Source organism: Oenanthe melanoleuca, chromosome 7 (assembly GCF_029582105.1).
Source record: "Oenanthe melanoleuca isolate GR-GAL-2019-014 chromosome 7, OMel1.0, whole genome shotgun sequence".
In the NCBI taxonomy this organism is placed as follows: domain Eukaryota; kingdom Metazoa; phylum Chordata; class Aves; order Passeriformes; family Muscicapidae; genus Oenanthe; species Oenanthe melanoleuca.
In genome coordinates this window covers 31,822,392-32,975,824 of record NC_079341.1, presented here as the reverse complement: position 1 = coordinate 32,975,824, position 1,153,433 = coordinate 31,822,392, and the positions used below count along the sequence as shown (strand labels likewise).

The following is a 1,153,433-nucleotide window of genomic DNA, read 5'->3' as shown; positions in this document are numbered from 1 at the left end:
TAATTATGTTATACTGAGCTTTAACAATCCACAAGCCATTCAGAAAAAAGCCCAAAATGAATGCAGTTAATAAAGTGACATTAAGTGCTTTAATAATAATTTTTGGTCAGGGCAGATGTGTTATAAATAAATTCAAATGCTGTATTAACCTTAAATTAAAAAACAGAAAAATCGCAGTCAGCAAGAAAATTGGATATCTTACCAAACTTTGCTGTGCAACTTCTGAATTCCCTGAGAGGATTTTACTGGAAGTGATACTTAACCTTTAGATGTCGTGATCTTGGAATGGCCAGGTGTACACTTCTACAGCCAGGCCAATTATCTCCAATTAAGCAATAAATGTGCAAGGCTTGTTCGGTGCCAGTAGAAATTGCCCAGATTTATACCACACCTTCAGAAATACACTAAGAGTTAAAAAACAGAATCACCTTCCAGTAAGATCTTAATGAAACACACCTTGATGTAACTTCACTATTTAATACCTTTCACTTAGATTTCTTTTTCTTTTTTTTTTTTTTTTTTTTTTCTTTTTTTTTAGGTTTTACAGTAGCTTTCAAGAATAAAACTGCTTGGCTGTCCTAATTGGAAATAGGAAGCATATTGCTCTAGTGCCTTACAGGGGTGTCTTAACTACCCACCATAGATATTTCTTCTAGACATTGACCATATACAAGATGAACACGTTGAGTGTGTTCATTGTAAAACACCAAATTTATTGGTGCAGTTCATTTTTATTTTTTTTTAATTTACTCTAAAAGATTACAATCATCTACCCTGCAGGAAAAACAGTAATATATCTGCAACTCAGCTTATTCACCTGGTACTTTGGGGGTTGTTATTGAAGAGGAAGAAGAAATAGATCTACTAGAGACACATGCTGGGAGTTTTCTAAAGATGCAGTAAAAAATGTTTTTTTAATTTTCTTCAGATGTAAAATATTCTGCTGAGGTGATTTTAGTGATCAAAAGTCATTAATTGCAGAGGTATAAATAGGGGCTATATGGGCTACCCTGGTGTTATCAGGACACAAAAGAAAACATCCAACAGGTGAAAGAAAAATGAGATAAAGTGCTCTCAGTGATTTTAATTGGGTGTTTATGGGCCACTTGTATCACACTCTGCTTTACAACACAATCCCAGAGTGCACAGAACTTTTGAGATTCCCAGAAATGTTGTTGTGCTTTCCCTGGCCCAAAAAGAAGATCAGAGAATTTTTAGTGTGTAGTGAGAGAAAGCAATACAGGAGAAATAAACCACAAATGATTTGACAAAATGCTGCATGGCATTTACTACCATCTGATGTGCCTTTTAAGACCACTTATTCTCTCATTCCTCCAACCTGTGTTTCCAAAAGTGAGTCTTGCAAAGAGCAAGTGAAATCAAAGATTACAGTAACTATGTCTTTTCCTTACTAACTGGTAAGATAAATCACTTTTTATATTACTTTTTGTCCACAGACACTTTTATTTTCATTTCTTTACAAAATTGAAGGTCCAGGTCAGTCCTTCTTTATATAATATCACCACTAAACCACTGATCCATAAAAATCAGGCAAAACCATGATGCAGAGCACAACCCACAGCTCCAGCTCATCTCTGGGATTCATACAGAGCCACACTCAGAGAGAATAACTCAGATTTCTATAATCACAGGGGCAATGCAACAGGTTGAGTCCCAGCAACCATAATCTGAGAACTATGGTCTGCTAAACTTGCAGAAGACAAGGTTAAAAAATCCAAAATATTTAATGCTACTCCTGCATATGGGTCCTCTGTTGGCACTTGAAGTGTTTTCTGTGCTTTATATTGCTCTCTGTGTTTGAAATTAAGTGCACATTGACTGACACCAAGAAATCTGGGTTTAACCAGACTCAAAACAGGCAGAAAACATTCCCAGGCTCCAGCCAGCTGGGCAAGGGATAACACAGATTGCTGGATTGAGCCCCCAGCCACGTTTCTCTGCCCTCCATCTTACTAACACAAGGGAACTCACTGGCTTAGCATTAACAAAAAAAAAACAAAAAAACAACTGCACCAGCTGCCAGGCAACCTCAGAGGAAATACCTCATTATTTACTGCAATGAGGAATTCTTTATTTTACCCTTAAATACTTTCAAGCATTTTAGGATTAATTTGTTAAAATTTGTTAAATAAAGCTGCAAAGTTTTTTTCTTGTTCTATATTTACAACATTTTTTCTGTTACATATTTAAAAACCCTATGCTGCCTATATTTTGGTGCAAGTTTCCAAATGTAGTAATCCATAGATGCCATTATGGCCATCCCACAGAATGAGGTTTTAACATGACCTTTAAAAAGCCTCTTTGTTAATTCGATTCTCCAGTTCTCCCCAGTTTGGATGGTGAGCATGAGGAACTCACCCTCTTCTCAGAGGAAACTCTGCAGGGTTTCAAAAGCAGCTACTGAACAGCTCTAATAACCACACTCCTCTCAGAGTCACTGAATCCTTCCAGTAAATGTCTTTGCCTGGTGCTTTAGAGATAAAAAGGGTTTCACTAAAAATCTCAGCCTCCTCCTCCCTGTTACCTTCTCTGGCTGTGAATTTAAAACTTCATTCATTGCTGAGGTCAGTCTGTGATGGAAACATGTGCCTTCACTTCTGCATGAAGAGAATGGAGGTGCTTACTTTGGCATATTTTAAAATCAATCCCAAGAACTACAAAGGAATCCATTTCTCAGGTTTGGTCTTCTTTGGCTCTACCCAAATGAATTTCCCAGTATTTTTTTTTTCTTTAACTTTATAAACATAATAAACATGCATTTAAATCAGAGCCTTCTGTGTAATCTAAGTGATCCAACTCAGGACAGAGAGAAGGAGCTGTGCTGTTATGGGGCCTTTTTCTCATAGGTGTTTTTTCCTCATGGTAATTTATTTTATAATGCAGTGCTTTTATTGCTGTGGCCCTCATAATTACAATAAAATTTCCTCTTAATAACAAAAAAGATAACATAAATAAGTATTTTTGACATTCTTGTTAAACCCCAATAATAATGTCCCCATTCCATTGGGAATTACTTAGAGGCTTGCAATGGCAACTTTTCTCTTAAAAAGATTAGAATTTCTGTACAGTGTGTGTTAGGCAGAGCATGTTATCTTCGTACCTAGCCAGCACATATAACACAGCCTGCAGCTGAATCACATCTACAAGCCACAGTGACAGCACTACTCCATCAGAGTCAGGGGGATTTACAGGGCTGGAGGGTGAAGTCCCACACACTTCTGCTCCCTTACTTAAACCAGCAATAACAGAGTTCCCATTCCAAGATGAGCTGTTGTGAGGAATTCTGCAACAACTCCAATATTAATATTATCCCCATATCCATCTAAGCTTATCCATCTAAACCTCGTGTTGTCCTGAGGAAGGTTTAGGTTGGATTTTAGGAACAATTTCTTCACCAAAAGAGTTGCCAATCCCTGGCACAGCTGGCCAGGGCAGTGCTGGAGTCCCCATCCCTAGAGGGTTTAAAAGCTGTGTGGGTGTGGCACTTGGGGACACGGGTCAGTGGTGGCCTTGGCAGTGCTGGGAATGGTTGGACTTGATGATCTTAAGGGTCTTTTCCAGCCTAAAAGAATCTGTGATCATCTGGATCTCACTCAAACAGTGAGAAGAGCAGCTGGCTCCCAGCAGCTTTGCTGGGCTTACAATTCTTCCAGAAAACATGTTGAAAAAGATAAAAAAACCATGGCAACTTTACCTGATTTGGTTTTCTTCCCAGAGCAGAACCTGAGCATCCACAGAGGAGCTGTAGCTCTCAGCATCACGTTGCTACCTCCTTCCCAAGACTGAGCATGTCCTGAACAGGTGGAACACAGAAGGAGAAAGCTGAAAAATGAACAAAAGTGCACTTCTAAAGGAGTTTATCATCACCACTTGAGATGTCAGAATTAAGAAAAAGTGTCGAATTTGAAATTTAAACACTCTGCTGCTGCCTTATAGCTATACCTAAGTGAGCTAGTAAAGAACAGATGTGCAAAGGACAAAAATAAAATTGCAGACAATAACACACTTAGCATTTCTTAATTCTGAAGTGTTTACCTTCTCAATTAAAATACTGCTTAGCCAATAAAGTTATTTTCTATCTAATATATGCTTTATGAATATATATGGAGCTGTGGTATGAAAATCAATGTAAACAACTCAAAAATACTTTGATTTGTTTCTGTTATTAAATGAAGCCAGTGGATCTTTTAATCTCTATGTGCATAGCTATTCATCTCGCTTTTATGATCCCCCTTGCTTATTTTTTATTTATTTGTCCTGCTTTGATCATGCTAAAGACTGATCCCAAATCAGGGAGATCCTCCTTGAAAAGTGTCTGTACTGACTCTGTTTTTGAAAATATTAACATTATTCAGGATTTGACTTTTTTGCACATACTCAAAGCAGTGAAGCCAGGAGTATTTTCAGCATTCCTAGAATTAATTTTTATTTGTGATGAATATCAATTTCTTTCTCAAAATGAGATTTCTTTTAGAATGCCTCCCATTTTAACATTTTTATAGGAATTTGCCACTGATAAGATTTATAAATTTCAAGGACATTTCAAACTTGTCAGCAGGAAGCCACCACTATTATGTCACTCAAAATTTATGACAACACAGCTCTGATATTACTGACAGGTGTCTGAGGAACCTGTTATCTGTTACATCTAGTGGTCTGTAGCTGACACTTTTCTGATTTTATGTCCTAGGACTTGACTTTACAATAATTTAAAACTATTTCTCTCCTCAATGGCTTTGAAATAAAGCCATTTGAGATAAAGCCCTTTGTTACACAAGCCAGACAATTTTTACACTGTGGCAGCCAATCCCATGTTTTTCTCTTGCAAGGGTTTTTCTCACAGCAGGAACAGAACACCTATTTAATATCATCCAAGGTAAAACTCACAAATTTTTTTTATGTTCAATTTACCAAGAAATGCACTGAGGTCCTAAACATTTAAAGTGAATTACCCCACGTGTCTCTGTGTCTTGCTGAACAGTTTGCCAATTCAAAGGAATGTCAGGAAAAAGCAACATTAAACTAACAGCGTGTGCATTGATTTTCTGAAAGATTAGGTATTGCAAAATTGCAAGGAGAAAAAAACAGACTTCAGAAATTTGCTTGACATAAGGGAATAAGCAGTGGAGATTCATTAATCAAAGTCTATAAGGGCTTTATTAATAACCTTGCCTGATGAGTTTTAAAGGAAAACAATGATATTTTGAAGCATTTAGAACATTTAGGATACCTGCAGGAATTGCCTTTGCTAGAAACTGTCTTCTGCTGGAGCTAAAGCTCCAGTAATAAGATGAAAATTGCTGATATCAGTTTGAGAAAAATATAAGAGTAATTTGGGCAGAGATAAGTTTGCAAGAATGCAGAGTAAATAAAACCATCTGGAGTTTTCCTGGTGACACAGCTTCCCTTTTCTAGTGATACAACAGCACCTCAGAGTACTGGACCAGGTTATGATGTTAAAATGAAAAAAAAAAAAAAAAAAAAAAAAAAAAAAAGGGAGAGCTGAAGTTCATCTTGTTTGCTTCCATCTGGTTTCAGTAGATGGGGTGCAAATAATTATTTAGATTTTTTTCTTGTTGAACCTATAAATTTTTGTAATTAGGCAGTGAAATGCTGGCAGTCAAGCCTGCCTCTTTCATCTGAGCTAATCTGGAGAGTGAACCCAGTGTTTGGGGAAGAATGTCAGATTTTGGGGTTAAAGATTGATTCTAGTCTAATTCTTAAATGTAACAAAATGTTGCTTTGAAACCATCAGGAAGAAAGGTCATTCTAAGCTATAAAAGGATTCAGGGAGAAATTATTCCAGAGACAAACATATAACATTGGTAATTAGGTTATTAAACAATTAACAAAACTTTCTAAAGGGGTAGGCTTATCCTGAACTTCAGTGCATATTATATAAAGTTATTTTTGTGTTAAATAGATAAATATATAAATGAACACGGACTTTCATGACCGTTCAACCAAAAAGAAAATGTATGCTTTTCCAGTCTAAATAATGCTTATTTGTATGGTCCTATTCCTTTTAAATTTTCCTTTAAATGTTCCTCTTCCTCTGCAAGATTATTCTCCACAGCATTTGCTGAGGACCTCCACAAAGCATATTGTTTAAAAATAAACAAATATCCTCTACTTCAGTGCATTAGTCCTGCTGAATTTGTGATGTTATTAGTATATGACTATTTTTTTTCTTGAAAGACCTTGGTGTAGAACTGTTAAATTATCTTTACTGTACTCACCTCCTCAGCAGTACTCAGTGAGAGCAATCAGACCATATTTTCCACTCATGCCTATGTAAATCACAAATAAATCATTTTCAGCCAGCAGGCATGACCCAGTGAGAACAGGCTCCCAGCTGTTAAGCATGGGCTTAGTCAGGAAAGATTTGTTGGATTCTGTGGTTCACTCTAAATGCAAGTAAAGAGCAGATTTATCTCTGCTCCTGGTTTACAGGACATGCCTGGAATTTGGGGTTTTGTAACAGGCTTGATCACCCTGTTCTTCCCTGGATGCATACAGTGAGCTAATTACTGTGAATAGGAGTTGTGATCCCAATCGAGCTCTGACTCAGACCTCGATTCTCCCTGAGCATCCCTCTCTTTATCCTTACCACACACAACAGCAGCAATTCACTGACAAACTTCGGGGCCAGGGGGAGAAGCAGTGCATCCCCATTCTACTGTTCTTTTGGACTCATTTCCTCGGGATTTAAGACGAAATTCCCAACCCTGAGCACCTCCAAATCCTTTCTTCCACTGCAGTTATCCTGCCATCTGCCTCAGAGCTGTCTTTTCCAGCTTGTCCCAGGAACTGGCAGAGTTCAGAAGAGGCAGCATCAAAAACCACTTTGCTTTTCTTGATGCTTTATTTATCCTATATTTGTTGGAACCCTGGAAAATGAGAATTTTGGACTTTCTGTGCTGACAGGCACTGACCCCTAGAAGGGCACTGCTTTTTACCTGAGGCCGTGGAGAAGGATTCCAAAATTAAATGATAAAACTAAGATCACAGGTGTGTAGTTTAAATAAAAGTGTATAATATCACATGGTGGAAAGCTTGGAATTTGAAGTTTTAAAATATAACAATATATGAAAGACAAGATGAAAGTTTTAGGGTGGAAGTTTTATCTTTTTTCACCTTCTTCATGGGTCTAGGTGATCTTTTATAATTAGATTAAAAATCTGCATTGCGAGTCATGGGTAGTTGGTTATTAGGTTAGAAGAAAAAAATAATTTAGGTGTCTGTTCTTAATTGGACAATTGGCCCTTAAAAGGCCTTTTAGAGAGAAAGATATGTGTCAATTTTTAACTTGTTAGCTAAAAGTACTGTAAAACTCACTGAAACATAAATAAAAATTAATAAACATCTGAGTACGAGCAAAAAACACCTTATCTTGAGCATTTAATCCCCACTCTGGAAGAAAAAAAACAAAAAAAAACAAAACCAAAAGTCAAAAAACACACTATATATATATATATAAGTTATTCTGAATATAACATTTTCTACTTCTGAGAAGAGACATGGGTGAGGCATGAGTTTGTAAATTGTCCCCACACAGTGACAGATGGATGTACATCCAACCGCGTACAGCTCGAGTGTGTGCAAACATCAAAATCTAATTTCATTTCTCCTCTATCAAATAAGACAGAGTATGCTGTATTCTTTGAGTAATCAGTGTTATCTACTCAGGCACTGATATTTCTGATCTCCTAAACTTTGTTAGCTCAGCCCTGGGAAGATCTTTCTCCGTGATTAGAGAGTGGGGATAATGTGGTCAAAAGAAAAGAATGGCTGTATCAGTGCATGTACACAACTACCTCTGTCTAAGCATTGATACTGGGAAAACAGATCCTTCCTGGTGGGCATCCTGAAATCTGGGGTGAAGGCAGTGCTAATAAAACAACATTGAATTAGAGGGAACAGATCCTGCTTTCCCAGCTCTAAATTTACCAAAATTTATCTAAAATTTCTCAGTACAAAAAGAGAAGCAATATCAAATCCCACTTGTGAAAGAAAAGATTCTCCCCAAAACTTGCTGAATCTCTGATTAATAAAGTTCTAGATTTAATTAAACTAAAGCATTTTTTTTTTTCTTTAGTATCTGACTTTCTAGGGAATAAAACACAATAGCTTGTGTTTTTTTCAAAAAAACATAACTTCCTAAGCTTGCATTTCCATTTAATAAAGCAGATGCATTAGGGGACCAAACCCTTATTCAATCTAGGCATTTAAATTACTTAATGGAATGTAAAAGAGAATCAAAACTTCAAACTGATGGCAATGATGCCTGCTGCACAGCCTAGCCCTGGATGTCCCACCTGACTTCAGGGCTCAGTTCTCTGTGTTTTCATGTTTTACACTCCACATCACCCAGGCTGTCTCTCTGTGCTGACTTTTGGACCCCACAGATCACCTTAAGGCGCAGTCAGGGCTTGGCTCTTGCTTCCACCACCATCAGCCTTTCACTTTTAGCCTGGCTCAGCTTAAAACCCAATTAATTAGGGCTTAGTATCTGCCTTTCTAAACAGGTATCTGTGTGTTTTTTATTATTAAAGAGTTATATTTTCCAGTAAAAAATAGCAACTTTCTGAATCCTTCTTTATATGACTAATTCTATTTTTAAACAGATGTAGCAGCAGCAAGAACAGTAAGAGTTCAGCGTTTCTTGACTCCTGGAATCAGGAACCATTGAAGCAAGTAAACTCAAAACAGCTGTGGTAATTGGCTGAAATTGCCACTTTTAATGACACAAATTATACCAGAGTGATGTTTAATGAAAGCTACAATTCCCAGCTTCTATATGCAAAATTTAAAACATTCTCCTAAATTGTGTTGACCTCTCTTGTTTAATACCCTGCTAATCATTGAAAATTGGAAACAAATGCTTCAATTAAGAGACAATTAATTGACAATTAATTCAACAATAAGCAGATGGCCAGAAAGAGCATCCTGCTATTAAATGAATCAAATGAGAGAGGGAGCATTTGACCTTTCTCAAGTTAAGATACCCTCCTCAAAAAAACCGTGTTTCCCAAAAAAAAAGAAAGCGTGTAGATTTTTTTGTCTTATACTCTGCAGAGCTGTAACTTTGAAAAATGAAAATAAAAAAGCTTATTTACATCAGTATTTTGGTCTAGGGGATAGGAATTGTGAATTAGGAGGGAAATAAGGAGCAATAGCATGCACAAGTGCAAGAGGATTTACAATAGCTCTTGCACCCTAAGGCCTAATAGAAGAAAATAAAGCCGCCATTATCATCAAAACTGCAGATGATCTCATAAAGGGCTTGTCTACACGGGGAGGTCAGCACAGAACAAGCTCTGTTATGAATTTTAAGTGCAGTTGCAGCTGTTCCTGGCTCCCCGTGCAGGAGCGGCGCTGCTGTTCCGCGGGTACCGCGGGAGAGGCGCGGGGAGCGCAAAACCAAAACCCAAAAGTGCAGAGGGGCACCCCGAGAGAGCACCAAGCACAGCTCTGGCAGGGCTTTCTGCAGGGTGGGAAGGTGGCTGAAGAAGCTGCTCTGCAGGTGGGGTGGGGCAGTTCAGCACCCCGTGAGGGAAAGGCTCTTGGCATTCACCTCTCTACTCTTTCCCTTAGAGCATCCCCTTGCGGATCACCTTAATGGGTTTTTGTTCTAATTGTGTCTAGGTTCATATCACAGGATCACAGAATGGGTTGGGCTGGAAGGGATCTTAGAGCTCATCTCATCCCACCATGGCAGCAACAGCTTCCACTATCCCATGTTTCTCCAAGCCCCATGCTGGGACACTCCCAGGGATGCAGGGGCAGCCACAGCTGCTCTGGGCACCCTGTGCCAGGGCCTGCCCACCCCCACAGGGAACAATTCCTTCCCAAAATCCCATCCAGCCCTGCCCTCTGGCAGTGGAAGCCATTCTGTGTCCTGTCCCTCTATCCCTTGTCCCCAGCCCCTCTCCAGCTCTCCTGGAACCTCTTTAGGCCCTGGAAGAGGATCTAAAATCTTCCTGGAGCCTTCTCAAGGCTGGACAACCCCAACTCTCACTTTGCAGGGCTGTATGAGGACAAGGCTTGAGTTCCATACCCAAACTCCTTTGGCAAGTCAGGGTTTCACTCTACATACCTCAAAAACTCAAAGCCAAATTCTCAGTGGCACAGGGGATATTTTCAGATAAATTCAGAAAATGGTCCTTTTCCAGCTCCTTTGAGAAAATGTGTAAAATTCTAATTTAGCTCAGAGAACCACTGTATGTGTAAATAAAAATTTATGCTAAAGTTGTAATGCAATGCATTAAACAGAAAAGCCACTTGTTCCATGCAGAAATAATTGTCTATGGATCACTAAGAAATTAATTTTGTTAGTAAAAAATTAGTTATTGTGCCTCAAAAAAGTTACAAAATTAAATTTATAAAAGAAAAAAAAAAAAAAAAAAAAAAAAGAAAAGGAAAAGAAAATAGATTTAACCAGGGAAAAAAGTTCCTTTTAAAGAACTTGAGCTACAGATAAACCAAAGCTTCTGTTCTCCAAATTTTTATTTAACCTATAGTTAAAAAAATAACATAACTAATGATTGAAACTCATAAATAAATAATACCTACCCTCCCTCACATGGTGCTGCAGGCACTCTGACTGTGTTTCACTTGGTGCTGTATTTTATGCAGCCTGACTAGGGTTTCATTGGTAATTTATACTGCATAAACCTTGACATCTGGGTGGCAGGAGCAGCAAGCTGAGCTTTCTGGGGCTTTGGCATAGGTAAAGCAGGCAGGTTAATCATTGCTTTTACCTGCAGCTCTCTGGGTTCTGTTAATATTCATCAGGTGCTCCTGCCTTTTATTTCTGTGGATGTCTCTTAATCCCACCATGAGAACAACCTAATCCAAAAGTTGGAGCAGCAAGGCCATTAAGCAAATTCATGAATACTTTCCTCATAATACTCATCTTTCCTCTGTCAACATAACAGGGATGTTTTTTTCCTTTAATATTAATAACACATTTGTACTTGAAAAAGTGAGGTTTTTTTAAGAATTCCAGAAGTTAAACGACCAAATAAAAGTCACTGTGGAAAATCAGTTCTGTGACTTGTGCTTGGTGTGCCCTGGGAAGGACTTCCTGAACTGCTGAGATTCTGGGTAAAAAATTGCATGCTTTAGACAAGAAATGTGCAGACAGAAATAATTAAACTTGCTTTCTCCAGGTAATTCATGGGAAGTGGAAGACACCAATGGAACTGGAAATACACTCTACAGTTGTTTCAGGAAACAAGACAGAAAGAGGAGAGGAAAAACAATAATTTTAATGATGATAAAATCAGAGTCCTTAAATATTTTGTTATCTGAGAAGGAACCAGAGAGAAATGTGATGACACTGAGAGGAGTGGCAGAGCCTGAGAACTGAGAGCCAGAAACAATCAGAGAGTTTAGCAGCAGCAATGTTCTTTTAGTTAGGTTAAACTTCCCAGCCAGACCTCTCAAATCTTAAATATTAATGATTTCACCACCACATGTCTTTGATTCCTCTTCAGTTTGCTCCTGCTCCTGCTTTGTACATGAGGCTGTGAACTCATAAAGGACATGAGACTCTGAAATAATAATGATATATTCTAAATAAATGTATGATGTTCAGAGCAATAAAGGATTTTTTTTCTTATATACAGACTTTCTATACTCAAATAGTGACTTTTTTTTTAAATTTAAGTCACCTTCTTAGTTGTTTTCACATTCAGGAAGAGAGTTCTTGTTACTGATTGTTGGATTATCTTGACTTCTGCAAGGATTTAGTTCAACTTCCTGAGTTAGGGAACTCTAAAAACCACTATAAAATTACAGCACTGGTTTAAGTTTCCTTTAGTTAAACTTTAAACAGTCCCCCAGCAGTTTTGTGCCTGTCTCCTCCCTTGGAATACCTCAATCCATTCCCAGTTGTCATGCTCAGAGTGCTGGGTCTGCACATATTATCAGATGCCAGAGAGGTGGCAAAAGAAATTTAAAAAACAAAACAAAAACCAAAAAACATAAGCAAAAAAAATAGGGAAGTAGATACTGATTATGGTTTAAGAAAATTCATACAGAAATATGTGTCAAGTTTTTCTTCACAGATCATTGGTATTTTAAAATATTTCAGATTGTCTTCTGATATCAAAAATGCAGAAATATTTTCAAATTTGTAATTTTAATATTAATAACATTTGTTTTAAGCTTGAAATAAGGAAACTGAAGTATTTTAACCTTTTTCATTTTCATCTTTCTAGTTCATAATGCCTTAAGCTTTATACTGTATCAAATGATTTTATAAAAGTGAAAAGCAAATAAAACAAAACAAAAAACCTCCAAACAAATTTATTAAAAAATATGGAAGTAAAATGTTTAGGTTAATATAAAATAAATGTTCTTGGAAAACTTGTTATTTTTAATTGCATGCCAAACAGAGATTAGAAAAAGCATAGTTCATCTAGAAAGAACAACTTCCACTGACAGTCAAACTGTATAATGTGAATTTTAGTAAACATTGTTTATCCAAAATAAATAATCTCATTTTCTGAAGATCATGAAAAGAACTTTTGTTCTGAGTGCTATAATTTTGTCTACTATTGCTATGATTAAACATCCTTTGATTTTCTGAAAATTATTTGCAAATTGTTTAATTCCTGTAGTACAGAAGATAACTAGAAAGAAGGAGGGGGTTATTAGCTCCACACTGGAATTTCTAAATGTCTGGAAAAACAGCTGTCATAAACATTAATATAGCTTTTATTTTAAATAATCTTTGTTAAATTAATATTAGAATAAACAATCAGAAGGTACCTGAAAAAAAAAAACCTTTATCAATGTTTTAACAGTTTTAACAAGAACATCTGTGTAATTCTATTCCTTAGCCTTTGAATCCAGGCTCAATCTTATTCTCTAATGACACCAAAATTTAGGGTTGGACTAACACAATCCCCATCCCTCTGTGGCAATGATAATGTGAAAAAATTGGTGAAGGCTCAACACTGCACTGAGATCCAATAGCCAGACACGCTTCTAGATATTAGATATTATTAGATATCTATGCTGAAAAATTCAAATGTGGTTGATTTCCTTTGTCACTGAAGACATTTGAAATAATAAAATGCATACATAAGAGTATATTTACTATTTAATCATTAAGAAATCCAGAGGCAACTTGTTCCCCTACAATCATGGGAATTCCAAGAGACAGATGTGGGACCAGATACCTAAATGCCTAAATGAACCCATGTTCAGTAAGGGGTTGTGTTCAGTTTTGCAAATAAATAAATTAAAAAAAAAAAAAAAAAAAAAAAAAAAAAGAGGCAAAAAGAAACAAATTAACAGTTCTTTTAGTCTTTTGCCCTCATTTTTCTTTGTTGCTACTGGAACACAGGCTTAACTGGGGTTTTTTTGTAGCCCTTTATCAAGTCTTGGCAGCTTATCTGCAGCTCCAAGGCAGGATACAGGTTAGCAGGGTATTAGCTCTGTGTCGTCTTCACTTGAGACCAAAAAAGCATTCAGTCAGCTCATGAAAGATATAGTAGACCTGGCAGTTTATTATAAATCCTGTGCACTCATCAGTGGTCCCAGCCAGTAGGTGCACCCCTGCAGCTCAATTCAGGGATGCACAGAGGATAATGCTCCCTTTAGATCCAACCCTGCTCTTTGCTAATCTCCTGTCAGCCAAATTCTCCTTGCTCTTCTCCATTTTGCTCCGTGTTTCATTTTGGAAATCCTTAATTAGCCACCGAGGCAGGTTAAAAAAAAAAAGTGACACAACTGATGAGTCAGCATTTCAGTTAACAATTGCCAAAGTTTTTGGGGTTTTTTTTTAAGTCCCAAACTCAAGAAGTGTCTGGCTCTGCAGCTCACTTTCTGGGGCTTTGAAATGCAAATCAGTAAGTCCAGTAGACTGAAACTCAATCTGAATTACTCAGAAGTGTCAGAACAACAAAGGCTATGAAAGTGCAGTGCCCTATTTAACAAACCTTTGTAAAGAGATCATGGTGGAGAAAGAGTGGAGTTTGTCACCTGGAAGTCTTTAAAAAGTTGTCTGCCTAATCATCAACTGCCAGACCTTTCTGAGCAAGGTTTAGATAACACAGATATAAAAGTTCATCCAGTCCTCCAAAGACTGTTTTAACAATTTGATATAATGTGGTTTAAGAGTGGTAGTGCAAAGGGTAAAGAGTCAAGGGCCAAATCCTCAAAACCAGCTTTATTCAGCCATGATTTCTGCAGCTCACACTGTGCCTCAGTGATGGACATGAAGTGTTCTTGGTCCCAGTTTCCACCTCTGCAAGAAGAGATGAGGATATGTATGAGACCCTTGTCTGGATGCTTCCCTGACAGACTGCTTCCTCCCATACAATAATCAGCAGGCGTTAATTCACCATAACTGTTTGTTCCTGTAAAATTTTGGAGAAGCACAGTCCTTCAAAGCCCACACCAGAAATATCCCACGCAGTCATTAACTGTGTGATTCACAAATTTAATTGCTCTACAAAAATATCCATGTGGACAGTCATTTCCAGATATGTGACATCTGATTTCCTCCTTTTCCAGAGCATTAATTTAAATATACCCATGAAATCCCCTCATTTGCCATGTGGTTGCCTTGTTCCCTCACAGATATGGGACTACCTCCTGTTTTCCCAGCTGCTTCTGCTCATTTTCCCTCTCCAGGTCTCACACTCAGCACAGTGTCCTAAACCATCCTGCAAGTTGTCAGCTACATCATTCTACAAATAAAACACCTGATGGGAGAGACCCCTTTCCTTATGTGAAGAGAATAAAGAGGCAGAAAAGATGCACTGGGAACTGCTTCAAATTTACTCAGTATCATGCCAGTAAATTTAGAAAGTAAAATAGTCTGGACTGTGCTGGGAGGGCTTTTCAGAGCAGACACCAAGGTTCATCTCAAGGAGAGTGCTTTTGCTGGAAAGGTCTGCTGGCTACCTAACACACGGAATACTTCTGGAGAGTCAGGATGTTCAACGTGGTGGCCACTGCCACTGGGGCTTCAAAGATGCTTGGCAGAGCTCTGGATGACAGCCAGATCCTGCCCATCCTCCTGCTCTGCCTGGACATGGAGGGGTTTGCCTTGCCAACAGAGCCAGTTTGTATTTCCATGTGGATTCACTCCAGAGAATGGGTGCAATCACAAGACCTGCAGCAGCTCCTTGCAGAGCAGAGTTGATGCTCCCACCAGGCTTTTCTACCTTGCAACCCATAGATCAGTGAAGGCTGCTGAGTTTCTCAGCTAATTATACCCATTTGGGGTCCCTAAACACCAGAGTTTCCGACTAACACAGCCAGGAACCCATTTTCAGATGAAGAGAGAACTCTCTGCTTTATGTGAGGTGAAGCCTTAGGTCAGTTTTGCTGCTACAAAACACAGATGAGCTCAGCAAAGGTCTTTTAAGCAAACAGACCTTCTCAGAACGAATTTCAACCACCAGTGGAGAGTTTGTGCCATCATTCTTTCTAACCAGTCAGCACCTGTGAGCTCAGCCATTTTGTCTCCCCAGTAAGTTACTTCAGATCAGCGCTGTCAAAAATAAAAATAACATCTTTATTTCAACCCATTGCCATTCCTCCAATGGGTACAGAGCTGGAGCATCCTGCTGGAATAGCAGACAGAAATTCATTCCCTTGTTTGAGCCCAAGCACCTGGCACCACCTCACTTGCCTGAGATGGTTATTTGGCAATTTATAAACAGAGCTCTGAGACTAATGCCTGTGTGCTCTATGGCTGCCTGTTTACCCCCAGCTTCTGTTTGGCATCTCCCATCTATTTAAAGGGAAGAAAAAAAAAAAACCAAACAACAGCAAAACAAAACAAATTATAGGAATAATGAAAGACTGTGCCATGAGATACCTGCCCAGAACAGAGTGATTAATTCAAATTAGCATAGGGACTTTAGTGGGCCACGGGGACACAATGATTTATGTGAAATATACTTCATGCTAGAATAACAAAGGAGACTTACTTCCATATATTACAGCAATGAGAGAGGAAAAAAAAAAAAAAAAAAGTGAGTGCAATTTTTCCATGGAGGTTAAGCTAAAGACACATCTATATCAATCCTTATTGCCCATAGTTTCAACCTAAAATTCACCCTCAGCACTTCCTAAATCTTCCCAGTGCCCATCCCTGCAGACACAAGCCAGCCTCCCCTCTCCCCAGCAGGTTTCACGTGGCTCTGTCACACCTTCTCAAAGGGAACTAAAACAAGTGTGGGGAAAGTGCAAACAAACAGAAGCTGCCACATACATGTTCTGGAAGAGCTATTCCTGTGTGGGAAGTGCTACTGTGTGATAAAGGACTTTTATATCTGTGTGAGTGTAATGCCCTGGGACTGTGCCAGCAGTGCCAAAGATGGAGATTTTCACAGCCATGGTTAATCTGACTATGAAAGGGCATATATATATATTGGGCAGGCCAAAATTAGATTTTAATTTACATTAACACTGTTCATTCTCACACTGGAAGTTGTACTTGCTCAGGAGACCTTAGTGTGTTACACAGGGGTACTGTGACCTAAGGTCTAAGCCTGCTTAATATCCACAAGATGAACAAATATTCCATGAAAACTTTTGCCTGCCTTGTATCTCAGAAAATAAAAAAAAAAAATCTCAGAAAAACTCTGATTTGAAGTACCATGTGCAATTTGGTTTTTTTACCCATGCATTTTTAATGAATGTGAAAATGACCAGTCTAAAACCTAGAAATTTATATTAATAAGGATCAATCAGTAAATAAAAGCATCCAAATGCAATGTTGTCCCCTACAGCCAGAGACAATACCTTGTATTTGCTTTAGCACAGTGCAGTCACTGAACTGATAAATAAATAATAGCCAGACCCAAGACTACTGTCATTGTGATGTGCCAAAGAAAACAACACACTACATTTACCAGGAACAAAAGCAAAAACAATACCTGGCATAATATGGTTTGCAAAATAAAATTTAACTATCCTCTGAAGTAATTAGCAAGTACATGAAGCTCGTAAACAGAGGAAAAGGGACATCTCCTGCTCTGCATCTCAGACTGTCAGCCACGGATCAGGAGTGAGAACCTGCCTGACAGTGACAAGGCACAGCAGAAAGCGTGGCACAGCTCGGCTGGCAGGATTTCATCAAACCACAGCTCCTTCAGAAGGGCAAATTAGCTGTTCTTGTTCTTCCTCCTGCCCCTCCTAAAATATGCTGTCTGCGTCCAAATAGAGACATCGGGACACGAGACAGCTGGGCTGTCAGGGATGCTGCTAACCCAGATCTGTCAAGGTGAACATGTGAGAGACTTCGGTTTTCCAAAGGCTGGGTGGAGGAGGAAAAGTCTGCGCTGGCCGTGCTAAGCTGCTGCCGCCAGGGACTCAGGAAGCTTTCAGCAGGCGTCTGAATACACAACTTACTCAACTTTCTGTGCCCTGTGAGGGTGCTGCCCACAGTACCCACATGGAGGGGCTGCTGGTAAGGCAAGACTTGGGATAAAAATCATGGCTTGCTTTGTAGAGCCAGGATTGTCCCACACCCAACAGGTTTTCTTTAGCTGAGACTCAGGTACCCACACCCCCACTGCGAGGAAAGGATTACACTCTCTGAACAGAAAAGGAGCATTTGCTCTGTTTTTAATTTTTTCTGTAGCAGAAAATCCTTTAAGGCTCTGTCCTACAGCTGTTGGCACCCTTTGGGGTGAAATGTTAAAATCCTGTCTGTTCCATTTAAGAGCTGGGGGCACTTTGGTTTTAAGCTGGAGTTCATCACAACCTTCCTGGCTTCTCCCAGAGATAAACTAAATGTTAACACTATTCTCTAAAGGTTGTCATTGAAGTTCAATTTTTGCACATTTTCCTACAATTCATGCACAAACAGAATCACCACAGAACAGAGAAAAGTTTTGTTGCAATAAGACTTAGAGAGCATCCGGTGAAGAAAAGGCTACACTGGTAAGTGATGTCCTGACACACACTCAGCAGATACCTTTTCCAGAGGAATCTGGTCAATATTAGGATGAGTTAAGAGAATACTTAGAGAAAGCAATAGGTGTTTTCAAAATGATTGGGCCACTAGCAGCAGATAATTGAATACCTGTGGTTAAGGAGTGCCATTGAGTTCAATAGGAGCTGCCCATACATCTGAAGCCAACACAGGCTTTTGACAGACACTGGATAAGCTGATGGGGAAGCACAACATTTCTGAACAACAGGGGAAAAAAAAGCTTTAGGTTACAGTGAAAATTGGAGGGGAAAGCAAAAAAAAAAAATAAACCACAAAGTGTAGTTAAAATATTTTTAGCATTGCCAAAATTTTTCCAAAACAATGAAAAGCTTGAGTGGAAATCTGTGATTCACTCTTTCTGCTGCTTTGTAAATAGAGTCTCCCTTCCATCAGGTCTGGTTTGGGGAAAAACAAAGTACTGAAACGTCCCACCAGCTGTAGTCCTTCATCTTCTACCATTTGTGATGAGGAAAAGTTGTATGTATATTTATATGTACTCACTCATAGAGAGTTTGGATTCAAATTTGGTGTTGTTCAAATTTGGTTCCTGTCCAAAGAACAAGAAAACTGCTCCTACATCAAGATACTCCTGCTTGCTCAAGAGCTTTGACATCCTCCAGACCAATAAATGAGGTTTGTCAAGGGTTTTATACAATTTAATAGTCTCATAGGAAAATGACAGAATTCCCATGCCAACCTAGATAAATGGATGTTTTTAGAGTACACACCTGTGGCACACAGTGACAGACACAGGAGGATCCCATTTCAGCTCTTTGCAAATCCAGCAAATGTTACAGGTGCTGTTTTGCTGCCTTGACATCTTCTGGCCTGTGAGCAACCTCCAGATCCAGTCTTCATGGCACCTGAAGGCAGCAATTATCCAGCCAGCTGTAAGGAAGCAGCACAGTGATGCATCACAGGCACCACAGGACTTAGATGAGCTTCTCATTGGCTTATAGGAAAGCATCAGTCTGGTGGGGACATGTTTGTGCTTGTGGGGTCAGGGCAATGGATAAAGTCAAAAAGAAGATTTGACAGACTTCCTTCATGCTGTGAGCCTTGACTTCCCCTGATAAGGAGGTCCCAGATCTGACCTGAACCATTTGGCTCTTTCTTTTTGACCTGACACCCTATCTGTTACCTTATCTGAAACCTCTTTTTACATTGCTAAATACACATCTTTTCATCCTAGCTCTTCTTTGGCTTCAGCTGCCATATATTTGATTATCTCCCTGCTTAACTGAAAAAGTAATTCCAAAAATTCCTGTTGCTTTTGCTTTGGCATTAATTATGTCCTGTTTTCATCTTTAATTTGGATTCTGGCTGTACATTTGCAAAGATGATTTGCTGGGAATGCACACAGCATCATTTGTCAGCAGCTGCCCTCCAAAACTGCCTCCTGAAGAAGCTCCTGTGCTTTTTCAGCTTCAGGGACTGCACAGAACCTACAACACTTTCTCCTAATTAAAAGTTTAATAGTTGTATTAATATTTAATATTTATTTATTGTATTTATTGTATTTAATATTGTATTAAGCTTTTGAAACAGGTTTTTTTTTTATTCAGCCTCAATATTATATTCCTGTACATTTTGTCAGTCCGCAAAGGTATTTCTTTGCTGCTTCCCAATACTTCTCCTGTATTTCTATAAATCTGTTGATTACAGTTATAAAATACAGATTAGCTCTCAATTTTCCTGAAGACAGTGTTAGGACTTAATCTATAACACTCTTCCCAATCCATTTAAAAAAGACAGAAGTGAGGATTTCAGAGACATAAAACATACTGATGTCTGTGTTATGGGATGCTTCACAGACATTTTCCCAAAATAAAAATGATTAATTTAATCAAACCTTGGATTTTGAATCTCCAGTCACTGATAGATGGATGTTCCCCTGATATAAAATGACATTATTCCATTGACATTGATACAGGAAAAACAAAGGCTTTCTATCTCCTAGCTTTTGCACTTGATTGTACTTTTGATTGTGCTTGACCCATTTTGTTTTAAATAATTACTTTTGAGAGATAAAATAATCATAGATTCACTCTGATTTTCAGTTAATTTTTCTGATGCATCAGAAACCTGACTTTTTTTTGCCAATCCTGCAGGTTATGCATGTGGGACAGAAGAAGGGGACAAACTACCCCAGTAATCTTAAAAACAAATATTTTGAGGCAATTCCAGAACAATATATTGTTTTCACAAAGGCAGTTCACAGTCACAGTTTTGTTTACAGATTATTCCTTTGTAATAGCTTAATATTTTTCTGGTACTGAAAATGGAAGATGTTATATTTATCACCTGAGAGATGTTGAATATAAAACTGTACCCTGCATTATTCAGCTTTGTGTGAGGTCTACTAGCACCAAAAATTCTCTTTAGCCTGAAAAATATCTGTGGAAGGCTCCATTTGTATCAGGAATTAAACAGAGAATGAGGAACATGACCACTTGAAAATAATTTGTGTCTATCCTCCAGTCTCTACTTAGTCTTAGTCTTTTCCTAAGAAATAATTAGGTATTGTGAAAAATGCTCACAGAAGTTCTGCACACTGAAAGGAAGAGAAAAAAAATAAATCACAGACTTTTATCCTTGCAGCTGACAAGGAAGAAATGACTGTGAGCCAGTAAGTTTTGCAGATTTGGGAATACTTTGTGCAAGGGTAATGGGGCCAGTGATGCTGCTGATCCTTTTGGGAGCAGTGACCTTTGCAAAGAGCAGCAGCACCCACAAACACTAATTTAGAAAGACAGAGGAGGGATGCACAGAGTCCATAAGCACCTGGAATCAGTTGTTTAGAAAGTAGCCCATAAATATGAAAACCCAGCTCACGCAGCACTGGCAGCTCTCTGGCAGCAATGTCACCAGGAGCTGTGCCCTTCCACTACAGAGAACAGCTATTTTTTTTAAATATATATTTATATACTTATTTTTTCCCCAGCCCACCAGAATTTGTGCTTGTGCTCTGCGAATCCATCAGCCATCTCTGAAGGCATAACAATAGCTGGTCAAGGACAGAGCACACAATGTCTTTTCACAAGGGGCAAAGGCAATCAAGAGATTTCACACATATTTGTGCTGCCTGAGAAACATCCTTAATGTGTGGGGACACAGACAAGGGTAAGAGCAAGAAAGATAAATTATCTTGCTCCTAGCTACAGTCAGCCTGTGGATAGAAGCAGATTGACACAGTTGAGTACAAGCACCACGAGCCAGAGACTGTAAATACCTGTTAGAGTGCAAGCTGAGCTGAGCAAGGAAAAATATCTGTCTCCTTCCTCCTAACCCTTCTGCTCATCTTTATCTGTCTCTCCTGGTAATTTTATCACCCTTCTCAGAGAGCAGAGAGGGGATGGAAAGGGTAAGTGGCATTTCTAACCCCAGTGCTGGATATTAAGGGTGAGGTATTTAAATCTGCAAGATAGATTTAAGAGTCATCAGCCTTCAGAGACAAGCTCTTAGATTAGCAGCTCTAAAACTCTTCGGGAATTACAGCTAAAACAACCCCTACAAAGCCTCCCAGTAATCCCATTTTTGCACATTTGCAAAAATGGATTGAGGAGGCTGAGAAACATTCAGCCCTCAGAAACCCTGTAGCTTAAGTGGCTACTGCTGCAGACTTTGGCTAATTACACCGCCAGGTGTGGATCCTACAGAAAGATTCAGGCCTGAAAAGAAAACCACGAGAAAATTATGAAAATTTCTTTGAAATATTCCTATTTGCTCTCCCTCTAAGTCCTTCTGTTTCTGCATATGTTGTGAAACTGCTTCTGCTTGGTGATGGCTGAGGCTTGTACAGAGAATGCGACACACTGGGACAACATCTCACTTGCTGGATTCATGTCTGGCACTGCACCATCACTCCTGAGCAGATTGAGATAGCAGGGATTGACCAGACACAGCCAAGAAAATAAGGGACAACCTCCAGGTTTCCTGGTGTCCTTAGCACTCAAGGGTAGCATAAGCCTGTATTTTGGATCTGCCTTAGGACAAAGCTCACCGTGCTGCTTTCATAGGATAGTCCCAGCAGATCACCCCTTTATAGAGAGCACAGGGAGCTTTGGGATTGCCTTGTGGAAACCCAGAACTAGCAAAAGGTCACTAAGAAGTTGATAGTGCTGCTGTGCCCAGGAGCTGGCTTTCCAAATCATTCAAACTATAGAATGGGGTTCTCTTTTTACTCCGTTCCAAAATGTGTGTGAAGGTTTCCCTTCATGGAAATGAGGTCAAGGGCCAGAGAGCAGCTGAGCATCTAAACCTTGTCCTGTCATTTACAGGAAACAAGTAGGGCATGGCAGCCTGGAAATATTTCCATTAATTTATAGATTTACTAGAAGTATGCTCAGCTATGGCTATACCTAACCTAATGAGGGCCTGCATTTGGGAGCATCCACAAGCAGATATGGGCCACAGCTCACTGCAAACATGTGTAATGGACAGGAAAAGTGGGAGTCTTGCTGGTCACTTTTTCTGCTGACATTCCTGCACTGGAAAAGATGTGGGAGAGCTCTTTGTACTGATATCCTGGAATCCATGAGCAGCACGGTGATCATCTGGACACATGGCCATATGGCAGGTCATGTGTGCCAGGAAAAGCTCCCAAGAGAGGAGTTTCCACCTTCAGAATATGACTGCTAATCACTGTTCTCCAGATTGCAACAGGCAAGACACAGAGCACCCCTTCAGACTCACAGAGAGGTTCCTAAAAGAACTAACATGTTCTGTACATAGGAAATTCAGTGCAGTATTGAAATATGAATAAAATAGAATACATTGGAATAATATTATCAATGTATCTTGAAATGCAGCAGTAATACAGTTAGATGGTATCAAATTGAATGTTCTTGTTTTGTTTCACTTCAATGTTTGAATTTTGTTTTCTTACTTTGATTTGGAACTCATTTCAAATACAAAGAATTTACCACAAAACAGGAAAAAAAAGTTGCTCATCAGTCAAAGGCAAACACTTTGCATTTGCAGTGCACATGGAAACACAGCTCCTCACACAGTGTGAATCCCTGATCAAAAGAGAAATGTTGTTTTTTTAAAATCAAATATTAGTGATTACTGTAAGGATCACTGCAAACACCAGCTCCATGAGTGCTGGAGGAGCCCACTGAACTCAGGATCTAAGCAGCCATGCTAATAACCCTAAATTAGACTAGAGTTTACTGAATATTAAGATTGCTGAATATTAAACAAGAAACTTTTAAATTCCAACACAGCTGATCATCCTCTAGATGAGCCAGTGAATAAAATCTTCCCTGAAGTGCTCAAATTCATGTACTGTTGAATCACATTTTTCATCTCTGATTGAAGAGCAGAATGACTCTGTGTTTTCTTAGTTTTTATCTCCATGGAGAGCTAAAGACAGCTCCTGTCATCTTGTATGCCAGGTCTGTCACTCTTGGGACATCTTGCAGTGGGAGCCTAAGAGTATTCAATTTTTAAGCAAAGACTTCTCAAATGCAAGATACAAGCTGTGAAAAAAAAAAAAATCTTACCAAAAGAGGAAATAAGAAATTAATTGCTCAAGTTGAAAGTCAGAGGAAAAGGCACTGCTGTTTAATTTTCAGAGAGAAAGAAAACAGAAGAAAAATCACAGCCAAATGCAACATTTCATCATTAAAACCACAATTAAATCAAAACATCAGAAATAATGTCTGCTTGCTGTAATTAAAACTCAAGGCACAGGAGTGAGTGCCTTCGAGGCAGCTCTCACTGCCTGCTAGAACCCATATGTTTGCTTAGGTACCAGGTTGAGAGCTGCTTAAGAAATGCTGACAGACATACTCAGTTGATACATTAGTGGACTAAGTGTAGAACAGCAGCAAAACCATTTTACTTGTGAAAACAGATAAGTTACTAACATTTTTTGTTAATATATATACACTCTTTTCATTATTACAGTGAAGAGTGGCCTGGAGTTGAGGATCATAAATAAAATAAAAGGGAAACTGTGCTGTACCTGAAAATTCATGATCCCACCCTTCCTCTTCTTTTCTTGCTCTCTCTAAGAGCCCAAACATTCACCTTAAGTCTTTGAGTGAACAACTGCATCAAGTGGGTCTAACTGCACAAAAACAGGAGCCCTCAGGAAATTCCCCAGTCCCCAATGACCTGGATCAGCTCAGCTGGAGAAAGATCCTCAGACATCTTTTGTTTGGGTGATGTCCCAAAATACCTGTGCATGACCCAAACCCCACACAGAACGAGGTTGGTGGCACTGAGTGAGCCCATATGCAAAAGTATTAGACCAGTGAGAACTTAATTTTTTGTGCTGGAGGAAGTGTGTCAAAACCAATGCCTTTACTATTAAAAATTGTCTCAAGCAGTATATGTCACTAAAACTTTAATTTGCAGCTCACTCTTTTAAGGTGCTGAACTGTATGGCTTTAATCCCCAGAGGCATTAGTGCAGGTACTTAAAGTTTGCACGTGTGTGGTCTTATTGATGTAAGCACTTGGTTAAAAGGGGCCAGATTACAAAGCTTCTTTGAGGATCGAGCCCTGAGCAGTGAAAAGAAACAGTTCAGACCAGAGACATCAGAATGGGCTAGAGCCCACATGGGCTATTTGCATTTGGAATGAAAGGGTTTTAAGAGTTTAATCACTTTTGAAAAGCATTGTGCAGAGATGTTCCCCAGTCATTCTGAAGAACTAAGTCCTCCTAAATTCTAATTCTTGCCCTTCTGCTTATTCACAAAATAGCTTTAAGGAATATCTTGCCATGCCTCAGCTTTTCCACCCCTACAATACATACCTCAAAGGGCCATTGTGCCTGTCATTAAATAATGCTGGTAAAGCACTCTGAATATCTGGACTGGTATATTTATTCCATGATAAATTAGCACTGCAGCATTAGTACCGTATAAAGTTTGATATAAATCCATGAGCTACACCACTGGTTGCAATTCTTTAAACACTATCTGCAACATAAAGATATTAAGTGAAAGAAATAGTTGACTACTTTAGAACATGGTTCTCTAAAACCTTTATTCTTACAGCTATGTTATATTCAAATGTCAGGATATATCCAAACCCCTATTTTTATTTTAAGCTTGCCTGATTTATTGATGGCTGTGCTTAATTTTTAAAACATTTTCTTCTTTAGAAATTAGTCCTCTGTCAACCTCTCTAATGTACACAATCTAGAGTCACAGCATTCATCTTAAGCAGCTTAGCATTAATGTTTAATTCTGCAGTCTTTACCCTGGCTGTGCAGAACAGTTTGATAGTTCATGTCTTTTGCAATCAGTAGTTAACATATATTGCTGTATTCTCCACTGTATTAATGGTAAGTTGCTGTTCTATCACAATCTATTTTTCCTGGTTTTTCCTCCTTAATTTCTACTGGTTTAAGACACTTGATTTTTCATTAATAGGTAGTTTTGAAAGCCAGCATCTGAAATGCTGAAGGACACAGGATCTCTGGCCCCCCTTTGAATGCTGGAGTTCTCCCAGATGTTTTTTAATAAGATGGCATTTTTGAATCTGGGCAGCTGTGGGCATGACTTGCTTATTTGCTTCTGTGGGTCATGGAATGGTTAGGGTTAGGAGGGACCTTAAAACCAGTTCCAACCCCCTGCCATGGGCAGGGACACCTTACACTAGACCTTCTTGCTCCAAACCCATCCAATCTGGCCTTGGGCTGTCCTTGGTCACCCAGGGCTTTAGCAACACCAGTCCCTAGTGCTGTGAATAACACCTGTCCCACAGAGCAGACCTTCACACAAGGATTGTCCTTGTTTCACCAAGCAGAAACAAAGCATTAAGCCTCTCTCACACTCCATGTAGGACAGAATAAACCATGGGGTGCCTTATGCACTGATAAATCCCTAGGGGAATTTAGGCTGGCTTAAGTGCACTGCTTTCCTTCATTTTTCATATTTCTGCCTACAAGTGTACATGTTAAACACCTACACTTCTTATACACCCCGGGGTTTGCTATTTGCTAGAATCCACACTCAAGCATCCCACTTTCCACACAAGAGACTGAAGTCTGCTACTCTGAATTACGTGGAGATTGGGTAGGCAAGTGTATGCTTAACATTATCCATGCTTATCTTCTATTAAACCTAATAGGACTTGGTACTTGTTTAATGGTAATTATACCCTTATGTGGTTTATGGATTGGGGCCTGCATTACTTATTTGATTACAATTAGGCCTCTGATTGCATGTTCACTGAGCTGAGACCATTCAGCAATGAGCCTGAGTGCTTGTCTACTCCCCACCTGTCCTCCTTTGGAGTTACAGAAGTCACTCCACTGGCAGTGCTGAGAGGTTTCTTTTAGCCTCGTGGTAATGGTGGATTAAAAAATAAAAATCCCATTACTCCTTTTCTCAGTGCCTTGTGACAGTGAACAGATAGAGCTGTCTCAATGAGAGGGTGAGCAAACCACCCTCAAAACATGAACCTTTTACATCGTTGGTACATGAATATACACATGCATTACTCCCATCCACAGAAACTATAAACAAGATGAACTCTTCTAACCTCAGTCAAAACTGTCAAACTGAAAACCAGAGAGGAAATGCTCTGGGGAAAAGGAAGAGGTAGAGCAACCTTCACCAGAGCCATAAAATCTCACACCTCCTACTGTGAAAAGCAAAAACTCAAGGGAAGAAAGTCCTGTCCTGCTAAACACTAACAGACTTAGAGCTCAGTGTGCCTGCAGCAATTTAACAGTGCCCTTGCAGAGTCAAAACCCGCCGTCAGCTGGAAACAATATTAATTACAGTAGTACAAAACGACACACTTAATATTCATTTTGTGCAGGGTAATGCTTACAAAGTTTGTAAAATAGTTAATTTCCTCATGCAAAGTGTCTTCTCTAGACAGACACATTAAAAAAAAAAAACAACAAACTGATATACTCATCAGAATGGTCTTGTGGTTAAGGTAACAGACTGGGAGTCATTACCAAGGTCTGTGTCCTTTTTGTGTCTTATCTTTGAGAGACAGATTGTGAACCAGTTATTCTCATTGATGAGTAGCACTTGCTCTGGTTGCCCCATACAAAACAAAGATACATCTCATGCAGGCACTCATCCATCACTGCAAAAAAGACATTCTCAATGTAACCTTTAGGTTGAAAGAGATGTTCAGGGAAGTCACTATCCCCTCCTGCATTTAGCACAAAGGTCTCCCTGCAGCTGGCATGTCAAAGGATCTGTAATATAAGTAAAGACAGCCTCAACAGTAGCCAGAAAATATCTTTCTAGAATACTTAAGTAAAGGCTATTGCTGGCAAAACATTAAGATATTTTCCACTGCTAAATCATTGTTATCCACATCCTTACATCTCAATGATCTTTGAGGTCTTTTCCAACCTAACTGTTCTATGATTTTGTTTGAGGCTCAAGGACAAACTTGAGGCTAAAGTAAGTATGAAAGAAAAGGAATAGTTAAATACTGATTCATACACAAAAGCTTAGTTTGTTTTTTTTTCCATACATGACAATCATTCAAACTATCAATCATCTGGAGACAAAGAATCAGCAGGCAATCTAATTCAAGGAATTAGATTGTAATGCCTGATGTAGATCTACCAGTTAATTTAAATAATGAGTCACCTGGTAGGCAATCAAATCTAGGTCAGGACATTTAGCAGGCTGAAAATAATGAGTCTAACAGCAACAGAGCTAACAAAACAATCCAGATAATAATGACAGCGCAGAATGACAGTCCTAACGTAATCAGACAGTGTGCACAAACTGTAAATAGACAGAGTAAAGAGAATGAACTTGTGTAGGAAGGCAAAACATATTCTCCAATGAAACTATTATAGAAGAATTATGTTTGGTTAAAAGGAAGCATAGTGACAATCACAGTGAGGACATGCAATATTTATGTGCTCTGACTGCATCTAAGATATCAGTGAAAGCCTTCTTTCCCAGCTTTTTTGTTTGTTTTGCTTTGTATGAAAAGCAAACACTGTAAAATTTGATTGTTGTTGGATTTAGGAAGTAAGGCAGAAACCCCCCCATTTTTCCTACTGTCTTTTCCTGACTTTTCCTTTAAATAATTTTTGATCTTGATTTTAGAAATTGCTTCTCGGTTCAAGAAAATAGGACCAGGGGAGGAGGAAAGTAAATGTTCCAAAGCAGCTCCCCCTGCAGTGCCCTCTGTCCCAGTGTCCACACAGATCAGGATGTTGGAGACACAGCTATCACAGGTGGCAGGGCCAGGGAATTTCACACCAGCATCTTCCACAAGCCCCTCACTTATGGATCCCTGCACCTTGAGCTCCCTGAGCAGCCCAGGGGCTGTCACAACGCACAGGCACTTGTGCTCCTGAGCAGCCCGAGCAGAAGATTTCTTTGAGTGGCAAACACTAGATGTCAGCAGCCCTCCTTGCTCTCCAGAGGGTGCTGCCCATTTAAGAAGAGCTTGTAGCTTATCCATCTGCTCCTCTCTGGATGCACAGTTCCCAAATTATGAGATTTTTATCTCCACAGTGTCCTGACTGCATCCAGCTGCCAGAAAGTGTTTTTTGTGTTTGATTTCATCCTTGTTCATTCACACCAGCAGAGGGTAATGTGTTCTGTTGGTGTATCAGGGAGTTGGGGTCTGAAAATTCTCTTTTGTACAAGCCACAGTGCAAAGCACGTCACTGACTCTGCCTGAGAAGTCACACTCTCTTTCCCCAATGCTCTGCTCCAGAAATTTAAGAATTATAGAATTATTAAGATTAGAAAAGTCCTCTAAAAGCCTGCTAAGATTATCAAGTCCCCATTAACCCAGCACTACCAAGCCCACCTCTAACCCACATCCCCAAGCGCCTCCTAATGAACCTCTTTTAAATCCCTCTAGGGATAGTGATGCCCCAAGCACTGCCCTGGACAGCCTGTTCCAAAGCCTGACCAATGTTTTACTTTGGAGAGGGTTTTGTGGCTTTTTTGGGTTCTTTTTATATTAAGACTAGCTCTGTGTTACCAATGACACTACCAAGTTTTTCAGACAAAATGTGGAATGGCGACAGATTTACCTATTGAGATGAATTTTATAATCCATTACTCATATGATGCTCCAGGCAACTGGAGCTCTGCTGGCTTGTCACTAATGCTGGGCTGTTGGGTTTATTCAGCTTAAACTAATCAGGGAGCATATAGGAGATGACTATCAAATAAATATCCTTCAACTTCAGCATCTCATTATGCCTTCAAACCTGGCATCTCATTATGTCTTAAAATGAATGATGGCACTACTTACCATAACTCCAGGTAGCTAGCTAATGTTGAACAGCCAATTTTTTCCCCTTTGTGAGCTGATTATTTAGTTTATAATTACAATTTCAGTTTTAAAAGCACATTGAGCTCCATTGACAGATTTTAAAAAGTGTAGGGCTTTGTAGCTCAGCTTTATGTTTTCCAAGCATGTCATGGACTCCTTCAAGAGAATCTGTGGGAGCTCCTGTGATTCCTTACATCATGCTTTTTTTTTTCCTTTGAAAAGTCTAAAGGGAAATGATCAGACTTTATTCTTACCTACATCAGTGAGAATTATCTCTGCCTATGAACTGGACCTACTGTGGTGCTAAGGCAGTATCTGGTAGCTACTTAAAAAAACTTCATCAGGTTTCAAAAATGTAAAATGGATGAAGAGTCTAAACTGTGGTTTATTGAGATGCAAAAGTTTTATCTTCTTAGTTATTTCTTTTAGAACTTCTGAGCTCTGCTGCAACCCAAGTGGTGAGAGGAAGAAGAGATTGCAGATAAGTCCATCTTCCATATTTTGTTGTACTGCATTTAGACTTTTCACATTATTCAAGGTGTAATGTCTGTTTTGATGTTCTTATCACTTAATTTTTTATGTTAATCTGATTTATATATTCTCAAAGTTAACAAGAACTTCCTAATACATCAGACAAGTGGTGTTCAATGCACAAAGAAGGTTGTGGAGTGTTTTGAGGTTCAGTTCAATAAAGGGAGCCTTGTAAATGAGAAATAATGACAAAAAAACTAGCCTGAAGATTTTTGAATACACAAGAAAGCACTAACATGTACAGGCAAGATGGAAATCACAACCTTATCCCTAATTCACATATTTAATTTGTATCACTTGTTTCACAAATTTTGGAGCCTGTCATGTCTGGAAACTCTTCCACAACTGGAGAGTAGCACATTTAAGTTGTGAATACTAAAAACATTTGGCTGGCAGGGCCTGCTAAAGCACTAATCCCTGAAATAGTAATTTTCCTTTTTTTAAGCATACTTTACAGTTTTTTAGATGACTGAAACAGTAATGCCATATGTAATTCTCTTTCTAGCCAAGCCTGCTTAAAATGCTCGCTCAGAAGTAATAAGGGCAATATTTTTTCTAATCAGGTCCCCTTGGAATGAAATCATGGAAAACCTGTTCTTGCCAGCTCATGCTGATTACCTGTGTGTCTCATTACTCTAAACCCTATCTGACAGCCACACAGTCATAACTGTCTTTCAACAAGAGCTACCACTGAGTCTTTTAAAATAATTTTATTTCAATTTTAGCTAGTTCTAGCTTAAACAGCACATTTAATTGCCTAATAAGCAGTTCATAAGAAGAACATAATTTCAAAGTAAAATGTTGGACCTACCCGATCTTTGACAGTGACAGAAATTAGAGAAGCCTTTTAAGTCCTCCAGTGCAAGTTATTCTGCAACAGAGGAATCAGCAGCCTGGAAAGTCATTAGAATACTGATTGAACTTTCAAAGTATGCACAGAATTAAAAAATAATAATAAAAATTACTGTAAATATTAAGCAATTACTGAATGCAGAAGGTAGAATATTTTAACTGCTTCAGGAGCAGTAGTAAGCTCCAAAGTAATAAGAATCCCAACAGTTAGGTTTGTCTATAGGGAAACTTCCCACACCACTGGAAACTGCTGCTATCTCATTACACATAAAATATCTGAATAAATGTACAATGTGCAGGGGCTAACTTCTCCCATCAAACAATGACGACAGAACTCAATCCACGTGTTTTTCCTTTTAGCCTCATTATCTGTGCCTAATGAACAGTTTCAGAATGCTGGAGTCCCAGAGATGATGGACTGCACCAGGTTGTATCAAACACCTGAGATTTACAGGGAAATTCCCTGAGGATTTAGAGCAGGTGGACTTCAGCCACCAGTGCTGGAATATCTCACCTCCACTTCTGTGTCCCTGGGTTGGTGCATATGGGATGGATCCTCTTGGTCATTTGTCCAGCAGGGAAAACCCAGGCTGCAAGAGAAAACAGGCAGGAGGACCAGAGTCCTTCAACGTGGAGCTGGGACAAACGTGGAAAATCTGGAGTTCATCACATCCAAACAAGGCATGGCCACAGACCTCAACTCCTAATTCACCAGGTGAGCAAGTCCTTCACCTTCTGGATTTTTGTCATGTTGAGTCTTCAAATAATTAAATTCCAAAGCCTAAGGCAGTGATAATGGCTAAGAAACTGCCCCTCATATGTCCATTTTGAATGGCAGAGCTGTTGACTTCTCTAGATTATGTGTTTTCCTGCCAGTGTGAACATTTCTAGGATGCATCAAAACTTCTGGCAAGTTCCTGAGGAATGAAAAGTGGCTGACAGACACAGTAAACTACCAACATGGACATTTATTTAACATCCAGGAATGTTTTCTGTATCTGAAAGACAAAAAAGCCAGTAACTACAGAAAATACCCTATAGAAAGACAATAAAGTAAACTAAGATTTATAATGGAAATGTTATCTATTGAAAAAAATATTCAGTTCATGAGGTCAAATGTACTGTAATTAATCTGTTCATTGTTTTGAACTACTTTTTCTGATTTTATGAGAACATTACAAATTGGATGACCAAGAAGAAAAAATTCTAAAATTTCTATGCTCTGCCTTTTATCTGAATTAAATGAGAGACTTCTGATCTCATTTTAAATGAAATACTGTGTTATTAAGTTGCTGCAAATTTTTCATAATATCACTTTTAGGAAAAAAAAAAAAGTTAAGAAACTCTAGCTATGAAGAACAAAGTGAAATAAAATTGCATAACAATATCTAGGAAATATTAGTAAATACAAGAAGTACTGCTGAAGAAAAATCAATTTTCTTTGCTCATGAGCTCAAAATAGAATTGCCTTGTTTTACTCCCAGAAAATGAGGAAATAATTTTGTCTAAGAACACTGAAAAACTGATAAACTAAAAGTGTAAACTATAAAGTCATAAATCAAATACAAAACAAATTTCAGAAATGATCAAACAGTAACCCATTTTCTGCTATGGATTTCTCTATATCTCTGCCTGTGAAATACCATTTTAACCTGCCTTTTCCTTTTTTTGAAAGTATGGTATATTCAGCTCCTCAACAAAATTCTTATTAGTGAAAGCATTAATCATTGGTTAATTGTAATTACTTAGCCTGTGGAAAATTTGGGAATGGAATTAGACTGTGACTACAAGTCAAATAGAGTTTGCCTTTCCTATTGATTTAAACATTTTTGAGACAGATGTCCAATATGGTTTGCTTGGCATTTTCTTTTTTTTTTTTATTTTTTTTTTTTTTTTTGTTTTGTTTTTTTTATGCTTGGTCAATGTGCTGAATAATAATTGAACTCACTCTCTACACAAATTTTTGTATCCCATAGAAGTTACCTTGTAATCATCAATTTTCCTAATGGTAGAGGACAGCACATATATTGCTTTTCCAATAAACTTACACAAAAGTAGAAACCAAGATATTTTTGAGCTTCTATGCCTTTTGTTGTACAACTGAATGTTCCCGACAATACTAAAAATAATTTAAAGCCTGCACTACGTACTTTGATACCTTCTTTAAAGACATTTAAACTTTTTCCGTGTCACAATGCTCTTTCCTTTATTTATGCTTGGAAGGGCAGAGCCTCAACAGGTTTTTAGTGTTGGGATGGGGCATTGCCTGCAGCTGACACTGGAATTTCTTCGGTCAATCAGGAATGTGAACGAGAAGATCAAGGGCTTAATTTTTCCGTCATTTGAGTTACTGTCTTTTTTCCCTTTCCCTTCTTTTTTTTTTCTTCTTAATATCACCTTTAATGTTGATGACTTTAGCTGTTAAGAAAATATTAATTTTTTTTGCTGTGTTTTTTTTTTTTTTTTTTTAAACTGGATGAAGATCCTTTCAGAACTAATCATCCCCTTCTCTCTGTCCTTCCATGGATATCACAGAGCCCATCTACAACACAGAGCTCCCAAAACTTCCTCTTACCTCAGGTACATCACCTGCAAAGCACGAGCCCTTGAACACCCAAACTGGATTTATGTCATGCAAGGCATTGGGTTTTAACTGAGTTACATCAGTGCTTCACCTCTGGCTGTGCCTCAGCCTGCAAGAGCAGAGACATCACAGCCTTAGCCACAGACACAACAGTGCCAGGAGCCTGGGGGTGCAGGGGGAAGGGGTGGGAGCTGAGAGCTGGAGATGATGTCTGGGAAGGGCTTTCATGGTGCCTTTCTTGCTTATCCACCTGCCTGTATCACAAAACCGTGGGAAATGCTTATCACCCTCAGCACTTCTGTTGAACCAGATGAAATCAGCTCTAAAAGTCCATCCACTTGGAAAAACAGAAGGAATAATTGCAGAATAGCTGCTCCTGTGAAAAGTACCTGCCCTATTTGAGAGCCTGAGATTGGTGATGCAGGTGTACATTTGCTGAGTGTATCATGCTTTGATCTGGAAGAATGATACTCACTTTCCAGGGAAACTGGTATTCCAAAACAAAGATGATGACAAAATGACTTTTAAACTGAACAGAAAACTCAGATGAACTACTGCTAGTAAGTGAGAAGTTTGAGATGTTTGTGCTTCCCTTTTCTTTTTTCTTTTTCTTTTTTTTTTTTAATATTTTTATGCATGTATAAAAGAAGGAGGGAGAGAAATCAAACTGAGGAAAAGAAAAGCTAGAATAGAAGGATTAAATTACTATCAAAAGATTTTTTGCTGTCATGGTAAAATCTTGCTGAAAAATACAATTTTTTTAAACTCTGAATGACAGCACAGAGAACCTTCCCTGAAAAATCATAATCTCATAATCTAACAATATTTATTTTATAGCAGGTAAGTATTTAATGAGCATTTAAAATTACTACATTTTTTTTTTCATGGGTGTTTGAACCAGCCATGCATTACCACTTCCAGTACTGGATTATTTCACTTTTCTAAAGTCTATTTTTCTAAACTTAAGTATGAATAATAACAGCCTTATTTTCTTGTCCATTCAGATTCCAAATATAAAGTTAATGACATTTTATTATGACATTACTTATTCACGCAGTGTGAATCTCTTGTGAAATACTTGCTTTTAAAAGAATGTCTGAGAATATTCCCAAATGGGAGGGGGGGGAAAAGCATATTTATTTAGAACAATTTGAGCTGTATCATTTTAAATTCAATGCCAAAATGCTGCTGCTTCCACAGTTCCCACCATGACCTCCCATAACATGAGTCATCAGAGATAACTATGTCTATTATTATGCAGCAAAAAGGTAGGAGGTTTTGCTTTTTCAAACACTTTTAGCTAATTTTCCCCCCATTTCCAGTGCAGGCTAAGGTAATAATTTATTGCTTGGCAGAAAATTACAAGACTTCCACAGTGACTCATCTGTGCTGGTTGGGTTTTACATGAAAGCAGCTGTATAGCACAAGTTTTTCCCATTTTTAACCTGATTTATTCTTAGGTTGAAGATTTGGCTGCTTTTTTGAATAACAAGATGGGTAACAAAGTGAAGAGATTTTGACATTACAAGTTTTAGGCTCTTCAGCTCAGAGCTGCTGCGGGAAGAGGAGGCAGAGAAACCTGAGCAACTTCCTGAGCTCACCTCCATCCCAGCTCCTCTGTGCAGGCCACCTTGCATTCCTTACACCAAAAGAACAGCAATTGCAACACCACAGACTGCATGCTTTTCCTTCTGTTTCATCTCTATTTTTAAATGGAGGTGATACAGTAAAGCCCATTAACGAGTTCTGATACTCACAGAATTCTCCAATCCATAAGGAAGTCTTGGATGCAGTCACAGACCAGATTCCATCAAGCTTTGTAGGTCATTATATGGGAAGAAGGATTCCTGTAATGAACATCACATCAATAAATAAAAACATGTTGTCTTTCTGAGAATTCTTTCCTAGAAAGAAGCACAGTAATAATGAGTATATTCTTACTTACAGAATTCACAAACTAAAGCAATGATTCAAAGCAAAAACTTCAGAAAAGGATGGATGCAGAGTATCAGAAGTCAAGACTTGGAATATAATTATAAAGGACAATATCACAAAAACATTGCATTGGTGTCTCTACATTTGATCATGACATAATTAATCCAGCCCAAATCCTTTTGTAAAAGAAATTCACTAGTAAGATAAGTTTAATGAGTTTCAAATTGATGTTATACTTTGCATTCCCTCTAAATCTAAATATCGGTAATAATTTCCCCACCAAAATATTTTCTTCTATTATAATTTCAATTACTACAGGATATGCAAGCCAAGATATGCCTTAGTGAAAGAAAAGGAACATTGGATAATCATTAACCTTAGGCCATATTTTAATCTTCTTTTCTAAGGGTTTCCCTTTCTGTACACTTTATTCATTTTGCATTTCCTGCTTACAACAAACAAATCCAGCAAACATTATTTTCAGCGTTCCTTTGCAGGCGAACAACAGCCTGGGTTTCCTGATGTGTTGTGGAGGACAAACCAAGGAGGCAGATTCCACAAAAATAAATGGTTGATGCCCAAGTTTGTGATGTATTTCTTTAAACATAGTGGAAATATCCTTAAAAGCTGCAAGGACACATAATAAAGTGTCCCAAGAGGAGGCTAACTCATGCTCTGACCTTTTATACCAGTTTGGTTATAGTAGGTATTCAATTACCCAATTAAAAGAAAAAATGAGGGAGAGAGAAGAAAATGGGTATAAATTCATAGCAATATTATCTTGATGCCTCTGGTTCTTGAACAGATTTATACCTTATTCAGAGGCTACAGTGAGGCCTCAAAAGCAAAAAATCCAGGTGTCACAATATTTCTGCGAAAATATTCTGAATGGAATTGAACTTTTTTGATCAACAACTCTTTTTATGAAACTGCCACATTTTTCCTGTTATATAATACCTGGATTTTCCTGCCCACTTCTTACTTTTTTTTTTACTTCTGTCTTTTTAAACCTGGAAATATGTCCTGATTTGAAAGGAGGAGGAGATTCCTTACATCAAAGAGTAAACAGCACATTTCTATCTCAGTAAATGAGGTCATTTTGCTATTTCTCCACTCTGCTTTATACTTTCTTTCCCTGGACACTGAACTCTGAAACTAAATTATCCTTTCTTCCTTTTCTGAGGAACTGAAGAGAAAAAAATTTTGTGTACATCATAATTTGAAACAACCACAGGGGTTTCAATTTTGTAGCCCATAGGAAAATGCAGCATTTTCTTTTAGTTGAAAGAATTAATTCTTCTTTTTCTAGCATTGCAATGTGTTATTTAATTGCATTGTACATTCAATTTCTTAGCTGGGTGAAAGTTGCAAAGCCTTATAAATTTTTTTTAAAAAAAATTCTTTTTTCATATGATACCCTAAGGAATATTTTCGTACGAAGAACAATATTTAAAAAAAAATATCTACTTATTTTTGGTTTATTTGATCACTGTATGTTTGGGTAGATCAGTGGAAGACATTCATTGCTCTTATTTAAAACTGGAGATGTTCTTCAGTTTTCAGATTCCAAGCTCCTTTCTCCTTGGCATCACAGATGCCAGACTGAGTTCTGTTGTGGTGTCAATGGTACCAAACTCATGTCTATAAATTCATCAATGTCCTCAGTCATGAACTGATGAATAACAAAGAGTTTTTAAGGATTTCTTATCCAACAAGAATCTGATTCAAGACTGATGCTGATCCACATTGAGGGAGATTCTTTCCTTGAGTAAGAATTACTTGTGCCACTAAAAAAAGTTGGAAGGGGTGGCAGTAATATTTGTTACCATGGTACAATTACTTTCATAACTGAGAAAACATTGTTCAGTTTTATTTTCAAAAGAAATTATTGTCTTTTTTCCAAAATTCCATCATTAATCTTTGTAAAGAATGGCTGAAGACTGAATAGAATTATGGTTCCCTTCTGTCAGGAAGAGAAAGATTAGAATTACAATAGTCTTCTGTCAGGAAGAGAAAGATTAGATTACACTTCATATTTTATGTGAAGAAAATTGTGGCTACTTTGGCCATAAATATAGCCTCTAAGAAGAAAAAATACTGAATTTGGATTGCCAGTGCAATGCTATTATGCCAGAGTAATATAATATCCCCACAGATATGATAGGTGCTTTCAGAAAAGTCCAGCTATGTAACATGATACACTACACTGCAGATGAAACCTTCTCCTAATATATAACCTGCATAACAATTTCAGTCTAATAAACGGTGGGTGGATTTCTTGTTATTGATTTTACCATCCCAGGCAGTTGGAGGTCATCATACATTTACACAGGAAATACTACAAATCCCAGTGGTCATAAGTTTGTTACCTCAGCCTATTTTCTGGTTTTTTTTTATTTCATATAGTTGGTACAGCAGTAAACACGGAGAATAATAATCCTTACTGCTTAACAATTTCTTTTATTGTCCCTTATATTATATACAGTCTTTTGGTGGGAAAGCCCTTAAGAGAAACAAAATCAATAGGACACTATGAAACTGTAATAGGAGTCTACAAAAATCACTCTAAGAACCATCAGATATAATAGAAAGCAATTATAACCCCGTGGGGCTTTTATTTCTAGGGAAAAAAAAGACTAATAATTATAAAAAAGGTAAAAAGCTTGTTTGCTTTTACTTAGTAGGTTGTGTTATATTCTAACAGGGGCTGAGGGAGGGAAGGTGCCTCTGTCATTCTGAACATAAATACACAGGAAAAGCTCAGCCCTCAGAGGAGGACTTGCTTCCCAAAGGACTCATAAAAAACTCTTCCAGTGTGTCCATCATGCTCCAAAAGGGAAAATTATATAAAATGGGAGATACTGGAATGTGGAGGAGTTTCTCCAAGTAGCTTGAGATCACTAAGTGTTAAATTTCCAAAGCAATTCCTGAGATACTGAGCTGCATCAGGGCTGTTCAGAGAATAATAAGGTGAAACAGCTCCTTCATCCAGCCACCAGTGCTTCTCTACTTATCTCCTGGAAGGGGATCCCAGAGGAAAGTGCTTTAGGTATTTGCACAACTCTTTTTGCAGGTCTTTGGTATCAGCCCACACACTCTATCGCAGTTTGAGAGCTTTATCTCTGCAGGGTTCCTTTCTGATATGGCCTATCCTGATGAGCTGATGATTCACAAAAGATCTAACACCAAGAGCACCACAAAGTTATTCTCATTTAATTTCTAGTCAACGATATTCTTAAAACCTTTCCAGAAGTTTGAGAGGTGATGAAAGTGTCGGTCCTGATCCAAACTTACCTACAGTCAGTAAGAACTTAGACTTTGACTTATTTAATCCTGATTTAGTTAGATAATAAAGCCAGTGCTGAATTTTAAGTGTTCAAATAGTTCTATATTATGCATACAAATCCCTTTCCAGATTAGGCTAAATGTTAATCAGTAAAACACCAACAGAACTTCCCCAATAAGCTTCCTTTTCACAACTAATAATGAGGAGACTAGGAATTACTACTTCAAAGTTACATTCAAAGATAAGTGAAAGCTTCAGTGATTTGCTGGGCTGGACACTGGAATATTCCCTGTCAATTATTGTTCTTCTGAAACCACAGCCTCTTCCTCACATGGTTTAATTTGTGGTATCTCATGGAGGTGTTTTGAATCACTATCTAAATACCTAAATGACTTCTAAATGTCTTTCCTGTACAGCCTGCTTGGGCTCTAGCTTTGGAGAGCTAAAATATCTAAGTTAAATGCTGGGAGAACATGAAATACGTGGTCAGCAATGTATTCATGGTGAACAAATGAGATGAAAATGGTGAAACCTGTGGTGAAGAAATTATTTGTCAAACTCCATACCCTTCCACATCACTGCAATTTATTGAACTGGATGGAATTAAGACCTATGTTCTCTACGTATTTAAATCTACATTAATCTTCAAATAACTTTTGTACCTGTGCAGTGATAGTGGAAAGAATTTTTTTTTTTTTTTTGGAAATGTAAGTTTATTTTGCTAAATATCCAAACCAACCCAGACCAAGGGCTGAACTGACTCATAGCAGTTGCAACACCAAGAACATGAATGTTCTCTTTTCCCTCACATCCCAGCCACAGGAGCACCACTCAGCCCATATATTCATCAGAGTGTTTTAGTGTACCTTTTAAATTGTCATCATTCTCCCTGCTCCATTAATAGAACTATCTGCATGAAAGAAAGAACAAATTGTCTTCTAACTGGTCTATTACAAGGTACATTAATGAGGATAGGGGAACTTTATTAGTGCTTTAATGGTGCACCTGTTCACTTCACATTGTCTTGGGTGTTATTGTTATAACAGGCAGCCTGACAGGCATCAAAGTGCTGCCAGGTACAACAAACAATGCATTAGAAAGCAACTTTTATGCTTGTACAGTTCTTCTTCCTTGTAAAACAAGTATTTTCCAAGCAACATTTACCACCAGTCATTTGATGGCCACTGATATTTGACCATCTTAAATGCAGTTGCCAAGCCAGGCGCTTCAAGTTTCACATGACTTTATCCTTAAAAAATGACTTTTTTTTTTTTTTTACAAAAAAAAAAACCAGTTAAAAAATAAATTCTGAGAAGCAGAGCATTAACTTAATGTTTTATCACATTAACTAAACTATATCCTGTAAAAAAACTGTACTATAAAACACTGCATTAAAGTTAATGCAAGACTGAATATTATACATGGGCATATTCAGTGCAATTTAGATCTTCACTAGGACTAAGCTTCCATGGATACCCTTGAGAAATTGGCTTGACTAAACAGAGGGAAATTAAACCTTGTATTAAGGAGGAAAATGACCTTCCAGCACATGGGTCATACATAAGTTTTTTGTCTTCTTCTTCTTCTTTTTTTTTTTTTTTTTTTTTTTTTTTTTTAAGGCTGGCCATCATCATCGAGTATTGGAAATGAAAAGACAAATTAAAATGCCTTATTTCCTTGTTACAGTTGTTATCCACAGATCAGCAAAGGGTAAGGGCCACCATGGGATGGGCTGGGTGTAAAAGTCATGTACAGAATATAAAAATTTATTAATTTCATAGTGATTTCTCACGCTGTCCTAAAGCACCATCATGGTGTCTTTTTGTTTAAAACATTTTTAGTAATTTCCTGACAAGATCAGAAAACTGTTTGTGCTTCAAAAAATATTGCAGAGAAGGCAAATATTATAAACCCACAATATTTACTTTGCAAATATAAAGATAAATTTGTTGTTGCTCAAATGACTCAGTTCTGTAAATGTATTACTATAAATGTATATCTAAATTATACATATAAATATATGCTATATATTGGATAAGGTTGCAGTTCTTCCATAAACAATCCAAAATAATAAAATAAAGTAAAAAAAATAAAGTCAAAATCTGAACATAAACTGATACTAAAGAGAAATACTTTAAAGAGATGAGAGAGAAGCAACAGTCTGATATTCACATTTCATATTTGTGAAATTTATATGATTAAAAGCAACAATGACTTTTCAATGACTAAAATTCCTTTTTTCACTACCAAAGTAAGCTGAATAATTTTGTTTGGGTTTTTTTTCTTTTTGTTGCTGTTGGGAGAGCACATGTTTATTTTCTGTTTGTTTGTTTATTTGTTTGGGGGTTTTTATCATAAATCACCACATAAAATTGTAAATGCTGTGTCCTTGTCTTCCTTTCTTGAAGAAACACAGAAAGACTCTTCTATTGAAAAGTAAGGTGAAAAATCTTTTGAGAGATTATGTTTACTCTTTTCTCTGTTTTAAAACAAATAATTGTAAGTGGGGGAGCGGGAATATCTGGAATCACCTTGTTTCAGTGGCCAGTGAGGTTGTGATAAATATTTACAAGTGTGCATGGAACAGGTATCTTTAACATGACCTAATTTCACTCCATATTCATAAACCTGTTCGTTCATAATCATTTATCAACTCATGTGGGTTTTTTATACAAAGTAGTTTGTCAGAAAGGTTTGAAGAAAGCTTAATCTGGTAAAAGGCTTTAAACATCTCAGAAGTACAATGAGGTTGAAGTTAGCATTAATGTTTATATGCATGAAAATCTTTATTGTCTGAGCGTTTTATACTGCTTTTTCTTCCAAGTTGATAACGTAGGCTGACGTACCATGATGCATTTTTTATTAAGTGCTTGATTATTCAGTTTGATTTCCTGGAGGCTTTGTGTCTAATTTACAGAGGAGGGAGGGGATCAGCTTCAACTTTGTGCAGAAAAGTGGAAATAACACATCTTATGGAGACCTGTTATGGTGTGACATGATTATATGGGGCCAATCTTCATGAGGCTGTAGAAATAATCTCAGTTCCTGAAAAGTGCCAGTGTGGCAGAGCATATCAGATTATGAAGAATATATAAAAATGAATGCAAACTTTATGCAAAATCCTCAAAATTTATGAAGTAGGGAAGAAGACACAATGCCACCAGACTTAACTTTCATTTTGATGTTGACTTTGCAACATCTGTATTGCAAAGAATAATAATATCTCCTAGCTACAATTATGTAATTTTCATTCCAGAGTTCGGCACAATTGTAGAGACATTTTCCAGTCTAGACAGAGGACTATTAACTACTCCAATTTTACCACAGGTGAAAGTGACCCAAACTAAGTATTGTCTAATTTTTTTTTAACCCACCTTCTCAAGTTTATAAAGAGATAATTTCATTTAAATGCTGGATCACATATTTTGCACTCCACTAGAATGTACATCTTGGTAGGCTGAATATAATTCACATATTGCTTAATATCATATAAATATTTATATGCAAAAAATATTAGGATGGAGTGCATGGCTGCCAGTGAAATATTCCTGCAGAAGTTATGAGAAAGATTTTTTGCAAGAAAACAGCAGTATCAAACCTTGGAGTCCTTTGACTAAATCTTGACAAATTATCAGTAGTCATGAAATTCATTATCAGGAATGCAGAGAAATCTTCCACTCAGTTTATTTTGTATTGTTCACAGCTTGGGTGAAACTCAGCTTACTAACTTTGTGTTTGAGGAGATTCAGGTACCTGCAGTGTAATTTCTCCTTTTCATTACAATTTTTTATAACATATATGCTTGTTTCATGGGTATATTTCTATTGGTGTTAGAGGTGATTGTACATTTCAAGTATACAATTAAGAAAAAAATTAATGTGATATGAAAGCAAACATATGTACTGTGATAGAAAGCCTTTATAGGATTCTGAGTTGGAGAAGCTTGCATGGAAAGTGGCCAAAAATGGAGGCAAATTACATCAACATAGATTTATCTCTGTGCTTAGTTCAATGCTTTGTAATTCTGATACAAATACACAGTTTATTTTAAACCACAAAGCACAGCAAACATGATCAGATAGAAAGATTCAACCAATTTCTTTCAGTTATTAGGCCTCTGACATTCATAAATCACCAGAAAGGCTGACCAGATATTCTGAAGCCCATCCAATTCATCATAGAACCAATAGGTTACACTTTCTAAACTTGCTTGTTCATTCTGATCATTATAATAATTTGAAATGCCAAAATAAATCATAGAATACCCGGGTGAAAGAGAACTCAAGGATCATGTGGTCCAACGTTTCTTGGCAAAGACACATCCTAAACATGGATCAGCATCCTGTCCAGACAACTTTTAAAAGTGTCCAGCACTGGTGAATCCACCACTTCCCTGTGGAGACTATTCCAATATTTATATTTGTTTCACTAAGACAGTATTTCCATAAAAAGCATTGTTTAATTTCTTTTCCCCTCAGGTTTAGGAAGCCATCTGTGCATGGTGTTAAACATGTACTCACTTTACTCTGAGTTTAAGCATTTAAATAATGCACTTAAATGTCTTCTGCCTCAATATCAGCAATTTTTAGAGAAGGGCATTGATTGCAGCTGGCCCTGCTGTCACCTGCAGCTCCTGACCCCAACCCACCTGCTCCAGCCACATCCACCATCACCAGGGTCGTGCTCCCCCTTGCACTGCAAAAATGTGCACAGCCCATCAAAAATGCATTTTATTACCTTAAGCATCTTTCAATTACAGGCTGAGTCTAAGGTACACTTGTAAAACCAAAGCTGTATTTTGCAGAAAAGAAAAATATTTGGAAAACAAAAATTAAATGTGATGTCAATCAAACAAACAAAATTTGTTCCTTTCATGAAACCTGCAGGTTTGTTGTGTTTCACAAAAATTTCACATAAACAAAGCCCATTCCCCAGGTTTAATGAGGGGCATGTGCTTCCAGCTATACAGCAGAATAAAGGGAGCCCCAAGTATTTTTTGTCTTAATTACACAGCTGTTTAGAGAATATATGGCATTTATAGAGATGTTTCTTGTCAAAAGTTAGAAGTGGTGCCTCTTGGCAGGCCAGCACACTCAGATGACATGTCAACCTACACTCATCTAAACACTGCCAGAAACAGCAGAGGAAAAGGGGAAACTTTGCTGTTTACCAAAGAGTAAAGTTAATTTAAACGATATTCCTGATTCTCCCTGCTGCCTGTTCTCCTTTCTGAACTCCACAATTATTATTTTTATGTTTGCACCGTTCCTCTGGGATTCACAGAGCTAAATGCTCCCCATAAGATTCCTCAGAGAATTTTCTCATCTCAAGTGCTAAGGAAAAGGTCTGTCCCACGAGTTTGCCACTGAATTGGTGATGGGCCTCATTTTGGTGCACCCCTTTCTCTGCTTCCCCTGACTGAGCTCTTGAGTCAACAAAGTCACCATCATCTCTTTGCATTAAAGACTCCTCCAAGTTTTTTTCCACATTTGACAATCACTCTTGTCATTAAAATTTTATGGATGAACGCTCCACATGCATCCAGTAACGTTTTCAAGAGCCCTATTGCCTTCCACTATTAATTAAAAGATTGGAGGGAGACTGACTAAGTCTTTGAAGTAGGAACTATAAGAAACCACATCTAAAAGAGTTTTAAATTGTTGTAACAAGTATAAAATATAGATATAATTTATATATTGCATAAAAAATACATAAATATAAAAGAACTTATTGCTCTAAGGGTGACAAGGTAGAGGTTGCCCAGGGAAGCTGTGGTTGCCTCTGGATCCCTGGAAGTGTCCAAGGCCAGGCTAGACAGGGTTTGGAGGAGCCTGGCATAGTGGAAGGTGTCCCTGACTATGGCAGGGAGTGGAATGGGATGATTTTTAGGTTCCTTTCCAACCCAAAACATTCTATGATTGTATGTAAAGCTAAGTAATATAAACTATTATGACCATTATAATCACTATAATATATATAAATTATAAAAATTATATAAATTCTAAATTGTTAGTATATTATATATATATAAATTATCTATATATAAAGTATGTGTTTAAGTCTACAACACAGTACCACCCAGGGCTATCAGTCAAGAACCTGATTTCCATGGTGTTAGGCATATATTAATACAAAATCAAAGCATAATTTTCCTATGCAGAACTTTCAAGGTGGTTGAAATAAATGACTGGAGTATCTTTCAATAGCAATTAAACATTTTTCTGTGTAATGATTTTATGCAAGGAGTGTGATCATGGAGAACACACCAAGAAATGAGAGTCAACATGGGAGTGAAACAAATACTTTGGCTGTCCAGGTGCCCATTCCTCTCTAAAGCCTGGTCCAGGAAATCAGGGAGTGTTTGAAAGACAGTGCCACTTACTGAGTAAAGAGACAGTCCAAATACCTTAATCTCAGAGGATTACAATCAGTACAAATGGAAACAAACTTTCCAGCTCCTTTCCAAATTAAACAATTAACTCTAATATTCACATCCTCAAAGACATTCCACTTGAGCTGGCATGTCTAATTTATAATCGATGATTAACAGAAGATGCAACTAATTTGTCTTTGTTATTTGATTTTGCCCCAGTCAAATTTACTCAGTAAAATGGATTGAAACAATGTTCTAAAGGCTGGTAAGCACTGAATTAGATATCTGGTATGTGGCTTTGCTGTAGACCAGCATTAAATAGATGTATTACAGGACAATATCTTTTGCCTTGAGTAGTTTTAACAAATTAATTTTGAGCTGTGAGCTTAATAAAGTCTGTTAAGTAGGCCCAACATCTTAGTAAAGTTAAACAGAAACTGAATATTTAATTATTTTAATTGTCTGATAAATTTGAAATTGAGAAAGTAACAGCCCTGCAAACCTTAAAAATATTTTTCCAACCCTGTGTGTAATTAAGCATTACTTTTATGATTTTACTGCATTCAAGAGGTCACAAAGTCAAGCCCAGCCACCCCTGATTGAATGAGAATTGCACATTAGATCAAGAAAAATAGTTTTCCAGAGGTTAAGGTACCAGTTCAGGGAAGCCAAGACACGTTTGCAGGAATATTTAGAACGGTGATTAGGCAGCAGAAGAACTAACAAAGACGGGCAGCCTTAATAATGATAAAATACATATTGGTGAAGTTGGCTGTGGTTGTTCTTATAGTAAAGGACTGAAAGTTTAGTAGTGTATGTATGAAGACTATGTATGTATGTATGTATGTATGACTGTATCACGGTCATATTCTACACTAAAGACAGAGATGTGAACATTTAAAGATGAGAGAGCTGTCCCAGAACTCGCTGCTGGATCCAGCATGGCTCTGTGTACCCTCTCAGGTCTCCCAGCTCCCAGTCAATTCCCTGTTCTTTTCTTTTTTCTTTTCTTTTTTTTTTTTTTTTTTTTTGGGGGGGGGTTGGGGGGGAGGTTAACAGGTTTTTGGCACAAACTTACCTAATATACATGAGCAAATCTCACATACACAGAAATCATTGCTTGCACTCAGCTTAAGCTGGCAGTGCCGCTGTCAGGACCACATCCTGCAACCATCCCCCAGCCTTGGGCATGTAGTTTGTGACACTTGTCCCCAAGGGTCTGCTGAACAGCAAAATTCCAGCACTGTCCCAAAGCACTGGAGTGCTGGGAATGCAGAAACATAAGGAGCTAGCAGTAAAGCTATAACTAAACCTGCAGAGAGCAGTATCTGATTATCCAGCTCCAGCTCAAGTATAAAGATTTTGAGCAATTCAATTTCTGAGCAGCACCACTGAAGTCAATAGTAAATGAGACCATGACATTTCCTAGAAAGTTCTTAAAAAAAAAAAGAAAAAAAGAAAAAAGAAGGCTTAACAAAGACCATGAATGAACAGAAAAGTGACCTACGTCACAGCCTGCTGATATTTTCTTGCAATATTTTTCCCAAATTATTTGAACTGAAATCATCTACAGTTTATGGGCATGCAATGGAACAGGCCTCTTAGACAAACATACCCTGAATTTTCTACCTTTTAATTTTATATAATAATCCAATAAGAACACTGATTCAACTGCAGTTATTAGGTCTAATCTCTTCAAGTAATTATTTTACTAAGAAAAAAATAGAAGCATTTCTGAAAGTGCTCTCTCCAAAGGATGATTTTACACTGGACATGGGACAGAAACTAATCAGCCACAGCAAAATAAGGAGGGAAAAAAAGCAGCTACAGTCACTATGCTGAGAAGTCATCCCTGTTAAAATCAATACTGTGATTAATGTTAAAACACAGGAGTTGAGAATCCATCATGCAATATTTTTCCTGTCTGTGCTGTTATTTTTATAGCTGAACTTTGCTATGCTGAGCTGCTGCACATCTGAATAATTGCTGGAAAGGATCTCCAACCCTTTCTGGGGAAACAAAGGCGACTGAGGTTTGTACTTATAGGGGAAAAAAGAGGTTTAGAAAGGAAAACAAAGTGAAAGCAAATCTTTGTTATTTATATTAACTGCAGAACACGAACTAAACCACACAACCTGGCATGCAATTCCTGCTGAAATTGCTGCAAAATCTTTCAGGGTTTCCCGAGGTGAAGCTCCTCACTCTCTCCTGCAGACAGCCCCACTCTGGTGACCCTGGACCTCTCTGGTTAAGGGCTGGTGGTCACAGCATTTCCTCCCCTTGCCTTGTGCTGTTCTTTTCTGAATTCATTTCCCACTGCAACAAGAGCCATGTCCTCAATTTCCATCCCCTGAAAAGCAAACACCGCAAAGCAACCATGACGCATTGACAGATAATTTTAAAAGACAGGATCAAGTTCATATAATTAAAATGTAGCTGTTCAGAACATTCAGGCTTTCAATGTTGGGGTTTTTTTTATTTTTCTTTTTTTTTTTTTTTTTTTTTTAATTTAAAGTCTTTGATTGCTGCAATGAAGAATGACCTTGATACATAATAAATATATTGGATGTCTGGTAGTTTAACATAAAGTTGTAATGTGGGGTAGGCTGATTTACAGAAAGGGATGAAATTGTTTTTTCTTAGATTCTCGAATTAAAATCACAAGTCTTGCATCTTCTAGTAGAGGTTGTTTCTGCCCATGGCAGAGAATTGGAACTACATGATTTTTAAAATTCCTTCCAATCCAACCCGTTCTATGGTTCTATGAGCTGAAAAATTTGATTGGTGACACAGCAACATTCACTGTATGGAAACACGACTGAACACATTGTTCCAGAGCACAAATAACCTTTTCTACTCATAAAGCTACAGAAAATAATCATTCATTCCAGCTACTCCCCATCCCCACCCACCTGCAGAGCCTTAGCACGGCCTGGGATGCTTTCACAGCACTGTGCTGGGAGCACACTGGTGAGTACCAGCAACTCCATAAAGAGGGGAAACCATCCCTGGAATATCTCAGTTACAGAGATACAGCAAACTTCTGAGTGCCATACAGGTAAAGTAGTCACGCTAAAGGAACTAACAAGGAGTAACCTCCCTTAGCTATGGATAAAAAAAAAAACCAGCAGAGGTCTCTTCTAAAAAACCATGCACAAGAAAAGAAGAAAAACAACTCAATCTCCTATTTCTGCTTGGTTGGGCTCTCTATTGGTTTATAAATAGACCCCAGAGAAGTGGCAGTCTAATGTGCTGTGCCCTTAGTTTTGTCCCTCTTTCACAGGAATAGCCCATAATATTACTGTTTTCTAAACAATTGAGGTGATTTGCATTTACCTTAAAACTGATATGGGCTGAACATGTTTTTAAATCCCTTTTTGTCTCACTACACTTACATTTAAAAACTGCTGAAGAGTTGTCAGTGGATATTTTACAAATTTGCTGAAGACTATTATTTAACCCTGCTAATTATAACAATAAATGATTTAGCATTAATTATAAAGTCATATGGTAGAGAAGTACACATATTTTATACCTAGCAGATTATACCTAGCATATTTTATTAGGCAGCTATACTGGGTTCTGGTTTTCATCATCTCACACAGGTTTATGCATCAAAGATTTTAGTTTGACGCTTGCTTTTTTCCTTTCTGTTTTATAATATTACTGATGTATTATTTAACCATGGAAGATTTTGAACACATATGTTGATAAACAGACAGGGAGCTTTGTTTTCCATAGGAACACTGCTTTTTATCTTTTCTTCATCAAATTGTCAAGACTGCATACTTAATCACAGCTGGATGCTGGGCCTCATCTTGAAGACCATAAAGTCAACGAGAGTTTTGCAACTGATTTTTATTGGAATGGGACCAAGCAGGGTATTGGTAATGTGCAACTTATAAATGCCATTTGCACACATATCAATTTTATTAACTCACTTAGTATGGAATTTTCAGAATCTAATAGTTTGGCAGGCATTACTTTAGATTTATAGTGCTCCAGGATGACACCATTAAGCCACATTCACACCTCTGAAAATTGCTATAGCAACGGACTAGGACCAGTTCTTCCTCCACACTGGTGGGTGAGAATTATCTCAACAACTGAGGCTCCTGCTGCCTTGTTTCAGGGGACGTTGCTTCAGGAAAAGGTGCCTATGTGAGATGTATCCACCAACAAAAACGCACACAAATAAATATAGATGCAAACAGCACGAGCAGATGGTCACAAACTGGTCGACCAGAGATGATATGGGAAGGCATGGAATGTGTGGGACTGTCTAAGCAGACTGCTAGAATGGATTTTTCTTTGGGAAGATGTGCTTTCTGAATAGGGGGAATAGGAACAGGCTGGCCAGAGGAGGGGAGACATCAGCATTCCTGAAAGTGCTCCAAAGGCAGAAGTGGCACTTGAGGACAAGGTTTAGTCTTGAACTTGGTGCTGGGTCAATGACTGGACTCAGCAATTCTAGAGGTCTTTTCCAATGTCAATGATTCAGATTCCAACCTATGAATCCTTCATGTTCTACAGACCTGATGAAAACAGACAAAATCTGGGAAGGAGGTTCGAGCACTCCTTAAAGTATCAGTAATTCCTATTAAAGAAACGGGAGGCAACAGACCAGCCTGGCTCTCAGTGCTGCCTCCAAAACTCTGCACAAGCCACATCTGGCCTTGCCAGAGCCCTTCTGCCATGGCAGGGGAAATATCCACCCCTCATCCCTGAGAGGTTCCTGAGGGAGAAACAAACAGAAGGGCTGAACAGACAAGGGAAGATGAAGTAAAGCTTCACTTGCAGTCAAGGGCACTGCTAGAGAGAAACCTCAGGCCTGAAACTTCCACTCACCTCCATGGAGGAGCAGGGATAATCCAGGGAGAGACTGACTTGAGCCACTGTTTTCTGAGAAATGAGAAAAAGGAGAAGAAATGAGGATTTTCCCTTTGTCTGAGAGAACAGATCACGAAAGAAAATCTGGAAGAAAGGCAACCTCCTGTTGCTATTTCCTCCACTTAGAGGATTGCCTTTATCCTGACTGTAAAACCATCTTAAAACATCCAATATTAAAGGTCCACTGCTTTTTGTAAGGATACTTTTAACTATTTCTTCATACTTTTAACTAATCTCTACATTTCTATTTGCCCAGGGGAACAAATACATCTCTGAATCCAATGGCCTGACAATTACTGTACTTCTAAGTGGAATTTCAGAATTACAGGTCCATTTCCTCTGCAATTGCAACACATGGTAGAGCCTGAGTCACTTTTTTGGCAATGATATCAATCCTGACTAATGTTGAATCATGCTGGCAATGCTAATTCATAATTTTCAAGCAGAAAAAGCTACAAAGCAACACTTTCTCCAAATTATGACCTAAGATCAATTTGTCTACAAAACAAAAATTAAACTCATTATATTCTTCCAAGTTTGAGATATTCTCTAATGAGTTACCTAATTCTGAATTATTACCTCCTAAAGCATTTCTGAGCAATTTCTTGGGGTAAGATTATAGAGGTACAGTTAGTTAGCAAATAAGCTTTTGAAATAAAGAGATTTAAAAGCAAGAGGAGTGATCTCAGTGGCTGGAGGTAGAGTGCAACCATCATGAAAATCTCTTTGCTTTTTGTTCTTCAGGAGATGGAAAAAAGGCTTCCCTTTTCCATGATAGGTTGGAAGGCAAAATCTGATATCTTCAAATGGGTGGCCTGTCTTCTCTGTTTTCTAACCACTGAGAAACAGATTCTTTCTCTCTGCAGTAACTTTAATTAAGACAATAATCCAAAGAGATTCCAAATCCAGAGAGAGGAAACTCTTGTCCTCCAAGGCACACCAAGACAAGTGCTGACAGGGGCATAAATCCCATCGCCTTAAATCAGCTGTGCTGGATCAGGCCCAAAGCTTTTGTGATTCATTGTGCTTAAAGGTTTTAAATAAAATGTCAAACCATTGCCATGGCCACTGCCATCAGCTGTGTCACCATCCTGGCTCCAGTGTATTCTCTGGCTTGTCACTGCATCATGAGCATGGGGTGATACCAGCAAACTCTTATTGAAGGGGGCTTGAAAAGGGAGAAGTGAAAACTTATTTCAAAATTTGCAAGAGAAATAGTATTGTCCTTGCAAAATATCTGCTGCATCGAGCCTCAGGTGCAGCTGTCTCATCACTACTTCACTGCATCTTTGCTTGTGCCTGCACAAAACCCAAGTTCTCCTCTAAGCACTTATGTGTTGATGCACTGCTGTGCTCCAATGGATGAATTTTGAAAATGTGGTTTAGCTCACCAGGTATGGAATTTAGTCTTTCCTTTTCTTGCTAAACTGAGCACGTCCTTAAAGTGAATACAGTCTTACATGCACTTAGACATTCCTGCAGAACATGTTACATATTGATAAGACAATATAATGTGTTCATATTTGTTGACAGATCACTAGTGAGGAAGAATTAAAATAACTAAAAGTCCCATCATTAGGAAAAGCAGGAAAAAAATCCCCAACTAATAGTGAGGTCTAAAGACAGGAAAACTACTTTTAAGGTTTTAAAACAACTAAAAGAGTCAATGAGCAAAAATAGGTGTCTACTAACAATTTTTCTGTGAAAATAAACTTTAAATGTTTGGGATTTGAGGCAATACTCTCCATGGCAGTGGTAAATAGCACACATTCCTTCCAACACACTGCAGCTCCTGTCAGCTCAGTTCTGCCTATCCATGTTTAACTCCCTTTGTCCTTCCTATGGATCAATGTCTGGAGTTACTCTAGAATAAAAAAACTGGAATGTGTCTCTGCCCATGGCAAGGGGATTGGAACTAGATGATCTTTAAGGTCCCTTCCAACCTAAAAAACATTCTATAAATATGTGCCAGCTGCATAAACTGCATATCATGATCTGAGAAAATTCTGCCAGTGCTTTTTCTCTTTTACCATTTTCCTCTCAGATAGGTTGTTCAGATATGCTTTCCCAAACTTCCCCACTATTTCAGCTAGTCTCTTAAATCTCTGTTTCCTGCAGACTGATCTCTGACAAAGCTCTTTTCTCCAACAAAGCCATTCCAAGGATTACTAAACTGCAAATCACTATTGGAAGTATTTCATACTTAAATCTCAAAGTGAGCTAACATGATTTATCTTTAAAAATAAAATTTAAAAAACCAAAAACAAAACAAATAAAGCTCAAACCAAAACCACATTAAAAAAAATAAAAAATAACCCCACACAAAAAAAAACCTCATCATTCTTTGGATTGACACAGAATAGAGTCAGGAAAAAAAAAAAGATTCATTTGGAGCAAATTCATTGGAGCAAAGGGAAATGTCAATGCAGGTTACAAACACCAGATATTTGTGCTTGTGTTTTCCCAGGCTGGATTATTGTTGTTATTAAGTGCATATCTAAACCTAAGTCCCCACTCTTTAATGTGTAGACAGACTTGTAAAAGCAAGTATTGATAAATGTTGCTGTCTTTATAAAGACCTCCATAAAAACACAAACCAATGAGTGTAACACTGATTTTTATTTTCTGTTTTTCTTAAATGGGTATCAGTGGGTTTTCTCTCTCAAAAGCAGATTGCTTATTCAAAGGAAGGCTGGATAAATGCTACACAGGCTCGCTTTAAAGTAAGAACAAATCTTCTGCTTCCTTTTAATCTATCTGTAAACTGTGAAGTCTGCCATCAAATAGCTCCATATTAGTTGTGGGTGTTAAAATCTGTCAATCATGCAAGATAATTTAAATCCGTAGGTTTCTTAGACAGTGATTTTCTCCCAGATATCAAGTTATCTCCTTCTTAAAAAGGATACAATAACTTGAAACATCTGTAAGAAAAAAACACATGAAGATCGTGAAGCTTGTGGGTTTGTTCCCATGTATAATTTGGCGTTATTCTTAAATTTTCACATAAATTCTCTTTTATAGGAGTTATCTTCATTTATGGTGATTAAAACTTCAGGACTACAAATTTTCTAGTACAGAGGGAAAAAAAAAAAAGAGAAGAAACTAAGCCATTCTGTAATCAATTGTCTTCAACATGTGGGGTATAATCTCTTTTAATGGCAAAAAATTTCCCTGCTAGGTGAGACCTTTTGATCCATTGAATCCAGCTGGGAGAGCCTGCATGACTTCCTGTGGTTCACAGCCTTCTCCAGCATCCACATTTCTTGGATTAGGGACATTATTGCAGACATCTCTGCCTATTTCCTTCCATCAGTGTATTTTTATGGACTCACTATCCATGGATTTTTCTAACCCTTTTTGATAGGCTGATGCTGTCTGTCTCCACGACCTCCAGAGACAGCCAGTTCCACACCTCACTTGCACAGTGATAAAAAAGTACTTTTCTTTTGTAGGTTTTGAAGATTTTTTTTCTCTTTCTAATGAGTTTCAGAACCAAGAGCAGCTTTGGTCTCTCCCAAGCCCAGAGCTCCAGGAGCACAGGGTGATGCACTTCTCTCTTTCCTGGGGTTTTCCAGCACACAACTGTGCCCATGAAAGTCACTGTCCTGTGTGAGGGTACAGACTGTTCCAGTCCTTTCAGCTCTACCAGATCACAGCTTACTGAGTCCATACATCTTCCTTTTCTGTGAGTCTCTCCATTTACTTTCAGTCCTGCAAGGACATCCATGGCACTGATGCAACCTCTATGTGCAGCAGGGAATCCATGGGGGGTGTGGATCAGAAGTTGGCTTTGTTGGAGACCCTTTAGCAGGAAGCATCACAAAACCAAAGGAAAAAAAAAAATATATATTCAAAGCAGTAGTTCCCAGGAAACACCAATGTTGTGGCATGATGTGTCAATAAATTTAATTTAACCATTAAAATTAATCTAAAGATGACCTCTGCAAAAGTAGGATATGAAGATAAGCCTCTAAGAACAGTCATTTAGATTAAATACCCTTCTCTTGCAGTTTTCTAATAACACACAACAAGTCCCACTGACTAGTACACATAAACAACTAAAGAATGAAATGGACTAAGAGGAACAAAAAAAAAAACAAAAAAAAAACCAAAAAAAAAAAAAAAAAAAAAACAAAAAAAAAAAACCAGGCAGTATTTCTTTAGCTTGGTTTTGTGAACTAATTCCTAAAGGTTTAGGTGTTTTTCTGAAGTGGAATTTAGATAGATGCCACTTGGAGGCACTCTTATACTATTCTTACTTGAAGTTTCTTAGAAGCTCTTCATGCAAGGAAAAAGTAATTTTTTTTAAAATTTATTTTTTCTTCTAATAATCATCTGGAAATGGGTAATTAACAATGGTTTGGGTAGTTAAACTTTGACATTACTTGTATTTATTACCTTGTAATTTTGTCAGAGGTAAATAGTCCCCTATACTCTCAGTAAAACTGACTTAATTCCCTTATGCAATGGGTGATAAGCTGTGTCTGTGATGCAATGCTGGCTCAAAGAAGTGGCTAGAAAGGATTACAAACTGCCAATTTACACAGATTATTCACTTTAAAACTGTGTGGGGTTTTATCATTTCACATTCGAAATTAAGCACCCAATTTATCATTATATCCCTTATATATTAAATTATATAAAATTATCTTTGAGAAGCAGATAAAAATATTTCTGTTGTATAGGCACATATAATCTCCCAATTTTGATTGCATTTTAGATATGGAACTTGGGAATATATTTCAGAGTATTTGGAGCATTGTAAAATTCTTCTCAGTCTAAGCAGGGGTGACATTTTGCAAAGCACTGTAGGAGTATTTTTAAATTCATATGTAATGTGTTCATTAATTTACAGTAGCTCACCAACCAAAAAATTAATCACACTAAAAGAAAGTTTGGCCACTGCTTGCAAAGCAACACCTTGCACACCTGGGAAAACCTACAAGAGGGAGAAAAGGACATGGAACACAGTGTTTCCCTCAGTAAAGGATGCATAACAAGGGAACTGGACTACTAACATGGAAAAATCAAACCATGATTCCAAAAGTCAGAGGTTAAATCCTTTCACCCTAACCCTGGGATGTGCACCCACTCTCCTGTAGCATCCCATACCTCTGCAGGGGCTCAGCCAAACACCATTTGTAAGGGGATGCTGCAGGATCCAGTGTCCTGGTCATTCTGCTGAGGATGAGCAGCACAGGCTCTGTGCTGAGCTGCTACTGTAAATCCCACCAGCACAGCCTCATGGCATCAAGCAAACAGCAATTTTACAAGTTCCTTCATTCCAAATGACCATTTCACACAGCTCAACTGTGCAGCTCAAAATCCATCTGAACAGAGATGTACCTCACTCATCTTTCCAAAGAAATTCTTGCATATGCTCTAGATAAATATTAGGAATTCCTCAGAGTGAAGGAGATTAGTAAAAACTACACTTGAGCAGAGCATAAGTCTAAATAGTGAGTGGTGAGGGATAATACCTGCCTGGGGAGCCATCAGGACAAAGTGTGCTTACAGAGAATGATGGCTCTCAGCAAAGTCAGAAAGAAGTGGAAACCAATGAATTGGGAGCATAGGAGAGAGATAAAGCCAGGGAAGTCCAGTGCCATGAGAAGGGGAAAGGCAAATGGATATTAGCCCTTTGGAAATCATCTGTCTCTGCTGGCATCCTGCTTTTTGAGTTCTAAGTTTCTTTTGCAGCATGCACTGACCATGCTTTTCTGCCAGCCTGGTTCTTTCCTGACAGGGAAGCAGCCACAGAGCAGCAGTGCCAGATCCCACATCCCAACTCCAACAGGAGGAAAAGCCAAAGTCCCATCCCTTCCCAAGACCCAGCACCCACCAGACATGCTTTCCAAGTAGTGAGATACCCACAGGGGATTCATCTTCAATGAATATGTCCAGCCTCTACTTGAAATTACGGTCTCTTTTCTGTGACTTTTTATAGTCACTCTCTAATAAAGACAACTAAGCTGAGCATGTACAGCATATGGAAGTAATAGTGACTGTGAAAAAGCAATGGAGAGAGCAAAAATTTCTCAACATCCTGTAGCAGGAGCTTCAAAGCTTATCCCACACTTCATAGCTTGTTTGTTTTGAATCTGCCACCTCCTCCTCATCCCTCTATCTCACATCACTTGAAATATTTTTTCTTTTATTTTGCCCTTTTCCCCCTTCCCTTTTCATTTGCTTACATTTTTGCTTTTTCATTCTACCCCTAACCATTTCCCTGTCCTTCTCCTCTGCATTTTTTTCCTCTCCAGTTTCTACAGCTCTCCCTCTCATTTCAGGCACGTATTATTGGCATAAAAATATTGTCTGCAAAGTTAAGGAGGAATTGGAAAGCCACATCCCCTAAGAGAAAAGATTTCTTACAAGTCTTACTCTATCTAGACAATCTTCTGGCACTGTTCACAATTCAGGACTGTACTGAGTAAACACCTAAACACTTTTTTCAGTGAAGTAGGTGATTTACCACATCTTTCCTTTCTCTTTGGCTGCTAAAGATTTTTCACACAACAGAAAGACTTAAATAGAATTTGACCTAAGCCAAGCACTTATATAGAAGTCAAATTTCCTGAGAACAAAGTGATGGAGTAAGAACAAAGGATGTGGTGATTGATTTAATGAACATACTTGTCTGTGAGATGTTACCCCATCACTGTCAGTTCAGTTAAACTTGGCTTGCTGAACAGCCCTCCATTAAGGATAGAGGGGGCATCAGACTTGGCATTAAGAACTCATAAATATCCCTTATTGGCCTGGCTGCTGTTTCATGGAAGCTCAGTAGGCACTCCATGACTTCATGGTCAAAGGATGCAGACCCTGCAGAGGAGAGGTCAGCTCCAAGTGCTCAACCTCCCCACTTAAAGGTGATACCAGAGCACAGGAAAGGCTTCTCTTCAAGTTAAAAGTTTCCTTTGAGCCAATACTTCATCCACCCTCAGGTCACCAAATGATTTATGCTTGTGATTTTACAAGGCAAACTGGTCTCTGATGCTAATTTGACAAGCCAACTGGTGAATCCTTAAAACACTTTCCTGTTAAAGTGACTAGACAGAGTTGAAACTGTGCATTAGGGCGTCAGTCACAGAAACCATCTGTTCTAACAGGGTTTTTTGTTCTTTCCAAATTCAAGCTTTCTGAATGAGATGCTGACTGTTTTATAAAATACTGACAAGAATCAGTATACAAGAAATTACCTATTCAGCATCTCTAAGAGATGGTAATTGACAGTAGTCACTTAAGAAATAAAGATGTTTTGAATGATTAACATTAGGGAGGATGAGTTATAGAGTTTCTTTGTTAACTCTGTATTAAATTAACCTTCCTAGCACTTACAGTTTGAGAATTGCTTTGCAAAACACTACACATGAGCCTTAAGTGCAAGGAATTGTTTCCCATGGCTAGTCACAACAGCCATAAAATAAATCTGGAGTCTGGATGAGCTTTGCTGCCTTTCTTCAAGACAACATCCTCAGGTAATTTTATTTTTAGCCACAAATGACTCACTATCACCTCCATCTTTTCATTTATCACTCTAATCTTTCAAAACTAAGGAAAAGTGACTCAGAGAAAGCCTTTTCCCCCATGATAGCAGTCAATGAGAGAGGAAGATTGCTCACCTCCAACCTCATAGGTTTGCAGGACCCAAGTGGATTGAGCCCCAGACAAGTGAGTCAGACCCAGGGTTGACCTTCTAGAACAGTAAATCTGACCCAAGATCTGCTTAAGCCCCTTTCCTACCTAAATTACCCTGCAACCCTCAGATCCCAAAATAGCCAACTTGTTTCTCTGATTGACAATTCATAGACATCAGGCTGATCCTGCCTTTTCTTGGATACACCAAAGCTCCCTGACCCTCCACAAGTTTAAGGCAGTAATTTTATTGATTTATTTCTCACCAAACTTCAACTCTGATCTCTGTTTTTTCCCCTTTAGCAGAATTGGCACTGAATTACCACACCAGGGTTTTCTGGTGTGGTAAAAAATTTACTTTCTTAGAATTTCTTCTTTTCAGACACTCTAAAGATAGTTTGGATCAATAGCAGATTATCAAGCAGAGAAATACCAGTATTTTGATCACAGTTATTTTGAAATTTCACACCCCTCAGCCATGGCATTGCTACCCCAAACCTCTCACAGCAAACTGCAACCAGACTCTTTTTAGCTGAAGGTTGAGGAGACACAATTTACACAGATAAAACCACATAATACCGAGAACACAAGCAGAAGTTCTTAATTTAATATCAGACTCCTCTTAACATACAATGAGATTTGTCTTTACTCTATTGTGGAAGTAGTAGTTACCAACTTTCCTTTCCTTATAATGTATTTCCCATACCAGAAAATGAATTCTTCTCCCTCTCTTCTTTATATTCATAGAAATTACATGATGTTCTATTTCTTTTTCCTTGGTGAAGCACCTGAGGCCACTTTTATCAAATCACAGAATGGGTTGGGTTGGAAAGGACCATAAAGATCATCTTGTTCCCTGCCCTGCTGTGGCCAGGGACACCTTCCACTATCCCAGGTTGTTCCAAGCCTTGTCCAACCTGACCTTGGACACTTCCAGGGGCAGCCACAGCTTCTCTGGAAAACCTGTGCCAGGGCCTCACCACCATCACAGGGAAAAATCTCTTCCCAATATCCCATCTAGCCCATGCCCTGTCAGTGTGAATGCATTTCCCCTTGTCCTGTCACTCCATGCCCATCTCCAAAGCTCCTCTCCAGCTCTCTTGGAGCCCTATTAAGAATTTGAAGGGGCTCTGAGGTCTCCCCAGAGCCTTCTCCAGGCTGAGCACCCCAACTCTCACAGCCTGGCTTCAGACCAAGGGCTTCAGCCCTCTGGGTATCTTTGTGACCTCCTCTGGACCTTCTCCAGCAGCTCCACAGCTTCTTGTCCTGGGGGCCCAGAGCTGGATGCAATACTCTGAGTGGGGGGTCTGACTTCTGAGAAGTATCAGTCTATTAACATCTTCCCTGTATGTGTTGAAATGCAAAAGAAGAAAATGGGCGAGTGAACATGACACTTTTCTATATTGAAAAAGAATGGCATTACAAATATCTATTCTATTACAGCAGAGCATTCCTTTCTCAGCAGGCAGTGAAGCTGAGGATGCTCTAGGTGCTCTCTGCAAGGCTGCTCAACAGACTGCAGGGATAGAACAGACCTTCGCTCTGTGAAATCCTGCTGACAGCTCCGAGCTGAATGCTGCAGTGCCTTGTCCCCTTAAGATAACACAATTGCTTGGATGCACAGCATCTTATGCAGTTTATGAGGCAGTGATCAATCTCTGATTGACAATTCTAATTAGAAGCTCTCTTATGTGCAACATTATGGCATTTTATAGCAACTTTCTCCTGGATATTAAACCTTCACAACCATCTTACATGAAATAAAGTACTTTATAGATCATTTGATACCAAATGCTATCAATTCTGTTTGTTTATACTGAAAGGCTTTGTTGGTATTATAATATGCTGGTTTTGATATAAAAATTCATATCTTTAATACCCAATAATATCTTTTAAGGCCTCAGCTTTTCTTCTCTGAAGAGCTCTTGGCATTTGAGGCTGACACAGTAGGAGATCTACTGAGTCTTATTATTGCTACTTCTAAAATTCTGTGTATTCCAGGTATAAGGTTTTGTACATTTAGAGATGAGATTCTTTTTCCCCCTCCAACGGCGGTGATTCATAATGGAACACAGAAATCATAAGAAAAAAATGACATCTGTTTAAAAATATGGCTCTCTGTTACAGCCACAATGACATATCACATTTTGCTTGGTTGAAAACAGCTAGAAAATGGTGCTCATTTGAGATGTGGTATGAAATGTCTAAACAGATTTGTCATGGAATAACAACATTCCCCCCTAAACCCACCCCAAACTAGGCAATAATTACACAGCAGGGTCGTTCCTGAGCATCCCCATTAGAATCTGTAACTAACAGACCAAAGTCTATCAGAAATACAGGAAATAAGCTTGGGTTTGACTCACCGAGTTCCTCACCTGTACTAAATATGAGTTTGTTTCAGGGTATTTTTTTCCCTCCCTGATATTTCTTTTGGAAAACTAGGCTTTCCATCATACAGAAGGTGATAAATTACTGAGAAAAACACAGTATCTTTTCTTGTCATGTGTGTGGCTTGTACCAGAGATCTGTTTTCCCTGGTGTTCTTGGAGGGAGAGACAGTATATAAAATAAAGTTTTTCTCCTCCCTCCCCAGAAATCCCTAAACAGTAATTTGAGCTTAAATTACTACTTTAAATTAACCACCCAACACTTCGAAAACTAAATTTAAAGATGAGGAATCAGCAAAAATTCAGTAACAACACCAAAAGAAAAAAAAAAAGAAAAAAGAAAGATTGTAAAGTATAGATAAGGAGGTTGATGATATATACACTTGAAATACCAGATATCAGCAGACAGAATGCAAAGCACAGCAGGGCAGTTACAACTCAGTGTGATTCATCTTTTAAATGATAAGGCTTCTCTAATTTTATGAAGTATTTGTCATATCAAATGCTTCCCAGTCCCATGAAAAATTTCTTTGATTTCCATCCCTTAGGATTTTGATGTACAGTACAGTGCTGCCTTCGTATCAGGATTAATGCTGGAATTATAAATAAACCACTCAATATTTAGGGCTATTGATGGTGCTAAGTGACACCCTGAAAGTTGAATTTCCACACTGAACAGTAACTTTACAGTATGGCACAAACCAGGAGCTGTACAGGGACAATCTCCTATATTTTATTCAGAAGGGAAAGGCCTGAAGATCCATTGATTTCAAACTTATTTTGCAAGTTTTCATTTAAATATTATAAATCCTCTCAGTAAATTGAGAAAATACATTTTTTTCCTTTTGGAAATTAGTCAGGAGGCAATTTATATGCATATATCTAATACATAGGCACACAGACATATAAAAATGTGATTTGAGGGGAGAGATTGTATTGCATTAATAAAAGCAAAGATAAAAATTCAAATAGAAACTTCAGCACAACCAGTCCCTTCCAGTTACACTGACTGTGCAGGAGTTCAGCCTCCCAGGCTGCCCTTTGGCTTTTCCTGCCAGGTGATCCTCCTGCTCCCTGCTCAGGGATTTCAGCTGCCAGCCCCAGTCGCTGTTGGCACAGCCAGGTGCTCTCCTCATCCTCTGCTAACGAGGCATTTCTTCTGCTCCACTGAAAAACTTTGTCTTTTGCTATTTTGGCAGGCTTCATTCCCTCCTACCTACGCCTTCTCACCCTCATCCCTCTCCTCTCCTGCCAAAACACACCTTTCCTGAGCCACTTTTTTTCCATTTCATTTCCATACCTCTCATATAAAGCGATTCCTGTGTGAATCATTCAAATACCCTTGGTCCCCAGCATCAGGGAGAGCTTCTGCTACATGCTCAGTGTTCTTATGTTTTATCTTTAAATTGAGTTCTGCCATGACACAAAACAATTTGTGTTGAATGTTTTCACTCAACCTGTCAAAGAATGGGGGACCTTGTTCAAATTTAAACAGGACTTTCCCTGCTACACATCAAAAACTCACAAAACTACCCAAATTTTCTTCATATGTTAAATAGCAACAATCAGAAGTGACAAAGAATGTTAATACCCAGCACCACATGTACTTGAGGGAGGCATCAGCCTCCCCCACCCTGAAATCATTGTTAAATTTGGCATCACTGACACGGCCACAGACAAGGATAAATCTTCCCTCTCATCCGCATTCAGGCGCCGTTTAGAGCGGCACTGCCTGTTCTTCACTGCTGCTTTTCTCTGCTGAGTTTGGGCAGAGAGAGGTATAAAATATGCAACACAGACCCCTGGTGCAAACTGAGGGATGTGTGGTTACTGCTGCTTTGATGGAAGGAAAATATGTTCCTCTCATCTATTCTCCTTGGGCTGCAAGGCAGGAAAAGGGAAGTCCATGGTTCTCCTCTGGAAAGGAGAGTGCTGTTAGTCCAAGTAACTGTGTCCAGTAATAATAAAAGCCATTAAAAACAGTTCTACTTGTTAATTAAAATTGAAATCTGCCATTCCCTAAGGAGCAGAAATACTTCCACAATTTTAAGGTGTTTAACTTATGGAGTTAAGTTTGTTTTAATGGTATAACACACCTCAAATTTCACTCAGTGATCAAATTTACTAAATAGCTATTGGAAAGCCTTGAGTGTATTTTAAATAACACCCATGCTTTTTTTTTCCACTATCTTTAGACCTATAGTCAATGTTTAGTAATGTTGCACGTAAGGAACACTCATGCTGAGGAATTTACTTTATTCTACTATTTATATATATATAGAGAGAGAGAGAGAGAGAGACACAAAAAACAGATCAACTTTTTTTGTATATCCTAATATTTCTCAAGTTCTGATATTAATATTTTTTTAATATTTGGTTCACATGAAAATCCAAAATTAAGACAGTTACACATAAAGGGCAGTAAAACATAAAACATTAATTTTTCATTTTAACATTAATTTTATCTCAGATACTTTATGTCATGTCATAAAATTTAAAGTTATTAAATTTTAAATTAAAGGCTTCACTTATATTGAATTTTAGCACTTGTCTTATTTAGAATAGACCTTCAGTACAGGAGATGTAATTTAAGATGACCTGTAAAATGTATAGACAAAGCATCTTCTGCTATGTGTCCTATATCAGGTTGATTTTACTAACATGCCCTCAAAAATCAGCTTGCCCTTGACAAGGAAATGATTTCAAAATGCTCTTTTATTTTTGTCATTGTATACAAATGAAACAGGTTAACAGAAAATTCAATTGCCCAAGATTACCTAGGAACTCAGAGGTAAAGATCCAGATTGAATATGCATCTTCCAGCTCTTCAAACACCAATACCTTCCCAAGAGATCTTATCCTGTATCGTATCAGTTAAAAAAATCCCAGAAGATAAATAGCAGGCATGTCAGACAGCATGCTGCCTGCTGTTTTCCCTAGTTAGAAATGCAAACAAGAATTGACCTGTGCCACTTGTGATCTCAAACCAGTTATCAGAGTGCATCTCCTTCAGCAGCCAGGCCAAGGGAACTCGAGTCAATGACCGTGGATAAAAGCTTTTCCGATAAACCCTCAATCCATTAAATCAAATGGCGACTTTAAATTGATGAAGATTATAATAAATTATTTCTTAATCCTGATGTATCAATCTATCATAGGTGGTGGCACAACACAGTGAGCTGCAGCACTAAAAGCTTTATGAAAGTCATCTCCTCTTCCCTCAGCGCTGGGAGAGGAGTTAGAGCAGAGGACAGAGGAGGGACAGGTCACAACTCCTGTGCAAGGGGGAAGGAAGGGCCTGATGTTGGCACCTCCTGTGAAAAGCGACTCTGACAAAGGCTCTCGTTATCACACAGAGGCTGACAGTACCACAGACAGGACAAACCTATCCCAGTTACTTTGAGGAGCATAGGAACAGGATACTTCCTCAGTTTGGGGAATGTTTACAGTTGTTATCCTATTGTTATTACCAAGACTGAGAAGCAGAAACTCTTTAGTCTGCTGCTGGCATGCTGGTAATTCTGAACTCTGCTCACTTATGTTTATCATGCTAATTCAGGGAATGGCAAGAACAAACTCTCTTTGGAGCACGGCTCACAGCTATTCCTTAAATAATGAAAAATTGAAATAGTTTCTTTCAAAGCTCATGGAATTCATAAAAAGAGGAAGTAGCAACTCTAAGGAACATTTATTCATTTATTTTTAAGCCAAACTATTCTAATCCAAGCAATACAATGAAAATATTCGGATGTGGTTTGCACCCAGATCCAAACCTGGCTGTTCCATTACTATTTTACATTTCTGTCTGATGTATTTCCCAAGGGTACTTAACTCCACCATCAGCTGGTGAAGTGAAGGGCTGGTTTTGATCCATTGTACTGGATCCTCATTATCCAAGGCTGTTTCTCCACTAACACAAAGAAAAGAGGGACAATGACTCCAAGGAAGTGCCTGAAGTGGGACAGCAGGGGAGCCTACACCTATGGCCATGTCCAAGTATTCCAGGCTGTGCAACCTTCCCCTTGCTGCCTTTGTTTGGAAATTCCAGGGTGTGCTGGCCAGGATGGTGATTTCTCCCCACACCTGTTGACTTTCACTATCGTGGGAGCTTCCCAATAATTTACATTTCTCTAAGCACACAGGGCTTGGCATCAGGACAACGACAGTATTACAAACACATATTCCTTTCACACTGAACGTTAAGAGATTGAAAAGACCAGATGAGTTTCTCTATAGCTCCTGGAGAGTTTAGTCCAGTAAACACTCAAAGACCTTTATTTTATAGCCTTTGCTTCACAGGTCAGGTGAGCTCTTTATCTACCCATCTTGTACACTGTGAGCTGCAACATTTGAGAGCTCTAAACCCAAAAATGAACCAAAAAATGTTTGACTTCGAGTTGCATTTTACTTCAGACATCTTCTATGCACCACTGCACACACACAGAAGGCAAATCTGATGGGAATACTGCATGAAAGGGTATTGTCATCAGGTTTTGAGACCAGTATTGAAGACTCAAGACTTAAGAAAAAAAAACTTAAAATTTTGAAGTCTTCCTTGTAGTTAGTAATTTTTATTTACACAGCCAGACAAGCAACTCATCACACTTTACATTTCTTCTAGAAATAAATCTTGCAACATCTGTGTGAGATAGAAACCTAAATACAGTAATTTTACAGATGAGGAAACTTAAGCACATAGAAAAGTGCATGACTAAGAAATTGACATTTACTTTCAATGTCTAAAATGAACTCTCAGGCATCTAAATGATGTATTAAGTATTCACATTCAGAAATGTGAAAATGAGCATTTTGCTCCAATAAAAAAAAAAAAGAGCTACCAGGTATAAAAATACATATACCCCTAAAAATAACCTAGTTCACATCTTAGGTTGATTAAAAAACTTTAACTTCTATGTGGTAGCTTTTCAAGCAGCAACCGCAGGGAAAAGCAGAGGTCTAAATATTAATAAAAGGATTTCTGCCACTGGAACTACTATTATTATAAAGACAAGCAATTATTTTTGGCTTAAAAGAGTGTGGTTGAGATGTTTATTTATCACCTTGGTAAATGAAAAAATAAAAAATTAAATTCACAAATAGAAGCACAGTAGGACAGTTAGCAACTGCTATTGCCAACAGCTGGTCCATCTCATAATGAAAAATACAGATCTCATAGCTACTAAAGAAAATTTTTGTAATTTTCTGTAGCAGATCACTCTTAAATAATTTTCTTAGATATGAGGCATCTTTATGTTTTCCCTAACTGTGAAACCAGGGCATGCATTTAATTTTGATTTCTTTGTGACTTCACAGCTTGGTCATGCCACCTTCACCCACCTGCCACTTCCCAAACCTCTTTTCTTCTCCTTGAGCACGGGAGATGGCCCAGACAATGCAGCAATCATTCAAATCACATCTCCAGCACACACGCTGGATCTGCTATGGCTCGCACTGCTTCTATCTCTTGCAATAAATTTTAATCAGATGCTTTGTACCCTGTTGTATTCTTGTCTGAAGCCATCCCAAGTGCTGTTGTTGCTAAGGAAACCACTTCCCGTTATCCTCACACTCATCTCCATTGCCTCCTTCCCTCCCTTTCCCTCTCCCCATGTTTTCCTGGCTCCAAGGGGCAACCCTGGCACCACTGTGCCATTTACCCCCTCATGCCTTGGGGTGCAAACTCACTTGAAGCATACAAGAAATCCCTGCAACCACAACTGGTGCCATTTAAAGTATGACCATCCCTGCCCAGGCCATTATTTAATTAGTCCCTGCACAGCAGGGAACAAGCCAATCCCAATGGCTGCAGCAGTGAGGAGAAGCTCTAACCTGCTGTGAAAGAAGGCAAAAATTCAGCTCTGGGCTCTTCTTGCAGGAGACGAAAGAAGAAATACATGGAATGGAATATATGGGCTGGATAAGCAAGTGTTTGGGTATTTCTCCAAAGGAATGAAGTTGCAGACCCCTTCACTCTCCTCTGCCGAGCCCTCCACCATAAGAATCCCACTACAGGAAAAGTTGTTTACCCCTTTCAGAGAAATCAAGTCCCCTGAGCCATTTGACTGCAGAATTGATTTCTGACCCTTTGCTTCCTTCCAGGCTCCTGATGTTTAAATCATCAGGAAGGATGCTTGTGTTTAGTGTTTTATCTTCTCAAAGCTGAGAGAAGCACATGCAGAGCATGGTTCCATTACCACAAGCACAAGGGAAAAATAAGAAAAGGGGAAATTTTGCTTTTGCCATGACCATCCTGCATGCCCAGAAGCAGAAGGTAAAACTAAGCCAGGCTGTTAACTCAAAGAGGCACAGGGGAAGTACAGTAAGGAAACAAAGACCAACAACCATTAGAGTGCTTTCTTCTACAGGAATGGATAAAACAGCGTTTAAACAATACTTCAAGTTTTATTTGGTAGGGTTTTTTTTAGGGAAAAGGAAATTCATTCAACATACAAAATTCCCTAGTGGAAAGGCCCCTTTAACTATATATTGTGGCTGACTTTTGACACATTTGCCATTTTTCTATACTCATTACTCCCCACCTTGGTTTTGCTTTTTACCACACTCAGCGTTGTATGGGGGGGGAGGGGGGGTGGTGTGGAAGAGCCAAAAGGCAAAATTCAGAGCTAAAGAGCAAACAACTTCTAATATTATAGAGTTTTCTCTGTGTTTTTGCTTTCCCCAACTAAGCTTCCCTGCCATTAGTATTGAGTGTAAGGAACCTGCTGGGTCTGTTGCGGTTGTCCTATTGACTTTCTCTGGATGAATAAGTTCCTGTCAAGAGCAGCACTAAATATCCACTTTAGAAAAGCACTTTTAGCCATAAAGAGCACATTTTCCCTTCCTTTCTAGAGTCAGAGCCAGTGCTGCAAAGCACAATGAAAATGCAGTCTTTGGAGACAGATATAATTATAAGTAAATACTTCACAGGCATTAATTAGCAATACTTTTTCACCTGTGGTTTGTATAGGGAGTCAAACATCCCTCAGCAGAATTTGCTGCTGTTCCTATACTTGCTACCCATACTTCACAAGTAATAATTACACCAAACCCTTGTACTGCACCAAGCTTCAGATGCTTGAATAACACAAATCTAAAGCCTTAGTTGTGGATTTATTTTTTAATTTTTGTTTTAGTCAAAAGCAGCTAAGATACTGATCCTGAATCAGCTGCACGGCAGCTTCTCAATACTTTCTTGTGATCAGGGATAGACACCCCTGCCAAAAAAAAAAAAAAAAAAAAAAAAAATCACAAAATTCCAGAAGGCTTATTTAGGATTTCAGCTAATTATCTGAAAAAAAAAAAAATCTTTGAGAGGAGCGAAGCAATCACTCATCTGCATTCAGCATTAGTGCCATAAGATGAAGGTTAAAGAAAAATCTGTACAGAAACAGGAAAGCAGAAGAGACAAAAATAAAGGCCAATGTATTGGTCTACAGCCTTGCAGAACTGCAGAGCAAATGCTCAGTGAGGAACACAAGCCACGGGTCTGTGTTTGCCAGCAAAGAGAACAGCCAGTTTCTTTGGGCTGTGCATGTCCAAAGGCTATGCAGTTTTTAATCAAAGGCTACTGCTCTCACCCACTTAGACAAATACATTACTGATATTATAAAGGGCCTTAAAGAATTCCTTAAACTATTTTTCATACAATATATTTCAGAATTCTTAACTCACTTGGCAGAGTTCTGCCCATTCCTTTAGGCAGAAAGCATTAAAGGAGTTGCTCCCTTTCTTTGTTGGGGTGATGTTCAGAGCTAAGGTTCTTATGCTGAATACAGAATGGAAGTCCCACAGAGAAGCTCATGCATATATTGCTAAATTATTACAGAAGTTTTATTCTGGAGAATAAATATGAGAATACATGTTATAGAAAGTTCAGAGGCAGGTGGGAGGGCAACATCAACATATTCATCTGCAAACGAAGATAAATGTTAGAAAGATTGGATTTGTTTTGCATAAGCCTTGGAACATGTGCCACCAGCGTGGCCCTGGAGCAGCTTTGGGAAATGCTGGCTGTGAACACAGACTGGTGGAAACACAGCACAGCCACTTATGGCTGTGACTCAGCATCATGAGTGTCTCCTGACACACAGTCTGCTGCCACCGTGTACTCATCCAAGGGCTCCTTCAATCAAGTGGCAGAACCTGCATTTTCATTCCCAAACACCTCCAGATTTGCTTATGAGGGCCTAGATCACCTCGTCCCTTAGCTGGGCAGAGCAGAACATCCACATAACCACCCTCAGATTTCCATCTGAGATGCAGTCCTCTGTTTGAACATATGAATATGCAGTCAGGAGCTGTCAAAAAAATCATGCAGCTATTCACTGGAACAAACAAGAGAGGAGAAATGTCTTAATATCAGAGCTGGCTTGACATTTCCCAGCATAACCAGATCTGGCTGTGGTCTGCAAGAAATCAATTCACAGAGAAGCCACAAATATCAGCTAATGCCTTGGTTCATAAACTTTTATCCATGCTGGTATGAAAGTCCTATTAAAGTAAATAGGGCGAGAGCCTCAGGCTCAGGCTGAGGGGCCCAGAGCAGGTAAAAAGTCAAGCAGGCTCTCTGAGAGCTCCCTAGGGAAGAGACCAGGGATATCACTTGGAAAACAACCCTAATTTTTTTTCCTTCATACACATTGCCCCCATTTTACCTATCCTGGACAGCCTGAGCTAAAGAGATTGCTTAGTGCCTTAGTTTTGGTAAAGGTCATATAAATATTGATCACTACTGGAAAAGTTCCAAAAACCTTTTAAATGGATGCATTTTGTTTGTGGCTAATTAATTTTTATTCCCATATTTTGAAATGAAAATTCCCAATTTCACCTACTTGACAAATGATTTTGTGTATTGTGAATAAGAAGCTTTTACTTGACTGGGTAAATCACTGGAAGATTTTTAAGGACTGCAGTTCAGTCCTTTAGATCTGTTATTTTTGACAAGAGGGAAGAAAGGTTAGAGTAGTGTACAGCATAAATAATTTTCAACTAATGACCTAAGACTTCAGGGTCAGGTCTTTCAGGGGTTTATTACTAATCTCTTGGCTTCAACTGACTTGTGGTTTCATTTGTGGGAATTTTTTTAAAAGAAAATAAGGAGGTCTTTCTCTTTTTAGAAAAACATTCTTAGTTTTAGCTATTTTCTCAGGTTTTCACAGATTAAGGTCTTGATTGTGGCTTTCCTGAATGCATGGCATGTTTCTGATGAAGAGAAGGGCTTGAGAGCTATTTAATTTGGTGACAGGATTTAACACTAATTTGGTCTACATGGGTATTAGTCTTAGTAATACCTGTGTATTATTACAATGGAAATAGAGACAGCCAAGAGGACAAATATTTAGTGAAGACATACACTGAATAGAGCAGTGCTTGCAATAATTAGTATTTCAGAAACCCATGAAAGTAAATTGGCAGTGGAGAGGCAGAACTGCAACTTGGATTTCCAGGTTTCTTCTCTAGAACTAAACAAGCACAAGGATGGGATTAATTCCTTCAGTACAGGTTATGGTCTCAGTGACTGCTTAAATTTCACATGACCATAACAGCTGTAAAACAAATAGGAAAAGAAAGAGAAGAGAAGAGAAGAGAAGAGAAGAGAAGAGAAGAGAAGAGAAGAGAAGAGAAGAGAAGAGAAGAGAAGAGAAGAGAAGAGAAGAGAAGAGAAGAGAAGAGAAGAGAAGAGAAGAGAAGAGAAGAGAAGAGAAGAGAAGAGAAGAGAAGAGAAGGAAAAGGAAGAGTACTTTTCTCATCTGGCTGGGAAAAAAAAAAATTAAAATCAGGACCCATTGGAATTTTCTCCACAGAATCATAGGGTTGGGTTGGAAGAGACCTTAAAAAACCATCTAGGTTTTAATTTAATCAGTAAGTTGGTCTCAATATCCAGAGAGTTCTTTACCAATAGTACAAACATGAACTGCAGAACCTTACAGCAGGTGCTAAAAGTGCAACATCTAAACACAAAGACAATATTTATGTATACCAATCAAAATCTTACACTTTAAAAGATAAAGCCCATTGAAGGTCTGATATTCTATCAGGTGCCCTTCACTCATGAACATGTAAAAGCAACTCCCATTTAGGTGAAAAGCAGGAATAATTGCTTTAAGTATGTAGTGGAAGAATTTTTTTTTATTTTTTTTAATATGCAGAGAAGTTAAGATATCTCAATTTGGAAGTTGTTCCCTGCAAGTTTTGGGAACCACAGACTTCTGTGATGGCTGAAATGGCCATGTGGTTTGCTAACCTGACCTTGGGGTCTTCTTTCTCTCAGGTAGAAGGAGGTAGCTGAACAAAACCCTTCCACTCTGGAGACAGACTTTGGAGCTGATTAGTCAGCCACACACTTAAGTCTATTAATACATAGCACTATTGCCATGGTAGCAGGTTAAAGTTAGAAGTAACTAGATTTGAATAATTTAAATATGCTAAAAATACCAACTTCTGGGCTTAAGTGGTTCTATTTGTCACCTATAATGACAATTGCCACCTATGCTAGAAAGTCTCCTTGGAAAACTTAGTCTCAGCATGTGCAGAATTTTCTCATCTATGTGATCATGCTCCAAAATCTGTCATAGTTCCACCTGTAGTGAATACACTCAGCTTAATTTCCATCATAAACCAATAATTGGAAGAAGGTTGAATCCCATTAGTTTGATCTGGTATGGCCCAGGCAATTTGGCCTCCAGATGAATCCAAGTAAAACTTCACAAGTTTCCTTTTTCCCATTTGCTTATATCTACAGAGACCACAGGAAAAAAACTGTAATAAATTTAGAATTTTAGAAGGAGTTTTGCAGTGCACATGTATATTAAAACCTACAAAAGATGCAAAGAATAGTAAACCATATTGCCCCTATATTACCATCTAAAAATATTGACCATGCTTGGGAAAAAAACCACAAATCAAAACCAACCAACAAACCAATCCAGAACACAACAAACCAAATCATAAAAATTAACACTGGGTTTTAGAAAAGTGGCAAAACAAAGTTTTCTCCCTACATCAGTTTACCAAAGTGCAACCCAAATGTAAGGCAAAATTTGTTCCAAGAATTTCTGACTTGGTGCTCCAGACTCACTAAATTAATGCAGTGTCAATTCCAATCAATCCAACCCACTCACCTAAGTAAAATCCTGCAGGTGCATTACTGTTTCCAGGTCTGACTGTTTGACAGCGATGGGAAAGATACAGAGCTCACAGTTAACCAAAAAAATTCAAAAACACTTTCTGTCTGTATTTAGCACAGGCCCCATACTTCAAATCTTAGTTTGTGGTGTTCATTTCTTAATTAAAAATCTAACAGGGAACATTAAACATGTTCCTATTTCATCTTTCAATATATAAATTGTAAATACAGTACTACTACTGGTAGCAGCCTACTGTAGGATGTGGCTGGATGCCACGCAGGTGCAAGGAAGAAAGATAATTTTAGCATCAAGAGATTACAACTACAAATTTACAGATCAGTAACCCAGCTGGGTATCTGATCAAATAGACACTGGATTAAAGATTTTGACCAAAAAGAAAAATGTAGAATATAGGAGAATATATGGTTTAATAGAATTTGGGAATGGACAAGCTTTTTCACTTTCTAGGGATATTAAAAAAAAAAAAACAAAAAAAAAAGCCAAAAAAAAAACAAAACAAAACAAAACAAAAAAAAAACCAAAAGAAACCCAACAACACATTATTTCTTATTTCTATGCCAAGCCTATAGAAATGAAAACTTTTTTTTTTTTTTTGCAATGTTCCCCCTTGCCCCATCCATCTGGACCAACTCTTTGCTACTGGTGACACTGTGAGGCCCTGGATCCACAAGGGTCTGATCATCCACATCTGGCTGCAGCTGTGTCCATGTGTCCATCCCAGACCCTCCAGGGCAGAGCAGCCCTGTTTTGGTGGGATATCAGGAAGGACTGACCAGCCCACGAGGAAGTGGCTCTGCCAAGCTGCCCACAGTGCAGATGTGGGTGGGAGGCAGCAGAGCTGGGGCCCTGGCAGGTACAGACCCTGCCTGGGCAAGCATCGAGTTTTCCTAAAATGCTGTTACCACCCACAGGAACAGGAGGCTAATTGGGCAACAGGGCTGCAGCAAGGAGCTTCCAGGAGGGATTTTAAAGATAAAGAAGAGCCAGCTAAGCTTGCAGAACAAGCCAATACTGATAGCTGTGTGAAATGCAGATCCAGAGAGCCAGAAATGTTTTAAACTTGAGCTGTTGTTGTGACTGGATTTCCAGCACTGCTTCATTTGCTGCCCCCATTAGATTGCCACTCTGAGTTTCTGTGTTGGGTTATGCTGTGCTGGGCTAGCCTTCTCCTGGGATCATTACAAATATCTCAATTTAGTTTTTCAATAAAAATAGGAAAGTTGCAATTTAGCAGCACAGCTGCACTTATTGAAATAGCTCTGTCTGTGCTGGTGAGGGTTGTGAGGTGGAGAAGAAAGGGGAGAGGAACAGCTGCAGCACAGAGGAGCTGGTTGGGGACAGACACAAAAAAGGCAGGGAAGGACAAGGAGGCTTCACATCAGGAGAAGCACCCAAAAGAAGTTGAGGTGATGCACATCAGCACAAGCTTTATTTCACTCTGTTCCTATTTCAGATTTTACTGAATTAAGAAATCCTGTTTGAATCAGAGCCAAGGCTGAGAGTTCACTACCCTGTTCCAGCCTTTGACCCTTTGTGGTCCTCTGTAAATATATTTTATAATTACACATAACCAACAGCCTGAGTATTTTACAAAACAAACAATACAAAGACATCTCCTTACTGCACAGAGCAATCAAAGTGAGCATCACACTGAAGAGGCATCACCCATGCTGGACTCATGGGACAGCCTTTCATTCTCTGTGTATGCTGACCCACCTGCCACTCATGTTTCTCATACAGTTTAATTCTCTAAAATGATGATTTTTTTTTTAATATATCAATGTGCAAGTATGACCAAGATGTAGATGATCTTGCCCTTCAGAACAGATTTTGAAGGTCACCATTAGAAGTCTCAGCTTCCACAGTTTGAATTGGCACACCTAGGACTTCTGGCTTTAGTTTTGCTCTCAGTCAGGAAAATAAAGGAAGGAGAATAAGAATTGTTAGCTAAAAAACCTGAAGGAAGAAGATGTAAAGATTCACAGAAAAATTATGTTCATAATTCCAAAGGAACAGAAAAAAGAAAATCAACATTAAAAGGAAATGTCAGCAAACACAGAGAAATTGCTAAGACAGTCTATGGAATCAAAACAAAACAAAAGAAAAGCCCCCCTAAAATTCAGGACAGCTGTTGTTAATGGACATCTTATTAAGGGCACAATATCAAATAGTCCTGATGAAGGAAAAATGGAAGAAATAGAGAATCAGGGCCTCTTTAACAACCCAGAAAATCAGAAAGAAATTGTATTTAAACTGCAGTTGTGCTGAAAGTGTATATATAATTAAGGACAAGTGCAAATGAATAGTACAAGTATGTAGGCATAGAATTGAAAAGACAGAGGCACAAAGCAAGTTATGACCAGCTATTAATGTAAATGAAAGCAGAAAAACAGTTCCAGAAATGCAACATCCATAACAGAAGATAAAGAGCCAACAAGTTCCCTTACTTTAGTTATAATAATGTAAAATTCAGGAAAATTCAAGTAGCCAAAACCTACCTTTCTTCAGTTTTCACTAAGAGTAATTACAGCCAGATACTAAAACAATTAATTTTACCTGGGAGCTAAAAGCATAGGGCAGGAATATGAAAAGGAAAGGTTGAAGAATATTTAAGTTAGACACATTCGAGTTCTAAAGACAAATGAAATGCACTGTAAAGTGTACTCAAGGAATTAACTTGAGCCATCTAAGAACCATTAGCAATCATCTTTGAGAATTCAGAGGGCAGGGAAGTCCTGGGGGACTGGGGAAGGGCAGAGAGAGCTCCAGCTCTGCAAAGAGAAGACAGAAAGAAGGTCCAAGGATTTAAAGATCAGACAACCTTGCTTTTGTATTTGAGAGTGTATTAGAACTGTGCTTAAAATGAGGAGACAAAAATGTGAATATTTAGTGTGTGAATGTCTCGAGAGCAGATCAACAAAAGGAGGCATTCCTGACCCTGATGAGCACGTGGGAAGCTGCAGATGCAGTCTGGTAAGGCTATTGATAGCAAGATCAACTCTCATAAGTTTCATAAGTGAACTCAAAGGAAGGCCTAGAGAAGTTCTTGTGAAGTACATAGACAGTTGGTTTAAAAACAGCACTCAAAGCTTTTACCTTTGACCAGCACTAAAATGGAAATATGCAGCCAGGGAAGGCCTGTCTGGGATTTTGTTCTGCATTCTTGTGCTGGCTTTGGCTGGGGTAGGGTTGATTCTCTCGTATGGAGCTGCTGGGAACAGTGCTCATGGGCTGCTATTGCTGAGCAGTGACTGCACAGAGCCAGGGACATTTCTGCTCCTCACCCCACCAGCAAGGAGGCTGCAAGTGCACCAGAGGCTGGGAAGGGACACAGCTGGGACAGCAAACCCCAGTGGACCCGAGGAACATCCTGGAACATTTGGCATCACGCTCAGCATGTAACCTGGGGCAAAAAGAGGGAACTGGGGCCATTCTGTTTTCCAGAGGATGGCTGAACACCTGCCTGCCCACAAGGAGAGGTGGAGGAATTCCTTGATTTGCTTTGCTTGCATGAACAGCTTTTGCTTTACCTATTAAACTTTTATCTCAACCCACAAGGTTCTCACTTCTCCAGTTCTCTGCCCATCCCACTGTGGGGAAAGTGAGTGGCTGTGCAGGGCTTAGCTGGCAGCTGGGGCTAAGCCACAACAGTTCTTTAGCAAGAGATGCATGTTTTGACAAATGCAGCTGTTTGTGTGCTCCCAAAGTAGCAAACAGATAATAGAGTAGCATTTTGCTAGAGGACTGGGAGCAGTTATTTTAAGTTGGAGACATTTCTGGAAAGGTTGTCTTCCACGAAATGCTGTATGTAGTTACTGTACTCAGCAAGTCTAAGGTTACCTCCTGCTTCTGAAAGGAATCCTGCAGCAGAGCCAGGCACTCCAGTGACAGTGTTGAAGACAGATATAAGGAGATGAGGATTTATCAGCTGAGATAAGGGGCTTTGGCTTCCTCATTAGTTACAGTCACTGTGGTTGAGCAACTGCATTGCCTCCTCCTCCTCCACACCAGGGGGGACAAAGCAAGCTACAAATTGCTGGGAGCACTGCATTTATCATCAGCTCCAATTCACTCCCAAGCTAAGCACCAGCAATGCAGTTGTATTTATAACTCGTTCGGGGGGAAAAGAAATAAAAATATTAATAGCCATAACAAAGAAACAGCCTTTTTGATGCAGTTTAATCAAACCCTATTTCTAACTTTGGGAATACAAGAAGCTTAGAGTCTCCACCATCAGAGAACATTACTCATGCAGGAATATTTTTCTTGAGAACAAGCCAAGCATAAGGACCAGGCAGACCAGGTAGGGGGTGCTAATATAGCAATATTGCCCTTGGTACTCAAAGCACATCTTGCTCAAGACTATGGAATCAGAAAATACTTTACCCTTTTTGTTAGGTTTCCTTCACAGTCTCCTGCAGAAACAGGTAAAGGACAACTTTCCCTCATGAAATCAAAATACCTCTTCAAGGTGCTGCCTCAAAACCTTAAACACGTTTGAAAGTCACAACAAGTAACAAAAGACCAATGAGTCACAGCAACAGAATACAGCAGAGGAAAGAAACTCTACAACTTTATTTTCTTAGAGGAAAAATAACTCTGAGATTGGCTCTTTTGTAAAAGGAAAAAAAAAAAAACACTGATGAACCTTAAAGGGCCTTGTATTAGATATTGTAGAATAATAGAAGGATAAAGGGTTGGAAAGGACCTTAAAGCTCTTTCAGTCCCATCCCCTGCCATGGCAGGGACACCTTCCTCTATCCCAGGAGCAACCCGGCCTTGGACACTCGCAGGGATGGGGCAGCCACAGCTTCTCTGGACAATCTGTGACAGGGCCTCCCACAGGAAAGAAAACTTCTTCCTGACATCAAATCTAAATGTCCCCTCTTATAATTTGTATCACTTCTCCTTGTCCTGTCACTACAGTTACAGATGTGTTTTTCCTTGCATGTCTAGCATCAAAAACAAACTGTACACCTCTTCCCCCTTCCAAGGGGGTCACAGATATTTTTATGCATATGTGGCTTGACCCAGAAGAATGTTAACTCAAGAAATACCTTGACAGCAGAACTGAAGATAAAACTAAGGACAATACAGAAAATTTAAATTGTTGATATGATAGTTGCATATTCATCAGACCAAAGAGTTGCTGAGGTTTCCATATTGAGCTAAATTGGATTCACACAGAGGGACATGAGCAGTATGAAAAGAGTTCTTCCTCACCAAAGCTCTTCCACTCTAAGCCTGAGGATGAGGAGTGAAGAAGCAGCAGCACAACCAACCATCAAAAAAAAAAAAAAAAAAAAAAAAAAAAAGTTAAGATTAAGGCTATTGCTTTTCTCCCTGCATATATCTCAGGAAGCCAGCATAGGTATATGCACATGATACTTAGAAAGAAAACAGCAAGGAGGAAAATGGGCTTGTGTTTCTTTCCTTCTCTGAAAGCATTTTCTGAAAATTCTTTTTGTGTTGAATTAAGATTAGCCTTCCTAAGTCTGCCTGAATAACAAGGATGTTTAGCAGGAATGCTCTTGTCCTAAGGAGATTGGCAGGTTGAGAGGTTACACTTGAGCAAAATGTATTTTCTACAAACTCATTAAACCTTTGACATTGCTGAAAAATCATTAAGTTATTACCCAAAATGCTCTATTTTTGTCATCAGTGTTACTCCCTGCACCAACTATTCGGTCACTACACAGTAGTTCAGATTTAACTGAGACCAAACTTCTGATGTAAGACAGGAGCAGAGTTCTCCCCAAGTCCTGCACAAATATTGCAACCCTAACACAAAGCATCAAGCCAGGTCACCATTCCTTTTTGTCCAAGTAATAAAGTGCTTCAAAGCCATGTCCCCCAGGCATTGTATACACAGACACACATGCACAGATCCCACTGTGTACTGAGACTTCAAACTGCAACACAGCATTAAATGGTACATTTTTCCTTCAAAGTCCATTTATAATTCCCACCAACACTTAGGGGAGCTGTGCAAACCCATTAAGAAAGAGATTAATATACTTCCCTCCCGAGCACAGCCTTAAATTACAAACCAAGAGCAGCTACAGAGGTCTGACACCTAAAAGTAAACCTTGAAAATCTATATTTCTTGCAGAGATGCATCTTCTCCTCTCACTCCAGTAGTGCTACAGTACAGTGTGCTCTGCTAACCTCTGCTGCCACCATGGTGCAGATACACTTTTTGTGGTCAAAGCTGAGAAGTGCTAATGATATTTAAAATCCATTTCCAGACCAGCCCTATCTGCATCTGTTTACTTGACTGAAAAAAAAAAAAAAAAAAAAAAAAAAAATCTGTCTGCAATACTCACTTATTTTTCTATAGAAAAGTCATGTTGACACATATTCAAGGGCCAGAGTTTTTCAGCAGGTTTCCCAGACTGTTTTGGTATTCATTTCCAAAGTGTTTTCCTGCTTTCTTTTACAAAAAACAGTCATAACAAAACATACTTTAGAAAACAGGAAAATAAAAGTCAGCTGATTATGCCCCTCATCCCCCTGCCCCAGAGGCAGACAGGAGCTCTCACTTTTCATAGATAAAAAGCTGCTCTTGAAAGCACTTTTTGGGGGCCTTTCTCACCTCCAAGACTACAGATCTCTCACCAAGGCCAGGTTTGTTTCTTCAAATAAACCTTTACAGTCCAGTGATGCCAAACTCCTGCTGAAGCACAAGTGTGGGCACTCAATGGGATTGGCAATTTGGTTCTCACAGGTGAGATGGGAACACACACCCATTATTTGATAAAGATGTCCAGAATTACATGGAGTTTACATATGTGAGAAATTTACTTATATATTAAAAAAACCCAGCTCCTCATTTGCCTTTAAGGATGCAATGAACTAAATTCTATCAGTGGTCTCCTGCATAATTTACTTGCACTGACTAGAACAAGTGTAAATTGGAGCAAAATAATAATTAATTGCAATTTGCCTTACTTAAGGAAAACATTACTTCCTGGACTAGGTGTAGAGAAACCCCAGCTGTTTTCCACCTGTTATTTACCCACTGACTGATCTGTCCACATTGTTTTGCCTCTGTACTTTATTTCTGTACTGGTAAAAAGAGGATAGTAATTTCTGATTTGAGTATTGCCAGATCAATTTGCCTTAAAGACAGATGAACACACATATCTTATGAGAATTTTCAAAATGCTAAAGACAATCTCCTATTCCTCATCAGTGAAGGTTCCCACTGTACCACTGCTATCTGGAGTAACAGCTAACCTCTAAAATTCCCAACACACAGCAACTCTTAATTTTCAACACTTCACTGTCATTTACAGACAACTTGTGCAATTGTTCCACCACACAAAGCATGTTTTCCTGCAGGTAGATGATGATATAATACACACTAGTGGTGATGGAACTCTTGCAGAGATCAGAGAGGTTTATGTCAGTCAAGTGACCCCAGGGAGCTCTTTGTTGCCCGGCTGCCATGAGAATGGCTCGTGGCTGTGGCTGTCCTTTTGAAAAATAGATTCTTCAGATTCATCTGAGATGCCTGGACAGGAGTGCCCAGAAATCCTTCACTTATTCTCCACTGTACACAAATCAACCCCTCAGTACATGCTCGCTGCCACTGAGCAGTGTCCAACCTCCTGCTTGCCTGCTTCTAAATTGATTTTTGCCTCTTGGAAAATTTAAAAGTCTCAACAGTACAGAATTTATGGCACAGTTGCACCACAATGCATTGGACAAGCTGCCCACGATGCACCACACATCTGAGCACTTGCTTCTGGTGAGTCTGCCTTGCTTTTGCCACCAATGGATGCAGCTGTGCTGGTTTGGTGATGCTTTTCTATTTCATCCTAAACTAGCCCAATGTACTCCCTTGCTAAAGGAAGAGGTGCTATCGCAGGTGACTGGACACAGCAAGCTGAATGTAGACCAGTGTTCTTTTCCACTGGGGGGAAAAAAAAAAAAAAAATAAAAAAATCTTCAAATACAGAAAAGTTGTGCTGGGGTTTCAAGTTCTCATCAGAATTCAACACCACTCCAACACCTCTAGGGTGAACAAACACCATACAGGAAAGAGCCTTGGTGAAGAAAGAAGCAAAGCAAGGTGTTTTAAACACTGTACTTGATTCACCTTCCCTTCCTCCTCAGACATCCTTGCTTTCCCCCTCAGCCCCCACTCATCCTGACAGGTCCCTGCCCTGCAGCTCCTCTGGAGCAGGTTAAGCCACATCTGCCCACAGCTGTGTGTGTCAGAGCCCACAAGGCTCACGCTGTATTTGCTGCCTCACAGCATCACAAATGGCTTTTTTAGGGGGCAGTGGCAAAGGGTGAAGCTTGCTGGAGCCTCAGGAGGAACAAAGCTTTCTGAAACAGTTCCTAGTAACAGCAGCAGACTGAAAATCAGTCTATTTGTTGTTCTGTTTGGGTTGTTGAACCTCCAGAGTCCATGCATAACATCAGAAGAGAACAGGACACAGCTTTTCTGTCAACTGTCAGTTCAACTTTTAGACATCCCTGATGGTTTAAGGCTGCACTTTGCTCTAAACCCTCAATCCATGGTAATGGGCTAAGCAGGTGATTCCTCTAATAGAAAATTGATTACACAGCAAAGTTCAGTGCAGAACTGAAACAGTATGGGTATTAAATGGCTCTTTGGCAAGAAAAAATGATTAGTCATTGCAAATTCTAAGTTCTGATTTCACGTAAAAGGTCAATATTAAAAAAAAAAAAAAAAAACTAATTAGTTCCAGCTTGAAATACTTGTTTTGACAGACATGTTAGAAGGCTTGGGGGATCAGGGATGCACAGAAGATTAAGCCTGGTGTCAGCTACAAAGCACTTAATGGCTGAAAAAAAAGAGTTTAGTTCACCCACCTTATGCCTCATCTGGCCACTTCCACCAATGAAATGGAAAACAATTGCCATGTAAGAAGAGAAAAAGTCTACATCTACAGAGAATTTGCTTTGTCCACCTGTAATCCAGCAGAGCCAGTGTTGCCCACTTAATATCAAGTAATTCATAAGGTGCTCTAGGGGAGCTCAAAGACAAAGTAGACTAATTGAGAAGGCATAGAGAAAGCAAAACACCAGAGGAAATAAAAATAAGAACAAATATGGCTGGATATAATCTGTAAAATGAACAAGACTGAATATCTGTCAAGTCTTTATTAAGCCTAAATACAACAACTATCCCAATGTGCAAACAGCACAGAGGGCAGTAACAAATATTTCTCATCTTAATGTTATTTAATATAGATTCGTACTGGCCAACGCAGAGAGGACAGTCAAGATCATGATGGGCACATTTCAACACTTTCTTTTTAAAGAGGCCATGAAATAATAAAAAAGTGCATACAAGCACTTTCACAGTCTGGAAGACAAAAGGAAATAAGCAACAAAGTTAAGGAAACTTGCTCACCCAGAATTTTAGCATGTTGTTGTTTCAGGGTTCTTTATTTATTTGTTTTTAACACAGGTAGCAGAAACCAACAATGTCATGCAAAATACAATCAGTCTGGCAGCAGTTTGGCACATTAATTGTACTTAATATTGTCATTAAATTCATTATCTCAGTGGAAGACAGACAAGCAACTGCAACCACTAGAATGTTGCAGAAATAGAAATCTATTTTCCACTAAGGAACATAAGAAAAGGGAAACAAAAGAAATCCTGCAAACGAAACACTGCTAAAGAGAAAAAAATCTCTAAAATTCTTTTCATTCAAATGGAAAGAAGAAAAAAAAGGAAACAAGACTTGGACATACATGCTGATCATGGCAGGAAAATGAGCAAAATAGGTAGATTTGTGTACAAGTGCTGAAGAATGAGCAACACCACCCTTGGGAGAGAGCAGATAGAGACCTCATTTTGCTTTGAGAAGATCTGGTATGGCCAACAATGGAAATTGTTTGCATTTAAGGGCAATTTCCATCTGAATCAATGTACACAAAGAAGTATCATCATTTCTGAGGACCAACAAGTTTGAGTGGTACTGAAATGAAGCTCAAATTAGTGTAAATTGGTTAATGGTTTGGTAAGTGCTTGAGATGGTGTTCATTGTTATCAAACTTGGGTGGAAGAAGAGCAAACCAAACTCCTTTATCTGGGGGAATTTAGGAGCAAGTGTAAGCCAGGTAAGTGTAAGGAAGGCTGGTAAAACATCTTTTCCAAACCTCCAAAGACCAAAATTCAGTTGAGGGGTTTTTTGGCGTTTTGTTTTGGGTTCGTTTTGGTTTTTTTTTCCTTGAAATGGGAGTCTGAAATTCAAGGTGTCATGAACTCTGCTCCTTATATAAAAAATAAAAAAAATAAAAAAAAAAACCAAAAAAACAAAACCAACCAACAAAAAGCAACCAAAACAAAAGCTTGAAACGGGGTCTAAAAGAACAAGGATCCCTTGTCCACCACAACACAACTTCCAGACTTGGTGATTCAGAGAGGAATAGACACCACACCTTTCCACAGGCAAAGGACTGCCGAGATGGTTGTTTGTGCAGCTTCAGAGACCCTTCCTCAGCTGTCAGAGCAGAGGGAAGTGCCCTGATGAGAAATCTCTTTTGTTCATGGGCTTTTCCTGCCACACCCATGTAAGCCATGCAGCTCCTGGAATGCTGGCTCTGGGTACAGAACCTGAACACTTTCCATGTTCATGTTTTACCTGAGCTCACTGAATTGTGACTAATGACTCCAACACAACTCTGCAGATCTTAAGCTCTGAACAAAATGAGAAAATCCTCACTTTACTCGCCCAGCCAATATATTTCAGGCTCATGCATAATCAGTGTTCTACCTGGCTCTTGCCCAGGAGCCCTCTCAGAAAAGCTATACATTTCCCAAATCTCCTCCATAACCACCAGTTAAAAAAGGGAAGTTTCAAACTGAGAAATAGTCAGTGTAGGTTTTTATGATTTTTTTTTTTTAAAGCATATTTACCTCCTATCATTAAACAGATAATATCTTGCTAAAAATAGGCTCAAATTACGGCCAACACTGCTCTTAAGTTTTCAGGAATCTGGCAAAAGTCAAGGGGAGAAACACTTGGCAAAAAGAGAAAAGGTAAAAAGTCATTTTTACATTTTCCCTTCATGTGGGGTAGGGGGCAAGTGTTACAGACCTCCTGCATTGGAATCAAAACTCAGTTCTCTCTTACAGACCTCAGAGCCACAAGGGATTAGAGAGAGTCACTCACATCACAGATTTTAATACTGATTTTCCACTGAAGCCTCAAGAGGCTGTCAAAAAACTGTTTATTTTTTTGTACTACTCAAATTTAAGACTCGTCATCCACCCCACAATATTGGGACCTAAAGAGTGCCTAAAGAAACAAGACCCATCAATTCTGAACTTTAACATAACTATAATTTTTACCAAGCAATAAATAAGAATATCAAAATTAGCTTGCTACTACCTAGAACTTCCTGAGACAAATATCTGCTGCAACTCAATCCCATGAGGAGCTTGGGCACCTCACTTTGGAAATTCTTCTGGGGTTTTCCTTCAGGTCTTGCCCTGTGATATTCAACATCAACACAGCTCACAATGGGAAAAAATTCAGCCCTTGGTGGTATTTCACACGTGTAGGTTGCTGTGTCCTGTCAGAGGTTAGGAGGCACAGACATTCCCTGTGGCTAAGTACTTGTAATTAAAAACAGCGCTGAAGAAGCTAATTAAAAAAAAAAAGTTTTGATGATAGCTGTGTAATACTTAATAACCTTTGTAGTGGAACAGCTGTGCAGAAAAATCTAAATTTGTGCATGCTTTTAGGAGTGTTATATCAATACTGTGCTGATATGACTGCAGGCACTAAGGAGCAGGAGAGAAGCATTAACTTGGGAGGCTTTTTGGGCTATTCAGAACAAGAAGTCACCTTTTCTGCCCCCAAGGGTACCTTTTTCTGCATCACTGCCTTCCTTCTGCACAGGGACTATTTTAAATTTGTATATAATTTTATGGTAAACTCGGGTTTGGGCATTCTGGGTGCAAAAGTTGCATACAAACATATCCAGGCAAAAATCTGATTACCATCCCCTGGTGAGAAGCCTTCCTTTCATTGCAGAAGTGGTTTTGGCTGCATAGATATATCTATCTATATATGCAGACAAAACCACTTCTGTCATGACCATATATATTTATACACACAGATATACACACTTTCTCCCCTTTGCTCTATATGAGACCTCAAATGAATGTTAGGAATATTTGGATTCCACTCTGGTGTCAGCTCTGATAAATCTGATCTAGTGGAAGGTGTCCCTGCCCAGGACAGAATGGTCAGAAAAAGACTTTCTTTAAGGTCCCTTCCAACCCAGGCCACTCTGTGATTCCATGAATGAAGAGGCAGAAGGGGTCACACCACTACAGAGAGGGACCATTTTTTAACTAGCTCCCATTTCCCAGATTCAGACATTTCCTCTTGTACCAAATCCTCAACCCCCACCAGTTCCTGGGACTCTACATCTCACTGAACTCGAGAAAAAAAAATAACTTTCTCCATGCCTCAACAGCACAATCAGTTTTCACAAACCACAGAAGTCACAAAGAGATCACTGTAAGGGACAGATTCCAAACAAATATTTCAACTTCTTACTCATACAGAAGAACAGGGACAAAGAAAAATCAATAGCAATATGCTTACTAATATGTGCCTTAGCCACAGGCTGCAGCATGGGATGCAATATACATAAGGTAAACATCTTCAATGCAACACAGTTCAATAAAATGATAGATATTCCAAAAATAAAGTGTCCCCAAAGAAACAGAAAACATAATATCTGTCAAAAAAAAAGAGAAAATCCATGTAGGCTCAGCAGTGAGTATACAATAATATATGCCTTCAAGGTTAGCTTTGGAATAAAAAAGCCTTTTGGGAAAGGAAAAAAAAAGTTTCTTCTATTGCAGAAAGGCCAGGCAGCTCAGGGATGCTCAGTGGATAGTGCAGACATGGGGATGCACTGCAGCAGGGCTGGGGCAGCTCCAGAACCTCCCCCGAACCGTGGGGAGGTGATGGGAGACCCGAACGGAGCCTCGGGGGCTGCCGAGCTCCCAAATCGGAGCAATTGCTGCTTTCCGACAGAGCAGGGTCTGCCACGAGTAAACAACAGCAGCACAAAGCCAAATTAGCCCTTGAGAAAGCACAGTTTCCATTCCCAACAACTTTCAAAGGGCTTTGTTCCTCCTGCACTTCTCACCTCTCGTCACTGTCACCTTGGGACTCATTTCACAGGACAGTGCCAAGGTTTCACCCAATTGCTGCATGGAAAAGAAACAAATCCATCCTCACTGGCTGCTTGACCATCATCTGATTTTTAAAGCAATCCCCCGACACATGTGATTTGTAGGGGAGGATGTGAGTTTGACAACCACATCCCTCAATATTGCACATAAATTAAAAATAAATCATGGACTTCTCAAACAAAATCTTGAAACATTTAGTCTTTTCTGATGCAACAGCTAAGTCCTTTTCAAGTATCTTCCTACCTAACACTGATCTTCATTATTCCAGCCAACTGGCAAAAACCAGAAACTGGGAGGATGATGAATTAAGAAGCACTGGAGTTTCTGGTTGTTTAGTTTTTGTTTATGAAACACTGAACTTTAGTTAAATGCAAGTGCTGAGGGCAATTGGTCTAACTGCTCCTTTTTTTCATCTTGCCAGGTTATTTGCTTTAATCCTGTCAGCACAGTGACTTCCAGAACCTCATTATACCTTGTAGAACCAAGTTAAAAACTAAAAGAACTTGGCCAAGGTTTCTTGAACACTGTCTTAAGGCATAAAAAAAAATAAAAAATAAATAAAGCCAACTCTTCATATGACTATTTTGCAAGAAAAGTATTCTTCATGGCTGCAAGGCTTTTATTGAAAAATAATGTCTTTTTGGACAGCAAAAGTTTCTTGAACCTTGAATGACTGAGCACCATTTTTCAATATGTTAATTTAACTGGTTAAAGGTTTGCCTGACTGACACTAATTGATGGTCCCTCCTGAGGCTTAATTGACACGAGCTTGTCTCTATAAGCCTGCACTGTTAATCAGCTCCTTACCCACTCTGGAAAATGTTTGTAGCTGAAGAAGTGTCAGTGGGGGTTGCAGACAGACACCATTGATTCTAAGTGAGGGTGCATTTCAGCACTCTAGCTGTGCTATTTCATTAAATTGATATTTTCCTAATTCCTTTCTAAAGGAGAAAGATCCTTGTCCCATATTAATTTACTGCTGGATTTATTTTTAGTGTTGTTTGGCAAGCATGTCATTTAGATGTGAAGCATTTCCTTTGGTCTTCTGCAGTAGGCTTAGATAGCTAGATGTTAAATACTGGCTGAAAACATCTCGAATTGGCCATGATATCAAATCATCCACAAAGTCATCCTTTGCTACAGCCATAATACTCCTGTAGTGATATTGTATTTAGAAAATACAAGGGGGGGAAAAAATTGTTTTTTTAGTGATAGGACCAATATCCTTTCTTCCTTCTCAGAGCCAGCACTGAATATTTTCTGAAGTCTCTCTCAAATATTAAATTACATCAGTATTGCATTTCCCCAACACCTCTGTCCCTTGCTATGAGATATTCACATTTTGATTTAGAAAGTCCTTTTAAAAAACAGTTTTCCATTCAAAATTGGCCTATAGCCACAGCTCCCTCTCCTATCCCTGCTTCCAGAGCTATTCCAAATTCCTCATTTTTACCACATCTTTCACTTGCATTGGTTTTCCAATTTTTAAGAAATCCTGAGTACACACAACGTAAGTTATTACCTATTAATAATGGTACAACTATTGTAAACACTGAAGATAGATGAGAATTCAGATATTCAGATTTCTCATCTTTCATGCACAAAAAAATTACTTTGCAGCATTCTCAGTAGAAATAGGGAGAATACCAAGGTACTTTGCTGATCATAGTGTTTGCTCACTAAAAATAGCAGACAAATAGTTAAAAGAAGTTTTAAAGAATAAAAAAAGTGATTTACAAAATATGACCCATTATTTTCCTGTCCGTTGCAGGTGGCAGGTGTGCCTGGCAGAAATGGGAACTGCAGAGTAACAGCATGGTAAGTGGCTTACACCAAGGCAGAGAGGCTACTCTACATGTTAAAAGGATTCTGAAAAAAGTTTTGTTCTCAAAAGACGTTTGGGATAAAGCAAGACAGCCTAGTATTTCCTGAAAATAATTTGGGACAAATATATACTGCAATTTCATCTCATAGTGTGCTTAGTCACCAGCTATAGACAAGCAGTTATAAATAACTTAAAATTAAAGTTCTGCAAAACTAACCCACAGGATATTTTGGGTATGTGACTTTTCCTCTTGCCCTAAGGCCATGCTCCCAGCTCCAGGGCCCCAGGTACAGCACAACCCCCTGAAGCCCCCAAAGCATTCCTGCTCCACTGATCTACAGCCACAGTGCTGCTGTGAAGACATTTCACCACCCCACCATGCTCACTCCACAACACTCGCTTCCATCACCTGGATTTTCCAAACAAGCACATCTATAGCACATTTCACTCCTGTGAAAAGAGTAAAAGTAATTCACTATTCCCCTTCCAAACTCATCATAATTCACCTGCCATGAAGCACCTTGGAATAGTAACTAGGTTTTGGAGGGGGGTTGCACTGTGCTTAAATAATTCTTGCTGTAAGGTCGTAGAAGGTGTAGACAAGTTGATAATAATGGTAATATTTGGTAGGTTCACAAAAATACTGAACTACCTCCAATTTTATGACAGCTACCTGAGTGGGAAGCACACAGCAGTAAACATGACTAAATCCATTTTTATAGACATGTATATAAATTATTGGGATAAACTCATCAAAAGCACAGCAGGTTAACTGGTACACCAAGGGGAAAAAAAATTATGATGTCCTAAAAACAGCAATACAAGCACGGCCTTTAAATTGTTAAATTATTTGGATAGGGAAAATTATGTACATAAAGATAAGCATAGGATGCATCCTGAATAATTTATTTCAGTTCAAGTTCTTTTTTCCTAAGAAGTCAAAGCTTGTGGGTTGCTTTGAATTTACAAGTCATAATGGGCTGACCCAATTTATACCAGCACATTGCAAGCCTCCAGAACCATTTTTCACATTGTTCATTTAGCATCTCTTTCTTTGAGGGCTGGATTGTTTAGCTGGCCATAAGTCAAAAGGTACAAAAAACTTGCTAACAGCATATGGTAAAGTTACACCAAGGGACAGAAAGGTTGAAAAGACTTTAAGACAGGCTTGTGAAAACTTCAAATCATAAACCATTCCACAATGCATAAATCATACAATTGTTCAGATAGCAGCCCTCAGTGCATGATGGTTTGCATTTTTTGGGCAAGCAGCTATCAAAGCTATTTCATATTTCTTCAGTTCTGTTTGCCTGCTTCATGCTCTGCCCAGTGTTGTTTTCCTCTCCTCTAGCCTGAAATGCAATATATAAAATACACAGATATTGTTTGCTGTTACATCAACTCAATTTTGAGCGTTGAACAACAAAATGCAGAGAAATAAAGCAAATTTCAGACAGAATAGGGAGAGAGTCTCATGTTTCATCCCCAAGTTATAGTTACAGAGTGAAAGCTGCCATTTCAAGGTTCAATCCCAAGTTATCTATGCAATTGCTGACAATTCCCCAATATATTTTACTAATACAACAATAATTCTTCCTCATAAGCATTCTTCATTCTTACTCTAATCCATGAGATGCTGAAAGCCAAGCCAGCCAACACACACTGTATTTTACAGAAATTAAATATGTTTATAGACTCCAGAACAAGCATGTTTCAGGCAGCCCAGGAGATGACAAGTCCAGCCCTAAAGTTGCACCCTGACTGTATTACCTGAGCCAGAACAGACATAAAAATCATTTCATCCAAAAGCTTTGCAGGAAGCAGAAATGCCTGCATCAGCTGAGAAAGTTGCAACTGAAAACAAAGCTTTACATTCAACCCTGAAAAATTCCTCAAAATGCTTTTTCTAACCAGATTACAAAAATTATTTATGGCTGTGGAGGAATGGCTGTGTGGCAAGTTTGACTGGAAAGAGTTCAGGAATTGAAGGTTTTCTGAAGCCCCTTAGAGCTCCACCATCTTCGTGATGCTGTTGAGTGTAGATGGTTACACACCAGGCACTGCAAAGCCCTTCTTCCACTTTCAGCTGTGGTACCAGCTCCTGAAGTATCCTCACACCAAGGCGGATCCCTTATGAATCCCATAGCCTCAAGTATTTTTCTTATTTAATATCAAAATACCTGAACACTCCAAAATACATTTGTTTCTATCTCAATGAGGCTGGGCTAAATGAAGCCACAATTCAAAGTCAAAAAAAAAAAAACATCAAAAGTTTAGAATTATTTAAATGAGAAATTCAACCAGGCTTATTTAATATACTCAGTCCAATGCAAGCATAAAACCTCTTTTCTTTTCTGAATTGAGCAGCCAAACTTTAGACTCTTATTTAACCTAAAGTAGGCAGGAGCCAAGGTTTAATCCATATCCTCAGGATTACTTTAAAAGGCACAAATTTTGGGCTGAGGGGGTATCACCCTCAGCCAGACTTGCCATTTGCTTGGGGATTCATTCCTATCTTCTCTCTCCTACTCCTGGACTGGTTTATGGGAAGCTGCTTTGGTCTCCCCACCAGGCACCTTTCAATGGTGGCAGCTTGACTGAGGCAGCCCCTTCCTCATCACTTCAATGACTTTATAAAAGCTCCCCTGACTAATGGCAGGCTCAGCAGTTCCCTGACTTATCAGATTTTATTTTTCTCTATACCCTTCCCATGGGCAGCTCCACACAACATTAACTTCTTCTCTCTTCCTTCTGCATGACCAGCTAACTCCATCCTGTCCCTTACATGACCACCTAACCCTGTCTGCCCCTTCCTCCTCACAGCACAACCAGCAGAACCCAACTGACCCATGGCCAGCTAGCCCACTCTATTATAACACCCATCCTCATTGAACAGGCAAGGCTGTTTCCACTCTTTGGGAATTAGTACAGCTTTAATTCATCAGGGCAGATTGCCTTCAGCACTATCCTTACAATACATCCTCCCACACTTATTGGGAAAGTTATTTTTCCTTCAAAGCTTCACCTATTTGAAAATATAGATTTTGCTTTGGGAGTTCATTTTTTATATTCAAATGGAAGGAAAACCAGAAATCCATTGAGCCAGAAAAGGCTCCCTCACTTGTTAAAGCCATGCACAAACCTAAGTGCTGAATGGCTCCAATCAGCCACAGAAAATTTTGACATGCAAACAGAAAATCATAGTTTAGAAATCTATACATTTTAAACCCATTTATGTAGTTAATGATCCTTGATTAATGACTTTGGGGGGAAATGGATGGTGCATAATACTTGCCTCGGACATAACAAAATCAAAGAATTTAAATGCTGAAAGAGAGCTGGCATGTGTAATAAAGTTCATGGTGGCAAAATAAAAGGAGTTTTGACAGAACTGCAGTGTTTGCTAATTTGCATGCCATGAACTACACTAGCAAGCTCTGGGGATCTTTTTATGCTAATGGGATCTGGAGTAGACCAAAATGGAATTCCAAATAAACATATATATGTATGGGTCATAATCCAGTAACTGTAGTAAACACATCCTGAATAAAATTACAGAGAACAACAAGAAATCCTTGAGCAAACTCTGCAGTGTTGTTTGGATATTTTATACAAACCAAAAAACCTTTTGTGCATTTGTATATTCATGCCATAGAGGTGCCATGCAGCAGTGCAGCCTTCAAGCAGGTACAAAGTTATCCTTGTGATATAGAATGGATTTATGTAGGAAAGTGAGCCCCTTTCCAAATACCCAAGTGATCAAAACCAGAACAATTGGTGGCTCAGATTTCAAACAAGCCATTTCACCAAAGAGCTCTAACATGAAGTATTTGCATTATCAATTCAAGGGGAGTGGGTACATTTCCAGTGGCTAACAGCCAGTTATTGTGAGCTGATACACACTGCTTTTCTAGACACACGAGTTTCTGCTAGAAAAGTTTATCAACTGGCTAGTCTAATTAATTTACTTTTTCTGCTCTGCAACTGTTGCAGTACAGAATTAAGAAGCTTGCAAACAGACTCATTCCAAGTCAGCGTTTTCTTGACCATAGAAAGTTGGTCTGACTATCAGAACTTTCCCAAGTCAAACACTTAATGCTCATATCCAAGTTACTGGTCACACATCCAGGCTTGGTTCACTGAGCACACCAGTGACGTGCAATTGTAGCCTTGCAGGGGCATTTCAAGCCTGCCTTGACATAATCAATAAACCATTCTCCCCAAAGAACAAGTAGAGTATTGGAAGTAAACATCTGTGTCGCCAGGTCAGGCCCACGCTTGCTTTTCCAATTGCAGTGCTGCACACTTTTGTACAAGGACTTACTGCCCCTGAAGTTATGCTAAAGAGAGGCAAATAAACCCTTACCCAGCAGCTCATGTTACCAGCATGAGCTTTGCTGATGCTTTGATTAGTCAGAGGCCAATTACAAAGTCAAGGAATGGATTTCTCATTGTGGTTTCACATGTTGTCCCCATATCTCTTCTGCCAATTCACCCTTATTTTATTTTCTTAGTCAAACCAGGCAATGCCATTCCTGCTGTACTGTTTGACCCTTCAGAGTTATCACCCATCTTCTTGTGGCTATTTTTAGAAAAATCTTTGGGAGGATTTGAGTGTTACTGTGTAGGAACTCTCATATGTTTTGCCACTCATCCTCCCATTTACACACAAGAAATGTGCAATACTTCAACAAATATTGAATAATTTCTGGTTCAAAATAACTCCCATAAATTTAAAAACCCATGGAGAAACTAGAGCTGACACTAAGGGTTCAGGACCAAGCTCTTCACTGTGAAATGCTGTGGGACAAGAGAATATCACTGCTAAACACTGCTTTCAAAGTGTCTCACCACACTTTTATATTGCAGCTTTTAAAATATAAGGACTAACTCTAAACCACATATAATATATTTGCCTTTTTCTTACACTTTTAAAAGTGACAGCTGCAATCAATTCTCTTTTCTGATGACATTAGGAGTTGTTCATATTAAACATTCCCAAGGAAGACTTATCCTTTATGGATTTTTTTTAAGAAAGAGGCAAATCTAAGAGAAGGCAGGAAGCCTGAGAACTAGCCCAAATGCACTAACGAAAGAAACAAAATAGACCAAGAAGTTAAATTCTATCTCAGAGTTGCATTTGTTTTCAGCAAGTGTAGCTTATGAATCTTTGAAGTTTTGACCAATGTGGATAATTATAGTAAGAAGAAGTAGAAGCTTGGATATTGAAAAATAATTCATTTCTGTGCATTCCATTTCATGGCTGTGCATGCTTGTCCAGTCCTTCCCAGCAGATACAGTCTGTGCTTTCCTGATCCTGGATTGTTACACATCCAGCCAGCAAGACAGACAAGACAAATAAGTCAAAAACCAATCCCACAAAAGCCAGGTAATATTTCTTTGTATCAGTGACCCAAGCTAGCCTAGAGCAGGTATAAGGAAAGAAAATGGAAAAGGGATGGAGTGGGAGGGCAGTGAATTCCTGACCCTTTTAGGGGATGCATAGACTGAGGTTAACCCCATCTCCCCAAGAAACCACATCTTGGTAAAAATGGGGAAAACCATTGTGCAAGATGGGCATGAACAGAGACATTTTTTGTTGTCAGCCCACTGAAAACAAAGAGGAGGGAATCAAAGAACCACCTCTTGCAACCTGCAAGTTGCTATAATGATATTTTGAAACCAACACTGAATAATTCCTATTTTGACATTATTTCCTATTGACCTTATATCAGCAACTGTTCCTGTCATCACATTAGCAGGAACCTCACTCATTAAAACATCACCCCTTCTGTGCATTCCTGAAAAAAAAATCCCAAATTAACATGATGCTCAAAATTCCTTGGATTTAGAATTCCTTTATCTAAAAGAGAGTATGCACAGCCTTTTAATATATGCTTTAAAAGAAGAACCCTAAAGAAATAGAGAAAGTACCTCACAAAACTCGCCAGGCTCACCACTGCCACGGGAGGAGAACTTGGATGTTCTGTTTAAGCCTGGAATTGATTCCTTCTAACAACAAGAAGTGTTCACACCTGGGAAAAATACTTAGCTCTTGTATCAAGTTGCTGTTGTGCATCTCCAACAATGTGCTGTGTGCACAGTGCCTCCAATAAATATAATAAAAAGAAGTAATGCACTGTCGTACTGTGCTATGACCTCATAAACACAGCAAGTGGGGTCAAAAGCACAAGAACCTTAGAAATGGGGAAAGAAATGCAAGCAGATGGAAGAGAAGCAGCTGTAAGCATGTCAAGGTAAAGAAAAAAATTAGAGAAAAAAATGCAATGTGAATTATAAAAAACAAAAAACCTCAAGGTGCTGCTCTTAGGGAATCTTAGGCTATGTGAAGAAAGGTAGAATTTTAGTGCCTCTTGTTATCTTCTCCAAGATGCCCCATAGCTGGCAAGATATTGAGGAGCCAGAAGAGCTGGATTAAATTAATTTAATTCTAATCTTAAGTAGTCAGTGCAATGATGCTACTAGAGAGACACGCAACCTCTCTTAATCAAAGCTGGAGAAGTTAATCTCAACACTGGAGGAGATGACACACACTCTTCTTGAGTCTAACCAGTCTATTTTCCCATTTATTTAGATTATTCTGTATTTATGTGTGCATTTAGGTGAGATTTCCACGGTACTAAGCCATAAATGCAGGAGGAAAGAGTTTCTGCCTGTTCATAGACAGCGTACCAGGTGTCAGGGTTGCAATTCAGCTGTCAATGGCCAACACTGAATTGTGATAATAGAGGCAGAATTGCATAAAGGAAGTTCTCCTCACTCTTGAATTAGATTGTTTCACCTTTGTCTTATTCAAGGTTTTCTCTTTTATAAAAAGGAAAAGAAAGCCGCAGTTCTGACTCCTCTGGCAAGTGATAAGGAAAATATGAACATGTTAGACTGGGAAAAAGCGGCTTGTAACTCTGGCTCTGTCCCAAAAATCTGGATGATCTGGAGCAGCCTCTGTTCCCCCTTGGGCTTCTAGTGAGCTGACTTCCCTCACACATATCCCAGAACCAGCAGCCATTCTGCAACTATAAATAAAGTATACAAGAAGACTCCAATCTGCCAATAGAGTGTTTGGCAATGACAGTTACCCCTCATTATATTTAAAACAACAGCAAAAAATAATGCAAGAATAAGATCCCAGGATGAGCCCAAAAAATAGAGGCAACTAACCTAAAAAGACACTAAACCTCTGAATACCATTTTTAACTTCATAGCATAAAGTTCTGTACTTTAGACTAATTTTTTTAAAAAGCAATGAGGCATTGGTTCTGCCAGTAAGAGCCACAATAAAAGGCAGCTTTCTGAAAAATAGGAAAAGCTTATAATATATATTTTTTTAAATAGTGTGTCCTTGGAAAACATCATTTGGTAATTATGCTTCTGCTGTTGCATATTTTCTGTGTTGCTCAGGCTCCTTTGTCTGAGCCAGGTGTCTACATGAAGGGAACAGATCCTCAAAAGCAGTTCATATCTCACAGCTTCACTTGATGAAGGCATTAGCATCTCTGAAGAAAATCTCCCCTGTCTCATGGTTTTTATCATAATTTATTTTCATCGTTGCATTTATAAAGAAAATAATGCAAATAATTGATGCAGACAAGTTACCAACACCTGCAGAAGGACCTGCCAGTATGACCAGGAAGGTTGTACTGGTCCTGGAGAGTCTCCATTTCTTCTTCCCCCTGCTCTAGCTGACAAGAAGCAGGCAGAGAGCTTGGAAAAAGTCCTGTGCCAAATGCTCTAAGATGCAGCAAGTCTTTCTGAGGGAGGGACCTATAACCAGGTGGACTAGCAAAAAAAAAAAAAAAAAAAAAAAGAAAAGAAAACTAGAAATATTCACATTTCAGTTGGCAAGTTCTTGTCCGTACACTAAGAAATAATTTTGGAGCTCCTTAAAGGATAAAAATGCCTTTTTTAAGGATTAATTTGGAATTTCAAAGGGCTCTTAAAGGGTTTAAGCATTCGTCCAGCACCACAGGGAAAGCAATAATTAGCTTTTCTCAGCCAACCTGTACTTTTGAGCACTGGAGGATAATGAAGTATTTTCCATATCCCTACCTCCTCAAAGTTTATCCTCATCCCTGTGAGCCAGGCTCAGCCAGCCAGGCTGCAGGTGTCTGTAGACTTTGCTAATATTAAGAGAGGTATAGGCACTCCTTTGGGAGGAACTAACTGTGAGATATACAGATGAACTAAGTAATTCTTAACCTTATTCTTTGTGGAACAACTCATTCATTTAAACTGCCCTTATTATGTTAATCCACCTAAAGCAAGTTCCATAACAAACAAGCAGCTATAACCATTTTCTCTCCTAAATAAAAACAAAACAGAATATGTAGGTGTATACATTCCGAAAGCTTTTTTTTTTTTTTTTTTTTTTTTTTTTTTTTTTTAAAGCATCTTTACTGGCAACATCAGGATCAGTGGGAGGCAACACAGAGCAGCAGTGAGACAGTATCTGCAGAGGTTTGCTTTGGTGAATTCATTATTGCTTGGCAAACTGAGCACTTTCCTCAGGAAATATTTTGTCCTTTGGAGTTTTTGATTTAAGCATACTCCGTTGATGCAGCTTTTTCCTAAGTGTCTCTTTCTTAAAAGCGCCTCTGGCAAAAAGCAGAGGATAAAGGCACAGCAGAGCCAAGTAACCCAGGATGCACTTACAGCCTGTGTGCCCCCTCTTATACCCCCAGGAGGCAAGGGGGGCATGAAAGTGAACACAACCTTGGCTGTATTGTCCTTGGGCAATCACAGTTTGGAGGGGGGCAAAACCCACCAGGGGATCTGCACTGCCAATTTTCCTCAGCTAAGACCAAAACTGTGCAGTTTTTCCAGGTGAGCCCAACCCTCCCCAATCCACACCTACCTCATACCAGGCTTGCCACAATCACCCCTCCCTCTCCTTCACTTTTAACTGCTTTGCTGCCATCAGAGATGTAATTCCTGCCACTTGTCCTGCAGGGCAGCCTGTCCCTCCCTCATCTCCAAAGATTAATAAATGCTGTGGCACAGCAGGATGGAGTCTGTATCACTGCCTGCACACTGAGTATGGGCTGGAAAAATGAGGCAGACCAGGTAAAAGCCCTAAATATTTTCTATAATAAATATCAAGTAATGGACAGAATCTTAGATCTCCTCTAAGAATAAACCTCATGGGGAAAGAATACAACTGTGTGATGCAAGCTATGGAAATCCATCTAGGTGAAAGACATGAATTTTGTACCTAGGACATTTTTGGTGCCAGGGTAGGTATGCAGACTCCAGCACCTTGTAAGGGGATGAGACTTAGCTACCAGAGAGCAATAATAACTGGATTATCTGGATAGCTGGATTTATCCCAGCAGCCACATTGTGCTGTCCATCCAACACACTGAGGGAATTCATCCAGACCATGTAGCTCCCTGCTGCTTAACAGTGCAACATGTGAGTTGGTGTAGTTTCAGAACCAGCATCTACACAGTGAGGGAAACCTCAGTGCTGCAATGAATTGGAGCTTCTAACAGCAAAGGTCCTCAGCTCCCTGCTCATCCAGGGTAATTTTAAAGTCAGTTTCCTGTGAGAGCTGTCAGTTTCCTGAAGGTCACAGTCACAGGGAGTCTCCACTCCTGGTCACTGCCACAGTGACAGGAACACAAACCTCTGCACAAGGGCTGGGTACCCCCTTTCAGCTTCTGGACACCTGACTCTGCAGAGCAGAACTGCATAGTTTAGGTTTGACAAAAAGCAAAGGCAAGAGCAGAAAGGAAAAGAGTTTATGTGGTTAAGCTGAGTGTGAACACCAGAGAGGTTGGACCTAAATGTCAATATAACCTATTTCCTTTCAAGGATGTATTTCTTGCCCACTGAATGATCAGTTAATCCTCCTTTTATTCTCCTCCCTTCAGTAAAACTCCCAAGTTATTGCAGGTGTTATCCAGGGACACAATATTCACAGTTCCATTTGCTTATGTTTTACTGCTCCCATTAAAATTTGTACAAAGTTTAGAGACTGAACTTGAATTGTGCCCTTACTGGAAGCAGTCTGAATCCCTCAGTTCTTCACTTTCATGCTACAAAATGAAGATTATCCCCAGAATTCTCTGAATGAGAAATGAATCCCTTATATCATTTCTTTTCCTTTTTTTTTTCCTGTCTTATTTTTCTTTCTCTGTGTCCCCAGCCTTGCTTTTTATATACCTTTCAAACCTCAGCATATGCATATACCTCATTTTGGGCCCATCTTGACTTGCTAATATCACATGCAATCCATGCCTTCCATCTCACCAAAGTGAATGCAGTAAAAGAGCAGAATGCTGTTTTTCTGAGATGCCATGTAACACAAGATATGCAAACTGTCTCTGATTGAAAAGATTATTTTTTCCTGTCAAATACATATGCTTTATGTACACTGCTTGTTAGAACAATGTTCAACAAACATTCAATTTTTAAAGGCTAGAATATGCCGAAAATGGTTTTGCATGCAAAATCTTCATGTATAAGAAGAAAAATTGGAGTGCTACACAGTGCATTCTGTTATCAGGACTGAACATGGGTTGCAGGAAGGTTCCAAGGGGAAGTGAGCAGTGGAGACTGCCAAGTTTGTCTGTAGAATTTTTGGTTTGTCCTTTTTTTATAATGATCTGTGTGGTGGGGAGGGAGGGAAGATCCACGGCAGCAGTGGCAGCCCCAGTGCCAGCGCTAAGAGGAGGGAGGAGCCGGTGCCGGGAGGCAGCGGCTCTGTGCAGGCTCTGTGATGTCCATAGGATTTAGGCAATCTGTTCCTGCAGATGCCAGTTTCATGCATGATTTACCTGGCTGGATGCAGCTCCCGCACCAGCGCTGCCAGCTCTCTTGGAAAGCCGCGGTGCCCGCAGCCCCCGCGCTGCCAGGGCTGCTCAGAGCGTCCCTCAGCCCTCTGCTGGCCCAGAAAAGGGAGGAGAAGGCCTCCAGGATTCTGGTCTGCTTTGTTTTAGTTGGTTTTTTGTGTGGTTTTTTTTTAATCTTTTTTTTTTGTTGTTTGTTTGTTTGTTTGTTTGTTTGTTTGTTTGTTTTGTTTCTTCCCCCAAGCTTTTCTGTATAGCTCTGAATATTTTCAGGCTTTTTTTTCCTCCAGATGGGCTTCTATCAAAGATTACAAGTAAACCAAGAAAAAACACATATGAAAAAAGATTTTTTTGAGCCAGACAGTGGGACAGAACATACTCTTGTCATGCCTCCATGAAGCATTAGCTATTAAAGATGTAATATTTCCACCATATCTCAGCTGCACTATAACAACTGACTCCAGGTGAATGTACCAGCTGACCTTCCATAAGCATTTTCAATACCCTTCAAAATATCACATTATTTACCAGTTGTGGTAAAGTGTTCTTTAGTACACAGTACAAAGCAATCACAGTGGCTTTGGAGATTTTAAAGGTTTCCTAAGGAGCCACAAGTGTCTGTAAGATGCCCTTGGGGCTTCTGTTTTGCACTGTGATTGTGCAGTGTTTTATTTCTGTCATAAAGTGCATACAAAGGGAAAAAGAAAGAAGTAATCTCCTACAGCTGGAAACCAAATTACAAGACTCTCTTATTATAAGGAGAGATTTTCCCCAAAGTGACACAGTGGGACATTAGCTTTGAATTTGATCCTACCTAAATGAACAGGAAAAAAATTCCGTTGACTTTAGTGGTAGAGGATCAAACTCCAAAGGAGCTATTTAAAATATTATGTAGATGATGTATGAGTGTGGTTTCATAGATGTTCATTAAGAGTCCTTTTATCCCCTCCTCCCTCTGAAAATGTTGAAATATTAAGAAGTTCTGTGATTACAGCATGTGCTGATATGCCAATGGTATCTCGAAGAACAGCATTTCTGTTGGGGTACTAACTCAGATGAGCTTTATATTAACAGGAGCTCACAAATAAGGTTTTGTTCTCTCTGCTCCTGGCAATTGTCAGGGCACACTGAAGCATTATTAACATTCCTGCAATCAGCAAATAAAACACCACACCTCAGTGCCGACTGTGAGTCGGTGCCTTCAGGATACAGCATTATCCCAAATTTCAGTTCCAAACAGTTTCCTTCTAATCTACCTTTTAGCACTACTTCCAGAAAAGAAGGAATTAATATAGTGAGAAAGCAGAGTTCCTGAGAAGGACTTTCTGGAATCTTGAATTCTCTTTGAAGAAAGAAAAAAAGTAATGGTACCTGTACCCCCATTACATTGGCATGACTCACATTTCAGAGATTCAGCTTTTATGGCTGATTTTACAGAAGTCAGTATTTCCTACTTTGCTACTCCATGAATGCCACATGAAAAATCTGGACCTGAGCTCAAATGCATAGGAAATTGAAATTTTTCAATTATTAAGGATGAAAATGAGTATAGTTTAAATTAATTCAATTATAAAATGTTTTTAATCCACCTGAATTTACCTTTCCTAGTTGCATTAAACTGAAGTTGCTGCCAGTCACCTGACTCAGGGTCATATTCAGAAGTATATTTGAAGGAAGGAATTATATATAACTTGTGAGGTCACATCTTCCAGTCTCATTCCAGATAACCCAATGTCCTGACAGGACTTGAGTTTGTCCTGACACTTCTTTAGGAGTAGGATAGTTGATAAACTGGAGAACCAGCTCCTTGGAATATTTTGGAAAGTCACAACTGTTTCATCGTAAGGCCTGATCCAGAAAGTGCTTGTGTTCATCTTCCTATTCACTACAACAGACTTTAGAAAATGTTTAATAGGAGTCAGAAAGTGATATGAAAGAAATCATACACTGGATGGCTAACTGTTAAAAGAAGAAATAAGATAAAATTGAGCTAATGGCTTGTCTTGAAAGACTCCTATGGGATAGGATGATCCTTAAATAAGAACTGTTAAGAATAGGTCTTCTAATTTTGTGGTAGTTGCTCAAGCTTTGCTCTTTCCACAGAAAGAACTTTTAGTTTACAAGGTAGGGTGTAACATTGCAATATAGGATAAACCAGCCAGCTTCAGGACAACCACTGATGAAGCTAAATAAACTTTCAAAGGTAAAGCAAAGAAAAAAAAAAGGCCTTTTAAAAGTAGTCTCCTGGATATTCAAAGAAGATAATGATTTTGTAATTCAGTTTCTTAACAAAATCCTTTCTAATACTCACATTCCTCTAAGCTCTGAAGTGCTGCTTTCACACAGGCAGGCAAGTCCAGTCTGCCCTAACTTGAGCTGATCCCTTCCAAATCGTTTTACTGAAAACGTCAGTTCTCTAACAAAAGGAGCTGCAGTGACTGCTTGACTCCTGGCAGTGACTTTATCACTCCCCTCCCTTTTGTGGCTCCTCTATGCAGCTGTGAGCTCGTCACTGCCAGTCTGGTGCTGGGATCTTGGGTTTTTCACTCTCCTACTTAGCAGAGTTTTGGCTCAGTGCTTTGAATCACTGCTTCTGGGATCTTGAGTTATTTTAAAAAGTAACTAAGAGCTGTGGCTGGGCACAAGTTAATGGCTGTGATGCCTTGCTGCTCCCAGGTGGGTGGTCTGGTCTCTGCCTTTCCCATCCCTGTGATCCCTCATTCCTCCTACCAGCTCTGCTCCCTCTAGGCTACTCTGTGAGCTTGCTCTGTATCACCTTGCAGAAACAACTCTTTTGCTGGGTGCTTTTTTTTTACCACCATGTGTAATTGGATTTGAATTGTAGAATTAACTCATGGAGGCGTCTGCAGGGCAGCAGAGCTGGTGTAAAATTCACAGATGGAGAATGTAACCAGGAGAAGAGGATAGGATGGGAAGATCAGGGTCTTCCCTTTCCAGCAGCAATAAGCTCTTCAGTCAGCTCACCACCACAGGCATCTAATGGGTACTGCAATAACTTTCAGTTTGCTCCTTTCTAAAGCTGTGGTTTTTTTAGGGTTGGAAACAACCTGACCAACAGAGCAGCCTAAAATTGATGTGCTTAGTGTGAAGCTGCCAAGAGGGCAGCACAGCACATCCCCAGCAGAGCCACTTGGAGCTGCCTTCTGCCAGGGCTCCCTATTTGGTGTCATTAATGTCACACACTCCTCTGCAGGCACCTCAGCTGGATTCCTTGAGGAGTGCAGCAAAAGCTCATATGATTATTATTATTTTTGTTAAAACCACAGACCGAGGCTAGAATGACACATCTTCCTACCGAGAGATGCAGTCACAGCTCTTCCCCAAAATGCAGAGAGCACATTCCACTCCTGGTGGTGTTCCATCATTTTAATCACCTGCATGGCAGCAGATAGCCTGGCCTCCACTTGGCTGTTACAGCTCTGCGTCCTGTGTTAATCTGGAACATGAATCTCTGCTCCAGGGGGATGATTAGACAGTTTACACAAAACTCCCCAGCATAAATAGCTGCTCTTTGAGGCAAGGACTGCATTCCAAGGTCCTTTGCTCCTTAGCATCCCAACCACAAGCCTACAAAAGCTTTTTTCATGTTTTTTTATCCTTCTCACAATGCATTTTGAATACTTGATGCTGAGTGAGACAGCTTGAGAAAGCAAGAGGTGCCTTCAACCTGCACAGTCTGTGTGCTGTTGGCTGGTTTGTGCTGCACAAATGGCAGCTCCAGGTTTCACCAAGCAAAGTTGGGAATTCAGAATGTTGCTTTCACCTTGGCATGTGGTCCCCATAAGCTATGAAGAGAAGGGATGTAATACCACCTTCTCTGAAAGCAAACAGGGAATGTGGCTGTATTTTCATTCTAGATTAAGCTCACTTTTCCAGGGCTGGTAAAATGTGGTCACAATGGGCACAAAGGACATTACAGCTCAACTGAGATTAAAGAATCCTAGAATCATTCAGGTTGGAAGAGACTTCTAAGATCATCAAGTGACTTCTGCAGCCAGTGCTGGTGCAAAAGGAGAAAAGGAAAAGGTTGTAAAGTCACACTGTCACATGTTCACAGGCAGATATCTTGCCGAAATGTCTGCAGCAATTTCTAGAAAGCTCTTGCATTAAGGCTACTGCATTCAGATGCTTTATTAACAACTCCAGCTTTGATTGCTTGATGTTTTCTGCTTAGTGTTTAAATCCATAAATCACTGTTTAAGCTCTTAGAAATGAAGTGATCTTTAAGGAATTAAGAGTATATTACTGTCAGTAATATCTGATCCTTTGAGATTGGAAGAGTGTCTTTCTTACACCACATAACATCTCTTTAACTATCTCTGTGGAGATTGTGGAGAAGGAACTGATTTTTTTTTTTATGCAGATACTAGACTCAGAATTCCAGAAGCCCAAACTGGGAATATTATGTTTACAAGAAGACTGATAGCCTGAAATCCAAACAGTTTCTACTGAGATACTTTTTTTTTCAAAAACACAAACAGCATCAGTAGAAGTTAGCTGAACTGGATTGCTGATTTTACCCAGAAACAATCAAAAATCCTGGGATTGTATATATTTAGAAGTAGGAAGAGTAATCAATCAGTCAATAAGATTGGCCTGGACTAGGCAATAGGTTAACCCTTCTGAAAAAGCATTATTTCAATTTTAGAGTTGACTTCTTATTAGAGCAGACCAGGCTTCATTTCCAAACAAAAATTCAGGTCTAAATTAGATACCGTATCACCTAAGTAAAAAATAAATAAATAAATTTAGCCTGAGAAAATAATTTAAAACTCAGAATCCAAACTAAGAAACTAAGAGTTTAGACAGCTAAAGGCTGTGAGAGTAATCTAGAAGACTTTCACATTGTGGGGCCATTACTAGCAACTAGCTATTAGGAAATGCTAAACACATAACTGTGTTGGAAGCCTCAGTTCTCTCTGGAGATTAAATGCCAGGCTGAATCAGGTTGGAAAAAAGGCATTCCCATTCCCTCCAGGCTCCCCAGTCTGCAGTATATTCCCAAAGGCTTAAACCACAAGTTCAAAAAATTTAGCTCTGCAGAAGTTCCAGCTTCACTGGCAAAGCCAAGCAAAAGCCCCATGACTGAACTCCCTGCTCTGGGTGAGCAGACAGAACGTGTATTCTTCACCTCAGAAAGCATCACAGAGAGACAGAACTTGCACAGCTCTGGGGCCACAGGATGCAGGAGGTCAGGAGTCAGACAGCAACAAGGGGGGATATAGAACAAGCCATAGCTGAGAGTCTGACCATCAAGGAGCAGGAAACCTGTGGTCAAGTCCATGTTTGCTTCATTCTACAAGGAAAAAGGAGTATGTGAGGGATTTTGATCTATAAATTATATAAAACTATGGAGTTTGGGGGTTTTCCTGCTTTTTTTTCCTTTTACTTTAGGATGTCATATTTCACTATCCTGCACTAAACTGTGTCTCTTGAAAGGAAAGAGTTTCAATACTCAGCTGTGCAGCATTGAAAATTTGTCACAAAACTGAAGGTTTGGCTGGAATCTTGTTTTCAGTTCAATTTCAGAAAGGCTCAATATCAGGTATTCATAACAATTTTATTTGTTTCCTGTTGAGTGACAGGCTAGGGATAAAAACACCTTTGAAGAACTGGGATTTTTATTGGATATGAGTGCAGGTCATTTTTTTCCTTGAGTTTCTTAGGCAACACCCCAAATTCACACCATTTTAAGGCAAGTTTCTGGTGAATAAAATTGTGAGAGAATAGCTACATAAAATTGTTAGAGAACAACTATTTTTCAGGTAATTTTTGTTATCAGTGACAGAGATTTTTCCAGCAGAAATGTACTTCTACTGTGTGCTGAAATTCTTGTGACAGCTCTTGGAGCTGCACAAGTCACAGCCAGTGATTTCAGTGCACTGAGCATGGATGGTAAAGCACCAGACCCTCATTAGGAAAGAACATTTTAAAATTAATTATCTAATGCTGTGAAATGTAAAAACTAATGGAAATGTAGTTAAATTTTCCATATGTCCTATCAAATCAATCTTTTATCTTGTTAGGCAAGTTAAAAAGCACCTGTCTGATAGGGTGAATTACTTCTCCAGGACCAGTTCTTCTGGCTTTTTGGAATTGGCATTGGATTTTTTTATGCAATGTGTTGCTTGATTTGATTTCTGGCATGATGACTTGGTAGATTTTCAGCTGCTCAAGAAGTAGAAAGATGATGGATTTGGTCTTTCTGAGAAAATCTTCCTCAATAAAGCAAACTGGAGATTCCATGTAATTCCAGACAGAATGAATGAACACCACACAGATAAGTAAAGAAAAAAACTTAGAATAATTATTCAGTGTCATTTAAGTCTTGTGTTACATTTCATTGGGAAATAAAACATTTGACTGAGAATGTATTAACATCACCAGACAGCTTCATGCCCAGACCAGGGTGGAAATAGTCAGAAAATTTTCAATTAGACTGAAGCTTTAAGCTTATCCCACATGTATAAAAGGTTTCTAAGAGAAGAAATATTTCCCTTTCATCTTTGCTATTGGCACAGAAGCTCTTTGGATAAATGCATGAGCTCAAAAGTTGCCCAGTTACCTACTAAAGTATTAAATCAAGGCTGAAGAGGTTGGAATGTTCATCACATGTCCATAGGGACATTGAAAATTCTGTACAAAAATTACAAATATAATAAAGCAGGGGGTCATTTAAATGCTGGCTTTGTCCATTAGGATGTGCAATGTAGAACAGCAAGTTTTAATTCCATATGCCATTTTTTTTCAGCAGGAAGATTGCTGCAGCTTGTTATGCTTCATTATGTATTTACCAAAATCAGCAAACAATCCAGAACTGCATAGCTAATGAGGATCACAAGTGTGAAACGGTACTGGAGGAGGCAGAAGAAAGAATTGCAAGTTTAAAAGTCTTTGTGGGAAGAAGTGGCTCTCTAAAGTTTGCCTGCAGTCATAAAATCATGGAATAGTGTGGGTTGGAAGACACCTTAAAGAACATCTCGTTCCAACCCCCTGCCATGGGCAGGGAAGCCTTCCACTAGACCAGGCTGCTCCAAGCCCTGTCCAACCTGGCCTTGAGCACTTCCAGGGATGGGGCATCCTGATCTTTGTTCGTGCAGACACAGCAGCCATCTCAGCTGCTCATTAGCAGGGTAATTGCTTGAGTAATTATGACAGAGTTGCTCAGATCGTTAGCCTGTTCTGCTAAATAAATTTGCACCTCTATAGTTGCAGCTCTTGTGAGGCTGAGAGGTTGTGAGAGTGGCACCTCAGTGCTTCCTTTCATCTTCAGTGAACTTCTAGAAGGTGCAAAAAAATGTACTGAAAACAAGGAATGAGTAGATAAGAGAAGGACTTTTAGAAGGAGCCATGTCTTCCCTTCAGCGGAAGTGATCTGAGATCTCCGTGTTGTTTTCCTCCAGCAATGCAAGTGCTGCTCCCCACCTATCCCTTTAACTAATGAAATTTCTCCCATTTTGCATTTTCAGATGTTTCACAGATAATTTTATACATCAGTGTGTCACTCTTTGAAAAACAAGATTTAGATACATTGTCCATGGAAAATACTTTCCAAACAAATACCAAAAAGGACAGGCAAGAAGTAATAAAGACCAGTAGGCTGAATTTTTCTCTGAACTGATCTTTGATCTATGCTGAATAAAACTTTAGTCAAAACCAAATGCCAAATTCATTTCTTCCTTCCTCATCTGTGCAACTGGAATATCAGTCTGCAGCTAATGGTGGCCATCTTTTCTTCTAGACTCTTAGGAAATCCTCCAAAGTAAATATTGATAATGTTTGAATAGTAACGATCTGTAAAAGCAGATGGAAAATATTCCTGGCTTAGGTGACATTGGTCCTTAGTGGCACAAGCAAGTGTTCTCCATCACCCAGGACAGGCTGCAGCATCAGACACCCCCATGTCAGGGGCTGAGGTCACTTCTGGAGTATCCTGTCTCCCTCTGCACTGCCCTGATACAGTGTGGGATTCTCCACGTATCCTGGAACAGATGGGTACCTGCTCCTTTGGACTTCTCAGAACCATGAAGATCTTGAGACCTACACATGCACCCTATAGTTAAAAATCTGTGCAGGGGATATTTATTCACCTTAAGGAAAACAGTATATTAATGTACTTTAAAAAAGATAAAGCACAGTCTCCCCTAAGAAGCCACAATTAATTTGTAGAGATTCTGATACAACTGATTATTGCATTACTGTCTGATTATTGAATTGAAAAAGTGCAGCTGTTGCTCTCCAATTTCTGTGCAATAAAAGCTCCTTAATTTTCAAGATATCCAGAGGAATTTCCCCAACTGTCTTCATTTTCAATGTATCCTGATCCTGCAATGCGATGTTGAGTGTAAGATGTGAGGAAGATGCTTTTTCTCTCATCTGCGATACTTTCTGAATTCTCTAGGACTGCTGTATCTCATCTTGCATAACACAGCAGATGGGAGAGAGAACAGAGTGGGGCAGAATCCAGTAACATCCTTTGGATGGTTGGACTGGCAGATTGCAGGAAACTGTGTTGATGGTACCTGCCAAGTCACCAATCAGTCTGAATCAATTAATTGTCAAACTGGCACACAACTCCTAGCAGGAAGCTCAGTGTCTCGTTCGGGTTGGTTTTCTTTGCATTTTTATTTTTATCTATCTCATGTCACCTTTTTTTTTTTTTTTTTTTTTTTGTTGGTTTGTTTGTTTTAATGCTTTTGAAGGTTCATCTTTTTGTTTATTGACATCTTGAGTGTCCATGCTTCTTGTAACACTGTAGATAATGCATCAAAGGCAGCACTGCCTGTTTTTGCTGGTGTTTAAATTTTCTTGATAACAAATTGCTTTCAGGAAGTGAAAATATTATTCAAGGGAAGATATGTTTAAAATATCAGAAGTTAAAGCATCACTAACAATACTGGAAAAGATTCTTTATTTCTTCATTAGCAACATCCTCTAGCCACTTAAAAGTTCTGGTTTCTATTTTTGTATGTGCCTTTCTCCAGCAGTAATATTGCTGTTGGTTTCCCATAAATGACCTTGTTTATGTCTTCATATTTATTCATAGCACCAAGCTATGACATAGTATACAAATGTAATATACACATTACTAACAGCATTTAAATTAAATATGGGCTGTAGCAGAGGCAGCTCTTCCCTGGGATAGTGAGGTCCATCCCCACTATCTTTATTCCTGTTGGTAAAATTTTTCTCAGCTCTATATCTCCTAGGGCAGGGAACCTGTCAGCCCCAGAACTGCCCCATGCAGCCCTTGTGTGCATCCACACCACCCAGGAAGAATTGCAGCTGCTCTTTTTCTATATTTTATTTTATTCTGGATTGGTTTTGGAGCAGATTTAGCTCTGCCTCACCTCCCTACCTGCCTGTAAGGTACAAGCCTCCAGCTTCAGCATGCAGCAACATTTCTCAGCACAGTGGATGCACCTCATGTCTTCATATCCACTGGCACAAAACCAGGGGGGACTGATAAAAGCTGTGGTGGTATGGGCAGTAGACACCTGCCTGTCTGCACCAGCACTCCCAAACTACCATGTCCCCACTGTTTTTGGGTAAACCATAGTGCTCTTCATAAGTGTGTTGGGAGCTGCAATGTGCACTCTATGCAAAGAGCTGCTCTTCAATGGACTCACTCAGCAAAAAAAGTTAATTTTCCATAGAAGTAACTTTCTGTTTTTTGTGGCTGTGGGGAAGACACAAAATACCTGTGGGAGTGGGCCCTGGCCTGTGGGAAGCAGGTTCCCTCCCAGCCCTGCTGCCATTGACAGTCTCAAGACATCTGTCATGGTGCAGGGGAAGGTGGTCTGAGCTCAGCGGAGGCACAGACAGAATGAGATGAGCTTGTACTACATGGAAAAGAGTTGCAAATGTTTCAGAAAGCAAATCAGTGTTAAATACTGCAGCCTGTTCAGGGCTCAGAGAATCTGCTTGCCTGAGATGGGTTTGACACTGGGTGGAGAGGACCAGAGGAAGCCCTCAAGTGGTGATGGGCTCTGGGTCCTGCCAGGCACACATCAGCACTGTCAATGCCAGATCTTCACTAGGATTGGACCTGGTGTCTCCACTTCTCTCGGTTGTGTGGACACACAAAGTGGATTTTGTGTCATTGAAGGAAGACAAGTTTGGAAGTCTCAGCATCCAATGGCAGTGATGAGCAGGGCATCTCCTCATATAAATTTAACCCATAATAAACTCCTGAATCAGCTGCATGGGTTCAGCCCAGGCCCTGTATGAGGTGACCACAGGGGCTGTAACCAGGCAGCAGAAGCCCTGCTATATGATTTCTGAGCGAGGATCTTGTGTAGATGGTCTGCCATATCTATGATCTCAGCCTTCTCCTAGCCCACAAAACGTCACTCTTGCTCTTGTCAGAATGGTATACACTGGGGCAATACTCACCCTGGATCTTGGAAGCCCAAGCATGGGGGAGATCAACTGGCCAAACCCCAAGAACAAGGGAGGAAATGATTTTAAGAATCACAGATCCTCTGAAGACCAAAGCAAAATGTGTAAATGTGTGTCTGCTGTGGAGGTGAAACAATTTTCTGCACACAATCAAAGAATTTGAGAGCAAAACTTTTCCCAGCCACGTGCCCTCATATAGAATTGCATATGCAATTTTTAACAGGCTTTAATCTAGCCTTCTTGGTTTCTTTGGATGCTTGCCACTCTCTTTCAATATCAGTGCATTATTGTATAATAAGTTAAATCTCTTAAAAAGTTGCTTTATGTGGCTGAGTTTGAACTGCTGAACAAAGGATTTTTCCAGTTATGAACTTGGTGGATGGTGACTCTTTCTCTACAGTTGTCCAATTAATTTTGTTCCTAAATGTGAATAAAAACCAACTTGTATCAGATAGTTCCTGTTACACTTCAATGTGATTTTGATTACATTATATTACAGAAGTAGCAATGGCCTCCCCTCAAGTCTAGGTGAGAAGCTAATTGGTTTCAAAATGTTTTAAATATGCTGTAGCTATAGTTGTCAATTATTTTTTTGGAACAATAATAATTTCTCAGATTGAACTCTGCTTTGTTAAAGGGCTTTAAAAGCTAAAATAATGAAATAACTGCCATTATTTTTCTTGTTTTTCTCTGCTTTCGCATTTAGAATCCTTGGGATCCTGACCCCCACAGCCTGTTAATTTTGATCAGCTTTCACTCTGAATTGAAAGTGTGTTCTCTCCTCTTTTTTTAAATTAGTATTGTGTTAATGCATTTTACATTGCTTAAAAGTTACTTCAGGAGCTGGTTCTGAAGGAGACGTGGCAATATCATTTAATAAGCTCTCTATTCATGCTTGCTTTTAATATCTTTTTACTGATTTGATCAATAATTTCAAAGTAGCATTGCACCATCTTTGTAAGCATCTCTCATCAAACCAATTACAAATTCTTTTTAATAGATATCCAAGGGTAATGTGTCATTACAAAGATTTTACTATGGAAATGCAGTAGTGCTGAATATACACAGAATTGCCTCAAAATTTCAGCTGAGACTTACACAAAATTATCATCCACTTCCCAAAAGGAGAAATAGTTCTTCAAACATTGCCTTAGGTGTGTGTTTGTCACAGCACCGTTTTCAGAACTCACATCTGGCTACTCCCAGCTACAGAAGTCTTTTACCATTTTTTGGGTAATATATTGTCACAGAACATTTATCACTTTTGATACATAATTATCTGTAAAACAGGGATTAGGATTTTGTTGGGTAAGGCCCAGCCATATGTGAAATCAGAAGAAGGGTCATTATCTTTAATGCCTTTTTATCTCTTTGGATGCTACAACAATTACTGCCTGGAAAGAGGGAGGATGAGGAGTGAGAATGGGCACTCCAAGGTGTTCAAGGCATCTGTTTGCCTGAAACAGCATGCAAGAGAAAAAGAAACACTGAGAAATTCAACCAAAAACTAGAAGGCAATCCTCCTAAAGGGCACAGAAAATGGAGGCTGGGCTGGTGAGGGATGGGATGCTGGTGGAGCAGAGTGATTGGATTTCTTGATGGAAGAAATGGTATTTCTTCACCTGCACATGGCCAGAGGCATTTTTCCAGGGTTTTTTCCGGGTTTTTTTTAGTTTTAGCACTCTGTCTTAATGGTGATTCAGGGTTTAACCAATGGAAATGAAGAGATTTTACTGAAAGCCCAAGGGAGATAGATTTAGTTTTGAGTGTTTTTGCATGAACATCCAATATATATTTTAGGTGTTTTATGAATATAGGATTCACCTTGACAGATCAGATTAGTCCAGCACAAGATCTGTCTGACAACAGTGGCCAATACTGATGTCTGATACTGTCAAACACTTCTTGGCTGTGTCTACAACAACTGCTCACCCTGACCCTGGGCAACCAGATAACTTCTCTCCTGATGTGCAGGGATTTATAATGCTCATATATATTTTCATTCTCCCAGTGTAACTGCAGCTATTTTACTGGGGTATTTTTCTTTTATTTTCAAATGTAATTTCTCATAATGTGAATCTTACTGACCTTCCCTATGATGAGCTTTTAGGCTGAGCTGCTGTCTCTGCAGCTCCACGTGTTTACCTAGATGGATTCATTGAAAATTATTCTTATAAAGCTAAACATGCTGCTCTGCAAATCCAGAGCACAGACATCAGCTCCTGCTCCTGCTCCCATTAACACAGGGCATTGCTGCTGGTGCTGTACGTGGGAAGAAGAGGAGATCCTGAGGGTGTGGATTTTAACAGCTCTGGGCAGGGTGTGATGAAGTCATGATCAAAGCCGTGGAGTGTGAGGTGTGCAAGCGAGAGCTGTGTGTCTGCTGCCGCCTCCCCGGCTGCCACACGGCGGGCACAGGTGAGGAGAGCGTTGGCAGTAGCTCCAAATATCCTCCAAAAATATCCTGCTCCTCTTCCCACTGACCTGCTGGATAAAGCACACTAAAGGATCCAGGGCCCCCCTGCTCTGCCCACAGAAGAAAACTTCCTGGAGCACATGGAGGGGAAAGGGAACTTGGTTTTCTTGTTCTCTGGTGACTTTATCCATGTGGATCTGCTCCTGCAGAGTGCCATGAAGCCAGGATAAGTGTTAGGAAGCTGAATTAGTTTATTGCTGGAGGTCCCTTCCAACTGAAAATAATCTTTCTATTCTCCATTCCATTCCATTCCATTCCATTCCATTCCATTCCATTCCATTCCATTCCATTCCATTCCATTCCATTCCACAAACACCTCCAAAAGAATGATCTGACAGAAAGCACCTGCACACATATGGTGTGCTGCACTTGGGGGCTGGGAGGAAGCTGGGAGAGCTTATTTTCTGTTTGGTCAAAAATGTACTTAATGATGCCAGACATCAGGCTGCAAGCCCCCAGAAAACAATTCTTTCTGCACATTGAGAGTATGAGCTGCTGTAGCAGGTTCTGCTTGCTCATTCTGTGAATGTGCCCCTGCCCTGACGAGGACAGACCGCCTACTGAGAAGTGCAAGTAATTCTCTTTCCACACTGATTCATTTTTTGGCTCCTTCACTAAGATTAATTCCTCCCTTTGTATTTAACAGCATCTCCAACTAGCAAAACAAAACCAGCTTTATGAATAGCAGCAAATAGTCTCCAGCCAGGTTGCCAGGTACTGTGGTGGCTTTGCAGGAGAGACATCTGTTTGATGGCAACTTGACCAAGACCGACAGCAGAGCAGAGTCATAGTCCCATGTGCCAACATCAAGCTGGTGCTGCCAGCCACGGACTAAAGGAGAAGTTGAGATTTTTTCAGTTCTGTTACCACTGGTCTGAAATTTCCTGTGTCTAAAAATTATTCTTTATTTGGCACTTGGCGTAACAAATGTCCCAGAATGCGGTATAAAGCTTTAAGAGCAAAATAGCCTACTCTTGCCACAAGCCCATGTACACGCTTTTCTCTAAGGTATTCTACCAAAATATTTGGGAAAAATTTCAGTCCTTGTAATACAGCCTGAGAAAAATATAAATTTTTCTGAATTAAAAAAAAAAAACCAAACAAACAAAAAAATCCCAACTAATTATTCCTGAAACTGGAAGTGTTAATCTCTTGCATCAGAACATACACCCACCTTTAAGTCCAAACCCACAATGGATGTATTCCTCACATAAGGAAGGGTTGAATTCACATGAGAAATGCTATTTTTGTAAGACTTTGGCTTTTGATGGCAGGATCTGAGATCTAATCTCTTCAATTTGAGGCTGAGCAGCTATGGAGCATATGCTGTGAAATGCAGAACAGAGTTTCTGACCCTCCATTCCAGCATTTCACAGACTCCTGCTCCCCAGCATCCTTCCCTGAGCCCTTGGGTCCCAGTTTGTGCACAAAGAGCCAGCTTTTCCCTCCTTTCCATGCCAGCCCAATCTCATCTCTCTTCTAAATATGGGCTTGGCAGTGTTTTAAGCACTTGGTTGAAGTCTGTGTGTGTTTTAACCAGAATGCTTTTTCTCCGCAGTCCCCTTGCAGGAACATGCCAGACTGATTTGAAAGTGTCTGATACAGGAATCACTTATTTGCCCTTCCACACTGGAACTGGAATGCTCAGGAAAGGCACATTTTCACTGGGATAACCAGAGCTGAGCCAATACAGCTAAAGTGATGCAACCTCCTGGTGCATGCACTGCTTTTCTCCAGTTTGCTGCATCACTCCTTGCCATCACAGCTCAAACTCTGCTTTGGTCACCTTTAGCACCTCTCATCCCCTCTCCAGGGTGGACAGGGCCCATCAATCTCTGTTATAATCTCCACAAGTCTCTTTAAAGAAATTAAATTCACAGTCCAAACTTGAGCTTTCAGCATGCCTTGAAGCTGGCTGAGCATCTCCTCCCATCCTCCTTGTGTAGTGTGCCTGTGTTTGTCCTTGTTGTACGAGTGGTTCCTGGCCAGACATGACTGTCAGCTCTGCTGGAGACACTGTCTAAATATTTTTCACTTGTACAGCAGTGCACTCACTGGAGGAAATGCTGCTGCACACCAGCCTTTGCTGGGTTAAAAAGAAAAGCAAGTTTTCTCATCTCTGGAGCAGCTCAATCTGTAGTGTGGTGCATGATTTAGCAGCATTTGTGATGTTTCCCTGATTAATTCTCAGAAAGGTTTCTCAGCAACAGGCAAAGGGAGACCAAGAGCTCTTTGCCACAGAAGAAACTTCTTTGTGTTGTCGTGTGGTGTCAAGTGTTAGGATTTTTACTTTCTCATTTGTAAGTGTGCACAGAGGTCTCTGGCATGAAGTCACTTCTCTGTATATACACTCCCAACATAAGTAACTGGGTTAGGGAAGCTTCTGTGGCATGACAGAAGTGAGGGAAATAAGTAATTTCTTAAAATGCTAGAAACTGGATTTGAAAATCAGTGATCGCTTGGTTAAAATATTTCTCAAAGGATGTCAGGTTCAATTTTTGCCATTTATAGGACATATTCTGTAACCTTCTAGATAAATCTCAAAGGAAAAGAATGAGAGAAGCAAGGCAAGATTTTAATTTCTATATTACTGGACACAGAACAGTTGTATTTACAATTAAGTTCCACTGTTACAGAAACTGCCTGTAAATATGTGTTTGAGCTCCTGCCTGATATGACCAGAAAAGTTGATATTAGAATGTGACCCTTACACATTTTTAATGTGAAACTTAAATAAGACAAAATAGAATAAATGCACGATTTCCATTATTCCCTCCTACCTTTCAGCCCATAAAAACCTATTCCTTTAAAAATTAGGCACAGTGCCTACAAAGAAAAAAGTGTCATTAGCAAAAAAGCCTCCTGCTTCCACTGAAACACAAAGTATCAGTAGAACTCAACTGTGATTAGAATTAAAATTGTACCAGAAGACTGCAGCATTTGTGCATCCTTCTGGAAAAATAAAGGTGGACCCTCCATGGCAGCTTTGTCTTTGCTCTCAAGGAAACTTCCCAGTGGGAGTGCTGGGAGGAAAAAGCTGCTATTTTCCTACGGGTAATAAATCAGCTAGTTAATCCAAGGAAAATTCAGCTGGATAATTGTAAGCTGTTAAATCCTTAATTAAAGGACAGTACAAAGGTATCTCAGCAGACACACACACACAAGGTATTTGTCCTCTCCTCAGTTCTAATAAAATTGTTGTTTAGACGGATTTATGAATTGACTTCAGGATTAGATGCTTCCCTTAGATGTGTCTTCCTGATCTGGGAATAAAATTAACACTACAGCAGAATACAGATTCCAAAGTGAAAAAGAAGTTCAAGTACTAAAAAACTGAGAAACAAGGATAAGTGCTTAGTTGAGGGCTACGACACTTTAGGAAGTAAAATCTAAGAAAATAAATTTGTTTTCTTATGAATTATAATGGGGAAGTAGGACTTTGTATGTAACTACTCCCAGTTTTAGAGTGAGTATTCCATGGGTGTGGATTATCACTGGGGTAAAGGTTTGCAAGACTGAGGTCCCAGCATACTTTCCCAGGTCACTGCCTTTAAATCAAATCTTGGAAGTTAAACATTGAATTTCTGGGGTTTCTGAGGAACCCAGGGTGAGTATTTGCAGAAGTCAAAAGGAGGGTTGGGCAGATGGGCCAAGAGGCAGATTTTGGTTCTCATGCCAGGAAGAGGGAGGAGATAGTGAGGACTGCAATCCCTGCTGCTCCATCCTGTACCCAGAGCTCAGCAATTCACCCAGCTCAGCTCATCCTCTGCTGTTCTTCCTCCTCGGGGGCTGCCCTCAAAATACAAACCCTCAGCTCCCTCACTTCCACTCCTCAGCTCTCCATCCTCCATGCCTGCAAGCAGGCAGCTCTCTGTGCTGAGGAACAGCTTGACAATTTAAAGAAGTACATAGGCGCATCCATCATGAATATGAAAGTATGTTTAATTTTACTGTCTTCAGGAAGCCAGCAGCCCAAGATTCCAGCTGCTGAAAATATGTCAGCAGTGGCTGCAACTGCAGGGTCCTGAGAGGGAATCGTAGAAGCCACGTGGATTTATACATCTGCTGCTCCCCTGCTGCTAAGTTGGGTCTCCATCTCTTATTGCATCCCACCCATATTAATTTGATTTTTACTCAAATTTTGTGCAGTACAAAACAAAGCCCACATTACAACAGTAGCAGTCCCACTTCTCTCACACAAAGGTATTTTAGAAGGTAAAGGGTATGGTCTCCATGTCCTTTCACCAGATGGCATCAATCAAAGCACCTTCTAACTCTAAATGTTAATATTTTATAAGACTGAGAGAACATTCACTTATTTTATTCCCCTTCCCACAAACATACACTTGCAAGAATGTTTTCTAACTTATCCTAATTCATATCTCTTATTTCATAATTACCATTTTACTATACTTTCTGCCCCTGCCATAGCTTAGTTGTGTTTTTTTGAAATTTAATCAAATAATAATTAAATTCTGAGAGTAACACCTCTGGTTATCACTCCATAATTAAAGTTTACTTTTTTCTTCAGTAATACTTGAAAGGAAAAAGCAATTGCTTGATAGAATGCATGCATATAATTTGTATGTGAGTTTGATGACTGAAGTGACTTTGGCAGGGAATTCAGAGGAAATAAAATTCATGTGTTCAGATACTGGACTTTGGAATTTTTCTTTTTTTGTTTGAATTGGTTATCTGATTTCAAGAAGACCCAACTACATGCCAAATGAAACCCAGGGGGCTTGTAAGCTTTCTGTCTTAAACATTGCTTTTGCTGAGCATGGTAGGTGCTACAAATTGTTCTCCTTACCTTCCCTCACAGGCAGACTAAATTCTTTCCAAGATGTGTTCAAGGAAGACCCATCAATATTTCCTTAATGGAGTGCTCTTTTTTCCCTGAAATCCTAAGAAAAAATCCAAATCTCACTTTGCTGGAGAAGAGTGAGATACAGTTAAAGCACTATTAATGCAGAGAAAGCTGTGCCCCAGCTACCATTCTGTTCAGACAACAATTTTTCTTTGCTCCAGTCCAGGGTTACTTGGCATCTGAGATTTATAAAGGAAAAAAATAACCCGACACCATAACCCTTTCAATATTTCAGAGTTTACATTGACAAAATTGTTCTTAATATTTTATTGGACTATCTCCTTGCTAGACAGCTTGAGGATATTTTCATCAAAATAAATAATGGTCAAGAAGATCTAAAATAATAGCTTTTCATTCTAGGGTTATTTACAGTCCCATGATTAAGTCATGAAATTGCAGAATAGGGAAAGAGGTGATTATAACATTGTCAGTGTCCAGCAAAGTGTCTGACAGGACCTAGCTGGGCCCCTGCATCCCCAGCTGTGACAGATGTGGCAGCAAAGAGAGAAAATACAGTTTGAGTCTATCGGCAATGGAAAACAAGAGTTTAAATGTGCTGTCAGAGATGAACAGCGAAAATCATTCTGGTGCTGGGGAAAGTGATGAAAGTTTCCCCAAAGCTGAACTCGGAGCAAGGCAGAGGGAACAGTAAATAATCAGTGCATGTGTTACAGGCAGGGTGATGTGTTTGTTCTTGGTTATGTGCAATAGTTCTGCAAGCAAAATGGGCTGTTAGGTATTGCACATCAGCGTTCCTTACCTTATTAGATTACAAGGTTTTACAGCGCTCTCTCAGAACCTGATAACAGTCCTGACTCCCTCTCCTTACACAAACCTTGACAACCATACAACATTTTACATTTAATTACTTGAGTTGAAACTGTTCCTTGTACAAAGGTTGTTTTCAAATTAATTAATCTGCTTCCACCATATGTCACAATTCTCTTTTGTATCCTTCATGATCTTTCAGACACGAACAAAACTCATCCAAGATCCATATGTCTCTATATTTGCTGTTGTTATGCACTTGTACCTGATTTTTTTAAAAAAACCTTTCATTGAAAAGCTACTTTTAAAACTAATAAATAGCTTTTCACAATGTCACCTAGTCATAATATACTTTTTTTTTTTTGTTATTGTTATGTAAGAACTGTTATCACCAGCATGAACACTAATCTCATTCATATAACAACTACCTAAGGAAGCTACAGGGCATTTGGACGTTTTAATGCAATCCAAGGGCTGGAATAACTTAAGCCCATGGATAAACAGCAGGAACTCTGCAGGTCACTGTCTAGTTGTCCATAACAACAATATTCAGGAGAAGTTAACACCTAATCTAATTAGTTTCCTTGGGGGGAAAAAATATGAAAAAGGGAGAGCAGTATCTCTCTGTGTATATAATGTATATTTTTTAATCCTGTAATTAGCATTGCAGTGCCTTATCCTGGTAGCATGAGATAGTCAAAGTTGTCAGCTTTCCTATCCAAATTAGAACTCTTAGTCTCTCCTTATTCAAACTATCTCAACATAATTATAATAATAATATTTTATTATTAAAAAAAAAAAAGCCAGGAATCTCATAGCTGTCTTGCGTCCTCACGCAGTGAGTTTGAAGACAAAAATGAGCACCTTGTTATTTTCCAGTGGTTCTGAGATAAACCTCTGGCATCCCCACATTTCTCAGTACAAAACAACAGGAAAAGTCCTCTGGGTCTGGGAAATCTCTGGATCTCTTGATCAAGGAAGGGCTGCTGTGACCCAGGAAAAGGAGAGTTCTTTAACAACTGCTGCTCCCACCTGAAACAGATTCAGCCATTCCCATTCTGGGAAGGTTTAGAGGTCACTGGATTAGCCAGATTTTTCACTAATACAGCCACAAGCATTCTCCCCAGCTCTTTGCAATCATGGGTTTTGTTGTCAGAAAGCAGAAAGAAACTGGATTGTTTTTTCCTACCTAGATTTGCTTCTCCTTAGGAGAAAGGGAAAGGAAAAGAAAGTATCTGTTGCCTGAATATTGCCCTCTGAACTGCAGTCTTAAGGACATTTTTCATTGTTTAAACTTTGAAAAATGGAAAAAAATAGAGACTAGTAACATCAAAGGTTGACTCAGCTGAGTATCATCATTTTGTGACAAAAAAAAGTCAAGAAATCTTAAACAATTTGCCGATCTTGTGCCTTCTGTGTCATCCATTTCCTTTATTTTTAGATGAGTTCTTTAATGCAAAGCTGTATATTGCTGGACCTAGATTTTTTAATGTACTGGTGAATGATGGGAGTCAGCTGAAGCTTGAAAGACTCTTGTTATGATAATATTTTTGGGCATCAATACATGAGGTCTGAATATTTGTGAATCTGGCATAGTCTTTTTCAGGTCTTGGCCAAACGGTAGAGCTCCATCTTCAGAGGATGCACTAGAGCACAGGAAGAGCAGACTTTGTACTAACAGTAACACATCAGCTCATAAATTCAATTACATTGTTAGGATTCCACTGAGAATATTATTAATTTTGTAGATTACAACAACAGTAAGTGCTAGTCCCACAGTAAGTACTGCATAAAAAGGAAAAAAATTATAGCAAATTTCTACTCCAAGGCTACAAGGTGGGATTTTTCTTTTTTTTTTCTTTTTTTCCCTCTCTCCTTTTATTATTTTTCCCATATTAAAGAGAGATAACAAAAAGTCCATGGTTTTCACTTCAGATTTCACCGTGTAATTCTGAGTACACCTTAAACCATGAAGGATAAGGCATGGAATACCAAGAATTCTCCATGCTGCAGTAAAAAGGAGACAGTGCCAGCATAGTTTTTTTCACAGCTCTTCACAAACAACAGCATAGACAGAGGAAGATGGAGAAATGAGAGGACGATGGTTCATTACTGGCAGGAGCTCCAAATCTGGGAAGCCTGGCACGTGACTCAAAATGTGACAGTTGAAATATATGAAATTTCAGAGTATTAGAAACATTATTCTGGATGTCTTATTGAAACACACTACACAATCATCTGCCACAAAAGTGGAGTGATTCAATTTTAAGGCAATTTAAAAATCAAATTGAGGACATACCTCATTTGAAGTGAGTGAGACTTGGCAGGTCCTTTACAGACGAGAAGAGTTAAGTCCTGCTGCTGCCTGTAAAGTTCTGGATCACAGAGGCAGGAACCACAGAAGGGGGAAAAAATCCTTTACAGCTTCTATGACTGAGGGGAGAAGTGTGCCCCTGAAAACCAGAAGAGAGATCAGATCATTTGTATGCGGGTTTTTATCTCCAGGTCAGTGGGTTTCTGAACAATACAGGTTTGTTTATGTAGGAAAAAAAATCTTAAAAGCAGAGAGCAGAAAAAAAGATAACAAACACAAAGGAGTATTTTCTCAAAGAAGTCAACAAAAAATAAGATTTCGTTATTAAAGAAGAAGCATTAGCAAAGTTCAGCAAAGAGCCAATGAACAACAGGGGAAAAACAAAAGCACAACAAATTTTGAGGGTAATCCCAAGAAATGGGCCAAATAATTTTAAACGTAGGTGTGATTGAATGGGTTTGTAACTCAGATTGCTAATGGGACTGAGACAAATAATTTGCTATAGAGAAAAAAAAAAGTAAGTTTTGCAAAAATACCTGGTGATCAAATCTATGAATTTATTCAAGTAACTAAACATGTACAAAAGGATAAAAGTGGATTTTTAAAAGCATGTGGATATTTCCACATACTCTTGGCCTCAATTCAAATTTTTGAAATGACCTAGGGTCAGACCTGAGAAGTTATTCAACAGCCTAAAATATATACACAAATACTAATGGGACCTACATAACTGCTTAACTAATTCAGTTACTTGACTTCTGTTAAAAATTTCAATTAATACATTCCACTGGGCTTTGGAAAGGAATTGGAAATGCTTAGAATTTATTCATTAAGAGCTCATCTTCATAATCTGGTGAGTAAGAAAAACAATGTTAAATGCTCTTTGCATATATCTGTTGATCATCTAAATCCGAGCAGTCTGAAGTTATTTTTGCACTCTAGACTATTCACTGCGACTTTATCAAACATGCCAAGGCAATTTCATCATTATTTCTCCTGACATAAAATTTGAGTTTTATCTTCAGATGTATCAATATGATTTGGCTCCATCTGCGCTTGCTAAGTAAAATTAATTGGAATCACATTTACCACGATCAAACTAAAATTAAATGAGATTGTTATACTGGAGACATGCTTTTTTTTTCTGCTTTAGGTAGAATTAAAACAGGGATTTTTCCTGCTCTTTCCTTTATGTGATATTTTTTTCTCTTAAACTCTTAAATCCAAAGAAATATACAGAATTCAGCAAAAAACATGCTTTTTTTTTTTCTTTCTTTTCTCTATTACTGGTTAGAAACACCGTGCACCATTTTCATTTTAAAACTCTAATAGAAGAATTATAGACTTTTCTATTTTTTGCAAAGGATACCATTTTGCAAATACACAGGGAAAATGATTAATAAAAAATTGAGCACAGCACTGATTGAACATTAGTGTATGTGCTCAGCCACTAAGCCGGTCTGGGTGAGATGTGCTTTGTACTCAGGGCATTGTGTGCATTCATAATGAGATAATCAGTTTAAAACTATCCAAGAACTTCTGAACTGCAGATTAACTTCCCTCATCCTCTGCAGAAAGGGAGAGCGATTGCCATCCGCTTGCTGCCAACAATCCAGGGGAGGAATTCTTTGCCCTTTCTTCTCTATATACATAGAAATGGCAAGGAAAGTTTAATTTATTTCTTGGTGGAGTACGTGAGGCTGTTTTAATCAAATGAGTTTTGAGGGACAATAAAAATCATCTCATCCCAATCCCCTGTCATGGGACACTTTCCACTATCCCAGGCTGCTCCAAGCCCCATCCAGCCTGGCCTTGGACACTTCCAGGGATCCAGGGGCAGCCACAGCTTCTCTGGGCAACCTGTGGCAGTGCCTCACTGCCCTAACAGGGAAGAATTTCTTCTTAATACCTAATTCCCTGCTCTCTCTTTGCCCCTTGTCCTGTCCCTCCATCCCTTGTCCCAAGTCCCTCTCCATCTCTCCCAGAGCCCCTTTAGACCCTGGAAAGGGCTCTAAGGAATCCCAGGAGCCTTTTCTTCTCCAGGCTGGAATGCCCGAGCTCTCCCATCCTGTCTCCAGATCAGAGGGGCTGCCACCCTCAGAACATCTCCATGGATCCCTCTGGATTCACTCCAACAGGTCCATGCCCTTCTGATTTCAAGGGCCTCAGAGCTGGAGAGTGCTCCTGTGTTACATGTAATTATTTGTTTTGTGCCCACTGACAAGACAGGAAGAGGAATACAAATTAACAAAACCTTAAAATTATGTCAACAATTAATCTGCATATAATTTCTGGTTAGCGTGCTGCTATCTAGCCCCTGATATCCTACATCATACACCACTCCTGCTGGCCCTCTCTACCCTTGGAGTATAGGTCCATCTCCATTCTTCCTCCTTCCAAGCAATCTTTTTTTGCCTGGACCCTTAAGACAGGAGATAACAGTATTATTTTCCACTTTGATTTTTAGAAGGCATTCAATTTCTGAAATACTTTCAATTAGTAGAACATGGTAAATTATGTCTAAGGCATCTCTTATTTCTGAAAAGAACACAAGCTTCCATCACTAACTTGTCAATGCTGTACGCTCGATCTGAACACACTTCTCGGAAGCATCACCTTTCTATTTGTTGTCAGGAACCACATATCTGTGACAAACATTTCAAAATGAGTGATAAGGTTAAAAATGTCTTCTCTGAGTTTGTGTACAAACATTCTGCACATTCTCAAGCCTCCCTCTGCCCAACTGGCTCTCTGTAGTCATGTTTTTCATTCTTACACTGGGCTGTGCCTTTAAACATTGCAACACTATGAGAAAACCCTAAATCACAGCACACGGTGAGTGCTGACTTAGTAACCAACAAAACGAGAGCTTTACTGCACCACACAAAAGATCCATGTTTCCTCACATTTAACAAACTGCTGAAAGACCTGCAATTTAGATAGCAGGAACTAAGAAGTTCTGTGCTCTAAGTAGGCAAGAGATAAAGGGCTATGAGGCAAAGGAAGGGAAAAGATATAGAGCATCACTGTAAGACCAGTTTTTGATACTATCAATCCCATTTAGCCATCTTCTTTTAGCTAAAATGTTTGTTTACACTGTCCTGGGGTTTTATTCCAAATGTCAAAGAGACAGGAATGATATGAAAAACATAGATTAGAAAGCAATTGCTCAAGTGCAGTGTCCTCTGAGGCAGAGAGGAGAGTTTCTTTATGAAGCCTTGGACAGAGGGAACACGATACTGCTTTCATTCCCCACATTTCAAGCCAGGTGACTACAACAGCACTGCTAAAACCCAGGATCTCTCTACTCTACTTGTGTTAAGCAGCAATTGCTGTCTATACTCTGTGAACAGTGCCAATTCCTGGAGTTCCCCTCAATGGAGGAAAGGGAAAATTCCTTCTGCCTTGGCAAACCATGACAAGGAGACACCCTTGACCTTCAGACTCATGGAAGTGGGTGACCTCACTCCCAGGGTGTCCAGAGCTGCTGCTCCTTGGAGCAGACTGGCAAGGTCTAAATGGTAGAATTCTCGGTTTGCAATCCCATAGGTTGCACATGACTCCTGTGGCCAAGCAGGGATCATGGGAAGAAACCAGGATGCAGACAACATAGACCCTGTTTGGAACAGTGCAAATAAGCATTTTTATAAATCAAAAGCTTCTAAAAATTAGTGGGATTTTTTTGAGAAAGCATTAAAAATGGTACTTTACATAGGCATGTGCCATATTTTAAATTTATATAAAACCAGCAGCCAATTCTTTACTGTCTCTGTACCCAATTTTGCAGCAAACTTGCCAGCATAGCCCCACTTACTTAAGAAAAACAAACAACACTGATTTCTTTTCTTTTAGAGGTGCTGCCTGGAAAATTTTGTTACAAATAGCTTTCACTGAACTTTAAAAAGAAGTTATGTCATATATTGCAGGAGGACTCAGCATCTTCAATCCTTATTCCCTGCAGGAAATGATTTAAATAACCAAAGATGTTGCAATTATTTGGAGAGTTTAGCCAAGGCATTTCCATACAACCATTGGCACAGGGTTTTATGGTATTCTAGGCAGTACCTGAGCTCACTGTGGGCACATCCACACAGTTCAAGAAATAACCTAAGCTCCAAAAAAGGTCACAGGAACAGGCAAGCACACAGGCAGGGTGAGCAACCATGGGAATCCCAGTGCTTCTCAGTGGGTGAGAATCATAGAATCATTAAGGCTGGGAAACACCTCATCATGTCAAACCATCAATATAAGCAAACAATTTCTAAATTATAACTTGTGGTCTCTGGACTGGATTATCAGGAGGAGGATAATGCAGCTGCTTTTTATGTTCTTGCATGAGGCATTATTGGCAGTTCTGAGAGTTGTCTGGATTTGGGATGTGCCCTGAACCCCTCACACTGCTGGCCACAGTGCAGTGATTGACTGGGTAAAGGATATGAATCTAGCTCAGTGCAAAGGTGAGCACAGCAGTTTAAACCAGGCTTCAGCAGTCTTTTAAACCAAACTAGAGTGAATGAGGTCATACAACTTTACAGTCATACTAGCTACAGCCAAAGAGAACTTTAAAAAGCTGTCCTTGACCCCTCTTAGCTTTTAGTAATTCTTATCTCCTTGTTTCTTTATGACTCTGTCATTCAATCCACTATCCAAGCTGCCTCTTGCTCAGGAACAGCTCAGGCCAATTCCCTGGGTTTAGGGGAAAAATATGATGCTTAAAGAACATAGAAAGTCTGAGGGTTGGACCTGGGGCCTTGGCAGCAAGGGAGGAACAGGACCTTGAAAGAGTGGTGGCACAGCTAGATGTGACTGCAGCTTCCTCCTCCACGTGGGTGAGCTCTGAGCCTGAGTCAGGGTTGAAAAATGCCAACTGTTTGGTCAAAGACAGACAGGGGAGCTCCTGGAGAGGAGAAACAGCTGTGAAGATTCTGGTGGTGTTGTGAAAATTATCAACAGCTCTTGGTAATGACTGCAAGAATTAGATTGACATTTGCCCTTCTAACTTTGGTCTGTCCACTCATTTTTATATAAATTAAGCATCATGCAATCATCTTAAATATCTACAAGATTGTGGGTTCATCTGAAATAGAAATAATAATATTTTGCATATATTCTGTCCCAAATTTAGATTTGCATTTTTAGATTTGGAGTGTGCTCCTGTCAGTGGTGAGGTTGGTGCTCCCTGTTTTGCTGGTCACCTCCCATACCTGTATAGAATCCACCATCTTGGTGGATTATATAAAGGCATGTATCTACCTGTGCTGGACTCTACTCATTTAGAGTGCATTAATGATATGTAATTAAAAAAAAAAAAAAAAAAAAAAAAAAAAAAAAAATCCAACATAATTCTACCTCCACACAATATCTCAAATGTATCCAGTTTGATCTGGTCTTAGCTTGTGCTGTCTTGGGTCGAAGAGAGAAGATTAGGTCCAGGAATAACAGGGGAGTAGGGCTGGTATGGTGCTCATATTCCTCCTGCTTTGGCCTAAGCAGCAGCACAGGACAAATTAGAGTAAAACTTGATGCTCCCATTGCACCCTCACAATGAAATGTTCAAGAAACCAGAGTGGGATCAGTGAAGGCAACACTGAGATATCCTTTTTTAATCCTCTCCAACTTTCTAATCCTGAATGGGGGAATTTGCAGAATCAGCCCAAGAGACACAACCCAGTGTGTGGGTATAATTTTAAAAGTAGCAGCACAATTAAAATTATAACAGAGGCAGAAGGATAACCAGTTTTCAAAGGTGATTTGAGAAAGCACCAAGGTGAAATGGTAACTTTACTAAAGCTGGGTTTTGCCTAAAAATTTAACATATCCCCAGGTGTCCTAATTTTTTTATTTAATAGGAGCTCTAAAGGTAAAAATCAATTAGATCATTGTAATTGTGTGATACTTTCAAAAAAACTGCAATAAAGATGTCTCCTAGAAACATAATACTTTCTTTTTAGAGCATAATATTTATTTGATAGCTCAGAGCACCATTTCAGCCTTTCTTTTTACATGAAATAATATGTATGCAGCAGAATGATACAGAACAGTGTGATAAAAAACATTTCCCAAAGTTCAATTGCTCATAATGGCTTATATTGCCTATGCATATGTGTCTGCACAGGGGAAGGTTTATTTCAGGGGAGAAAAAAAAAAAAAAAAAAAAAAAAAAAAAAAGTGGAAATTTACAGTATTTGTTATACTTATCAGACTTGAACACCTTTAAACGATTTCCCATGAAAGATGTTTCTATGTGACCAAAAGCTGTTAATAGCAGTTTTTTCGCTGGAGACCTCCAGCTATCTTTCTATAAAAGACTGAGGCTGTAAAGCCCTTGTATCTGTGTCTGTTACAGACCAGGGAAACGCAGCTGCAGCGCTGCAGAAGGAGGAGCTGTGCTCGTGGGGCTGATTTCCTTCAGAAGGGCGATGCTGTGCACCTTGTCTGCCTGTGTTTCCACAACAATCCACTATTGCTTAATAACAATCCATAATGTTCTAAAAATAATAAGCCTAGGTGGTCTGGAAAGCTAGGAAATAGAAAGGCTGTCACATTTTCTCCAGAGGGAATTGATACATTTTGTTGTGCTCTATTCCCCAAAGGGCACAGCAGATGTACAGGTACTAGGCTAGAAATTGTTATAATTACAAAACCTGTATTCAGTTCCTCAGAGAGCTTTGAAATTTCAACATACAGTAGAAACTGAAGCTTTGAAGAGGGAAAAAAAAATCCATATGCCCAAAGAACAATAGAGAACAGGATGATTTCCTGAATTATTTACTGCAGCAAGTCGATCATTAAGAAATACAACACAACAAACAAAACTTACAAGAAGCACTGTAAATCTAAAGTACATCAAAACCAAAATTTCTGGCTCACAAAGGGTTTTTTAATACATATATACAACTTCTGTTTTGCACTTTCTGCAGAGTGGTTATATAAGAATCTATACAGACCAATATCACTCTTCTTCTCACCCATCTCCGTTGCCTGTGAATTGCAGCTATTTGTTTTCTGTGAGAGGAAAAGCCTTTATTGCTGCTAACATAGGAAAATGAATTGAATTCTTTATATTCCTATGCAGCTGAAAAACAAAGCTTACTGTCTTACTCTATATTTGGAAAGGGTCAATCATTGCTGGTGACAATAGAGTAGAAAAGGTTTTCAGGTCCTTGCTTATTTCATTGAATCATAGAATCATGAAATGGTTTGATTTGGCTGTGGCTTTAACACTCATCTAATCCAACCTCCTTCCCATGGGCAGGCACACCTTCCACTATCCACCCTGTGCCAGGGCCTCCCCTCCCTCACAAGGAAGAATTTCTTCATACTATCCAGTGTAACCCAGCCCAGTTTCAGTGTGAATCCATTCCAGTCCTGTCATTCAGGCCCTTTTCCAAAGCCCCTCTCCAGCTCCTCTGTAGCCCCTTGTAAGAACCCACAATAGTTGTTCTGTTTGGTCCCACAAACCCATGGGTAAATCCTCTGGTTTCTTGGGCACCTCCAAAACTTACTGACATCAGTATGAGACTCACAGGCCTTCATCAGTACTTCATTTTCCTTCTAAATCAAGTCATATAATTTATGGATATCTTCTGGAGATGAGAACATTTTATGTAGATCTGTTCCAATTATTTGACAATCTGCATTGTTCAAACTTCATCCCTTGGTTGTATCACTGGAAATTCATATGAAAATTGAAATGCACTGTAAGATGGTTTCAAATTTCTCCTGGGAATTTGGCAAAAGAGAGTTTCCTTGGGTTTAGCATTTTAACTCCCTGCTGTATTTACCTGAGGCCAGTTTGCTGCAGGGGAGTGCAGAAATCTCACAGGCAAACAGGGAGAAACTTCAAGTGTCTGGTGCCTGGAGCATTTGGTGACTGGCATAGCACCAAATTATTAATCCTGTAATAGCAGCTTTAAATCAGACCCTGTGATGTCTGTCCTTCTTTAAATTGCTGATCCCTTTCTGCTAGTCACTGTTATTTAAACTCTCACCTTTAGGAGACTGAGCTTAGGTAGGAAGAGTGAAGCAGGGGAAAGAAGAGAGAGCAGAGGGAGGAGGATGAGGAGGAGAAGTAAGGATGAGGGCAGAAGACTCAAGATAAATGTTCAGAACAATTATCCAAGCCCAGGCAGCCACCACAGTGAGGTGACATGACCTCCAGAACAGGAACCTCCAAACAGGCCAAAGCAGGAACTGTGATATTCCCATTTTTCATTCTGATTTCTAAACTGTTTTCAAATCACGTGTTGTGTGCTACTCTTAGTGTGGGTTACAAATAACAGCATAATCCAAATTGTTACTAAAATTATTTGATAAACAATCTGTTATATCAGGAAAGCTTCAATCTCATTGAAAATATGAAAGTTATTATACAATGCATTTTTGACAGGCTCACTGGAGCCCACTCTGATAAATCTACAGGGAAATCACTCTTCATGGCATTCTTACATATACAATAAATTGTGCTAGCATGGCTCTTAAGGAGAAGCATTTGAAAGAAAAGTATTTGAGGGTTAAAAAAACCCCACCAAACACAAGCAAACAACTGAAAAATAACACTCAGAGAATATCCTGGCACTTACATTTCTCACAATTAAGCTCCAAGCAAGGGATTTCTCTCTACTTTGAAGGAAACTTCTGTAGCAACTTTTGCAAAGCCATGAGAGGATGTACTAGAATTGCAACACACTGTATTTCATCTGGTATAGCTCCTCAATCTCTTCAATAATTTCTGGTGCCACAAAATGACTTCATGTAGCATAGCAACAGTTTCAGCAACTGTGCAGATTTAGAATCATCAAAAACATTGTAGTTTGGTCCAAATTGCATATCTCCCTTCCATGTTCTATGCCTTGCATAATGTGTAGGTGTAGCATTTGTAAATAGCTGTCTGTAGTCCCATGGTACAAAAAAAAAAAAAAAATCTGCTGCTGTGCTGGAGATCCCTACAAAGCATCTGAGATGTCCTGGAAAGGAAAAAAATTCTGATGTAGGGGCAAAATATCCTTTTCCTTCTGAGCATTTAATAGCAATACATTAATGGCCAAAATAACCAGATAGGGATAAACAAAGTGAAATTTATAAAATGAAGAAAAATCTCTGGCTTGTAGAATGTGTGCTTTCCTATACAATGTGCTGTGCCTCTAAAGGCCTTTCAAACAGTGTACAAGTTTGTATTTCCAACAGGGCATGGACACACTGATTAAGTTCAGAGAACTGTGTGAGCCTGGCACGTGATGGTTCACAGGCAGGAGCTTCTACACAGAGCACAATTTCCTCACATCAAACAAACACTGCAATAGGATTTTAAGCATACTTGTAAGGTTACATATTTAAATAAGGAAAAGTGTAGGATTATCTTGCTAAGGGTTTGGTGTTTTCTCTTTATCTGTTTGAGAAAGGATGATGTAATGATCTATCTTTAATTTGTGGAGTGGTGTAACTGAGCTCAGTGTCACGTGATGGTCAATGAGGGGAGCCAAGTGCTGTAGTTACAATTCAGTGCATATAAACACTTACCTGTGTCTGAGTGTGTGTAAAATATATGTGAGCAAATACACTTGAACATGGAAATTCTACCCTGAAAGGAAACTTCTTTCTCACCACCTCTCTCTCTAATGCAAGTAAGTTCCAAAATTACATCTGCAGGGAGTTTTCCTTCGTAGCCGAATCTCCCCAGTCAGAGCAGGGGGAAGGAGCAGCTACACAGTGGGATGGGCCCCTCAGTGGGATGATGCATTAAATGTCTCCTGATCACACTGAGATGAAATCAAGATTTCTAGAGCACAAATGAAGACCATGCTGGTCTGAAAACACTGAAGAATGTTATTAAAAACCAAAAACCCCTCCTGTAGTTCAGTTGACTGAAATTTCCAATGAAGACATTCATCACAGAATAGCCAACATGTCTAAGTAGGTGGCACTGAGATGCCACCAGGCTCTGCTCCCACCCCAGAGATGGAACAGTTCTTGGCTCTGTCCTGAGCTGAGATGCATCTCATAACCCTGCACTTGGAATTGAGCTGATGGACACTTTTCAGTGGGTAGCAAAAGCAGAAGGAGCTGTGCACAGCCCAAACCAGCCCCTGACAATGAACATGGATCACTACCTTGTTGTTTTTGCAGTTTCCCTCTCTTCCTGGAGCAGATGTGGAAGACATAGGTCTCACACTTCAGCAGCCTTTGAGATGTCCAGAACATGAACTGATGGTAACCAGGCGAGCAATAATCTCATTCTGAATATGCAGTTTCTGGAAAGATCTAATTTTCCCTTTCAGACAGTGCATCCTAAAAAATAATGGTGAAGTGGAACATGGATGTGAACGTTACAAGAGTTGCAACCTAAAAATTTACTGGTGGCGCCTGACTTCATCTTTAGCAAACAGCACATAGGAAGAGTAGGAGAAAGTGCAATCTAAAAATCCAATTTAAAAACAAATATATGTTCTTTCTCTTAATTAAGTCCATTAGTTCTTGCAATTAATCTAATTGTAACTGGGATTTCATGCAAATAGTTGCTGGCATTATTAGCACAGATAGTAACGCTTGCCACAGCTGGAGGTCATGAGAACTTAAGGGCATTTTCCAGCCTCTTCCCTGAGCACCACTTTGGCAAGGAATAATTATGCAGAGTGAAAGCTGATGGATTGTTCTGATATCAGTGAAGCCTTCATGTCTTTTCACCAGATGTAAAGTGTAATCAGAATTTTTCAGAAGTACTTCTGAATGTCATTTTTACAGTTTTATTGGCAGCTTTTTAGAATCCATTTCCTGCCATACATGGAGGCACAAAGAGGTAGAATTGTAAAAACGCTGCACTTCTTTTCCTCTTTTTTTTTTTTTTTTTTTTCAGCAGAGGGAAGATAGCTACAAGAAAGAGAAGACAAAATTGGTATCAGATGTGCAACACTGTGGGAACTTTAGTTGCCCTGTAATCTGGCTGTGGGTTTTTTTCCATGGCCTGGTAGTGCCAGGCTGCCTATTATCTCAACTTTTGTAATTAGAATGTCTTTAGTCAGAAGTGCCCATGTATTGCTATGTTCACTGACTGAAAATTTCACATCATCAGCCTCCCCTGCCAAACACCTCGTGCACGCTGCGCTCAGCACCTGGAACCTGTGGTTTACAGCAGCTCCCTATCCTGCAGAAGGAAATATTTGGATTGCAGTTGGGGCTTGCAGTGTCAAAGCAGAGCTGATGGCGGCGTGTGGGGAAGTGCAGCTGTGCCAATGGCAGCAGCACACGGAGCAGGGGAAGAACTCAGCAGAAGGTTGCCCAGTCGTGTTTGTGGACAAGCCATCCACCTGGCCAAACCTTGAGGAAGCCTGTGGCCAGTCACCAACCAACAATCATTACTGGACCTTTAATTAAAGTGCATCACTTCTGATTACTGATATTGCACAGTTAATTTGTTGTTGGTAGATCAGCTGTAGGGACTGCTGTTGAGGGTGACATTTGGGAGTCTACAGTGCCAGATCATAAAAAGATTGGCAGCACACAGCAATATTGAGAATCTTACACCTGTAAAGCTGTCAAATCATAGATAATGTATGTCCTCATTGTCTTGCAAAACAGATAAAGAGGAAGGTTTATCAACAAGAAAGGATTTTGCCTGCTTGACTCCTCCAAATTGAAAAGAAAGATCTATATTGGCAAGATCTTTATCAACTGAAGGCTGTTTTCTGAAATCAGCAAGGGCATTTTTGCTTCTCAGGCTTCCTCTGACTGCTACACTGGGAGAATGAGCTCAGTCTTGGCTTTTCTGTTTTGCTCCTTAGTGTGCATTTGCACATCATGAAATGGGCCCTTTCCTTTCAGACTGTACACAGGGGACAACTGGGTATTGTTTCAGATCTGAATGCACTGTGAGGGGACAAAACTCAAAGCTCCTACTATTCTCAGTGTGGTAGAGTAAGGTATAATGGACCCACATTTCTAAAACATCAAGGCAGACAGCATTGCCCAGAGGACAAAAATTGCAGGTAGATGATATGACACATCATGATGACAAACCACCAAAGGCACCTCTGGAAAACTTTTGGGTGAAATAAGGCCAGGAATGTTTTATGTGTTTTTTGCTTTGATGATGTAAGCTCCAAGGATGTATTAGAAACTATGGTTTTTGTTAATGGGGTGGTAAGTGTGAGATGGTGATTGTGGGACGACAATTGTGGGTGCTGTTCCTCCAGAAGGTCTTTCACACAAAACCAAAAATTTGTCAAATCATCCTATGAATAACCCCAAGAGCAGTGGACCGAACACACAGACATATTTGTTGAGTTGGAATTGTCCAAAGAGTTTGCCTTTGGTGCAGTTAATTAGCCCAGTAAGAGCTTGCAATGTAAGAGATGAAATGATGCTCTGCAATTTTTGCTCAATGATCTGCACAATGTGGTTGCATTGGGAAATTATGCTTGAGCTTGGAAACAAATCAGTCTAACCCAGCTGTCTGCCTGTGCACACACTGCAAACTCCACAAGCTCTTTGTCATGACTACTCACTTCTGAGTCTGCTAAACTGCCCTTCCCATTCCTTCTCTCATTTTAAGATGGACCTGTCTTTCCCTGAACCTTCCTTTTTACCTTGTTTGGCTTTGCTCACAGTCTTGGCAGCCCTGCAGTGATAAAGGTGCTAACAAAGATACAGAATTTCAATGCCAATGTATCAGAAAAAAATACACTTAATTGTTATTCAAATATTAGCAGCCACATCAACAGCACTGCTTTTATGACAAAGTAGAATGGGACTCCTAAATCTGCTTTCAGATTAAATTTAGCTGGTGAGGTATTTTCCACTGTGCTTAGCCTTGGTTCCAGACTTCTGTCTTGATGTTTATGGCTGATGGGTAAATGGAGAATGAGAGATTGAACAGGAAAAGTGAATAATTTGGCATAAATTCCTGCAAATTGTAGAGAACCTGGGAGATTCCCTGGGGCAAAAAGCATAAGACAGGGGGTTTGTACCAGCTGACAATCAAGATAGGCAATGCTGTTACCAGCACTGTAAGAAGTTTTATTTCTATTCTCGTAATTTCAAGTAGGTCTTAAGTAGAAGGCAATATCTGTCATGTTTGCTGTCTACACAGCTGTGAATTTCATCAAGTCCAATGCAGTTCTTACGCATATAAGCAAGGAGCTTCCAAACCAGCAAAGTAAAAGCTGAGTTCTATTCAGAAATACAGCAAAAACAACTTCTGCAGGTATCACCTATCTCCAACTCTGCTTCTCTTGCTTTGTGTGATACAGAGCACCATGACCTTCTCCCACACACCCAAAAGAAAAGATATTTTGCTTTCATGAAATCTTTCAACTTTTCTTTGACATCCCCAAGGCATCTAAATAACAGAGTCAAGTCATCCAACCTTGAAGTCAACTTAGCCAGCCTTGAATTTTCCAGACTCACACACCAATATGAAAAGAAATACTGGCTCAAAGTCAATAGGTTTATGCATGCACTCAGGAAGATTTAAGTCAGTGTCGAACACAAGTACTTGATTTCAGGTTTAGCTGAGTACAATCAAAACTCTTGTCAGATAAAAGTCTTTAATTAGATTTATTTTTTCCCCATGCTATTTCTATGGTAACATTTATATTATCCATGAGAGCTGGTAATATCATTCTCCTTGCAGCATATTTACACTCCAACAAGCTCCTGTGTCAGTAAATGCACCCAGACAGAGCACATCAGTTGCCACCATCCCACTGCCAAGAGCCAAAACAAAAGAAAAAGGGCAAAGCTGCTTGTATATTTTTTTTCCAATAAACTGAAGAAAGAGTCAATCATGAGAGCAAATGATTGCCTCTCTATGAGAGACAGGAAGATTGCAGCTGCAGAATGTAAAAGAATTTCATTGACCTGTTGTTGGTTTGAAAAGATAAAGGGCTTTCTCTAGAAGTGCTTTAAAAATACACACACACAAGAATTTATATGATTAGAGCTGTGATCTCTTCATGTGACCAGGGACAGGTTGTACTTGTCTCAGAGCTGGCCAAGGAGTTTCTGAATGTCTGGGGAAAGAAGAGTAAGCCCTGTTAATTAAAGCTGGGACTGGGAGAGACGAATCAGTAAGAAATAAAGCAAGAGAGGTAATCAATGAGGAAGGAGGATTTTTGCTGGTAGGCCGCAATTAGACTTCGAGGAAAAGGACACAGAGCAATTGATCATCCTGTAGCTCCCTGGCTATCCAGAAATATTTTGCTCTATTCACTCTGAGGGCCCAAATGTGGTAAATGTGGCAATCCTGCAGTCAAAGTTTTGAAACAGAAAGAAGCTGGCACAGATAACTGTATTGAAGGGAAAAAAAAAAAAGGATCAAACATTGAAAACACTGACATGTATTGACAGTCACAGCATCTTTCTATCAGATATTGGGAAAGAGAAAAAACTGAATAATGAACAGAGATAGATGTTGAATTTTCTAGTATGATCTTAACTAACAAAGAATTGTGTGAAAATGTTTCTCCTGAGCAAGAGTGGTAGGATCAGGAAGACTTTTTGATGAAAATAAAAGAATAAATGGAGAAGTAAAACAAGAACAGGTGTTGCAAATATGATTTTCTTTTCTGCAGAAATCCTGAGGCAGCCTGTAGCTGATGTGATTGCCAGCCTTTGAGGCTTTTGTGGGTGGAGAACCATTGAAATGGCATGGACCACTTTGAAAGTCTAGTTGGAATGGTTTTGGATCCAAACCTTATCATATGATGGAAGTTCACATGTTAATACTGAAGTCTATTCTGGCTTCTCCAGGAGGCCAGGACATCATTGTGATAATGTCAAATTCCTATTAGATGGGGTGGTCTCAAAAACTCATAGCTAAATATCAGCTCAGTTGTTTATTAAAAACTAAGCCAAGCCCTACATTTTTGTAGAAAAAATTTTCAACTTCCATCAGCCCAGAATGTCTGCTGGATTATTCTTCACATAGGATCTAGATTTAAAATTTTTGTTTTCTTGTGTTTTGTTGTTTTTTTTTTTTTTTTTAATTGTTCAACATCAAATGACAAGTGACCCCAAAAGATAAACCACTGGGGCCACAGACCAGACTAGGGAAGGATATTACAGGACATAAATGGAAAGAAGAAGCTGTAAATTTCTAACACACTGACTTCCTTCCTTACCTTCACCACTGGGGCCCCTGGGATATATTGCTGCCATTGAGGAAGTCACCTCTGAAACTGAAACCCAGAAAGGGCAAGTGCTGTGTTCTCCTTGCAAGTTGTTTTCACAGAGGTATTTATTTGTTTTCCGTTCTAGCAGGACTGCCACAGCATCTCATTCTGTTTTTCTTCTCTTTGAAATTAATGTTGCGAGCAAATGAAAAAAGTCACACCTAAAATATTTCTCCATCTGTAAAAATGGGAATAATAACATCTCCTTCACAGGGGTGTTGTACATCTCAATTAAGGTTTGGCACTGTCTGAGGCATCTCCTCTCTCTCCCTGTGGCTTTCTCAGCCCTCAGCTCCCTCCCCATGTGTTTGCACAGGATCTTCAGCAACTTCTCAGAGCCTTGATTTTGTTTAAAGCTGGTAGCCTAAAGCTCCTGTCTATCCTCCAGATTTCTAATCTATAATCCTGTACATCCCGAGTTTTACTCTGATACAGACTTCAGAAGAAGCCATTAAAATATCAAATGTGTTGGATGATTATTTAAAGGCTTCTTGTAGTGATATGCTCTAAAATTAAAACTAGAAAAGAGTTGTCAATGACACTTGAGGACAGATTTCAGTCTGGATTTCAGACTGGCAGGATTCATGGTTGGACTTGATGATCTTAGAGGTCTTTTCCAGCCTAAATAATTCTGTGATTCTAATCATTTTGCAGCCTTTTGGTTTTGCTAAGTAAAATCCCAGGGCTGTCCCAGGGAGACGATGTTCACACTGTGCTCCTGCAGCTGAAGGACCCACAGAGAACCAATGCCCTATGTCCTGCGGTCTCTGCATACTGAATTCAGAACCTGGACACTCTCCCTGCAACTTTAAGGAAATTATTTGAAACAGATTTATTTTCCTTTTTCTTCTACTTCCTTCGAGTTGATGTGAATTTGGATAATTTTTTTTTGCAGGTTGCATTCTTCCTTTCCAACATGAAATGCGACATCTGTTGACAGCTGGGTGATATTTTCTTGACAGGAATGGGTTTTTTTGGGGGGAAGAGAAATCAAGTTTGGTGACATGAAACACTTAACAAATTTACTTTGCTTTCTCTGAGGATTTTGTGCTGAACAAATTTCATAAAAGCATTAGATTTGTGTTGACTTTACAACACTAAAATAATATCATGGCATCTTAGTGAGCATTACTGTTGTGTAATGGAAGTGCATGTGGGCAAAAGATCTTTAATAACAAAATGCTTTAAAGACACTAAACCTGGATTTAAAAAAAAAAACAAAAAAAAACCACACACACAGAGAAAAAAAAAAAAAAAAAAAACAAAAACAAAAAAAAAAAAAACACCAAAAACACCGAAACCTGTCTCTTACACCATTCTTCTCAAGGGAGAATATTTTCCTAATAGCATTTTAATGCTGGAATATTGTCCACCATTGCAGACTGCAGTGAATTGCAGTTCAGATTGAAGACAATAGCTTGTCTTTAGAAATTCCCTGTTTGTGTTTTGTGCCCCCCACTGGAAGTGGCACCCAGTGCACGAGGGTAGAGTCAGAAGTTTCCTATTTTTAGACATCTTTCTTACCAAGACATGCTGTCTCTGCCATCCTGCATTGAATCACAGCCCCAGGAAGAAACAGAGATGCTTTGGTGTGAAATGAGACTAAGGAAGAGAACCCCTTCCTATTCAACCCCTATCTCTAAAGAGTTCTTGGTACCAAGATTTTGCCTGTGGCAATGGTTTACTTTTGAGGTCACCTTTCTACAAAATGTACTTTCAACAACTCTGTGCTGTTTTCCAAATATTTGGAATATGTTTGCAGCAGTTCAGGAGAGTAGGGACTGTAAGGAAGCAAATGAGACACCCACACATCTTTGAACATCACAGTTTAGATATCCTTTTTCCTACCCAGTTGCATATTTACATGCACTTTAAATGGAATATATTTTTCACTGAACTGCAGTATTTTTCAAAATTAGGTGTTAGGTCCAGTTACACATGTCAGTGTGAGCAATATGAGTGGTAGTGGCATAAGGGCACTTCCCACCAGCCCACCTGTCCCTTCCAGAGGGTCCCAGTGCTGCTGAGCCCCAGCTGTATCTCTTCTCCCACCCTCCTGCCAGCACTCCCAAATTGCTGCTTCCAGCACCTCTTTGCTATGGCGGTTCCTTCCCCCCTAAAAATGTGAGCACCTTGCTGAATGTCAGACCAACCCTGACAACTTGAAAACCCTCAACAAAAAGATGATGATTACAGACTCATTAGGCTAACCTGTAGTGAAAGTGCTGTGACCAAATGTTCAGTACTTAGGGTGCCATAAATTTTCCTAAATGGGAAAGAAGTGTTTTAAGTAGGCTTGCACTTATTCTAGGTCAGGGTCATTAGGGAAGGATTCTCTCCTGCTGTAACTCATGTGGCAGAAACAGAGGTTGTATATTTTGAGGTCGCTTCATTTTTACTTTTAAAAGATGGTCTCAAGCCAAAAAGCCTGGATATGAACTAAGCTTTGAATCCAGGTTTAGTGCTAACGAAGTTGCCTATAACAGCCAAGGGCAGTGGAACATAGGAAACATTCCTTTCAGGTCTGAATTTCAAACTTCCATCTGAAAGATCTGTATCCCTGATTCTTGGTTCACTAAAGACACACAGTATCTATACACAGGAGAACAATTTTGGTTTGCACCGCTTTGCTATGTGGGGAGCATACATGGTTTTATGTTAATATTTTGGTCCTTGTTTTCAAGGTCACGATAGATGGGATTCTGAACAACCAACTTCTGGTCTAGTGGAAGATGTCCTTCCTCATGACAGAGGGTTTGAAATGACATGATCTTTAAGGTCCCTTCCAAACCATGCCATTCTATGATTCTATTATTCATAAAGAGAGAGAAGCATAGTGTTTTCACAGCAACAATTAATATTAAACATGCTGCTTATATAATCGATGGTGATAAGGACTATGTAAACAAAGCCCGGGGTTTATGTTTCTTGGAGACATTTGTGTTTTTCATCCAAAATTGATTATTTGTTTTGCCCTGACTTTACTGCACCACATTAAACTCACTGGCACTGAACCCACTGCCCTGTGCCTTCGTGGGGGTGAACAGTACAACCTCCATGAAGGAAAGAGCAGCCTGGAGAGGGGAACAGTGTTATTGATGTCTGTCCTGTAGTAAGAGAAAATGATGCCCTCTGCACCTTCCACTGGGTCCTCCAGAACTGCTGGACATCACTCAGATATTTCCCTGTAGGAACATCCAAATGGAAATCTTGGTCTCCTACAAGAAACTATAGGTAATAAAAAACAGATTAATCTTTGGAAACTATTCTGTTATGATTAATAGTGGAAATAGTGAAAATATTTTTTTATAATAGTCCATGGGGTTTCTAAGATCGGCCCAAATGTACCTGAGTGTTAGCTTTGGACAATTTTTTCTGTGTACTGTAGCTTTTTGTCAGCTGTATCAGGAGTTACTGTTCAGCTCTGGTCACCAGAGGGATAGGCAAAACAAGCTGAACAATAATAGAGATATTTGTGCAATTTCAACCACTCTTGCCTTTGCTTCTTGAGTGACAAGTGGCAGGAAGCCAACTTTTCCGTGAGTATTTGGAAAGAAGGAATGAGCTCATTGAACTCCTGTTCAAAGCATGCCCAGGGGTGAGGGAATGGAACAATTCACCACTGCTGGAAGGATGAGAGGGGACACATCTCCTCCCTGAATACAGCATGGAGCTGACACTGGGAATGAGGAAGAGCTGCTGAACTTAATCAGTACAAGAGGAAAACAAACAGAATAAATGTTCATTAATAAAGGGAGCTGAAATTCGGAAGGGTTTAACTATTACAGGAACAAAGTTATGGAAACATGTTTAGATTTAAGCCCAAATATCAGCAGAATCTTATTCCTAGAGCTGTCTCTGCTGTATTATTCTGACTTCTTTCATTTCTTTCTTTAAAATGAAAAAAATGACTCATAGAAATGCTCTATTGACATGGTGTCAGTCCCACGAGCTTGCCACGTTCTGCTGAGAAATAACTACAGCTCCACACTTATCCACCTCAATGTTACTCTTAGATTTGCACATTTGCTCTCCTTTTTTTTCCCCCTTTATTTATGTTTCTGCTGCAATATCTTTAAAAGATTAAACAAATTGCTATTCAAAAGGAAACACTACAATTCTATTTATACTCAAAGGCTCTTCACCGAAACTCAATCTACAATGCAGTTTCTAAAAGTGAAATAATTTGCTTTTTTGGGGGGTAAAATATGTTAATATGGAAAGGCTTTTGAAGGAGAAGGAACTCGAAAGACTCTCTAACGCTCTATTATTACTTAGTCCATAAAAAGGGTACCACAGCAGCATACCTTGCTGACTGTGCATATGACTATCTATTCTATTTTTTTTTTTTTTTTCACTTTAGGACATATAAGGAAAAATGAATTACACTATCAGTCATTTCACAAAATGGTTCTGGGGAAAGATTAAGCTTCACCCGTACATTTCTCAAAGCACAGCAATTTGTGTATGTACATGAAGCAAAATACACCTCTACAATGGTGTCATTATATAGAATTGTTTTCCACTAAATAAATATTCACAAATGGGCAATTTTGCACATTTGATGTTTTGCTTTTTTTTTTGCTTGAAGGATTATTTTAGTTACTCTTCTTCATACACAGTGAAATATCACTTGACTGAAGGACCTGAGAGCTCCTGCAGGTATTTCAGCTGGGAATATTGATAAGGAGTCCAGTGTCTTGCTGGGAATTCTGGATCTGTTTCAGTGAGCACACAAGTGAAAACAGCATCTGCCACCCCAATGGGTGCTGTTGAATTCCTTAGGGCTGTGCCCCTCTACCTGCTGGGTGTCTCTGGGTCTACAGGAACACAAGGGGGATGAACCACAGGGATGGGTAGCAGTCTCAGCCCTCACAGATAATGCCATGATATTCCCTTCTGCCTGGGTTAACACAATATCTCTTACAGACTTTAATCACTGGGGATTTCTTTTTTAAAGAACAAATACAAAATTATAATACAAATAATAAAAAAAAAAAAAAAAAAATTGGACTCACATACATGCACAGATATCTGCTGATATTAATCAGACAAGATACTGCATATGCTCTGAGCCACGGAAATTTCTTACTCTCCAAAGGCAGTTACAGAAGTTGTGATCATTATTAAAGGAAAAGAAAGAAAGAAAAAAAACAAAAAACAAGCAAACATGAACCTGAAACTGTCAAAGCTTCAGAAAGAGGTTTCTGAAGATTTCTGGAGGTCTCTGGGAGGCAATGGGAAGCACAGCTTCTGCAGGGTGCTTCTCAGAGGAATCACCCAGCACTGTGCCAGGCTCATGTGGCAGTGAGTGGTACCCAGGTACAGAAACAAGCATTCCATGGAATTGCAGCTGTTGATCTGCTTTCAAACAAAGGCTGCAAACATGTGCTTAGGAATCTTTTCCACAGTCTTCTCAGAAGGTTTTGGCACAACACAGCCCTGGATGGATCCTCTCTAGACACATTTAGTAGCCAAGGCTGAAAGAAGGCAGAGCTTTGCTCTACAGCCAATACCCCCCATGCCACATTTTGGGCCTCAGTGTGGGGCAGGGGAGGCATAAAATAAACCAAGGAAAAAATCACCCCTTTTCAATCATTATTTTGTTTTGAGCAAACTGCACACTGCCAGAAATGAAAGCATGAGGAACATCTGTGTTTTCTCAGTTTTCTAGAACTGTTATTCTTTGAGTGCTGTCTGATGCATATCCCCATGTTTTTTGTTGATTTTTTTTTTTAAGAGTTTGCACCCTTTTAATTAAAAGATATTTATTCTATCATTTTCAAACACTGCTTACTTTTTCTGTCCTTGTAAGATTATTGAAATTCACAGGACAAAAGCAGTAACCATAAGATTTTTAAGGTGACTAGATAAACAAAACCACAAAAAGAACCTGTAACAAGGTATTACAACAGGGAGAAATATCAGACAGGTGTATCATCCCCGAGAAGTCAGTGAAAGCAGTGGAGTGACAGGACAAATTAGGTTCTATAAATTAAAATGTAGAGAAACTCTTACTAAGCATCTTGAATGTCTCATGAAATAAGAGGTCACTGAAAGATTGTTCTTGCTTGTCTCGATAGGATCCTGCCAAACACGAACACCTGCCTTGTGCTGGTGGGATGATATATCTATTCGTCCATTACAACTTCTACACTTTTGTTTTGCATCTCTGTCAAACATTGAGCACAACATCTTTACTCATTGCCTTATAAATCTGCTGCAGTAACCTACAAGTCATGAAATTGTCAACATGTATTTATGGAACAGGTCTATTTTATCAGAACTGTTTTCTTTCTCATTGTTCAGTGGCTGTAGACTGATACCTATTGAAATTCAGAAACATTTTCTGTAAATATATGTTTATCTTGCTGTTATTTAAATATATGAGACTGTACTGTATGTGTGGCTCCTGATACTTACATGCAAATTTCTTTTAAAAAGATGACTAAGCCAATTTAAACTGAAAGTAAAGGAAACAGTTCTTTGCCGAGACTTGCATGCCAAATTTCAGCCAGAAAGGATTTTAATACAGAACTCTTAGACTCACGAACCCTCAGAAACAGTATTTATAATGGAAATTTTGACAGCACCTTCAGTACAGAAGTGAAAATAACACCACCATAATGAAAAAGAAATCATGATAAACAGAATATATTATAAAGTAGGGACTAACAAATTCATAGCCTTTAGTTTTGTCAGCAAGCTGACAACAAGCGGTGAAATATAAAACAAGTCTTAGCTTTTAAATGAGAACAGTCTGAACAACAAAAGGGCTTCTGTAAAATAGATTAAGAAAATATAATGCCACCCTTACTGTATAAAGTACTATTTTGATTAGGAACCTTAATTCACAAATTAACACTAAGAGCACTTAGAATGGAAGAGGTGAAAAATGTGGCTTTCTGTCATTTTGGTAGCCTGTGTTCTTCAAAAAGATACTCTTATTACATTTTCCAGGCAGGTTTGCTAATGCCTTTTGTTTAAATATTCATACATGGGCTTTTGAGCCTGATTCCTGTGAAGAGAGACAGAGCCTGAGAGTCCCTGCTGAAGAAGCTTTGAGATGTGATCCATGACACAAAGGGGGGACACACACAAGGGGATGTCCTGTCCTCCCTCCTGTGGCATCCCAGTGCCTGCTCACCTGAGCACTTATCCATGTGGGAATGTTGTTAGAGGCAAATGGACATATAGTGAACAAGCCAGGAAAGGGATATGAATGCTTTTATGAGCCTGAGCTAGGCCTGTAGCTTTGTCCTTGAAGCCACCTTGAAAGAGAGAAGAAGAAGAGCTGGGGCCTAACAAGAAAATAAGGGATGAGAAAAGAAGAACTGAAGATGATACGTGAGTGCCAAGACACTCTGAAGACAATGAAAAGTAGAAAAGTCTGTATGTTTGCCTTGTGCAAGAAGTCTTCTGCCAATGAATAGTTGAGTGATCACTTGTAGGGGTAGAGAAACTGTATATTAGGGATAGAAGAGAACAATAAAGTGGGACTTGCTTGATTCGTATTGAAACATGCAGTGTCCAGTTCTTTATCTTCTCATATCCACTCACATATGTGCCCACAGACTGCTCAGGAGCCTGGCCTCTGCTAAACTTTCCAAACCAAATACTGGGAAGTATATTCCTATATTTTTTAACCACATCTCTGTATTATGACAGAAGAGGGGTTCCAGTGGTGCAGTGTTGTGGGGTTGGGGATAGAGATCTTCCCTTGTCCAGTGATACACCAAAATATCATCTCCATGTGAAGGCAAGGTGGAAAAACTCACATAGAAATAAATGTGGCTTTTTTATAAATTTTTATTGGTGTGAACACAACTATTAGCTTGCATAGTGAGCCTGCCTGCATAATAAAATGTTAAACATGGGATCAGGCATTTTTGCATTGATGGAAAAACCTGTATGCACTGGAAACACACACCTTCAATAGAACCTGGGTTTTGTAAAAATGTGGAATGTAGAAGATATAATCTAGGCACTGCTTTGTCCCCACATTTTATTTGCCTAATGTAATGCAGTATTTAAAAAATAAAGTATAAGACAAAAATTTCAGACCAAAGATGCCCTCCCTCTCCACTGGCAGTTGGGGGTTGCAACTGGGTGATCTTTTAGGTCCCTTCCAACCCAAGCCATTTTATCCTGGGTAAAACAGATACTCCTGAGTTTGCAGCATATTTCATTTTCCTTTCAAGACAAATATCAAGGTTAAACCACTAGGAATATGCATTGCTTCCTCTTGGACCCAGAACCTCACTACAAGGCATTGCCATTTGTGGGCTAACATAAGCTGAGTTCTTCAAAGTGAAGAAATTGATGACCTCCTATATAATTTTGTAAACACAAAGTGAGAAATGTTATTGTTTTTTGTTTTTTTTTTAACTTTACTTCACTCTTCACTTCAACACTATCTCCTATATCAGTTTATATAATACCTCTCTCTTACATGTTGGCTATATACTTAGTAATCAGAGAAGCCATCTTTAGCTTCTCTATTAATTTGCTCCTGGGTAGTGTCCTCTTCACCCTCCCAGCTGTGTCCATCAGGTCATCTGAATTTCATGCATGATCCATGTTATGTGGAATATCTCCACACCTGTCCCTCACCCTGTAAGTCCTTGTAACCTTGGCAAGGTGTTCTAGCACTTCAAAGTGCTGCATCATCTGTCCTATCCATGGATTTAAATTAAACCATCTGCATTACTATTCTTGGCCAAGACATGACAGCACCGAGGATGAGGCCTGAGGGCAGCGATGCTGGGCCAAGGTCACCTCCAGACTCCTGGGGACTACAGCTGGTCAGGGGACAGCCAGAGCCCCTGTCCCTCAGGTTCAGCCCCTCTGACTTGTGGTGCCTCTTCCCATCACACTGGGACCAGCTTGGGCAAAGCAGTAACCTCTGCAGAGATCTTATAACAAACAAGGTGATAAACAGCAAAAACTGGGCTTTTAAACATCACTCTATGTGCTAACCCACTCAGAAGCTGACAAATGCAACTTCCATTCATTAGGGTGTGCCTGGGGAACAACAGGCTCTTCTCCTTTTGGCTGCTGATGATTTCCTTTGGCATTAACCACATTATCCACACATTATGTTCCATATCTAATTTTCTATTAACTCATAACACTTTCTGGCCTCAGATGACCTAACTTGAATTCACTCTTCACTTGAGTGAAGATTTGAGTGAACATTTCTTGTCTGGAGCACTGTGGGAGACACCATCAGGTAATCAGTTTCTAGCTCTTCTGATAAAATCTTGCAGATATTTCCCACTCAGAATGTCTAGTATGCATACATTTTATAAATATCCAAACAGCTAGAAACTAACCCAAACTTTTTTTTCATCATGAATTTCAGCTTGTGCAGCCCTCTTCTATTTGGCTTTATGAGTACATGCCTGTCTTGAGCAGAATACAGTTCTTAATCTCCTGTCTTGCTCATCTTACTCCTCCTGCTTTCTCTGCTGTGTCAAACATAAACTTCTTGTTTCCTCCTCCAAAGCCAAGTCGTATCCCCATCTCCGACCAGATCATACCGCTGAACTCCATTTTTAAAGGATTCATTTTTCAAGTTGGCACTTTGATGCTTTCTCCCATACTATCACTCCCTCTTTGCAGGAGCTTCCCATAAACATGAGAAAAAATAACTACTCCTCCTCCAGAATGTCCCTCAAACCTCTCTTTTCATGAAGTGACTGTTTTTCATTGGCTATGCCATGCTGAGATGTACTACACACCGTGTTAATCAATATTACCTCATTGCTTTCTCATATTCACCATTCTTTTTTATTTATTTCTACATTCTTGCCTGTCTTACTTTGAGATTAGAAAATCATCTTTATGTCCTGCATGTTCACCTTATTTAGATAGCTGCCCACCCCTATGATGAGGTCTCATAGGCAATATAGTGACACTAAAAATAAAGAATTATAGGCTTATAAATACGTCTGTGAATCGGAAGCACTCTCCTAAAGGGAGCAGAGTGGAAATTTACTGGTGAACATTAAATCTCAACTGTTCTCTGATTTTAAAAAGATGGTACACCCAGACTCGGATGGAGATGTACTGGTGAGCAGCATGTGGTTTTTCATTAAGTATAGAGATACACTTTGAGTTATAGCCATGACTTGACTCATGTTTTATAGGAGAAAAGCATAGACCCTCGATAGGATTCATCCCTAGGTAAATATTCCTGTCTCTGTGAGCCCAACATTTCTCCCAAAAAGGGGTCATACTTTAATGCTTATTTCTGGAAGCAGACAAGGAAGTGAATTCCCAAAATGCTTTTCTTCCCTTTTCTTCAGGACAAATGTTTCCTTGTTGAATACTACATATAATGTAGCATACATACTTGAATATGGAAGAGTAGGTAATACAAGGCTCACCACTTTTACCAGTCACTGTCTGCAACCATTAAGATGAAAAATCATAGCTGTTTTCCATATTACACTGTTCTGTATAATAACTACTACAGGATAGGCATGGCAGAAGACACAGGATGCATCACTGTAATACATTTTAGAGACAAAACTTTACACTGTGTTATTAACTAAAATGCCTCGGTTAAATTGGTGATGATACCACCTCCTTGTTATCTTAAGGACAAAAAAGTGGTAAGCTCAGATATTTTTTAATACTTCCTTACATGTAGAGTTGATGGAATGCCAAAGAAAATCATGCAAACAAAATCTTTTTCAGTCAGTCCTGGAGGCCTGCCAGGGACCAGATAATTTTTACAAAACCATGATGGGTTGGATGAAGGAATGGGAACAAGGTACTGCTTCCAGGCTTTGTAAAATGGCTGTAGACAGTCTGTCCCTCTTTTAAATGTCCTTTTTTTTTTTTTTTCTTTCAGACTGAAAACACAACGTAATATTTTTTGCCTAGTTCATTGGAAAAGTCTTGAGAAAAAGAATTAGAAATCCTATGTTTGCTGTAATACTGCTATGTTATTGAGCCATAATATTATGGCACAAAAAATACACCACTTAAGAATCTGATTTTTAAGAGCTGCCAGGATTTTTAACCTCATCTCAAAATGCATGAGCCACCTCTTAAATGTATTGCCTTAGTACATTGCAAATCTATTCATTTAGCAGTTGTATCAGACATATTTCTTTGTCAGCCACCCATTTAAGACGGGATCATCTTAAAAGGCACTGACATAAATTGTTGCACAAAAGATCGATCAGTTTAAAAGGTTTTTCCTTTTAACAGATCAGATATCTATTATATCTCACCATTTGGAGTATGGAATTTCCATTGAATATTTTCAGTGTTTAATCACTTCTTTAAACACATATTCATCTTAAGATATTTCCCCCAGATCCCATGATCACGGCTTACTGAAATGAGTTTTATGCTCATGTGTTGTATCAAATAGATGTGACCAAATGGCTGAGACATTCTGCCTAAGAAATCAGTTTAATTAGCTGGGAGATGCCTTTGGTGCAAAGGTAGGGGTTATTCAGCTAAGGCAAGGAAAAGCAGGTTTACAGGGGAGGTCACAAATTATCAGGATTTTGCTAATTATTCCTGAGCATACAGGTGAGCATTACACACCTCTAGAAGTCATGGCAGGGCAGTTGGTGGGATCTCATCCTCCCATGTTAATCACTGAAACTATTCCTACAGATGTGCAAAGGAGTGCACATGGACTGTTGCTCTTTACTGTTCTGAAAATCACACTTTTTGACAGATGTGTAATTGCTATTGTTTCTTGAAATTAGTTCATAAGATGCTAAAAACAGCGGTCTGGTAAATAACTTTAATTGAATTCTAAGGGCAAAATTCTGCCAATCATTAGTCCCATTGGGTAACACCATTCTCTACAGTTATTCCATTGATACTGTTGAGGTTTGTATCGGGGCCACAGAAATAAATGACAGAGGAGAGCTTAATGTGAGCACTGAAACATGGCACCAGTGTTTCCTTCTTTTCCTCTCCTTCTCTTCCATCTTGCTCAGGCTGAGGGACTCCATCCCTTATCCCAGATCATCAGTGCTTATTCTGTAGGGATATCAGAGGTTGGATGTGCTGCTGCTGAGCATCCATGACACGCATTTTGTTTCCTTCCTCTCTGGGACAGCCTGGAGACCAGAGCAAGTTCTCATATTCAGTGGCCACAATCCATTTCTCCTCTGGAAGATGAGCATCCAATTCCCAAATAACCATCCAGCTTTAATGTCACATGCATATTAGAAATAGTGGATAACAGAAGCATAAAGTTCAGAAATATACTTCGTTTATACTGTTTCTTCTGTATGAATTTCAACTATTTATTTTTTCTCCTTGACCTGATAAAAGAATTATTTGACAGCTCCACAAATGGGAGACTTACTGAGAATTAAACAAACTAACTGCAGTAGAACTATGATCTCATCAGCCTCCCACACATTTACTTTTGTGTTATACTCATTTATATTGCATGCCTAATTAGTCAGGGGACACGACAATTACAAAATTAAACTACCAATAGATTTTCTTGTGTTCTTAAAGCTTTGAAAAAAAGAAACAGAATCAAAAAGAAAGGATTATGACTCAGAAACTTGCTGGAAATTTTATAACCACAGTCCTTCCTATTTAGAAGTCATACGGTTATCTTTTCAATTCCACCAATGAATTTTTAGCCTAAGTCTCACAGCAAACCTAGATTTACACTGCTTCTGAGGGATTTTTTTATTATTATTTATAGGTTTTTTTCTCACAGAAGCCATATATAGAAATCTAAAAAATCATTTCCATCTTTATTCCCTTTTTTTTAGTGTGCTTCCATAATCTGAACAGGAACAAGAAGATGTCACATTTTAGATGAGTTAGACAGATTCATAGAGTTTTGAAGGCAAGAATATCTCCATATGAATGGAATTTCAAACCCAAACTCAGACATTATGCTGTAATTCCCTCTGAAGATTCGCATACCACACATTTAACAACAACCTGAGCTGACTCCATGTTTCTAAAACTAGACAATTTTTAGTAATCCAGTAGCTATTTACAGAGGAACTGTGCACTCTGCATACAATGTTCTCATTCCCCTGAACCTCTTTTCTCTGCTAGGACTATGCTCTTCTTCAAGCTCCTTGTTGACTGATACAAATTCCTTTTTAACATTTTTTGATTGCATTTGACACAAATGTCTGCTGGGAACAAAAGCTGTGTGACTCAATGAAGATTCACTTTCTAAAGCCACCAACCTCCCAATTGACAGAAGGGACACTTGTGCTAAAATTATTATTTTCTTCATCCTTGAAGATTCCTCTTTATATTTCTGACCTTTTTCAGTTTGTGTGCATACAATTGTGCATGTACCAAATCCATCTGGAGAGTAGGAAGGAAAGGGACTCTCTTCATGCTTTTGTTGTGTTTTCTGGACTCTCAGCACAGCCCTCCAGATGATGTCCTTCATAGGAGATTTCTTTAGCAATCAATGAGCTATATTATATTTTGTTCTTCTCACAGACAGGACAGCACTAACTTGTAACTACAAGAGGAGTAGAAGTCCTCCCAGCTCAGAACTTTCTCAGAGGCTCCTGGACCCCCTAGGCAGGCGGGAAGTGAGGTATCATGGAAAATCCTGTCCAGGGGCTCCATAACTCCAGAAAATCTCTATGTCAGAAGTCACAGAGAGCAAATACATTTGTTCTGCATAGGTCAGACAGTCTGTGCACTAAAACAGATAGAAAATAGCCATTTTTGTCTGCTCTGTGTCCAGTGAGAGTGGATGAATTGGCAACCAGCCCATTCACAAAACTATCTGTTTTTCATACCTTCAGTAGACATATTTTCCCTCTCCTTGTACATTCCCTGCTTCCTCCTGCTGGATTTTAACAGAATTGTAGAAGCCTCTATTTCAGCTGTGTTCCAAGTGGCTCTTGGGAGGCATTGGTGAGGAAAGTCTGTTGTTTCCGGGCCTTGTTGTGTTTCCATGAATTCCTGAGGTAGGTGCATACTTTGTGAGCTCAGGGTGACTGTTCTGTTATCTGGAGAACTGTAGGTGTTGTCAATAATCTCAACTCAGACTGTCCCATTGCCACATCATGAATAGACTCTTCTCTTCTGCACTTACTCCGGGCCAACACATGTTCAAATAACCAATTTATGTTACTCCTGTTGGATTTTCCTGGGGAGCCTCAATTTTCTCACTAGTCTCAAAACGTTCTTACTACACATCACTACAACTTGGCCACATTTCTTCCCATTGCTTCTGGGATTATATTGTTTCTAACTATCCAGTACAACTGCAATTTGAAAAAAAAATAAGTACAAGCAATGCCTCCTTTCAAACTTTTTTCCTACACTGCACTTATTACATTGTTTTTGTCAGCCCTTGCATATATTTTTCTTTCATATGACTTTATGGAATATACATACTTGACATGAGATCTATCAGTGTGTTGGCTCTTCAGCAAACATTCTGGTCATATGCACAGAAAACAACTTGCTGAAATATTTTCCAAACATTCTCCTTCTGGTTTTGTATTGAGTACCACTCACAAAAAAATTAGAAAGAAGTGAAAGCAATCTATCAGGAAAATGGAACAAATGCAGTTGAAGGAAAAAGATCTGTGTTTAGGGACATTTGTATCAGACTACTGAGGCTTTAGTTATGTGCCCAGGCAGAGTACATGCCCTAATAAAGCAGATAAAGCAGTGGGATTTTGAATTAGTTCCTTCAGGTTACAATTTTTATTGGCAGGTGCAATGAGTTATGTGGCACTTGTTATGTATTAATGATGAACAGCACTTTCATGTACATAAACAAGGTGATTTTGAAAACAGATGTATAACACACATTGTGAATTTAGAATATAGCATGAAAGTTTCATCTAACAATGCCAAACCTATGCTGTAGGACACTTTAAAAAAACTCCCAAAACATTAGTAGGATGTGCTATAGCCCCTCTGTGAAGAAGTCAAAAGCAGGTAACAGTTCCTAATCGCAGAGAAGAATCTTTTGAATAATCAAAGGAGATTTGTGCCTACTTAGTATTTCAGAATTGTTCTAACTTGGGGAAAGTGCTAAGAATCCCTCAGGAAAAGCTGGCATACTGTAATGCAAAGGCAGGATAAAGATTAATACGTGTTTTCAAATATATATAAGAACAACTGCTGGTAGAATAAGAATTCAAACATTTCCTGTATTATGCTTGAAGGCATTCAAGCTGCCAGCCAACAGGTATAATGAGAAACGTCCCATTTTGCTGTTATATTGTTGTGCTGTATAGGATTTTTCTCTGAAGCATTTGGTATGGGTTATTGTCAAAATCCTACTTTGAGCATCGCTCCAGCTTAACATGAGAATTTTTGTGCTCCTGAAACTGGGACATTCTAATTATTGTTCAACAATACAGCACTGTGCTACCAAACCCACTTTAATCTATAATAATAATAGAAAAGAATCATAAGCCAAAAGACTGTTTACAAGTTGACACAAATGACCCAATCTTTGCGAAGAGCCATGGTGGAAAAAGTGTGGAAAATGTACTTCACAGAAGCATCCTTGGCAGAAGACAGGAATCCAGTGAAAAGGTTTAAAACATTTCAACGAAAGCCTGAATTGGATGACAGAGCGGCAAGAAGTTTATCTTGTACCAAAAGAGGGAACAAAAAAGATCTCAGAAAAATGCAGTACATATCTGCTCTGTTACCAAACAGACTTTAAAATAGCAATCAGAATAAACAGACAAATGGCAAGAAAATGCCTAAACACAACAAACTAACCTCTGCAGGATTCTTCACGGCTTTATTCCCTCATATATGATTTGTGATTTGAATGTATATCAATATTTTCCTAGCAGTTGTACAGGTCCATTAGCCAGATGCCATTCTTCATAACAAAACCATTATAAATATATGGCCTCAAAGTGCTTTTGGCCTGAGTCCAGCAGAACCCATCTTTCAGCAAGCCATTTCAATATAGGGAAAAGAGAACGAAAGAAGGAAAATCTCTATTCAAGCATGTCATACCTCCAAATCTAATAATGAGTAGTGGGACAGATCAGGCAGGCTTCTGTATTATCCAAAAGTTACAAGTTAAACCTAGGAGAGTCTATTTAATGAAGTCTGAGTTCAGCACAATAGGAAACCCTTATATTGCCCTCAATGCTGCTTCATTGACAGCATTTCGTTTCCTTTATGGAAAGAGAAGTGAGGTTTGAAATTCCACACTCAGAGAGGAAATGCCCTGCAATATTACAAACTGGAAGAAGACAAATAGAAATAACTATTTTATAAAGTTTCCTTGATAATATTCTTTTCATTATTTTATCAAAGTAAGAGAAGTGAGAACAGCTGTTGTCATGTCACCCTGAAGTAAATTGTGCTTACCAGTGCTTAAAGAAAAGCCAACATGGGTCACTAACACTTTGTCTCTGAAAATAGATCTTTCTTAGCAAAGTAAAGAATGTGGAAACCCTCTGCTACTTTAAAAGATGTCTGACAACCAGACCCCAGCTAGGAAAAATATTAATTTTCAAATTTAAGCCATCAGATGTTAACATTCTAGCATAAGCAGAGTGGCATTCTGATTGTGAACTTATTAAAGTAAAGCATATTTTTATGGGCTTTGTTCAGTTGTTTGGGTTTTCTTCTTACCAAACAAGGTACAATATGAAATCAAGCCATTCCAGTAATGTTAATAGGATCATGAATAATTGGCTGATCAACAGCTAGGATTTTCCCCATGCTGGGGGTGTCAGATGCAGTTTGGATTAAGGCAGAGAAGAGATGCAAAGGCACTTGGCAGTACATATTCACCCTGTAATACAAGGATAAACATATGCAAATAAGCAATTAAATATATGAGAAGATTAAAAATCATGTACCCCTACCCTCAGTGCCACAAAAATAAGCCTTACAAAAATTTATAACTTCAGAGAAACGTCTCACCCTTCAAATAGCTTGGAAACTCCCTAAATAATTTCTATTTCTCTAACCCCTATGTTACCTCTCCCTCCCCTCAGGAAAGCTGAAAAAAAATACCTATGCACATAAAAAAATAAAACAAACCACAAAACTGAATAGAACAGATGAAAAAAAAATATTGAGGGATTGAAATTTATCTTATACAGTTAGAGCCAAGCACAAACTCCATGATTCAGCACAGCAACAAAAGGGAGGCATCAGGGAGGGCTTAGCTAGCTCCAGGCAAGGCAAAGGCACTTCAGCCAGAGAAATGAAAGACCCCACAAAATCAATCATGGAAAGGGAACAAATATGTGAGCCTGTGGTAAAAGAGACTTTGCCTATATATGTGTCACAAAACCCAAGGAATAAACAAATTGTGTCTAAACACTGCAAAAGCTCTTGGTTTTGCGGAAGTCCTGAAGCAATTTGTGGTTGCAAAAATGTGTGGAGAGCAGGGGAGATGCAGGGCCAAGTCACTTCTGCTGCCGGGTCATATGCATGAGGCTTTGAGTCTGTCAAATGATGCATCAGTGTGTCAGGTCACTGTTAGGTCTGAGCTTAATGTGATCTAAGCTTAACCTGATCTCCTGAAGTCCCTTCTCTGGCCCAAGCACTCTGGTACTTGCCTTTATGCAATGCAGACCTGTCCTTTTCAAAGCTGCCCTCCAGCAAACCCAAAAAAGCAGCAAATATTGAAAAATGGTATGCTAGCATAGAACCTCCCAACTCCTGAGCACTAAATCCATACCCCTGCTGAGAGAAAAGGGTCAAGGTTTCAGGTAAGGGCCTATTTTAAGTGTCTGAACCATCAGGTTTGGGTTATCACAGCAAGGCACTAATGCATTTGGCAGTGAGGAAAATGATAGGTATTCATTTCAGTTCATGATTTTTCAATTTTTAATTTGGTTTTAAAGATTTCTCATCAGCTGCATATTTCCTAATTTTTCCACTGTCTGAACCTGTCAGACAGCTCTGAACCAAAGCCAGACCACATACACTGCCTCAAATTAATGAAAAAGGTAAAATGAGAAAATTCTATCTGCACTAAACGAAATAACAAAGCTCTGTTGCAAGTATGCCAAGCACATGAACAGAACTCAGACAAGGTGAAGCCATTCCTAACAGTTCTGAGAACCACTTATTTTACAAAAGAGTACAACTTTCAAAAAAAAAAAACATTTCTAACTTAGTAAGAAAATAAAACATAATGCTTTGAGGCCCTTGTCTCCTGCTCTATTGTGACATTAGGGACATGGGAAAATTGTATTAGTGACTGTAAGTTCAGGCATGGTGACTCAGCCATGCTGCATCAATTGAGTGAGCCTTTAGGCCAGCTCAAGATAAGGCTTAGTTCAAGAGAGGTTTATGTTTTCCTTTAGAAACTTGTGAGAACACGATACTTGGATTGAGACACTCATCTCAAGAAACAGCTCTCGCTTTTAAAATCTGCAGGAGTTATTTGGGTAGTGTGTACTCTTGGGTCCTTCATATTTAATGGCCATAATGCCTCCATTGTGTGGTTGTCATTAAATATAACACTGCCCTCCAACCTTTGGATTACCACTAGAAACTGCCATGAACAATTTATATGCCAATCGTGATTCCCAGAAAAATCTCAGACAGAAGCTTCTCCTTTTAAAATGCTCAAATGTGTTTTGTACCTAAAGAAAAAAGAAATATATTTTTGAAGTACTTACCATCGATTACAAACACCTGTGGCAAAATTAAGTAGTGGAAGACTCTTTTATATCCAGAAACTTTAAAGAATTACCAAAAGTTGAAATCTGTCAGATATTTTAAGTAGATTTGTAACAGAATACTGTATCTCTGGCTTTAGCATCTCATATGTACAAAGCTAAACTGACAGATTTAAAGCTATTTATGCTGGAAAATCCCACAGTGCAGTTATCAGACTCCAGGAATAATATGCATAAATGAAAGAAGACTTATGATCTGGAGAGAATTAAAGAAACAAGATCTTCAGTGTTGGTGTGTTATTAGCAAATGTGGGTCCTGTGCACCTTTCCAGACCAGAGCCTAAAAGCATGAGGTGGTACAAGTGCCTTTTGAAATCAGATAAGGGTATTCTATTTTTCACTATTGTGCATGAACCATTTGCTTCATGCAGGATTTTGACAGTGGGAAGTGTTATGCATTATTTTAAATAATTAGCCTTATTTCTAAGCCCTTAAAACTGCTTTTGTACTGCTTGCAAAGGGTTTTGTCTTGTTTTTAGTCTTTCTCCTCCCACCCATCTACCAAACAGCTTTTAATCCATTTATTCTAAAGAATAATATAGCAATATCTTCCTCTGTTTATGTGACTAAGAGTGGCTCTCCTAAGCATTTTGAGTTCTTGTAGAGGCTGCACATCATATTCAACACCAGGAGAACTGAGATGGACACTGATGCATGTACATTAAATATTGTGCTCTGCTTGCAGGATCCCTTTCAAATTAGGGGACCATGAGATGGTCCCCACGGGCCCATGCTTTGAGACAGGATTGCATATGGGCACGAGAATAAAGTAGTTAGAAGAGCCAAAATGCCACTGTGCTCTGCATATTTTATGTGCTTTAATTGTATTATATTGATTTGAGTCCATTATAGCCTGGTTTGTTACTCTAATAAATTACATTGTTCTTTGAAACAATGATGGCTTAAGATTGAAATATTATATTAAAACTTATATCTGACTGGCAGGCTTCAAATGTGTTATTTACCACTGGCTATGGAGAAAGTAATCTTTGAAAGGCTTTCACTCTTTAAATAAAACCTCTAAGTCAGAATTTACAAGTTTATAAATGGTCCTCAAGTTTTGGTTAAGAGTGGGAGGAGAACAGCAAAGAGAACAGGCATTTTTGAGGTTTGAGATTTGTAAACAGGACATGTAAGCAAAAGAAAAGAAATAACTTTTTATTTAGATCTGAGGAACAGAAGAGTTTTAGCTTTTAAACTCCAAATAAAGCTTTATTACGATGCCTTTCTGTTTATATTTTAAGTTGAGGCTTTTGAAGATTTAATTAGTGAAAGAAAAACAACTTTCCAAGAATGTATCTGTATTAAGCATTTAATGTTTAATTGATTGTATGCTTTATGTGACAATTCCTATGATATCTGAAGCTGAAAGAGTTCAGCATATAAAGATGAATGATTTTTATGACAGGGCTTGAATTTTTTTATAAGCACAACAAGAGAGAGCAGTTTTCAAAGTAAATACCAAGCCAAGACTGAGAAAGTAGGTTTTCTTTTTTAAAAAAGAAACCTGCTAGACACCATACATTTCACATATCTTATGTGTTTTTCTGGAAGTAAAAAGGTTTTTTTTAGCTGAAGTAAAAGGGAAATGGGGATTGTTGGAATAGAGAACTATAAACAGGAGCTCAGAGTAGATTAAAAAAAGAAATTTCCTGATAACATACACATTTAAAAGATAAAGGTGAGTTATCATCTTGAGATGAATACCTTATTTTTTAAACCCTATGAGAGTTGTCTTTGATGAGCAGCAGCACAGTCACTGCAGGTAGGTGCATTTTGACAGGCAAAGAGTTGTACTGCACTAATTCACTCTGTCAGAAATTCCCACCATAGTACAGAGGTGATTTTGTGGGATTTCGCTCCTGGGGTGCAGCAAGTCTGGTGGTGGGACCTTGCAGAAGTAGGTGTTCAGTGGCAGAAGAGCAAGCTGCCACTGAATAAGGAAATTTTGCTTTTACAGCCCAGACAAACTACTGAACATTGTCCTCAGATATGCAGGATTTTAAACTTCATGTAAATTTACTCATAAAAAGATGAACCTCATTTAAAATACCCATAGACATCTTTTAAAAACACCATGAAGAGATGTAAGCAACAGAAATGGAATTTTGGCAGTTGATCAAACCTGGCTATATTTTGGTGCTTATTATTTATATGTATAGTAGCTACTTTTTTTGATTACTTCTTTTGCCTTCTGGTGAGCCTGACAGCAGGTGTAAAAGCAACTCTACATGGATTACTTGCCCCAACTTTGGAGTGAAGCAGGACTGAGGCTGAGGAACTCCCTGTGCCATGCAGACAGGAGGAGCTGTAGTCCCTCCCAGCCCCTCTCCCCATCGAGGTTTCAGACAGCCCAGGACTGTGTCACTGCTGGAGTTACCACTGGGACTGACATTACAGAATTGGCCATTCATCATCTTTGACACCGGGGCTATTTCAGAAAGTACTGCTTTGGCACATTCAGGAATAATCATATCAAAGTTGGGGCTGCGTTTTGCTTCAGAGGGAGGTCATGCAGACAATAATAATGCATCACAGGTTTTTTTTCTCTATTGCAATGCTACCTATGCCTTATATATGTCTCCTGGTACTCCTCTGAAACCTTCCAGGGTCGGGTGTCAGGGCTGTTTGCTTTCAGAGACAGCCTGCAAGCAGAGGGCAGGCAAAAAACTGAGAGAAAAATGGGGAGCAATGCAAAAGAAAACGAGAACTAAAAAAAAGGTCATGTGGAAAAAGTAGGATTATTATACAAAACTATGTGTTTTAACATATTCAAAAGAATTCACAAGAAAAGTCAATGTTGACTTGTAAAAACCTTAAACTTTTAGATCAATATGCACACTGCCATTATGCATTCAAAACAACATATTATGTTTCATTTATAAAGGCACATGTCACAGTCACAGGGATAGACACTACAAAATGGTCTGATTTACACAAAGTAGAACATACATACAGCAAATTATAAATATAAACCTGAATGCTTTCCATGCAATCAGAAGGCCTGTCTGTACACCTTTCACACTAATAGCAAAATTATTCTTCCAGTAGGCATAAGATTGGCTCATAATGGCCTAATCCCACTGATGTTCCTTACCTTGGCATAGTCTGACGTCAGCCTTATGAATAATTCCACTGGTGTCAGGAAAGATGCAGCTGTTAAAATGCTAAGCCAGGCTTGATCATTACATTAGCCTGAAAACAGTGACTTAAAAATGTGAGTTCTCAGAACTGACGTCTGATGTTAAACCTTTCAGATCAATTTTCTCAATATCATCTTCACCAAAACTTAAAATTAGCTTTTTTTTTTTTCTCCTCTTCAATTCGCATTCTTTTCCCTCTTGATAAACTCAGTTTCCATCAGCAACCATAACTCAAAAAAGAGGTTTAAGGGGAATACCAACTGAGACAAGAGTTGCAATAACAGGCAAGAATCAGCAACATGGAGCTTTCACGAGATCTCTTTATCAAGTGTTGGCATAAGAAGATACAAAACTCTTCAGTGCCACACAAATGACAATATTTTATTTTTTCTTATTAGTGCAAAGTCAACTTGGAGCTCAAGAAACCTTACCTATCTAGTTACTTTACATCCTGATCACTAAGAACATGCACTTGACAAGCAAACCAGCAGAATCCAGATGGTTTCAGCCCTTGCTTTCAGTGTGCATCATAAACACCAAAAACCACAGTTAATTACATCTACTGCTGCCTGCTTCAGATGATATAAATATATATATATATATATATATATATATATATATATATATATATATATATATATGCTCCTTAAGAAAAACATTAGGATTTTGACCTACTGGCAGTTTACACTGAAAATGAAGGATCAAACAGATCTCTCAACATTCAAATACCAGTTTTCCTCACACTAAGGTAACAGCAGCATAAAAAGTGCAGGGTATTATTTATTCTTTTACTGTCCTTATAATGATGATGAAAACAGGACATTAAATAGTTCCAGGAAAAAAAGACCTGAGAAATATTCTTATGCATTCTATTTTTACTGGAGATTAGGCATTGAACATTTCATCATCACTGTCCTTGGTTTCTTATAAGCAAAGCATTCCTTTGAGTTGAACTGCCAGCAAAAACCAACAACTGCCCTCACTGTCACTGCTTTCAGATTTTGTCAAGGAGTTTTTCACCCTACAGACAGTGTTATGGTTTAATATTGTAACCACAACCAAAATAGTTCTTTTTCTGACATACAAAGCTTCCCTGGAAAACACAGAGTGGCAGCTGATAATGAGGATAATTCAATGTTATAGGCACTAACAGTGCTACAAAGGTGCAGGTGTTACTCACAGAGCCAAGCAGAACTGGACAGGGAGAAAAGGCTGAGGGTGAAGATGGAAAACCCCTCCTCCAAAAAGCATGTTCGTCCAGGACCCTAAGGAAAAAAAAAAAAAAAAGGAAAAGGAGAATAATTTATGTTTAATGAAATCACCACCAAAATTCCACATATAGATACTATGACAATTTGAGATCTCAGTGAAACTGAGCATGATTTAATTTCCCAATTAGAAAAAAATGTAGGAATCATGACTCTGCTTGAAAAAAATCACGAAGTTTGACACTGTGGAGTTAAAACCAACAAAACAATGTCTGTAGTACATCTCAGTCATTAACTAAAATCCAGTCTCATCCTCAAAAAAGCATTTTTTCCCAGTTTCTTGTGTCAGAAAACAATCTCCTTCCTTTGTTTCCTGGCTCCACTTCTTCCATCTATCAAAGGTGGGCCAGAACCTGAATTTCATGACACTTTTAGAAGTCTATGTTGCTTTCACAAAATGAAAGGATTTTAATTGTTTATTATTTGTTTGCTGGGGCTTTTTTTCCCCATTTTTACCATTTCAGTCCTAAATTATCCTCAAATGAAAGAGAGATGAAATTCAAACTTGTTCTCATGTTACAAGATTTAAGATTTTACTCCTAGGTGTCGACTGTGGGATCACAGCTGATGTGTGGCCACCTGAAATTACTTTACACATTAAATGTTCAGTGATGGTATTTGGCAGGGATTAGATTTCCAGTTGAAGTTACACATTTCAGAGCTTGCTAGAACGACATAAACCAAAATCTAACTAAATTGATTCAGGTATTATGTAAAAATCCTCCAAAATACTAAAGCCCTCCTAGAGTACTAAAAAATGTACTATGTAAATTTTCCTCTAAAGCAAGGGAGATAATATCTTTTCTCTGTCTTTACTTACAAGAACAACCCAAAGCAACGTTCAGGTTTTCACTTTTGAAAATAAGCTCATATCTTGAATGGAAACTCTGAGGAAAATGTTAATTAGCACTTAAGAAGACAAGGAGTCTTTTTACATATATACTCTTTCTTCCCAGTAGCTATTAAGAAAGGCAAAGGAAAGCTTTTGGAACATAAAGGATGCAAGCCCCATCACTTTCACTACAAGTTTCCTTGGAACAAAAATGAAAGCTTTATGTTTGATGAGCACCCAAAGCTTCAATTTCTATGTGGCGTAATTTAAGTCTCATGTCAAACAACCAAAGAAGAAGAATTTTGGCGTAAGATCCTCTAGTAATTTACTGCAACACTTGTAACTTACTCAAGAGGTACCTGATAGGGAACCAGTGACTTTGCTGAAGCTGGAAGAAATTAGTACATCTATTTAACAGTAATGAGAGAGCTTCATTTGGATGAAATGCTAACACTTTGGTCAAGCATTGCTGTATACAAGATGGAATTTTAGAGACAGGTTCACTGCCTCACACATTTCCCCAGATTTACCATAAAACACTTAAAAAAATTGCATATATAGCCTGGAATTACACTGTTTTATCCATGATATTACACTCACAAAAACTAGAATATAATTTGTCATTTCTTGCCCTTACACTAATTGAACTGACACAGCTCTATTAAAATGAGTCAAATCTAATAACAGCTTTTCAATGGATGGGAAAGATATCTGCTTGTTTTTCTTAAAAGACAAGAAGGGGGAAAAAGATATTTTTGGGTTGGCTAAGCATCTATTCCCAACACATAATAAGGTTGTTATCAACCAGAAAAGCCTATTAAGTTAGAAAATGAATACTGAAAGCTTTCTAATTAAACACTTTCCACTTACATGATACTGAAAAAATAGAGTGGGAGATGCTGGTCCTGATACTGTATTAGTCATTGTATCACTCATATCATGATGTTGTAATCAGCTCTTGGGATGAATAGCCCAGGTGCTCAAGCTGTGCTGCAATTTGTAATTGGAAACATCTTTGGATATAATAGTTGTCTCATGAGTTGTTTTCTCCTCTCGTCATATTTTTTTTAATGTGATGTGACTTATAATTGAGTTTTCTATTAACTGTCATGCAATTGTGGTTTTTTTAAAACTTTAAGTCTGCTCCTGCCAAGCTGCTCTGTGCAGGTTCATCCTGGGCTGGAGTGGGATGTGTTCATGGACATGGGGCAGCACAAGTCCTGTCCCTCAGAGACAGCAGACAGGATTAGGGCTGAAAGATTTCCTTCTTTGAGGGAGGATTATCATTTCAATATCTGCCCACAAGGATCCCCACTATGAGGGGGATATTCTGATATTAGTATTAAATTATTCTAAAGGGACAAAGCTAAACCAACAGCAGCACTCTCCTTCTTCAGACAGATACCTCCTGTCACTTCTCAGCAAAATGTTACATAGCAGACAACTCAATAAGGTCTCTCTACTGGCAATATTCCAACGTGCTACAGATAAGTCTAACTTTTGCCACATCTTCAAATAAGTTCATAGTTCTATAAATCTCGTTGGTTAAAAGTGTAGTAATGACTGTTGTTAGGAGATTTCCAAGAAAGGGGGAGAATTTGGTAGATTTGGTAGCCAGCCTTGAGAAATACAAATTAAATTTGCTCTGAGTGGAAGTTAAAAATCAATCATCTCAGCTATATTAAAACCAGTGGTATATTACAGATTACAAGCAGAAGCCCATAGTACTCAAATTTATATAATTTATTTCTTTCATATTTTAATTAGGTATTTCAGATCTGCCACATACTGTTCATGGGCTTTACCAAGACACAGCACAAGTCTATACAACCAATAATCTTGAAACATAGAAATCATAATTATCTTTAATGTTCTCAAGCAGAAACTGTTCCTAGTATATATTCTTCTATGTAATCTGGTCAAAATATTTTAAATTATGCAATAAGTGCATAGCAGTAATGGTATGGACTTGAGAGCTGTGGATGCAGTACTTTCACAGAGGTGAAGTAGATTAAAAAGTTGGATATAAATATATTTGTTCCTCTATCAAATATATGAAGGACAGATAATTTTAAAGGGCTTAATGCTGTGTACAGGAACATCCCCGCTAGGGGAGCACATGGCAGCTTGTGCATAGCAGATTAAACCTCCTGCAGCATTGGCCCCAAGGAAAGTGTGGTTTAGAGAATTTCCATTTATTAAGATTTCTCCAATTTCCCTTCTGGGTATGATAATTTTTTTCTGTTGTAGGAACTGCCTGCACTCAGTGGATGTTTGTTCTCTTGGCTTTCCCCAGTGGCCAGTGGTAATTCCCCAAGTACACATAACAAGGATGAACAGAAACTGGGGCTCTTTTTCTGACACAAGGAGTGGAACTGCCTTTTGTAATTTTGGATTATGATGATTACTGAAAATATTTTGAAATTTTAGTCACTGGTTTGCTGTTGACCCAGAAGGAGCAGCATATCTCTGGCAGTGCTGCTGTTTGTGTCACCAGCCTTCCTTGGCTGATCTGCTGCAGGGTGATATGTAAAAATTCAGGCCAGGTTTTAATTGCACTCTCCTTTGGAGGAGATGATTGTGGCTGTTGAATCCAAGCCCCATGGCTTCCTCTCCTGGTTTTGCTGGCCTGGCTCCTTTGCTGCCCTCCCATCCCTGTCTGGTTACACATGGAGATATAGCAAATATCACCTTATGCTGTACAGTGGCAGAGGCTGCCCAAAAAATTATCTTTGCAAGCCAAACCATTTCTGTGAGGCAATGTAGCTAATTCTTGTGCTAAATTCTACCATCATCACACACAAGGTCACTCTCTTCACTCCTGTGAATCGACCACCAAGATGGGAACTAAAACATGTCAGGGTGGCCCAAAATTTTAGATTTAAATTGCAAATGTGCAAGGAAAGTGCCAGCTCAGTTCCTTAATTGTTGGTAAAATATACAGAAACCTAAAATGCTTCCCTCAGATGCAAATTCTGCAGTGTTTGACTGTGCAGAAGCTTCCTTCCCTGGGAGTTTGGGAACTCAGTTAACGATGCAACCACGTGGTCATTTATTCTAATTAATGTGAATACATTTGCATTTGCAGATCTAGCAGCTTTTGCAAGCCAAGAAACAGCCCACAGTGGTTTTACAGGGTGCACACAGATGTGCTGGTGCAGCACAGGACACACTGGTCAGTGCAGAACGTGGCAGATAACCAGTGCTGGAGACCCCAGACTGTGCTCAGTAGAAGTTTTCCAACATCTTTGACCCATGAGAGGCTGGACTTGCTGTGCAACAGTAGTGGAAACCTTTTATTCCAACAGAGACAGTTATCCATAACTTGGCTAAATTGTTCACATTAAAAAAAAAACAAATTAAAAATAAAGTACAGATGAGCCTCCTTGGACCTGCATAAATTAGAGCTGGCCCATTCCTCTGTGCTTTGTTCCCAATTGCTGTTACTTTCTTCTACAGGAAAGATTTATTTTGGAAGTCACAAATTCTTAGTCAAACATGTTTAACTATTTAGCAACAGATTCACCCACCTACATAAAACCCTGCAACTGCTGAAGTTGTTCAAGGGACACTGTCAATTTCAAAACTGAATGTATGTTTAAAAATGCATTACCTTCTGTTGTTAGGAATGATCCCTAAGGTTGGATACTGGAAAGACATTAGAGAGAAAATATTTCCTTGAGATATTTTGAGTATCACCTTTTTCACGGTTTTTCTCCCTAATTTGCCCAGGCCAATGACATGCACTGATGTCCCCATGGGAACTTGGGCTGCAGTGTAACTTCTCCAGCTCTAAATTGTTTTTGTTTTTGTATTTGTTTTTTTAACCTAAGTGACTGCCTGTCCAGGTGATGCTCTTTTGTAGTTTAAATAAAGAATAAACTATAAAGCAAACTTCTCACAGCATCAGCCTAACCCCTCATGGGACACCACAGACTTTGAATTCTGCCCTTCATCAACAACTCAACATCTACTAATTCTTACCAAAAATTAATTCTTATAAGGACTGACCAGTACTGGAAGAGGAGATTTCAGTGGTTTCACAGACAGAGAAAAGATGAAGAAAGAAATGTAGGAGTAAATGAAGAAATAAGAAGATTTAAGGACACATGAGATAAAGCAAAGGGAGACTAATACCATGAAGCAGCAAGGGAGAAGTTTTGTGGAAAAAAGAATAAAAAGCTGCTGTTAAAGACAGTATTATATTTAATATTCAGAGTGAGGCTTAGTTTGAAGTGGCAGAAGGTAGCAATGATTTTTATGGTATTTCCATGCTTTTAAGTGTTTGATTTTGCTAACTTAACTTTCTCTTAGTGTATTTTTAATGTAATATAGAGATTTGGGATGTTTTATTTTTTGTGAATGTAATGCATAATTCTGACTGACTCAACCTTTAATTCGATTTCCTCTTCATAGTTCAGATTAGAGGACTTAAATAGAGCAGCATGATGTAAGTGAACTTCCTCTCCTTTAGCTGCAAAGCCATGGGAGATTTTGCCTAAGTTAGCTTTCACACAACTTTATCTCTGTTGGAATAAATGGAAAGAAGAGGTAAGAAATGATGAGAGGACAGTGGCAGGCAGTCAAGGAGCACCTCACACCACCAGTGCCTTCGGCTTCCCTGGCAGCACAGAGAGGAGCAGCCCCTGGAGAAGCCAAAAGAAACTCCTGGGAGGAACTCACCCATTGGCTCATCTCCCTATTTTTGCATACTGATGTGTGCTAAAGGGCACACGTGCTTCTCTAGACAGCACAAATTTGCTGCCTTGAGGAGCAGAACTGGCTCCCAATCCATTTTAGATGCTGTGTAAATTACCTACATAAAGCCCTGTTGTCAAGCAAACCAATGTGTCTCAGCAGTTGCATTTTTGGAATCATTGTGCTCCTATGCTGTAAAAAAGGGTAGGATGTGTATTCAGAAAAAAAAAAAGAGGAAAAGGGAGCCTTTGGTTAGTTTTTTTCCTTTCTAGGATGTTCTAAATGCCAGCAGGGTGAGGGAGGTGATTCTGTGGATGTGGAGCTGTTGGAAGGAGTCCAGAGTGGGCCATAAAGATACTCTGAAGGCTGGTGCCCCTCTGCTCCAGAGCCAGGCTGGGAGATCTGGGGCTGCTCAGCCTGGAGAAGAGAAGGCTCGGGAGGTCTTAGAGCCCCTTCAAATAGAAGGTGTAGAAGGACTTTGGACAAGAGCATGAAGTGGACATAGGGGAATGGCTTCAATCTGAGCAAGGGTGGGGTTAGATGGGATACTGGGAAGAAATTCTTGACTGTGAGGGTAATAAGACATTGGAACTGTTTGCCCAGAGAAGCTGTGGCTGCCTCACTCTGGAAGTGTTCAAGGCCAGGGCTTGGAGCAACCTGGGACAGTGGAAGGTGTCCCTGCCCATGGCAGAGGATTGAAATGGGATGATCTTTAAGGTCCCTTGCAACTCAAACTATTCTGTGATTCTCTGATTTGTCTTATTATAGTTTTATATTATTTGGCATTATACATTGTAGTGGTGAAGACGCACGTCCTCTTCCACCTCCTAAAGTTAACTAAAGAATATATGAGTAAACTAATATTGACTGGGTAGACAGAAGGATTAATGCTTTTTAGGGACACAAGGGAAAGGAGTAGACAGACATAATAATGTAAATGTGCTAAAGCTCCATTCACAATCACAATTCATTAACATTATATATCAGTAAAACTGCCTGAATAAATGCAAATATTTAGTTCTCAGAGAAAATACAAATACTTTCTCTGTAAATAACTGCAGAATAGTGTTATCAGCCACCTGATATTTCTCTTCAGGATCAGTGCAAGGGACACTCATTCAGATTTCACCATTGCTGTGCACAAGACAGGAGGATTTTTATCAATATCATGATGCTTTTCTAAAAGACCTGGTTTTAAAGGTGAATTATGCATACTGGAAATTCAGGGAAAAGGAAGGCTGAGTGTCTGTGGGAGTGAATGACTTTTTCTCAAATTCCAGCATAAGCAAGAATAATAATGAATCTTCTGAATAAAGAAAAGGAGTTCTGCATTAGCTGACACTCATTTTTCCAAAAGATATAACTGCCTTACTTAATGCCTGATCTAAAGCCCTGGGAAATTTTTCTCACTTCATTGTACTCCCATCTTCTCTATGGAAGACATACTTGGTCAAACAGTTAACAATTAATTAACTAAATTAAGTACTTTGGCCCCAACTTCTTTCCAGTAAAACTTGAGTAATAATAATGATATCAGTGTGTGACATATGTGCAATGAAGTCAGCATTTGACATAATACTTCTGAAGAAACTTTATCATTAATGATGATAAAGCTTAGAGAAAATGCTTAAAAATTGCATCCTCTTACTTAGCAGATCTGATCCTGATGATCTCAGGGAGGCTGTCAGAGATACACTTGACTCCAAAACATATGTGCCTCATATAGAGCTGCAGAAAGGCAGTAAATAAATAAAAGGTCTTAATATCATTTTTTCATGATATATTTTCCTAGTGACTTTAGTGGGAATGAGACAAGTTTATGGGGATGGGAAGGCAACAGACTTGTTAATCCTTAAATATGGTAGAATTTTAGTGCAAAGGGAAAACAGAATCAAACAGAAAAAAATCCACAGAAATCTCCCAGCACAACTGGAGTGACAGCCTTTTCAGATCAAAGAGAGAGAAAGGGATGGAGAAAAGTATTTCTTGTGCTTTCATAATATGAATGAGGAATATTCTAAATGGTCCAGAGGGATTTGGAAACTATCTGTTGCTTTTGTTTTTGCCATTTGCTCTATAGGTAAGATTTGTTTATTTAAAAATTAAAATAGATTATGTGAATTTGAACATTTTCCCCAATTATGACTTTATGATGTTCACTGCTTTATTGGTGAAAAAAAGCTGAACCTGCTCTGGAGGTTTGCTTAAGAGCCATTACTGTGCAGTAATTTACAGCTACTCAGAACCATGCATTGAGCTCCTAATTGATTGCTAATGTTGATGCGCTTGATTGGATGTCAAGTTATGTGTAAAATTTATTGAAAATAATTCTGTTTCTTTCCTCTCTCTATCACCACAGAAAGTAAATTGAAATAGATATGCAACGTAGCTACATCTATTTCCTCAGGCCTGAATTTTACAGAACCTCCCACCAGCTAAGACCTTCTCAGACTGTACAATCAGGATATCCTTAAACCCCTTACTAAAAATAAGCAAAGCAGAATATTCCCATGCCCTTTCCCCCAATACCATTTTGCACAAAGACATAAAAAACATTGCTAGCACCCAGAGCCAGAGCTACTACTCCCACATTTCAAATGAGCAGCTTTAACCTCACGAGCTTTGATATCAGCTGGAACATTAACCATGATACTTCTTTCTCTGCAGGCTGCTCAAAGTCCCCATGGTCTTTTAAATGGGGAGTTACAGGTGCTGAATTGCCCTTGAGGGATAAAAGAGTGACAGGTCTGAACTCTGCCATCCACTCAGGAGGCAGGAGATGGCACCCCAGGGAAAAGAGCAACCTGGAGAACAGCAGCACTGCAGATGGCACCGTGTGCTGCTCTCAATGGGATGTGGTAGGATTTTTGTGCTCTGGGTTTGCCTGTACTTCAGGCCAAAAGGATCAGCTGAGTAAAAAGTTTTTCTAACCCTAAAGGAAACTGCAGCTATTTATATATATACATATATACACACACACACACACAGAGAGACATACATATATATATATATATATATATATATATATAAAGAGACTCAGCAGTTGGAAAGTTAGATCAGGATCAAAACATCAAAACATCAAATGTTTACTTGTTCTCTAATTGGTAGGGGGAAAAAAGAAGCTGTTTACAAACATTTTAGAACATATTTGTTTCAAGCATTTGGAACATTGAAATAGCACTACTACCCCTCTTATGAAAGGAGTAGTTAGAAAAGGCTGGAATTTGTGATCCCTTGCATGCATGGCTGAAAAAGGGAAGCAGAGCTGGGGGAGGGTCTGGAGCACAAGTCTGAAGAGTCTAGGGTGGCCCAGCCTGGTGTAAAGGAGGCTCAGGGGGACTCTCTTGCTCCATAACATTTTCTGGAAGCAGGGTGCAGCCAGGTGGGGATCGGTCTTCTCTCCCAAGTCACAAGCAACAGGACAAGAAGAAATGGCTCCGTGTTGCACCAGTGGAGACTTAGACTGGATACTGAGAAAATCTCTTCACTGAAAGGGTTGTCCAGCCCTGGCATGGCTGCCCAGGGCAGGGGCAGAGTCACTGTCACCAGAGGGATTTTAAAGGTCGTGTAGATGTGGCGCTTGGGGACATGGTTTGTGGTGCCCTTAGCAGTGCTGAGGGAAATGGTTGGACTTAATGGTCTTAAAGATCCTTTCCAAACTACTTTATTCTGTGATTCTGTTCTATCAGAAATATAGACGATTGGAGAGGACAAAGGAGGGACCCAATACTTTTGGCAAAGTTGATGCAGAAACATCAACAACACTGCTGGCATTCAAAACCTTAGAAGCACTTCTGTGTTTGTCTGTTCATGGCACAGAGCACTTTTTAATCTAGAAGGTGGCAGAGATACAGGAAAAAGTACAGTGTCTATACAATCCTTTTCCTCTCCTCTCCAAAGATGAACTAGGTAGAAGAGAGCAAGTCATATAAAAAACAAGGGGACAAGATCAGATTTGATCCAAGTGCTTTATAAAGTGTCTCATTTTGGAGGGATGTGGGATGATCTAACCAATATTTTTGTTTCAAAGGTTAACTGAAAAAATTAGTTTTCGAAAGCATTAATATCACCAAGCAAGCAGCAAAACATCTCTTAAAGTCTGTAACGCAAAGATATTAATATTTCTTCCGTGAACATCTTTTTAATGCCCCTCCTGAGACAGCAGCAGGATTGGAGCACATGTTCCCCTATTTCACAGTAATTTTACACTTTTGTCTGCTCCCCCCATGCCACAAATGCTGCACAGATCCCTCCACAGCAGTGCAACGTGACAGGAACTCCACAGGGTAAAGGCTGAAGAGCTTTTGTAACACCAAGCTGCTCCCCAGGAGATCTCTCAAAGAAAAAGCCAGACTATCCTGCAGAGCCCGGTTCCAGGCTTTGCATGAGTTAAGATGTGTTTAATTTAAAGGATAAGTAATTAAGAGCTGTATCAAAGAAGAGAGAAACTTTAGGGAAGTAAAGGTTATGTTTAAAATGGATTCCTTAAAAAAAACCTACAATATTTAATAGGGATATTTTGAAGGAAGCATTTCCCCAGTTATTGTTGCTGTGTTTTGCTGTCTAAACATCCTACTCTCTACTGTCATCATGCTCATTTTTCAGCTGTCAGAGCCAGAGACATGCAAAGAGTGAAACAGCAGCATGTCCAAATTAGCTTATATAATCATGAATAGAGCAGAGTAAATAATTTAATAGGAACTATGTATCTGGAAAACCTATCTCTGTGTTTTTCCTATTCAGAATAGACTTGAAAGAAGCTCAGAATTTACACAAATTTATTCACATTCTGGTTTACTATGGAGAATTTCCAGCTTGCAGTCTCATCTTGGATCCCTCTTCATTAGCTTTTAGTGATTTGTGTTTGAGGGAGAGGCTGTGACAGCACTCAGTGCTGCTGCCTGGGAACTAGGGCAGCAGGATCACATCCGGCAGGGGTTTGGCCTCAACTCTTCTGTTGATCTGAAAGATGATGAGAATGTGACAGTCTTTTCCTGAAGCCCAGAGGAAGCTCCTTCCCCTGCAGAAGTAGGGAAATCATGGGAAAGTGATTGTCTATGGTTCACATTCTTGGGTACCACCTAGTGGCACCAACTTGGTTAAGGAGGGATGTGACCGATTCCCAGAGCCAGGGTTTGATTACCAGGATCTTGACATGAAGTTTGTATCCTTAATAACTGATCTATCAGAGCACATCGAATGTAACCAAAAATAACTGCAGGAACCTCCTGATAAGAAATAGGGCACATACTCACTGTTATCATGCAGCAATATTTATCTCAGTGGAATCACAATAATCTACTTTCCAAATTTTGTTGTAGTGGTTGCTGGATAATTTTAAGCCTTTTTCCTTCAACTGCAACAACTTTAATAGAAGCTGAGTAACTTTAAGAGAGTTTGTACCAGACTGCTACCATAGGCATGTTGTTACCCCCATGGAGAATCTCTCTCAGCTAAAGAGGAGCAGCACACCAGACTCCTCCTGTGGTTTGATGATTTGATCCACCAGCAGCATAAACTATTTGCAGACAGTGCAAAATGCCTTTGTTTTATAGATTCTTTCCCGGTGTCCTGAATGAAATGCATATCACTAACCTATTAAGTACAAATCGCTTAAAGATGTAAATTTTTTATGACTTGCTAAATGTTAATGTATGACTTGTAAAATGTTAAAGTAGTAAATAGCATCTTTGAGCTCATACACACTAAATTTCATTCTCTAGCCCTGAGCATTTAAGTAACAGTCACAGGGTATTTGTCAGAGAGATTTCCATTATCCTCATTTACTTTAATTTATCGTTGTTAAAAAAAAAAAAAAAAAAAAAAAAAAAAAAGAAAGAAAGAAAGAAAGAAAGAAAGAAAGAAAAGAAAGATAATTAAGAGTTAATGTCAGTAGAACAGAAAAATAGGTCTTTGCCAAAGGACAATGGTCTCCTACTAATAGGAGACTGTTAAGACATTCCCTAAGAATAAATGTTATGAAATATGAAACACATGATACAATACCACAATATGTAATTACAGCTATTTTATGTCAGCTGTTCTGAATGACTCCAGAAGACATTATCAAAATCTGATTAATGTTTCCACATTCGATACTTCTTGATTTATTGATGTAATAACCAGCTGAGAAGGTCTCCTCACAAAACCAATTTATTTAAAGTTTGCCATAGAAGCTCCTATATACCCTGCCACCCATCTGCTAGAATATTTTCTATATTTAGAATAATATACACATAAAAATGAAAGCCACCAAGTGGAATTTGTTCTGGCTGGAAATATCAGAGGCTGATATGGTTATTTGTTGAGAAGGGAGCAAGCTAATTTCCAGAGAATATTGATGAATGGTCTCCAGATACACAGCAAAGAGCTAAATTCAGAGGTGTGAAATTAATGTGACTGCACCTGTGAAAACTAGCCATGAATTTGTTCCAAAATGATATATTATGAATATGTGAAGATAGCAAAGATACCAAGGGCCTTGGAAGAAATGCTGTAGTAAATAATGAAGGTCCTAGCATTAAAAAAACAACCAACAAACAAACAAACAAACAAGAAAATACAGGTGATCTTTATGCCCCCTTTACTTAGCTATTTCCAAGTTATCTAGGTATTAGCACCAAATTTTGATTCAGTTATTAATGGAATATATTAATTTTCAGGGGCTATTTAGGAATTGGTTCTTGCTGTCAGTAGAGCTTCTCCCTTCAGGTCACAAGAGAGTAGATATGCTAAATATTTCCATCTTGTAGAATAAAGAGCATTCTGTCTCAGTTTTTAATAACGTTTTGAGATCTATTCGAAGCGTGATTCATTTAAATAAAAATCAATAGGCTTAGCTGCTTCTTTTGAATCATTTAAGACAACATCTTTCTATTGGCTCTTCATCAGGGGCCAAATTCTGACCTGATTTATGCTCTAATTTACACTGCAACCCATTGCCTTTAGAGGATCTGCACATTGTGTAAATTAGCACAGATTTGACTCCAGGGATCTTCGGTAAGTGGCATAAATTAAGAACAGGGAAAATCTGCTCTCTTTTAAAACCCCATAAAGGTCAATACAAAATTGAGAACAAGATACAGCCCCAAGTCTCTTAGTTAAAATGTATTAAAAGGTTCCACGGAGCAGTTTTATCCTCCCTGCCGCAATCTGCCCTCATTCTCCTGTCCCGCAGTGCCTCATTCACATCCACCACGCTGGGACACTGAGAGCAAGATGAGTCAGATTTTGCCCCCCAGAGGATCATATTTTGCACACTGTGTTGACTTCTAACTTGGCTGATAGCACCTGGCATAGGCTTAAGGCAAAGGTGGCTGTGGCTGGAACAATCTTTCTAATCGGCCGCGATCCCACAAGCTGCAACTTCCGTCCGAGGGGAGGATTTATGCAATTGCTAATCTGGGCATTTCATTACAAGTATTAATATTTGAGGACATCTGAGACTTATTCTGGAAGACAACTGCATAAAAAATTTAGCAGTACCAAGGAGCATTATTTCTTCCAGTTTTCTTTTCTTTTTTTTTTTTTTTTTTTTTTTCTTTTTTTTTTCTTTCTTATTTATTTTTTCTTTTTTTAAGGAGCAAGAGCACCTTCTCTCCCCTGTACCAGTCAACGTGGAGGGACAGGGATATTTGTGGCCAGTGTGGAATGTTGAGCTCTCTCTGGGTAATCAATCACTTCCCCTTGGTCACTAGGATAGTCAGGGCAGGTTGCCCGCTGCCATTTGTGCTGACAGGGGCATTTTGGCAGAAGCAGGAGGGACACTAAAGAAGGTGAGATGTCCTTTAGCACTGCACAGCACACGACCTGAATGGAGAGATTGCTTGCAATTATTTAAGGTTTTCTTAACAAGTATCAGCTCTCTTTGCCTGGTAAGACCATGGGTCTCATTCATAAGGATCCCCAACACTCAAAGCAATGCTCAACCATAGCAGATCCACAAATTTTATAAGGAAAAATGTATAAAAGAAACACTCTTCAGGTGTGATGCACAATAATTACACACATTTTGATTCACCATCTTAGACTAAGTTTATATGTCCTGTGAATAAAAGTCCTACTAGAAAATTTCACATGAAGCCACAGATTGTGCATTAGTTTCTTGTAGGACAATTGATATTTTCACCTTTTCTTTCTGGAAGCAGTGACTGCAGTGTCATGAGATCCCATCCCTGGAATTAATGGGATGCAGGAAATATTTTGACCAGTATAATCTACGATTCATCTAAAACAAGAAGTAGGGGGCCAGACATCAAAACTGAAATTAAAATTCAATTTACTCTCAGGCTGCAGAGAACAAGGCTTTCTGATGTGTGAACAAGCACAGCAAATAGCCCCGATGGACTGGGCTCTGTGATGTGTTGTGGGCAGAGTTAATCATCGTGGGGTGAGGGGGTTTGTGCAATCCATGGATTCAGAGAGTAATGAATTCTTTTAGGTTTTCTAAGAAGAAATTTTTTTGCAATGTTGAGAAAAGCACAGGGTTTATTACTCACTCATGGTAAGTGATGTAAATTAATGCAAATATTTTGTGTGGGCCACAGCAGAGAGATTTTTACCTTTAAAGAATAAGATAAATTCCCTTTTAATGCCAGACATGAAGCTAAGTTCAAGCACCCATAGCACTCTGAATATTGACAAGTTCACAAATGCAAAACGCCACAATGGGCCATGTAGTTCCCAATTGTATCTCTGGTGTTCTCCAAGGAATAATTTTCAAGCAGAATTGAGAGGTTTTGTCCCTTTCTGAGTCATGCTTAACACTCCACCATGCCTGGCTTTGCAGGAATTGGCCTTCAAATATTATTTCCGTGGGTGCAGCGATCCACTGTAGCTATTGTTTCTAGCATTTGATGCATTAATTGGTTCCTCTGCAAACAGAAGTCAACAGCAAGATTTAGGAACATCTCGTTGCAATACCTGAGCAGTGGATCCATGGAGATTCCATATTCCATCTACTCATGCATTCGTAACGAGCATTGTCATTGCAGGGAGCAGCCAAACAATGAACCCTGATTAACCTCTGCTTGTGAAGTGCTATGATTATTTTGGCATTTACCATGGAAATGCTTCTGAAATTTTACAGATTTGAATAATTCTATTGATATTTTCCTGGGCTTTTTGATTAGTGAGAATTGAATTATCTGAACATTATAAAGTCATGAATATACAAGAGATGAGGAAATGTGACAATACCTTCCTCATTAAAATCGGCTTTAAGGCACAGGACGTAGGGAATTAAAAAGCCAATGCAGCTAAACTATTTATAACTACCTGATACTCTTCCAATCACTTTATCTAACATTAGGCTATTTTGAAAGAGACATAAAATAAAACCCTCGGCACACTTAAATTCAGTTACTTCAAAAGCATCAAGATATCAATTATACTCTGATATTTTTAAGGAATAAAAAATGAGTGATGGATAAATGAATTAATTCAAGTCTAGCTTTTCAACTACACTATACTCATTTGGTTTCAATTTCCCAAGTTTTCCATCTGGGTTCATTTTCTGAGGTGAAATTCGTTTTCATTTTACTGGGCTTTATCAGAGTGGATTTTAGAGGTCTCTAACTTAGATAAATTAGACATGTATAAAAATTGGCCAGAGGATGAATGGGACAGGTGTTGGGGCTCACATGTTTAAAAGTCTGACAGTGATTTTTACCTATACTTACTTGAAATTAAGGCAAGAACTAATTTTTTTGCTTTTGGCTTGGATGACTGTGAATTTCTAGAGCTTATTCCTCATTAATGTCTTTAAAAAGTAAAAAAAAAAAAAAAAAAAAAAAAAAAAGAAAACAGACAAACAAACAGTGACCCCAGTTTTATGTAGGATATCATTCAAACAAGTTAGGAGATTAATTTTAGGAGTAGTAATTTTGGCAACACATTTCATTTAATTAAGGAAAATTCAGATTTGTCATTAACACTTATAATCTATTCATACAAAATCAAGGTCCTTTTAGCCTCATGAGGTCAAACAAATGTCAGATATTTGAGATGGAGGGATCAGCCCTTCCTAAGACAAAACACACAAAAAAAGGATATTAAATATATCAGCTGGGAAGAACGAAAAGTAAAGAACATTGCTACAAAGCCAACACAAAAATCAAATTTTATAGATTAGATAGTTAAGAAACAGCAACTCCCAACTGTCTTAAAGTTCCCTATTTAATAGAATGTCAACCTGTACACATAAATGTATTGAATTAATAATTAAATTTTATACAGTAATTCTCAAATTAATATATGACATAGGGAAAAACATAAAAGGTGAAGAAAATATTTGAAAAAGTAACAAAAAAGGGAAGACAAAACAGTGAAATATTTGCAGTAGGCTGACAACTTTTAATTTAAAAACCCAAACAAATGAAACAAACAAACAAGCAAACAAACAAACAAAACTTGGTTTTGACTTTAGGCAAATCCTCAGCAAAACCAACTTCAGAAAAGGTCAAGAAAAAATAATCATGAGGCTTAGTTTAAGAACACTACACAGGAGATAATTAGAAAGAATAAGACATCTTTTAAAAAAAACAAATCCAAATAATGGAAATAATAGAAAACAGTATGAGTTCTGCCAATTCAAATGTGACAGCATGGTCAGGAAGACCTGGGCAATGCAATTGCTTTCTGCAAGGAGCAGGGAAAGGATTTCACAGTGCTGAGTAATAGCAATAAAACAGCTAAAGAAACTATAGGTGCAGAAGTGGTGTGGGAAGTCACTACTCACTCAGAGTCAGGAAAGCCAACAAATTCCAGGATGTGTTAGGGAAGGCACAGAAAGTGAAAAAGCAAAGTCATGCAGTGCTGTGTCACCTCACAAACTCACAATACTCACATCTTGAACAAATACTGGAAAGGCATCTTCGAGTGGAAAAGTTTGGAGAAGATGACTGGAGGTTTAATAAATGGGATGGCTTCTGTGTGAAGATCAACAAAACCTGTCTGGTCAAAAATGCAGTTTATTCTGTTCCCCTGCTCGTGGCAAAGGCTCACAGCAGGTGGCCAGTGTCATTTGAAGTGCTGGCACTGTTAGTCAATAACTAGCTGTTTGTGTCATGCCAAACCATTGATAACATAGAAATCAGAAGTGATGCAAGTGAATTTGAATAGTTTATACCATAGTTTGAGCAGAATTTAGTCAATTTGTCAGATCTATAATCTAAAGAGACTCACATAATCCGTGCTTTGAATTTAGGGTTTTTTCACATCTGCATCTCACTACTATGCATAAGATGCAGGTTTCCAACTTCTCTGCCTTGGCCATTTTGAGATAAGATTGCCACAAGGTCTCCCCATGAAAATGCTCCTTCCATCTCCTGGGCAGGAGTTGGAATTAAAGAAGGCAAATGTTCTCCTGAGTGCTATGAGACTTGTACAGATTTTTCTAATGGCTTCTGACTTGGATCTGGAATGGAATTTTTTCATCTATTAATTCCCAATTGCCTTGATTTGCCTGTAGGAAATGCTGCAGTTCCTCCTGAGAGGATCTCCTATAGGACAGAACCCCTTCAAGAGCCATTTCCAGTGCTCATATTCATACCAGGACTTCCTAATAATTTCTATGTTTAAGAACATTTAATGTACCCAAATATTATTCTTCATGGGTAACAGAGAGCAGGTCTAACACAGATCCCCTTGATGGGTTTGTATTCACCAAATTAATGCTGATATCAGAGAGATATTTCAGCAGTTTCATTCCACACTTATTCTGCAAACCAGGATGATTGTGCCTAATGCAAATTAAATTGCAGATTACCCTGCAGAGAAGGTAAACAGCTAATGGAATGAACATTTCATTTAACATCATCTATTCTAGAAGTTTTTAAAGCTAACCTGTAACCCATCCTTAGATTACACAACCCCAAATTCCTGTCACACATTGGTGAGAGCTCCATTCATCCCACGTGTGACCTTTATACCCAATACTGGTACACTGAGTTTTCATGAGAGAAAAAGTATTTTAATCTACCAGATATTGTATTTGTAAAAGAAAAAAGAAAAAAAAAAAAAGAGTAAACCCATTGTTTTCTGACTAACATTAAGTAATCAAACAAGAAACTGAGATGATACATTTCAGTCAGAGGGGAATGTTTTGCAAGCCACAAGTTCTCCATTATAATAGTTTTTATACGGCTTCACTTTAATTTTGTTTCCAAAAGCAATAAAACAGAAATATTTTACACCACAGCCAGAAAATTGATTAATTAAGTGTTGATCATTGTCCAAGGGTACTTCAGAATTTCTAAACTCCTGCATATTAAATAGGAATTTTATTTTTATTTTAAATAAAAATCCCAATAAAGAGATCAACAGTTAACCTGCTAATGATTTACATATTGCTATGTGCTATTATTTCTGCTACAATTATCCATTATGTTCTTCCATTTGCTCATACTTAAAAGTCAGACTTGGAATATTTTGGTCCTTTTTTGCATTGATTGCTCTTTTTGCTCACCTTAAGTAAACTACTGTATAGCTGAAAATGAGAATCTGAATATAATAGCATATTGCAAGCAATTTACTGCTTGTACTGCTCGTTTCAACTCTTTTTTTTTTTTTTCATTTTCATTTTTTTTTGACAGGAATGCAATTTGCATTTTCTTATTAATACTGATAAGAAGCCGGACATTACAGTTATTGGAAACACAAGTCAATTTGGTTTGCCCTTCAAACAAAATACTCTTTTGTTACGAGACTTGGCAGCTCTGCAGTGCAAGATTGATAGGTCTGAATGCTGAGTTCTTTGTAACTGAAAGGTTACCAGCAAAGACTATTTATACTAAGGCTGAGAGTGAATCTGATGTTACCTGCAGGTAAAAATTTAAAAAAACATTAAAAAAAAAATTATACTGGTAAATTTTAATTCTAGGTCCCTCTGAAACAAATGTGAATTTTAACCAGTGCATTCAGTGTACAAGAGAGAGTCATTGCAAAGGAGCTCTTGGAGCGATGCTGCAGCAGAAAGTACAAGTGCACCTTCTGCAAGAACAGCACACAAATTCTTTTTAAGGGAAGGGGATTTTTATATGCAATCCAGCTCATAGGGGGTTTATAGCCAAGGTCACATAATTTTATAGACAATAAAACCAGTGCCAAGCAGATAATAGGCTGCTGTGCTTAGAATATTTGTTTTTCATAAAAAATGCAAGCCTAGAGCCTCCTTGTCTCTTGTTAGGAAAATGGATATTTTATTTTTTAAATTTTGATAGAAAAATGTTTTTTTCCCCCTGTTTTTGTAGCTGTTGTTATTGTTTGTTCTGTTTTGTTGGGTTTTTTGGTTGTTATTTTTTTTTATTTTTTTCCATAGGAAGTCTTTCTTCTCAATCCCCATCTAAGGACATAACTTTACTCAGAAGCAATAGTGACTTAGGTTTCTTAGTGCTTTTGTTCTTCTTTGTAATTGAAAGCTTCAAAAATCATATTTTTATGTCTAAAAAAAGGTTGGGAGGGGAGGGGGAAGAATGAAAGGCAGCGCAAAAGAGAATGAGAAAGAAAATGGAGCAGACCATAAAACTACTTTTTCTTTTGTTGTCGTTATTATTAATTCTTCTACCTGAAACTTAAGTCCCAAAAGTACTGGAAGAAATATTCAGCTCTGAATAAATGTCTGTCCCTTTCAAAAGAATCCTCTGCTACCACCTTATCACTGTGAATAAAGGAAAGTACCCATTTTTCATTGTTTGTTGAGGGTTTTTTCTGCATTCAAGCAGGAATAATACAAACAGTGGTCCAAGCCCATTCCCTGTGATAAAACAGTGGGTTTGGCTGCTGAGTTTTTAGGATTTGTGTTTTGCAAGACTGCATGGATGAGGATTTTCGTCTCAGTAAAGGACCCAAGTGTGGCAAGTGAACAGCTCGGGCTTTGCACTCACAGCTTACAAGCAGGTCATTTATCAGAGTTCAGCCTGGGCTGTGCCTCAGCACGTGGCCAATGCCTTTATTGATAAAGATATTCCTTTTATTTAGAGACATGCCCCTGGCAATGGACAAAAAGAAGAGATGCTGCACAGTCCTTTGGTGCTTAAAATAGAGTTTGCTTCTAACTTTGTAGAAACACATCAGGGCTTGGGGATCATATGACACCAAGTTGATTTATACAAACTCCCTCCACTGTTTGTCTTTGTAGGTTGTACTAGACTTCAAGGACAGTTTTCATGTTGGAATGACAGAATGGCAGGATTCAAGTAAACAGAACAGTCAGGGTTTTTTATTTTCTTCTGTTTAATATAATTGCTAGGTTTTTTTCTTGGAGTGACCCTGAAAGTCATCTCAGTGGTAATGAAATTGAGCTGCATAAAAAAAGCTGTCTGATTTGAAAAAAAAATTAAGGTCCCAGTTTTTCTTAGGTAAGGAGCCCTTCACAGACCAACAATTTGTTTTTAAATTGACCATCTCCAACAGAATAGATGCCTCTATTACAAAAAGCACTACAGTTTCCTTGATGAATGGGTATAGAAGAGAGAAATATGTTGTGATCTGCCATGTTTAGTTAACTTAATATCTGTTTTCTAACTTCACCACTCCTGCTTATCCTCCCAGCCAGCCAGCTCAGGTGTGCTCCTATTCCCTCTGTCCATGAACCTTATAGGAGGGATTAGGAGGATTCCATTTGAGCACACTGTACGTACAACACCTAAAAGGAAAATTAATTGTTTTTTATGTACATAATTATAGAATCATAGAATGGTTTGGGTTGGGAGGGACCTTAAATACCATCTCGTTCCATGGGCAGGGGCACCTTCCACTCTCCAAGCCCTATCAAGCCTGGGCTTGGACACGTCCAGGGATGGGGCAGCCACAGCTCTGGGCAACCTGTGCCAGGCCCTCATCACCCTCACAGGCAAGAATTTCCTCCTGACGTCTAATCTGATCTCTCCTCTTTTAGTTTAAAACCATTCCCCCTTGTTGTCCCATCACCATCTGCCGGTGTAAAGGTCACTCAGCAATGCTGGCTGCATGGGAGCGAGAAAACACACTGAGCTCAATCCAGGTGATTATTGAGTGTCCATGGAGTAATGGACAATAATGGAGAGAGTTCAGGGTACCAAGCAAGGCAAGGGGAGCTAGGATGGTGATTCCTGTTTCCCTGGAGGTGTGGGCACTCTCAGCTCCTACTCCAGCAAGTTTGCTGCACAATCATTGACGTTGCTTTAATTGGTGCATTCCTTGGCCACCTTAAAGCATTAAAGCATTTTCATATGGATAAATCTGTCTTCTCTGCAATAGCAGATATTTCCCAGCATTCATATAATACATCCTATTAGATCTTTTAGGATATTAATTGGGTAGGCTACTCTTTCCGTCCAATTTCTCTGACTTTGGGAAGAAGAACTACGCCCTCCCCTCAGCTTTGCCACTGTACTCTCTTTACAACACTTCTGAACTTTTCCTGATCTATTCTGTTATTCTCATGTCTGAAATGTTAACCAGGAAGTCTGATGCTTTTCAAACCAAAGTCAAAGGATGCCTTGCTGACACCATAAAAATTGGACATAAATTAATTGGGCCAATTATTTCTAGGTATTTTTTGCCTTGACTCTCTCCCAGTATTAAATTTTCATTTTAATTGAAAGAAGATGAGTTTAAGTAACACAGCCTGTTTGCTTTTGGGTTACTTCTTCAATCTCTGACAGTAGTTGCTACATGTGCCACCAGTTACTTCTGTGTTAAGTTATATCCAGTAATGATTTTTTTCCCAGTATCAATCAGAACTGCAAAGCAGAATGGATAGCTAGACGTAGGAGTCAAGATTTTGATTGACAGTGAAGAGCAAACAATATTTCCAGCTTAATAAATGTCAGTGAGCTATTGATAAGTAAGATAAACTGTAATAATCTCTGGAGCAGATCATTGTACAAGAATAGTAAAAAAAAAAAAAAAAAAAAAAACAAAAAAACAAAACAAAACAAAACAAAACAAAAAAAAAAAAATTCTAAAAGTTTAATTTAGGTGGAAGAACTTAAACCAACTATTTGAAATCTTTTGAGCATTTCTGCAAAATGTGGTTCACAATTCCATATGAACAGATGTTATGGAAAATGCAAAAGTAAAGAGCTTGTTTTCATTTATTCTGTAGATGTAATGAAAGGACCCGAAAGAAACACTGCAACATAAAGGAAGAAATTGTTAGTTTTGTATTCCTTAATTAATGTTCACTTCTCATACACACAATATTAAAAGAGTAAATTTAATCACCACACATGATAAGTCTAATATTATATCTGGTCTAAATATAAGGTCAATGAAGTACTTAATAGGAATCACTAAGGATCATTTCCAGGAGTTAGACAGAAACCATATAAAAGGAACCATGCACAGAAAACTGCATGAAACAGATTCCAAACTGTGTGTGGAAACCCACTTTCTGTTTCTTTGGTGCAGTTGACCAGGTTTGAAGGGGAATATATTTGGGATCTCTGGACATTCATTTCCATGGTGCATATATTGTATGTCTCCAAAACCTGTTGAGTATTGTCATCTATATAACTTTTCTTTCCTTTTGGGGCTGGGCAGATGGGAAACATAAAACATCGATTTCTTGTGCCTAGCAGTCATCATGTCATCCTCACATTAATCAGGGGTAAGCCCAGCCCTAGAAGATTACACATTTTGTAGCCCATCCTTATATTTTCAGTCTCTAGAGATCTTCTCAGAGAGCATGGCAAACTAGAAGTCAATATCTGGACTTAGGGAGACCTAGATGAATAAACAGGTTTTCTCTCTCTTTTCTAAAACCTGTCATGCTGCTCCTTGACTTCCTTCAATAATCCAGCACAAGGAAAATGAACCAGTTCAAAATTTTAAGGTGATTCTAAATCTTGAACTTCTGTGTGATTTTCTAAATTTATTTAGTAAACCCTAGATTTAAGTAGTGGATTCACACCTTATTCTCAAGCTGAGAAACTGCTTATATTTTCCCCCAACTTGCATAACTGGTTGCAGACAGGAAAGCTCTGGAGAACATTCTGTGCCTGTGAGGAGGTAAGACGTAAGGTGAGTCTGACTGACAATGATTTTTTGATGTAGAGCAACTTAGAATGATGTTTTGAGGATAAGAATATATTATTTATTTGGTGACAGAATATTTTTGCTCAGTGTAAAAGGATATTATGATTTATCTGCCTGCTCAATGTCTAGTGGACAAAAATCTATACGGAAGCAATGTAAATTAGTCTTCTAGTGGCACATTATTATTTTGGTAGCTTCAGGATTGGGATGCATCTAGATCAAGGCTTTAAAAAAACCTTTTGTTGAGGTTTTTTGTTTGCTTGTAGTTTTTTTAGGTATTTTGTCAAATGTTTTGTTTTCTATAAGAATGTCAATACTCAGGAAAGAAATTTTTCAGGGAGACACAAAATACAGATATTTAAGAAGGAGAAGACCTTCTGAATCATGCATATCCTTCTAAAAACTCAGTAACTGTACTTGATTTTGACCCACATAAGAATAATAAGATATAGGGTCACATCAGAGGTTTCTCTGCAGTCTAAAATGGTTACTTTGGTCCAGGCCTTGTTTGTGCTTAGTCCTTTCAATATCTGTATGATGTGAGAGTGCATTAAAGTCTATGTCTAAAAACAAGCTACAAAAGCGAAGATTTTTTGCTCTGCTGAGTGCTCACTGATTTCTAGTGCCTCCATTTTGGGGAGGAAGGGATGTGCACTCATCAGAGGCATCTAAAACTTGTTCAGAGATGTCAAAATTACTATAATCAGCCTCCACTCATAATCAGCTTCAGTGAGTAAGTATTCAGCTAATCTAAAAATTGATCTCAAGAGTGTCTCCAGCCGCATGTTCAAGTGGGACCCGGAATGAGGAAGCGCCCTTGGGACTCTGGGTTCACTGCTCGGCCAGGGAGGCTCCAGCACCACGGGGAATCAACCAACTCTGCTGCATCCTCACCCTCCAGCAAACCCTCTCCCTCAACTGAGGTCAATTTACTGCTGAGATCTGCACCTGATCACCACTGCAGGCTGATGCAGAGACAGCCTCTAAGTGTGTGTGCATGGATCTCGGGGGCTGTGTTTATAACCAGGTTCTGTGCTCAGCACCAGGTCTGTGGCCCATTCCTTTTACTCAGTGAGAGCAGGATGAACTACATGGTCCTTCCCTATAGCCAAATCATGAGATCATGGTAGTCTGACAAGTGCCTGATATATTTTCCCCCCACTTTTGGAAATGTTACAGTTTTAATGTGCATTTTTTCACTAATGAAACTACCATATTTTGCCTCCTGTCTACTCACTGTCATCAGCTTAGCTCAAAATAAAATAAAGGAATCTAACAATTAGGATTCAGTGTCTGGGAACGACGTTGCCTTGACTGAGAGCTCTGGAAATGGCATTGTCATTTTACAACAAAGAATAGCAACAATTTGCTCAGTGACACTGAAAGGCCACCCACGCTCTTTTACCTCTCACAACATTGATTTGATGGGATCCATCTCAAAGGGAGAGAGAAAGTAATTTTAGCAATGAAATTCTTGCCTTTTCCCTTTTCTGCAAGGCTGGCCACCGGTGATTATAGGGTGTAAACACTTCTCTATCATCACACAGGCTGTGAACATCAGCAGTGAGCACAGAGGATCACCTGAGATGGGGTAATAACAACCTCTCAGCAACAGAGATGACCAGATTGAAGCAAGACCTCAAGTGAATTGCACCTATACAGGATGGAATATGGATATCCATTCTGGGCTGACATTAATTTACATTATGGAAAAAGAAAAAGAAAATAAAAATTTAAAAAAAGAGGAAAGAAAGGAAAGGAAAGGAAAGGAAAGGAAAGGAAAGGAAAGGAAAGGAAAGGAAAGGAAAGGAAAGGAAAGGAAAGGAAAGGAAAGGAAAGGAAAGGAAAGGAAAGGAAAGGAAAGGAAAGGAAAGGAAAGGAAAGGAAAGGAAAGGAAAGGAAAGGAAAGGAAAGGAAAGGAAAGGAAAGGAAAGGAAAGGAAAGGAAAGGAAAGGAAAGGAAAGGAAAGGAAAGGAAAGGAAAGGAAAGGAAAGGAAAGGAAAGGAAAGGAAAGGAAAGAGTGTTGGACTGACCAGTTTCACCTTTCTCCTTGTCATTTAAGATAAAATTACCTAAAGCCTTTTTCTTAGCCATAAATTTGTCAGATTTCTTACATTTTAGGTTTTAGCCCTGTACAAGTAGAAAGAAGAGGACATCTGTTACAAGATTAAATTCTTCTCATCCTGTTACCTATCCCCTCAACTATTTTCTGCCTGCCCAGTTTCCTCACAAGTGTCTCATATTTGCACTTTTCCTCTTACATACTGAATGACAACCCTGCATTGATCTGGCAATAAAAAAAAACTCCTAATTTAAATCCCCTTCAGGCTTTTCCTCTGTTGTGACAACTTTGGGAAATCATCCAAAAGAATGGAAAATTATTTGGATGAGGAGAGGCATGAAAAAGTGTATCTTTGAAGAGAACAAATGTATGTAAGTCACATGTTCCTCCTATTTTCCAGCCTTACAGAACTGCCTCCTTTTCAGAAGCCTTTCTAGAAGGTCTCTGGCCCCATTCTTTGGGGGTAAAAAGGAAGAAATAGGGAAAAGTAGCCGTGCCCTGACTACCATCAGTCCAAAAGGGCAAGCCAAAAGGGACGCCCAGCCCAAGAGCCCTGAGCAAGGTCAGCACCACTACTGACAGCACCACATCATGTGGGGAGTGAAATGAGATGTGGGGCATTGCCTGGACCAAATTAATCACTTCACAGATGCCTTCAATGCCATTATTCATCACTTTGGGGTTAGCTCACATTTTTAACAACTTCCAAGTAATTGCCAAAGTTATCTGAGGATGAAGGTTCAGGTAAATAACTTGGTGCACATGGATTACTGGTGGGGGTGGAAAGCTTCTCCTTTCCTGGAGTCTTTCACCATATGGAGCTCTGAAAATTAAAGATTTTTGTTGTCTGTGTACTGTGCTGTAAGTTATTTGGGTTCCACTGAAAACAAACCAAGAAAACCAGGTGAGATTTTCTCTTCCTCCTCCTTCATTCTCCATCCCAGGAGATGATGGATGCATAGTCTCCCTATTGGAAATATTTCAGTTCCATTGATCATAACACGTTTCTTTTGCTTTGTTGCATGTTGTTGTTCTTAACTAGACCAGTAACTGCTAATATATTTTTCTTATATTGCTTTTTACCACAGTGACTCAAGGAAGATGGATTCTAGAGGAGTTATTTTAAATCTGACTTTAGAGGACATTGGATAGGATCCTGAGTTTCAAACACCTTGTTATGCCATCACAGAAACACATTTTGGTACTCGCTGTTTGAAGATACCATAAATAGCATAAATGATCTTTTATTCATAATTTACTGTTGCAGCTGATACACTTGGATTTGACTCTGCTTTTTCTTCATGGATAAGTGCATCCTTTAAATGGTTTTGAACCCTTTTTAAGTATGAATTTCCCATACAATGTATTGGGACAACTGGTTAATTAAATCTGATTTCTTTTTTTTCACTTTTCCAAATTTTGCTTTAATGTGTACAGTAGCCTGAGAATTATGTTTATTTTCCAGTGCTAAAGAGACCAAAACTGATACAGCTATTCACAAAATCAGCTACCAAAAGGTGGTGTTCCACGTTTATCTTGTATTTCCTCAGATAATTCTGGGTATTCACTGGAAACCATGTCCCGAGCTAAATTGCAGACTATAACTGCAACCAAAATGATGTAGAATTATGTAAGTATAGAATTACAGAATGGTTTGATTAGAAAAGTCTTGAAGCTCATCCCATCCAACCCCCTGCCATGGGCAGGGACACCTTCCACTACCCCAGGTTGCTCCAAGCCCTGCTCAACCTGGCCTTGGACACTTCTAGGGATGGAGCAGCCAAAGCTTCTCTTGACAACACATGGACTGATTCTAAGTTATTGTGACAATTGTTATCCTTGAAAGTTATGGAAATTTTGGAAAATTATGAGTCATGAAAGGAGCTACAAACACAAGTAAGACGATTCATTTGATCAATCCCAATTTCAGTGCTATTGACTGTATATTCCTGAGGAACAAGGAAATCCATATATCAGGAGTTGTCATCTCCAAAACCCACCAAATTGAATTAGTGTTAATTCACATTTCATTATAAAATTATTTTTATCAATCATGTCAGGGCTCTATGTAACAAAGCCTTCAGTGTACAACGGAGAAATACTGCCAGGAAATTAAATCACTGAAAACTTACAAAATACATTATCTAGATTAAACCTATGATTCTGCAGATATTTAAATTCAGCATTAAATTGACCCACAATATTCCAGAAGGGGAAAAATTGCAGTATGATCATAGAAGTACCCAGACTAGTCTCTTTTGTGTCATCTCCCTCTCTTTGAAGGTAAGAGGTTTGAGGGATGACAGTAGATATATATTTCCAATGTCTTCCTCAGCATCTTTCAAAAGCAGACATTAATAATAATAATAATAATAATTATTATTATTATTATTATTCTCAATGCTTATGCATTTTTAATAAGAATTATATATAATTAAATCCTGATGACCTTTAGGGTTTTTTTCTCAGTTCATAACCAGAAAAACGCCCATTCACAGCACTGCCCAAGATCCAGCAGCTGCAACTTCCTGCCTTTGACACACAGATCCATAAAGACCAATGATAATTCCAGTTTTAAAAGAGTTTCCAGCTTGTTATATATATAGCACTGGCTCAAAGCTCCCAGTTTCACCTAAAATTAGCTCTCAAACCTTTCTGAAATTTGGAAAAATACGACATTACACACCTTAATTGTCTGTGAGTGTGTCAGCAATGAGTCACCTTACCCTGGTAAAAGCGGGGGAGGCACAAGCAGTCCCGTCTCCTGTTGGCCCCCTCCTCCATGAAAACGGAGCTCGGTGGGATTTCTAAGAGTTAGTGAGGTGAGTGCTGAACTCTGGCTGCGCACCAGCCTGAGCTCTTACCAGGGAGAGAGCAAGACTCTCTCCACACCCCTCTTTTATTTGTGTGGTCACTTGCGCAAATTCATTGTGCAGTTGTGCACTGAATCCTCTTTGTTACAATGTTTTGTGCTGGAAAACAAGATGTGGGAATGCTTTAGCGGATACTGGCACCTTCATGCAACCACTCTCACAGGGGGTTTCATGAGCTGCCTCAACCTTGCAAAGACAAGCATGGGGCAATCCAGCTACCCCAAACGTGCTGTAGAGAGGGATGATACAGAGAAGGATGCTGCAAGGGTATTTGCAGATAACCATGTTCTGTTTTCTCAAATATAACTAAATATTCTCTTGCTCAAAATGTCTTGAAAGTTACTCATTCACAGTAGCTTTGTTTGCACAATCCCTTTCTCTCAAAGCTCTCCTCCATGCACACACACACAGTGTTTTTTGCTGAGCCCTCCCTCCCCGGGTAAAAAGCATTAGAGCCACCACTGCTGGGCACACAATCAAACCAGGCTGAGTTAGAGCAGTTGAACAGATTATACTTATTAACCAAGTGACTGCAGCTGACTTGTACACAGGTTGGCCTTTTTTTATTTTTTTTTATTTTTTTTACAATGAGAAGCACAACACTTTAGCTTAAACCTCTGTGGAGGTGATTTAAGTAAGGTCCACTGCTTTATGATTTGGGTTTTGAAAGTGCCTTTCTGTGGTCTCAGTCAAATAACTTAATTTTACCCCATGATGTTTCATACGCTTTCCTCTTAAAAAGGTGAGAACACTTGTTTGATATGAAGGACCATAAAATAATAAAAAATGTTTTTGTTAACTGTTTATTTGAAGTGCTGAAAGGAGATCAATATGTTGATTTGTATGAGCAGGTACTGATTTGTATGAGCAGATATTTTAGAATGCAAGCAAAGTGTTAATTTTTTTTTCCTAACTCATTAATACCCACAGAACACTGGAAAAAAAAAAAAAAAAAAAAAAAGTCCTACAATTCACTGAATATAGGAGTATACAAGGCCTGAAATTCCCTTCAGTTAATTCAGGCAATTACTGCCAAAAATTTTTTTTAAAAGGCTTGAAAGCTTCATCATGATGGAGTCACTGCAGTTACCAGCCAGGACAACCTGAAAACTATTCAATAATGGTAGTTCGCATCCAATTTGAAAAGCAGCCCAAGACAGGAAGCAATTTTCTCATGCCATAAAACACTTTCAGATTACAAAAGTCCCATTCTGGGGTGAGGGAGAACCAAGAGGTTTCAGAAATTTTCACCATAAAGCAAAATTATAAAAACTCACTGTTGGAGGCATTCAAACAAGGTGTGAGCGAGCCAAGCTTGGCTCTTCCCCTGTCTGGTTTAGGGTTTTCAGGCTCCTGGAGATCAGTGCCTGCCAGCCTATTGCATATTGCTCTGCTGATCTGCTGGATGGGGCTGCTATTCACAGGTAAATAAGCAGTTTTTGTAGCAATAGATTTGTAAGGGTAAGGAAAGGAAGCTGAAGAGGTAGTTGATTCAAAACAATGGCATGATCCTGTTTCCAGGCGGGGCCATGACACTCAGAAATCTTTATCACTGTGGTTCCTCTTGGTATAAATACTATTTTGGAAAAGGAGTCTTAGAGATCTTAATGATCCTATGGATCCTATGTATCCCCAGTGGGGATACATGCTCATATATTTGAGGAAGGTTGTGTTCAGGTAGTTTGCATCAGACAAAAACAGATGTAGTTTTCCCTTTATATTACTGGTTAGAATTTTAACCCCCAGTTTGTATAACATTTTAGACAAAAGTTTTCTCAAAACTGTTACTTTCCCACAAAACAATTTGCTTTGTTACAGTCAGAATTTTCTAATTAAACATTCTGCTGGAAAAAAAAAAATCCCATCTGAATATACTGTAATTTTTTTTTTCCACCAGTAAAGTTGTTCATGGAAGCTGTTGCTAGCTGGAGTCAAGTTTAGAAGACCATTGTCAATATGTAAAATAAACCATTTAAGCATAAAGTCTGCTACACACTGAGGTCATGGTGGACTGACTTGACTTATATTTGCAGCAGAGAGGCAACAAACTATTATTTTTCCCACCTTCTGCTCCGTCAACCATCTCAGGTCCTATTGATTCCAACAGAGATTCACTTGCTTTAAGGTTTGATTTGCAAGTTACACATTTTGCATTTGACCTATTACCAAGATACATTTTTACCCATTTTCTCTATTTCTGTCCATGTATTTTAATCTAAACAAAGGTTTACAAAGGAATAGAACATCTAATTATATATATCTACACATTTTAAAAAATCCTTCTTATTCAAAGCTAAATCAGAAAATAAGCAATTTAAAACTATTCATAAAGACATTTTCTTTAATCATATTGATTTTTTCTATATCATGATCAGAAATAGAATTAAAATCAGTATCCTTGCATTCATAACTTAGGAGCATCTTTACAGAATGGGCTAGGCTTATAAATTTTGCCTCCCTGACTTAGGAAGCTATTCAGTTTGAATGTGGACAAGATCTAAAACTTATGTGATGGAAAATAATATAATAATTAAGTTATTATTTAAAAAAAAGGAGTGATCCAGGTGAAACTGAATCATCTCAGTTGAAGATTTTGCTCAAAATGTCCTTCTGGCTGTGAGGCACCCTGGGCATGTTGGGGTTGACCTCCTCTGCCACCTACAGCTTCTCCTGCACACATCAAGCTGATCAGAACTCAGAAATCAGTCTTTTTTCCTTCAGTCTCTTGAGGAATTTGATCTAATAGCTGTTCAGAGATCACAGCCAAAAAACATGTGAAGAATACAGATGAAGTGACTTTATTTTTAAAACTTGGCCCTCAAGAGAATGATTGGTGGCAGTGCTCATGTGTTGTATATGCTATTTCTTACAGTGTTTGCCCAAGAAATGGAGAACATATATTTGAAATCACCTTCTGCCAGGGAAGGTGCAAGCCCACATTCCCAGCCCCAGAGTGCAGTTCCTTAAGCAGTGCACTGCAAGCTGCTGGTGGGTTTCTGATCTCAGGACCAGAGGAGTTTTCCAAAGACAATTAAATCTAGCAGCAGAGAGTTTAATTGCTTCCAGCAGGGAAGGGAGCTGCACTCCAGGCTGCTGTGTCTGTACAAATGATCAAACAGTTGGCAGCTTCACAGGCACTGGGCCTGCTGCTGGCCCTTTCTAAAACAAACCCCTGTCAGCATGTGAAGGGATGGTCAGAGGTTCCTCTCCAGGCTAAGGGGCACAGATGAACCATTCCCCCACCTCAGCCTCCACTTGGCCAGCAGACAGCTAAGCCTGGATTTGGCAGGATGGGAAAGACTTCTCCATTCTCAGCATTGACACCACACACCACACTGCCCTTAGCAGCTCCTTTCCTGAATAGCCTCACAGAGACTTTCCCGGTGGTGTGTTCACCATCCCACTTGTTTTGTGCAAAACAAGTAGCCCTCAATAAACTGCATTTGTTGAAACACTTCTGAGGGGCTTTTTTTCCCCTTAGTTATTTAAATAGTACATTACTATAGCAACTAGTGCCACACTATCTTTAATGTATTAAACTTCATTACACCATATGAAGCAGGAGAATATTATTATTTTACTTTACAAAGGTGGGAGCGAGATATAGATACTAAATGGGTGTTTACACAGAAAAGCTAAATTAGAATTTCAGCAAAGAAGATGCATCCTAGTTAACTATTTTAGCAGCCGCTGGTAGCAACAGGAGCAAAGACAACCTACTGTGAACTGGTACCTGGGAGCCCAAATCTTCCAGCTCCCACTGAAACCTGCTCCCCTGCCAGGGGTTCACATGTTGAACTCATGTTTGTGCACGTTTTACAGCCCCATGTTATTTTGCCTCAGTGATGATGGGTAGGAGTTTTCTTTCATGAATCATAACACAATATTTTGATCCTTTTCTGCCACAGGAACCCAGTCCTGGAGAAAGCTGCAGCATCATCCAGCACAGAGCCACAGCCCCAGCACCACCTCCATCCCACTGCCGGGTCAATCCTGCATCACCAAGGGTTCTCTGTGTTGTGCCCCACACAGAACCACATGATTTAGGATGTGTCACTTCTCAAATCACCATTATTTAACCAAGAAAGCACATGAATTAATAGCACTTTATTAGCATTGCTGGCACATCACTCCTCCAAAGCAGAGCTGTGAGCGAGGTCACTCCCTCATGCAAAAGAAAGGTGTTGTATTATTCCAATACTTGTTTTGATCTTTAATTTATCTGCTTCACGCAAAAAAAAAAATTAAAAAAAAAAAAAAATCAGTGACAGATATGTTGATTCACAATGTCTGTTAATGGTAGTACTCTGAGGTTTATCAAAGAAAGACAAGTTTGAAAAGCAAGCTATATTTTGAAACAGAAAGGAAAATCAGAAGTCAGATATGAGTGTATTTTCTTTTTTAAAACCCTTCATGAAAATTATCATTGAGCTTTAACAGAGCTGTTGCTTCAATTAGAATTTCCTTTTTTATTTTTTTTAATTCTTCAATTAAGAAGTTAGAAGAAGTAAGTTTAGATTTAGATTTAATTTTACCAATAAGTCAATAATTATAAAACACTGCAAATGATGAGGGTATTAACATGAAGTTTAACCTCTCATACAGGTAGCTAATATACAGGGGCCTGAGACACAGTCTACAGAAGTCACCTGAAGTCACATTAGGGAGAAGACTCCCTAGTGGCTTTGAGAAGCTTCAAACAAAACTATTGGATAGAATATTGCAAAGCCTGACTGTGCCCTGCACTAGAATTTGCATGGCAAACTGTTCGCTCTGAAATCCTCCTCTGGAGTCTCAGGCTGTCCTTTCCAAATGTTCTGCTGCTAGTCATGATGGTTACACAGAAGAGCTTGAAAACCTTAGCTGAAGGTAAGACACTGCAAGAACATATCCCTGAGTTTTCAATGTCTGAAATAGTGTTTGTGAGAAGCAGGAATGCAGCACTCATCTGAGAGGCTTATTAAATCCCAGACCCTGGAGTAAGAGCTGGCAGAGAATTCAATGTGTGGGGACCTAAAGAAACAGTGGATTCCAAATCAATATGCAACACAATTGTTACTGGAACTGAATGCTGTTCTCTTTTTCCATTCAGACTCCCCCTTTGGCCATATCCCTGTTATCATGAGACTAAACAGCAGAGATTTCATTCATTTCACTGCTCCAGTAACTAATCTATCAACTGAACTATTTCTACGTACAAGATCAAAAGTGGTGTTGAAGAGTAGGTACTTGTTACCAGGTTTAAGGAAAAATAAAAATATTCTAATTTGCTGAAGCAAATCCAGTATTGGAAAGGAAAAAATAAAACAAACCAAGAAGTAATGAGGGAAAGTCAATGCTGATAGTGGGAAAAGCCTGAGGATGTGCCTTGCATTGCAGCACATCATCACACACCATCAGGGATGCATTCTCTGTCTGAGGATACCGGCATGTGCTTCCCAGAGAGAATAATCCTCCTTTCCCAGGCAGCGAAACCTCTGCTGATAGCAAGGATATGGGATGGAGGAAATTGCTGTGAGAAATGCAGGGGAGTGCTCCCACAGCCCAGCTGGAAGGGGAAACACATAAACCCCTTGTATGGCTTCTCCTCAGGGAACAGCTCAGCACTGGAGAGGGGTTTTGCAAAAAGAACTGAATGATCTTCTGAGGCCAGGGAATAATTTTCTAAGATGTCTGGGGCACTAGAAAGGAGGCCTTGGAGAACAAGCCCAAGGGGTGGCAAAAGTTGTTTCAGCTTTCTTTTTGTCAATTCAAAGAGTATCACCTGTGGGGGTCTTATTGCTGTGTTCAGGGATTTTTTTGAGTTTTTAACAGGATTTTTTAAAAAATTAACAGTTTTCAATTTTTAACACATACAGAATCACAGAATCATCAAGCTTTGAAGAGGATTTCAAGGTCATCTTGTCCCATAATCAGCCTAGCTCAAAGATAAATACCCCTAAACCATATTCCCAAGTGCCACATCCGGACACCTCTGGAACATTGCCATAGACAGCAACTCCACCACCTTCCTGAACAACTTATTCCAAGGCCTGAACACTCTTTCTGTGAAATTTTTATTTGTAATATCTAATCTGAACCTCCTCTGGCACATCTTTAGGCTATTTGCTCTCATTCTTTTCCTTTAGATAATGCAGAGGGGGGACCCACCTCCTCCTCAGTACAACCTCCTGGGAATCTGTAGAGAGGAATGAGGTGCCCTGCAAAGAAGTTGTCTTGAAAATATAAATGGAGTCAAAAAGCCCAGCAATCTGATTGCCAGGTTTGGCTGGAACTGGCTGTTGGTACTGTGGCACAGACCCTAAGGAGCCACCATCCTCCCTAATTCTTTATTCACCTTATGATACAACCCAGCAAAGGCCAAGTGCTGACACTCCTCTCCCACTCCTTCTCTTTCTCTGCTCTGCTCCAGCCCTTTGAAATAGTCCATTTATCTCTGAGCACTGCCTGGATACTCCTTGTCCACTCTATCCACCTTTTGTTGCTTCATATGGAGTGGTATGAACTCTCTCAGTCACTGACTTGAAATCCCCACTTTGGGGGATGATGTGAAAAGCATTTATTTTAAAATTAAGAAAGAGCATGGAATTTTTTTATTATTTTTTTTTAAATCATCAAGGCTATGAAAAAGAGCAAGGAAATACATGATGGGTGCTGAAGGTGTCCACTTTAGATGGATTATCAAATCCATTTTCAAATATTTCAAGGCACATTTTATAACAGGCATTTGACTATTAAAATAATAATAAAAGTAAAAATAATGGATTTTTAAAAAAAATTAAATCACATTCTCTCTTCAGTCTATAACAATATTCCAGTTAATGACTTGATCTATTATATAGTTCTGTTATATGCTAATAAAGTTAATATACTTCCCATTTCAAATGTGCTTTACCAGATTATTGTATCAATTACTCTTATTAAAGCCTTCTGATGGTGCTGGTGGGTGGAATGTACAAATCCCAGGAATATTATTATGCCTCCCTAACCCTTTAAAATATGGCCCATGTGAATGCTGTGTTTTGGGCATTGTTAGACCAATGTGTTGCTGTTGTGTATTAGCAAACTCTTTTGCAAGAACACTGTCAAAAGAAAATAATGCCATGGTTAGCTGTACATTGAGCAAAATAATGGATCTGAAAGAAATTTCAATGTGGTAAATAATCTTCTGTCTGCTGTAATTAAGGATGTGGTTGAGAAGAGGAAGATTACTTATCTGCTAGCATGAAGAAAAAGAGCGTGAATGAAAATAAATTACTTGCAGTCCTCTCCAGGGAAGGGGACTGCCCCTGGGTGCTCCCTCTGAGAGATTTATGTGCTCCTAAAGATATTCCTGCATCTGCCCTGTGCACGAGTGGCAGGAGGATGGAGGGGAGCCTGAACCCCACAGCTGCCATTGCTCCTGCTCCCTCTATGTCAGGAAAATGCCATGCCAACTTCATTGTGGCACCAGAGACTCAACACCTCAGAGCACATCAGCAAATTATTCTCCACTCAGATGTGGGGAATACTGACATTATATTTCTGAGGCTGGTGTACCCCAGTGTCTGCATCACATCTCATCACATTGACCTACCACAACCAACAGCTTGGGAAGACTGGGAAACCTCTAAATGATCCAAGTTCTCTTTAACTACAACATGCACAGTCCTCCTCCCTGCCCTGCCTTTTGGAATTGTTTGTAGGATGCTCACAGCACACATTATGTTTGACAGCAAAACCAACAAGTAGATGGAAAACTCTTTCATCTGGGCATGATTTCACATGGGATTACTTGCAAGGAATAAAGTGTGATACATTTTAAAGAGTAGTGAATGATCCATCAATCCACTTGGGAGCCAGAGTCTGGATCAGTGCAGTGCCCAGACCTCACTCACTCAAACACGGCATCTCACCTCCTCTTTATTTATGGTTTTCCTCTTATCTGCAGAGACAACACCCATGGTGACATCCAGTGAGAAACAGGGCTAGAAGAAAAGGCTAGGAGGAAATATTTTTTGGAACAGAAGACTTGAATTTTATGAAATATGAAATTGTTTGCATTCACATGGGCTGAGGGACTCTCTGCAATGTTGCTAATTAGGCTGGAAGCAGAAAAAGTCAAAATCAGTTTATTTTATTTTTTTGGGAGATATAATGTCACGGTCATTGCATGGTCAAAGCACAGGAGTTTTCTTCTCTCAAGCACTTGCAAGAAAGACACAAGAGCACCTCACATGGAACAGCAAGAGGGTATTTTCCTTTTTCCACTATGTGACTGGCTAATTCCATGAAGAGTGAGCATTTTAGGAAGTTTTCACTCTACGTTTGTCAGCCATGCTCTTGCTATCCATAAAAACCCTTACTCTTCTCTTTAGAATCCCAGCAGTCACTAATATCAAGTTCCAGAGTCAATAGTGGGAGAAGAAGGCGGGAGAGATTTATAATTTTACATTTTCTTATATGTTTGAAAGGAAAGAGTTTTCAGTTTTATTGAATGTTTTATCCCTCTTACACTAAGAAAGTTGATATGCTCTCAGAGTTTACCTCCTGGTAAGTAATATACAGCACTTAGGATTTTATTTACTGATTCATTTTTTATCATTTCTGCACAAGTTAAACCATTATTACTGCCTGTAACATAAAACCAAAATTATCTCAAGGTCTCTCCTTTTTTTTCTTTACAGTTTGCATTTTTGCTCAGTATATCCCTTTATTAGTGTTACACATTCTAAGAAATAAGCAAAATTGAAGACATAATTGCAGGTGAGACCATAACATTGAGATGATTTGCAGATACTGTAACCTCTCCAGGAGTAAAAAATGCAGTAGAAAAATAGTCGAGCATTTTGTTTGCCTTTCATTCTTCTATTATGGGCAGGGATAGTATTAAATATTCCACTACACAACTCCAGATGTCTGCAAGAATGAATTAAAGTAGATATGTGTACTTTTACCAGCAACTATAATGCTTTTAAGAGGTATTTCTGGTTAAAAGGTGCAGGCTGGGTGGTTCTTTTTGTTCTTTTGCAATTGTAGCATCATTTAGGCTAATAAGCACCCTGACTCTCTCAGACCTTAGGAGAGGAAATACTGGCTCATAATCATTCTGAGAGCTCCTGGAGCAATGCAGAGGCCAAGCTGTGTTAGCCTGCACTGGTAGGATATTGCTGATGGGAGAACCTGGAGAAAGGCAGTAATTTGAATGGATGGGAGTTCACATGGAGGCTTCCACTGAATCTATTTCATCCAGCAAATCCAGGAGTGCAAACCATAAGTTGTGACTCCATGAGCCAGTTTGGGAAACAAAAATCCTGTTTAATAGCAAAGGATAAATTTCAGCTCAGTTTTCTAAACATTGCCTTTTCCCTTCCTCCTTCTGGGTTTCCAGATGTCCTGCAGAGTGCCCCCTCATTTCTTTCTGGAAGAGCAGTGCAGCACTAACAAAATCAAAATACAAGTCTCACTTCTGTATCCCACTTCTCACATTCCTTGGGCCAAGCTGGTCCAAATTTGGATTTCATTTCTTATTTAAGGCTGTGCTTGTGTGTTTTGCTGCAAAGCACTGGCTGCCTGGGGACCATGAGCTGTACATTTTTATATATGTCTATATCTATACATTATCGATCTATCTATCTATCTATCTATCTATCTATCTATCTATCTATCTATCTAGTGTCATGTTGTCTGATCCTGAAAAAACTGCACAAATAGCCCAGAAAGTTTCACAGGAATGTGACTTCTTAATGTACAGGAAACACCAAACTGGAGGTGATGGCTGATATTTTTTCTTCTCAGCCTAATTTCCAATTTTGTTTACTTTCTTGATATGTCCACTGACATCTGAGGAGGAGAGATTGCTGACTGAAAATATATCTCCCTTTGGCATCCCTGTAATTTGTGCTGACCATATGAATATCTAGGTGGTTAATACAGCAAGGGAAGGTTTTATTTTTTCAACGTAGGGAAAAAAGCTTTATCTGTGTGGTGCTGGATGAGAATATGGGATCTCCTTGAACAACTCAGTTAAGAAAGAAGTTGGAGTTCAAATGAAAAATACCTATTTCCAGTTGCTCTGGTTTAGATCTGAAATTTTTTCATTGAAGTAAGTGAAATTATTTTTGTGTTACCTTGGGCTAAATGCTCAGAATTCAGTCACACTGTGCCATTATGCATTTTTCCCCTACTGAAAAGGCAGGATAACACAACTTACTTTGTGATGGTGAAGAAGGAGGCATTAACACTGCATTTGAAGTGGAAGTTTTAGCTCATGTGTCACACAATTTCCAGGACAGTATCACATATGAGCACTGCAGCCTGCCTACCTCAGGCAGTAATTACTTTCCTGGCTGGCAGTAGTTTGCTTGGGGTGTATTTAATTTAAAAGAAGGTATTTTCCATATAAATGTGGAAATGTATAGTAGGTATACACACATATGTGTGTGTGTGTATGTTGTGGCAATGAGGGAAAGCAGATAGAAATACACACATTTGTGGATCCTTCTAGTAAGGCCAAGAATGAGGATTAAGACAAGAAAACTCTTAAAAAATCCCAAATCTCAACTCTCAAAATCATCGACTTTCAGTGTGTGAATTAGTCAACCTGAAGTCAACCCAATTACTCTCTCTACAGTGTTGATTCTAATTCTTTCTGGATATTTATATTAATTTCCTTGAGCTTCCCTCAGGCTAATTTCTGAGTTTTTAAGTTAATTTTTAAGTTTGAGCTTATTTGTTTTGGAAACTTCAGAATATTTGTAGTTTTCATATAGAAGCTATCATGGATTAATGGGCTTAGCCCACAGCTCTCTATTTCACACTAAATGAAGGGAAAATAAAAATCCATTAACCACTGATTTTATAATAACTCCTAAATTATGTGAATTATATTTTGGAGTAAAAATAGAAAGGCTTTTAAATTCAAAACTAAGGAAACCATCTCTGTGTATTCATAATGGCCCAAATCATATTATTGTCTTGGGTTTGTGTTTTTAGTACTGCTAAAATTTTTTAAGAAAAAATATGTAAAATAACTCAGTGTTCCATTTCAAATTCTGGTGAGTTTTGTAGGAGATCACTGGTTATCATTAATAAATTTGATGTAAATCTAAATGTCCATTGCATTATGGATTAAATTAGATATGCCTTACAAGATATTTATTAACTTATCTAGTAAGATTATTCTTATCTGGAGTTTATTTTAAAATCATTATAAACAGAAGGAGAGGTAAAAGAAAATATCCTGAAATTTCTGCTTAACAAACAGGATGAACAAGAGAGTAAAGGGGAGCAAGAGAAGGATGGAGCTGATTAAAACTCCCTATTGTCCTAACAGTCAACTTTGGAAAAGTTCAAAGAAACATCAAATCTTTCCCATGAGTGCTTTAAAGAGAAAGGGAATAGAGATGATCACTTTATAACTGTGAGCATATTCACTTGTGGTTCTGTTACTCCAGCAAGACACCCACAGCTCCCCACCATGCCAAGCTCAGCAGCTCAGGAGCATCAGCAGACTGACAAGGCAAACTAACAACATTCTATGTAGGGAGCTAAATTTGATACTGCTCAGTAGAATCTTATACTTCTAGAAGACTAAAGATGCATCTTCTCCAAATCACCAGTACCAAACCTATTTTCTTTATTACCACATACTCATTCTGTCTTGGAAAGTACTAAAAATATGTGCAATGATTATGGGTCCTTTTTCCCTACTTCTATATTTAACACTGTTAAAAGCAATAATATCTTATAGTTTTGGTCCAGCCCTGAAATTCAGACTTACAGAAATTTAGTGTTGCTATGAATGGACAACATCTGTAAGGCCCATAGTAGCAAGACCTTGAAAAAATTTTAAAATAAGTCAATAAAATTGAATCCATGCTAATGATTAATTTGCTAACATTTTCAGGTTCTTGTAATGAGCAGAAGACAGAGGTGTAAGTGGAATCATGACTGGATATCACTGGCACAATATTATCTCATTTCTTTAAACAAATTTGAACTACATGAATCAACATGAGATTGGATCAGAAATGGGATGGAAGGAGCAGCAGAGGCAATCTTCCTGCAGCATGATCTCTTGCAATACATTTCTGCTGGCAACTTTAGGGTGAGCTCTTTTTGTGACGATGCACACAGTTTAATCTCTCACCTTGAAGTTAATTTTATCCTGCAGTAGGCAGAACAGCCATTATGTAGGAGCAGGATGAATTTCAGAGAAGTTGGTTTCACATGCAAACACACGAGACCTGGGAGTGCTCAAGTGCTGCTACAGTGCCAAGGCCTGTCTGCCTGAGATGGTGAGGGAGGATGGCTCAGGAGCAGGTCTGTGGAAATGCAAACACACCTCACCAAACAGCTACAAGTCACCTCAGTCTAGATTTAAAATATGGTCAGGAACAGTAGAACACAAAGATGTAGGAATTAGAAACTTGGACTAAAAGTTGAATACCTCAGAAATATGAAACACTCTAAGGAGATGTGAACTCCTCTACTCTTGTGCCTCAGGCTGCCAGGCTGGAGGGACACCTTGCAATTCTCCCATTTCTACTTGCCAGAGGACAAGAAGTGGGGAGGAACAGGATTTTCTGGGTTTAAAATGCAGGGCTCTTGGTTGGTAGAAAGGAGCTCTGGTTCCATGTGTTGCTCTCTTTATACTATAAATAGTTATAGATACATGGAGATAATTCTGATTAACAGAGCATTATCAGGCAGAAGGACACAACCATTACGGGGAAGGAAAAAAAATCCAACAGCATTTGGAGATGTCTGAGAAGCTTGTTTTCCTCACAAAGAGATGGGTGCTGTAAGGTAAATCTATTACTTCTGCACGAATGGCATCACTGATACATGAGAATATTCTGCAGCACAGAACAAATAAAAGTCTCAGGAATTGTGGTTTGGACTAACAGTGATTTTTTTTTCCCCTCTCCTCCTTCTCAATAACTTCTTTGTAGGAACAGGGAACCTTTAGGGGAGAAGTGATATAAGGCACCAAAGTTGCCATTTTTCTGCAAGTAATCTACTTTTACCAATATACTCCTGAATCATTATGTTTAGATTGACCACAACCCAGTTTTAGCCCTAGTCATTCTTGGTTTATCAGGTCCAAAGAAACCTACCAAGCAGGTTTGGACATATATCCTGATGCCCCCCAACACTGGGGTGTGGATTAAAATATTTTTTACAGGATTGACTCTTTGGCTTGAGCCATCCTGTTGTGAATGGGATGTTCTTGGCATTCCTGAATTCAAGCCAGTACTAAAATTTAGGTGCTTCTTGACTGATGTTCCCCACCCATAGCCTTTAGGGAGTTTGTTGCTCTTCCTGGTACAGGACTGGTGTAATGCTGGGCTGCTGCCAAGCTGAGGGCACTATTAAAACTGCATTTCAAGGTTTACACTTAGAGTGCTCTTTTATATAACTTTAGATTTTTGGCTGAAATGTTGTAACGCGAGAGAAATGTCTAAAAATAATACTTCATAATTGCAACATATAAATCTTACATAACGCCTCCATTCAGCTGAGACAGGTTCATTTGCAATGGGAAACCAAAGCCCTTGGTGCTGCTGGCTAGAACAGATTCAGATGGAGGTGGGGGGGGAAGAGAGCAAATCTTGTTCTTTCATGTGTTCATTTTTACTGTCAGGATTCACATCTCTTCCTAGCGGCATCTCAAGACCTGAGGAAGAGGGCAACCATGGCATAATAGAGAATACAAGAATTTACACAAGTTTATGCCAGACAAGACTGGGTAAGGTAGAAGCAAACCTTTTAGGGCTGCAAAATCTTTTTCTCCTAGGCTTGAGCAAGCATTGGGCTAAAGGAGGAGGAGAGACAGGCTGGGGCAGCAACAGGGAAGTACAAGTATAAGAACTAAGGTGAAGAGGCTGACAGAACCAGGCAGGATCCTTCCACAGCAGCAGAGGATCAACAGAAATCGTGTGTATCTGAGCAATAAACCACCAGTGCAAAACATTTAACAAGAATCAGGATTTCCTTTTCTCATCTTCATGTTCATAACTTATATTAATTTCACTGAAATTTAAAATATGGTTGAAAGGAAGCATAAGCTAACGAATAATCATTAGTGCCAAATTAAGTAGGTTTTGTCTGTAAGTAAATCAAAAATGAATCAGTTTATCTCTGATTATAAAAGGAATTTCAAAACACAGCTCTACTTTAAATATCTTTAGACTTGAAGCAGAAACACTTTCCCTGCAATTTGGGTAAGTTTGAGATCAATTTTTGCCCTTTTAGGATGACTTTTTTTCATCCTTAATTCTTTAGTTTGGTAAGTAAAAAGCATATAATTGTCATAGCTATGCTATATCTTTGCAATTTAAGGGCCAGAACATGCAAATTCTATCTTGAAATTATTGAACATTTTAATCTTCTCATCTAAGGCCTTCGGTGTATGATTGTACAGGTGTGCCCTGGCTTCTTAACAAAATGCAAATCCCTCTCAGTAAGCAAATAATTATTCAAAGAAGTAAAACTTAAAATTAAAACAATCTTTTTACCACCATTATTAGGTGGGATAGGTAAGAATATTAGGAGAGAACAAGGTACCTACATATCACATTATAAGGTATTCTCATATTCCTGTGTTGAGCATGTGGTGAATAAGGGCTTTTGATATATTTCTCCAGACACGCTCAAGGAAAAATTGTTGTCTTCATCAGCAGAGGCAAAAGGAATTTCTCTCTCTCTCTTCTTTGCCCAGATCTCATATTTCTGTGGTTGCTATAGAAAGCTATTACTGGAACTCATATCTAGTAAGTTTTCCTCTCCATCACCAAATAAGTCCCTAATACCCAGTATTCCAAGCTGTTTGTTTTAGATATTGTTCTCCATGATCTCCTTTTTCTCCTTCTTTTTTCTTTTTTTTTTACCTGTAAAAGGGTCGAGGTTTTATTTTCTCTCCAGATACCTTCTAACTTCAGTTTCTGAATTTAATAAAATTTCTCCATTGTCAAGCAACAGCCACCAAGACACAAAACAAACCACTCTTACTTGTTTCACTTTTGCTCTGTTGTGAAGCTGAGCAGCTCATGGTTCCTGCTACAGCTGACAAGGAGCAGTTTTGGTGGTCTGACATTTTCAGGTGGACTGATTTCTGCAGGGTGGCAAGTCTTTGCCTTTTCGTTTCAGAGTAGCTGGGGCTCTGCCAGCCTCTGCTGGGTCATTGGGAGCCAGGATGGGAACAAAAATGGGAAATGGGGTGTGAACAGGAAGAGTTTTATTTAAAACAAACAAACAAACAAACAAACAAAACCAGGAAAAAAAAAATCCACAAACACACACACACAAAACCAAACCAAATCAAACAAACAAAAAACCCACCACCCTCCCACCTCCAAAAAAAAAAAAAAAAAAAAAAAAAACAAAAACAAAAAACAAAACAAAGGACAGAACTAAAGGTTTTTTCCATTTTCAGAAAAAAATAGCTCAGCAGCAACCTTGCTTCTGAAAAGCAGATGTAACGTGAGTGACAGAAAAGGCTGAACTCTAAAGTCTCGAGAGTGACTCTTGCAAAACATTCAGGACCCCTTTGTACGGGTGACTGGTGAGGGTGAAGTTTTGCTCAGGGCAGCAGAGCCCCTCCAAGGCTGATGGTGTGAAAGGATTACTCAGAAAAGCTTCTTCTCTGTCAGTGTCAGGTACGTGCCTCAGACAATGCAGAACTTGATGATGCATCATTTATGTTATTGTCCTATGAGGCTTATGAATTCCACAATGTAAAAAGCTCTGTATGACACACATCTACTTTTCTTTTCCACTCCTTTTAGTGAAATTCAGGAAGAAAGATGTACTAAAAGCAGAAATGTTAGCTGAATTACACCCCATCACAAGAGTTTTGTATATCAAACAAAAGAGATTCATACATTCCAATTATGCACAGTGAAATGCAATAGTAAACTCAAAGACTTTTATTATCTTAATGCTTAAATGTTAAGCTAGATATAAAAAGGATGCATAAATAAATGATAAATTGTTGAGTACTTTGAAAGCTAATTTGAAATTTGTGTACTGTGCTGCCGACAGCGAGTGTCCTGAATTGGCCCAAGAGATGCAACTTAATGTAGAAGCACCAGGAGAGAGAGGAGATTCACCTGATAGGGAGATGGGGGTTGGAGTGGGGTTTCAAAGCATCAAAGTGATTCTGTCCACAGGGTAAAAAAAAAGCCATTACACAATCTGTTACAACATGTGTTTGAGATTTCTAACACAGGAACAGTGAGGGAGAAAAAATATCTCAAAATTGGGCCGTTAAATCTGGCCTGGACTTGACAAATGCGCACACAAAAAAGTGGCCTTTATCTTTCCGTGTTGAGTATTTCAGTGTAGCATAAAATTATGTTTAGATGGTTTCCCACTCCCTGCCTCTATTTCTACCAAACACTGCACTTGCATGGTTGCGTGCTCACTTCTCACCATATGCACACTGATTCCCCAGCACATTTTAAGGTGCCCCAAATTGATACAGCAAGTGGCAGAGCATGGCTTTTATGGTCTGGCTTCAGAATTATAGCCATTCCTCATGCATTGTGTGTTCCCCCACTTCAAAAAGGGAGCTCCTACCCTGACTCAGTTTTTTTCTTTGGGTTGCCATCATGTCTTCTTCAGTCCATCCAGGTCCCTTGCACGGGTGCTGGCCTTTATGGGCTCCTGGCAGAATCCTCTCCCTACCACACAGTAGAAGAAGTTTTGTCTTCCATAGCTGGGGGCAGTGCAGGCAGGACACAGCCAGCCCTTCCTTCCATAGCCTGTGGGCAGATAAGGTGATACTGAGGGTTAACACACTGAGGAATGGGATGTGAAAATGGCATCTGAATATCTGGTTGCATTACAACCCTCTGCTGTTTGATTAAAAACGAGTTAGTAATCTCCCTTGGGAACCCCCCTCACCTCCAAGGATATTGCAGTGCTCTGGAAGTCTACAAAAATATTGGCTTGTGATGCACTTCTGGGGATATAGATATTTGGGGAAGTAGGAAAAGCTTTTGTGCATTGCATGGAAAAGCTAGAGGAACAAACTGTCACAGCAGTTTCACAGAGCCACACAGGCACTGAAATCAGCTGCTCTTTGGAAAAGCTTGGACAAATGGGAAATATTTGATCCAGGAAAGCACGCTTTTAACTAGCTCTTCTCCTGAAGGAATTGGTAAATTGGGGCAATGAAAGGCAATGCCTGACAATTTTAGCAGAAAGCCAGCATGCAGTGAAAGAGCAGGACCTTGCCCCAATGGCACTGCCCTTTCCATATTCCCCCTTGAATGACCTCATCGCTGGCAGTCCAGCTCCATCTGTGCTCCAGCCTTAGCAGGGTGGGTGTTTCCTATTAGCGCTCTCCAAAATTAGGAAGGCAATTTTACTTCTGCCTTGAATTGCCATAATTAAGATGCTTTTTGCATCTGATGCCTTTCTGCGTGCTGAACACGGATCACATGGCCTGGACTGTTCTCCTGCTCCTTCTCTTGCCATCCACCAACCATCTCTGCTGCTGCTGGCTGCCTTCTGCACTGTGTAGGGAAGAGCAGCATGTGCTCCATACCCAGGAGCAGCTCCCCCAAACTGGGGGTGGATGGGTGGCCAGCACAGGATGACAGACAGACAGAAGTCTGAGTGGGACCTAAGGGTGGGGAGAGCAATGCCTGCCAAAACTCTGAGATCTGGGTGTGCTCCTGGTGGGCTTGGTTGCTGGTCTAGATCTGCTGTCCCAGCTTCCTGCCTGCTCCATGTGCTCGCTCCCCCAGGGAATAAACGAGTTGGAGCTGTATTTTTAGGAAACTCAGATGAGTTCCCAACCTGGAGGTTTCACCTTGTGCTGCCTGACTCCTTGGAGAGGAGTACACACTCCTCTCTGAGTTGGAAATAAGGAATGTTGGTCCCAGGAAGTGGGAACATGGTGCTGAATGCCAGGACTGACATCCCACAGCCCTGGGAAGGAGGCCAGTATGTCTTTCGAATGTGAATTTCAGTCTCTGGGGCGCCAGGATCGTGTTCAATAGATCTCATTCTCCATGCACCAGACCAGATCGTGCACTCTGAACATATCGCTCAAGTTGCTGACAACAGGGCTCAGCCAGCTGAACCTGCGTGATCCAACCCTGCCTGGTGTGGAAAGCCTGAGCTCAGGCAGCAGGCTGGGCTTTAATGGGAGGAAATCTCATATTTATTCATGATTTAATTAAGAGAGACCAAGCTTTTCAGCCTGTTTTGAATATACATGAAAACAAATATATAGATAAGGCTATAGTTCCTTTTATCAGCCCTGTGCTTCTGAACAAAACAGCAATTTCAAATATTCTGGATAGTGAGATTTAATCCATCACTGGGGCCTGACCCTGCTTTTCCCATACAGGGATTTAGTGTGATGCTACAGATTTGAATCCTGAACACCAAACAAAAGACACATGAAAAGCAAAAATCTCTCACAGAATTTTTCTCCAGCCTTGTTTGAACACAAACCTCCCTGTGCTTTGGGTTTTATTCATTAAAATAAAGCACACAGAATAACTCTCACCTACTATTATTAATCATAAGGATTTGCTCAGGAAAACAAATATACTTGGGCTTTCAGAACAAATCAATTTGGAGAAAGAGAATATTTTGTCTGCCATGACAGCCCAGAAGAAGGCAAAAACAAACATCTCTGCTGCTGCTGCTGGTTTACAGCTGACTCTGCGATGGACTGCTGGTGATGTGTGATGCTATTTTTAAACAGCAATTGTTTAATCACTTCTGTTCCCATGGGCTAAGACTAAAAATGATGCCTCCAGAGCACTTTGTCTACAAGCAGGTAGAAATAATTTGATCACATCCTTTATGGTTGCAGAGGAGATGGAGCTTTATAAAGAATCAGCAACACATTTCACAAAGAATCTAAATATTGAGCAGGAGTGAGAGTGTGTTGATCATGATATCTAAGTGGCATAATGTCACCAAGTGATATGCTATGAAACATATCATCCTCTCCAACAGAAAAGGGAAGAGCTTTGCTTAAAGCTGTGTATTCTTTCTGTTTTGTTTTTTTTTTCTTTTTTTTTATGCAGAGTTAACTCTTGAGGCTCACATCCCCACCTTCCATGAAAGGCATGGATTATGCTGAAGGACACTGGTAATTGTCTGAAAGCATTTTGAGTGCGGATGTTTCTGGTGTTGTTTATTGGACTTGCTGTTGGCTTGTTGTACTTGACAGCTCCATTGTGAACTTCTCCCAAGGAAAGCAAAACTAAACAGTAATGGACTTGCCTGGAAGAGGGCATGACAATGTCTAATGTCAACACGATTTCAGCCCTAGCCTCCTCACAATTCTGCACAAAGACTGACTGTACCTCTACACCTGGATTTTTCCAGCATGCCTGCACCTTGTAATGCAGAAACAATTCGTATTATAAATATTGAAGCAGTCTTCCTGCAGAAAAACATTCATTTCAGCAAACTGGAGATATTCCCTCGGTCAGACCTTGGCATAACTCTGTATAAATCAGAAAATTATGCGAATGAGAAACTTGACCTAATAGACAGAGCAAACACTTAAACCTCCAGCACAGAGAGTAATAGCCCAGCTTCACAGATGTCAATGGGAATTTTACTATTGACTTCCATAGGGCCAGCATCTCACCCATATCTGCATAGATGATTAATAGCTCCCCTGCCTTTCAATATCCTCCCTGGCTAACAATAAATTATCTCTGCCAGTGATTACTTTTAAGATGTAGCTCATAAAAATCCTTGTGAAAACCAAATAGTTTTGCCTTTGGGACAGACTATATTAAAGTAAGTGTTAGATATTTTTGAAATCTTCCCCAGATGGATTGCCATAGGGCACTACAAGATCTTCCTGCCTTCATTTCAAATAATTCCAGCCACTTGTCCTGCTACAGCATTATCCTTGTAATTTTTTTTTTTCAGAAAGAAGGAATTAAGTTTTCTATCAAAGTATATTTAGTATGAGAGCTTGTTAAATTATTTTGTCTTCTTCCTAGTTTATGTGCTTGCAGAGATACTTTTGTTTACCTTGAGAAAAGACATAAATATCATCCCTTGTGCCTGGGTTTTTTTGCTTGTTTGCTTTGAGATTTTTTGCAGAAACTTTTACCCTTTAAATATAGTGTTCAGAACAATTTAATGGTGGGAATCTCCTAGTTTATTTTCACTATCTGAAAGTATTGGTCAAGTACCAGCTTTGGAGTGTATTCTGCTGCAAAGAAAAATACAGAAAAGAGGTAAATAAGGCCTGATTTTAAAAGCTGCAGGACATCTTCATTCAATAATCCTCCTATGGACCAATGGCTATTTAACACCTCTTTCCATCAGATAATTAATTCCTATTCTTGCCTCTCTCTCTCTCTTTTTATTCCTGTTGGTTTTGTTTTGTTGATTTGAATAAGATTTTAAGATTAGCTGGAGAATGTTTCCCTCAGGACCAGAAATCTTAACTGGCCCACCTGCCAGTGACTTTCTCTTCTGCTCATTTCTCGGGTTTCCCTTTCTGTTTTTCTTGCTCCCTGTATCATTTCCTCACTCTTCAAACCCCTGCATTCTCATTCAGAGGAAGGGCACCAGTTTACTGGTTTACACAAAGCTTCTGCATGTATTAGGACAAAGTGTAAACCCTAATGTAAGAGATGCCTTCTTGGCTTTCATGTGATGCTGCAGAAATATCCTTGGGGACTCCTGGAGTGACTTCCACTTTCCCCACTGAGAAAATTATAATAATTTACTGCTACCCTTTGTTTCAAATCATGTAGCTATTTATCCATTAAGGAATTTCCTCTCTCATCCTCCTGCAATTTTCCTTTCAGACTTATATGACAGAATCCTTGAAAGCCCTTTTAAAAGAAACAGGCAGATGCTGAACTGTGTCCCTCTTGCATGGAAAAGAGGAGATGAGCCCCATTTTTCTACATGTTCAAAGAACTGTATATTGCCATCAAGAGAGGAGGTCTGGAGAGGAGCAGGTCCATGTTCATATCCTCATGATTAGAGCTGAAAGTGGAGCTTCAGTCCCCCAGGCCAGGTCCCTCACACCCACATATATTCACATGTGTTTTGACATCATCTGCTCTCTTTTGCTGCTGTGCCTCTTTTGAACAAAAATGTTGAAGCCCTTGAAGTTTTTTTGCACATGTAACTGTCATTGAATATTACCTAATATCCAGTGCCCTTTCATTTCTGCATGGGTGCACAGCTTGCTCTGCTTCTCCTTTAGATGAGCAAGTAGCAAAGAGCCATGAAAGAGCTGCTCAAGTTCTTGAAGTGAGTTCCCACCTTAACCAGGATCACCAAAACACAGAGTTGGTTCAACATAAAGGTCTCCTGTCTCTCTATTCTTCCCCTTTCCTCCCATCAGCACTATCTGTACCTTCTTTCCAGGTAAAGAAGTGTCAGAATTTGTCCTGCTCAGAGGAGGGGGATACCTACCCTTTAGAAAACACAGAGAGAGGGGAAAGGGAGCAATTAACTGTTTTGAATGAGAATAATACTTTTCAAGAGGAGTCCTTTCAAAAGCTCAATCACTGGCTGTAAAACTATTATCAATCAAGATCTGTCTAGCAACTTGTTTAAGGAAACTTCTTCCAGACCTATTCAGTGTGCACTGCAGAGTCTGGGAGGAGAAACAGACTGTTGAGTGTCCCACTGCATCAGCCATTACATAGGAGCTAAAGTCTCTCCTGTGAGAGAAGGGTAACAGCAAATGAACTGGACTTCACACCCAGGAGAGCCAAAGTCATTCAATGGGAGCAGTTACTCTGCCATTTTAGGTCAGGGATTGAATTAAATGTACAGAGCCACGTTATTTTGATTTGTGCCCTTGCATGGGCAGCAGATCAACTTGCTTCTGTTACAAGGAAGAGATAAATAAAGATGAATGTGATCTTTGTTTAGAAGTTGAATTTGTATTTTCCCTCTGCATCGTTTGCTGTAGTTTCTCATTTTCAGCTTTCCCTCTCCTCCATGTAGCAATTTCTGCGTTTCATTGTTATTCCATCTACAAACATGAGAGTAAATGCTGTGATTCCCTAGCAGCATTAGCCAAATAAGCCTGGGGAAATTAACCCCTCAGAGGGTTTATGTTCCATTCTGAAGCACCTTCTAGCACATTATTCAATGACTGCACCCACTGATTTTTTTTCTATATCCCAGTTAATTTTTTTTTCTCTCAATAGTTTTCTTTGCCTCTTCTTTCACTTCTCTTTTTCATGCTCCTTAAGTGCATTTGTGCAGATGTGAGATGCTCCAAAGGAGGGTGGGTATGTGTCAAGGAAGTGTCTTACCCTGCCAAGGGCATAAGTGTAAAGTTGCTTTAGCTACAAAGCATGAGATTTACTTTAACATCGAGCACAGATAAAAGGACAACATATTTTAATGTCAGTTATAAAAAGAGTGAATATTTACATAAGTTTAAATGTCCTACTTTTAAGTTATTCATCATAATTATCTTGTTTTAATTTTCTAATAGAATTAATGAATTTATATAAATTATCTTAAGAACAATTTAATTTCAAGTTACAGCAGGCTTTTACAGTTTTTGTTCCCATAAAATTTTGAATTCATTGTTAATTCTGTTGGAAAAGCAACTACTATGCTTCTTGAAATATGCTGTATCTAGTTGTTGGTTTTTTTTTTTCAATTTGAATGGCCACATTGAAATAATTTATATTTAGAATTATCTGAAGCCCTAACCATACTAAACACAGACTATTAAAAAAATAAAATACTATGTAAATAGTGACTGGCTCTATAGTTACGTAAACCACAATAATGTTCATTTGTGATCTATAATTTTGCTGAGGCAGACTACTTTGATTTCAAGATTTTAGGTTCCTTTTCCCCCAAAATTGAAAGATTTTTGGGTTTGAGCCTAGTTTAAAGCGATGATTTGAGCAGTAGCCTATGGGGGGCACTCAAGGACTGCAAACAGATCCCTCTCCTCCCAAACTTCTCAGATCGTCTGCACCGGGACGGGGCAGACCCTGGGGCACATTTTCACATTGCCTTTTATAAAAAGAACAAAAGTGAGGAAAATAAACTAAACAATTTTTTTTGGTCACAGCCTTACTATTCCCCGATGAAAAACAAAATGATATTAAAAGATGCATTTAAATGACATTCAGAGCCTGATTATGCTAAAAGTGTAAGAACATCATGCAGACTGTGGAGCTTGTCTGCATTTTAAAATTCTAAACAAGGTACCTTGTACATGATGTTTCAATAGTAGAGACAATTATTATTCGCCTACAGAGTTTTTGGGATTGTTTTAAGCTTTAATGACATTTGCATGCTCTGTTCTTGGCTTTATGGAGTGAAACAGTTATTTATTCAAATTGCTTCAGATTTTTTGGAATGGGTTTTTTTTTTTATTTTTTTTGCCATGAAGGAAAATTTTGCCTACTGTTGTAGTGGTGGCTGTTTGCCACAGCAGTCATTTGGACCACCACCATAAAGCCGTTATCGGATGGCAAAAATCTTGTACCAGATGTTCTTTTATTTGATGTGCTTTATGATTAATTAGATTTAGCCCAAAACCAGAATGAAAACCCTGCTATGGCACCTGGCTGCCATTGCACAATCATTTGCTTTGTAGTCGGGGGGGAGGCTCGTTTAGCCTTTGAAACACTGTGGTGCAGACTCATAAGTTTTCATTCTGATATGTTTTGGAGGAAGAGCGTGAAAAGTGAATATAATAGCTGTCAGCAGGTTAATTTTCCAAACATCTCAAACTGATAAATACTACTAATTTCTCCTAGAGGGAAAGTTAAAGGAAGTTTGGATAGCAAACAGTTACGCACAGAAGCTCTCGTGCCTGGCCAGACGGTGCTGATGCTGCTGCAGCAGGCGTGGGGCAGAGCCTGGGATGATGCACCACCAGCCACAGGGCTAAACTTCATCCAAATAGTAAAATTCCACTTCTCTGTAGAAAAATATTGTGCCAGAAGGAAAGCACTTGTACAGGTTTCTTCAGTAATGCGAGTGTCTAACGTTTATCAAGAAGGTAAAATGCTCTGAGTTTCTAAGGCTGCTGAGCCGAGTATTGTGCAGGTATGTTTGGAGTGAAAAGGGAGGGCTCTTCCCTTAGGAAAATCACCTGAAATACGAATGTGTAGCACCATCACTGTTTTGCTTCAAGCTGGGATAATTTTGGCATGAAGAACTGATGTACAACAGAGAGTGGCAACTGTAATTTTTTAATAATAAATACATTTACTATAGCTGATTTTATTGCATAAGGAGAAATGGTTTCTGTATTTCCAGGGCATGCAAAACAACCACGAACTCCCCAGGTTTGTCAAGAGAGGCACCCCTACTTCTGTGGTATATCATCTTTTCTTCTTACGCTGCACAATTGGGAATACACGATGGATATTTGTCAAATAGCATTCATTTACAACACAAGTATCTCCAATTTCAGCCAGGTGTAAGTCTTAAAAAAAAAAAACCCAAAACCCTAGTTTTTGAGAAATTCCTTCTGTACTTCTGCCAAATGGCAAATATATGACCCTTGAAAGCAGTAAGATGTGGAATATAATAGGAGATTGTGGAAATGGATAATGACTTCTGTCAATGACATTATGCAATATGCATTATTATTATTTTAATCATTTATCGTCACTGAGAAAGGTCCTACATGGCTATTCCTGATGCTGTATTTAGGAAAATAAAAGAGGTAGATAAAGCTGTACACTTTACAACACTTGCACTATGAAATGGAAAATTTCATTAAAAAGTTGCATTGAGATCTAATTAAAAATGGAAAAAAAAAAAAAAAAGAAAAAAAGATGAATTCACTCCTTTGGCAATTTTTATGTGTTTTTTTGAATAGGTGTTGTGTGAATACCATAAACAATGGAGTTAATCCTAAATTTCTAATGGTAGGACAGGTTGTCTCTGCTACCACTTGGTCCTACTGGAGAGGCACTTAGTTGTCCAAATCTCAACATTTTCAGTAACTGGACCTTCAGTACTAAAGATATGGAACAAATACATGATTAAGCCCATCCTCATGGGTATTTGGGAGATGAACTTTAGTTGTCCACCATCTCAGAAAATCACATTATATTAAACAAAGGTAATTTTATTGTGTTGCTCAAAAGCTATGGAGTATATTTATTTTGGGATTAACTGGTGAAGGACGTACTTTGAACTGGCTAATATGCCACATGGTCTGGTCACAAATTTTACCATGGGAGCTTGAAACAGATGGAACCAGATATTTTTCTCTTTTTTTTCTACTTTTCATACTTTTTCTGAGCACTGACTGTGAGCATTTTTTTTTTTGACAAGGAGTTTCTACTCCACTAATTGGAAATAAATTTCATCTCTCCCTACACGTGGGTGCAGCACCTCTGAGTAAACCAGGAGGGTGGGTAAGGAAGTTGTCCTGTTTTATATAAACATCATAATTTATTGGGTAATAGAATGATTTAGAAATTTCTTTTGAAAGAAATGCTTTTTTGTGTGCATGTCTCAAAATTGTCCTTTAAACAGACTTCGAAAGGTGATGAGTTCTTTTCTGTTCTAATAACTTTTATGAGGCTATTTTTACGAGAAGCAAACCTTGCAATCAGCATTAAGATTTCCCATTTATGCCTTCGCTAAAGCATGTCCAGTTAACTGCAAAATGTCACTTGTCCTGAGCAGATGTCTGGGTACCACAAGCTGGTGTTGAGCTGCCCTTTAGCAGAGTTGCATCAGTTCATTGCATTTCCCCGGTGTGGGCCAGCACCACTTCTCAAGCACTTTGCAAGAAAAAAAATATAAAAATCAGAATTTCTTTTTAATGGCTGGAAGACGGAGTTTAGTGCAGATCAAGGTCATGGTTTACAGGTTTAGGACTTTGTGTTTTGCTTTGTGCCCCATTTATTGTTGCAGTTCTGAGGCAGGGTCTTCACACTGATCCATTTTTATGTGGGTTTTAATACCTCCCGATTCCTGTATTAAAGGCACGCCAAATCATCTGGAATGCCAGGCAGCAATTTCCATCCGTGACACTTGGTATGCAAATATCCACATTACAGCTCACACATGGAGAACTTTTCCTGCAGCTGTTGGAGATGCACATTCAGAAACTCTTTAATAATGAAACCAACGTTGCACTGCAGTAATGAAAAATTCCTTCAGGGATGTTTTCTTCAGCAGGGACAGCGTGTAATGCAACCCCCTGAATTCAGAGAGGGTGGGTTTTTTTGTTCTGTTTTTAATCTTTGGTCTTTCTTCTCGATCCTCTCAAATACTTTCTCCCTTCTTTCTGCTCCTGTGTCAGCTGCTGCCTGGCAACTTTTCTCTGTGTGGTGGGACAGGGCAGGGCACCCGACCGCCTTTGGACTGGCTGCCAGCACCATCCCCTAGCAACCAGGCCAGGCACTGTGATGCTCTGCAAAGGGCTGCACAGCAGCCAGCAACCCTTGTCCCCACTGCCCCTGCCACATCAGGCACTGGGGGAGTCACTGGTGCCACCATCCCTGCCTACACACCCAGCCACTAGAAGGCTGTGGCTGGTACACAATAAACAAGAGCACAACCCGAGTTTCAGAGATGCCGTCCAGCCGGTTTTGTAGTGGCTAATGTCAGGATTACCTTTTGGTGATAATTAATATTCCTGTGTTGTATTATACCAGCAAGTATGAATGATTGGTTCTACTTTGTTTAATTTATCTCAATAAGAGATTTCATAATATTCTATAGCTTGATGAATTAATTTATTTAACTTGTCAGTGTTAATAACTCTGATTATGAGGAAGAAGTTATAAAGTACCATAGGTGTGAACAGATCTCCAACAGCAGTTTTAACTTTGAATTTACTTCTGACAAGTACTTCAGTCCAGTCTCCTATGCAATTAACTTCCTTTTTTTGGCTGTAGCAAGGCAAAGAGATTCCCTCGATTCCTTTCTGTAGCTCTCCACTGTATCTGCTCTCTGGGTAACTCCCCAGTGTTCCTGGTTTTGTTTTTTCAAGTGGGACTGAGTGAAGACTTCAATAAATATTTGACAAGCCAGTCTGGCTCCTGAGCTGTGTACCTGCCACTGGTCCTGCGTGTCTCGACATTCAGAAATCTGAACACAGCTGTGTGCATTCAAACAGCATCAGGGAGGCTGGAAATGCAGAAACTGCTTCCAGCTAAAACCGCCATTCCCTTTCTCAAGTCTGAGACTAAAAAGCCTGTCATATAGCAGCTGATGGCTTGAAGCATCTGAATTATAATACATGTTTAGAAACTGCCTTGGATTATGGTCATTTCAGCAAACATTTTTTTTGTTTATTCATAGAATGTAGACATTAAAACTTTTGTACAGTTCCTAGTGCAGCTTTTCTTTGGGTGTGGAAAGGAGCGATCAATGTGGCAGTTACTTCTATGTATTTTTACTGCACTGTTGAGGTCATCCCATTCCATCATATAGAGATGTACCATCCTTCCATCACTTCATAGCAGTTGATGTTTAATGGAAACGAAGCTGAGGGGAATGATTTTTCAAAGGTCAACTTTTATTTGTTTAACAGCCTGTGTTTTAAAAACCAGACTCCTATGAGAATTCTCACCTCATGGTGTTATCTTAAAGCAAGTTACATTTTTAGGCAATTTAAAAAATAATTACTTACGATTAATTGCATTTTTAATCGTAATTCTCACTGCATACTCCATATCGACAAATTATGTCCTGTAAACAAGGAGGCCATTGACTTTTATTTTAAATATAATTTAAATATTTTAATAAGCTTATATGCATATGTGATCAGCAGTATTGAATGCAAGATCAATCAGTTCTTCAAAGTCTCTCATAAATGCTAATGTTTAAAATGGGCACTAAATGGCACCGTGTCATTAAAGGAAATTATTCACAGAGAGTAGTGAGGACTGTTGTTAAATAAGTATGGAATAAGAATGAAAAGGAGCAAATTAGATGGTTGAAAAGCAGGATTTTAGCTGAGGTGTTTTTGTGAGAAGGCACGAAAGGGCAGCACGCCAATTAACAGACTGTTTGGGGGAAAAGCATGACCACTTGCAACTCTGCAGACCTTGAAAGTTTTGCAGAAGATGCGAGAAGACTTCGTAAGATGAAAGAAGACAATTCTGCAAAGACAGTTCCACACCCTGAGAATGCTGGGACAGCGCGTTCGCTGTGAATATGTGTGTCTTTATCATTTATACCATGTGACAGTCCTGGCACAGGGGAAATGTCACTGATCGAAAAGAGAAAATCCTTAAAACTTGGAATTGCCTTGTTTTCCTTCACATGTTTTACTCACTTTGCTCCAGCGTCTATATATTTTCGTATTAAAAACGCAAAAGGTTGCTCAAATAAAGCCACAATTAACGCCGAAGAACCGTATAGGTGGTTTGGGGGGTTTGAGGCAGGACGCAGAGCCATCTCTTCTATAAACCCGGTGCAATGATGTTCTAGTGTGACATTCAGCATGACTTCATTTTGGTTATAAAAGCAAGCGATTTCCAAGACCACGGACACTGCCAGATTTTTTCATCTTTATTCAGACCTGTTTCTGTATTCGGAAAGGTTTTCTACTCTGGGATTCATAATTCTGCTCAGTTATGGCTGTATAAACACTAATTGACTGTAGGTGAATTACACGGGCTTTAAAGGCAATAGATGAATGCAAAATTTGATCCAGCTGGATTTTCCCCTTTGGCTGTAAATTTTTTGCTGTCAACAAGCAAACCTGCAACCTTCTGTTGAGTCCTGACAGCCCCTGACCTCAGAGGCGACTCTGCAACCCAGACTGGGCTCTTCAGTTCTCGGGCAACTGAACTTCCCCCAGTTCAACAGAACTAATGGAATATTTGACACACTACATTGTGTACTTTTCTGTCCTTCAGCATTGCTGGGTCTCTCTGGTCCTGGAAGCCTCTTGGCGGTAGTGCTTCATATAAAAGGTATTTAGGTCCTGTGCTGTGGATATAAACGTGAAGGTGAAAGAGCTGAGGCTTTACCCTTGGAATGTGAAGGTCTCAGCCATCAATATTAGCACCTGTCTGTCTTTGGAGAAAATTAATATCTGAGGATGATGTAGAAGCTTTATCACCTTTCACCTATTAAAGGGTCTGGGTTTTTTTGTTTTTGGTTTTTTTTTTTTTTTGTTTTTTTTTTTTTTTGTTTTGTTTTTTTGTTTTTTTTTTTTAAAGGAAAGAAAACAAATGTGTGAAGATGTGATAAAGTGTAGTTTCGGTATGGGACCATTTCAAAGCAATACTCCAATGTACAGTCGCATAAAGTCTAAACAGGCAGTATCGACTGTGAACTGAGACTTACATCAGGACAACACTTAGAAACAATTGAGCGGTCATTGGAGATGATCACCTACTTTCATTGCCAGTGAATTACCTAAAAACAAAGCCCTGTTCAAGGACCGGTTGGCCGAGGCTTGGAGCCACCCAATCTACTGGAAGGTGTCCCTGCCCATGGCGGAGGGTTGGAACTGGATGGGTTTTGGTGTTTACCACAAATCAACCTGCGATTCTGCAGAGCATCATTAACCGAAGCCAAATTTACCTGGGCAGCTTTGGACGACAACTTCGCGCTCACAGCCTGAGGCCGCGCGTCTCTTTCCCTCAGCATCGCCATCACCGCAGCTTCCCACGGCAAAAGGGCTTGTGGCGTTTCCATTTCTTTTTTATTTTTTTAATTTTATATATATATTTCTTTTTCTTTTTGCTAACTCACTCCTCCTCACTCGCCTTTGCGAATTAGGAAAAAAAAAAAAAAAAGCCTAAACAAGCCCTCAGATTTGAGAGAAATCCGCGTTCCCACGTCGGGCGGGAGGGGCAGCATCCCTTGAGGCGGCTTCGCGCCTCCGGCGCGCGCGTGCAGCGGGCGGCGCGCGGCCGTGGCTGGGCGGGGGGGCGGCGCGCGGAGCTCGCGCGGAGCCCTCGCGGAGCCGTGAGGGGCCGCGCGCGAGGCGGCGCGCGGGGCGGCGCGGAGCCGTGAGGGGCGGCGCGGGGCGGTGCGCGGGGCGGTGCGGGGCGGAGCGCGGCTCTGCCGGCCGCCGGCGCCCCGCGCTGCCCGCTCGCTGCGTGCGGCGAGCCCAGCCGCGCTCCGCGCTCCGCAAAGTGCCGGCGGTGCCGCCGCTCCTCTTCCCGCACCGGCTCTGCCGCTCCGCACCCGCGGCCGACAGGCTCGGCTCCTGCCTCTTCTCCCGCACGCCCGCCGCGATGTCCGCGCTCCTCCTGGCGCTGGCGACGCTCTGGGGATTACCGCCCGTCGCCGAGGCGCTGGCAGCGGCAGCCCGCGGAGGTAAGGCGCGTACGTGGCGCGGTGCGGAGCCGCGGAACTTCCCGCCGCTTCTGCTCGGGAAGTTTTGCTCCCTTGCGCCTTGCGCGGACGGGCGCGGCCGCGGAGCGCACCCATCACCGCGCTCCCCTCACTGCGCTCCATCACCGCGCTCCCGCACGCCCTGATTGCGGGCGCGCCGCGCTGGGCTGGGGGCGATCCTTGGTGAGGGCAAGGAGCGGGATGATGTCCCCCGTGGTCCCGGTGGCCTCACCGGGCACGAAGCACGGGGTGCGATCCGCCACGGCGGGGGACAAGAGCCCCTGCTGCCAGCGCACCCCCGGTCCCAGCCGCGGCTCCCCGAGCCAGCCCCGCGGCCGGCGGAGATGTGCCGCAGGAACGGCGAGCGCCCTGCGCTTCCCACAGCCTTCCAAAAGTTCCCTTCTCAATGTCCCCGAGTTGCCACTCGCTCCGAGCCTGAACTTGGATTTGGGCACCGGGGCTCGGGGTCCCGCAGCCGCGGGGTGGGCGATCGCGGAACTTCCGACTCTGTTCTGCTCAGAGAAGCCCCTGATCCGAGAGGGTTGCGGTTCCCCCGCCGGAGCGGGGCTCGGGGTTTCGTGTCGCTTATTGCACAGTCACCAGAGCGCTCTCATTTTCCTGCGAGATGTTTGAATTGGGTATTTTCTAAGTATAGCCCAAGTCCGCCTTCTGTGCGGCTCAGGTGTGGGAACGGCGGTGTGCTGCTCTGACTCAGGTTTTCTTACAGCTGTAGAAAACCCTGCTCACCATAAATTGTCTGTCGGCTTGTTGTAGCCCTTCAGCTCCCAAACTGCGTGTTCTCATGAATGAGGTGCCCTGGGTGGTGGTGTACGCAGTCTGCGAGGGTTTAGTTAGATTTCAGTAGAAATGTAACTCTCTAAAGCCTTGGATTCTCACTGTTAGACATCCACCTCCTCTCCATCACGTACACATTACCAACTAAATTGTTTACTAACTGCTTCCAACTCGTTTGGGTGAGTGCGGATGCCTCTGCACAGTCGGTCTGGGGTATAGATTTCTGCTTCAGTCGAACTACCAAACCTCTCCCGTCCCTTTCCCACGTAGCTATCAGAATTGCATAGGTGATTCATGCTGCGAAAATGAGAAATAACTACCTATCAATGAAAAAAGTATTGCTGCAGCATCACAAACTTGCATGTTTAAAACACTGCATCACAAGGTGCAGGGATATTGGGAGGAAATGAGATAGTATTCCATAGAACGGCACTTGAGCAGCCTGAGAAGAAAGGTTCTCGTGAAATCTTTTCAGTTTTATGAAGGGTACATATGCTTTTGCTTTGGTTCACAGAGATTCGTGGTTGTTGTAATGCTTGTGTGATGGAAAATATTTCAAGAACTTTCCATGGTATTCACAGAACGGTCAGATTAGATTTCAGCAACTGTAGCTTGCATCTGATTTTATGAATAAAAATCAAAGTTACAAACATTTTGTGGAATTGTTTTGGAAACTGATTTGTTGCTCTGTATTCCTTCATAGTGGTAAGCAAATGCCAATTATGCATGAATATTAATGTCTGGTGCTAGATTTTGTTTAATCTTACCTTTTTTCTTTTCTTTTCTTTTTTTTTTTTTTTTTTCATAGTTACCTTCCTCTGATTTGGTGTTTCCCTAAAAAAAAAAAAAAAAAGAAAAAAAAAAAAAAGTGCAGTCAGCTTATATTAAAATCAATCCTATTTTAAAAGGCAGCATCCTTGTAAATCATACCAGCCCCAAAAGTGGGATAAATCAAATTTACTTAGAATCAACTAACTCATCATATCATTATGTCATGTCTTATCAAAACTGAGCACTGCACAAATTATGACTTAAAAGGCATTTTGTTTCACAAAAAATGTCAAGTGGTCTCAACCTAAAAGGGATTCAGGATGAGGCATCCAGAAAGGGAATTGCATTTGCACATCAGATAAACTTTATGATACAGTGCAAAAATTATTGACCATACCAAGTTGATTTTCCTTTACAGAAGGAAATTCTGAGTCACTGAAGCATGCTAAGCTTAATGTATGTGAAAGGCACTGAAATTTGGAATGCACTGAGGCTCGCCATAGGTAATAAGAGAATTGGGAAAATGTCATGGGTTGTGTTAATAGCAGTGTTGTGGTAGCCATGGTAATATAAAATATCAGTGAGGTGCTGTAGGGAGAGGTAACACTTTCTCTTAGATCAATGGGCAAGATCAGGAGGAGAAAAAGTGTTGGGGGGAACCTCACCAAAGTTTGAATTATCTAAGCCCTTTTCTCTGGGTTTGAAATACAATTAAATTATTTCAGTCTTATCAGGTCTGTTCTCAGCCAGGTTACAGCTCCTCTAAGTTCATGTATATAAAAAAATTGTGAAGAGAAAATGATATGGACAGGGGGAGCTGGAAATGAGATGAAAAAGGGAAGTGAGCAGAAGGGAATCTAGCCAGGAGAGCGTGGTAGGATAATGGCTAAGTCCTGCTGCAGCTGAGGTTGTGCCACTGAAGTCACGAAGAGGTGTTTTGCTTTCCCTCTCCAGTCAGTTCTTCCTGAGGAAATGGACGGGACCCAGATTCTTTGCAACACTTGCAATTCCTTCACAGTATAGCTGCCACAAATCAATTTCAGGAGCCTGAGAAAAGCCTTGCAAACAGTTTGGGGAGCTTAGAAGGCAACATTTGTTACCTGCTCTTCCTACAGACACTCAAGGGAACTTCACAGGTCCCATCGGTACTCTGTGGTTCTGGTGGGCGTTTCCTTCCCACAGCTCTTCCCAGCCTTGGAGCTTCGCCCTGCTCCCTACCTAGGCTCCTAGACCCTTTTTGTCGTCCTTGACTTTTGTGTCTGGTGCTGTGAACATGATTTCATGGATCCACTGCACTAATTGGAGTGATTACCTAGAGGTGATCCTAATTGCAGAGATGCTCCGGATAATGGGAGCTTGACTGTATGGCGTCGGTGTTGTCAGTGAGATGTGTATCCACACCAGTATTAATGAGTTGCATTGCTCGTTATTAATCGACTTGCTGTCTGTGCTGAGGCTTGTTTTTGTTGGGTTTTGGTGGCACGTCACTGCTGTCAGCAGTACTGAGCTACTGCCTTCTCCCACTCTTTCATGTGTGGTTTTAGTGTTTTGGAGCACTCAGGCAGGTGCTGGCATGGTGAAAAAGCTTCTCAGCAAAGTCTTGCAGACAAGAGATGCTCCTGCATAGGGAGGCTTTATATGGGATGGGAAAATGTTGTCACATAACTTAAAACTCAAGTTCATGAGAGATGGCATATCACACGATTTTTTGTTTTGTTTTTTGCTATTTGAAAGCTTTTTTTTTTTTTTTAGAAGGAATGACAAATCTTCATTAATTTTATTCCTTTCTGCAGTCACAAAAGCACTTCCAAAACTTCTGTCTTCATCCCACTTAGTAGGGAATTTATTGTTCTTGCAGTGTCCTTTGACCGTATTTAAGTGCAATCTCGAAGCAAATTACTTTGAAATGGAATTTTCAGGCTTAAGGTTAGGCTGGTGGGAGTTTGGATTACTCACCCCTGTGGCAGAGACACAAACCAGGTGAGATAAATTTGTCTCCTTGGGAGGATTGCTGATGGCCTTCATTCCCTGGTAAGGTGCCACAGCAGGTGATTCTGAGTGCACTGGGAGCCTTCACAATACAACTTTGTCGTTATTAGCAGTTTAATGCTGGAAACTGGGTGTACCAGCACTGCTGTACTTCACCAGACTGAGCTCCAGCTTGGCCATCTGTTGGAAAGTGTTCTTGAAAAAACCTAAAAAAGCTGTTTCTGTGCTGCACTACAGAGGTGTATGTTCCCATAATTAACTTTGTTATGTTTTGAACATAGATAATAAATATTGTTCTTATGTGCAAAAGAGATACTTCGAAGGTCACAATGACTTTGCTGTTTGTTTATTTACCCTAAAAAAACTGTTACTTAAGAACATGTCTGTCATTAAAGAGGCAAAATTACAGAGGAGGGTGAAAATATATCAAGGAATTTGGGACAGTTCTTTTTAAGATGTGTGATAAGGGTTAATTAAAGTCAGAAATTGTGGGAGATATCCACAAGCACAGTTTAAGTGGCTGGCTGGTTTTGGAGGCACTCAGTGATGTCTGTCTGCCCTCAGCTGAGTGTATGAGTGCACACACAAACCCCTGGCACTCCTGGAGCCTGGGCAGGCTCTGTGTGTGGGTTTCTCTGAACTAATTTCCACATTCTCTCTTACCTGGGTTGTTCTTTTAAGTTCTGTGGTTTCTGAGAGCTGTAGTTTAGTAAAAAGAAAGTGGTAGAAACACACAAACTATTTAAAGGCTAAGCTCCATTTCAAAGTTCAAAACTAGGTGTTTGATGTGAAAAGACTATGTGTAAACTTGTTCTGCAGCAAGTCTTTTACTAATTTATCACAGCAGTTCTGCTGGAGCTGTGGCAGGTTGAAGGAGCTGTCCTCCAAAGGCTTGGAGAGAAGCTCTCACTTCGCACAGTGCTTCCTTTGAAGAGCTGCGTGACGGCTGCTATGTAAATCCGAGCATATGCCATACCTTTGAGGTTCATATGGACCCCAGTCCTTCTGCATTTAAAGTGGTAAAACTTACATTGAGTTTAGGCTGCAGGTTGGAAATGAGTGTTCCTCCAGCACCTTCTTCCAGGTCCTTTACTGGTTATTTGCAGTTGAAGAAATTTGCTTTCTCCGTTTTGCATTGGCTCCAAGGACTTACGTAAATGTAACTCGTGAATTTAGAATTATGGCTTTCTCTAGGAAGGCTGGCAATTTAGATAATAGAACATTGTTTTTGTTACAGTAGCATATTTGGAATCCCAGTGTGTTGTTGCTTTTATTCCTAGTTTTTATGTATTAATCTGTCGCTTAATAGTCTTATTCTTCAAATGCAATTAAAAAAAATTTGCTTAGAGAACTCATTTTAATTGCACTTCCTCAAAACATTCTTAATGACGAACAGTGAAGATGAAAATAGCAGAACTTGGCTACTTCTAAGCGAGTCAGACTATTGAGTCTGTATTTAATGTCAGTTTGGGCTAAGTGTAGACATTGCAGAACTAGGTCTTAAATTTGTAAGTGCAATTAGGAACTAATTGGGTTTCTTTAAAAATATAATTACTCAAATAATGACTTTGCACCTTCTGTCCAACCCACTAGTTTGTTTTTTAATTGAACAAGTTGAATTTTTTTTTCCCCCTTTAAATTATCGAAGAGATGAAAATATTTGTAAACTTATCCCAGCTAGCTAGCCAGTTGTTGACCATAACAGGACAAATTCCCAAGATGTACCAAAACATAGCGCTACAAGTGATTACAAATCTTCATTTTTAAGCAGCTGGTTAAGTGAGATAACCAGGACTTGTTGCTGTAGAACCAGCTGCCCAGCCCAGCCATGGTCCTACTGGCAGGATTCCTTTGGTGAGATGCTCCGGAGCCTCTGCAGGAGGGAAGGGCATTTTCCCATGGGTGCAGGGCTGTGTGAGAGCAGGATTGGACCTTAGTAATGGAATTCCAATAAAACTCAGTCAGTGCCTTTTAATTAGATTTAATGGGAACTGGGAAGGATCATTAGAGATAAACACATGCTTTTGCCAGTAATACGTTCACTGTGTTATTAATCTGATTTAATTTGCAAGATCCACATAGCTGGAGTAAGATTTTTCTCTGTACCTGGGAAGTGTTATATGAGCCCATTATATTTTGTTGTTGTATATGTCATTGTTTCCCAAGCAGTATGTAAATACAGAATTGGGGTTGGGCTCCGTGTGTAGTGGTTATGAACCCTGGCAGTCTGAGGCTAGGGCTGTATGCTGGAGAGAAGGCTGTTTGTCTCTTCAGAAACCGCATTTTTATTGACCATTTTGCCATAAATTGCAATGGTGTATTAATAACAAAACACTGCAATATGCAGAGTGTGCTGCTAAGTAATAGGGCTTTTTAGAGATGATGTAATGCCAGTCTGGAAGTGAGGTACGCCTGGAGATTTTTATTTCCATGCAGTTGGAAATACAGCCTAATTCTCTGAGGCGGAAAAACAGATTACAGCATTACGAGTTCTAGATATGGTACGTTGCATCCTGAAATGCGCTTCCCAACCCGCCCAGTGCTCCTAAACACCTCTCCTGCTGCTTCCTGCTGAGTGATGAGGCCTTCCAGAGGAGCCAGACAGCTGAAACTCAGCTTCACTTCAGAAACAAGGATGTACCTATTTCCTTTTCTTGGAAATACCCGTGTACTTTGGGCTATCTATTGCCTGGTTGTCTGTAGGACATCCCTTGGTAACTTTTGGGCATGGCACTCTTGAATGACTTAGACTTCAAGTACAGTAGAATAAGTGCTAGAAGCTAAAATCTAAGCTGTCAAAATAATATCTATAATTCCTCAAAGTTTTCACTACTGTAGAGCTCTGGTTTTAACAGCTTTTTCATAAGAGTCGCTCTTGTTTTTCCTCGAATGAGCAGAGAGGATGAAAAGGTGCAGTTTTGTTTTTTTCAGTGGTATTTTGGGGCGGGCATGGGCCATATGTAAGCAAGACAATTGTGATGCAATGCTCTGAAAATTCACTGTTTTTATGTGAGGTGCTCTGTCTAGAAGATTGCTCTGTGAACCATGCTCCCACAAAAATTCCCATGTGGCTTTCTTAGAAAGCTTTGTAATTTTAATTTACCTGACTGGAAACTGACAAAAATATCTCGTCAGTGATGCTTTTCTAAGGTACAATTTTGATATTGTCAAATAGTTTGTGCTGCTGTTTATAATGTTATCAGAAGCTGCAATATGGTGTCGAACAATTGGGTCTCCACACCTCTTAACATGCAGGAAAGTATTTTTCCCCAAGCAAAGTTCTTCTGAATAATTCTAAGGCCCTGGAAGTACCAAAAAACAACACCATTTTTGATACGTCCCTCTTATTGTGTAATTTTTTTTGTAGAAATGCTGTAGCATTGCGTAGTCATAAAAATACAAGTTTGAAAAAGTTACACTAATGCCAGAAGATCATGAAAAATCACAGCAATTTTCTACATGATAGGTAGATGTCCACAAAACACCTGCCTCTTTTTGCTTGCAAATATAGTGAAGATAAAAGAAGAGAGAGCAAAGTAAGTTCATTGCTGGTTGGATGCTCTTTTGCATATGCAAACACACTCTGATTTACCCAAAGTATATTGGTATTTGTGTAAAGCTGTGCGCTTAGGAAATCAAAGTGTGTCATTTGCCAATGAGACGTTTTCTTCTCTGGAGCAAAACATTTTTTATGTTTTGTAAACAAATAGATTTCAGATCTTCATCAAGACCACTGAAGTCAATGGATTCTTTGTTTTGTCCTTGATGTAATAGAATCAAGTTGCATGTAAGTGTAAAGGAACTTTGAACAATTTTATTAAAATTTCACTGGAAATTCTTACTTAGAGGACCTCAAATTATGTTATCTGTATTGTCATATGACTTTTATGCAAGAAATACCTATTTCTTGAACTATTTCTATTTCAATATTTGGTTCACTTTTCTTGAGTTTCTTAAACTGAATCCATGTTTATATTTCTCTTATTTAATTTTATATTATGTGCATCAAATTCTCATTTCAGAATTTGTAATAATCCTCTACAAGAGGAGTTACTGCATAGTTTTTTTTCTTAATAAAGTTACTTTGATTTTTTTTTTTAATGTAAAAACATCTTTTTTTTTTTGCAAGGAGACTGCTTTCCTGTGAGGTCAGAAAACCAGAGAAAATTCCAGACAGTTCAATATGCTAAGATGTGTATGGCCTGCTACTTGCAAGTCATTAGGTTGTTTAAACCTAGTTTTTTGCTATTCTGAAGAATCTGCTGGTCTTCTAAATGATGCACTACCCTTTTCTTCATGAAACATGTGTGCTGGCTTTGGGGGATGTAGGGAGGATTATAAAGGTGGCACCTTCTCACTCAACGCATCATTTCCCTATGAATCTTTGCAGATTTATCCAAGGATGTGCACACTTGACCTTCTTTTGGAGCCTGTAGTAAAGCAGCTGTTTTTCTAGCAGTATTTAGTAAAGTATAATGAGGGGCATGTCAAGCCTGTGTGTTCTCCAGTGCTGATAGTCATATATCTCCTGGAGGGAAACTGGCCTGCCTTCCAAATTCATCAGAAGCACTTGGTTTAAAATTGGTTTATTTTGTGTAACTATTGAAGTTGTTTTTTTCTGAGGGATGTTTGCAGGCAGTGGGAGTTTAAGAGTGCAAGGAGTGGAGGAAGGCTGCAAAATGGAATTTGTTCCCCTTGGGCCCACGTCCTAAGCCAAGTGTTTTTATTTTTATATTTAGATTTCAGAAAGAATGGTGAGCAGCAAATGGTTTCTTCATCTTAAAGTAAGGAGTCTTAGGCAAAACTCTTGGGGCTGCTACATTAAATCCTGTGCAAGGGAGATGAAGCAGGTCAGATTATTAAAGTGTGAAAACTTAAGCGCTATCCCAGGCCTACAGCTTGTGGGTTGAATTGCTAGTATGCCTTTGGTAGAAACAAAACTGTTCTGTGTTGGAGCAAAAATAAGTTTTGAGGCTCACCTGAGCAGGTGACGATGTAGGGCTGCTGTAAACCACTTCTGGCACATATATCCATGTGAGAATATATTGCACATATATCCATATGTATATAAAGCCTTGGCCGTAGAGGAGGAGCCATGAAAAGTGCTGTGCCAAGTACAGCAAAGCCAGGAGCACTGGGCTTTTTTCAGCAGTTAGAATCTGATGCCCTGACCCCAATGGCCCATTATCACATTTCTTCAAACTGGAGCAAGCTATTCAGGTCAGTGTGTGTGTACAGACCCATCTGAATGAATTCCTCAGCTTGCACTTGCTGTGTTACATTTCTTTCTCTGGGTTTCCAGTGGCTGTGAGTTGAACAGAGTTGACAGTACACAATATTACCTATTTACTCTGTAGATTATACTCCTCTGGAGAATTGGTGTCAGCTAATCTGCTACTTCTGCATTTTCAGAGGCCTGTGAACTGCACCTCCAGTAGTATTGCAGAAGAGTGTCAGATCTAAATTTCTATAATTTCCTTATTTACCTTGGATTTCTGGGCCTGTGTGTCCAGGTCTCCAGCCTTTGACACTTATTTTGTCCTGTGAATAGTTTGCTTTCTGTGCAGAAATTCTCTCTGTCAGTATCCAATTTTGGCCACTCTTAAGGCGGTAAGAAGTTTGAAGCAGATGGTTGTCAACAGATGATGACAAAATTCTGAAATACGGCTCTGATACAAACTGTGAGGCTGAGTATTTAAAGCACATTCAAGTGTATAAAGCCTGCTTGTGTTTCTAATGCTATTGCTACCTTTGCTGTGGAATATTCTCAGAACAATTCATAAGTTCCATACTTTTGTCTGAAAACAGCCTAACTCCCCGCACCAATTAGTGGTGTTCAGTAATGAGTATATGAACCATGTTATGATTTTATGTCAGTTAGAATTGTTAAATGCTCCTTGATGAAACCATGCTGATTTACGTTAATTGGTGGCCTGTCTTCCCACGGTGGCATCACACTGTGTCAGAAGTGCCTCACAAAAAGTTGTAACATAACTAAACTCTCAGTGATTGCCCATGATTGCCATTCTGCAGTTGACTGCTGCTCTGAAGACTTACCAGCAAAAGACTTCAAAATTCAGGAGAATTTAATATGTGGCTGTGAGCCTTAGGAGCATAACTAAAAACGTTTGATAAAACAAATGCTGAGACTTGGTAGGAGTGGCACAACTCAGATCCTTCCACTGCACGTCCTTGCTAATCCAGCAGCTCAAAGTAATTTAGGTGCATTAAAGACTGTTTATGTGTCTATGAAAAACATGATGCAAATATGCAAATTCAAGAGCACGTCTTCCACAAGTTTATATATCTTAATGAAAAATGTCAGAGCGTAATATATCAACAGTCTGCTTCACCCCACAGTAGCCAGTTTTTTCTAAAGATAGCACAGTATGTCCTTGGTGTGGTACTAGGAGTAAATTAACAGAGCAGAGTGCTTGTTCTTGAAGTCAGCTGATGATTCTTCTGCTGATTTTTTTTTTTTTTTTTTTTTTTTTTTGGTCTGCTGAAGGTGGTCATCTTGAACTGCTTACCATTGCCTAGTTTTCCATGCACATGAGTAATTGCCCCTCACTAATTAAAAAAAAAAAAAAAAAAAAAAAGAAAGAAAATCTTAATTTCATTTCAATTGGTATCCATTTTCTGTTGAGTGGAAAAATTGCCCCACGTGAGTGGAAATCTTGGATTGTCTATCATGGGACATTTGAGAAGCATAAGCTGACCATGGGCTTTGTGCTCATGGGCCAGCGGAGTGGTGACTCCTACTGGTTTGCATATGATTTCACTTCATGAATTCTGGTTTCATCTTCAGTAGGATATCCCTCTCTTTTTTCCTTTTTTTTCATACCTATCAAATTTACAAAATCTCACGTCTGGGAAATTCCCTTATAGCTTCAGGAGCCCAGGTGCTGCAGAGCTCATTGGAGAGTCACAGCTGTTGATGGTACAGGTGCCCGTCAAATGCTGCGCTTGCATTTGGGGTTTGCCACCACAGGACTACAAAGAACAAAACTGGAAGTGAATGGTGGAGGGTTACTTGTTAAATTACAGCATTATTTTATTTGATGGGAAGCTAAAAAGGCCATGTCCAGTACCAAAAATCCCTAACAGTCTTCACAATGCTTCTAAACCTAAAAGAGCTTATGCTTCTGAATACATGAAGAGTTAAGCAGCAGCATTTAGTATGTGCAGGCATTGTCTTTGATAAACCATGGGGAAATCAGCATCTCTTCTTTCCTGAAAGTACAGGAGGCTTCTTGAAGTACTTGCTTTGGGAATGAGTGTATTAGTAAAGAGTTCATGGATGATCCAGATCTAATTTTTATAGAAATGAATGGTAACCCACTGTGGGACTTCAAGTCTGCGCGGGTGTATTTTACATTCACCTGCCTTATTCGAGACTTAAAGATTTTTTTTCCTCACTGATAAATAACTGAAGGTTAAAAGTAACTCATCCCAATAGAAAACACTCTCGCTGTAAGGAGGGGTAAAATGAAGTCAGTGGTAGTGCAGGGATGTTTCAATAACACTTAGTAATCCCCCCCATACTTCAGTAATAAAATGGCATGGGCTGCAGTCAGCTTTCCTGTCAGCACCTTTCTATTGACACCTTTCTGTCAGAAAAGATGAAGTGAAGAGTAAAACCTAACTCTGTTTTCTCTTATACGAAATGTATTCTGCAAAGCTTTGGTGAAATACAAAGCGTGTGGACTTTGCAGATAGTGTTTGCATTTGGGACTTGTGGGAAAATTTATGTGAACTTTGTGCTGTGGGAATGGTTGCCCTTTAAAGCAATTGGTTATATTTAATGTAAGTACATAGCTCAAAACTGTATTTGATAGAGTGCCCCATGTTTTAGAGCTCTTTTGTTTTTAGGGGCAGGAGTGCGTAATTATTGGTATAAACTGAGTTTTTTCAATTTGGCCAATTTGGGTGACAGACTTACCATTTTTTTGCCCTGAGAAGTCTGTTAGTGTTTAAAGCCAACAGATAAACCCAAAACCCTGTCAAAGTAAGCCAGTGTACTTTGCAGTTGTTGGCTGAAACGGTCTAATAACATAGTCCAAAAGCTCATTAATATTGATTTTCTTAATTCTCTCAATAACCTGAACATTTGTTCTAATTACAAGAGGAATAAAAAGCAGACTAACAGATGTCAAAGATGTCAAAGTCTGTTGGACCACAAAACATCCAAAAGGATATCCTTCAGAAGGAGTAAGTGGGAAGTATGAGTATGAATTTCATTAGCCAGTAACAATATGCATACCCGTACTTGGGGCAGAAATTCCTCTCAAAACATCTCCTTCCTGCTGACTTCTGGGGCTTGTACACTTGCCAAGGTCACAACTCCTGCGTCCCTTTGCAGTCTTATCTACACCAGAGGCTGGGGAAAGTTTTGGAAAAACTGGTAAATTATGTTTATTTTGAAAGGAAAATACCTGAGCAGTTGGGATAGGTAAAGCACCTCTGAAAGGAGTGGGGCTGGGCTCCTACTCCTGTGGTGGAGGTGGAGAAGGGTTGCTCATGGTGTGGTCTTCTGGTTCTTCATGTGAATGATGCAGGCATCAAGAATAGAATTAGTTCTTGGAGCAGTTTTAAGTGTGAGCTATGTGTTTTTCTTGAGAAAAAAAAAAAAAAAGGCATTTGTATTTTTCTGGGTATGTTATAGAATGGTGAAAAAAAAAAAATCTCTCTTTTGTCCTTAGTAACCTTTTGACTGCCAGAGAATCTGATCTGAGACATGCCTTCTGTGCTGGTGGTGCTGCTGATACTGGTCCAGGAGCGAGGGGTCATGGATGGAGCTCTGACCCTGGCCCACCTGGGCTGTACCCTTGCTCTTTGCCAGGGGAGGGTGCTCCCTCCTCAGACCATACTCTCTGTTAGAGCCAGATGACCACATTCAGTTTGTATGGGCCTTGAACCCGACAAAAAGGGAGACAGAGAAACCTGTGCATAGCTTGGGTATAGCAAAACAGTCCTCAACGCTGAGGTTGTTCTTCCTCCCACTCTCTCATCAGGTGGGTGCTGATAAAGCTCAAGATCCCTCTTGAATTTCAGTGGAAACTTCTTTTTGGAGAAGACTGGCTAGTAATAGTCTAAGGAGGAGAAATGGTGTCCCAGGAAATGCAACAGTGTTGCTGGAATAGGAAAATCCAAAGGATTTTCTTCCCTGAGTGTTGTGCTTCCTACACAGGAAGAAAGGAAAGGCATCATCAATCTCCCTCTTATTAAACTGGAACAGCTAATATATTCTGCTAAAATGTGTTCATCATGCTGTTTAAAACAGCCAGGTTAGAAATCTACTGACAATAAATGAAGATTTATTGGTTTTCATGTCATTGGGGCACCTAAGACAGGTTTGGAATACTAACTGAAATTTGTAAAAGGGGAAAAAACTGTTCTGGTGCCATTTAATTAACTATCTGGCCAATATTTCTCCCTTTTTATTGTAAAATCTGTAAGTTGCAACTGGCTGCAAACGTACTCTTGTGCAAGTCTGCCAACAGTTAACAAATAAACACATTAATACAGAAAGTCTTGTACAGATCCATGTGTACTGGATAAAACCATACCTTGAACTGCAGAGATGGCTTATTTTAACAAACTGGCAAACCAGAAGATAATAATTGTATTTTGTGTATCTCCTGGTAAGTGTGGCTGTGCAGGATAACTGAAATCAGTGCAAATAGGAGCAGTATTTTCTTTTTAACTGAAGTCATATCAGGAGCCTGATGTAAATAACTTGTTTTATGCAAGTCCCAGATACTTTTATTGCTTAGTCTTTGTATTATTGTTGTTATTCTATGCAATAACACTGTAAGCTGTGATCCAAATACAGAGCTGCAAGTCTTAAAATTTCTACCGAAATTTGAATCAAGTTTAAGAATATAACCTTATAAAATTTAATGAGGTTAAAAAAAAATATTTTTTTGAGAGTTGATTTATGCAAACATTCATGTAATTTGTCCAAGTAATCTTGACTGAGAGACAGCACTATGGATCATGACTTCAGACACTTTCTGGGACCCACAGAAGTTAAAACTGGGAGTTCGTGTGCTTTGCTGGTTGCTGTTCCTCTCCCAGCTTCCCATGGGAGGAGTGCTGCCCTGCAGGCTGCATCTCCCTGACCTTTGAGGAGATGGTTCCTGCTGCTTGGGGAGCTGCAAGTATGAAGGGAAAATTGTGATTTTTTTGTCATTCAAGGTCAAAGCACTGACACCAAATGACTGGTTTGTGTTTTAGCTTAAAATGCTGCAGACAGCACATTATGGGCAAGGATAGCTCACCTTCACTGGGAGATCTACCAAAGGGAGAAATATCTGAGCCTGCCTTGTGATGCATAAAATGCTGTAGCAAGCAACTGTTTTGGGGAGATGGAGACCAAGTTTGGAAGTGTTCAAAAGAACTAAAAGAAATCCAAAGCTATCGAATTAACTTTATTCTCCCTCTTGCAGCTGCTGGAGCTATTGCAGTCCCTCTGGTCAGGCTTCCAGCAGGAGCTCTCGGGTTGAAAGGTTAACGACTCATTTACTAAGCAGTGCCATTTTCTTTCATTTTTCGTCTGCAATTATCTCTACTCCTCTAAAAACTGAAAGGTCCTTCCAAAACACATTGTACTGATACATTATTGCTGTCAATTAGTTATTAAATCGTAGATCTTTAAAAGTGAAATCCAAATACGCATGAATTTATTCGGCTGCTGCACAGCCACTCCATTACAGAAGTGATGAGTATCATATCCAGGCAGCTCTGGATATTGGTAGATGTTTCTTTCTAAGGATCATAATGTTCATTTGAATTGTCATTTCTGGGGCATTCTGGGGGAAAGATGGATGCTGAAGGAAGCACCTTGAGGATGGTGCAGTAGAAGAGCAGAGCAGATCCTGCTGTGGGATTGTCTGTGGGGTGCGAATTGCTGGGGTAAGAGCTCAGTGTGAGAGCTGGTGACAATTAGAGTGAGCAGTTGAGGTGGTGATGCCTTCTGTGTAGGGGTGGTAAGATAAGAAAAAAGCCACATCCTGAGCCATGGTTAGAGGGATGGTGGCAAGGAGAGAGGAATTGCCAATAATTTGTAAATCAGTCTTAAAGACTGAAATAGTGGTGTGGTGGTTTCAGGGAACAGAAGATGATGAGAGCAAAAGTCAGATTTTTTCCAAAGCTGTTTGATATGGTATTCATGTTCATTTATAAATTCCTTAAATTAGCAGTTTCACTTTTCAACTGTCTACTATACTTTGATTCTTAACTGAATTAAGTTGCATTATAAATGACATCTTTCCACAGTTGGAATACAGGTTAACACTCCCAAGAGGGGTGCTTTAATGAGGTTGTTGCTATGACAGCTCAGCTTCAGGCAGCACATGTGCCACTTCCAAATACCCTTTCTCCCCTAAAAACATTGCAGCAACTTCTGTGAGGGCATTTCAGAACTTCCCTTTCAGTGTAATTTATGGCCAACACTTTGTATTTCTCTTCTTCCAATAATGCAATAATTTGTTTGTTTCTGCTTTTATTTCTGCAATGTTAATAGCAGTGCATGACTTGACAAGTTAAAGAAACAAGGAGGTGTTGGTTCTTTGGCAATTTCAAAGGATGCTCTGAGGACGAGTCAAAACATTTACAGAAAGAACAGGTGCAAACACTACAGTGTTTACAGTGGAAATGTATGGGATCTGTGCTTCTGAAATTCACATCCAAGAACTTCACAATGGATAGAAATTGTTTATTGCATACTCGGACACCTGGTAGGAATACAGCCTTGTAGGGCTCTAGGGATTTGCAGAGAAGCTGGCTGTGGTCTCTGGCCAGGCTGTGTAATGGCTCCCAGTACCTCAAAGATGTTAAATCATGCAGTTGTATTTTTCAGAAAGACTCTGAAGCTGTATTTGCTTTGCAACTACGATCTGCTAGATTCATGAGACTGCCTGGGAAGGCAAGAAAAGTCTTTCCTCTCAGGAACGAATTCACCCTATCCCTACCTTTCTACACGGGCTCTGCTCTTGTCCAGTGCCAACATTTGCACAGTTAAATGTGGGTAAGGTAGTTCCAAGCCCAAGGCTTTGAACCTCTGTGTGATCCAGGCAAAGACTGAGACTAGTATTTTTGGGGGGGAAGAAAAAAAAAGAAAAAACAAACAAAAAAACAACAACAACAAAAACCCCAAAAAACAACAGAAATCATAACCACAGTTTGACAAAGTTATTCCATGAAGATGTTGGAACAGCCTTTAGGACAGATGGGGTCAGAGTAAGCACTCTGTATTGTGAGTATTGCTCTCTTGTTGCTTGCCCATGAAATGACAAAATGTCATGTTTAAACTTAAGTGAGCAGCTCTAAAATGCGTTTCTGCTGCCTCAGTGTTTTCTAGTTGCTTTGTAGACACAAGAGACTTTATTGTTGAGTCTCCTCTTCCTTCCAAGCCCTGAATGTGAGTTTTTAGATGTATGACTTTGATATACAGAAAGGAGTGATAGTCAAATCTGACATGACCTATATAAATATTGCCTTAAACACTGGCCTGGATGAAAAGGTTTTTTTCCCTTTCCAAATGTATTCAGTTTTCTTGTTTGCTTAGCTGTGGATTGTTGCAGTTGCTTCTCATTGGATGTGTGTCTCTACCCACCAGTGCTCTGCCACCTCTGTACCTATCAGAAATAAATTTCTTTGTCACTACTCATGTCAGTGAAGTTAAACCCAGGGAGATGCTCAGCAACTATATAACTAGAAAGCTTTGCATTTTGAAGTTATTTGGCTTAATTTTTTTTTTTTTTTTTTTTTTTTTTTTTTTTTTTTTTTTTTTTGGTTTTGTTTTGTTTGCTACTGCTTTAGAAACTGTGCACTATAATTCTCTGGATTCATTTCTTTTGAGTGTTTTATTGAAAGCTAAAACACCTTGAGACTAAAGAGAAAAGGCTGGCTTTATAAATCAATGCTTCATTGTATGTATTATGCTATTTACTACTCATCCAAGTATAGTAAATTTTTACAAATACAAAATCATTCAGCTGTATCCAGATTAGTTTAAAAGGTGCTGATGAGAACAGTTAAGTTTTTTGCAGGTTCTGATAATACTGTTTGCCATAATTGTGCTTATCCCAGTTCCTTTCTGTGACCACGCTGAAAGTGCAATTTATCTGTAATTTTAATGACTAGTAAATAGGTCCAAATATTCCACACATTATGCTCTTTTTCGTATTCTATATTTGACTTACTTGGCCATTACTGCCACTTATTCTCAGATCATAATGTTGCCTTCTCTGGTAAGAAGGTGAGATGGAGATTAGCAGGTTTTACCCTTGCAGACAAGCACATCAGAAAAAGCAAACCCAGCACTCAGGGTGCCTTGACAAAAGGAGACCAGATGCAGAGTGAAAAGCACATGGTGCAGATTCTGGCTTCTCCCTGCAAAGATTGCTACAAGAACAGAAAGCACGCTGTGATTTATTCTCCTGGCAAAAACCCGCAAATGGAACAAAGAGTACAGAAATCTCAATATGTTGTTGCTAATACAATTTACATTTTAGAACAGTATGTCCTCCTTCACCACCATGCTCTGTTTGAGCATAGCTAAGTTCAACTAGTATATAGTTTGAACTGCAGTCAGAACTTCCACTAAATGACCATCTAAAGCTTAATGGTAATTATATAGCTTCTAAAAAAAATTCTCCATGTGTTATATTTGTTCAGTAGTTATCTCCATGTATAATAATATCAAATTATTCTGCTGTCTCTCAAAGACATAAATCGTATCATTTTTACACAGACCAGAAAATGACTTGCACTTAATGACATGTTTATCTGTGTATATATGGTGGATTTTAAATTGAACAGTTCCAGATGTAATTTTCCTAATATTTGTTAATCCATCTTTAATTAAAATGTTAATTGCTAATCCAGATATCACACACAGAAAAATCAGCCTACAGTAAACTGTGCCTTATTTGCACAAGGACAAAACCCATGCATTTACATGTCAGTCTGCTCCTCTGAGTTGTGGAGTCGTCACCTTTCGTGTGTGATCACCAACTAAAAACATATTGTTGAGTTATTGTACTCATTGTTTACCTCTAGATATGGCTGTGGGTGAGAGGGGCATGGAGTTAATTTAGTGCTGGTTAAAAATTCCCAAAGTAGGGTCTGAAGTACTCTTTGGGATTTTTTTTATGCCCAGAATGGGTTCTGCCAGTGCTGCTGTGGCTGAAGTTGCCTCTGACAGTTCCTGGGATAGAAAACACTGCTGAAATCGTGTTCTGTGTAGCCAAGAACAAAACTCCCTCTGTGTCCGAGCCCTGTATTCCAGAAGTCAGGCCCAGTCCATCCTGTTTTCCAGCCAAGGGTTAGAGAAGGTAAAGTTAGCTAGATGGAAGTTGTACTTGTTATGCAGAAAAAGTGCATTTAGGTAAACTTGTTTTGGGGGGCTGGAGTGAGGAAGACTCACTATTTCTCACTAGGATCCAGTCTGTCTGCAGCTCAGTTTATTGGTATTTTTATTTGTAATACTCCATACAGAGAGTTCCAGCACTTCACATTTAACAAGAAATAATCCTGTGATTGCCTGTGCAAAGCTGCATGTGTAGCTGCAGCCAGCAAGTCTTTTGTTTATGTATGTGAATTAAAATACCTTGTTAACAGAAGGTAATTACAATCTCAGCATCTGAAAAAACTGTTGTTCTTGTAAAAATTAGGAAATACAAGTTGTTTCGAATTTTTGCCATGTATATGTATTTTTCATCTGTCATTAATGACATTGTTAGGGACAATCCAGTTTAAACACATTTCATGTGACTTTTTCAGAGTTGTCGTGTCCAAATTGCAAACTCTTTAAATCACACAAGAATTTTCAGGCAAAGCCATATAATTAATGAGGAAAATAAAGACTTGCCTATAGTGTGCCACCTGTTGATTTTTATTTAATCAGAAACTAATTTTCAAAAGTCTGTCTCACTTATACAAAATGTATACTAACATTAAGCTTTAAAAACAGTATTTTTTAAAGTCTGAGAAGAAAAACATTTTGCCAAATATATCTAAGATATTAATTATCGCTAAATTTTATTTCACAAAAATCACATCTCTTGATTCCAGAAGCCTTATCATTCTGTTCCTATTTGGGGTTTGTCTGAATACTACTGGAAAGGCTTGAGCTTTTGGGTTTCGGATGTGCTTTCTTCATATTTTTTAACCTGTTCATTTTTCTTCAAAGGATGTCACCTCTTCACCTTTCTTTTAATCTTTCCTCCCTTTCATTCCCCTTATTCCAGTGTTCTTTGCAGCTTGTGAAAGTCACTTAATCTCTGTTTGAAACTGCACCTGATTTGCTCCGGCAGCACGGCTTCTCTTAGCAAGTTCATCCACATGGATAAAGAGGAGGATGCCTTTGACATTTCTGCTGTACCAGGAGGATGCAGCTGCGCCTTGTCCAAGAGCTACAAACAAGAGGTTATTTTAGGAATGCTATGGATTTGTGTGTATCACTCTGCCTTGGTTTGCAGTCAATCTGTCTTTGAGATGTGTTGGAATATCTGCTATCAGTGCATGAATAATACTGCTATTTATAACTTGTTTGCAGGCAAGAGAGGCCTCTCCTGGCCCTGGCCAACAGGAGAGGCAGTCTGCCTGCATGGAAATTGCATTTGTTTCGGTTCCTTGCTAAAAACAGTCCAAGCTCCGCCGCTCCTCAAGGTGAGGTGGTGTTTGTGAGCTGTTCCTTGGCCAGGCAGAGCCCTCTCCAGAGCAGCCTGTGCCCAGGTGAGCCCAAAGCCAGGCTCCTGGGGGAGCTCTCATCTCTCCTATGCCAAGTCCTTAAACCATCTTAGCTGCAAGCCTGAGAACAAACACGGTGAAAGCATGCCATCCTTCCACCTGGCATCCTTATTCCTGCAACCTGCTTGGAAATGGATTTTCATCCCCATGGTCTCCTTATGTCTGGTCTGCTGAGCACAGGCAGGGTATTGGGGCTCTACATTGAGCTCACTTGTGCCTCACTTGTATTATTTCCTTTTGTTCTTAGCTAGACACAGCAGATCAAGAATTGCTTCCTCTTCCCCTTGTGTGGTAAGCCAGGACTAACAAAAACTAAAGACAAATTGCTACTACAGCTTTTGCCTATTAGAGAAAGGGGTAAGGGAAAAGATTCAGGATTGGCAGCTAATAGATACACAAAGCTCATCTTCACAAGATATTCCTGAGGTCATTATTCAGTGAATAATCTTATAAATTAGATAAATTACAATTGCATTCTCAAGTATAATACATTTTTCACTTAATTTGACTTTGCAAGCTGCTTTTTCTTGAAACTGCAAAATTGAATTCCTTCCTAACTCATCCTAAGGAGGATCAGTTAGCAAAGGAGTGTGAAATGTACATTGGGTATATGTTGAATTGGGGGTTATCTGATGTAGGGAAAATGATGGTTTCAGGAAGAGACCATGCAGATAAATAAAAATTTGTTCTTCAGATGAGATCAAGACACCTACTCTGTGAGTGTGAGGAACTGCCAGACTTCAAATGTCACCTCTTAACTGATGATGAAGAGGGGTCCAAAGACGAACAGACTGGAAAACTGTTTGAGTAGGTTTAAAAAACAAAAAAAACAAAACAAAACAAAAAAACCAAAAAAACCCAAAACAACAACAACAACAACAAAACAGGTTTCTCTTAGCATGATAACGGGGAAGAGTGGGAAGTCTGATTCAACTTGTTGAGGGTAAAGTGACCAGAAGAGCCCTGAAGTCTTGAATCAAAAAAAATATTAGGGTGAGATAGGTAGTTTTAGGGAAAAAAGGATGAATAGAATGTGGGAGATGACCTTAATTTCTTTATAGTATTTTCTTTTTCCTTCCTTGTTCTGCATTAGCAGCTTTGTTCTGTACAGCTCCTGCATTTATCCTGGAATAACCATCTCTGGAACTTCAGCCTTTTTACTAAAATGCATTTTGAAAAAAGGTCTGAGTGGAAGTTTAGCAACCCTTCTCTACCACTAAATATTGTTCAATAAGGTGATAACTATATTCCTTGGCCCAAATCCATGTACATGATTCTGCACAGATGCAGACAAAACCTGCTGGAAGACACGGAGGGCATCTACCAGGTGAAATTTGTCCTTGATTTCTTTTACCTCTTCATGCTCCTACTTTCTCTGCCCTTTTTATGCTTTTGGTGCAGCAGAAGTCTCTGAGGTGGTTTAGGTGTGTCCTGTGTGAGCCTTATCTTCATATCTTCTTGACAGATGTTTTAGAGCAGCTCTGAAAAGGATCCCTTTCTAACACAGCACCCATGATTTTACGGTGGAAAGCTCCGTGTTCACAAACCCCCATTCCTTATTTGCTGCTTTCAGTTGCTCCTGGACCAGTCTGCCTTTTGACTGAGTTGATGAACCTCTTCCATCCCACGCTGTTCTTTGTGTTTAGCTGTTTATTTCCCACTATACTCTTTAAAATCCTAATAGCTTTATCTTTAGTGTGCTATGCTTGGCATCAGCAACTTAGAATTTCCTTGCCAACTAAGCACAATCTTTTTGTTCAGTCAACACCTTAAGACGTAAAAACTGTGAGTGTAGTAAATCATATGGGGAGAAAAAAAAGTCTTCATTTGAAAATACATCTTATAACAGTGTTTGTATTTCTTCAGTGGTATAGCAATAACTTCTAAGTGCTTTACCACTGTGGTGATTTCTAGTTCACTTTCAAAAATGCAGCTTATTGAAAGTGTCACTATTAATAGCTTTCTGGTGGTACAATAAAGGATAATTCAATAGGATATCCCAGTGAAGCAGGGTACTGTGTTTACATTGGGTTCCTGCCCAGCAGCTGCTTATGCTGAAGTTCTGCACATAACTCAGGAATTAATCAAGGTGTAACCATGGGGACAATGCCAGTGTAGTTACCCAATGTGGCCTATAAAGACAAATTATATCATTTATCTGCAGTTTGGTGTGATCATGGGTAATAAGCTACTGATTTCTTGACCACGTTGGCCATATGGTAATGCTGTTGTTTCTGATGCTACCCAGAAGAGGTAAGGAAAATGTAAAAATATATATATATATATTTACGAAAATAGACCTCCATTTTTATTAAATGTCTATCCATAAAGTGTGAAATTAGATTCCAAATATATATACACACAGCAGCTTAAGTGCATGTTTCTGGGTGCAAATTACATGATCACTTGTGCATGTTTTCTGAGACAAAAGTGCTGGGAAAAACAACTGGTCAGTATTAGTGAGAATGAAGTAATTTAATTGGATTTTTCATTTTTATTTTTAGCTTGCAAGATAATTGCCTCATTATGGGTGGTAGATTCTGATTTTATTTTATCAGTGTTAATCAGAACTACATGCAGTTCCCAGAAAGATGTAACCGCTCACAAAAGCCCTTTGGATGCTCAGAAATGGCTATTTAAAATGGAATAGTTCAAATATATAAAGATGGGATTTCTAGCAAAACAGCCAAGTTGGGGAAGGCGGGGGGGTTGGAGGGGCAAGAATAATTTTGTTTTGTTAAATTAATGGTACTATTTCAGTTAGCTTGGGCCTCCATTAAGAGCTCATCAAGACACCCATGGGAATATATGAATTAGTTTGTTTTAATTGGATTATTTAATTTGATTGTTCAAATTGCTTTTCTGTTTTTATTTGCAATTCTATTTTTAGCTGAAAACATTTTCAGATTTGGATTTGCATGTGTGCTTGTTGTGTATGCTCACTACTTTGATTCTCTTCCAAAGATCTTTTCTTTTTCCTCAGAAAAAAAATCGTGAAAATTAATATGTTGGCAAAATTCAGCCATGAGTTCAGAGGGAGTTGTGAATAATGGATCTTTCTCTTCCACTGCAATGGCAGTACAACATTATCCAGATTTTATTAAAAGTGTTGCATTTTTAATTACATCCCAGAAATAAACAAATCAAATGCCGGAAACTTTTAGACCCTGACCTGCCAGTATTCCATGAGTGGACAGATGGGGCCTGATCTGATGGGAACAGAGTTCTGCACTGCTTCAACTGGAGTGATACACATGGAGCTGGATCTGGGTTTTCGTGCCAAGAAAAAAACAAGTTAGCTTTGAACCAGGGCTTGTGAAAAGATAAACATGCAGGGGCTGACACGGGCAAAGATTCTGCCTGTGCGTTATTTGAGCGTTACAGCACGAGGTGCTGTAATTCTTGACATTGTCTGTGTCAGTCTATAAAACTAATTTATCAGATGGGCCTGATAATTGCCTGAACGTGATTCTGGCAGAGCAGGCAGGGGTTGGTTTGTGCAGCCTAAGGGAATCCTCCTGAACCATCCACTCCAAGTCAATGGCAGCTTTGTCATCGACTGAAAGATTAAAGGGTTCAATAAGGTGAATTGACATAAATCAAAGTGATTTAACTCTGATTTAAACCAACAAGCAGAAAACTTTGATTTAAATAATTGATTTTAATCTAATTGTGAATTTATAGTGTTAGTGGTTTTCTCAGAGGCAAATTACTTGACTGGTGTATCAGGGTAAATGCACTGATTTGTGACCAAAGAGAAATTTAGCAGATACTTTTTATGGCCTAGCAGTGACACACTTCTCTCTTCCCAGTTATATGTGTCTTTTCCACATGAGATCTGTATTCAGCCTTAACTCTTCATCAATTTTCAGCTCCTGTTTGAAAAGTGAATGGGTGAGATTTAATTCAGTGACTATTAATTCTCAAGATGTATTAATTTTCATCTATATTTATTTAAAAACTGGTTTCATGCATTTTAGTCACCATTTGGAGTGGATTTTTGTGAACACTAGAGGGAGTACACATTGTTTCAGGAAGTTTAATTCAAACCAGGATGATCTAATCAGCTACTCTAGAGCTAGATCTGATGTTATAACTGGTGTTAGTAGTCAAGTTTTTATATCTCGGGTAATTTATGAGGAGAACACAAAAAATATAAAGGTCAGGTTTTTCAAAAAACCCTCTAAAAAGAAAAATAAAATATTTCTTATGTTTTCTATGATGCGGAAGTGGCACCTTGTGTCCTCCAGCATAGTTTAAAATACAAATCAGGCAGAAAAGTGGCTAGGCAGTATAGACAGGCTTCAGGCTGATTTCAGTCAGCACTGCTGGATGTGAGAGGGAAGTACCAAAATCATCTGCCTGCTCTGCTTGTTGAGGTGTTGTTTCCCACTGGGCTCGGTGTTTTCCTTGCCCCATCACAGGAAATCCCACAGCATGCCATCCAGGCAATAGAGATAAGAATTGGAGGACTGTTTTTAATGAAATTTCTAAAATCCACAGGTAAATAAAAAGAGAAGTTAACAACAAAAATGTAGTAGTATGACACTCTCTGCACCATCCTGCTTTCAGTATTATTAAGAATGTGTGTTGTCTGGTTAAATTGAGATTGTAGCAATCTAAAATATCATTTGGGCAGGGACATGGAGTTGTTGACAGTGCATTAAATGGTTTAAGATGAATGGCGCTAGAGTCATGATACAGAAAATAGAACTATTCCAAGTTTTTGGAAACATAGTAAGGTTTGTAACACTAGTAGATTTCTGTGTGTCTGTCTGTATTTTCCCCCTCTTTAGCCTTTTAACCAGTTTTAAGTCAGTTTCAATGACTCCAGGTTGGTTTCAGTAGTGTTACATACATTTCAGGGGAAATGTATTGGTTATAATAAGAATAGTTTGTCTCAGATGTAATTTTATTGGCTTGTGTTAAAATGCATTGATTTTTTGGCTGAAATATTTGGGCTTCGGGGTAGATACATTTGTTCTGGTTAGGAGTGCACTGGAGTCAGTAAAGCTCTTGTGTTCCAGCAAATACATTTTTATTTAAAACTGAATGTAACATTTGAAAAGATTAAGTGGGCATTAATTGGTCAGGTGCTGTATTTTCAAACCTGCCATTAGTTCTAACATGAAATGTTATGACACTTGAAAGATCCCTCTCTGGTCATCATATTTTTAATGTATATAATTGTAAATCTTCTTTGTAACATTGTGTTCACATTACTAAAATATAAGAAATAATATTTTCTCTCCACATGTTGAAATCCAAGGAAAAGGCTGTCAGAGAGGAAATGTTCAGTTGTCTTTTGGGGAGTTCCTCTTCCTCATTTTCTCCTCCTCCTTTTAATTCTGCTCTAGTCATCTCCCATTGCACAATTTGGTCTTACTCCCTTCTTTTTGACTAGTCACTAGCTCAGAGATTTGACAGGATTGAAGGATCTGTGGAAATTATGGATGTGATAATTCTGGATGAGCTTTGGCTGAGCTTGCTGTCCGTGTCAGCAGATGGAGCTCTGATGGACCTCGGCTCCATTGCCAGCACTGAAATTGTCTCACTGGCTGGGCAGGGCTTCATGCCTGGCACTCTGCTCCTGGGTTCATAAATTAAATATGTTATTTGTGTTCTTTGTGTTGTTGTTTGCCCCACTGGGCGTGAGCAGCTCTACCACAGATGGAGCAAGCAGACTGTGGTGCAAATGGCTTATAAAGCCAATATTTCTGTAATCAGCTGTACCTGTGAGGTGGCTGTAAACTGCTGTGCTCTCTGCTGTTTGATCACATTGGGGAGGGAGGAGAAGCCTCCTTCTTGTTCCCTTCCTCCTGCCAAATATCCTTCCCCCTGATCAGTCTGTGCCCTGAGCTTGAGGACAATGACATGAGACTCAAAGTCTGCTTAAGATGTGCAATATTAGGCCAACCACAGCATTTGTGCCTTATATTAAAGTGGAATACCTAGATAAGATGTGCAACATTTACCTGTTCTAGAAACGTTATCTAACATGTGTATATCGGTCTTATGAACTTGAATATTTTTTTCCACATTGCTGTTAAACTGCCCCAAAATCTCATGCAGAATTCCAATTCTATTTATTCTACATTTGATTCATATAAGTCTAAGAATATTTTTTTGATTCTAGTTACATACAGAAGTCCTATCAACTCTAATGGTTGTTACTTGCAGTTAAAGAAAGCCAAATAGACTTTTATGTGTTTTAAATCCTACTAGTATGGCTGTAAAAAAATTAATGACTTAAAAAACCAAAAGCAATCCTGCCACATTTAATATTCTGCAACTGCAGTCAACTTATTATATGCATTAATCAATTTGTCATAAATGAACCCCTGTCTTATATACAAGCAAATAAAACAGCCATGCAACAACATATTTTATTCATAAACCAATATGCAGCAAAGCAAATGGACATAGATTTAATGTCTCACTTTTTAAATAAAATATGTTTACATCAATCTGCTTGTTATACAAATTTATGTAGCCTATATGAATCAATATGCAATATGTATAAACTACTCTTCAATCTGGCATGTGTGGTACTTCATAATTACCTCAATTAAATGAAAAATTCCTAGTTTTAAGAAGTCCTAGGAGCAACTCAGATTTTAATTAAAAGTTTTACCTTGGTTTTAAAAAGGTCATATTAGCCAAGGGGAGATAATGTCCTTTTATAGAAGCACATCTTACTTCTGTTGCTAATTGATGTTATTTGCTGAAGAATAATTTATGCTGCTGTTAAGGCAAGAAAGAAGAAAAAAGAATCAGTAGCGTTGTTACAATTTTTTGAGAATTGTTTTTTCAGTGCTAAAATATTCATGCTTCATCCAGTAGATAAAATGTTTTAAAAAGAAGTGCATAGCAATATTCTTAATTGGTGGAAAAATGTAATATTTTACTAATGAAGGAAAAGTGTCTGCCAGGATGTATTTACTGGCAAGACAGCAGCATGTGCTGTGGTCCACTGGGAAATTATGTGTTAAAGCATGTACCTGTCCTACGGCTTTCAACCCAGTCCTGACATATCTTTTCATTTTGATTGGGAAAAAGAACTGTGATGTTCACCATGGAATGTTTGCTTACCACTGAATCACTCTGAATGTGTGATTACAGAAAAAAAACTTCTAGGTACCTTTAAATACCTGGAGATTAAAATGAAAATATGAAATAAAATGAACAGAACAATGTAACTGTTCAAAGAGAATGTGTAAAGCAAGATCTGAGTGTTATTCAAAAATCAAAATAGGCAGGCTTTAAATCTAACAAATATTTCTGAGGAGATGTTCCCTCTGGTGCAAAATACTCTCTTTAGAAGACTGAAATACAAAGGGATTCATGATGGGAGGTGAATCAAACCAAGGGGAAGACAAACAATAGATTGACAGAAGCAATCAAAGAAACAGTATAAGCAAAATAAGAAAAGCAAGGGGAGTATTTTGACATCTTGATCTTTAAGAAACCTCTTCCCAGCAATCCTAAACCCTTGAAGTTGAAGGCAAGAGCTGATCCTGCTGATACACATCTGCTGAAGCCCCATCATTTCTGTCAAGGACAAAAGGAGACCCTTTTAAGATGTCATTTTTCCTTTGCCATATTCATGGCAGTGGGATGCCCAGGCTGAGGACTGAGTATTTCAGTAGAATTTAAGAAAGTCGTGTGGGGCAAAAGTTATTTGCTCCATCACTGCTTCATTATGAATAACCTGTGTGTTTAAGCCACTTCTTTATCCTACAATGATATGAGGAAAATAATTTAGAGTTGTAGACTAGAATCATAGAATATCCTTTGTTGGAAGGGACCTTAAGAATCATCAAAGCCTGACTCTTCTTGGTATATCATGGGACTGCTCCAAAAACCACAGCACATGTCTGAGAGCATTGTCCAAATGCTCCTTGAGCTCTGGCAGCCTTGGAGCCATGACCGTCTTTGTAACCCTCCTTGGGAAACTCTCTAATGCCTTAATTTCTTTATTGTGTTTGTGGTGCCTAACTGCCCCCAGGACTCGAGGTGTCATTGTTGATCTTTGTGGAGCTGCTGTTTGCCAGCCTTCTAATTTGTCCAGGCCTCTCTGCAGAGTCCCCTTACTAGGCACTGAAGTGAGACTGAAGGGCCTGTAGCTTCCAGGGTCATCCTTCTTGAAAACTGGGACAACGTTTACCAGCTCAAGTGGGACTTCTCCAAATTCCCAAGACTGGTCAAAAATCATTGAGAGAGGCCTTGTGTTGATCAGCAGGCTCTTTTTGTGTTCTCAGCTGAATCCCATCAGGTCTCATAGACTTTCAGGGTACCAGTTGGAGCAGCAGATCCCGTACAAGTTCATGGTTGACTGGTAGTTGACCATTCCCACAGCCAATGTTATTTCTACACTGCCTTTTGCTATCAATGCAGTTAAATAATTTCACTGTTCCGCAGAGTTCTGGCCAACTTCAACTATAATTGAGCTCTGGCCATACCAATTTTCTCCCTGTGGTGGCGAGCAGCATCTCTGTATTCCTCCCACGTTACCTCACCTTGCGTCCACTGGTTCTACCCTTCCTCTTTTTTGCCTTAGCTCCAGAAGGTCATGCCTGGTCAGCCAAGCCATCTGAAGGATTTAAATCGTGCCTTGTCTGCTTGTCTTCTGACTGGAATTGCCTGTGCTGATGGGAGGTGTTGCTAGAAAGCAACTAACACTGATAGGGTCCTTTACTCATTCCCTGAGAAGCCAGAAATCTGCTCTCCTTATGCCCAGGTTTCATTTGTGCTTTCCCTCCTGTCACCAGGTTCTGAACTTGATTCTTTTGTGACTGCTGTGGCCACAATGGTCACCCATCACCACTTCACTCATGAGACCCTCTCTGCTGACATGCAGCAAATCGAGGACAGCATCATTCATGGCTGGTTCCCTTGCTTTCATGTACCTGAGGTTAATCCTTACCCCGAGACACCCTCAGCCATTCCACTGCCAACTGCCAGCTCCACACATTCCAGCCCCTCTGTTACATACAGCTCCACCCTCTGCCTCCATACTTAAGGAAGAAATTGGGTGGCTGCCTGGCTGCTATTTTCACAAAACTGTAATCACAAGGATGGAGCACAACATTGACAGATGCACACGTAACTTAGCTGAATTTTCAAAAGATAAATTCTCTAAAAAAGGGCTGAGACACCTTTTGTTAAGGCAGTTACAATTTAAGAGACAGATTTACAAACACTTGCTGTTGGCTTGCTCTGAGAATCAAGGATCCTGCTGAGCATTAAGAATTATTGAAAATCAATAAATTCTTAGTGTGCAGAAGGTCAGATGTGTTTCTAAAATACAGAGATGTACAATTAAATTATTACAGTGCATATGTGCCTTGTTTAAAAGATCTCTTTATGACAGATTGTTATTCCCCTCAATCTATCAAGTAGTTAATTTTAAATCCTAAGGAAACACATATCCATATGTATGTTACTCTGGAAAGTTGTTATGTTGCTTTGGGCATATCAACACATATTTTTAATGTTGTTTGCACTTCTGCTTTCCTGTCAAAGGGATTTCAGAGCCATTGTTATCTTTTATGCTATTTGCAAAGTTACCCCTCTGCTGTTCTACAGTACATGAAGTTTTACATTTCAACTTTTTTCTTCTTCTCTTTTCTCCCCCAAAACATCACACTTCTCTGTCTTCTCTGTCTTTACACCCTAAGCCATCTGACTTCCTACAAGTAAGCTGGATCACTTGATCTGGAGCATGAATTTTTAGAAATCTGCTCCAAGGCTTAGCATATAAATTCATGCATAGGTATTAGAATAAGTGATTAGATTAAACATCAATATTGCAAAGTTCTCTGCACTTCCTTCAAAGTCAGATAGGAATTGTGCATTATTTGGATTTGTGGGGTGGGGTGGATGGGTTCTGGTTTTAAAAACCTTGGTCCAGGTTCTTACTATTTCCAGGCCAGCAGGCTTAGGCTGTCTGTCTGTTGTTCTGTCTCAAAAGGTACCTGCAGTGTCAGATGATTATTTGGTGTTTGACGGCAAGATTCCAATGTTTTGTGGAGCCAACTGCGGGCACTGTGGCCTAGAAATCTTGCAGAGTCTGTTCTTACTTTATGTTGGCAGTAATAACAGCCACTCTACCACTGCTTGTCAACACTCCTCAAATTATCTTAAAAGTTCTGAATCATCACTGTAGTAATTAGTAAAAAGCTCGTTAAAAAAATAAAGAAATAATTGAACTAAGGGCTTTCCCACTGTGCCTCAAAGATAGAAGAATGGAGATGGTTTGTTTCAAAGCATTGTCACTATGACGATAGCTAACCTGAGCCTGGTCTCATAAAAAACAAAGAAAGATAAACCCCCAATACACCAACAAAAGGCAATAAGACTGTTAATCAATCTCCCAATATGCAATGTATATGTTAAAATGGAATATGAAGTTCAGTGGTTTGAATGCTGCCCCTGGGTACTGAGGAGCTGGATAGAGAGGAATAGTGTGTCCACCTGTGTTTGAGAGGAGACTTTCTCTGGTTTTGGCGACATTAGGAAGTGGTCATGACTTGCAGCAAGGGAAACTCCAACTAGAAAAAAAAAATTACACTATGAGAAAATATTCAGTGGTGCCTGTAGGAGCTGGGATATTTCCATTCTTAGCAATGTCCAGCAGTAAGCCTTTCCTGCTCCAGGGAAAACAGATTTAACCCTGAATTTAATTCTGCTTTGAGCAAGATATTTGGACCAGGACCTTTGAAGGTCTGTCCCTAGTGTTTGGGAAAACGGGAGGGTCCAAGTAGTAACATAGTCTTGGAAGATTTTTGAATCACGTTTCCTGTTACGTATTTAAAAAATAAAAGGTACATTAGTCAGCCACTGCAAAATGCAAGAGCTATGAAAGAAGCCTTTAAAACTTGCTCAAAAATAGTGGGCCCCTTGAAGAAACAGTCCTAGAATTGAGGCCAGATACACACACATATATATAGTTACCCTAAATCATGGTCTATTTGAAAAAGATTTGTGAAAGCTATGGTGTATGAGCAAGCCATTATTGTTGCATAGCACAAAATATCAAAAGTTCAAAAAGGAGCCACAATGTAAATTTGCAAAGGGAATTTTCAGAATACAAAAGGCTTTTCTTTAGAAAAGCTGTTTTGCCTGTGAAAGTGTTTCTAACCAGTGCAGTTATTGCTACAAGACACACAGGGTAGCTCCTAATACAGTGATGGCATCGTAATGTCGGCCTCAGAGTGGGTTTTCAATGCAACTCAACTTTTGGGTGGCAAAGCTGGTTAAGGTGGATAATGATGAGTGGCTTGACAAGGTGAAGAAAGACAGTTTTTTCTTTGCAGAGTGTCGTTGATCCTTGTAGGAAATTTTACAAAAGCCACTGAGCCTTGCCAACACAAAAACAACTGGAAAAGAATAAAAATACTGGCAGAAAAATTTCAGCTTCAGCTATGTAGTTTCAACCTGGGCTTGTCAGAAGTGGTGTTGACCCTCAGGCACAGGAAGCCTTGAATTTCACTTGTCAATACTTGGAATGTGATGCAGAGTACATGTTGTACTTGGATCTGTATTAAAGGCTGTATAGCAATGTTTATCCTGTTGCACTTGGACAGCAAAAATTAAAGGGTGTCTCCAACTTTCTCATTGGACCAGAGGTAGTTATTAACTTGAGGGTTAATGTGGGGGGGAAATTAAGATGAAAAATTGGAGAATAAAAGCAAATAGTTCCTAAAAAGTGCTTGGCACGGTCAACAAATAAGATACCCATAAGCTGATGGGTGGCAATTCTGTTTAGTTGCAGGGACTGCTTAAGAACCACAGTGTTTTAGAGAAGGAAATGCTTCTCTGGGATGGGACAGGAATGTGGGAAAATGCCTGTAAATTATATCATTCCTTCCAGAGAAAGAATGGTAATGAGAGGGGCAAATTTTAATAAGTTTCTCTGAAAAGCTGTAGAGGTTAAGAAATATCAGCTTTATGTTCTTCTAGAATAGTCTGCATGTAGTCTATTGTATTTATAGGCTGGAATAACAGCAACCTTGTTTTGACTTCTTGCTCTTTAAGTTAAAAAGGTGGAAACTCATAACTAATGTCTAATTACAGAATTTATCTGTTTCAAAGTGTTTGTTTCCTTGTTTAGGCATGCCTATCTAATCTATTACTATAGTAGTAATTGAAAAATGACAAAATAATTAATGAACATTTCTTGGTAATCCTAATATCAGAAGTACTTCTCCAATCAAAAATAATGGTGTAAAATTGTGTTATTTAATGAGTGATGGGCTCCTTGCACCCATTTAGGACCTGTAAGGTCCTATACACAGGTTTTATTTTCTTTTGGGCAGTATGGAATTTCAGAAGAATGCCACTTATCATTAAGTTGGTATGCTCATCTAGAAGAATAAACAACTTCAGTTTTTAAGTTTTTGACAGCACCTGTGGGTCAGTTCCTGGATTTTGCTATTTCTTCAGTCTTCTCAGGCTACACTGTTACGAATTCCTGCACATATGAAAAAGCTACGTGAAGCATAACGTGTCTACAGACTTTTCTGTAAATGTAATAAGGAAAATCAGACAAGATGAGTACATCAGAGGGAAAAATCCTGGCTGAGCAGTCAGCTTGCAATAAAAATAAGAGAAGTAAAGGCTGTGTAAATTAATGGCTGAAGCAGCATGTCCATTTTGAAGGTGCAGGGGAGAAGTGAGAGGACAAGACTGACTCAGGCAAGATTTTATAAATGCCAACTTTAGGCATTCAGTTTGTTCTCAGATTTAGACAAACACTAGTCCCAACCAAACCACCATGCATTCCATATTCATGAATGAAAAGCCATTTTTTTTATTGTCTTCAAGGAAATCGTTCCCAGAACTGAGATAAGCTTCTGAAGTTGAAAATTTTTCATGAACAGGTGAGTTTTGAGAACTGGTAAAACAATAGAGAAATGAATAAATATCAACCCAAAGCATAACCAAAGTGGTTTCCATAGGAACACAGATGTGTAACTCCTGTGCATGACAGATTTAGCAATTTGATTGCATATTTGTTTTGACCCTACAATTGAAAAAGGCCATTTTTGAACTCTGGTATTTGAGGATCCTAATAAGAGTGTTGTGCTAATGGCTCCTGAAATATCCCTAAACTCCTGTGTTAATGTTCATAGCTGTAAATGGCTCACAAAGAATCAGAAGCAGAAATTGTTAGGTGATATGTTCCAGGTTAGCCCCGGCAAAGTGCTTTGCTGGTGATTAGGATAAAGAAAATGTCCATAGAATGTCCTTTAATGTGTGCCCCAGAGATTTTGGAAGCCAAAGCTGAGGTGACATTGAGCAGTGACCTTTATCCAGTAAATGCTGTGTTTCCATAGGTTGCCATGAGGGTCAATGTTCTCTAATGCTCCTTGTGTGCTACACTCGAAGGCTCTGCAGCTTCTCCTGCTGCTGACTCTCCTCACGTTGCCAAACTGAACATTAAAACCAACAAACCAAAGTCTCTCAAGACAAAAGCTACATTTCATAGAACCTTAGAATTCTTTGGGTTGGAAGAGAACTTAAAGACACTTTAGTTCCAGGCCTCTGCTGTGGATGGGGACACCTTCCACTCTCACAGTTGCTCCAAACCCCTTCCAGCATGGCCTTGGACACTTCCAGTGATGGGGCAGCCACAGCTCTGTAGAGGTATGTAACTCCTGAAAGACTTTTAGAAATAATTGATTACAGATAACTTTTTGATTAATGTGAAACCTTCCAGTGTCCAATAACTTGTTCCAGCTGAGATTTGTAGCCTAATGAGTTGAGTCTGCATGAAACTTTCTAATCTGCATAAAGGTCGACCAGTCAATAATTTCAGCCTCTGCTGATTTAACATGTTGAAATGTTCACAAAGATGAAAAAGCTTCTTTGCTAACTCAAGTGGCCTTGGTTTTTTTTTTCTTTTTTTTCTTTTTTTTTTCTTTTTTTCTTTTTTCTTCTCAGATTCAAAGTCACAACCTGAGCAGTGGCCCCTGTGTTGTGGCACTGTGCCTCAGCAGGTGCCAGTGGCACTTAACTGCCTCGGAGACAGCGTGTCATGACTTATGTCTCTTGTTTCTGCTGTAGTTATAAGGAGTATCTAAATTGGAACATAAATTGTCTCTGGTTAATTATTTCATTAAATGGGCAATGTGGACTGCTAAGCATTATTATTCCCATTTTACAATTGAAGAAATGCATTTAGAGATGTCTCAGTGATGCGGACGTGAATATTTAGTTGCATATCTGCTCTCTCATGAGTATCATAAATAAGCCCAAAATCTGGCATGTTTCAACTGTTGGAGTCATTGAAAAGAGACTGATAATGAAGATAAATTTGTGCATATGCTGTACTTGTTCTGAATGTACAATCGCTGCTCATTTCCGCAAGAATCAAAGGCGAGCTCTGAACTCTGGCTACTGAATACTCCAGGATAATTTGAAAGCCCAAAAAAATGAGTCCCAGAATGGGATTTAGTGATACCATTGATCTCATTGTTGTTGCAAGCTCAGGTGCTCTAGCAGAGATGTCCATATTTAGACACCCTTTTTCATCTGGCATGTGATTTTTCTGGAGATAAGCATACACATTACAATCTGGTGGTATTTTTCAAAGATTTGTCTTAAAAAAAAAAAAAAAGTTTCTTTTGTTGCCAATCACTTGTTTTTGCGAGATGTATGTTATCTTTCAGAACTGTGGGAATGTAGGACTAGGTGTTTGTAAGCATTTCCTTACATTCCCAGACATTTTTTGTATATTGATATATGGGTTTCAGCACTTACTCAGTTAATCAGAGATGTCTGAATGGAGCATCAACAATACTGAGCTCTGAGGTGTGTCTGTGGCTGCTCTAGGAGTATTGAGTTGAGAAACAAAGAAATGGATTTCACCAATTTAACTTTCACAGTAGGACTTACTAAAATACTTAATTTTAGCTCCTCAAATCACCTTGCAGTGGAAAACCAGAATGTAAATTAGTGGTGCAAATTGAGACTGGTGTCAGTACTTTTTTTTTTTTCCTCTGATATGCAGTGTTTTTCCAGATGCATATTTGCTTTTAGGCCTGCCAAGCTCAGCCAGCGTGTTCCAGCTGAAATACCTGTGTGAGGTGTGCTTTCCTTGTCTGGTGAGAAGTGAACACACAGGGTCACTCAGATCAAAATGAATGTTTAAGCATAACATGATGGTACTAGTCATGCACTGGATGATGATGTTATTAGAATATTTCAGGAATACACAAATGCTCCAGATCTGTAATTAGGTGATGAGGATTTCTTCCTCACGGGGTCTCCCACCAGAGCTGGGGCACTTGGGGGACCTTGCAGGTACATGTAAACCTTGTCAGTTTGTGGAGAGCTGAGCTCCTTGGCCAGATGTATTTGTGAGATCCTGCAGGGAGCTGAGGAAATCTATGTTTCAAATGCCCTGTGCCCTGCAGAGAGAGCTTTCATCTAGCCACTTGCTGCAGATCTTGGAGAAAACGCTGAACTTTTAAGTGCTCACTGGTGTGTGGCTCATCCAGCCCAAGGGAAATAATTGGGAAGTGTTTATAAAATACAGTCTTGCCATCAGCATTCAGAGGGGAATGGGAGAAAATGGGATCCTGTGGTGTGGCAACTGTACTCAGAATTGTAATAAAACAGCTAAAGAAAGAAGATTTGTGTGATGTGTCATAACTAGAAAGAAGATCAGAAGCTGCCACATCTGCAGGCTTGTTGTGGAGTGAATGAAAAATATTTTTATTTCTTATTTCATTATCATTATGCCAGTTCTTTAAAAGCATTCCTGAAGAAGTGTGAGTGGCTCAGTGCTAGGAAGAATTACATTTTTTCTGCAGGCTACTTTGTATGAATACAGGATTTTTTTCCTATTATGGGAATGTTTATTGTTTTACCATCAAAACAGACACACCATGTGTACATCTGCCTATCAGCATATGAATGACAAAATTGCATATAGAAATGTGATGATCATATTAAACAGAGGGGGGTCACATTTGGGTACAAAATCTGTCAGTGCTTTGTGACCAGAATAAGAGATTTGCTTTAATCTAAATTGAAGTTCTGATTTAACTGTATTTCCAGGCCCTGAATAAGGATGCAAACTCTGTCTTAGTCTGGAAAGCAGGAGCAGAGGGTGCAGAATTTGCTCTGTGCTGTTTTGGGGGTGAAGTGTTAAGCTGGGGTAGAACAAATCTCATATATTCTTAAAATTCCAGAGAGTGAATTCCACTCCTTCCTCCAATTCCCTGTGTGTAAATTAAGGGTATCTCAAGGAAGCAAACTGAGTGCTTCTTTCCCTGATAGCTTCAGAGTTCACAGCTTCTATAAACTTGTTCATGTAGTCACTACTCTTCAGATTCCTGAAATAGAAATGATCACGGGCTGGTGCCCTCAGACCAGCTCTGTTCCCCATGAGCAGAGGACTGGTTATGTTAATCACCATGGAAAGGATGCATTTCATGAGAGAGCAGAAAAACATTTTTTCTCGCCAATTTTAGACAGCCTTTCAAGAAAGCAGCCTTTTTTCAAGTGCCTTCATTGGTCATCTCAGACATTGTTCAGTATGGGATGGACCCAAGAAGGGTTGCTGGGTGATGCCAAGAGTGGCTGCCCTCTCTGAATATCCAGGAGACTTCTGCATCTGCAGTGTGCAGATCTCCACTCTGCCAGCCACAGTCTGTGCTGGAGAGGCACAATTTCTAAGGCAAAGTAAACCAAACTCAGGAAAAACAGTTGCACAGCTTTGTCCTTTCACCCTTGCATTTAGCTTTTAACCTAAATAAGAAAGCTCTGATTTTTCCTTTGTGGGGGAATGGTGGGGTTTTATTCTTCAGACGTTTGCTTCATCCTACAGCATGCTTGACTATAAAAACATCTCAACATCCTAATGTTCTCCCATCTATGTAGTTTAGAGGCTGGTGTGGTTAAACCCCATTGCCAAACCAACAGTGGCTTAAGGCAAAACAAATTAGATGGGAAAAGCAGATTTCTAAACAGTATTTTTTAAAACCCTCATGCATTTGGAAGAGTTTTATAAACGGATCAAAATGGTCTTTCCAAGGAAGCTGATGCCTCTGTCACCCATGGGACATTGGGCAGGGAAAGGGGTCATGGCTGGCTCAAATGACATGAAACATCTTTGAATTTGCCAGGGCCACAGAGACCCTTTTGCTTTTTCCTCTGACCTGTATTTGCTTCTTCCTCTGACCTGTATTTGCTTCACTGTCAAGCTTTGTGTGAATAATGTTTGAAAGTATTGACATCTAAAGAGTAAGAGCAGTGATGTATGAAAGGCAGCATTTTACAAACACCAGATGATACATCTTAGTGTTTAATCATAGACTCAAAATCACACACCCAATTGTGTTTATGTTTTTTTCCCCCCTCTTTGCATACAATTATGATAAATCAGAATTTCTTCAAGGTATTGTATGGAATTCTGTCAAAGGGGGTAAAGGGGATTGTTTTGTGACTCCATCAAAGTGTTTAAAAAAAACATAAACTTGGCTTTCATGATATTATCAATTGAATGCTTATTTTGGAGCTGTTGCCATCATCCAAGTTGTTCTTTGAAGAGGAAATCAGAAGGTCAAGATTTCACAGACTGTTCTCTCCACAGACCTCTTCTGTGTATATGGGTTTTTGCTTCAAAGAAAGATGGCTGGAGTTTGAAAACAGTTTAGAACATAGCAACAGTGAGTGATCTCAGGGGGGAAGGTTTTTCAAGGCCCAGAAGGGCACAGAGCTGTACCCCTTAGGAAGGTCCATTAACTCAGTGAGAAGGACTCTGCTCAGGTAACCTGCTGCCCTGGGGAGATGCCTGGCTAGGTACTTTATGTAGATTTTTAATGTCATGGCCAAAATGATGCTTTTGAAGTTAATGGCACTCTGCTTTGAGCATATTTGAAATTACAAGCAATAGGATCACTGTAAACCTTTGCCTGTGTGATATAAAAATCTTTTTCAAAGAGAGCTAAAAAAAACCCCAATAACTCTTTCCTCTGACACCTTTTACAGGTGCAATGTTGAGGTCCTGTTCTTCATCCAGCTCCACATTGAGTTAAAAAGAATCTATTTGGAGTGTTTCCTTATATTTTATTCTTAATTTTATAAATTATTTCTTCTTTTTAGAATGGCTTTTAGACCATTTATGCTTCTGTTACTCTATCAATCTTGGTGAATGTAGTGGCAAAATTTTTTTTTATATTAATAGTATTGCATTAAGTTGGCCTAGAATAAATCAGTGCCAAATTATTTACTGCCCTCTTATGCAAAGTACTGCATGTTCCCAGGGGCTTGGTTTGTCCATGTCTAAAAAAAACTTGGATCTTCTGCTACACTATTAACTGATACTTGTCTTTAAAGTGTGCTCTTTTTGTCTCAGTTGCAATGCTGTTCCTTTTGCAGTACAAAAGGAAGATGAGCTTTTTCCTATAGTCCCTTCCCATAACCCTGGAATGTAAAACTCACTGCCAGCTGAGGTACAAAGCTGCTGGCACCGAATAGAAAGGACACAAAAGATTGACCAGAATTCAAACTACCACAAAAATAATAAAGTAATCTCCTATCAGCAGCATCTCAGAAGTACAGTTTTGTTTGAACAATGAAAACTAGCATTTCAATTACATAATGGATCTGAACAGAACCACAGAGCATAAGAGGAAAATTCAGAGCACTTAGGTCAGCTGAGCTCCTCTGAGATTTTCTTGGCTAAAAGGAAAGGCAGTGGCAGATGAATGCATTCAAATACTGTAAAAATAATACTGCTCTTTCATATTTACTGCCTGTCACTGGAAGATTTCCAAGAATATTTCTTTAAATAATAGTTAAGCATTGCAACTACTTTTAATATCCCTTTAAGGGATTTTGATTTCATTTTGTCCTTTTTTGTAAGTGCTAGAAAAATGTGGCAGATTTTTCTTTTTGTTTATTTTTCCTTATTTATTCCTGGTTAGAAATAAGGAGAATGGTAAATCTGGGAATAAAGTCAAGGTGTTGTCAGTCATTCTGGCATGAGAAAACAGGATAAATTAATTTTCTTTTCTTTCAAGTTCAAACACTGCTAATGTCACAGGCTGCCTGATCTAATATTTATCTTGTCATTTCCCAAAAAGACTGTTTCTTTTCCTGGTAGGTGAGTGCTTGCTGTGGACTGCTCTTCTGCCCTTTCCATTTTGGGAGTGGTCCTGCATTTCGCAGAAGCCCAGATCTCCCAAAGAGAAGTTGGACTAAATTTTCACCTGAGTATAAATCAATAAGTTTGAAAAATGGCCATAATCTGGCTACCTGGTACCTTTTAAAATCATTAAACTATATATTAGGCAAAAGGAAATAAGAGCAAAATGAATTAGAAGTGAGGAAACTAGGTGGTTTTTTCACCTCTGATTTTTAAGGGGTGAATTTAATGGAGGATCAATAGAGCTGGCAAGGGTCAGCTTTACTTTAGCAAGGTAATATATGCAGTTCTCAGCATCGTATTCTACTGCATCTCAGCCATGACCATCAATACTCTGTGACTCCTGTAGTGCATCACTTAGAAGCAAAGAATGCCAATCTGCTGTCTTGTGCACTGATCTATGAGCAAATCTATAATAATGGAATTTAGTCATCGAAGGATGTTGTATGAACATTAATTAACCTTTAAAAATAAGTATGAGAAAAGTAATACGGTTCCTGCTTCAGAGCTTGTGGTAACTAAAATACAGGAAGATGAGCTTGGCTGGGTTTTCAAAAATTGCAAGGGTTCATTTGGAGTACAAGTAAGGGCAGGTGCTCAAATCTTGGGGTGCAACTTTGTGTGTAAGACATCTTAGAAAATCAAGACATCCATGTTCCTGAACTGTGGGTGGGCACAGAATCAGCAGGTGGCTGTCCTGGGTGTGGTGCAGGAGGGAGCTCAGCACGTGTGTGTTCGTGAGGTGATGGGTTTTATGGGAGGTTTTCTGTTAACGAGAGAGATTCTAGGCCATTTAGTACATATGTTAACCGAGTATGGATTTGTGCTGATGTCATGTGCCAAAACATGGTGGTACAAATCCCATAAGAGCAGCTTTGTGTGCCCCATGACAACGTGGTTTTTGCAGCTGAGTGTGTGGGAATGACTCTGTGTGTACCAGCATCTCTTCTGGAGCCATGTGAACTCTTCCCTTTTTCCCTAGCATATAAAATAACACGTCCTTGTGACATATTATTGGCTATTTCATTAGAGTTAATTTCTTCTCTTGTTTATTTTATTGCACTGACTTATGAAATATACAATACCATGCTTGTCATTGCCTTAGGATTTTTTCTCTATAAATATTATCTTTTTGATGATTCCGAGAATTCTGAAGAAAAAGAAATATTGATTTCTTTATGTCAAAAGGCTCTTCTGTAGCTCATAAATATTCTTTTTGTCAGGATTTAATAATTTGTTGTTCAAGCCAATGCTTAAGTAGGATAGATTTACGTTATTATAAAATTTCTTTGGTATTTAGATGATCAAATGTTCAAGGGAGTTAAAAAGACAGGGTGTCAGGAGCAACAAATGATCGCATGTACTATGGTTTACTTGCAACCTTGGGTTCAAAGCACGTGATTTTGAGGAAGAGTTCATTGGGAAGATGTTAAAATGCATTTAGGGAAGGAGGTACTTTTGCATAGCCACCTTAGGGGTGATACTGAAACTCTGCTCATCAGAGTCAGCAGCTGTTGAATCAAAATGTTTGCAGGATGGTTTTCCACACTTGTCCTGGACAACATCTGGAAATATGAATACTAGAATTGATTTTCAGATTTTGATTAAACCTGAAAGCCCCAGTCCAGCATGTTTAAAAAGCAATCCCAAATTTTCTGGGCTCAGCCAGGTGCCAGCTGTGCACCCACGGGGCAGGGAGAGGCTTTCCACGGGATTGAGCAGGAGTCTCCACAGGCCAGGGCATCCCTTCTTTTTACTAAAGGTAAGAGGAATTGGATTGTAAAGTAGTTCATGTATCAGCAAAACCACAGTGATTGTAGTTAGAGTTGATGAAAAATGAGACAAGGCACTCTCTTTTACTAAGTGTGTTAAAAGCCAGTTGGGGACTGAGGAGATAAAGACGGCTGGTTCAGTCTTAATCTTTTGGGCTGTTTTTGCCTGTTAAGCACTTGATAAACTGGGAATAAATGAATATTACAGCTCAGATAAAGGAAAAGGAAAATCCTAAAAGCTGGGTGTATTGCCTGCCTTTACTGGCCTACTTATTCTTATGTTTTTTTAAAACAGGTGATCTTGTGGGCATTTTTCCTTATGGGTGTTATCCCTATATGTCAGCTGAATTTTGTTGCTGGCTTTCTAACAATGAGGAATGCAATTTAGAAATAAATCAGCTCCTAATTTAATTACATGGGCTTTGTTTTTAATTGCATGCTTCTACTAATCGAACAGCAAATCATGTAAAATTGAGGATGGAGAAATTAATTCGGTTTTGGTGAGTTGTTATATTACAAAATCATGCTTTATCCAAAAACTCAGTTGGGAAGGCAAACTAAAATGCAGATATTTTGTTAAATATTTATTGATGTTTTTTATTTTAGCAGCAACTCAAGGTTTGACTTGCTGTCTGACGAAATTCAGAGGGTTATATTTCTTTTTGCAGCAAAGTTTCAGACCAGTGAGCCTCCTGGCAGGGTGATCAGAGCTGAGTTTCAGTGATGGCTGTACAGATTGCCATATTATATTGTATATAATTAGCATTTGTTGTTCAGAGTTCTTCTTGGTTATACCAGTGAGAAACCACAAGTACTCTCCTGAGATCAATGCATTTTCTCTGCTATTTGCACTGTTGATATCACAGTTTAGCTCATTGTGTGTTTGTATAATATGTTATACACAACTGTGAATGCATATTTGATTATAATAGAAATGTGATTAAATTTCAGCTTTGTTCACTTCACCTGCTTTTGCTCACTGTATCTGCTGAGATTTATTCTGGCATTCAAAACTCTTCAACTGATTCATGTGGCTGCCAGAAAAATCAAAACAGCAAACAACAAACAAATAAAAACCCTTCTGCCAAGACCTTGATTCCTTTTCTTCCTGCAAACACAGGTTTCATCTCTGCCACTGTGGCAAATTTATACATTGGGTATTTCCATTCCCTGCAGCAACCAAAACAGAGGCTTGCAGCCAAACCACAAGAAATGGAGAGGTTGTCAAATACAAACTTTAAAATAGAGATAGTAGTTATAATTTCCTGTGTTTGTGGCTTGTTTTCCAAGAGGAAAATTGAAAATTATCTTGGTAATTTGAGCAAGATTGTAGTCCGTGGAAGAAGGCTAGAGTGTCTCATGGACGTGCTCTGGGCTGTCCAGCCTCAATCTCTGCTTTTCCATCAGAGCACTTCTGCAGTCCCACGCACCAGGAGCTCTGAAGTGATGCATCAGCCTCTGCCAGCATCCCTGTCCTGCTCTCTGCATGAGAGCCAAGCTCTTGGGGTAAATCAGCCCTCTGCTTTAATGCCTGTCACCCTAAGCCCAAGTGCTCCTGCTGTAATTTTTCCTTTAGTATTGCATTCACTTTCTTGGTGTAAGCCTGTGTATAAATACAGCTCAGCTCCTCTCCCTGTTTTAAACAAAAAAACCCAAGGTATTAATTCTGAAAAAAAAAAAGGGCAGATACAGCCACAGAACTTGCCTCTTCATATGAATTAGCATGACATAGTTCTCCTTTTCTGTGGGAAACAATGTGCCACTACTGGATCAATAAAAATTGATTTTTGAATAGGGAGTAGAAGCAAACAATTGCATAAAGGGGGAAATAATCTTATGCTGAAAGCAATTGGGTAATACACATTTTACCAGGAACCGATGAGTGCATAGAGATGAAAAATAAAGCAGGACATTTATGACCTGGGGGGAAAAAAAAAAGAAGTTAAATGAGGTTTTAATTCTGATTTGTGATATTTTTATGACTGATATAGAACAAAGTATCTAATTTTATTCTAAGCCGGGTGGTTCAGGGTTTGGTTTTTTTTTTGTTTTGTTTTTTGTTTTTTTTTCATCTTTTCTGGCTTATTTCTGTTCAGTTGTGAGAGAAGTGTGCTAAATAGACCCAGAAGGGCTTTCAAAGGATAGATTGCTATTGCTTTCACTTGTACAAAAAGGTTAATTACGGAGGTTGGGAAAATGTTGCTGCTTTAATGATAAGGGACTGCTGTACAGAAATGACTGACTGAGCTAGTTTTCAGGGTCATCTTAATTTAAAATAAATGACAAAACATCAGGCTCCTTGATCATTCTAAGCATTAAAAATGAAAGGTCCGACATGCATGAGAAATACCTAATGATCAGAAAATCTGAGATAGGTAAGAGGAGGAGCTCAACCAAAAAATAATTCATTAGAATTTCTATGTAACACAATCTTTCTAGAAATTAATTTTTTAAAAATGGAGGGAACCAAAGTTATAGTTTTTTTGCCTGAGTTTACAGACTGTTAAATAAAACAGAATTTGTAATAAATTAAACTGTAATTTAAACTTCTACTTTTTATGCTTCTCTTCATGGATCCTCTTCTACTATTCCAGTCAATTAGCCACTGCAGAATTTCAAAGGAGAACAGAACTTGGATTTTATTGTTGACATACTAAACTTGATGTATTATCCCCATTTTTGCTTTAGTATTGGTGCTGTAATACATGTTTTCACATAGAAAATATGTATTTCTCCCATTTTTGCTCTAAAGACTGAAAAAGTGAAAGATCTATTCAAGGTTTGTGCCACACTTCTTTGCTAGGAATATGAAGACCTGTAAAGGACATTGTTTACTAGAAAATACAAGAAAGACTCTACCTGTCAAATTAAGAGCATCATCCTTGAAAAGTGCTAAGAGCAATGGGGGGTGAACCTTAGTAGATACCAGAAATTCACATTCTGCCCAAATTAAGTGTTCTTAAATGAATGCCTTGAGTCCAGTGAAAATGGCTGCAGGCCAGTGTACCGGTGAGAAATTCTGCAATAAGCAGATGTCTTCTGGGATCAACATCCAGGTGCCCTTGAGGGTCTCCTCTGTGAGCAGAGGTTGTTGGGATCCCAGGGTGTTCTGGGCTGGGAGTGCTTGGTGCTCTGCTGCCAAGCCAGTCCTGGAAAAATTTCACAGCAATGGGGATGCAATTTATTTATTAATACCTTCTGTATCCACTACCTTATGGAACTGGACTACTGTCATTATTTTAGGTCATCTGCAAGACTCAGGATTATGTTTGAGCATCAAGCCCAAGCTACAGAGAGTTGGAGTTTTCACGTTCCCCCTTTTATTTTTTGGAGTTGCAGGAATTTACTTTTATTTTTGAAGACAGACTTTTGTGTCTTACTCCACCTTAATGATTGGCTTGGAATAAAAAGAATCCTCCTACTGCCTACTGTTGGAACAGAATATCTGTGGGAAGTGCCCAAACAACACTCATCAGCATTCCCAAGATTCTCCATTTGGTTTTAATTCCTCAAAATCCAATACTCCAGTATTTTAAAAATTTATAATCCTAGCCTGTTGCTGTTGCAGTCAATGAAAAAGTATGGTCAAGTAATGAAGAACTGCTAATACGGTAGAAATTAGTAAAGATAGATATTTGGAAGTTATTGCATTAATTTAAAATCCATAAAATTAATGAGTTTTGTATAAAAGTTACTATCTCAAGATGCTTAGAATGAAAACAGTTATTAGAAACATTATTAATATTAAAATGAAGAAACACTTTGCTTTTTCTCCTCATTTTTTTGTGCTTGCCTTTTGCAATTTTGAAATATGTTGGTCTTACAAATTGTGACAGTGCAGGAACAATAGTGGTGGCAGTTCAGTGGTGATGAAATACAGGATTGCAGCCAAGTGCAAACTTATGTGAATTATTAATATTCACATATTTTGTTTTTTGTTTGTTCATTTATTGCTTCTTAAGTGGGAAAGGTGTGATTTTCCCAGTGTTTGAGGGCAGGACTGGCCCTCACTTGGGCTCTGCCTGTGGTAGATTTAGTTCAGATTAGCAGTACTTGCTCTCTGGTATCACAGTATTGCCCAGTGGCTGCACAGAGTGAACTTGAAACTCTAAACAGATATCAGGAGGCTGTAGCTATTCCTTATGTATATGTATATATATATATATATATGTATATATCTATGTGTGTGTGTGTGTGTGCATGTGTATATTTATATACATATATATATATATATATATATATATATTTGTGAGCTGCTGAGCTTCTGTGGCTTGTCTTCTGTCTTGTTGGTAAGAGTTACACAGCTGACTCCCAAAATTGCATACAACATTGGCTATCATATCTTACAACAAAGAGCAAAACTGTTGCTTGTTCCAGGGAGTCATTACTGAGATCTTGGCAGAGACAAAACATTGGAGTTAAAGAAAGTACTGCAGGGGAAGTGATGTGGGAAAGCTACTCATGGATGCTGAGGCTCGAAGTGATGAGAGCTGGAGCTGCAGGAAGGGATTGGTTGGGGGATAGAGAAGGCCGCTGCAAACGGAGAATGGTGACATTGCAAATGTAGACTGGTAGCTGGAGGTAAGCCAAAGAACTGGAGGAGAACAGCATTCAGCAGGAAAACACTGTGCTCAGCAAAGAGGTTAGTAGCTTGGAATTTTGTGGTTTGTCCAAGAGAGTCTTGGAAGCTTAGAGAATAGAAAATTCGAATTATGGTTATTGAGAGTCTGGAAAATTATGGGGATGAAAAAGACTGAAAGGAAAGGTTGGGAAGAAAAGTGTTTTAGTGTGACTGTGATTGCAGTGAGTTAGTTGATCAAGCCAAGGCTTTGGTGAAGACTCCCCAGTCCTGGAGGTTTGCCTGGAGGAGTAAATGCAGAGTATCTCTGTGCTCTAGAGATCTCATGGACATTAAACACCCTTGGGTAGACAATGTTTAACTTAATTAATATTTTTTTTTCGTGTGTAGTGTACTTAAAAGTAGTGTCTTATTGAAATACCTTCCCCAACAAACCTAAAATATAAACAGTTGTATTTGTTTATTCTGAAACGTGTAGCTTTGTTAGGACAAATAGCTCCATTTGCTTTTGTTTCACATGAATACAGGAAACAATTATTTTCATTTGCTGTGGTTATTCCTTACTAGCATTTGTTAAAGTTTTCAGCATAAGCAGCATATATAGATTTAAGAGTTAACCAGGACTTAAGTGTAATTCCTTTTGAGCATTTAGCTATTAACTTCATGCAAGTAAGGCCATTAAGTTGCTTATTTAATGACTTATTTGTTTATATGGAAAATCATTTAGCACAGCTCCTGGGGCTTCCTTACCTTTTCTCTTCAAAGATTCTCCCCAGGAGTGGTACTGGCACAGCAAGCTTTTGGCATCCACGAAGTGCCTCAGTTCACAGGGGGTTCCTGAGGTGCAGGAACCTGCCAAGTCAGTGCACCAGAGCAGGGGAGGACCTGGGGACTGAGACTTCAGAGCCTTTAAACTTCTCTTACAGCCAACATGAAGAAATACCAGCCTTGGGTATTGATGGGGAAGATAATGTTAATGGAAAGGAAAGCATCATTGCTTTATTTGAATAATTAGTGGCTCCAAAAGGCTTAGTTCTAGCCTGTGCTATTATGAGCACTTGCAACTTTTTTTTTCTATTTTTTCCTCCTTTTGTTAAGAAGTGTATGTTCTCTTGGACATGAATGCGTGCTGGGGAGGAGTGTGCTGGAATATCTCTGTGTTCATGGGGGTGGAGGGAGAGGTGCTGGGCTCATCTCTCTCATTTGCTGCCAGCTCAGCTGTTTCTGGGCCCTGGTGGCCGCAGGCCTGGTCTCCTCAGAGCAGGAGAGCCCAGTGCCTCCAAGCTGTGTGCTGAGCCTTTCTGTCCCTGCTGTGAAGCAGCTCTACATCCTCTCAGGAGTCTCTCTTGAAGTCTCCAGCATGTTTGGCTCAGATTTGCCCAGATTCACAAAGTGGTCTCTATGTGCTTGCCACACTGAGATAAATCAAGTTTTTTCCATGGAAAGTCATTTTTACTCCCATATATCTGCCTTCAGATGCTTTTTAACAGGAAGTCTTTTAGTTTAAGAAAGCACAAAGCAAAAAGCTGTTGGGCAGTGAACCCCACACATTTCTCCTGGCACTCAGATACAGAATGGACACCAGCACGAACCAAGATCTCTTTGGAGTTGGAGCTGTTGGCAAAAAACATGCTTGCAGTTACCAAATTCCAAACCAAAAACAAATGGCATTGACAGCACAAGGGAGACACGTGCTGTTAATAGCATTATTTTGAATCAATATGTGATGGAGTGACATTGAGGTTGGGTGAATAAAACCTAGCCTTCTTGACCACATCACTCTTGTTTTCAATAGACATTTAAGAATACTTGATTTTTGATTCCAGATTTCCCTAAGCACTCACTGTAAATAAGTAGTGAAACTGTACATAAAGCAACAATAATCAATATTCTAAATTCCTTTTATTTTTAATCTTAATATTGGGGATCTTCCTAAAGAGCAGCAGATATTTTGACAGTTCTATTTAGCTTAAGAATCTAAATATGCGATTTTTTAATCATAGAAATGAAAAGGGAGTGCTTTTTTTAAGGTTGCAACTATTGAAATAGTTTCCTTTACACGGCTTCTAAGAAGAAGGAAACTGAGAAATAAGGAATATTTAAACCTAGTTGGAAGAACCACTCCTCCAAGTAAATACTGATTAATTAAAATAATTATGCCTAATTTTGAAACTCACAATTCAGAAAGGCAAAGAGATGATTATTGTTCATAGGAAGCCATGAGTTGTTTCCCAGTTTATTAACCCGTGCTGCTCAGCAGAGGAAAGGCAGAGCAAACACCAGATCCCCACTGGAGAGAGGCTGATCATTGTGTTGGGTGTTGATGGAGTGAAACAGTGACATTCAGCAAACAGGTTTTAAGGCTTGTGTGGCAGATATGAAATGCAGAGTAAATATTCCTAGTGGACTGTAAAACTCTTTGCCATCATCGTCTCCAATTGCCTCCGTCAATCACAGCCCCTCTGGACTGGCCTTGTGCTGCACAGCCTCATTGACTTTTATTGTGGGACGTATTTCATCCTCTGCATGCTGTCTGTGCATGCTGCTTGTTCTGCAGAGCAGGGGAAGATGTTTGGTGGAGATGGGATCAGGACAGTCCCTTGCTCTGGGCTGAGGAGGAAATGGACTTTTTACAAGACGGTGTAGCAATGGAACAAGGGAGAATAGATTCAAAGTGACAGTATAATAAGCTCAGATATTTGGAAAAGTTCTCTGCTGTGAGGATGCTGAGGGCCTGGCACAAGCTTCTCAGAGAAGCTCTGACTGCCACAATAGTGGAAGTATTCAAGGCCAGGTTGGATAGAACTCTGAGCAGCCTGGTCTAGGGGAAGGCGTCCCTACCCATGGCAGAGCAGTGGAGCTAGATGGTCTTTGAAGTCCCTTCCAACCCAAACCATTCTGTGATTTTTATGTTTCTGTGATTCCATGATCTAGTTTAGAGGACATCATTGCCCTGAAATTAAATTAATTAATTATATTTTTCCAATACTTTGCACATACTTTCAGGTGCTATAACTGTGCCCAGGGTGTCAATAATGTAATTCTCTCAATTTTCACCTCTACAGCTCCATGAGAGCCTGACATGCAACAGGCAGCCAGACTGAGACTTAATTCTGTAGTCTGCTCCTGATGGGAATACATACATAGTATCCATTAAAATGAAGGGATTTCAGCACAGGAGCAGTGGTCTGTTTGGACACAGCTGGAAAAACTGGAGATTAAATATATTATTTCAGAACAGCAGCTGTGAAGCTGGTGACTCACTGCAAAAACTGCTGACAGGATCCTGCTCTGCATGTATTTTTAACATATGCTGTAATAAATGTATAAAATACAGTTAAAAATAAAGAGAATTAAATCCCCATTAGGAAAAAAAAAAAAAGAAAAAAAAAAAGATGCTGTAGTTATGGAACAGAGAGTTTCTTCAGGAAAAAGTCAAGCTCTTAAAAGTACCAGAAAATAAATAAATTACATCGCTAATTCTTGTTCATGCTGTGGGGATCATTGATTTGGAAATGTCTGAAAAAATGTGGAATTTTGGATGTGCTTTTGAGGGAGAGATTGGAATAAGTGGTGAGAATGACAGTGGATTGATCATTTTGAATATGAGATCAAGGGAAATTAGAGTAAATGAATATCATTTGGGGGAAGCCCTATTTTAAGTATTCTTTAGGAAGATAAAGCGTACTTTTTTTCCATCCTTTGTGGAGTTGAGAGAGGTTATTCTCATAAATGAACATGTTTCACGATGAAAATACCCAATTCTGTGTTACCAGCCTCTATGCCAAACAGAAGATAGCCCTGCAAGGCCTACAGGCAAGAGGATCATACATTTCCACTTTGTTGACACTGAATGGTGTTACATGTAACATCTTGGGTGCAGTTGGTCAAGAAAAGTAGAAGACTGTGTATAATTAAAACCCATAAATCACAGTGGTTGGATCTTTTTGGGTGCCTCAGCTGGTTGGATGTCATCCCTGGTGAGCAGTAACTGAGGAATGGCATTCCCACTAGGGCAAATTAAAACAAAGGAGGATTTTCTAAGTGCTTCCAGTTAATTAATATAGCACAAATTTAGGAAAAAAAAACAAACAAAAAACAGCAACAACAAAAATCTAACCAGTAAAAAGTGCAGCAATTGTAGATACATGTTTTAATGCATTCTTGGATCCTTTGTCTCCTGGTCAGCATTTCTTTGAAATGCTATAAAATGGGTGAGATGGGAAGTGTAACTGGAATAAGGATGGCTGTGAACTTCTCCTGATGCTAAAGCTCTTGATCCCCACTCACACCTACACACTGACATTAAATAAAAGCACTTGCAATTAAACCACAAATCCAGGTGCCTGCTGCCTCTCGGAAAAGAGAGAGAGTGATGTTATATTTTCAAAATATCTGTAAACTCTAATATGACACATCTCGCAGCAGGTAGAAAGACTTGCTACTTTAGTTGTGGGAGGAAAATCTTTCTTATATTAGCTCTCTTACCTTTCAGATGCTTTTAGAAAGGCTGAAATGTATAGCTGAAAGGAAAAATATTCTGCCTGAAGCTACAGAAATAAAAAGAACTTAGGCCTTTTTCATCTTGCTACAATTAGAATACAACCATAAACCATGTAGCTCAAAAATTGTTTATGAACTCACAGGTCTGAACTGAATAACCATCCTTAAATTTTAAAAATTAAAATCCCTTTGGGAAGTAGTGACCTCGCAGAGCTTAAATTGCTTATAAAATTCTGAAGGCTGAATTAGTTAGAAAAAGTGATGAACTAGAGAAAAAAAATTAAGTTAAAAGAACAGTACAAGCTGTTCTTCCCCGTCTGTCCAAAGGGCTGGAAGAAAAGCCTGACTTCTGGCTGAACTGTCTGGTGTTTGCTGTTTGCTCCAGCTTGCTTCTTATGGTGTGTATGATCAGACCTGGCAGCTTTAGCAAACGACCCAAACGGGCTCAACTCAGAGTCATGAACAATCTAGATCCCTGCTGCCAGCAGGATGGACTGGCACGTGCTGGGGGGAAAAGTGGAATGTCAAACAGTGCTATCCTACAGAAGCATTCCTTGCAAACCATAGGTGGAACCCAGGTTACAGAGGGGGATCCATCCTGTTGGGCACTGGAGAGGTGCTTGTGTTGGGACTCATTGGGCATGAGGCATTTTCTGTGCAGAATTCCCATGTAGGTAAAAGGGGGGATGCTGAATGCCAACACTGCATACTGGGCTCTCCCAGCAGAGCTGAGGTGATGTTAAACACCTGCTCTCCCTGTGCTGCAGGCCCTACACTGTCAGCAGTAATGGGGCTGTTGTCTTATCTCGGCTGGGGGTGGGCAGCTGCACTGAGAAAGGTCTCGCTCTGCTCTTTCTTCTCTACTTTTGTGTCAAAGGTGATGCTCCTGAGGAGGTTTTTGGTGGCAGCAGCAAAGTTCCCTGTGGCCTCTGGTTGTCAAATGTTACAGAGGCTTTATTAAATAGTAAATAAGAGATGCTGTGGAAGAAAAGCCCTAAGAGAGAGATCTTGGCCAAAACAGTGCTGCAGAATGGTCTGCAAAACAACAGGCGAGTGAAAACACCAGCAGAAGCAAAGACGCCCATATTGGCCATTATGGGGCACCTGGGGGCTTCTACAGCAGCCTGAACTTCCTGCCAGTTAATTTTTATGTTGTTTTGAAGCTGTATCATCTTCATTACTATTGTGAAAATGACATTAATTTAAAAAACCGTCAGTGGGAGCTGGTAATTATCATGCAGGGATGGTAGTACACAGAATTCATTGTAGGCCAAAATACTTTAGTCTATTCTGTATGTACAGGATGGAGATCAAATATGGCACACACTGATAAAGAGCTTCTCAAAGCTCACAGTGTCTTTTAAACAGAACTTTGAAGCTGGAGTTTTGAAATTTCATTATTTAATGTTTAACTATTTAAAAAAGTACTCTATAAGAATAGGTAGCATTGACATCAACTTTTCAAAGAAATACAAAATTATTTGGGTTGGAAAGGGCCTTAAAGATCCACTGCCATGGGTGGGGCCACCTTCCTCTAGATCAGCTTGCTCCAAGCCCTGTTCACCCTGGCCTTGGACACTTCCAGGGAAGGGAACTCACACTCTAGGGATTTGTTTTCATTCAGGTACAAACCACAAGTTGCCAAATTAAGACTTCAAATCTGAAATTAACAGAATTGTTGTGTCAGCGGTGCAAAAAATAACAGTCAAATTCTTGTAAGAATGAGCTTTACTGCAAATAGGGAATAATTTGCTCTGTAGAAAAGCCCAAGATTTTTCTACTAGTTAAAAACTTGTTTTATCAGGGATCTGATAAATGGCTGAGCTGTGTTGGCTACAATTAGGTCTGTTGATTTCCTGCTCTTCATTATGGGTAGTGTGTACTGCCTGTATTGCTACTATAATACTTTAAGTTCAGATTTGTACCTAAAACAGAGCAGAAAACAGTAGTAAAACTCTGATATAACCAGCACAAAATCTCAATAATGTACAAAATGTCACTTAGGAAACTCTTTGATGTTAGTGGAAACAGCGTATTAGCTCTGTTTGTCTGTTTGTTCCATTTGCATTTCTGTGCTCTTTGCTTCCAGAGGAAATCTTTTTCCATTTAATTAGCCACAAAAGCTGATACATGCTTGTTAACAGGCTTAATTTGCAACGCTGTGCCAAAGGTTCTTTGCAAGCCTTTGTCTGCAGTGTGGGAAGAGAGGACATTTCATGTTGTTCCTACCAAGCCTATAGCAGGAATGGCTATTGCTGCTTTCGTGGCACTGTTTCCACTACAGCTGCTGTTGGATTGAATGTTTTTTGCTCTTAATCAAATGTTTAAAAAGCCTCTGTCTCACTTGCCTTCTACACCTGCAGAGGTGTGGGTAACAACACCAATTCTAGGTGCTGCTAAACATGTGACTTTCAAGTCTTAAAACTTCAGTCTGGTGCATACTAGATGTTTATATAATTTAGTGTTATCAAAATTTGGGGTACAACCTTATGAAAACCAGTGTTGTCAATATTTTCTAAAATTTTAAGTACACTGAAGATTATGGTCATCTATTGCCTTTATTCATTTTTAAAACCATGTTCAAAATAAGAGTGAAATGTCATAAGATTAATTTCTGTAGTGCACAAATATAATAGAAATGTTCTAATTTGCAGGTAATTTGCCTACTTCCCCGCGTGTATGAACTTTCTATACTAAATCATACCATATTTGCAGTGTGATTTTTCATGCAAAGCAACTTTTTGAAAGTCTACATGCCCCATTAAAAGGTTCTTCCTCCCTTTTTTTTATATAGGTAGGTTGTTTACCAGTGTTTTGCAAGCTATGGGAGGAAAAAAATAATTCCATCCATCAAGAAGGATTAGGGAAGGTAAAGAATAACAATGAGGAAAAAAAAAAATATTATGTTCTCCTTTAGAAAGGAATTTAGGATCTAAACTGTATCCTGAACTCCAGTCAGGTTGTTGACCCTGAGAACCCCCAAAATAATTGACTAATGTATCAGTATGTTAATATCCATGGGCAAATTCCATATTGCAATAAATTCACAGTATTTCAGCCTCAGAAAGCTGCCCCATGTAATCCAAAAATTCCCCCTAATGAAAGATTAACTCTTAAAGAAAACAAAAATCTCTGCTCTCCCAGGCTCGATGTCCAGGAGTGGTTATTCCTGATGCCAAGCACCCTTTTCCAAACACATTTCTTATTTTAAATTAATCATCCTACAAAACCAACAGCAGTGTAATCCCAAAGAGTCATCCAAATCATCCAGATTTCCAAGTCCTGACAAAATTCAGCTGGGAATTTACTCACTTCGTGTGTTTTATGATAGCAGAAGGTGACTGAACTGTCAGAATAAAAATGTTTAACAGCAATAATTTGATTGCAAGGAAATGGAGATGGAACTGAGACAGAAGCAATTGCTTTCTGACAGTGTCTCCCAGATTTCCTTGAGGACCAGCAAAAGAGTTGCTGTCTGCTGGGAGCCTGGGAATCCCTCAGCATCACCCCTCCAGCCTGCGACAGGAACTGCTCAGGGAAGGGAATAATTCTGCACATTTACACAACAGGGTGAATATTTATTGTAATTTTGTCTTCCAGCAAAAATTACTGACTTGCTGATCAGTCTGGGAGTTTTCCTGGAACTCCTGTGTAATTGCCACACTAAAGGTTTGCAAAACAGCCCCTTCCAAGTTTAAGAGCCCAAGCCCCCTCCGTACAGCACCTGTATGTAGAATTGGTGTGCGCATATAAATTAACATTAACACCTTTCTATATTGTGTAATCCCTGGCATTTTCAGCACAGGAGATATATGAGCTACTTAGACTATATTGTATAAGTTTGGAAGCAATTTAACTCTTTAATTACACCTTTTATGTAGTAGCAAGTTACTAAATTACACGTACATAATTCACATATTGAGCAGTATATTGCCCTCGTGCCCTCTGCTTTTTAATTCCCATCCTAAAAGCAACATCTGCATGTAATTTCCTTATAGGCATATTTTCCATGATTTGTTGCAAAATAAAATTTGACTCTTATTTTATCCTTTTAGTTGGTTGCCACATTTTCACACTCTTAAAGCAGTGATTTCATAGTGATCTACCCTACCTATGTTCCTACTGAAATTCCCTGCATTTGGTGCAAACTTCTGCAAGACAGGGGGCCTGGATTTTCAGATCTTTACACTATCAGGTAAAGGTTTGTGGTTTAGAGCACAATGTGTGTTTGTAGTACAGTTTGAATGGGGAAGAACTTACCCTTCACACTGAATGCTCTGGACAACTTTAAAGGAGAAAAACTACCAAGGCTAAGAAATCCAAACAACTGTTTTATTAACTATTGTATTTCAAGGTACTGTTGAAAGCTACTTCAAAAGCAGTTTTAATGGATACTTGCTCAGTTGGGCTGTGTGGATTTATCCTATGGTGAGACACTCTTTCAGAGGGAAATTTTGTAAAGTTTCTTCTGTGAAGCAATGCTGAAACATCCCAATTGATAATTTTTTTAAAAACAGATTTTAGTTCTTAATCAGAAATTATACTTGCCAAGTGGTTTATTTTGTGTTTACAAGGCTTGATTTAAAAGAAATTATTTGGAGCTTTTTTTTTTTTTTTTTTTTTTTTTTTAAGGGTATTTGTGTATGCTCATTTTGCAGATTTAGGGCTTGTTCATAATTGGGGAAAAAAACCCAATTCAAATACCGATTTTATGCAGGGTATTAGTTCTGTACTTCATATCTGATTTGAATTACACTATGCTGAGTCCAGAGTACTCTCTACCCCCTCAATCATGCAAGTTAATAAAACAGTTTGAGACTTATATATTTGTAACATTTTACTGAATGTGCTATATATGTTAACTGTATTTTTTTAGTCAAGAAGAGGAAAACTCATTGGTCATGTTGGACTTTCATCTAGACTCATTGTAGCCTTGAGACTAAATTTCTACTTAATTGAAAAAGCAAAAGTATAAGAAATTGCACATATAAAAACATTTCAGAACCTTCCTATACTTGAAGGGAGAATCAGTTGTCTGCTTTATTGGGCAATACGGGCAATACAGGCAATACAGGGTTTTCCCTCCTACCATCCCTCTGTCACAAATTAAAAATGATTTATACATGGAACTACGCATGATGAGTCATTAACAGTGGCAATGCACCCAGTTCTGTATAACATGCACACACAATACATATAAACCACATAAATCAGAATGCATTCACAAGCAAACAAATGCACAGTTACAGTCCTGTGTGCACAAGGACACACCAAATGCTCTCCATCTGCAAAGGAATGACCTTCTGCACTACCAAATGAATTGAAAATCCTTTCTAGCTGCTACCAGTGTGCAGATCATATTCTTAGCACACCCATAAACATCCTAGTTACTGCCAATTTGAGGAATTTAGCTCAGTACTTATTTCTCTCTCACTGTTATGAGGGAAAAGAAACCCTTCTTATTAGAAGGACAAGATGTACTACTGTATTGTGTCCTGACAAATGACCTTTCCCAGGCTTTAACAGCTCCAGGAAGAATAACCTTGAAAGTAAGTTGGTGTTTACAGTTGGTGTTTGAATGGGGAAGCACTGCACCTTTCTGCTTGCCTCTTTGGGTGGGTGGGTTAAAATTACCTTTTGACATGCCCACCCTCTACGTTCCTCTTCTGCTGAGGGGCAGCATGAAATGTGCTGCTTTTGTTTTACTAAACTCTTCAGTTTTGTAAAAACAGACACTGAGTGTCTTGCTGAAGCAGATCCAAGCAGGATTGCTCATTGTGACATTGTGTTGCTGCTTGAAGGGGGAAAGGGCACTATTGCAACTTTTCATGGAGGAAGGACAGAATCTAGCCTTCCTTATTCATTAGGCCCTTTCAGGCTGTGACCGTTCTGTCACAGCTGAGGTGACAGGAGGCCATCCTTCACCGTGATGAACATGTCAGCCTATTCTCTTCTCTGCTGTCACCCCGTCATTATGCATATGGCAGAGACAAGAAAAAAAAGAAAGAAGCAGAAAAGACGCAATTTGATTGAAACATGGATTTGTGCAGGCATAAGGATCATGGCTCAACAGGTGGGAGCCCTACGTTTGAAATAGGGATGGAAGCAGGAATCAGACATCCCTGGAGTTTGCCCAGCTGCCTTGTATGAGTCATGTTGGGTGCGAGGGGTTCTGTTCCTGAGCTTTCCTGCATGGAACGTGTGCTGCTGATGCCATTCATGATTTAGTCACAGTTAGAACAACTTCTTTTAGCAAGACTGCATCTCTGACTTGCAGTGTTTGTATTAACAGGTTAGAGCTCCTGTGCCTCACCTACACAAATTAAAGGAGGGATATCTAGAAGGATATCTATTCAGTAGCTCGTTGCCTGTGTGCACCTTTGGAAAGCAAAGCTGTGAGTCAGTAAGGGTCAGAGGAAGAGAAAAGTTGGTCTCAAAGGAGAAGGCTGTGCTGGAGATCAATGTAGGGCTTGCAGCTGGACCTTGAGTAAATGGATAAATAGTAAGAAACTTTTATATAATGCACAGATAGTGTAAATTTTATTTTCCATGAAAATTAGACAAAGCAGCTACACAAATACCTGATATTAAAATCCCTGTAGTGGTTAAAAATCTGTATTAGTCTTACAATTCACTGTGTACTGCTTTGATTTATGGAGCTCTGGGACTGTACAGCTGTCTGGAGAGAGCAGAAACCTCCTGTGCAGATTTCACAGCTGCCTGGTGTTGGGAGAAGTGACATTGAAAGCCATCATATTTGAAGTCTGGTTTAGAAGGGAGTTTTGTTGCTGGAAGATGATACATGGACTATACTGTCATTAAGTTATTTGAAAACATGATGATAATGTGACAGAAAAAATAAATGTGAAAATGTTGACCTGTGTAGAAAATCAACTCTTGAAGGGAAGTAAATCAAGTGTTATTCTTGTGATGACCACAGTGACAATGTGATATAAGAAGAGAAAATGATATCTAGGGGAGGGGTAGAGGAAAGGAAGAACTGGAATGATTTTAGGAAATGTTTGTAATTCTGACTTTCTGCTTTTATGTTAGACTGACTGGGGAAAAACAAAACCAAATCCAAACTCCTAACTCCTGCAATTCTCATATTACATTTAGTCTTTTTAAGATTCAGTAGTGATAAAAAGCTTGCTGGACAAGCCAAAGACTACATGAGAATTAAAAAAAGAAAAGTGATTCAGTGGCCTGGCCTAAACTTTCATTTGCTCTACTTATTGCCATTTAGTGGAGACTAATTTAAGTGTTACTTACTTCAGAGGTGCTGGTGTGATCTACAGCTAGGAGAGAAATGTGAACTCCAGTATCAGCCCTCTGTACAGAACTTTTTGTTGTGGCCCTGAAAAAAACCTGCACTCAGTACTTTTCAAACTTACATAATGTGTCTCAGTCCCAATTGCTCTATCTATCTATTAACCTACATATGTCCATACTGAGGAAAAGAGTGCAGATCTGCCACTTGCTATTTCTGTGTGCCCTTGAAACTTCAAATAAATCAGACAGAATAAGACCACTGATTTCCACTAGCACCACACAGAGCTGGGTTTCACAGGAAAGTAGTGGGGCTCTCATTGCAGTCACTCAGTGTAGCTGCAGTGTGTTTACAAAAGGGTTTTTTATTATTTTCAGATTAAAATGTAGCATTGGTGATAATGCACTCCCTTGTAACCACACTCTAGGCAATAACACATCTTTTGAAGTGTGATCAATGCTGTATGCAAAGCTTCTTTTCTTTAGAAATAGAAATGCTGAATATTCTCTATGGCATGCTTTTAAAATCTGCCCTCCACTGTTACTAGGCTTTAATAAGAGCAAACATCACACAAAAAAATAAAAGGTCATTTATGACAAGAATGTAAATATATGGTAAATCCATAGCAAAAATATGCCTTGGAGTTAGGGCAGTTCATTCCAGTCTAGCTTTTGTAAAGGTAGAGTAGCTTAAAAGATTTATTTATCAACAAATATTATTCTTCATGAATTTCATACGATGATGAAGTTTTTCTCCCTTTTTTTTTTTTTTTTTTTTTTTTTTTTTTTTTTTTTTTTTTCTTTTTTTTGTCTGCTGAAGCAGACACTGTCTGTGGCTTTTTTAAGCTGATCCTGTGAAATCCCAGCATAGGGAGAGCTGGCCTATACAGATACTGAGTTTTTTGGGGTGGTTGAACTTTTTAAATATTTAAACTTATTTTTTTCAGGAGCACTTCACTCAGTGAGGCAAAATGAGGCAAACATTTTTTTTGGGGGGGAAGAAAAGTAGAACGGAAGAACTGGGATAAGTTAAAGTGATGCTTAGAGGCTTTGCTAGCAGAGCTGCACCACTGTAATTGCTGCTGACAGGACTGGGCACTGTAAAGCTGCTCCAGCATGGGAATGAGGGCCCAGGAGCCTTACACAGCTTCCCTGAAAGCCCCAAAAACCAGCATAAAGGGCCTCTCTGCTGGTCTCAGGTACCCCAGGGATTAATTACGTGGACTGACAATTAGCAGAACAAAAATAGATTGAGCTGCACTATTTCAGCTTCCAGAATTTCTGGCATTACCTTAGAATAGTGCAATCCTGGAATGGTTTGGGTTGGAAGGGCCCTTAAAGCTCATCTTGTTTCAAGCCCTGCAATAGACAGGGACACCTTCCCCCTGACCTGATTGCTCAGAGCTCCATCCACTGAGGCACCTCAAAGGCCTGGAAATAGATATGAGTTTGAGCTGAACAAGAGGTGGAACTAAAAAACGCATAAATCAAAAGCAAGAAAATGCTTGGCTGGCCAAGGATTTATTTGGTGCTGGATTTCTGTCGTTTTCTATCTGCCTCAGCAGAGAACTTTGTTTTCTCTGTGCATGTTAATAAAAACCTGCAGGGGGACTAATAAGATGCAGGGAATGTTTGGGGACACAAAGGTACTGTTACACTTTTAATTAATTTTTATAGCAATTACCGTTTTTCTGCTTTTTTGGTTTTATTCCAATACCTGGGGTTTTTTTTGGGAGCACTTACACCCAGGTCTCATTTTTTACTTTTCTACCATTCTCTTTAAGTTATAGAGGTGTTTATTTAAGGACAAGTGAGAGGTGCTGGGAGAGGCAGGCATCATGATTGAACTGTGGGCTCCAAACTGAAAAGACTTTTAAAGTTGGGTGTTATTAAGAGCACATTTAATCAGGGAAAGTGACAAACAATTTGTTGTAAGACACATAAATACTAGTGGGAAACTAATTTCAGTGGCATAAAAAACAATCAACACTTGCATATAAAGTAAATGGAAAACAAGTGCCCTTGCACATTATTGCTCCTGCTGTGTATCACAGTTATTTACAACAATTACTTTGTGCTCTTGACCAAACCAGCCCTTTTTATCACCCACAGAGTAACTTAGGGGCAGAAAACACTCAGAAAATGCAAAACCAGCCGCAGGATTTTCCTCTTCTTCCTTTTCAGTTGGTCGTATTTAATAATCATAAACTTCCTTGTTGCTTAAGAGCCTGACCTTCTCTGTTAGCAAAGCTCGCACCTAGAAATCCTGCAAAGTTTCAATTTCTAAATGTCACAAAATATCAAATGGATGCAGAAGATAAGAAGCAAGTCAATAAATGTTTGTATTCTTCTTTTGATGCTCTTTTGTATTTCATTTTCTACAGGGAAAAAAAAAATTACCCCAAGTTTAATTTCTTCTCCAAATAGAAGAAAGAGAGCAGGGCCTGGGGTAGCAGTCAGTTAAAATATTGATTACAGTGCATACTGAAAATAAATAAATAAACTCCAAATGCCTGCAAACTATTTAGGAAAAAGCATACTGTTTCCTATGGTGGGAAGAAGTATAATTAAAAAGCTATCAACAGTCTGGGGTTGTCAAAAATACTTTGTCACCTGAAGCACATTCCTTGTAATTATCTTTTGGGCTTTAAGCTAGATCACCATTAACCTCCAAAGAAGAAGGGTTACTATGCTTTCTGGTGTGAAAAATTGTATCATCATGTAAATTAAACCCTGTTAGGTAGTCAAATTGGATTTGGGGAACGATTGAGTATTAAACCTAGTCATGTATATTATCAAATGACACAAAGCATGAAATACTAAGAGGGAAGGAAACAGAAAATTATTTTTTCCTTCCTTAAAAATGGAAGCATTCTTGTAAAAAACCTTTTTTTTTTTTTTTTTTTTTTTTTTTTTTGGTGGAGATAAAAACAAGGAGCTACAATAATATGTGTATATATATATATATATATATATACATTTTGATTACTTTTTAAAAAAGTTTTTATTTTCCAAAGCATAGGAAATGAGACAAGCCAGTGCTAGCTGATATTAATGTAACAGTCCTTGGATCACACATATCTATTACTCAAGATCTCATACCCTTACACATAATTACCAGTCTTGATATTCAATGCCTCCTTCTACCCAAATGAATTGAGTTCACCAAATCTCCTGTTGATACATTTGCAGCTGTAGTGGCTGCATGGAGGGAAACTCTCTCTCTCTGCCTGCGACTATCTGCTTGGTAATAGTAATATGAAACATAGGAAAAAAACAGCCAATTGCTGAAAAAATAATAATGTCATATAGAACATAAAATGCATTGTTTAGGAACAAGGAAATAAAAAAACAAAACAAAACAAAAAAAGCAAAACAACCAGAAAACAAAACAAAACAACAAAAAGAAAAACTCAGGTTTTCTTTTTACTCTATTTTACTCTGTTTTGTTTTCACTGCTTACAGCATAGACAATATATGCCTGAGGAATTTGTGGTTTGAATCCAAGGAGAAGAAATACCTTTTAATCATAGCCTTCTTTCTTCTAGCTATTCTAGCAGTGTATACAAGATGCAGTACCTCAGTGACCAGCATAAAAGAAAGGGTGATTTCACTCGGATTACAGTGCTAGAGGTGAACTTGCAAAGACACCGAGTCTGTTCCTGCAGGTGTTTGAGACAGGGCAACTTAAAGTGCATCATTAAAATTTCAGATTTCAGAATTGCTTGTGGTGGCAAAGTCGTTCCATGTCCTATCCTCTGTGGGATATCTGCTTGCTGAAATGCCATCAGCTCTTGCAGAAATTGTAAGTTCATACCAAATGTCTCTGTTTCCTAAATCCAAATGGGGTGATGGGGGCTCAGGGTGCCCCCCAGATCCCTGGCTCCATGTGGGGAGCTTCCGTGCCCAGCTCTGTGCCCAACAATGTGTTCAAGGAAAAGAAAGAAAGAGGACAACAAAAACGCACAACCTGCGCAAAGAACTGGCAGAGAGAAGTAGGCTGAACTTCTTTCAATGGTGAGGGATAAGTGGATAATGTATTTTTGTTGGGAACAGGAGGAGTGAAACTCAGACCTTTGCAAATTGCTAACACCCTGTTCCATCATTAAGAAGCACACGCTTCTTTGTAGTTGCTAAATATAAAAATAATTTGCCGGCAATCTCCAAAGCTGCGAGTCTGCGAGTTTAAATTTACTTTTTTTTTTTATTATTTTGAAGAGAACTTTTTTTTTTTTTTTTTTTTTTTTTTTTACATTTTTCTGCCAAATTACTGCATGTTGACAATGGTCTGTATGCAGCATTTACAGCCTTTTCGCTCTCAACTCGTGGAAAGTGGATAATTGAAGTGGTGTGCACAACAAAGGAGAACATCCGTTGGTTCCGTATAAACCTTTTAAAAGCCTCAGAATGAAAAGTAAGGCAGGCTAATATGAATTGCAAAAGGACACAATTAATTTGTACATGAAAGAAGATTTTTAGTGTGCCATTAGCCTCTGTAAAAGCCAAAAAATAAAAAGGCAATCATGGATAACCTTGCCAAAAGTATGACGAACAGCTTGTCATGAGGAAGTTTCGGTTTTAAGCAAATGCATAATGTTTTATTAAAATTACTTTGTTAACTCTAACTTGCTTCCAATGCAACAATGTTTAAAAAATGTTATTGAAAGACATATCATCATTTCAGAGTAGTAATGAGAAGCAGCAGCGTCCACTGACGCAAGTGGAAGTGTTGTTGCTATTTGGAAGAGTTTTGAATTTTCAGCACAGCAGTTCTCATTTCCACTGTGTCCTTGTGCCTTCCCATATAACTTATTAATGGAAGTATCAATTAAAAAAAAGCCATGTGGAAGTTTGGAACCTCTGTTCTATGTCCCATATCTTTAGGAAGTTAATTTTTCCCATTTTATCTTTTTTTTTTTTTTGAAAGAAAGTCTCTTCTCATTTTCCCCCTTTTCTTCTCCCTAAGTTAGTTCATCTTTTTCAGCATATATTATCTGCATATTATATAGCATATAGTCTATTTTTAGAAAAAAAAATGTAAATTCCAAGAATTTATTAAGTGGTTTTATTTCTAGCTATAGCTAGCCAAGGTCATAAACTGCTCTTGAAGATTCCTGCTAACAATGAAAGTTAAATTACGCTACAGGTATTAAAAGGACAAGATTGGGCGACTGATAAATTATTTTCTGCATACCATGAAAAGAAAATGAGTCATGGGATTTCAGCAGCCTGATTTAATCAATAACTCTGTAATTCCTAATCAATCATAGCTTACTTTTATCCATCATTACAAGAGTGCAATAATTGTTAGTCCTCTATGAGAGAATCTGACAGCAATAAATAATTTATAGAATAATATAGGCACTCTTATGAAACAACAAGGAGCTGGTGTCTTGTCAATGATGGTGAGAAACCATAATTTATGTTAATAACACTTAAAATATTGCAACAGCCTGAAGAGACCCCTGAATCTTTCATTAGTAATGGGGACTACAAACTGTATCTGCTAGAAATAAGGTGGAAGATACTTGCTGGAAAAAAATGCATTTTTCAAATACTATGTCGTTTACAATGTTTAGTATGTATTTATTTGGAAAAAAAATCATTATGTCAATTTATGGAGGAATAAACTGCAGTATGAGTGAATTTTATAAGCCTTCCTTGTGTGCCCACTACAGAGGAGTCTTATCGATTATCAGTCTGATTTTTTTCATCAGCACTGCTCATTTGTAACTCCATTCATATTCATTTGGTAGCAGGAGAAGGGACAGTTTCTCAGTGCCTGTGGCAATCGAGATAATTTATCTGCAGGCAGAAATCTCCTCTCAGAGTCACAGTGCTCCAGTGGCAGCAGCTCAATAACTGCTCTGCAAAGTCCTGGCTCGTCTCTGTCCTGGGTCCTCCCTGCCATGTAGTCACCCTCATCCTCTTCACATCCAAAGGTTTTGATTCTCTTTTTGATATCTGCTGGATTATACAAATGGGGTTTTCAAAAAGTCCAGCTGGATCTCTTCGAGTGGGGAAGTTTATGATCACCACTGGCATATTCTGCTCTACACATACATATATTTGGATTAGCCATATGAATTATGTTCTGGGTTTTCCCCTTTCTCTTCTTCTTCTTTGATGCTGTAGATTGGTTGAAATCAGTACTGATGAGACACTTGCAGTCAGCACATGCTGTGTAGCAGAGAATCTGTTTTCCACCATTATGTCCAGGTATTTCTTCTTCCTCTGTGATTCTTCTTTGCCAGTTCTGACAAATTTCTCCACTCCGCTGTGCTTTATTTCTCTCATTTTTCCTTCCTCCTCTGGATGGATGCTGCCTTCCTCAGCCTCTCATATTTTCTCCAGTTGTGACCTGCTCAAGGCTGTGCTTGGCCTTGGGCAGTATTTCTTTTATCCTGCCCTTCTCTGTGGTCTGTTCCCATTGCAGCTGTGGCAAAGCTTTGTGGTAAATCCCATTTTCTGCCACTTTTCCAGCTGTGGAAAATACTCCTCTTGATGAGCCAGTATTTGCAATTAATGACAATTATATCCCTGTTTAGGATTCCCCCTGCAGGTTTGCACTCTCTAACCCCAGGGTGGGATTGAACACAGGCACAAAGCTCTACAACCTGATCTAATAGAAAGTCAGCCCTGGGAGGGGCAGGGGAATCGACCTCCTGAGGTCCTTACAACCTAAATTATTGTCTGGTTCCAAATACAGCCTTCTTCCCAAGGTATTCTTTAAAGAGCTGTGTAAGACTCCCTAAGGATGTAAGAAGCATCTCCTTTCCCATCTGGATTTCTGCATTTCATTTTGCCTCCCAAAGAATCCACACTTAAAAGCACAGTCGGGGTATTAGGCTTCTTTCCAAAAGAGCTAAAGGAATATCAAGCTCCAATTAGTCTAAAACTTCTTGGTTTTTTTTTTCTGCTTTATGTTCTGAGATAGAGAAATTAATGACTGCTCCCATGTAGAAAAAAGGGAATTAAATACAAAATAGTAATAATAATGATAATGATAATGATAATGATAATAATAATAATAATAATAATAATAACATTGGATTTTACTTGAATGATCCTTTCCGGGCCTATAAAATTTTCTTGGCTTATTTATTTAGAAAAATTGCAAAAGTAGGTGAAGGATTGCACTCTAAAGTTTTGAGAGGAAATGTGGAAAGGCAAAGAGTCAGACTCACCCCATCATGATTTGATCAGATTCGAGGAACTTACACCAGGGATTAATTTGGCCCAGGAAGCTGGTAATCATGTACCACAGATGTTACAGTATTTGAAGGCAATGGTCCATTATAGAAGAAGGAACAATATTATGCCCCAAAGGACCTATCAAGTGAAGGAGATGTTGAGAGGCTTTTTACACAAACATTGATTCAGTACTGGTTGCAAGATCCAAATGTGCCCAAGAAAATGAAAGACTTTTCTGGATCTTTACATTGGTGTCTGTTTTAGAGCTACCAGAGGACATTTTAATATCATCCCCTAACTGACTGTATAGAAATGACCAATTCAATATGTAAATAGTACTTCTACTTCTTTGCCAGTATTCTTAAAAATATTAAAAGAATGTCCTCCTACATAGCTCAAAATCTTGAAATATTTTTGTTTTAACAAAAATGGTTAAGTTCTTAAAATCTTCAAATATCTATTTTTAAGTAAATGACTGTTAAAATCTATGCACATTTATGTATTTTGAAAACCAATCACATAATTTATCATTGGAGGCCAGAGGTCAGAGACATATTAGAAATAGAACAATTTTGGTTTGTACTCTGTGATTAAATATCAGAAGCATTAATCAGCCTCAGCGTTGCAGTCATAATATTAGAATAAAAATGACAGTTACTCTTGTAAAAGGCTAATGAGGTTGCATGTGTATAAAGCTCTTCTGTAATTTCAAATTGAATACAGACCTGCATAGACAGATTCATTCCACCTACTCAAAAAAGAGGAGACATCCCAAACCTTTCTTTTTCCCCAAAGTAAGCACCGAGTCCTTTGTTATAATCCAGATGAACTCTGAATCACTGGTGGCTCCCTCCCAGCAAACCAGCTGGTTAAAGGAGGCAGCTTTGTGGCTGTGGTCTTTTGGGTTTCCTTCACTGGGCAAATTATAAGGGACAAAGATGATCAACCTCAAAACAAGCTTTTGTTTTCTCACTACTTCTTTGACTGACACTAGAAAGAACTTTCTGACCAGCTCGAACATTTGGTGAAGCCCATTTAACTTCTCCTGGTGACTGCATAAACAAGGTGTTTTATATCCTGACAAAATATCATATTCGCTTTCTCCTTTCTTAGCAATTTGAGTTTTTTCCCCTGGTTGGTTTGTTTTTTCAGCAGTGCTCCTGAAAGGTCACGTGAGTCTCAAATTCTGCAGGTCTTGGCAGCAGCTGTGGACTTCTCTGCTGCTGCTGGTTTTCTATGCATGTGTTTTGTTTAGATTAAAAGGCAAACTACATTCATTCAAGGCTTAGGCAGTTTAGCATAATTAATTGCACAATACAAATAATTTAATTAAGTTTAAACATTGCTAAATTAAAGTCCTCAGAAAGCACATTTGCTGTTTTCGTTGTGCCAGACATACTCTCTCTGTCTTCACTGGAGATTATTTTTTCAGCATACTCAGCACAAGGAAGTGGCAGAGGATATGAACAGCCCCCAAAACGCCAAATCCTGGTGTGAGGGCCCCTTGCACATGTGAGAAGGGGATCAAGTGCTCTTCCTGTAAGTGATCCCCTACAGTGTTAGATAGATATAATTTTAAAGAGGTTGAAGTTATTCATGTCACTCTCTGCCCCTTCAGTGCTTTCGTGGACAGGTTGTCCTTTGCCCCAAATAACCGTGTATATTGTATTGTGTTGTGTTTGACACATCTGTCCTACAGAAAATGGATTGAACCTGTCTGTCAGCCCCATGTGCTCTCCAGACAATTATGATTTCTTCATTACTCTTCCCATGATTGTATGTCTTTTAGTGACTTAAAAATAAAGTCTTCATCAAGTCGGCAATCCCTCGAGGGTCATGGGTCTCCCAACACCCCAACCATTTAATCTAATTTATTATGCAGATAGAAATGAAGTGCTGCTCTCACTGCTGCACTGGGGAGAGGGATAAAAGTGCTGTGAGGTCTCAGAGACCCAACCTCCACCCAGAGGGACCATGGCATGTCCTCTGAGAGGTTTGTCCTTAAAACTGCTCATTCCTTTCTGCTCAGTGACTGTTTTCACCTCCATAATGCAGTCGCTGCTAGTTATGCCTAGCACTGCATATTTCTGCCTTTCTGCTATTCAAGAAAAAGGTTAAGAACTAAAATATCTGCCAGCTAAGGTATTTTCAACTGTTTTTCTAAGATAGAGTCCAGCTGACACATTTTGTATTGACAGCTGGCTAAACGTTCACAGAAATGACATCTGCCCATTAAAAATATCCCTCTTACTTTTCCTTATCCCTGGGGATTTCAAGGCTGCAAATCATTTTCATGAAAGACATAACCTTAGATCAAGTTATGTAAAAATACATCACTTCCATCAAGTGAAATAATCACAGTGTGATGCAGGAATATTAAACAACTGCTTTCCCACGTGGCGTGCACAGGAATTTTTGGAGTTTTCCTCTCATTGCCTCTGATTGTTATTTCATATTGTGACACCTATAATTGTATATAGCTATCTAGACTTTAAAATCCTGACAAGGCTGCTCTGGGTTCTACTGCATACATAAATCCATTACAGCAGACGAGATAGATTTTAAATTGATGGTACCACACCAAGCACTGAAATAAAAGCAGTAGCTGCACTTATCCTTGTAGACTAATAGCTGCAAATGATTTTATGAATCATTAGTTCAGATCCTATAGTCCTACCCGTTTGAAACCATTTCTAGATTAATGCCTTTTTGTCTGTGATATGATATTAATAGGCAACTGAAAAGCATGCAGTTTCTAGCAGTGTGTCACAGCAACATTTTAGTGATGGAAGGCAGTTTGTAGTATTGGAATAACTGGTGGATTGCTGGGATTTGGATAACTGGCAGTTTTTTCAGGAGACTGTCTCCTGAGAGCTAGTGTCCAGAGAGAAAATATGAATTCTGAGCATAGATTGCCTGCTGCTGAGTAGTTCTGTGTGGATGATAACTGTTCTGCTCTCTGAGACCCCACCTGCTGTGCTGTGTCCAGCTCTGGGGCTGTCAGTATAAGAAGGACGTGGAGCTGCTGGAGTGAATGCAGAGGAGGCCATGGAGATGCTCCAAGGGCTGGAGCCCCTCTGCTCTGAAGCCTGGCTGGGAGAGCTGGAGGTGCTCATCTAGAGAAGAGAGGGCTCCAGGGAGATCTCGGAGCTCCTTGCAGGGCCTAAAGGGGCTCCAGGAGAGCTGGAGTGAGACTTAAGACGATGCCAAGGAGTGAGAGGATAAGAGGGAATGGATTTAAAATGACAGACATTAGATTTAGTTCCCTGTGAGGGTGATGAGGCCCTGGCACAGGGTTCCCAGAGAAGCTGTGGCTGTCCCTGGATCCCTGGAAGTGTCCAAGGCCAGGTTGGACGGGGCTTGGAGAAGCCTGGGATAGTGGAAGGTGTCCCACGGCAGGCGTGTTAGAACGAGATGATCTGAAAGGTCCCTCCCAGCTCACACCAGTTGTGATTCTGTCATTCTATGCACAGGGCTCTCTGTAAGCTTAATAATCATACAAAAACTTCAAATATGGCTCTGTAAGAGTAATTTATAATTATGTAGAAGGAGAAAAACTATTTAGGTGGTTATTTTAAAGTAAATGAGTCTCAACCACCCCCTTTCAGCTTATTAGGTATTTAATATTAATAAAACTAAAAAGATACAATAAAATAGTGTGAAAAAATAAAACCTGGTGTGTCTTTTCCTATTCAGGCAGGTAGAATAACACTCGTATTTTCCACCTTCCTATTGTCCTTCCTAGGGAATTTGGGGTCTCTGCTCTCCACTAAGTGCACAAATCCAGGGGAATGAAACTCTTCCCTGTGCATATTTAGACAGTGATGGTATGATGTCACGTCTTAACATGATGGCAGGAAAAAATCTATGGAACTGTTGTTACTTAATTAGCTCTCTTTATCGTGCTGCTGGATCCAGGAGGATCAGAGGTTAGTAATAACAATGTGATATAAGGACCTGCAATGCTAGAAGGCTGGTACTTGAAAGGGATGTGCTTTCTGTAATGATAAGGTCTTGGAAAATGTTGCAGTTTTAATGTTGTTACTGCTGCATTTAGTTTGCTTCTCTTTCTACAGTGGAGTAGTAAATGACATTGGATTTATTTTCTTTTGTGTCCCACATGAGAGACTGACATCCATTTACACCTCATTTGAAACAAAAGTTAAAACACAACCTTTTTTTTTTTCTCCTTCTACTCTATTCTGAATTTCTCAGCTACAGTACTAAAAATAATAGAAGTCTGTTATTTACCAGTTATCTGTAAATAAAACTTGCAGGCATGCCTACATTTTAAACTCACTATATATTAATAGGTGCAAAGGTCAGATTCTGCTATTGACGTGCTAGCACTTTTTAGGTGGATGGACAATTTTATATTTAGATCCTGCCATGAGACTCATTCCTCAGTGTCTGAGCTGCAGTCCTTGAGCACACATGGGCTGACATTGACGCCTGCCAGACGTGCCGTGCAGGGTACGGGAGAGTTATCTCCATCATTATGTGCCTCTGTGCTCCTTAAATAAACTGGAGGAATGAAAGGGGGGAGATAGCAAGAACGAGGCTTCCAGAGGATGGCTGTGCAAACCTAGGAAGATGGATGGGTGTTACACCCAGCACACACTCGTGTAGGAGGCTCCTTCAGCCCAATGTGAGCCACAATCCTGATGGAGGAGACAACGGCACAAAGTCAATGTCACTCTCCCTGAGTTTCTCTTATTCTTGGCTTTTTTTTCTCCCCCCCCCCTCCATTCAGGTTTAATTATGGAGGGATCTTGTGCCATATAAATTGGAGTAACCCATCAATTTCAGCCCTGGTGCCAAAATTTCCACCAGCTGAGGAAGAGTCCTCAAGCCCTATTGGATGTTCGTGGGGAGTATCACGCACCTGAGTCAGCCTCCTCTGTCTGGCTGCCCTAATCAATTCCTGAACGCTGTGCTCACACATATCATGGTATTCATCAATTCCCCTCTCCAAATAAGAAAAAAAAAATTCCAGGAAGGTTTTTCTGTCGTTCCTGATGTTCATAATGTAGTGAGATTGATGGATTGCACTAAAATCCTTGCTGTGGCAATGGCTCATTTTGAAACACACTGGAAAACAGGTTTAGTGCAGGGGTATGCAAGAATATTTAAAGATGTTGTGGTGAAACATGCTGGCTTTGGAAGGGATGAGGGAATATTAGGAAAAAACATATGTTTGAACAAATGTGTAAATCATGAGATCAAAACCTTTACTGAGCTTGCAAAAAATTTTTTTAAAAAGCAGCTTTGCATATGCATCCTTTTTAATTCAATTTTTGTACTTTATAAGAAAAATTGTACTGTACTGTGGAAGTCTTTGGAAAAACCTTAGTTGTGTCTGGCACAGGAAAGCCTTTACAGGAGGTAGTTAAAGAGCTTGTCAGTAAATTTAAAACATGGAGTTGCTTAGAGTGAATATCCTATATGCAAACATTTTTGTAGAAGAAAAGTTAGCTTTCATATATAATTTGTATCCAAAAATTAGAGAGGAACAAAGCACAGGATCAGAGTAAATGAGCTCTCAGATCATAAAATTTGTTGTTGGCAAATATAGCATTGGCCACTATCATTTAGATCCATATATTAATTAATGTGTGTGAAAAATGTGTATGTAACCATAAAAAAAAATAACAAACCAAAAAACCTGTATTTGTTCCACACATGGCCAATACAAAACTGTCCATTCTGCTTTTATTTATCACTTAAATGGGGAAAATTTCTTACACAGTAGAGGAAAATACGTCTTTGCAAAGATAGAAAGTAGGCTTACTAAATCCCAGGAAACATGACTTCCAAAACTAACCTGCCACTTTCATGCCAGAAACATCATTTCACCTTGAAAACTATTTCTTGATCTTGAGCATTTGATACTCACAGCAGCTGTCTTGCGTGGTCAAGAAAAGCAGACTCTCAGGGCCTTCCTTGTAAAGGGTCACACAATGCTTTCAAGTCTGTTTTAGACAAATCTGAACAATCACAACAAATCAAACTTCTGAATCCTCTACTGAAAACTTTAATTTCTGCCTCCAAGATCCTCTCTGCTCTTACTTTTTTTTTTTCCCAGAGATATATCAAGCTTCCTTTCAAATCAGTTTGCCTATATCACCTTCTTTAAGAAGTCTGCAAATTGTCAGAAATCTCCTAAATTCCAGTCTAAATTTATTCATGAACAATTTATAGCCCCTCAGTCTTGTACAAGTATCAGCCTTCAAACTTAAATAATTCTTCTCCCTCCCTGCTGTTTACTTCCAAATGTACCTATAAAGAATAATTGCATCCCCTCTCAGACTTCATTTTCTAAGGCTAAACAGACCAAGCTCTTTTTAATTTCCTCTTCTTTAATCATCCTACCAGGACTTTCCTGTACTTTTGCAAACGGAGGTACATGGAATGGTTCATGTTGCATCTTGCTAATACGTTCGGTGGCAGTCTAGTCTCTGCATAAAACTTACCTTCAGGAATTATCTGTTACTAAATTTTGCAAATAAGAGGAAGTACTCACAAGTTAATTTAAAAAAAAAAACAAAACTGATTTCTTTTTGGAGTCTTTAATACCCATTTGATGGCAGTGCCTGTTACTGTTTGCTTGGGTTGGACTCCAGCCTTTGCATTCAAACAAGAAAAAGCTTCTCAGAACCCCAAGTTCTCTAATTAGCTTTATTGCTCTCTGTTCCAAAAAGAGGCATCTTCATCGTAAGGATGCAATTTTTAGGTTGAATGATGACTGGTCTAAAGCCATCCTAAGCAGGCTTAGAGTTGCTATAAACAAGAAAACTGCTGTCCTCCTTAATTTCATCAGCTGTTGCACAGAACAAGTTCTTCAGCTTGTGATAAGGTGCATAAACTTACAGTTTCACCTCCCTGTTGCTCATTTTGCATCTTATGATCCTTTTGACGCCTCACCTGGTTCATCAAATTCATTTAAATATAATTTTTCACTACTTGGGTTATTGGACAGCATTCACTGTAATCCTGCTTTTGCCCTCTGGGATTTTTGCCCAGTGCAAGAAAATGTTGTTTATATTGTTCCAGATTTCATAAATATTTGTGAATGAGTACTAAAATCTCAGATGTCAAGTGCAGTGCAAAAAAAGGCACTGATGAATCTCCTTCCCTGCCCTCATTTGGTGGTGATGAGGTGACCTGCTAGGCAGCTGGATGGCCCTTCAGTGATCTTATCATTTTCTGTCAGCTCCTGAAAGAGCACATGGATAAGAGGCGAGTCTGTCTGGCAGCAGCGAGGACTCTGCTGCAGGTCTGCCTGCCGTGACCTGCCCAACCCCTCCGTCACTGCAGCTGCACATTTGGTAAATTACAGTTATCTGGGCCCTGGCAGGGGTGAGGGACCTTGGTTATTAAGAATTAGGAAGAGCAGAGAAATAGTGCAGGCAGGCAGTGGGAGAGCTCAGATGATAACTCATGGTCTCTTCACCTGGACCCCAGTGCTCTTTGTGCTGAGGTCAAGCTTATCGTGGCGAGTGGCTCTCGGAGCAAATACAGGGCATTTTATCAGTTTCTGCAGGAGCACATTGCAGGGGTGCCAAATTCATGATACTGCCCCAAGACACAAGGCAGGTCTTTATATAAAACTGTTTTCAGACTCCCAGTGCTGTGATTTAACCTCTGGCTGTGCATCTGCCCAGGGCCCCGTTCTGGCTGAGAGGAGGGCTGGGAGGAGTGACCTCTGGGATGAACAGAGGGTGTTGGACCCTCCTCTGAGGCAGGTCACTCTCGGTGGCAGGGAGATGCCATGGACTGCCTGCTCTTGTGTGCTGAGCTAGAGGACACCTGGGAGCTGGGGACAACCACAAGGTCACCAATGAGCTAGTGATAGTTGATGGCTGAGTACAGGCACAGAATTACTGAGATTCTTCTTCTTTTTCTCTGTTTGAGATGGGCTCAAGGGGAAGCTCTCCTTTGTGTTCACACCCTCAGAGATAGAAAAGGTGCATTGATTTGTATTTGTGTTCACCTGTGTTTTCAAAAGCTGAATGCTGCTTTGCCAGAAATCATCTACTCAGCATTTCAGACTGAGCTAATACATGCCAATTAATATCAGTACAGTTCTTACCAGTGAGAGGCCACAGGAAACTTTCCTGACCTATCAGCTGCAGGGAGAAGAGGCATTTTCAACATAAAGCCAGGGTTCCTTCTACCTGGTTTGGATGCTACCATTATACCACCCTGCCACCCCTGTCCTCTCTGCTGTGCCCAGAGTCAGTGGAAGGATGCTCACTACTTTTCAGCAGGCATCAGTTTTTGTCTTAAATGGTCTGAAAGCAGCCACTTGACTGTAATTTGTTTGTAGGATGTGTTACGAAGAAATTGGAACCACTCTTGATTAGGAAATTTCTCCCTTATTCAAAATTCATTAGCTGAATAGAAGATACAAGTGAAGGTGCTTTCTATAGCAGTGGATTTCTGTTTTGATAAAGTTAATCATACAGTACATGCCTCAAAAATCCCCGAACCAGACATTTAAGAAGTGAGATTTTTTTGATACAGGAAAATCAAACTAGCTGGGGAATGGACAATTTGGTGAAATCACACCTGGAAAAAGCTAGTGGATATTTAAGACTGGAAATAATATTTCCTCTGCCATCACTTGAGTATCAAGAAAGCAGTTCTGCTTTTGGGATGTGCCTTGTGCTTTTAATATTATGCTGCTGAAAAGGTTGTGGATGCCTGTGGGTACCAGTATGGGTTTTCTGCTTCTCATCAAACTGCACTTCTTTTTCCAGGGTTTGTGAGGAGTTACCATTACAGGAATACCTTCTTTTCCAAAACATGCAGAAAACTTGGAATTTGAAGGCATTTGATGCCATCCCATTTGCTATAAACGCAGATTAGATGTTTTGGAGCATGCAGGGTAATAGGTGCTGGTTGAGGAAAGACAGTTACAGATCTCCCTCTAAACATATATCTGAAGATGAGATATGTCAGAGATGGAAATCAACATGATTCACTTGTTGGGTGGTTCTGTTTTCTCTTGTATCCATCACGTTTTGATGTGTGCAGGATAAAAGAATGGCTATTATAGGTAAAGATGATGTCATTTATTTAAGCACCAGTAAAATATGGATTTCCCCACCTCCGGATCATAACTTCAGTCCCTGGAATCACCTCCCCAGAGATGCATGTGGATGACTGTGTGCTTTATACATCTGAAGGCTGCCTTGTGGAACTACAATTGGAAAAAATTCTACAGAAAAGCATCTGTGCTCTAAGAGCCAAAGCCTTCAGGCTGAAAGCAGCCCCTGGAATACTTTTTTGAAAGCCCATATTGACAGACTGAGTTCTAAGCATGGTTACACTGATTATATGGCACTGTATTCTCCTCTGGACTAAAATACACCGCTATTAGATGGATTTTTGGTCAGGAGCTATGTGAGCCTCAAAGAATGACAACCAATATACTACAGCAGTTAGGCTTTCTTTTCTATTATTAGTGGCAACTTTCTCCTGAATATTGAAAGAATGGTGTATTTTCCACTGAAAAACTCCTTCATAAAAGACATCAGATAGCAGGGGCTGGTGTTCCTGGAAGAAACATTGACAACAGAGGGAAACAGGGTCATGAAATACTTACTATTCATCTCTAAGGGGTTCTCTTACTCCCCACGTGCTATCATTGTCTCCCTTTTGCCACCTCCTATGTATTTAGTTATATATCATTGCCCTTAAGTCTTACTCAGTTTTTCTTAAAGCAATTCTCATCTTTTACCTTAGGTGCTCTGTAGACCTGTGGCCACAATTAGAGATTCACACTCATGTTCTTTCCTCTTACTTGCCTCTGGCAGGGTATTTGCAACATCTTGAATAACAAATGTGCATTTGCATGCTGTAGATGCTGACTGTGGCAGTGATCATCATCATTTTGCTGTCGTGGTGTGCAGCTTTTAACCTTTTGTTATACCCATCTGTTGTCTGTGCCTCACCTTATGCTATGGTTGTGAAATGGTTGTTGTGGGGATCATCTGCCTGGGATGGCTGTTTGTGCAGCACTTCTAGCCTGCTCCAGTCCTAATCCCAAACCAGAGCAGTTAATTGTTGCTGCAGTGCAAATTCCTTGGCAAGGTCAGGCCAGATGTTATGAAAATTAAAGCCAACTTTTGTCTGTCTCCCTCGATGCCAGTGCCCTTCATTGACAGGGAGAAATGCTGTTTATGCGCCCTTAGCTGGAAAAAGTTCTTCCCTGTGAGGGTGGTGAGGCCCTGGCACAGGTCACCCAGAGAAGCTGTGGCTGCCCCATCCCTGGAAGTGCTCAAGGTCAGGCTGGATGGGGCTTGGAGCAACCTGGCATAGTGGAAGGTGTCCCTGCAATGGGACATGGATCGGAACTAGATGATCTTTAAGGCCACTTTCAACCCAAACTGTTCTGTGACTCTTCCTGTCTTCAGCATTACAGCTCTGTGGGCTTTTAGCAATTTCTCTCTTATTTAGATTATTCCTGTAGTTTATTTATGATGCTCTATGGTGTGGGATGATGTCTCCAAGCCAGGGAGCACAGCTGAGGTGTAGACCATGTTTTCCACATGGTTCAGAAGAATCCTGAGGTCCTTGTCCTTCAACATGGAGATGCCATGGACAGGCAGAGTTGTGGTCATGGATAATCCTCATGCCAGTGATCATAAGTAAAGGATTTCTTTCCCTTTGTGCACCTGTGAGTGCATAGCAACTGTTTTCCCCTGGGTTTTGAAGCATCCTTTGCAGGCTACCATAATTGAAAAGGTTAGGTGGAGTGGCTGGTGAATTTAAAACTGGAGCATTGTCTCTTGTAATTTCTTTATGCTTGTAAATGAGCTTTCATCTCCTTCTGTTCATATTAGGGAGGTAAAACAGTAGTGGAAGTTGAGATACACAGAAAGGCTTTGAGAAAAATCAGTCTTCTATGAAATAGAATATCAGCTTTGAGGAAAAAAATGACCCACTAATAAATTACATTCCAAAATGTGTCTTCACACAATGCACAAAGTCTGATTTACATAAAAACATGTCTGAGAGCTCTTAAGTTCTTGTTCTGCCACAAGTCAAGACCTCTTTCGGAAGGACAAACAAGATGTGTCCCCACTTGCAATCTTTTGTAGAAAACTTATGGTCTTCCAGTGTCCTCTGTTCCAATGGAATTGGAATTTCTTGAGCTTAGACTGTTGGTGGCCCAGTGCAGAGGAAGCTTGGGAATATTGGAGTTTTGGACTGCTGTACACTTCCCTCCAGTATTGTAGAAAATACCGTGTACCTTTGGACATATGTGGACACTGACAGGGACCACACACACAGGTTTGAGCCTTTAGAGAAAAGAACAATATTTTTTTTTCCTGGAGGAATATCACAGACAGAGCAGTAATTAATGATGCCAGCTAATGCCAATCATGATTAGGGTCTGTAGGAGAACACCCACTGTGGGATGGATCACACTTCTCTGTGCCTGGGAGATTCTGCTGCCTCACACTTGCTGTATTCTCACTCAGGGTCTGCCTGTGGTGATAGCCCTGTGCCAGGACTATGCACACAGGTGAGCTCTGGGGGAGCTCATCAGGACAGCAGATTTTTGGGAAAGTGCTGGTTCTGAGGATCTGCAAGCAGTGCTGCTGAAGGGCAGCCCCGCACTTGGCAGGATGGGTGTGGGGAAAGGTCATCATGTCCCAATTTCAGAGGGGCTCATGGGCTCTGTGTTGAGCAGGATTTCTCCCCATGGACTCTGCTACGTGTAAATGGCACCAATTCCCTCAAATCTCTGCTCCTGGCTAGGTTTCCATCAAGTCTGTATTTGTTGATTAGGCTCTTTCACTGGAAAAGAGCAGTTGCAGAAATGCTGTGAACCCATAAGGTGTGTTAGTTATGGAACGATAAAGAAAGCAACAAAAAGAAATTACTTCTTTTATTTTTCTTCATGATTGTGCTTTCTGAGAGTTAAAGTGCTTTCAGAAAGAGCTGGGAAATTCGGATGAAACATGAAATGAATTAGTATTCAGCATTAGTATGTGTGATTTCCTAATCCTTCCTTAGCCTAACATCTCCCCAAAACAGCCTTATAAGAAAAGCAGACCAGGAAGAAAAGGAGCATATAGCAGCAGCTTACAGATTTTTCTCAAAGGTTAATTAATTGCAATTAATTGTGAAGTGCTGCAGCATTTAACAGTAGGAAGAAAAAAAAAAAAAAAAAGGAAAATCTCATATGGGACAATCCTGGGCTTGCAGATGTGTTTTTTTCCTCCTCTCTTAGTAGGTTCAGTTTGCAAACTTAACTCAGACATTTCACAAATATGATTTCAGTTGAGAATTAATTTAGAGTGGTGTAGTGGAAAGAACATTATTAAAGTAGGGACCAGCAGTCCTGTACAGGATGAAGTGAGCAAGACCGTACCAATGCACTTCACAAATAGAGGCTGACTTTAAATGAGATTAGCCTCTGATTTTGGGTCTTTTCTATTTAGATTAAAATAGATATTGAATCAGTAGTAATAATAATGGAAGGCGCTTTTTATTTCCTTCAGTTGCTCTTGAAGAAACTGCTCAGAGATAGACCTGTCTGGATCAGCTGGTTTCTCAGACGGGTCTGTGTTGTGGGGTACAGGAACCGAGCTGAGACAGTCCCTGGGAGGGACTGGGAGCCCTTCTTCCATGTCCTTCTCTCTCCAGTTCAATGCTCTGAAGAGCCAGTTATTTATCAGCATTGAAGTAGTGCTAAGAAGCACCAAACTAAAATGTTGTGGGCAAATGTTAGAAGTGAGTTTCCAGCCCAGACTGCTCACCAGTGTATGAGGTGGGGGAAGGAGTCGATTGAAGATTGATTTCTTTACAGCCAAAGTCAGTGAGAGTTAAAAACAGTCCCAGAACCCTCTCCCTTTGTGCTGGTGTGCTGTTCCCTCTCTCATCTCTCTCTGCCTCTTGCCTACCACGATCTCAGTGTCTGAGCTGGTGGTGCTGAGAGTGCTCACCTGGCATCCGGGCTCTGTGACACCCCAGGGATACTGCAGAGCCTGTGGAGGGCAGACTCTGCCACTGATGAAGTTGAAGGAATTCAGGGCACAGCCTCCCCCCTTCCCATGGCCCAAAACAAGTCTCACCGTGCAGGAGAATTCATTTCACTTGCTTTCTCATCTGCTGAAGTAATAGGGTCAGATCAGTGGGGAAAGCAGAAATTACTTTCAAGTTTCCTGACTCCCTGAGAAGGCTGCTCTCTGTATATGATGTGGTTACAGCTCCCAGACTGATGTGTTTATTTTACAGCCACAGCTCTGAGTGCACAAAGCAGGGTTACACAACAGCAACAACAACAAAAGTTTACACAAGGAGTTACTCAGCTAGTAAATCTTCAGCTAAAATAACAGGGTGCAGGTACATGGAGATATGTGAGACATGGCTGGTCATGTTTGTTTAGAACAGACTCATTCTGTCATCATAAAGGTTCCCGTGAGCCTTCTCAAAGTCTTATTTTAAAATTTATTATGCTATTTAGCATATACAGGGTTACAAAAATCAGCACCACAGCCAGATGGCTGGGGAATTGTACCATCCTGTTGCTCTCTTCCCTACTGCCAATAAATTTGGTGGCCAAGGCAGGGCACCAGATGCAAGATGCTGCCAATTGGGCCAGCTGTGGGAATGGGAGCCTGGATCTCCTCTGATCACTTCCAGTCCCTGAGGAGAGCCTGTATGCCTTGGCCAGGCAGCCCCTGCCCTATACAAAGTTACTGCTGCAAGAGGGAGAGCAAAATGTGTGGGATCAGAGGAATGGGCACCTTATCCACCTGTTAGAGAGAAGAATTATTGCCAGTGCTGTGAGGTTGTTACAAAATTAATAAGATAAAGAAGAAAAGTCATATTCAATTAAGTAATGCCCTTTTCCTCTTCTAGACAATGTGACACTGAGGCTATGCTTCAGAGTTTATAGATTTGTATAGAAATTGGTGCTAATAGTTCAATTTTGTGTAATTATCATGCTAGTAATGTTGAAAATGAAGAATCTAGGTAGAGGGAGAAGGAGACAATACTGCTATAAATACTTAATATCCAGAGGAGGCAGATGGGGTAAAATTATATTTAGAGATTAAAGATAAAGCAAAGAACTGCTGCAATCTAATTCCAGCTCTGACCCAGAGTTTCTGTCCATCATGAGATGTCACTAAAGCTCACTGGGTCTGGGATATATTTTTTTTCTTAAATCTTTTACATGAAGATAATACCTTGCTATCTCACTGGGGCTTTGTGACAATTCATGTCTGTATAATGCTTTGAAGCAGAGCTTGTAAAGTGCTAAGTATTATTAAGATGAGATGAGGAGAATCTCTTATCTCAAACATCAAGTTCTTCAGGGATGGGGTAGGAGGCAGTGATCTATTATCCCTAATACTCCTCTACAGACTAGGTTTGATCAGCCTTAGTGTGATTCAACAAAACCCTGTTCAATGTGGACAAATGGACATCTCTATTATAAGTGATGAAATGGAAACCTGGATAAAGGCAGAAATCACCCGACACAGTCTTTGATCATAATCTACCTGCGCCTCAAAGGAGAGCATAATAATACAAACATATTTGCAGAGGTAATCCAAAAATAACTCTTCCTGTTGTTCTGCCTGCATAGAGCCATCAGGAATGTGCTCAGGCTGTTGTTGTTGTTGTTGTTGTCAGCTTTGCACGGTGTTGCTGTGCCAGTTCAGGGGCTGCCAAATCGCTCACGACGGGCACCAAATCCCAGTGACACAATGGTGCCTGTTTGTAAAATTTGCAGAGCACCTCAGCATCATCTTTTGGAAAGGTAGTGAAGAATTAGGATGAACTTTGTCACTTGATAGACACTGCTAGATCATCACTGGGATGATTTAAATAAAGTAAATAAGCCCATGTTTATGGGCAAAAGATTATTGCAGACAAAAACATGGCACAGAATCAGCTGTGGAGTCAGAAAGTAGCAGGGTGGATGCAGGTACGTTTCAAGCAGTTACACAGATTTTCATCAAGTCTTTGAGGAAGAGCTGCACAGAGTAATTTTGCATGTAAAAATGCTCTTATGTGTCAATAACTCTGTTCTGAAGCAGCACAGAGACTCTCTGTAACATTCAGAGGCTCTGCTCTTTCAGCAATTTGAGCTTTCTGGACATAATTTCAAGGTCACACATCAGCGTCACCCCTGTTGTCAGTCCAGTAATCAGCATTTCACTCACTCCTCCTCACTCTTTGTGCCTGACACTCTATTCTGCATCCCTGTGCACAGAGCCAGACTTTGCAGCCTGGGTGCCTTTTACGTGGTGGTTCAAAAAATAAGTAAGACTTTGAATCCTTCTGCTTTGCAAATCTTTGAGTGTTTTGCTTTCCTTTAGGAAAGAGCTTCCTTTGAATAAACAACTGGGGAATAAATGCCGATTTCTAAACTAGCTGTTATTCATCTGTTTTCCTTGTGGATCTGCAGCACTTTTCTCTGAGACCTGAGACCTGATAATATTGACACAAAAAATAATGACTGACCATTGCTACAGTGCCATTTGTTTTATCTGTTGAAATCTATGCCTTCATTATTTAATGACAATAAATGGATGAAATCTAATATTTCCATTTGCAAGGTGACCTATAAATTGTACCATAAATTCTTATAATAAATAACTGTGTACTTCAAAGTAGAAATGTGCCGATTAGAACAGAGTTTTTGGAGTATTTGTACCCCTCCCCCCAAGAACATATTTCAACCAAATTTCATTAATAATTAATCATGACACATTGATTCTAGGAGGTTAACAAGAACATAGCAAATATAAGACTCCAAGAATTACAACCTTAGGGTGAAAGTGGCATGAAATGTTGACATCTTTTGCTACTTTTATCTATTCTAGACACTCTTTGGGATGGGAATGAATAATGGACAGGTATTTTGGCTTCTCTGATTTTCTTTCCAAGACATTTTTAATGTCACTAATGATGGTGTCACGTAAGTGAAACTGTACTCTCTATATAGGAATATGTATATGTATATGTATATGTATATGTATATGTATATGTATATGTATATGTATATGTAAAATACATATGGGAAATAATAGTAGAGGCATCTTTATTTAAGTTTTTACCTTTAAAGGTTTCATCTACTCTCTTCAGTACCATCCATCTCTCTGAGATGTCAGGTTTGTATGTCCTACCATCACAGTATTCCAGGACTGTCCTAATTACATGTGTCAGGTCTTTCCATGCAGCCCCTCCACACTCACTCAGTAACTCTTTCAGCATCCTAGGATGCTCCTTGTTACTGATGCATCCTTGTTACTGACTGTCTTTTCAATATGAACCTTGGAGATTTCAACATGCTAGAAGGTAAAATTGTGGGCTATAGAAGCTCTTAAAAGTCAGATTTTGCCGACCACACACTTGTCAAAGGCAAGTTTTTAAGGCTAATGAAGGAAGAGTAATGGGATCTCAAACCTCACAGTGCTTTATATTAATTGCTTGCAAATGCTGACTGCTGGCAACTATTCCACACTCAAAGTATAATGGACTAGAGAGGCCAAACTTGTATTCCTGCAATGTAGCAGTTTTTTTATAAGGCAGTCAAAATAATTGCAGAAGACATGGAAATGTTTGCATCCACTCAGTGATATTTGGGAAGTCTGCAGAACAGCCTTGTACATAACCTCGTGTGTTGCATACACTTAAATTTGGTCTTACTGCTTTTTCAGGTGAACTCTGAAGAGATGCAAGATACAGAAAAAGTAGGTTCAGTGTTCCAGCCCTTCTGCTGTTGGCTCTGAGAGTAATTTGTCTCAATTTGCCAGCGTAGTCATAGATGATATTCACACAAAATACATTAGTTCAAAAACCAGAGCAGACGAATGGAGTTAAAATTCTAGACTTTACTTACTCACAATATATTGTCTGTCTCTTTCAGGAGAAAAAAAATGAAGATATATTAAAGACAGGGAAGCAGTGCTTATCTGGTCTGATAGATTAAAAACCACTGGGAGATGAGGCAGGGAAAGGCATGCCAAGCACAGGGAGTCTGAGAGCAACAGTTTGGCTTCATTTGACTCCTTTTTGTAAGAGAGTTTCCAAGTTTTCAATTGGCTTCATTTGGCTGAAGTGGTTTATCTTGCTTTGTACATCTCGGCCTACTTTTAGCCTTTCTTTCTCTTTCCTTTTACCCTGAAACTCATGTTCTCCTATAAGCAAAGTGAATATGGAGAAAGGGAAAGGCTGGCACTTAAGAATGTGACTCTTGTGTCTGACTTTTTCCCAGCTCAAATCGTTTTAGCATTTTGTTTGCAGGATTTTTGCATATGAAGTCACAGGAGTTTTTAAAAGCTGCTAATGGAAGTTAAAACAAAACCAACAACCAATAACACTTGGGGGAATATCCTGTTTATGAAACCTTTTCAGCATTTCCCTTTATTCACCAGGAATTGTTAGGACATTGCACATGTGTGTGTTCCAAAAAGCTGGTATTTACCAGCCCAGTGCTGTGGGTATGATAATGAAGGAGCAAATGTAGCTTCTAATAAAAAGAATTGGGGGAAAATACTGTGAAAAGTGTGGTTTTAAGAAACAAAATTCCATTTTCCTGTACTGGTTGTTAGTGGTGGATAATAAAAGAGGAATTCATCATTACACTACATCACATTAAAGTCTTCCTTCTCCTTTAGGTGTTAGCTCCCTGTAACTGGGTGGGATGGTTACAAAAATGTCTTGCTGTGTTTTGGGTTCCAGCAGGGGGAGGTGAAGCCACCACTGCGAGCAGTTGAGGGATTAACTTCGGTGTCCCCAGCAGAGCTCAGGGAAAGTTTCCAGTTTGAGAGGTGACTTGTTTGGCTGATCCCCCTTTGACAAATATCCTCAGCTGCCAGGTTGCTCTGGGGAAGGAGAGTGTTTAATAACACTGCACCAGGATTTTGAGAAGATGTAGAGGCTCGCTGGCTGCTCGTGCAGCACTGGTCTTGGCAGGCTGTTTCCCACAAATATCACTCTGCTGGCACTGAGAGGTGTCCATGTTAATCAGCTCATCTTTATTTTTATGAACAAATCCTGATATCGCTGCAGGCTCAAGATTCAAGGCAAGGTTTCAATCAAAACAAAGACAACAGTCATTTTTGTGGCCAGTCCACACCCTGTACTGTGACAGAGGAGCTGTCTCTGTCTGCGTGTCTCTGTGGCATGGAGCATTCATAAAAGACCTTAAAAGCATCCTGCAGACCAAGCCTGAACTGTGGCTCCTGGCCAAAAGAACTGGCCAAAAGATGGATCGAGACACTCCTGTCCTTGTCACTGTGCCCTGTGTGCCCAGACCATCACCCTAAAACAAGCTGGGTTGGCCTCAGGCTTATGTGAAATGTAAATGTCCTCATAAATAACAGAAGCCGATTGCAATAATTCTTTTCTAAAAAACAGTGGAGATTTGTTTTCTCTCCAAAAACACTTGCAGGGTTTCTTAGAAGTTGCTAGAAAATATACATAAGGTTATTTCTGCTTATACTATTCTGTACAGAAGCTCATACACAAATTAGCTTTGGAAAGATCTGAGCATACCTAGAATGTTTTGTTGTTTTACCTAAAATCTGTACATGAAACCAAGAGTAAATGTTCCTGCCTTTTTGCATTTAGACAGAAACTAGGTAGGTTTTCACATTAGGCAACAAAAATTATTATCCTAGCAGAGTGATTGAGATAAGCTCATTCAACCTAACTAAAATGTTGTCATTTTCAATAACTTTTCTTATTCTGCATGAAGAAAATCATGTTGAAGTCTCAAAAAATTAAACGAAATTACAGTTGCATAATGAAGCTGAGCTCTTTATGGCTGGTAATAGAGGAGCAAGAATTTAGAGTTTAGTAAATTCATAGTGGTTCGGAAATGTTATGACAGAAAGAGGGCAATGCAGAGACAATAACAGAAGAACTTTCCATCCTATGACTTTATGCTGCTTATGAACAGATTGCAAGTTCTGGCACAATCTGCAGCAGAAAACATATCTATTTTTCATTTTGCAATTATCTGAAAGATCAGAGGCTCCTGTTTTTTGCAGATTTTTGCTGGGGGAATTTGGCTAAATTGCTCAGAAGCTGATCCCTTGAGTGTTTTTCTAAATCGCGTGCGTATAAACACATCCAGTGGTGACAGCCCCTTGCTCAGAGAGCAGCCTCACCCAGATTCACCGTGACAGGAGGACCTTTCCCACCAAGAAGGACCAGCAAAATGTAGTTCAGAGCATTTCCACGGCTCACCCCAAATTCCTACACAAGTCCTGGACCCCTCTCTGCCTCTGGCATCAAATTCAGCTTCCTCCGAAATGTGCTGCAGCCTAATCCAGCTGCACACTAAAACACTGTGCTGTGAGACTTATGCAATCATTCCATCCCTTCTGGCTCAAAATTGGGCTGGAAGGCAGAAATACAGAAAATAATGAACAACAGGATACATGTACATTTGATTCTGGCAGAGTCGTGGGCTGTCAGGGTACAATTCCCTGTGTTCCTGTATTTGTTTCAATTTGCTTATGCATAATCTTGTCAAAGTGATTTTTTTTCCCTTCTCTAAGGCTGTTGCATGAATGGGAGCTTCAAAGTGGAGCTCACAGAAAGTCAAACACGACTCGGTGTGTTCCATCTGGAAGCAGCAGCTCTAACAAACACAAAGGGAAAATGGAAACAAATGAAAACATCCTTCAGAGACGATGTTTCTTCTGCATCAGGATCGCTGCCTATGTGATGCAAAGGATGATTTCAGAGAGCAGAGAGAGCTTTGATACTGAACATACACAGGCTACGTGAGTTTCACACTGCAAGTGCAAAGGGAGCCATGTACTTGGATTGTTCTGTGGGGGGTTTTTAATAAATTAGGGATTCATTATACTAATAAGTAAAGCAGATGCATGGGAAAAGGTGGTCTGTAATGAATGCAGAAGGCTCTGCTGTACATAACTTAGCAGAGCATTTGAAATGCTCTTTGACTTTCCCTTTGTGGATGCTCAGCTGCTTAATGTCAGGTTTTTTTATACTCACAAAACAAAGCGAGCTCTTCTGTAGTGCCTCTTGCCTTGTAGTTTCAGAGACTTGCAGCATGACAGGAGGTTTCGTATTCCTTACTTTTGTCTTGGCGCCTTCTTAGAGCACTTTTCTTTACAGAATCACAGAATTCTCACAGAATTCTCACAACTTGGGAACTTCTCTGATTTCCATCAAGTACCACCAGTCCCCTTTGTGTCTGCTGAGTGGGCACCAGCCACTTCATCCATCTCCATCCTTTTTCCTACAAGTTTTACAAAGCAGTTCCCAAATCCTCCCTCCCAAGCAGAGAGAGCAGGAGGTTGCCGTGAGCCTGAAAAGCACAGATGGTTTAATTCCTAACATCTCAAGGATTTTTATAATATAATTGGGGCTAATAGCAGAAAAGATAATTAACCTTTCATCCTTGAAAGACTTTCCCTATATAACTGCAAAAGATAAAGTTCAGAACAAATAGGAAGAGGAATTCTACTTCACATCTTTCAGACTAGAAAATGTGCCTATATTTCATGTATGAAATTGTGCTGAACAACTGTGTCTTTTCCTGGGCTCAGGCCTCTAGATGGGGTCAGGTTGTGGGAAAAATGTGGGGTTTTTCTTTTTCCATTTGTAAACATTTGTAAGTATCCTCTAGTAGGAAGGCAGTATCATCTTCATCTCCATATCACCTATTCCCAGACTGAAATACTGAGCTATTCAGCATTGTTAATAAGGCATTTCTCTTTTACTTCTTTCTTTGTGCAGGTTCAAGCAGTATTTACTGCTTCTGTAAACCAAGGTACTCAAACCTCTGCTGGGTTTTCTGCAGAGCATAAAACAATATCTGGAACAAAATTCTTCAGCATTACCTGCCCAAAAGCCTGGAAACAAGTCAGCCCTAGGGCTGACATGACAATATCTCTGTGTTCCTCCACCTGGAAGTTTCTCTGTGTCTCTTTCTTGACTGATCCCAAGGATTGTTTTTCAGGCTATTTTTTGGCCCATGTCAGCTGGCAGCTTCCTAAGAAGCAGGAGAGGCCTTGAGGGAGCAAAGCCTGAGCTCCAAGCAGGCAGGTAACCAGAATTAGAAAAATAAGAGACAATGGCATGGATGGTATTCCACATCCAAAGCATTCAGTTTGTATCTGACAATCTTTTTTTTTAAATCCCCCTGTCGCAAACCAAACATCTTTTGTCCTGGCACACGGGACCTGCAGAGCCCTTGCACTCCTGCTCTGAACATGGCTGGAATTTCTCTCTGTTGCCCATCAAATGTAAGGGATGACCAAACATGAGAGAGAAAAGTGGCAACAAATGCCACGTATGATAAGGTATTTGAGAAATAGATCCCTTGTGGGCAGGAGGCAGTACAGCCCTGTAGATGCAGATGAGAGCTGGTACTAGAGCCAAGCCCAGCTCAGAGCTTGTGACTTGGGAAAAAGTTTTGTCTAATGGGGGAAAAAAGCTGAAGCAATCAGCACTGCAAAGTGCTGACTGGAAGAATAAACATTAAAGAGATAAAGCAGACCAGAAGGCAAAAGCAATCAGATTTGTAAAAGAGAGCGGATTCTGATTTTATCTTATGGAAATAAATGCAATAAAAGCTTTCTAACTTGAGTTGCATAAAGTTGCAAAATTTTTATGCAATAGGAGAAAAATTGATGCCAGTGATTCCTTTAATATTTTATGGAAATGCTTCAACAAATAAATTGAAGTGGATTTTTATTTGCAAACAGAAGGTAAATGGGACAACTGAAGCTTATTTTTCTAAATATTTTTTTTCCTATTAGATGTCTTTACCCTATGGTTGAGTAGCTTTTGCAAACAGTTTTTAGATACAATTTAAACATCATGGGCCAAGCCATCCCTGATCGTCCAGGACTGAATGTGTCGGGGGATAGAAATGCTTGCTGTTGTTTCACCACAGAGCTGCACTGAGCTCCTGAGCATGGACCATCAATCAGACCTGATGGCCAGCACTCAGATCCTGTCTTGGTGTCACTAATTCAAACTGAAGTAGGATAAAAGTGACAGGGAAGCTGCAGCACATACAGGCATATATGGCTTTTCCTTTGAAAAGCAAGGGAGCCAGCACAATGCATTAAGGCAGTCATCTCCATTTATCTGATAGCAGGGGAAAAAATTAACCCAACTAAAAATAGTCAGGGCATTTTGCCCTATGATCTCTTTTCATCCTATGGATCAATATGCCCTGAGCTTGCATCCCATACATAAACAGCTTTCATGGCTGAGATGACCTTGCTATGCAATAGATGGATCTTTAATCAACAGACCGTGGTACAGTAGTGTGAGTAGAGTAGAAGGTAACAGAGTTTATAAATAACTGAATTCAATTAAATTCAAACTAAGATAAATCAGTAAATGTTTCTCCAAAACCTCAAGACTTAATGATCGAGGAGGCATTTTAGTGCATGGGGGAACTTTGTTGATAGTAGCAGCATTTCACCAAAAAATTGAGATTGTTCCGCCACTATTTGGGAGCTGGACTCTATAATCCTTGTGGTTACCTTCCAACTCAAATTATTCTGTGGTTCTGTAACTGCTGAAGGACAGAAGCAGGACTTAAAAAAAGCACCTTCCTTTCTGAATTTACCACTGACCGGTGGAAGGTGGAGGGGCAGGAGGAGTACACAGCACACAGGGATTGTGATGCAATAAGAAATTAAGGCTGGCTGTGAAGCGAGTCCTCGCAATAAATGCCTTTGTTATTTTAACGTGCAAGGAAGGTGTGGCAGTTTTTATCCCTAAAATTATGAATAACTGGGAACATGTCTTTCTTTTTGGAAATCAATCTCTTTATGGTTCTTTCATCAGTAAAGTCCTGGCCATGGTGTCCCAGATGAGTCAACAGAGGAACACTGAGACTGCCCTGTATCACACTGAGGCTGCACCAAGATGTGCTGCAGGAATGGTCCCAGCATCTGCAGTGGCACTGATGCTTCAGCATTCATCCCTGAGCTGAATTTCTGTGGTTTCCATGCTGCTAGAGAGTCACAAACTCCTTGTGATTCTCAAAGCATGACCCAGCCTGCCTGGGGAAAGGCACTGATCATTAACTCAGGCCATCAGGATGGCCAAGTTCAGCCCAGTCTGACAGGTGTTCTGTCACACTTGCTTAATTTAATTTCTGCCCTAATATAAACTTTTATTAAAACTTCTATTTACAATTTTCATATTAGTTTTAAGTACAGTTCAAGGAAAAAGATGTAAAGAATTAGAATTAGGTTCAATCTGTGGTGTTCTGATTTGATTTCTGCCAACAGGAGAGTTGCAAAGGAGAAGAAACATCCGTGGAAGCACGGAATGCAAATTGCTCAGCACGCACAGAGTCCTGACACAAGCTGGGTGTTAATTTATTTAAAGCTCATGATATTGTAATGAATTCAGGGTTTGCTTGGCTTTGAGGGAGTAACTGCATATATCAGGTAGCAGTTGGATATCACATTCAACTGCTGATTCTGGCCTCTGCTATTGTGGATGAAGCCCACGCTGCTTCCTCCTTCACCCTTTGAAAGCAGCAGCAGAGCTCCTCAGGAGTGGGATCAAATCCTTATAGAACTGTGCCCTGGAAGGAAGGAAGGAAAAAAGGAAAGAAGGAAGGAAGTCCATTTTGTGGGTGAAACAGCATCCCTTCACTGTTGGGCACATTGTGTCTGTGTGATCAGGTGAATCACAAACTCAGAGGAGGAGAGGCTGAGCCATTTAAATTTTATAGCCACATAAATTATAGATGGAAATCACTTCTGGAGTAGGGCAAATTACAATTGCCATGTTCAGACCATTCGTATGGCAGCTGATGGTTAAGTTTTGTGAGATGGTGATCACTGGTAATAGTCACCAGTAATAATTTTATTTAAATTTCCACAGTGCCCAGAGACTTCAATTGAGCTCAGAGCCACTGTTGAAGTCTTTCCACAAACACCTGACAAGAGACCTTCATAAGTGTTTTAGAGCAGGAGATAAGAATTGTTATTATTCTCATTTCAGAGATTTAGCGAGATCGAGCAATTTGGGAAATGGCTCCTGGGAAGTCTGAGGCAGAGCATTGCACTGCTGTTAGTAAGCAATGAGGAAATCCAGTTGACACTTTGTTGACTGCATTTGAACTGTTCTGCCATTTTAAGTCGTGCCTTTTTCACCTTTGCTATTTAGAAATATTCAGTGTTACAGTTCAATTAAAAAAAAACCAAAAAAACCAAACTTCTGTGTAAGTCCCTTGACAATTTATTTCCCATGTTTGCAAAGTTCCATAATTATTATAATGACTGCTGAAAGACAATCTCCTCTTACTTCATATGCTTGTTCTATGGTTTGTTACTGTTTGTTTTCTGGTTTTTTAAAACCCCTAGTGTTATTTTAGAGTTCAGTACATGAATTTTGAAGTTTTCAACCCCAAGTCCATATAAGCAGAACAAGAGAATAATAAATATAACATTAAATTATGCATGGCATAATAGTGCACTAACCACTTTCATGTTCACCAAGTAAAGTAGAGGGGAAAAATTGGTGTCTAAACAAGGGCAGCATTTTTTCCATTGTGGAGGTCACTGGAACACGTTGTTCTCATTAGATACACAGCAACCTCAGGAAGGAGTAGAATCCTAGATAAGCACAAGCAAATCTCTAATGGATAGTCTGGGAATGTGTCAGCTGATTTGTAAAACGTAAATGTTTTATGAGTAATAGGGTTTTAAAGCTGATTTTGATTAATGAAATGCAATCTACTTATTCCTTCAGCAGTCAGCCTACAAACATCTAACCAACTAATTAGTCTGTTTAGGTAAAATATTAAGTCTGTCTTTTGTTTAAAAATAGGGAAAAGGAAAACAGACCTTCTCTGGAAGGTATATGCAGTAAGGACAAAACCTTCATTGGTGTGAATAACCTGATTACAAAAGAACAGTAATTATATACAGCTTTGCCAGGCTTTGTAGTTCTAAATATAAAGACAATTTCAATCTCAGAAGTTAAATTATTAAATGGAAGAAGTGGGGGCAAAAAAAAATGATATCTTTATATTTTGGAGGCTTTTGCAGACCAAGGCAGGATGGTTTTGTGAAATCAGGCAAAGTCATGAATTTTACAGCCAGTTTAGTGATCACTGAGGTAGACAAGGTCAGAAGGTCTAAGGAGTCCTTTCTTGTTTATGGGTTTAATTTGCATCCATGCCCTTAGTGCTCTGTTACAAGTGTTGCACACTATGACATTTGTGAATTGGATTCCTGTGGTGGTGCACTGGAGAAGATGCTTCCAACTAGAACTTGCTGAAATCCTTTGGCACAGAGGCTTCCTGTGCAAGACCACTGGTTTTGATTGCTTATTATATTCATGATGGGAAGCATTAAAATGGATTTGGCAGATTTTTTTTTTGTTCCAATTTTACCATTCTGCCTAGTTCTCACTTTTTCTTGGCTGTCCCATTAAAACAAGTAGGGTAATTCCAAACATATTCCCCTCACAGGCATCAGTCACAAGACTGAAAACAGCAGGTGATTAACACCAGTGCCTGAATAAAACACACCTACCCTCGGGTTATAATATTTACAAACCCCAATTAATAAATGAACAATCTGAAGGGGAGAGGTAATGCCACACCTTCATCCTGTAGCCATGTCCCCCAAATCTGGGAACTGGAGAGCACTTCAAAAGCCAGCAATATGATATCTTAGCTGGGTTAAGAGAAGGGAGAGCAGAAACAGTTGGAGAAGGTAAATGGAGGCTCATCGCATTCCCAAGAACTCTTTAGTTCTCTGAAATAGTGCACTGTTGTTTGGGTTGTTCCAATACAATCCATGATGGTGTCATCTGAACCAGAGCTTGGAATAGGGCCTGATATTGGGAAGGTCAGACACATGCATAGGGTCATTCCTCAACACTCAAACAGTGTTGGAGCTGCCAAAACACTGCAGAGAGCTTGTATTTCATCCCATACATGTTTGGCCACTGATAAGTTGCAATTCTGCAACTTCACTGAACTGTGGGTAATTTTCTGCCTGACAGCTCCTCTGCTGCAGAAGGAAGGCTCAGTCCTTCCTCGGTGCTAGAGGCTGGCTTTTTCTGTTGAGAATTTTCCATGATTCCATTTCACATCATCTCAAAAATAATCAGATCTTTTTTAACAGAATATGTATTTTCTTTGTCAGTATTTTTTTCAGATATATTTCAGATCTGTCTCTTTCCTCTCTCCTCCTATTTCCCATTAATTCTCACAATAACATGCATTGATTGTTCTCTTCTGGTAGTGCCAAGATCACCATGGCAGTACATCAACTATTTCCCTTAGGAAAGGCATTACTTCTTCCAGGAAGAGAAGAAAATAGAAAAAAAATATATATTTCCATTATATTTCTAAAACAATCTAAATTATCTGCTTCACTACATGTGTAGACAGTACAGTGCAGAAAAGTCAAACCTGTTTTCTCTTGTTTCAGAGATTTTCCATTATTGCACATCTTGATCATTTCTTGAAGTGAGGAAACTTCTGCAAGAAAACATCATACAGAATCACTCTATTTCTCCGTTTTGTGTGATCAGAAAGATTTGGTACATAAATGCCATTTCATTCTGAAACTGTACTAATCCACATATTATTAATTTAAGTGTTTCCTCAATCCTGCTTAGGCTGACTTTGGTAAAAGATCCTCTGGCTGTTACTGAACATGCTTTTTCTCCTAATATTTTCATGATTATCCCATTCTCTCTCTTTTGGATAAGAATTAGGATTTATTCTTCAACTACTCTGGAACCTTCTCACCCTTTCAAATATCCCAGGGGGATCTTTCATAATTCTGTTACTGTTGCTCCACAGCTCTAGCTGTGAAAGCTCAGGCAAAGCTGCTTAGCAAATAAGTGAGCTCACTTAAGGGAAAAAAAAAAAACAAACCACAGAAAAAACAGCATAAAATTGTTGGATTCATCAGGCTTTTATCTTTGACACATCAGTGCCACATGTCATTTTTCTAGGGTCTCCAGTTCCTTGCCTTCCCTGCAGTGTCTGCATCAGCAAAAATGGGTTGTCAACCAAGAATTGACAGAAGCCATGGATCTTGCCCTTTGCTTTCGATGCATTTGTGAAGTCTTTTAGTAGGGTTTTGTTATGTTTCTTGAGAGATGCTTTTAGCACTTACCCTGTTTAATACCCTCTGAGCATTCAAAAGACAGCAGCTTTACATCAGCAGAGGTTTATAACAATTGCAAACAGTGAAATGCTGCCATCTTTCCACAGGGGAGTGGCAAGTCCTTGGACCAGGACAATGCCTAGGAGTCATTATGGGAATGGATGTGGGAAAGCTGCTGGTTTCATTCTGAGCTTTCTGGCATAATGATATTACAAAGCCTCTGACCACTGCCCCAACAACTTACAGTGCTTTGGCACTTGTATGTTCAAACAGAGCAAGTGATGCTGCCCAGGAAAGCAGTGTCTTCCTGTGTAGATACCGAAATATGTGAATCCCAGGAATATTCACGGAAACACAGAACAATCAAGGTCTGTATGAAAACTGAATCCCAGTCAGTGCACATTGGTTGGTGGAGATCCCATCTGAAACATGGGGATGAAAGAGCCTCCACTGTGAGGCCACAGTTAGTTCATGTTGCTGCTTCATCACTAAAATTGCTGAACACATTCATCACTGGGACACATTTATTTTAAATAATGGACAAATGCTTTTTGCTGCGGCACCGTTAGCCCATTTTCAAAAGTCAAAATGGTTGTACATTCTGTTAATGTGTTACTGGAATAAAATCATGCTGCACATTTAGGGCTGGATTATGTGGAGAGCAGCCAATACTTGTAGCATTGATTACGAGGTCTATGCCTAAGTAGTTCCCTTCCTGATTTATGAGCCAGGCATTATCATTCACTGAGTGACAGAGTAAGCTACTAGATTTGTTAATTGGACAATAAACCACACTTTCATTCTCCTCTTCCAGTGTTTTTCATTAAAAAGAGATATATCTAACATTTAATGAAATGATTAAATAAATTAATGGATACAGAAGTGTTGAATATAAACCCTTTGCTTGTTTCAAGAGTAGTGTATGGTGTATTTATTAATTAGTCTGGCAAAATGTAATTAAAAGGCTATAAACTCCATGAGGAAATTAACCAGCCTTGTAATAAATACCAATTTATAGGTACAGTAGGTCAGCTGGTATTAAGTAAAGAGGTAACCTGCATAGAAGCTCATTTTTAGCAGGGAGACAATATGTTATCATAATGAAAAATAAGTTATCATCATGAAAAATACAGCTGACCTTGCAGATTCAAAGAGTAGATTGCAATGTTTTCACAAGTTCATGTAGTTTTTTATCTCCTAGCAACTGTATGTCATTTACATATTTTACCACACTGAACATCTTAAAGAGATTTTCTGATGGCTGGTGTCAGAAAAGAGTCATTGTAGTGTAGTTCCTGGAAGACTGTTGTTTTTCATAACTGTGCTTAATGTCTTTATGGGAGGCTCTGAAGTGACATAAAAGGTTTCAGTGTAGAAATTTGATATTACAAGCACTTTCAGATTGTTTTTTGTGGTGTTTACAAAAACACTGGGGTCTGAGTTCAAGAACTGGCACATCTACTGCTGACATCAGTCTGAGAGACACCAATATAAAGTACACACATTTACATAAATATGAAGTATATTTATGGTTACAAAGACACTTTCTATACTGAGGAAAGGGTACAGATTTTCTTCATTAAGATTTTTCTTTGTTAGTTCTGCTCATTATTCTCTGATGGCTGCTTCAGTTAGTACATGAGGTTCCCAGCAATGGCAAGGAAAGGAGCCTGGGGTGCACTGACACATCTAGTAATGTATCTGCATAGAGGGTCAGACATGAATTCAGCTGAACATTTTTATTTGTATAGAAAATCTTCTGTTCTTGTACCACAGAAGGTGGGGTAGTAGGTGGGGAAATCTCAGAAACCAGGACAGACCCCAGGAAAATATTGGATGTAGAAGTAGGACCAAAATATTTGAGGAGGAATGAGAGTTTGTTGTTATATCATTGATCCAGTCTTCCCTTTGCTGTAGGTGGGAAGCAGAATGACTCCTTAAAGGATCTGAGCTGCTGTGGTGAAGCAAGGGCAGGACAGAACTTCTCTCACTGTAGCACATGGAAAACCAGTTGAGTTCACTTAAGCCTCATCAGCTGAGCCCATGAAATCACAAGCACTCTGCTCACTTTGAGATAAATCTTACACAAGCGGCACTTGATGGCTGAAACTCAACTCTGCTCACAAAGAGAAATGCTAAGGAATTTGAAAGCAGATCTTGTGTTCCCAGAAGTTTTTCTGGTGACTGAGAGCTGTAATCCCGGGCAAAGGGACCAGGAAAGTGAAGTAGCAAATCTTATGTCAGACTGACATCGTGTGAGAGAGCCAAGGAAACAACTCAGGGTTCAGCATCACGGAGCAAAACAAAGACATTGAAATGCTGAGCTCTGGCTTTTCTCTCACTGGAAAGCTGGGCTGTCCTGCTTTAATTAACCCAGGCTGATCCAGGCTAACCTTCTTAGGTGCTCTTTAATCTAACATGGAGCCCACAGTGTGAGCATGGCACCTGTTCTGCTATTAGGAGTTCAGCTGTGGTTGCTATAAATCACTCTTTGGCCCCACCAATTTTCTATCAATGTAATTGATTGTGTGGTGCTCGTTTCTCTCTCCCAGCAATTCTGTGTAATCAATTATAGCACCCTAGTCACAGCAGTTGCTTTGGGAAATTTGTGAAATGACAAGAGACCTCATGCAAGCTGTACAAAATTTACCAATTATGGAACTACACAATCTTTTCTAGGATGCCATAAAGTGTCATTATTCACCCTAAAAGAGAATGTCTAAACAGATCGGTTTCTCATCAAATGCCATTGCTCAGGGATCTGAAGAATATGGAAATGCCTGAGTTTAAATCATCTGTATGCCTGAAACAGCATAAGAAATTAGTTTCTTGAGCTATTTTTATGAGTTTTTTCCTAGCTTACAGCTAAGTCATGTATTATGGTGAATCATTAACTACTGACTTTTATAGCTAATCCTTATATTGCCCATTTTTACATTTGATGACATTTTTGGGCTACAAGATTGTATAGACCACAAATACTCATCAGATAATGCAATTACCTGTTTCCAGCATGTCCCCAAGTTTAGTCTTTCCCTAAAAAAATACAGCAAGAGGCTGACCTTTATTTGTAGTGTGCTTTGTGGTGTTCTTTGATTCCTTCCACAGCCTCACCTTCATGGGGAGTGATTTTCCCATCATTTGGGAGAGATGCACAATTCAATTCCTGCTACACATAAAATCCCCACCGGTCTGTGCAGACCGGAATAGCTCCATCTGCAATGCCAAGTGCTCTGCATTCCCTCCCTGTCACCAGGGAGGGGACAATTCAGCTCAAACTGATTCCTGTCAGGATAAGATTGGAGGGACAAAACCTGTTTGCTTGCTACATTTCAATTGGGAACAAGTCAGGCCTTTAAACTCCAAAGCAAGTTCTTCTGTAATTTCTTCATAGGGAAATGCAGATAATCATCTTTTTCTTGCCAGAGACAATGTAATTTTATGCTTTGATTTATTCTGAAGCATTCGATTTATAGTTATCCCTAGCCCTGAAGAGTCCTGTTGGAATTGAATAAAGCATCAGATAACATCCCAATTAGGGTTTTCTGTGGGGAAATAAGATAAATAAAGGAAATTCTGCCAAAAAAAGAGATCCTTGATGAAACCTTGGGCTCACAGGTGTTTTAGCACATGTAACTCTTGGTGACAGTGACAAAACACAGATAAAACTGAAAATGTAAATAGAAAAATATGTGGGTTTGACTCTGTGTGTGTATAACTTAAACTATGGAGAGATGCAGAAGCCTTCACTGGGTCCACATGAAGTCTATGAGTGTGGGATCTCCTTCTGCACCCCACAGAAAATGTTTGTGTGGCCAAAGGTTGAAGACAGGTCTCCTTCTGAAATGATTAGTACAATAAAATAAGAAAATAGTTTTGGAGAATAAGAGTGAGAGAGATGATGGGGATGATAGCTTCATACTTTGAGAGGGGAACAAGGACAGCTGGGGCACAGCCTGGTCTGGTGCTCTCAGACCTCACATTGCTCTGGGATCTGCCTGAGCTGTGCAAGGCACTTCATATAATTACAAAAATAATAATAAGATGCTTTGAGGAAGAGATTCATGCTAAAAATGACAATGTCCTGTCCTTGCAGTGGGGCAGTGAGGGGGAGTGATGACTGGCAGAGCTCTTGGTACTTTACAAGACTCAGACATAAGGAGGGGGCCAAGGGGATTTTGAAGAGTTAATTTTGGCTTGTCACACATCAGACAGGTATCCAAATCCTGTTTAAATTTCTGCTTTGGATCTGTCTCCTGCATAGAAAAGGACCAATAAAAGTGAGCAGAAAGATATAGCTGTGTTTTTGGTTGCTCCTTCTCAGGAACCTTTCAGCATTATTTACAACTCAGTTCATCCTCATCTTTATATTCAGAAAAGCTTCACAATATTTTGCTTTTTTAAAGAAAGTGAAAAGACCTTGTTGAGGTTCAGACAGATGTGCATTAATATTGAGTGATTTGATTTAGATTGACACTTTGATATGCTTTGGTTAAACCTCAGCTCTCTGAAAAAAAAAAAAAAAGTTTCAATGTTTCAAGGAAATTATGGCAAAAATCAAATCCTATGGAAAATATTTACCTGGGAACTTTACAAGTATCTCTTCTTTTATCTGAATTGCTGTGGTTCATCTCTAGGGGGTCAGATTTAATCTAAGTCTGTACATAGATGATACGTTTGTACCTCTTTCTCTGTGCCAAAACCACCATGGTAGTCAGGGGACCAAGTAATTAATCTGTTTAAGTCCATAAAAAAAAAAAAAAAAAAAAAAAAAAAAAGAGTCTATTTCAGCTGGGAGGGCTGCTGCATGTAGCTGGTTGCAGAGAACAGGAGTCTGGAGCTGGAGGCAGGGCCAGAGCAGGATCATTGCAGAGATCTAGACTGGTGTGGGATCAGGGATGGAGGGCACAGCAGTGGGGTGAGAGGTGCTGGGCTCACATCACCTGGGATGTGTGATGTACACAGATGACAATTCACCTGTGTGGTGGTCTCCACGTTCTTGCTGGGCCAGTTCTCAAAAAGATAATAACAGAAAAAATACTGACTTAAGCTGAAGTTTTAATTGTTTTGAGGTAGCAGATGTAAAACTAATCAAGAAGGTGAGTTTTGAGCTTAATTTAAAGACAAGCCTCATCATAAGCACTTGTCCTGCCTTGTAAAGGTAAGGCAGGCAGCTCGTTCTATTCACAGATGCAGCACCAAGGCTGGGAGTATTATGCAGTAGATGGTGGGTAATGATGCTTTAAGGGAGTGAATGTAACATTTTTGAATTTTCACAGCTCTCTTTTTTGTTCTTTGTGGACAGGAAAACAATTAGACCTGCAAAGCTCCGTGGTGAGGCTCTGGGATAAAGCGACATATCAAATGCTTTTTCTCATGGGGAGGTTAAAGCCTTGTGGGGAAACTTTTAAATAAACAGAAGATTTATTCACAGTAGTTGGGTGCTTTTGTTCCAAACTGAAGGCATCCTTTTAATAAAAATGATGCAGCTCCCTCTTCCTCCATGGGCTCTGAGGGTGTGTGTCCTTAGGGGCGGGCGCAGGGAGCGCGTTCCCTCTGCCTTTGGATGCCTCACAAGTCTTTCTGTGTGTGCCTTAATAGTCCTCTGAGGGAAATGAAGTCTCATTTTGTGTGACTGAATTTAAATCCAGGTCACAGAGATGTTAAATAGCAAATGACACATTTACTGTGCCGCCCAGCTGCCTTCTGTAATGCAGCAGGAATGCTTTCTGAGCAGGGACAGTATGCCAATATTAACTTATATACAGGTTGTTTTTTTGTGGAAGCTAATGTTAAAAAATAAGGAAAAAAAAATCAAAGGATGCTGCTCACATTTAAATAGCTGCTTATTTCCTTTGCACCTTCTCTCCTGAAGTGATAATGCACTTCCCTGACTGAAGAATTCTTAAAACATTCATTCTTTTAAGTTCAGACCATTACATTTATTTTTATTATTAAAAACAAAAAAATCTGTAAACCATTCTCATTTCCAAGTCACCAGAAATCAAAATGGTACTGTCAATATGCTATTCTAACTCCTGTGCTTAGTTAAAAAACCCAAATTACCTCTTCTGTTTATGGTGCTGTCTGTAATATTCTCCTTTTGTGAAGGCACATACTTTATTTCTCTGGGAGGAAAGTGGTTTGTCAGAGGCTGCTGCATTATTGCAGCCTTACAAGCAAATAATGAAGTTGGACACCTGCATTCTGTACAAAAAGGCTTTGATCAGGCAGATGGATAATGTGTTCCTGGGCATCAAAAAGGCTCATCACAAGATAGAAAAGATGGGGATATTGGAGCATTTGCTACACAGATGTCCTTTCTGGAATAGTATTGCAAAATACATACCCAAACAGCAGCTAAATGAACTTCTGACCAATAGATGGAGACAAAAAGTGTTTTTCTTCATTAACCTGCTTTGTTCTTACTGAGGTCAGTTTACCTGCAGGTCCTTGTCTGATAGTGAGTTTATTCATTGTTGGTTTTGTTGCTTTTTTTTTTTCTTCTTCTTCTTCTTTTTTCTTTTTTGTTTGTTTTTGTGGTGGTTTGGTTTTTGTTTTGCTGTTGTTTTTTGGTTTGTTTTCTTCTTTAATTTGCTTTTCTAATGAATACTTAAACAAGGGATTTAGCTATGCTGGTGGTTGCTCAGGTGCCACAGTTTGTTGTCCCTTAATTCATAATGCTGTGGAACAGCTTTTTGAGTTCATGACCTCAGGTTTGCTTCAGTTTTGGGACAAGCATGAGCTAACAATAATTAGGCTTGTCCTATAGTTTTCCTCTGTGCCTGTGTCAGTGGTTTTAATTTAAAAGGTAATCTTATATTGCAACTCACCCTCTCCTGAATTTCTCTGCTTTCTAGGACTGTTACCCCAGATCCAAGTTAAAACTTTCCAATCACCAGTTACATGGATTTCCCCCTTTTGTATTTCTTAGGTGTTCTAATTGCCGCGTTTCAAAACCACAAATTTATTCTCAAACCCTTATTAAGCACTGACACCGTTGTCTTATAAACCTAATGTAGATTATTGTGTGCTAAGAAGAAAAAAAAACAAAAGACAAAAAACAAAACCAAAACAAACAAAAAACCCAAAAAAACCCAAAAAACCCCCAAAACCCCAAGACTAGTACTGTTCTGCCATCTGTTGATTGTTTTACTGTGCTGTAGTGAATCAGTACCTATTTCTGATCCTATTTCTGATCCTGAATCTAAATATAATTTCAGCTTACTTCTGATTTCCTGAAACCTCAAATTACTGTGTTTAACTTATATTTTCTTCTTATATATTCTGCTCATGGCTGGTGAATATAATTAACATTTTCTTGTGAAAAACCTGTACCTATAAATATCAAGGCCGTGACATACATTATTAATTAAAAAAAAAAAAGATGAGGGTTGTTGATTTTACAAATATATAAATAGTTTTCAAAAAATGTGCCATAAAGCTTCACATCCCCTTTCTAGTAAATATAGCTATATTTCTTTTGTGTTTATTAGGAAGGGGATGTGGGAATACTGCAGTAGTATTTAAGTATCGCAGTAGGATCAAGTTAATGAGACCTGGATCACCGTTCAGTGCTGAACAGCCTTTCCCATGCACACAGCTGATTTCAGTCCTGTGTGAAGGAATTTTCCATCAAAATATAATTCCTAACCTAGGACCAAGGCAGTCTGGCACTTCTGTCTTTTTACTGCTAATTACTTCTCCACACAAACCTGTTTGGATTTCGTGTGATCATTGCTCTGTTCACAGGTTGGAGAATAAACCAACCCACTTGAATAAATTTGAGAAATTAAAGGCAAGAATAATCTGGGCAAAATGGGTTATAATCTGACTCTTCTGAATGACTTTTTGAAAACCTCATTGTGCCTGTGGTGCAATGCTCCTCTTGTTCAGTTGCTCCTGGTTGTTTTGGGCTTTTTAGGATTGCCTTCTTGCCCTTTTTTTCAAAGTCCGGATCCCAGTATCTATAGGAATTCCCTGGCAACCAAAAGGAGTTTACCTCCTACTGCTCATTATTTCATAATTAACTAAAAATACGAGATTTAAACACAGAGACACAATTTTGAGCTTATCAAACAAGTAACAGAAGTCCCTTAAACACAACTAGGTTTTTAATTACCCACTTACTATTGATCTCAGGCTTCAGTAATGTGCAACAGCAGCAGCAGCAGCAGCAGCAGCAGCAGCACGTTCTTCTGGTGGGCAAGGATGTAAATTTGGGAGGATGAAACATTTTCAAGTGTCTGACTCTTGTTCCTGGAGCTGCATTTTCCTGTTTTCTCCCTGGCAAGGATTTCTGATGGATTTTCTTATTTTCTTGGCTAGATGGCAGATCCTTGAAACCTTTCTTATCTGGCATGCACAAACAAGGCTTTTCTTCAACATGAAATATTCATAGAATAAAACACTTACAAAGATGTTAAAGGACATTGAACACTTAGTCCCAGTGCAAACCTTTCCAACTTCATTTAACCCCATAAGGGTAGAATTCTCCTGGGAGTTACCGTAGAGTTGTGAGTCAGAATTAAAATAAAAACCTTCAAAATTGTTGCTTATTTATTCCTAAGGGCTAAAACCCTGCATAAGGGGTTTCCTTAAAAATAACTGCAGGTAAACCTGACAGGCTTGTCTTGAGCAATGCAAAGTTTTAGCTTGCTTTCTAATGTACCCAACACCCAGTTTTTTGAGTATTATCATGCTAAACTAAATTTGGCCATGAAAAAGCCCAGATCAACTGAGGATTTGATTAGGACAAGAAAATTAATTGTTGCTGGGATTTAGAGTTTATTTGAGCCCCCTAAAGAGAGGGTAGCCCTATATTTCACCTTGGTTAAAGAAAAAAAATCCAGTCAGGTATTATACAATTACAGCAAAAGTGACATCATGATTTATTGTGTCAAACCATTTCTTTCTTCATACAGCACCACAAAGGTCAGTGAGAAGCAAGGCTGCTGCGTAAGATCAAGAAAGAAACTGGTAGTGTGAATAAAGGCCATGAATGTCATTTTTAATTTTCAGTATCCCTGCTTTTGTGGCAGGGAGCCAGACCATAACATTTCACTTGCTTTAAAAAAAAATTATATTCACTGCTTTTTTCAAAGAAGTCCAGTTGAACTCCCTGGAGAGTGGGGGTCAGGCTAAAAAAAAATATTTTCAATTTTTTTTTAATGACAGAGCCTGATCTGATAGGATTCCTAGTAACTGGGTTTTTTTTCCTTTGGTTGGTTGATTTTTTTTGTTAGCTTGTTTTTTAAATGCAGTTTTGTGGTAAAAGGGGGAAGGAGGTTGCTTAGAAAAACTTGCAATGGCATATGCTGGCACTGCCCTGCACTATCATGGAAATTGTTTCTAATTCTTTCAACTTGTAATGCAATTGGAAAGCAGAAAGAACACCAGCCACCTGTGCTAAAAGATTTTGTAAATCTGTATTATTTATAAATTTAGAGTATAAATAGCGGAGGAAATGAATGGCAAGCATCCAGCAGTCAAAGACACTTGAGAAGGTTGTTGAGTTCTTCTGAACTGAATTGCTCTGTTCTTAAGACCATTAGTAGTGTGACTTCAGCACAGTCTTGGTGACACAGAATTACAGAAGCCTTTTGATCCTTAAATAAGTACCTCACTTTGATTACTTTTGTACATTTCTAATGGTAAATGTGATTATCTTTAACGTGACAGTGCTGTCTTTAGGATGGAGAGCAGCTCAATTTTCCTGCCTGTTTTTTCCAAGCTTCAAGAATGTTTTATAATGCAGCATCTTTCCATGCCAGACACTGGAGCATGGTGAGCACATACTCCAAAGATCATGGAGGTCAATAGTCATTTTTCAGCTGACTGCAGTGATCTTTGATGTGCTTGGCAATATTTAATCAAGTTTTCAAATTCTGTTGTTCCTGCAGGTCAGGCTCAGAAGCTGCAATTCAGGAAGACTGAAACAAGTCAAATAAACCAATTGTGCTATAAAAACAAGCAATCAGCAAAGTGCTAGAAAATCCCATTTTGGCAAGAAAACACTCCAACTTTGTTCTTTGGTGTTATGATGTGATGGAAAGCCCTCAGCAGTGCTATAAATTTGTGTTACACAAATGTTTATCTCCAGACCTCTATGTATGTAGTGTATAATTTGAAACAAAATCCATGCTCTTTTCTCACACATTTGTTGTTTTGCCTCTCACAGTCCTGGTGTTTGTTACAGGAGGTCTCCATTTCCTACAGGCTTAGGTGATTCAGATAAATTAAAACAAGCATCTCCACAGACAGTGTTATTTCAGTTCATGTGACATATTCCACTTTACCGCAGATTGCCTGTGGTGCACAAATCTGTTACTCGTGGTAACGAGTTCCTGTGTCCATGACTTTAATCTGTTTTTTAAAAAATGGATTTAAACCACGGTAAAAATGATTTATGAGGTTTACAAAGTCTTTCCACTAGTTTAGCAAGATTAATTTAAAATCATGCTAAGTCAAATAACAACTTGTGGTAGATAAGGCCTTATTCTTTCCCTATCTTTCTCTTTCACATGTCCCTTGTTCTTATAATCTCTTATGACTATGTATATTGCATAACATATTTTGGCATAATTTAACAACAAAAATTTTTGAGCTTTTTCCCTGGAAGCTGCAGGAAATGGCCAGATTTTAGAAAGAAGATAGTTGCAGCTTGATGTTGTAAAAAAAATGCTTGTAGTACCTAAAGCTCATGGAAACTGCCCACATGCCCAGTCAGCTAAATGTCTAGGAAATGTCTCAGTATCTGAAATCCAGAACACAGTGATTTAATTTATGTTCACGTTTTGATAGCTTGCTGAAACCTGACTGACTTCAGCAATACATTTGGGAAGGGAAATATGTTGGCTCCATAATACTGCTGCACAAGTTCCCAGCTGTGGGTGGAAACTTCAGTGGAAACTTCATATTCAGAGTTCACACTCCTCGGGATGTTTGCACATGGAGTTTGTCCAGTTGGTGCATGTGTGATGGGAAGAATGTGGTTGTGGGACAGGAAATCATTGAACAGCTCCTGTAATGGAAATAACGAGAGGGCTACACAATCACTACCAACTGAACATAGCCAATTCTAGTTAAGCATAGTAAAAGGAAGTAATTTTGGAAGAAATCTTAACTTCAAGTAGTTGTATATAGTGATGTCAGTGTTGAAGAGAGACAATTGCACCAGCTTCCAGCCTGTTCTGTTCACACTCTGCTTCTTTGGCCTGGCTCTTAATCCTGCTGCTGTCCCACCTCTGGAGAACAAGGGGTACGAGGCCAAGAGTGACCTCACATGTTATGTAGGTGGTGTCTTTGGATTCAAAAATGCTTTGTGAGTTTGAGGTACTGTGCAGTCTGTGGGAACTGGGGATTGGAAGTAGGCAATAGCAAGGATTGTGTAGGGAAAGTGAGAGGGCTGAACAGGTAAAATTGTGAATCTGATGTTACATTAATTGTGTGGTACCAGGGAATAGAACGGATTAACATCCCTGGATTAGCATCCCTAGCTTTCTTTTTTTGAGCATCTAAAATCAGGCTGTGATGCCCTTAGCAAAAATGAACACAATAATAACCAAACTATCCTCCAAGGAGTCAAACAGTATTCAAGCAAATACTGAGAAAAAAACAAGTTCAGCATAATTCTGTGAAAAATGTAGCACTTTTCAAGGAAGAAAAACCCAAACAACAAAACAACAAAACTAACAAACTTTTCAAAACTTCTTAAGTGATGCTCTACTTGCAGGTTGTCTGGATGGGATTCAATAAGAGACTAACCTAAATATCAGCATCTACATTTTCATTTGCCATGCTAGGGGAGACTTGATTGATGAAGCTGTAGAGCCCTGGGGAGTGGCTGGCCCATCTTGTTACTCTGCAGATTCCTGTGATTCCATGTGCTGGATCTCCAGTGGTAACAGATTTTAGGCATCTGGCTCACAGATAGGCTTGTGAATTCCAACATGGAAATGTAATGTTCTTGTACTGTGGCTTTCTTGCCATGACCTCAGCCAGCCATGCTATTTTGGAGCTTATAAACTTTTAACTCCATCTTAATGAATTTGTGCTAGTAGAAAGTCCCATATAAATAATTTAATAATATGTCTGGATGAAATGGCTGCTATCTAACTGGTAGAATAACAGAAGTGATTAAATTAAATTCAATATACACATTAGCCACTGAACTACACAGCCATAAAAGAATGAAGAGTGTGGTCTAAAGAGTTGTCTCTTTTCCTCCCACAGCTTTATAATTATATCTTCAGGGAAATGCCACAGCTCAGCATTTAACGATCTGCCATCAGAGACATTTACGAGGAGATTTTCAGGGAAGGAGAGAGTTGAAGGTGTCTTTTGTACCAAAAAAAGCAGTCATTGAATACTCTGGCAATTGCCTGCTGAGTGGAGCATTGATCCATATATTTACATATCATCTGAAGTTAATAATTCTAAGTTTTTCCTAAAAAAAAAAAAAAAAAAAAAAAAAATCACAACAAGGTCACAATCTCCCAGGAACTGTTTGGAAAATAGAGCATAAATCTTGGGCAGTGTCAATCTGTCACTGCCCTACAGCAGATTTGTATGGTTTGAGAGAACACAGCTGAAAAGCTCAGGACACTGTGTTCCATGAGGGGTGGCTCTGGCAAAACTCAGCCCCTTTTCAATGCTGACACATGGGGTGCCCTGGAAAAAAGGGAGGCATTTGTAGTGTAGGAAGCAGTGGAATGAAGTACTCACGAAGAATTAGCAGATGGCCAAGAGTAAGCAAACAGAAAATTTAGCAAAATACTTTTCCTAGTGCCAGACTATAAATCAAATTGAAATATCCTGTAACTGTGGCTGGTGTGGATATGGAGATGTGACTGTTACTTTGAAGGTGGAAACTAAAAGTCTGGATGAAGACTAATGTGTTAAAGGCTCAACATTAGAAACTTCTAACTTAAATATATATTTAATTTCCCAAATGGAATAAGAAAAGTCCAGGTTGTGGCTGTCAAGTGTTTCCTAGACATTTCAAAACATGGCTTTCATAACTACTGATCTCTTAAAGCAGATTAGATTGTCCAAATGGATTCTGAGATGCAGGAAAAGATCAAGTACCCTTAAGAAGAAAAAGACAAACTTAAACAGACCTGTGAGTGCATTTATTTGAGTCACTGAAATGTTCAATAAGAGTAGAAGTCTCTTTAATTAAGTTGCATGTACTCCTAATCTAGCGAGACAGGGATTTCCAAGGGGATATTGTCAGATTCCCAGTGAGGTGGTAACAACATTCACTGCTTTGTCATTTATAGTAGTTGTTTATCACTTGCATTTGTCCCAGCATAGGCAGTCAAAGACATAAATCACACTCTTCTGTAGTTGCAGAAAAAAATCAAAATGTAGTGTACTATTACATTTTATCCATTTTTAAGATGATCCTACCGATCTCGTTCATGGACTGAAACCTCACAGAGCAGTTCAGCTGTTTGTGTGAGAGATGTTCTTTTCTTTTGAGCATCCTCTGCTGCAGCCCATGAACAGGAGAGTCCCTCATCACTGCTGGGATTTTGCAAAGAGGGAATTACCAAAAAAGCTGGTTTAATTTCAAGCTCCATTAGACACAGTGTTTGCCAAATGGAAAAGGACCAAATTGTTTGGAAATCTTGTCTTGAAACCTCTATGTTGGTATTAAAAATCAGAAAGAGTAGGTAGTAATAAACAGAAATCACGTAATATATCATCTGAATCACTCCCTTTAAATCACTTTGAGTCTCTTAATTTTTATTTTCTTCTTGTGGAAATGTAAAGTACTTACTCTGGGACTATTGATTACAGAACTGTAGTACCAGCCTGGGATTTCCAGTACTAGGTTGTTGAAATCAGTGTTTGAATGACTTGAAGGTAATTAGGCTATGTATAAATACATATATATGTGTACATATATAAATTTTCCTTCACTTTTCTTTATCCTTTTAAAATGCTCAAAATGCATGCATGACAGTTTATGATGTGAACATGGCAATTAGGGGAAGGAAATAATATCATTAATAAGGAGTAATGCTGATTTTAATTCAATCTATTACTTTTGCCATTAATTTTAAGTGGCAAGATTTTATTCCTCCATCTACATACTGAAGTGGTTGTCTTCTCACAGAGCTTTTCCCCCAGGAAGGTCTATGTTCAAACCTCACCAGATGAACTGTGATGCTGATGTGCTTGTTCCTCCTGCAATGTTGTGCTGTCACCAAAGCTGGGAGTGAGGGCTCCTGCCCAGGCACTGAGAGCTGGCTCCTGTTGAGTAGGTTGAGTGGTGTTTTACAGTTTCACATTTATATTCAAATAACAAACTCAGACTCAAGTTCTTGAGTTCAGCAAAAGTCATCTGCTTGTTCTGTGTCCAGCTCAATCAAGTATATGTAGAGGAAGTTGTTGTTGGCAGAGGCTGAACATAAGCCAGCTGTAGCCAAAAGGGCTGATTGCACCTGGTTTATATCAGCAAGTGTGGCCAGCAGGACCAGGGCAGCGACTGTCCCCCTGTGCTGGGCAATGGTGAGGCCACACTTTGAGTCCTGGGTCAGTTTTGTCCCCTCACTACAATAAAAACATTGAAGGGCTGGAGTGTATCCAGAGAAGGGAACAGAGCTGGGGAAGGGTCTGGAGCAACAGGAGCAGCTGAGGAAGCTGAGGTGGCTCAGCCAAGGAGAAAAGGAGGCCCAGGGGAACTTTATCCGTCTCTGTAGTTCCCTAAAAGGAGATTGTAGTGAGGTGAGGTCAGTCTCTTCTCCCAGGTAACAAGCACTAGGACAGGAGGAAATGGCCCCAAGTTGTGCCGGGGGAGGTTCAGGTTGCATATTAGGGAAAATTTCTTCTCTGAATGGTTTTCAGGCACTGGAAAGGGCTTCCCAGGAGGTCTATAAAAGATGTATAGACGTGGCACCTGGGGACAGGGTTCAGTGCTGGGCTTGGCAGTGCTGGAGGAATGGTTGGACTCAATCTTAGATGGCTTTTCCAGGCTAAATGATTCTGTGATTCTGCGCTCAGTAATTAAAGTAAGAAATATCTCTCTGACTGTACTAAGAACTACCCGACTCTGTTGGGTCTCTGCTCTGATGTATGGGTTCAATTGATCCAGCAGCAGGAGTGATGGATAAGGAGGTGTGTGAACTCATCCCTGCAGGTTGGGCTGATGCCGTTGGCTGCGGCGCAGGCGCCAGTGCCATTGGTAGGCCTGCCAAGGCCAGGAGTAGCTGTCAGGCATCTGACTCCATGGCTCTAGTCTCCATTTTAAAAAATATTCCCCCCAAGAGCTATTACCAGAATCGCCAATATTAAAACTAGCTTAGTTTGGAAAATGGGGACCCTGGGGAGGCAATAGTGATGCAGGATCTCAAGCCACAGCCCCATCGTGGGGTGAGAGGGCCTCAGCCTGAAGGTGTCATCACATGCAAGTTTAACAAGACAACCAGGAGAGTAAAATGGGTTCAGTAGATCAGATTGAAGAATCTGATTTAAAATGGATATACATTTGTGTGCTTGTTTGTTAGGAAAGATGGGACCAGTTGCCAGAGCCACCCGTGGGGGCTGCTCCCATGTGCAGTGTTGGTTTGCAGTGCCTGCAGCAGGATGAGCACCCTGCAGTGATGGAGAGTGAATGTCAGCTCGTTTAATCTCTGTCAGCATGGTCCTCCCTCACTTTATCCGCTCAAAAAAAAAAAGTTTTAGAGGATGTGTTTGAAGAAATGTTTTTAGGATTCACTGGAGGAAGTGTGTTCCTGGATGTCTACTGGCTCTAGTTTAACCCATGGCTCTCCAGGCAAGTGATTTTGGAGTCACTTCCACTGCCAGGGATTTAGTTCTTATTGTGGCTGGTAAAACAGTGATTGCTCTGTGACCCAGGAGGGAAATATCTCAGTGATTGCTGGGCACTGTTGAACAAGTCAGTGTTTACCATGAGGTCAGAAATCTGTAGGTGGAGCCAGATCCATCCTTGTCTGTCACTTAAATTTTGTATATATATGTTTTGTGTTCTGGTTTGTGTATATAGATATATGTATTCTTCTCTGTCTTTCTGTGCATGTATATCAGAGTTAGTAAGGAAAGAAATTGTCATAGTCTTATATAAAGAACTTTAAGATAAATATTTTTCCATCTGAGTCTATAACAAAATAAGCAATTCTTGTCACTTTAGTGCTTAATTTTTTTGAAAATCTGACAGGTCATTTAGAGAACATGCTACATATATTGGCATGTTTGCATTTGTCAAATCCTTTGGATGCTGCAGGGAGACAGGAGACTTTTAGAGCTGGGAGACAGCAGCTCATGTAGCCTTTCCTACAGAAGGCTCCTCTCCCATAGCAGTGATTTCCACTTCCCAGGGAGCGGAAGACAGCACACACTGCTCGGCTTTATTGCAAGGCACTGCACCAGCTGAAGAAATGGATCCACTCATTCAGGACAAGTAAGCAAATTCAGCTGGCTGATGAAAAGAAGCCTAGACAACGGTGTTCAAACACTCGCTCCCATTTCCTCCCCCCGTCCCCAGATGTCTGGTTTCAGTTTTAAAACATAATAACATTTCATTAAGGAGTCATAGCAACCCCTCACTAATTTGTGAAGAGTACATCGTGAGCTACATTCTGTACTTATCAACATTTGAGCACTTTAGATCTTGTTTCATCTCATTAGTGGATGTTTATGGGACCTGAGGGTTTCAGCACTCTCTGACAGCTGCACCACCACAGAGATGCCATTTCAAAGAGTTGGATATTTAAATTGCTGGTTCTAGAAAAATTTAGCCATGGGATGGCATTTACAGGAAACAGCAAACCAGAAAAATGTGTCATGTTGGAAATTGCTTGATGTTAATCTCAGAAAGTGTAGGAATTCTGCTCTCCCACTCTGCTCCTCCACTTTACTGGACTGAAGCCTTTTTCCCCCAAATGCCCCTGTTAGATTCATGAAGGATCTAATTTGTATGAAAATAACTTCTTTTTCCTCTACTTAATCTATTAATCAGTGCACCATCTAGTAAACTGTCAGTGGCATCTGTTGGAGAACAGGCAAATAAAATGCTGATGCACAAGGATGTAGTTTTTCCAGATTAGTGACATGTTGTTTCACAAATTTAGGAAAAAATTCCAATGACGCATAATTTATTTGGAAATAATCCACTAGTCTGCTTTTTGTTGCTTTGTTTCTAATATTGCTTTTCTTCCTCATCACAATGTAGGGTTTTCTCTGAAATGCACTAATAAATAGGAAAAACAAATGCAAGTGTGAATGAACAGTGTGATGTAAACGATGAAGCAGGAAATGGCATCTTAAATTTGTTTACAGTATGCTGTAAGTCAAAGCATAGGAAACTGCTTTAACAGCAAGCAGTTGATAATCATGTTAATTAGGAAATCACAGAAAAAAACTGTGCCACTTGTGTGATAATTGCCTTTTTAACACTGCATAAACTGTATTCATTTTTCAAGGATTATTGTGGAATTCACATTCACATGTGCTTTTGCTAAAATGGTGGGGATTTGTTTCGTTATGGGTGGAACCTTGGTGCTGTCACTGGGGGAAGATAGCTGATAGGTCCTTAAAAATCCCTGCCAGAATGGAAATGCAGGGAAGATCAATATCAGATCTTATCTGAATAAATATTTCTGAATATTGCAGTTGCTACCTGGCAAACTGTGCTTATGGAATAATAACTTTACAAATTGGAAATCTCTTGCTTCATTCATCAAGTGTAGCTACACTAACACATGAGTTTATGACGAATTTTTATGCATGAGTTGCTAGGTGTCTTGTGATTTTGATGGGAAATGGAAAACTGAGAGATCTCTGAGGGGTCTTGGATTTGAAAGGAAAAAAGGCAATATTTGATTTCAAAAGGCTGAAGTACAGATAGAAGCAACACCAATGCTTCTCTTCCCTGCCAAACAGCCAAACAAGCTGCTAAGTACCTGCACATCATCCTCCAAGAGCTTCCTGCTGCTGGAGCTGTCAGAGGACATAGCAGTGAGGCCCCAAAATCCTCTGTGAGGCCCCAAAATCCACATTGAGGCCAAGACTGCCAGGGATGTGGCAGAGGATGTGCTGCATCTCCTGCATGGAGACAACCCCAGCATGCACTGGCTCTGTGGCTTTCCCCTCACTCATGTCAATACAAAGTACTTTGCAGGTGCTGGATGGTTTTGGAAATTGCTGCTTTTTAGTTAGTTCAAGCTGACACTGGCAGTTTTGCTGTGAGGACCCTGCCCAGCTCTGTACCTGTGTGCCTGCTGGAGTGGTCGTGCTTCAGAACCCGGCAGCAACCGAAAACATCTTCAGGCTCTAGTGCTTGCTCCATTTTTCCCGTGTTTCTTGGTTCCTTTCTTCAGCTCTACTTACACAAGGGTAAAAGCTGTGTTCCTAGAGCTGTCTGGCAGCACAGCTTTCCAAGCTTAAGGGTTTTTTTAATGTTACTTGAAGCAGAGTGCTTTCCTTTCTGCCACGCAGAGCGGAATATCATTCTGCCTCTGGAGCAGGATCCAGCATCCCCACACACCCACTCGTGCCATTCCTGTATCATCCTTGTGGAGACATCCTGGCTATGGGCATGGGAACAGTTTGAGAGATCCATGAGGAACCTTCTCAAATAGTCCTCTGGCACGATTTGGGATAAAATGTATTTTTTTTTTCTCTCTGATCAAGATGTAAACTTGATAGGAACAGTTGCAGCTCTGCCTGCATGCAAAGCATCTTGTACCCATTGCAGGCTTTCACCTTGATGGAGGATCATAAGAAAAGGGAGCCAAGGAAATAAAGAGGGAAAGGGCCAACATTCTAGGGAAGGCTTGTGCACCTCTTCATCTTTAGACTTTTACCCTGGGTTGCCACAGGTTATCCAATAGCATTTCCCTCCAGAACTGGATAATTCCATTGCTCTTGTTTAAAAGAGTGTCTAAGTTCTGTCGCTCTAAACATAAATCTTGTTTAGGTGATCAGCCCCTCAGAACCAAGGGAAGATGATTTTCTCTCATCTTTTTAGGTGCAGGAGAATTTGCTGTAATACCATGGATAACCTAAAGGGACCAAACATTAAATATGTCTTGAGCTTGTATTGCTTGCTGTCAGGTATTTTCAGTAGTCCAGGGCAATTTAACAAAGTTACTTCTGGGGAGCAAGAGGGCATCAAGGCCCTGGACTGGCTGCTTTTAAAGGCTGTTTTGAGAACTTTTCTTTTCTTTTTTCTTTTCCTGTGTGTGTGGGGTGTTTAGTCCTTGGCAGCAGCCACTGATTTTTGCTCTTCATGTTGGCAGTTGCGTCACCTGATGGCTCAAAAGGGATTTTCTCCCTTCATCTGTTCTGGCTTCCTTCTGTTCTCAAAATCACACCTCTCTCTCTCTCTCACTGTCCTTCTCCTGTGTTTTTCCTTGCTCTGTCCCTGGTGTGTGCTCTCTGGAATTCATGATGGGTCTGCAGTGCTGTCCAGGGGTTGAGAGGATTTTTCCAACAGATGCCTGGAGAATCACAGCAGGAATGTGTAGGATGTGCTCCAGATTTATGGTGCTGGTGGCTGTAGGGAGGGCAGGGTCTGTCCTGCACTTTGAGGTGTCCAGACAGGAGAAGCCAATGGGCCATGCTGGTAGCCAGCACTGTCTCCCCTCCATAGAGTATCCCACTGCTGGGCTTCTGCTAGAAAAGATTTATAACCCCTTCAAAAGCACTAATAAAAAATATTTTTGTAGGTAAAGTTGCCACACTTAAAGCATGACTTCTTATCTCTAATCACATCTTAATCTGCTTTTGCAAAGTCTGCCTTGGTCCGAAGCATTTGTCCTTGGCCGTGGTCCATCCGGTGCAGCATCCTGGCTGCCTGGATTTGATTAAGTAGATGACTTACATCTTCTTTACTGTGTAGTGATACTCTGATCTGGACACCAACTCAGCAGACACTGAGGTGTTTTATTGGAGTCAGGACATGTAAAAATGTATTGCTGGACTGCCTTATACAAAGTCCTTTGTTGAGCTGAAAATGAGGAAGGAGCAGGAGTTGCCTCGGGGGTGTGATTGACTGCTCCATTATGAATCAGCTGGAGTGACTGGAGCCACAGAGATGTCACAGTGCTGAAGCTGCTCCCTCGCCTTGTGTTGCAAACACAGCCAAACACGGGTTTTTCATTTGTTTTATGATTTTACCATGTTGATGCTGAGCAAGGGGAACGGGCACAGATCTCATTTCCTGTTGTTATCAATAGCAGTGACAGTTCATAACTCCCCAGTGAGTTAGATAATACTTTTGTTCATTTTTTACTTTCATATAAATGAACCAAAAGAACAGACATTAAGCACACTGTAGGCAAGAGCATCCTGATGCAGTCACGTGCAAAATTTATACAGTGATTGCAGTGGTAGAAACAAGGGAATATTCCAGTTTAAATCCACTCTCTACTTTGATCTGGCTCACCTACATGGCAAACAATATTTCTTCTAGCTATGAGATAGATGTCACCTTTTATAAAGATATGAGGAAAACCAGTAATTGTTCCAGTCAACTATGACATTTGTCATATCCCATTTAGTGAACTCAATCTCTTTACTCGTTCACAGTGGTGTTTGTGAAATCCTTGATGTCTGACACATTGATTTGTCTGTGTAAAAAGCAGAAATACCTGACACTTGCCACAGAACAAAGTTTCCCAGCAGGTGTACCAGCTGCAGGTCCTTCAGGGTCACACGGGGAGAGTTTCTTTAGCTGCAAACCAGAGGATGCATGGAGGGGGATAGGGGAGACCTCATCCTGCCACATCCATCTTAGGGACTAGGTACTGCCAGCAGGTCCCATGTTTGAGCAAAGCCTTTGAGCTCCCATAGTCCCTTACTCATGGAGAAAACTGCTTATCTAAGACACTGTCTCTCAGGTAAAAAAAAAAAAAAAAAAAAAAAAAAAAAAAAAAAAAAAAAAAAGGAAAAGTGTTAATATATAAAGATTTGGATTTTGATTTAATAATAAAACTGACTGAATTGATGTTTAATATCTCATTCCATGCTGAGCAGAGTCCCCAAACTCATATTGTGCTGCTTATCTAAATAGCAAAATGCTTTTTTTTTTCTGGTTTAAAGATCTAGTAAGTAGATATTAGCTGATTTTAAGATACATGTACTTCATGCTCTGGTGTAAAGAAATTGTATTCTTCCCAGTTCTGTTTGACTGCAGTTCTAAAGAACAATGTTTCTTCTACTCAGATTTTTTTTTTTTCCCCCTTTAAATGTTTAATCCGGGGATGTCATTTGACTTCTTTCTTGGTTTAGGGCACCAGTACAAGTCATGCTGTGCAATGCACATTTTACATGGTATTCTGCTCTCACAAAAAACTAATGAACATGAGCATTTGGGATTCATTGGAAATGGTCCACTTAATGTGGTGCTTCTGTAGGAGATATAGACCTTTCCAAAAGTTACTGCTTCTCTAGTCCTTGCAGCTATTCCTGTCAGATACACAGGGGAGCACTGGCAAGGACGTGGAGTACACTGGCTTTTTTTAGTGCCAAAATGACTCTAATCGATCTTATTTATTCTTTACACTAACATTCAACAGGAAGAAAAGCTCCAAATTCAGACTTGTGGCAGCAACTTCATTAGGGCATAAGGAATACAGAGAACTTCAGTGTTTGGGACACTTCTTCAGAGACTTTTCAGAGTATTTCCATGTCAACAGGAGTCTAACTCTGATCTTACTCTTTCTGAAGCCCACAATGACTTTCTTATTGAATGCACTGGCTCAGCATTGGCTGCTAATAAAGGAGGGTGATTGTCCTTCATACTAAACCTTTCAGCCAGATCACTGTAAAAGTGGTATTAGTGTGATTAAGAAGATCCAGGCCAAGAGTATTTAACTGCTTAATCTTAGAATGAGATAGCACAGACTGCAGTGTGAATGTCTGGGCTGCAAGATCAGCACAAGTAGTGCTTTAAAAAAATATGAGTGTGAAATTGTTTTGCTTGTCTATGAAAAACACTGGAAGAATGTATTTGTGCTGCTTTTTCACTGAAAACAGCAAGATGCCCATCCATGGAAGTGTCCAAGCTCAGGCTAGATGGGCTTGGAGTAACCTGGGACAGTAGAAGGTGTCCCTGCCCATAGAAGGGGATGGAACTGGATGGTGTTTAGGTTCCTTGCACCCCAAACCACTCTGGGATTGTGCCATGCAGACAGACCAAATCACCATCTGCTGGGAAGTTTTCTGGGTCCCTCTCAGAGTGCATTTGGGGGACAGAGGTTCAACTCAGCAGTTATGTGCCTACTGTGCCCTAAAAAGGGAGCAGATCATGGCTGTTCCTCTGTCCCCTTGAACCAATCATTGGTGGAACTAATAGAACTCTAGGCTGGAGGATTTGTTCACCCAGACCATATTTCCATCCACTTTAGATACCAAAGCTGTGTGCTGCCAGCTCCCAAATGAATCCCTTGCTCTTTAATGTATCAATCTTGATAATTCCTCTGTGAAGTTAGGAAAAGAACAGAAATTTTAATTGTGGCATTAAAAGCCACCTAGATCCTTGTACTGAAATCCAAAGGTACCTGTGAGATTTCTAAAAAAAATTCCTATCAGGAAATCTGACAGGGAACTGACTCTGCATCCTTTTCATTATAGACTGCTGCTGTAAGGATTCAAGCATCTCCTCATCAGGGACAGAATATTTACCGAGCTATCCATTAGGGAGATGATTGCTCCTGGAAGACATGCCAAAATACCACTGGTTTTGATGTGTGAATGTTCACTGTCACCTGTATAAATAGCAGTAGGCTGCTGGAGAAAACTCTATTGATGCTTTTTGCTTTTGCTTCTGGGATTTGGTTTATTTGCCTTTCATGATCAGTGAGAATTGCAGTAGAAGTGCTTCCCCAGAACAATGCTGTGAGGAGCAGGGGGGCAGTGGGTGAGCACTGGGGTCCTGGGGGGCTGAGCTGTCAGATGGAGCTGATTTCTGTCTGCAGCTGTGAGCTTAATTTAAAAAATATTCAGTGTCTGCACCGGGTTTTATTTCTAGAGCCACAGTTTGAGCCAGAGGAGGGGCAGGGATGTGAGAAGTGTTATCAGTTATTGTTGCCCTGTACGCTGCTGCACCAGAGCAGCAATAGATGCCAATGGATTTCCGGTGGATAATTCAATGGCAACTTTCTTCTGAGCACTGCAGCGTGGGAGCCTTTGAAAGAAAGAGGTTAAGAGACAAGTAAGTAGGATTGGAGTGCTATTATTACAGCTATTTTTCTTTACTTCTAATACATGTCATCCTCTTTTATTAGGAGCTGACTGTTGAACCAGGAAAACTGATGCCACAGTGTACAAATGATGCCTAGGCAAGGAAGGATCACTGATAAGTGATCTGTAGTATATTGACCTTTCAGAAAAATTGAATAAAAATACACATGCTTTGAGACTTTCAAAAGTAAAAGATTACCTGCATCCTCTCATTGTGCCCAGAGAGCATGAGTACCTCTATCAGTGACATGGAAAACAAAGCCACCACCATCCCCACTGTAACCTCCCAGCCACAGGAAGAAGGACACCAGGCAGTGTGTCTAACCAAAATCACAACTCTTGGCATACCAGGGGGCTACAGAGAGAACTGGGAATATCAGAGATGCCACATTTAAGTGAATATTTCCTGTGTCCCAGTTGTTCATCTCTTAAGCTCTCCTTATGGTATTCAAATATCAATTAATTAATTGATGTATGATTTAACCATATATTCAGGGCTTCTTTGTTCACTTAGCAGCAAGGAGATGTCACAGGTTGCTGTGAGAGAGACTGTGAGAGAGACTCTATTGAGATACTGAGGAGAAAAGTCAACTTTTAGGTGCAGTTTTGTGAGCTTCCAGTGTTTTCCTATAAATCTGTACTGTCCTCTCACAAAATCACACTCTTGTCTTTTCTGCTTCTCCACACCCATAGTCACCCAAGCTACCTGTTCCACATGTAAGGTCACTGTGTTTGTCTTAAATAGTAATTTTTCATAAGCTAGAGTCTGTAAACAGATTTTTTTTGCCTCTCATGTTGTTTTGATGTATTTGATGTGAAACCCACCTACTTCTTTGTCTTCATAAATGAGGTTTGTGCATCCTGCTCTGGAGAGTCTGGTAATCTCAGTATTCTGGGACTCTAGACAGGGAGGTTTTGGTTGGGCTTGTGCTTGGCTACAGTAAGGAATCTGTGGGGAAAAGAAATCAGCCAGCTGCTCACAGCTTGGTTACATCCCAGCTTTCTTGTACATTATGAAAGAATCCTCTTAGAGCAGAATTTACAGCAGTGGAGATGTCTTAGACCAGCTGAATATAGCTTGGATAGAGGAGGTTTTGGTCAGACTCATCCCATTCTCTAATGGAACCCAAACATGTATCTACAGAGAGAAAATACAGGTGGAGGGGGCTGGGGATGAGTATGAAAACTTGTGAAAGTTCTGCATGTGGACATTCTGTAAGCAGAAAATACACTCATACATATATACATATCTATATACACTGGGATCAGCTTTCCATTAAGGATTGTAGCTGAGGAGATTGGTCAAATAAGGGCTTTAAACCCCCATTTGTAGATGAGGGACTGATTTCAGGCTGTGTGCCCTCACAGGGACAGAGTGCCTGTTCTCAGGAGCTTGGAGGAGCCTGTGGCTGTCTGAGTGCTGGGCTGGGGCTCCCTGAGCTGGGGGAGGTGGCTGCTGGGGGAGAAAACAATTTACACAGGAAACAGCATTCCTCAAAGGAGAGACAGAAATTAAAAAACAAGAATAATTGAAGGGCTCTAAATCCTCTAAGCATGGGTTTCCTTCATGTAGTGCTTATTGTCATCAGGGAAATTAGGACAGAGGTATAACAGGAAGAGCTGATTTCCAGAGAGTGCCATGTACCACACTGCCAGGTAACTTGACGTTCTCTAATTTCTCTTGATGCTTTTTCAGTTCTTTTTTACACACTTTATCCTTGTTTGGATATTGAGAAGGTGGGCGCAAAGAGAGAAAGGAACAGGCGCAATGTCACTTGTGAGCTTTGTGTTCTGCTGTTAGAAAAATCAACCAGCTGAAGCGTTAAAAGATGGATTTTCTTTTAAATTAATTAGGTTGGATTTCATTTGATGTTCCACATCACAGAACTGTCAGTCTTCCTTCTGTGAACCTGGAAGCTGTCGGTCATATGGAAGTGAAGGCCATATGTGTGTGAGGGTGGTGGAAAATATTCATTTTGACCTTCAACAGTTGTCCTTTTAGTAATACAGAACAAAACTGCTGAAGTCTTGCAAGTGACCAAGTCCCTGGTGAAATCTAAAATAGGGTCAAAACCCCATTTAAGGAAATTATCTTTCTCTAAGCAGGGGCAAAAAGCTGGCAAGGAGACTGGGAGGTTAAGGGGGCAATAAGATGTAGGAAATGAAAGGAGAGCCATTGTTATCAGGTGAGACATTACTCAGCTTGGCACAGATGGCCTCTGAGTTTTGGCTGAGGAACAGCTGGAGATGGCACTGATTCTTTGGCCTGCTGTGTACAGGCCATTCTGTCATTTCTTGAGAGGGAAAATAAAAAAAGTTTTTTGATTCATGAGCACTCCCTAACAGGATGTTGGGTGGGTGAAAATTACCTGGCAGCAAAGGTCTGGGGTAATGACATTCTGTAAGGTATTATCTCTTTAATAAAGTGGAATTAAGAGCTGATTAAGGGAATCACCACCTAAAAAGCAGCAGCAGAAGGTATTGACACCTCCACCTGCAATCTCTTCCCAAGCTCCTGCCACAGAGGAGGTCTGAGAGCACCTGAGCCATTGTCACACTCCAGGTGTGAATGCAGCTGTGCCAACAGCTGAGTAAAAAGTAGAGAGGTAGCAAAGCTGTTTCTGGACATTGCTGGAACTCTCAAGAGCAGGAAGGTCACACATATGTACAAATTCTGCAGGTACAGAGGAGACTACAGGGCAGTGGTGACTGCTCCCCCAGGGCATTGCAGAGTTTGACCCTTGAGCTTCTCATTCCACTCCTGAGAGAGCCACAAAAAATGCAGCTTGTTAATTTACTTCAGAGATTGCAGTGGAAAAGGAAGGGAGAAATCCAAGCCTTTAGGGTGAGATTTTTAATCTTCAGTTTCAATTTTGGCTGTTGCTTAAAGTATGCACTGAAATAGCATTACATGTGCAATTAGCAAATTAATACCTCACCACGTTTTGCAGAAATGTCAGCCCCTACAAATGTCATTGTTATTTCTTTACAAGCTCAACTTTTCATTTTTAGACCAATAATTTTGTCTCCATTGAGAATGGGCTGCTGATTAATGGAACAATGTTTATAAGAAGGCTGCAATTTTAACATTTTGAAGACAGCTTAATTGACAGTAATTGACACTTAAACAGTCTGCATACATAAATATGTTTGTTTGTGAAAGTGATCTTCTCCATGCTGCTGGAGACAGGGGTGAAGTTTGTTTTAGAAGAACTACCAGGACATTTTATTTGCCTTTAAGCCATACTGACATATGCTCCATGCTGCACTCTTGGATGAAAAACTCATGGTTTGCTGTAGGAATCCAGTTTAAGGGCTGGGACAGACAGGGGAGGAGTGAAAGTGTGGATTGTGCTTCAGTTTCTGTAGAGATCTGCTTTACCACTGCCAAAGGCATCCTGGGATCTGGTTGGTCAGCAAGGAATTCATCTCTTACAGAGTGCCCAGCACTACAAAAGAAAGCAAATAAATAATGAAAATACTGTATTGCACTGCATTATACCTACCAGGAAAAAAATGCAAAATGAGGCATGATTTCCATTCTGGTACCTGCCATTTAAAATTAGTTACCCCCCAGTTAGCACTCGTTTTTTGTTTGAATGGATAATTAGATGGTGATTTAGTTTTGTTAGAGTAAGTGCAACAAATTGATCACATTATTTTCAAAATGCTTTGCTTTCTTAAAGTAATTGAAAAGCTGGGACGAGAAAACCACCATCAATACCCATACTTATCTAATTTAAAATTTTATAGATATAAATATATAATGAGATGAATTTTGATGCTCATAAAATAAAGTGGTAGTGGGTTTTATTCATAGTTTTTTGTTTTGTTTTGTTTTTTAACTAAACCTCTTTATAATGAAAAAGTCTCCTGCAAGAAGACTTTGAAGGTTACTGTGAGATAATACAACTGGTTGGTAACTCCTTTTTCAGTTGTTTTATCCTAATTAAAATCCAGAATGTTGTTTACTGCATAATATTTATTTAATTGAGGTTTGCAAAGCCCCAGTAACAATTTACTTTTATTGTTTCAGCAGTTCAGCTTAGTTTCATTTTGATCTCATAAGAGCTACCAAGTAAACAGTTCATCTGCATACCAGAGATTATTTTATTTTTCCTGGTGGGAATCTTTCTTTGCAGATTAACTCTTTCTGCAGCAACTTTGACATTATTGTAATTACACCTCATATATAACCTATCACATCAGTAGGAGGAAAAAAATAAGAGAAGCAGCCATTAATTTTGCTCATTCAAATTGTGTTTGCTTGCAAGAAGACAGGCTATTATTTCTTCTTACAAAAGCCATAATGAGAAATTTTCTAAGCTGATTGTTCAGATCAAGCAAAGGGCAATGTGGAGTTGATTAAAGTCCACCCAAAGTCTTGAGCCTGGGAGTATTGAATGGGAAAGCAAATGTGGTTTTTAAATCCCAGATTTAGGTAAACCCTGGGCATGGGTCATCTGGGATTTTTTATAAGAAAAAAAAAAAAACAGTGTAGGGCTAGATTAGCTGGAAAGGTTAAAACTTGGAGAGGGGAAAAAAACCCACCCCCCAAAAAAAACCAAACCAAAAACCAACCAGCCAAACAAAACAACCCAAACAAACAAACAAAAACCCCAGGAATATCTGTTGTAGGAATTCATACCTTGAAAAGCACTGTTGATAAGATACAGTTAAAATCTTTTCTTGCCTAGAGTAAATGCAACTTAAATTTGTAAGTTCATTTGATATTCCCTTTTTAGAGATTATTTCCCTCCTACGTTGTTAGCACCTTTGTTTCCCCACATGCAGCACGGGGAAAATAACAAGCAATATGAAATTTGTTAAAAATATCAGTCAGCCTGATGGCCCTTAGTTGATTCTATCCATAATCTCTGTGGGTAGACATGCCATTTCACAGGATCCGATCAATAAGGAGCAGCAGCAGCAGCCTGGGAGCTCCAGCAGAGTGTTAATAAATCCCACTTTCCCAGGAAGCTGTATATGAACTCGTGTTGGAGTCATTTGGAGTTTGGTGAGCTGATCAATGGCAGGGTGGGACTCAAAAGCCAAGTGAAAAGGGAGAGAAATTATTCCTCTCCCACAAATAGCACTGCCACGAGGAATATGAGAAACTTTATTGTGTCATAGGACTTGCTGCACCAATCAAAGTATTCAAGTGTCAGCCTCCAAGTTTTGCTGGTGCTTGGCTGTGTGAAAGTTACAGGAATAAGTTAACGTGCCATATGTCAATCCTAAATAATTACTGCCATTTACACAGGCAAAGGAGAGGGGGGAAATATTTTACGTCACAGTGTGCTCTGGGGAGCTGCTCATCCCTGACTTTCTTCATCAGAGAAGTTTCAGCTGCACAATCCCTTAAAAAGGGGCAGGAAACAATTTTAAATGTTCCTAAGTATTTGGTTTTTTTTTCTGTGGAGAAGCTATACGCTGATGGGAAAGGGTGAATAGAAAATGATGTCTCTTCAATTCTAGTCTCTGTCTCACTGTGCTGCAGCTGTGCCCTGGCCTGGTGTTCCCAGGCCTGTTGGGTGAGACATGGGACAAAATGTCAAGAGATAAATTGGAACAGCTCTGCCTGTGGGATCATGAGCACTATTCCTCTTCCCACTACCCTTCTGCCTCGCTTACTTTGCTCTCTTTACTTTTTCTTATCTACCCCAATGAAGTATATAAAGATTAACCAAATCCAGTGCTAAAACTTGCAGTAATAAGCTGTGTGTGTGCTCTAAGGGGAAAAAGAGAAAAATCTTTGCAAGCAAGCTGAATTAAGAGATGGAGAACCACTAAGATTGCTTAGTGGTTTCTTAGAAACTTCCTTACCCACGGAACGGCTCAAAGGACGGTGCAGAGTTTAGACTTCCCGGTTAAAAGGACATTGTATCACCATTTCTAACACCACAGCATTTGAAAAGGGGTGATGGAAATGTTTCCTCTGGGTGGAGAAGGGCTCAGCTGAGGAGGTGCTCTGGGTGGTGTTAGTTGCACACTGGGAGGCATCTTGTCTTCTGTATCCTGGTGAAAAAGTGCATCCTTCTCAATTTGACTTGCCTGCAGCCACGATATTTTCCTTGTGGTTAAACAAAGGATATTTTTTAGCTGATACTGTATTTGGTGAAAACCACAGTTCCATTTCTTGTGAAGCCAGCTGGATTCTTCTGGTATTTCTAGATGTTTCAGCGTCCCTGAAAAGAACTTTTGGAAATATTAATTGGAAAACTGAAAATGTCTGGTTTCCTGAAAGTGTCTCTGGCCTGATAATCAAAAAGAGGAAGCACACAAAGTGCTGTGTCTAGCTGGAATTTTAACAGAAAAGAAAGGACTATGTACATGTAAGTAATTTCTGCCCTAGGCAGTTTCTTGTTAGTATTCACTGGACTAAAGCGTTTTCCCAGAGATTTTTTTGCAGAGGACAAAATACAAGTCTTGAGTGGTTTTGTAGATTGAAATTTGAAACCCGAGCAGCTTTACTTGGATGCAGTGAATCATGTAGGGTGTTTTATCTCTGGTTAGGAGTCTGTTAGGGCACTTTCCTGTGCCCAGCAAAGTCAAAGAAAGAGCTTCCATTGATCTGACAGAGTTATTATTAAGATGGGATAATTGTGAGGAGATAGATGAGTGAAAAAATTAATAATTATTTATGCATAAACATGATTATAAATTTTAAATTGATGTTTTAATTATATTCTTTTCATATTCTGTAATACTACTTTTAAATTCACTGCTTTGGTGATTAATCTTGCTTTAAATAAATCTACCAAAATATGAAACCCAGGAAATGCAAAGGGACAAGAATGGAGTCAAAAGAAATTCTTTTAACTATGTGGATATTTATAAAATGGTCCCTGCTCTGGCACTTACCTAACATTAGGGTTTTTTCTCTCTCCATTTCTGTTTTGCCTTGTTTATTTACTTGCTGGTTGATTCCTAAGTGAAGGCAATGGGAGTTCTTCCATTAACTGCACTGAACTATGAAACCTGCACCATGTGTCACTGCAACCCATCAGTTTAGGTGTAGTGCCTTTTTTTTTTTTTTTTTTTTTAATAAAACAAAATAATAACTCTGCAGTGCACCTGATCACCTTATTATTTTCCATAAATCTACATTGCTGTTGCACACAAGAACTGCCTCCCTGCCAGAGAAGAGATTCAATTAAAAGGCTGCCAGAACAAACGTACCTGCCCTGCATCCCAAAGGCAGACACGTTTGGTTCACAAAATACCAGAGCAGCTCTCCAATGGAATCCCTGTCCTTGAAATGTCTCCCCACCATTTTTAAAGTTTGGTTGAGGAATAAACAGCTGAAGTGTTAACCAAATAAAAAAACCAAAAGATACAAAAAGTAAGTTACTTTTGTCAGAAGCCATCCCTAAATAGGGAGGATTTTTTCAGATGCCCTGTGCTTCCAACAAGGAGCCATTTCTCATGTGTTTCCATGGACTTACTTGGAAATAAAAACAAACAGAACATCTGAATTAGAAACTCTCCTCAAGCCTTTCCTATAAGACTAATGGTGGAATATGTTTAGAAGGTATTTTAATTATTTACTGCCTGTATAATAAAAGTGTTGAGGTCATATCTTTAAAAAAAAAGTTTCACTTTCTTATTTAATTATATATGAGAGAGTGAACTTTTTGCACCTTAAGCCAGAACTTAAAGGACTGATCCATCATCTGATTTTTTTTTTTAAGTATTATTTATCTTTTCTACTTGTTGCTAAGTTTTTTTTTCAGTGTTGAATACATCAGTCACCTCTTTCAGTAGTCTTTTCTTTCTTATGTGCAATATCTAATAGCATCACAAATACTCCCTGGAATCTCACATTTAGTTATTCACTTTGATGTTTCAGTAGGCTGTGGAATACTAAACTTTGTTTTGTTGTTTTACAGCAACAAAAAAAGTCACATTATCAACTTTTTCCATGTTAATTGATCTCATATTTCTTGATTCTGTAACTCTTTAGCTATTATAGAATGATTTGGGTTGGGAGTGACCTTAAAGATCATCTCATCCCAACCCCTTGCCATCAAATCAAATGAGCTTCTGTGTAGTAAGAAAATCTGCCTTTGAGGCTTCTTGGCAAATTCAGACCAGTACAGACCTTAACTGTTCTTGGTGCAAGTGTCCAAAAGCAAAAGAGGACAGGGTATGGGAGTGGTTGTATAACAGAAAAGACAAACTGCATGTATATTAAAAAAAAAAAAAATTAAAAAAAGGTAATAATGTTGGCATGAATTTCATCTAGGATCAGGATATTTAAAGAGAAAAGTGTTATGTTCTGCCATAAAGAGAACTTGAGGAAATCCTTCTACAGCAATGTGTGTCAGTATAAAACACAGTTTAATGTCAAGGGATGCCAGTAATTGTACCATTACCTGTGCCAGTGACAGGCAATTTAAAGCTAAGCCCACATATTAATGGCCTTTGCATGTGAGCTCCCTGCCCTGGGTACCTTGGAGAGTGATATGGATGGGAGAAACATCCCAGCCTCTTCCCAAAGGACTCTCCCTCTTAGGAGTAATTAGGTGTAGAGAGGTGTAGGGAGGTGTATTAACCTTTTTTCTCCCGTGCCCATGGTGCAGGAGTGATTCTGCCCTAAGCCAAACATGGTCCCTCAGGAAGCCTTTTTGAGGTGGGTTTCTAGCAGAGCAGTTGGCTCCCAGCCTTCCAGAAAGCCTTGGACACAGCAGGTATTTTCCTGCTCTTTGCCAACTGTCTCGTTTTCAAAGCTACAGCAGAACTGGAGACATGGTTTGAGGAAAATCAGTTCAGACCCAAGACAATTTAAAATAGCTTTAACAGTAAAAGCAGTGAAGAGCCTGTGTTGATCCTGTTGTAAAAGGTGTGTACGTCATACCTGCCATGAGCTCCACTAAGTTTTCATTTCTCTGAACTCATGGCAGTAATTTTTTTTACAGAAAGAGCAGAAAAAAATCCCCTCCAGCAATATATAGATATTTTTATCCTAGCAAATGTCTAATGGTATGAGGATTTCTTTGATGACATGCAAGATTTATTTGATACTGCTTTATTCTTTGGTAGCCCGTCCAAGGAAAGCAACTGCTATTTGTGGATTGCATTTGAAGTTGGGTGGTTTTGCCTCCTGAAGTGCCATTACAGAGTGTGTGAGTGAAGCCAACAACTTTTTTACACCTTCCTAAAATTTTACAGAAAACAGGGCAATATTATTTAAGAGTAACAGCATGTGGAAAACTTGCAAGAGTGAGCGAGCTGGGGTCTCCTTGGAGGATGATTCCCTTTATCCCTCTCTCTACAACATTGTGGAAAACAGGAATTCTGCATGAGCTTTGCTTCTGTCCAGAATCTCCTCTCCTGCTCTGGGGTTTCTCTGCCAGCGAGCTGCGACTCTACCAACTGTTAGAGGAACAAAAGCCCTTTCCAGTTCACATCACCCAGAAACAGCCTTCTGTCTAAAGTCCTTCCTAGCCCAGCTCTCCGCTCTCTATTCAATGTCCTGCCCCAGTTCTGTGGGGAAGATCCTAAATCTGCCAGGTATTTTTCCTGCAGGCTGGCCTGGAGCACCCTGCTGGCTGGGCTGCAGGATGCTGTGCCACGGCCTCCTTACAAGGCTCAGGGCACAGAGGCTGCTGCAGAGAGAGGTCAGAGCCCTTTGTGGCCAGAGATCCAAGAGGAATGCTGCTTCACATGCTCTCAAAGACAAAATCTTGCAAAGGCTTTCAGGGCAGCAGATATGTAATATCTCAATTCTATTCTGAAGCTGTCAGGCAATAAATAACAATGAGTCCCTGGCCTGATAATCACATTTCAAGCAGAAGGTAACAGAGAAAAAAATACTTTTATTTCTCAGTCTGACTATGCTGGTTATATGCTGACACCCTGAAATCCTCAAGGAGCAGCCAGTAGACACTAGAAGGTAAAATGTGGGATTGCCCATTTAGTTTACAGATAGCTGGATTTAAAACAAATAGTAGTATGAAAATATATGCACAGTGCAATGTACTGACAGGCCTCCCAGGGTGTATTCTGCAGAAGATACTTTGTGTGCTTTTTCTCTGTGTCATAGACAGAACAGGTTATGGGAGCATGGATACAGATGCATTTCTGGACCTGGCTCAGAAAAATAGGTGCAAGAATTTTGTTTGATCAGACCTGTCAAATTGCTGGTGTAATTATTGTTCTCTGCTTAAATTAGAGTTTCCATACCAGCAAACATAAGAAGTAGGTGAAATACTAAAAAATTTGTAATATTATTTTATTTCAACTTCCTCTGATCAGAAACAGCTTCTAGGGGTTTTGTTAATGCATTTTCAAATACACCTTTAAAACTTTCCTACTTAGTTTTAGCAACTAAATGCATTAGTTCCACCAGAACAGAATATATCTACCAGACACTCTGAACCCTGGAGCTCCCCTCCCTCATACACTGCTGAGAAACTTTGTGTTGGGAACTTGGAGATCACGGATGACACTATTCCAGCTACCTACATCAAAATTTCTTGATTGCTTTACAGACTTGGCTTACTTTGCAAATCCTGCAAGTACATTTCAATCGAGCTTGAATTTGACTTAAAAATAAAAATATTTCATCCAAGAAATTGGATTTTTCAATTTATTATAACTTTTTAAAAGATTCAAGCTAGTGTGGATGACCCAATATAGTATGACTATGATGTTTTAAAAATCATCAAAGCAATTCTTTCTTATCATGTGAATTTGCTTGCAAGTTTGACCTTACTTGCTACATTTTCTGCATGTACTGCAGTGCTTTAACCACATCATTTCCAGTAATCTTTCATGGCTGCAGCTCTACTTAGAAAGTCAGATGGATAATAGCATTTCACTGATGTCCCTTTTCTTTATATCCAACTAATTTGAAAATTGAATGCATTGAAGCTACAGGAAAATTGAGAGTGAAGCAATGGTTCTGTTTTTTCCCTATGGAAATTATTTATGATTTTTCTATACAGCTCACAAGTTAAAAGGTGCAGTAGAATGATGTTCCTCTCTTCATCGGTGAAATTCAGGAAATGATAGCTCTTATTTGTGTAATCTTAGTGCTGTTGTAGGGAATCGATTGCTGCACATACTGTACAACTTACATTCTGGCATTTCCTACACAGATAAATTAAAATAAGGTTCTTCTGCACATTGGAGTTAGACTCAGAAGAACAGATGACAGAACTTATTAAGGCTGTGAATTCAGTCAGAAGGGGCTATGATTCCACCAACATACAGAGAAGTGGTTTCTGAGGTTTCTAGATAAGATTGTTTCTTGTTGATCAAAGTTCAAAAAGCAAAGTAGAAAAGATAATCTCTTTTTTTAAAATTCAGTGGTTGGGACTCTATTCTAAAATTATTCTTCTTATATTACCCCAACAGTGATAGTTAAAGTCCTTGACTTATCAAGGTTCCCAGAACTGTGAAATAATTTGGGTTGGAAGGGACCTTGAAGCTCATCTCATTCCATGCCCTGCCATGGCAGGGACACCTTCCACTGTCCCAGGTTGCTCCAAGTCCTGTCCAACCTGGCCTTGGACACCTCCAGGGATCCAGGGACAGCCACAGCTTCTCTGGGCACCCTGTGCCAGGGCCTCACCACTCTCACAGGTGTATTTCTTAATACATAATCCCCTGCTCTGTCAGTTTGAAGCTATTCTGGCTTGTCCTGTCACTCCAGGCCCTGATCCAAAGCCCCTCTCCAGATCCCTTGGAGTCCTTTCAGACCCTGGAAGGGTCTCTTAAGTTCTTCTCAGAGCCTCATTTCTCAAAGCCAAATTAAAGAATAGTAAGGAATGTGTTATGAAAAATGCACAGCCTTGTTCATCTCCTCAGACACTCTTTTTTCCTGTGTTACTGGCCTCAAGATACAAACACAGCTTTTTAATAAAAAACTCAGATGCCAAGTGATAAGAACTGAAAGTTTTGAATTGGGAAGCTTAAAACCATGAGCTTGTGCAAACAAAACTCTCCATACAGTGTTTTATACGTACTGTTTTTACTTAATGTGTGGGTTCAGTCTTTGGAATAGCTTTAAGTGTTATAATTACGACTCTGCTGAGTGCGTTGGGCTTGAGGCCACAGCTCTTGAGCCATGGTACCTTTGAACCTGGTGTCTGCACAGGGTGTGACCCCATTAGCTGGGCAGAGCTGAGTGCATTTGAGTCACAGCTGTGCTTTGGGGAGATCTTCATCTTATTCTAATATAATTAAGGAAATCCAGGCTGCAGAGGTTCAACACAGAGTGTTTTATGCTCACTCAAGTAGCATTACAGGGAATTGTTGAAGAGGTGCATTAAATTCTCAAGGATTGTAATCTGGGACTTTGATTGCCAAGCAAAACAGCGAGACGGATATTTGATGTCTTGAATGTCACATTTTTCCACTTGTAAAGGCAGTATTGTCAAACAGGATAATTCACTTTTCTGCAAAAACAAGTTCTGTAAATGCAGTTTGTATATAATAACTATTTAATATATCAAATCTTCCTACACTGCATGTTCTTGGCAACACAGCTGGTGCTCCAGGGACGGGCCAGCTGTGACTCAGTGGTGGGAACAGGCGCCTGTGCAGTGTGACCAGGAGCACACACTCTGTGCTGGCCACATAGGCTGGGGGAGACAGGCCATGTCCCAGCCTGGGGTTTTACTCTTTGGATCTTTGTGCAGCAAGAGAAGAGTGAAATTTTGCATCGTTTGCATGTCTCAAATGGCCAAATGGAAATTCCCATTAGAACAAGGTCAGGATGATAAAAGCGACATGAAAGAGGGTCTTTTGAGAAGGATGGCATTGACAATCTTGGGCTTTAGAAGAAAAATGTCTTGGGAGTTGGTAATGGGACAGAGATTATATTTCCTATAGGTCACTGTCCCTGTTCCTGCTGGGATCAGTGGTGGTGGCTGAACATCACAAGGAGCCTCTGGCTGGGTTAGGCCAGAGCTGTGAATGTGCCGACTGTTCCAGCCTGTTTTCTTGTGGGATTATTCACATCTCAGAAATGCCATCTTGCCTCTGACTAACTGCTGTCCCCATTAGCACTGTAAACAAGGAGGTCAAGGACCCAGCTGGAACAAAGGCTGAGCTATTGCCTCCTTTCAGGCTACACTGAGCCTGGGAGCTCACAGAAAGGAATCAGTCCCTCTGTAAAGAGATTTCCATCTGCAAGGCACTCTTCTTAAAGGGCTCAAATGTCCAGCCACACATAAGAACTCATTAGAAATTAAAATAATGTGATTAAGAGTTTAAAAATGAATAGCTCAGGCTATTACACAGAGAACAAGCAGTGTATACCTAAGAGAAAAACTGCAGCATTATTTTGAGGATGGTGTTCTGCCTCAGCCTGAAAGCATTCTTTAAAAAATCAAACAGTATTTACTCTTCTAATTTTACACATTTCTAATCCCATACATTTGCATGAACATTAGGTACTGAAATACATTTAATCTCATTCTTTCCTTGTAAAACAGAGTTTGTGCTTTGTGACCCAGTGATTCCCTGATGGAGAACTGACTGACACCTTTTAAAGCGAGAATCACCTTGAATCTTCGAGCCTCTAAACTCTGATTTGCTCTGATGTGACAAATTGTGTGTTAAATTTGTTGGGGGGGAGAGGGGTGAAATGGAGGGAACATTATCCCTTTAATTTCCAGCCTAATGATGTTATCATCCCTTCAGGTTGCTCCAAGAGCACGTAGTGATTAATGAGTTAAGTAAGAAATAACGACCATTTATTTTGTCCAGTTGCACCTTTTTACTGGAACACAGAACAAATGCTGCTTATCCACTTTTCTCTGAGAAGTAAATTAAATGCTTCTACCTCCAAATCCCAATAGTAATATTATTTATCTCACAGGGATGCCAATACAGACATTGAACACTGAAAAGGATTAACCAGCAGTTGGGTCTTTGGAAAGGACCTGAGTGCTGCACAGCCCAGCATCCCACCATCCTTTAGTATCCACAGCCCCAGGAAAGTGCTCCCTGTCCTCATCGATTGCTTGAGGACAGATAAGAGCTGGAAATCAAGTCAGAGGAGCTGTGCTCCAGGACCCAGAATTAAATTGGGATGTGGAGGCAAAGGGTCAGCAGGACATTGCCACTTTCACACACAAAACCAGCTTGGGAGGAGCACAGGGATCCCCACTCACTCAGGAATGAGCTCTGGGATCACAGTTAGCATTTTGTCTTTATTGCAGACAGCAGTGTTTCTCTCAGCTGTCTTCTCAGGGGATCCAGCTGTGCTTGGAGAAGTTGTGCCTCTGGGCACAAGAATATCTGCTTGGATCCATGGAGCTATTCCTCATCATTGCTGAACCTGCACAGCTATAGATATTTGGGGCAGTTTCATAGGAGAAATAAGATGTAGGGTTAGGGTTTCTTTGGACCCATTTTTTGATCTCATTCACAGGTGGCATGGTAATGGACAAAGCCAAGAGGGCAGTGGACATGCCTTGGTAGTGGCATGACAACATAATCTCTTTATTTAATTAATTAATGAAACTCCATTTGAAGCTGACTGAGTTTATGGTGTACTTTTATCTCTGCTGCCCTTCCTGGGACACTGTCCAAGATGATGGTGTCTTACAAGGAGCTGTCAAGCTAAGCCTTGCTATTCCTAGAGGAAATAGTTGGTAACTTATACCTTGGCAAAACCATCCTTGAACCTGAATACTTCCCTCCTCCTGATATTTACTCCTTGTTCTCCCTGTCCCATCCAGCCTTACCTGGATGTTTAAAGATACGCGACATAAACCTGATTTTCTTGGTTTCAGGGTAATTAGCAATATATTGGGGCTGTATGTTTTTAGGAGGAAACCTCAGGTAAGGAGTGTAATATCAACATAAAGTCTAATTTTTCTGTCATTGTTATTTTGGAGTGATTCAGTGTGTGTGTCTGCAATGTGACTAGAAGGTTGATAAAGTAATTACCGTTTTTATGAATCTTGGAGTTATTATTCCCTTAGTACAAGCCCTTGTAACTTGTCAGCTTCAGGGGGAACATTCATCACAATTTTTATTTTTTTTTATAATGGCGACATGATATGAAAATGGCTTATGCAAGAAAATTCACCTTACATGTTCTAATAACTGCTTTCAATTTGTTCTTCCCATCAGCACCATTAATATGCAAATACAATACAAAATTATGATGTCAAATCATAGACCTAATCAGTATATTCTACTTTATATATGATATTTGCTATTACTCTAGAAAAAATGCAAATTATATGAAAAAAAATATGAGCCTAATTGTTGTTCACCAGAACAATGACAAAAGACAGAAGAAAAGGAAAAATCGATATTGGAAAAAAGAATCAGTCCTCTGGGTCAGCCATTGGCAAGTTTCCTTTTCAGACAGCAAAAACGTATCAATAAGACCCCTGGAAAGCAATAGTTTGTGATGTATTTGTTTTCTGTTGAATCAGACGATCATATTGAGCCTCAGATTTGTGATTTTGTCTGATTTGCTTTGGACTATTTTGTAATATATTTAAATAGACTTGTTTTTAAAATAATATTCCTGCCTGACTAGGGCAGTAACATATAGTCTGTTACAACATTTGTATTTGTAAATTTTAACTTCTTGATACACATGGAACTTTTAAAGTATTCTGATAAATGCTAACTTAGCATCCATCTTTATTCAGTGAAAAGAAATTTCAAAGAAACTGGACAGAGTATATGCACAGAATGAATGCAGATGGCACAGAATTAACATGCAAAAAAAACAAAACGAAAAAAAAACAAAAAACAAAAAAAACCAACCAAACAAACAAACAAACAAAAAAAAACCCTGAAAAAAATATGGGAAGAAGAAACACAGTGTTTCCAACTGCTAATTTGAGTTGTCCATCCCTGGACTCTATGAATCCACAGGCTGTGGTGTAAAAGTAATTTGTTGGAAATATCATAGGCAGTTATAAAAAGTGATGTCAAAATCAAGAGTGGGAAACCAGCCATTAACCAGGGTTCTGGCAACCTGCTGCTTTTCAAATGTGCAGACCCACAAAATCCCATCCTGATGATGTGTGACTTTGACATGTTTCTTTAAAGGGTTTTTTGGGAGGTAGGAATAACAACACAAGAAAGGCAGTGCATTAGGTAATATTACTGGAAAGCTGGGTGAAATTAGAATCAGCTTTCTTTTAACACCATGTATTAATAAAATTTCCAGTCCAGTTTGTTTTGTTCTTTAATAGCCCCCCTGGCAGGTGAGCCTGCACATATCTATCATTTCCTTCTAAGCATCGTCTGATGGCAGCGATTATAACTTTATAAACTCCATCACTGGTTCCTCCCTGAGAGACCCAGACACTAATGGGAGATTTATGAAGTATTTAAGTACTTGCTCTAGAACTGAGATCCAACATCCACCCTGCAGCTGCTGTTTTTTTGGCTACAGGTTACCCAGACATCTACATTCTGCAGAAACTCCTTGTTGTTTTTGAAAGAGGTATCAGGCTCTGAGGGGATGTAAACCTTCCTCAGGTTTATAAAGCATGCACCTTCTGGGACCCCAAACCTTTATAAGACATACTGGGATCATGCTAGAAACTGGTTTATTTGCCCCTTTGCCTGCCAGAAATTCTGAAGATCTGGCTGTGCTGCTGGAGTGAGGGGACACTGCATATTGTGAGCAAAACACTACAAAAAGTAGTGATTTCCCCTAAAATCCCCATATCACACCATTGCAATAGAACAAGCTATAGCTACACATTTTAACTTTTATTTATGTTTTATTGTACATTTTTTCCAAGACCATACATAAAGCTACAGAGCATACAGAAGGATTTCCAATTCTTGTTTAAGATCATAAAAGTTCAGGTCAGGTGTGATTAAAGAGAAGAATTCAGATCAGCTGTGATTAACCATTTGCCTCTTTGTTGGACTTGGTGGAAAAACACCTGAACCCAGTAAAGATTTAGGAGGCAAGAGTGGACAAAGAAAAGCAGCAGCTTTATGATGCTCTAGGAGAAAGCAGCTTCTGGGATTTAATTTGAAAAGACGGAATAATCAGGAATATGGAGTAGTGCAGAATGAGCAGGGTGAGTTATGATTATATTTAGGTAAAATACACAGTTTAGGGGTGAAAAGGGAAAGTGATCTTAAGTGGGGCTTTGAGTCTGGAAAAAATGTTGCTTTTTATGCTTCCTGAGGGTGAGGCTGGTAAGGAGCAGGGAAGGGAGATGGGAAAGGACACTACAGAAACTTTGAGGCAGTGATTACACTGTAAGAATAACCAGTTGTGTGAAGATAAGGAGGGTGAGGCAGGGAATGCTGTCTCTGGGGTTGGTCTCCAACATTTCTGCCCTTGGGGCCTCCAGGAATCTCAGGTGTCAGAGCTGTTTTGCTCAGAATTTAATGCATTGATTCTGCCTGTATTATAAATTATTCTTGCTACTGGGTCTCAGATTGCACTTGGCAGAAGAGCTAAGATTGTTTTCAGTGTTCAGAAACAGTAAAATGTGTTTAGGTCTATTGGTAAGAGAAATTTGCTATTTGCTTGCTTGGAGTCTGTGGAAGAGAATATTTAGGGGGTGAAGTGAGGTAGGGGTGAAAAGAGCTGGTTTATTTTTGTAGAAGACCTGTTCAAGCAAGTTTAAAAACAAAACCAGAACAACACCCAATGTTGCATTATTAGCCATGGTTGAACTGAGACTGCTAATTGCTGTACAGAAATGGGAGCACAACAGTGCTGCAATGGCTGAGAGACACAGGAGGGCAAAAGGAAGAAGAAAAACCTGCCCTGGTACCACGGGGGAAACCTGGATGGGAGCTGGTGTTGATCCTGGCAGAGCTGATGAGGTTTTGTAACCTCCAAAATGCTTCTCTGCAGTTGGCTGTGAAAGCACAGTGGGTTTTCATGGCATGAACTGGCTCAGAGTTTATTTGTATTGATAAAGCTCCTGGTGATAAGCAGTGCTGTCTATCAGTTGGAATAAACAATATCCAAGGTACATAAATAACTCTTAGAGCAACTTGGATTGAAAAATACCTGCATGTGTTAGTCTGCCATATCAAAGAGCTTTTGCCAACCTAGACCTTGTCTGTGCTGAATGCAGGGGAGAATCATGGATGTTCTTGGATATAAATGGATGGAGAAATGGGATTGAGTGGTTATTTGAAAGTGATTTGTGTGTCTGGGTTTTATCAAGTGTGTTTCCTGAAGCTTGATGCAGCCACTTTGGAAAGCAAAGATAGAGTATTTCTTCTCCTCAGGCACAGTGTGCTGTATCCACATGCCTAGATAATAACTACAGCTTTTTCAGTTTAGATATTCTTTGGTTCTGTGCAATGTTCTGCAAAGATCTCGTTCATATTCCCCTATATTTTGGAGAAGAGGCAAAGAGGCTGCTGAAATGGCTTAATTTAGTGAGTCTAGAACATACATAGGGCCTGACCCCAAATTTGATTAGATAAGGTAAATCATGTTGACTTCTATAGCTGAACATTTTGATTCACCTGCTTTAGTTTTCCCATTTTTCTCTGTATATCATAGAGTCAGCATTCTCTCTGTTGCACAATATCTTATTTCAAGGTCAAACTTAAAGTTGCCTCAGCCACTTCCTCCATTGTATTGAAATGAATGTTCCTGGCAATGTCAGCAGAATGCCTCCGTGTAATCAGCGTCACACCGTGGATCCCTCCCTAATCTGAATTGAGAAGCACTATCTGCAGCTGGAGGCTGACTGGCAGCCCCAGAGCTGCTGTGCAATTTAAAATGCCAGGGTTACATCTCAGGATGTTGTAGTGTTCCCTCAAGTCCCAGAACAATCTAAATTGCTCTTCTCTTTTCCTACCTGTGCTATTCTGTGCCGAGCTTTGTAGGCCAGGGCTAATGGAAAAAGTGTCTGCCCAAGGGAGAGGGTGAGTTTTGTAACAAGTACTACCTTCCTTTTAAAGAAGCTTGACTGATTGCTTCTGTTTAAATTTTTATATAAATAGCTATGGGAGCATTCCTTCACTGAAATATCTGAAATCAGTAAGAAGTTCCTGTTTTGTGCACATTTGCAAAGAAACATCCCTCAAATATCGTAATATCTTTATTTATTTGAAAAATGAAAGCTTATCAAACTTTGAAAACCCCCTTTTCAGTAAATAGAAGCACATTTTTTTTTTTTTAATAAAGAAAACAACAGCTTTTTCAATAGATTTTAATTCGAATAATTTTTTTTTTTTCTAGGCTATTTCTGGCCTTACTTACCTGTTGGCATTAATACCAGTGGTGTGCTCACAAGAGCCAAAGTGGAACATTACATGTGACAAAGGATCCCTCTAATTTGTTCTAAACAATTGTAAAGGATGTGATAATCACCACTAAAAAGATCTAGAGATTACTGGCAACCTCCAAGATAAGGCTGTGTCTCTAATTAACTGGTAATTAAAATCTTGATAACTGGTCTATATCCAGTGGCAATTCCAAACAAGCTGATAACATCATTCTGTAGTGTAGTTCAGTTATTCTAGAACACTTTATCTGCATTTTTTTTTTACCAACAGTTATCACATGGCTAAACTGCAAAAACTAATTAATTTTTTTAACTTTTCTAGAAGATAGGTATGGAAAGGGCAGGACACAGAGTAACTCCATAGAATCATGGGCTTGATGGTGTCTCACTACCAGCTAAAACTGTAAATTTAAGGAGAAAACCTAAACATAGGAGGACAAGGTATTATTGAAAAATTTGTAAACAGAACAGTCAAAATCCCAGCAAAACTGTGTGCTGCATTTGTTGAGTTTTACTTCAGCCATTTGCTATCAGCTATTGCTAGTGTTTAACTTATTTTAATTTCTGAAAGGATTAATCAAGTATCTTTTATTGCAAGCAATTGCCCAAGTGGTTTGTTCCCTTCCATCTTGAACAGAAGATGATTTTTGTTGGCAATTAATTCTGGTTGATTTCTCAAGATTAATAAACCTGTGAAATCTAACTTTTCCATTAACTTTTTTTCAGGGAGGTTTGAGCATCCTCCTGGAGAGATGATGAAGAGGTGTAATTGGAAAAGAAGTTAGGTTTTTCAAGGTTACTTGGGTTGTTTTTATTGTTGTTCAGTGCAAAACTGGCTGTGCCCTGCTAGAAACAGAGATTGGAGCCCATCCTGACCTGTCTGATGGGCTCCTTGGTGCAAAAGCTCTCCCATCTGGAGAAAGAGGTGCTCACTGCTGACTGGGGATAAGGTTTCAGAGGGGAAGTGTGGAGTCCATAGGCCTAAGCCTTTCTTTGGTTGGATTCCTTGGATGGAGACTTTGGGTGAACCCTCTGTTTTAGCTGAGGAATTTGAGAAGTCGGTCAAATGCTTTGATGTGCCTGCTCTTAACCATTAGACTCCTAACAAAAAAGGGAAACAGTGGTTTGAAAGGGAAACAGTGAGATAATTCCTGTTATTTGTCTAGTGGATGTTGATACCAGCCTCGAGGAGACAGCTCTGGTCTAAATCTGTGGTGTGGATAGAGGTAACATCAATGGATTCATCAGAGGATGAATCTGGAAGGAGCAGAACTTCAAACACACACATTCAGTAAACTTTAATCCTAGGCCAGTCTTCCTCCTGTGTGCTTGGAGAATGGGTGCTGGGCTTTTTCAGGTGTCCCTGAACCAAAACCTGCTCCATTTGCTGGGAGTCTCAGTCTCCCTGGAGCCTTCCTGTGACATCCCTGATACCATCAGGAATGACTGAGCAGATGCAGCCTCTGCTGCCTCTGTGCACGATGCTGTTCCAGGTTCAGCAGGGCTTTGTTTCTCTACAAAAGCATGAGCAGGGCTGGCAGTGTGACTCAGAAGCTGCTGCACTTGACTGGATATGAGTGTGTGTGCCCTGCTCACGTCATAAAGCTTGTCACAAACAGTCTGAGTGGCCAGATATCTTTTTCTTTTCTTTGGAACAGGACACTGCTGGTCTTGCACTGAAAGCTTGCAAAGGTTAATGTCATTTTGAGGAAAGTTCTTTGCTTATTTTATGCTAATCCAATGAAGGTTATATAAAAGTAACAACTCTGTGGCTCTTCTGAATGTAATTTTGCTAAGGGGAAGATCCCAACCCTTTTGAAGTCGGTGGCAAAATGCCATTGACTGGTGCAGCCTTTTACCTTCTGTGTATCAAACAGATCATGCAAGAAAATCAACTTTTTCTATAACTGACTAAACCTCAGTACATGCATGTAAGGTTTGCAGAATGCTAAAATCAGGCAAAATGCAGCACATGTACTATTTATGCACGGAAGAATTCCAATTTTCTTCAAAGCCAGATCTTCTGCAGTATCATACAATTACTTTCAACTGCTTATATACTTTTACTTCCAGGACTTGCCTTAAATGTGTTTAAAAGATAGGAAGGAATTTCTACCAGGAGATAGCATGAAAGATCAAATATTTTCCCTGTCTTCATTTTCTTTATCTCTTTAGAAGGCTTAGAGAGCAGCAGGTAATTTGGGGTGTACATTTTTGAAGAACATCAGCCTCTAGCTGTTCCCATTACCAAACCAAGATTTCAGACAAACGTGGACACTTCATAAGGATGTCAGACAAGAACTGCCTTCTTTTGAGGAAAAAAAGCTGTTAGTCTTTATCTTCTATTTAAATAAAAACTGAAATAACTAAAAAGCTGAAAAGCAAAAAGGGAATACTATTCAGCCAACAGAGAATATATATGAAAAGGTATAACCAGAGGGGCCTCTTCAAGGGAGAAAAACACATTCTTGCCTGGCTTTGCACTTGTCCAGCACAAAGTAATTAAAACGAGGTGGCAGACTTGGGTTGGAAACAGGAGTGTGTGCTTGCAGCACTCTGTGTGTGTGTGCTTAATCCTACTTTTAGAGTTCATGAAAGTAATTTCCAGAGTCTAGTTTCAGAAAATATTATGTGATCCATTTGGTGGCTTATGACAACTAACTACAATTGCAAACAGGTAATCAGTTATTCAGAAACAAGACATGAAGTTTGTGTGGGGCAAAAACAGCAGGGGTCTACAGGACCATGAAAGTTGAGTTTGGAGGAAAGTGAGGTTTTGCACTCCAGTGTGTTCCCATAATAAATATATCACATACCATGTTCCTCCTCTTCATCCTCCTCTTCATCTTTTCTCCCAGTGATTCTAAATAAGCAGAATCAACATTTCTTAGAATGGAAATACTTACTGCCATTCCAGCATTTTACTTAAACAAAAAAATGAGTTTAGGTTCCATAGATGGGAGGGCTTGTTTATTTGCATATGACTCCTGAAATATTCCTGTATTATCAAAAAAACTATGAAAAATTAAGGCAGCATGGCTTCTTATTGTTCTATGCCCCAAATTCATCCTCTTCCCTCAGCTTTGGGCTGATGGCACTCCTGGGTGTTGGGTGCTGCAAGCCCTGGCTCCCCTCCAGCCAGACAATGGTTGGATGCATCTGCAAGTCCCAGGCTGTGTGAATTCAGAAAGGAGGGATCATGAAAAGATTTAATTGCTTGTTTGAGTTTCATCTGTGTCTGCTATTTTCCCACATTGCTTTGTATCTGCCCTGTAAAGTGCAGTCCAGTAGAGCCATTAAATTTGCTTATATTCACTGTGGATATTAAACATGTTAGTTTGAAGCTGGTGAGAGGAGAAACAAGCACGGTTGAACTTTTCTCCTCTCCTTTTTTGAAATGGCACTGTTCAGGAGTCCCAGAAGGCTTAAGGAAGAAAGCAATATTTTAATTGCCTTGTATTTCTCCAGGAGATTAATAGTGCTGTCAGTGCAGGAGAAGGCATGAAGCTGAAATACACACAGGAAGATGCATGACAAGAAATAGAAACCTCACTGATGCCTCTGAAGGGCCAAATCCTGCTCCCCTGAGTCCTGTGAACTGTGGGGATTTAAGGCCAGCTGGTCATGGCTGTGCTTGGCTGCACATGGACTAGGTGGGGCTGTAGATCCCTTCCAAGTGAACTGTTCTACGTCACCTGCCCCCAGCTTCAGCAAAAAATGTTGTGTGTACATAAATATAGGAATTTGATCAGTAATTCCTACTGGATAATCCTTAACTTTTGAGTCAGGAAAGCCTTTTTAATTGAATCTCTGTGCCTGAATCACTTGCCAGGGCATGGAGGAAGGAGGCACCTGCTGTTGGAGCTGACTAGCAGGTCATTACTGAGGGGGTGTCAGGGGCTTTGAAACTCCCTCCTGGATTTACTTGTAGCTCTGCTTCTAAATCTGATGCCTCAATTTCTTATGCTGAATGGTTACTCCCTCTAATTATTTTTCTTCTAGCATCACTGATTGTGGTATAAAGCTGAAGGGCATCACAAATAAGTGTTGCTCTTAAATTTTGGCACTTTTTTCTTCTCAATATTCCCCATGTTGCCTCTCAACTGATGCTGAGTATATAAAAAAAAGAAAAACAAACAAACAAAAGCCTTCTTGTATAGGAAGAAATATTAACGATAGAGAAAGGAAACATCAAAATTTGGTGTTTGGTCCTTGGAGTGTTTTTCAGTTCAGGTTGTCAGCTGGCAGGGTTTGCTCAGCCCAAACAGATGTTCCTGTTCTCAACCAGAGCCCTACTGCAGAGGGACAAACTGGATTTTTCATTGCTCATATTTCTCGTGAGAGAGGGAGTGATGTGAAACTTAGTTTGTGCATTACCAGGGAGAAAACAGCTGTTTCCATGAGCTCCAACTCCAGATTTCCAGTAATCTTTCTGCTTAGCCCTGTTTTGAGACTCTTGCTGCCTGCAAATTCCAGTGGTTTGTACATGGTGTGGGGAGAACTGGCCTTTGTGGTTAAATTATACCTTCAGTGCAGGGTATTGGATTTATTTGTGTAACTAATGGCTTTTGTAAATGGAAGTTACACTGCAAGTAATGATCATTTCATAGTCTTTAGTAAATATATGTGTATCAGAGTGGGGGTATTCCTATTCAGAGGACTAAGTATGTGTGAGAAGAGGTACAAACATTTCCTGTACATGGGAATTGTCAAACATCTCTTAGATCAAAGGAAGAAAAGATAAGCTACTTAAAAAAAATATAGCAAAGCTCCTATTTTATCTGTCCTTTTAAGAGGTAGAAGGATGACTTCGCAGAATAGTCTACACTATTGTGAGGAAGTTCTGGTTAGTCTCATGTTTTTCATCAGCAAGAGAGATGATGTGAGCTTAGTCTCCTGGTTTTATTCACCCTGGTGAATTCCAGTCATGATTCATTCTCACTAATGAGATCAAAGCACAGAGTTTCTCTTCTACTAACACGCTCCCTCAAAGGCATTAATTGCTTCTCCAAAATATATATGCATATATGTTGGCAAAGCCACAGAGCTTTATTGTGTTATTGCAGGTGTTTAACCAACCTTTGAGCCTAAAAAAGAAGATTTATTTTATTGCACTTTATGCCAAATGAATGGATGAGGGATTACTCTGCAGCTCAGCTCTGACATAAAAGCAGAGCCTGGCAGGTAGCAGCTCTCTGTGAGCACTGCCAAAGGTCAAACCCAGGCTGGGTGTTGGGGCTGATGTAGACATGCTGATAGAGATAAGGGTGATGAACTTCTATTTTCTAGCTTGAGAAATTGATAGGGCAGCAGAACTGATAGAAATGTAGTGTAATGCCTTTCCAAATGGACCTAAATAGGATTGGCACTGGAGAGGTGTTGGCAAATTATGGCGTGTTCACTTCTTTGTGAAATGTTCATTGCAATCTGTTCTTATTGTTACCATTAATCAGAAAGGTTGGCCTATAGGGCAATTATTTTCTATAGCTTAAACAGTCCTGGTTGTGGACAATTTTGTGCTTAAAATATATTTTTAAAAATTATAATTAATAACATGGTGTTTTACAAATCAGTTGTAGCTTGATGCAAGTTAAATTCCAGCAGGTGTCTATTGCAGGTGGGGATGATCAACACTTTATGACAACCCTGTTTCTAATTTTCCTCTAATTTCCCTGATTGCTTATGAGTTAATTGTGTGTGTAGTGAAAGACTTCAGAATGCTGCTTCATAAGTTAATTGAGTAAGTCAACACATTTTAAAAGGTGGTAAAATAGTTTTGGACTTGTATTTATGGTTCTTGAGCTGTACCTGCTTTTTGAAATTCCTTTTTCTTTTTCTGAACTCTGTGCTCTGTAAACCAACTGTAATTGCAGTTGGCTACTGAATGAGAAGTTAAACAACTGTTCACATACTAATCAAGAACTCCTTTTGTATTTCCAAATCTCTCAGACACCTTTGCACTGCTCGCAGAGGGAATGCTGAGACTGAGGGATGATTTGGTTCTAGTTTGCTAAGGAGTTTACATGAGTATATGTATAATTGCACCTCTTTTTGCCAATTGATTTTATTACAGTGCTTAATGGCTTGTTGAATAGTTTATAGGATAATGAATGTCATTTCCTTGTATTATACTATAAATAACTTGGCAAATTTTTAATTAAGATTATCACAGTATCTTTCTCTACTGCTGTAATCAAGCTCTGCTTTTTGCATCCAAGAAACAATGTACATCTATATCAAGTTAGAACAATTATGTTTTTCTAGAGTACAAGATTTTGTTGATTATATATTTTTAATAGACTTCACTTTTAAAATCTTAGCTTTGCTTCTGTTGAAATGATAATTAGCTCAATTGGATGAGTTTTATTTACTTTAATATTCTGGTTAGAAGAATGAATAAGACAGAACTTCTGTTCCATGTCAGATTTTGGAGTTTGGCTTTTCGTAGCATTGGGATACAATCAGGCATTTCCTAGCATAATGTATAAAGGCATTTTACAACTATAAGTTGTAAAATGAAGTTAAATGCTTACTTTGGTTTCAGATGTAATCTCTAAGTCATTAATTATAGAAAGTAAAAATTTATAAAAAGTAAAGCAATTTAAGCAAAAGTTTTCAAGTGTTCCAAGTACTGCATGGAGTGATCTCCTGCATGGGGGAACCCAGTGTGCATGACCTGATATCCAGCACAGCTTGGAGATGCTCAAGGGTCCCCAGCAGGGAGGGATGGCAGTGTTGGAAGACACCTGAAAGATTATCCAGTTCCACCCCCTCCCATGGACAGGGACACCTTCCACTATCCCAGGTTGCTCCAAGCTCCATCCTTGGACTCTTCCAGGGATGGGGCAGCCAGAACTTGTCTGGGCAGGCTGTGCCAGGGCCTCAGCACCTGCACAGGGAAGAACGAGGCATGAAACATCAGGACAGATCAATGGAGTTATGGTTAAATCCCCCCTGCCCATCCTGTGCTGCTGTCCCTTGAGTGTGTTCTCTTTTGGCTGTTTCAGAAGGGGCTGGTTGGAAATTTTTTCAATTAAGCAGATAAATCAGAAAAAAAATCCCCAGACCTTTTATGAAATGATTAATCTTGCCTGTATCTGGAAAGCCATACCCCTTCCAGTGAAACTTTTTCCTGAAGGAGAGAGTCCTTAGGATCATGAAGGAATTCTGGAAGAGAAAGAGCCGAACTCCAGCTTTACTCTTTTGAGCAAGAAGCTGTTTTCTACCACCTACAACTTCATAAAACATTCATAAAATTTCTGTTCTACCATATTGATGTTTTGTAAATGATGATGGATCTATAGAAAGACCAACTCCTCTTTTCCATGAGCCCAAAAACCTAGACAGATTCAAATTTACCACTTCCTCTGCTACTTTTGTAAATGTAACCTATTTATGTTAAGGGCTGCCTTGTCTCCTGCTATAACTGACAGTGTAAATATCCATCTCATTGCTGAGATTTGGAAGCTGTTAACGTGGCTTTCACCACATTGCAGAATGTTTCTGCAGCTTTGCAGCTCCTTTGCAGGGCTTGAGTGCTTTCTCACTGCAGTTTTGTCATCAAATACAAATCTAAACATATGGCCATTTCTATAAAATACAGAGCCTGAGGAAACTGCAGAGAGCAATGATGAGTCGGAAGAAAAATCCAGTGGAAACAGAGTTAAATGTCAATGTCTGCATTGTGCCTAGTTAATATTTCACAGGAACGCTGTCAACTTGTTATAGAGCCCAGAGGATTTATACATTTTTCTGACAGATGATCATGATTCCCATCAGTACACTTAATGCCAACATCTGTAGGGTTCTACCTAATTTGAGAAACAAATATATTCTGTCCTCGTTAGAAAAGAATACTTTGTATGTTCCAGGGGTCATTGCAATTAAGCAGAGGATGGAGATTTTTCAAGGAGTACTATTACACTTCTCTTTCGGCTGCTGTCATTAAATGCAAGTTGGCAGGTGCCAGCTCCTGGTCTTGGCATTGCAGTAGGAAAATGCTTTTGATCATCAGTCTGAGTAAACACATGAAAATGAAGTATAAATATGGTCATTAGAAAAGTTTTGGTCTTACTGTCTGTGCTTTATGGGTGGGGAATGTTGACAGTGTATTGTACACAACAACTTTATATCCTAATCATCAGTTTGTTTAAGCTCCACTGTATTTTACTGTTATTTATGCCTTTATTGGTCATTCGGGACAAATTCTCAGAATTTAGATTTTCTAACTTTCTCTACAGTAAATCATGACCAGTGTAGATATTAAGGACAAGGACACCTGTATAAACATTTCTTTTTCTTGAGTCTCTTCTACCGTCTTCGGAACTGATGAAGATCTTTCCATCAACCTCTTTTTCATTTTGTTAAGTAAATAACTTTCACTTGGTCTTTGCTCTTGGTGATCTTTATTCTCCAGATGGTATTTCAGCAGGCTGGAATTCTAAATTATTTATGTGGGTGTGATAATACTCAAGGAAGGAGTTATGCTTTGTGTTGGTGCATGGTTGAGTTTTGTTTATACAAATGCAGTTGTGTGATACCAGTGTAACATTGCTGCAAGCAGAAATAGAGGTGGAGTAGGAATAGAATTTCTTCTGTGGGAAGCACACCAGAAAACTCAGGGAAGACAGCCTGCCTGGATTAATGAATATTTCCATGCCTAAAGCAGGAAAAGTCTGGCCAGGAGTTATGAAAAATGATAACAGGATTTCTCATGAGCTATTAGAAAAAATAACAGAAAATGGAGAAGATGGGAAATGTTAGCTTGGGTTTGGTAAAGAAAAAGAAAAGGCAGCTTTTCAAAGAGATCATTATTTCTAGGTAACTCATAAAATTATTTTCTTTTAGTTATTGTAGTTCTGCAGAATTCTTTTATTCATCATTTTTAAGTTATGTAAAGTAACTATCTACATTAAATTTGGCATTTTTGAATTTTAATTTTTGCAGTGCTTAAGGCAGTTACCTTCAGGGTTGGGAGGAAAAATCAGAATTCTTAATGAAATGGTCTCTTTTATGTTGGTGTTTTTCAACCAGACCATGACTAGAAAAACTTGGAAGGGATTTTACTCTGCCACAGTATGCTATCGGAACATTTTTAAAATAAAAAAGTTTTCTTTTTAGTGATAAATGTCCTGTTACATACTGAAATGTCAGCCAGTAGAATGTCTTGGTCCTGTGTTCCTTTGACAAGATGAGGAATCACAATGGTGTCTATCAGTGAATCTGATCAGCACAAAAAAATGAACTTTCAAGCCAATAAAGTGAGTCTTCCCCACTTTATTAGAAGCAGCACTGAGTTAAACAGGAGCAATCCTGCATTTGGGGTTGAATGATGAATAAGACTTCACTTTCAAAGGTTATTTTCTCTGATGCAAACTCGGTGTACCACTGATAAAAGGTTCCCTTTGACTCACCTGGTGCCTCATGGATTTGGATGTGCAGAGGTCCAGTTTCTAAGTGTATGAAAGCCATTTCACACAAGGTAGTAACTCCTTGATCTGCCTTTTATTTTGCTTCCATGCTGTCAGTTTTTAATATTTAGTTGTCTCTATTTTCATCCCTTTCTTGTCTAGTTTAACATAATTTAATCTAGTTTTTGCTTCCTGCTTCCTTTTGCTTTTTTTGCAGTTCTGTTACTGCTGTCCTTTTCCCTTTTCAGATGAAGGAGAGCTCTTCCCATTAATTTGTCTGGGGCATTCTTAAGTCCTGAAATCCCATAAGAGGTTGGGGAAGAAACCTTTAAAGGCCATCTAGTCCAACCCCACTGCCATGGGCAGGGCAGAGACATCTTCAACTGCATCAGATTGCTTAGAGCCCTTTCCAAGCCAGCCTTGAAAGTTTTGAGGGATGGGGCATTCACAGCATCTCTGGGCAACCTGTGCCAGGGCCTTACTACCCTCCCAGGGAAGAATTTCTTCCTAATATCTCATCCAAACCTGCCCTATGTCCCTGTGAAGCCATTTCCCCTTATTCTGCCACTCCAGGCCCTTGTCAGAAATCCCTCTACTTTAGCTCCTTTTTTCAGGCTGAGCTACTCCAACCCTCTCGAACCTTTCTGTCAAGCAGAGGTGATCCAGGTGCTAATCACTTTTGTGGTCTCCTCTGGACCACACTTGAATCACAAATAGTGTCACTTGGTAGAAATGAGAAGGGAGACGGTGTCCAGTGATGTTTAGACCAGAACAGAAAGCTGTGAGGACCAAAGATGTCTTTGTTGAGGCCAGGCACAGTCATGCAGTGGAACCACGGAAAGTGATTTTCATGCAAGCGTCCAATGAAAACCTTAAAGACGATATTTTCAGCACTAAAATCATTTGGAGTTCTCATGTCCCTTGTCACTCAAGGGACAGCAGCACAGGATGGGCAGGGGGGTTTAAACACATCCTGGAAACATGGATTTGTAACTCATTCATCTTTATAAATTGTGAGAGCTTGCACAGTTCCCCCTTTGTGCTCACAGATCCGCAAATCTTTCTGCTGCAGAAGGCAGAGTTTGTTTGGCCTGGCAGATTAATCTATGGGAGGCTAAACTGCTCAAATGTCCACCTAAAGAGGGAAATTATGGATCCAGCTCTACCTCCTAACCCTTCATACCTCATTGTGCATGTCCCTTTTAAGCTAAAATCATTCCCAGTGAGACTGGAACAAAAGCAAGGGAAAGTGCTGCCCCAGATGTGGGCTGGGGTAAAACACTCTTCTGACATGGATCTTCATCAGCACAGCAGGAGATGGAAAGAGAAAAAATGAGCCAGTGGCCAAGGCAGTTTAAAAATTCTTTGTTTTGTGCAGCACAGTGTGGGTAGTTTGCCTGTGGGTGCCTCGGTCCCTGGGCAGATGGGAATGGTGTGCAGAGATCCCAGCAGAGCCTTGAATCCTGCTGGGGCTCTGAGACAGCTCTCCTGGTGTGTCCTCAGAGGCCTCACTCTGCCCTTCCAGAGGCTGCCTAAAACACAGCAGTGTTCCCAGCTGGAGGTCTTGGGAAATTCATGAATACCTAGCTTTGATTTACTATCTTTTCTTCAAACTCTAGTAATGATAAAAATATTCCTCTCTCCATTTAGCAGAGCAATTAATAAAATACTGTTTGACTAGAGCATCTTATCTTGTTTTTATTCTGATTTTCATTGAGCAAAAGTTTCACAATTTTGAAGCCTGTTTACAATACTACAATGTCATCTGTTTCCTCAAAAGGCACATTTCCAAAATGCTTTCAAATATCCAGCCATTTTAATGAATACCTCAAGGGGTCATTGAAATATCTTTAAACAGGTGGTGTGAGTTTAAAAAGTGTTCCCCTGTGTATCCATCTGCATTCATCACCTTAGGTCATCTTCAATATTCATGTCTTCTACCTGGAATTCTGTTTTTGTCCTCAGTGATAACATGTGATTTTCTTCAAAAATGAAGCATATGGTTTATTTTTCTTGTCAAATTGCCCTTAAAATCTCTTGGATTTTTTTTTCCCTGGTATTTGTATCTGCCAGGATTGGAAGACTAATTTGTGCTTAAACTGTCTCAATATTTATGATAGCGTTCATTACTAAGAAGCAAACGACAGGAAAAAATATTTTGTATTTGTGCAGATACACAAAGCAGCTCTCAAACAGCCTTGGTTTGTTGCTGGGTTTTACCTAAAACTCTCTCCCAGAGTGACCATAAATTTAGTCTCACAAAGCAATCTTTGGGAATACCTTCAAAACTTGCTGTGGTTTTCTTGGGTTTTGTTTTTGGTTCTCCCCTCCTTTTACTACCACTGAAAAAAAATGGATATAAGAAAATTAAAAAAATAGTATTATATTTTTATCAGTCAGTTAAAGGTAAATGATGAAAAATTATTTGTTTATGAATTCCTAGAGCTCAGTTTAGTTAGACTTGGCTCAATCAGTATCAGTGTTCTCCTATGTGGACTTGTTTGCTTAAAGAAACTTATTGCAATGAGAGAATTGTTCTTTATACTCATTGGCCCACAATGGCTTAATTAGGAATAGATTTAAATATCCTACAGAAGTCAAACACTGTGAGGGAACACCTGGATTTCTCCTAGGTTGAGAGGATTAATTTCTCTGCTGATCCCAGAGTTTAGGTGCACTCAGGGCAGGGCTGAGGTGGCCAGGGAGGAGTTTCCTCCAGCTGTGATGTCTCCAGGGGCACTCAGCAGTGAAGTCACTCAAAATCACAGAATCACTGGGTTGGAACAGACCTGCAAGATCATCGAGTCCAGCCCATGCCCTAAAGCCTCAACTAAACCATGGCACCGAGTGCCACATCCAGTCTTTTTTAAAACAGATCCAGTGGTTTTTTAAACACATAAACAATCACCAGTGTGACATGGCTTTAGGGGCTGCTTTAGTGGCAGTCCCCAAATGAAGGTGTAATAGTGTCTCTGACTCAAGTCAGGAACTAAATTTTTTGCCACACTTCTTCTTTGGGGCCATCTTATGAATTCCTGTGCCTTGCTTACCAGTGCTCAAACATATTTCAGTGGGTCATATATCAATTCTTGTCATTTTTTTTTTTTTTAATTTTTAAATTGTTTTTTTCTTTTTAGATAGAAAAGAATAGGTGTCACTGTCCTGTCACAGGTGTGCTTTCTGTGAGATGGCACTTTAAATCTACTTAAGCGTCATTATTGCAGAGACTCAAACACTTTAGATCTTAATTGATATTAATAGGAATAACCCTCAATGACGTGAACTTGGCAAGCCAAAAATTGCAGCTGTTCTCAGCAGTAGTGGCAGTAACAAAGATAATTAATTGTTTTTCCCTGGGAGATATATTTAGATTGTAAAAACTAAATATTCCATTCCCTGAGCCCTAATTCAGGCTTGTATTTGTTCTACAAATACAGGAAGTTAAACTAAAGTTAATATTTTTTGACTGTCACACCATAATGTGAGCTGTTGCAATTATTTTTGAGAAGTATTTAAAATATTTATTTCACAAGTCTTCCAGTGATAACTTAAGCAGTTGATGTTCTATATGATTTTGTTAGCATAAATAATAATTTGATATTTTAATTTTTTTTGTGTTGTTGGTTTATAAGAGCTGGTACTTGACCTGGCCCCAGCAGTAGTGTGCAAAGGGGATCATATTGGATATTGCAGAGCACATGTTCCTGGCAGAGTTTTAGACAAAAAGTATTCCTGAGTGAGCACAACTTGCTTTGCTAAGAACTTGCAGTCAGCATTATAATCCTCCTGGATTATTAAAGAATACATCAGGCTTCAGTTTTGAAGTGCACAGGGATGTGTTAATGGCAATGCAAAATATTTATACCCATCGTGCAGGAGGCCTCGGTCTGGGTTATTGATTGCCAGGCTTTAAATTCTTTCAGTTTTGCTTAAATAAGAGTGGGAAAGAATCTTTACAGATCCTTCCCCTGTCTCAGCTGCAAGTGGGCTGAGCCACCTGGGGAGTATTTACTTCTGGTCCTGGTTCTTGAAGCTGTAATAGACACCCCCACAAGAATGTATATTCATATGCTTTAAGTGTGTGGTTTTTATTAACACTTATTTTAATAGTGGTTGTAAAACTCATGCATTTAAATGCAGTTTTTTAAAGCAATGGCATTTTGAGCGAGGGTTTCTTTCACCAGTTATTTATTTCTACAATAGAAAGTCTGTGCTGTGGGTATAATTTTGTCTGTGCTTTTAACATCCACCCTGAAAATGTAACATGCATGGCATGCTCTGTTGCTTGCTACAACAGTAATTTTCTATTACAGGTTTTAAATCTCTGATATCCTAAAAACGTGGAGCTGCCTCAGGTTGGGCTGGACACAGAGGCAACACTGCTGAGCAGAGCAGGTGCTGAGCACCTCTACAACAGTCAAGAAATGAGGCTTTATTTCCCCAAACTAATATGGTACTAAACCACCAAAGTAAACATTTACCTTTGTGATGTAAATATTTCCTAAGCTCAGCTTCTTTCAAATCCTGCAGTTATTTGTGCTGCTCAGCAAGAGGCACGGACTTTGCAGCAGGAAAATGTGTTCTTTATGAATGGGATGAAGCTCTTTTCTTCACTTGCATCTTAAATGCAATCTAAGTGATCAATCATGCCCTGCACACAGCAAAAGTAATAGGTATGATGAAAGTCTGATTACATGTAATCAGCAGCAGTAGTGATTTGAATGTTTTGTATCTTCCCTCAGCCTACTGCTCAGAAAAACTACTGCTTTAGTGTATTGAAAGAAGTTACTTGAATTCATCAGCTGGGTTAGTTCAGAACCCCATTTCTCTGGATCTCCCTTGGTTTTTTTGACCATTACATGGCTGGAATATCAGTTACTTTGGATTTACTAAAATATTAACAATATTCCACAATCTAGGCTGGCATTCTGATCCTCAGCTTCTTCAAAACAGTGGATTTGAGAGGTAAAACTGTTTTTTTTTCTGTGACCTAAAGTACAGAGAACTGTTTTTAACAAATCCCCGGCTAGTGGAAACTTAGAAATGAGATGCCACCAAAAAAAAACCCCACAAAAACTAAAAAGTATTATTATTACTGTGGTCATAGATCAGGCCAAACCATCTCTTTCTGGAGTGCGTGGACATATGTTCTGCAGGAATTATTATGGATTGTGTCTGGTCCAGTGATTTCACTCAGTTACTGAGAGTGTGTGGAGCAGCTGCAAGGAGTAACCAGCACAGTCCCTTCAGTATTTCTCTGACTCTGAGCCCTCTCAAAAGTGAAATCGTTCTGCTGCAGAGCTCCAAAGCTGTGTCTGTCTTCTGGGGAGAATTGCCTGCTCGTTTGCTTCTGCATCTCTTACTTTCCTGCTGCTAGAATATAATTAAAGTTGCTAAAAATACATGCTTTCTAATATTGTTTTTTCTGTGTAGGCGGCTGCTGTTACTCTGTTCTCAGGGGAGGAGCTGGTATAAAGATGAATGTCACTTAACTCTATTAAGTGGTCCATATTGCACAGGGATATAGAAGCTCCTTATTTGTGGCCTAATCCAAAGTCCCATGAAGTTTTAAAATTTATATCTATACACGCACACACACGTATATATATCTGTGCAGTGGAGTCTGTGGCTTTGTTAGTTTAACAGAGGTATATTTTCCCCATCAGAAGAAAGAAGACTTCTGAACTGAAAACTACCAGTTTCATGTTAGCTGTGAGAATTTACTTTCTTAGTGCTAAGAAAATTAGTAGAACAAGCGGGGCCATAATTACTGTGCTTTTACAATGCCAACATTATACCTAATTATGGTTTAGTCTACAGAGCACTCTGTTTAATAATCCCAGCAGACACACTTTGAGTGTAGGTTTTTGCTTCACCTGGATGCAGCTGGGAGCAACTGGCAGTGCTGTCATGGAAGTGACAGTCAACAATATTTTACCTGTTTTACAGGGTAAAGCTTTGGCTCACCTTTGATATGCATGAAATCACTTAAGGGTGAGCTGTAATCAGCATTTAGAGGCAAAGCAGCTCATTGCAAAGACAGTCTTTGTTCACTTTTTGTGTGGTAAAACCAGGGCATAATTTTATTTGCACAATCTCAGCAGCTCACAAAGCTGGTAATAAAATCCTCAGCACTCCTGCTAATGAAGTGAGATCTGCTATTGCTAACAAAGGTTAAACATCCATCATCCTTTTGACCTGCTAAGATGATTCCATCTGCATGTTTGATCCTGAGTTTACCACCTGTCCCATACTTCTTGGTTTCTATTTAAAGATGACCAATTTTTTTCTGAATATGAAGTTCTTGGTTTCCTCTCTTGCCTCCTCAGCCATTATTTAAATTGTAGCTATCTTTTTTCTCAAATATGGAAAGTCACAAATATAACTTAAAAATTTTTCGATAGGGAGGGGACAAAGAGGAGCCTGAGTCTGTAATTTTGATGGATTTCCTCCAGTCCGTTCTGTGGTGAGACCTTCCCTTCCTCTGGAAAATCTGGGTATGTCATATTTGTTCAGGTGTCCACCAGCTCCTTATTCAGCACATCAGGGTTATGAGCCCCATTTCCATGACTGCAGTGGAACTTCTTAAAAGTTAGAGTTTTCTTGACACCCTTCAGTCTCCAGACTTCAGAATAGATTGAGGAAAGCTGTTACATTAAAAATTAAATTATTTCTTCCTTGTTTTTTGTGCAACTAAAACATTTACTTCTGTGTGTGTAATCCTGAATACCATCCTATCGATTGTGTTCCTGATGCTGTCTTTAATTTTCTAATTGTTGTTTCTCTTGACCATCCTGTGTGACACAAATAGCTCAGGGCTGGCAGGGATTTGAAAAAGCAATAGCTAAGGAAAGCCTTCCCACATGAATGCTGCCTTTGAATTAAATGTTTCCTCCATAAGGATATGTGGGGCTCTTTTAGTTTTTGTCAAGTGTCCAAATGTCTTGGCAAGAAAGTTTTGAAATTATTTTGACCAAGTTGCTCGATAACATTTTATCCAAAGCTGTCTTTATTTCCCTTCTATCTGTTTTGATAGCTTCTTTACAGTATTTTTAATAGTAGTTAACACTTACAAATTAAAATAGAATGTCACCTTAATAAATCAAAGGAATTACTATCTAAACTGATGGTTCCTTGGATTTTGTTCGCCTTTGAATACTCCATGCTGAATCTATATATAATTGTTTTTTTAAAAATGTTTGGTTTAAGACATTCAGTGCATAAATTTTTTATTTATTTTTTTAGAGTAGTATTTATTAATTCTGAGCGATAGTACTTGGTTTTCATTACATGAACCAGTGGTATGCAGCTTAGGAAAAAACTTTTTCCTGCAGAAGAGCACTTAACAGAGGAGGGTGACTCTTCACTCCCTTTAAAAGTAAAGGGTTTTGTTATCAGCCCAAGCTTGAAGCCTGTAATAGCCTTCTCATCCTTTTATCAATCCAGGTCTTCTCCTTAGAGTCGAGGCTTTGGCCATTTCCTCCTGTTTCCAGGGAGCCAATGGGCACATGGGCTCATCAATCCTGCCTGCGGCCACTCACGGCTCACCCAGCGCCGTCCTGGGGATGGGACAATAAATCCAAGCAGAGAGTGTTTCACAACTCGTTTGTAGGCAGCTGGGTGACACTAGGCTGATATCACATCTAGCCTTTACTTTGATCTTTCTTTGTGACATGGACTTTTGGAGCAAAATGCAAGCTGCCCTGCAAAATACCATTTTAAATTTTTTTGGTATAAATCTTTTGCTAAATATTGCATCTTGTTGCCTGTGAATAAATGTTTGCCTGTTCAGAAAATCATATTGAAGACCTACTGACAGCAGCAGCTAATATCACAATACATTGCTCTCTAGTGGTGTAAAAATTATGATTCAATGTATGCATTTCCAAATTACACCTTAAATTATCAGCCTTGGATCAAGCTATCAAGAAAGTCAGACCTGAACTGCAGAAGATTACAATTGTAACTACTTTCCCAACTGTTAAATTGCAATTAAATCTGTGTTAAGCGACCCTTTGGTGTACCTTTTACTTAATTCTTACAATTTAACTTAGAACTCTTGATTGTAGCTATTTAAAATAATGGATATGATTTCAATAGGGCCCAGTATAAACGTGGTAACATTTATAGGATTAGAGTCAATTTTTAAAGGTTTATATGAGAAACAGATTGTTCTCAGATTATTTTAGTTGCAAGTTTCTAATATTATTACCATATTTTTAATATGGTAAGATCCAACTTGAATAAAATAGTTAACCCTGGTAACGAGATTTTCCTTTTAGCTCTTTATGTAGACACTATTTAGAAAGGAATTTTAGCTTGGTTTTCCCTTAGTTCTCTCATCCTTTTGATAACTGGGTATAATTTAAAGTTATCTTAGTATTTAACCCTGTTTCCCTGTAGATTAATTATCCTAATATAAAACAAATGTGTATTAAACATATGCAGTTGCTTACGGAAGCAGATTTAGCTGTTTCATTTAATATAAGTGTCTTGTTGCACAAAACAAACCCGTCATATTTAAGATTTCTCTGGTCATTAAAACTGAATTATGTAATAGGCTTCCATCTGCTATTGAAACCTGCTCATCATTATTTTGTGTCATTTTAAGTGGGAGCATTCTGAGAAATGCTTAGTGACAGCAGGCTTGTCTCTCCTGGCTGTGAGAGCAGGACATGGCTTCCTCCCATTCTAGCTGCAAAAATGAATGTATTGTCTTCTGAGAAGATTTTCACCAAGAGTTTGGTTCTCTCCAGCCTTGCCATGATCTGGAAAATTCTGTATTTCATTTGTGCAGTTCAGCTGTGTGGAAGTTGCAAGCTCCTCCCCGAGTCTCCCCCAGCACTTTGCATGAATTGCTGTGGGATAACCCAGCGCTGCCATCCATCATCCCACCCCTGTCTGGGTGACACTGATGGTGCTTAGCAGAGCAGGCAGTGTGAAATGATTGGCAGTGCAGCCACACAGGACTGGGAGTGGGCAGGGAAGATGGATTGTTCCATGCTGCTGCTCTGGAGCAGGACATGGGTAAATGGAGTCTGCTGGGGCAGATGTGGGATCCACTGGAATAGGAGTCAGGCAGGGCAGGAATTCCACTGCTGCATCCAGGAACTGCATCAACAACCTGAGAGGGAGCTGGACTGGGGAACTTCATGAGAACAAACCACATAGTTGATAGAAGATTCTATGATTTCAAGGTTAACAATTTTGGTATCCTATCCAAGATGTAATTTTTTGGATAAAGTAAAAAGAATAAAATTTGTGCTCAAGTCCTAAAACAAGCAAATCAAGCACCAATGTTAACATAGCCACAAAAGCCTCCTCCAGGGAAATGAAAGAGAAAGTAAAGAAGATGGTTCAATTCAATCCAGATACTTTATAGTTCCTTCCATACTGCTTTTAATTTTTTAATCTTTTATGATAACTTATTTTCTCTAAGTATAACTTTGTTTTCCCAATTATGCAGCCATCTGAGTTGCCTAGATCTTACCTATCTATATCTTTCCCTCATAATGTTATCTGCACTTTAAAAGAAAACTGAAAACTTTACTTTTATTCAAAGTGATGATAAGTGGAGCATATTTTTTTCTTATTATTCCCATAATGCTCTCGGTATCTTCAAATATCTCAACAATTTGTGCTTTTCCTTCCTTCTGTGGGCAGATACCATTCTATTAGAGTTTGAAATATTCAAGTGAAATGGCTTTGTGATGTTTTACATGGTAAGAAAACTACCAAATTAAAACAATGACATCATTGATTACCCTTTGATATATGAAATTTATCTAAATTAATTCTTTCAGTATTTGCTAAAATGTTCATATGTGAAAATTCACGATGATAGAACATCTGCTCAGCAGAGGGCTTATCAAAGGTATTGTAATAAGCTATGTAATGAATGTTTCAGCTTTCAAAAGAGAAAATATTTTGTGTGGCATTTATTTAAATAATTTGTCTCAAATCAGGATTTCCATCCCACTTTGAGAAAAAGAAGCAATTTTGCTGTGAAAACATTATAACTGAATTTGGAAGCTTTGCAAGTCAGTGAAGGAAGAAGTGTACCTTGGAAATTCTGAGTTCCAAGAGCTAGCACAGAGAGGAGATGAAAAAGCTTCATTTGAAGTCCTGCTTGGAGGCACAGTGAGTGGCGCACTGCGGCGAACCGGGTTTGAAATCGGCGCCGGGTGACTTGTCCTCAGTCCCCATCCGTCTGCTCATTTCTTCTGCTCTTCAGGAGTTTGCCTGTCAGACCTTTTGGAAGTTTGATCCTGGGAGCAGCTGAAAACCTCTGTCTTTTCTCCACTGAGCTTCCTGATGAAGCAGGAGACATGTCTGTGTACGAGAAATGTGTTATTCAAATCATCACTCCTAGAATTCCTTTTTCATGTGAAAGTTTGTGTTGCTTATCCAAGTGTATAGGAAGTGTCCTTATATAAGAGCTCCTGTGAAGGCTCTTGCCAAGATGCTTTCAGTTCTTTATAAAAACCTAATTTTTATTACTGTATATTTATTAATTTTTTCAACTCTTCTGCCACAACCATTTCTTTCTGTCAAGTAGGAAATTAAATTGTAATATAATGAACGCACTATGATAATACAGGCCAAGGTAGTGGAAAGACTCAGTGGTTTTCACATTCCATATAAATTTTTTTCAAAGTCATTTTGTTCTTTGACGGGGGAAAGAAAGAAGGGTTGTTTCAGGGGAAGCCTTTGAAGGCTTTCCACAAGTGAGAACATTTTTGCTCATGTTCACCCTGGCACTGGCTGTCAGCAGCTGAAAGGGCACCCTGTTGACTGCAGTGCAGGGCTTGTCACTCTCAACATACAGAGGGGTAAGTGATGGTCACTTTGACCCTCCACCCTGACATTTACATTTAATCCATGTCAGGCTGTTTTGGAAAGAAGGACCACTTCACCCTGGGGAATGTGTTTGCATGTTTCCTCCAGCTTTCAAGGAGGTGAAGGATAATTGTGAAGAAATGGTTCAGAGGGAGCTTGTTTGGCCTTCAGCCTCCTTTCTTTGTAGGGCTTCTGGGAGCAGGGGTTGGCAAATGTCAGGATTGCAGGTAATGTGTTTCTATTAGGGTCTCTCTATTGTGTTAGAGAAGGTATCTGGCTATTCTGTGGTATTTTTGAGCCATTAAGGAACATAACTATCATGTCATTTTGTAGTTTGCTGAGATAGGTATTATTCTGTGACCCTTTGATGATTAGATAAAAATTGGCTCAGGAATGTTTGGGTGTTTCTCATTACCTGAGCATTTCTTAAATTTCTCTGTCCATAGATTGTGCCACATTGAGTCTGAATAACCTTCTCTTGTTCAAATCCAGGAGGGGACTTGTGGTCACCCCCATTTAATGGAAATATGTTTTTGGCAAAGAAAGAGCCAAAAAGAACAAGGAACAAGACAGTCCTTAATCTTATCACCTGCTCACTTTCAAAAATACTCCAGGATTTTCATTAATCAGTGGATGTTTCTTGTCTTCTTGTTAGTACTGACCTCTATCAATATTTCCATAAATTATAGTAGCACAGAACAAGTAAAAAAAACCCAAAAAATGAGGAATTCTTGTAGCTGTGTGATATAAATAAGGAATTTGAGCATGAATATTATGGACTGAGAACTGGGATGTCTGATGCCACTGCACAGACTCCACACAAGATGACTGTGACGTTGCTGGGCAGGAGATGCGCAGACTGAGGAAAGTTTACACATGGAATATAAAAATGTGGCTTAAACTGAGCATATGGTGCTTTTACTGACAGGTACCTGTGTGTGTGCCTTGCCTATGGATAAAGCAATTAGCTGATTAGTAAATGCTGAGTAAGTGACAACTATTATGCCAAGAGCTGAACAAATACACATAAAACGTCTGTATTTCTGTTTAGAATGCTACATGTGAACATAACAGCTACTCTTTAAGCCCCTTTGCATTGTGAAAGCACAAATCACAGTTTGGTAGATCTTGTGAGAGATTTTTGGGTTCTGTAAATAAAATTTCATTACTTTGAACACAGCATTACACTGAACCAGGTAGGACAGAAATAAATGGTATCATAATCATGTTTTTATACCCTGAATTTAAAACTCTGTTTACCATTTTGTAAGACACATCTCCAGAATTTTGTCTGTAGTTTAGTGTGGCCAAAATGTAAGTGTTTTACTCTGTGCTGGGCTCTAAAAATGTAGATTTAACTCCAAAGGTATGAAAGGTTTGAAAAGTATTATATAAAGTCTGAAATTCATAAGTAGGAAGTGCTGTGCATGCTCTTTCTTCACATCTCCCTTTCAGTTACAGTAATTTAGGTTTTAGCATATGATGAATTCTGTCATAAATTACTTCTGGAATACACTTTTCAGCTTTGGAGTAAATTTTGCTGAAATTAATCTGGAAACCCTCCCATGTTTCAGTGAGAGATCAAAGAAAATCCCAAATGGAAAACATGCTTTTGAGAGGGGGGAAAAATAATTCTTAGCCCTTAAACTCTTGTAATGAAGATAACTTAATTAAAATCAAAGCAAAACTAATTAAGAACTTAAAAGTGAAAGTTTTTGGTTGCATAAGATCCATGGAACATGGCAGAATGGGTATATTATCCTTGGTAGAATTCCTGGTCATGCAGATGATGCCAGTGGATCCCAATGGAAACGTACAGCTGGACTGCAGTTTTCTGACCACTCCTTTTGGCCTTTCTGCTCTTTGTTAGTCTTCCTGCTCTTTTGCAAAACAAAATGAAACCTACCTGTATTGGCAGGAAATTCCCCATCTCTCCTGTGAGTTTTTCCTGAGTATGCAGCTGTAGACAAATGAGCTGAGGTCTACCAGTTTATGATTTTTATTCATGGATTTAATGGTTCATTCCTTGATCTAACCATTCTCTAATGGAAAAAGAAAACATGCTCAAACACAAATCCCTCTAGTCTATGTGCATCTTTTCTTGCCCTCTTCCATGAAAATGGAGAGGGAATTGAAAATTTCAGCATTTCTTTTTTGTTTCACTTGAAACATAGTGAATTTTTTTTTTTTTTAAGTGCAAAATTAAATAAAATCAATTTGTGAGATATTCTAACTTCACATTAGGCTGTTGCTATAAAAGCTTTTAAATATTATGTTGTGATGATCTCTTATCCTTCACCATTCATTTCCATCGTTCTTGTATCCTATCCTTCAAAAGCCTCTCTAGGAATGTGCATTTTGGGATAGTGTGCACATGTGGTTTTACTGAATATTTAGTGAAAGCCTAATGAGCAGGCTCCCCACTCTAACAGATCAAGACTTTATTAGGCTGAGTTTTGCTCCCTTTGAAGAGCATTGCCATATGGGAGGTTTGTTTTTTTCGAGCTCTCTCAGGTGCTCCTGGCAGATGGAGCTGGAAGTGCTTGGAAGACAGAGACCAAGCAGCTCCCATCCAAGCGCCTGGGGGTCACCAAGAGCACAGCAGGAGCCTGGCAGATCCACAGAGAGCCCAAGCAAGGGACTGGGAAGTGGGAAGCACAATTCTGGAACTCAGCAGCTTCTCTGGGCACCTGGTTCCTTCACCAAGGCAGTTCTTAATTAGATTCACAGCAACAGGTTTCCAGTCTCGTGACAGAGCTGGTGAGCTCTCTGTTATATCAATATTATCTCCCATGTAGTTCTTTTCAGGGGTCTTGTGGACCTGCTTTTCTTCATTGCATTCCCTCAAATAGGGAGGATCCAGATCCCTTTGACCCTAAAGAGTCCATGGGATCACAGGCAGTGATCTTTATCCCTTTTTTATCCTTGTTTAGGAGCTGAATGAAAGCTGACAGAGGCAAATGCCTCTTTAATCCAGGAGCATTCCTGGTCCAGTCAGACATCAGTCACTGCCGTGTGTGCTGGTTGGTTGATTGGTTTGTTTCCCTTTTTTTCTCTTTCCTTTTTATGATCATAATGGAATTTTGGCTTTCCAATTTCAGTGTAATTTCATACATTATAATTCTAGTTGCTTTCCTAATGAAGATTTGGAGCTTTGTCCTCTTAAAAAATTGTTTATCTTTAAAAAAATCAACATGCTTTTGGCTGTGGGAGCATTGACTTTAAAACAAAGACACCAGGTTTTCTTTTTTCTTTTTTTAAACTTTCCTTCTAAGAGGCACTGCCAGGTGTTTGCAGCTTAGGATAGGAGCATAGGAGAGTATCCATAGGGAGGCAAAGCTTTCATTTACCCATAGAGGGATGATTTCTCACCATCTGCTCTGTATCTCAAAGAACTGGGATGTTAAAAATGTGAATTTTCCCATCCACTGGGAGCTTTCCTGCACAGCTCACGGATTACAAAAGGAAAAAGGTGTCACTGAAAAGAGCTGTTTTACTTCTGGGCCATCATAGATGACTATTTTTTAGCAAGAGGATTGTTGTGTTTTTTGTTTTATTTTTTTAAAGCCCACTAATTAGTGCATGTTTATGATTAACTGGTCAAATTCATTCTGTAAAGATAACAGCTGAAAATAAAAATAATTCTATAGTTATGCAAAATAAAAGCATTTGAGAAAGCACTTTTAGAGCCAATAAAACCCTGAGGTAATATTAAGCTGCTTTATTCTAAACAAAATCTATTTTTCAAAGTATTTTATAAGTTAGTGTTTTTTTCACACTGCTAAGTTTTTCTCAAGGTAGAGAATATAAAAAGCTTAGATCTCCATAATTTCTGCATTGCTGCATAAAATGGAAAGCAATAATTTGATAGTATGGAAATAGCTTAATTTTTTTCCATTAAAAAAAAAAAAAAGTAGCAAACAAGCCTTTTTTTCAAGTACACACACTCATCTCTGGGCTCTGTGTGAAATTGGTTTTTAGAACTTCTTTATATCCAGTTACTTAGGCTTTTTCCATAATCTTTGCCCACAAGAGGAGCAAGTGCAAGATTTTTTTTTTTGTGTAGACATGTGTGACCATCTGCAGATTTGAAAGAAGCTGTTGCACTAGGGAAGGGATAATCACCCTGCCAGGTTTTGTTTCAGACAAGATTTTTATTCTATAAGTGTTGTACATGTAGTTATTTGGGGAGGCTTGTGTAGAACCAGACTCCTGTGTGACCTTGACTGTAGAAGTGTTTTCACAACTTTACATTTCTATATTTATTCAGTAATATTCTTCAGTTTGCTGTCAGGGCAGAAACCTCTCTAAATAAATAAATAAATAAATAAATAAATCTGTTATTCTTAATAATGATAGAATTTTCCACTATTTTTTTGCTCTGAGGAATAATCATTACAGAGCTGAATGAATAAGTGGACATGTTTGGCAAAGGTAGTTTTAATATTCCCAGGTCTGACAGAAGCAGATGTGCAATATACAGGAAATTACAGCTCATCTTGTAGTAAAAGCAGAAGTGTATCATGGATTTCAAGAACACTCTAAAACCAAATATCATAGAGTTCTTCTGTGTGTTTCTAATACTAGTCTACATCTTTGAAATGCTAAAACTTGCCAAACTCTCTCAGTCTTTCTGACTTCCAGGATGGTTTTTCAAGATGTGCTATCAAAGCAGGGCCTTTAATCATCTCCCTGAAAGCTTTAAGCAAAATCACTCCGTGTAAACTTACACTCTTAATTATACAGTTGCTCATTTTTGCTGTTGTGGGGAAGGAAGATATAACAAAAACCCTTTATTCTTACAGGCTTAAAAGAAGCTGTGATATAGTTATTTTAAGAAATATGAAAAATATCTACATAGTAGTTGCAAGTTTGGCTTGTTGTAAAATTGAAAGGCATCAGTAGTTGAAAACCTGACCTCGGAAATGAGGCCTGCACAGAGGAAATGATTAAATGATAACTTTAATAAAGTATTCTTGGTTTTTTTCCTTTGGTAATAATACATTCCTTGGTTTTGGAGGAACTAAGCCAATGGAGTGGATTGGCTGTTGTCTCCTTCTTTATATTTGGTTTTATGTCTCTGTGGCAGTATTGACTCTAGTGAAGTTATTTCTCTCTTGTGCCAGTGTGAGAATAATGAGGAAACCTTTTCCCAGCAATCTGCAATGTAACCTTGTGGAAGACACTACTGTAATTTATATATTGATAAAATGAATATAATATATTGCACAGAGGTTTTGTGAGCTTTAATTAATATTAGAATAGTTTTACATTGAATAATGATGGAATAGTCTTGAGTTAATTAACTCTAGATCTCAAGGACATCAGCCTGTGGTGGTTGAATGCAGCAGATAGTGTGGGTGTGCCAAACTTCCAGAATTGCCCTCTTTTAAAAGCCATTGTTTTCAAGGTGCCCCAGTGTTGACTTTAAATTCTTTGTTCGCAAATTTGTAACATGAACTATAAAATATTTTTAATAGAAAAATGTAGGAAGACCTTGGTCATTAAAATATCTAAGGAAATAGTTGAAAATAGATATGGTATTTAAGTAGAACTTTGACTGCTTACCAAAATACATCCTTGAAAATTTGATTGTTTGAAACAATTTAAAAAAATTTTCTGTGGCAGGAGAGGCGAGTCAGGAACCTCCCTGCTGGTAACATGACATTAAAATTGTTACTTTCTATCTAGTGAAGAAATTTACTTCTTGGTGAAATACTTAGGAAAAAAGCAGATTTTTAAAAAATTTTATTCCATAAAAGTAGTTAATGGTGATGTTGTTCCTGTCAGGTTGGAAGGATGATGGACAGCTCTCACTGGGCCCTCAGCTGGATGTTAGATTTCCCTAAGTGAGGGTATCAGATACCACTAAATTATTGCTCCTATCATCCGCTTTGATTTTTGCTTTGGGAATCATTTCATTTTCACTTTTGTTTTTCATTGTACTGCCTTTTTTTTTTTTTTCCCACCATTAACCATTCCACTGTAACCCATTCTCATTTCCAGCAGAGCATCCCTTGTGTGACGTAGGGGAGTTCCTGTGCCGCGATCGCGTCACCTGTGTGTCCTGGCACTGGCTGTGTGACGGGGAGCCCGACTGTCCCGATGACTCTGATGAGTCCTTGGACACGTGTGAGTAAAGCAGGAGCTGCTCTTCCATTTTATCTCCCTTTAAACTGTAACATTTTCAATCCCACTAACTACACAACTGAAAGGGCAGATTCCGTTTGGGTTAATAAATCCTGCATGAATCTTCCCGTCGAGGGGAGCAGGTTACATTCTCGCTGTGGGTGAGAGACAGAAGAAATGGATGAGATGGAAGGTGTTTTGTTCTCGTGCCACTCTGTAATGAGCACTGTCACTGGAGCATGTGTGCCCTCTGCTCTCCCCGAGCTGTCGATGGGCCGACAGGGGAGAGGTAAATCAGGCACAGGAAAATGAGTTTCTCTAAATACATTTACAGGGATGGAAGAGAAGAGTGCAAAGTTTTTTCAATACAAATATGAAAAGCATACAAACATCAAAGGGAGGAATGAAAGATGATGTGAGAGCTGTGAGGGGGAAATAAGTAAAGAAAGGAAGATGATGGAAAGCTTTAATAAAACATATTTAATTATAGTGAAGACCTTGTTGGTTTTTTTGGTGTTTTTTTTTAATGTGGCTAAGAGCTTTTGAACACCAGAGTAGCAACCTTGCAGACTTTTTTCTTATCAGCCTTGTAGACTACTGATGAGGTGTTATTAAATCTTAATGTTCCCTTGTTTCCTGTGTTCTGAGGAAAACGAGGGAATTTCCTGATTTTATCCCCAGGATAATCACTTAATGTAAGAGAAGAACCATGTATTTTGTATCAAAGCAATACTGACAATCAGGAAGGCTGGAAATGGGGTTTGCTGCTCAAAGAAAGGAAAATATCAAACATCAGACAGTATTTAGGAGTCTAATCTCTAAAATGAGGGACAGAAGCTCAAGATGTCTGGGAGCCATTTCTGTCTGGGCAAACACTGCAGTGCTGATTGCAGCCTTCCTGCTCCAGCGCTTGTTCTCTGCAACTGATCAGAAAATTGCCTCGGGCGCTGTGGCAAGGGTGCTCTGATTAACCACCTTCCACACACTTTGGGATTCTCAGCAATAGCATCCTGCACTGGGAAACGCTGGCTACAGCAGGGATTTTGTTCCTGCACTGCTGATTGATTACCCCTTCTCTGATGTGTTTTCAAGCACAGAGTTAATATGGGTAAAAAGTTTTTCTTAGTAATGAATGTTGAGATAGGAGCACACCAATGGCCACACACACAGTTTTTAACTTGCCTCATGATATTCAGCATGTAGTTCCAAATCCAGCAGCTTGCTGGATGCCCAGGTATTTTCCTCTTGAGAACTTTGCATGGTTATTGAACTGATTTGTAAAACTTATGTTCAGCAATGCCATTTAAAGTTGTGGCATATTAAAAACATGGTATTTGGAGTTTATTGATGGCTTGAAGGAAAGGGGAGGGAGTGGAAATGAGAGTCTACACTTTTCCTGACATCAGCCAGCATGATGTTAGGAAAACCTTGGAAAAACTAGGAAAGCCAGCATGGTCCTCTCGGAAACACCGTCCCCTTTGCAAATGTGAACAGTTTATGTCAGATGCTTTCCTTAGGCAGTCCTAAGCCAAAGGTAGGAGTCAGTACTGTGTTTTTTCTGGTTAGAGAGAACGAAGGTACTTGAATTCTTCCTCTTTTCCAGCTTCCATGGTCCTTTGCTTATCAGCTGCTGGTTAATGTGGTGCCTGGGCCATAGCTGACTGTATGGGCTGAGATAAAAATTGCTTTAGGTCTGCTGCCCTCTCTCACCCTCGCAGTGTAACTCAGCCCAGGACTGAGAACCAAGTGACAGTGCTGGGGCATTGGGTGAAACTTTGTTACATAAGTGCTCACAATTTTGTTTTGCACTGAATGGTTCTGTATTTTTCAGTCAGCACAATTTGCTGTCAAATTGTTGAAATATAAATGCCTAATCTGGCTTCATCAGGTAAATTGTTTCTCATTAAAAATTAATACAATGCTCCTGAATTTTCTTGCTGATACTTTGCACCATGCTGTCTATAGAACTTATAAATTACATTAAAAATATTCTAACGCCAGGGACACAGCACATTCAGTTTTTGTGCACTGAGTCATATGTCTGTTTGTTTTAGATGAATTTGTCAGCTCTTTCTTGACTTACATATGATGAATTATTTGGTGTAGCCTGACAGATATTGCTAGTTGTTCCTATAGCCGTAAACAAATGGATTTTGATTGATTTTCTGTGGATTTGTGCCTAGTAATAGGGTTTTCTGGGTTCTAATAATGTGCAAGCATTGATCAAAGCTTTTCCTGCAAGTGGAAGTTCTTAACTTCTCTCCTGTGGGGATTTCAAAGTGTAGAAAAGGAGAGAAATTCTCAAGCTGCAGCTTTTCCCATGGTGAGAATATGAGAAGTCTTATTAGTCTCATCACTCAAACATCTATTTACAGAAAACATCCAGGAACTAAATTTCTTTGTGAGCAATCTCCTGGTGGCATTTTAACCAAGTTTTGCAATAGAACCTGAAAACTATTTGGCTGTACAAACACACATGATATCAACTAATTGCCTCAGGAACCCACCTGAAATCCTACAATGTAGGATTATCAGTGTTTGTAAGGAGATCTAGGATGGGACACAAAAGGGGGAAATGGTGGCATCCTTAGTTGCTGTTTAATTCAGCGTCTGTTGGCAAAGACTTGGGCAGGGCTCTGTGCAGGCATCACTTCCTTGAGCTTTCAGGGGCTGTGGTGGAGGTGTCCTGGCTCTGCCTGTGTGGTTTTTTTGAGTCAGCAGAAAGCTTCCAGCTCCAGCCTGTTCCCCTTCTTCCTCTCAATGGTCTCACAAACAGCTTTGTAAAACCAGAAGTGAACTCCTACAGCACCTACACGTGTTCTCTTCCATTCCTTAGCAGCTGTAGTTCTTTCTGCTTTCTGAAGATGCTGTTTTTTACAGTAGCAAAGAACCTGGCTCAGTAACTTAAAATGAATAATTTAGTGAACAAATTCTGTTGCTTTTCTGTTCCAGAGTTGTTCATGAGAAAATTGATTTTTGAAAAAAATAAAATTTATTAATAAAACTCTTGACCAAGTATTTTTTACGCTTTCTTGGGTGGTCTCTCAGTTGTTCATGGGATTTTTGCAAATAGTCAGGATTCAAAAATCAATTTACTCAACCTAATCAGATGATGCTGGGTTCTTCAGTAGGCTAAATCAGCAAGCTCACTCAAAATCAATAGAACTTTATCAGACAGCCCAGAATCTGGTCAGGCAGTTTGGCTTTTACAGATAGCTGTGAGTCTGGAGGTTGATGCAAATGTTCAGAGGGTCTTTCCATTAAAAGGAAAAATAAAAGGGCTGCCTGCAGACTCACCTGACATGTGATTTTTGGTGGGGCAATTGCAAAACTCAAATCCATTGTTGAAAAGAGTTTAAAAACATAACATTGGCAATAATTTGTGTATTTGTATCATCAACTGACTTCACTACTGCCTGTTGTAGGCACTTACTACAGAAACCTCAATGTAATACTTATTTTCTTGGGGATGGTTTTAGTGGTGTTTTTCAGGGTTTTTTTTGGTTGTTTGTTTATTTTTTTGTTGTTGTTTTGATTGGATTTTTTGGCTTATTTTGCCATTCTTGTGTTGGTCTTAAGCTGTAAGTATTTGCCTATCTCAGCAACTTCACTAATTATTTTTATCTTAAAGATCCAGTTTATAACATTTGTTGGGGGGTACCTGTGTGTTTTGTACCCTGTAATTGTACCTCTCAGTAACATATTCATCCTAAATAAGCCATGCCCAAGGAATACCATGGTTTCTGAAACCAGACAAATATTTGATGTGATGTGCTATTACCTGCTTTCTCCTCAGCCTGCTACTAACAGAGCTGAGATCTAAAAGGTGTGCTGGCAAATTGCTCCTTCCATTTAGTACTTAAAGCTTTTTCTGTGTGTTTACAGCTTCAGAACTCATCTGGCTTGCATGTTGTTTTCAAATCTCAGCTCACCAAAGCCTCTCTGTCAGAATGCATTCAGCCAGAGCAAGGTGAAACAAAGGAGCAGGGAGAGAAGCTGCTTATTTTCTGTAGCTTCTTTTTGAAACTGTGCACACTGGTTATGTTTGGGTATTGTAATGCTGGTGCAGCAGTTCCAGCAGGCTGTTTGCTGTCCCTCAGCCATGGAGTAGAGGAAGGTGCTGTTACAGTATCTGATAGTTGTCCTGTGAGGAGAGACTTGAGGTCTGGAATGAGGTTCCTGAGCTCTTTTCTTATCCATCTGTGGCAGAACAGGCAGCAGAGCTCTGCAGCAGCACAGCTACCCTTTAGAACCATCTATGACCCCAAGTACTGCTTGAATGCCATGAAGAGCCTATGAGAGGGAATAAAACCCTACAATATCAGATCTCCCATTAACAGAGTAGTGCTCTAAAAGGTACTGCCAAGTCCAGAAGTGCTTGATGCTAATTTATTTTGGAAGTAACAAAATCCTGAAAACATTTCTCTTCTTACAGCCAGACTTCATCTCTTGTCTCCCCTATTGTCCTCAGCTGCCCTTTGTTTGTGGTCCTGACTCTGTTGCTCTGGTATTTGAGCTTTCCTAAATGTTATCCAAATACTGTTTGCATACCTTACACCCACACAATTTATTTGTGGCTGACTGGCCCTGCATTGAAGCAACTCTGCTTGCCATTAATAAATCATGAAATTTGAATGGTCCCTGTCTCTGCAAGTTTGAGTAGAGGTACCCTTATTGTAACATGTTGAAATTATTTCTGATAATTATGTTCCTCTGGGGTTTCTGGGGGTGTCAGTGTCTATAATCATGATTAAACTGAAGTTGGAGGAGCAAAAGAAATGCAGCAACCAGAAGTGCCTTGTTTAAAAGCTTGAGTCTCACTTTGTTTGCTGGAAGTGTCTTTCATTCTCTGGATGCTAATTATGGGAGACTAGTTTTAGAAGCTTAAAAATTGCTAATTGGGTACCTCTGTTGTAGTTCCTTTACCAGCAAAGGATAAGATAATTGGATGCAATGTTGCTCTTGTGGTATGAAACAATAAAGATGAAATTTCCTAAAGCTCCTAATTCTTTTATGAGTAGATTCATTGAAATTCAATAGAAGCTGGGATCCCAAACCACTCTTTAGTAGCATTGGAAAATCCCAGCTCAATAAATAATATGCATACATTGAAGGTGCACTGCCATGAAGCTGCTAAAGGTAAATGCTGGACACAAATGGAAAATGTGGTCTTGTGTTTTCACTCTTGATAATTTTGGTGTGTGTAATTACTGTTGAACAAGGAATCTACTATATAAAATACCTTTTTACACCTATTTTTCTGCAAGATAGTTGAACTTGTTACTGGCCAGATATTAATTTAATCTGCTTTGTGATGATGAATGAGTACTCCCTTTTTCTCTCTGCATAAGGACTGATTCTATCAGTAGTGTAAAACTTTTAAAGCTATTGTAGGAAATGAACCACAACAAAATGACAAATGTCAACAAATTTTATAAAACTGCTGCTAGTTTACATAAAATTAAGTTAAATGCTTAATGCAGCAATACAATATTGCCAGCTTTTATGTTAGCTGGTGAGAAGTGTTCCTGACAGAACAAGATGAATGTTTTGAAGGAGTATTAACTTTCCTGATACTATTTTTACAGACCTGAAACAAAACACACTTCCCACTGACGCTCTTTTTGCAGTTTACCCTGGCAAAGCTGCTGTGGTTGGTGAACATTGGTACAGAAAATACTTATAAAGGCATTTTTATTCTGGCTGGAGTTTTTGCCATTGTATTTACTGGCATGTAGCCTATCAGGGCTGCTGTGCTTCAGCCCATCCAGGTAATTTGTTGTTGTCTGCTGGAAACATCTCAGTGTCTGTGACCTGGGCTTCAGCTTTTGACCTCTTTTTTTCCTCCTTACTCCATCATTTGGGAAACCAGAGAGCTCAGCTCCTCGAGGAAGGGTGGTTTTGCTGGTGTGATGGGATTGCTGATGTTCTGATAGTTAACAGGGTATAAAGCAAACGGTCTGGAAAGGATGGGTGTTGGTGGTGCTCATACCCTCTAAGCCCTTTGGGAAGGTTCCAGAGAAGCACCCCACTGAGACAAATCCTGCACTGCCATCCGTGTGGGGGAGCTCAGCCTGTTCCACTGTGGTGTTTGGGGCTGCTCTTGATGATGCCCAGTTGTCATCCTAAGGGGAATTATTCTTGGTGGATGTTCCTGCCTTTTCCTCTGCTGAGTCTGCTCCGTTTCCCTCTGGGCTCCCCATCTTTGGCTGCTGGGGAGCACTTGCCTTGGGCCAGGGGATAGCTTTGATGTTTCTGCATTTACTTTCTGCCACAGACAGCATATAGGCAATGCTGGTGAGGCTTCAGAGATCATTTAGAGGCAATTCCTTTTTATAATTTCCCAATGGGCTCTAATGCTTCTTCTGAGGCATAAGCACCTTGTCCCATCATTTGATACAGCGCTTGCCTTCTCTGCATAAGCTAGTTTATTCACTTTTTTTGGGGAGGGGAATGATTTTAAATACTTGGTGGGATAAGACAGTGTCAGGTAACACCATGGGAACTAAAATTTACACCAGACTGAACGCAAGGATCTTGGAAGAGCAAGGTTTGAGTCTGTGCAACTTGAATCAGAAATGTGGAGATTCTCATTCCTGGCGAGTCAGGCACTGCTGGCTGAACTCTAAAGGACAGCAGCTTGGCCCCCAGCAGCCTCATTAAGTAAGGGGCTACAATTTCAGCTTTCTGAATAAAAAGCATTTTTTCTTAAATAATTATTTTGCCAGTGCCCTGCTACACTCAGGTATACATTAGAATTTGGCTGGGAATAGAATTACTTGCTTCTGCTAATTTTCTTTAAAGCATTTTAAGACTAAAAGTACTCATTTACATTTTTTTTCTTCCTACTTTATTTTCTATTCTGAGTATCCATTTCACTTTGATTTCCAGTCTGAAAGTTCTTAAACATTGTCTTTACATAGTCCAAACACTCAAACCTGTTCCAGCCAAATATAATTACCTTAAAAAGTAGTGGAAGGCTTTGAATTTTGTTATCATTGTGAAGTTGGTGTCTTACATGCAGATATTTAAACAGTTGTATACCTTTATACCGTGCCAATATAAACAGTTCCATTAATTTAGGCAAATGGTTTTGGTAAGGCAAGCTAATTTCTGGTGCTCTAGGAAAGGTTCTTGCCTTGCAAATAAATGGCAGAAGATTTGTGTGGTGCGCAAAAAGTTTAAGAAAGAATAATTCTTTTTTGTCAACATCTGAGTACATAAAATGCAGTGTAATGCATAAAATTAGACTTCATTTTGCCTTTGCACATGGTGCAAAATAGTCAAAATCTTTAATTATGAATTTGAGTGGTTGATCATATCAAAACCACAAATTTTCTAGTCTTTGTCAAAGATGAGAACTACATGGGGAGCAATCGTGAACCTGTTATTGCACAGAAACTCAGCAGCCCTGGAAAGAGGCCCAGGATCAAATAAGTGAAATTTCAGTGCCTCTGTGGCTGCATGTTTTCCTTTGGAATAAAGTAAGCAGCAAGAAGTTCAGTGCTGAAGGATGTAAAGGTCATTGCATCTCCCAGTGACACAGTTATTAGAAATACTACCTCCTTTTTTTTGCCTGCACCTGATTATCCTGAGCATGATTTTCCAAAGTGATTTATGGAGAATTCAATTACATGACTGCCAGCAAAATGAGCTTCTTTTGAGGTCTGTGGAAACACGGAGATGTAATCCAAAGCCAGCAGAGAGTCTTTGAAGGGTGATGCCCAATACCTAAAACTCTGAAATAGCTCATTTATGGATTAATTGCTTGCTAAAATTGCAATTCCTACACAGAAGCAGATCTAATGGGATAAATACTCAAAAGAAGAGAAAATGAAAAGATCAATTTTTTGAAAAATCTGTAAAAATAATTCATATTTTGAGGAAGACTTTGTTTTAAAGTTTCTTAACCCCAAACAATTTTTAAAAGAATTTTAAAAATAATTGCACATGGGGAGAGAAGAGATGAAGATGTGGCATGGTTTGTCTTTCCTGAGGCTGTTCGGGCTGTTAAGCTGAGCCTAATGGCTTTAGTTTTTCTTTCTAAGAATTGACCTTCTTGACAGCATTTGGCCACGAGTAAGACACTTGTTTCAGTGTGAAGCATGGTCTGGGTGTGGGCTGTCTGTCAGGCACAGAGGCTGCACAGGAGGGATGTGTCTGCTGCTCTGGCAACACAGGAGACTCCAGTGAGGAGCTGAACAGGAGCCCTGTGCTCAGAGAACTGCACCACTGAAGTACACTGGGCAGAAAATGCCCCCAGAGGGGCCAGGAGCTGGGCATCAGGCAAGTGAGAGAGCAGAGATGTGAGGTTACAGTGTGGGGGGGTTTGTTTGGACTGCTTTTAGAAACCCTTTATGGTATTTTGGTCCCTATTTCTTTGCACATTTGTTTACAATCCATTTAATTTTTGTTCTGTTTAACAACAGTTTTATTTTTTATTTTCTTTTCTCCTCTTTCATATTTATGTTCTTGCAAATTTCTCAGGGTCCTCTGTACATCATTTGAGTCCTTTCACTGTAGCACTGCATTTTCACACAGTTTTTGTTTCTCCCTAATCCTTGCTGTTGCTTTATTCATTGCTTTCACACTTTTCTTACTCTTTTTCTTAGTTCTGCTGACAAGCTATTAAAACTGCTATGAAAACTACTTTTTATTTTCCATGTTCTTTTATTTTTTCCTCTCTCATCATCATCAACAGGTTCCCTTTCCCCTCTCATAGGTCTCATCAATTTCACTGATACCCAAACCTTCTCGTTCACTTTTTGTGTTAGTTTTTATCTTCCCATTTACAGTCCTTTGTGCCTTGCTGTCCTGTGATGCTGCTGTTGTTCTAGAGTCAGCATCAGGAAAAAAGAAGATTTTGAGAAATGAGGAATACACCTTTTGCAGGATAATTCAGCCAAATCCCAGGGCTGATTGTGAGAGTGTTGATTTTTTAGGGGGTCATTTAGACTTTCTCTGCCAGGAATAGCTCTGGTATAAGGGAAGTGGAGAAATTGCTGCATCACAGCATTGTCTATTGATTAGACATTGATAAAATGTACAAACATATTTAGGAGAAAACATAAGAACATAGCAACATCAAATCCCTTCTTGGCTCTGCTGACATCAAAAGGTAATTTTTGATAATGCAGGGATTTATAAATTACAGCAATCTTGGGTATGAAATGGCTTGTTGAAAGATTTTTATCTGAGGTGATACTACTTCACCCAATTGCACTGAGGCTCATTACAAATGTTTATAATTATAATGATACATCTGGCATGTCGATCCTACTCTGGGAGAAATGTCATGGACTTAAATAGAGGGCTGGATGGAATTCTTATTTGTTACTTGAAATTGCCAGAGCAATAATAATTTTTCTTCTCCTTCAAAATTACTGAAGAACACAACTGTCATTAGCAAGCAGATGAATTTCTGGAAGAAAAGTGAAATTGCTCTTTTTGAAAATAGGGCTGTGATTTAAATTGAGAGTTTTTATATGTTTTTAGTGATGACATGCACAGTAATTGTAGTCAGCAAAGAGGGCACTCTGCTGTGGATGAAGAAACAGTGCAAGGCCAAAACCTCTGCTCACAAAGAATAGTGCATACTATGACAGAGGAGTGGAACTTAATGAAGCAGAAAAATAAAAGATAAAACATAAATTCAATTGGAAAATTGAAATTTAATAAAGAGTTAATTCCTTATGTTAGGAATGTACAGATCTAATCCAGAGAGTCCATGTTTGAGCAGCTCTTACTCATGCCCAGGTAGTTCTAGGGGAACTTAGGGTTCAGAGGAAACATTTTCAAGCCTGTATTGCTTAACACCTTCATGTTACATTATTCAAAGGTGCATGTGCAACCTCTTTGGAGGACTGTGAGATCTGCCCTCAGAAACGGGTCTTAAGCTGTGTGTAAAACTCGGGATATGCCCAGAATGAGGTAATTTCAAGTTAGTTTTACTCATGAGAGCAGCCATTTATAGGACTGGACCCAAGTTTGGTTTACACTTCCTCACAGAGAATGCTAAATTAATTTTTACCATCTGCCATTTATAACCTCATTAAAGGCACAGGTTTAGCTGTTAATGGTTGGTATGCAATAACATGAATTACTTCAGAGTAAAGACGTGGCAAACTTATTTTTCATTAACTGTTGTAACAAAATCTAGGAGTAGGGGGAGAAACCTCTTTTTCATAGTATTATAAAATTACCTCTGAAGTTTTGCTTCTCTTTCCTTTACTCTCTAAGCATTCATAAATAGACCAGGGCTTCAAGGAGTGTCTCATGCTGCCTTTGTGCTCAGGCTGTCGAGAATAATTGGGATGGCATTTTCTAACTCATTCTTACTCTCTTTGCCCTGCTTCTACACCAGGCTGTTCATCTTTGAGGCAGTTTTTAAAAACTATTTAGACTAAAGTTGTCTAAGGTTGTTGTCTTCTGCTTGCAAGACATACTTCCTTTACAAGTGTGCTGTGTAACCTGAAGCCAATGAGCTCGGCTACAAAAACCAGGTACAAATAATGACTAGGATAAATAATGGATACCTGCTCTACTATGAAAAGAGCAGTTATATTGTATTTCACCTGTTTGGTTCAATAACAAGGTAAAAATTGAAATCTGACTGTATTTTCATAGTAAAAATGACAGGTGTTGTTGTTTTGCCTTTCAATGGATTTGTCTCCACCTTCCTAACCCTTTTCAGTCCCAGCTGTTGCTGGCACCCCTGGCTCTGCTGTCAGTCTCTGGGAAGCCACATGCAGGAGGATGTGCAGTGAGCTGGGATCACAGTGTCAGCATGGGCTTTGTCAGCATATAAAATTATTAAGGGGACATGGCCACTGTGTTTCCCATAATAACAAAGGCTTTGTTCCATTGATTTGTAATTCTGAGTTCAAAATGAAGCAATTCAGTTTAGTAGCAGCCTTATTTTCACAGTTGTGTTTTTATTCAGTAATCACTAGTAAGTTCTCTGTCCAAGACAGAATAATCTTTTCCCTCTCTCTTTCCTCTTTACCCAAAGCTGAGTTTTTAGATAATTATTTTTTTTTAACTTTTGCTTGAAGATATAAGTGTACTAAAGGCTGTGGTTTTACTCATTAGGTTCCTCTAATGCCAAGTCTCATTTCTTTTTGGCTGCACCGGAAATGTCTCCAAGGTCAAAGCTGCAGTTTCTGTTAGTAACTATAAAACTTCTTTCCTGCTAACAATCCCAGGGATTTGAATGTGCCTGATGAATAAGGTCAGTTGAAATGAACTACCTTTGTATTTACAAAATTATTTAATTTCCTTGTTCTCATCTTCCTTCACGGTGGCTTTGGCCTGGCCTTCCACCCGAGTCACTCCTCGATCTGCAGTGGATGTCATGCGTACCTGACTGTGTGACTTCATGGCAGGAGGAGGAAATTACAAGTGAAATTACAAGTGTGAAATTAAATTCTTAAAGATGACACATCTAAAATAGCTAAAACATTACCCCCAAAACAAACAGTGCCATTGATCCTACTTAATTACATGCTTAATAATTTTATACCAATGTAAAGCACATTGACGATGCACTAATCCATTTCATATTCACTGCCACCACAGATTCTCTCCTCCTTATTTGCTTTGAATCTCATCATTATCTTGCACATAAAACTAGTATTCTTAGAATTTTTATAGTGGTATTTCCATATAAAATGAGGAAAAGTCTAATATGTGAATACTAAACAGCTCATTAACATGGTTTGTAATATATTTATTCATGATAAAAGCAGCTGAGAAATGCTGATATAAAATAGTACTTCAGTCCCAGAGTATGTCTAAGATTAGAAAAATCATGCCTTGGATAATAAATACTTCAGGGAAAACAGGAAATCTTAAATACAAATAACATCAAATAAAGAGCTTTGTATGCTTAATTAAACACATTAACAGATGCATTTATTTCAGTTAAATAATTAATATATTACTAATACTGGCAGCAAGAAAATATTTGTGTTTTAAAAAAATAACCTGAAAAGGTATTTATTTCAGGAAAAAAAATGCTGCCTTTAAAAGACAGTAATGACATTCTTATCTGGCAGTGGCACAAAGATTGTTAATGATCAAATTACACAGCAAGCAAAATGTGTGGAAGGAGAACCTAATCTACCATGTCAAGAACCCTGATCTTTAAATTTGCTCTATATGAGCAAGCCACTGTCCCCAGACTAAGGAGCAGGATGGGCTTTGGAACAATTTAAATGATGAACGGTTCCTTCTCTGTCCATGTGCATTAAATGTTGGTCCTTGAAGTTATTTTCTCTGGCCTTTCAGCCATGCTTGCTGTGCCCAAGCCAGAGGAACAGGCTGTTGTGAATTACCTGTCCAGAACTGGCCCAAGGCTGTGTGACAGAGAAAAATCCTGCATTCACTGGAAGCGTTTTATAGAGACTGGAGCAGGAGCTTAGGAATATATACTGCAGGAATAATTGATGCATTGAGTTGGTACAAATTGATAATTTGGTATAAATTTAGCTATGTGCTTATTTCCTTTCTGCAAGTTTTTTATACTCACCCAAACCAGAATCTTTTTGCTACTGTTTAGTTGTAGTTGTCCCATATTAATTCAGCTGAAGTTTAATATTCCACAGATCCATATTCCATAATCATATTCAGGATTCCAACCTATCAATAAACACTGCTGATACCTCTAAAAAAAGGGGTCAGGTAAGGTGCTTGATCTTCACTCAGATAGCAAATTGTACAAATGATGATTAAGATCAAGAGATAACAGTGTTCAGTCATCCAAAATGCCAATAAATAAATATCCAGCCAATTATTTCTAATAGAAACACATCTGGTGTTGTTGACAGGAAGTATTATGTAGTACATTTTCTACACTGCTGAATATCCCCAAATTGGAGAAATCCTACTGATACTTTTTTTTTTTTTTTTTTTTTTTTTTTTTTTGATAAAAGGGAATTTCTCCTCCAGTTTTCAGATTGGCTTGTTGGGGTCAAGTCACCAAAGCAGGAAAAATGAGAGATAGCTAGAGGGAGAATTAATTAATTTATGTGCAAGGTAGGAGGATGCAGAGCTGTGGGAAAAATAGGACCATTTTTAGTTTCCATTCTGCTTTTGAAGGAGAGACCACAGTCCTGGTGCTGGGCTTGGGCACAGGACTGTCTTTGGACTGTTCCTTTCCTTGTTTGCCAGCACCACTCACAGTGATGGTGCAGATGAGCAAGAATATTGCAAGAAGATATTTCACAGCACTGTTCTTTAGTCTGCCAGTCTGACAGTCTTTCAGTGTTCTTTAGAAAGAGATGCTGGAAGAAGGACTAATTTAATGTTTCTGTGAAGTATGGTGCTACTTGGTTCAAGCATATATATGGATTTAAATTTTTTTTAACATTTTGTCTTTTCCTACAAGAACTGGAAATGTGAAATAGATAAATGTTCCTTAATAAACCAGTAGAAGGTCAACCCTGACTAAGCTAAGCTTAAAGAAAAAGGGGTTTGGTGGTTGTGGTTCTGTTCTTTTTGTTTTTTTTTCTTTTGTTTTTGAGCTGATGATAGGTTGAAATGATGCATATAATATTCCTTGACCTTTAAGGCCTGGCTTCTCTGTTTTTTGGCACGCTGCTGTCAGAAGCAGCACCCAGAAAGATGAGAGCACGGCGTGGTTACACTGCCAGCATCCATAATGCAGCCCCAGGCAGGAGGGAGGGAGCACAGCTGCTGCTGCAGGGCTCTGCTGCTGCTGCCCCTTGGGAAACCCTCCTGGGCTGTGCAGGACAAATGGCTGAGCAGGAGCCCTTGGCCTGGAGGGGGAAAGCTGGAGATGGAGGAGCAACAGGACCTAATCAGTTCTCAAGTCTTCTCACAGCCTGCACAGGTCAGTGCCTTTGGAGCAGCCTTCACACCTGAGCCTGGGTTATGAAGTGCTGCTGCCAGGCAGGGACAGCTCACAGAGCCTGGGGCTCCTGAGTCACTGCCCTACCACTGAGCACTTTTCAGCTCCTTTTCTTGCAGTCAAACAGCTTTAGTTTGTCCTGCCTCCATCCTACAGGTTGTTTTTTAATTTTTTTCTTTTTTTTTTTTTTTTTTTTTGCTGTTGTCATTTTGGGTATTCTTAGATTTTTTGCTTTTTAAAGAATTACTTTTGAAAGAGCTTAAACTAGTTTGCTCTAACTGGGAGCAATCCAAGTCAAGAAAGGAAGAGAAAATTGCAGTCATCCAGACAGCTCAGTGACTGTTCTGAGGTAAGTCATAAAGCCATAAATCATGGTGTGTTTTTTCTGATTTTTTATGACTCAGCTGCATTTGTGGCCACATTTTAGCTGCCAGCAGGCTTATAATTTTGAGTGTATAAAAGATATGTGAGATTCTTTAGGGAGATTTTACTTTTTTAGTTTGATTTTTGTATGACAGCAAAGAGCTGACAAACTTCATGCACTGTCAAGGGAAATGGTTCTTTTCCATCGTGGAGAAGAAAGTTAAGAGACATGTAAAATTGTACCTGAGGAATGTACTGTGAGGAAAAGGCAGTGTTCAGCACCCATAATTACCTCAAACTTCCATTTTTTTTTTAAAGATATCCATGTTTCATAGGAACATAGAATGGTTTGTGTTGGAACGGACCTTAAAGGTCATGTAATTCCAGCCTCTTGCCATGGGCAAGGAGACCCTCCACAAGACCAGGTTGCTTAAAGCCCTGTCCAAGCTGGTCCTCAACATCAGCAGATTTTGACTGTTTTTATGTATGACCCTGACTGAAAAGGGTTTTTTACTAAAAAACTCCTAACACTTGGAAAATCAATGTGAAAAGTTACTGAGAGCAGAAGGAGGTGTTGGATTTGAGGTGGATTTAATATGGGTGTCTGTTGGGATCTCTCTTTTGGTTTTGATCTCTGTTTATGTGGCTGTGCAGAGCAGTGTTTCATTGGGTGTACTTTTAGTTATTCTTGAATTTAAAGATTTCTTTTTCAGAGCTGTGCTGAAGAACCTTGTCATTAATGTGTGTGTGCAGGTTTCTCATTAACAATTCTACCTGTGTAGGGAGCCCCACTCCTGTAGCTGCAGAGTGCAGGGGTTCAGTTAAACCTGGCAGCAGATCTTGTGCTGCTCTGCTGCAGTGCTGGGCTGGGACTGAGCCCCATCCCTCAGGGAGAGCATCTTGTTCTCTTGATCAAAGATATGTGTGTGGTCCATCTGTAGCCCTGCAGGGCAGCAGAGCAGGGCTCACCTGGCATCCCTCTAGCATGGCACTGGGTGATCTTTTAAAGGCTGAGATCAGAGGGTGTGCCCAGAGTGCTGCTGTTCCAGTGCACCAGTGGACAGGACTCCTCTCAGGCACAGCCTTATTAGTGGTACCATTTAACTAACCTGGGGTGCTGAAGGGGTTTTACCTTATAATGCATCAGGTTGACAGTAAGATCTCTTCTAGCAAGGAAAATTACCAGAATAAAAGAGTGTGTGCAAAACTCTCCATGGCAAGTACCAAAGCTGGTTCCCATCGCTGTGCAACAGCATCGCTACACGCACTGTCCCTTGTGCCCACTTTATTGTTACTTATTTGCAATGACAGATTCCTTTTAGCAGGATGTTTTTAGCTTGTTAAAGCTGTGTTAGTTAGTCTGCAGCCAGCAGTAGCATTTGGAAAGTGATCCATGCCCTCCCCAGCAAACTGCTCACGAGGCAGTGATCTTTGGTGTGGCCTCCGTGCGTGGATGTGCTGAGCTCATTAAGATGTCTCAGCCTCGAAGAAGGTATCAGCTATATTAAGTAAGGAGTCCTGGCAATAAAAACAAATGCAGCATGGCGTGGAAATACATTAACATCCCCTGGTTCACTGTAGCATCGTGTTTTCAGGGAAACAAACAAAGGAGATATAATCAACTGAGCTGGCATCAGCCCAGTTACTATGAGCAAACAGTAATAGCTTTCACAGGGTTCAGGGTTGGGTCTTCTGCATCATTAATATTCCTCTAAAGGCACACAGGATCTTTGCTGCTGAAATAAGGAGTGAATAAAATAAAAATTAGAAATCCCTCAGTGCTCTGCCAGGTGTATTGCTGGGAGATGTTTAATAAAAAGCTTGGCACTGGTGTGAATGGTTTCCCTGGTGGTGTCAGGACCTCCTCCAGCCCCTCACAGCACAGCCAGTCACTGATGGCACTGCAGGGCTCACTGTGTCCATGCTGCTTGTTTTTGATTTAGATTAGTTAAAACCAGTCTTTTCTGCATGTCTGCTGTGTTCAGTGCCAGTGCCTGAGCTCTGAGTGCTTGGGGTGGCTCACTGAGAGCAGCACAGGCCAAAACATCTCCAGGTGAGCATCCCCTGCCTCAGATTTTACCAGACAGCTGGGAGGGTGCACAGACAAATCAGGATGAGCATGGCTTGTGCAAACCAGATTTTCCTCCCTAATCCACATGGCACCTCAGTGGACCCTGGATAGCAGGATCCATCCTCCCCAGCAGCCCTGGCAATCACAGGCTTTTAGCTGGTCTTGGGAAAGGTTTGACATAAATGCAAATCCTGCTCTTAGTCTGGGCTTCATGAATCCTTTGTCTACAAAGCTCAAGTGCTCAGTGTGGTATTTCAAAAGTCTGGTTTGTAACTCCTCTACTGGTAACTGCTTTTTCTTGCTTTTTCCCTTCTCTCCTCCTCCAGAGGGACTTTTGGAAGGCTGTTTTAGCAGGGATGCCATGATGCTGATTATGAACTGCAGCTAATTCTGGCATCTTGTAAATATCAAAACAGCACATTTTGTTTTTACACTAATGCACTAAGGTCAAAATTCTCTTTCTATTTGAACAGATAAGCATTTCATATTTGTTAATATCTGCAACTTAAAAGCTGTAGGAGGATAACAGGAATTTTTAATAGTGATATGTTGATGTTTCAGCTTGCTCTCTGAGGAGAACTTCCAGAGACAGAAATATAACATGATGGTATAGTGTTCTGGTGTGTGCCAGCTCACTCTGAGTGCTCTGCAAGGAGCTTTATGTGCTGCTTTCTAGACACTGTGCTGTGAAAGAGCTAGTTTTTCCTGGAGGTGTTCTTAGCTCTTGTTTCAGCATTGCTCCCTCTTTTGATAACATCTCTCCAGTTCCCAAGCTGTGTTTTCAGATTGGGGTCTGATGTCCACTGGACATTTCTGTGCAGTAGGGTTTTCATATTGCTGACTCAGTTGGCATCATTTCCCCAGGATCATTGCATCTTATTTACTTTATGTGTGCATCTATTTAGGTCTCGTGCTCCCTCAGGGCATACAAGATCACTAATCTAAGTCCTCAGTTTTAGCTCACTGCTTTCCTACTCTTGTGGTTTGATGTGCAGTATAAATATCTTTGTTGCTTGAGCACTAATGCACAATTTAAAAATAATAAATACCCCATTTGCTGAAGGCTAATATTCAATTCATTTTGTGCTGCAATATCACCAGTTACTTCTGTGAAGGATTTATTCTCTTAGGAGGTGATTTTGTGAGCTCCAAACTCATGCAAAGTGATGCAATTCTGGTTCTTCTGTTGCTTTTTTGGCAAATTCCAGCAGCCTCTGCTGTCTTTTTGTGGGTTTGGCCTGGTGGCATGTCAAGGGAACCACTCAGCTCAGGGCTGTACTTTGAGTGGTGGAAATGTGGTAAAACCTCCAGTTTTGGAAGAGTGCTGCCTGGACCCCTCTCAAAGGGAGCTTGTTTGGAGGTGCAAGCAGAGCCTCAGACCATGACTGGGGTGCACAGTTTGCTTTGCAGTTGGCATTGATCGATTCAATGTTGTGTTACCCCAACATTTTTATCACCATGTGAATTCTGGTCCGTAAATTTGACACCATTTTTGGGTTTTTTTTTTTTTTTTTTTTTTTTTTTAAAGGGCTGATCCATTAAAGAGTAGTGCTCTTTCTCATTTTAGTCTTGCATTACCTTGAATCTCTTCTATGTTTTTCCTTTCTTTCTGCATAACCAATAGCACCGGATAGTGATCACTATTTTTTCATATTTACATGTACTGCAGTGGGAAGGTTTAGGTTGGACACTAGGAAGAATTTGATCACAGAAAGGATGTTTAGACATTGGAATGTGCTGCCCAGGGAGGTTCTGGAGTCCTTGGAGGTGTTTAAGGAAAGCCTGAACAGGGCACTCAGTGCCATGGTCTGATATTGGTCAGAGGTTACACTCAATTATTTCAGAGGCCTTTTCCAACCTAATTGATACTGTGCAATTCTGTGGTTCTTGAGTTTCACAGTTTGTTTTTCTAATGTGAGTCAGCTGAAAAATTTTTTGTTGTTTCAACAGAATTTTCACCCATATTCTGAGGGACAGCATAGCCTGTGATGGGCTCGATTTCAGTCATGTCACTAAAAACATTATAGAGTTGCAAATGTTATTCTTTAATCACTCAGTCAGGAAGGGCCTGAAGGAAGGTTGGTTAGGTATGGCCATATACATGTGGCCAGTACACTGCAATGTTAGCTTTGGCATAACATAACCAGTGCTTTCACACTCTTCCCAGAGAATTTTTACACATATTCTCACAAATTAAGGCTGCTCTGAGAAGTTCTACAAATTGTGGGAGGATAAGAAATGTGTTAGTCCCACATTTATTAAGGATTTTTATCTGTGAAGTGTGTGGAAACATGAGTAGAAAACAAGAAACAGAAATAACTTGCTTGATTTAAAAATGTAAAGTAGCCCATAAAGAATATAGTTCTGTCTAGAAAATATATGTGTAAAGGAAAAATGTTTGATATTTTATTATTTCTATGTTGCCTCTGGAAGGAAAAAAAGGTTGGTGTTTTCCCCTTATTGTTTTATTTTTTGCTTAGCAGTGAGGTGGAAGAAGGAATATCATAGCTTTTGTGGTGAGCAGTACTATAATCAGTTGATCAGCTTGTCAGCATTTGATAAATACCTATTGGAGAAGATCCTATACCAAAAGAATCTCTTATGAAATGAAATGCATCACTATAGAACCTCTGTGGACCCCTGCCAGTAGATGTCACAGATATCATGGGAGATGTAGCTAAAAAACAAAGCATTTTAATTTCTCTTAAAGGTAATTCAGGTGAAGATTGACACGTACACACATGTGGGCACACAAGATCCAGACCTACCCACAAAAACTGTCTCTTGTAGTGGTAGCTTAGTCTGGAAAAGGATTTAATGAGGTCTGTGAGTGTGGGGAGAGAAGCAAGTGCTTTGTCTGGTGTGTTGGCATAATTCTAAGATAAACCAACAAGAAAGCATGGCATGAAAATAGTGATGCTGCACGAGGGAGTCACAGAAGCTGAGCTACTGCTGAGATTCAGTTTCTGAGCTTGAATCTGCAGACTAATATCTTTCAGAATGACCCTATCTCTTGGTGATGAGTTATTTTGCAGGTAGGTAACAATCACTTATCTTTTTGACCAAATTCAGTATTTGGGGATTTTAAGATAATATTTGATTGTCTGTACCCATAGCCTGAGTTGGCAGCATAACTATTGAGAGAGAACTGAAGTCCATGAACCAAGACAGGGAAAAGCAGCAATGGAAATGTGTCCTGGTGAGACAAAGGGGCAGTTTCCATCCCCTGCACAAGGTCCTGTACAAATAGACCTTTCTCCTCTACTGTTGCAGGACTACTCTTTAAGGCAGTTTTCTGGGTTTTTTTTTGCCCTAAACTGTAACAGTAAAACCCTTGCCCAGTGTTTTTCCAGTAAGTATTTTTATTTCATAATGTATAAGATCACTGTGATAGTTACCTTGTAAAATAAAACAGGTTTCAGAATGATCTGAGCATATATAAGGGAAGAGCAAAGTATGTTGAGTGCCAGAAATAGCAGGCAGAGGTAGAGCTTGTGGTGACTTCATATTTGGCAAGTTTCTATCCAATCTACATTTCCTTCCACGTTTACATAAACATGTTGAGATTTTTTTCACTGTTTTTCAAATCTGGGTTGATTCAGGAGCAGTAGTTTGTTAGATGATGGTTCTGTAGCAACTGCCAGGCTTCTGTCATGAGGCTGACAGAATAATTCGATAATTAAACTATTAATTAATCTTCCTGTCTTGCAATCATCATGAACTTCCAGACTCGTAATTTTGTGACATGAGGTTGTTAAAACTGGCAGGTGAGAACCACTGCTTGAGTTGGTGAGAAAAGAGTTGCAGTTTGTAACAGGTAAAAGGTAGATTAAGCTACCTAATAACTTGGACACCATTTACTCTATATCAGGCAAAAAGTGTCTCCCAACATGAAGTGTCCTAGCTGATATGTTGTGGAAAATATAATAAAAGAGCTCAAGAAACTTTCTATCATGATGCAGGATCATCAGCTCTAGAGGATGAGGGCAAGGACCATGTAATGCTAATGATTTAATGATAATGATTATCACTGGTGCACATAAATTGCTAATGAACCAGGAGGCACACTTGTAAGCTTCCCTAAGCTTTCAAGCAAGTCTTTCATTTCCAAGGTAGCAAATATGGATGCATGGATTTCTTTCATTGGTCACAGCAGTGTGAAGTTGTCAGAAGAGGTTGTTGCAGGGTTTGTGGTGGCCTGCAGGCAAACTGGTTCAGTGAGAGGCAAGACTTGTGCCACAGTGATTTTCAGAGAGAAAAATGTGAAAAGGAGTTCTGACTTAGAAACCCACACGAGAAAGTGTGTGATGGGTTTGAGCTAAGGAAGGGCAAGGGAAGAGGAGATGGCAGCTTTGATGGTGTCCCTTTACTGTGGCAGTGAGAGGCTGTGTTTGAGCTCATTGAATTGGATTATTGGCACATTTTTGTGTTTGTCTACATTTCCTCTCACTTATCATAGCAAAGGATCTCTTCCCTCAGAGTCCCAGGCTGAGACTGTAGACAGGAAGACAAAATCTATACAGATGTATTTCAGAAAGCAAGATCATGGTTATTTAAGGCATTGCTCAGTGGTTGCAACAGAACTGAGCTTTCTTTAAAGACAGATAGAACTGTATTTTCAATTCAAAGTGCAGTTTTACTGTTTACCTTTTTAACTGTATTTTTCACACTAAACCTCTAAAGTGCCCTTCTTATCTATCTTCTGCAAACTATCACAAATAAAGTTGAAGACTTAATCTACAAATCCCTTTGTCATATCCTATAGTAAAATATGAGTAGAAAGTAGTTAAAACTATTTATCACAGCATTCTTGGCAAGTCTGGTACTTTTTAAGTTAGATAAATTGGCAACTTTTCCATTTTTTATCTCATAAGACAGAACTAAACCAACATGAAACATTGAGCTTTCTTGCCTTAGAAAGATGCTGGACTTTGCTGGTGTATTTTTTATTTATTAAACTCAGAAAATGTTAAAGAGAATTTAGGACACTATACTTTTGCTTCTATTTAAATTCTCTTCTGTGTAGTACTTTTTATAAATTGTAATTTCCCTTTCAAAGTGATATTTTTTTAATATGCCTGTCAGGAAATGATTAGGAATTCCTGGTCACTTTATCCACTTACAGTGCATGCTAAACAAACTCAATAAGCATTTCATTCTGCATTAATGGGATAATTATTGTATGTGGAATACTGATTTATGATAAAAGGCACTTTTACTGGGATCTGACATTTGTTCACTTCATTACTCTTGTAAGATAGCAATTAAGCTTTACAAGGTTATTTTAAATTGATCAGTACAGGATTTTTGTAACAATAGTCTTCATACTACGTCATCTACAGCTCCAGTGCCGTGTTAACCAAAACATTAATTTTAACTCATATGTAGATGTTCTGCTGCTAATTGTAGCTACCCATTGTTTACTCTACATTGTAGCACAGGAGGCAGAATATCGTTGGTGTGATGGGTATTTTGGAGAATGGTTTTGAATCTAAATTCTGTTGAAACCAGTGATATGGTGCTTTTGGATCTCTTAATTACATAAAAAAATTGCATCCCAAAGCTATATAATAGATTGGAAAATGAATCAGAAATTTCATCCCTCTGAACAACTGTGCAGACAACTGCTGGTTTTTCTGAGAGGCACTTTTCACACCTCCAGCTTTCCTCTCTTGTTTCCTTAATCTCCTGTCCTTTCTGGAGAGCCCTTGGGGAGTCACTGTTTCATTCTAATAAATAATGGATAAGGTCCCTGTCTATCCCAAGAAAAGGCAGAGCAGCGAGGAGGAAGTTTCAGTGCAAGAACAAGGGTGTGTTGGAGAGGCTGCTGCCCCTGCTGGTACTGCCTTGGGGCCGGGAGAGCTCTCAGCATGCCTGGGGAGGGATGTTGAGGGAGACAAGGGAGGCAAATGAGCAATTGTGCCTCTTGTGTGAGGCTCCTGAGCTGCCTCCAGGGCTCCTGCCAAGATTTGCTGTCAGGGAGCCCCTGCAGCCCCGGAGCATCCCACAGGGAATGGGCAGCTCCAGGCTCCCTGTCCCTGCTGACCGCCTGGACACTCCTGTTCTTCCAACCAGCACCAACAGCAGCTGATCCTGAGCAGCATTTTAGCAAATCCTAAAACCGTTTCACTTCTGGCTCTTTGCCTGCTTGCTGTTTCGTTGCTTTCATGTACTTAGTAACTGTTGAAATCCCACTACTGCATAGCTAGCTGCTTTTTTTCCCCTTTCTTTTAATTTTTTCTCCAAAAAATAAAGGGGAAATGTAAAAGGAACAGGATGCTGAAATGGTAAGGTGCTCCCAAGACTAAAGGGGAGAAAAAAGGAATCTGGCTGTAGGAGGGAATTGAAAGAAAAAAATCTCCAGTCCAGCATTAAGTCAAGGCTGTAAATTCAGAAAAGTGGTATTTGCAAGGCTTTTGAGTCTGTTTCCTGCCAAAGACGCCTTCCTTCCACCAAGATAATTGCCCTTTATTAGGCAGGAAAAGCAGAAGCAGGATTTGCAGTATTTGGTTGAAGAATCAAAAATATATTTTTTCAGGAAATGCTCCACACAGGATAACCAAATAACCATCCACATGGATGGAAGCTCTTGTATCTAAAGGAAATCACTTTTAATACAGTTTTTAAAGCTATCATAATGATTCATTAACAGCAATTATGAGACTACAAATGACTGAAGGTGGAAAATAATTAGGAAAATATTACCAGGTACTTAAATGTAGTTAGTAGGATTTTTAGTTTTGTGGGTTTATTTTAAAAGGGGGTGGAGGGGGAATATTTTTATTTCCTGATAAATTAGAGGAAGATGTTCAGTTCTAAGAACATCAAGACCAGCAAAGTGTAGCATACTATGGAAGACCATATGCCCGTGGGTTAGAGTGCTGAATTTTACTGAGTTTCTTACAATATTAAAAGTTATTTGTCTTCTAGAATATTCCAGTATTAAAAAAAAAAATTAAAAAAATCTTTTGTCAAAGTCAGACAGTTTCTAGGAACTTTATATATTAGAAAACTCCATCTTTTCAAGCCCATGGAAATTGGAAAAAAATCTTGTAGAGAAGAACTCTAATCTCTTGCTCTGATTTATGCAACATATAAAATGTATCCATTCTTTTTAAGCCTCCAATTAAATAAGAGGTACTCACTCATTGTTACACTGTTCCAAAGAGGGAAAAATTGAAATTATATGGAAAAAGAAGAAAACCTTTTTAAAAGAGAGAATTCTTTCAGCTCTCCGAGTTGACAAGTTGGATTTTATGTAACAGTCAGTGACTGAAACACCAGTTCAGAAATTAAAACTCCTCTCTAGTTTTGAAATGCATCATCAACTTCCTAATCACTCCTGGTTTAATTTTTGTGTGTGAAAAGGAAAAATTATCCCAAGAAGTTCCCTGTAATTTTTTTTTTCTCTGATGCCAATGGATGACTTAAATCACTTATGCTGATCAAAAACCTACAACATAATCACTCCTTTATTTTTTTCATTTTTTTTAACATGTAATGCAGGAAAATGTTTGATGTTACTTAGAAGTGGAAAGAGAGAACACTTTGGATACAGCAAGAGGAAACATCTGAGGTTTTTAGAGTTTTGGGTGGACCTGCCCCCTTGAACTTGTGCATCAAATTCTATCTGGTGTTAACCTCAGACTGTGATTTTTCTTTGTTCTTTTCTTCAAATACTTTTTTTTTTGTCTGAAACCCCTCTTAGTTATCAATATAGAACTTTTTTTCTCATCATTGTTTCTACATGAGAAATATACTCCTCAGAAGTAAAACAAAGTATTTTTAGGGTTTGTGCTGCTTAAGGTTGGAAACAGGTTTCTGCCCTGTACCAGAAAAACTAAAAATGTGTTTTATATGCTCAGTACCCTTAATCCATGTGCTCTGAGAGAAGTAGATATTCTTAATAGAAGGACAAAATTAATTATTAGTAGGTTTGATTGACTAAAATAGAACTGAGAAAACAGATTAAAAAAGAACACAAATATGCCTTTGGATTTTTTTTAGGTTTTAGGTATACTGAATAATTTTAGGCATATAGCATGTTTCAGTGGAATTTGAAGCAGCAGTTCCTGCCTTATTTTTCATATTTTTAGCTTTCAAATTTTAGCTCATATCTGGAGAACTTTGTAAAATAATATATGAGGATGAATTTTTGTAGCTCCAACATATTTGATTGCATAGGTAATTTTGGAAAAAATATAAAATCTTTAAGCAATTAAAAAAATGAAGCATAAGTTAAATTAAAAAGAAATGTCTATATATCTGACTTTCTATTAAGCAATTAATTTATTTAACTAAGCAGACAGAAATAAAATGCCCCAAAGTATGTCTTTTACAGAGGATTACTCCCACAGCGCTATTTAATTTTATCTGTATGTGTCCTACTGAAATTGCCTGTATTCTTCATTTCTTTATTCCTGTTTGTACATAAAGAATCTTATTAGCACATCAGTAATTTGCAGTCTAAACTCCCTTGAGGGACTGCTTTTCCTACACTTTTTAATGCAGATCTCCCAGGTGTTGCTGTTCAAAGTACAAGGCAAAACCTCAGGTTCACAGAAGGAATTATTGTGTATCAGCAAGTTGCTCATTCTTTTTATATTGAAAAGTGCAAGGGGTAATGTAATTGAAAATGTTTTTGCAAAAATGGCTTTGTCTCCCAGTCCAGTGTTCCAGCTCCAGAAGGAATAGATTGGATTGGGAAAAGCAAAGTTCAGCTTGCAGCCCTAGGCCATAATGGGTCACAGAACCTGAGTGGTTTTACAGATTTGCCTTCTGGAACTTTACCTTCCCGTTTTTAGCACGTGTTTACACTGTGTTTATAAAATTCTTCATCACTCCAGTTACACAAGGGGGGAGCAGTGGGGTGAGCATCACCTCCAGAGAATCCCTTCGCTTCTTCTCCCTCGGGAATTCCAAGTGGAGTTACTCCCCTGCTTCCAGCAGAGATGATCCTCGCTCATGCCCAGGGCTCACTTTCTGTGCTGTGTACCTGTTGGCAGCTCCAGCTGGCAGAGAAATGCCCTCAGTGCTCCGTGCTTGGCTCGCTGCTCTGCCCAGCGCCGTCCCTCGCGCGGCTCCTCGCACACCCGCTGGAGAGGGACATTGACACGCCATTTTCCTGTCTGCCCGAGCTGCCAGGCTCCACAGCAATAAAGGTGCATCCACAGGGTTAAGATAGATGCCTGTCACTTCAGAAGTGTAAGTCCAGGCTTCAGATGTCCAACAGGCAGCTCAGCTGCCACTCAAACTGGCAGCTTCCCCCAGCTGCTTACGCTTTTGCAGGAATTGTGCTCAGCTCTGCAGAGGGTGCGTGACGGATTTGGGTTATGTAGGAAGTACTGGTGGCAGCTGGAGAGTGAGAATTTGGCATCCACTGGAGCAGGACTCCAAGTGAGGCAGTCATCATTAGCTGACTGTCCTGGTTGGCTGGGTCTCGAATGTGAGTTTGGACTCCAAATGCTCGTTTGATGCCGACCCAGAATATTATCTGTGACATGGAGCAGTGCTAGAGAGCAGGAGGAGATTGCCTTGCTCAGAGGTGCTGCACAGGGCAGCCTGTGGAGTGCAAGGAGCAGGAGATGCACACTCAGACCCTTCTGATGTGGCCCAGGACAGTTTGTGAAAGACAAACTTATTGCAGAGGTGTGGTGTAGGGGCACTGGGATGGGAACAGAAGCAGCAGCATGTTTTCATCTTAATGCCACAAAGGAAAGGGCTGCTTTTCATATCTGCTTTTTGTGTTTTAATTAAAGTTAGGGAAAGATGAAAAATAAAAAAGCTCATTAATCATAAATGGCTTTTCACCTTCTTCATCATTTCAGTTCACTTTTTACTGCTCCTCCTTTAGGTTATGACAGACTTAGAATCTTTTAACTTTAACTCGGGAGTCTCTTGATCCTGCCTTCCCCTTCATCCTGCCTTGCCAGGGCAAGGGGATGGGAGTGGGTTGAAGGAAGGTTTGGAATTTGGTTTCTCTTCTTTTTGGTGCAGAGTATCATGGCCAGTCAAGACTGTCTTTGGGCAGGTGAGGCTGCTGTGCTGCTGCAGACCCAGAGAGCATCACTGCTGGGGCAATTTCTGACAGCACCTGTGCCCTGTGCTGCTGTGCCTTCATCCTCTGAGACTGAAAGCCCAAATCCTGCCCTTCAATGCCTCTGGGTGACCTAATTTCCTTGTGGGGTGATCAGGGGAAAAGGGGGATCAATGGTTCAGTAAAAAACAGCTTTTCTCAATGCAATATAGAAACAAGAAAAGTTCACTTTTAAACTGCAAAGTGTAATATTTTCATCCTCTAGCTTTTCCTTTCATACATCCCTTTGGTGTATTTGTTTCCTACAATGTGGTGTCTGTGTCACAGATATCAAATCTTTGAAAAGGAGTTGAACCTACTAAATGAAAAAATATTCAGAGTTGTAGTACACTTGTTAATACCATAGGGTCTCTGCAGACACGCTTTAATCTTTGTTAAGGTTAATAATTACATTATAATTTTTTGTAACTACATGAGGGTTAATGAAGCAGGAATGTGGTTTATGGAGGAATTCCTTTTACAGAACTGCTTTCAAAAATTTTTCAAGTGGAATAGTGTTCAGCTACTTATTTTTCAGTTCAAGAAATCTGTTTCAGTGGGAATTATATTAGATTCAGAGAAAAGTTATTATTCCAATGTAACTAATGTCTTTCATTTTTAAAGTCATAGTTTGAATATATTATCTGTGGGATAACTATACTCTTGGTGGCTTTGCCATACTGATACCACTTACAGCTGACATTTAGTAATAAAAAAGACAATTATTCAAAAAAAAAAAAGAAAATCCTGGCTGAGGCTAATCCTTATAGTTGTTCCAAATCAGTAAAGTCTAGTTTTTATTCAAGATAGTGGCTTTTCCAAAGCAAACTGGTCCTATTTATCTATTTCTGCTGCTTGAAAGTTGTGGGGAACAAAGCACAAGTAGTTTTAAAGTTCCTGCTAAACTAGGAAGGGCACACAGTAATTTCCCTTCTCCTCTGGGACTTGAGCACAGACACTGTTATGTGGAATAAGTTACAACTCCTGCAGAAAGGAGTTTCCAGAGTCCATCTGGTGTATGAAATGGTAAACGCTCACCCTCTGAAGGAGAACAGGGTGGAGATAACACATGGCAGGTTCCACTCCCTGGCCATTCTTAGCTGCTGTCCACAGAGGCCTGGGAGAGCTTTAATGCTGCTTTAAAAGTTTAAGGCAAAGCTTCCAGGGGAAGCTGTGGAAGAACAGCAGGAAGGCTGAGGCTGCTTTCCTGCACAGAGACTTGTGCATGTTAGGAACAGCCTTCCTCGTGCTGTAAAGAATTCAGAACTTGGGGCTTGCTGGGGAGGGCAGCCTGGGAGACAGCAGAAAGGGTAAAAGGGGGTGAAATCTAAAGTGATTCTGTTGTTTCCAGAAAAAAGCTTGTATTTGTCCCTTTGCTCTGGGAGTGGGGAAGGGGGAATGGAGTGTGCTGCATTCACAAGAACCAGCAAATGACACAAATGACAATTTACTCAGGAGCCTCCCTAACCTTGTGCCAGTTGGCAAACAGGGCTGCTGTTCAAGCATCAGTCAAGAGATTCTGGGATGAAACTGTTTTGCAAACAGTGCCTCTTCATGTGATTCTAATGACAAGCCTGCAACATCTGGCTGTGGTTTTGGACTCAGAGCTCATACATTTGCATATCCTGGTCCCTCCAGAAATTATTTCTCTCTTGCAGGGTGAACAGTGTCCTCTGTATAAACACTACATCCCTGGTTTATAGTAGCTCCACTTTGATTGCTTCTTAGCAGCCTAGAACAGATATTTTGAAATTACTTAGGAGCATGTTAATTTTAAGACTTTGCTTGAAATATCTTTATTTAACTGTCCCTGAGTTTGGTTATTTCGTTCTTGTTGTTTTCCAGCTCCTTCATAAGTTTCTTACTGTTTTTTAAGCCAGCATGTTCCCTCAGAACATGGGGCCCTGGGATCTTTTCCATGCAATCCTGAGATGGCAAGGGCTCTGCTCTATAGAGCTGAGAACATGGATGTGGGAGTTTGTATCACATACATATTGAGCTCCAAAACTCCTGATTCTGATGGAACAGAGATATTTCTGTCAAAAAGGCTCAGAATATACATTTTTGTGTTCATGTTGAATTAGTAGTAAAACCTGAATATATTTTGGAGGTGTTTTAATTATCTCAGTATCAACATCAAGAGTACTACTGGAAGATGGGAGTAGAAATAATTGTAGTTGTTCAACAGAGAGAAAAAAATATGCAAATACAGAAATACAAGGCTTCATACTGTATGGGTAGGAATGGTTCAGCTTGGGCTGAGTGTTGTGCAGTGCTGGGATTTAATTCATTGTTTGGTTTTTCTTTTGACATTGCACTTTTACCTGTTTTGAGTTTGGATCTGAGACAGCCTTTTTTGAAACATTTTTGCAGTGATAGAAAATCAGAAACATATAAAACACAATGTTACAGTAAAGATAATCCCCATAGCTGGATAGAGCATTAATGGACATAGACCTTCCTTAATGACCAAAGTGCTTCCAGTGTTACTGTATGCAATGTGAAATACATTTCTTGTCCAGTGCAGTGTCAACTTTATTGTCAGTGGGCAGCTCCTAAATTCTGTGCTCAGCCTATTTCCCTTCAGAGTCTGGAAGCTGGAGGTGTTCTTGGGAATTGCAGTGACTGACAGCCTGTGGTGATGGCTCAATGCACCTCCACCTGCACCACAAATTGTCACCAAGAGTGGAGTAAGAGATCAAAGGGGGTTCACTGAGAGAGGCAACAAAAGCAACAAACTCATCCCCACAATGGGACTTCAGTGCCTTAGAGAAAGCTGAGCTTGAGTCACAGTCAAATCAACTCCAGTCACTCAAATATCATTTGAGTCACAGTCAAAGCAAAGAATAACTGGAGAAGCAGGAGATGGATTAAACAGTAATTACACAGGGGGCAAAGGTATTCTGGTAGTAGGACTAGAAGTGACTAATTTTTTTTTTTTTTTTTTTAATAAGCAGTCCCAACCTTAGTCTTTGATGACTGTACCAAAGTATGGGAGGTCCAGAAGAAAAACATTGCATTTAAAAGACACTTCTTGTGATGGCCCATCTTTCATTAGTGGTAACTTGTGAATCACTGTGTGCATCACACCTCATTTACTGTGCCACCTCATTTTCTTTTGTTTATGGTTCCACAGACAGATTTTTTCCTTTGGATCTTCTGTAGTTCTTTATTTAAATCTCCAACATCGATGCCATATCATTTTTGGATTTTACTGGAAGTTTTGAGTTCTGTGATCTTTAGTAAGTCGAACTTCCACCTGGTGTGATCCCTGATGGATGAATGGTGTGTGGCTGGGTTTGTACCCCTGGCCCCCCTCCCTGGAGGAGCCCCCACTGCCAGCCCTGGGCAGAGGCTGCAGGGGAATCCTTTGGTGTGTGGCTGCCACAGAAGTCATTGGGAAAGGCTTCATTGATTCCAGTGGACTGGGATCAATTACTCTTCAATTAGAAAATGACCTTGATACTTTTTTTCTAATCAGCATTTCCCTGTTATATCAGTGCTGCTTGGCACTGTCCTAGCTCCACTCTGAGTAATTTTTATTTTATTTTTTTTCATATAGATCTGCATTACTGCTTTTAGATTGGAGTAAAGTCAATTTAAGTAAATTTCTTCCTTTGCTTTATGCCTGTACCAACACACATCATTTACTTAATGCAATCCATTAGTTTTCTTTCTCTGTCTCTTAGCCATTATTTAATTACTTTTAATTTAGAAGCTCTAGATTTCCTTCAATATTTCAGTTTTAGTGTAGAACCCTATAATATTTTTAATAAAGATATCATATAACATATACACAGGCAAATACTCCAGTTGGTAATCATATGAAATCTATTTATTAACTTTTTTAAGAAAAACAGAACTACACATTTCTATAAATGCCTTAGATGTTCTAGTTAATTGGAATCTGATCTTTCCTAAATGTGCCGGATCACTTCAGTCTGAGTGTCATTCAATGTTGCAAATTTTGTTTTCTGACTTTTAATCATTAGTGGTTATTCCCCTGATGAGCTTATTAGCCTTGAGTACAAATACTTCATCTACCCCAGTGAAGAGCTAAAAGTCTGAGGAACTCCTTAAATATGCATGGATATCTACAGACCTTTTTTTTTTTTTCCATAGGAAATAAAGCGAAGTGACACTGTCATATAACATCATCTTCATTAATTTTACTGTTTTAAGGTTCAAGACTCATTTTGTAGGGATGGGCTATGTCTGTATTTTGATATAGATAGAAAATACAAGCCTTGTACATACCAGTTATCTGAAGAAAAGCTCTGTATTTAATTTGTTTGCTTTGGAGTTCTTCACCAAAATTATATTAACGAGTCAAGCAAGAGACTCCATATTTCTGTACAACCTCCATGCATCTGAATTCTTCAGGCTGTAACATGTACTGTATTTTGTTCAGTGTAGTCCAAGGACACTTTTTCTTTATCAATCTGTGATGACACATACTAATAATGCATAACTGTGTAAGGTATAAAAATGATAAATTAGAATATACAAGGGTTATTTTGGTGATAATATTTTCTCTTGAAAACAGAGGTGACAGGAGCTTTGATAATACTTTTCTATAGTTTCCATTTTGCTCTCAAATGTTCATTGTGGGTCTCTTCTGTGTAATCTCTGTGTGAGAATGGTTTCAAATCCTTTTAGTGATGTGGACAGTCAGACAGGGAATTTTCCTTAACAGGGATGCGAGTTTTGGTTGGTGTTTGTTTGTTTTCATTATCAGGATAAGCATTCTTTTCAGGTTTCTATTATTCCATAACACAGCAGAAAAATCCTTATGACCAATTTTAACCATCCTTCTTTTAATGGAACATGGGGCAGGGCATAGGATCTGGGACCAGAGACAAGAAAACTGCAGTAGGGATTTTTTGAAAATATTTCAGTGTAATGTCTCATCAATTGCTTGAGCTGGTTTTTTAACTGTCAATCAATCACTTTTTCTTTAGTTTCCTGAGAATTTCTAGACACTGAAATCTCTAAGCGTACTTCAAAGTTTTAGAAACACTTATTTTCCTTGCTCTTTATTTTACACTGAGGCACCAAGGAGAAATGTGGTTTTCTCCAGTAAAAATGAGAATAGTGGAATATTAGAAACCTGGATTTTAGTATTAAATATGTGTACAGTGTGTGTTTGCAGTGCTTACATATATATGTGCAATGTTAAAAACATATATATTATTTCCTATTATTTCCCCCAACCATCTTGTTTGGCTGGTCATAGCTTTTAATTTCTTTTTTTTCTTTTCTTTTCCTTTTTTTTTTTTTTTTTTTTTTTTCTTTTTTTTAACCTACTTAAACTTTCCTCAAATATTTCCAAATACTATGAACCATTTGTAGCTGTCCTAATTCTGGCTCATAAGCAATGCTAAAAATTCCTCCCCCAATTGACAGCTTTCTTTGCCAGATTACAATATTCCCAGCTGATTAGTTATCCTAACCGCAGGGCATTTTCTGAAAAGTACAATTAGCAGAATTTGTTTCAAGCTCCTACTAACAGTTTGCTGTAGAATGTAATTTATTTCATGTTTTCTGAGCAATGAATGTTATTCATGTTTTTTTTGAAAAATCTGCTAAGAGTATATTTTCATCCCTTTCCTTTCTTTCTTCTTCCCCTAATGCCAAGAAATAAACATTGAAAATATGATTTCATCTGGAACTAAGAACAGCCCTGGCATTTAACTGAGTGGGGTTCTGGATGTGCAGCAGTTGTTATTGTTAAATTCAACTATATGAACATAACATCATGTGGAGAGGTGGCTGGGAGGAGAGGGGAAGCAGGAGGATTAGGAGCTTTCAGCAGTGGGGATTTCTGAACCTTAGAGCAGGGAGTGCTCTGCTGAGCTGAGTTTGAAGAGGTTTCAGCTCAAAGTTGAAGCTGAGGGGAATCAGAAGTAAAGGTCTCATCCATTGCCAGCACAGCCATTTAATTTTCTTTCATTAAGGGGTTCCAGCTGTAAACTCTACAGTAGAAAGCTGTTGCTTTGTCCATTTATTTATCAGCACTGGTGGAAAAGGCAGACAGCAATCTTGCATGTAGCTTTTGTAAAACTTTATAAAGATAAAAACTCTGTAATATATCCTTCACTTGGAGAATGGTAGGTGAAAGTCTGCTGAAGTGTGATTAAATCCTTGGGGAAAAAAGGAAAAAGTTACTGCAAGGAGCTGTTAAAAAGCTTGAGAAATAATTACAGGAGCCTGGATGTGTCCGGTTTGTGTTGTGGGCACAAGAGGGTGGTGGAAGGCAGCAGAGCAGATCTGAGAGGAAGAGGGAGGATGGAAGAAGAGAATAATGTTGGTCCCAGATTTCCCACTGTCATGGTCTGGTTGTTCTGCAAAGGTTTTTGGAAGCTGAACAAAAATTGGAAGAAGCAATATCAAAACCTCCCTGTCCCAATGTGCATTAAATACATCCCACATATTTATGAACTGGGGACAGAGAGTTCTGTGGTAAAAAAGATTGGGATGGGATTTTTGTTGCTCAAAATTAGGAAGTCTTCTTCTGTTTATATCGAATTGTTCTGATTTCAGCAAACAGTGAGAAGGCTGAAGTGCTACATAGGCACTTCAGAAAATGCCATAGGTTTCTCTCTTAGATGCACAGAAAATCTGTGTCCCTTTTAAAAGTAATTGTCAGTAAAATTAAAGAATCTGAATCTATGTTTATTGTAAAATTTCTGTTTTACAAATCTCTTCTACTGACTCACTGAATTTAAAGGCATTAAATGAGAAGCTGGGCTGGTTGTTTATAAGACATAGATAGAATTTTCTTAGGAGAGGGAAATTTCACTTGTGCACATTTGACCACTAATGATGATTTTCACATGTAGCAGTTAGTGGAAGGCAATGTAGCTTTTTATACTCAGGATAATACTTATTTTTAGTTAAATGGTTTTCTTGCACATTGTTTTCTTTTAAAATGAAATAAAAGACTAAAGAGATTTACACTGGCCAGAGTTTAATTTGTATTGGCATTTGTATCTTACCTCTGAGGTTTCAGAAAAAAAAAAATGGAATTCAATGAGGTCAGACACCTACAAATGAGAAGATATTGCTTTGAGTTGCATGAGCACTGAAACACCTAAATCCAACTTAAAAAAAAAAGTGAGCTGGAAACTCAGCTCAGCCTATGAAACATGTACTTTGGGGCTGCAAAACCTGTTTATGCTTTAGTGAGTGTTTTTTGAAATCAAAAAGCTTTGATTTGGAGTGATATGAAATAATTTTAATAATGATCTCATTGACAATGTTTATATTGGAGAAGAACATCTATTGATCTGCCATCTTCTGGATGAAAACTGATCTGATTTGCAGTAGTGGTGCTACAGGTTTTGGTCATCCCACACAATTTAGAGCATCATGTGACCATAGGCATTTTATATTAGGAAATAAACTTGGCTTTACAGGTTTATAACTTGTTTATAGGACTGAAATACTGTATAAGGAACTCATAGGAAAATATACTTCTGAGTTGTTCTGCTGTTCTAAATTTATATATTTTTAAAGGAGATGCATAAACATCCCAGCATTTCCTACCATCTACCAATTTGTGAGGTATCTTCTCAAAAGCTTTTCCTGAGAACTTGTTTTTTTTTCTTCACAATTGTTTAATGTGGACTAAAGGAAATAACAGTTGAATTTTCAGTCATAGGGAGAAATTTCAAACTCTGCTTTCAGTTAAGTGTAAATTTCCTCCCTGAGTCTTTTATTCCCAAGATTGTGTTTGTACCAAGTGGGATAAATGCTCTGCTATTTGTGCGTTAATACTTATGCGATACTTGGTGTTAAATCAGAAAGCTTCATCTTACAGATTCTGTCACAGTGGTGTTGTTGATCATGTAATTACTACAGTTATTTTTGATTAGCCAGCTATCACAGTGATGCTGTGTGGAGCAGGGAAGTCATCTCTACCCAAAGCAGCCTTGGACCTTAGTCAAAGGAGATGTTAAAATCACCCTGTACATCCTGTCATTGAAATGGATACTCTGAGCATTATCTGCTGACCCTGGTGGCTGAGGGGATTGTAGAATCACCAATAAAAGGCTGCATGTGATGATAGCTCTTGGCTGATGGGGAGTTACCTGACCCTTTTAAGGCAGGCTGCACTGCCTCTGTGCACCAGCTTTATGGAGAATGATGAAGTTGGGTGTTTAGTCAGGGAGAATTTGTGAGACAAAATAAATACTTAAAGAGATCATGTTAAATAACTTGGGTATCTTATAACAGGAAGTAGTTTGAAGCAAATTCTTTACATTTGAGTATTAATGACCCTAAAAGTAAAATTGCCTCTTTTTTTAAAATTCTTTTTTTTATGAGCATCGATACGATCAAGAGCATGTCCAAAAGTGCACAGATCTGCAGTTTCCTGCAGAATCAGGGGAAAAAACTGAGTGTAAAGCAGCATAATGAGTGAGAATTTGCCATCTCCCTGCTCTCAATGATGTTTGACAATAATAAAACGTGGCAATATGACAGATACCTTTTGGGAGCACTTAGAGCTTTAAATGGACTCTCTGTATTACAATACTAAATTGCAGAGTTACTACCATAAAACACACCAAATAGATTTACATTTAAATTGTAGCGGAAGGAGGAAGATAATGTAACAACGAGGCAACAAAAAAGGGAAAGCAAATACCAATAAATGTCAGCTCATTTTTTCACTATCCAGTTTGTTGGGAAGTTAGGAACTTTTGAATTTTGAGTAATTTTTTGCCAATAAATAAATCTATAAGACTGTTCTTTTGAAGCTGTTCAGCCTCATGGATAAACCCTCTTCAATGAAAGCATGGTCAGTGTGAGGGACTTGTGCAGAGCCAGGTTGATCACTGCAACAACAAGTCCTGTCTTCCAAAGCTCTTCCCCAGTCTTTCCTTCCACTTAATGGTTCAGACTAGTTACTGATTGTAGTTTTCTTATTTTTAAAAGTGAAGGTTTTAATTTTTTATTTTTATTTTTAGTCCATGGTGGTATGATTTTCCTCTCTTCCTTTACATTTATTTATTTATTTATTTATTTATTTATTTATTTATTTATTTATTTATTTTCTATCTGTGGCCTTCACACAATCTCTGTTGTTTTCTCTCACTTGATTTTATTTCTTCAGATGTTATGATTGATCTAATTGCGGCCTGGCTCCTTGGTGCATTAGTGGAAATAACTGTTTTTTGAGAACATGGTGTAAAATGTATCTCTCATTTCCATTGGTTCATAAATCCACAGTAGATTAATTCAACTAATAGTGATTTTTCTGCAGCCCATCAGTGTGACATGGAATAAATATTCAGAAGTATCAGTGGAGCTTTTTTTTGACAGTTACTCGATGTGTTTGACTCAGAAGTGCTTTGTGAGGATGAGTCTTCTCTTGATTCATAAACAGCTTGGGTATTAGTCAAACTTGTGCAGTTAAATTCTGCTTTAGCATGAAATCATGGCCTTTCTCCACTTGAAAAATCATTTTCCTACTGCCTAAATATGGAGTTTTGCAAGGCCTGGTAAATTCACTTAGAAAACTTTCTAGCTTGCTTGTGATTTATGAATGGACAGAACTGTACTTTTACTAGAAGGGCTTTTTTCATACAAAGAAAACAAACTAGGTGTTGAAAGGGGGACTTGCCCGTAACAGTATTTTTTGTGACTTGCATAAAATGTATTTGTCTTTATAATGACATTGCTTTTTATAGTTCCTATAACTACAAAAATAATTAAGAACATTTCTCTGAGCTAAAGAGGGATGTTTCATATTGACTTGAGAGTTAATTTAAATTACAAATGAAATACAGGAGAAGTGCCCTAAAAACTGATGTGTACATTTTCCTATCGTGGTGAACAGATAGCAATTAGTGATAAGTGATTTGCCTCCAAGTTGCTTTGAATAGCAGATGATGCAGAGCTCAATACAGAACAAATAAGCTCAGGCTCACTGGAGAGAAGACAGAGGAGTTAATCTCCCCTCCAGGGCAATGATGTTCCAGGTGATATCCTTACAATGGATTTTGTCACATTGTGTTTTAATGCTCCCAAGCAATGGGTTTTCACCTTTTATTTCCTTAGGATATTCTCTCACAAATGGTCTATTTAGCAAGGTTTAGGCTTCCCTTGTGTCTTCTCTTTGGAGATGAATCAATAGCATCAATTAGGATTGATTGGGAAGGTCAAACTTGGTTTTGCACCAGAAAGATTCGTAACCAGAGGTGGTCATGGCACGAATGTACACGATTGACTTGTCATCCTGTCCGACTGGAGCATGGATTGTGTTGGGAATATTGTGTTCAGCAGGAACAGGACAGTGCCTGGGCTAGGCACTGCTGAGGCCACACCTTGGATGCTGGGATCTGTTTTGGTCTCTCACAATAAGAAAACTTCTGGAGGGCTGGAGTGTGTCCAGGGAAGGGAAAGGAGCTGGAGAAGGGTCTGGAGCACCAGGAGCAGCTGAGGGAGCTGGGGGAGCTCAGCCAGGAGAAAAGGATGCTCGGGGAGAACCTTGTCACTCTCAAAAACTCCCTGACAGAAGAGTGCAGCCAGGTAGGGTCTGTCCCTTCTCCTCAGTAACAAGCAGTAGGAAAAGAAGAAACAGCCTTAGGTTGTACCAGGGGAGGTTTAGACCAGAGATTAGTGGAAATTTCTTCCCTGAGCTGTTTGTCAAGCCCTGGCACAGCTTCCTGGGGAGGTGGCAGACTCCCTGTCCCTGTGTGGCACCTGGGGACGTGGTTCAGTGGTGGCCTTGACAGTTCAGGGTTACTGGTTTTACTCAATGATCTTAAGGGTTTTTTCAACCTTAGTGATTTAATAAGAATTAAAAATAATTGCTGCACTTGAAGACAGTTAAAATACACATTAAACAGAAAATGTGTGGAAAAGCCAGTAAATGACACAGAATTCAGCCCATAGGAATCAGAGACTTGTAAGAAAGTGTCATCTCTTGACAACTGTTTATCATGAAATTAGTACTTTTCTAATTGATAGTTCGGGAACATTGTAGTGAAGTGTCAGCTATTTCACTTCCACCGTTATGTGCAAATTAGTGAAGTTATTTCTGATTGTAGCTGGGTTTTATATTGTTCTGTCAAATTTGCAGCTCTTAGTGATGACAACTTTGAAATATTTTAGGGATTCATATAGATGCCCAAATATATACTAAATGTTACTGATCAGCCTGTCTCAATTATGTTTTGTGGCAGAGAATTATTTCATATACATAAAGTTTTTCCATTGCTTGGGCTTGAATCTATTTTATCTCATACTCTTCAGCTCTTTCTAATTCTTGATTTTGGTTATCATTACCTGTTTTTCTTCCTGAAAATTTTGTAGCATAATTTGACATTGCACCACGTAAGTATGGTTTTTTTTAATTTTTAGATTTTTTTTACATTCTAGTTTGGCAGAACTGGGGAGAATTGAACTGCTGTGTGCCTGTATTTCCCAGATGTATTTGCTTTCCTGATGAATATATTTTCTGGCTGAACTGGAAAATTTCAGGACAGACATCCTGTAGCTGTGCCATAGCCAGTGCTTTGGTTAGACTGCAAAAATCCAGGTCTGCTCTTGAGCCATGGTGGGTCAACAGATCACCTCTTGTGCTCCACAGTAAACCCAAACAAGTAGGAGACACCCATTATGAGATATGCAGGTGTGTGTGCACTTCTGTTTAGGTAATCCAGGATAGGAATATGTGAGTCTTAATAAAAATAAAAAATTGCTAGGGGCCTTAAAGGATAATTTTCTGCCAAGTCTGTCCTCAAAGCAGCTTTTATTCAGCACATGATTTATATGTCTGATTTCTGCGGCGTATTTATTCCGCAGAGGGAAACTGAGAGTGGTGGAGGCTCTTGGCAAGGCAATTAAAGCTCTGTGGGAAGTGGGGGTGGCTCTGTGGTCCCCTGAAACCTCTGCTGCCTCCCAGGGGGTGGATGCTTCCCACGCTCTGCTGTCACAGCACTGGCTCAGCAGGCAGCCCCTGCTTTATTGATCCTCCTGGGATCAATGGGGGAGTGCTGTGCAAAAATTAATGGCCAGGTTTGGTCCTCACACGGAACAGTGACTGTGAACAAAAGCTTAAGAGAAGTGGAAACACAGAGTGTGGCTTTCTTGCAGAGCACATCCTACTACAGAAGGTCTTACAGCAGGCTGAATTGTCACTTTTGCTGGTGCCAGCTCAGGTGTGAGGCAGCAGGACAGGTTGGAGCAATTAAAAAGCCACTGCACCCCCTCCCAGGCCTTCCCAGGGTGTTTGCTGAGTGCCAGGTGCAGCCTGCCTTGCTGGAACAGAAACTGCTTGTGTTGATTTTGGTGATGTTGGGCTTCATTTCAAAAGCTCGAGAAGTTGTTCTGGTGTGGATGTTGAAAAAAAGGACTTGAGAATTAAAAAGTAGAATCCATGCAAATCTCCAGGAGTAAAGTGGCAATAAGCAAAATACTGGCACCTGTCCATGTGCTGCAGTCTTATTGGAATAAATGCAAATCATCTTTGGGCTGTAAGTAGCACATGAGAAAGCTTTTAATTTTATTAAAATGAATTAGCCATCATTATCTTGTTGTTAATATGTAGAAGTAGACTACTGAAAGACATTGAATAGTCACAGTAATTTACCATTAATCAAGGAAAAAAAGCCTCAAAAGACAGGTTAAAATCACATTACTGAGAAAACAGTTTGCATCTTACATGAGTAATTTGCTGTGTAAAATTCAAAACAGAAATAACAGCAGTGTGTGACTCTATTGACGAGGTTTGTCTGCAGGTGTCTCTTAGAGTAATAAGAGGCCACACAGATGCTTCACAGGAAAACATCTTTCTCTATACTTTTAGTACACAATTTGCTTTTATTTTACATTTCCTTCTTTCTGTAACTGTTGATTGTCTCATTTTGGACATGGTCAGCTCAATGGGAGAGATTTGGTGCTGATCATCTAAGTGTTGTGTTTGTTGCAATGTGTTTACATAGGTTGACCCTGGGGTTTGAGCTATAATTATTACACAGAAGGATGACAATTTGCAACAAATAGTGACTTTATTCTAATCAGCACACTTCTGTAAATATTCTTACTTTGTTTATTCTCATTCTTGTGCTTTACTGACAAACAAGACAAAGAACAACCTTAGGAAATGCTACAGCTAAAATCATTAGCTTTCTTTGAAAAGTCAGAACATGAGATTTTCTGGTTTTAAACTTTTCCAAGCATGATGTGAAGATACCTTATCTTCACCTGCCCCTTCCCATCTCTGTTACTGCAAATGATGCTTGATACTCACCATACCAGTGAACCCCTTGGAAGTGACTTAGGGAAAGCAGATGTGCTTCAAAACAGGTTTTGAGTCAGGCTGTTAGTGAGAAAGTGCAAGTTTAAGCCCCGTGGTGATTCTAGCACTGTTGCAAGACTGTGAGTCCCCACTGTGAAATGGAAGGTGTTCCCAGAGCACCTCAGCACTGCAGACTGAGCCATTTCCATCACTAAAGTGGGAAGGTGTAGGCACCTAAATCATTCTGGTGCTCCTGTAGACGTTGCTGTAGAAGCTGCTGTAACTTCAGGTAGCCCCTTCTCATTTCTCTAAAATCTGTGTGTAGTTGTGAAGCTTTGATCCCTGCATCAAACTGACAAGTGAGAAGAGTTTCTGGAGTCCTGTCTGTTTCTGTGTGGTTTATCTTGGCAAGGGAGAAGCAAAAGAACAATTAATTTGCTCGGTTAGACAGATTTTGCAGGTAGGATTTGGTTATTGAAGCAAATTTGGTTTGGTGATTTCCCCTTTGCAGTTTCTCATTGTAACATTTGCAAAACAAAAGCAGAAACATGTTTTTGAATCTGATAATGTGGAGAAATGTTTCATGAATTATAAATGAATGTCAGTGATACATGAATGTGCATGCTAAACTGATGGAAGATTTGCAATATACAACATGCATATAACTTCACTCAGTTTTCAATTTTTAAGTTTTACTTTAGGGAGTCAGAGTAGTACTTCAAAACAATTTTAAAAATATTGTCATTAAGATAAGTTTTTATTCACTGTCTCAATTTATGGGAGCTGTCATGTACCATATCCTGATATGGGATTTTAAAGTCTGGCCTTCTGCTCTTTCATCTGGAGTTTTTAATAAATTTTCTTGTTGAGCTCAGGTTTATAAAAATCCTTAGATTTTACTGTGTAACTAAAGGTAGACCATTAAAAAATTAACTGATGGCAACTCTTTGGAAAGTGTTTTATTTCTATTGCATGTCACTGAATTAGGGAGGGGCAAGATACACCAGACACAGGCAAACACAAGGTGACATCCTGAGCATGGTTCTCAAAAGTCTGGCAATGCAAAGCTACTTGCCAGCTCAATAACAGACTCACATTTCTTCCCTCACACAGCTTTGTGTGTTTTCTTTCCTGTCCATCAAAATGAAACATTCTAAAGCTTGAGGATTTTATTAATCAAGTAAGCTCATCCAAATTAGTTTCATTTACTTGAAAGCTCTGTCAAGGCACATGAATCCATGTGATCTTGCTGTTTTAACAGGAAGTGAGAATCTAGGCTTAAATAAAATTTGCAACTCCACATTCTGGCTAATCCTTCTCTTAAAAAATAGAACAGAAATCTAAATTTTTTTTCTGGGGTGCTGAATGGTATGAGGCCAGACAGGTAACAGCCAAAAAGAACAGAAACTTTTTGGTTACTTATACTTTTCTTTTGCTTTCCAGTTGTAATTTTTTTTTCCTCCAGCTTGACATATTTCAAATTATAAAAATAAACTTAGTTAGATCTTATGGGTTCCTTGTACCACAGCAGGGCCTAGGAGGCCTCAAAGGAATGCAATTAATCCAAATGCTTGGAAACAGCATGCTCCCCAATCACAATAAAATTCAAGATAATAAATTTAATCTAATTTGGTTCAACTGTTTTGAAAGATAAAGTTGATTGTGAGAGCAGCTGGACCTTGAACTTCTGTTCTTTAGACATTTTCAAAGATTTACTGTGGAAAACAAAGGAATGAAAGTATAAAGCTGTTATGCAGTTTAGTGTTGGGCAAATATATATATCTAGACTGAAAGGATTCATTGCACTTTATATTCAAAATGTTTTATTGGCAGGCATTGACTTGTGTTGCTTCTGCAGTTGACCATTCTAAACAAACACATCAAAACAACTCTTAACCACTTTATAATTATTTTAATTTATTGTGCCACATGGATGTTTCATTTAAAATTTATGTTTCAGTTAGGCTTTGTACTTGGGTGGAGGAGAAGCCACCCCTGAAATTCAAAGTAAGAGTTGTAGGTTTGAAAATGGATTAGTGTGGTGGTCATCATTTCATTGCTGGCATTAAGTGTTTAGGAGTGTCAGGGCTGTGTTTCACTTTGACTGGTTTTGAAGCATTTTCATTTTCACAAAAGCAATTAATGTTGTACTACTTATGACCTTCTGTCGGACTCTGGGCAATATGTTTTTGTGAATTAGTAAATCAGTTCTTCCATTTTTCATACTGTTAGTAGACACTAAAGAACATAAATAGAAATACATTACATGTTTTTAAGAGCAGTCTTCCAAGAAAAAAGTCCAGTCAAATTCTTCATTTTCAAAATATATGGGATAATTCTTCAAATATCAGCCCAAATGAGGGATATCAAAGTAGGTGGATTTCTGCTTCCCTTAAATACTGCTTTTGCTCTCTTTTACTGTCCCATCTTTAGTGCCACAATTATTTGATTTAGGGTATGGCTCTAGGTGTGTTTTTATTTCTCTTCACCATTCTTTTTGGTTTTGTTCTTTATTGTCAATAAAATGGTATCATTTTGTCCCATCTGGAAAAGTTACTCCCTTCAAAGCACTGCACCTGCGGGTTCATTTTATTGAAAGGCATTTTGAGTTGTAGACAGTAAAATTTAACAATTCTTTTGATAGAAATTGATGTGGAAAACTGTCACAAAGAAAAGGAAAACAACAACAGGGAGTTAGAAAAGGAGCAGAGGAAAAGAGGATTTTTTTCATAAACTCTACTCTGTTCTAAAAGACTGACCCGTATTAAAAGCAGAAAGACATTTTAGATCTTGTACTCTGCTTCTCACAACTGTTTTGTTCACAGCATTTGATAGCTTGCAACAAATAAAAAGAAAATATTTTTAAATGCTTAAAAGTGAGAGATTTTTTTATGCATCAGGAAGATAATCTCATATCACATAGGGGAGTTTGAGTAACTGAATAGTGGGAGGTGCCCATGGCAGGGGTTTGAAATGAGATTATCCTTAAAGTCCTTTCAACCCAAACCCTTCTGTGATTCTATGGATGTTTTTGGTCTATTAATGTTTTAATGTATAAATTCAATCCAATTTACAGTTTTCACTAAACTCAAAGGAAACACACCTGAATTTAGTGTGGGATTATGGAGATTTACACCAAGATTTTACTACAGTGGGTGTTCAGCCTTCAGTAACACCTACTCTGACTAAATAAAGGGCTGCAGGTGAGCTTATACCACTTCTTTATGGTCTGGATTTGTTTGTTTAACTTTCAGTTGTGAGCAGCCTCTCATTAAGTGATGTAATGAACCAATAACATGTTGTTCATGCCATGGCAATGGTGACTCAGTGAGTTTTTAAAGCTGAGTTCTTAAAACTGACTTTTAAATCAGGAACCAGCTACTGTAAAAAAAAAAAACACAAACGTGGCCCTAGGGTGACCTGCTTCTCCCAGACTATGGAACTTCAGCTGTCATAACTGTATTTATAGTTATTGGTAACTTAATATAGGAAATGATTCACTTATTAAATCTGTTAAGTCATTTCATTGTGAGCTCCTGGCTAGCAAAGTTGTTGGCAGTAAAAGGTGCCTATTCCTTTGATTTAGTGATGAAAGTAAAAAGGAATTTACCAAAAGCTATTTTCTTTCTCTGTCCTTTTTAACAACTTTCTCTGGAGTCTTTTTGCCTTCCCAAAGTAAACCTTTCTGTGGAGTGAGACATTGGAATTCTGACCCTTAGAGACATAGGTAGTTTGGGATTTACACATGGCACAGCAAAATGCTCCAAAGCACCTTCTGCATTTTTCAAGTTTTTTAGGTCTTTTTGTTCATGTATAACTGTTTTCTTGACTTTGGCCACGAGTCAGCCAAATTACTGTTATTGTGTTGGTTTCCTGCCTCAGTTACCACAAGTGCTGCCTTTATTTCCTGGGAGAAAACTGTGCTATTGTTGAGCACCCACCTGCTGAGCTGTCAGAGCCCAACAGGGCACAGCCTTTACTCTGCAGCTCCATCAGCTTTCACAGAAATCCACCAGAATGAACTTGGAATTCCAAGCTGGACTCCCACTCTGATTACTTGTGACTAAAATTCCTTCTCAAAGCAAAGATTGGCCTACCAAGTACCATTTCCACTTATCTGCTGTTTGTTCCCACTTTTTCTTTTTAGGAAAGGTCTGGGATGTAATGACTCAAAGTCCAGGGTGGCTGACTGGCCCCTGCCACAGAAGAATAGATCTCATCAATGATCAGTTAAAAAAAAAAAAAATAAAAAATTTTTATGGAAAAAGGGATTGTAAAACAAACTGCTTGTGTCTGGTGCTCTTTTGATCTGAGATGAGACAGACAAAGGAGAGCTTGCAGGAGAATTTTCTGGGCATCTCAATTGTTTTTACCTGCACTTTTCCTTTTGGCCATAGGTGTCTTTTCTGGCAATTGCTGACAAGCAGTAGGGGTCGTTGGGTGAAGAAAGGATCTGATTTAACTTCATACTAGGATGCTTAACTGTTGTGTTAAGGGCTAAAATTTCAGGCCAGATCCCTTGCAAGGCTGACTGATCTCACTGGGCTGCAGCTTTTCCTGCCACAGCCCTTTTACAGACATAGCATGTGCAGGAGTCTGGTTTGCTGCTCTTTCCATGGAGACCTGCTCAGGGATGTCAGAGAGCTGCTGCTTGCTGCTGCTCTCCACATTTCCATCTTGATGACTGGGTGTAAAAGGCCTCATAAAACATTTGGTATATGCAAATGAACAAACAGGTGGATTATCAAGAACTATCAGTTCAGGAGGAAAAAAAAAGTCAATTGTCATATATTTCCTGGAGACATGCTATGGCCAGATAAGCAGTTCATCTTCCCAGGTATGTTCCATTAAGTATATTACCCAATCAACTAGGATATATAAGGCATATTGCAAGTCTAATCTCCCCAGGCAAGTAGTATTCAATTATCCTTACCATTTGCAAGAGAGAAATATCCTGAGCATTTAGAATGCTTGTATTTTTGGCACTCAGTCATGTTATGTGAGGGCTAATAAAGAACATTTCAACTAAGAAGGCATGAGACAGACAGATGAAATATTGAAGAAAATGGTATTATATAAGTACTGAGATACAAACGTTCACCATCCCTCACAGTGCTTTCCTGACATCTTATCTAATGTTTTGAAATTGGGTCAATGATGAGAACAACTGAGAATTGTCACCCACTATGCCTACAGTGTGTGTTTTGAGTGTGTAGTTATAATTAAAATACAAATTCTGTGGAATACTTTGTTTGCAAAAGCCCTCTCTGTTTCAAAAGTGTTTTTTTCGGTTGTGTGTTGTTTTGCTATGTAAATTGCTTTTTTGAATTGAGTACTGTTCAGGCAGAACAATTTTGCTGTTGCTCTTCTAAGCAAGCATTAGAGATGTCAGAAGTCACAGCTCCTGTGAGCACTCTTGAAAGCAATGTCTTCATGCCACGTGAGATGTGGCAAGTGGCAGATAAGTTCAGTCACAGACAGCTTTGTAATTTGGTAGTTGACAAGAATCCAACATAATATCTTTGGAGGGTTATGGGAAAGGCTCTGCTTTGTATCTGTTCCTGGCAGGACTCACAGCAGGGGTTACTGTGGAGATTGTTTGCTGCCTTCCCTGACCAAACCCTTCTCTCAGTTGTTTCTCTTCTGCTAAGCTGTACATATACTGCAGAAACTATGACTGAGCTGAATACCAGGATATTTCAATCTATATCCAATATTTCAGAGAGAGAGAGAGAGATTAAAGGAAAACATATTCTTTGCCTGGTTATTGCATACAAATGGTACAACCTTTCATGGGATGTGTTGTAAAGGTTCTGTGAAGCAAGGAAGTATTTCCCAAATTCCTTTATCCCTCCATTCCTTAAGTGACCTATGGGCTTCTTAATTCAAATATTAAAAGATGTTAAGCGTATACATATTCTGTTCTTACTCCTGCCCATCTACATCTGTATCTGTATTTTTTCAAGGTGTAAACATCTAAAAATTCATGCATATTTACTGTATTTTTTTACATTTTAGTACCTTTTTTCTTTGCTGGTCCATTGCTTTTTCCCATAGGGCATATTCCATACACCCATGAAAATGGTGCAGTGCTATTTTCCCCTCTCTTTGATTTTTGTTTCCCATTCTGTCACCAGCACAGGACAGATTCTTCCATATCTGCTCTCCTCTAAAGGTTTGCTTTATATAAAGCACAGTCTCAGGGGTCATCCCAGGGAAGGCCCCCTGCTAGAATGGAATTCTTCACCAAAATTGATATGCATGGATCTGCCTATTCGACAGACAGATTTGGCCTACAGATATTTATTCTTCACATACTTTCAGTGTTACTAGAGCTGAAACCTTGCAAAAGTAACAAATCTTTAATTAGCCCTTTGTGATCTCGAAGTGAGCAATGTGCAACCCACAAAAATAAGTTTTTTCACAAGAATTTCTATGTTTGCAAGGTCAGAAACTGAAATATGTAGATGTGCTCCAGAGTATGTGTTTGGCCAAATTTAGTCTTCTAAACTCTTGAAATGCTTGGTATAACATCTATTTACAGAAGAACTAAATTTATTCAGTTAAGTAGATAAGTAGTGAAGATATACACTTATTAATGGGAAGAAATATATGGATTTGAGCTGAAATTGGAAGCTGACATGAGATGAGTGATATTTTCTGTATCACTCTGTACCTCATAGTTGTTTTCTACTGAATTTATATTGTTCTCAGAGCAGTTCTAACCTAATCATGTGGAATACATCTATTTCCCCCTACCCTGTCTAGAGCACATGGCTGTTTGTAAATTAAGGTTTTTGGAGCCTGGCTTTTTCCCTCGCTTACAGTTGTTTAGCACAAAAACAAAATGAAAGAAAATCCCCTAATGTGGTAAATAGGACTTATTACTTAGTGACAGTGCCTTCCATTTCCAACCTTGGGTTCCCAGTGGGTCCCACATTTGCCTTTCCAGCTAGCTGAAACAAAGTGTTCATCTCTTTCTGAAATGGCTTTTCAGAAGATAAGCAGTTCAGACAGAAATAATAAAAGCCTCGGTTGCAACACTTACCTTCTGGTGGCCACTTGGGAAATCCTGCCTTCTTTTACATCACTTCTTGCCTGGATTATGCAGGAAAGAAAAGTGTTTGTCAGGCTGTCCCCATAGCTTCTGCAGTCTAATTCAGGCCAGTCACAGATACTTAGGTCATGCTGCATGTTTTCCCCTGAATTCCAATTTTTAGAAAAGTTCAAGAGTCTCAGCAGATCACGTTAATTTGGGACTGAACTCTGACCCAGTTATCTTCTCTTCCTCATCCCTCAGTCTTTGTTCCTCTTGCTCTCCCTGAATAGTTTGCAGCAGTCCAAGGGTCAGGATTTTCAAATAGCTGGTTTATAAATAAGCAGCCTATGCTAACAAAAAAATGCTTCATAAAAATAATTCTACCTTTTTGTTATAGTGGAATGTGAGATTAAGAAATGTGGCATTCATGTTAAAATCTCCTAGTTTCTGAGAGGGTTTTAATGGTAGAATCTGTTACATCACTTACATTACTGCTGTAGTTCAAGCCCAGGAACTTCTGAAGGAGAAGTGAGATTTTTTGAAGCAAACAGATCTGAACTGGTTCTGTCACAAAGCCAAAAATCTTCAATTAAGCTTTCAAATCTAGATTTCTTTATTCACAGAATAATGGCTGTAATGATGGATCTGTAAGGTGGGAACATTATGGAGAAGTAAAGGTGTTTTTCTCTTAATTATCCCCCCTACATTTCTATTATATCTTCACCATAAGCAGGGTAGAATAAACACAGTTTTGTGTTGTTTGCCTTGTGGCTTTACTGACCAGAGAAGTATTACAGATAACGTATATATGATGTCTCCTGCCTAAGCAGGAATAAATTTGAACGTTTATTAAGTGATTCCTGGTACTGAGCTAAAAGTCCAGCTGTTACTAAGACAGTCACATTTAAAAGACTGCACAATTTCCACTAAAATCCATGTATCCCACAGTTCAGTGCTTTGTAGTGTAAGGAACACTCCAGTCAGGAGTTCAGCCAGAAAAGGTGATACCAGGAGGCCGACACAAGCTGGCAGCTGAAGGACTCCAAACCCTCTGCTGCGAGACTTGCTCTATCAAAAGTATCTGCCTGCCACTTCCTCAGTTAATTACTGTGGTTGCAACCACAGAAACGGATATTTTTCAAAGAATTATATCCCTTGATCACCTGCAGCACAGGTCTGGGGTTATCTTTTACTGCCTGTGTAAAACCTCACTATAATTGGTTGTGACTAAATCTCCCATGACAAAATTTTGAAATGATTTTTCATCTTGGCGTTTCAGATGCACACAGTGTGTGCCAAATTTTCAAGCCTCAGCTCAAAAATTGTCTGAGGATGGAATGTAGGGTCACTAATGGCATTTTTAGACATGTCATTAAAATAAAAATTTTCTGGGCCTAATGAATATTCAACCAGAATTACATGGATACTTTTTATTGTTCACCAAAGTTGATTGTTCATTATCAAAGTAGTTTGTAAGAATAAATTTTATATAAAATGTAGAATGCTAAGCTATAGAATCTTTTCTTTTTTTTTTTTTTTTAATTGATAATAGACTTTAGGAAATATTCATGTATATTTTATGTACTCCTGAGATGAAGGCAAAAATATTGTAGTTTCTTGCTCCATGTAACTTCATAGCAACACTGTCTTTCCTTTGGTGCCTAAAAATTCATATTAATCTAATCCAGAATAAATACATTAGCAAAAAGACAGAAAAAAGCCAGAGAATTCAAAAGTGTAACATATGCAAAGACATTTACTCTGCATGGATTTTTCATAGGTGCTCTACAAGTGGAGGCTCTCCAGCTTTGTGACTGGGTTTCTGAGTTTCATGAAATGTGTGCTGTTTTAAGAGGTAATGAAGAATATTAAGGAATAAAATTTGTTCTTTTCTCCTTTCTTCTTTGAACAGCACTTTTAATGATATATAAAATCAGCATCAGCAAGCCTTTAGAAAATCTCCTTTACTTTTTAGAGAAATAGAAAATCTTAACCTAAAGAATTCTGTGGAAATATTGCCTGGGGATATCAAATTTATTCTGCATTTTAATGAACTCACAAATGAGTCAATTTAAAAGTAGTATACTATAAACTCTGCTTCCTTCCTACATCTGTTCATAAACATAGAAGGATGTATACCTAGGGGAAACTTGCTTCCTCTTACATGCAAGGAGGAAAAAAATTCTAACTAGGAATACAAATTTTTCCTCATTCCCTGTGGGTAAACATCACAGAAGGCAACCTAGTTAAGTTTCATTTGTGAGAGCAGAGCTTTGGAAGCTCGTTGTTAATCAGGTTTGGTGGAGACAGAAGCGTGGCACTCTGCATCTGAGGAGTGCTGCAATTTGCATCGAGCCAGTCGAGCAGAACTCCTGCCTAACAAACCATACAAACCATCATAACAAAAAATAAAAACAAAACCAGCCCAAACAAAACCAAAAATTAAGAAAAGTCTTATTTATTAACAACTTGTTCTTCAGAAAGTTTCCCAGATTCTATAGCAAAGAGCACCTCCCTTAAAAAGGCTGAAACAAACTTTGAGAATTTTGTTTAGTAATTACCTATAATCAAAATACTTATATATAATCTCTGGGTCTTCCAAATAGACATTTTTAAAAATTAGAACTGACACATGCAGGCAGATTATAAATGAGCCCTGGTGTCATCATTGCCTGTTTCTGTCAAAAGTGGATCCCAAATTTCCTCTGCACTGCACTGTGTGCATAAGCACTTCTAAAATAGTGTTTCTGTTAAGTGATAATCAGGCATCAGAGGTTACAAGTGACATCTCAGCTGTCACTGTGCAGTCCCACAATGATTTACTGCAAAGGGTGACTGCTTATTTTGTGTAAAAGGAGTGGGATGTGGGGAGGGTAGTCCTCAAGTGCCAAAATTTGGGTTCCAAATCTCTTCTGAGAGCAGTGACTGAGCATGTGTATGTTTGGTGAACAGAAGGAATGTTTTGACCACTGTTAGCTTTTTTTTTTTTTTTTTTTTTTTTTGTACCTGAGTAATGTTATATTTATGTTCTTGAAGTAAAGACTGCAAGTTTTTGTTCAGGTTAAGCAGTCACACCTGACACTGTCGTCAATGTGAATGGAACTAAAGGGGTACTTAGTAGACACTTAGGGTGGGTTCTACCTGTGCTTCAAATACAAACATCCTCTGAAAAATATCACATTTATTCTCATTGATTCAAGACTGTTGTTTTGCTGTATTTTTAAAGTGTTTCCTGGCTTTTTGTGTTGTGCTGCAGGTCAGCACAGCATGTAGTGTATGGACTTGATGTGCTAAATTGCATAGAGATGGTGCTCCATAAACCCAGCCACAAATACCATACACAGTGGGAGTTCCATTCCACTAGCACTCATGTCACCCTTCAGTAAAGAAATCAGTCTTGAGCAATCCTAAATAGTTCTTGAATCCATTTTTGTTTCTGAAATGTTAGAAGGAGTATAATTGTCTAAGTCTAGAAGGAAGATTCAGAATCGTGTAGGAAGTTGGACATCAGTGCATTAATTGTGAGTTTTTTTTCCCCAAATGTGTAAATGGGCTTTATTGGCCCATACACAGATGCTGATATACTTTTTTTTTAGCCATAAGTAGCAGTAGAAGAATCAGAGGTTTGTCATCTGAAGTGTTGATCCACCCTCCTCTCAATATGACCTGCAGGTGTTTTACAAACACTACAGTAATACAGACTGTCCTTGTCTCCTTTCAATTAATATTTTCTTAGCATCTCTTAATTTCTGTATTGAACCAGTTCAAAATGGTGGTGATCATAGCACTTTAACAGCTTTATTTCTTTAAATAAGACACTTCTGTTTGAGGTGAAAGTTGTGCTGTCCTCCATCTCTAATTAATTGTGCCAGCAGCCATAACATTTTATTATGTGATTCATAAAGCTTTTATTTGGCATGAAATAGAAGTAACTTAGCTTTGGGGTATGAACTGTTCTAAGAGCAGAGCCTCGTATTTAATTCTCTTTAAAAATCACCTTAGAAGATATTTAAAGATTCCTTTTGGTCCTACTCAGGTATTTCTGAGGGCTTTGGTTGTTCTTCTCTTCAGAAGTCAGTAGGGAAAGCTTGAAGATCAGCCCTCCTGGCTGTCCCTGTTCTCCTGCACACACCGAGCATCTCCAGCCCTGCTCTGTGCTTTGCCACTGGTCCCTGATCCCTGTCACTGCTCTGTGGTGACAGGGCCTGCCAGAAGCCTCAGAGTAAGATTCAGTTTAATTTAATCCACACTCCAGCCTGTTGCCATTCACCTTTTCTCTCTCCTCAGCTCCAGGTGCGTTGGTGTTTTGCAGTGACGTCGGTCGAGGTCTAAATGCTTATCAGGGAGAATAAGCAGCAGTAAGAGAATATCAGAACAAGCTCAATAGATCAGCTCTTCTCTTTAGCCTTTGTGTGGGGTTTTGACTCAAACCACAATGTCAGAAAGGCTAAACCTCTGCCAGAGCATCAAGGGAAAGGAAATGTTCCCATTACAGGGAGATAAAGAGCTTTAGGTTGCAGTCTGCTTTCTCTGCAGTGCTAGCAGGGTCATCATTAGTCATTCATTATTGCACAGCACTTTCAATATTGGGTTTAATTACAATTCAGGCCATTATGTTGTCTAATAATTTTATATCTAAGATATCAATATTCAAAATTAGAATAAATGTAGTATAATAATTTCTTTAGTAGCAGCCTTTATTTCATCAAGAAGCCATATCAGACAAACAGGGCGAAGGCCATTGTGTTCTACTGGTTGATTAGCAAAGGGTAGATTTATTTGGTTTAAATATAACACGAAATAAGATGAAGGGGAGGAAAAAGAAAATATGTTTAGCTTTTAAAATCTCTGCCTTCTACCTAACACCATGCTAATTCAATATTAAAAAAGAAAACCCGAGAGGGTTCAAAAAGTTGATGGTGTTAGATCACTGTAGTTACTGAATCAGACAGAAGTGGGATACAAAAGCAGCATTTTAATGCTCAGAAACACTGAGACCTTAGCTCTGGTTCATGGCAGAGCAACACAAACCATCCAGCTTAACCTGGGACTCTGTGTTGGGAGTTTTAAGAAATCCTCTCTCCTGTCCTTGCTCTCCTGTAGCAACCAAAAGGAAAGAGTCATCTGTGGCTCTTTCATATTGACACCTATATCCAAAGAGTGATTTCATTGGAGAATAGTTACTATTCACCCTCGTGGCTATTACATGAATATTTAACATAAGATCAAAATGCCATAACCATGTTCTTGCTTCTGATTCAAAACACACCATCAGGAGTGATTTGCTGTTAATATCAGAGAGCCTCTGGGCGACAACTGTCTCTCAGAAAGCAGCCTTCCTAAAGTGGCATTCAAATGTTGTCTGATCTGCAAATACAGAATTCTCCAGGGCTTTCTATACCATAACCTCACATACTAAGTGCAGTTTTGTCTTCCCAGGAGAGTCTTTAGGAAATTCTGTGCTTGAAGTCAGAGGTTCTTTTGTGTTTTGCAACTTACTGATGTAATTTCTCAAAGAAATTCCGTTAGACCATTTTCATTTTTAAGATCTATTGATTTACCAAGAAAGAAACAAGTTCAGGGGAAAAAAAATCCCAATAAATGGTCCATAGTATTAAAAACTTTGTGGGGATTGAAGAAAATGTCTTGCAAATGTACTTTGAATTATAGTAACACCTGCAAACTTAGGAGCTCTGAGCAAAGCATATTATATGTGTAGAGAGTCTATTTCTGATTAATTTCCTAGGAAATTCTGTGAGAACCCCTCAACCTAAAGACTTCTCAAAGATCTTTGTCTTTCAGCAGATTCTAGAGTGTCAAAACTGTCATTCTGATATTTGTGTAGTGTGATTCAAAACTGACCTGGATCTTAGGATCATGGAATGGTTTGGGCTGGAAGGGATCTTACAGATCATGCAGTTCCACCCCTTCCATGGGCAGGGACACCTCCCACCAGGACCAGGTTTGCTCAGAGCCTCATCCAGCCTGGCCATTTTGTGCCTGTTTTCCTCTCCTTTGTGAATTTGCTCTCAAAGCTTGGTACTTATTGGGAGGATTAGGACTAGTAGGATGCCATCTCATCAGTGTCAGCATCTTTGGTGCAGGGCAGCACACCTTTTTTTGTGCCCAGACTAATTATCTCTCTTAACACAGACACACACAACACACAGAGGGTGAATGCCACAAGTGGCCTATCTCTTTCTCTTCTTTGCAGAGCCAAGAGGCTGTGACAAACACATTGAACTGCTAAATGTTTAACCATATTCCAGTGAGGATTGCATTGTGGACCAGACTGCAGAAATTGAGGAAAATTGCAACATTTGCTATCAGCACAGAGTAACTCATACTTTACTTTCTTCTGTGCACTTGCCTAGCTGCAGAGCTCTGAATATAGCAAAACTATTAACTCCTGGGAGAGGAGTTTATCACATTTAACAAGAATAAGAGTATTTTACATGCATGGCAATGATTTAAGTATTTTGTAGGCAATTTACTTGCTTTTAAGCAAAACTGGTGGTAATGCACATTGCAGCTTCTCTGTGTGCACTTTCAGGTTTCTGCAGAGATTTCTGAGTGCTTTGCTGGATGGGGGTCAGTGGCCTGTGCTGGGCATAGAAAGACTTGAACACATCCTTAAGTGTAGGCACACAGTTCTGGGCTTTGCTAATTTACCCTAAATACATAGCTAAATATAATACTAGAGAAAGATTGCGGGGATAATGAACAGTAAATGCCTTTCCCAAGGGGATAATGCCCTTTGTAAGATCTTCCAGTGCATCTCTATTTAAATCCATGGCTTTTTGCTTGTACAGGATGTTCACCTCTGCCTCTGACTTGAGCAGAGCTTGTGCCTATACAGCCAGTGTATGTACACAGAGATAAAGGGATAAAATCTTTCAAAGAAATATTGTAGACTTTTAAATGAACAAAAATGAGTTTGTGGTCTGTATAGAGGAATATATAAAGGTAAAAAAAAAAAAAAAAAAAAAAAAAAAAGTTATTCCATGATACAAAGTTTGATTCCTTATCACAAAGTGTGTTTTCTTATTTCACACTGATTGTTTACAAGGTTTAACAAGAACACTGGCCACTCCTTTGTTGTATTCCCAGAAGAAAATTAATATAATTGGATATTCCTGTTTGGAAGTCCTCTTACCCTGGGAATACTACTGAAATATTCCCTGATAGTTTGCTGCATCCCTGCCTGTGTTTAAGAGGGATTTGGACAATTTCCTTAATTTCTGGTCATCCCTTAAGTGGTTGGGCAGTTGAACTTGATGGGCACTGTAGACTCCTCCAACTTTGGACTTGACTGTATTTTATTCTATTCTTTCTGTTTTGACACCTGAAACTCAGCCCTGAGAGAAACAAAAAGATCAAAGATATGCAAATAATTGCAGTGAAATGTTTGAGAACATTTACAAAGCCTTCAGTTCAGGTTGGGAATTGGATTCGGTCAAAGGCTCTCACTGAATAATGTTTTCATACTATTATTTGCTTATGTCTAAAAAGAAATTTTCTAACCACTATGAGAGTGAGGTTTGTGAACTTCCTTAAATAGAAACAAAAGTTTAACAAAACCCAAAAAACCCTCATTCTAAGTAATAATTAAATTATCTGTAATTAATGTTTTACTAAGAGCAGGTATTTCTCACTGACAATTGGAAATGTGATTATTTTCTAATTGTACCTAGTAAAATAATTTTGCTATAATATCCTTTGGTTTCCAAAATGCATCTTGATTACTTCCTCTGGAGTAAACAAAAAGAGGAAGAAACATCATCTTTCTTGATTTATTTTGATTTTAAAAAGCCAGCCCATTTGCATTTGTGTTCATGTACACTTGAGTCCACTTTTAAGCAAAGCAACCTAAAATACTCCTCCATACATATGTTAGGATGTTTTTCAATACTGTATTTGTTTTCAAATCTGCTTAAATTTTGTGTTGGGCTACACAGATGGAAATCTCAAAGTAGAATATCATTACAACAGTTTGTGAAGGCTGACTGAAAGATTCTCCTGGTCATGTGAAGCATAATCAGGCCAAATAATATTCTCAGCAGTATTGGGATTGTAATTGAGGCCAGACTGGTGCTAGCAGTGGTGTGATGGGACGCTGAGGGGTGTGAAAGTCAAAATTATTTGTTGATATATACATTTTACTAATGAAAAAATACAGAAATAGAATTTCAGTGAAATACAAACCTGAGAGACAGATAAAAAATGCACATTTCAGTTAGAGAAGCATTATTTTTGTATTGGACCTGGAAAAAAAAAAAAAAAAAAAACCAACAAAACAAATTTGTAGCAGAAAATAAATCCTTTTTTCTAGCAATTTTTGGAAGGAAAAGTGGGAGGATGCTGGCTTGCAATAGAGCACCTTCTGAAGCAGACCCTGTCACCTCTGTGTTATGCCCACAATTACACTTACCTTTTGCAGCTTCTTCTCTTATTTTTCAGCAATTTTTGACTCAACAGCAATTACCTTCAGGGCAGGCCAGCAAGGGGTGTTCAGGGAAAGCAGGAGCATTTCATAATCCTTGTGTATTCTATGGATTTGTGCTTTTATTTCACCTGACAGGAAGAAGCACAGAAGATAAAACAGGCAGCATTAGGCTTTGATTTGAGCTTTTTTCATTTTAAATGTCCTGAGACACTAACATTGTTCAGGCTGTGATATTCAGATTTCCAGCACTTTTATTTCAAGTGTCATTGCTTATCATTATGATAAAAAGACATTGCCACTGAGAGAAAGAAGAGAGTCAGCTGTGCATATTGTCAGACCCTCCTTTGGAGTGGGTATTTTCAAACACAAGGTCCTGTTGAATTTGGAGTGCAGGGAGGTTGATTGATGCTCTAAGTGATTTAAAGCTGATTTCTGTTAGAACTGTCATTGGAAGAGCGGAGGTGATAACACAGCTTTCATGATTAGCTCTGCATATGGTTTGCTGATAAGGAAGTTGGAGAAGAAATATTGTATTAAAAAAAAATTCAGGATGGAAGGAAGAGGAGAGGAAAGGAAGGTGAAAGCTTTGACAGTGTTAACATTTCTACTGGATCCAAATTAGCACAGTCCTGCAGCAGGGCCAAAAGTATGGAAACAAACTAAAGAGCTGAAATCCAGAACAAAGCAACACTTACTTAACAAAAAATGCATATAAAACCTACAACACAGTGGTAAATTATTCTAAGGTTTGGATGTTCCTCAAAATATTGTGATAAAATCTTTTAATGTTGCTGTCCAATTCACCTTCTGCAGTCAGTTTAGCCCAGCTGAATTGAACTGAAATTCTGATATACAGAATTTTATCTGTATGTTTATCTGTGGTTGCTCTGAGCAACCTGGTCTTGTGGAAAGTGTCTCTGTCTATGGCAGTGAGGTTGGAACTAAATGATTTTTGAGGTCCTTTCCAACCTAAACCATTCTTCTATGGTATGTATGTGTATATTCATTTATGTGTATTTATGTATATATATAAATGTGTGATCTTTCATTTGAAAAGACATATTATTATTAGAGACTTTGCTCTCTAGTTTTGTAGCTCTACAGATGCCTGAAAATTGCACTTTCCTCAAATTTGTGAATTCTCATGGCTTTGGAAATTGCTCAAGTTCACTCACACCTTGAGAACAGCTTGAAAATTATCTACCAGCCTGCTTCTGAAATTTTTCTGGTACCCAAAATGGGAAAATTCAGTAAAAGTAACTTGTACTTTTACAAATCTTAATCTGATAATCATACTATGAACAAAGTGCAAAAATCGTAATATTTATCAATTCATTCACTATCACTTCTTAATTATGATCAGTAGAAGGAAGATAAATAACCACAGAAGATTTGTGCCTTGATTCACATATCTGGGGTAAAAGTTGGGATTTTGGTTGTGGCACCTCTCTCTGAGCTGCAGCTGGGCATATGCAGTGCCAGCAGGGGCTATTCTGCCTGCAGGGTTTTGATTCTTCATAGTCTGCCAGCACTTTGGAACCCATTTATAGAAACACATGAGGCAAGCAAATGCTATTTATAGCATTTAACGCCTGTGTTTTTTTTTTTTTTTTTTTTTTTTTTTTTTTTTTTTTTTTTTTTTTTTTTTTTTTTTTGGTTTTGGGGGGGTTTGGGTGTTTGTTTGTTTGTTTTGGTGGTGACAGCTCTTAGAATCATACTCTACCATAAAACAAAAGAACAGCCATGATTAAGCCTTTTTATGTAGATGCAGGTAATGATCCATTAACCCGTGGTGTCAAAGCTATTTGCACATTCATCATTCAGCAGCCTTCTGATATGGGGAAAATAAATACAATCCCAGCCTACTCTGTTCAGATGGTCCATTTTCTAACAGTACAATAGACTTGTAGGAGAATGATCAACATTTAAAGTATGGGTGAAAAATGAGGTTAGTGTTGACACAGAAAAACACCCGCTCTCAATTAAAAAAAAAAACAACAAAAAAACAAAACAAAAAAAAACAAACAAAAAAAAACATAAAAACACAACAATAAAACCCTGAAAACCAAAAAACCACAACTTTAATAGTTAAAATTGTTTTGCTTTTGGTTTTGGCACTTGAATATCAGAGGTGGCAAGAGCAACAGTGGATCACAATTAACTGTAGCAGCGATAAAAAAAAAGCTGTTGCAAACATAGTACATCGTATTAACAAACAATTAAATCAGTTGGGATTTTTTTATTTTATTTTTAAATTTTTTTAACATTTTTCTACCCATATGTTTATCTTTAGAATGCTTGTGACTGGAAAAGGTACCTGCATCTTCTGTTTTACCCATATGGTCCCATAGGAACAGATGCCTGAAATGGCTTAGGAAAGGTGTGACTCATGCTATCTGCTGGATTTTTCCTGGCATTTTTTCTCTTGATTTGTCAAAATATTGCACAAAAGAATGTTCATTTATAGGATTACAGACCAAAACCTACATTTAGAAATGCTGTCATAAATGCCTGCATGCAGTCTGGCTGTCTTTCCTGCCAAGGACTGTTAATGCTTAAATTAGCCACCTGATGGTCTGGTGCCTTGTTGTTCACAAATGTCAACTGCTCGTGAAAGAAATAACAGTTTTTTTCTATCAATTCACAGAATAACATTCTGAGTGAGCTCATAAACCCCAGTAATTGCTGGCTAAAATTTGCATGTACTTTTCCTTTGGATTGTTTAGTGCTCCATTGTAGGTGACATGGCAGCACCTGGAGCTGTCACCAAGCCTGCAAGTGGGACTCTCCAAATTTTGCCTCTTGGAAAGAAAGGGTGGCTGAAGAAGAAAAGACAACAAAACTTGATCTGAGTCTTGTTTCTGGTTATAATCATATGTAATTATTAGACAATGAATTGAGATTACAGCTTTTTCCTCTCTACAGAGCATAGTCAGATAAAAGGCATATTAATTTTCTATGTTTTCCTGCCTCTGAAGCATCATTGTTTAACATGATTTGGGTTTTTTTGAAACTGTCTCCTCTTTGCCCTCTCTCCTCCAGCTCTGAATTCTGCAAAATAGAGAACCTGTGTCAAAGCTCACATGGGTTTTAAATATATATCTATAAATAAAAATTGTGTTTCTGATTTGAGAAGCAATGTTTAAGAAATGTAATCTTCTACAATCTCTTTTCTTCAGTTATCAAAACCACCCGAAGTCAAGCTGTGACATGTCCTATAATGCAATCTAATTTCTAGAATCATGTTTCCAAAAGAGCCATTTAATTTGTACTTTTCAGCAATTTTCAACTAATTCTCTATTGTAGTTTCTGGGACTATTCCTTAGAATACATTTTATTTCAGATATATAACTACCCCCTGAAGCTCAGGCAACCTTCATCTGATGAAAATGGGATTTTAGAGCTGTCTACCACACTATTCTGAGAACTAATGAATCAGTTTGGGTAGCTACAAATACCAGGAATTCCCATAGCTCAGCAGCAGTTTATTTTACAGTAGGCAAATGGAAATATTTTTTAAGAAATAGAGGCTTTAAAGGAAAGACTGAGAAAACAGAAAGCCCAAATGGAATATTGTCACTGTTGATGTGTTTGTACCAGGCACAAAGAGAAGGTTTGCCTCTGCAGGTCTCCAGTGGCAGATCCTCCAGAGATGTTCTTTAAATCCCTCCCTCCTCCCAGCCTGTGCCAGTAAGGCTGGTCAGGATACTCAAAATAAGAATGTTCCTTATATTGGATTGTTTCACAAAGGCAAATTTTTGAGTTATTCAGAATATGATGGGAATATCTGTGTCAAAATGAGGCAGCTGATAGACACCATTGGTTTAGTGGAAAGTGCTCTGGACAATTGTAGGGGATTGGTTTATGATGATCTTTAGAGTCCTTCCCAACCCAAACCATTCCATGATTCAATACAGGTCATGAATTTGACTTTCTTCAGATGAGCAAAGTGCTCTGTGAGAAACCAGCTATTTCATTATGTATTAAGAATTAATAGAAAAAAACCCAAGCTATTAAACAGAGTGTTTCCATGGAGAATCTTTTGTTGTGCATTATTTATGTGTATTTGCTAAGGTGGTGAATGAAATGGAAAAGCATTTAGTGTTTTACCACTGCATTGAGCACAGTCCTGTAGGAGAGAGGATTCACACTTTTGGAATTGCTCCTGTGCCACTTACTTTAATGCAAACAGCTCGTTGTCATTGTTACACTGTGGGGATGAAAAGGTTTGGAAACAATACAAAATTTTCCTTTTTGATACACCACTGGGCATTTAGGAGACATGTCAGGGAGACTTCCACATCACCTCATGTTTCTTTCAGATGTTCTTAGGCAGAGTTGGGAAACAAGTTTCAAAGATTCTGTGTTCTTTGTGCCAGGGCAGAACATTATTTGATGTGGTTTAGAGTTATTATCCACTTCTGCTGCTCTTTTCAGTGAATAAAAGAAATAATAAAATATTTAGGCTCAGCTTAGCCTAAGAACATGGTTACTTTCAGTGGGGAAGTAGAAAGGCAGTGATCAGAAACTGCTCCTCTGGGTACTGTGTACTTTGGTTTTCTAGTATTGCTGATTCAAAAGATTTCTAAAGAGAGAAAGGAAATCTGCTGGGCACTAAAGAGTTGAATGTCATAAGCAAAATAGTCAATATTTGGAAAAAAATTGATAAAGCAAGTATGGTAATTATGTCACTGATTTGAACATTTTAGGGAAAACCAAATCATTTGCACTGATTCAAAATACTGTATAATTTGTGGAAGACAGTTTCTTTCTCTGGGGGAAAAAAAAGATATTAATATAAAAAATTACACCAATTTTCTTTCCAGTGTTTTTGACCAGAGTATGAACTTCTACAAAACCTAAATCTTTTATTAGCTCCCAGCTGTATCACTGCTGTCTTCAGTCAGTTTATGTAAGCTCCCCATTTTGTCTTTGATAGTGTCAAAACTTTTCATCTGCAAATCCACATTATTTCATTTTTGCTTCACCATTTTGATTCTTTTTTTGAGATGAATAAACTGGTCTCGAGCTATGTTGCAAAAACTTTTTTTTTTTTTTTTTTTTTTGACAGTAAATGGGTGCTTATTCTACAGTCCCATATCCAGAAGTAGAAGGAAAATGAAATGACATTTAATTTGTTTTAGAATTCCCAATACTCTTCATCTTCTATAAGGGCGTCAATTTTTATTTCAGTGTGGTCTTTAATTTTAAATATATAAATATCTGTGTGATTTGTATGAATATATATATATATTCATATATATATATTCATTTAAGGAGCAAGTTTCCCTCTGGATGTTCTTAATCAATACCTTCAACATACTGTTTTTAATCAATAATTTCTACCTACAAAGTCCATAGAAAATGTGTTGGCAGAAACAGATGGAGCTGCCCAATGCCTGACAGCACAACAGTGGGGAACCCTCCAGGGAGGTGTGAAATTTGGATTAAAGTCTCCTCATCTGGAGGAGGATATGGAGCAGGATCTCCCATGGGCAATGTTCTGTCAGCAGAGTAGGCAAAGGGGAACCTTTTTTTTTTGTCTTTTTCTTGAAATAATCAGAGCTCATGTACAAGATGAGCCTGACAGGTGAAAGGGCTGAATGCCATCTTGCACATAAACTTGAACAGTTCTGGACCTCAGTGTTTTGCCCATAAGCTCTAGCATGTTGGATGTAAGATCTTCAAGTTTTTGTATTTAGATGCCCAAGGCTTCTTGAAAATGTAATCTATAGTTTTATACTAACAATTACCAAATTAAAGTTATTTCAGCAATGGTATTTTTCTTGTTGTTCTAGAATTGTTCTTTGTTATAACTGAAATTATTCCTCTTGGGAAGGTACAGATACCAGACAGAAGGATAATGTTATGCTGATATTTAAAAAGAGTCACTGCTGGCCTGTTAGCCTGGTATTGATCCAGAGCAAAATAATGCAGTGGTTAATGCAAGGCTTGCTTAATAAAAATGTAAGGATTTTAATGTAATTAATGCTTATTAGCTTTGGCTGTGGGAAAATAGATCCTACCAAGCTACCTTGGTATTGGTTTTGATGAGATTAGAAGGTGATTGATAAAACAAAGATGTTGACGTTTGTCATCCGTCTTGGAGAAAATATCTGTAGCACGAGCTACCTCAGGAACAGCAGCAAACAACACAGTGCTGTAAGTTAATAGTAACCAAAAGGTATAATTTCAGTTCTAGTTTAAGCTATTTTAGCACCTCAGAGTAGAAAATTCAAACCTTTTTTAGCCTTAATTACAGAACAATCTGACTGCAGTGACCCTCTCCATTTTACTCTGAAGGACTGTCACCCGTCTTGGTGTATTTGTGAAGTCAGTTAAGCCACTGTTCACCAAAATTTTCAAGAATTATGAATTCTGGAGCTTTACTCAGTGAGGGCATCAAAACTTCCTTCAGCAAAAATTTCCACTTGCAGTAGTATGTGTAAATATGCAGCTCTTGTCACATTTCTGTCTTCACCACAATGACATGGGATTTTCTAGCTAAAGATGTTATCAAATTCCATGCATAAACAGAAAGGTGAGTAAATTTTGACTGCTCTAGTGCTGCTTGTAAGGTTGGGAAAAATCTTTATCAAACTAAGGAATCATCAGTTGTCAAGAAAGAGCAATATATACCTTACTGGTATAGATATTATTTGAGAAGCCTCAAGACAGGAATGACAGTAAGTGGATTTTTGGAGGGTGAGAAAGAAAGGAAGATAGACAGAGCAAGCCCCATAGCCAAGTTAAGCAAGACAAATTCCCAATTTTATTTTTAGTAAGATAAAGCAGTTGTACAGAACAGAGCAATATGCTATAAATGAAGAATGCTGACAAAGCATATGTTGTTAAAATCTGAGGAAGGATAATGAAATAGGACAGAGAAGGCTGAAATTTTGTCAGCATTTCATAATGCAAATGAAAAGAAGCCATTACAGTTGATCTTTTTGAGTAAGTGGTCTTCACATATTCATTTGTTATATCAAAAAGAAGATTAAATTCTTAAGTAAAAAAAAAAATCATACTTTCCTTTTGAAAGAATTTGGTAAAACTACATTGAGAGTACTAGAAAAGATGAAATGGGGTTTTAGTCTCAATTTTTTTCTATTATCTTGAGTTAAGTTCTGGTGTAGAATTAAGAGAGGTTTTTTTTGGTAAAGGGAAAAAGTAGATCATCATGTAGAGAAGACTGGAGAAACCAGCATTGGGAAACTAAGTGCTAATTTTATATAGAGGTGACTTAGAATTTCTGTACCAAATTCATTTTTGTTTTAAGGGCTAAATTTACTAAAATATGTCTCTGAAAGGATCCCAGACAATAGTCTTAAGTCTAGATTTTCAGCACACCGGAAATTGCTTTTCTTCTCTGCTACCTTTGTGAGCTCATAAAAAATGAAGAATTCCCTCACTGTTGATATGGTTAAATAATAAGAGGTGTAAATCAGTGCTCAGGTGTGTGCCCCTGTGTGCAGAGCTCATCCTCAAGGCAGTCATGCTATTGCATATAGATATTTTTAACTGCCTTATTGTTTAGTGTGCATTGCTCTAACTTCAGGGTAGTCAGGATAATAAAACAAGAACATGAGTAAACCCCAGAGTAAAATTTCTGTTAAACCTGAAGCAGATATTGGTTCAATATTCCTAAATACCCATATGCTTTACATAGTGGTAGTGTATTCTGTTTTTTTCTAAAACTCTGCCCTTTAGTTCATGAACTCTTTTTGAGGTGAGGGGAAAATTGTTGAATATAATCTAAGCAAGTTATCCTTTATACTATGCTAGAAGTATGAGGAATGCTTTAAATCTTTCATTGGAAGCAGATTTCTGACTTTCCAAATGTTCTCTCTTAATAGGAGATTCTTTTGAACATCAAAAACACGAAGGGCCTTCTCATAAATCAGCCACAGGCTCAATTAACTGCATCTCTAGCTGGTATTGAACAAATATTCATTGAAAACAAAAGTATTTTTCAATTTTTTTTTTTTTTACATTTTTTCTTAAAGTGATATAAAGGAAGTCTGGTTCACTGTCACTATGATTTCCCAGGAACACACATCCATCCTGCCCGGGCCTGTGATCCCTGCAGCCCCTGACCCAGGCTGGCCAGCAGAACAAAAGGAAGCCTTAATTAAATGATTACCTAAATTCCCTCTGAAGAAGCTGAATAAAATTCATTACATGTAGGATTTCCAGCTCTCAGCAGATGTGAAAGGAAATCTGGAAGCCTCATGAACTGACAGAGAAATCCTGAATCTAAGCTATTGAAAAATGATAGGATGAGAGATGATTATTTTTGAAAGAATTGCATCCCCTTTTGAGGCACTCTTGTTATTTCTCAGCCTTGCTCGAGTCTGGGAGGTTTGTTTGGAGTTGATTAAATACTTTGTGCTCATGACTGGCAGTGGGTTGGTGCCAAAGAGGGGAGATGGAGGTTTGCTGCACATTGTACAAACTTGTCAGAAGGGAGGCAGAGAAACATCTGTTTCTCTGACATGACAAGGTGCTGGTGAACAGCAAATATTACATGTAGGGCTTGTTGGCTTTGTACAGGCAAAATATTTTGCAGGGATCTGTCAGTTTGATGTTTTGGGTAAAGAGGGGAAGGGGAAGAAGGACTTCCCAAAATACTGTGTAAGAACTGTGCTGAAATCATCTAAAATGACTGTGTTTAAATGTTCTGAACATGGAGAGCTGTGATGAGCTTTATATTCCTCTCAAATACCATCCTTAATACCAATGTTGAAAGGAAGGAGTGTGAATATAACTTTGATAATAATATTTCAACCTGCCAGTTCTGAGTAACCATTCAAAACACTTAATTGTTCTCAATTTAGACCAATCATAGGTTTTTAAATACTAAAATGCTATGGTAAAGTATTGGCACAGCCTTGCTATGGTTTAGTTGCCTGCCTGTGTTGGTGGTTTTTGTCTAAAAATAACTATTAAAAAATGTATTTAAGAGGATTTTGTTTGTTCTGTTATCCCATGTCTTGTCATGATGGAAGAGTAATTTCTCCCATTCCAGGATTGAGCTCAAACTCATACTCTGAGTCTGCATCCCATCCCACAAAAACAAGCCAGAATTTCCATGCATAAGGAGTACCAGAGCTACATCACATTTAACTGTTTAGCAGATGGGATTTTACAAGATCTAGTCTGCTAATAATGTTGAGAGCACAAAACCTGACACGGTTCTTTAAAAACAGCACATTCTCCTGGTTCTCCTGTGCCTTCCTAATGGCACCACACAGGAAGCAGAGCTGCTCACTGACCAATTCAATTATTTTTCTGTAGCTGGACATGTTGCTAATGGCAATCCATTAGAATCTCCTTGTACTACTGGCAGGTCTTTATTTATCCATGGGACTGAAAGCATTTTAAATCTCTCTGGAAAAATATCTTTGGAGAAAGAAGTGAACAGTCCTCTGGAAAGACGAAGAAAACTCCTGCTTTTTCCTCTTCAGTAAGGACTTTTTAATGGAAATAAGATGTTATGAAAGTATTGGCTCTTATTTTATGCTGAATAACAATGTTGATGATGATGATAAAAATTGATTGAATCAGACTATTTGCATATGGTTCCTCCAGCAGCAATTTCTGTTGTTTCCTTCACTGCTGTCACTTAGAATCTACCCATGAGCAGAGTGAGCTGTGTCGGGAACTGCTCTGTCTGCAGACTGTGCTGTTCCATCAGTTGGGATAACTGGCTGTTGGGAGCTGCTCTGTCTGCACACTGTGCTGTTCCATCAGTTGGGATAACTCTGGCTGTTGGAGTTGATCTGTCTGCACACTGTGCTGTTCCATCAGTTGGGATAACTGGCTGTTGGGAGCTGATCTGTCTGCAGACTGTGCTATTCCATCAGTTGAGATAATTTTGGCTGTTAGGAGCTGCTCTGTCTGCACACTGTGCTGTTCCATCAGTTGGGATAATTTTTGGCACACTCCAGCTTTCTGTGCAGTCTTGGATCCTGCAAGTGCCAGGGTTGGCACAAGGAGGAGGAACAGCCAAGCCTGGGGAACAGAGGCAGAGCAGGAGCAGATATTTTAAAATGAATTCCAGTGTATTTTCTGAGTCTTGCAGGCCTTGAATGGCAGCAGTTTAGCAATTTACTTTGGTAAGTTGTTGTTTTAGAGAAAAAAAATCCAGATTTTACCATCCCTGACTCAGACAGAATCTCTGCCTGTTTATTTCAGTCCTTGACCTTTGCCATGGAGTTGTCTTTCACTTTCTGCAGTACAGCAAATTCCCAACCAATTTTCAGCTCTGGGTTAGCTAATAGTTCTGTGTGAAGAGGTTCACACTGGTTTAAATGCTGTCTCACTGTTTAAATAACTTTTTTTTGGAAAGCTGTGAGAATGCAACCACAAAAAATAAATGGAAAATAAGGAAAGGGAAAAAATGTGTGATACTTGGCAATGACTTTGTAATGAACTGTTATAAAGAGGTATTTCAACTAGATAACTCCTATCCAATAATAAATAAAATAGTAACTAAATCAAAGTTTAATTGGATCGAGTTTGCATTAACAATAAATAAGCTTAAGGATTCAGAAGCATAAAAAACTTCTAAGATGGAGACTCCAAGGGCCCAACCAATTCAATGTAGGTTTTTGGAAAGTGGCCAGTAGGGAAACATAAAGCATCCAGGGCACAGGGAGACTTATCCAACCTTGGGCTACTTCTCAGATTTTAACTGATAAGGACAAAGAAAAAGCCTTTTTGAGATGGGCTTTGTATCTGCACCATCTTAACTGGTTGTCAATGACAGACTTTGCCCTGACCCATTTTTTAATCCATTGACTTCAATCAAATCCTCAACACTCTTGCAAAACTGTGATTTCAAATGGTATTTTTATAAGATTCTGTTTAAATTTATCCTCTTTTGTTTCTTTGAAGCACATGAAATATATTTTTTTATTAATGACCTCATATGATTTGGTATTTTATTTTGTCTAGTTTTGTTTCTGTTTCTTTATTGCTCTGAAAAAATTTGCTTTACTTGTAGTTGTTCTTCCCCCTTTCCATTACACATGTATTCTTTTTGTATTTAGAAACCTCTGTAAAGTATATATTTCTCTTTATTTATTTGTTTTCTTTATTTCATAGTTCTGCCTTGGGGCTTTCTTGAGGTGAGATATCTGGGATTGCGTGGAAAATTCCAGCCATGCATCATGAATTTACACAATGGCATGTTGATGGTTCTGAGATATTCTTAATAGTTTTCTATTTGCCTTTTTGAGAGCTACTGAGCATTAAGCTGAGGCTTTTAGGGAACTGTCTGACATGACACCAGATGTCTTGTATGAGTGGCAATGTCTTATCTAGGGTTTATTATTGCTTTAGGTAGGGTTATTTTTACTTATGTGCTGCCATTTAGATGGATCTGCCATTTTATCACCAGTCTGTGCTGTCTGTGCCTTTTCCATCAAACTTAGGTACAAACCTTCCAACTGGCCATGGTTTACTTAAACATTGAATATCACAGCTCTGAGCCCCAATCCTTGAAATAACCTACATCTACTGTGGGATAGGGGGAAGGGGAATAAAAATTCTGCCATATGCTTTTAATCTTTCAGAGACTCTGCAATTCACAGGATGACCTTCTCTCTTACCTCATGATGGCACAGTTATTTTAAGATATTTAGGTAAGGGACACTAGTAAAAAGGGTTATCATATAGATATAGCTTACATTCATTAGTCTTTTCCAGAAGCTTCTCACCTTCTTAATAGAGTTATATAAACTTGAGAGAGACTTTATTTTAATTTTATGTCCTTTTAGCTTGCTTCATGTATCTTATTAATTATCTGACCATGTGTTTGTTAGTTCTTTTTTTGATACAATTTCCACCTTTTTTCTATGACTGAAGTCTCATTTTGTCTCTACCAACTTCTGTTTTATGTAAATACTAATAACCCACTAATTGCTGTAATACTGCTCCACCTGCTAAGCGATATGAGTAAGATCTGTCACATTTAAGTTGTTCATTAGTCCTCAAGAAGAAAAGAAATGGAGAGAAATACTTTAATTTTTGTAGTGCATTGCATTGATTTTACTTTGGGGGATGTTTGGATTGTGGTTATTTGTTTACATAAAGAGACAAAAAAAAAAAGGTTCCCTTAGCAATTTTTTTTAATCTGGGTTTTTACTGAGCTCACATTATAATAATGACTTGCCTCTGAAGAATTGTTCTATATAAATTTAGCCTTCATGATTAAATTTAGAATATAGTGAAACAGAATTTTAACTCATTTAGAAACTCTCAATCCATCTCTAAATGAAGTTTTCCATAATCAACTTATATGGGGGGAAAGAAAATTGAGAAAATTCGATATTTAACAGTTAAAATGTGACATTGTGCAGACCCCAAGACAGTAGGAAGAAGAAAGTCCGGCTAGTCTTTCCTTTGAGGAACATTTCCTATTACTGTATAGAAGCCAATTTCCAATCTCATTTTCACCAATGGAATAGCACTGTCTTTTGAACAACAAAATTCAGTATTTTCTTAGGAAGCTTACTCAGTTTAAGCTAAAAAAAAAAAATAAAAAAAAAAAAATAAAAAAGACATTTTGATACATTGTCTTTCTCAAATAAATTCCCAGCAATGAGAAATTGCAAATGAGTGTCAAATCATGATTCTCTGTCACTGAAATGTGTTCTAACCCAGCAGCTCTCACAACACAAAGCTGTCTGCAATGGTGTTATGTAGAGCCAGTGTGTTTTGTGGAGCTTTTTAATATTCTTATTTCCACATTATTTATTCAGAAGAAATTTCTATTAACAGAGCATTGGGCTCACAAGGCAATTAACTCCCTCCCCTCTCACGGATCCCTCTGCAGATACACTGACATGCTCTGCAGAACAAAGGATTTGATCTTTGGGGACAATCATTTGCTGGAATGTATTTCTTTTTTTCTTTTTTCTCATTTGCTTATCACAGTGTTAACATGTGAGGGAAAACAATGAGTTACTTTGCTGCTGTCTGTGAAGACACAAATCAGGAGGATGCATTCACATCTACATCCACTTCAGAATTGTTTTCCATCACTAATGTTCAGAGCATCCAACATGATTGTCTCTTCTTCCTTCCAGTCTGCTTTGCCCTTGTCTCACTGAGAAAAAGCAGAAATAGAGTACACAGCTTGTGAATTCTACATTTAGTTTGGTGCCTGATGGAGATACAGAACACAGATGATGGCTCCTCTCAAAGTGTAGCTCAGGTCTCAAGTATTTCATTGACAGGAAAATGCATCCTTTCTCATTTCCATGGGATTCAGTTCTGGGATGGTGGGTATCTCTGTGCAAGATGGTTTGTTTCTGCATAGCTCTGTTAAATGCTGCAATGCTGAAGTAATGCACACTTTAATTATTCTAAAACATAATTTATGCATTAGTTTCCATAGTAACTTGTCATTGCTGTGACATGGTTGGAGCTAGTGACATTTGTGAGTCAATTAAGCAATGATTTGCAGTGTTTTATTTCTCAAGTTGTTTTTGTTTATTTGTTTGGGCTTTTTTGTTGTGGTCAGCTATGTTTATATTGAAATTGTTATGCATTCCACAGTTATATGCTAGATGAAAATTAGTCAATGAGGTAACTGCATTTTAAGCATGAAAGAAGTGTAATTGAAATCTGTTTCTGCAGAAGGTTGTATTTTCAAAAATACACTACTTTGACACATGGGAATATTGTTTCTTCAGGGCTTGCTCCTCTATTAAATAAAGATTTAAGTGTTTGGCTCTGAAGGAATCATCACTTTCAACCAGGGACAATTCACTGTGCCAATAAAAAGGTTGTGTACAATTTAGAAAGGACCAGAAAACAATGTTCTTGGCTCTAATTAGTTTTCTTGATATATAAGGTAATATATTTCTCAGAAGGATATAAATGATACTAACACTTTTATTTTGACATAATAAGCCTTCTAAAGAATTGCTGAGTTTAAATGAAAAATACATACAGTACTAGCAACTCCTGTTCTCCATTGGTACTCCCACAGTCATAGCTGCATATGTCTGTACCTGGAGGAAACTCAGGGTCTAAAGCATTGTGATATTGTTGTTGTAAACTGATTTTCCAGTGGAGATCTTCAGTAGATTGTGGCCATCTGCAGCAGAAGAACTTGTTGGAGAAGAGCTAGTTCATCCCACAGTGGGTTTGTTGCTGTGGAAGAGAACCAAGACACAAATTTTGTCTCAATTATCCACATTTTAAATATCCCAGGTCTTTTATCAGGAAGAAATTCTTTACTGTGAGGGTGGCAGGGCCCTGGCACAGGTGGCTCAGTGAGGTTGAGGCTGACCTTAGAAGTGCCCAAGGACACTTGGACAGGGCTGGGACAACCTGGGACAGTGGAAGGTGTCCCTGCCCATGGCAGGAGGTGGAATGGGGTGATCTTTAAGGTCCCTTCTAACCCAAACTGTTCTGTAATTTTGGTTACAGGCTCTGAAAGCTGCAAATCCACCATTACAAAAAAACAGACTGAGAGAGGCACCACAGGTGGCTGAGGTTAGAATGCCAAATACCCCTGATCTGATGTAGAAAAGCTTACATTTGTTTATAGAGTCACTAGACTATATTCTAATATAGGATAGAAACTTTGATATATTTAGACAGTAACTTCATGCATGTTTTGTTTGTGATTTTTGTTTTTTCTTATAATGTCAGTTTTTAGAACATAGGGGAGTAGGAACTCAGTTAGAGGAAATATTTTTTTATTAGTGTAAAACACAACTTTGCAGAGATAGTAGCCAGAAGTAATACATGTGCACAAGGGTGTAGTTCCTGATCACAGCCCCACCTCTGAGTGGGACCAAGCCCAGCACCAGGAGTGGTGCCCTCTGCCAGGGAGGTACAGCCAGGTGGAAAGGGTGTCAAACTAGGGGGAACTTCATTTCAGCTCATCAATTAATTGCTACCTCGATAAGAGCAGGAATATTGGAGTGGTTACTGTGCCCAGCTCACCAAGAGGTGTTGCAAAGCACAGGATGGGAAGTGGGGATGGATCATCAGGAAACTCCTGGTCTCCTCTCCTGCCTGCCTAGAAATGCTCATTGTGCATCACACCTACTGTTCTCATTCTCAGTTGATGACAGAGGAATTAGAAATAGTTTTGTCCTATGAGGTCAGTTGAAATGCTGATGGAGAAATAAATTGAGATTGTTTTTGAAGGGAATATTCTCAGGCATTTGAATAGGATTGGGTTTTTCATTTTCCCTCCACCTCCGCAGTCACCAGGAATAACTGGCCAATGGAAATGTTGGAGACTGATGGACTTGCACTGCCTAGAAATTCATCTGCATTTTTATATTTACCCATTCTGAGCATTTCCAGCTACTGATGGAGACACTAAAATGTTGTGCATAGCATTACAAAAGTGCTCCGAATAACAATAGGGGTTGGGAGGAATAAAATATATGAATTAAATTGGAAAACAGTAAAAGTCACATCAGTGAAGCTTCTCTAATACCCAACATACTTTATTTTAGTAAAATTTCTTAATAGTTTTACTTCCCACAATGATCTACACATATATATATATATTACAATTATTGCAGTACTAAAAAGATCATAAAAAATGTTAAAAAAAGGCAAAGTATGGAAGACTACTGAAGCCTGGCTGTAAATTGGAGACAATGTGGAAACAGCAGGGACAGATTTGAGATGAAGAATCAGAAGTTTATCTGTCACCATTGCAGTGTAATATTTCAGTTGTTATATCTGTAAAATGAGGACACAGGAAGTCTGTTGGGTGGGTTGGTCAGAACACGGTCACGTACACAAATTGTTATAGTTCAGGAAATTACTGCTTGTCAAAGGAGCAGCAAAAACTGTATGAATATTCCACCATTTTTGAGAGTAAAATATGAAAGCTTAACCTCCCATGTGCATTATCCTTGGGAAATGAAGTGTTTTACATACACCCAGATGTCCACACACAGGCAGAGTGAGCGACTGTGACGTGACAGATAAACTGTAATTTAGCTGTCATCACATGAACGTGGCCAGTGACTCATGAGCAGAAGCAGCTTTTTAATCTGTGTTTTCCAAACACCCAGGTGTACACGGAGGAGGAGAGCATTTAGGCTACAGCACACACACACTGGTGGCAGTTGGTGGGTTCCATGCACATGCCTTTTTATGCAGTGTTAGGAATGCTGCTGTTAAAGCTGCAGCTGTTTGTCTCAGTGACTGAAATGTTGTCAGTGTGGCCACTTGCTTGAGGTGTTTTATTCCTTCACTTCTCTTTTGTTAACGTAGATCCTAAAGGAATTTAAATGGTTTTAATGAGGTGGCATTTAGGGTGTTGTCTTCTCTTCATCTCCTTGGGGAAGGAAATGAGGATTTCCTCTAGTTCCTCATAATTTCTCATCCACAGTTCAGTAATCTTAGTTCAGGGTCAAATTCTGAATTGTTTAGGTTTGGAATTCTTAAAATCTGGATTTTTTTTTTTTTTTTTCATTTCAGTGAACTGCATTAACATCTATTTTTATTACTGTACAATTCTGCTATATAACTTGTCCCCATTTCTGTATAAACAAAGTATTCTTCCATTTATATCTGAAAGGATTATCAAAAGCATTCATTTGGTGACTGAAAGACTTGGGTATTTTTGCTGTATTTTTAGAAATTAATGAAATACAGACTGAAATGCTGCACTATATAACCTTTGTGGTCACTGGGCATTTTACAGAAGTTTGCAAAATATCTCTATTTCAGCTAATTATAGTGTTGTGAGTCTACACAGTTATCTGAAAAAATATTTGAAACAATGAAAGGTTTTTCATTTAGCAAAGTATTTATTACACTATGATCATTAAGATGAAAAGAATTTTAATGCATGTTTAGATTTCCATTGCAAAACTGAGCAGCTTTGATCTGTGTGCACTGCTAGGTCTCCATTCTTTTCCATGACACCTATAGATATCAAAAACATGTAGTAGTGAAAATCTGTCAATTTTCACCACATATATCTTTAGACTGCCACGTTGCTGCATCATTTTTTCACTAGGAAAAGCAGCATGTGTAATTATAGGGAAGGCACAACTACAAATTGCATGCAATTACAGCCAAACAAGTAAACAAAATAAAACTAAGTGAGCTAAGGAGTAGCTGAAAGCCTTTTAATGGAGATGCCAGAGATGAGCTTTTGCAGCTCTACAATTTACCAGTCAAATTATTGTTATTTAGGAGAATTTCCCCACAGAAGCTCAGAGTAGAGCAAATGATTGGCAAATTGTCTTTTGAAATTGGTATATACTCTTCTGATTGGTTTCCCCCCATTATTCCTTGACAAGATCTTAATATTTTCCAAGTTGAGAACTTGAGCATTTTTTTTCTTTAAATCTGAACTTTCATATTCTACTTGTCTCCTGAAATGTGACACGTTCACTGAGGGGCACATCTCAGGAAATCAGTAACATTTTGAAGGTGTGCTTGTAATAAAAAGATTTATGAGTTTTTGAAAAGATGGCACAAAAGAGGATAAATACTGTGCCTACATTGTTCAGAAGTTTATCATTGAAATAAGTCCTATCTCCTGGATCTAAATCAATGGGAGAAGTAAACAAAGCTGCAGAGACAAGGTTGTGTTGTCACTACAGATGGGTAATTCTAAAGAAATTTAATGCTGGTTGTAACCAGCTGCTGAGAATTTCTCTGTTCTCCTGTGGACAGTGGAGGTGTGGTGCAATTACAGCTGTTTCAGGTTGAATAGATCTTTTCTCCTACCTTTTCTACCCTAGTAGGACTGACTACCATAGAGGTGTTTTGGAATTTTTTTTTTTCCCCTAAGAATAAAAGTTATTGGGAAGTTTGGACAAAAGGAAGAGCTGGCATAAGGATTCCTTTAGATTCCTTTCAAAACAAAACAAAACAAACAACCTGCCTCCCCCCCCAAAAAAAAAATAAACAAATAAACAAACAAAAACCCAATATTCCTCAGCCTATTCAGACACAGATTATTTTATGATAATGTGGAATATGTTTGGCAGCTGCATCCTCTTGACAAATAAACCTCCCCTCTCCCCCAGCAGCATACTTCAAGATAATTGGCTGAAACGTTCTTAGCAAATAATTATTTGACCAATTAACGCTGTTAGTCGGCAGAGTAATGAACTATGAATAGTTTTAATTCCTGTGAAATCCCGTATTTTTACGAATGGAGGGAAGATAAAGAGCATCTTAAAGCTGTTGAACAAATAGTTTTTTTAGAAAATACTGAAAAGATGCAAAAGTTTTTTTCTTTCTGCAAACATTTGTGGAAACCAAATGCTATTCAGATTGATGTTTGAGAGAAAAAAAAACCTGTAAAATGAGAGATGAATACTGTCAGATGAAATTTTTAGAGTTTCTTCAAGACAGGGTTTTTGAATACTTTTTGAGTTTATTCACCCAGAATCATACAGTGAATGATTATCTATATAAGCCAAGGGCCTACCTGTGAAGAATTTTCCATTTAGTCCTTAATACATTTTAGCTAAATTTAACAAGGACTTTGTAACTGGACAGTAACATACTTGAAATATATTCCTCAATAGAAACTGAATGGTCAAGGATAAAAATTCTGTTGTGGTAACTAAGGGGGAAAAAAAACTAAGAAGCAAACAGATCTATGGAGAGAAAACCTTCTTGGTCACATATTAAAGAAGAAAGTAGGTAGCAGGTGGGGAAAAAACAAACAAACAAAACACAATAAAACCCAACCACATAAAATCTCAGATCAGGGGACCAAACCAGGGGTATATGAGAAATACTGAAGTTGAAGGAATATTAGCAAAAGCAACAGGAACTAAGCACTAAAGTCAAAGTACTGGAGTGGAAAAAGTAGCTGGAAGCAGAGCATTTATCAGGATGAAACAATGGCACATTCACACCATTGTGTTCTGAAGTAATTTGCCTGTAGGACAGAAAAACATCTTGTTTTGAAATCAGATGGAAATTAAAATGCAGCACTGTCTCCCAGGTTCTTTTTTTAGGAAAGCTTTTTGACAGCTACCAATGTCAGAAAAAGCTTTCTGTCTTAGTATCTCTAACTTGAATTAAGAAAAATAAGCGAGAAGTAAGACTTTGATGAATCTTGTGTCACTGTGGACATGGATATAAATTCGAGTTGTCTATTACTTTGTGCATACTCTGCAGAGAAGTTTCTTAGATTTCAGTGACATTAACTTAAGAGTGGTTAAAAAAATGGTGTGCTATAGGCTGAAAATCAACATGCACTTGAAAATATCATTAGAAAATATCACCTTGCTGTTTTACTTAGTGTCTCATTGAACAGATTAGGTTAATTTTTACTAAATAAAAAGAAAAAAAGGTATATGGTGCATTCTTAGGTAAATAAAAGAGATCTTTCAATCTCCTCAAAGTTCAATATATAAATATGAGCAGTTTTTCAAAGCTGGTTCTTATCATCCTGACAATTTTAGAGCCTTCCCTTCTGTATTCATTTAAATAGGGAGAGATTATGTTGAAACAGTACAAAGTCACATAGTTCCTAATTTTCTGATATTTTGTGATTATCATACAGAATAGGTTTGACAAAATTTGGGAGGAGAAAATGGCTGTGAGGTTGCAAGGAGGATAGGGGGGTTTTTTTGGGGTTTTTTTTTTTGGTGTATTTTTACATCTCATCTTGTTATTCTGAATAACAGTGTACAGAATCTTGCTTGATCCAAACACAGGGTGGATGTTGGGCTGCTTACTCCACATGTGGAGCTACAGAATGAACAGCAAAGAGCCCAGAGAAGTTTGAAGGCAATTCCTCCATCTGTACACCCAGTCAATGCTTGGACACTGCAGCTTTAATTACTGCAAATAACCTTCATTTGATCTTTAATTTAAGTAAAAATGTCATGATATAGCAGCAATTAGAGAAAAGCAAATATTCCAAAAAGCTTTTTGCTGGTTCAAGTCGCAAGAGATCCATGATTTTTCTTATTTTCTCCTTTTGCATTCTATTTTCACCTTACCACAATAAGAATATCACTCTTTTATTCACCAAATTGTACTAAGGGAAGGATAGGAACAGCCCTGTTACCTGATATTCATAGCTGGTTTGACTGAGGAGAGATCAGATCAGGGCAGGAATGTCACTGGAATTCAGGAACCAATTGTGCAGCGCCATGGGATGCATAAATAGTCAAATGGCTAGAAAGAGGTGTGTGCTGGTAAGTGCATTGAATTAATGATTAATCTGATTTTGAGTAATGACTAAATATGATCATTACAGCCAGTACAAGGTTCTATATTTCTGGGATATTTTGCTCCTGGGAAATTATCCCCCTGTCATCCATCAGTTTTTTCTACTTGAAAAGCAGCCATAATGAGCCTCAGTTTTAATGGTGTAGGTCATCTTTACCTGCATCTATTTTATAGCCCTATAATATCCTTGATTTCTATGAACTTCCTCTGATATATGTTGCTATAAATAAATAAAGAACAAATATTAACTAATACAGCCACACAATCTCCACATAATTATATGGATTAGCTTCTCAGCATCCCACTTGAAAGTCTGGAATAAAGAACATCAGGTGTTTTACAGAAAGGTTAGAGAATATTAATAGCTCTAAACAGAAGAAAAAAATTTAATTATTAGCCTGATAAACAAATTACCCAAAGTTGTGCTGTGTGTGCTCTTAGTATACAGTTAATTATGCATGATCTAACAGACATTTTTTTGCTTTTCCTCTATATTTGATTACTTGAATTTAATAATTTACGTACTCTCTATCAAGACACCCTTGGGAACCCTCATCTGATGTTTCCTAAATTAAAGCCTCATTGGTTATGTTAAATGAAGCTAAATATATAATTCAGAAAAATGAGAAGGACCAACCAATATTGACAACTCCTCCTGGAATTCAGGAATAAAACTCATGTTGAAATCTTCATCTGCACCTTATTGGAAGATTTTATCAAAATCAAACTTTCACATTTTTCCATTAATATTTCTGGATGATTTGTATAATTATATGCATTTCTGGAGGTAATTACAGGGTGCCATAGTACAGTAAATGTTTTAGTTGCAGCAAGTGGCAACTGTGAGTATAGTAAATATATTAAACCATGTTATCCTTATTTCATGTGTGAGTCTAGAAAAGTTCTGTTCCATAAGAATTAATTGTACCTTGTATTATATACCTTTAGTAGCAACATTTAATTTAGAGGTAGATGTGCTGTGGTTCTGGAGATGTTCAGTTCTAGTCTGTGTTGCACATGGATGTGAATGAATTGTACAGCAGTTGTGTATGTTGTTTCAAACTGGGAAGTTGTCATTTTTAACTTTTTTTTTTTTTTTTTTAATAGTTCTGAATAAGTAGAATAATTAATCAAGCCATGTTGCTGTTTCTCCTACTTGCTATTTCACTCTGGGTTTTTTGGATGTCTGATGGTATTTTTTTTTCTTTTTCTTGCCAGTTCATTACTTTTGTCATTTGATTACATTGCTTGTTCAAATTAAAGGTTTTGTTTTCTGCCAAGAACCCAGATCAGGTGTGTCTCTACAAAAGCATAAAAAAGCAACACTTACAGACACACAAGGAGTGGCTTTTGCTGAGTGATTTAGTAACAGAAAAGATTTCTCTCACTAAAAGTTGGAGCTTTTCATTAAAGGGTCAGCAGCATAAAAGCAGCTGTTGTTCTTGAAGATGTATCCACTGAAACACTTATCAAACCCAGTGCTCTCAGAGCTTTTTTCTGTTCTAAATGTAAATACTGTTCTTCAACCTTCCTGTTCTTCCTTCTTCTTCCTAAAATGCTTCCACACACATTGTATTGTATCTTTTTGCTGACATTTGCCTTTTCTCTTTTTGAAATCTCTGTCAGTGTAAAATGGTATTTTCACATGCTTTCTTCATGCCGTAGCTAATGCAGAAAGAGAAAAAATCCATGGTGGGTGTGCTTCTTTATCCAGTCTGTGCTCTCCCTTCCTTTCTCAAAGCTGCTGCTTCTGACATAAACTCAGCCAATGGGACAAGTAACCAAATATCCCACCTGTTCCTGCCTTTCTCCCAGTCTTCCCACCAATTTAACCAGTGTGGAAAGGACTCATGCCCTGTCCTCAAGACCACTATGACATCTTGCCCTGCACTGACACTTCATATTTTGCAAGGATTAACATTTGCCTTGCTCATTTTGTGTCAGATGCACGTGGGTTTTGATAAAATTGAGTTAATGAACTCAATAAGAATCAAATCTCATGGTCCTTTCAAAGTCTGGAATAATTTTAATTTACTAAGAAGTTTGATCAAACCCACTTTATCTATAGCATTCGCTTCACTTTTGTGTTTGCTTTTTTATTTGTTTTTTTAGTTTGCTTTATCTTTTGTTTGTTGGTGAGGATGTGGGATTTAGATGAGGGAAAGACAAGGATTGCTGTTTTTTTCTCTCTTTACTGTTTTTATTCAGGGTTGTTTAGTATCAAGCCCTAAAACAGGGTCAAAGCCTTCTTGTTATGCTGGCCTAAGGAATAAATGTCAGAGCTGAGGGAGTTGTTCTCCTGAGCTGTGTGTGCTCAGCAGCTCACTGAAGCTCTACCAAGGAGCTATTAAGTCAGATCTGACAATCATTTGAATCTCTGTGCATGCCAACAGCTGTCCCCAGCTCATGGGTGACAGAGACATCTCTAGCTGGATGGAAACTGATGTCAAGTCACTCAAGCAGTCTTCCCAGTTGTTGAACATAGATAAGTTGTAAATCACTTTAGGTCAAGAGGAAAAGAAAAAAAAAGGAAAGACAGCCAAAACCACTTTTGAGAAGGCACAGGGAGATCTAGGTGAAAAAGTGAGGTAGGAGTTGGAAAAGCAGCTTGTAAAGGGTTCAATTCCTTCACAGCATCAGTAGCTATAAAGAAATTCTTATTTCCCACTTTAATTTTTGAAGCTTGTTGTGATGCTTTAGCCTTCAAACAAGAAGTCTTGCTTACAAAAAAATTTAATCTAACTGGTGATTACAGCTTTACCACCATAAAAAAAAAAAAAAAAAGAAAAAAGATGTGGGTTTGAAAGATGACATGCTTGGCTGAATTGGAAACACTTACACAAACCAGAAGTGATAATCCATTTCTGTAACATGTGGTGCACGGTTGAATTCCAGGATGAACATGATCAAACTCTGCCATGCTCGAGGGATGTCTGAGATTGCCCTGACATCCCAGCATCACCACACTGCTGGATTTTACTCCTACAAATTTCCTGTCAAAAACCCCCAAAAACAAAAAAAAAACCCAGTAGGCACAGTGCCTGCAGAATTGCACAGCAGAGGGAGAAGGGGTTTAATCACCTACAGCTTTCTGCTGGGAAACTCTTAGAAGACATAACAAGAATTGAGGAGAATTTGACTGCCAGTTCTGTGAGCATACACACAACTGTGCTCTGGCTTTCCAACAGGCTGTGATTGGAAGAAATATCTTTCCATTAAAAAAAAACAACAAACAACCAAAAAACTGAGAGAAAAAGCAGAAAAATTTCTTTTTGTTTTTAGTAATTTTCAAAACTTGGAAGAAAAAACAATGATTCTTTCTGCATGAGGCAGTTTTGCCAAGTTCAGCACAGGCATAAAATGAATTTCTCCCCATTGAAAACTGCTTTTCATTTCACTGAATTGTAATGTGTCTGTGAGGGGCTGGGAGCTGGAGTTGTCTGTCAAGGCTGGAATAGTTCTTGGAGCATCACTTGTTCTTGCTCTAAAAGTTGTCTACCTGACAACAGCACCTGCTCTTGTATCAGAAGTGATGGGATGTAGAAGGTTCCAAGCCCTCATGGAAATTGATTATTTGTTTTCTTAAGTTCATTTGTACTAAAAAAAACAAAACAACACCAAACAAAATCCCTAAAAAAACCCCAAACAAACAAAAACCCCCAAACTTTAATAAAGAGGATGACTTCCTGCAAGTGACAGTAAATATGGTGATAAACCAGGAAAGACTTGCAGTGTAAATAAACCAGAGCCAAAGGATGAATTAAGCAACATCTCTTTCTAAGAGTATTTATCTGTCTGTGGCATGTGTCCAGCACCAACCAGATGGTTGAACAATTTAAGCTACAGGCTGAAGGAGTCTCAGCTTGCCCCACTAAAAAAAAAAAAAAAAAAAAAAAAAAAAAAAGCAAAAAAAAAAGGTAAACAAACTTATTTTAGTTACTGATCTTACCAAGGTTGTCCTAGAGCTGCAGTAGTGAGCAGTGAGGGCATTTTGGGTACAGTCTCACAAATATGAGCTGTGCAAGAGAGAAAATCACATTGGTATGTTAGGAGCTATGTGGTTTTGTTGGAATATATGTACTTTGGTGAACAGGAGTTGCTGAATTTTTAAATAGTTACTGTGCATGGGAAATATCAGTTTTAATTAAATGGTATTGAGCAAATTATGAAATCAGAAGGCACGGAACAATCCAGTGACTAAGATGTGGATAACTCAAGTTCATGTGTTTCTTCAGCTCCAGTTGAGATAGCTCAGTTAGATTACAGCATTTTGTGGACAGTGTTCAACAAACAAAAAAAAATTCTTCTTCCTTTTGTGTTTCTACTTGGAAATAACAATAAAAAAAAAGTTTTAGCAAACCAACTAATGGATATTAGCAACAGAAAACCTAGGAATATTCTCACTAAAAAAGGACAAGCTGAAAAAGCCATATAATTCTATAAATGACAAAAGGGGTCATTCCAAAGAGTGCCTACATTTTGTTACAAAAAACTCCTTTGCTTTTACTGAGCTCTGTTGGGAAATCTGCTTTTCTAAAAGATGAGGGAATGATGGTAAAATGCAAAGTCTCCCTGGAATTGCTGTGGCACAGGCACTAACTGAAGCTGATGAAAACAAGGATGCAAAAGTGTTCAGAAAAAATGAAATCTTAGCAGTAAATAGAGTTTTAGAAGTGAGATGAAATAGATCTGAAGGAAAATAAAAAAAAAAGGACTATTAATAGTGTGTGGTTGGTAGACTAAGAAGACTGAGCCACCATTGTGAACACGCATCAAGAGGAAAATTGTATTTAGTTAACATTTAGATTTCTTTCTTCAGATATGAAAGGACACTAATTGTATAATTCACAGTTCATGTTCAGAAAAGGAAGAGATTTGCTCTGAATTAAAAGTCATGCTATGAAACAGCCGGGCAGGAGCGAAATTGGCAGTTCTGCACAATAGGCCAAGCATGAATTCCATTATCCCCATGGCACAGAAAGCAAAGCTCACTGTACACTGCCCAAAACTGTGTAAGAGTCAAAGTGAGGAACAGGGAGGGGGATGTTCAGTACAGCAATTAGTCAGCAAGGAACATAACCCCCCAAAAAAGGAGCCCAGTGATGAATAAAAGGCTGTGTCTGTCTTGAAATCCACCTTTTAAACCAGTTCAAATCCTGACAGTGGATGTACAGAATGCCAATAATCTGATAAACTGAATTTGAAGATGTAAAACCTAAACTTTTAATAATTTCTTGAGAATAAAGGGGGTTTGGGAACTCAGAATGCCTGAAGACTTTAAGTAGCTTAAAAATAGGCTTCTGCTTTGAGGCACTTAAGTCTAGGACATTTATTTTTTTTACTCAGAAACCATGACAATTTCTCTAAAAGCTCAACTGGGAACTAAAGAAGTTCACTTAGACCTCTGACTGAAAATCTTTCAGGTAATAGCTGGTTGTGTCTGCACACCAGTAAATACACAGGGAAACAATGTGAGTACTGACAGGGTTTTGGGACTTCTGTGGATCTCTACAAATCTCCCTTTTGTTTATCTTCCAACATATAAAGGTGCTTTCATGGAAGTAAATAAACGATCCATTTATCTATTTGTGGACATACAAATACATTCATTGAATATATAGATATGTCAGACCTTATTTTTTCTTAGGAAAGAAATTATTTTCCTACTCATCAATCAAAGCCTTTCAGCAAGCACTGTAGGTCTTAAAAAAAAGTGCACAAAAATGTTGTAGCAGATGTAGATCTTGAGGGGGTTGGCTTTGTTTTTATATTCTTTTCTCCCCATTTGCTGCATGTGTCTGTTGCCTGATTTCTTTTCTTGATGGCATTCCTCCCCACAGCAGGAGGGTTGGAACTAAAGGGACTTTAGGGTCCCTTCCAACCCAAAACATTCTGTGATTTTTCTCTATCTCTGATCCTGGCTTATTCTTCCAGTATTTCTTCGTCTATGCAGATATGTTCATACTAATACCATTTTTCATTTTATTTTCTCCTTGATGTCTGTACTGACTGATGGATTCTGTAGCTGCTCTGCAGGCAGTGTGGAGAAACTTTGTTCACTAATATTTACATGAGCCACTGCCTGGAGCAAGGAGCTTCACAACTCTTGTTTTATGAAAGTAAATGGGAAAAGCACTTCTATTTAACTGCAGAATTAAGGCCTTGAAATTTATTTGGATCCTGGCTCATAGGCTGGGAAGGTTACTTGTTATTGTGTCTCTGATATGAGAATATTATCTTGGAGCAAACCTGAGACAAGCAAGTTGAGGAATAAGATTCCAGTGAATGGATCTGAAAAATTTGCAATATATTTGCTAGGAAAAATGGGGCAAATTCTTTGATATTGTGATCTCAGCTTCAATACTTTTAATGTATAAAATAAATGTACCAGGGTAAAGCCAGTGCCTGTCAGGCAAAGGCATGTGAATAGCAGAACACGAGTCAGGACTAAAGAAGTGCTTAAAAGTGGATTTTTTAAAATAAAAGCTCAAAAAACAAAGACCACCAGGAGGCAGAGATAACAAAAATGGGAGAAAGGTCCTCCAAACAGCATATTGAATATATATATATATAATTTTTTTTTCATAAGAACATCCAAGGGACAATAGTGGAGAGGAAGGGAAACATCACCTTTCAAATATTTGTTGTAGTTAAGGGGTTCAGAGACAGAGACCATTACTCATGGTGTAGATTTCTCCTTTTTAATCACCTCTAGGATGAGGTAAAAAAAGGAAAAAGCTCCTGTGAGAAAGGGCATGAATAAAGGTTAGATTTAAAATACTTCTCTCCAACTCCATTGTTTACTTACACTCTTTATAATTGAGACGTGTGGGTCAAGATCAGGAAGAAAAAAAAAAATCCTACATTCTTTTAAAACTGAAACCAATTTCAATGGCACTAGAATGAAACATCATTTCTGAACCAGCAAAATGGGGATAAAATGTTATCCCAGCTACTGATTTTCTTTAGAAGGACAGCAGAAAAATCTCAATGGGCTGCTTGGCCATCACTAATGGACACTAAAACCACACAATTGATTTTGGTGTCTGATTTTAGTCAGAGGACAAATGCAAGTTTCACTATGGAGAAGCCCTGACATTTTTCCTTCTTTTAAGCAAGACTAACAAGGTATAAATGGATATTTGGGCAGAGCACTGAATCCCTACAGGCTTTGTTTTTAAAAATTAGGTATTTTCACAGAGCAAACTGCTGCAGGGTGCTTGTGTAGCAAAGAGAGAAGCTGAAAAAGGAGACTCTGGAAATGCACCTATCTCCATCTTCAGTCAAACACAAAAGGACAGTACAAATTCTTCACTCCAACCTTCTTAACCTGCATTTCAGGTCTTTTCTCAGGAAATAAACAATATTCAGTCTCCTCTTGGAGCAAAAAGAGCCAGCACTGATGTAAATACAGCCCTTAAAGCCCAGGCTGATCCCAGCTGGAATTAATGATAAAAGGAAATTAATTATTTTGAAGTTAGTTTGTGGCAGCTGAGTACTCATCTCTTCCACGATGCTCCTGTGTGTTGTGCAGACACCTCACTTTTCCAACTCTTCCAGGTGCTTCTACATAGCAGTGTTTTGAACTGAAAATGATTTTTTCTCACTGAGTTCAGGAGATTTTTCCTGTCTTATCATTGAATTTAGCTGTCCAAATTTCATCTACTTTCACTCCACATGCTTTATGAGCTCTAGATCTACACCCAGAACTTTTTGAAGGTGTGAGAAGTAATGAACAGACAGAAAATTAAATATTTGCATAACATTTTTAAAGCAAAATATCTGTGAGCAGCATTGACTGCTTTGCTTAGGAAAGAAATGAAAGACATTTATCTGTGAGAAGCTTAGAAAAATGTGAATGGGTGATAACTAAAATCACATCCTGCTCTTGTGGAAGCTGCTAAGGTTAATAGGAGTTGAACATGGATGGAAACTAAGCAGTGTTAGAAAAAGGAACACAATTCTGTTACTTTTTAGGTTCTAACCCAGAAATATAGAGCACAAAGGCAAACTGTGGAGATTAATAGGATAACATTATCAATGTAGCAGGCTCTAAATTGAATCCTTTAAATATATGTGTCCTAAAAGTCCTTAGGAATGTATTCAGGTAAAATATGAATATTACAGCCTTTTTTCTCTGAGCTGCTTTCATCAGAATAAAATTACTTTTGTGTTTCACCAAATGCCAGAGCACAGCAGATAGGTTCACTAACCACAAAAATAATTTCTTTAAATTATATTTAAGTAAATGCAGTACTTCTCCTAGAAAATGTCTGTAAAGGGTGTAAATGATTCTGAGAGCACTCAGACTCACCCATGTGCCTTCTGTAGTTATCAAATATAGACTTTCTGTCATTATTTAGTCAACCATTGCAGACTTTAAAAAAAAAAAAAAGCCCTCCAATACCCCAACAATATCTGTTATGTGCTGTCACTTGCCTGGAAAATTTCTGCTTTCTATTTTAAGTGGACAATAAATGTCCCTACTCTAAAGATACTTAAATTGCAGCACTTATTCCCAGCTGCACTGAGCCTCTCCATTTTTTTAGGCATTGCTGATTTTCAGCAAGAATTACTGAATACTGAGTAACTGGTAATATTTTGGAACCATGTCTTAATTTTTTTGTAGAGCTTTTTCTATATATAAAATAGAAAAATAATCAATTTGATGTCTTTGATGTCATCCCTTTCCTGGGAGAGGAGAACTCATTACAAAGTTGGACTTGAAAATACCAAGTTCATACCAGAAATTTCCATACCAACATGGCTCAGGTCTGTTTGCTACAAGTAAATCAGTGGGAAGGATGCTATCTCTCAATTCAATATTCAACAAAAATATAAAGGATTATATTATTTTAATCATCCTGAAATTACAAGGCCAATTATATGAGTTTTTTTTCTGTCAAAATCTAGATTTTTTTTTTTTTTGTTTTGTTTTCTTTCCCACATTGAACTTTAGCTTTTGATTCGCAGTGTGTTAGCACAAGACAGTAAAAAAAAAAATTTTAGACAGAAACTCCACTTTCATTCTGACAAAGTGCCATGTTCTAAGGTATAGAATATTATATATAAAACAAGCATAATATATATCTTCTTTATAAACCATTTTGACACTTTCTTGGGTTTGATATTTGAAAACATTACAACTATTCACCTGAATACAGGTTTAAATCTCGAGTCTTGACAGTTAAAGCCCAATATTGGAGGAAATAGTCTTAACAGCAATCATCAGTCCAGCCCAGTACACTCTGTTGCAATTATCTGGAAATCTTTCCATCACTAGTCCTACTGTGGAAGAGAGGAAATACTTTCCATAAACTGGTTTTTATGCCTGTTAAAAGTATAAGCATATCTTCATTTTGATCTTAAACACACTGATTTTTCCTAATAATTAGTTTATTACCATAAACTAAAAACTGTGTATATATATATGTTGTGTTTGTTCTGTCTATTTTACTTGGTAATTTTATAACCATTTAATAAATTTATATGGAAGAAGTTTGATTTTAGTTCATAATGTCATAACAAAGGTTTTTTTTTTAAGATTGTTGTTTTTTTAATACTGATTTAAGTTATATACAGGATTTTAATAAGGGCTTGGATTAATTTAAAGATTTTTTTTTTTTTAATAAAATGAAAGGGCATTTTCTTATCTTGGAGTATAATTTTTAAAGATTGTTCAGTCACACACACCTCTCTTCCAGACCTTGATGAGTATCAATAAAGGCTGGATTTCTTGGTAAACACTCTCTGAAGCTCCCCATGATGGCAGTGATTTCCTTAGTCAGAAATGATGAATCTCATGGCTCAGCAGCACTATTTTTATGAAGACAGGAGAGACTGAAGATTGAGACCACAGAATAATTTTTTGGCATTATAAGTTGTAAAAAAATCGTGCCAGATATGGTAAAAATGGAAAGTTGAATGTGATTTTGGTTGTTGTCTTCCAGCATTTTGGGTGTTTTCATTCATTTCCCTCTGTCTCTGTCAAAGTCCCCACAATTCTGGACTTCCATTAGTCGAGTCCTCTGAAGTGTTCAGCTCTTCTAGGACATGGTGGAAAGCTTAAAATACACTATAGGCAGGGAAAATCGAAATGCTCAGCTCTGAGAAGTTGTGCATTGGTGATGAAGGGAAAAATGTCTCTGTGCCTCTCCCTGGAGAGCAGAACTCAGCAGGCAAATAATACTTTTAACCCCAATGTATTCTCTCTGTACTTCACATGAAATTGTTTTTCTTCTTCAGACTGGCCAGGCTTAATGCCTCAGTCCCCTTCACTTGATTTTTGGAGGATTCTGCTACAAGCCAGACATAGGTTCCTGGAAATTCTAGTGTTCTGGACTGTTCTATTAGTGGTAAAATACCCATTTCTGTTTCAAACATCATCATACAGAATTGAACTGAAAAAGACATTTTAAAGCATTGCTTCAGACACACCCTGAGCACTCCAGCTCTTTGCAATTTGCAGAAAGCTCCAGGAGTTGCTGGCCAGGTGGGTAAGGATGTCTCAAGTGCTCATGTTCCATTTTGGAGGTGGTCCAGCCTCAAGACCTGCTTTAGAGGGAACAGAGCTGAAGGAGCTGGACATTTCCTCATGAATTTCATTAGTACTTGCCCAATAATGGGGGAAGATCTGCCTTGAAAGGGCTGAAATACACCCTGACAGGTTCTTTGTCTGCTTCCACCCTGCTGCCATCAGGAGGCATTGGGGTTTTGTGTAGGGAAACTGATACAGCCAGGACTGAATCCCATTAAATAATGCCTCTTTAGAATTATTCTAAGAGCACAAAAATGAGCAGGGAAGGCTGTTTAATTTTTTACTGGTAAACATGTGAAACTAATTTTCTCTCTGAACTTTAGTACATATTACACTACAAAGCCTTTTAGAAGTCTCTAAGAACTATTAATCTAACATTTCCTGTAAGCAATACTGGATTCTTTTACCAGTTGTTCTAATTTGTTGCCCATCTGAGGTTTAGTTCTCCTATTTTCAACCCTAAGGAAGGGAAGATACATAGATGTTGTCAGAAATGGAAATTTTACTGTGATATACACACTAACATATTTTTCATTACAAATGAAAGAAATTCCAGGTCACTTTATAGTTATGGACCAATAATCAAATAGGACCCACAACACAAAGTCCTGCCATTTTTATCTTTTTGACATTCTGTAAATTCCAACAAAGCTGATTAAATCTTTTATAGTGCTATATTTTTTACTTAGAGCAATTGAAATTGGTTTTCATCCTTTCAGTGTATGACTAGGTAAGAAAGAACAAGTAAAACACTTACTTTAATTGGATGTAATTTATATGTCTGTGTACAAAATAAAAATGGACAAGTTTATGATTGCAAACTGCCTAGTTTAGTTTAAAAATGCACAATAACTATTTCTAAGTTTCTGTGTCAAAACTGAATTAAGCATATAGGATAATCTTTAACATGAATAAGTAATACAGATTTAACTTTTTTTTTTTTTTTTTTTTAATACTCAAATACTTATTGCTGGCCTTCAAAGCTAACTTTTCACGTGGTTATAAAGCACAGCATTTTAATGGTAAAATTTTACCCCAAAATCATAAATAAAACATGCTTGTTGATACTGACGTCATCTCCTGAAAAGTCTTAATGTACTGCAAATAAGATGAAAACTTCATGTTTTGCTGTTTAAAGTAAGAAGTTAAAATACCAATGCATGTTTTAGTCCTTTCTTGCTTTTAAAAATGTCCAAATTTCACCCAACCCTGTGAAACTTCGTGTTATTTAGGGCTTGTTTGTGTGTTTGAATTCCAGAACTGCTGATGGAAAAGTGAGCTTGGTAAATTCCTTCTCAGTCCCTGACAATTCTGAGGTTGTGTGGGAGTGCATAAATGTTCATAAGATGCCAGCCTTGGGTTTCCATCAGAATTTCCAGAGCTTGGTATTGCCATGATCCACTAAAAATCTTACAAGAGGATCTTATTTGAATACAATTTCTGAGTCTAATGAAGGGCTGAGCTGGAACATGATGGGGAGGTGTGTTCAGAGATGGATGGTGTGTGTAAATGTGGCCACACACTTTTACAGTGTCAAACAGACCTGGGGTGCTGCAGAACTTCATGTCCCATGTGGCTGCTGCATCCAACTGTTCTATTGCACAATTACCCTGCTTTATAAAGAACATTTGTAAGCACTTTCCCAGTGATATTTCTACACTTTGGCTATGTAAACATCTATAATGTGAGTGTTGATGTGTTACATACTGCTGGGGTTGGGTGCTTTAATTGTTTAGGTAATTAACACTTGTTTAGTTCACCTCATGCCATTTTCTCAGTGATACCCCAGTGGCAGCCACTTCTGTGCCACGCACAGACATCAAGGCTTTACAGCAGTTGGCACAAGGCAGCCTTGAGATGTGTGACACTAATTAAATCAAAATCTCCAAATTAAAAATAGGTTCCTTATAACTAATGAGGAGTGACCATCTACATGAGACAATATTCATTTTTTACTTCATTGATCATAAATTACTGCTGCGGTGTGTTGTAGTAAATCACCAAAAAATCCATTAGCAAAGCTTTTCTGTCCCTGCAAGTACAAAGAATATTAATTATTTTTGCTTCCTGAGAATAAACTTTTCTTTTTCCTTCTCCTCTTCATTGATAAATATTTGCAAAGTCATTCCTTAAAAATAACCAGGAAATATAAATTTCTAATGATTTTGCTTATGTTGGTGCATACAAGGACCTCACTTTATATCTGACACATCCTGCATGCAAGATCATAGTAAATATGTGGATTAGGGTTTTTAATGTTTAGGGTCTGTGGCAAAGAGCAGAAATTCTCTCATCTCTATGGGAAGTTTTGCTGTGCAAACTGAAGCTGTGGTCATTGAACAAGATATAAAAATATTAAAATGCATTGATGCATAACTGTATTATGTTGGACCATTGCAATGGAAGATTATAATGATGAAAATTGTTTTATTGTTGTTTTTAATCAAAAAAGCTACTGCCACACTGAGCTTTGCAAGACTAGACAGAGGTTTGATTTTTAAGAAAAATTCATACTAGATGTGTTCTCTTGTAGATTCTTCATTCTTGCTTCCAAGCACAAACCAGTTTTCTCTACAGATAAATATCGTAATTATGTTTCCTGACTGCAAAGAGGGGCTTTTTGATAGCTTTTGTGAGATAATGCTTTATCTTCCATACTGTCTAATATTGCAAGACTACATCTTTTCATTTAAGGCAATTTTAAATGAAAATTTTAAGGTGAAAGGTGAAATTTAGGAATATTTGATCAATATCAGAGGTCTAAAAACTATGCAAGACATGTTTCTAATATGTGCATTCACAGTTCCAGGTTATTACAAAATGGGGAATGGGAAAGGTGAGGTACCATTTTAATGTGGTAGTAGGTCATATGTGCATATGAAGCAGTAGAAAAAAGGTTTTGATTTAAACAAAATGGCAAAAATGAGGATTTTTATTTACTCATTATTTATTTAATTTAATAGATTTATTTATTACTGTAGTAAAGGCTGAATTTTTATTACGTGTTCCATAGGAATGAAAATGTCTTTTTTGTATAGAGGTGCAATCCTGCTGACAATAAGTGTAGACATCCCAACCTCATCAATTCTCTGAATATATAATGTTCACTGACATCAAAAAAAAATGCAAACTTGTTTTGGATTTTAGGTCCTTGTTAGTTCCTCGGTAAAGTAAATTTAGGTGTTTATGTTACCCTCTTCCCTGAACTTAATTTTCATTCTGGTACAGTGTTTCAGTCTTTGAGCACTATATATTTATTAATTAATTTATTAAATTGATCTCCTGACACCAAGGGAATGAATGTTGGAACTCCCCAGGCTACACTAGTCTCAGTTGCTCTTTACTTTTCTTTGCCATCACTTGTTCCTTGTATTTTTTTGTTTTCATTTTTGTTTTGGTTTTTTTTGTTTTTTTTTTATTTGTTTATTTTTTGTTTATTTTTTGTTTCTTTTTTTTTTTTTTTTTTTTTTTTTTTTTTTGTTGTTGTTGTTGTTGTTGTTGTAACTACACAGGCTGCAAAACAGTGGGGTTAGGTGAGGTTTGGTGTTCCAGTTGTGGCTATGGATTTCACTGATCACCCTTGATTGAACCTTGATTGAACCAAAAAAAAAAAAAAAAAAATCCATTTTGCCATTGTATTTATTTCAGAAATTGAATAAATAATAAATGTTTGAATACATTTAGAGCTGTTCAGTGAAAAAATACTCCAGTCTTGTTGAACTGTTACATTAGATGGAGATTGGCTGAGGAGGTGATATTTTCTCCCTTTGCTAGGTGAATTTTCTAGTTTGAGATAATTTAGGGATACAAAATATCCAACTTCATATAGGAATATAGATGGACTTTGCTGTTAATGAGCTGATTTTACTATTATCAATACCTGCATGGCTTTTACAGCTTTAGTGGCAACATTAATGTTATATGGAAACCACACTTAAGTCAGTTCTGGTCCCAGTTCTGGTGGCTGCTCTTGGCCTGACCACCCCAGGAGCTGTGCTCTGGCTCCAGCCCCATCCCAGCCTGTGACTGCCCAGAGGGATTTTTGGATAATGATTCAGCACTGAGCTAGTTTAGAAGGATTTCCTCCACCACTTTTTTCCTCTTCATCAGCTTTTGTGCAACCTTCAGCACAGCTTTTCCCCTGTCTCCAGTGGCCATCAGCTCCATTACAGGAGAAAGGATGAGTCCTGTGGCTCTGTTAATTATTTACATCTGTGCAGTGAAGATGAGCAAGTGTCTGACATGCAGAAAGCAGAGAGCAGGAAACAGAGCCAGAGGGGAAGTGTTTGCTGGAGATCCATCTCAAACAGAGCTGACAGAGCCTCATCATGGCTCTGTGCAAACAGTGCTCATGCTTTGAAATGAAGTATTTACAAAATTAAAGTTGTTGTGTAATATTAGATTTAGACTGTATTGCTGTTTGCTTTTGTCTGGTGTGTACAAATCCACACAGAGCAAAATGTGAGTGTAGAGCATTACTCTAAAAGTGTGATGCTCATAAAGCCAATATCCATATGATGTGTGTGAAGCTGGCAGTTCATTTGTGCACAGTTCTGGTGCCAAGAGTGTCACAGGAACACAGGAATGGGAGTTTGGTGAGCCACTGTGAGCCTTGTTAGGCTTTAGAGCCAGAAAACCTCCTGAGCTGTTTTGCCTGCTGTAATGCACAGAATTGGGAAGCACCCTTTGGAACTGAATTTTAATGTGGATTTTTTTTTTTTTAATTTATTTTTTTAAATTATGTGGTTTTGACTGACCAAATTCCATATCCCAGAATCATTTAGGTTTGAAAAGCCTGCTAAGATTATTGAATCCAGCATCACTGTGTTTACCACTAACCCACATCTCCTAAGGCCACATCATCTTTTTAATATCTCCAGGGATGGTGACCCCACTACTGCCCTGGGCAGCCTGTCCCAATGCCTGATCACCCTTTTGAGGCAGAATTTTTTCACAATAATCAATCTAAACCCCCCTCATGCAAATTGAGGCCAGTTCCTGTTGCCCTGTCAGACCCCACCTGGCTGTCCCCTCCTGTCAGGGAGCTGTGCAGAGCCAGAAGGTCCCACCTGAGGCTCCTTTTCTCCAGGCTGAGCCTCTTTCCAGCTCCCTCAGCTGTTCCTGGTGCTCCAGCCCCTTCCCCAGCTCCATTCCCTGCCCTGGACTCACTCCAGCCCCTCGAGGTGTATTGTGTGAGAAGCCCAAAGCTGAGCACAGCATCCAAGATGAGGTTTAGGCTGATGAGTGCAAGTCCTTGGGTGGGTTTGGGGATGTTTGGCTTGGGGAGCTGTTTTTCTGTGCAGAGCAGAAGGAGCTGATGCCATCCCCCATAAACAGTGAGGGCAGGGAGCAGACTCTTGTCACCAGGAGTGTGAGCCAGCACAGAAATCTGCTGTCACACTGTGGTAACTCAAAGGCATCTTCTGATTCCTGAAGTTTTTCATTTTTTCTTTTTTTTTTCTGTTTGTTTCAGCATTGGTTTTTACAGTCTTAACTCCTCCCTTAGCTTTGGTCATAAGCCATGGCTTTTGTGTGCTGTAGCTGCATTTGTTCACTTGCCAACTCACAAAGCCACTGGTTGCCACTGGATTGATTCTTTCTGGTGAGGTATTGTTTATTTTGGAGATCAAATGCTGTGTCTGCAGGTCAGAGTTTACACTTCTTTGTGCTGTTACAGCACAATACATCTGCTTTGCTCTTCAGTTATCCACATCCTGCTGTAAAAGTTTATTATTCTTCTTCTTACATGGGCAGCTGAATATCTGATTTAATTGAAGGTGACTTCAAATTTGTATTAATTATCAGTCTACATGGTTGAATCAAGCATATGGATAAAAGTAACTATGGATAAGGGGTTACTTGTGCTTCATAAATCCTTGCTAAATCTGAAATTCTTTCTTTGTATAATTATAAGATAGCACAGAGTAAAGATTTTAAGGCATTTCCATACATTTATTCCAGTGTTTCAAAGTCTTGGTATTAGAAATATGTCTCTAGTCTGTGTAAAAATTGACTTTATAAAGCAGTTGTGATACCATTAGATACCCTATGTGTTTACACTTATATTAACTCATAACAGAAATTAATACATAGTATTCAACCTCTTGTGAAAGTTGAAATATTTACCAAAAAAAACAAAACAAAACAAAACAAAAATATATAAAACCATCTACTTTTCTCATAAAAGCAATATCTTAATTAAAGTACAATATGTCTTGCCCTGGCAGAGTAAGAGACATTACTTTAAGATGCTGAGATTATAAGTTTTCTAAAATTTAAGCACTTTTGAAATCCCTGGTTTTGATAACAAACTGGGAAGAAAATAAATCTAAACCCCCACTTGTGTGATAACTATTCACAATTAAAATCATATCAGATATTTTATGTTTCTTTGGCCACATGTTGCATGTTGTTTCTTGTTGCCAAGAGCGATTTCAAAGAATAAAGTTTTGAAATAAATTCTTCAAACTTAAATGTTATATTCCACACTCTTGAGTCCACATTAGGAATGGTGTGCCAGGAGAGCTTTGGAAGAAATTAAAAGGGAGAAAAATCCTCACAATTTTTTATTAGTGTTTGACAAGCCACATACTCTTTTCTAATGTTTTCATTTAAGCCCATATTTACCCCAAATTTGTGTTGATTTTTCTTCTTTAAGATAGAATTGAATTCAAAGGCTGTGGAATAAAGTTTTGTTCAGGATAACTGCTCAGTGTGGAGAAGATTCATTCCAACAAGACACTTAGGAGAGCAGGAAGGATGTGCAAGTCACTGATGTACAACACAAATGACAATTTTGAGGATGTCTCACAGTTTGGTATAATTAGTTCTCATGGCTGAGGACAGCCCAGGATTAGAGCTGCTCAAAAAATTCTGGTCTGGAGGTAAATTGGATGCAGTGGTGTAAAAGGATGTACCACATTTGGCTGCCTTGTCTCTTGCTTAAAATTCCAACTACTTGCCTAAATTGTTCAAGGAGAAAACACTTTGTAAAAACAGTTGAGAGAGACAAAGGTGGAAAAATAAACACAGAAGTAGCAGCTTTGATGCTTTTTTTGGTAAGAGTTGTCAAACAGAAGCATCACTTATTGAATTTTCAATAAACATGTACGTATTACTGTAATTTAATAACTTCCTGTGAACCTTGAATTTGTGTTGTGCACTCAAGTACAGATGGAAATTTGCAAATATCTTTTCTTCATACTTTGCAACCCCCCTAAACTTAGTATGTAAATTGTACCTTAATTTATGTTAGATTAGAGACAATATTTCTCTAAGAGGATAATTTCTTCAGAAGAAGGAAATGTACATAATGAAATAATTTTCATTCATAATTTTTGCCAATTAACACTGGTATATCGCTTATGCTAATAGAAACAGTGGAAATAACCAGTTTGTGGAGTCTTAGTTGAAGTTTGAAATTTAGTAGAGCAGGAGCCTGAGCTGGGGCAGGCAGAGTTTTCATTAAGCACAAATTCACAGATGCCCTATGAGGAGTCAATGGTGAAATGTCCCTGCTGGTCTGACAGAGCCTGTAATGCTTTCTCATGGTGCTGCTTTAGTGTGAACCCAGAGCTCGTGGTGGATTCCTCCCCTTGTCCCCTTCTGGGGGACATCACAAGGGCTCCCTTAGCTCTTCCCAACCCTCCCAACCTAAGGGCACCTTCCCTGAAGGGGCTCGAGCTGGATTCCCTGTCACCTGCACAGGTATTGCCAAAACACTGCTCACTCTCCTCCCAGTGACTGTGACACAGTGTGACCAAATCAGAAATGGCTTTCCTAGGTGATTTGACAGCCAAAGAAATCTGGATCTGAAATGAATCTCTGTCTCTGGACACAGACAGGCTGTTTTCTGGAGGTTTAGGGAAAGCAGCAATAATCTGTCACCTGGCCATGGAACCATCACTGACCCTGACCCACCCCTATCCCAGGGCAGCACCCAGTGTCCAAACACCCTCCCCTAGGGCTGGGACATCCCTGCCTGCAGCCCTGGGGCTCCCCCATGGACCTGGCTCAGCTTCTGCAGCTCCTTTCCCATTCCTCAGCCATCTGTTCTGAGACAATTACTCACAAAGACAGTTGGATATTCTGCTGCCTGAGCTGACTCTCTTGAGCTGCTTGCATCCTCTTTGCCCTCCAAGCAGCATCCCAGGATGAATGTTTGAAATATCAAGATGTTGGATTACCATAATTGCAGCCAGTAGTTTTGACTATTTTTCCACCAACTGGCAAGGCTAGGAATTATTATGTCTTTTGAAGGGAAGAAAAGACACCATCCATCTTTTATATTCTTAGCATTCTTGCACTGATGTAAAATACACTGAGATTATTTTGAAGAAGAACACTTTTAAATTCCTTTTCCTGAAGTTCACTTGATAACACTGCCAGAAATGGCTGTCTGTTAAAGGGAGAGTGAAGAGGAGTAAACAAGATAAAAAGCAACTCTTTATTTGCATTAGACATCTCAGAAAGTGCAGCAGCTGGGAAGGATTCAGTGGGAGAAGGAAGTGCTGCTTCAAAGGCATCACAACATGCAGCTTGATTTGGCTTTTTAATATTTTTTAATTTTTTCTGTAGGGGTGGTAGAAATTGTGGGCAGGGAGGCCTGCTGTTTTATTTTACTTGCATTGATGATTGGGACTTATTACAATTCAGTTATTTTGCAGACAAAATAAGTCACAAAACTTGTATAAAACAGGACTCTTTGGGACTGAAGCTCATCTTCATTTTTAAGTTGTCTTCCCAAGAACCATGCTTGCAACAAGTCAAAGTACAAATGTATTTATCTTAATCACATGAATAAGGGAATCACTTCCAATCTTCTGCTTTCACAAGTGATGCACAAAATTTCTCTCAAAACCAAAACAATACTTCCTAGAGTGTTTTTCAGTGTCACATCCTATGTTTCTAGTCAAAGAAATCTAATTAGGAAGCTCCTCTATTAGTATTTTAAGTTAGAGAATATGTTTAAAATTGCACACTGTTTGTGTCCTGGAGGACTCTTGTGTTTTAAAAGCAAATAGCATCAAATAAAAAAAATATTATGGACAGGAACATGTCAGACTAGTCTATTAAAGGTTTAAATGTTAATAAGAGATTCCTTCTTTCACTCATTAAATTTAGGATATATGTAAATATGTTTATATAGTTTTGGTCACAGATCTCAAGTTTTCTGTTTGCTCAAGTATGAAAACCCTCTAGTTATATAAGGTTTGTAATAGTGCAGGTACCATGGCTCACGTGCTTCACGTGATGTAAGTATTTTTTTAAATTAATGTTCTCTGTTTTAGAAGAAAATACCTTTTTCACTCCTCACATTCTACACAGATACTCTTACACAAATAATAAGCAAGTTATTACTGGCAAATCAGAAAATTAGTTTGGTTTTGTTACATGTGAGGTGCCTTCAAGTAGAGATGCAGCTGAAACGGGAATCAAATCAAACCTTGTGGTTTTAAATGACCTACCTGACACTGAGCATTGGGCTGCTTTATTTATGTTCTTCCTTGGAAGGTCTGCAGGGTCAAAGCAATCCTGGAGGTTGCCAGGGGTTGTAGATACTGCAGGGAACTTCATGTGCAAGGGATGCTTTGTGGCATTAATGCCCTGCCTCCAGGGTACCAAAAGAGGGGTAAAATGCCTAAACCCCAAACTCTCTGGTTCTCTGTTTCTCATTACCATAATCATCAGATCCTGACATCTAGAATAAATTTTGATCAACTTTCAATGTTCTGTTGTTAGGTGAAAAATACAGGGAATATATATTCTTTGTGAAACTTTTTTTATCCTTCTACATTTGAATTTGGTATATTTAACCCAGAGCATGGTGAGAATAGTTTGTGTTTCATCCTGGGAGCACACAAATTGTTTGAGACAGGGTGCATTCATCCCCACAAGCATCACCTTTCCATCCCTAGAGGCAGAGTGCTGTGTCTCTGTTAATTAGGAATTCCTCAAGGTTGTCACTGGTGTCCCTCCCTGGGTGCAAGGTGTGGAGCTGGAAGGTCAGAGGAGGGAGCAGAGCACTGCATCCCACTTTCCTGCACAGGGGATCTGCCCTGTTAGGGGCTCCTGCTCTGCCAGGGGAAGGAGAGAACTGCCCTGTGCTGTTGGGGGTTTTCTAATTGGGACAAATTTTGTATATTAGATTTTTTATTTAATGGTCTGTGCTGAGAGGCATCTCCATTTGTTATAGAAGTTGTAGATTCCTCTCAAATGGTTTGTCAAGCTGACTCCAAGAGACAAGACCTGAGAAAGCTGAGATTTTCCAACTTATTAATTAGGGAACTTTCAGCTGCTGGCAGTGATTTCTGTCCTTCCTCCTGGAGTTAGTGTCTCAAAGGAGGTGAAATCAACTTGTACTTGAGTACTGTGAATCCAAGGATAGATTTCCCTAAAGGGCTGTTACAAGCTGCCAGTGTTCAGCACAGACCCAAGGCTCCAACACAGAAAATCAAGGAGGTTCAAGTTGTTTTCCTAAAAAATTTCCACCCTTTTGGTCTGTGAGTAGCTAATGATGTACATGTAAATTATGGTTCAACCTCTAACTGAACCAAGTCCTTCAGGCCTCTAAATGTTTTTTGCTGTGTTAAAAATCTCAGTCTTTATAATGTGGAATTGTGGAGGGAATTTTATCAGTCAGAACCCTTTCTAAGAGATAAACAAAAGTGATTCTCAAGAGTCCCTAAGCTCCCTCAAAACTCCCTGAACCAAACACTTGAGGGAAAAGGGGACAGAGATAAGTGATTGCAGCTGGGGTGGTATCCCAAAGGGAGCAATCACAGCATCCTTATCCTCCCCCTTCCATCCTGGACTGTGCAGTTTCTGAGGCAGTCTCTTGGGATGGAGCATGTTTCTCACATCTAATGCAGCCACAAATATGTGACATTTATATGTATTTTCATAAATATTTACAATTATTAGCATAGCACAACAGTAGAAGTAAATACTGGTATCTCTTGATATGACTCTTGATAGGATATTCACAGGACAGTGTAAAATCTTATGATGCTTTTTAGTGTCTGCAAAGCTTATTTTAGCAAGTGTAAAACACCTGTATTTTAGGAAGTAATCCTCTGAGCCATTGATTTGTAATTGCACTAATCATTTCTTGATGACTCTATGTGCCCTAGAATCTGCAAAATGAACAAAACCCTCCAAATGAGCTAATACATAGAGTGTTGCCCTTAGCTTTATATAGGAAACAAAGTGCAGAATTTTCTTTGCCTAAAAACATAAATGAGAAATTTTCCCTCTGTTCTTTAGGTCCTGAGGAATCAGATTTCAAGTGCAGCCCAAATTTCATCAGCTGCATTGGTACCAACAAATGCATCCACTTGTCCCAGCTCTGCAATGGGGTGTTCGACTGCTCCGATGGCTACGACGAAGGAGTTCATTGCAGGGGTGAGTGCAAATTGCTTTAACCTCTGATCTTCCACTGTATTTTCTTTTTTGAGTCCAAAGAGAACCAGAATTTACTCCTTGGGAGTACATATAGGTGTATGTGTGTGTGTGAATATGTGTAGAACAACCAAAAGCAAACTGATAGAAGCATATTTTAACATGTGTCATGTGTTTCAAGTTAATTTAAAAAAAATATTTTGTGTGAATGCAATGCAAGTAAAAAGCACACAGAGATTTTCAGATGTTTCCCTCATTAGTTACTAAGCTTATAGGATGGAAATTCTTCTATTAAAAGAAAGATGAGGAAACTCTTTACAGAGAAAAAGTTTGCCAGGATGATTTTTCTTTTCCTTATAACTTTGCTTTCAAAGCAAAAACAAAACAAAACAAACTAAATGAACCAAACAAGTAAAACAACAAAAAGAGAAAACTACTAAAAATATATCAAATGTGCTATTTGCTGCTTGCTTTATTTTATTTTATTTTTTTTAATTTATTTTTGCATGGAGGAGTTTTTTCATGAGGGTTTTATGCAAATAATCCACTGTTTAATAGCGTGGTCACCAAATTCTGACAATGAGAAATCTCAAATGTATATATCAGAAGGTCAACTATTTAATATCTCAGCTCTACTGAGATGACTTTTTGATGCCTGCATTGGGATTAGTTATAGGCCCAAATCTTGGATACCTTGAATCAGTTATTTTTAATCAGTAGATTTCCAGATGAATGATTGTTGATGATGCTCAACAGATCTAATGTTCCAAACCAGAAACTCAGAGACAAGTGCTGGGACTTCTGCTGCAATCCACTATGACAATATACAGTGAAATATACAATTAATGGTAGAGTTCAGAAAGTTAAATTAGAATTTAAAATTTCATGTGGACATATTTTCAGAGCTGTCAGAGTAAAATCTAAGCCCACACCAAAAATAAGATGTATGGGGGAAAAAAATTAAAATTAGAAAAAAAAAAGTCATCTGGAATTAATCAGTACAATACTGCTGACTTCACAAAAGTACAAATAGATATTTTTATATAACCAGGTGAGGATACAGGCTGTCATAAAATATATGAAAATTCTTATTCACAGTGATAGGAATATATTTTTTTTTCTTGAAGGCTCAGCTGTTTTATATTCCTTGTTCAATGAGCATTACACAAAATCAAAATTTGTGTCAGCATATCAGGTTTAACACTGGGCCCAAAAAATTACCCAGAAGTTAAACTGGCCAAAGCTGGGCTATACTGAAACTTTCTGAAGTTTTTCAGAGAAAAGCATTGATTCATTAAGTTGTCTTTAAATTTATATCTGTCAATATTTCATAGTTTTTTTGTAAATTACCCTGGATTAAATGTCAGAGGATTAAAAATTTCCAGTGCTGAATAATTTTTATAACTGTCTTATATTTTTATTGTATTTTAAGTCTTTAAACCACGAGATTAATGGAATCAGAAAAAAAATATATAGACTAAAAGTAAAATCCTAAACTAGTGGCAATGAAATATGTTTGCTTTTCTTACTGTACATGTGTCCTGTATTTTGGAATGTGATAGCACATAAAATACCCAATCTTTATCCATGTCCTTTTATTTTATGCTCAAATACACTTTGTAAGGTTCATGTTGATTCCCACTCATTTCTTTATTATCATAAACGAATATGAAAGCTGCCCATTGGAAAAATTAATGTCTACTTTAATAAATCACCATAGAATTTAGTAAAACATTCTAAATAAGTATTTTTGCTAGACCACACAGAACACCTACATAATGAAGTGTCACAGTACATCCTCATCTAGGAAATGGTTAACAACTCATTAATATTGATTTTTGTGGCAGTTCCATATTTTTACTTGCTTATTGGGGGCAGAATTGAAATTGTCAGTGAACACATAGAAAACCATAATATTACATTATGATCCTGCAGTTAGTCACAAACAACTGCCACTAAAGTGTCATTGTGTTACATTCCTGTGTATCAACTATTGGATCCGAGTTCCTTATAGCTGTAATTATTCTCTCTCTCTCTCTCTGTTTATATCTGTTCATCAGAAAAGTGTTTGGGTAACCTTTGAGTCATTCCTCATTACTTTCTGAGTCTTGAACACACAAGTCATAGGTTGAACTCATTTATGTGGCCAAAAGTTCCTTCAGAAATCCGGCCAAATAATCAGCTATTTCTTTATATTACTCACAAGAGTGGCATTATCAATTCTGCTGTAATTAACAGTGTTCATGTGAAATTTGTGATCGAGGAAGGCAACAGCAATTTCCAATATTGAATTGCAAAGAGCCCAGCTGGTCACAGATCTGTTAAAATAATCTCTTGCTGGGGCCACTGATTGTGCTGTGTAAATAAGTCACAGTCCAAGCACCAGGAAAATCAGTTTTGGTTTGAAATATGGGGGTGTCACCAGGGCAAAGCCCATTTCAGTGCACAGGTAACTCAGAGGGGTGAAATCTCTAAGAACTGATGGAGTATAAGCATCCAGTAAGGGGAATTATTCTAATTTCTTTCTCTAAATTTAACATTCTCACATTAATTCATTATTAATGATCTTTTAGAGTTGTATTCAGGCCTGCACCTTTCCCTGGCAAGGGAAAATATGGTCATTGCTCCAGTGTGAAATGGTAATGTATGGGAAATTTCAAGGAAATAGTAGTAAATACAATGACATTCCTGTATTATCATCTTTTATTTCAGGCACATATTCATTTTTTCTGGTGAATGTAATGCATAAATTCAGGAGAGGTTGTGGCAATATGAAATAAAAAATGTTTTATTATGCATGGTTGTTTCACATTATGTGTTCCAATGTCCTTCAGAGGAGAAAGGGGTGTACAATATTCTGGATTTGAACCTCAGAGCATACAATAGTGCTAAGACATCTGTATTTGGTTGTTATGGATCCCTTTATTTTTTTATCTAATTGAAGAATGCTTTAGAGAGGCTGAATAAGGGAGAAATCAAAATATATATTAACCCCTCCTGTAAAGCTTGTACTGTTCAGCTTTCTGAAAATTCCAATAATTCCACCACAGTGCAGCCCTGCTGGATGGGGAGTTCACACCCATCAGCTCCTTGGCAAGTTATTAAGGTTCAGATCAAATTGACCAATGCCAAAACTAGAGCCAAGCTTGAGTAGTTTTAGCTGAAGACTGCTCCAGATCTGCTCTTGGCAATTAAGCTTCTTTCTTTGACACACTTCTTCAGGCTTCTTTGGAGAGCCAGGCCTTTATTTCAGCTGCATTTGCAGCCACTTTTGCTGCTCAGCTGAGCAATGAGCTGAGAACTCTCCCGCCCCATGGGAGCTGCCAAATTATTGCAAATTTAACTTTTTAGCTCCAAGTCTTTCCTTCACAGGTTTATCCCAGTATGGGGCTGGAGCTGGGGCTGGCTCTGGCTCTGATCAGTTAAAGCTTATTCCAGTCTGATTTTGAGGTCTTTTGAAAGATAATTTTTTTTTTTCCCTCTCCCTTCTTGAAAGTTTTAGGAATGGCTCAGGCAAATTTCTGTCATAGGGTAGTTGGAGTTAGCTGGCCTTGAGTATATAAAGCATTAGATATCATTATTAAGATAATTTCTAGAGAATTACAGTCACAATCCTATGAATCTTAGTAAAGGGTGGGTTTTTTTTTTTATTTGGTTTTTTTTGGTTTTTTTTTTTTAATAGGGCTGCAGAGGTGAGCTGTGCAGTTTTATAAATCAGTACTTTATATATCTGTATATGGCACAAAATTAAAAGTTGTGTGCCAAAACTGGGGTTTGGTCTGAGTCAGAGCTATAGGAAACTAAAACTTGTACAGAATATGGAGATCTCCTTTTTTAATTAACTAACTTATTATTTAGTAGCTTCTGGAAAGTCTGTGCTAATACTTCAGCTTTCCAGCCAGAAAATGCTAAAAGAATACTGCAAAAAATACCAGTGCAAATAGAATCTTTCCAAGTCTTCAGATTATTTGGATCTTTATTAACTGTGATCTGAACCATAATCTCTGAAGTCTCTAATCAATAAAATATTCAAAGGCAAACTCTGGATCATTTAGTATTAAAAAATTGCAGAACACACAGTGAGAAGTTTTGGCCAAAAGTTGTTCTGTTTTAGCAGTCTATAATTATGAGTATTATTAGTATTATTTTTCTGTTTAGGCTTTTTGAATGAATTGTTAGCAGAAGATGAAGATAAATGATGAATCATGTTCTGGTCTTTCTGCAGCTGGAACACTGGGAAATTTTAAGTAGTGTTAACCAGAGGGGAACATACAAATTTCAGGATTTTTAAAAAAATTCAAACCTTTCAAGAGTGACACAAAGTTATAAAACTGAAAGATATGGACCTACACTTAGATCCTAGTCTTATTTTTTTTCCCCTCTTTCTAATGAAGTTGGGTAACAAGGTAACAAAACCCCCCTAAGACAGTCAGGAATTATAAATGTCCCTCCATTTTCTCATGAGAGTTTTTCTGGAAGCAATGCTCACCTGCATCAGAATTCCCTGTGAACTCATTTGATTTATTCTGACAAGCTTTAAATCACTCATCCTTTAAGGCTGTGATGTACAAAGCATCACATTTTTGAATCCTTGAGCCCCCAGGAGATTTCCCAGAGCTCCTGATGGACCAGTGGGGCTGCTGAAACCATCAGGTAACATTTAGAATGATCCCCACTGTGACCACTCTGCATTCTGCATCAAGGTTTTCACTTGGCTTATAAGGCAGAAAAGAGAAAAAAAAGTGGGGGCATTAAAATAAAACAAGTGGGTGTTTTTGTTTTGGAACAGAGCTGCTAGTAAAGAACTCTATTTGTCTGGCTGAAAGCTCAATTTGCATAGTTTAGTATTGTGATATCTCCTCATTTCACCATCCAAACATCCAATTTCTTGTATATTACTGTCTTTACTGTCTTTTTGCCTCAATAGAGGATGATGTGGCTCATTTAAATTAGCCAAGGTCATTTAGTCTATTCTACTGTCAAGACAAAGAACTCATGGGCTTGGTGATTCAATAACTTTCCATCACAAAATCCTTTTGCAGCAAAGCAAATTAGAGGAGGCTGGTGGGAGAATGAGCAGTGGAAGACATTTGAGTGATGTGATTTCATCCTACCTTGATGGGCTGCTGCTGAAGAGGTTTTTTAGGCTAGAATTCACAATGAAAGGCTACAGTGAAGGTATCAGCATTGCCTCTGTGGCAAATTAAGTGTAGGATTTAAATGTTTGGCCATTTATGATGATAACATGTGACAGGAGATCATTAATTAGTACATGGCTTGTAGAGAGTGTTCTGGTCTTGTCCATTGGAGGAGCAATGTATGTCCTGTCTGCTCCCAATCAGTATTTCCTTTTCAGCTGCAGTATCCATTTTCCTGAGAGAAAATGTTGGCTCCTGTTCCTCATGGGTGAAATCAAGTGTTGGTCAGGTCTGGCCACCCTGAATACAAATTTTGGTCAGTTTTTTAGCACACACATTTAAATACACCTGCTTTCTTCAAGACACAGAAACCATGCAATAGCAAATGCAGAGTGGGATGGTTAATCCCTGGAGTTCTATATCATGAAAAAGAGGAGTAAGATTATAACTCAAATATTTCAGGTTTCCTATGATCCTGTTGCCCAATAAAATGCACAGAGTGTAGCAGAAATGTTAATCTATCATATTTGAGACAAGGTGATGGTAGTTGAGAGGGTCAGTTAGTGTTCATTAACTTGTTCATGGGCAGGGCTGCAGAAATCTGAGGAAAGCAGCTACAGTCAGTGAGTCATGGAATGGGGAGGAATTATCTGAGAAATCTTTGTTCTTCTTCCCAGGGATTTAGGTTAAATTATATTTATTGTTGCCTGCTGTTACTGTTTTCAGGCTGCCCTCTTTTGAGAAAACAAATATTTAAACTCATACTATGATTATCTCCTTTTCAGTTTTACTCAATACATTTTATTACCTTTCTGTTGATGAATGTATAGAGTTACCTGTTAATTTGTCCCTGTTAATAAACAAATAATAAAACTCCTTAAGGAGTAAGAAATGCAACAAACTTTTTGTATGACAAATCTCAAAGGATTTTTATGAAGATAAATGCTGTGGGCACAATCTCTGTATCAGGAATTCCAGACGTGTTTGCTTAGCAAAAAACCCCTGACACTCCTAAACTCAGCCCTCCTAAACAATCAGGAATTGGAGCTGCTGCCTGGCTGCCATTAGATCACATCACACAGTAAATCTCAACTGCATTTTCAATACCCAGGCATCAGAGACAGCTTTTGACCCAGCAGAAACTGGGACCTGACACCAAAGGCTTGTGGAGCACTGGGAACCTTGAGGTATAGGGAGAAGGACAGCACAGGGTCTGTCTTCAGCTATCAGCACCTCCATTGGGGAAGATGGGATAGCTTAGACATCCTGAAATCTTGTTTAGAAGGAATATTTTTACATCAACTGTTACATTTAGACCTCTAGTGTGAGAGTTTTATTATCATTTCTAACATTAACTAATAGTAAAATTATATCTGCTGAAGAAAAAACACATCTGAGGCATCTGCCTATCAATAAAACATATCATTAAATTTCCATATACTCTTTTTCCAGTGACATTATTTGCCTATTCATTGCTTCATTCAACAGTGTTAAAATAATTGGGCAACCTGGTGTTTGAAGTGAGGGGAAAAAAAAAAAAGTAAAAGTGACAGGCATGTGTGCTGAAAAACGTGATTTTGGTCCTCCTAGAGCAATTTATAATGTCAGCCTAAATTTACAGAATGGTGTCAAATTGGAGACAGAGAAGAAGAAAGAAAAGAGCATATTCTGGGGCTAGCATCACATAATTTGTCAGAAGTGCAGTTGTCAGTTTTCTGCCCCGGGAGCCCTCACCAAGCCACATTGTAAGACTTGGTTTCAAGTTCTTCCACTCCTTGCCTGGGGGGATTTGACTTCCCAGCTCCTGATCTTGCCAAGGTGAATAAACAAATAAGGATACTACATCTGTTCTATGGAGGGGGTACTTTTGCTCCTCGGGGTTCTTTTGCTGGAGCAATAAACAGTTAAACATTTATTGTAGCAAATCCTTGAAGCTGCAGCAGTGTTCATTTGCATTTGAAGAGTGAGTTCTGGTCTCTCACTTGTTCCCATCTCAGCAATTAGCTGTGTGTTGTTAACCAAAGTGGTAAATTCGGGAGCTGGGGTAGGAGCATTCCTACCTGGAATGCAGATGCCTCTGCTCTACATCCACCTGCCTGACCACCTGTACTCAGAACACAGCAGATTCTGCCTTTTCACACACTGCAGTTCATAGCTGAAATAAAGACAAACCTTTTTTTTTTTTTATTCCAGACAAGGGCTTTACTTCCCTACTGTTCCTCTTCTTGCATTTTTCAATTTTAAGCTCATGGAACTGTATAATCCAAAAGCCTAAGTCATTCTCAAACTGTGTAATGTAGTTTAAAAATTAAAATTTGCCATCATTTCTGAGACTATGATAAACAAGTCAAGATGTCACCAGCAATTTTAAGTGAGATTGATACTACTCAGTGGTGTGAAGTTTGCTTTGACACATGGAGAAATTACTCTTTCTCTTCCACTCGGAAGCAAGAACATGCACAGAGTGTACAAAAACTGATTTTCAGAATTCATTACACCCTCTCAGATTCCAGTCATCTTTTCTCCACAAAAATCTGCTAAAGGGTAACTTCATCTTTAACTCATTGCAGTAATGCACATGACTTCAGTTATATGACAAATGTACAGAGTAAAATACTGTGAGATGAGATGGAATAAGATAAAAATAGTGGGGGGAAAGGGAAAAAAAGAACACCTGGAAGCAATCAAGTGAAAACAGAAAGTTGGGGGAGCACAGAGCCCAATCAATAGCAAGTTTCAGTATAACACTTTATTTGAGGGATTGTCAAGCACACCTACTTTAAATCAGTGTTCTCTGGAACTGTGTCCATCAAAGAATAGGAACCTGTTCCCAGTGCATTGACTCCAGTAAGAAAATAAAGGGTTTTCCTGAGATTCCATAACCTAAAAATATTTTATCTATTGTGAAAATGGGTGTGTTGGAAGCATTGTTGCTGTGCATGGATGATAGGATATGAACTGTGTGTGCAAGAAGGAAAAAAGTAAAAATAGTAATGATATCACCTGAGTCCTACTGGAATGAAAGGCAAAATTTCCTTGGGTTTAGGCTTCTGGACTGGGCCTATCCAAACAAACAAATAAAAAAAGGATGTTTATTTTATTTTATTTTATTTTATTTTATTTTATTTTATTTTATTTTATTTTATTTTATTTTATTTTATTTTATTTTATTTTATATCATATCCCTTCTATTCAGGTGTTCCAAGCATTTCCATGTGGAAAAAAAAAAAAAAAAAAAAAAAAGAAAAAAAAGAAAAAACTATAGGAAATTTTTCATCTGGAGAAGAATAAGCCATATTTAAAGCTAGGGATGTGACTATGACTCACTCTCTGCAAAGCAGCAATATTTTCTGATACTCAGCTGCTGTAGTTGCATTTGCTGCTCTCTCTCTCTTTCTAGGGGTGGGAGAACAAATCCTATAGTATCAAACTTTTTGAGACTACATTTAGCAAATTTCTAAAATAATTTCTGTCTACCCAATCCTTGTTAAAATCCATTAACATGCAGCAAAGTATCAAAAATGCTGTTTGGAAGATAAGGTATCTTGTGCATGGGATGGATTATTGGAACAAAATACCAGTGCCCACTTGGGAAGTGTTGGCCACTAGCATTAAAAACAAGGCAAAATTAGCAACAGTCCAGATTATGATTCCAACAAAAGATTTATCCCACTTACAGTGACACATTTCTGACTTTTCAGCTTTGTTTTCACACTCACGTGAGTGAGATTCCACAACAGCTGATGTCACATTCCCAGAACAAGACCAAAAGGGAGAAAATGTCTGTATTTTGCAATAAAAGAATCATTCATAGTGGTTTGAGTCCCAAACACATTTTTTAGCCCAACTATACAGAAGGTCAAAATCCTCACTCATTAAGAACTAAATGTGGCCTTTTTTAACAAATGCCCTGTTTAATTACCAGCAGGCAATTCAGCACAATTAGTTGCTGTCTAAGGTACTTTTTTTTTTCCCCTAATGGTCTTGCATATTTCATAGCCTATTTCAAAAACCATGCATCAGACAGAGGACCTGCTACTTGTTTAATTGTCTTTTTTCCCTCTCTTAGTGATGTGCATCTCCTGGAATTTTAGCAGAGTTGAGTCCAGTTTACCAATAAAAAAGAAAAAGAAAGTTCATAACACTGCAGTAGAAGAACATTTGGTTGTCTTTCAGCAAATTGAGGTTTTTTTAATCCACTGGAAAACAAAGACAGAATTGCACAAAACATTTATGTGCAGGTAACTTTTAGGTTTCTACAGGAAAAACATGAGTGTAGTTTTACATTCTCAGACTAATGGCACACAATGACATCAAGAGGATAAAAAAGAATGGAAATAAGTTCTGTTCTGCAAAATGTTACATAAAATGAGCACAATTACATTAAAACAAAACTGTTCAGACATCCTGAGGACTCACATTTAAGGTACATGGACACTAAAAATACATCAGTGAGGCACAACTGTTCTGCTTTCTGCCATGAGCTGACACTTATAATTTATGTTAAAAATAATAAATTAATTACTTATAAATTTAAGTGGACACAATTTGGGACCCATACTTCTGTTTTGTGGTAAACTTGAATGTCCTGTGTTCAAAAAATGTGAAGTGAGCCCTTCAGGAAAACCTGGGAATGCATCCTGCCCTTCCCCTGGGAGCTGGATATTTTGATTTTTGGTGAAGGGAAAAAATAACCCAAACAAACCCAAACCAAATCTGATGTTGGTCACAATATCTGCTATTAAAGGATGAAACACTGTGTTCTTCAAACTGCAATTTCTCTTTCTTGAGCTTAATGGAGGGAAAAGAAAAAAAAGAAAAAAAAAAGCTTTAAAGAGCAATGTGGCTTTTAGTGGCATGATGTGAGTTACAGTTCAGCTGAAGGAAAATGGGACCATGGAGGGTCCCTCTGTGACTGGGAAGGTTTCTGGGTCCTACACACATGTTCTGTTTGGGTTTCCAAAGGAGAACCAGATAAAAGGCAGAAAAGAGGCCCTTACATGATCCCCATAAACAATCAGCCTTTCTGCTGTGTGAAAACTTTTTATTTTGAAGTTCACCAACATGTGCTGGGTTTCTTGATGTTGTCTGGAAACTGCAGCAAAGACACGAATCATTCCAGTGCAAAAACAGTTAAGTTTTTGGGATATAAATTTCATGTTCAATGCAGAAATCTGCAATCTCATGATTTATATCTCATAAAAATCTATTCATAAATTGTAATATTTTTTTTTCCTTTCTTTTCTTCTGCCAGTCCAGAATTTATTTTTTTTTTTCTCTTTCTGATGCCAAAGGTGTCTAGAGCTGAGAGGGGCCATTTGAAAAATGCCTCAGGTTTTCTAGGACTGATCACAAAGTCATAAAGAGCCCTTGCTGTATCTAAAGGATATATGTGCTCCATGTGATACATCCCTAAGGATGTACATAAATCAGACCAAGTTCCCAGCAGGCAGCTGCAGAGGGAAGCTGGGCAGGATGGAAAGGCACACAGAGCTGGACAGGAACTGGATGGATTTGAACCCCAGCTCTGAAAACATCCCTGAACATCCTGAGAACAGGCACCAGAGAGCTGTGAAAGGATTTATCCCTCCAGCATCTGGAAAATCAGTGTATTGGTCTTACAGCACCACTCCTGGTGTTCACCAAAGGACACAGGGAGCTCTTTTCAATAGATGGACTGTAAATAACAGTAGGAACTGCTGCCTGCTTGTGTTAGCAGGAGTTGGAATCTTCCCCCAACTAAAAGTAATGGGAGTGAAATACAATTGTTAAGGGCTACATCTGCAGCCTCTGATTGTGCTTCAGCTGCAGAAGCTCTGCTCACAGTGGTCTTTTTCCCCTAATGAAGGCACAGCTGTGCATTTAGGATTGACAAAGAGTGTGATTAGGAATTCTAGACTTCCAAAGTCTTCAAAAAGAGTTGTTGCTAGCGACTAATTCTTAGAGAGATTTGTTGTTGTCTTGTGATGAGGGCATTTCTGGTGCTGCAAGCAAAGAAAAGCTGTGGCAGTTTAGCAAATCTTTGCATTGTCCAGAATTTATTCCTTTGATGTTGGAGTCTGGATGACCAAGTGAGATGCTGTCAAATCTGAAAACATTTGTTCAGATATAAATTACTGGGTGTTTGTTTGGTTTTGGCTGGAATTTTTTTGCCATTTCTTGTCTCATGCCATGCTGATTCTGGACACAGAACCTCCTGTGCTGTGATTTTCTTCAGCTGTAATGAACATTTCTATCCTGAATTTCTGTTCAGGAGCTTCCCTCCCTGCATGGAAGGATTATAGATGGAGACCATAATCTGTTTGGACTATGTAAAATATGTCTGAGGCTTCCAAGGAGCTGACAATGCTGATGTTCAGCACTGTGAGTTCTGCTGGCTGGTAGCTTGGAAATATTGATTATAGTGCTAAACACTGCTTGTACTTGCATTTGTACTTAAAAAAAAATATTTTTTTTGGGGGGGAAAAAAAAGTTTGTGGCAAAAATACAATATGATACTTGATTTTTTTTTTTCCTTAATAACAACTAGCCAACAAGTTGTGGAGTTTTTAATAAAAAATAACCTAGATGTTTTTAAATTTACTGTGTACAGAAGGTTAGAATATTTGTAAATAAAAAAGTCAAATGTGAATTTTAAAAACAATTTGATATTAACTCTTCAGCAAAACACCTCAGACTACCTGATTTAATTATAAATATAGGTTTTGTTGTGTTCCCATGCTGATGTAGTTAAAGAAGACAGTAGCAGAAAACTCCACTGAATCCATAGATAGATGTTTTTATAACTGTTTTAAAGTTTATAAGAATTCATAATACTAACTCACATTTATTGTCAAAAAATGTTTTTTAAAAATATGTCTATGTTAAAAATGGATACCTTGAAACTCAGGGATGTTCTGGAAAATGTGGAAAGGTTTCATTGTTCTGTGTGAAATCGAGTCCCTGGCACATGATGCAGTTGCCTCTTGCACTGGCTGTGGTATGGGCTGCAATTCCTTATTTCTCTTCCCAGTTCCCTGTATAGCTGGTTGTTCAGGAATTGGAAGTTCTCTGTGACAGAGGAATACTTGACTTGATAGAGGGGATGTGGTTGTGTAGTTTGAACTCCTGGGCATTAAGGTAATAATGATTACCTTATAATAATTATGGCTAATCACTCCAGAGGCAATTATCACACACTTAAGTGTGTGCACAAGGGAAAACCTGGGGTTGTTCCATGGAGCCAGGATCAATGAGCCTGTAAGAGACCTTAGGATGGAATACAAACAACCTGGCTGCTCAGAGCACTCAACAGGCCCTTCAGTGACAAAATGCACTACCAAGACTAGGGAAAATGCTGCCTCCTGTGCCTCACTGAAAAACAAAATAGTTTCTAAGAGTTTTGATTGATCTGCAAAATGAAAGAAAGTTCAAGAGGGAAAACATAGCACAGACAAAAATTTTAACAGCGCTCAGCACTTCAGTGGGAAGAAGCAGAAGTTAAGGAAGAGATTTTAAAAGAATTGTTTAAATGTTTGCTTTTTCTCCTTGCTTTAGCAGTTTGTGTAATAAGAATCAATGGCTATTTGCCTTTTAAGTCCCCATAATCTCTTGGTAGAATGAAAATTTGAGAATAAGTTTCCCTGGCACAGTCAAATGCTTTGTGGATTTATATTGATGAAGATCTGTAGCCTCTTTGCAGTGGTGATATGTGCTTTTAATCCATCTATCTTTCAGCAGTGACAAAAAGCAGCTGTTCTCATTTTAATCATAAAGTTAACTTCAAAAAGGAGATGCCAGTAAGTAAAATAAAGTGATTTTCATCTTTTAATATCACTACAAACTCATTTTTTATTGATAGATGCCAGAAAAGGTTGCAGTCTTTCCTCATGGCTTTAAAGCAGAGAGGACTTTACTCTGAGCACATTAAATCAGCACCAGTGGCTTTAAGAAGGTGGCAATTACCATGTGGCTTTTGTTCCTCACAGCCAGGGAATGATCAAGTCCATAAGTACAGGATTTAGGTATTTTAATCATTGCCAGGAATACTTAAATCTATTAATCATTTTGTTGTTGTTTGACTAATGTTCTGTCGTGTGGCTTGATTTGCCAATGCATTCATTTGTTGCTTGTTATTTTGTCATTGAGTTATAATTTCATTATTCTCTGACCTTCTTTGTCCTCTGCTCATGCAATTGCAGTGTAAGGGTGGTTGATGCCATTTGGATAGAATAAAAAACAACCCAAACTTGTGTTTTCCAATGAAGCTGTGTGGAGCATAAATCCCAGCTAGGTTCAGCTGATTTTCTGCTGTGATTGCAGCCATGAGTGCTGGCAAGGCACCAAACACAGTGAGACAATCCAACCTGGTAGGCAAGCAGCACAGTGAGCTGGGCATCCCCTCCATCATAAATTCACCTAAAGTGCAGTTTGGGGACTGTTGAAGTCTGGATTGTTTTAGGACTGATAAGCCAGATATGTTGTATATATGCATATTTTTATATTTCTAATATTACCTCAGAAGTTATTCACTGCAAAATGAATTGGCTTCTGTTTAACTGCAAAATATCTGCTACACCTTTCATCTTCTAATTTGGTGTTATAGATTGAAAAATTTAAGATCACTTTTATTTTAGAGCACTTCAAAACTAATACTGTAGAATAGTTATTCATAGGGTGAGGGAGAACTTTTTATGCCCTAGTTCCCACTACATAGTGAAAAGCTGAGGTAACATTTTGAAAACAGGAATTTAATGTGCTTCAAAGTGTTTGAATTCCAATATTCTCAACAGTTCATGGTTAGTCTGGTGCATTGATGTAATTTTCACCCAATATTCATATTTTACACCACTGTGAGGCCAGACATAGTGCAAAGTCTGCCTCAGAGGCTTCCACTTCAGCTGCAAATTAGATATCCTGATCATTCTTACATTGTCACATGTATCTAAACCCAGACCAAACCATTCAATCCTTCCAGCCACAACTAATATTACCATAATGACTATTAACAAAATAAAGGATCTAACACTCATGTTATAAACTTTTCTTTGGGATAATGGGACTATATAGCAAAAAAGGAAAAAAAAAAAAATCAAAACATTTCACCTCTGAGGGATTTTGTATCATTCATATTGGAATCACAGGAGAGATGAGATGAGAGGCTGTCCTTCCCTGCCCTGATAGCCTCGGAGATAACACATTTTTCATGATTAGAGGACTCACCTGTTCACCAAGGTTAATAGTGGTTTAAACAGTGGCTTCTCTTTGGTGTGTGTCCTGTACTGCAGGAGGATAATCACCTGTCAATAAATAGTTCTGTCTGACAGTTCTGTCTGGGCTTAGGAGCTTAAACAGAGCCTCCATCCCCAACAGCAAGAGCTGTGCCTCTCTTACACTGTGCTCTCACTAATGGCCAGGGCACTGACTCCATGCCTCAAAACCTCACTGTGGGTTTGGGTTTGGATCCAGCTCTGGGCCTGTCATGGAGGATGATTATTATCATTGTTAGTTAACTGCCTTCTCCATCTGTGCATCAACTGCAGGGACATCCTCCCAAACAAAAACAAATCTGGCAGCTGCATGGACATTTCAAGCAGCTGTGTCCTACACAGGTAGAGTTTTATGTGTGCTACTGCAAAATACACCACTGAGACCCTCCCCTGGCTCAGGGGGCACTGCAATGTGATCTGTTAAAGAGAAAATTAACAGCACAATGAGAAAGGAATGTTTGCTTTTGACAGCTCTTCTTTTATCTTCTTTCCAGGGCTTGTTTTTGCTTTATTTCATTCATGTAATGGCAGAAGTAGGAATGTTGATGTGCCAATGCAGATCCACAAGTGTGTGGTCTAGGAACACTTCACTTATTCATACAGTGGCAGCTTGAGTCTGATTCAGTGCATATTCCACAACTTGGTTCCTAAAAGCTGTGCACAGGGTGTTCTGTGCAGCGAGGGGACAGTTTGGTGCCCTGCATCGATGAATGGCCTGGGCTGTTGTAAGGGCACCCAAATGTTCCTGTTCCTCAGTGCCAGTGGGCTCCAGGGAGAGATGCTAAAGGTGAGGGGGAATGGAGAGGGATGGTCCTGCCAGGGGCCTTGGAGAAACCAAGGGCTGGGCACTGCTCTGCCTCCCCCACAGGGGCTCTGGGTGTGTCCAGAGCAGAGCTGGAGCTCCATGGCTCAGGTTAGGGAAGCACTTTGGTCCTGGGGTGTTTTATCCCAAAGTCCAGGTGTGCTGCTCTCACCATCTTGACTATAAGGCTTTGTTCTGTGAGGCCTACACACACTGAACTGTTATTAATGCCCTATTTCACTTCATCCTGAGCCACTGCTGCTAGCACCAGGGCTGCTGTAACTAATTCCCCTCCTTCCATCTCGGACATGGATGCATTTCAGTTTGAGGATGGCTCTCTGATAGCTCACAATTACTTTATGATCCTTTTGCATGGAAGATTTTTACTGTTCAGCACTGACCTGAATATTTTTCTTATGTGTTAATACAGCTACTTGGCACTTTGAAGCAAAATTGAGGAATAAAAAAGCATAACCTCCCACACCAAGGATCTGTAGTATGAAGTGGTTTTAAGAAGCAGTTGTGAAATCCTAATGTCCTGCTCATAACTTTTGATGTTTAGGAGGCTGATGCTTCGCTCCTGTGCCCAGCCATAGATTTGTGTGGTGTAGGGGCTGCTTTTCTCCTCCTGGCACACACAGAAGGGAGGAAGGCTCAGCACAGAGAACTCTCAGGTTGCTGCACCTTCCCTTTGATGGTTTCTGAACAGTGTCTTCAATCCTCATGCATTTTCCCAAAACACATTTAAATCATATGCTTGGAAATCAAATAGAAAAGAAATTACTTTCATTATGTTGGTTTTATTTGTTTTCTGACTTAGTCTAATGCTGAGGATTATTATAGCCAAAATAAATTGCACATTAGAAGCAGTGCAACAAAGGTATGTACAGTTTGAATGGAAAGAAGTTGATATCAGCAAAAGTGCATAAATATGAGAGAAGCCCAACTGTGCACATTAAGAAGACAATAAATGAAAGTAGGCCATTTTTATACAGTTTTTAAACAAAATTGTTATTCATTACTGCACTGTCTGTGCTTTTGTCCCTTCTTTTGCATTCTCCACCTACTCCTTGGTATTGATTTGGGGAATAATAATAGTAATAATAAAAATAATCCACAAAAGAGGGATTTGTAGTTTGTGATAACAGTTCACATGCTTGTCTAAAGAAACTGCACTCTTTAGAGTCCAGCTACCCCAGCCTAAAGGTGGAAACAGACTTCTTGATCTTGTACTGTGTTGAGCTGCATAATAAAGGTAGCAGAGAGCAGCCAAGGTGTTAAAAACAGCCACCATCCACTCCACATTCAGATTTCCTGACTTTATTATTCCTTTTTTTACAGCAGTGCTCACAAATTATCAAATGTATTGTTGTAAACATCAGTGCATTATTGTCATGGACAAGATGTACTGAAAATTCTATATTTCATGGAGTCTAAATTGTGCTGAAACATCCAAAGACATTCAGTAGCTACTTCAACACTTCCTGCTGGGTTTTTTATGTACTTCAGGGAAGTTATTTGGGATGCCTGAGTCACCAAAATGTAAGGTGACATGACAACCCAGAAAAGCATTTCAGTCTCCCAGAGACACTTACGTGCCGTAAGAAGAGCAGTTAAACAACTGAAATCTCCATGTTGTTTTCCCAATCTTCCTTACTGCTTACTTCCATGAAAAGAGCTCAACAATTCCATATTTCACACTCTGTGCCCCTGAATGACCAACAGTTGTGCTGTTGGCTGTGGAGCAGTGGAACCAGCAGGGAGCAGCCGTCTGTCCTGAGCAGGAGGGGTGACCTTGGGGGTGACCCCTGCAGCATGAAGGGGAGAGCAAATGGAGAATGTGCTGCTCTAATATTCCACACTGCACAGGACTAGAACCCATTTTAATGGATTCCTTTTCCCTTCTGTCCACCCTGACACTTGCTCATCACATCAGATGTGCTTTCTTTAAGGCCGAGCTGCAGGGTCTTTGTTACAAATTCTGACAGTTTTTACTACAAAGCTGGAACTCTACAAGGAAAATCAAACCTGTTTCAGTTTTCCTTCTATATGGAAAAACATGCTAAGGGAAACTCCTGGGAGCAAGGGCACAGGATTGCAGTACACTATCAAGATCACTCCTTGGAACATGCCCGTGTTCTTGAACAGAGAGCTCTCCTATTACTAGAGTGCCTGTGCTGAGTTTGTTTAATGAAAGGAGGAGGTTTTTCCAGTCCATGACCTCTAGCCTTGAGCTGGACATGATCCAGGAATCGCTTTCACACTTCCAGGCAGTGCCTACTGGGTGCCAACTGTCCAGTCACTCTGATTTGGAGTTTCTTGGCCATACTGCAAAGCCGTGGGAAACGATACATTTCTTCACAAGGAAAAATACTTTGTGAAACATTGTGGTTTATGTTTTCCAGCTGATTGCAAAGCAGATTTGCCTGCTTAGATCACAAGCCTGCCTGTCTCCTGACCATCCATTTGTCGTGTTCAGAAGTGACTGGCTTTAGCCAGCAATTTGTGCATGCTCAGAAGTAAATCCTATTCACAGAACTGGTTTTAAGGGAAGGTTTTAGGTTTTTTCCACAGCACTGTCCAGCACCACTTAGTATTAAAAGAATACCTCAAGTATTCTGTCCATGAAAATAAATTCCTGACCATGGAAGCTGACAAGAGCCAGTAATAGCAGTAAGTTAATGTTAGGAAGGCAGCAAATATGTATTTTACATAGATTTCATATTCAGACTGGGTTTATGCACTTTGGTTGTGGATGAAAGGCTGAGACACTTACCATAATCTTCATTTAAATTCTATCTTCATTCCTCTTGGTCTGTAATAAATAAATATTACACAGGACAGTAAGCTAAAAATAAGTGTCCTACATGGAAATGTTCCAGTTCAGCTTCTCAGGTTTTGGATTAGGGTTTTTTTTGCTTGTATTTTTTTGTTTTGTATGTATGGTTTTTATTTTTTTTTTCCCCCTAAATAACAGTTGCAGATATAAAAACTAAATTTAGTTCATTTCCCCAGCTTTAACAGATGTTACACTTTTGCCAAGTATTCCCTGGTCAAAAATTTGTGCATTTTAGTTATTTTAATGTCATTTAACTTATTAAGGATGCAAAGGAAAATAATAAAGACATTCCCTCTGAATTAATAGATAAAAATAATATTCTGTCTTCTTTCCTTTCCTTAGGCTTTCTAGTTTAGCCATGCATTGATTAGAAAAAGAAATTATGCACAGGAAGACTCCATGGGAAGAAAATGAAATCTGTAATGATCTCAATTATTCTTAGATTTTATCAGAATTTAAATTAAAATTCTTGGAAATTGGTGTAAATTAGTGGATTTCAGTGAGATTATCATAGTTGGAGATTTATTACATGATCTGTATTTATTACTGTAATATTCAGTTCACTGTATTTGCCACTTTTCTTTAGATTCTTGACAGAATTCCAAATGTAGGTGGACTAATTGTTGAATCAAATTTAAGTTTATGAAGAAAATACACTTTTTTTTTTTTCTGAAAGCATGTCTACATTTAAAATAAAAAAGAGACAGCACGTTCCACAATGCAGAAGTTATTAAGATAATGTTATTTATTTACTAATTGGATAGTCTAGGGATGTGACAGTGCACCAAGGACATGTTAATGTTCTGAGGGGACTTTTTGACATTTCAAAAAGATTTCTGCTTTATGTTAGAATGGCTTTGAGACTCTCAGTTTTTCCTCTCAGCAAAAGAAAAAAAACCATAGTGATACCCTAAATATCCAAATGCTGAATGGATCAGTCTCAGTGGTGCTATCACTGGATGGACAGATGACAGCCAGACCACAGTTGCAAGCCACAGCTGAAAGGCCATCATACAATTTTTTTTTTTTTTTAATTTTATTTTACAGATGAAGAAGAAAAACAAAAGAATTTTAGTGGTTTTTCATGCAGTCTGCTGCTTCACAGGGAAATAAACTGAAATTTCAGAGCACCTAAAGCATGTAGCTATAGGTCCTCTCCCTTATGATTATGACACTGGAAAAGTAGTGTATTTGCTGACTTTCTCTTCAATTGGTGCCAATGAAATTAATCACTGGGTTAATTCTAACCCCAGTTTTGCTGACTTGCCCAAACTGTGCTGTCATATATTATTACAGCAATTTATACAGGCTGACAGTTTTATACTCCTGAGGTCGAAATTTTAAAAATGCAATATTATTTATACGAACGTGTTAAGTGACAAGAGAATTCACTAAATATAAAAGCAAGGGCCAAAATTCCTCAGAGCTTTCCTTGCCTAAGTGACCAGCTAGTGAGATTTTATGTGTCATTTCAGCCAGTTAGACAACTTGTCTCCATAAATCTCCTCAGCATCCTGCCAGGTGATAAAATTTGTGTCAGGCACGACTGTGCTGTTTATCATTTCATGTGCAAGTTTGTACACATTCCCTCTCCTCCCCACTGCTATTAGATCTAAGTGGACAAGTATGATCGATGTATCCTGTGCTAGACAGCTGATCAATAGATCTTCCCTTGCTAGAAAATAAAGATTTTAGGTTAACAAGTTGGTGGAATTCCACTGATCTTCATTGAGGGGTAGATTGTGAATTTCCCAAGAGGACTGAGTAATATTCAGAGATTATCAGTATGGTTTACCCTGCTGGATAAACTCTCAATTAATATAAAGCATTGCCAAAAAATTTCTGTCAAAGTGTGTTCTCCTCTTTTTACAAAAGAATCTATGGACACTCCAGCAAAATTTTTTGATTTGCATGAATGAACAAAAAAGGAGGAAATCTTTGTTAAGGAGTAGGAGAAATCTCTCTATCTCCCCTTCCATAAGGAATAGTAGTTCTCCCCTTCTTGACACATGGTACTGAATATCAAAACATTGTAGATTGTTTTGAAATGGGGAAAAAAACCCAAAAAAAACCAGGTTCTGCATATCTAGATCTTTATGGCCTTCATGTAATTAGCATATTTTACACTACAAGTGTTGGTCTTGTAACAAAGAGTCCAGGAGCGTCCCACATGGGCAGTGTCCTCATCCTAGAAGTTAAGCCAGAGGTCTCAGAAGTTCACTCCTTCTCTGTTATTGATTCTAAATAGACAAATCAAGATGAACAGAAAACTTCTTAATTAATAGTCAGAGATTTATCTTGAGTGTCCCTAAAGCGACACAATAGCATTTTCTTTAAGACTAAAATGTTGCTCATCTAAAAAAAAAAAGAAAGAAATAGAATAAATCTTTATCAGTTGTATCTTGGAATGTTTAACAGTGCCATCTGGTGACCTCTGCCATAACGACAGCAGTGTCACTGGAGCATCCTGCTTGTGAGGTCTGCACAAACACCTGTGTGTTCCCAAACCTGAGATGTTTGGTATTGCTGTTTGTCTTCACTCTGCAGCTCCCAAAACTTAGATATGCTGATTCATCCAGTCTTGTTTTTGTCTTAATAATATTAACAACACATTGGGAATAATATCCATGTGATATTTTATGGTTCTACATCTACCTGTAGGAAGGCATGTGTGATTATAGCTGGGTAACCAGACATTGGTACAATTAAGAATTCCTTTTTGAAAGATTCCTATGAGCTTGCATCATCTGCAGGCAAATTCCTTAAATTACTGGTGAGGATCCCATTTACAGAGATGGATCTTAACCATCTATTCTTATCAAATTGATTTTTATTAATATTGTTTATAGCAAAGCTACTACACTCATTCATAGTAAAAGTCTGCTGTTTTTTCTTCATGGCTACAAAATCAGTGCAAGAATTAAGTAATTCATGAAGTTTAGATATTTTTCCTAAAGCATCTTCTAAGCATGACACAAGGAAGCTCCTCATTGACTACAGGGGTGGTGGGAGTATCTTTAGACAAACATGGAAAACCCTCTGAGCTCTGGGACACCAGCATCCATTTGTACCACATGGAATAGAAAACCCACAAACAGCTTAAAACTTCTGCACGTGTCTTCTGCCCCATCAAGAGGCACTTGTCTTGTGCTGTTAACCCAGTTGGGGGAAAAATGAAAAATGGAAAACCAGACCCAAGCAATGGGGGATTTTTGTGTTCATGCAAAGCCATTTTATCCATCTCTTTGGTGACAATATTTCTTCATTTTCTTATGTCAATTGACTCATCCCTAAGTAACGATTGCATATCCTGATCTCTCCTTTCTTTGTCATACATTATTCCAAACTCAACTTTGGCAAGCCATTCCTTTTCTGCATTAGATGAGATGTGCTGTTCAGAGATTGTCACAGTGTTTGTTTGCATCTGCACTTGGCTGCTGCCCCACCAAGTGCTTTGTGTGGAAGCATCGTGTTCCTGTGCAGGGAGAGAAATACTGTGTGTGCCTGAGCTTTGTAAAGCTCTAAAGCATTGAAGGGTACATCTGCTGTGTAGATCTGTATTAAAAAAAACCAAACCAACAAACATTTTTTTCCTGAAAAACAGAGATTGGTAACAGGCTAGGATTCAATGAATGGTTTTGGGGGTTTTAAATTAAAATTTCAGGTTTTACTGAGTAATATGAAAGTTCTGGTAATTTTTAATCACATTTTCAGAACATATTGCCCTAAGATGCACAGAATTTTGGGAGAAGACTTCTTTAACTTAAATGTTGAAATAATTTCATCAGGAAGCATGAAAAACTCTTTCAAACGCTGTCTGCTTGAGTCAATGTGAACTTCTCCCTGAATTTCTTAACACAGTTTACTAGACCATCATTCTGGGAAGTAGTTTGAGTAGGTAGCTCTCAATCTCCATTGACACTGATTTATCCTTAAAATACTTTAATATGAGATATCCTTCAGTGACAAACTGGAGCCTGGGTTTGTATCTCTGGAGGATAAGTACTGAGTTTTAGAGAAATTATCTTTTTATCTTTTGGGTAAGACACATATTTGACTTGTAAAGTAGAAAATCCTAGCCAAGACTTGTCCTGGTGAGATGTAATTCCAAGTCAGGCAAGTGAGATCTCTCTTTTCATCTCCCACGAAGTGGATATCAATCAGAGTAGTTGGGGAATGAAAGATTGCTTCTTCTGATAATGAATGTCTAAATTTTTTCTGAAGTGTTATTGACTAACTTTATTAAAAATGCCCACAATGCAAATAAAATACTTTGCAAAACGGGGGAGAAATGAGTGTAGGGCTGCAAGTTTTATTGAGCAAGGATGATGGAGTTACTTGTTTTTAGCACTAGTGGAGCAAGCTAAGACTCCTCATCCTCAGAAATAATTGTCCATGTTGGAATGTTATAGGGATCTGTAAAAGCATGAGTGAGAGGAATAGGGGTTGTTGCTCTGTGTCTTTTCAATTACAGAATTTACAGGGCATCAGTCAAAGCTGGTGGGTGGCAGGTTTCAGACAAATCACTACAAGTATTTCTTCACCACATTGGATAAGGAGCCTTTAAAATTCCTCTCCCAAGAATGTTGTAAATGGGAGTTTTAATGGATGCAAGGACAAACTGGGTATGAAGAACAGGAGAAGAATTCTCTGAAGATTATGAGATATGCAGGAAATACAGAAATATCTCTGACATTAATATATTTAGAGTGTGAGAAGCTGCTAAGGGGAAGTGTCACTCACGTGGCCTGTTCTTGATCTTCCCTGGACATCAGACAGGGCCACTGTCAGCAACTCAGCCAGATCCACCACTGGCCAAATGCCTCATTAATTCTGAGCTAGAAAATAGCTGGAGAAAAGGTGGTTCTGCCAAAGATAAATAAATCAATACCTGAGAATACACATTTTTGGCTGGCCCAGACATTTTTATAATTCCTATGTTTTTAGTTTGCTCAAGGGATTTGGTGAAGGAAATAAAATTAATGTTATATAGTCACAGTTGCTTCATTTAAATGTATATACAGCCTTATAGGTTTCACATGCAGATGTGTTTCATGAATAAATAAGGCATATTGTTCAGGAGAAAGATACATAATTTGAGATGTCATTCTAGGTCTTTTCTGAGCTCAAATAATTCTTCTTGCCTTTTTTTTAATTTGTTTTGGGTTTTTTTCAGTTGTTATCATGCTTATTTTATTCTTGGATTAGTAATGAATTATATTTCTAGAAACAAAATAAAGAAAGACTCAAGCATGTATCAAACCTAAACCTCAGAGTGAAGAGATCCCTCAGCTTTGAAACTGCCAAGGTGCTGCAGCAGGGACAGAGTTTGATCCATAGCAGGAGGAGCAATTATCTGCATCCCAGAGGATCCTGTGCTAACACTGATGCCTTGTTTTGTACACAGGTCATGAATGCTCTAATGACCACAATTCATGTTGCCATTTAGAGACCAGGAGAGCACGCTGTGCTCCCCCTTGCTCTTACAAGGCTCACTGACACAAACAATCAGGTCAAAATCACAGGATATATGAAGCTGCTTTTATCATATAGGCTCGGCTAAACAAGGCAACAATTAAATGTGTGTAAGCATTTCCATTACACATACAGGCTTGGCAATTTAAATCTGAGCTGTTAAAACATTCCAGAAGATGAAACACAGAGTTTGCTAGCTTATTAAAAATACAAAAAATTAAAAAAAAAATCTATAATAATAAAATTCTTCATGTTCGTCAAGCGTTCTTCTAAATGAGATAATGACAAATTTTGAATGTGCTAGATCAGTGATTTTAAATGGTGATCCACTGTTTTATATTTTGCAGTAAGTCACATTCAAGCACAAAAGCAAACCTTTTTGGTTTGCTCAACTTAAGCTCAGCTTAAGCCAGGGAGGAGTAGCAATGTCCCATGCACAGTTTACTACAGAGTTCTCTGCAAGGCTGTGAAGGAGGGTGTGAAGGGCAGGAGCTCCCTGCGTGCCTCTCTAGGGTCACTCTGCTCCAGGGTGGGGATGCAGGTATTTGCACACAGCTGTGTGATCTCAGATGCTCAGGGGATGCAGTTTAGGACCAGCCCAGGTGGGCTCATGCCTCTGTGGGATGTCAGTCCCACCCTGCAGCTCCCAATGGTTGTCCAGGCATTCTGATATTAGGGAAGCTCCTAGACATGAATCCAACATGATACTTAGCAGTAGTTTATACATTGATTTATGTCTTGCTATTTTTTCCCCCTCCATTTCCTGCAATAACAGTGTTATTTACAAAATTAGTGCAGAACTTGATAGTTATTTCAGATTTTCTCATTACAACATTGTTATCCCAACCTGCACTGAGACTGCAATTCAGCAATTCCACATTCTTACTCATTCAAGCAGGAGCCCACCTCTGCTGAGTGTGTAGCTGTATTAATTACTGAGGGGATTACAGGAGACTCTTGTTAACAACTTAGAAAACAGCACATATTAAAGAGCTCTGTGGGCTAGTCATCATGATGTCTTTTCCAGTCAGTAACATTTATGTTAGTGGGAAATAAAAACAACCAAATAAATAAATAATAATAATAATAATTATAAAAAAAAAAAAAAATTGGAAAGCTTTGAAAAAGTGCAATGCAAAAAACTAATTGGTGAATGCATGAATGGTAGAACCAGGAGGGATTTCAGTGGATAAAGATGTTTATGACAGATGGGTTTTCTAAAGCAAGTCAGTGACTAAAAGGGTGCCTTCAGAAAATGTGGGGTATTTTCTGCATTTTATTTCCAAGGAAAGCAATGCAGTAACATGCCAAAGTTTGTTAATGACATTAAGCAGTTGGGAGAAGCCAGTTCAAAGGAAATTTCAGTGTTCCAAATTACACAGTGAGATTAAGGGAATACACAGAGATGTAATCAAGAAGCAGTATAAATTAATTCTGAAAATAAAAAAGGAATGGAACAGCAAGGGTATAAAGTCATCATGTAAATGTCTGCATTCTGTAGCATCAAGTTGGTGAGCCTGGGTGATTTGTTGGCTTCTTTCTTCTTCCCCACATTCCTTTAGAAACAGAACAATCCCAGATATTTAAAGCACTGAGACAGAGGCCAAAACCTGAGACCTTGACATTGTATCTTCAGCTCTGAGAGGTTTGCTCTAAAAGTGTTCCCTTGATCCAAGAGTCTTGGCTTCTTCATGCTTTTAAGCTACTAGTGAATTGTTTCAGCTTTAGTTTTAGCATCAGCCCAGGCTGGGGACCAACCCCAGCTCTGGTATTGACTGGAAATGAAAGTGCAGGAGCTGAGTCATCAGTGCTAAAGCAACTAAATAAAAATAAAAACTCTGTTAAAGCACAAGCTAGGGAGGAACAGAGATCACAGACAATTTTTTTCCTATAAGCTATTTATTTATTCCTATGGATGTCTGCAGGAAATACAGACTAGAATTTTTTAAGAATTAATAAAAATGGTAAGGAATGCATAGTTTATAGTGCAGAGAGATTTGAAGAGGACTCTACTAAGTTAGTTTTTTTTTCCTTTTAATTTAAATATATATATGTCATTTCTTCTGAAGGAATGAACCTTAAAAAATTGAATACCAAGTGCCAGCACAAGTTATTTGAATGGTGGAACATACATGCCTTGGCTGGCTTCTGATTTTGGCAGATAAAGAATGAAGATTAATTATTTTGTTCTCTGGTGTTCCTTAAAACATTTTTAAAAATAATCTGCTTTGTAGTGACCACACCTGATAATATTTTATTGTCCCATCATTTTTTTTGTCACATACATGGCACACATGCATCATAGATCTCCCAGTTGATATATGTCCCCTCCATTTGCTGTGCTACATAAATCTCCCAAATAGTGATAGTGATATCATATTTTGAAGAACTGACAGAACCAGTTCAAACATAATTGTTTTGTTTTGTTTTTTCTCTCTTTTCTTTTTATTTTTTCTTTTATATTGCTGAGACAATTAAGTGAAAATAAAAATGGAAAGTTTGTTGGTAGCTCAAAATTTTATGTTTTTTTGAGGGAGAAAGGGTGTGAGCAATTGATGACCCTGCACATAATTCACCTAGACATTAAATCATTGTATGTAGATAATCTGTCAATAGAAGCAGTACAGAAAGAAATGCTCACAATGCTGGAACAGAAACTGTGCTCAGCCTGAAACTGTTCAGGGCAAACAAAATGAGAATGAAATATATTATATTCTAGAGAGCATTGTGTGAGGAAGCTGAAGAGAACACATTGCGAGCCTGAAGATTTCTGAGGTATCAGATGAAATACCAAGCCAGACCTCTGAGCAGGGAATAAGAAAGCCTCAGACAGTTCCTCTCTCCACCTCTGAATGCAGAAATTTTCCAGGCTAATGACTTGACCTTTATGTTGTGTAAGAGGAGCCCATAATTTTTCAGGAGTGCACAATATAAATGAAATGTGATCTTCTTTACAAAGTAGTATTTAGTCACCAGAACTCTCTTGAGAGCTTTTCTGTATTAAAAACATATTATGGGGGAAATACAGTTAAACTCTGTGTATGAGGTTAAGAATTTTGTTTCCTTTATTCCAGTGGAACATACCCATTGGATTTTAATGCTTTCAACAGTTTGCACTTTACCTGCTGAATTATACATGCACTGCAAGTGCTCACTGGATTTCAATTCTAGCAGGGTCCACTGGGTTCTCCAAGAGAAAAAAAAAATTAAAAATCTGTATTTACAAGTAAGAAATTTTCATCTGCATTTTTTTAAATTTATTTTTCATTTCTCCTTTTATTTGCATTTCAAATACACAGCACCTATCCCGGATTTATTTTAAGATTCCAGCCTTTCTTAATTGACCTTTTCACCATGTTTGGATTTGGCAGGTTTTTACTGCTCACACTTCTAGCAGTACTGGGAATTTTAGTTCACTCAGCCATTGCTGTGTATTTCTTCAAATTATCAAAATTGCCTTTTTGGAAGAAAATGTTAGGAATTCATCACCTTGCTGAATAACTCATGAAAATAGTTAAAATAACTAATTTACTTGTTATGCCTCTAACCAGGTGACATAGCAGCATTGCCTTACAGTGTAAATTTACATCAGATCTTCAGATTTGATGAGATTTAGAAGAAGACAATCAGATCTCAGCTAAAACAATTCAGTTGACTTCATCTTTCACTTAAAATCATCTAGAAAATCTTTCTTAACTGTGGAATTTCAAAATGTTGCACTCTTGTTATGCTTTACTCCACTGGGAACTCTGATTTTGAAAATAGCTTTATATATATATTTTTGGCAGATTTTGTCATAATGCCAAAACTTTGCAAACGTTAAAACACAGCTATTTTCAGTGCATATAGTAAATATTTTATCTGAACCAAGAGAGCAATAAATTAGCAAGTTTTTGTTGTTTTTAAGAGTAGAGTTACCCTTGTGCAGCTGGTGTCTGGCCACAGACAGCTCTGCAGCATCTGTGTTTTCATTTATCGAGAGGGAGTTCTCACTCACAGTTCAGCTCAGTGTAGCTTAGGGTTTTGCCAAATTATTCACACATCTTTCAAACTTTCCAAAGGTTTCAGCATGCAGTAGAAAAGTAATCTATGGGCCAATATAACAAACAAAGTGATGAGGCAGGTCATGCACTGTCACCACCATTAGCCTGCAGAGTGTGGCCAGGTCCAAAAGCCATGACTTTAAATTACAAGGCCTTGGCTTGCTCTGCCAGCAATCTCTCCCTCTCCTTTGGATCCACTTCCAGTTGCCAATACTATCCTCTAATGTGGGGAGGAATAAACCATTGAACTTGCTGTTGCATCCAGGATGTTTGTGACTTTAGAATCCTTTAAAAGGCTGTTGACCCTGTTGAGGTTTTTAACTTTGCAGAAGTTCAAGTGGAGCAATTTAGATGCTCGAGGAACGTCGTTAATTAAAAGTTTTTCCTGCCTGACCTAAGTGGATCTAACTGTGGGAATGCTGATATAAACAAGTTACTGGATAAGCCACAGAGGTTATTTAAATTGTTGGTCAGGGAATAAAACAAGTGTAAGAAATCATGCAAGTTAGAAATACAGGCAGCATTGATACTGAGGGGCATAAATAGAAATGAGTCACTCGGATATCAAATAAAAATTAGGCACCTTTGTACATCAGTAATTATAGGTCAGAAGTACCAGATACATAAAATTACTAAGATCAACATGCATTGCCTGCTCTCTTGGAGTGTATATTGAATTAGGTTGGGGTTTTTTAGAGTTCCCTTTCTTGGGGAATTGGGTGAAAGCATCTAAAACCCAAGGCTCACTCACATATTTGTTAAATGAGAAATCAGCACAAGAAACTTCTTCTGTCTTTATTAGACACTCATGTAGAGTCTCACAGAAATATTTCTGTATTTTCCAGCCAGTTTTTGGCTGGACCAGTTAAGTTTTGGGTGTTTTAGAGTACAAAGGCTGTCCTAGACTGGAATGGCAGATTTGCTCATTTGTAGAAAAAAGCCACCTTCTTGCAGTCTCTTTTGTCTCAAAGGCTTCTACTTCAGGTTTGCTCCAGTATTTCCTTCTGTTCCATTTTTCTGCCAGTTAAAATGTTCAGCAGGCAGTGATAGGTAGGTACAACATTTCTCCTCCAGATCCACAGGAACTTTAGCAGCTAATACTCCCCTGGGCTGTCTCAGCATGTCAGATCTGATAACTATTACCTTTCAGCAAATATCTACCATTCCTGTACATAATTGCATTACTAACATTATTATTACTTTGCAGTAAGCAAAGAAAACAGAGGTGCAGAGGTAAACAGCACTTACAGACTGTGCCTGCCTCCAAGTTGTGCTGTCTCTTGTTCTCACAACAGGAAAGTGACTTTCAGCTCATGTTTGCTTTATATTTGGTGCTGGATCTGTAGTGTAACTGGGATTGCTAATAGTCATGGTGCATGGGGTTTTGTGGCTATTCCCTTCACATTTTTTTTTTTTTACTCAGGACATGGCTAAATTATTCCTACAATTAAAAGGAATATAATAATGTTAAAAAAGGATTAGTCACATTCCTGGTAGCACCATTGATCAGTAGCTAGTACACCCGGCACAGCCATCAGTTAGAGATGTTCACTGACCTCTGGCTGTCAGTTCCTGGGAAGATAAACCAGAGGAAAGATGACTCTGAACATGTCTTGTAGGTAGTATATTTTCCTAAGCATTTGCTCCTGGCAATTTTCAGAGAGAGGACACAGCCCTGATAGATTTTGTGACTGTGCCAATACGGGACTACATACATCTCCCCCAGCTGCTTTCCTCTGGTTTTTCACTACTTCATGTTTTTCTTATTTTACAAACTGATGATATTTGTTCAGGAGTGTCATGGAGCAGATGAGCACCCTCTATCCCATGGACATATTAGACACCAGGATGTATTGGGGACTATTGGGAAAAGCTTTCCCTGCCCTGGGAAATTCTGCCCTTCCTGGTTATCTCTGCAAGTTCCATGACAAATTTCTCAGGAACTATAAACTGGGTCATTTCTGGTTTATGCCAGAAGTAATTAATCTGTCATGCCAAGGAGGGAACTTTCCCCAGGTCCTCTGTTATCCTGGATAGAGTTTCTTCTTTATATCTATCTTTAGCTTTCAACTGTGCCTTACCTGTCCCTTGCAAATGACTGGAATGAAACCTTGTGAAAGAGCAGGCTCTAAACTGGGATAAATGAGTAACATAACTGATAGAAGTTTTAAGTTCTTGGCACTTTTGGTTGGTTGCTGGAACTAGAGTTGGGCTGTGGTTTTTTTCTGTCAATATTCCAAATATTACCAAATGGTTACTCTGCAGTGTTTTCAGCCCTCTCCCAGGTGCTGAAGTCCTTGCTGCAGTTCTTTTCCATTAAGAATATCCTTTAACTTCTCTACCTTTTTACAATGAAAAATATTTTTGTCAGTAGTAATTGCATTACTAGTCACTTTGTCCTGATTTGTCTTACCATTGCAAGACAAATGGACTTCATAATCTGTCTAGACAGTCTGGTTGTTACTTTAACAGATGTTTGATCTCCAAAAGCAAGACATCCCTCTGCTGTGTTCTAGAAACCTTTCAGACACAGCTCTAATTCATTTTTATGTGTCCAGCCTTTGTTTTAAATCATATTTTTCATTTTTTCTAAGACATCTGTGAGCTATGAAAGTACCTGCACTGTTTGTTCCATCATGGATCATCAGGAGGACCAGTTCCTTCCTACTTCCCTTGGAAACTGAATTCCATTGCAACTTTTACATTCCACCTTTTTTTTTTAAGCTGTTAACTGGACCAGGATCTTTAAAGGGTTTGTTTTTTTTATTTTTTACCAATAGGAATTTAAAAATTGATGTTGTAAGCTCTTTTTTGTGTGTGTATGTTTTGAGCTTGCTGGCTTTTTTCATTTGTTTCTATTTTGTTTTTTACACAATCCTATTTAGTCACAGAGAACATGCAAAGCTTTTTTCCCCTCAGCCAAGAATTGCAACACAGATGATGTTCCTGGTTCTCCAGCATTCAGCCCAGCATCTTTTCTGCTTAACATTTTTTTTTGGTGTTTTGTTTTGTTTATTAAGGGCAGAGCTTCCAGAAACTCCTTGGCTGTGCCCCAGGCTTATTTTCAGGGTTTTTAATTATTATTATTTTCTTTTTTTAAATTATTTTTCTGTTTCTGCTTCACCAGTGTTTCTACTTCTTCCTCAATAACAGAAAAACAGTCCCAAAAGCAATGTTCAGTGAAGCTCCTGTTCCCAAATGTCCTGTCCAGTCCATGCCTTATCAGGCTCAATAGTGGCAGCTACCAAAGTTTTATGGAAGTCTCAATTTTTTTTTTTTTCAGCTACCTGGTTTCACAAAGGAGCTTTCCAGCTTTTTACCAGAATTTATAATGAATTGGCAGCTAATTCTAAGACCTATCATGCACTCAAGGACCCAAACACAGAAATCTTATAACCAAAGCAGTTTACTTTTGGGTTATTCGACATTTAAATCTGCTAGAAATATGCTGCAGACAAGGAATTCTTCAAATAAATTAGAGAGAAAGATTTGAAGCAAGAGATGGTGGGTTTTTTTGAGTGCTGGAATAAGTTTCATTCTTGATGTGTATTTGCAACAGATTTTTTCTCCCCTTCTAATTTTATCTATAAGGGGAAAAAAAAAAAAAGAAAAAAAGAAACAAACAGAAATTTTGCTGAGGTTTTCTTTCTTAACACTGTTTATTCTCCAGAAGGATTTCACTATTTTTTTTCTTTGATGTCTTTGTACATCTTTTTATTTCTTGGTATTTTTCCTCATGAAAAAAAAAAGGTGTGCCTCCACATTTCTTTAGCAGGAGCTGTGTACATAAATATCTTCCCAATTCTTTTGATAAGTGATTAGTTTTGCACAATTTCAGTTATCTAGAAATATTCAAATTGTGTTCTGTTAGCAGGTAAATATAAATTTTAGTAGTATTAGGATGAGTTCAATATTGTGGAATTTGTAACTACACAGTTTGGAAAGAAGGATGGATTCCAGGCTCCTATTTTTTCATACTGCTATAGTGTTGGTGATTTAATAATTAAAACAGAGTTAATTAAGTATGGGTTAAATCCATTCATTGTTAGTTCATGCTGTACAAGTTGAGAGTTCTCTGAATTCATATGTATGCATTTTTTCTAACCTATATACGCCTGAATAACCATATTTTTTTCCCCTCATCTTTTCCATGGTTTCTGGACAGACTAAAGACTTATGAAAAATATGAAAACCAGGAAGAATAATGTCTGCAACAGTGAAGGGCATGTTTTATTAATAGAGAGAGCTGTTTAGGTCCTGGAACTAAACCATTAAATATCCCATACATTGTTATCAGAGGATGCTGGCTTTCATTCCTTGTCAATTCCATATCTTTTTCTGTTCTTAACACAGCTCCTTGGTCCTCCCTACCAATCCCAGCTCTGCTTTCTTGTCTATTGAGATTTCCCCCTTTTCTCTTTCATTGAGACTCCAGATCTGAGCCTGGTGTTTGACTCTCTTGCCCCTGAGGCTGGAAGAGTACCAGAATAGAAGGAGCCCTCAGCAAATGCAATGATGGATCTGTTTCATATCTTGCTCTCCAATGACATTGCAGAAAAATTGGAAACCACTCTCACACACATAATTTCAGTAGTTCAGATGAACCTGGGTGTGTTCACAAGATGAGTTTTTAGCAAAAGGAATAGTTATAGAAACCCAGTTTTTAAAATAATAGTGAAGAATTGCTTTAGATGCACTAATTTAATATTCACATCAGGAAATAATTATAGTTACTGCACTCATCCAAAAAAAATGATAGAAACAGGATATAGGATCTGTGGTTTCAGACAATTATCTCAGCCTGTAAGTGCTGAGTAACAAATCCCCTAGAGAAACTTGAACACTACTAGAAACTACACACAAAGAATTATTTACAGAAATAGTTCACAGGGTGTTTCCAAAGGCAAAAATAAAAAAAAAAAATATTTGAAAAATAACAACACACAAAAACAAAAATAAAAACTCTGCAATCTTGTTATGAGTAAAAATTAGATCTTAAATCATCTAGTAAATTGTTAATTATTTATCCATCTCTTCTTGGGAGTTCAAGTGAGTGTAATTGGTTGGTCCCTAATGAGATTTGGTGAGGATTCACATTTTTTCCGTTGAGCTGATAAGAATCAAATTAGGAGATCCTCTGAGTATGTCTGTCAAAGGTGTGTGTGCAGATGGGCTAATTCCAGTGGTGCTGGGAAAGGTCTGGGAGGGCAGCAGGAGAGGAAAAGAAGGTTTGGAGCAGAAGGAGGACATGAACTGGTGTAGGTTTTCCTCTCTTTCTCTGTTTTACTAAAATGCAGATTAGACACTTAGTGTCTGAATTAATGTCTGCTCTCTAAATAGGCCAAGTGCCACTGATGTGAGGCCTTCCAGTTTTCCAAAGTATCACCAAGAAAGAAAGCTCAAATAAAACTTGCTTAAATACTCTCTGTAACAGGGAATGCAAACATGCACTTCTACAGAAAAACAAAATGCTGCATGAGATGGGAGCTCAAGTCCAAAGTCATGCATAAGAGTTCAGTTTATTTGGGGGATCCTTCTCCTTAGGTCCCTGTGCTTTGAGCTAATACCAGATATCTGTGTGCTGTGCTGTAGGAAGAACACCCAGCCCATCCAACAACTAGGATTTGAAGTGCCTCAGATAAATTTACTTTTCTACTGCATTACTGTGATTTTCATCAAAACAAAACAGTGCTGTTCTAATGAATTTTAAAAATCAAAACTTTAGGGCCCTCATGTCTTTTATATTTTGAACTATATGCCTCACAAGTGACAATCAATAGGGGAATGGTACCTGGGTGTTTCCTTTACCTTTTTCCATTGCTTTCCTTGTCTTCAGCTTTTACAGCTCAATTCAATGGTCATTACAGACACAGTGATTCAGAAATCTTAAGCAATGCTTTCCAATTTCAGGTTTGTACAATAACCACATCTTTATTTCAAATGGGGATTAAGATAAAGATATATATTTCCAAAAAGACACTGCTGGAATTTGGAGTGGTTGGGTTGTGCTTTGTGAGTTTAATCCCACAGACCAGTGAGGAGGGAGGGCAGGCCATGCCCTCAAAACACCTTAGAAAAGAGGCATTCACAAAACCCAAGAGGTATGATAAATGGCTTGTGGTGAAGAGAGAGACAAAGCCTTTGTGCTGTTTGGTGCTTTTGCTGATCTCACAGGGCTGCTCTCCACGTCCTGGCTGTCTGCTGACAGCCTGGGCTGACCTCCCCACCAGCTGCCCATCTGCTGCCTGGTTCCTGCTGCCTGCCTGCCATCAGCTGTCCTCTGCACTGCTGGAAGTGCTCCTCAGAGCCAGAGCAGCCTCAGCCACCTTTTAAAAGGTCCTTGTTTTGGAGCTGGGACTAGTGGCCTTCTGCCCCTTGAGCTGCATCCAAAGTAGAGTCAAGAGGAGCAGCAGATCTGCTTTACCCCCACTGTGCTGTCTTCAGCAAACTTTAAAAATATTGATAGCAGTGATGGTAACATCTCTGTATTTGTAACATGATTATTTAGATTTTAGTGCAGACAGCACATGCTAGCTCAAATTCTCCAGTCTAAACACCCAGGCATCACATTTTAAGGGTGCATTTAAACATCACTTCAGATGTTTTGATGTTTGCCTTGGGAGCTGCCAGATGTAAGAAATTAAAAGACCTCTTGTGCCACTGTCAAGAATCAGATTCTTCACTCTGGAAGGCATCTGCCCCAAATGCTGGATCTCAGCCCACCTGGTGAACATCTGGTGAGGAGAGCTCTGGCAGGGGTTGAGCCACACCAGATTGTAGTGAGCACACTCAGCTAAAATCCGACTGCTGCGTACAGTGGCAGAAGATATTTTTGTTACCCATCTAAAAGCTGTACTTAAAGATTCCATTCTCAAAAGACATTTTGAAGTATTGACAACAAACAATGAGGACTTTGATTTCCCTGCTGTTTCATGCAAATGTTTTTGGTCAGGTTTTTTTTGAGGTGGGAATAGTTAGTATTGTATTTAAAAATGTAACTGGCACAAAAAGACTTTGGCATACAGAGCTTCATTCAGGGAGCACAACATCAAAATATGAAACAGAAAAAACATTTTTTGTTTCATTATTATGGTAGAAATTCAAAGAATTAATTTTGATTTAGATCAATATAAATTAATATAATTTGACCCAAATTTACTCTCTTATTACAATATTTGTTATTTTGTCCTTGATAAATCTATCAGAAGATATTTCTTACTATGAAAGCTCTACCATAATTAGTGTCAAGTCCAAGTAAACAAAAGATTGTGGTTGATTGACAATAATAAGATTATTTAGCTTGCTGTGGCCTTAAGTTAAAGCTGTATTGGCTACACCTTGTAGAAACACAGCAATCAGACCTGCTGCATCTGAGAAAGGTCACAGTTCACCAAACACATTTCTTCTAACAAATACATCAAAAAATAGTCATCAGAGAATAAAATAATTGGATTTGGATGTGTGAAACACCTGTCATTAAGTTTTATTCTTTAATACAAATATTTTTTTTTTACTGAAGGTAATAGAGAGCAAATGATAATGTTCCCTTCTGTAGCTTCTCAGAGAATAGGGTCTTTTTCTTACATGTTAATTGAACATAAAAATGACAACAGTTCCTTCAGCTTTGTGTCATTTGGCTGACTATGCCCTTGGCTAGGAAAATGAGTTATACCTAGGAGTTTGTTAACATGATAAATTAAAATCTGAATACTTATGGATTGAAACCTCAATTCAACTTCCTGTTTCATAGCATCTTTTCCTAGTGTTATCTGTTATTGCACTAATTGCTGCAGTTGTCAAAAATGGTGGAAATTGAGGCTTCAGATGCTCTTAGGGAGGAATGTGTGGTAACTTCCCAAGTATTTCATGTCAGAGTGGTCAAGTCCTGCAGAACAGGAGCTGTAACTTCCACTGAAAGCAGCTGGAAGGGCAAAGGGGACTTTGGTGAATTTTGTGGGTGTGCTGCCAGGGCCTTTCAAAGGAGCTCTGATAGACTGAAGCTGCCTGGATGAGGAGATCTTTAACAAGAAAGGGAAATGGTTACCATGTAGCTCTTTCTCATCTGGTAAAGCCAGTGAAAAGTCCACTTCTTTTCTCAATGTTCAAGAGAAATCCCTTCATTCTACCAACCAGTGCAGAAAAGAATATAACGCCATTTTGTTCCATTTTTAACAGTCTAATAAAAATCCAATGGAAGATTCATCTTACTCAGAACTTTTTTTGTTTCTGTAAAACTTTACCTTACTTTGATTTTTTTTTTTTAAATGACAGAGCTATTTTAGTAGTCAGTATGTAAGATACCACTTTTTAAATTGTAGTAAAAATATTCAGCTATGAGTGATGTTACTCTGTGACTGCAAAATCCACAGCCTGTAACCTCTTTCTTTTTTCTTTCAACCAATCCCATTTTGATATCTTTATTCCCTCCTTTACTGTGGCACTAAGGCATTTTCATCAGCTACTTTAATAGTAGAGTCAAACTCATTTTCATCAAATTGTGGGGTTTTTGGAAATATTGCTCAATAGTTCATCCAATAATAGTTCATCCGTATAAAAAATGTTCTTGACCCTGTTCTGTATCAGATCTGGGATGTTAATGCTGCAGATGGGAACATTATTTCCTCACTCCTGTAACCCCCATTAGAAGTTCAACCCTTTGAGCTTCCAGAGACACCAGGCTACTGTCCATCTGTCAAGGCAGAAGCTTATTTAACTAAAAATGTGTAAGATCTTAGCAACCCAATCATAATTAACCAAAAGCCTTCCCCTTCAATGAGCCATTGCTTTGATCAGCTGGTGATGATTGTGTCTGTCCCTGCAGCAGCTTTCCCCTGCAGTGCAAACCCACAAACCCCTCTGTGAACATCTTGAGGTGGAAACCTCTGTGCCTTGTTGGATGCATGGGAGGATCTCTCTCAGCTACTTGATGACCAGCTTTGTCTGTAATTTTGCTAAATATACACTTAAGCATAGGTTGGAGTAGTCTCATTGCTAAATTCAAACAACAAAAAAAGCTTCTTATCCCATTCATTGATTACCATAGTGATGGAAGTGAGCAGAACCTGGGCTGCTTTCCTATTTCTCTCTTTGCTATAGCTTTTTCAGGCACTTTCCATGGCTGGATGTAAGCCTGCACACCAGCTAGATACAGATCCAGGCCTGCATTCAGCATCTACAGAATATCTCTCTTGGGAATAAAACTCTTCTCTTGCTCCAGTTCAGCAGGTTTCTGCTGATCTGCATTCTGATATCTGTTGTGCTGTGAGGCTGAAATCTGTAACTGTCCTGTATGCACTAGAGGGAGATTTATGTTGGTTTGTAGTTGTTTATGAATTACCAGTGATGTGTGTAATTAGGGAAGGGAAATTTGGTTGGGCACTGCCATTAGTATTTGGAATATTTTGTTATAATTTGTAACTTTGTTTAGTCTTCTTACTTCATGCTTTAAGCCATCATGGAAGTACAAGTTGGCCAAAATGCTACATTGTGTTGTTTGAGCTGCCATAATAAGAAATATTCCCTACATTTAAGGCTCAGTGAGTTAATTAATACATTAATTACCAAGTCAGAAACTACTGCAGAGTCACACCATGTAAACTGTGGATTCTTCATTGTTTAAGGGCCCTGAATACTGTCAATTGTAAAAGAAGAAATGTTTAAACAAGGATTGGACTAAAAATAAGCACACTGGTTTAAGTGGCAAAGGGGTTATTCTGTTTAGTGATGGAATTAAAATAAAAGTCTTTCCTCAGTGTGGTTTTGGATGCTCAGGATTGATCAGAAGCTGTCAGCTCTGAGGGAAGGGCTGCATTTTGAAAAGCTCCTCGGAGAGGAAAGCTGCTGGTTCTTACAGCTGGCAGTGCTGGGGCTGGATGGCCACCAAGACAGGTTTAATGCATTATCACTGAGAGTTTAAGAGGTGAGGATACTTTTTTTTAAATACATCAGCATTCTAACAAGACCTCACCACATGAAACAACAATGTTCACAGGGCACTATAAATCATTCCTAGCAGTACAAGGAGTTTTTGTGGGGCGTCCTGATGGGTGTCAGATCTCAGCAGAAACCTTCATACATCTGAGAGAGAGAGACTTGACTACCAGACTTCTTGTCTGTTTATGTCAAGTGATAAACAAAATGTAATACTGTTTTGACCAGCTTCTGTTGTACAGAATTAATGTTCTGAGTTTCAGCTTAAAGGCCTACGATTTGCATTTTAATTGTAAACAAGATTTGCACTTTGTAGTCATTTCTAAGGATTTTTTTTCCTTGAAAAATTCAGATAATAATCTGTCAACACAATTACTTTTTTTTCTTTTAATTGGGGTTTGGATTTGTGCAATACAACATAAGAGAGTGATAAGAATTAACGATTTTAAATAGGCAAAACCAGAACCATTTACTAAGAAGATTTTGTTGAAAGGGAGCTGGTAGCTGGATAATAGACTATCACAAGCAAGATATGATTATAACTCTTTTATAAAAGAGAATCTATGAGAGAAATTATCAACAGCTGAGAAACAGGATTTTACCATAATTGTCACTGATTTTTATAATAGCAAGGTTAATTCTTAGTATTTCATTTTCAAACGTTTTGCAAGTATCAATTGAGCTTCATTACATCCCGCTGGAGTATGTGCAAGTTAATAGCTTGTGTGTTAAATCTCTGACATTCCTGATCTGATCTGGGGCTGGGAAACAACACTTTCCCCTTCACAGCTTGTCTCTTCCTGAGAAGCACAGAGCCATTACCCTCCTACAAACTTTGCCTCACCTGTGTAGTTCCTCCAGTTTGATTTGCAGTTAATCTTTCCGCTCTGCTTCCCATGCTCATCGCTGCAGAGCAGCCGAGTGAGGTCTGTACAAGCCTGGAACCTGACAGTTGTAATGCAAACACAACAAACTGTCACTCCTTAATAGCACCAGGTCTATTACTACAATTGCAGCAGAGCCTGTTCATAAAACAAGCTGATATTCTTTATGCACTCATGGTTAATAGTGAGATATATGTGCTGTCAGCTGAAATACAGGTAATATTTTTACTGCTTCTTAGGTTTTTTATCATGCCACAACAGTCTACCAGCAGCCATATAGATCCCTGAACAAAGGCAGCCATCAGAGACATCAAATACACATTTGCCTTTTGGTATAGAGGAGAAATATCTGATTCTAAGCCATTCAAGCTGAGGGGAATTGTATTCACTTTAACACCTCAAACTGTTTGTAAAATCAGCTGGAAAACAGCTGCAGGCCATTCAAGAAGTTTGATGGCAGGGAGAGTCCTGGAGCTGCCTATAAACTGCTGTTACACAGAGAGCAGGGGCACTGTGCCTTTAGTGCTACAAAGCAGAAAACAGAAATGGGAATGAGACAGGGTAGAAGAGGCAGGGAAATTACGTGTCTGGTCTTTGCACAAGATAGGAAAACACCTGGGATAGGAATTGAAGGAGAATGTGAGGCTAGAAGTCTGAAAACCAGAGAGAGGAATGTAAGATGTGAATCAATGCACTGTAGGAAGATTGGAGGGATTAAAGGCATGAATCAGTAAGAAGAGATGCTGCTCTTCTCAAAGGCAAGAATGCAGCAGCCTTCTGGAAAGGGGGAAAAGGATTCAACTACTGGAGACAGTGCAAAGACCAAGGAAATAGTGAATCATAAAGTGAAAAGATTTTTAATCACCAAGAACCAAGAGAAACAAAAAGAAAAAATCTTTCATAACCATAAAATGTATTAAAAAACTGAATAGTATTTTTCATCTTTATCCATTCCCTATAAAAGTCAGGTTGCTGTAAACCCATGAGTGTCCTTTTCCCCTTCCTAAGCTAACTCAGTCATTCCTCCCAGGCCTGAATTTGCTGCCATCCTTCCCTCCAGTCTCCCTCTCTGCCTGCCTCCCTGCAGTGCTCCCCAGTCCCTCCCTTGTCCCCCACCCTTCATCCCAGCAGACAGCCCTGTGTGGAATATCCCAGAAGTGCTTCCCCCACATTGGCAGAGTGTGTGAAGTGATTGCCAGAGTCACTGGGGCAAACCAGGGAGAGAGGTTTTTCACAGCTTCCCTAGTAATGGAAGCAGGAAATAAGTTTCTCACATGCCAAGCTCTTGATTTGCACAAATCTTGTCAGAATATAGTATCTTTAGAAGTTCCAGCCTTTTGCTTGGTTGAAATAGTCCAACAGCTTCAAGAGCTGTAAACTGTCTTTTCAAGTGGAAAAACACACTTGAAAAGTGTAGCTGTGTTCTGAAGAGCAATGGTCTTCTCGTTTTTAACATTATCCTTAAATTCTTCATTACTCTGAGTGCCTAACTGCACACACAATGTGTTCCTTTCAGGTTGAATTCCCACTCTGAATTATACATGAACAAAAATGAATGTCCAATGGCTTTGCCATGAAAAAGATTATCATGTCAAATCCCAGCATTTCCCTTGCATATTTTTCTAATTGCCTTGTGATTTTGGAGCTCATGGGACACACAACATTTGCTCTGTGAGCTGTGTTATTAGAGAGGACAGGAGCATCTCTGCAGGACTCAGGGACAGGAGCTTGACCTGAGCACGTGGATGCAGGCAAGGCTGACTTTACATCCAGCAGAGATCAGTGCAAGATATATAACATAACCTCATAATACACCTGTGGGCACTTAAATGTGTGTGTGAATATGGATCAGCTCAGTCCCATGAGAGAGTGCCCAGCTGAACAACACTGCCAGAGCAGAGAAGCAGACTGAAGTCTGCCTAGCCTTTCTGCCCAGCCTTTCTGCCCCACTGACAGATGATTTTTAAACCAACCCCTGCATTCTCAGGGTGCTCTTTGGTTCCATGGACTCTGCTGCACCTGCTGACAGGCACAGAGGAGCTGGGTGCCAGTTGTTGTGCTGCTCCTCTTTCCAGCACCACACACAATTATCCAAGTGGCTCCTGCATCCTTCATCAGTGCTGCTGCTGCTGCTTGCTCCTACGTGTCAGTGCCACCTGGTCCCATGGCAGGGTGATAGACAGGAACAGCCTGCCTGGGAGGAAAGAGAAGGTGAATATGAAAAAACACAAGGAAAAAAAGCATAGTGAAAGGTAGGCATGCATATATTTACAGCCTTGTTTGTGTTGCAGCCCCAAGGGGTGAGATATCCACTTCCTCTCCTCTGCTGCTTGCTTCTCATGCAGTTTCTTGCACATCTTTTAGATCTGCTAAGAAGGACAGGAACAAGGTCACTTTTTCCTTGGCCAGGAGAAAAGCTGATGCACAGAGCTTCTGGCTGGCTCTCACGCCTGCAGACAGAGCACTTGAAATCTGCAGTGCCTGCACTTTCCCCAGGGATAGGAAACTTAACCACTGTTCTGCATTTGCAATCTATAATACAAGGCTTTAGTGAGATACACCCAGTGTGACAATTCCAGAGCCCTGAATTACACAAAGGAGTCTCAAGTCTACATTCAGATCTGTGTGTAAATGGAATTACACACTGAATTACTGCTGCCTACCTGTTTCCTTACAGAATCACAATGAAAAAAAAAGTGCTGGAGTACTGCTGCTTTATCTCAGAAAACATTTTAAAACCTATTACTTTGAGTAGTCATTCCCATTCAGCTGCTACAGAAAATGGATGGTCCTGGGCTTCCCTGCTGAAGGTATTATTCCCTTGGGTGTAGCTGTTGATACTGTACTTGTTGTGTGTATGAGAGGAAAATAACTTCCACCACCCAGATCAATTCTAAATTGTAAATATGCAAAAGAAAAGCATTAAATTCTGCATAATTGTTGCACAAAACAATGTAAAGCTTGTAATATCCTTTGGAGCCTTCTGATCAAAAAAGCACAGAGGAGTAATGGCTTCAACCAAGGTTTTAGTTGTTTCCTTATTTTTGAAGAGAATTATCATTGATGCTCACACAGGACCAAAACTGAGCTGGAATCTGGAGACTTACAGTGACATTAAAAAAAAAAGTGGGGTGGGGAGGAAACAACCAAAAACTCCAAAAACAACAAAGGAGCCAACCTCCAACTTCTGAAAGGCACATTGGTGTTGAATGTAGGGAAATGGATTTTTACTTTCACTGAATGCAGCATAGGTAACATTTGTTGCAGTTGAGCATCCTGGAATAAGCAATGGAAGAGGCTTTTTACTCAGCCCTGTGGTCCTACCATTCAAGTTCGTTCTGTTTCGTCCATTGCTACACAACATGCTTTGTTTATTAAACATCAGGTGAAATAGCTGTTTTGTTCCTCCTAATGCCAACACACAGCTGTTTGTGCATTTTTCTTTAAATCCTTTTTGGCTTTTATTCAGTTTGTCCAAAAACAAGGCTAATTATTCCTGTAAGAAGATAAATACAGAAAACAGTTTGCAAATTCTAACCCCATACCTATGGTAATCATTGTCATTGGCTTTTAATCCTTAGCACCATGAATTTCCTCCAGCACAGTCTGTGGTGATACTGCTGTGAATTAATTCTGTATTGTTCACCAAATTGTTGGCAAAAATAGTGTTAGATTAGGCCCATTGAGCTCTACTTACTATGGATGTGTGGTAGAATTTAAGAGACCAGAGTTAGGATAATTTTGGCTGGTTGATAAGTTATTTTAAGGGATGGCAACAGCACAGTTCACATTTGTTAGAATACAAATTGCAGCTCGCTGATGACTTTTTCAAATCATCAATAAAATATTGTGCTTCCTCTCTGCTTCTGTGTCACACAAATATAAGTTATCTCAGTCTTTAGAAGCCACCTGGGAGAATTGCTTTTAGATGAAGGAATTAAAATAACCTCATATGTTAAGGTTTATAAGCCACAAGGCTCTTGTTAGGAAACGTGCTGCCACGCCATGGTAGTTGTGCAGCCTTGTGCAAAAAGAAATGTTTCCAAATCAGGCTGTAAACTTGTCCAGAGAGCAGGAGGGGCAGCCATTTGTCACCCATGTGCCATTCTGTTATCTTCCCCACCGTTTGAATTTAGCCTAAATTCTTCTCAGGCATATATTGTTAGGGCACAGCAGGGAATTCCATGTACTGCCATGGCCTACTAGTGCAAATTATCAGGTGCAGAATGAACAATTTAGAATATAATCTGAGATATTTGAACCTCATTTAATGAATATAAGAATTGTAATAGAAGAAGAAAAGACACATTTATCTATAAAACTAGAAGAAGCCTTCTGCATTCATGATTCTCTGAAACATCGTGGCCAAGTGATTCAGTGTATATAGGATTTTTTTTTCCAAAAAAATCAATTTATTTATGAGCAAAATCGTTTTTTAAGTTGAAAATTTCAGAAGCATTTTAATAACATCTTCACAAATTGCAAGTATCCTTTTTTTTTTTTTTTTGCTGAGTGAAGGATTACTCTCCTTTCTTTCTTCTTTCTTTTTTAAGTGGTGTGGTTGGCTTCTTTTCATCTAGCTACATCTGTTACTTTTTATAAATAAGCCTTTTCTCCCCCTAAGGATCCAGCAGAACTTCTTCCAAGCCTTCTATTCTCAAGTGTAACTTCAGAAGAGCAGAAATAATAGCTTTAATACTTGGCCTTTATTGGCTAATTCAATAGCTTTATGTACTGTAACCGAGAAAGGTAAATGTAAGGGGGATTAGAAGGCAATGGGAGAAACTTTTCCTTTTAATTCTGACCCCAAAATAACTTCTCTGCAAAGGTCCATCTGGCCAAGGATCCAATCTCTGCCAGGAGCTAGGAGTCATTGTTTGGGGAAAATATTAGAAAAAGAGCTGGTGGGGAGACAAGGAGTGTGTGCCCTTTGTTTTGGGAAGATAAGCATCTCCCACAGTGTTGCATCTGGATCTCCTTTTTCCCACCTCATTTTATGACCTTCTTTCATCCATTTTAAGCCATTTTATGTTTTTTACTCCATGACCTCCATAACCACATTTTTTCCTCCATGGCCATACCATGGTCATGTTTTTTGTTGTCTATTAGCTCCCAGGAATGCAATCAATCATTCTAACCAGGCCAGGCACAGAAGAGATCCACACTGAATATCTTCTTACACTTTTTCACAGCTGCAGGATCCACAGGCTCCACCAGACTTTGTGTGTTCAGGCTGGGGACTGTGCAAACTGAGAGATGGAGCTGGATGAGGGAGGTCACTTGTGCTCTGCACTGCTGTCATCCCTCAGCTCAGGGGGGATTTGTGGAAAGCCCCAGGGGAGCTGGCAGCAGCTCACTCTGAGACAGAGGGAAATTCCTCCTCATCCTCCAGCTCTTCCTTCTCCTCCTTGTCCTTTTGCCTTGTCGTCACTTGGTTTCCCTTGTGAAGGAGTGAATTCTAGCAGCTCTCAGAAGGATTTGAAATACAGCTTAGTTCTGCTGCCTAATTCAGGAGCTGCCACAGGGTGGATCTCATCCTTTCCAAGAAAGGAAACAGCTTTTTTGACAAACAGTTGTATATTTTGTCATATTCTTTGAGAATCGTGGTAGTAATGAAAGTTTTCCTTGACTTAGATATAATTTATCATACAGAAAACTACATAGTTTATTTGTTTTTACTTTCCACTTGCTAACTACTCCCAAAGGCTGTAAATCCCAGTTTATATAGTTGCACACATCTGGAGTAGATAATAGACAACATCATGAGTTCCCTGGGGTTGCACTGTGAGAAATCCTTTGGGAATGGCTTCTGGTTATTATCAGTGACCTGAAGTGCATCAGGATTTAAAAAATAAAAGTGAAATTTAACAAAGCAGTGATGTGCCAATAAGAGCCAATATATCCACATTTATTCCTCTCTCCAATGAGCACATTTGCTGAGTGCTGTTTATGACATCTCCATAATGTAAAAGGTTTATGGTGAGGTCAGCAAAATTCATCCATCAAACTCAAGTCTTATTAACACAACATTCTGAAAGATCCAAGTTTTATTATTGGTTGTCAAAGCCACATTTCTCTGACTTCAGATAAAGTAGTTCATTGAATTAAATGGTCTAAATTAGTTATGAAAACATCTCTTTGCTTTGGGATGCTGTAGTATTTATACTACTTTTTTAATGCACAAGAAATACCTTTTGAAATAGAAAGATAAAGAGGAAAGTATTACAAGGAGAATTGAATTTCCCACTCATCCTATTTCTTTTTCCCCCCACTCAACTGCTGTCAAATATCTCAGCCTCTTGTGTAATATAATCCCAGATTTGGAATGCACTGATGGGTGGCCAGATGTACAGCACCAGTGGGAGAGAGTCCTGGTACTGCTCTGAACCCAAGAGTTCCTTGTCCTTTCTGGTCTTTGTTACTTTTCTTTCCTTCAAGCTGGTGTGAGATGATTCTGATATCAAATAGACATGAGCTTTTGAAAGGAAAAAAAAAAAAAGTTTTATTTTTAACCAATAGAAACTTGTGCAATCAGAGCTGTGTCTGCAAAATGAGAGTGATTGTGACAATTATAGCAATACAGATGTGGCCCTCTTCATTGAATTCTTCTGAGCACAAGAAGCCTCAGATCAATAAGGAAAAAATAATTCAACCACCTGTGAATGCATTCTAAGGACAAATCCACAGATTGGGAAAAATTTGGGTTTTAAGATTAAAAATCACTTGGGCACAAAGTCACAAAATGTTTTGAGTTTAGTTGGGTCCATCCAGAAAGCATCCATCACTGCCAGTGAAAACTGTGCATTATATTTTCTATGGATTGTGTAGGGGAAGGAAACTGTAAGGTGGATATTGTACATTAAAACATATGCCTAGGGCTTTTAATGTATGATAAAATGTATCTTGATCTAAAAGATTTTCAAATAATTGTCTTTCCTAAACAAACCACTGCTTTGATAGCTGCAGGTTCAGAAAAGTCTGGCTTTTTGAGGTTGTCTTTTATATTCCAAGTGAGTTCAAAAGGTGTCCATTTTATTATAAGTTCTAAATTCATTTACACTAAGCAACAGAAATGGCTACATACCCATGTTTGCATCCTTCATTAATAGGAGCTTGATGGAATTTCAGAGTGCCAAAATAAAAATGGAGAATTAATATGCATAGAAGTTGTAAATTTAATTAGCTGGTGTTATCAATTAAGCACACTCAGTAGAACTCCAGCAGGAATTTTGATTTAGTATATCTGCCAAAGAGTTGGACAAAATGCAAAATGAATATTCAATTAAAAACTGAAAATTATCAAATTTTCAGGATTTTTTTCATTTAGTAATCTACTGGAACAAGTACAGAGGTAAATATTTATTCACTCAGAGTGATAGTGGCCATTTTTGAACAAGCAGGGTGAGATCTTATAATTCTCCACTAATTATTATTAAGCATAATTCTTAATTTTTAGGTTTGCATCTAAAGGTAGAGAATTCATTTACTGGCCTATTATGGGCATGGTGCTGCTAAACTCCTTTATAAAGAACTCTTAACAATTACTGTGATCAACTCATAGAGATATTTATCAATTATTCGAAGAAATTAGAGATGAAATATTTATGTTGTATCTTCTGGTCATCCCTGTTTTAGTTCAGGATTACTCCCAGGAATATAAGTTTGATGAGCCTTCCACTGCTTCCATTTGAAAGTGAAAAAGCCATTAATTGTATATTTAAAAATTCCCTTTGATTACAAAATACTGGCATAAATTCTAGCAGTTGGAAAAGTGAACTAGCTGAAGTGGTTTCACTTTTCAGTGCTTCCTATACAGCGAGTGAAAACCCAGATGATATATAACTTTTTATATTTTTAAGTGAAATAGGGAATTTTCTCAAATATAATAGAAGACCTTTCTAAAGAGTGTCCTTAGTCCCCTTGAAATGAAATTGAAATGCCTTAGACTTGCTCATTTGTCCCAAATTTCGACAGGCTCACTCCTCAGAAGTAACAAGGACCTTTTGCTTTGTTGCAATGATTTCTTTTAATGTCAGGACAGGTTTTTGTGTGAATGGAAGAAAGGAGAGGGAAAATGTGCACTTTGTGTCCTTTCCTGATAGTTTTTCTTCTGGTTATGCTTCTTCCTGTTTTCCTCATTCATCTTCAGTCCCAACCATTTGGAGCTTGGGCCAAACTTCTCAGTTTCCAGGCTGCAAACACCAAACTAGAAAGGAACTTTTAATGCAAGTAACATTTCAAAAAGTAGAAGTAAGGAAAGGATAAGAAATTATGTTTTCTCACTGGATGTAAGCTACTAATTAAGCTGCTATCAGGCGTCTAGTCAAGCAAAAGGGCAATTTTAAAGTATAGCACAATTTAATGTGGTGCTGGCAAGCATGATCCAAAAATTATCTGAAAGTCATTTTCTTTATCGTTATGCTGCTAGAATATTTATATTTCATTAGCATCACCTCTGTTAATTAACACTTCATACTTCAATTTTTGGTAGATCCAATATGTCTCATCAGAGAGTACCAACTTCAAAAGGGAGTCTGTTATAAAATCCAAGTCTGTGAAAGAGGATTCTGATTGTATGTTAAACCTACCCCCTACCTACATTCAATACAGTCAAGAAAAAAAATGCCTGCTGCTTTTTTTAATAGAGGTGCATGTCTACTATATTTTCAGCATAGGAAAAATAGAGTTATTCATGTATCAACAAGAAAATTGATAAATTACAGTTAAAGGGAATTCTGCCCTGAGTTACTGGCAAAAAAATAATTTGTGTAATAAGCTTATATCTATGTTGAGTAGCCACAGGGTAGCATGCATTCCACCTTTTAAAATATTTACTCAACAGAATTAATTTTTTTCAAAGTGTTCCTTGCCCAAAGATAAACTAAAATGTAGAGAAATGTAGATAATGAGTTATAATATTATTTTCTGGGAAAATATATTTTGTGCTGGTGAGACTCCTGCACAAATCATCACAGTACCTGAGATCTTATTGCAAGACTTGTGGCCAGCATAATTATTGAAACTAAACCCAAAATACCATCCCAGAACAAAGGACACTTGTCTTAATAGAAGATAATTATTCTGGTGACACCAGCTAGGAAAATATTTTACCACAAGCAAAAATATAAGCAAAATCTTGTATAGTAAAAAGAATTCTAATGTGATGTGGTATAGAACAGTAGAATCACTAAAACTGGAAAAGACCACTGAGACTATTGAGTCCAACCTTTGGAAGTATTTATTAGTGTTTTAAAGAATATTTCTGTGGTTTTTAAGCTGTGATACCAATTGAACATAAAGCTTTACAATAAAGCTATTAATATAAAACATTAAAAAATATAATAATACTTTGTGATTTAGGCTTCTTGGTTTGGAATCCCATGACAAAGAGGAACTTGTAGAGGCAGCAGCTTTTCCTGGTAAAAGCTGGGTCTCAACACCCATCTCATCTCATCTTCTTGGGTAGGACAGGTATTTTTATTTGTTCTAGGATTTCATGTCATGTGGTAAATATGGATGTTCGTATTTAAGGAACTCTTCAGTAAAAAAAAAAAAAAAAAAGATTTTTTACAAGAGGATTCTAACTATTTTGTAAAAAAAAAGAAACTGATGTTAAGGAATGAGTTTGTAGCAAACAGTTTGGAGTTGGCAATTAAATATTGCAGGATGGCATGGGAAGCATGAGAGGTTTTCTTTTATTCTTCCCTCAAGGATGAAATATGAATTATAGTAATTCTGCTACCAAAGTATTAGATATAAGCACATTATCCCTGCCCAGGTACTATAGCCCTCTCCATTTCCTTTTCTTTTTGTAGATACCCAGTGGTTTTCCACTCAATTACTCACTCTGTTTTAATGTCTCATTTTCTTATTTCTTTAACTTACTTATCTAGAATTTGTTCATCCAACACTCCTGTGGAATTCTTTACCACATTAATTTTGCTTTAGTTCACTTCAAAAGTAAAAGTAGATTAATTCTGCAATTATAGTTCTTATTTGCTTGACTTGTTGGCTCTTGGTGCTTTGCTTTGGGATGCACAGAACACTGAATTGTAGATTTGTTAAGTGCAGCATATTAATTTGAAAAAAAAAAAGCATAACAATATATAAAATAAATTCTTAAAGAGCTAAGAAGATATGGAAGCCAAAGAGACTCAAAAATAGAAGACTCAGAGAAAATCACAAGAGGACCTAGAAGTTCTGTTAGTAAGTGCAAAGCACTGAATCTTATAAAGTTAAGAAAAAATTCAAACTATTTACTGGAAAGAAAACTTTTGAAAGAAAAAAAAACAAAAACAAAAACAAAAACAAAAACTGAAAACTGAATTGCAAAGCTGGAGAGTGGAGTAGAAACTGGCCAAAGATTTTATTAATTTGAAGGGGCTGGGTGGGGAGATGGTTGACTAAGTCATTTTGAAAGTCTTCTGGACAAAATTTGTGTCTCCTTTTTTGTGATGGAGCAGCCTAAGAACCAGATAATTCTGGTGGTCTCCTTTGTGTTCAAACTGTGGGATGGAGAGGATGGGACAGGACAGATGGAGAAGTGCTGTTGGAGAAGAGCAGGATGTCAAACAGAGTTTTCAGAGATAGAAAAAGGTGTTGGTGAGGGCAGTGAGTGGGAGAGGTGCTGGGATGGAGACTCTGGGATTTCAGACAGACCTTCCCTGGTGACATTGAGAACACCCTGGGAGAATTTGGAAGTAATTCTCTGTATTGATTCTGTGCTCAGTGTGGAAATGATTATTGTGTTTGTGCAGCAGCTGCTAAACATGCTAAGCTGTTTTATCAGCATCTCTTGGTTTTAATATTCTCAATGATAACCTTTGGCCACCGCAGTCCCTCACAGAGAAAGGAGTCCTAATCCCCCCTTGCACTTGAGTTGATTTCATTAACACATTTCCTCTCTGACTGACAGACTCCAGTCATTAAATTATGAAATCCAAATTAACCCCAGGCTCTGTGTTCTGTGTCAGGCTCTTGTCAGGCTCAAGGGAAACCAGCCCAAATTATCCATTGGCTTTTTTTCCCTTACAGATGAGAGTTCTTGAAACAGGGACAGAACTGTATCTCTCATCTGTTCTGAAAAAAATCTTTGATGATTTATTAAAAACAACTTTAAACAGATCAAAAATCAAGTTTAATTATACTGACTATAGAATTAGGAGTACTGACCAATTTCAGAAGAGACCCTGGATGTCCACACATTTGTTTCCTGCACAAGAGGTACCAAGTTCTTCTTTTTTGCACAATAAACCCAACATGGCTCTGAAGAGCTGCTGCAGCATTAGCCAGTCTATTTTGCAGCCATTTCTATTCACAAGGGGGAATAAAAAAAATCATCCAACTTCTAAATTCTCTTAATGAGGTCTTCTGCCTCCCTTTCTTTGAAAGGAAATAGAAAGCTTGTTGCCTGGTAGAGCTCAGCTGGGACCTGTTACCTCTGAGTGATTAGGAGAACATGCTTTGTGCCCACTCTTCTCAGTCAGGGAGCACTTTTCTCCTTTGGGTAAAAAAAAAAAGATGGGACAAAGCTATTGTTACTGACCAGCATTTTTCAATCAGGTCATCTTATCCCTTTTTAAAAATCTAAAGAATATTGCAGCTGCTGCCAGTTGTTGTTCTTGAAGGGCTTTTCAATGGCATTTCATTAAAGGAAGAAAAAAAGAGATTGTATTGAGGGATACAGTAATTCTTGCAAGAGATGGGAGATCATGGAAATACATTAGCTTTTTTATTTTTCAGCTGTAATTGTCACCTTACCAGGTCTCTTAACTTGGGAATTTTGGTGTTCTACTAGTTGGTTTTTTTCCAGTTTTCAGTTGCTTTTCCACAGATTTTTATCAATACCAACCTTTGTTATTTGCTGTCTCTGTCTTCAAAGAATGAAATTAAATATTTTAATCTGAACGCAATTTATTCAAATATGGAATTAAATTGTAATTTAGCTAATCTGCTTATCATTGTATATTTGTCCATTCATTGTGTAAAATATAACCAGAGGTGGAATCATGGGAGACATCAGTATCTTTAATATGGACTTTGACATTTATAGATTTTTTTCTTCCAGTTTTGAGTCATGCTTTAAGTATGAATAGCAGTATTTTTGTAGTATGTATGATCCAATAATCTATTTTATTAGTTCATTGACCTGCCTGACACAGCCATACTTGTCCTGTTTGGCTCTTCCAGTGAAAATAGGAATACTGAGGTCAGGGTAGGCTTCCTCACATGGTTTTGCCCCTGTTGGTTAATTTAATTTACTTTGTGTGTGCTGTTTACGAGCACAGTCAGTCCCCCTGCCTCCCCTCACCGAGCACCGGTGTCTTTGTGTCACCACACAGGAATTTATGGGAGCTGCTTTACCCTGGAAGCTGGTAGCAAGTTCCTTGAATTTCTCAGAAACATTTTCAAGAGCAACCACAAATTTTCCATCTGCAGAAGACAGAACATGCAGCAGACACCCACCCTGTAACAAATGGTGCCATCTGAAAATGTGAAGTTAGGATTGTCGTATTTTAAACCGCGCAGTTTTGTGACGAGCTGGGAGAGGCACAGGTGGGGTGGACATGGATGTGTGTGTGCTGCATCTCAGGATATTCATGGGAAGTGGTGGCACTTCAACTCATCCTCCTGCTCCATTGCAATGCTGATGGAGGTTGGAATAGGCTGCAGAGACCTGGGTGGAGCACAGGAGCCATCCTGGGGTTCAGTAGCAGAGCCTTCCTCTGTCAGACACTTCCTCTGCTACGATAAAGACAAGGCATTTGCATAGTCCCTATTTTCCAAACAATCTCCCTTCCCCTGGCTTTCCCCATGTGCCTGGTGCTGCACAGACCTGTGACCTCCCTGTGCTGCCTTCTGGGTGTGTGACAATCGGCTCTGAGTCCATCAGGCTGCCTCAATTGTGGAGCAGCAGCCGCCAAAGAGCAACTCGACGCAGCGGTATCAGCCTCATTAGCAGCAATAATGGGCTCTTAGTGCACTCTTGATTCTCCTATGATTTTAATGGCACAGCTTTCCCCACAGGTCTTTTTTTGTATGGAGAAAGCATGAAGTCAGAGAACTTTTGTCACCAGTAAAATATGGAGGGGTTGCAAATACACATTTCTTATTCTCAAGGTGTCGTTCTCTTTGTTCTGAGGAGAGCACCATTGTCAATAAAAAAAAAAAAAAAAGAAAAGGTGTTTGATGAGAGATTTTCATTAGAAAACCGAATTTGAGATATTCAGGTCAGGAAGAGCACACTGTGATAGTCAGCATTTGGTTTGAACTTCTGAATGTTGGAAGGGTTTTTGGAGGTGCTGCTTGAAAGAAAGTAAATCTCTGATCTTGGATGGTCTCTCAATTTATTAAAACCCTGAATGCACTAATAAAGGCACTTCAGAGAACATGATACATTGTAAAAAGTTAGGAAAAGTAATATGGGTCCCTTAGAAGTTCTCCATACGAATTTTTGGAAATAGTTTTGGATGTAGTTGTATTTTTCTTATAGCTGAGCCTGGTAGGCAGCCGGGGGCTGCAGAACAATTGGACTTCTTACTGGTTGACACATTGCTGGATTTTGCTGGTATGATTTTAATTGGGAGTCTTGTTACCAGTCCTTTCATCCAAGTATAATCCCAGTTTTTTTCTCATTTGTATTGGAATAAAGACCTGGGTTTGCTTTTAAGAGGTGAAGTGTGAATTTTGGCACATCTCTGCTTGATACTGTACCTCATTCTTACAAGGAAATTGACTTCCCTTTTCATTTTTTCCTTACTCCTAGTAGCTGAAATTACTATGATGATTATCAATTTTTTTAACTATTTTAGGGTGAATCCCAGAGGTCAACCAAGTTCACCTTCCTTACAGCTGGGTAAGAGGAAAGAGCTGTAGGAATGAGTGCCTTTTCAGTAAAATATTGTGGGAGCCCAAACCTTGCATGTCCTTCCAGAAACCTGACGAAGGGAAAGTGGGAGACTTCTCCTGTATTCATTTTGGGACAGAGGATAACTAAACACATCACACCCCCAGGTCTGTAAAAAACACATGAACTGTGGCAATCTGACCTCAGAGGGAACAGACACGATTTTAATATCGTTGCATTTCAGCAGAGTATAAAGATACATCCACTTGCACGATCAGTGGGATGTTTTCCCTTTGTCTCTGCAGTGCTTGCATCCCCTCAGAACAATCTGTTCATGTTGTTTGCAGACCAACCATGGTAGAAATAAAGAACTTGATCATTGTTAGTTTTATTTATCAGAATCAAGAAGATATGCATGAATCCTCCTTGAGTCTTCGACAGTGAATTTGTTTTTTTTTTCCCCAAAGGTAGCCTGTATTAACTGTGTCCTAAATTCACATCAGTGAAGAACAAAAAAACCTGCTAAGTTATGTGGGGATTTTTTTAATGTTGTGTCTTTATTAGTTTGTTTTTAATAAATGTTTCCATTATCTCAAAAAAAAAACCCCAAAAAAACAAAAAAAAAAACCCAAAAAAAAACCCCATAAACCCACAACAACTTTGATTGAGGGGGATATCTAGTAGGATCTACTTTTGTTTGAATAATGGAGCAAATTGTGTTTGAAGGAAAGCTAGAATTTATGTTTCTTGACTATTTTTTCAAGCTCTTAAAAAAAAAAGTTTGCTTTCCTTAGTTGCACTAAAAGCTATTAAAAAACTGTATTTCTCTCCCTGCAAAAAGGGTAGGAGGTGGGATATGCTCATACTGTCTAATTTACACAATTCGTTTTTTATTAATTTAACCATTCAGAGTTGTTTTTCCCCTCGTATTTTATCGTAATGGTTGTGTATGTGAAATGAGTTGAAGCTTTGCAGTAAAACTGTAGAAATATTTCTTACACCAGCAGCTAATATCCTGCAGCTCATCTGCATCCCATACCTGAATCACCTACTGCAGTGACAAGTAGAGCAAGTGAAAGTGAAATAAAATATAAAATAAAAGAAGCTGCTTGCTGCAGTTGAAAATATGATCTAAAATTAGCATCACTTCTAGGTCCCACAACAGCTTTTATGTCACCTGAATAATAATAAGCATTTTCTTCATAAATATTCCATAGGACTTTATTGGTAGACAGATATTATTCCTCAAAATCTGAATCAGGCGTGGAGCCTCAGCTGTGCTGAGAGGACATGACATAACCAATAAGTGGTCACTGTAGAGAAAAGCAAGTTTTTGGGAAATGCTGCAATAAAAATCATATGATGGTGTTGATACTTTCAAAAAGTGAACACACAGCTGAAAATCCTTGCACAAGTAACTGTGCTAACATTTGTTTACTTGTTTCTTTTGAAGCTATGTGTGGAATGTTTATATTTTTGTTTCTTTTATAATTTTTAGTTGTTGTTGTTGCTTCAGTAGCTGCTTTCTTTGCCCTGTAAATTTACAAAATAGTCACTTGCTCTTTGGCTTCCAGATTCCTTTTTTTGCCTCAAACAAACTGTTCTGTAGATATATTCACATTCATATAATAAAAGGTTTTTCAAGCAAACCCCGTGCACAACTGCATGTAACAAAAATAAACTCCAAACCTAAAAACTTCCTGTAAAATAGGAAAAGGAATTTCAAATAGGAAAAAGGAAAATGTGTGAAATACATGTGCACTATAAAGATGACTTATATACTCCTGAGCCTCTTGCTGCAACTTGTGACATCTTTTATAGAAGTGTCACCTTTATGAGGCTATTTTTGGCAATGATGTTTCAGCATGGGATTGTAAGGGTAACAGTGGGTATTGGATATATCCTCCAGAGATCACCTTCACTCTGCCTCAAATATTTCTAGGTGTATGAAAAAAGTGAGCAGTATAACTTGCTGAAGAGCCCTGCACACTTGTTTTATTCTTTCTCATAAAACCAGATTCAGTAAAAACTTGGCCTGAATCTGCTATAATTTTCAACAGGATTCAAAGCCATTACTTTCTCTGGATAAACAGCAGTTAGTACAAATCTTAAATGTACATGTAGGGAAATATTCATTTGTCACTTGCAGAACAGCTAAAGCAGCAGAGAGGCACAGCCTGTGCTAGGAAAAAACCTTTTATACCTAGCTAGTCTGGAATTAGCCAACTGCCACTTTCCTGAGCCAGGAACAGGTGGAAGAGGAGTCAGTGATAAAACTTAACTGACTCTTAGTTTTTCTTCTTTCTTCAAAGAGTGTGAAGCTGTTCCACGTTTCAGGAGCCCGCAGGTTCCGGAGGGCTCGCTGCGCACGAGCCGTTCAAGGGAGCTCTGCAGACTCTGCTAGCACAGCTTTGACGTTTCCATGGCTTGTGGAGAAGTCACTCATTACAGACAGGCTGCTAAATTATGGAGGCAATTTTTATCTGCCAGTTCTTTGCTGCTATTGCTTCCTATAAGCTTCAAGAATATTTGAGGGGAAAAGTATTGGCGTACTTGGTTGGCTGAGTGACTCCCTGAGTTACTTAGAGCCTTTCATTCCCAGGCTGTTCACAGATTTCTTATGTTGGCCTGGACCCTTTTTGGCCACTCCAGCAGGTAGGCTGATCTCCAGCTCATTTTACAGCCAGTTCTAGGAGAAAAGAAACCTTCTTTTGCCATTCCTCACACAAAATCCATTCTGAAGATTCCTTACAGAGCTCTGCTTCTGTCTTTGCAGTGTTCTCTGTGCACAGCCTCCAGTCATGGAGCAGATGAAAAATGGAGAGACAGAGAGAATTTTTTAAAAGGGGATGCAAAAACTGTGACTTTCTGCTTTACTGCTTCCTTGGTACATTCCCTGTCAGAATTTACCTTAGTAAATAACTCTATAACTCTATATTTAGAAAGCAAAGTATTTTAGCAAGACATAAAACTCAGCACAACAAAGTCTATTTAAATGCAGCATAATTGAAATGTCAACATAGCCATGAAATGCCTCAAGGTGTTTCTTTGGTGAAGGCTGGATATGACAGAGAATAGATGCTTGAATACTGTGGTGCAGAAAAAGCCTTTTTGTACTCAAGTCCAGTCTCACACTCACCTTATGGAATGTTTGCAAATGCTTGGCTGCTTCTGTGGTCCCTGCTCCTGCCTTCTCCCAGGGAACCTGACAGTTCAGAGAAGGTTTTGGGCTCAGAGAAGGGAAGAGCTGCTGGTGCTGTCAAGCAGGGAGTGTTTCCTGCAGGGGCTGCCAGCCTTAGCCTGGAGCTTGTGCCCCCCTTGGCAGGACAGACCTTGTACCTGCTCAGTGAGTGCCCAGGCACTGTGAGGATGTGTTGGGAATCTTGTTTCTCCCAGGATGAGGGTTGATTCTCCATTCAGATTCTGCTAGAGTGACTTGAAAGAAGACAGCACCATCCTACATGAGCTGCTCTCATCCCCTCTCTCCCCCACGAAGAGCAGAGAATACAGAGTACCACTAAAATGTTTTTTCAACTTCCAGATTTTTAAAAATTAAGCAGTGACTGTGTGTTAGTCTTTTCTCAGGCAAGTCCTCTGCTTGGTTGTCCATAAATCCTGTTCCTTGAAGCAAGCTGCCTTGCTGGCCTCCCCATGGAAGTGAAACCTCCATGGTGAAGGGGACTCCCAAGCAGAAGTGCTGCTGAGGATGGGCCAGGCACAGGGCCCAGTGTGGTCATAGCTGTACCAGGTGTCATCTGTCTGTATCCCAGTCTGGCTCCAGGTTTCAGCCTGCCTGTGTGACACATCTTTTCTTAGCAGCTGATAGACAGAGAAGACCAATCCATGCAGCTCTTGCTTTATGAGGCACCAGAGGTTTTTTTAAGAGGTTAAGCTCAGTTTGATCTTCATCAGCAAACTGTGATTTCAGAAGGAAAATGAACTTGACAACTGTTTCATCAACCTGAATGTTTATGTGTGTCTTCAGTTAATGCCTAAAGTCAATATTTGTTAAGTCTGATTGATAAAAATATGTGCCTTTCATCAAGGTCAAATTAATTTGAGGAAATTTGCTTTTGCTTACCATGCTGCTTTTGCACAGAATCCCTTGTCAGACTTTGCAAAAAAAACTATGCAGGCATTTTCTCATTTAAATTATGATTATCTTCACTATGAACTTCCCTGAGAACACCACCTCATTTGAATGTGTCTTTTTTTAAAGGATGCTGCAGATTGGATTCCAATTCAGACAGGTGATAAATTACCTGCCTTGACCTAATTCATTAACTTTAATGGTATTTGAAGTCTTTATTTTATTCAGGATCCTCCAATAGACTTGTCTTGTAGACATCTTTATAATAATGTCCATTCATCAGCCACTTAAAGGACATCACTTGAAACTGGATGTGACTGTGAGGATACAGATTTTTTTCTGGGTTGTGTTCTGGCTTAGCATTCCTTGGATATTGCAGGCTACATCAGGCTGACTTTGCATGAGACAGTGAGGCTTGGGAAGGAGTTCTGGAGCTGTGTGTTAAATATGTATGGCTGGATTTATGTAAATTCAATATTCATCTCATTAAAGTTGAAACTGGTGCTTTCACAGGGTATAACCACACCATATGTTGTACCAGAGATCTGGAGTTTCCCTGTGGGGTACAGAGGAGGGCTAAGTAATGGCATCACTTTGGAACATCCCTTAGGGGATGGCTTTGTGGGACAGAGATGGGGGATTTTCTCCAGATATTTTAAGTATTATTTTAAGTTGCACTATTGCAAATACAAAAGCCTTGCTGTGCCACAATGAAGTTAATTCTAGAAAGAAGAAAACAATCCTCTGTAGGTGTGTGCCTAATGCAGATTCCTCTTGTGATCTACTGAGTTCTCTTAAAATGTGGGTCTCTTATCAGGTGATTCCCGTTGTATTCTTCTGAAAATGGATCAGTTCAGGAAAGGGAAACATGACAGAGCTGAAAAAGGATTTAGCAGCAAAACTGGTGTAGCAAACCTAAAATTTTTTTTGCCATCCACAGAACCAATTTTCTGTCTCGTGTTAAAAGAAATGCATGTGCAACCACTACTAACACTACAGTAAAGAAATCATCAAAGCTGCTTGTGAACTGACATTTAGCCACTGAATGCTACTGGATTTGTCCTTCTCCTCCTGAGTCTGGGGAGAGATGTGTGGAAGGACTGTGAAAAAGCTGTGGGAGGAAATGGGACTTGCTGTCTCCTCATCACTCTGAGATGCCACTGGCAGATACACACAGGGAAAAAACCAAACAAAAAAACCCAACAAAACCCCAAAACAAAACAAAAAAACCTGATTAAATTCATGAAAACAGTGGCATTTGCAAAGCTTCAGATGATGGCAGGATGGAACCATTTGGTGGTAACCTGCCCTAAGGGGATGTGGTCCCACAGCTTCCAGAGGAGTAGGTGTGCCTGGAGTTCACTCACAGTAGGCATTAAAGAGTGAAACAAAAAAAAAAAAATCAGATTTGATGCATCTTGAATAGTTTCAATTAATTCTACAGGTGTAGTCAGGTAACAGTGAAGAGTTTTCAGTACTGAATTTTGTAATCTGACTTTTCCTACAACCTCATCAACAGAAACAAGAAAGAAAAAATGCTGCAAAATAATAATTTTGCATTCTGAGACCTTTCCTCTTTTAAATGTGGTAGTGGAATTGTTTTTCACAGTTATGTGAAGAATGCTGTGCATTTTGCTTTTAGTTGGATATGCCCTGTCTTTTAGAGGCAGTTGAAAGAAAACCCTTTTGTTTCTGGTTTCCTTTATTCTGTATGCTGACTGAGAGCAGTGAAAAAGTTTGGGAGAAGTAGAAAATGCTGCTTCTTGGAGAATAATTGAATGTATTCAGAATGGAGAATGTTTGATGGTGTGGTGGAGGGAGGGACAATGAGGAGAATGGAGCAAAATTAAAAACTTGAGAGATATCAAAAAGACTTGTCCAAACAAGGTAAAAAAAAAAAGCTAATAAACTTGACAGAATAAAGCAAGAATTTTTTTCTAAATTTGAGTACAGCTTTTATATTTACATTGTTCGAAAAAGTGAAGGTGAAATGTACACATTTAAATTTTGCTGTTGCTACAAATGCTCTCCCAATTTAATGTTTTCTTCATGAAGAATTTAATTATCCTGCAACCATCCTAATTCATTCCTTCTTTAACTGCTTCTTTATTTTCACAGTAATCATCTATTCAGATTTTTTGCTTTACAGAGTCAGTAAATAAATAAGTTATATCTTCTTTTTTTTTTTTTTTTTTTTTTTTAATGTTTTCTTGTCTAGTCCAATTTCATCTTTAACTTTGGGTATGCTTAAGGTTTTGCTGGTAACAGGGAATAGCAAGGAGATAATTAAGCCCTAGGTTTGTTTCAGTGATGTTTCATAAATGTGCTTGAATGTGTCTCTTCACACATAAGGACATAGCTATCAAAACCATGCAAGCAGTATCATTTTCCAGGCACAAGTCCAGTAGCAATAATGCAAAATATTGTAGACAAGATGTTTGCAGCCTGTTTTTGGTTTAGTATCACTTTTCAGGGAAGAAAATGGTGATTTTCTAACTGTGCATTTCTTGTAATCGCTTTCCAACTCCCAGTGGGATCAAGTTTTCTAGAAATGCTGAGAGTACTTCTCTCAGTGGAGAAAAAGTCTCTTTGTAGTCTGAGCATCCTCTGAGAAGTTCTGCTACCAAGTCAAGCAAAAGAGAACAGCTAATCCCAACTAAAGATGTTCCACAGCTGGAAAAGGCTTCCTCCATTCAGGGAGCTCTTCCAGGGGAAGTTTTTTGTTATTTAGTGATAAAAGCTGCTCTGGAATTCTCTGGCTGCATGACCAGGAACTCACCAACACACAGCTGTGATTCAGGAGGGAGCTTTGCTTCTTGTTCTTTGATCTGGTCAAGACTGCACAAGAGAAAATCAAAATAAGGCATTTTGTCCAATTTCAAAACCATTTGAAAGAGTAAAACACAACTCTTTTTGAAAGCTCTTCAAATGGTTTACAGCATGCTGAAAGCAGCGTCCTGTAAGAAGCCTTTACAGTTTTTTAGAAATGTCAACTGTAAATCTAGATTTTACTTATATAAAATAGAGAGATAACAGTATTGGAGTAGTCTTAATGGTACACTGTTATACTGAATAATTTCATTTCCAAATCGTCCTAATCTTACAAAAATTCAGTCTCAGATGTAAAAAAAATAGCTATAAATAAAAGCCAAGATGATGCATTTGTTGATTAACTTCATAATTTGGATGTAGGTGGCTTTGCCTACTGAACCCTACATGGGTAGAGCTTAACAGTTATTTAAGGAGGAAAGAATGAGGTTCTCTCCCAAACCTGGAATGAGCCAAGAGCAACTGGAGTTACATCCCTCTCCTGAGTTTCTAGTTGAAGAAATTGTGAAAAGCTACACTATGCTAGTGTACATGCTGTACTTTATGGAGAGAATATCTCAAAATAATGTTTGAGAGAAGCAGTGATCTGCACCAAAACTGTATTCGTTGTCTTAAGCAGCCAAGCCCTTGGCACAGTTGGACTGTTCTCTGAAATAATCAGAAGATTTAGGAAAAGATTCTGAAAAAAAAAAAAAAAATAGAAACAGATTTTTTTTTCCCCCCCTTTCCTTTTCTTTTTTTTTTTTCCCTTGGAAAGCCAGGGAAGAGCCAGGTTAACTTTTAATATGCCAGAATGTAGTAGCTGAATTTTGAAGTAACATATGAAGCCCTTGTGTAAGTACCTTGGCAATTCCATATTTATTCTCAGGAGCTGGAAATAGGGCTGATCTTTGTGGTGCCCTTCAACCTCCAAAGCACATCACCTGAGTCTCTCATTTTCAGTTATCCTTTGCAGCTGTGCCTCCAATAATCTCAGGCTCTGGAATGATCAAACTGGCTCTGAGAATCATCATGTTTTATTAACTTTTTTGTCAGCCTTTTCTGTTTGTGGCCCAGAGAATGAAGCAAGGGGCAGAATACAGAGATTACTTTTATTTACGTTATGGCCACTAATAAAATTTGTAAATGACATCTCCTCTGAAAAACTGCATTTTTCTTTTCCTTTACATGCAAAGGTACATGCAGCTACATAAAAATATAACTGTACTTGATCATAAAAGCCACAGGTGGCTGAAATGATTCATCACTGGAGTTTTCTGTTCACCAGTTCTTTGATTTATAGGATGGGAAAAGGGAAGAGTTTTATTTTGGGCTCTAAAGACTTGAAATGCTTTGAAAAAAAAACAAAACCTGAAACAACAGCTGGAGAACTTACAGTAAGAAAAATATTGAATGACATTATCTAATGTAAAATATCCTATGTAAAATTAGGTTTATATATATTATGTGTGGCTATGGCAATAAGGTGCATGGGCTATAAAGATGCCCTGGGTAAGTCTCTGATTGCAGCTGAAGAAATGAATGAAAAGCAGCTCTTGGCCTTCTGCTGCCTTCAAACTCAGTGCCACTGAATCAACCACACATTGCCAAAGGCTAGGGGCTCATTAATTGGGTAAAATATAGGAAATGCAACAAGGGAAGATGAGTCATGGGGAAATGGCAGCAAATGTTGCCATAGCCTGCAGTGTTGCTGCTGCTGATTGTGTTTTCAGCTGGTGCTCTGAGTTTGGTGCTTCCAGAAAAGTTATTGCTGAGCAATCCCAGCTGGATGCCAGGTGAGATGACACTGAATCACCAAACATGAAATTATGTGTGTTCTCCAAAACACTGCGACAGCAGGTTTGAGTCACAGTGATTTCCTAGGCATTGGGATTTGATGGTTCCCATTTCCTGGCTCCTCTGGACATGTGCATTTCACAGAATCACAAGATCATCGAGTCCAACCCATGCCCTAACACCTCAACTAGACCATGGCACCTAGTGCCACATCCTGTCTTTTCTTAAATACATCCAGGGATGGTGACTCTATCACCTCCCTGGGCAGATCACTCTTTCCATAAAAAACCTCTTCCTAATATCCAGCCTATATTTCCCTTGGCTCAGCTTAAGGCTGTGTGCTCTGGTTCTGTCAGTGCTGCCTGGAGAAAGAGACCAACCCCACCTGACCACAGCCACCTTTCAGGAGTTGTAGAGAGTGATCAGGTCACCCCTGAGTCTCCTTTTCTCTAGGCTGAACAACCCCAGCTCCCTCAGCCCTTCCTCACAGGGTTTGTGCTCCAAGCCCCTCACCAGCCTTGGTTCCTCCTCTGGATGTGCTTAAGTGTCTCAACATCCTCCCTGAACTGAGGGGACAGAACTGGACACAGCACTCCAGGTGTGGCCTCACCAGTGCTGAGTCCAGGGGGAGAATGACCTCCCTGCTCCTGCTGCCCACACCATCCCTGATCCAGGCACACCAACATCTCACACGTGTGAGATGTGACACTGTGAGTGAGAAATGCTCAGGAAAGCACCACCAACAGTACCTTTGGAACTGGCAATTGTGGATTATTCCAGGGACCAGCAGCAATACACAGCTTAAAGTAGAATTTGTCATGAATTGTTCACTTCCAATGGGACAAACACGCTCCAAAAGTCAGCTTGAATCCCACCCTGCTTGCTGAAAGGAAAAATTGAAATGTTCAGCCTCTTTAGCTGTCTGAACACCTGCTTGTGTGGGAGTGTATCACTTATCGTAGCCCCTGCTGCAGTCCAGGAGTACATATGTCTTCCTCCTTGGAATAAAAACAGCCAACAATTGAATAGGAATTTTATTTCTCCAGTATATTTTTCCTTGCAGCCACGTTTTAATTTTGCTTCTCACCTAAAGTCCTTTCTGTTATCCTTCAGTGGGTGCAGTTTGCACATAAACAACATTCACTTACTGAATCACATGTTTGGTTCTCTGGAAGCTGCTGCTATTTTTGTAATTGATTCCAAGTCCTTGGCTGAGTTTCCAGGAAGGCTCTGCCTCATGAGCCTGAGGTTTCTGCTTTGCAGTTTTTTGAGGATTTTATCTGTCAAGTGTGGTTGTGTTCATGAAGAGAAGCAATTTCTGAGGTACTACTTCCATGAAGAGGCATGAAATTGGGTGTTGGGAAAAGCTATTCTAGGTGTCTTTTGTGATTTCAGAATGATTTAATTATGTTTTTCCACATAACTACAAACTGAGCAAAGTAAATAAAGATGCCAACTTTTTTTTCCTCCCCTTTTCTTCACCCCCTCCTCCTCAAGTATCAGTAAAAGAAAATTAATAATCTTTTGGACTCTCTGCTATGTTTTAAAAGTACCACACCTTTTCTAGCTCTGTTGCACTAATATCTACAACACTAGATGAGGCAACAGAACAAAGAAAATCTAATTATCTCAATATCACCTAGATTTCCAGACCAGCCCCTGAGAGGCTTCCTAACCTCCCCACCAGGGCCTGCTCTGCTCCTGCCAGCAAATTGCTGCTCTGGTGTCCAAGCATTCCTCAGGCACTGACCTGCAATTTACTTACAGGGCTGAGAAACTGGGAGCTAATTCTGGAAATGCATTTTATACAACTAAGTCCAGACTACTAGAAAGCCCAGGTGATCTGCTCCTGCTGACTTCTGGACCTCTCTGTGGCTTATCCATTCTGCCATTCACAGACTTTATCTCTCCCTACTTTCATCTCTGGCCTTTTAACATGTTCAGTATTGTCAGGCTTCATATTTCATTAGACACACTTAAAGATTATTATCTGGACCTCAATGAACATGTTTCAATACCATGAAAATTGGTGTATTGAATGGTATTGAAAATGCCTAAGACTATAAAACAGGTTTACATAAGCTTAAATAAATGTGTATTCTTCTCACAGCTGTTCTTTTAAATTTATATTTTGTATCCAGGTTAAAAAACAGATAAATTACTCTCTTCAGTCATGAAATCATTTACCCAGTTTATTATTTCCCATGTGAACTTTTCTTTAGCTTATGCTTGTGTATGGCAGCCAAGGTATAATAAAACAGCAAAAGGTCAGGATAATGAGCCATTTCCATGGGTGAAACCAATATTTCTCTACATGCCTCCTACCTGCTGATCTCATCTTTTAAAGTGTTGTGTGATGCTATGGTTGAAGAACACCACATAAAACAAATTGTTTTGAAGCTGAGCCAAATATTGTAGGTCAAGATTCAGGAAGGCAGAGATTTCAGTAGTACATCCTTGAAAAATAAATTTGTCCATGAACTGGGTAGGGAGATGCTGTTCAGTAATATTTTGGAGATAGCTATACTCAAGTCTGAAAGGAAGTGCTGAATGTTCTGGAAGATTTTATTTCCTTATATAACCTTTGTTTTATTCTTGCAACACTCCTTCTTCTCTCTGACTTTGATATGTTAGAAATGACAGCAAGGGAAAAAAAAATCTGTCTTTCCTAAGTAATATCTTATTACTTAGGAGCAGCCTGAACTTACTCAGCAAGACGTGCCCATTTTCATTGAACAATAATCACAGCGAGACACTGCTGGTTGTGTGCAGACTGTCAAGCAGATTAAACAAGATATGTAATTTTCCTGTAATCATAAAACAGACAAACACGTTGTAATGTCTATTTAAAACAACAAATTAAGTTGTTCAGTGACTGATTGCCAACACAGAGACAGTGATGTGGGGAAAGATACAACAGAGGGTTGAGATGCATCAGGTGAGTTTGTGCAGTACAGTCCATGTGCCTCCAAGCTCACCTTGAGCTGCTCTTTTCTAACTAAAACTTCCTGCATCTCTTGTTGCTACAGGCCAAGGCTTTTCCTGCTGGTGGGGCTGTGTCTTTGTTTTTTGTTTTATGTTTTTTGTTTGTTTGGGTTTTTTTGTTAAGGTTGGGATTAAATGTGTGAGACGATATTTTTTGTTTGGACTTAGATGTATATTAATTTTATTAATTTTTATTTATATTATATTTTTACAAACCTTGAGTTTTACAGTATTTTAAGCTACCTGTACTTTTTTCTTTATAAGGCCCTTTAAGGGCTAACTGTCTAATTAAGAAATGATATTTAAATTATTTTTATTTTTAACTCAACAACTAACCACTTGTGGCTTGCAATGCTGACATTTTAATCTATTTGCACAATAGTACCTAGACTCATAAAGAAGAAGGTGAAGAAGTACAAACTTTTGTCTTAATATTTTTGTTTTACTTTTTATATATTACTATGTTTTAAAACTTTGAATTCTAAGTTTTCCACTATGTGATATTACAAACTTCTATTTAAACTACACACCTATGAGCCTAGTTTTATTATTTAATTTTGGAAGTCTTCTGCACAGCTTCAGGTCAAAAGCAGTGTTTTCTTGGGGATCAGTACTTGTCACTACAGAAAGTCCAAAATTCTCAGTTTCTAGGGTTCCAACATGGCTGAGCTCTGACACAGTGTATTTTTTAAAATAAATTATAACTAACATGACAAAAATCTGGTTTTTAAGCTTTACATGACAGCATTGTCCTCCCAGCAGTTGTTTAGGAGGGGGCAACAGGACTGCCCAGCTGTTTCTTGAGCCTCTGGGGTGCTCACACATCACAGCCCATCAGCCTTTCCCCCACAGGATGCACCAGTTGCTGCATCAAGTGTTCTCAGGTTGAATCAATACTGCTGGGCAAAAAGCTCAGTTGCCTGATCATTATAATAATGAAAAAGGGTAGAAATACAGGAATCTGTTAATTAATTTTATCCAGTAACTATTCTATGGAAAATTTAGGAGAAGTCTGTTACCCAGGACCATCCTCAAGCATCAATTCTCTCCCTCTGTATTAAAAATATTATTTTAAAATTCCAGCCTTAGGAAAAGGTTCTGCCCTCAGGAGTTTGAGCACATGGAATTACCTATCAACAGTCCTAACTTAAATATCTCAGCTATGTGAAGGAAAAGTTATAGCCAGGACTTAGAATTGTCTTTAGCTTGCTGTCAGAGCTCAGGATGCAGAGTTTTAACTTGTTTTAACTTGTGTTTCTGGGATTGGTTTGCCCTATCTGTGAATTGTACAGAAATCCTGTGCTGCCTGATGGATCTTGGGGCAGGGCAGCTGGGGCTGGCTACAGACTTGAACTGTAAATTGCTGAGTCTTTAGCATAAGCCAGTTTATTTTTTCTGAATGGATGGTTTACTCTAGGAGCTAATAAAAAACAACATTTTTAAATTTGACTCCTGGTGCATCTCTGCTGAATTTGACAGAGGTCACCCACAGCAGGGCTGTAAGGTCATGATCTCTGATTTCCATGTCTCTTTTTCTGTGCTGCATCTACCATAACAGAATTATGGGCTGAGGTGCCTGACAAAGTTCATTACAGTTCTGTCTTTCTTTCTTTTATGGTAAGATATTAAAAACTAATAACATGGCCAACAAATGTAAGATAAAAACAAGCTGCATTTTTTCAGTCCAGCAGTTGAATTCTATCAATCAAGCCACCCTTTTCTGCCAGAGAAGTACTCCATGGAGCTTTACATTGTGTTTCTAGCATCAACAATAACAAACAAACAAAAAAACTTAGGGTAGATTACAACAAAGTCTAATTTGTGAAAGCGTTGTTCTTCAAAAACTCAAAATGTAAACCAGAAAAGAAAAATAAAGCTTACAGCATATGTGAGATAAGAATAGTCTAGACATCAGTGTATGAATATTGAATGACAAAAACTGAATAAAACAGAGATAAGATCAAGTAAATTTATGAAACACAAAGGCGTCAAAAAGAATCCGAATTTAAGATTTTAATTTAAGATGAAAAAGAATTCAGGGAGTTAAATTAGAAAAATAGTCCAGTAAAAAGCTCCTGTAAGTTTTCCTTTGGGTATATTTCAGACACAAGGAAGAAAAAGGATTAATCTTAGTTCCATAATGAAAACTTGTGTTTTAGCATCAGGTAGCACGTAGCTTCAGGAACATAGTGAAGGAACCTCCTGGATCGTGTAAATGATTTCTGGTATTTCAGGGCACTTTCCATATGTTGTTTTTTCTTGGTCTATCATGATCCATGTCAAAAGCAAGCACTTATTTTCTGTCCCTGCTGTTCCCACTCAAAGAGGAGTTTCAGAACCTGATTATGGTAATAGCTAAGAACCTGCTCATTTTCAGCCAGAATTTATTAATGGGCAATTTGTACTCATTTGTACTTCTGCCAATAGCCCTTTAGTTTAAATTATCTCTTTCCCCACTGTTGATCCTCTGATATATTCATAGACAGCAGTCATAATTCCTCTTCATTTTCATCCCCTGGCACCAATCAAGGCTGAGATCTGCAGTCTCCCCTCAGATTGCAGCTCTCCATTCCCCTGCTAATCCCTCAGGCTGTGATTCCTTAAAGCTGAGTTTATTCTCCGTGTGTCCATCGGGGTGTGCACAGCTGCCAGCAGCTGCCTCCTGGAAGGAAAGCGCTCAGGAGCATCCTGGGGCTTGGCATCAACACTTTCTCTGTGAGAAACACTTCTCCAGTGCTCTCAGTGATGCATTTCCCTTTTTCCCAGGCAACATTGCACTGTAGCTCCTGGTCACTCTCTGATGAACTATGTGACAAGGATCCTTTGTTGTTTCAAATGGGGAAGTTCTTTACTGACAGCAGAAGCTCTTTTATCCCCCTGGTGTATTGTCTGGCACTTTCAACATGTAAACTTCAGCCAGTTTCTTTTATTTGCATCAGCTCTGTATTTTTGATGTTTATCAACATTACATAATCAGTAATTTATAATTCACAGAGTACTGAAAGGTTGTCAGTACTCTCCAGTATATATTGTCATTGCAAAAAGAGCAGGACAGGATTTATAAATTACAGAAGTACATAACTGGGAAACCACTGCAGCCAAAATGTTTTGTTATCATGCAGAGGGTTCAGAAATAATGGCAGCTAGATACATTTTGCTGTGTGTGCCTCAAGTCTGCTTTCATATGGTCATACAGAATCACAGAAAGGTTTGGATTGCAAGAGACCTTAAAGATCATCTCATTCCAGCCCACACCACCCTGCCAAGGCCTGGGACACCTTCCTGATGAGGAACCTGATGAGGTTGCTCAGGGCCCCATCCAACCTGGCCTTGGCTGTTTTTCCTGTCAGGAAAGACAAAGCTAACAGGTACATTTATAAATCTGTCCTGCTTTTATTGACAATCCCCAATAGCCCCCAAATAAATAAATTCAGCATTGAGAAACTGCAAGCTGGACTGCTTTTCCTCTTCATAGAAACAGCCAAAACATCTGAGCATGAGAACCTGGTGTGAACCCTTTGTGAACCTCATGTCAGCTCAGGAGGAACTGACAAAAAGGATAGTCAGATCAATTGCTTAAACCTTTCATTAAAAAGCCATTCAAGAGAAGCTGGTTCCTTATATCATTCATCTTGAATGAACTATGATAAGCAGTGTGTGTTTCATTGAACACAGAAGGAATAAATGAAGGCAGGATTTTATTACGGCGAATTCCTGCGGGAGCAGTTTGTCCAGGCAGCTTACAGCTCCTCTGAGTCACTGTCAAAGGTGGATCACTTTAGGGGAGATGAGATCAGCAGCAGCTCTGCCTGACTGACTGCTCTCCTGTGGGACCAGATGCCTGGGAGTTAGAGCAGCATGAAAGTCAGGAAGCACAAGATTGGCACGGGTGTCTTTGAGGAAGCAGGGTGGCTTTCATGGCAGACCTGGATCACAACTTCAGGGAGTTCATGGAGATGTAGGGAAGTAAAAAATGTTGCCCTTCATGTCTCCTGTGGAAGAAAGAAAACACTGAGCAAAATGACCTGAATCAGAATTGGATGAATTGTCACTACTCCCCAGGCTTGGGGAAAGTAGATCATCCTAAAGGCATTCACAGCTGCTCCTGCTAGCCCGTATTTCTGCAAATCTCACGGCTTGCCCTGGGTCTGCCAGAGAGCTGTAAAGCTCTCTCCTGTTGTTTCCTTCAGTGCAGCTCCTTCCTTTAAATCTTGCAGCAGAAATACCAGGCTTTGACAAATTCAGAGGTTTCTGTAGGTGTGATGAAAGTGGAAAGCTCAGTGATGCTCATTCTTCACTGCCTGTGTACTTTGTAAACCAGTTCTCGCTGAGAAAGGGAGATCAAAGTGGGTGCAGAATTTGAGAAAAGACAAGAAATGACAGTCCCTGGCTTTTATCTCTTTAAATGTCCTATCTGGAGCATTAAAAATATCAGTGTTCTGCTTCATGATTTTTCTTTGCCTCCTCACTTCCCGAGAAACCTGTTACAAATCTAACCAAGCCTTAAATGTATACACTGTCTTCCATAGCTTGTCCTTCAATATTTCAAACATTGCCAGAGGCAGTCAAACTATTTTCTTCCAAAGGTTTTCAGGACCTGTATTACAGCTATTACAAACTAGCTAGTAAAGTAGAAAATACATCTGCTGTTTTACTGTTTAATGTTTTATTTATTAAAGGCATTTGGCAGAGGCCTTAATAACATCCCCTAATTCTGGGTCAGTCCAGAAGTGATCAGGCAGTTGGACTAAGTGATCATTGCAGGTCCCTTTCAAATGAAATATTCTTTCCTAATCTATTCTATTTTATTCTATTCTAATTTGTTATATTCTATCTATTCTTACCCTCAATCGTTATTGTACTTTTTGCTTTTTCACTTATGGGTTCCCCCAGCAGAGTTAGCAGATCAGCAACAGACCAAAAAATTATGGGGCCACAAAGTGTCTGTCACAATAAGAAAACAAAATATATTTTAAATGATCTGATGAATAATTTAGGGGAGGAGGGGAAACCATCATTCTGTAGTCAGAAACATGTAGTCAGATGCCAAGTAACAGTGGCTCTTTAATGGTTTTGTATGGAAAATGCAACCATTTTGCTATTAAGAGCCACACACATGATACTGCAATAACTTAAAATAGATGAAATACAACAGTTCTTGTGAAAAGAGCAGATAGACTGTTTTTTTTTAATTTTGCCCAAATGGATCTCACTTGCCAATTTATCGTCACTATTCTCCAGCTTTCCTGGCTGTGTGCAGGTCTGTTCTGGTTCAGGCTGCTGCCTGTCTGCATCCATTAAGGAAAGTGTGCAAACAAACCAAGTCCTGTTTGTGAATCAAATAGTTCCCATGCACTAGGAGCTCCTGGCTGTGTAGCATCAGACAAATATTGGAGGAAGAAAATTATAGGTGGTAAAGGATGGTTGATCCATGTTTGCTTAGAAAATGAGATGTATGTGTTGATTTTGTTCAGACATACAAATCAACAGGTGCCACCTGTCATGCAGAACGATTTTTGGGTACCTTTAGTGGAGTTCTCCAGTTTACCCTCTATGTGGGACTTGTTTTTGGAAAGGTGTAGCAGATTTAAGGACTGGACTAGGCACAGGAAACCAGCAAAGCCAGCTGCAGCCAAAAAATATATTATCTTGCTGTGCACAGGGGCCCAAAAGGCAAAGAAATATACCAGGAACCACAGGGAAATGGGCAGAGTTATTGTGTGGTTTATCAACCTCTGGGCAGTCTGCAGAGTGCGTGGCACAGAGTTCTAGGGAATGCCCTGAGATAATTGTGTGAAATCACTTTCTTTAGAATAGTTGCATTAGAATAAGTAGCAACTTTGTGTGCCAGCCACATCCACTTTCCTCCTAAAATTTCAGCTTTATTTTGACAGCGACAGTCGCTCCAGAATGGAAGCTCCAGGGCTCAGATGCTGATAGAGACCCTTCTTCATATTCATGTTCATTCTACTCCCAAGTAGAACACGATGAATAATGATCAGAGGGATTAAAACTGTTCACATATTCGGATACAGATTTCTCTTTTTCCTTAGGTCATACCCAGTTACTTAAAGCCAGGCCTGTAGCAGAAATTTCTCTGTCCATTTGCAGGTTATTTTCTGATCCATCTGCATAATTTTGAAAAATATCCTCAGAGCACCTCCTCAAGCTGGGTTTCTCAATCTTTTTTTCATTTTCCTAGAGGGAAAAAAGTGTGGTTCATTAAAGCTGTGTGTTTCTTTGATCTTCAAAATTATTGATACATGGTACACAGCTTGAGGCTGGGAAGGGTTGAAATGGTTTTTGTTTGGTTTTGTGCTGTTTCATACTAGAAAACATTGCAGTCTGTATTTCTACAAGATTTCTTCCATTTGTTTGCATCATGCCTTGTGCTGATGGTGTGTATTTGAGCAGGTTCTATGAAGGATGTCTGCAGTAATGACATATATAATCTCCACAGGTTTATCCAGCTTTACATGTCCAGCATTAAATTATTGAGGCAGAATGTATCCCCATTGTTTGGTATGAAGGTTTTGTGTGCATCATTAAATCAAAACAAGCTTATAAAGTTAGAAAATCAATTGATACGAGGAATAATAAAGATATAGATTTTGAAACATTTCTCATAATCTCAGTTTTTTATAACTGTTCTCACTTCAGGTTTGCTTTTGTTTTGTTTTGTTTTGTTTTTTTCCCCAATAATTGCTATGACTAATGTGCAAAAAATGAATGTTTAAGCAGAGCAAGAGTGCACCTCAATAATAAACTCGTAAGCAACTCTGGATAGAAATAAAATGTTGATTTCTAATGTTTAACTTGCTGACATGCACTTTTCAGAGCAGGCTCTTTACAGAGTGTGTGTGTGATATATTTCCAGCTAATGCAAATGGTGGTGGTGTTTCCTTCCTGAGAAATGCACTTAAATACATTTTAGCATTCCTACAGTTTGTGATTGAGGAAAAGCAGAAATATTTAGTAACATCTTGCTCTGTTCCCATTGCCAGAGCTGCTCCCCAAGTGCCAGCAGATGAATTGCCAGTACAAATGTGCCATCAGCAGGAACAGCACCCGGTGTTACTGCAGGGACGGGTACGAAACAAGCAGCGACGGGAGAAGCTGCACAGGTAACCAAGAAATTCAGTGTGACACTAACACCCACGTGTCCTGATGGATGGTTCCCTGCTGGCTCTCAGGGCAGGGAGCTGGTGCACAGCCAGGACAGCTCCATCTCCTCCTCACCCTTCTCCCAAGGTGTTGGTCAGAGACAAGCATGGGCTTTTGGGGTGGGGAAAGGGAAAGAGCTCCCCTCAAATGAGAGCCAGGACCTCCCTCTGACTCTAATGCACCTGTGCCCCAGCAGCAGCTCTCCTGAAGTTACTGAAGGATCAGCTGGACTGCAGGAGTTCTGGAACTACTCAGTTGTGTGAGCTGCTCTCTCTCCACACCTCCACACCAGGAGAGCCTTTAAAACTTGTGGTGTTTCACCTCACGGCCATAAAGTCTCACCTAGATTAGAATTTGATAAATGAACCCTCCCAAGGTCATGCAACTTAGGGAATGTTATTTTGGAGTAATTAATTGTAGACTGAAACTGTAGACTTAAATTGTAGACTGTGCTCTTCCATTAAGTATATGGCTTCTTCATTCTCTCTCCAGGTGTTTGTTTCTCACTTTATTTTTTCTCTATTAATGATCATATTGGAGTTCTGTGGCCCTATGGATGTTCTCACTACCAATCACTCCTCTCTCCAACTCAAAGTACCAAGCCAGCTTCTTCATAAATATAATTTATTATAAGTTCTTTCTCTCTATAATTGTCTTGTTTCGTGATTAAAAATATATCTCAGGAAATAATTTAAACAGCAGGTTTTTTAAAATGTCAATTTATTACTTAAACCCTCAACCACTGTTAAAGAACATATCTTGATTTTATGGTATTATCCTTGTACACCCTAGTAAAGAAAAATGTTCTTTATATTTATAAGAGGAGTATATAGTTTTTGATGTTGGTTTAATGGAGAGGTAGTGACAGCTCATTTAAGGAACTGTAAGACATTGCCAGCATAAATAGGTTGAGAAGGGTAATCAATTACTTCCTCTCCTGAAATGCTGCTCCATTCATCAGCCCTGATAACTAGTGATCTCTAGTATTAACAAGGACCAAATGTCTCCCTAACATGATGTAGGCATTGGAGCCTACTTGAAATAATGAAGGTTTTATCTTTCAAAATTAAGAGCTATTGAACTTGAAAACTGCTACCCTTCTTTCTGGCTATTTGAGTGATTTCAACAGCCAACATCCCTGATAAATTCTTGCTTTGAGAAGGGGAAAACATCAAGCTTCCCACCAAAATGATTCATGCCTTAAGCATCTCTCTTAGAATTTTCAATTTTATTGAATTCCTTTCTTTTTTTCCCAATTCCTAAACTAGATTTTGTTAATGTCCCTTCAGATGTGAATGAATGTGACACATATGGAAGCTGCAGCCAGATGTGTGTAAATACAGATGGGTCCTACACCTGCAGCTGTGTGGAGGGTTATGTGCTTCAGCCTGACAACAAGTCCTGCAAGGCCAAAACCAGTAAGTTCTAACATCTTTTTACCTTCCTGAAAACATATTGTTGCTCAGTCCTAGAGGATTCATGTGAACAGACAGATATGAATTGAGGTGAGATGAACTTTCCTTCACTCTACTACAAAGAGCTGCACAACAAGCTTAGGAAAGACTTTTCACTTATTAAGATAATACTCCAAGGGAAATATCAAAAGTTATTATCTGGATATTATTAATTAAAGCAAAATACTCAATTCAGCCAAGATTAGAAGAGTCCCCAGTTTCCCTGTTCATAAATAAATCAAAGATTTTCCTCACACAAACAAAAAAGGCTGTTTACTCTGGGAAGACAATGGAGACAGGGGAAATGATCATGAGGTAATTGTACCCTTAGGATGAAAAAAAGACATGAGATTGCTTTGTCCTTGCATTATCCCAAGAGGTGAATTTCCTGATATACATATTCACATGAGGCTTTTTGTTGCTTAGTTCATGTTTTCATTACTTATAGTGGATTGGGTATTTGAGGAAATTAGTCAATTGTGCTTAATGAGGCAATATAGTACACAGTGTTTTCTTATTCAGCATAATGAATTAACAATGCTTTTTTATTAAAAACCAAAAAAGGTTCCTTAAGGAATTATTCAACATCTACAATGCTGAAGCATAAGCAGCTGAGTATGAAGGCATGTTTATTGTATATATGTTTTAAGCTTTTCTTTTTGTAACTATTTTGCCATCAGAAAATGCAAAGGTCCAGTGATGGTTTTGAGCATTATTAAATGTGTCCTTCCTTGACCACCACTAGGAGTTAAAGAGTATTTTCCTGCTTATACTCTTTTTTCTTGATCCATACATGGACTTTTTTTTTTTTTTTTTTCCAAATCCACAGTGGTGGCTGGTGAGATAAAACCCATGCAAAGTAAAAATAATTTCTTATTCTTCTTTCTCCACTACATGAAAATCAATAATGCAATTCTAGATCAGGAAACCCTCATGGTGCCAGTTCTGGGATTGAGAAGACCCTTTTAGTTTCCCTTTTTACACACAGAAAACAGGGTAACAACTGAGCACTGCAGTTAGCTGTTGGCATCAGGATGAAACAAATCACATTAATAAGGAGCTTCTCTGTATTTTTTGCTACTTTATCATGTTTATTTGACAGAAGTTTTCACTTTTTTGGTATTTTCAGAAAGGAAAAAATACTGCTCACTAATGAAAGAAATCCCTGTAGGATAATACAAACCAGGGTCATGGTGCTGAAACAGAAATGAGTGTTGCCCATTACTTTGGGTTTTTTGAAAAAAAAGTAGCTTTGGATCAGAAGAACAGAATCCAAGAAAAAAAAAAATCAGGTGTCTAAGGGAAAAAGAGACCCAGCATTTAGAAACCTATCAAGTTTTGTCATTGAAGAATCTAAAGCAAATAAGGATGGAAAAAGAGCAACCTCTCTGCTTTGTCTACATTTGGCAAAAGTAATTGTCAAACAGATGAAGCACATGAGCCAAGGAAGATTCAGCTGTGTGTGTAAGAGCTGGGAGGGATAAGAAGCAGCACTAGAGGTGAGGGTTGGGCTTTCTGAGGAGCTTTCAGTGTTAGCAACAGCAGATCTGCTGTGAATGTGAATTGCCATCCATGCTGAGATCCTGGGTACAGCACAACCCCAAACACCAACCTGCCACAGCTGAAACCAGCTGGGAGGTTTCTGAACTGAGGAGCAGGAGGTGACACCTGGGGGAGCTGCAGGAGCCCTGCCCAGGGCTGGGGACAGTGTGCTGACCCCACAGGTCCCTCAGCTCCCATGTGGCCTCAAAGCCTGTCCCCTCTCACCATCTCTGGGGTGCCACAATTAGCAGAGAACCCCCCAGAAGCTGCTTCTTGCTGCCCTTCAGGCAGCCAAACACCTGGGCAGGTGCTGAGGTCTCTCCTTCATTCAATTCTGCATTTTCTTCCTCAGCACAATTAAATAACCATGCAGCTGAAAGCTTTTAGCTGCACATTCCCTTTGGGAGGATGTTAAAATAGGTATCAAAACAGCTGGGGGCTCACTGTGGGTTTTTTCCAGACTTTTTAAGCATATTTCCTTTTATGAATAAAGAGGCAGTTAATGGTTTCTTCTGAGGTGAAAATGAAACAAAACACAGCTTTGCTGAACAGAATTTAAGAACTTACTTGTTTACCAAGTTTTTATGCCTAAATTGCAAGGATTGCATGTGATGAGAAGAGTATTTAAGGAAAGAAAATTGCAGGCTTGGAGATATCTAGCTGAGGAAAAGAAATTCATCTGTTTTACAAAAGTTCCTGGTGTGTTTTATATGTCCAAAGCCAGTCTAGAGAGAAATGCATGGTAAAAAACATTTGTCATGTAGATAAAGCGGGATGAACTGATAATGACTGAAGAAAAACAAAATTCTAGCATTTAGAAAAAAATATCAGACCTGTTAAGCTGATTTAACAAACATAATTTTCTTGTAAAATCTCACCAAACTAAGTTTTAAAACTTTAGAAATAAAACAACCCATTTGTGAGATACATTATGGTTAAGCATCAAAAATTATGTCAAAAAACTTGGACTGCTCAGTATTTTTTCAGATTTTTATACAATACATATATGGATGATAGCAAAGTCCTTATGATTTATAATGTATATCCAAGGAAAAGGGGTTTAAGCTGTTTATAAACACTGAATTCTGGGCTTTATGCCTTTCATATCATTGTGGTGAAAAAAAAAGAAAATGCTGGCATTTCTGAGGGTTTTTTTTTTCATATGAGAAGTCTGTTGGCAGTGCAAAAACCTTCATTTCTGATTTGTTGTGGCATCACTTATTGATCTGTATTTTAGACAAGATCAGGTAGGAGGGAAATGCAAGTCTTTCATCTTTTCCACTACTCTATCTTAAACATAATTCAAAGGAGGATGCTTTCATTTTAGTCAAGAAGGATGAATCATAAAACTTCCCTGGATTAAAGAGCTATTCACTTCTTATCTTTCCTATAAAATGAAAAAAAAAAAAAAAAAAAAGAAAAAAAGAAAAAAAAAGAAAAAGTAAAATAAAAAAAGAAAAACTTGTGAAGAAATAACACACATGAAGTCCACTTGCTTGAAAAGCTGCTGTCAGCTCACTAGAACTCACCCTAAATCTGTCCACTAGACTTTTAAGCTGTGTAGAATCTGTTCTGGAGGAACAGACAAGCAATTTTGTGAGAGTGAAGACATGATTTTTTTCAGTGTCTCCTGGTTTTTATCTGCATTAAGCTATACAGTAAGTTGATTTACATTTTTTGTATGAAATTTTAATATTTTGTACAGTTTTATTAGCAATATATTATGTTTTTCAAATGATGAAAACAACCTTTATCTGACAAACCCTGAAGGAAGCAGGTAATCTACCCTCCTGTGAAAAACCATGATTAACTGCTTTAATCCATTGAATTATTTAATGTATTTATGCTTTAAAAGTACGATTTCAAGCCCAATAATCCAGATTCTGTATTTTTAATGTGTAATGGTGCCTGCTGAGCAGAACCTCTTGGCAGTGCCACGGGTCCTTACAACACCTTTGTCTGCAGCCAGGTTTGATTACAACTGCTGCTCAAGAGGTTTGAAGCTAATTCCTTTTAAGAATCCCCTTATGTCTTAGACCATAATACCAAAATACAACCTTTCTCTGGAGTTTAGTGAGGTATTAAATCCTTGTTACAGTTTTCAATAGGTCAGTTCAAAGAAAAGAGCTGGTTCTCCCTGGCAGCCCTAAACCACCTGGTGGCTTTGGAACTGCAAACAGCTCCTGTGAGCTGCCTTCTCTTTGAGGCTTTAGATATTGCAGGCTGTGGAAATATCCGGCTTAACACAAAGAGCAAAAATCATAATAAAGGTTTCTTCACACTGCTGGTAGCTGGGGAAAGAGTGATTGAATCCAGAAGTAGGCAGTGATGTTATTTTGTGGGGAGAGAGAAGCTGAGCACAGAGCTGTTGGATGCAAAAATAAATCCCCAGACTCAGCAGGATGCAGATGGAAACACTCCTTTTGTACCAGTCTGGAAAGTCTGGGGTGAGTGGGTGATAGGGACAGAAGTTCTTAAATCTGGCTTTCTTCTCAAGGGTAGCAAAAGTTGCTAAGAACAGAGGGAAAGAGAGATTTGCAGGCACTGACTGCAGAGGGACCTATCTGGCAGATTTCAAACAAAAATTGCTTAGTGAGAACCCCCCACTACCTTATCTTTTGGAAAGGGAAAAACAAACAAGAGTTGATAGTTTCACACATGGCTTATACCACAAGGGATTGTTTTACAAAGAAATTCAGTCCCTGCACCTCTTGGATATCTTCTGAAATTCAAAGAAAAATGATGCTTGGATCTGATTGATGGATGGGTGGAAGTGAATGTGAGGATGATGAGGACAGGCAGGAAGTTCCAAAAGTAATGCTAGAGATTTACAAATGTTCATGTGGGATTTACTGGAGAGGGATGAGATGTGCATCAAGACAGAATATGCCTTATGCAATGAGGAATAATTAGATCCACATTAGAAAGAATAGACACTGAAGCTTCATAGAAATAAGATAATTTTTACACAACAAAATAAATTTTAAAAAAAGAGCAGCAAGATGTGGAAATAAAAGCAGATGTTAAGAAAAGAACACCTACTGCTGTGGCTTTGAGAGAGACCCCTGAGCACTGCACTCACTGAAGTATTCTTTTCTCTTTAATCAGACCTGCTGATGAAGTACCATTTGTCAAATCCTTTTATTTATGCCATTTTTTTTCACCATTTAGACATCTGGAATTGCTTAGTGAACATTTGAGAACTCCATTAGGTGGAATGTTGATTGGAAGTGCTGCATGTCAATGCAGTGTTCAAACATTGATGCATTCCTTTGAAAACAAGCAGATTACATTGGGGTGAGAGCTCCTGACGTGGCAACACAATTGTTTTTTCACATATGCCTGAAACTGCAGAGTTTCTATGCTTTAAGGTTTCACTGCACTGGATTTTTTGTTAGGTTGGCTATAACTTCTTTGAGTGGCACCCACTCCTCAGAATTTGTCTTATTTTATAGACTCTTGTACGAAAAGCATCTTATACTTTCATGTGTCCTCATGAGTTCTGTAGGTTTTCCTGGCCTTAATTCTTTTTGAAATGCCAGTAATCTGGATAGAGATAATTTGCATAAGTTGTATTTCATTTTATGACTTAGTCATGAAAAATGTTGCAATAATGATACTTGGAATTAAACAGAGGCTGTGGACCTGGGGTAATTAATTTTCTTTAATGATGTGAACCATTGGAACTGCAGGATAAAATAGACTAATAATTGGGAATATATGATAGTTATGAAAATAAAAACAAAACCAATTTATTACATATCTTAAAACAAGCAGGTAAGAACTTTAAAAACTACATTAAAAACAAAAAGATAAATATGAAATATATAGCTTTTAAACTCTCCTCACTTTGTTTTCAGGGCCTGCTGATCAAGCTCCTCTCCTCCTGGTTGCAAGCTCTGAAACAATTGAGGTTTTGTACCTCAATGGCAGCCAGATGTCTGCCAGGAGCCCTGTGAAGGGATCTGCAGTGGTGACCCTGGACTACAGCTACAGAGAGGACACCCTGTGCTGGATTGAGTCACGAGATCTCTCCAGTCAGCTCAGGTGCTCCAAGGTCTCCAGAGCTGGGACACTGCCAGAGGAGTGGGCAATAAGCATTGCCCAGTACCTGCACAGTGAGTATTGGCAGAGTTTGAGCAGAGCAAAGGTGCTGTCCTGGCAAGCTGGAGCCTGCAGAAGTGCTTTTGGGCAACAGTCCTGAGGCATTAAATGTTGCAGCTCACACTGAAGAGATTTTAGAGTTTTTCACTCCTATATTCAGCCTAAGGTGCAGTGTTTGTATCTATGCAATGGTTTTAAGATGTGTGGTTATATAGAATGACTGTAATGTGTGGAAGTTACAAAACCAGCAGTGTAATGGAAGAATTGTAAAAGGCTTCTTTTTCTATAGTGCTACATAAAGCTCAAGAGTCATTCTTTGCTACTGGGATAGTACTAACAATGAAATGGAATCATATTTAGCACACCAACTATTATAGGTATGTTAGTTCTTAAAAATACCAAAATATGTCCTGACTTATTGGAAACATACTGCTGCCTCTATTTTTTTTTTTTTTTTTATTAAGAAAATAAATTTGAAAGCCCTAAAGTCATCACACAGAATTATTGCTCAGTCACCTTTTCAATTTGTGGCACAGTCACAGTGTCTGTCATCCACAGACACATTGATGCCTTAAGTTTTTGTTTTTGTATTATCCAGATTCTGTAGTGCATTGGTATATAACTCTGAATTTCATGTAAGGTGTTAGCAAGTTCTCTTCACAGCCTAATTATACAAAACAATCCTTTTCCAGCCTGAGAACCAAGGACACCATTGTATTTTCAGGCCCTAAAAGTGTAAACAACAGGGAATTGAGGAGAGTAATCTGAGAGGATGGGATTGCATAACCTGGGGATGGAATTGGACAATTAACCCCAGTATGGAAATGGCCCCAAACTTATAAAAGTGTGAAAACTTGTGACCAGGTGTCCGTCTTGTTCCATCTTGGGTGGAGCCACAACCAGGCTCTTGTGCTGCCCAAGGTGTGTCCTTTGAAAGGCTTTTTTATAAATACCTAAAATCCCTACTTTATTCCTTTAACACTGTCTAGTCTCTGTTCTGGGTAGCCTCCCAAAAACATTAACATGTGAACAGACTGCAAAATGTCATGCAGGGAAAAAAAAAAAAAAAAAGGATTTTCTGATTTTCTTCATCTTTCGCAGAGATGGCCTAAATTTGATCTAAGCTTTGGAAAAATCCTTTTCAGGTAAAATGCCAGAGAATATCTCTAAAAGGATCTCAAAGCCTCTGATCACCAGTTCAGGAATACTCTAATCACAAATTTGTTTATAACTCTTAGAGATGCAAAAGTGATAAATTCTTCATTGAGATTGTGTTTTGGACTATCAAGATAGTTGTTGTGTGCTTATTGATGCAGGGTAAGGGTTTGGGGTTTTTTTAATTTTCCTAATTTTATATGTATTAGAATAGTAAATTGAATTTTAAAAAATTCTTCAAAAATAGGGCTCAGATTTTGGGGGTCTTTTTATTCACCACTCTTGAGTATTCTACTTTGGTGAACACTTTTATCCTAGGCATAAATATATTTATTTGCAGGGGTGGCTTTTTTTTATTTATTTATTTATTTATTTTTTTTTTTTTCTCTCTTGTTTCCTCTATTCAATTGTGATTCTTTTGGAGGGTTTTAAGTGTATTTTTGAGGACTTTTTATACTTCATATATCAAAGTACCCTAAAGATCATGGTGGTATTATTTCATTGTACATTTTCAATTCACCCAGCCGCTGATATTTCGTTTTCCTTTTAGCAAGAAAAATCAAATTAACCACAGTCCTGAGCAAAATGTGCTTTGTATTGTACTCTGTGTGTGTGTTCTGTCACTTGTTTGCACCATCAGAGTGGACCTGAGCACTGTGGTTTGCTTTCCTCCACCTCTTCCCTCTGTTCCCTGCATGTCAAGAGAATTTCTGATCCTGTGCTGTCCAGATCTGCATCACTGCATCTGTTTGCTAAATCGAGGCCCTGGGATAGGTTTGAAATGAACACAGTGCCTGGAATTAATGAGCTGTTCACCTTTCATAGTGCCAGCACACACCAGCCTGTGGTCTCTAATATTCTGCTCAAACTTCATGGTAATCATTCAACCTTTTTTAGATGACGAATAATAATTCCCATGGACATGAAGTGACTGTGGAGACTTGCTTTGCCCTCTTTGATTTTGATTTGGGAAATAGTGCTTAGGGGCTTAAAAAACCCAAAACTTTGCTGGGAGCTCTGACTGACAAAATCCTGCAGATTTAGCAGTGGGAGTGTTTTCCCAAGCACACACACCCACAGACACTTTTGTTGTGCTGCTCAGTGGAGCTGCATCAATCCCCATGCTCTGGCCATGTCTCCTCAGAGGAAGGAGCAGCATGAAACTCATGTTTGGCCACCTAATTAGGATCTTGTAGACACCCCTGGAGTTATTCCTGCCAGGACACAGCAGGAATCTCATGTTGCTATCCCTGGTGTAGTTGTCCTGTGATCTTGTGGCTGCTGAAAAACTGATTTATAATTTTAAATCCTTCCTTTTCTTCACTCCACCTTCTGTTACCTATCAGGTAATTTCTGCTGTTTCTCTCCATCATACAGCAAGGAAAATGTTTTCAGGTGTAATTGCATTCTCTGCCAGCTCAAGCCAAATAAATGGTCATGGCCATGGGGTGATTCACATAAAAATGTACATTCTGTACCTCTTTTTGTGTGTTTGTATGAAATCAGTTATTCCTAAAGGTACTAGGGAAGAAAATAACATTACAAAAGTTTCCTTAGCAGTTTTTTATTGTATTTATCTTTTTTAGCCCAATTTTCTAATCATCTTGTTAGTGGAAAAAAAAAATCTGCATTTGACACAAAAAGTGCTAGAAAAGTCAGTTATTCAAAGTGATTGGGACTGCTTGAAGTGGATTTATTCTAAGTGTTTTCTTCAGTGAAGACAAGTAAGTCTTGTAGTTAGGAACAAAGAATATAGATCATCTTTAAAGATGAAAGTCTACATCTAGGAAAGCAGGGACTATGAAAATGACTTTGTTTTCATGGTGGGTCATACAGCACCAGCTCCAGGTACTGAACATAAGCTTTGGATTGACAAAAGAAAGGAAATTACAGTCCTTTAGTTTCTATCATCCTTCCTCAGAAGAGTCCAATGTGACTTCACTTTGGTGAGGATGTGTCCCAGATGGATGGGATCAGATCCTTTGAAGCACTGGTAACTTGCTCTGTGTCTTACTCTGCAGAGGGAGGAAGGCTGAGGAGAGGCTCATCCTGCACTTGGGGTTTTTTGCTCTGGGAGAACAGGGTTTGGGTTTTTTTGCTATGGTGTCTCCAGAGATACTCTCTCATGCTTAGTAATTAGGCTAATTTCACTTTTAAAGTATTTATTATCTCATGGTTTGTTTGGTAGTTTTATCCCCTTACATCAGGACAGCTTTCTGCAGGCACAGCAGTATCAGCACAGCCAAGGCCAGGCACTATCCTGTTGTTTCATCTTTGTCTTTTTAAGACCTAGAAGTTTTTGGAAGGGAAGCTGGAGATTTTCCTCTTGGGAAAGATTTGTGCAGACAGTACTGGAGCCAAATGTGCTTTCAGAGGTGATTGTCCTGTGAGGGAGGCTTGTGCAGCCTCTGTCCATAGTAACAGGGGTGGTCCCTTACAACCCACCTCAGTGAGTACAGAGGGACTTTCATGAACAAGCTTTATTTAAACTGCTATCTCTAGGCTCAAACTAACAAAAAATATTTCTAATGGCATGAATGTGGAAAGTCTCCCAGTTTTCTGCCTTTCAAAGCCATGATGTGCAGTTTCACATTTTTTTTTGTGTGTGGGAGCTGAGAGGTGGCCAGAGCAGCATCCTCTGGGTGCAAGATCCTTCTTCCTCGTTTTAGGAGGTATTTTGTGTCTTCATCATTACAAGCACAAATCACCTTTCATGCTCTACAAATCAGCACCAGCCATGGTTTTAGCTGCTATTCTTCTGCACAATAACAAAATCTCTCCTGAGGTGATGCTTCAAGAGCATGATATTTTCTGCTTGGCTGATGTTTGATTCAGGTTTTCTTGGCACTCAGTTATCTCAGCACAGCACAACCAATGCTGCAGTGCCTGTGTTTAGCTCTGCCACCTGTGCTTTGTGCCCACACTTGATCACACCTCACCTGGGAAGGACCACAGGCTTTTCTCTTGGCAGCTGTGTTTGGACAGGGCTGCTCTGGATCAAAAGGAACATCTTGTTTCCTCAATAGTAATTCAGTTTTTACTTGCCAAAGTTGGGGGCAGGGGGTGGGTATGGAGGGGCTGGAGCCTCTGGAGGGAAAGGGATTTGCCTTTCTGCTTGTGGGACCCAGAATCTTCTACTTGATGTGCTGGGAACAAGCCAGGCTGGCTTTTGCATTTCCCACTTCTTGGATATGAGTGAAGAACATCAGACAGAGAGCCCAGGGAATTTCACCAGGAGTGGCTGTTTGGGTACATTACTGTTTTCTCCCCCAATGGCTCCTCCACCTCCTGACCTAAACCACTTGTCAGGAGTGATTATCCAGAAACACTGCTGTGTTCAGAGTAGCTGCAGTAATTCCCTGGCATTGATGAGCTCAGTCACTGAAGGAAACACCAAGCACTGGAGATGGTGTTCCTGTCAGCAATTCCTGTGAATTGCCATGAATATTCATGGCAAATCAGAGCAAAGTTTGGCTTACTCTGCAGAAGCAAAACTGTGAAGATCTGGAGGAAAGTGTTTATTCCTGCATAGTCTGCCCCAAATTTGCCTCCAGACAAGCACTGAGAGCTGTCACACAGTTGTAAAATGTGGGTTTGTTTTTACTCCTGTGATAGACAGCCCATGTGCCTTGAAGATGCAGGGAAAGGAGAAGGTTTCATGTCAAAGGTCATTTATATCTCACATGGCTCTTTAGGAGTGTTCAGAGCACCTGAGTCAGTCATGGGGGCCTGAATGGCAGGTGAGAAGTGTCCCCTAAGGGAATCTCACAGAATTCTTTCCCTCTGTGTGGACTTCTCAAGCTCTGGCTTATCTTGCATCTTGCATTGCTGTCCTTGCATTTCTGAGAAGACTGAAAAGGTCAATTGCTGTTTTTGGGATAATGATATTTCTTATTTTTTCCAAAGGTGGGCTTTCTTGATGCTTTGCTTTAGTTTTTTTTTTTTGTTGTTGTTGTTGTTTGGTTTTGGGTTTTTTTGTTTGTTTTTTTGTTTGTTTTTTTTTTTTAATAGCATCAATATCTCATTCTTAACTGCTCTAGACAGAGCCATGAGTAAATATACAAAACTAGGATAATTTTCTCATTAACTAAGTGTTTATTCAACTTTAATTTCCCATCTCCTTTTACTGTCTAGCCACTCAGTCTCCCAAGGTCCTTCAGTTCCAGCACAGGCTGTTGCTCTGGAGCTTGGTGAAGCTCCACAGGGAATCAGGTTCAATCCACTTGGGTCATCCTTGGTCCACCTCTGTCCTATATCTCAGGCTGCATCTTTCCTGAGTCTTCCTCATGTTTTCCTCAGTGTCTGTTGCGATTTTTGTGTTTCTCTGTTTGCATTTTGTTTTAATTTCTAGGTGCTTTTAGATATTTTAAGCCCATGTCCAAATTTTTTTGGATGTTCATGCTCCATGATAAGGGAAATGCTTTCTTTGCATACTTTTATTCCTCATTCTGGTGTCCCTGAACTTACAGAACTCTTGATCCAGGGTTTGATACAGCCTCAATAAGGTGCTTTCCTAGTATAGTATGGATTTTATTTAGTGCTGGAAATTGTGCTATCTGATAATTTTCCTTTTTCAGAGAGTTTTTCTGTCCCTTGTAATGACAAGACTCCTCTGTCTTTGCTGATTATTGGTTCTGCATAGAATTTTTGATTATCAGGGTTAGTGGAAGGATAAGGGTAGTTCATATCCCTTCATTCAACCTTTCTGCTCCAACAAGCACAATCACTTGGGTGTGGGGCGTGCTGCAAATTTATTATCTTTTTTTAATTATTAATATTCATATAATCAGGTCTATACCTCAATTCTCAATGGTATTTGCACAAAAGTTAAAAAATAATCTGTACAGCTGGAACCTTAAGAGGGCCTGTCTTCTGTTAGGGGGTTCTAAATATTAGTTATGGAGGATCTGTCTGCTTTTGCTGCATCTTTTAGGTACAGACTTTTCCATCAGGCTTGGGAATTGTTCTACTGTTTGAGTATTGTCACCAGAACATTATTTTGTGTCACTTTGAGGCACAAGCTCCCATGGCAGAGAGCTGAATTGGTGGCATTTCCCTCTAAAGTCAGATTATCTGAACTTAATCCTTTTTGACACCAGAGCTACTTATTAACTGATTGTTAATTGCCACAAATGGATTTTTTTAGACATTCAGAGATGTGATGCTACTATTTTTCAAGCTTTGTTACTCATCCAGCTTCCACAATTGATCTTGCATTGACATTGGTCAAAACCCTGTGTGTGGCTTCTGTTCTTAGCAAAGCTGGGATGATATCTGTTCTTCTTTCATTTACTCTTCAGTAGTTGTGTCCTGGGCAGTTAAATCTCTGAGTACAGGAAATAAAAAGCCTTATCTCAATGGCATTTCTCAGTGCAAATTTTTGATTGCTTTTGTTTTGGTTTGGTTTTTTCCCCTTCTCTAAACTCCTAGGCTGCCTGGATCAGTCTCCTGAATGCTGTTTCTGCAGAGACAAAAATTATCAGTGTTGAATATGTTGTCATAATCCCTTTCCCCTGTTTTGTCAACTTCCTAGCTCACCATTTTGGGACTTCCTTCTTAATTCCAGATTCATTGTTGTCCCAAAGTGGGACATGGCTGGATCTCTTTATGTCTTCCCAACCTAACCTGGGTAGAAAACCTCTTGCACCAGGGAGGAAATCCAAGAGCAAGCAAGCAAACTCCCACAGCAGCAGAAGGGTTTTGTAAAGAAAAAAGGTCCTTTTTGTCACAGGAGCAGTAGCCACGTAAATTTATCTATATCAGTCAGAATGTTGAGGGACTCTCTGTCTCTGTCAAATTGAATTATTATGCTGCTTGTAAAACAGTAGCATTTTGATTTTGTAGCAAGGTTTATAAGGTGGAATTAAATAATTTTGGGTGCTATAGAGATGTAATGTATAGATAATTAGGTTTCTGCTAATGTAACTCACAGTTTTGTAGTGAATATTTTACAAAAACATTTATATCTTCATATACAACCGTAGTGAAGTACTGGTTAAGAAAAAACAAATCCACAAGTAATTTTCTTTTTCCTTAGATGTGGCATTGATTATTGCATGTTTTATGGCATTAGACTCACATTTTTCCAAAGAACTTTGACCATGTAGGCTTCATTTTGTTGTTTACTTGGTAGCCACTGGAACTATTCTTGGAATTATTCCACATTTCCTCAGTATTCACAGGAGCTTGTCTTCTGCCTTTCTTCCAATGAGGAGAGAGATAGGAGATAAATAAGAGACAAACACTTGTAACCTGCCCATTTCAGTAAAGTTGTTTATGAACTCAGTCTTCAAATGAGCTCTTGGAAACTTTCTTAATGGCAATAAAACATCTAATTAATATTGCAGTGTATTCCAATATGCCAGTTATATATGTATAACTTTTTTTGCTTTCTACTGGTACTTTATTTTTGTTTTTATAAATTTCACATCTCTTACAATTTAGCCAGTGGTTGTCTTCTTGAGTGGTAAAATAGCTTCACAAATGCAACTTAAATATTAACCAAGCTTCATTTAGACTAATTGACAGCAAATTTGCCACACAGATATTTATTTATTAATGCAAATATTTAATTCAGACTACATTAAAAGCCTAAAATACTCCACTAAAGTCAAGTGAAGAAGTCAAGAATTCTTAGTTTTCAGCTTTTCTCTTTTTCATAATGCACTTTGGATTGTGTCATTAAATGAGCTCTTCTGCCTCCTAAAGATTTTTCCTGAGGCACAGATCAACATTGCAAGAAACTTTAAAAGTCTGTGTCTTCTTTGAAAGCACTTTTGCCTTTATAGGAGCAAAGAGAACATAAAAACTATAAACTCCAAAATATGGTTTGTTTACATCCAACACCGTAACTGGAACCATGTTTAGTTATGAAAAATGAAGCACTCAAGCAATTGCAGACCAAAGTCCATCCCAGACAGAGATTTACCAGTAGCTGGAGCCATGAGGGAACAGTATTTTGTTAGCAATGAGCCCGAGCAGTGTTAGGAATTCTCTTTGCTACACAGAGATCTGAGTCTGCAGGGAAGTGACCCACAGGGAATGGCACAGCTCAACCACACATCCCACCTGCTGTAAATCTTGGGGAAGCAGCAGGAAATTTACCAAAAAAAAAAAAAAAATCTGTTTGTATGTCTCATGCAATGAAAAGACTCATGGGCTGAAATCACAAATACTGTGACTCCTGATCAAACTCGTGGCCTCTGGAAATCACTGTGTTTTGAAGCTCAGGTTTTGATCTGATGCTTTGTTCTACTGCAGGGAAAAGGGTAAATAGAGAGCATGCTTTTCAGAAAGGAATAATAATGAATAATTGCATTAATGGAAGTAAATCTGGGATAGAAGCTACATATGTGATGAAATTAAAATCATTTGCTGTAGCACCTTAAGCTCTTGCCCAGTCTGCTCTCTGTACTCACAGCAGCCTGGGTATTGCTGTGCTGCACTGGAGCCTGTGGCAGAGACACACCAAAAAGTTTGTGTGTGTCAGAAGAAATAAAGGACTTGTTCTTTCCTTATCACTTTATCAGGAGCCCTCACAAAAAGATGAATTGCATATTTTGCAAAGTTGTGATTATTATTTAGATTGTGATGGACATGACAAATTAAAACCACCATCTGATTGTGAGGATTTAATATAGGATTGCTTTCTTCAGTTTTTAACTCCTTTGACTGGCAGAAGCAATGACTGGCTCAAGAAGTAATATCTCCAGATCATGGAAATATTGTTTTTGTTCTCAATACATAGAATTGTGGATTTATACTTAGAATGAAGCAAATTTGATTTAGAACTTTCTTGTAACTTTAGCTTTGGAGTAGAAATTGAAATGCTGAAAACATTATGGATCGTGTCAGCATCATGGAATAAATTAAATGTAACAATAAAGTTTGTCCTTTTCACTATCTGTAAGTTGAGTTCAATATAACAAAAACTTGTTTTTTCTTGCACATTTTAAATAGTTAAGTGAAGCACATTTCTAAAACTGACAAATTACATGCAACAAATGTTCTAACTGAAGTAGATCACTTTAGCAAAAATCAGACTTCTGTTTTTCTTTGTTCTGGAAAGAAAAAAAAAAGGTGTTGGAACCATTGTAAGCAATTAAATGATAGGGACAGGATATGAAAACGTCAGTTTGCTTGCATAAAATTGATGCCCTGAGTGTTATCAGCAGTCTGTCCCAGTGTCACCCAGCAGCTGCCACTCGATGTGCTGGCCAGACATTCACCATGACAGTTCTGAGCTGGGGACAAAGTTTGGGTGCTCTGTGCATGTGTAATTCCATAACATTTCTGTCACACTGTGTAAGCAAAAATAATGAGCTGAATAAGGAGAGTGTGGGGATCTGTGCCACAACTGGCAGTTCAGGGCACCCTCGCTCTTTTTGGCAATTTTGGACTTGTCTGGAATGCCATTTATTGCTATTTTACTTAAATGTATTATCCCATTTGTTAATTTGCTGGACTTTTTTCTATTGATATATAGGGAGATAAGTGTAATGTCTTTTAAAAGACTAGTGCCTTTTCTCTTAATGCCTTTTCCCTTTTAGTTGTGCATATACTGAAAATATGTATTTTCCTTTTAAGACTCTTCTGAGATGATATTGTTCAGTCATTGAGTCTGTACAACTAGCTGCAGAATTCAGGTTTGTTTTAAACAGTCATAACCACTGCATTACCTTCAGAAACAAACCCACTGAGAAAAGGCAGCTCAAGTAAGATGCAGTAATGAGAACATGTATTTTTGACAGCCTGTGAATGCTCTGTGGTCTGAGTGCTGCAGAGCAGAGCTGCTGCTGGCTGGAGGGACCAGGCTGTGAGGCTGTGAGCAGCTGGGGCTGTGCCCTGCTCCTCTCAGTCTGCACCACGTCTGTGCTGCCTCTGGGACCACTCAGAGCCGAGTTTACATCAGGCTAGGCAAAAATTCCTGGGTAAAAATTAATGCAGGAGGAAGACAAGGGGAACTGGAGGAGGATGCAGTGCATATTCCTGTTTCTCCTCTGCACTTTGCAAGGACTGGGACAATGTGTTCCTGCTGTTTTCATGGCAGGAGCAGTGATTTAGGAAGAAAGGCAATATACTGGTAAGAGACCTGTGTTTTGTCTTTCCCCCTCTAAATGTAGAACAACAGAGAATAACAGACACTGTGAGGTTTAAAACCTGAGATTCTGGGGGATACATGAGGTGGGAATGGTTGGCACAAGGTACCTGGGACTTCAGGGGGTGTGAAGAGGTGAGATTAAGGGCTTACATCTTCCTGGAGTGGCCAGTTTTGGGAAGAGCTGGAAGCCTTCTGAAAGCAAAGGTTGGGTTCTGCACATATAAACACATTGAGCTGGAGCCACATTTCTGGAAGCACAGGCTATGTGAGTGATTTATGAGACTTTTAATGGGATCTATGGTGCCTTTCTGGTTTAAAATAATGCTCAGGTAGACCAATAGCAGCACTATTGTCGTGATGAGGGACATAAATAAACAACAACAAAAAAAGTAGTGTCCTGATGTCTGGTTGAAAATGGATAGAAAAATAATTTATCTCTAAATCCATATTTTATTTTTATTTATTTCATTTCTGGAAATAAATTAGCAAGGATTTTTTTGTTAATTATTTTTTAAAGACATAACAATTTCAATATTTTAAGTCTGGGCAGTTTTCTGTTTTGTTGGTCAGGTCACATATAATGAAAAACAGTCTTCTCCTCAAAAGTAACTATTTTGATATTGAAAATTTGTAATAGGTGAAAAAAGAAAAGGACAGAGTGGGAGAAAGGGAAGATGAGGTAATGTTTGCATGGGATGCATTTGTTATAATCTGTTGGCAGCATTTGTAGGCAGGAAGGGCTTTATTTGTTAGTTTTGCTCAAATTACTTTTGTAGGAGCTGAGCAGGGGTTTCAGAGTCTTGCAGAAGTGCCAGCCTGCTGATGGCAAGGTGTGATGGCAAGGAAAGATGAAGGAAAAAGTTCAATGTCCTCAATAAAATAAGCTTTTTTTTTTTTTTTTTTTACCCCATCAGAAATCCTATAAATGAGGCTTTTTATTTAGTAAAGTACATAATAGGGTTATATTTCCAAAATACTGTGTGAATAAATGAGATATAAGTTTCCTAGCCTTGCAGGTCATATGTTTTATTATTGAGAATATTTTTAGATTGTCTAGCATTGTCTAAGTTGTAGTTCTGAGCTGGATTTAAAATGGACTCTCTATGCATATTTTAATTATATTAAAAGCAAGTTCTATTTATTCTTCTATTTATTCTAGCAATGTTTGGGGTTTTGTTTTGGTTTGGTTTAGTTTTGGTTTGGTTTTGGTTTTGTTTTTTGTGGTGCATTTTGTTTGTTTATTTGTTTGTTGCAAGTGTAATTCTTCTCCTTTTCCTGTAAGATGTTTGAGATGATGACAAAGACTTTTGTGCCCAATGTGAATGTGTCTGTATAACAAAATTAAACACTCTATGGTCAGTATTACCTTCTGATTCAAACTGAGTGTAATAATGTCCTTTGGGATTGATTTACACCAGTGGGTTGTGACATGTCCTGCATTTCACATTATCTAGACCACTTATTGTTAAGAGTAACTAGAGTGGGCTCCAGATGAAATTTTCCTATAAAATTATGGCCTGCCTGGTACCTGCCAGAACTTATGAGTGTTCTCTGACAAATGGTACCTTCTATGAATAAAGTGAAGTGTGAGTTTCCTTTGTTGCCTAACCCATTCTTTAAGAGTTTTCAGAGATAATTCACTTCTAAATTATCCCCCCCAAAAGCATTTCTGTTTACCTGTTCAAACTTTCTCTGGATGTAATTTCCCTTAAATAGTTTGCATTGTGAGAGTAACTCCAGTTATTTATTGGCATCTCTTTGCATTGTAATCATCTGCTGCTTGGCCTATCTTTGGAAGAATATTTAAGTGGCTTTATTGTGGTGTGATGATGGTTTGAGGGGCTCATAACCCCTGCAGGGGGCAGTCCTAGGGAGGTGGGAGGAGGTGGATTTCTGGCTTTGCTGGAAGGTGGTTAAGGAAGGGAATGTCACAGCCTGCAGCAGCCACGCCGTGTCCCCACAGCCACTCTGAGGCCATGGGATGCCTGTTGCAGCTGAATTATGCTTTAATTTTAACAGTGGGTGACTTAACTGCTTTGAAGTAAATAACTGGGTTTGATTTACAGTCTCACTAGATTTATAAGAAGCTGTTGAATGTGCAGCTAAAAAGAAAAAAATAAGGCTGTTATAGCTATGTACCTCTATAAATCTGTCTTTATTGTTCAGCATGTACATGGGCCACTGGGACCCCATTACAGGTTTGCAATCACTGGGCAATGTGTTTGAGACTCAGTAATGCAGAAATTAGGAATGTTATGGTTTTCAGCTACTCTTACTTATTTCTGACATGAGATTGATGTCACAAAATTCACCCTCTATAAAAATCTTAACAGTCAGGATTAAAAGATAGGGCCACTGACAAGGCCCTTATTTAATTGTTTCCCACTTTTTTCCTTGCTCATTTAAGCCATTGGCATCACAGCCAGCTCTGTGATGCAGGACCCAATAACAGAAATTTAATTCATCTTACTCACTCCAGGAACTCGATACATTTCCTAACAGAATCATTCTATAACAGAAGTAAAAGAAGAAATATGCTTAAGAATGCTTAAGAATTTAGGATCAGATTTTTCTACCCTGCTGTAAAATTCCTGGGAAAGGCACAAACATTTCCACTGAGTACTGTGTAAAGGAATTTGTTAGAAGAGGATGTTGTTGATGATTGTTGTTGTTGTTGGCATTGTTAATACTGGTTTTTGGATTCCCAGTGGAAGAAGGAAGTTTATTAAAGCCACACTCTCATTTCTCTCTCAGTACCTGCTCAGTATTCCACCTCAGCCAATGTAGAATCATGGAATCACAGAATGGTTTGGGTTCAGAGATTTCTAAGATCATCTCATTCCCCTGCCATGGGCAGGGACAGCTTCCACTATCCCAGGCTGTTCCAAGCCCATCCAGCCTGGCCTTGGACACTTCCAGGGATGGGGCAGCCACAGCCTGTTCCGTTTCCTCACCAAATGCCCAGAAATTTTATCTTCTCTACCTGGTGGGAAGCTGAATGTGTGAATCTCAGAGTGCCTGAATCAACCACGTCTCTGAGAGACTTTGTGTCTTTCTGAGCCATCAGGATGCTTTCATTAAGTATTCATAATATTTAGATTATTCTTATATTTTTGAAAAGTCTTTAGCTTGAGGAAACTGCTATTGTCTCAGTGTTCACATTCATAGGTTTTTAATGCAGTATATTATGCTCCAGGGTTGAAAGAAAGCCAACAATATTTTTGTCAGTAACCAAATTGATTGAAATTGAAATGATTTTACTCTGCAAAGAAAAGGAAAATCTTTCTCTGCTTTTGAGGAATTTGAAGTCTAGATGCTTTAAAGTGCTTATTTAAATTTAGTATATTGTAGGTTCTTCATTGTGCTTCTAACAAAGAATATCTGTGAAGGCTGACTTAATTCAGGGAAATCAGATATTTGAGATGAATAATTTAAAAAAGATAGATGGATATTTTTCACTTGATTTTTCATTTTTCAGCTTATGTAATAATCACTCTGGACATGGCTGTTAAAAGTTGAGACACCAGTGTGTCTGACTTATTGAATGGTGACATCTTGAATAAAAATCATATTTTTTAAGTGGCATTGCAGTCAGAATCATGGCAAATTCTTGGTGATAGAAGAGGCACAGAGAAAATCCCTTCCAGCTTCACTTTCCCAAGGCACAGTGTCAGTACAAGGCTGCCTGGGCTGCTAATTAGGAACATTAATGTCAAAAGAGTGGCACAGCAAAGGCAGTGCTGCTGCAGGATTTCACAGCTTTTCATTTATGTTTTAACACTTCTTACCTGCTCTCACCATCACTGGCTATTGGAGAAAAAATAAAATTAAAAAATAAACAAATAAAAAACACAACACAAACTAAAAATCTTCCTGCTCCTTGTCTTGTTCCATATTTGGCTTTTTACTCTGTGGAGGCAAAAAGTCTATTTCTAAGTATTTCTGCTTTTCTTTGAATAAAATTAGCTTGTTCCTTGGTAAATACATAATTTTATCTCTTTTTTTTTTTCTTTTTAACTAGATAATAAATTAAACTAAGTCTGGCCATGCCAGCTTGGACATGCATTCAGAAAGGAGATATAGGGTTATGAAAGAAAAATTAGTAATTTAAATTAATCAAAATAACTCTTCCTTTAAGATAAATTTTCAGAAGAGAAAGAAAAGCAACACAACAAAACAAGAATTAAAAAACAAAACATAACCAACAAAAACCCACAAAAGACCAAAAGCAACCCAGCATTTCTGTGTCAAAAATAAAGATTGTTTTGAGCACTTTCAAATATATTTTTAATAAATAGATATATATAAATATGGAGAAAATAGAAATATTAAATCAATAGTGATTTTTATGCATATATATGAGGAAGCTTTCATTGCAGTAATATCTAGAATAAGGAAAAAAATTACTATACAAGGCAGTAGAAGCTAAGTTCTTTCCCTTAAAAAAGTGAGAAATGGTTTATTTCTTTCATCATTGACAAAAGTATGGAGAGTTCAAGGAATATTTTAAATTTTAATTTCATTTCATCCAAAATCATTCCCCAGTTCACTCGGAAGTTTCTCAAAAACACTTCAACAATTCAGGAATTCCACTGAGTAGTTTGCTCAGAGGAATTCTTACATTAAAAATAAGGAATGTTTATACTGAAACTTTTTACAGGAATAAAGCCTGCTAATTTTTGTTTCTACATCTGGGAAAAATGAAATCTGTTAATATAATACTGATTTGAATAGATAGTGTGTGGGCAGAATCCTTGATTACAGCAGGAACAGAAATACAAGAATATGTCTCTGCTTTTCCCTTTCTCCTGCTCAAGGTCTAAAGTCTTGTGCTAGTCTTGATTTGAAATGGAAATAAATGCAATAATTCATACAGTACAAGATATAAGTTGGAAAATCAAAGTGAAAGAAGAGAGCCATTCTATTTTTCTGTGATTTTCATAAACTTTGGTTTGGCCATAAGACATATTTTCCAGGACCCTTTGAAGATTTAGCCACCCTCATAAGAAATTATTATTTTCTCTAAAGGTCTAATAATGTCTGTGTGTTTAAAAGACATAGGAAAAGTTCACTTCCAGACACATTTTTGCTGTGCCCACAGTCTACATAATGTCATTAAGTAGAGCAGAGTTTAACCTATATGCTGTCTTAACTATTCTTTATGAAGTCCTTAAGAGGAAATCCTAGTTTTTAGAAGTAATAAAGGAAAGATGATCACATTTGGCAGAAATGCTCCAAGGAAACTGTTTTTAATATAGGAAAAGCCCTCAGAACTGTATAGAAGATTGCTCAGAATAAATATGAGTGTTTTCAAGGGGAAATATTTCTTTTTAGAGACTTCTGAAACTGTGTGAATGAAAGAAAAGAAGATTAATTACTTTAAAAATGTGAGTGGACCAGACATCTGCACATAGTGGGGTTTATATATGAATCCAGAAATAGGCATGAAATGAATTCAGTAACTTCTTGAGTACAAGAAGTTTTATATATATTTTAAAAGTCCCCAGTTCAACCAGAGCCTTATCTCTGTGGTTTTCAGTGCTTGCAACTTGTGTGATAACTGGGGAGCCTCATGCACAGCTGCTGCCAGAGCAGGGAGATTATAATGGGATTCACAAAACCCATTCTCTGCCAGCTGAGGGGATTTCTCATGTAAAATTTAATTTGGTGGGGGAGTGGACTTGGGCAACTCTTTACAAGTTTCTGTTGTGAGAAGGTGGATGTGTCCAGTGCAGAGGGCACAGAACAGAGACAAACCCCAAAGCAGATCAGTGGTGGCTCCAACACACAAATGCCACTGTGTGATGGGTGGGTTGGAAGTGTTCTGATAGCAGGACATCACTCTGGGGAATTCCTTCTGTTCTTCTGAAGAAAATTACTGTGAATTAATTTGTTGTTTTTTCTGGAAACTCTGTGATAAATGTCTTGAAACATGGCAGGCTCTGGAAAGAACAGCTGTACAAGAATGCAGCTGGAAGGAGCCTAAACCTCTCCACCAGCCCTTCCCAAAGGCATCCTGCTGGCCAGGTGATGCCTTGGGGTTTAGCTTTTATTGTTTTATGAATCTCTGCTGCTTAGTGTGTAACTCTGAAACTTCCTTTTAGGTGTCAGTAAGTTCTCTTCACAGGGTAGTAAGACAAAACAATCCCCTCCCAGCTGGAGAATCAAGGACACCCAATACCCAAAAAGCAGAAACAACAGCAAAGGGAAAGGGGCAAGCCAAGGGCTGAGACTTCATAGCCTGGAGCTGTGCTTGGACAATTGACCCCAATGTGTAGATGAACCAAAATTTATAAAAGTGTAAAAACTCATGACTGGGATCCATCTTGGATTAGATTTGGGTGTAGCCCCAGCCAGGCTCTTGCCCTGCCCAAGGTGTACCCTTTCAGTAAATTCCTATTTTATTCCTTTTGCTCTGTCTAGTCTCTGTTCCAGGAACTTGGATAAATAAGTGTTCAGAGCTACCAATGCAGTTGGACACAAATTTATGGTGTGGTATTGCTTCTGGATGTCTCACATTTCCTGGAATGCTGAGCTCAGTTTAACTACCTAATGCAAATGAGTATAGCTAATATTGCCTTGAATTAATTATTCTTGGTTTCCATAAAAAAAAACCAAAAAACCAACAAAAAACCAAAGAAAAAAAAACCCAAAAAAAACAAAAAAAAAAGCTGTTTGGTGCAATTTTAGAACTGTAAGTACTATTAACAACTCTAATAACCTGTGTGATGTGCCTTTCACATATATATCACATTTATCTAAAAATATGTACATTTTTCACAAAATAAGAAAAACATACCCTCCTCCAACAGAATGCTACTTAACCTTGTTCCTTTGCATCCACTTCCCAGTGTACAGCAATCTTCTAGAGCTCTCATTGCAGGAATTTAACTACTAGTTTTATTTCTACAAATGTTTGAAATTGGATTCCTTTTGTACCTTTTGTCCTTTCTAAATGATATTTTCTGAAATGCTCCTGTTACACACAAGCTTATCTGCAATTTTCAAAAGTCTCCCTGAATCAGTAAACCATAATTTTTTCTTTCCATGAATCCAACTTCAGAAAATGGTAAGCAGGCACATTGAACATGTTTTAGCTATTACTGATTTCCAGAGGCACAGGGTTTCCTTCTGGCATTTTTAAAAGCATGACCTGTATTTTGCCTGGAAAAAGGGAGTGGGGGGAGGGAAAATAGTGTTTTCTTCCTATTGTCTGAAATATATCAGTGCTCACAGTGCATCTGACATTGGCCTCCTCCTGAGTTTGGATATTGGGCTAAATGGGGCATTTCTTTATTCTGGCTCAGCAGATCTTGGTAATAGGACCTATCAGGCACAATATTCACTTTGAATTAAAAGGGAAATGAGTAATGGAAGGGCAGGAATGGGAGAGACAGAAGACAGCAGTGAACTGTGTAATGGGGTGGCTGAGGTGGATACAGTTGGTGTTCCTGGGATTTCACTGAGTAAATCTTATTTAAGTTACCTGCACTTTGAAGGACAACAAATGAGCTTCCATGTCTGTTTTAAGCAAGTACAAGGCTCATAAGCCCTGAGTTATCATCAAAACCTCAATGAATACAATTTTTGTTCAATCAAGTTTAGTTATTACTCTCCAGTGCAGCATGGATGTGATGAGGGAAACAGTTTTTTGTTATTGGATTGTGGAAAACAAACCTAAAAATCCCCCATCTGAAGGACTATAAACATACAGAAAACTGAAAATTTAATAAAAATAACAACTATGTGTGATGATACTTTATCACATCTGGCTTATCTCATCATGACAGAACCTCAGCTTATGTTAGCACTATTTTGAAAGCACTGTAATATAATTAACATATTTAATTTTCTAAGCAAAAGTCATTGATATTGATAATTGGAAACATTTAACAGGAAATATTTTTCTATTAATTGAGGTATTCTTTATTAAAGAATGAAAGAATTTTTAAATATTTAAAGAATAACTAATTCTGTCCTACAGAGTGGTATCAATACAGTACTATCAATAAGAAGAGGAAGAAATCTCAGTTAAATAAAATTGATAAAGTTATGTTCTTTTCACTTCTCTGTCCTTTTGCTTACTGTAACACTAAGATGGTGTATGGGCAGGTCAGTTGATTCAAAAGAAAAATGGAGGATTTATAAGGCATTTACAGAGTGTGATTCCAGGATCCCACAAGGAAAAGAACAGAGTGAGCAGTTGTGTGAGGGTGCTGTGAAGCTGCCACAGTGTCCTGAGAAGGAAAACTTGGTTGTTAGTGAAAGTCTCTATATTATCACAGTAAAAATTTACTTCAGTGCTACTTCTTGTGGCAATTACCAGAAACCTGTCAGCATCCAGATACTCCAAAACTACAAGAAAAAGTAAATGAAAAAGAATTCATAGATAAAGTGGTTTTAGACGTGCATATCACGTTTGTTTTTTTTAAATTTATTTTAAGTATTTCTGGTCTGCTTTTAGTCCCTTTCAAATATAACCAACAAACTCTTTTAACTTTTACTAATGTCCCATCCCCAGGCCCTAACAGACGTCCTAGAACATTAAATTCAGAATCTGAGTGGCTTCAGAGCTGCCTTTCCCCAGCACTCTGGTACCATCAGATTCCTATTTCAGCCCTTCCACAGGTGCACCATCCTTCAGTGGTGTTGCTTCTGAGAACACCATAAAAAAATCACAATAACAGACTTAAAAATATTTAGCAGAGCGCAAAACAAATGTGTGTCTTTCATACCACTGCAGTTGCAATCAGATGTTTGTACTTAAAAAGGAAAAGTTCTCCCCAACCCCTCTTTGTGTACTGAGAATTGGATTTCTTATTAGCAGCCATAGAATAGATGTAAAGCATCTGGAGCTCTTTAAGTGAGTGAGTGGAGCATCTGCTGGCAGAGCAGCCAGCAGCCATTCACTTGCACTGGAACTGCACTCCTGAGCTCCTTTTTCTTTCTTATCTTCCCTTTTTTTATTTTTATTTTTATTTTTTTTTTTAATTTTTGGCAGATGTACAGCAAATAGCAATGGACTGGATCACGGGGAACTTGTACTTTGTGGATCACATCAGTGGCAGGATCTTTGTCTGCAGCCAGAACGGGTCAGTGTGTGTGACCCTCATCGAGCTGGACCTGAGCAACCCCAAGGCCATAGCTGTTGATCCAACATCAGGGTAAGGTTCTTTCTTTGCTCTAGGATTTATTTCATGTGGGGCATGCTTGTCTGTGACTGCTCATAATGCATCTGTTTCATCCAGGTGTGTTAAAAATTATTTTTTTTCTCTGCAGTATTGAGCTGCTTGCATAGTTGCTATACTAAAGCAATAACCTGTAATGATCTTGGAGCAAATAGTTAATTGTGTTAATTGCAATAATTTATGTGCCTTGTGACTTCTCAAAATTGAATCAAAACTGAAAAAGCAATTTAATCCCTACTTGTCACAACATTTGCTTTGGTGTTTGCTTTTCTGTAAGTTGTGCTTTTAACTAGAGGATGTGGGAAAAGAGTTTTTGGAGGATTTTTATGCTGTATCCCCTCACTTACAGGAATATTGGAAATTAGTTTAATGAGTTTATTTACACAAAAAAAAGTGGAATAATTTTTACTGTGCTTTAGAGGGTCAGCTCAAATGGTAAAATTACATTGTATTTGCTTTTTCTGTTCCACAGATAGCTACATTCAGTGCCAGTTGGGAATTAAGCCTTGCTTAAAATACCAAGTACTAAGTGTCTTCCATTCTATAATATCCACCAGCTGGGAAAAGTTTTTAAACAATAATGCTGCAAAAACATAACTAGATAAGTGTAGGAATGGGATCAAGTTAATTTAAAACTAAAGTTTGGTGAGGAGTTTTGAACAAGGATTTTTATCTTGGTCTTATTAGTCAGTAAGTAGCTCAGACCAAAATCCCTGATGGAATATGTCCTGAACTGCCATAAGCCCCTTCTCAACAAATACAAAAATATTTACAGTAGAACAGCTTGTCATCCATATGTGGACTTTTGTCAGTCTTTATTTAAAGCCTGAACGAATATTAAGAAGCATTATCACAATGACTTCAATTCTGACAGGAACAGCTTGCATGTAAAGTTTACAAAGAAGTTTGATAATGTGATCTTGAGTATAGCTGTATTTCTCTCTGCAGCAGATGGTAAGCCTGACTTGATCTGACTGCAGAGTTGTTCTAAAAGAAAAAATAAAAATTCATGTAGAAATTGATTTTCTGCAAGTTCTGATCTGAAAGAAGTTGAAGCTTTCAAATTTGCTGACAGCAGCCTTTTTTCTGTGTCTTTACTTGTATATTCTTTGCTGGATTTACTGGATGAATCCAAAGCCTGCCATTAGCTAATCTTCTCTGTCAGGGATATAAGAATTGTACCCAAGCCTTTAGTTTTGTGAGGAGGGACAGAGACATGAGAGGCTGTTTTCCTTCAGTTGTTATCTGCTGGCTACAAACCATTCCAGCTCAGAGTCACCTGCTCAGTGCCATGTGCAAGCTGAAGAGTGGCTGCTGTAGGGACAGGGAATGCTGACCTGCAGGAAAGGCTGCAGGTGATCATGGCATTGTACAGTGTGATTCTTATTAAGCAATCTCCATTTATTTTGTGGTGAAAGCACGTGTGGAGAATTTTATCAGAATACATGTTGTGCAGTTCAGAAGTTATTTCATTACTGTTTTGTTTTTGGTTTTTTTTTTTCATTTTTATTAATTATCTGACGTGTTGTTCTGTTAATTGGATACCTAACACACACTTTAACTGCTAAACCCTATGTATATATTAATTATATATGGTTTTGACTGGGTTTTGATCCAGGATGCAAACAGATAATGAAAAGCATTCTGGCTATTTAAAAATCTCCCGATCCTTTATTTTGTCTTTTGTTTTCTGTCTTTCTTTTTTTTCTTTTAACTCTTTCATGCTGATCGTTGTTGTGACTCATTTTGGTGTCAGAGTTTTAGGGTTGTATTGCTGTCTGGGGAACTTGGTAGGTTTATTTTATTTAAAAAAATCACAAAAAGCATCTGTACTAAAACCTATATTGCAAGTTGAGCTCTGAATGAGTTGCTGCTTGCACAGAGGAGACCATTTCCAATGCTGAGAAATTCAGAGTGTGATCCCAAGCCTTTATGTCTGTGATAAACTTCCTGTAGCAGCACAGGGCCAAGCCCTGCTATTCTTGCATGTTCACATCCATGTGTTAGGAGTTTAGTTGTGTCATGAACCAGAAATTCTGCTTTTATCCATAAAACAACCAAGGCATGGTGGAAAATTTGCTCATTCCAAATGGTTCCCCTTGCTGCAATCAAGAATATCTTTTCTGAGTGTGGTTAATTTTACATCTCTGTGCCTGCAAGTTCTGTTAGATGTTTAGTGGTGATGGTTTGATATATTCTCCTATGAGCTTACAATGGAACTTGAGCTCTAAGCTTCTTTCATAACACACAGGGAGTGAAAGAACTTTTCATAAAAGTTTATTCTAATAAAACTGAATTTGAAATTGAGAGAAGAAAGATTTGCTATTCATACATCTCCTGAAGAGACACATTTGCTATGTTTCTCAGCTAAGCATGTTACTTTGGCAGGATTTCAGCACTTTATCAATCTGAACTGTGTTTGATGTTTTGGTTATTCCAGACTAGGTCTAATGCACACCCACCAGAAAAATACCTGCTTCCCCCAGTGAACTTGTAACTTACCCAGTTAGAGGTTTTGCAGTGCTGATACTTATCTCTTACATCAGCTAATTATCAATCAAGAGTAGCACAGGGAAGTATCAGAGCTGTGTTAAGGACAGCATGTCCAGGGGCAGAGAATGAGTCTCCGCTGATTAGTGGGAGCACTTCAGAGCCCAGACATGGCAGTGAAACATGGATTGAAGGAAAAGCTGGGACAAGGAGAGAAGGAAATAAAGTGGCAATTGGCCACAGAGAGGGAGAATAAATTGTTTTACAATAATATATTATCTATCAAATGCCTTTGAACTAAGATGTTTGGCTCCATATGTCTGCAGTTCATAGCTTTGATAAATTTTAATATGAGACTTCTTTTCTTCAGTGGTCAAGGAACAGAAGTGATTACTTTTGCTGGCCCATGAAATTGGTGTAAAATTGATGATGGTGCTGCTGACTGTCAACACGAAACAAATGCAAGCTGACTTAGAATGGGTTTAGCTGAGATCCTCAGTTCAGGCCTGCTGTACTCATGGGGAATGATTTTTCAAAGTATTCCAGCCAATATTTCATTGGCATATTCATGAGACTTTGATCACCAGACATTGATGATAGGGAAGGTAACACATTTAAAACTCACTAGAGGATAGATCAGATTTAGGTTCTCTCCCAGCTCTGCCACAACCAGCTAAATATCTCTACACAGAGCATTTTATTTTTTCTTTTTTATGGCTCTGCATCTCTTTGTATTTAATAAGAAGCATAAAATGCCTGTTGTTCAAGCTTTGTGATATCTGAATGCATTTAGGAGCATTAAGAATTATTATTGTGGAATACTAACTGTGTGCATCTTCATATTTATTCTGTAAATATGCCTACTTAATTGCCTCCAGTGTTCAAGGTAAATTGTTGCCTTCCAGTGCACCACAATGGCCATGGAGAATGTACTGCACCATTTTAGCAGAAATGCCTTGGAGCAGGGGGATGTGCTGCAGTTCCAACACTTCCATCATGGTCATACTGCTCAGACATCTGACATACATAGAGTAATGTAAATACCAGGGTGTCTTAATTTCTCCTCATACCCATTTTCTGATTTCTTTGGAAATGCCAGAAAATGGGGACAGGACAGGAAAAGCAGATGAGGCTGCAACTTCCTGGTTCCAGAAATGTGCAGCTTGTACTGCTGGTTGTGAAGCTTTTTGGGATGCCAGCCATCACTTTCTACTTTATTTCCCAGGCTTATGGGAAAAGATGAACTTTAGGGAGGAGGTTTGAAATGTGGAGGGTATTGATGTAGCATCCACTGACAAAACTGTTCATACATAAGGAGATGTGTGACTAGAGGTTACATTGCAAAGAGGATGAGCAGAGCAAGGCTGGAGTGTGGAAGGATGCATGGAGCAGAGCCTGGAGCAGTAATTGTTGTAAGGAAATGGCTTAGACACCTCCTGTGTGAACTTGTATAGAATCATCATAGAATTCCAGAATAGTTTGGGTTGGAAAGGACCTTAAAACTCATCCATTTCCACCCCTTGCTGTGGCAGGGACACCTTTCCTATCCCAGGTTGCTCCAAGCCCTGTCCAGCCTGGCCTGGGACACTTCCAGGGATGAGTCAGCCACTGCTGCTCTGGGCACCCTGTGCCAGGGCTTCACCTCCTCACAGGAGCAAATCTCTTCCCAATATCCCAACTGACCCTGCCCTCCTTCAGTCTGCAGCCATTCTCCCTGGTCCTGTCCCTCCATCCCTTGTCCCCAGTGCCTCTCCAGCTCTCCTGGAGCCCCTTTAGGCACTGGCAGGGGCTCTGAGCTCTCCCCAGAGCCTTCTCTTTTCCACACTGAGCACCCCAAGATCTCCCAGGCTGACTCCAGAGTAGAGATGCTCCAGCCCTTAGAGCATCTTTGTGGCCTCCTCTGAGTTCATCCCATCAGCTCCACGTCCGTCCTGTTCCTGGATGCCAGGGCTGGAGGCAGCTCTGCAGCTGGGGCCTCACCTTGACCTGTCCACTCTTCTTGTGATGCACCCAGGACCTGGGTGCCTTTCTGGGCTGCCAGGGCATGTTGCAAGTTAATATAAAAAGCAGATGGAGTTAGGGGAAGAAGAAGAAGAGGAGGAAGAGAAGAACCAGAGAGGATGCACAATTACAGGCTGAAGTAATTGAAACTGGTGTCTGCTATTTAAAGGTTGCATTAGGAACAAAGGGAAGAAGAAAAGACTTCTAAAGAGATTTGTAAAAGGAGCAAGCTCACATTTTAATACTGCACCAGTGTGTGTCATGTAAATATTTGAATAAATCTTTTAATCGGCTTTTCCTTCTGCTATGGTGTAGAAATACAAAAAAACACAGACTGCTTATTTCTTCCACACAACATTTGTAAATGCATACAAGAAGAGATTGTGTTATGCTGGTGTTTGAAGAACAACAGCTATTAATGTGTTATGGTGTTATGTACCATTTCTTGGTAATGTTAGTGAGTCAAGAAAAAAACAAACAAATGCACAACAGCAAAAAAAATCCTCTGTTGCATTTTAAAATCTGTAATAGCAATCAGTTGATACCTCTGGGATTCACAAAGGGGAACAAGGGAAACAAGTGAAGAATTAACAGCTGAAGTTGTCTATTTCATCATCTCAGAAATTTGTTCTGAGGAAAAAATATAAAAAAAAATTATTCTGCGGACTTCCTCTTTGAGTCTGAAGATGCTATGCACAGATTTCTTTTGTGGCTCAAATCAAAGCCACAGTATGAAAATAATAAAGATAATTAAAAATACATAATGTCATTGTGTGAAGCACCATAGGGAAATTTGCCTCAGTCTAAAATTTCAGAAGACAGAAGAAATCAAGGGGGTAAGAAGACATTTTGAAATTCAGCCTTCTGTAAAATAACAGAGTTGAACAGCTTTAAAATACCATATCTAAGGGATGTAGAAGAAAAATCAGAAGAGCTAATTCTGCCATTGTTTGTTTGTTTAGTTTTAGTTTTAGTTTTAGTTTTAGTTTTAGTTTTAGTTTTGAATTTGTTTTACCTCTTAAATCTGGTAGAGGTAAGAGGAGGAAACTGGGGGTTGGTCATGTGAGCTCTGTTGGCATTCAGGTTGTTTTGATGCTGTTGCAAATGTTCTTTCTGAAGCTGTGTGTGATCATCCTCGTGGGATGATTGCTTTTCTTGGTCAGACCAAAATGCAATGTAAGGTCCACTGAGCACTTTTCACCAAAAATCAAAGGAAATGGGAAAAGTTTTCCCTATTAGAGAGCCATGAACAGGAGATGGTGCCTGGGATATGGAAAAGCCATCCCAGAGGATGAACAACAGCCTTTAATGAGACAAAGAGATTGGAGATATAAATAGAAGGAGTTTTGGGCTGACAACTCAACCACTTTGGCATCATGGGTAGACATGTAAGCCAGCTAGAGCTGTCCTGCTTGGGGGGATATTGGACAAAAGATGGGTGAGGTCTCTGATGGAAAGTTTGATGAGAGAGAACCCGAGGCCAGCCCTGAAATCCTGCATTAGTAAATTCTCAACAGCCAGCAAAGAGCAAGCCAGCTGGTGAGGAGTGGAGAGAGACCTTTCTGAAATAAATTTATCGACAGTCATTTTGTTTTTCTTCTCTTTCTTTACCTATGTCTTAAAATAAATAAATAAATAAAAAAATCAGACTATAAATGCAATTTGTATTAGTCACAATGAATAGACTTTGCATTCACCTCATATTTGCCTGGAGATATCAGTGAGGAGCTGAAAATTCTTGCAGTTGAGGAAGAGTAGAAATTCAAAAAGGAGGGGAGGTCAAGCCATACATTTTTTTTCCTTTATTTGCTTCATTGTTATTTAGACAGAGGAGTATTTCAGGGTAAAAATAAAATATCTGCACTTATTGTCTGCTGCCTGTTTTATTCTCTTTTTACTCTCTTACCTTTGAGCTTTTATAGCAGCCACTAGGCTTAGGAGAGACTTTGAGTCTTAAAACTTTGGTTTCTTTTTTCCCTCTCAGATTAGTCATCATTTTCTGCTGATCAAAGAGGAGAGTTATAATCATTAAAGCTCACTTTTAAACAGCCAAATCATTAGTGGTTTAATAACATGCCATTATTAAAAAAGCTCAGTTCCTTTTCTTGTCACAAAGATTTTCAAAGAGCTGTAAGATACATATAAGACCCACTCACTTCAAAAAAGTTTTAAAGATGACCTGAAAAGGAATCTTCTTCATTAAAAAAAGAAAAACCCGCAAAAAACCTCAAAAAACCCAAAACAAAACAAAAAACCAAAAAACAAACAAGCAGAAAACAAACAAACAAAAACTCAAACAAACATGAAGAACTTTGTAGTAACTAATCATAATATGAAGGTTTTCATTAAAAATTCATATTTTGTTGCTCATCCTCCCCCTCCACACCCTCTTCAGGCTGTGAACAGTTAGAGATGGTATAATAGAGGAGGCAAAATAAGATGAGAGAAGCAAAGATACTTAATCAGACAAAGGAAAAAACAAACAACCAAAACCACACTTTTAAAATGATTTCCACTTTTTTATTGTCCCTTTACTTGCCAGAAAATTATGAAAAAAAAAATAAATTTCTCTGATCTCAGGTTTTACAAAACTGCTTCTAGTTTTGTGCTATTCCATCTTTTAATTTTAATTGCTGTAACTAAACTGAAACAGAAAACTCTTTCACCTTTGCATTTCCCCTGGATCTTTTCTCTCTTGAAACTTCTATTTCAGTGCAGTAGTACAAGTCTGCTCACTGGAAAACCTTGTGGCTGCTGCTCTTGGTAAGAAAAATAATCAAGAGGTATTGAACACCTGCTCTCCTTCCCAAAATAAAGTGATAAGACAATTCTGCATTCATGTGCATACAGAAGATAGGAGAAATTATGGCTCTTTTTCAGAAAACTAAAAAATAGATACATAAAATTTGATTTGTAAGATATGAGCTTGTATGAAAAAGTCAGCTAATTCAGTGGAAAAGGACTCAGAGTCACTGACAAAACTTAAGGAATTAAAACACCAGGATGTGACCTAACCATGAAAAAGGGACTCATTAACAATGTGAAGTTACTGATCTGGATTAAAGTGACATCTATAATCAAAACAATAAAAATAGAATAGACTTGAACAGGTTTGGTACGTGCATATTCTCAAGTAATGATGTGTGTTTGCTATTGTTCATACCTTTTCATTAATCCAGCATTGCTGGAAATAAAAATGGATGAGTATAATGAATATCCAGTCTTCTGTACATACCCTGAAGGTGGGCTGCATTTAGTGCCCAAACCAGGCTGCATTTAGAGAAAAAGCAGGTGCTGACAGCCGTGACAAAGGATGTGTGTTTTGATAATAATCCTTTGTGAGAGAGCTGGCAAAGTGAACACTGGCAATGTTATTAGAATAGTTCAGAACTGATGTTCTGAGACTTGGTATTACAGCAATATTGCCTGGAGAATAAAAAGCTAACTAGAGTCATACTGATGAAGCATGAACTAAAGTGAGCTCTTTTTCTTATGCAGTGTATGCCCAGTAATGGATTTCTTATATTGCTACTAAGAGGAACAATATTTGAGTAGTGTCAGCAGTATGAAAAAAAAAAAAAAAAAGAGTGGGAATACAGAAACATTTATAGAATCACAAGATAGCCGTGGTTTGTTAAAAAAAAAAAAAAAAAAAAAAAAATGCTTGTGAGTAAAATTTGTCTTCGCTTATCAAAGTTTGGTCCAGAGGAGCACGAAGGCAGTGCTGTGCCTCTCTCAGTGGGCTCAGGTTCTCCTGGAGAGCTCAGCTGTCAAATCACAGCATCCTCATGGCCCAAAGCAGCTCTGCCTGCTGCTTTTGGGCCCTAAACAGCAGAACTGCCCCAGCAAACCAGGCTGAGCACATGAGCAGCAGCAGCACAAATAAAACTCGTGAGCTGCAGTGCCTGGTCCACCCACAGCTGATCCAGCACCTCCTCCCACCGAGCTTACACCCTCCCTGTGTGCCTGGAGTGCTTATTCTGCTGCCTGTCCTCACATCCCTCACCCTCAGACCTTCACTAATTAAGCTTCTTCTCAAAATGCTCTTCTTTACTGAAATTGCTACAAATCTATGAATTAGAATTTGATTTTTGAGAGAGAGACTCAGAAATGGACATGTTATTCTTCCTGGAATGGAAGTCTTGAAATACTTTTTTTTTTTTTTTTTTTTTTTTTTTAATGACTGAGATGTCCAGGCTAAAGCTACATGATTTAAGGCACCCTATCAATGATTTTCTTCAAGTTGAAAGCAATTAAGCTGGAGAAGATTGAGGCCACTTTGTTTCTGAATGAGAATATAAATGGGAGTTTAAGGCTCCATAATGCATGGACATTATGTTCATGTCCATTTGAAGTCTCCTTTTTTTTTTCTTTTTTATTTTATTACCTGATTGTCTTATTATCTAACCAGCTTCTGTAAGGTCATTTATGTTGAAGACAGGTTCTGATATTCTGATATGAATTAAAGCACTGCATGAGTGGAAGAGGAGAACTGAAAATTTAGCTGCTTAGGACTTTTTTTTTTTTTTTTTAGAACTACTTGTATTATTCTGGACTTTAAATATCCATGTGTATATAGATAGATATTGATAGAGTTGTGTTGTTTTTTTTGTTTTTTTTTTTTTCCTCTAAAATGAACAATATGAAACAGAAACAAAAAGTTCATGTTTAACACAGCTAGTGTATTATAGTGTTATGAAGTTTTCCAAATCTGCTTTCCTAGTGCAGCCCACACATTTCTTGTGGTTTTAAACTGAGTCTTAGTATTGCAGTAGTGCAAAATTGTGCAAACCATGAATTTTCTAATAAGCTCATGCCATTCTTCTTCCTACAAAATAAATAACCATCTGTGTACATGCCATGTTTTAAGCATAAAAACACTAAATCATGGAACATTCTGGGTTGGAAGGGACCCAAAAGGATCATTGAGTCCATTACTCTTGCTCTGGATTAACCAGATCCACCCAGGGTAACAAAAATGACCAATTCAGTCAATTCAGGTAATTCATCAGCAGTGTGATGACATCATTCTGATGGAATTGCTGTTTTCTCAGGGCTGATTACATGGGTTGCTATTTTTTTTAATATATATTGATTTTCTAATTTTATTTTTTGTTGAGGTTTTTTGCATGTCAGTGGCTTCATTGCTATGCTCAGTAGTGTGAACATACCTTGCTGGAGCTCACCTGCAGATCATCCCTTTTGGTGGAAGACAGAAAAAAGCTGGAGGAAATCTGGAGATATTAATAGGAAATTAAAAAATGGAAAAACCTCATGGCCTGTGCAAAACTTGCAGGAACTGTGGTAACCTATTCTAGGAGAGAAAATCCATACTAATCCTATAAAGGACTGGTAGAATAGCAAGGTAGATTTTAATTCTTATTAAGGAAAGAACAGGAAAAACAATTTTAATTAACAGCTACTGCTAAGTAGAGGAAAAAAAGTCAAGTCTGAGACAACCTTAGCATATAAGTGATGTAAAAGTTGGAGTCTCTGTCATTAGGGACACTTGGGACTGTCTGTCTGGAAGGGATGTTCAGCCTTGGATTTCACATCAGGATGGATGTGTGTGCAGGTCTGTAAGCTTATAATGTCAAAGAATGGTGTGCAAGAAGAATAAATGTCAATAATTCTATTTACTCACGGTTCAGGGCTGCTATTTAAAAGATATGGCTGAATCATTACCAAAGTAACCCTTTGTTTTGTTTCTCCACTTGAAGGAATTTGAGAGATTTTAAAGAAAATGGGTCAAAATATAAATTCTAGGAAGTTGGGTTTTTTGTTTGTTTATTTTTTTTTTCTTTTTTTCTTTTAGAGGTGATAGGATTTGCTGCAAATGAAACTGAAAATTGGATTTTAAAGGGATTTTGATACCAAAAATTTATCCTGGAACACATGCAAGAGTCCCTACCCAGGCTGCATCCTCGGTTTTTAGGAATTGCCTTGATTTGAGTGGTTAAATTGTTTAGTTAGTGAGTTGAGAAGGTAAATTGCTGCCCTGGGTAGAAGGTTTTGGGCACTGGGGGTGAGGAGCAGCTTTTCTTTTCCAACTGGCTGGCACAATTTCTTTGCTGTGTTTGATCAGCCACGGAGCTGTTAAATAATGTGTCCAAAGTTACCTATTGAAACACACAACTGCATCAACCTACAGGGGGAGAGAATCAATTTCTGCTTTACCATCCTGAAAACTCCAGCAAAAGTCCTCAAAGCAATGAATATGCTGTCTGCTAGAAACTTCTAAACCTTTAAAGTTTGCTCATTACCAGTTAGCTGGGGCTAGTTGGTTCATTTTCACACACAGACACGTTGATGTGCACAAAGAAACTTGGTCCAAATTTGCAGTTGGCCTCAGCCTTGGTGTTTCTAAGGAACAAAATTTGGGCAGCGTCCAGGCTGGCACTTGGAAACTTGTTTACTTTGAATCAATGGGTAATTAGCTCACTGAGGATGCAAACTTTTAGCATAGGGAAGTCTAGGAAAAGGCCATCGAGTTAAAAAATAACCTCACTGACTCTGTTTCAGTTTTGTTTAGATGATTTATATTCATTAGGGTTTGACAGCAAATCAACCAACCCGAAACAAAAACACTCAGGGATCTTTATTCAACAGATATTAAATGAAAATACCCTATTAATAGTAGAGTATTTGAAACTCACTGCCTTTTTTACATGCTGAGAAACCTCGGCTTGCAGTCTGGGAGCTTTGTAAGTTTTACAAACACACGGTTTTGCTGACACTTCTCCAGAGCCAGGAATTGCACAGCACCACCTCTTGGCTGTTCTCCTCCAGCAGAATGGAAACACACTGTGCTTTCTGCTGGCACAGCTCCTCTGGCTGAGCAGAAGGAGAGGAGAATAAGCAAACTGCATTCCCAACAGAGATTACTCTGCCTTCAACAAAAAATCAGACCTCTAACCAAAATATTTAAATTGGAACAGAAATCGGTTGACTACACCAAGACAAGCTCTTGTTTGGATTCCTGAGTGTCTGACATGGTTTACTGATGTGAAAACATTGCATCTTCTGAAAGTTCAAGGATTTATTTGTTTGTTGTTTTTATGTATGAATCTCCATGTTAAATTACTGTTCTGTTACTTGTCACATAGGGTTTTCTGAATGCAGCAATATTTTAGTATTTACTTTGGTATTGGTGTATGCAGCTGCCACTTCAAAACACTTGATGTATATTCTAACATTTTCAAAAGTGAAAACTTAATATTGGAATTTGCATGTGTGCTTAAACTTTCAATATGCTGGTGGCTTTATTTTGAAAGGTTTTAATGCCCACAGGTCATACCCAATTCAGGGAACAGCTGAGACTGTTCACTGGCTGAAGTGAGGCTGCTTACATAATATGTGTGTATGTGTGTGTGTATGATTTCCAAGACTTTAGGAGAGGATTCCTGTCTTTTGCTGGTGAAATATTTTAGCCCAATATTACACAAGATAATGCTGCTTAAGTATTTTTAATATAATTATGCATATCCATAGAAATAATATTTGATGAGCCACTCATGTCCTCGGGCAGGAGTTTTGGCTGCGTTGAGCTGCCTTGTGATTTGGGATGAGGTTTTGAAAACGCAATGTCTCAGTGTCACAGGCAGAATCAGGCTCTGAAACATCAAACTTAAGTTGAGCAGTCATAATTACCAGGTAGGCTTGAAATTATGGTTTAAATTCTGTGGGAGGTTCACTTTGTTTAAGCTGGGGAGGATTTTGTGAAGAAGAATTCATTAATGTCTGGGAAGCAATTGGAGACAGAGGTGTGAACTCTGGTAAGTGCCTGCTTGGAAATGAGCAGCTTTGCATTCCGAGCAGGGCTTGCACAAAATGCATCTCTGTCCAAGGGTGTGAGGCAGCAGCAGTCACTCCTCAGAGCACCAGGAGGGGGTTTTGAAATAATAATCAGTGTGGATGTGATCAAAGAATTTTGATTGCTCATATCATGGGATAATTTAAGGCAACACAGGAATTGTAATGCTTTGCTAGCATTTGAATGCTTGGATTTGCACTTGTAACATTTTAATGTGCTTTTTTTTTTTTTTTTTTTTTTTTTTGTTCTTATCTCACAGCCGGGAGATAAGTTACATAGACCCACAGACTCTACCTTGTCCAGTTTGTATGGAAAAGGAGTAGATTAGAGGTAGAGGTTGAGAAGTTGCCTATTTTATCACATTTTTTGAAGGCAGAATAAATGAGCCTGTGACATTCTACAAGCAGGTTTTGTCTAAATTTCAAAGTCCATAATAATCAGAGAGGAGATTGCATGAACTATATGACTTTGTCTCTGTCAATTTAAGATTATTGTCTCTAGTTATTCTGTGAGCTGGCATGGAGAACAGTTTACTTGCTTCTTCTTGCAGTGATTTTTTAGCTGCTTCAGGACAACTAGCACACACTTCTTTTACTCTAGACTAGGAAAACTCAACTTCTTTTTTTTTTTTTTTTTTTTTTTTTTCATTTGTTCCCCACCACTACCTCCTTCATCCAAACTTCTGGCTATTTAGTTGTTGCTCTCTACATAATCTCTGTTTGGTCTCCATTTTCCTGGAAAGCTGATGAAAGTAGGAAAGTTTATTTTGTATTGCAAACACTTCAGTATAATACTTGCTATTTTTTTCTGGAGTTTTTTCCTCGGTGCTGTGATAAAACTGTCTTGGGTCTAGATTCTGGTCAGGTGTTACCTTGGTAAAAGTGAAGTCATGATTTTTATTTTCCTCTTCCTGTTACATTTTTTTCTGCTCCTGTCCTTTCTGTGCCCTTCCAGCTGTCACTGCCTCATCACTTGCATCCTTTCCTGAAGTGCTCTTGCAGATCCAGGTTTTCCCTGTCTTGTTTCTGTGTTGATGAGTCACTAGTCATTATAAAGAGGGATTATAAAAGGGGAATTTTGTATAGGGGAAGCCATTGGGATGGTTCAGCTTCTGTTGAAATCACACTATACAGACAGCTTTTCTCATACATCCTACTCAACTGCATCTTATTTCAGCTGGAGCAGTGGGATGTCTTTTTCCCTTCTCCATATTTCTTGCCATCTCTTACTTTTCAGTGCTGTTTTTCAAAGCAAGATGTGTCCTATATTCTTGGGCACGTTGTTAATTATTCTAAAAGATAGTTTTCTGATGCCCAGCAGAACTTCAGAAAATTATTTCTACTGTGTCTCCACTTCCATTTTGTAAAGTGACATTGGAAGGTACAGAGGGACACAGCTGCCAGAGTGTGGGGAGTGTGAACTCCTGTCTGTCATCACCTCAATGTTACATGACTTAGAGGAGGGTGAAGGTGGCAGCAGTTGCCTCTCAGCACAATAATGTTTGAGCTGGCTTTTGACCCTTCTGTAAAAAGGGAACAAAAAACCAAAAAAACCCAAATACAGGATAAGACTGTTGTGGCAGAAGTGCAGATGCTGAGAGATCGAATGCAAAAGCTTTCTGACAAGAGATTTATTACTGTAAATACCCACACACAGACCACAGGACTGGATAAGTATATTCATCTCTTTCATCTCGTGTACTCCCTAGAGATATGGCTGTGTATGATCTGCTTTCCTCTTGCCAGTTAGTAACAGGAAATATTACTTGACTGAAGTCCATTTATAGTTTTCAGAAACATTGGCCTCAGAAATATTTCCATTTAGTCCATAGCTTGTTAATCAAGTCCCTGGTTCATCTGTCTATACAAGCCATAGAGTTCTGCAGTGAACATTAATTGTAATGAACTTCATGGGCCAGGCAGAGGTGTGAGCAGTAACACATCCCCCAGGAGTGCTCTGTGCTGTCAGTGCAGCTTTCCCCAGACAGGCCCTCGGTGCCTCCTGTGCCCCAAGGTGCTTTCTGGGCTCTGCCAGGTGAGATTTACCTCCTGTGAGATCCTTACTGCTGAATGTTTGGGGGTGTTTATTGCCCAAAGACCAAGGAGCTGTGTCACCTTGAAGGCATCAGCATTAACAGATGAAGGCAGCAGGTGATGCTGCTGATGAAATGCTAATATTGTAATGAAGAGTTTGCTTGCATTCCAGAATAGCAAGAATACAATTAAAAATAGCAACAGCAAAGTGATCCTGTACTTACTGCAGGCACTCACAGGCAAGCTCCAATCATCTCTCACAATGTGCTGTTCTTAAAAATGCTTTTCATCATTTCTTTCTAAACTATGCTCAGTTGTTATGTTACTTTAAATATGGAGTGAATGCATGTTGTGCTTGGTTTAAGAGGTATTATTTAGCCCTAACAAACTCAGCAGTTAACAGGGTTGCAGGAGGATGTAAGAAGTCACAGCCTAAAGTACCACAGCTGTGTCACTGACATCTGGGCACTCATCTTGGGGCAAGCATTGCCATGGAGACCATGAAAGTGTCTTAGGGACAGGGCTGTGGCTTGGCTGCCTGAATTTATCCATGTCTCACACCTCAGTGAGCAGTCAGCAGCCTGCTCCATTTCTGCAGCAACAGGTCTGACCTTCAGGCTCCTGCAGAGTAAAGCTCTGAGTTCCATAAATCACCAGCAAGGACAAACTGGGATTTCAGTCAGCTGACAGTTTCCTTTCTTTCTCCTTAGAGAAATACAGTACTGATGTGTATACTGACACTTCTTTTCCTTTTGCCTCAGTGGCTCCACGTGTTAAAAAGTTGTACACAAACAAGTTTGGGCATTCTCATTCAAGTAAAGGTATGGAAAAGGGGTTGTAGGACTGACTGCAATGCATAATAAGCTAGACAAAGCAAATCAGAGGAACAGCTGCTGCCAAAAAATCTCCAAAAGATTCTGCTTTCAGCCCTGCAACTGATTGAGGAAGTTGCAGACAAAAAAACAAACAAAAAAAAAAAAACAAAACAAAAAAACCTGGATTTTTATATTCTAAGTAGCACAAACTTATTTGTAAACAAATACAACATGGATTATCCTCTAATATATTAAATGGCAAATGTAATATTGCAGAAAGATAAGGATTGAAATCTCAGGCAGAAGTGCAAACCTATTTGCTTGCAATAGAAAAGATTGGACACCTCAGCAGCTGTTCAACATCTGTCTCCTGAAGGTAATAATGAGATAAGCACATGACAAACAACATGTAAATATCTGGCAATTAATTCACCTGGAGTCATGGGGAGTGACACAAAGCTGCAATCCAGTTACTGGGGCTGGACTGCAGATAAATCACAGTAAAACACTCAAAAAATTACTCCAAAACTAAATATGAGGTACAATCACAAGAATTTTGCCTGAGTCAGTGCCTGGGTTTTGTGATTGTTGAACTGGCTTGTTACCAGCCAGCTTTGGAAATTTTTGGATTGCATTTGAGGGTTTGTAAAAGGTGAATGGGAAAAGTAATTTCATACATAGACCACACATAGATGAGATTTTGAGAGCTGCCTCAGAGGTGCAGTTTTCCACTGGGAGAAAAAGAATTGCACCTACAAATAAACCCTTTTTACCTAAAGCATCCTTTATAGAAACACCCCTGGCACTTTCTTTGTATTTTCATTTTAGTAATTCTGAGGCCTAGAATAGCACACAGTTTGATTGCAGTTTGTGTAACTCCTTTCTATTTATCACTTTCACATTCAAATGCACCTTAACTGCTCAGCTGAATAAATACAATGCAGATTACTGCTTGATGTATTAAATGCCAAATAGTATCTTGCCAAAAGCCAAATATCTATTTATGTTTTGGCTTTCCTCCATATTCACACATACTGGGGCTTAATGATGAGTTTTTTATTCTACCATGATATTTCTCTGCATAGGTGTTCCAGGGAAAAGAGCCCATAAAAAGAGATGTGAACTCCACAGTTACAGAGCCTTCTCTGTGATCAAGTTAAATAGATGGGTTTTAATGTCTTGAGGCTACTGCTTCTCTCTTCAATTTCAAATCACACTGGAAAGCTGTAGAAGGGAAAGTATAATTTAGTGCTTAAAATGAGTATGGATAGGCGTGGAAAAGACAATATGAAATGCCAGGTTGTAGAAAGGGCAGTAAAAATAATCTGAGGTCAGACAAGCAGATAGAATTCAAAGTGCAAAAGGAGAAAATTGGGTGAGAGGGGATGAAAGTATGCAAGGAGTGGACAAACTTATTTGGGGAAAAAATAAGAGAAAAAGGAAAGGAGGAACAAAGCTAAGAAAGCTTCAGCATGAAGAGCATCATTAGGTTGTTGCAGACAGGCAGAGGTATTAGAAAAGAGAAAAGCTGTGATCCTGCCCATTCCTGTGAATTCCTGCAATCTGTGGATGGCTCCCAGGGCACAGATTTAGTTTTGATTTACAGGTGTTAAGGTGAGCTGGCCACAGTTTGAACCTGGCTGTCTGCTCTGGAGAACCCTCTCCAGGACGGGCAGTCTGAACCTCCCAGAGTGCACAATTCCAGCTCTTTGTGCTTCTTTACCTGGTTTCACTCGTTACCAGCAAAGTACCACTGTAAAATCAGATAATGAAGTCTTACAGACCTCTTAGAATAAAAAATATGACAGCTAATAATAACCAGGGGCACCTGGGCTGTATTTTCTCCTCAGCATGTGGTAGGTTTGAGAGCTGAGATTAGGTTTGCCATGGATGAGATAGATAATTTAGCCATTTTCTATCTGCTGAAGGAGAAATAGTGGAGATAGAAGAGCTATGACAGCAGCTTTCCTATGTTTATGAAGTTGTAGGTTCTGTCTTACTGTCAGGTAAGTAATTATGTGCAGTTACAAAATGTGAGTGTATTAAATAATCCTAGGTAACATTTTCAGTCTTCCAAGCAGCTCGAAAGCAGCTCTGATCCTATTTAAATGACATTTTTACTCAATGTCTTCCTACATACAGTCACACAGACAGATTATGTGTTCCTAAATGTGCACCTATCTGAACACCCAAAGGAAAATGAGAGGAACATATTTTTGTGGTGGGAAAATAACTGTCCTAGTGCTGTGACACAAATCTCCATTTGTTAACTGTACATTTTAATTTAAGCAACCCACTTTTGTTTAGGTAAAGAGAAAATATGAGCCACGAATGGGTGACTTCACATAGAGCAGAATTACACAAACTGTAGAAGCTTTGATTTTCCCTTACTTTTGGATGGGACCCAATTTTTTCTTGATGAGACAAAACTCTACCATTTCACATCTGGTGTCCTGCTGGTGCTTTATTTTGCTGTCATGGTACTGCAGAGAAATAGAGCTCCTAATTTGCAGTTTGAAATCCACAGGTGTTGATAGGAAGCTTTTGCCACTGCAGTGAAGTATGGATTTCTGCACATGGTATGTGGTATGAGATGAAGATTGGAGAATCTTTCTTTTCTAAGCAGAGATCTTACAGGTTTGGGAGATGATACTGTTTTTCAGTATTAGGAGTAATGACTGTCACTGTCAGTGCCAAACCTCTGGGGAAAGATGTTTCGATTTGGGCTGGGAGAGATTGGGGGAGAAAGAAATTGTACTTAACACTTCTCAGTCACTGCTTGTTGGCAACCAAAATGAGTGAAATGAGAGCTGCCCCAGCCCTTTTTACACCCATGCCCCTGACTCCTGACACAGCACCATCCTGGAACAGGAATTTTCAGGGAAGCTGCAGTCAGGGAAGTGCCAGCCCCTGTGAATTATGGAAAATAAGGGAAGGTAAATTGGCTGTCAGCCCCTTTGGGCAGGGCAGTGCTGGTACTCAGTGGAGCCCTCATGGCCTCTTGTGTGCAGTACTGAGCTCAGCTTCCTGGTTTCCTTTTTCTTTTTTACCTCTGTGTGAAAGCAAACATTAAAACATTTAAACCAGAACCATCAGGTCCAAAACTCTCAAGTGCTGAACAGGCTCAAACTGGGGATGCTGAGATCACCCTCCAGCTCTGGGGGATGTCCATGGCCTGGATTTTCTGCTTCTCTCCTTTTCCTAAACTGATTATCAGGAAAACTGTTCTTTAAATTTTAGGTTTTCTGAAGAACTTGGTGTTTGTGGAAGGTACTTTGACAGGAATTATGCTATAAAATCAGGGGTGAAAAGGAAAGATGCTGAAGTTTTATTTGGGAGATGAATCTAACTAACCATTCTGATTTCCTTACATATTTTGTCTGTGGCTATATGTTGTTCTGCTAAGTAGAATGCCTCATGAAAACTTTTTAATTACTTCATTAATTTAATTGCAAAAAAGGAAAAAGGAAAGAAAAAAAGGACTTAAAAACTCTTGAGAATTTCCAGTGGAGAACCCTTCCTGTGTTGCTGCTGGGTTTGGACGTGGCTTAGAAGGCTGTTCCAGTTCTGCTTTATGTGATTTTTCACTCCTATTTTCTGTTTCTAACACCATTCTCCCCAATAATAAATAAAGCATAGGTCATGCCACAGCCCTGTTGGCACCAGGAATGTTTTGCAGGGCACTTGTCAGAGGTCACTGCTCTGCCCATGCCTGTAGGTGAAGCTGTGTTGCATATTGGCACATGGTACAGTTTAAAGGAAAAAAAAAAAAAAATAGGGAAAAAAATCATATGCAGAATTAGTTTTAAGTCTTCCCTAATTGTATTTTTAATCATAAGATTGGTGACATTTACCTTTCATTGTGTCATTTTATTTCTCATTTTGTGCTTCAAGCGAGTGTTCCCCAAACTCAGTGCTGCTTCAAAATGCTTAATCAAATGAAAATGCTTCTTTTCCATCACTGGATTTATAGCTACAGTCATGATAGATTAAAGAAAAATAAATTTAAACAGTTTTGTGACAGCAATGAAGAAATATTTCAAGTCATTATATGCATTTTAAAATTCATTGTATGCTTAAAATACAGTGTATTTATCTATGTGCAACATGAGCTCTTTTGAAGAATATGCAATTACTCTTTACTGAATGCCAAACTCTAAGATCTCAAAAACAAGCTGGATGAATTAAACATTTTATTTCCCAAATGGGGACATCTGAGACTGCTTAACCTTTGTGGCTTCCAGTCAAGGGACAGTGCTCTGAAACAGGGAGGTGAAGATAAATATCTAGTTAAGGAACTAGGTAGTGTTTAAAAAATAGATGGATAAAGAGACTTGAAGAAAATGTGGGAATTTAGGGGACAAAAAGAAAGATAGCAAGGGGATTCTTTTACCCTGGTCACAAATATAAAGAGAGAATATAAAGAAATTTCAGTATTTAGAAAAGAAACTTTGTGCAAGTGGAACAATCTCAGTCTTCAACTTTATTGTACAAATGTTCAATGCTCTTGGGAAACTGTGGTACATCTATTATTAGTATTTAAATTGGAATATTAATATTTTGATTGGAATATTTACTGTAACCAGTGATGTGGCAGTGGTTTTGTGGGAGAACACACAGAGAGCCAGTGCATTTTTCTCTTATAGCAAATACATGTTCTTGAAAACTGAACTTTGCCTCCTGCATGCAAAACCCACCAGGATCTCACCAAAAATTTAAACAAGTGCTTATGAGCACAAGGCTGTTGAATTGTAAAATCTAAGTCCCTTGGAGAGAATCCTTTGTACGGAAATATGTCTGGGGAAAGGTGAAACCAAAGAACCTACATCAATGTTTGATAAAATCAAGCAGCTTTCTTTAATTACATCAGCTGCCACTGTGGCTCTGTGGTAATGCCTGTAGCAGAACCCTAAAACCTTGACCAGAAATGTAGAGGAGGTTTTCATAAAATCTTACCCAAACTCAGCTTTTATCAAGTTTTCTAGGCATGTGTTCAGCAGAAGGCAGAACTGAGCTCTTTGTGTTTCTAAATTCTTGGGGTGTGTCACAGGCACACAGAGTCCTCCTCATCCTCTGCAGCACATCAGCTTAATTCTGAGTGAGCCAAATGAGGTTATTTTGAGGTTTATACTCAATAGAGTTATAAATTATTTTGTGTCAATGCAGGGCTTGGGAAATGAAAGCAAATATTTGCTGTACCTGGCAAAGCAGGTAATGCCAATCCATCTCTGCCTCCCTGGTGTGTTTAAGCTCCAGGCACGCTGCCTGCTCTGTGTTTAGTAAAGACCCAGCTATAAACAGATGGGGAAAGCACAGGTGTAAGCTCTAAAAAAACACTGATTTTTCTTCTTGTATTTATACTTGTCAGTTCTGTGAGCTCACTGCTCTACACTTCAACCTCCCCACCTCTAAAAATACCATCCTTTGCTTTGAGTGCTTTGAGGAGGATGACAATTAATGAGTATTTGTTACGAATGACTGATTAGTGATGGGATTTCTATTAGGAAAACCTGCAAAGAGGCTTAATAATATCATCCTTTTCAGTCCTTTTACCCTGTGAATTTCTTAGCTTTCTTGGATCACTGACTTTGTTATATGACATCAGAGAATGCATTTGGAAAACATCTGCTAATAAAGCACATCTGTATTCTGCTCTTATGGCTTCAATTTCTGTGCTTCAAACAGAATGTGTTGCATTCAAACTGAAACAAAGATTAATGAACATCTCATGATGTCCAGTGATCTGTTATGAGAATGGAAGAGCTTTATGTCCAATTATTTATTTCTATAAATGGCTGGTATTTTCACAAATATCTGATGTCAGTGTGCAGTTTAAAACATTCTGAGCATTGATTTGAAGCAGCTTATCTGTTTCTGGATATGAGGATAGCTGGATATCCTTAACAGATAAGGAAAACACAAAATAAACACTATAGCTACTGCCCTTCTGAGCTGTTTCTTTCAGTTTAGGCTGCTCCTAAGTATGAGGAGTAAGGAATAACTTTATATCTGGGATATCTAGCACCAAGATTGGTTGGGCTTGTTTGTTTGTTTGTTTACAAAGAAAGTGAATTCATTTTTATCTCTTAGTATTTCAGAAGTTGAGGTGATAGGGAGAACTTTTTCTCTCCTGCAAAAGATTTTCTGTTCTATTTTGGGGTGAACCTGGGAACTTTCAGTTACCATGAAAAAGGAAACATCTTGGGAAAACCATGGCCACAGGAGATCCTCATGTAATGTCTGGTACTTCCAAATTCAAATATCTCCACTCCTCCAACACACCAGACAAGTGTTTAGCCACCAAATATTATCTTTTTGAAGCTTTTTCTTTCAATATGTAAATAAATAATTTTCATTAGAGAAGAGATGGGAAACTTTTTGTCATTCTCCTACGTATTTTTATAGATTTTGTTCTCTCTTCTGTTTTAAATAGTAATAGAAAAGTTTCGAAAGGAAATGTTGGGCCAGGTCCTCTGATGTAGAAGTAGGTCCATGGAGATTTGAAGAACTCATCAAGTCAGCAACAGATTTATCCCAACTCTTGGGGTATCTGGAACACTCTGCTGCCCTCTCACCAGAAAACCTCACGTGATGCTGAAATCACTGCTTGATAAAATATTACACCAAAATTCCTAACGCAGAATAAATAACTAATAAACCAAAGAAATGCCCTACTCTCACTTTTTAATTGAATTTTTTCTCACCTTTGGAACTTTCCATAGATTTTCAGCTGTTATTCAGACACTTAGGAGAGTGCTGCCTTTTCCTAGACGTGTTCAACAGCACGATGCTCAGATGGCAATTTATTTGCTGTTTACTGCTGTCTGATGCTTGCAGATTAAATGTTCCAGCCTGGGCTTTGAGTGGCAGAGTTTTGGGAGCATGTGTTGAACGTACCCTGACTTATTTAATTGAGTTCAGCTCATAGCACAGCCTCAATTACTAGTTTAATTAAGAAGAAGAAAATAAAAAATGAAGAAAAGGAACCAAATAATAGCAGAAGGATGGAGTTTTGCATTATAATTGAGTGGTGCTTCTGTGTTCAGAGTTCCTGGGGTTCATCACTCATGTGGTGAGACCTTGTCTGACTTAACAGGAATGAGGGCTGGATCTCAGTGACTCGGGAAGCAATCAGGATTTCCAAAAAGAACTGAATCCCAGGGGTTTATCCTTTTATTGGTGTAGGTTTCACAGGGATTTGGGCACCATCTGATCTGCTGTGCTGATTGTCACTGCTGCTGTCTGCCCATTATGCTCTGACAAGCAAGCACCTCCCTTGTCAGGTACCATCAAGAATCAGGTTGAATCAAGCAATTACTGCTTGCTGAACACGGGAACAGCTTTTAAGGAATATAAAATAGTATCCTTACTGCTCTTCAGTCTTCCCTCTTTTGGAATAAAATGTGAAAAGACCAGGAGCAGATCTTTTAATAAGGAAAGAAAGGAGATGACTGCTCTGCAGCAGGTGGTGACTGTGTGTCCAGCCCAAGCTATCTCCTGCCTCATCACAGAGAGCAGTGAGGAATGTGAGTGATGATAAAGTGCTGGAGGTTGTAAGATTATTCACTGGGGGTGTGTCAGAGGAGGACAATTATGTTGAAATAAAGTGAGTGGAAGAAAGCCTCAAGTTAATCTGTGCTCCCTTCACCTCAGGCTGATTAGAGTAAATTAACTTCTGTTGCAGGTAATATGCAAAATAGATATTAATTATATTTCTGGCATCAGACAAAAATAATGTAAAAAAAAATGTTTTGTTAGTGATGCCTGTAGATTATTGCTTTTATCCTGTAAAGCAAGCAGACAGGCAGTGCCCTGCTCCCCTCCAAATCCCACTGGGCTGTTTGCTGATCCACTCTGTGCTCATGTCAGTGTGCATCAGTTTTGTCTTAAAATAAAGAAGTTAAGCCTTCCTGACAGGTAGGCACACCATGATCTGCTTTCAGGCTGTCTGCGGCAAAGGGAATCTTCTCCTCAGACTCTATCAGCTGTTTCAATAAAAGCATCTCCATCAATACCTCTTGGGCTGCATGTGGAGCTGCCTTCCTTGTGGATCTTCACCTCCTTTCCTGCTGCCACTCAGTGCATGAGGTATCAGGCACTCAGCATTTGTACTGGGGTTTGTATTGTTTCTTCTCCTAAAATGAGATAATTGGTTAATAAATAAAACTAATATGTTAAGCAGCTCTAAAATGCAACTGCACTCATCACTGTGTGTCTGGTGGCCTGGGGACTTGGGGAGCAGTGCTACTTTGAGCAAGAAAAAAGTGATTTAGTGACCACTGACGTGGCCATAAGCCTGTGAGACTGAGTGGTGTGAATCATAAATATATTAGAATTCCATTTTTCATGTAGTATTAATGACATCAGCCATAACTTAGTTCTTTGAGTTCTGAAATTGTCTTAGAATTGATAATAAAATAGGTGAGATAGTGTGGATGGCTCAGCTCTCAGTTCATGCTAGCATAACCTAACTGCTTTGCATATTAATGTAATCCCATACTTGGACAGAAAAGTATTTTTATTTTATATTTCCTGCAATCTTTTCTTCATTTTTTTCCCATTTTAGTAATTTTCAGAAACTGTCTTCCTATCTAATTCTATATGGGATAGGTTGATATATGAAGCATTATTACAGGGATGTGGTGTATGCAGCCATCACTGGGGTGTACAAATCCCCCTTTTTCTCCTCATTCTGCTTGGAGCTGGGGCTGCTAATACATCTCTACTTTTCTGGTGTTTCACAAGAGTAATCAGGAAGAAGATTTGTTTGCTGGCTTCGAAATTGCTCATGAAATTCCTTCCCTGAATAAGAAAATCCAGGAATGGTTCATTGTGCATTGCAGAACATGTGGGGGTGAGGTGGTTCCATGTGTCCCTTTCCCCAGAAAAATGGACAGCCCAGGGTGGAGCAGGGCAGGAGGGGAAGTGCTAAAATGCCCTTTATTTCTCTGTTCCATTAATCATTTGTGATTTGTGACTTTCTGGAATTCTTTCCATGCTGAATATGCTGTTGCTCCATGCTTTTATCCCCAGATAACAAGGAGGAGTCATAATCTCACAGCATAAAATATCTGACTGATATGGATAGATGATAGACAGATAGATAGATAGATGATCGATAGATAGATAGCCCAATAATCCCCTGGAATAATATTTATTTTGTTGTTGAATATCTTGCTGAATTTTTCCCATGGTTTTGTGGGTTCTCCAGGGGGAGACAGGGAATTTATTTTATTTTTATATTTGTTTGTTTGATTTCAGCTAATCCCTTCATCATTTCTGTAAACAAAGCATAATTTTTTGCTACCACATTTTGCCAACTGCTTTAAAAATGTATATAAATGGTGGGTTTGGAGGAGAAGGGGATGCTGTGCCTCTGGATCAGCTGACAGCCTCTTTAATCCCACAATTCCCACGTTGCTTCTTGCAGCCTCTTATTTAATTCATTACTTATGTTCACAACACTGTAACAAGCCCAGTAAGTGTATTACATATATGGCTTTTCTATAAAGTACTTTGTCATGCCAGCACAGGTTTTCACTGTTCTTGAAATGACACAAACTTCATGTGGAAAATAGTAGCAGATAATTCAGTAAAGAAGGGTTATTCAAATGATCTGCTCAAATGAAGAGGGAAATTTCAAACCAATGACAGAAATAAATAAATATATTCATATTTATCACTTTGAACATCAAAATACAGAACCTCCAGCAATTTACTGTTACACTCCAGTCAGTATCTACCTATTATTACATATAATATAATAAAAATACTGAAACTTTTTTGTCTTTGTATTCTTCTTGGCACTCAGTAAATCTTTTAGGAAAATCTGTGAAAATATTTGCTAACTGAGCCAAAAGCAGGGACCCTTTTTGGCAATTATTTGTGTAAGTTCTTGGCCACAGTAGAAATTTATTAAGTAATGTGGCAGATCATCAATGGGCTCTCAGCTGGGGAACCTTTAGAAGTCAAAATGGAAATACTTCTGTTGTTTATATATTTGTGTTACAAATCAGCACTCATTGGCCTTAAATCCTGAATATATGCACAGTTTTCTAGCAGCTTCATATTAGTTCTACTAATTAGGCACTAATTACTAGTGGTATTATAAATAATTCTGCCTTCCCACTAGGCCTTGCTGCTGTAAATTAAAGGTTAACAGATCAAGAATAGAGTAACAACAGCAAAAGCACAAGAGCCTTCTCCGTGGTGGAATGAAAACAATTTTGTTGACACTTAAATGAAATTGAGTTCTGTTTTGTAGCACCTTAAGAAAAAAATATCATGAAAATTTAAAGAGTCTGGTGATCTCAGAAGAGATAAAATAATGCAAATGCAATACTTCCAACCCAATTTCAAATATTACAGTTCTGTATAAATCCTGCTTTGTTTTTTCTTTCTACCAACTTGGTAATTTGTTGATCTATGATCTTTGTTTTAGACAAGACTTTGGTTTGGGGTTTGGATTTTCTTATAAATTTAATTTGCAAGTAAAATTTACTCAGAAGTTAATGAGGAAGCAAAACTGCCTATTTTTTACTTACTTTTGAGTTACTGTCAAATGCCAGGATGAGACATGGAATCAGGTAATTCAGTTGTTGCTGATATTAAGTAATTCTCATTTAGGAATCTGTAGTGGGAAGGTTTGTAGCTCTGAGTCCTGCACAGAGATGTGCCATCACTGAGCCTGGTGTGGATCAGCAGCATCCAAACAACCTCTGCAGCAGAAAATATCTGATGAGAAACCCAAGATGTAACGTCTGATATTCACTTCAAAACTTATTACTTTACCAAAAAAAAAAAAAAAAACACCCACAAACAGTAAAGAAGAGAGATTCCTAAACAGGAACATCGAAGTGCTGGATGAGAATCTTGTTTTTATTTCATTTTGTGCAGGTACAGTTTGGGTAGATAACATTTTTTTTTCTTGGTGAGCCCTGTGTGTTTCTCATTGCTGTTCACCACAAGAATCATCAATTGAATTGGAATAATTCCCTAACCTGCAAAGTTTACTGTGTCATCCCAGAGGAAAGACAGGATACAAATCAGTTCTGTCCATTGCTGCCAAGCACAGGCTATTTTCTGTTCTACACTGTGATAAATGGCCTTTGGCACAATTTAAACCAGCTTAAGGATTTATTGTGTTAGTAGTGTTTGCTTGTGGAGATCAAATATTAAATGTTTTTTCTCCTCTTTGGCATAAGGTAAGATCATTAACATGCATAAACTTGAAGGGGTTTTTTTAATACAAATTAGAATTTACATATGTATTTGAAATATAAATTTCAGGTGTAATTTTTTTGTCTGAATAGTTTTTTACAGTCTCAGGCATTTCTTCATCCAAGATCAGCTTTGATTTCATTGATTATAATTAATGACTTACATCTAACCCAAGAGCTTTGAGAGCAGGGACACTTAAGGATGTACCAGCACAGTTTCCCACAGCATTCCCAGTGTGACTTTTCCAAAGTGCAAAAAAACTCCAACCCCCCCCCCCAAAAAAAAACAAACCCAAAACAAACATTACAACCAAACAAAAAATAAAAACAAAATCAACACAAACAAAACAACAACAAAACAAAACCAACAACAAATACAAACAAAAAAAAAACAAAAAAAAAAAAAGAAAGAAGAAAAAAATTATCTTGGAATAACCCAGCATCCAGCAGCAGTTCCCACTACAAACCTGCCAGCTTCCAGCTGGGTGCAGTACTGGGATTTTCAAATTTGAGACATCATTGCATTTAATAGCTACTGGTACATCCTTCCTTGAATTGACTGGAAAGAAAGAAAGAAAAAAAAAATCCCCATCCCTTCTGTTATCTGCTAACTCATCATAACTTAAAATCATGTTTTCAGGGTCTGAAGCCTTTGGGATCTGAAGTCTCAGTGTAATCCTGGCCTTTCTGCAGGTCTGCCTGGGAAGGAGCCCTGAGATTCCTAAAGCTTGCAAGCTGTGGATTTTTGATTAATTTAATCTAATCCTACATAATGATGATTATTGTAGCATTTTCTGCATAAGATGGATGAGACAGGTTCTCAAATGCCAGCTATTACTGACATTTAATCTGGTATAGGTCATCAAATACCAAGGTAGAAGAACTGTTTTAATTTATTTTTTCTCATTAATAATGCATTTAAAAGAAATTAATATTGCAAAAATGTTTCCTTTTTCATTGCTTGTCACTAAGTGGAAGAAGTTGGTTGACAGAAATCACATAGTTGAAGACAAACCATCCTGTATTGTGATTGATGCTGGTGGTGTGGAAAACATGATTTTAAATCCCTGACAAACTGAGTGGGCCCATTTTCCACATTTCACAGTGCCAAATGCTCCATCCAACCATCATTTCTCAGGCTGGGTTGAAAAGGCCATGTCTTAAATTCTGGGAAGGAAAAGGCCCTGGAGAAGTGAGGCTGTGTTTGGGAAATGATGGCCTCCTGTGTCTAGACAGTCATTTTTAAACAAGGAGTTGCTGCTGCTCCTGATTTGCTCTGAGCCTGAGCTGAGCTCTAGGACAAAAGTTAAACCTTCCAAACTCCACCCTGCTTTAGCCTGAAGCTCCTCAGGCTGCAAGTCAAACACAATTTCAGGGATCTTCTTTATTTCTACCTTTATTCCCCCGCAATCACTGAACAATTAATGAAAACATTTCCCCTTCCTCCCAAAAGAAAATCCTATTTTAAAAAGCAATTTTTAATATTGTTGCTTTTCAACTAAGGGAAAAGGTTATTTATTAAGTGGGAGAAGCAATAGAGTCTGACTGCACATAATAATATCTTGTGAAAATTAAATACCTGCAGGAAAAGTGCTACATTTATTTCTCCTGTGAAAGAGCTTGGCTACAATGGCAAGGAAATCTTTAAAATTAGTGTATGAATATGTGTATTCTGCTCTGTACATAAATGAGTGCATGTAAAGAGTATAAAAGACCACATGGCACCATTTTGATGCTCCAGAAATCATTCAAAGTAGAATAATCAAAAAATTCACATTAAAATACTTATCTTGAGTTGAGTTTGAAGGATTACAAATATATCAGGCCCTGAGTTTCCAATGAAGAAAGATAATTTTTCATTTTCTATGGCAAAATTATTTCCCTGCATCTTGTACTTCTGGTAAAGCAGTGGAAATGAACCATCTTAACCTCAAAAATAAGTACTCAGGATAATCCAAGAACTATTCATCATCATGTTCCAGATTTCAGTATCTCTAACATCAGAGTGTGCATGGGTTGAATGTAAACAAATATTTTATAACTATAGAAAATCTGCTAAATTTTTTTTTTTTGCTTTAGGGTAGGTTTTTATCTACTTTTTAAAAATATGACAGAGACTTCATAGTATTATTTGGAAGTTACATTAAAAGTCTACTTAAATGTTGATATAAAGCTATGTAACATAAACTTGTTTATAAAATAATTTTTCAGTGGATCAGCACATCGATTTGGCACAGCTGGTTTGTGATAAAATGGGAATAATCAATGTTTCTTCATTTCTATTCTAATTGATGAGTTTGGAGTAACACATGGGGAAACACAGTCTGAAAGGACTCTAATTCAAATTTCTGCATCTGAATCCTTCCATTTTCAGATAAAGGGCAGTAATCTGGCAAATAAATACTGATGCTCAGGGCCCTTAATGAATCCAGGAATACATCTGCAATGTGTCCTTCATTTCAAACTGACAGTTATTAAAGCTTTGCATGTAGTTATGGGAAAAAATGTGGTTGAAAAGGTAATCCTTGATTTATTTACAAAAATTTTATATCAGTAATAAATTTTGAAAATTCAGAGAACATGCTTTTTATTCAGAAAATATCTTTGTGCACAAAATTACTCAGGGTAATTAGATGATTTTAATGAAAAGGTACTGAATTGCATGTAGAGAGAAAGTAGGTTTAAGCAAGTATAAATTTGATATATTCTAAGGGATGCACTTTTTCAAGAGTATATCCCATTGCTATAGTCTTGATATGAGGAAAAAAAAAAAAAATCACCAAAAAACCCCAACAAAAACAACCAGCCAACTCCTGTGATGAGTGTGCAAGACAAACTTCCTCTGCAATTTATCCACAAGCAAAACCTGTGGACTGAACTTCCATTTCTCTGTGTTCTCTGTGTTTGATTTATTGCTGTTATATTCCAGTTGTACATTTTTTAGCATGTGCAGCCACAACTACTTATAAATGAAACAAGAAATAGAATATGGTAAGATTAATATGGGTTTATTACATATTTACTCTGCATAGGAAGAGGTAGAACTTGTGTTAGAAAATTGTGACAATTGTGACAACTGTGACAAAACATCATTAGACAGAAGCTCAGTTGTGCATCTCTCTATCCTACATCATTCCTGCAGGACTCAGAAATGGTAGCTGAGTACACAGGAAAGGAATCTACACTCTCACTCTGCAGAAAAAAACAATTGGGTGGAAAAAGGAGGGGGCAAAACTTTCAAGGATTATTATGAACTCTAAATATGTATATCTGATTGACATCCCAAAAAAAAAAAAAAAAAAAAAGTGAAAGCTTTTATGTTCTCTGTAGTGGAAGGGATCAAACTTGAAGAATAACATGCAAGATTGCTAAAACAATTGTGGAGAAAAGTCATAACAATATAATAAACAACCATCTTGAATTATCAAATTATGTTCACTTTATATCATCTGAAAATTCATCTGTATCTATAAGGAAATGGGGAGATGGGGAGGGAAGGGACCTGTTGATGGCAAACCAATTTAGCTTTCTAACTAGAATATTTTTATAGATGGATGCTGGATACAAACAAACCAACAAAAATGAAAAAATATTACAGCTTGTATCTTCTTTAGCAGTGAACCAGGTTGGCTCCTCCCCAGTTCTCAGCTACTTTCCCCGTTTGCTGTTCAGGCCACCACCCTCCTTGCTGCAAATAAGAAAACTTTGGTGTGAATTGGCGATTTCCCTGTAAAGAGAAGTGTATTTCATTACAAATGTCCCCCTAAGGGTTGAGTTTTGCTGATTTTTGCCTGTTGTTGTGCAGCAGCAGTGAGTGGAGCTGGGCTCTGCATGCTGAGAATGAGTTGTCTGACTGGGTTTTACTTTTATCTGCAGCTCGACCCTGTGCTGCTTCCTGCGTGGCACTAAATCTGCAGCTCTCTAGGAGAAGAAACCATTATTATTTTACTCACAGGCTCTCATTGCTAGATTTCCAAAATGCCAGGAACATTTGGAACACGTCCTCCTTTACGCTGCAGAAATCACAGAGGAACTTTAATAGAATTTCACTCCCATGCAGCACAAAAACATCCACTTGGTATTTCCTTCCAATACCAGTTAAAAAAAAAAAAAAAAAAAAAAAAAAAAAAGGCACAGTGCTGGAGAGCTAGAGTTTTTAATCCCCTAAAATAGTTTGGGAAGTTATCCTACAGGGGATGGGTGCTGCATTGTGCTGGGAAGAAGCAAAGGAAGGAGAAGCCCAAATGCCTAAATAGAGTGTTACTTCAGTTCCTTCCCTGGGGAGAAACTTTTCTTTGAACCAAACCTGAGAATTGTTTTCCATGTGTGTGTTCTAGCAAAGAGTGCTCTTCAAGTTCCTAAAATCTGTCTGGGACACTGAGAGTTGTGGATCATTTATTACCAAAAATGGGCCAAATCTGAGAGTGGCCAATTTCTTTTGCTTTAAATGTGGGTAAAAAAAAACCAAAAACTTCTAAACCCAGAAACGAACCTAAACATAATCAGAGATAAAAATGCTCCTGGACCATGCTATGAAGATTATTACTAAATAAATGCAATGTAAACTAAATCAAATCATATTCCATTTTTTCAAATGCAGTAGAAATCAGACCCAGGATTGTGTGGCAATCCCTTCTGAGAATCCAGTCAGTGGATCATCTCATACCACAGGGGTGATTTTACACAGTCTTTTTAATTAGCTGCTTCATCACCTCCCCTAAAGAAGGTTCTTGTTCACCACAGTCCCCATTATTTTAGTTATCCTATTTGTCCTGCAGTAAATCTAGCTAGTGCCACTCAATGCCAATGCTGTTCTCATTATGTTTTATACCAATTAAATTGCATAGCATTTCTGTTAATTCCAATTCAGACTTTTTTCCCACATTATAATCCTGCTCCTAAATTGATAAAAAAGCCTCTAACTTTTTGTAAGTTGTTCATTTTGCCAAGATCAACTGAATGTCTTCAGTTATCTTCTGTCTTGAAAATGACCCTTTCAGTTTAATTTCTGAAAATTAAACCCTGTCCTATCTACTCATAGCTCCTGTTGAGGTGTGCTAGGAATTATTTTACTTTATTCTAGTTAGGTCTTGTCCACAGCAGTAACTCTGCCTAAGAAAGCATCCTCTTTTTCTATATATAGTTTACTCATTTGCTTCCTGTAATATTTTATTTTTTTTTTTTTGTCAAGGAGTTCCAGAATTGGGTATTTTTAGCACCCCAAACTCTGATTGTGCTGTAAAATGTTTGGCATCTTAGGTGCATTAGAAATTAGCAGTTTTGAGTCATGCAAGTGCCCAAATGAAGCTTTACAGGGAAGAAAATTCTTTCTCAGCTAATTAAATAGGTGGATTATGAATGAGATGACTGAAAACTTGGGAAACAAAAGGAAGTGATGAGAGAAAATGTTCTGGACAAAACCAGTGGTGATGAGGGGTTTGGCAGCTGAACTAAGGCAGTAACTATCCTACAGATAAATGTCTCTGTAAGGAAAGAACAGCCCTTTTGAGGCCCTCCTTACATATTTTTTGAGGTTTGATAAGGAAGGAAGGATGAATCTGTGACCACTGGTGTGAGAGCAGGGGCTGGGAAGCTCACTGTCACTTTTGTCTCATGGCAGCATTCTTTTCCTTTGGAATTAGTTCTATTTGGTAACATTTATTGCTATTTTTAGTCAGTGGGATAGGGAGGATATTTTAAAAGTCTGGAGAGTTGTTGTTGCTCAGATGTGGATGGAATAGACCCTGTGTATTTATTCCTAGTTGGAACCAAACTCTGGAAAACCTCCAGCCATAGCTTTTTAAGACAAAGTTGTTAGACTAAGGAGGGTGCAAGTAAGAATTGGGGAGAGGATGGGTTTATATCAGCAGTATAATAATGCTGTGAAGATAGCAAATGTCATCCAGGAGTGGCTGAATCTCCAGCTGATGCAGACCCCAGTGAGCTCCACTCTGGAACAGCAGCCCCAGTGCTGGCCATGCTTGTTCAATCACTGACCTAAAACTGGAATTGCTGCTCAGAAGGGCAAGAGAAAGAGCCTGCTTACAAGAGGAGGAAGTCTGCCTTCCCTTGCTTATCTCTAGCTGCTAGGCAGAGGGAAAGAATTTGATTTCCATCTAGAAATATCTCTGGAGAGGAGGACAGGTGAAAAAAGCTCCTTAAGCCAAATAAGTTGCTGCAGAAATCAGTCTGTGTAATTCAGCCTGGAAGATATCACCATTAGTTATTAGATGTAGATTCCCATCTGCTGGGACCACAGTGAAACCATTCTGGAAACAGCTGAATACTTTTATGAGCTTAAATACCTGCAAATAACCAGGACTTGAAGAAGAAGATTCCCCTTTTTGTTGTTGTTTAACTACAGGCAGAATTCAGAATTTCTGCACATGAAGTCTATAGCTTTCAAAAGATAACATGCCTTAATAAAATTCAGTTTATTGCCAACTTTTACTGTTGCACAGCCTCAATTAGCATCCTCATAGGCAGTGTCAGGAAATGGAGGCTGTAATGAACTCAGCTCTCTCTGCCTGAGCCTGACCCCAAGGTCAGCCCAGTGCCCTGAGCCTGGGCTCTGCAGGGACATGCACATGGCCACTTTTCCTCCCAAAATTGCTCTGTGGATGGATAAAAGATTTCATTGCCCTCTGCTGAAAATGGAGAGACAAACCCAGCAGTATTTGTGAGAAGAAAATTAGCCTTGAGCTGAAATAAATACTGTAAGTGCATCCTTTAGAGCTCCCAAGGCAAAGGAAATACAGTGTAATTGTGGGTCAGCTACTTGTGTTAGAAATGCAGTTCTGGTTTAACCCTCACTTTAAAAATCTGCATTAGTCTTTAAATACAGAATTGCATTTTAAGACTATATAGTAAAGTGTTTAATTTCCTTAATTTAATTTTCAGATCACTTTCATCATGCAGCAGTATTTAGGCAACTCCTTGCTTGTTCTGTCTTTTACCTCTTCCTTTAATTAAAAAGTTTCATGGTTTTCAGTCTCCAGGAGAAGAATAATGATTTTTAGAGTAAAAGAGTGACATTTACATTTGAAGTCATGATAGCTTGCACAAATAATGGTATTATAAGAAAGATACTGAGGAAAAAAAATAATGACCACCCCCCCCCCCCCATTCCAGAAATCCTCTAAAATTCTTAAATATTCTTAATTCCTAGATATTCCTTACTGGATCTATTTGTTATTGATAAACAAACATTTTATTTCTTATCTGATCTGAAATTATAATCTCATTGTAAATGGCTAATACTTTGTTTTAAAAAAACCCCAACAAACCTTGCATTTTAATCTGTAGAAATGTTAAATTTTTAATAAAACTGAACACTCAGGTCTTTGTGACTGCTGTGTGTCTGGATGTGTATTTACTGTCTATGTATTTATTTATTTATTTATTTGTATATTTATATATCTATGAGTGTCTGTTCACAGCAAACCCAGTTGGTTCTATGATTCTAAAATGAGCTTTATTTGAATTATTGAATGTTGAGGTACAAAGTTCCATTAAATAACATAAATCAGATCCCTAGAAGTACAGATTGTAGTCTGGAATCCATGTAACATTTTAACAACTTATTTTAAATATATATAGATGTTGACCTTGTTATTTCTGATGACATGAATACATACATAAGTAAGTGTATGTACTGTATATACAAACTTTTTTTAAAATATATTTTCATTCCAAATTACTTTTGCTTTTCAGGCATGATTTTTACTTTGCAAATATTCTGTGCTATGGATGTTTTGATTTATATAGACCTGAATGTTAAGTGTGTGTTTTTAAATATATTCTTAGAGTACAGCTGGGATAAAGAATGACAATGAAGGACAGGACAGGAATTCAGAATTATTTTGATAAATAGAAATCCCTATGAGGAATGGAGTTATCCCTCAGGAATGTTATAGGTAAAGTTTATTCTGCCTTATGGCCTGCTGATGGACTACATGACCTTTCAAATTCTCCTCCAGCCCTATTTTATGATTCTGAGATCAATTCATTTTGGCATTTGACAGATCCTGCACATAGACTATAGATGGTTCTAATGCCTTTAAAAAAAAGTTGTCATGATTTTAGGTTTTTTTATTAATTTTCATTTTTTGCACTTGAAACCCTTTAACTACCTCTGAAATGTATTATTATTTATTTGAAGACCAAAAATAAAGGATATGGGTTTTGATCTGATGTTCAGCAAATAGCCTAAAACTGGATTTTTATGAGAGGTTACAAGGCTATAAATTACTGCTCTGACACATAAAAATATTTGAAGTTTTATATGCTGTTGATCCAAAGTTATTCCCATTAGTGGTAATAACTAGGAGATAATTCACTTCATTTGGACAATGAAATCCTGGTTCTCAAAGTAGTTTTTGTAACATTCAGCCAGGAATCAGATTATTCTTTACAGCATGTTAAAGTCATGGCAAGGTGGTCTTCAGCTTGCAAGTGCAATTTGTTCTCACAAATAGGTAATCCTGTTAAAATATTGTCAGGTTAATCAGAATTGATTTGTGTGTGCTAAACCCAGTGAATGCTAATCAAGTATTGGGTTAGGGAGCTTTAGCAGCAGTTTTAAATCTTTGATACTTTCCCATTATTCCTGGATGGAATGACTCACTGGATTTGTGGAAACATTTTGAAGCCTGAACACCTTTCCAAGGCTAGAGACAAATGGTCTTACAGACTAAAGCATCTCCTTCAGAAATAGATGTTTAAAAGCTGACAGTGGGGATCCCTGTTTGTTACAGCTTATGTGCAATAACTGTTCTCCAGACAATCTGAGTGCTTTGTGCTTTTGGGACTGTTATCTGTAACTATCCTGCCATTTTTTACAAATAATGGTTAAAAGTGAATTTAAGATTGGAATTTTAGAGTATTACGTGGTGTATCTGTTTTTTAAGAAAATGCATTTAGAACTTCTGTTCTTTACATTTGAATTCTGTGTAATTTTTAATTTTTCAGAAGGTATGGTGAATTTTTAAAAATAAGTATGTTCTTATCAATATGGGGTATATAAGAAATTGAAATAATAATGAACAAAAACTTCCTTTTCCCAGAGCCAGCAGGAGCTTTGCACTCTGCTCACACCCTTAAAAACTTACAACATCTTATTTTCTTTCAACAGAAAGCTTTTCTTTACAGACTATGGGAATGCTGCCAAGGTGGAGAGATGTGACATGGATGGAATGAACAGGACGTGGATAGTAGACTCAAAAATTGAACAGCCAACTGCTCTGGCACTAGACCTCATCAATAAATATGTGTACTGGCTTGACATATATCTGGAGAGTGTGGAAGTTGTTGACTATCAGGGGAGAAGGAGGCAGACAATAACTAAAGGCAGACAAGTAGGTATTTATTTGCAAGTCAGTAAAAAGTAATGATATCAATAAATTAATGCACATAATGCTAGCAGCTACAGGAATTTCATATTTTTTTACCTTTTTAGTTCAGATGTGTTAGAATTTAAAAGATCTAACATGCTTTGGCTTATTTACAATTTAGCAATTTTGCAAGCTATGGATGTTTCCATGCAGTGTCTCATTAACAATGCACCCTGTAAGTCACCATTGTTAAAGACTTCAGGAGGGAAAATCAGGGGTGGAAAGGTGCAGGGAGATAAATCATTAATGACATGATGTCCTTACCCACTCAGGAAGGAGAGATTAACAGGCACAATAATGTGAAATAGTATAGCAAAAGCTGCTCATCCATTCAGACTAATCTGGATGCCTTTAAATCTTATTTTTGTTGATGGCAATGATGCTTTTCACAGCTGATGCTGATGCTGAGAGGCATAAATACAAACTCTGAGACTGTGAGTCTTTGAGGAGGAGTATTTCAATCCATTAGTCTGAGAGTGGAAGAGTTCTCTGGCAGTTGTGATTCTTATGTGCATCCAGGGAAAATCAGCAAAGACCAAACTCTTCTGGTGGCTGCATCTATTCTGCCTGAGTTTAAACAGGATATGTAAAAATATGAAATCAGAAAAAAAGGACATTTTACCTGTCCTTCTATCATTTGTTTCTTTCAAGTAAGCAGAGTTTATTAAGATGCAACTGGTTAGAGTGTTAACTAAAAGCAGTCTGAGTGGTTGTTTGGCCAACACCTTCCTATTTTTTCCAATCTATCCCCAGTCTTTAACCAGTTCTGGAACAAGAGGTCTTGCAAACTTTTGGGTATTGTTTTTGTTTTTGTTTTTGTTTTGGTTTTGGTTTTGGTTTTTTTGTATGTAACATTTTGGAATAGATACTTAAAAAGCTGAAATCATTTTCAGAAGCCATTAACAAATACCTCAGGCTTCTAACTCAGCTGTACTTGTGTCATAGGAGAGATTCTTCCTCTTCTTGCTGAAATTTAGATACAAAAGAGGATCCTTTATCAATTTCAGAGGGATTCTTCTCACAACTAGCTAAAAAATGAGATCTCTGGTTTTTATATTTATTTTTATGTACTCAAGAAAATATTCAGCAGGTTTATCTTGCACCATTTGCCCTGATTTGATAATAAAATAATTTTAAATAGTGGATCAATTGCACCTATGAACTGTGTTTTAAATTTCTAAGTTTGCTTTATTTATTAGTTAATAATTGTTAATTTATTTTAGTTACTATTAGTTAATGATCATTAGCTAATACTTATGTAGCTGTTGCACTTCAATAATGTAGATTTTAATTTGAAAACAGAGAAACTGGGTGATTTGTAGACTAAATGAATTTAGATTGCTAAATAATTTGAATTTTCTTTCTTGTATAAAGCTTTTCTAATTATAAATTTCAAACTACAAGGATGTAAACCGTACTTTTAGTGTAATTTGTATTTATTATCTACAAATATTTAGAAAACCTTTTGTACAGTTTGAATATAATTCACAGTAGTGTTTGATGTTTACCACTCATAGATATGCCTAAAATATTAAGCTAAAATAATGATACCATTTGTTTCTTTTCCAGATTAGGCATCTTTGTGGTTTGGCAGTATTTGAAAATTATTTATATACATTTAATTCAGATAACCTGAGCCTTTTACGAATAAACAGGTACAATGGTACTGATGTTCAGGCTCTTGCTAGGCTGGACAATGCTAAAGAGATCCGTGTGTACCAGAAAAGACCTCAAGCAGCAGGTAAGATCAAATTTCCTCTCTAGAAAACACAAAACCAGACAGTAAGTGCTTGTGCAGTTAAAAAGGTCCTACCAGAAAAAGAAGTATCTGAAGATGGAGTGAAAATTTGTCCTCGTGAACTTTCTGTTCCTTGAGCTGCCCAGTTTTCTGTGTGCTTGTTCCACTTTTCCCTTCTCTAAGCTCCAACTCAACCCTTTCCAGAGAATCCAGTTTGGAGAACTGGCCAAGAGCCCAGCTCTGCACTGTGAGAATTGAGCACCTTCAGAATTGTTGGATGTGCAGTGCTGCCCACGTGCTTTGGGTCTCAGACCTCAGAGACTCCTGGTGTCTCTGGGCTGCTCTCAGACCCCACATCTCAGCTGAGCTCCTGCCTTTGGGGCTGCCAGAAAGGCACAGGGTGTGGGCAGCCAAGCTGCCAGCACAGCCCTGGCCAGAGAGAGGAATGCTGTCAGGGTTTCCTTGCTTGGTGTGAGTGTCAGCTTTGCCATCTGTGAAGGAAATCTTCATTTTCATCTAGAATGAAAAAAACTCTTTTTATGTCAGAATTTTTTGGTAAAACAGCAGTTTCTGAGGTCTGTGGTCCTGTATGACTGTAATCTGTTCACATCCTTTCTGTATGCAGAATGTCAGTGGGAGTTCTGGGAACTTTGTGCAAAGGTAGGAAGATCCAAAATGTTTACCATGACTCTTTATGAGAATTTCTTTGGCATGACTGATAACAATAAATCGTTGCCATGACTGCTTAGACAGAAAAGCCAACACATCAATTCTCAGTGTCGATGTTTCTAAACAGAATGGCTGTTTCTGGAGAAGTTTCTGAAGTGGGAACAAACTAAATTGATGTAGAGTGGGTGAACTAATTTTCACCCTGGAGCTGAGGGCATTGATTTGCAGATGTCAATGTCTGAAGGAGGCTGCAAAGACTTTCTTTGCTATTATCATCCCTCTTGTACTCCTGAGGGAGTCAGAGAGGTTGAGTAGAGGAGAGGCATGAGCACACTGTAATCTTTTATTACATCCTGTGATTACTCCACTACTCCTTTTGTTTTGAATGGACATGTTTGTTGCTTGTCAAATTTCTCTGTAAAAGCTGTCTCAGCTTGGTGGAATTTCTGTACTACCTTTAACCTTATCGACCCTAAACCACTTGATTGCTTTCTTTAAAAAAAAAAAAAAAAAACAAAAACAAACTGAAAAGCTTGAGGTAAAGTAGGAAGAACAGAACATTTTTTTTGCTAGAATACTTTTTTCTGTTTAAAGCCAGCTTAGTAAATCTAAAATAGTCTGGTAGATTTTGTTTTCTCAGTATATTGTCCTAAACAGGTAAAAAAAAAAATACAATTAGGCTTCTAATATAGAACTGTGCATTTGGAAATATGGAATCAAGGGAAAGGGATTCTTTGGCTTCTTCAGCTGGATTTATATCCCAATTGTACAAATCTGCACCCCATCCCTGGAAGTGTTCATGGCCACGTTGATGGGGCTTGGAACATCCTGGTCTAGTGGAAGGTGTCCCTGCCAGTGGCAGGGGTTTGGAATAGGATGGGCTCTAAGGTCCTTTCCAACCCAAACCATTCTGTGATTCTGTGAATATGGAAAAATTCTGCAAGGCTTGTTCTGTTCTTCAGTTTCAGCACACCTATCTGCCCAGAAAGGTGCTGTCTAATGGAGTTGAAGGAACACCAGACTGTGTGGGCATGGGATGCACTCTGTCCTCAGAAAATCCCAACCCACCAAATGAACCAAAGCAACAAATGCAAAAGGGGAGAAGTGTCAGCTCCCCCAGGGAAGCCCTGCCTGGCCAATGCTGAGCAGGAGCTCATTCCCAAAGGGGTGACTGCACACAGCCATGGGCATGGCTGGATAGCTCTGGGCATCATTGGCCTGGCTTGGATATCATCTTTAAACCACACCTTCTAGCAGTGATATTCTGGGCAAAGCTTTACGGTGCCACAAATCCCCTTTATGTCTGTTTTTGCTGTGTGTAACCTTGCTCCATGCTGCTGCATGCCACGTCTGTTCTCCCGTGGCTCTGAGCCGTGCTGTTTTCCCCGCCGCAGCCAGAAGCCACGCGTGTGAAGCGGATCCGCACGGGATGCCCGGGGGATGCTCCCACCTCTGCCTGCTCAGCAGCAGCTACAAAGCACGGACCTGTCGCTGCAGGACTGGCTTCATCCTGGGCAGCGATGGCAGGTCATGCAAAAGTATGTTATTGGAATCAGGGAGCCATCCAGGGGATGTTCTGGGTGTTCTCTAGCAAATCACATGGGCTGCTTTGGGGAAAGTTTGTTTGTAACGTGTACCTGATGCTTTGTTCACATGCTCCTTCCATTCCCTTAAAATTATTTGATTTGGCTTAGTTCACAGGAGTGACAGGTTAAACCTGGCATGCTCAAAGAATACTGAAAATTATCACAAGTTTTACATTAATCAGTAATGTAAAGTTGAGTAAAATGAGTAAAATGTAAAATGAGTTCCAACCTCACTCTTTATTTATCTGCCATGCATTTGCACAGCACACAGGTACTGGAATGCTGCTTAATAGTTTATCACATCTAATTTCTGCCCATACAATCAACTTAGAGCACAAAAGCAGAACATTCATGTGAACAAATCAAGGTTTTTCTCGGAATACTTTGTGAAAGCAAATGTGATTTGTGCAGCTGTGGTTATACCTAACATTACATGTACACAATCTGTTGGTCACCTACAGCCAGCAGGAGTTTTGAGGAATGCCTGGTTTTTCCCTGGTTTTTGCCTGATTTTTCAGTAAAACAGTGTTGATTTAGTTCAGATTAAAGACATCCAGTTAGATACTCTGATGGGTGCTGGTAGATGGATTTATTTGACCTCAGTCAAACTTGTTGCAGTTTTCACTGACAGTTCCATCAAAAAGCCCTGAGAGACAGCAGGAAAAGTATTTAGAGAATTTTAAGAGGTATATTGATAGTATTAAGCCTCTAGGGATATCTATAAGTATCTTCAAAGGAAAGATCACTTTGCTAAGCTTTAGTTATTTGTAATCAACTTAATTATTTAAATTGTAAAAATCTTAGAAATATAAACTATTGATATCCATGTTTTCTACATCAGTTGGAAAGAACAGAGTGTGTTGATTTGTTGTTTTCCTTTAAACATGAAAGAAATTTAATATTTTTTTGTCTCTTGATTCTGAGAAACTTAAGGTGGAAAAAACGTGTTTTGTATATGCTGGTGTTTTTAGATTTTAAGATAATTTCAGTCGTGGTCTATATTCCCTTGATAGATCCCAATGAATTGTAAAATTAAATATCTACAGAGCTATATATGTCCACTTCACAGCAGATGCAAAGTTATTCTGTGATTTACAACTGCTTTTTCAGTGTAAACTTTTACACAAAAAAATAATTAGATGTAAGCAGCTCACTGAAGTAAGTTGTATTTTGAAAAAGGTAGTGTAATTACTTAGATTTTTTTTTTTTTTAAAATCTAGATACCTTCAGAATATATGAAAGTTTATTTTTTGGTATCAAATAAGGCTCCTGCTCCCCACTAATTATGCCAGCTAATTAAACAGGGACATTATGCATTGAGAAGAAGATTAGGCTGCATCAGTTGTTTATGTTTGTAATCTTTCTTTTGCAGGACCAAAGAATGAATTGTTTCTTTTTTATGGGAAGGGACGGCCAGGAATAATCCGGGGAATGGACCTGAATACCAAAATATCTGATGAGTACATGATCCCCATAGAGAACCTGGTCAATCCTCGTGCTCTGGACTTCCATGCTGAAACCAATTACATTTATTTTGCTGATACCACCAGTTTCCTAATTGGGCGACAGAAAATTGATGGCACAGAGCGAGAAACAATCCTCAAAGACGGTGGGTGATGCTCAGCGATGATGACATTCAGAGACGCTCACTACGAGAAGTTAAACTGACATTTGCAGATAATTTAAAGGGTTTTTTGGATCTCCCATGGAAAAGAGACACAAATCTGACCTTGAACAGAATTTTTTACAACTTCCTGTTTGGTTTTTTTCTTTTCCTAAAGGGCAGAAATGTAAAGTTTGGTTAAGTCACTGTTATGTGAGTTATGGTTAAGTCAATGGTTAATATGGTTAATTCTGTTATGGTTAAGTCACTGTTATGAATTCTTACTTTGTCCATTTAAGCTTATATCCACTGGTGAGTAACTCCTGTGTCTCCACTGTGTCCTTCCATATTTGTTGAGCCATCCCAAATCCTTGCAGACTTTATAAGACTTCTGCACTCCAGCCTGCATCACACTGTGGATTCTGGAGCTTATTCAAGTAGTTTGGCAGAATGAGACTGTCTGTAGTGCTTGAAAACTCATTAGGAAAAAGACATTGTCTTTCCTGGTGCATTTTCCATTGTGCAACAGTTAGACCTAAACATTTATTAGAACCTTAATTAAGATGCTTGTAACATTTATTATAGCAATGAGAGAAAATGCCAGCAAGTCTTTAGTTTCCACATTTCTCACCACACTGAATCTCCCTGGTCGAGAATCATATCTCATCATACCAAATGTTGTTGCAGTGAAAAAAGCTCCCAGTTTGTCAATTGGTGTTTTGTTTTCCTTCTCTGAAATACTGCTTCAGCAGGAGGTAGCACTGCCTCAGCTGAAATTCATTCTACAGTAATTATTTTCTGGTCCTCAATCTAAGAAGCATAAATATTCATCTTATCCTTCAGAGAGCTTAATATCTTGTGAATGGAAGCTCAGGACAGTGAAAGTAACTAAAATACCATTGTTTTAGCAGGGGGATGTTCATTCCCTGTCATTCATAGTGCATGTTTTAACCACAATTCCGAGGAGCCATCTCCTCTGTGCAGTGATATGATGCTCTTTCAATGTAAGGTCTCTCCTCAGAGTCTGCATAAAGATCCCTTCAGCAGCAGTTGCAAGGAATAGTGACAGGATCTTTACCCTGCTCTGGTGAATGGTTAATAAAGGGCATTTGTCTCAGAAAATAACAAATACTCAGCTGTCAGTCTGGTAATTCTTCATTTCACTGCCAGCATGGGAATGGATAATGTGCATCTCACATCTTCCATTGCTGACTTTCCTTTTCTAACTCTGCATTTCGATTGACAGCAAAGTAGTTCAGATTTGGAGCAGAGGAAGGAGCAGGAATATGTAAATTAAAACATTATAAAGGAGCAGCAAGGAGCATCCTGGCTGAAAGGTGTCAGACTGGTTGGGGTCAGACACGTTGGGATTCGTTTACTCAAGCATAAATAAACTTTGTATGCCAAACTAGAAGATTGGTGATGTTCCTGTAAATAATGTTCAAGTGCAGTATCTACTCTCTATAAGTACAACATAGCAAAAATATTAATGCAATACTGAAAGGGCTGTGGATTACCTGATGATTTATTACTGGTGATTCTACTATTTGCAAAGACCAAAAATATGTCACTGTCATTCTCCCCTTCCTTTTTTCCCCAGGAGCTTACATTGTTAGTTCTAACTTGGTGTAGTTTCATAACTTTAAAGTATATTTAAAGAACATTTGTTAATGTATTTTTCATGATTTAAAAAATTAATATGGCCTCCAGCCATAACACCTCCGCTTTTATTCTTGTCAATTCTCACAAACTCAGCAGGGACAGATTAAATCGTTCCTTGGTGGAAGGCTACTCCAGAAAATCAGGTGTGTCAGGAGGTGGTTTAATATTTGCTCTGAACAGCATGCTGCTAAGGGCTTCTAGCTGTGGTAGGTGCCACTTCTCAGATTAGAAGTTGGCTTTTTTCGATGACTATCAGTTTTTTTTGAGAATGTAGACACTCGTTCAGACAGCACTGCAACTCAGATAATTACAGTTTGCCTACATGAGAGCCTGATCCTACAGCTGGTGGCTGGGAATTGAGATCACTGAGCACCTCACACTGCTGGAGTTTGATTTCCCAGATAGTTTCAGCTGTGATTTTTGTTTCTTCACTTTGGGCAGCAAACTGCTGGGTAGTGTTGATAACAATTTGACAGCCCCCAGCACAGCCTAGCTTAGAGCTGGTGGCACAGCTGCACTAGTACTGTACTTCCACCAGCAACAAAAATTATAATTAACCTTTCAAGCTTGCATGTAAAATCAGCCTTTTACATAAATAATTGGGAAAAAAACCCAGACATTTTTAAATGGATCTAGGTATTGTTCAGTCAATATAACATGAACACAAGCTCACTGTTTTTTTTGGGGGAAGGGGTTGCTGTGGGCCTAAAAGTCATATAATATTTACTTGTAAATATTAGTCAAGATGGTCAACCTTTTGCTTAAACAAGGCCAAAGTCTGTAAAGCTCTTTGGAAGCTGTTTAGATGGTTGGTATATACAATAATTATTTTCCCACCTGGTTTTATGTTAATCTAGAATTTTTGGCACTATTTATTACACATGACATTGATGAGCTTGGCTATTCTGTACCAAATTATACATTGTGCCTGTTTTCTGTTCCATAGAGAAAACCAGTGTGGCAAATTGCTGCCTCTAGAACTGTTTTTAAAACCTCACATTTACATTCAATGTATTTGGAGTTCTCATATTAGTGTTGGTAGTAAAATTCTGGTGGAAATTCCAGAATTACAAATGTTAACTTTTCAATTAGCAAGTGAAGAATGATCACAGGGGTATTTTATTACCTCATCCCTTTTATGCTGAAAGGACTTTACTGCAGAGCTGAATTACTTGTAGTCAAATCAAGACAACAATGGCAGAATGGCCATTGTTTTCTTCCTGTTTACAACTTAGTGTGAAACCCATTTGAAAAGTAATTAATGTATTTAAAGCTTTTAGATAGTGAAATAAAAGTGAATTTGTAATTACAACTCCACAAAAACAATGAAAATTACAGGGTCGTGCTGTAGAATTCTCCTTAAAATAAAAAAACAACATTCTGGTATATTGAGTATCTAGTTACCATCAGGGGTTTTTTGGCTTAGATTGTATTTAATTTAGAATCACATTTGCCCTAAAATTCCTGCAGGAGGCAAGGGAGCTCAGAGACATCATTGTATGAAGCTGAATAGACATGGAGCAAAAGTCCTGTAAATTTTAGAATGTATCCAGCATTCTAATCTAATAGATTTTGCTGCTGATACCAATATAGCCCACATTTGTACTCATTTGACTCCCAAAGAAGCAAAAAATCAGCAAAATATTTTCCTTAAAAAGATGAACTTATTAATATAAAGATCTGGTCTTATTAGTACAAAAACTGTGTTTAGCTCAAATTGCCTGTGTCAGAACAGGATAAAAATAAAGTGGGTTTTGAATAAATCATTCCTTGTCCTCAAGTCTGATTTTACTCATGTCAGTGTTTTCTTGGCTTGAGCAAAATCTGCTGAGGCTCTCAGAGCTCTATAGGACTTTTCTTTCACAGCTCAGTTTTGTCTGCCTGTTTTTGTGCTGCCTGTTCTGTTCAGCAGTTGTCTTTTTTTCCCCTGAACCTTGGGCTCCAGGTCCTTGGTAAAATTCTCTCTTCCCTGCCATTTTTAGCACTTTCCTCAGCCCCTTGACCACTCTAAGACCAAGGACCTGTCCTCATTCAGGAACTTTCATCTGCCTCTGAAATTGTTCAACATCATCCTGTTGTTTCATGTCCCAGTGAGCTCATTCTGACACCTTTGCTTCCCTCAACCTTCTTAAACCACAAGGAAAAACAGTTTCCCAAAAGTGCAGTGGTGTTCAGCTGTATCAGAAAAAAATGTTAAAACACATTTTGCAGACTCCTCAGCACATGACACTTTTTAATTTTTTTTTTCCAAATAACTTTCTTACAGGATGTATTGTCATCTCTATAGCTGTGATTGATTTACAAAATTTAGGTTTAATTTCTTAAATGAATAAGGTTTAGTTGATACTTAAGTTGGTACCAAATATCTGTAATTTGCTTCAGACCTTCAGTAGATAAGGGAAAAAAGCCATTTTAAAAATATGATGTGGATATCACATCATAAATAGTGAATATAAGTAAATATAGAACATAAATAGTATTAATCTGCTACTACTGTTCTCTCTCTCTCAACAGATCTTGATAATGTGGAAGGCATAGCAGTGGACTGGATTGGAAATAACCTGTACTGGACCAATGATGGCCACAGGAAGACAATTGCTGTTGCCAGACTGGAAAAAGCTGCTCAGAGTAGGAAAACTTTGTTGGAGGGGGACATGTCCCACCCTAGAGGAATTGTTGTCGATCCTGTCAATGGGTATGAAGAAACTGATTTTTCTGTAATGATTGTCTTTGATGCATAAATACAGGCCTGAATTTGCTCAGGGTGAGGTTTGTAGAGTCAAGAAGCAGTCTGTAATCCTTCAGGAGTCTGTAATATCTGTTACTCCTGCACAGCCTTCTTGGCCTGAAGCTTTCAGAAGAATTTGTATTCCTGTCACTGTTGAGTGTCTGTCCTGCTAATCTGAATGTGATTCACCTTTTTCTCAAACAAATTGAGGGTGTAAGTCCCATATGAATTTTTAATATCAAGTGAATTTTAAGATGCTCTCCTGTTTTCTCTCTCTGTATTCTCAATTTCTGGACCATATCCTTGTACACATTGGTTTACAAATCTGACACAAGTACTCTTCATAACTTATTAGCTCAAATTAATTTTGGTAGGCTGCATAATAATAAAAAAAAAAAACAAAAAAACACACATTATATTACTATGGTACAATGGAGGTTTACTTAAAAAATCACTGTTAAGTTTGTTCAGGGAGTTGTCACTGGAGAATAATGTAGGTAGGTAGTTTCAGTGTGGCTGGATTGATTGCTATTTTCCTATTATAGAAAATATTTACACTCTCAAGTTTCCCCTTTTGAGCCTGTCCTTTGAGGAGTGGAATTGGCTGTGGAAAGGCTGCAATTCATTAAGGTCAGATAGTGAGGATATAAAATCGGACCACGAACCATAACCACACCTGCAATTACTTTGTTAAATTTTCCAGCTCAGTAAATTCAGGGCACAGGAAACAGTGTATGAAGATGTATTGCCTGAAAAGAGCCATTATATAAAACACTTCTCTAATAAAATAGCGTGTCCTTCATGATTATACTTCTCATGGAAGCTCTTCCTGAGGGATAGCATTTATTATGGCTTTTTAATTGTGTTTCCAAAATTTGAGTCTTGATTTAACTGGTGTTGGAGCATTAACTGCACTTTGAGATACAATTAAAGCACTGACACAAATGCCTGTCACTGTGAGCAGGTTTTAGCTTATGGCAGGATAACTGGAATAAGGACAGACAAAAAGTTAATGGAGAAAAGCTCAGTAATTGCTGTTGAGAAGTCATGTAAATATTTGTTAAACATATTTTGTTTCCCAATAAAATAAGTGCCTTATTGACCTGTGTCTGCCTGAGCCTCAGGGCGTGTGCAGGGTTTGTAATTCTGTGATTAAACTGAGTGCTGTTGGAGTCAAACATGCAATGGAGTGTGTAAGCCTTGAGGATCCAAAATGGAGTGATGTTCTTTGCACATATTTACAAAAACATTAAAAGAACCCAAAGCAACCTTCTAGTGGGCAATTTTAGAGAAATTAAAAATAGACAAAAAAGCTGTATTTGCATATCTGCAAACTGGTGCAATGCAATTTTTGTCTTTTTTTTTCCAGTTCCTCATAAATATCAAATTATGCTTATACTTAAAATTGCATTTGAATAAATATTTTTGATCAGTATATTTGACATAATTTAGACAGGCATGATAATAAAATAATTTTTCATTCCAGTGTATTGTTCCTTTGTAAATTCAGTACTTAAATTCCAGGACTTTATTCTTCAAAGTACAGGCCACTGAAATGGTTAATGGATTAGGATCACAGAAGCTATTTCTCAAACATAAATCTGGTGAAAAAAAAGTAAGGTACATCAATAGCAATTAAATCATGATAACTTAAACAAATAGGATTTAAGATTGGCATGATGTTTTTGTTCTCTATAATGCTTATTAATTAAGTCATGGGTTTGACTAAAAGTTAACATCTGCTGTCTGACAAATATTTTCATTTATGAAATGATCTGACTGTATGTGATACAATCTGAATTGATTCACAGAGTGCTTACAGGTTTCTAAGTATTTCTTCCCATTAACTCATTTTTCTTAGGGAAAAGCAGGTTAAAAATAAAAAGAAAAGTGGTGTTTCTTAGCATATTTGCTACCCTCTGTTTTTGCACAAGTTCAACTTGCATATTTTAAATGGCTGAAATCACAGTTTTCAAGGGCAAATTCTGAAATAGAATATGATATTCAGAATAATTCAATAATGAAAGGTTTATTCTGTAGTGTCCAGTAGAGAATGGCTCATAGAATTCCTCTGAGTCAGTACCTTTATAGGAGTTAGTAGATTTTTCTTTTTTAACTTTTCCAAAGTAATATTGGTGCCCTTCTTTCAGACTTTGTTTGTGATATTTTTTTTTCTAAATCTATATTGCTGCACTATAAGCCGTAAAACTATGCCAAAATTGCCTACTGGCTTTTTTTCAACTAATTTTCACAGCAACTATTTCTAAACATTTTTGTGACAGACAAAGTACTCCTAAGAGTTTTCTGAGTGATTTATGCTTTCATGTAGGATCTGAAGTTCACAGTAAGTCAAGGTTTTCCTTTAGCTCTAAAATCAGAGTGCAAATAATTATTGTGTTGCAACTTCTTTGATAGAATTAGGTGCAATAAAAAGGAGATTTACATCATAAAGGCAAATTAGACCTGGACAGAATAAGCTCACTTTAAAAATTTGAAGTTTGTGGCAAAGTCAACACAAGTGATGGTTTAAAAAGAAACAGCAAAGAAACCCCATAATTCTGGTGGGAATAAATAAGGTCTTTTCTTCTCTATTGGTTCTCTGGTATCGTGCAATTTATCACAATATGTGGAAAATACCATAAGTGTCACTTCAGCAGCATCCAGTGGTCAGGGACAGTAAATAAGAGTTGCAGAAACAGCAATGGAAAGGAACATGCAAAAGTCAAAATTGCTCTGGCTTGGATGAGCTGTTGCTAAAAGCCTTCGGTACAATTCACCTGATTAAAATGGGATCTGAATGCTCATTTTTGTAATCCCCTAGATGGATGTATTGGACAGACTGGGAGGAAGATGAAATAGATGCCAGCGTGGGGAGGATTGAGAAGGCCTGGATGGATGGCTACAGCCGGCAGGTTTTTGTCACATCAAAGATGCTCTGGCCAAATGGTTTAACTCTGGACCACCGTGCCAACGTGCTCTACTGGTGTGATGCCTATTATGATCACATTGAAAGGATCTATTTGAATGGCACTGACAGAAAGGTAAAAGAGAAATGCCACAGGCATGTTCTGTCTCTGGGTTTTATTGTGTTACATTCAAAATGCTTCCCAAGGTTTTTAAAGTCTGCAGAGCCCTGCGGCGCGTCCGGTGTCGCCTCTGCTGGAGCAATGGTGGCAGTCTTGAGAGAGAGACTGAAACACAGCTTAGGCTGTTCCTCTGTCCTAAGTGACACCAAACCTGATTATTATTTAACATATTTTTTTCATGTGGCAATGAGTTATATTTTGATTGAGCCATGAAGCTGCAAAGAGCTTTTTGGTAGAAAAATCCATTTGTATTGGCTTTGCCAGAGGCAAAGCCTTTTCCTTGAACTTTCCTTGAACTTTGCTGGCTGAGCTGTTTTTTTATGAATGTCTGGGCCTCTTTTGAGCATTTATGGTAATATTCAGAGGGGCAGCACTCAACGAATGCTGTCAAAGATGGAGAGAGATTGCTTTTGTTGTTACTAACACCTGCACTAGCTGGATACAGGTCTGTGCAGACATTCTGTGTGGGTTTGTAGAAGCAGCAAGCACAGAATAAGATACTTGGAAAATGGTTAAAGCTCAGACTGGAGACTGATAATTTGGGCAAGTTTTACCATCTGCTTCATAAAATTAGTGACTGGTGAATAATAAGAAGCACATGCCTTTACTTGTTTTACTTTGAAGTGTGTCACAGAATGGTTCTTTTTTTTTTTAATGATTTTTCTATATTCCTGAGATATAACAAAAAATTCATAATTACTTGAATTTATGTAGCTGAAAATAACTATAAGGTACTTGTTTTTGATCCATAATAATTTGTATTTAATTATAGAATATTTTGGTCAAAATGTAATTGGATCAGTCACTTCTATAAATCTTTAATGCACTAAAGATTTTGAGGGATAGGGAGGTTCTTAATTCCACCAATAGCTGTCAGATTATTGACTGATTGATGAATTTGCATCAAAAGCAGTTCAGAGATGAGGAGTTTTGACTATAAGAATTCCAAGTCCAAAGAGAAAATTTGAAGGGCAAAAGGGGATGATGTTGATCACCTCAAAGAAGTATTTTAGCTGTATTTATCTCCATGTTTTCTTGGGATTGTTCTAGAAATAGACAAGGAAGGGCATATGAGGAGCTGCTTCCTTCTCTCTGCAGGCAAGGTAGAAAAAAGGCTCTTGGTTGGAGCAGGGATCCCAGCCAGAAGAAGGAGACCAATGGCTCCAAATTGAATCTTCTGGGATAGAATCACAGCATTATAGAATTGTTTGTGTTGGGAAAGGCCTTAAGATCTTCAAGCCCAACCTTTAACCCAGCACTGCCAGGTTCACCACTAACCATGACCCTAAACCCCACTTGGATGTCTTTCAAGTCCTCCCAGGGTTAGAGCCTGTACCACTTCCCTGTTCCTGTGTTCTCTGATGGAGCCCACTTAAAGTGAATTTATATGAAGGTTTTTCTCGAGTTCTGCTGCACAGAAGGGCTTTGCACTCTTTATTTAATTTTATTGCAATGGGTTGTTATGTTTGTAACTGTATCTCAGTTGTCCTACTTCCTGTTTTACCTTCTCTGAAAAATTAAAGATTCTTTTTACCTTGCTGATGCTCACCTACCACTAATTAATTGCAGGTAGTCTACAGTGGAAAAGATTTGAATCATCCTTTTGGACTATCACATCATGGAAATTATATATACTGGACAGATTACATGAATGGGTCAATTTTCCAGTTGGATCTGGTAACAAGGAATGTGACACTGCTGAGAAGTGAGAGGCCACCTTTGTTTGGGCTCCAGATTTATGACCCACGCAAACAGCAAGGTACTTACACAGTTTCTCCAGAGGTCTGTTATAAAAGGACATTTTCCCTTCGAGTCTCCAAGTATTTTGAGGTGACTGGATGAACAAAAGTAGAAAAACAAATATAGGTTGTGGGATGAGAGAGTTACTCTCCAGAGTTTCAGTCCATTGATGTAGAAATTGATTCTCTCATAAATACTAAAATGTGAATCACAGCATTATTCCTGTCTGAATTCCTTCTATGCATTCACACTGCCTTTATTGCCCTTTTTCCTTGTGTCTTCAAGAGATGCTGTTCAAGTATCAATTACAAAGGGTAACATACTGCATAGGTATAAAATATATGATTACATTTACCTTCTCTTAAATGAGATCATAGATCCTGCCTGTATTTTTTTTTTTAATTTGCTCCTCCATCTTGGTCTACAGTCAACACTGTATGCTGCACAGAAAAAAAGTAGTTCTTTGAGAGTAGAGGAAAAATCCATAGTTGTTGCTACTTATATCAGTAGAGACATGAGATTAAAGCCATAGGTTTGAATGGATGGAACTTAGAAAATACAATTGCTACTCTACAGGTAAAGTTAAAAATGTGTTTTAATGAAGAAACTTTACATTCCATTTACTACATGCAGTGCTCCTATGAGCTGTTGAGTATTTGCTCACTTTTTCTAACATATTTCTAATTACCAGAATGTTTGTTTGGTCTGACATTAAGCATAAAAATAAGCATCTGGAATTAGTATAGATAAAATGCTATTTAAAAGATTATTTTTTTATTGTTTAAATATTCGCTTTTCTGATACTGTAAGCATCTGATTTTCCTTTACCTAAACCAAGCTGGTCTGTGTAGCACTGTGCTAATTCAGGATTGCTTCAACAGTGTTCTTCTTCTCACAGCTGCTTTTCAGGGGCTCTCTCTGACATTCAAAGACATGTAAAAGTGTAGTTTGTTTGGTCTTTTTTCTTGGCTTGTGTTGGTTGGTGTTTTTAAGGCCAGTCTGGGCCCAAATCTACCCTCAAGGTGGCCAAATTTCAGAATGCAGTGTCTGCTAATAGAAGATGCACTGTTTGCTTTCAATACTACTGCTGCTTTATTTGGTACTCAAAAAATTCCTTTATTTATCAGGAAAAAAGGGACATTTAATGATATTGCTGTTAGTTTCCAAATAAGCTGACACTAGAGAGAAAGTATTGCCTCTTAGTTTTGCTGAATGAGCTAAAGTCTTAAGGGAGGGAATTTGGCTTGTTAATATATTCTTTGTTTGAAATTGTAATTGGAATTTTGCAAGCTAACTGCAGCCTTTAGGAACTTCCCTTTTTGTCATGCTCAGTGAGGTTGATCTTGCCATTGTTCCCAAAGGAGCATAAAAATTTCTTTTAAAGAAACTGTGTGTGTGCATGTTTTCCTTGTAAAAGAGCAGGCTCAAGGCTGAATTGTTGAACAGAGAAAACCACAGGAAACCACTTTATGGACAAGTGGTATATTAAAGATTACATGCACACACCTCAGAAACTTTTGGCTATGGTATTTTGTGGCTCTGCTTTGATGCTTCTGGTCTTGTCACTGTCTCCACAAGCAGAAACTTTGTCATTTCATTTGGCCACAGTTCAATTAGACTGGCATTTTTGTCAGGGGGCTTTTCCAGGATACTGTCCCAATGCTGCTTTGCTTTGTGCTCTGGGCAGGGACATGAAACTTTTGGGATATCCTCAAGGAGAGCTGTTTTTCTTTGTCTCCCTCTCAAAGGAATGAGGCATGATCCCCTTGAGGAGGAATGTCTTGGTTTTTTTCCCCCTTGCTTTCAGAGCTTAGAATTCACCTTACTTTCTTAGGCTGAGTCTATGAATCAAGAATTCCTAAAAAATGGGAAGGTGAAGCAGAATAATCATAGGAGTTGGATTTGCACTCACAATATGACCCTGCCAAGGCCTGCAGGTATTTCCACTGCTTTGAAAGGCTGGATTGCTACTTCCATGTAAATAATTCCTGTGGAAGGGCATTTGCAGCAATTTAAGTGGCCTCTTTTGAAGTCAGCTAATGTTTTAACCCCTCAGATTGCAAAGAAGAGCTTGAGCACCAGGCTGCTTCTCCTCATGTGTGGAGGATGATCCTTAGAGTGGGCTTACACAATTTAACAGTACTTGAGGTTAGGTTCATTGGAAGGTACAAATGCAATAAAAACTTCACTGTATCTCTTAAATTAGAAGATTAAACAAAAACAAATATGCTTATTTTTTTTTGGTTTTTTTTGTTTTTTTTTTTAATCACACTGTTGGTTTAGCTCTGGACTAATATTTTAGCTAATTAAAATGGAATTGGCCTAATTTATTCACATGCAACTGACAGGGCAGCAACTGTTTAAAAAGCTCTCCAAATATGAAAAATATGATAATAGCTTTGAAAGTATTTTAAAATTTTGGGACTATTTTAAGAACAACCATATAAAATAGCTGTTGGGAGCTGTAGTCAAGGAAATTTAATTTCCCAAATACTTAATAGCTTTATAAATTCTACAGCTTGTTCAATAAAATGGCTTAACCTATTTGAACTGTGTTTTGGGAGACATTTCAGCCTAGGAGTCTCTTCAGCAAGACTGATGGGACTCAAGGTCTCATTGCACCTTCAGGTTGAAGACTGCACTTTATAAACCTTTTTATCTTGGATCTTTTTGCTTTAACTCTTGGTACTTCTATTTTCCTTGTCATCATCCCCTCTTTTATCATTTTACCTAGCACATAACCCACTGAGCAGGAGTTTGTCATCCCAATTATGAGGTTAAGTAGGAACTTTCATCTTCAAGATGGACCATTTGGCTTTGATCTAGTGATTTAATTTTTTATGTTATTTATTTTCAGCTTTCATTTGGCTTCAGAATCATGTACATTTCTATATTTGGCTGAAATAGTTTTTTATTCTGTCACCTTATTCTCTTTTAGTGGGCTGACAAACTAATGTACATTCTTTAATTATATCACAGCAAATGTTTTGACTTGTGCTATGTAATTTTGGAGTCACTTTTGAAGATTGTATTTTGGTTTGTTTATTTCTGCAGCTTCTGAGAACTTTTTAAACCTTTATGTTACTGACAACCTTTGATTTGTGCAATGGCCCTGTAGAGATGGAGATCCTTTCAAGGCTACTTTGTCTGAGGCTTTGTTTTACCTGAGGTTTTCCAAAATTTAGACTCAAATATATTTCTTATATTTTTGATGTTTTGTTCATAATATTTTGGTTTTGGGGAGCATAGATGTAACAGTTGACTTTTTTTTGTGGTTTAGGTCATAGTCTCAGATTGAAGTCAGGATCTAATAATGTGTATTAAGTGTCCAGTCCAAGCTCTTTCTAAAATTGTGATCAAGCCCTCAGACTTGTCAGAGAATTCCCATTTTCCCAGGTTCTACATCTGTGTTCTTACCATCTCACTCACACCCTGTCCAGTGAAAGTACAAGTACCACAATGGTCTTTCACATGATTCTCTATTAATGATTTTGCACAAATTTACTTAAAAGTTCAATGGGGCTTTAATGGGCTCTTGACACATTTTCTTCTAAGACATGTTGTGTATGGTGGATCAGAAAAAGTATAGAAAAAGGTTATTAGGCACTGCTCAATATTGTAAAACATATTAAGGTATATCTTAAAATATAAAAATTTTCAAAATCCTAAATTATTTGCTCATTACCTGATGTTCATTTGATAATTTAAAGTGATTTCCTTCACCTGCAGGACTGGCTCTGATGGGACAGTTTAATATCCATGTTCATAGCTCCATGAGAACTTAATAATATATTTTCTATGAAAAGTGAAGTGAGGAGATTTGAGGAGAAGGAATTATGTGTAGTCTGTTTTAACTCAGGAAACTGATAAATGTTTTCTACACCTTTAAAAGGAGGGACTGCTTTTTACTCAAACAGGAAAACAAAACAAAAAAAAAAAAAAAAAAAGTTGTTTTAATGTAAAGGTTCAGCAGACATGAAGTTTTATATCTTGCTTGGTCATAATCACATCTCACCAACAGCTGGAATCAACAGAGCTTTGCTCATGAGAAGCTGGGGGTCCCCAGCAGTGCAGCTCTGAGCAATTAGGCCATGAGCAAAGTGACACAAAGAGAAATGGTGACATGTGTGGGCTCTCAGTGACTTCAAGTCTGGCTGTGTCAGGAATGAGGTGGTGAGGGTGCAGCAGCCCCTTGGTGGGTGGTTAAAACACCTGACAGCTGTCAGTGCCTTCATGGGAACAGCTTTGGGCCAGGAACAACAACACAGGAAAACAAAGCAGAGCAGAGGCAGATGTGCTCAGAAAAGAGTTGTGGAATATTTGTCTATATTCTATGTATCATAAATCTCTTTATACTTTTGTTTTCTCTTTCTTTTTTTCCTAATCTGTATTTGTAGCCACATTGTTTTAAAGTGTACAGATGCCAATTAACCTCAGAACATTCCTTTGCCTGCAGTTTGATTCCTTGAAGTTACTGTGTGTTTGTAGCTGTGCCAAATATTTTGCAGTATTTGTCCCCTTCATAAAACAGGCAGATAAAATGCTGTGAGCTGATGGTGCAGTTTTTTGTGGGTTACTACTATTATTATTATTATTATTAATTATTATTATTATTATGTATTGCAACCCTTAACTAATGATGTTTAAATATTATAAACCACAGTAACCAAACTATAAGAAGAATGTTCTCGTAACATGAGAGGAAAGTAATTGTAAAAATTCTTCATCTGTTTATATTCCTGTAGGAAAAAGAAGAAGAAAAACAAAACAAAAAAAAAAAAAAAAAAACCACCAAAAAAACCAAACAAACCAGAAACCAAAGCAACTAAACCCCTCATTGTTTAGTCCTAGCATGGCTGTTATTTTTAAAGTTGTTTTTATTTCTTTTCCCAGGTGATAATGCCTGTCGTGTTAATAATGGAGGCTGCAGCACTCTTTGTTTGGCCATTCCTGGAGGCAGAGTTTGTGCCTGTGCTGATAATCAGCTTTTGGAGGAAAACAGTACAACCTGCATGAGTAAGATTCTTACAGAATATCTGAGTTGATGCTGCTGTTAAGGGATCAAATCAGAACTGCAAATAAAACCAGAAAGTGTGGCCTCCTAGAGGGTCTATAAGATAAAGAAATATTGCTTGAATAAATATTCTAGTTTACAGAATAGAAAGGATTTTTCAAAGAAAATAGAATACTAAGTGCATTATTTAAGGATAAAATGCATTGGAAAATATTTCAGCATGTCTGATATAATAAAGCACTTAAATAGTTCACTGAAATATTTTAAAAATATCAGAAATAAATCCATATAATTATTAAATTAAATCTATATGAACAGTTTTCTGATTGTTCTACTAAGTATCTTTAATGGAAATCCTACATTGAAATGTTCATGATGAAGCTGTTCATAAAACACATCAAGCAGATGTATTTATGTATAATAGATACTGACACAGACTGTGCAAATATTGCTGTCTTTCATCTTTTCTTGATATATATTCATTGAAACAATGGTAAAAATTGTTCTAATAAAAGGTGGGATTTTCAGGTAAAGTAATAACTTGCCATGTGCTACAGGTATTTTTTTTTAATGTTTAGACTGGTGTTTTTGACTTTCTAAAAATGTTCTGTATTTTCTCTAAGTGTCATTGATGTATTTCTTAAAATGAATTGTAACATTTTATGTAAGTCTCCAGCAATAAGCTTAGTAAGGATAAGTAAAGCATAAGGATTATTTCATAACATTATGGAGCCTGCAATGATCAGGCAGAGCCACCACTTTTTGGTAAAAAACTATTTTTCTTTTTAGCAGAAATAACTGGAATGGGGACTCCTCACTGGTAAAGTGTAATGTAGCCATTAGGAAGAGAGGGTAGAGACTTTGGGATTGGAATGGGGCAGGTTTCCTGCTTTTTCCCCAACACACTTCACTGCCTGGCTCTTTGCAAGGACTCTGGTATTCCTCAGAGGGTCCTGGACTGATGTGTGGCATTTACACATGAAGCATTCTGAACCTGATGTTGAGAAATTCATCTGCCTGGATTTATCAATAAGCTTGTAGCTTGCTACTTAACTCTACCCCAGCAGAATTTTATCCTTTCTTCTCTGCAGAGTCTGTACCAGTGCATAATGCAGGTGTTTGAGTTGTTGCTTGGATACAAGAATCAGCTTTTTAGTAATCATTTCCTATCTCTAAATGTGCACAGATTTTGGCCAATGTCTGTCAGAATATTTCCTGTTTGCTTTTGATGAAGTTTTGCAATATTTCAAACTGATATTTTTCACTGTGATCAAAACACCAACTTAAAAAACAGTTTGAGTGCCATCTGTTCAGAGTTTTTTCATTTATTAGAAGTTCATTCTATCAGCCATGCACTCGGGTATGTGTGCCACTACAGAGTTCAGGTGGAGTTACCTCAGATGCGCCAAGTTTGCATAAAAACGCTCTGAAGAGCGAGAGCAAGAGTTGATATGTATTTATATAGGGGCAGTATCTCATTCTGGGTGTATCAGGCAGATACAGAGATGTGCTTGTTGGATGTTTTCCCCAGTTAAAGAGGGAGAAGAGCTGCCCCAGCTGTGCAAGGCAGAGCAGTTCCAGTGCAGCAACAAGCGCTGCATCCAGGAGCGCTGGCGCTGCGACGGGGACGACGACTGCCTGGACGGCAGCGACGAGCACGCCGACATCTGCTGTACGTATGCACTGCCCCTCCCACCCTCAACCCATGCTTGACTGCAAACCAAACCAAACCAAACAGTGCCAGCCAAACAAAAGCAATCATCCCTAAGCTGTTCGTGCAAATCTTTCATTCCTTATTTTCCTGCGTGCAGGAACAACACTCCTTTCAAATTTCACTCGTGTGCTCTTTACATAGCACAGTGCCAGAGCAGCCATCCTTTGGGGTTGGCATAGTCATTCCTGATTCTTTAAATATTGGTGGTTTTTGCTGTTTTTTCCACTATTTCTTGCACGGGTCACAGTATGACACCCAATGGGAGGGAATGAAAACAGGGAGCCAGGCTCTTCTTGGTGGTGTCACTAGCTGGACAAGAGGTAATTGGCACAAACTGAAAAGCATTAATTTTATCTAAACTTCTGAAAAATAACACTTTTTTACTGTCAGACACTGGAATAGATTGCCCAAACTGCTTGTGGTGTTTCTGTCTGTGGAGATTCTTGAAACTCCCATGGACACAGTTGTGAAAAACCTGCTCGTGCAAGACCAAACCTGGTCTTGCTCAAGTAGGAGATTACACCAGGGGACTTTAGCAGGTCCCTTCTAAGCATGAAAATTTCTGAAATTGTATAATGGATTTCCAGGGAAAAAACACAACACAACAAAACAAAACAAAACAAAACAAAACAAATCAAATCCACAAATCATCAAGCCAACAAAGTAAATGAACCTCTTCTCTCCCAAAACTCCCCCAAGAAAACCAAACCAGCAACAAAACCAAAACCCAAATCCCTATAACACTTGCAGAATTAAATTAATATATATTGTCTTTAAAGTTACAGTTTTACAAGGGATATATTTTTTAGCTGTAGAGGAGTTCCACAGTTGAAATGAAAAATAATAGAAAACATAGCAATTATGTCCCTGTCATTTCTGGAAGGAACTTAAGAAGCCTGCTTTAAAATTAATGTCACAGCACTGAAATTCTCCTCCTTACTCTGTTTGTCACAATGCTTTCTATTTCTGTCCTTAGATCATTTCTCTAAACAAAATCTCCTTTACTGAAATGAAAGTACAATATTTCTCCCAGTCAGTTGTAGACATGAACACTCTTCTGCTCTGCAGTATTGTTCTATGTGTCTGAAAACTCTTATCATAATCTCTTTGCCTTCTGTCTGAGACCAAACAACTCTAAACTGTTCTGGGCTTGTGTTCGTTTTTTGTTGTTGTGGTTTTTTTTGTTGTTTTGTTTATGTTTTTTAGGGTTTTTTGGATTTCATTGCTCTTTTCTGAAGTGGCTCTAGGAGTTGATGTCCAAAACTGGATGTGTGTGTTTCTGCTGAGGCCTTAGTGAAGCTGGTTAGGCTGAGAGACTGGGTTTGTGAAGGGTGATTAGATTATTCATCCTTGGGAAAATCTTGCCTGCTTGACATGGGCCTGATTCTGCTGACACAAACTGATCCTGTGATCCCCTGTAATGCCTAGATCTTTTGCCATATGGCTGTTAAATGGCCATCTTTAGATTTGTTTTGTTTAATTGTGGGGTTTTTTGGACAGCATTTATGTAATTTGATAGCTCCATGTAGTCTCTATTTCTGATATCAGTAATATTTTTAAAAATATTTTCCTAATTCTGAATTGTAGTGCTTACTCTCATTTTGTTCTGAAACCAGCATTTCTTGCACTTAAATTAAGGAGCTCAGCTAATAAAGACAGTGAGAAGGAAATTCTTTCAGCAGATTTGATTTGATTTGATTGTCTTTTAAATTAGTGTAAGGAAGACCAGTTCATTGATCAAACTTGTAATTCTCTGATGATTTGTACAAATATAAATGAAATCAAAACCTGGTCTTAAAACTCAATGTGATCTATAGTTTACATGGCCAATATGATAAAATTGATCTCTTCTCAGCAGTTGCCATAGTAACCCAAATAGATTTTATGAGTTTGAAATATTTGCAATTATTAGTAGAATACACACACGTTACTAAATATATATGAGCTAAATCTTAATGACCATTTAAAGCCATATCTATGTCAAGTTTTAAAGTCAAATTAAAAAAAAAAAAAAAAAGTCTTCGACTTGTGATTTTATTACTTGGATGCTTCCAGTTCCAAGTCACATAGCAAACTTTGGAAGTACAAGATTTGGGACACCTTTCTGCTCAGATTATTAATTAATCTCTGCTTCCTGTGCTTCTGCACCCTGCACACAGAGCAGGGTTCATGTGCTATTGATATCACCCTCGTGCTCTGCCGTCTTCAATTGCCAGAATTGGCAGAAAGGTCAAAGATAAAAGCTACTGAAATGTCAAGGATAAGCCTGCAAGACATCCTTTCATTTTAAATACCCTTTGTTTCCAGATGTGTGTTAAACTTAAAAAAGAGACTGTGGATGGCTGAGTAGGTGCAAAATAGCTGGAGATTATTTTTAACCAAGTGTTTGAAACCGTGTGTAGTTTACTGTTCTTGTCTAGATCGAGATGAGCAAGATCTGCTAATAATAGATGTCATTAGCATGAAAGAAGCAGAGCATAAACACTTACTACAGTTGCAAGAGCAGGCCAATAGTTATTACATAATTTCTGTGCATTCAGCTTCATCCTTTCTATGAGAATTGGTAGCCAGCAAAAACATGTTTGAGAGATGCCTTGTTCACTCCTGAATACCAGATTATTTTTGTTGTTAGTTTTACACCATGTTGCATATTTCACTTTTTGACACCTACAATTTCATGGTGAGTAAACAGCAGATCTATATGTGGCTATTGACAGTAATGTGCCTCATTTTAGAAGCATTTTATGACCCTCCCAAATCCCTGCTCACTGTGGTATCATATTTTGGATCTGCACTTAGCAGCTTGCATCTGTTCCCTTCGGTGTTTTCCTTTGTTTATTTGCACTTTAGTTTGCAGACCTCATCACACTGCCCAAATGTGATCAAGAGCAAGTTTCTTTAAAGAAACAACACTATAACATGCCTTTTATCACCTAATAGAAGATTATCTCCATATTGACATCTTTACTAGATATTATTTAATTTAAGATCAAAGTACTACAAGTTTGTAATTGACTGGTTTGCTGAACAATCTTTATGTCATGGTGGTTATACATACAGGATAACCACACCAACTGCATCACTAGGGAACAGCATTTAATGTGTTCTTTTCACAGATTTCACAGCTCTTTTTCTTAGATTATCTTCTTAAGGAAAAATAAATCCTTCTCTTTTTTTCTCCATAGTCAATCATAGCTGTCCTGATGATCAGTTTAAGTGCCAAAATAATCGCTGTATTCCCAAGAGGTGGCTTTGTGATGGAGCTAATGATTGTGGTAATAACGAAGATGAATCAAATAAAACTTGTGCAGGTAAAAATTTTACTTGGTTGTGCAAACAAGTTCTTTAACTTCAGTTCCATGAATAGTTCAGGACAGATTTGAACTGAATTGAGCCAGGCTCCTACTTGTAATCTGAATTTTGATGTTTTAAATTAATTCCGATTTTGATGCCAACAAGGCTGGAATGCAAATTATATTTTACTTAATCCATGTGCTTGGCTGTGCTTTCCAAAGTTATTCAGCTCTTAATCTCTCCATATGGGTCGACTGTCAAAGCAATGCTCAGGTGTAAACTTTGAGGTACAAATCTTTTTTGGCAGCTAGAACTTTTTTTTATTAATGTGCTGTGATGGGTGTCATGTCACCAGTAAATTTTATTTTATGCTAATTTATGTTATGCATAATTAATTATTCAGTTTCCACTCAGTGCCTTGAAATTCTTTTCATTTCTGAGTTATTAACTGGAGTGTGGGTTTTTAAGCAAATAGCAAGATGAGGATTGTTTACTGATTCCACTGTAGTAAATCATGGAATTCCCAATCTGTCCTTTGCTTCTGTGGAAGTGATGTTTAGTGCATGTTGTCAGAGACTCTCAACAAGCATTAAATCTCACATATGCAACATGCCAGCCATCAATGAGCTGATGAGTGTTGTGAACTGAAGTGCAGTGCAAGACAGCACACATTGTGTATTAAAATATTCCCTGTTGTCTTACTGCCTTGATATTCTTTGATATCCAACTGTTTGCTTAGGGTGAGAATCTAATTTGAAGACCATTTTTTTTAACCCTGTGTCATTTGGCGATGGATCAAATTTTGTATTCTTGTTTTTCTATTTATTCCTGCAGTGGCAAACACAGTAAATGTTTTAAAAATTGCTTCTTTGAAATATTTTAAACTTATAGTCCTCTGTTGTGTTTTGGGCTACTTCTCTGAAGAAAAAGGAAAATGGTAGTTGCAAATAATAAAGAAATATTCTTTTAGTTGCTGGGGTTTTTGACATATCAACCATTTTTTAAAAATGTAGAATAACAACTAGGTGAATTCTAAAAGCTGAAATTTAGGATCAAAATCTGTGTTGCTATCACTGGCATTATGTGTTCAAATTTTAAATAAACAAAATTATACATAATGACAGTTTTCTGTGTTAGCTTTTTAGTGACATTTTACTATTCATCAGCTTTCAAAGTAATTTCTGTAGCTACATAGCACAAATTCTTTTAGTGATCCTTATTTCTTCAGGAGAAAGACATGCATTGATTCCTTTAATGGATGATGACAGCTCAGTTTTTGCAAAGGCAAGGATTCGAAGCACAGTGAGGCCAGGTACATCACTCACAGGCTAATTCCCATTTTCCTGTGTAAATACAAAATTCCCAAGATCATTGTCCATGGTGTGGAATACAGGTTGTTAATATTCCAACTGGTGGGCATTTTTATACCCTGATTTTTGTTTACTTCAAGCATTAGTGCATATTAATTCTCTTCTTCACAGTTGTATCTAGAATTTCATGTTCTTTTATGAGGAAGAAACCACTAAGAATTCCACACAGAGGTAGAACAGCCCTGCAGTTTTTTTTTCCCTGTATTTTTGGAGTGTTTTGTCTTGACAGCAAGAACTTGTCAGGTGAATCAGTTTTCTTGTGGGAATGGACGGTGCATTCCAACGTCGTGGTTGTGTGACAGGGAGGATGACTGTGGAGATGGAACTGATGAAATGACATCCTGTGGTAAGTGGATTTTTCTTTTGGGGGCAGGAAAAGTAAAATTCTTCTGTATCATATGAAACATATAGGGATCTCTTTTCGTGTCAGCTGAAATGATAATACTACTTCTGAAATGGCAAATAGAATTTGTTTGGTTGATAAATAAACCCAAAGCAAATGCAGCATTTTCTATTTAATGAGTTTTTAACTACAATACCAAATATGCAGATCAATCAAGACTTTTTTAATTTACAGTCCATTATTAAATGTTGTCACCCTCAAAAATGATTCTTTATCTCTGCCACATACCTCTCCACATGGGCCCCTCAGCATATTCTAGATGTCAATAAAATCAGCCTCTTTCAAGCCTCAACAGAAGTATGTTTGATCTTGTATTTTTCAGAAAAGAATTAAATTTCTTGGTTCTATCATGAGAGAGCATCAGCAGCTGTGCTGACTGCTGCTTTGCTGAGATACTGCAGAGAGGGGTGTGCTCTCTCTAATCAGCTGCTTCCAAACAATTAAGGATTTTAATAGTCATTTGTTTTGCAGGGCACTGGTAACTGCTGTGAGTCTGAGAGCACAAGGGTCAATGAGCTGTCTGCAGATGCAGAATCACAGAATGTGATGTATTGCAGTGTAGAATCACAGGATGGTTTGTGTTGGAAAGAACCTTAAAGATCATTTTGTTCCACCCCCCTGCCAGGGGCAGGGACACCTCCCACTAGACCAGAGCTTCATCCAAACTGGCATTAAACACTTGCAGGGATGAGGCAAAAACTGAAGTCTTTACACAAATAAAAATAATAATAGGTAGACTTCTAATTGCCTTGCTTCAAATCAAGTAACTTCAGTTGTGTACAGGGGTAGGATGAGTGACCAGGGAACTTGCATTTTGCAGTCTCTAAAGCTCTAACTCTGTTTAATGGCACAGCATTGACTCACAGTGCTAGAAGAGTTTCTCTGCCTGTACCCCATGTTCTTAGGCACATCAGCCACTCACAGATGTTACTGGCACCTTTGGAAATCCTTCCCATGAGCTTTGTTCAGTATCCTCTCAGCTAACCTGGAATATTTCTTCAGATCTTTTAATCAGGATTTATGTCACTGGCTGTTTTTCTGTGTAGCCAAACTTGACATGTTTCATGTTTTAGCACCTTGTTTTGTTATCCTCAAACACTGTGGCTGTGCCAATATGTCTAATATTTCATTTTTCATCCTGCCCTCTGATTTGATCACTAACGGGTGTGCTTATGGCATTTCCTTACTTGGGAGATATTTCCTTCTATGAAAGTGTTGAAAACTCTTGTACCCAGAAGGACATAATGAAATTGGTGTCTACACTGTGGAGAGACTTCACTGGAAGCTCAAGAGGCACCTTTCATTTCTGTGTGTGCAGGGCAGTCAGGACAGGGCTGGGTGTGGGTCAGCTGCAGGATGTGCATCTCTTTTCTGTGAAGTAGGAAAGGACCATAGGGACAATGAGGGAAGTGCTGTGTGTCCCCCAGGATGTGAGCAGGAGCTGTGGCTAATGGTGAAGGCTGGAGATGCTACAAAACACTCTTGGAAAGGCTGTGGTGGGCTGGGAATCCTGAGCTGGCTGCTGCTGGTGGTGGTGAGGGTAATCACAGTTCATTATAATCAGTTTCTGTCCCTCTGTACAGATGAACATAAAGAAAATTAAGTCATGGAGGCATTCATGTATGGATGTTATGTTTAATAGTTTTTATTTCTTTTTGAACTCTTTCACAGAATTCCCAACATGTGAGCCACTCACTCAGTTTATCTGCAGAAATGGAAGATGCATTAGTAGCAAATGGCTCTGTGATTCAGGCAAGTATCAAGTCCTCTATACCTGAAATGAATATGAAGGATATCACATAAATATGGCTTTGAGGATCTTTTTTTCTGAGACTCATGCAGTCACTTTGGCTTGTAAGTAATCAGAGAATAAATAAAGCATTTTTAAATTACAGACCTGACCTAGAAGTTAGCCACACTGAAGGTTCAGATAAGGAATGAGGCATTAGATATTGTAATAGGTACAAATACTATATTATGTAGAATGAAGTATGGTGATTCATTACTTAAAAAAAAAAAACAAAACAAAAAAACAAAGTAAAATTATTGGTTATGAAAGTATTTTTTTGTTCTTAGAAACCAACATGGTTTCAGTGACCAATATATATGATTTTTCGTTTTATGTGGAAAAGTTCATTTAAATAAATATCATCCCTGAAGAGTGAAGGCAAGCAATATTTTACAATGTATTTAGTTCTTTTGGCTGGAAGAACTTTATATATTTGTATTATACTTGTATATTTCAAATACATGTTTGAATGTTAAAATGAATCTCCTCTCAGAGCTTGTGGTATGAGAGTGATGCTGCTCCAGTCCTAATAACATTGGGTTGGTCCAAAGCATTTGGTGTTTCTATAATTTTATTTGTCTGACAGGTATTTTTAACTGTAAATGGACAAATTCCCGAAATTATCAGTGTGCTGATGAATTTCTGTGCATGGAGACCCTTTAGAGTGTACCTAACATATTTATCTCCGTCCTCCCTTGATGACCACGATCAAATTACAGGAATTGCCTTAAGACTGTTGCAATGACTACAACATTAGAGTAATGAGAAACTGCATCCCATGATTATTTATGTGCTTTCTCCACTTTGTACTCTTGTAAACACATGGAAACAAAGTTTAATACTATTGAAAATAAATTCACCAGGTTTTCATTTTGGTTTGTGTGAAGCTGTTTGTGTCTGTGATTAAATATCTTAGGTTATCACAGAGAATAAAGTAAACCAACTGTGTTTGAAAGCCTGTGTAGTTACACAGAGCTAAAGAAATTAAGAAAATCTACAGGCTTCTCATGCTTGCTGGTGTCTCTGATTGAGTAACTGAGTAAGGGGTCGGACTATCCAAAATGACAAGGTTGAGTTCTGTTGGTAAATAAGATTTAAGAAATAATTTTATGCCTGTAGGCAAAAAACATACTGCTTTATTTACTGGATTTTTCTTTTTCCACGTGCCTTTTTCAAAATGATTTTTTACCCTTAGATATTTTGTTCAGATAATTTATATTTTAAAATATTTTAAAATATTGCTGTTTGCAGATGATGACTGTGGTGATGGCAGTGATGAGCTGGGCTGTGTTCACTCGTGCTCTGCTGATCAGTTCAGGTGTCAGAATGGCAGATGTATCCCAGCACACTGGGCATGTGATGGTGACAATGACTGTGGAGATTTCAGTGATGAAACCAAAACAAACTGCAGCAGGGAAGGTTAGATTTTTTTTATTTTTTTTTTCTTCTTAATTTTTAATACTGATGAACACAGAGAATAATTTGTTATAAATACCTGACCTTCAGCCAATGGAGAAAGAGATGATGATTTTAACCTTGGTAAAGGCTGGAATGGGAAATACATCAAGTGCAATGTGATAACACAGAAGTGTATCATGAAGAGGAATGCATTTGAAAACAGAATGAGTATTACAGTGAGATAAGTTTTATAGTTTTACTTCAGTGAATTATGCTAGATGTGGTGTTTGTCTCATTGCAGAGATGGGTGCTGTCTAGGTGAAGAGACAGTAAGAAGCATTCTTTAAATTATTATTGATATTTTCTGGGTTTTTTTATGCTTTGGAACAGTATTACTCTCATTTTTGTGTAATGCAAGTCTTTGTGGGTTTTTTTACATAAAAGCATTTTAACAAACTGCAGCCCTATTTAAATGCTGTATGTTGTATTTATTTGAGTGGGGAGAGAAGGGAAGGATGCTTATGGCATAGGATAAAGAATAATAAATTCAGAATGAGGGAATATCTTTCATATTTGTCTCCTGATGTTTTTTTCTTCAGCGAAGTACTTGTACACAATATTATTGGTCCCTTTTCATAACTTTATATTCTAAATCTAGTTTGATACCTCATACAAATACATGAATTATGAAAATGCCAGCATGAGTGAAGTCCTTAATTTTATATATTCACAAAAATAATTTCTATCTATCTCTATCAAAATGATTAGTCTGAAACTGAACAGCCCACTTTTACCCCTGTTCATTTCTATTTTGAAACTTAAAGCCTTGCTCTAACCTTTTATGATAGAGTACAAGAATGTAATTATGTAAGAAAGAAAAACAACAAAAGAATGTTAAATAAAATAAAATAAAATGTATCTTTATAAACAGTGCTATAAGAATGGATTAAAATAATGCTTTTTGGTACAAGCAGGAAAGTATAAGTATGCCATTACTTTAAAGTTCATGTTATTGTCGTTAGTATGTTATTAAATGATAGAAATGCAGTTGTAATAGTAGTGAAAAGGAAAGCAAGAATAAAATTGAAAAGGCCATAAGCTAGAAAATGCTTAGAGAATTATGTATGTGATGAATAATTAAAATCTCCAGTAATGATTGTTTGAAGCAGTCAGCACTGATTCCAGGGCTGCACTGAGTGAAGCTCCTTTGCTGTGGGGTCTGGAGCAGCTCCAGCTGCTCTGCCAGTGCTGCAACAGCAAAACCAGACTCGTGTGGAGGTCTTGTCAGAGCACAGGTGTGACCTTTCAGGTTTTGTTTATCAGGAGATGGACCTTGCTGGGGAAAAAAGGAGAATGATGAAGGATGAGGAAAACCAGCTTGAGGATGAAGCACAGGGTTTGCAAAGCACCAGGGAAACTTCATCAGCCTTGCTCCTCCTTATACCTCCAAACTCCCTCCTGTCTGACAGATGTGCAAAAAGGAAATAAAAATTGGTATTGAGCATGTAGTGGAGGAGGAGTGAAGGAAGTGAGGAGGATAAGAAAGAGTTTGTCTGAAGTTTGTGTTGGGGTGATGAGTTACAGGATGGAATAGGGCATTTTGAGAGTTGTGCCTCAGGACTCTGATTTTGGTTTGGGTTAGGAAAAGGATTCTAAGTGTAGACTTGGACAGAAAAAAAAGACTCACACAAGCAAATTCTTCAATGTAATTCTTATTTTTCTAAGAAACTCCCTCTCCTGGAAGGTGCAGTGGGAGGGAATTTCAGTGCAGTCCTGATGGGAGCTGCGTTCCTGAGCTGTGGCGCTGCGATGGGGAAAAGGACTGTGAGGATGGCAGTGATGAGAGAGGCTGCAATGGGACCCTGAGAGAGTGTGATGGGAAAACAAAGTTCTCCTGCAAGAGCACAGGTAGGTGCTTGCAGATGCATTTTCCTCTCCCTTGCTCTGTGTGGCTGTGTGAGTTTGTGTTGTTTGATCACATGTCTACTCTTTAACTAATGCTTTTAATGCTCAATACAAATAAGGTGAGGTTACTCATCGTATTCCTACAAGGAAAATAATATTGATTTACATGCCCTGTTTTCTGATTTTCAATATGAAGTGGATGAGTTTTGAGATTACTTAATGCTGAAACCACTCTCTCTGACAGTACATCACATCAAATACTTATATAAAGCATTTAAGAGTGCTCCAAAGTTTTTTTCTTCTATTTCCCATTTTTGGCCCTAGAAGTAAGTTGAAGCAAATGGTATAAAGTACCTTGAATACTCTGAAGAATTGCAACTACAGCACTGGAAATCTGAAGAGCAGTACTGGAATAAAAATACATTATTTGATTATGTGTAAAATCAATGTTTTTTTTCTAAGTATGCTCACTAAAAAGGTGTTATAAGAATGTGGCAATCATTGCATGAGGATATGCAGTGAAATAAACAATAACGTTTAGGTGGAACCTTTTTTAAAGGGAAAATCCAGTTAAGGAATAAATTAATATATGTCAGTATGATATTAATATTTTTTTGTGATTTCTTTCAAAGCTTTGTGTGATATTAGGGCTAAAATAACTTTCACAGCAATATTTAATGAAGGCTGTAAGAAGTAGGATATTGGCAACTACAAATATTGAAGGAAGGGAGAACCCATTCTAATGCCTGTGTTACAGCTAAGCATGATAAATGTGTCAGAGGAGTTATATGATCTCTGTCCTGAAGTAACTTGCTCTTACTTGGATTTTAAAGTTATAAAAATTGTGATGTCTTGAGAAAGAAATATGTAATACTGAATTGTGTCTAAATAAAACATTTTTGTTCTATTTCCCTGAAGACGTGTAAAATAAATAGCTGTTAAGTGAAACACTTTCTAGAAGTACAAATGTATTATTCACTTCCAAGAGAGTGGTTTCTTTCCTGAAACTGGTTGATAGAAGCCCTGATACAGGAAATAGTCAGCACCAGGAGCAAGTGTATTTCCTTGTGCCCAAATGGGGAAAAGCTAACACCACCCAACTGGCCAAAGTGGAATTGTTAGAGGAAAGAAAGGTGGATAAATCTCAATAGATGAGGTTTATTCTGATTAGCTGCATATGGAAAGCTAATGAGATAAGATATTACTACTTTAGTTAAGAGAAAACAGAGAGATAGGTTAGAGGCAGTGTGGAATACAAGTTACTGGGCTTTACTCCTTTCAGAAAAGGTGCTTTTTAGGCTGGGCTCTGGTTTCTTACTTGTCCTGAATGATTTTAGAGACAGAGAATGGAAACTTTCTGGTGGTAAGCTAAGATTTTCTAAATACAGCTGCCATAATAACAGGAAATATCAAGGATTTAAATTCAGCATAATTGTCTGAGTGAGTTTTCCTTTCAACAGAGAACTAGAACCCCATTTCAAAGTCCACAGTCCAAGCTACATTCCCTCATTATGTATTTCCCTATGTTTGTAGTCATGTTAGAGGAGGGCACTGTCTCAATTTACAGGATGAAAGGTTCTCTGGCTGCCACATAGAAATAGAGCAAAAACAAAAATATCCATTAAATTTGCTAAATTCAAGGGTGTATATGGCTTTCATTTGAAGGAAAATGCAATCATGCATTTGTTGTGTGGAACACCACTGGAGCCACCAGTTATGACAGACATAATTTTCTCTTTTGCAATATTTCCTCCTGGAAGGAGAAAAATTGCTGTTCTGGAGGAGGCATGTAGTAATATAGAAGAAAACAGCAAAGGCAAATTTTTGTTTAGCTACTTTTCCATTTGTTTAATGTGGTTTGGACAAAGGAGTAATAATGGATTTATGAGAAATAGTTACTGGAATGTTTCAGAATAAATGGAATTTTTTCTTTGCATGATTCTAAAGAAATAATATTGTCTGGCTTGCACATTCATGGCAGTTGTTGTGATGAGGAGGCACTGGCTGATTGTCCCCTCAGAGACTGATTGCTGGGTGGTGACATCTGATACAGAATGTGATGGGTGTGTGCAGGGGCACGAGTATGGAGGGAGCTGAAACTGCCAGTTCTTGGGGAGGGAGATGGCAGCTGGTGAGAAGAGCAAAAGTGAGATAGTTCTGCCCATTTTTTGCTCATTTCTTTTTATTTTATGTCTGTTAATAGTTGCTGCAGGATCTTTCCTTACTGAGGCTTTTTGGCTTTGGCTAATGTGTCACAATGCCACAGGCATGAGGGCCAAGCTACAAAACCAGAATTGTCAGCATTCAGCCAAAAGGGATTTTTCTGCTTACAGGGATGGTGATCTCAAGAACCCATTGTACCCAGCTCCTTTTCCAATATTCAGTTAACAATCTACAGTGGGGGGTGTTCTATATCCTGTATGGATGGCATTTTATCATTTGCCTCTAGTAGTTGAACATTTTATTCCTAACAAGTCATCTGACTCCTTTGGATATTGAATGACTTCTGCCATATGGGTCCCTAAAAGCATTATTTGTTGAATAAACCAAGATTTTTTTTTTTCTCTCCTCAGATATCTTCAATTTCTGTTTTATGTTTCTACCCCTTTATTATTTTTGTTGGTCTCGCTGGAACTGTCCAGCCTGGGCAGTCCTTGAGCTGCTGTACCCAAAGTCAGCCAAAATGCTGCAGGGCACTTGAGCTACCAGATTTCAGAATTGCTTTTGTGATTTTTTTTCAAAACCATCCAATGTTTGTTTGTAGTTATGTGTGATGAAAAATGTACTAGAGGTTGCACAGCAGTAGGATGTGAGAAGCAGTCATTACCTGATTGAGATTGACTATTCTTGGACTACTGCTAGCCAATTATTTTTTGGTTTTAAATTAGATTAAACTTCTTTTAAATTAGACTAGATTACTTTAAATTGTAAAAAGATCCAACTTTCTATTTGAAATTCTGATTCTGTCCTCCAAAAATTATTACAGGCATGTACTTCAGCTCAATTTTATGTACTACATAAATTTATCCTTTTTATTCCATTTCCCTACTTTTCAGTTAGTAGGGCTACACCAAGAGCAAAATCTGTGCAATCTCACTTAAAATGTCATCTAATTACTCTAATGATCATAATAAAGTACTTCTGTGAAGGCAGATGCAAAAGAGCCATGAATACTTCAGTTTAGTTAGCAGTACATCTGAGCTGTAATGTTTATTTGTCATATTTACTATTCTTTTTTATTTTTTTCAAGCAGCAGTTGAAGGAACCCTACCATTTTTGATGCTCTTCTGTAGACTATTTTTTAATAATTTCCCTTTTTTAATTTTTTTTTTCCTTACATCTAATAATAAATTAGAGGGAAAAAAGATTTTTGGTGAAAGAAGTAATTCTGATCTGGAATGGAAAATAAGGAATGTACATAGAGGAAATCAAGTCAATGGGTGCTGATCACAGTGGTGCTGGAAGAATGGAACAGCAATAGCACTGGTGCTGTCTGGATGGGGATTGTCAGAGTCCAGATTAGATTTGTGCCCTAAAGGCTGGGAAGGAAAGGTTTTCCAGAAACGTGATGAGGAAATTGGTCGGATTTTTGTCCTTAGTGCATGGCCACATTGCTTTCTGTGGTAACTGCTCTCTTCTTCAGGTCTGTGCGTTGGGTTTTGTTTTGTTTTGTTTTGGTTTGGTTTGGTTTGGGTTTTTTTGGGTTTTTTTTGGTTTTTTTTTGTTTTTTTTTCTCTCTCCTGTCTCATCCAGGAGTCATTTATAAATATCTACTTTCTACTAAAATCTTTAAATTGAGAAATGACCACTTTTTTGAAACAACATGATTCTGTCGAAGTCCCACATGTGTTCTACAGGACAAGTGAGATCACTGACCATCACAACATTTTGTTGAATGTGTCAGGTTGGAACATTCTGTGATGTTGATGGGATTGAGATTGAGTCCATTCTAAAGTTGAGGAAGGTTACATTACACCTCTAGGCAATAAGAATTAGCTGTAAGAGGAAACAGTGAAATTAATGCTCCACCAAAGTAGTTTTCCTATGGTTGAAGTTGTAATCACTCAAAAACTCTCCTGGGTTCAGCATCCTGACAAAGACTTAAGGAGTGTATAAATAGTTAATTCTGCTGATAAGAATTGCAGGCAATAAAAACCATTGGAGAAGCATTTGAATCAGGCTTTCCCACATAGCTGCTGCTCAGGCCTTTTATTTCACTGTGTTACACAAAAGATCTATGGAAAAGGGCAGCTACAGCTACTGAGGCAATTAATTTATGATGGAATTTTACTAAAGAGGTTCCTGGAAACCAGAAGTGTGAGTTTCACTAAGGGGCAATAAAGGAAAAATACTTCAGTGAATTTTAAGTAATGATTTCAAGACATTCATAATATTTCATTAAGTCCATCTCTTTAGAATCTTGGCAAAGATTAATTCCTTGAAAGTATATTCTACTTAAGAACATGTCATATCTATCATAATGAAAGATGAATCTTTCATTATAAAACATATCTTCACTAAGGTACAAGAAAGGCAGGGAAACTGATTTTCCCTGTAAACATTTGAATGCATAAAAGATTAAAGTAACAGATTAGGAGCTCGATTGGAAGCAACCTCAATTTACTTTGGGTTATGGTTGGTTTGGTTGATGTTGGTATTTTCCATTAGCTTGCATTCTACTGCAGTGTTACAGTAATATATAAAATCAATGATCATTCAGGATAATAAAGAATAAGGACACGTTTTTGAAATACTTGTGATTGCATGTAATGATAAGCTGCATACATATCATGCATACAATTTTGTTTCCTAGTGTCTGTGCAGTTCTGTCTTTTGAGTATGGGATATTTGGGACTTTGGCTACTAAAAAAAATAGTGGAAGCTTTTCATTCTAATTGCCACCCCTCCCTGTTGGTTTTCAAGCTGATTTTGCACTGGCAAAATGATGTTCTGTTATTTAATCCCCACACTCAGTGTAGTATTATCCTGAAGTTCCACTTCTTGCTTTTCTCCACCAAAAGTGGAAACAGTCTCACGTTTTCCTATTGAGTGCTGCAGAATCATGTTGTTGTTTTTTTTTTTCCATTGTTCTTGTTTCACTGTATTTTATCCCCTGGACTTTCTGTGAAGACATCATCATTTTTTTGCATCAGAAGAAGACTAAAATGTCAAACAAAATGCATTAAACCAATCTTCAACAAATGTGTCTTTTTAAGAAAATTAAAATCTGATATTGTATAAGCTGGGAAGGGTGGACAGAAAGTTTTGTCAGTTCATGCTGAGCAGGTTTGACCTTAGGAGTCTCAGGCTTTGCCAGTCAGTGCTTGGGCCTCCACCCAAGAATTGCTGTCAATGGAACTGAACATTGCCAGGATCTTCCTTCCCATTCCAATTGATTTCCTCTGCATAGTTCATTCATGGGCAAAAAAATTAAAAATTTCTAGGTCAGCTTTATTACCTGTGGCTCTACCTGTTCTCTCTCCATTAATTGGAAAATAAAGTACTTGACATTTCTGTTCAGTCTTGGTGTTATCAAAATTTACAGCTAAACCCTCCTGGCTGTAGGTAGCAAATAGAAAAATAGGCTGGGACAGAAGCACACACCTTACACACACCTGTAAGTGTCAGCATTCACAAGCTTGGTTCTTTTCATTAAAATCTCTGCTCATGTTGATTCTAATTTAATATCTGCATGATTTAAAAGATTAAAACCATTTTTCTAATCAAGAGGCGTTCTTGCATCTCTAAACATTGATGGTCATCACAAATTACTTTCCCTGCTTTTGAGACATTTTCTGACCACTGGTTTGACAAAACTGAAGTAATTTAAGAAATTTCTTCTGCTGTAGTTATTTTGCCTGAAAGCTCATCATTTATCTGACATCACTGGGGATGTGTCTACTTCCTAGAAAATTTTTTTCTTTGGAAACCCGTGCTAATTAAAAGTCATATATTGAAAACATTGCTCCCATGGAGGGCTTTTGCACTAGAATATAAAAGAAAGCAAAAATTAAAAATAATTAGAATTTTTTTGTATCATTTGACGTATTTAAAAGATTTTGGGGTTGTGTCCTGCCTATATGCAGTTTTGTTCAGCACACAGATAACTAGGACTGGTGTTTGAAAAATTAGATTGTCAAAAGTGCTGTGGACAGTACTTAAGAGTGTAAGTGCAAGTTGGTTTCCTTCTGCTCATCAAAGAGGAAAGAAGTACTAATAGAAAAGAATAATTCAAAACAAAAGAGAGAAAAAAATTGTATATTTTGTTGAAGGTTTTTTTTTTCCTCCTGAAGTTTGCTTGCAGTCTGATTTGCTGTGTTTATTGTCTCTTTTCCCCAAGGGAGATGCATTAGCAAAGCGTGGCTATGTGATGGCGATATTGATTGTGAGGATCAGTCTGATGAGGATAATTGCGAGGGCTATTTGTGTGGACCACCAAAATACCCTTGTGCTAATGATACCTCCATCTGCCTACAGCCTGAGAAGCTCTGCAATGGGAGAAGAGATTGTCCTGATGGATCTGATGAAGGCGATCTTTGTGGTACTTCTTTTAGACACCTTTTTCTGATTGCTCATGTTACTGTCTGTTGTGATGCCTCCTGCTGAAAAAAAAAAAGGTTCTTGTGCTGAAATTTTAGCACTAGAGCCTATCTGAGGGGTTTTGTTTAGTTAAAGTCACACTGAGTTTATGCTTGAAGTTTTTGTTTTCTTCAAAGAAGGCAAAGGAGACAAGTCTTTCATTTTCAAACATTCCTGGAGGTAAACAGTTTAAAGGGCATTGATGTGTAGGAAAAGACTTGAGCTCATTTGCAGTTCTCTCCAACCACAAAATCCTGAGTTCATAGAATGGTTTGGCTTGGAAGGCACCTTAAATATCAGCTCCTCCAGCTTAGGCAGGGACACTTCTGTTAGACCAAGTTACTCCAAGCCCTTTCCAACCTGGCCTTGGACACCTCCAGGGATGGGGCAGCCACAGCTTCTCTGGGCACCCTGTGCCAGGGCATCCCCACCCTCAAAGTCAAAACTTTCTTCCCAATGTCAACTCTACTCTGTCCTCTGTCAGTTTGAAGCCATTCCTCCTTGTCCTGTCCCTCCATCCCTAGTTCCCAGTCCCTCTCCAGCTCTCTTGGAGCCCCTTTAGGCCCTGGAAAGGACTCTCAGATCTCCCTGGAGCCTTCTCCTCTCCAGGCTGAACAGTCCCTGCTCTCAGCCACTTTACAGAGCAGAACTGCTCCAGCCCTCAGAGCACTTTTGTGGCTTTCCCTGCACTTGGTCCAAATGTCCCCATCCTCCTCATGATGGGGGCCCCAGAGCTGGTGGGGTCTCACCAGAATAGAAGGGAAGAATCTCCTTCCTTTGAGGTACAGTTTATTTGATGCAGCCCAGGGCACATTTGGCTTTCTGGGCTGCAAGCTCACATTTCCAGGTCAGGTTGTGCTTCTTATCCACTAACACCTCCACTTCCTCCTCCTCAGGGCTGCTTCCAATCCATTATTTCTCCAGCTTGTATTTGTGCTGGTGACTGTCCTAATTCAGTACAGCTCCTCTATTTGGCTTTGTTGAACTTTAAGTTGTTTGCACAAAGCCCCACCTTTCAAACCTGGCAAGGACCCTCTGGGTGGCATCTTTTCCTTGCTGCATCACTCACACAACTCTGCTCATCAGGAACTGCTGAGGGTGCCCTCAATCCCACTGTCCATGTCATTGAAATTGGTGTTAAACAGTGTCAATCCCAAAACAACTCCTGAGGATCACCACTTGGACATGGAGCTATGCTAAAATCTTGAAGGGCTGCAGTAAAGCTACCAGAAGAATGGTTGCACACCAGATAATTTTAAAAACAAGTATAAAAATCTGTTTTATAAATATAAATTTTGTTTGCCCATTTTGGATGCCTTTGTAGGTGTTTTAGCTGACTTTACCATATGCAACATAACTGACAGCTTTTGCAGCCCTTAATTATTGTTTTTCCATGTTATTTCAGATGAATGTTCACTTAACAATGGTGGATGTAGCCATCAGTGTTCTGTGGTTCCTGGAGGAAGAATTGTGTGCTCCTGCCCTGCAGGATTCAATCTTACTGCAGACAACAAAACTTGTGAGATTATGGATTACTGCACCAAGCACCTGAAGTGTAGCCAAGTTTGTGAACAGCATAAAAATACTGTCAAGTGCTCATGTTATGAGGGCTGGAAGCTCAGTAAGGATGGAGAGAGTTGTGTTAGTACTGGTAAGCTGAGATTTGGTGCATGTTCAATATTCAGGATGTTAATAACTGAGGGCCATTTACTGAGAGCTTCTTACACTTTTTTAAATTTTTATATATATATATATCTTTTTTATTTAATTTATATTTTTATATTTAAGAAATCCAGGCTGGGATTATCCAAATGTGGGGTTGATTGCAATCTAAGGACTCATTAAAACTGTCCCTATTCTTGAAGGAATACTGAAATATTAGGCTAACCTAAGAATGATGATACCACGTTTTTCTAGGAATGTTAACATGGTATAATTCTGAAATTGTTTGAAGTTTTATACAGTTTTTCATGTACAGTTAATATGTATGGACATATATGTATATACACAATATAATTTTGTGTTCCATATGGGGATTTTGCTATGTATTTTTAAGAAATGGATCAATCATGATATTGATCAGTATTAGTTGAGGGTTCAGAAGATTAATTTTGAGTGTGTAATTATATGCTGCCTTTTAGAATTAAATATTTAAGCTGTTTTTTCACCTAAGGCATTCTGGCTCTTGTTTTTTGACAGCAGTAAGAGCCTGCTCAGCTCACTAATCAAGGTGAAAACCAACATGAGTCAAGGCAGGAGAGGGGAATGCATTCCCCTCATTGTTGTCTATTAACGAGTACTAAAGCATCTTTTGGAACTATGTTAGGAGTGTGTTGTTCAGGTGCAGTGTTGTGTGTAAAACAGAAACATGCATGTGCAATATAAACTGTTATCACACCTTTACTTCTCTGGTAGGGACTTAAAAATAATATTGAGTTTGCTTTCTAGATTATCATAATTCAGTTTTCTTTGATTCAGAATTCTTTGAAAATTTTATTCTAGAATACTTCTATTCTTTCACAGAGAATAGAATGATATTCTTTCATATCTTTTTGCAACTGTGAACAGAAATATCTTCAACATTTTTCTTTTGTCTTTTGCTGATATGGGTATTTCACAATTCAGTAAATATGGTTAGGATATTCTTTATTTATTCTTACTCTGCAATGATTGCTGTTAAAGTTCTTGCTTTGTGTCAGTGCTTTGGTCTGGTTCTCAATCAATCAATTGATCAATCTGATTTGCTATATTATGGACAGTTCCAGTAACTGAAAAAAGTGCATTCTTACTGGGTTAGAGACATGAGAGGATTAAAAAGAATTTAAGACAGTGTTAGTAACTCATATGAGGAAAGCTTGAAACAAACTTTAGACTAAATCAGGTAGAAATGCCTAATATTTGGAAACTAAATGGGGGAAAAAAGTGGAGTATACTCACTTGTGCTATAAAATAAGAAAAGTGAGACTACAATTTCTCGGGTGTCTCAAGCCCATGAGATATTTCTGCTTAATGTTTACTGGTGTTGGTGAGAATCTGAAGTTACAAAACGATTTCTCCAGATTTTTTTCAAAGAATGTAATACTAAATATATGATCTGAGACCTGTGGTAGCAGCTGATAGTAAGAAAAATGATACCTTTCTTTACAAACTGTAATGATGCTACCTTAATGCCATCAAAGCTCTGACAAATTTTTTTCCATATTAAATATGGCAAATGCTTTTAGAGGCACAAATAATCTTGGCCCTTTCCAGTTTATTTAATCCAAAAGACATGGGAAGTTCTCTGGAGGACAGATCCTCTGAGATTTCAGTAGTTGACTGTGTGAAGGGCATTTTAGGAAAGTGAGAACAATTTTGGTTTCTTTTGTGAATCTGTGAGACTCAAAATGTCGCCATCATTTAAGTCTCTGGGCATGAGATCTTGAATGAACTTGGAATGAAGAAAAAGCTTTTCTATAATACTATTACAAATAAAGTTCAAAGTGACCTTATGAAGATAAGCTGTCCCCCAAATGCCAAACTACTATTTCAATAATTTCAGTTGTTATGAAGTAATTCTTAGAACAGCCATAGTGATTTAAGATGCCTTGAACCAGGAGTAGGTGTGTATTCTATTAGAAAAGTAATTTATAATCTGTTTTCCAGAAGAAAAAGAAATTACTCAGAAGAAAATGAGAATGTTCCCCTTTAGCCTTTTTTTCTTTCTATCTGAAATAGCATTTTCCTATGTATAAGTAACATTTCACAAGTATAAGAAATAATATGTTAAGTTAGTATGCAATACATTTTCAGAATATGGTAAAAAAAAATATTTGTGAACCCATTAGAATGGGAATATGAGTGCTGAAAATGCAGGAATTATGTGATTCTAACTTTTTTCCTTGACTGCATTTCACTATTAAAAAGTGTGTTTGTCAGAGGAATCTAATGAATTGCCAGAGAGATATAAAGAGTTATAGAATATTAAGTAAATAGAACTAAAATGCTTGAATTGAGCAGTTCTTCTCTTTCTAGTTTCTTTTTCAAAGCCTTTTTTAGTTCCCTCTGTGATATCTCATTTCTACTTTTGTTATCTTCATTTCATGAGGGTTTTAAGTGTTTTCTCTTTTCTCCTCCAGAGTTTCTTCACTTTCCATGTCATGTTCTCATCTCGTTTGCTTGTTGCTGCTCTGGCATTGTTACATTACTGACTTCCCGAACATTAAATGTTTCCTTTAGATTTAAATTCGTATTGATTGAGCTAAGAGTGTGTTACAGAGCTCCATTATTCAGATAGAAAGTCAATACAAATTATAGGTTTTCATATTTGTGTTCCTGGCTTCTCTTGGAACACATTTCAAAATAAGTTGTGCTGGTATATTGCTCTTGCTCTTTTAAATGATAATAAGCATTCAGGAAAAAAAAATACTGTTCTTCAAAGTCTTTTAAATTTCATGTTTACATTCAACCTTTCAGACTTTGGTATAATAAATGTTAGATGAGCTCAGAAACAGTTTAAAATTGACTGTCAGCCTTTTCTAAGCAGTGGAAACCATTATATCATTTCATAGATAGATAGATAGATATAGATATATCCTTTGAGGAAAATAAATTTAAAAAAAAAAAAAAAAAAGAGGATGATGTGTCTGTCTGTTTGATCTTAGCTGGTTTGAAACTCAATTCTGTTATAATTTTCAGGTACCTTTCAAAAATAAAATGGAGAGGGGAATAGTCCAAAATAGTCCAATCCTCTCTAAGCTGTGTCAAACTTTTAATGAAGGTTTGTTTTTTTTCAGAATCTTTATGAGGTTATTGTTTTTCTTTTAGGTAATTTTCATAAAAGCATAGTGTAGATTGCTTGCTGTGCTGCAGTTTTTACAGTAAGCTTCAATCAAGCAATTAGGTTCAGTAAGAATTTTCCCTAAGAAAGAATTTCAAATTTAACCCACTGAAAAATGTGAGGCATTATTCTTTATGGAGTCTTTTTTGATGGCATTGTTTAGGCAGTTTTCTTCTAGCAGATTTTTTAACAGCTTTTCATGTAATTTATACTTTTTTTTTTTTTTTTGCATCATATATTTTAAATCCTAATCTTTGTGGTAAAAAAAATTGAGGCATTTATGAAATCATGTAGTGCAGAAATGTATGATTTTTCTAAAGAAATTTTTAACAGTTAATTTTCCTGAAAGTTTTAAAGAATGTAGGCAATAACCATTATATTGATTTGAGACTGTACAGAAGAGCTTTTAGTCAATTTACAGAATAAAAAGTATTTGGTCTCAATTTCTCAAAGATTAATCTGGAAAATAACATTAAATTTGGGGTTTATTGAATGATGGAAGCTTTTTATTTTTATTTTTATTTTTTAATTATTTGATTGAGCCTGAAAATTCCAGTTCACTGTAATGTAGCTGATTTTATAAAGCCATTGAATGACCAGGTTGGAAGGAAGATCAAAGCCTGGCTGATACTGCTGCTGTTGATCTGCTTTCCAAGACCTTCAGGACACCTTCAGTGATAAACTCCAAGTTTCCCAGAGGTGAAATATTTTGTTGACTCACACTCTTGAAGATTTTTGTTTTTCTGGTCTTTCTGAGTCTTCCTGGTCCAGTTTAAGCCTTTAATCCCTGCCCTACTTGTTATTTATACAGAAAACAGGATTTTTCCCGTTTTCAATTCATAAGCCTTTTATGTCTTAAGGGAATTTAATGTGCTTCCACATCATCTTCTTATTCCATTTTTTTAGACTAAGCAGTTCCAGATTTTTTTTTCTCTTCCCTTGCAGGCCATGATTTCTAGACCTTTTGGAACATCTGCTCATTCCTTCTTTTATTTCTTTATTTATTTCTTTTCAAGCTCTTCTTCAAAAGCTGTGTTCAGAGGAGGGTACAGAGTTGCAGGTTGTTGTCAGCCAGGTTTAGAGTTTTGTTGTGTTTATTTAAATTATAAATCCTGTCAAGATCCCATTGAACTTTAATCCTTTTCATAAAGATAATTTGCACTGTAGGTTATTTATCTTAAACTCTACTTCCTCTACTTTGAATGAAAAAACAATCCAACATAGCACACATTTATTGTTTCTTTTGCTCCCATTGTGTTGTTAATTACTGAGAAATACAAAATAAGCTACTGATGAGGATTATGACTTATGTTCTTAGGCGCTGGAATTGCCAAAAATCCCCATAGAAGCCTCCTGCATAATAGCTGCCAATTTATCAGAATTTGGAAAGTGCCATTAAAGTGTGTCTCAAGTTCAGATAAATGGTGCTTGTGAAACAGCTACTAATGTCAGTGATCCTGTTCTGCATTTATTTAATTATTTGACCACTTCAGAGCTTTGAAAAATTTGCTTTGCAGAAAGTCATTCATTGCTTTTACAAATAGCAGGGTCGTTTGGAAAGTTCAAGCCAGATTGTGAACAAGTGCTTCAAGAGCAGAAACACAGCTCTGCTGAGGTGCCTGATTAGCCTAAAACATCACAGATAATTTAGTCTGTGTGCAGTGGGTATCAGGAGAAGAGGAGCTGCAGGAGGAACTGAATAGTGAAGTGTTCAAGTGAATGAGCAAGAGATAAATTTTTCAGAGACTCTCAGGAGCCTTGAGCAGCAGGAGTATTGCCCATTGCCATAAAGTGCCAATAATAATTTACATAATAGATTTAATTGTATGGAAAGCAAAGCTCCCAATATAATCTGTTTCCCTTTGGGTGAAGGAACTCAAGAGTGGTTTGGGAGGAACAACTACTTTCCCACAGAAAGGGATGGCTGTTAAAAAATATCAACATGGATATACTGACTTGATTCAACAGTTTATAGAATCCAATTTTTTGTCTTCCTTGTTTGTTTTATTAACACAGCTACTTGCTTGGAAAAGCTTTCTTAATCTATGTAAGAGCTATAATAAAAAAAATCAGTTTCATAGCTGGGCTGACCAATGCTGATCGTATTTACAGATATTTTTGCACACTTTGATATGAACTCACTGGCACAAATCATGTAGCATTAATTCATTAACAATAGAAGGAGAAAGTTATTGGTAGCTAGATTTGTGATGGCATGTATCAGTAAGCACATCAAATATTCATTTTCTTGCTTGTTAGTTGGGCATGAGGATTTTTTTTTTATGCACTTCCATTGAAAACAAAGGGTATGCTGTGTATTCCAAAGGTATTTTATGTATTAGTAAATTGTTCCAGCTGATTGGCCTTTGAAACAATGAATATTTTAATGGTCTCATTTTTCTGAACCTTTGGAGAAGCAGATATTAAATTTGATAATTTAACTTTTTAGAACTCTTGCTATGGGCTCATTGTGCTAGAGCTACAAAATACAGTTCAACAGCTGAGTCTGATATTCCCAAATTTAATGTCTAATATCTCTAGTTGGGATCAAAGATAATGCTAGAAGGGAGAATTAAGAAGTCTGTTGGACTGAAAAAGTAATTGAAAGACTCCTTATCAAAAGATGAATTGTTTTAATCATCTGTTTCTCCTGATAAAGTATTCTGTTGTTCACCTTCAACTTGTCATTTATATCAATTTGTAGCAATATCTTTTTTATTATTCCTTTGAAATGTTTAATCTTTGCCTTTCAGATCCATTCGAGGCTTTCATAATTTTTTCTATTCGACATGAAATCAGAAAAATTGATCTTCACAAGCGTGACTACAGCCTCCTAGTTCCTGGTTTAAGAAATACAATAGCCCTGGATTTTCATTTCAGTCAGAGTTTACTCTACTGGACAGATGTGGTGGAGGACAAAATTTACAGGGGCAAGCTCTCTGATACTGGAGGTATGGATTGAGTTTTTATTTTCTTAACAGTAAGTTACAGGGTGTTAGACCTGAGCAGTCTTAACTGAGCTGCCATTCACAGAAACAGAATTTATGATGCCATTCTGCCTTTGGAAAGGGGTGTATCAAGGTTTTTCTTGATTTCCAGGTAGAAAAAGACTTTTGTTATCAAAGTTTCCTTTTGCAGTATGCTCTAGGGGAAAGAAAATGGCAAATGCAAAGAACTGGTGTTTCCTCCTGGTCCAGTGAGTGTAATATTGAGGGGTCTTTATTGTTTGTTTATTTTCACCTTAAAAAAAGATAATAAGAATTTATCATATGTCTGATAAATTATCTCCTCTTTCTAGGTGAAAGATTCTGCTTCAAAATTTTATAGCATCCAGAAAGACTTTTTCTCTATTCTGATGACATAATGATTGCCTATAACTCAATATAATCTCATAATACACACAAAAGAGTTTCTACAAAATGTTCTTTGTTGAAGTGTATGTTCCAGTGCTTTAATCTAAAAGGCAAACCCCAAATAATCCAGAATTCACTCCAAGAACATCTGATAAACTTGTATGTCCATGTTCACTCTACCAGTCTCTGTATTAGCTCTTTAAGACTCTTTTCCTTTTTTTTTTTTTTTTTTTTTTTTTGGTGTGTTGTTTGGTTTCTTATCTTATTTTTTTCTTTTTCTTTAAGGTGTTAGTGCCATTGAGGTTGTGGTGCAGCATGGCCTGGCCACTCCTGAAGGTCTGACTGTAGACTGGATAGCAGGAAACATTTACTGGATAGACAGCAATTTGGACCAAATTGAAGTAGCAAAACTCGATGGCACTTTGAGGACAACATTGATAGCTGGAGCCATGGAGCATCCAAGGGCTATTGCTCTGGATCCCAGATATGGGTAATTATAAATTATTAAACCATTATTTTTTCCTTGTTGCAAAGTATTTTAAAGATGTTTGATGTGATATTTGTTTCATTTCTGTTTTTGATGTGAGTTAGAGTTTCTAATTTTTTCTTTGATAGTTCTTGAAAGTGTATTTTGAATGGTAAAGAATCCATTATTATGTGAAAAGGATTAGAAAATGGTAAGTCAGGTGGTAAAGGGAACTTTTTGTTGGCAAATTACTTACTTTGCCATGTTGTTTCTTTTTTTTTTTTTTTTTTCCAAAAAGCTGTTTGGTCTAAAATTTCTGTGTGGTTAATGGACAGATTTAGATGATTCTTCTCAGAGACCCAATTTTTTTTTTGGTTTTTGTAGGGTTTTGTTTCCTTTGTTTTGGGTTTTTTTGTTTGTTTGTTTAGGTTTTTGTTGTTTTTTTGTTTTTTTTTCTTGGTTTGTTTTTCTTATTTGTTTGGGGTTTTGTGGGCTTTTCATAGGACTATAAAAATACAGCTTAAATGTTACTGGAAACCTAATGGCTGAGGGAGGTAAATGCCACTTTTGTGTTTGGTTTTCATCTCTGAAGGGGAGATAATGCCTGCCAGCTGTCAGTGGTTTTTTTTTTTCTACCTATTCATTGGGGGTATGCTATAAACCAGAGTATTATGTATATTCAATAGCTCCATCCCCTTCCCAAAATTATTGCTCTTTCAGAGAGGGGAAAAACAAACAAACAAAAACATTCAGAAAAACACAACAAAAGGGACAAGCCACCAACCACAAATTAAATGTGGCCAAAATAAAACAATTGGCCTGTTTTCAAATTAATATTTAATTTTGTTTAGGAATTTGCTATGGTCTATCATGTAGAAGCAAAGCTGTAAATATAAAAATAAAGATTGATAAAGGTCCCAAATTCTGGGACCTAAATTGTGAATTAAGACGTAGGTGCTTTAATGATTAAGGCTTTTTCCCCTCTCAACTGAGATTTAGAAAGCTTATTTAGAGTGCATTGCTTATCTATAAAGATCTTTAAAAAGAGGCATCCTGTTGGCAGAAAAATTGGCAGAGAAGTTGTTCAAATTAAATGGTTGGGAGGAAAAAAAAATCAAATCAGAGCTCTTCTTGAAACTGAAGGCTTAATCTGCCTTTTGAAGAGCTAGAAGCAATTGATGCTACTTTATGTTAGGAAAGAAAAAAATCTTTAAACACAGACAGGAATAGCTCCTCAATCCTTTCACAGATGAATAAGAATAAACACTGGAGATTCAAGGAAAAGGGTCATGTTAGGAGTGCACAAATCCTGTATCCCAGTGGAGACAGAGCTGCACAGATGTGTGTAAAATAAACATCTGGAGATGAACACATCCCTGGCCCTGTCTGAAACAGAAACTGAGACAAGCAGACAGCACGAGTGGGCTCATCCTGTGAAGCTCCCTGGCTGCTGAGGTTCAAGGTCTTTTAGTGGGAAATAAAAAAACTTGTCAGAAATTTTACTGCAATCTGGCTCTTTGCAATTAACTCTTTACCTAACCATAAATTTTCCTATCAAAAGTATAATTTTCTTCTAACAAGTCTGTGTGTTGTTGAAAATTCAGTAATCTAAGAGCAGCTAGAATTTATTTTATTGATGCTGCTTCTGTTATTTAACAAGACACTTCTTTGGTTATAACAATGAAAGTTCTTCTTATTAGAAAAACATTGGAGATGGTACAAAACTGAGGCAACAATAAGACCTGTCTTTGAAGTTTTCTTAGCAAGTGTAATCTGTATAAAATTCATTAGTGGCATACCAAAGTCCAAGGGTCTTCATTAGAACATTCTTAAGAGTACCTGAAAATCTCTTGTTTAGCCTGTTCCTTGATTCCTGTTACCTCAAATCACCTTTCTTCCCTCCCCATCCTTCTTATCCATGGATTGCTTTCAAAGACTCTCATTATGATTTCTTTTAATGAGCTGGGTTTCTAATTATAGAGGGAAGACAAGGCAAGCTGCTGCTGTATAAATGCACATGGAAAAGGGAATGCTATTAAACCCCTAGGTTTTTTTAAAAAAGATCTTTATTTTCATGGTGGGTCTAACACTAAAAATGAAATATTGACTCCATGTTACCCTAAGGAATTTATATAGGGACCCAGATTGATCTATGTTTAATCCTTTCATTTAAAGTATGTAAATGATTGATCCTGTTTTTCAACTGTTGTCTCCTGAACCATTTCAGATTTTTCTTCGTGCTTTAATATTTTCTTCTATCCCCCTTTCTTTTCCTTTTCCTCTCACCAGAATTCTGTTTTGGACAGACTGGGATGCAAATTTCCCTCGCATTGAATCCGCTTCCATGAGTGGAGCAGAGAGGAAGATCATCTACAAGGACATGGACACTGGAGCCTGGCCCAACGGCCTCACTGTGGATCACTTTGAGAAAAGAATAGTGTGGACAGATGCCAGGTAAAGTGGCCACAGCATCCTCATGGGCAGTGGGAAACCCTCGTTGCTCCATGCAGAAATGTGAGCTGCAGTGGAAGTGGAATCTAGCCATGGGCATAAAGAGCCCTGGGCAGGCACATGTACAATATGCACATTTATTTTATTGCCCTGCCAGCTGTGGCATCACCCACATTCCTGGCTCCCTGTGCCTTTCCTTGTATCCTCCCTGACACTCATCCATGCAAGGCCCAAATTAATTCATTATTTTTTTAAAGAAAACTAAATTCTCTGTTGTATTTCTCACAGCAATGAGGTAAATTAAAGCATTGGACAAACAAGCATTTCATATGTCTACTTAAAATAATAATATGAACTTAATCACCTATAAAATTAATGATTGCATTGCAGAAATTCTTTGGTCTTACCACTGTTATAGAGTAAGGTTTTTACAATGTGTGATTTTTATTTTATTTTTACATAACCTTAAATTTGGTGTTGTCTTGCAGATCGGATGCCATTTATTCTGCATTGTATGATGGAACCAACATGATAGAGATTATCCGGGGCCATGAGTATCTTTCTCACCCTTTTGCTGTTTCTTTGTATGGGAGTGAAGTTTATTGGACAGACTGGAGGACCAATACCCTCGCCAAAGCCAATAAATGGACTGGCCAAAATGTCAGTGTAATACAAAAAACAAGTGCTCAGCCATTTGATCTCCAGATTTATCATCCAAGTCGTCAGCCACAAGGTGAGAATTAATAGAATAATTTGTTACTGAGGGGGGAAATATTCATTTTATATGCAAATATCTGGATTATTTACTGAATAATTAATTATTCCTCCTCTAAAGAGGGAAAATCACATTCTTTTTATATATAAATATCTGAATATGATTTTGCCTTGAGCTGTTGTATTGCGCACTAGATGAAATCTGGTGCACACAACCCCTGTGGAAGAAGTTTTTATGAGAGTGCACATATATATATAGATCTAGCTTAGGATATACCCTGCAAAATAGCAATGCTGAAAAGGAAAACAATATAAGTTTTTATTGTGAGATCTAACAAAAGACAGCAATTACTTTGTACATAAATATTGGAAAATAAAAAAATGCCACTGGGAGATGACCATCAATTAGTTACAGAATTTTCCATGTTTTCTGGAGAAATTTCAGCTTTCCTGGCAAGAAATTGATGTTAATACAATACTATTTTAGAATTTATCTCATGAATACTTGTTGTTGTTCTTTTTTTTTAAATACTGAGAAGTGATATTTTGTTTTTCTTCTCATCCAGGGTTTGTAGTGCTCAGTGAGGCACTTAGACTTTCATTCTAATAGGTTGTGAACAATCTTGATTTGAAAATTTCAAATCCTGACAGTTTTGCATGGCTCTGTAAATGTATTGGAACCCAGTTCTGCATGAGTTATACATAGAAAACTATGGCTAAAGCTCTAATGTAGATGAGTACCAGCAAGCAGAATTCTCCCTGCACACTGGCAGTCAGAAGATTTGAGGAATGTTCTCTACTAGCACTTGGAATAAAGGAAAAGCAAAAAATTCCTCTCATTGTTGGTTACTGTGTGCAAGCTGGTGACAGCTGTGACCTCTCAATATGTGACATAAAATGTCAGCATGCATTTTTCTGATGCTTTTATCTTAAAATAATAATGAATATATATTGAAGTTGAATGCTACTAGTTTTCAATGGAGGTCAAGTCTCTTGGACTTCATCATGTTCTGAAATAAGCCACTTATTTCCCTTCTTCAGAATTTATATTTTGGAGCAGGCTACCATTCTTAAAAGCTGTTTGACTTCTGCTTATTATATTATATATGCTCAGGCAGTTAAAATAAAGGTGAAGTAAATATACATCTCTGCACACATCTTTCAAATAGTTTTTTTTTTGTTGTTTGTTTGTTTTGTAGCAGTTTTTGGGTGTTTGTTTTTTTTTTGGGGACAGGGTGGCAATTTTCTTTTAATTGGTCCCCTCCTGAACATGGAGATTCGTGCTCCATATTTGATGTTTCTAGAGTAGCAGTACAGTTGCTGTTTGCCTTTTCTTGCTGTCAGAAAAAGAACAACTCCTTTCTGTTTGGACTGGGGCCAGACAGCATCTTCAGAGGGATTCTGTAGCCTAGGGAGACATCAGCAGTATTCCACAGTCACAGATACCTCGGCCTCCAGGCAAATAAAAACTGCAGAAAAGTCTTCAGCTGTTTTTTTGCCAAAATCAAGAAGTTCAAGGATCAAGTTGTGTAATTGCAGCTTTTATTTTATGATGTGGAAAGCACCAGATTCTGATTTATGGTTGGCCTCTGGGTTTGCTCTAAATCATTGTCTTCCAGCAGAAGCAATTTCTTCCTCCAAATCTGCAGTACCTTTTTATTTTAGCTACATAAATGATGATAATGCCTGATTACTTGTTTGTTTTTCCTTGGAATATGTAGCTATTTTTCAATAAATTAACAAGACAGTGTGCAGGTTAAAATCCTAAAATAAAATTAAGAGTAGATTTACATTGCTAAATGTCACTATGACTGGAGCACTGCAGGATGAACATTTTATATTTCCATATCCATCTGGGTTACCTACCTGGGTGAAGGTCTATTAGCTTTTAATAGATATCAAGGAAGCTATTTTGATCAAAATGAAGTAGAACAGAGCTAAATAAACTCTGTAGCCTAAAGCCACATTATTTGAGTCAATCTAGGACAGATGCTAATTTAAGGTAATGAAATTAAAGTGAGATATTTGTATGGATGAGAAGTTCAGCTGTCAGCAAACCAGAGGGGATTGTGGAAGGTTTCTTCCCTAATGCAGAATATTCTCAGGAATGTGAGCTGAGGCCCCCTCATTTTCCCAGAATCAAAGCTATGTGCCAGGAATGATGTCAAGATGACAAACACTGGGTTTCTAGAAAGATTTAATTTTTTTTTTCAACTACTACTGTATTTTAAAAACCCACTTGCAAAGGACAAGCTCTGTTTTAGCCACGAGAAGTTGTGGCAGTGCACTACTGAGGAGAGTGACAAGAGGGGTAAATATAGAGCATTGGAAGGAGCACAGCTTTTTTTTTTTTTTTTTTTTTTTTTCCATTTCTCCAGGGTATTAATTTGAATTGAAATTAAAAACCAAACATGGCTATGACATAATTTGTCTTTGCAGATTAAATTTTTATTTAGAAATCAGGACAAACAGTACAATAATAAATAGAGTATATTGGTGCCACTGGGCTCTTTTGTAATTAAAAAATGAAGAATATTAACTTCATAGCACTGTTTTGTTACAATATTCTATTGAGGCCCAGATTGCCAGCTGTTTAAAATTATAAACTCTTACAGAAACGTTGCTTAAGATGAGGAGAACTAGAAAACAACTCTGAGATCTTCTCTCAACCTTGTATATGTTCTTTTTACTTCAAAACTAGCAGAAAGTTAGGTATATGTATTATAACTAATGCAAGATATATGTACCAAAATATGTATTATTATTTTACTTATATTTATATTATATAATTTATTTATTTATTTATTTATATGTTTTTATGAGCTTTTTCAAGAATTGTGCTTAATTCTAAGAGCATTCCTGTTTATTTAGTATCATGGTGAATATTTAAATTTTTATACTGGCTAATTTTTGAAATGAATGATTAAAGTGATTAAAGGAAATAAATATTTACTTTAGAACCTACACATCTGATCAGTCCTAACCTGAGCATTTCAAAGATCAGTGCTAAAATAATCAGATATAATCAGGAAGTGTACAGATTTAACTTGGCTGAGTACTTTGGCCTTAGGAAAAGCAATTTTATTGGAAGTATTGACAGTGAGCAGAGGATTAGATCTGTAACTGGTTTTAAATATGAGTGGGAATCAATTCTCAGTAATTTGAAAGTTCCTTTTGATGTGACTGTAGTGGAGTTATTTGAAGGTTTAGGCAGAATTGAAACATTTAAAGTGTAAGATCAAACTTTGTCTCACTAAAATCTGATGCCATGAAGACACAAGCTCAATATAAAGTTAATGCAGGGGATGAATTTGCCATAGGAAATGCATATTGAGAGGCTGTCAGAGTAAGTGTTCATTTGTCAGCTGGTGATGGAATGTCTGAGGGGGTGTTTCTAAGGGTTACTGGTCAAGAGGAATAAGCATTTTGTTTAAATGAAGTTTTAGGGAGCAGTCAAGAGCAATGTGACAGCAGTGACATGTGTGTATCTGTGCACAGCACGGTGAGAGAAACAGATTGACAAGCAATCAGCACTGGAAATCAATCAAATAATGAGAAGGGCTGTCCAGTCAGGGAAAGTGCCAGTTCTGTGGCTTGCTGTGATCAAAAGGAAAATAAATTGGTGGAAATGATTAGGAAAGGAATAAAGCAGCACAGGTAGTGAACTGTGATGCTGTATAAATCCATATCACTCCCCCAGCTGGAATGCTGGATACAGATCATATACAGCACATCAAGAAAGCCTGACAGGCTGATCAAGAGTATGGGAGAGGTTTTGGTCTGGGGACAGGTTGGCTGGTGCTGCTGGAAATACCATTTATAGACAGGCAGTCTGTGGAATCTTAAATGGCATGGAAAAAGTGAGTAACAAATGCTCATGAGGTTATTCACAGTAGAAATAGAACTGTTAAAATGAGCACAAGAAAATAAAAAAAATAGGCAAATTTTTAAGAGGCAGAGCAATAACAATGTGCCCTCAGGAGAATTAGTTTTTATTAGGAAATAAAGAGAAGGCTTAGCTGTTATTCAGTGCAAGCAGCATGAATATGAAAGGAATATATAAATATGTGCTGCTAGAAGTAATGTTTGAATCATGGTACTTTGCTCCTAGAGTTGTGCATTCATGTGGAAACAAACACATCTGCTTTATAACACTTGTTTTTCCACCAGTTTTGTGATCTGTGCAATAGGGAGGGAGTTGGGATGTAAACAGCACAGAAATTGCCCTGACTCCTCTTGGTGGATGCTTGGAGCACACTTGAACCACAGCACTCTCTTTAAAATTATCATTAACCAGCATGATTTTTATTTTTCTCTTCTGTTCAAATTCCATATATTCCACTCCATAAAGCCCTACTTGCATGGAAAGAAATACAGGGATTAATTATTCTTAGGCACAAAGTAAATCCTTGTCACAGACAGTTGTATGAATACAGAGAGGTTGAAATTTCACAGAAATTACTGCTCCATGTTGGCAAATAAATGTAAGGAAATGCTTCTCTGCAAAACACAGAACCAAATTTTTAGTCTCACAGTACTGTGGAAAAAATGCCAAAATTTGCAGGAGATTGAACCACTAGCTGGTCTCCTGATATCCCTTAAAACATAAATGTGTCTGTGATCTCATTCACAGTGTTTTCAAAACTCTAAGTCGTGTTTTTACTAATAACGTATTAATAATTGGAAAGGCTCTCTGAGCCTTGTTATCTTCAGTGTCTTTTCTTCAACCTCACTTTTTTTTTTCCTTCCACATAAAGTTTTGAACTTATTACAAGAGATCACCCCAGATTTTTTCTGTGCTCCTATTGGTACAACAAAAGTGATGTTAAATAAGCATTTATCTATTTTAGTTTCTGGGAAAGGCCTCCAGTGCTGCCAGTGCTTAAAGGGGGCAAATGGAATGGAATGACTTTCTAGAAAATCAAAAAAGCCTGTGTTTTTTTGTGGGTTTTTGTGGTTGGGTTTGTTTTTTTTTTTGTTTGTTTGTTTCTTTTTTTAATAAAATGATGGCTGCAATTGTAATTAACCTGTTTATCCAAGATTTTGAAAGTTTTTTTTTTTTTTTTTTTCCCCCCACAATACAGGTTAGACAAGTAAGTAGTTAAAGGATTCAGGAATGCTGGATAAATTTAAGAAAGCATGCACTGGTGGAAAAAAAAAATGGTTCAATGAAGCAAACTTTGTTGTGGAATTTTAGTACTTGAGTTTGAGCTAAATTTATTTTTTAAGGAAATTCAGTCATTAGATTGCTGTGGTTAACTTCTTCCTGCTCTTTAAAGCAGTTTTAGCACATCTAATTCAATCAGTGAGCTATAGGAAGTGACTTGTGAAGACCTACACTTAGGAGAGGTTTTCTCTGAGAAAAGTAGAAATATTTTGCTGTGGTTTTGTTTGGTTTTTTTCTCCTTTCAATTTCCATTTGTGTGTTAGATTTCCAGTTAATATTCTAACAGGGAAATCAAACTGAAAGGGAACATTGAATTTACCACAATTCATCTCATAATCTAAGCTTTGACTACTATTGCTTTCACCTAATTAAATCTGTTTTTCAGGTCCTCATCATACTGACATTTTTTTATCCCATGTGTCTTGATTAGTAAGACAGTAAGATTTAAATCTTATGAAAAGGCTGCAAAATTAATACCTGCCTGGAAAAATTATATCCATTTGCTTCCTAAAGTTACAACTATAAACTGTGGCTGTAATAACAAAACAAAACACAAATTTTATATATATATATATATATAGATGATATAGATATAGATTATAGATATAGATTAGATATCGATATAGATAGATATAGATAGATATAGATATATTCTTGGACTGGAGTTGAATATTAGCCTATAAAAAATGATGAGAGCACAAGCTCAGTTAATCACTTAGACTGGGTTTGTCTTCAGACAGAATTTTTACCTTCTCCCAGCTGTTTGACAAACCTGAATTTTAGCAAGTGTTTTTACATTTTGTGAGTTTCAATTATTCTGTTTTAGCTCCCAACCCTTGTGCTGCTAATGAGGGCAAGGGTCCCTGCTCCCACATGTGCCTGATCAATCACAACAGAAGTGCTGCCTGTGCCTGTCCACACCTGATGAAACTGGCTTCAGACAAAAAAACATGTTATGGTAAGTTTTCTTCCCACAGCCTGGCAATTGCATTGATTTTAGAATCAATGGACAAATTAATGTTAAAAATAAAATATCTACAGTGCTTTTTAATGGTGTATTTTAAAGGAGAATCTGCTTTTTAAGAATTGATGACTTATTCTAATAGTTGAGGTCTGTGGTGCTTTGATATTTGCTGCCACAGCTGTTTCTTTGTGCTGCTGCTGTGTGTGATGAGTGCATAAATTTATCTCTGCAAAGCAGAAAGCTTTATACTGAAATGTGCATCATCCCAACACTCTGAGCCAGGTAAGCTGAATAGCAAAAAGGTGCTTATTAGCTTAAATCTCTACCTGCTCTAGGATTGTCTTAGTTTCATTTTCAAGGATTAAAAAACAAAAAGTAAATGCTAGAAGTGCATCTGTGCAGGGGAATTTTATAAAAAGCTGCAATACACACTTTTAAGCTCTAAAAATCCTTGAAATGTCAAATAATTGTATGTATTATCTATAAAACCTTGTACTAAATTATCCTTTTCACTGTTGATTAATAACGTTCAAGAAACAGAAAATAAAATAATATTTTGGCATGACAGGGATATTGCAGGGAAAAAAGTTCATTTTGCTGTTCATTTGCAGGCACTTGCTCCAATCATTCAGAGTTTTGAGATGAAAAAGAGAGCTTTGCTTTGCCTTTAATTTATCATCCTTTTTCACTAGTGGAGGTGTAAATTAGAACAACCAGTTTGCCCTTTTTGTTCCAGCTGTTTGTTTTTCCCTGCTCACACACACACATTTGCTGTTTGCAAAACTTCCCTTTTAGAGCGAGTTTGATATCCTGAGATACCAAATGTTCATATCTGTTAGGATGTGGAGGTGAAACAGGATTTGATTGAGTTTAAAATAACATTTTCAACATTGTTTTTCTTTCACACCCATAATGCCATATTGATTAGAGGTGTGGTGACAATGTCCATTATAAGAATTCTTTTCTTTGTGATTTTTATTTTTAACATTACTGCTCAAGTGTCACTAGTCTGCAGGTTTTCTGGAGATGTTTAATCACTCATATAAACATCATTTACACATTTGTAAAGCAATCTCAAATGGATAACTTTGACTTCTGTTAGAGATGTTGTGAAGAGGATGAGGAATGATGTTTTCCCTTTTTCTAACAGAAAGAAAGAAGTTTCTTCTTTATGCAAGACGTTCAGAAATAAGAGGGGTGGACATAGAGAACCCATATTTCAACTTCATCACAGCCTTCACTGTTCCTGACATTGATGATGTGACAGTCATAGATTTTGATGCTGTTGAAGAACGTTTATACTGGACTGATGTGAAAACACAGACCATCAAACGTGCCTTCATCAATGGGACTGGCTTAGAAACCATTATTTCAAGAGGTAAACAGCATAACATTGAAGTAAAAATAATTCCTTCTTGGTAAATGTGTGTTATCAGCATGCTAAAATAGGAGCATGCAAGTTCTTGATATGTGAACCTTGCCCTGGTATTGGATAATTGATCTAAACAATAAGCAAGCAGAATTCTCTTTAGGATTCTAGTTCACTTTATTGATTCATAATTCAATTTTATGTAAACAAATTGGGATGTAATTTTGTATTGATTTTGTGTAAGATTGAACTGTGTAGTAAGAGAAGGAAACTAATGTCTTGAAAGTAAAAAGAATAAAAATAAAAAGCAGGAGAAGCACAGTATCCTGACATAGCTTTGCATTGAAGAGTTTCCTACGTCCTTTGGCCACCTGTGTTGACCTATCAACGAAATTGGCTCTGTCAGGGTTATTTTCTCTTTCTAGTCCCTGTAGATCTCTCAGCTTTGGCACCATTGGTGAAACCACAACATGGCAGCCTGGTAATTTTGGTGGTACTGATGTAATGTGGGGTTTTTTTTAATTTTTTTTTTTTTTTTTCTGTGCAGAACATACACATTAGTACAGAAAATTAATTAATATTAAGTCTGTATGTCATTGCTTCCACCTTATTTTGGTAGCCCTGGTACTGAAGTGAGAACCATTTTTTGTCCATGGTAACATTTGGCTTTTGTTTCCAACCATTGTCAGTTCCTGTCCTGGCAGCACTTGTTGTTGTACTTTATAATGTCCCTACCTGCTTGAAAATAGGAAAAACTGGCTATGTGAAAGCAAATTTTACTAACTCTGGTTCCCCAATAGATAAATGAATGTTTGGTGGGGAAGAAGAGAAAAGAAATTTCTCAGTTGTGTGAGATCAGACTTTTTTTAACTTGGAGAACAAAAAAACTATATAGTTCATTATCTGGGGACTTTAGAAAATAATTCAAGCTCTGCCCCTTGTGTCACTTTAGAAAAATTACTTCTGTGTTAGCACATTTTGGGAAATGTTTGGACAAATATGGCAATTTCCCATTTTGTAGACCGTGAATTCATTTATTTTGTGTGGCTACTTTTTCTTTTCCCCTGCTATCTCAGAGACAACTTTATTAACAATCAGATGTGTTTTTCAGTCCCAATAATGAGAACAAGGCTTAGAATTCCTCCTAGAGATCTTTATATCAGATATTCAGGTGCCCAAAAGAGGGACTTGTTACTTGCTTTTTTTTTTTTTTCAAAAAGTAGTAGAATAAAAATGTTGTTTATTGTAGAAAAATCATTGAACTTGTCAGGGAGCTTAATGAAACCAAAAGAAATATCTTATTCTTTCATATTCTTTTCATTATGGTAGCTCCTGTGCTAGAGTTTTTCATGGGTGTTCTTACTTTTTGTTTATTTGTTGCTTTTTTGTTTCACATTTAACTCTTATAAGTTGGAGAAAATTACAATATTCTAACACATCAAAACATTGTAGAAAGCTATTTGCTATGTGTAAACTATTTCATTTGCTTGCATTTATATTTTTATAGTTCTTATAAGAACATAAGAAGCTTTGTAAGCACGTCCTGGAGGGATTCTGGTTGGGTGAAGTCTTATGCCAGTGTCACAAAGATGCCAAGTCATACTTTTATCTTTTTAAGAGTTCCTCCAAGCAAAAAAAAAAAAAAAACAAAAAAAAAAAAAACAAAAAAAAAACTACAAGGGCAAGGACATGGGTCAAGGACTGTGTATTTGGTGTCCTTCATTGCATTCTGTGAGGCTGGCAAACTTCCTAATGCCCAGTCACTGCTCAGCCTTATGGACATGCAAACCATTCCTCAGCCACATCCGTGTCAGCTTGTCAAGGGCAATATTCCTGTCAGTGGAAATTACCATGTCAAGCTGACAGAAGATGTGTATAAACTATGAACTATAATGAGTCATCAAATCACCCTTGCCCTGTTTTCTTCTCCACAAAGATGTCAGCCAATATTAACTCAGGGCAGAGGGGTGTGTTGGTACCTAGGGATGGAGCAGTGACTTTACACCCAGTGTTTCAGGCAGATTTTAACACAGATTGACATTTCTTTGAATCCTTTGCTAAGGAAGACTACCAAGTTATCAAATCAGTCATATCACATTCTTTTTTTCTGCCTATGGTGCTGTAGGTTAACCCACAGCTGCTCTTTGTTCCCCACAGTGGGATGGGAAGGGGAATCAGAAGGGTAAAAGAGAGAAAAGTTGTGGTTTTGGTAAAAACAACTTAATAGGAAAAGTAAAAGCTATGAACAACAGGAAAGCAAAATAAAAAGTTAATTCAGTGCTTCCCATTGGCTGGCAGATGTTTTGCCCTTTCTACGAAGGCAGGGGAGTAACTTGGAGTCTTCAAAGCCTTCAAAAATAAAACCAGTAAACTTCTCCAGTGACACAAATGCATATGAGCTACAGAACTATGCTATAGAGCAGTGGATTTAATTCAGATCCTCTGTACTGAGCCTTCATGGAGCTGAAGAAGGAAGGAGGCTTTTAAATTTCAGCATTGCTTTGTTTTAGAAAGCCACTGAGCAAATAAATGCTTTCCAAAGCAGAAAAGTACAATACAGAAATTCAGCAACTCTGATTAATTTTTTTGGACAATAGGTTTCATCCTCTGAATATTCAGTGTGGTTTCCATATTCTTAGTGTATCAGGCCCAGGAAAAAAAATAAAGTTTATTAATTCTTGGTAACTAGTTAATAAATCTGAGTAGAATATTGCACAGTGTTGTTAACAAACTGTTGAATTTTTTTTTTTCCTTAACGCAAACAATAATCCAGAAAAAAAATCAAACTAACTGCTTTCCCTTTTTGCAGATATTCAGAGTATCAGAGGTCTTGCAGTGGATTGGATATCACGTAATTTATATTGGATTAGCTCAGAATTTGATGAAACACAAATTAATGTGGCACATTTAGATGGTTCCTTGAAAACCTCAATCATCCATGGGATTGATAAACCCCAGTGTCTTGCAGTTCACCCAGTAAAAGGGTAAGGTATCCATGGCTGTGATAAATAAACTGCAGTAAAGCTCATCAGAAGGTGGCTCTTCGTTTCTATTTTTATTTTGGCCATTCTGTTTTCTTTCAAACTTAAAAGAACAATTTTGAAGATTTTACTGAAAATATCTTAGCTGAATACTCCTTCCATTAGAGAGCTTCTGATTAAATTATGAAACTATTAGTTGTGCATTTTGTCTCCTAAGCTAATGAATGTTTTCACTAGTGACTCATTAAAAACACTGTGTACACAAAGCAATATTGTAAATATGTTAATTCTCTTCCTCAGCAAGCTGTACTGGACTGATGGTAACACAATCAACATGGCCAACATGGATGGCAGCAACAGCAAAATACTCTTTCAGAATCAAAAAGATCCTGTTGGTAAATATTATTTTTCCCTGGTTCTTTTTTAACTGATAGTGATTTATTATGGACATTGTCTTGAACTGATATTTAAATGTACAGTGGTGTTTTTCATCTGTAGTGATAAGAACAGGCATAAAGATGTGAACAACACTCATGTTACTGTTTCACAATATAAGAGATTTTTGGCCCATTTTAACTGAAATCTACTGTAGATTTAGTGGAGTTTTATTGACTTCTAGGATTACTGTAGACTGAAAGAGAACTCATCTGTATTTCTCAATCTTTGTATCATGGTTAGAAAAATGTGGAGGTCAGGATTTTAGTAAGTCATGGATATGTGTGAGAGGATGCTTTGACTGCAAATGTGGATCCTTCCTCACCAGAATCTCAGTTGCATAATCAAACGATAAATTGGCCCTTAACTTTCCATATAGAAAAAAAAAGAACAACAGTTGAAGCATGCATTTCATATCATGACTTAGCCTCAGTTTTAGTACTTGGGGATTCATATAGTTGATGATAAATTACAGAACTAAAAAAAAAAAAACCTACACAAACAACAAAAGCTCTTTCTGTGTGTATTTTTTCTTGATTTTGCTCAAGTCTCTTTTGGTAGATAATTTCATTTTATAGAGCGTTAAAGTGGTTATGTCAATTGTTGCTACCTTATTAATTGCCCATCAATAAAGTGATTATATTTTAAAGCATTTATTTTTTTAAATAATTGAAGGAATTAAGCAAGAAGTGAAAGTGATTAAAAGATTTCAATAACTTAGACATAAGAGCAACATGACATGCATTTTACACCCTAAATTCAATGAATTAGAAATTACTTGATAACTGTTTTACTGCTGATATGATTATCTATCTATCCACTTGAAGAGACAATTACCTTTTTATCTGAAGAGAAGAGTGGCAAACCCACTAATTTTAAGGTGAAGAACAGGCACTTTTAATAACATTAGAACAATATTAAGGACAGTTGTGTTCAACACTTTGCATTGAATATTATTTTACCATAAGTCACTCATACTAAGTACAATGAAACTCTTCTAAAGATTTAGAAAGTAAAAGTCTTAAAACCTTAATTTAATATTCCATTTGTGCATTGAGAAAATTGTCCACAAGTGAAACCCTAGTTCATGCAGTGCTAGTTTTGAGTGTTTGGGGAGTTCTCTGGTAGGTTGCTGAAAAACACAAATATCTGGCTGATTAGAGTTGGGTATCCTGGTAACTAATGGGATGTTCAACTTTCTTGATGCAAAATTTCAGAATTTGAAAAATAGGGAGTTTTCCAATCTGTGACTTGAATTAAGCTGATGGATTTTTTTTTTTTCCTATTTGAGTTCCATCAAAACAAGGAGACAATTTTTCAATTGCAGAATTTTATATTATTACCAAGAGTATTTAGTTTGGAAATTTTGGGAACAGATACTCTTAGGATGACAGATGGTGTCATTCATTTTTATCTTAGCTAGTACATTCTAGTTATGGTCCATTCTGCAGTTCTAAAAGTCTCCAGTGTTAACACATATATTTGTTGAAAAAGGAACTGTTCATTGGAGTGCCATTAAATAATTCTTAGGAATTCAGAACTCATGGTTAATTTTATACTTTGTTGGGCAAATCATTGGCTCAATTGAATTCCCTGAGACCAATATTGTACACTCCTCATGTTCAGATTGCTTTAGCAGGTTTTAAGGTTTAAGCCAGTCACCTACACTTGAATGCATCATGAATAACTGTGATGCTTATGGCTAATAAACCATTTGTTTTCATTAGTAAAGCAGCAAAATTCCTGAAAAAATAAAAAACCTAATTAAACATGCTCTGCCTATATTAGAAAGAATGTGTTTTTGCAAAGGTTGGTAATAGGTGGAAAGTGTTTGAGGGTGAATAACGTGCTAGACTTGTGTAGAAGGAGATAGGAATGTTTTTCTTGTCAGTTGCTGCTGTGAAATTGGAATGCCTGTGCATAGAAACACAAGTGGAATATCTGAAGTATAAAACCAGGCAGGACAGGACTGTAATTGCTGCATAGCTTGTATTGGCAGTAGCCTCAGTAACAGATCCCACCAAGTGCTGCCCATCCCGGAGCAGGGAAAGCTCCCTGCTGGTGCATTCCCTTTTCAGCCACACTGATATTCCCAGGGAATTCGCTGGGTGGGCTAAGCACTGCAGGTGCTGATGGTCCCCAGGACCCCTGGTGCTCTGTGCTTGGAGGGCAGCTGGTTGTGCAAACATGGGGCTGGGTGTGCAGAGCTGCTGCAGGACCAGTCCCTGCTGAAGGCGCCGCTCCAGATCCTCTCTCCAGCGTGTGATGGCTCCTCCTGCATGAAACAATTTGCAGAGAGGTGCAAGGAAATATCAGTTCCTGCAAAGGGACTGGGAAGGTGTTTTCTAGGAGCTCAGAAGGCAGACACCCTTTGGCCTGCCATGTCAGATGTGCATGACAGCAGTGACACGATGGCAGCTGTGAAGGCTGCAGCTCAGGGCGCTGCTTTCTCCTGTCGGCATTTCCAAAATAACTTTCCACAGGATGAGAAACATACAGTTCAGTATCTAGAGCTTGACCCATGCAGTGAAATACAGTATTTTTTGGCAACTTGCTGCTGGATACTTAGCATGGGTTCTGGGGAAGCTGGAGCACCAAAGCAAATTGTTATGGCAGGTATTGTTACCATGCCAAGAATATTTCACTGTGGAAAATCTCCTGCTACCACTTCTTGAACATTTTTAAAGGATTACAAAAGTCTGAAATACATTATCTCCTAGTTCTTTGCTCTTACTTTCAGAAAACTCTATACTTTATTCATTTAGTAGCTTATTTTGCAAGTATCTTTATTTTGGCAGTTCTCTTGCTTCAAACTCCAAAGAACTGATTATGAGGTCAGTTCACTATGAATCAAAATGAAAAGTAATACTATAAATTTATTAGGAGTTTGGATTAGATTTTGGTATTTCATCATCCTAAGCAGGGAGAGAACAGACTTTTTATAGTTCTGAATCATAAAAAGTACCTTGTTTACCAAGTCTCTGTGTATTCATAATTTTAAAATATAAATGATGGTTTCCATTTACAAGTTGTTAATGACCTAGCTTAGGGCCTCAGCTTATTCAAGTAATTCTTCTTTGCCAGATAATGCTCTTTCATCAGTCAGTCACTGGTTTCAGTAACTGCTGAAAGAAATAAAAGGCACAAATCTTTCCAAAAGCCTAGTTTTTTTTTTTCATTGTAAATTTTTTTTTCTAAGTGTAAGTAGATGAGTGACTAACATGATTGTGTGGATGTGTGTGTATATTTCTTAAATGCACTTCCATTATGAAAACAGTTTAATAATAAATGTGTATAATCCATTAAAGCCACAGTTAAAAGTTGTATGCATTAATTACAGGTTTATCAATAGATTATGGGGAGAACAAGCTTTACTGGATCAGTTCAGGAAATGGAACCATAAGTAGATGCAATTTGGATGGTGGTAATCTTGAAATAATAGAATCAATGAAAGAAGACTTAACAAAAGCCACAGCTTTAACCATTATGGGTAAGTCCAATGATAATATATTTTTTAATTATTCAAAACTAATTAATAATGGAATATTAAAAGCTTAGGAAATAAAATGTTGTTTTCATATAAATAATACATCCAGTACATACACTGGTGAGACTGTGTTGCCCATGAAGAGTTCTTTATGTTTAATTGAACAGTTTGCAATCTTTATTGCAAGGATATTTCTACACACAGACTTGCATATACATATATATATGGAATGAAGGTAACAAATTGATGGCTTATATTTACTACAGTCACATGTAAATAAATTCCAGTTTGACTCAGAATTTATGCTTATGCTTCTTCTTTTTTAGAGATGACTTTAGAGCTTTCCATATCTCCTACAAATTACTGACCTCACTTAAAAATCACTTATATTTATCCTGGATATTCCAAAAATTAAAAAAAGTTCAATTGATATTCAGACTTTTCTTGGGATGAGTGAGTTCCAGACTTTTAATGAAATATTTTATTTGATTGATCAATTAATTAATAAAAATTATGTACGTATAGATGGTGTGCTAGTGAAAATTAAATGTAATTATTTTTATGGTCATGGTGTAAATTATGTCATATTTAAAGTGGTAATTACTAAATTAGATTTATAATATACCCATTTGGCCAGTACTGAACTCTAAATGCTGTCAAGTATCTGTTGGAGATGTTATGCTTTTATATGTGCATTCATAAACACAAGCTGGTTTGGTGTCAGAAGGAACCATGAATGTTAATTTGGACAAATTGTTTTTCATTGATTGGATTGTGACTAGAAATAGACTGAATAAAGGACCTTTACTCTGGGGAGCTGTTGGAAGTCTTTACCAGGAGGTGTAAGGAGTGTTTGTTCACTCTGTCACTGAGCTGCTGGGGGTGTCAGGTCTGCACCTGTGACCCACAGGAGCTGCAGCAGTGATGATCCCTCTGGGACAGGGAGTAAAGAGTTTTTTTAGCTACCATGTGAAGAAGAGTGTCTGAAAGTTGTAGAATTTTTGCACATCTGGAGAAGGAAGAATATCTGCTGTGTGGGTTTTATCACATGTACCTCTAATAATAGATTGAGATGCTTTGTTTTTATGGGTAATGGCAATTCTTCCTACTCAAAAATGATGAACAAAACTTACAAAGAGTTTATGGCTTTCTTTTTGTTTTGCTTTTGGGTTTTGGAGACATAGCTGTGCTAAAGTGCACCTTGATACTCCAGTGAGATTCCCCAGATAAATCTGCTGGAGAAAAGTCAAAGCACTTTCACTTTTATCAGCAGTATTGTATGTGCTGATTGAGAAATATGAAAAGTTTCTGCATTAATTTCTCCTGCAAGTTTCCATATTGTGGAACATACCATGGTAATATAAATGCCTTTCATTTTCCTAAAGAGCAAGAGGCTGTGCATCAGCTGCTTAAAAGCAGGATTTTGTGCATGTAAAGTGGGTCAGAACAGAAAATCTGATGCCATAGGAAGCAAGTGAACTCTAATTGATAAATGGTCATAATTAATAATATATAAGTAAAGAAGAATGACTGATTTGCTCTAATGTAAGATTTAACATTATAGTGTGTGAAAATTTACTACCCCTGCTGATCTGTTTGCCTACAAGTTTAATCAGAGCTTTTAGCAGGTGAATCACAGTAATTGCAATGTTCATTGCATCATTTTTGCTCCTATTCCTAAATTTTCATGTCTGCTTATATCTAAAAACACAGTAAACACAATAAAACAACATGAAGGAAATGTTTCTCTGTGAATATACTGAGCTATCTTTTTTGTGCAATTTGAATTCACCAGTGACTGAAGAGAGAGATGACACCTGTGCCCAAACCCTTAACTCTCTTGTAGGATTTAAGTTCCTCTCAGTGCTGGAGGGGAGCCCTGTAATCTTCAGCTTTCTTTTACATTATTCTGCTTTTTGCATTTAGTGTCTCCCCAGCTAAAAGCAGTGCTTTGGACAGCTAACTTTCTTTGTTGGTATGTTTTAATGTTTGACCTTCTCATATTTTTGGGTTATGTTTCCACTGAGGCAGAAAGAGGAGGTGGAGTTTGATATTTTGAAACTCCCTTTGTAGAGTTGTTATCACCAGGTCACTTGTTGAGATTTCTGTTCCAGATGTTTGCTGTTATTTAGTCCTTCCCAGGCTCTGTTTAACATTTTCCTACTATTGCATTCTTTAGTGGAAGCTTACAGAAGGTAATGATAAGACATAAAAAATAATGTGAGCAAACAAGTTGGTGCCAAGGTAACTGTCAGGTTTATCCTTGAGGGAAGTGGGAACAATATATAACTCACATCTTTCTGTATTTCGGGTCTTTCATTTATTGGTTTTCCACTCAGCTGTGTCAGTCATCTTTCTTTTCCAATATGCTGAGCAAAATTCCTAGTCTTTTGGTGCCTGCTTTTGCTAAATCTTTTTGAGCATCATCATTTAGATGTAATGAAAATTATATTCCATTTGAAAGTAAAGCATTTGAATATGTACAAAATTCTTATTTTTCCATGCCTTTAAGCATATAAAAAAAAATTTAAAAATTAAGTGTTGCTATTCTGTATTGCAAAGTTGCTGGAAATCTGTGAATCATATGTGCTTTTCTACTCTTACCACTTTTTCTTCAAATCCATCTTCACCCTGTGAGATGTCAGTGTATGGAACATCAGCCATTTTTAATTAACCTATCAGTCAAAACCGCATGAATGTTTTAATCTAGTACCTCCCACTGATTATTGTTTTCCATTTGGTCATAGTAATTTTCTTCTGTTACTATGTTAACTTTAAATTTTATTTTCTTCAAAGACCTCTGCTGGTTTTTTTTAGTCACTTAGAAGTTTATCTGATTCACAGAACCCTGTGCCTTACATAATTTTTAACACCTGCAGTTCGCACCATTTACAAATTTATATCAAATATATCCCCTGTTCTGAGTTTCAGGATGTTCTCTGTGAGACAACCTCTGAATTTCTTATATGGTACAGCAAAACCCTTCAACAATAAGAAAATACTTCTTATACTTGTCTTAAGGTTTAATACATCATCCAGTATCTTGATTTTAGCTGCTTTTCTGATAGTCAATGTTTTGAGTGGGATCAGTTGATAAAGATGTGTGTGGAATTCTGCATAGTCTCATTTCCTGCCTTCCAAGTTACTTAGTGAAAATTGTTCCTTGACTGTTACTGAAAGTAACAGAAAAGAAATTTACCTTTGTGGTGAGAGTTGTATTCCTGGGTTGGTGAGCACAGTCATTATTTCACATGATCTGAGTTGCAAAGGAACTCACAGCCATATCTGATGTGTTTCCAAACTGGTGGGTTGTTCCTTGAATGACAAATGGCTGTGAATGAAAAACTAAGCATTGCTAGAAAGGTATTGATTAGATACTTTAAGTCTATAGCTGAGAAGACAAGGATGCTGGAGTTCTGTCAGCAGTTTTGGTGGAGGCATTTGATTGGGTTTTGTATCATCAGGTCCTCGCAGAAATACAATTTACACAAAATCCAAAATTCAGCTCATGTTTTGAAAAAATAGGAATATAATGTAGATTGTATAATGAGAATATAATTTGCTGTGCATTTGGTCTTTTTTAGTGTAAAATAGAGTAACTCCATGTAGTGAATGATTTTATGTGCAAGTGCTGTTTCTGTTGAAATTCATATTAAAAAAAATTCTATCAGCAATACAACAAAATCAGATATACATAATAGCTTTTCAATGGGCATGCAGATTTTAGAAGAAAGTCTTTTGAACAAAAACAGTATATAAATACAGCCATCAAGCTGTATTATCAAGCAATCAAAACAGAAAGTAACAATTATAGTATTTCATTTTAGACAGAAAATATAGGTTAATATTACCAAAATATATTCATGCTCCCATTTACTTTCATCGTGCTTTAGATGATATATTGGTTATTTGATTTTTTGTTTCATACTAAGTAAAGATTCAAAGCTAACTCCAGAATGCTTTCCTAGTAGCTCAGATGGTGGGAGCTGTGGCTTTGCTGGGTCTGTTTGCAAAGTGAAAGGGGCTGCTTAGATCAGGAGACTTCAAACACATACACCTTAATTTTCCAAGTCATCAGTCTTCTAATTGCCATAACACCATTCATTACACTAGCATTAATATATGAAATATATCTAGGCAATTTGCCTGGTCCTAAGTGCAGTACATAGTTGTCTTCCATAAATACTCCAGCCACCATTAATGAAAACTAATGGCCCATCCAAATTTGCATTCAGAGTACTACTTGAAATCTCCAAAGGACTGTCCACGAAGCTAGGGTAGCGATTTTTGGCATTTGAAGTTGCTGTTTCCCAACATGTTGCTGTGCTTAATGCTAATTACCCAACAGAATGGATAAATACAACAATTTTAATATATATTATAACCCAGTTTCAGCAACAAGATTGTAATTAGCGATTGAGCAACACTCTTGTTAGCATAATCAAGCAAATAAATCACGTCTGTTTGAAGTGTAAAGGTCCAAAACAGCAATTTTTTTCTTCCCTTGTGTGTGAAAGCAAGTTGTCTTTATGCTAAAGTGGTTTTTGTTTGTTTCTTTTTAAATCAACTACTTTTTTATTTTAAATTTTATTTTTTATTAATGGTTATTAAACAATTTATTTTAAAATTAATATAGAAATAATTAGTTAATCCTGAATACTAGACATCATAGATGGGTTATCTGCTGATAGAATATCAGTAATGCAGAGAGAAATAGTCCACATTTAACTCAGAGTTATGGTCAAAAGCAGCTGTGCAATTGTTGTAAGTTTGTTTTGTTTGAGACTGGTGGTGTTTGTTGGTCACCTAGCAGTTTCTGAAGAGGCAAAACATTTCTTATGTTTTAGGGCATAACTGGCAAGTTTTTGGGCAGGTACTCAGAGAAGGTTTGACCTCAAGGTGTCTGTATTTCAGAATTTGTGTGTTGTTTGGGAATTTTGGTTTGTTTTTTTTTTAGATTGGTGTTTTCTTTTGATTTTATGATATTTTTTGCCTTTTTTCTTTTAAACTATACTAAGTCAGGGTTTGTATGACCTTTCTCATTTAGATCCCCCTACTCTATCCTTGTCTCCTTCTAAAATCATAATTAACCATTTTGTGTAAAAGAATAAACACTAGTTCAGTATATTTTATTACATTTTTATTTGAAGGTTTATCTAGGCTCACATTAACAAGAATGAAGGTGGAATGTAAAAGAATAATTTTGAAGAGTGTTGTGAAACTTCACATTGAATTGTGATTTGTTGTTTTTATTGGTGTAAGGGTTGTAGGACACTCCTCAAGCTCTGCAGTACAGTCAAGTACCTTAGGATTTGTAATGAGTTTATTAAGTGCTACTTTTGTCATCAAAGGAGAACAACTCCATGCTCTGATGTGCCTGACACCATGGATGGAAATTATTAGATGCTCTTAACTGTGGTCTCATTGAGTAGCTCAGAAAACAAAAGAGGTGCTGGTGGAACGTTCAGCTGCTCATGTAGAAATGGGTTTGGCTCTGTACTACTACCCAAAAGGAGAAATAAAATATTTGTGGTAATTGAACTTCTTGATTAAGTTATGCCATGCATTCATCTCTTGGTAAAACAATATGGCAAGTTGGTTATTTGGAGTTTTTGTTTCTTTGTTTTCCCTAAGGAGACAGGCAGGTCAGTCAAGGGCAGTTTTAGGAGGTTGTTGAAACCATATCCAAAGTTGAGGTTTTGTACAAAATATTAAAGAAATGCCTAAAAGAATTTGATTTAAAATAAAAATGAACTTTTGAGATGAAATTTTGAAATAAAAGATGAAAACACCAAAACCATATGTAATTTGCTTTCTTCCTGTACCCCATTCTTACAAAACAACTAATTTTTTATAGATGGGTTTGGATATGTAAAACAGTAAATTCATGTGACTCTGCACAAGGCACCAGTCATTACCAAAACTATTTAATGGCCTGATCTGATTTGTGGTCACATAGAGGATGTGAAGAAAGAAAACTCTTCTTCACATGCAAACATTTCTTTGGAAAAATTAACCTAACCTTTAGGATGGTGGGTCATTATCTAACAGGAAAAAAAACAAATCCAATTCCCAATATTTCATGTATGGATTATAACACACAGCCTTTCCATTTTTAGCTTTCATGTGCCTTTTTGTTATAATTGACATATTCAAAATTGAGCACAGACACTTCTTGTTCTAAGGATTTTCTGATAAAAGTGTCTTCAGATGCAAACTACTGTTAATTGATCATTATTGCAGGATGATGTTTTGAATCAGTCAATTCTAGACAGATTAGTCAATGCATAAGGTTGTAGAATTTCTTTAAAATTTATCCACATTTAAATAGAGAGTTTCAGTTGTGTCTCCAAATCATGATATTTAGAATATTTTTCATTCCACAGATTATGGTTTTATCATATACCTGTGGAGAGTATATTTTGGATTTTGCCTAGATGTTTTATTTCATGCTATAACTTTTTACAGTTAGCACAGTAGAAATTAATTTTTAGATCTGCATTTTCTATCACAAGTCACTTAACTTTGTAGCTCTATAAATTTGTTATTTAAATATATAAACTGCTGCATAGGCAAAAATTATTTTAACTGAAAAGAAAATTAAATAATTTCTTTTCTGTCTGAAGTGAAGAGCCCTGAGACCATCTCATCATCCATCTGGGTGGACTCAAGGACTGAGGACTCGTGACAAGGACAATCAGGAGATTTGCTGCAATCTTCAGCCATTAGTTCACTGAAGTTTGAGCTTGAAATCAAAACTGTTAAAATTTTATTCTGAAACTTTGGCAGACAGTGCCTGCTTTTCAATCTTTTCATGATTTCTTAGTAACTGGTGTTTTTAAAATGGAAGAATTAGTTTAACATTCCAAGCAATTTTGTTTGCTTGTGAAAAAGAATTTCTTCCCTAGGGTAACACTAGAATTTCCACATATATATGAAAAATTAGGCATTTTCTATGCAGATAGCCTTAAATCAGCAATTGTCTCAGCAATAGTGAAATTGGTGAAAACTGTTTTCACGTCTGCAGAATCTTAATAACACAATTCCTTCAGGTTTTCTCTAAAACCTCTTTAGGCAATTTCCCTTAAAATTGATCTCAGAATTAACATCAAAAGCTTTTTTCCCTCCTTAGTTCTCAACCATATACAGTTTAATAGTGATCCTCCTAATTTCTAAAACTTGGAAATTTTACAGATAAAAAGCTTTGGTGGGCAGACCAGAACTTGGCTCAGATTGGCACCTGTAACAAAAAAGACGGAAGAAACCCAACTGTCCTGAGAAATAAAACTGCAGGTGTTGTTCATATGAAAGTGTACGACAGAGCAGCACAGCAAGGTAAGCACATTTTAAGTGTATTTAACCAACTTTTAGAGTGCACAGTATCTTTTCTCCCAATGTGCTTCTCCCAATGTTAAGGAAATAATAACTTGTAATCAACTAATGCCTTGAGTATCTTAGTGAATTTACATTTTTCTTCATGAAGCTGCCGATTTCTAAGATGTGTTTGGTTTCTTGTGTATAGTGTCTATTATAAATCTTACTAAAATAAATTTCTTAAATATTGTAATAATTAGGCTGTTAGGAGATTGGATTTGTGAGATCACTTTGGAGTATGTCAAAGATATTAAAAAATGGCTTGTTCATGAAGATAACAAGATAATATAACATAACATTTGATGAATTAATAAGTTATGATAAATTATTTATTAGTCTAGATTAAGATACACTAATGTCAGTGAGATTTCATCATTAACTCAATGTAGAATTTTCAGCTTTTTCAGATGCTTTTACTTTAAAATAGGCAGATTTTTCAGAAAACAGAATTATTAATATTCTGAGGGGAAATGTGGGGTTGAAATTCTACATGAGTGAAGGATGGGAAGGTATATGAATTTATGAAATATTTTATGCCTATCTCAATATTTCAAACAGTTTATCTGAACAAAAATTGGAAATAATAATAATATATCGATAACAACATTTACTTTTTAGCCAGAGTTGCATTGTTCTAGTTTTTATTTCTCTGTCTCTTCTCCTGTCCTGTCATAGGCAGCAATTCCTGTCAGTTAAACAATGGGGGATGCTCCCAGCTTTGTTTGCCAACATCAGAAACCACCAGAACTTGTGTGTGCACAGTAGGCTACAACCTCCAAAAAAACCGTATGGCCTGCAAAGGTAAAATGGCTTTCAGCATTTATTCAGCATTTATTTTAACCATCTTAGGTTCTAGGGGAACATTGCAATGAGTAAATAAACTTACCTTGGTCATTGTTAGTTAAATAGCTATACTTAAAATGCTTAATTGAAGCAGTAACAGAGAAATGTCTGTTGTGGTTAGGACAGAATTAAATTTAGCTTTTCATTAAACTATTCAAATAAATAGATTTCTGTGGTAACTCTGATTTATTTTTTTCTTTGTGTAGACAGAAAAGCAGACTGTACTAACCATCATTAATAAATATCTGTTCAAGGTCATCTAGCTTATCTTTAAACTAAATATTAGTCTACAAGTATCTGAATGGTTTGGTATCTCATCCTATTGTATTGCTCTTAATACAAAATAAAACCAATTTTTTCCTTAAATCTTTTTCTTTTTAAGTTGGCAGAAGTCGAAACATAGCTCAGAGACAGTCTTACTCTTTGCCTGAATAATGCAAAACTGCCTTATGGTCAAGGTGCCTTATGGTCAAGGTGCCTTATGGTTTTATAAATTTAATATTATTTATTACCATTAATTAGGACTAAGTAACTCCTGAGAATTACTATATGGGAAGAACTCTACACAGTAAAATTTATTCCTGCTTAACAGAAATAAGTGCATTTGCAATGTGATTAATCTAACACAAAAGTGGGCATTTAAAATACATCCCTAAAGCAAAGTAATTCTCTCCCTGCAAAGGAAATGTGCATAAGTGAGATGAATCCTGTACTTTGAAAGACAATTTACTGTATTGTTTTTCACATGTTATTTAAAATTATCTTTTGCTGAATATGTTCAAAAAGCACAGATGTGCACTAAAATATTCTTAAATTTCCTTTAATTCAAACCCAATTTTTTCTTAAATTTTGATTTTAATTTCTGATAATTACCTGATTATAAGGTGGTGTTTGAAGTGGACAGTGATTTCCTTCTCTTGATAGGACCACATTTGTAAATTAATTAGGAATTCACTGTAATAACTCATGGATATCTTTTCAAAGAGCTGGAGTTGTTCCACTATTGGTAAATTCTGTCTAATGTATGTTAGCTTCTCTAATCTTGATTATTTGGAAAGTTTCCACTTTGCTCTCACTGGCTGCTTTACCTTTCCCTTAGGTATTGAATCATTTCTCATGTACTCTGTCCACGAGGGAATTAGGGGAATTCCTCTTGATCCAAATGATAAAATGGATGCTTTAATGCCCATATCTGGGGCTTCATTTGCTGTAGGCATAGACTTCCATGCAGGTAAATATTGTTTATAATTTGTTGTATGTATGGTTAAAATTGTAATTTCTACTCATAAATGAAATAACCCCTCGTTTTCAAATCTTCTAAGTAATTACATCTGCTTTTAAAGGAATGGGAAATGGATCATGTTAGAGAGTTAAGCTCTACCTTTAATATTTACAGTAAATAGGAAATACTGAGCACATGCCAATTGTTCTGGCAGAAGCTGCTCTTTTCTGGTGGAGCCATCACTGAGAACTTGAGTAGGAAACTGGTGGTTTTACAGAAAGTGTTCATCAAGGAAAAAGGCTTATTCCTGCTATGACACTTTTTCCATGGGATTTTCTTTGTCCTGTGTGGTGTTGTAGCCAGCAGGTGGCTTTGACAGCTGAGTGGGATGGTTTTCTCCCTGTCCAGCACAGCTCAGCCACGTTCCTGCAGGGCAGAAGCCAAGTCTGGATCTGTTTCTTCCTTCTGGGATGAGCTCTGACAGCCTGAAGAGCAGGCATTTCCACCTGGAGGAAATACATACAGTGTATCATAACTAAAAGTCTAATGAGAATGGTTTTTTGCAGACATGAGCAAGTTAGAAGATTCATACACCTTTTTTTCTCCCTGTGTTTTGATACTTCTAACTAAATTCTAATTAGCAAATAAGTAGCAAAATGCATGACTCTCTTATTTGTTTTGACTACTTGAAATCAGAATTGTCATTTGTTTAATTGGTGGTGGCATAAGATTCTTGAGCATACCAATATTGTATATTATACAGATAACTCTCTTATTTTATAAATATATCTATCCATCTACACATAAATTTATACTCACATACATGTATAGATACATGTGTATATATATCGATATAAAATATTTATATTCATTTATAGAGGCAATATTTCTATGCTGTATCTAGAAATATATATTCTATAAATACTCTCACACTATTATGGAATTAAAAGCAGATTTACAAAGTATGAAAAAAATAATGAAGGAGCAAATATTATTTAATATCTGCAAAACATCTCACTCAGGAGGTCATTAGCTCATTACTTTACAAGCAGAATGTTGGTTGCAGCTTATTTACAGAACCCTGTCAGTGAACAGAGACAATTCTGCTGAGGGATGTTCTCATTTTATTTTCCTCACCTCTTTTTGAGGTTATTATGTGCTGCAGAGGAGAGTTTGTGTTTGTGCTTGGGCCACTTCAAATTCTCTGTCTGGCTGTTGAGTTTAAATGGTCAAAGTTGTCCCTTTTTTCCACTTTATGGACAATTACTGCAGCAGAAAGGCTGGGAAGACAGCTGAGGTGTCTTGAAACAGCAAACAATAAGACTATTAGTGGAAGCTTGTCAGGACATTTAAGATAAAAACTGACTTGTGGATGGAATGTTTGGGGTTTTTTTATTCTTTTGTCAGCATATCACTCTCATATGTCACTTTTTATTTCCCTAGTTAATTTTTTTTCCTACACTTTTAAAATTCTATGTGTCTGATAACTGAAGGAAAAGACTGTATAAGCAGTTGTACACTGTAGCTTTTCAGACCCCTAAATATTTTGGAATGGTGACAAACAAAATAATATGTTTTTGAAGCTTTATTCCATTAGGGAAAAGGTAAAGACAACATATTTATCGTGATTTTTAACAGAGGTAGCAGCTTCCATCTGCTGCCATAGCCCTATTATGCTACATGTACTGTACTAAACAACCTAGAATTCTGACTGAATTATTTTAAACAGAATTTAAGAAAAGGCAAAGGACTTAAAGCTGATAATTTTGATACTTAATACTAATTAATAAAGCTATAATTGGAAATATTTAAAGTTTCTAATGCAAATACTTGGACTGAAGTAAGTGAATTATTCTGAGACTCATTGGCACATGTTTTACAGGAAATGACACAATCTATTGGACAGACATGGGTTTCAACAAGATCAGCAGAGCCAAGCGAGACCAAACCTGGAAAGAAGACATTGTCACAAATGGTTTGGGGCGAGTTGAAGGCATTGCAGTGGACTGGATAGCAGGTAGGTGTGAGCCTGCTCCAGGACTTGGCATCATTTCTGAGAGTACATGCTTGCCTCTTCATCCCAAGGTTGGTTTCCTTTCAGCTCTAATTTCTACTATTGTAAATGTCTGGAAAATACTTATATATATATATATATATATATATATATATATATATATATATATATATATATATATATATATATATTTATATATATTTTGGATGGCAGTTCCTAGATGAACAATTTCAGTTCAAGTTTATGCTATAAAACAGCTGGATAGGACTAACTAAGTGTTACAAATATAACACTTGTGCAAATGAAAATACAGCAGTTAGTTTCTGGTTCTGATTTAAACACTTTTCAAGTAGCCTTTCCTTCGTGCAGTGACTCCAGGGTATTTTTTCCAGGTAACATTTACTGGACAGACCATGGCTTCAACCTGATCGAGGTGGCGCGGCTGAACGGCTCCTTCCGCTACGTGGTGATCGCGCAGGGGCTGGAGCAGCCCCGCTCTGTCGCGGTGCACCCCGAGAAAGGGTAACATGGCATTCCTGACCTAACAGAGCCTCTGCCTTGCTCTCTCTATCACAGCACCCTCTCTGCAAAATAGCTTTAGTTTTCTGAGGGAAGCGTTTCAGCTGAAGGTTGGAGGTTGCTTGGAAGCGTGGTTCAATCTGAAGGTGCCGCGCCAATCCGAGGAAGCCCCATCAGCTGGTGAAGGACTTCATGGTGAAATCAGAGCAGTGTAATCCTTGGTAGCTGTAAACTCCAGGATCATGTAACATCCCAGTGCAACAGCCAGGGAGAGTGGCCAGGGTAGCTGAAAATCATGTGAGATGAAGGCTGTGGATTGGAGAGTAAGAGTTGGCAAAAGTGACATCTATATTCATCCAGCTGATTTTTAAGAGCCCTGCAGCATCGACAGAAACAGGGAATGTACCATCCCCTTCCACATCCAGAACTCCTTGTGGAATCCCCATCCCTGGAGCTGTTCAAGGCCAGGCTGCACAGGGCTCTGAGTAACCTGGCTGAGTGTAAGGTGTCCCTGTCTATGGCATGAGGTTTGTTTAGGACACATGAGGAGAATTAGAGGACCACAGATTGCTGTTTTACATGTCTGGTAGAATAGTGCTCCTTGTGCAAAGGAAGGAAAGCTTCATCTGTTTTATAACACTGTGCCACAAAATGACAACTTGAGATGCCTCCACTCAGTTCCTCCAGGAGAAGCACAGCAGCATTTTGTTAGGGGAGTAGAGGGCTGCCATTCTGCAAAGATTAAGGCCTTTTTGCCCTTTCCATTATTGTTAAATCTCTCTTCCCCTTCTTGAGGTAAAACTTTCAAAGGTGTTCTACCCTCTCCTTGCCCTGACTTCACATTCTGCATTTGTCTGGAAGCTGGAGTTGACAGCTGTAAGAATAGAGTAGAAAATAGCAGTTATTAGAGCTTGGTGAATTTTCCAGTTATGCCAAGATGGGAAACAGGCAGCAGTCAGCTGATTGGTGACATTGTTTAGTATCACTGAGGAAAAAGTGAGGAATGTGTAGCCCTACAAAATGGTGCTTTTGTCCCCCATCAGGTATTTTTATTCATATAATATTCTATGGCAAATTTGTATGATTTTCTTTGGACGATTTCAGATTCATTTGCCCTGCTAATTATGGGTTTGTTTAAGGAATGTTTGAATATATAGAATACCTGTTTTCCTGTGGTCAACATTTAGTTCATACCCTGTATGAAGAAAGTCTCAACTCTCTGACCCAATGCCTGAAAGAAATTTCAGTTCTGCTTAGAGGTACTGCTAATGATCTGGTTAAAATTGCATTAAACTTACATAGTGATTGTTAAATCCAGCTGATTAATGCTGCCTATTTTCATATTCCTCAACGTATTTTTGATTTAGCTCATGTTGCAGTTCCATTTCCTAGTCTGCATGAGTTTTGTCATTACTATAAATGGTATTGTTTGTTACATCAAGAACAGATTCATTTTTCCTGGAGCCAGAAAGCTCTACAATGAGAGCCAAAGTGGGTATTTTTCAGAAGCTGAATTTGATGAGCAAATTATAGGATTCATATTTTTTTCACCTTTATCACATTATTATCCCTCATTATTTCACATATCTGTAGTCATCTAGTCAAATACAGCTGCTTAGCAGCAGATTGGTGTAATGATGTCACCAGACACAGGAGAGAACTGTTTAGTAATGCCCAGAAGATTCTGTAATCTTTAAAGATTGACTAACACATACATTCCACACAGAGGAAAGGATTGGAGAATGGTTTTGTGTGTTCTGTTCAATTTACATACAGCATGTTAATAAAAAATGTTTTTGTGTTCTATGAATATTTGCTATGAAAATCCTTCTCTTTATGCAATTAGTAATATTTTAAGCCTCAATTGTTATATTAGGTATTTCTTCCTCAGAATATATGTTAATTTGTGTGTTTATAATATATTTTAAACAGATATACATAAACATACATTTATATTTGTGGGCACATAGATATTCCCACAAAGCTGTTCCATAGGTTACTGTTCATAAAGTGCTCTGTGTAGATTATTTTGGCCTCATTTTGCTGTACCTGAAGCAACAGACTGAGAAATTTATCAAGGTAGAAGTTTTACAAAACATCTTATCCCAAATTAGTGATGCAACTGTGGCAGTGAGTATACAGGAACGTGAGATTAGATAAGTAAGATTCAGATTGTTCCCATGAGGCATTTGGCAGAATTTGAAAAATATTTTCTTCTCAAATAAGGTCCTGTTGCTCTACCATTTCCCACAGCCCTTCTCACTACTTCATATCTAAAACATTTTTAAATTAGTCATCTCTTGTATTATCACAGCATTTGTTAGTGATTAAATGCAAGAGCATCTGTTCCAGAATTTATTTTTATTTTTTTAACTTGCCTTTTTTTTCCAAGCACAAAATAGAATTGCATATGTACTAAAGGAATACAATTTTAAGAATTTACTAATATATATAATTTGAAAACAGTATCTTAACAAAGGGTCCAGTAAACCAGTATCATGATACATTTAATTTCTAAAGGGTGTCTAGAGACATGAGCACCACATGTATTTTAGGTATCCATTTAATGGTACTGGTGGATTTTGTTTGCAATTTTAATTGGTGATTTCTACAACATTCTAGGTATTTATTTTGGACAGAGTGGGGACAGACCCCTTGCATAGGCAGAGCACACTTGGATGGCTCTGAGAAGGTCGTCCTTGTGAGCCTGGGGATTGCGTGGCCTAACGGGATTTCCATCGATTATGAGGTTGGTTCCTCTGTCTTCCAGCATATCTTAAAATGTGCAGTATTTGTTATATTTCGTTAAAGCCAGCTGGTGTTCCACCTTGATGTAATCTTAATAACTCTCAATTAAATACTTGGACAAGCCTGTTGACGTTTCCTTTGAAATTAATCTTTAGGAAAATAAATTGTATTGGTGTGATGCTCGTACCGACAAGATAGAAAGGATTGACCTTGAGAGTGGAGGGAATCGGGAGATTGTGCTGTCAGGGAGCAATGTGGATATGTTTTCAGTTGCTGTGTTCGGAGCTTACATCTACTGGTCTGACAGGTAATTTATTTTTCATAAGTATTTTAAATCTCAAAACGTTATTTCGGTGCCAGGTGCCTCACCTTTGTAGGATTAGCCATTCCTTAGCAAGGTCACAGGCAGGATCACAGAATCCTGCCCAGCTTCCAGGGAGAGGCACTTCTGAAAGATAAAAATGCCTTGGTAGTGGAGAACAGGCTTCTCCAGCTCCTGCTAAGTGAACTCTCCACTGCTCTTCAGTAATTTGTTGGGTGTGAATTAGTTGAGGATTGTTGATGAGACATCTTCAACTTTTTTGGCAGAGCACATGCAAATGGCTCTATTAGAAGAGGCCACAAGAATGAGGCCACGGATGCTGTGACCATGAGGACTGGCCTTGGAATAAACCTGAAGGAAGTGAAAGTCTTTAATAGAGCACGAGAGAAAGGTTGGCTGTTCTTAAGGATGCTATTGATTGTTTTAATATCACCTGCTACTTTTTCTGTATATTAAAGCATACCAAAAATTAAGTTATCAATTATTTTATCACCAATTTTTACTCCTGAAGTATTTTTTTTTTAGTTAAACTAAAATTAATGTACTAAAGAAAACACGCAGTACAAAACCTACTAAAATTCTTCTGAGTGTTTCAAAGAGAAAACCTAAAACCAAAACACTTCCTATCATTCCAGGTTTCTTGGTTTTTGCTTTGTCTTTCTTAAAAGACAGTCTTAGGATTGAGAGACCTTGAACTCTTAAGATTGAGACCTTGACTTGTCCTTTACAGAGCAGTAATTTCAGCCAGTTTCATATTTGTATTGGAAAGCAAACCAGAATTTTTTCTTATTAGAGATTCCTATCCTCTGTGTCTCAATATTTACTTGCTGACATTACTTGGTTTTGAGTCTTTTTTTGGGGGTTTGGTTTTTGGGTTTTTTTGGGGTTTTTTTGGGGTTTTTTTGGGTTTTTTTGGGGGGTTTTTTTGTTTGTTTGTTTTTGTTTTGTTTTGTTTTTTGGGTTTTTTTTTGTTGTTCCTTCTGTAGAAAGAGACCTTGTAAATAATCAGATTTCCTTTCTATTCAATTAGTCTAGCAAACTCAAGAGACAAAAGTTATTATAGACTCTCTGTGATTTATGGTACCGATGGTTAAACTTTGTTCTCCACTACCTGACTAAGAATAATCTTCCTATTTAACTGTCTTTTTACTTTGGTTTTGACAAGACCTTGAAAAAACTTGTTTTACTGAGGAAAATGGGTTAGATGTCTACCAAAAGTGATGATGATTTCCTCAGAAAAAACTGCTACCGGGTAATACAGACAAAATTTTCTAGAAATATACTCAAAAAGAGAGGAAAAAATATCATGTTAACACAATTATATATAAAGTTTTTAATACAAGTATATTTTTATTGTTGGTAGCACTTAAAATTTGCTTTAATCACAGCATTATATATCCAAAGATTCTATTTCTTCTACATAGATCTCTCCTAAATAACTGCATTAAATATGACATGTTAAATAAATCTGCATTTTGAAAGGAAACATATTTATGAATTAATAAAACTCTTTCAAAAAAATAAATATTTTAGAGAAAAAAATTGTAAACATATATGCATAATAATTTTACTATGGATTTCTGCATGCAATTTCAAAGCATTATGTTTTGTGGATAAAAATAAATCCACACCATAATCCATTTTTTTTTGACTAGGCTAGAAATTGTTAATGTCTGCTGACTTGGAAGGGCTATATTACATTATGTTATAGAAGTAGAAAAATAAAACAGTGGGATAAAACAATGCTTTTTTATGTGTAATTTTTATTGATGGATTTATAAGCTTGATCACATAAGGAATAAGAGAAATGGTTACTGAGGCTAAAAATCTACTTATGTAAGTCTGAAAAACATACCTGAATGATTTTTTTAATGCATTTTTCAAATTTTACTAGGGTACAAATGGTTAATGTCATTGGGAGGGGATGTCAGTGAGCCAGAAGGACAAAAGGGAATAAACAGGTGAAAAATGTTTTCAGAATATTTTTCTATCTCACACTATTATCTATATTTTTAAAGTTTATTGAAGTAGCAGTTATCTGTTTGAAAAAACCTAATGTAATTAAATAGTTTCATGACTTTTGTTATTAAAAGAACCCCCCAAAAAAAAAAAAACCAAAAAAAAAAAAACAAAAAAAACTACCAAACAAAAAACCCCAACATCCCATTTTTTCAAGCACGTGCTTTACCCTTTCTAATGAATCCACCCTACAGTGGGACTTGCAAAGATTCCCATCCTTCAGTGAAATTTTATAGGTGTACAAGACATGCCCTGACTACCCTGGCTTCAGAACTGGCCAATTTTAAAGATGTTTACACCTGGGTGAACCAAGGAAGCATTGAGGTTTTCCAAGAGATTTTAGAAGCTTAAGGATCTATTTAATATATTTATTTTTTTATTTCTTGACCTTTCATCCTTCCAAACAGAGATTAACTTTTCTAGCCTAATAAAACTTCTACAGTTTTTTTAAAGGGTTAAGCAAATGGAATGTAAAAGTGTGTATAGCTGAATCTCCACATTTTGAGTAACTCCAGAGGACTATCTCATGAAATTTTTCCTAGGAGAACAAAAAAATAAATATTTCTGCTTTAAAGAGCATGTTACTTCTCATTTGCCATGATTTTTTTCTTAAAAGGATTTTCAGCTTGAAATGTATCAGTTAAAAAATTTAATCAACAGTACTTTCAGACACTACATCTTCTCCAACAATTACAGTTTTGTACCTGAAAATATTCTATTAAAGTGATTTATTCACTTTCATTACGTGGAAAACTTTCAGAAATGGGAAAATTACTGTACTGAAAGAGTTGAGTTGGTAGGAAGAAACAGCTGTCAGAAACAGAAACTGAATTATCTCAACTAGCTATAATAGTAATTCATAGATCATCCAAAATAAAAAAGACAAATAGTTCCCAATTATTGATGATTACTGTTATTTTAAATATTACTTGCATGAGGTGTAGTTACTAATATGACAGTGATTCCTTAATGGTGTGCAATTGTCAGGCAGTAAGTTTTTGAAGTCAGGTTTTAAATTAAATTAGAACAAAAATGTTAGGAAATGTCTTCATTAAAAACAGGGAACTGGATTCACAGAGTCTTTTACCAGTCAATACATGCATATTTAATTTGATAGAAAATGTGAAAATGTCTTAAAGCAATACTGTATTCTGATGGTAGCTAAATTTGACTTTTTGTCAGTAACAGGTGTTTTAAAAAGATTTAAAGCTCAAAGCACTTGAAACATTTTCTAAGTCTTCTAAGTCACTCTAAGCTGGTTTTGGAAGAATAAATAACCCATTTTATCTTTTTCTATCAGTAAAAAATGTACTGTTGTGAATTGAAAAGGACATTAACTGTATTTGCTCATTAATTGTAGCCTTTAAAATTATCTATCAGTATGGTTAAAGTTGCATTATTTACCATTTTAACCTTTTGTTTTCCTTGTGAACATAGTCCAAATAATATTTATGAGAATTCCGGGGAACGCACAAAAATTCATTTTTGTTTAAGTGAACTGAGTGTAATTTTATTTATAAAATACATTATTATTATTATTAATTATGTTTTTCCCAGGTACCAACGTGTGTGCCAGGAACAACGGCGGGTGCCACCAGCTGTGCCTTTACCGCGGGGGCGCGCGGAGAACGTGCGCCTGCGCTCACGGGTACCTGGCAGAGGACGGCATCAGCTGCCTCAGGCACGAGGGATACCTGCTCTACTCGGGGAGGACAATATTAAAGAGCATCCACCTTTCAGATGAGACCAACCTGAATTCTCCAGTGAGGCCCTACGAAAACCCAGAGTACTTCAAAAATGTGATAGCGCTGGCGTTCGACTACAGCCTGAAGGGAAAGGGCACCAACCGCATTTTCTTCAGCGATGCCCACTATGGAAACATCCAAGTTATTAAAGACAACTGGGCTGGCAGGAAAGTGCTCATTGAAAGTAAGTTAAAAAAGAAAAGAGATCCCTAAATGCCTGTTTTATTTCAATAAGCTTTATTCAGTAAAAAGTTGGTGATCACTTGGCTTTATAAAGTAAAAAAATCAATAAAATTTTACCATAATTAATTGTTATATTTTATCTCTGTAAGATACATTTAAACATCAACCACTTCAAAATAATTTGTTTAAAAATAGGCTTGTAACAGAAGGGATGGTGGCAATACTTAATTTATATTACTGTGATTTTAGGAGCTTTACTGTTGAAAGAAAAGCTCACTATTAATTTCTTGGAAATGAAACTATTTGGTGGTTTATTTTTCTAGTTAGTGAGGGTGAAGTCTCTGTTGTAGCCATTTCCCAGTATAAAATATTAAGACCTTGGTCAGTGTGTTGAATTGATTCACCTTTCTTGAATTGAAGCCCAAGAAAGGGATTTGTGTTCATTGATAATCAGAGGCAAATTCCAGCCTACAGAACTGTTTGGTTTTAACAGAGGCTTACTTGGCAATGCACTTACTCCTCGTGTTTATTATGTTTTTTCATTCACCACAATAGTAGAAGTTTCATGAAATGTGACGTTTCTAGCCTTTGAAAGTGTGGAAGCTTGGCCCTACTATCAAGAAATTTTGGCTAGCATCTTCACCAAAGTTTTCAGGATAAGACCAACCAGATTTTGGCATCTGAGGTCTCAATAAAATCTCAATATCTGGCAATAAAATTTTTATTAACTAAGTCTGACATAACTGTAATATAAGGTGTATGTAGGCAGGTACCAGGTTTGTCTTGGGAAAATCTGAATTTGAGGAAAATCTGAATGTGAATACATCCTTAATGCTAAACAACCATAAATCTTTAACAAAAAAGTATTAATTTTAAAATCTTCTCCTGTCTTTCACTTCTATTCTACTTAATTTTTTCTAATATATGCAATAAACCACATTCATCTGTAGTCAGTTATCAGATGCTGATACTTAATTTGTTTGTTTGTTTGTCCTACAAAAAACAGTACTGTCTGTTTTTTGAAAGCTGCAATTTCAGTAATTTTTTTCTGAAATATCCGAAGTGCTATGTAGTATTTGTTCCTTAAGACGTGGATAAATCTCATATGAATTTCCATCTATGCTGTGTTGCCTAAATTTAGCTATTTTCTTGGGTCAGTTCAATAAAACGACCAAAGAGTGATGAGGAAAAATAGAAGTTTGTTTGATGTATCACCTTTTCAGTAATATATTTTAGAAGAGAAAGAAGTTAAACTGTTACACTGCTGCAAACTGACAAAATATTATTCCTCAAGTGGAATTGGATAATTGTTGTACGTTCTATCTCTGCACTGGGGTTCTGTAGAGTCCTTTGTGTTTATGAAGACAGTTGGCACTAATGCATGGAAAAGCATTTTAAATATCCTTAAAGTGAAAGAGGGTAGATTTAGATGAGATATAAGGAGGAAATTCTTCACTATGAGGATGGTAATACCATGGCACAGGTTGCCCAGAGAATCTGTGGCTGCCCCATCCCTGGAAATGCCCAAGGTCAGGCTGGGCACAGGTTGGAGCAGCCTGGGGTAGTGGAAGGTGTCCCGCCCATGGCAGGGAGTGGAATGAAATATTTTAAGGTCTCTTGCAATTCAAACCATTCTGTGATAATATTTGATACAAGCTGTTTAGGTTTTTTCCCATTGATTTCCTGTGTGTGGTTATCTTAGAAGAATTTATGACATATGTTTTGAGATATGTTAAAGATAAGCTAAGCAATGTTGTCAGGATATTCCCATTACTCCCAGAAAAGCATTAAACCCAGAGATCCAGGGTTGAGCTTAGCTGCACGAGAGACAGAAACGTGCAGTGATGACACAGAAGCACAATTTAAACTCTGAAGAAGAGATTAAAAGTATTATATGAAAAACCACTGGAGTTTTCAACATTTAAAGCAGACAAAGAGGAGAAATAAATACTGGTAAAGCACTAATGCAGATAGAAATTGGTTTTTAAAAGAACAATAAAGTATTCCTCATTACTTCATAATAGGCTGCTCTACAAGAGCTAAAGACATTCCATAAAGCATAGCTGGGAATTATAGTTTTAAGAAATTGTTAGGAAGTGTTTCTACTTGTAGCTTAACATGCCAGATTTTATTTTTCATTAGCAGAGTCAGCACTCTGAATAATTGAATGTCAGATGAAATTTTGTGTCCTTGTAGAAGCATTCACTGTACAGGCTTGGGATGTACATGTGAACTATGGCATTTTGTAGAAATACTTCTGTAGAAATGCTTCTTTGTAATTAAAAAGGGATATAACATATATAAATATGTTTACTGCTCTCTTTAAACCTCTTCAGTTTAGGTTGAGTCATTCTTTTTCAGCTGGTGTTTTCCATCCCACAGTCTGCACATGATTTTTGTCTCACTGTAAACAGCACACCCTTCATGAGGCTGCTTGATATAGTGGAGATATTTTTCAACCTCCACCTATAAGGAAAAAAGCAGTGGTGAGATTGGTTGACACCACTAACTCCATTCACTGGAAGATGTAAAATTCTGTAATTTTCTTATTTCCACTTTAAGAATCTGTGATCTAGGAATTATTAAATGGAATCCTGCTGAGAGATTTTAGTAATAATATTTAATTTCAGGATTGAAATTTAACCTATTTGACATTAATTTTGCTATTTTTCCTCCAAAATTATTAGAATGCACCTGTAGGAAGTTTTCCTTTATTAGAAAGTGATTCAAAACCACATTGGAATTACCTAGTGTGGTTATATCAGTTCTACACCCTTTTTCTGCTTCATTAAGTTGAAGTGCAAACCTTTACTCAGTAATTGACTTTAATAGAGAAAATAGGGTATGATACATCCAAGACACTGTTGTCCCAGATTTTTCGTTCACTGAATGTAAATCTGCTCCTAAAGGATCTCTTCTCACATGGATCTCTCCCTCCCTGAAATCAGACGTGCCGCTCAAATCTAATAGATCCGTGAACTTCTCTGCACACTAAAATCACTTAAGACACATAGAGCTCTTTGTTAAACAGGTTTCCAGCTCACTAAAAACAGATTTACAACTCACGAGCAACCCATTATCTAACACGTTTTTAGCTCACTGAGAACAGATTTACTACCCAGAAACAGCCCATTATCTAACATGTTTCCAGTTCACTGAAAACAGATTTACAACCCATACACAAGCTATTATCTAACATAGTTCCAACTCACTGAATATTGATTTAGAATTCATAAACAACCCATTATCTGACAAATTTTCACCTCACTGAACAGATTTGCAACTCATAAACAACCCATTAGCTAACACGTTTTCAACTCAAGGAAAGTAGATTTACAGCATATAAACAACTTTATCTAACTTGTTCCAGTTCACTAAAAACAGATTCAAAACTCGCCAAGATTCCTGTACCTGGTGGGGTCTTGTCTTCAGCAGGAAGAAACAATGACAGTCACAAAAACAAATCAGTCCAGGATGTGTAGTGTGCCATGCCCTACCACCTTTTTATTTGTGCAAATTAGGGGAATTACTGGTATCAACCAATCTTTTTTTTTAAGGAGATTCTTTCATAGCTTTGAACTCTGCTTCAGTCAATGAAAATCAGTGGATTTCTCTTTTTTTTCTCTTTTTTTTTTTTTTTTTTTTCTTTAGTAACTTTTATCAGGTTAATCTTTCTTATCCCCACTTTTTAAAAATTTACCTTGTTCTTGTCTCTGATTTCCCACAAATGATCTTTTGGATGATCTAAGTTGTTTAAAAGCTTATTTGTGTACAAATAAGCCTTTTTAGAAGTTAAAGTTTCACTTTCTAGGCAATTTGGTTTTTTTAATTTATTTATCATAGGGAGAAGTTTGAAGTAATATATTCACTAACCAAAGCCTGCCCCAGTGTATCTGTAGAAAAGCAGTGCAGTGTTCCAATAGATTTAAGACAGTGGTACAACAGTAGACAGAAAACCAAGGAACAAGTTAAAAATTACAGAAAAAAGGTGGAGGCAAGGAAAAACAAACAGAAAATCAAATGAGAAAGAGGGAAAAGTATTAAGATGAGATACACTCAGCGAGCTGTTTTTTTCTCCTGCATATGTAAACAATGGCACTGAGACATTTTGCCAGTGTAGTGCCTTTCTCAGCACAAAAAGGAAATGTTATGTGAAAAAAACACTCCTGTTTTGAACCTGAGGCACTCCTGCCCAAGGAACGCAGAAATCTTTTCAGTGCTAACAAAGTGTCAGATCCTGTGATGTGTTTTAAGGCTTTTTACAGTCTGAATCTTTTAAAGGTGTTCCAGTGTGTGCTACTATTCTTCCCAACTAAATGGGTCCAATTTAACTGTCAAAAAAGCGTTTATGTTCCCATTTCTCTTACAGAGCATTACGTTTTGTACATTGTATGAGATCCCTTTAGTTTTGGAGCTTTCTTCTCCAGGAAAGAACTTTTTAATCTGTTAAAAATAAATATTTGAATATTGCTGCATTTCATTTCATAAATGAAGGGATTAATGAGAACTATGTATGTTGGAATGGAGGTGCAGTGATTTTCACTTTTTAAAGGAGAGAAAATGAGAGGCTGTTGTTAAATCTAAGATATTTAAATAGTAAAACATAGCATTATTATTACAATGCCAACATTGTTAGAGGAAAACAAAGTGTCTGGTTTGTCAATGTAATTAATTTCTGTATGTTGCTGCATATTAGAGAATCAGACAATCACACAATGTTTTGGTTGGAAGGGACCTTTAAGATCATCTTGTTCCAGACCCTGCCAGGGCAGGGATTCCTTCACTAGACTAAGATTAGTGGGTAAAATCTATGAGTTGCTGTTATTGGTGGATGAAGTTTACTCATTTTATATTAAGCTTTTTAAATTTTTAATTTGGAAATGTGTGTTCCTGCACTTTTCATGCTTTCTTTAGGTGTTTTCTGATGTGAACTGAAATATATTCATGATGGGAGCTGACTCACACTAATCTTTTATTTTGGTATGTCCTGAGCATTCCCAACCTCATTGCTGAGGAAAGGTGTTCCTGCCTATTGCACTTGATATTGTTCATGAAGAATTAACAATGCTCGTGACTTATTCAACTTTAAACATTGCCCTTAAATTTATATTTATGTACACATTTGCTATTTTTTTTTTCCCATCAGCAGATGTAATTTAGTTGCATAAAATGTAAAACTGTGTTTGCTGAATTGTCAGGAAAAGTGCTGCAGAGGAACACCCCTTTCATTTTATTGGTTGTTTTTTGTTGGTTTTTTTTTTTTTTTTTTTTTTTTTTTTTTTCCCTAAAGGGGAATGTGATCTAGCAAAAATATTATTACATCATGAGACTTTACTGGGATATTCTGTCATTATTGCCTCAAATAGCTCTTTTTCAGCAGCAACAATAAAAATGTGTGATTATACATATTTTTATAAAGCCTATTACAATAGTCATTATATTGTTTTGAAGGTGGTAAGGGTGAAGAGTTTTGGGGTTTTTTTAGAGTGCACATGTAATGCATAAAAAGATAGTGTGATCTCCTGTAATTAGGAAAACATTTCTTCCATGAAAATTGTTGAGACTTTTAATAATCTAGTAAAACAGTTTTATCTCTCTGTGTTAGCTTTCCATTCCAGATCTCTTTCTGCTTTTAAAACTTTTTTTATATGAATACATTTAACTACATTGAAGTTATAATATCATAACACTTGCTAACTAGTAATGATTTGTTGAAACATTCTGGGAGGGTTCCAGTTATACAAAAAACTTTTCATTTTCTAAACTGTTGAGTACCCTGCATTTTCTTAAGTTTATGATGTATCATTAGTCCTTTGCTACATTATTCCTGTTGACCCTAGAACAGTCCCTAAATTTATTAAGGGAGTAAATTATATCTCAGATAATAAAGGACAGAGTATTGCAGGTTTGCATCTCTGTTGTGATTTTTCTTGGTAAATAATCAGGGAACATTTGTGGGAGAGCTGTATCCATTGTCTGGAAAAAATTAATTGGTGGTAGATATAGATTTTGTCATAAAAAGCTGGTCTTTGTTTACACAGACACCAAATGTTTTACTAGATACGAGATTCCAGTATTAAAAAAAAAAAAAAAAAAAAAAAAGGAGTGAAGGGTTTTTCTGCTTTTAGAATGGTCTTATATTTTTTTTTTTATATCATACCCAACAAATGCTTTCTTTCCAATATTGTCTCAGGAAGTTTTAAGGAGTAATCAGGTTATTTCTTGGAGATATTTGTAGTGTCTTAAACTTAAGCTAACTGTTACCTTGAAGAACCCAATGCCTTTGTTCATGCTGTCTTATTACATTTAATAATCTTTCATATGGGATAGCTTATAGCATGGGTTTATTTTTTCAGGATAGAGGAAAATGTACAGATGATTTCTTATTCTTGGTATAATTTATCAATCTTTATATCTGCTCTGAAAATCAGGCTAAATAGAATGCTGTCATAATTTGTTATTGCAGTTTATTATAAGCTTAGTTCTGTCTGAGGACTATTGTTTAGCAAAAGGGTTTCTTGTACTCGAAGAGCAAAGTGAGGGTGAGAAGGATGGAAAGTCCTGATTGTGCAGTCAGTGAGAGATGTGAAAATAAACACTTTCCTTCAGGTGCCTTGTTGCTCGTGAGGCTTTGCTTTCACCCCAGATCCAACAGTGGCCACCTGTTACCTGTCACCATGGTCCTACACAAACAGTGACAGAAACACAGCCCCCTCCTGACACCAGTCTGCTGGAACAATCCACAGGCTGGATCCTGAAAGGGAAATTGCAAAGGCTGAGGCAGAGAATGAATCCTGATCACTAAAGCCATCTCCAATGTTCTGATACCAAAGTGCTGTTTATGCTCAGTTTTATTACTTTGATGGTTTTCAGTGTTTAAAAAAAAAATGATGAGGTTGACAGTTGATCTTGCTTTATATCATTGTTAAAGAAAGGACTTGTTTAAAATAGGAAATTAAAAGAACAAGGTAATTGAAGTGGTGCAACTGGAAAAATTTTGACTGTAAACTTCCTAGATAGTTTTAAAACAGAAGATAAGAGGTAAAAATCTAAGAAATCAAGAACTGGTGTGTGTATAGATGTATATATATAACCAAACTCAACTATTACTGGATTATTTGAACTTTGCCCTTTAATATTTATTATTTTCTGGTTACATTAATAGGGGATTGTATTCTGAGTTCTTCAGTCATTGATTTGTTGCTTGTCTGGTCCCCGAGAAAGTCAGATGAAGATCAGCATGGCAGTATTTATAGGCTGCATCTCATCTGTGGGATGCAATCTATCTTGGTTAACTTCAGTAAAAGTGATAGATAGCATTTGGCAACGTAATGATGTGATCACTCTGGCATTGCCTTTGTAAATCATAGGCTGTTGCATTCTCTTGTGTAGATATTTAATCAGTTATACACCCCATTACTGATTTAATTCAGAACGTCAGTGGCAGGTGAATAATGTGAGTATTTGTATATTAATATCATATTGTATTAATGTTCTTTTCATTTAAGTATGCTATTCATGTGAAAATCATAAACTGTTGCTTCATGGCTAGAATAAATTTAATCAGTGCTGTAGGCATCTAATGCCATCAGTGTTTTAATTCAATATGTCAGTGAAACAAATGAGATTCTTTTCATTTGCAGTTTCTTTATGCTTTACCAATTTAGAATATTACATGATGCTGCAAAAATATGAAGCTTAGAGTAAACAAATTGCTAATTTTCAATCAGTCAGTGGCTTTTGGGACTAAATCCCCCAACTGTAGCACCAGAGAGGATGAGTACATATTTCTGATGTATTTTCTAGTAACTTAGTATATAATGATAAATTAAATTTAAGGAAAAAAGTGCTCTAGAATATTCTTTAAATATAAAATAATATCTATTCAAATCAGTAATGGTATAGTACTGTTTAAGAATCTTCTCCAGTGTCCTGTCTTTAGAAATATAAAGCTGAAATGTTTTTATTTTAAGGAACAAGCTAAAGTCTAGAGGACCATTTCTAGGATAAATCTGTCCTTGGCCACTGTTTTATCACTGATAAAAAGGTTTAAAGCAATTTGGAGAGTTGTCAACAACAACTAAAAAAATAAAAACCCAATTAAAAAAAAAAAAGAAAACCAAAAAAACCCACATAGACAAAAAACCCAACAAACAAACAAATTTAATCTAGAGATATATAAATAAGGAAAAAATGTGCACTGCTGGCACATCCAGCTCACATCACACTCTAGCAAGAACAAAGTTACTTGTGTTATCCATTGTAAGAATTTATCTAAAAGTTGTATCGCTCTCTAAATCTTCTGCACCTGACTTTAAAACCACCTTATTTATAGATTTCTAAAGCTATTAAATGAGTCACTTCTATATTAGTTGAGTTCTCAATTGCATAAGAACAGAACATGATAAAACTAAGTGTTTATTAGCAAATAAAAGAGTGTGTCTGGTGTAAATCCTTCAGAATTAATGTTTTTGATGGAATTAGGAAAATACACTTGGTGTGTGTTTGCAGCAGTTAGCTTTCTTTTTAATTATTTTTTTTCTTGTCTTGTATCACTTGAATTCCTCTGATTTATTTTTTTTCTGAGAGCATATTTTTTTCACTCTGAGTTTTTCTGTCAATTATTTATGAAACAACTGTCATCTGCAGGTCTTTCACCTGAACCTTATCTTTAAATATTGTTTCATAGATGGCTTTATTTTAGCTCTACTATCCTGAGAACACATGTATGTGTCAGAAAAAACTGCATATATTAGATATTCTATTAAAACATTTTTTATCTGTGTGCTAAATGTTTGCTTGTCTCCATACATGCCATAATCTTCCTTCTGGCTGTTTTCTAAAAATTTAGAAATTACCATTTTATAAACAGCAACTTGGAAAGAAATCTTTTTTTTCTGTCACCTGGAACTGCAGTATGATGTGAGAAGTGGAAACTTTTTTTTTTTCCTGAGACTTGTGGGAAAATTGAGTTTTCCTCTTTAGTACAGAAATTCCTCATAAAACAACAAATCTGGTATTGAAGAGCACTTTCATCCCTGTAGCTGTGTTTTGGTTCATCACATCTCGCTGTGACAGGAACAACATCATTATTTTTTGTCTGCTACTGAAGAGTTTTGGACTACATTCTGTAATCAGTTTGTTCTCAAATTTCTTGACAGATTCAGACAGGAAACAAAGCTAAAGTTGAAAGAAATTCAAGAGGTTACACCCTGAAAATGATTTTTTATTTTTTCTGTCATCATAAAAATGGTTTGATGGTTTGTTCATTACAAATGCAGTGTAGAATTGGTCAGGATATGTCAATACATCTGTCATTTTTTAATAGAATCACACACTGTCTGAGTTGAAGGGACCCATGAGGGCCATCAAGACCAAGGTGTGATTCCACACAGGGAAACCTAATAGTTGAATCATATATCTAAGATTTGTTTTAGTTTAGGGAATTGTTTGTAGTTGTGAATTTGGATTCAGTGTACAAATTTAATGGAAATCTCTATTTGAAAGAAGTGATTATCTTTGAATTTCAGTTGGTGATTTCTAAAACCTTCACTATATTTCAGTATTTTGAATTATTTGTAGGTGAGCTGAAGGTACATGGGGTTTGTTTCATAAGTAGGCAAACCATTTTTACACATATTTACCTCCCTTTAAAGAATGTCATCTCATTTATTTTTTATGTTGCTCCTTCTTGAATACAAGTCATTGTTACTTCTCCACAGATATGTCACAAAATGTGACATCAGAAGATGGCCAAATGCTTTAAGAAGGAAAATACAAAAAAAACCTGATAGGTCATTATAGGTCTCATCGTTTTGATTTATTTGCTTTGAAGTTTTGATTCAGGTTTTGTTCTTTCCGAGTGATCAAACTCCTGTTGGGAGTTTTTGTTCTGCACATATGAATTGCATAGTAAAAATTACATCTTTCATAGAACTGAATGTAAATTGTAATAGCCAACATAATGTAATCCTAATTATATTTCTGGATTTTTGCCTTCTGTAGCTCATTAATAAGCTGCATGAACCTTCTGGTCTAAAAGTATTTGTTTCTAGTGAAATAATAAGTGATGTTATCAACATACATATTTCTGGGGTAATTCACAAATAGTGGTCGGAAATAATTATTCCTATTTCTCTCAGTCTGTCACTTTTATATATTGGGATTAAATACAATTTATCTTTTCAGGGCATTAAATATATGTTTTAGTTGCTTATTAGTATTTTTTTCCTAGCTCACAGTTTTTTTGTGTTGAATGAATGAGTGTGGTGTCATGGCTTATTAAAATTACATATTGATGTCAAGACCTTCACAGTTGGTATTTTTTCAGTAATTTTCAGGTATTTAGCAAAAGGCAATACAGTTGTTAACAACAAGGCACTTTGATCCCTGTTAATGTAACATGTCAGTGCTACAAAATACATTGAGAGATGGTGCTAAATAATACAAGTAACTATTGGAAAAATGCCAAGACCTGGTTTAAATGATATTTGAAGATGAGACTAAATAATTCTTGTCTTGAATAAATGTTTGTTATTTATAATGTATTATCTGGGGGACTGTAGCGGTAAGATTGGTTTGATGATTGTTGGAATTGATAAATATAATAGTGGTAAGATTGGTTTGATGATTGTTAGAATTGATAAATATAGTAAAGTGTTATTAACAGTTGTCTTGCATTCTAGGTTGTTTTAATTTAAATTTATGAAAAGAAAGTTATAAGATTTGTATTACAATAAAAATAATTACGGAGTCAGTCAGCAGAAATAACGGAACCCTGCGAGTCTGCAGGACCGGTCTGAGGAAAAATGAAACCATCCCCTTAGCAGTTTAATTAGCTGTCTGCCACCGTGTCTTGCAGATGTGGGGTCAGTGGAGGGCCTGGCTTACCACAGGGCGTGGGACACTCTGTACTGGACCAGCTCCACCACGTCCTCCATCACCAGGCACAGCGTGGACCAGCGGCGCCGCGGCGCGTTCAACCGCGAGGCCGTCATCACCATGGCCGAGGACGACCATCCCCACGTGCTGGCCCTGGATGAATGCCAAAAGTAGGTGTTGCATCTCTCCTGCCACTCCTCATTCTTGCCTGCTGCCAAGCAGCACTTCCTTATTTTAGTCAATTAATATTGCCAAACCCTATGAAGGTTGATTAGATTTCTCCATTTGGGAGACAAACGTTAACGTGCTTTATTGTTGGTGTCTTTTATTGTCTTGCTCTTACAAGGAGTTGCAGAACTAAAATCCAGCATTATATATGGTTTTTTAGTTTCAGATCAAGTGACCATTGCATTTTCACTGAATGCTAAAAGAATTCAAGCTGCTTCTCTTAAGAGTGAACTAAATGCAAATTAATGAGTGGTCATTTTCTCAGACGTGTCACTATTACTGCTTAAGTTTAGGAAAAAAAAATCCAAAATTAATTTAAGCACTTACAAAAACAAATCTGAATTTCTCATGTGCAAAACAGAGGCCCATGTGTTTATCACAGAATTCAGTGTTGCATAAAACTGTGTAAAATGGACAAAATCCTGCAAAGAACTCTAACTTAATTCCTTCCTTCCAATCTCAAAAAAACCTGTTAGTGAGAGGATTTTTATTTTCACTTCAGTGTCTCACACATTTGGGGTACTTTAGATTTCTCTCTTATTTCTGGGATAAAGGCAACCTGCTTTTTCTGCTTCTTGTAACTATCTCTGTCTTTCGGGGTGGGGCACATTTCTGCCATATTACCTTCTATTTTGAATTTATGGTAGCTGAATGTCCAAAGCTGCATGAGTAGTGGAGCTTATTTCCATGTGTGACTTCATGTCCTGTAAATGCAAATCAAGATTTTATGCTCACTGTAAGATACAATTAAATTACCCAGGTGCCATCAATAAACCCCCTAAGCTCTGAGGGAGATGGCAGTGAGAGGAGGAGCAGGTTCTATCAGTCCATAATTAGAATTCCAACAGCAGCCTGGTCCATAACATTTTCTGGCATTCTTAACAGCAACAAGGGGCTGACTGAGCCTCCTGGAGAGCACATTAAGGTCCTTTTCTTCCCATTATCAACTCTTTGCACACCAGTCCTTGGGTCTGTATTACAGCTCTAACATGGGAGAAGCTGCAGATTAATTTCTCTGTTAAGTATTACTAATACACACATCAGCAGAATTAAGTTTATATCATTACACAGCTTGTATCTCTCTCTAATGGTAAATTACTACAGAGACAAGATCAGGATTGAATAGATCTGTAAGAGAAAAAAATTGTCCTCTTATACAAATTAATGAACTAGGAAACTGCTATAATTTATATATATAATTTATTTATAGGCTGTTACATTTATATTCACTATTGATTATCACAATTTTTTATAGATGCCATTCAGAATTGTATTATGAAGCCTTTTTTTTTTTCATTGCTGCTCATTTTGTAGAGAATTAAATTATAAAATGTATCTTATGGTTTTTTTGTTATTTTGATTTTAATGCAGCTTAATGTTTTGGACTAACTGGAATGAGCAGCTCCCAAGCATCATGAGATCCACCCTCTCAGGCAAAAATGCCCAGGTTATCATTAGCACTGATATTCTGACACCAAATGGACTCACCATTGATCACAGGGCAGAGAAACTTTACTTTTCAGATGGCAGCTTGGGAAAAATTGAGAGGTGTGAATACGATGGATCACAAAGATATGTAAGTAAAACAAAAATCTTGCACATACTCATGTGTTTGTTTGCATTCATTAGCATCTTCAAAGTGAAATTGTTACCGAAAGATTCATAATTACCTGATTTTCTCCTAGTTTTAGTTGTATGTTAGACTTTTAACTCTATCAAAATACAAATAATGCTCAGTTTGCTCCGAATTTATTTTGTGTAATGCTTGAGTGTTACTCAACAAATCCTATTTCTAATATTTTCAGATATTAAATTACTCTCTGTTTACTTTTTCATCATAATATATTTTGGTCCTTGAACACTTTTAGTCTCAGCTCAAGCAGATCTTTTACTAGGGATGTGCTCAAGGCAGTTGATCTGTGCTTGTGGTTTTGTTACATCTTTAGCACTACATTTCTTGTATTTCATGAAAACTTCATTTCAGGGATTTTGTACCTCCCAAAGTTCAGAATATAATGAATAAAGGGCATGTTCTGGCTTGTATTCAATTCCCAGCTTTACGAGAGAGTGCACATCATCTGACTTTGATATATATTAACTTTTTAAAATTGCTTCATATGCAATATATGAGCTTTGAAATATTTTTTTTTTTTCATTTTAATGAAAATTATATGTTCTTTTGGAATCTTATCCAGATATTCCCCACACTATTTTTGGCAAATATTTCTCAGAATAAAATAGAGGAGAGCCAAGCTTGTAAGAGCAGAACTGAAGTACAGTCAGCATTGGTAGGCATGTGCTTTTTCTTTTTTCTTTTGTTTTCCTTCTATAAAAATTAACCACAGCTCATTAATGCTTTCAGATGTAGAAACTGTATCAGAAAAACTTGGCAAACCAACCAAATGGATTCTGTAGTTTTCAGTCTCTGACTATATACTTATTAAAACAAAGCAAAAGTAGAAGGTAATTAGTTAAGGTAATTAGTAAGCTGTGATTAAATAATCTTTGCAGAAGATAAAACAAAATAGGCATCACAGACATGAAGTAGGACATGGTGCCATTTAGTTACAGAAACCATTACTAAAATACTACTTTTTTAATCAGGTCTTTGACTTTCACTTGGCAGCAGCAAGAAAAAAGGATCATTCTGTTTTATCAGCAATTGAACATTGAAACTTCCAATTTTTCTGAGTTCCTTGGCTCTTGGTTTGGCTTTCTGACAATTTAACTCTTCCACTCCATTGTAGTAAACAAAAAAAAAAAATCCTGAGCACAATGATCTGCATCCAGCTCACTCTTCTGGAGGGATTTTGGGAGCTCTAGTGAGTTGCACCAATACCTGCTGTGGGACAATCAGCTGATTCTGTTGTCAAAAGTACTGATCTGGGGTCTCACTCTTCCTGCATTGCTTAGATGAGGATTTTTATACCAGAAGGAAAAGCCCAGCAGGCTGCTTGGCCCCCAGCAGCACTACAGCAGAGTGCCTGATCAAGCTGCAGATGCATTTTTACTGATACAAGCAATGCCAGAGTCCAGCCTGTTAACTGCATTATTGAACTACTGAAAAATATTTCCAGAGCAGTTGTTTTACTTTGTTCATATGCTGTCCAGCTGGATGAGATCCCTGATTTCTGTGACATCAATGCAAGTAATGATTATTCTGCTGTTCTGGTGATCTCAGATTCTTTGGGGTTTTTGAGTCATCAGCCATCTGTCAAAAATAGTTTAAACAGATTACCCTTTCCCCCAGCATCTCTGCTTCATTGCTCCCTGGTTTCAGTTAGGTTAACAAGGGTAGAAATTGGACAGTAGAACATGAAAGGCTAATGGTAATGTAATGAATTTTCTTCCAGATAGCAGCTTCTTTCTTCATTCTGGTCACCAGAATAATCTACTACAATGAATTAGTAGAAAATCATTTAGCAATATTGAACTGACTCTTTAAAGTGGATTGTAAGGGTTTATTGATTTTTGTATAGAGCTGATATTTTAATACTAGTATTTGGTTTCAGGAATACTCTTTCAAGTTTGGAAGATTTTTTTGCAACTATTGTTCCTTTTTATTACTTAGATGATATTAAGTTTTTGGAGGGTTGAGTTTTTAACCTTTTTTGTTTCGTTTTGTCAGATCTTCTGGCTTAAAAAATGGAAGGGGCAAAATAAAATATGTTTAAAAGCTTTATTATACTGCTGTCCATTTATTAAGCATTTTGAAAAAGAAGTATTAATAATCCATTCATTAGGGTCAAAATATGAAAAATAAAAGCAAATCATATTTTAAGCTGGTGCATTAACTTTATGCACTCTTTTTAAAAAAAAAACCCAGTATTTCTGTAAAAGTTTTGTGTTATTATGATAAGAATCGTTGAGTCTAGTTCTAAATGACAATCTAATAAGGGTTTTATATAAATCATCTAAATTACTGTATTCTGTCAGAAATTCTTCTCTGCCTGACATGTCTCCCTGGCTGGCTCCTTGTCATGTTTTTCTAGAAAAACTGCTACACATGTCTCAAATTAGAGCTGTCAAATGCTAAACCAAAAGCTTTCTGGACAACTTAAAAAGCAGAATTCAGAAAAGAAAGGACCACAATTTAATTTTAATTGTAAACTTCTGACATTCCCCAGCACCCCAGTCTCCTCATCTCTTTACAAGAACCAAAGAAAAGCTTGAAATATCTTCTGTAACTGAACTTTGGTATAATTTAGGATTAAAACATGGGATGTACTCTTGGATGTGTCTGATTTCCACTCTTGCAGGTGGAAGGGATGGTAGGGACATCTTTTAATGATTCCTTAAAGTTTTTAAATTCTACTTGTTGTTTCAAGTCTTAGTATAAATTTAGACTTAAAAGATAGAAATAAAAAATTGTCACAACTTTCAGTGTTATTATACAAATTAGAATTTCAAAGGGCTGTAAAAGTGCCAAAAAACTGATAGAAATATGAAGTCTTTATTTTGGTTGCTTGAATAAAACCAGTGTCCTTGGATAGGGCTGTGACATTATACAGAGAGCAGGAAATGAAATACAATGAGCAATAGTGAAGAAACCTTTGGTTTTGTGAGACTGTATTTGGATCTCAGCTCTCCCAAGGCTGAACAGCAATGATCAGTTCTGCAGTGAATTTACATTCTATTTTTACAATCTGAGATAAATTAGGACAGTGCTCCCCAGCACAGAAGGCTGAGCAGGGCAGTGCTTTAGCCTTGGTTGTAACAATAAAATCTTTCCAGCTGGGGCAGTTTCACACTGTCACAGAGAAGAATATGGGCTGCACAATCTGCATGGCCAGATTTCATAAAGATCTTTCAGAAACATGCATGATTTTTTTTTTTTTCCTGAAATGTCTGAATATGAATAGTGCAGGCTTTTAAGAGTGTATTATGAAAAGTGTCTTACTGGAAATGTGCACAATTAGAGAAGAAATCTTTTGCCATTAATATATTCCCATTTATCTTTTAATACTTTTATTTCTGGAAAAATGTTGGTTAAGGAAAAGTTGTCCTCTTGGGATATTTATCACTGGGAAAAAAATCTTTCCTGGAAAAATTATTTGCTGTCCAACCCTCTTGAAAATATGCAGAAATACATGATGTGCATGGTGAAACAGAATTTGTTACAATCATTTGATTAGTGTAAGTAATTTTGACATTCTGTCTGTGTAAATGAATTTAAACGTGGACAGGAATGTTCTTGTGCACAGGACTAGAATTATTTATGTCAGCAGGTTGTTGAGACACCCTGAACTGGCACAGGTGGGGACAAACCTGGAGCATCCCTTGGTATTGAATCCTGCAGAACTGGGTTCCCTTCTTAGTCTCCAAGGCACAGCTGTAGTCTCACAGCTGGGGGGGTTTTGTTTCACAAAATGAAATTTGGATGTCCTGTTAGGTGCATTCCTTATATTGAGAGAAAGACTTCCTACATGAGACACCCACGATGAATTATTTAATAATTAAATATGGGATTGACTATTACTGCTCTTTAAAGGGTTGTCACACAATACTCCCATGCAAGCACAAAGGGCTCAGGTCCATCAGGTTGCTGGTTCATGGAGATTTCCATGAAATCTCATCATTGTTATAAACTCCTTCTGGGAAAAAGGATAAAGTACACAAAGCAGATGGGAAACCATGGTGATCTAAGTAGATATGTTAAAGGATATAATTTTTCTAGTTTTATCCCAATTTCCCTAACATAAGTAGCATATAGACATAGGATTTTTTTTTTCCTCAATAGCCTGGGTGAGAACTGTTACCACTTTTTAAATATACATAACTTGCTTTTTTTCCCAGAGAAACCTAGAATACAATTCAATAAAAAAGTAAGAGTATAATTTATCTTCCTTACCTAATGAAGAAATATTAACCCCCTTCCAGTAATTCTCCTTAGCCAAAATTAAACTTTCAACCAAAAAACTGATAAAAATTTGTCAGGTTCTTCAGAAGGGAAACTTAATTTTGGGAAGGGAAATTTAATTCTGATGCATGGAAAGAAAGAACATATGCAAATATCTTATGGGAGCTGTAATTTGGATTGGGTTCAAATTCATTGTATTTCTAGAATTTTTTTGAAGTTTACTATATAATGGCTTTCAGTTTTTTTTCTTTCAGGTTTTAAATTAATTATTACTGTAGTGAGATTTTTTTCCCCTAAATTGGGAAACATGAAACATTTATTGTCTATAGTTAAAATTTCTAATATGATGATGTGGTGAGCACTCTTCAGTTCTAAAGCTCTCCAGTTCACTTTGGTTCCTAAGACTGAATTTTTAGGCTTTCAGCCATGCTGAGAGAACCTCTTCCCTCTTCTGTTGGAACTATTAAGCAGGTAAAGTGTTGAGTAGGTATTTTTACAGGCACATTTGGATAAACGGTGATTTTTTAATTAAGGAACAGATGCCTGGTTTTCTGAAATTTGGATGCCTGTGGCATCCTTTTAACACATTTGGAGTGCTGTTATCTCATTTCCCCAGGTGCTGCAGGTATAAAAGTATTAAGTGTTTTGTCTAAAAGTGACGGGAGTCGCAGTTTGCGCTTTAGAATTTTCTCATTCAGCGACAGCACTTCCTCTCCTCTCTTCTGCACTTTTACATTTTAGGTGATTGTCAAGTCTGGCCCAGGCACCTTCCTCAGCCTGGCAGTGTATGATGAGTACATCTTCTGGTCAGATGGAGTGAGGAGAGCCATCCTGCGCTCCAGCAAGTACACGGGAGGAGACACCAAAGTGCTGCGCTCCGACATCCCGCACCAGCCGATGGGAATCATCGCTGTGGCCAACGACACCAACAGCTGTGAGCTACAAAGCAGCTTTCTTAGTGCCAATGTCGTTCCTTTCAGGGGTTTTACTCAGTTTTAGCCAAGTTAAAAGTTTATGTGGTGTTTCAGAAATTCTTTTGTTGGGTATAACCTTTTTCCAAGTAAATAAGCATTATTCAGAATTTTCTGCTGTGGGTGTTGATCTCAGTGGATCAACAAATTTCAGCATTTTTGAGTGTTGCAGGTTTTCAAAATTATTATTTTCCAGGTGTTTGTTTATCTTTAGCATGCCAGCATCTGACAGATGCCGACATTCTCATCTGACTGATAAAACCCGAATCAATTGCCCATGAATCTGAGATATGGCGATCTTTGCTCTCTCAAAGACATTGGCCAGTGAAGCAAATTTAATAAAATAGAGTTCATCTCTTGTCGTTTGTCTTTCAGGTGAGTTATCTCCCTGTGCACAAATGAATGGAGGCTGCCATGATTTGTGCCTTCTGACGCCTGATGGACGAGTGAACTGCTCGTGCAGAGGGGACAGAGTCCTGATAGATGATAACAGATGTGTGAGTAAGTAATGGTGGCTGACACGATGCTTTTCTGTGCTGTGAGGCACTTGGCTTTCATAAGACAGTTGGCCCAAACCATTAATTTTATTTCTATATACTGTAAAAATTGATCTGGCAATGCAGCACAAACCAGGCTTTTAACTCTTTTGTCTTCTAAGTCTTTTGGGGGGGTTTAAAAGTGTTAATATTCTCCTTAAACTCCTGTTATGGTAGTGGGATTCTGTTTCTTAATAATAGGATTTTTACATATTTATCACAATTACTGCTGAGGTAGATGGAAATTTCTGTAGGTATCCTTCCCTAGGGTTATGTGGGATGTTACTGAAGTTGAACCTTAATTAAAGCACTTTCTCACATATCTCTCCATGTTGTCAGACCAGTGATTGGCAGTGGAAGTGAGAGAGGTTCAGCAGATTAATTCACATGCCTAACAATTTATTTTATAATAATTATATGGCATTTATATTTTCCAAATGCATCACAACTCTTAAATTTCTCATAGGTAAAACCATGTTTAAATTGTCATCTAGGACATGAAATAAGATTTAATCTTCTAAATTATTCTGTAGAATGTTTGCAGGAAATGTTGATCTGAGCTATCAGGAAAAGAAAAGAAAAAAGACATTAAATGATGGGGTAGAGTAGCACAGAAAGGATGGAAACAAGACAGACTTCAGTTTAGCTTTGTGATCAAAAATTTTTTTCTTCTTAACAGAATTGAAAGTGATACTCAATAAAATTGAAAGTTAGCAATTCCAGCTGAGAAAAGGAATTAGATGTCCTTTCACAGTGTAATTAGGCTGTATAACTTACTGCCAGTCAAGAGTCTTGAGACAAAGCTCCAGTGAAATTCAAAGAGGGAAAGATGATGATATGGGTAATGACTACTCTGACTACTTACTTGTCACCAAAGAAACTGTTTGAGGCATTAAAATGCTTTCTTTCTGCAAGATGGAGTTGGGAGCAATCTCTGCAAGTGTGTCCAGTTAGACTTGAACTGAGGGCAGATTATATCACATATACTTTTATTCTTTTCATTTTTTTCCTAAAGATTGCAGTCTAAGATGCTGAACTAGATGAATTACAAATGTAATTGAGAATTGCTCTCCATAAGATCTAAGTTCTTACAATGTTAGAAAACTGGGGGGGAAGAGATAAAAATACTTCAATTCGAATGTAAAGAACTAAATAAATCATATTCAAGACCAGATCTCACCTTGTCCAGAATCTATATTTTCAGAGCTTTTTCTTCATGTTTCAACCAAATCAAGAAATGCTTTCAATTTACACTGGCTTTGCTATTGCATCTAGCAGGCATGGGTTCTTCCTGAATTTGTGCTGAAGTGATTATAATGGAAATAAGAAAGAAGCTTAACACCTGGCTATCATTTCCCCATTGTTCTTCTTAAGTTGTCCTAAATGCTCCTTATTTCTCTCCAGTTTGATATTTTGGTTAGAACCAAGCTCACAAAGGAGATGTATGACCTGCCATGAAGTTCATGATAATTGTAGAGTCCATTTTGTGATGTGGTTTAGTTTTTAAAGTAAAAGAGTAAAACTTGGAAATGTGCACCTGGTTCTCTTCTAAAATAATGGATATAACATCCACTAGATGAGAAGAGGATGGTTTTTGTGAATAAAAGAAATAAGTAAAATGGAAGCAGCAGGTTTTCTGCATTGGGCTGTGTCATTCATTCAAGCTGGGTGTTGGGAAGGCATGGCTGAGTAGAAGGAAGCTGAGCACAGTAGTTCCAAAGTTCTTATCTTATCAGAATGATTGCCTGTGCGTTGTTTCACTACATGTTCCTTCATGGATATTTGTCAATCTATTTTCTTTTGCAGGTTCTCTTTGTAGAAGCTTTTAAGTTCTGATGTCATGGTGTGTTTTACTGTTTTGTACTCAGGTTTTCAAAATTCATGTCGGTCAAATTTGAAATGCAGCCAGCATTTTTTTTTCTCATTTTCACTAGTTGTAAAAGCTTTAACAAAATTACGTGTTAATGTGTTTTATTTTTAGGTAAAAATTCTACGTGCAACATCTATTCAGAGTTTGAATGTGGGAACGGTGAATGCATTGATTATCAACTGACTTGTGATGGCATTGCTCACTGTAAGGACAAGTCTGATGAGAAACTTTTCTACTGTGGTGGGTATTTCCAGATCTTTCACCTTCTTTTTGTAATTTTGGTGTCATACGCTCTTATATTGCTTCCTCTGTGACTTTTCCTTATTCACACCAACTGCTCAGCCAAGATGCCCAGGAAGAAAATGCCAACACACATTATGAAAACCTTGACATGATATGGAAAAAATTACCTGAAAATATTTTTTTCTTGCAAACTTCATGTATTAATTGACATATTTAATAAAAAGCATCTCAAATGTCCTCACATTTCTGTCTCTAAAACAAAAATAAGGAAAAACATGGCTAACTGCTTTTTTAAAGATGGAAGATACCTTATTGTACAGTACTGTAAAATATATAAATGCTAGCTATTAAATTTATAAATAGGTTTATAAATAAAAGATTTGTTGCCCAGAGAAGCTGTGGCTGCCCCATCCCTGGAAGTGTTCCAGGCAAGGTTGGACAGGGCTTGGAGCAGCCTGGGATAATGGAAGGTGTCCCTGCCCATGGCCTGGTGTGGAAGGAGATGGTTTTTAAGGTGCCTTCAAACCCATTCCATGATTCTGTGATTCTGAGAACCAACAATTTGTTTTTCCATTAATTTGCCACATAATTTTATGAAGGACATTCTAGTAGAATGGCAATGAACACTTTGCCTCATTTAAATCAACTGTACCAAATATTTTGGTACACATTGGGAAAAAAACAGAACAGGGGTCTTTTCATGCACTAAGTCATATACAGGGTGTTGCTTTTTGAATCTGATAAAGAACAGGATGCTGGACTCATTATTGTTAACTGATGCAGTGAACATTATTACTGTGACTTCTGCAATAATTAGGATTTTAGTAAATCAGTTCTGAATTTTCAAACATATCATTACATGTAAAATTCATACATTCTTCAACAGTGTTCTTGAGCAGAACACTGTTGGTATCGGTGCTCAGAAATCCAGAAACCTCTCTGCAAATAGTTTTTATTTTGTTCTCCATTTACTCCTATTTTGGTTTAGGCCAAATGTGGCATGCTTTGTTTGATGTGATACCACATGCAAACATTCTCCCCACAAAAGTGTGTCAAAATGAATGCATTCAAAGTAAATGGGCATTTTGTACCACAAGATAATGAAAACTGGGGATTAGGCCTCCCTTCTTCTCTTTTTTGGTCGTTCTTTCTCATCTTGCTTTCATTTATTGTTCTTCATCCCTATATCCATCCAAGTTATGCTGCATAATAGATAAACAACTTCTGAAGAGTTTTGTTCCCTGTAGCCTGGAATGCATCATCAATTAAAATATTTTTCTGGACTGTTTGTTTGGCTTGAGCACGAGGCTGTGTTCAGGAGGTGTCAATCCAGTCATGTTGTTGAATTTCACTTCCCAGAGAACAGAGGCTGTCGGAGGGGCTTCAAGCCGTGCTCCAACCGCCGCTGTGTTCCCAGCCATAAAGTCTGTGATGGTGCCAATGACTGTGGTGACAACTCTGATGAATTTGACTGCAAAGGTAAATGGCACTTTATTTCCAAGGTGATTTCGGAATATTGCTGTGTAAATGCTCATTATGCAAATAGGAGTAGCAGGAAAATAATGTGTGGTTTAATCATATGGTGGGATTGATGTAAAGCTGATTTTGGTTTGTACCTACAGTCTCCTAGAAGGAGAGTGGTTTTAGCTATGAAATATAAAATATACATATGCATTATACATATAATATTTTATGTTTCATATGTATAAAATATAAAATACAGGTGCTGTTTCTTCTGTGAAGTAATGAGAGTAACTTACTGCAGACAGGCTGAAAGATGGGTGATTTCTTCTCTGCATGTACTTCTTTGAAGCAGCAAATGCTTTATTTCTCTGCTTCTCAGATGCATGGCAATGTCTGTGTCCTTTGCAAAGCTTACTAGAATTGTTCTCCTTTTCATATCAGAATTGTTTTTTGATTTGTGTCTTTTAACATGACTATTTATATCTGTGCATCAGCCAATGCATAAAGACCAGCAAACAGACCACAGAAACCCTTAGTTACAATTCAGAAAGGTTGGTGGGGGTATTATTCCACAAGGTTTATAATGAAAAAGCTAGATAGCTGTAGTAATAAGACACCAAATAATTCTTAATAATTTACCTAAATATAAGCAGAGGGATAAACATAGGCAAGAACCCCAAGCTGGTTTTACAAGAAATAAATCTGAGAAATTAATGGATGATCCTGAAAATGTTTCTTCCTCCCTCAAATATTGATTATCTCAAAATGAATTGAATTACCTGGAAACATTTTTAGGCTAAAAAAATAAATTTAAAAATTAGCAACTTATAGGGTGCAATAAACTCAGAATCATATATCTGCTGGAAGGTACAGCGTGTTCCGAATGCCTCATTCTGCAAGGCAGAAGGCTTAAGCACCATCATGTGTATGATGTGCATCTGAAGAGTCTGTTTAGCAGACAAATTTGCATCCTTTATAACCATATGTTCCAGAGTCGGCGTGCGCCCCGGCAGAGTTCCGCTGCGCAGACGGGGCTTGCGTGGGGAAATCGGCGCAGTGCAACCAGATCATCGACTGTGCAGATGCCTCGGATGAGAAGAGCTGCAGTGAGTTTGTGTCTGTGCTCCCTCCCAGCAGCTGCTCCCTGATTATTCCTTGTTATGTAGCAGTTAATTCCTGGGCGTTGCTGCTTGGGATTCCAGCACCTGCGTGGGCTCCTCCAGCCCAACGTGAAAATTAAACTGTGAGGATCTCAGTCCCTGCTGGCTGTGTGCTAATTTCTGTCTCTTTCCAGATAATACAAACTGTGCTTACTTCTATAAACTGGGCATAAAATCTTCAGGATTTATCAGCTGTAATTCCACTTCCCTCTGTATTCTGCCAGAATGGATTTGTGATGGATCTAATGACTGTGGAGATTATACAGATGAACTAAAATGCCCAGGTAACTGTGAAAAAGAAAAAGAAAAATAAACAAACCCAAAACATTAATTTACACTTTAATCAAAGAGAAAAAGTTCTATCTGGGGAGGGAGAATGTTTCTCATTGTGTTTCAATACTGGTTTATTTAACACAGAGATTATTACAATGCTGAATACAGTTTATTCACCTTTATTTGTGTTTCCTGGGATTATGCAAATTATTACAAATGAATACGGATTTTTTTTTTTCTGAAGCAAGCTGTAATGTCTAGCTTTCTATTTCCTGCAGGTTAGGCCTGTCATTTGTCATTTTTATTTAAGTAAAACACAAGTCATGAAAATGTCAAGCTCATCAAGCATCAGCATAATCACTCAGGAACTTTTACTAGCTACTGCTTTAGCAGGTGGTATTTCTTTTCTTGCTGACTTGTTTTACTTTCTCTTTTATTTGGTGGAGGTCCTTGGAATAGGCTGTCAGGGTAGAATCCAGGGTTACTGCTTTTGTGACAGTTCTGGTCTTCAGCCAGGAAAAAGAGATCATGACAACTTGAGCCCCAGACACTGGACAGAGGTTATATCTAATGTTAGTCAAGGAATTATTCACAGTATTCAATTCTTACCTAATTTATATGTTTGCTCAATTTTTGTCCAGAACTGTTCATTTGAGACCATTAAGTAGAAAATTTAAAAAATTTTATTTGTTTTTATAATTTATGCATTCTAGAGATAAATTAACCTCCTGTTGACCAGTAACTATTTTCATCTAAAAACTAGCATTAAATAAAAGATTTACTAAATAATAAATTTTTATTAGCTTATAAAATTAAAACTTCTAATTTTATGTTGTTCAATGCCATCAAATTTTTTGCATAGTAGTGGACATAATCTGATTCTTTCAATTTAATATTCTCTTTTTCTGTGTGATGATCCTATTGTGCCACCAGAAGGTTCTATTAGAATTCTCATATACATTGTGCCAAATTTATTGACAAAAAAATTACCAGGATCCAGAGGAACCTGGGACTTCAGCAGTACTGTCAGCCAACCTGACATTAAGAATCTCCATCAGTCCTACAAAATAGATGCATATTAAGTTAGAGTTCTTATTCTAATCTCTACATTCTCCAGATCATCTCTTAATTATGTAGAATTTATTGTATATAACACTTCATTAAGCTCAAAATACCTTAATTTGCTGTATTTTTAGACAGAGAAAGGTTTTTTTCGATACCAAGGAAAATGTTGAGTGCAGTGTGCTACAGCTTCTGTAAACTAATGTTGCATAAGTACACTAATGTGCATTTTATTCCATTGTCCATTTATTTGTATTACTTCTCTCTGAATTCCAAATGTGTGCCAAAATGTTCCATCATTTTAATGTGGGACTAATTGTCTGGATCATTCCTCCCTTTACTTGGAAGCAATACCATACCCACTCAACCTACATGTGATTTCCTTTGCCATTTCACTCAAAACTGACCAGCTCTGGCACATTAAGTTTTTGAGTGTTGTTTCTGTTATGAATATTGCAATTCTCATTAGCAGTTTGGTTCAGTGTCATTGTTCTTACAGAGAATTGCAGCAAAATACTCATGGAGGGTTACTAAGGGAATTTTTAATATCTACCAAGTCATCACAGATGCCCCACTTCTTCCTGGTTTTTTGTTTGGTTTTGTTTTCTTGTTGGGTTTTCTTTTTTTTTTCTTTTGCATTCATAGAACTGTAGAAGCCAAAAATGTTTACTTTACCTTTCCTTTTAAAAGAGAGGAGGCTAAAAACAAATCCCCTTCACTGAGGGAATAATGAAAACCATGTCAGAGAATTTCAGTGGTCTGCAGTGCTTGGAACTCCATCCTGGACCTTGCTTAAAATTTGAAAAATAAGCTGTTATTAGACTAGTATTTGTGCTTTCACCATGGAACTCTACATATGGCATGTTTTCTTTCCTCACACCTGGTTTCTAAGTTTTCATAAAATTCAAATTTTAAATTACTTTCTGACTCAACAACATCAAAAGACAAGGGAGAACTTTTTAATTTCTGACCAAGTCTAAACCTCTGGCACCACCATCACTGGTGTAGCTCCTGTTAGTCAGTGCATGCATGAGATTTGTAGCTTCTCCCAGTGACCAAAATACTGCCACAATTAGATTATCTTGTAAATGACAGCAGAAAGATCAGAAGGGCAATTTCTTCAGCTGGAGTAAAACAACAAGCAATGCTGACCTGCCTGACCTCAAAACCTGTAAACTGAACTACTTCCATCTCTAGACCTCTTGATTTAGTTGGAAGCTGTGCTCTGATTGTATTCTAAAAAACTAAGACTAACTATTTCCCTAAACTACTTAGCTATCACTTTTTTTTTATGAACACAATTTTTTTTTTTCCATTTTTAGACATAAACACTTTGTTCATCAGTATTCAGGAATTAGCAGAAATGTATTAGGCTCCTAATCATACTAGTAGAGACCATTTTACATTACATTCTTTATTTTATCACAGTTCAAAACAAACCCACATGTGAAGAAAATTATTTTGGTTGTCCTAGTGGAAGATGTATTCTGACCACCTGGCTTTGTGATGGGCAGAAAGACTGTGAGGATGGAGTGGATGAATTGCACTGTGGTGAGCATTTTTGTCTTATTTGTATTTCTCTAGTCACTAATGCACTTTGGAAACAAAGAAGTGTGCATTTACAGTTCAGAGATTATATAAAAAAGGTTTTTAATGCTGTTTTTTCAGATTCAATTTCAATACTTTATACTGTCAATGCCTTAAATCCTATTTCATGCCAGAATAAAAGCCCTTTAATTTATGTTTTTTCTCTCTTAAGTATATATTTATATACAGAGTTTTCTATTGCTTTAATATTTAGCAATTCCACTAATTCTTGTCAACTCCTCATTAGAAGAGTTTTACAGATACAATCAATTTCAATCAGTATCTGGAGCCCAGCAGGAAATACCCAAACATCAAAGTAGGCATTGCTTTGTATCAGAGGCCATACAGATATAATTATTAAAAGTAATGACAAAAGTATATAAATAAAATACAGCATGAGCTGTGAACTGGGTTAAGGGTCTATTCAGTCTCAGATCTTTCCATATCCTTTAATTTTGCCTAACTGATGTACAAAGCAGGTTGGTTTTACTCCTAGTGAGAGCTGGTCTCTTCAATTTGTATGGATTACCTGAATGGATTATTTTTGTAATGAAATTGTACCAGAAAACAGTGTCAAATTTTTCTATTCTCCATTTAAATAAAACCTGAAATTTGGGGATTTTTTTAGTTTGTTTTTTTTTTCCTTCTTACCATGACTGAACATTTTATATTACTCTCTTCATGACCCAGGTCCCACTCACATGCTTCCATATTTGGTTTGCAGTTTACATTGTATATTTCTTATAACTTTGAAATTAGGAAGTGCACTGTGACAATCAGAATCTTTTCTGTTGGTTACATTTTTCAAGCATAACTTGGTGTTTACATTTCCAGGTGTTATACACTTGTGTACAATACTGTAAACTGAATTAGCTGATTTGTGTGGGCAAAAGGGAGGGGATTAAGTCAGTGCTTCTTTCCCCATTGATTGCTCTTACCCATTTTGAGATGTCTGTTACAATGGTCTTTAAATTCATATTTCATTACCTAAAATTCTTTTTAATGTTAATATTAAAATTTCGTGTTGAGTTGCAACAAAAGAAACTTTATTCTTAAAGAGTCAATCCAGGGAAAAATGAAAGGCCTGAATTTTTCAGAAATGAATAGCATTGATTTAGGAGAGCTTTGCAGTCTGATTTTGAAATGTAGAAGCCTTTATTTTCAATGCATAGAGAAGTGTAAATTGGATAAAGCAAACACACCGCAATTTTTCTAGTGAGAAATCTTTTAAAGATGGAGTTAACTTCTGAAATACTGGGAGGGAGGCTGGATTGGAAAATTTGGACTGTGCTCTCTGTGTCCTTCTATCCAAATAAAAGCAGTTCAGTGTATTTGTAGCATCTGTTAAATATGCAAACCAGGCTTCAGATTTTTAAAAGTGTTTATCCTCATCCCACTTACAAAATATTTGAAAATACTGGAATGTCTTTGGTATGTTTCACTGTTTATTTTTAAAAATGTGTTGGTGAGTGCAGACTCTGAAACAAGCGTAGCTTAATAAGAAGATTGGAGTGTTTTAATAAAAAGATTTGGAGTGTTTCAATACATGGAGACTGGGAGGAGAGAGAGGAGCAGTGCAAAAAGTCCCAACCTGCGTTTGAAACGGCAGGGAATGCAGTGATGATGTGAACCTAACAAATGCAGGGCCTGGTGTCACCCCCAGATTCCTCCTGCTCGTGGAATCAGTTTGCCTGCTCTGCAAGCAAGTGCATCTCCAGGCAGTGGACCTGTGATGGGGAGGATGACTGTGGAGATGGCTTGGATGAGAGCGACGCCGTCTGTGGTGAGTGGGGTCAGCTCAGCTCCAGAGAGGGGAACACGAGTTCCACAGGGAGCCTGGGCAGGGAACAAGGACAGAACCTCCAAAGGCTGGGGGGGATCTCCTCCCTCAGCCCCCTCCCACCAGCAGATAGGTTCCTTTTACATGACTTGAGTAATTCTTTCAGTAGAGTTATGAGTGGCAAAGCAGCTGGGTAAAAGGACAGCCAGCCTGTTCTCCAGTTCCTACCCTTGAGCTAAAAGCCCTGTTTGAGTTTTACATTTGAGTGCCAGGTGCTCAAAGACCCTAAACCTATCATATTTTTTAGGGTTTTTTATCCTAGCTCTTTTTTCTATTCCCTCTAACATTTTCTATACCATGAGCATATATTGCATAATATTCCTCTCAAATTCCCAAACCCTTCAAGGTGCATAAGGAATTAAAAGTTTTGTTTTCATTCCAGGGCTCAGTGTACTGGAAATATGTTACGAATTCTTTTCCAAAGAAAATCACATTGTGTCAAGTCACGCTGTCACAATTTAGTCACAATTTATACATCAGTTCCCTCATTCTCTCTATTTTAAGTTTCTTTTTAAAATTTCAGCTCTTAACTCTAAAAGATATGTTCCTGTGGGAAATAGAAAAGGCAGAAAATTTTTAAAAGCTGTGTAAAAGCAAAATGGAAGAATATAAGAATGTTGAAGATGCGAGGACAAGAAACAATATTAATTAAAGATAGGTTCCTTTTCAAAAATCCTCTTACTTACAGTAAACAAAGAATATTTATTCTGTATTTCCAATGTGTTATCACAGTAAAAATATTGTTGATAATTAGAAGTGTTAAGTAGACAGAGAAAAAATCTGGTTTGTTAAAGTAGTTGCTTAATCAAACAAATATGTATAAATGCCATCAAATGAAAGGGATGGAGGTAGAACTTATACTGTCCTATTATGGTAAAATACTAATTATTTAGAACACTTCTCAAAGAGGAAAAAATCTGCAATGGGTATGAAGAAGGGAGAGTTAAGGCTGTATTTCTTCTTAGGAACAGTAGCTGGATCTGAATTGCAAGGAGAAAAGAAATCAAAGTGACTTCTGATTTTTCAGTCTTAAAGAAATCAGTAGTTTTTTAATGTGAAGCTAAATTCTAAAAATATCAAAAAATGGCAAATGAGTGTAAGTAAGCAAAAGTTTCCTCTTTTGCATAAGTAAGATAGAAAATAATTTTAAAAATACTTAAATATTTTATTAAATTCTAATTAAAACTAGTAGAAAATGCACTGGCTCTTTTTTAGTAAAGTATATTTAACTTACCTAAGAGAATGCATTAAGTGATGGGTTGCACAAAAATTTACTTCCAAATGGAGGAAGTTTAATGCTAGGGTATAATGGTATAATACTATCTAAAAAAATAGCCCAAAAGGAGATTAGTCAGGTAAATAATATGTTGAGTTAGTTGGATCAGAGTTGTCAGATATTTTTTACTCCCACCACTATTGTACTTGGTACATAATGTTCTTCTGTGAGACTGATTGCCAAAAGTTTGGAGTGCCTTTGTCTTCCTGGAATAGACTTTGATGATGTAGAGATTATGTGGTTTGCAAGATCAGTTCCTTTGTCCAGTCAGTCCAAATGTGCAGCCAAAGTTACTGACCCAAACTTATTTGAACAATTATTCTGAGGGATAGTTTTCATGAAGTGGGGGAAATTTAAGAGGCTGAATAAATGAAAAGAATGGAAGAAACAGATGGTCAAAACTTGTAAAATGACCCTAGCCAGTAGGTTTATCATAACATGCAGAATGAATAATCCCTTTAACCACCACCAATCACCCCAAAACCATGGGTTGGGCTATTCCAGCTGGGGATATGTGCTGCCCTGTCTCCCCAGGCTCGGTGACCTGTGCTGCAGACACCTTCAGCTGCCTGGGCTCCCACGCCTGCGTGCCCCAGCACTGGCTGTGCGACGGCGAGCGCGACTGTCCCGACGGCAGCGACGAGCTCTCCACGGCGGGCTGCGGTACGCTGCACCTCCACAGCCTCTTCCCACCCTGCTCCTGCTAACGCCATCCCCCTTTGCTGGTCAAGACTGCTCCAGGCTCTGCAGACCAGATCCAGAGCTGGAGATCCTGATCCTGCAGATCAGGATGTGTGGCACGTCACAGGCGCTGTGCTGTGTTTCCTGGTGAAAATCAGCACGTCAGTGACTCTGCAGTTCTATTGCTCTTCCTGAAGAAAATGCTGCTGCTCGTGTCAGGGAGGTTATGCATCAAGAAGGGAGATGCAAGTTCTGTCTTCAGTTTATTCCAGCTAATTGTTCAGATCCTGACGTCTCTTGCCCTATAAAATGTTACTTCCAGGTTTCCATTATCAGTGTCAGGAGTTCAGTAAAAGTTTCACTGGAGAGGATTTTTTTATTCATATATAAAAATGGTATATAAATATGTTTTATATATTTTGAGTGTTTCTGGACTTCAAAGAGCATTTATTCAGGAGCAGACCAATATAAGGACATCTTTTCTTCCCAAATATTCTTTTCTTCAGAGCTAGACCTTAGTTTAGTCGTAGACAGCAGTGACTTCTGAAGCTTTTCTGTCTTGGATTACAGAAGATTTTAGCTATCTTTACTCCTGTAGCTTTCTTTGTGATGAGTAGCATTTTCTGGTTTTGAATTGTGTGATGCTTTTTATCTGACTAAAAAGTTATGGCTTATTTCCATTGAATTCACTCAAATTCACTTCTCATTTCATCTTTGTGTAAGAAAATCGGATGTTTATCTGATTGTTCTCAATTTCTTTCTTTCTTTCTTTTTTTTATGTGCTGTATTTTCCTTAGCTCCCAATAACACTTGTGATGAGAATGCTTTCATGTGCCATAATAAAGTCTGCATTCCCAAACAGTTTGTTTGTGACCACGATGATGACTGTGGAGATGGATCAGATGAATCCCTGGAATGTGGCAAGTATAACAAAATTAGAGTAAATAGAACAATGCATGCTGCTAACTGGAAGGCATTCTTTAGGGTCTTGTAGTCTTCTACTGAAAAAGAAAGCTCTTCAGTTTTTAAATTGTCTTAATTCTCATTTTTAAATTATGCATTAATTAATACAGCTTGGAATAAACTTGGATCTGGAGCTATGGTGACAAATTATTTCACATAGTATCTTACAGTTGGTTCCTTATAACATTTAAGAGAATTTTTAAAATATGTTCTAGAATTTCTCATTTACTAAGTATATCTTTATTATATATTTTTTCTTTGTCTCTATATGTGGTTTTTTTTTATTCTATGGAGTAATCAAACACATATGTCATGATTATAACTGCATTTAAATTTTATCAATTACAACCATATGTGAATGTTTAATTTTCACCATTCTTATATGTTCTGAGTGTCTGTTAAAGGTATCTGGGCCATATTCAGCAACATTAATCTATATAAATATTTATGGACAATACAGAGCAAACATTCACTTCAAAATGACAAATTGTTGATTATCACACCTGATTTTGTGCTGTTACAAGCTGTATAGGTTATTTACTCCTAAATTTCCTCAGAAATGAGAACCACAACCGAAAATAACTAGAAAATATATGTATATTATAGATGTATTTATTGTGGACACCACCTGAAGGGGGTCTGTGCATAAATGATGTGAGCAGGCACCCAAAGATTGTGAGGAAAAAAGCGTGCTTATTGGTTTATTAATGACAGATAATTAATGGGAAATCAGTGATTTACACATTCAGTATCATTAGCTGCAGCACTGTGGGCAAATCAAACTGCAAAATTTATAGAACTTAAGGGTTTTCAAACACCATTTTAGAATTAGTCCCAAAAGGTTCTGAGCACACAGAGAGCAGTTGTGTGCACCTCCTGCCCCAGCCCAGTCTTCAGAACCTCAAAAACTACTTAGAACTAAACAGTCACAAACTTTGGAAATTGCCTGTTTTTCTTCATGCTTATAATCTCTTGCTGGTGTATTTAATTTATTTTCTATACCATTATACACACACACACACACACACACACACTAAAACTATATATGCCCCTTAAAATAGTTACAAATAAATAGTTTTATTTTGTCAGACTTTTAGAAAGAGACAGGAGGAGGGAACAGCAAAAGGAGCAGGAGATGTACAAATTCCTAATCCAATTTAGTATGGGCCTGCCTTCAGGCACTGGCTGTATTTAATTTCTGCTGGGGAAACTGAAATCTGCAGCAGTGTTTGTGCTGTGCTGCTTCAATGCAATTTTCTGCTCACTGGTAATCAAATACAGCCTTAGTGTGTGGCTGGTGTGGTAAACTTGTTATCCTGCAATTTTAGGAAAGAGTTTCATTCTTTTATGGGAAAGAGAACTGCTTGGAAAGAGTAGGAGTGAAATTCCAAAACACACTTTCCAAGGTGTTGTTGGGATTGAAAATTAAACCATGTAATTCCCCAGGATTTTAACCTTGTGGTTTCTGATTTGACTGCCAGCTAAGGAACCTGCTCACAGCTCTGTTGGATTGTAGAGCTAAACCTTTTCCATCCTGAGAGCCAAAATAACCCAGGCACTCTTCAGCCACAAGTCTACTGACCTGACATGAAATTTGGTTTGAAATATGGTCCTAAATGCTGAACTAATTGAATACATTTAAAAATCTAGGCTTTCTTTTAATTTAGTTGGTTTTCTTTTATCTATTTGCATAATTGGAAGGTTTCTTTTTCTTGTTATTTTTCTTGTAGAGTACTATTCAGAAATAATATAAAAATGGGATTGGTGATTGAAGCAAACTAATTTTTTTTAAAGTTTGCAATCATTCTAATCCTTGAATATTTCTTTGATGCAAGTTTTGAGTCAATTGTATAAGCCTATCTTTTTAATGAAATCCTAATAACTAATTCCTTAAAACTGAACAGAAAAGAAACCCCAACCTATATTTGTGATGACTTTTCTAAGTGTTTCTACTGCTTTGTCAGTTTTACAACTTTCAGTTAAGCCACTGTGTTCTAAAAAGCAAATGTGTGTTTGTGGTTTATTTACTTCATTATATATATATTTGTTGTTGTTGCTATAAATCCTCCTTTACTTTGCAAATGTATCCATTCTATAAGTTTTGATTTTTTGGCCATCTTAGAAAATATGTGTTTATTATAGTTAAAATTATTTGGTGTTTGGCATGCTTTAAAGAGAAGACATACAGCCATATGCACACCACAAAAATATTTGTTGGGTATTGTTAAGCTATCTCCTAATAACAGGAATAAATTAAATAACCAAAAAGAAAAGATATTTATGACTGAGAGCTGCATGAATATCTTTCACATCTGTGTGTATCACATCATGACTTTATGTTGCTGCATAAGAGAATTTTTGATTTCTCTCTTTGCTGGTAGCCACTCATGTATGAGCATAACACTCTGCATCTCTTAATGGAGCAAAAAAAATAATTTTCTTTGTGTTGCCTCAGCTATGCAGGATTTTAAGCTGAAGTATGAGAGCAGACATGAGGTGGTTGGTTGCTGTTTCTGCAGGGTATCGCCGCTGCCGTCCTGGGGAGTTCACCTGTGCTGATGGACGCTGCCTGCTGAATTCCCAGTGGCAGTGTGATGGGGATTTTGACTGCCCTGACCACTCTGATGAAGCACCTATCAACACCAAGTGCAAAAGTTCAGGTTTGGGTGTAGTTTTTTGAAGAACACATGTGACCTTTCTCTTTTGAGAGTGATGGTTTAGGGTTCCAAGTCAGCAAATGTAAAACCTCACAGCTTAAATTTCCAGTGTGTTCATGGTGATATTGCTCATGTCTTGCAAGGAAAAATGTTCTGAGCATCCAAACTTGAGTTCACAAAGTCCAAGCCACCAGTTCCTATGGAATAAAATAGCATAACTCCTGTTGATACTAAAATAAGATGATATTAATATTATAATTTCCAAAGTTTCTAGCTTGCTCTTGTAATGGTTCCTGTGTTTTGGATATTCATCACAGAAGGAGGTTATACAAAAGGGGATGTAAAGTTGCTCCCTCTATAAATAATTGACACTATGCTCTTGGTTTTATTGATATTTTCTGTTTACATTAATAATTTTGATTAGGTCTGGCTGGTTTTTGAGAGGGAAGTTAGTCCTGGTCTGCATATGTCGTTCTATTCTGTGGCTTTTTGAAAGACCAATTCTTCTGTCTAGATCTTAGGATTTCATTGCACTGTAGCCAGGTTCTTTATACCAATTTTGATGGAAAACATTCATCTGCTGTGAAGTGAGGCAGCACACCTACCTTATATTTCTTTAAGTGTTCCAATTGTTATTTGAAGAATCTGAAAGTAGCTGAAATGATGTATTCTAGTTTTGCCAAACAGGGAAGGACATATTTGCAGGTCATTAGGCAAGGAATGCATTGGAATTCAGCCAGTTGTGTTCCTAAACATCTCAGCATCCACAGGGGAGAGAACCCATGTTTTTTAACTTTTGGAAACTAGAGCTGTATTTTGTGCAAAGATGATGTAGAGGTTCTCCATTATATGAAAACAAATATGTAGGGAGAGTAATAAATTGATGTCTTCACCCTTTTTTCCAGGAGAGGAATAACCTTCAGAAACACTGAAAAGTGAAAAGTTACTATTAAACTATCAATAAGGAATAAATATTCAATTGTTACCATTTTTTTCCCTTTTGTATTAATACAGCAGCTGATCCATGAGAAAACTAATTCCAAATACTAATAGATGACACCAAGTTGTGTGGTCTTTTTTTTGTTTTCCAGAGCAGTCATGTAACAGCTCCTTTTTTATGTGCAAAAATGGGAAGTGCATTCCTCAAAGCAAGGTTTGTGATAACAAAGAAGATTGCAGTGATGGGTCTGATGAGAAAAGCTGCCACGTTAATGAATGCCTCAGTAAGAAAGTCAGTGGCTGTTCCCAAGATTGTCAGGACCTTCCTGTTGGATACAAGGTGAATTATTGCAAAATGTGGTGTAATATAAAGTGAGCTTTTAGTTCTTAAATGTTTAACTACTGCATGATTATAATAAAGCCCCACTGTGTGATGCCTCCTTGGAGTGAAGTAGCTTATGTGCTAGAATAAGAACATTCACATTTTCATTTCCTGTAAGTAAACAATTGCCAATTGTATTTAAAGTGGTACAGTGCATATTTTAAACCTATGGGAAAGATTATATACTGCTTTAAATGCAACAAACCATACTGGTGTATACAAAGCACTGAAAATCAGAGAAAAAAATTTACAATACATAGAAATGAACAGCAGAAATAACACTGTTCATTGTCTACATGCAAGGATGGTTCCTGAATCACCTGAATCTTGGCCTTGGCAAGTAGAGAGGAACAGCCTGCAGTAGCCTGTAAACAGTAGCTAAAAATAGAAGAAAGACTTTTTTCAGGATTTCAACTCTGAAGTGACCCTAACTGCACTCCAAAAGCTTCTTTTCAGCTGAATATTGGCCCACTGAGAATAAATAAAATCTGTGCAGCATGGCTTAGAACTGCAGGTATTCAACCCTCTGGGATTGTGGGGGTTGAGACAGAGACTCAAGAGCTGTTGGGTTCAACAAAAACCTTGTTGAAGTGGTGGAGAGAGCACATCCTGGATCTCTGCACAGAGAAATAGAGAATATAGAGGGAACATGACACTCAGTCTTCTGTAGATAACAATAATGCCCCTATTCCAAAACCACTCTGCTCTGTTGTATTTTATCACATTGCACATGATAAATTTGCCAGGATCATCATAAGACCCAAATAAATGTCAGAGGAACAGAGAATATTCTGAGTTAGAAGGGATCCATGAGAATTGTCCATGTCCAGCTCCTAATCAGCCTCAGGAGTTCTCATTCACATTCCTGTGTTGGTTACACAGATTTCTAGGTGACATCAGTGATTCCAGGGAAAATAATTAAAACCTGTCTATCCTTAGGAAAAAACACATGTATAAATGAAAATGAAAAACTCAAAAGTGCCCATCCATCATTATTTTCAAGGAAAAATCCTTTATATATTTTTGAAAAGGTGTGTTTTACTTTTTCTTCAGTTGAAATAGAAAGAATAATTACTCATTCTACAGGGTTTTGTTTGGGTGGGGTTTTGTTTGTTTTTTTCTTTTTTTTTGAGGAAATGGTGCTTAGGATCACATCAGCAATATTTGAAAAGAAAAGTAGATGTACATCCTGTAAACCATACAAGCAGCAAAGTAATTAAGATGTTACTTGAAAAAAATAGATGCATAAAAAGTTTATGATGTTAACATATTCAGAAGAAAGTACACACAGGTGATAAACAGAATTAAAAATGAATGCATTTGGTTTCCTTTCCCAGTGCAAATGCTGGCCTGGATTCCTCCTGAAGGATGATGGCAAAACGTGTGTGGATATTGATGAATGTTCATCTGGATTTCCCTGTAGCCAGCAATGCATCAACACCTATGGAACCTACAAATGCTTGTGTGCAGAAGGCTATGAAACACAGCCTGATAACCCAAATGGCTGCAAATCCCTTTCAGGTATCACTGTAATGTTTTTATAACCCACAGCTGTAGCCAAATAATTTGTGGGAAAAAAATCCCAAGGCCTCTGTTACCTTTATATGCAATATAAAAACAGTTACTTTGAATCTTCTACTTTTTCAATGTAAAATAAGAATGTGACTGTGTCTGGATGCAGTAAGAAGTTATATTTGTAGTATGTATTGTCATCAGCTCATTTGTAGTAAATAGATGCAGTTGTTTTTGAAAGTGTGAATAATTAATTAGAAAAAGTATTAGAAAAGTTAAAGAACATCACTTAGTTCTACTTCTCAGTCAGATGATAATAGCATGGTTATGATAAGATTTTATCACCTTTAGAATGTTAGAATGTACATCAAACTCCCTCATCTGAAAAGTAGGAACAGGAAAAAATAATAGGAAATGCAAACTCTGTTATAACATCCAAATGTGTTCAGTACAGGAGCAGAGTAGTCTGGACCACACATTGCATTCTAGAGTGCAAGAGCAATAGATACAGAGCCTTTAATACATTTTTAATTATTACTGATAATCTTTTATTTTAGTTGAGGTGTCTCTCAATAGAGCTAATATAAAGACAGCCTTAAAAAATTTTTGGAATTATGTATGTCAGTGTCAGAGATATTTCAGTGATGTCATGAATGAGTATCTGACAGTAAATATTTTTAATAAACTAGAAATCCAGGTTTACAAAAAGTCAAATCTGGCTCCAGTGCAGTTTTAAAAAAATCAAGGTTTTAATGAGTAACTGTTTCTTGCTGTGTACCATTCAGACTCATCTCAAAAAGCAGTGGTCAAAACATGCTTGGTTGGCAACTATAATTAATAGTCAGTGTTAATTTGAAAGGAATTGTTGAAATTAAAACATATGGAATGAAATTTATTTCCCATTTAATCTCTGGCATTAAATTAGGATGAAATACACTGTGGTTCCCATATTATAAAGGCAAAAGAATTAAATTGCATTGAAAGATATACTAATTGATTGCTTTGTTCATTTTTATACTGCATCATTGATCTTTCTTGGAGCATTTGAATGTTTTAAATATTTCTTTCATCCATAACATTGATCAGAGCATGTAACATTTATTTTTCAAACCATCTGTATTTCAGCATTGTATTCCTGATTTTCCATAAATTAACGTAAAAGTTAGTCTAATATATTCTTTCTCCCGGGGTTTAGATGAGGAACCTTTCTTAATTCTGGCTGATCATCATGAAATAAGAAAAATTAGCACTGATGGATCCAACTACACTTTGTTGAAACAGGTATAACCATAGTACCATGCTCTAAGTTTAACTCAATACTTTTATTTTTTTCTAAAGTTTGCAACTGACAGAAACATCATCCTACAATTGGCGTTGTGTGCACCACAGAACAACTGCAGTACCTTCAGAGTTATTACAATATTTTAAAATTACTATTTCATCTGGATTTGACATGATTAAAGATCAGGCAGTTGTTTTGCCAGTCATTCTGATGTACTAAAAAAAATTATGTTATTTGTGATCCTCTTCCATCACAATATGTTTTGTGCAATTTGTCTATTTCACTTAAAAAACAATCAAAAACCCACACCTATTTGGCCATATATTATTTGGGCTACTTACTGTCATAATCTAATTCTATTTTGAGACAGACAATCCCAATATTTATGATATTACAAAACATGAACTCTTACCTTTGTGTAAATCTAATTTTTAAATTACTCTAAATTATTAAAACAGAGAAAAGGAAAAAAAAAAGTGGGAAAACTACAAAAATAGAAAGTCACCCAGTAAATGCAGATCTGCCATTTTTAGCAGTCTGCTCTCCTTCTATGCTTCACCTAAGTGTAGTTATTTACCACAGATTAGATTTCCAAAATAAGTTTTAATAAAAATATCAATTTCCTTGAATATTAATGGATCTATTGTAGTAAGACTAGGAAATTATTTACTGCCCACCAATATCATTAGGCCTTTGGTGATTTCTTGTGTCACTATGCTGTGCACCTTAATGTCACAAGAGACATGCTCAGGTCTCCACAACAGTAATTATGAAATTAACTGTCTTGAATGAAACATTGACTTTAAGTTTAGCAAGCATTATGAAAGTCTGTCTGCTCTCCCAAAATCCTTCTGGTTCCCTCTCATTTGCATCTCACTGCCTCTCTCCTCTTTTGCTGGTGTACCTGTTCATGGAAACCTGTGAAAAGAGGGGAGCAGCAGGAAATTTTCTTCGTGGTTGGTGCTGACAGATGGTCCTGAATTCAATGGGCTCCTCTAGAGGCTGAGCAGCTCCAGCCACTGAACAAAATGTGTGTTTTCCATGTCACATTAATTCCCTGGGCTGATGATCACCTCTGCTATTGAACCTACTGGTCTTTGCTCCTGCAAAGGCAGCATTTGGCCTGGAAGGCAAAGAGGGATCTTTACCAACAGAGCAGGAGTTGTGTCCTTCAAAAGAACATCCCTGTGTCCTTGTAGTGCCACGATGGATCTGGCTCTCCTGCACATCTACCAGGTGATGGCAAACACCAGAGTGGCTCTGGCAGAGGAGCAAACCCACCCTCCCCTCTGTGTATTTGATCTGTGATTACCATCCTAACAGTTGTTCATATAAACTCAGAATAAAGAGATGGAAGTAGGAGCTTGTTCAGTCTTCTCTGAGTTATGTGCCAGCTTTACCTCTCTTTTATTTTATTTTTTTTCCTTTTTTTATTTTTCCAAATACACATAAACAGTACAACTGCTTGAATGTGTCTCATATATCGTCTTTGCTTTCCATTTCCTTCACTCCTAGTCATCAAAATCCTCAGGGTTTCAATAGGCAGAGTAGATAATTCTTGTCCTCATTATTTGCAATTTTTATCTCCATGTTTTTAGTGGGGCAGCAAGGGAACACAAATCACAGCCAAGGATATATTATGTGCTGTGTGTGACAGAAACAAGCCCACAGGTTCAAGATGAGATACTAAGGCAGCTGATTCCATTTGAAATCTTCCCTATTCCTTCTAAAAGGCAGATTACTTATGAAATTGCAAAGAATTATGCTAGGAGAGGTTAAGTGAGATATGTAAATGATAAAGAGGAAATTATGTCTGGGCAGAAAACTCCTAAAGATGTGCAGAATTTTTTTACCTGCAGTTGATGTTCTGATAAAAAATGAAATTAAATTGACCCAAAACAAAACACTTGAAACCAAAGATGTGCAGGCAGTCAATTCTCTGTATTAGTCTTGATCCTTAGGAAACTTTTACTGTGTTGTGGAATATATAGAGATAAGGCCGTATTTTTTACAAATTTATGACTTCGATTTATAGAATGTTATAAAATTGGATTAAATAATATTTTCTATTCTGTTGTCTCCTTGGTTAAGAATTTGGTGTGGAGGTTTCTCTGTAGATGCAATTATACTAACAGGAGAAAAAAGAGACAGGAAAAGTGTTCTGCAGCCCAGTTATGACTGACAGAGCTGCAGCTGGTTTTGTGCAAAGTGTGTGCATGTATATGATATTTTTGAAAAATGAGGGTGGTCTTCCTACACTGAATTGTTTCAGACATTTTTTAAATGATTATTTGTGCAGCCCAACTACTGTTTCCCTCTACATTTTAATCAAAAGCTAGATTTACAGTCATTCTGCAGTAGTAGATGGCAGATAAGCTGTGTATCAGTTTCTGTACAATTAAATATTGCTGTCCTTAGCTGTTTACTTTCGAGCTGGCTGGTCCAGCACACCCCTTCCCAACAATGAATTGCACTAGAGAGGGAGGTTGCTGATCTACCTGAGAGCAGGATGTCACTGGGCTGATAAGGGAATTGATTAACTGACCTTGAATTTATAGAAGGAATACAGACCACATCCGTTCCTTTCACCACTGCTGCTCCCTATTTCATTGATAACAACAACCTGGCACATTAAGAATAATTGTGATTTCACTATATACCAGAACATTCAGCAGGTTATGGGGCAGATAAGGAAATAAGAGCCATCATCTGAATGCACCTCCCTTCTTCCTTATCTGCCATTGGGGATGAAAAGCCATTATTGTATGATTGCTCCTCCCAGCCTGTTGGAATACCACAGATATATTTCAAAATGTGTTGGCTTTGTAATTGGAGCCATAGGAAATTCCCAGGTGCCTGCTGGATCTCCAACTTTCATGCTTTTTCTATCTACCACCTCTGTGTATCCACACACACACACACACACACATATATAAAAAACAAATATATATAGATAGGTAAGAGTACCTATAATATAGAATCTTAGAAGTCAAAACTTCTTCATCCAGGAATTAACATTCATGTCTTTTTGCAACACCACCATTTTGAATTCCTGATTAATTTATGTTACTAAAGAAATTCTTTTTTTGTTTAAATGTCATTAAGATTACACTGTTTCTGGTTCTCCCATCTAATTTGCCAAAGAAATGCCAAAGGTAGAAATCAGCAGTGAAACTGAGCAAAAGCTAGAAGTATATAGTGCTAAATTTCATTTAAATAAGAGTATGGAAAAAACACAGGAGCTTCAGTTTCATACATCATCTACATTCTTCGAAGTGACTCAGTTAATTTGTCACCATATTTATTTCTGTTACAGTCTTTGTCTTACTCTGTTTACAAGTAATGTATGGAAAAGAGAGGGAAGTGCTTCAGAAGTATGCAGACAGTAAAATAAAGCATTAGGAATATTAGATGTGTTTTGCATTCTGAATGCTACCCAGCAGTTTGTGTTCAAACATTTGAATAAATGGACTTTTTTTTTCTGTTTTTAGGGGCTGAACAATGTGATTGCAATAGACTTTGACTACAGAGAAGAGTTCATTTATTGGATTGATTCCAGCAGACCTAATGGCAGTCGCATAAACAGAATGTCTTTAAATGGAAGTGACATCAAGGTAATTGGGGATTAATAATGGCACTACCAGAATTAAATTTTTTGAGTGTTTTGGGAAATGCTCCTTTGTACATTTAACCCAGATTGTGATGCTTTGGTGTGTGGATACAAACACAGTGTGAGCTAGCAAGTCCCAGTAACATTTAATTGCATTTGTATCTTATTTGAAGCAAAGATAGGGACAAGGAGAACTGTATTTAGGAGCTAAATTCCTTATGACTTATCTGACAGTTTACTGAATTGGCAGTTCCATGTGGTTTCCAGGATGCCAAAGAAAAGAAAGAGCTATAATTAAGTGTAAGCTCTGTAAATACACTGGTGTATTATTTCTTCCTATATAAAATTTCCTGTGATCTTCAGTTTGGTTTTGTTTTCCCTCCACTACGTTGATAAGTAAAATAACTCAGTGTCTTTGCTGTGAAGGGTAAAAGTGCACTCCCATTTCTGCACAGCCTGTCTGTTCTGCCTCTGTAGTGGATTAAGTTCACAAATCCACTATTAAGCACATTTGTTGACTTATGTGAACATTTTCCCAGAACTGGTGATAAGCAGTAAGGAATTCTCTGTTTATTCCATTATGTCTGACCTTCTGAAACGTGGAGTTAAATGAGCAGCAGCATATCCTTGTTGCACACCAATAAACATGCAGAGAGGGAAGATTTGTGTTTTTCATTCACAGCTTGGTGCATGGGCTGACACATCCTCAGAGCACATCAGTCCTTGGGAGTTAGGGCTTGAGACTCACTGGCTTCAGGGAACCTTGTCTGCATCCTTCACACCAAAACAATTGTTCTTAAAAAGAAAAAATCAAGTAGTGGATAAGCAACTTCTGGCAGTCTGATTGCATTGGGTTAAAATAAAACCCAGCATGCATTTAAAACTTTTACCTGTGAGGGGGAAAAAAGTAGAAGACAGGCAAGTGTGGGGTTCAAAATCCATTAAATCCTTGAATCATATTTATTGTCTTTAAGCAATTTCCAAAGTATCCTCCTCAGCTTCTGTCCCTTCTGGATGATTCAGTATTATATAAGGGCTGGGGATTACTCAGACTCTTTATTTCTAATCTTAACTATTTCAAGAAGAACAAAGAATTTTTCCTAGTCCAAAATGTTCAAATAATCAAGTAGAAGAATAAAAAAAAAATTGCTTTCTACTGGTTCATTAATAATTTTATTTTTTAAGAAAAGTTTTCAGAAAGTTGAACCAGTAAAAGAAAATTAGGATGAGAACATGGAGGCTATTTTGTTTTTCCATCAATTTGCAATTTGCACAAGTGTCATGTCGATGAAAATTTTGCTCATATAGGATGCCATATTCAAAGCAAAAATTATAAAAATAATTCCATTTAATTTTCATACAATTTTTTTTTCTCTGAAAAACTTGGCCCAGATTTGGTATCTGAAAGCTAAAAAAAAAAAAAAAAAAAAAAAAAGTGAAAAAATTAGCAAGAATTCTACTGTAGGTGTCTAATAGTCTGTTAGTAACCTTTCAGCCAGTGCCAAATTTTTGTGGCTCTTTGACTTTTTTATTGAGTTGCCGCAGGACATACTTAATAACTGACATTATTAAAAAATTATTTCAAATTAAATTTTTATAAGTATTTATTTAATTATTTAAATGCTAGTGCTATTATTTGTTACCTTGAAAACCTGTTTACATATTTAATGGTGTTTTTTTTTTTTTTTTGTCACAAGAGAGTTTTTATGGTTTTTTTCCCCTGAAGTATGAATCTCTCATTTTAATATCTTTGCACTTGTTGTGTTACTCTTTGTTATAAATAGATCTGCTCTCAGTGTAAGTGATGCTATTTGATGTATTGCCTTGGATTCCCCTTGCAGGGGATGGCATTTCTTCAGCACACCAGCTCTGGGAAGCCTGATGGCATCTCATTTTTCTTGTGCCTCTGCTCATGGAGGAGATATTTACAGAATTGAAAGGACAGCTTTTTCACATGGACGTGTTCAGATGTGCACACAGTGTTTTATGGAGAGTTTAGATTCAAATGTTAGTGGGAGATGCAGCAGGAAGCTGCACTGGGCACATTCAGTGCCACACTGGTGATCTCAGTGACTGGGACATGTTGAAGTGACTCTCCCAAGGAACAGTCAACAGAAAGAGAGACTCATTACTTTGGGTGATGCTCTAGTGTAGTGTTTAGACCATTAAACCACTATCTAAATTTTCTGAGTTATCCATTTCTGCATGAAATGTCCCTTGTGCCAGTGCAGCAGTTGCTGCAATTACACATTTATAAACTGGTGAAGCTGGTAGTGTGAAGGTGCTGGGAAATAAAACATCTTATTCCCATTAAAGAATCAGTGTATCCTGGAATTTAACTTTAAAAAAAAAGATTTTATAAGGTGATAAATTATGTAACAACCTAAGAAAGTGCTTTTACATATTCATAACTATAAAATTGATTTAAAGCATCTCACCATATCCCTTCTTACCTTAAAGGCTTTTCCATGTCTTCAGATGGTAAATAAATTTAAAACTAGCACATTCAGTTTTACATAACACAGGTTTGTACATGAAGTTTATACTCTGGTGCACGTGCTGTTGGTGATGCAGGTAACAGTAAATTAGAATGTACACCACAGTAATAAACCCATTATTAGTGCTTAAAAAATCTCATAAATTTTCAAGTATTGCTTTCTGATTTGTGGGGGTTTTTTTCTGAAGTTCTAGTTGCACAGACATAATCAGGACTTCATCAGGAATAGTACAGGTCAAGATAGATCTTCTCAGGAATAGAATTTTCAAGCCTAGAAGAAATTGGACTCAAATGATAGTGAATATTCAAATATTATTGAACACTTGACATGAAGTACTCCCAGACAAGCTGGACTGAGTCATGCCATCATGATGAGATTTGTAATCACATATATCTAGAGGAATTTGTTCAAGTTCCAGAATTATCCAAGTCATCAAAACCCCTGAGAATAACACATCCTTGTCAGTAGTCTGTAGGCTTTCCAGTAGGTGACTAAATTGCTTTTGTCTCTTAATGATGTTGTCCTTTTGAAATTTAACTAATTCTTGGGAGGTTCCTCACTCTTCTGTGGCAAGAATGCTGGAAATAAGAGCACAGTATTTGCTTTCCAACCAGCAGCTCTCAGAGTGCTCTCATGGTCCCTCTGTCACGATGACATATGGCACCACTGTGACATTAAAATGAAGGAGACACTGATGGAGACTGCTGAGAGCAATGGGGAGATGAGAAGCAGATGTGCTCAAGGGCACACTGTGGGGAGAGCAGCCTCATCTCCACTCTGCTCTGTGGAACAAAAAATAGAATAGTGAAGGGGAAAAAAGCTGGTTTGGTTTGATTTATTTTTAAAAAAATTATTTTTAAATTAAGAAAAAACTAGAAGCTCAAGATGAAAAATGAAAGATAAAAAGTTTGTAAATGTTCGTGCATAATGCAGAGAAGTTGGTAATTTCCTCTTTGCAATATCATGGTGTGCTCCATTGTCCTTACTAGGAGAAAAGTGTCACATTGTCACAGCTACTTAAGTGTCATTTCCTGAGCAGTGTCAGTGTTTAGCAGTGAATAATACCCATTTTTCACATGCTGTATGTCACTGCACCAAATATCCAGTGTCTCAATATCCTGGTATCAGTAGCTCTCAAACTGTTGTTCCTTTCCCCGGTTATTTAGATGAATAATTAATGTCACTTTTGCTTTTCCAGGTAATTCACAATACAGCTGTTCCCAATGCCCTGGCTGTCGATTGGATTGGGAAGAATCTCTATTGGTCTGATACTGAAAAGAGAATTATTGAGGTGTCTAAACTCAATGGCTTGTACCCAACTGTCCTTGTGAGCAAGAGAGTGAAGTTTCCCAGAGATCTGTCCTTATATCCTCAAGCTGGGTATGAAGCAGCCAATTTTTAATACTTCCCATTTAATCCTGATTTGATCATAAAATATCTTTTATTTAAAAAAATATAATACTTAGTTGTTTGTTGGTTTTTTTTAATCTAATATTCAGTGATAGGAGAAAGTTGCTGTGTTGGTCTGGGCTCTACCTAAACAAAGAAAAACAGTGTTTTTCCATATAAAAAACATAACCTATCTAGTTTATTAGTTTCAAGATAAAAGGTATTTTCCACTATTTCTTAGAACTAGAATTTAATTTTCTTGTAACTGTACCCTTTCTTCCCTGTAAAATTTGAGAGGGAGGATGCCCAAGACATTTGTTTAATGGCTTCAAGACACAAATACCTGGGATCTTTCTGTGGTTGCCTAGGCATCCCTGAGAATGCAAAAATCACTCTACAAAGTTAGTACACAGAGTCCCAGTCTTTCAGGAAGGTTTAGACAGATAAATAAGTAGGCATAATAAACTTACTGGGTTTCTTCTTGGTGTGTATAGACAGCTTTCCAAAGCTGTTTTTACATTTTTATTGATAAACATGAGCCTTTGTTCATTTATTTTAATATGGAATTTTACTGGGGAAAAACCCTCTAATTCAGAGTTATAATTTGAAATGGTGTTACTTGGAGTTTTTTCCTCCCAAATGAGAAATGCTTAGTGAATTATCCTGCTGATGCCATGCAGTTTGTTTCCAAAGAAAACATTTTCTGTTGGAGAGAGTGGAGAAGGTTCCCTCTCTGCTGCTTGTGTGGAGCAGGCTTGGTGCCAGCATATTGCACCTGTGTGCTGTAGGATACCTGTGCCTGTTCTTAGGGCCACCATTCCCTCCTGCACACAAATTCTGTTCCAGGTGGTTATTGAGAATATCAGCTGCATCTGGATTTTGGAGAGCCTGTCCAAAGCCTGGAGAGCAGAATCAGCTCCCCAGCTGGAAAGATCTGTCCTGAGGTTCTGAGTAATGGCACACAACAGCAGCCACAAGCATCCATGTACTAAATAATGGGATTTTCTGTCTTTATGGCAAACATGCTCTGCATTGTGGTTGAATAGCATATTGAGGGGAAAATTGCTGCTCAGCTTTCTGACAGTCTTTCTCAGCATTTCACCCATGTTTAAACTTCTGTGCGAGAAACTGTTTTAATATTTTGGAACTAGGACTTCTTGAAGCAATTCAATTTGGATTTTGTGACTGTTAATAGCAAAAATGTTTTGTAATATGTGTAAAAAAGAAGTAGATGTAATACCATATTTCTGAGAAATTTAGTAGTGGTGCTATTTATGCAGGATGTGAGATTCACAAATTCCAGTTTGAGTGGTGCTTCAAATCCTAAGGCATCAAGACTAAACCATTTAAATGCACATTTTACGAGTCCATAATCATTTTAATAAAATCACACCTAGCATGAGGTTTCCTATTCAAACCCTTTACATTCAGCACACCTATTTACAGACAGAGGTCTAGAAAAACACAAAGATTCATCTGGAAGGTGGAAATATTGTAGAGTAATTACTGATTGACTCTTGAGATCAACTAAATGAATTAAGCATTAAGAGACATGAAGATCATCCAGTTCCATCCCCCAAGATGGGCAGGGATGCCATTCACTACCCCAGGCTGCTCAAAGCCCATCCAGCCTGGTCTTGGACACTCCCAGGGATCCAGGGGCAGCCACAGCTGCTCTGGGCAATCATTGCTGTTTTCCAGCTGCTGTGTTTTGTGTTGCAGATACTTGTACTGGATCGATTGCTGTGAGTCCCCACACATTGGCCGTGTTGGGATGGATGGATCCAGGCAAACTGTGGTTATAGAAACACAGATATCCAGACCCATGGCTCTCACCATAGACTATGTCAACCACAGACTCTACTGGGCTGATGAAAATCACATTGAGTTTTCTGACATGGATGGATCTCACAGACATAAAGGTTGGGCAACACTTCAGTTGGGTTTTTTCTTCTTTTTGATGCTTTCCATGCTATGTATAGTTATGTAAAAACTGTGCTTTAAAACCTTTTTTGAAATTAATTTTTTCCTTTTATCATTATTTTAAAATCTGCTTTTCATTTTTGTTCTCTGTTATGGATATAAAGAGTTTTTAAACGTGCACAAACACAGAGTTTCCATAAATTATGTTTTTGAGGGAAGAATGTCAAATAGAAAAAGAAGCTTTAGGAACAGACTCAGCCTTGTCAATTTTATACTCTGGCTTATACAGACATGTTCTTGATTAAGTTACAAAGTGAGTGAAACTTGCTGTTAAAAGTAGAAGGAATAGATCCTCTGTGCCATATGTCAGAATAGGTCTAAAATCAGACTTTTCTCCCACCTCAGAAAGTCTGGAAAAGCCATTAGTCTACTCAGCATGAGACCAGTATTTCAAATGTTATTTGGGGCTTTCCAGGTAGATAGGTGAAATAATAACTTTTGAAATACTTGTGCAATGAATTAATCTTTATCTCTGTGTTTTGCTTCTCACCTGACAGATAATTAAAAAGCTTGTGTCTTTTATCTATGAAGTATTAAAAATAAATAAATTCTGCACTATGATGAATAGTTCTCATATTCCAAATTGAATAATTAAAGATCTTTCATTTTAATTTAAATATATGAAATAGTATCAGTCTGCTAAGTTTTTGTTGGGGTTTTATTTGAGATGAAATTGTTACCTGAGTTCCTTCCTCAAGCTTTACCCAAACCTCAGCACTGCTGCACTGCTGGAAATACCTCGTGGATTTGGGTTCTTTTAGGCTTTTACCTTGTACTGGGTGCCTCCAGGTCTTCTCCAGACCACAACTGATGAATTAACTACTTTATTTTCAGATCAAAGTTTTAATATGAAATTAAAAAAAAAAAAAAAGAAAATCAAAACAACAAGTTTTCTACCCCTTGTATTCATAACTTGTGGGTTATAAATACATAATGAATAATTCAATGGCAGTTGTTTGAGATGGTAGATTTGAGATTATGAGAGCTGTAAACATTCCCATTAATCTCAGCATCATGTCTGTGTTTTTTTTGGGACAAACACCGGTCAGTGGTAACCTGCTCACCTAAGCCGCCCTTGCTCAGACACAGCCCGAGCTGGATTCCTGCTGACAGGCTGTTCTTCTCACAGGGGCAGCAAAGCTCCCTATTCCCTTGATGCCATTCCCTGTGCTGCTATCCTGCTGTTTTCATTCTCATAAAATTATCCTCTTACTCTTCCTTCTGGATCTTTCAAAGGAAAGCAGTAAATAATATCCCGTGTGTCACTCTTAGCCCTAAACTGACAGCAGTGGTCCAACCTTTCACAGCCTTCCCTTTTAGCCTGAGAGTTTCAGAATTTTTCTTTCCCCAAAAATGTCCTCTCACTACACTCAGGAGATAGCTGCAAAATTGCAGTCAGACCATCTTCAGTGTCCATTGCCTTGGTCTCCAGCCTGTGGGACTCTCCTGCACAATTGGGTAAAATCAATTTCAACTGCTTTATATCTGCAGAGTTAATGTCTTCTCCTGAGGATGCCTGATCCTGGAGAAGAAGGAAAATTTGTCACAATGCCACAGCAAATTTATCCAAATTTGGTACCAGTGAAGTATCTGAGGCAAGCTCCAAAAGCAATAATGACTTTGTGTAAAGCTGGTACTGTGCTGCTTTTGGGGACGTTTCTCTTTGAAGTCCAGATGGTGCATAAATATTCAAGCCATAAGTGAGTTTTGGAAGAAAGATCCTGAGGTATTTAAATGATGTGAAAGCAAGATTTTCTCCTCAGCCAATTGTCATAGAGATTGGATGAGACTTCATGGATCACCTAGTGCAACCCTTTCTGGGAAAATCATGGTCTGGATGACCCACAACCATGTCCAGCTGCCTCTTAGAAGTGTCCAGTGCACCATTCCCTTGGGAAGATATTCCAATGGCTCAGTTTGAAATCTTAGCTCCATTTGAAATCTTCCCAAAAGTCACCTATTTCCATCACCCCTTGCCTTTTCCATGTAAAAAGGGATCTCTTTTTCCTTGCAGCCCTCTGTAAAGGCTGGAATTTGGTGATGAGGTTTCTCTTCTTTTCTCAAGAGTGAACAAACCCAGGTCCTCACCCTTTGCTCTCATGGCAGCTTCCCAAGCCTTGGATGGTCTTTGTGTCCCTTGTCTGGATTCTGGATCCTCTCCTGCCTGCCCACACCTAGTGCATTTGTCACTTTCTGCTGCCAGGAGTTTCACTCAAAACATTATCATCAAATCAAAATGAAGTTGTAGAAAAGTTTCTGTGGATTTAATAAAGCAGTGATAGAATTCTTGGTGTCTAACACATATGAAACAACCCTGTGGGTGCTACAAGGGGAGCAGAGTTCACACATAATGATCAATATTACTTTATTCAGAGTCTTTTCCCTTTCTCCCTGCTTTTTCTGGAACAATCAACCTAATAATATTTTAATTTCTTCATGATTCAGCACAAGACCAGAAATATTTTGGAAGATGAAATTTTGCCTTTGTAAAAGAAATGTTTTAATAGGGGAAACTCAGGGAAGTTCAGTGTTTGGAACTGTGATCCCCCCTTGTGTTTCTGAAGTCTGTAATCCGTGCTGATAAGCACTTAAATGAGAAAGATTAAGTTTTATCTCTTGTGATAACTCTGTTACTCGAAGGAATGTTTTTCACATGGATTTCATGGTTTGTTTTCCTTTGTCATTTTGGACATTCTGCATTGTCTAAGTTAACCACGGGGGAGAGGGTTGAGTTTGCTGTTGTCCTTTGTGTTCTCAAATGGAGAAGGATAAAGGCACTGATACAGCAACCACAAAATGCATTTTCACGGAGGAGAGGAAAAAGTCTGAAGGGGAATGCTGTGAGTGATGCAATCTGAAGTGCTATTAATGGCACACTAAGCATTTTCTCACCTGTTTCTGTGACCTCTGAGGATAAGGCTGGCTTGCTCTGAGGTTTTTTTCTGAGACTATGATTTTTGGATGTTAAATTGTCCGTTACAAAATGTGTCAGAAAATGCCACAGAGATTTCAAAAGACACAGCAAGTAAGTGACTCTTCAGAATTGGTGGATTTCCTACCATTAAGGGATGGCATGAGACAGTGTGCAATATTCAGATAATTTAGGATAAACACAAGCTTAGGCTAATTATTGACATTCTGTCTGTTAAACTAAGGGATGTCTATTAAATGCAATGAGAGTTTACATATATTTAGATCTTGGTGTTAACATTTTTTTCAACAAGTCTGGGCTTTTACATTTTTTTGTTTCTGATGGACCTTAAAGCTTTTTGAGAAGAACATCTGCTGCTTTCCTCTTGTAAAATTCCTCTGCATTTCAATAGAGAAATGGTTTTTTATAATTGCCAAGAGAGTCCTAGTAAGAATTTTGAAAACATGCTAACTAGGCCAGAAATCTTGGAGTATTTGGGAGCTCTTCTTGGCGCTGGGGGCAGCAGTGACCTTGCTGAGCTGTTTGAAGTTTAATGCTTGGTTATATAAACTGCCTTTAGAGCTTAGCCAATTCAGCACTGCAGCATTCACAAGTGTTATACACTGTAAATGATTAAGCAAGTATTGAAGCACTAATCTGGCTAAGCACTAAGCTGGTTTACTTATGTGAGCTTTCAAAAAAAATAAAAAATTTAAGAATTTGTCAGACTTAGCTGCTTTCTGCTCCCACCACCCAGAGGAGATGCAGAATTCACAGTTCCCTTGGTGTCTGGTTGCTCCATGCAGGTTTTCCCAAGCTTCAGAGCTCCTAAATCCCAGAGGTGCCTGCATTCTCCCATTTCACTTTGAAGATAAATATTTCATGTAATGAAATTATAAAATGGAAATATGACAGTCCAGTTTAGGAAGTACAGAAACTTCTCTGAGATTAGGCCCTAAACTGTGTCAAGTTGATGTTTTATGCTGTAAAAACAAAAAGTTGGGCACTTAATTCCTTCATCTGACACGGGCATGGAAATTAAGCAATGGAAAAGTGTTGCATTTTAACTAAATTATTATTATTAAATTACTTCTTTAGCTGTAATATATTTAACAGATAATAACTTTCCTAGAGTAACTCAATTTGAAAAAACACCCTGTTCTTGAGACAGCTTCTGCCTGAATGTTTGCAGTTGTCAGGATTGGAGAGCATATATGCAAGTTTTAGGGGTTTGGAGATTACAAACATTTCAATTTTTACTGCCTGTAATTTCAAAAGTTGCTTACTGTAAGGAGTTTGTAGGTAGAAAATGAGTATTTGTGTCTAATTTTGGGCTCAGCCACCAGAGTTTATGAGAGGGCATATCCAAATGTTCATAAAGTTGCCTGAATGTAGAAGTGATCCAAAAGATTATAGAAACCAATTCCTTCCAGATTTAAAATGGAAGTTTTCATGCCTCAAAAACTAGAGAAGTTTGAAAAGAGGGATTTTTTTCTCAGAGCAGAGGAGAAGTAGTTCTGATATGACAACAGTTTTTTTCCAACTTTTGAGGAGTCTATAGAATTACTCATTGTAGTCACATCTGATAGCACAAGCTGATAATTTCTTCCTCTCCATTATTGACTTCTGGATTCACTTTTCATAATTGTTCCTATAAAATTCTCCAATCCATATGTCTTGCTAAATCTGATTACTTCATTTTATTGTGTTCCTACTCTTTTAAAGGATAATATTCAGGAAAAAGTACTCAGATTATATTAAAGGCAGTTCACACAGTTACATTTCTCCAAGTTTCCCCAGTCTCCAATTTATGGAACCCAGTTTATGAAGGCTGCCAGCAGGTTGGTTTCTGTATATTCCACTGGTCTTGTGAAATACACTCAAATCAAATTAGATTATAAACTCCTGAAAATTGTTCACTATACTTTAAACTTCTCCATGATCTGGACTTGTGCCATCACAAATTTTAAGGGATGAGCATTACTTTCCATGCAGCTGTTCCTGTCAGGGGGCAATCACTACAGAGACCATAAACCACAATTTTCTGTTTTCTCCCTGCTCATATCAACACAAGGGAAAACAGGAGGGTTTTGATCAAGGGAGTTGCAGTGTTGGTCAGGAACTGGTTCAGCAGAAGATAAAGGAGATAAACCAAAGTGGCCCAGTAGTTTATGTCCTCACAGTTGGATGGTGGCAGGAGAGGGAAAGATAAAAGAAGGAATAGCTTGGGGGTTGCTGGGAATGGATATCAAAACCAGCAGCAAGACAGAGTTTAAGGTGAGGGGCTGGCAGGCAGGTAAAGGGTCTCTGAAAATCTGAAAAATAATTTTAAAACCTTTGAAACTCACTAGCACACTGTGAGTTGTTCTACTCAAATAGTGACTTGTATATATTTGAGAATAATTTAATTATTGTTCTACTGCTCTGGAGTAACTGGCATAAAAACAACTGCTCACAGTGATTTTTAAAAGGCAATAAATCATTTCAAAGTGGAAGAGAGTGAAATATTTTCATTCCTAGTTTTGATCAACTGGTTTTACAGGCAGATTTTGAAAAATGTATGCATCTCTTCTCATGGTGTTGCTATGCCTAATAGTGAGCTTTAATATCTTAAATACATTAGTGCCTTAAGATGTTTAGGTTTAAGTCTAGATTTCCTGCTTCTTTAGTGGTAGCAGTTTGGGGATATGTAACAAGTTTTGTGTGAGTTTGTTGTACTGAAATATTCTCAGTTTTCATTGTTTCTGTTGCATTTTTATACTGGCAAAATATCCCCCACTGAATGCTAGGACTTTTATCTTCCATACTTTACCTAATATGATGTGTGATGTATATATTTTTTCATGGACATGTTATTAAAGGTATGATAATAGCATCCTAAAACTGTATTTTTAATTTATTTTTTTTAATGTGAAACATAGCTTCAATTGCTGGACTTATTATATATAGTCCATGAATATTTTTTTTTTCTGTTCATTGGGTTTGACAGGTTTAGGTTTTTAAACAAATTGTCAATTTCACAAAAGTAATAATGGTTATAAAATATCTCGTTTTTAAAATATTTTAATGTAATATACTTAAATATAATTATATCTGTCAAAACTACATACAAGCTTAATAGAGATAATCTTATTGTCATTATTCATTATTAATTTTATGGACTAAGCACTTCAAATTCTTATCAGAGGGAACAAGCATCAGGAGTAAGTAGTATAAGAAATAAAAAGGTATTGACTGTGTCTCAGACTCTAAGTTGAATGAAAATGAGACAGAAACAGCTACAAGGGAGTTCAATTGAAAAGTGGGCAGTGAGGGCAGTAATTGCTGCAGAAGAGATCAGCAATCTCCAAGTTTATTTGGTTTTGTAGGTTTAATTGCTATTTTCTCATTAAGTATTGTTCTTCTCTGGTGCAATTTGTCTTTGGAGGGTTCATAATCCTTCCTAGGAGATTACCACTGCTTCCATTTAGATCAAGATGTCAGTAGGCTTTTTATTTCTGTTTTATGGCAGTTCAGAAAATCAAGTTTCAGAGGGTAGAATTCAAAATGTGTTTTCAGGTTTGGTCACCCATGTAAATTTTCTGTGTTTGGGTGCCAAAAATCTTAAACAGAAACTCCTCTGATGCCATGGGGAGCTAGCAAGTCATTTAAACTGCTGCTTAACAACAATTAATTGCTTTAGCAGTTGCTTCCCAGCACTGGCTCTCTAGCTGGGTGAAGGTTTGGGAAGAGCCTCACAGGAACATTTCACCCTCCTGATTTTGTGATTTTGCACAAGGGCAGGACAAGGTTGCAGTCCCTTGTTTTTGGAAAGGGAATGGATGAATCTCTTTCTGTCTTGGAAGGGATCAACTGTCTATCAACATGATAGGGCACTGATAATTTTGTTTGGTTTTTTGATTTGGGGGAGTTTTATGTTTTGTTTTGTTTTTTTTATTAAGTTTTTTTTTTGTTTTTGTTTTTTTTGGGTTGTTGTAGTTGTTTTCTCTTAGAAGAGGTCAACATCCTTTATAGGACACATTTTCTTGGTACATTGATTTATCACCCACCAGTGAGACCTTTTTTATTATTATTCTTGTTATTGTATTTTCTTTTACTTTTGGAAAAACTTGTGTTTCAATAAGAGCCAAGGGAGCTGGGCTTCACTTCTGTATGGCTTCTCCATAAGCAGGTTTTGTAGCTCAGGAGTCCTAGATAGAATGATTTTCATTCCTGAAATCAAATGAACATTTTTTTTTTTTTATGCTTAAGTAAATGTGCTCAGAAAATATAAGGGAAGCAGAGTTCACTTCTCAGAGAAAAGTAAACATTTGTATCACAAATATGACTTACAGCCTATGAATTTATATTCTTGGATCAAAATTCATACAAAATTCAGGAGAGAGACACAGATTATTTTAAGTCTGTCATGTTTCTCATGTGTCTACATAATCATGTTCCCTCCTGTGGCTCTTCTCTTAAGTTCATGCAGCACTTTATCTTCCTTTATTATGTTATATATTGTCATTTTTATTTGTCTTTGAGTATCTAATAACTTTTATTTCCCACCACTTCTGATCTGTTGCAAGGCTCCTCATTGTTCCCTTTTATTACCTGCCTGTGTTTTTTCTTCAGTTTCTGAAAGGCCCATGCATTCCTTTTCCTTTCTGCATCCTCTTTCTTGCCCCTTTTCTCATCATCTTTGGTTTAGGATTAGAATTCAGTGTCAGAAAATCCATGATTTATGGATAAAATTAAACACCACAAGAGAATCAGAGTTGGCAGCTGGTGTGTGAAAAGAGAAGGAATTGCAAGGAACTTGTCCAGCTCTGGGAGGAGGAGGCTGTGGTGGAGAAAGGAATCACAAAAGTAAATTATTTAGCTTTAACAGAATATGTTCCTTTCTTACTGAGGGGTTTGCAATGTGATAAAATATTTTCAATTAGCTGATGAAGAGGAAAGAGAAGTACTTTGTTGTGGCTAACCTGCCTTTACTTAAAATTTTCATAAAAATTGTCTGGTTTTGCAGTGCTCACCAAGGAAAGAGGAGCAATGAGTCTTCCTTTCCTTTTTAAAACTGATTCACACCATGCAGTTTGCTGTAGGGTTAGTATTAGTGTTAGTATTAGTTAATATTAGTTGCAATTAGTATTGCAACACTTAACTACTGTATGTCATCTATGATGAGTTTGATCAGCCAAAGCTTTTTGGAGTTGAAGGAGAGAGTGGAAAAAAAGGAAGTGGGTGTTTCTACTACTCCATACATTTCTAAAAAATCAGTATTCACTGCCTGAAATTTTGGAAATCATGAAACACTGATGTCCTCAAAGGCAAAAAACAAAGAGCATGAGAGAATATTTTAATGCTCCACCAGATAATCAGATGTAGAAATGATCTCAGTTTCTGTTCATTTTTGTTAGGTCATTCACAGCTGATGAACTGTAAATTCTATAACCTCTTACATGTCAGCAGTTCTGATGTTTCCTTGCTTACAAGGAAAAGAAAAATTGTATTCAGCTATGATAGAACTATTCCTTAAACAGTAATTGGTTGCAATTCAATACCTGTTTTCAGAAAACTCTCTCTGACTTTACAGGTTTATCTTCTACAAGAAAATCCACTGAGCTTTATGGTCTGCTCTGAAGAAATTTTATAAGGTTTTTTGTTATGCAATTATTATTATTTCTTCTTTTATAAGAATTTTATATTTTTATGGTCAGTGTAGAACTTTTGTAAGAAATATTTGTCCAGTGATTCTATACTTATATTGTTTTACTTCAAGTGGATTTTCATTTGCATATATTTGTACTGTTTATTGCTTTTTTAATTGATTTTTTAATAACTTTCTCCACATTTCACAATAGAATACATGTAGCTTTTACAGCTTTAAATGGTGCAAGTTTGTGTTGATCATGAACTAATGAAAAGTTAATGCAAAAGCCCATTAAAATTAGAGAGTTGCTCAGAAATAAAAATAGTGACAGGACAAACTGCAACCTGAGTCTATGAGTGTTAAGCCATTGACAGTTTCAACTTCATACCTATAAATGGCAGTAATATGAAAGCCAGTTTTTAGAAACAAATCTATTTTGTCATTCTTCTTTTAAAGAGCATAAAAAGAACAGAGACTAACATTTGTTGCATTGTTCCTGATAAGGTGGATTTATTTTAAGAAGTTTGAAAGAGTTAAGCTTTTAAACCTGGTGCTTTGCAGAATTTCTATTTTTTTTTTAATAAAAGAGAATTGTACTTGAGTAAATGACCAGTTTTCTTATGTGCAGTGTTCTAATTGTGATATTTAATATTTTGTGCCACACTCTCATCTTGGCTTCCCTGTTAATGCAGTGTGATGAGACAATTCAGGCAGTGTATGGTAATCTCCTGAATCTTCTTTAGCTCATGAATATAAAGTTTCATCTGGATTCTGATGTGTGTCTAATCCAGTGAGGGCAGGATAAATTGTCTGGCCACCCACAAACATCCACAAAACCAAAGAATAAGCATTCATTCATATACCTATGCTTAGGATATGGGGTGTGCTTCTAGGATATCCAAAATAACGATGACAATTCAGTGTATTTTTCATTGGCAGGGAATAATAGAGATGATGAAATCAAAATAAATTTTTTCTACGTAAATCTCTTTATGTACATTAAGGTGTTTATCTAACCTTTTATTTGGATTTTAATTTTAACTTTGATCAGAAAAAAAACATATAAAACAGGATTTTTTTGTCTTTAGAGAGACTGGAGTTGAGACCTTTGACATCTTTAATGTGATGCTAAAAGTAGAAGCAAGAGTCATAATTTATATGAACCAATATTGTCTCAGAACTGAAGCAAGAATAAAATAATTATTTTTATGGAAAGCTTCAGGGCCTCATCCAGGGCAGCACTTTCTGATGTCCCATCCTGCTTCTCCTGCCAGCCTGGTTTGTATTTCTCATTGAAATAATTACACAATGGGATTTTACAAATCACAGAAATTATAACAGCTTTTCTTGCACTGTACTGTGCATGGAACTGTGGCAAAGTTGCCTCTGTAATGAGTGCCAAAATTGAGATTTCTTTGGACTCTGAATTCTTTGAAATGCTATGAAGGTCTTTCAAAAATATCACATTGTTATTTCAGTGTGATAGATGTGGTTCATGGAGAAATATAAGAAGGGAAAATAATTTCAGGCCTAAGGAGCAAGGTCTCCTTGACCAGAGAGCAGCATGCCCTGCACTGGAGTTCAGTACTGGGAGAACTATTGGATAGAAAATTGAATTTTCTGAGTTGTTGTTCCATATACTCAGTATCAGTCATCAGATCTCAGTCAGCTATGAAGTGTTCCAACAGGAATTTGAGATTTGCCAGTTCTATGTCAGCTCTTTCCAGGTAAAAAGATGCAGAAAGAGAGGTAAAGATGTTAAACATGACAGTCAGTGCTCTGGTCTGCCTTTTAGTAATTAGAGTGATTCAGCTACAAAAGATTATCATTTACAAATTAATTATTGTGGTCAGATATTCTCCTGTGAGATTTATGATAGCTACTATTGATGGAGGGGAAAAAAAAAAAGTGGCATTCAATTACTCTTTACCAAGAACAAATACTTCAGGATTAAGGAGTATACAGCAGGACAAATAATGCTCCAAAGCTTTTTCTCCCTTTTGTCCTTCCATCCTTTTCCAAATGTTGTTGGCTCATAATTTTGTGATACTGTAGCTATGGTCTATCATCATCACTGTTTCTTTTTTTATATTGTGTGGTTGGTGATGCTAGAAATGATCAATAATCTATCTTACTGCAATGGTTATTTTAATGCCAATTTTAAAAATATTTTTCCTGTCTCCCTTATCAGTATGTTTTGATGAAATTAAATGCTACTAATTGTATGAAAGGGTATTAAACACAGAGCATCAGGAGATGTGTATATTATGTTCTGGATATTTTCTAATAACTTTTATCCCAGTAAAAGAGCCAATTCATATTGCTTATGCAAAGAGTTGGAGAAGTAATGTTTGTTGCTTATTCCTTTAAAGTTTGACATGTCTTTAAATTAAAATCTGGAGGTTGTTTTTTTAACTGAAGTTCTCCTTTCCTTAACACTGACTGGGCCAACACATCCTAAGCAAACAGGGCTTGTCCTCCATCCACTTTCACTGTATCTGATAATAAAGGACTCTGTGGTGCTGGTGTGTTGTCACCATAATTATTCTCAGGAGTTCACAGCATTTCCTCTGTCAGCCTGTGCAGGGGGAATATTTTAGCTGGCAGTTTCCCAAGGGTGAACATTAACCTGAGTTCTCTCCTTCCAGTCCCTAATCAAGATGTCCCAGGGGTGATTGCACTGACTTTGTTTGAGGATTACATCTACTGGACAGACGGGAAAACCAAATCCCTGAGCCGTGCCCACAAAACCTCTGGCTCAGACAGGCTCTCCCTGATCAACTCGTGGCACACCATCACAGACATCCAGGTGTATCACTCCTACAGGCAGCCTGATGGTAATTATTCTGTCTCTGCTTTCCAAGCAGCTTACTGATGTATTCAACTCAGTAACCACGTGCTAAATGCATGCTCATTTATCTACAATGATTGTTTCTGTTTCTTTTCAAATTGTAGAAGTTTTCAAATTATAATTTTAAACATAAATCTGTGATTAGTGTTTTAAGCACATCGGGTATTAAATCCATTGTTCAGTAGAGAGATAATTTATGTGTTTAAAGATTAACCCAAATGCTGACTGAAAGCACAGAACTGTTCAGTTGCATTAAAGTACAAGTTACCGTTTTTAAGAGGTGAAGAATGTGTCATGAAAACTTTTACCTGGTTCTTTGAGAAGTGTTAATATTGCAGAAGAATACTGCTGGACTGAGGTAATGTCAGAGAATGTGAGTGGTGTCTTATCTGCTGATATCCCTGATTCATTTTTGCATACAACAGAGAATAGTTTAAAGGCAAAAGGAAGAGTTTGCCTTCGCGGGTTTTTGACTTGAGACATTGCGCTGTAAAGACAGTACATGGAAGGCAATTTCCTTCCTCCAGAGAGCAGACACCCCAAAGTGTGCTAAGGGTTCTGATCCAGCTTCCCTGTTCTGCCCACAGTGTCCAGACACGTGTGCACGCTGAACAACGGTGGCTGCAGCCACCTGTGCCTGCTGGCCCCGGGCCGGCTGCACTCCTGCGCCTGCCCCACCAACTTCTACCTGGCCGCGGACAACAGGACGTGCCTGTCCAACTGCACCGCCAGCCAGGTACGTGTGCCTGCCCTGCTCCTCTTCTCTCCTCTCCTCTTCTCTTCTCTTCTCTTCTCTTCTCTTCTCTTCTCTTCTCTTCTCTTCTCTTCTCTTCTCTTCTCTTCTCTTCTCTTCTCTTCTCTTCTCTTCTCTTCTCTTCTCTTCTCTTCTCTTCTCTTCTCTTCTCTTCTCTTCTCTTCTCTTCTCTTCTCTTCTCTTCTCTTCTCTCTTCTCTTCTCTTCTCTTCTCTTCTCTTCTCTTCTCTTCTCTTCTCTTCTCTTCTCTTCTCTTCTCTTCTCTTCTCTTCTCTTCTCTTCTCTTCTCTTCTCTTCTCTTCTCTTCTCTCCCTCTCCCTCTCCCTCTCCCTCTCCCTCTCCCTCTCCCTCTCCCTCTCCCTCTCCCTCTCCCTCTTCCTCTCCTCTTCATCTTCTCTTCCTCTTCTCTGCCCTGCCCTGCCCCAGGCACGGGGAGCTGTGCAGGGAGCTGAGCACTCAGGGCTGCAGCTGGTCCCACTACACTCAGGTGGGAAACAGGCTCGCTTTGGCTTTTGCTCCAGAGAATGCAGAACTCACTCACTTTCAAATGTTGGATTCCCTGCCAGCCACCAGGACAAATACAGCTGCTAAACCTGTGAGAATAGCCTTGGAAAAACAACATTTGTCTGAAAGATCAAAATACAAAGTGTGCATAACAGTGATTTGGGATGCAGGAATGAATTTTGCATTAAAAAAAGAAAACAAGCTTAGTCCAGTTAGAAAGATAGGAAAATGATAGGCTTAAAAGGTATTAAAAACAGTCCAATAGGTAAAATGGAAAAGAATTTAGTCAATTAAAACACTAAATTGTATTCCCTATTACTTAAAATAAACATTTATTACTTTTTTTGTTTTTTTTAATAAGTAAAACATACTGATTTCTTATAAGAGAACCACTTTGATAAAACCCTTTGGAGTGTTCTACCCAGACAACTAATTGGTTGGTTGTTATAGTGCATATGGCCTTTAAAATATTTCTTAGTAGTCTGATTTACTAGTAGTTCTTTTTTATTTAAGTTGTGCTAATGACCTTTTTCAATGTTCTATATCATGATGCATGATAATGATTTCCAGCATTAAGGAAAATAGTTTTACTCCTAATTTTAGAGAGCAGTGGCCATCTTAATAAGAAGTACAGTTTCACTCAAGTAATAATCTTATATAAGGGAAAATACTAATCTTATTTAAGAAACCTGCCTGCTGTCTTTCTCTGTTTCCTTAAGCTCTAAATAATTTTTAAAATGGGAAATTTTCTACCAATTTCCCCCCTGTATTTAGTTCCTCAAATTTAGATTAAAAAAAAAAAAAAAAAAAAAGGCACATAAAAAAATTCTTTAGGTGACATTATGAGCTTATTCCACAGTGAATTTATATACTAACAGTTGACTGAATGGCTCCTTTCCAGTCTAATAAATTCAGTGGTAGTATGAGTTCAAGAAATAGCATCACATTTTGGATACTTGAGGAGCAATATTTTATCACTTGTGGATTCTGCAGAGTGGAGAGCAGAATTATGTAAAAGAGGCAGCTTCAGACAGGAAATTAGAGGTTGACATTGCCTATTCATCTTTTTTTTCCAGGTTTGCAATCTGTTTACTGTTTGATCACTCATCAGTCTAATGGTATCAGATACAGAGATCAGTGGCAAAATTTTTTTCTCCTTAAGATTTTCAGATGATGATGTCAAATCAGAGCTGCTCCTATGATGTCATCATTTTTGACAGCACAGCCACTGTTTGCTATTCCCGATGGAAAGGAGTCAGATGGTTCATAAACTGATGTTGCCTCTCCAGACCATCCTGTGGTGGCTCATCTGGCACGAGAAATTGTTTAGTACAAATGCCATTTGACTCCTGAACACCAAATCCATCCATTTAAGACCCATATGACCCTGATCCCTGATTTTACAGGGTTTTGTCTCCTCAGTTTAGAAGGGAATGCAAATATTTTCATAACAACATCTAAGGCTTAATACCTATTTCCTGAAAATAACTTTCTGGTGCCATTCTGGCAGCCTGAAGTCCCTTGTGGTGAGCAGAGCAAGTAGGAAAGACAAAGAATGACAATTGTCTGAGTTTCTGTTTGGCTCCTGCCTTTGGCAGCCTCCTGCTGAGCCCCTGTGAGCTGCAGGTCTGTGTGGGGCTGTAAGAGCTGCCCTTAGCCCAGCCTGTTACACAGCAAGTCCCTCAAGGTGCACAGGAATGACGGAGCTCCAACTACAGGTTCCATAACATAAATGCCTTTGAAACCCTAATTTTTCTTGGCAGAAGAGATAAACTGAGCTAAGACACTAAAATTAATACACCAATTTCATATAGCTTTATTGAATAATCGGTGATTTTTAAAATGTAAAAAAAAAATAGACAGCGACAGAAAATGAAATGTCTTGTCCTTCTAAAACTTTTTGGTTTCCTTCCTTTCTGTGTTCATAGAGACACCAGGTAGGAGAACCAACATTTCTTAAAAGCTGAATGATAAGCTACCCAGATTTTTCTCCCTAACCTGAGCCACATAATGTAGTAAGTTTTTAGGTCTAGCCCTAGAAAATTGCTTCAATTTGTACTGTTTGTTTTCTTGTATTCCTCTTTCAGTCAGAACAAAGGTGCAGTCACCTGAGTAGAGAGTAAATGCCCAGCCTTCTTACAAAGGATTATTCATTTTTTTTTACAGAAATTTTATCCTTTTAAAAGTCTGAAAGGCATTACATTTGGTTTGTTCATTTAATTCAAACAATGTAAGCAATACTGTACACAATAACACACACCTCTTTTCTGTAACTGTGAGTGTTTGGGTTTGTCTGGAAAATGATGCTGTCTGCTTCAACAGTCTACAAAAGCTGAGAATTGAAGTGTTTGCTTTGAATATGACCTTCAAGAATGAAATCACAGAATGCAGCAAAATGCAATGAGCAGTTTGTGTTGGGGCATTGTAATCCAGCATAACACAGTCAATGTGATTTTTATCAGTTTGGAAACCTCAGTGCCAAACACCTCAAAATTAAAAAAAAAAAAAGAAAAGAAAAATCAACCAAAAAACAAAAATAAACCAACATTTAACATGCAAGTTTTGTAAAATTAACAGCCAGAAATTATCAATGCAACCACGCCTCAAGCAGCGAAGCCGATTTTCATAAACCGCGCTATTCCTGCTTGTAAATAAGTAAGTAAATAAATAAAAAACCATTAACATGAGAGCTTTTCTTCCTGCTGGCCTTTCCTCTCTGCAGTTCCGTTGCAAAACCGACAAGTGCATCCCGTTCTGGTGGAAGTGTGACACGGTGGACGACTGCGGGGACGGCTCCGACGAGCCCGCCGAGTGCCGTGAGTGCTCAAACAGAATCAACTTCATAAATAAGCCTAGGAACAGGATTTTTATGTGTGCAGCACACTTTTATGTTCCTCGATCTCTGAGTTTTTTAAGGTCTTTGGAAATAATATGTATTTTTCATTTTTCAGACCTTTGCTTCATCCCGGTTTATGTTGTCGCTAAAGATTTTAATTTTGAAGCTGTGCTCTGAGGTTGTGGAATTCTTTGCATAAATACACAATCCTGACAGGTTTATTTGGGTTTTTTTCCCTGTGTGATAAAAAATGGGGGATTGTAATCCCATTTGCTTGTGTTTTGTTGCAATTATAGAAGTTTAGATACATGTTGTTATTATTTACTGCAGTTTTCTGCAACAATGTTCTCTCTGTGATTCTTGCTTTCTCCTCCCTTAAGCTTATATTTTAAAAAAATGTTCTATGTGTTCTGCAATCTCCTGGTTAATTAACAGTTAATTTGATTTTTTGGTATTGAAATCTCTCACCCTTATTTTTGCAGTTTTATAATTAGTTTTCTTTTCCTGTTGCAGAGGACTCTGAAGCAAGTTTTAACACATGTGTTCATTCTACATAAGTTTTTATTTTAAGCTACTCCATGTTTGTATAGAATATTACTATATAGGTACATAATTGCTCATTATTTCTAGCAACAGTGGCTGGAGAAGGAATAATGTCAGGCCTTTCTTGGGAAATGGAATTACAGTGGGATAGGGAGTTTCTTAAAAGCAGACTTGAACTCAAGCATTTAGAGCCAAAATTGCAGGTCTCTGTTGAGCCTTTGGTAAGCTTCAACCTGCAGGGGGTTCTCACTCTGTGTCATTAGCACTGTAACTAGAGCTGCACAAATTAAAGATATCAGACTTTGAAATTAGTCTTGCAGTCATGTGTGTACCTTGTAATTACTAATATATACTCAGATTGAGATTATGAAGGAAATGCAAGTTTATAGGTATTTTTGATTAGTCCATAGGGTAAAAACAGCCACAGTGAGATTTTAACCATTCCCCTGGTAGTATTCATAAGCAGTTTTGTCTTTTCCCAGCGGAATTCAGATGTCAGCCAGGACGTTTCCAGTGTGGCACTGGGCTTTGTGCTCTTCCAGCTTTTATCTGTGATGGAGAGAACGACTGTGGGGACAATTCTGATGAACTGAACTGTGGTAGGTGCTTGTATACACTGCAGGCTTCAGAAACAGGCCAAGCTGGTTTAAATTTTCACACTCTGTCAACAAACAGCATTTTTCTTCATCTACCTTTGAAGTTTCGAAACTTTTCAACTTCTAATCATTTTAACTTATTTTTATTTGCTTTTCATTTACAGACACACACGTGTGTCTGTCAGGGCAGTTCAAGTGCACAAAGAACCAGAAGTGTATCCCAATAAACCTGAGATGCAATGGCCAGGATGACTGTGGTGATGAAGAAGATGAAAGAGACTGTCGTAAGTTGTGCTTAAAGAATTTTACTCCATGGCTGGTTTTAAACAGGGAACTGGAGTAAAACAATGTAGATGTCTTCTCTCTGAAAAAATTTGAGAACATGCAAGCAGTTATTTCACAGGACTGTGTGCAATGCTTCACATACAAAAGAGAAAAATAAGATTCCATTTATTAATTCCAAATTTAAAGTCTTTGCAAAGAAGAGAGGGGTATAAACAATTTCAGGAATTTAATTGGGTTTTTGACTGAGGTTGAAACACGTATTTGACTCTTAACCACCTCACAAATGACTCATCTTCCTGAGGCTTTCATCTGCCATGCCTTGCAGCAATGCATTTCAATAGAAAAAGATGTTTTTCAGAATCTTTTGTTGGAAAAGCTGTAGATCCAAAGCTCCTTCTACATCCTTTTTCTTTCATCGATTTTTTTTACCTTTTCTGTTCCCCATTCTCTGGAGATTTAATTAATTTATCTATGTAACTGGATTTCCATTTGCTCAGCTTTTAGTGCAACTTTTCATGCATTTATTTTAATTTTACATTTTTTTCTTATATATAGGTGGAGAAAATATTTTCAGATTTATGATAGAAATTTGTTGATTAAGTTTGTGTCCTTGATCATTTTCTAACAAAGATGATGGGGCTGCCTTGAAACGTAGCTCTGTCTTTTACTCTTTTTGCTGCTCACATCTGCTGCTGATCTGAGCTGCTTGTTCTGGATCAGCTTTCTCAAGGTTTTCATTTCTGCAAAGAGCAAATCCTTCTCCAAGGGGAGAAGGGTTGCTAAGGATAGAAAGGCTTTGTTTATGGCCATGTTTGTTGGCTGTCTTCCAAACTTCTCAGGAGAGATGTAAATACAAGTTTTGCAGAAAACATTTTATGTTGGTTTTCACGTCGCGTTTCTTTAAAAACTGATTAAGAGGATCAGGTAAACTGCTGTGAAAGATAAGGGAGATTACATTCTTTTTTTTTCCTTGGGAAGAACTGCACATGGTACATGGAAGGTTCCCAAAAACCTTGAGGTGTAGCTGGCAGAAGTTAAATCAGAGCAGCAGAGTCTGCAGCTCAGGGACTGTGAGTTCACATTGGCTTGGGCTCCTGCCCAGGACAAGTAACAGGTGAGGTTCTCTCTCAATATAATGTCACCAGTCTGGGATCCATAAAATCCTTTTTTTTTTTTTTTCTTTTTGCTCTGGCACTGTTCTGCTTTGCTTACCAGGTGATGTTTTCAGTCACATTTCACACTGAAGTCTTTCCTTGTGTAAAATGAAGGTCATTGTGCAGGTCTTTCTGGAAAAGCCCTGTGAAATCCCCTGGTGATGTGTCCTAGCTGAGGATCAGAATTATTTGTAGTAGTGCAGTTAGGAACACACCCAAATCTATGGAGATGTGACACTGAAAGGAATAACAGGAAACCAAATTTCAGCAAACTTAAAATTTTTCCTCTTGCCAAACCCTGGAAACCAGAGTGATGGAATCAGGGAGCAAATTGCTTTCCAACAGGGGTAGGAAAGTTTTTTAAAAGCACTACAGAATTCCTTAGGTAAAAGCATTCAGACATTCATGAGGGAAATTCTTATCAAAAGTTACCTGTTTTCCCCCTGTGGTCAATTCAGTTTAAATTCTTTGGGGTACATACACTCTTCCCTAAAGAACATCTAGAATCAGATGTGTGCACTGAGGATCTGTTTTCTTTTTAAATGGCTCTTCTAAGGTTAGTGCAGTTTAATTTAGAGCCTCCTTAAGAATAGGCTGAAAGCTCAGATGCATCTTTGCATCTTTTTCTTGCTGCAGGATTCATTCAAAAATTGTTGTTCAAAACTGATAAAGTGAAATATTTGTCAAACTTTTCTCAACATTTACCCAGTTTGACAGAGCACAGAATTTCACAGAAATCATTCATACTTTTGATTCCATTTTTGATCAGAACATTCAGAGCTGCCTTAGTCTTATAAACTGATTCAGAAGTTATAACTGGCATTTTAGAAAGTTTAGGAAAAGAATTTGTCTGATTTTTGCTAAAGTGATTTGACTCTATCAATGGTAAGTCTATTTTCTGTTAGAAGACTATCACAATAGATATTTTGTTTATTATATTTGTTTCAACTTAATATATATATAAAATAATATATAAGAAAATGACTAAACTACAAGCAGTATAAAACTGAATGCTTTTTTCTTACAGATAAATTATGCTAGAGATACCCAGTTTCTGATTCTTGAATCCTTAATTTCGTTTTTCTTTAAAGCACATATATTGAATATGAGCAGAAATTTCTAATTTTGATCTGGAATTCTTTTATTTAAAGCTGAAAACAGTTGTTCTCCAGACCACTTCCAGTGTAAAACAACCAAACACTGCATTTCCAAGCTGTGGGTGTGTGATGAAGACCCAGATTGTGCAGATGGGTCAGATGAAGCAAATTGTGGTGAGTATGCCAGTAGTTCTGAATCTGTTGCTGTGGCTTAACATTTTTTTAGCAAAAGGAAATAATCATCCCACTTTTTATGTCCTCTTTCAGTGCTTGATAATACCTGTCTGGAACCTCTCTGGCTCATCCAGTTCTTACTGAATGGCAATCTTTGTATGAGTAGTTCATAAAATTCCTATTGTACCACTTCTTTATGGGCAGGAGCTGCAAATGAGGCTCTCATTTGGCATTTAGAATCTTAGAAGTGGCACAGAATGTAGTGGCTGTCACAGGATACGGTGACATTCTTTATTTTTCTGTCAGTGTTATCCAGTTTCTGTCAGTTCAGTCTGCACTTTATTGCTGCTGAAGTTCATAAAAATAGTGAAAATACAATAATTTGCAAATCCTGGTAGTTAAGACTGATGGTATAGAAAGGTTCAGAGCAGTTTCTAACTTGACATGGCCAACTTGTCTCTGTGAGCTCCAGGGATTTATGAGTCAGCTCTTATTGCTGTCATTGGAGAAAATAATAAATATAAATATCCAGCCTGGGAAATGGATCACAGACAACCAGGGGCAGATTAAGTGGGTCAGTACTTCTGGAAAATCCCTGAAGATGGGTGTCAATGACAGGCACACACTAACCATGTGCAGAAACACTTGTGAAACTTCCAGGAGTGGGGTCTCTAAAGGAAAATACAGAAAAAAATGAGGTGGAAGAGAGCAAGACAAATATGGAACATTTAAGGCTCTCACCATTATTCATCCACACATCAGTGAATGGTTTGATGAAACACCTGTGTCTGGACAGGTTTATCTCTGGAACAACAGAGTAACACAACTACAGGCTACAGTCAAGGACAAAGCACTGAGCTGCTTTTCCATGGATGTGTTTCAAATAATTGACACATGAGCATTTATAAAAATGCTGAAGGTGGCAAATATGCTGGGAAAATGAACTTTCTTAACATTGGAAATCAAGACCATTGTTTGAATTGCCAGGATGGGGAAAATAATTACTGCTATCAACTGGTGAGAAGTTTACAGTCCAAGGATCATTTGTCTTGAAGAAACAGTGAATGCAAAGGAGATGAAACTTCACTTCTGAGGTGTTACTGAAGCAGCCCTGCCCTGCTCAATGTCTGGTTTATGTCACAGATACTTTCTGCTCCACCACTCCACATCACCTGGATCTCCAGCGTCCTGTGGCTTTCCAATTGGGACAGCATTCCAGGTTTCCAAACTCTGGATTGACATTTTGGCCAGACCGTGTACACCCAACTGATGTGGCAAAAATGGTCGTAGAATAATTCATCTAGTAATATCCTCAAGTCACAATTTATTCTTTTTTAAAGAGAAAAATAAATAAAATTGATAGTAAGTGGGAAAAATGTGTTTTAAGTAAGTACTTCACTCTGAGCCATCATTTTACAATAGAAAGAATAAAAAATACTCTGACTAAAAAGTGTAGAGAAGCAATGTGTGCAATCCCATACTTAACAGGCTTTTTTAATCACCACATATACAGCTGGAGGTGTTGGCTCATGTCTGAGATTCATCTTGACTTTTGTCCTGTCTCTGGCAGTGACTGTCTAGGGAGGGACATGTGAGCCAACTTCCCTGAGATACATTTCCATCCTCTAACAACCTGAGAATCTGAGATATTGGCAGTCAAACATGTCTCTGTATACAATAACTCCTCATAGATTTCACTCTCTTTTTGCCTTTGTGAAGTTTTCACAACATGCTGCAGCAAGGTGTTCCACAGCTTAACCACACACTTCCCTGAAAAAACACCCACATCTTTATTTTTAATCTCCTGGCTGCATACACTGCTCTTGGTTCTTGTGTTGGAGGAGACAAAATAGTTTATCCATAGTTACAATTTCTGTGCCAAACTCAGTTGAGTACATGTGGAAAAGCTAAGCCTTGACAAGAACAGGGTGTATTTATACACATTTTGAAGTTTTCCATATTTTTAGTATTTGAAATATGGTTAAATGACCTTACAACAGCAGTAGTTTGAACACAGTTTGGTCTTCTGCATTTGTTTTCCAAGTTAAAGATTGTTATTTTATGGACAAAGTTTGATAGAATTAAATTAAATTAAAGCTGCAGGCTGAGTATAAAAAAAATCTACATATGTTGATGTAACACTAATTTGTTGTTGTTTGGAGTTCATTTCTAAAATGCCTGCAATGCAAAACTTGTGTAAAATAATCTGTTTTCCCTTGAGTGCTGCACAGCCATATGTATTTTGCTTAGTCAACTTCTGCTGCTGTGTGTTACTGGAGTTATTACACTGAATACATTTGCTGGAAGCAGTGTAAGTGTGTTTAGTCTTCTGTGGTTGCTTTCCAGTCAGACAGCTGAGGTAGAATCAGGAAATGTGTGTTTCTTTAGGAGTGTCTGGTGTTTCTCAGAGAACAGGAGGTAGAGTTAATTAGTGCTAACTGTCCAGGCAATTAAAGAAAGCCATTAGATTATGCTAATCCTTGCTCACAAATTTGATGCTTTACATCAAAATGGATCAGTTTGAGAATCTGAACAAAGCTGTGTGTGGTCTTGGAAAGCAATTTTATAATATCCTTTAAAGGTTATGTGTGTTTCAGGTCTTTATTTTCCTGATGTGTCAACATTGGCATGACTACTTTCTGCCTTCTCAATTTTTAAATATTAATTTTATTTTTTAGCTGGGAGAGTAATAAATTAGGCTTTTTTCCTGATGATAAAGAATATTTTCTTTGAAGCACTTGAAGGATGCATTAGATAAACTTAAACTTCCTTCAACAGGCTTAAAATTTCCTGTATCCAGCATGGATGACAGCCTGCCAAGCCCTAGGACAGCCAGCTGATCTGGATCAAAAGCAAATTCCCTTTGGTTTTGGATTTTAACCCACTCAGACACACACATACACAAATGCACACACATGAAAATCTATGGATTTAAAATCCCCAAAGAAGAACAATCCATACAATAAGTGATTTCATTCAGGGAATGATATTTGAATCAAAATGCTTTTAAGGTGCATATGGGATTTTTTTACTTGTTTTGTTTTTGTTTCCCCATTCAAGCTTTCATCCTTTTTTCCTCATGCTATTTAGAAGTATTTCTAAAATAAAATCCTAGTTCAGTATGCACAAAAAAAGTGAACCTCAACCCACCAGCAGCTACCCCAGACAATCACACAAATTTCTAAGGAAGGGCTGTGCCTGTTGCAGTAGGTCAGAGAATCTCTCAATAGCAATTTGAAGAGGGCAGTATGAAAATAGAGTTATCAGTGCTTGCTTCTTTGCCTTTGCACCATTTCTATCTGAACTTTCACACTTTAAGGTGGTGTCATTTAGAGAAAAATGAGAAACCAATTTAGTGTTGAAGGCAGAGATGACAAAATGTGTGTTGGCCCCCGTGTGCTCTTCATGGTTCCACAATTCCCAATAAAAAAGGTCAAGCACTGCTTCCTTTGAGGTGAATGAATCCATCATTCTCAAAGATCAGATAATTGTTACACAACTTTCCCAAATTTTTCCTCTTTGTTTTGCTATCCCAGTGTTTTCCTCAGTTCTCATTCATGTGAAGAAAGAAATACAAGACAAGAAAACCTGGTTTGTAAGACATTGTGAGCTGCTATACAAGATCAGTCAATCCAGAGGAAAAATAAAGTTTTCAGATTTGTGATCAATCAAGTGCCTTTCAAACAAGCAAAATATTTTATTCCTTTATGTTTGGTAGGAATAGAGTATGAAGAGAAAGATTAACATTCAAATAGCAATCAGAGGTTAAGGTTGGATAAATTTAAAAAAATCTAGATTTTCTTCACATTGATAGAAAAGGAAATGCTGCAAAATAGATTTAGCATGCTTGAGAACTAAATAATTCTTTATGAAGATTAAGAAAAGATATATTGCATGTTCAGGTAGCTGAAATGAATGGGTGTCATCTCTGGCTTCTGTGTATTACTGATTAGATCTTGGTATTTCTGCTGAATATGGAAGGATAAATAGAATATTTATATGTTGCTGTGATGTTATCTGTCATTAGTGTTACAACTCATTTTGTGGGCAAATATTCTAGTGGGAGATTGCAGACTTTACTGGAAGTATTTTAATAACCATAGGATGGATTTCAGGTTTGAAACTTTATCCTTTGCAGTGCTACAGAATGAAAATACAAGTGTCATAAGTTTGGGAGGAATATTTTTATGTTCTGCAGTGTTAAGTATTTTGAACTGTTTGCCAGTGCAAGTATTTGAAATATAAAGATTAAAGTATTGTAGACTGTAATATTGAAAAATATAATGGAAAAAATACTTTGGGAGAAAACTTCTTGCAATTGTGACATTGGCAGAGAATAAGGAACAAGCACAAAAGGCAGAATTGCAGATTTTTGAGTGCACACAACTGAGCTGCAACACCAATCCTGATACTCAAATGTGGTTCCACAGCCACACCTAAAACAGCAGAGAAAATGCAGCAGTTTGGCCCATGGCATCAAATTAACACCTCTAGTTTGTGTTTCAGCAGCAGAGGAATTGGGTTGGTTGAAGCTGCTGTTTCTGTCAGTCATCAGCAGCCCTTGGGTTGCATGAGAGCAGAGTGAAGCTGCTCTGACATGTTATGACTTTGCCTAACGGAAATTTAAAAATTTTCTAGTGCAGTATCACAGTGACATGTAATTTTAAATATGTCATTGAGGCTTTTACAAAGCAAACATTCTTTTTTTTTTTTTTTTTTTTTTTTTTTCCCCAACGAAAATGTCACTGATAACTTTTTAATTTACTTCATTTCATCTCAGACCTTAGAAGCTGAACAAACTATTCAAGAATTGCTCACAGAAAACACCAAGGCAGCTCCTTGCTGCTGGAGGAGTTCAGGGTGTTCATGTATCTCCAGGAGGCTTTGCTTCCAATGCTCCTCTGTAAACAGAAAAAATAGAAGAATAGAAAAAATGCAACCTGAAGGAAATTTCCCTCAGTTTAGCACTAAAGGCTTTGTAATGTTTTAACTCATATGAGTAACATCCAATCCAGTCCATCAGTAGATAAAAATTTAAATCAAAGTGTAAAATTTTCTGTCCTAAATTATTATATGTAAAAATAACTTTGGAGAAATACATATTATGTACATTTTTCAAATCAATATTCTAATGGTTTACTGTGATCTGATCTTTTTTAGAGCAATCTTAGAGATAAATTCAAGGAAAAGTTAATTCAGCCCTTGAGATTCAGTGTACTAATACCCTCTCTTGTGACCTCTTCTGAAGTTTATATTTTTTTAACTTTATATGGCAGTTTATACACTGCCTATTTTAATTTCATCATATTTAAGATTAAGATGTGAATGAATAAATAGAAGCTTAAAGAATGTTATGAGAAATAAATTATTCCTGGAAGTAACACTTCAAATATTATGACTGCTCATCCTTAAATGCATCCAGTAACATTATCATGTGTTTAATAGGAGTTTTTCCCATTTTGACTCTTTGTTTTCAATGCTGTAAATATTATTTACCTTAATTACAGATAAAAAAACTTGTGGACCTCATGAGTTCCAGTGCAAAAACAACAACTGCATTCCAGATCATTGGAGGTGTGACAGCCAGAATGATTGTGGAGATAATTCTGATGAAGAAAACTGTAGTAAGTAACTTTTACCTTAGTCCATGTTAGAACAGAGTCAGGTTAGTAATGTGCAAGAGGAAACTTCTGAATTTTGTTAAAACACACATGTGCATTTTCATTCCACACCCTCTGATCTGCTGAAGATCAGTTGACCACAACTGAAAATCTCTTGCTGTAATTTTCCAATTCTGTTCACACTTATAAAAAACTGTATCAGCTATGAAAAAATGCCTGACCTCCAACTGCTCAGTAATCTGGTGAATTAAAAATAAATATTGCAATTAGTTTACCTTTATCAGTCAGTTACATATCAGATTTCTTACCTCTGAAAAGGAATCATAAACAGTGTTCAGAGGTAACATGATAAGTATTTGTTAACAAGGAATTTTGATCAAACAGAACCTGCTCATTATATTCATTCTATTCCTGAGATGATTTGCCTTGTTTCACATTGAGAAGACAATTTCTATAGCATGTAATTGCACTGAGAGGTAGATATGGTTATTCAAAGTAGCTCAGTTACCCAATTCTCTCCTACCCATGAGGAACCTGAAGGCTTAATAAATCTCTGTATTACCACTTTCAGGGAGTTAATTTCCATCTGGTTTTTGGGAAGAAATGAAAAATCTGTAATGTTTTTTATCAAACAATTATAGTCTTTATAAAATATTTCAAGAGGGACATTCCCTAAATAGTTCTGAAGTGCCTCCTCTTGACAATTGCTGTGTATTTTTTTTCTTTTTACTCAGAAATGCACGAAGTTAATTATTAGTGTCAATTTTCTCTATAAAAAGTAGCAAGAAATTATTTTATGTTCTTTTTTCTCAATGAAATCAAATAGACAGTAATAGTTTGGCTATGGTGTTGTTAATCTACAGGACTGGGCAGTCTAATGAAAATCTGAAAATACAAAAAAACAACAAAACAAAAACTTCCACAAAATATTATTGTTCTTTGCAAAATAAATTTTGAGTATCATATTTGGAACTAGCCATGTTTATGACACAGCAGTAAGAATTCTCTTCCTTGAAGTTCAGATCATCCTACTACAGAGTGATATTCAAATGTTCAAATAATGAGTGAGAAATAATCTGGAGTTTTAAAAAATATTATGAAGTTAGCCAACTTTGTGTCCATATCAATAGCTGAGTTATACATTCAGTCCTTGGTTGTTCTCTGGACTTGAAGATAAAGAAATCTGTAATTAATTGTAATGGATGGAATTAGTGTATTGAGAGTGCCCAGATATAGAAGGAGATTTAAACTAATGGGTGTTAGGGTTTTTTTTAATTTACTTTTGCTTGTCAAATGCATACTTAAATTCTAGCTATAAATTCTACGGCTTAAATTAAAGACAGTAGGCTGGCACAGTTTTAAAATCCAAAATCTTGGAAGCACTGGGACAGTACATAATACTGTTCTGCTGTTTGAAATAGTTATATAAAATTTTTATAGACCATCAAGCCACTTACAGAATAAAGTGTAATGAAACAAATATATATGAAATTAGAACTTCAAAAGCATTTGACAAAATATGTTACATTGCAGAGTGAGATAAATTGTTCATGGCATCCATGAATATAATATACAAAGGGCTGTCAGGGAACTATATCAGAAAATGAGCTGTTTCTCAAGAATGCAGAATGAATTCACTGAATTATAGAAATTCAGCTCAAGCATTTACACTTTTCTATATAGTTTCTTTGTATGCAAAATATTCATTCTTCTGTTCATATCACAAGTGAAACAGTACATGTTAAAAAACCTGTATGGGTGTGAAAAATTATTAGTGCTGTCATGCAAATCATTGTGCCCATTAAGATTTCATTGTTTAGCTGTACTTGTCTTACAGTCTATTGTTTTTTAACTATACTTGGACACTGAAATAATAATTATTAGCATGGATATTGGTACACAATAAGAAATGTAGGAAGCATTGTTAACTCTTCTAAGGTAGTGTCTGTCTGGAGGGAGAATTTGCTTTCAGTTTATTTGGATTAAAAAAGAAAATACTGCAGAAATAGTGTTTTCTGTTTCAGAAAACTCCAAAAACGGAAAATTCCTTAGGAATTAATCTCATTCTATCTTACTCATGCTAAAAAGAAGGCAATAGTAATTTTTTTAAATTTAATGTGATTTTAAAAAATATAAGGTACCGTAAACATTGAAGCAAAGCAAACATAATAATGATGCAGCAAGACATTGATTCAATTAGTATAAAAATATTTAGTGTTGCTACAAGTTCTTCCTGATGCTCTTTTGTTGCTTCTACAAGTTGCCAAGAAAACAAATTAGTTAATTTTGTCCTGGGATAAGTTTGTATCCCAAATGCTTTTCCTGGGAAGGAGTTTCAGAGTTTTGGCAAAGCAGAGGCTACAGAATGCTGTCCTTCATGGGTTATACACAAGTCTATAATTCCTTTAATACTGTTTTTTATTAACACTTATTCCTTTCTAACAATCTGAGCACTGATGGAAAAGAACTTTTCTGTGTTCATATGTAAATCACAGAGCTGGATCCCAGCAGCAGAAGAAATATTTCTTGCAAACAGAGAATTGAGTACTTAGCTCTTCGTGTACATTTTTCCAGCATCAAATCTCTGCTTATAAATAATTTATTAGCTGTATAGCAAAAGTATTTGCTTGTATTTTTTCCAATCAATATAGAAAAAAAATGTTTGTTTGATTTTTTTTCTTTGTTTGTTTGTTTTTTGCTTGTGAATTGCTTTTCCCACCAAGTATTTCCTTCATGTATTTTCTCATATCATGAAATTCTCCTTCTTGGCCTGTTGAAAGCAAAAAGAACTAAACATCAGGGATTTGCTAAAGCTTACACTTTGAAAAAGAAAAATGAGGTAGTGTGCATATAATCTGAGTCCACATAAATGCCAGGCTTTGATTGCTGAAATATAAGAGTTTCTGCTTCTGGAGAACTGATGCAATTGCTGTAGATATGCTTTTAAAATTACTTTCCTACAGCTTCAAAATTAAAATTTATCCCTACTTGAAAAATGAAATTTCTCTTAAAAAATTTCAAACAGAGTAATTTTGAATCTTTTTATGAAGTAAAGAGTGGAAAAAGGCAATGGAAAAGTTGATCAAAACTATTTCTTTCCTGAAACAGTTTTTGATTTTTATAAACCTTGGGGGGAAAAAACCCAAAGAAATAAAACACCTGAAGCTGAGTTTATGTTAAATCCATGTAACTTATGTCTGGTGTATTCTCATGCTGGTATTTACCAAATCTTTCTCAGTTTGAGGCCTCTAATTCTGTATTTGCTTTTCTTTATTACTGTGGTACATTTTAGAAGAGCATTCATGCTTGCACCTTCCATAATTCACTACAGGACCCTTCAGCATTACTCAATTTATTGCTCTCCATTATTGCTGTCTCCTCTGTCTCCTCTTTTTTTTTTTCCACCCTTCTTCCTTTGCTTCAGTCATTGTCATTTGCTGTTTCCCATCTCTCTGCTGAAAAGGTTTTGCTAATTAATCCTTATTCTTGATTTTACATCATTTACATAATGCATTGTTTACTGTAGTGGGAATAATCCCACAAATAATCCTTGTTTGTCTTTTAAGTCCTTTTATTCCCCAAGCCCTCTGACTGGCAGATCCAAATTTCATATAGAGACTTGCTTAACTCCTCCAAAATCCCCAGTACCTCTCTACCTTTATTTTATCTAATGCTCCAGCATCCAGAAAATGTTTTTTGTAGTGGTTTTCATTTTCAGGATGAGAGCACGTGATGTTCTGTGGGATTCTTCCACAGAAGTCCTCCTTCCAATGTTTCTGTGTCAGCAGTAGTGAAAACTTTTATTTCATTTGAAACACCAAACTTAGGTGTTCCATTTGCCATTCTCCTGAATGCTGAGCACAGGGGAAGCTGACTCTTGACACACACACCCCAGCAGATATGTGATAAATGATGTGCTACTGTGTGATGGAAAGTCAGAAATCTGCTTACTTCTAATTCCACTGGATATTGGTCTCTGACACATATATCACAAATCCTGTAATGACATACATGTGTTGAAATTCATAAAATGCATATACCCAACATCATGTTATTTTCCAAGTAAATTTGATAGAACTGAAATGTATGAAAGTAATGAAATTATTTTCATTGCCATCATACTATATGTAAGTGAAATTTAGTTAAAAGATGTTGTGGAATAAAATCCCACAGAAAACCACTCCTTATCATTTGCAAGCTAATTGTTTTGAGTTTTTTGTATTTAATCATTGATAAGGGGGGATTATGTGTAAATATTTAAAGGAAATGCTAATAAACCTAGGGTTGTTTCTTTTCTCTATTCAGAGCCTCAAACATGCACTTTGAAAGACTTTCCTTGTGCAAATGGAGACTGTGTTTCAGCAAGGTTCTGGTGTGATGGAGACTATGACTGTGCAGATGGCTCAGATGAGGTAGGCATCTTCCAGAAAAAATATTTCTTTAGAGAATTAATAGTTTTGTATTTTTGGAGAATGGATTCCTCCATCCCCCCATAGAAATTTTCTCAAAGGCAGCCGTGGGAACTCTACACTTGAATCTATGTACTGAAATATAATTTCTAAATTAAAACCAAACCTCTTGATGCAATTATTCTAAAAAGAGAACATGCAAATAAATGAAGTAAAGTTTAAGAGTATTCTACATCCATTTTGAATCATATCCCCAAATATATTTCATTTCACAAGACTTTAATTACTGCATATTTCATAGCATGTGGATTTATGGGCTGTAACTTCTGTCACCAGCTGCATATTTACCAATGTTTATATTAAACTCTTGATCTTGTTTATTGGTTGTTTCTTTTGTACCAGAGGTATTGTGAAACAGGCTGTTCTAGGGATCAGTTCCAGTGCTCCAATGGCCAGTGCATCTCAGCCAAATGGAAATGTGATGGTCACGAGGACTGCAAACTCGGGGATGATGAGAAAAATTGTGAACCAGGTATTGTTTTAAATAATGCTGAAATATAAAATGAAGCCAGGAATAAATCAGAGTGAAGGAAGAATATAACTCATCAAATCAAAATTTCTTGGGCACTAGTAGTAGTGAGAAAGTGGAAAAAAATCTGAAGTACTTTACCTTTTGAGTTTGCATCATTGCATCTTCCTGCTGTGTTTTGAAAACCCTACTAATGTACAACTCTGCAGAGTGAAGCTTGTTGTGGCATAGGTATTTAGTTTAATTATTTTGAATTGTAATTTGATAATAAATACTCAACATATAAAATTCTGCTCTGAAAATGTCAGTAAATCTTGGCATGTCCTGAAATGTTTTGTTTTGTGGTCTTCATGCAAAGTTTAATAGTCCTTATGCAAAGATTTTGTCTACTAAATTATTATTGTTTTTATTTTATTTTCTTTTTGCTTTCTTGGAAAACACAATTGTTTATTTTTGCAGGAATTTTCCAAAATTTCTTTGTAAACTAGATGTAACTCATAAAAGCCTATGACAAAACTCTCTTGATTTACAGTGCAACAGAAATATCCACCTTTATATCAAAATATCCTGCTTAATATTTATGGATTTTCATTGTAATAATGTATATTTTACAAAAAGATGGTTTCCTAGAAATTAGCTTATTCAATTATAAATTAGCTAAATTTAGCTAAACTCTAAGCCCATTTTAAGGAATGCAATTTTGAAAATATACTCATTCTCTGAATATATGCATGTATGTAGTTGCCTTTGTTACCAAGCATAAGGAGAAAACAGCTAAGTGGAAAAACACAAATACCTTTTCAATATCATTATACCATTTATTTAGGATGCCACAATTCAGATTTCTCAAATACTTTGTTGTCATTTACGAAAGTGCTTAGACACAAGTTTGCTCACTATATTAACCAGAAGAAAACTTTAAATGAAAAATCAATTTATTCATAAATTGTCTTTTTCTTCATGCTAAAATATGTGTTTGTAACCAGCATCTCCAACCTGCTCTTCAAGTGAGTACGTGTGTGCCAGTGGAGGCTGCATTTCGGCATCTCTGAAATGCAACGGGGAGCTGGACTGTGCTGATGGATCTGACGAGGTACCTGACACATTTCTGGTGATTTGTTGTTTTAATTGAAAGGGCAGATAGGGTTTTCTTGCACCTTTGAGTGCTGTCATAACTTGACTGTGTGTTTCTGTGCTCTGTTTTGGAGTGCAGAAATTTGTTTTCTCGAAGTCAAACCCCAAGCACGGTTCTGGGGAGGTTTCCATGGGGGTCTGCTCCCTCCTGGCAGTGTGGACAAGCTGTTGCTGCTCTCATTCATTAAGGCATAGCTCCTGTGTGTGCTCCCACAGATGGATTGTGTAACAGAGTGCAAGGAGGATCAGTTCCGGTGCAGGAACAAGGCGTACTGCGTCCCTGTGCGATGGCTGTGCGATGGGATCCACGACTGTGTGGATGGCAGTGATGAGGAAAACTGTGACCAAGGCAAGAAACACTTCTCTAAAAAACTCTATTGGGCTTTTTATGAACGCACACAGTGCAAGTTAGTAGTACCCTGGCCATTATGAGGGGAGAAAGGAAAGTTGTGTGACCTGACAAAGACAGTACAGCAGCTTAACAAGGGATCTGCAGGAATAAGCAAAACTTAGGTTGTTTATGACTTGCTCTCCTTTCTGTTTCCCTCCCCAGTGATGCAGAGGTCATGTTGCTACTGGAAGCATATTCTTTTTCATCAAGGAAATCAGCAGTAAATCTGGTTAATTTAAACTTTTATAGGCCACAATAAATTACAAAGCCATGCACAATAAATTACACAGCTGTGCAACATAATGAGCAGTTGCTAAATAAGTCATCTTAAGAGCCCAGGTTTTTGTTTATTTCAGAGAATCATAGAGCACTTTGCATTGGAAGAGACATTAAAATTCATCCAGTTCCAGCCCCCTGCCATGGGCAGGGACAGCTCCCACTGTTCCAGGTTACTCCAAGCTCCATCCAAGCTGGCCTTGGACACTTCCAGGGATGGGGCATCCCAAGCTTCTCTGGGCAGCCTGTGCCAGTGCTTCACCTGCTTTTTTGTGTTTGTCCAGGAGCAACCTGTTCTCCCAGAGTCCCTCTGGCACATTTTGACTTGCTCTTTGTTGGGACACATCCCTCCTGTGCTTAGAGGAGGTGATGCTTGGATACCAGCCAGGCTCTGCTGGGTCACTCTTCCCCCAGGGCTTTCCCAAGCAGATCCTGGAGAAGCCAAAGTGTGCTCTCCTGGATCCCAGTGTAGGGAGCTTGCTCTGCACCCTCCTGGCAGCCCTGAGGGTCTTGAACTCCCCCAGTCCATGGCCACTGCAGCCCAGCTGCCCTGAGCTTCACTTTCCTCATCAGCCCCTCCTCTAGGGCAAATTAAACAAGTTTTTTTTCTGAAGAATAATTTTACTTGTCATTTTGTCATCTCCTTGGGTTTTTTTCCTGGGTTTTTGTTCTTTCTTTTTCTTTAAAGTGGGTAATTCTGTGTGTTAGCCATCTACAGTCTCATGTTCTGTGCATAAATTCAGAGCATAATGAAGTACAGTTACATGTGATAATAATCAGATGTGAAGCAAATGTAGTAAAATATCCTTTCCATGTTTTAAGTCTATTACACTATGCATAAGACTAAAGGCAGAAAAAAAAAAAAAAAAGATGCCATGTGGGGATGATTAAGTTTGAAAGAGAGACCAGAAAATTCAGAGAATATGCAGAATATTCCAGAGATGTTTAGGTGCAAGAAGACAGATAACAAAGTTAAAGCTAACTAAATAAATAAATAACAACCATCTAGTCCATTGTAACATTGCTTTTAAAATATCTGGACTGTATCTCTTTAAAACCCAATGAAGTGTAAGTAAATAGTAACACACTTATTTTGTCTGATGCCCACATTATTCTTTGGGTAGCTTAATGGAGCTTCTGTGAACTGAAAATTGCTTATAATACAATAAGAAGCCTATTCCTAGTAGGTTATTGCTCTCATACTTTGTATTTATGTCACAATTATGATTCTGTTGCAGAAATCTATTTTATAAAGGAATTATGACAGGCAGAGCAATCACATGAAACAAATGCCAGTTTATCTCACTGATAACTAATTTTTTTCATCTTTGGAAATACAGCAAACACAAATGGAGTTTTATTCTACAGCATTCTAAAATAATATCCATAATATTTATCTGTGGCCCACTGTGCATGTTTACAAAAATAACTCTCTTCAATCTTATTAAACAACTAGAATGATGGTTGTATTGTGATTGCACACACTATTATTTGGATTCATGCCTTTCATCATGAAGAGTACTTGAATTTTATATATTTTCCTTGGATAATTATACAGGATATTTCTGTTAATGTTCATAAGTTATATTTGCCATGGGAGTGAATTATACCTGGTAGCATAGTGTGCAACGGGCATTTCATGGAAATCACTTTTTTGGGGGAAAAAGGTTCAGCCATTCTGAACCTTTATAGCAAAAGAAAGCCTTCTGTTGATTTTAATGAGGTGTGAACAGGGCACTGAATGAACGAGTAAAAAGCCACTGAAGCCTGATCTGGCTCTTAGAGTGGGTGTAATGCATTGAGGTAAGCCCACAGTGAGAGTTCTGGCATTATATAAAATGTCATTGTTTCCTCCTGTGCAGGTACACAGCTTTATTTCTTTTATACTCCACTGCTCTCAGGAAACTGAAAACCCAGTTACCAAAAAAAAAAAAAAAAAAAGGTGTTTTATAGGAAATTAATTGCAAGAACTTTCTATAAATGTTGATTGGTAGTGATACAATTTAGTCATAATTGGGAAACAAATTTTTTCTTACCATGACACACATTAAAACTGAATCCACCTTGAACAAATTTTTAAAGCCTGAGTGCACTCTGCCCTAAAACATTTTCCTTCACCCTATGTTCCTTTTTGTTAGATGATTCAGAGCAGATGGAAGATTTTATTCTTGCTGTTTTCTGTGTTCAATAAATATCATGATGAGGCAGTTCAGAAGTTACAGAGGGGAAGAGCCTGTCAGAGGTCACTTAATTTTATCTGTTCTGTGCCCATGTGCCTGGACCTTTCCTAGAAAAAACATTTAGAGCTGGTGGGATTTTACAAACCTGCCAAACCTGTTGCTGCTCAGAAGAAAGAGGTGCTGCCTCATGTCTGATGGGCTGCACTCACTTTGTCTCTGATGTGACTCAGAGTGGAAGGATCAGACATCAGTGTGAAACAAGCCTGGACTGAAGTGGCTTTTCATGTTTGGCCCTATTTCTGTTCTTGTCTTTCTCTGATGGCCCCAGTCACTGATGCACCAGCCCAGCCTTTGCAGGGAGGCTCCAAAAGGAGCTGCAGACAGGGAGTTTGAGCATCCCCTGGCTAAATGCAGATGGGACATGGGCAGCTGGTCACTCCATGGCTAATTCCAGCTAGCAGCCAGGAACAACAAGTGTTTTGTACAGGAAGAGATTCTTGAATGAGCATTCCTCTGCCTCCCCAACCTGCTCCTTTGGGATCTGTAAATTTACTTATGCTGCCTTTGTTACTCACTGCAAATAGTATAAGTGGTTGTAGTGGTTTTATCAAAAGCTGACATTCTTTTGTCTCTTTGTTTTCCTGCCTGTTCGTTTTTCTGTCATCTTTTCATCTTCCCAGGGGGAAATATATGTAGAGCTGATGAATTTTTGTGCAACAATTCCCTCTGCAAACTACATTTTTGGGTTTGTGATGGTGAGGACGACTGTGGAGACAACTCTGATGAAGTTGCTGAAATGTGTGGTATGGCATTATATTTTTCAGAATTTTTTGTATAATAAACCAAGGCTGACATTTAAGATGCACAAATTTATAAAGGCATGCTTGACTTAAATTTTGTTTTGCTTTTAGAAGATAAGCTTGAAATATGTGATATAGCTTTCTTTTGTTGCTGCTTTACATGTAATTCCAGATATTTGATATTTGCTATTTTTGAGAAATGTAACTTTTCTGTAGGAAACGCACAGAGGGAGGAAAAAGTTACTTGTGTGATGCAATATTGAGCATCATTACACTTCCTACTTCTTTTGCTTTTTTCCTGCCATATTTACTGGTTCTCAAAAAATGGAGCAGATCACCCTTATCACACAAAATGTCTAAACGGAGAACTTAGAGCGCCAACACATATCTGGCTTTGATGTGTCATTAAAAAAGGATGAATAGCTGGGTAACAGCTGGTTCCTTTCCTTGCTGTGCAGTGAAGTTTCCCTGCCCCCCAACGAGGCCATACAGGTGCAGAAACAACAGGGTCTGTCTGCGGCCCGAGCAGATCTGCAACCAGGTCGATGACTGCGGTGACAACTCGGACGAAGATCACTGTGGTAGGTGCAATTTTCTTCCAAGGCTTTCAGTCCACAAAACACCTGGAAGGCAAACCTGGTTACACAGATCTGCTTGTCCTTCAGCAAAGCTTCACTGGAGGTTAGCAGGTCAGAATTTGAAAGTGAAAGAAATTAAGCTTGAAATCATCTCCAGTTACTTAACGCTTTGCAGTCATTGCCATTTATATCTGTCTAAAATAATCTGAGAATCTGGAATACTGATTTATTTTTCTCTTATTAATCTGTAATTATGTAGATAAAATCACGTATAAAGCCAGACCATGTAAAAAAGATGAGTTTGCTTGCAATGACAAGAAATGCATTCCCATGGAGCTGCAGTGTGACTGGTTTGATGACTGTGGAGATGGCTCAGATGAGCAAGACTGCAAAATAAGTGAGTTGGGCTGCAAGATCTGTTTTCTTGATTGTAGCAGAAAAGGAACAATTAACTGAGACATTCATCTGTGCAAGACCTATTGAACAGCTCAGAGCTCTGCTTAATGGAGTTCCTTCTTTCAGTTAGAAATGGATGGAATTCTGTACCACAAGAGCAAGGCAAATTTTATAGCAATTCAAATTATAGAGGTTTTTTGGTGTAGTTATGAGCTCTTTATGAAATTTAAGTACAAGCTGATTGTATTTTGTTTCATATTTGCAACAAGAAAAAATTTAGTATTAAATTATTGATAGGAAATGTATCTCTGTTAAATGCTGTCATTGCATAAAATAAAATTATGCAAATGTAGATAAAGACTATAATGTCATTTATTTGTTAAAAATTTACCTGATGATCTTTAAACAGGAAGATGAATTTGTTTTTCGTTTTTACTTTAGGTCTCTTTTAACACTTCAAACATATCAGGGATTTTTTAAGACATTTTGCTTATGTTTAGGTGTTGCTGAATATACATGTGAAGATAATGTGAATCCTTGTGGAGATGATGCATTCTGTAATCAAACAAAATCATCCCTTTTGTGTCAGTGTAAACCTGGATTTCAGAGAAACAGGAGGAATAGACAATGTGAAGGTACAGATATTTTCCATCCTCCCTTGTTGTGAAGTATTAAAAGTCAATTTTGTAGTCAATTTTCTGTGCTGGAGAAGGAGATACATCTCATGTTTGGGTTTTTTTCCACAGAGTAAAAGCTGTTTGATAGCTATGGGAATAAGAAATTTTAAAGAAAAAAAGCAAACAAAACCAAACAAGACAACAACACCCCTGCCAAAAAACAAAAACAAAACCAAACAAAAAAACAAACAAAAAAAAAGCCAAAAAAACCAAAAACAAAAAAACACAGAAAGAATTTACATTTTAACTGGAGAGGTTATCCAAGATTTGACATTAGTTGTGAATGTCAAAAGGTTCAAGTCAGGCTATTAAATAATTTAAGGAGTTAATGTTTTTTTTTTAAGGTCTAGTAGATTTTTTTAACGTTGGTGTTGAGGTTGGCATATGAGAATATTTTGAGATGCTTGAAATAATGAAGATGCATATCACAAAATTGAAATCAAAGTAAACAAATAGAAAGTGAAATTCCTTAGAAAATGTAATCTTAATATGTAGGATGCCATATTGGTCAGCAGGAAAAATTTTATGAGTTTACTTTGTTCATCTGCTTTATTCTATGGTTGTATGAACATGATAAATAATAGTGTACTAAACTACAGGTATATAAATTACATTTTTTTCTTTATAGATATCAATGAGTGCATGGTATTTGGTGCCTGCTCCCAACACTGCCATAATTTAAAGGGCTCTTACAGATGTGCATGTGAGAAAAATTATAAAGAGAGGAATAACAGTTGCATAGCAAAAGGTAAGGCTATAAAAATCAAAATAGACTGTACTGTAATTTGTTATAGAGGTTTTCCATAATATTTGAAGCAAATTTGCCATGGGAAGATCACTAATGAGTCATTAGTATTTCACACATAACATGGACTCTCTCAGGGTTTTGGAATCATTACCTGTTACCAAAGAAATCAGATTATGACATGGGAACAAACAGGGTTACTAATTGAAGACAATGGTTTGTTATTATAGGAACACAGACAAAATTCTGAAGGCTTACAATTTGAAAATCTGGAATCATTATCCTAAATCTGAATTCTGCACAAGCTTCATTTCCATTGTAATATAGTTCATGTTTCCTTCTTTCCCTCACTGGTATTTGCTTTAACCAAGCTTCTCTTTGTTCTTGCATTTATCAGGAGAAAGGGAACAAATGATATTTGAAATTTCAGACTCATAAAGAGGAAGTGTGTTGGACAGACATTGTAAATTGATTCTCTCTGGATAAATGTGATATGAATGGGGAAATAAAAATAATCCAAATACATTCTAAATTATCAAGCAGCTGAAAACTCAGTGAATTTATATTAGAGAACATTTTCTTATGAAAAATATACAACATCTAGTTCTAGATGGTATCTGGCTATCTTTAATAAGGAGATATAAGACACAGGTTCTGTTGCAGTCAATTTCAAAACTTCCCTGCTTCACTAAAGATAAAATCATTCCACTTCTAATTTCCAGTTGAGCAATGTTTATTGACAGCTCTGTGTTCCTTTAATATATACTTTTAGGACTCTCTAAATACAGCAGGCAGATGAAAACATGGATTCATTTGGGCTGAATGCACTATATCCTGAATTTTGTATACTGCCTAAAAATGCTCAAATTCTTACATGGCATACTCCTTAAAACATAGTCCTGGCTGTGTCACTGTGTGGTTGGAGAGCACTGAAGTTGATATGTTGATATTAGAATATCAAGAGTTGCAGAGTGTAGGTGTTTCTGCAGCCTTCAACAATCAGAAAATAATTTTAACATCAGAAATTATATCAGCTGAACACCAAAAAGCTACTTGAGTCAAACACACTGATTTTGCATTAGTTGACATTTACCTTATTTTTGTTTCATTATAATAATCCCTAGGCTCTGAAGATCAAGTTCTCTATGTTGCTAATGACACTGACATCCTGGGTTTTGCATATCCATTCAACTACAGTGATGCTCATCAGCAAATATCACATATTGAACACAATTCAAGGATAACTGGAATGGATGCATATTTTCAAGGGGATATGATTGTTTGGAGCACTCAGTTTAATCCAGGAGGGATTTTCTACAGAAAACTTCACGACAGAGAGAGAAGGCAGAGTAACAGTGGCTTGATAGTAAGTGATCAAAATCAAAGATTAAATCACACAAATTTCATTCAATTTACCTTTCTATTCTGACTTTTCTGTAATAGCATGGGCTGATTTAGTAAATTAAAATGTCTGAGAATTATTTTATTTCAGTGTTATGTATGGTTTCTAAAGCCTTTCTGTTCAAGACACTGACAGATTTGGTAGAGTCTCCAAGACAACAAAATTGTGGGATTTAAAACCTTTTCTACAGAGAAATGAGCACTATATTAAACTTTTGGGAAGTCTGCATACCATCATGATTTTTTATTTCAAGAGAGAAAAGTGAAGAATATAGTATATAGAGGAAGAAAGCCATGAATTTCAAAACCTTGGAAGACAGAAAATGGAGATAGGCTAAGCACAAGTTTAATTTGTTCAGTGATTATATAAACAATAATATTGGTAAAGTTATTACATATATTTAAACATTAGAATAATCAGTATTTATTCCCACTCTTGTTGACCTGCATATTATCTTATTTTGAATAAGCATAAATATAAGTTTGGACTTTGAACAGATATGTGGATTTTCATAAGCTTGGGTAATTTCAAGTGGTCTTTACTTGAAAATAAAATAAATGAAGTTTGTTCCTCATTTTGCCTAAAATATTTCTACAAAATTCTCCAGGAAGTGATGTTGCTGAACTGAAAATACTAATGTGGTCTTTACATTGGTGTTTCTATAATGCTGTAGATTTAGATTTTGGGGGTTTTAGTTTTTATTGATTTTGACAGCTGAGTAGCATTTTTAGTTTTTTTTTCTTGGCCAGTTAGAAAAAAACACCTGTCTGGGTCTTTCATGTTTCCTTAAGCTTAGGAGAGGAAACAGTGATGACCTCCCATCACACCCAGCAGAATAAACAGGAGTAGCAAGAGTAGCCCAATCTTTCATCTATAATTCATGCACATCTGAAACCACTTCTGAGTGCATTCCATCCAAGGGTATTTCCTCTCCAAATGGATGCCAGCCCCGACCTTTGACACCAGCAGGGCAAAAAGCCTGAGGATGTTGGCAGCAATGGACCCTGAAGATGCCTTGAGTCTGTTTTGGCATCTTTGTAAGAGTGGTTTAAAACCAGCACTTGCACCTGCCCAGCAGAATTGTCTAGATTTTGTTCAGAGAGTGTATGGGAAGTAGATCTGAAGCAAATCTTGATCCAAGCCAGACAAAGCTTTTTTACAAATCTGAACGTGGAAAATGCACAGATTGCATTTGAATATATCTTGGACACTTCTCATTTATATTTGTGAAACATTTGCTTCTCATTGTGCTTAACTATTCAATTATTTTCCCAGCATTATCTCATTAATATTCAAATATTGTTGCCTTATTTGCAGCTGATCAATAGGTTAATTGGTTTTATTGTGTTGCTTTAATATTGTCACTGAAATTTGGTTTTAAAAAGCTTGAGAATTCCTTAATTTTAACCTAAGTTTTCTTTAATGGGCAAGTTTTCAAAGGTTACATTATAACTTTTATATCTCGACTTTGATATGTAAATCAGGACAGTAAACTTGAACAAAGTCACCTGCATTTTCAGGTAATTACATTAATGCAAAAATCCATCTCAACCGAAATTGCTCCATGGAATTAGCATATCAAGAGCCTTCCTCAGAGAATAGCTTTAAGTAGCTCTCCTAATTTTCTGTGAAAAGGAGTTTAGGACTGGTACAAATTCAAGCATTAAAGGAAACAGTAAATATCAACTCTTCAGAGCTTATTGACAGATGCAGAAGAGGATTTCATCCCCCTGAGTTCAGGCAGTCCAAGTGAATTGGTGATAACTGGAGCAGCAGTTTGCTGCCCAGTGCTTGGAAAGAGCTGGAGGAGTTACCTGAGGTGAAAACTCAACATGGTGTGACCCACACTTCAACTGCAGTGCTTTATTTTATGGAAGAGGACAAGAGATGAGCATGAAAATGGTGCTGCCATATAACAGGAAGAACAGTCAGTTTTTTGGCAGCTGCTCCAGCCCCAGCGTTCTGAGATCCTCACAGGGACCTTTAACCTCTCCTCTGGTGCATCCACTCCTGTTTCCCAACACTCACCCCAGGGCCCAGAGCATCCCTGTGAATGCAAACTATTTACAGCCCTTTTTCTCTAAATAGGAGGAGTTTATGGTTTTATCTTAGAGCTACATCTCTGTCTGGATGAAGTTTATGTACTGAGAAGACTCTTTCTGGAATTAGCTAATTTGGATTTATAAATGATCCTACTTTATGTAATACAAGTGTTGGTTTGGTGAATCACTGCACCCATTGGGATGCTCATCTGTCAACAAAAATGTTCTGTTTCAGTGGGCAAAAAGTCTAAAAGTTTTGTTGCTTTTCATTTCTTTCTACTGTTCTAGTGATACACCATTAGATAATGTATTATTTTTAATGAAGATATTTTAGGCAAAATAAAACATTCCTTTATTTTGTTCAACAGCAATTCCATACCCAAAATATCTGCAAAATAAATAAAATACTGCTTCACATGTGCTTCTGAAACAAATTAGATTTGTTACTTAATCTTCCTGTTAAGCATTGCAAAGGGATGTGTTCTTACTGCACGTGCAACATATTTTCAGTTTTAGGGGATAAAAATCTGTAATCTGCCATTTTATGAAAAATGTTTCCAAGTCCAAGTTGTTACTGCAACTTCTTTTACATGCTTGCTTGCTTGTTGGTTTGTTTGTTCTGTTTTTGTTTTGTTTGTTTGTTTTTTTGTTATTAATTCTTTACCTTGAAAGCAGAATTTGCAAAATACAGCAGTTCTGACCAAAAGTCATCGAGCTGACGTGGTCTGTAGCTGTGCAGAGACTTCCAAAGTGTGAAAGGCAATTAGGTTTCAAGCCCCAATTTTTCTAATAAGTTGTAGTGCATTTTATTTAGCATCAAAGTGGGCTAAAATTAGTGTAGAAAAACATTAATGTGATTTTCTTCCTGTATTTTCATCCTTATTTTATATGCAGAATTATTCTTCAAAATTAGCATAATCCAAATAAGCTTTTAGGTAAGAGCTCATTTCCAGCTAGTAATTTTACTAGACAGTGTGAGAAGATGCATAAGACCTCAGAAATATGATGTAGCTGAAACTTAATGAACACAACTGGAAATTACACAGCCACAGCATCAGTTAGTGGCTTTTTTTCCTTTTTTTTTTTTTAATCTCTTACACCAGATGGCTCCTTGACATTTCTTATACTCATCTTCTTCATTTGATCTTTAATATTCCCACCCAGCATCACTGGAATTTCACTTTCCCTGTCTGGTTGAGGAGAAACATCCTCAACATGCCCATCCTTGTTCTGGAATTTTTGTAGGATGTCCCTTGTAGGATCACCTTTTTTGGGATTGATTTTGCTGCTTTATTATTCCTCCAAACAGAAAACCAAGATTCTACATATCTATAAAACAAACCTTCTCTAACATTTTTGCAGAATTAAAAGTTTATGAGCAGTGAACACAATAAATTCACGCTTGTGGTCCTATTACTTCATCTAGAGAATGAAATGACCTTTATTTTATGATGAAAATAGTCTACAAATGTCTTGTGGTATTAGGGAACTCTGACACTTCAGGATAAACAAGTTATTTTAGGATTTTCTTTCCTGGTTTTCAGTTATGTGTCTTAGTAGCAATTCATTCCTCCATTTTCTAGGAATATCTGGTTTTTGTTTGTAATCTAACTTGATATCATTTGATGTAAATAGGCAAACAATTGTTTGTGTGTTTAGCTCATGCTGGTCTTGAGGTTTTTATGACACATTGCATTCATGTTAGAAAGAGTTGGGTAAACAGGTGATACTAATTTCTGCTGGAATTCTATTAAATTTTATAGAAATTTGTTCATATAAATCTCCTGTTTGGAATATGAACTCCTATCCTTAGGACCACCTTTCAGAGCTAAGCCTTAATGATTGTGAAAAAAAAAAACCCCATGAAGATCCTGCAGTTGATAAATTTAATGTTATAATCAGTCAAGCCTCTTTCAGGTGTGAAGATGAATATTTATGAATACAGAGAGGATTTTATGCAGTTTTCTAAATGCAGAAATTTTCTCTACCCTTGGCAGCCACTCCTCAGGATGGCTCATGCTGCTTTCATTGAGGGCTTTGGGATAGAACACCTTACCATGGTTCTGCATGGAATAAAATAGCTGCATAATCCTAAAACTTCCTTTTCCTGTTTCAAATTAAAGCACATAACACTTGTTGGCTTCAGTATCAATAATTCAAGCAGTTTGTGCCAAAGTGACTTTTCCCTAATGGGTAGCCTTAAACTTGAGAAAAGATTTGAAGCATGGACTTGAAAGGGCATTTCCACAAGTCTGACTGCAACATCTGTTCTTTCAGTGTCCAGAGTTCAAAAGGCCCAGGGGCATTGCAGTGGACTGGGTGGCTGGGAACGTTTACTGGACTGATCATTCCCGAATGCACTGGTTCAGCTACTACACCACTCACTGGACCAGCCTGAGGTACTCCATCAATGTGGGGCAGCTGAGGGGACCCAACTGCACCAGGCTGCTCACCAGCATTGCAGGAGAGCCATATGCAATTGCTGTCAATCCTAAAAAGGGGTAGGTATCCTTCAACATCCCTCTGATTTGGTAATTCAAATAAAATTGTGACATGGGGCAAGGGAAAGAAAATCATGTCTGCAATTGTCTAAGCTAACTTTTCACAGTTTATTTAATTTCCTGCTCATCTCACCTAAATGTAAACCAAGACCTCTACTGTGCCAGGAATGTTGAAAGGCTCACAATTCAGCATCAGTGAATGTTTTGAGGTTCTGTGCAGGCATTCAGCTTGATTTTTGTGTTTAATGTTTTCAGGATGATGTACTGGACAGTTATTGGGGATCGGTCTCACATAGAGGAGTCATCTATGGATGGCACTCTGAGAAGGATCCTGGTTCAAAAGAACCTGCAAAGACCTACAGGTAACATCTTATTTTTCTCAAATACCTGGTACTCACTAACTTAGGAAGATGGTTTCAGTTAAATATATATATATATATATATACCTGACAAAACACCCAAGAAATGGAAATTTTCCTGTATTAACTGCATTAAGATACTTCAGTAACATCCCTCTGTGTTTTCTTACTTTACTTCATGGTAGAAAATAGATGTTCATGGAGTTTATTATTTTTTGTCAGATATTTAACACAGGCCCATGTAGAGAGAATGCAAAGAAAGAGTTCAAATCTTTAATATTTTCTCCCAGATAGGATTTACTAATATTGTTTACACTGTTCTTAAATTTATTACCACATATGGTTTTCCTATTTCAAATAAGAGGGAGTGGGAGTTTGAGAATTTGGGCTTGACTTCATAGGATTTACACAGAAATGACTATCACAGGAGTTATATGTATAAAACAAATAGAAATACTTCTTTCATCTCTGATACCACAGAAGATACATTGAGAATTTTAGTTATTTATTAATTTGCATTTAAATCTTCTCATTAAAATGCAAAGAATAATTTAAAGCTGGAGTGGAGACTGCTTCTAAAACATGCCCCTTACAGACCTCATATATCACACAGAACTGACACATTGTGATTGCCTTTTACCAGAAATTATTCTCTTTAGCCATATCCCTGGATGTCAGTGTTTCTTTTAAAGAGGGTTGTTTTAAATGGAGCTTTAAATGTAAACATATCTCACTGTGAGATATGACTCTGTGAGTCAGATTTTCTCCACTTCCTCTCATCTATCTGTAGCTGATTAATTTATGACCTTAAGAGGAGTGTTTTCACTGTTATGTATAATTTCTTTTGATGTATTTTTTCTGACTTACCTAGTTACATAAATAGGAAGAAAAATACCTTTTCCCATTCTTATTAAAGATGCACTGCAACTTCAAAAGCTCAGAATGAAATTATTTTATGGTTCCAATATTTTCTTCAGGCTGAAGTTTTAGACATGACCTAAAATGTCATATTAACTATTTAATCTTCCTCTGTGAAGCATGGACTGCTTGATTAAACTATTTAATTATTACCTAGAGGCTGGGTATTCATAATGCCATTGAACTTTTAATCTCTTTTGTTTTATTATCATATACAGATATATATATATATATATATATATATTTATGCCAATACTGCTGTTTAAGTCTTGCAGCACTAATATAATTAAATTAATCTGATTTTTAATTCGTTAAGACTGCATGGGAAGTATTGGTGATAAAAATGAGAACACAAACACAGCTAAATATTTGTGGAAACAGGGTGCAAAGATTCCATGAATTCTGAATGCTTTGTTTTTAACACAGCACCACACTAGTGTAATTCACATATTAGATTTTGGTTGGGAGAACATATTAGAGGATTTGATTCTGTATTTAATTCCCACCTGGTATTTATACCTCTACCTGCTGAGGAGAATGGGTTAGAAAAGGTGCTGACCTTGGACAGAGTAGGTAAAGAAATAAAAAACCATGGTTGCCCCAAGGGGAAGGTTTAAGTGGGAGCTGTTGTATTTTATTCTCTTTGGTTTCCAGTCAAGTCTTTTCATTGCCCAATATTTTGTGTACATAAGGATATGAATGACATAAAAATGTAGAGTTCTATAAAAATACCAATTTTTTTTCAGGTTTTATGTTCTTATTTGAACTTTATCTCCTTTGTAGGTCTCGTAGTTGATCAGTTCAGCCAGCGCCTGTTCTGGGCTGATTTTGAGTTGTCTGTTATTGGCAGTGTTCTTTTTGATGGGTCTGACTCAGTTGTGTCTGTGAGCACCAAACAAGGTATGCAGAGCCTTGGTAGAACATGATTCCTGTTTTATTTTATTTTATTTTTCACTATTCAGAGGTGCCAAGTCAGCAAAGATCAGAGATTATTGAGTAATATTTTGTGCTTTTGATAGACAATGCTTCAAACATTACCTAAGCAGGTGTTTCAGATAAGATAATTTTAGCTTTAAGATAATATAATAAAATTACCTTAGAGGAACAAAGATTCAATGATATGTGCAGATCTTCAAGTTTAGGTGTTATTGAGTAACATTTAGGTTTGATCTCTCTTGAACTTATTAGAGCTGCCTGCATTGAATTGGAGTTTTAGGGGTTGCAGAGCAGTTTATCTGATTCAGTTCTGGGAGCAAAAATAGGCTTGGCTTTCAGGTCAGTGACTAATCACAGAATTCTGCTAACAGAATGTGAATGAAGAAAGATCCTTTTGATAAAAAAAAGGAGATTCTGGTGAAGCAAACAGTTTTCAATTGCATGATGGCTTTTCAACAATTTGTTGAGTAAGAAATTTTTGAAATCTGAGTAGAAAATAAAAAGAACACATTAAAAAATATTTGAAAGCAGCCTTTTGTGGGGATTGCTTAGTGGACAGTTGGTTCTGGAGAATTGGCAGGATGTTTACCTGGTGCTATTGAGTATTTGAACCCAGAATTCACCAGGATATTCTGGAATACACCAGAAGGAATCTCCCACAATACTAATTGGGCAGGATAGGATTGAAATCATCTCATTTTTGTTTAAAAGTATTTTATTCCACAATTTGTATCAATATACATGAAGATAATCATCTGAAGGGAGATCACTTTGAGTGTAGGGATCTGACCACAACTTCCACTAGCACTGGACCCAAGGAAAATTGTGAAAGTTTAAAAACTGCTTTGCAATGAGAATAAAACTTTCAAACCATTGAATTAAACAAGTAAAAAAAAATTAATTAGAATTCATACATATTTTTATGAGAATTAAATACTGAGTACCAAGGAACAACAGGAAAAATAAAGGCTGGTTAACGAAATTAAGTAAATACAAGGGAAATATAAAACCATTTTCAGAGTAAATGGAGAAAATAGCAGGCACAAGGTATCACAAGGAATGACAGATTCTGCTTCTTTATGGCTTCAGGAAGAGATGCATCTCAGGCAAAGAAGTTTTAGTTGAAAGCTTTAGTTGCCTTATTGAGGGTAAATGTGAAATTTTACTGCCACTTGTACACAGGAAATCCAACTGGTGGCTTAATAGGCCCTCAGAGCTCTTAAAAATGAGGAGTTGGTAGAGTTAACAATTTCTTTTGCATTAATTTACTATAATTATGAAATAAAACAAGTGTAGTACAAAAACTAGCATTTCAAATATGTTAGGAAGGAGCTGAAGGAATGTTTTGTCAGAATAATTTCTTTCATGTGAAGCAAAATGACCTCTTTCTTCTTTGTCACATCCATCTAGTTAAAGTGTTGTACCTAAAGTACAACAGGTAGAAAAAGTCTGTTCTAATTAGTGAGTTGTTACTACTCTTTCTTTTTTTTCCAATGATCAGCCAGTTTCTGAGGCTCAATTGTGTGGAAAACTGATAAAAAGCTTGACATTTAAGTTGCCTGCAAAATGGGAAGAGTTCCTTTGAGGAAGATTGCCTTTATTAAGGTAGTTTTTGTGGGGACCAAACAAATTGTCTGAAAAATAATGTCCTTAGGTTAATCATAGTAATGAATTGAAGCTTTTATTTTAAAATGTTGTTTATTATTTGAATATGAATATGTTTGTATTTATTATCGCATTTTATTCAAGGTTTACTGCATCCACATAGAATTGACATTTTTGAGGATTACATATATGGAGCAGGGCCTAAGAATGGTGCATTTAGAGTGCACAAATTTGGCAAGAGCCTTGTAGAATATCTAAGTGTGGATGTTGATAAAGCAAAAAGTGCCTTGATTTTCCACCGCTACAAACAAATGGACTGTGAGTAAGCATAATTCCTTTAAATTCAATATCACCTCGGGGGGGGTGGGAAAGTAACCAAGTTGTATAAATATAAACCAGGGCCTGATTGTACAAACTGAAAATAGATTTAGTCATATTTCTGTATATAATTTTGATGTGTTTTCAGTCATTTCGAAGGACACTGGGCAGATTTGTACAGAAATGCCTTCACTGTAACTGAGATATAAAATAAATAGAAGAGAGATGAATAACAATTCCTCTAGCCAGCAGCAGACAAAATTTTTTACTCCATGTTACCAATTCATTTTTTGGTAATGGAATAAATTCTGTCTTTCTGTGGGTCTTGCTCTGCTGTTTGAGGGAGTGTGCTCATGGACTTGAGGCTGGGAAGTGGAAGTATATCAGAATTTTTGTATCTGATTATTTCTCTTTTTTTAGCTTCAGAACACAGTTCTAAATTTTTTTAGATAAAAAGAAAAAAATCAGCATTTCTAATATTTTATCTTTTTCACCAGTGCCCAATCCCTGCTTGGAGCTGACGTGTGAATTCATTTGTTTACTCAACCCTTCTGGTGCAACATGTGCTTGTCCAGAAGGAAAGGCATTGATGAATGGAACATGCATTGATCAGAGCCTCCTAGGTAGGTACTGAGAGCTGCAGGAAAACCAGAAAACAAACAGCTGCTCAGTTTTGGCCAATGCAAAAGGCCAGGCTGCCTGAGTGCAAATTTTTGTAATGTTCAAAACACTCATTGCTTAGCTGAAATGGAAAGGATAGGTGAAAAAAAAAAAAAATCTCTGATTTAAAAAAAAACAACTTCCCCTGCTAATTTTCATTTCATCAAAATGAAAAATGATCTTTCAGTTTAACTGATTCAAGGTGATTCTTAAAAGTGAGTGGGGTATAAATACTGACCAAAAGAAGTTTCAAAAGCACTGAGGTGTTTTGGATCCCAAATTAACAGTGAGTCATTTAGGAGGAAAAAAACCACTGCAGCAATGGTGAAAAGGCAGTGAGAGCAATGTAGGAAATAATAATGACTTTGAAGTAACAGCCAAAGGAACAAAACCTGCAGCATTTTTATCTAAAATTATGTCTTCTGGGAACCTCTATAGTGACTAATACACAGGAAATCAGATTTCATGAGAAAACAGCCTCTAAGTTCTCACTGTTTTTTAGGGATGCAGAGAGAATCTTTTCCACAGATTATTGAGTACTTTAAAACTGTCTTCACTCTAATTTAGGCCATACCTAGCTTGGTCACACTGCTGCAATGACTTCTCAGCCAGCTTGAATTTTAAAATGTTCTAGAAATCACAGAATAGCATTTATTGTGTGTATTATATGTATTAGAATGTTTTCCTGATGTTTAATTCCAGGCTCAGAAGTGCAAGTGATGGGTTTTTGGTGAGATCCTCTGTGCCTAAAGTGCTCAATTTAGCAATTAAATTAATTTACCTGAAATAACATAATTCTCTGGAGAAAACCTCACTGATCTATACTACCTAGGCTTTAAATATTGAATTAACAGGACTGTGTTTTAGTGGTTCATGAAGTGGTATTAATAAAACTGTTCAACTCTGGACATAAATCAGTCTGAACACCTTCCCTGACCCTCCAAGTCCATCTCAGGTGGACACTTGTCAAGAATTTCTGCTCTTACAGCACCACTTAAAAATTATTTCAAATTACCCACAGTTACTACTTAGGTGTTGAAGAATGGGCAAATAAAATAAATTTGTTTTTCACTGCTGACTTGTACCAGTTTGAACTCATAATTTCAGTAAGGCTTCATTTTTCACTTTTGGACAAAGGATTGTGCTGTGGTAATGTTTTCAGGAATGTGTGTTTTTATTAAAGAAAGATCTGAAGAGGTTTTTAAATGACTTGTTATAAATTTTTATGGATAGATAGAAAATGCCTAGAGAAGCATTTTTAATATATTGATAATTTTGAGTACCTTCTCATGCTGCAATATCTGTTATGACTTTTTAAAGGGCTGCTGAATAAGTGTTTCCTTAGTTTTTTGTTTACATTTCAAGTAATGTCTAATGTAGGCTTTTTCTTACTTTTTTTTTTTTTTTTTTAATCTATGTTATTTTTGTAATAGTAGACTGCAAGTTTGGTAGTATAACAGGTAACAAATTATGAATTGAAATTTCTGTATCATAGTACTACTCTCTAATAATTTTTTGTACTATTTTGTTTGGTTGTTTTTTTTTTTTTTTTCAAGTGTAAGTGAATGTTAAATGTTTCTTGCTCAGATTCCACATAAGCTTCCAAAAACCAGCAGAGATTTCTGGAAAAATCAGAGTTGAACCAAAGATCAGCATCTTGAACTGATACAGGTTTATATTTAAAGGCTGACTGACAGTCACTTGCCATTAATAGGTCACTAATAGCCCACAAACAGAAGAAAAATCCATTTATAAATCAGGTTATTTTCCTTCAGGAGGTTATACAGTATGGAATAAAATCTAGCAGCTGCAGTTTTCCTTCTCTGATGAAGATCTAGAAAATGTATATGAAATATTCCAGAGCCCACACATTCATCTTGTTTAAAGCTATCCAGAGCATTTTTGGCACAAAAAATCAAGATGTCAGGAACCCAAACCAGAGAATCCTGCCTTACTTGGCTGTGCACTGTTGAAGGGTGACCTGACAATCCAAAGGGAGGTTATGCAGGCAAAACTTTTTCTGTTGGTCTCCAAAAAAATCATGATTCAAAGTCAGTCAAGATATTCTTATTGATTTTGGTGCTTTTCTGGTTTTTGAGTTGTTCTGGTTTTATTGTACTTCTACACATCTATTTTAGGTTGTATATGAAATCTTTAACTTTTAGAAGTTAGTAGCAAATGTGAATATCAAGAACTAGTAGTGTTGAACTGTACTTTTTTGAATAATATATAATTCAAGTTACAATAGAAAATAGACTCTTAAATATTCATAATATTTTTAATGCCTTTGAGTGTTTTTTGGGTATTTTTAAATGCAATAAGAAAGCTAGTGATAGATTTTTATGACTTGGCACATTCAAAACGGGACTACCATCCCAAATTCAATTCAATTTCTTCTTAGTCTGTCTACCATAAAGGTTGGTGACTGCAAGGTCATCTCAGTCTTGCCTGTTCCTTGTGCTATCCCAAAAACTGAGTGAAATTCTGGACTGTTCTATTTCTTTTTTTTTTTTTTTTTTTCAATCAGAAGAAAATTAGCTAAAATTCTACATCCTGTCTTTGTCCATTGTGTTATTTTTCTTCATGAGTCCTGCATGAGGAATTTTAAATATTGACTCCTCAGTGCCTTTCTGTAGGGCTGAAACCAGATTGCCTCAGACAGCTGTTTCCCCAGCACCTCAAACAACTGATGGGAAAAAGCTTCTGGGTTAGATCTGGAGTTTTCAAGCTGGAGTCATTACAGCATATGGGTGTGCTACATCATAGAGAATGTTTTTTATAACAGAGTGCAAGTTCCAGTGTTTTCTGAGATAAGCTTCCATCTCATTTCTCCCTGGATGATTGGGACTGACCAACCAGAATTTTTGGGAGTTTATTTATTGACTAAAACAGGCTGAATTTTTCAGTTTGGAAGCTACCCTTTAGTTCTCCTAAAGGAAAGAGCAGAGTGCCACCTCATTTTCCTAAAAGAGACCCCTGGATTTACATCCATTAGGTTTCTTGTGTCTAATTGTCTGTGTAGCACAATGAAGCTAAAACTGTACCCTGAGGATGAAAATGGAGAGACTTGCACTGGAGGAAAGCTTTGAGTCCCACAGCTGAACGAGCAGGAGAAATGAACATTTCCAGGAGTTCCTGTTCTGGAGCCTCACGTTTATCACTTTCCTTTAAGAGGGGAACATTTCTGCTCCTTTGCTTGAATGGAAAGCCTGAGGAAAAAAATCCAAAGGCTCAGAAGTGGTGTTGCTTCTGAACAGAGATGGAACATTTAATTTATCAGGTTGCTTCCCTCAGTTTCTGTGGGGATTTGCCCACTGCCTACAGAGATTGCAGACAGACAAAGCTTTGGCTGTGGTTGCAGAGGTTCATCCCTTTGTACCTTCTTTTTCAACCCCAAAGTCTGCCTCAGGGAGGAGGAGCTACTGCAGTTTGATCCTTGGTATCTTTTTCAGACTCCTTTGATATCAAAAAAATAAGGGTCACAAAGAAATCTGCTTCTGGTTTGAAAAAAAATAAAAAATCTTTTACTCATGGCATTTCTTCTGTACTTACAAGGGGGTTATTGTTGGGAGGGGTATTTCCCAGTACAGAGAAAATTGGTGCCAGTTTGATTTTCTCACTGTACATCTTTTTCTTAGCCATTCTCTTCCTTTCAAAATTGTAAAGAAAACAGATTTTTTTTAAGAGGAAAAAAAAAAGTGAAGGGAAAACAAAGAGGAGCATCTGTCTTACAGCCTTCAGACACAATTTGGGGAGAACAACTTGTTCTGATACTTCTCAGCATCTGGCAAATTGGCAGGTGTAGTACAATTCTCATCTGAAGGAAGATTTATAGAACCTTACCTCAACATTAGAGCTCTGCTCTCTGTCTTTATTAGGTGCATTCAGCTCAGTAAAGGATGGACTACACCTTTGTCCAAGGGAGCCAAGAGCAAATAACTTCCTGCCCCATGGATGAGTATTTCCCACTGTGGGGAGGGAAATTCTTCTTGTCCCAAAGAATGTGGGTCCTGAACCTTGTGCTCTACAACATCATCTCCCTATTTAACTTGTCTAGTCCAGAAATAGGGGGATATTTCAAAAGGGAGAAAATAGCAAAAAGATGCATTTTTTTTCCTCAGGAAAGAATAGGGTTGTTGTAGAAATGCCAATAAAAGAGTGTATTGTGTAAGTGGGGGAGAGGAGTGGAATGTCAAAAAATTGAACAAGTGAAAGAAAAAAATACCAGTAGAGTTCACAAAGCTTTGATTTGCTGTTTTATCAGTGTTTCTTCTTTGTAAGATTTTCCTTTTGCTTCCAGTAAAAGGGAAGAGTCAAAGATGAAGCTGATAAGCCGAAGTCTATTAATGTTGTGTCAAACAGTTTTCCTGGGAAGAAAAGCATAAGAGAAATGGCAAATCAAAATTATTTGATTGTGTATTAAAGATTTTAAGATTGAAATAAGCAAAACAAGTCAGCAGAAGGCTAAATATCCAGATTAGGAGAGAATATATAAAATATATAAAATATATAAAATTACATGATCTGAGAGATTCAGTAGCTAGACTAGGAGTAGGATAACAATTGAAATGATATATTGCTGTCATTTCAGAAGTGAAAAGAGCAGATGAGAGGTCTTTAAGTCTGAGTTTAGCAAGCTCAGAGCAGCATTGAAAACTGGAGTTAGAAGCTTTTGTGATTTTGTCTTCTTAACAAGTTTGTTCCAGACCTGTTCTCACTTCTTTCCGAATTATTTTTCAGTAATTCTAATTAACTGTATTCAGCTTTTTACACTAATTCCTCTGTATTCTTCTCCTGCATTCCTTTTCTTCCTGTCTTCTCCTAGAACTGTTCTGCTCATGTCTCCCACACAAAGGCAGGCATGTCATCCCCTTTTGTACTCAGTTGATGTGAATCAGTGTAATTTGTTTCTTGCTTTTACCTCCAGACAACAAAGCAGCAGCATTAAACCCCATGTATTGTTCAAATCTACTATACTATTTAAAAACTGCCTTTTCCATTGCATCTTTCAATCCTCTTTCTTAGCTTATTGAAAGTCCAAAATTGCTGTATTACCATTTCTCTGTTCCATATAAGAGTTGTACTGAAACTCTTGAATTTAAAATGTTCCATGGAGAACAAAATCTATAGTAATTTCCATATTTTCCCCTTATTTTATATCTTAATTCTATGGAATTGCTCTAAAAGAGAAAAAAAAACATGTTTTTAATGCACTATCAGAAAGGTTCATAAAAATGAGCAGTTGTCTGTACTTCACTGTTATTTATTCTGTTTTTGCCAAGTTCTGCTCCATAAACTCATGACTAATGATAAGTAAAACAGATAAGATAAGCAAAACAAAAATAGACCTTCTCTCCAATAAGATATGCTACATTATCCATTCAAACAACTTCTGTAATGAGTAACCCAGGAACGGTTCATGGAACATCAAAGGATTTAATGAACCACCCAAATTAATAAAACACTGAAGCATCCTTAAACTCCCAAATACAGAGTAGCTTTCTTACAGCAATTGTATATATCCAGAGTGGATACAAAAAAAAACCAAAAAAACAAGTCCAAACAGGATTTCATATTTTTATTGTAAAACACATGAAATAATGAGATGCCAGTCAGTCCATCACAGAAACTTTTAAGATTTGCTGCCTAGTTGCAGCTTAATTTTAGAAAGGTGCAATTATCTGAAAGATGGCAGTTTGCAGAAGTTTTGTTTAAATAGACTGGATCCCAGGTTTTGTGTCTGCACCACCTCAGCACTGGCTGTGAAAGGAGGCAGCAGGAAAGAGAGGCTTGGTGCACCCAGAGAAAGGGCTCTGCACAAGCACAGCTGTATTCCTGGGTTTTACAGAGTTCTTTTTGCAGAGAACTTTTTAGGAAAACTGGATATTCTCTACCTAAACTCTGCATTATGTGCACTACACAATGTGTGTCTTTAAACCTACAAGGAGTTGCTGTGCCAGTCAATGACAGACCTTAACCAGTAGGGGACAAATAGGAACTTTGACTCTTTTTTATGAATTGTTGGACTAAAGCAGATTAATTCAGCAACACTCCTGCAGCTGATGGATGTATTATTGAAAAGTCCTTGGTACTTGTGGCATCCCTCTTGTCTAAAGCCATGTTGGCTCAATCCCTGGAATAGTTAGGAAGCAGTCTGCCTTCACAGGATTGCTTTGTTATGTGATAAATGAAACCTCATTTCTGCAAGCATGATTTGGGCTGGAAAGGTGCTTTTCTGCTTCTTCAGGATTACAGCTGATTGTATGTTTGAGCATTGTACGTGTCCTCATCTATAACTAATTTGTTGTTGTTGTTATCATTGAGTGATTTTATACCTTGTTCATTGAAATTAAGAGAGGTTTACTGTTCCAAGTGTTTCTAAGAGAGGCACAACTCCAAGTATGAAAGAGCTTCACACAAAGACTGAACCTGGCCTGACCAGAGTTTGTGTCCCCTTGCACCTCATCACTAAGAGGGTGGCACTGCTGCCATAAGAATTGTGATTGCACAGGAGCAGGCAGCTTCCCTTCTCAGGGATTTTACAGTCTGAGCAGAAAAAAAAGAAATTATCAGAAAATATGACTTAAGAGCAACAAGTTTGTATGCAAACCAGTTTTTGAAGATGGCTTAAAGGCTAAATAATTTCCTTTTAAATATTTTGAACAGGGCTTAGTTAAGAAGGCTGTTAGTTAGCAGAGTGTGGAAGAGAGATCCAAAAAAGACAAATAAAAAAGGGCTGAGGCCAACAGAAAATGACTGGGGAGTTTTCTGAGGTCTCCCAGATGAAACCAACATTCAATACTCCAATTTTCAAACTAGGAATTACAGTTTCAAACAAGAATCCATACTATCATTGCTAACTCAGATCTCAGGGAGTCCAACTTCCCTGTGCCCTGCAAGAGCTCCCACCAGCTCTGCAGCTCCTGGCAGCCTCTCCAGGCTTTATGGTCTCTGAAGTCTGTGGGTTTTTTCTGCCACTGTGGAAACAGAAGGGAAAATTTACTTTCTCCATTCTGAAATTTTGCCCCTCACTGATAGAGATCCATGGCTGTGTTTGGGGCCAGGTCCTGTTTTCCCTTCCATGAAGCTGGGGTGTTGAAGCTCTGTGTGTGTCTCTTGCTGCAGATGACAGCTGTAAATTAACCTGTGAGAATGGAGGGAAGTGCATTATAAATGAGAAGGGGGATCCCAGATGCCACTGCTGGCCAAGCTACTCTGGTGAGAGGTGTGAAACCAATCACTGCCACAACTACTGCCAGAATGGAGGAACCTGTGGGGCCTCTCTCCTTGGTAAGTATTGCTGAACAGCTCTATTCCTGGACTAAGTGTTTGAATTTGCTACTTTTTATGGTATTTTTTTTCTCTTTATTTGCTCTGTCTGTACTTAAACATAGCAGCATATTCCCTATATATTCTTTGTAACCAATAGGGCCTTTCATTCACTTATCTGGGTGTTCCAGCACAATTAAACTCTGTACCAGAAAAGGGAGAATATAAGTAAATATTCAGTGTTAAGACTTGTATGCTGAGGAATTGTAAAGCAAAATATCCAGTCAAACTACATCTACAACAAGTCTTCTACATCTTCTCTCTAAATTTAAATTAATTGACCCCTAAATTTATATGTGCATACACAGAGATATTTGCTGAAATACCTGGCCTCAATCCTTTACCTTTGTCTTACTGGAGTTCAAATAGGAATTTTACTCATCTAATTCTCAGGAAGATTTTGTTGATGAGACCTCAGATCCTTCATTTTCCTGAAGGAATTTGAAATTACAGCTCCTGGGTTCAGGAGATTTATCCTGTTAAAAAGCAGGCACTTGACAATTGCTCTTTGTCCCTAACACATAATCTTTTGTATTTGTATAATGTCTGGGCTAGAGAGGAAAAGTGTGAAAAGTGCTCTAAAATGCAGCAATTCTGTGAGAAAGAAGTAGAACTCTATTTTCTGCTTCAAGGAATATTTAAATATTTGATTCAAAATACAAGATCTGGAGAAGGATTTGCTGCCTCTTCAGAAGATTTCATCTGCTTAAGATGCTGTGAATCATTTTCATTCTTAAAGAAAGTCCAGGCACCTGACCTTGAGATGTTTGTGACTGTTCAGCACAGAGACTCCTCCCTGTAATGCAGAATTGTGTATTTGAGTGGGCTTAGATGGTAAAGATTTCCTCAGCACTCCTTGCTAATTAACCTTAGCCTGTGTAATTTGGTAGTTTAGCCCCACTTGCTGGCTTCTCTGGAGCTTCGTCCCATTGACTGATGCGTGGTGGCAAAATTCCAACTGAATGCAAGCCCAGTGATTTATTCTTCCAGTACTGAGTAGTTGAGGGTTAATAATGTTGTTCATAATAATGACTAAATATCAGAAAATGGGAATTACCTGTACTGGAAGTTGATGAATTAGGCTTTAAACTGCTCCTAACAGCTGATAGAACTACTGACACAAGTGATAAGCAGCGATTTTTATCAATGTGGTGAGATCAATAAATGCTAAGTGAGGACGGGCAAGTGAGTGGAAGTGATGGTTTAAATGGTGTGCAGAACTTCCTCATCATCTGAAGAGGGGATGTTTATTCCCACATTTTTACATGTCTGGCATCTAATTGATTCTTTTGTGGGGTTAAAAGGCTTAATAAAATTAATAACTTGGCTCCTGGAACTCAGCTCTGTTGTGAGTCCTGCAGAGTCTCCAGGGTTTTATTTAATCCTTTTCTTTTGGCAGTAGCCACAGGGCTCTCTCACCTCCAGCAGTTTGTTCTCCCTCTCCCAGGCAGCTCACACTTGCTGTGCTCACACAGCTATCCCATCACATGGATAATTTTAATTTTCATTTTCCTGCTAAATCCAGCCTCTGAAATCTCTCAGCCTTTCTAAAAGAATTAGTGCAGTCGGTTTTGCCACCAGTGGATACAGGCAAGATATGAGCAGGGTCTACAATACACTTTGTTAAATTCTTAATATGGGCTTGGGGAGGTAAGAATGAGCCTGAGGAGGGCAAGAATCAGCCTGGGATGCAGGAATCAGCCTGGGGATGCAGGAATCAGCCTGGGGATGCAGGAATGAGCCTGATGCTCAGTCCCAAATGGAATGATGTGTCTGCACTAAAGTGCATCAGGAGAGCCAGCATGGGTGTCACCACATTTCATTGCTCAACTGCCTGATGTGGGGGGAATCTGGATCTTTAACAGCAGCTAAAGTTTATTGTAGCAGACAAGACCAAAGTGTGCCTTTAAGAGCTGAGAGCAGCACAGAGCTGGTTCTGATGGCTGTACCTGTGCATACCCACTGACAGGAGTATTATTGTGCTGTGCTGGGTCCCTTTAGTTTCATCAAATTTTTAAGAGTCATATTTCAAGTTAACCAGATGTCCTATCTGCCATTTCCAATTCATGAGGGTAGCCATGCCTTGAAGCCCACACCATAACTTTCATGTGCTGGAAATGTGGAAAAAAATACCATGTATCTTTCTAAATCACAGTGGCTCCATCCAGTATTCCAGATAAAATCTTCAAGTTGATGTGCATCTCATCTTCCTTGCATGCCTAGCCCCTGGACCCCGTAAATATTCTATTAAGAGGAAATCTCTATTTCTTATCAGGCTGTATTTCTTATCTCTATTGTCCATGAATGGTGTGTTACTGAAATAAACTAGCATGCTAGTGAGATTCTCCTTATCACAGTTTAATCTAACCCACGATGTACCAAAGGTGTTACATGTTTTACAGAGAGAAGTTACACTGCACTCCCCAAAAGCATTGAAAAATGTAATTAAACCAAGAAATATTAATTCCTCAAGTGTTTTTGCAGCAACCATTTCATCTTTCCAGTGGAACACACAGTCCTTGAATTGGGCAGGGCATTTGTAGCTGCAGGGGATGCACAAGCCCTTTGCAGCTGGACTGAGGGTGTGAAACCCAGACCAGCCTCCTTGTCTCAGCCTTCAGGCAGAGCTGATCTGCTTGCCAGGCTCAAGTGAGACTCGTTAGTCTGTTGTTTATTCTTGCTCATACTTGCAGGGATGAAAATAATCTTTATTACCAGGAATTGCTCAGTTTCTTATTTATGGTTTTAGAACTTCAGCATTATATTTGGTCTATATTTTTAGTTAGTCCTACCAGGCTGATCTGTCAGGGAATTTCCTTACTGATCATTTCTGGCTCAAAAAATGAGATTTCCTGGGAATGAACCTTTCCTCGTATTCTGATCCAAATAAAATGATGCAGCATACAAAATACTCTTCTGGTGAATGTGTGTGTTCCAGTGAATGTGTAAATCCTTTTCTCTTTCCCTACCTAACATAGAACAGTAATGTGATAACTAATTAAGAAAATTGCAGAGTATTACTAATTTTTTTAAAACATGATTGTGCTAAATCTTTGCTGGATGTGTTAAGTTGTAGAACCTCATTATCTGCACACAAATGTTAATTTGTTAAACAAATCCCACTGGCAATTCAGGGATTATTCACTGTTGGCTTACTTACTGCTAAGCCTTTTGGCAAATTCCTATGTGAACGTTATATAGCCAGAGATTGGAGCAGCTTTAATTAAAATTTATAAGTTTACGACAGTTGTATTGAACTACAATAATTGAACAAAGAAAATGTCATCAGTTAATTAAAAGTACACATCTGAGACATGTAATTAAAAGTTTGGGTGTAATAATGAACACTTTCCAGTAAGCCAGTTTAATGGGAATTTGGGCAAAAAAAGTCAATGTTACCATAAAAACACATTTTGTTTCTCCATGTAGTTTAAAGTAAAAATATTGCAGCAATAGTTTGCTGATTGTCTCAAACATATTAACTAAGTTAACTAGTCCACAAAATCTGGCAAATCCCTTCATACTATACAAAAGGTATGTCTAATCATACAGAATTGTGATGTTTGTATCAAAATGAGTGAAAAAGAAAATTATGTCTTTCCTCTAAATGAAAATCTGTGGAATATTCTGAAAGAATCATTGTTTATGAAGCAGATATTATTTTGTGAGCAAAACAAGGTGATTTGGTGCCTACTGAGAACACTGCCAGTGAATAACCTGGTTAGCTAATTCCACATCAGCCCCAGGAGTTTTCCATGGTGCTGTCAGCAGGGTGAGGGTGATGTTTCACTGGACTCAGGTCCCAACAGAACCACCAGCGTTGGAAAGAGCAGTTCTTGAGAGTGCTCAGAAATGTTTAGAAATTGTTCTTTTCTCCTTTTCTCTTTTTCTTTTCCATAACACAGAGAGACTCTGTATCTGTTGGGATAGATCCCAATCAGCTCACCTACTAATTATCTTCAATAATGCAGCTTCTCTCCACTCCTATTGTTTCAGTAAAGCTAATTATGGTTCATCAGCCACACAGAAATGAATTATTGTGATTCCCACAGACTGCTGATAACAACTCCAAAGGACAAGATATCCCTTACAGAAAGCTCAAGTAGACCTCCCTGTTTTCTTTAATAGTGACAGCAAGTTCAATATTGAAATTAATTGTACATATTCACACATAACAACTTAAAAACACACATTGCTGGGAGTGAATTTGCCAATGACTGGAAGAGATAAATAATATAGGTTTTGGTGAAGACATTAATCTGGATGATCTAATTTTTCAAAACTTGCAGAAAGCTTACAAAAATAATGCTATTGACCTAAGTTTTAATTATTTTTATTTTTTTTTAGGTTTATATAGTTATCAAAAATGTACAGTATTTATCTCTTGCTTAGGCAATATCATGAATGAAAATTGATCTCCTTAGAATTCTGATCCTTGCAAAATACATGTAAATATAAGTTTAAGATCTATGAATGAATTCCCAAAAGAAGTCACCCACATATTGCAGAGAAAGTAAACCAATATTTTTATGAGCAATTATTTTAAAAGTTATTATACAGACAATAGTATTATGTAGCAAATTAAACTGAGAAACCAGGAGTAACTACAGCCTCACTATCTAAACCTAATTGAACATTGAAATATTTTGATCCCTGGTTTGTTTGGGTTTTTGTTTGTTTGTTTATTTGTTTTTTGTTTTGGGGGTTTTTATGATTTATTTTTTGTAAGAAAGAGCAAAACTACATTTCATTTCTGTGTCAAAAAATTCATCTATTTTTTCATATCCTACAGCAGAAAATAACTTATGTCTTAAAGGAAAATACATTATGGTGACTATTAAATTCTGTTCTTCATTTGAAGCAGTTTAGCATTCTATAAACCAATTTCCATGTGAATATTTTTCTACATGCTAATGTGTTGTGAATCCTTCTGTGGTGGTGAGGGTTAAGAATTAAAAAGTTTTAATTCTGTGCCTGCAGATCTCTAATCCTGAGATTTCCCCTGACCAGGGGAGGTGCTGAGCTCATCCTGCAATTTCTGTTGGTTGGATTGTGTCACATTTTGGTTACATGACTGTTTCCTTTGCAAACATAAACCTATACTCTGATTCCATGACACAAAACCTTATGGCATTGTTTTAGTGCTGCAGTTTTGTTCAACTGTTCCTGGAACCATTTTTTTTTTTTTTTTTGTATCAGAAATAATTTATGACAATAAGGCAAATGAAAATGTTATTATTAGTATTATTTCTGGTGTCAAAAGTCTGTGTATAAATAGGCAATGGACTGTTAACATTACTGAATGCCATGTTAAATTGAGTGACAAAAATGGGGTTTAGGCTATACTGTATTAAATTTTCATTTAGCTGTCAGCAGTTTGGCATATTTATTAGTCTACTTTAGTAAAGAATAGAATAATCTTTTCTACAAACTAGAAAAATATCATTGTCTCATCATTTTAACAAATAGAGGAGTATTAATAATGAAAATGGATTTCAGACCTCCAGATCTATGTTCTATCACTATTTTATCTTTTTTTTTTTTTTTTTTTTACTGAAACACTGATTCAGATGAGGGATTATGTGAAACCTCCTGTCTTGGGGGCAGAAATTTAAATACAACTGTGTACATGGGGAAAAACAAGTGAAATCTGTGCTAACATCTGAGTTCAACATCCTTGATTTAATGTTCAAGTCACAGGGGACAGATATGAATAACCAGACTGATGCATATTAAAGCAGTTGGAGCTATTTTTAGGTCAGTGGTTTTGTTCCTGCTGTACTCATTAGAGAAAGAGACTAACTGATCTCATGGCCCTTAGGATGATTTGCAAAACACTTTAAATTAGCATAGCTTAAAATAGAAAATAGAGACAAGAATTACGTGAAGTGTGTCGTGTTAGAAGGGTAAGAAGTGAGTGAAGGAAAAAGATTGAATAAATCATTCTGCATGAGTCAGAGAGAGGAGGCAAAATGAGGGTGCTTCACTTGCACTGAAAAATTCTCCAATGAATTTGATTTTAAATGATTGCACAGGATTAAAAGAAAGGCAGACCGGAAGAAAAATTGAATTGTGGGGTTTGTGGAATTCTCAGTTTAATCTTAATTACTCAATAACACAGCCAGCTAAGTGGAGAAGAAAGACCAGCAAGGTAAGCTGGGTTGCACTTCTCAGAGTTTCAGGTGCAGCTGTGGTGAACATCAGGAGGCAAGTGGGAAAGTAGGTGTGGATACACTGGGCTGTCAGTGATAAAATCAGAGAGGTTGTTTCTCCTGCTTGTGCCTGTAAATCCAGTCCAAAGGGATTCTGCATCACACGTGCACTACATTATGTAGTTAACTTGTTAAACACAAAATCATGAAATGTTTCTGCCCTTTTATTTCAGAAAGGTGCTCAGGTCCTGCTTAATCTTCATCCCTTTTCTTCCTGGAAAGCCAGGAAAAATAGAAGTGTTAGACTTGTTTTCCATAAATTTAATAAAATCCTTAAAGCTGAATGAAACTGAAAAGGAGGGTGGGGGGGAAATAATGTCTTGCAAGAGATAATCAAGAATGAGAATAGTTTATTAGGAAGTGAGAAGGGAGATGGCTAGTTGGACACATCAGGTCATTTAGCTGAAGATTATAAATGAGATAAAAAAAGATAAGTCAGAAGATAGAAAAGCATTAATGGGATCTAGAAGTTTGTTTTAAAGAAGATAAGCCTTAAGAAAATAAGATGGGAATGTGGAAGGGTTTAATAAAACAGTGGAATTGTAACAAAGCTATAAATCCTTTAGACATGAGATTTAGATAAGGAAAAAAATGGGAAAATTACAATAGAGAAGAATCATAGGAGGAAAACACATTGGGTTTTAAAGACTATTTTAAAATCCTTTGAAAAGAAGCTGTAGACTAGGAGTTCATTGTGTGCAAATGTTCATCCCAAAGTGTTAACTGCTTTTCAGACATTGAATACTGATGTTACAGACATCTTTGGTCTGGTGCCAGACAGCAATTTTTATGTAACAGTCTTCATTATCTGAGAGGGGTGGCATAACAAAACAGGCACAGATACTTGTGGTTTATTAAAATTGTTCTGTAAGGTGTAGCTATTAGTGCATTTGTAAATATTTGCATTTCATGTGATTATATAGCAAGGTTTGTAGATTTGAGAATAATGTAGTGCACTCTGAAGAGACACCAATGGTGATCATACAAATAGTTTTCTTCTTCAGCAGGAGGAACCCAGCATGGCAGGATGATTTGAAGCAATCATATCCTAAATTCCTGCTTAGGACCACCTTTGAAATGATTGTATATTTTAAACAATAACTTTTTTCTCATAAAAGAGTCAATGGCTGTACATGCACAAGCACAATAAAAATGCACAGATGCAGTTTTTGAGTGCCCATATCTCCCAGAGCCAATTTCATTTTTCACAAGTTCTGCGTTCAGTGTTTCACAGGCGCGTTCTCTCAGCGTCTGGGGAAACACAGCTGGGCTCCAACACCGAAACTTCCTGCTCTTACAGCAAACCTGTGATAAGTGCTGATGATTGTTTAGATGTGTATTTGTCCTCATCACCAAGTAGCTGTCTCTGCTTTGGGCAGGCCGGCCGACCTGCAGCTGCGCTCTGGGTTTCACGGGGCCGCGCTGTGAGCAGACGGTGTGCGAGCGCTTCTGCCGCAACGGGGGCACCTGCAGCGTCTCTGCTGGCAACCAGCCCTTCTGTGCCTGCCTGCCCGACTACACAGGAGACAGGTGCCAGTTCTGTGAGTAACCCCCAACAATTATTACACCTGGGTTTCTAGCACAAGTTCTACGCAATGGAAGTTTAAAGCCTGCCTGGGTATTTTTTTTTCTTTTTACAGCGTTGTTAAATTTAGCCCCAGATTATTCGTGCTGTTGAGGCAATGTCACCTGATGTATTCAGGTGATCTTTGAGCATATTTCTCCTCTTCTACATGGCTAGCTGAAGAAAGAGCTTTTTTAGGAATGATTTATTGTTATTTTCATGAATGAGCTGTAGCGTGGAGCAGTACAAGACAGATGGCTTTGTCAGTAGCCATGAGATAATTGTGTTAAAGTTTTCTACTACAACTTGTCATGTGTTTTGTTATGCTGGTAATGAATTGACATAGTTGGTTAAAGAACTTCCTAATCTTTGCAGACTAAAAAGTCTTTTAAACTGCTCCTTTACCTTTGTTTTCTATTTCAAACCCCAGCAAGCAGCACATTGAGGACAGATTTAAGTTTCACATTGCTATATTCCTTCAACTTGCTCAAAGATCACCCTGAGTGTGATTTCTGCCCCATCCTGGTGTTGAAATTGTAAAGGATTTCTGAATGTTTCTCTTGTTTACTTCTCAGGACTTGGATTCTGTCTTTTGCATCTGATTTTCTCCCTTTTTTTTCATTTCACTGACCTATCAGCCTCTTCTCACTGAGATTATTTTCTGAAGGCTTCCATGCCCTTAGAAAGGCTTTTCTTACTTTCTACATCTTCCTCTAATTCTTCACTTCTTTAACAGAGGAGTAAGAAAAGTACATTATCAACCAATAGATATTTTGCTCTTACTTAATTTGTACTTTTTTCCTTGCCATGCTTTGGTTTTCTTTCACCATTATCTCTTTTCAGTAACTCAAGACATTTGAACATAATCTTGAATTTCTTCTTTTGGTCACTCATTTACAGATGACAGTTTGTCCTCCCCATGTCTTTTCAGAAATGATGACTGACAAGCAATGTTGCTTAAGTTAAAATAAATTATTTTACTGTGGTCTGCATGATGTTTTTTAATCATCTTTTTTCTACTCCTGCTTTGCTTTGACTGTAACATTCTAAAGGCAAGGACTGTCATAGCCTTGTTAGGCTGTCATAGTGCTTGTCATAGAACATTAAATGTGAAAGCCATCATCTCTTTTGTACTTACAGTGAATTTGCTGAAGAAGGCTTGATTTATGAAAAAAAGGGATGGGAAATTAGTTGTTATAAAGGTTTGGTTTAGAATTACCTACAAGATATAATTATCTGCAAAATACAAAAAGTATTTCGTTTTAGAGAAAGGTCTATCAAACAAGGAAAAGAATAGTGTGTATCTTAAATAGGATTTGTACTGATGTAAACTGAATATATTTCCAGTTGGGAGACTATGAAATAAATTGAAACCTCTGAATGGAAAACCAGCAGTAATTGTGGTTTTCTCCCCCTTGGTATTAAACAAACTGCATGAATCCACAAATAAGTATCTGCAAACACAATTGGGTATTTGAAAATAGTATAGTACATAAATCATGCACAGACAGACACACAGATTAAGGAAAAATATTTACTTGAGGCTTACCCAAAAGCAAACAAATTGTTTCTAGTTGAATGCTTCTGCAAACATATTTTTTCTTTTTTTTCTTCTTCTTTTTTTTTAATTTTTTTTTTTTAAGAGAATTAATTTAAATGTAAATTTAGGGGTACTTTTTAAACAGTGCTTATTATCAGATTTGGGTTGTCTGGGAAACTGCCACAATACAGACACTTGAAGACGTTATAAAATGCAAAATAAAATTAAACTTTTTCTGATTTAAAACTTCAGTCTTTTAGGGGAAAAAAAAAAGTCTCACAATCTTTTAGAGTATTTTCTGGTGGCCAATAATTTCTGTGAAATTATACTGGTTTACATTTAATAATGTATATATAAAGACACATCTGTTATTTCTTTTGCTTTATTCACACATGTGCAAGAACTTTTCCTCTATTAATCACCTTCACTTTGCATGCCAGTTTGAATACATTAATATGGCATTATTGCAAAGATTGGTTGCCTCCCAGATATCTTTTTCAGTCTTTGCTGTGATTGAAGGTAGTTCATATGCAAAGGATGACACATGAATGTGTGTAGGTATTTTACTCCTGCTTCCAAGCTTAAAATATTATTAGTGGGGTTTTATGGCAGGGAGAAGACATTTGCTTGCAGAATTACCAGCTTGCAAAGACCTTATTTTCCCCACACTTACCGTCTCCAATTACCCAATGCAGAGTTTCTCCTGTGCTTAGTTCACATGAGGGCTAATAACCTAAATGTGTGCTCTGTGTCAAGGCACTGGTATGGCTGAAATAAATTAAAGTGACTGAATTTACATAGAATTCTACTAACATTGCACATGTTATTAAATACACATAAATTTGATGTATTTGAATGTAGCTCTCTGTTTTAAATTCCAGAAAAAAGACACACAGAGTAGCTAAAGTTCATTTCTTGTATCATTTAGGGCCCAAGCTGCATAAAAAATAGGAAGAATTTTCCTGCAGTTGCAATCACTCAAAGTGAATACAGTGATCCCACAAGCTGTGACTTTCTCTGAAACCGAAATCCCTTCTTTTAGTAGAAAAAAGAAATAATTTTCTGTCATTTCAGCCCAAATGTAGCATAAACATTTTAGATACTGCAGATGATTAAAGGTGTTCCTGACTGCAGTCAATCCTAAAACCTAATAATTGTTTTGACATATGACATTTCTATTCTTATGGATTTGTGTTTTTTGGCTTTGTGGGGTTCTTTTGTTTTCTTGGTTTTTTGTCCTAATGTACGTGCAGACATCTGCCCCTTGCACTGCTCTTACACAAATGCACTCTCAGTATCAGCTTTCAAACTGCAGCAGTTTTTGTTCCAAAAACAGCCCCCCTGCTGCAAATTGCCATTCCATACCTGGAACTGGGAAAGGAGAAACAATGAACAACCTCATTTAGTGTCTTTGGAGCTGCTCTGGTTGCTGATCCCTTAAGCAGCTGAGCCTGCAGCCTGCACAGGCAGGTGGAGACATATAATGAATATTCAAACAGGAACAACTCCTCCAACAGCCATGCTCTGTCCCTCAGCAGAACTCTTCCAGCAGTACCCACTCCTTGGAGAGGAGGAAAAACAGCACAGAGGAGCATAATCAAAATGTGTTTCTGGCTTGGAGATACCCCTACAAGGGATGCACAGGGAAGCTGTGGCTGCCCCATGCCTGGAAGTGTTCAGGGTCAGGTTGGATGAGCCTTGGAGCAATCTGCAATAGTGGAAGGTGTCTCCCTGCACATTAAGGAGCTTAAATGATGACTTTAAAGAACAAAAATAAACCACAAAATGAAATCGTCACTACCACATAAATAAAAAATAACCAGAATGTTAAAATACCAGTATTTTGTACTCCTGGAAGTTTCTTCAGTTAAGGAATTTTATCTTTTAAAAGGTATGAAAACTGAGATGGTGACTGGTGGTTCTGAAGAGCTAAATAATTCACTACTTGAAGTCTCAGTCCTACTGGCATTTAAACAGTTAAAGACCATAGTGGGGTCTTGCACAGTGTGTAAAGCTTATGCCTCTATGTAGTACTTTGCAGAACTTATGGATTATGTCTTTATATATTATTATTAGAACTCCATGAAATTTTAATATGTGGATAAATGAAAATAAAACTTAATTATTTCAAAATATTGTTTCAATTTCAGTTTAGCATAATGCTGTTAATGGTAATGTGAATGTATCACAAGATTTTTATTCAGCCAACGTCCCATTAAATACATTAACATTGCTCTGCTTTTCTCATCAGGAGTCTTTATATTATGTGGGATGATGCCATAAATGGTTAGATAACTAGAAGGGAAAAAAAAAAACCCTCTTATGAGTTTATAGTTCCATTTCACCTCCCAAGATTACATTGTTAATATATTATATATCTGTTTACAGGTTATTCTTGATTCCTGTGGTTGCCAGTGAGTCACCGGCTGCAGTTCTCATTTTGTTTTTATTACAGCACCTCGGAAAGCACAGAAGCAATGGATGACTTGTTCCTACGATGCCCCTTTAATGTGTTTTGGTAACGAGGTGTGTGTTGGTTGCAGACGTTTGCCACCACTACTGCGTGCACTCGGAGTCGTGCACGGTGTCTGGGGAGGGCAGCGTGCAGTGCGTGTGCCCAGGGCGCTTCGAGGGGCCCAAGTGCGAGGTGGACAAGTGCCTCAGGTGCCACGGGGGACACTGCATCAGCACCAAGGACAGCACTGACGTGGTGTGCAAGTGAGTGCCTGTGGGGGAGGGATTTTGTCCAAAATCAGACGTTTATCAGAATTCTGCCGCGTTCGCCTTTACGTGTCTCGCACATCACTTCCTCTCTGTGGTTCCTGCCCAGACAAAACCAACTGACTCCTAAAATGTCTTCTAAATCCAGCTCAAGTTGCACCAGGGGAGATACAGGTTGGATCATAGGAAAAGGTTTTTGATGGAACAAGTGATCAAGTACTGGAATGGGCTGCCCAGGGAGGTGGTGGAGCCACCATCCCTGGATGTGGCACTTGGTGCCATGGTCTAGTTGAGCTGTCAGGGCATGGGTTGGACTTGATGATCTTGGAGGTCTCTTCCAATGTGGTGATCTGTGAATTCTGTGAACTTGTGGAGCACTCCTCACTGGGGGAAGCAGAGGAGCTTTTCACTTGGAACCATTGAAATTAATCAAGTTAGCAAGAGAGTTCTTCCATACTGTTGAAATTTCTTCATTCTACACTCTCTGTGACAGTAATTACTGTTGGAGGCACAGGCAACACGTGCTGCTCTATTCTGAGTGATTGTTTTGTATTACAATAGTTTATTTTCATTAAAAGAAAGATTAAATACATATTGTGTAATAATCTCATTGCCTGTGCTAACCTTTTAAACTAGAATTCTTTCAATATAACTATATTAAAATACTGATTTTACAATGAAATGCTCAGATTTATTAAAATATTGATTATGCTTTGCTTTTGTAATTCCCTTTTTAACCATGGCAGTTGCACTAATGGGAAGATTGCCTCTACCTGTCAGCTGTGTGATGGCTACTGCTACAATGGTGGCACCTGCCAGCTGGACCCAGAGACAAATATACCTGTCTGTCTGTGAGTATCCTGCATCCTGGAGATCATTAAAATGCCTGTGTGACAACAAATAATAACATCATTATGCATGTGTCTGTATTTTTGGTCTCTCTACAGTGAATAATGTGCTGGTTGCAGTTTCAAATTACAGTATTTGTTTTCTGGCTATTTCTGTAACCTCATACTTTGCATATGTTTTTGCAAAATGTGTGTTGAGATTTAGAACTAGGCTGTATTGTGAAAGCACATAGTTACAAAGATATATCTTTGGAAACTTACAGTAATTTCAGGTCTGATTTTTCTGGAATGGAAACTTGAGGTTGCCTGCCCTACTTCTCAGAAATGGATTAAGTCTTTTCTCCTACAGAGATGGTCAGATTTGGAGGCAAAACCCTCCTCCTGATGGCTGGAGAATGGGAAAAATAATGTCAGTGTTATTTAACTAATGGGGATATGCTCATGTATTTCATATTTCTGCCCTAACCTTCCCACAGTATTGTGACTGTTCTGGAGTGAGATTGTGCTCTCCCTCCTCAAGGTCAAGAGAGTAATTTTCTTAAGCTCAAAGATAAAATGCCAAAGAAATTTGGATTCTGTAGCCTAGAAGCAAAATACTGTTGTCAGCAGAAATGCCTACATTCTACTCCTTTCTTGAGAGCTATGGTGTATCTTCTTTTACAGCTGCTCAATATAAAATACTGAATTAGTCACTGTAGCAAGAAATTAATTTCTTTCCTGCTCCCTGTTCTCAGTTACTCTGAGCTACCTAGTCATACTCTTTTTCTTTTTCTTTTTTTTTTTTTTTCCCAATTTATTTATTTTTTTCCTTAAAAGATTCATTTCACAAAGATCTTCCACTTCTCCAAACAACCTGGAGGTCAGAACATCCTCCATGCTGGAAGAGAGGTATTGGAAGACAGAATTAGACATGAGTGTCTCCTTCCCTGGGTAACATGAGCAAATTGTTGCCCAAAGGGATCTGGCACTACAACTCTGTGAATACAGATAGAGCCATTCCTTCATTTTGTTGATGCAAGTGATCTTGAAAGAGAATTTTATTGGGGCTCTCAGAGGAGTTTCATAAATGCCTAGATTTTGTTAGTTTGACCAGTGGAAGAGGTGGGCCAAGGGTTCCTCCCTGTGAGAACTGAAGTATTTCTGCATGAGAAAAAGGACACAATTGTAGTGGCACTGCCATTTAAAAATTATCAATGTATGCTTGAGCGTTTGGGGCTAAAGACAATGTAATTTAGTTTTGCCTGGTACCCCTTTTTCATTTGGAAATACTTTAGGTGCTTATTTTTCTCTTTCATTATGATTTTTTTTTCCTATTTTTTGCCATTTTATCAGTTATTTGTACCTTCTTAAATGTCTTTAGTTGAGCACTAGGGACTGATAAATCCTGGCAAAAGGAGAATATCACAGCTATGATATATAAGGCCCAAAAATGCTGACTAAGCCTGGTGGTTCATTTGCTTAAACACCTAGAATAGCAATCTTGGAAGCTTGTGACTTTTTATTAATTTTTTTTTCTTATAAAACTGTCATATTCTTTTTCAATTCACATGGAACACCATAGCATCTCAAGGAAAAAAATTGTTTTTGCTTTAACTTGTGTGTGGATTTACAGTACATAAATGCTGCAGCATACACCAACACTATTAGCAATGCTAAGAAAATAGTAATGAGCATTTTTAAGGCCATTGCAATCTGGATCAATCAATAGAAATGTACATCTGACAATAATACTCTGAGAACCCCTCAGGCAGTATAGGCCCATTATTTTAAAAACTGTTTGATCAACACTCATGAGCAAACTTTTCAGTATTGTCAGATGGACCTTCCATGGAAAAAAAACAACAAATTGATTTTGTCCTCTGTGAGTGTGTGCCCGTGAATGTGTGCGTGTCTTGCCATCATTATATATAATGCCTTTAAAATCTGTCCAGCACAAGGCAGAATATTTATGTAGGTCTATTTTACTGAAATTCTGCAGATGCTCTGTGGGGTTTAAAAGTCAGCGCTGTGACCAGAAAGTGAACCCTTGTGATTACTACTGTCAGAATGAGGGAATTTGCACTTTAACCACGTTTAATGAACCGAGATGCAAGTAGGTTTAACCTTCCACTTAATGCTGCACATTCTGTGACATCATTCCAGGCCACAGTTCATTGGTTCAAGTCATGCACATTCACATACATTTCACAATATATACTTAATCTGGGGGACCATTTCTGTAATACACACTTACCCTTTGAGTGTTGCAATGATGAGTATATTTAAAAATACATTTGGAGTGTGTATATCATCATTAGAGGAAGAAATGAAAAGCTTTATCTTTACTAAATAAATTGAAAAATCCTGAAAATGCTGCTTGGCTTCTATTGCTCATGTTTTGAGATATTTTACCAAGTTAATCCTACATAGCATAAAGTTTAGTGAACAGTGATGTTGCACATGTTCTGTAGTCCAAACCTGACTTCCTAGTTCTCATCTGTTCAGGGAAAGGAACAGAACAGCTATTTAGGTGCCATGTCAGGAGTTAAGCTTGTATTTATAAGTCTTGTTAATTTTATAGAAATAATTCTGTAAAACAGAAACTGTTAAACAAAAGTGTGTGAGGTATATCATAATGTTGACTTCTTTGGTCAAAAATTAAATTATATTTGTATTCTTTACATCTTTGAAGGATTTTAGGTATATTTCCTAAAGAGAAAATTTTAATCTTCAGTAGGAAAAGAAACAACTTTAGTCTTTGAAAATTCTGTAAGGCAGATTTACAGAGAGATACTTAACACCTGTCAGATGAACACAGCTTCACTCAGTGCTTGTGATGCAAGTCGGTAGTGAAATCATGAACCAAAGACATAGACTTGGGAGAAAATGTGAAATTCACACACATTTAGACTTATCTCAGTGAATGGTTTATGAAAACACAGAATGCTGTGGGGATGTTATGGGGACGTTGAAAAGACAGTGACTACTTAGGGTGAATAATCTATTTTTTTTTTTATTTAAGCATGATCTCAGTTGCTTTGTCAGTGTTCTCATGCAATGAAACCCTCTGGCTTGAGGTGCCATAAATCCTTTGGAAATAAGATTAACGTCCTAACTACCACTTCTTAGACTTGGAAGAGCAAGGAGTGGTCAGCAGTGTATGGGACATGGTTGCTCAGAACTTTTTTTATCTCCTTGTATCATACTTGTATTTTCAGAATCATGCAGCCCTAAGAACAACATGTTGCTATCTATAAAGTCATATATTGGATGTACCTTTCCTGTTTCTTCTCTCAACTGCCCCAAGAACCACTTGTCCAAGGGCTAATGTTTTTCTAAACTAGGCTCTAATTGGGGAGTGGGTGATTTTTAGAAGAAATAGGAGATGTATGGGTTTATTGTCATTCAGCAGGAACTCTGTCTCACAGCCAGCATCAGTTGAGAATGCAGTTTACACAGAATCAAGCCCTTATTATCATTCAGTAAAGACAATAAAGAATAAGATTTAGCCATTCCAAAGGGCAATCCTAAAGCCATAATTATACAGAGCAACTGTAAGAACAGACTCTCCTTTTGACAGCCTCTACTGCTAGCATACATTTTTATTCTATCTTCCTGTCTCAAGGTGTCTTTCTACTGTTGAATGCACTGAATGACCTAAATATCAGTTGCACTCTGGAAAGAGGACTTGTGGTTTCTACCTAACCATTTTAGGAATGAATTAAGAACTTATTGTGGCTTGATATAAGCCACCAAAAATAAAAGGTTTCATGAAGGCCATTGCCAGTTTCAGTGAAAACTCTTTCAGGGTTTAAAATATGCAGAAAATGCTAAGATTTCTCTTTGGACTTCTATACAATCTAGATTATTAATTCTTCACATTATTTTTAGGTATGTGATAATTATTATTCCCCCTCCCCCCACGTTATTGATTTTTGCTCAATTACAAAGGTTGTGTGAGAATTTAATAATTTTAAAATCTCGGGCTAATGACCTTTGCTGAAAACTATATTACTTAGGGTGTCTTAAATTAGCATAATTTTATGTGTAGTTACTGTCATTTTAGTATTCCCATACTACATTTTGAAGGATCTCTTTAAAAACTGCTCACTAATGGGTGGGGTCTGTGTGTGATATGTCTGAATTGCACTGGTAAATTCACAAATCAGTTGAAAAAAAGAATGATCAGGAGATCAGATTCATATGGGAAATAATCAATAAATGCTTTTTCTGTGTGTTTCACAAACTGTTCATTCCATCTGTTCTATCAGTCTGTCTTTTAATAAATACCTTTATTTATGTGTCTGTTTCCTTCTCAATAATTACCAAACTGTATATACATTCCTGCAAGAGAAGCAGGGTTTAGAGAGAGATTACACCTTGAGTGATACCAGTGAAGAGAACTGGAATACTTGAAACTTTCAAGAACTCAGGAGTGGCTCTGGCTGTTGAATGGGATTTATTACAGAATCTTTAGCACAGGATATTGCTCTCTCTCAGCTTTGTTTCTTATATACCTTCATCATAACTATATGTTGCTATAATTCCATCTTTTTGTTTGTATTACTATTGTTATTTATACCTGCACATGGATGTGTTCTATTGTTATTATCTGCAAATAAATGTGATCAAATCAGAACCACCTTAGGCATTAGAGAAATATAAAAATGAGGAGACAAAGAACAGCATTATATTAGTTCTCTGTTGCTGGATGTGCTGACTGTTCAGAGGGATTCAGGTGTGTGTTGTATTTCAGTACTAGAACAAACATCAGTTCCTCTGTAATGAAGAACAAGTCATCCTGGAGGGTCAGTGAGGAGGCACAGACCATGCAGGAGCTGGGAAGAAAGCCTAAGTTTGGTAACAGAGGAAACTGAAAAGTGGAGGGTAGAGAAAGAAAAAATTACTTCTTTTCTTAATGGAGGATTTTGGTCAAGCAACAAGTTAAAGACAGTGAAAAACTAGGGAGAGCACATGACATGGAACTACTTAAAAAATAACAAAGTTTGAACCTGGAAGTGCAGACATGGATAAAATAGCTGCTGCAGGAGTGAAACAAGCAGGAGAGCTGTTCTTACAGAATCCTGGAATGCTTTTGGTTGGAAGGGACCTTAAACTTGTCATGTTCCAACCTCCCTGCCACGGGCAGGGACACTTTCCACCAGACCAGGGTGCTCAGAGCCCCAGCCAGGGGTGGGGCAGCCACAGCTTCTCTGGGAAACCTGGTCCAAGCTGTTCTTGCCTTGCTTGTTCTTTATATCCAGTAGGCTGGAGAGAGACCCTGTGTGAGGGCCGTGTGTGGGGGTGAGCACCTCTGTGTGCAGATGTGTGTGTGTGTCTAGGTCACAGAATTCAGGAATAAAGAGTGTATTTCACTGTATGGAGGAGCTCCCCTGCAGCTCAAGGTCCTGTGATGCTGTGCCTTCCTCCTGACACTCCCTTCCTGTGGAAAAACCCTCAAATATGAACAGTTTTTATATAAGTCCAGCTTGTACTGCACTTACATGCAGGTTTATAATAAATAAACTCTTCACCATGGCAAGCCTCTGCTCAAAGGAAGGTTCAGGTACATCCATGGTCCAGTTGTGGACCAGAGCAGGCAGATCCCTGGCTGGCATTTTCTGAAGCCTGAGTAGAAAAATCCACTGTGGTGTAGAACAGCCACAGGATTGAAAAGTCTAATAAAGAAAAGGCCCTGGTAACCCTGAGAGGCAGCACAAACCAGGAAATTTATCAAGTATCCTGCAATAAATGCTTTCCATATGACTTCCTGGGGTATATTTAACGAGCTCCCCAATTGCAATTACAAAAGGAATTTCACAGCATTCTGCCAGTCCTTTGGAGAGCTTTCTTTTTCAACTAAAAATATCTTTGGTATAAATATCTTGAAATTGAATATAATCTGCAGGTTATACCTTTGTATGATAAAAGATCTTTTATCCACTTTGTACCACAAACTAGTATTAGCTCAAGAACCAAATGCAAACAGGGGTTTGAAGAGTGGCTGTCAGAGAAGGAAAGTTTAAGGTCTTGGAAAAGAGGAAGATGTATTTTTTTCTTGGAGCATTTACTAACTAGGCTGAAATGCAGATATCCTTTGTCCATGAGTTTAAAATTGTTCAGATAAAACTTGTATAGTATTTGCTGCTGTATATCACTGCTTGGGAAAAAAACATGCTACTTACCCAGTCTTTTCTCATTCCTTCTTATTTTTACCATTTCAATCTCTTTTCCTTTTTTTTTTTATTTTTTATTACTCAGTGTAATTTCAGCTACAGCAGTAGTCACTTGGACATGCTTTTATATATTTTCTGTTATTTTTAGTTCTTGTATAGTTTCTGTACTGTATAAATATTGCTAATTGCATGGTGGTCAATGACTCAGTTTCTTTTTTTTTTTACCTTGGGGTGAATGAGGCTAAGCTGGACTTGGAAGTTGTTTCTTTACAGAGAACATCATGCAGCAACTGTGAATAATGATTTGTACATAATAATCTCATGCCCAAATTAAAATGAATTTTTAAAGTCACTTCCCACCTCCCCCCTCAAGTATATTGTGGCTAAATTTCAGGGGATTTTTTTGTGTTTCTGAATTTATTTTTTTTTTTTTATTGTTTTGCCTGTTTTTGACTGTGTAATTACCCTATTCTGAATGTATTGGATTGCAAGGTAATTTGTATTTCATTTTCTGGTAAGAAGTATAAATTTTCTATCCCTTAGCTTCTACATTGTTTTCCTTTTATGATGTTGAGGGATGCTTGTTAGACAAAACTACTAAAATGTGGTTTGTTTGTGTATAAAATGATTATGGAAAAGTTATTACTTGAAAAAAATGAAGCCCTACAATAGAGGGGAAGTTACAGAATGTGCAATTATTGATCAGTCCTGGGGTGAGATTTTTGCTATGTAAGTGCTTTACATTAGAGGATTTATCAGTGGGTTGAACTCTATCATATCAGCTCCCTGTATGAACAAAGCATATCTGCAGAAATATTCCTAAATTTATTATAAGGAATAGTTTAATGATTTGGTTTAGTGCAAGGCTTTTTTCATCCTCTGATATCCCAAAGAGTTTTGGGGAAAAAGGAAATTTTGATTTCTGTCTTTCAATGCAATTTAATGTAGATAGTAAATAACTGTAATCCAGATGTTCTCTTGTTTTACAAACAGTTTGAATATTCATGATAAGACAAGTTACAGTGAAAGTTTAATGTTAAATGTTCTCAAAATAGTGAGGCTAGATACTTTCATTAGGATGTATTAGTATATATTTCTATGTCATGAGCAAAAGGAAAAATAAGTTAGAAAATTACTTTGTGCAATGAAGAAATCTCATTTATAGCTAAGAAACATTTTCATTTCCACCTCTGTTTTGTAAGGACTGTTCCAGAGATTCTGTTACACTTCTAGACTAATCTTTCCATGCTGTTGTCATTTTTGGATCTGCACCAGTATATTGAGTTGGAAAACAGTTGTCTACAAAAGCACTTTTAACTGCATGTTATGCCTTCTCTATTATATTTTTTATGACAATGCCTGTGGCACAAAGTGGGAGAAGAAAAGAGACACAAAAATTTTTCTAAAAAATTGCACACTGCCACTAAGTTTGCTATTTTTTTACTATTCTTTTTCTATTTATTCAGTCATTTCATAGTCAAATGGTCAAGTACCTGTATGAAAGAGTTTAGAATGTTTGATCACGCTGACCTGTAAGGATTATACAAAAATAGAGGAGAGAGACATTTTCTGCCATGAATAGACCTCTGTAGCAACATCATGATCAATCTCAGAAATGCAAATATCTTCATTCTAAGCATTCCTCACTCCAAGTGCAACACCTTCATAATCTCAACTGAAAGTTTTTTTTAAAACATCTCTCTTTCAATGCTGTTTCCTCAAAAGAGACAATTCCAATGGCACAGGCCTTCAGCCCCTCAGAAGGCACTTCCCAAGCACTCATCCCTTTATGAATGCAGAACTAAACTGTTACAGAGAGAGCTGCAGCAGTTTATTAATGGCCTTGGCAGCAGGAGGTGCACAACCTTAATTTATCACATTCACTCAGGTTTGACATTGACATCCCCCGTGGTGCTGCTGCTCTGGTTCTGCTGGGAGCTGGGGATTTGCCCCTGAGATGTTCCCTGCACACAGCTGGCTCCAGCCTGTCCTTCCCCATCTGTCTCCACCTGGGTTTGTCTCTGAGTGACTCAGATTTGGCCTTTCCACTGTTGTTTCTCCCGAGTTTGGGATGATGTGAACATGTTGGATGGAACAAAGTGGCTTTATGTGGTTCTGCTTTGTTAATGCCCTTTTGTTTGCTCCTGCTGCAAATCCTGTCTGACCACAGAGCCCCTGAAAGTGGCACAGAGCAGCTCCTGGTACCAAAGATTTGGGAAAGGACAAACTGCTGTGCATCAACCTGAAGCAGGAGTCAGCTCCCATGCTAGGAACTGAGCAGTCTGAATTTAAATGTCCTGACACCAGAAGATGCTGCTGTTAAGAACAATTTCTCTCTGCAGACAATTAAAACTGGTTCAGATCTGCTCATTTCCCACGTTCCTGCAGGAACAGTTGTCCATGTCCCAGCCCCACCATTAATCATGTGCCTGCTCATGGCTGATTTTCTGTGTCAAATTCCCTTGCAGAAGACATCCCTTTTCTCTGGGCTTTATTTTTTTTTCTCCTCTCTCTGCCCAAGACAAGCCTTTAGCACCTTGCTGGACTATCAAAGGGCAATCATTTCACCTCAAAGTGCAAAAGGAAATTACTGCCATCCTTCCAGCTTCAGTCTTTTTAAAGTTTGTTGCAGAAAGCAAGCATTTTGGGAAAAAAAAAAAAAAAAGTAGTGTAAAACTAGCAATATTTTTATGAGACTTCTATCAAATGCATCAGATTTTCAATACTGCTGATTTTTGCAATTAGGATGACTGGATAGGTAAAGAACTTTAATATTTTTGCCTCATTTTTTTCCTCTGTTTATTGCATATCTAGCTGTAGGATTTTTTTCTTTGCCAGCTGTTGTGATTATGTCTGCTATAAGGTTTTGAAGAATGTAATTGTACATTATAGAATTTTCTCATGAGCTTGTGCTTGAAGGCTTCATGGTGATCCTTTTACTAGTCTCCCTGTCTTATGTTCTCTAAATTGTTTTTATGACAGACTTATCATAATGATTTTATATACAGTAGAAGCATTTGAAACATTCAATATAAGAATTCAGTTGCAAAGTCAGATATGTCTAACTCTAAAATATTTTTTCCCTTTCAGTAGTGTAGTATTAAATGCAAATTGCCTGTCATCACAAGTTTTAATTACATGAGCTGAATCCTGAGCAGGAATGATGAAAAATATCAGTAAGAAATATAAAGACTTTGTTTTATATTTGTCATGTGCCAACAGCTTGGAGCTGAGTAGAATATTCTGAGTATAAAGATATTTAGTGTTTCTCTACTAGAATGGAGACACTTATTTTGAAGCTTTATGTTGAAAATTGATATTTTTAAAAAGCAAGTTCCTTCAGTATCTTAGTAAGGTAAGCTGTCAGTGCAAGCATTTCTATCTTACATAATTGCTAAAAAGAGATCTGGAAATAAAAAGGAACAGATGCATCTTTTGAAAGATTAAAGTTGTGTTCCCTGTGACTTACAGTGTGCTCAAGTGATGGTAAGCAGGTGGAAAAGTCACTTGGTTTCAGTTATAAAATATATCATTGTGAAGCATGTGTGTAATTAGGAATTGGGGGTTATTGGCAGTGAGGAAACCTAAGTGTGTATTTACCATATTTATTTAAGTAAACAAACTTATTTGAATAAACATGAAGAACTTCTAAATTATAATGCAATTTAGCTAGTGTGTGACAATTTATGAATCAACTAGCAATAAAAATCAATATATATTAAAAAAATCAATAATGCTTTTAAAGACCTACTGTGCCTTCCCTCTGTAGAGCTTAAGCATCTTCATACTGTGTCCTACCAAAAAATTAAATTAACTTCCCAAAAGAAGTTCAAGCTCAATACTAAACCCAGTAAAGAGATTTATCTGAATGTCAGGTTGTGCTGGAATAGACTTAGGAGCAAGGAGAGAAATGAGCCAGTCTTCTGCAATGATCTGCAAAGACAAAAGAGAGCCCAGAACACCACCAGCAAAGCTGCCCAGGGCTCTTCTCTGAGAATGGCATTGTTTTTTTGTCTAGAAAAACCTGTTTTATTACAAAACAGTATCAGTTGTTAAGCATAACCACCTCTAAAACTTTGCAATTTATTAAATCCTTAGGAAGGCATCAGATAGCAGCAGTTCCTGGAACTGCATGAGGGTAATGCTCTGCTGCACCTCCCTAAAGATAACTGATGTTGAAATTCATAAATAATTCAAAAATACTTAGAAAAAACATGATTCATTGCACAATGTGCAACAGAGGCAGATGAAAAGTGACTACTCCCTGCCATTTCCACAAGGAGAGTTTGAGGGTCTGTAGTAAACTTAATCATATTTACAGCAAGTTGAATAAGCAGTTGAATTTCATTCAGGTATTTGTTTCTGTTTTTGATGGATTTGCTGAGTCTGCTTCCACAGACTCCTCATGTTTCCTTGTATTCATGGAGAGTGCTCTGAATCCCAACTGAAGAACTATTTGCATATTGATATTCACACAAGGAAATTATAGCAGAATAGCTGTGTATAATCCAGGCACTTGGCTCCTGGAACAGATATTCTGAATATAAACAGGGTTTAGGGCTCTCTGAAGCCAGGAGAGGCTCCTGTCCCTTTAGGACTACTCTTTATTCTTTGACTCTCATGCCTGCTTACACACACACCCATGTGGATATATTTCTGCAAATAAATATCTGGTCATAAAGTTCAACATTTAAAAAGCAAAAATGCTATTACACCTTTGATTAAGCTTGTTTCGTGATTTGAGAAATTAGAAAAGCACTCTGGAATTAAGGTTGCAGTGATAATGACAGCAATCAAATACCCAAAGGTGCAGTTTTAAACCAAACTCCTGCTCTGAATGTTGTCAGTGCTGTGGCAGAGTCCTTCCCTCCATGAAGCTTCTTGTGGGTTTTGTAGAAGTGCTGCTGCCATTAGTGTAGCTCTTGAGAAGAGGCTGGTGGTCTCTTTCATGGGTTACTGTGTTAATAGCTGACATTTATTAACTCTCCCATCCTAATTGGGTCCTTTCAGATGCTCAGCCAACTGGTCAGGCACACAGTGTGAGAGGCCAGCTCCCAAAAGCAGCAAGTCTGACAACATCAGTACCAGTAAGTACTTCCAAAAACTGCTGGAACGTGTCAAATTTGGATCACTTTAGAAATCTGAGCCTTGTGCTACTTTAAAATGTGATTTTGTGTTGTGAAAAATGCTGGTTATTTGTACTTTTTCTTTTAAAAAAACTCCAAAATGTTGATATTTCTCAACTTTCTGGTTGCCATTTGGTGTTGCACAAGGTGATTTGGATGCAGTTCTTGGGCCTTGCACTCCCTGCTCCAAGGGCTAGCTGCACTTTTCTAAAGGAAAGCACATCAAATAAAGCATTTGGCCATATCAGCCCTGTGCAGGGAACTAGTGGGAGACCTCTGACCATTTAAATCCTACTGAAAGCATCAAAAATAGAGCTGTAAGTAGTGCATAACTTTTGTATTGGCCAGCTGCAGAGGGGTGAATTTTACCTACTGTGAAAATCGACCTGAAAGTAAGAATAGCTCCTGCCAAATTTTTTTAAACAGGTCTGTAAGCACAAAAGGATGGCACTGGTGCACTATTGTCAGCTCCACCTGGCCAAGGCTCCCTGCAGAGTGCTGAGTGTGCTGCTCTGCCCTGCTGTACCTGCCTTGCTCACTTTTAGCCCAAGTGGGGCAGCACAGGGAGCTGCTGCTATCCAGGTCAGCTTGGTGCTCAGACAAAACCTTCCCAGCCATCCAACAAGTGACAGAGCACTCACAAGCTGGAAATGGGCAAAAAAGGAGGTGAAATTTGGATCACTGCTTCGTTGTGCAGTTTGGGGAATGGGCTTCTCCTAGACCCCAGGCTGCACCATGGCCACAGGTAGCAACTCATTCCTGGTGGGATGGTTTTTTTCAGAGCTTTTTTCCTGAATGTTTACAAGCCAAGACAAAATTAACTTTTTTTTTTTTTTTTTTTTTTTTTTTTTTTTGGCACCTAAGTAGATATTAATGCAGTTATTTATTAAGTGTTTTCTTAAAAGAGCCTTGTTGTAATATCCTTTACTTGCTGAATCTTCATAAACTGAAGTGAACTTGGGATGCTTCAAGTTTTTATTCAGTACTTCATTTCATGTCTCTGACAACCTGACTTGGCTTTCAGGCAGAAAGCCTTCAGGCAGAATCCAAAGCACTTTTCAATTCTTTATTTAGACTGTGCTTAATGTAGAGCAGACACTGCCAGAAGCTTATTTTTTTTTAATAAATCAATAAATGTTGCCAGTGAAACAACCAGCAATATTTTTGTATTCCACCCGTTAAGGATTGTAATATTAAAGAAAATACATGCCACTCCACACCAGCTTTATGCTGGATTCCTGCTTTTATAACTCCTGTATTTATAGCATCAAATTATTTGTTGCATGTATTACTTTACAAGCAGATACTTAATGTAAGGCAGTACAGTTGGTGACCTTGTTTTTGCAGATAGTCTCATTTCAGTGAAATTATCTGCCAAAATAATGTGAAGCCCATTTTGTTCTTCCTTGTTCCCTCCTCTCCTTTAGCACTGCTGTCTGATCTGTGCACTGTTTTTCTGCTGCATTAAGCATTATTGTAGTTTTTGTGATTGCCTATATCAACATAACAAAATTGTTGGCTCTTGAGCACAATGCAGAAAAATGCAGCAAAATGCAGAAATGCACCAACCATCTAGAAATGAAGATTGCTCACTGCTTTTCATTTTCTCACAAATAAACATAATAGATACCTATAAATGCTAATTAATTATTTAACCAGAGCCAAGCTACTGGATATTTTAAATAAATAACTGTGTGACCTAAGATCCTGGTGGCAGTCAGTGGCTGTGCCATTCCAGCCCAAATTGTTCAGCAATTCCTGATTTTCATGGATGGCTGCTGCAAATGAGGGCAGGGAATTAGTCCAAAGTATATTGATATCCAAAAAGAGGAAACTCCTGGTTTGTTTATAAAAGTACTTGTGTGTGCACTATTATCTGTAATGAAGTTGGGGTTTTTATTGACCAGCATTAAAATCTCAAATTGATGACTGAAGCTCATCACATGAAATTGCATTGTTGGTGTGGGAAATAATTCTCTTTTAATTAATTTAACTGTTTTACAGCTATGAAGCCATGATTATTCAATGTTATTTCCTTCTGTTTTAGGAAGCATAGCAATCATTGTTCCTCTTGTTTTACTGGTGACTTTGATCACGACTCTTGTAATTGGACTATTCCTTTGCAAAAGAAAACGAAGGTGAGAAATTTTACATTGATTTATGAAGAAAAACAAGGAAAAAAAAATAGATCTTTAAAGTATTTGCATCTTTCTGATATACAAAAAATCACTTTATGTGAGGAGAAAAAAGCATAACAAATTACCCAAGACTTGTTTCTGGAGGCAGTGAATCAGTTACATTTTGGTTCTTGCTGGAGCAACCACCTCTGTTATTGATAGTTACATTCCTCATGCAGGAGATAAAAAATTGTAGTTCTTTCCCACTTTGCTCAATCCTGACAAGGCTGTAGAAGTGTTAACTTTATCCAGAGATTTAGAAAACTTAACAGAATGAATCTGTTTCATTGAATACACATACTCAAATTTTGAGTATTGTTTACATCTTTGAGTTGTGTTGATGTTGTATACAGCACTTAAAGTATTTACTGTAGAGTTCCAAACCTTTTCCTCATTACTGTTTCTTTATTACCTTGCACAGGAAGCCAAATTCCAGCACTGAGCAGAGAATGTTTTGTTCTCCTCAATTTGGCTGCCTTAGGGCTGATAATGAGCTTGAGGGTTTGTGTTTGCCTTTTTGACTTTGGGCATTTCTTCCAAGGCCATGTGTGGTGGCCAGGGAAGGCAGGAATGTTTCTGCTGTATGAGACACCTGAGAGAGCTGCTCCCCTTCATGTGTCCAAAAACATAAAGTTGATGGAGATGCAGATTTAGCAAGGGAAGGTAACAAGGACATGGCCCACTAGGGAAGGCAGGGTGGGAATCAGAGAGCAAACCATTTCCTTCAGGCTTGTGCCTGTCCTGCTTGCTGGCCTGGAGCAGCTGTCTTCCTTTCTCCAGGGGCTTGTTACCCCACATCTGAAACCAAGATAATGTCTCTTTGTTAAGTCCTTTAGAAACAAGTGATGAATCTGCTGTTTCTGCAGATGTGGCCCTTTATGAGACTATTTCACTGCTCCAGGCTAAAAGTTACTATGATCTGGCATCACATGCAGCATCTCTCTCCCCTGCAAACTGATACAAACTAGTGAGCATCAAATTTTAAAGCCTTTTTGTAAAGCCTATAAGACAAATACATTTCCTGACCATACTGTTAGTAATGCTGACCCTGCCAGATTCCATGGATGTCATTATGTGCTGCTGCACCTAAAACACCAAGTTTAGTGATAGCCAAATCCTGAAACCAGTTGCTGCTCTGTAAATTATTTAGGTTACTGAGCATCACTTGTTAAATAATAGATTTTCAGTAGAGAAATAGAACTAGCCTCAAAAAAGGCTAAATTATATTTGAAAATGTTTTTAGAGTTATTTTATCTCTTCAGAAAAGACTGACAAGTATTAAAGTAGGTGTAGTTGTTCAACACTAGCATGCTACTGTTAAGTGCCTATTTTAGGAAATATTTTTTCAATGACTTTCTGAAAAATACAGATCATTTAGTATATTGGATTTCAGACATTGACTGCATCTTACTCAGCCAACAAGAGGACTAGACTCTTATCATCCTGGCTGTGACCTCCCTATTATTTCCTTGTAATTCTAGAGAACATATTGCATTGGGAAAAAATTACCCTCTTGAGGTTATTGCTATTGCTCAGGCTGAAATCGCCTCCTTAGCTAAAAGAAATGAATTCAGAAACAGAAACAATTCAACTCAGTCACTTATCTTTACTGATACCTAATTCAAGGTTAAAAATAAGGCTGTGTCTTTTATTAAAGCTTGGAAGAAAATTCAAGTTGAATTTCAAGTTGAACTTCAGTGTTGCAATCACCACTGGCAGGGAGTACAAGCGGAGTGATGAGAAGTTCATACATTTTTAATGCACCATGATGAAACCATTTGCTTGTCCACAGTTTACAGCTGACTTTGGGCAACTGGTTTGAAATAGAAATGAAATGAATTAGCAAGGGGACATGAGTCATGTTCTCTCTGTCTTCATTCCTGCAGGGAATCTGTGATGACTTTGCAAGGCTTTCCTTGGAAGTGAGGGAAATCTGGAAATAACTGGAGGAAGTCAGGTTGTAGACAGCGAGTTAGCAGTTTGTATGGATTCATATCACTACAGCCAAACTGAGAAAAACAATCAAATTCTGCTTCCAGCTTCTGTGAGATCTATATGTAGACTCAGATTGCTTCTTTGCTTGGGAAATTGAAGGATTTTATGATTGTCTCTGCAGGAAATGCTTTTTTATTCTGTTGATCTTAGGGATTAAAAAGGAACAAAACACCCAACGACTTGCTTGAAAGTTCACTGTTTTCTTCTTTCTTTTTTTTTGTATGTTTATGCATTACAGGACAAAAACTATCAGAAGACAACCAATGATAAATGGAGGAATCAATGTAGAAATTGGCAATCCATCATATAACATGTATGAGGTGGGCCATGACCACAGTGAAGGTGGTCTTTTAGCCTCAGATTTTACTCTAAATGCAGAAAAGGTAATTTCTTTTCTCTTTCTAGTGGCAAAGCCATTTCACATCTTGCAAAGGTTTTGTCTTTAAATGTAATGAATAGAAATGTAGAACAATGACATTTAGTTTTAGTTAATGAATATAAAACCAAGTTAGATTTCATTAGAATAAATGTCATGTATATATTAACAGCTGTTTTGTAGTCTGGTGCTGTCTGATGGTCATTTTTCCTAGTGCCTGCATTTTATCAAAATAGAGTTAGAAATTAACTACAAAGTGATTTGGGTTTTTTTTGTCAAGGCAGACGTGTCTATGAGCTGCCAAACCACAATCTGTCCTTTTAGCCTAGAGGCAAATATTTTAAATGGAAATATATTATTGCCCAACCTCTGTCTGAAGCACAAAAGAGTGCATGCATAGATGTGAGATGGACTTATTTCACACATGAAAACTTCCCAAGGCACAAGGAGCTGGGATTCCTGACAGGGCAGACAGATTAAATGTTTGCACAAAGCCAGTGAGCATTATCATTGCCTTGTAAGAGATGCTGTCAGTCCTGCAGCACCACTCCAGTGATGGAAGTGCCTGAGTGATGTGACACGGGCTGAGCAGGGTAATGCCAGGATATCTCTGCCAGAGCTCCCTAATCAGACACACACCAAAGGGCAGCCATCACTCTGTGCTGTTCTGACACAGCAGTCAGGGATTACTGATGGCTCTGGGAATGCCATCCCTGAGTCACACAGGCAGAGCTCAGTGCAGGAGGTAAGCTGAAAATGGAGTTACTCAGAGAGGCTGAGCCAATGCTTATTGTGAAGTCTGGCCCTAATCCTTAGTGGAAAATCGTTGTAAAATGCTGAATTTTACTCTCGTGTTGAATGGAAGAGTTTTTCGTGCTGAGGATTACCTGGAAGGAGGTTTTTCTAAATGCAGATCACTCTAAAATAATGTTCTTAGTTGGTGCACTGTTTACTTAACAGTGTTGATAAGTACACATGGAAAATGCTCTGTGAGCACAGAAACTGAAATTTTCTGTTTATACAGGCCAGATACATAGGGGGAGGGTCCACTGCATTCAAGCTTCCCCACACAGCTCCATCAATCTACCTAAACTCTGACTTGAAAGGACCACTATCAACAGGGGTGAGAAATGATGATCCAAGTCCATTCCATTCCACCACAGCCCCTTTCCAAAGAAAGTCTGTCTGTCATTTTTTGAGTAGAGGCATCTTCTGTTTATTTTTAATTTTGTTTTTCATCTTTTAATGGAATGAAAAATGACAGTAAATAATACATTTTCTACAAAGGGTCTCCCTCTGCATACAAAATTTCATCTGTACTCATCATAGTAATATGGTCTAAAACTACAAATGTGTCTTTGCAGTGGAACAAACAGTAAGCAATATGATGCTTTGTCATAATATTATATAAGCTTAGCATGGCCTTCACAGCCATGTATCCTGAATAGATTTGCAATTTGTATGTAATTACAGGCATTTAGTGAAGTTTATCAAACTGAAAGATTGTCCCAAATAAGGGAAACAAGTGTTTTCTAGAGGAATTTGATGCACATAAAAATTAATAATTTCCTTCAATATTTGCAAAGCATATTTTAATTGTTCAGATTTCAAAGGATTTGTTCATAAAAGAGCTCCTTCTAAAACATTGGATTTTTTACTACAACTTAGTATGAGATTTATACACAACTTTATATACAACTTAGTATAACTTTTGCAAACGTTCAGATTTAAGATACAAAAGGGACATCAACACAACATTTATTTTCATGTGCCTCAATATATCCATCTTTTGTGCCATTCACATTCTTGCATGGTTGTAATATGTTGTATTTGGAAGTTTAATAATTTTTATGGGGTGTGTTTTTTCTGATGGAGCACAGAACCATGGATGATGAAAGCCAGAATATTCACCCATCTTTAACTTTTTCTCTTAAATTCTGGTCACTCCAGCTTCTTTTTGTACCCCACTGTACTGCCTTATACAATCAGTACCACTCAAAGAGGAATCATGAGGCAGACCCTACTATTTTATACAATTTTAATAACTCAATAAGGCACTGCATAGATTCCAAGGGTCTCTGTTCTTTTGTGCTTATCATCCTTAATAATGGTTGTCAATAATGGTTGTCAATGAAGTTTAAAAGTCCTGACAATTGAAATAGAACTATATTTCTGATTTTAATCATGACCACAAAAGTAAAGATCTATGGGGACAGATAGGTAGAATTGAGAGTAGCTTTTCTCTCTCTTTTCTTTTTTTTTTCCCCCATTTTATTAATTAAATAAACGTGGCTCACCTTGTTCTGCCTCCATTCCAGGAAAGTCTGGACCACAAGGCAATCACTTTTTCATCTGTAATAGATGGGATGGGCAGCTTTTAACTCACAAACTGAGCAGCTGCTGTAGAGTTGAGCAACAAGGAAAGGAAGAGCTAAGACTAAAGTTATCCTTCATTCCTTGTTTCCCAGGATGTTCTCAGGAAATTTTCAAGTCAAACCCTATTCTGGTTTGGCCAATTCAAAGTTCAGCCACCTCTTATTACACCAAACAAATTAATTTCCCTTTTTTAGAGCTTGTTGGTGTTCCACTCAGTATCTGTGCAAGCAGAGAAGTGGTGATAAATTAGTTATAAAAAGAGAAGGATTTTGACCACAAGATGCTCTTTCCTGTTATAATGGGTAAAAGCTGAACTCTAATTGGATAGCAGAGTTCTTCTGGAGACAATAAAGGCACAAAGTATGAAGGAAGTAGTTGAGACTCAGGGGATTTCCTGTATATACAATGAAGTGCTTTGCAGCATTAAAAATGGACTTATCCTATGCTGGAGTGCCTCTCATTTCAACAGATATTTTTCATTACAGTCCAAACCACCAAAATTGCTGAGGAAAAACCTCTCAATTTGTAACTACTATGATATTTTAACAGTTATGCTGGTTTATTATTAAAGTTTAATTTACATGACAAAAGTCTTGAATTTTTGGTCAAATCATGTTGTGTATTTGGGCCACAGAATTCGAAAACATGGTCAGCTATTGATGGGATGCTGATGTCTTAGAACAGGTAATACATGGAAACTGTTGGCTGCAGTTTTCTACTGTTAAACTTGTCACATGGTCTCACAGTGCACCTTCTCTATAAACTCCTTCATATCTATTCTGAAACCTTCCAGTGTAATAAGGTGGACAAGTCAACCTCAGAGACATTTTTTCAAGGCTTTTCATTTAATTTTCGTTGATGTTTTTATGGTTTTAATATCATAATATGCTGCATGTCATGCCATTGGTTACTTTAATAGCATGTCTCATCATAAATTTAATTTTCAACTTAATTATTAACTCATCATCAGGTTTGCAGACGTCCAGGTATCTATTAAATATGTCCTGTTGTATTTTATGTGTACTTGTTCTTGCTTTAACAAAGCCATTTCCATATCCATAAATGCTGATTTTGATTCAACCTGACTGATCTAATGTTTGCCTAATTTCTCTGCAGCCAACAAATTACGCCAATCCAGTATATGCAAAGTTATACGTGGATGGACAAAACTGTCGAAACTCCTTAGCAAGTGTTGATGAAAGAAGAGAACTTCTTCCAAAGAAAATAGATATTGGGATAAGGGAGACTGTGGCATAATCTGCTGTTACCTTTTATACTCTGTATAAATGTATAAAATATAAGGATTACTTTTCTATGTACCAACAGTATTATAATTGTTTTGGCATCAGCATTACCTCTGTTTTTTGTTTGGTTGATTGTTTTCTGGGTTTTTCTTTTGCTGATGACTTTTGACTGACCATTTGTAAGGTATTTTTATGAAAAAGAAACTGCACTACGGTACAATTTACAACAATGCTGCTGAAATAACACACCTTTAAATTTGTTAAAATGGCAAACAACATATTCGTTTGTAGCGTGAAAATGAGCAATCTATTTTCTATGAACTTTTTTGGTTCTACTTAATCGATGAAGATGGTATCTGCACTTTTTCATTATGTAGTCTGGAAGCTGTAGTACAGTGTGTAATTCTGTTTATTTTAAATGGTGAAAGAATGATTGAATGGTCTACTCTCTTCTTTGTGCCCATTAGAACTTCTCTTCAGATCCTGATGAAGCTAGATAACTTTTCACAAACAAACATAACTTGCTTTTAAATTAGCTTTAGGTTGCCAAGAAGTAAACAAGACTATAGAAGTGAAACATCTAATGATCTGCATGAACACAATGATTATGTTTCAGAAATTCAGTGACTGTACATGATATACTAAACATATATACCATGTAAACAAGCTTTGTATTTATTAAAACCTTATAGAACATAGTAAAGATATATCTTGGAAGCTGAAACCTTACTTGCTGTGGGACAAAGCATATGAACTCCAACAGTCCTGTAGGACAGTAGCCACCCTAGAGCACAAGAGGGCATTGCCTACACATGCTGTACATGTTTATTCACTTAATCACACGCAGTTCTTATGGATTAATAACTCCCCAACACACACTGAGCAGCAGGGACAAAGCCAGACCCCAAAACTTTAAGCACACTCAGATGATCACAGCATTCGGTTTTGACAATCACAAAAAAAACCCTCACACCTGTTTAGTGTTGTTAAAGGATTCAAAACACAGCAGTTTCTTTAAATTCAGATGAATTGTGGTATTGTGGAGGTAAAAGGAACCAAGCTGCATATTAGTGAAACCTTAGCAAAGCCCAAGTTTCAGTAGTGTGGGTTCAGCATCAAAGTCCAAGTATCAAAAGTGAAAAGCATCAGTGTCAGTTTCCAGCACTTCTCTGACCTGGCCTGTTTTCTGTTGTTGCTAAGAGGCAAAATCCGACTCACTTTTTTTTAATTTTGATGGAAATAAAGAATACAATTACTTTCAGGTTTGAACTGAATCAAAATATTTTATACATAACTTTAAAGGCACAAAAGACGTATTCACACATACACTGTGGAGGACTCTTCCTTCCTCTGCTAGACATGACTGACTTTTAGCTATCATAATATATTAACCTAACAGATTAAATATGTTTGTGGTTGCTCTTTATTCCCTTTGTACAAGCATTACAAAAATAACTGCTGTTTTATAAGAGATTTTTGTTGTACTATTGTGCATGCATACTACCTATTTCTAAACTTTGCCATATTGGGGCCTTTATAAAACTCTTGATTTATGTAATACTAGTGCAATTTTGCTTGAACAATGTTATGCATATCATAAACTTTTTCAGGTTCTTGTTTAAGTACATTTTTTTAAATTGAACAGTATTTTTCATTTTGGTTATAATAGTCATTTTGCCTATGTTTCTACAATGAAGTGTTAAATACTTTATAAAAAAATTGTTGACTGATTTATTTAAATGAAAATCTACATACTTAATTCAGTGTGTTGACTAATTTTTAAATTTAACTTACAAAATGAAAGCTAAAGAAAGAGCAAATTGAAGCAAAGGAACATTACTTTGTACAAATGGCTAAATCCATTTTCTTAATGAAAATTTTTGCTTTTTATACAAATTCTATTTGAATGTTTTTGCAGCTCTGCACGTGTTTGGATGACTTAGGTGTATAGCTGTATATTAATGTCAATAGAATTTTAAAGCTATTATTTTTTCTATTAAAAAAACTGTATTAAATAGTTTCATACCACACAGCTACGATTCCACAGGTTCTGCCTTTGTTCTGCTGACATCATCAGACATGGATTAGGCCCTTTTTTTAAATTTTTTTTCATAATTACAGTTGCTATGAGGTGTAAATAGTTGGACATTTCAGAAACTTTGCCATTCATTTTCTGGCAGAGAATCTCTTCTCTTCAAAACTCAGGTAGATCTAAATTTTATCTGGTGGGTATAGAAGTAAGATGAGTTTAAACCATGAATTCTTACACAGGTCTGTTGTGATGTCTCAGTTTCCCTTCACTAAGACATTTTATTTACTTTACACTTGCTAGAGCATTAATTACTTTTAAATAATAAATTTATTTCCTTATAAATGCACAGTTGATATTAGTGGAACTATCAAATATTAGATATTAGATCAGCATGAGGTCATAAGTATGTAGGCAGAATTTTGATGGAGATACTGATCTCTACCACTGCCATAATTAATAACCTTTAAATTGCACATAGGTGTAATCATACACAATGGGTTTTTGTTTGTTTTTTTTTTTTTTATTTTTCCAAGGTTCTCCACAGGGAACTGTTTCCACAATCCTTCAACAGCCCCAGAATCCCCAGGTTTTGTAGGAGGGCAGAACACACCAGGAGCTGAAGGGTGAAGGACTGAGAACCTGATCAATTAATTACATTTGCATCCTCATAAGTTCAGTAAAATGTTTTTGGGCAAGAAATTCTATAAAATTTTACCAGGGACAAGAAAAATTTTTCACTTTTTATATTTCTGCAGCCTTTTTGCTCTTATTAAGGGCACAGGTTCATGAGTGTTTTAAGTTGACACAAGCTTAGAAGTGAAAAAACTTGGCTGCATCACAGATAAAAGTGTCTGTCCCTTCAGAGTGCACTTGCAAGGTTTTCCTGGCTGCTTTTCTGTGAAAGCATTTTGTGAACATTCAGGTAAGATGCCAGTTCTGTACAGAATTTATCAGGGTAAAATTTTTCTCCCACAGTACTAATGATTTTGCTTAGCAATGTGAAGCTGTCTGTGGGTTCCACAAATAGCAGGTGTTGAAATAGTTTATGGAAATGGAACTCTTCATTGACTTTGTGCTTAGACTAAGAAATACCCATGTTTGCATTCAACAGACAACAAAAATAAATTTAAGTTTGAAGGGGGACGTGATGTGCTCCATCACAAACTAGATTCTGAAATTCTTTGCTGAATTTCAATGCAAAACATGAAAAATATAAGAATTTTTGAAAATTTTGTAGTACTGTTTAATGGATTTTTTTTTCCCCACAGAGGTTATTCTAGTTTATTCACATAATTGTGCAGTGGAGTCTCCGCCTTGTGATTGGCCTCTTGGTCTGTATAAGAGTTTGCATAAACTGTGAATGATGACAAAATTCTAATGACAAATTGAGATGGTGATGCTCCTGGTACTCTCATTAGTCACTCCACACAACTGAGATTGCCAACATCAATGCAGTCTTGCTGGTAAAGGAAAGCAGATTTGAGAATATTATTTTGAGAATATTTATTTTGCTGTGCATATTCTAATTGTTTATTTCTCATTTCTAAGACAGTCATGGTGTTTGATGTTTGCAGAAGGAAAGCTCTGTAGTGGAATTCCTTTAAAATTCCTAGTTCAGTATATTACCTAGCAGCAAGATTGCTGAGAAACTCCTAATGTGGCAGCAATTGTTTTATTTTTACCAGAATCAGTGCAGCCACATACATTACCTGAATTTTGTGTAAACATTTCAGGAAATTTGTGGAAGTGCCTGATGTATCAGAGTAGAACCAAGTATGTTCTCATGCATCCCCCTTTTGGGGGATGAGAAGATGATCCAGGGGAGCAATGTCAGTGATGATAAAAGGTCCTCAAGGTTGTCAGCCTTAGAAGTGAAGGCATTTTTCATGTGCAACAAGCAGACCAACAATGAATCTTGTGTATCCAGCCCTGGGCATCTCTGCTCAAGTACTGAGGCATTTGGAATTTTTCAAGTCTTAGCTGGACAGAAGGATTGCTGATGGAGGGAAGGATAATTTATCATCCCAGGTCACTAATTTATCATGCTTACCATCTCCACATGTGAAATACAGATCTCATGGAAGCAAGGGTTTCTCATTCAGGGCCCATATTTTAAGGTGACAGAAAGGAAGAAAAAACAAGGAGTCTTTTTGCTTCTGTGTGCCAGCTGCACATCACTTGGTACGTGTTGTGCCTCTCCTGACCTCTGACAGTGATGTTCAAAGTCAGACTTGTGCAGAGGGAACTGTCTGCTGGCCTCAGAGGATGTTCAGTGAGTTTTCTCTGGAATGAAGATAATGATACTGCTGACCTCCACTACTGCTACTAAGCCTACTAATGATCCGTTTTTTGGCAAATAAAAAAAAACAAAAAACTTAAAGATACCATGATAAGTACATCTACACAATGTGTATAGTATCAGAACTCATCTGTAGTTACTCAGTAAAAAATAGTTTTCATAGGTGAATAGAAGGGAAGGGCTGAAACTACCTTGGAAACTCAAATGAAATATTAGTTTAGGATTACTGCTAAAGCTATTTGAAACTATCTGTTCATGCTGGAGAGGGGGGAAAAAAAGATTATAGAAGCTGGCCACTGACTTTTTCTTAAAATATTACTTATATAAACAATTTTGAATGTTACAAGAGCTGGCACCTCAGAAGATCTCAGGAAACAAGCTGTGCAGTCCAACATTTTCTCACTGTTTGTGAAGTGGCAATGCACAGGCAGCATTCTGTCACATGAGCTGGTGTTTGATGGTTTGTTAGTGATAAACAGAGTAAGGTAAGTCTGTGCAGACTCAGAACACTTGCTGAAGAGATGACCTGCTCAACAGGTGAGTGTCCAAGCACCTGGATGCTCAAGGGGTTGGCCAGGATGGCATTTGAGCCTTGGGGAAGGGGTTTGCACCTGCTGCAGTTTAAATCTGCTCTGTGTGTGTGAGCAGCTCACTGAGCTCAGACACACCAACACCTAAACCAGGGCAGGAGCCAGGATGGACCTGCTCTGTCCAAGGAGCAGCAGGCAATGTTAGGACAAAGGTTTAATCCCACTCTGAGCTTTGGGGTATCCCATGTTTATAGAAAAGCAGGAATGAAGCTCTGAAGAGCATGAAATTGCTGGGTGTGAGAGCAGTGACACCTGACAGCAAAACTGGAGCAGGAAGCATCAGGGGGAGCTTCCTGCCCTCCTCCTCAGCCCTCATGCTCTGGACATCACACACTGCCTGTCCTTCACACACCCAGAGAGTGTGGCCAGGTATCCCCCCGTGTTCAGTTTCCAACAGAAATTCTGCACACTTGGTGAAATATGAGATTAACTACTTGGTAAATCAGGAAGTGATTACAAAAATATAAATACAGCAGCTATAGTTATATAGCTATAGTTATAGTTGTAGTTAGTTATAGTTTCCTTTTTTTTAAAAAGGAGATTTTTTTTTTTTAAAGGAAAAGGAAAAAGTGTCCGAGTAATATACATCAGGAGAAATGTCCTTCAGAAAGAATAAAACAAGATAGGATGAGTGGTGTGGTGTATGTGTAAGGTTAAGGTTGCTCTTCTCCAGGTAAGTCTGTAACTCTGGACATCTCTTCTCTCCTGCCTGACACAAGAATGGAATATGTGCACATCCTGCAGTTTTGTGTACACTTGTAAAAGTTCAGCTGAAAAAGTCTGGTCTCACCTGCTGCTTTTCAGAGCAGGAGTGCACTGTGGAGCAGGGCTGGGTAGTTTGAAGGTGCCCAGTGATCAGATTTGCTGGACTAGCAATGCTGCAGGTCTGTCCTTACTTCAGGAGTCACAATATTCCAATTAGAGCCTGGCAGTCCTTGGAACTTCTTTATGTCCTAAGACTGTACCAGGGCTCTCTGTACAGCAGGACCAGTCACTGTGCAATAAAAGCTGTGTGAGCTGCCCCAGGCTGGAGATCCCACGGAACTCTGGTGTCATTTCCTCTGGCTGTGGGGAGCTATGGTGGTGCAAACAAAACCTATCTAACCTGTAGGGCTTTGCAGCTCAATAGGCAGTTTGAAAATTGGTCTGTCATAAAGAGAGAGTGACCTCCTTTGGGATTTGTCTGCGTGTGTGTGATTGAGTTCAGACCTTGTTCTGCCCTGATGTGTCTTATCTGACACTGTTCAGAAGATGTTAAGCCTTTGTGGAAGATCTGTGATGATTTTCTGCATATATTCTGCATTTTAATCACCTTGAAATTCCTGAAATCCTAGTAGTTCGTCACCCTGGAAAGTATTTTAATGTAAATTTTTCTACAGTTTTAGCTTTAGTTCATTTTTTCTAGTTTGTTTCCTACAATGCAGAATCAGATATATTTCTCCCCTATTCTTAATGACCATGAATAAAATAAAACATAATGCCTAATGTGAGATTGCTATTACGCATATATACTACCACAGTTGTGTCTGACAGGATTAAGCTGTGCTTTTTTTCTGCTTAAATTAAAACATTAATGCAGCTTTTGGCGATAGGTACTAAAACATCTTTATAAATATTTGAAAAGAGGCTGCTCAGTGAACTGTGCAAGGCAGGAGGCTGACCTCACACAACTAATTAATTACCACAATCAGACAAACTCCAAAGTACCCTCTCCAGCATTTGGAAGGTAATTAACATTCATGTCTCGTAAAAGTCACTTGACTCCCAATTATGATTAAATGTGCAAGGGCAGGGGCACACAGTGAGTGGAAGAGCTGAGTAATCCCCAAGTACAGGGGCAGCAGCTGCAAAGCAATGTCAGGCAAAAGGGCTGGTGGGGAAATTGGGATTTCACATCCTTGTGTCCCCCTGAAGGACTCGTGGGTGAAGGGGCACCACCACCAGGTTTGGCCCCACTTCTCCACACCAACAAAATCCTTAGCTGGTTATTTCCCTGACTGAATCCTGCTGGACATTTACAGTTGTCCATAATTCTAACTAAAATATTATCTACCCAGATTTAAGAATATCTGGCAAGCTATATGACAGCTCTATGTATTTTGTTATAAAATTAATAAGTCTTAAAGGATTTAACAGCATCTCTTGTCACTGAAGAAGTCCTAATTAAGCAGATCTGATTTGACAAGAGTGTCTTTCTTTAAGGAATATCAAAATTTAAAGAAACAATATTAAATTACTTTTAAGGGTCTATAATCAGCAGGGCAAACCTATTTTTTGTAGTAAAAAGTTCATACATCCATTACAATTTGTGTCTACTGCTATAAATGTTTTATAATAAAATACCTTAAAGGAATTTTCTTCTCACATATCTTTTAAAAGTAGGCTTTTAGAAAGATTTTTTTTAATTAATATTTTAATGAAAGAATAAAATAATTTAGGTTAACAAGCACATTAGCAGTAAAGGAAACAGCAAATAATTTACCATAATGAAAATTGAAAAGCAGCAATCATATTGTCTGTTTAAATAGCCATATCCCATAAATACAGTATGACAACCTGGACCTTGTCACATATTACTGTATCACATCCTATTTTCATGGACATCATTAATATCAGAGCAATGGTTACAGCCCAGCAAAGAGAAAAATGCTGAGGTCAGTCACCCTGAGGTCACCCCAGGGTGGTTAATTGCCTAAAATTCAAAAAAAAAAAAAAAAAAAAAAAAAAAAAGAGTGTTACGATTTTTTTTTTTTTTTTTTTGGGGGGGGGGGGTGTTGTTCATCTGCAACTATTTGGTGTATTTTAAATGTGAATATTATGAAGACATATTTCTGTTTAATTTCCCCTTAGCTGGCGTTGAGGGATGTCAAAGTCCAGGATAATAACTCCTCACAGAAGTTATGGAAAATGAGTCTAGTCAGTAAAACACCTTATATATCTGATGGGATTCTTTTAATTCTTGTTTTCAGATATTTCAGAGAGTATCTATCTCTCTAGATACTTTGTGTTTCTAGAGCCTGTAGGACTCAGTTACTGGAAGCCTCTTATTTCTTAAATTGTTTTCAAGCCTTCCTTATTCCTATTCCAAAGTATTCAAACACAATTTTATTTCTTTAATGTTTTCATAGGGATTTTTACTTTCTACTCCCGAGCAGGTTGAAAAAAGTCAGAGAAATTAACTGGATTTCCATGGGTAGAGATAATATGAAATAGAGTTCTTTGTACAGAGCTTTTCCTTTTATTTATACTTGCTGCAATTTCAGAGTTGGAATTGCAGTTTAAAAACTTGTGGTGTTTTGGAAGAGCTGAATGACAGAAAAACGGAATTACACTCATTACAGATGACAGAAACCCTGTGGACAGCACTGAGGGAGGGAACTACTTAATTAAGAATTACAAATACAGAGTCACAGGGCTTGACAGTACCTTGGGGTCTCCTTGCCCTCTCCACTTTTCCCTAACAGCATCAGCTACAGCTCAGCCACCTCCACAGGCATTTCTCCAGAATTTCTGAAGAGTGACAGCAATGTCCTCAAACAGCCAGTTTCAGCACTTGCTGTGCTTATTATTTCTATTTTTTTTTTTTTTTTTGATCATGCATATGGCTCAGTTTCCACTGGTGAAATTTAAAGCTGCTTGTCCCATTCACCATGGACAAACTCTTCTGCTTTATGCAGCCCTTAAGAAAGTGAAGAGCTAAAATGAAGCAGAGGTGACCCTGTTGTGGTGGGCACATCTTGGACCTGCCCTGCTCCTCATGAGTCCTGCTGGAATGTCATCTCCAACCAGGCTGTGGGAGCACAAAGGCCACAGGAGTCCTGTTGTTGTCTTTCACTGCACCTCATAGTCTGTGTGTGGTATCTGAGGAGGGAGATTCTCAGGGAGACTCTTTATTTCTTGATGCCTTAAGTTTTAATTTTCATATTTTTCAGCTGCTCTATTGCATTGGTATAAAACTCTGAACTTCATATAAGGTGTTAGCAAGTTCTCTTCACAACCTAGTTAGAAAAAACAATCCTTTTCCAGCCTGAGAAGCAAGGACACTATTGCAGCTCCAGGCCCAAAAAGTGCAAACAACAGGGAATGGAGTAGAGCAATATGAGAGGATGAGATTGCATAAACTGGGGCTGGAATTGAACAATTAACCCCAATATATCAATGAACCAAAATTTATAAAAATGTCAAAACTCATGACTCAGGATCCATCTTGCATCTGTCTTGGCTCTTGCACTGCCCAAGGTGAATGCTTTGAAGGCTTTTTAATAAATGCCTAATTTATTCCTTTAACACTCTATTCCAGGTAGCCTCTCCAAGGCATCATCTGTCTCCTTCTTACTTCATTGCTTGTAAACCTTAAATCTAGTTCTGTAAGTGAAGACAGGCACTGATCCCTTGCTGATGCCAGGCACCCCAAACTGAACTGGCACTGTGAGCAGATATCTTCATATTTCAGCAGAGAAAAACTCCAAACAAACATGTCCATATGTATCCATCCCTCTGCAAAATTCTGGCCATCAGGGAGTCATGCAGATAGTATTTAATGTATCTAAGAAGTTGGACTTGATCCCTGTGGGTTAATTTGAAGCTGGATGTTGTTATATGATTCTATGATAATGCAGCCAATGTAGATAATTTTGTTATGTTGATAAGAGCAAGATCTGTGTCTACAAACATTCTGAATAATTTCTGCTGGGAAACCTCTGAGCTTTGTTGGGTTGAAGGAAGGTCTGTGCTGGTAGAATGAAGAAGAGACTTCCCCCAGGATGACATTTCAAATAGCTGGTGTCTTGTCATGCTCCCAGGTGCTCTAGTGAGGTGGGTTTTTTTTGTTTGGGATTCCTCTTACCTACCCCTTCAGCATTAGTAGCTGCTAAAAATAAGATTTCAGAAAACAGAAAAGAAGGTAAGAGAAGTGAAGAGCAGAGAGCAATCCTAGGAAGGCCCTGACCCCACATTTCCTTGATGAAGGGCAGAAAATGCTGCTCTGTAGAGGCTGGAGTTGTGCAAGGCGCTGGGTCTGCTCTGTGCAACTGCAATGATCACACCCATTTTCTCTCCAGCTGGTTTCAGCAGCCCTTAGCTTGCACTCCAGCCTCCTCCTCTCACTCTTCACCCTTGCCCCCAGGCTCTCTAGCCCCGAGGAATTGAAATTCTGCCATTTCTCCTCCTGATGGCTCTTGAATTCTCTCAGCTCCACTCCGTGCTGAGCTGCTCTGGGCACAGCTCACGACCTCCAGGGATGCACATCCCTTCCCTCAGGGCTCATCACAACCCTACAAAGCAGAGGGGCTCATGGAAAGTTGTATTTCTAAAGGACACAGAGGGAAATGGACATTTATGATAATAAGGGCATCTCCTACTGCAGTTCCTTGCTGCCACTGCACAGAGATTTTTTGTTTCCATTGAAAACTCTGCCTGACCTAACCTAGAGCAGCCTTGCAAAGCAAAGTGGTCCATTATCCTCCATATTTCCCCCCCTGTAATTTCAGTTTTGATTGCTTTTAGGAGTTCTCTGTACCTGTTCTGCTTGCTAAGCTGGGGGGAACTTGGCAGCAGCCAACACAGAGATGGATCTGCTTTGCTTGATTCTGCTCATGGTGCTGTTTAGCTTCCTATTTGAATATCAAAATCACTTCTATAAGTATTTTTTGTGTCATAGTGAGATGTGGTGACACTGGTTTTTAGGAATTTTTAGGAATTTCAGAATATTTGAGACTACTGTGCTGCAGAACATATGGATGTTTTCTGAAGTCCAGGTGCATGGACAGAAAGAGAATTTCTGACTTTCATAGCATGGTCTCACATAATTAAATTTCTAATAGGAAATGGATATTTACATAACCTTTTATGTTCTTTATGAGTGCTCTGAACTCCAATTTGCCAGGAACAGAGCATTTATTGTGATGTGACATGTATTCAGTGTCCATTGCTTTACTTAGATGATGGCAAAAAAAAATGCCACTCTCATAGGGACTAAACATTGAAGCATTGAAACTGTCAATTTTTAATCTAATCTACTTAACTATTTTATCAACATGCTTTAAACTGATTAAATCAAATTTTTTATGCTCTAGAATTTAAAATACCTTCTTTGGATGTTTCCTGTGTGAGCTTGCAGTTCATCCAGTGCGTGTGGGAATGTATAGTGGAAATTAAAGTATGTTCAAAATTCTGTGTAGCAAACCTGCTCCTTAATGACAAGATTTTTTTAGGTTCACTGTGCAGTCAGGGGTTATAAGTTTTTGTTTTGGTTTTTTTTCCCTGAACCAAGTTTACAGCTGAAGGTAGCAATGTAGTTCACACCAGAGCATAAATCTGCAGGCTGAAACCCATGTAAGAACACACAGGATTGCTATTGAGAGTACTCAAGTGAAAAATTTGAAAAATTGTGTATTTTAAAGTGCTTGTAAAACCCTGTTGCCCTATGGATATGTCCAGGCCCCTTGTTTGCTTTCATTTTTCAACAACAGTAACAACAATGTCACTGCAATGAGCATTGTTGGAACTCTGCTGATGGCATCTGGATGTGCAGTGACAGTCAAATGCCAAAGGGCAAAAAGAAATAAGAGCCATCACTCTGTCAGAGCAGCACCATCTCCGCCACAAAGCCTGGAGAAAACCTTGTTTTCCCAATGTACACCTCAGGACATTCCATGATTTAACACTGCAAGTAACAGTTTGGCCATTTCCTGGTCCCATGGGCTCTTCCATGCATTGATGGAGCTTTTTTTTTTTTTCCTATAGAAAGTATTGGCCAAGGGGAAGGGGCTGTCAATGCCCCACCCCCTACACATACACCAGAATTTCACAGAAAATATTTACAAACTGTTTCATATGGTCTCTACTTTCCCATCTTCATTCTCAACAGGTTTTGCTCATGAGAGTATTTTAAAAATTCCAAATGTATTCATTATATTTCACTAGCAAAACACCTTGATCTAAAGTGAACACTTGGATTTTAATCAAGACTACAATATATAGAGTATATCTGCTGGAAGAAGGAAAAATCCAGTTCTTGGGAGACAGAGAGAATGTAATTAACTTGAGTTACATCATTTACTGCTGTATTCATGGGCCCAAATTCAATTGTCTTTGACATACCTTTTAAAAAATCCATTGTTATGAAAAGTAAAGTGCAGCTTCACTACTGAAACTCCTTTTGAGCTCCTGCTTTTCTCTGCAGTTTAAAGTTCAGTACAGAATGGACAGGGAGCCCTGCTTGGCTCCTGAGCCTGGAGAAATTGGGCTGAAAGCAGCACAGGGTCCCTGACCTGTGTCCCTTCCTTGGGATCCATCCTGTCTCCTCCTGGCATAACCTGATGGCTTTATCTTCCTTCAGCACTCAGGATTCTATGCAAATATTAATGTTTTATATATGTTATCCATTAATGAGAGCATTGTCAATTAGCCCCTGTATCCAGCATCTTCCTTCTTTGCTGTCAACTGACACCTATATGGCCCTTGCATTGCATTACATTGCACTATAACATTATATTAATGATATTACTTACAGTTCTCAGCTGATATTCCAGGTAGAATTACTCTGATTGAACATAGTTTATCATGTAGATACAGCTGGGAAACATGGTGCTGGCACTTAACAGAAAAGTGAATTTCACAGCAAATATTTTGCCTCACCACCTTTCCCATTTTCATCTGGGCTGTGAATTCTGCCCTGCTCCTGCAACTGTTCTGCAGGGTGGGACTCTCCACGTCCAGTATGAGCTGTGCTCACAATTCCTGGGCTGCAGGTGGGTGTGCCATAGCAGAGAGCAGAGCAGTGAATGCACAGCTGGTGGCACACTCAAGTACAGGGTTAATTGTGCTTAATGAACCACTGAGGTGGAAAGCAAAATATTCACCCACTCCCAGCTTTAGCCCCAGTAAATTGTTCTGTAAAACTCTTTGCTGAGGAATAAAGGCTGCAGGAGGCTGTTTTTGATGGCAGGGCATTGTGAAAGTCATCTAATGTGCCTCTGGCTTTGCTATTGTTTTCCTTTGTCTATAAAAATAAGTTGGGGTGAGGCACTTTGCTGCTGTGCCTGCATCCCGAGTGTCACAAGGCACGTCTGGCTGGAAGCTGCAAGCTACAGAAGCCAGGTGCTCTCACAGTGAGAGTAATTTTCAGCTCTGGAACAGCTTTTGTATGCCTAAAAACCAACAGGGGCATTCGTGAAATGGAAGAGAAGATAAACTGCAACAAAATGAGTGTCTGTTATCAACCATTTACCCACTTTTGGAGGTGGGTGAGCTCAGCTCGTCTCTGCTGCACACAGCAGCCTCTCCCACCACCAGAGCCCCCTTTGCTGAGAAGGAATTTCATCTGCCTTGTCCAATAATGCTGTGACTCTGAGGTGTGCTTACAGCAAATATCTCCTGTGCCAGTTTAAACCCCCAGTCTTCCCTGTTTAATCAAGTGCAAGAGCTGTTTATTGCTTCTATACATGAGTGTCTCAACGCTGTGTTTAATTAACCGCGGCGCCTTGGCTGTCGTTGGACACAGCTTTTATTGGGGAGATGTTCAATCCTGCCTTTCAGAACTGTGTCTCAAACACATCTGTACTCAACTCTTTCAGGCAGTGATTAGTTTCCATCAGCTGTCTCTTATTCATTCCACATTCACCCACAGGCAGCCTCATTAAAGTCCAGCACAACTTTCCTGCTCTGTGGCTTCTCCCAGCTCCTTGGGCAAGGGGAGAAGCTGTGGCTCAGATTTGTTTGCTGCTCTCTCCAGGGCTGATCTTCACCAGCCCAACCTTCCTGGGGTTGCTGCAGCTCTCTGAGAGTCCCCCATGCTGGGGAGGGCCAGCAGAGGTTAGTGCAGTGTCAGCCCTGAGTGCACCTCAGAGGCTGCAAATTTCTCCAAAACTGCTTTGGTCTTGCCACTTCTTCCTCCTTGCCCTGCCTGAAGATCCATAACCATGTCCTTCCCTCCTTTCTCTCCTTCCTTTGAGCACACCCAAGGCATGGAGGCACTGGCCCAGGCTGCAGGCTGCTGCAGCACCCCAGGCAAGCAGCCTGTGCTCTCTTGTGGCCACTCTGGGGCTCCTCACTCCTCCTTCCCACTGCTGTGTCCTCCTGGCTGCCCTCCATCACATGGGATGTCATTTCCTGCCTTCCCTGCCTGATTTAACCAACTGCTTACCCACCAGTGCAATATTTTTTTATTCCTCTTTTATATTCCTCTTTATAAATGTTAGGTTAGAGCTTTCTCATTTTACTGTTGTGGATCCTTGGAGAGTTTTTGGAAGGCAAGGGGATATATTGCTCTGTTGCTTTAGCCAGAAGCAGCTAGAAATCTGAAGGTGACATGTCTGAGCTGCTCTCCTCCCCTCCAGCCTGTCCTGGGCACAGGCAGTGCTTGGGCTCTGAGAGCCCCAAACAGCATCACCCCTCAAACCACAGCATGCCCCTGGAAGGCTCCATCCCCCCTCCCATGCAGAACAAAGCTGCTGGCTCATCCACTGACAGAGGTGCTTTTATGGCTCCATTTCCCCTGTGTGTGTGTGTGTTTATTTCCCCCTTCCTCTTGGCATTTTAGACACTGTTGTTTGCCAGCTAACACAGCCCAGCTCTTCACAGGTTAAACAAGGTGGACACTTTTCTCTTCATGGCTAATAGTTAAATATTTAAGAGAATTTAGGCACGAACTTGAGGCTTTTCTGTAGATCACTTCCAAATATGTGTTGTCTTCTTTAGCACACAGACCCAAATCTGTGAGCATCCCATGTGAGCATCCCACCCCACTACACTGCCCACCCTCAGGAAGGCACCCAGCTAACAGGGTGGGAGTGAACAAAAGTTCACTCAAAAAAAAACCTAAACAAAACAAAACCCAAAAACAAAAACAAAACCCAAAAAAATAAAATAAAAACAAAAACAAAAACATAAAAAACCCAAACAAACAAACAAAAAAAACCCCAAAAATTACTAAAAAAAATAAATAGAAAAGCACTTTATGTCTGATCAAAACTGCTGCAGATTCCAGGCTTTTTGTTCATTGGTGAGGCTGAGTGGAGGCACACACCTGTGACTGCTCCCCAGGGATTTTGTCTCAGTGTGAATTCGTGCTTCAGGCTGCCTTGACATTACAGATCTCTAAACAGAGGATTGGGCTTTATTGGAATAAATTTACCCCCACAGGAGAGACCCAGATGGAAAGCTGCAAGGAGAATATTTAGTGTGCAGAAATGTGCACCATGATGCTATTGCTGCTATGATTGTGCCATCATTTCAGTTCCTTTTGGGAGATGCTGTGAGACTCATCTTTCTCTATGCTATTTATTGATGAAGTTGGCTTGAACTACCTTGAAAGGGTCATGCATTTCTATTTAACATTTAATTGTTGCTATTTTCTCAGGCCTTTGGAGAATGATCTATTTTAATATTCCTGTGATACCCACTGTGAATGTAGATAGTATTGCTTGTAATAGGGGAAAAAAAACACCAGGATTTCCTTTTTGTCTTTATTGTTCTGGAAGTGACCAAACCCTTGGATCTGTCAGCTGTTTATGCTCAGGAGCCTTAGTACCAAACTGCCCCAAAGAGCTCACAGAGAAAGATGGTCCAGAAGCTGTCAGAATGGCTCATTTAGTGAGGAGATGAACTGCTTGTGGGAAAACCTTGCCACTAAATGGTTTCCTGTAAAATCCTAATGGCAGATGTGTGGATATTTGGCCTTACTCCAAGGGCCACACATCCTAAAACCGAGATTGGGCATATTTTGAGGCGACACATTAATGCCAGTGGGAGGGTAGGGATGATACATTTTATATCCTTTCTGGAAAAAAAAAAAATCTCTAACCTAGGTGTAGACTACTATTAAGAAAGGAGAAAGGATTTTTCTTCTTGGGAAAAGGGCACAGTTAGGCTGTTAATGGAAGAAGCTCATCTCTCCATCAGCTGGAAGGTGCAGAGGGAGACATGGTGATACTTTTAGTAGTTAAATGTGGGGGAAAGCATCACTGCTTTTCCATAGAACTTTAGCTGTGTCCCAGTGGCAGGAAAAGGGGTTTGTTCCACATCTGCCAAGTGCACAGTTTTCACAGCCACCCCTGCCTTCCTGCCTGGACTTTCCCTCTCATTCCCATCCCAATCCCTTGGCACAATGCAGAAGCAGGTCCCCATGGTATGCACAGCACTCTTTGGTCCTGCACAGGACCAGAGCCAGAAATGAGGTGCTCCACACTGAGCCCTGATGTCCAGCTTGGGCAAACCAAATGTGTTTTCAGTTTGGCAAGGCAGAGCTGGTGGCTGGAGCCAAGAGCTCTCAGGTGTTGGAGTCAGTGATTCAGGGGTCTCTGAGTTTCTCAGAGAGAAATCAGAGTGCAGGGATTGAATTAAAGCCTGTGGATGGATTGAAGTATATTAAGCCACTCACACATGAGGCAGAGGTGTAAGTTTAAGTTTTAGGGTAAGTTTTAGTATGAGCTCTAATGCTTTTAAGTGAAAGGTTTAGGTGCCAGAATGGCAGTGAGAGTTCTAGTGAAGGTTGAAAAACATGTTAATTTTTTCAACAGAAGCTCCAGGACCGTGGTTGTAGACAGTACTTAGACATAATGGAGCTATAGTAAGAATATTGCTTACATTTTTCAGTCACAACAAGACAGGTTGTATGTGTAGTCTGTACATAACCTGATGTGCTAAGAAACTAGAATTCTCATAGGTTAAGAAGAGTTGGTCTGAGTTTGTGTCTTAGCTTGTTGTGAAAATCCTGTATAGAAGTATTGGGGAGAGTTGGTGCTCTTGCCATTTTCTTTTTGCCATTTTCTTTTTGTCATTTGCTTTTGCCATTTTCTTTTTGCCATTGCTTTTTGCTACTGTTTTTCTGCTTGCCTTTTGGGACTGATGTGCTTTGTAATAAATAACCTTTTAGCAACTATCAGCTGCTTTGCATATTTGAAATAACCCAACAAAGTTGGTGCCTAGAGCACTGGAGGTGGTAACTTCCCTCTCAGGAAAGCCCTGCTGCTGCCTGGGACAGAGCTCATTTCTCTTCTTGCAGGGCTCAGCCCCTCCCTGCTCTGCCCCACCGCTGCTCTGGGGCTGTTGGTGGTTTTTTATTGATCCCTTCTGTGCAGCAGCACAGCTGGGGAGGGAGGATAACACCCAGAATAACCCAGCCCTGCTCCCAGAGCAGCTCCTGCTCCGGAGGGAAGTGTGAGAATGGGAGGCTGGAGTGGCAGGGAGCTGACAGCCAGGCTGACACAGCAAGAGTTATGGGCATTCAACAGACATTAAAAGGACAATAACACACTGGCTTATGGCTATTTGTTTTTTATGAGGGACTTTGGCAGTATTTTGTTTGAAGTTTTGATGGCCATATGTTTTCCAGGGAGGCGCAGCGCTTTCCTCTGTTTGTAAACTGTGCTATAATTGAAATTGAATTTTTATGAAATCTATGTGAAATATGATAACACATTAAAACACTCTCCTTTGGAGAGTTTCCTCATTGATTTTTGCTGCATTAAATCTGTTTACACATCAAAGGAAAATATTGCATTCTGTCTGTCTTCATTTCAGTCACACCCTTCCTTTTGTTTCCTGGAGACCACACATGGCAAAGCAAAATCCTCTCTGTTGAGAGCTCTTCCAGCACTGACACTTCTCTTGGTGAAATGATGCTTTACACTATAATTGGCTTTCTTTCTCCCATCTGCTTAGGAAACCAGGAACTTTATGATGTCTTTTTCTTCCTTCACCTTTTCAGCAACTCAGCTATGTTTATACAATGGAACCAATCCTTGCCTGCTGAAAATACATTGGATTTGATGGCTGACTTTGTGTCCACCAGGATCAATCTGATCTGGACAAACTCTCTAGCTGGAGTACATAATGTCATGGGTCAGTTCACTTCAGAGGAGCTGTGCAGATTTATCTGAGAATCTGTCCCCAAAAAAGGGTTTTATTTGTTATGGCAGAAATAATTTTAAGTTCAACCAGCATGTCTTATCTCTTGCTTCTCAACTATTTTGTGTGTGTGTGTGTGTGTGTGTGTGTAATGAACTATTGCCCTAGAAAAAGCTTGTAGGGTGGCAAATAAATTGATTCTTATTTTGAAATCAGTATATTCTGAAAGTATAAATTTTAACCTAGTGCTCTCCATGATTAGCCTAATGCAGAGGCTTCTTCTCCCCCTCCCTCCTCCTCCCATGTTCATGGCATTGTGTCTGGGGTGAGAAAATTCAATATATGGGATACCAAACATGGTGATATTTGTTGTAAAGCCTGATGCTGTGGTGACAGCAAGTGGCCTCTTTTTCTACCCACAGACTGCTGGTCCAGAGTGGGAAACCTGGGGAGAGTGCTTGGATGATTGTCTTACACATTATAGAGAAAAGGTGAGGTCTGCTGTGCCCAGTTTCCTGCCTGGAAGAGTGGAACTAGGATTGATTTATAGCTAAATCCTATCCTTCACTGAACACAAGGTGTGACACAGTGCCCCAGTGAAAGTTTGAGGGATTTATATTCCTAACTCTTATAGGCATAAAAAAAACCAACAAAACCCCCATCAAATACAAATCTAAAATTGTTTTCTGATCTTGTAACACTGAATGTCTTCTCCTGCCTGGTGTGCTGTGCAGGGAGCCAGCCCTGCCCATTCCTGTCTGTGTCCCCCAGGGCAGATATGATGGGACCCAAACCAGTCAGAGATGGTCTGCACTTGCCTCCTCTTGGTTTTGAGATCTCAAAAAGGAACAGAGTGTTTCAAATTTCAAAAGAAAAAAAAAAAAGACACAAGAAACACCTACAAAATATTTTTTCAGTTCCCTTTTTGCCTAGTATTTGCTATCTAAAACAAACAAACAGAAATATTCAAAGGAATGAGCTGAGCAGTGACAGAACAGCAAAAAAGGGTTTTCTGTGCATCTCCTCCTGCCACACTGGCAGGTCTGTGCTGGCTTGTGGGATTTGCTTTGGTTAATTCTCTTTCTGAGCTGCAGAAACCTGTGCCCTCCTCTCTCTCATCTCTGGGCAGGTTCATTTGCTCTCCTCCTCTGAGCCCAGGCTGTCTCTCCTCGTCTTCTGCAGCCTCTCTCCCCATCTGTGACTTTGCTTTTCCTGCCCCCAGACCGTGTGGCACAAGGGGCAGGTGGCTCCATGTGCCAGCCCCTGTGCTGCCCCTGGGCACCTGGGGACACTTGCTCCTCTCCCTTCTTTATGGGCTTCCAAGTAAAATGGAAAACAAGCAAATCCAAGCTGCTCCCTGGCAGAGTAGGCAGAGCGAAATAAATAGTGTGTTAAAGCTAATGAGGTGTTGTAAGCAAAAGGGAAAAGAGATAAAAGTGAGAGAAGTTTAAAACAAAAGGAGAAAGTGGTGGAGAAGAGCAGATAAAAAACAGAATAGAATGAGATGATAGAAAAATGGAGTGGTTTGGGTTGGAAGGGACCGTGTATTTCCAACCCCCTGCCATGGGCAGGCACCACCCACCAAGGACTGGGCTAGAACTGTGGTGCCCCAGCTGACGTGAGCCCAGGTAGGATGGGAAATCACATTTGGTGTTTGCTGTGAGCAGATCCCCTAAAGAGCTCACCATATTGAAGCAGTGTGAGCATTTTGTATCCACAATTAATCACAGCACCTCCTCCTGCCACGGGTTATTAAAGGAAACCTTGGGAGCTGCTGGGGCTGGATGCACAGAGTGCCACTGCCCTGCTCCTCGTGTCGAGTGATGCTGGGGCAGGGAGCAGGCTCCAAAGCCATCCCTTAAATCAGGCATTGCCCTGGCTGTGCTGTGCCTGTGGAAGCAGGGATTGTCCTCGCAGGATGTGCTCAGTGCCAGCAGCAGCACAGGCTCCTCGCCTCCTCCTCCCTCAAACTGTGGTCATGCCCTGCAGAAATAAGGCTAATCTGTATTTCTGGCATGGATGGGAGGGGAGGACAGAGCAGAGGCTGGAGGCTTTGCTTCCATACAGATTATATGTCTGTGTGTAAATATAGACAGCTCTGCACCCATATCCAAATATATGTTATACATTTCCTTATTAAAAATGTGTCTAGATTTGGGTCAGTACATTAACTAAATGCATTTAAGGTGTCCTTGACCATGGCATGGGGGTTGGAACTAGCTTAAGGGTACTTTAAATTAGTTTAAGATTCCTTAATTTAAGAACCCTTAACTAGTTAAAGGAATCTTTACTGTCCCTTCTAACCCAAACCGTTCTGTGGCATTATGAAATGAAAAGACAAAAATCCTGTTTACAAAAAAAAAAAAAAAAAAGATGATTATATTTTCAGGGCCACCTCCACGTTATTCATTCCCATTCAGGAGGAGAGAGCAGCCCCAGGAAGGACTCATCCTGCCTGCTTTTATGGGCTGCCTGTTTTTATGGGTTTCCAGCAGGCTGCTCTGGATACTCTACCTGCCCTGTGCTCACCTGGAAGTCAGATAAACCCTTGGAGACCCTTTCTGGTTATTGAGTATTGCTCTTATAGATGAATAAAGCATTTTGTTCATGTTTAGGGTGGAAAACCTCACTTGATGGTGGTCTGGCACCTAATTCCTTGTGAACCTCAGTGAAGTCAGTGGGTCTGAGGCACAGATGAGTGGTACAGTGCTTGAGCTGCTACAGGGGAGACTGCCATGGCATTAGAAATGTGCATTTTAAGGAATAACAACTAGTTTATCCAGTTATAGCTGTCCTGGGGGTGTTCTGCTGCTTTTGGCAATAAGTTTAAATCACAATCTGAACCCTCAGCACCAACAGGTGTGTGGGCAGCAGGGCAAGCATTTGGGTGGGAGTGGGAGCCCATCCTGTGGGTCTGAGGGATGCAGCCCACACTGGAGCAGAATCAGGGCTGAGGATGGACAGAATCCAGGGCACTTCCTGCAGGAAATGTGGCTTCCCTTAATTATGAAGTTAAACCAGAGAACCACAGAACAAAGATAGCAGCAGCACATAATTTAGGAAACAAGTTGGTTAATTAGCCAGTAATGTTGTGGTTGATAGTAAATATATGGCTGGTTAGTTCTGGCATAACAAATAGTAAATGTAGACACTAAGAAATAGTTATTAATTTCTGCCAAAACTTGGATGTTAATTGCAGATTTTTTAAAATGTGACCTATTAGACATGAGCTGGTTTTTTTCTATTAATTAAACATAGCACACAAAGTATTAAGTATTTCTTACATCTGTATTTATAAAGAGATTAATATTCAGTAGCTGACCAAAATGTTCCCTTGTTTTAAGTAAAGACTGAAATAATGATCTTTGCATTTAACACATTTTCAAAATTATTTTTTTTAATACTTGTTCTTGTTTTCTTTCTTGGTATCTCTTAAGCTTTCTAATCGTTCTAGAACTATGTTCAAAATAATATTAAGCATAGAGAGAAACAATAAATATTTCATGGTATAATTAAATCTTATTAATGTAATTGTCTGCATGTTTCACATTAAAAATTTACAAGAACCTTTTTCCTTTTTATTAAGAGTTATATTTTCTTAGGAATTTCCATAAATGTTTTGAGTTGAACCTAACTTAACTGTGGGAAGCATCAGAAGTTTTCTCATGATTTGATGTTGAATCTAAGTTGCTTTACTTGTATTTTTTTTAGCCTAGCCAGAGACTCTTTGCAATGGATTTAGTACTCATGTAATTAAGGTGCAAAGCATTAAGTATTTGCTTTACCATTTGTGGATCTAGCTGCTGGCATTTAATGTTTTCCTACTTTTAGTATTCTCTTTTCTGTTGAAAAGATGTTTCATGTGGGGATGTTTTAATACTTAACTTCTTTTTCTGCACTGTGCTACATTCAAGACATGTACAGAACAATATTCAATTTAACTTTAAAAGACATCTTTCTGTACAACCAAGTTTTTATAAGCTGAGCAATTCCACACAAGTCCATTGTACTGCTTACTTGTAACACCAAAGGAACTGCAGTGTAGCCTATGAATACAGAGGAACAGCATGTGGTTGTGCCTCATCCCTGCTCAGTGCTTTCCCTACTGATATTCTGGAAAGTTTCCTTCTCTACCTCAAGCCCCCAGCCCCAAATATCCCTTCTGCTGCAGACTGAATCAATATTTCAGGCCATCCCTGAAGACTGGTGTGTTCACAGCTACAGAGACTCCATGCTCACCATTCCTTCTCTTAAAAACTTCATATTTTTGAATGGAAAAAAAAACCCCACCATGATTCCCTTTAAGCAGCAGGAAGGGAACACATTTCTGTCATTCTCTAATTTCCTAGACCTTTGTAATAAAATTCAAATCCTTATGAAGTTCTCCTGAATCCATCAGACATTCTTCCTAGTGGTTCTGTTTATTGGCATTCCCCCATTAGCACGTGGGGCTGTTAAGATTCACCAGCCATTCCTCTGCCTGGTGCTCCACATCTGAGACTTTGCTCAGACACCATCACCACTAAAATAAGCTTTTTCACTTGAACTTGCTTTCATTTAAGTCACTGCTAAAGTAGAAAGGAGCTCATTTAGTGATGCTTTTTCACCTTTATGTTAACTCTGAGTGCATCATTAGCAGGGAGATGTTGACTAATTTGGAAGGAGTTTAGCAAAAAGCTCTAAAGATGGTTTGCAGGTCGGCAAAGAAGGGGCTGTGTGGAAAGATAAAATGAGCTATCAGTGTCTGGACTGGCAGGAAAACCATGATTAGAAATTCCTACAGGATGTAAAAATGGATGGGGGAAGAATTCAGTGCATTAAAACTCTGCTGAAGGGCTGACACAGGTAATGTGAGCACACAGCAAAAGGTAGAAAATCTCTCTTTTGATATTTATGGTGGCCAGCTGGGGTTGGTTGGGACACCACAGTGCAGGGAGACAAACCAAAGGATTTCAGCAGCTCTTGCCCAGTGCAAAAATGTGTGTTTTAGTAGTTAAGCAGGGGGGAATGCCACAAAAGCTGAAGAATGAATGCAAGAAGGACAGAATCACCACTTATTTGTGGCAACATTTCTTCTGGCAAGACATTTATCAAGTTATAGAAATCTCCCTTCTGAACTTCTGGGGGGTTCAGCATGCACAGCTTTTGAAATCAGAAGGCAGTAATATGAAATGAAGAGCATCCTGGCATTTCTGGAGGCTTTTGACCCAAATCCCCCCAGTGGGGCAGCTCTAAGAGCAATTGCCACCACCTGACAGCATTTCTTCAGCATTGCTCCATCACAGAGCCTCTGGCTGGTCCCAGAGAGTGTTCACTTGCAATTTGTTGCCCATTTTATTTTGATTTGACTCACAGCTGTGCAAGTCAGGGACTCTGGATTTGCAATTTCAGCATCACTGCAGAGTGATGCAGTCACACAGGCTTTGGGTTGTGCCCACTTTGACTCATCTGTCCTTCATCCTCACAGAGAGCAGGCTGTAAACCAGGCACAAAATCACCTGTCAGGAGCTACTTTGCACAGTCACAAAGTACTATTTAATCTGTGAATAGGCTGCAGGAACACTGGATGATGGAGTTTATAAAAGAAATTAAGTTAGGAAGAATTCAAATGAAATATCTTCTACGGAGAGTAAACTCATTTGTATTCCAAAATGCAATTATAAAGTGGCCTCAGGAAACTCAGTGCTCCTTCTGGTCAGCAGCAGCAGCAATATCTTTACACAAGATCATGGATAGCTTTAATTTCCAAAGAAGAAACTCAGTGGGAGGAACAAAAAAACCTCTGTAAAGGTAAACATTTCATAAGCCAGCTGACAACTGCACTAGAAATATTAAACAAGTTTGGAGAGTGTTACTGAGTTCAGCAACAAATTGTAATGTGATTGGAGAGAAAAATGCTGCCTGACTGCATCAGAGGATGCAGTGATTAGGAACTGAATGAGACCTAAAGACCACACTTTTCAGTAATCTGTCTCTGTCAGTGGGGAGATGCCTGACAAAAAGTAAAAAGTAAGCTCTTCCCCTAAATTCAGGATGCAAAGATACAAAATGCAATCCAGCCCACTGATTCTGAAACATAAATGTTTGAACTTCCTTCCAGCTTCTTAGGGAGCTACTAATTATGTCTCTGGACACCTTGGCTGTCCACAGGATTATCTGATCCCTTTGAAAATTCTTGTCCTGCAGCAAATTTAATCTACAAGTCAGGCTGGAGTGTAGGAACTGCTCCTGCACAGGGATTAAGTTCTTGTTTGACTCAAGCAGGGATGTGTTTTAAACTTCACTGCTCGTTTGCTTATAACTAAAATTCTGTGTGGGCTTTCACAGCCTGGAGGCAAAACTTGTGACAATCCTTATGGATGCCTCATCCCTGGCAGGGTCCACGTTGGATGGGGTCCAGTGGAAGGGGTCACAGGGCAGGGGTGGAATGGGATGGTCTGTAAGGTCCTGTCCAGCTCAAACCATTCTATGATTCTATGATATTAAAAAAGCAAAAACAACCAACCAAAAAAAAAAAAAAAATAAAAAAAAAAAAATCAAGACACAGTCAATAAAATAACAGAAAACCAAATAAACAAACAACAAAACAAAACAAAACAAAACAAAACAAAAACCAAAACAAAACAAATCAAAAAACAAAAAACCAAAAAAAAAAAACCAACAAAAAAAAACCCCAAAAAAAACAAAACAAACAAAAAAAAAAAAAAAAAAAAAAAAAACAACCAAGCAAAATCAAAACCAAACACCAAAAACACACAAACCCAGAACAGATCAGAGGAGAGTTTGAGAGGAGGATCTGGCTTAATCACAGTGTCAATCCCTCCCAAACTAAAACCAGGAACCTTCACCCAGGTGATTTTTAAAGAGTAATAAAGTGAAGTAGCTCTGCTCACTCCAGTGGCTTCCTGTGTGTCTGTCTGTGGTTTATCAGGTTTTCTCTGGGCCCACTGACCACTGTATTGCTAAAGAAAATATCCATAATACAGTGGATTTTTCAGCAAATCCACCACACACACCACTGTTCTGATGGGTGACACAAGTGACATTTGGCCCAAAGACCAAATTTTCCCTCATTAAAAAAAGGAGCACATATTCCCAAGGGAGTGATGTGTGCAGGGAAGGGAGCACAGGGCAAAATCCCCTCCTGCCCTGGGCTGGCTCTGCCCCGAGATGGCAACACACAGATTGTTTCTTGTGCTTAAAAAGCTGGTGAGGCATGAGTTTAGCTGGAGGGAAATGCTGATGTGAAGGATACTCCAGGAGAAAAATGATGGGTAGAAAAAGTAATTCATCTTGTTCTTCTAATAGTTGGAACAGGAAGAAAAAAGGCAAACCCAACAATGCCCCCTAATCACCTGAAAAGTCTCCAAAAGACCAGCCAAAAGAACAGAACAGAACAGAAACAAAAATGTAAGAGAAGAAGGAAAGGCCTAAGAAATGGCAGTAAGTAGCTCCTTGTGTTTTAAATATTAATTGAAGAAGTAGCATTTTAAAAAAAGGACCTTTTTATTGTGTTAAGATGTTGATGTTCTATAGCAATATTCTCATGAAAAATACCCATGTTGTATATAGTCATGATGAAAATCTGACTCCTTTTCTTTTTTTGTAATACCTTTACTTTTTAAAAAACTCAATTAGGAAAAAATGCACTTTTTTGTGACTCAAATCTGTTCCTAACATGATGTGCTCTGTGTTTTCTGTAAAGTACATGGTAAATTGAGATTTACCAAAATTACTGAAAATTGACCTGTCTCCCTTCACTGCACTGAAGTTCACTGAAATCTAATGAATGAATATGCTATGCCAAAGTAAAAAAAAAAAGTTACTTCACTATTAAAAGCCTGAAGTATTATCACTTACAAAGGCAAGAAGAGAAGACATGTTTATTCTTTTCAGTGTTTATGGTGCTCTGCATTCAGCAACATGCATTGCCATAATTTGTTTTTATTTAAAGTGCAATATAGGTATGCTCCTGCAAGCAAATTTAACCACATTTATTAAAATCTGCTTGAAAATTCTTGGCTGGGAATCAACAGAAATATATTGCAAATGTTTAATGTGCACTGTGTGAGGTGTGTCCAGAGCTGAGTGGATCTCAAATACCTGCACCCTCCATTCCAGCTCCTGATCCCCATCCCTTGTTTGCCTTCCAGAAAACAACAGAAACAAGAAATTTCACAAATTAGTGAATTTACTGACAGCTTGGAGTAAGAGGGGGAATGCAAAACTCTTCCTTTCTCTTAACAGGCTTTTAAAACTTGACAGTGCTGGGATCTAAACAGGCTCTGCATCTTCCCTGAGCTCCTCAGGAAGGAGACGCTCACACAAAGCTTTGTTTCATGTTAGAGCCAAAGTGCTTTTCAGGGATCACAGCATCCCCCATGGACATGGATCCAGGGGTCCCACAGCAACACAGCTCACAGGAAAGGAAGGAGGAACAACAACTTTATTTTTGTAGAAAGCAGTGAGGGGTTTAGGTGATGTCTGCTTGCTGGGAGCTAACTCAGAGTGGGAAACCTTTATTTTAGAGCTCTGCTTGGTTTAGACAATGTGCCTGTGAGACAGAGTAGCTGAGGGCTGCTGAGCCATGGCCAAGGCACTCCCACTGCCTGACAGAGCTCATGTTATTAAACAGTATTATAGGTGATATCAGCAGCTCTCTTTTTATTTCAGGGAAGATTTTATTTATTTATTTATTTGTTATTTACTGTGAGGGTGATAAAGCCCTGGTACTATTTACCCACAGAGGTTGTGGATGCTCCATCCACCTGGTCTAGTGGAAGGTGTCCCTGCCCATGGCAGGGGGGCAGAAGGAGAAGACCTTTAATGTCCCTCCCAACCCAAACCATTCTATCATTTTATTATTTAGTTGCCCCAGTATTTCAGTACTGACAATATAAGGGTCTGAATAATATGGCATCAACATCTGTTCTGCAAAATTAGCCAGCATATGATTTAGAAACAGAATTATTAAGATTTGAGATGAAAAATTCAGTTAAAAACCAAATTATGCAAAATCCTTTTTTCAGGTATCATGCCTCTACACTAAAGTGATGCTGACTTGAAGGAAGAGCATCTGACCTCCAAGACTACACATCCCAGAAATCCTCTGTGCTGAGGGCTGCTGCTCCCAAAGTAACTTCTCTAAAGAACTCCTCTTAAGAGCTCATTACATCATCATGTAGGCAACACTCAGAGCTGATAATATTATTAATGAGGATATCGTGACTTTTGGCAAGCCTAAAACAAAATATCAATGAACCCAGCTAATGTTTGAAACTAAATATAGTTCACATTAAATTTTAAAGCTTTGAATTGCATGAAGAGCTTCACAAGTTCCAGTTCAATCGACAGTAATTTCAATTCGCCTTCAGCTACTCCGTCTCTGTGTTATTTTTCCTTGTTGGTGTGGGAGATAACAAATGTGTGAATGACATTTCAGTCTGGTAATTGGGCCATTTATAGCTCCTTGTTAGTTCCTGCTGGATAAGGGCTCTGGTGCTGATTTTACATAAGGATCAAGCACCTCATTAAAAGCCAGGCTGAAAGCACGCCTGCCATACTTGACTGCCAGACAAGTGTTGCCGTGTAATACACGGAAAATAAGTGACTTTGTGCTTGCCATTTCCATTAAAGGATGGCACTTTTGACAGCTAAAGCAATCCCTTAGTCTTTTTCTCTATTGACCTCTGTTAGAGGAGGCAGTGCTGGTTTGAGTGGTGCTCCCTCCTCCTGCCCTGCCTGTTCCTGCAGGAGCTGGGCCAGGGTGACTGGTCCCATTCCAGCCCTGCCCCTCTCTGTCTGCTGGGACCAGGCTGGTGGTTCCTCTGTGCTGCATTCAGCTCAGCTGGGTCTGCACATGGACACAGAGGCTGCACATCTTCCTTGGTTCAGGTTCCTCTGTGCTGATCACACCATGGCACAGGGGGGATTCCTGGGATTATCCTGTTCAGGGCCAGCAGCTGGACTTGAAGAACCTTGTGAGTCTCTTCTAACACTTCCAACTTTTCTATGATCTCTGCTTATTCCTCTTTATGTGTCACCCACTTCCAGAGGTAGCTAAGCCAGGACAGAGAACTGGAGTCCTGTTTTTCTCCCCATGTTTTTTTTGACAATTTTCACCCCAAAGGCCATGAAGAATCTTTAAATGTCTCTTTAGTGTAATATTTTTACTGTCTTTGGCACTGTCAGAGATGGTGGGGGTTAGAGGCTTCCCTGACATAGCTGCTGTAAATGAGTTATAAGTGGAGGTAGGAAGAAAATCGCTCTCAGTACAGGGGGAAAAAACACCAAACCCCAATAGATACTTTCAGATACAAAACTTTTACCATATACAGGGATTCATCATTCCTCCAGCTATATTTCAATATAAGGTATTTCCTCCTTTCCTGAAAACCTATCTTATATTCCAGTTATTACAACACTGCTATCATAACATTAGCAGGAAATGATAAGCATTTATCCATCTGCAAGCCATTCCCTGATACCATCAGTGACTATGATTTTTTAACTTGGATACATAAAAACAAGATTTTCAAGTTATAGATACTGATTTTGCAGAAAAAAAAAAAAAAAAAAAAAAAAAAATTCTTTCCCCACCATTCCCCACCAAAGGGTTTTAACACCATTTCATGTTTGGTTTTGGCTGCACTGTTGCACCTGCAGAGGCTGCTGGAAATTATCAGTGGCAAAATGGGAGCAATTCAGTGAACAAGTGGGAGAAAAAGCCTGTCTAGGCTTGTCAAGATTGTCACTTAGGAAAAAACTATGAGAAATACAGGTTGCATTTAGCACTACACCAGCACTGACTTGGAACGTCTCTCATTATTAAATTCATGGTGTTCACAGTGCTCAAAAGTGAGTGCAAAATGTGCCTGACTTCTCTAATGGGTTTTGGAATCAGAAAAATATGTAAATGCTTTAAGATATTTCCAGTGATGTTGTCATCATCCATCTGCATTGAATTTTTGCTTCAAACTAGAAGATTCCTTCAGGATGAATAGGATGCTTAAAGGGAAGGCTTCCATTGCCTCTTTTATTGATTATTAATGAAATCACAGTGCTCTCAGACTGTTACAGCTGCAGCCCTAAAATAAGCCTTGGCAGTGATAATTGCTTCTCTTAAATCATGGATGTATTAAGGAAGGGAGCTTTTCTGGAAGAGTTTATGATTTGTGAAAACTGTTTAATAATTGCCTGATTTGCTGGAAATTTGGAGAAATACTTGAAGCTTCTTAGGAGAAATCAGCATATTTCATGTTTTTTGAATTTCCAAGCATTGGGTCAGGAGGAATAGTTGGAAAAACCCAACAGGTAATAATAAAAAATGTGACAACATTCTTAATAAAAGAGCAGTATAGAAAATCATAGCCTGGCTTAGTATCTAAGAAAGCAGAACATATTTATAAAAAATACTACATTTGTTTTTATTGGTTTACAAAGACAGATGATGTACAAATAGCAGCTAAATTTTCCACCTGGAACATGGAGTCATCAAAAAGAATTCCATGCCCAGGCTGTGAAAGCAGAGCAGGCTGGTGGATCTGCACTGGACCAGGGATGTGTCCTTAGGCACATAAGGCCAAAATGTCTTGTGTGCTAGAACATCTTATCCTGATGTTACAAGGAAAAGTGGATTTGGTTATAAAGGTACAGAATAACTCCATGCAAAAATTCAGGAACCACACCTGATATAATAAACCATTTTAAATAAACAGTTTTAGAACTGGTCAAAGCTGAATTTTCTATTAAATCTTCTCATATCAATGAAAATATTAAAACCAAGGGATCTTGGAAGAAGTGTTTGTGCTCACCTGGCACCACCACATATCACACAGCATAGTGGATGCTCTGCCAGGCACTGGCTGATAAAAATCCTCCTTCCTTTAACATTTTTCATTTGCACAGAGTTTCCATGGAATTGCCATGCCAGCAGGATCAGGTCATCCCTAGTTAATATGCTACAACATGTGCAGGTTGGGTTATAATTTTTCCTGAGCTCGATGGCTGTGTGTCCTTTGTATGGGCAGAAATTACTGAGCATTATAAAAGTTTCCATTTTATTCTTTCATGCAGGACATTCCTTTAAGTTTCTGAGGGGTTGAAAAGGAGCTGAGATGCTGTTTCAGGTCAGTTCATTCTTATTTCAACAAAGACAGACTTCCAGCTCCAAGCATGTCTGCTTAAATTCAGTGCTCACAAAGGCTTTGCATGGAGTGATCACCAAAGCAGGTATTGTCTCTTTTTAAGTATCTTTGCAGGGATATTTCTTTCTAGTTTTGGCAAGGAAATTGCTTAAATATTGCCAGATAATGACTGCCTAAAGAATTTTGACTTTGTAGTCAGTGGAAGGAAGATCAAAAAGGCACAAAAATATAATTTTTGAGTTATCATTTTTAAAAGTTTTGTAATTTTGATTGCAGCAAAACACAAAACACCTGAAAATAGGCACCTCAGAGGAGCATATCAATTGGAGTCTGTTAAGAAATGTGTGCAACTTTTCACCTTTAAGATGGATTTGCAATAAGAAACTTTTTCTATAAAACATTTCTCAATAGCAAATGTTCTTAGCATTTGGGGAATTAAGAACTTAGAGAGCTTCAAAAAAGAATTAATTTGTATTTAAGTTATTCAAGCCCACACAAAGGCTTCTAGAAATGAGACCTTTTTCTGCAAACAGGGATAAGGAAAGAGCTGTGGATGTGCCAGTTTGGGGCTTTGCTGTTCTCCTGCTGCTGGAGCAGGAAAAGCACCTGGTGGCAAAGCTGTGGGGGATGATCAGACACTGAGATAAGACCTGGGTAGATGAGGAGCTGTGAAAGAACACCTGCCTTGTATGGCAGAGTCTGATTTTTCATGATGCACAGGAAAATAATGAAGTGTGTGAATCAGAGACTCCCTTCACTCTGCAACTTTACATCTGCTCTTCTCTGAGACAGCAACATCATCATTAGCTTACTCAGCCAGGGGCAGGAGCATCTCTCACACAGATCTATTTGGATTTTATACTCAAGAGGATATTAAGCAGGTTTTGTGATGGGTTGTTTTGGTGGGGGTTTTTTGGGGTATTATTGGGGGTTTTTTTTTGAAACATCTTCTGAAAGTTTTCCACCCAGGAGACCAAATCTGTCAAGTGAAGAATGATTTTACAGTTCCATTTAAAATCCAAACCCAGTGGAAATTACCTGTTTCCTCTTCATCTAGCAAGTAAAAATAAAAGCAAAACAAAACAAAACAAAAACCAAAACAGTCTCCAAAGCCATAACTAGTTATTTTTCTGTCTTTGCCTTTCAGAGGAAGAGCTCTACCTGTGTGTCTCCTGCCAGCTCTCAGACATCATCTCCTCCCCCAAAACCACCTCCCAGGATTTCTGGCTGTGTTAGAGCTCCCAGAGTGACAGAGGGTAGCTACCCAAGCCAGGATTTTGTCTTTTCCTGTTTTTCTTGTCCTCTTTTCCCCCTCACTTTATCACCAATGCTGGGTGGGTCTAATCACCCTCTGCCCTCTCCCAGTCTCTTCCTGTCCCAGTTGTCCCAGTCCTGGTGCTCCCAGGGTAAAGGGAGGAACAAGGAGGAAATGTGGGTGCTCAAAACCCCCTTCAAGGGCACAGATAAAGAGCCTCCTCCTTGTTCTCATCTTTCAAGGCCACCTGGGGCTTGCCTGCAGAACTGAGAGCCCTTCCAGAAACTGGGGTAGAATTTCACTTACAAAGTGTTAAAGATTTATGTCTTTGCTGGGTTTGCCCAACCATTTATAACTTGGCTGCTATCACATGCAGTATTCCAAGAGTATCACTTTGCAATATTTGTTTTGCATATGTAATGCATATAACTCTTTTTAAAATGGATTTTTTTACAAAGATATGCAAAGCTTAATATGCTTGTAGGTAATCACAGTCTCCTGGTGTGTTTGTTAAAGATTGCCATCATTTAATTTAAGTGTATAGGATTCTTTTTCTGAAGCAAAGCAAGATTTTCTAATTGATAAAAAGGATAAATACATCCATGAATTTCCTATATTTTACATTATCTTTCAGTAATAGTCTTCAAACTCACATAGTTATCCCAACCAAGATAAGAAAGTATCATATATGCTGTCTGAGTCATACATACTGTGATTTAGTAAGTACTAAGTCGGGTTTCCAACTCTACAATAGTTCTCTGAGAACCAAATCTTTCAGGTTCCCTTGAAAATTTCTGGCCTTAAAACTTAGAATGAGTTTTTGTCAGAGTGAAGTTAATGCTTCATCTTTTCTAGGTTATTAAGTTTCAGCCTTCCACCACCCGTAAGAGCAGCAGTAGGTACACAGAGAGGGCAATTGACTGTCTCAAAAGGTTAACTGCCTTCTGGCTGAAAATGAGCACAATTACTCACCAAAAAGCAAATGACTAAAACCCTCATCTGAGGAGTTTTCAAATGCACCCAGAATAGACATGTTCAGCTGGGGAAGGACGGAATTGGTAGAAAGAAATCAAAAAAATATCTCAAGAAAGGAAAGATTAAAGTGATTCATGGTAGTGTTCCAAAAATAAATGTAGAGTATTTGGGGGTTTGGAAGAAAACACACCATTTACTGCTCTTCCTGAAGCTGGCTGCCTTGAAGGTGCATTAATTTGTTCAGCTGTGTGGTGGAAGGCAGGGGAATGAGAGGAGGACAGGGGTCACTGCCTGGGTCAGTTCATCCTTGTTTCCTGTATTGTGAGGAGACATTATTGACCAAATTGAACAGAGCATTAGATATTGTTCATTTCAGGCCAAGCCTGGCTCTCTTAAAACCATTTAGAGGTTTGCTATTCCATGAAAGCAGCATGAGGACATCAATGCATGGGAGCAAGAGAAGGGAAGTCTGAATAATGTAAAATATCTACAAGACAGAAACACACCATAATTTGAACAAGAAAGAATGTTTAATTCAACCTAATGTGGCAAGTCTTGCAGCATTTTCAGGTTCTGATATTTTTACCATTTGGTCATTGATTTTTGACTGTGTGATGTGTAGAAATTTCAGGTGCTTGTAGATGCTGATAATGGCAATAGGAGGGGTGCACTGCATGTACCTCACATCACATAATGATGAGCACACTCAAAAATTCCCCTCCTGGAGGCACTAGGCTGGACATTCAAAATTAGCAAACTGTTTTGACCTTCCTCTCTTGGTGCTCCAGTTTCCCACCATGAAATCAGCAGGTTCCTGCCCTGTCCTTGTGGTGTCAGAGTGAGGATCAAACACTCACTCTGCACAAAACCTGGGGAAAAATGAAAGTGATTTGAAAGTCAGTGGGGAGTCTGGCAGGTCGGTCCTCAGCTCTGTGTTTAAACAGTGCTGTAAATGTGATGCAGCCACACAATTAGCAGCAGGGCTGAAATGAAATATTGACGAGCTGTGCTCATTAAAGGAGCCGTGGATGATGCGGGCACCAAACGAGTCGAGGGTCCTGAAGAAATAATGGCAACTCTTGCTGTAATTACAGATCTCATCAATACAGTGCACAAGAGAGCAAAAGAGAAGGTTGCCCAGACAACCCAGCTTATGAATGCTTGACTTTGCAATATTAATGGAAAGTGGTAATAAATTATTAACGTTTCTATATTGTGTGTGGTGGGTATGAAATGTAACACAAAACTTATCTAACCTTTCTGTCAGGTGCAGTTTGGTGAGACAGGCCACTCCAGCAGCTAAGACATGTGCAAGAAACATTGACCCAGGCTGTCTAGGACCCTAAACGACCTCATCTCAACTCTTACTAGGCCCTTAGTTTCTAAACAAAACTCTGTGGTTTTAGTTTTCTCTAGCAACAATTGTCTGCAGGTGCAATATCGACAGCTTTCTGCTGAATTTGATTGAATTCGCTGATTGATTTCTGCTGAATGATTCACTTATTTAGGCATAAACTACAGCAGGTAGCTCTGGTGTAGACCAGCTTCAGGTCCCTTCCCCTGAGATATCCCAGCCTGTTCTGCCCACCAGAGGCAGCTGGGGTATCATTTGGCTGAGCAGAAGTGGCAGCTCATTTGGAGAGAAGCCTTTATTTCTCCTGGCTTTTAAAAATAAAAAAGCTATGACTCTTTGCTATCATTTTCCCTTCTATGACTGATCCTCACTGACCCACAGTATTTAATAGGAAATTCAAACTTTTTTGCTGCAGCCTTTCTGAGCATATGTCTTGTTGTTGCCTAAACTCGTTAACAGCTCCATCTGTTTCACACTCTTCATTTCCCAACATCATAAGGTATTCAGGAATAATAAAAGGTCATTTAGGCCTTGCAGCTTTGTTCTCTTTATCTCTGAAAGTTTTGTACCAGCCATCTCACATTCTGTCTGGTCTCTTGGGCAATATATTTTAATAAGCCTCAAATGCAGAACTTCATTATCTGGAACTGAGAATTCAAGCTCCTAAGCATAATTCCCCCTGGTTCTTCAGAAAGCCTCAAAAATACAGAGAACACATTAATTTACTTAATTACATTTTGTTTTCTTTTGGCCATTAGGTGAACTTTAGTAATGTGTTTAGAAGCAAATGATTTTGTATTTGTGTGACCTGTATTAATTACTGCCAGGCATTGCTGCCTGCCCAGCACAGTAGCCTGGGACTTTTTTTTGCTGTGGGATGTGACTGCCCTCTCCTACCAGAGACTCTGGAGTGGCCAGGGTTGGAACTACCTGCTGAGAGGCTTCTCTGTGCAGGGAAAACTCAGAATATAAGCCAGAAAACTGGCTGTGATGGACTAGGCTGTGGAGTCACCCCACTGAGGTTTCATCTCTGGCAGTGGCTGTCAGCAAATGCCTGAGGAAGGAGAGCACACCTGCAGCTTCTCTGCTCTCACCCACACAGCATCCACATCGTTGGAGACTGGCCCCAGAAGTGTGTTTCTTCCCTCTATTAGTTTAATTGCCTTTGAACCTCTTTATGGTTTTAACACCCTATAATTACCAGTTCCACAGTTTAATCGTGGATGCATGAAAAAAATGCTGCCCTTTGCCTCTTCTTAAATTACATAAATTAATTTAGTGCACTGTCCCAAACCCTTCTGTGTTGAGAAGCAGCAGATAATTGCTCCCTATTAACTTTGTCTGTGTTGTTCATAACTTTCCTCTGTGACATCCCACCTGAGCCATCTCTTTCCCAAGCAGATTGCACACCAGCCTATTTAATCTGTCCCTACTCAGAGGCTCTATCTATATCTATAGAGATTGTGTGCCTCTCCCAGCACTGCCATGTGTCTCACATTTAATACCTCCCGACTTGGTTTCTAGTCTGAGTTGTATCAGTTGAATTGTATAAAGTCAACTCTGTGTAATACATGTAAGAAAAACTGTTCTAAAATCGTGCTTTGATGTTACTTCAGAGGTACCTTTAGACTGGAGATCAAACCAAGGCACTAAATAGGGCCCCAGTGTGAATACATGCATTTCCATGGAGCAGTACTCAGGTGTCTTTTACAGGAGACAGTTCCACAATTCCTGTTTCAGACAAATCCGAGAACACAAGGCGCGAATGGAACAAGAGCAGGACCCTTGAATTCTGTATTTTTTTTCCCTTTATATGAGAAAACACAGTCTTTTCCTTTATTCACTGTGGATTAGGAACAGATCTTGATGTTGCAAGATCAGGTGAAACAGGATCTGTGTAACCAGGAGCAAGTTACAGGATTGCCCACAGTGCAGGAATGGGGAATGACACCTAAATTGCTCTTACAGGAACTAATTTTCGAGGTAGGCTTTTTGAGGATTTGTACTAATTATATTTGAAACATTTACTTATACCTGAAGGTAGTCCAGATTCTGATCATATAAACCAACTGTCCCTTGGCACCCATATTTTAATTTAATGAGGATTTGCACCTCTTATGCTGCTCACTGAGAAGATGCTCTGTTTTTCCTGTGCTATTGTGGAGCTAAGCTGAGAAATGCTCCCCACAGGCACAAGTGTTTGCAGACCAAACACAGAAAATGGGTGGGTTTTGTTCATGTGTGTGGTTAAAGGCTCAGCCCCACACACACATGGAGAGGCACAGGGCACAATGGCAAAATGTGAAATGTGGGATGTTGGGGAATGAAACCAAAGCTGATGAAAATCCTAACCCAGAACTGTCTCAGACTTCATCTTTCTGTTGCATTTATTAATGAGTAAAGATAATTCAGTCTGAAGATGCACTAAGAGTCAGATCAGGTCTGTTGAATTCATACAGCTTTGATGGAATTGTCTATTATGTATCAGCTGGCCCAGATACCAAAAATCTATTTAAACTGCAAGAAAGGAGTTTTTCTGTGTTTCTTTTAGTCTACAGCTGTGTTCTTAAATGTACAAACCAACATCTCTGCAGCCCCTCTGTGCATTAACTGCCCAGCCAACCTGCTTGAGAGGAAGGATCAGGCCTGCTGTGTTTATGTCAAAGTTATGATAAGTAAATTACAAGCTACATGTTACCTTTTATTTTTACCAAACAAGAAACCTGCAGCTGAGTGAGAATTGCCACACCAACTACACTTTTTGCTACCTTAAAGGTGGTTAAATAATATGTTGTCTTTTCTTGTGGATAATAAGAACACGTTATACACCTTCACCTAAAGGTCTGTCTGATGGGAACCACTAGTGAAAGTTGTACTTGATGGTGGAGGTCTGGCTGGGTAGGACATCAGCCACCAGTGCTAATTGTTCTCTGCTGAGAAAATCACTCCAAAAATGTAAATGCTAAAGAAGATGCATTTCAGATAATCTTAGAAAATGAGGGAGGGATAAACAAGGCAGCTGGGACTCTGTGGCATTTTCTGATTTGTGTAGGTCCTGTTCCCCTCTTGTTACCAGCATGTGTGCAAACAGTGGCCATGCATTTTGTGCTGATTAGCCTGACTGTTTGAAAGATCAGCTTGGTTTGACGTGGAACGGAGGATGCAATTAGGAAAACAGGACCATATGTTATAAGGACCTTAGCTGGATAATGAGAATGGAGGGAGATGAAAAGTGTGTTCCAAAGTCTCAGTGAAGTGATTCGTTTAGCAAACAGAGGCTGTCAAATCTCGACTGGCTAGACAGAAGGGCTGCTGCATGTAGTTATTACTGCAGAGGATTTGCAGAACATGATGAGCAAATGGCAGATAATTTCACAAAGCAAAGACAAATAAGTTAACAAAGACAAAGTCATCAAGAGTGTGCTTGAACTGAAAACAGCATTGTCATGGGCACTGGCTCTCTTTAGCTGCAGCACTTAGAGTTAATAAATAACACTCATTTAAGGAGAGTGAAAACCTGCAAGATGCAGGTAATTTATAAATGGTTTGGAAAGTGAAGATCAAACTGATCTGAACTTTCCACACCAGTTTTTCTAGTGGGTTTTCTTACTAAGTTTTCTCTCTAAGTTTTTCTTACTCAAGATATGTAATCCTGCTTGTCAGAAGGCTCCTTCCCTTCCCTTTTCTTGACAACATTTTTGAGAAGTGGAAAAAAAGTGCCAAGGAACTCAAGAGCAATGTGGTCAGGCATAGTTAGAAAAACTTGTCTTCAGAATCCATCTGATCTCAAGCCTTTTTGCCCTTGTCTTTACCTATGAAATCACTGTATTACCTTGTCATGCCTCTTCTTTCCCCAAAATCAGGGATGGCAGCTGTATGTAGGTGCCTATGTGAACTGCACATCGTGTAAACCTCTGGGCATAACTTCTGCTCTTCTCAGACACTTTTGGTTGAGCTCCACAACTTTTTCTGATTTACAGCACCCATAACTGGGTGGTTTTCACCATTCTGCAGTTGTGCAGATGATTGTTCCTGTTTAAGCACAATATTAATTCCTACTGATTTTTTTCTCCTTTATTTTTCAGATAAACTCCACCACTCAAGATCATCTTGATTTTTTTAAAACTTGTTTTCATATTGCAATGTGTTTGCAGCTCCCTTCTGCTTCATGTTAGGTGTAAATTTTATAAGTGTGTGCTCTGACCTTCACTGGTCACTAACACTTACAGGAACCTGAGGATGCTGCAGCTCTCTCAGGAGCTGCTGCCAGGTCTGACTTGACACTTCAGCCCCTCCTGCCTTCCCTCTCAGTGTGTGTTTGCTGGCAGTTTTTCACTCTCCATCCTAACAAGCTCATTTAAGTTGTGTTAGTGTAAGAAAAGTGCATGAATGTAGCATGAGTCCTTTACTGTGGTATAGGAAAATAGTTGACACAATTGACAGTGAAGAAATTTGTCATAATTGTGTCACAGTTCTTGATGAACTTGTGTTGGTTGTTACCCATTTCCCTAATGTCTTCTGGGTACTTGCAATGACTTAACTATTTGTTCTAATTTTTTTTTTTAGAAGAGGGGTTAAATTGGCTGGCTTGTAAACCTCTGACTCTTCTTTTGTGCTTTTGCTTGGTTTAGGTTTTTGTCTCCCCAGGGCCTTGTGGGTTTTTATGTTTTAAAGGTCTTTGACATTTTCCAGTTTTCCTTTTCCTCACTCATTTGCAATGCATTTTAGCTGACAGACTTGAAGTCAGACAGAGCCACTCATCATAAAAGATTATGTTGTAAAACCTTTTCCAAGTGTGCACAATAGATTTACAAATGTTTCTCAAAATCTACATGCTTCATTTTTCAAAACATCAACAAAAAAAAACCACTGGGAGCAAAGAAACACAAACACTTCAGAGAAAAGATGAAACCCACAGAAGATACTGGTTTGTTGTAGTATTAACCTGCTTATCTTACCAAAGGTTATCAAACACTTTAAAGAGACCTCTTCCCTTGTCTGGGTGATTGTATTTTTTCTCCTGTGATGCTTTCATTCCTCTTACACACAGAGAAATCAAGATTTTTTCTAATTGTTGCCTAATTAAAAACAAAACAATTACCTCTAATAAAATAATGATTCCTACTTGAGGCCATCACCTCTCCCAGCTAATCATTAATCCCAAGGAAATGAGACAGGCTTGATTGTTATTCCTAAAATATATTCCTTATGTAATTTAGAGCTTCCTAGAAACAAATTTCTTGACTGCATTCTCATCCTCCTGGTTCACCTAAGAAATTGTGCATGAATTTATCCCCATGAAAATTAAAAGAATATTGCAATAAACAAATTTAGGGTGTTACTCAGAAAAGTAAAATAGTCAGAATTGAAACCAGTAATGGAAATAGCAAATTTAATTTTAAGATATGGTTGGGGCTATAACAAAAGGATTTTTCTAAACAGAATAACTGTCCAAAGGAGGGGGAAAAGTTTTGAAAGCACCATGGTGAAGCCTTCTATCTGTGTTACTTCATCTTCCAGTTGTGTTTTGTTCATGTATCAGTTTGTGAGCAGATCCTCTCAATTTTTTACATTTTTTTAAATTATGTTGATCTTAATTGCTAAGTCATATTAATGTAGATAGCTTTTAAAAATTAGTTCTATAATGGTATTGAGAACAGTTTATTCTATAATTAATTGGAACATTTATCCATCATTACTGAGATGCAGAAATAATTTAATAACAATGAATGAGAGTCCCTATATATGAATGGCTGTTGCACTTGGAGAGTTTGGTCTATGATAAAATAAGAAATAATTAATGAAATCATACATGTCAACCAGAAATTTTGTCAATGCTTTAGAGGTAATGCAGGCTTCTAAATTTCTCCCCATTTGCAGAGGAGAGTATTAACAGTATTCTGGAAAGACAAGAACACCAAAACTTCCTCTTTTTTATATAATGAGACCAGATTCAACACTGAGTTTTTTTTAGACCTGGTAAATTCTTTAGTTTGAAACTCTGTAAGAGAAAAGCAGGCAACGGTGTCTCCAGTTTCCCTTTAAATAGTTTAAACACTCCATGAGTAACTAAAACTGAAAATGAACAAAAGATACAGCAAACCATGATATGGAAATGTTTTATTTCAGCCTTCTGAGTGATTAGAAGATGCCTCTGTCTTTTTAGAGAGCTTTATTTTGGCAATAAATCTAGAGAGATAAGAATTTAACAGATGGGTTGTGAAATTGTTAATGTATGAACTGTACCTCTGGTGAACTCTGTGCCCTTTCTTTCATGACTGTCACCTCTTAAATATATGTGACAGCAATAACCCTGAGTTTGGCCTGTGTTTTGCAGCTGGAAGTGCTGTGCTAAGAACAAGCTTCACAGCTGGGTGGAAACCCTGACCTTGCTGTCATCTGTGGTTATGTGCTCAGCAACTTCACCAGCTCTCACTCTGACACAAAATAAAAAGGAAAAGAAAAAAGGCAAATTACTGAAGACCTCTCAATACTATTTTTTTGTGGCTGGACAGTAATTTCCAGTGAATTATTGGATTCAAGGACAGCCTGTGTGGGAGCAACCCAGCCTCATGTACATGGAAGGGGTGGGACTGGATGCCTTTGAAAGGTCCCTTCCAACCCAACCCAGCCCATTCCATGGGTCTGTGGTTCATGTCCTGGAGATGTAGTGACAGTGCCCTGGTGTCCCAGGAAAATGCTGAAGTTCCAGTGCAACCCACAGGTGACCAACAGCACAGCATGACTGTCCCAGACCTTCATCCTTAACCATGTACACCTTCCATCAGTTTAACTTCAATAGTTGCACTTTTCTCTCAGCAGTGTGTTTACACTGGCATAATTGCCTCCATAAACAACAGAGATGTGTTGACAAGGTCCAAGGATTCCCACAAAAATTGGTTTTGCTGCATTCTTGATGCATTTCATATACTGTATTTCTTTTATTATTTTTCTTCTCTACAAAATGATAGCTTTTGGGTTTTTCTGATGCATATTTGATGATGCTGGCTGATTAATTTGAACTTCTGTGGCTGATGCTGCCATGGATGTGTGATGGAGCTGATGCCTCCCCCCTGCTCTTCCTCCACAAACAGCAATGATGTTTGACTCCCAAGCCACTGAACGAGGGAAGGAAAGTGTCAGCCAGGATAAACTTCATATTACAGCAGGAAGATTGTGAATATGAAATAACATCACAGTTGAATGGAACAGGCTTGCTGGTGTTTAGCAATTGAGAAATAAGAAAAACACCTGGTTTTGTGTAAAAATCTCAGTTTTAGTCTAAAGCAAAGCATGAATTATCATTGCTAAGCTGTCTTAAAGCAGTATTTCTTGTATATTTTAGAGAAGCAACTTTAAAAAGTGTTGCTGTGTCTGTGACCTCACAGGGTGGAGGGCAGGAGGAGCAGCTGTGCTCCCTTGGAGTGAACACCCCTGCAGCAGAATTTCCACTTCATTGCTGTTTTTCATGAGCCTCTCTGCAAATTTCTGACCCAAACCACTCTCAGGCTAGAGGAAATTATTCTGTGGCCTTCACTTTACTTTGCTGCTGAGCCTAGCAGAAAACCAGGAAAGTTTTGCACAGAGGAAGGATGTAGGGGTTTTGGTACATTGAAGCTTACATCATTATATTTGGTTTATTTATTTTGTTGCCTTGAATATCAGGTTAGAAACAGGTAAGTCATGCTGTCTGCAGGGCCCCAATGAAAACACCTCAGAGAAATTTTGTTTTGATGGACAGAGTAATTGCTGACTGCTTCAGGCTACTGATGTACCCACACCTAGATCACGAGTGAGGCAGGGGATCTTTGCACAGCACAGTCCCATTTGTAATTAGTCAGTGATGGGGTATTGTTTTCTGCCTTTCTCGTATGTACAGAGTGATTTCTGCCTCACTGATGACTGTAAACATCATTCTAAGTATTATTTTATGATCCCTGTAGGAATAACAATGTAAACAGCATAATTATGTTCACCTTTGAGGCATATCTTGAAACTTTGTTCTTCCAGAAGAGTGATAACAGAAATGAGTACTGTTGACAAGGTAAACAGAGAGCCACCACAACCTGCTTGTTAGAGACAGCTAATGCTTGAGGGAACTACACATTCAACACCATAAAAAAACAAATTTAAAAAAGGAGTGTTATATGGTTATCTCAAGATTTATTCATAAATGTATTACTGCACAGAAAAAAAAACTGAAAGCAAGATATTTTGAGATCTTTCTTCTTCTGAAAGAAGTATGAATACTTACTATTAGTAAACCATATTTCTCTGGGTAATTATTATGAGTCCCATAGATCATATGCATATTTGTGTCTATTTTTGCCCCCATTTTCCCAGCACTGACAGGTTCCTCCAGGGTTGATCTGTTCTTGAAAGACACTCACTATCTTCAGGCTTCAGCATGTCTTTGTTTGAACAATGTATACCAAAGCATCCTGCCTTAGACTCCCAGGTTATTAGCTCTTCCCAGTGAGGAAACATCAGGAATATTTCCTATCTCTTGGACTCTTCAGATACTTTTTCACTGCACGTATTTCTGAAGGGTTTTGATACTGAAGATAAACCTGCAGCTTTAGGAGTCACAGAGCATAATTTAAGCATTTGCTTTAGATTTACCTACCATAAAACATATGATCTGAGGTGGGGGGGAGAAAAATATCTACAGTTCTGAGAAAATTCTCTACAGATTTCTCAGTTTCTATACCAAGACTGAACATTTTCGGAGTTCTGTCTGGAGACAGAAAGGCTCCTGAGTGCTTGCACACAGCTTTTGTTCCACTGCTCACCTCCCTCCTCCACAGCTCAACTGAACAGCAGAGACTGCAGAAGTCAATTCCTTCCTCCAGCTCAAGCCTCCTTCAAGGTGTTGTTTTTTAAAGCTTTCCTTTTCTTCTCTGACTTTTGGGAGAAAAGCCAGCATCTGTTGTCTTTTTTTACATGTGAGTCTGTCCCACCTGGCAAACCCAGGTTCTTTGAAACAAACAAATATTGCATTCCTTGATGCTTTGCAGCAAGGTATCATCCTGGTTTGGACAGAGATCCTCATCTCTTCACAACCCTCCATTTCTGTATTAATTTGGGTTAATTGCACAGGTGGCATGTTCCTGCTGACAGGCCTGAGAACGAATGCTGGATGCTGAACACACAGAGGCATTCATGATATGCTTGTTTCACAGCACTGAAGACAGTTTCATAACTTAAGACAAATTCTACAAATAGATGCACCTGCTTATCTGCAGATGGAGAATATAAAGTGTGTTATTACTGTGGAACTCCTGAATGCAATTTATGTGTTTGCCTTACTCATAAATTATATTCGCAGGTTTAAAATAAACATCTCCGGCTTCACACTGCAGAGAAAATTATTCTCAGCTTTTAAATACTGCTTTTCTGCAGATTAGTCCTGCCTGTAAGACATCATAAGGTAATAAAGGTACATTTTCCACCTAACTGCATCTGGGGATGGAAAATACCTAATGATAACAATAACAACAATTCTTGGCATTATTATAGCAGCGTTGATCCAAAGATCTCCAAATGCTTTCCAATAAGTAATTAATTAGGCCTCACAGCACCCTGGAGAGTTAATTACAAATTATCAAGCATAATCACAAACTGCTTCCATTGAATCTATTCTTGTACTCTTTCCAGAGGAACACAAAATATGCTGGCTATAATGCTGTGACCTTTCTTTCCCCTACTTCATTTTGAAAATGTAATTAGATAAGAATTTGGATATATCCTGTTTTAGGGAAAGCTAATATGATCACTGCTGACCACAAAACTCATTACCATTTTCAGCTTCTTCAGTGAGACAATACTTTTTAATCTTGCTCTGTTCCATAAATCAACAGCAGCAACAACAACAACAAAAGAAACACGGCTAAGTATTCCAGAGGAATTCCAGAGAGATTCTAAATTGTGCCTGTCCATCTGTTGTTCTTTCACAAGGGTGGTGATTTTGAGGGTGTTTGTTCCAGGGTTTAGTTCTTACACAGGAAGAAGAGGAGGACAGGTCTGTGCTGCCTCCATTCCGTCTGGGATGCAGCCAGCTCTGCTAATCCAAAAAGGATAATTTGGGTCTGAGAACGTATCTGTCAGAGCACATTGAGTCCCAGGGAATATCAGGAGAGGATAACAGTATTTTATCTCATGTTTTCAAAGTGCCCCACAGCATATGAACTCAAACACTTCTGGAGGGTGAGCTGATATAACCTGGCCTTCTGAAGAAATTAAATTCAGGCTCTTGGTAAAACAGGAATAAAAATGGGAGGAGGAAAAGGTGGGGGAAAAGACTGAAAGCTGAAACAGTGGCCCCAAACAACATAAGTAGAAACAACCTCAATTTCCACAAATGACAAGATGAGATACAGCTTTTGCTCATCAGAGAACTGTGATTTTACCTTCATCTCATATAATCATAGGAGTATTTAAACCCTCTTTTTATTTATGCTACATTATGTCTCTTGCTGCATCATAGTTATTGGCTTGTTTTTGATATAAGATGAAACCAGTTTACTTGAATAATTATCTGGGGCCAGAGTTCTCACTTTTTCATATACCAATTTCTGAAAAGAAATGAAAGAAGGAATTAATAACACTCTTGTTTGCAAGAATAAATCTCATGGACAATTTGCCATCTGAAAAAGTTCCAATATTTTAGCAATGAAAATATGGTACATATTCATGTTCATAGGAAATATGTACAAGAACCATACAGAAATTTCAAAGGTTACTCTGCTTAAAATGTGAAATTAACAGTGAAGATCATTTTTAGTCCCTTTAGCATAAAAGTCTAAAAGCAGTGATGAGAGAAACCCAGGAACTGTAGAAGCTGATTGAAAGTTTTGCTTCCCTACTTGCTGTTGAAGTGGGATCCACATGTGTAAGCAGTAAGTATTTAAACATGTATATGACACCAGAGCAGTAGAGTGCATGACCTTTTTTTTTTTTTTATTTAAATTCTAGAGGGAAGTCATTAATAAGAAAATAACATGCTTATGAAATTTCATAAGACCTACAAAGGCAATTACCCTCTTGGTAAATTTACAGACAATAAAAATAATCTTTAGGAAAATAATTGAGGACTCTGTGTTGTAAGTACATGTTTATGGTTGATTTTGTGTCACTGCTTTATCCCATCAGAGGAGAGAGCTAATTTTCTGAAAGTATTAATTTATTAAGCATCTATTGGTCTCATTGTACTCTGTTTTCATATCCACACATGCAATCCCAGTGAAGTCAACAGTTTCATCTAGATGTGAAAGATAATTTGATCCCATTAGTGATTCCAAAGCATAGTAGAAACTAAATAATTCCAAAGCAAAATAGAAATACTGCTATTTGTCTCTACAGCTTTTAAAGTATAAGCAAACTAATGAGAAAGGATGCAGAGTCTAAATTCAGTTTGATTAAAGCTCTAAACACTGATTGGTTCCAGAAGATAATTTAGAGGCAGGCACAGAGAAGTTTAGTGCTGGTGAAGGCAGAATGAGAAGGAGAAGAAAGCCTCAGGAAAAAGCTGGACTGGTATAATTACATAAGGTACAGGGTTGATGATATGTGCTGTAAAATGCCTGCATGCAAATAAGCACAGTAACTGCTCAAGCATTCTGTTTTTCAAACAAAAGAAGTCATATGGTATGAAATGAGGATTTGTAATTGCACTGTGGGACAGAACTGGGGCGAGGAGTCTCCTCACAAACACAAGGAGCCAGCCCTGGCTGTTGAGCAGCCCTCACCATCATTCATCCATCCCCTGGAAACTCGTGCTTGATTGGCAGCCCTTCCCCCTCGAAGTACTGAGTGAGGAAAATCTCTCAGCTCACCTGTTTGCTCAGCTCTGCAAAAGCTGCACGGGGAGAGCCAGGCTGATTTCATCCCCTGCTCTGGGACACAGCAGCTCTGTCTTTGTTTTCAATGGATGGGGCCAATTAGAGCACCCTGGACAAAGGTTTCTCTGCTCTATGCTTGCCATGACTTATAAGAGTGGTGTTTTTCTGTATCAGAGATGGGCTGAGGCTTGATATATTTAAGGGAAGTTTAGATGAACAATTCTCCTCTAATAATCGTCTTTAAAAAAACACTGAGGTGAGTCAATCCGGTGGTAATCTTTTGCCAGCAAATTTCCTAATTTCTTTGTAGAATTTAAGTGCCTCTACTTCATTTCTCTGTAATTTATCAGACAAAATGGGGCAATTATGAAGAATAATGCAATGCAGATTCAATACAAGGAAAAATATTTATGAGAACTCAAAAATGAAGCTAAAATCTCATAGTGCACTTTTTTTTGTAATTTAATGAAAAAGAAGTTGCATATCCTTTCAAGAAGAAATAAAAGTAATGTTAACCAAATAACACTTCTACTTTGTTCTAAAAATATCTATCATTGGCACAAGTTTAGGTGAAGCTATGTAGATGCTATTCATCATAAAAGGCTGAACTTAAATCCAAATGGGATCCACCTTTCTTTTAGATTCTCCAGATCTGAATGTCCCACTTATTATTCAGAACACACAGGCAGCTGGCCAAGGGGAATATCCAGAGAGGTCTGGGCTGGTCCCCAACGTGGGAATGCCAAAACAACAGAGGGAGCTGTGGAATGGCTGAAAAATGAGCACCCATGTCCAAAGAAGGGTCCCAAAAGATCTTTTTCTGGCACTATAGGCATAGAGTAAAGCAATATCTGCAAAAGGTAAAAAATCTCGCCTCCAGTGACTCAGAGGGTTGATGAGTAAAAGTCAGTGAACTGATGCAAATTGGGTCATGGTAATTTTTGATTTTTTTTAATCATTTAACAATGAAACCACAGATCCATGAAGAAATATGTTTCTTCGGCCAAATCCATCTAAACCTAGACTTATTCTTCAGTCTTTTTTTTTTTTTTTTCCCCTGCACTCCTATGTTTTTCTGAGTATTTTTTCTATGGGGATGGGAATGCTGGGTATTTCTGGACAGAGCATTTGTCTGGATAATGTGAAATATTGCTCTTTTTTTCCTGATGATTCTTTCCTGAATATTTCACATGGTCAAAGATACATGGAAAAAAGGAAGTTGGCCTTGCTGTTAATGTAATTATATGAGAAGAAAGGTAATCAGCTGTTTTCATGCACTCTGATAATGAACTACAAGCTGTGAGAAATCTGCTTGCATAATAATAAGAAAGATGCACAATAAACACTGAGTGTGATTAATTACCCAAGTACATTTATCCAATTTCACATCAAAGAGTGACACGATCAGAATATTTGGTCTGTCTGGAGCCTGGAACAGAAGTATGAATGAAAGAAACTCAAGTGCATTCTGGCAAATGCTACACTTAATGCATTTGGTTTATAATATAAAGCCTTGGAGGTAATTAGCAAATGAAGTCCTGATAGCAATATGTGCATGACTGCCATTATTGTTTATGTTGAACATGTGCTTAACACCCTGAGCTCTCTACCAAAACTTTATTGAAGTAGTTGCAAAAAGATGTCCAAAATGCTGCAGAGCCTAGAGTAAAACAGACTGCTAATGTCAACTAATGTGTGCAATAAAGAGAGCACACTGATTAGGTGATGTTTTTTCTGATTCTCGTCTTTGGAGAATAATTACTAGTCTTGAAGACTCAGTCAGCAGGCACTGCAGTACCCAGAGCACAACCTGCTCTGTGATATAACTGAATAAAATACCTTCTTATGAGTCAGATTCCTCTAGCCATAAAGCTGGTGAGAGAACAGGCTTCAGTCATTGCTCAGAGCAGAATATTGATGCATTGGTGTCTCTCTACTTTACACACAATCAAAGTCTAAAATTCATCATCCTTTGATTGCTGCTCAGTGCTCTGGACAAATCTATAAAAAATCTAGGAATACTGATGAAGAAGGGCAAAACTAAGAAATGACAGAGCTGAGAGTAAAAAATTTGACATCTCAGGGGAAGGTCAAGAAAGTTTTGCAATTATAAATAACCATAGGATGAGACATATTACATACCTGTGTTAATCTGCCTGGCTTTAAAAGGATGTGGGTTTGTTGTTTTTTTTTCTGATGCCACCTCTTGTTGAAAAATAAATTGTGATTGTCACTGCTTGGACAGTGGCAATTAATCAGTAATTATTCTGCTGCCTTAGGAGTGTCCAAGCTGCTTCCCTGTCCTGCCAGGGGCTCACTGCATCAGCCCTCATCCCCACAGTCCAAACTCCGATCAGCGGCTCTCTGAACCTCGACGTGGTAACCATGGTGAGCAGGCACCTGAGGCAAGTTGCAACCACTATTCTGTATCCTTGAAAACAAAACCCTAGAGAAACTATTTATTAGGTTTTACTGAAAATACCAAGCAGCAGAAAGAAGTAGGGATAAGGGAAGAATTATAACCAGAATGGCTTTCATAATGGAGCATTCGATACTTGGAAGCACGGGTAAAAAAAGCCCTAGTGGCTGTTTCTATTTACTTTCCCAGAACTTACTATTTCAGAGTTATTCCTTGTGATCAATACCAGCTGCAAGACCCACAGAGTAAATCCAGATGACTGGTGTTCAAAGTCTTGTTAAATGGTTGGGTGGTGTTTTTTTCTGGCTGTTCCTCAGCACGCAAGCCAGGTTCTGCAGGAGCTGCAGCAGGGAGAAGAATGATAAATGCAGAGCAAGGCTTTGCACATTGCTGAAAGGGAGAAGGACCAAGGGAAGGCACAGACTGGAATTTGGTAATGCATGGGTGTAATGATTATGTGCCACAAAGATGTAATTAAATTAAGGACTGTTTAGCGAAGGAATAGATATGGAATGTATCTCCACAGAACAAACAGGCAAGGAATTTGCATAAAGTTCACATTCCTGTGAAAATGTTCTTGCTACTTCTGTGCAGCAATGTGCACTAGAGTGAAACAACAGAGAGCAGAATGGTTTGTGAATGCTCTCAGATCTCACCTCTATATTTTCGAAAATAGATGCTCTCATGGAATAGGCTGCATGTCCACCCCATGTGAGGCTACCTGAAAGTTGCCTGAAGTACACAACATGACTCAGTCAAGAAATTTCCAGGTTATAAAGCTGAAGTTCGCTCCAAATGAAAACACTCTAACACAGTTATGGAATCAGCAGTTTCTTTATGCACAACAGGAAGAAGTAGTTCTAAGCAAGACAAAGATCTAGAAGATCCTTAACAACTGTTCATTGTCACTAAAGGTGACATGCATATAGAAATGTAAATACTGCTGGAAAAGACTCATCTGAAGCACCCCCCCACACACAATGCACACAGACTGAGCTCACGAAGGAAAAAATACTTACTGGGAGCACAAAGGGACTCTAATTCACATGAGATCAGCACGTTTCTTTTAGTTGGGGGATGAATATTTTAATAATGAAGATTCACCCTAAACTTATTCAACACTTCTGTGCTTGTACCTTATTATTCTTGGCTTATTAAACTGGTTAAAGTGGTCAACAGGCACTGCAAATGCCTTTACTTTAATGTTGCATGTTACATTAGAAATGGCTGAATAAACTTATCTAAGACATTTAGCTGTGTGAAGTGCAACCCTAAAATTCATGTAAATGGGTTTTTAATAGTGGTTGATATCTTATGACTATGATGTACCATAAATGTTATGCATACTACTTTTGAGGTATTTACACATTGCTATATTCCATCTATGGTACTGATGTGTTTATTAAATTATATAAACAAATATTAAAATAAATGTAACAGTCAAGTGTAAAGTTCCCCCTCAGATCTGCACAGCAGAAACCAGCATGGATATTCCAGTGCTGTTAAGTTTGCAGGGCTCTCACTGAAAGCAGAAAAATCAAAACTACAGTTCAAACAAGCAGTTGAGGTGTTGGGATGTTTATCTGGTTTCTGTTGATGTGGAAATCCAGAATGGCAGATTTGCTTGTTTCCATATGTCGCAATGAAATCAGATAAGGTAGAACTTGAATTTTTAAGGCCAGTTTTTGATGGATGCAAAATTCCTTGTGCTGGGGCAGGCATTTCAGTAGATCTAGGCCTGTTTATAAATAATATGGGAGCCATATCAATAGTGAAAATTCTATGTTTAAGCTTAAGTTGTCTAACAGTTCCCATAATCAACATATAATTTTCAGTTGTTTGTAACTCCCCACACTTATGTTTGCTTTTGGCTACATAATTTAAGCCACATTACTTTGATTTAATCTCCTGCTATGAGAGCTTGTTTTTTGTCAGCAGATCCTCTTGTACCAGAGGTGCTTTTTGCTGACTTTGCAATCACAAATTCCCTAAAGGTGAAATCTTAGCAAACTTCTGCATGTGTCCCCAAGCTTTGCAGAGAGAATTCTTGCACAGCTTTGCATGAAGCCTGCATGGTCCATACTTCCACTGCTCCTGCTCAGGGGTGACAGCCTGTTCATATTTCTAGTGGAAGGTGTCCCTGCCTTTGGCAGGGCTTTGGAACCAGATGATCTGTAAGGTCACTTCCAGCACAAACCATTCTGTGACTTTGTTTGGACCTCCAGCTGCTGGAGCACTCAAAACCCTTTGCATTTGGGAGATTCTGTCACAGCCATGGTGGCCTAACAGTGAGCTTTGGGCGTGCCTAAAAGCAAATGAAGCAGCAGCAGCAGCAGCAGTAGTGGTGGAGTGGCTGAGACTCATAGACACAACCATGCCAGTGGAGGGAGCGCTGTCAGGCAGAGCCTGCACGCTGGGTCTCCCCACAAGTAAGGAATGGCAGCGCCTGCCTCAGACACACTCTGAGCAAGTGAGACCAGAGGAGAGTCCTGGAAGGTGCCCATGAGAGACTCCTGGGGGAACAGGGCTCTGCTCTCTGGCTGGCAACAGCCTGGTTTGGCTGCTGAGACCGCAGGCGGGACTTGAGGCGGGAGTGAAGAGGCAGCGGGCAGCTCGTGTTTGTGGGGGGCTCGAGGCCGTGTGCCCGGAGCAACACGTGGAAACACATTATGGGGAAGGAGGATGAGCTCCAGCTGGAGTGCCTAGCTGCAAGGACCAGAAGTAATTCAGCCTTGCTGGGGTTTTCCAAGTGTGTGTTGATGTTCCCCAGGAAATGTACAAATTTTGGGAAATGCCTCTGGAGGAGACGCTTGCTTCTCCAGCACCGTGCTTCCCCAGGAGCCCCAGTGATGTAGGTGCAGCTGTCTCCCTTTGGCTCCCTGCACTCCTTTCAGGGCCTCCTTGAGGCTCCATGCCCTTAGCAGAGGTGCGTGGGAAGGGAGAAGGCTGTGAAGAGCAGCTTTGGCATCTGCCTGTGCCTGCGGAGACCAACCCAAGCACCTGCAGCAGGGTGTGTTCCCCCCCTTGAGCACAGGTGTGAGCTGGACCATCTCTGCCCACCTGAGAGCCCCAAAGTTCTCTCGGAGAGCTGTGAATTCAAAGGCCTTTATTGCACACACTAATGCCATCTTCCCTATCTGGTGTGTTTTTAACGCTTGCAAGATGTGTTTGCCTCTTGCTGGCTGGAAGCTGCTCTGCTCCAGGGCCAGCAGCGGGCAGGCTGCAAGGCCCAGGCACCGTGGAGAGTGTTTCCCTGAGCACTTGGCAGGTCTGGGTGTGTCCCGGGCTGCCTTAGACACCGGGGCACTTTGGGTGAGCTGAGGGCGGCCCCAGGGCCCGTGGCAGCGTGTCCAAGCAGCCCGTTGAGACACGGTGGAGCATGGTGACCGTGGAACCGAGTGGAACAGTGTGGAACAGGGTGTCCAAGCAGCCCGTTGAGAGACGGTGGAGCATGGTGACCGTGGAACCGAGTGGAACGAGTGGAACAGGGTGTCCAAGGGTCCTTAGCAACACGGTGGAGCATGGTGACCATGGAACCAAGTGGAACGGTGTGGAACAGGGTGTCCAAGCAGCCGTTTGTGATACACCGTTACATAGGTGCTGGCGGCGAGGCGGCCACGCCAGAGTGCTCGGCGCTCGCGACGGGACAGGACGCAGAGAGCGGAGCTCTGAGGGGACCCCACAGAGCCAGCGCCTTCGTGCCTGACCCGGAGCTTTTCCCAAGCACTACTCCTGCGGCTGGCCTTGCGGCCAGACTGTGACACCACTGACTCAGACCTTGCTGAGGGACCTGTCTCGAAGGTGCCCTTGAGGTCTGACAGCGCAATGGCAGGCAGAGTGTTCAGCCTGCTTAAGACCCTCCAGGGGAAAAAGAAGAAAGGCCCTGCAGCTGCCCCAGCACAGCAGCCTCCAGAGCCGGAGCAGTGGCAGCCACTGCAGGATGGTGAGTGGCAGAGTTGGGCCACAGGGCTGGTGCTCGGAGCCAGTTTGGCCCCATCCCATCCCATCCCATCCCATCCCATCCCATCCCATCCCATCCCATCCCATCCCATCCCCTCTGAACATGCCCACGCACAGGGGCTGGGGCTGCTCTCCCAGCAGCCGTGCTCTGTCCCCTGGCCATCTGGCTGTCCCTGGCCGGGCAGCGCAGGGCTGGGCTGTGTTCTCTGCCCTCTCCTGCGGCCACTCAGCTCTGGCTGCACTCGCTCTGTGGCAGATGCAGTAAAGGATGGGACACAGGAGCAGGATCCCGCCCGTGGCCGCTTCCGCAGAGCTGTGCAGGTACCTGTGGCCACCCCCACTTGGGCCGGGCCTGCTGTCCCTGCTCGGCCCAGCACTGCGCACGGAGCACAGCATGGAGCGTCCCTCCCTTACCGCCCTTCGTTCTGCTGCAGGTGCTGCGGAGGTTCCTGCGCACTCAGCGTAGGAACAGCACGGCCACAGCAGCCAAGGACTCAGCCCAGCCCGACTGCAGGCCCAGCGAGCTGCAGGCAGAGCCGGGTGCCAGCACAGAGTCCTCTGCAGGCGCAGCAGACTCTGCCATGGCAACGGCTGAGGGCAGCACCAAGGCTGGCACGGCCCGGGCTGAGAGCGTGGCCAGCACAGACACCCTCACATGGAGCAACTCCGACACAGATTCCATGGCCAGCCAGACTGACATTATTGCTCCCACTCAGAACCTTTCCCAGGTGGAGGGAGCTTTCTCTCCACATCAGGTAGGCACCCCAGCGCCAGGGCTGAAGATCTCCCAGGATCTTGTGGCCGTGCAAGCCACGTCCGCTGTGCCCCCTCAGCCTTTGAGGCCAGCACAATGCGGTGGGAGTGCAAGAGCTTCTTGGGGGAAAATGGGGACGTCGCTCTCATGGACAGCACTCCAAGTCCTTTTCGTGTCCCCCCCAGGTGCCAGCCATCGTGAGGGACATTCACCAAAGACTCACATACTGTGTCACCGTGGATGCTGGGCTGCAAAATGTCCTTGTGACACTGTCTGAAGAACACCCTTTTCAAGCGGTTCTGAGTCTCCTGTGCTGTGCCCCATCGTGTGACGGGTACGGGGCACAAATGCCTTGGCAGCTCAGGGCTCACCAGCCTGTAGGGCCATCGCCCTGTACAGCCTGAGCACTGGGGTCAGGCATAGAGCTCCGGGGCCCTCGGGCCCCCCTGTTTGCTGAGCCTGCTGCCATGCTCCCTCCCTGCCCCTCAGGGCACCGGGGCTCTGTCACCTGGCCCCACTCAGCTGCACGGGGCTGGTACTGATGCACAGCTCTGCTCCCACAGAGCTGCTGCCCTGATGTGGAGAACCATCGGCTCGTCGGGACAGGTGGTGCAGGAGGTACTTGCAGCACTGCTCTCTGTGATGGAGTCCAGCATGTTCTACTCCAGAGAGGACAACGAGGCCGTCTTTGCCCTGGCTGTGAGTTTCTGCCTCTGGCCTTTGCTCACCCTACATGTCCCCTCTCCAGCAGCTCTCCATGCTCTCCCCAGCGCCCTGCAGCTCCCAGCCTCGGGCGCTGGGCTGGAAGCTGGGCTATGGACAGGCTCAGGAGCAGCAGGCCGGGTGCTCCCCCTGTGTCTCCCCTGGGGCTCTGCCATACGGACACCTCGGCACTGAGCGCTGCCTTGGGGCGCTTTGTCTTTTGCAGGCAACTGTGGTGCTGTGGGTGACTGTCCACATGCCCGAATGGCACACAGCAATATTCCTTCATTCAGCCCGCCTGTTCGTGGCTCTGCTCTTCCAAATTTTCAGCAGCACAGAGCAGATGCCACAGGGCGTTGAGAATGTGTGGGCAGCGTGCCGGGAGGAGCACCACCTTCCCAGCAACCGCAGCAGGTGCCAGTCGCCCTGTCCTTCCACGCCCTTGTGGCCAGGGCCAGAGCTCCCAGCGTGACCTGGCCTTTGCTCTGCACACAGGTTTGCAGTGCAGACCATGAAGGCTCTGCTCTGCCGCCTGGGCCACGATGAAATGCTGGTGCCTCTGGAGCGGGTCTGGGACGCCTTGCTCTGTGCCGACACCAGGCACTTTGCATTGGGGCTGCTGGCCAGGTGAGACCCCCTTCTCCCCGCTTCCAGCATTGGTGCCCTGAGCCCAGAGTGCCCCACATAGTCCCCGTGGTTGTGGCCAGAGGGCCTTGGTACGCAGGGATGTCCGAGCAGACTGGAAAAGGCTGGGAGAGGAGGGGCCCAGGAGCAGCCGCCTCCCCAAGGGCCCACGTCCCCTCGCAGGGTGCTGGGCAAAGATCACACACCTCTGTGAGTCAGTCCTTGCAGAGCTTTGCCCGCCCGGCTCAGAACCTTGGTGCCTTTGTCCCCTTGCCAGGGAGATGCGCCATGGCTTGAGCCCCTTGTGTTCCTGCATCGCCACGCACCTGCTCAGCCTGCCCATCTGGGGGCAGCCTCGCTGGGATCTGCCGGCGCTGGCGTTCTTTGTGGAGGTGAGCCTGAGGGCCGGCAGCTTGGCCCTGCCCAGCGCCGCAGCCAGGGCAGCCACAGCCTGCGCCCCACACGGGGGCTGCTCCCTTCGCTGGGCCGCGCGGGCTCTTGGCCGGGCTCCTCCGGCCCCGAGCCGGTGCCCACGGAGCCCCGGCCCAGCCGGGCCTCGGGGCTGTGCGGGCCGGGGAGGCCAGGGCTGGGCACAGGGAGAAGGGCTCAGGGGCACAGCCCGCGCTGAGCCTTCTCTCCCGGCGCTCTCCGCAGCAGCTGCAGGACAACAACCAAGAGGAAGAAGAAGCAGTGTCCTTTGGCGAGCTCCACTTACCATTGAAGATGGGAGCAGCTGGAGAGCAGACCGGACCAGCTGGAGATCCAGGCACAGCTCTTGGTTATCACAGCTGAGCCTGTGGCAAGCTCCAGAGCTCCTGCCATCTCCCTCCCTCTTGGCAGTTCCCTCCTCCCTCTTGGCAGTTCCCTCTCTCCATTCCTCAGTCCCTGCCCATCCCCAGTTTTGCGTCTCTGCTCACCCCTTCGCTTCGCATTGCTTTAATAAAGTTTGGTTTGTTCACTTTACCCACATCTCTGTGGAGCCTGAGCGGCGCCAAACCTGAGCCAGGGACACCCAGGGCCCTGCTGCCGTTCTCTTCCACGCTGTGCTCTGTGCACAGACAGAGAGCAACAGGGGCAGCTCAGGATGCAAAGGTCCCTGTCCTGCAGGTCCCATTCACAACACTGTGGGCTTAAAGATCGTGCCGAGCACGCTGAAGGGGACAAGGAGCCTGGGTTTTGGAAGGACCAGCTTGAGTATGCTCTGAGCCCAGCCTTGAGGGATTCCTTGGTGCTTGCAATGCTGGAAGTTTTCACAGAGTTTCCTGAAAGCTGCTCCATCCCTACACAGGGACAGGAAGAGGGCAGAATCATCCAGGGGTTATCAAGGCCTGTTTTCCATGAGGGAAGGAGGGATGTTGGTGAGCACTGTTTGGACGTTTCCCTTTTCTCATTTGCATCACAGCCGGTACTGCGGGATGCTGAAGTCATCAGAATCACCAATCTGCACTTTAGGTGTGGTGGTGTGCATTAGGTGGCTGAGCTGGGAACGGTTTAAGCCTGGGACTTGGAGTGTCCAAATTGCTCTTGCATAAATGAAAAAACAGAAAATAATTTTCATGCTTTTATATACTGTAAAACCTCTTATAGCATTGACCTTCCTTAAATGAAAATTTCATCTCAACAGCTTGTAGTATTTCCAAATTGGAAGCAGACCTATTGAAAAATTAATATTAGAGCATTTCAACACCAGCCACAGCTCTGTTTAGCTCTAAATTATATGATTCTTGAATTAGCTACTGTCTGTTTTCAGGAGTTTTCCATTACAAAGGGTCAGGCACCAGAGGAAATAGTTTTCTAAACCAGAAAGGAATATTAAATGACACAGCTGATAAGTATGAACAGTGGTGGAAAAGATTTATTGAGTAATGTGTGAGGTTGATAAATGATAACATTTATTTGCAATTTGAGGATGTGACCCAAATGACACTCATTAGCTCAGCTTTTGTAGAACCGATTAGTTTTGTAAATGTATTATTTGTCTGGTGCTAGTGGAAGGAGAGTCTGTTTTAATTGATTGGAAATCTGTTTTATTTCAGTGGATATTATGTATTCTGTTTTTAATTGTATTCTGTTTTTTTCATTCTGAATGTCAGGGATATTACATTCTATTACTTGAGCAGTGGAGTGCTGGAAGGCTGCAGTGAGTGCATTAATCCATACACAGATGGCTTGTGATACAGCAAAATTTCTGTTAACCCACTGGGATTCTTAGGAGTGCACTGGGAGGGAAATGAGGATGCAGGTCTTCCTTCTGAGCAATATATGTTCAGCTTCCCAAAAGGGGTCATGGATTTCAAAGCATGATTCCAATTACATGGAGCTTTTTGCCTGTGTCCATCACCAGTACCACGTGAGGACACTGAGGAAATATCTGGTGCTCCCTTCCGGACCCAAACTGTGATGCGTAGGGGTTTGGAGAACCTGAGAATAAAGGTTTGTATTTTGGGCCTTGCTGCAAAACTCCAGTGAATGTTAAACAATTTTACATAGGTTTTCTGTCCTAGAAAGTGGAATAGAAACTGATGCCTTTGTTTTAGGAAAGTTCAAAAAGCCTAAAGAAAGTCAGATTTCTGGAGTTGTCTCTGTGTAACAGTCTGAATTAGGTGAGACCCTTGAAAGGTATTTTAAGGAGAAATACTGGCCTGTTGAAATCAGAAAAATGTTTGTTTCCACAAAGATATTGATGTGAAACTCTTCAGAGAGAAAGGCTTGCATGTTATTGAAGTATTTCATTCCAACCTTTTCTAAACCCACTTATGTTTTCTGAAGGCTGGAAATGAGTTTTGTTTTTCTATGTTTCTTTCCCTTACCACGGTGTAAATATAAGAAAATCAAAACTGAAATAAAAGCTGAGAAAAAAAAAGAAAAGTTTTGGTGAACTCATAAGAACTCCATGAGCCTCACAGCCTTTTTTGATGGGGAGTGAGATCTCAGCCCTTACCCATTTCAGGCAGCCACAAATGTCTCAGACCGGAAAAATTTGGATGAAACCAGAAACCCATTTCCTGCCTGGTTGTCACAAACCTTTAACATGGATAGTTGTCATTTAGTTTCACCTAATTCCTGCTTCTTTCATATAAGCTGTTATTTACTGGAGATAGGAGACAAAAATTAAAGCTGTCAAGAGGTTTCAATAGGTTTCAATAGGTTTCAATAGGTGTCTGTCAATAGGGTAGATGGTAATATTTCCTAAATCTAAAAAAAAAAAAAAAAAAAGCCCCAACAAAAAGTTGGTATTTTTTTCCTGGTGCCCAGGTTTTCTAGGACACCACAAACTAATTTTAGAGTGAGGAAAGTCTGCAAACGCACATGGAGCAAGAAATAAGTGATTAGAGTCAATGGCTCCTGAGAACTTCTGGGGAAAGGTGAAAATGCAGTGCTGGCTGGCTGTTGTTCCAGAACAAGCACATCCTTCCTTAAAAGAGACACATTTCCCTCATGAGAAGAATTTTCCCTTCCAAGGAAGTATTTGAATAATTTTCCTGGGCAGAGGTGACGTTTTCTGTTTGGAGGTGTAGGAAGCACACTCATGTCCTCATGCTGCCATTTCTTTGTCTTCCAAGAGCATTCCTCACCACGGAATTGTGCAGACAAGAGGCTTTAGGATTCTATTGTTTGAGCCTTACAGAGCACTCCTGGGATCAAGGACCTTCCCTTGTACATCCCTGTTTCCTGAATGGAGTATCAGTGTGCTGGTTCCTTCAGGGAAGGCATTTTTCATCCCGAACAGAACCTCCACCTAAAAAGTATTTCCTGACATATTTCATTGCTCAAACAGTGCTTTCTACCAAAAATGGTTCAGCTATGATAAATTATTCTCCACTGGTGGCAATTCATCAAAGGAATTCCCGAGTGTGGTGGGTTCCAGCCCATTTGTTTGTTTGTGCAGTCAGATCTCGGGGCTGGGTGACGGCAATCGTTCTGCTCCAGGCAGGACAGCACAACTCCTGCTGTGACCAAAGGAGCCTGGGCATGCACGAGACACCTGCATCCTTCTCTTGTGCAACAAATACAGCAGCAGCCTGCTTCTGCACAGAAATACCTTCCTAAAACTCCCTTGTAACTTTCTTTGGCTGTTTGTTTCAAAATCAGTTTCAGAGCCATCGGCTGAGATATAAACCTTTTTCAATCTCTTCGTATTCTCACACTATTCTTAGAGTTATTTTAGATCTTGTTTTCCTGAGTGTGTCTTCTATTTCCTTCAAAAAAACCCCCATCTTTCTTCATGCAGTTGTGAGCTACTGCATGGAGCTCATGGACAGACCAGTGCTGCAACAGGCAGCTCAGCAGAGCCCTGTGGGCTTTCCACACTTACTGATATAAATCCTGGCACCAGGGTTTGTGCCAAAGCTCTGCTCAAGTAAAGCATGACAGGACAAAACATCATAATCTCGGGAAACCTGGCCAGTGCTGCCATCTCCAGGGTGGGCTGCCTAAACTGCATCTCTTGTTTTTGCTCCTGAAGCAGAGAGGCTGTGAGTCCATCTCTGCCCTGGCAACTTTCATCAGTATGGGAGATCTGTGTGAAAAGCACAGCATAACATGATACTTAAATGTGGTTTTAATAATCAGTGTAGAAATGTGTTTAATCTGGATTTAAATTTCCTGGAACATTTTTTTTAAATTTTTTGTCTGCTATTTTAACCAAAGACATCATGCAGACAAATCTTTGGAAGAGAAAATGAGAGGATGAGAACATAAACCTGCTCACAAGTACAGAGCTGCTACTTGCACCTCCATAATGACATTTTCCCTTTTGTTGTTCACACATTATCATGTGCAGTGCAAAATAAATATGTATGGTAGAGCTGTTAATGAATATCACTTGGATCCAGTTTCAGGAATAGATCTCAGGCATGCTTTGGAAGAAGTATAGCTCTGTGCTCATATGATCAGCCAGACTTAAGCAAATCATGCCTATCATGGCATTTCTTTTTCCTGACATTATAATTTTAATTTAGTCCTAGTCTGATAATATTAAAAACAAAATTTTTTTGTACTGCTTTATCTGTTACATGGTCCTTTTCTGCTGAGAAACTTTCCCATTTTTATGGAAACACCTGAGTAGGACATGCAGCAGCCAAGCAAAGCAGCTGCAGTTCATGCACAGAATTGCAGCTGGAAACAAATATTTAAAAGTGATGCACAGTGCATGTCTAAGAGCTAGTCTTGCAGGAAAGGATGGCAATACAGGTCTCAGCCCACCATCCTTCTTGCACTTGTGTGACCTTGTCCCTTATGCTCCCTGTCCTGGCTGCTGAGCATCAGCTCCAGCACTCTTTTATGTGTCTGATCACATCTACCTCCAAATTCAACATCAAAATGCTCTTATTTACACAGAAATGGTAAATACCAACCCACAATTATTTTTTTACTTCCTTGTAAGCAGAACAAATTATTGTCTTTCCTTGGTACAAACCATGCTGGCCCCATGAGATTGAAGACAGTCCTAAAAAATAAATCCAGCATTTCCTCTGGATTTTCAGCTTACTCTTGCCAAATAACTCAGGGACATAAGAATTAATATTGCTAAACACTGAGGAAGGACAGAGTCATTTCATTGCTAGCCCACAGACAGAACTAGAACTTGCTATAATTATTTAATGCTGCAGCACAATCTATGGGTTCAGTGTTTCACAGTTTCCTCTCATTAATAAGTCCAGAAGAAAAAATTCGCCTTATAAGAGAGCACTATGCACATAGCAGAGCAGAACTTGAGCTGTTTTGCTGAGAATTTACTCAATTTTCTACCCAACTCTGTGACTTGTGTGGTTTATAATACAGGAACAAGAAAGTCTTGAGCCTTTATCCTTCTTTCCAAGCCAAGGACTGAATGCTGGTAAGAAAAACTCATGGATCGGCCAGAAAATAGTAGTCACCTTTTAGGGTTTTTTTTTGGGTTTTTTTTGTTTGGTTTTTTTTTTTTTACTAGTGCTACCAAATGGCAGCTTCTGCAACACTCAGCAGTGTCATGGAGGCAGTTCTTTCTAAGAAAGAAAGAAAGAAAAGAAAGAAAGAAAGAAAGAAAGAAAGAAAGAAAGAAAGAAAGAAAGAAAGAAAGAAAGAAAGAAAGAAAGAAAGAAAGAAAGAAAGAAAGAAAGAAAGAAAGAAAGAAAGAGAAAAGAAAGAAAAGGAAGAAAGAAAGAAAGAAAAGAAAGAGAGAAAGAGAGAAAGAGAGAGAAAGAAAAAGAGAAAGAGAGAGAAAGAAAGAAAAGAAAATGAAAAGAAAGAGAGGGAGAGAACAAGAGAAAGAGAGAGAGAAAGAAATAAGAAAGAAAGAAAAGGAAGGAAGAAAGAAAGAAAGAAAGAAAGAAAGAAAGAGAGAGAGAGAGAAAGAGAGAAAGAGAGAAAGAAAGAAAAGAAAAGGAAAGGAAAAGAAAGAAAGAGAGAGAGAGAACGAGAGAAAGAGAGAGAGAAAGAAATAAGAAAGAAAGAAAAGGAAGAAAGAAAGAAAGAAAGAAAAAGAGAAAGAGAGAGAGAGAGAAAGAAAGAGAGAAAGAGAAAGAAAGAAAGAAAAGAAAGAAAGAGAGAGAGAGAACGAGAGAAAGAGAGAGAGAAAGAAATAAGAAAGAAAGAAAAGGAAGAAAGAAAGAAAGAAAGAAAGAAAGAAAGAAAGAAAGAAAGAAAGAAAGAAAGAAAGAAAGAAAGAAAGAAAGAAAGAAAGAAAGAAAGAAAGAAAGACTGTACCAGAGTTGGACCCACCAAATTTTAAAATCATGTACCAACTCAAAATATTGAGAAGCCACCCAGAGCTTTGATACTTCAGTCAGTTTTTAGAGTAGTGTGGTAAAGGTAAGGAGTTAAATTTATGCCATGGATGAGAAAGGGACTCAAGAAGTGTAGCATATTTAGCCTGAAAGAAAAAGCACACAGGATGATGATCATGATCTCATTACAGTGTCTAAATATATAAAAAGATTATAGAAGAATCTGGTCATGACCTACCTGGCTGGACTTTGTGAAAATTAAGGGAAGATATATTGGCCATGACGGACAATGAAATCTGCACAGAAATGAAATGGGTAAAGTTTTAATAATAAAGCCTTTTGAGCTTGTCGGGAGCACAAAGTCTGGAAATAGAAAATCCATATGAGAGACTTTTATAGGTAGCCCAAGCTGAGGTGTAAAGAATAGAGCTACATATGAATAGAGATACATATGAACATTGTATTCTTATTATCTTTTTCCAAGTTTTTTAATATTCCAAATACTGCAAAAATTATCAAGACAGTCAAGAGGAACATTTTTGCAGAAGCTGTGTACATAGTTGACATAGTAGAGGATCATGGTTTAAAACACACAATCCATAGAATAGGGGAAAAGAAAGTAGGTTGGGAAGGAACTTGCCAAAGCCAGCAACTTGACTCAGGGCTGTGTTTATCTGGTTCACAACCCTGCTAAAGAGTCCCTGCTCCAGGGACTATAACTATACAGATATGTATAGTTTTAAAATTCTTTCCTAATTTACATCTGACAGAAAATATGAAAAAGGCTGCCCATGGGTGTTTTAGTAAATGAACTTCTGTTAAAAAAAAATAAAGAAAGAAAGACAAAAAAGAAACATCACTCCCCAAGCTTTTTAGCTAGTGAGAAAACTAAATATCCATAAATATAATGCTCTTTGCAGAATTGAATAACTGGGACAGACAGCCCCAAACCCTCAAAATTAGGAAATTAAGACCAATGAGAAAATTCATTCATGCAGAGCTTTTTAGCTTTTTACTCAGGATAGAAAATACTGAGTAAGTTATCAAGAAAGGTCATAAAAGGCAACGACATAAATGAATTTAAGAGACAGCTAGACATTTTTATGGAGAGAAGGGATTGAAGAATTCAGAGCCAGTGACAAATCAGAGAGATGAGGTTGAGATAAAATTAACGAGGACAGGCTTGCTTGTGGCCAAAGGCATTTTACTGTCCAGCAATACCTTATGTCCTCTGTCATCACATCCTAATCTAACACTGACATCTGAAGATAGCATGAAATCTTTTACACCTCTTAGTATATTAAAAAGGAAAAAAGGCTTTCAGTGTTTCCCCCCACAGGGAAAAACATAAAGTTGTTTTTTTTCACTTTTCAACACTCGCACGTCATTGCCAGGGCTGCTGAAAGGACTCAGTCTCTGACAGCACAGCGTGGCCTGATTGCCAGCTCACACTGTGCTCCCTTGGCTGCTTTGAAAGCCTTCACAGAGGTGTTTCAATCATATCTCCTTCTGTTTGTAAGCAAAATTCCAATTATTTTTCTGTTGCTTTTTGAAGTCACAGAGAACAAGTGTGGACTGACACGGAGGTGTCCTGAGTCTCCAGTGCTGGGCTAGCTCCTGCTGCAGTGGCATCACCTCTGCTTGCTGGGGGGTGGGCATCCCCTCACAGGGCAGGGGCAGACTTTGCCACTGCCTCCAGAGGTGGCCATGACCTTTTCAGTCCCCAGACTCCAAGGGCTTGGTGCACAACTACAACCTTGAACAGAGGGAAGAGCAGCTCACGCTGTTAATTTATGTGGAATTGGAAGAGAGAGCTGTGTGCCAGTCAGGAAACCGTGTGTATCCCACACTGTTTAGGAGTTAATGCTTGTGAAGGGAAGATGGAAGGAAATGGGCCTTGACGTTTTGGAGGATGTAGTTTTACATTAGTTCAGGATTAAAAGTATAGAGGGCAAGTAGAAGGCATGGACAAGGACATCTGGGATAACAGGGCAGCTTCACAGACTGACATGAGAGCTTCTCCAGGCAGCAGACAAAGCTCAGGTAGCTCTTTCTCAGGTAACCCTTCTGAGAGAGTGCTGGGCACCTCTGGGGCTCCAGATCTGCCTGGCAGCACACACCATTCCCTGGGTTCAGGAGAGCTTCCCATGACAGGGAGGCCAAGCAGCAAATCATGTGTATTCCACTCTCAAAAATTCATGCAGGTCTCATGTCACTGTGCTTTGAGGGAAATCAATGTCTGAGTTTTCACTTCTTCCCTGTGAGTATGGGGAGGTCCCAGCACAGGGTGCCCAGGGAAGCTGTGGCTGTTCCTGGATCCCTGAGGTGTCCAAGGCCAGGCTGGATGGGACTTGAGCAGCCTGGGACAGTGGAAGGTGTCCTGCCCATGGCAAAGATTGGCTTTAAGGTTCCTTTCCACCCAAACCATTCTATATCTGACCCTGAACGTGAGCCCAGACTCTGGGGCAATGTCAGGCTTGGTAAGCCTTCCAAAGTACATATTCTAAAGAAAATACCCACCTACAGAACATTTGTGCCATGCTGACAAGGGCAGAGATGCCCCCTTATTAACAGAATATTTTTCTTTCATGTTGATAGCTTCACATTACTAATATGTATTAAATTCACACAAAAGCATCTGTAGTTTTTTATTTGGAATCTTTTCCATGGATCTCTATAAATATACAGCCCCCAGGCCCCTTTTCAGAGAAGCTGAAGCACATCCCTGTTCCTGTAGGGTTTACTGGAACCAACTGCTCAATCTAAACTGCACTAATGAAGGTGAAACACAAATGATGCTAACTTGAAAAGAAAAAAAAAAAAAAGGCTGATGTTATTAGACTTTCATTGAGCACAACAGCAAGACTAGAACATATTTTCCTTCCTTTTTAGCTACTTCTGCCCTAATCTGAATACCAAGATCTTAAATCCATGGGGAGCCCAGCAGGCAGCCCACCTTTACAGAGAACTTTACCCTTAAAAATAGAATGTGAACAGCTCTCATGGGCCATCAGGGGATGGGCAGCCCTACCGACTCAGTGTGTTTAGCAATGGGGAACAGGAGGAGGCGGAAGTTCTTGGATTTATTTTTGTTTTAAACGTCCCCTCTGCCTCACAAGGAGCTGTATTGATGGACTCTAAAAGAAAGCTGAGGTCAACTCTTTGTCTTGATGAGTTAGTGGAGAAATATTTAACTGAGACCTTATGAAAACTACTTAGCTGTAATAATAACATCAAATTGCTGCTGAATGTGTTTCAGGAACTGTCACTAACCCCATAGCTATACAGCCTAATTCTATTTGTTTAAATAAAGATCTCCCGAGGTCACATTATTCTAGTATAAATTTGAAAGGCTTGGCTGCTGAAAACAGAAAGCTGGAGACAGAAAGCAGGGTTTGGATGACATCCAAGCTTTATCATATCCATTCTTTGGTGTGGGCATGTGGGGACAGAGATCTCACTAGGACTTTATGAGCTCCCCAAGCAACAACACCAGGCAATTCCTTTTTGCCATTCTGGGATGCAGCTGCAATATGAAATCAGCAGTTCTATCTTATCACAGGGGTCCTGGCAGGAAATATTTATGATGGCTATGGGGAAACTGTCCATTTCTCTGTTCTTTAATGTTGATCACAGTATCCCTCAGCAGTGAAGACAAGCTGCTACCCAAAGATAGGATGGGGGGGCTGCTAGTGCAAATGATGCTTAAGACTGAACTCATTAAAAGGGACAGAATAGACTATTTTTACTTAGAAGAGACCTTCAATGATAATGTAATCCAGCTGAAAGAAAAAACAAAACCCAAGCCCTAATTTCTTCAAAAAGTGGGTTTCAGTTATATGCATTCTGGCCTTTCTCCTAAGTGTCTGGGATCCAAAACTGTTCAGTGAGGAGACACCCCCAATGATTAAGGTCTTTAACATCTACTTAAAAGAAGTGTAAGATATTAAAGAGGAAAGTCCTTTTCATGCTGTCCCCACTGCAGCACAGGTTTCTCACCTGGGGCTTGGTAGACATGTCATCATCTGTTTTATGTGAGGATGCAGTCAGTATTGCTCCCTTTGACTGTATTCCACATTTCAGAAGTAATATAAGATTAATTCCAGGAAAATAGAACATGCAGCCCAAAAAAGCAAGGCCAGCTGCATAAGAATCACTGCTAAGAGGAGGCAGCAGAGAAACTTTATAAAGAAACACAAATAAGACTGGTGTGCATGGTCTAATTGCAAAGTGAGTGTACAAAAGTCTCATTGATAAAAGGGGAAAAAAGGTCAGAAGTGTCTTGAGCACCCACTTCCAACTGAGAGAGGCTGCAGTGCCCCTCAGTGCCTCAGATACTGTACAAGAAACATTTTAGACCTCCAAAAAGTATTTTCATAGCACCACTGAGAGAAGGAGATAAAAATGGTAAATACTTTAGTTATTACCTGGAATAATATATTTGAAATGGAGAGATGAAAACCCAAAGGATTGTGAAAGAGCTGTCAGGATCCAAATGAAATGCTTAGAAAGGAAAATATTTCTTTCCAGTCTGGAGCATGTATTAGCAAGTTGTGCCTCTCCTGGAGGTGAAACTGGAAAAGGGCATTCTTAGAGCTAGTTAAACAAATTTTTATTTGTGGATTATTGCTTTGAGTAAAATTCTTTTGCTAACCAATATTGCATTTCTTTATCTAAACTTCACATCCTTTCACTTTGTACTCAGAATCAAAGGATATTGTAGGTGACCATACTGGTGGTCCCTGAGACTCCACTCAGAGCAGAATTGACCCATATGAGCAGTTCTTTGAGCAGGGAAGGAGGCTTTGCCCAAAAAACTGCCAGAGCTCAATGTGGTCAAGAGCTGATTTAATTTTAACCAGTCCTGAAAGCAAAAATACTACTGTGACTTTATCCAAAAGAATAATTTCGTCTAAAATCTTCATTACATGCAAATTCCACCAGGATATTGCATAGTTAAGGTCTCTGAATACATTTGAAATAATCCTCTTTTCCTTTATGTAATGAATAGAATAGATGGAATTGCTTCCCCAGACTTTTTGAGGAAATTGAAGTGATGTGCTAAAGATTTAACAGCTTTTATTTCTCTTTTCAGATCTTAACCAAATATGAAATATTAAAGTCCTAATATATTTAATGAAACCAGAAGTTGCTGTCATAATTAATTTTCTTTCCGAGAAAAAGTATTCCAGCTTCTTTTGGAAAGAATGTGAACAATCCTTTAAAAGAAAACCAGAGCAAATGTATGAAAACCTTTCTCTTCTCTTCCTTAAATCTCAACCACAAAGCCTTTTATGAATCACCTGAAGAGCATGGAATGGCTTCCTGAAGCAGAACTGGTGGTAGTCCATGAGCATGTCTTCATTAGCATCAGAGACACACTAAATGGTTCCTGTTCTCTTCCTGGCTGGAGACAAAGCAAAAAGGAGTCTTGCCAAGTATCTAAAATCGATTTTTTTTTCTATTGTCAGTATTGTATGCAACCATTTTTTCAACCTCTAAGTTTATTTGTGGATTATTCAATAGAAGACTAATAATTAGTTTTTAAAAATTCTGATAGCTTCTGCTGATAGAAAGAGCTGTACAGATAAACCAGTTACCTCAGAAACTCTTAAGCAAAACCTGTGAACAAGGAAGAAGGAAAAGAAAAATTAAATGCTAAGCAATAGAAATATTTTGAACTATCTTTCCATACAGAAAGGTTGTCATTTGTCATTTGACAAGAGGTTTCTCCTCCCTACAGATACTCCTAGAGAAATGGACACCTCATTTGACACACCCAGAATTCCTGGGTGAAGATCATGGCTTGGGTGGTTCTGCACCCACACAGCCTCATTTTCCTCAGTGCTGCACAAAAACACCCAGCAGGATGGAGAAGCAATGCTTTGGTTTCATTCTTTTGAGAAAGTGGTCTCCAGCTCAGTGGATCCACACTTGCCATCAGCCACGAGAAGGTTTTGCTCCAGGGGGTTGTTTTGTTTTGGTGGGTTGGGGTGTTGTTTGCTTTTTATTTTTAGTGATTTAACATTTTGGAGTAAAAATAAATCCCAAAGAACAGGACCCTCCTTTATGCGTGCAACATATGAAGGGATTTAAAATTATTATAATTTTCTAGTTTGCTTGTTTATTCAAAAAGTCAATGGAGACATCTGGTGCTTTTGCAGCTAGATGAGCATGCCAAAAATACAGTAATAATAAAAAAAACCCCATGAACAAAACCTTCCTCAGGGCCACAGCTGGGGAAGCTGTCAGCAAAATGATGTCTGACATAAAAGTGACTAACCCTGTCACCTGTTTTCATTTGCCCTTTGGTATGCTGCAAAACAAGCATGTGAAAAAAGGCAAATCCATCTAGCAAAAAACAATATAACTGGAAAAGATTGGTTAGCTTTGGTTTTTTTTCCTCTCTCTTGTTCAACTTCATCACAGATTCATTTAAAATACTAATGTTTTTCAGCCTATTATTTGAAGTTAAAAGAAGCATATGGTGCTCTGCGACAAAAGATAATTAGATTTCTTGTCTGCCTTCAGTATTATAGTTTGTTAATGCACTTTAATGGAGTTTACAAACAGAATAGGCAGAATAAATGATAGAACAGATTAAGAGGTTTAAACTGATGAGTGTTGATTTTCTGAGTTTGTTCCTTGGAATATCAAAACTGTCCTATGGTCCATCCACTGCAGCATCCTTTGCTCTTTAGGCTCTGCTTGGTAAGAATAAGAAAGTCCAGTAATCCTGGTGGTGATGGAAGGAGCCAGTCACTGCAGTGTTTTCTCCTAAGCACTGCAGCTCTTGTTGTGGCCTGAGGCAAAGACCTCCCAGCCCCTCATCCTGTCCTTATGTGATGTTCAGTTATCCTCCTCTCCATCCACACCCATGGCTGGTGATTCATTTGAATCCTTCTAAACTCCTTCCCTGGCAACATCTGACAGCAATCAGTTCAACAAATTCCAAATGCATGGTCCAAAACCCCTTCCTTAGCCTAATTGTTTGATGCCAACCATGTAAAGAAATAACTTAAGAGTCTTTAGAATCCTAAATAATCTATTGACACACAACTTCAAACAAACACTGCCTACACATTTTGATGTAGCCTTTACAACTTCTAGAAGGAGTCCCTGAGGGGGAAAAAAAATATTTGAGGCAAGATGTGAAACCACTGCTGAACATCTGCTGAGCTCACCTCTATCTGCACTCAGAATGAAAAAAATGCATACGAGGCAATAAAGCAAAATGCTCTATAAATTTACTATCTCTAAACCATTGTGATTTTTTTAGACATGATTTGTTTTTGGGAAAAAAAAAGAAAATGAAAAGCAAATTAATATTTTGGGGGTTGAGTTTCAGCAGCACATCTGATATGTTGCAAGGTGGAAAATTCTTACTTCAGGTAGAGAAGCTGATCATGAAGTCATCAGTTTGACACCTGAGAAAATATAAGAAATCAAATTCAGCTGCATGCTGCTTATAAACTGCTCTGTGGGGCTGCAGTTGTAGGCTTTTTTCAGTGAAGATAATTAAATATTTAGGTGTCTTAAGGAATAAGACTCTGAAGTGTTTTGCTGCATACCTGGACTGTTATCCCTCCTCAGATATGATGAATCCAGACCTGAATTGCCACGGGAAGGGATAAAGGATCTCAGAGGAGACCTTGTTTACAAAATCAGACTTTTTTCCTCCTAAAACATTGAGAGGAGGAGATATGATTGCCCTTGATAATTGAATTTGCTGAGGTCACTAGTGGTGTAAAACCCAAGCTCAACAATGCCTGGGTCACAGTGACAAGGTTTTCACTGAAGAGGAACAGCTTTCATTTCCTACTAAATGGCAGTGGAAGATAACATTCCTCTGTGGCACATGTACTGCTGAGGTGTAGGAGTCAAAGTCCTCCTGACAGGAAGGGAAAATATACTCCTGCCTGTATAATGTCTTCCCTTAATGCAACATGACCCCAGACAAAATTGATTTAATCATTCAAATAGTATTGTTTCATTTCCCTTCTTTCTTTCTAATTCCATTTTATGCTGAGGGGCTTGCATGCAATAATTATTTTTGCATTGACATACCTCTCAAAGGCAGTTTTTCTTATTTCTTAAAATAAATTTATAAGATGGAATATTAGACCTCTGCCCTCTTTGGCTAACAGGACACAGGCAAAGTAGTTTTTTACACTTATGTGTTAATTTAGAATATTAAAAAGACATCGACTATAAAGTTTTATGTGTCTTTTTTTTTTGTATGCAGACCTGCAGCTGATACTTTTACATTGCAGCATATTCTGGGTTATTTGACATTATTATTCTCCTATAGAATAACATGAAAAATACAGATTACTCTCTTTTTTTTTGCTCACTAAAGTTTGCATAAATGGTTGCTCCAGGGTCTGTGATTTCTAGTCATTAATGGATCCCAAGGTCTAGTTATGGGGCAGTAAAAGCAAACAGCCACTCATAAATGATATAACTGCAGGATTTCATCCCTTCCTTGGAGAACAAGCATAATTTCAAGGCTGCCTGTGATCCATCTTGTCCATCTGGTTTTCCTCATTTAGTATGAAAAATAACAAGACTGGTCTAAAATCCTTCAGAAACGAGTAAAGTGAGAAACAAACTGAGAAGCAACTAATAATAACATTGCACTTAAGCTTCAAACTGGTACAAGCATCAACAGAAGCTGCTGCATTTCAGAGTCCTGAACAATCTATTTAAAATGAACTCTCCAGAGCAGGTGTGTGAATTCATCTATTCAGTACTGGTATTCTCCTATACAATAATGTTAAAATTATGTAGGATTTTGATTTCCTAGTGTTTGCACAAATACTTCCATTGAGTACTTTGGCTGCTAGTCCCTACCTACTCCCCAATTTTTAACTCTTTCCCAGGCATTGTCTTTCCAGCAGAAGGGGAGACATGAGCACAGGAAAATGAATGTCTGAGTCCCTCAGAGTGAAACCCTCTAATTCCCCCTCAGAAAACAAAGAAGAAACCAGAAGTTGGCTTGAAATGGCTTGTTTAGCAACCTGGCAACAAGGACCTTTTAAAACTTGATTAAAAAAAAAAGCAGAAAAGGAATATAAGCCTGTCTTGCCAGCTCAGCAGCATGGAGGCCAGATTTGTTTAAGCTGAGGAATGGGCATGTTTGCCTTCAACTCTTTTGAAACAGGTGACAGATATTGTGCCAGAAATAATTTACTGACACAAGTATTGTTTCTTCAAGTCAATGTTTGACCTAGACCTAGAGCCAAGTGTGTTTCTTTTCCTAACATAATCCCAATTTTTTCCCTGAGGGTGAGAAGTTTTGAGTGAGGAAAAGAATTAATGTGCACAGGCACACAGAAAGTTTGCTAGTTGGTGGCAATCCAAAGTTAAAAATATTTGAAACATTGTGCAATCACATGCACATACCTACTTGAGAGTCAGAGCCTGTTTGTACAGCCAAAAGCTCGTGTCCTACAAGGCTGGTCCAGAAAAATCTTTCCTTCTGCTTCAGCTGCTTTCCAGCTGAGAGGTTGCATACAAATGTACCCTGGCTGTCAAAACAGATCATGGTCTTTGACAACAATTAACATTGAGAAAATAAATACTGTGGTTTTATATTTTGGTAATATTTTTTGAAATTTTGAAAGGAAGATTTGAGGATGTGTAGACCTAAAAAAAAAAAAAAAAAAGGAAAGCATAGGTTGATTTCAGGATTTACCAAACTGCAAATATATCTTTGCTCTGATAAAGTCCTTTAGGGAAGGTCTTTATCTTTGCAAACTATTCCAGTATTTGCAGGAGAAGGTACCAAATATCCCAGTCTCTTTTTACTTGTTTAGTATCTCTTTCTTTGTCCTCATTCTGTTTGCTATACTTGTAAAACTTCTGACTTTCTTATATCCACCATCTAGAGAAGGTGCTTGAAAAGTGCTCAGGAGCCTTTAAACTGGAGTAACAATTATGAATGATCCATACTCTCAAGGGGAAAGGATAGTGTCATTATTCTCATGTAAGCAATGCTAAATCTTCTCACCATATATTACTATTTTACTTTATATTAATTTCAGATATTATTTGCAGCTTAGTTTCTGTTAGTTTACATCATATTGAAGGATTTGAACAAAATATGCTGTTTTTTCTTTATATTACTGCCATTTTTCCCTCCTTCTTTTCCCTCTCCTTTGGTGGCTCTTTGCCCTCCCCTGTGCATCACAAGGGATGGTCTCCTGCATCCTTCTAGAAAACAGGGATCTGAGCAGCCTGATCTGATTGAAGATGTTCCTTCTTATTACAGGGGGTAGGACTAGCTGACCTTTAAAGGTTCTTCCTTCTAGGAGAAATTATTCTATGATTCTGTGATTCTAAGACTGTCTTTATGCTGAAAACAAACACTTAATAACCACCTTTCTGATGCCTATAGGATAAACTATAAGATATTTTGCTGTAATTGTTTCTGGCTTTTGTAAAGAACCTTTCTTCTTGTAGTAGAAGCAGCAGGTCCAGTTCAGTTAGACAAAATTTGCTCCAAGAATTTCCCTGTGTCTGCTTGTTTCCTTCCAGCACTCTTGAGATAATTGCAGGAGTCTGATGAATAGCTAGAGTGGATGCAGATTAGATGAACTCCTCCGGATATTCTGAAGTGTGCTGGAGTAGTCAGACCTTTGGTCAGAAACACATTTACATTATGACTCAGCCTTCTGACAATTGCTTCATTAGTAGATATTTAAAAACGACAGAATAAAGATTCCCATCTGACCCACTCATTTATATTCCTCTGAACAAGTGAGGCAAGAATGTGCAGTGCTTTTCCACTCAGAAAATGTTTGGTTTGCACAGTCAAATTGTTAAATTCTCAACCATGCAAGGATTTCTCCATAATACAGACATGTCCACCCTCCTTGAAATTGTGGCAGGGAAATGTAAACAAAAACAAATTAAAAACTGCAGAGTTTTCTTTCAAAGTAGCCAGGAAAACCTGAGCCAAACATATCTAAAAGAGTAATTAAAAGGAGGATTGCTCCTTGGTGAGGAGCAATACACAGATTTTCTGACAAGATGCAATGAAAGATGTGATGACACATTGAGCAACCGTGTCTGGTGGTGGAGTGTCCCTGTCCATGGCTGGGGGTGGAACCAAATAACTTTTAGGGTCTTTTGCAACCCAAACTCTCCTGTGATTCTGTAATTCTGCCATAGCAGCAGACAGATGGCCCCAAGGATTCATAATCACAAAACTCTTCTTGTGCCATCTGAAGTGGTCACTTGCAGGGATGGATTTGCTGGTTGTGGGATTTGTTTTCCAAAAACACTCCTTAGTGGGTGCTGGGACTGCTCTGTGTGCAGAACTGGACTCTGTCACAGGTGTGTCAAGAGCTGAGCAATATTTAATGACTATATGGTGGAAATCCATGACATTTTTGGAAAATGTGACAGTGCAAAGCCCAGCTTTTCTCAGAAAAGCAGTGATGATTCCTTGATACAGAGAAGCTCAGCCACGAATCCTAGCTGTAGTCAATGACAGCAAGCTCAGATTCAAAGCTTGACTTCTTGGATAATCTGAGGGTCTGAGTTCATGGCAGCAACCTCAACTCAGCCAGCCTGATGTGATGGAGAACTGGAAGTATTTAACACTTGTGTATATTTAGTGTTTTCCACAAGGTAAGGACAGAGGGTATTTTATGAGTGCACACTGCAGGTTTGTGAACACAAGAGCTGTGGGACAGGGAAACTTCCAGAAATCACTGGAAAATCATAGCAGGAGTCTTATACTTGTGAGACATGCCAGTTTCAGAGGTAAAGCCAAAGGATGCAGAGAAGAGGTTTTTGAGACCTGTATGGAACAGAATAAAGCCTTTTATTCTTCTCTTCAAGTGTCTGATGTTAAACAGAAAACAAAAGAGAGGATTCAGATTACAATGAGGCAGATTGTGCCTGTGCCAAAGCAGGATCAAAGGAAACAGTGTATTAGCTTGGAAAGCTTTAGGTCTGGCAGTTGAATAAAGTGGATGTTCTTCAAATCATTTCTTGGGAGAAAAATTAAAAATGCAGAATTTGAGCTTTATCTCATATGTGACCCAAGAATGTAGGTCTTTTATTTCTTATTCTAGATTAAATCCTGTTACACGGTTGCCTTTTGAAGGTTATAATTGCTCCAAGGAATCATGCTTATACAGCATTCTTCACCTCTTAAAATCAGTCTGAGTTTAGCAGTGCAGCCCTTTGATGGGAATATTTCATGGCCTGTGTAAAGTGGGTTAGGACTTTGCTCATTCCCTTGTCAACACATATGAATCCTGGCCAAAATAAATGTCATGTCTTATTGGCAGGGACCACTAAAGAAATCTTAGCCTTATTGAGGGGATTGTGAATGCAGGACTTTTCCAGCTCCAGCATTTATTTCAGATTGCAGTATTTTGGAGCAAAATGTGAAGATCACAAAAGCAGTTTGCTGCTGTTTCTGCTTATATTCTGTTTTTTTGGGGGAGAAATAATAGCTCTAAAACTCTGCTTTGCAAATAAGAAGAGAAGAGTTGTCTTCTGCATTGGTGGATGATTAAAAGAAAAGAGAGAAAGTTGTTCATCACTTCCATGAAAAATAAGCTGAAGGTTTCAGAGGGCTCACAGAGGTAAAAATGCTAAAAAAGTGTGTTTTGTTTTCAAGGTCTTCCTTTTCAGACTACCACTTTTTTTCACAGTGTGCTTGTGTTTATCCACTGAGGGATTTTATTTTGTACCTTGGACTTCAGTGGAGCTAAGATCACAAAAAATTTGCCAATATACTGGAAACCACAAAAGCAGGAACTGACATGGGTTTATATCACTATTACTAATTATTTTCAAAGTGAAAAATAAATATTTTTGCTTAGATTTACTGTAAGTATTTCTGAAACATTTTTTCTTTCTCTTTCCTGCTTTGGTTGAGAAGTGATTCCACTTGCAGATCAGCCTGAAATGTAGGAAACAAATATGAGCATCCAATTTTCTAAATTAACATTTTGAAAACATTCCATACTTCTTCTCAAGGAAGTTTGCTTGTTTGCTTTGTAAGACAAAGCAAATGCTATGAATTTATTTTCTGTTGAGTGAATTCAGATAGTTCATTCTCAAACTGTCATTGAAATAAAGATTCAGTCATTACAATATCCATAATCTGAATATAATCATCCATGAAGCAAATGAAGAACAAGTAGAATTATGGAGATACAGTGAATTCTTTCTCTGGAAATCAAACTCTGCCAAAAAGATCCATTATTTTTCCAATGAAAAAAGATGTATTTTTGCTTCCATAGAAGTAACTGCATGACTCATAGGAATACACTTTGATATAATTGTTTTTATATTCTCAGGGTGCAATGAAGGAGTGTTTATAATATTTATGAGTCAGTGACTATAGAGACCAGCACTTCCTGCTGATTAATTGTGTCAGACAATGACGTGAGCAGAGGTGAGAAAGCTGCCAAGAAAAACAATCTAGCAATGAGAAATGCAAAAATAATAAATACCTAAAGATGCACTGATGCACCTAAAATCAGAGAGATGTCAATATATCTAACATCAATGATGCCAATTTCAATGGGGAACCATCAAAAAGGGCAGCATGACTTTACATATAACAATTTGTGTAGGTGAGAATATCAAGATATTTTTTTGGCTTACAGGCTCCCAAGTCAAAATATCTCTCTGTAAAAATAATATAAAGGTCATAAAGAAAGTAAAAATTCTGCTAGATTTAAACTTTAAAAGGGTTTCTCCTTCTAATCTAAAATCAAATATGCAATAAGAGATTTCTTTCAGCAGAATATTTTTGTAACATGCAGCTGACTCAGTTTGGTCCAAACCCTCTCCAAGTCAAGTTTCAAGGCCTGAGATTTTTGGTGTGGCCAGTGGGGTGCTGCAAACAGGGGGATGAACTATTGCCCTGCTGGACATTGTCCATGGGATTAAGTGTTTTTTAACATTTTGGGCAAGATTCTGTCTTCCCCAAATATGTACTCAATCCTATTTCTACTTTAAAGGTTTATTTTTAACAGCTACTAAAGATATGATGTCATCTGCTATTTTATTTGTTTATTTTACTTATATAAGCAATTACACTTACCCACAGATATTCACAGTTGACTTAACAGGGATGGCTCCAGGAATGTGTTTATGCTGAATTTATGAATTTTGGGTGGAAGTCTAAAACTGTTCCTTAATTTGATGCTTTGATATGCCTGAGATCTGTGCAGTTTGCCATCAGCATAATTTTGGCTAGAAATGATGGGAAGTTGTTAAAGCTTGATGACCATTCAGGCACGTGGACACCACCAGAGCTGGAGCACAGTCACCATTCTGGTCAGTGAAAGAGGAAGGAAACTCATAGGGCAGGTGAGATTTTGGATTCCTGCTTGGCAGGAGAGAAATGGGGTCCTGGAAGGAGTGTAGGGTCAGGGTCTGTGTGTAAAGGTAGTGGGGGAAGTTAGGAGAATAAATACTGTAGGATTTCCCTGTCAAATCCAGGTTGATGCCTTAGTTACCCCAGCCAAAGAGCAACTGATGAGTATCTAAAGCCAAATGTCTGCTGCTTTTGAAGTGCTGCCTGTCCAACCATCCATTTTAGAGCAGCTATTTTAGTTAAAAATAACCCACCTTGTTTACACCATCCTCTTCAGAGAAGATACCAATGTAAAGAATGTTCCCATGCTTGGATCCTGGGGATGGTGCCATGCTGCATCCTGGTCTCAAAGGATGAGGGATCAAGAGCAAGAGATATAGACAAGCTTGCAAATATTCATATTTGATGGGTTGAGACCCAAATATTGACACTTAAGAGACTTTCTATTTGTTTGAGTCCAATCAAGGACCCAAAATTGCCAGGAGGATTCCTTCTGAGCAGGACAAGAGGGGCAATGACCTCATAAACTTCCTGCTAATGTTTTCTACATTAATGTTATTATCACTGTTGTTGGTATTATTAAACAGAGCTTTAATCTACACAGAATCTCATAACAATAAATGACACTTTTGCTATATTACCTGTTTAATACTACAACAATTACTTGTAATTAGATATAACTAATAAAAAGCCTTCTTGCCAACTTGATCCTTTTAATTAAGTGTTTCATGACTTCCAGTAAAAGTAAAATATGTTCTGTTGGTGTTATAGTAGCTTGGGCCATCTGCCCTGTTGATGTACTTTTTCTTGCTTTTCTTGAAAGTTATAATTTTTTTATTCACAAGACCTAAAGGCTACTAATGTCATTTTCTTTGAATATATGCACTGACTCCCTTTTACTTTAGATGTAACCATTCAGATTTTGATGCTTTGCTTGTTCCCTTTTTTGATCCTTCTAAGGATATTCTCAAAAGGATCTTAGGATTTCACCAAGTGGCTCCCAACAATTTCATGAGCAATAATGTCAGATCCTGAGGTTCATTTATCAAATTTCATTATCAAATATCTTCACCTCCTTGAGTAAGGCTTTGTTTAATGACCTTCCTAACATTTCTGATGAGCATTTGCAGGAGTGGTGGTTCCTGTTCCTGCATCATTTCAACACTGCCAGTTTTTATTCTCTTGATGAATCCACTTATGATGGATTTTTGGACCTAAACAACAAAAAAAAAAACTCAGCCACTGTCTGTTAGGAGCCTCCTATTTCCTCCCACAGCCCATCCTAACCCAGAGGTGTGATCCTGCCTACAGCAAAACCACCTACAAGCATCACAACCCAACCTAAGACCCTAAACCTTAATTCCTTGTGTGTATTAGTGTGCCCCTGCAGTGGGGTGGTGAATTATGATTTTTTCATAAGCAAAAGCAATCAGGATGGCAGCCCACCAAGGATGAAGTACAGAAGATGTCAGCAGGAGGAGATGCTGCCCAGCTACCTCCTTAGGGTACCTGGGCTAATCCATCACTGGAATTCTTCCTTGGCTTGAATGCTTGATCCAAACTTATGGATGTTCAGTGATTGCAAAGGGGCTGCAGCCTGAGTTTCAGCCCATTTCTTATATTTATTTTGATTGTGTTGATTTTCCCAAGCTAAGACGAAAGAAACGGGCAAATCTCTCCCCATCTGCAGCAGGAAGAAAACATTTCAAGTGCACACATATCTCCTGAAAACTGCTTTGTTCACAGTTCTTAGGCCACAGCTTTCAGTTCCACAAATGATTCATTTCAAAGTTAGGTTGACACGGAAAGCTGAGCCGATATTGTTTGCAGAAGGGTAAAAACCAATCTTAATAGAAATGCTTGATTTTTCCAGGATCACTGTACACACATTTACAGTAGTGTTTCAGCCTCGTGCTGGCCAACAGGAACTCCTTCAAGAAGATATTTAGGATATCTGTAGATTATATGAGAGAAAAGGGGCAGAATATGTAATAGAATTACTCTTGCAATTAGACTATTTATTATTTTTAGATCCAGAATAGTAATAAATATGGTTTTCTGTGCTTGCTCGTGGCAAACAAACTAACTATAGAAATGCAAAGTTGTGGAATTTCCATTTCATTTCTTGCCTCATTAATTTCATTAACTTACAAATAGATGAATACATAAAATTAAAAAGTAATTTCCTTTAAATATGTTTAAATTACTCTCTCCAAGTATTCAAACCTTTTAATCTGTTCTTTTAAGGTCTCCATCTAATTGCTCTTACAGAGGCATAACTGGGCTTTTGTGAATCAGAGATCAGTGTGATTGATTATAAGGAAGCTAAACAGAGGGTGCCATTTACAAGATAAATGCAAAAATAAAATATTTGCTTGCAGTCTGTGGCATTTCACTAACTCTGCAGCATGTATGAAATGATGTGTGGGTGGGATGTGTGAAGGTGTGGATTTATGTGGGGAGATCAAATCTTGCCATGGAAGAAATGCTATTTCTTCTATTTTTTCCTTTTTTTTTCCTTATACAAGGACAAATTGCATGGGAATTATAGTGTTTCCCATTTAATAGAAGTAGCCTTCATGCTGATGTTTTTCACAACAGTGACAAATGGCAGCTAAAAAGAAAGGGAGAGAATGTAATCAATCTTTATACTTTAAAAATACTTGAAAACTAAGATGAAAACGAAACCATTTCAAGAGAAAAAATAAATAGTTGGGAGCAAACAATTATCTGGAAGAGAAGGGAAGTGCAGAAGATGATTTGGGACTCAGTGCTGGGTCTTGGAGGAGGCAAAAACTCCTGTTCTGCTTTTCTTTCTTGTTTGGGACTCCAGTTTCCATGGCCACAGCACTGTAACATGTGTGTCCAGAAAGGAGAATATTCCCCCAAAAGGCCACAGAGTCTGAAAGCTGAAAGTGTGTAAGGGAGAAATTAGGAAGAAAAATTGAATTCTCCTCCAATTCCCAGGGATTGATGACTGCTAAACAGCAACAGCTGAAGGTGTAGTTCAGACTAGAAACCATCCAGGTATTTAACATTTATTTAATGCTAATATTTTAGCTGTGCAATAACACAATATTTGTTAATGTTACTGGAAAAGGCATAAAAATAGGACTGAGATTTCACATAGATCAGAATAAACAGTAAAAACACAAAATGTAAAGACTGCTATACCCTCTGAACCCTTTCTAAAAGCTCATATAACAGACAAAAGATTAAATAGGGAGTCTTGAACACTTTGCTGAACACAAAGGAAATTAACTCCTGGAAGGATTAGATCAGACTCTGCTAGGTGTGCTCTGGATGATGGAAGATTTGGAAGGGAAAACTCGGCACTTCTCAAATTACACGAGTTGAGAAATGAGCTGGTCAGCCAGAAATGGCCCCTATTTATTCTGTTAGTCAAATGTCCCTCCTGCAGCTGTGGGTCTCAGCTGGATTTCAGACTTTATATAAGGCATTCTGCATCAGGCTTGGGGTCTGTGTGTTTAGAACCTGCCAGCCAGATGTTTCCTCAGATAGAAGATATTATTTTAGTGCATGATTATTGGAAAAAAAAGATGTTCAGATGCTGACACCTCCAGACTTTTACAAAACTTTCCATTCTTCCTCTTTAAATCAAGTATTGATTTGGCCTGGGTTCAATGTGTGCTTTAAACTAATGCACCATAATGAAAAGTCATGGCAAGATTACTTAGGGATAAGTTTTTTAGATTTAGCTGAACTGCACTGTTTTCATAATTATAATGAAGACACTTAAGGGGATATTTTTCATGCAATGCCTGGCAGTAATCCAATGTCACTCCCATTAAAATCACCTGGTCAGAAATTAAGCTCCTGGTGTTTAAAAATTGTAATTTTCAAGTAACAAATTATTTCTCTTTAGTGAAATTTTAAAACCCAAAACATATTATTTATATATTTTTCATTTATTATATGAGAACTGAATGCTATTCTTTAAACAGGTGGTAGAATAGGATGAAAAATGTTTATTTCTAATTTTACCATAGCTGCAACAGACAAATTTTAACTGAAAATTTTGGATAACTGCAGAGAGAAGTTATGAGATCTAAAACCAGACATTGATCTCAAAGGACTAGTTTTTATAATACAGTAAATAGTTTTTTCCTTTAGCTGATTTTTCACAACCATGGTTTTCTTCACATCCAGACAATTATTGATTACTTACAACTCCCTTTTCACAATAATCTCCTAGTACAATTTTTAGTACTTTCCTGAGATCCTTTTTAATAGCACCTCAATATACCTGTCTAACCCAGGTTTCCACTTCCCCACAAGGAGCTTATAAGGCTTTTTCTTACACTCTCTTACCTGACTGGGTGAGAAGGTCTAATTGTTGCTCTGCATCTGAGCTGTCTCCTTTCTTTCTGCCTTTACCTCTGGATGTGTCTACCCAAGACTTCAAAAAACCCTCAGCAGCCAGCAGCAGAGCCTTGCATTGATGAGATTTGGTGTTTTCATCCTTCTGTGTTTGCAGGCAGTCAGAGCATGGCAGGGTTTGGCAGCAGATTTCCTTTCTGTTCCTCCAAAGGCACTGTGGAAGGTGAGTTCTCTTTATTTTCCCTCTGGGACTATGGACCAGCTGCTCTGGTCTCAGCTCCTGGTACCCATTTTACTCTGAGATTTGAAAACCCATTAGTGTCTAACCACCCTCACTAACACCTAAATACAGGCCCATCTCTGACCACTCTTCTGGGTGTCCTTGTCTGGCAACTTTCACACATTTCAAGTACAATGCGTGTCTAACATAGAACTCTTACCAAACTTCCCAAACTCATCATGCTCTGCTGCCTCTGACATCTTAATTTACTGCTCTGCCTCTGTCACCCACTTCTTGCTCTGTGCTTTTTCTCTGCTCTTGTACAGGCTGTTCAAAAGGAGATAAAATCTAGAGTTGCTCCTGCTGGTGTTTCTTCTCCTTATCCTTCGATTCCCTCGAAGCATCTGACCACAGATTGGGGTGGTCAGCAGCAGTGGTTCAGATGTCAAGGGATGATCCCTTTTAAACAGAGTGGAAACACCTTCAGAAATCCAGCTTGCTCCTGGAGAAGCCAAATCTCAGGTGGTTCATGAGGAAATAGGAGCAGAGGGCTGATGACCAGGTGTAAAGGAGGGCTGAGTCCTTCTCTGAATGCTGACCCAGCACTGGCAGCTCAGAAGGGCAGCCTGCCCCTCACACTGGGCTGCACAAGGTGACTCTGGCAGCCAGGAAGGGTCTGCAAGCAAGATGAAAACCCAGTTTGCTGGGAACATCTTTGTGAACAGCAAGATTCCCAAAATAAAGCTGGAGTTCAGGGAGGGTCAGGGAGAAAAAGTAGCAAAATGCCAGCAAAACTGGGAAGTGCTATCAAAGCATCTGACAAGCTCAGCATATACCACAATTGCCTCTCCAGTGAAGTTTAATTAAAATGTCTATTGTTTCCATTATTGCTTAATGATTCCTCCAAAAGTAGAACAAAAGTTTATTTTTGAGGTTAATTATTCCTGGAATTTTAAAGGGATATGAGAGTATTTTCCTCTCTCTCATTTGGTAACTGAACCATTGAGGAGAGTGAAGAAAATGGTGGTGTAAGAACTGGTGAAAACAATTCAGGTCTCAGAAGAAAGCTCCTCATGTCAGATATCATGGTGTTGTTGCACAAAAAAACAATCTCTTAGCAAATTAAGTTAACTTTCTGTGCTGGAAAAAACTTGTCAATTATTTTTCCCCATTTTCTCCTGAATTCTTACTGAGACTCAGCATGAGGAAATGGTGCAGTTGTTTCTGCAAGCAAATGAGAAAATGGATCCGTTGGGGCATAGCACTCACTGTGCTGCCAAGAAAGCTGGATTCTGCTCCTCATACTTGCCTATGCTAATTGCCATGCTGGGTTTTGTCATCTGTCCAATAAGCCATGCATCAAAACTCAGGGTTCAGCATTAAAACCTCGTGCTAGTGGGGGGAAAAAAAAATAAAGAGTTCTAAATTAAATTTTTTTCAACATACTGAATTGTGAAATTGATTGTTGCATGTGGGGAGTACATATTTCTCTTTAGGAAGAGAAAAGAGTTGAAGAAGTATTGTTATGTGCAGGTTCCTATATCAACTCCTTGTCTTTCAGAAGTGCATTAATCAATTTACTAACATCTAACATGTGAAGTTTATTCTTTCTCATTCCTCTCCCAACCAGTTAAGTGGCAGCAATAATAAAAATGCAGAATTTCCAAAAGCACCAAAATAGAGGTCAGTACAACTCCTGTTTCCCAGTCCTGTAGAGGCAGATATTTAATATAATATATTATATAATTTATATAATATAATTATATAATTATAATATAATTATATATATAATATAATCAGGGACCTTACTCCTTTCTTAAGATGTGTGCCATGACCTGCAGTGCCCTCACTGAGGCAGTTCACAGACACTGTCCAGTTATGTGAGTCAAGGACAGACTGAAAACTTCTCTGAGATAATAAAGGTGCTCCAGTAACAATTTCACTAAAATTCAATCGTAGCCATGCAAGAAATGTAGCAATCCCAGTCTCTTGAAAAGACAATATCACTACCTGCTCCACAGGTGTTTTGAAAGTTTCAGATAATGTAAACTTTGACTGAATAGAAGAAAAAGAGCCTGTATTTAAATTTCCTAGGATCTCCTGTAAGGAAAACGTTTTCAGAGGATACTTGTGCAGGTGCTTATCATCTTTATGGCCAGTGACATATCTGGAGGGTGCTGATATTTCTTAGGCTAGCATTTGGGATAGAAAATCTCTGTTAATCATCTGTGGAGGAAATGCAGTTATGTTTTTCTAGTTAAAATGTACCATATCAAGCATCCTGCTGAAAAAAAAACAAATATGTAAGCTCTGTTTTGTGCTAATTCTACAGTAAGTTTGTTTTGAAGGAAGGATTTTTTTTTTCTTTCCAGTTAAAAACTTGAATTATCAGAAGTGTTAGAACTAGTGATAAAAGAAGCAGTATTGTAGGTGAGTCTGAAAATCTCAGTAATTTGGTTTGTTCAGGTTTGGTTTACTATTCATAATCTAACAATCTCCATGCTTAATCTAAACCCTTTAATTTTCTCTCCAATGTAAATCTCCCTGAAAATGAACAGTTTGGAAGGCTTAGAAGCTGCAGACACTATAGAGGACAATCAGTCTTCAGCAGTGCCCTTTAAAAGCTCTGTGTATCAGCCTCTTAAATTGTCTTTGAGGCTTGTCTTGAAATGGAAATTTTGTCAATGTGCATCAATAATTTTGGAGGTCTCATATTGCCTCATTGGTATTTATTATGTTAATGAGATCAGCAGTGTTGTGAGGAACTGGTCTGTGTATATCACAACATTCCTCTGCCCTGATATGGCAGAAAACAAAAGCTATTTAATGTATGAATGCTGCAGCATTCTGGGCTGTCTTCTATAGAAAATCCTGTGGGTGGGATGGCATTCAGATATGTCTGGCAAGATGTGTTATTTCACAAATTGGTATCAGTTGGGAAAGCAAGAAAGGCGAGATGTGCATGTGTTTCTTTGCACTGTAAATTATTCAAAAGCAGCTTTTCTGCTTCTATCCACAGTTTTCTTGTATTTTGCTTAACCAAATTGGGCAGAGATAGAGATTCTAAAGTTCTTTTCATTTTCATGAAGAAATATTTTGGTAAAATCTGGAGATTAAAAACACAAAACAATTATTTCTGCTTTACTTGCCTTATTTGCTTTATATTTTTTTCTAATGTAGACAATTTTATTCCCAATTGTTTCTGATGCTAAATTATGTGAGCCTTAAAAAAAAAAAAGAGAGAGAGATATAATAGAGATAGAGAGAGAGAGAGCAACAAGCTAAACCATTCTAAAGAAAAATGATTTAAAGCTACTCAGACTTCTGCTGTAGGGTTATATACTCTGTGTCTGATGTTGAAATGATTGGTGTGATCATTGCTGCTAAGGGCTGAGTATGGGCTAGTTTATATATCAGGCATTTCCTGTCTAATGCCATTGGTGTTGAGGCTGATACCAGTGTAAACTCTGTTTTGGAGTCTGCAGTCTCAGCAAATGGAACCCAGCTACAGATAACTGATTTCCACCTGCCCAATTTCCTATTTTATCTTGCTGTCAGAACTCTGATGCCAAAGGATTTTGGTATCCAATCCCTCTAGGAGACATCCTGGTGTTTACAAAATACAGTTCAACAGGTAACAAGCAATATTTTTCCATTAGTTTCATGTTCCATTCTTGGGACCTAAATATAATTATTCACAGTCAAAACTCAAACACACTTTTAGAAATTCTGTATTACAGAAATCAGCAAGAGTGGCTTTCACACATGTTTTCACTGTGTCATCTTCAGGTTTTCTAGAAATAACTTGATGAAAATAAGGAAAAGCACTGAAAAATTATGAAAAAGTGATAGAGTGCACATGGGGGGGAGAAGAAAGCAAGGAAAAGAGAAAACAAACAACTGAGTAATAAAGAAAGAATAAAAGAAAAAAAAAGAAGAAACAAAAAAAAGTCCAAAGAAATAAACTTGCACATTGTATTTGATAACTATAATTGCTATGCTCTTGACAAAGGCTTCTGTTTTTGATTAGAAACTTAGAGATAGGTACTGCTGAAAACAGTATTTAAAATTCATTATTTTTCCCCTTTTCCTTTGAATTCTTCATTATGTAAAACATGTACTCCAGTGCACTTAGAATCTTTTGTTCTTTTCATTGAGTTGTTCCATTTTTATTTTAATTTTACTGCCCTTGTAGTCTGGATATTCTCTAAAAATGCTCCCTATCTGCTAAGAACAAATGCTCCTACAGTGCCTGCTTCCCATTTCCTCTTTAAAGTTCCTTTTCTAAGTGAAAATGTAATTTTGTTTTTCTGCTTTTTTCTTTTAAATACCTGCCTGCTTTTGTTTCTTAAGCAGATTTCTTACACTGGCACAGTGCCCATGGATCAGGTCCACACCCACTTTTCTTGCCCAAATTTAACCAAAGGCAATGGCAGTATGGGATTAGTAGATACCAGCAATGCAAAATTAAATAATCATTATTTAATTAATTAACCATTAACCATTTTTATTTTAGAATTATTAATTTTTATGCTTTTGCCTGAAGATCTAAAAGGGATTTACAGGGACATTAGTAAACTTCCCTCCTGTTGATATTTCTGAAATGCCAGATTGCTTTGTTCCATAGGCAGAGAATTGGAAAATGTTTTGGGTTGAGATGGAACCTTAAAGCTCATGGGCAGGGACACTTTCCACTATCCCAGGTTGCTCCAAGCCCTGTCCAGCCTGGGTCTGAACACTTCCAGGGATGGAGCATCCACGACTTCTCTGGGCCCCAAGTGCCTCACCACGCTCACAGCCACGAATTTCTCCCTAATAACTAATCTAAATCTCTCCTCATTTGGATTCAAATTATTCCCTCTTGTCCTGTCCTCATCTGCCCACATAAAAAGTCCTTGTCCTTTTTAATAAGCCCTCTCTAAGTACTGAATGTGATCTCCACAGAGGTTTCCCTTCTCCAGGCTGATGAAATAATACAAAAGTACAAGTTCCCAAATCAATTTTTCCAATATCACCCACCCTTGAGCTTATGATCTTTAAGATGGCAGAGGAAATAAAGCCAGACAAGTGGCTTAGCCCACTGAAATTTGTGCTTGTCAACTCCTTTCTGCTCCCCAAAATTCACTGAGCAAATGGCCCTTTAGTTAGATGAGTTGTTTTGACACAGGCTTATAGGACTCCATGCAAAGAAACATTTTTATTGAGGGAGAAAAGCCTCATGATGGTTCTTGTTTTTATTGTGGGCTTCAGCATTTCAAGAGTTATGGACACCATCCAAGCAATGCTAATGTGCAGAGGCAGTATCAGGCTGATATACTGAGCATCATTACTTACTGTGGACTTTTTAAGAAGTTAGGAATTGAAGGCTGAATTCTCAAGACAGTCCTCTCAGCAGTTCAAGGACTTGGGCTTAGAGTTATCCATAAATTTTGTTTATGTTTATTCAATAAGGACTAAGTCAGTGAATGCTGCAAAGAATCATTTACTTAAACATAAATGGGAATTAATTAGCCCACCAAATGAAGGCAAAGGAAATTCTGAGGCAAGGATGCACTCACAGGCACAGTAACACATCATCTCCTTGCTTGATGGGCTAAAATTTCTTTTAAGGGTGACTGCAAAATAATCTTGTTTCTTCTGTTCATCAGCCACTTTACACAAATATCTCTCTTGAAATGGGAAAACTTTCCTATGGCAGCCATTTCAGCAGCTGGCTTCTCATTGGAAAAAAAATTCCTCTGAAAAATACATTTTGCTGTTTATTGATTAGCAATTATTTTAACTTGAGCTGTGTGCAAAGATTCAGCATCAGGTACATTTCCAACCTCCCAGCCCCCTGTTCAGCACATCAGTTGGTGCAGTCTTAGTTTGCCAGTCCTGCAGTAAAAGAAATTAATGGACTATCCTACTTCATTTCATGGCATCGGGTGATGGAGTACAGAAAGTGCTATAAACACCAGGGTTCAGTGGGATTGCTGGCATGAGCAAGGTGTACAATATTTGGCCAGCATTTCACATCATCATTAACCAGGCAGAGTTAAAATTATCACAGCAGCCTGTCTTGAGTGGAGGCAGAAAAAGTGGTGCAGGCTGTGCAACCTCCTGGCTATTAAATTGACCCATTGTCGCTTTTATTTGTTCCTTAACTTAATTTTGTGCTGTCCTGAAATAAATGAGACCACTTACAATGTAAGAGGAAGGACCAATTAATCTGGCCAGTATAGCATTATTAAAATTATATGTGTTCCACAGTTTGTAATCAAATATGATGCTCTTCCTGAAATAAGCACTGTCTGTATGTAATGATACTCACTAATGGGTCTGCTGGGTACCCAAGCACAGTAAATTCAAATAGTGGCTACATGGGGATGCTGTAGATTTTTCCTTCCTTTTCTGTTATTTTAATAGAGAGAACAGTCAGGAAAATAAGGGGAAATTTCCTCTAAGGTAAACCAACAAAATCTCATTTAATTATATCTTATAAATCTCATGCTTTTCTAAAGCATCAACACTTAGAATCAAATTTTTTAAAACTGTGTTTCCCTGAACAGGAAAAATGACAATCACATTCTTTAAAATTGTATTTCCCTGAATGGGAAAAGTGACATTCTTCATAGACAGGAAGAAAATCCTGAAAATGACATTTGGAGATAAAAAAGCAGATGGAAAACACAAATAGAAATAAAATCTTGTGCTGCTGAAGCCAGGCTCATGAACTCAGAACATGAAAGTTGTCACTGCTGGTATATAATCCCTGTACCTGGTGAGGCTCCCCAGGATCCTCATGGCCATGAGGGAGAAGAGGACAGGGTGGGAGCAAGAATTCTCTATTTTTATAGAGATGCTGGGTGCTGACAGGGCAAGCCTAAGGACAGACATAAATACTTTTCTTTGCCCTTTCAGATGAAGTGAATGCAGCAGATCAGAGAATGTTGCTCTGCAGAAAGGGTGTGATTCAGCATTATGACTTATTTATAGTCCACACCTTGTGAAAAGGAAAAACAGAGGGACAGGGTGGAATCACAGGCTGAGAGAGGTCAGCAGAACAACGTCCTTAGAGCTTCATGCCAAAATTTACCAGCAGACAGATTTCCAAGGCTGCCTCAGCTCTGATCACCAGTAGCTTTCCTTAGCTCAGTGGAAATTGAAGGTGAGCACTCAATACTTTGAAACTCCCATGGTACAATCAGTGCTCTGAAACTCCTGTGGCATGTTTTCCTTCCTGTGCTATTTCCATCTGCTTTTTATTCCTCTATTGATTTTAATGGACTTCAATTACAGTATGTTGTTTCTGAATCTTTAGAGCTTTGTTTATAAAGAGCACAGACTACTAGATCACTAGAATAATTTTTTTCCTCCCCTCAGACTTCTTAAGCACTATTTTTCACACTGGTCTATTATTTTAATTGAGCTAAATTTAGAAACATTTAGATACCTTTCAAATCCTCTGCAGTTTCACTGCTGTTTAATGACTTTTTCTTTATGGATATATTGTGATAATTGACAATTACATAGTACTGTGTGTCATCTAACTCTGGAAGCTCAGAACTGGTTTAATCTGTAGTTTAGTTACAAAGTAAATTCACAAACCATTCCATCATAATCTACCCTTCTACCATTAGCAAATGGTAAGAGAGTTTTAGAGCAGGAGAATTTTATTCCCCATTCATAAATTTAAATCACTTCTCACCCTCGTATTTCATGTTTATGGAAATGAAGCTTGAATTTTAAATTTAGCAGCTCTGAGTACTGAAGTGGGAACTACCAACTCCTCCCCTCATCTCTCCAACCTCTGCAAACCTTCTGTACCCTCTGCCAATGAGAGAAAATATTAATTATTTAGAAATAAAACCTTACAAACTCATGCACAATTGCATCTTTGCAAAGCTATTGCAATCAGTGTCAGTAACAAAAAATCTTCAAAAGTGGACATTTTAATTCAGATTTATGCTCTCTCCAATTGGCCAGAATTTCAGTGTCATTCCAATAAGTTGTGTACATTTGAGTGCTCAGCATTGCCCTTAGAGAATAGCTCAGGGAGGAGAAACCAGTGAAGCAGAGTCTGGCTACAGTCTGAGTTTAAATAACTTTGTACATGTCCACACCAATGTCATCAGAGCAAAAAGGCATATTAAGGAAAACCATAACCCAGTCTCCTGAAAACTTTAGCCCATGAACCACAGTTCAGTTCCCAGAAAGATGCTCTGTCCTGGAAACCCCCTGGAAATATGGAGAATAAAATGCAAAAACAAGTTCTCCACTGTCTGACAACTTCTCTCAAAGGGTCACTCTGTAGAAGAATAGAGAACATTGCTGTGCTTTTCCAGACAAAATTTCTGATTTGCCTTCTCTGCAAATAAAATAACTTCAAGGCTGTTGTTAACAGAATTGCCTGGTGAGTCCAGCCACAACAGGATTAATCAGCACTACTTTTTCAGAGAAATGACAGTGAGAACCCAGATTCCTATAACCAAATTCCTGCTAAGTAGTTGAAATCTTCTCCCTGACATGAATATCCAGTTAAAGCTGGATAACATGTTCTTCATTACAGCCCAAATGCCTGAAGTAGTTTGACATACACAGAAGATTTCTCTCCTCTCACAGAACTGAATTTCCTTTTGGTAAATTTACTGTGTAGGAAAATGTCCCAAATAAATTTTAACCATGTGCTCTTTGATCTGGAAACTCACTCAGCAAAAACCATACTGAAGTGCAATGCCAGCCTGTGATTAAACTTCAGCTGTCTTCACCTGCTCCTATCCAACAGAGGGGAAAAACTTTAACCTGAGACTAGGTAAGCTATAAAAGATCCTAAAGAAAACAAATCCCTAGTCTAAGGCAGAATCTGCTGTTTCTTAGCCTTGCTTTTTGGAGGTTCACAGTATCAGCTCACTTTGGTAAATGTGAAGCTCTTCCAGACAACCTGCCTGACACCTTCCTCCCTGCCAGCAAGGCAAAGGTAACTTTACAAAATGCAGCCTTTTAGCAGCATAATGTATTTCCAGGAGCACTGCCCCACATCTTTATTCATGATGTGAGTGATGATAGGAGTGGTAATAGTGAAATGGGGTCATAAGGGGCTCCCATTGTGAACTAGTATTAATCTAATTTCCTACAGGGTGTTTATCTAAGTCAGAAATAACCAAGCAGTTCAAAACACTTTGGCAAGTCTCTGATGAAGGGAAGCCTGGGGAAGAGCAAAGGGTTGCTGGAGAATGCTAAATTGCATTCACTCAGCTCTGCTGAGGGCTAAGCTGGTTCTGGCAGGGTTTTGCCAGGATCTGTCCAGTACAAATTATCTCATTATTATTTTTATGAATGATTAGAGCCATCAACATTTAAAATAAAAGTCCAACAATGAGGATTCAGGACTTTCATTCATAATAACAATTTTTCCACCCACAAAAATTTGCATAAATACAAAAATGTCTGTGGGAGGTTTTAATTAAATAATAAAATGTAATGCTAATGTAGGTACTTTACACAACCCTCTCCAAGTGTAACAAGGGGCATGAGCTACACACTCTCCCATTGACTTTTAGGCTGTCACCAATGTAGGGATTTTTTGCAACTCCATTTCTGTTTTGAGTGCAGTTTTCCTGCCTTGCCCTGCTCTTCACAGGCTGTCTTTAAAGATGTGGGCACTTTGAAATATGGGGAGCCCAGCACTTCATTTCCATAAAGGCAAACTTGAGCTTTTCCAGAGAAGGACAAGTCTGTACTACTGTCATTTCTGTTCCTAGCAATTTGTTTGGGCTATTCATCCACTGAGACTCACCTTCCCAGGATGTGATCCAATGCTAATTAAGTGAATATCAGGTTTTGGGTGGTAGTGGTGGAGCAGACACCTGCCTGGCCCTGTGAGCAGTGCCAGTCCTTGTCACAGCAGCAAAGATGTGGCTGGAGAGTCTCTGGGAACCAGAGGTTCCAGTCGAGAAACAATTCCCTAAATCACAGCACGGGAATGTTGTACACCATGTACAGAATGGCTTGGTTGGATTAGCATATCTGACAGCCAAGCAATTTAACTAACATTCAACCTCATACTTAATGAATAGTCCATATGTCCAGAGAAGCAGGTAATTTATAGTCTAACATTTTCTTTTGATCTGTCGTTTGCTCTTTCTCTGTAGAATTAAATCACTTCCCAATGCACAAGGGAAGGAGGCGAAGGGAAGAAGTCTTTTTATTTTTAATTAGAATGTGCTAAATGGTAATAAAGTAATGTGAATACAGCAGAGACCTCTTAAATCCATAACAGTAAATCTATTGCTGCAACAGGTCCATCCTTTATCTGGTGCTCATTTAAGGAGCCCTCACCTGACGTGCCACACTGACACGAACTGATGCTAATGGAGTAATATATTTAAAGAATTCAATAAAGCATCTGTTGTAGATTGTGATATGCCTTGTAATTTTATTGACAGAGGTTTGTTTTGTCCTGAGACATATAAAATGCTTGGTTAAATGGCTTGATTATATAGTACTTTTAAAATATATTTACTTGACTGGTGTCTCGTACCCAGCAGCTTGTCAGTGATTAATCAAGATGATATTTAAAATGCAAATAATTGGATTGGCTGTTGAAAATTAGGATTTAATTCCCTAGGGAAGAAATTCTAATGTGCATGGCAGAAGCAGTAATCTGAAAATGATGTTCCCTTGTATGCAAGTGTTAAGGTATTAGGTGAAACAGCACAGGAGGATGGTTTAAAGCCATCTATGAACAGGAAAGACATAATTTCAGAAATAAAAATGCAACCAAAGATATGTTTTCCTTTATTAGTTAAGTAAAATACACAGGAATTTAGACATTATTCCATAATGATTGTTTTTTTTCATATACGGAGACAGCTCACTGCTACTTGAGTAAAAGTGGATTTTGGCTGTGACAGTAAGCTTCTTTCACCTGAAAGCAATTATTCCCACTTTGGGTGTGGAATTGCCTATTCCCTCAATCCTCTCTGATCCCAGAAGCTGGAAAAGGCTCTGGAGACAGGAGGTGTTTTCTGTCCCATTCACACCTCCAGCCCAGGGGACATGAACATGTTTGGACACAGCACAGGTGAGTATGGGGAGATTGCTTCATTTCCAGGGGGACTTTTTTTGGAAGCACCACTAACTTTTGTTAGATACCACGGCTGCCTTATTTGAAATGGGTCTTTTTTCCCAAAACAACCATCTTCCCTGTTTCTTTTGTGGACATGGTCCCAAGCCAAGGCCTCCCCTGCCCAGGCTCAGCAGGGCACAATGCCATGGGTCCTGTCAACCATTCCTGTCCCTGCTCCTCTCACTTTTACAACACGTGTGTTTTCCTCTTTTCAGCAGGGGAATTTATGGCTTCACGTTTCAGCACGTTTGTGGTGAGGAAAGTAAATCATTTCTTGGAGGGATTATTGGTCCTTGAGGACTGGGCTTTGAGGTGCTTATAGGATGCACGTGTGGACAGATTGTGGAGCTCTCCTGCTCAGTGCCTTGATTTAATTACTGCTGGTGCACTTTGTTCCTTTATTTTTAACAGATATATTTTGGGAAACGTTGCTGCTTTTGCTTTGCTAGAAACAAGGGTGATTGCACACATCATAAGGTTTTGTGCCACAGCTTTTTGCTTTAATCTTAAATGACAGCTGCATCTGTTGGAAGTTTGTTCCTATCTTCTGTTTAGTTAGTTGGGTTTTTTTTTTTCGTTTTTTTTTTTTTAATTGACAGGTTGAAGGAGCCTTTTTAATGACAATTTTGTGAGCTCAGAGAGTTTTTGAGATGCTCTTCCCAGCCAGTGAGCTGTTCCACACTGGTTTTGTCCTTTGGCAGAAGTTCCAGGTGACTCCAGAGCTTTGGTATCAGCAGCACCTTTCCCTGGGGAGGAAAGGCAGAAGCAGACACTAATGTAATTTACCCCAGCTGGTCTGTATTTTACAGGCTGGGGTTTGTTTGGGTTTTTTGTGACACTGAGATTAAACTCAGGGGACACACACATGGATTTAGATGGTGGATTATGGCCAAAGCCTGTCACAACTTTAGCAGGAGTTTCAGTTCCATTTTCCTTCTCCTGGAGTCAGGTTTTGCTTTCCCTGCTGTAATTTGATGTCATGGTTTTCTTGATTCATTTAGCATTTTATGTGTTTTCTGCACTGTATTTCTCAATACTTCCATCATGGCACTCTCATTTGCTATTAGTTTAGTCAACTGGAGGCTGCAGTAGAAGCAACTTGCCCAATTATTTTGAATTTTTCTGGGTTTATTCATGTGTTGACACATTCATGTTTAGTGCAACACTCCTGATAAAATAACTGAGATGTTGCCCAGTGTTTACATTAAGCAGCAGAGAATTCCAACACTAGAAAATATGTGTGTGCAAACAGTCTAAATAAAGAAAATATGGAGAGTGCTCTAGCTAGAAAAAAACTCCAAACCCATAAAAGCAACCTTTATCTCAAAATGCTAAAAAAAAAAAAAAAAAAAAAAAAAAAAAATCACTTCTATCTTCTTTTTCTGACCTCTGGTGTGGTCACACTGGTGTTCTCCTGCCCAGGATCATGACAGACCTGTCCCCAGTTATCAGTCAAAGCATTTCCCTCCCAGCTTGTGGTGTTGCACTAACAAGTTTTAGTGAAGATATTTCTTCCCTCTTCACTGCTCTAGATGTCCCAACACCCTCCCTGCTCACCAGGAGGTGGCCACACAAAGGACATCAGGGTTTGGCCAAATGCACACCCATAGACAGGTCAGAGACCTCTGCTGAAACTGTGCAAGCCAAAAAACTCAATTTCTGCCCCTTTTGCTTCTTCTATAGAGTTTTTTTTTCTAATTCCAAAATGCTTTCACATGATACTGTAGAAATAAAAATGTTATTGCAGTAACTGCATCAAAATGTTATTCCATTACAATGAATGTGGGAAGGTTTTCAGCTAGAATTTTAATTATTTTGGGGTGTTGCACAATCTCTGGTCATCAGCTCTAGATGGGGAACACTTAACTTCTCTTAAGCCTCTGCTCTTAACTCAGCAGAGTCATTAAAATTAGGATATCAAAAAAATGCAGAACAGCTCCATAGATGCAATTTACTGCCTTATTTAATTATTAGCTATGATTACTTTAATTGTACAACTTCATTAGCTCTTCCCCACTTAGAGGCAATATGGAATCTTTAGGCAATTACAGCAAATAATGAGCCTTCAAGTAGTAACTCTGAGTCACTAAAACCATGGACTCATGGAATGGATTGGGGTGGAAATGGACTTAAAGTTCATCTCATTCTGACTTCCCATGGGCAAGGGCTTCCACTATCCCAGACTGCCCCAAACCTCATCCTTGGACACTCCCAGGGATGGGGCAGCCACCACTTTAAAACTTAAACCAGCCTAAATGCAATCTGATAGTGGTTCAATGTGAAGTTGGCAACAAATATTGCCACTAAAACACTACTTTAAGTAAAAATTGTTATGAAAGTTGCTGTGATATTAATCTATATTCCAAATGTAAATGCTAAAATGTAGTTAGGTGTGGATAAACATCAATCTTCTTGCACTGAGTATTTCTTTGTGCCCTACTTGCAATGTGTGCTTTCTCTAAACCAACAAATTTTACAATTTTTGTTACTTCTTTATTAAAAATTACCTGAGCAACCTTCTTAACATTTCCAGATGTTGCTAGTTATATTTGGCTTAGACCACTCATTTCTTAAGCACAAAATGCTATTGGGAATATCCATATGGATATTTATATCTATAATGATATCAATGTCCATATCTGTTTCCCTCTACAAATGTATCTTTTAATAAAAATATATTAGTAATATTTATTTATTTGTTTGTTTGTTTATTATTTATATATTCATCTGTAATATACCAAAAAGTATAATAATATATTTTGCAATAAAAAGGAATACAGTTTTGTTTGTAATCTATATTTTCACAGGATTTTATGAACTAAAGCAAACACAGAAATATCTCACTAGAAGTAAGCTATAGTCATGGACAACTGCCAAATAACATTATATCTGTGTGCTGATCCACAAGTTAATACAGTTATTTTCCAGTGAAAAAGCAACTCAAACATATTTGCATTTACCTCCCTTCTTCCCAGAGCACGTAGTTACTTAAACACAGGAAGAATTATAACATTGCTTAGTCTGAATTGTTGGAAAGAGAGTGGAACCACAGGAGAGGCCACTGATTTTTGCTTATGTTCCTTGACCTGTCCCAAGGCTCCAGTTTTCATGGGGCTCTAGCTCCTGATATTAATCTCTCCCAAGATGAACACCAAAGCAGGAGAGATTCAGGGATTTTCCTTATTCCTGGCAAACAGAGAGCTTGGCTGGATCTGGTCAGAGAGAAGATGAGGGGAAAATCACATGACTGCTTTTTAAAATGAACAATAAATTTTGTATTATAATTAATTTTTCAAAGCCAACTGACACAAAGTTGCATATGCTTAATTAATACATTTTTAGAAAGAAGCTACCTAACACAGCACTCTGCCATTTAATCAAATTACTGTGGCAGAGAACATGGTGATGCCCTTCATGGAAGTGCCAGCATGAAATCCTTGAACATAAGAGGAGCAGCAATAGCCTGACTATTTTCTCAAGATGGTTTGGACAAGCAGATGACCAGATGGAGGAGAGGAGAGGCAAACACTCCACTGCTGGCAAGCACCCAGAGCTTCTTGAACCTCATGTACTCTTCCCTAATAAATATGTCATTTCAATACCAGCCATGGTAATGCAGTGATAACAGCAGGAGAATAACTCTCCTTATAATTGTGTGAGACACCCAGATACATTCCCCTGTCTCCCTGACTAATGTTTCCAACATGACTTGTTAGCTTCTGCAATGATCAAGCAGCTATTAGAGATAAAACTGTGTTAACCTTTTCAAAAATTAGAAGAGCATGACTGTAACTGGAACTACAATGGCTTCCCGGAGACTGGAGCCAGAGGGTGAAAGATCATCCTGCTGAGACATTAGGAAGGGATGGATTATTTATTTAGTGTGTCTGAACCCCGTGTGGAGGAGGTGGCCCCGTGCAAATGCCTCCTCCTTGCTGTGTGCCTGCTCTAACCCACGCAGGCAGGTGAGCAGAAAGGTCCTGGAGCAGCTTTTACAAGAGAGGTAAATTATTTCTGCATTTAGCTTCCCTCCCTGGAACAGAGTCCAGCAGATTGATCATGGATAAAGAGCTCTTGAAACTCCAAAATCAACCACATTTTTCTTCATGCTAAGTTGGAACCCAAACCATCTTAATCCTAAGGAACTTGTGAGAACCAACTCAGCCATCAGAGTTTGCTCACATTTGTACCTTCAGTCACAGGTCCATGAGTTTGACACTAACATAATACTCAGTATGAAAACCCCTCAAGGATGGCAGCAGGGGTGTCATGTCATCCCATGAGCTGACAAACTAGAGGTGTTGGATATTCAGAAATTAACTTGTCTGATGATGCAGGTGAATGAAAAATCATCCTTGACACCCATAAGCTGCAATAAAAAAGACAAGTCTTTGTTTATTGATAAGTGTAATCTGTAGACTACAAGTGACAAACAGGCAATAAATCCCAACTGGAAATAAGAATGACTGGCAGTCCAAAAATTCCCTAGCAGTCTACAATGAAAACCTTTCTGGATTTGTTTTCCTAAATAAACTTTTTTACTGAAGTTATCAGAGCTTCTGATGGAATAAAGCTCATAATAAAAATAGATAATAGCAGAATGAAAATTGCAGAAATGTAATATACAATCCCAGGCACATGGAATATTTATAAGGTCTGACTTCTATTAAAGAAGCATCTCAGCCGCATTTTTGAGATTTTAATATCTGCAAATAATTTTCTCTCTTCCCACAAGGACTGGTAAAAAGATCATTTAAATGAGCATGTCCAAATTAACTGTTTCCCTCTCTCAAGGTTAGCAAACATGGCAAACCCTTCCTTTGGAAAACTGGGTCTGCTACCTGCTTTTGTACAACAAAATGGAAAGAAGCAAAATCCATAAGGAAATACACAAAGGGCTAAAGCTGCTCTGTGTGAAAATGTTTCATGGTTTAGGAGCTGCTGGTCTCTGGGCAAAGCTAAAACACAGCCCATAAAAATCCAGGCAACAAAAGAGTGGGGTAGGCAGTGATGGAAAGTGCCTGACCTAGAGGTAAAAGAGAGATTTCTTCTTGAACTTGGATTTTGGTGGTCACTTCCACCAGGAGAAATTCACCCTAAATAAGCAGTGAAGCTCACAGGGGACCCTCCAGTGACACACAGCAGGAAACAAGCAGTTCAGGTAATTTTTCACTATTTTTGAGTTTACCCTTTTCATTTCATTAAGAAACAGAACAAGCCTACACTATTGAACAAAAGCATTTTGAGATCTAGCCAAAAGTTCATTTTATTGTAGCATCTTCTTACTTCATCTGCTCTTCCCACCTTTAGCTATGAGGCAAATAAATGTACATCTACCATGTCACACCTTTCTCATCTTGCATCTCAATCAAGGTTTCCAAACTGCAGGACAAAATAGGTTTCTCTCATACCAGTGTGAACAAGGCAGCCAGAGATATTATATTTTGCATATGTTCTTTGATACTGGAGTATCAGAGTCCCATCTGCTCAATAAAATATTTGCCTATGAAAAGAAATGGAAAAATAATTAACTAGAAAATCTCTTTAGTACTGTGATATATATATTTTTTTTCAAACATAAACTTTGTGAAGTCAGAGATATTAAGAAGAAAAAAAAAATCTATAAATATCTCTGATCATAAGCAATGAAATTAAAATCCAGGCAAAATTAAATTTGAAAAGATTAATGTTCCTTTTCATATTTTGATGGCAACTATAAAAATAATGCAATTTCGTGAATTTACAGCTTTAAAATGCAAACTGATACCCCACAATAGTGCAATTTTAGTCACAAAGAAATAAGTACCTTTTATTCTAATGTCCCTACAGATAAATTCCTCAGTAGTAATAAAATGGCTTTGAACTTCTCAACTACCATTTAAAAAACCAGTAAGTAATCTATAACTGAAGCCCTGTTGTGTTTAAAATATGTGTAGCAACACACTGACAGGAGTTGGACATCATCAAAATGTATGTCCCAGATACCTTAATGCAAAGTTTGGAGGATTCTTCTCCAAAACCATTTTGTAAAATTCCATGACTTAAACTGCATATTTATTTTTCTCAGTCCTCTGAGATATAACCACTGTAGTGGCAATAACCTTGTTAAGCCTTTTGAAAAATCATTAAACAGCCTGTGAGGAGTCTGAGTTCACTGGAGGGTAGCAGAAAATGGAAATCCTGGTGGGCCAGTTGGAGTATGGTGTCCTGGAGCAAACTGTGAGGAGTGAAGGGCAGAAATTAGGAATATCCTCCATTATTACATTTGCATACAAAAGCACACACCACCCAAACCACACACACAACAGAAAAAAAAAAAAAAAAAAAAAAAAAAAAAAGAAAAACTACAAAAGGAGCAAGACAATTGTGAGAGGAAGCACAATGTGAAGGAGGTGCTCAGACACTTTATGGAACTTGAACTGCAAGTCAAGTGGAAAGGGACAATCCATGCTCTTCTCAGTGCCATGGCTGCAGCCACAATATCAGGGCTTTTCACAGTAAGATTAAATTTTCCCTTGTGAAAATGGGAGTTCTTTATAAATTAGAATGGAAATTATGTCCTCACCTGTTCTCTCATGTAGAAGTGGTGCTAAGTTTCACCTCACTGTTTTCTCTTTGGATTTCCTCCAAGGAACATTTAGGGAAAATGCACATTTTGTCTTTCTGTCTCTACCTCTAAATCTTTTTCAAATTCTAATTATTCTTAACCTCAGTGATCAGATCTCACATTTCCAAAATGAGAATTCTTCTGCTATTATTGGATAAAATGAAAACAAAAGAGACCTAAATTTTTCCATATGTGTTTGGCCTATCTGCAGAATGTTATGCTAAAAGGACATTTTCAATATATTCTCCTCAGGTTTGGTCTTTTGGTTTTTTGTTACTGTTTTTCGGGTTTTTTGTTTGTTTGTTTGTTTTTGTTCTTTGGTTTGCTTTTTTTGTTGTTGTTGTTGTTGTTTTTGGTGTTGTTTCTGTTTGGGGGGGTTGTGGATTTTTTGGGTTTTTTGTTTGTTTGGAGGTCTGGTGTTTGGTGGTTTTTTTGGTTTGTTTTTGGGTTGGTTTTTTTTTTTTTTTTGAGGGGTAGGGGGGTGTCAGAAATCACAATTCTCACAAAGAACAAATGTGCATAATAATCCACTCATGATAAGCACTGAAAACAAGCAGGAGTGAACAATGCCATGCTGTTACTTTGGAAGTGACACAGTCACACTTCAGACCAACACTTTTGCAGACTGCCACTTTTTTTTTTTTTTTTCCAGTTAAATACATTGATTATTGATGGCAAATGAGGAGTTTTGCTGCACCTTGAGAAGAGGAAAAATGGAAAATGGAACAGGAGAGTCTTTGAGTCCAACATCCCCAGGGCAGGGAACAGAGGTGGGACAGTGCAGAAGATTTTGGCTCGACCCAAGAGCAGCTGGGGTTTCCATTTTAACCTGGAATCACAGAATGCTTTTGTTGGACCATAATTACCCAGTTCCAACCATTCTGCCCTGGGCAGGGACACCTCCTCTAGACCAGATTGTCCTTTTCAAATTGGCACTGAGTGCTCTTAGAGATGGAGCATCCTCATCTTCCCTGGGCACCCTCACCACCCTCACAGGGATGAATTCTTCCAATATCCCATCCAACCCTGCCCTCCCTGTCACTCTGTGTCCTTGTCCCCAATCCCTCCCCAGCTCACTTGGAGCCCCTTGAGGCACAGGAATGGTCTCAGGTCTCCCCAGAGCCTTCTCCAATCTTTGGTAATTGCTTTGAGCCAGCCTCACCTTGTCTGGGTTCCCTCATCATTACTCAGGTTTCCAAAGCAATCAGCACATTCTGAGTCCTATTGAGGAGAAACATATGCAATACTCACCACTGACATCCATACAAAAATATTTTTAAATGTGGAATTATATGGCCATTAAATATTTAATATTAAGTAACCGGTGGGAATTTTAATATATTCTGCTTGAAGTGAATTCATAAAGGAATGATAAAGAGGTGAAAAGAAATGCAAAAGCTGGTTCATCTGAAAGCATGTAGCAATTTTCACTTGTATTTTATATATGAACCTATGAAATGTATACAGAAGAAATTAAATGTATAAAATGATTTATAGGTGGATTAAAAAGGCTTGCAATTTTTTTAGTTTCATACATCTTCAGGGAAACAGTTATAAATCTCTGTAACTTAAATTGCTTATCCAAGTTCTACAGAAACAGCATAAACAGAGCAAGCAATTATCTGTAATAAACTTTTTCTTTAATATTGTGGCATTCACGTTTTGGTAAAACTACATATCATAACTTATTTTGTGCTGTATTAAATTGTATTTGCTAGGCTCACATATTTTTTGCAATTCTGCAGAAACTGTCATCTTCCTGGTAGTGTGATCCAGTCATTAAGTGTTAATAAAATAATAATGCAACATAACCTGATCTTCTGGAAATTAATTTAAATACCTATAGCATTGTTGGTTTTTTCTCCTCATACACCATAAAATTTTGAAAACTCCAGAAAAATCCCTTTTTGAATGTGGTTTTGGAGTGGTTAGAAATTCAGTTTTCATGATAGCCAGTGCTGGTATTTGAAATGATAATTTGAGCAATGTTTGCTGGGGTTCAGGCATCGACTGTTGCACTCAACAGAAGAGTCTGATGGTTTTTGTGACAGCCATCTGAAAATGCTGGATTTGAAGTGGTGTCAGCTTTGTGGAAGAAAAGCTCCATAATGGTGGGATTTACCAGAAAACAGCCTTTTGCCTCAATCTACATGCTAAAATGCAAGGGAAGTGTTACCATTTGCTTGGGGCAATGCTGGGAGTGGGAACCTTTGCTCTGTGAAGCTCAGAGCAAAGCTGAGGAGAGGTGATCCAGGAGCAGGATGAGATCAGTGCTTTGGAGAGAAAAACCACTCAGACTGACCACAAGATTCTGAGTATATTGCTTGTATATTGTGGTGTAAAAAAAAACCCCACAGGCTGCTTTGAATAAAGAAAAAGACAATCAACAGAGATTTTTTTTTCAATATGGACAGGGTGCCACTCACTCTGTGGGAGGGTTTCAGTGGAGAGGAGACTTCCAAGTGGGATGGAGATGTGCCAGCATTGCAGTTCAAGACATGGAGATTACAACCCTTTTTCTCACCTGAGGAAATTAGAGCCAGAAATACAATTTCCATTCAGCATCCTGCTCCTCTGGCCTGTTAATCTGTGCAGGGGCATCTCTACACAGTGCCTGCTTGTTGTGCTCCAGGGCCTGAACTCTGTCTGTTAAACTTTGCTCAAATTGCTCCAATTTTGAGGTCAAGGGAGAGGGTTTTTCCTTGAGCTTGAGGCAGCAGCTCCATGGACACACACAAAGTCTCTGCTGCCATGGTGGGGGCACTTTCCTGGAACCTTCCTGGCAGGAGGATGATCTTCCCAAGAGCTCTGGGCTCTCTCTTCACCCTCATTGTCCCTGACACAGGAGCTTCTGCCTGTCACCATCCCAGTTACATCTGCAGTGAAGAAAAGAAAAAATCTCCCTACTTGCAATTAATGGAGCAGTATTTTATATTTAAATCTATATATTAAAATTTATTAATTAATGTATTTATTTATTCTATTTGTACATATAAATTATTTATTTATTATATTTATTTATATATAAATTTATATATTTTTATATACATATATTCTGTTCTATTCTATTCTATTATTATATTTATGTTTATATCTATATATAAGAGATCCCACTGGCTGAGTTATTTTCTGTCTTCTGTCCATGCTCAGAAGCCTCAGAGCAGTGATAAGTTTTCCAGGTGTCCTGAAAGCAGAAGAATCCACTCAACCCAATTCACTTTTATTATTCTATTTTATCTTTTTTTAAGTACATAATTTTTATTGCAAACATCTTCCATGCTTACTTACCTTTAGATTTAATCTTTCATATCCTACTATTAGCAGCAAGGGCCGGATTCAAATAACAAGCTGATCTCTTTGAAGAAAACTGCTTCTGTCTTGTGCAGCCTCTGTGAATTCCTGGGATCAATAATATTTTGGTAAGCCCTATTTTCAAACTGTGAAATAATTAAACTTGGCATGGCTGCATTGGTGAGGCAGATGGTTAAAGCTTCTTACCTTGGTGCTCTCTGTTTCACCACCTCTAAAGGCTGATCCCACCCATCTTAAAAATAAATCTGAAGCATCAGCTTAGGCTGGATAACCTCAATGGTTCCCATCCCTGGGGATCCCTCAGTCATTGCCCCTTTGCAGGATGCTGTTGATGACATGACAGCTATTGAATTACCAGGGTTTTCTGTCAGATACATTATGTTAATCCAGCAGCAGCCTCTGCTGAAGGTGGGTGATGTGAATTTTTCTCTGGAGGAGGGTTTTTTACCTTAACTGAATGGGTGATGGCTGTCCCATACAAAACAGCTAAATTTCAGTGATGTAAATCCCACTCTGAGTCTGTACAAAACAAGGGAAGGTTTTGGGGGTAAAAGGCAGGGAACAGTCCTGTTAGGAAGCAGAGATGCCATATGAATAACAATTCCATTGTGCCAGTGGAAGAGTATTTCCTCCAAGCATGTGCTCCATCTCTAATTTCTCAGACCTGATCCTCAGGAAAGGAAAACACCAGAAAAATACCTTCAAAAGACAAGCCAAAAACTAAATCTTAAAAGATGACTGGTTAATAAAAATCTGTAAAATCTCTGGTTTTACAATACATTCCAATCTTCCTCTCACCCACTCTGAAACACTGAGCACCTTCATATTTCTCCCAAACTAAGGTCATGGTCCCTTGTCCCTGATATCAGCCCTCCCTGCACTATGTGCCAGCTCCCTTCTCTGCCACGAAGTGATTAACACAATTAGGTTGAATTATGAGCTCTTGTGTCTGCCCTGCATTAGGATGAATTTTGTTCTTCTTGTCAGACTGACAAAGGGACTCTGGCTTGAAAGTCTCTCTGTTTTCTAATTATATTAGTTGGTTTAATAAGGGATATTGCCTTTCCTTATAAAAGATATTTCTCTTATGTTAAGTAATGTGTGCACTCATAGAAGCACTGTTGGTATTTCATTAGCTCAATTCCCCCAGACTAAGAGAAGGGCACATGGAAAAATGTCATTTGGATATTTGGATATCAAGGCTCTTCCTTGGCTGGGCTAGGTGCCTGCTTTGGTGCCAGGGAATATTATAATATCAGGGTTTGGGTGCAATCAGCCTGACCTGATTTCTGCTGTGTTTCCAAGTCTGGCCCTCCCTGGAGGTTCCTGGCCCAGCTCTGGGGTGAGTCACATTTGGAGTTCAGCTGGGCTGGTTCATCCCTGCTCTCTGCACAGGGGATTTACTCTGCCCTCAGGCTTCATCAAAGCATCCTTCTACCAACACAGGAGCAGAGGAAGATCTCCTTGATATGGAGCAGCAGAATTTCCCTTTACTCCACTCCTCAGTCTATTGTGACTCAATTTAGGCAGGGTGAGTGCTGCAGTTTACTGCAAATGCTCTGTGCAGGTACATTCCTGCGCCTGTGTTTGGCTTTCACTCTGCAAATACATGGGAGTAGAGGGCTCCCATCCCTCCTGGCTCCTGGAAAGTGAGAGTTGCTGGGGTATGCAGATGAAACATCCCTTTTACCCCAGCCAGATCTGAAAGCACAGAGCTCCTCCCGGGCCAGGGGCTCCGACACACACAGAGCAAACGGGAGGTGTGTGATAGGGAACCCCAAACTTCAGAAACATTTCCACTTCAAACTCTGACTTCTGCTGCAAGCAGGCTCCCAGGCAATTTATTAACAGCTCTGGAGGAGTGATGTCTGCAGGATCTGCTTTGCAGCTTTTTGAGCAGGGCTGATGTTACTGTTTCAGAGTGCCATCACTAGGGCATGGTATATTCTGTATATTCAATGGAGGGTCCTTTGAAGGTGCAAGGGAAACAGCCTATCTGAGGCAAAATATGCTAATATTTTAGATAATTTATCAGCACACAGGAAAAAAAAAATTGAGGGAAAAAAAAAGTAGAGCATATTTTCCAGAGGTTTTTTTTTAAGCACAATCAACTGGAAGTTTCAACCTGTGTTTCCTTCTGGCTCTACTTAAGTAAATATTTTAGTAGAATGCATTACAACACATACACACATACACAAATTTAAGTTAAGCACTTGAAGTATTTTAATTTCTTAAAATAAAAAATTAAAAAATATCAGTGAAGATAGTTCTACAGCCTTGAAAGCTTAAAAAAAACCAAAACCCTCAGACAGACCTAAGCTCTGAAATGAGGAGTTTTAAAGAAATGACCTAAGTATTACATAATGAAAAGTTATAGAGGTGCTCAGGGAAGAAATAAAGGGATTTTTGATCACATTAGGGATTTAAAATGAATCATGGAAGTCTTTACATTGTTCTTGAACTTCCTCAGAGCAGAGGTCTTCATTTGGATGAATGTTACAAGGAGGGTGGAAGAGGAAGCTGGAGCAAAGTAGGATTGACATGCATGATGAATTACAGTTCATTAATCCAATTAATGAGTAATTCCAGAAGCTTTAATCCCAGATAAAGCTCTTTATCATAGCTCTGGTGGCTAGTGCTGCACTAACTAACTAAGAGCCTGTCAGCAAATCCATTGCAAGCCTCTATTATATGAAGCCTGCCATGCACTGCCAGAGCTTTTTTGGAAATATTTTGTCCAAAGCAATAATGAGAAATACAAAGAAAGGAAAAGTCTCTATACTTATTTGACTGGATTCATATTACATAAGATTTCAAGGTGCATTTAAAAAGACACAGGCAAAATGAAAGTAACATCAAATATTGATAAGAGCTCTTGGGTTAGAAAGCAAAAGTCTGTCCTGTTTCTGATGTCATCTGAGTGCAGGATTTCCTCATGCACATTCTGTTGACTGATGGGAGCCAGTGAAATACAATGAGCTGCTTTGAAAACATTCCATTTTTATGGAATGTTCCATTTTTATTATCTTTAATTTTTTTTTTGGTGACACTACCTAAAACTGTGATGATTTCTGCATGGTTCAGCAATACAATCCTTCCTCAACCCTCACACTCAAAGAGGGTTAGAAAAAGGAATAAAGAGGGGGAATAATACGAGTTTACAACAGGTTACTCTCATTCTCTGCAGACAGCCCAGAATAGAGCTCATAAGAGGGAGTTAAGTGTGAAACAGGCATCTGAGCTTCTAGTTGGTGTCTAAGAGGGTTAAACAATGAATTAAAATTTGTACAGCAGAAAAAAAGAGTGTAGCATGACTTCTCAGAAAAGCAGGAACATTCCCTGTTTGAGAAGCAACTTCAAGTTCCTACCCAATGTCCCTGTCAGTGTCCCCTGTTCCTCCCAGGAGCTGGTCAGCTCCAATATTTATTCACCCACTGTGATGGGACTAAGAACAGCTGAGCCTTCCCTGAGACCCATTTGGAAACTCTCCTGTTGACAGCTCTGGAGACTGCTGTGCAGTGATTTTGATTTGGGGACAACTTGGCTACTCAACACAAGGGCCATCAATTCTTTTATTGCAATGCCAGTGAAGACTTCTTGCCATGAGCAAGGCTTCAGGGCTGCTCCCAGCTGCTTTGAGCAGTGATCTCAAATTATCTTCTGCATTCTCAGGTAGTAAAAGCTGCAGGAGCAGGACACAGTAAATGCATCCCTTCTGATGTTGCCAAAGTGCCAACTGTGGGATGAAGACAGTTCATACCCAATTACACACAGTGATGGATTTGTATTTCTTGATCAATGACTTTGAAGCCTTCTGGAACAGCACTGCACAATGATCCCTCCTCTTAAAGCCCAAATAAGATGATTAGTGACATGCAGAAGCAGGAGTCAGAATTCCAGGCATGCCAGAGCTAGTTCTGACCTGCCTGCCTGTAGCAGTGCTCCTGAGCTGGAAGGAATCACTCCAGCACAGAGGAAGGGCTGGATGGAAACAAGCAGCTGCAGAGGTTATTGGAGCAGGAACACAATTGTCTCAAAAGCACTTCCATTTAGCAAAAGCAGCATCACAGTCTGAAATCTGAGGCTGAATACTTGTGCTGCCTATTGATAGAACTTCAGATTTCAGGAGCTTGGGAGCACAATGGAAAATGGGAGCTTTGATGAGGACTCAGCACACTTCAGTGTGCCAAAGCATGTTGGTCTTTCCTTCCATGTGTGAATCAGGGTCACAAAAGGGTGTGGTATTTAAATGGGCTTTGACCCTATTATAGCCTGCCTGATCTCTTCATTAAACCTCTAAAAGTTTGTCCTAGGTCATCCAAAGGGATTGTTTCCTGCTTCAAAAAACACAGCAGCCCCTGGAAAGGAAAAGGTTTTGATCCACACATATTGTTGTATCACTATGATCATGGAGAAACAGCACCTGGGTCAGTATTTGACTAAAGGAAAGGGAGGAAGAAGAGGAGGAACCCACTTCTGCAAATCCATGAGCAAGAACAGATGTTCTCTGGGAGCATTTCCACGTGGAGTTGCAGCTGGAAGCAGATTTTTGGGATCCCACTTTTTGCCTTCTTTCTGGAGGTGCCTGAGTAGAAATCAAACACAATGTAAAAAAAAACCTAAAAAAAGCATAAAAGCACAAGATTAAGACAAATAGTAAGAAGAAAAATCATCAAAATTATGAGAAGAAAGCCATCATGCTATTAGATTTTAAAGTTAAATAGGCATTTAGATTTGTTTTCTTGCACTTTTGAAACTTCTGTGGTAAAAGCTGCAAACAGTTAACCTGGGAGAAGCACAACAAATCCACCCTGTTCAGATCTTCTGATATGCTACTGCTTGTAAGCCCCCTTAAAAAATGCCTTTTGCAACTAAAAAAGCATGCCACATGTTTGTAAATGGGAAATTAAAGATAAGAAATCCCAAATAAAGTCAGGCTGCTGGATATTTACATTCAAAGTGCTTTGCAACCATCAGTCAATTACCTCAGCCTGTTCTCTGGCTGTCTCCAATCTGGCTGAAAAATGCAAGCTCACAACTTCTCTGGGAGAGAGATGTTATTAACCTGCTTTTCAGAGCTGGAGCTTGAGACAGAGGAGTGGGTGGCTCACCCTGCATGGTGCTGGTGGGAGAGTTGGAAATGGAACAGTTTGTTCTAACATGTTTCCACCTCAGGATTTTGCAAGCCTCCATCATAGAGGTGAATTGAAATTTGGTATCACAGGACAAAAAATGCCTCCTGCTACTCACATAACCAATTCTTCTTCTTGGGTTACTTATAATATAAATATTCCTTCTTCATGAAATCCTACTTTTATCTCAGTGATTAAATTCATCACTGGCTCCCCATTGCTCCAGGACAGGAATCTCTGTATTCTTATAACTGGACTCCATATTTTAATTTTTTTTTTTAGGCAGGATCAGGATGAGCAGTGGGAGGACAGAGGTATGGGCTGGTGGTATTTCTATATCATCTGTCAGCACACAAGGCAAAATGGGATGCACATCTCCAGATTTCTCTGCTTGCCTTGCTGGCAGATTGTAGGATTCCTCTTTATTGCCTTTATAGTCTTTTGGCTTTTTCCCTTAAAAAGACACAACCAACCTTCATTTCCACAGGGAGGGACAGGTAGAGTTTTTTATATCCAATAAGGAATCCATTCTGGAACACCCATTTTTAATCTGATCTTGGTCATAGCAGCAGCTCTTCTCCTCTACCAGCAGTCATGCAGTCTGCTCTTGCTGCTAAAGCATTGTATTTGTTCTTTGCTGTGTTTAGCTAAATATTATTTTATTTATGATATTTTTTCCAACCACAGCTCACTTTGGGCCCAGATAAAATTTTGGAGTCAGAGGAAGATTAGTTGTTCTGTATTCATTATCAGAGGGAATTACTATGCTTTTTTCTCCCCACCATCCAAGGAATTTTTGGATCCTCCATCCTAACTCCAGGCAAGTCTCCTCTAATGGAAGGCTTTAAGTAGTTAAATAAAATGGATTGAGGTTTTTCACTCATTAAAGTAGCTCCTAATGAATGACACATTTTTTTTTAACACCATGGTGATGTGAGTTTCCTGTTAAAGCCTAAAGATGAAATTGAAAATGGATAAGTGACCTTGAAAGTCATGTTTTTCTGAGAGTCAATAGGGGCTGTGCACATTAATTAGTGGTTTTCAGATTCTACTCTTAATATTTACCAAAGCAGAAAAGCTTTCCCTGAGTCAGTCAAGGGCAGTCACTGCCTGTGACTGTTGACATATTCCCCTTTGTTATGCTTTCCTTTATATTTGATTTAATTTGCAAAAATGCATCTAATATTTTGTTAAAGAAAGCTCCATTGAAAATATTCCTTTATTACAGCTTCATCTGAAAACCTATGCCTATGTACAACAGATTTGATCACAAGCACTCTAGGGCAGCTTCTTCTTATCAATGACAGAAATGTGATAAAAAGGGCACAAAAACATGATTCATTAGACAGAACATTAAATCAGAGGTTGAACATGCAATCCTTTAAATTTTATAGATCATGATCATAACCAAATCCTAATTGTAGTATGATTTAAAAAAAAATTATTGTTTTCATTGCATTTAATAAAAAAAAAGCCCTGAAAAAAAAATATTAGTTAAGGTTTACATTTTTCCACTTCTTCTTAAACAGAGAAGAGTGAAATGTCTGGCAAATGCCAATACATATCAAAGACAAAATTTTAGCAGCACCATCTATTTTATTGCTAAATTATTTCAGAAGTCTCATAGTAAGGAACACTGGAGAGTAGGCTAGACAAGACACTGATGAAACAAAAGGCAAAACAATCCTGTGCTAATAGAAAAGTGACCAGGATGAATGTTTTCCATTTTCTTTGGTGTTTTTCTGCTTGGCCTGTAAGTTATTGTAAGCAAAAGACAGATAAAATTTCTTGTTGAAATTTTTCAGGCTCTTTCAATATTATTTTATTAAACGATGGTGCTCTTAGACTTTTATGAATGATAAACAAAGTAAGTAATTTTAATTAGGGAACTGTGATATTTTTGTTCTTCACCTAGACAAAGGTTGATCATCCTGTATTTGTTGACTTTGAAGACAAATAACCTTGTCAGGGGATGTCTAATTGCCAGCCATTGCCATATGTGCTTGCAGTGTTTGAAATATTCACTTGTGTTCATAAAGGTAACTCAAGCCAGAGTCAACTCTCCACACCCAGCCAAATTCTGATTTTCTGGTAGAATTTTCCTGCCTGCCTCTTCTGGGGGCTTGGATGGCTGCTTGGATGGAATGCAGTGATTCAGCCCCAGCAGATGAAATGGGAATTCCAGCTGTGAAGGACTCCTGCAATGTGAACTCTCCCAGCACAGCTGACTCTGAGAGAGCTCAGGGACTTTCCCCACTCAGGGCACAACGATTATGAGACACAGATTCTCCTTCAATAGAGGTTAAGCAAAGAATGACATTTTTTCTGCTTCCATCTTTCAGAAGATGTTGGGTGAATGAGCTGAAGTGGCAGATGGGCCAGATGTGCTGCAGTGCTTAGAGCTGAAATTCACCAGGACAGACAGAACTTATGAATTTACTTGAGCTTGGGACAATGCTTTCTGCTGCCTCTCTTGAGCACCCCTGAAATTCAACATGTTTCCACTAGAAACCCAAATTAAAGAGAAATGGTTGATATTGGGTGAGTAAAAGTATTTTCAGTTAATATTTTTAAAGCATAGCAGATAAGTTTTAATTATACATTCCTGCACATTGCAAGCATTGCAGCACAAATCCAGTCCAAAGACCAGCTAGAAGAAAATTATATTTCCTCCTCTCATTATTTAAGCCAGTCAATAATTCCTGAAGATTTTAAATGGGAGCAGTCAAGTCATGATGTTGATGAATTTTATGGATGTAAGGAGCAGTTACAATGGGACTGCATGAAAACAAGCAGGTAAGATCAAGCACATGCATTTACTGAGCCTTTCATGTGCACAAATTTGCTTTAATCTTGACAGTTCTTAACAGCATTAAGGATCACCAGTTTGTAAAGAGGCTGGCTCTCAAAATGTCATCATGAAATTAAAATCCTCATCCTTGCCTCAGACTGCTTTCCTACTACAGAACTAGTTTCAAACCCTGCCTTGTAATTGTTTATTTCTTTGGTGTCACACACATACACGTGGCATTATTGATATTTCCATAAACTATCTTAGTTATTCCCCCTCTGACATATTTATTTGCTGTACTCGATTTTTTTAAAATATTTATTTATATAGCTATGAATTAAGTAGCTGTATACAGACTATAAATCAAATCATGTTGACCCAACACAGGTAGATTTCAGTGCTAAAATTATCCTAGTGCTGCATTTGTGACAACAGGAAGAGTTTTGTCAGAAAGGAAGAACTGCTCTCAGATTGCTTCTCTGGAATTGTCAGCAGCTCAGGGACTGTTATGTGAAACAGAAAATTTTGTTTAAAAGTCAACTATCATCTAAATGGATAATATATTTTATGGTGTCTTTTTTTGTTGCAGTTGTTGCATTTGTTTTGATTTATTTTTTATGTTTTGTTTTGTGGGGGCTTTTTTGCTTTTGTTTATTTATTTATTTATTTGTTTTGGTTTGTTTATTTGGTTTTTTTTTGGTTTTATGTTTGTTTGTTGTTTTTTGGTTTTTTGGATTTTTTTTTTAATAAGTATCTTCTACCATCTCCCATTTACATCAGTTGCAGGTTTTGGTTTGAGATCACTTAGGAGGGTAAAAGTAAGACCCAGATCCAGATTTGCACCCCCAGAAGAATTCCCAGGCAAACATGAATCAGAATGAACTCTTGAGAATTTCAAGGTTTCCAAAATAACCTCATAAAAAGTCCAATAAGGCACCTCAGGGCCTGCAGTGTCCCCTGCTCACAGATGATGCCATCTGGGCTGATTCTGTACCCCTGAGCAGCAGGAACAAGGGAATCCAGCTGTGTCTGCTGGAGGAACATCTGGAGGTCCAGCCTGAATGAGGCAGGATGATCACCCAGCCCAGAAAAAACAGGAATGTGCAGGATGATCACCAAGATCAGAAATAACAGGAATGTGCAGATGATCACCAAGATCAGAAATAACAGGAATGTGCAGAATGATCACCAAGATCAGAAATAACAGGAATGTGCAGGATGATCACCAAGATCAGAAATAACAGGAATGTGCAGGATGATCACCAAGATCAGAAATAACAGGAATGTGCAGGAATGTGCAGGATGATCACCAAGCCCAGAAATAACAGGAATGAGCACCAAGATCAGTTTTGGCCAGGAACAGGAATGACTCTGTGTCCTCCTGGCCAGACTGTGCAGTCAACACTGGGTTGCAGAGAGCAAGGATGCAGAAGAGAGAAAAAGAAAATGTTTCCAGGCTCTTTCCTTCTCATGTTATAGCTCAGAGCTTAAGCCTCTTGCAATGAGCTAAGTGCAGCCTTTCTATAAATCATGTCTTTTCCTCACTAATCAGCTGCATTAAAATTAATAAAAATGTAAAGAGAAGATCTTAGATTAATTAGTAATTGAGTATGGACTACACTTTTATTATCTGTAGATTTTAGGCAGCTGCAAGAAGATCTCTTTAGTGCATAGCAGACAGCCAAACAGCAAAGATATGAATCTATAAATCTCATAAATTTATATTGCTCTCTGTACCTATATAGAATTGCTGCTTGCATGTAGCACACACATTATTACAGTGCTGAACAAAACTGCTGTTCCAAAATTATTCTTTGCAATTCACCTTTCTAGAAAATACTGCCATAAGCAATGTCCAGTTTTCACCCTGGGCCTGTGTTGCCTCCAAATTTCCAGTTTGTTTGAATGAAATGGAAGAAGGTCAAGTGACTAGTCCAAAATTCTAGAGCCACTCCAAGGCTCAGCTGGGTACCAGGACTTGCTTACACCACACAATCTCCTTGCACCACACACATCCCACAGGGAAAGGACAGAAGAGGATAATGAGATTGCCAGTTATTTTTCTCCATCAAATAAAATGAAATTGCCAGTTATTTTTCTCTATGATGTAGTATTTCTTATATTCTAGTTTTAATTTAGAAGCCTTCTAAGCTGAGGCTGCCACACAGACTTGAGAGAGGGAATACCACAGAAGTACTCAAAGTAATAAACAGTACCCAACCCTTGTTCATGACCTGCTTGTCACAGCCACATCTGTTTTGCAATCCTCCTGATCTGAATTTGTGAAATTGAGCTCTTGGGTGAAGCCCTGCAGAAGGGATTTTGAAAGCACACTGACAAAGAGATGGAGAGCTGGAGTGTGTTCCCACAAAACCAGCAATAAAAGTGACTTCAGAAAGCTGAGGGTGAGGTGGGGAATGGCTCCATGCTGCAGTGCACCCACCCTGCTGCCAGTGACCTGTTTAGTCACTTGAAAGCCACTTTTTGGGGCAGACAGACTCATCCCTCTTTGCCATCAGACTGGGGTCACACAGAGCCATGGAGGCTGAAGATCTGACACTGAGAACATCTCAATTCCTCTGGAGCCTGATCACATTTTTCAAATGCAAACATTGAGGCAATTTGGAAATGAATTGCATATGAGAAATTTAAATAAATTAAGGGCTGTGGCTTACTGGTATCCCAGCATTTTTAAATGTAATTAATGGCATATCAAATGGATTCTCTTCTAAGATAGGTGAATTATCAGAGATGGTTCTTATCTACTACAAATACTCTTTTGTTGCTGGGTTTTCTGAAGGTCAGTCATGCTGTGATGTGAGTGACTGCTGCAAATATCACAGAGTTCTATCTTGCACTGTTCCTGTTATTATTACAAGAATTGTGTAAACACTAAAAAAAGCATGGTGTGTCCCCAAAACAACAACAGTTGTATGGGGTAAACCAGAGAAGTGGGTTGGTGGTTTTTTCCATTTATTGAAATGACAGTTTGAGAGGTTAAATCCCAGTGTGAGTTGCAAGTCAAGTTAAACAAGGAAAAATTTTGCTTTGATGAGTCCAATTTAAGAATGGTGCTGTAATGAAGGATAATTATGATGATGGAAATTAAGGACAGAATTATGATAATTGAAAATTCAGTTGTGGCAGATATTAAAAGACCTTGGAGTTCTGGAGCTCTGAAACATTACCATTAAAATCCTGGTAATTAGAAATACTTGACAAAGGATGTGTGAACATTTAGTAGAACAAAATCTTGGGCATTATTTTCTGATAATCCTGTTAAATTGCATACTGTATTACATGTTTATGTAATAAACATAATAAATGTTGATGCCATAGTTGCTTTCCAGCATCTAAACCTTCCATCACAACTGGATTTAACTGGGGGGGTAAAAGAGAGAGAGAAGAGAAAATGCTACAAAACTTCTTTCACTTCATCCCACTGCTCTAATCAAGCACAGATAAAATACAGAAAGGTCTAATTCCCACCAAAGCTACCTTGTGACCCCATTCTTGGTATTGTACATCTGAAATGTCCCAGTTCCTCTACAGCTGTCCAAAGTCCATTTCAGGGATGTAGGGTATGCATTATTCCACTCTTTTGGTGAATTTTTTTGGCTGCTTTTTCTCTAAGGGAACTGCTTCTATTTTCTACTTTGAGAGATCTCTTAGTTTATTTGTCCTTGGGTTGCAAGGAAGTTTTCTGATCATCTATGTAGGGATCAAGTGCAGTGAAAAGTCATCCAAAAGACCAGGGAGATGGAGATTCAAAGGTCATATTCACAGTGGTGGGTACCAGGATGGTTAGGTAAGGCTTGATTAGTTTAATAATTATTTATGACTGTTTGAAAATGAAGTCTGGAGTCTGGAACATAAAGAAGAAAGAAATTGCTGGACTATTCCTATTTGAGCCAATTTAGAAGAATTTACCACTTGACCAGCAACTAGTTCCTATTACTATGGAGTCCAATCCTACAAACCCACAATCCTGGTGTGGAGAGTCCTGGTGCCACAGCAACATTCTGAAATGTAAAATATTTAAATATTTCTGCACCTCTGAGCTCCCATCCTGGCACTGCTGGGGACAGGGATCAGCTGTGCATGACTGATCCTGCTCATGTCACCACTGTTTTAACTCCAGATTACAAACCTTGTTTCCCTCACCCAGAACACCTCTTCTCTGAGTGACAAGTTTTTAATGCACTGTTTTATCACTGTCAGATACAGGATTTTTTTATTGCTGAATTTTTAATATTGTATTTAATGCACTTTTTTTTTTTTTTCTGATTGCAGACATTTTACATATGAATTGCCTTATATTACAAAAATTATACTCTGTTCTCACAAGCTGCTTCCTTGTCGTGTCCCTCACACCTGACTGTGCATGGCTGTGGGTGGGATAACTGCAACCCAGGTACAGCTCTGCAGCACCAGCCTTGCTCAGGCATGGCCTGTGCTGCTCCAGGAAACACACTTGAAACAGAATTTTGGGTCAAACCCTCGAATTTCAGCTGTATCTGCACTGTGGGTGCCTCAAAATTCAATATTTCTGAGAGTTCCCACCAGGGCCAGAATGCCAGAGGCTGGAATGTTCTGCCAGCTCTGTACACCTGGCTGCAGGTTAAGTGATAGAGCTCAAGGAAAGCTGCAGGTGAGTAATGTTAAAAAAATAATAAATAAAAAAAAATTAGTCCTAAACATTTTTTACATAATATTCAATATTTGTAATCAGTCCTTGCTTTCTTAGAACTCTAATATAGATATACTGTATCAGGTCACAACTGATTGAATATTATCAATTATTATTGAATATTATTCAGCAAACAAATGTTTCCACCTGCCTTTGGATGATCATTCCCAGCTGGTGACTGACCATGTCAGTGGCTTATAATAGTTTTAAAGTAAGCAAATAAAGTACAACTTAAGAGAGTAGGGAGAAACTCCACCCTAAAAATGCTCTTTCCCCTCTCCAGCTCCATCTGAAGGCACAAACACCACAAGCCTGTGATGGGGTTTCCTCCTCCCTTGGGGAATCTTGCTCCATGGCACCAGGAGAGGAGCTGGTGTTTGCAGATGTGCCAGCAGCAGAGGACACAACACAGGCTGCAAAAAGGAGAGGGAAGAGAGTCAGCAAATCTAATGAAGGACGGGGAAAAACAGAGCAGAATAAAATGTTTGAAGAACTGGAAAAGAAAGAAAGAGCTTATTGCTGGTGAGGATGATGAGTAACTGGGTTATCCCACGTAAACTGTGGAAAAGGCTGAACTCCCAGGAGGAAATGACTCCACAAGACCACGGCTCAAATGCTGCCTGTAGCTGATTGAAATTTCTGGGAAAGAGATCTTTAATGAATTACTCCTCCCTGATAGTGAGAAGGGGATTTTCCTCATGTCACCAGCATTTTATGCAAGAAAACTGTAAGAATGATTAATTGAATAGACCATAGAATCTTGTTCCAATCCCTCTGCCATGGGCAGGGACACCTTCCTCTATCCCAGATTGCTCCAAACCTCATCCAACCTGGCCTTGGACACTTCCAGGGATGGAGCAGCCACAGCTTCACCACCCTCACAGGGGAGAAATTCTTCCTGATATCCAATCTGACCCTGCCCTCTGCCAGTCTGAAATCATTGCCCTGCCCTTGAAAAAAGTCCCTCTTCAACCTTCTTGTTCATCCCCTTTGGGCACCAGGAGGCTGATATATATCAGTAACATTTATTTCTACAAGAAGGAATATCAGGATGCTGCAGGAAATAACCTGTAAATGCAATAGTGTGAGCTGTGAAATCCTGAAGCAACTTTCCTGATGGTTGTTCTGTGCAGCCTGGCTGCTTCCCAGGGAGCTCAGAGCAAAGTAGTTGAAATAATACCACCATCTGCTGGGCAGCTGGGTAATTCAGGGAGTGGAGAGCTCCTTTGGAGGTGAAAATGTGTGTGACTCCCAGCCACAGCTTCTCTGGTGCACACTGGAACAAGCCTGGGAAGCCCTCATCACCTAATTCTTAATTATTTCTGTTATTGATGCTGACTGATGCTTTCCCAGGCTGCTTGCTGTGTCAGACATAACTAAATACATAACAAAACATGTCTGCCTTGCATGGCAAGAGGAGGAAATTGGGGAACATTTTTCACAGTAATTCTGAGTGGGGAGCAGCACCCCTCCAGCAGCTGTGCCCTGTAGAAGATATATGAATGTAATTCCCATCAGGACTGATATCATTTCCTCTCCCAGATCTGTTGCTAGGTCACATGCAGTGCTCACACCCAGCCTGGGAAGCAGAAACCCAGAAATAGCAGTGCCCACTGACAAGGTGAGATGCTTGCCATGCCCAGATGTGGGAGCAGCATGTCACAAAGGCCAGGAATGATTCTTGCAGGATTCATAAATGACCATTGCTGCTGGGGATGTCAGACCTCCTGCAGCTCCTTTCTGACACAGAAAGTGTTTTCCAGGGAGCAGTGAGGTGCCTGTGACACTCCACACAGAGGTGGCTTTCAGCAGAAGTGAGCTGACAAGGCACAAGCTGATGGGCAAAGCTCCTCATCCTCTGCAGCCCAAGGCACAAACAGGGATGATGTGCCTGGGCTGCAGGAAGCTTTTCCTCACCCAAATGACCAAAGACTTGCTAACAGTTGGATCAGTGGAGAAAAGCTCTCACAGGAACCAGAAGAAAAGGCTCCAGCATGTGCCTATTACTGTGGGGAGACAATTTGCTGGGGTCCCTTCAGTGAAGATGAGTGACAGCCCTCGTGTGAAAAGTCACTGAAATTTCTGCAGGTGTTTCCATTTCTGCAGAGGAAGTTACACAAGAACTACCCCCTCTCCATCAGCCCCTTCATCTTTTACAAAATTATAAAAGTTGTGACACCTCCAGCTATTTCAGACCCCCATGGGGAAAAAGAAAAATAGGATGAAGTAATTCAACCTCCTGAAACTCCTGCTGGGGGCTACTGAAATTTGATGCTCAGAGGGGACGTGATGTGCTGCCTGAACTGCAGAGTTTGCCTGGAGGCAGGACAGAGCACATGCAGAGAAACACTGCTGGGGAGGATGGGAGGCTGCATGAAGAACCTGGCTGTTTTCTGATGGAATACGTGGAAATTGGGGGATGTGTGAGGATGCAAAGGCTGAGGGCAGGCACAGGCTCAGGCCAGGTCCTGCAGAAGTGTGGGCGTGGTGTGGCTGCAGCCCTGCACCAAGGGGACCTTGCCAGGATGATCAGTACCAAGAAACACTCCCTGGGGATATTTTTTCTGTTTTTTTTTTTTTTTTCTTTGTTTGTTTTTTTGTTTTTTTGTTTTTTTTTTTTTTTGTTTGTTTGTTTGTGATTTTTTTTTTGGTGGGGTTTTTTAGGTCAGTTTCTGTTTAGTGTTAGAGTGTATCTTTGCAGCTGCTGGTAAATCCCTAGCCTCTGAAACTTACTGTGCCTCTCATTAAAAAAAAAAAAAAAAAAAATAAAAAAATAAAAAAAAAAAATTCTTCCACTATATATTTTTTCACTTATATTTACTTATAAATGAAAATTAATAGCATCAGATAGCCAAGGTGCAACTTTTCCATCAGTAGCAGGAGCAGCAGTAGGTCCTGTGCATTTATAATGATTTAATACCACGGGTGCCTGTCACACATGAATGAAGCTGTACCAGGAGCTGACTGTCTTATCCAGAAAGGACGTGGCTCACAATTTTTAATGTGTTTTTTTTAAACCCAGTACCTACCCCCAGCTATCCTCTGGTTCATGCCAAGATATCACTGCATGAGATGCACCTGCTTCTGCACCTTTTCTAAAACAATGCAGTGTGGTCAGAAAGGTTAAATTAAAATAAAAAGTTCATCACAATTATCAAGGAATTACTGCATATCATAATGTCAAATTATGGGAAACATCCTTTTAGCATTGCCAAAGTACACCAAATAAAGTGGGGAGAGGATATTTTCAGCTCAGCTGTGGAATGACCACATCTGAACAATCCTGTGAGTATTTTTAACCTGAGTGACCTTCAGGCTCTGACCTTCAGACTCTGCTTGTTATATTTGTAAATAAAGTCAAGCTGCTGCTTTTCCTGGAGCAACTGCTTCTGAGAGCATCATGTGGAGGAAGGAAATATATTTAAATGCTGTATTACAGCTGGGTCATCTGAGAGTTCTGTGTACTTTGCAATAGCTTTCTTGCAAATACCAAGTGCCAGATTTTTTTTTCCATATTTTTCTCCTCCTCCAGTTTTTTTGATTTAAGTATCCTGTTTATTTTTGAAGTGTCAATTTAGCTGAGCCATGTGTTATCATCAAGGCATGCTGCTGTAGTTAACCCAGGAAAATACTGTTTTCTGGGGATGCAAACACTAATAAAGCTATTGGTGCAATAAATTATTTTCTTTTGTATGGAGATCAACTAATTCAGTGCTTACTTCAGAAAAGACAATACAACATATATTGTGAGTCCATTAACAGCAACAACAAATCTTTGCTGGCTCTAGAGGGAGAATTAATTATTTACATGTTTCTCATTAACTTTTTACCTACTGTTAACAGTAGGTTTTTAAAAGAATGCCTTTCTCTCTGTGATCAAAGTTTTCAACAAGCCCATCTACAAGCAGCATATTTAGCCATTTTAAATTATTTGCAGCCTGTCACCAAATGACATTAGCAATTTGTAGGCACTGCTGAAATGCTGCAGGTAATCCAGAAATTCCTCCCAAGTCTTTTTTAGAGGCCAGTGCTCTCATCCACTGCCCTTGAGGTGCTGTTGGATGTTGTGCAAAATTTAGAATACCACCTATATCTTGTCCTCACCTTACAAAATAACAAAAAATCTCATGAGAGACTGGAAGCTGCCTGCAGACTCATCCAAGGATCTGCTGCTCATGTATTTCTCTGGAGTTTAATCTCTGCTTTTGCACCTCCTGTTTGAGCAGGCAGTGGACTCCTGACCAACAGAAAATGGGTTCATACTGCTATTTTAGGGGAAAAAAAAAAAAAAAAAAATTCCAGCTAAACCTGGAGTCAGTTTTGGTAAGACAGTATCAGAGAAATTTGTGATAAAATGGTCTTCCTAATTCATCTGAAAATCTTATAGAATAATTAAAATTCTTAACAAATTCAGCCAAAAAAAGTGGACCAAACTGTTCTGTGTTTTGGTACCATTTTGACTCAGATGCTAAAACACACAGAAAGCCAGAACTTACCAAAATATTTCCCTTTATTCTTTGATTCAATGAACCACTTAGGCCCTCATGTCTCTGGGAGCTTGAGCAACTGAGTCTTTTACTAATTGATTTGCCTTGCAAACAATTTAAATAAATGAAAAGCAAAAATACAACTATAGAGAAGGTTTTATATATATATAATATATATAAATATACAAATATATAAATATATATATGTAAATAAATAAATAAATAATTTTTTATTAATTGGAATTGGATTCTCAGATTTACTGACTCACACTAGAAAAGGAAGCTGCCTTTCCAAACTGGCTGTTGAGATTCCTTGGCATCCCTGAAGTGCCTCTTTGCCCAAGTGCTCATTTCCAGAGCAGGATCCTTGCCCAGGGGCAGGGAGGTGGGGTTTACCAGAGGCTGGAAATGTGGCTGATGCAGCAGTTCCTGCTCCATGGATCAGCCATTTCTGCTGTGACCCACTCCAAACTGAGGAATTTGTGATGTGACAAGCCAGACTGTTCATTTTATCAGGCACTGCCCAGCACCAGCTGCTCCTGAGGAAAGTTCAGCAAACTTGATAATGAGCACTGGGGGAATAACAGAAGTTTCCTCTTCAGCTGAACAGTAGTTGGCTCATATCTTAAATATTTTATGGCCATTGTACACTCCAAAATGCTGTGAAAGGTCTGTGTAAGCTCTTGGGTTTCATATTGGTGTTTAGCCTACACTAAACACACAGAGAAAATCCAGTGTTGTGTAATGCTAATATCACAGATTTAAGATTTATTACCAAAGGAAATTGCACTGAAAGAACTTACTGGAAAGAAAACAAAACCTGTGACTCGGTGATGGATGACTTTGTTCTCTAGTCTTACACCAATTATTTAACAAAGCATTTGTTACATTTGACTTCAGGCCAAGCAACGATGTGAGCTGACATTTTCTAGAATATTTTAAAGAATTGACAATTTGCAATACATTAGCAAGCCTAAAAAAGAGCAAAGCACATTTAGATGGAGTTATAAAATCAGACACCTTGATAACCCAGCCAGTGGTATTTAGTCATAATTCAGCCACTGATATTGAGGCAGTTCTACTGAGTGTGTAACAAAATGCTGTGGCAAAATGAATCATGAGCTCCATGTCCCTTCATGCAACTTATTGAGTTGAATCTTCAGCAAGATGCCATTACCTGCAGTGATTACACATTCACAGCATGGAAGCCAGGAGCAGACCTGGCAGGTGCAAACATCTGCTTCTTTTTTTTTTTTTTTTCTTTTTTTATAGCTGCAGAGAAGTGTCCTGTAACCCAGTGTGCTTCAGCTTGGACTAGAATTTCATAAAGCTCTGGGTGTGCTGAGGAAAAATTAAAAAACCACCAAACTTTCCTTCCTCCTGTGTAATTTTCTGAGGATTTTTTAGCTTCATCCAGGTTCTCTACTGAATGGGTAAAGGGTTTGCTGGAAATTATGGAAGGAGTTCTGCAGACCATTGCTTTAAGCTACAAAATTAAATTAATATGTGCTGACAGGAAACACTGATCTGGGTGGGGTTTTTTGTGTAAAACACACACAGAGCAGGTCTGTCTCACTTGCATTGTGAGATAATTCTGAAATTGGGCTTTGAACCAGAAGGATCTGGTTCAGATCACCCAGCCACAGGTGAGGGGGAGAGCTGGCTGGGGTGAACAACAAAAATCACCTTTCCTACACAGCTATTAGAGAAATAGCTGCTTTGATGGCCTTTCAACCACTAAAAGGCAGAATTAGAGGCTGAATTAGAGTATGCAATTAACAAGCAGCCAGCTGTGTAAAACCCACCATGTGATACTGAGGCTGTAAAATCCAAACAGGTAAATGTTATTAAAGTCCCTAATAAAGTAAAAGTGGGTTTTTTTTTTTCCTTGGGTTTATAGAAATAAACACCAGAATGCTTTCATAAGATTTGCTCTGAAACACCACTAATTTCATGTACCTACATTGCACTGATTTGAGCCACAATAAAAAAATAAAGGTGAAAACAGAAAAATTCTCTGCTGCATTTGTTTTGTTTTCATGAACTTTCAGAAGCAGCAAGTGCAGAATTTTTGGGGTGGTTCATAGCAAAACTCCTGTTGCCAAGAAAACTGAAAGGATAGAAAAGCAAAAAAATAGAAAAGAGAAGGGAACAACAGGAGTAACTGGCTGAAAGCAAGATTTGAATTTTATGAATATTAGAAGCCAAGGGCCATTGCACTGAAGGTGAAATGTCCCTTAAAAAGGTGGCTAAAACAGCTAATCCCAAATGAGGTCATAAAAATGTCCAAATGGACAACAACAACAAGAGTTGGGCAGAAAGAAAGGAATTATTCAAAAACTAGCCCGAGGGAGGAGTGTGTGCAGTGTGAGACTGCAAGGCAATTATTTAAGAGCTGCCCATTATCTAGTGCCCAAAAAGCCACACAGGTTTGTAACACAGAGTTATGATTCCAATTTATGGGATATTTGAAATGAATACTTACCTTGGAGAAAAAAAAAAAAAACCACATAAAATAAAACCTATTCTGGACCCTTCATTGCCTCTAAAATGCTGCTGGTCTATAACAATAAATATTATTCCATTAGTTTTATATTACTGGGTTTTCAAAGGCAGGTGAATTAGATGAGATCTCTTTACAAGAGATGAATTTAAGGGACAACTGTTATTTGTAAGAGCTGAAATAATGTGTTTGGAGTGCCTCAGTTTTCATTTAACACCTGCTTTTCCACTGCACACAATTTTCTTCAGAAAACTTCAGTAATGAATTGATTTTTACCTGTCTCAAAAGATGAAAATCTGGATTTTGCAAAATGTGTGGTGGAGAATACTGAATGGAGGAAGCCTGTGGAAAATAAATTATTGGGCTGGCCAGAAATTGACCCTTAGCTCCCATGAGGTCTTTCTGAGCTCTGCTGGAAACTTTCCTTTCCTGTGGGCTGGTGTGTATAAATCAGATTAACTTCACTGAGAGCAAGGAAGTAAATATATCTGAGAGAGCACAGCACTGTTTTTCCAACATTTCTATGGTTCCTGGTGTTTTCAAGGTGGGTACTTGGAGGTTTATGGCAGTATTAGCAGTAAAAGAGTGGAGATTTTGAAAGCACCTGGGTTAGGTGCTTATTTCAACAGCTGCTGCTCCACCTTCCAGGGCAGCACTAACCACCAAATCATGTATTGCCTAATAATTCTAATAATTTATAATTTAATAATTTTTGTTTCATGCATAAACCAGAGGCTTATGAGGTATTCCACCTCCCTTTTCTTAAAATTGATGAATTCTGTAAAATCCCTAAAGAAGTTTTAGGAAAAAAAAAAAAAAAAAAAAAAAAAAAAAAAAAAAAAAAAAGAAAAGCAGGGAGCAGCAGGTCCCTGTGGATGAGAGTTGAGGTGCCATGGCTGATTTATAGGCCTGGAAAATATTTGCAATGCCCATATTATACTTGTTCTGGGGATAAAGAGAGGATTTAATTCACTAGTGCTATCAATCTGTTACCTTTCAAGGCAGTAAATTCACTAAATTCAGTAAAAAAAGCAATTCAGCTTCATGGAGTTGTTGTTATAATATATCATTTATCATTTACTGTATGTAAGTACCAATAGCACAAACATTTAAAATCATCAAAAGAACTATAAAGAGATGAAAGAAGAATGTTTCAGAATAAATCTCTGTCTTTTCCAGAGCAATCTACTCTGTGATAAGGTTATAGAGTGAAACATATGTCACTGGGAGCTTGACATAAAATTCTTATTTGGAATTGCAAATGTTTTAACAGAATTGTTAAACCTCATTTCCTATTTGTGTATGACACAGACTGGAAAAAGAGGAGGAGTTTTAAAAACACACTGGTGCCTTGGCTCCCTTTACAGTGATGCAGTGAGGATTCTCCAGGGGATTTCTCAGGGATCCTGAATCAATAAATTCTGGTGAGCATCCTGTGGAGGAACCTGAGTGTCCTCCTAAATCTGCTGGGATGCCTGTTTCTTAGGGCTTTACAGTTAATCTGATAGGGATGAAAACTCCCATTAATACTTATATTAACCCATCATCTCTGAAAAGAAATGATGTTTGCAGCATTTTTCTGTCTTGGATGAATGTGGAAAGGCAATTGAATCAAATTAGGGGAGTGATCTACACTGCAATACTCACATTTCTCTGCCACTTGCTTTCACTCACCCAATAGCTTTGGCATATTTTACATCTCACACCATTTATATAACATTGTCAGCACAGCTCTGATGGTTTTTTGTTTACTCCTAGTATCCCTGGCCTGTTTGGAATTCTGAAAGCCAGGAAGAAAGAAAGGCTGAATGAAATGGTTCAAGGGATGGGTAACCCATTTCCACTTCATGCCTTTCCACTGCTGAAGAAAACCTCCTGTGGAATGTCTTTCTGCTGCTTTCTCATAGGAAATTCTTTCTGAAATGGAAAATTCACTCAATGGGAAAATTCAGTCAGAAAATTTCCTGAGCAATAGTGGCTGCATGAAGGCTGTGAGTAGCCATTCCTCTGACTCTTTCTTTTACTATTGAGACAAAATAAGTCAAGACTTAGGGAGGAGAGCAAAGTGTTTCAATAACACTTCTATAGTCATTAAATTAATTTTGCAGAAGAAATTTCAAAATGCAGTTTGTTTGGTTTTTTAATCACGTATCCATTTCACTTAAGTTGCACAATAAATGATGTTTGCAGAGGCTAAAGCAATTCCTTGAAGAAGGAATTCAGACAGCCAGAGCTGTTCACAAAAGTGAAATAAATTCTCAGCTGATCTAGGAATAGGAAAAAAAAAAAGTATTTCTAAGAAATGTTTCTCTTTCATATAGATTTTGTGAAAATCATATGCTTTTCTGAAAATGGATTCTGATGGGAAATCACCAGCCAGTTCCAATATACATACTTTATACATGAGTGTCCTCTTTATGAATATTTGGTAATTGTCAATCTCTTCACATAGAATAATCATTTCTGGGTTTGAGCTGCTGAGCAACAACAACCACTCTCAGACATGTCTTGGGGCACTGTGGAGCAGAGGAGAATTGCAATGTGATTTATTTTGACACCTCTGCAACAATTTGGGGTTTTCCATTAAATAAGGAGTCACATGAATAATTCAGACATCAGTCCTGACTGTGCCCTGGCACCTGCAGTGCTGCCATCCCAGAAGGGCACTGGGGTCACTGTGCTGATTTACTAAGGGCACCCTGTGCCCAGCTGGTCAGAGCAGGGAAGGGAGGGGAACAGAGGCTCCTGCCCTGCACTGCCAGAGCTGGGAGAGCTCCAGCTCAGGCCAGGGAGCTCACCCTGCCTCACCCACGCCAAGGGGCACTGCAGTCACAGGGAACTGAGCTATTGCCTCTAATAGGTGCTCTTATGCTGTCTCAGAGTCAGGCACTCGTGCTTCTGCTGCCCTGAAAAAGCCTGGAGATGATCATTAAGTTCCTGCATTTTATCTCTGTTTCAGAGTTTGAAGTCCCCTGTTTTTGTTCTGTGGCTAATGAGGAGTGATTCCCTAAAGGAGCTCTCCCTCCCACAAGGGAATTAGGAGCTGAAAGATAAACACACCCAATGATCTAACGTAGAAATCTTTCTCTGTAATCCCAGAGCTCTGAAAAGGGGGATATGCTTATGTGTAATGAATTATTACCCTAAAATCACAACTAGCTCTCACTTAAATGAAGAGCTTGGTCCTCTAAATTACATACAGTACTTTCATTATTTTCTGAAGAACCATCAATGCTCTGCTCTGTACACAGACACAAAACAGAGGAAAACACAAGCTCTAATATATTTCCCCAAAGTGGGCACAAGCTGAGATGAAATTCTTCCCATTCCATGTCATCTGTGCAGTCCTCAGGTGAGAGATGAGGAGCAGATTTTTTGGCTAACAAGGGGTTTGAATACTGCACTTGGGTGATCCTAAGATTTTTGGCTTCTCTCTAAAATATACTGACAAAGATGACTAAAAGAAATAGGGAGAGAGAATCCCAGAAGTGACCATCCCATCCCTGGCAGGAAAATCCTTTGGTGGGAGGAGTCCTTACTGGAGGCTGCTGGGACTCAGTCAAAATCCATTATTCCAAACTTTCCTCCTGCTCAGAAGCTGCAGAAAGCTCTGGAAGGATCAGAGGACACAGGCAGCCACACCAGCAGAGAGGGATGCCCTGGGAGCACACTGAGTTTATTTCTTGCCACTGGACTTGGCAGGTGTTTTCAATCAGATAAAAAAAAAAAAAGCAAACAAAAATAGAGGAGGGTTTTATCATGTGAAATGTGTAAATTCAGACTTGCAAAACCAAAACTTTATAGTGAAGACATCTTTTCCCTCTGAAGGGCTGTCCTGCTAGGAAAGTGTGTGTACAGGCAGGGTCATGCTCTCTGTGTCACCTGTGAATAACAAATCACCTCTGCCTAGGAAGCCACCCCAGGGGACAGCCTCATGTTAAGGCTATTCCTCACAGGAAGCAGAAGGAAATAAAGGATTGTACAGCTCCCTGCTGTAGTGCAAAAGCAAACTGCTAGCCAAGCTCAATTTTTGAGAAGCAGAACATGAAACACCCCTCTCCTTTCCTTCCTGGGGTACCCAAGGAGAGGGATGCTTCTGGTGACCTTCAGAAACATGGGAGGGATGGGATCCATCCCTCAACATTCCTCTGCATCCCGGGTCTTCCTGGGCAGCTCAAACCTCCTTCCCTGACTCTGGAGCCTGAGCATTTCACACTTGGAGCAAAGTGCCAAATACCCCTTGGAGGCCTTTATATATTTGCATTTTTATCACTGTGATCAGCTCCATCCTGACACTTAGCTCTGCATCTGAAGGAAAAGGGCAAAGATTGTTGTTGTTAAAACTCTTCCTCCAGCCTTGCTCCCCCTCTGTGGATCCCCAGGCTCCCTGCACCCAGCTCTGCCCTGCCAGGAGGATGCTCAGGCAAACTCTGTCCCTTTCTTACAAAGTGAGGATATCTGAACAGCCAGGGTGTGTGTCCATCAGGCAATTTTTGGCTGAGTCTGGAATGCTGCTGGCAGCTCCCAGCTGTGACTTTTGGCTTGTTTTCTCTCTCTGTATCCCTCCCTACATGGAAAATTCATTTAATACTAGAAGGACTGGTGTCAGGGATTCACAGTTGTGTTGTCCACAGTGCAGAGAATTGTTCCAAGCATCCACTACCCACACTTGACTACACCAACTTTTTATGGAGTTTCAGGTTCTCCTCTTATTCACTTATATTAATAACTGTGGAAACATTTTCTGTTATTTTTTTTTGCAGGTTCTCCATGGTTTTAGTTTCAATTTATGTATATTTTTTAGAATGATGTTGGTGGGTGGGGGGCGAGGGAGAAACCAGTGTCATTCTTTATTTCTGAATTCTGTAAGGTCTTTTCTTAGATTGGGAGAATGGGAAATACCTCATTGTGTCTGACCTGCCATTGTTTGTCTTCCTGACATGAAGGGATCCATATCCAGCCCAGGGATAATTCTTACTTGAAACAATGGGAAGCTTCAATTTCATCTTTACCACCCTCAGTCTCCCTTTGATTAAAAACTGTTTAGGAGACCACAGATAAGGGGATAAGCAAGACTCCAAAACTTCCCCTTTTCTCCTGTTGCCCTGAACACCTTCCACTTGCATTTTTTTTTCTGCCTGGTTACTTTTGTTTTCTCTAAACAGACAACTAAAAAAGGCTGGACTGCATTTTGGAAAATCCTCTTTGCTAGAAATTGGTTTTGATTACCAATATTTTGGATAAATCTCACCCTTCAACAGATTTCAGAGCTGTGCCTTTTAGGCTAAAACTCCTCACTGGACCCCTACCAGTGCATAGAAACTGCTACAAATAAATTCTAACATTAGCTTAGAAAGCCATAGAAAAGTAAAAATTGTGTACTGTTAATAACAATTTTTTTTTTTCATTTCTGAGAAATAGACAGAGATCTCTTATAAAAGAATATCAGAAATGCTGAACTTGGAGTCTTAGTGGTCTTGAAGGAATGCAATCTGAACATCAGTGAAATTGATGGAAAGACTTCTAAAGACTCCCCAAGGGCTACAAGTCAGACCTACAAGATGGCTAATCCAATGAGCCTGGTAAAACCAGTGATTCTGCAACATCAAAATCCAAAATCAAAATTAAGAACAAAGATTTAGAAGTTTCTTCTTAAATAACCTGTATTTTCCTCAAGGAATCCAGTAATCAAATCCTTTGGCAATGTAGTTAAGCCAAATGAACAACTTTTGAAACTCTTTGGCTTTACTGCACACTATTTTTAATGGCTTGGTGTGTGCTTTTCCATGAAATGTTCCTTACAGTGATTTGTGAGGATTGTTTACAGTCTTGCATAATATTCTCTTATCAAATAATGCACAATATCCTCACTTAAACAAGCAGACACATGATATTTAAACTTGACAAGTCACAGGAAAAGAGTGCTGGCAGGTAAGGAAAACACTGAACAGTGGGTGGGGATGCAATATTTTCTAAATAAAACACTCTGAGTGTAAAAATCAGAGTATAAGATGTGATTCAACAGCAAATTCTTCTTGTTTTGCATTAAGGTGACAACATGCATTGTCACACTATAAACTCTGTTCACACTGAATAAAAGTAGGAGCCATGTGGAGCAAGCAGGGCAGCTTGAGGGACCAAACTTCAGAAAAATGTGACAGTGCTGACACTTTTTTGGGGCTACCTAAAACAGAGGCAGACCAAATTAAGATAATAAAAAGTGGTTCTATTTATTGAAGGGCCTTCAGGTACATTTAGGGCAGGTGAAGCCTCCCCAGGGGCTGCACTCAAAATGGACAGTGGGTCACAGGTTTTCATACTTTTATAAATTTGGTCTATTGGCATATTGGGGGTTAATCTTCCAATTACAGCTTCAGGTAATGAAGTAATTCATCCCAGGTTTGTTCCCCCCAGCTCACTTCTGTTTACAGCTCTCAGGGAATGTGTCTTGGGGAATCTCTGAGACAATGAGGTGTCCTTGATTCCCTGGCTCAGAGAGGAATTGTTTTGTCTGACCAAAATGTGAATAGAGCAGGTAACACTCTATATGGAGTTTGGAGTTATGCACTAAAGAATTTTAGGATTACAAGTAGATGAAAAATAGAAAATCCAAAATCCTGAGGCATCAGTGCAACCTGAGTGATGGAATTCTTTGTCTCTGTGCTCTGTTCTGTTACTCTGGTTGGTGCAATGAAAACACCTCTCACTTCCCAGGCCACTCACACGTGCACACCAGCAGATGTGGCTGCAGGGATCTGCACTCAGATCCCTGAGGAGCAGGGATTGTACCCCAATTCCTGCAGGATTGTACCCCAATTCCTGCGGGATTGTACCCCAATTCCTGTGGGATTGTACCCCAGTTCCTGCGGGATTGTACCCCAACTCCTGCAGGATTGTACCCCAACTCCTGCAGGATTGTACCCCAATTCCTGCAGGATTGTACCCCAACTCCTGCGGGATTGTACCCCAGTTCCTGCAGGATTGTACCCCAACTCCTGCGGGATTGTCCCCCAATTCCTGCGGGATTGTACCCCAACTCCTGCAGGATTGTACCCCAATTCCTGTGGGATTGTACCCCAATTCCTGCGGGATTGTACCCCAATTTCTGCGGGATTGTACCCCAATTCCTGCGGGATTGTACCCCAACTCCTGCGGGATTGTACCCCAGTTCCTGTGGGATTGTACCCCAATTCCTGCAGGATTGTACCCCAACTCCTGCGGGATTGTACCCCAATTCCTGCGGGATTGTACCCCAATTCCTGTGGGATTGTACCCCAGTTCCTGCGGGATTGTACCCCAACTCCTGCAGGATTGTACCCCAACTCCTGCAGGATTGTACCCCAATTCCTGCAGGATTGTACCCCAACTCCTGCGGGATTGTACCCCAGTTCCTGCAGGATTGTACCCCAACTCCTGCGGGATTGTCCCCCAATTCCTGCGGGATTGTACCCCAACTCCTGCAGGATTGTACCCCAATTCCTGTGGGATTGTACCCCAATTCCTGCGGGATTGTACCCCAATTTCTGCGGGATTGTACCCCAATTCCTGCGGGATTGTACCCCAACTCCTGCGGGATTGTACCCCAGTTCCTGTGGGATTGTACCCCAATTCCTGCAGGATTGTACCCCAACTCCTGCGGGATTGTACCCCAATTCCTGCGGGATTGTACCCCAATTTCTGCGGGATTGTACCCCAACTCCTGCGGGATTGTACCCCAGTTCCTGCGGGATTGTACCCCAGTTCCTGTGGGATTGTACCCCAATTCCTGCGGGATTGTACCCCAATTTCTGCGGGATTGTACCCCAACTCCTGCGGGATTGTACCCCAGTTCCTGCGGGATTGTACCCCAATTCCTGAGGGATTGTACCCCAGTTCCTGTGGGATTGTACCCCAATTCCTGCAGGATTGTACCCCAATTCCTGCGGGATTGTACCCCAATTCCTGTGGGATTGTACCCCAGTTCCTGCGGGATTGTACCCCAACTCCTGCAGGATTGTACCCCAATTCCTGCAGGATTGTACCCCAACTCCTGCGGGATTGTACCCCAGTTCCTGCAGGATTGTACCCCAACTCCTGCGGGATTGTCCCCCAATTCCTGCGGGATTGTACCCCAACTCCTGCAGGATTGTACCCCAATTCCTGTGGGATTGTACCCCAATTCCTGCGGGATTGTACCCCAATTTCTGCGGGATTGTACCCCAATTCCTGCGGGATTGTACCCCAACTCCTGCGGGATTGTACCCCAGTTCCTGTGGGATTGTACCCCAACTCCTGCGGGATTGTACCCCAATTCCTGCGGGATTGTACCCCAACTCCTGCAGGATTGTACCCCAATTCCTGTGGGATTGTACCCCAATTCCTGCGGGATTGTACCCCAATTTCTGCGGGATTGTACCCCAATTCCTGCGGGATTGTACCCCAACTCCTGCGGGATTGTACCCCAGTTCCTGTGGGATTGTACCCCAATTCCTGCAGGATTGTACCCCAACTCCTGCGGGATTGTACCCCAATTCCTGCGGGATTGTACCCCAATTTCTGCGGGATTGTACCCCAACTCCTGCGGGATTGTACCCCAGTTCCTGCGGGATTGTACCCCAGTTCCTGTGGGATTGTACCCCAATTCCTGCGGGATTGTACCCCAACTCCTGCGGGATTGTACCCCAGTTCCTGCGGGATTGTACCCCAATTCCTGAGGGATTGTACCCCAGTTCCTGTGGGATTGTACCCCAATTCCTGCAGGATTGTACCCCAATTCCTGCGGGATTGTACCCCAACTCCTGCGGGATTGTACCCCAGTTCCTGCGGGATTGTACCCCAACTCCTGCGGGATTGTACCCCAATTCCTGCAGGATTGTACCCCAGTTTCTGCAGGATTGTCCCCAGTTCCTGCAGGATTGTACCCCAATTCCTGCAGGATTGTCCCCAGTTCCTGCAGGATTTTACCCCAACTCCTGCAGGATTTTGCCCCAGTTCCTGCGGGATTGTGCCCAGTTCCTGGGGATCAGCTCCCAGCAGGCTCAGCCTGTCCTGGGCACGGATCAGCAGCTGTGGCTGAATGCTCTGTGTGTGTGGGACGGGGACTGGGGTTTGTGCCTGGGCTTCCCAATTGGAAATTCTGGGATTAATGACAGTTCAGCCTGCTCCAAGAGAGTGGATTAGAAAGAACTAAAGAAAGGTGGGGGAGGGAAGGAAAGATAAAAAAAAATTGAAAGAGGCAGGCAGGCTGATGGCTTTTACTGCAAAGTTTAGGACTTCAGAAGTTAACTTGTAAGGAACTGCAGATGCAGGGATAGAAGCTGTCTTGGACACTGTGCAGCAGCCCTTCCCTTTCCATCAGCATCTCCAACTTGTTGCCTGCCTCTCTTGGACTCCCTTGCTGGCCATTAGCAGAGTCAGTGACACTAGGTAAGGATTTTGTGCTTTTAAATTACTCGATGGTCGTTTGGGGATGGAGTTCATGTGTGTTTGAAACTGAGATGATTGTGTTTGCATTTGCTTTTGCGTGTGGGTTAGAGTGACAGAGGGCTATTGTTAGAGAGTCTCTGAAATAGGATGGAAGCAAGGTTAAAATAAACAACTAAAGTAATGAAGAAGGTCACAGTGAAAGCCAAGCACACTTTCAGCACATGATGTATATTGATCATCACAGGACATTCCCTCTCCTTTGTTACATACTTAAAAAAAAAAAAAAAAAAAAAAAAGTAAAACCTGTGAAAATTTTTACTCCTTACTAGAAAAAAAAAAGTGATTTAAGGAATATACATAACATTTTCTTATACATGGAATAAATGAAACGAACCATACAAGAAAAAAGGCTTTAAAATAGCATTCTATTCCTCTAGGAAAGAATTATATACACCATATATCAGAGGAACATTATAGATTAGTTAATTACACATATAATAATCATACACAGCTCTACAGCCTCTGGCAATAAAAAGTTCTTGAGCAATTTCTCTACTACTGTACACATTAAATGTAAGTCTTGTTTCACTCTAGAAGCAGACATAGATTTTTACATATGTGGCTGGTTTATACAGCTTTATTAATTGAACACAGAAATACATTGGGAATCATGTGAGGCATTATTCAGCTAGTGAAAACTGAGTTAATAAAAGAAACTGAGAAAACTGATTATGGACTCAGCTTTGGTAAACTCTGCAGAGCCACCCCCCCCTTAAAGAAATGTGTTATATTTTACAAAATTTAATTCTAGTAGAGCCCCAATGGCCTTAACAGTGACAGTCATCCAGCACTCATTAGCTCTACGAGCACAGAACCATTTACAGCCCTCTTCACCTGAATATCAAAGGGTTACCCAGAAAGTTTTGCAGCACTAAACACAAAGCAAATGACCCTATTGCCTTTATCTTCAAACAATGCCTTTAATTTCTGAAACCTTTTGAAGGGTTGCCAGTTTTATGGAGCATAGCAGAGACTTATCTGATAGAAAAGCTTTTCATCGGGGGAAAAGACATTTCAACTCCGAGTAACTAAGTAACTGGACTCGCCACTGTATTTTTCCTACTGCAGGTAATATCTATGGACATACTTATTAAACTGGGAACACAAAAGAATTAAATATTGTGCTGTCTCTCAGAAGGATTCATCAGGCTTGTTGTGGGTTTTCCTTCATAGAGTGAAACTTGAAGTAAATGAAACTGCTCAAAAAAGTTTACATTCTGACAGCTTGGGTTGTGACATTATAAGGATATTAGGAGAGCCAGGTGCTGTTTATTTTTGTACTCTAACAAACCTATTAATCCCATAAGAATTTAATGGTGAATAAGAAAGACCAAAGAGCTCTTTGCAGATGCTTTGATAAAAGAGAGAACATGAAAAAATCATTTAAAGACCAAGGAAGAACTTTATCATCATCTGCACTCCTATTTTAGATAATGAAGCTCCCTGTGACTGAGACAATTCTCAATATTTGGGGTTTTTACATTATTTCCCATGACTGAGAAACACAAAAATGTTACCAACAACATCCATAGCTTCTCTCTATTACAGAACCAAGTAAAGCATCAGGGACAAAAGAAACTCAGTGAATCATAGATGTGGGAGGGCTGACACAACACAGCTTGTCAGACTTTCCTGAGATGAAATTCTGTAAATAAGTCAGTCAAGAGAAAAAAAAATAGATTTTTTTACAGTGGTATCTTACAGAAAAACATTTATCTTAAAATAGTTGCTTGTAACATCACCAGCGAAAAGGAATTTCTCCCCACCCCCTCTGGAGCTTTTTCATGATGTTCAAGTGAGAAAGTTTTTAATTTGGATATGAGTTTCCTGCAAAGGTACCATTGAAGCTCCCAAAACCCACTGAGGCTTCACTGCAAGGTGTTACATATGTAGTAAACTCAGATAAAATTAATTGTTTGCAAGTTTCCTCCTGTGGGCTTCCCTCAACCCTGAAACACCGAAGAAGAAATTTGGCCATGCCAAAGAAATAGTAACAACTCCTAAAGGGAGAGGAGCAACCTTTACACTATGTTTCTCCCCCAACATTATTTTTATTATCAAAAGTTGTTTACAGGCTAATATTTTATTTCCCTCTTATAAATTTTGTCAATATCAAGTACCACTATAGCCTCACTCTGTGATTTCCATGGATTTCCAGAACAGTCTGGATTTAAAGATCACTTTGTTCCAACTCTCCTGCCATGGGCAGGGTTGCCACCCACCAGACCAGGCCATTGGCCCAATTTGTATTTTTAAACTAAGATTTATCTGATTTTTTGCTGTCAAATTGAAGCAGGGGCTGCACAATGATTTCTGCTTGTTGATAACTTTTTTTTCCACTCCTTTTTACCTGAAGGACAAAGGCTGTGCCACTTCAGGAAAAGTTCATTCACAAGGAAGCCAAAATTGGGCTCTGTTACAGCCTGGGGGTGAGGGAACCTCTGTCACCTTAGTTTCTGACTCTCCTGACCTGTTCTGTAAAATCCACTGCTGGATTTTAGGACTTTCAGGAATTTTCAGGGAAATAATTTTTTTGCTCACGCATTTCTCTTTTAATCCTCTGGTGAAAAATTAATGATTGTTTTCCAAGTTGCGTGGGCTTAGAGAAATGTTTGGTGTGAGAGAATGTTTGGTGCACCTCTCATCTGCCTCTCCCAAGGGTTTGCCTGTTTCCCTCTGGCCTGCCAGACGTGAGAGCTGTTTAACAGCTACATACTGCCCTGCACTGCTAAAATCGAGAATCAATGCATTACACACTGCTCATAACACTGCAGGACATTCACAGCCAAAATGTTTCCTTTAGTGGCCCAGTCCCTCAAAGCTGTTTTGTCTCTGAATGCCAAAGCTGGAGGAGCATTGAGCACATCCAACTCCCCCGGGCATGGATCGGAGCCGCGAGCAGTGAGACAAGTCAGAGTTTGCTGCTGCCCTGACAGTGACAGCACAGACTGCTGAGGACAGGCAGCATCATCCCTCGGGGTTCCTGCTGCTGTGGGGACTGCAGTGGCCCAAGATCATGAGGAGAACCCTTTGGGGAGGCTCAGGAGCCACAGCCCAGCCCATCAGCTCTGGCACGGCTCAGAGCCGGAGCAACAGCCAAAATATAAATTGGAGGGAAATAAAAGCACTCACCCATCTTCCCTGGAAACTCTGAAGCCAAATGGTCCTGCACAAACTCAAGGGGACACAAAGTATTTCTGGCAGGTTTTTGTCTGCTTAGCGTGTTTCAGGTGGCCAGTACTTGAAATTCCCCCAAATTCCCTTTGTTTCCAATGAGAAATGATCCATTTACCTTCCAAACTGCTGGAAGTTCTTTATCATACAATTATAGTAGGTGAGCAGAAGGAAAAGTCAATCCTGAATTAGCTTCATTAAAGACTGAATTTATTTTTCAATTGTTCCTACTTCTTCCTAGACCACTTCTGTAGCCTATTAAAATAATTCAGGCTTTGGGAATTGCTGTTTCCTTCAAATACATTTCCTCCCTTTATTTTGTGCTATAGGTTTCCTGTCTCAAAAGGTTGGGAACACTGTGGAAGTACAATTTTGTTGATTTTTTATTTAGTTTGTATGCACCTCTTTGGTTTTTTGTTTTTTATTCTGGGAAAAGTCCTCAAGGCAGCCAGATTACTGATTTTGTCTAAAAATTTGTTTCCCTGGAAGATCTATACTGACATTTTTGCTTCTTACTAACTGGATGAAGTGTCTTGTCTCCTATCAGATGGAAGTTTAGTGTTGGACATTCCCAGTCCACTGCAGAAATTGATATTTTCTTTCTTTTGCAGCACACTGCCTGTTTAATAATGTTTAAGTTTTTTTCAAAGTAGTATATTTTACCTTCAGTTATGACCTTTATTAATGTCACTGTGGCAGCTACATTATGTACTTTGCCTCAGGTAGAGATTATTTATGGTGAAATCTGAAAAAAAAAGTGGATTAGCTTGAAGAATATTTCTATCTGCCTTTGAAACAGCAATAAAACCATGAGTTAGTGCATGCAATTGTTTGTACAGCTTTTCTGGGAAGAGTTTTGTACATTAAGCTCTTAGGAGATTTACTTAATGAGAGTATGCATTCATTTGCTTCTTTCTGACACATCTTATTCTGATTATTCTGACGTCTATTACTTTGATTGCTGTGTTCACACTGCATGGAATCCATGGGGAGTCACCAGGGAATATTCTACATATTGAAAGGGAAAAAAAAAATTGATTGCCTAATATAGCTGAGGGATTGTAGTAGTCTGCTCTGCTCCTTTTGCTGGTTTTATATTAATTCATTGATTGAGAACGAGTTTGCTTATTCCCCTATTTTTATTTTTTTTTTTCTACAAAGCAGCTTCCAAAAGCTGGATAGCAAATTATCTGCCTACCACAATAATGTAATGCATCTCCTGTGGCAGCTGAAGGGTTTTACAGCTCAAGTGTCCCTTGGCAGCTTTGTGTGCTGTTTCAGTAAATGCCCCCTCCTGTATTATTTGCTAATAGTAGCCATTGCACTTCCCCCAAACTGGTGGAATTTTTCCTCCTCCTCACACTAATAAGAGTCATAACATCCCCCAGCCTTACTTTCTCTCTCATTTCTAAATGGATGATCAATTTATGTTCAGTTTGTCTCAGAAGGCAAAAGTCTGTGGAACAAAAAGAAATCTAGAAGATGATACAAAGACAAGAGGGTTCTCAGAAGTTCCTGAATAGCTCTCTAATTAGTTTCATGGTAATTATGAAAAATTACTTGGGATCTGAACTAGACAATTCCTTTACAGAAAGGAGCCTCTCTTATGTTAACACTTCCTTCCTTCTCATCTCCATTTGAAATTGTATTTTGCTGATGTTTGACCATCATGAAAACTTTTCATGGGATTTTTTCTCACTGATTTTCTGCAGGTTTATATGAAGAGCAAAGGAAGGTAAAATTCAGTCAGTGGCTTATTTAACACCTAAGCTAATGTTTTGTTATTCATAACTTAATAATTAAACATTTCTTTAGAATTAGCATTTTTAGACTTCAGTGAACCCATCAGATGTGTTATGTGTTGATCTGGTCCAGGTACCAGAACAGACCAATTCACAAAAATAATTCAGAGATTACTTTAATTTTATTTGTCCCTTTCCTCCAAATATTTATTTTATAATCAACCATGGGCTTGCTATAAAACTAGTTGTCTGTGACTCAGCCTCCCTCAACAGCACAGCACAGATACTTTGATTCACTCAGGCTACCTTATCATCAGCTCTGTTCTTTTCCTAATGGATTAGAGGGAAAAAAAATATAAAAATTCACAGAGCAATTTTCTCTGTTTTTCTATTAGGTGTTAAGATTAAAGCTAGCAACAAAGACATAAACAGGATGAAATCTAATTAATTCCTCGGTTTTCTTTTGCAAGAAATAAAAGGAAAATGAAGAGAAGGCTATTTCCTACCACACTGTACCTGCAACTCCCTCTTCAAATGCCAAAATACAAGGACATTTGATTTTCTGAATGTGTATAAAGCAGAATAAAGGTCAAAGAAATCTATCCTTTTTCCCTTAGCTAGCCCAGAACCATCCCAGAAGTTTTTGCATCCAACAGAGTCTTGTGAGTGCCAGACACTCATATCCCATAATGCTTCCTGAAGGATTTGGGCTTCTTTTCTCCCATATAATCCTTTAAAAAATCTCACTTTTAGTTGTAAATACAGCCCCTCCAGTTTCAGGTAATTTTCAGTCTTTTGCCAGGTTTAGTTTTTTTCAGCTGATCACGCACCAGAAACTCTCTGGGAGAGCTGGAGAACCTCTCAGCATTCCCAGTCTGGAGCAAAGATGGGTTTGGCTCCATGCTGGGTGCTCAGGGCTCATCCCTGCCCCTCAGCAAGCTCAGAGGGAAGCAGCCCTGGCATTCCCTTGAGGGATCACAGCCAAAGACCAGGAGCAGGTGAAGTTCTCAGTGTTGGAAGGATGAGGTTTGACTTAGCCCCTGTCCCTGCTTGTGCTGGTGTGAAGGCACAGGACAGCTGGACTGGGGCTGCAGGCAGTCCCATGCATCTCCCAGAGGAATTTTACAGCTCTCTTCTCCTCTGGACAAGATTGCTGCCTTACAGTACAAACAGCTCTGACATGAATCATAAACCCTCTCCCCAGCCCAGCCCCTCCCTGCCTGCTCACGTTTCCCCAATAACTGAGATCTTCATCATGGAAATCCCCCACAGTTATTCCTGCTGCTTCCTACTGCCTGCTAGCCAGGAAGATTTCCTGTTCTGTTTGCTATTACTCTACTCTGCATGGGTGTGGAGACACCTTCTCTCATTAATGCACCTCTGACAATGTTATTCATCTGCTGTTTCCAAACAGCTTCATCCTCTGTCTTAGACCTGAGCCTGCAGCTTTCCTCCTGAGAATGCCAAGCACCTGAATTAGGTGCTGGGAGGATGTGAGGGGACTTGGAGGGCTGTCCTTGGTCAGCTCCACACTGCTCCCAAGGACCCTGGCACAGAAACACTCACAAAGGAAAAAAACCCTGTTGTAAGAAGGCAGAAGCTTTTTCACCACTCAGAAAAGCTGGAGGCAGAGACCCTAAATACTGTGACCCTAAATATGATGTTTAATTGGAAAACAATCAGCTCTGGGGGGAAATAAAAATCTGAGGTCTGTAGTAGCATCAGATATTATTTTTTTAAGACCCTTAGCAGACAATTTTATGTTGTTTTCAATGGGGCTAAATTGAGTGTTTAACTGAAACACTGCAGTCCTGAAAAAGGTGGCACAGGTGACCACGTGGGGACCTAAGCACAGGAAACATCCCTTTGCCCCACAGTTACCCCTGCTTCATGCAATTACCACAGCAATTAGTGCTGCAGAAATGCTGTGAGAAAAATTATGGCCACAAGAAACAAACTTCACAAATCACTCATTAAGGGGGGATTTTGCCTCTGAGTTCCATCAGTGCTGTTACAGCCCAGCCCTTCACTGTGATTATCTGCATTAGCAGCTCACAGGCCATATGACTTCCCAAAGATATCCTACTTCAGCATGAGTAACCACTGCTGATCCACACAGAGAGGTTTTCTTCTGATTGCTTTCACTGGAAATATTCAATAATTTTTATGTCTTTCCATTGAGACATAACCAGGAAAAGCCCAAAGTGTTAACTGATAGCCTGATGTTTTGTAATCACTACTGACAGGAAAGATGATGTGTTTCAGGACACAGGAACTGGATCAATCTCCTCTGCCACAGACAGGTGCCCTCAGAGCTGCTCCATCGATTATGCCAGAGAGAATATCTTACCTGAACTGCTTCACTTTCCATTAGTAATTAAATACAGCTTGAAATGGTGTCAGTCCCATGTGTTCAGTAATGGTATAAATCCCTGTGATGGGCAGCAGCCTCAGTCATCCTGTGGCTTGATGTATATGTGCTATTTATAAAAATAATAATAAAGCAGTTCCAGCACAGTTAGATGAGCAGACAGACTAATCATCAGCTGATCAATAGATGTTGTTTTGGTCAAAACCTCATGCCCAAGTGCATAAACCTTCAAATTCTTCCCTTCCTAGCATAAAACCTACACCAACAACAAAATTTGCATACAAATTTCTATGAGAAGTTTCATTAACAGCATGTAAAATAAACAACACTCAAAATTCCTGACCAGCTCTAACCAAAACATACTTTTTTTTTTTTTTTTTTTTTAAGAAGAATGAACAAGCTGAATAAAAAGGGGCAATAAATTTCAATATTAGTAATGATACTTGTTTGTGAGTCCCCAGCAATGCAGAAAGGACTGATTTATGTTCACTTATGCTTAGGAAGCAACGCTTTAACACACCAATTTTCAACTTTTTTTTTAATCAAAGGTCCTTTTCTGCCAAAAAGAAAACAGTGAAGCATCCCCTATTGTTTTATGCTTAAGTACATAAGGCAACTAGATATTTTGCATAAAGGGATAAAGTGAACCTGATTTCTACTTTGCAAAGAGCATAATTTTGTTTAAGGCACAGGATTCCTTAATTTGGGAGGTTCTGGAAGTGTCCTGGAGCAGCAGGTACCCACTGGCACACAGCAGACAGGGAAATATTGGAGCAAACTCTCTGTCAGGAGCTGGGTGCTCTTGGGTTATTTGTGACATGAGCTGAAATCTGACATCCTAAGAGCCCTCATAACTTAAATAATATTTCAGCCTATAGGATATGCTTGGGAACACCCATTCTCTAATATCAGAGGGCTGGCAATATATTCCCTGCACCCAGAGTGAGCAGCTGTGGATTGCAGAGGCTGTTCTTGATCTTGCTCCTTATTCATATCCAATAACTTCCTCAAGGCCATGAGCTGATTCCTGCTCTTTAAAGCCACCTTCATTTCCTAAAGTGTTGCCTAGCACTAAAGTGCTCTGTTAAGCTGCTGCCATGTTTTTCCATTCTGGTAGAAATTATTGTTCTATATAGTTTGATTTTAAGAGTGCCTTCTGGCATCCATTTGGGGAAAAGGCACTACATAAAAGCAAAATCAATACAAGGGACAGTTATATTTCCTGAGCTTTTTCATTAGCTGTAAAATATACACATTCCAGGAGGGAGGAGGAAAGAATGTCATTTCTACCCAAACTGGAGGAGGACAAGACAAAGTGTGGGAGAACTTGTATAAATGCTCAGTGATGAGAGCACAGACTGTGCACCCCTACAGACACTGGCCTCCCCTGTGACAAGCATCAGCCACTGGAAAAATGCAGAAATAGATGTATTTTAAAAATACATTGATCTATTGACTCATTCTTAATTTTTGTTAAAGCCAAACTGACCATTGGCTGAATATTCACAGGTAAACTTTGCCTTTGTTCAGCACCAAGAATTTGGGTTGGCACCATTTATTGTTGTTTTCTTTATTCTTTCTCAAATCCCCACTGAACACCACCCATGTTATCTTTGCTCTTTTCTCACAAAATACCCAAAAATATTTATCTTTCTAGCTGAGCAGACTGTCCTTGGAAAAAGTCCTCATCACCTCCTGTGATATATTTTCTAAGATTTGCAAGCAAAGAGCTGGAACAAATTCTGAAAAGCTGTAATCTCTATTTCTACAATTTTGAACTTAAAGATATTGCAGTAAGTTTTTGTTAGAATCAAATCAGCTGTATTGTTAAAGCTCAGCTGAAAAAAAATTAAAATTCAGACTGGTAAATTATCCAGTATTCTGACACAGGTTACCAAACCAGAAAGGCAAATATCTTATTTTAGCTTGGAGTAAAATTTCAAATCATGATGTCCATTCAGTATCAGCATGCAATTATAGGAGTGAGGAATTGCACACAAGCCTTTTCTTCTTCTCTTTTCTTTAATACAGGCCTTCTATAATGGCATTTTCATTAGCAGGAAATACCTTTTGTCTGTAGAAAAATAATTTGTCTTGCTTTTTGAAAACTAAATTACTGTCTCTAAAAGATTAGCTGGAAAACACTGTATAAATTCAGAAGCATTCCAGGTTAAATAACAAAGTTTCACTCCTTTCTGGTGACCCCTACTGATGCATTCTGTGAGAGAGTTCAGGAGCAAACCCAACATGTTATTTATTTCTGAAACTCAGATAAAGCATCTGGAAGATTTTATCTGTGTGATTTTGCCACTAGCCCATAATTCAGGGAACTGGGAAATAAAGGCCCAGAAAACTTATCAGTGTGTGATTGTTGGTTTGAAACCCAAGTGGAGCTGTGAGGAGGCTGAGCTGGCACTGACAGCACCCAGCACAGAGCAGCATTTGTAGGACAGCCACTGCCTAAAGTCACATCTTGGGTTTGAGGTGCCCCTTTCATGGGGTGCTGACCATCAGGTTTTACACATCTCTCCCCATATTTGCCTCATGGTCTCAGTGTTGTTATTTAAAGAAACTCCCATCCTGCTTTGGCTCCTCTAAGGGTTCTCAGTGAGGTAAGATAAGAATTGGATATATAATTAAATCTTGGATAACAAGATATAAGAAACAAGACTTTGGCAGCAAAGTGGGAGAAAATGCATCCATTGTGTAGAATTTCATTTTTATTTTCCCAGATACCTGACACAGAGATCAAAACTTATTCCAGACCCGTTCCACATCTGCAGGATGCCCCTCTCCCTGCTTGCCCATCCCATCCCATCCCATCCCATCCCATCCCATCCCATCCCATCCCATCCCATCCCATCCCATCCCATCCCATCCCATCCCATCCCATCCCATCCCATCCCATCCCATCCCATCCCTTTATCCCTGTATCCCATCCCTTTATCCCATCCCACTATCCCATCCCATCCCTTTATCCCATCCCATCCCATCCCATCCCATCCCATCCCATCCCATCCCATCCCATCCCATCCATCCCACTATCCATCCCATCCCATCCATCCCATCCATCCATCCATCCCATCCCATCCCATCCCACCCATCCCATCCCATCCCATCCCATCCCATCCCATCCCATCCCATCCCATCCCATCCCATCCCATCCCATCCCATCCCATCCCATCCCATCCCATCCCATCCCACCCATCCCATCCCATCCCATCCCCATCCCATCCCATCCATCCCAGCCCATGGCTGGAGGCTTTGCTTGCTGTGAGCCCAGCCCAGGGATTGCTCCTTGCTGGTCTCACTGCTGCAGTTCCAGGGAAGGGCTGGTGGGGAGCCCTGAGCCCTGAGCCCTGCCCTGCCCCTGCAGTCTCACCCTGGCCCATCCAAATCAGAGACATTGATATGTCCAAGCACCCAGATTTTGGTGCTCTTGTGCCTCCCAGCCCTGTCCAGGGTCTCTGCTGACTTCCTGCCCTGCCCAGAGCCTGCCTCATCCCACTACTCTTCTCCAGCCCCTGCTCAGTCTTTTCCTTGGATTTTTATCTCTCCCAGAGCCCTTGTTCCAGGGGAAAAGGGTAGCAAAGCATTTCTTGCTCCATCTCTAACCATAGCAACAAGGTGGAACTTGATATTTTTAGCAGTGCTTTGCATGTCTCTGTACCCTGCTCAAACAATTGAGTCTTGGTTTGATATCAAATAAAAAATAGAAGAGTGTGTGTCTAATATTAAATTTGTGTTATTTAACATGGAATACCATGTGAAATTCAAGGCTGTTGGTCCTGTCCAGCTCCACTGATTTTCACTGGGAACAGAAAGCCATACAGTGAACAGTTTGGCTCATTTTTCCATTGTAACAGCTGTCCTCAAACTCATTTTCATTAAAAAAACATTGAGACCAGCCTTACATGTCACAGATTCCCCTTTGCATAGTTTTACATTTTTTTCTCCTAAATCAAACTATTGAAAAAATAACATTCATCTTCTTAATATTTGTATTTCTAACAGGAAGGAAGGCAAGAAAATTCCCCTTCTGTTTTCATAGCAGAAAATTTATTGCAGCTTGCCAGGATCTGGAGTGATTAAGTCATATTAAAGACATTTCTGTCTTCTGAAGTTTTATATTTAGTTAAAGAACACATTTTGATTTTGTATGTGACAATATTTCTTCACTGTAATACAAATATTTCTGTCCTTCCCCAATGGGTCACAATGAAGTCAATAAAATATGCACAGCAGAAATGCAAGCAGCATTTGGCTCAATATAAAGATTGATAATGTAACCACCTAAAAAAAGTTCTTTTTATCATCATAAGTCTCCCCTGGTTTTTTATAGTTTTCAGTGAGAAAAACAATCCATCATACTTGAACTTCGTACACGTTCCTGGAGCCAGCATTTAGTGCAAGTCAATTTTTAATTATGATATTTTTATAAAACCTACAATTTATATCCGGACTTTGTAAAACACTTGTTAAACAGCAAGTCATCGATATAAATTATGCAAATCTCGAGAGACCCCACATCCATTAATCTGGCTGGATTCCACAGCAGAGCAGAGCACAGCACAAGTGCCTGGCTCTCCCTCTGGCACCCAGAGCAGCAGGGAGGCTCAGTGGGAAATCACCGTTTTGCTTTACAGCAGGGTGGTCTTTAACCTTATAATCAAGTTCCCATTATGTTTGGAATACCTGTTGCACTCTCACCTTTAGGGCTCAAGGAGAATGTGAAAGGAGCAGCAAGGTTCTCATCTACAGCACAGCACACAGAGCAATGAGCCCCTACCCCAAACCACTGAGCTTTGCACTCAGCCTGCCCATGAACTTGTGGCCATCCCATTCCTGCAGAAAGCCACATCCAGCCCTGCAGGCAGCAGCAGCAAATCTGCCCAGGAGGGCTGAGAGCAGCAGTGGTGCTTTGGGAGCAGCAGTGGTGCTTTGGGAGCAGCAGCCTAGGGCTGGTTTCCATCCTGGCTTTCTGCTTTGAAGGGAAACCAAAACCATCTCTGGTGCCAAGCCCCATCCCTGTGCCCTTTTTCTGCCAGAGCCCAGAGGCTGCAGGGCTGCCAGAATGGTCTTTCCCCCACCCTGGGTGAAGCACAAACTCTCTTTTCTCCCATTCCTGCCCCATTCCCAGGGTCCCCCACCAGCCTGAGAGATCTCCCCTCTCCAGCACCTGCTGCTCTCACGTAAACCAGCTTGTCTGTGCCTCCCTTAAAATCCTCTCTGGTTTTTTGTTTTTCCAGCTGCTGTCTCTTTAGGCACAGAGTGCTGGCTCCATCCTTCCTTTGTGTGCTGGACATGGCCTGCACCCTTCAGGAGCTGCTGCTGTTAAAGTGGCTCTGAGCTGGGGAAAGGACAAGGACCAGCACAGGGATGAATGAGGATAGGTTTTGCTGGGGCACAGGAGAAAGAAACACATTTTCTTTAATAAAAAGAGTATTTTGTGTGTGTCTATTTATTTTTTTCTTTTAAAAGTAGGATGTGGTTATTGTCTGGGTCTCAGTCTGCATGAACTAACATCACTCAAGTTCCTGTGGAACAAAGAGAGGAGCTATCAGAAGGCAAAGCATCCTGGCTGCTAATCCTTTCCAGCTTCTCTTGCTTTCAGTGCCTTTTCTTTCACTCTGGGAAAGTCTGTGCAGGAGACCAGCAGGTGAGAGGGAGCAACAGCAGCATCTCAGGGTGTTTGCTAAAATGTAGTTGTAGAGTAGAGCACAATGCCTTAAAAAAGAATAAAAATCCAATGGCTTTTCTACCTTTCCTAGAGGACAATTCCCACACACTCCATTCTTTTTTCAGCACTTGAAAGTTTCTCTTCCTATTTACAGAGTAAGATATACAATCTGTGCTAGAGTTCATATTTTCTCAACTTCAGATGCTCTTCCCCATATTCAAACATCTCACAGGCAAATGCATATCCTTATTTATACTTCTTATATTAACCCAGTTACATGGTGACTATAAAATTCCCTAATAAGAAATAAGAGCTCTCATTGCACATTCACAAAGCCCTCCAAAGAACAGAAGAAGAACAGGTCATAAGCCTCATAAATCCAACTTAATTTATTCATAGTAAGAGTGTAAAAATTGGATATTTTTATATTCCAGGATATTTATGATAAGATGGTGAATGTATAAACCTCCCTCAAAAATAATTCAATAATTGATGATAAAATAACAAAATAGATAACAGGTTTCAAAATCCTTGCATCAGAAGAGTGAAATATTGTAAACAATAACACAGTTTGTAAGCATTTAATCAAATCTGCAGTGGGTGAGGGCAAGAATATAATTCCAAAATTTTCAGAGCTCTCTGATCCCCTGATCCAGAACCTTCCAGCTTCACTGCTTCAGTGTCTGCAGTGATATGCAGATATTTTCCTTTCATTAAACACACCCAAGTAAGCTGGGGGACAGATTCTTTGCACCAGGCTCATTTTTGGTCTGCAGAAAGTTTTTCAGGCATTACATCCACAAGAGAAAGGGGGTGGGGGAGAGATCTGTCTGTCCAGTCAGTGTGGCTGGGGATGTCTCTGGGTTTTTGTTTTGGTCACACCCAAGTTGTGAGGAGAGAGAGAAGAGAGAGAGGGTTTGGCCATGCCACCAGAGCTCCCTCAGGACAGGATAGAAGCCCCTCCTGAGCCAACCATGCCAGGGCTCTTGCTCAGTTCAAGTCCCTTGTTAAGAGGCAAGGGACAAATCCATCTTGGAAAAAAGATCTTTACCTTTCCAAAGAAAGAAATTCCCTATTTTCCACCTCAAATATGTTCACAGATGTTGCTCTTAAAGCAGATGTTTGCACAACATCCTCCCTTACCCCAAGCTCCCCTCCCTGCTATGCACATCTCAGCAACACAAAATGCATCCTCATGCTCCCTTTTGCTAAGCTAGGCAAATTAATTTCAACCTATACTTTAAAAGCAAGCTCCTCATTCTCCTGATTATCCTAACAGCCTCTCCCACTGCTTGTGCAAATCAGAACAAGCAGGCAGGGATCCAAATGAGCTCTGTGCAGTGGCACTAATTTAACTGTTGCTCTACTGCATTGCCAGCACTGAGCAGCTTTTCACACTGCAATGGAACAGTCACCTTGTGATCAGATAGGATATCCCTTTTTTATTGACCCAGTTCTGCTGCTAATTCTCAGGCTTGCTAATGTACTGCTCTGCCCTGGAAATGTTCAAGGCTCATTTGTATGTGAACAGGACTTAAAAGGGTTTTTGGAGATGATTCCAGATAACTGTGTATGAGATGTGCCTGCTCAATTCAATGGTGTTTGCTGGAGGAAGGAGGAAAATGAATGTGCAGCAACAAAGGAAATTCTGTGACTCAGCTAGAAAGGCAAAAAAGCAGGAATCCAGTAAATATCAGTCTTTAAGGATAATAGCTTTCACTGTTCAGCTATTCTTCACAGGCTGCTTATCTAAAGCCTCTGTGGCACTCATTGAGGAGAGAGAATTCAACCCAGGAGCCTCAGAGGAGAAAAGGATGTGCACTCTGGGCCCACTTTTCAACCACTCAACGATTATGAATGCTTTTTCTTGATCATTTAGATTAGAAATCAAGCAAACAGGGCATTCCTACCTGGAAGCAAGGTTCTGATTTACAGCATCTCTGCTTATAGAACCTATTTCTCCTCTTTAAGATTGTTCAAGTGCATGTCAAGGTCAATTTTCTGTCAGGAGCCAACAATGCAAAATTTGTGCTTGTGTGATTTTGTGTGATTATGAAATCCTCTTGCTGCTCTCAGAAACTGCAGCACAAGCAATCATTCCTGCTTTGTTCTTTCCCATTTAAGTGGCTGTGAAACACTCCACCAAATGCAAATGCAGGTCCTCCTGCTCCCTGCCTGACAGCAGCTTACAAAACTGATGGGGAATCTCCTCACTGCTCTGCTTTATTTTATTTTTTTTCCCCCAGGCATCCTGGTGAGTCTATCTTTCTCTGGGAGAGATAAGAATTCCTGCCTGCCTTGTTAAAAGCTCAGGGAGCAGCACCCAGTGCCACCAAAGCCTGTGAGGTTTGCCTGCTCCACCTCCCAGAAGAATATGCCATGCACAGGTCTGGGAGGGACAAACCCCACCCTTTCCTTCATTGCCAAAAAGGGTTTTTTTGACAGCAGGAGGTGCTACCTGGGGCTTGAAGCAGCAGAACAATCCCATAGCCCAGGTGGCCTTGGAGGCCACCACAGTCCCTTGCTGCAAAATACAGGAAAAGCAGACAAAATATAGACATGTTGAAATAAAGCACCTTTTTCTAGAGTGACTTAGATAATCATTTTATCCAAGAACTGAAGGAGATTAGTTATTGCTGTCTGGTGTCTGCAGAGAGCTGCAGTTTCATCTTAATGATGCTCTGGCATTCACACTTCAGCCCTCAGCAAGCACTCACAATTAACATTAAAAGGGTGCTGCTTATGCATTAGTTTCTGTATTTGACTTGAAGAGGCAGATGAATAAAAGTAAATAAATGTGAACTGTTAAACCACGGGACTTGATATGGTTTCAGAAAGAAGTTTTAATTTGAGACAGGAAGATTCTGAGATCACTGAGATCACTTCCATCCCACACTAATGACTGTGGTTCCCAAATCAAAACCCAGAATTTGCAGCCAGGCTCAGCACCCACTTTGCTCAGATCCTTTTCTACAAGCAGTAATGACCACTAATGAAACAGCCAAAAGCCCAGGTGGCTCTCCTGCAAATGTACATTCCAGAGCCTGGAGACCTGATCCTGCAGCTGCCAGCTTCACCCTGGGAAAACCATTAGCAGCTGGCTTCACGTCTAGGAAAGGAAAATGAAATATGTTGCATTTTCACAGCCATCAATCAGCAGATGCAGTGCCAGGAAAGCTTCATAATGATGTAGATATCACCAACTGACTTTGCAAAGAAGAAAAAAAAAAAGTACTTTTCGGGGGAAAATGTAGGTGAAAACAAACAAAACAAAGAGGGTCTGAGTGCAGGCTTGTGTGTGAGGTGTGGTCCCTTCCTTGCTCAGACAGGAGGGGCTGGGGTCAGCTCACCCTGAGGATGGCAGCAGGATTGCTCACTTCCCTCACCTCTCACCACCCCACTGCAGCCATGGCAGGGGGCTCAGCCCAGCCTCAGTCATTAAACCAGTGTCTTCTCCTGCCCTGCTGAGCTTCCTATTGTTCTGTGGACAGGAAAGTTCTGAGAGCAGAAGACCTTAAAATGAAGAAAAGACGGAACATTAGAGTGGCACAATGATGCAAGTAAGCCCAGGGATAAATAAATTTTAAAGATTAATAAAATGCCACTTTTGGCATTTGATTGGGTTTTCTTTTTCTTCATGTTCTGCAAAATGGCTGAAAATTATCAGCAGCCTTACTGCTCCTAAGTGTTGTATTTCCAAATGTTTTTATGCTTTTACCCCTTTTTATTATCTTTACTGTTTTCCTGAGAGAGACACTGAAATGCCTGGCATGACTCATGCTGTGAGCAATCCTTCTGTGAGAACTGAATGAAAACAGGCTGATAACAAGGGTGATTTCATTAAAAAGAGCTCAGCCCGGTGACTGGTACACGGGATGTTATTGAAATTATGCATGCAGAACTCCAGCTCTGTCATATTGGTTTAGCTCATGTTTTTCATGGCACAGGAGAAAGTACCTTTGTCAGTTCAATGGAGAAAGGTTGGAGATGATTGAGGTAAAACAGCAGGAGGAGACCAATGTGATTAAGTCACACAGCCAACTGCCCATGTATGACACAGTAATGGAGGGGAAAGTAGAGGGCAAACTAAAATTGAGTCAAAAGGACACAGCAGACAAGAGGCTACACATATAGGACATGGAGAGGATGTACAGTGAGCTGATTTGTACAGCTCAGAGTGCAGTGTTCAGATATTTCCTGTTAATATTGATGGGAGCTCTGCTAACCAGTGCTGGAATGGACAGTCTGTTTAGTGAACATGCATGGAGAGAGGCATGGATAATTAATTTTGCAGTCATGGGCAGAAAGGTCAGATGGCAGCCTGTGAGTAAAATCCCCAGCAGCCAGATTGGACAAGAGAATTAAAAAAAAAAAAAAAAAATACAAGGAGAAAAAAAAGTATTTGAGAGAAAAGCAAGGTCAAGTCTGGACTCACTCTGGTGGTTCACACTTCTTCAGCAGAAAATAAGGTCTTAATTTTGCTGCAGGTCACCAGGTAAGAACAGCCTTATTGCAGGAAACCTTGGTCACCTCAACACAGCCCACTTTAATTAGTTCCCTCTGTGGAAGGGTGTAGGTACAGTCAGAACTCCCAGGACAGATGGCACTCCACTGCAGAGCACTGAGCCAGTGTTTCATGTCACTCTTACTGTGAGCACCTGCCTTTAATGCATCCATTGCTCAAAGTAGCAAAACCCATCTTGGAAATTACATTTATTTCCAGAATTTTTTTTTTTCTTCTTTATTATACTAACTGGGTACCTAATTTGCATTCATTAATTGACTGTCCTAGCCTTTGTAGGGTGAAGACAAAATAATATCAATGTTAAAAGCAAAGGAAAGTAGTGCAGACCCATTAACAGGGAAGAAGAGCAGGTAATATAAAGAGAATATAAGTGAATTCAAAATCTTTTTTTGCTTCATTTTTCTCAGAGACATTTCATTACAACCAGATATTTAGCAGTTTCTTTCAAGACCTTAATAAGAACACAAGGCACAAAAAAAGAGAGAGAGAGCTAAAAATTGGTATACACCACCATAAGTAAAAACCAAATCATTAGAAACAAAAGTTGCCTTCAAAAATGAACTCAGAACTTCTGACATCCAGAGGGCAAAAACAGAGGCAAAAATTCAGTGCTTAACAAGAAAAAGTGAAAAAAAAGTATGGCTTGAGATGCTACAAACCAGCCAGACTGCCTTCCATGCAGGTTCCTAATGATTTGCAACTTGCAGAGTTATTAGGAAAAATTAAGAATAGAATTTGTTACTGAGCGTAGTGCACATAAAACACAGCAACTCATTAGACCTGTGCACATGGATCTGAGAGGCCACAGCTGGACCACTGTGACTAATTTTGATCATCCTGCTGGAATAAAGCTGGACAAATTAGAGGCAGTTCAGAAAGCAAGCTGCAATGCTAACAAGGGAGCTGGAAATGTGACCTGAAAGGAAAGTGAAGAGGAAACAGGCTTAGCCTGGAGAAGGGAGCCCTGGAAGGGGCTGTGGTTATTCTCCTTGCATGTGGAGCAGAGGCAGCAGTTCCCAGCTGGGGGAGAAGGAGGGAGAGCAGCCTGGCTTAGGGGGTTAGCCATGGGTTAAGTGCTGGGACCTTGTCTGGCACATCATTGTTCACAAAACTCCCCTCATTGGAAAGGGGGACAGGCAAACCCCAAAGGGGCATGGCTCAACAACCTAAAACCCCCTCAGAAAACAGGGAAATGAGGAAAAAGCTGGTGTGGGTTATTCAGAGCCAAATGTGTGAGGCAATTCTCTTTCCTTACAGCATTCTGGTAAGAGGCAGGTGTGGGGAGTGGGGCACCCTGCCCTCACCAGCATCCCCAGCACAGCAAGGGAACTGCTGCAGAGTGGGAAATGGGGCTGTGTCCCATCCACTGGGGTCCAGAAAGCTGATCCCTGAACCCAGAGCTGCCCAAAGCACAGCCAGGCACAAGCTGCTCTTCCTTTTCATGAAAAGCACAGAGACTTTTTTTTTTTTCACTCTTTCATACTGAAATGAAACAAACTCTTTTGAAATGTTTACTAAAAGCCCATAGAAAGAGAAAGAAAGGGATAAAGATCCTCTTCTCCTCCCCTTTCCCCGCAGCCACAACCCCCTGGTAGTTATCAGCCCAGGAGATAGTGACATTAATCTGGGAAGTTTTGCTCAGGCAGACCCAGAGCAGAGCCCAAGCCCCTCATTTTGTGGTTCCTCATGTGCTTTGATTATGCCAAAGGGCAGAGCTTTCTCCCTTTTCTTTTCTCCCTTTTTCCCCTCCAGCAATTCTGCACTAAAATCACACAACAAGAACTTCAATGGTGAACACACTCTGTGAAAATCTCAGCCGTGGCTAGTCAACAGATTCCAACAGAAAAAAAAAATAAATAAAAAAAGATTTTCATCACAAAGCTCACAGCCAGCTCCAACATCAAGATTTCAGAGGCAGCTGAGCTTTAAGTGCCTCATATTTCTGCATACAGGGTGGTCAGTCAGGAGAGCAGGAGCCCAGGAGTGATGCTCACCCCTGGCAGGGCTGGAGTGACTCACCCAGTGGGACTTGGCCCCTGGCAGCCCCATCCATCACCCCCTCCTCCAGGGCCACCACCCCTGCAGGCATTTTTTTCCTCCAGAACATCAATACTAGCTAACATTTTTTAAACACTGTCATCCATTTTCAGTCCATCTTATTCTTCATCATTCCGGTTTCCTTCTGTTGGGAAATTGGAGTGTATTTCACAGTGGGAAGTGTCAGGAGAGCAACTGGGCTGGGGAACAACATCCTTTCCCTTGCCACTAACATTTGTTTGCTCCAGCAAAATGTACACAGTGACCCCAGCAAGAGATTAACTGTTCTGGTGCACCACCACCCTGAGCATCTCAAACATACAAAAAACCTCTGCATTCCAAACCTCTGCATGACCAGAAATCAGATTTTTAGGTAGTTTGATCTTGCTCCCCAGCCTTCTGCTGCTTTTCTCTTCCTTCATAACATTGGATCATTTAGATAAAATCTTAATGGTGAAGCTACTGCTTGGCTAGCTTCTCCATGCCATTGCCTTAGCCTATTTATATGCAATAATCTCCCCAAGAGCTTATGCTTTTCACTTTTATCAGCCAGAAAAGCATGCTGGAATTAACATATAGTATCTCACTGTTTACTTGCTACTGAATCCAAATACTCAGGAGCAAGTTTTTAGCAGGGGGAGAGTAAAACAAGCACAGAAAATCCATTCCAAGCTCTAAGCAGGCAAGGGTGTGAACAAGCCCCCCTTGCTGTTGAGCATCAGGGAACTGCTTGGAGTCCTCTCCTCAGAGGGACCTGCAGAAATTCCCCCGGGCAGCACTGGAGGAGCTGAGCAAGTGAATTTGTGTTTTAGGGAATTTCTGGGGGCTGCTCAGAGAGATAAGTCCTGCACCAAAACAACTCTCTCTGCTAAGAGCACCCAGCAGTTCAGCATCCCTAAAGCCCACAGAGGTTATCTCAGGGTGACAAATGGGGCTGTGCAATCCTGGGGGTGGAATGACCTTCCCCAGTCCTTTCCTGCCCTCTTTGCTTTGAATTCCATTGCAGTGTCCTTGGTTCCTTGGACCTCAGGACAGCAGGGACAGGCAGTCTGTCCCAGAGCATTTTTCTCTTTCTCCTTCCAGCAAGGTTTTGCCTTGCAGACAGGGATTTTTTCCCCCCTCTCAGTGTAAGAGGTGCTAACTCAGCTGCAGTGTTAATTTTACTTGGGCCAGAAGAAGTGATTAATTGATCTGTTTATTCTTTTTAATCCTGACATTGTTTGTTAACAGGTCCAACTTCTGCTTGATCTGGCAGGAAAACATCAACTCTTATTTTAGTTATTATAAGTTATTATACAGTTATAAGTTATTTAGTTATTATACAGTTATTAGTTATTATACAGTTAATACACACCTATCTTTTAAAAGGGTGAAAAGCAGTCTCTCCTGCATATTCCATGTGCACACTCATATGATCACTTGTCAGTTCTTTACATCCCACTCTCAGGGGAAGGGAGATTTAGCTTAATTACTATTTGCAGAGGATTTTGCAAAGAGCTGGACTGTCATTTCTCATGTAATCACAGCCAAAACAACCTGCTGTTGTAAAAAAACCCTGGAAAGGATTTTGGTGATGCAAAAATACTGCAAATCATTATTGCAAATAAGATTCAATCTGTATAAAAATCTATGTCATTCTTGGCATATACTCACAAAGTCTATCTCCTAAGAAAAGGTTTGCCTTGAAAGAGAAAAGGTAATTTTTCCTATCTTAGAAGAGGATTTGAAATGATGGGACACATTCCAAGAATAGGTCTGAGAAGAAAATATGGAGACTGGAATCTTATGATCAGAGTGATAATGGTTTGGGTCCCTGATTAAAGAGAAAATTCCACTTTGATGTGCTCTCTGCAGTCAGGAGTCATAATGAATAGGCAACAAACACCAAGAAATGAGCTGGAGAGAAACACAGAAATTAACTGGGACCCCAATGGCAAGATCAACAAATTTTCGTTGTGACCATGAAGAATTGAACCCAAAAGGTCCAAAACTGTAGCAAGGGCAGCTGTCTCTCAGGATGGATGAAGACTGTCCTGTCGTGCTGCTGAAGAAATATGTAAAAATCTTGCAGGTGTATCCAGGGGAGATATTCATTTAGGTCCTTAATCATTACTGTATGGGAGATAAATCAGAATTAGACATCCTTGCTTGAGGTGATTTGCATTTTGGATCTGGCTGTTTCACAGCCAGAATTTAAAAAAAAAAAATTAAAAATTAAAGAAAAAAAAAAAATAAAGAGCTCATCCTACAAAGCAGTTGATGTGAATGAAGGAAATGGAGATAAGGAAAACAGAAACATTTAATGCTCCTTGGAGCCAACCCAACACTGTGAGCACACTTGAGAGAGAGTTTTGGGTTAACAGGGGGTTAAAGTGGCATCAGTGACAATTTTCCCCACGTCAGCAAGATCTACCATAATTTCATTTTGAATCTGACAAGCTATTTAGCCTAGAGAAAAAGAGCTATATTTTTCTGAAAGTTTATTTTTTTTTCCTTCCAATGTCTTTGCAAATGAAATGCCTCAATGCCTCCTGCTTCCAAGACGTTTAATTTTAGGTTGAAGAGGAGTTTCGCTTGAATTTCAATATTATCAATCATTCTTTGTGACTTTAAAGATTTTATTTCTCTGGAAAAATGGAAAGATTTTATTTTAGATTGAAAAAAAGTAACTTTTCCTCAGCAGACCAGTGAATTGCAAATCATCTGCACACTAAATCTTCTGTATGCTGGTAACATCTGTTCAACAGTTGCCTTTTTCCAAAATTTACAGCAGCACACCATGATAGCCATGTCTTTCTGTCCCTCCTACATGCAATCTTTCACTTTCTGCTTCCCTCTGGGTGCTGTCTGTACTTATATTATTGCAGCATGAAAATGTAGAACATTAGCATTTCTTAATCCTTTTATACCTCAAGCCTTTACATGTTTGTCCAACTCTGCTTTTCTTTGTGCCTTCATGTCTCTGGAATAGCCTCAAAATTCCAGATACAGCAAAATAACCCATGAGTGTATCCTGGCCCTGTGGTGCTGCTGGAAGGTTATTTTAGAATTTAGATAATTCAGGGGTTTAAGTGTGTTTGCTGGATCCCTAGGAGCAAAATTTACCCCACTTTGCAGGGATTTAGCCATTCAGATGTTATTAATATCAAGCTATGCTGCTGAATCTACATGTTCTGTAAGGGAATAACCTAGATTTGAGTGCCTTGCTTTGCACCAGACATTTATTTCAGCAAATAATAGAAAGGATGAAATGGAACTTGACTTTAGCCCACAGTGCCACTGTGGCATGACAGAGGAGGAATGAGAGGCTAAGGAATATCTAACAAAGAACTTCACAGTAAATTTGGACCCTGGATTTTCTTCCACACCACATTTTAAAGCCTTTGTGGGTTAAAAATAGAATCCTGGAGTAGCCTGAAGTGGAAGGGACCCACAAGGATCATGGAGGGAGAGTTGAGAGATCACCACAAAGAGCTGCAGCTCGTGGCAAAAATAATATGGTTTGAGAATGAGAGTCCAGCAAGGAGGCAGCAGAATATTCTGGGATTAGACCTCTAGGTTTTCTACAAGAAATTATGCATTTTATAAACAGAATTGAGTATGCATCAGTGCAAAGGAAAATTCAAAGAAAGGAAACAGCATTGGAAGTTGGCAAAGTTAGAGGGTTCTTATTTATATTGAATAGTTGACAAAATTGCAGAAAAGAGAGTGGTTTCAGTGGGAGGGGGTCTGCCAGGAAAGCCAAATGCTCTGGCCATTGCCCCAGCACATGGCAGTCATGGTTTGAAGTCAGGGGAAATCATCCAGCTCCAAATCTGCCCATGAAACTCAAACCCAGCAGAAAATGTCCCCAGGTCACCCTGCTCCTCTCACCTGTTCCTTTTCCTTCTGCTGAGCCTGTGCTCCAAACACAGCCAGTGCCTCTCAGAGCATTTATACAGCTCAGCTCCTCATCAGGGCTGAGGAGGGTGAATGGGGTCCCCATTTGAATGTAAAGGTGAGCATTGTGGGGGATAATAAAAGAGAAGCTGTTCTTGAAGTCACCTGTGTGTAAAAGGGAAAAAGGTGTAAGGGCTGCAGGGCAGCACACAGCCAGCACCCCTCAGCCTGCCCCAGGCAAACCCTTCCTTGTTCATGGGCTGGCAGGGAGTTATCAAACCCCAGGGTTAAAACCATCATCCCATTTCTGTGCTCCCCCACCACACTGAGGGTGCAGTGGGGAGGCAGCACCTCTCCTGCACATGGAACCACAGCTGCTCCTGCACTGTTTGCAGTTGAATGTCCACACTGGGGCTTTTAAAGTGGCATTTGAGGTTTTAGGGGTAACTGAACCCTCTCTGAACTGGGTGAATTGTAGAAAACTACAGAAACATTGCTGCCAGGACCTCCAGGCTGAGATTTAGCTCTGTGTGCTTGTGCAGGGCATCAGCAGATGTGTACCCATAGAAACCCTCTGTGCTCCTAGCATAGAATCACAGAACCACAGCATCATTAAGGCTGGAAAAAACCTCTAAGATGATTGAGTCCAACCTCTGGCCAAGCACCACCTTTCCAGCTAGACCAGAGCACTGAGTGCCACATCCAGTCAATCCTTGAACTCCTCCAGGGATGGTGACTCCACCACTTCCCTGGGAAGTCCATTCCAATGCTTAACAACCTTTCCAGTGAATAAATTTTTCTGATTTCCAACCTGAACCTCCCCTGGTGCAGCTTGAGGCTACATCCTTTTGTCATAAAACAACTCATAAAGCACAACACAGAAATGACCAAAGCCTGACACTCACCAGGTTTCACATAATCAAATTTTACAAGTTTCAAAAGCAACTCAGCAATGACTGCAAATTGCTGAAGAATAAAGTAGCAAATGATAAATTGATTGCCTGCTGTTTCTTTGTGCATTAATTTGTGTTATGGCTTTCCAATCTGAAATTGCTTGACTAGATTTTTGCCAATTGTTTTTATTTTTAGCTCGAATTGCAAAAGAAATGACTGTGGTAACCTGAATGCATCAAATCTAATGAAGAATTGATCAATTGCCATATTGTAGGGTTTTTCTGAACACTGCTTTCTGGCCTATCTTCTCAGGATGAAAATTACAGTTATTAGCCAATTACCAACTAAGAATGCAAAACTGAGTCTTGTTTTGACAACAGAAAGGTGGAAGAAAACCTGAAATAGTGCCTGTCTGCCTGTAATCACCTTGTTTACCATGGGATGGAGATGCACAGACAACATTTTCAGTTGAATTATTCCCTAGCAAAAGAATTGAGATCTGGTTGCTTCCTCCTTCAGTTCAGTAATGCTATTTTTTAAACTACATATTTCACTAAAAGGTATAACTTTATTTTACAATCTAAAAGCATGCTCTGGCTGTTATCAGGCAAGAAGGAGGTGGAAGAGTAGAATGAAAAGCTCAGCATGGAAATGGCTCCCTGGAAATAAAAAATTGTTAGGATTCATCTCATCTGGTGAGAAGAAACTGCACTGCATTGTCAGTGTCTGAGGAGGAGAGTGGTTCCCATTGAGAACACTCCATCTGGCAATCTGATTTTCTTTATGAAGAACAGAAAGTGCCAGTGCTACACCTCCTGTAAGAAACACCACATCAACCATGGTGGGAGAAATCCCCATCCCATTCCAACCCGTCCCTGCATGGGCAACCCTCCCACAGCCCCATCAGCCACGGAGGGACAGAGCTCATTTCTGCTCATTTCCTCTCTCTCAGGCCTCCTCAGCACATTTTTAAGACAGCAGAAGCTTTAAGACACACAAACCTACACTGTGATCAAAGTTAATTCAGTGTAAATGAGAAGAAATCAGTAGATTTGCCTTCTGCACAGCTGATCCTGATCAAAGCACAGCTGCCTATAATATGCACCATATGGGGCAACAATTGTCTCCTGTTTGTCCCTGTGCCTCCCTGAATCCCCTGTGTCCCCTGGGAAGGTGCAGATCTGTACCTGCAGCTCTGGCTGGATGGCCACAGAAAGGTGTTTGGCTTTACATATATATAATTATGGAGATGTTTTCCCTTGTTGTGGTAATTGCATCCTAAAAGGTTGCACAGGTAGCAGCTGTAAATGTGGTGAAGACTCAGCTGGTACCAGCTGAGCTGCATTTTCTTTTACATCAAAAAAGCAGCTTATAGCTGAAGGCCTTATAGGTCCCTGAAACCTTGCTATTTTTATTGATGGGCCCACTACTCCTGGTGAATAAGCAGAGATCTGTGGAGCAACCAAAGCAGAAATGACCCCAAACAGGAAAGGAAAATCAGTGCCTGTTAGAACTGGGAACTGAACTGAACTAAATAAAAATAGCTGATATGTTTATCTGGAGGTTTTTGAAAGTGTTGCTGTTTCATGGTGTGAATAGGTGTGACCAGACCTCTGCCAGGTGCTGGACACACATCCAGGTGTGTGAGATTCCCTGGAACACATCATGGCCCAGGGAAAATGCTGATACAATCCAGGAGGGCACTGATGTATTTTAGGTTTGAAGATACCATGACTATAGCACAGAATCTGTGCCTTTAGAAAGCTGAAGAAATGAACAGTGAGGATTGCTGATAAATTTGGATTTTGGAAATCTATTAGGCTTAATGTCGCAATTCCACGGTTGGGAGTGCACAGCTTTATCTTATCACAGTGGCCAGGCAGGCTGCTGGCTATTTCTACCTCATGACCTTTTATTTCAATGTTTTTTAAATCCATCCAGAGTGCTATAAAGCATGAGAGGAACTTTTTGCACCCACAGCAGGAGCTGCTATGTGCTCGAGCCTGTTTCACATCAGCTCTCTCCCAGTTTCACACAGCAGGCAGCCCACAAGGGGACGAAGGACAGGGTCAAAGAAAACCTAAATTTTGGTAGGATAGTGCAGAGATCCTTCCAGGCTTGTGCAGTGGCTGGGAAGTGGAGCATGTCTGTGTACATTAGTGCAGCACTGTAACAAATAAAGCCTTACTGCAAAGGCAAGAGGGAGCCCAGCCATTCATCCTAAATGTCAGAGCCCTGACAGAAAAGCCCATTATAAACACGTGAAGAGCTGCAGCCACCGTTGTGCCAGTGAATGGGATGAATAACAGCAATGAATAATAGCAAAACAATAGCAGGAAAAATTGCCTGGTCACCCTGCATCCATTAGGAGCTAAATCACAGCCAGGACACACGGGGACCTGGAATCTGGCAGCGCTGAGCTGCCTGCACTCAGCCCCCTTATCTGCTCACCAGCCTCTGCTGCAGCCTGCAAGCACTGGCAGCAAGGGAGTGGGGACACCTTCCCCAGCATAATATCACCCACATACAGCACTGCAGTGAGGAAGTGCAGGAAAAGGTGGCCAAAATTCAGCATTGTCCAGGGGAGCAGTCTGGACAAACGTGTGGCTGGCGAGTGGTAATCAGCCAGTGTCGTGGCTGGGCAGCAGCAACAGCTCCAGCTCTCAGAGGGGCAAACCATGGAAATCACATTTCCATCTGAATAGAGCCCAGTGCCTTCTAAAATCAAAACCTGTGGGTTTGTTTTTGCTGCTTCTATTTAGGAGAGCTACATTTGTGACTGTATGCTCAAGTGAGATTAGGAGCTAAGAAAGACCCTTTTGCTTTGATTTCACTTTTTCATTCTGAGGGATGAGAGCAAAATAGACCAGTCAATAACAATAATTATAATTTTCTTTTTATTGATTGCTCAGAAGCCCTTAAAGGCATCATCATTAACTTAGAGATAACTTGAGGAAATTTATGAGGTTTTGAATTCTGTTGTGTCACAGCAATAGTAAGTTATTTCTGTATTCAGATTCTCAGCCTTCCTGGCTCTAGGGCTGAGCCAGAATGAGTGAGGAGGAGACTTGGTCAAATATAATGGAGCTATTGACACAATTTGGCTCTGCTGTTTTTCCAACTGGCACATTCAATAGATGAGGCTGCATTTTGCAAAGCAGGTGCACTGACTTCACCTGGCCTGTACAGCTGCCCTTTGCTTTTTATCCATGTGATGTTTCCTGTCCTTTTTGTGTCCACCACATTATCCATCAGCAATTTTCACAGTGATGAGAGATGCCAGACAGTGATTCTTGGAGATTGAAACATTTTGAAGCACAGCTCTTCTGCTGGACACTTCTTGGCTCGTTTACTTCAGCTGGCCACACGTGCATTGTCCCTGAAAACAAAAAGTTCCTTCATCTGCTCTGTTTGTGGCGTACTGAAGGTAGTGCTGTCCATCCCATCTGCTGTGACAGTTCTCCAAAACCTGCTGTAACCTGCCAGGGAGTTCCTCAGACTGCTCACAGTCTTCACAGGGACCCCTTGTTTTCACCTATTTGGTCACTTTTTCTGGCCCCACACAAAATGCTTCTCTGCCTGTCTCTGCATCCTCCTGTGTGAGCTGTGTGCAGCTCATTATCCTGCACATTATTCAGGGGACACACAAATACAAGAAAGCCTCACATAATCAATTCCTCCCTTCTAAACCACAAGTTAAAAATAGAAATGTGAGGCAAGATAAGAGATTCGAGCATGAATAAATAATTGTTTGCTCTGGAACTGAGCCTTGGCCCTTGGTTTGTCAATAGTTTGTTGCTTTGCTCCACAGAAGACCAGGATGACAAGTGACCTTGTTCCCAGACAAATGAAATTCAGATGCATCACAAAGATGACACCTTCAGATTGTAGGAGGAGGGTTTGTTCACAGATCTGCCTGTTATTCAGGACAAATAACATGCATTAAATGTCATATTCTTTTCAGCAGGTGCTCAGCCTCTTGGCTCTTCCTGGGTCAAAATTTCTGTAATTACATTCATTTTGCACAATGGTTCATTTATCTCTATCAATTTGGCCTTATGAATGCATTGTGACTTTTTCAAGACCTGGCCATTATGAGTATGTGGTGTTTGTACAATGGGCTTCCTTATCAGTTCAGTTCAGTAGGAGGTTCCTCTGCTTCTGAAATCTCAAAAAATAGCTTTATTTATTATCTGTCAAGATTTTTTAGTACAGTTATTATGTTTTATCTAGCAGAGGAGCACTCATGGTTCAAGCATTTTAATGTGGTGATCACTGCCACATTCACAACAAATTTCTGCCTCTGAGTATCATTAAGAAGAAAAATTTTTGTCATCAGCAGGCAGAATAATTGAAGTAAAATCTTTAAAGTGTTGCTGAAATAAGGCAGGAACTTTTATCTTTAATAAACAGTCAGGTGTTCCTTAGCTACAAATATCTATTAATATATGTTTGTTCACCTGGAACTTGCATCCACCACAAGGAATTTTTCAATGTTGTCAGATCAGTTGGATTCTACTGTTATTTTGAACACATCCATTAAGAGCTTGGAAGGAAATTCCCTTTCCCAGAATCTGCATTTCCTTCTCTACATAAACTGTCTCTCAATGTGTGCTAAACCATAATATGGGGAAGTGATGGCACTGAGATGCTGAAAGCTGCAGAAATTCTTACCTGAGCTTTTCCTCTGAAATCCAGCCCCTGAGCATGGAAGTGGCTGGCAATGAAAAAATTTCCTTCTGTTTCTAGAACAGAAAAAGAAGAAAGGGAACACATCCTTTATCTGCAATTAATTTGGAGTTATGGTTTATTAGCATCAGCATTTCAGACTGATTTTTCCAAATGAAAATATTTCATAATTTTCCCATGAAGAAAAAGTCAAACATGCTGGAAAAGGTTCTGTTCCACTGTGGACTGCCAGAAACAAAAAAGCAGAAATCTGAAAATCTGCCACAGAGGAGGAACTTCAAAAATTTACTATATGTCACACAAATGTCAAAAATACAAGTACTAATACATAATTTGATATTTTTTCATATATATATATGCATACATGCATACACCTATCTGTATTTTGGGGGTAACTCCAGATTGTGTTGCCACAATGTGGGAGATGATGGCAAGAAGGAAACCTGCATGTGGGACACATCTCTCCTGGTCACAGAGCAGTCACAGCCCATCACCAAAGGCTGCTCTTGGTCAGCATTGCCTGCATCACTCACTGGCTTTTCAGTCATTCTCCACACAAAAGTTATTTTACAATTTGCCAGCTATTTCCCAAGGCTTTAGAATGCCCTTTAGATATATTGTGTGGCTTTGCCCAGAGCAAACATGCACCTCAGGCTTGTGGACTATATTTCTTTCAGGGTTTCCTGGCTGCCATCACCTATTGATATTATTTGATTTGCAGCCGCTATTCAGAGCAAACAAACAAAATCTCACAACTTCTTAAACCTTCCTCCACATAAGCCACTGATATTTACTGGGAGCAAGAGGGGCAGGTAAAGCTCTATTACACTTGTACTCACCTGTCTTTACAAATGAAAGCAGAGGTTTAGCAAGTTATTTCCTTGTGGTTTTTCAGCCTGCCACTCTTAAGTTTCCTGGCTTTATCTCTGATATGGCTGATGCTTCTTCCCATGGCCATGAGCACCAGCCAGGAGGGACAGACCCTCAGCAAATGCCTGGTGGTCCCAAAGGAGCATTTTTCTCACCAATACCTCTGCCCAAGAAGTGCACACTGACTCAGCTGCTTTCAGAGCATCCAGCTACCAACCTGCTTGAAACCCCAGCAGGTGGTTCAGGTGTTAAATGTGTTTGCAGGGGGGTATCCCAAAGCAGGATAGGGATGCCCTGTGTTCACCTTTCCAGACTCTTCTTGGCTGGTACAGCCCTGTGGATCCTCACCACCACCTGGTGAAATGTTGGGCAGCACAGGATGGGATCAAGACTGTCTTGCTGACACAAAAATCTTCCTCCAGCTGTGGTCACATTGATCTTTCCTTTAGCTGAGAGCCAAACTCTCTGTCCACAGCAGCATATTCAGGTATCCACCTCCTGCTCATTTTCATGGCATATTTCTGGATGCTTCTGCCTTCTGCAGGAGTCTCCCCTCTCCCCAGCAAGCCCACAGCTCCCCTCCTTTCCCACACATTTACAGATGATTCTCAACACCCAGGCATCAGCAGCAGCATTCCTCATGGCTTCGATGGAGACAGGCTTTTCCCCAAGGAACCTGCACCCGAGTTACTCAAGTGTCATTTTCACTTTGCAGATACAGCAGATATTGTTATTTGTTTGCTTTCAGTGTCGAAAAGGAGCTACTCAGTGTCTCTTTGCCACAACTTACTGACACAAAATTGTTACATTAAAAAAAAAAAAAAAAAAGCTTGAGTCTAGTAAAGCAAACAAATCCTTATGTCTTAGCAACAGCTCTTTGTCTATATTGAGTTGGTGATAGTGCAAGAAGCAGCTCTTTGCAGGGGACTAAAGTATCCACCATTTAATTCCAGCAGCTCAGGATAGAGAACCACAATATCTCACTTCAGTGTTTAATTTCTTCTTGCAGGAAAGCAGGATGGTCATAACAACCAGCTCCCTAAAGAGCCAGCTTTCTTTTTTTTTTTTCTTTTTTTTTTTTTTTTTTTCATGGGCTCTTAAATACAACAGTAGGAATAGAGCTGGATAAAATTAAATTTGTTATCTTAATAAAATAAATATTTCCTTTTTAAAACAACCTAATCTGCCTAGCCCAGAGTAGCAGTGCTTCCATACTAGACATGAGTGTGGACATGAAGGAGGACAAAAGGGATGCTGAGCACTTCATGACTGTCCACAAGCTTCACCTGCACCTGAATTAGAAATGAACAGGAAGGTTTTGTCTGATTTGAATGTAGCTGCAGCCACCATAAGGTACAAGTGGGCATCTCTCACATGAAGAACCAACAGGACTCAGCTGTGCCTCCTTGTTATTTTCTTTTAAGTAACATTTTTATAATAAAGTCTGATTACATTGATGCCTTTATTCATTTATTTCTGCGGGAAAGCCAGCGGTAATTAACTTGCACCACAGCCTGCAATTTGCATGTTAAAGTTTGCAATCATCCTTTCACAGGGCCACAATAAGCACCATTTTACAGGGGGAGCTCAGTAATTGAGGGTTTGTTTTGCCCATGGCTCGCTGCAAACCTGGGTGAGGCTTTTTGTGCCCCCAGCTCCGCCTGCCTGGGTCTGATCAGCGTCAGGCAGGGACAAATCCATCAGGCTGGCTGCAGGGGCTGGCAGCAGGTCAGTGTGCCATCCTCCTCCTCACTGACAGCCTGCCAGCACAGCAAACCCAGGCACAGCCACATAAACAGGCTCTGGCAGGGAATTCAGGGTAACATGCACCTTCAGGGGTGGCTGTTGCAGCCAGGGCTCCTTTGGGACCAAACACGTGGCTTTTGTCCCAAATCCTGTTAAATTTACTGGATGAACACCCCTGTCCTTAGGGACCTTGGGTGTCTCCCCATGTGCTCCTCCAAGTGCCTCCCTGGCCTTTGCCAGGCCCATTTGCAGCTCCTCTGGTGTGAATGTGAGAAAAACTTCTGCAAACAAACCCATGCAAGGGATGAAAAATAATTAGCCATGTGTCAGTGTCTGATATATTTGCATTGTTTAGACAGAGCAGTTAATCACTGGTAAGACCACAACATGTGGTGTGAATTTGGATTATAACTAATACATATAGAGCAGAAGGTTATTAGCTGCATCTGAAGGCACTATTTGATATTATTGTTATTGAGAAAGTGAATGCAATTAATTATATTACAATGTCCTTGCAAGATTCCTGTGGCAATACCGTGCAAAGAGCTTTTTGCTTTTAGATTCCTTTTCCTTTTGTTCAGACAGGAGCTGATTCAGGCAAGCAAAAGGTATCAGGAGCCAGGATTCTCTTCCCATTAACACTCCTGAAGCCCTGAGTGGTACTGGAGGGGTCAGCAAGAGTCTGCATTTCTTAAGGGGTTTTAAATAGAGAGTAAACTTTTCCTTTTTGTAAAATAGTTGTTCTGCTGAAATGTCACTTCTTCCCTTGGGACGGGAATTAGCAAAGGAAAGTCTCCATGTGGTCTCCAGAAAGGGCTTCTGAGGGAAAGAATTTGATCCCAGATTTAATTAGAGGTGCAATATTTCCAAGTGCTACCTCTCTGAAATGTCTCTTACCTATAGGGAAGAAAAGCTTAGGGCACATTTTTTTTTTTATTTAAAAAGGCAATTGTATTAATTCAGCTGAATTTTGCATTGGAATGACAATGGCTTTGACAGTTTAGTTCCCTGAAAATTGCAATAAAGCCTTTGTTAGGCTTCATTTTGTCCCCATTTATCTTGTATACCATTGCCTTGCCTTTGGCACAATCAAAATAATATTTAAAAATACTGCCATAAACGAATTGACTTTGACCTTCTGAGTATCTTGTCAATAAAATAAAAATGATAAATGTGTTTCTGAGTGCCACTGGCATAATATTAAAGCAGAGCTACAATCTGAAAAGGGACATTTGAAAAATTAAGTTGTGGGGAGGGGGTCTTATTCTCTGTCAGGGGTGCCACATGAATAAGCTCTATTTACAGTGGAAAGAGGTGATTTTGCTGACTGCCAGGTTGTGCAATTCCTGTGATGTGGCCTCTGCCTCTTATATCATCATTAGCAATTAAAGATTACTGCAGCAAGAAATTAGCTGAGCCTTCTGTTGCTGAGGCACAGAGCAGAGCAGCTCCACCTCAGTCCCCTCTGTGACCACCCTGCAGTGCTGAAAAGGGACCTGGCCCCATCCAGGAGCAGCTCAGATAACCCAGGAAAGCCATTTGTGCTGCATGATCAACAACTTCCAACAGAACCACCACAAGGCTTCTTTTTTTTAGGTGAGAAGGAAAGAAGTGAATATTCTGTAAAGAGAGTCAAGAGATGCATGAAAATAACCAGGAAACAAACAGGTTGAGGGGCAGCAGGTTTGATTCTGAGATGCACACACACAAGCTCTGATGGGTTTGGCTTTATGCCTCAAGTGAGTCTGACCTGTGGCTTCAATATTTGCAAGCCTAACTTGAGCTGATTTCTCAAAACCCTTCACTGTTGTTTTTATACCATTTCTTCTTTTTTTTTGTCTTTTTAATATTTCTTATGAATCTTCTCAGCTCCTGTTTAAAAGCATGTGAAGTGCACTTTGCACTTGAGCATCAATTTGTCTCATGATTAAATCGCTCGTGCACGTAGTAAATTAAATTAAATTAAAACCTCACATACTTTCAAAGGTCACAAGGCTCTGGAACCTCAAAACACTACTTGATTTCTGAGGAGGAGGGATTCAGATGTTAATCCCTAAAATTAGGCTGAAATTGTGTTAGAAGGTGAAGGTGTTGATCCAGGTATGATGATGATGATGATGAGATTATTATTATTATTGTTGTTGTTATTATTGTTATTATTATAATTAAAATAAGTAATAGTAGGAGTAGTACAAGAATAACAACAGCTACAACAAAACCATCAGCAACAAAACCAACAATAACAAAACCACCATCATCAAAAACAACAATACCACTGTCATATGCATTCCTGGATCCTGTCAGAGATCAGGATTCCTATGGAACAGCCAATATTCCACCAGGAAATATTCCAACATTAAACCAGGTGTTTTCCAACTCTGTAGAGATTTTTGGTAATCTGTGTATGTCACCTCAAGCTGTGCTTTTTCCAACAACTGCATGGCTTTAAGAATGGATTCTGAAACCTGACTCTTTTCCCATATAAATTATTATAAATTAGGGATTTCTTCTGTTGGTGAAATCAGAAGGAAGAAATCAGAAAAAATAATACTTAAAGCGATCTCTGGGGAAAATGAAGGAAAAGCTAAAGTTGAATCTTTTTCTGCATTGAATCATATCTTGCATTCTTCAGTTTCATAAGTATGCTAATGGCTTTGTGGAGCAAAAACCCTCCACCACATAAGACTACTCTATAAAAGAGACAAAACAATAATTATCTGGTTTTATGTGTGTTTAATATGTATGACAATAATGTTTAACTTGCAATCATTGTTGCCAGAGCAACTTGAGCCCCTCACTAAAGTCATTGTCACCTCAAATATCCCAACTACAGGAGGTTAGCATAATTTCAAACATAAATTTAAACAAAATTATTCAGAAAATAATAAACTAATTACCATAAATCACTTTAAAGATGAAATATTCAACCTAGAGTGCCAGGATGTTTGGTATTGTGTGATTCTACTCTAGCTGGAGAACCCTCTCAAAATTAGCAAAAACATTTTATATCCATTCAAACTGGACTTGTAAACTCATCACAACTGAACTTTAACTTAATAATTTAACATTTGATGAAATATAAAGAGACAGTTGTTATTTCTGTAGAATTTCTAAGACTTAGAGTATATAAACTATAAATCTTATTAACACTAATAAATTGGCAGGATTATTATTGAAAGATATCCTAATTCACTATGAAATTTTCCAGATTGCTCTATAAGTGTACATACATATTCTGTAGTATTATTTAATTTTTTCATTATATTTCAGCAATTTTGAGTGTGGAGCAATGCTCAGCTGTATAAGACTGCTTTCTAACAATGTATGCTTTGTTTCTTTTAATCTCTTCTCTGGAGTTTTTCATTCAGGTTTGTGAAAGTATATTCATTAGTTTAGTTTCTTATCTTGTAACATAATTCTTGCCATTGGTTTCTTCATTATCCTCTGAATGACAGTAAATCTCTGCTTCACCAAGCTGATGAAGGATTACATCTGTTAGATGTCAAAACTGGAAGAATACACTTCTTTTAGATCTTCACCTTCTAAATCTGCCTCTACATTCTATCTCTTCCACCTAATTAAATCACTGTTTGATTTGGTTTTCCATTTAATTCCAGCAAAACCTCTGGAACAAAATAATTTAAATTAATAACTGCACAGCTTCCACTCCTTAATAAGCAGTTATTATTGGACATTCCAGTCTGGCTGGAGCAAGCTGATTTTAATTAAAAAAGTCAAAGACAAAACCCTGAACAGATAGAAGAGAAAAGAGACCCAATAAAGCCTGACAATACAGCTGCAGAATTAAAAAGTGCATTACTCCAGCACCTTGTAAAATATATGGTGATACCATGTTGATACTGGCCAGATACAATTAGCTGCTTATCAGTGGATGAGATTAACTTCTTAATTCAAGGTGCTGGTAGCTAAGGATTCCTGTGACCCAGCTGAGCCCAGGAGGGATTTGAGCCATGCTGGGGATCTGGAGGTGCTGCCCAGCTGGGGGAGAGGAGTGGGAGGATAGATGGAATAAGTGGGGGATGAGAGAGAGGGGAGCCCCTCAGCCTGACTCCTCCACAGTGCCTGTGCTCTGAGTCTTGCCATGGGATAAACCTCCACAATAAAAATAAAATGTAAATATAGTGTAAAAATATATATAATAAAATATATAATATAAAAATATAATGTAAAAATATGTCCCTGTCTGCATGTTGTTCCATAACCATAGGGAGTCTTATATTCAACAGGGGGGAGAGACAGGTCACTCAGGAGGGTTGTGAGAATGCAGCTCTGCCACAGCTCAGGGGCACAGAAAACCTTGCCATGAAAAGCCAGCAGCAGCTCTTAAGGAGCTGCTTCTCATCCACTCACTTAATTAAAAAAAAAAAAAAAAGGGAGAAAAGACAGAGAAAACCCCACAAGCTACAAAGGAAAAAAAAAAAAAAAAACAAAAAAAACCAAACCAAACCAAAAAAAAAAAAAAAAAAAAACCACAAAAAATCCCAAAAGCTTTTATGTCAGAGAAAGTGAAAATATTAATTGCATTCCTGAACTTGCCATCCCTTGAATCCAACTGCTGTCCATAAACTTATTCCTCCAGTGGCAAAATGTTTTTGATTGAAAGAGCTTTCCAATTTAGGCTTTGCTTGCTGAATTTCTCAGGGCAGGTAACAAATGATCCTGACCTTCCTCCCTCTGTTTCTTCCTTGCTTTTCCCCCTGTGCTCCCAGAGGAGGCACAGCAATTACTGGATCCTGGGCATGCACTCCTGGCCACAGCCACTTCCCTATCCAAAAATATATTGTAGTAGAAGGCCAATAAAAATTTGCAAATTTGGGATCTTCAGGTATTGAGGCTGCTGCTACAGATCATGGTTTGGTCTTCAAGAATTGCCAAATTTTCTGTGAAAGGCAAAAGAAGTACAGTGAAGCTTTTGCTAAGGTTAAGGCAGTATATTAAGAAGCAAGAAACAATGCACAGACATGGCCATAGTCAAATAACCTTCAGAGGAAGAACAAAAGATGGAAAAATTAAAGCTCAACAGAAAATCTATTAAAAATACAGAGAAGTACTTAACACTAATATGGGAAAACCTACATCAATGACAGAAATTCCAGCTTCTGAATTAAAATAATACAGGGTCTATGCATACATCTGGATACATGTGCATATGGGCAAGCCCCATTGGAGGCATAAACATTGAAAAGAAATGTGAGGGAACATCACAGGCTAATGTTATTGAAGATCTGCTCAGATAAAAGATCATTCTGTGGATTTCAGCAGAGCAGTGCACACTGCTGCTTGTAATGTAAATTCAAATGCCACACCACACTCACAGCAAAGCCAGAAATGGGCTGAAAATTCTCTTCTTCCTGTGGAGAAGTTCCACTGGCCCCAGGTGCTTGTCCTGAATGTCTTTTTCTGGAGGGGATGGCAGGAAAGGGGAATAATTTCATTTTTGCACATTAACAATCTCCAGCAATCCCTGGTTCAGACAGTGCTGGGTTCAGACATGGGTTGTTCAATTTTCTTGTGAGGGCAAGAGGAGGGGCAGGCACTGATCTCTTCTCTGTGGTGACAGTGGCAGGACCTGAGGGAATGGTCTGAAGTTATCAGGGGAGGGTTGGGTTGGATATATCAGAAAAAGGTTCTTCCCCAGGGGTGGCTGGGCACTGCACAGGCTCCAGGGAAGTGGGCACAGCTCCAAAACTCCAGGGAAGTGATCCACAGATCCTGACAGAGCTCAATAAGTGTTTGAACAATGCTCTCAGGCACTTGGGGTGGCTCTTGGGGATGTCCTGGGCAGGGCTGGATTTGGACTTGATGGTCCTTGTGGGTCCCTTCCAACTCCACAGGTTCTGTGATTTAAATTAATTTCTCTCCCATGAGCCAGCCCCATAACTGCATTTTTTTGGCACACACAATTCTGTAGCAAGCTTTTCTACAGGTTCCTTATGGCTGTGAGAAATTTGGGAAATGCCCAGTAACACCTGCCTGTGATGGGGTATCAAGATAACTCCCAATATATTTCTTCAGAAATTTCATCCTGTAAATGAGCAAAACCCTCTCCAAATCTGAGTATGCTCTAAATTCATCTGCAGCTGCAAATGTGCATGTGTAAATGAAGGACATGATATGCAGTAAGGGTTGGTATTTTCTCAATAGTTTCATTTTTTGCAATATAAGTTTACTTTTTTACATATATACCAGGATCAAACATAGGTTTAAATGGTAATCTTTGGTGTATAAAACAAGGTCATGTTAAAGTGTGTCAAATCTAACCTGCTCATGATGTTTAATGTGTCAGTCCCTAGAGAAGATTTATTTTTCCATATTAAGTTTCATTTCCTCCTCTTTAACCTCTTATAGAACACTTTATACTCACAATCAAAACACAGTACCTCAGCTACATGCCATTCCTTTATTATTTTGTTTCAATTATTATTTTGCTCTGAATCCAGCCCCACTTTGATTTGCAATTGTTCTCTGAATTTAAAAGCAAGTGACACTTTCAAGGTATTATTTCATCTGTAATTCTTTCTTGAACATACACCATATTCCAAATCATAATTGTAGGTATGAGGAGCCTTTTTTTTTCTTGTTTGTTTTTCAGACACTCAAAAACCCTTCTGGAGAAATTACAATTACAGCCTTTATTGTTCAGAGGCATGTGCTTAAAAGAAAAACAAGACAGGCACCAGTTTAATTGCTGCTACAGATATTCCTGACATAAACTGATTTCTGTGGAGTTTGGCTCAAGACTGAAATTAAAAAAAAAAAACCCCAAACTTATTTATTTTAACTGACTACAAAGAAATAATAATTTTTTAAAAAGCTAAAGTAAAGTTTTGAGTAGATAAAAAATGCAAAATCACAATGCTTTAAGTGCCAACCAGCAGCACACCAAAAAGCTTCCCATCTCCATCCAACTAAAACAATGCCTTCCTCACATATGGTGCTACTTATTTTTAACAGCATAATTTCAGCAATACCCAAGTGACAAAACAATCAAGCTTGAATTCTTTGTGCAGTTATGAAGAACCACAGTGTTCAATCAATCAAACTGGTTGATACCCCAAACCCCAAGCAAATGGAAAGAGACATCATTGGATTAAACAATAATGGCTTATTCCCTTGTTTTGGCAAAGGGGGAAAACATTTTTTTAAATTGTTTAGGTTTTCTAAATGGGATTATTTAAATTATTATCTGGTGCCTAATTAGGAATCAAAAATACTTAATGAATGCTTACCTGCCACATAGAGGTGTTGCAAAGATTAATTGGGTAGGGTTTATAAAATGCTTTGAAGATTAAAAACACCACTTAATTACTATTGGATAAAGTATGGAAAGATACTAAAAAAGGCTTTTAACAGCCTAAAGTGTCCCTTTTGTGTTGGAGAAGTTCTCCTGTGTCACTGGATGCCTAAACTTGTGGAGTTTGCTGTCCCATAGAGGCAGCTGTGCAATTCCTCCTTCCTTTGGAAATGCTGAGTGGGGTGTGAGACTCTCACATCTCCAAAATCCTCAGAGCAGCAGTGATGCAGCCATTGCAGGGAAATGCTCTGTCATTTGCTACCCCTGTATTCAATTTGCTGGTTACTCTCCCAAATGATGGTTACTAAATTCAATGCAAATTATACCACAGTGGGGATTTGAAAATTTTGGCTTTTTGGAGCCTCTTCTCCTAGATTGTTTTTTTAAATTTCTTTTCTTTTTTTCTTTTGTTTGTTTGTTGAGGTTTTTTTTCTGTTCTTATCTCTACTGTTCTACTTATTGAACACATGAATATACATTTGCCCTTGCCTTCCCAGGTCTGTCTTGTAGTTCACAGAGATTCATGGAGCAAATCCTTTTGGCTAGTGTGTGACAACTTGCCTCACTCAAAAGGACCACATGCAGCTCATAACAGAAAATAAACTCACATGTATCACAGAGCTGCCAGAAAAACAGAAATACTTGCTTTATACCAAAATCCTTCCTTGGCCAGCCTATAATCCTTTATTACAGTTTATTACAGTGACTTGCTGTCTCACTGTCTGATTTTTTTTATCCTTGTAAGGGTTGGTCATTGCTTGTAATTTGTGCACATTATATAACAAACTGTTTCTCTCAAGTGGTTTCAGTGCAAGATTGGCAGGGCAAGTGCAGGAGATCCCAGTGGGGTTTATCAGAAAGCTGCAGCTGACGTCAGTGATGCTAATCCTCACTTTCTCCAGCACTGAAATGGCTCATGGACTTCTGGTGAGGATAAAAACGGGAAAAATCACCATCCTCTTATTCCAGCTTTTCCTCCATGTGCAAACAAGAGATCCAGCCCCACTTTTATGCATAGATCACTTTCTGTCTCTTTTCACAGCCAGAATGCACTCACATCTGTTTATCTCCATGGCCCCAGCACAGCAGAGAGATGGGTGTCTCACTAATGAATTATCTTCCCAGCACTGCTGCAAAGCACCAAAGTGCTGTTACCACCTCAGCCACCTCCACCTCTGGCTGAGAGATAAGGAAGTGATGTACTCAGAGAGTCAGTGATTTGTTATTTGCCCAAGGTCAAGCAACAAGAGAAACTGAGGCACTGCCTGCCTCACTCCCCGTGGAGCAGCACTGACCTGTTGGCACCAGTCACACTGCTAAAGGCAGCATCACATGGATGCTGTGGCTCATTTTAATCAACAAAAGTTCTTTTGCAGATAATTGTGAGAGTATTTTTTCATTTGAAATGGGTAGGTTGTGCTGTGTCTCCTCACCAAACTATTTCCTACAAGACTCTCTGGGTTTGCACACATCATTGAAATCCAGTGCTCACTCATCCCTGCTGCTCTGCTCCCCATAACTAATTCTTCCCAGCTTGTGTGGTTCCAAACACCTGCAAGGTGAACTCAACTAATACCTGCATTTTAGGGTAATTTCAAAAAGAAAGTTCCAGTCCACCAGTCTTTACTCACACATGCAGAGGCACTGAAGTTTGCAGTTTCTTTGTGTAAGAGGAAATTCAGGTTGCAGGTGTCACATCCAGATGAGTATGAAGCAGAGACCACTGAGCTCCAGTTTCCACCCTTCTCTCTTCTCCCTTTCTACTTCTCTGAATGTTGTTTTTTCCACTCTCCCAGGTCATTACAAGTGTATGCTCATAACATGCTTAGGAAACACCCTTCACACCACATCTCACACTCTAGGTCAGAAGTTCACCAGGATGCAACAAATTCCCATCATCTGTTTTTTTCCCAGCACAGAAAACACCCCTGTCCCTTAAAGCTGTAAATAAACAAACAGAAAAACCTCTTATAAGTTGCACACAACATGATTTTTAAAGAAAGGAAGGGATTGGTTTAAAATTCCACCTAGAAGAATTTTTATGTTGGCCTCCTCTTCTCCCAGTGCTGGAGGCTGCTCCTCCCCAGGGAGCTGCTGCACTGTGTGAGCTCCAGTGCCACCTGCAAGACCAGGACACCAAACAGGGAAGGCAGGGTCAGCCTCTCTGCTCAGCTGCTGCCACTTTTCAGGGTTAAAAAACCAACAACCTTGGCAATTTCAGTGGTGTCTCCCTGGAATCCTTGTTTGCAGAAGCCTGACAATAACTATCTTCAAATGGAAACCACTGTGTCATGTCACATTGTTGATTTTTTTTCAACTATCCTTGCTTTGCTGGGTGTACACCCCTTGTCCCCTGTTCCTGCTTTCTGGCTTGAACAGCTCCCAGGTACAACTCAAACTGCAGCAGGGAGCTGGTGCATGACTTAATAAATTCATCCTTTGACTTTCACCCCTTCTCCTGCTGTCACAAATAACTTTCAATCTTGAAAATGAAGCAGCAAACCTGGGCCAGTGGAGAAAAATGGTGGGGTTTGGGTTGGTTTTTTTTTTCTTTTCTCCCAATGTGATTTATAGCCAGACACTCACACTGGGAGGAATCACGTTCCCCAGGCTGGACTAGTAGAGATGGTTCAATGTCACTGACTGAAGAAATGCAAAGGGACAGCGGCAGTCACGCTCTGCTGAATGTGACTGATATCTGAGAGCAAATTCTTGTCAGTATTTGGCAATAATTTCCAAACTTTAGCTCAAATATCTCTGTGCTTTTCATATAGGCAAATGCTAGGTAATAGTGCAGAAAAATGAGTCAGCGTTGTAATTGGCTTTGTATATTTAATAAGGCCCTGATTACACCTAATCTCCTCACTGAGGTGCTTAAATTAAAGACAGCTTTAGAGAACCATGTTCCTTTAGTCAGGGGAGAGAGCCTGGCAGGTACAGAGGGCAGCTCAGATCTGAGATTCCTGAACACACATCCCTAAGTTGGGAAATGGAAATCAGTCTCTCCTGGCCATGACTCAACATGCTGTCATTTAAACCATTCAGTACCAATGTTTCTGCTTTGGGATTTCCTGTGTTCGGGGCATTCAGGGAATTTTTAATAGATAAAAACCTGAAAGCAAATTTTTTTTTTTTTTTTTTTTTTTAATTTAAGAAGTTAAGTCATGCATATCCTGCACATATGTTTTGTCCATTTTTCATATGTGTCTGTGTTCAGGAATAAGGGGGAGGTGCAGGCCCCACAAACATGTCTGGTGTGTCTGGAAGGGCAGGAGCTGGCAGGAGCAGGGCAGCTGTTTGGGAGGCAGGTGATTGAGCCTGCCTTCATCTTCTTCATCCAAACCAACCTAAACCAGAGAAAATCCTTTGGAATCCTGTTATTGTGCTCTTTAAGTGTTTGATCTGAGCAAAACCACCTCTCAAAGCCAAGCAAGGCATTTTCATCCCCACCCACTCAGCTGTTTCACTGACCCTCCAGGGCTTTAGCGATCTCCACGGGGTCCCACCACGCTCGTTGTAAACTGCTCCTTTTGTGTGCACCTCAGATGAACAAATGTGGGACACAAGCTCCAGAGTGGCTGTCCCTGCAGTCAGAGTCCCTGCCAGCTCCTGGGGACAGCAAGGGGCTGAGGGGCTGTGCCTCCTGGCAGGCGCTGCCTGCTCCGCATCCCGCGGCCGTCAGCAGCTGCGGCGCTTTCCTCGCCTGTCTCCTGCAGCCCAGCCCAGGGTGCATGGGCTCCTGTGCAGAAGGTGAGGACCAGCAAAGGATCCATCAATAAGATTACTTATGCCTCTCAGGCTGGGTGTTCCAAGGCCCTGGTGTTGCAGTGTTCATCTCGGTGACCTTGCGAGTCAAGCGCCGCTCCCGCTTGAGCGGAGCGTGTAGGAAATAAATCAGTGGCAGCCCAAGGTGTTCCTGAAGAATAGCTCCTATTACCAGTGCAAAATGTAATCTGGTGTGTATTACTGAAGTGTTCTTTGCTGGGTTACAGCTCACATGTAACCTTTCCCACTGTCTTTGGCTCCACTTTGGCTTGAAGCTGCGAAGCGAGTGAGCAGAGGCAGCTCAGCTGTATCCAGGATACTGTCTCCAAGGCCTCTTCTTATCTGTAATAATCCAGCATCCCCCCTCAAAAAGGGTAATTCTGAAACTATGAGAGGAAAAAAAAACCCAAACTAAATTGATAACATCTTTTTCATGACATTTATATAATTGTTCTCGTCAGAAATAATTTTCAGCCTACTACAAGAGATGTAACCCCTGTTCGGTAGCTAGGAAACAAAGGGAAAGCAAAAAGCAATTGCTCATTCAGTTAAACCTCCTGAACTTTGGAGCATGGCCAGGTGCATATAGATTTCATCAGAAAACATGCTTCTTTCTCAAAATGAAAAAGTTACTTTCCTTTCAGTGATTTTGGACAGAAACACGACACTGAGAAACTAGGGTTATCAGCTTTTCAATCAGGCAAAATCCAAGCTTAAATATGTTTTAAAAAGAAAGATAACTATTTTCATATCATTATCAATATTTTAATATTCCTACTCGAAGAGGAGGAAGGAAGAAAGGCTCAAAGAACATGAGATTAATTCACTATTTTAAATTAAAAAAAATCTATTAAAATAAATGAAACCGATTCTCAGTCAGAAATTACTTTTTAACTGAATAGAGTCATTTTTCAGTTTAAGCTAGGCTTTTTTATAAACTATAAGATTTCCACTACTCTTGTTCAAAGAATTTTTTTGCCAATACATTTTGGGTGAATAACTTTGTTCTATCTGATGATTCATACCTGTTCAGTGATGTAAAGCTGCCTGCATTTCTAATAAAAGGAAGCTTATCCCTTCCCATCTATCCCAATCTCATTTTCAGTGAGGTCCAGTCCTCCAGAATCTTTAATTTCTTGCCTTTAGGATATTTTTGCATTGGATGGAAAACACCCAAAGCTGGAGTTTTTGCCTCACTGGCTTAAATTCAGCTGTAAATATTGCACCACAGGAGGCTCAGCTGGGTCCAGCTGGCATGGGTTTGTGTCAGGGTCAATTCCCCAGCCCCTTCTGCTGGAGGTTCAGGAGCAGGACACCAGTCAGCGCTTCTGAGCTGCAAAACAAAATGAATTTAAAGCTCCATAACTTGGCAGAAAGGACACAGCTGGGAAAAGCAGTGTTGATGCTTGCAATTCCACTCACATCCTCCCATGAGCTGATCACCTCACTCTGTCCTTCTGGGATAATTTCCTGCACACAGTCATGATGTGAGCCATGGTTTGAGGCAGCTTCTCTAAGAAACAAAATAGAAAAGGGTATTAACAACTGGTCTTTATTCATCTTTTAAGTAACTTGTTTCTTTTTCTTACCTCTTGCTGCTTGCCCTGGACAGATGTTAACACATTGGTTCTCTGTTCTGCAGGAACAGCTTCATATTTTATTCTCTTGGGTTCCCACATATTATATTTTCTACACTCCTCAAAAGAAGTTACTTAATTTATCCTTTCAAAGCATCTGAACCAGCTTCATGTTATGTTTGAGTCTGGGTCTCTAGAGATGAAAAACACCCCCTTACACTATTAAACCTCTTTTGTTTCTACTTTCTGGGTGAGTTCAACAGGAAGAAAGGTTTCAGACTTCATTACTTGTTGAAAACTACAGAAAGCAAGATGTATTTTTAGAGCAATGGCATTATTCTGGGCAGAGGGAGACTATATTGAGCAGACCTAGCCTAGATACATCCTAAGCAGCCTGGGAAGGATCTTCACAGTAAGGCAGTAGGGGCTGGCTGCTTTCTGACAGTCAGCTTACCTCTGCAACATGATGATTTCTTACATCTCTTCTATGCTGACTGCAAAGGTTGGGTCAAAAGGCTGTGCTCCAGGGATATGCAAACCTAATGGCCTTTGCCAGAGTAATTAATTTGTATTAATCTGAGTGCTTCATTTCAATAATGCTTGTCTCACTGCAAAATAATAAAAAAAATCACATTCCAAACCAGCAGCTCAGGTGGTATAACAGCAATAGGCAGTCAGTGCACAGTTAGCAATTTTTGCATTTCATGTGAAACACACCTCCTTGCTTGCATGGTTGCTAATTAAGTCACAGGAATATAAAATATAGTGCATCCCCCATGTTTAATTACATTGACATCTTCTTGTCAGGGGAACCACTGTAACATCAAAATGACATTTTGTGCTGCATCTCTGCTTTGTTTCCCCCTTGCAGAGGAGCTCCCACGCCTGGCTGTGTTTTTATTAGTTGTGTTCTTATTATTGCTCCTCACTCCTTAGGCTTCAGAGCTACTGCCCAAAAAAACCTCAAACTGTTTCACAACAAGATTATTTAACAATGTTAACCTGGTTCAGGACCTGTAACATTTCTTTGAATTGCAGTGAGTTCTTGGAAGTCATTTTACCACATTCTAAAGGCAAATTGAATATTTGCAGTCACATTGCACCTTGAATGCTGTGAGGTTTGTGTAAGTGGTGGGTACATGTGCCTGGGCCAATTTTTGCTTAGTACTTTTTGTGTCTTGCAGCAGAGGCAGGCTCAGCTGCATGCACTCAGTAATTTTTATATCCATGGACCAGAGACACAATAACATCTTTTCACAGAAAAAAAAAAAATTATACATTTTAAAATAGAGGGAGATTCATTTTATGGTTTTTTTTTTCACATTGTTCTGCCTCTCTGATTCCAAATTCTTGGTTCAATAGCATACTGAAAGATAGAGTTCATTACAAAACAATCTTTAAGAAGTGTATTTGATGGCTTACACAGCAACAATGATCTGCTCTCAACAACAACAGCAAAACAGAAACCAATACAGATGTGAAAAAAATTGACTTGTGTATGAATTCATGGCCTTTTATGGTACAGAAACAAGACTTTTAAATTTAAATTAGGTTCATAACTTTTATAGGCAGAAGGACATTAGTGATGCTACAGCAAACAAAGAATAAATAGGGATAACAGCCTGGTGTTAAAAGTAGGTTGGGAACAGTCTTGGCATTTTGCAGCTCTGCTTTGAGATCATGGAATCTTCGAACAGCAGCCCAAACAGAGGGTTCAAGGTTCATCTGCTCTAATTTTATTGGCAGAAGCATAGTGTAGATGAGCCAGCCCAGCACCCTTTGCTGCTGGACCTGAAGTGCCTGATGTTGGGAAATCCACCACTGCTGAGATTATTCCAATGGGTAACTCTTCTCATCGTGAAAAAAATTATTTTTGTGTTGAATCTGAATTTTCCCTCATCTTTTCCATGTTACTACTCATAAAAAGCAGCCCTCCATCTTCTTTGTATCCACCCTTTAAAAACTGGAACCTGGTGATGAGTTTTTCCCTAAGCATTCTTTTGTCAAGGCTGAATGAACCCAGTTCTCTCAGCCTTTCATCACATGGCAGATTCCCAGGCCTTGGCTCATCTTGGTGGATCCTCTCCAGCCTGCCCACATGTTTTTGTGCAGTGAACACAGTTTTCCATGTGTGGCCTGAGAAATGCTGACTGAGATAACAATTTCTTTAGCCCAGCTCAGAATCTGGCTATGATACCCTCACATGTTACACGTAACATGAGACAGATAATTCTGCCAGTTTAAGACAAGTTTGTGCTATGGAGAGATATCCTCATCAAAATAATTTCACATGCAGTCACTTCAAATCTTGTTTTAACTATCCTGAGGGATTCAGAGAAAATATGCTTCTGTTAACAAGTAGAATTGCCAAATCTTTATAAGACTATTTTTATTGTATTAAGTTTCCAGTAAGCCCTTCCTCTGCTGAAACCACTTGTTTAATTTAGTGGGTTTAGTGAGACTAAAGCATTTTCTTCCTTGTTAGGCTTCTTTAAAGGTCTTCACTGCCTATTTGACTAATTATAATCATCCATAAATCGTCACAGGTGAAAACCAAGCAATGAAGCTCCAGCTGCAACTGAGAATTCAGTTTTACAAAATACAGATTTTAAAAAAGCATTTCACTGTCTTTGCCATTCCAGTCTGAGTGTGTAACAGGAGTAAAAAAGGAAAAAGCTCTCACCTCCAGTGGTGTAAATCTGAAGAAATTTAGCATTTGTAGGGCTACCCTAGAGGAAAGATGATGCCACTAAAAGGGGGATCAAGCCCTGGGCACCAAACTCCACCACACAGAGGCAATGGGTAACACTCACCTGCCCAGGAAAGATCCAAGTGGAAGAATATTCTCTCAGGCAGCATTAAAGGGAGGCCAGATTCCCATGGATAAAACTATATGAGAGAGGAGACAATAAATCAGGAGCACTTTCCAGTATTTTCACCTTCTCCATGCAGAGCCCAGTGGCAGCATCCCCAGGGCTGTGCACTGCCAGGGTGCACGAGGGGCATTCAAGGCAGAATTCATCCCCCAGGATGGAGAATTTGCAGCATTTTGAAAACTACTTGCATTTTTTTAACTTTTAAACTCATTATCTCTAGCTGCCCAATAACCTGCCTTTGGTTCCACACATTCATGGCCTGAAATCAGCATCTTCTCTGCCAATTTCTTGACAAAAAACTACAGCCAAGCAGGACTTTTTTTTTTTTTTTTTTACATCACTTTTTGGGTGGTTGATGTCAATGCTATTCTTTGTCTGTACAAAAGTCTCCAGGTAATAGGTCAGTCACATAATGGAATAGCTATTGATATATTTTAATACACAGTCAAACCTTAGAGAAGAGTTGAGATTTACCAGCCAACATTCCTGAACTTGTATTGACAAAATAGCCAGTTATTTTTTAATAGCCATCATGTGTCCTATCTTCCTCCCATCTTTGAGTTCCAATTTTGTTATTTCAGACAGTAATGCTGCCAGCATAATGTTCATGAAACTATTGCAGTCTTAAATAAATCTATAACATGCCACTATTTCTCTATAAGCTCTGAAAGAAGCCTACTCCATCTGATATGAAAATCCTGCCATTCCTAAGCCTTATTTATGTGATAGTGACAGAGGTCATTTCATTCCTCGAGGCACAGCCATCTATAAATTATAGCAGCACACTGTGAGTAATGAGTTATGCTAAGAAAGAAAGGTGTTTAAAGGAAAACTGTGCAGATTTTGCTCAGCACAGCAATCCAGAAGTTCACACGGCAAGGAGCAATTGTCACCCTACATAAACCATGGTGCTCGTTGTGAAATAAGAATTTTTAAGCAAAACCAGCCTTTCTGAGCTCTGTGATAGAAGTGGCTGCTTTGCATGGCACTCTGCAACAGAAGGAGTTATGCTCCAGCCAAAAAAGATAGCAAATTATTCCTCAATATATAAAATAACTATTTTCCTCTCACCAGGGAAAAAAAATGTGAAATTTCATAGAGTGGTTTGGATTGGAAGAGACCCCAAAGATTTTCCAGTTCCAACCCCCTTCCATGGGCAGGGACACCTTCTGCTAGACCAGGTTGCTCCAAACCCCATCCAAGTTGGAATAAACACCTCCAGTGATGAGGCAAGAGATGTTACAGTCCTGTGCTTCTTGGTGCTGAGGAAAGGCAAATCTTACAGAGCACTTCCACTTCATCTCTCAAGGAAATAGGATTTTTGTCTTATTGCCAGCACTTCTAAGAGATGTCCCAGTTCAGCCCAGGGGAGAAAAACAGCTCATACCAGATGATGGGACCACAACATTTATTGCAGTTAGATGGAAAATTCTGGGCATATGGGCTCATAAATGTTAAATTTAGTTAATGTTAAAGTCTGTTCCTTTGGAAATACTCAAGCACCTCGAAGGCCATCTTGAGGATTTGCCCCTTCTCCTCTCCAGAAATAGTAAGGTCTCATCTTACAGACCCCCAGCCAGCACTGACTCTCAGCATCTCCCCTTTGGGGTCACTCCATGCCCTTGGCTCTGCTCTCACAGTCTCAGACTCTGTCACTGCCCAGCTCACAGGTCTGCACCAGCATCTGAACCCCAAGCTGACAAAGTGACATTTCCCCTACTTAAGTACAAATCAATCCCCTCCCAGCCACTGGATTTGTCAAAATCAACGACAGGAATAGGAAGACCTGCCCCTGTGTAGGTCACAGCTGAGTTTACAATTTCTTCCTTGACCTTCAGGTAGAAAATGAGAAGCATCCCTGCAGAAACAGAACTCTAGGTGAACTTGAACAGAGATTTTAAAGCAGAAAGGGTCAGGGAGTTGATGAGCAAAACTCTGCAGATGATAAAACACCTTACTACTACCCTGGGAAAATTTCCTTGCTTAGCAGAATAATGACCTGGAGTCAGCTTCCTCACCCTGCCTGGCCATTTGACAACTGGGAAGAGCTGCCTCCTTCCTGTACAGCCAGAAGCAGAGAGAGCAGGGCTGGGCTGCCTGCAGTGCCAGGTCACACAGCTGCACCTGCTCCCTCTTCCCACAGCCAACACCCCTCACAGGGAGTCATTTGTGTTCAAAGCTGGAAGGTCTAGTTCATTAATTAAGTCAAAGACAGATTCTCCCTACTTTCCCCTTCCTGCTAACCCTTCTGGAAAGCCTTCCCAGGCACTTTGTTCCTACCCCTTTCTGCAAATACCTACAGCCAGATCATTTTCTCCAGCTAATGAGTAGGATTTTTCTTTTCTTCCAGCTTCCCTAGAAATGCCATCCCTCAGTTCTGCTCATCCTTTGCTCTTTTCATCAAGGCTGTAAACCACAGCTCCCTCCCACACCCTCCCAGCTCCCAGCACAGTGGTGACTGCAGGTTTCTAGCCCCAGCCCATTAGTGTTTAATGGAGAAGGCAATGGCAGCTCCAGTGCCCTGACAGCCACCAGGAGACACCTTTCCCTGCCCAGCCCTCCACCCCCCAGCAGTGCTGCTGTGACTGCAGCCCAGCCTGCTCTCTGGCACCTGCAGGAGGGTGGGTCCAACCCAGGGTCAGAGCCAGGCTCAGCCCAGGCACCTGCACCACCCAGCAGTGCCCACATTTCCCTGCTGAAGGATTTCCCAGCAGCAGGCAGCCCCAAATGGTTCCTTGTGCTGGAAATGGAGCTTCCCACAGCTGCTCTTGGGAGCTGAACCCTTCCCTGAGCACAGGGGGAGGTTGGTGGAGAGGAGACAGGGCAAAGCTGGATCTGCTGGCAAACATCCCCATCCATGCCCCATCCTGGACTCCCCAACTTCATTCAGAGTTAGTCGGGGAAAATATGAAATTGAAGACATTATTATTGTCAAAATAAGTAGAAACAACTGATTTGGAGGAAACTTGAATTCTGAAAGCTGTAGGAGAAAATACCCACATTTTAATGTGCAAGTTATTAGGGAGAAATTTTCTGGAGATGGTGACAGGTCCTAGGATTAAAATATTCTCCTAAACTGTTTCACAGAATTAACTGACCCTCCCCAAATTAATGACTGACTTCTGCTTTTAGTTGAAGATGCTGCTCATGAGGTTCATGTCAAAATGAGTACAACTTTGTTGAGTCCATAGAAGGGGGAAAATCTGCTCCAATATACACAAAGGGAGACACTTCTTAGCTAAAAGAGCCTCTTTTGATGAGAGTTTTGTGCCTAGGAGTTTTCTGCCCTGTGGGAAGTTTTGCCAGCACACAGGGAAAAGGAAGCACCCCATGTTAAAAAGAAATCCAGTCACCCTGTCCAAGGGCACCTGTCCTTTTAAAAGAGATGATGAAAAAATAGAATTTGACTTTTTTTTTTTTTTTTTTTTTTTAACAGATTCAATGAGAATTTGTCACGGCCATCAGCATACTGCTGCCAGTGGTGCTTTTATCTCTTTGCTTTAAACAGGCTGTACCCTGAGATGGGTGTAGGGGGGAAAGAGAAAAAGAGAAAGAAAAAGTTGATTACTGAAGAGCAGAAAAAAAGAGTTAGTATTTAGCTGAAGGCAAAAAAACCCTCCTCCTTGGAATGACTATCATAATTATGTGACAAACTGTCAACCTGTAGCTCAGTAGCTGATGAACATATCTGCTGATTGTGAGATGTGCACCCAACAAGAGGCAATGCAAGGGAAGGAATTATATAAAAGACAGAAATAAATTGTAAATTATGATAGCTGTCCATACATTTTTAATTTTTGAAGTTTGTGCTGACCTCCAAAAGCACTGAAGATTGAGCTGGGATGGACTGATAGTCCAGAGATATCTCAGTGCCTCATTAGGGAGTAAATTTTTATTTGAGCATTTGGAGCTTTATCAATAAAATATACCTTTAAAATATATATCTGAGAGGAAATACAATGAGGCTGGGTTCTGATATTTGCCAGAATACCACTTTGGGAAGATCACCAGGCAATGCCTGTGTCAGTGCTGAGCATCCCTGTGCCTGTCCCTCCTCGTGCTGCTCAGAGGGAATCTCAGAGTGAACATTTTTGGTTAAAAGCACTGAAGCCAGTGAGTGCAAATACATCATCTGCAATGCATGTGATCAGCTCAATGAGATCTGCAAGGGGGTCAGTGCTGTTTATTTTTTGGTAGGGGGAATATGCATTATCTGAACCCTTCCTCTGTTGTCACTGCCTTGTCAGATCCTGGTTTTGCAGACTCTCCCTGTGGCAGCAGCAGGAGAAGCTGCAGGAGCATGATCAACACTCACTTTCTGCCTTCCCAGCAGAAGAACTGTTTTGAAAAGTCTGTAAGCTGAACACGAGCCTTTAGGGAAGGATTGGAGATAATAAATATCTAATGATAGCAGGGGCTTATTACCTTGAGGAGACAGCAACTTGCTCTCTTTCAGAGGCAAACTGGATAACTATGAAATATCTGAGGAATTTTAACTGTAAAGTGTCTCAGTGAGGTGAGATCTGTGTCTCTTTTCCCCCCAGTACACCCAGTATGACCTAAGGCTTCCATCTTGTTAATGTAAAAAATGACACCATTTTCACTGGGCCAAACTGTCTGCAGCTGTCTGCAAGAGAGTGAGAAAAATTGTGAAGGTAAAAACATCCCAAAAGGCACATAAGCCTGGGACTGAGCTGAACTGGAAATAATCCACTTGAAGAGCACAGAAAACACTTGTTTTTCCCCACAGCCCTACAAACGACCCTGTATTGCTGGTGGGGAATTTCTGCTGTGCACCAATGAGGCAGGAGAGAAGATTCCTCAGTTTGGAAGAAACTCATGACTTGATGAGAACAAGGAGGGATTTTTAGGATGCTAAAAAAGTATTGCAGGCTGTTATGCAGCCCATGCCCATATAACCACAAGAATCTGGGAATATCCTGGTGTAGAACCTGCAGGTGAGAGCTGCAAGCCTCAGCATGGCCAGTGAGTGATGCTGGAATGTCTATCCAAAGGTTTGTTATAATAAAAACCAAATTGGATTGGTCCAGCTCTTCCTCATGGGTTACTTGAGGCTTAAAAAAGGCAGCAGCTATAAATATGTCATCTGAGTATCTGGAATTTGATTTAATATGTCACAATCTGTTACTCCATTTCCAAGAAGACTAAAAAAAAAAAATATTTAGAACTACAGTTTCAGAGTCTATTGTCATTTGCTTTAAGGAAAATTTCTGTATTTTAATCTTATGATCCTAGAAATTATTTTTGCAATTTGGTTTTTCTGAAACCAATGAAACATTAAGTTGGCAGATGGTGTGCAGGCTCAGCAGAGATAAAAGTTGTGTGGCTGTGCTAGGAATACAGCATAAGTGTCCTGGTACATTGTGTTTGGGGGAGTTTTTTTGTTTGGGTGAATTTTTATTTTTTTTTATTACAATATAAACCCTGTAGGCACATCTGCATCATCTTTTATAATACAATAAGGAAAAAAATGGAGCTTCTCTTATTGCTGACACAGTTTCTGAGACTGGATGACTGTCAAACTAATTTAAATTTTAAAATAAAATGCTTACAAACGTGGTTCAGAGAGAGGAAAGTTGATCCAGTGGACAGACTGGAGTCTGGGATCCCAAAAGCAAATGTCTGAATTCTGACAGTAATATCTATGAACAGTGTAATTTTTACTCAGTAAAAGGAATTAAAATAAAAAACCAAAGATGTTTCAAAACTGCAGGAGAAAACACGTCCAAAGCATAAAGTGTCACTAATTGCTGAGACAAAAGCCATATTCCTTTGCTTATTAAGTGCATCAAAAATTCTTCCAAATCTCAAAATTTGCATATAAATATTCTCAAAGCCTAAATCCCCAAAATATATTTCAGCAGTAGAATGAAAGCTTAAAAGCTCTGAGCAACAGGAAGATGCACATTTATATGGATGTTATTCAAGGAATGCTATAGCACATGCTATTTATTTCTTTATTACAGGTCTTTTGCACTGTCACAGCTTTCAGGAGGGGCTCTCCTGAGCAGGAATCACTGCCTGAGGACAGCAAAGGTTTCTGTGCTGGGATTAAGGTAAAGCCCATGCCCTGAATCACTGACTAGGGAATATTTGAAAATCGTGATGAAGAAACATAAATCCTGATCATCACAAACAGCTCTGCTTCGAGGTTCATTTGGAGAAAATGGCTTTCAGTTTGTCTGTGGAGCACTCTGAAGCAGCACTGGCACCGTGTGCAGCTGTGGACACTGATGTGCCACAGTGTAGGAGCCAAGCCACACGTCCCAGTGAAACTGCCCTGAACAGCTCTGGGGTTTGGGTGACACACCTAAAACCTCCCAGGGTGCACAGCTCTGTTCTAACTAAACCAGAACAAAGTGAAGACAAAATATGGATTTTTATCCGTGTTTTGGTCAGGCATCACAAAGCAGAAGTGGCTGGAGATAAATTCCCACGGAGTGCAAGGACCAGGTCTAATCCCACTCAAGGATTAGGCTGCCAGCCTGGCAGCCCAGGAAATTTTGGGATCTCCTGATTATATGAGTGTCATGCCTCCATGAAAGGGGGTTCCAAATCTGGCAGCCCATTCTGTGTGGTATCTGCAGAACAGTTTCTGAGGAATTTTTTAAATATCAGAATTTTCCTGGGAGTGGAAATTCCCATTTCCAACTAGCCCTGAGTTCTTGTTCTGCTCTTTTCCCAGGACAATGGGCAGACAGAAAAGGCACAACCTGAGCTCTCTCAAGCAAGGATCTCCAAACCTCTAATATTTTATGTGCAGGGAAATTCTTCTTCCTGCCACAGCAGGGAAGGGGAATTGCTCAAAATTTGCAATTATTTTGTACCTGGTGCAGAATACAAACATAGAGTCCACGACCATGAGGTTATGCCAGGCTTTATGCCATGGTATTTCTCCTACTGCATTGGGATAGGAGCTCCTTTAAACCAGGGATATTAAAAATGAAATCAATTCTACAGTATTATTCTCAGGCTTAATAAAATCCGGCCTTCAGATCTGGAGATGAGAAGCAATTACACATTATATATGGGAACTGCAAACATTTTCTTAATTGCCAAAAACGTTAAAGTATGCTAACAGCAATTTTGCCTTATAAAGCTGAAGATCACTATTGCAAAATTTATTATTATTAAGGAGATTATGATAAAGATTATTATTATTTTGCAAGTAATTTTATATCTTAATAATTGATTAAAACCACTTAAGACTTCATAGATGTCAGTGTTGCCTGATTAATCTGTCATCTCTCTTGCCAGTTAAAATTATTTAAAATTGTTGTCTTATTTCCAGTTCTTACCAGAATCACTAGAAATTGCAGAGGATGGCAAGGAGCATGTTTTGACTGTCCTGAGCACAGTTCCCATTGCCTGTCCTGGGCAGGATGATTCCTGTAAAATTACTTTGCAACTAAGCACTGAGGACTTGGGTAAGAGTTTTACACATTGACATCAGATCAATGTGATTACTTTTTCCAGTATTTAAGTTACAATGAATTCCAATAGAAAATATAATATGTAAATAATACCAAAGGGCAGAAGCCATAAAATCAGCAAACTAGGCCATATTTTTATCTGCAAAATAAAACAGCTGATAATATCTGACAGGTTTTAGAGGAAAAAAAACCCCCAAAGTCATAAATCTGACTAGCAATAACCTGAACAGTAGTCTGTTGAGATTTATGGATGGAATAACTGAGAGTAGAAGAACTGATTTTAAATTCCAGGAGCATAAAATTCCATTTTAAGTTTTTTTTTTTTCGTAGCAGGAATGTTCTTAGGTAGAATAATTTCATTAATTATCAATAAAAAACTCCCCTGCAGATTTATTATTCAGTAAATGCATAGTGAAGCCTTTTTTTTTTTCTTTTGCTGGCTTATAGTTTTAGTCTAACTTAATACAGAAGGAAAAAGTAATTCTTGTGCTAATGTATTATTCACTTTCTAAACATACAGGATTTTTTTTATTTTATTAACTTGAAAACATTGACAATGTCACTGAGGAAATTCTCACCCTTTTATTCAGTAAATGTTGTCTTCAGGTCAATCAGGTGGAATACCCTTCCTGCCTAAGGGTGGCATGCAGGTATTTACTTTCCATTTGCACTAAATAAAACACTCAAGCCTTTTTCTAACAAGTCACTTCTTTCTTTTCCATAAGTGACTCAATAAGAGAAATATTTAGAGGTAGGATTGCAGCTGCAGTTGCTCTACCCACAAAGAGCCAGCTCTAAAAACTGTTGGCAAAACTCAGATAGCCCCTGATATTTTTCTCTTTTTAATTCCCTTTCCTAGCTCTCCTCACCATCAGCCAAGTGCTTAGACAGAAGAAAGAAAAATAATTTAAATGATATCATAACACAATGAACTTAAACTGAGCAGCACCTTATGGTTCCAGCAGCTGTGTTGGCTCTGGTACAGGGAGTACTTTGCATTTCTCCATGGCTCAGTGCTGCTCTGCTCCACATACTGCTCTTGGCATCAGGAAAACACCCTCTGAGCTCCTGGGAAAGGATTTCCTTGGCTGGAGAGGGAGAGGAGAGGGATGTCAGGGCTGGTGTGTGCTGGGGCATCCCCACAGACCCCAGGCAAGTCAGACACTGCTCTGAGGATCAGAGGGGAACTAGTCCCAGCCAAGGCCATTTGTTTAACTCCTTTTTCTTAGGCATCAATCAAATTTTCAGAATCTCCCTGACCCTGAGAGCATGGGCCAGGAGCTCCCAAGAGGGGGAGGCTGAGCTCAGCACATCAGACTGAGACTGACCCCTCAGCAAGGTCCCCTCCAGTCCCACCTGACTGCAAGGAAGAGAGGATACAGGACCTGCAGAAGCAGCTCTATTTTCAAGCTGTCAATGGGCTGGATGTGTTGGTGCCAAGAGGTGCCAGGAGGAAGGCACAACTCGTCCAATTAACTCACATTTGAAGGAAGTTGTCACTGAAGTGAAAAATTTCTGTTAGTTTCTATCAGCTCATTTCTGCAGCTTAAACTAAACCCAGCTCTAGCCCTTGTTTCTCCATCCTGAGGCTATTTCCTCAGATGGCACTCGGGCTGGTATCTATTGGGAAATCTATATATGCTTAAGGCTGAGGATCTGCTGCTGGGTGTCTGCACAACCACGTTTGCTCTGAGCCTTTATTATCTTTAGGGTCCATTAGTTTATCTGAAGGAACACTGCAGGCTTCTGAAAAATGTGTGCTGGCCACAGCGCTGGAAATTAAAAATAAAAACCATTTGAGCTGCGATACGTTTGTACCGAATAAATTAACTGACAAGCTCCTTGTCTGAGTGAATCCATATAACTACACTGTAGTGCTAATTATGTAGGGAATAAGTGATAAGGAAGCTAATTACAAGCACAGAAATATCTCTCCAAGTTCAGACAATATCATAATGAATGCCAAGGCACAGCAGAGCCGCTGGAGTTCGGCTCCTCTTAAGTTTATCGCTACTATTTTGACAAGATGATTTCCTTTGATTTTAAACTTTTGTTCAGGGTTGTGAGCACAGCTCGTGGGGCTGTAATGGCAATAACTATTCCTCATGGAAACCTCCAATTTAATTGAATCAAGATCCTTGAAAATGAGCCAGGGCTTTTCTATAAGATGTCAGGTGAGGCAGCCTTTAAGGATTTGATACGAGAGATAACATGTCATTAATATCTGCAGATTTTAGCTCAGTTCCCATAGTACTGTACAGGGTTAATTTAAATTGTGTTTCATGAGATTTTTCCATAAGGGATAAGACACTGATTATTTGATTGCGTTAGAAATGCCATCTTAAAATACTTTAATGCCATCTCTATAAATTATTAAGTGAATTCTACAAATGGAAGAGTGGTACAAAAATCACTTATTTTAATATCAGAAAATCACTTATTTTCATCTCAGAATAATTTTATGGCCACAGTTTCTAAAACTTCATTCTTATCTGATGATAATTAGTGGTCTGGGGCAGAAAATTAAGTATTCCTCAAGAAACACTCTAAGTCCTGAAATCAGCAGTCAGATTCTGACTGGCTTCAGCAGGACCACAGTTTAATTTTCTATCAAGCAACAGATTCATGAAAGCTTGAATGGCTTCTTGAGAAGAAAATGCAAACTGTATCTAGTGCAGACCAGATAACTCAGAACTAAATGCAATCGTAATTCAGTGTGTGTGAGGGAAAACACACCTATGGAAATGAAAATTCAGGTTTGGCCTCTACCTGAGACCTCAGGAGAAAGGGTCAGGACCTGAGAGAAGTGGGCACTGCCATTCTGGCTATGTGTAGAGGTCTCTTTAGGAAATATATGATGTGCAGTGCCACTGTCACACTGATTTTGTCACCACACATCATTTCTCTACCCACCACAGATGCTGACATAGCCAGTATCTCCATAGCTTATTATTTTCCCTCATTTTTTTAGTGAATTTATCAGCACAATACTTCTGTGAAGGATACAAACAAAACTATCATGATTTTACAGACTGGGAAGCAAAATTCCATAACATAAAAAAGCCAAAAAAATACAAATACAGACCTTCTGCATTTGCCTTGCTGTTGTGGATCCATAAACGTACTTAAGAACCCTCCCTTTTCACATCAAAACTCCTCTTTTTTTTTTTTTTTTTTTTTTTTTTTTTTTTTTTTTTTTTTTTCTTTTTTTCCCCAAAGAAAATAAAATTTTAGGGATGGTTGTCATACTGGTTGGGGTTGGAAGGGGACTTAAAGACCATCCAGTTCCATCCTATGCCATGGACAAGGACACCTTCCACTATCCCAGGTTGCTCCAAGCCCCATCCAACCTGGCCTGAGGCAATTCCAGGGATGGGGCAGCCACAGCTTCTCTGGGCTGCCTTTGCCAGGGCCTCCTCACCCTCATAATAAAGAATTTTCCTCCTAAATGTGATCTAGCCCTGCCCTCTGTCAGCAGAGTAAAGCAAAACACTCACTTTACACACCAAGAAAATTAACATGGTGCTTTGACAGATGCAGGTTTGGTTATTAGCACATCAGTAAGGCCAAGGGCTGGAGCACAGAGATAACCTGGAGTGCTTCTGCCCACTGGAAAAGGGCAGGGGGAGAACATGGATTAGGGAACAACCTTTTTGAGAAGGAGGGAGGGGGATTCTGAGGGTTTGGAGAATATTTTCTGAAAAAGCAGAGGAAAGGCAGAGCCTCAGAAAGGAGAGAAGGGGATTCAGCAGTGCCGTGCCAAATTTGTGACTGTGAATTGAATTGCCTGGACAGCTTTGGTCTGCTCCATCTCTTCATTTATACCAGTACAAAATGTCCAAAATAAAATTAATAAGCAGTCAGGAAAGCAAACCACACTTTCTCTGTAGAAAGCCTGGCCAAAGAAATGTGGTGAGCAAAGACCAGCCCTTTGTCTGTGAAGGAATTTTAGGACCTCAGGTGGGAGGTTTGAGAACTGTAATCCCACAGCCCCAGAGAATTAACCAGAGCACAGATGTGACTGAGCTAAATTTCTCAGAGCAGGGGCACATCCAGGCTGGCATACCTTAAATAACTGAAAACAACCCCCCAGTGAAATCCACAAATTCTCTGCCCCAATTTTTGTGGACTTTGTCATGAGAGAATGAGATTAAACCGGACCAAAGAATTTTTGTCTTCAAAGGCAAAATGCCTAGTATGGGTGTATAACATTTCATCTCCAGAATTGGCTTCTTTTAAACTTTTTAAGATTCTTAAACCAGAAATTGCAGCTAATTCAGCACAGTGTGCTCACACACTCATAGTTTTTCTTGAAATTGTAAATGCTTTCATTAAAATATGAGGCTGTATCAAGTGTGAAATTGAATTAATCAATTTTAATAATAAATTCCATTTATCTCAGTTAAAACTTGATCTGTGGAAAGATAACAGACAATATCTTCCTTTTCCTCCCTCCACCATTTTTTTGTTGTAGCTTTGCAGTTTATTATAGCCTTAATGTAACATAGTTCTTGCAGCATAGCAAGAAAAAGCCCATGTATTAAAATACACATAATCTTAAATCCTTCTGACTTGTTCAGATATTTTTGATTTTTCTGAAAATTGAACAGAAATGGTGGGCAGAATATCCTGACAATACCTGTAAACAGGATTTCCTCAGCAAACTACTCCTGCCTTCAACCAGGAGCTGTGTCTTCTGCTGACATCATGCAAGAAAGGGCAGAGCAGGAAGGGCCACATGGATTTGTTTGTGCTAAATTTTTACTTGGCAAGTATGAGGCTGTGGAGAAAATGGGAAAATTCTGAGGCACTTCTTATCACACAGTAAATCCAAATGATACAACTGACCCCAGATCAAAAAGTTATTCAAAGAGGGGTTCATTTTTTCAATCCTCAAGACCATAATTCTAAAAGTTTGGTGTGCCAGACACAGGTGGGCATCTAAGAAGTGTTTCTGTGTCATGGCTAAGGGGCATTTTGGAATACAGATGATGCATTGCTGCAGGTGAGGAATGTTCTCATGAACTGAAGTTCTATCTTCACCCTCTAATTCATTTATTTAATTTTGCCCCTGCTCCCAAAAGCCAAGTTCTGCTTTGTCACTGAAAGTCTGCACAGGGATACAGCAGCCATCCTTCTTCCCTGCTCCATGGATCCTGGTAGAACTAACTGAAGTGCACCCATGGACTCCTCCTGGGCAAGGAGGGAGCCAAAAATTAACCCTGGCCAATCAATCAGTCTGTCAGGGTGGGTAATGGAAAACCATAGCACTGCCTCACTCCCACCAGCATGACTGGGAGCTCTCCAAATCACAAATCACTAACAGCCCAGTCCTGCATTTTTGGGAACTGGTCAGCAGAGCATTCAGCCATTAAAAAAACAACCCCTTGAGCAGACCTGCAGTGTGGCTCCAGCAGTGCCTGAGATTCAGGTGTAACAGCTCCAGAGCCCTGTCTCTGTTCTGCAGGCACCCCTGCTCCCTGCAGGGCTCTCCCAGCTCCCCTGTGACCCAGCTGGTGCCCGAATTTGGGGCTGAGGCAGGTGAGCATCTCTGTAGCTGCAGTAGATCCTTTCCTGTTTCACCCACAGTGTGGCTTGGAGACTCCTATCAATATCTGATCAATATCCACATCAAATAGATAAATCAGCCATTCAGATGCTGTTACAGGAAATCTGAGGTCAAATTAGGGGACTGGAAGATACTACTAAAACATGCTAATGTTACTTAATTACAGCACACCTTTTTACCACACTTCAGGCATTAAAATTAGTACAATTTAATGAGCACTCTGTTCTCCTGGTAATTTCAGTGAATGATCTGCTCCTCAGCAAAAAGTTTTACTAAAAATCTTTAGTTTTTACCAGATAAAAGAAGACATTTCATGAGATGAACAGGAACACTTCGAACTCCCTTATTGTCTGTGATTGAACTCTGTTGTTTGAAAGCAAAGACTATTTTGTTCCCATCTGCAATCATGTTTCAGAAGTCAGACTGTAGTTTGTACTTAACCCATGAATCCTGCCCCTCATGTTTTGTGAGGAGCAGTAATGAAGAAAAACTGCTGTGTAGACTGTATTCATTACACATTTCATTTTAACTAGGTCACAGTTCCAGACCTCCCAACAGGGAACTGCTACTCTTTCACTGATCCACACATTATCACATTTGATGGATGGTGAGTATTTTACTTTGAAATAATTTGGCTCAATTACTGCAGTTATCAGTTTCTGGATGTTGCATGCATTTGGGTTTACATTAGAATATCAAAAAGAGCACTGAACAAGTTTGCTTACAGTGAGGAATGTACTTGTTCAACAGCACAAGTGGTTTCCTTCCAGCTGTGTACTCCTTTTAACAACAGCACTGAAAATGGTTTCATCTTTGAGAAGCAATGGGTTTGAGTCTGAATAATTTTTACAAGACAAAGATCAGGTTCCAAAATGTTTTCCAAATGGAACCATCACTAGTGGCTTTGAGAAGGTGTCTGCACCATGTGTCATTGTGTTAGTGACACCCCAGTGCTACCCAAGGGACACGTTATGTCACCAGGGCAGCACAGCACACAGGGAGAGCCTGGTCCTTCCCAGGAGTTTAACATCTGGTGCAGAGTCACTCATCAGAAGGATGCTCTTGACTTCTTCTACTTCCACAGCTGGTTTATGTCCAGCTGGAGTTGATAATCATAAACACAACCAAAAAACCTCTTAAAGATGGCTCTAATATCTCAGATAAACAGGTCCAGAAATTATAAGTGCCAAATATTGGGAGAAAAATGCAAAAATAAAGTTGTGTATCCTCCTGTAGTGTCCAAATGTCCTTCTGCATTACCCAGCAATAAGCTGCTTAAAAACTTACCGAGCCAAAGTGGTGCCTTTGTGTTTGACTGAACTGCACAGAACTTTTTCACATTTAACTCCCCTAATCATTCATGAATCTATTTATCCCAGCTAACTGGCATCACTGAGAGTTTTTCAGACTTGCACCTGGCATGTTTGATCCAGTGTTGCTAATATTTCAGATGACATTCCAATTTAGCCATTCCACCATCAGTCTCCCGATGGCACCGACAGTGACTTTGGGAGCAGAGTGTCCACAAGGGCTTGGCAGGTGTGAATTCCTGCTATCCTGATATCCCAATTTCAGTCCAACATGCTCTGGAGGTGGCATCTGAAATGATGCCAAAGCTGGAGAAATCTGTAGATGAAATGTAAGAAAGGCAGTGACTCCATTAAAGGTTACACATCTGCTTCTAGCAAAAATTTCAGTAAATTGGGCAGTCTGAGGCAGCAGATTAGCTCTCCTTCTCCATGGTTTCCCAGCCACACTTCTGCTTTGCTGAACAGCATTTAAATGTGGTCAGGAAATTGCTTCATACAAGTTTGGGTGCTTTTCTTGCTTTGGAAGCTTCATTGGAGGTGCAAGAAGTTCAAAGATATTCCCATGCCTCATATAGGTGCAATTATTTCAACTCTGGGATGTTAAACTAGATCAGAGTATAATTTCAAACCTCTCTATGCATTTATATTCTAAAATACCCCTATTTGATTTAAGGCTGGGAACAGACAGTGATCTGCTAGATTGTTGTGTTTAGAGAGTTATAAATAGTTGAAAAGTGCCTCTTGGAATGGGGGCACCCTTCCAGCCATGTAGCACATTTTTACATTACTTCCATGGAGAAAAAAAAAAAAAAAAAAAAGGTCTAAAACCAAATAAAGCAATTTCATTTGAATAACTCATTTTTTAATCCTATTGTTGATAGCACACAGAAATGCTTCTAAGCACTTTATGTTCTGTTTTGGCACAGGGAGTTTGGAAAAGCCCACCCAAGAGGAAAAGGCCAGGATCAGCCTGGCCCCTCAAATCTGCACATTTTCCCTTGTGGACAGACATTCATCACTGCTCTGTCCAGTGCAGCTTTAAATGAGCCACACTGATGGGGCTTCGTCCATCTCAATAACTAGGTTATTTCCCTAAGATGTATCACTTCTTGGTATTCAGCCAAGTTTCTTACCCATCATTTCACAGTCCCATTACTCCTACTTATATTCCCATTTTTTACTGTAAATAATTTCTCTTTCAATTATTATAATGATTAGACTACCTTATTACTCATCAGTTAAGCAACTTCTCTTACTGCCTATCCAAAAAAATTGTTACCATGTTAGCAAATGATTTTAAAGCTCCATATTTAAGGAGTGAGGAATGTAATTTCTGCTTATGTCCTGGTACAAAACTATAATCTAAAGGCAAAGACTGATACAGAGGTCTGGAAGTGAAACATTCCCCTTTTTTCATGGAAGGGAATGTGGTGGGAAAATGTGTTTGAAGTGAAAACCTTTCTGTGGTTTCAAAATTTAAACAAAGATCATTAAACACTTAAAATTTAACTTCAGTAGAAATAGTTATTTGAATAAATTTGGAAAATTGAAAAATGGTCTAAAAACCAAAAGACTGGAAGTGTTTTTCTTATTGGCAGTAAAATTTTCTTACTGAAATAGCCACTTCCAATGTAATTTTTAACTTCTTTTGTGCTGTTTCCAAGGTTTTTAGTCTGACATAGTGAGCTCACATTACATCTCAGGTAGTTAGCTATTCATTAGACAACTGAAATACCCAACTCCCACTCCTTAATAACACTCCCCTTTGCTGTGCCTCCTGCTAATATATGTCTGTAGGAATACTTATCTTGTAATCTTTTCATTCTTTTCACCAAAGGCAGTGACTGAAAATCAAAGAAGAATGTGTCATATTTTACAGCATAAGCACAATCAATTTGTGTATATTGGAGCGTAGATGTGAAATAATGTTAATTATACCAGCTAAAATCCAGAGAGAGCACTTCCTTTTATAGCAAAGTACCTTCTAAATTAAACAAATGTGAAAGCCTGGTAAAGCAAAAGTATAGCCCTCATTACTGGTTATGGCACATTATAAATATAAAAGCTTTTCATGCCATAAATTGCAGATTCTTAAATATGAAGTACTAGCTTAAAACTAAATATGCAGAAAATTCTTTTAGGGCAAAGTATAAAGGGGAATATTTTTTGATTGGGGAACTATATACATCATTTATGTTATTTTGCATTTTACCTTACCAAAAAAAAAGAAAAAAAAAAAGTTAAAAGATTTTTCAGATTTCTCAAAAATTTTGAATCAAATTTTGTCATCCCATTAATATTATCACCAAGGAAATGGCACCATTTGCTGATTGGCTTTAATGACTTTGATCATAGGAGCCCAGAGCTAAGTCCTGCATGAGTAGCCCTGCCAGGTGCTGGGGATTTGATAGTCTGCAGCAGTTTATTTGTCCCCAGGCATGCAGTGCCTGCTGAATATAACCCAACATCTGCTCTGAGAACAACATGATGGGATGAGCACTCTGAAAGCAGAGAACGTCCTTCAGCATCTCCCAGCTCTTCATAGGGCCAAGCCTGCCTTGAAATGGTTCTAGGAGCAAGGAAAGAAGGAACCTCGAGGGTCATGTCAACAAATCAAATCATTTGGTGGCAAAGCTGAGCTGGAAAATCTTCAGGAATTGCCACAAAAAGCAGTGAATTAATGCAAAGGTGAAGTGCAGCTTGGTGGAGAGGAGGTGCAGGGTGTGAGTTAATCAAACACTGCTAGGTACTGGTTGCTTACATGTGTCTAAACCCCCTTCTGTCCCTTTCTTACAATTTACCAAGAGAAATTTTTCCTATAGAAGCTCACTGCCATAACCAAGCACTCAGGAGTGTTTTATAATTATTGGATAAAGACCACACCTGGAGCCATGTCTTCATGCTGGGACAAGAACCTGCTTTCCCCCCTGGAAAACAATCTAAGCAGAGAGAGGGGGAGGAGGGAACCCCTTTTCACCCAGTGTGTCCATTGCTGCAGACTCTCAGGGAAGCAGGATGGGGAAGTGCACTGTGGAGGGAGATTTAGACACAAACAGTGGTGCCTGGTCCACAAGGAACCTGCAGAAATCCTTTGTGCAAGAGCTGCTCTGAGTCTACTTCAGGCCTTCAGTACTACAGGCAACTTCTCCAATGTCCAAAGAATCATTATCACAATTGCTGTTGTATAAATATCACAAAAGTTTACCTGACTACATCCAATTATCCATTACACTGACTCAAAGGCCCCTGAAAGCTCTAATTTAGGCACAGTGCAGGTTCATTATGTGCTATGCAATCTATGCCATGGCTTAATTGAAGGACTTGGAGTGACTTCCAGGAGGGCTGGATTGGGTCCACTGTCAATGATTATTAAGCAATGCATAGCTCCCCTGACTGCCATGGCATTTATATGCATATGCAAAAGCAGCCTTCTTTACAGACAGAGGAGATTAGTCTGGGTACATCCAATCTGATGCCTTATTTCTCATCAGCCTCCCTAAATACCTCTCCTAAGCTAATCTTGTAGAAGGAAATCGTGGAAGGTGCTCTCATAAAATATCCTCCCTCCTCTTTCTTCCCCACAAAGATGTCCAAATGGAGTGAGTACTTATGTTTAAAGAGATTATATATATTTTTTTATGTTGTCCTTAGTTCTGATCAATCTCAGCAGCAGCATCTATGCAGTCTACTGCAGGATTTATGTATCTGATTAGAAAATAGGATGAGACAGAACCATTCAAAATCTTATCACTTTATGGCCAACCTGACTAAGTTTTTCAAGATGAAAGATAAAGTCATATGTGTTTTCTATCAGTAAAAAAGGAGTTGGAGTTCAAATTTTTTCCTGTGTTTTAAGCTACAAAACTATCTATAGCTTTTATTTTGAAGAAAAACAAAACATAGAAATATACATGTGAGAAAGTCACAGTTCACAAACCATTTGTTCCTCTGCAAAAGGAACATTAAGAAACCTTAATGGCCTGAAAAAATGTGGGTGTTTGCATGGCACTGCTTAAAAAATAATCCTGTAATTTAGCAGAAGCATTTTATACATTCCTTTTTATGTTTTCTTTATTGTAGAAAAAAATAAAACTTATAACAATAAGCTTACAGTTTAGTTTCCATATAAGTTAATTTCATAAAAATCATGTTTTAAAACTAATCACAGTGCCTTAAAAGAAAGCAGAATAATCCATTGTTTTTAAAGATGGGAGCTGTTAGCTTATAGGGAGAAAACATCAACAACATATATTAAGTAAATGGCCACTATTTCCTTTTATAGAGCATATTAGAATAAAACAGAGTGAGAATGAGACAAGTTTATGGAGTGAAAGCAAAAAGAACCAGCAGAGGAGGGTCCTCTCACAGGGGAACACAGAACCCCACAGGGTCCTCTCTCTTGTGGACACCCCAGAGGTTCCAGATGGTTCATACAGAGGCCAAACACTTGCAAAGTTATCAAAGTTAACCTGCTCTTGGCCTCACCCAGATGGAGCAGGGATGTTCCTTACAAAAAAAAGTTAAAGTCCTAAATTGTTCTCTGTGCTGGCCTGTGCTGATTGCTGATCCATTGAGTGTGAAACTTGGGCTTATGGGGAAGTCGTGGAGGGGAGAAACAAACTTCATTTTAGTAGGCTTTCAGTAGAATCCCAGGTTTTCACAAGGAAGCCTTTACCTAGCCACAGCCAGACTTGTAAAACCTGGTGATGAGTCACAGAAGAGGTTATCTGAGCACTGATTTCCCTTGGAAGAACATCGAACTCTAAAAGCATCCCGTAAGAGCCAAAATATATTTATTGAGACCCAGAGGCAGGAAACTTCTTCCCATTTGCTTTATATCAAATATTTATCCTTTTTACCCACGCCCATTTCCATGGCAGCAGCTGGGACACAACTCCAGCTTTCCACAGGAATTCTTAGGCACTTCCAGCTCACTGCAGCGGCGTTCCCTTGGATACAGAACCATGTGTGGATGGTTCCCTCCTCCGAGGCCAGCTGTCATTATGGAGCACTGCTGTACCAACAAACACCCCTCAGGCCCGTGCTGGGTCTCTGACCTCTCTGGCTCTGTCCCTTGGTGGCTCTCCAGGCGCTGTGACAGCCACAGGTCGGGATGTTCCTGATGACTCGCGCGGTCCAGGTGCGCGTCCGTGGCCACCCCTGTGCCACTGCCTGCAGCTGGGGAGTGGCTGCACAGGAAGGGGTGACACCGTGGGGCTGGACACCTGCAGTGGCCACCTGCAGGACCATCAAAAGCAGCGAGGCATGGCCACGAGTCAAAGTCCTGAAGTCTTACGGAGGCAGGAAAATCACAGTACGTGCGTGAATTGTTGAGCGCCCTTGTGGTGGCTGTGCTTGGAAAACATACATTTAATATTTCTGAATTATCAATAAAGCTGCTACAAAAATATCTGATGCCATCAGAGCACCTGCAGCCAAATGTACCACAAAACAAGAGGCAGGGAAGTCGCTGGTTAAAGTGCTGGTTTAACAAACTAAACCAAAACAAAACAAACACCTCTGCAAATTTCTCAGAGACACAGCAGAGCTCTGACAGCACAACTTACTCTCTGCAGCATGGCAGCCCACTCCCTGTTTGCTTATGCCAGGCACTACCCAAACACATCACATAAAGCAAATTTCTTTGCACAGCTCAAGGTATAAATATTCAAGGAACATCACAGGTAGCAGAATAATGGAGCTTTTGAGTGGAGCAGTAAGACACTATTAGTCAGACCCAGAGAGCCCCCAAAAGCTATGAAAATGGGCTGTAAATGTGCAACATTTGCTGTAACATAAAGCATTTGCCTAAACAAATATATGGCCACAACTTAGTTTGCATAAGTATCACTTATCCACACTAATCCACTAAAATCACTGGAAAAATAAGAGCAGGCTGCATCAGGGGTTTTGGTAAGGAAAAGAGCTGCAAATTATGGCCAAGGAGATAATTTTATCCTAGAGTTGTATCATCAAGATTTATTGCCATGAAATGTTTTGGATGGAGATGGGTCCACAGCAGAGCCAGAATGATGCAGGGAGTGCCTGTGCTTGGCTCTCCTTGTGAGCTCGCTTGGAGCAGACCTCAGGAAGGTAGTAATTGAAAGTCTGTTAATTATAGAACAGAGAAAAAGCAGGAATCAAGCTGTCATCTCATTTTGCAACTGAATGCAATATAATTACTGTTTTATTACTAGGATAATCTTAGCAAGGAATCCCTATTCTCACTTCCACCTGGGGTAAGACTGGGGGAAACAAATCAGGGCAGGCTGGGGACACAATATGAACCCTGCTGAGATGTGAGTGGTAATCTACAGGAACTGTGCAGCAGAGAACAAGATCCATGAGCACACCACCGAGGAGGGGGCACCCCAAGTCTCCCAGCACCTGTCCATCATTATCCTAAAGCAGCTCAGAACTGGCTCCCACAATGGTCAAGGAGGCTTGGAATGGGTCATGGAATTAGGTCATGCAAAGTGGCAGCTTCCAGCAGCCAGACACTAAATAACTCTGCAATCTGTGGTGTCAAAAAACCTTCTTTGAAGCCTCAATTAGCAGCATTAAATCCAGGTGGGATGCATTGCCTGGGGCAGCAGGAAATAAAAGGGTTAGAGCCCTCCAAACTGCCTAAATAAATCCACACCTGGAAATATTAATCTGGACAGTGCAGAGGACTGAACAGCTCACACAGTTCTGACTGCAAGGGTTTTACATGCAGCCCTCTAGAAAAAACCTGAAGTAATGGGTAATTAAAATGGACAGAATTATAATTTAGTGAAGCCACACTCTGAGTAAACTCTGGATTCAGGCACGAGAATACAAATATAAGCTTGTTACTCCTTCACAGATATTAGTAGATTTAATGGGGAGGAATTTCAAAGGTGCCAGAAAATCCCCACCCAAAATAAAGAAACACAATAAAGAAAAACAAAGGACATTATTTGGATTAATAAATTATATTTAGGCAGCAGCAACTTTAAAAGGGAAAATAATTATTTTGAAATTATTATAATGAGATGTTTGAAGCTCTAATGTTTAAATTTGGATAAAAAGAAAGTATTAAGGCTTAAGTGATATCAGGATAGTATGTTCCTACTCCCATTCTAGGCCCAGATAATTTTCAAATAATTTTCTTTTTACCTGTAAAAATAAAGCAAATAAAAAATACATTCCAGCTGAACAGATATTTTCCTTTTTTTTGGTTTTTATTATTTGGTTAGTAAACCAATCAGAAAAATCCATTATCCACACAGTTACTTCTTGTTTTGAACCCTGCCAGGTTTTTTCTTTTCCTTTTAAAGGTCAGTGTAAGCCTACCACTAGTCCTTTAATGAGAAAATTGCTTTATCCACTTTAAAACACAATCATTTTCTGGATAATCCAGCCTTGGAAAATGAAATGATTGTTCAGAAGGAAGAAAGATGTTTTTCAATCTTGGCAGTTTCTCTAAAAAAAGTTATTATTATAAAATTATTAATATAAAAGACACAAGGGTGGCCTTATTGTCATGGAAGTGGCTTCAAAAATTAGCTGGTAACTTACCACTGGGAAAACTCCAATGGATGCAAATATTAATTTAAGAAGAAAGTGCTCGTGCAGTTATATATTTATGTAATGCTATCAGGTATTAATGCCATGGAACCTGAAAGCAAGATAAATAATAGCACCAATAAATATTTATCGTGTTCCTAAGTGATCTTAAATTACCTCCACCATCACTAAAGAGTCCTGCTTTGATATTTTTGTTTTTTATTGCATAAAAAGCTCGGTAAGAGCTTGAATTCACGTTTTTCCTGCCTCTCCAGGTGCTGCTCCCTTTGGGAGCGTTTGGAGCGGACCTGAGCGAGTGGGGAGTGGGGGTGACACTGAGGACACGGGGCAGGGACCTCAACAGCACCTGGATTTTGTGTGGCCTCTTTGATGGGATGGCCCACAACCACCTCAGCAACCTGCCCAGCAAGACTTCACAGAGCAGTGCAGGTGCAAAGGCAGAGATCCCACCCAGGAGATGCTCCCAGCACTGTTTCAAACTGTCCTGCTGGGTTCACTTCATTACCCCCTAATGACCTGGCAGAGATCTGCTTGACCCAAGGGAGAAGCCTGAAGACCCATCTCCATCCCAGCAGCACTTAATTTTCAGCCAGCACAAAACACAGCAGCAGTTACCAAGAGAGAAATTTCATATTCACAAGTGATGTCATGTTAACAGCTGTGTTAAGATCCCTCTCAGCTGTTAAAAAAAAAAATGTAGCTCTCACCCACACTTGAAAATGTAGATAGCTGACAACAGGGATTAATTAAGGGTTTCATATTTCTCATGTTCTTTTATTCCTGAACACTAATTACAATATGTGAGTATAGATTAAATGTTACATTTTGACAAAGTCTAGTAGTATATGTACCATGCTAAAACTTAATATCAATGCTACTAATGATGACAGTGAGCTCTGAAAACTGCCCCTGTCCCTATCCCTGCTCCTGTCTCCATCCCTATCCCACATTTCAATTCCTGGAGCTGAACTTCAAACATGCCCCATGGATGTTCCTAAAACCAAAATGGGTTTGCTTGTGTAGCCTGGTTTGTGAAGTAAGGAAAAAGAAGTCAAAACACTACAATATAGCACTTAATCTGTCCATGGGAGCTCAGCACAATCCTATGGGAACAATGCATTTTTAGACATTTTGCAGTTCAGAAAATAAATACCTCTGCCACATTCTAGACCTATTCAGTGGGCCTAAGTAATGGCTATCTAATGTCTATTTTGGCCTGTCATTATAAATTCTACTATTTAGAATTCAACACCCTTATCATTAATATTCTTATAATCAGTCAGAGATTGCTTCTGGGAAGGCAGATGGAGAAATAACTTGGTGCAAGAACCAACCAGTAACTCACTACCCCAAAAAAGGGCTAAAAAAGTCCTTAGGAGAACTTGCTCAAAGCAATTTTGTTGAAAGAGCTGAAGCCAAAGCACAATGCAAAGGAATTTACTTATGAAACACTGAGGAGTTTTCTAGGGCTATGTGAGGGAGACTCTAGGGAAGGCAGAAGCTCCTGCTGGGTGAGAAGGGCAAGAGGGGTGGTGAGTTTCATTTGCTGTCCTCCCAAGGATGGATTCTCAAGGACCCCTCAGAACCTGGTTAAAAAACAAGCCAAGAGAGAAACCAAGGTCACCTCCAGAGGAGAATGGATCATTCTCTGACCCACTCAGAGAAATGGCCCAGTAAAAACCAAAAGCTAGAGGGTGGTTTTTCTGCTGCTGTTTTTAATCTCATTTTAAATAACCCTGAAAGTGTGCTAGGCTTTCTGCAGCACCTGAAGCTAGTCTGAGTGCCCACCATCTGGCAGCTCAGAGCTTTCCCTGGCTCCCACCTCTCTCAAGCAGCTGCAGGGCTCTGCATGCACACATCACTTTTACACTCCAGCTTTCCAGCACAACTTTTAAACAGCAAAACAACATCAGAGCTTCCCAGCCACTAAATAGCAACCAGAGAAGAGATGAATTTTAAATCATGTGATTTAAGTAAGCAAAATAAAATTTTTAAACATTTGAAAATATACCAAGAAACCAGCAGAAATGCTGTTAAATTTTGGACACTTTCTCTATAATACCAACCAGCTCAGTTTGAAAAATTTTACTTTAGCTCTTCCTGGATTATAGTGGGTGGCTCAGAGGAATGATGGCTGGTCATGTCATGCAGGGGACAAAGGGTAGATCCATGCTCCCTGAGGAGATGCTGCTGTGGGCATGGCTGGGAGGGAGGATGGGGTTTCCATTCTTTCACACCATACTGCCCTGTTCTGTTGACAGGGGCTGACCAAAAGAAAATAACTGTTTTCATGTAGGATTAACAGAGGATTTTGTTTCAATAAAATATCAAAAGTGTTTCATTTTACTGAATTTTTTTATTGGTGTGTTTTCTGTCCTGATTCTGGACCAGTTTGTGTGGTTCATTTTTTTTTAATTATATAAACTATATTTACAGTAGCCTTTAGTTTATGTAGTATTATACCAAAGGAGGAGCTGCTTCTGCTGCCTTAGTCTAGGTTTAAATTTGCCTGATGATGAGTCAGGGAAGCTTCAGGGGCACGTCACCCCTCTAACAGAGCCAGAGGAATGGAGCGTGAAGGACACTCATTCAGACACCAAGATGTGATGTGCAAAGCACACCTCTCTCAATCATCAAAAATGTTTTATTTTCCTGAAGAACAGCTTGTGCATTTCCATGAGCATGAAAACCATCTTTTTGTCTCATACTGTCTCCTGCTGAGCCCACACTTTGGGCAAAGCAGTTCCATAAATGTTTGTGCTTATGTTTCAGGAGAAATAGGATCATTTTGCCAGTGTCACTGAGATATTCTATTTAAAAGTTATGATTGTGTCAACAATCAAAGTAGTAATATCAGATATGCCATTTAAAATGTATTTATAAACAATTGGATAAAGGCAATTACAGTTTCCAACAGCAGTATCTGGTGTTGGGCTCCAATTTGTTGGCGAATGTTTTCACTTTCTGAAGCCCCAGCATTCTGGCTGCAAGACAGAATTCATGCCAAAATAATTTCAATTTTTGCTGCTATTTCAAATTTGTCTGGTAATGACACATGCTGCCAAATATTGGGACAAGAAACATATCCTTTTCTGTGAAGCTCTAGGATTCCTCTTGGGCTGCACAAATAAGATCAATAAGAGATATGAGATTTCTGAAGAAACTTGAATCATGGCTGTTTATTCAAACTGAAGTCTGTAGAAGTTCAGCCATTGATAAAGACTAAATTTAAAAGGGGAAGAGAATCAGCTCAGCTTTTATGATAGCCTAGCCTCTGATCACTAGAAAACTATTGTTTGTGTTGAAAGAAAAAAATCAAATAAAACTAGTAGAAAGAAAGAATGAAATGGAGTATACATAAAAAAGGAAGGAGGGGGAAGACTTTTTAATACAAAAAAGTTAGCAATCTACATCTTAGAGGAAACTGTTGTTAAGGAGAGAAAAGGCAAAAATACAAAGATGATTTTCATAATATAGGATTTGTAACATATACAACTTTTCTGTCATTCTCCAAGAGTTAGCTGGGTCACCCAGGGACAAATTCAAGGCCTTATTTAATGTATGATACACAAAGGGCAACCTGCACCTCAGAGAAAGTCCTGCAAAGAGAAGTCAAGCAGTTGGGCAATGGTCCAGCAAATCACTTAAACACCTGGTTCTAAAAAGTGTCCATGAAGTTACAGAAAACACACAGGACAACTCAAGAAGGGCAGTGCAAAAGTGACTAAGGAAAGCAGAGATTAAACTTAAGCCTTAAGTATTTTGTAGATTGGGAATCTATGTTTACCTCAGGTTCAGGGAAAGGAAGTTTCCTTGTGTGACAGACTAATTTGTTGAAAGTTTTCTCCCTCTAATCCCTTCCTATTTTTAAATCAGAATTCCTCCAGGGAAGAGTTAATTTGACAAGACTCCAGCACCCTCTGAGAGGAAGCAAAGGAAAAGTTTCTGCAGGTGCCAGGGGAGCAGCAAGCCTTTAAACACAGAAAATCCTTTCAGGCATTTCATTTCCCCTGAGCCTCTGGTTGCCACCATGACCACGTGGATCACAGCTCTGCAATCCCATACCTGGATGTTTGTCACTCACACAGAAACAGAGCCAACTTTGAGAAAAGGTGGGAAACCACCAACCAAGACTTTTGCTCAAAGATGTTTTTCTAAATCAGTCCAGAAGTGAAGAAGCCCCAATGTCCTGCCAAAGCCCCTCACACACAACATTTCCATGAATAGCAACAGCTCCATGGGCTCTACAAACCAACAGGAGACCTAAGGAAAGCAAAAAGGCAAGACAAGTATTATGAATGCTCATCCTTTCACCCATAGCATGGCCCAGCCCAGGGAGATTCAGAGAGCTTTGCATATTTTTTCCCTGAGGACTATTTTGAAGGAAATTTCCATGGTCATGGCCCACTCCCAATGGCCTGACTGCCACCAAAGCTCGGGAGATTTGCCACCAAATTCTTGCAAATTCTACCATTGGCTTGGTGTGTAAAGACCTCCTGGGAAACCACCTGGATGGAGCAATTGATATTTGCCTTTTGGACCTGCAGCTCAAGGATGACGTGGTTTGGGTGAGGGCACTGGTAGCTCTTTTGGAAAATGAGTGTGAAAGGAGAGTGCTGGGAAGCAGGAATGGAGAGTTCCCTGCTGGAAACCAGCCCTCTGCTGCCTGGGAGGAAATCCTCACTGCCCTGAGGTGTCCTGCACCTCACACTGCAGTGAGTAAAGCATTCTGGCCATTTGCAATTATTAGGTAGAACATCTGCACCCAGCTGTTTGCTCCTCAAGCAGTGCTACCAGAAAGGTATTTGATGAATTAGTAATCAGGTTTTGACCTTGAAGGGCCAATCAAAATATCTGGTTGGCTGGTCCTTCACTTTTTTGCCTCAGTAACTTTTTAAAAATGGATTTTACAAGCCCCTTAGCAAATTGGTTTTGCAGAAGTGATTTTCTTTACATCTGATCTATCACTGGCTTGCTGACAAGCAGGCTTCTCACAAAACAGAGGAGTGTCCTGCTCACCTTGTGGTCAATATTCATGTAAACAGGGTAGAGATACTTCTTTCTTCTTTTTTTCTTGGTCAACAGAGAATAAAGTTTGAACATTCATTTCAAACACTGTGCTAGTAACAAAACAAAATTGAAAGTGACAAAATGAACAAGTAACCCTGCCAAAGCCATCAAATAGGGTCAGTCTAGGGTCAGTCACCCTGGCTTAGCTGAGACATCCAAATCTCCAGGCAGCCCCAGGGGCACATCTGATACCCCAGTGCTTTTATTGTCAGGGATGGGATCACCCACAGTCTTCACATTAAACATGACTTCAGTGCAGGGGTTGAAAGCAGTTAAAAGATATCCTGACATCTGTTTTTTTTGTTAATGACAAACAAAAATTTGCAGAATAACTTCTCAAATATGGAGGAATTAATTCTCTTTCACACAGAGAATAACTGATACCAGGGACTGAAAAGTGAGTTGAGCAATTTTGAAGCAATTGTCCAACACAGAATTCAATGTTTAACTTCATTTTTCTGTGATACAGAGGGGTTAGGGGGCTTGCTGAGGCCAAATCTTAAATTTTTGTTTTGCTATGGCTGAAGTCTCTCAGGTTAGAGGAAAATAGCTTCAATATGACCTTTCAAGTAAAAGGTAATGGCACCTTGTCTTCTTGCTGTTACATCAAATATAAACAAGGACAGAGAACAGAGCTCAGCTGAGATTGCACAGGGAGGTGAGAACTGGAAAACAAACACACATCAGCTGTGGGAAACACCCCCTGAGTCATTGCCTTCCTCTGCCCTGACTGCTTGGTCTGTCTCTTGCTGCCTTTGCATTGTCCACTTTCAAGTTCAGCTGGACAGGCAGCTGGGCCATCTTGTCTGGACAATGATTTTTCCTGAGTGAGAGAAAAATTGAGAATAAAAACCCCAGAAAAATTAAAACCAAGGTGACAACTGGCATGCTTACCTTTCAGAATATTTTTCCTTGTCTTTGGTATAAATGCAGAGAAGTTAGGAGAAAACTTCACACAATAAATTCATTTCAGCATTAACTATGAAGAGGGAAAAGTACTGCCACAGTCTAGAATGAATCAATGGAATGAACTGCAGTGATGTCCCTTATTAAAGACTACTTATGAATTAATTTATTAATGATTTAGAATATTTTTCTATATATACAAACATAGAGAAGCTGTTTATATATATATATATATATATATATATATATATATAATTACCTGATCTTGTGAATGCAATATAAAGCTGATCTATGCATACAGCCAGAGGTCAGTTCCCCTACAAGGAGAAATAAAATCTTAGTTCTGGCATGCCAATCACTCTGAAATTATAATACCCAGAAAAGGTCATCAAGATAATTTGGTACAGTCAATCAAGACAAGCCTTCATGGGAGCTTCACCTTTAGCTGTTCTTGATTTTTGAATTTCATTCAGAATATATTTAAAGATATTTGCTTGTTTTCCCATTTCACATGCAGAAATGTTGTACCTTGACAGCACAGAACCATTGAGATTGGAAAGGGTCTGGGAGATCATGAATCCAGCCCTTAATCCAGCACTGCCATCTTCACCACTAAACCATGTCCCAGCTGTCACATCTTAGGTGGTTTTTTGGACTCCACCCTTCCCTGGGCTGCCTGTTCCAATGCCTGCCCACCTTTTCAATGAATACATTTCCCTGATATCCAATTTAAACCTCTCTTGGTGATGACAGCAACAAGATCCTCTTGTCCTATTGCTTTTAGACCAATCCCCACCTGGCACAAGCCTCCTTCTCTCCAGGGTAAACACCCCCAGGGCTGTTCCCTACATTTCCCAAGGTACAGGGAAAAGCACAGCAGTACCACACAACCTCCCAAATGTCACTTCAAGGGACTGGAAGCACTCAGAGGTCCTGCTGGTGCCACTAAAGCCAGGCTTTCACACCAGGACAGGCTATCAGAGATGAATTCAGATCCATCTCAGAAATAAAGCTGTGTGCTCCAACCAGAACAGCTCCAGCCCCATCACTGGGAGCTCAGGAATCCTGGCCTGGCTGGCAGAGCTCAGGAAATCAGCACTGTGCCAGCACAGCAGGATAAACCCCTGGGCTTTGTGACTCATAAGCAGAGGTTCTGTAGGAAGGGAAAGAAAGGAGGAGAAATTAAGGATTGAATTAGGTTCCTGCAGGACATATAAAAGTGCTGTCTCTTTCACTTTCTTTTCAAAAAGTCAGGACAGAAGAAACAGGAGAATATATGTTGATCTTAGAAATGCTGAGTTTTAAGTGCTGTTGCTAGGGAAAAGTTATTTTCCAGGAGAAGCTACATGAGTAATGCAGGAGAAGGTAACTCCTTTTGCTGGCTATATATTTTGCCATCAGTTCCAAAGCAAATCTCTGTCTAATTTTCTCAGGCTGGAATTATAGATGTGAATTAAAACTCCCCCAAGATCAAGGAGGCCATCAACATAATTCAAATATCTTTTCCAAGGTCACCCAACCTCAGCTAAGCTGCCAATACACAACAATATATTCTGCCACTGGTTCTGGCCAGCAAGCACACACAAAAAGATGGCCCTGCAGTATTTTCAGGAATCAGAATACAGGCCGTAATATATTTGGAGTAATTTTAAATGAAAACACAAATAAAGAGAGAAGATGTGAAGTGTGGCTCCTCTGCTCTGCCTGACTCCAACAGGAGCAGTCCAGGTGGCCAGAGCTATAATTATCCCCACATGAAAATCGCTATTTGGAGTTGAAAGGCACCTCTGAAATTTGGCAGCAATCCAGAAGCTTAGAATTTCTTAATGTTGCTTAACATTTCCTAACCCCCACCCCCCCAACACCTGTATAAGGTGCTTAAAATGTCATTACCACCTGTAATTAAAGGCAGAATCCAATTACAGCAGGTAGCAAATCAGGTTGGTGCTTACCATTTGTATATATTGACCATGTTGCTTATAAAAAAAAAATTGGGACTAGTAAAGCACACATAGAGCAATGTAATATGCAGATTGTATGAAGCTCTAAAGAGCAATTACAAGATAAAAGGTAATGAGGAGTAATAAGGACAAATTAGTTTCAGTGAAGTAATGACACTTGAAGTTTAAATTTCTATGTGGAAAGTTCTGGGGAGAAAAAAATTAACCACCAAAGAAATCAAAGTAAGCAAAAAAGGATGGTGAGAAGGTGAGAAGGGAATGCTCACCTACCACACTTACCCATTTACAAAAATATCCCATTTTTGTATCAATCCATTTCATTGGTGCTGTTCACAGGGGCTGTGAACCCAACTGCATTTTCAGAGCTGTGAACCACAACCACACAGGTTCCCCAGACCCATCTGCCACAGCAGCTACACTGATTCACCCTGTTATTTCTGGAGTGGTTTTCAGACCTTTCTGAATTCAGCAGCCTGCTTTGGGTCCTGTTCATGTGCTGCAATTAAATAATATGAATTAAAGCACACAATTTTATATATATATGTAAAGAGCAAAAATATGAGGTCAGCTATTACAGTTCCTCAGGCTGTAATTTGTTTATTTATTTTCCAATGGAAAATATCTCTCCCTCTTGGAAGAATAAGCTCAGAGTTTTGATCAGACCAGGAATGCAAGGGTAGGTACATGTTATAGAAATCTTACTGTTTATGTAATTGTGATTTATTTTTATGCTTAATTCTCATTTTCAAAGACAAAACACGTGGAAGACAATGAAATAAAATACTTAAATTTTTCAGGATCCCCAGGTGAAAGGGGACAGAGTATTTCAGTTGTCCATGTCAAATTCCAATCTGCTTTGGAGACTTTGTATGGGAGCATACTGACTGAAATAAATACTTTCCTCCCAGCTGAATCAATTCAGTGATCTTTAAATTCCAGACCATGATGATTATGTAAGGGCTGTTAGGAAGTCAAGTAAATGAACACATTTTGGCATTTTCAATATGTGTTTTGCTGATGTGATGCAGAGGGAGCCATCAGGGTGGATTGGCTCAGTGAAGGCTGTCCTTGCATAAATTAGACTATAGAAAGTAAAAAAAATGCCTCTTAGACTTTTCAAAGGAAATATAATCCATTTCCTAAATCCCCAGGATATCTACCATGAAAAATAATGCTCACTGTGTGTAAGGCTGGTGCTGCCTGTGGCTGGGACCAACTTGTGGTGACCAGACCTCCAAGGGACAATTCCATTTAATAGCACCACAAGGACCCCAGAAACAGAGTTACCAGAAACTGTGACACTTTCCACAGGAATTGGTCATTTTTTCAAATTGTTGGGTTAGTAAACAAAGGAAAAAACCACCAAGTTTTTGCTAATATGGCAAAACATGCTCTATGGCAGAGAGTACGCTTCAGCAATTCCATTGATTTTTCAAAATTGGATTTTGTAGAGTCAAACATGCTTGTAAGAACAGCAAAAACCATGCTTACTGTTTTAAGCTTCTGTCACCAAACTATGGCTATAAAAACAGGTGAATTGCATTATTCCTTAAAAAGCCCTTGTTCTTTTTAAATAGTAAGTCATTGGGCTTAATTCTACTCTTCATTATAACAATTCCATTGACTTTGGTGGACATGGTATTAACAAAGTCACAGTTCCTATCACTTTGATGAAGTTACACTATCAAGACAAAAATCAGATCTCTTTTTCACAACTGTTCTTTTATTTTTCCCTTTTTCTCATACAAATTGTTGACTTTTACATCCCAAAATGTTGAATTTTCCTGTCTGTCCAACTGAGGGAGGTTTGAAAGTTTCCACTGCCTGTAGCCCCCATTCCCTCTCGTGTCCAGGTTCACTCACAACTGATGGGTGTGAGGCAGTGCTCTTGTACTAAAGTTTAGCAGCTGGGGCATCTGTTTCTATCAAATACATCTTTCTTCAGTAGTGAATTCTGTAAGGGAACATTTCAAGCAGACCTTTTTGTACCATTGCAGCATAAAGCACACTTTAATTCACAGCTCCCATCCCACTGGGATTGTGTTATTTACACTGGGCTTAAAGACATTAAGGATATATTCTTATTTCCTTTAAGCTGACATTAAAGAAGTCTCTCTAAGATGTCAATGCTCCATAAAAGAGATTCTATACAACTTGAGAATGAAAACTTTCCTTTTAAAACCTGTTATCTCCACTTACTATGATTTTTTCCCATCAGCTTACTGAATAATATTGGAAAGTAGGTAAATAAATATGAAGATATATTATGCAATTCAAGATTACATTGGGCTCAGTTAGTCAGCTTTTTCCTAGTTAAAACAATTTATGATTTAATACTGAAAGAAAACTGGGGAAAATATTGTTTAAATGTTTATATACAAAACACACTTTCCTTCTTCTTTTCCTTGGAGCATCCTATGTGAAAAAAAAAATTATTCTAGAGTATCTTCAGGTCTGGGCCATAATAATTTACACAAATACATTTTTCTCAGACTAAAAAAAAGAGCCAGTACTCACAGGCATAATTTTGAAAGGTATAATGACTAAATATCAAGCTTTGAGATTACTTGTCAAAACATCAATTTTTGAACACAGGACTTGTCGCCTTTTGAAAATAGATCTCTTGTTCTTTCAGAGGAATGAACACCTCCAACCACAAAAGTTTTAGTAAGAGCTACAAAATTTAGAAAAGAAAAATAGTTTAGAATCAAAACAGAAAAAAAGCATGAACTTTAACTACCACTGGTGCATCCCCACTGACACCCACATACTCTGCTCAAAGAAACATTTTCCTCAGTCACATCAAATACATTTGTGTGCAGCTCTCAGGGATTGGGAACTTCTTGCTAGTTTTGAAGCCTTTCTTCTTTCCATAGCAGTTTTACTTTAGCTTCTGCTGGTGCAGATTCAATAAACAATCATCTGAAAAGGCAAACATCAATACCAGCTTTAATCTACTGTTTTAAGTCCCAGTTCTTTCCATTTGAGGCACAGACCTGGCTGAGCAGGAAGAGGACTATTAGCTTTATAGTTAGAAAGTCAATAGAAAACTAATTTTAAAGGGATATCAAATCCTCCTGATAAGGAACACGGAATGTTGCATGCTCAGTGATCATACTATTCCCTGCAAACCAGATCAGGGAGATTGGTCTTTTCTGCAGATTAGCATATTTACTTTAATGGAGAATGAAAACAGTGAAAACAGTGCAATGAAACATGTAGATAAACAAAATAATTTTCTGAAGAATCTAAAATAAAATTACTAGAAAAGTTTAAAAAATTATAGGTCTCATTCAAAGTGACCAAAGCCAGAAGCTCACCTATAACTTCTTTACATCAGGCTCTTTACAGGGACCACAGGAAACCTCTGCCTTAAATCTTGTTAAATCCAAAAGAAAACAAAAAACCCTGAAAAAACAACCTCCTTCTCCAGATCCTCACAATGCACATACAAGATAAATAACAAATTCACAGGAGTTTATATACTAGAATTAAAACTTGCAAACCATTCAAAGGTTTGATTTAAGCTGACGAAAGCCAAAAATTCAGAGCAAACCTTTAAGGCCTTTTCATCACATTTTATGCTGTGTAAAGAGCCCACAGTCCATCAGATACAGAATATTCACCAATTGTGAACAAAACCCTGAGTGTAATAACCAGATTTAAGCTGTTCAATAACTTTAAACATGGGAAAATTACTAAAACCAACTCACTGGGCACTAGAGTGGACATAAAGACCAAGATGACACCACAATGACCCAAATCCTTTTTGTGGCATCACTGCACTCACTCATAGGAAGCCTCAAGATGCTGCCAAAGGTTCTGCCCTAAAGTTCCATTGAGGGACAAAAACTGAGACCTGCTTTGGTGTGCCAGTGAGCACCGTGAATGCACAAGCAGAGGTCACCTCTCCAGGCCATCTGGAAAAAAAGAAATATTCTACAGTCAACAGCACAATCCTTTTCTTTTCTATTACTGAAGTGTATTGCTAAAAACAGAAGGATTAAATAAACCTAAAATGTCATAGTGAGATTTCTAAAGCAAAAAATAATCTGCCATATTGCAGCACATGGATGCCTTCAGTGTGAAATTGAGCCAGGCCATTCCTCACATGCAGGGAGTTCTTGCAAAATGCTTTTTCCTCACACTCTCCCAGGGCTCATTTCTGCAATCCATACTGGATATCAGAGACCCTCACAGCAGAAAAACCAGATTCACTCCATGCCAGCAAAAGGTCATAGATCTAGAGTTTGCTACTATGGAAACAGAGTTGTTTAGGTTGGAAAAAATCCCTAAGGTAGGTGAGTCCAACTGTTAATCCAGCAATACTGAGCCCAGCACTAAACCATGTCCCAAGTGCCACACCTTCTCAGCTTTTAAATGCCCCCAGGGATGGTGACTCCACCACTTCCCTGGGAAGCCCATTCCAGTGCTTGGCCACCCTTTCAGTGCAGAAAGTTTTCCTAATGTCCCATCTAAACCTCCCCTGCTGCAATTTGAGTCCCTTTTGTCTTGTCCTGTCACTTGCTAGCTGGGAGAAGAGACCAACCCACACCCTGCCACAACCTCCTTCCTGGGAGTCGTAGGGACATGGTCCCTTGAGCCTCCTTTTCTCAGGCTGAGCACCCCCAGCTCCTGCAGCTGCTCTGGTCCCCTGAGACCTGGGTTTGGAAGCAGGAAAAAACACAGATTTCATTCAGAAGCCAGGGAGGTCACTGATGAGCAAGACTTCTGGCTAAGAGCATGTGGCTGCTGGCTGCTTTTTCTTAGGGAGGATTATCAAATGAAATTTGGGTCATGGAGAGCATGAGTCCCAGGATTAAGCATTCAAGTGATGATTGTGTCTATGATCAACAAAATTACATTATGTACAAAAGAAATACAATATTTGTGCAAACATTTGAATGGAGGCAGACTCAGACTTGTTCTGTCTGATCTGTAGAGATAATTAAGCATTAATTTATTCTGAACCCTCATACCTATGGTAGCTGGAGGTCCATATCCACACCAGCAAGCTCTGGCATGGAAAATTGTTCAATCAGCTACCTGATTCCAAGGAAGGAGAAATTTGGCATCATGGGCCATTTACTTCCACACTTCAGCAAATATTTAACCCAACCTAGCACTTATGATCTGGTTCTTGAATTGCTTTTCATGGCTTAGATTGTTTATTCATCATCCCCTTTAAGAAAAGCAGGACAGTTCCTTTCCTTCTCTTTATTCAAACAAAATTCTTGCTGGTTTCAATTTCAGGCCTGCTACTCCAGCCCAAAGCTTCATGTGTAGTTTTCAAACATTGCAGAAGAAAGATTATTTGTACTGGGATACTCTTCTGATCAAATGTGTAAATCCAACATAAAACATTTCTATCTATCAGTAAAACTTCACTAAGTTTAGTTTTTCAATATTTTTGATTTTGGCCTAATGTCTTCATTTTACTTCTATAACTGTGCATATTATTTCCATAATACACTGCAAAAAATACCTGTAAAACCAACCATGCATTTATGTGGGGGGTTCAGTCTATTATTTAGCCTATGCTCCTTGTCAGGTTTGATTCATGTAAATGATTACAGAATGAAACTGCACTGTCAGCAACTCTGAATTTACTGTTCTTTCCTGGAAATTCCTACTGGAGAAGGGAGGAGAAGGAAAGCAAGGCAAGGGAGGTTCTGTACCTTGAGAGGAGCACAACACAAGATTGCAAACCAGAGGACCCTTATTCTGTCACCTGAGGTCTGGAGATCTTTGAGATTTCCTTCAATTCCAGACCCTTCTCTCCATTTTATCTCTAGACAGTTTCATTAAACACAAGATTTCTATTTTTTTTACTTTTTTCCCCAACATTTCCTGCTGTTCATCACTTTCCCAATGCAATGTTCTGCCAGCTGATAGATGGATGCAATTTTTTTGCATTCACTTGCTATGTGTACAGACTGGGCACTGGAAATGCAGTGGGATGCCCATGCCTGAGCCAGAGGATGTGAATATACAGCTCCTTAAATCCTCCACCATAACTGCTGCACCCTGCCACAGATCTGAGCTCCTGAGCTTCAGTTTGTAATCTATTAGTAAAAGTCAAAGCACATTTTTTGCCTATAGGCCATACAGAGAAAAGGAGGATGTTCTGCCCTGGATTTTGTTGTATTTTGACATTCAGACTCCCTCAACATAAATTATTAATGTTCAAATTTATCACAGTTTTTACAAGCTCTTCCAGGAGCGGCCTGATTACCTACAGATTTCTCTATTCTCTAACTTGCTCCTCTGCAGACATCAGACATCTCTCCCAGGTCTCCCCAACCTCTGCTTTCTCTGCATATCTGCACTTTTCCCCCACTCTCATCTCTGTGATGTTTCCCAGCTCTTTTTATTGCTCCTGTCCTTCCCTCCAGCCTTTAGCTGAACCACTTGCAGCTCTTTTGCTGAGGTTTTCCAGCTCTCCAATATTTCTTTCTGATGTCAGCTCCTCTCTGGACATATAAACTACCCCTCCACTACCAGGGAGCAGTGAACCACACCTGGATCCCTGGATCCCAGCAAGAACAGGGTGTGGATGATTGAGTGCCCAGCTGCCAGGAGACTTTTCCAGAGCCAATGTCATGGAGATTTCATTTCCCCTGTTTGGTTGAAGCTGGCTGTTATGCAACACTAGGAGGAAGGGGGGAAGACAGACAGAAACCCTCATGAAAACCAAATGTCTAAAATTCCTAAAATTCCTACACACATTACATGTGATATTTTTAAAAAAACAGATAAAAATAACAGCCCTTGTCAATATTTATGTGTTGCTTATACTGAGGTCTAAAGGCTGAACTCCAGTATCCAATTCTTAAAAAGGAGACATTATAGTTACTTCTATTTTCCATCAGACTTAAAGTTGGTAAGATGCTGGTGTTTTCAGTTGTTGCCAAGTAGTGTTTATATCCAGAAAAGGACTCTCCAGGTTCTCATGCCCTGCCAAAGAGCAGTCTGGGGATGCACAGAGAGCTGGGAGGGGACACCAACAGGACAGCTGCCCCCACTGACCAAAGGTTACTCCATTCCAGATGGAATCACTCTCAGTGCATAAACTGGGGGGAAAGCTGGCCAGGGATCATGTTCAGGGGCTGGCTGGGCATCCCTTGGCAAGGGGTGAGCAACTGCATTGTGCATCACTTGTACATTCTAAATATTTTATCATGGTAATTATCATTACTGTATTTTCTTCCTTTTCTCTCCCATTTAACTGCCCTTTACTCAACTCACACATTTTCTCACTCTCTCCCTTTTGATTATCTCCCTGATCCTGCCAGGAGGGCTGTGAGCAAGAGCCTGTGTGACATTCAGTTCTTGGCTGGGGTTAAACCCTGACAAGTGTGCACAGAATGGTTTGAGGGAAATAAATACAAAATGCTGAGCTGATACTGTAGGTCACTGGGGCTGGGTAATTTTGCCCTGACCCTGACACTGGAGTGTGGCCATGAAGATGTAAGAAAACCCTGGGGGAAGTGCAGGGGTTTAACCAACAAACAACTGAGCTGAGAGTGCTTTTGTGGAACAGGAAGGGCTGCAGGAACACATTCCTGTGCCTCACTCCTTCCCAGGCTCTGAGATCCTACTTCACCCACAGAAGCCTGAAAATCTGCAGTGAAAATGGAAACACTAATGCAATCCAAGCTACCTCAGTACTAGTGGGGCTAACTATTAAAATCTCATGAAAAATATAATGAAGCTTTTTTTTTTTTTTAATTTTAATGCACTAACCACAGAAGAAGGCAATTTATCAAAACCAGTCACCACATCTGACTAATAGTTTTGTACAGTTTTTGTAACTGATGAAAGCTGATAAGCTATAAACAATTTCACTTCTTGTAAATATTACAAAGTGTCCAGCAGTGTTGGTAATACTGCTGCAATAAAATCAATTTAAAAAAAAATTAAAGAAAAGCTAAAAGCACTTCAGAAATGCAGGAGAAAAAAAAAAATTTCCTTATTTTTTGTGTTTGTGTTGCTTTCCTTCCTTATTTTCTCTGGAAAAACATGAGTAGTGCAGCTCTGCTGTTGCAGGCTGCAATCTGGTGGGATGGCAATGTTTAGACAGCATCTTCCCTAATTACAGCCTAAATGGCAGAGCCCTAAAGGAGCAGCAAGGTGCTGGGAAAGTTATCAACTCTGCTCAGGGCATTTTGCCCCTCAAATCAGAGCTGAACTAATGTACCATTAAAATATTAGGTGATGGAGAGCTTCTGTTTTAGCCAAGCTACAGCCCAGAGAAAATTGATGGGCAATATTGCCTTGCCAGAGCAGTGGTGATGGGGCAGGGAAGAGGAAGATAAGCAGGGATAACAACTGGGACTCCACTCTGCTGGTGCAACATCCCTCCCAGGGCTCCTGGTCATGCCCCTGCTATTCAGGGTTGTTCAGGAGACAAGATGTTCTGCTTTGTGTTCCTTGTCATCATAGTGGCTTCTCATGACCACCAGAACTACAAATAGTATAAATGAAGATATGATCCCAACTGACTGTGATTATTGATGTATGATATTGAAGCCATTCTGAGTGTTGTGCTACCCAAGAGCTGGTGCAAATCTCTACCAAATTATAATTTTCCTTAACTAAGATGTGAATTCTGACATCCACTGGACTTGTATTTTTTCCTCTGCAGAAATAACCCCAATGAGAAAGCAATGAGCAATTTTAAAAGGTAAATGCCCAAAGTACAACAGAACCCAATTGAAACTTTACCTGAGTACCATAAAACATTTTAAAAACAGTAATGGGTGAAAGTCAGCCTTGTAAGGGGGCCAGCACAGGCTGTTCATCACTTAAGCTCTGCTTAAGGCCTCAATGTAGGATTTAAGTGAGACTTAGCTGGTGCATGACCTCTGTGCTGACACAGTGCAGTGCTACCATTAGTGATTTAACCCTCACTTTGAGGGGCCTTTTACTGCCACCAAAACTTTAGGGGAAAAACAAGCAAACAAACAACAAAGTAAAAACATAGGACTGGCTTCAACCCAGCTTTTTAACACTCCAGAGATCCTGGTGCCATGGTCATCTCTTGTTCCCATGTTTCTCTATGCTATGGGATGGGGTCTTGTCCTCTCAGCTGTGCTCCCATCTGGGTCAGCAGATGTTTTACCCCTCTCCCCTGGTCAGCAGATGTTTTACCCCTCTCCCCTGGTCAGCAGATGTATTCCACTGCATTCTCAGGTCAACAGAAGTTTTACCCCTGGACACCTTTTAACACCAAGCCACAGCTTCAGTGAATTGATTCAGGAGCCCTGACCCTTGCTAGTACATCTTGCAGCACTGGGTGCCCAGGACAATATTTAATGGAGGTTTTCTGCTTCCCTTCCTGACAACTGCTGCTTCTCTGCCCCAAGGGAGGCAAGGATACCCTAAGGAAAATATTAAACTGCAACACCAGGAACAACTACAGCAACTCTCTGGTGAAGCAGAAGAGAACAGAGTGTAAGTGCTGCTCCCTGAAGTGTGTGTCTCACTTTGCAGAGCAAGCTCTGGAGATCCCAGCTTTGGACAGGGGGTCTCTGTGGTGTCTGTGCCTCTGGCTGCAGCAGGGTCCTGGTGTTTGGCCTCGGGTTCCAGGAGTCCCCCAGCCTGCACTGCCAGCTCACCAGGCTAATTGTAAGCAGCCTCCTGTTTGCTCCTAAAATATTGATGATACAGTCAAGCTTTGACATGTTTATATAGAAATCTCCTGCTCTGATCTGTGCTATCTTCCCTCACTGCTTCAGCAGGTTCCAAGCACCTTCCAAGTCCACTGCCAATGTGTTTGCTACAAGTGAGGGGAGCTGGAGAGGCCCAGACCTTTCCAGGACTGGTTCCTTGGAAATGCACAGCTCATTATCTCTCTGGAGTTTTGTTTGACTCCTGTTACAGCTGTTCTGTAGTCCACCGAAGCCTGAAATCACAATATTATTTCTCATTTTGTACATCTGGAATCACTGCTTGGTGATACTCAAACACTTGGTTGTTTTCCTAAACATATTTAAATGCTAAGTTTTGTGGTTGAATATAGGGTTTCCTCAGCACAGTTACAGAGGCTCTTATTTGAATTTTCTTAGTCATACTTCAACACCAAATCAGAAATTTTGATGAACAGCAAACCCATATCTTATGCTAGCACTGTAATTTTATCATAAACAACTATACACAGGCAATGCTGCAACTGAGTTATTTGGTGGATCAGATATGAAATGTTTGATTAAACTCATAAATCCACCTCAGAGCAGACACAGCTGAGATTTGCTGAGCCCCCTTAGGGCTCCACAGGCTCTTAGCAGGTTGGAATGCTTTGTGCAGCTGATCTGGAGGAGTAGCTGACATCACCTTCAAGGAGCCACGGGCTGGCTGCTGAGCTCCAGGAGCAAACCAGAGTTACTCAATTACATCACCCTCATCCCAGCTGCTCATCCCAAGTGCAGACCACAGCACTTCCTAAATCAATAGACCACCTGTGTGCCTAGCTAAGCATGGCTTCCCCTTTACTGTAGCTATAGTAACAGCATGTTTCCTTTTAAATAAACCACCTAGGAATGTCTTATATTATTGATTAGAAATATAAACATGCATTGACAACAGGAATCTCTTTACGAGCCTTCAGGTCCTCTCCCTCTGCTTTACTGTAGCATCTCGATGGTGAATGGATATCAAGAGAACAAGAAAGCACAAAAGCAGATTTTCTGAGCTCTGAGGCTGTTGACTGCCAGATCCCACTCCTGAACTTCACAGAGGACGTGCACATCGTGGCCACTCTCAAGATGGCAAGTGAAAGTAGGAATTTTATTATGTTCCTCACAAACCTTTCAGAAACAGAAAATCAGTTGTCATGGTAAATTAAAATGCAAAGCACAATTTGCTTCCTTTCAGAAATGAAAATGCCTGTAGAAATACTCACAGTGATATCACACAGAGAAAAAAAAACCCACCCCACCAACCACAACAATGAGCTAAACCCAGGTGTGTCCCAGCCAATCCAAAAGGGCAAATTACAGCCACTTCTAGAGGTAATCACCTGAGACTGGTGCAGTTGTGCTAATCAATTGTTAATCATTAGTATTCCATTTCTGAGAGCCCCAGCTCAAAGTCCTGATTAGGCAGCAAGTGTCAGAGAGCTTTAGTCCCTGGGTGCATGAGCAGTGCATGTCAGGGCTGGCTCTGGGCAGGCTTGAGCTGGGATGTCATGTCCCAGTCATGGTCTGAGTGGCTGCAGGAAGAGGCATGTGCAATATCTGCTCATTCTGGGCTCTCTGCTGCAGTTTAACCCCTTTTATTATCCCCAGGAAACCAGTGCCTTCCCCACCCAGTGCACCTGCTGCCCTTAGTCTTAATCTAGGCCTGGTTATTTTCTGCAGATCAGTTGTTTTTCACAAGACTGAGATCTTTTAAAGGCTCTGAAGCTGAGAAGGATGTATTGCTGTTGTAGGGAGACTGCAGATGTGCTCTGAAAATTGCAGCATGCAAAATGAAACACATCAAACACTCCCCTCACCACTATTGCTGCCTGCCCTGACCCAGCTGGGACATGTGCTGCCAGTGGCCTGGGGGAAACAGAAAGATGCTTGGCAGAGCACCTCATTTATTTTAAAAAGATAAGGATTTGTGAGTTTAGGACATCAGGGTGAAACCATGAGTGCAGAGTCTGTTTGTTGCTGGGGAGACCTTGGACCTTCCCTGTGTCACACACCAGGGCTGAACCAGGAGGGAAGGTCCTCTGCTCAGGGCTCCAAAATTTCCCAAAAAAGGTATTGAACTCTGCCAGCTGTGAGATAAAGTGCTGCCTCATGCTGGAAGGAGCTGAGAGGGAGACACCCTGGGTGTTCCTGGCCTGAAAGGACAGCTAAAATCCTGTATGAGCACAGGAAGGTTTCTCCAGTGCTCCCAGGACTGCATCCTCACAGCACAGGTCCATTCCAATTCTGATTGTGTTCAAGTGCTTCCTTTCACCCCTGAGGAGGTCTGTACAACTATGCTCATTCTTTCCCCTCAAAAACAGCTACAAAAACTCTTCCCACACACTAAACTCCAGAAAAGCTCTGCACCTGTAAGCTTCCTGCCCTTTCCCTCTCCTTCAAGCCCTGCAGAGGAACAGGCTGATGGCTGCACAGCCAATGCTCAATTAAATCATCTCAGTCTGCACGTGAATCTGGTACCCCTGTGGATCTTTTGATGAACAAATTGGGAAGGCAGAGCCCAGTGCTCAGCTTCAAAGGCAGCTGGCCTTACATGGCAGCACAGAGAACAAAATCATGGGGCTTTTCAAGATAAAAAATTACTTTCAATTAATTCCACAGGTGTTCAAAAAAACCATGTTCCAGAAAACTCCTCTTAAGACTTATTGCAACTCATAAGACTTATTGATGATCTAGGTTATGTATCTATGCATCTACTTCTCAAAACATAGCTGTGAGATTTTTCAGAGCCAAAAGTCATCACAATTCTTTCTGGAAATGTCACTGTTCAATATTTTCAGAATCTCTCCCCTTTCCCAAATCAAATTTCAAAGGAATCAGAAAAATTTGACTGCAGCTTTTTTCACTGCAGCACTGGGGGAGCAGGAGCTCTTCTCAGGGCTCTTTCCTTTAGTCTCCTCTTGTATTCATGTTTCAGATTTTGCCCATTGTTTCCATGACATGCTGCTGAATGCAGATAAGAAAGTACATGTGGCTACACCAGGGTGTTTGGCATAATTAATTGAGATATCAAAATACAAAGCCATGCCTGGGCAGCAGATGACTTGAGCTGTCCAGGCAGATGCCTGGGTGAAGAGGTGAAAGAGCTTGGCAGGCATTTATCTAATTTGGGAAGCAGCTCTCATCCTTTTCATTCAGTTGTTGTTGCTGTATTTCTCTAGAATAGAAAAAATCACAAAAAAATCAGTGAGGCAAAAATGGAATTTGAACTCAGGACGGTTTCACACCTTTCATTTTTCTTTTTATTTTTTTAATTTTTCATACAAAGTCTATGTAGAGTGATGCCAATAGCCAAGACCATTTCATGATGGATGAAAAACCTGAGGCAGAAGCAACAGAGTTCCTGATCATCCTTTGCATTTATGCAGGAGCAGCTCCTTCTTTCCAGATGAGATCTATGCCCAAGAAAACAAGGCCCAACTTTAACTGGGCTTTTGCCTCTTAAGGTCCAAACAGATTTAAGGTTTTCTCAGCTTATTTCTCATCAAAGTGTTTGTTCCACATCACTAAGATGACTAATGAAAAAGCAATTAAAATAGCTATAAACCAGCCCAGTTCTAACAAGAGACCAAAATAGATGTTTATAATAGAATGTTGGAAAAAAAACACAGATTAAAAAAAATCAAATTACAGGAGTTACATTTCACTCACAATGCTCACCTCAGACAGAACAATTAGTGCAATTTTGCAGCTATTTATATTTTCCCCTGTCTAGCCATTTTTTCACCATTATTAGTGCACCAGTATTGAGACAACATTGGACACTCTGGTAAAATAATGAAATTGAATTAGAATTAAATTTAAATTGCATTAGGAATAATAAATTTGTAATGGAAGTTTGCTGCCAGAGTGAAGAGCAGATCCACAGGGGAGTTGCCTGTTTCAGCTTTTTCTCAAACTGCAGGAGGAATTCTTTATTTCTTTTTAAATATTTTTTCCCTGTAGTACAATACACTATATTCTAATATGTCAGTAGTCTAATATTTTCCTTAAACTGATGAATTTTACTAGATCGATGAATTTTACTGAATTTTTGGACCAATTTATATTAGTACAAAGAAGTGATTTCCCTTCCACTAGTTGAAATTGTGAATATCCATGAATACTGCCTGTTCCTGTCCTGGGGGTTTCTGCAGACACAAACACTCAGCTCACAGTGCATTTTGAGCTGAGAACATCCCATGTGACATTGTGAGAATCTGCTCTATTATCTTCCATGAACTTTCAACCACTTCATGATAACTGCTGCTTTTCATGAAACTGTAGTATTTTTTTTTTCCTGCTCTCTGTATTTCTCTTTATCTTTGTTCAATTTAACATTCTTTCTGTGAACTGAAAGAGTTTATTGATTGATCAAAAACTTTATGGCCTCAATCTTGTAAAAATCTCCTGCAAAGGGACTGAGGCTGTTTCAGCTTTGTGGTCTCAGGAGAGACAGAGCAGGGCTGGGGATTTAGTTTTAATAGCAAGAAAACACAGGGGTACCTGAAGAAACCAAAGCAAACCCTGTTAGATTTGCTAAACAGCAGCTTTATTTTTGCTGTTGGAAGACAAAACCTGACAAATCACTGAAGAAGGGCTTTGCTTTCCTGCTGGCTCTCATCAGGTTTTGGGGTGCTCTCTAAGGTTCACACCACTCAAGATAACCCACAAAGCATTCTCAAAAGCCAACCACTTATCCACACTTCTCTGGTAGCTTTTCATTTTTTACTGTGGAAATATTAAAATATAAATGTACTCAACTCTTTTCCATTGTGTTAAGCATTCTTGTACAAAAAAGGTTCAAGGCTTTGTGAATTACCCACATGTACCCATTGTGATCTGGGACAGATGGCTGCTCAACCTTCCCACAGAAATGAGACATATTTTCTACCCTTGCACATTTTATAAGGTTAATTCCAAATAAACCTATATAATACACTTTTTTTTTTCCACCCACTTTCAGGGCAAGGACTTTACTTACTGATTTGCTATTAGTAAAAAAGTGGTTCTGAGTTCCAGCCAAAAATGTTAATTGTGTTTCACAACCCCTTGAAATCCCCCTTGTAGTACTTAAGTACAGCTTCCATAAGGGTATCAGGAAAAAGAAAAAAAAAGAACCTTCAGGATAAAACTTAATAGCAATCAGAAAGCTGAATGCCAACTGAGCCAAAAGATCTTTTGGTTATTAATGAAGAGTTTCCAGTTTGGAGCATTAAGCAATTTGTTAGCTCGCAGAGCCACTCAAAGTGGTTTAATTTATCTTGCTGGCACGAATCCAGTTCAAGGGGGCAGTGCTACTGCTGCACAAGGAGCAGACAGTCTCCATATGGACCATGATCACTGGTAAAGCAGATTTCTGTGTCATTCAGGTCTCCAGTGCTGGTGTGCAGTGCAGTAATCCAGAGCGCTGACCCTGCACGACGCGCTCTGCCAGCCCCACCTGCCCGGACTGTGTCAATTAAAGGTAATTAAAGATCATAAAGGTTTAATACAGATCGTTCATCTCTTCCTCAGCCCTCTCTGTGTGTCATAACTGCTCTGGAAGAGAAAAGCCAATTTCACAGATCAGCTGCACAGCCAACACTTTGCTTTTCTCTTTCACAGCCCCACGTCTGCGATATTTGATTTCTTTTCACATTTACGTGGGGTATGAACACCTGATAGATAGAGCAGGCTTTATGTTGGACCTTCCTCATGCAAACACCTCAGGAAAGCCCAGGGCTGGCACTATTTATGCTTTGCAGCTGTTAGTGGGAGTAAATAAGAGTGAGGAGCCTGCCCTGAGAGGCTTCACTCCACTTCTGAAGTGTCTCTGCCATTTCCCTCTCCCAGCCAGTTTGGTGAGGGTATATCATTTCTATTCCCATTTTCTGCCTTAGCAAGAGGCACACAAAGATGCATGTTATACAGTTTTTGTCATGTGAGAACACCCTTGAGGGAACATAAACCATTCTTGCTTGCATTAAACACTGCTAAGTGCAAACATTTAGTATTTTGACAGTTTCAAAACCGGAACCAAAAGTCTAGAGCTACATTTTAAACTGCCAACATGCTAGAAACTGCCTGCAGAGCACTATAACCCTCTGTTTTCCTGTGGAATTATGGTTGTAATATCCATTAAAAAGATCTTCCCTGCTCTTTTTTCCAGAGACCTGCATTAAGCAAATTATCTGGTTTGCAGGGGGGCTTCAAAAAAATTTTGGAGGGTGTTAGGTGGGCTATTTGAATGTGCTGATCCTGCTTTCCTGCCCTGAGGCTACCAGTCTGCTATTTTTATAAAATGAAGATTAATCAGATACATCTTAACTCATTTGCCTCACTGCTCTCATTAATGCTAATGAGAAAATACAGTTTTAAAACCTGTACTGATTGCAAGCACATAATAGTTACCAAAATTTTTTAAAAGTTCACTTTTTTTTTCAAGTAAATGAGTGAATAGAAATTATTTTATAGGCCAGTGTGGTAGTTTGATCCTGAGTGGATGTCTCAAAGTCCCTCTGTCACTGCCCTCAGAGAGATAAGGGCAGGAAAACCCAACACAGCCCAACTGAGGGCAAAACCACTTTAGTTTCAGATTAAAATAATTGTGTCACAATCATTTCACTTAAAGCCTTTTTGTCAAAGGCTTTCCTTACTCTTACAGTTTCAAAACTGAAATGTATATGGTCTCTCAATATGGTGTTCTCTAGGGGTTATAGTAATTTCTGTATTCTACTATTCTAAGATGCTTCAAGGGAATATTTGAACTAGGCTTCCAATTGCATCAGACCACAGTCTAATTACTCCTTCTACATTACTCTGCAACACCTAAATTAGTTTCAGAAAAGGTGTTTCAATTAGGGTACATTTTATATCAGCCCATTTCACATTCTTTTATGGAGCCCATTCTGGACCACACTGTATTATATTAGAAAAAAAAAAAAAAAAGCTTTTTTTTTTTTTCATTAGAGCATCAAGCCTTGAAAGCAACAATATAATAAAATCTAATTAACATCAAGGTTTTAATGCTGGAGATCTGTCATGTTCTATCATGTCGTGGCCTTTATGAGAATTCTTTTTGTTTCTCTACCTTACCCATTACCCTAAAGTGGTATCACAGGGCAAGTAACAGGACACAAATCCATCTGAGAAAAACAAATGCTCACAAATGTCTTTTGGGATGTTCTGCACCCTGGATGTGCTGAGCTCTTACCTACAGCTCCCTCATGGGAGTGTAAATTCTAATGCCCTTCTTTATTCTGCTTTTACAGCACTGCTGTTGCAAATGAAGAGCAGATTCCAATATTTCAAATGGAGCTTCTGTCTAGTCTCAGGTTTTGTGAGTCCTGTGGAGCTCCCCTTTCATGGACACCTGATATTCATTGTATTAACAGCCACAGCTGGGATCAGTGACCACATACACCACAAGTGTGGAAATGGGAAAAAAATCACGTTTTGTTGCATCCATCATCCATCTATGACAGAGCAACACCCCATTGCCTAAGCTAAAACATTCAAAGCTACAAGGATCCCAAGCTGGAACTGGAAAACTTCCACAGTTTCCTGCTGTAAGCAGAAAGCACCAACATTTAAATTGCTGCTGTTTCCTTGTTTCAAGAGACTAGTGAATTTCTGCTTCTAGCCAGAAATTATTAATTGTTAATTTCTTATATTATTTCTTTCTCCTTTTTTTTTTCATTGCCTTCACCTCCCACCCATTTTTATTTCTTTCTTCTTGGCAGGAAAATACATGCAATATAGATGGACTTTGCTAAGATGAAGGAGCCCTACAAGCCCTTGTCTTCTCTGTGAACCTGACATTTCTAAGTTCATCTGGTCTGTTAATGAAAATAAGGCAGGGATTTCTAGAATTTAGAAGTACTTATCTGGGAATTTTTGATGCATTTTGTTAAATATATCATTCTTCCATTTATATATCCTGCTCAGTGCACTTAGACTGTTTGTAGTGGGAATAATTTGGTACATCAGAAATGAAGACTCCATTGCCTGGACTATGCATTTTGTTCTGTCTGAAGCCTGGTAAATCTCAGATTAATAAATGAGAAAATAGCCTGAAAATTAAAATTTGATATGCCAGTGTCCCATGCAGTGCCCAAGTCAGTCAGCTAAAGGTGATGAACCCTAAATATCTCTGTCAGCACTCGCAGGTACAAATTTTTAAGGAGGCAATTTGGGGAAAATACTGCTTTTAAAACACTAACTTATATTTTTGGTGTCTGTAAGAATTGCTTCCTTTTGCTGAGCCAAATCCTATGAAATTTCTCATAGCAGAGCTTGGCTTGGCAGGGATCCAAGTGACAGGCATCAGGCACTCATTACCTCCACTCCATGAGCCCAAGGGCTCATTCTGCAGCCCCTCGAGGAAGGGGTCATGGACAGGGCTGCCTTTTGGAGCCTCTCCTGAAGGATGAAGACTAAATCATAGTTTTTTCATGGCTGCATGCCCACTGTAAACAACAGCCATTGCTCACCCCACTCTTTCCATGCAATCTGCTTCCAGCAGCATTATCCTCACAGCCCTTCTCCTCCCTTCCATGAGCAGGTTTGCATCTGCTCAATATAAAGATTATATTACTGTTTTTATGTAAACCCATGTGGTGCTTCTAGAAAGAGTTTCTCTGCATTTTAGGCTTTGTAAACACAAACTCATTCAGAGTGGTATGTGAGTCACAGAACCAGCCTGCTTCGTTTGTTGGTGGTTTTATAACACCCCAAAAGTTGGCCAACTAAAAATCCCTTTGGATAACACTTGGATGAGTACTTAAAATGCCTAAGGGTGAGTCAGATCTGAAAGACAACCTGTACCCTTGAAAGCTGTGTGTTTTTCTCCAGAAAAATGTTTAAATCCAATGAGGGATGTTATCTGTGACTCACAAACCTTGCCTCCTTTCTGTCACAGAATCAGAGTGATAGCAGGTTTTGAAGGGTTTGAAATGCACCTCAAAGATCATTCTGTCCCATGCCCTGCCACGGGCAGGGACACCTTCCACTAGACCAGTTTGCTCAGAGCCACATCCAGCCTGGCCTTCCATTGTGCTGGCCAGGGCAGCAGCATCCCTGGGATGAGCTATCCTGAGTGTTACACAGGCAGACTCATTACTAATACCAAGACAGCTTGATTTTAAAATTCAGGAAATGGTTTTAAAAGCAAAAACTACGTTTGTTTTGAAATTTAAAAAACTAGAAGTGATTTGGAAACTCTGAAACACATCATGGTTCACTTTTAAAAGATGAAAAAAATTTAAAATTTAAAAGTATTTAGAAGAAAGGGTTTGTCAGACTTGTTTTCAAAAGTGTGAAAACTTCTTTAAAAGTTCTGCAGTAATAGAAAGAGTATATATATCTATATATATATATTTATATTTACTGGATGGCAAGCAGATCTCTGTAGAATTAGAAACTCCTCCACAGACTTTCAGAACATCTGATTTTATGTTATTTTGTGCCTACCACTTCCACTTACCATCCATTCAGTTAACACCTTTGTGTTTATCCATAAATGCATACCCTGCATCAATATTTCATTGATTACTTTGGGCACAACTTTTATGGGCTCCATGGCTTTAGTGTTTGGGAAATAAAAGGTAAATGAATAGATGGAAGCTTTCAACAGTTATGCCAGGACAACCTGCTGGACAAGCATTTTAGAAAGCTCTCATAGCACAGCAGCAATAAAGGAGACACATATTTAAATAATTGCATCATCTAAGCTGTGCTATGGAAAGCAAAGTTGGATAAAAATTATATGTACCACAAAAAAACCCCTAATGATGATTTCCCATGAGCATAATGCAAGGAGTCCTCATGAGAGCACATATACAGTTCATAATGTTGGAGCATGGCTTGAAATTAATCCTCAGTATTAGAAATGTGCTTTACATTAAACATAACCATGGTCAAATTACATTGTGAGAAGATTCCTTTAAATATCAATACCTGTCAATTTGCACTGTTGGCTAAAGAGGAAAGCTGCCTTGAGACTGAGGAAGCTGAGGACATGGAGGTGAAATTCCTGGCCCTGAAAAGAGCTGCTGTCACCTCAGGGTACTCATCTGATCTTACTTTTCCTTGGTTTCTAATTATAAAATGCAATTATTTTCTCTGCCTTGTCCTCCTTACCTATGTACATTGAAAGTATCTTCAGGTAGAATTTATCTTCTGCTGTTAAATAGTCTTGTAAATTTAGGGGTTTTTATCTTCATTGAGGAAATACTGAATGCAAACAGCAACTCTGGAAATAACAGTGCCAAGGGTGACATGATACACACCACTGTCACTGGGGATGGACAGCTCAGCATCACTGATGTCTCTGCTGGCACTGGAAAGGCCTTTGTTCCTGATGGAATGTCCAACCAAATTCACTCTAACTTCTCCTTTAATTAGTCCTTGTGGGTAAAGACAGGAGAGTCTACTCAATAGACAAGTTACAATTTATTTTTTCCTTCTGAGTTGCCCACCCAATTCATTTGCAATTCAGCATTTTGAGATTTATTTTACTTTACATTTAAATGGATGGATGGTAGGTAGATTAAGTATCTATGTAAGCATAAGAAATATAACTAATTACAGTTTTAGGAAGAATTGGAACTAGGGGGAGGTTATAAAAATCATTTATTATTTACTCCCATATGTCACAGAGCACATCAAAATTAGTCAAAGTGATAAAAGCTCATCACAAAAAAAAAAAGGGGGGGAAAAAAGGTGTGCTTTTTAGTAAAGCTATTTGCTACCTCTAACATCCAAATCTCTTCCTCCATCAGCCTCTGGGCATGATCTGTATGTTCTCTTTGAGAGCATTCCTTCAAAGACCCACTCTGAGAATCTCTACATGGAAGGAACTGGAGTTTATATAATCATGGTTTCATTTTTGCTGTTTAGACAACCTGCCTCCTGTGTTCCAGGCCCCCTCCAACCAGCTGCTGACATTTATTGGTGAGAATTTTGTTTCCCAGCTAATAGCAGTGGATGCAGGAGGGTCAGCTGTGCTCTTCATCTTGGAGGCTGGGCCACGGGATGCCAGGCTCTCCCCTGCTGGCCTTCTCCTCTGGAAAGTTGATTCAGAAGAAATGCAGACCTTTGAATTCACTGTGTCAGATGAGTGCAATGCACAGAGCTGATATTCTATTGAGGTAAGGGAAAGAACACATGAAAGGAAAAACAAAACAAACCTGTTTGTCACATCGACACAGTTGTGCCATTGTCATCATACCTAATAATTTGTTACTGTCTTGAAAAACAAGGCTTCAGCTATTTCCTCATAAGTGTATAATATCCAGCACAGCAATAATGATCAGTTAATGGAATAAATATCTCTGAGAACATAGAAACTATATATACAGGGAACAAGAGAGAGTGCTATTGATTGCTGTTTGAAAGAACATTCTTGCAGAGCCTTTTAATGGTTCATTAATCTGCTTTAAAATTCACATTCTGCATCTGGATTGCACAAAAAAAGCATATAACATAAAAGACCAGGCTTTAGCTATAAAAGGGAGATTATAATTCATTCTCAATGATATTTTTAGAGGATGTCTTGCTCTTATGTCATTTCTCCACACTCTAAGTTTCTTGGCAGAGCCTGTGCATGGCTTTGTCTTTATTGTATAGGCTAACATTAATTCTCTGATCAGATGAGCTAATAAAGCAGGATGCAGACTCTTGACATAAGAACAGTTTTGTGAAGAAAAGATTTTTATTCCCAGAGATTCCTATTTTTACTCATTCAAACCACAAAATACAAATCTCCCAAACCCACACAACAGAGGGGAAATTGGAGCCCAGATATGGCTTTAATGGAAATATTTCAAACTAGACCCGTGTTATCTGGGAGAGATAATGCAGAGCTTTGAATCTGTAGAAATGCAGTTCTTGTACATACATAAAATACAGCCATGGATCTCCCTTCCCTGAAGAGAGAGACCAGATAAGGAATGCCACAGTCATGTTCCTGCCTGGGAGTCATTTGTAATGTGAAAGAGAAAGGTGGGCAGGCAGGCAAAGAGAAAAGATTTTTCCTTTCTTCTTTGAAGAATAAGGAACAAATTCTGCCCTCAGATAGGATGTGAAATCTGCTGTTATAGCAAATAAGGTTGGGGTTTTTTTTCTTACAAGAAGGCAGAATGTGCCCCTAAATGATGAGAAAATAAATCCCTTTGAAGTCGAGCTCTCAGTCAAATAAATAAGTGCAGTGAATTTAAGACCATCTATCTAGACAAAGGAAATTGGTTAGAAATAAGCTTCCATAATACTGGATAACATGTTTGCAGTGCAAATCTCCCCCTTCCTAAAGGGTAACAAATACACCTCCCAGCCATGATTATCCAGAGGAATCATCACAATTCCCTTTTCTTTCCCCAGGTTGGAGTGAGCCCTGCAGCTGCCTCAGTGGTGGCATGCTGAGGAAGGACCTGGGAATAAATGAGGTTTCTCAGGTCTAGGAAGAAGTAGATATGGAAAACATGGAAAAATAAATTGTCCTTTAGTCCTACTTGAAGCTTCATTAAATTTAAGCATTAGAAAATCATAAGCCCAGTGAGCTGTCAGACATGATGATGAAACAAAATCTAACCCTTGAAACTCTTCAAGGCTGGTGCCCTGGTTTCAAAATTCTATCCAAGCCAAAACCAGAACAGCTGGCCAAAATGTGATTTTAAGAAATTAAGGGAAGAAAGATGATCACTTAACTCCCTGCTCTGTTCACATACTTGAGATCCCTAAGTTTGACTGCAGTCTGTGTTACAGGTTTGAAAAATAAAGTAGAAGTAACATCAAATGCACATAATTTTATTACTGTTTATTGTGCATATAGACAGAAAATCCCTAATTTTTATCAAAAGCAGTGAACAGATTTTACTCAGTGGGCAAGGTACCCTTCCTGCCTGTCTGCAGCTTGTGAAACCTTTGGTCATGTGGGACTGCAAGCCCAGATTATATTTCTATAAAATTCCCGCAGAAACAAAAAATAAAAATAATTCAGAAGTCCATAAAAATGGCCTAAAGGATCTGTGACACCTAATGTGTGTTGACTCCAGGTAATGCTGCCTAATGACCAAACCCTTTACACCACCAGAGACTCCCCTGAGGCAAGAACACACAAGCTTGAGCATGGAGAAGAAAGTTCTGACATAGAAGTTTGATCAAAATATAAAAATCCCTAAGCCAAACAAACATAGGCAGAATGTCTTTAATCCCCTGGAAAGAACATTGCTATGAGCACAGGAAAAACTGGGAACTTTTCATGGTGTAATCAATATAATGCCATGAATTAATAACTTCAGTGGATCTGCTGACTGGAGACACAAGGGCACACAGCTCCTTGATGGCCAGAGAAAAAACAGGTTTTCCTCCATCTTTAGCAATTGCAAGTTAAATAACAGTGGAAAGGTTTTGCTGTTCTTCCCTGCTCTTTCCAAAAATGCCAAAACAAAAGCAACAAAAGAAAATAACATATGATTGAGTGAAAAAGGAATACATCTCAAAGTTTTAATAGCAAGTGAAAAATTATAAACAAGTTGAGCTGCAAGCCAGCTGGGAAGCAGATGATTTTACTTCAGGGCAGGTTCAGTGACAACAATAAAAGCTCATTCTTGGTGCTGTGTTTATGCCTCAATTCCCCAGAAAACCATCAATAATCTAATGAGAAGGCAGTGCTATGCAGCTCAAGTGACAGCACCACTTCACCATCAAATCTTTACAAATGACAGCAAACAGGCAGTAGAAACAAGAAGGGAACTTGTGAGAGCTTCCCAAACATCCCTGCAAGGGATGCAGCAGCTCAGGTGCATCAGGAACAAGGCAGGGAGAAAAGCCAGCAGAAAATCTGAGGGAAGGCTGACTCCAGAATTGTTACTGGATCTCTGAGAGTTCAAAGCTTGTTAATTTTTCATCTGCACTGTCAACAAGATAACAGGGATTCCTGTTGTTTATTCTTTTGGCCACAGAAAGCAAGAACACCACCTGAAAGCAGAACTCATCCCTGAAAACTATCCCAATCCCAAAATCATTATTTCCTTCCCCCTATAGCAGTGATCAGTGCAAAATTGGGGGTGGGATGGGGAGCAAGATGGAATGATAATTTCATTTTATTTTTCAGGAAACAGAAGAAACTCCCAAGATTTGTTAATGGTTTCTAACAACCATAGAGACCCTAAATAGGATTTTTCTTCTCCTTTAGAGTCGATTTAATGGGAACACAGTCAAAAAAATCTTTCTTTGCATCTGTAGGTGGTCAGCTCCTATCAAGGCATGAAAGGACTTTATTTTCTCAAACAACTTCCCATGCAGAGATGGAGAAATACAGCTGGCACAAAAACACATGGTTCAGCCTTGGAACTTGATGAACTTCTATTCCCATTATTTTTATTTGTACTGTATCAGTGTCAAGACAGTTAAGACTCCCCTGTGCTACAGTGCACAGGAGGTCATGTAAACAGAATAATTGACACTTCTTGGTGCAGTTTCCTGTCCATCTCTGCTGCTTCTTCAGCCTCATTCAGCCAAGTTTCAGTCTTTGCAAACATTTCTCCTTGGATTCATCAGGATTTTCATTATGTCCAAATTGGTCAGACCCTGTTTAAAATCAAATCTCTGTGTGAAAAGCAGTGCTTGCATGGTTTCACCTTTGCATCATGAAAATCAGCCAAATGGCCAAATTTTATCTTGTTGCTTAGGGGGTTCCTTTGATTTCTGTAATGCCCTTTTCTTTGAGATTTGAAAGACAACCCTTTGCAATGAAAATAGAGTATTTAAAGGTGAGAAGGAGAGTATGTGAGGGACCAAGGGAGAAGTGACTGTTGTTTCTGAAACTGGGAACTTTGATCCTACTCTCATTGTTAATGGTAGCATGTTTAATCTTTGTATGATACTCAGAGAAAGAAAGTAATTACTAATCTAATCAGAGGGCTACTCATTCAATATTTTCCATGTGATGTCTGATAATTTCCCAATGCATCACCAGCAATCAGCATCAGAGAAAAGCAGCCTGATGCCAGGAATATGATCATTGAATAATGAAATATAAACAGTCAGCCAAAATTTAACAAGGGAAGGGAAAAGGTAAGCCTAGCCCTGCAGCACTGTGTGATGTCAAGTTTCAATAAATGGAGCAAGAAGCATGAAAACCATAACAAATTAGCTTGAGATGGCACAGGAAAAGGGATGTGGCTTTTGTGCTGCTGTTCTTTTTTTCCTCAAGAAGAATCAGGTGAGGGGAGGTGATGTCACTGGCATTTTAGGCAGCTCAATCTATAAAGAGACTTCAATTTGAGTTTTCTACATTGAGGTGCTATTTTAATTTGAAAGAACAGTGGAAGCTGTCTGCAAGGCTGAAGCAATGAGGGATTATGTTGTAGGAGGTGAATAATAATGCTCTGTTTTTGTCATCTTGCAATTCATCCCTCTGAAACAAATTTCTTTTTTGAAGTTAAAAAAAAAGAAGATTCCTTAATCCTTAGACCTTTTGTCCCAATAAAGCTGGACACCTGCTATGGATCAAAGCTTTCTGTACCTGGTGCTGTGTCTTGAGGCATGTCCCTGGATTCTCCAGAAGCTGTCCCCATCCCCTTGTAGATTCCTAAAGGACAAAGGGGATGCCTTAATAAGAGTGGTCTGGGCTAGTTGGTGACTGTCCCCAGGGCTGTGCATCCTGTGACCAGCAGCAGCCAGGAAACTTTGCCCAAGTGCCCAGAGACAGCAGCACCTGAGGCCTGTGAGAGTTTTAAACAACATTTTATTTGATTACTCTGCCTCATTGCTGTTCAGATAATAATTTCATCTTTTGGGTCACTCTCCTCTAAAGGCATTCATTAAACCACTCAAAGTTGTGAATTTGAATATCAGTTGCTCTAAGGAATTTTTTAAACCTTCTTTCTAAAATCAGCAATAGTCAAGAGATACTGGTTCAGATCCTGTGGCAGCCTATCCTCTGAATAGCACTGACATTTTCAGAATGTTTCTACAAATTTTGATTTTAAGTAGAAGGACTTGGGTTGTTTTTAAAAATCTGATCATTTTGTAAGGTTTCCCTTCAAGCAGACTCTGTCAGGCCAGTTCACAGTTATGTGAGGCTCACACAGAAACAGGAGGTACAAATACAATAAAGGTCAGTACATGGCTCCTCATATCCCAAAGCCAAGGTGGTGAAATTCCTGGGGTTCTTCAGCACATGACAAAGATCTCACATTGACAAGACAACAAGAACAGCAGCAAGGACGTGCAATGCAGGGGCAATATTAATTCATTTCTGTGCACTTTTATTTAACATGCACAGATTTCCATGAGCAGCAGTCTCAAATCCAGCATTTCTGGTGCCAATAATGACAGCAATAAACAGTGTGATAAAAGCAGCTTTAAGTGAGACAGTGGGGAGTTTGGCTGGAACATGAGTGACATAGCCTGTAATGAGTTTGCAGCTGAGAAGTGAGCCTTTGTCTGCTTCAACACTTCAGCTGAACTACAAACAAGGAACCTTTCCCAATTATTACTAATTTCCCCTTTGCTTTGCCACAGGGCCTACTTGTCAGGAAGACAAGAATGAATGTGAAGAGAGTCTTTGTTTTCCTGGAGTGTCTTGTATGAATACCTTTGGATCTTATGCACGTGGAATTTGCCCCACTGGGATGGAGGGAAATGGTAAAACTTGCAAATGTAAGTGGTTTACATGATTTATTTTAATAGATTGAGGGAAAGGGGGGAGAAATTAGTTCAATTCTACTATTACCCCTAATAGAGTATTTTGCCACTCGTTTCAAGTACAGACCCTTAAATGTGCAAAACAGACTATTGTCATGTTGTATTAATGTGGGTACTTGCAAATTGCTCTGCTATTTTTCATTTTGGTAGAGAACAAACACCACAGCATACAAAAAAGTACTTTACAGATAAATAATTTGCCAAGGACACTCTGCACATTCTCCACTCTTTCACTCCTAAATAAACATCCATGAGTGAATATTTGGGGAGCACATCCAGGGCTGATTCTGCTTTGGGTGCCAGCTGGTAGGAGAGTAAGAGAAAGGTCAATGTGCCAATCCTTTCCATCCTTCCACCTCTGTTTCATCAGAGGACACAGCCCAGAGATGCTTGGCATGAAGTCATCCCTCAGATCCCATCTAGAGAAGAAAAGGGCTGTGAACAGTTTTAGATCTGCTCAATATTTGCTTTTAGAGCAACAGGCCCTTTACTGGGGAGCCTGTGGTGACCTTTTACTCCCCAGTGAACTTGATGTGACTCACACACTCTGCTTGTTCCAGTCACAAAGACAAAAGCCTTCTCCAAAACATTTTTTTTTTAACCAGAAGGAGATAAATCAACACTTGAAGACTTTTTTACTTGTTTGTTGGCATCTCCAAAGAAATCCAAGAAGTGAAAGATGGAGGTATATACTGTTCATCCATTAACATTTCCTGATACTGAGTACAGAAAGGAAAAAAATATCAATTGGACACTGAGTGGTAACTGCAAGACCCTGGCACCAGCAGCACTGCCTTTGCCAGATTTACCAAACATCCCTTCAATCATGTAACCAAACATCTGTATATAAAGTTTTCTGTGCTGTATCATTTGGCCACATTGGTTATTTCAAAGTGATTTTGCATCTGTTTCACAAATGCATATTTTAGTGGTTAATTTGACCCATGAAGAAAGGATATAGATATATATATATCAGATAATGTGCTTTTGAAAATATAACATTTCTTACTTTCCATTTTTTAATTACAGAAAAAAAAAATCTGTTTCTGAAATGTACATTTATTAGAAGGAATAAACCTGAGGGCTTATTTGTTCACCTAGGATAGGATATAAATCATTATTTTTAGCTCTGATTCAGAGACTTAATATTCCTTCTCATACTTCCCTTGCTTAAATGAGTATAAAGGGAGGGGGAGGAGGGAGGACTGAAGTAGTTCTATGGCTCCTAAAGTGAGCAACAGTTCATTGTATTGTTTAATATCTACAAAGAGTCAGAGTTTCAGGCTCTACTAAGAGTAGAGAATATTCAAGAGACCCAAGGCAATAATTGCTGAAGTTGCTGCACTATCCACGTAGACTTTACTCCTAATTCATTGCCTTAAAATTATGCAGAAAATTGCATTTTTCAGTCTCATTGCATATACATGCACTTTTTACTTTTGACACACACAAAGCTGGCAGCTGAACTGACTGAACAAACACACTCACCAGAATTTCAGAGGCTTTCAAGGAGAGGCAAAACTCAGAGCCCAGCTCCCAGGGTGAAGTGCAGCATCCCCATCCAAGGAGCAGAGCTGTCAAACACTGCTTGACCTGAGGCTTTCCAAGTGCCCTGAGCCCAATAAAGATCACAGTGCACATTAAAGACTCCCAGACAAGCCAAGCTCAGAAAGCTTGGGCATAATAATTTTTCTTTCTCTTGATTTAAGCCTTGCTGTGTGCCAGCAGCTGGACCCACCTGATCTGCCTTTATTTCCTTGTTGGCTTCTGGGGTAAGCTTGTGCCAGGATACCTGATTTGCTGTTGCTGTGGCTTTTTGTCATTAATCACAGCTCAGCTCCAACACCTTGTTTCTTGTCTCTGTGATATTTTCCACAGATGTGCTTGCTGCTGATGTTTCAGAAGCTTTAAGCAATGGCAAAGGTGAATTGAACAGGACTAAGGTTAAGCAGTCACTGCAATCCTTAGAGGCAAAGGATTGTCCTGTAATTAAGAATTTTAACATAAGTGATAGACACTGTAGGTATACAAGGATACAAAATCTTTTTCATTTGAGGCAGTGTTTGTATTCAGAAATCATTAATTTTAACACCTAAATAGTAAATACAAACCAGCTGTTTATAACACAAGAAAATTTGAGTTAGAAAAAAAACACTCTTAATACATCAGGCTGTGAATTGCTGCTAAACAATTTGATATGGAAAGGAGGCATTACAACAATAAAAGTCAGAATGGTCAAGCTTAATTAGGAATCACACCAGTTATGATGTAGGACAAAACCACCCCAAAGTGCAGTGATCAATGGAAAGCAAGATGACAAAAGTGGCAGCTTATGGCAGCTTGCCATGCCCAAGTGATGCTGGTGTTCTATCTCAGTATATAGAGGGCAGCCACTGAATTGCTGCTGAGTTTTAAGCATAAGTGAAGATCAGCTTGAGGAATGAACTTTCCTGTGGCAGGAGCTTTTCCCAGAGGTGCAGCACTCCTGACATGGGTGTGCAACTGCACAGTGCTTGTGTTGGTCCTGCTCTAAGGAGTGTTGCATTTTTAATTGATTTTTCAGTGAAAGCAGGCAGCAAAAAATTGAGATTGGTCATATCTGTTCTACAGAGGTATATGTAAAATAAAAGGGTTTTATTTTTTTCTTACCCTCTTTTTTTTTAGGCCAGCCAATCCCTAAGCAGAACTTGCCTCTTGCAGGTATCCTATATCATGATACTGTAGGTAAAGTTGAAGAATAATGCAGAAAATACTTGAGAGTCATGATGGAGATCTCACTGGAAGCAATTAAAAAAGATCTACAACCATCATTAAGTTTGTATTCATCATCTGTTCTCTGTCTTGGCATTACTAAATAGTTCACAGGCAGTCCATATACACTTGCTATTCAGTGACATCATAAGTGACAAAATATTATATACTACCAGAGTGTTAAATTTTGCACATAGTGATAAGATAATTAAGGCAGTTTGCTGTAATGCAAGGTTTGACACATTCAGGATGGTTTCCAGTTCAGAAACATATGTACTTCACAGTGTAATTTCAAAAGTAGGGTATAGGTGCTGTAAGGTTTGATAATTACCTTCCAATTATAAAAGACCAAAAAGATGTCAAATAATACCTTTTCTCACTCAGTTAATCTTTCACTTATGCTGAAAATTACAGTTTCCATATTTTACATGATAAATGCCAAACAACTTCGAGTAATAAACTTGAAAACACTCAATTAGAGGACTAATAAATCTTTCTTTAATGAGAAACAGCTGTTCTGTTACACTGTGCCTACAGGACATTCTCATGTTTGGCTCAAGGATTGGGAACATTTTGCATTAATCAGACTTTAAAAGAATAAAAGCAGTTATAAAGATTTCACAGGGCTCAGGCAGCCACTGCTGAATTTTAGATGTGTGTTTTTTGAGATGTTATGAATAAGATGCTTGAGCTCCCTTGTGTTTGGCCTTGCAGCAGCTGTGTCCCACATCCCCAGCTGTGTCCCACACACTCCCCACACCAGCTACTGCCTGTTTGTTAGAATTTTAAAAAGGTTTTGCACAGAAAGGCTGTGGGACAGTGTGAGCTAGCATGGATTACAGCACTCTGTGCTCTGGAAGCAAATCCTGGTGGCTGTGTTCTGTCACTCTCACCTGAGGAGCAGCTCACAGGACTGCTCCTATTAGTTCAGGAATACCTGGCTCCAGGAGCTGAAATCCAATAGATTTTGCTCATTTGCCACTGGGGGGAATTCTTCACATCAGGACTTGTTCAATGGTATGAATCACCACGTGTATTTCTGCCACAGCACTGGCACAGGAGTGCAGGACTCCTTTCTCCTCAGTGAGAGCAGAACTCCACATGTGCCAGATCACTCAGCCCTCCTCTCCTAATCCTTCTGCTGCAGGCATCTGTCCTGCAAGGTGACCTGTGAAGACAACAATAAACAAAGTGTCATGCAAGAACTATACCAACAACTGAAGGCAACAGATAATTAAAGAATTTCTATAGTATTGTTCATAGCCTGAGCAATAATCTTCCTTGGGGCTCTCTGAAAATCAGCTGCTCCCACTAATCTCTGAGGACTGAAGAGAAGGCCTCATTAAAAGAGATCTTCTGCTGTGGTGGAAGAAAAGCTGGGTCCTGACCTCAGGCACAAAGGGGCAGTGGCACAGCAACTGCTGTCATTGAGCCTGCTCTGTCTCAGTGGTGCTCCCATCATCCAGTGTATGGTCCTGTAGGCACAGTCTGCATGATTGTCCCCTTTCTGCTGCACAGACTGCACTGCCAGCACTACTCATGTTTATTCCTTAATAACAGTATTGCCAGCTTAGATTCCTTTAAATCTTTTTCCTAAGTATTCAAGACAGAGTGGCTTGAAACCTTCAAATTGTCCCCTGACCTCCTACACTTGAACCCCCCTTCACTTCCCATTCTGTATCCAAATCAATGATTGTTACCTTGGTGTTATATTTTAACACACTCTATCAAAGTGGAAGCAATTTTACTGCTTAGTGCAGGTATCACCCAATCTCTTGGAACTATAAATTGATTTTAGTCAGTTCTCAGAATCTAAAGGTCACAAAAATAAGCTCAACATTTTTCTCACCCTAGCAATGAGTATGTACAAAGTATTACTTAGTTTGCCAGCATCACTAAGCCAGCTATTGACTCTTCTATAACTTGGGGAAGCTGTAAAAGTGGTTGAGGAAGAAAAAAAATCATTGTGCATATAAATAACTTCTCTGTTATTGCCCAAAGCTGCGCCTTTGTCATTAATGGGATAATGGGATACACATTGTGCACCCCAAAGGTCCTTTAAAAGCTGCTGAGTAGAACAGACATTCCACAGCTGCAGGTATTGGTACAGTAAATCAGGCACACTTACACTGTGCTTATACAAACATTAACCAATAAATTTGTCTGTGTTCTAGAAAGGGGAATGCAGAGAGAAGCTGCCATTTGCTGTGATTCATACCTGTCCATACAACTCCAGGCAAAGATTTAGGGAATATCCCAGGTATCAGGATCTGAAACAAGTACATGCTTCCCTCAAAAGTGAGCTGTATATCAGAGACAGGGGGATGGTTTCACATTTTTCTCTGGAATATGCAAACTGAGCCAGGACTTCATGCTGCAAATGATGCCAGCTTGAACACTTCAGGAAGGGAATGAAGAGGAATTATTTTTTTTGTTGCAACAGAACCTTATATTCACTCTTGTGAATTATATCACAATACAGGCGATGAGAATCTTGTGCCTCAAGGTTAAATGAGTGTAGTCATTTGTTTCTATACTTAGAAATGAAAGCAATGGTTGCAGCTGTATGAGTGTCCTAAAATATGGCCAAAATGATAGGTTTAACTTTCCTTCCCAAGTGCTTTGCCAGTAGAAGCAGAAGTAGTGTAGAGCATTGATGACTGAAAGATATCAGACAAAAAAGAATTAACTCTCAATTAAATTTATGATTATGATTACTGTGAAATTCTCCCTGTTGGAATAATAGCTTCTCTCCCTTGTAACTTATGCCATCAGTCTTCAAATGAAACAGAACAAATCCTCTTCAGCTTGCTACAGTGCTTGTGAAGGTACTGAGATTGTGTGCCACTTCTTTGCAACTCTAGTAATTTTAATCTAAAAATACTCCTACTAATCCCTATTTTGTACTTTTATTGGCTGCTTTTGACATGAAATTATATTCAACTTCAGTGATTTAAGGATTAAAGGATAAGTATTTCTTCATACCAAAACCACAAAAATTACCCAACTGCCTTTGTAGGCTGCCAAGGAGAAAAACATTCCAGAAGAAAATTGTTCCTTTAGTCAGTGTTTGATGAGCTGCACCCAAAAAGTCCTTCAATTTTGATTTATAATCAACAAAGTACCATTTCCTCAGCATTGATATGTGATAGGTATTCATCTCTTGAAGTGCTTGACTTACTGCAAACTATGTAACTCTAAAAATAAGTTTCTGAGCTACATTTATCTGCTCTAAAAATGCAGGGCCTCATTCTGTTCTCACTTACATATTTTATATATGTTTATCTGTACCTGTAGTTTGTACCACTTTAAACAGACCAGACTTGGTTGCAATTTTTCTTGAAAAACATCAGAACAGTCTTAAGGAAAAGCCAGTATGGAATTTCACATATAAAGGGAAATAATATTTCTTTTTAAAAAAAAAAACAGAATCTCCTATCAGGAACAAAAAGCTGTTCCTGTCCCTTTCAGACCCATAAAACAGGTATCCTGCATTTATTTAAAAATTTACTAGTAGGGTCAAAAGTCCCTTAAGTCTGCTGGCATTGCAATAAAGAGGAAAACCTAAGGAATTTAAATCTGTCCAGGCTTCCATGGGCACATTTCACTTTTGTATAAAATATCTGCTGCTCTTTTGCTAGAAGAGGCAGATGCATTAAATCAAACCACCCAGCATCATTGGTCACAGTCTTGGCAAAAAGGAAATGAAAATATCCTAATGGGGATGCTGGTGCTGCTCCTGCCTGCTGCAGGATCAGCTCCCGTCAGCGCCGTGGCTGTTTCTGCAGACTGGCTTCATCACTCACAGTCACACAGATACCCATCTGTTTGCACTTTCTTTAGCAGGTTAGAGAGGTTGGTGTCACCACAAAGGATTTATTCTTTAACTATTAGTAAATCAGCAATTTTACTGGACAAAGCAGTGCCACATCCATCACCCATAACAGATTGTTTGTTCAGAGCCAGCTCTTTCTGCCTCCCCTGCTTTAGGCAGCTGAGGATCAAGGAAGAAGGTGATTTTATGATCTCTGCAATCGAGTTCTGCTTTCCCATTCAGAACACCACTGCAGGATCTCCTGTCATAGCAGTTAATTTGCAGTACTGTAGACATTTGGCACTTGCTATACTTTTGCATGTGCAGCTATTTGTTATGTTTACGTGCTCTGTGCTTCACACTCCTCCAGTATCTGCACTGTGCATCTGAATTCACTTTGATTTTACATCAGAGAGACCTCTGTCACCTTCTCATTTGCACCACTGTCAGATAGACATCAAGGTGTGGATTTAAAAGGAGAATAAAACGTTTTGAAGTAAAAGAAGGTGTGTGTTTTTAAACACATACTGCTCAGGCAAACACCAGAGGAACATATTAACCTTAAGTTTTGCATTCTTAAATTTTAACTTGGAAATCACTTCTGTCATTATTAGCACTCGTCATTAATCACTATCCATGAAAAAAAAGTATCTCCAGTAAGAGCTTTGGTCACTAACCCAAGGTTTCATGTCTGGAGTTAACTGCAGGAGTAGGGACTTCTTACTGCCTGGAACCAATCAAATGATTTTGTTTCAAGAGATGGCTGAAGAATGTAATAGATTCCTTTCATCTTTTATCTAACAGAATTGATGAATTTGCATTAAAAAGATCAAGGCCCAAACTCAAGTCTCACTTACCCCAGTGTAAATCATAAGTGACTCCACTGAACCAGCAGCATTGCCCTAATAGATTTAGCTGAGCACAGTTCCTGGAAAACACAAAAAACCCTGTTAAGGAAGGCACATCACACACAGGACTTTTAAATAGGAGATCTGTGCCTACCAATAGGTGTAGATAAAAGACAAGCCCTGTTCAGCATTCAGAGTGCTTTGCAAAGAGTAACTAACCCATCCTGACATGGTTTATGCAATGAGTTACAAGGCTGACATGAAGGCAGGGATGTAAATGCTGCAGCCATTAGCTGTGAAGCTGCCTGAGATCCTTGCAAAGACAAAACAGAAACACTAAAAAAAAGCAAAGGATACTCTGATTTACCTCTGTGTGGTAACAGCTCTCAGCTCTGCCTCTGGGCTCTAAAACTGGGAAGCATTGAATGGCAATGACTTCCAGCTCCTAGCTCTAACTCAGGCCATGGAAACTGTCCACAATTCAGCTTTGGAATGCATGGTGGGAGTTGCTGATCCTTTCAGAAACCCTGTTTCAGTGTTTCTAGCTGGTGTATTTCAGGGCAAAATGTACTTTTTTTTCAGATAGACCAGTGATTATGTAATAATGTCTCCTTCAAGGGATATGTGATGAAATGGCAACTGAAGTGGGGTTAGAAATGCCACACAAAGACATTCCATATAAATTTGGTCCTATGAAAGAGTCAGTTTTGCAAATGGCATACCTGTAATCTTCACATGAGGCCAGGATCAGCCTGGCATTTTGGACATAAGCTCTGACCCTTTCCTGCCCTCTGAGCCTGTAATTCCCACTGGAAATCCACTCCTGTACCTGTCAAGGCAGAAAGGGAATCAGAATGTCTTTCTGATGTCTTTCTCCTCCTTAAGGATACCTCATAAAATATTAAGTATTTTCAGAAAAATATCAAGAGACCTGTACAGTATATGCTATGACCCAAACATAACAACCAAAGTAGGCACAGTGGGAAGAATATGTTTAGATAATTTAAAAGATAAATGGTCTCCAGCTTCACTGATCCATACACTCTGTCAATCCAGAACTTGTTAAGTGCTTCCAATACAGATGATATATTTAGGAAATGATGTAGCTCAGCAATAGAAGACCAATGAAGCCCAAGCCATAAAACCACTAGGGAAGAGGACTCAGCTATATGCCATGAATAATATTTACATTCAATCAGAATATCAAGTACAGATTACATTTCTCTCCCACCAAGAATGTGCCACCTTTTGCTTAAGCAATCACTGGGCCATCATGACTTCTAAATGATAATAACAACTCAGTCTCCAACAAATAATCTGCACAGGATACAGGCTCAGTAGTTTTTTACATTGACAGAGCAGAGCAAGATTATCTTCTCTTAGAATTTCCAGGCTCATTTAATCATCCAGCTATAATAGCCCACAGCTTTTAAAGGGAGCCAACCCTGTTTGCACAAATTTGACAAGATTGCTGTTTTGTTAAAGGCACTTAAAGGCCCCTTTAGGACTGAAGTAACTCAGACTGGACCAATATCCTGGCCCCACTAAAGCAACACAAGAGTCTTTCCACTAAGGGATAAAGCAAAGAAGGGTTTGAAGAGAAAGGACTCGGGGGGGGGTAAAAATAGGTGTGAAATATATAAACTTGTCATGGTCAGGACAAGTGTAGGACCAGTTCTTGAACATCTTGCTGGTTTAGAACAGGTATATAAAGGATAGATAGTAGCACCCACTTCACAGGACTTTCTTGCAGAACCAGGGGATGCCCACTGGCAATCATGTGAATTTTGTCCCAAATATTACACATCACATGGGCAGGGCTGGTTCAGTCCTGAAAGGATACAGCAACAGCTGAACACAGGGCAGCTGATCCTCTGGGATGGAGGAGAAAACCATTGTCCATGCTGATATTATACCAGATTTAGAACTTCAGAGAATCAGAATGTTGGAAAAGACCTCAAAAGATATCCAGTCCAACCTTTGTTTTCTCAAAGGTACATAAATTCTTCTGTGCCATACCATCTGAAATCTTATTATTGTAATTCTTTGCCTTTTGTTTTTTAAATTGAGAAGAAAGTATAGGTACCTGTCAACCTAATCAGTTGAAATTATGGAGAATTCCATAAAAGCATGATTTCACTGAGAATATTTATACATGCTTTCACGATTTTTAAATAGATTTATTCTTGATTCCCAGTAAGGCACAGTTCATTTTGTGTCTTGGCTTTCATAGGTAAAATAACTCGATTTTTATATGTTTACAGCCCAAAACAACATAATTATTGTTTTAGACCATTTATTTCTTGAATTTAATAAAATAAGAATTTCAGTAACTTATTCTTTGCTATTTCTTTGCTGAAATAATTCTAAATATTTCTGCTATTTTTTTCTTTGAAGAAATATTATGGCTTTTCTTTTGAAGAAATGAACTTTCTTTATAATCTATTATTGCTCTTCTAAAGGATTCTACATAGATATTTCAGAGAATTAGACAGGGATGCTTCAGAAATTATCTGCCTTAATTTAGCCTATTTTGTATATATCTATCAACCTGTTCATGCCATGAGAGAGTCTGAAGACCCATGAGGCATCATCAGATAAGAACACAGTTTCTATTAATTTTTCCATCTATCTCAGTTCTGAGAAGTAAAATATACTGTCAATTCTTGAATAGGAAAGATAATTTGGTTCCATGAACTCTATCTTAGCACCACCTTTGTAGCTGCTGAAATAATGCAGTTTCAGGCTCCAATAATTGGAGGAGGCAGAACACAAAAGATGAGAGGTAAAAGTTCAGACCTGAGAGAGGGACAAGGGATAATGAAAGGAAGGGTGATAAAACAGCTACAGGGGATTAAGTGGTGATCCAGGGTGTTTTGAAACACAACCCACTCCTCCTTGGCTTCCTGTTTCCTTGGCTGGGTATTCAGAGAAAAGCACAGGGAGAGCACTTCTGAAAACAGCAGCAGAGAAGGGGTTAGACCCAGGGAATACACAGAGCACAGAAGGAGATCTGGCAACAAAGAGTGAGAGGAGCACAGCTCCTGTGCCAGGGGTGGGAGCACATCAAACACCCTGAGCTTCTTCCAACCCACATCAGGGACGTTTGCAATTAAATCTTGAAATAAACTGGAAGCTACAAGAGGAGTTTGCTTGTAAAAACACAGCAGGTTTATAAACCTCCCTAGGCAACCCGAAAAAAAAAGATACTGATAAAGAAAATTGTTGGTAGAGAAGGGGAAAAAAAACCCATGGATGGGGAGCATGCTTATATCCTTGCAATTGGTAATTCTTACACCACTTTAAAAATGCTGCCTCTTGTGACCCTGATGATAAAATTTGTATTGAAAACATACAGAAAAAAAGCCACAAAAATAAAGAAACCCCCTCAACAAACAGAGTCTGCAAACAAAGGGCTCAAAATACATTATTTTTCTCAAAGACCCATTTTTCTGTCATTGTGTTAATCACATTCCTGCACTTTGCCTGTATATGATGTCCCAAGAATCTTACTTGGAAAGCAGATCTACATAACAGGGGGAAATGTAATGTATTAGGATAAATTTCATACTTAAAGCTGCTTTATCAGTTTCAGACTTGAGTGTCATTCTAGGACTCCAGCTCATGGCCAAATAGCACTCTTATCTGCACAGGAGACCAAAAAAAGGAGCTGATCATTTAAATCTACGAGAAATCTGACTTAAATTAATATAAACTAAAGCAGTACTAGTGCCCTAACTCTTTGTTCTTCTTAGTTTTTTTCTGTCATGTAATCTTCGTAATTACTCTTTAATTAATCTTCACAATCTTTTAAATATCATGAAAGGTTTTTTGGTTTCTTAAACCCTAAATCACAATGCTTTCTATTTTTTATAAATATTCCCTACAAAAAGACCAAAATCTTTCTAACAAATGTTTTGTATTTGTTCAGTTTGAAAGGGATAATCCTTATGTACTCATTGACATATCTTAGATAAGACTGAAAACTTTGTCAAGTAGTCAATAATATCATTTGTATCTTCATGAACTGTTTCTTTCCTGGCCAGCCATTTCAGAATCCTCATTTTCTTTAAAGACAGCAGTTAATGAATTGAGATGTCAATTATATTGCTCTGAAAACCTTGAAGCAAATGAACTGCACAATGATGCAAAAATTATAAATGACCTTTAATGTGACATAAGCAAACTCCCTCCTTCACACTCAGGTAATATTTTCTTGTATACTCACATAGTTTTTCAACATCCCAGAACTGGAAAGGGACCTCCTTGGTAGCAAAGTCTAGACCCCCTTCCATTTGTGGGAATCATTTACTCTGAACACAGAAAGACTCATAAACAAGGTTTTAGTGAGCTGAATGAAGATCCCAGGTTTTCTCCTCCCCAAAAGTGTTGTTTAGAGCAGAATGATTTTGTGTTTCATTGACACAAGACAAATTTGCCTTGCAAATTCTGCATGGTGTTAGAGAATTGTGTATGTGCAGCTGCAGCCACGTTGGCAAACAGAGTCTGCACAGAGGAGCTGTTATCATCAGAAGTGGCTGAGTGATGCAGAGTCCACAGACTACTCCCTGTTGCTCATGATTTTGGTAGGTGAAGGGGAAGAAAATTGCTCACCAGACAGCAACATCAGCGACACAATCTCATTTTCTATCAGGCTGAAAGAGCTCAGGGACAGTGAACTAGATGTTCACCTTTTAATTTCATCATTAAAGCATCAAGTGAGTATATTTACCCAGCACAGAAGTGGTTTGAGAGCACAAGGGCTGAATACTCCTGTACAGAGGGATAGAGAGTCCTGTGGCTGCTTTGCTCTGTGCTGAGCTGAGGTTTACAACACATTTGACTTTCCACTTTTTACATAAAAAATGAGTAAAGGATCATTAGGGCAAAAATTAAGCTAATATCCCAATCACAGTGAGCCCTTGAAATACTTTTGTTGCTACAAAAATTAAGGAACTCTTTGTAAAACTTTGGAGGTTGAGGCTGTATTTCACTTAAAGGTGGTGCCAAATTTATTCTGGGAGTTCCTGCTTGTGACTGTAGGAGAAGGGATATGGTGTCTGGGAATTGCACCAGCATCTAATGTGGGGAACTTCTGGATGCCTAAGAGGAAGGAAGGGAGAATCAAAACTATGTTACTGAATATTTAGGAGAGGAAAGACGTCAGGGTATGACAGGATGGCAAAACAGGAGATTTAGGAATTAAACACACTCTAAGTAGAGAAGAAAGTAATGCCAGAACATGATAATATAAAAGAGGAAACTAAGAAATGTTGAAAAAAGCAGAATTTCCCTGGAGCATCCTATTGACAGCTGCTCTTGTTTCCCTTTTCTCACTCAGAAAATACAAAAAAAAATATTAACATGGAAACATACTGAGGGAAATGGGAATAGCCTTAGCACTCTGGTAACAAGACTTCTTAGACCAGTGTAATTTTTCTGTTCTCTCTTGACATTTTAAATAAGATTTATGTGCTGGTAGATGTTTCAAATTTTAAATGATGACCCACACAGTGTAATATGTCAAAAGAGCATTTCTCTGCCAACATTCTTCTGAATGAGAAATGGGCTGGACAGCAGGTACTACTAAATGTTAATAGCTCTAAAACTACACAAATTGTAAATTTATTGAATTGTGTTAATAATGAATCCTTAAGCTGTTCACAGAATTCTGAAGGAGCTGTAACTCGAGCAGAATTAAAGGTGCCCATAATCCTTGAAGTGACAGGCAGAAGTGGCCACAGCCAGAGGAGTTTGAGGAGAAGGAACCAGTCTCCACATGAAGAGTAGACTGGTTTGGGGCATTTTATTAGATTAAAAGAGAGAGAAGCACTTGGGATTACATGGTGATGCTCGAGTCATTACATAAATAAAAAGTTATGCTTGTATTTAAAACCCAAAAGGAAAGTTCCTAACTCTAATAGCTGCAAAGAGAAGTATGGCAATGGAAAGGTGATGAATACAGATATCTGCAGGCAGCTTAAGCAAGTGTTTGAAGTGTCAGGATGGGGCTTGTGTGGAGGTGTGTAAATCTAAGCCCAGCAATAGTGTGGGAACAGCACCAAGGAAGATGGAAACCAGCCTGGTGAGCCCTGTTCTAGGCAGGGTGTGAAGTGTCTGCTGCTTCACTGGGAGCTGAAATAGTTGGGGTCAGAAGGGGACATGACTTCTCTTAATTCAAGTCTGGATCTGTTCTTTTTCTGAAAGGCTGTAAATGTAAAAAAAAAAAAAAAAAATCAAAACAAAAAACCAAACTCCAACAAAACAAACCATAAACTCAGGAGAGAAATATATTGGCTTTCTTTTCTTTTCAGAATGTTGGTATCTCACCCTGAGTTTAAGAGATGTTGAGTACCTTCTTTATGAATGGCTGATTTCACCAGCCTAAGTAGTCATTTTTATTCCCTTCAGAAGGATCTCAATCCTCTTAAACTGCAGATTTGCTGTGCCTTAGCAACACCTTGATGGAGAACCAGGGGCTGGTTGTGACAGCTCTGATCTGTGAGTTCAGTGTGAGACCCTGGAGAGCCAGAGGCTGGGGGTGCCAGGCTGGGGCACTCCTGCACCAATGGATGGAAAGTGTCCTGTGCCCAGTCAGATGGGGGATGTTCAACCTGGGCCTCAGAAATTTGCTCTGTGTCACCCTTGCTCTAATTGTCCCCAGACAGGGGATGACAGAGGAATCTGTCTCTTTGGGACCTGATCCATGCAGGAATGATGCTCTGCTTGCAGAGGGGCAGTCCATCAATGAGAGCAGAGGTCCTGCCATGCAATGCTGGAACAGAGCAGCAGCATCTCAGTCTCTTATCTACTGCTGTGAAAAATAAACTCAATTATTCCACTGCTGCCCATTTCCCCGTTAGCATGGGCAGAAATACTGACAGGTAGTGAAAACATGGGTTTGTTCCATCCTATAACCTTGAGCTCTTCACCTTGTTGGGCTTTTTTTTGTGATTTTACCCAGTTCAATATGCAATCATATGCTGGCATAGCAGGGAAAAACAGATTCACACACTCACAGTTTGCATTGATAATGGGTTATACATTTGAAGATATTGATCAACAGCAAGGAAAATAAATTGAAGTAATGCAGGATTTGAGAAAGCTGCTGACTACTGACAACTGAGTCTGCATTCTTTTGGTTTGCTTTCTTTGTTTTAGATTATTTAGATTCTTGGAAGGATGCAGAAAGAAATTTTCAGGTGTTCCAGAAAAAAATCCATCCTGTTCCTATGTGAGCTAAATTACACCCTATCAATATAAGCAAAAATCTGAAACAATGAAAGCTGAGAGGACACTCTGGTCAACACCCTTGAATGACATCAACATCTTAGGAAGTTTAGTCACCTCTGCAGAGTGGCTGAAGACCCTTATCAGTATATATCATAATGAATAAGCAACAAAAATGTGTCAATTTTAAAAAATTGCCTTATCACAGAAATGCTAACTCAAAAAATATGCTCTCCCTTTCCCCCTTAGGGAAAGATGAAGTTTATTTGAACTACCTGCTAAAGAAATAAAAGCCTTCCCTTTCTCAGGTACAGTCTGATCCCCTTACTAGTTACTCAGATTTAATTGGGAGGAAAACCCATTTAATTATGACACAGTGGAAGGAGCTCAAAGCTATAATCAGGGCTCATTTTAGAAATTTGTCAGAGAGGTCATTCAGTCCTTCACTGTCATTCCTGTTGATTTCTGGTCCCTGAATCAAATTTTCTAATGGCTATAACGATCATCTATTACTGATAATTTTCTGTGGAGATATTTCTTTCATCTTTCTCCCATTCATTCATTTTTTTAAATCCTTTGACTTCTCCCATCCTCACATGCTCTTTTTGCTGATGTCCTTCCTGCTTATCTGTTCTTCCATTCTGTGTCCCTCATCATTCACCAGCCTTACTTTGGATACTGAAATCCATGTATTTGCCTTCTGCTCCACTAAATACCATGTATTTACCTGCTGATGGCCACAGCTCGATCCAGCACCATTGTAAATCTTCAAAACATTGTGCTACTGGGCAATAGAAACTCATCAGCTGCCAGCAGAATGGCACTATTTATCAGCCAAATAAACACTCCTTTGGCTGCCAGGATTTGCTTTGGTCCAGTCAATGCCCTAACTTTCATCTGACCCTTGCCAAGCATCCCAATCTCTTTCCTTGCTAACTGTGGTTAAGATCTCCATCAATGGGAGTTTTTAGAAAGTGATTAATATTTATACTCAAAAGAAAGCGGTGCATCCTGCAGGGGGTTAACCCCAGAACCAAGTGAGGGTTTTTGTTCAGGATCCAAGACATTCCATATCCTACACAGTGAGTGTGCCAGAACCTGTTAAAAATAGCCTCTTCCATTCATTAGTGCCAGCAGATGGCCATTAATCTTCCTGAAAGTATTGATTCCAGCTACTCGTCTCCACGCTCAAGGCCCTTCACGGAGTCCCCTCTGCCCATCCATCATCCCTCCTTGCACAGCTGAAAAGGTGGCTGGCTTGGGGACAAGTGGGTGACAGTAACCAGCCAGCCTCCTCCCTCGCACGCTGCCCCGCTCGTCTGGAGGGAGCTGTGCCCAGCACCAGCAAAGCTCCTCCATTTGTCTCCTTAAAAACCTTTCCTAAAGCTTCCCTTTGCCACCAGGGCTGCAGAGGCATTCCAGGGTCACCCACTGGTGTGGTGGCACTGGAGCCCCTGCAGGGCACCATCCTGCCATGCTGACCCTGTGGTTTCTCCATCTCCAGCATCTCTCAGTGCCAGGCTGGATGTTCTGTCTCCTTGACTCAAAGAGCTGGAATGCAAACTCTCTGAATTATGCCCTCAGAGCATTCCCAGCACAGCACTGCAGTACAGGCAGGTAATAAGAAGCAAATCTTGGCTCAGGAGGTCAAGAACTGGAAAATGCACCACAAAAAACTGTGCACAGTACCAAAACCTCATGGACTAGTGTAAAACCAAAATTAGTAAACCAGCGTGGCAAGCTTTTGCTTATCTGCAATTTAACCCCTGCATATCAGCCCATTGCTGCAACTCAAATAATTCCTGACCTTCCCTGAGACTTGCCACCAAAAATACCTTTCATCTGGTTCAGGAATGTCACCCTTTGGGTGTTATCTCTGCATTCCCTGTGCATCAGTGCTGGTGTCACCCACTGCAGACAACCCCATGTAATTTCTAAGCCAGTTGCCATAAACCTCCCTGTAGCATATTTGATAATTAACTCTTTCACTTCTAGAATTGATGTTCTGTTTCTTGCTCCAAACCTAAATATTCAGCATGGTTCCTTTCAACTCTAGACCAGCAAATTTAGCTAATATGTATCTTCCTTCTGCCCTAGTTTCAAGAGCTTTCCAAAGCCATGTGGATTTTCCTGGAAGAAATGTTGAAAATGCTAGAGGCTCTCACCAAGAAGATGTAGCTAAGACATCAAGAAATGTATTTTCCCTTCTTTCCCAACCTCAAGATATTACATTCCTTTTGGAAAGAAACCCCACAGTCATTCACACTCCATCCCTTACAATGGAAAGGAAGACTGCCCAAGGTCAGACATTGTTGTTGTTGTTGTTGTTGTTGTTGTTATTGTTATTGTTATTTAAAATATTAGACTCCAAGTCTAATAATGCTCCAAAGTAAAAATTATTTTTTATTAAAAAATTTGAGATTTTTGTGTCCAGGGCCATTCTGTTTTCAAAACCAACTATATTTCAAAATAATAAATAAAACCTATAACTTTGAAACAGCTCTTTCTGCTGATAAAAATGGCATATTTATTTGATACCATCTAATCTATTAAAACCAGGGACAGATTGCGATCTTGCTTAATGCCAGATTCATTCTACTGAAGTCAACACATTCAAAACCATATAAAATTTCTGTGAGAAAGAGCAAAATTGATTCTACTTCTCTATACATCACATTCTAGGAAAATTTTTTTTAATATCCTAAAAATTACTTGTAAGCATCTATCTAATATCTTAAATATGATACTGACTTGTAGTCTGAAATGCATAGAACCAGAAGGATTTTGACAATATATTGAGTTATTTATTAGGCACCTGAGAATCCCTCCATAAAACAATAGGATTATGCACTTTGTTGAAGCAATGAATTCCCTGACTTTGCTATCATTAATCACTCCTTTTCCTGACATCCCTCTGATAAGTTGATATCTTAACTGGCTTTCCACCACACAAAGCAAGTGTATTTGTATCATTCATTCCCCTCTTTTTCTCATCTGGTCTCTCATCCTTCATGCACAGAGCAGTGAGCACTGTTGGAGATATAGTACAAAATGTACAAGAAAATGCTACTATAATCTTGGGGGTTTTTTTTGTTTTGTTTTGTTTTGTTTTGTTTTGTTTTGTTTTGTTTTTGCCTATTTGCACATTTCTGAAAAGTCCCTCCTAAAGGATTTAGAGTTACTTGGCACAAAGAAGTCTTTCCTTAATTTCTGTTTTATACCTGGAGATTGAAAAGCACCAAACAGGTTCTGGTACTGGGAAGCTCAAAGCAAGTCTGGCCACAGACAGGCCTCTCCTCAAAGACCACATCTTTGTATGTATGAATATTTACATGTTTATTTTGCTGTGTGTTCAGTAGACCCATCAGCATAGTCCTTAAAACACAAATGTACCTCAAAATGAAAATCTGCCTCTGCCTTTTACCAGCAAGAAGTTTTCTTCAGTTACTGGTATTACTGAAAATCTCCCTAGGGTGTCCTTAGGATGAAATACTTTTATTACCAACATCATTCTGTGCCTTGGAGCTTGATGACACAATGCACAAACATCCTTTTTTGTCTCTTATCACTGACCATGGCACCTGACTCAAGAATTAGCCTGTCCCTTCCCTTTTCCTCTCCATGCTGAGCCCCTGCACACCTGCACCCTGGAGCAGAGCCAGTGCTGTGAACAGCACCCACTGTACCTCCAGCCAGGGATGGCTCTGCCCATGTCAGGTGAAGGTGATTCTTCATGACAAATGAGGTTGAAAAATGAGGGTAATTTCTTGGATGAAGGCCTGTCATAGCTCTCAGCACCTTGAGATGCCCACACTACACCAGCTCCCCTCAAGACAGTTGTGCCCTCTGAGAACAAAGGCACAAATACTGGGAAAAAATCAAAGCTTAGATGAGACCAACATTAGCAAAATCTCCAGGCTTCAACATAATGTCTTTGGCAAGTGATCAAAAATGTCAAGAGACTCAGACACTATTGATAGTTGTCACCATCTTATTTCATATCAAAATTCAACGAGATAAAAGAACCAGCTCACTCATAGCAATTTAAAATACCTTTGGATCTTGGAGGGATGTGACCTTTGTTTAATAAGAATGTCTGAAAATAATCTAAAATAAGAAGTACTTTACCAAGTGGTATGTTTGTTGTGATAAAATACTACCTTTTTTCTAAATGTGCAGGTTCAAAACCAGGCTTGGAGGACTAGTAGGGAAAAAATATAAGCAGCATTCTGAAAAGTAATTTCTTTCCTAACGTACATCATAACACATTTTATATCTTTAATATTATTCTCCCTCTGGACAAGCCCCACAGCTCAGTTGGAAGTCCTTTCCCTTTGCTTTGTCACCCTGCACTGGGGGTCACAGACCCACAGGACCACAGGATGGAAAATCCCCTGGGGACCACCAGGTGTAACTCCTACCTTCCCTTGGAGGAACACAGCTAAATGCCAGTGTGTTGGGCTCATATTCAGACATCTAAACTGGGATATTTTCAGACAATTTTAGCAATTTCCATTTGGATCACTCCCTTCACTGCTGACATCTGTGTTGTCTGTCAGAAGCAGAGCCCTGCTTTGGCTCCTCCTGCTTTGGTGCAATAAGAATTACAGATTATTTTCCTTCTGCCAGCAGCTGTGTACTCTGCAGGTGAGGGGAGATGAAACAGTTCCTCAAGGCTCTACAGCTCTTTCCCCTTCCTGCACAAAGGCAATAAGATATTTCATTAGTAGCCTAATGTTACACAGCCAAACAGGCCAGCTTTAAAAGCTTCATTTCAGAACAGTGTTTTGGAGACAGTCAGCATCACCTGTACAGCAATACAAAATAATTAGGGGAGGTAATACCTGTTGTAGTCCATGGGATTCTCCCACATTTTCTCTTGCAGAAGATGCTCTCTGGCAATTATGGAGTAAGCTTAGCCAAGCATTCCTCTGGTGATGAGGGAGGTTGCTAAACACCTAATTTTCACTCTGAGTGCCATTTCCAAGGATATGTGCAGTAAAAACCAGTGCATTGTTAGAGTCTCCTCCCAGCACTTTTTGGGACAGCACAAATCACCTGCCAAAGGGCACTGGGAGAGTGTCAGAGCACAAACAGAGCTTTACACATTCCAGCTCTGTGTTGAATAAAAACCTAGCCCTGTAACAGTGCAGAACAGGATTGATGTCAGAGTGTTTCTGACATTTTGTCTGGTGTGGCACACTTGCTGCAGTGATTTGTAACTTTTGGGGCTCACACTCTGAAATAATCATTAGTGTTGGCAGTCACCCCAGAGCAGTTCCTTGTCATCCTGCCTCTGTTCCCCTCTCTACCAAGGTGCACAGGTCATCACTTGCAAAGATGCTGCATCCACTGGACAAGGAAAAGGGAAAATTCCCTGTCATTTCCCTGGGCTCAGCTGATTCCCCAGGATCTGTGCATATGGCACTGCTGAGAGCAGCTGCTGTACTCCTGCAGCTCCTTAGGGTGCCCTGAGGTGGAACACTTCCCTTCCATTTGATAACAGGGTTGTACTTCATGAAAAACTCCACTTTGGGTGTCATTGCTGGGCTTCTTTCTGAGAGACCTAGACCTTAAAACTGATGAAACATAAGAATTTAAAACAAATTTATGGTCATCGCTTTTGTTTTGGTTTTCCTGACTCCAAGCCCCTTTGATAGGATCAACTAAAACTGTACCATTAAAAAGTCATTCATTTCATAGAATACAGACAATTATTTAAAACCATTTTGGATTATTTTGACAGTTAAGGACTGATATCTTTCTAGTATTTCAGCAGTCATAAAAGAGCCTCTGAATTTCTGTCAAAGTTATAATACTTTAGAAAAATATTCCCAAGAGGGTGAAGCCATTAAAAATATGAACTATTTTATTGGCTTTGCACAGTAGTTTCTAAGAGAAAGAGAAGTCTAGAACAGGGTGAGTCATGTTTTCTCCTCAAGAGCCAAGAACACAGCATTGCCTTGACATCACAAAACCACTTTTCAAACCAATTAATTTTCAAAACAACAAGAGAGATGGAGTAGTTGGGAAAGCACCACGACTTCACCATGTACAGTTGCATGAAACAAGGAAAAAATTTGGGTAGTTCATTTTTTTCCTGACATTTTACACCAAAAAAGTCTACCCTATCAAACCAGAAGTCCTTTCCTTATCTCCAAGAGCTGCCAACTGTATTTGTTTGGCAATATGTGGGAAAGATACAGGGATACTCTCCAGAACAGCTTCTCAGAAGTGCTCCAAAACACCAAGGTGATGTCTTGGAACTTCATCCTGTCCACCCTTTCTAGGTCATGTCTGATTTCACAGTTTTCATATTTTTCCCAAGGACCTCATATATTCACTTGTTCTTTGTCCAAAAGCTCTTCTATAACTTTTTTTATTTATCCTTGCATCTTTTTCTGCGTCTTTTCCACTTTTACTGTAGCTTTCCTGAGTGAGGATCAGACCTGCCCATGGTATTTAAGATGGAGTTCACCATGGATACAGGCCATAATGAAGTCTGGCATTTTGTGCTCTGCTCCTTTCTTAATGATTCCTACCACTTTATTCGGGTTTTTTTGGCTGCAGATGAGCACTCAGCTGACATTTCACAAAACAAAATGCATTGGTACAACATAACCAGCACTGCTGTCTGCATTTGTATTCCCAATTTATTCAGTCAAATTTCTCCTGTTAATATTCCTGTTGCTATGATGGACATTTCTCTCACAGCTGAGCTCCAGACTGCTGGACTATTTAAATATGCAATGAGTTAATTTAATTCAGTAACACATGCTTTAATCCTATGCTTCATTTCATTTCTCTGTGTATCTTACATGCAAAAGAAACACTTCAGTCCACAGCTTTCCAAAAGAAAAAAACAACCTAAGAATTTTCTTTTCCCTTTTTTTCACCCTGCCCTTGCACTGAACACATTAAAACTTCATCTGCACATTAAGCAACTTAGGTTAATGTATCTTTGAAAGGAAATAAATAATGTACAATGAAACAAGGTAGACTAAGCTCCCTTCATTGGAGTCTGTCCTGATCTGACTTTTGTGCAAAATTCTGAGCAGGCAATGCTCTCACAGCTCCAAGCCTGGCTTTATGTGCCCAGACCCAAGTCCTCACATGGGGATGGCACAGGGAGTCACTCACTGTGGAGATGCCAAGCTATAACTCTGCCCTGGAAGACATTTGCTGATTAGGCTTTGGAAAATGAGGGAAAGAGTGCAGCATCTGGTATTCCTGAGTGCCCCTGAAGTTATTGCTGAGAAACTTATAAAAACTGTATGATCTCATTTTAATGGAAAATAGAAGTTTGGGGATATTTCCCAAAAAGCCTTTTCAAAGAAAACAATAATGCACTTCTCCATTTTCAGCTCCAGATTTTAAATTGTAAACATAAACATACTTAGACTTGACAGCAAGATTGACCATTTGCAGCAATGTTTTCCTCTTTGCTGTTATTTTTCCCTATCCAAAACTGCTTAGTATAAAAACACCTCAAAACCTTTCTACAATTTAGCAAATGCTCATGGAAAAAAATATTCATTCCAGAAGATGAAAGATAGAAGTTTGGGAAAAGAATTTGACATAAGCAGTATATTTCTATTACAGTGGGAAATGTCTTTTAAGTGAATATTACTCTCCCAGAGCACAGTGTTCAGTTTTTATCTTTTGCTATTCACCAGTAATAGAACCTGTTTAAACTCCTTGCTATTAAATGTCACCAGAAGAGCTAAATGTTTTAATATCCAAAATACCATGTTCTTTTCTGACAGCTCAGATGCATCTCAGAATGTGCAAAGGCCAGATGGAAAGTGTTTTATTCACATGGACACACTTGCTCTCAGTGCTGCACACAAACCACGCTGAAATAAAGTGAAATGTGCTTGAATGTCACCGTGCTTGGCACAGCACTCAGGCACCTGGAGGCTTTATGCAGCCCTCATCCTGCAGGAAAGGCAATCACATTTCATGTGCTTTAAAACAGTGATGTGTTTTTTCCCCAGGTTTTGTACCCCTCTTATCTCCACACAGGCATTATTAAGCAATTCTACCTGCTCTTAATTCCTAATTGCAAAGAAATCACAGTCCCAGGTTGCTCCAAGCCCATCCAACCTGGCCTTGGACACTTCCAGGGATGAAGCAGCCACAGCTTCTCTGGGTACTCTGTGCCAGGGCTTCATCATCTCCACAGCAAATATTGTCTTCCTAATACCTTATCTAAACATATCTTAATCTATTTAGTTGTCCAGACAAAGATGATTTGGGTTTATCCCTTTTCTTTTTTTTCTTTTCCCACAGATGTATACTTGGAATTTCAGCTGAGCACATGTCGATTTGCAAATGTCTAAACCTTCCAATCAAAACTAAATTTAGCTTAATGACATTCTCAGCATATACAGTATGGATCTAAAATGCAGCTTGTAAGTTTTCTGTTCTCAGGAAGGTCAAATCCTAAAGTTATATAATGCAGCAGTGAAAATTTCACTGTTAAAAACCAAATATTTGTGTCAAAATGGTTTATTTAAAAGCACCTTCTTGGAGTTTGCCTTTTTTACTGCAATTGAAAAATGTGTGAGGGCTGTCATTATTTTTTTGGATGGCAAAGTTCATACTCCATGGCTTGATTACAATCACAAGAGGTGAGGAGCTCTTCAACACAATAACTGCATTTAAATTATATGGCTCCCCAAGAATTAGTCCTTCATTTAGCTTTCCATTTCCATAGCCCATTTTCCAGCTTTCAGAACAAAATGTGGTGCATTAAGGTTCTCTTCCCTTGTAACAATACTTAAAATGAAAGATTCTTTGTTTCAGATCTCCTTAGCTTCATTTTGCTTTTTCCTTGGAATAACGTTGCTTAGCTTCATATCCTTCATAAAAGTCAAAACTCTGCCAGTGAAGTGAGCCAAAGTGCAACATTTTTCTCTGTATTCACTTCCCACACACAAGGGAAGATATTTTTCATTCTGCTATGTGAAGTGCTTTTTTTTTTTTCTCAGAGGCATGAGGTGCCTCTGGCACACATTTCTTGCTCTGCTCCTGCCACAGAGCTTCCCCTCTGAGTGTCAGTGGCCATCCTGTCCCTTCTGTGATGATTTTGCCCCTTCACTGACCATCCTGTCCCTTCTGTGCTCTTCCTCCTCCTCTTCTGAGTTTGCCATTACCTCCTATTAGAGGGTAACAAAGAGAATTGTCAGGTACCTGCCTTAGGTCTTAGTTTGAGGGTCTAAAATTTCCAGGCTCCCTGTACAATCAAGTTTTTAGATTCAGAATTATCAACATTTGAAAAATAAGCATGCCTTTAGCAAATAGCCTGTTTCAGGAGCTGCAGTCCTCTCCATACTCATCCTCTTTCTTCCACAGAATTACATTGCACACTGCAATAAGTGAAGAAATCTTTATCTAATTTGCTGCTTTGTCTGCAGAGCCTATGCTACTCAATAAATATTAAATTTTTGCTTAAATGCTTGCCATTTTGCTGACAAATCCACACATAACTCTTTTCTATAAGGAACAAACACTTGATCTCTGCCTTATTGTGAGTTCTGACACCTGTTAAGTTTTACTGACCATCCACAAGGCAAATTTGTAGAGAGAGATGGGCAAGGTCTTGAGTTGTAACTGCATTTGTACTTCATCCATCACCAGCCTTCAAAATATGTACTTAAAAATGTGCATGCTCAGAAGTTAAATATGATAATGTTAAAACCATTCCCTTGCAGACTTTATACAGCTGCTCATTAGTGCTGTATTGCTAATGTGATGCCTGCTGCTATCCTGCAGTGTTTCCCTCAGCCAAATTACTCACTGGATTAATAAAATGGGATGGGGAAAGCAATAACCTGTGCTGTGCTGGTAACCACAGAGAATGTAATATTTGAGCTGTGATTTTTTTCCCCATGTTTCACTCTTGCAGCACAGTGTGAGCCACCCTGTGAGCATGGAGGAACCTGCCTGCCCCAGAACACCTGTTCTTGTGCTTATGGATTTGTAGGGCCTCGATGTGAAACCAGTATGTATGAACTCACTCAGGCTTTCTTCATCACATGTTTCAATTAGCAGAAAACTACAAAAAAAAAAACCAAACTTTTTTTCTTTATTTTTTCCTATATTTCCCCTTCAAATGATTATTGAATACAAAGGATAACACGTTGAAGTAATACAGTAGCTGTTTCAGAGCATTTATTTACCAGCAGAATTGTTGTATTATGTAAAAATATGCACATCTAAATCAACATTTTCTACGTAAAATTGCTTCTGGAAAAACAAACAAAAAACAAAGGGGAAAAAAAGGTGCATGTTATTTATAGTAATATTTATGAAATTTAAGATTGTGAGTGAATGCTAATTTTGAGAGCACAAAATACCATCCATACCTATTGAGAGTAATCTGCAATACAGAATACTGCAATATATCAGTACTCTACATTACAAGTTTAAAAAGAGGTTCAGCACAGAGAATATCTGAAAATCAGCCTTCAAACCCTTCCATATCAGCAAAACACATGCATCTCCATCATTACAGTCCTTGCTGCTTATTTAAATATCAGGTTGCCCTTGAGAGGAATATAATTCTATCTATGAAGCCAAGTAGCTGGAATACTTAAAAAGCAAAACCTCAGAAGGCCTTGAGTTTATGTAACTATTCCTAAGTTTAGATGTTTACCTAAATCTCAGGGTTTTATGGAGGGAACCTACAAACAAAATCTTCTTGCAGCTTTTTAAGCTTGTGTGATTCTGGAGCTAATTCCTAGCATGCTGTGCTGCCAGAATTCACACTGCTCCTCCTGCCTGCATCTCTCACTTGCAGGGCACCTACAAAAAGCATCCACAGGAGTGTGGGAGCTCAGGAAAAAGCCACCTCCACCCATCAGTACAAAATGACAAGGTGTGGACTGGAACTAGGAACTTATTTCTAGTCAGGGTTCAGCATTTTAAACAGACACAGCTCAGATCCCCCTCTCAGGATCAAAGTACCAAAAGCTGGGGTGGATATTTTCTCCAAAGGCACAGAAACTACAGCACTCACTTGGGACAAGGCATGCAAAATAGTGAAATATTAAAAGATGAGGACTACCTGAATCAGTGCCAGACCTCAAGGCTCCAGAGGCAGGCTGCCTCTGCCACGGTGAATATTAAATGGCTGAGACACCTTCAGCCTACATTACCTTTCCTGGAAGGTGAGAGATGTCATTTTAACCTCCATCTCCTGGAGATTGCTCTTCCTGTAAGTGTTAACATGACAGACCTACTGAGGACACATAAATTAGCCCAGTTATGATCCATGGGAAATGACTGGGATTGTCACTGCTATCCTGATTCCCTCTGCTTTTCCTTCTCAAGGAGTTCTGCAATTTCATTTCAGGGGTGGCTTTAAACAGAATCATTTCAAGAGAAGGACAGACAACAAGCAACAGTAGCAGCAATTTCCAGACCAGTATAACAGCAGCAGGATTTTTTTGCCTGCTGACAGCTTTGGTGAAAGGCTGCCAGACTCACCTCCCTGGCACTGTTTTGTGTGCTCTGCACAGAATATTTTTTGGACACTGCTGGGGTTTCCCACTTCAAGTGTTATGATAGGAATCTCAGTAAGAATACAGGTATAAAAATGAAAAAAAAAAAAAAAAAGAAGACTTTACCACTGAAAATATAAACACAAACATATTGATAAGATTATGGACATCTGTGAACTAGCCAGGACAATGAAAGGACTAAAAAAATTCCCCTTGAGCAATAAACTGGATACATTTTGACTTCATAAGTGACTGCTCCTTAGTCAGAAAAGCCTTTCATCTAGACTACAATTTCACTTTTTTTTCCCTTTCCAAAAAGACACTTTATTTCTTCTTTAGCTCATCTGAAACATTTTTGTGACCCTTAATTTATTTAAGCTTAAATGCATTTAATTTATTTATTGGGCTATTCTGTAAGATACTGAAAGACAAAGGGAACAGAAAGAAAAAAAGCTGGTTTAAAGTGTCACTCTGCTTTACAATAAAAACTTTATCAGATTCCTTATTATTCACACACTGACTTCCAGTCTAAATCAATTTGAAATTCTAATAGTTTTTTTTTTAACAGTCTGGTACTTGCCACATAGAAATATTCAAGATAGCTTTTAATTCCTAATGCCTGTTGTATCATCTAGAGTAATAACAGATACATAAAGAGGCAAAGGGAGCTCAGCCAGTGGCTTTGTTGGTGATGAATGAGCCAATGTGTTGTGGGAACTGGCATTTAAATGAGGCAGAACAAACAGGTTTTTTGGTGCACACCTATTCAAGTCCATGGAAATGCCACAATGCTCTGCTGAACACAGACAAAGCAGCAAACAATTAATATCTCATCCCCAGGTTATCCAGGGTGTATTTTATTTGACTACATTTACTACCTTGGGATTGGGCTTGGTGAGAATACTGGAATGGAAATAAATGAACTGTGTGAATCAAAGGAATACATCTGAAATAAATTAAATTATTACATTAAATTATAGTCTATTTCATCTCCCAAGCTATGCTAAAACATCACTGAAATGCTCCCCCTGTGTCAACCATCAATAAATGCTGCAGCACAACTGACCTGCAAGGGTTGCATTAAACTTTTCACAGCATCACCAGAAATACTAATTCTAATGACATGTGCAGCAGTAAAAGAGTGCCTGCTCTAAAAAGTTCATTATCAGAGGTTCATAAAGTTATCTTGCATTCCCATCCAGCTGTGTGCAGTCCTGTGTGCCTGAATGGAGGAGTCTGTGTACAGCCAAATACCTGCTCAGGTCCTTCTGGTTTCTATGGGCCACAGTGCCAGAGAGGTAAGAAAGTTCTATTTATCATCTTGATAAAGGGCCCAGGCTCAAAATATAAATATCACCTCTAACATTACCTAACCCACATGAAATATATCCAGAGAATCTCCTTGTCACAACTACCTGTGCTCCTTTGTTGTTACAGTCTGTCATAAATCCACATTTTATTGTTCCTGATGGTATTGGGAAAAAGTAAGAACTTATTGGTGATGCCATAACTAAACTAAATAATAACCAAATAATTACTCCAAAACTACCTGAGTCTGTGATATCATTAATTAGCAACTATTCAATTAAATGTTGAAGCATGGCAGTACTTGGTTCATCTTGGCACCCTGTGGTGTGCACTACTCTGTGTTTCACTCAGGTGATAATTTACCTGCAAATGGGACTCACAATGTCACCTACCTGACCACCTTAAAGTGCTGTGGATGGGAGGCTTCTGTAGGACTTCATCAGATCTTTGCTTAAAAATCTAATTCAATATTGCTGTGATTGAGCAGGACCTGATTTTGAATCACTGTCCCAGCTAACAGTACCCTGGGCTTCTCACTCACTCTGTGCTGCAGAACTCAAATTAATGAATCCTTTAATGACTCAGTATCAGGCAGAACCTACAAGAAATAGAAAACTTAGGGCCCAAGCAGCTGGGAGACCCTGTGCTAAGACCATTCATTTTTCTTTTTTCAATATGGATCTAATAACTCCTCCTGAATCTGGGAATATAAATGCACCCTTATTACCAAAACTATTGCAACATTAAAAGTTCTTTGCTCCTACTCTCTCTCTTTGGTTTCCCTGGGCCTCCTAGATGAATGTGGACCTGATGTATATTTTTGCAAGTGAATGATTCACACAGAAAAATCTAATTGCTAATGAATCTTGCTGGAAACTGTTTTTATTATGTTGGGGGTGAAGGAAAGAGTGAAAATTATACAGATTGTAATTTGGTGATCTTGTTCTTGAACACAGAAGGTGATTTTCAACATCTAGGTGATTTTAATTTTTTTGTAAACTGTTCTGGTTTAGGCAGAGTTAAAACTTGAAAATAGGTATCCACATTCATGGGATCTGGAATTGATGGGAGGATATAATGGATGGATGCTGAGGGAAAGCAAAGCCTTTCCTTCTGCTTCTTTGAGAAAGGTGGAAGAAACAGCAGCAAGGCCAAGTCAGCAAATGTCAAACACTGATCTATATTTCATGGGGAGAAGCCCTTGAGGAATCCCTTGGACAGAGAATTAAAAGTCTGACACCATTGGGAATATCCTGACCACTTAACTGCAAGTGTCTGAGACCCTCAGATGAAAGGAATCACATCCCACACTTTCACCACAAAACACAGAATCAGAGCCTCCATCCAGGCAACTGCCCACATCACCCTTTGGGGAGACACCTTCCCTACCCCAGCTAAAAAAACATTCTGTGAGCTGCTCTCCCAACAGAGGCACCTAAAAAAGGAGCCTGTGTTTTGGCAGTGTTGATCCCCACTGGTTTTGGTGCTCAGAACTTTTCCTTTCCTTTCCCAGCTGTTTGCATCCCCCCCTGTAAGAATGGTGGTCACTGTGTCCAGACCAATGCCTGCTCCTGTGCCCAGGGCTGCACTGCAAGAAGGTGCCAGAAGAGTGAGTTACACATTGCCCTTTGTTTTCCAACAGTGCTCTGACTCCTCAACAGCTTTTCTCCTTTTTGTGCATGTTCCACAGAACATTTAACCTGTATTTATGCTGTGATCACCTATATTTCTATGACAGCTCATAAAGCTCTATCTTATACCCAAAACCAACTTGTTAATTAGAATTAGTCAAGTCAAAACTGGGAGGAGAACATTTTGCTGGAATCCTCTCTAAATATTTCATGTGTTCAAAATGAGTTACATTCCTATTTGGAGATTAATTAATTATTTTGCATGAAAGACTTTTTTGGGGAAAAAAATTAAAGCCAAAGACCAAGAAGCTGACTAAGATCCTTAAAAATATTAGAGCTTCATCGTTTCAGCTTAATTAAGGTAATTGGTTAACAGCACTTCTTTGAATTTGTTCTTGTCACTGAAAACTCCCTTTTCACGTCACCATCAGTATTAATATTTGATTATTGGATTCTTCTGGGGAAATAGGTTATTTTGGCACTTTTACAGACTCAATTGCTCAACAATATCTGTCAGCCAGGGAGTTTAGGATACATATGTGAAAACTTCTTTTCTTTTTTTTTTTTTTTTATTATTTCTTAATCAGTTTGAAATTGGCAAGAGGGGAGCTGTGAAAACAACCATTCTTGGCAGGAAGAATCTGTACATTTCCAGAGCATTTTATGTCTCTCACACACAGAGGAAAAAAAAAAAAACAAAAAAAAGCTAGTAGAAAATTCCCTGCAGCAAGAAAAGGCCTCTCATTCCCCACACTGCTGCTCTCCCCTCCTGCAGCAGGAGGGTCGTGACGCACAGTGCACAATGGAATAGTCTGTTCTGGCAGGAATGTGCTGCAGGGAGAAAAAAGGAGGAAAAAAACTTATGTTTGGCATACTGTTTTTGAGGTTAGAGAACATCAGAGAAGTGCTGTTTCCAGCTTTAAACACCCTGCCACTTCTCCAGGCAGATCAAAGGGAAGAGTGCTGATGATGATTGCAGTGCAGCAAAGCACTCCCTGCAATCCTCCAAACTCACAGCAGGTGTCTTCCCACTTCCCAAAAGTTTCTGAGGTTTTGTTGTCCATCTTGGTATAATCTTTACAAAAATGGTTTTTGAGATGATGAAAACATTTTTTTCTGTCTGATCATTCTACTTCAATAATTCTTATTTACTCTGGTTTATTTAGCCTAGTGTTATAAAAACATAAATAAAGGGCCTGTGGATGTGATGAATGAAGAGAAACACAATTAAGTAGAAGAAAAACACAATTTTTGTTGATTCTTACTGGCCACAGACTGTTAATTGGTGAAAAATGTTCAGTAATTTTTCTTTTTTCTTGCTCGAAATCAAGAGCACATGGAAAAGTATCAAGACCCATCAATAGAAGTAGTTAGTTCACAAGATTTTATAACAAGCAGTTTCTCTTAGAGCTCTATGTCTTCTTACTGTTGTTATACGGAATAATTTCTCTCTCCTCGGGAAGAGATTCCAGCTCCTCTGGATCAGAAGCCTGCAGGGCACAGCAGAAGTCAGTCTCTTGACCTTTCCACACAAAAAGGAGGAGCCCAGTTCTCCCAGCAGTGGGAGGCTGCTCTCAGTCCCATAAACCTCCCAGAGTTCAAATGCAGAACACATCTCACCCCTCTCTTAGGCATGATTTCACATCATTTTGCATCAGGCATAGACTAGATTGGGGAATTAGTATATGTGGTATACACTGAAAGTCTAAAAGTATAAACACAGGCACATGTTCCTAACTCACACACAGACAAATGAAAAAGTGGAGAATAAATCCCTAGCATGAAGAATTCCCACAGCCCAGCCCCTTTTTTATTAAATACAACATGTAAAAACTACCATAATATCCATTGGAAATTCCAAGAGCTGAGTATCATGCAGCTCATTCTGCAGTGTCACCAGCAATAAACATATCTGTATTTATACATTTATCACATTAATTTTGATAATCCTGAGGCCACCTGGGGAAGCTGACAGAGGTGAGACAGCCCCATGGGCTGCTCAGAAATCCAGCTGGGAGACTTTTTGTGCAGTGCTTCTGCTGACCCTCCTGGGAAGGGTGTGGCAAGAAGGAATCAGGAAAAATCAATAGATTTCTGCTTTACAGAGGGGTTTTTTCTGCATTTGAGCATCTTTTGTGTCAGGCTTTAAGGACTCCATATGAGGTAGCTGAGCCCTGAGTTGCACAAGACTTTTCAGCTTGCACAGAGCTGTAAAATCCACACAAAGACAGAGGGAAAAAATACTCATATCATGATAGCAAAGCTGTGATCAGATGTGAAGTTTACTGGAAGTTTAAGACTGCATCATCTCCCATTTCCAAATCAGCAGGACAATGTCAGAGAGACTGCTAAAGGTGAATTTGAGACCCAAATCACAGCTCAGAGGTGTCCCCTGTTGCTACCAGGTGACCCCACGCTGAGAAATGCACGGGTGGCTTAGCCACAATGATGAATGGGACAATTCTGAGGGAAAAAAAAATCCTTTTGAAGGATTTTATCACTATTTTAATTGTTTTCTGCACTCTGAATATGAAATTGCTCTGTCTGTATGTACTTTTACACTTCTAGCACAGTTTCAAACACCTCTGACAGCAAATTAGCTTTACTGTGTGCTTACAATGAGTCTATAATCTTAGAAATTTGGGGTGAATTATTACCTGACTAACAAAACCTATCAAGACAGAGTGAGTAAACTTAATAGTAAGGCAGACAAATTGGCAGTTTATTCAATGTTGTCATTGTTTGACACGTTGATATTGTTTCCACTGCTTTTAGATATTTCTCTTTCCTTCTTAATATCTCACCTTCATGGACAGAGAAAGAAAAGCTCCTATTTAATTTTGGCAGCTTCAGACTCTCAGCTGAAGGAGATAATTAAAACTAAAAGTTACACAACCCATCAAAACCAGGTTGTTTTTGAACTGAACCCAAACAGGTTATTGGTTTATTTTAAACACATAGAACCATGACTTAGGATTTTCATTTTCATCCCTGTAGAGTTTGGAATTTCTGCTTTATTATTTTTTGTTTTCACCCTTGTACAGTTTGTAATTTCCAATGCTGTCTGCATGACAGCCAAAACCGTGCAGGTCAGAGAGGTGGCACCACGTCCTCTCTATTCGGGCTCTCCTTTGCTTCCTGAGCAGGTGGAGAAAGGCATTCAGCCTGAGAGTTTGTGTTTTGTATCTAGATAAACATCACTCCAAAAGCCCAGAAAGTGTAAATCAGGGAGGTCTGACTGGCTGCCAGCTGCAGTGAGTGCCTGGTGGTTATGCAGAGCAGACACCCACACCCGCTGACAGGGAAATGTGTGGCTGTGCCTCAGCAATCTACAGCCTCCTACCTCACTTGAGAAGGATTGTTTCCAGTGTAATCAGTCTTGTTGAGAGGGAAGAGGCAAATGCTGGCAGCACCCCAAAATAAAATATTTTTCTGGATCAACTTTGCATCCAACAAACATAATCGGGCGCTAAAGAAAAACTGTTTGTGCAGTGGTTTGAATTTTGAAAAATGCAGCTTTAACAATGCTGGCATGTCACTGCTTTTCAGGAAGCTTTAAAGCAGGGTTCTGACTGATATCTACTGCACCCTTACAAAAATTATAAACAAAGACAACACAGTAGGTTTGCTTTATTTACTACGTGTATTTTCATAGGACTGCTCTACAAACAACCTTTAAAAATGAAAGCCCATAAAATCAGAGTTTTCTTATGAAAGGTGGGAATGAAGAGAAGGGGAGAAGAAGAGGGATCCATGGAACCACACATTTATCCTTTCCTCTGCTGTCTGCTCCTTGTGAGTGCATCTCTGAGCGAGAAAAGGCGAGCCACAGCTCCCTCTGGAGCTCATCAGCAAGCAGAGGTCACGGGAATACAGCATCCTCCTGCTGCCTTTTCCAGCACACCAGACACATCTGGAGCCTGACCTCAGCCCCTCTTTTGGCACTGCCTCATGGCCACACAACACAGCCAGAGAATTGGGCTTTGCTCCCCATTTAAAACTGAGAACAAGTTTCTGCGTGCATCTGTTTCATTGTGTCGGGCTCAATCCTGACGATTTTGTATCACATAAATCATTGCACCAACACTGGGGATTTGCAGATTGGATCTGCAAAGTTAGGAGATAACTATTTCTCCATTTCAGTAATTCCTGCAGCCAGGATTTATAGCCAATTCACAGTGTGCAGTATAACTCACAGTCATTCCTCCAGCTCTGCTTGCTCCTCTTCCCTCCTCCTTTCTCTTCCCTTCCTGGTAGCATGAGGACTTTCCTTGCATGAGAGCTAGAGGCAAACTAATTGGAAATGTGAACACTGGGTTTCAAAGGCAGCTTTTTGCTAAGCAATGTCATATTGTGAAAGTCACTGATTTCCCACATTCCAGCCTTCCCATGTAATGTTTCTGTACATTACTGCCTCGCCAGCTGCATAAGCAGGAAGTTTTACTGCTCAACAAATCAGGCTCCCACCGAGTTGTCATCTTGACACTGTGTGATATATTCTCTGGAATGTCTTCACTGAGTAGCCAGATTGACTTAAGTTATCAAAAATCAGCCAGTTTGCAAGCCAAAGGTCCAGCAAACCTCCCACACAAACAAGCAGGGAACAAACTCATATCTCATCCAAATGGATGGAGGAATCATTTCCATCAGATTTGCTTTTCATACAGCAAGGATGTGCTTAAAAGGAGCAAGTTTCCTGGATGGCAAATATGTTTGAACAGTGGGTGTTTGGAAGTAAATGAGCAGCAGCTTATGGCAAACAGACCTGTAACTTCCTTTTCAAAGTATTATCTGTGCAGCAAAACTACAAAGCTTTGTGGGCTGGCTTGTCCCTTGGTTGGTGCCCAATCTGGAGACACAGGAAAAGGAAACACTGGTCTCAGTCCTTACTTGATGCCATCTTCCTCCCCTGGAAATACAACAGAAGATGAACAAAAAAAAAAAAAAAAAAAAAGTCAGGCTACTGCAGTCTTTCCTATTCAGCTGAAGAAAACATGATCCGTGCATCTTGCCTGGGGGGAACAGGGAGAGCTGTGACTTCCCAACAGGAGACAGTGACTCACAGCACAACCTGGTTTTTGGGCTGCTCTCAGAGCTCCTCACTGCTCACTCTTAGTATGGATTTGTGATAAAAACATTAGGTGGCCTTTCTTAAACGCTCAATTTTCACATATGTATGTATCTGATGCATTTATTTTAATAGGGGGTTTGAGCATATGCATCTGTCTAAATTTATTTTTCAGGAAGGGAACAAGAATACATCTGGGTAAGAACTGAATATATTTCCTAAATAAGCCCAAAAGCCTTATTAAATTTTTTATTCATTCCATAAGCAGAACATTCCCAGACTACAGCATGAATTTTACTAGAGTAGAACATCTAAATTTTAATAGTCTTTACCCGTATCTTTAAACTGAAGGCATGTGCCAGATCTGCTGTTGTCTGTAAAAGCATGCCTAAAGTGAAAGAAAAGGGATTCCTGAATTACTGCATCTCTTGTTGCAGTGGGCTTCTGTGTGAGAATAAGTGCTTTTTGCCCACTAATTGATTTATGAAACAATCTTTTGGGGATCTATTTTTTTTATTAAAATTTTTTTTTAAACATTTCTTAAAAAAGGAGCAAAGGATGTATCACTTGAAAAGCCCAGAGGACAGATGGTCATGGAGATTTATGTTGTCTGTTTATCCACAAAAAGACACAGGCAAGACAATCCTCTCCAGCACTGATTTCCATGTAAGCTCAAGCTTATTTCTGGGGCAGACAATAACAGGGTGATGAACAGGCCAGTACAGTGCCAGTGCAGGCTGCAGTCCTATTCCAAACTTCCTGACCAGGTCCTCACTTTTTGGCTGGGTGATCAGCCAGACCACTGCTGCCTGTGGCTGCTCTCCTTCCCTTGAGACCTGAATCTCCCTTTGCCTTTGCATAGATGAAAATGAACCAAACTGCACCAAGGAGAATGTGCCCAAATGGCCAAAATTGCAGGTCATCCTCAAGCACAGAGCTGCAAAAACATTCAACAGAGTGTGTGTGAGTCCTCTTTCACTTCTCATTCAGGCATGACAAGAAAGCAGCTCAACAGAACAATTTATACACAGGCTGGAATGGTTCACTGACCTAATGAAACACAGAGCACTCTTCAGTGAAGAGAAAATGCTACCAAACTCAAGCCCCTAACAAGTTGGGAATATGACCTGTGCTGAGAGTATACTTTGCAATTCCCCACATTAATTATACACTAACAGTTGCAAAGATGAGAATAAAGTAGAGGTATAGACTTTTTCAAATTAATTGTGTTGCAATCAGACTCAAACCAGTCCGTAAATGAGAAAAAGGATTTATTAATGACCCCAAAATATCACAGTTCCTAGCAGAATATTCCCCAAACGTCCAAATGTGATTACACATGCTGATTTTGTTGGTTTGATTTCATTCTGAAAGATGCTGAAGCATGCCACAGCTATCCCAACATGACACTGTTGCATGTGCAGTTTCACCTGATGACGGACAACAGGCAAAATGAAGATCACGAGACCAAGAGGGAGAGACATTTCATTCCAAGGAGAGTGGGGAGTCCCCTGCCTGTACTGCAGTGACAATCCCTGGTTTCCTGAGGTTTAGGAGTCCTGCCTACCACTGACTCCCAGGGAATCTTTTGGAGGTACAGAAGGAGAGATCAGGATGCTCCTTAGCTGGCAGCAAAGGTTATCCCTGGGAAGGACGTGAGTGCACACAGCAATGCAGAGCATCACACACTGGCTCTAGCACTGCAGCCTAGCAGTTTTTCCATATAGCAGTAATTATTTTTCTCATTTTTACCAAACTAATAACTAAATTAGATTTATTTCCTGCTTTAATATCTCTAAAAGGCCCCATTAGTATATCAGAGTACACATCAGAATGAAGACCCAGACATAATTAGGCAAAGCACTGACATTGCACTGCTATCTATATGGTTTACAATTTTTCTAACCATTTTTTCTTCTGAAATGTGTGCTAGGTCATGCAAACTAACTCTTATTGCTAGAGCTCTGTGGTAAAGTGAATATATTAGAAATGCAAACTGTCACCACAACCATCACAATTACATTTACGGCTCCCTCTGTGTCTTGTAGTAATTTGTTCTCCTGCACTGCATCCCTCAGAGGTTTCTACCAGATTATTTTTTATTATTCAGAAAGGTAATTTATTGAAGAAGTGCTCTGCATCTCTGTCAGAGGTACGTGAAGCGAGAAATAGGGTGAGCAAACCTCAAAATGATTGGTAGTTTGATATGGATAAGGATCCAAATTTTAGAGCATTGCACAAAATTTGGAATTTAGTTACATGACAAGTATTCTTTCTCCCTAACATCTAATCTGTGGCTATAATTAGTGGCATTCAGTGGATCACACATGCAAGGTTACTCAGACAGAGCTTGCAGAGAAAGTTATTTCTTTATTTACAACCCCAAATCAACATAGACGAGGAATTTCAGATAAAATCAAGCAGTGGAAAAACATATGTGCCTAAAACTCAGCATGGGCAAAACTATTTCCTCACTGCCCTTGGACACAGGAAAAAGGGGACTAGAAATTGCTGGTGTCCCGAATCCATAACGTGTTTTTCAGAGCTGTGTGCATTTGGGACCTTCACAGCAGCAGATATATTGGTACATCCATCTCACTAATGATCTGTTGAGCATCAGTTATACCCTCTAAAGGGGTGAATGACATTTTTTTTTCCTCCACTAGTTTCTGCCAGTAGAATCCAAACAGTGGTGCCCTTTGTTAGAAACATCTTTTTTTTGGCCAGAACACACCCATTTGGGTATTTTTATTTTTATTTTTATTTTTTATTTTTTATTTTAAAGGATTGAAGATCACTCAGCAAGATCAAATCTCTATTTGGAGCCTAGAAGCATCCAAGCAATTGTTTCCTTTCTGCAGCCAGGATAATGTTTCATCTGAGCAGTGCTGCCTGGGTGCATAATGCAGCCAGAGATGGAGAACCTTCTTCCAGTCCATCAACTGAACTGTGCTGTGCTGTGAAACTGCTGCTCTGACCTTCCAGTTTGTGTCCTGTGAAAAGGATCAGCAACTTCCCTGCACTTTAAGGCTGCAGTGTCACAATTGTGCCTTTCCTGGCACAGAGCTTCTCCACGTTCATTTTGTTTTATCAGTAGGTGAAGCATTTTACCTACAAACAGGGCTAGAAGTGCCAGCTTTAACACAAAATCCACTTCTTTCACATTTACTGGCTTCATCTTTGTCCACAGCTCAACTTTTTCCTGACAAGACCAGTCAGTGGTATTTTTAAATCTATCCCATGCTCCATGTCCATACTGGGTTGTATCTCCCAGCTACAGCTCTTTGCTTTTGAGAATGTCACACCAAATCAAGGCAACCACTAAGCAGCAAGGAGGAAACAAACATTAAAACAACATGTACCCATAGAAAAAACAAACCTGAGACTGACCAAGCTCCCTGCTCCTCAAAAGAGCAATAGAACAAGTTGAAATATGCACTGGGCCCACAGAGAAGTCATCAGTTCAAAACCAACACCAGCAGAAATAAAAGCAGTGCCTGTGAATCACCCTGAAATGTCAGCACAGGGATGGTGACTTAAGGGATAAGCTGAAGTATGTATCTACCAGTAGGTGCTCTTTTGGCTGCATTTCTGTGCTCTTTGTCAGCAAGATACAGCCTGATGCATTGCCTTAGCTGGCCTACACAGATGTTACTGCTGGAGGCTATTTTCTCTCTTCCATCCAAAGGAAGGATGCACCCAGAAGCAGGTCAATTTACTCAGCTTCCACAGGGAAAAAAAAAAAAAAAAAGAAAAAGGAGAAACAAAAAGATTAAAAAAATAAAAGAAAAGCTATTTTGAAAACTACATCTTCTAATCAGCACTGCAGCTTGATGCACTGTCTCCTCATCAGAGCCATGGCTCAGGATACATGATGACAGGTGATTTTTGATTCAGAACTAAATAGGCTCTGCAGTCTCCTGGCCAGGAAAGCACATTGATGTTTCAATCCCTGAAACATTGCAGAGGATCTCTTTCTTCTAAGATTTTAGCACCATGGTGTTATATTCCACCTCTTTGTCTTTTGACTTTATGCGGGTGGTAATATGTCTTATTTCAACAAAATTAAAAGCTTTTCACTACTTATTATCTCCTCCTAGTGAGAAAAGGAGTAATGATGTCCTTTTGTCTAAAGGTGGCTGAGGTTAAACCAGGGAAGTTTTTGTCTGATAATCCACAGAAGAAATGGAAGTCTGGGGGACATGTCTGGCTGTTTCCAATCACTGTATCTGTCAGCAGATACAGCTGGTTAATAGTGTGCCCCTTCAATACAGTCAATTCTAGTATCCACAGCCCAGCACAGCATGTCCAGTGCTTAACTTTGCCCCCAGTCCCTTCTGGCTTTGCACAGGAGGGATATTCTGCCTAATACTGTTTATATTTTAGTAGAAATGTTGCTGTAGATCAATGGGAACAAAGGCAGGCAGCAGAAGTCACTGAAACTGTGAGTGTCCATGGCTGGTGCTGCTTACACCAGGAAAACAGGCTTCACTTCAAACACAACATTTCAGGTGTGGGGTGGTTTTAGTAATCTCCAAAAATATTTATTTTGCAGGCAAATTCCTTGTTTTGGCTGACAAAGCAGAAGGTCTGACTACCTTAAAGTTTTTAGGGCTGAAGAGATGGTGTGGAGCTTCATGGAGGTTGATAAAAAGAGCTGCAAGAAGCACTTCACTGGGTCAAGTGAGCCTAGAGGGGATAAGCTATGAAAAGGGTCACAGGAAATTTTAAGTGATTGTAAGGTCAAAATGCATTAAAGCCATCAAAGAGAAATAACTGCTGAATTGAACAGAAAACTCAGCAAGTTGTGAATGCCTTTCAGCACGTGGGAGGACTGTGCAGGTTTTGTGTGATGTTCTGTGCAACACCTGTGTTTTATCTTAACACCTGCAGCTGCTTGTTACCTTATCAAAATCACCCTTCATCTGAAATAGAGCACAGAACCACGCTGCTTCTTCAACCTGCATTATCACCTTCAGCTTGGGCTTACCTTATCTAACCCACCACTCCAGGGAAAGGGAAGATCATGGAAGTGGTTCTGAGCTGTAAATGGTGGCCTTACAGAATTGTGGCACATTACAGACTCGAATTCTGTGCTTTGGTTCTTGCTGGAAAGCATGGAAATGTCAGCAAGGCAGCAAGGGGATGATGGAGGCTTTAGTGATATTCACTGACAGCCTGCACCCAGGATCTGTGGGTAGCACAGGACTCCCCTACTCCCAGTGACATATCCTGCCCAACTGCAGCAAAGGGAAGACACAAATGTGTTTATATCCATGGCATTAGGACCAGTCCCCAAGAGAGATAGAAAACTTATCAAACCACTGCTGTCTCTGGGTCAAGATGCCAGGGCTTTCTTAAGAGGAGGGCAAAAAAAAATTAGTCTTTTCAAAGTCATGCCAGTACCTGGGAGGATTGCAATAATTTGATTTGCTCTCCTAGTGTCTGATAATTTATTTAGTTTTCCTTTGAGAGGCTCTAACATTTTTGTTTGCTATTTTGAAATTGGAACTCCTCCACAGAGGCCAAGGAGTGGGACTAGAAAGGATCCAAACTAGTTATCATTAACAAATGTTGAAGTCTGCCTGATGGGTATTGAGATGGAGCAGTATTTAAAAAAGTTAAAGAAAGGGAGGACAAGGTGGAGATGTCAGGAAGGAAAAAGGGAGGAGATAATTCTGCATTCATTCACCTAAAGGTGCTTGTGAATTCCTTGGCATAAAGGAGGGCAGGCAGGCAGAAGGCTCCTCCAGTTCAGAACAGGTTTGGTACTGACTTGAGCCCTTAGTTCACTTTGAATTGAATTCCTTTGGATTTATCAATGAAGTCAGAGATGCCATAAGTAATGAAGGCAGTTCATGCTTTATTTTCATAGCTACTTGGTCATTTGTAAGGCAACTAAATTAAAAAAAAAAAAAAAAAGAGAAATGGAAAGTTGAAGGTCAGTTTGAACTTCTGTGTTTCATTCAGATCAAGACTGGACTTCACCTGTTGCTGAAACCTTTGCTGAATTACTAATTTGACTCCCTGCAGCTGAGTCTGCTCTCAGTACAAAAAAAATAAAAAACAATAGGAAAGTGATTGTTTGTGTTACGTTAAAAATATACAGAAAATGAAAACAATAAAAGAAAGAAAAAAAGGTGATATATCCATCTTGAAATATCCATCTGAACAAGTGCTACTGCCCTCATTACCTTTTCTTAATTTTGCTTTCCAAGAGATGGTGGGAAGATATTGTCCAAGTTTCATATGATGTCAAAGCAAAAATCTACAGATGGTCCATGAATATCAAAAAGCACAAAGTGATTTTAAATCTAGAACCAAACTTTAGAGTTTGGGATCATCTTTTCTAAATTGTGAATATCTGAGCTGTTTTAAAATTGCAGTATGAAGTCAAACACAGCACAAAGTAAGACTGTGGATCAAAAATCTCTTATTGGAGATGTGAGATCAAAGGGGAGAGAAAAAGAAAGAGGGAAGATAAGAGATTAAATGATTTCAGAGTTATAGATGCCATGACCCTTTGAACTCATCTAGGCTTTAACCAGTGCTTGCAGCATTTCTTAACAGCTCAGCAAGAACTGTAGATCCCTGCTAGCCTTAGTAAGCAGAGGGCAAGATTACAGCATGGATCAGGAGAGGTGGAGAAAGAGGGAAATGGAGGATGACAGTTTGAGGGCTGGGGTCCAAGCAGCCCCAAAATCATGGCCATGTCTGCCCTGCCTGAGGGCAGGTCAGGGTGCTGAGGGATCCAGGAGGATTGGCACAGAATGAAATGCAAATGTAGCAGCCAAGAGGAGCAGCAGCACAGCTCTAAAAGCTGCCAGTGAGCAGCATCTGGACTGAAGGGAGAGACCAGCACACAGAGTGCCACAGCAGCAATATTTCACTACATCAGAGGAATAATTAGGGAACCTAAATCTACCTGCTTAAAATGCCCAATCATGCCTGAGACAGGAACAAAAGGTTATTCTGCCATCAAATAAAAGTTGCTGCATTTTTGCATGGTACCTTTTAGCAATCATCCCTATTTTGAGGCTATTTTCAGGATTCCACCTCCTGCAGTAGAGGTCTGTGGGGGGACTGTGGTCATTCAGATCCTGCATGCAGAGACAATTCCACAGTCAGGATTGCAGCATTAGTATTCCTGTTCTGTTCTTGCTGCTGGTGAGCTGAAAGGCAGCACAACCTCGAGTTTGGTGGAGGCACTGCTGTGTTTCAGCTGCCAGCCCCTCGAGTCCCCTGTCCTGCTGTGGGGTGTCCCACAGACCCATCCCTGCAGGCAGGGAGGAACTGCACCCATTTCCACGGATGGGAAGGAGCCACAGGCAGCTCCACTGTGCCTGTAAAGCTCTGAACATGGCAGGAGCCTTCAGGCACAAATGTGCTCTCACACCTTCACTGCCAAACTCCTCCTGACTTGGCTCTCCTAGCCCAGTCCAGCCACTTGCTGTGCTACATGGCTTTCTGTACTCCACCCAATTATCCAAAGCCTCCTTCCATGTAAGATGCAAATCATTCCCACTCTCAGCATACTGGCACTGCCATGTTTCTGAATTATCCTGCCTCTGATGGCTGCTTCCCACACTTACCTTAACAGGCAAGGGGAGACAGGACAGGAGGAATTCAGGTACCTGCCTATGGCATCTCCCAACCTCAAAGCAGGTTGGGATTGCAGATGTGTGACTTCCCAGAAAGGGGAGATGTTCATGCTGGATGTTCTAAAACAACACAGCTTAATCAAAGACACAAAAACTGGCTATTCTATTTTTAATGAAATCAACATAAAACCCATCTGGCTTCTTGTGTTTGTAAGAACAACTCAGCTCTCACATCTTATTTGTATAAAAGAATAAAGTAAAAAGGTGAGCATTTTAACAAGTAATGGTTCAAAAGGGTAATGGAAGAATAGATCTTTAGGGTTTAAGCTTAGTTGAATGCAAAAATCATACCCAAAACTGTGTGACAGCAATCTATCCTCATCAAGGCTTTTCTTCTCCATCTGAGAACATGAAGGAGGAATTTTCCCACACAGGAGTGAAAGCTCTAACAGTCTCTGGCCTGCCCACTTGCTTTTCTGAGAATCTTTGTAATCAGCCTCTCTGCTCTGTCAGGTGAGGCAGCTCTTACTAGAGTTTCCACCAAAGAGTTTCCACACATGGCACAGCATTTCCCATAAGGATTTATGGGACCTATCAAGCCTCTGTGTTTCAGATTCTCAATTCCAAATCACTTTTCTGTTTTTTAATTACAAGCCAACTAACTTCTGCAAGAAAGCAAGTGAGCCTCCACTAAAGTCCTCCCTCATTTCCCAGCTCCCAAGTTCTTCCTTTGTGGTGTCCTTGCAGGTGTCTGTGATCCCATGGGCATGAATGGGGGGAAATGTGTCCAGCCCAATGTCTGACTGCCCAAAAGCACTGCAACAAACCTAAGCACCTCTACTCTCATCAAACAGTTTCTATTAATTAGTCCAGTCTACACCAATTTGCAATCTTTTAATACAAAAACCAACACAGAATCTGGTTTGCTACTCCAGCAGTTTGAAGAAAGAACAGTTTTAAGTACAGGTAATACAAAATGCTATAAACACCTGATGCTTGCAGAGGAGAAAAAGCTGTGTGGAGGAACCCTGGTTCTGCTTCATGCAGCTCTGTTATACATCTTGTTATGGAAATTCATTTTTATAGTATTAAACTTGAAGCATTGATTTTATGTTTTAACAGCTTCACATATTTTGTTATATTCTGCAGAGAAATGTCATGTATTTCAAAGTACAGAACTATCTAAAGCCTGCTATAAAGCTTTCCAAACTGATGTACTCTCAAGGTCATTGGTGCATAATTTGGAGAATGACGTGTTCTTACTCTGTAACTCTGACTACAGTTACATAAAAATGTAATTAAAGAAAAACCTCTCACCCTAAAATATTTTCAAGGAATATTTTTCCGTACATGGCTATTCATTACCATGAAGTTGACAGATAAACTGAATAAATTTATAATCAAGATGACATACTGTATGTAAACCAGATTAAAATATTGGCTTTTTACCCTTGGGTCCTGCTAGTAAATATGATTTCAGAACCAGTGGCTTGAATTTATAATATTAATAATTTATTCAGAAATGCTGAAGGAAGGAAGTGTCTCTCATATATATACAGCAGATCATGCACTCACTCTTTCAGGATCTCTGAACAAAAAAATATATGCAATAAACATATCCAACTTTACTATGAAAATATTTGTTTTTACATGGAATATGTAGTAGGCATCCAACATGCATGAATATATCATAAAGAGATTATTCTTAACTGATGGTGAGCTAAGCATGAGAAGTGCCAAGTCTCCCATCAGACAGTTATCAAGGATAAATTTCTTAAGAGGAAAATATCAAAGAATCCTGCATGGTGATGATGTGAGGAACAGAACACACCCATTCCTTTGGAAGTCAGCCATATGGAATAAAGCCCAGCAGGTCACCTCTCAGACAGCTCTTGAACACAGCTACATCACATACATCCTCTCACTTGTTCTGTGTCAACCTGTCCAGCTGTTTGCCTGCAGAAATGACTCAATGGAGGCGAGTGTGTGGCTCCCAACATCTGCCAGTGCCCCCCAGGATGGGTGGGAATGCTGTGCCAGACCCCTAAGTGCTCCTTCATTACTGCACATAACCAGATTTTTACACATTGGATGTTCTGCTGTGTGTATATTGTGTTAGGTTTATGCCTGAACTCAATCATCTTAAAGGTCTTTTCCAAGCTAAAAGATTCCATGATTCTATTACGTGTAAAAGTCAACCATAACGTGGTTAGCACCTCAATTCTTCCTCTTATTTGTCAGAGCTGTCCTATGCTGCCAGTAAAACTGGCACTTTCAAAGACCTTTCTAGACTCAACATAAGAGGACTGACTCATCTGTTTCTCCCATGGATTCTGACATCAACCAGTCAGACAAAATAAGTACTTTTTAAATTAAATCATTTGAAACAGAAGATAAAAAGGAGGAGTCAAGAAGAAAAGGAAATGGAGTACCCATTCTCTATTCCCAAGTTTCAATAAGCACAGAAATTCTGTGTGTCTGCTAAACTTAGGGCCTGACCCTGTAAATTCTACCTGTTCAGACTGACCAGGGTGGCTGGAAGTATTTGCATTTGGGGGATTGGAAAACCTGGAATGGGAAGAGATCTGTTATTGCCAATTAGATCCAGGGTCACTTCAGTTTGTGTCTGCCATTAGCTTTACAGCAAAAGGCTATGAGGAAAATATCAAGGCATTATCCCTGTAAAGGGCATTATCTCCTTTATCTTCCTTCCCCCTCACACTCACAGAGCATAATTACTTATGGAAATCTTCTGTCAGCTAACTCCCAGTGGCTGTGTAATTGTTTCTTTGTGCCAGCTGTCTTCTAGTTCAAACATGGGAATGTTTAAAGTTATTGATGGCATATTCTTGACTCAGTTTATAAAATAAATAAACAAATCGTGCTTGCTCCTGTGAAAGGCAAGTAAGACTAACATTAACAATTTCTGCTGTTCTATGCAGGCACACAAGCCAGGTAATTTTTTATAGATTTATCTAACCTTTGAAACTTTGCTCCAAATCCCTTCATTTGCTAGTCATTCTGATTTTACTACTTCTTCCCACAGTGGGAGGTTCAATCTTTTTTTTTTTTTTTTTTTTTGTAAGAAAGGGTCTGGCTGAAACTCCCAGGTCCCACAGCAACCCCAAATTTCTGTTTTTTTACAGAGAAAGAGAGAAGACTATTGTCAGAGAGCAGATGGTGAGGTCTTGCAATGCTGCTCCCGGGTGTTCACACGAGGCAGGGGCGAAGCAGGGGAACAGGAAAGGCTCCATCCTCACAGATGTTAGGGATCAGCTCTGCAGAGAAGTGTAACCCTGAAAGTGAGTCGTGTTTCATGTTTTAATGGGAGGCTATTCCCTCAAACCCCAGGCTCAGTGAAACAAATGTATTTATCTTCTGAACATGAAAACTTCCTGAATGCCTTGCTCACCTTCTCCTCAGCTCTGGCAGAGCTGCTCCAGCTGCAGCAGCTCAGAGGGCTGAACCCACCCCTGGCTGCTTTTTGTTGCTCTTTTTGTTGCTCTTGTTCTGCTCTGGCCTCTGTCCCATCTCCCAGCAGCACAGGGACACTGGGCCAAACCCACAGGCTCTGCCAGAACCCCTGAGCTTCTGGCAAGGAGCTCTTTGGTTCACCACTCCCCTCCCCTGTGCAAAACTCTTTGTCACATTTAAGCTCCTGAGGTTTCCCTGAGCTCAGCACCCCTGTCTTGCTTGGATGTGGATTCCCAAATTCTGTGTTCCACGCATTATCAGCAAGGCTGAATTCAACCCAGATTTGCACCACTTTAACTACAGACTTTGGCCATTAAACTCAACAACAGAGCAAAACATTCACACTGTAAGATCAGAAAGTAGTAGCTGCCACATATTTTTCATTAGATGAAAATATTTCATATTTGTATTTATTTATTCTATGACAATAAATTAAATCAAAACTATAGTTTATTACATTATATTTGAATATATTAATTCATACTCTGTATTAATTCTGTGTTTTATATTATTAATCTCAATTGCTTCCATTTTGTTAATCTCAATAGTTTCCATTTCATAGTGCAAATATTGAGTCTCAGTCTACAAGTAAAAATTCAGTGGATAAGTTTTTTTCAACAACCATTCTGTAATCCAGAATCCATTAGGGCAGGATTGTTTCTCAGGGGCTTTTTCAAGGATAGGAGATGATTAGATGATACCATCTTCATTCTTTGTTTTCAGCCTGTGAATTCCCCACTGCCCTTATCGGGATGGTGGTGATGGAAATGCAGATTTCATCTACACCCCAAACCTATTTTTTCCTCACTGACTCCCTAAACACATGGAGGGTGACTAAGCCAAGGGATGCACAGAGACCTCCCCAACTATTTTCTGGACATTTCCCAGAGGCAACAGATTGTTGAGATAGCCAGAGTAAATTCTTAAGCCAACAAAAGGGACTATGGACAAATACTAAGAAGTCATCTTGGACATCTACTTGGACATCTACTTTTTGATTTAACTTTTATAAGAGGTCACAGATCACCTCCATCTGTTCAGTTTCTAACTCACAAAGGCCTGAGCCCACATGGACCATTCAAGATGTTTGGAGGCAGCAGCTGCCACAATAATTCCTCTTTAAACACTTTCTTTCTTCAATCTTCTCCTAAACCAGAAAAGGCAAAACATTCTCTTCTTTTAGGTCTCTAATAATTAACTATTTACAACTTCAAATACTGATGTCTCAGGTTTTCTTGTTACCTTTCACCAGGAACAAAAACATAGATCTCTACCACAAGTGATAACCCAAAGGCTTCAACCTTTCAGCAGGCAAACCCATTGACAGTATCCTAGAATAGATGTTCCATTCTCCTGCAATGAAGATCAAAAATGTCTAAGGCAAAATAATTTTATGTCTAAATTATTTTGAAAATGCCTCAGAGAGCTATAATGGGCTGTAATATCAGAGGTATGTTAAGGAGTTTATAATTAATTTGGAACAACTCTGCTACATTTTGGAGATGCAGTCACAGAGGAAAAACTCTGCCTCTTTTGCAATGATGCACAATGAAATTGCATGTCTATGTCATGCAGGGAATTATGATCTCTTAATGCTTCAATCAGTCAAACTCCCAATGATTTTCCTGAGACATCTGTGCAGGAAAGTTTATTTACAGTTTCACCGGGCCCTGGCTGCAACCAGAGAACTTGGCAAGAGCAAAAGAGACTTTCAGTAGACATTGATAATGGATAAAACACAATAGCCCTCCTTTATCAGACTGAAAATAAAGAGGTCAGTCAAAAGAGTAGTTTTCTTCCCCACTCATCTGTAACTGAGCAGAATGGCTTCTGAAGGAGAATCGATAAAATAGGTCATTTGTCCCAACAAATAAGGTGCATGGGGGATCACACACCTTATCCTTGATAAATACCTAAGACTTTGAGGGGCATAGTTTAAGGAATAATGCTCCATTTTCAGACTGTGCTGCAAATGTAGGGAAATAACCTTTTGGAAGAATAGGTTAAAAAAAGCAATTTGAAATATTCAGCGTGTCTCAACTATAGAAAATATCAGCTTTATAGATGAGGGTTCTTCCATTAGACTGGCTCTGTTTTTAGCTTCCATGGCTGTAAAAATATCCAAAAACTGGCCTTTCTGAAAAGAAAGGAGTGATATCCCAGGGTCACCATGTTTTCCCATCAGTGATTTCCTTCCCATGCCTGTGGCTTCTCCTTGCCTTCTGTGCTGGTAACTCACATCTCTCTTTTTCTTGAGCTTAGAAAGAAAATTAACATCTGGCAGCAGAATCTGATCACCCTGACAGATACACCCAAAACATGACCCAGTAAAATCAGAAGGCTTCTGGCCAGGGCTCCAGGTCTGTTGTTTAATGCTGTGAATGCAGGATCAAGTTATAATTCTAACAATTAATTGTAAAGTATAAGAAGGTTATCATTGTGAAGGATGTTCATCATTAAAATTCATGCTGCTGTCTTCTGTTCTAATATTATTGAACCCATACTGGCTCCTCATTGCCCTTCAGAATAATCTCTCTTTATTTGCATGTTGTAAGTGTCAAGCTTATGGCCTTATAATTTCCTCAGTATTCTTCCCATTCTGTGTCTCTGCCTTGAACAAATCCTAGGCAGGATTTCTTCAAGCTTTCCTCTGTAACCCTTCCAAACCTTAAAAAAAGCAAATAATTTTGAAAATAATGTTGCTCACATGCAAATTATAGCTCTGTTCTTTTAACATGCAGGGATAAAACTCCTTCTGTAATTGGCATTTATTGATTATAATTTTAACATAAGCTTAGCTTGTTAAATGACTTTGCTGAATCTGTACAGGATAATGCATACATAGCTGGTGTCATTTTTAGTGTTTAGTGGCTTAGCATCCCTTGTAAATACATTTATGAAATATTCATTTGAACTTCAGCTCTGTTATTATCCTCTGTGATGTCAATTCCAATTTTCCTCCAAATTTTTTTTAACTTTTCTCCTAACTGAGCTCTTGTTTTTCTGAGCACTACAGAAAGAAGCTGGAGGGTGAACAGAGAGAGATAGACAGGGAGAAAAGATTAAAAAAGGAGGAAATACTTTTCCTTTTTAAAATTTATTTGTATCCACTGAAAATCAGGAAAACCACAGAGAGAAAATAAATCCCAGTACCTCATCTAGTGCCCATGTGTGTCAGAACACCCCCAGATGTTATAGGGATCTGCAGAAAATCCACTTCTCTTTGCATTACCTGTTCCTATTTTATCACCTACCAAGATGAACAGAAAATCAGCTTCCATTTTTGTCCATCCCATATTCATATCAAACAAATAAAGGAAATATACACAATTCTTTAATAATATTATCACACACAGTTCTCTCTCTTCCTGCTTACTAGTGAAACAAAACTTGCTTGGGCACAAGGAGCCTTTTCTGCTGACATTGCAATCCCTGTGGGAAAATGGTTTTGATCCAGTGAGCAAAACTCTGAGAATTTTCCATTTGTAAATCTGTCCTGTCAAGGTTCATGGAGGAGCTGGAGTAGCACTCCAGAGACTATAAAATCCCTGTTCTAGCTTGAGTGTGACTTCATCCCTCCCCTGCCCCATCCACACCCAGAATTCAAACTTCCCTCCTGCCCTCTCAGAAAAAAAGATAAATTCTGTTTTCAGCTCATGTTTCTATATCTTAAAGAGATTTTTGCAACAGACACCAAACAAAAAATTTCCTCCTTAAAATTTTACCTGTTGCTACTTAAATCTGTGTCAGAATCAGAACCCAAGTGCAACAAAATGAAATTGTGGAATTTGATCCTTCAGCCCTTTAACGTTTTAAAGTTGATCTTCTGTAGGAAAAAGAAAACTTCTCATAGGAATACAGCAAATTCATTCAAATCTGATGGAACATCCTGATCCATTGTGAAGAAGATTGGTCACAGACGTGTTTACTTTATTTTCAGCTCTATTTTAATGGTGCATGGTTGGCAATTTCCTGTACTCCTCTGCCATGCAAGAAAATGTAAGAAGCCACTTGTTGAGTCACATCTGACCATTTTTTAAGGCATTTAGTTTGACTGCCTATAACTGGATACAATATTCTGGCAATATTTATAGAAGATTTAGCTCATGAGATCTAATTAAAATACTGTGATGTGTGTTCTTCTTGAATTGGTGCCCTCTGAATTGGCTGTTCTTTTTCCTCTATGCCAAAACAATGTCATAACAATGGAAACTGCTAATGAGGATGAAAACCAGCTGAAATTTGACTAATTGCTTTCTTCTCTGTTAAAAAATAATAGAGCACTGATTCTTTTATTAACAGAGTATCTTCAAATTGATGAGCCTTTATAAATGCAGTGGCAGTCTAGATAAAACATTTATCTGATTTTTTTTCCTTGGGATAAGTAGTTCATTACTGATTCTCTATGACCAGGAATGGTTTCCAGAGGTGTAAAGTATGAAGTTCACCAAATTCTCCCTTTTATTTATTTATTGTGATAGCATCACCTTTGGGAGTACATATTTAACATATTCTTTCACCTTAACTCGAGGTCAGCTCTTTTAACAGCTGTTATTCATTTTAATTGGAACAAAAGAAAATCAATTTTGGCACAAATCTTGCCCAGCCATCAATGTCCAGAATGTGTCCTGGCTTTCAAAATTAGGCCTTGTACTGATCCATTTCCAGCTGAGCTAAGTCATTACTTTGTCAGTCTTTTCCTTCCTCATCATTGGAAAGAAAAAGGAAAAACTAAAAATTGTAAACATGAGACACACAGGCATGAGAAACCTATGCCAAACCATCTTTAATTTTCAATATTACTAAATACTCACGTCCTGATTATGAGACTTAAAGTAATAATATAATAAATATAATAAATAATAGCATTTCTAAAGAACTTTATCTGTCTTTTGTGGCACTTTGTGAGCAAAACTGTCAATTTGTAAGCATCAGACCAAATGTCAGTGCTTGCAGAAGTGACTATGCTGGTTCAGCTGTGAGAAGGTAAAGCCCAAATCCACTGAACCTTATGGCAACAACAAAAATAACCAGATGTAACTGGAACAGTTCATAGGTAAATGGTTAAAGCCTTGTTAACCTTATGGAAGATGTAAATAATGTTACAGGATATTTGAAATTAAATTTATTGACTGCTCAGCTGCAAACTAGGCCTGTATTCAAGTTCTAGATATCTTTTTCCCTTTTTTATGGCTTACCCTCAATTAGACATGTCTGCCTACCAGAATGGTTTGCAAGGCTACAGCACATCTGACCTGGCCTGACCTCACACCAGTGCAGGTCCCCAAGTGCAGAGCATGAGCAGTTTGGGTTTCTTTCAGCCACAGCCATTGCTCATGGCACAAACACTGTTCCAGCCAGGTGTCCTGGCTGCCCCATCATTTACCTGTACTGGAAGGCCAGGGGCAAAAATCAATGTATTTCATTTCAATTACATACCATATTAAGAGAAATCATGAAACTCTACTTTAGTCACTTAATTTAGTTAATGATAATTAGAATTTAATATCACAATTCAAGTTCTGTATAGATTTTTTTAACAAGCACATTCGCCTACTAAACTACAGCTCCCATGTCAATATGAAATCATCTGATGCAGATAAGATGAGTAATTGATGTAATTTTCTATATATAAAAAATCTGTTTAACAGGTTGGCCATGGCCTAGGAGATTAAGGTACACATTTTCTCAAATAATTAACAGAAGAAGTCTAAATGAAGGCAAGGATATAACAAGATAAACCAGAATTATTCTGTGCAGGTGCTTCCATTCAAGAGATTTCCCTTGCTAGGTCAAGAGTTGACCCTTTGGATCCATCTGTTAAATAACTGCTTTAAAGAATTATTCTAATTCTAAATGTGCAAAGTATGATATTTGTCATTTCACAAATGAAGTGGAAGTCTATTACAATTAGAAGAAAATATTAAATAATAATAATAAAAATAAAAAATCGAGCTTCCTTTTCCACATGAATAAGCTGTTACACGCTAAATCAGTCCTGACAAAAAAAGAAAGTAGAAAAAGACTTTGCAGATGATGTATGTCCAAAATGCCAAGTCACCAGTGGCACATACAAAACTTGTGTCTCTCTGGCCATGATTCATCTCACAATTTTTAGGACTCTTCAGTTTCAGGGCTCATTCTGCAGAAAGCCTGATTGGCCACTCTGATATCAACATGTATTGCTTTGATGTGAAGAAGGGAATGTTCTGAATAAAAGGGACTTGAAAGGTTTCCTTCAATCTGTGATCCTTGCTGAAAGCTAAATTCAGTTAGTAATTAAAATTATGGATTTTATGGTGTCCGATGTAAATTACATGGCTTATGTTACATGAAAGCAAATGAGCTACTCCTCCAAAAAGTCAAAATTACTTAGTCAAAAGCTATCTTACTAGCATGGATTATAGTAAACTGTACACATACCTACATTTCTGTAAAAAGCTTGGGATGATAAGCCTCCCAAGAGTTCATTTATCAGACTGGATTGGGTGTATGTGAACAATCTGTATAAGCTTTAATCAACTTCTCCAAGCCTGTCAGTCATGGAAACCTCACAGTTAATCAGAGTAATTGCTCAAGTATTTAACTACATTATTAGAGCACAGTTTTGACTTTGCTAACACTGATCATAAAGTCTGCTGTGAGTAAAACTGAATTTTCTTGGTGCCACCTTGGTGGGCACAGGGAAGAGTTAGCTCAGGTCTCAGCACTTACAAGTCTGAAGGGAACTCGAGTCTCTGCTGCCTGATTTCATCCCATTTTCCTGAGCCAAGTTGCAAACCCTGTTCTCTGTCTAAACTCCAGGCTCCCCATGTCCTTCCTGGTGTGCTGTGGCTGAATCCCTCCCCAATGGCTCCTGTTTCTGATTAAAACATTTAAAGAAATAGATTTACTTTTTCTGCCACAGGCCTCGCACCTTATCACTTATTTTCCATTAGGCATTGGTGCAGATGACTTTTCCTCTGAAAGCACCATCTTTATTGTCTATGCTTAATTTTGTCTTTTGGATTTCAAGCTGTTTCACCCATTTATCAGAAAGGTTTTTAATTCTAAGCCTGCTTGCACTGCCTCCAAGTGTGGCATTGTTCAAAAATGTGACATCTCATTGCTGGGACATTAAGGAAAGTGGTGAATAGCACAAAAATCAGGACCTACAGACTTGATAAAATTATTCCTTGATAATGTTTTCTCAAACAGGCCTTGCTCCTTTCTGATTTATTATGAATCATACTTACTGGCATGACTGTCTGAGTCATATCAGAAGTCTCCCTAAAGTGAAAAACATCTGTTCTTTGTGGGCAGAGTGACTTCTTCCTTCACTAAGCTTAAGGAGCTTATAAATTGATTGTTTAATAATTTATGTTAGCATCTCCCCAGATAACAACTTAGACTGAATATTTGGCTGTCATTCCCTTGCTTTTTCCCTATTTTTTTCTCTTCTAAAGACATGTACTGTGCTTATTGGGACTATTTATACCCTTTGGGAGTTCTCAAAGCAAATCACTGCTGGTTTAGAAACTGCATCTTTAAATATGCTGGGCTAACTCTGAGGATCTCTTGACCTGGAAAAGCTGCTTCATGTAGAAACCCTCTTATTTGCTGAGATGTTCCATATGGGGAGTTAGCACACAGCAGATAGCATGCCATAAATGCAAATCCCAGTTTATTGCCCAGCCATTTAACCTTGTAAACAGACCTTAAATCTGACTTTTCAGAATCTCAATACTCAGTTCCTTCCCTATTCTCCCTTGCACTCATGTTCCCTTGCTAATTCTGATCATGTCAAACCTTTTGTCACATTTAACCTTTCTGTGAAGAGTGAAGAAGAGGCACTGAGCACATCAGCCTTGCTTGTGTCATCTGCAACCTTCTCTCCTCCCTGCTGGATTTACCACTGCATTTTGCAATGGGAGTTAAAACTCAGGCTTTGATCTGTTTCTGTTATGAATCTTTGAATAATGGGAACAATACAGTAGCAGTGACACATCAAATTTCTCAAAATAAGCTGGATTAAACTGGAGAGGAGCAGCCTCTGCCCTCCCTCCAGCAGCAGCTGACAGGGATGCTCTAGGTGACTGCACCTGAAGTTAACTGGGGAAAAAAATGCAAGGTGATTGCTTCTCATCCCCTTTAGGACACTGATTTCCTCCTTTTAACTTAATTTTTGGTCTTCAACTTATTCTCATAAAATTAGAGTGAAATATTCATTTTCAGCTTTTTTTTTCAGAGTACAGACTGAAAACACTAAGGAAATAGAATCATGGACTGGCAGAATGGTTCAGGTTGGAAGGGACCTTAAAGATCACCTAGTTCCACCCTCCCTGTCCTTTTCTCTTCTTTTCTTTGCACCAAGAATCTGCAGGTCAAGAATTATTTACTGTGGAAACACTGAAAACATCACAAATCCAGTCAAATTGGCAAATTGGCTGATGTGAATAAAAGCAGAGAGCTGAGAAAAAAAATAAAGACCCTGCTAAAAATCTCTTTTTTTTTTCTTTTTTTTTTCCTTTTTCTTTTTTTCACCAAGTAAATAGTGCCTGGAGTCTGTTTTTCCAGTGTATTTGGAAAAGCTGGATGGGCCATATTTGTTTAATCAAGTTATTCCCCTTCCTCTGCTGTAATCTTTAGCACTGTTCCCATTCGTGCAGTTTAGATTCCTGAAGGAACAATATACATTTCCCTAAATTATTCATCATCTACATCCTATTTCTCCCATTTATATTGCCAATTGATTTGCAATTCATTTTGTGACATTTTTGGTTTACTTTGTTTTGGACTTCTGCTAAACAAAGCCTGCCAGCAGCATTCCTCAGAAGGCTAATGAACTCGCTGGAATTGCAATCACTCTCTTAGAAACCTTGTGCGTATTTTTAATTTGTATTGACTCTGAGAGATCCAGATAATTTAGCAAGTTCCACGGCAGACATGAAGACAAATGCTCATGCTGACTTTTACATTCAAACCTGCCATTAGAGCATATTTGTTCAGGGCTGCAAGGGGTGACCCAAACAAAACAGGCTAAACAAACCTCATTCCAGTGGGAGCACAGTTAAAAACTTTGGCATTAGTCCCTACAGAGACTGAAACAATTACTGGCACATCATTTGTACAACAGGGAATTTTGTGGGAAGTTGAAATTGATACTGTATCTGTGTCCTAACTGATACCATCACACTTGCCTGGTTGTTTTTCCCTTCCTAAATGGATTAAAGTAATAGCATTAATTAAGCCAACAGAACTAATTTAAGCTAAACAATGTTAGATATAAATGGTACATAATACTATATTACAAGCTATCATGATGGTGCATTTTCCCAATAAGAGTTTAAATATTAATGTGCCAAACTTGTCTCTTGAATATTTATTCTAAGGCAGAAAGGTACTGAGAAGTATAGCCTGTTGCAGAAAACAATAATTAAATAAAGGTAAATGTTATAGAAGTTATTTTTAATTCTGGAATTCACCAGTGAATGGAGCAGTAACTGGCCATCTATTCCCCAGGAATGAACCCAGTGAGCACCTCCCAAAGATTAAACACACTATTGATTTCAGTACAGCCTGAAAATACACAGTGTCTTTAATAAACTATTTCTCATATTAAGGCAATCCTTTGCTGCAGCTAGTGACCTTCACATCACTATTACTTAGTTCATTTATACATTAAGAGACATTAAACCACAAATCAGGAGTGCTCAAGTAATCCAAGCTTCATTCAGTCAATGTACAAGTCAGCCATCTGTGGAGTTTTCTGAAAATACAGCTTGTCTCTTTGTAAATTATTTGACAAGTAAATGGAAGTAATATGGGATTAGAAAGGGAAAGTCAAATACAACCAGTATCAAGCTGCACATGTCTGCTGGTCAGGCTATTTGTGCATATATATACATATATAAACTTACACCTAAAAATATGCACATCTACATTTCAGTATAAATGTGTATATACATACATGGAAATATATAACCCAACACAGACATGCACATAAATTTTTATTTGACCCCAACAAACATATCTCACTCTTCAGATATTACACACTTTTATTTCCCAAATCCTTATTCTAACTAAACCTGTCTAAATCCCAGTAGGCACTTGTAGGAGTCTTTTAATATAAAATAAATGTGCCATGTACTATTCACAAATAGTGCCTGGATACCTCATTATCCAAAAGTAAGGAAGGGTATTTTAGGATCAAACTGGGAAGAAAAATTTGGATACATGATGCTAATATCAAGGTTAACCTGTCATATCAAATACAGATTTATCAAGATTAAGAAACACCTTTCTTCTTGTCCTGAATAATAAAGTAACATCAACCTCTTTATGTGCTTTGTAATAGAGATTTCTATAAAAATGCCCTTCAGAACAGGTTCTTAAATGTATATGCTAGCATAAAATAAAGCTTTTCAAATCATCTATTATCTTGCTTTGGGATAAAGCAAATTCGCTCATGTATTTAAAATGGGGTGATATTCATCTGACAACTTCTGCTGTATGAAAATGGGATAAGTGCCCTGAAATGCTTTCAGGCAAGGAGCCAGCAATCTCCATGCCTTACACAGAAGTGGCAGAGTGATTTTTTTTTTAAGGCACACCTGCTTTAGATGAAAGAAATTGAATTCCAACTCCATAACTGTCAAGCACCATGGCAAATAATAGAGCCTAAGCAGAATCATTCAGCAATATTGCTATTTTCCTGTTGGGGCGATGGAGCAGAAACCAGCCTCAGCTCGGTGATAGCACTTTACCTGCATGCTTTGGCAACACTTCCATTCATCATTCCACTGCTTAAGCCCTTTCAAAAACATGTTCTTCATTCCCAGGTTGATAACACCTTTGGTTAGCTAAGTCAAAAGTGGAGGAGGGGGAAAGGTGGATTGTGATTTTGCAGAATTACATAAATTAAATAAAAATGCTACAATGCTGCAATAAATCATTTGAGCACTTACACATAACATTTCTTATGTGACACCCCATGCCTGAGGCTGTTTCTTCTGTTGTCCCATAAGCAGCTGAATCCTCATTTCTTTTTTGCAGCTCTCAATAGGATGAAGAGAACAGCAGGACAATGAAAACAATCATTTGGGTATTGATAACCTGACTGAGCACGTTTTTCATTTGGGAAGATGCAGAGTGAAGAAATTGCAAGTTCTCTCCCTTTTACCCTTATATAATCACACAGAAGAAAAAATAAAAAAGCCAAAATCTTTCTCATGTGCCAATAAACCAGCATTTATTTTCAAATCTGTCTATGGCAAGACTCAAATTTATGATCTGTGGCTGCAGTGACACCATCACAACTGCTCCTGACAACAAGATTTGACAATGGTACAGACCACTCCATAACAAATATTTAGTGCCATGTTATTCTGCTTTAATTAAAATTTGATGGCACAGAAGAATTTTCTCATTTTTGGGGATTTTATTAATAAACATGTATGTTTACCCACAGTCTAGAGAAAAATTAATAAATTGGATCCTGATTTTACTGGGATGTTTCATGAAAAGACTTCAATCAAGTTTAACTAACACAAACTCAGTGTCTTTCTGCTGAGGAACTGCTAAAGCCAAAAGTTTATGTTTTCTGTGTTCTTAATGTGTCAGCATTTATGGGAAAAATGGGGGAGAGGAGAAGAGAGTGTGAAGAAGGGAATAAAAATAACAAGTGTAAGTTCAACTGGAAAAAAAATGGTCCTGAACTGTCCCGTTGGACAACTCAGGTTCAGTAAGGTAAATCCTAAACATCCTGGGTATCCACCCTCTCCTTTTGTTTGTCTCACTGGGAGATTCAGGGCAAATTTAGACTGAAATCTTGGATGTCTTGATTGAGGAATACAGGAGTTTTGATATTCCCTCATTCTTCCTGAAGAAACATAGGGGAACAATGACACGAGCAAGGATTGTTTGATTGAACCTTTGGGACTGTAACAGTAACTAGGTGTAATATTTGATCTGACTCTTGCTGTCAATTTGTAAGAATAAAAAAGCCTGACTGTGACATGCTTGAATACTTCAAATTAAGTCTTTTTTAAAAACCTCAGAAAAACTTTAGCTACTATAATTCACTGAAAAGCTCATCCTTCCTTTCACCCTGCTTCTAAGAGTAGTATTTTCCCCCACATTTAACTAATAAAGCAAAGTGGTTTTAAATCTATGTATTCTGTTCTCCAGAAGATTATTTTCTATTCTTCATTTCTGAAGTTTCATTTTATGTTACCAGCTGCTCCAATGTAAACAGTATCCCAGATGCAAAAGATTAAAAAAGCAAAATATGCTCAGCACTCCTTGAAAGTTTCCTACAAACACTTAGACAAAGGACCAGACTTCAAAAATCCTTCCTGTGTTTTACTAATACACACTGATCTGGGCCATAATCAGCAATGTTAATATGAAGTTTTTCAGCAGTTCCAGGAAGACATTATTGCTAAAAGAGAACATTGGCACCCGATGTGTATCTACAAGATTAAATTTAGGGTGGCAATTACACCTTTCTTCAAGTACAGCCCCAATCAATAAAATAGATTTCTATTACTTTGCCTTCCTGCTACCAGAGACAATTCTAATGATCAAAACTGCTTGCCAAGATTGGATGTGAAAATCTAAAACAGCTTTCCATGCCTTGCAGTCTCTCACAGTATTTCTAGAGGGGACAATTTGAGAAAACCTTCATCCCCATCTATTTTTAGACAATTCATAAATGGTTTTTGGTCACTGAGGATTGCCCATGTGTGGTTAGAAAAGAGAAGCAATTGCTAATGAACAGCAACACTTGAGCTCCAGTATCTGATCCCAAACTATGGATAGCCTACAGTTGCTTTGGCTCACAGGCCATGTGTAATTCTCCTTTCTGAAGGATGAATTTGACACTCTTCCTTTTCTCATGGTCGTTTGAGCACTTAGATGATTTGTTCTCCTTGATTGTTCAATATACTTTGATAAAAACTCCCTAAATGTGGCAATCACTTTACTCCCTGATTATGTTTTAAACAAGCTGTTGGATAAGACAAAAATTATTCTTAAAATTTCATACATGTTTTACACCTTGTTGAAAGCTACCCAATAGGGACATTTTCTTGAAAAAAAAAAACAAACTTATATTTCTAAACCTTGTCTTACAAGCCACTACTTCTGTTATATGTCCAAAAATACAGCAAGGAGCTAAAGGCAGAAGCCTTAGTAACTGCATTCTACCAAAAAATTTTACCAGGTCAGTACAGTACTTGAAGTTATAAGTTACTTAGTTCTAACTTCTAATTGTCATTATGACTTCCAATATTCTTTGTTTGCTGAATACTTATTATTATATAAATCCTATTAAACCCAGAATAAATAGGGTACAATAAATCATGATCTCTTCTTATGGGAATAGTAAACAGAACCATTAGGCAGAAGGGGGTTTTTGCTGAATACAAACCTTTCTAAGGTTACAGTAATTGGCAGATTTAACTCATCCATGGCTTATAATATTCATTCATGTGGATGTTTAAACATTAAGTCACTGCCTCTATTCTTCTAGGGTTTTCCTAGGGTTTCTGTTGTTTTCAAGACAAAAAGTGCCCTTTACACTTTTTTTGCCTAGAAAGCAGGGGACTGCAAAATGAATACAGAAGTTATTTTTTGGGGGGCCTACTTTGCCACTATTAACCTTTGCCAAAAATATGGGACAGGTTATATCAGCTCAAAACCTCAGCTCAGAGTAGAAATTGCTTTAGAAGCAAAACAAAAAACAAAAAAAAACAACAAACAAACAAGCAAAAAAAAAAAAAAAACTTTTAATGGAAAATAGCCATGTTATTCAGCATTCCACAGGGGAAAGCACCATTTAATTTTGAAAGGGTTTTTTTTTTTCTCCCATGTTATGAAGTGGCATTTAAGTTTAATGTTCTCCCTGTAAAATAGATAGGTACAACATCTTCACTTTTTTTAAAGTAAGCAGTTTTGCATCAGACATGTCCCACTTTTGTGTGCCTGCAGATCTCACTCCTTGATTTATCCATGAATAAGTACAACAGCAGAAGCCACAAATCCTGACTGAGGGAGACCACCCATAGGGAGAGGAGCAGGATCTGGTCTCTGTTTAATGCTCAGCCTTCCCTGTTCCCCATGGATCACTGACACAACAGCTGGGATGGATTGAAATGAGGAAAGTTTGGGCTCATATCAAGCTGATGACAATTTGAGAGGATCTGCCAACTCATATACCACATCCCAAATGAGACAGATTTTGCAATACTACATATACATAAAGGAACATAGTATTATGCATAGAATTATTTTCTTTTTTAATTATTTAACTACAAAAGCTGTAGCTAATGATATGCTCTGTGGACTTTAAACTACATCTTTATGCTCAATTAATTTTTTAACATTAATATCATTTAGGGAAGGAGCAGGACTTACCAGAATATACAAAATATGCATAACAATATGTACCTCTAAGATTACTGTTTATACTAGGGCAAACTAATTCATGCTCAGGAGCTCTAGGTAGGAGATGCCACATCCAAAATTAATGATCATTATTCTGAAAAAGTTGTCACTGTGCTTGAGAACAGAAGCTCAGGGGCAGGTTTGGACAGAAAGAAGGTCTGTGCTTTTCAGGACAGAGACATTCCTCTGTCCTCTACATTGCTGCCTATCTATTTCTGCTGAGATTTGGGAGATTTTAGCCAGTTTCTCCCAGGAAGAGGCACACAGAGATGCTCTGTGCAGTTCCTTTATGAAACTCAGGCCCTGCAGTGCCAGCAGAGGTGAAGTCTGGCTCTGGCAGCACAGCCTGTGCCTCTCTCCATGCCCACACCCACATCCAAGAGATGTGTTCTGTCTCTGCTCCTAAACTGAGACACAAATTGCCTTTCTTTTCTGCCTCTGCCTGAGTTCCAGGCACCTCAGTTGTAAATTGGCATCTTAGCTGACCTCTTCAGAGTTCAAAGAATTACATCCTTCTCTCTTTTCTCTGTGTCAGACACAGTTCTGTTATTACTTTTCAGTTTGACAGGTAACTCCACGTCTTCCCAAACTCTGCTACTAACCTGGCTTGGAGAAGCCTCTCTATTAAAACTGGAAAGTGACTCCAAGCAAAAACCTTAGCTTAGCAAACTCTCAGTCTGAACCAGAAAGAACTTTTATCCTGATGATCACAACTGTCAAAGTTCTTTTGTCCTAACTTTGCTCTTGAAATTTTATTCTTCTGTCATGACAGTGTTTTGGGTGGACTCAGCCAATCTCCCAGATGATTTCTTTGCCACCTGGCTAGATTTCTTTTCCCTTTGTTTAGAAATAATTTCAATCTAGACATGCAACTTGCTGGCATTTGTACTTTATCAGGAAGATGGGAATAACTTATGATGAGTTTACTGAGAGGACACAGAGACTTTTAATCAGTTTGCCTTACAGCCATGGGAAGAAAGAAACCTGCACCTGATTTGCTCTCAAGTCCCTGCCTTTTTCCTTTCTTTTTTTTTCCCTGAAGCAGCTTTCAGCATGCATTACCCCTGACTGATTTATTAGATTATCAGTGCTGTAAGGGTCCATGTCAGGTGTACAACAGATTTGTCATAAGGGTGCAGCAAACCCAGATTACCCTGTTCAAAAGCTGCATGCCTTCCCATACTCTGTGTCAAGCTCCTGAGAGTTAACAAAGGGTTTCTCACTAACATGGATGTCTCAGAGAATGAAGATCCAAACCTTTGTGATTATCAAGCCTGTTTATTTCACATTTTAACTAAGTCTGCTGGACTGAAATAGAATTTCAACATGCACAAGATGAAGCAGCCTATCTGTTTAATACCACAAGCCACTATCAACCTCATATGTTCATTTGCCCTTTAATACAGAGACCATTCAAAATCTTTCTCCTGCTATTAAAACACTTTTAAAAGCTTATGCCCTTATAAACCAAGCAATCATTTTCCCCTCGACAGCTATGACCTGCCATCACTTTACCAGACCAAATTACTGAAGATTGGAGGTTCATGAAGGCAAGAGGCAGAGATTTCCTTCAGGAGATAAAAATGACTATTCATACACAAAAATAAATTCAAATTTGGTTCAATTCACTATTTTTTCATACAGACCAAAAAGTTCTTCTACAACTTCTATTTGGAAACACCTGAGAATAAAGATACAAGCTCAGATCTAAGAAATGAGCTAAACAAAATCGGTTTAGACTGCAGCTAGGAATATCAATAAGGAAAACCATCAGTTATTTAAATTATGCAAGGTTCAGGACATTATAAAATATAAAAATGGGATAAGTAGGGTGGTAGCTGAACAAGACAAAAGCAGAAGGATTAACAATGTCATAAGGATTTACAGATATTACAAAGTAAACCCAGAACACTGATTTGCCTTTCCTTAAAAATAACCAGAATAGGAGGAGATTAATGAATTCAAAATAAACAGAGGCATGCCAGGCCTAATCTCTCAAGGTAACAAAAGTTGAAGGTGATTTTTTGGGTCACAAGGTCTGGGGGAAAAAAAAAAATAAATAAAAAAAACTGGGAAAGGTTACAGCTGCAGTTAAGAAAAGCTGGGGGTAGATAGGATCTGAATTAGAAACTATTACATTAAAGACTACCTGGTGTAGAAAAGAAAGAATGTTTACATAAAGTGGGAGGAAGCTATTCTAAGATTACAGTCTAAGCAGGATGAATATTTACATGTGAAAAGTGTTTAAAATATGTCTCATAAAGAAGATGGGTGCTCCCTTTTTATGGGGAGTCAATAGAAAAGACAGGAGATGATGGATACAAGTTAATCCTGTGAGATTCTGATTAAAGATGTGAGGAAAATTTTTCTCAATGCAAACAATCAGATGTTTGAATAATCTCCCCAGGAAAGTGGTGGATTCCCTGATGCTGGACACCTTTAATACTCAGCTGGACATGGTGCATCATGTCATATGGAGCACTGCTCACAAGTCATAACTCTTCAAAGTCATGACTGGTTCAAGGGCACAGAGCACCATGAAGACAAGCTAAAACTCAGACTGAAAATCAAGGCAGACATTTCCAAGGCCTGGCTGCCCCTGTTCAGCTGCAACAAATTTCAGAAAGCAAATTTTAAGCACATTTTAATAGCTAAGTTATAGCATGAACCTAAATGCACTTGTACACTCATCCCAGTTAATTAGCAAACTGCAAACTAATAAATATTCCATAGACAGGGGGGAAAATTGTCCCTGTGCTTAAAAAGAAAAGTTTTGTGCCAGCAGCCCTAGACCACAAAGTGCTTCCAATGTTTGTGTGATGTTTTGTGCCCATGAAAAGAAGTTTTAGTCTTAGTCTGCAATTTTAATACTGTGCTGACAGTAGAGTACTGCAGTCTGTTCCTGCCTGGGTGCTGGGGAGGGCTTTGCCTGGATGCTCTAGGCTAAGTCCTGTCCTTGGGTGCAAGGGCACAGCAAAATGCATCTGTGTACTTGAGGGCTAAATTTAGATGAAGGAGAAAAGGCCACATGAGATAGAGTTTCACTTTGGATCATTTCATGCTTGGATTTGTAGTCAGTAGCTTTAAATTTTCCTGGTTAAGAGAGGGCACCTGCAGCACATTGGGTTTTATCTGAGTTAGGGGTGCTCACAGATTTGTAGTTCCCTGCTGAAGTAGCCCTTAATTGATCAAGGTTTGTACAAAATTAATAACAGAATGGAAGGAAGGAGGACTTAAAACAGCAGCAAAACAAATTAGGGAGGGGTTTAGAAAGTTTTCTGCCTAGTTTTGAGTCGAGCTCACAGCCCTTCTGCAAACAAAGCTCCCTGCAGCTCCTCCACAAGCTTTCTACCACCACTTTATCTCTGCTGGATTTCCAGCTCCAGATTCTCTTGTCCCAGGAAGATTGTGCAGAATTCTCTCTTTGTCCCTCATTTAAGGTGGATCACATCAAGCAAATATTCAATGTGCATGTATTGACCTACCCAAAAACCACCCAAATTTCCTCCTCAGGGCAGAAACCACAGGGAAAAGGAACCAGCCCATGTCCCAGCTCAAGAGCTGCAGTGAATTAAGAAAGAAGTGAACCCTCACAAAACAAAAAAAGAAAAAAATTTCTTTGATATCAAAAGGTTTTATAAAGAACTCAAAACCCACAGAGTGGAAATCTGGAGAAAAGAAAAGCTTGTAACTAAGTTCTAGGCTGTAACAGCAAAAAAAAAAAAGCCTGAAATTATTTGCAAATTATTAAGATGTCTGGTAGGTCTGGGATTTGAAACTATTCCTCAGTGTATCTTTATTGAAAAGCACACTGTCATTGTTTAATATGCCATACAAACTAATCAGAGATTATTTTACATTAACAAAATTACAGCAAGAGTTACCGAAGACAAAAGCTAAAACATTATTAAATAATACACTTCCATTAAAAATTATAAAATGATTGTTTACTTCTCTTTGATAGAAGTAACTACTAGGGAACACAAATCCAAGTGGACATTTATTGAGCACAATGCACTTAGTTTTTAATTAGTAGTTTATAGGTAAAATAATGTATAACTCAAAGAGACAGAATCAGACCAAGTTTGGCTGTTAGATTTTCGAAAAATTAATTTAATATTCATGTGTCTCATCATTATTTTATAAAATTACCACTAAGACAATGAAAATATTTACATTTTATCTTTCCAAACAGATAAACAATTTCTAGTGAAGAAAATATGCCTGCTCAGAGCAGCAGAACTTGAATGGACTTGGATCAAAATATATAATGAAAAGGGTGGGGGGGGAGGAAGAAATTGCATAATCCATCTTCAAAATGAGGTAAAAGAAATATTTTTTCCAGCCAATCTGAGATCTCAAACTGATACATGGGTAAAATGACTCATTGCCTATTTTTGTATTTGTATTATCACTAAATGCAGCTCAACTGCTATTTCCTTGGTTTTATAAACTGTTCATATAAGCAGAAAAAAGCTAAAAGCCTAATTTTGAACTGATGAAGGTGTTAACAGTTAAAACTGGAGTTTACCAGTACTTTATAACAAAGAGAGGAATTATATCCAAAAAATCCTTGAGGTTGTCACCAGACACAGGGCACAGCCAGTGGAACCTCACTGGCAAAATGTGCCCACACAGGTGCTGTGAAGAACCAATTTGCTCCCTCCTCTCCCCACTGCAAGCACAACTGGACCAGGTTTCCCCAGCTGACCTAAGAAAAGAATTCTGACACAGCTGCAAAAGGCATTGAAATCCAGGCACACAAAGCTTTCCACAGAAAACAATTTGTTTGACATGAATTCTTCTTAATAAATTCATTTTGACTATTATTCCTGTTGTTGCTAGTGCGTCCTCTGTACATACAGAGACAAAAACCTCGCCATCAACCTGCTCCTCTTTTTTCCTTCCTTTCTTTAAGCAGCACTCATTGTAACTCAAAGCCCTAGAGACAGAAGATATTCCCTATTTCTTATCTTTGCTTTCAAAATAGAAGTATGATGGATATTCTGACAGAAATGTGAATAGACATTAGGCCATAATAATCCTATGTTCTCAAATAACTTAAGGCACTAGTTCAGCTTCACTCATTCAGCAACAGAAAATGTTATTTATTGGCTGTTAAAGAAAAATATGGTAGCACTTGATGGCAAATTCATCCTCTTTTTTAAACATATGTTATCAGTGCTCAGAAGGGAGCTGTAAGAATAGGTTTTAGAATAGTCCTGCAAGGACATTAACTCTGAAAAACTGAAGGCAAAACTGATGGAATTCAGTTTGATCCCATAGTGACAGTCAGAGCCACAGAATCACAGTGTCACAGAATGGTTTGGCTTAGGAGGGACATAAAGCTCATCCTGTTCCACCCTGCCATGGGCAGGGACACCTTCCATTATCCCAAACCCCAAACCTCATCCAACCTGGCCTTGGACACTTCCAGGGATGGGGCAGCCACAGCTTCTCTGGGCACCCTGTGCTGGGACCTCACCACTCTCACAGCAGAGAATTTCTTCTTAATGTCCAATCCAAACCCATCCTGTTTCAGCTTAAAGCCATTCTCCCTTGTCCCTTCTCCTCAGGGCTGCTCTCAATCCATTCTCCTCTCAGCCATTCTTTGTGTTTGACAGAGGTGCAGGACCTTGCACTTGGCCCTGTTGAAATTCTTGATGCTCACACTGGCTCCCTCCCAAGCCTGTCGAGGTCCCTCTGGATGGCATCCTTCCCTTCCTGCAGGCTGATCACTCCACACAGCTCAGTGCTGTGAGCAAACTTGTCTGGAGTGCTGCCCCAGTAGCACATTTCCCATATTTCCAGCAAAATGTCTAAAGCACAGGTGAAAGCACAGAAGAGTTCTGGGGAGGGGCAGCACTCAGTCAGGCTGCTCTCCTCCCACACATCCCCTGCCACTGCACAGGCACAGCACGGGCTGGAGAGTGTGGGACAACACACAGCCTGGAACTGCAGCATTTTTAATCCTCCAGACACTGTAATAGAGGTCAAATACCATTTACAGTGTTTAATATTTCATTTTTAGGAAGACTGATGACATTACAGCTCATTGGATATTTATGAAGACAGAGTCTCATTTTCACGGGTAGCAAACGCCGCGGACAGAAACATTCACACAAAACCCAGATGTTGATGAGCTGCATTGGGAATTTTTTGCTATCTTACACATATTACCCACAACATTGACATTCTTACAAGTGCCAAGCCTTGTTTTGAGCAAAGCAGCCTGTTTGGCTGGTGGTTTCATACAGCAGAAGGCATTCTGGGGAAAGAGGCAGGGAGCGTTCAGTAGCACAGCTTCATTAAGTCATTGCAGCACAATTTAATTTGGCCATGGGATGTTATTTTCCATGGAAACTCTGGCTGGTGCTAACACAGTTCTACAGGAAGACTAATCAGAGAAGTTTGATGTATTTATTGGGAGCAGAGGGAGAAGGGCCTCCCTGTGCTCTGTGAGCCCTCAGCTGCCAGGGTCATGGCTTGTGGGAGCAGAAATGTCTTTAGGTTTTTCTCCAAACTCCCAAAATGCTGGAATTCCTCAAGGTCCTGGAACACAGCTGCAGAAGCTACAGGAGCAAACTGTGCCTGGCAAAGGTTGGGACATGGGTTGGCTGTGACACTGTGCAGGAGCACTGCTGCATGGCAGGAATAATCTCACAAGGAGTGATTTTGTTTCTGCAAAGCCACTTTGGGTGCTAGGGAAGAGCCCTGCAGGCAGCAGGTCCCATAAATCCTTTATTCCCCACCCCAGGTACCCAGACCATGGGACTGCCAGGCAATGGCACCAGGAGAATCAGGATTGTAAGGGACAGTCTCTACCAATATCCTCTGTAAGCAGGCTCAGAGGCTGTTTTTCTCCTAAAACCAGGCCATTTATCTTTTAAAATTTCTATGTCAGGCTGTCGTTGTCAGATAATGCCAGACCAGTATTTATCCTGTAAACCTTGACAAAACCCTCATAAATGGAGTGACAGGGGCTTTGACTGCAAGGACACACTTTTCTGTAGGATCCTGCTCCATCCAGTGCACTGTGTGGACAAAGGAAGGGGTCAGACCCAGATGGCACACAGTGCCACAAATCTGGCATTTCTTGTCTCTCAGCACAGAGCAGATTTGCTTTTCTTTACTCAGGCACCTTCCCTGATTAAATACTGATAACTGAAAGGAACTGGCACTAACTCTATCAGCAGGATGAGAAAAGATTGTGGAAATAATCTCTGCTGGAGATACTGGGGGATGAGAGTGAAATGTAGATAAAGCAAATAAGGAGGAGGTGAGGAACATTACAAATTTCAGTGCCTTCAGGCTTCACTTAGAAATATATAAATAAAATACAGAGTTATGATAATCAGGCCAGAATAATAAAGTGTTATCTACTAATCTTTTGAATTTTAAGTGCAGCTACTGGCTCCACACAAACAGGACTTGTTACCTTTTAACATCCCCTAGAGACTTTCATCAGTCTGGACTGCTTTCTGTCCTATTAAAGAACAGGTACAGTTTTCCAATTAGCTGGGATATTTTATAGAAGTTTTTCCCCTTTAAAATAAATTCAATTTTACAAGCAAGAAAAGTTTTAAGAGTGAGGTGGCCTTTTACCAGTTTAGTACATCATTTTCATTAATTGAACTTCACCTGTTATGTGAAGGAAAACAATTAAACATAGAGAGATAGAAAACTTATCAAATTGTACTTCTAGAGCTATGCTGGTTAAAATCTAATTGTTTTCTAGTAGTTGGACAACCTTATTATTTTAAAGGTAAAAGATTATGTTGAAGGTAAATACTATTGTCATTGTTACCATGGTAGAATAACATTCAGTGTTCATCTCACAGGATATGCATGTCACAATAATGAATACGTGTTCAGTCTACTGATTATATTCACATTAAAATACCTCCTTTATTTCTAATCATTTGTTATAGGCTGAAAATTCTATCCCACTATTCCTATCATTAATAAATGCAAAGTTGATCTGTAACAAACTACTTCTTTTAAGTTTAAAGGCAAGAATTTAAGGAGAGAGGTTTGAATAAATGGTATTTCAGGTGGTAGCTCACCAAAAAGTATTATTAGTATTATTTATTCTTCTTTTAATTCTACTGTGTTTCTAATTGGTGAAAAACACTTCTAATCCTACTTTAGATGACTTAAACACAGATAATAGGTTCACACATCCTTTAACTTCTCAAAGTGGTATGCACATTGCTTTCTGCCTGAGCTGAAGAAAAGAGGTATCAATGAACCTTGAGTTCATTAGAGCTTAGGGTGGTTTTATGTCTAATATAACCTATTAACAGAAAGAGAAGATTCCACTGACATATAAAATTCACTAATCCTCCTGAACTTTTTCACCTGGCAGCTGGCATCTAGCACCAATGCTAAAATAAAACAGTATAATGCAGCAGTAGTCTGAAATATCACAAAATACATGTAATACAGTTTACCCTTATCCCAAAGTAGTAGAGAATTTTAACCTCTAAGACAGAAAAAAGCTATAGGTTTATTTCTCTAACATTTCTCATCTTTGTGAACATTGGTTTAGCTCCACTGGTTTGGAGCAAATTGAAGTCTACAACTTCAAAAAGCTCCAATAAAATGCATAATGTTCAATTTCACCCTTTCTGCAGCTCTATGTCCATTACCATAATGGACTTAAATATCTATCACTCAATTCTCCAACTATGTGTTGAACACACAGAACAGACACACATTAAACACAGGAACAGGCTTATGACAAACAATTCAGGCAAAAATGTGCTAAAAGCATTCTGAAACCTGCTGGCATTTCCATTATTAACATATCACAGCTATGAGATGCTTTTCTACTCATACCTATATTTTAATATCAATGTTCTGACCTTGGATAAATAAATAAACAAATGTAAATAAATTTTAGTAAGGTTGGTTTATTTTATTATTAATCTTAAGGCTCTTACAGATAGACCATGAAAATACACTCTAGTTACTGCACTTTAAAAAAATGTAGGCTATGACATATTCTCCAACCCTTCTGGGGAAAGCAGTAACAATTATGAACAAGCCCCTTGAGGTTATAAACAGATTTTCCATAAACTATCATCTCTTCCCAGCTATTACACTAATTTCCTTCTCACTGCCATCACTAGTTTTACCAATAATATCTTTTCAGCCTACTTATGCAACAGCTAAGTAATACTCCATGTAGCTGAATATTTATTTATTTTTGAGAGATCAGGCTCAAGGCTTGGCTGAAGGTACCTATTGGAAAATACTCTTGAAGTGGATTCATTTTTCTACTTGGTCTTCTAGAAGAGAATTTTATGCATTACTAACCTTCTGACAATATCTTGTTTTCACCAAGGATCAGAAAGTGATCAGTTTGTTGGTGTTTAAGTTGTTCTCCTCCACGTTTGTTTGGTTTTTGTTGGGTTTTTTGGTTGGTTGATTGGTTTTCATGCTGTTTGAAGATTATCATCCATTCTTCCATTTCCAAATATATATGGTTAGGTTTTGTTTACCACAGGAGGGAGCAGAATACATTGCAGGAGTGAGTTAGTAGTTCATAGTTTTTGGAAGATCATGCCAGACAGAACTGAGTCAGAAAGACTCTGTTAAGTCTGTGTGAGACTCTGTTTAGGGCCAGGGGGAGAGAAAATATCAATTTTAATCCCAAATCTGCCACAAATTTACCATACACCTTCAGCAAAGGCATTAAAATCTTCTATACTTCACTAACTTCCATTATTAAGATGTGTAAAGATTTCTTGCTTTGAAAATCATCCCTTTAAAAGGATAATCTCAAGGAAAGGATTAATGGGGAATAAATCCCTCATGGCCCACCAAGCCTCCAGGCATGTCTCACCTGCTGCTACCAGAATCACCACACACAGGTGAGGATCAGCAGGGAACACATCTGCTTCCCTGCATTCCTCAGTTTCCTTCTGCCCTCTTCACCATCCCAGTGTTGGGATTCTCCATGTCTCACTGATGCACCAACCTCACCAATGGAATCCCTGTGAGCCCCTGTGCCCTCAGACCACACCAGCAGCACAGCCTTGATTTTGACCTCAAATTGAGTTATGCCACGAGAAGAAATTCATTTTTGGCACATAATAATCCACTCTGGCAACAGTTCTCCTCCCTGTTATTTTTGATAGTTGTCCAGCAAAACAAAGAACATCTGTAGCCCGGAATATAGTTTTTGAGATTGTCCAAATTATTGTTTACCAATATGTGAGGTGCCATGAGGTAATTGGCACAAAGATGTCCTGAATATAATGTGTGCAAGTACCCAGGAAAACAGAGATCCTTCCTCATGGCTTCAGCCCACCCAGCCATGGTTTGCAGGGTAAGGATGGAGGAGGTGAACACACCAAACCAGAGGTGGGAGAAGGGAAGGGAAGAGGCTGAGCAAGGAGATGGGTGAGGACAAGTTGTTTAGGATGGAAAGGAAATAAGAGAAAATAAAGGAAAAACAGCAGTTGCAAAGATTACCCAAGGGACAGTATAATTATTTTTATTTAATTGTAGCTTCTCTCCTCTGATAAGCTGAGTCCTTGAGTGAACTTCCTCAAAATCTCACATCTAATAGAAAAACATCAAGTTAGCACATCATTGCCTATGTTTTATTTTAGGGGTATTAGGTCCATGGAATGAAAATTCAGATCTGACTGAGACTGAATTCATGCTGAATTTTGAATAATTTCTAACAACTGGCACCCATCAGAGATGAATCCTGAGTTTCTGTAAGTTCAGCTGTGATTTGAGCCTTGCTGGGCTGATGAGAATTGTGGTGACTATTGCTAAAGCATGTGGCAAACCTCAGAGACTCAGCTTCAAGGGAGAAGGAAGAAAACTTAATTAAAAGCAAACTAAAATCATTGCACTGAATCCTTTGGGTGATTTTCACCTAGTTCTCTGTTTTTAAATACTGCTGTAGCAGGACACATTGCAAGCAAAAAACTATAAAACTTTTTGGAAACTCTTGCATGAAATTCTGGCATAACATTTCATAGACAATAACCAACAAAATGCATCACATAATTAAAGACTATCAGGCTGTTGACCAAGATTAAGTTCAAAAAGACATTAAATTCAGTATGGCTAAATTATCAGGGAGGATTCTGAGACAAAAGGATTTCACTGGGCTTCATAAACATCCAAAAAATCAGAGAGGAAAGTTAAAAGGATGCAATTTTCTTCCTGCTGTTTTTATAGATCCTGTAAAAAAATTGGATCAGACCGGCTGCCACCTTCCACAAATAACTGGTCTGTATTGTGCAGCCATTCTCCAATTGCTGTTTCAGACTTTTGCTCAGGATGGTGCAAGGAATCCCACCACCCACAGTGGTCTAAAGCATGAAGTTAAAACCTGTTTAATTGATGGAAGAGGCTTTTTTTCTTCTCTGTCCAGATAACAGCCAGTGCCCAGCCATAACCTCCACTGTGCAGTGGAGCTTTATCAACTCCTGCTCCTGGGAAGGAGAGTGGTGAGGGAGCAGGACTGATTATCCCCTGGCCCCTCTGCCATGGGGTCCTGCCTCAGCCTGGTGTTGATTTCTGTGCTTCCTGATCACTCAGAGAAGCAGTTAAGTCATTACAAACATGTTTTTCATTCTATTGGGACAGATGTTCCTCCACTGCAGTGTGCTGTTGTAAACTCTGTTTAATACAATAAGCTTCCAAGCTAACTTGCATTGGTAATTTTATCCCCTTTCCTTCCTGACCTTCATAGGTTTAAAAATCAGGTACTTAACCTTGCATTAATGGCAGGGGTTTTATTGCACAAGATTACACATTTAAAGCCATTATTATAACCTCTGGTCCCAGGTATAAAAGGCTGAGAGGCATCCAAATACATGCCAGGAAAATGGCTGGTAAGGAAAAATAGGAAACCTTTCTGACACCATCATTTTCTTCTTTTTTAACACTGCTATGAAAAATGGGTCTTCCAGTTACTACACAGAAAGTTCTCAACAATAACATAGTTACACTAATATTTCTAATGTTTTAAATAGTGACCTTTGCAGTCTTAATTGAAGGATTGTAATTTAGGAGTTAGGCATTGTTTTCACATGGAAAACATTTGGCATTTGCCAATTGCACATAAAATTCCAGTAAAAGCAAAATCAGTGTTATCCTAGCATGAGTTTTTTGATCCAGTTAAAGAAGAACCTAATCATAAAACTTCATTTTCAAAACATTATCTTTTCCTGTCCACACACACAAAAAAAATCCTCTCCCTCAAGCTTTGTGCTTTTTAAAATCCAAGTTGCTGGAGGTGCAGGATGCAGCTTGCAAACTCCTCCTGGGCTGAATTTCTCATGGGTGCAATGAAAACTTTGCCTTTTACAGGGGTCTGGAGTCACAGGACAAGAGGCAATGGCTTCAAAGTGACAGAGGGCAGGGTCAGGTTGGGTGTCAGGAAGAAACTGATCCCTGTGAGGGTGGTAATGCCCAGAGCAGCTGTGGCTGCCCCATCCCTGGAAGTGTCCAAGGCCAGGCTGGATGGGGTCCAGTGAAATGTGCTGGAAAATGATGCTCTTTAGGAATTTTTCCAACACAAACCATTCACTGATTCCATGAGTAAACCTGTGGAGCTGCTGCTGGTGCCCCACCCTTGCCATGCTGCTGCAGAGTTCCAGTGTGTGAGCCAGGTCTGACAGTCAGTCAGACATCCCAGGAGCCAGATCTGTTTGGGCATCAAGAGTCCCTTAGCTGCTTTTTATGGAGCTTTATCTCAAATAAGCATTTTGGTTGCAGAATTTCAGGTCTTTGGAGCAGAGTAGACAGACTCTAACTGGAAATGCCAAGTGCTCAGAAATGTTCCCCACAACGTCTGCAGCTCTGCATTCAGGTGGAACAATCCAGCAGTTACCAGACCTTATCAATACACAATAAAAAGTAGCAGCTCTTGTTCATGCTATCCCTGGGAATGCCAGATGGCTTTTTCTGGCTCATGACCCAGATAGATTGCTGGTTATGTTGTTAGTTTACTTCAAATATCTATTTGCTTTAATTGCCACAGTGCTCTGTTTTCTAATGATGTTTCTTGAAGAGGCATCAATTTATTTGTTTCTCCAGCCATTTCTCTCATAAAATGTGATACTAAATATAAACCCAGATAATGCTGGCAGGGTGGAAGTTACTCTTTTTTTAAAGAGCAAAACCAACAAACTTGGAAAAACAAAAACTTTAAATTTCATTGTATCCATAGGTCTTTATGGTTCACCTTAGATTTACTAGTATCCTGTGGAGACCTTTTATATGCAGTAAAATGTCTGCCCCAGGTAAAATTGCCAACACTTTAGAACAAAGGTTTTGTAAGTGGTGGTTTATAATGCGTGTGGGATTTGAAAAGTACATTTTTTCTTGTCTTGAAGATAAGTCTTATTAAGATGGCATACCCCCTTGGAGGCAATAATGGATTTTTTCCATACCTCAAGTTTGCAATAATACTATTTCTTGTAAGAAAGGCAAAGAGTGGTTTTTTATCCTAGATGAGGTTGATGCTTTCTGACCTGATATTGTTACAGTAAGATACAGATTTAAAGGAGCTCTTGAACTTCTAAGCACAGAAATCACTACTGCCAATATAAATCAACAATATTCAATCTATGGCTGGGCTGAAATCTTCAATTTTTCACCCTGTGTTTCCTTCACATTCTCACAAGTAAAGCTATTTGGTGTGTATAGCTCAATTTTGAAATAAAATAAATTCTAGAGATGATAGATGTCTACTATGCCAGCAAACCCAAATCAGGATTTTCAGTAGAGCTCTAAATACACTTCTAAATTGGTATATTTTCTAAATGCTTTCAGGATCCCATTTCAGGGCTCACCTGGCACCTCTGAACCTCACCAGGCCCCAGCTGTGCCATCACCCCACCAATAAACTGGGCTGCAGAACTGTGTTTTACAGGCAAGTCAGGCTTGGGAAGCATCTCCTGTCACTGATAACCTGCCCCTTGTTTACTTGACTTGCCAAAGAGAGTTACAGAATTTTGAAGCTGCAGGTTGTTCTGAAATGCTCTATTATATGATGCTGGGTATTAAGGTAAATCTTGCTGAATGCATGCAAAGGCAGGTGAATCACTTTAAACAGCATAACAGGCAGCACACTTCAGTTATTCTGCTGTCTCACCTGTGTTGTTTCAAGCAAACCAGATTTAACAGAACATTGGCTTTATAGTGGCATCAATTTGTCAACTAAACTAGAACAATAAATATAAAACAAATCTTGCAATAGACCTGCATTTTTAATCTGGTTAAAACAATATAGAAAACAATTGCCAACACAAAATCTCTCATAAATGGTTTCTGAGGGCATTGTGGGATCAGATCAGGTCCTGGCTCAGCTGTGTGCTCAGCTGAGGTCCTGGCTTCTTCATGAGGACATCCCAGTCAGCTGCCAGCTTTCCATGGGTACCTCAAGCCTCTGTTGGGCTACACTGGAATGTGGCTACAGAATGTGCAGTCTTTAGCCACAACCTGCTTCTCAACTCCTCTCAGGAATTCTCCTTATGCACAACTGATCCATAGGATCCATCCCTCTCTCCCTGCTCACCCTGTTTCTCTGAACTTCCTCCTTCAGCAACAACCAGATCCTGGGGCCATTGCAAAAATCACAAGGAAATGCAGGCTGGATGCTCCTGCTAGAAGCAGGGCCAGATTCCCAGGGAGGTCAGTGTGCCCAGAGGTGGATCCACTTGAGTTTAGAAAATCTCCACAGCCCCCGTGGGCTCCTCTGCTGGTTTAACCCTGCCCACTGTGCCGTTTTTTCTTCTGTATGTCCAATTTGAATCTCCCTTTCTCTTCTCCAGGCTGGGCAAAGCCAGCATCCCAGTCTCTCCTCACAGCTGAGGAGATGCTCCCACCACCTCAGCAGCCCTCCACAGAAACTCCTCCTTTTTGTGTACATTTCCTGAGACTGTGATTTCAGCTGCCCCAGTGCCACCACCAGGAGGGGGGTCCCCATCCCCAGGTGCTGAACTTCAGGCTGGTCTTTGCTGGACACTGGGAGTTTTCCACTGGCCAGTCTTTCCAAGCTGTTCACATCCCTCCAGGAGATTTGCTCCGTGGTTTCCTCAGACACTAGACTGAGACCAACACCCCTCTAACTCCCAAAGTCATCCTTGTTGCATTTTTTAATTATTTCAGATGCAGAAAGTGACATTAAAATCTGATCTTTTTCTCAATCTTATCTTATTATTCTGAAATTCCCTTCTCATGTTTCTTTCCAGTAAGCCCTATTTCATTAGAGCTTAAGGGAAAGTTTAATAAGCAAAAAGACAACAACTTTACTGCATATTATTTCATTAGTTCCAGAACCAACCTCACTAACTCCTCTGCCCCTTCTATTTACATTCTGTATTTGCAGGCAACTACTGTGTCCTTTGCTTTAGTAGTTGTTAAGCCATGCCATGCATGTTTAACTCTTAATCATTTCTCATTAGTTCATCTTTCCAGTTCCTGACTCACTTTTGTGAATATTAATTAGCTTGTTAAGAGCTTTGTGCCTCTGTTGGCCTCAGTCCTGCCTTTATGGAAACTGAGGGAAAATTCCAATTCAAGGGACCAGGCAGCTCCTAATCCAACTGTGACATCTCTGGATAGGAAGAAGAAGAATATCTTCCTTTCTTGTCTTTGCTTGGGGCATTTCTGTCACTTTTCCAGGCCCCAACTGCTGTCGACTCCCCAAAGATTTCCAGCTGTGGGAGGATGACTTTTATTACTGAAGAAATACAGGAACTGATTCTCTCAATAAACTGAAAATGCAAAGGAACAATTTATAGAAAGAAGAAAGAAATATTTCAGGTCAGTATTGGAACAGACAGGTTGTTATAAAACTGCTTGCTTAATGGCATAAATATTGATCAATAGCATCAACTCGTATTAAAATACATGTTCTTTCTCATAGAGAGGTAAAGCTACAAAAAGAAATTTACACCCAAATTTAAAATAAAAATTGTTGTTGGAAACATGGAATTAAGAAATTGAAGAAAAAATACAACAAACAGGAGAAATACATAAGCTTCTTATCTTTTAAATAGAATCTCTTGATTCTGCTCTCTTTTTAAATTATTCCTTTCATAGCTCCTTTACTGAGCTTTTCTTTAATAAGGTGGAAACACAAACATCTCTTTTGACTGGAGAAAAGATTTGAGCAGCTTTCGATTTGCAAAAGCACTGGCTTTCATTCCCAGATTTTAAAAGTCAAATGAAGAAATCTATTTCTATCCAAGTTTGATTTCATTTTCCCACCAAGCAAATCAGTAAACAATATTTGATAGCTAAAAGACAGCCCATTAAGATGCTCAATTATCTATTACTGTTTAAATGTGTATGCTTTGAATACTACACAGTCCCTAAATCATGAGAGGAAATGTTATCTAGAACAAATAAAACCTAGGGAGGAATGCTTTCATCTCAGAAAAGTTTGTGCCAGTTATTACCGTAGGTCACCTTCAACTTCTGTATTGAAGCAAGCACTTATTTTTATGCAGAGTTCTATCTGACAGAGGGGTTTGTATTTTCCTTTAGGATAAAAAACAAATGGTACTGAAACTCCTGCAAGTCCCTAAGCTCATTCATTATGTTGAGAGAACTGGAATATTAGTGCAGGAAACAGAGCATCTGAAGAAGAAAATGGAGGTGGTTATGGTAGAGAAATATTATTAGTGTATCCCTCATCCTCCCAGTGCTCCCCACGCAGGAGGGGGACATGGATCCTTGAGCAGAATGCAAGGTCTGCTGCTTTCTCATGGATTCAATCTTCCCTTTAAAAAAATAATCTGAGAAAATATGAGAAATGCTGATCTTGTGTTGCAAATAAATTAATCAGCGTGCTGATATCTTTCATGGTGTTGCCACACATTTAAAACAGTGGCATCAGCCTGGGGTTTATTTAAAATAATTTGCATAGTTTTGTATGAATGGTTTTAAAGAAGAAACAGAGGGAGAGAGAAAATAGGGTGATTTGCAGGAGTTATTTTTCAAATCCAGCTGTAGGACATATTCGTCATGCCTTGAAAATGCATTTTCCATTATAGAAATGGAGTAAGAAATATGTGCTCTAAAGTCTTGGAGGCTACCTTAGAATTCCAAAGAAGGGATCCACAACTGACCAGTTGTCCTTGAAACCATCACTATCTGCAGAGAAGACAAGGACTTCCCAAAGTGCTGGATACACATTCTTCAGTAATCCATGATCTAACTTTTAAAATCATGGAATGACAGAGTGGAAGAGACCTTAAAGAACATCTAGGGACACTCTGTTCTGGCAGGGACACCTTCCACTACCCCAGGTTGTTCTGTCCAACCTGGCCTTGGACACTTCCAGGGGTGGGGCAGCCACAGCTGCTCTGGATAAGCTGTACCAGAGCATCACCCTCACAGAGGAGATTTCTTCCTAATTCCCAATGTAAACCTGCTGTCTTCAGTTTGAATCCATGCCCCTTGTCCTGTCACTCCAGACCCTTGTCCAAAGCCTTTCCCCAGCTCTGGAAGGTGTTCTAAGGTCTTCCCAGGCTGAGCAGCCCCAACAGTCTCAGCTCTCTTTGCAGGCTCTGCAGCCCTTGGATTGCCTCCTTCAGGCATTGCCATCACTCACCCAGCACACCATCCCCAAGGACACACCAAATGCTACAGGAAAAGCTGTTCAAGAGCCACAAAAATCTCTTTCTCCTGCAAAGCACATCTAGATGTTCCACCATCTGTAGTTCAGCACTCCTTACCTCCCAAGGAAGCAATTAAAAATACTTTGGCATATTTCTGCCCATTTCCAAGATTTAGATGTTTCTGATAATTTGCATAGGAAACCAAATCTTATTATCCACAACCCACTGTGATACTCATAGCAAAAAAGTTATTTTTCATAGTAAACTAATATTCAGAACACCTGGCTTAGGTGGTCTAAACAACCAGCAGTGATGGACAAATGCAGCCCCCCTTGGGCTGTGTGGGTGAGCTGTAGCCTGGCTGTAGCTGTGCTGGGTAACCAGGCACCATCACTCACACAATGACAAACTTGCCAAAACAATTAACAGGATGTAATCTCCCTTCATCCCTTGTGCCAGAGCTGAACTGATTATTCCTCACAGCCATATTTTTCAAAAATAGCCACTTGATGTAATCAGTCATTGCTACATCCCCCCTTGCTGAGGGGTGTAATGTGGGTAATGTGCAGGTAATAAAATGCTTGCTCTGCAAACAAGCAGACCCTGCATTCAGCAGTGAATGAAGTTTCCACATTGGATTTAATTACTTCTACTTTAAAATATTATCCCTCCTTGTAGAATAAAACCTCTATTTGTGTAAATCACTGTGTCAGGGAACATGCATCATCATCATTCAACTTTCAGCAGAATAATTGAATGTGGGGGTTTTCATCATGATCGTGCAAGAGATCCAGAAGATATTTCTCAACAGCAGTAAAGTAACTCCAGGGAGTGCAGTTATCATGATTATCATCAGGCAATTACAGTCTAGCTACTGAAGGATAAGAGACCTTGAGTTGCATTACTTGCATCATAACACTGACATTATGGGTTCAATTATCACATAATTCCTGCTTGTTTATCCTCTTTTACTATTTAACTTTCTAGGATGCATAAAGAGAGACAGGCAACAATAAACACACACAAAGGGCAAAGAGCACAACAAGAACCTACATGGAAAGAATGCATAAACACCAGGATGATTTGAAAAAATTAAAATAAGAAGATCTGTAGAGAGGAATATCCAAAGCTCTTTTTGGAAAGCTTCTGCAACATTTTCCCTGGATTTTAACTTAATAAAACACAAAGAGCTACTTGTAATCAGACAACTAATCCCACCATGAATCCATAAGGCCGTGATCCAGCAAAGTGCTGCTCATTCTGACTCACTCCAACACTTAACTCCTGCTTAGTCTTGAGCACTTGAGAATCCCTCTTTGACCTCAGGAAGATTTAAATCTGATTAAAATAAAGCATATCTTTCACTGCTGTGGGATCTGGGGTTCAAGCAACAAGGATGTTGATTTTATATTTGGTTTGGGGAGAAGAAAAAATAATAGTTCTGTAAAATACATTGGTGGAAATATATTCTAAAATATTCTGAGAAAGCTGAAGTCCTCTAAGAAACATGTCACTCCATTCCTGTATTACCTTGTGCTGCCAATTAAATGCACATTTGGTAACACATAAAATGTATTGTTTATGCCTGTTTCCACATGCCTATGGAATTTTGCTTTCCAACATTGTATCTGTAATTATGCTTTACGTTACTGTGAACAGGATAAATATTGACATAATTTGAAACTGCAGTACTTGCATGGCTGATTTGTCTGGATCATTGGGCATGTAGGATTTTTTCTCAGGAAGATTTCCAAATAATTTTATGATATTCTATTCAGTTTCAATGGAAGTTTCAGTTTCAGGGAAAGGAAAAAAAAAAAAAAAACAAAAAACAAAGATTTTTGTGATTGACACCAAAACTGAGACAGTTAAGAGGATATGCAGTGTCATACAAATATGGAAGTATAGGCAATTTATTACATTTACTAAATCTTTAAGAGACATTGTAAGGTTTTTGCTGTCATTTGCTGTCAATTTTTTCCCTTAAGAGTCACATAAATAACCAAAAATAACAGGGAGGAAATATGTCTTTAGGCAAAGACATACCCAGCATAGGACACGTGATGATATTTAACATCACAGATTTCAATTTCATAGTTTTAATTGAGTCTTTTGTTATCTTGCAATGTTATGTGTGACCCAACATTTCAGATATATATATAACTATACATTGACAGCAATTGCTAATTATTACAATCATAATTGACTTTAATATGTTCAAAGTCTAAAAGATCATCACTTCCAAGAAGTGTTTTTGTGCATTGTGTGGTTAACTTCAAAGATAAGAAGAACTAGGGTTGAAAGAAAAAAAAAAAAAGAAAAACATATATGAAGTAAATCTGGAAGCAAGAATGATAGGAAAGTAAAGTCATGTTTAGGAAAGCTCTGTTATTCCTTGTCTCTTGGTCCTTGTGCATAGTTTATATTGTAGCTTCCTACTGCTAATCCAACTGGCACATTAGGTTCAAAGGATTTGCAGAGGGTTTTTCTCAAAGCCAGTTAATTTGCTGTGGCCTGCACTTCATTTCTAGCAGACATCCAGCGGTGCTCCCTGGGTTGATAGGTAGCAGCAGGCTAGGGAGATGTTTACACGGCTTTTAAAACTAAAAGGCAGCCTTGCCACATTCAGTGACCTCCAAAGTGAGTAGAATTGCAAATGGCAAGGACTGAATTTAATTCAGCACCCAGCATACCACTAATGTTTTACATGCATGATCAATGAGCGGAGCCGGGATGAGAAAAGTGCTGAATATTCATGGAAATGAAATTCTCTAACCCTAATTTCAAAGATAAAATACCATTTTCACTTTGACAAGACTGTTCTGGGTGTTTTCCAAGAATATTGATGCACAAAAAGCTCATTAGAACCTTTAAACTGAATGAACAACCACTGCCCTTTGTCATGCCTGGAATTATTCAGGGTGGAATTGGTTGTGCTCACATGACTTATTGGCTGTGATAACACGAGCTAGCCATGCCAAATCATCCTGAGGAGCTGCCAGTTGTGACTGTAACCTTCACACCTCCTCTGCCACCCCTGCAGCTGTGTTCCTGCTGTTGGAGGTTCTCAGATGTCCTCAGACTTGCTGGGTTTGCCTCATTCAGTCCTCTGGAAACCTTTGAGGTCTACAGACACAAACACATCAGGCAGAGCTCTAGGAACACTTCAAATATAGATAGCACAGTCTCCAGAAGGGATCACTGCAATCAGGCAATTAGATGGACCCTGTGTGATGCCACCTGCCTGAGTGATGGCAGGGAAGATGAATCTCAGTCCTTCCTCTACTTATCTTCACCAGCAGTTCATCACATGCTCACTTCAGGCTGCTGGCCCTTAAGACAAGAGCTGTAGAGCAGCTAAATAAAAGCAGCTTGATAAAAGGAGGTGTCATAACCTGTGAAATTCCTGTCATTCTCTGTCCAAAAACCAGCATGAGATCCCACTGGCCTGTGTTCAGGTTCAGTGTAAGTATTGACCTATTTAACCTACTTATAGCATATCCATAAATTCAAACCATATTTAACTGAGATCAAACATCTAAGCTTCTGCAGAGAATGCCAAAAGTCTGCCAGAGTGAAGGACAGTTTTGTCCAGACAGAAGATCCTTTCTTGATAATTATGAACCATCCACTCAGGACAGTCAGTTTGACCATATCAGGAGCAAGATGTTGCACTCCACCAATGAATAAACGACATCCCTGCTGGCACTGGGGCACATCTTGTGCTATTCCTTCCACTTATTTTTACTTTGAGCCAGCCACTGTATGTAATCTCAAATTAGTTTAATTTCCAATCTGTTTCTATACAATTTTTATTGCTCTACATTTACAGTGGAGATTTTTCTAGGGCATTATCTAGCTACAGTCATGGGGCTTTTTTCCAAACAGTTTCAATCTTCCTTTAAAAGTCCATATTTAAATTCCATTTTTATTACTATGATTCCGTTGAATGCTAACAAGTGCTTTGGCAGTTGTAGGCATGTAACATTACCTTGCAAGCAAAATTCCTATTTTCTATATAGATAAAAACCTCTTTCTTATTGACATGATTCTTTTTCTACACCACAATATCCTGCAATATTAGACAAAGATGCAACACATGCTGTTTTCTCAGAGATCTGTTACCACGACTACATATTAATAAAAGATTTCAGGGACAGCTTTAGAAATCCCACACTGCAAATGCAGAGGGCTAAGCTCTTGGCTGGAAGGATGGAAGCACATATATCTGGGAGCACCAATAATGCAGAAAGGAGATTTGTGAAGATATAGAGCAAAGACACAGGGTCTGGTGATACACATTTTGGAGAAGTAAATGGTGCTGTAATTGCACTGCATCACCTGCTTGAACAGATTTTTAGGGTTTTTTTCTGGTTTCATTATGCACTTTTTCCCTTTGGCTCTAATAAAGGAACTTTCAGTATTTGAACTCCAGACTAGGAAAATAGGGATTTAATTTATTGGAATTCATGGTATTTTCACACATGGCAGGAAGGGCAACAATTATCTCCTGAACTTAAGATATCATTACGATAAAATTGGAACTGGAAACTACTTGTTTATTTTGAAAATTGCCTTCTGCAAACAGAAACAGCAATTTAGACAAGAAAGACAGGTGGTCAATTAATCCAAAGCAAAACCAGAGAATTAGGTGAGGTTGCTCAGCAAGAATAAGCCAAACCAGTCCTGGAGACATTCAGACATTTGAAAGCAGTGGCAAAAGTTTGGTTGCCAAGTACTAGAACAGCAGATTCATGCTGGGACACCAAGTCCTGTGAGTTTTTATCTTATTAATTAAAGCTCCCCTTTGTGAGAAGCAGCATCCCAAAAACCTGCTCTGGCACACTGAAATATTGCTGAAAGGAATCAGATGTATTTGGGATGTGCAGTCAGAGTTACACTTGCACATATGGAATGAGGTCCTGCAAAGCTCAGATCCCAAATGAGAGCCAATAGCCACAAGTTTGAATTTATTTTAATTTACTCTTTATTTAAAACTCTAAGTGGTAGCATTTTCAAAGTGAATTCATTTGCAAATTCATGATGACATCCATGGCAAAAAAAATGTATAATAGGTCACTTACATTTACCCATCTATTCCTCTAATGAGTTTTAATGCCTTCTGAATTCATAATTAGAAAGACATATCTGATAGTTAAATATTGCAGGATGTTATATATGAATTATTGGCTCCCAGTATTTTGCCAAAATATAATTGGAAGCGTATTTTATGGAAGAAAAGCTAGTTTTTCAGCTATTCATGTCTATGCATAGGTTTGCCTCATGTCTCTGATGAAATTTGTAAATGCAAGTGTGTTTTGATTCTCAAAAACATTTTACATAATTCACATAGATTTCTAGGTAGAAATGTAGAAATGTAAATTTTCAGGGAGAAACATATTTTTCAAACAGGTAGAAGTTTTCCTCTTTGTTCTTTATTTCTGCATCCCCTGACCAGAAATGCTGTGTATTTGTTTTCTGTCTTTGGCAAGGCTGGAGGACAAGAGGCAGCAACACATCTCAGCCCTGTCCTTTCCCTCTCTGTGCACAGAGATCCTCAAGACAATGAGTAATGTGAACAAGGCTGTGGCTAAATTGCTGTGGGGATGACTATTCAGCAAAGAGGATTAAATAGAGGCAGGTTACACAGGCAAGATAAAGTTCATCGTGTAAAAAAATGGCTTTTTGTCTAATTAACCTGTGCTCACGTTCCTGGGCTGATTCACAGATCCATCCTTGGGGGTCAGGCTGGAGGCTGGGATCACAGAGCCCAGCTCTGCCATTTCAAGGCCACTGGCTCTCTGCTCTGAGTCCCAGCATCCCTATGCAGCCACAAAGCACTTCTGCTGTGCTTTTTGAGTGGCCAGTTCTTAAATTATACCTAATTTATCACTAAACCATCTCTCACAGGAGAGTTGAACACCCACTTGCTTCCTGTAAGCGAGGCTGTACTTTATGTAAGTATTTTAAGGCATGAACCTCTTTAATCTCAGTAGTATGTGACAGCTGCAGCTCAAGTTCAGGTGTCTGTCCTGACTCCTGTGCAACATTTCAAGTCATATGGTGTTTAAAATCATATTTTTTGCTGAGGATTTTTTTTTATTTTAGTATTGTGCAGGGAAATTAAATATGCAATGAGATTTAAAACTCCTTCCTTTGATGCAGGTAAAGTTGAGGGGACACAGTAACATGAGCTGGCTTTGCTCCAGCTGATGAACAAGGAAAGTGGAATAAAAATTAGGTAAGATCCCTTTTTGCTACAGTTCTATAAGTAGTTGAATAAATTTCAAGTTCATGACACCTGAAATGAAAATGGAGAAAAGCCATAAAGATCATGCTGATATTATCCCATGCACCATTAGGATTAAGGTGAGCAGTAGATATGACAAAAAGCTGAAAGTGTAGGAATTTCTGGGGGGACAGATTATACACAGCACAAGTACCTGCACCTCAGGTACTCAGGTACCAGCTTGCAGGGAGGGTTGCACATTCACATTTCATGAGAATTTGATATAATTTTCATAACTGATGGAGAGAAAAGAAGGGAACAATCTTTAAACTGTGTGTGATATGTGAAAATGAACTTTGAATGGAGGAGCAAGGACTTCTCACCCTGTGGATCCATGCAAGTGAAAATGGAAGAGCAAGAACCAAAGGGCAGATATTGCCACTGAACAGTGAACAACAAGAGGGGTACAGTTGACTAAAAGATGTTTTGATGCAGGAAAGGTGAAGAATCTTGAGGAAATAGGCTCATGGAAAGGACACAGTCATAAAAATAAAGAAAAAAATAAAATTTGAATGAATACTTGTGTCGTTGAGAAGTTTGGTGTTTCATCTGAGTCCTGTTCTTGACTCTGAATTCACATGAATTCCAAGGCATCAGCCAAAATAAATATGAGGATATAATTCATCACTTAAAATAATCCTAATTTGGACACTTATATCCACAGGAGATATTCTAGGAAAAAAGCTTTCCCTAGTAATCTATAGTTAAATAAATTATTATTCTCTGATGGACTAAGATGATTTGATACACTGTGTGCTACAATCAGAAAAGAAAACATTAGTTAGAAGAAACTTCATTCAGAGAGAGCAGAGGAGGAAGAAGGTTCAAAAAGAGAAAAAAAAAAATAAAAAGAGGGTGAGAGAGAGAAAAAGAACAAAGGAGAAGGTGGAAGAAGTTGAAGAACCTTGACTGCTGGTTCTCTCAGATTCCAGAGCAGCAGTTTTAGGAACCCCAGATGAACAAATCCTTCCATGTCTGAAATAATGAAAAAGGCTTCTAGTGAAAATCTCAGTTAAGAAATTGAAAATAAGAAAACATCTGAATATAAATGTGAGGATGAAGAAGAGAAAAACATTAGCCACAGCACCATTGTGGGCAAATTAGTGCAGCCTGAGCAGGAAAAGAGAGAGTGGCAAGAGCAGACACAGCCAGAGTGAGGTTTCTAAGTCACAGGTGTCCTAAACCACAAACTCTCACTGGAGACAGTGTCCAACAGGGCTGAGCCCAAACCCTCACCTGGAGCTCAAGGGCAGAGTGATGCAGGACTGGGCAGTGAACTGGTTTTGCCAAACCTTCGTCAGTGACTGGGAGAGGGGACAAAATGCTGTTCCTCACACCAACAGCACTGGGATTTGGGCTGTGATGGTTTCTGCCACACTGAGCCAAACCTGCTCCTGCTGCAGATCCACCAATGGCAGCAGAATTCCATCACAGATCCATTTGAAGCATTCTTCCCAGGAGTTTCTGGGACAAGGTAGGAATCTTCCTCTTGCTGCCTCAGGAAGGCTGAAACTTGTTGCTCAGTTCAATCAATGTATGCACTGAACTTCAAAAGTTTCACTTAACAGAATATGTGATGAAAAAACTAATAATAAATTAATTTTTTTCAAATGAAAAATAGGAAAGGTTTTGCTACACAGTTCCCAATACTACAAAATATAGTTATTAAAAATGATCTGACCACAAAATTATTCCTGTGGAGAAGCAATACTCCACTGCTGGCAGATTTCTCCAGCAATACCTTTTCCACCTGGTGAGTTCCTTTTTTAATACAGAAACTGTCCACACTACAGGATTTAAAACTAATCAGTTTGTAAGCTGCTCTTAAACATCTACAGCACTGTGAGTCTAAAAATAATGTTCAGCCATACATTCTCTATCTATATCATATCATTCTCTAATTCCATTTCACCACAAGGGCATAAAAGAGGAAGATGCCCTCCTTTAACACCATAGAGGTGGGTAAAACTCATTTCAATGTTCAGGATCACTTAGCATTAAAGTTTCTTCTGTACTGATGTTTATTTTTAATTGCATGGGCCTCCATGCCAGCATGTAAACTGTTCCTCTGTGTTTCTTTCCAGAAACATTCTACCAATTACTTGATCTTCTCCCTCTCCCATGTGGTGAGTTAATATGAAACTGATCCAAATAAAATTGTAACAGGTCCCTGTCTTTGGATATTTCCAAATTAAAAAAAAAAAAAAAAAAAAAAAGTATTCGGGAAAAAAAATCACATTTACTAATAAAATAGGACCAAACAAATAAGTGATGAAAATTTTCATCTGATTGTAATTATTATTGCTGTGGCTTGAGAAAAAAATCCATTTTTTTGAAAGAGGGGAAAAAATATGAAAAACTAAGACCCATATTTTCTGTATAAAGGATAAAAACTATCTTGTGTTAGGAGGCAGTTATCCTTCTCTTTCTCAGGAAAGCCAGGATACAAATAGAGCAATAATCTGAAATGTCTACTGCTTGGATTCCCTGCACAACTTCCTTTGGACTTGTGCCCCCCATTTACTGAGCTCACACAGAACCAGATGTGATCCTTCTCCTGGTACCTCTCTCCCAGAACAAACACTCAGAATCTGAGCAATAGTGCTGTGAAGTTGATCTCATTCAAACTCTCAGGCTAAGACACCCAAATTTCCTCCTTGTCATGGATAAAGCATTGATTAAAAAAACCCAGTCCAGTGCCCTCAGTGGCACTTGAACCAGTTTGCCCTGGAAGCCACAGCTCCCAGGGCATGACAAGATACTCAAAGGAGCAGGATGCTGTGAAAGTGCATGTTGTTGTGAGGTTAGGAAGTGGTGAAAGGATACAGTAACATGACTTTTTTTTTAAAGTAGTAAGAAAGAGTGATTTATGGAAAAGTTAGGGTGTATATATATAAGGGAGATTGTGAAAAACAGAGCAGAAAAGACCCATTGGCTAAAGAAGGTAGCACTTCTTTGAAAAGGTGTTTTCTGCAAAATATTGTAAGACATTCACACGACTTGGTGGTCAAAACTAGGTGTTTATCTGTGTTTTCTTTCTACTCTCCCTTGTTTTATCTCTGAGAAAGATCCCCATCCCCACGAGCCTTCAGCAGGGTCCACAAGTGCAGTGGGACCTGTCTCCATGGATGCCCACACCAGCTCCAAACCCAAGAGGAAACTTCAGCCCAGAGGTCACCTGTGCTGTGTTCATGCAGCATCTCTGCACAGATTCCAGCTGGCCAAGAGCTGATAAAGAGCACAGCAGATAAAGCAGCTCAGCAGAGAGCTATCAGCAGGAAAACACAGTGATTTATCAATAAATGTACAATCACATTGTCGATTTAAAACACTTGAGTAAGGTATTTAATTATCAGCATGTATTCGTTATTTATAGACAACATGAGGTTTAATATCCCCATAAGTGATATGGAAGGTGAGATAGAGTGTACCCTGACAGAGTTTGCTGAGTGGGGAAGTGGACATTTCAAAAGGGAGCCTGCAGGAGGTCCTGGGTGGGCTGGAAGACAAAGGACATGTAAGTATAATCATTAAAAATTATTTCTTCCATGCCCAGGTCACACTATTTAAAAGCTGAGAGTGAAGTATGTGGGTAAGATCAGAGCACGTGTCTGTACCACAGAGTATTGTGGCTCAGCCCCAAACAACCCCCTAACTCTCCAAACCATGCCTCTGCTCCATTAGAATCCTTCTTGTCACTGTCATAGCTATAGTCTGGTTGGATTACACATGATTAGACAGATTCATTCACACTAAGCAGTTTATTCCAAGGGAGCTCAGCCCATTACTTTCTCTTTTTGCACATCAGCTGAAAATACTAGATGGTAAAGAAAATTATTCTGAATATTTTAACAGAAAAGCAGCACTCAAATGAAGGAAGAACACAGCTTTCCTTTTCACATACAAGTTTCCAATGGAAGTTTCTGGTCTTTAATGCCATTTAAACCTCAGCAAGAGGAAAAAGAAACAAAAAAAAGCTACCATGTAGTTCTCATTTAAAGATTTGGCTCACATTTCCCAAGCTCCTGCCTTCCCAGGCCCCTGTCCTTCCACTCCTCTGCAGAGGTGAGATTTGTGATCAAAAGCACTTCTTTGCAATCAGTGTAAATGCTCACAATTACAGTGGGCCTTTAAAACAGCCCATGGCCTTTAGAATCAGAGTTTAAGTGCAAGGGAAAGTCTGCTAAAAGATCTCCTAGCCCAGCACAGAATGGATCCCCATTGACACAATATAAACCTTCCCTGACCCTGTTTGTAAGAAACTCAGGAATGATTTTCAACACAGGCTGTTACATTTACCAAAGCTTTTACAAGTTCCTTCAAAGCATCTCCCCACCACACTGAGATTTCCAGAAATTAAAAACAATATTAATTCTGCTGTGATTAAAGTACACACAAGTTCCCAAATAAACCAATATTTTCACATTTTTTCCCTGAGTTTTAAATATGTATTTTTAGATTCCTCTATTTCAAAACATGACTTCCTAGGAGATGGTTATTATTTTTTTCCCCTGGCTAAGCACAAAGCAATATTAGCATCTCTAGCAGAAAGCCCTGGTAATTGGTTTGACAATTAAAAACACAAATATCAAACCACTGAGGGAAGATTACCCAGGACCAGTAATTTGCAGTTTTGTTTAGCAGGACAGGAAGCTTAAGGGCATTCAACAAAGAGCATAAAATGTACTGTATAATGGCAGTGACATTTTCAGTTATCATTACTGTAAAAGGCAACAAAATACATATTGTCAGCTAACATACCTGCAACAGCTCGTGACCCCAGAGCATTTGCTCAAAGAAGGCATTTTTAGAATTGCCCCAGATATTTGGGGCACAATTTCCTTTACTTGAGAAAATTCAAAACCATACTCTAATCCTGACTTTCTGAAAGTCAACTTTTCATCCTGTTTTGATCACAATAATACCCTAAAATAAGGAAATGGCAACCCCAGGGGCTGAAGATCCTCAGTCTGTGCTACCACCTCCAGCTTCTCCAGAGATACACCAGCATACCAAAATACCATGGATGCAAAGGGTGCCTTGCTCCCTTGCCAGCATCCAAACTCACACCCATAAAAACCAGTTCAAAATGGGTGTTTCCTTCCTTGGGCTTCTAAATATTGAACATTCAGTCCCTGCAATCCCTTTGCAATGGTTTTATCCCTAGGAGAAAGCCATTCTAATTAATATAAAGAAAAAAGATGAGATGGAGACAGAACCCTACCTGCAAATAGTTAATCTGCAAAGACAGCCTAGCCAGCTGCTCCATCACATTTTCCTCAAGAATAAATAACTTTCAAATAACAGCAGCAGCAGAAGAATAAAGATTTCACAGGGAAAAATCCCAGGAATCCAGCTAAGAACATTGCACATAAAAGAAAGATATTTTCTATGTTTCCACCATTTTGACAGAACCAGGCAGTGCCTGACAGAAACAAGCACTCAGCTCAGCCTCTAAAAAACATAAAGCAGGTCAAGATTTCCAGTCTACCTTTCTACCCAATCCAAAATATAACAAAAATAAAAGAGTTTTTGTCTCTTACATGTGCTACATGAATGTAGAAATTTACTGTAACTATTATTGGTGACCAAAAACACTTTTGCATTTAGTTTTTGGAGTACAGATATTAATTTCTTGATTTGCTTCTTCTTTAGAATGTAATTGGAAATCTTTTTACCACACCTCATATTGGCCTCATAAGCTTAATATTCAGTGTGGTAGTAGAGGTTTTTTATATTCTTTGCTGGTGTTCTATCTTTAAATAATAAAACACTGGGGCAACAGCCAAAACAGAACTGTGGCATTCTACATCCACTGCTGTGGGGAGTCAGAGCCATCTCCCTCCCTCCCACCAGAGCAGCATGTTGGTTAATTCTGCCCAAGGATCTGGTCCTCACTTCATATCTGATATAAAGTCAGTCTCACTGCTGAGATCTTCCTGGGCTAATGAAAACAGTCTCATTTGGTTTGTGCTGTGAGATTGAGTTTCTCAAATATCAGCTCAGCCCAAGGAGAGAGTGTGGGGGGAATGCAGAGCATCCTCTGCATGGTCTATTGATCCCTGCTCCAGCCTCCTGAGCCTGTGCAGCTCCAGGCAGGACACAGTGCAGCCTCCTGCATCAGGGCTGATTAAGGATCCTGACTGCTGCTCTTATGAGAAACACTTAAGGAAGAAATTGGGCAAGGATGTCAGAAGCTTGAGGGGGAAAGAAAAGGGGAATGAAAGAATAGAAAATGAAGTGTGAAAATAGCAGACAAAGATATAGAGGGGCAAAGACAGTGATGAGTCAGGTGAGCTACGAGGATTAAAATTACCTTGAAAAGAATGAAAGGGCATTAGAAATTGGAAAAGGAGCACATTTTTAAAGTTCACCATCTCACTTTCATTTGGGAGAGTCTGGTTTTGAAGAGACAGAGAAAGAGATTAGGAGTAAGAAGAGTAATGAGTTCATATCTAATTTAGTCATAAATTAAAGGCAATCACAAACCCAACTTAACAACTTAGAATTCAGTTGGGATCGTCTATAAGGCTACTGTAAAAATGAAAAGGGGGCATTTGGGAATTATATTTCAGTTACCAAATTCTTACTTATCCTTGCCTTGACTCTCCATCCATGCAGCAGATCACTTTGACACGAGCCCTTACACTGCCCTGCACCTGGAGGCTCTGCAGCAGCTCCTGCTAGAGCCAGCAGGATTCCCTTCTTTCTGCAGGGCACATAGTCCACAGGCATTTCCTCCACCACTTGCAGCACCCTGTTTAGACATCAGCAAGCTGGTTGATGATTTGAGGTCTGCTCATTGGGACATAGATGCAAAGGCCCAGGTTGCAAAGTTTAGGTTTTGGATGTGTGGTACTGCACACACAGAGGTTGTATCACACAGATTATTGAAGGCTGACTAATGATTGCAGTAAAACTTGCAAGGCACAGGTAAAATTCTGCTTTTCTAACTCACTCTTTTCTCCAACTCACAGTCTCAAAATAAGAGCACTCATCTCCCTGAGAGAACTGAAATTGTCATAGAATGAGAACCACAATCTGCCAGCCACAGGGATCAGAATGCCAAAGGTGAGAAAGAAAGAAATGGTAATGAACTGCAGACAGGAGATGACAAGAATTCTCTGAGAGACCTATTACTCCACTGTTGGCTGGCCTACAAGGAGACTTGCTGTGCTGGCAGCTCCAAGGGCAGCCAGGAGTGCCAAGCCCAGCCCTCCTCCATCCCTCCTTCCTCAGCTGCTGCCAGGCTGCCCAGGGGCCACCAAGCCTCACCCTCCTGCAGCTGTCGTGCAGCATCCTTGCCAGACACTTCCAGTACTGCTCCCACAAAAAACTCATGGTCTTCTGCATCACCAGTGTCCTTCATAAATATGCTTTTGCTCAACTCATTTCTAACAGAGACAATTAGTTTTGTTTTTAAGGAACAGCTCTGAGGAACAAGTTTAATAGGAAGTTGGTAGAGGCAGGGTTTGATGAGGGATTCCTCCAGGCCCTAATAGGATTTAAACCATATTAACACTCTTACTCAAAGGTAATAAGCTCTCCAAAGCAGGCACTCTGCATTCCTGCATTAAGAATAATATTCTGCACATCCCAGGGATTACCCAGTACTATGAAAACAGTTATTAAAAATCTATACTAAATCATTCAGACCTTAAATTACGCCCATTTTGTAAGAAAAATTGCATTTTTGACAGAAAATTAAAAGCATTTTAGCCTACCCAGACCAAGGTTTCAGTTGGAACCTCCATCATAAATAACAGTTAGAAATGAAAAGCCTTTCCTTTTCAGCTGGGTCAAGTGAGATATTGGCCTAAAAAGCCATCATCAGAGTCTGCAGCCAAATCCCAGACTCTGGTGCTGGAAACCAGGGAAAGAGTAATTCTATCTTGAGCCTTTAAACGTTTGCATTCACAATAGCTGAAGAAAAGAGATATTTGATTTGGAAATTTACTTTTTTTCCTCTTCATATGTGAGATATAGACTTTTAAAGATTTTTTTCAAGACTTGTCAGCTTTTTGAAACTCATAGATATTGTGAGTATTTCTCTGAGCCCTATGGCCCTGCTGTTCATGGACAAGAGAGACTGTGGGAGGGCTGGAATTCTGAGCTCTTCCAACAATGAAGATGTTCCCTGCTTACTACAAAGGAGGACAAGAAGCTGCCCTGCTACTAAAACTTTCCCTCACTGAAATTCAAGATGAAGAACATCTGCAAAAGGTTTCTTTGTTATTGCAATTCATCCTCATAAGCAAGTTTGTTTTCATAGTGTTTCACATTGAAAAACACAGAAATTTACCCAGGAAAACTGGTACAAGATCTGCTACAAAGCACCACCAAAACAGGCAGCAGGCCCAGCTCAGCATCATTCACCTTCAGTGGTTTCTTCTGTCTTTCCTCTTCTTTGAAGGGACAAAAAGGATTTGGGAAAAAAATAAAATTAAAAGCAGATAGGTTTGCCTGTGTTCTCTCTCCAAATCCCTGCAATTGTGTTTGGTGAAGTTTAATTTTCAATTGGCCAAATCCCTACTGAAAGTGTCTTCTGCTGCCTTGTCTTGTTTGTTTTTCCTTCACCTCGTTCCTTGCACATAATTTGGGTGCTTGCTTTCTGCAGCCTGCAGAGCACTCCTCTTCTCTTCTGAGCCCTGGTGCAATGTGACACTTTCAGCTCTGAAGGCAGCCTCCAGATTGTTCTGTTTCTGAAACTGATATATTTTTAGTAGTCACATTTCCTTTTCTCCCCTCCTGATTTATTTCTCTCCTTGATTTCTTTCCTCCTCCCTCTTGTATATGACCTGCTTTTATATGGGTGACATCTGTGGATGCAAGAAACCCTCAACAGCCTTGGTGCTTGGAAGCAGACATCTATTTGTCAGGATCACAAGCCATCTTCTCCATTAGAAGTACTAACTTACATTTCAGGCAAACAAAGTCTTTTCTCCCTTCAAGACAGGTATAAAAGGTCACATAGAGGCCAAAATAGTTGTTCATTCTTTCTCCTTTTTTATCATTGACACCAAAACTGGACTTATGGAACTTAAACTCCCAGTAGAAATATTCCCATTAACTACTTTATTACTCAAATATTTGTTGTTGTAGCATTTAAAATTGATCAGTGTCTTCTTTCAGCAACTCAGCAAACTCACTAAAGCAAAACTCAAATATGAGATCAAGGTCTCATATCTCAAACAAAACAGACCAAAGCTGAACTCCTAAATAAGGTCACAAAAGACCCACTACCTTACTGACACAAACACAAAAAAATAACCTCTAAAGCAAAAGGTCAACATTTTACTCAGCAGAAGTGATACCATTGTCATCAAGTTTTGTGATTTTGGACCTGATGTGAGTTTCTGTGAAAAAATAGTTATCTATTTTATAATGAAAATTGCTTTTATTGAGATTACAATATGTTCGAAAAACATTTGCAATGATTCAGATGAGAAATTCAATGAGTTTATGCAAAGTTGGTATGTAAGAATTAAAATAAAATATTACAATCAAACCCCAAAGAGAAACAGAATTTCATGATACGTGGAAGTTGAGTTGAATTCATTTAAGCTGGAACCTCCTCTGCTGTAAAAATAATTTTTAAAGTATCCTGTCCCCTTAGCTCAACACTGTTAACTTGTACAAAGGTCATGCACCTTGCAAATCTCTATTAATTAAAATCTACTTTAGATCACAGCAGGTTTGAGCCAGTCAATTATCATTTTACCTCTCATTACTGAAATGTGCTACCTGTGTCTTCATTTATAATTCACATACATACTCTGAAATCTGCTTTTTCCCTTTGGAAATCATCACCTTTGCTGAGATAAACTCAGCCCTGATAGATAACAGCTCTGTTAGCACTTAGTAATCTAGACCAGATTATTAGATTAGGGCTGAACGTGCATTAGTATAATGAGACAGAAATCTATTTCAAATAGAGTGCAAACAAGCCCTACTTCAGAAAATAAATGAACACAACTCATCTTTGAGTACTCCATTCAGTAGAAAACAAAGATGATCTGCAGAGAAAGCCTGGAGGAGAATGTGATTTGTGGAATGGGCAGAGGTCCAGAAAATATTACATCTTGCTGGTTCTTTCCTCCTTTCTTTATAATAAGATCATCCCTGAGAGCCAATGTCCACATATACACTAATTATAAACAAAAATAAGCTGCCTGAATTTTATGCTATCATGCTGGAAAAAGATCCTAACCCTGCTTTGAACACAGTATACAAACAGTGATCCAACTTTTTCAGTTTTCTGGAGTCTTTCTTTCATAAATTTATGCAACAAAAAGACATGAATCTTATTCTAAGCCTTTTCCCAAAACTGTTTCTAGGGATTTTTGCTTTGGGATCTTCCTGTTCCATTCTATAATCTCTTCTGCCCCAAAGGAACTCTCCAACTCTTTATCCATGCTCAAGTTAATAGGGCTCTGAGGATTTAGCAGAATAATTCTTCATCTCCAGGAAGGGCTCAATAGTTTCAAAATGTGATGACTTAACAACGCACCTTTATCCACTGACAAATTTCTTGCATTTCTCCCTCTCTTACACTAAAGCAGAAAATTCAGCTTAATCCATTCTAATTCCTAGATCCATTTTCCAGTTCTACAAACTACCAAGAGAGACTTCTGAGCTGCAGTGTCTTTGGCTGAGATGCATGACAGGGTTCTCCTCAACCCACTTTTTTGGTTCATCATTGGGATTAGAGGTCTCCTCTTCCTGTGTCTTGATTTCTCTTGGGCAGGATAGCCAGGAGGATGCTGGAGGAGAGCCATGGAATATTCCTGCATCATTCAAGCAGAAGAGCTCTGCCCTGTAGTCTAAGTATAACCTCTGAGCACATAAATCAGATATAACATCAATTATTCCTTGAATATTTAATATATATAATATATATAATATCTTGATTTGATGATAGATGAAGACTGAAAATAAAAAGAGAAATGGACCTCCAGGCTGCCCCTCCTGGTGAGCACCCCTACTTCAGACTCACTCAAGTATCTTACCCTGCACTGGAAATAGGAGCCTTGCAGAGCTGATGTGACTTCAGTGTCTCCTTACCTTGATATTATTTAAACAAAATCAAAATATAATTTAAAAATTATTCAAATATAACTTTATATTATTTAAATTCCTAATATTCTTAATTTTCTAGGAATCCCTGCTAGTCAACAGGTCCACTTTTCTGATTTTATAAAACTCTTTGTGCTTTGAGGCTTCACTCAGATGGATTACAGTCTTCTTCTGCTTGCAATTCTGCTGGAGTTTTACAAGGAAATCGAAACCAGCCTTGAAAAAAATATTTCAACTGCCAATTAAACGTTGTGAAAAGATAGTTTAATCTCCACGGACCTCGAAGTTGACAAAGTCATTGTTTAATGTGTTTAGATACAAAGCTAAAAGAAATTTGATAACAGCAATAAGGCACTTCCAAGAATATCGTTACCATGAAATAATTACATCCCAATAGGATTAGGGGTAATCAGCCACACTGTGCCTCAGTGCACCTCGGGGGGTGATTATCTTACCATAACAACACCACCCATTGTGCTGCACTGCTTAAATGTGTTCTGATAAAATAACATACTTTTAAAGTTTCTGTGGCTGTTTGTGTCAGCAGAGGAGCATTGTTACAGTCAAATTACAGTCATCGTGTGTTTTCTTTTCCCCAGTAAATTTGTACTTGAAAAAATTTAAATCCCACTGGAAATTTGCAAACATGTTCATTACAAAAATATGTTCAGCATTTAGACTGCAGCATAAATAATCAGAATTAGGACATTCACATTTATCTTGGCAGCCTGCACTTCTTTTACGCTGTGGTGGCTTTAACTTGTGCCACCCGTTTAATGTTATTTAAATATGTAATTGTACTTAGTGCATTTATAAATTGCTAGAATGAAAGGAAATAAAGAAATGATTCATAGAAGATTATGAGCCACACAGAATATTATTTATTTAAATGACCAAAAAAATAAAGCAATAAATCATAGTCTCTCAAATAAATGAAACTATTATGCCTGATTGAATGTATTTATTTATACTAATAAAAAATAATACCTCCACAGGTATTACTTGGCTGTTATTTGTTATGTGCTGTCAGTGTGTTAGGAAATATAAAATCAAATAAAAATGAGTGCAAGGACAAGAGTTTGACAGCATTATTTTATACAGCAGAGTATTGGGGACTGTATAGGTTCTGCTGATTCCCTAAATCTGTCCATGGCAGCTCAGGGCTCAAACCCACCTCCGAGGACCATGACAGGCACCTTTCTGCAGTCACAGGTAAGAGATTCTGCATCATTTACCAACCACTACAGACAGATGTGGTGCTGGCAGTTTATTTTTCTGCAGATATTCAGGGAATTCATGAGCTCAAACCAGCCTGTCCCAATTCCTTTATTACCCAAACATATCATTGGCACTTGAGCTTGCAGACTCAGCTTAAGAAAAAACAACTTATGCCAGGCCAATGAGAAGCCTTGGCATTGGAGATGCACAGAGAGTGCAAACAATAAATTACAAATGAAAAGAGATTTATCAAGAGCAGAGAATACTCAGAGAAAGATCAAGTTTTGGTCTTCTTGACCCTTCTGAAGACTGACTTCCTGGCTTATTACCAAGAACTTTAAAGACTGGTATAAATGGTTGACTCAGTTATTCTAGCAATTAATTATTCAAGCTAGAGAGGAAACTTAGCTGACCACAAATACTACCATCTTTTGAATGACTGTTTTCCTATGAGTTAAAAGTCAAGGGGAAATTAAAATGGTTATCTTTATGACTCTTTTAAGGAATTTTAAGCTCATGATTGAAAGATAAATATAAAAATGTGCATTTTTATAGTTAATTACTCAAGAATCCCAAAAAAAAGTTAAGGTATGGGATCCCCATCTTACAGATAAGAAAACTGAGGCAAAGAGACAATAAAAAAAAAGAGCACCCAGAAATCTTACTAACAGAAACTTCCATTAATACATCTCAAGACTGTGTTCCATTAGTAATTACTACATCATGTCATTTTCACACCAGTTTCTGCTAGAATAACTTATCTTTCAAGAACACTAGCATTTCAATATTCAGGAAGCCAAACTGAAAATAAATAATGAAATCATCCTTCTCCCATATGCACTGTCTTCTTTAGGATCCCTGTGAATCCACCTATTTTCTCTTCATACTGAGAACATCTAAATAAAGGTGCTAATGCTGCATGTTTGAAGAGAATCAAAGCTGAAATCAAAGAGCAAAATGTCCTACTGTGAAGGCACCCTTCAATTTGTTCTGTGCCATTTTGCAGACAAAGAAATAAAAGCCTCTGCACCATCAATAGGGCTTTGTTTAAACTCTGCATCACAGACTTGCAAATCTACTGCTCCAAAATTTCTCCTACAGCCAGCCAAAAATCAATGATCAAATTAGAGGTTTCCAAAGGACTTTTTCAAATTCTGAAAACTATTTATTTTGAGGGTTAATCACTGCTGTTTAAATCTCACAGTGGAACTAGTACATATACATGAAAGGAAGGAAAAATGTTGCTTTACCTATTTGGTTTTTTCTAATACCTGTAACTGCAACAGTGCCTGAAATCAACAGCTATTTTGGGCTTTGTGTGCTTTTCATCAAATTGCAGTCAGTAGAAATTTTTTCCCTTGTGATCTTCAAAACTCTGATATACGTGTCATAAAAATCTATTCATAATTCAATATCCACATTAGCACCAGTGCCATTTGGGAATACATCATTTTGACAAGGACTCAAAACACTTACATAAGGATGAGTGGATGAGAAAGATTTCCTTTCTAGTTAGGCACAACAGGGCAGATCTTAGTCTGCTTCATATCTCCTCACAACAGGCACAAAGCCAAAAAAAACAAAAAAATAAATAAAATAAAAAAAAAAAAAAAAAAAACAAGCAAACAAAATAAAATAAAAAGGAAGAAGGCCAGTGTAATTAGCTACCTTGAAATCCCTTGCAGGGACTGGAAATACTGGGTACCCAAGGAGAAAATGGGTGTTTGGGAGGATCCTGAGCTCAGACACATCTGGTTTCCACAATAAAAAGCCACAACACCAGTTCAGAAATTGAGGGTGAACTGAAGAAAATATCAGAGGGTCAAATCCTACCCTCTGCATCTGTAGGAAACCACAGTGCATGTTTCTTCATGAACCAACAACTCTGCATCACCTGACTGTGGTCTGCTCCTATACTGCTCCTGCTGGTGTGTTCCCCTACTGTTATCACTCTTTATTCAGTGTAGTACCTTGGCCCTTCTTTCTTTACACCAGAGTTCTCACCTTTGGGCCTCCCTCTTAACTAAAAAAATTTAAAATGTCCCTTAGCAGACAGAAGGAACTGGATGACAGAGGGATTCTTCCAGCCCTGCTGGCACCATATTTCACTTTGCAGAGCCAAGCTCAAGCCTCTCCTTTTTCCATGCCAGAGGTGCATAAATTACTCTGTTAATCTCTTCTGCTTGCCCATCCCAGCTTTTGGTCTCCACTGTCTGCACTCCTCTCTTAAGGGAGCTGTCCTGTCCCCCTGTACAAACCTGTGACAGCTTCACTTTCACTGGTGCCATTGATTCTCAGCTGATCATCTTTCTGTGTTTGTTGAAGTTCTTGCCCACAACAGCTGATTAGAGTCATTCTTTTTGTGTCTCAAACTAGAGCCAGTTCAATCTAGCTCTTAGCTGCCATTAAATTAGCCTTAATGTAGTTTCTAAAAACCTGAATTAGCTTCCATTCTTCATTTGTGAATGTCTCTGTCCTGCAACCAGCTGTCACTTGAATTCTTGTCTTCCTTTGACTCTCTCTGTCACCTCCCAGTTTTCATTCCTTCTCCTTCTTTACTTTTTAATGAACGTTTCTACACTTCTTCCTAGGTGCTGCATCCATTCTCACCCTTTTTGCTCCTATCTCACTATTTATTTTATTTATGGATAATGCCATCAAAACCACAAACTGTGTCATTGCCTTCAGGCTAATGCTCCACAGAACTGCTTCCCAGCTTTGGTAGATCTGCCCAGACACTCTCTTTCAGCATCCTCCACAAGCCAAGAAGTCACCCAAAGGC

At 38.7% G+C, this 1,153,433-nt stretch overlaps 2 protein-coding genes across 2 annotated transcripts; both read left to right on the top strand.

Moving 5' to 3' along the window:
• The first annotated feature begins 213,268 nt into the window (after positions 1-213,268).
• On the top strand, positions 213,269-823,554 carry LRP1B (LDL receptor related protein 1B). Its single transcript, XM_056496787.1, has 91 exons — positions 213,269-213,511; positions 373,128-373,253; positions 470,371-470,508; positions 541,395-541,514; positions 542,844-542,972; positions 548,411-548,668; positions 567,911-568,073; positions 603,602-603,824; positions 605,430-605,601; positions 607,662-607,805; positions 609,226-609,462; positions 613,633-613,813; positions 616,668-616,887; positions 618,502-618,691; positions 623,566-623,688; positions 625,218-625,358; positions 628,586-628,711; positions 630,294-630,410; positions 632,139-632,219; positions 633,508-633,675; positions 635,380-635,562; positions 641,900-642,100; positions 643,544-643,789; positions 649,711-649,908; positions 650,596-650,800; positions 653,066-653,230; positions 653,716-653,960; positions 659,935-660,066; positions 661,223-661,450; positions 664,251-664,425; positions 664,723-664,817; positions 668,198-668,347; positions 675,539-675,679; positions 676,394-676,519; positions 677,661-677,792; positions 679,666-679,800; positions 680,190-680,319; positions 682,939-683,065; positions 683,220-683,371; positions 683,653-683,777; positions 686,963-687,334; positions 698,195-698,384; positions 699,814-700,018; positions 705,044-705,236; positions 705,649-705,774; positions 707,791-707,919; positions 709,282-709,401; positions 710,379-710,492; positions 710,681-710,830; positions 713,310-713,432; positions 715,132-715,251; positions 717,119-717,247; positions 718,063-718,185; positions 720,748-720,888; positions 721,977-722,164; positions 723,544-723,727; positions 724,914-724,999; positions 728,492-728,614; positions 732,307-732,488; positions 734,220-734,419; positions 745,672-745,860; positions 746,462-746,610; positions 749,854-749,947; positions 750,993-751,109; positions 751,271-751,390; positions 753,697-753,816; positions 759,324-759,440; positions 763,743-763,849; positions 764,249-764,378; positions 765,362-765,468; positions 765,726-765,858; positions 769,037-769,159; positions 769,615-769,743; positions 769,994-770,131; positions 770,631-770,765; positions 771,436-771,555; positions 772,677-772,918; positions 777,274-777,497; positions 777,753-777,859; positions 779,558-779,674; positions 781,460-781,633; positions 782,131-782,256; positions 789,419-789,583; positions 797,214-797,375; positions 801,482-801,656; positions 802,406-802,510; positions 813,673-813,749; positions 815,836-815,926; positions 818,199-818,343; positions 819,361-819,459; positions 821,829-823,554. The coding sequence occupies exons 1-91, from the start codon at positions 213,430-213,432 to the stop codon at positions 821,967-821,969; spliced, it is 13,806 nt and encodes a 4,601-aa protein (XP_056352762.1). The 5' UTR covers positions 213,269-213,429; the 3' UTR covers positions 821,970-823,554.
• Positions 823,555-873,262: 49,708 nt separating this feature from the next.
• LOC130255511 (uncharacterized) lies at positions 873,263-876,723 on the top strand. Its single transcript, XM_056496316.1, has 9 exons — positions 873,263-873,658; positions 873,932-873,996; positions 874,110-874,430; positions 874,615-874,763; positions 874,993-875,128; positions 875,358-875,545; positions 875,627-875,758; positions 876,033-876,147; positions 876,410-876,723. Exons 1-9 carry the CDS (start codon positions 873,541-873,543, stop codon positions 876,545-876,547), a joined length of 1,362 nt encoding a protein of 453 aa, XP_056352291.1. The 5' UTR covers positions 873,263-873,540; the 3' UTR covers positions 876,548-876,723.
• The last annotated feature ends 276,710 nt before the right edge of the window (positions 876,724-1,153,433 follow it).

Bases quoted from the DNA above. Each gene is read 5' to 3' on its own strand.
- LRP1B (XM_056496787.1), top strand. From the start codon at position 213,430: ATGTCCGCGCTCCTCCTGGCGCTGGCGACGCTCTGGGGATTACCGCCC. The intron at 717,248-718,062 runs GTACGCTGCACC...TATTTTCCTTAG, and splicing joins GCTCTCCACGGCGGGCTGCG to CTCCCAATAACACTTGTGAT. The intron at 746,611-749,853 runs GTACGTGTGCCT...TCCTCTCTGCAG, and splicing joins CCAACTGCACCGCCAGCCAG to TTCCGTTGCAAAACCGACAA.
- LOC130255511 (XM_056496316.1), top strand. From the start codon at position 873,541: ATGGCAGGCAGAGTGTTCAGCCTGCTTAAGACCCTCCAGGGGAAAAAG. The intron at 873,659-873,931 runs GTGAGTGGCAGA...GCTCTGTGGCAG, and splicing joins GTGGCAGCCACTGCAGGATG to ATGCAGTAAAGGATGGGACA. The intron at 876,148-876,409 runs GTGAGCCTGAGG...CGCTCTCCGCAG, and splicing joins CGCTGGCGTTCTTTGTGGAG to CAGCTGCAGGACAACAACCA.